The sequence below is a fragment of the Calliphora vicina genome, chromosome 3, assembly GCF_958450345.1.
Source record: "Calliphora vicina chromosome 3, idCalVici1.1, whole genome shotgun sequence".
Classification (NCBI taxonomy): domain Eukaryota; kingdom Metazoa; phylum Arthropoda; class Insecta; order Diptera; family Calliphoridae; genus Calliphora; species Calliphora vicina.
Window position 1 is genome coordinate 69,817,343 of NC_088782.1, and position 1,153,433 is coordinate 70,970,775.

A 1,153,433-nucleotide genomic window follows, 5' to 3' on the forward strand; every position below is an offset into this window, starting at 1 on the left:
AAATCGTCATCCAACATGGAATTGGTCCAGGTAAAAAAGTTCTAGTTCATCAACTCCGAATCATCCTCACTGCAGAAGCAAAAACAGCCATTATACTCAGGATGACTAAGATCGTTGATGGTTACTTTTTTTTTTGTTTGTTTTTATTCATTAATTCAAAAAATTACAATTTTCATTAATATGGTCTCAGCGCCTCTAGGGCATTGTTGAGACAACGTTGGCTACAATATACAAATTATTAATGCTTCAAAAACTGATTTAAAAAATTTAAAAAGAGATAATATTACATTAGAAAATTTAATAATTTATACTATATTATAATTAAGGATCAGATTAGGGTTCCTACGTGGGAAAAATTTCCCGGGAATATCTTTTCGGGAATTTCTTCATAAGTTTTCTTCTGAAAGTTACAATTTTCTGATTCGTTTCGATGACCAAATTCATTCATTTCATTCATTCTATTATATCCATAGATTTTTTCGGTTCTAGCAACAGATAGTCAGTTTACAAAGAAGTATTACCGTTGAAATAATCGAATTTTTTCACTCAACTCAAGCCACAGCAGAAAAATTTGGTTATTAAGAATGAATCTAATTAAAGTTTAAGCTCTTAAAGGAATTAAGATGCCTAACATTACAACTTTTAGGGATATTCAATGAATATTATTCATATTTAGAGAAAATAATAAAAATAATAGTAGTTCAAATTTGTTTATACTTCAATCAGATATGAAAAATGTCTCTGACTACGCATGTTTTATAGATTTAACATGGTCGAAATTCTTAAGTTTTTTAATTAAACAAAGAATTTATTGATATTATACTGATTAAAACTTCGACTGTTGCAATGCCGATAAAATGACACTATTTAATTAGAAACGTTTATAAAAGCTGGACCAACATTGTACAACCAAATATAGTTATTTTATACTTCTTTTAAAACCCTGGTACAATTATAAGTCAATTTATTGGAAAAAAATTTCTGGTTTTTGGTTAAATTTAGTGTTAAAAAATTACAGGGAATTCCCGGGAATGAAACGAATTTTTAATTTCCTCCCGGGAATGAAAAAAGTCCGGGAAATTAGGAACCCTAGTTCTGATGTTTAGCTGGATAATGGTTACAGCCGTTTGCCTTCAGGCATAGATCTCTTGATCGTTCCCGCTTTCGCTGAACCTTGACTTGAGAAAACCGGAAGCAGCACTTAGGGTATCTTGCTCCTCTTTGGTTCTTATGTGTACTCCTTCGATGTACATGGGCGTACATGAAAAGTGTCCGAGTTGGTGATCGTAATTGGTTCAGTGCTGACATTGAGCAAGAATTAAACATGGCAGCTCCATTTTTGCTTAGTCTTTGTCTATCTTGGTTTAACCTCGTTAACATGGCTTCGTACTTCTTGAAGTGGTAGTTATATTTGCACTTCAAGTGCTTCATTTACCTGTCATGGACGATGGATCTCTTGAGTCCAATTGTTCTGATATATAGGAGAGTACACTTGTAGGCTAGTCCGTTCATCTTGTTCATTATTTTTCCGTCTAAGGTCTGCCTTACAGGGTCAAGGAACTACACATTCAACGGCTCCTATGTTACCAAGAGTAGATCCTCCTCATCGGTCTCGTAAAGGTTTAAAACTTTAAAACCGTAATCCAAGTTTAATCCTCCCTGTCTTATTAGAAATATGTCTCGTTGGTTACCAAGAGTAGATCCTCCTCATCGGTCTCGTAAAGGTTTAACACTTTAAAACCGTAAAGGCTTCAACCGAAGCGGTTGTCGTCAGAGTCGTAATCCAAGTTTAATCTAACCTGTCTTATTAGAAATATGTCGGATCTGTCAACCTCTGTAGTATTATTGACTGCCATTTCCGAATTACTGAAACTATTAAATCAAAATCAATCAAGAAGTTGGTGGTTATTTATTTGGCATACAATTTAACGATTCAATTCCTTAAACCACCTTTTCAGTTCCACTAATAACTTGAGAAGGTAAAAAATTATTGTGAAAAAACAAACAGAAGTAATAAAAACAAAAGCTTTATATGCTCCCAAAAACAATACAAAAAAAAACATAATATGAACTGATTTTTGTTTTATAAAATAAAATTTGGCCACTAAAAAACTAAAACAAAAAACTTATACCAAAAAATATTAGCAATGAATGAATGAATGGATGGATGGATGGATGGTGGTACTCACTCGTAGAAAAGCCACCAACCAACAAACCCAGCAATCAAACCATATATGTATGAAACATTAGTTGTTTTTATGTTGTTACTCTCCTCATGTTGTATTTAGTACGAGTACGTACGAGTATTTACTTACTTCTTAGATTGCGCTACAATTTACCATTGCAGCATACAACATGTGTACCAAGTGCAACAACAATGAATTAAGCTGAAAAAGCTTTATTTTTTATGGAGATTTCTTTGGAAAACAACTATTCGTACAATTGGAATTGGCCATGTAATGAGTGTGTGGTTAAATCAACGGCATATCAGTTGATATTTTCAAGTCTAACAGGAAAGAAGCCTAAAATAATCAACACACTAGAAGGCCGCACACCAGCAACCTCCGTCAACTAATAAACCAAACGTTAGACAATTTCAAATAATTTGAAAAATTAACAAGGTATTTATTTATTTAGTTTTTTTTTTAACTGATCTATTACTGCACATACGAGTTTGAACATATTTATTGAAATTAGTTTTAATATACATGCTTAGTTCATAAATGGAAGAATCATTTATCAAATATCAATTTAAAAAATGTTAATATGTATTTTTTGTTTTGTTTTCCTAAAGTGTTAAAATCTTCATTATTATCTTCATTATCATCTATAACCCAGCATATAATGATGAGACATTTGTCGCAACAACGTTTCCTGATCACAATTTGTCTTTGCATTTGCATGATGGCTTATGCCGTCTTTGCCATAGAAGTTCAGGTAAGTTTGAGTATTGAAAGCAACTATTATTGTTTATCTCTATTAAAAAATGTTTAAACCAAATCGATCATTTAATAAATATGTGTTTAATTTAACACTTTATAAAACATTAATAATAATAATTTACATTCGCAGTCGCCTGCATGCAATTATAGTCATTATACTAATTTTTACTATTTCAAATACTTTTCGCTTTAACATTCACTTTTGACCTATAAACTATTATTGATTTATAAATTGTTTGTTTGACTTATATGGTTTTATAATTGTTAGTTTCGTATTGTTGTTGCTGTCTAATGTTTTAACTTTATTTTAATACATAATTGTTTTATTAAAGCCGTAAAATCTTTTTTGTACATACTCGTATTTATTTGAAAACTCCACTTTGAAAAGCTTTTAAAATTTAAACATGAAATCAGTTAATGTCTGGCTATGTTCGCCTTAACTCTCCGAACCGGTTCATTTGTTACATATTTTCAAATCAAATTTTGTTTTTTGTTGCATGGTCTTTTATGTATAATTGGGCTAAAAAAGTTGTTATACATTTTAATATTTTATTTTGCCAAATTAAAGCAAATACTGACTTACTAATCCAATTTTTGTGATTTAATTAAGTTTGTGGTTTTATTCAGGGTACTGGTATACCTGCATATATTGTTAAAATGACCAATGCTAAATTTATTCCGAGTCTAACTCGATTGTTTCTGTAATCATTTCTGAACTTTAGCTTAAAAGTTTAACCACAAGAAATGCTTTAAAAATCTGATCGAAAGAACAAAATTCCTTTTACTTCCGGATTTTATGGTGAAATTTTGGAATATTTGAGATTTTTAATAAATACATATACAACAAGTAAAAGAGCTATATTCGGCTTTGCCGAATCTTATATAGCCTTCACCAAACTATACTTCAAAATACAAATTTGAAATATTTTTAGGTAAACAAAACTTTTTTTGTTGTTTTTTTGATTTTTTTCCAATTTTTTTACTTTTAAAAATTTTTTTTATATTTTAAATTTTTTTTTAGTGAAAAAAAAATTCGGGTTAAAAAATATTTTTACCGATTTTGACCCATTGTAGGTCCAACTTACTATGGTCGTATATACGTCGTTGCAAAGATCTTTGAAATATCTATCATTAGATATCCATATTGTCTATAATGACTTAGTAATCCATATATAGGTCAAAAATCGAGGTTGTCCTGGTTTTTTCCTCATATCTCTGCCATTTGTGGACCGATTTTGCTGATTTTAAATAGGAAACTTCTCGAAAGCATGTCTGAATTATTGAAGATTTGGATCTCGGAGATATCTGGGGTCTTCAGATAATTGATTTCAACAGACAGACGTACATGGCTTAATCGACTCCGCTATCCAGAATATATGTACTTTATAGGTCTCACGAAGGTGAAGGCTATAAAAATATCCCGGTTTGCGTCGCAAATTAGGACCGAAGAAACGTGACGTAAGCCGCAAACGAATTTCAAAGGGAAAATCCCCTTTTTCTGTTTTCGCTTTGTACAAACCAGGAATGGCAAATGGAATTTAAAAATTGTACCATTCAGCATTTAAAATTCTACTTTATCGACATTAATTGTACCAAAACTAGGATTCCTAGACGGGATTTATTTTTGAAATTCCCTTGAAGTTTTTTCACTAATTCAAACAATCAGTTTATTATTATGAGCAACATGTGAAACAAATTTTAAATAGAAAAATAACAAAAAAGCCAAAATAGGAGAAAATGTTTATTTTTGAAAATATCTATAACTGCACTTTTAAGCAGTTTATTTCTTGATATTTTGGTAATTTTTAGAGAACAAAAAGTGAATGTATAAAACTTCATGATGAACAGCAATTCCAAAATTTATTTCAGTGTGAAATATATTTTCAAATTGTACCAAATAAGTCATTGGTGTACCATTGTACTTTTCAAGATCGAATTGTACCAAAAAAAAGTACAATTGTACCAACTTTGCCATCCCTGGTACAAACATTTGCATATTAACGACTCAAATCGAAGCACTAACGACGAAACGTCGAAGTGTTCCGAAACAATTTGTTTGCAGCTGTCTAAAATTCAGCTTCTCTTAACTAATGGGTCCGAATTACCGCATTCGATATCGACTAAAACGGATCGTAATTTTCTTATTCTAGATTATAGCATTCGATATCGTGCAAGAAATTTAGTACATTTGATCATAATTTCGATATTGAAATAAGTTTTCGATACTATAGCTGATTCGATCACGAATGCGGTGATTTGGTCCCTGGTTCAATATACTAATTCCAAGAGCTGTGCCAAGTTTAACACTGAATTTGTTAACTTGTGCACTGAATATAATTTATGGTACCGTGAAATAACTCCCAAATGAAATAACTCCCGACGAAAAAATTAAATAACACCCAACAAATTTTTCATACAACTTAGGACTTATTTCATTATGAAACAACTCCTAACGCATAGGGAGTTATTTCATAATTTTTTGTTGGGATTTATTTCATAATGCAATAACTGCCAATGAAATTTTTGTTGGGTTTTATTTCATTTTATTTTGGGAATTAGGAGTTATTTCATTTGCAAAAGCAGAACCCATAAATATCAAAAACTGGCTTCACTCAGAAAAGTTTTTTTTTCTCCTCTGGGGTGTATCAAAAACCGGCTTCGCTCAGAAAAGATTATTTTTACATCGTCGGCCTTTGTTAGGTTGCAACGATTTCTTAATATGGTGCAAAATGAAAATCGGCTTTCTGAAATATTATAAAACCTTTTTGCAATGAAAGAAATCTTTTCTGAGCGAAGCCATATTTTGATACACCCCGAAGGAGAAAACCTTAGCAATGCAAAACAAATTTTTTGAGTGAAGCCAGTTTTTGACACATCCCAGAGGAGTAAAACTTTGCGCTACGCTATAGGCCCGCAATGCAAAAAATGTTTGGTAAGCGAAAAATAATTTCACTTTTGTAGTTCCTTTTTTTAGATTACATAAATGAATTGCTTCGGGTTGGGAATTATTTAATTTCTATTGGGATTTATTTCATTGGGAGTTATTTCGCTTTTTTGGGACTAATATTTTTAAAATTATGAAATCGCCGATTATTGGGAGTAATTTCATTTTACCCTTGGTAGTTATTTCATTTTTCAAGTTTGGGAATTATTTCATTTTTGATGGGAATTATTTCATTGGAAGTTATTTCATTGGGAGTTATTTCACAGTACCATAATTTATTCCTAATTTTTACTTGTTTTCCCTTTTTGCGAAAACAAGTAAGAGAGCTATATTCGGCTGTGCCGAATCTTATATACCCTTCACCAAATTATACTTCAAAATAAAAATTTTAAATATTTAAACATTTTTCGATTTTTTTAAAATTTTTTTTTAATATTTAGCGAAAAAACGGGTTAAAATATATTTTTCCGATTTTGACCCATTGTAGGTCCAACTTACTATGGTCTTATGTACGTCGTTGCAAAGGTCTTTGAAATATTTATTATTAGATATCCATATTGTCTATATTAATGACTTAGTAATCCAGATATATGTCAAAAATCGGGGTTGTCCTGGTTTTTTCCTTATATCTCAGCCATTTGTGGACCGATTTTAAATAGCAACCGAGCCGAAAGAATTCCGGAGATATTGATGTATGAATCGTGAATGTAAGTTATTTGGGGACTTCAGAAAGTTGATTTCAACAGACAGACGGACATGGCTTAATCGACTCCGCTATATATAAGGATCCAGAATATACATATATACTTTATAGGGTCGGAAAATTATATTGTGGAAATTAAAAACGGAATGACATACTTTTATGTACCCTTCTCACGAAGGCGAAGGGTTTAAAAAAAACTTTTGGTAATACCCACGGAGTACAGCCAACTAACCGTATTCTCTAACGAATGAGTAGATGTATCTATGATTTATCCTCGTCAGCTCTTCGAAACATGAAAGGAAAGGGTCGCCCAAATTATGATCCCTCATAGTGGTCAAGGCGGACAATTGTCGTTAAATCAGTCTCATAGTGTTCTTATGATACAGTAATAGTTGATAACATTCGCCTTACTTGCTCATAAAACAATCCAGTAAGTAAATTCGTTCTAGCAGAATCAGCTACGCGCTATATCGGCCTTGCAACAGCACAGGTGTTTACACCGGACCACCTAATCTGCTCAAACCCAAACAGTTTCAGCTGGACTATCATTTCATAGCATGGATAATTAATTAACTCCAGCAGTTACCATGACCAAATCCCATATTAAGTAGTGTTATCTTAGAATGTCTCGATATCTCATTAAGGGACACCCGTTCGGTACTATCAGAATACATCTTTGATAACCAGCCTTTTTGGTGATTCTTCTTCCTCCGTCTGAGAGCGATTTCGCTTCGACCTTCGTCTGCTGCCTTACATGTGCTGGGTACGGAATCCATAAACTTTTGGTACTCATCTACTACAGTTCATGGGGGGCACCGCTGGCAGCATTCTTATCAATTTAGCTAAGAATGAATATCGCCTTGGCGTATCTGGACTTTAGGATGTTGTTGTTGTTGTAGCAGCATGAACAATTTACAATAATCAATCTGGATGTTCTGGTGGTTCTGCATGTTGTTCAAGTCCAAGAAATTGAGCTACTTCAACAGGATGAGTCCATAAATCCATAGGACGTAGTGAAGTAGGGTTGGCTGAACAGTTAAATATGTGGAGGGTGTCATGAGGACCCTGACCACATGCTGGGCATAAGTTAAGGACGGCACGGTCTATGCGGGACCAAAAGCCATTAAGCCTGTTGCTCCATCCTGATCTAAGTTGTGCCAGAACGACTCTTTTTCCACGCGGCAGAACCTTCTCGGCGTCTGCTATCGGTGGTAGGCGACATCCAAGTACGACATTCATACGGTATCCTGCTACCGCGGAATTGGTGGCGTCTCTGTGAATGTCGTTCAAAGCTGTCATATACGAGCGGCGATCAAATGGATCCTGCACATACCTCTGTATGTTCTCCTCGTATTTCCGAAGGTCCTGTCTGACATGCCTCGGGGGAGATTCCAACTGTGTGATGATGAAGTTTGGATGACTCCTCCGATGCCATCCCAGAAGGAACTATTGCGTCAACATGACGTTGTGTTCCTTGACCTGTAGAACCTTGGTTTCCTCGTGAAGGTGGTGTTAGGAGGTTATTTGAAGGCAGCCTGTGACGGTCCTTAAGGCTGCGTTTTGACAGCTTTGAATATTTCTCCACTGGGTATCACTCAACGAAGGCGACCACACTGGAGCAGCATAGTTGACCACTGTCCGGCCAATCGTCTTGTAGGTAGCAAGCAAGGTTTCTTTGTCCATACCCCAAGTACTGCCGGCTAGTGCTTTGAGGACCTTGTTCCTATTTCGCAGTTTATGCGTGATTGCAGTGGCGTGTGCTGAGGAGGTAAAAAGGCTATCAAAAGTGACACCCAAGATTTTCGGGTGGTTCACTGTCGGAATTTGTACGCCGTCGAACATGATGCCTAAATTCAGTTTTACCTCCTTCGTCCAGGTGGTGAAGAGTGTTGCTGATGACTTCGTTGGTAATAACTGCAGGTTACGTGCAGTGAAGAAATTGTGGATTTCATTGAGATAACCATTTACCATACCGCAAAGCTCATCAACGTTGTGACCTGTTGCCAATATAGTGCAGTCGTCCGCATATGAGATTATCTCTACGCCCTGTGGGGGCACTGGGAGTTTAGAGAGGTAGAAGTTAAACAGGAGCGGCGACAGGACCCCGCCCTGAGGGACTCCTTGTTTAACTCTACGGGGTTTTGAGCATTTGTCTCTAAACTCCACGAACGACTGCCTGCCACTCAGATAGTTCACTATCCATCTCTTCGTGTTGTTGGGCATTGTGGACTGCAGGATGTCCTCGAAGAGTGTGGCGTGACTGACAGTGTCGAAGGCTTTCGACAGGTCAAGTGCCACTAGGATAGTCCGTTCACAAGGCCTCTGCTGGTTTAAGCCCTGTGAGATCTGAGTGACTATGGCGGATAATGCTGTGGTGGTACTGTGCATTTTACGGAATCCATGCTGGTGACGGGTCAGCTGGGGGAGGAGAAGAGCTTCGAGTGTCTTCGCTACAGGTGACACGAGGGAAATCGGCCTGTACGATTGTCCCTCACTCGCGATTTTCCCAGGTTTTAGCAATGGGATCACTCGACCCATTTTCCAGACATCGGGTATAGTTAAGCTCCTCACTGACAGATTAAAAACCATTGTCAGGTACTCGACTCCCCGCTCGCCTAGGTTTTTTAGCATCAGCATGGATATCCCATCAGGTCCAATTGCCTTTGAAGGCTTAGCTGTGTTGATGGCTTCTGCAACTTCAGTTGGCGTGTAAAGTTGTGGTGTGTCCGAGACTGGAAGATCGTGTAGTATGCGGACAATACTTTGTCAGCAAAAAGCTCGCGCGCACCGTTTAGGGTCGGATATGGTGGTATCTGCAAACTTAATCGCGACCCTATCATCCTTCTTAGTCGGATTGGAGAGAGACCGAACTGTGGACCACAACTTGCCAACTCCAGAACTTATGTTGCAGTTCTACAAATGATCCAACCATTTGTTTCGCTTGTCCTCATTTACCAACCTGCTGATATCGCGGTTCAGCTGGGCGATCCTAGGGTCGTCAGGGTTGGTATTTCGGATGTCATCACGCTCATCTGCGAATCCCGCTGCTTCTGCTACCCAACCTGGTAGCCATCCTTAGCACTATTTGTAATTTTCTGTCTGCTTCCATTTAGTTTCCGGGAAATAAAGTTATCAGTATTATACCTCCTTCTGCAGAGTACTAGTTTCGTCTTCGAGCAGTTCACAATAAGTCTACAGGAAACCCTCCTATCAATCATTGTACTTAAATATAAGATATTGTTACGTTTTAACCTTTTTCAAAACGTTGGTTTATTTTCTTTAAATAAACCTCTGCCACTATTTATAACACTGCCATCTGCACTCTAAATTGTTCTTTAACTGTCAAAGCTCGTATTTTCGAAGCCTAGAGCATATGCCATCTCTGGTGATTTTTCTACAATGTTCATTAAGATCAATGATCAACTCAAAGCTTTTATTTAATGTTAATAATGCCCACAGATATGTTACAGTTTGAGAGGCACTGCTTTCAAATAGCATTATGCAACTTTAAATCAGTTGCATAACTGTCAGATTTGACTGTTTCATCTGTATGTGTTAAGATTTGGATTTAGTCCTTCGAATGGTACGATGCCTAAATGATCTTTTGTACGCGATATCATTAGATATTCCCGGTCATCTAGTATTGTATTTGAGTCGAAATTACCACAGAATTCATATAATAATGAAACAAAATCTTAAATTAAACATGCAGACTCATATGGAGATTCATTCTTTAAGATATTTGGAAATTATTTCATTTAATTTCAATTTTATGTAATGATAAAGTCGGCTTATCTCAGGGGTATGTCGAACACCGGCTTTGCCTTAAATACATTTTTTATTTAGCCGGCCTTTAGAGATGGAATAGAAACAAGAAGTCCGAAATATATTAAATTATTAGTATTTTATTTTTATTTAATTATAACTTGTATGTTATTGGAATTTATTTACTAAAATACTTATTTCATTTGTTTGCTCCTTTTTCATTGGAAGTTTTCCTCTATTTCTCCAAAATCGGTCTTAATTGTCAGGTTGTCACCGGAGTCATCTTTTAATAAATAACATTAATGTTTACTAATACTAAAATTAGACAGAAACAGTAATGTATCTAAGCAGTAATGTATCCACGGAAATTCAATGATACACATTTACTGATCAACCATTAGAAATATAAAACTAAATATTACACATTGTATTGATTAAAATAAAAATGTTTTGTAAATATCAAAAGTTGTATGTATGAATATGTAGATAGATGAATGTACTTAAGTTTTGAAAGTAAAAAATCATAAAATCAGTCATGCAGCGAAAATGTATTAATCGTTACAGCAAATTTTAAGTAAATTACAATTGTAATGCCTGAGTAACATGAATGTAAAAATCAACAAGAGGTTTATTGAAATTTCTCTTAATTCCTGTATAAAACGACCGAAGCAAGGTATTCGAATTCGCATCTTATAAAAAAGTAAAAATTGTGAGATTTGATCTTAGGAAGAGAGTTATCCAAATATCATGTATTTTGTTGTTGCAAGTGTTAGGTTTTAGACAATTACTTCTCTTCTCTATGTTACCCTACACAGAGAAAACAGATTCGTGATAGCAACCGAATTTGTTTCCAATCGAATGATTCGGTTGTACACATAGAATTTTTCAGTTCTAACAACAAAAAGTCAGTTGATAAAGAAGAATTTCAGTTGAGGCAACCAAACTTTAGTTACCCCTTCCAAAATATGGTAGCCACAACTGTAAAATTCGGTCACTAAGATAGTATCATTCGATTGGCAACAAATTCGGTTGCTATCACGAATCTGTTTTCTCTGTGTATGGTTTATTTTCAAAATGTCACACTTTCCAAAGGTTGCCAAGGACGAATGTACATATAAATAGTAAATCTCGTACATAATTTAAAAAAAACACCTTATTTTCTTTTAAGACGTTTGGTCACCTGTTCCATCCACCAACAGAGGAACATCATCATCACAAGGAGGAAAAGCAAGATTTGAGTAAAATTCCCGGTGTACCCGGCGTAGACTATCCCATCTACCACGAAGTGCCACACACTTCATTCTCCTGTGCTCATGTGCCAGCCACACCTGGAATGTATGCAAATGTAGAGACCGGATGTCAGGGCTATCATGTCTGTCATGATGGACGTGAAGGTCACCAAGGTGCTTCGTTCTTATGTACCAATGGCACAATTTTCAATCAAAAGGAATTCGCTTGCGACTGGTGGTACAATGTGAAGTGTGAAGAAGCTGTTAATTATTATCAGTAAGTAAAAGAATATACAACAGAATACATTAAAGTTTATATTATTTATAACGGAAATATTTTCTTTAGTTTGAATGCTGATCCTGAACACAATCCTTACACTCCCAAAAAGAAGATTGTAGAGGAACAACACTTGGATCACCATGCTGATGCTCATGGTTTCTTAATTCATGCCTAAATATTGTTGAAATTGAAAAAAAAAAAAAACTTAATAGATTGTGTCGTTTATGTTCATGTTATGAAATCATTAATATTTAAATCATTTCATCATTTTGTATTTTTTGTAAATATGTAAAAAGAGTGGTAATAAAAAAAAGTAGTTATGTTCTTAAGTAATTCTTTTAACAAAATGATTATGCATTACTTTAAAGTGCTGCATACAAACGAAATAGTTTTAAGCATAGAGAAATACACATAGATCGGAAACTCTCCTGTCTAAGACCTAACTCAGTTGTCTAAAACCTATGTGCTGAATATGTATTAGTAAACAAGTCTATGTGAAAACAAGAACAACACTGGAATCTGACAAAGCTACCTTCATGGCATAATTTTGAGTCCGTATTTTGCGATCTACAATTTCCCAATTTCTATGGGATTGAGATCTAACAACACTGTCCAACAGCATTTTTGGAACAGAATAGCGACCCTATAATTCTGAAAGAGCATGTTGAGTAGATCATTTTTGTAGAATAAACTTATAGTCCACCTGGTCTGATTTTGTTTTTACAGTGGGTCAAAGTTTTCAATTTTTGATCGAAGGGAGCAGTATACTAACTGAAAAAAATGTTGTAAGTTAATGTCTAAGAGATTTCTTATTGTCAGAGTTATATTGTGGAATGTTATGGGGATTATTTTTTTTGGAAGATTTTAACCATCTAGCTCCTCTCCTTAGGAGTCAATTGGACCCTTTTTTCGAGAAATTTCCGGAAAATTTCAGTGGGGGTCACCAAAAATAGCAAAGATGAAAATAAAGCTCTTTACGCGTAATTAGCAAACTTACACGCCACCTTGGGTCTCACATTTTTAAAAAATTCACCAAAAATCTATTTATGATCCGAATGAGCTATTTATAAAAAATATAAATAGCTCTAGAGAAGATCTACAAAAAACATATATACACATGTAGGCTATCACTTTTAGGTCAAGAGTTATTTAGGTTTTTTTATTTATTTTTTTTTTAATTTTGCTCGATCTTTTTTTAGTTTTTTTATATATGTAGGGACTACGGAGGTTCAACATTTTTTTTTTAATATTATTATATTTGCGATAAAATTTCGAATACTACAAAACAATTTGCTAACAGTTATGTCGTCCATATAAAAAGTTACACGCATCCAAAGTTGGAACATGTAAAAATGGCCATATTTTTTACGTTTTTTCCAAAACACATTTTCCATGGAATATATAAAAACACGTTAACATTTTTCAAAAGGGAGCAAGATTTGTGAAGCTCCTGATGAATAAATACAAGCTTTTTGTATAAGTAGTTGGTATTGGCGAAAACTTGACGGATTAAACGTCAATCCGTCAAGTTTTCGCCAATACCAACAGTTTAGTGCAATAAAATAATTTTATGAATTTTTAGGACGTCAGTTACCTCAGAAGTTATACTTTGCCTTAGAAACTAAAAATTTTAATATATGGATTTTCCATGAACAAAAATATAAAATTTTAATTAATGTACATTTTTAACGGGTTTGTATGTCCTTAAATCAATGACATTATAATTTTTGACAGTTTTTTTGTTTAAAGTGCCTACTGTGACGTTATTTACCGTGCGATAGTAAAATAACTTTTTACGTATTTAAATAAGATATAGGGCTATACAAACATGGATCATTTTCGAGGATCTGTGTTTTTTCTTTTTAGAATTTTTTACTCAAACCTAAATTTTTTTCAAATTGGCGAAGTTTGGATAGGTCTGGGGCGACTAGGACCGCTTAAGTTAACCAAGTTTTATTTTACACGCTTTTGCAGTAGGTTCTCTTTTTGGATCATATACAAATTGTATATACATAGTCCCGAAGAACATTTTTTTCTACAAAAGAAAAAATATAGGGTTTTTTTTGGGAAAAAACTTAAAAAATACGGTAATTTTTACATGTTCCAACTTTGGGTGCTTGTAACTTTTTATATGGACTAGATAACTGCTAGCAAGTTGTTTTTGTAGTATTCGAAAATTGACCCCTAAGGAGAGGAGCTAGAGGGTTAACATCTTCCACAAAAATAATCCCCATAAAATTCCACAATATAACTCTGATAATAAGAATTCTCTTAGACATTAACTTAAAACAATTTTTTCAGTTAGTATACTGCTCCCTTCTATCAAAAAATAAAAATTTTGACCCACTATAAAAAAAAGTCAGACCAGGTGGACTATAATTTTATTCGACAGAAATGATCTACTCAACATGCCCTTTCAGAATTATAGGGTCGCTATTCTGTTACAATCAAAAAGTCTCAATTTGATGGACAGTGCAATTGGTAGGCCACATAAAAACACGTACCTTATTTCATTGTTTCCAGCATTGTCGTGCAGTAATCTCCAAATTATGGTAATTTCCCTCAAAGTTCCACTTCTGTCTTGACCAGTTAAATGATTTTTTTTAAAAAATCATTTAACTTACAACTAATAGTTCGTGAACTGTTAATCAACCCACGAACAACTTTCTTTCAGAAGTTTAAAAGTTTCCAAAACTTTCTATAAACTTATTAAAAATACTGAAATTTACTATATTTTAATAGAGAATCTAATAAATTATAATTTATCTTAAAAATACACTTTTATATTTTTGAAAATTGAATTTACGGCATAGTTTTTAAAGTATAAGCCCCAGCGTCCAATAAATTCTACCACTATGTTCTTTATAAAAAAAATAATGACTGTTAATAATTTGGTTTTCTAACATCCCTTAAGCAAAGTGCCTAAAGTTGGACAGCACGGATGTAAATAAAAAACAGCTGTTTTTAATTTTTTTTTTAGTCTAACGTTATTTACCAGTTTTTGTTTTCTTTTAAAGCACATAATGTCCCTTAAAAAGCCAGCTTATGATTTCCTTAACGAATTAATGCAAAAATGGCAACAACTTCAACTAGTTCCCAACGTATTTGCCTATAAATTGGAAGTAACACAAAGCAAATATTTGCCCGGAAAATATAAGTTCTATTCAGAGGTAAAAACCTAAAAAAATTATTAAAAAGCTGTGAATTATCAAACATATTTTTAGTTTAATCCCAAACGTAGTGCCTTACGGAGACCGCCACAAACTATACTGTCTTTGGATCCACAATTCGATGAAGAAAAATTCAATTTCAAAAAAGTGGCAGCCGCCGAAATCCTAATGAAACTTAAATTTGAGGAAGATACGGAAATCTCGTTTATCATTAATAACAGTCCAGTGACAAAATATAACACATTAATATGTCCCAATGTTCGAAGGGGTTTGCCTCAACGTATCACATTGGACGCTTTAAGATTTTGTGTTGATTTTTTGCTGTCTTTGGAGGGTAACCGTCAGTTTCGAATTGGTTATAATAGTCCGGGAGCGTTGGCGTCAGTGAATCATTTGCATCTGCATTTGATGTGCATTGAGAAGGAATTGTATATAGATCATGCGGTAAGTTTTTTGTGGTGAATTTGAGGATACCAATTTGTAAAATGTACTTTGAGAGTATCGAATTGTATTTTCGAAATGTTCAGTTATTTTTTAAACAATTCGAAGGGCTACATTCGGCTGACTCGAATCATATATACCCTTCATCTTTATAGAAAAAACAATAATGTATTCGTAAATTATTTGAAGGCCATGTGGTCGGGTTTTTTGTGAAAAATCTGTTAATATTTCCGGAATTTGGTCGGCAGAGTTGTATTATTCATTAAATTAAACCTAAATTTCTTGGCTAAACACAAGCTTTATCTAGTTACATATTTGTTTATATCGGATTTTCTTCAAAAAGTTTTGGAAATACCTATTATTTGATTGCATACGTGCTGAACTTAATATCCGATATATCAAGAAATCATTTAATGGACCCATGTAAGTAGCACCTATTTGATTTAGGTAAGCATATTTTCAAATTTTGATTCACACTTTATTAGAGGAAAACTTTTGGAAGTGATTTAGAACTGAAAAAGCAAGGATTTAAAATTTCAACACAGACAATTCAGATACAAAATCGAGGTTCATGTGGATTTTTGCTAATATCTCAGTCATTCTTGTGCTGATTTTGAAGATATTTCAATGCCAAAATTAAAATATTTCATATATTGATTGATGGGGATTAGGAAAAACATTTTCATTCAAAACAGGGACAGAAACGAATCGCTAAATCGACATTTCGGGGAATTGTTGAATGTTTTTTTGTATAAAAACTAAATTATTTATATCCAAATGCTGTAAGATTTGACAAAATATAGTGGTGGGATTCAAACGGTCTCCTATTAGGTCGTATTGTCATAATGTCCTAAAATATTTTTTTAGTTTAAACAAATTCTTGTTGTGCTGCAAACAAAAAAAGTGTTATTTTGTGAAACCAATAAACATTGTTCAAAAAGTCGTATTAGTTTAGAATTTTTTTGTTTGAAACCCAACAAAAAATTTTTTAAACTAAAAAGATATATTAGGACATTATGACAATACGACCTAATAGGAAACCGTTTGAAGCCCCCAAGTATTTATAGTTGTTACAACCCTTGTAGCTGACAAACATTTAATCATTATAAATGCTACCTGTAAGCACTTGGGGTATGAATAAAGAAATAGTATTGTGCAGAAATACGCATGCCCAAGGATGGTCCTTCGAATGTCCTTTGAACAAAACTAACAAGAGGAAACGATATAAAAACGACAGCTTCTATACCCAACTACACACAGTTCATTTTTAAAAACCGATATCAAATTCTAGTAACAGACATATTGAAAAGGGTGATCGCAAAACTCTCTTTAGATTTTATAACATAGATGTAAAGTACCGGATCCTGTTGTTACTTCAAATGCAACATTAGGCAATAACTCTGATCGCCAAGAGCGCAGTGAAGATCGGTATGCCAACATTTTTAAAGGTCTGATTATTTGCAATTGTTTTTAATACTAATAAACTTTGTCCATACCCCCTGCTAGCTCTTTATCCTTTTTAACTATTCGAAATTTTTCCATTCTCAGTTAAACATAAATTTCTTTAATTTAAAAAAAAAAACTAAAAACCTGCCAATCAATTATTATTTTTACAGAAATTACAACATCTTTCCGATCCAGACATTTATCGTCTAGACCCTAGTATGCCCACAGAGGCCATATGCTTTATGATCGATACACATGATTCGAAAACCAAAATTGAACTAAAACTAAATGAACTCTATAAATTCCTAATATGGCTGTGTGATAACAATATACCCTACAATGTATTTATGACACCAGTGCTGCCGGAGAAACATGCAGTCCAACAGAAATTAAAAGTCTTTGTTTACGCAAGAGCACAGCATTGTATTGTTAAACAATTGAATAACATAAATCTAGGATTTTGTGAACTATCAGGTTTTGTGCCAGTAGGAGGTAAATATATACAAACAATTTTATCTGTTCATAATAATATTTCTTAAATTTCCTTTTAGCGAATGATCTTTATAACAACCTAACGGAGCTAGATATAATCACAAAAATAACTAACGAAACTGGTCAAGTTTTTAATAAGATTTATAAATATTTTAAACATAACAAGTTAAGTTAATGTACATTTATTACAAAAATAAAATTATAAAATATAAAATGAATTGAATTGAATACACATTAAGGTTTTTATTATTTTAATTGTCTTTTTTTAAATATTATTCTTTGGCATCAGCAAAACCTTTACCCAAACCAGCTCTACTAATTACTTTAGTATTGGCCTCAATACGATATTCTATGTGTTTGTCACTGCCTTGCATTTCAATCAGTTCAATTAATTCGTTGAGTTTGTCATTTGAAATGCAGTTGTGTATTGTTGTAAAGAATTGCATTAAATGATGTAAATTATGACTGCAAGTAGAAAAGTGTAATTAATTTGTAAAAAATGATTATGTTTGATTATAAAAATTATTAAATGGAATACTTACATCATTAATAAAATGGGTCCTAAGAGTTCCGATGTTTTATATAGATGATGTATATACGATCTTGTATGTTTCTGACAGGCCAAACAAGAGCAGTCCTTTATTAGGGGGGTAAAGTCTTCTTTTAAGCTAAAATGTGTGTATATTTATTTTTTATTTTTTCTTACATTTAGTTTTGCTTATTTGAACAATGCGAGTTTGTGGATGATGAATTTTGATTTTTTTGGAAATTTAGAGGAAATTAATTTGTCTAAATCCGGTAATATTTTGCAGAAGTTTGCTATTACAAATTACAATATATAAATCGGTGCATAATTATATGACAGCACAACTAACTGAAGGTCACGACAACTAACTCATTCCCACGACAGACGGTTCTACGCACTGGAATGACCCGAGTTTACTCGGGACTGTCAACTCAGCAATCACAGCTGCTACAACAACTAAATTATTCCGTTCCCACGACAATTGGATCTCCGTTCCGGAACGACCCGAATCATATTCGGCCAAAGATTGTCAACTCAGCGACAGCTGTACAAACCGAAAGTTTTTTCCCCAGGTGAGCAAAACATGTCGGCAATTTTGCTCAAAATCCTTTTAATTATAGCCGGCGTTGAACAGAATCCAGGTCCCAGTATTTGGCTCTGTTCAATATGTCAACATGGTGTCACCTGAAAAGGTGCTCAGGACTCACCAGTCACCGCGACTGGAACCCCAGCTTCGTAGGATCTTGTTGTAGTACGCAGCCTCAAAACCCCAGCACTACCCCCATAATTACGATCCCACAATCCCGTGTCCAAACTCCACCCCCCGGACAAAATTTTGTCCAATCCCCAACCCCCGGACACAGCAGACCCTGTTCAAATCAATGGACATGTTCTGTCTGTCATGACGTAATTAGAAGGAATATAACATCAATTCAGTGCAATGGCTGTAAAAATTGGTGCCATATGAGAAGATGCTCTGGATTACGCTCGCACAAGGACTGGAGTAATAGCTTTTTAGCCCCCTGTTGCATAAACATACCCCCGGCGACAGTTGCCACCCCAGCCACACCTGTGCAATTCACCCCGCACATTGTTGTGCAGACACCCCAACATCTGCCTCTACTACAACAACAAACCCCGGCAAGAACTCCACCTCAACTGCCAAGTATATTAAATATACCACCCCATCAGCACCATACCCGGCGGCCTTTGCATATCGGGGATTCCCAAGTATCGTTTAAGATCATGCAGTTAAACTGTAATGGTCTTAGAAATAAGGTCGTGGAAATCACCAATTTTATGCATGTTAATAACATCCTCATTGCCGCCATTCAAGAAACGAAGCTAACCAGGGATTGTAGACTCTCGGCTTCCAGTGATTACAACATCATTCGGAAAGACAGGGAACGTGATCATGGTGGTGGCCTTGCTTTTATCATAAAGCGAAGCGTCAATTATACGTTGACAGTACCACCCCCCTCCCCCTCTCCTGACCCCTACCTGGAAGTAATGAGCATCTCAATAAAAACTGGAGATATTGAGTTAGAAATTGTCAATGTATATATTCCACCCGTAAACAGCATTGGGACTAGTTATCATCCCAGCATAGCACACCTTTTGCAAGGAGATAACAGAATAATACTTGGTGATTTCAATGCTCACCACGAGAGTTGGTACTCCCAGCTACCAAACGATCCACGCGGTATTTCATTATCAGACCAGATAGACGACTCGGACTTCGCTGCAATTAACGAAGACCTCTCTACGAGAATAACTGCTCGATGTTCAAGCTCCCCAGACATTTCCATCGTCTGCATGTCGCTTCTTGCCCATACCACCTGCCAAGCCCAAACGGCATTAAACTCCGATCACATCCCTATCTTGATCACAGTAGAGAAGTCTAGCGACTTTGTGGAGCCAGATAAGCGCACGTTCGTTAACTACAACAAAGCTGTCTGGCACAGCTTTACGAACTACATAGACGATACACTACGTCACTTGCCGAAGGGGTGAAGCAATCTTTAGAAAGATAGTCCTTCAGGCGGTAAGGCGCTTTATCCCCGCAGGAAGAATACCGAATATTAGACCAAATTTTCCATCACAGGCAGCACGATTGGCTCAAGAACGCGATCTCCTGCGTGCTAGCAATCCAGCTAATGAGCAAATTGAGCAGTTGACGGCTGAAATTGACTTTATCGTCGACGAACATCGCCGCAACAAATGGTTGGACCACCTGAATCATTGCTCAACAGACTCTAAATCGCTATGGTCTACTATCAAAAGTCTATCTGGAAACAATAATCGAAATCAAAACCTCGCTGCTATTGCGTTTAATAACTTGCAACATACAGATGCCAAGAAATGCGCAACACAATTCTGCAGGCAATTTATAGAACACCCCGCCACGCAGAGCCGGACCAAAAGGACTATAGTTCGGAGAACTAAGAATCTTACTCGAGATCCTCAGCCACGCTCCTTCACTCCCGTGAAGTCGAGTTCATTATCTCCAAATCGAAACCTTCTAAAGCTCTAGGTCCGGATGGTATCTCAATGATAATGCTAAAGAAGCTCGGTAAAGTAGGTCTGGAATATCTCACCCACCTTCTGAATCTCTCGATTCACCATTTGGTGATTCCAGATATCTGGAAAGTGGCTCGAGTTATCCCAATTCTAAAACCGGAAAAATCAGCTACCCTAGGAGAATCATACCGCCCCATCTCCTTATTGTCACCAATAGCAAAGATTTTAGAATCCCTACTATTACCCACCCTGAAAGAGCATTTCCCGCTCGCCACACATCAATATGGATTCAGGGAAGCGCATAGCACAACAACGGCTCTAACTCAGATAACCTCCCAGATCGCCAATGGCCTCAATCAGCAACGACCGTGTCAACGTACCATCGTCGCCGCACTGGATTTATCCAAGGCATTCGATACGGTCGATCACTCGATACTGATTAATGACATCGTGAACTCCACACTCCCAAATGATGTCAAACGCTGGATAGCCAACTATCTATGTGGAAGACATGCGTTTGTCGAGTTCAGAGGCCAGAAATCAAAATACCGCAAGATAAAGATGGGCGTGCCACAAGGAGGAGTACTATCACCGATGCTCTTCAACATATATCTTGCCAAGCTACCTGAACCCCCCCCAAATGTCTCTATGGTGTCGTATGCAGATGATTGCACTATAATTTCATCAAGTGTCAACATCGACGACATAAGTGCCAAAATCACCCGATACCTGGCCACCATAACAGACTTTTTTCAGGAACGCAAACTCAGGTTATCTGCTCCGAAATCCTCGGTGTCCCTTTTCACCACTTGGACTAAAGAAGTAAGGACGGCGCTCAACATCTCAGTCGAAGGTCGAACTATCCACACGGTTCAAAACCCGAAAATTTTAGGGGTAGTCTTCGACAGCCTCCTTCACTTTTCAAGGCACGCAACCTACATCAACCAAAAGGTTAAAAATAGGAACAAGGTCCTTAAAGCTCTAGCTGGCACCTCTTGGGGCATGAACAAAGAGACGATTGTAGCGACATACAAGGCAACTGGTCGCTCTCTTCTCAACTATGCTGCCCCAGTATGGACCTCTTTCCTCAGTGACACCCAATGGCGAGGTTTACAAACGGCCCAAAATAATGCTCTCCGGATCGCAACCGGTTGTGTCAAGATGACGAATGTGGATCATCTACATGAGGAGACCAGGTTACTGTCGGTCAGACAACATAATGTGTTGTTGACTAGACAGTTCCTGTTGGCATGCCATCTGCCGAGTCACCCCAACCATCAGATTCTGATGCAGGATCCTCTTCCCCGACACATCCGGATGGACTTTCGACACTTTCGCAGCGACATCCAAGACGTCATACCATCGGACGTCGACAGATTGTCTATTGCAAGTGCTCGGAAATTGTTGCATCAAACGGCGGTTACTGAAGCCATTAATGGCTACACATGCAACAGAGTCCTAAATGAACACCCCCCTGCGATATCGGATTGTGAGAGACAATTACCAAGGCATACAAGAACTATATTAGCACAATTAAGAGCCGGTTGGTGCAGTTTCCTCAACTGCTACCGAGAACGTATCGTTCCTGGCACTTTAAACCGTTGCCCCGCCTGTCATCAAAGTCCTCACGATACAATACATTTATTTAATTGTCCCACCAGGTCTACAAATTTGCGCCCCATAGACCTGTGGTTAAGACCAACTGAGGTGGCGCAGTTTCTCCAGCTCCCACTTCCACCTACTGACATCAACACAAATAATTAAAATATTCACTCTTATAATTTCAGGAAAGAACAATCGGGTACAGTCGAACTGTTACTACAACAACAACAACTAAATTATTCATTAGTGACACCCAATGGAGAGGTTCACAAACGGCCCATACTAAAGCTCTCCGGATCGCAACTGGTTGTGTCAAGACGAAGAATGTGGATCATCTACATGAGGAGACCAGGTTACTGTCGGTCAGACAACATAGTGTGTTGTTGACTAGGCAGTTCCTGTTGGGAAGCCATCTGCCGAGTCACTCCATCAGTTTTTGATACAGGATCCCCTTTCCCGGCACATCCGGATGGAGTTTCTACGCTTTCGCAGCGACACCCAAGACGTCATAACATCGGACGTCGACGGATTGTCAATTGTAAGCGCTCGGAAAACATTGCATCAAACAGCGGTTTCTGAAGCCATTAGACGCAATAGAGTCCTAAATGAACCACCCTGCGATCTCGGATTGTGAGAGACCATTACCCAGGCATTTAAGATAAATTTTGACACAATTAAGAGCCGGTTGGGGCAGTTTCCTCAACTGCTACCGAGAACGTATTCTTCCTGGCACTTTAAACCGTTGCCCCGCCTGTCATCAAAGTTCTCACGACACATTGCACTTATTCAATTGTCCCACCAGGTCTACAAATTTGAGCCTCATAGACATATGGTTAAGATAAAAACTATCGGCTACAGTCGAACTGTTACAGCAACTAACTGAACTACCTGTTGCACAGCTCTATTTGTTGCACTATGAGTTGTACAGATTTGAATGGAAAGGGCTTTGAAATTATCTACGTAAATAACTTGAGGTAGTGGTTGTTTTCTCCTCATATCTCAGCCATTTATGAACCGAATTTTCTTATTTTCAATACCAAAATTAATTCAAATCTAATATAAATTGAATTAAATTATTTGTCTTCGTTCAGTTGTTTTTGTTTTGCTTTTAATCGTTTACAAAATGACGATTTGAATTGAAGAAAAATTTAATCATTCAAAACAAATTTAAAGGTATTTCGTAATGGACTTAAATGGAAGAAAATTGTAATAATTCAATAAGGAATTAATACCGTAAACAATGAATTCTCAAAGGAATTATTTCAATACATTTGAGGTACAACAAAATTAAGCCTATGAGTTAATTCATAATGAATTCATTAACGGAATGGTTAAGAGATAAATTTAATTTGATTTCAAAAATGGAATTAAGAATTAACTCTTTCGTACCTTTGATAGACATAGTTCTATATAATTCTTCAACTATAAGGATCTAGAATTTTTAATTTTTTTAAACTTCTTCAGTCGCTGCTTTGGACTGTTAACAAAAACCAACTTTAAAATTTAGTTTGTGGTTAGGTTTTACTTAAAATATTCTCAATTTTATATTAAAATTCACAATTTTAGAAATTCTGATTTTAGTTAATTTTGGTCAGGTAATCTATGATGAAACGGAACTCAGTCGTAAAAATATATCAAAAAAACAAGTAAGAGATATTCGGCTGTGCCAAATATCATCAAAGTATACCTTAAGATAATGATGGAAAACAGGATTTGTTGAAAAAATTTCTGGTAAGAAAATGTTGGTGGAAAATAAAAGCGGGTTAAAAATATTTCTCCCGATTGTCCATCAGAACTTCTATGGCGTTATATTGGAAAGATCTTTGAAAAGTCTATTATTAGATATCCATATTTTCTTTGTTAATGACTCAGTAATCCAGATGTGTGTTTTTTTCTTATATCCCAGCAATGTGTGCTTTATCAATGGTTTAAACAATGATATAGTTTATATATAGCATTTATTAATGGTATTGAAACATGAGGAATGAAATTATAAAAAACAAAACTTACCACTCATCCGTAATATCTATAAATGGTGTCTCCGTGAGGGCTGCTGTAGCCTTACTGCTCAAATCAAAATTAAATGACAAAGCCTTAAAATTAGCAGCTGCACAATAAGCGTATGAAGAATCAAATATATCAACTCCCAACTGAACCAACTTTAATATTAATACAGGTGTAAAAGCACCCGGCAGCATAAGCGGTTTATCAGCATCCAATTCCTTAAGGCAATGTTTCATAATGGGCAGAATTTGTTCGTCCTTAACCTCCGTTGCTGACAAACCATAACAATGGAAACCTTCGAATATAAAACCACCAATAACAGCGGCACCTTTCGCTTTGGCATGCTTAATTGATTGGGAGCGATTGTAGGTGTTGTAGCCACCCACAATGGGAGCAAATAGACATGATTTTTGCAATGACTCTGAATTGTTGTGATGCTCATAGCAAGAGTCCATAAATGTTTCAGTGCGATCCACAGATTTTTGTATTCTTTTCTTAGCACTATCAAAATTGGTGTCCGCATCACAAAGACCTTGATAAATGTCGGGTTTAAATGACTCCACCAGATTTATAAATTTTTGAACAGAAAGTGGTTCTTTGCCGCGTCGTGTAAACAGCGGCACAATATCTTTCTCATTAAAACCACTTGGCGCCAATTCACAAGGGTCTCTAATGGTCAGTATAGTAGGATAATCCTTAAAACCCACAAAACCCGACACACCACCACCTTTGAAATGATTCAAGGCTTCTCTCATATGGTCCATGGTAGCCAAAGACATTTGCAGCACTTGTGGCTCTTGAGCAACATGGTCAAATACTTCGCGACTTAGATAGGGTATACTGCCGCCCTGCAATCAGTCAATAATTAATAATATTACCCGTTTAAATAAAGTTGCCGCTTAAAGATTATGATTTGTTTACCTTTGTAACTTGCACTAACAACGGTGTTTTGAATTGTTTTGCACTTTCCTGCTGCACCAATTGACCCAAGCGGCCAGAACTTTTACTCAAATGTTCTATAACGAATTTCATTGTTAGTTTTATTTGTAAATTTTAGGAAAAACTTCAGGTAATGTTTATAACTTGCGATGACAAATAATTTTTAATACTGATACCGCGTTTTGCAACAACAAAAACACATGTTTTATTTTATTGTTGCACCGAAACAGAGATGTTATACGTTGGTAAGAGAGTTGCCATCCTTATAGGAAATTGTTGTCAGAGATATATGTTCGGCTGTACCGAATCTTAGACCCCTTTCACACTAGGCAATTTAGTTGCGCAATTCTCTTGAGTTTTTAGATGCCAGAGGTAAGGTAGAGACTTGCGCAACTAAATTGCCTAGTGTGAAAGGGATCTTATATACCCTTCACCTTAATATGACGTCTCCACTTAACATAATATCTAAGATTTCAATCGTATAGACCCATATTTTCTAAATCTCTGGTTATTATCGTGACGATATACTGACATTTCTCATAAGAAAATTATATTAATTGGAAGTATATCGTTACGAAAGACGATAACCAGAGATTGAGAAAATGGGGCTATTATAATAAATATGATAGATTTGCTTTGGGTAGGTTTTTTTTTGTTTATTAGTAGCTACTTTTTGATTTCATTAAAACAAATTCTAATTAAATAATATTTTTTAAACGTTGTAGTAAATCTTATCTTGTAGAAAATGTTTATGATTAATATCAATACACACAAAATAGTTCGTTATTCTGTAAAAACCAGTACATATTTGAAAAACAATTGGTCAATTCACAAGGTCTCTTATCAGTCATATTGTCCTAATACATCACGACTCGGTGGCTCTGCTTAACCGACTCTTAGGCATTCGGCGCAAGTCTCTGCTGGTTGGTTACGATAACACAATAAACATAGCATACAAAGTAGTATTATTTTAGGACATTTTTTGCTTGAAAACCTATAAAAACCATTGTGAAATATTAGGATACTAGCAGACCCGGTGCGCTTCGCCACCCCAATTAGAAGAATGAAATAGTACTATTAAGTCTCCCTTTGTGAATCTAATTGTAAATGTCTAATTTCATATTTCTGGGTCCATTATTATAGAAAATGCAAAAGAAAGTTACCACTAAAGTCACCTTTTGTGAATTCAAATTCATTTAAAATCATGTGTGCCTAAAATTATTATAAAATATTCAAAAAGTACCATTACAATAAACAAATAGTACCATTGATTATCACTTCTGAATTCGCATTCACTAAACCATAACCCGTCGATTTTGAATTTTAAATTTGTATAGCCTTTCCTATATTATCAACTAATTTTGTTTCTATAACAATTAATATTTAAAAATTATCACAAAACCCAAAAAAAAAACAAAACCGCGGTTTTGAAATTCTTTGGTTTTTTGGAAACGCTAGGTCCATTATTATAGTAAATTCACAATAGTACGTATGAGAACAAAGAAAAAGTACCAAGCGCCTTGAATTTCCACTCACTTGGGACCATAGACGCCTAATTTCATATTTCTATGTCCATTATTACAGAAAATTCATAAAGTACCATTAGAATATATAAAAAGCACCAAAAATCCCCCACTTGTGGTTTCCCACTCACTCCCATATAAGCTTAATTTCAGGGTTTTAGGTTAATTGGTGAAGAAATTACAAAAAGTACCATTCGAATAAAGAAAAAGTACCAAAAAGTCTATCCCTAGAATTCTCACTCACTTTAGAACATATACGATTAATATCATGTTTCTAAGTTCATTGTTATAAAAAATTCAAAAAAGTACCATTAGAATAAAGAAAAAGTACCAAAAAGTCTCCCCCTGGAATTCTCACTCACTTTATAACATATACGATTAATTTCATATTTTTATGGCCATTATTACAGAAAATTCAAAAAGTACCGCTACAATATACAAAAAGTACCAAAAATCAGGCACTTGTGGATTCCCACTCACTCCGGTCCATATAAGCTTTACTTCATGTTTCTAGGTTCATTGGTGAAGAATTTACAAAAAGTACCATTCGAATAGAGAAAAAGTACCAAAAAGTCTCTCCCTAGAATTTTCACTGACTTAGGACCGTGTATGCTAAATTTCATGTTTCTAAGTCCATTGTTATAGAAAATTAAAAAAAGTACCATTATAATAAAAAAAAGTACCATGAAGTATCCGCTTGAATTTTCACTCACATAGGACCATATACGCTTAATTTCATGTTTCTAGGTCCTTTATTGTAGAAAATTCAAAAAGTACCATTATAATATAGAAAAAGTACCAAAAAGCAACCACGTGTGGATTCCCACCCAATCGGGCCCATGTAAGCTTTATTTCATGTTTCTAGGTTCATTGGTGAAGAAATTACAAAAAGTACCATTCGATTAAAGAAAAAGTACCAAAAAGTCTCCCCCTAGAATTCTCACTTACTTAGGACCATATATGCTTAATTTCATGTTTCTAAGTTCATTGTTATAGAAAATTCAAAAAAGTACCATTAGAATAAACAAAAAGTACCAAAAACTCTCCCCTTAGAATTCTCACTCACTTAGAACCATATATGCTTAACTTCATATTTCTATGTCCATTATTACAGAAAATTCAAAAAGTACCATTAGAATATAGAAAAAGTACCAAAAAGCAGTCACTTGTAGATTCCCACTCACTCCGGTCCGTATAAGCTTAATTTCATGTTTTTAGGTTCATTGGCGAAGAAATTACAAAAAGTACCATTCGAATAAAGAAAAAGTACCAAAAAGTCTCCCCATAGAATTCTCACTCACTTAGGGCCATATATGCTTAATTTCATGTCTCTAAGTCCATTGTTATAGAAAATTCAAAAAAGTACCATTAGAATATAGAAAAAGTACCAAAAACCCCACAATTGTGGTTTCCCACTGACTCGGTTCCATATAAGCTTTATTTCATGTTTCTAGGTTCATTGGTGAAAAAATTACAAAAAGTACCAATCGAATAAAGAAAAAGTACCAAAAAGTCTCCCCCTAGAATTCTCACTTACTTAGGACCATATATGCTTAATTTCATGTTTCTAAGTCCATAGTTATAGAAAATTCAAAAAAGTACCATTAGAATATAAAAAAAGTACCAAAAAACCCACACTTGTGGTTTCCTACTCACTCGGTTTATATATAAGCTTTATTTTATGTTTCTAGGTTCATTGGTGAAGAAATTACAAAAAGTACCATTCCAATAAAGAAAAAGTACCAAAAAGTCTCCCCCTAGAATTCTCACTCACTTAGGACCATATATGTTTAATTTCATGTTTCTAAGTCCATTGTTATAGAAATTTCAAAAAAGTACCATTAGAAGAACAAAAAAGTACCTATAGTTCTGTTCACACATTTTGGTACCTAAATATTATACCCTATGCCTAACACAAACTTCACTCAGATACAAATCAGCTAACTTTAATGTCGATAAGGGCAATAATTTAAAATATTAAAAAAGTACCATTAGGAAAAAGTACCAATTTCCCTTTTCTTCCTCGAACACCCCTCAAGTTCGACCTTTAAAAATATTCCATTTTGCCAAAATTGTTTATGCTACAGACATGTCTCAAAATATTAAAATCTGTGTTAATGTGCCCAAGAAAAAATATGTTTTAAAAAAAGTACCAAACTGTTTACCCGGATTTGGCCCAATATACACCTTGGCACTCGAGTTCCAAATAACACCCTGTTAGTTAATTTTTGTATGAATCCAGGAACCAGTGTTAAAAAAATTATCAAAATTGGCTTAATAATTTCAATAAAATGTATTTTTCCGATTTTATCCCCTTTTTGGTACCTTTTTTATCCCCATTGCTTTGGTAAAATTTTTTTCAAATAAATTTCTGTATCGTGGTGGGAGCTCATAATAAAATATTCATATGTCTATGTCAAATTATAGAAAAAAATATTTTATGAAAAAGTACCAAAAATAAACACAATTTTTATCCCTTAAGGGTTCGAATTTCCAAAAAGTACCAAACTTATATTTTTTATTTTTTGATAAGTAAAGAATGCGATTTAAAATTTGTTTATTGGTTTAAAAGATACATAGGGTGCCAAAAAAGTACCAAAATACAGTTTTTACCCGTTTTCCCCCCTAAATGTTTCGAATTTCGAAAAAGTACGAAACACCTGTCAGCTTATTTTTTAAATGGAGTAACATGCAACTTTAAGTTTTTTTGTATCTTTATTAGTTTTGAAGATATAAGGTTACCGAATTTACCCGTTTTTACCCTTTTTTACCCCCTAAACGTTCGAATTTCCAAAAATCCCTTCTTATCAGATCGTTTTGGGGAGGGAGGAACCCACAGTTAAAATTTCGTGATTCTAGCTTCAGCCGTTTGGGCTGTGCGATGATGAATCAGTCAGTCAGTCAGTCAGTCAGTCAGTCAGTCAGTAACGTTACTCTTTTATATATATAGATTACGACATGATAAGAGACCTTGTGAATTGACCAAATATACATATATGGGGGATTTCATGTCAAGTGAACCAACTTTTTAAATCGATGTCTTCCAGTCGGGATGAAATATGCAATAAGGTTAGTTCTATTGGATAGTAATTCAGATTTTTCAACAAGATCGGTTAAGAACTCTCTGAGTGGGTCAAAATTTGACATTTTGGCCAAACAGTACCTTATAGGTGGTTTAAAGGCATCAATCTTGTACCTCCTAGTGAAGAGAATCAGTTCTGTCTTTTTGGGGTTCACACTAAGTCCACTACAACGTAGCACATATGATTCTATAACTCCCAAGTTCATCCATCTCAGATAGGATAGCATCGGGCATGTCATTCTTTAAAGCTCCTTCAATATCGAGGAAGGCAACATGTGAATACTCCTTATTTAATAGACTATTCAATGTGGCCAACTAACGACACAGATCTGCCCTTAGTGTTGGGATTTAGAGTAGAGTTCCGTCGGAATAATCATTCTCAAGTATACGTCAATTTTAGCAGAAAGGATGCAAGACTAATTGGTATGTAATCCTTTGGTTTTGTGTGAGTCGCCTTACCTCCTGTCGGAATAAAGACTACTCTAAACCTCGTCCACAATGTAGCAATACAGGTCCATCTGATACACGCTATGTACATATATATTGGTGAGCCATGGTGCAACTATTTGTAAATGTTTCTGAAGATCAGCAGGTCTGATCCCAGGGGATTTAAACGGGTCGATGCTTTTTTTTATAAAAACAAACACAAACTGCTTGCTTGTCTGCAGATTCACCCAGAGTCTCTGACGGGAATCGAATCCGCAACCCTTAGATTGATAGTCCAGCATACTACCGTCTACACTATCGGGGCACCTTGATTGCCCAATGGATTATTTTCCTATTCACTGTAACATAGTTAACACACGGAGCAACAGAATCAGCAGCCGAATTGACAGTCTCATCACTGAATGGGAGGCAACCAGGGAAATGAGTGCAAGTAGGACCTCAAGTGTCTTTACTATTCAGAGTCCGACTAACACAGGGTTTCTGAATATAGCTTGGTGCAACCAGAGAGCTTGATAGAATTTTACGTGATCGGTCGCAGAGGATCCTTTCACGATTGGTGATCAGAAAAGGAGCTGTCGCTAGAGAAACCCAATTTTTTTTTAAAGGTAATTTTATGAAAACAGAAATAAAAAAAGTTTCTATTGTCACTCGCTATATATCAGATGATAGGTATACATACATAGCTACACATTTTAAAGTTTTTAGAGAGCTAAACCGCCAATAAATAATAAAAAATCCCTAGTTTATCAAAACGGGGTCCCTTCGACTCTACTTGATTGTTCGCACGTAGTGAACTACCACGAAAACCAGTTATAAAAAAATCCTAGTCCAATTATTGTGTATTGCATAAATAGACTGTTCTGGGAAAAATATAATGGAAGCAGTTTTATTACAACACATTTCGTGCCGCGTTAGAATCCCGCGTTGAAAATTGTACCGCCTTTTATAAAAATAATACTGGCAAAGCTAATAAAAGCTGTTTTAATGACCTTGATTTATTCCAAATTCAATTTTAAAGAAACCATTGCTTTGTGTTCCAACGGTCACATACCGTTAGAAATACATATTTTGGCGTTAAAGGTAACAAAAGCACTATGTTGACAACACTGGACGCAAATAACAACCATTTTTGACACACCTTTTGAGCAAAAACAAAATATAATCAAAATAATGGTGGCAGCACTGTGAGCCGATGCCACTGAGCTGCCGATGTTGTGAGCCGCTGAATTTCACCGTCGAAATGAGCAAAACCATTTCTTTATATTGGTTTTTTAGTAGTGAGAAATGAGGGGTCTTCAAACCAATCAGTCCCATAAGTAATTCATAGTGTGTGTGTTGTGTTTGACGTGAGCCAGAGTAAGTTGAACAGGTGGCAACATTGGTTATTCATTTTTTTACAATAAGTAAAGCAGAGCAAAACAAAAACGAAAAGAAAATATAAAACAAAGTAAAATCAAAATAATGTGCCGAAATTTCTTTATTTTGCCATGCTCTCGCATAAAAACCAGTGTGAAACGAAACGGTGTTGTGCGGTGTTGTTCGGTTGTCATTTGCCGTTAAAAATCAATGTATAATAAAGTTATTGCTGTGTTTGAAAGTAAAGAACTGCATAAATAACAAAATATTAAAAATTTATATGCTCGCCAATAATTTGTTTCTTGTTTTTTTTACGTGTATATTCGCTAATTTTGTTTGTTGTTTTAAATTGTGTGCGAAAAACATGTTTCAACAAGCGGAGACAAGTAAAATACAATATTTTTTTTCTTTTGTTTTGAGAATAATTTCTCTTTTTAATTTGTATTTCCTTTGGACATACATTTGTACATGTATATTTCAGTGTTCGCGTAGCAAAGTGTAATTAAGAAAAAGTTGTGTGTGTGTTCCTTTTTTTTCTTTACTTAATTTTTAATTTTTTTACTTGTTCCGTTTTTCTTCATTATTGTTGCTCGCTGGCAGACTGAACTTTAATAAAATGAGCTAATGACCGAACAAACTCTCTTTTTCTCATTTACTCTCATACATTTTAACATTGAGTGTACAAGAGATGGCAACAAGCGCCCGATTTTCCCCAATATGTTGTTGTTTTTCATACTTTATTATAAATTATAATATAATTTCTAGTAGTGTCGTGTCTATAGTTGCCACATAAATTCGGTGTAAAATCGTCTAAATTGGGAAAAAAAAAGTCGCCAGAAAAAATAAAATTATTTCTCATAGATAAACAGCTAGATACGAAAGTTCCAGTTATAAATTGACTTGTTGATTTGTCCCAATTAGATAAAATTTTTTAGTTTTAAACAGAGACCGAAAATAACGGGTTCAGTTTCATTTCAATGGTAAATTCTCATTCGCAGCCATTTAAAAATAATTTTTTGTGATATATCACTGAGAGAGTGATTTATTCGAGAACATTTTTGGTTAGGGGTTGAGTGACACAGAAATGAAACAAACACAAATAATCTGGATGAGTGATTTATAATTTTTTTTTTTCGTAAAGGTCAGCTTGTGACTTTTATTTGCGAACATGAAAAATAAATCTACGCTTAAATATATAAAATTTATCAAAAGATTAATAACAATTTAAAAAAAATTCTCATTTCTGTTACTCAGACTTCATACTTATCATATTATTTCTATAATTTGTTAAAAATTACTAACAATATGTTATTATATGTAAATAAAAGATAAAGTAACAGTTATTAAGAACGAGAACAAATGAATTGTTTATCTCACACCAAACCATTAAAAAACAACAAAAACGGATAAAGATCATACCAAACCATTTAAATAAAAATCATTTTATAACTGTTATTTTCAGTGATTTATTTTTATCACAAAAATATAAATCACAATTTGGGTTTTGTGGTATATGGACGAGTTATTTTCGATCTCTGGTTTTAAATTAATAAAAGTATTTACAGACGACAATACTGAGTATTAATATTTGTCAAATACTCAAGTATCATACATATAAACAATTTTATCGTCTAAACAAAAATTGTTAGATTTTTAAAAAATGTAAATGATTATTTTGATTTACATACGGTGGGTATTCCATAATTTTTTAAATCATATCAAACATTTTTTATTTTCATATGTATCGGTTGTGTATTTATAAATACAAATAAGGTAAACAAAAAATCTGAAGAAAATGAAAATGAACATAAAAATCATAAAACCCTTAAAATTATTAAGTTGCCTTTTATTTTAGATTTCGTACATTAAAACAAAAATGAAACACAATATAAAATTTGTATGTTAATAATGCCATAGAATAAATAAATAGAAGGGAAGGAGAGAAATGTCAATGAAAAAAATTAAACAAAATGTCTTTCTTTACACATATAGGTGTTACAATAACAAAATAATAGGGTTCTATAAGTCGATGCTTCGAATAATCGACTTTTTGCTGAAAGTCGAACAATCGGTTACGTTATCTCAGAAGTCGATTAACTAAAAAAAAGTCGAAATGTCGAAAAATGTTGACTTTTTAGATTGTTAAAAAAAATGTTTAATATGCACACAATAAAATAAATTAAATAATAGCCGGAAATTTGGTACACTTGCATTTTTTCTACACCATTTCCAATTGTATTTCATAAATTTCTAATTGTATTCTGAAATACAAATGGAAAATTCTGAAATACAATTAAAAAATTCTGAAATTTAATTGGAAATTTCTGATAATGTACATATAATTAGAAACTTCTGAAATACAATTGGAAATGCAAAAATAAGTAAAATGTTTAATAACTTTTTATAAAATAATAAAATAAATGCTCTATAAAAACTAACAGTTTTTAGACAGATTGGCCCATAATCATAGTCAATAATAGGGGGTCAGACTGCATGTGTATTGGGACATGTATTCGATACATTTTCTCAATCTCTGGTTATTTTTTATGGTGACGATAAACTGACAGTACTCATACAAAAAAAAATTTAAGTGGAGCTTTGTCGTTACGAAAAAAGATAACCAGATATTGAGAAAATGGGGGTAAGAGATCTAAAGTCGACTTTACTTAAGAGTGGACTTTAGGTCTATCACAGACAAGTTAAAGTATACGTTTGACGTTAAATTCAACTCTAAATATAAAACTAGCTGATGCTGTTTTTAATTCATTTAACATCAGTATCAACTGTTCTTCGCTAAATAGAAAAGTTCGTGCAAAAGTCAAACATTTATAAGTTACAAGATATTGGTAGAGATTTTGCAATTATTTATGATTTGGAGGAAGAGTTGCATGGAAAGAAGCTTATTTCCTTGAAATAAACCGGATACTTTTGATTGCAAATAAAAGCAGTTAACCCCCATTAACACGAAGCCTGGTTATACGTTAACTAATGGTTATACTGTCGGTTAAAATTATTTTTGTATGAAAACTGTCAGTATAACTATTAGTTAACACATAACCAGACTTCGTGTTACTGGGGGTAAGTAGTTTAAAATTGAAACAACACTTTATTTATTTAAAACTAGCTGACCCGGTGCGCTTCGCCACCCCAATTAGAAGAAAGAAATAGTACTATCAAGTCTCACTTTGTGAATCTAATTGTAAATGTTTAATTTCATATTTCTGGGTCCATTATTATAGAAAATGCAAAATGTGTTCCTAATTTAAAATTTTTAGGTTTATTATTATAAAATATTCAAAAAGTACCATTGCAATAAGGAAATAGTACCATTGATTATCACTTTTAAATTCGCATTCACTAAACCATAACCCGTCAAGTTTGAATTTTAGATTTTTATATCATTTCCTATATTATCAACTAATTTTGTTTCTATAATACTTAATATTTAATAAATTATCACAAAACCAAAACCGATCGGTTTTTAGTTTTTTAAAACCAAAAATCCCCCACTTGTGGTTTCCCACTCACTCGGGTCCATATAAGCTTAATTTTATGGCTTTAGGTTCATTGGTGAAGAAATTACAAAAAGTACCATTCGAATAAAGAAAAAGTACCAAAAAGCCTCCCCCTAGAATTCTCACTCACTTATGACCATATATGTTTAATTTCGTGTTTCTAAGTCCATTGTTATAGAAAATTCAAAAAAGTACCATTAGAATATAGAAAAAGTATTAAAAAGTATACACTTGTGGTTTTCCAGTCACTCGGGTTCATATAAGCTTTATTTCATGATTCTAGGTTCATTGGTGAAGAAATTACAAAAAGTACCATTCAAATAAAGAAAAAGTAACAAAAAGTCTCCCCCTAGAATTCTCACTCACCTAGGACCATATATGCTTAATTTCATGTTTTTAAGTCCATTGCTATAGAAAATTAAAAAAGTACCATTAGAATGAACAAAAAGTACCAAAAAGCAGCTACTTGTAGATTCCCACTCACTCTGGTCCATATAACCTTTATTTCATGTTTCTAGGTTCATTTGTGAAGAAATTACAAAAAGTACCAATCGAATAAAGAAAAAGTACCACAAAGTCTCCCCCTAGAATTCTCACTCACCTAGGACCATATATGCTTAATTTCATGTTTCTAAGTTCATTGTTATAGAAAATTCAAAAAAGTACCATTAGAATAAACAAAAAGTACCAAAAAGTCTCCCCCTAGAATTCTCACTCACTTAGGGCCATATATGCTTAATTTCATGTCTCTAAGTCCATTGTTATAGAAAATTCAAAAAAGTACCATTAGAATATAGAAAAAGTACCAAAAACCCCACAATTGTGGTTTCCCACTGACTCGGTTCCATATAAGCTTTATTTCATGTTTCTAGGTTCATTGGTGAAAAAATTACAAAAAGTACCAATCGAATAAAGAAAAAGTACCAAAAAGTCTCCCCCTAGAATTCTCACTTACTTAGGACCATATATGCTTAATTTCATGTTTCTAAGTCCATAGTTATAGAAAATTCAAAAAAGTACCATTAGAATATAAAAAAAGTACCAAAAAACCCACACTTGTGGTTTCCTACTCACTCGGTTTATATATAAGCTTTATTTTATGTTTCTGGGTTCATTGGTGAAGAAATTACAAAAAGTACCAATCGAATAAAGAAAAAGTACCAAAAAGTCTCCCCCTAGAATTCTCACTCACCTAGGACCATATATGCTTAATTTCATGTTTCTAAGTCCATAGTTATAGAAAATTCAAAAAAGTACCATTAGAACATAGAAAAAGTACCAAAAAGTCTCCCCCTAGAATTCTCACTCACTTAGGACCATATATGTTTAATTTCATGTTTCTAAGTCCATTGTTATAGAAATTTCAAAAAAGTACCATTAGAAGAACAAAAAAGTACCTATAGTTCAGTTCACACATTTTGGTACCTAAATATTATCCCCTATTCCTAACACTAACTTCAATCAGATACATATCAGCTAACTTTAATGTCGATAACTGAATTAATTTAAAATGTTTAAAAAGTACCATTAGGAGAAAAGTACCAATTTGCATTTTCTTCCTTGAACACCCCTCAAGTTTGAAATTTAACAATATTCCATTTTGCCAAAATTGTTTATGCTACAGGCATGTCTGAAAATATTAAAATCAGTGTTAATGTGCCCAAGAATAAATATGTTTTAAAAAAAGTACCAAACTGTTTACCCGGATTTGGCCCAATATACACCTTGGTACTCGAGTTCCAAATAACACCCTGTTAGTTAATTTTTGTATGGAACCAACGTTAAAAAAATTATCAAAATTGGCTTAATAATTTCAAATATAATGTATTTTCCCGATTTTATCCCCCTTTTTGGTACCTTTTTTATCCCCATTGAGGTGGTACAATTTTATTCAAATAAATTTCTGTAACGTGGTGGGAGCTCATAATAAAATATTCGTATGTCTATGTCAAATTATAGAAAAACATATTTTATGAAAAAGTACCAAAAATAAACACTATTTTTATCCCTTAAATGTTCGAATTTCCAAAAAGTACCAAACTTATATTTTTTATTTTTTGATAAGTAAAGAATACGATTTAAAATTTGATTCTATGTTTATTGGTTTAAAAGATACATAGGGTGCCAAAAAAGTACCAAAATACAGTTTTTACCCGTTTTCTCCCCTAAAAGTTTCGAATTTCGAAAAAGTACGAAACACCTGTCAGCTTATTTTTTGAATAGAGTAACATGCAATTTTAAGTTTTTTTGTATCTTTATTAGTTTTGAAGATATAAGGTTACCGAATTTACCCGTTTTTACCCCCTAAACGTTCGAATTTCCAAAAATCCCTTCTTATCGGATCGTTTTGGGTAGGGAGGAACCCACAGTTAAAATTTCGTGATTCTAGCTTCAGCCGTTTGGGCTGTGCGATGATGAATCAGTCAGTCAGTCAGTCAGTAACGTTACTCTTTTATATATATAGATTAGAGTGACAATCAGTTGTATGGAAAAAAATTTTTGTTAAAATTTTGAAGAGTGCCGGGTGGAATATTGTGACACTAGGCCTAAATGTTAAGTGCTGAAAATTTGAGCCAAATCGGGCAACGATTTCTGGACGCGCATCGAGGTCAAAGTTCAGATATATGCAACATTTTACTGTTAATATGGAATAAATAGGTGAAACTCGTTAACTTTCTGCATTGTTTTCTAGAAATATGTAGATTTATTTATATTAATGAATATTACATTAAAAAAAAATTTAGAAATTAACCCTGTATCTCCTTTGGTTCAAAATGACCCAAAAACTGTATTATCGCCAAAATTAGAGAAAAATTTAAATTTTTCAGTTTTTGAAAAAATTTTGCTATTAAATAAATACTTTTGCAATTGAATGCAAAAGAATCGAAATATGTACGTAATTATCGTTGTAATGAGATATAAATGACAAAATTTGATTAAAGAATTTTAAAGTTATTACAAATTCGCCAGACCATTAACGTGTTTCAGGCCACTTGAACAAAAATTTAGGAAAAAAATTAAGATATTTCGAGAAAAATTAAAATAAAAGCTCATTTTTACTTAAAATATGTCCATATTTACTTGTATATGAGTTTTTGTCTTCGTAGGATACTGTTAACCTATTCGCAGGTATGGCCAAAAAAAATAATTTTTTTAACGGCTGTTTCAAAACTCCATTTTCAAATTTTTAAAAATGTTGTTAAACTAATTTCAGATTTTTTCGATCATCACATTGGGGTTTATTGAGATCAAAATAGGGAATAAAAATATGAAAAAATTATGTCAATACCTCTTACAGTTTTTCCGTACCTGCGATTTAAATTTTGCGATTTTCAAGAAAAACTAATTATTTGTCCATATTTAGGCGAATGAGCCCAATTTCCTTACTGTTATAAATTTTAAGTAAAACTTATTCATAGTATTATAATCCTGGTAATTTTAAATATGGTCTGAAAGTTTTACTAAAATCGGAAAACGTTAACCTTTAAATCGTGAAGGTCAAAGGTCATATTTTTCAATATTTGGAATTTCTAATGAAAAGATAGCGAAATGTTATATATTTTTGGGCCGATTTTAATGCAACTTAAGGAAAATATAACATAAAGCCCAGAATTTAAAATAACAACACAAAAATGGAAATTAACCCTTAGCAGCACTTGGGGTCCAAATTACCCTCAACTTTTAAAATTACGAAAAACACAACCATTTTGACCCCAAGTCCTCTTAAAGGTTAAAATCAATTTTTTAACTGTTGTTGTAAATGCTAGACCCCAATATATATTTTCCTCAAGTTTCATGAAAATCGGCCCAAAAATATGTAACATTTCGCTATCTTTTCATTAGAAATTCCAAATATTGAAAAATTTGACCTTTGACCTTCACGATTCAAAGGTTATCGTTTTCCGATTTTAGTAAAACTTTCAGAACATATTTAAAATTACAAGGACTATAATATTATGAATAGGTTTTACTTAAAATTTATAACAGTATGGAAATTGGACTCATTCGCCTAAATATGGACAAAAAATTAGTTTTTCTTGAAAAACGCAAAATTTAAATCGCAGGTACGGAAAAACTGTAAGAGGTATTGACATAATTTTTTCATATTTTTATTCCCTATTTTGATCTCAATAAACCCCAATGTGATGATCGAAAAACTCTGAAATTTGTTTAACAAAATTTTTAAAAATTTGAAAATGGAGTTTTGAAACAGCCGTTAAAAAAAATATTTTTTTTGGCCATACATGCGAATAGGTTAACGGTATCCTACGAAGACAAAAACTCATATACAAGTAAATATGGACATATTTTAAGTATAAATGAGCTTTTATTTTAATTTTTCTCGAAATATCTTAATTTTTTTCCTAAATTTTTTGTTCAAGTGGCCTGAAAGACGTTAATGGTCTGGCGAATTTGTAATAACACTAAAATTTTTTAATCAAATTTTGTCATTTATATCTCATTACAACGATAATTACGTACATATTTCGATTCTTTTGCATTCAATTGCAAAAGTATTTATTTAGTAGCAAAATTTTTTCAAAAACTGAAAAATTTGCATTTTTCTCTAATTTTGGCGATAATACAGTTTTTGGGACATTTTGATACAGGGTTAATTTCCAAAATTTTTTTTTTAATGTAATATTCATTAATATAAATAAATCTACATATTTCTAGAAAACAATGCAGAAAGTTAACGAGTTTCACCTATTTATTCCATATTAACAGTAAAATGTTGCATATATCTGAACTTTGATCTCGATGCGCGTCCAGAAATCGTTGCCCGATTTCGCTCAAATTTTCAGCACTTAACATTTAGGCCTAGTGTCACAAAATTCCACCCGGCACTCTTTGAAATCTAAAAAAAAAAAATCGGCTGTCACTCTAATATAGATGTACAACAACTCACTCTGTGTTTTTATACACAAACGCACACATATAATGCACACACAAGACTGTTGATGTTAACTCTAACATCGCCTGTAATAAACTCACTAACGACTGCAACCTCTGCCACGATTTATAGACAGTGCCATCTTTATGTGAGTGCCTAATCAACCGCATGCTATCAACTTTGTTGATAAGTAGAAGCTTCTACCGATGGACATCTTTATAATCATGATCAATGTTGCAGGCAGTCGTTACAGAACGTTAAATTCAAATCGCTATTGCAAATTCGTAACAATATTAACAAACAAAAATATGAAAATATGTTACTGAGATCTTGATTTGTTCCATTTTTTACATTAATATATGGTAAAAAGTTGGAAAAATTCAAAAATATTCGAAAAGTCAACAACGTTCTTGGCTCTTAGTTACTTATTTAGTTGTCATCTGTTTTATGTACTTTTGTTTTTTAAATTATTTGAAACATAGGTCAAAACATAGTAGAAAAATAGAAGGTAGTTTCATTCTCTCTTTATTTTTTAAAATTCTACGTCTGACATGCTTAAGGATTTTGACGTTTTCGTTAAAATAGTAATACCATATTAATTAAAAATTTTTCCATATATTCTTTGAAGTTTTCATTAATTTGAAAAATATTAAAAAAAAATATAAAAAATATTTACTATCAAATTGGGATCAAAGGTAAGATTTTCATTTTCAAATATTTCAAAGCTAATTTGTGAACATTATTTTAAGATTTAACAAACATGAGTTGCATTTTCCCCAACTGCGAAAATACCAAATATTTTTGCAAAAATTCAAATGTAAATTTTTTTAAAGTCCCTACATTACCTAACAAACGACAACAGTGGCTGTATACATTTTTATTTAAATACTAAATTATAAATTACACATTTTTTGTAAAATATTTCTCTAAAATAAAAATCCTTTTTAGGAATGTGGCAACGCTTTTTATAATGCTCACAAAATAAGGAAACTTCAAAAAACCTTATTTGAAAAAAAAAATTTTGATTGAAACTACCTTCTATATTTTTATCATGGGTCCAAAACTTAAGTCTGTTGTCAAAAACCTAACTTTTGCAACAACAAAATTCATGTTAGTCAATGTATTTTGTTGTTGTATGAGACATATGATTTGTTGTATTTTAGTTTGACAAAACGAAGTGTCTCGTCTCTATGTGTAATTCTCTATGCTTTGAAATTTCCAAGGCGAATTTTTATACCAGGTGATGAATTATGGACAAGTCGAATTTATACAAGGTGGAGTCAATCAAACAGCTGATTACTTTTTTGTTTATTTAACAAAATATTTATTTTTTACATAAATAAGCCTCAGTCACAAATTATACAGATATGAAACAGCTGTTTCAAAAGTATCCGGTTTATTTCCTTTAAATTTACTTTTGATTGCAAATAAAAGCCGTTTAGTAGTTTAAAAATTGTAACAACTCTTTATTTATGTAAAATGTACAACAACCACAGAATTAAATAGTCCCTCAATGTTTTTTTTATACACGTTTATAAATTCTCAGAAATACAGACACGCTAGGCATTACCTATACACGAGTGCTTTTCGGCCGTTACTAAATTTACAACAACGTACTCACACGTATTAAAAACTCATTCAGTCTCGTTTGAGCCACAAAGTATACAGAGGCGACACTGCAAAAAAATATATTTGTCTCTTTCGCTCGAAACAATTTCAACTGGTTCGGTTTTCTGCTTATTTATATAGTTGTCTGTTTTAACGCACTGTCTGTATTAAACCGCAAATTTGTTTTCTTTTTCTATCGAAACAATTTCAAAAAAGCTGATTTTAGTGTTTTTGAACTGTCAAATTTGACACCTCTGTATACTTTGTGGTTTGAGCGTTCATTGAAGAAGGTTGTGTTGTCGCATGTTTCTAGCTTTTTTACATGAAGATTAATAATGCAGGGATGGAAAAGTTAATATTTTTTAACATCAACGTATGGTGTACGTTTTTGGAATTATAAACTTTTGCTAAATAAACTTATTTTATCTAAAATGCTTTCTTGCTTTAGAAATTTACAAAACAAAAATATTATTTTTAATTAAAATACCACCATTTCAAAATTAACATTTCCATGCCTGTGTTGTAGTGAATATGAGAGTATAAATTTTTCTCTTTTTCTATTTTATGCTCTTGCAACAGAGCAATGAGCAATCGCATGTGTTGCCGGGCTCGCTTTATAATGTACACGAATTCACTTGAAAAATACAGCACACTTTAAGGCACTAAGTTGATGTTTATTCGAATAGCGTCTCTGATAAAACTGACTAACGACTGCAACCTCTGCCACTATTTATAACACTGCCATCTGCACTCTAGATTTCTCTTTAACTGTCTAGAGGTTTCTAATACATACGCCATCTGTGGTGTACTTTCTACAATGTTCATTAACTGAATATTCGAATTCGAATATACGGTCGCAACAAACAGCGTTGCCAACTTACGATCATTGGTCAACTGAAAGCTTTCATTCAATGTTAATAATGCCCACAGATATGTTACAGTTTGCTATTACAGCACTGCTATTTGAAAGCATTATGCTACTTTTAAATCAGACGTTAAAATCGTTATATTTGAATTCAAGTACAATTTCGTAACAATATATTTTGGGTCATTTGATACGTATGTGCTTTAGTAGTGCACTGAGAAGTCAATTGGTTACTTTATACATCCCAGGTAATATAGTGGGGAGACAATTGTCACTTAGATGCCCCTGAGTAATCTAATCACTTTAAACCATTGGTCTCCAGCAGTACACCCGCGGGCACCGTCTATGTGTGAGTTTCTTATATATGTGAAACCGAAATTAAAAAACGAACATGAGTTATTTTACAAGTGTTGCCAGTGAAGGATATTTTCATAAGAAATTTGGTTCAGTGTACACACATCGTAATACTAGACTACGAGGCAAATCTATTGTTGTGAGAGTTTGGTTAACAATGCTTTAAACATTTATTTTGTACTGCACTTTTTTATGAGTTGTTAGCATAACAATTTTACAATAATCAATCTGGGGGTTATGCATTTTGTTCAAGTCCAAGAAATTGTGCTACTTCAACAAGATGAGTCCATAAATCCATAGGACGTAGTGAAGTAGGGTTGGCTGAACAGTTAAACATGTGGAGGGTGTCATGAGGACCCTGACCACAAGCTGGGCATAAGTTTAGGACGGCTCGGTCTATGCGGGACCAAAAGGCATTAAGTCTGTTGCTCCATCCTGATCTAAGTTGTGCCAGAAGGATTCTTGTTTTACGCGGCAGAATATTCTCAGCGTCTGCTATCGGTTGTGGTCGACCTCCAAGTACGACATTCATACGGTATCCTGCTACCGCGGAATTGATGGCGTCTCTGTGAATGTCGTTCAAAGCTGTCATATACGAGCGGCGATCAAATGGATCCTGCATATACTTCTGTATGCTCTCCTCGTATTTCCGTAGGTCCTGTCTGCCATACCTCGGTGGAGACTCTAACTGTGTGATGTTGAAGTTTGGATGACTCCTCCGGTGACATCCCAGAAGGAACTGTTGCGTCAACATGACGTTGTGTTCTCTGACCGGCAGAACCTTGGTTTCCTCGTGTAGGTGGTGTTTGGAGGTTATTTTAAGGCTGCCTGTGACGGTCCTTAAGGCTGCGTTTTGACAGTATTGAATATTTCTCCACTGAATATCACTCAACGAAGTCGACCACACTGGAGCAGCATAGTTAACAACTGACCGACCAATCGTCTTGTAGGTAGCAATAGCATACCCCAAGTACAGTTTATGCGTGATTGCAGTGGCGTGTGCTGAGGAGGTAAAAAGGCTATCAAAAGTGACACCCAAGATTTTCGGGTGGTTCACTGTCGGAATTTGTACGCCGTCGACCATGATGCCAAAGTTGAGTTTTACCTCCTTCGTCCAGGAGAAGTTAAAAAGGAGCGGCGACAGAACCCCGTCCTGAGGGACTCTTTGTTTCATTCTACGGTGGGGAACGATAACTTAAACAATTCCGAATATCCTTGGAATTTACCACATGACATTTCAAAGCCTTCGGCGTAGACTGAAGGAGGCTTTCAAGAAGTCTATATAACACCCAACTCACACGATCCTGTACCTATCTCAATCTGTGACTACTGATCAGCGTTCAACTAGTTTTTCGGATCCAAGTCGGTTTGTCGCTTTCGGTGACAACTATTGAGGGTTTGCATATGAAATCGAGTACCGAGTACTGCGTGATTCCATGAAGAATAAAGCCTTGTCACATTTTACTATGACCTTCATGCACTGGCTTCTCTAAAGCAGACTCACAGCTCTTTTAAGTCAATACTTTTATAAAATAAAAAAAATCACCAAAATTCTGATAAATTAAAAGTCAAATCTGGTAGCTTTGGATACTGTAGTTATTTTGTGAGAGTGTGTGTGTGTACGTGTGAGTGTTTTTGTTGTTGTTTGTTCGCTTTACTTAAATACAACAACAACGGTTCAGTTTATTTTATTTTTTTTTTGTTTCCTAATTAAGTTTATAATTAAAATTAATTGAAAAATTACAATTTTGTTCATTTATTGTGTATTAAACGACACGTAGTATATGTATGAAATTTTTTGAGAAATATTTGAAAAAAGCCCAAAAAATAAATAAAATTTAAAAAAAAAATATACAAAATTTTCAATGATTTATAAATTGTAAGAGTGAGTGTGTGAATGTATGTATGGGTGTGTGTGTAATTTGTGAAAATAAAAATAATAATTTTTTGGGCTATGAACTGAAACTACTTACTACTGAAAACAAAATTAAATGGTAAATTATTCAATTTATATTTCTATATTTGTTTGTTGTTGTTTTCTTTTTTCAATTCATTTCTTCTATATGTACTTAAATTGTAAGAGTTCTTTATTATGGGTGGGGATAAATGAAGCAATAATTTCATTCCTTATTTACCTACTTGGGTTTAATACATATGTTTACGAAGTCAGCCAGAAGAGTGCTATCAAAACAATAGAAAACGGGATGTACTGTGAAATGCAATTAGAAATTTCTCAAATTCAAATGGAAATTCTAAAAAATATAATTTCTGAAATTCAATTGGAAATTGTTCAGAAAATATTAGTGGTAAAATTCTCTTTTTAAGATTAATGCATTTAAATGTTATTGGGATCAAAATATGTGTAGTTCTCCGAACAAAGTTATATATTTTTTCAAGTTTCATTAAAATCGGCCCAAAAATATATAAAATTTCGCTATCTTTCCATGAAAAATTCCAAATATTGAAAAATTGTACATTTCACCTTAACGATTTAAGTGTTAACGTTTTCCGACTTGCATACTATATTTAGAATTACCTGGACTATAATATTCTGAATAGGTTTTACTTAAAATTCATAACGGTAAGGAAATTGAGCCAAACATTTAGTTTTTCTCGAAAATCGTAGGTACGGAAAAACTATAGAATGTATTGTCATACTTTTTTCATATTTTTATTCCCTATTATGTTCACAATAAATCCCAATGTGATGATCAAAAAACTCTGAAATTTGTGTAACATTTTTAAAAAATTGAATTTTTTGGTCATATCTGCGAACAGGTTAACGGTATCCTACGAAGACAAAACTCATATACAAGTAAATAAGGATATATTTTAAGTAAAAAGAAGCTATTATTTTAATATTTCTCAAAATATGTTAATTTTAATTTTCATTAATATAAATAAATCTACAGTAGCCCAAGAAAGTCTACATACAGGAAAAATTATTATGTTACTTTAATTTATAGCAGTTTTTTTAGTTTTTTTTATGAGATACAGTATCGGCCATAACAATGTTTTAAATTTCGATTATGTATTATTTTCAGTTGTTAATATGTTTATTATCGATAAACAAATACTTTTAAAGTTAATCTTTCCATAAGTGGTAATTTAAAATCAAAAAATATTTTAAGGTAGAAAATGAAACGGACAAAACTAAAGCACCCCTTGATGGATATAATATAACACTAATTTTAATTATTATTTTGTTGCAAATCCTTTGCATTGGATGACATAAGTACATCACTTAGGCATAGAAGATATTATGTTTTTTATCTTGTCTTGCAATATTCCTTCCCAGGCTATTTTAACGGCTTGAAATAAATCGTGAAAATTTCCGATCGTTATTTTGGCAATTTTCACGTTTTATTTTCATATTAACAATATCCCTCAAGTTCTCAATAGGATTTATATTGGGGGATTAGTCCAATGAATAACTTGAGTATTATTGCTCTGTAGCCAAGTCTTACAAATGTTTGAGGTGTGCTTAGGATCTTTATCCTCTTGGAAGCTCCCTTTAAGTGGCATCTCTTCTCTCTTTAAATTCACTGGAGTACTTTTTCCATGCCATTGTTTTTATTACAATAAACTGTATAAAACTTAAATTATACACACTACGTCTTTCTTTATTTTTATCTTCTGTCATTTTTAAGTCCATTCGTTGTCAGTCCGGTCAACTCACAATGCAAATATACAGTAGCGTAATCAAATTTTTAAACATCTTATAAGAGGGTGCTTTTGTTTTGTCCGTTGCGTTTTGTGTTTTTATATGATTTATCATTTTAAATCAATTGTTCATAAAATTATCTTTTACTAAATGAATGTTATATGAACATTAACAATATAAGTTAATAAAATATATACAAATCAGAATTCAAAAACATTTTTTATCCAAAAAATTATGTTTTGAAAAAATCTATTGAGGGGGTGCTTTAGTTATGGCCAATACTGTATATAATAACAAATGTTTTATGTCGATTTTAGCAAAAAAAAATTCAAATAACGCCCAAAAGTTCACCGTTATTAGAGTTATTGATTCTGAGTAAAAACACGAAAAATTTATTCTCGGTCACGCCTATTTTTGGGTGGGCGAGACTATTAAGTTTCATAATATTTTGAACATTAAAGCCAAAAAAAACAAAAAAAATGTTCGTTATTTGACTCAGAATCAAAAAATTTATTGACGGTGAAATTTTGGAAGTGATAGGAAATGTTGCTAAACCCGACTTAAGTGATGTTGTTTTAATTTTTTTTAGCGTGAATTTATTTTTTTAACAAATATATTTCACTACTTTTAACTTACAAATACAGCTTTCATATAAATAGTAAAATTTTGCATATATCTGACCTTTGACATCGATGCGCGTCCCGAAATCGTCCGATTTGTCTCAAATTTTCAGCACTTAACTTTTAGACCTAGTGTCACAATATGAACAAACGTTAAATATAAAATAAAAATATGGAAACATAAAACTTTGAACTAAATTTTGTATTTATTTATTATATACGAAATTAAGCTAAATTAAAAAAATATTGTCTTGATATAGATTTGCCTTTCGATATTATTCCGAAATTCTGTCATTGATTTCTGATTCTGAATCGATGGTTTTAAACTCTTTTTTTATTTTAGGTGAGGAATCTTAATTTTGTCCACGTTATCCTTTTCTATAAACCTTCTACTGCATATTTGCCTAAAGAGATTTTCTGGATCTAAGTTCAGGAACTTTGAATGGGTTTATTATTTAAAATGTTGTATGATATTTTTTAGAATACAATATTCATTATAAACTTTTGCATTTACTGCTAAATCGTCATTGGAACTACAATAAAACCTATCCAGAAAACTTAAGGTAGGATCACACGATTGCCAATTTAATACAATTTTTATTGTGCTGAATTGGGGTCCAATAAAGAAATTGTCCCAATCAAATTCTCTGCAGCCACATGATTGCCTCATCTATATATATAAAAATTAAATGGCGATTTTGCTGTTTTTTTTATTCGAATCGAATTTTTCAGGATATGGTTTGTAAAGAAAAAAAAATCCAAAATTCCGGGTAAAACTCGGAAATTTTTTTTGAGTCCACTCAACTGTAATAAAAAAGCTCCCTAAAGTATGCAGTACAAATTTAGATATTTTATTTGCAAATAAAACTTGACGAACTAACATTAGTAAATGCTACCGAGCGAAACCCAAATTTAGTTTTATATAAATTTGATTGTCGTAAATTTGCGCAAAGCGATTTAGTTGCAATAATTGTTCTAGTTTACGACAACTCAGAGAAACAGCTGTTGTAATGTTAAATTTTGTTTTGTTTACATAAATGTAAAAAAAATCAATTTGTAAAAAAATTATTTGTTATATAAAAAAAGAAAATTGCGTCGGCTTTAATTATCGTATAAAAAAATTAATAAAGAAATGTTAAAAGTTGTATGTGGGTCAGAGAGTGGCTCAGAAAAAGAATATTTCATTTACAAAAATGAATATTGGCGCTAATTGTCTTCTTTAATTGCCTCACTAGAACACAATAAATATTGGTATATTTTTAACTTTTTTATTGGTGCATCAAGCATTCACATGATTGCCGCACCAGGGTTGCATTTGATTGGTGCAAATAAACACAATATTGTTGTGGTTTGACATATGAGCCAATAAGTTGTGAAATCACACGATTGACGTATAAAATAGAACAATAATTGGTGCACTGCGGCATTCGTGTGATCTTACCTTTAGATTAATGTGTATTGTGTGAAGTACTGACCTTTACTCCATTCTCAAACTTTGGATTGGATATATTTTCCTCACAACATTTACAAATCAGTTTGTTAGGTAGCATTTTCAATACATCCTGATAAAAAGAATTGTTGATTAACATATTTGTTTTTTAATCTCGCGTCCATTTCTTTGACCAAACGTTACATGTGGATTATTGATGTCGAATTTCAAACTAATTTCGATATTTATACGAAAATTTGAGCATATTATTTAATACTAGCTGTCCCGGCAAACGTTGTTCTGCCATAGCACACATAAAGTTTGAAGACTCCCACTATAATAGTACTCCACATATGCAATAATATATTTTTACTTTGTATGGGAGGTGCCATGCCCATTGTTCCTATATAGGTCAATTGTGAATCTAAACCATCCAGGGACCCTCTCAAACACACACAACAAATTTCATCGAAATCGGTCTAGCCGTTAAGGAGGAGTTTAGTTACTAACACACGAACAGAAGAATTATATATATAAAGATGGGGGCTATTCAAATTAAAAATATCGCTTTGTGATTTCTTTTATACTTATATACTCCCTTCAATGTTCGTCAAAATCTTCAACTTTTATTCAATTCCATCTTGTAGCTACGAATTCTCGGCATGGTTCTATTCTATTCCCCTCTAAAAGTTATTTTTAGATTGCCCTCGTAATTAATAAACTTGCTGCTGGTGTATTGTAGCTGATGTTGTAGCTGTTGGTCTTATTGTACATTAATTTGATATTTAACGGTATTTTACTTTACTTAGCATTGTTGTTTTCATTGTACATAAATTAATAAATACATATGTACCTCCTAGTATATACATTGCATACATACATACATACATATGTACTTATGTAAAACTATGTACAATATAACTTTTCATTGACAGAATACATAATTTTGCTTGCATTTGATTGTCTGGTGTCTGTCCCTCTGTCTTCACTTCTCTATAATTTAATTCTTATTGTCATCAGTAAATTGAAGAAAAACACACAAACACAAACATATTCAAATCATTATGTATGTGAGTGTGTCTTTGTATTTTTTTATTGCATTAACAATGACGTTGTTTTAGAACAGGGGCTAGGAAATTAAATTGATCCTATTTATAATTTATGCAAGACCCCATAGTTATTTCGTACGTATGCTTGCCAGCGGTCAAGTATTTTTAACTTGAATTTCTGCAGTGATTTTCCAAAAAAAAACACCATTCGATTAACACGGGATTAATTAAAATGTTCATTTCCATTTTGTACTTTACGTACAGGAGCGGAATTACCGCATTCAATATCGAGTCCTAATTTTCTTATTTGAGATATCGAGCTAAAAATTGTTGGCTCAACACCTATAAATTAGGATGATTGTTTGCACTAAACTCAGGAGTAGTTGCCTCTTCAAACGAGAGTACAACAACAGCTCATTCGAAATCGCAGTAAATTAACCAGAAAGCAACAGTCAAGCATGTAACCAGCTCATGCCCCAGTACAACGGGTTACCAGAATCCTAGAGTCTTCCGGGGAGGTTTGAAAACTTTTATGCAAGAACGTACTGAGAGAATATTCTCTATTAATCTAAATATGGCTAACTTCATACCATCCATGTTGAACACAACAAAAAAGCTTCTGAGATGATTGTTCAATGTCAAATATATATAATTCGATTAATGAATCATAGAGGTAAACAAGGCTCTAATTGATTGTTTAGATTCCATGCACCCTAGTTATCCAAATTATTGGACAACTGATCCTATATAAATCCAATAGTCTTGCCATATTTATAAATATTAGTCGAAATTCAATATCCACAGAGGTCTCTTATTATTTGCCTTCTGACCATTCATCTTTACTAGTTACTTATTGCGGTAACTATAATTATCTGCAAGGCAACCATCAATAACATTTGGATTAAGGTAACTAATTAAGTGTCGTAAGATGTACATAGAATCTAAGATTTCCTGGTGAATTAGATAATTTGTATGTTTGGCAGCAGAATTATCAATTCGAGCCTAGGAGAGGAAAGTATAAGGAGAAGAGTCTCCAGAGGAACATCACCATAAAGCGGGGATTTATCGCTCCTATTCATTTTATTGAGGTAATGAATCTTCAGGTAGCGCTTGGCAATCTTTCTTCCTGTACCTTTTTCCGGATAGTAAATTATCTTAAAGGATAATTGTATTCGTACATCGGTTATCAGTCAGTCCTATAATTACGAATGATTGCACTGATGGAAGGCTATCTGAAGATACTTTATAAAAACCAGAGGTGTGCCTCACTTTGTATCACTGTGTCCATTAAAAGTACCTCGTAAGTTGCTTTGGATGTCATTCTGTAACTAGTACTTATTGAGGTATATGTACAAATAAATCTCTAATAAAGTTCACAGAACGGGACGGCGGCTTGCATCCGATAGACGGTTTGAAAGTTGAGCAGTGTTCACAGAAGGATATTGTCTTCACAGAGGAGACTACTCGACGAATCTGCGAATGGGGGAATTCTTCTGTTTCATTAGTGGGATTAAGATACCTTAATGAAAGCAGACTGTGAATTAGAGAATCCATTGTTTCCTACTTCCTACTAACATTTTATAACGCTTTATTTATTTATTAAATCTGCCTTATTTCTAGTCCTAACATTAAGTATTAAAATCTGTTAACTAAACTGCATACTATTTGCTCTATAACGAGTCCCATCATAATGGAACTACAAAGACCCTGTGGATGATCTCATCAATTACCTTAAAAAATCAAATAATTCATTAACATTTGAGGCTGTGTGTAAAGGTGCAGGACCCCACAGGCTGCCGTGGATATAATATTAAACGTGCTACCCATTGAGAACTATGTTGAGAGTGTGGCGGCATGGAACTTAGAATATTTGATTCCTCTTTAGTGAAACCATTGCGGGTAGGTAACACTAGAACATTTGGTCAATTCACAAGGTGTCTTATCATGTCATATTGTCATAATGTCCTAATATTTCACAATGGTTATAATTGTTTTTCATGCAAAAAATGTCCTAAAATAATACTACCCTGTATGCTATGTTTATTGTGTTATCGTAACCAACCTGCAGAGACCTGCGTCGAATGCCTAAGAGTCGGTTAAGCCGAGCTGCCGAGTCGTGATATATTAGAACATTATGACAATATGACTGATAAGAGACCTTGTGAATTGACCAATTGTATGAGGTAGGTTTTATTGGTAAACATAGGGTCGCGACCTTTAACTTCGGTGTCTCACCTCAGTAGATTTCCCCAGTAGGGATGAATAGATTGGCTCCGATCAACTATTCGAAGGGGTTGCAGTTTTCTCTGATGGATCCCAGGTGGACTCTAATACAGGGGCTGGGGTTTATATTGTCTACAACGATATTAAATGGTCATATAGACTCTCAGACGAGTTTTGCGTCTTCCAGGCAGAGATCTTCGCGATCTGAAAAACCACAGACAGACATAAAAGCATACGTCACAGAGGTGACAATTTATGAAGACAGTCAGGCGGCACTTAAGTCATTTAATACATTCTAGCTTAGTGGAAGACTGCAAGAGAGCTCTTGAAGAGTTATTGGTACACTACTCAATCAGATTCTGTTGGGTACCAGGGAAAGTAGGTAACAGATGAACTGGGCAGACATGGATCAGATCTAGACCATGGTACTAGGTAACGGGGAGTAAAACCTCCTCTTTGTCACTACTACGTTCTAAAGTTGAAAGATTCCATGACTCTACCAACCAATCCTGGAATAGTAGGACGGATTGTCAATTGTATCAAACACTAATTGGGTTGGATAGGTGTAATCACAGAATTCTAGTAGGAGTCATAACCGGTTACTGCTAGGTAACAGATTTCTAGATGAACTTGGGAGTGTTGCTGGCTGTAAATTGAGTAACATACTAGGTTTTATCAGGGGAATAGGTTGTCTATTTAAAGGATATTATCCAGTGAATTCAAATCTGTAACCACTTTTCCCTCTTTATGCAGATTTTAATTTTTCTGTTTGTTTCTTTTGCTATCTCTAAGACACTATATTTCTTCTTCTTTATTTTCTTCACGTCCTTCCTTTTTCAGGAATGGCATAATTTTTCTTTTTATCTCTTGTATGGAATCACAATTTACCTTATGGTCACCGAGTACACACCCCTTCCAAACTATACTACATATACATATGTGTACACAATTGATCCAATAATATTTTTACAAACTTTTGGTTTTCTATAAATAATAAAAATTGTTGAACAAATGTTTAATAAAATATGGTTTATTTTGTTTAAAAAATTATGTGTACAAATATGTCGTCCCCTCAATAAAACAATAGTGTATAAGCATATACACCACATTGCATAATAAGAATCTACATAACTGATTCTATATGTGGTCAAAATTTGGTGAAATTCTACTTCCAGAAAGTGGATCAAAAGATTAATTGAAATATTACTTTTGTTCCAGATGTCTACTAACACAAAAAAAATGGCAAAAAATTATACACTATTGTTTTATTAAGGGGACGATGTACACATGTATTTTATTGTAGATATACATACATACATATTTATATACATTTGTTCATATAATTAATAGAAAATGGCCTTGATACACTTGTCTAAGAGTAACCTTGATATTAAAGATTTTCTACGTGTTGTAAGCATTTTCCCAACTACATGTTTAAATACAAAAGGACACTTGGCAACTCTAAAGAAATAAGAGCTCATTTACCTGCGCCTGTACAATAATTATGACAATAACATGGTGTTGTTGTGTTGCCCAAATATTTTACTAAAGTGTCCCTTTAAATTAAACTAATAAATACCTATATGTAGTAGGTAGTAAGTAGATACAACAAAAATATCAATTAAGCAATAACTATAGATACAAAAGCCTAGCTAATAACCAAACCTCTAGCAAAACATTAAATATTCTTTGAAAAAGTGCACGTTAAATTAATTTCACATTAACGCTTCATTAAATTACAAAATCGACTAAAATGGAATTAAAATCCAAAATGGCAATTGTTTGTAGAAAAGTCAAATGAATGTTGAAATCGTGTTTTCATTTCGTTTTATTTAATTTCACATTTTTATTTTTTTGGTAAATTTCAAACCAAAAGCCCCAAAATTTTTTTTATTAAAAAATTAAATTTATGTTAGAGAACATTTATTTTTACATTGAACGGAAATTAAAAGAGAACAACTGTTACTAACACTTTGCCACTCTCTCCCTCTCTCTCACACTCACTCACTTACTCTTACTCATCAATGCTAAATAATGAAATAAATTGTAATAAATTGTGATTTTTTGTTGTTGTTTTTGTTATAAAAAAGGAAATAGCGGTGAACGGGTTTAGAAAAATACACACACAAAACAAAGCGACACAAAAAAGAAAACTAAAACAAAAAAAAGAAGAAAAATGTTCATATACATGTGGAAAATATAAATTGAACATTGTGTACAACAGCAACGATAACAACAACAAATGTACGAATTGCACATTAAACCGCAACAGCACGTTTTTCCTGACTTTGTTTTTTTTGTTGTTTGATTGTGTGAGTGTCTGTTTTTTATTTCGTTTTTTTTTTTTTCAAACGCATTGATGTCTGTTTCTAAGCTTTTTTAGTTTGTTTGTTGTTTTTTTACTTGCTACAACATACTTGATGTCTGTTTCGTTGTCTGTCTGGTCTGGCCTGGTACGAAGTCCGTACAAGTACGACACGAGGTAAATACACCAGACCACCAGTCAAACAAAACCAGCCAACAACAACATTCTCGTTAAATTATTTGTACTTGGTTGATTTTTGGCACATTAAAGTAGAGTTGCCAGAGCATTACATTTTGCCACTATTACAATGCATTATTTTGTACTGTTGCTCAGTCAAACTGACCTCAAGTGCCTAAAATGATTAATTTTAAATGCCTCCTTTTAAAAATTCACAATAATAAAGACATTTTAGCCAAACAGTGTATTAGAAAGAATCAATTCTTTGAAATATTTTCAAATTCTTATATGACCGCATCCGATAAAGCATTCTTCGTGGTATAATTTTCAGTCCGTATTTTGGATTTTCTAACATATTCCATAAGTTTTCTATGAGATGGAGATCTGAAGATTGGGCAGCCACTTCAAAACACGTAAGTAATTAGGAATCTCCAAACTAGGTTAATTTTTCATCATCCAATTACAGTCATAGTATCTTTTACTATGACTTTGCCACCGCCAAAAGTCACTGTCTTATTTGTGTACTTGGGATCCAGTCTCTTTCCCTTCGACCGTCTGACAATCCGAAAAGAGTATACCGTTTCTGTCCCGACGAGTTTATTTGTTCGCTGGGAGATATCAACCAAGACCAGCCTCATTTTCTCTGTGACTAACAGCTCGAGAACTAATTTCCAATTTTAGATTATTGATTACCTCCCGGGAGTAATTTTTGGGAATTTCCTAAAGAGTCTTAAATTATCTTGTCTTGGAGTAGTTAAGAGGTTGAGTTTTTACAGTACCTTTCTCACTTTTATCTTCTTTATATATATAATTCTACTGTACGTGTGTTAGTAACTGAACTCCTCCTTAGGTTGGGCCGATTTCGATGAAATTTGTTGTGTGTTGTGTTTAGATTCACAATTGACCTATATAGGCACAATGGGCATGGTACCTCCCATACAAAGTAAAAATTTATTATTGCATATGTGGAGTACTATTATAGTGGGAGTCTTCAAACTTTGTGTGAGCTATGGCAGAACAACGTTTGCTGGGACAGCTAGTTTACTTATACAATATTAACAACAACACATAAGAACATAATTAACTAAATTCTGAAAATAGAAAACAAAACTAAAAAGTATTCATTATTATGGTATTAACAAAACAATGGAACCTTTTTGTCACTTTTAGTGACTGAGTTGTATTATTGAACCAATTACAGAATGAATCGCATCCTTTAAAATATTTTGCCTTTCACGCCTCTGTTAAAGCTTCCTTTCTGCTATATTTTGCGATCTATAATTTCCCATAGGGTTTCTATGAGATTAATATCAGGCGATATTACAACTTTCGATGCGAATTTGTGGTCATTATTGTGCTGGAATCTCCTAACTAGGGGCATAGTTTCCTACATAACATTGTTTAAAATAGATCTGTATCCGATTCCAGATATACAATCTTTATGATATGAATTGGGCACATACCCTGCCCATAAAAACCGCACCATTACATTGCCACCGCCAAACTTGACTGTCTTATTTGTGTACTTGGGATCCAGTTTCTTTCCCTTCAGCCGTCTTAATAATGGTCTCCCTTTACTGTCTCTTAAATTGAATTTGGATTTATTCATTTGTGTCCCGACCAGTTTAATTTTTTTTAGAAATAAGAGATTTGCTTCGCGGGTTAATTAAAAACCAAGACCGAGATCTAGTTTCCAATTTTAGTTTATTGCTTTTTTTGGAATTTCTTAAACTCTCTTGCTATTAAATTGTCTTGTTTTGGAGCAGATTTACGAGGTTATTATTGTAGGATACCCTTGCAACTGTAGCCAGATATTAGAACGAAGCACTGTGTTTCCAAATTCAAATCTAGATGAACAACATTATTTAGAGGCTTTTTTGTATGGATTTTCTGCCAAAATTTGTTATTTACAGTAAAATTTTGAATAATTTTTTTTAGTAAATTTTCTACAAAATTATTTCCGGATGAGATTTCTTTAGAGACATATTCCTTGACTTAAGAGATAAGCATAGTTATTAGACGGGGTCCGCGATCTACGTTTTTGGAAAACTATTGAATATTAATAGTGCGAAGCTGAGAACTTTGAACACTTTCTGTGGCACTATTCGGCATTACTAAGGATATCTATGATCTTTATGGAACCGGTGTGTCGAACACTGCACCGAACGTATTAAAAACTATATAACGAGGTTGTCTTGATTCTAAGATGGAGATTCTGGTCACTTTATTATAATTTTATGATTTCAGACTCCCAATGGTACTGTAAGAAATATACGTATGTAACTGCAAATAATTGAGAAGAATACTTAATAGCTAAATAACCCAATCATTTTCTACTGTAAAGACGTATTCTTCCACACAGTCGTTTCGCATTCCTCTAAATGTAGAGGATAGATGAACCGGAAATGACCGAAAAGGTTTTCCATGACAAACTTTAAGTGACTTGTATACGAAATCATGATTACAAATAAAGTTCACCATTAGACACTCGAAAAGCCAATGCAAACATGAAAATCGTCTCTCTAGTTTTGTAACTTGAATCGAAAGTTCATCATTCTATTACAGCCAGTCGCGGATACAGGGAGGGAAAAGGAAATTTCACCTACCAAAACTTAATTTACCCTTCCCCCAAATGGTTGACCTAGTTCCGTGCCTGATTACAGCCGTTATTTAACCCTCGAAGAATAGTGCAAACTACATTTTTTTGCAATTTTATTGAGTGATAGTGCAATACAGATTTCCATCAACATTTAATGCACTACCCTCAACTATGGTGGGGGATAAGTGTAGAACAAATAAACGTGTAGTGTGCGATTCACTGTCTACTTCATCACGAATGGACGAGCTCTTGCTGAAGAACGTATGTTACGTAAAAACTGCTGATATTGGGAACTAATTCTCTAATTACCTGTAATTAATCAACTCAAACCAACATTTTGCTAAATTACCTTAATTACTTGTAATGTTATTGCGTTGGCAACTCTAAAGTATTTAATAAGAAAATTATGTACTCTCAGTTTATTTCACGTATTCTCTTTCATTAATTTACACTCATTTCATCACGTTTCTCTATCTCTCTCTTCCTAAGTTTTGTTGTTTTTGTTATGGTTCAAAATTAATAAAACATGTGTGTTTGTGAAAGCAAAGTAAATCTCGCATAAAGAAAATTTCACAAAAGAAAACAAAAAAAAAAACAACGCACACACGAAATTCACTCACATACACATGTACACGCACTTCGTACGTACACCGAGACAAAAAGAAAAGAGAACGAGCAAAACATTCAGTCACACACATTTAAAATCCTACCAAAGTCGACTGTGCTGCCATGAAAAAGATTTTGTATACTGCTATGGACTGCCGCGCTGCAGCTGCGATTGCTGCTGAGTTTCCTTTAGATCAGTTTTGTTTTCTCTGCACTTCAGTTCAGTATAAAATTAAATACAACTGTCAAGTTAGTGTGCGGTTAGTTGCGGCTTAGTGTAGAGTGTATCTAAGCGTATTGTGTGTATCGCGTTGTTATTTCTTTTTTTACTACATGAAGCAAGCAACAACATTGTATGTTTTTTTTTCACTGTTCTTTCTTCATATCGATTGCATGTGTGTGTTGAATATTGTGTAGTGTATTTTTATTTATTAAGTTTTATTTTTTTAATTTCTACTAATTAAAATGCCGTATGTTCTGTTTCTTCTTGTGAAACAAATTCAAAGTTGTATTTTATTACAATAATAATAAAAAACTAGCAAAAAATAAACTGGATTTCAATAAAAAAAAAATAAATAATAAAAAAGAGAATATTTAATTTCATAAAAATGAAACTACTTGAAATTTTATGGTAATTTATTTGGTTTTGTAAAACCTCAAAAAAAGAAATACAATAAATTAAAGCAACAACAACAACAATAATAAAAAAAACTTAAACAAGACCAAAGCAGAGAATGACAATTATGAAAAGAAAAATACAAAATAAAAAAAATATAAAACAGCACATAAAATGTATGAAATATTAAACGGTATTTCTTTCTCTGTACGAAACCAAAAAGAAACATGAAAGAAAATTTAAAGAAAAATTTAAAAAGAAAAAATTACCTACCTACCTACTACCTATGTAGGTATAGTGAGCAAAAGAAATGAAAAATCCAAGTAATTTTGTAAACTACAAAATACATAAATTAATAATTTAAAACAATAACAACAATATCTAATACATTTTTATTGCAACAAACTAATAATAAGCAAAGAAAACAAACCAGACATTAGGCCTCACAAAGGCGACTGTGACTACAAATACAATTAAAATAGCAACAACAACCATAACTACAACAAAATGTTAGCAGCCAACAAGCAAAACTAAAGTCAGCCAAGAAATTAAGCAAAGCAACCAGGCAGGCAGGCACGCAAAACATTACTTTTTTTTGTTGTTGTTGTTGTTCAAGACCTTTTACGAACGAATAGCATACAACCGACACACTCTCACTCGCACTCACATTAATATACTAATTTAAACACACATGCACACAAACCATACAAAACAACAACAACCAACCAACTTAAGGAAAAAGCCAAAAGGAAGACATACAAAACAACACAACTACAACTATTAGTAGTGTCGTTCGTTGTTGTAGTAGTAGTTGTTGTTAAGAAATGTGTTGCCAGACATAAGGATTTTTACTCCCAATAGGAATATCACTGTCACATCATAATCGTACGGATGAGTGATAAATATAAGGAGTGAAATCGAAAAAATCTTAACATAGTACATAAATGTTAATACAGAAGAACCCACTGATTTTTTTATTTGATTGAAATTATTATTACAACTTACAAAAAATATCATTTTTATAGTTCTAATCAATAGTGATGAATTTATGAACCTTTTCCGGAAACCTTTCCAGGAAACCTTTCCATTAAGGTTGTTATAGTGCTTTCTGTCACAGGTTTTCTCCGTTTAAAATCTACCACACTTTTGGACCCTTTTTTGTGCTCTTCAATTCTCTTTTAACAAGAGCCCAATATCTCTCAACTGGCCTTAGCTCCAGGCAGTTTGGAGGATTTTCCTCTATTGGTACAAATACCACATTATTGTTCTTGTGACCATAGTGACAGAATGCCAAATCAACCCAAAAATAAGTGGACACAAGTCTTATGAATGGAAGCATCCTCTTTTGCAAACATTTCTTGATGTAAATTGGCGTATTTTGCTTTTTTTGCCGCAACTTTTTGGGAAGATTTTCTGCTTTTGGTTCTTAAACTTTTTTACAACATTTCCTCAAGCATCAGTAGCATAAAGTATTGAGCCGGAAGCGTCGAAAAATTCTCCAGAACATGCGTTTCGTCATCCATTATGCAGCAGGTATATTTTTTTTTTAATAAAATTTGACTTCAATTTCCGTGCTCTGTCTTTGGCCTCTAAATTTTTTGCAAAGCTCCTGTTAGGAACTTTTTGATTCTTGTATATTTTTAAACCTGCATTTTCTTTAACTTTTCGTACCAAACAGTCCGAGTACTGAGCTAACCGGACTGCTTTCCTACCGGATGTGATGGTAGCTCTTTTGAAAATTCTTTCTATTTATTGGCTTTAGAAGCATCAGGTGGAACATTCCTTGTACCTGTACCAGGTTTTCTATCAACCGACAAGTTCTCCCGATACTGTTTAATAACATTGGAATCAGTTTGACGTCAGACCTTTGATTGTTTGGCCAACTTTTTGTAGGACCAAGTTGGGTTTTGTTGAAAATATTTAATAATTTTAGTAGTACGCACTTTTTCCCGTCACTCATTTTAATCAGATTAACAACAAATAAACTTAATTGACATTAAACATAATAACTGACATACTTTTTTGCTCACCAAAGCTTATGATGAATGTGTTCCATCGGTTTCAACGTGATTTTGACACGGAAGAAAGAGATCGACAAGTCCAGCCAAAAAAAGTTTGAAGAATTGGAGCTATGACTCCATGAATATTGTTGTCAAACCCAATAAGAGCTAGCAAAATCATTGGGAGATATTCAAGCAGCAATTTCAAAACGTTTGCAGGCAACAGGATTCATCCAAAAGCAGGGAAATTGGGTGCCATAAGATTTGAAGCCGAGATACTTTGAAAGTCGATTTTGCGTGTCCAAAATTATGCTTGAACGCTATAAAAGAATATCACCAAACAAAAAGCTGCTAACCAGACAATCACAGGGAATCTGTACCGAACGCAACTGATTTTTTTGAAGCGAGCATTGGCCGAATAACGCCCAGTTTATGCGGCCAGGCATGTTGCAATACCTGTTAAAAAGTATTTAGAATGAAGGTTGCTTGGGAAGTTTTGCCTCACCCGCTTTATAGTTCAGACCGAGCCCCGTCAGACTACTATTTGTTTCGATCGATGCAGAACACTCTCTCTGTGGTACGCTTCACTTTGGAATAGAGTATCCGTTCTTGGCCTCTAAAGATGAGCAGTTCTTTTGGCTCGGAATCCTAACAATGGCCAATACTGCTAATTTTCAATATCAAAATTTGTATGACGATTCCGGTATACATATACTTTATAGGATCGCAAATGAGTGTTGTATAAATTACAAATGAAATGACAAACTTACCACACATGGTGAAGGGTATAATGAAACGAAATTTTGAAAGTAAAATTATCATATTCTTATAGTGAATATGTTATGAATGACGAGTGTTATGTGATAAGTGGAGTGATAAATTAAGGAAATACAATTTTATAGTTTAATTATCCATCATAAACCCTTTTCAGTCTTGTACACTTCCAATATTTGAATCGCATTTCAATCAATCTAGGTATTTTCTCGATAATTGAATGATGAAGAAAAATCAGAAGATTTGAAATCCGGAGAATTTCAAGGAAATGTTCGCTAAACCATGGATTTGGTGAATTGAAAGGTGCTTTATAAGGTAGAACGACATGTACTTATTGAATATATGTATACAAAAGTATTAGGCTGATTTTGTTTTGCTTGTTCAAGATGATCTTCAAATTATGGGGACGGGAAATTTCGCATGCGACAAATTTTTTAACCGACTGTGTGGCTCGTTGGGCCTTCTAGCTGAAACTAATGGTTACTGATGTCAACAGTAGTTTCTTTATATATGTTTTCCTTTAAAATATCAAAAATCTTGGATACAGTAATATTTTCCTAAATACGAATACGAGTGTATCCGTACCAAACGAATACATGCAGGTTTAGCCAACAAGGTTTCCTTTTACAAGTACCAAGCGGTTTTCATCTTGATTATGTTGACTTTGAGGGCATCGACCGATTACGGCTTAATGTCATAGAAAAAAGTATACAGGGTTTAAATCGCACAATCGTTCATATATAATGCCCATTGTGGCGTTTATTGTGTGACACGTTGCGACATCCTTCATGTCCGTATCGTTTATGTTGGAACTAAACAAATTAGTTGAACTTACTTAAGTCCACTTGGTATAAATTGTGGACGTTGGTGTTGGGCTGTCGGGGATTTAGCTGTTCCACATCGGAATCTTAGCAATTTGTAGTCACAGACAGCGTTACAATTTTGATCGATTCTTACTAATTTTGGTTGGATTTTTAGATTTTGGTAGGATGGTAGACTGTGCGATTCGAATAGGGAATTTCTTTATAAGTTTCCTTAAAATTATTTTATTATTTCTGAATTATATTCGTATTTATTTATCTAAAACAGTTTTCATTCGGAAAATTACCAACTTTATAATTACCCAGATTTACTTTAGCAGATTTGTGTAAGTGATTTTAAATTTTTGACTTTTGACCCGTGTCCAAATAATATAAGTTTACATCCATGCCATGCCATGTTGTTTTCTTATAAAGTGTTAGGCCAGATTCCCATCGTGGAGCTAGTTCTGTATCAGTTATCTTCCCTCTATGGTGTATATTTAGATCAAATGGATTTTTTCATATTCTATTTTATAAACTTTATTATATCTAAATTGATTGCGGGATAGTGTAGCATATTGAGCAGCTAATTTAAGTTTTTTTTATCAAAACTGATAATAGAAACATCGATTTGTTCTAGTACAGTGAGTGTTGAGGTATTTCCTAAATTTCAGCCAGTTTATTGGTGTGCCTGTCAGCGGATACAATTCCTCGGGACTTTAACAGATTAACAATAGTCGAAGTATGATCAGGAGTTAAGTCTACTTTTCGTCACACGAAAATCAATAACATCCGGACAAGACACGACCCCTCGAGGTTATCAAACGTGACCCTCATAATGTGTGCTTAGCATTATAATTAACAGCAGCCAAGAAACGGGGACCTAGTGATTTAAAATAGTCTCCATACTGACTTTTTGAAATTGAAAATATGGGCGGAAAGTAAATTGTTGAAATTACTGTTTTGATGAAAATCTAAGACAGATTGTAGTTGCTTGTAGATAATCTTTGCAAATATCACTCATAAGGTAATGTTCAAGTCTTGCTTTCAGCAAAATTGCATGGCTGAGTTTCAGAAACTAACATAATATCAACATCCTGGTCTTTTAGAAAATGTTCTAGTTTAATTTTATGTTGGCGTAGTCATAGTCTCAAACAGTTCATGGCTGTATTAACATGGATTCCGTTTTTAGCATTTCCTGCATCATGGAGTCAGTCAAATTGTTTATTGAATGAACAAGTGTTTCAATTTGTGGGTTCTGAGCCCTGAGCTAATGAAACTTGATTGACCTTAAACACAAGACGGATATCTGGTCTTAAAGACATCTAGATAATTTTTAATGCAATGAAACTCAATACAACACTGAACCACAATAACCACAATTAAGGATCAATAAAGTTAGCACCTTGACCATGTTGTGCAACCTCCTTTATTATACCCTTCACCTTCGTGATAGATAGATAGGTAGCGGAGTCGATTAAGCCATGTCCGTTTGTCTGTCTGTCCGCCTGTCTGCTGAAATCAATTTTCTGTAGACCCCAATATCTTAGATATGAGGAAAAAACCAGGACAACCTTGATTTTTGACCAATATCTGGATTACTAAGTCATTAATATAGACAATATGGATATCTAATGATAGATATTTCAAAGACCTTGGCAACGACGTATATAAATAAGACCATAGTAAATTGGACCTACAATGGGTCAAAATCGGAAAAAATATTTTTTAACCCGAATTTTTTTTTAACCAAATGTTTTTTTTCGCTAAATATTAAAACAAAAAAAAATGTTCCTAAAAATTAAAAAAACTGGAAATTTTTTTTTTTTTACCTAAAAATATTTAAAATTTTTATTTTGAAGTATAATTTGGTGAAGGGTATCTAAGATTCGACACAGCCGAATATAGCTCTCTTACTTGTTGTTTATATAACGGTTTACCAAGCCAACCAAAAAAATATGAAACCCGGAAATTTGTTGGCTCTTTTCCCAGCCAGTAATGGGTATATCCCCACTTTGTACATGCTGGCAATGCTAAATTATTCCGGCAATAAGAAGAAAATAAAGGAATAATAAATTACTTTTTTTTCTTCCTTCATCTTCTCTGCACTTCTCCTCTAAAGATTTTTGCTAAAACAAAAAACAAAAAAGTATTTCGTTCGTTTTTTGTTTTGTTGAAATTCATCTATAAAAAGTAATAAAAAATACCCTCGAAAAAGAAACAAGAAATTTATTTTCTCGTAGTGAAAATTTTTCATCATTTTATTTTATTTATTTGTATTTTATTTCTTTATTTTTGAAATTGTAGTGGTGGCGAAAAAAACCAGATCAATTAACAAAAAATAGTAAAAAAGACACAGTTGAAAAAAGGGAGCAGCCGCCAGCATTTTTCGGTTAAATTTTATTTCTAGAGAAAATTCAGTTTTTCGTTGTTGTCTTTTTTTTATTATTATTTTACTTTTTCATATTAATAAATCAAGATAAAATAGTGGAAATTTAAAATTTAACACAAACGTTAAATAAAAGAGAAATGTTGATAAAATATCTGAGTATTGGGAACATGAACACAGATATTATATTATATATACATACATGTATGGATGTATGTATATTTGTAGTATAAGTATAATAAATACATGAATACTACAGTATATTATTATTAAAATACACACACACATTTAGACACTCTATACAATAATGAGGATTTATATTGTATATATAAATATATATACATATATGTATATAGTATACCTCTATAAGTATAAATTCTTGTTTTTTATTATTTTATTTTAATAATGTAATTTATGATTTAAAGCATTGCCAACGTAAGATAAAAGGAATTTTTAAATAATGGCTTTATTTCTCTTTTTTTTTATTTCATTTTTTAATTAATTAAAAAAATAAGAGGAAATTATTATTTTAACCAACCACACCCAAAGTTTTAAAAGAGGGATATTTCAATGAATTCAAATCGTTTATAATCGATTTGGATTTTTCAATATGAATAAATGTTATTCATATTAAAACATTGACTGTTTCCATTGACCAAAGAAATTGGAAGAAAGATTATGGCTGAGTAATGTCTCAATTTAAAAATTAATGAATCTTTAGAAAAATTCATTTGGTAGGAGATCTTCCGATGACGCCATGAACAATATCTATGTATGTTTCGGTATTGCAAGGTTCTCGAATGAAGGCTGCCCAAAATTGATGTGAAACTACAGTTAGTGTCATTAATATTCGGTTTTATTCATTCCACATATTGAAATAAGGTTTCTTAAGCCGTATTTGGTTTTTTAAGCTTATTTTTTTTGCGTAATTATTAAAAATGCAATTAAGTATTAGAAAATGCAAAATTTTATTTAAAAACGATAACAGTTCAAATAAAAAATGAATTTAATTCCTGTAACATAAAATATTAATCGTCATTAATATTCGGTTTTACTGACTATAAATAAATAAATAACTAATTTTAAAAACTATAATACTTAAGTTTAGTACCGTGTGGGATAACCATTTTGTTTGATAACTTCGCTTAGACGATTTGACATGTTTTTGACCATGCTACCTGTATAAGCCACAGAGATGCGGTCAAATTCTTCTTGAAGCTTAGATTTTAGCTCGGTTATAGATGTTATTTTGTGTTTTCGGATGCGCCGGTCTAACTCATCCCACAAATTCTCAATCGGATTGAGGTCTGGGGACTGAGCAGGTGGTTGAAGAACCTTGGAACAATTATAAAGGAGCCATTCTTGAATTAAACGCGACTTGTGTTCTGGGTCGTTATCTTGATAACATTTTAACGAGTCCAAAATACCCAGCTTATCAGCATTTTGTTTTAAATTTTGGCACAGAATATTTAAGTATGACTCCATATTCATGATTCCATCAATGAATACCAATTTTCTAACACCCGTAGCTCCCATACAACCCCACACCATAACGTGACCATTTCCATGTTTTACAGCTGGTTTCAAATTTTGAGGTTGTAGCTCTTCGTTTGGTGTTCGCCATACCATTACGTACCCATTGGATCCAAATACATTGTATTTGCTTTCATCTGCAAAAAGAACATAATCCCACTAAGATTTCGGTTTATTAAGGTACTCCCTTGCGAAACTCAAACGAGCTTTTCGGTTACGTAAATTAACCAATGGCTTACGCCGTGCTACCCGACCATTAAAATCTTTTGCCTTTATAGTTCTTCGGATGGTAGATGTTGACACTTCTTTCCCAAACTCATTTAAGACATCTGTGGCAATTTTTGGTGCACTTAAGCGCGGATTCGCTTTAATTTTTCTAACAATCGAATTCTCTTCGCGATCGGTTAGTTTTTTGGCTTGCCTGTCTGCTTTAGTAAGTGCATTCTACCTTCATTTTTGTACCTTCGGACTATGTCTCCAACTGTATTCTTCTTCATATTAAGCATTTCCGAAATTGTTTTGTAACTTTTACCCGTTTTGAAGTGAAAAATTACAACTTCTATCTTTTCGGGAGTATTTTTTCCTTTGCGTCCCATTTTCGCCTCTGGCAACAAACTATATTTTTTTACCACAAAATATAAAAATTATTATTAACTTTTGTTAAGTTGTATTAATATTTTGCAAAAAATTTACTTAACTGACCGGTTTTTGACAATTTTTTCAGAAATAACGGAAAAAACCGAATAATAATGACACGCAATAAATTGGGTTTACATACTTTCATCAATATATCAAGGTCGGAGGGTAACCACCAAACCATTTATGTAAATTTTTTTGAACACTTGCTCTGTTAGATTTTTTTGACATTTTTCTTTTTCCGATAATTATATCTTTATCGATAATACCAGCATATTTATATAGTTAAAGTAATAAACCGAATATTAATGACACTAACTGTATCTATTGAGTCAACATTTGCATGTGCGGAAACTGTCATAAATTGTGTGCTTGGAGACGTTTATAATAAATCTATTAGGGTTTTCCTCATATTTCTATATACTACAAACTCAAGTTTTTAATCCTAATTGTAACGCCACTTCGACAGGATGTGTCCATAGACGGAGAGAGGTGATATCGCTCGTAAATCGTCTTGCTACTTCTGCGACTTGCGAAAATTTCGGCCTGATATTTGCTCAAACTCCACTCCTTGCGATCAACGTCAATATGTAACGCCACTTCAACAGGATGTGTCCATAGACGGAATGAGGTGATATCGCTTGCAAATCGTCTTGCTGCTTCTGCCGCTTACGAAAAATTCGGCCTGATATTTGTTAAAACTCTAGTCTTTAGTCATAATTTCAATTAAGCTTCTGTATCGTTGCCATCAACGCCATGATGTAACGTCACTTCAACAGGATGTATCCTTAAGATCAACTCCAAGATGTAACGCCACTTCAACAGGATGTATCCTTAGACGGATTGAGGTGATATCGCTTGCAAATCGTATTGCTGTTTCTGCCGCCTGCGAAGATTTCGCCAGATATACATATGATACATGCATATATTTCTGTGCCCAGGTCTAATACCTAACATATTTTTTAATATGTAAGTGATGCGGATACATTTCCAGAATCCTACACATAGCCTCTGTAGCAGTGGATATTCTTACATCCATTAAGTGAAGTATTACTAATGCGTTCATTAAAAGCCAGCCGACAATTAATACATGTAGAAAACTACATTTCCTTTTCAACCTCTCCGGCTTCTACTTCTCCTTGTAGCACTCTACTTCTCTTTCTGGCTTAAGAGAGTAAAAACTAGGGTATTCATTCGACTAATGATCGTTCGATTAATCGAATAATTTCTTACGAATAATTATTCGAACAATTTAAAAATGGCCATTTTCGAATAACGAATAATTCGAACAATTTTATGTAGAATAATCGAATAAAACGAATAAATGTTCATATATATTTAAATTTATTAAATTGCTTAAAATTTTTCATAATTTCAAATTTAAATAAGTAATAATGACTTACAAAAATTGAAACAATAAAATAAAAGACAAATAAATAAAAGACAAAGGGACTTTCTATCACTGTAGATGAGCTCCTTCTATGAATATATAAATATTACTGCAAGAAGTTACAATTCTAAAAACAAATCTTTCAAAATTTTTAACTTAGGACTTGAACCAATGAAAATAAAAGGTACGGAATAAAATATTTGTTATTTAACTGGCGAAATATTAGAAGAATCGCAATTAATAATCAAAATTTTAACTTAGATTAAAGTGGAGTTGAATGTGATGGAGAATGTAATTTGAAACGGTCGTCGAAAGTGATATTTGAGGATGACATTTATAATGATTACATTGAAATAGATGAAGGACATGATCTTAAAATATATGTATATAAAAGATGTTATTAACCGCGTACGTAAGTGTTGCAAAATATTTAATATTTAATCGAATGATAAACACAAATATTGCAAACTAACGTTTTATTGCAAGAAAAGCATGGAGTTCGTCTTATACATGATTTTGAACATCGTTGAACATCTTTGTCTAACATGGTAATAAACTTCTTGCGTATTTGTAAATGCGTCAAACATGCACTGCCTGACTTCAAATTAGCCACGTTCACTGACAATGATATCATACTTTGGATAGATTTGTGTAATTCCCCAAGACAACTTTATTAAGCAAAGATTCGGCAACGTTGACAGAGCTTGAGGTTATAATACAATTTGTTATAAATAATTTAGAAATAGTGAATAATTAAATTACAACAGAATTAGTAACTCATTTTGAAACCCGAGTTAATGAACGACATAAAAAAGTTTTTAATACGTTTATATTGTATTTGAATTCAGGATCATGTCCAACTAGCTCAAATTTTTTAAAGCAAAGCTCCAAAACGGACACTAAAGGGTTTGCTAGTTAATTGTTTTGTAGATTGTTCGGGAGTTAATCTGCTCAGAATATTTCTGTTGAACATTTAATGATGGACTTTGAATGTTTTTTAACATTATCAATACTTGAATTGTTAACTTTAACGTTATTTTTTGTTTTTCTTTAACAATAAAATATTATAAAACCGAAATCAAAACTTCATTCTTTACTTTTTTAAAAAAATTTAAATTATTCGAATAATTCGATTAATTTTATACGTGTGATCGAATTATTCGAACAAGTTAAAATCTCTTATTCGAATTATTCGTTTTATTCGAACAAGATAAAAATCGAATAATTCGAATACCCTAGTAAAAACTCTCTCTTTAAATAAATTACTTCCTCCAATTCAAATTTCATTTACATATTACTTTAATTAATAAACAATAATTCAAAATAGTTTAATGCGACCAGGAACATTTACACTTGTCAATCTGAGTAACACTCACTCACAGTGACTGATCTCCACAACTGAATGATTACTGTCCAAAATGTTCGTATTTTATACTCGTGTTCCTGTTCCGTCCTGTCTCCATTCGTCTTAATCCGAACCCATTAACCAAGCTATTGCCTCTGTCATGTCAATCTAGCTGATCGTCCTGTCCCTTTCCCCTGTCAATCACTGTATTCTGTCCCGTTCCTACATATGTACATGTATTGTAGGATTAGGTTGTCTTTGGCGTATATAACCTATAAGACGAACGTGATTTAAGACCCCAGATAATTCCAAAAGTTACTGAAATATACATATGTGTCAGCATCAAAGCTCAGCGAGAAAAAGATTGCAGACACAATATGAATACAGGGATATCCCGGTATAACAAAGGATATGTTGTCCGGTCCATTCTTTAAATCGAGATTTCTTTTTGAATAAGTTTTAAGCGGTGTGACATTAGGAGACTGACTATCGTACAAAACTGTATATCTCCCGCAGTGTTTACTAATTGTTCTTCGGGAATATGCCTTGGGTCATTATCAAGTAACAATTAAATCTTCATTGGAAGGAATTTTCCGTTCTAAAATTCATTCTACAATTTTAAAATATCCAGGGTTTATTTGATTGAACATAAGTGAACGGGATTTCAGTACCCTTCCAAGAAGAAGAAGTTTAGTTTTATTTGTGCAGATGTATTAGCGTAAAGTAAAATTGTTACTCTATCCCTCGATAACTTTCTTCCTGGAGCACTAGTTTCTCTAGCGTGAACAAACGTTTTATCTGGTAACATTTTCCAATAGAGACCAGTTGCGTCTGCATCAGGAGTCATATTCTCGATTTCAAACTTTGAAGAGATGTTCAAGCGATTTCCTTTTAATGTATATACATATGTATGTTGATCCGCACCTTCATTCTTCATAATCATCTGAAATTCCCTCTGCAGTCTTCAATTGGAAAGATGATAGATTGATAGACTGATTGGTCTAAACCAGTGGTGCCCGAACACATACCATCAAAGCTTTGGTTGTGTTGGTAAAATAGCGGAGAATTTGATTTGATTTTGTTCTGTGAGATAAAAACAAAGCAACAAACATATGATCATTATAAGAAAACGCAAAAGTAAGCTTATAGTGTATGTGTATCAAAGAAACGTCAGCAGAATTTTCTTGACCTATTACGCGAGCTAGGGAATTTGGGCACCACTGGTCTAAACTCATTAGTCTTACTATGTACTTTTGTTATGAAAAGTGCATTTACTTTTCGGAACTGGAGAGTCGTAATTTCTTTGGAGTACTGTCTACATGCTAAAAGCATAAATGTTTATAATGGAATTATATATGTAAAATTTAGAACAAATACGGTTTCGAATATTTTTTTTAGTGATGAAATTTAAAATGCTTGATTATTCAGTTTAATAAGATCGTTGAAAAGTTAAAAATAATAAATAATATTGTATCTAAAAGAAGATCTATGTAGGCTTCGTTATTTTTATCGCTGTTCGTTTATCAATTTAAAGACGACTAAAACATATTAATGACTTATTTAAGACGATCCTGGAAATCTAGGGTCTTGTGGTCTAAACTGAACATGGCAGCTACTAGATTGCTACTTGATAAAAGTAGTGTTATGTATCCGAATGGCAGTGTACTTTTGTACACTACCCTTCCTAACTAAACTGTTCAGACAATCCTGGACAATACCTACACCTAATAAATTTTAAAAATTTTCCCATGTAGTTTAAAAATTAAACATTGGCGTTATTTTTTTTTATTATTAATTTAACCTCCATAACCTTAAACAAATTTAAATTTAAGTATGTATTTTTATTATTGTTTTGTCATTGATTTAAATTAAATAAATAAAAAAAAATTAAAATAAAATTTCTTTTCATTTTTACAGATTTATTAAATTAATGGATATATAGACGCTACTACTCGTACAAATAATAAAACAAATTACGCATATTATAAATAAATAAAATTGAAAAAAAAGAAAGTAAAAAAAATTATGGTGAAATTGAAAAAACAAATAAATTAAAAGAAGAAAAAGAAACAGCTACTACAACAAAGTGCAATTTTACACACACTGAGAGAAAAAATTTTAAAAGTTATTGCAAATAAAACTGAATTAAAATAATAGTAATTACTTATTACTAAATTGTAATGAAAAGTATAAAGTATTAAACAAAATTAAAAAAAACAACAAAAATACTCAAGTATTTCTGCAAAGAAACAAATTTATGTGCCATACAAAAAAAAATAAAAATTAATTTATACATTAAACAAATTCCTAATTATTAAAAACAAAAATATTTATTATTCATATAGAACATTACTTGCATCCTATCAATTAGAAAATAATTATAAATAAAAGCTTTAAAAATAACTTATAACAACAAGAAAGACCTTAAAAAGAAAATTGTACACGTAAAAATTAAAATAAAACTAAACAGAATAAAACACCTTCCTTTTTGCCACTCTGTTTTGTTCTAACCAACGTGTTGAAAAACAATAACAAATCAAAAACAAACAAAAAACAGCAAGGATAACATAAAAAACAACTATAAACAAGTGAGAAAACAACAAAAACAAGACACAAGTGAAAAACATACAAATTTGACAAAGTGTAAACATTGTATTCATAACAGTATTATTAACACGTAACCTACGTCACATCGTCATCATCATCATCAACAAACACACCAATACCAGCAACAACAACAACAACATCAGTGTTTGTAAACGAACACAGAACAGAGAAGAGAAAAAAACGAGAGTATTTTTACCACCAGCCATCATCATTATTATCATCATCAGCAACAACAAGGGCTACTATAAAAAAAAAGAACAACTACATCAGCAACAACAAGAATAACAGCAGCAATAAACACCAGGAATAACTTTACAACCTCAAATAGCAACACATTACGACGTTACAGCCGAAGACCCCCCACTCTAATTCTTGTGAACAACATTTATACACAATCCCCTACTTGACTTGACGTTTTCATTTTTTTTGTTGGTCCTCTTCGTCTTCTTTATACTTATGTACGTTTTAATTTTGTTAAACGCATTTTTTTTTTTCGATTTACTGGCTGTGTGTATATTTGTATGCTACAACACATCAGCTTGGTCCTACGTTGCTAGGTATTTGATTATATTGCTGTTGCTTGTGTTACTCCATACTTCTATTATGATTCTTGATAAAATAAACTCTTCTTCTTCTTCTTCGTATTCCTAACTTACTACTACTCCTGCTTGTTCTTCTCGATTACAAGTTGTAAAAACAACAACTGAACAGTAGAGTAACTGTGTTTGTGTGAATGCTTAAAAACGAGACATCAACACACGAGGAACTGACTCAACTGCCTGACAGCTTGGCTGGTAAAAAAAAAGACAAGCAAAACAATAAACAAACCCAACAACAAGTCAGGAATCATCATATAGACAAACAGAAACACACAGGCAAACACAACCAAACAAATCCAAACACTGGATAGGAAGACAAAAAAGAAAACAAAAAAAGAATAACAACAACAAGGATAACAATTGCAAAACAAATAAGAACACAAGCATAAAAAAAGGCCAAAACAGAAGCTAAAAATCAAAACAAACTACACGCGGTTTGATTGTTTTTATTTGTGGGCCACAATCAACCAACCAACAAACCACCACCTGTAACCATTACAAGGACAACAACAACTACAAATAACGGTTAACAAGTATATAATTGGTCAACATGTCCTGCATATCCTCGAATTTTAGTTCATTCTTCCTTAATTCTCTTAATGATCCATCGGAATTTTCGAAATATTTGAGCAATGGAGAGCTACGATTCTCCTCAACGTTCGAAGATTTCCAGGTCTATGGACAAAATAATGCCCAACAGCAGCAGCAGCAACACTATCAACAACAACAACATCATATCAATGGTGGAGTGGGTGTGCTGTGTAATGCAAATGGTGAAATAATCACCAGTAATGGCGATGAAGGCAATTCGAATATTGAAAATACTCAGCCTATTGTAACATCAGTGCAACATTATGGCAGCTATCAAGCCCAACAAATGCAACAGCATCATCTGCAGCAGCAACAGACGAGATGGGCTTTGCCCCATCAACAAACTAACCATCAACAGAATCTTCCACTAAATGCAGCTGCTGCATCTGCGGCCAGTACCAGCGGTGTGGCGACAGCAGGAAATCAACATTTCGACGGTTCCTTTGAATTTATGAAATATTTACGTCATTCAAATGACTACAATGACAACGCACACGATGCTGGCGGCCAACCTAATCAATCACAATCTTCCCATGCCATAGCGGTGGGTACGAAACCAGAAGCTTCCCTAAATAACGGTCTTATGGATTTAGATAACGCACACAAACGTGCAGCAGCACGCAAAACTCCGGTCTTGTCTTCCGTCAACAGCAATCATCATAACTCCGCAACCAGCAACAGTTCCCATCCCACACCCATGGATATCTATGATCATGACTCCAAGCACAATATCTACGATTTGCATCATATGAATTCGATGCATAGCTCCAATTCAAATGAATCATCTATGGAATTGTCGTCCATGAACTATCCCAATTCTCACCTAAACGCCTCCAACTCGAATACATCGTCAGAGGGTGGCAACACACAAAATCACAGTGATTTCTCCATGCTAAGTGGTGTGGGCAAATCACAGAATTCAACCACAGCTAATGCTGCCACAACGGCCGCAGCTGCTGCAGCGGCGGCGGCGACCGCCTCACCAGCTGCACCCAAACCATTGGCTACATTCACCATCAAGGATAACTTTGAGGCTCATCCATCGCACAAGGTGGAAGAAGGCATTTTCCAGCATATGAACAAACTGCCGCCCAAAAAGAAAGATAATCTCAAACAATTGGGTGTACGTTTTACCGGTCAAATGACACTCAACGATAAATCGATAATTGTGGAAAACTTTATTAAATTCTGTCAAGTAAGTGCACATATACACTACCTACGTAGTACATATGAATTTAAAATTCCCTATATATGGTCGGTCATACTTATTATAGAAATACTCATATGGTATTTTACATATTCAAATAAAAGGGGAGTAATGGCAGAGGCTAAAGCCACCACCCTGACATGATGTGATATTTATTTATAATATATTCTCATATTTCCTTTATATACTTAGATTCAAATGCATGTGTATATGTACGAATACAAATTATTTATAATTCCCTAGCGTTTGTCCATGCCTATATACATATGTACATATGTATATGTCCTTTCTTCTCTCCTGCTGGCTTATTACAAATGTTTGTTTTTATTTTTGGCAATCTCAAATATTTGCAAACAATTTTTAAATATTATACGCAGTGATAACGCAGGTTGTAAATAATTTTCAAGTGATTTGGAAAAGCACTGTTCTATCGCATCATTTTTATTTTAATGAAATGGTATAGATAAAGTCCTCTGGTTTAAAACCATAATATTTGTTTGTACTCATGACTATAAAAATTATTAGAGTTAACATATTTAATACGATATTAAAATTTTTTCTTGAATCAAAGAACAGTGGTTTCAAACTACCGTTAGCCTGATGACACCTACAGGGGGGGGGGGGAAGAGTTCGAATATATGTATGTAATAGTCGTGGAATGTCCACGCCCCTTATCACGGATCATGAACCTCCAGAGTTTAGTCTCACCAGAGTTGGGATCCAATTGTATCTTCATGAAATTCACCGGGAACCAGTTTAACATGGTAAATTGAGCGTTTATCAGAATAGTAGTAGTCCTAAGTACACGTCCAATGGCCTTCCAGTGGGAAGCATGCTCCCTAATATACCCACACTATGTTTCAAAAAAATAAGAGGTGTTTCTACAAAGGGGTCTTATGGGCCATATGGGTGCCCGAGAGAAAATATTATCACCTCGTTGTATTGGTGTCACTGATACCCCATTTGATAAGTCTTCTGGAATAATTAGGCATGTTGACTATGCTACGGACAATCAAATTAGGTGATTGGTTTACGAGTCATATATATAGCTGCATACCATCCATACTAAATCAACTTCAGTGATTTCCATGATGTTGCGCAGATCCGATCATTGTGGAACCATGGTTTTAGGACCATAATTAATGCTTCTCTCTCAGAGATACCCAGAGTTGCGGTGTAGCAGTAGCTGCTTTAAAGTGAACAAAATTTATTTGAGTCAGTCTCAACCAATTCCATTTCGAAGTCCCCATATAGGTCTTCAGTATATTTTGGATTAACGTCACATTTGGATTAACGTTCCATTTCGAAGTCCCCATATAGGTCTTCAGTATATTTTGGATTAACGTCACATATAACTCCATGCTTTCTTCGGACTGCACTGATTTGATATCATCGTTGGAGGATGTCTTTGTTGTCACTTCAGTAGACACGAATGAACGTAATAAATATACCCTTCCTTGTCGTATTTTTTGGCGGTTCCAAAGAGTCCTTATTCAGGACATACATCATGTTACATAAAACTGTTTTCCGTTTAGGGATTTTTGAACACTTAGGCCCGTTTTCTCAATGCATCGACAAACTGCCTGTTACTAAATGTCGATAAACTGTCCATTAACAATTTTGGTTTTCTCAATATACCGACAAAAAACATTAATTTCAGATGGCAATACCTCTCAAAATAGATGTGAAGTGTGAACCCTGCCTTCAAGTGACAACATGTTTACATAAATCACCTGTTTAATCGACAGCCGGAATCTTTTGAAAAATTCATTATCCTGCATGTCTGCCAGGTAGTTAGGCCTGGCATGATAAACTCTTTCAGCATTCACTTGGAACTCATGTTCTTCGAGTTCATCCTCCATCAAATTAATGTTAATTCCTCTATTAAACTTTTTTATAAAATCTATTTAATTACGTTTACAAAAACACATAAAAACTATGCTGTTCATAGTTTTCAGCTGATTGAATTTATCTGTACGATAAATAAATAATTGGCAGATGAGGTTGGGTTAGCTTTGCGACAGAATAGAAGCAAATGAGACATTGAGAAAACCAAATTTCTTTAATCTGCAGTTTTTCGTTGGGAAAAAAGATAAAAACGTATAGTATTCTTCGGGTTTCGGTTTTATCTTTTACAACTAATTTCAATTTAGATATTTAAAATTTAGAACTGAAAATCAAGTTGGATGGAATATCAATATTGATGGAAAAATCAGACCTAACCTTGAATAACAGGATTTTAAATCCTGATAATTCAAATGCTAAATTCTTTTAATTGTTGACTAGCATCTAATTACATGAGAAACATACGATTTTCTGAAGATATATTTTCAAGAGATTTAAAGGAGTACTAAGAAGCATATTCATAATTCAGTGAGCTTAATTTGTCGAAAGTAAACACATTTTTGAATTACATTAATGTCTTTCATATGTGAGGCAAGAACCTCCTTATTTTGAAATCTTATCAATTCATTGAAAAATATTGATCATATCATTTGAGTTATGACTGCCCCAAAATCCGTCCTTTACAAGTTTTCAACACCGTTTTTGTATAATGCTTTATTTTCATTCGGTTTTTGGAAACTCTATTATAAAATATGTTAAATTTTAGTAATAGCCGAAAGTTTAACATATTCTAAAAATTAAAATTTAAAACTAACACGAAGTCTGGTTATTTGTTAAATAATAGTTATACTGATGGTTAAAATTATTTTTGTATGAAAACTGTCAGTATAACTATTAGTTAAGACATAAGCAGACTTCGTGTTAATGAGGGTAAAATATATTGCTTACAGACTAGAGGGAATAATTCATTTGAACTTCCTTGTAATGTGGGATCTGTCTTATTATTCTACCATTACTACAGTAAAATATGAGATTAGGAAACTCTACATTGAAGTGTCGACTGAAAAAGATTTAAAAACTTAAGTATTATTCTTAAACCTGGAAAGATACATTTCCTCTCTGGCTTAATGATCATGATCTGTTGAAAAATATTAATATTACCGTAACTACAAATGATCAGCTTACATGAATTGTCATATTTTAAGCAATTTAGGGGTGTTTTTTTTGTTTGTTTGTTATATATTTCTCTTTTTAGAAACATTCGAAATGATTTATCAAAAGGACATGTGTGTTTTGTATAGTCTAATCAAATCCATAAAGCAACATCTGGACAGTTCTAAAAATAATGTTTTGTACAATAAGTAATAAACATTAAGAGTATTAAGTCATTTATTAACAGCTGAAACTAAATGATTAATAGAAATATTTTTAAATTTAAGTAAAACTTTCCTGATTTTCAATACGGTATTAGAGATTTCAGGGAAATTAGTTTGAAGCTTTTAAGGAAATAATTTATTAAGAAATAACAAACAGTCTGCTAAAGAAAATTAATTGCAAAGAATGAAAAAAAAAAAAACAAATAAACTTTAATTTCAAATTTATGCAGATTCATTAATTAAAAATTCGTTTTAAGGCAGGCAGAATTTACAATGACAGCGCCACACTACTGGTAAAGACAATGCGATATTTTCTACTCTTTTCCTCTTATATTAAGTAAATTTGTCAATGAGCAGGAGAAAGTCGCAAGACATTGCGTTTGCTTCCCCCTATACAGGCAATGTGTAGCTTAGTTTTCTCTCTCCCACTATTTAAATTAAGCAACAACAAAACGTACGAACATAAATTCTAAATTCAGTCTTTGTTCTTACTAATATGATTTGTAATTAATTTCAGAGGATAAATATATATGTATGTATGAATGTTTGAATGTAAACAGGGATACACGAGGCTTTTTCAATCTTTAATGTTTTTGAATTTAAAATTTCAATTATGCTCCCTTACACTGTCTCTTTCTTGCATAAGTTTCGCTCTCTCGCTCGTTCTCTCTATCTCTGCCTTTATGCTTACGTACATATGTATGTATGTACAATTGTATATTAAATTTCATTTGTAAGGCTTTAATAAGTGTATAAGTATCCTTGGGGATAAGACTACTAAAACTTAGTGTATCGATTTTTTTCGGTTCAGTTTTACTAGAATTTCATCCTTATTTATGGGTTTTATTTTCTTTTTCTAAACCCACAAAATAAAACTTAATTAAATTTTCAATGTTGAAAATGAAAAATATAGAAATGAAACAGAAAAAAAAACACGTCCATTAAATTCGATATTTTTACCAAGGGACATGATTGCTGCTGCCACCACTAACTACTACTGCTCTATTACTATTTTATTTTATCAGGGCATAGATACATATATAAATATGAGCTGAAGGTATTCATTCGCATTCGCAGTACTTCTACATCTAACTAAATGAGAAGCCTAAAATTGTTGTTCGCATAAGTGGGTTTCACATACAAAAACACACTCCAAACAAGCCAAGCACAAATGAAAATATGTTGAAACGAAAATAAATTTGATATTTCTGTGGTACATAGAAAATAATTTACATGTTATATATTTTGTATAATAAAAATAACATACATACATCTATACACACACTTATGCTTAAATTTGCATATATTATATTAACATATACATACACACACATGTATTCACATCTATACATATTCAAATATCCATGTCTATATACTTATGAATTGTACAAAAAGCAAACATACAGACTCACATTAATAAATATGTATTTACATACATACATATATGTATGTATATACATGTATGTAGGTATGTATGTATGGATGTACAAATATTCTTCATACATATATAATTTTAAAATTATAATCAAAGAGTAGAATGTTACAATGAAAGTACACACTTGCACAATCACCTATACAGCCAAATGTTTTGCGACTCTCCATAGAAAACAGTATTTGCCAACATTATAGGTACATTGCATACTCAATTGGTTACGAGTAGACAGTCAAACACCTTTTTGTTGTCTGATGTAGGATGTAGAAGGAATGGGTGATACTTTGATCACAGGAAACATGAGGCTCAATGTATAAGAGCTTCTAGAGCTTTAAACATAGTTCGCAAATCCTATCCTTGTGGAATCATGATTCTTGGATCATAATTAGCTCCATCTCTCTCTGAGATACCCAGAAGTGTAGTGCAGCAGAAGCTGTTTTGGAGTGGTGAATTTTCATTTGAGTGAGTCTCACTGTGTTCCATATAATGTCTTCCTGATCAAGCTCCATAGAAAACAATATTTGCCAACACTATAGGTACATTGCATACTCAATTGATTACCAGTAGACAGTCAAACACCATTTTGTTGTCTGATGTAGGATGTAGAAGGAATGGGTGATACTTAGATCACAGGAAACAGGAGGCTCAATGTATAGGAGCTTTTAGAGCTTCAAACATAGTTCGCAGATCCTATCCTTGTGGAATCATGATTCTTGGATCATAATTAGCTCCATCTCTCTCTGAGATACCCAGAAGTGCAGTGCAGCAGAAGCTGTTTTGGAGTGGTAAATTTTCATTTGAGTCAATCTCACCATGATCCATATAATGTCTTCCTGATCCAAGTTTAGGAGATCATACTCGTCAATCACTTCTCATCCAAACGTTCAATAAATCACCTATACAGCTTCATAGAAAACAATATTTGCCAACACTATAGGTACATTGCATACCCATTTGGTTACGAGTCAAACACCTTCCTGTTGTCTGACGTAGGATGAAGAAGGAATGGGTGATACTGAGACCACAGGAAACAGGAGGCTCGGATCAAACATGGATCTGCGAACTAGTATGTGAACTTGTGGAATCATGATTATTGGATTATAATTAGCTCCATTTCTCTCTGAGATACCTAGAGGAGCAGTGTAGCAGAAGCTGAATTGGAGTGGTGAATTTCGATTTGAGTCAATCTTACCATGTTCCATATGATGTCTTCACCATGTTCCATATTATGTCGTACTCGTCAACCACTTCTCATCCAAACGTTCAGTGAAGGCACTCTCTAACTCAGCGACGGAATGAAAGTCTTCAGTGTTCTCTTCTTGCCTTCTTCGGGATGCATTGGTATGACATCGTCGTTAGAGGAGGTTGGAGGAACGTACCAAATACATACCTTTGCTTGCTTTTTAGTCAGCGAAGGAGGTCATACTTGTCATCCACTTCTCACCCAAACGTTCAATGAAGACTCTCTCTACATCTCAGTGACGGAATGAAAGTCTTCTCTGGATTAGCGTCATCGTCGTTATTGACGCTTCGGTAGAAACAAAGAAACGTACCGAATACATACCTTTCCTTGTATTTTACTCAGAGCAGTAGGTCATAATCGCCAACCTCTTCTCCTCAAAGGTTCTGTGTCCTCTGAATTAGCGTCATCATAGCACGTCATGTCTTCTTCGGGCTGCAATGGTTTCATATCGTCGTTAGAGAAGAACGTACCAAATCCAGACTTTTCCCAGCCTATTCTATAAGTAAGTTTTAGGAGTTTTCTATTTAAAAAGTATATTTACATAAATATTCTGAGAGCACAGAAAAAAGGAGGCTCATGAGTTAGATTTAAATAGTATTCGCCTATCTTCGAGAAGTACTCTATTTTACTGTTTCATTCTGAGAGCATTTGAAGGAGCCAGTGAAAGAAATCCTATTTGCTTTAGTCAATGTCTAAGTGGATGCCTGAATGGATCATATACTGAATATATCCAGCCTTTCTAACTTTTTTCTTCAGATTAAAAATCTATTTATGTTTACAATTGACAGCATCAAATATTTCCTCCTTGTAAATAGAACAATCTATATTTTTTTAGAATAGTTGTCTGAGAACACATTCCCCTACTCCAGAGAGTGTATTCGGAACGAAATCATCATAATATTTGAACTACATGTATGTCAAGATCCTGGAAGATTTCATTTGATATCAAAGTCCACAGAGTTAGACCAAGAAGTGTCCAGGATTTGACCTTGGTTCTCTGAGGTGGTGAAATCAATAGGATTATTATCGACAATACCCTAAGCTGGCGAAGTCAAATATCCGTCCTCCTGGATAAGGTCTAGCACTGGGGTTATGAGAACCTGTCCTACATTCCACCTTTGCATATTTTGGTAAAGGATGAGGCTTATAAATGCGCAATTTACTGGGGATATCTGGCATAAAAGCCGGTGACTTAGTGGGACACCTTGATATTCTCAAAATATTTGAGGATGGTCCTTCTATCTTTCCTGACGGGTAGCCTGCCGTATTGTACATGACCTTTTAAGTCTTCAGAGAAAAGATCGAATGCTGGAATGAGTCCGAGTTTGGGCTAGCTATGACATTTTCCCACCTTTCTTGCAACATATGAATTCCGAGCCAACAATCATTGCATTTGGTACAGATTCTCTGTGACGGTCTGGTCAGATTTCAGCAGCTCATAATAGATAGGAGCCTTTTGCTCCCACCAAATGGATAATTGGCTTTGGTGTCGATTCGGCTGGTTGGCCGGGCTTCACATACGATCTTTTACGCTTCGTGTACGTACGCGTTTTCTTGTGATGTTGGATGGCCAACGTACTTATCGTCGTGATAAGGTCAGGAGTTGTAACGGACTGTTTAGCGGACGTAACATGTTATTGGATATTGATCCATCCTGTTAACGAACAGGCCGACTATTTCGCCTGTTTCGTGGTTTTCCTAATGGGTATGTCTGAGAAAAGATCGGATGCTGGATTGAGTCCGAGTTTGGGCTCAGACATTCCTCTAAATTCTAATTAAAATCAAGATTTTTTCTCAGTTCCACACGTTATAATGCTGTGAACAGCTACTGTTGATTAATATAACGTTCAAAAATATTTTCCATATTATTCACATACATGCATACATACATATGTATGTACAATTGACATGTGTACAAAAGTAAATTGTGCGAATGTTTTTCGTGTATGTATGTATTTATTTATTTAAGAGTGTGTGTGTATTAAGCTGTGTAAAAGTGTGTTTATGTGTGTATGTTTCAAAACTAATGGGCAAGCTTTGAAACTCCTCATACACATGCAAGCGTTGATTTTCTCCCTTTGATGCTTTTGGGAATAGATGGACAGACATCAGTAGATGAACGATTTTATAGACGAAAAATTTAAATGATGTAATGGGGTTAAATTTATGGAAAGAGAAACTAAGAAGAAGACTATGACGACTACGACGTGAACGACGTGAACGAGTAACGAGCAAAGGATTGAATTTTATTCTAAACCAAAATTTGTTGGTCGCTTTTTGGAAACAAAACAGCAAACCAAACCTAACCCCCTCACCCCAACGAGGTGGTTATTTAAAATATTTTGTTGTATTTAGACAGCAGAAGGATACAAATTTGTACATACAACTAAAATTAAGGTTTGTCAGAATTCATTTTTATAAAATGTAAAACGCTAAAGTTAAAAACAACACCTCAATGTATATTTGTATATGTGTGTGTATGTATGTATGTAGTTTGTATGTAAACTATATGTGAGTGTGTGTATGAATTTAGGTACTTTATGTATTCGTTTCTATGTACTGATAACACAAAACAGGGATGGATGTTAATTTATGTTAAAATTTTATACACAAACAAAATGTATACGGGTGTACGAACGTACATATGCATGGTAGGATGTGATGAAGAAGGATAATGAGAAGAAATTAAAGTAATAAATTATTAAAGATACAAAAAAGGGGTTGTTCGTTTGTTTATTAAAACAATAATATTTAAAAAAAAAAAAAATAAAACGAAGTTGGCTAAAAAGGTTTCAAATTTTAAATATTTCAGAATAAACATGAAATACGAGTGTGTTTAAAAACAAACACACATCAATAACTACTTATACACACATATTTACATGTTACGAAATTTAGGAAGCAAAAGAAAATCTTAAAATCTTACTTACTCAGAGAGAGAGAGAGAGCTAGAGAAGAGCAAAAGTATCCATATATAAAATGCACTATTTTAGACATTCATACAATGAAGTAGTAGTATTTCTCATAACAACAATGTTTATGCGAATGTAATGAAAGACGAATGTACAACAATGTAGGAAGTAATTTTAATCAATAGTGTTGACAAATTATGCGGTTATCGGGTTCAGAAGTTCATAACTGAAGTTGTTCGAACTACATAAGCCAGCAATTTGAGCTAGTGAATGATCAAAAAATCACATATTTCTATTCATTTAGGGAAAACTCAATACTCAGGGTTTTCATTGGAATAATAGAGGAAAGAAAATAAACCTATTAGTGATAAGCAGGGCAAGGATTTCTATACAAATGCATGTTTGTAGTCAGTAACTCAATATCACTTTTGACAATTTATCTTTCCGAATCGAAGAATTTATAACAAAATGGCATCGATTTGTTGTTGCATATTTTTGCAAATTTTGTTATAAATGCATATTTTTCTTTTAAATGCATATATTTAGCATATTTTTCCATTTTATTGCATATTTAATTTTCTTTTGCACCGTACCTCAAAAAAAATTCCCCGTACACTCTATGTAATGTATTTCTGCAAGACAGTTACGAACAATTTTTTTTTTGCCGAACGTAGGGTTCGCCAATGTTTTGCTCTAAGGGGCATAGACCTCAAGTATCCCGTTCTAGTATTTATCCACCAGATCTTTGTTCTTACCACCCTAATGTACCACCCAAATGTCAGAAAATTAATGCTTGCAAGAAATCATTAAACTTTTGCTAATGAAGTAATTCAATAACACCTGCAGAACAGTCTGTATTTATTTTTAATTTTTTATTGCATGAAAATCCTTGGTGATAGCTATAGAATTTGGAGCATACAAATATTTTTAAAAAAAATGTCTATGGATTTCAATCAATCTGCTGTAAATTGGTATTTGGAATTTGATTTGGCCGTCAATTCTAATTAATATATGAAGAAAGGGGTTTAATTTAATTAAAAGAAACATCATAGACTATTTTTAAAAAAGAAAGTTCTTTTTAACTGTTCGAACATCCAACTGTCACGCCCAGAAGATTTTAGTGTTTTTCAAATGTTTTTAAAATTCCATACATTTCTAAAGTATTGGGTGTATGACTTGAAAATGCGGGAAAGGAGTTTCAAATTTTCAAAATATTGGTCACTGTTAGCTATGACGTTTTCCAATCTTTCAGGCAACATATCGATTCCGAGCCAAAAGAATTGAACATCTTTTGAGGCCACGAACGAATCAAGCCAATAGCGGATACTCTCTTTCAAAGTCAACCGTATCCTAGAGAGAGCGTTCGGCTTCAATCGAAACAAATAGTAGTCGGACGGAGCACAGTCCAATCCAATTCATTGTAAATACTTTTTAACAGGTATTGCAACATGTGGCCGAGCGTTGTCATGATGAAATATTACGGTTTCATGTCTAGCCAATGCTCGCTTCAATCGAATCAGTTGCTTTCGAACATGTTCCATGTGATGAACTGGCCAGATTTTAGCACCATGGATATTTATCTTTGGTGTCGATACGGCAGGTTGGCCGGGCTTTATATACGATATCTTACCCTTCGAATCATTTCATCGCAAGTAATGAGATAACGATTTTCTTTTATATCGGTCTCTCGGCTTCAATTCCTATTTCTCTACTTTTGGATGAATCCTGCTGCTTCAAACCTTTTGAAATTTTTGATTGAGTAGCTCCCAATGATATTGCAAGCTCCTGTGGAGTTTTTCAACAATCTTCATGAAGTAATGCCTCCAATTCTTGGTCTTTAAACTTTTTTGGCTGGCTTGGGCGATCCTTGTCTTCCGTGTCGAAATCTCCACATCTGAACAGCACAAACCAAAGTATAACAAGTAGTCCAACTCTTTGACAGCAGTACCTAACTATAAGCATGTATTAGTGAAAAAGTACCTAACTCTATACATGTGTTAGTAACAAAATTACACATGTGTTGGTACCATTTAAATTTTCTCCAGGCAACAGAGTTCTATAAAAATGTTTTAAATTTTAATTTGTATGAATTTTCAATACCAAAAATTGGAACTCTGTCCTATAATTTAAATTCTACAATAACAAAAAATTACATGTCAGAAATTCCAAAAATATTTTTTCTTGATTTGTGCAAAATAGAAACGTTTTAACAATGAAAATGTGCAAAAAGTGTTTTAAAAAAATAAAGAATAACATGTGTTAGTGTAATAATGTGTAAAAAACGTTATTTTTATCAAAATTTAAAAGTTAAAATTTCATGACATTTCATCGGTTAACATTTCTCTGAACTCACACGGTACACGTATATGTGAGAGAGTAATTTTAAAAAATTGAGAGTCGGACTACTTGGTATACTTTGGCACAAACCATGGTACAATCAGTTACCAGGTACAATTATTAGAGAGAGTTTTCATTATTCAACCCTAAAACGTCAAACTATGTGTTTAATTACTTACCTTTTTTCAATTTGTTACCGCGATATTTTATACATTTTTAACGTTTTAATTGAAATTAGTACACATTTATTTAATAAAATATAGTTTTTCTTCAATTATTAATGAATTTATGGTTGAAATTGAATTTTTTCGTAACAAAAATTTAAATTCAATTATTTTTTTTGGCATTTCCTTTTTATATTTTTTAATTTTCTTTTGTTTTACGTTATAGGGAATGTATAATTGAGAGCATACTTTCTAATAATTGTACCTTGCTAATTCTACAATGGGCACAAACTATCTCTCGCAAGTAAAAAAAAGAAGTAAAGCAAAACTTCTCGCATATGACACTTTGTTGACACAAAATTCAACATTTTCGAAGCACAAAAAAATGTTTACGTCTAGTTTCGCTTAATGGATCAATATGGATGAACACAGACAATTCAGAAAGTATTTATGGTTGATTTCTAAATAGATCTAATAACTTGCAAGGTTAGCTTGAGTACTGGCTAAACCATTTTGTGCGCTCTCACGAATGTTGTATTATCTATACCCGTAAGATTATACAAATAAATGTCGGCTAGGTTAAAAACTTAGTACAATTGATGTTGTTTCTAAGTGCTTTCCTAAGATATTCCAAGTGTTCGTCTCTTATTCGACTAAATACAGGACATTGGTACAGAAAATGCTACAGCGTTTCGTCCTTCTCTTCACACGCTCTACAGATCATAACGTTGGATATACCCATACAAGCCAGATATGACTTCTGCTTCTCTGACTTGTATTCTGAACGAAGGTCTATTTATATTGAATCTACTTTGTATTCTATTAGTTTGGGTTTCTTCATATTTGGTCGGTCGTTCTGCCGACTGTAGAGTTCTGTTATGTTCATATATTGCCCATGGGCTTGAAATTTTCCATGCACGGATGAACTTCGGGATGGATAGTTTATCGTTATTATCGTTTCCGATAATGCCGTAATGGTCTGGTCCAGATATTTTAAAAACTTGTAACAATCTTGTGTTGTTGCTTAAAATATTGCTTCATTTGGCTTCATGTCGACATTCTACAAACCACAGTAAAAAGCTGCACGTTGATGATGCATTGACTTCTCTACATGGAGAGTTCTTATTGTCGATTAATCAGTTAAGATGATATCTTTCAGTTACGGTTCACTTCTTCATCAAAGTTGAGAATATAGTTACTCAGGTTGACAAGGCCCTTACCGTTTCACAAAACCCAAAAATGACAAGGAACCTAAATAATGTTCAGGTTTCTCTAGCTAAAGAAAGTATTCTTTGCACTTTCAGATTGTTTGAATTAAGCAGTTAAATGTTTATGTGTCGTTAGTATTTGTCATAATAAAAGCCCTAATTACTTAAATCTAAAAATATCGATTATTTGAAAGTAACCAAACTACACAACACTAACTAGTCAGTTTATTAGTGGCCAGAGTAAATAGTTGTTGCGATGCTCAAGCTGTGTTGTTACTTTGTTGTAACACATTCCTGCTGTAACGATGCCAGTGTACAACACGTGTTCTCTCTCACATGCTGTGTGTGTTGGAAGAAAAACTAAGAAAACTAAACGTCCTGTTACCACCACCCATTTCCAAATGAGTAAAACTGAGAGATAAATATAGTTTTAAATCTCTTCCATGTTACGTGTAGTTCATTTTCAACTCTTAAGATTTTAGTTTTAAACATAAAACAAGTTTTGACTTTAATAGAATTATTTTCTATAGAACAAAAAAAAAAGAAAAACTAAACAGAAATGCAAAGAATCCCGGAAACAGGAAATAAAACGTAAAAGTAAATATGTACGTGACACATGGTTTTAATTTTTATTATTTTCCAATAATTCTTGGTAGTCGTAAATTATTGTAATAAGTGTTCTGGGTATTTTAATATTTAAGTTAGAATTGGAAATTAAATGTAATTTTTTATTAAAAAAGAAAAAGAAAGTTCTGTGACACACTATGTTATAAGAGAATTAAATTTGTTAAAATTAAAATAACGTAGGCACATGAATGTTAATTTCCAAATTCCAATTATCTACTCATTTTTCCGGCCAGTAGTAGACAACATTACAGAACCTAGCTAGCTAATAACAGACGATTTCTAATACTTAACACGAGAGAGCCATGATTACTTACTCTAGAGCGAAGAGAACCAACTCAAATTCAACCGGTTCTAGTTCTAACACTTTATTTTAAAAGGACCTATCACTGAAAGGTGGCATTATCCTAGGAGTCTATAAATTTAAACCATTTAGATACTCTCTGACAGTTTCTGAAACGTCTCCATATCCAGGCACTCATATATGAGGGTGATCGCTGAATGTCTTGCTATATGCTCAAGGGGCAGCCGACACTCATAGACAATTTTCGATGTGATTTACACATTTGCTAGGGATCTAATTGCCTAATAACCTTTAATTTTTTGATTAGTTTACAATACAATATTGGTTTTTTGGTTTGCATTGGCTATCTATAATTATCACAGAGTATGTTCCCCAACAATTTTGAATAATTTTATCGACACTATTTCGAGTTCTGACGATAAGTTTACTCCAATTGCTTTTAAGTGTTCTTGACGTTTAATTTCCTCTCTGTATAAGGTAAAATTACATTTACTTGAACGTCCTACCGGACCCAATTTCGAATGCTTTTGGCATATACAATTTAAAAGCCAATGTCTTTGAGTAACAATTCATCTATCATACTCGATATCGCAAACGAAGGTATGCGAATTTCTTTGCGCGTCACAGATCTTAGCTCAACATGGTGATGTTGAAGCTGATTTAGAGAATATATACAGACCAGTATACATTTCACCACGTTGGCAGAGAGCATTGATTGCTGTAAGACTGTCTATATAGATATATATACACTCATAAAAAAAAATTGAGTAATCCGTACTTAAATCAATCCGGGGCGGTGTCAATAGTAGGGTAAGTACGGATTTTCTTAAACCGAGTACATAATACTTGATTCAAGTACGGATTCATCAATCCCAAAAATCTTAATTTTAGCTCTCCCTAAGTACGACCGAGATTGAATTAATCTTTAAATGAGCTTGATTCAAGAATTCTAAACATGTTTTAAGCACGAATTCATACTTGATATAATCCAAAAATCGGATTGATTTAAGAATGTCCGAGATTGAATTAATCCCAAAATGAGCTTGTTTCAAGAATTCTAAACTAGATTTAAGCACGAATTCGTACTTGATACAATCCAAAAATCGGATTGATTTAAGAATGTCCGAGATTGAATTAATCGCAAAATAAGCTTGTTTCAAGAATTCTGAACTAGATTTAAGCACGAATTCGTACTTGATATAATCCAAAAATAGGATTGTTTTAAGCCCGAATTCGTACTTGATGTAAGCCAAACTAAGATTGATTTAAGAAAAACACATTATTTTTTATTTTTAATAAATTTTATTTTGTTTTTTTTTTAATTTAAATTTAATACAATTTAACAATTATTACCTTGCTTAAAACTCGTTTGCCACGGAAGTAATCTTCTTCAATTAGCCAGTTGTCAACTTTGGATTCAACAGAAATTGTGTCGTCATCGACGCTAAACTATAGAATAAGATTAAGATTTGTTAAATTATATTTGCAAAAATCTGTATTATTAAATTCTTACCTGAATTTTGTCCACTTAAAAGCTTCTTCCTAAATTCGATTCGAAGACCAAGAGGAGGTATTGCTTCCTTAATGTTTTCACCATTGCAAGCTGTTGTATGTTACCTGAGAAGCCAAAAATGTACAAACAAATGATATAATCTGAAAATTATTTATAAATTCATTTATAATATTAACTACCTATACGATATTAAAGATTTACCCCCATATTCATAAACAATTTTCAAAGGTTTATAAAACAATAATTCCACACAAAATTCGTTTTTTAAAACTTTGATAAATTTAAAAATTATTTATTAATATGAGGATAAATCATTAATATCGTACAGTTATTTTTATACTTTTTCTAAGTGACTGTACTTGTATTTTTGCAATAAGAAACATATTTTTCATTTGTGGTACAAAAATACCATCAGTTCATGGACAAAACGCAGTTATTTATACTAATACACACAACGACGCAAACAACAAATTGTGCACATGTCAATACATATATAGGTGTTTGTGTGTCTATAATATAGAGTCTATATTATAGACACACAAACATCAAGCACAAGAATTCTTAAACTAAGAACAAAATGCTTGTATTATTTGTTTACAAGTGCAAATTTTGTTGCAAATTCAACGGTCTATTTATAAAACATAATATAGTAAGCCAAAAGAAAACTGTAAAAAGAATCATATCCAAAGTTTTCGATTGTATTATGTTTTATAAATAGAATAACTGTATTATTTAAAAATAAATCACAATAATAAATAATTTTTAGACTTACCTTTTAAATACCCATAAACACTGGGCTGATGAAACTCCTGGAGAAGCTGGAGCAGGAGGGTGTCTTCCTTCTGCCTCACTCATATTTTTTTCACACAACACAAAAAAACACAAAAGACCGAAACAATACAGAACAACACGGAACGCACAACACAGACTGATGAAATTGCTTCATTATTCATGTAACCAGTGTTACCATATATCAAGTTTTCCCTTTTTTTGCAAGGTTTTTGAGATGCAAAAAGTTTTATTTTTTTAAAAAAAAGTTTTTTGGAAAATTATAAATTTATGATATCAATAAGTTGAACCGTTAATTTCAAAATGATAGTCCCCAAATTCATTTACTAAATGGGGAGATTGATTTGAAAATATTTAAAGTGTCTCCAGCACTAAATTCACATAAATTATCTCAGTCTGATTACATATGTATATGTACGAATTGGGTTTTGTAATTTTTGTATGTACTTAAAGTTTTTTTGTTGAAAAAAAAGTTTTTTGTTTAGAAATAAAAAGTTTTCTTCAAAAAATAAATGGCAACACTGCATGTAACTAACCGACAGCGCGAGTAGAAAATTACTTTGAGAACAGCTCAGAGAGTAAATTTTATACCGCTCTTTTTCTATTATGAATCAATATAAGAATTTTTTTCTTATTTCAAGTTATCTTACTCTTAATTTGAAGTTTAAGAATTAACTACTTGATTTAACTTCTCACTTGTACTTAAAACAAGATTTTCTTGCTTAATTCAAGAATTTCCTTCTTGTTTTAAGAAAATTTCCGCTTGATTTTTGTAATCAATCCCGTTTATACTTATTCTAAGTACAAATGAGTATGAATCGTACTTAAATTTTTAAGTACAATTCTGGCTAAATTTGAGTAAAATAAACTTAAATTTAGAAGTGCTTTTTTCTTTCTGTGTAGGGTAGAAGTCTTTATATTATATTTTGCAGCTAAAGCTATTGAGCAATCTGAGAGATAGCGGAAGGTCAAGATCATCAGAAATTCTCGTGTACTTTAAGATCGCATAATTTCGATGGCTAGAATTTTCTGAAATAAAGTTCTGACCAAATTCGGTGTGGGAAATATTATCTTTCTTCAATCCAATGAAGAATCACAGATACCTCGATTTTTAACTGTAAGCAATGTAAGCTTTTTTTAATTGTTTACAGAGCACCCTGTTCCAAAAGCTTTGCAGTACTTTTATCTGATAAATTGGAATGTTGTAGTCTCTCTCGGACCATTTCGAAATAGATCACATTTTACTTTTGATGGTGGTACAAATAGGTTTATTATACTCTTCACCTTCGTGAGAAGGGTATATATAAGTTTGTCATTCAGTTTGTAATTTCCACCCTATAAAGTATATATATTCTGGATCCTTATAGATAGCGGAGTCGATTAAGCCATGCCCGTCTGTCTGTCTGTTGAAATCAACATTCCGAAGCTCCCAAATAACTTACAGACACGATTCATACATCAATATCTCCGTCTTCTTCCGGCACGGTTGCTATTTAAAATCGAGAAAATCGGTCCACAAATGGCAGAGATATAAGGAAAAAACCAGGACAACCTCAATTTTTTACCTATTTTTGACCTATATCTGGATTACTAAGTCATTAATATAGACAATATGGATATCTAATGATAGATATTTCATTCAACGACGTATATAAGACCATAGTAAGTTGGACCTACAATGGGTCAAAATCGGAAAACAAATTTTTAACCCGAATTTTTTTTCACCAAAAGTTTTTTTTTCGCTAAATATTAAAAAAAAATTAAAAAACAAAAAAAATTTTAATATTAAATTCTTTTTTAAATTTAAAAGAGTTAAAAAAACAATTCGAAATTTTTTTTTCCAAAAAATGAAAATAATTGGAAAAAAAAATAAATTTTGTTTACCTAAAAATATTTAAAATCTTTATTTTGAAGTATAATTTGGTGAAGGGTATATAATATTCGGCACAGCCGAATATAGCTCTCTTACTTGTTTTTCTTTGTTTTCTAAGCCTAGTACTCTGTTCATATTTGCGAAAAAATATGGTTGTTACATGAGTAAGCCTTTATAGCTCGTTTTACATGAGTAATCAATATAAAATTTTAAGTAATATTTAGTGATTTGTTTAATTGAAATGAATGAACATATATTATTTCGTATTGCAGAGTAACTATGCTAAAAAACATGAAGGAAACTTGAATTTTCATTTATTCAGAATCAAGCCCTAAGTTCAAAATATGATACCAATTCCACTCGGAAACAAAACTTAGAATTTTGATTTCAATCCTTCTTCTAATATAATTTGATCATATTTTCTGAAATTTGTTGAACCTTTAATTATACTTAAGTACCTGAAACCAGAGATGCCAGGTACTTTTGATGCCTGTCCCCAATCAAAATTAAAAATATCCCCAAATATTGTTTTTCTTGAAATTTTCACAAAAACTAAACTTCATATTAAATTAATTGGCCAATACCCGATCAAATTAGTTGTTAAAATATTAAGAAAGTTCCTTCAACCCAAAATTCTTATAAATTAGTCAAAGTTACTTTTGATAATATTCATCCAAAGATTTTGCATAAACCGAGTTGAGAATAACCGATTGTAAATTCAATTTAACCTTACCATCTAAATTTGTTGTGATCTGCACATAAAATTTAATAGCATTAAACATCTCCATTTTCAATTCAAAGAACATGAAATAAAGTTCAATTATTGATAACTTATTGCTATTACCGGTACTAAAAACAAACCTATCCTAAATAATTTATCCCCATAAAATCCCCGAAATATTTTAATATATCCTCAATAAAATCCCCAGTCCTCAAACGAAATTTTCTGTCCCCAAAATCATTACAAAATCCCCATATTTGGGGACAAATCCCCAATACTGGCAAGCCTGCCTGAAACCCAGATTATTATAATTTTGAACTACTTTGTCATGTATTATATAAATGTGCGTCAGTTGTCTTACAACAATAATTTTTATTAAACCATACCATCCCATACCTCCCACCCATACAAAAAACCCTGTTAATTCTCATTAAATTTTTCCTTTCCTAATTATTGATGTATGTGTAAATAAGTTTTGTTTTAAGTTATTTACCAACACTATTTTGTTACACAAACACACACATACACATTCAAAGAATACTCTTACATATTTTTTATACAACCAATTATTACTATTAACGCTTTGGAATAAACGGATATTATCCATGTACTTTTCTCGCACATACACATGTTTATAAATATTCGTCGTGTGTGTGTGTGAGTGTGTTTGTGGAATCATTGTAAAACATTGTAGCAACAATAGTGAAAATCATCGCTACTAAATTCAAAATCAACACTTGACTTGCGTCCATTATAACCACTTTGTTCGTATAACCAACAACAATAACAAACATACACTCCCAAACATACACATACCCAACGACAACAAACATAATAACGTCAATGACAATAAAAACAAGAACAAATACAACAACCATTATTATCATCCACTCACTCACTCACACACACAATCCAAAACTCAAACATACACTTTAACTTTGGCACGAGCTTCCAAAGAATAAAATTACATGGAGTACGAATGTCAGCCAGTATGAGTACGAATCAGAGATGCAGGGATAAATTCAAATTTTTAGCCAAATGTTGAAAATATACTTTATCAAAAATCTTTGAGTGTGATCGAACGAGATCGCTGAATGGGCTCTTGATATTGATTCTGTAAGACTTGTAGTTGGTACACTGTCTGATTGAATACATATCGGAAGATTTCACTTTTCCATATAATACTGTTACATTTTAACCTTTTCAAAACGTTTGGTTTATTTCCTTTAAATAAACCGGATACTTTTGATTGCAAATAAAAGCCGTTAGTAGTTTGAAAATTGTAACAACTCTTTATTTATTTAAAATGTACAACAACAACAGAATTAAATAGTCACTCAGTGTTTGTTTTATACACGTTTATAAATTCGCAGAAATAAAAACACACTTTATAATGTAAACGAATTCAATTGAAAAACACAGCACACTTAAAGGCACTCTGCCACTATTTATAACACTGCATAACCATCTAGAAATCTCCATTTCTACAATGTTCTTTAACTGAATATTCGAATTCGAATACAGCGTTGCCAACTTACGATCAATGGTCAACTGAAAGCTTTTATTTAATAATGCCCACAGATATGTTACAGTTTGCTATTACAGCACTGTTATTTGAAAGCATTATGCTACTTTTAAATCAGCCCTTAAAATCGTTATATTTGAATTCAAATACAATTTCGTAACAATACCAACCGCAGGAGTTGTTCGGGTCACGAGGAAGAGCCATTCCTACAACAGCTTCTATGTGAATATACCGCTTTACAAGAATGTAAATATAATAATGTATCTTGATTCGCGCTTTCCTCATGACTTGGACTGTCTCAGATATGTATCAGATCTGGTGAGATTTGTCAGAAGTATTGGTTACGATACTTTTGAAGATTTTTTATTCAAAGGCCCTGAGTCCCATTGTGATACCCTTAAATCGGAGAAATGAAATTGCAAACACTAATATTTACCGGCTTCCTTGAGAACCGTACAATACTCCTAACGAATCTTATTAGATTCATCAGCTACACTCTCTTGAGATAGTCCATATCAAGGTCATGATATCTTATGCTGCCGAGATATCTTATGCTGCGCATAGAAGGTGTTATACCTATACATTCTCCTCTTCGTCCAAACAACTTCTGGAGTAATTATTACACGGCAAGGCATATGTTCCGATATAAGTCCAATCATACAATGTTCCTGTAGTCAGATCGAGTCTCTACAAAGAGCCAAAAGAGTCTAGGTCATTTGCATCGAAAAAGGCCAGAGAGTTCGGAATATTTAGCAAGTAGCAATAGCAGACCATCGTTTTGCCGACTTGATATCGCAACCTAAGGGATGATAATACTCCTACGTGCACATATTCGTCTAAGGACGATCCGATTATTGCACATTCATCAGCATTTTCATTCTCACTTAGGTCGACATGTTGATTTCCAAGCTGGATCGGGGAATGCATTTTTTGTTTTCCATTTACTCTCTTGGGATCATTTGTCTTCCACAAAGCATCTCGATCTAATACGATTTGTTTGCAGTTGTTTTTCAAATGTAGATTGCACTGTCCTAGTTATTGGAGTATCGTGCGTCTCCATGTACGATGTTGCCATTAGAATCAGTCTATTGTTATTTTGTATCAGTTTCGTTAAACGGTTGTTGTTTCAGCTAAGTCGATGATTGGTCTGCTGTAGCTGTTCTAGTATAATGGGGCTGTCATCTGCCTAGAAACAACGCCCTCTGTGTATTTGGTGTAGTGCTGGGGACCTTGCTAATTCATTGATTCCCACTTTCTTCTCAAGGGGGTGGCGGGCTGCGTGACCTTTCCCATGATGTTATCCTCTCTTCTAGGAGAAGGGGTGGTCAGGGGGCTTCTTAGATGGATTTTTAGATGAGGTTAATTTGTTAAAAACTCGAAAAGCATGATGAAAATTTTTCATCCTCTGCCAGAGATCCAACCCTGGGGTGCTTGATTTTGTAGGCAAGCACTTTAATATCTGCTCAGATAGGCCCACTCATGAATTGAGGAACGATGACATATCTTTAAGACTTAGGCGAATTTAGCAGAAGTATTTTTGTTGAAAATATCAAAGAGAACATCGTCTTTAGATTGTTAGTAGAGTAACTATTGAGTAAATAGGTTTGTTTTACTCTCCCCCGCCACACATAATTAAAGATATGTCTACTGACCATTGTGAACATCCAGAGTTCAATATATGTTTTTTGGCCCCATATAAATGATGTGCGCGTGCTTTTATTTCATCGTTTACTGAGTCCCGTCTTCCATAACTTTACATCACTCTAATAAACGTCGAAGTTACTATAAACGTTATAAACTACTGTTATTTTAGACAGCATTTTTATTTCTTACCAGTTGACCGCTCCGGCTTCGCCCGGTAACATTTACTAATGTTAGTTCTTCAATACTTTGTACTGCATACTTTAGGGAGCTTTTTTATTGCAGTTGACTGGACTCAATTTTTTACAAGTTTTACCCGGAATTTTTTATTTTTTTTTTTCTATACAAACCATCTCCTGAAAATTTCGAATCGAATAAAAAAAAATCAGCCAAATCGCACATGGACCATTTAATTTTTATATATATATAGATTTTATAGTAAATTTTAAATATATTTCTTAAAACCGGGCGAAGTTGAGCCATAGTTACATGTTTCACGGAGAATTGCGTTCATCCATTGCAGCATGAGTTCTTATTGATATTAGAAGGCGTCCAAATATATCCTTCGTGTTGGCTTTGGATTGCTAACTTCGATCTATATTAGATGATGATGTTTCGATTTTGTTGGAATTTTGGCCGCATCGACTATCACATTAGATGAAAACCCCTATAGTAGAGTTGGGCATAATCGTTCTTTTTACTGATTGGTCGTTTTTGTTCAAAACAAATAAATGAACAAGTTCGTTCTTTTTGTTCAGTTGGTCACTTCTATTCTGTGGTGTTTAACTGAACTAAGTGAATGAACAATTGCTGTCTTAATGTTTTTGCAGTGAACAAAACGAACAGGCCACTTCTGCTTTTGGAAAAAGAATTTGATATTAATAATAAAGAAAAGAAGAAGGAATTATATAAAATTCAAACAACATAAATCCCATTTAAAAGTGTATTCAAAATATAAGTTTCATATAATGACAGATGACGAAAAGGAATAAAGTGAATAAAAAGAACAATAAAGAACAAGATGATTGAACAACTTCACATTGTTCATTTGACTGAATTGTTCAATTGAACTTGTTCGTTCATGAACAACCCAACTCTACCCTATAGCACCAATCATCAAGTGAAATTAAATAGAATCGACTAGAGAACGTTATCTTGAGTAATACCGGATTAGTTATACGGTTAATATATCTCTTTGTGTTGTTGATTTCAAGATTTCATTCGTTGAATTGCAAACCATCATTTACTTCGTTGAAAGGTTTTCATAGGTACACTGTTGCCCAAATTGTTTTACACCCAACATTTTCAGAGCTTTCATTTTTTAAGAAAGGATATAGATAGAATGAATATGATTGTAGTTATTGCAACATCATCGTTGAAGCTCTTAATAGTATAGTATTCTTTATGACTATTGTAGCCTCCCTCCGTACTGTTGCTGTTAACTATTATCGCAATCCGATGATCTCATTAGCTTTGGCTCGAGAGAGCTTTATCAATCATTCGAAGCTGGTTGAAAATCTGTAATATCAGCAGGTTGGGCTGAATTTTAAGTTAGTCCAACATTTATTCTCCCGTTTTATCTTTTGAGTGATATTTGATCGCTTCGGCTGTGCGATAGTAATTCTCTTCTAGGGTATGTTGTTGTAACAGTTCCACTGTTGTTGAAAGTTCTTACAGCTGTCGCTGGATTGGCTAATCTTTGTCCGAGTGAGACTCGGGTTGTTCCGAAGCGTAGATCCAATTGTCATGGGAACATAATTCAACTTTGCTTTATGAGCTAAAGTCTTGAATGTGAAGGTTGAGATTTGTTGAACAGAAAATGATGTCCAAAGCATGATAATACATATAAATGTACTCGTACTCTGTAAATTTTAATTGTACCAAAAATGTACAGTTGTTATCAACCCTGATGCGAACAAATACAATAACAGAAACTGAAATTTAAACATTACAACTTGGCTAACAAAAATACAAACACACTTTCGCACATATACTGTATTAACACATGTAACTTAAATATACATGAAATACTTACTCACATAGATAGATATAAACATACATACACTTACACATCATCGAGCCACGTTTAAAAACACATTCAACGCACACATACTTCAACATGACACAGACATTGACTACACAAAAAGGATAATGAGTCTATTTGTGAACATTTGATATGAAATAAAGTTACAATGTGTGATATTTTCGGTTTTGTTAAGTGCGTTTCTGTGTGCGAGTGTAGTGTTTGTACAATTCAGTTAGCCCCCAAATGTAGGCAATAAAATGCTTAAATGTGTGTAACTGTATATGTGTTGGCAGGCAGGCAGGCGGAATATTTTTGGGTGGCTGATAACAACCACAATCAAAGACGGAAAATACGGTGGTTTGATTAAAATGGTTTGTATAACAATAAACGTGTATTATAAACATATACGTTTATACATTCGTGTACATATTTACAATATTTACAAATGTATATAGAAACATACATGATGGTGCCTTGTGGCTACGACATGTGTTTATATATGTGTGCATACTTTATGTGTCATTGTGTGTGTGTGTGTGTGTGTTGATGTATGTGGATTAGGGTAGCCCCGTTTGTATGAAGGAAAACTAAGCTAAGCTATCGATGTTACCAACTAAAATTAATTATTAGTTTGTTTGATGTGACCATTTCTTAAAATGTTGGTCCTTGCATCAGTTTTTGGTGAGCTGTGGATCAAAGAAATAAAATGTTCTTTTAAGGAAATGGTCTCTTCAAACAAACAAAACTTAAATTTTAGTTGGAAACAACGAAACCTTATTTTTCTGGCCATCCTAATGTATATACATATGGGCAATTCCATGTCATCGTACGTGACATTTGTACGCCTATAAAGTGGAATAGATTTTGTTAAAATAAGAGTATCTGAAAAATAATTTAGTCTTTATGTTCCATTAAAAAAAAAAAAGTTCTTTCAAAACATTATTGTCCAAAATATCGAACGAAATAAGGGAATATCGTACGTGACATAAAACGGAAGTAATTTTGAGGTACATGTAGAAATATGCGAAATTCTTTTAATTTCTTACACTAAACCAAATATTTTTCTTTTACAATTCGTCATAAATAAAAACAATCTTAGGATGATTTTGTAATAAATAAAATTTAATATCGTACGTGACAGACTTTTCTCTTATAGTAAAACAATATACATATATTCTGTAAAGCCAACTTTGGCTGACATTAGTGAAATGTAAAAATCTGCGAAATGGAACTGAATATTTAAAAGCGATTAATTTATTTTAAAAGTGTATTAATCTAGGTCTCTATTCGGTATTTACACAATAAAATATCTCTATTGGTTTTTGTTTAATTGGCTTTAGTACAGGTCGCGAACGTACGATTTTTCCACATTTTTTTATCATTATCACCATGCATTTTCCCATAAATATCTTTAAATTTCCTTAACAAATAAGTAAGAAAGTATCGTCGGTCAAGCCCGACCATATAATACCCTACACTAAGTAACATTTTTCTTTTAAAAATTCAATAATTTATATTCGTGAGTAATTTTTGAAGTGGGCTATGGGAGCTATGACCAATTATTGACCGATCACCATGAAATTAGGTCGTGTGATTTATGTCTACATGAAAGTTATTTATATTTAATTTTATGTGTATACCAACATTTTTATGAGATTTATGAACGTTAAAGTGATTTACGGAAGCGGGTCTTATATGGGAGCAATGACTAATTATACCCATATTTGGTTTCAATAAACAATTTGATAATAGCATTTTTTACTACATGTTAATTTGGGAGCTTAGTTTTCTCCGCAATCTTGCCTAAAAATCAGCACAATTATGAAAAAATTCCCCGGCAGTTTTTTCCCTTTTCTTAACATAGAATTTGAATAGGAAAAATGAGAAAGGGGAAAAAACTTCCGGGGAATTTTTTTTTCATAATTGGGCTGAATGTAATGTGAATGTAAATACTATCACATAGTGCAATTTTGGTGTTTTCTCCTATTGAGATCATCTTGAAAAAAGTTAAGGGTTTTTGTTTTTCAGTCGTGGTTGTCATTCTCGTGGAATTGCCCATATGAATACGGTTTAAGGTGGATAGACAGTTTTGTACTTTATCCCGAAGATGTTAAGATTTATATATATTCATACATAGGGTTTACAATTTCAATTGAAAATTCTTCCTCTAATTAAAATTCAAACCAAAAATTGATTTTCTTCAAAATCTGGCGCTATACTTTAAAAAGTTAGAGATAACTTCTTTTGGAAATTACAAGGAAGTTCTACTTCAAACTAAAATTGTTTGTTAAATTTTACTAAACATTTTCAATATTCAGTCCTTCGGCTTTGTTTTAACTAAGGGCTAATGCATTGTAGTTAACGGGGATTAGAAAAATATAATTAATAATTAGGTGTCTAAGATGGACATATTTTTGCCAAAAGTTCTTATTTTATTTACTGAAAATTGTAATATTTTTTACAGAAAAATTCCAAAGAATTTCCAAATTTTTATTCCTGCAAAATTTCCCCAAAGAAACCCTATTAAAAACATATTCGTGAATTCGTAAAGTGACTCCTTTGAGCTAAAAGCCTTAAGAAAATTTCCAAAACCAAACAATATGAATAATGACACATGCATACGACTAGGTACAACTAAGAATATAAAATTAAATCAATGTACAATCGAATTGTATACATATTTTTGGTAAAATAAACGTTTGCATAAATTTATTAAACAAACACATGCCGTTTGCAAATTTATGGAAACAAGTTTATTTATTTAATTTCTTTGTAGTCAAAAATTATTGATGAAATTTTTGTGAAACAAATATGTTTTTTTGTGAAGATTAAAGATTAAAGACCAGTGTTCTTCGACGCTAGCTCGTCCATTAGCACTTTATACCGTTCCAGCAAATTTCCTAAGTTTGTAACGCCAATTCCTAAAAAGGGAGTGGCTAACAACCCTGAAAATTATCGCCCAATAGCAATTTGTTCTGCACTTTCCAAAGTTATGGTGAGTATGTTTAACTATTATCTTGTGAAATATTTAGAGTCCAACAATCTACTCAGCGACCGACAGTGGCATTCGTAGAGGACGCTCTACTGGAGACTTGCTAGTATTCCTATCGGAAAAAATGTAGTTCTATTCACCATTTTGACGAAAGTAAATTGTTGGCTATAGACATTTCTAAGGCGTTGATAGGGTGTGGCTGGTGCGCTTGTATCAAAACTCTTTGTTTTTTGTGTAGGTAATAACTTCTCTCGATTTATATCGAGCTTACTCAGAGATCGCACTCTACGAGTTGTTGCAGATGGGATCTCATCAAACGAGTTCAAGATTAATTCAGGGGTACCGCAAGGCTTAATTATTTATCCTACTCTATTTCTTATCTATATAAGAATATGTATATAAGCGACCTTCTACGTCAAACTTCCAACCCTATCTATTCTTGTGCAGATGACAGCAACATTTGCCATTCATATTCATTCAATTATAGACCAGGCCTGTGGGAGATTGGGTCAATGAAGCAAAACATGAATGATTCCCTTAATCGGGACCTTGTGACAATCTCTGAATGGGATTGTGCGAACATAGTAGATTTTAATGCACACAAGACTCAATGTTGTATGTTAACACACAAGCGCACGACAGATCATGTTGCTTCATCTGTTTTTATGGGTGGTGTAAATACTAAAGAATCAAAATCTCTTGATGTTCTAGGCATGAGTATTCAGTGCGATGTCCGATAGACAAAACACATTTTTCAAGTGTCTAAGGAAGCATTCAAATGCAATGGTTTTCTAAAACGGTGTAGGAAATAATTCACTCCATCTAATCACCTTACAATTTACACCACTTATATCTGACCTAAAATGGTCTACAACTCTCATGTGTAAACCGATGATTCGAAGTCTATTTTGGAGTTTCTTGACTGCGTACAGGAGAGGACGAAGTTGCTTATCGGTGACAGTAGGCTATCCAGCTCTATTGACTCACTGGAACATCGTCGCCGCGTGGGTTGTGTTTCACTGTTCTACCGATACTACTATGGAATGTACTCTGCAGAAATTAGTGACATCGTTCCGGAAACGCGTCCATTCGTGGTCGACTGGACAGAGGATCGCACAACGCATTACAGGGAAATTCGTTCTTTACCCATATAGTCCGTATGTGGAATAAGCTACCTGCTGAAGTCTTTCCTGTCACTCCCATAACATATTTTCCTAGTTCCAATACAATGCAATGAGTGCTGGTCCAAGCAAAAATAAAAAAAATGGGAGTTAGAGTTTTATTATCAGTCGTCTCCAATTATTTAATAACCTCCATAATAATCATTATCACAGCCTGGAAACAGTATTATGATCTTTGAGATAAAAGTATTTACATATTTTTTTGTTCGAATTATCTGTATATAGATTGGTTACTTGGTCATTCCTTACTTTTGTTGCTTCATCCCATTATTCTCCTAACGGTATTATGTTGATTCAGTTAGTGCTGACATATTTATTTTGAATTGTGTTACATCCTTTAGCAGGATGATTGTTTTCTTTTGGTGTTTTATTATGTGGTCATTGATTAGCCATTCTCCCATTACCATCAGTCTAGTTGCAGCCAGATAAGCTTCATATATCACCTGTATTTCGATTGGTAGTATTGATAAAAACCCAAATCCCTAACTGGGTTTTTTTTAATTAGTCCCACAGTACAAACATATTAGGATTATATACAACAAAACAGGTTGTAAAAGATTTGTTTGAAGGATGTTATCCGGCCTTTTCTTTTGGGTTAATTATCGCTTTGTAATTTATTTTTATATTTCAAAATTTCCAGAAATCTCCTTTTTTTCTCCGGATAGTATGTGAATATTTATTTGTCCGTTACTGGATACACGAATCCGGTAAGCTTCCTTTTTTCTTTGTCTCCTTGATCTCCCAGTAAAGGTCTTCCGACAAAAGACCTAACTCTCCTATTCTACCTTCGTCTATGTCACCCCAATTTGAGCAATATATTGGGTGCTTTTGTAATAATCATTATAGTAGAGACTCAGGCTATTCTAATTCCTGCACAGTTATGCTTTAAGGAGTTATACATATTTTTAATTCCCTTAAATCCTGCATTGTCCTTATGTGTAATTAGCTTTTAAACAAAATATTATTTAGCATGTATTGTATTCATGTGTTTCGTGTGTGTGTGTGTGTGTGCCTGTCTGTCAGTAAACTACAATAATATTTGAATTTACAAGTAGTTTGTTTCGTCGCCTTTAACCTATTTCGTGTTGTATAGCTTCGTCTTCTTATTATCCTTACCCTTCCTATTTATACACACACTCAATACATTTCACCCAACTTCATTATCATCACTACAATAATGATGAGGTTGATTGCGATTTCTATCATCCACACATATTTATAATTTTGTAAATCCCCTGCAGCCCTTGGAACTACACCATTTTTCATTGAAATTGAGAAAGTTCCATATGAAATTGAGAATTTCAAATTAAAATTGAGAAAATTCCAATTAAAATTGAGAATTTCCATTTTAAATTGAGAAAATTCCTAATGAAATTGAGAATTTCTATTTGAAATTGACAAAATTCCAAATGAAATTGAGAAAATTCTAAATAAAATTGAGAAACATTATATAAATTATTTTATATTAAAAAAACAAAATTAACGATTATACCAGATGTGAAAAGATGTGATGGTCTGGATAGAGAGACCAATTTTAATTTATTTTGTCGTAGAAAATATTGTTCGTTGGTCTCGTTTTGGATCTCGAACAGTTCGATCCTACTAATAGGTGTAATTGTTACCGCATGCATTATTCAAATGGATAGTCGCAGAGGTTCGTTCACTGCCGAAAGCGTAAACGCATGGATCAAAAGAGTTCTTGATAGATGACAAGAGTTGGGCAATCAGTTAACTTAACTCGTTCTGGCATGTGACAATGTCCCTTGCCACAGTCGTCTAGGTGAAATTTTCACCAATGCTTAACCTTATTGAAATAATTTGGTTCAAAATCAAAAGTATTCTAATGTAGGAGATCAAAGGATTTTATATCTTCAAGAATTAATTAACTATTCCAAGTCCTGTATAACTACTGGAGATTGCAGTAAAGCTATACAACATTCAACATCATTCCAACAAAGCGCTTTGGAATTGCAAGATCTGCCTGTTGGTCAATAACATTACATATTTATGTTATTTGTTTCAAATTTGTTTAATGTGCATATATTATTTATGTAGAGTAAAATAACATTTTCACAATTTCATTTGGAATTTTCTTAATTTCAATTGGAATTTTCCCAATTTCATTTGGAATTTTCTAAATTTCAATTTGAATTTTCTCAATTTCATATTGAAATTCTCAATTTCAATTGGAATTTTCTCAATTTAAAATGGATGTTCTCAATTTCATTTGGAATTTTCTCAATATCATGTATAATGTTCTCAACATAGAATAAACGCATAGAACGGAACGAGAGAGTAAATTATTATTCACACATACGGGTGATACAAAATCAAAATACATGAAATACATTTTCATGAATTAGGTTTCTGGCTCTCAGTTACCTATCTATTTGTTGTCTATGGTTCTCAATTTCAATTAAAAATGGCGTAGTTCAAGTAGCTTATATCACTACCTTTAAAACTACCGGGTAATATTTGAGAGTGTGTCTGTACTTGTTTGTGTTTGTATCATTCACCATTCCCTTGGATTTCTCGTTTGTTTTGTTTTTGTTTTTTTAGTGTTCTTCCTTTATATTTGGTTTTTTGCTCTATTGATTTTTAACATAATCAAACATTATGTAGATGTTTGTAAGGATGTATATAGCAGCAGACGTGATAGGTTGTGTGCGTGTCTGTCTGTCTGTTTGTCTGTCCTCGTCTTCTCGATTTGATGTGGCTGTGATGATATGAATATCTGTATGGATGTTATGTGAATGTTTTGGTGTGATGAACAAATGTGTTTGTCTTCGTATCTGTTTATTTTATAATCTTTATCAAACATACACACTCTATCTATCTATCCAACACATTCAATAAGTCCTGTCTTACTATATTAAGTAAGTTGACTGTGCTTATACACATGTATATTAGGATGGCCGCCAAAAAAAATGCATATTCCCAACTAAAATTTTTTTTTTTTTGATATTAAGAAAGTTAGTTGTAGCTTTGTTCGTTAGAAAGAAGGGTCTTGCCAAAGATTTTTTATACATATTCTATATTTTCTATTATTTCTATTTGTTGGGTCCGTCGTATCTCATTTTAATGATTTCTGAACGGAAAATGTATGTGTTGTTGCTGCAGTTCCTTTGCTCCTTGGATGCATTTAGAGCGATCGTGGAAGCTTTTCTTAATGTGGGGTTGTCATAGAATCCAATCATTGTCGGAATCGGGTTTGAAAACGACAGAAAAAGTACTTTGGTCTCGTGAATTCGAAAGTTATCGGTTTTATATTCGATCTATAATTAAATTCGTTATCGATTAAACAAAAAAATACATTGGATTTCATAAGCCAAATATATCTTTTCTGCCGTTTTCAAAACCGATTACGACAGTGATTAGATTCTATGACAACCCCGACTATTTCAGCTCTGCAGGATAAAATACTCCTAAAACTAATATGGGAGTTTCTAACCTGAAGGTTTATAATTGGTTGATTCACAATGTATCCATCCTATCATGCCATATTGTCATAATGTTCTAATATTTCACGACTTGGCGGCTCAGCTTAACCGACACTTAGGCATTCGGAGCAGATTTCTGTAGTATTATTTTAGAAATTTTTTGTGAATCGATCAAATATTTATCTGTTTAATCGTGACAATCCTCTTGCCCATAACTAATAATACAACTACTAATTTTAACATTTTTTTAAAAATTCTGGCATATATTTAAAATAAAACTATGTATTTGGGAATATTTTTAATTCCGTTTGGAGACAGCAAGGAAAAGTGTCTGGTAACTGAACATACACAACTGGTTGATTCACCAATTCTTTAATTTTTGCATTTAAAAAATAAGAATTTTCCGTAACCAAAGTGACATATAAACAGAGAGTTAGTTAATTGCAAATTATTTTTATTTGCGAATAGGCTACGCATAAAAGTAGTAATAATATATTAGGACATTATGACAATATGACTTAATAGCTCACCTTGTGAATAACCCAAAACTTGCATTTTTCCCACACTCCGTTTTTAAAGAAAATTTACTTTCCAATTTCAATTAATTTTCCAAATATTTTTGTCAATTCAAATAAAGAGTGAAACAGAAAAAACTTATACTTGTATTAAATTAAATGAAACTTAAAACGTTCAATATAAAAATTCTCAAAAATACGCAAATTTATTCAAAAATTATACAAATTCATTAAACATTAAAATATTGGCATATTTATAAATTTATAAACTTTTTCGTGAAATCATCCCATTAAAGATTTTATAATTGTTTCCGTAACCGTTTTTTGGACTAGGTGGTCCACTTACGCTTAAAATAGGATTCCTGGGATGACTTTCATGTGTCCTTTAATTCTTTTTTTACAAGAGCCCAATACCTTTCCACAGGCCGAAGTTCTGGACAGTTGCCCTTATGGAAGGCCTTTTCTCCATAGTGGCATAATGCCAAATCGTACCAGAAATATTTTGTTTGTTTGTTTGTCCGGTATTTTTCGTGGTCCATCAGCCACATAAAAATCTTAACCAGGATGTTGTGAAAAGTCTGTGAAAGTTTTATCATCCATCACACAACAGATGTATTTTTTATAAAATTTTACCTCAATTTTTTCACTCTTTCTTTTGCATCTAAGTTCTTTACCGCATTGCGATCTGGAACATTCTGAACTATGTACGACTTCAACCCCGCATTGTCTCTGCGCACAAAATCAGAGCATTTAACTTTACGAGCTGCTTTTCTTATAGAAGTGTACGAGTTGTTCGACTTTTTTGCCTTACCTTTTTCTGTTCTTCCTGATCCAGGTATTCTTTCAATGTTCAAGTCTTCCTTATATTCTTTAATGGCTTTTGAAACAGTGTGCGTTTGGATTTTTTGATTTTACAATTTTAATTAAAATATATTTTTTATACAAATTTTGAAAACAATGGACCCAGAACGATTGTATTTTCTACCTAAATATTATTAATAGGGCCATCCTAATAAATATTCATACATTTGTGTGTATTATGGGATTCCTTTCTGTTTTGTTCTTCCTTATTGTATACGAAATGGACTATTGTACGGGAGAATGTTCATTTGTTTGAGTGGGAGCGTGTTTAAGTTTGTTGTTTTATTTTGGTTTGGTTTACTTGTGTTTGATGATTCAATACAGATTGTGTAATATTGTTGTCGTTGTTGTGGATTTTTTTTTAATAAAATCGTTCCTCTATTTATTTTCTATTCGTTTTATTTTTTGCTCCCTGAATGTGTGAAATTTAACGTATTTGAATGAGTTTATTTTTACACTTTTCATTCACAAGGCTGTTTCCGTTTTTTTCCTTCCTATTTTTTCTTATTCCTTTTCTTCTTGTTTATTTTAATTTAGAAAAGGAAGCTGTATGAATGTCAGTTTTGTGAGCGTATTTTTATATGGATGTTTGCGTGTGTGTTTGTTTGTTATTTAATACAAATAAACCCGTTCGATTCTTTGTTATTGTTGTTGTATTTAATAGCTTAATTTCAAAATTTTGAATTTTTCTTAAGGATCCTTGATATTTGGCATGTATGTATGTATTTGTTTTTTATGTCTTCTTCAAGGAAAGGATTGGGGGGAAATTAATACGCATATTACCTATAAAAATTCGTATGTTTAGAAATTTAAGTTTTTGTAATAAATGAAGATGTATGAATATGAATAGGCTTTATATTATGGAATATCTGAATTATTTTCTCTAATATTATAAAATTATAATTATAAATCATAATGAAATGTTTTATAAAACAAATTTAGTTTTATGGACCTATAATAAAATAAAAAATGCCTTATGAAAAAGAGCTTTATTTTTAATTTAAGAATGAACTAATTTAAATTAAAAATGTTATAAATGAATTCAAAAGTAATGACATAATTTATTTTTCGTTTTCTACTAGTGTTTAAGTTATATGTATTTAAAACAATAATCTATTTTACGATATTTTATAAGTTTCTCTAACTATTTACTAAACTGGTTTCATAAGTTACTTTAACAATTTCTCTTCTTTCTTTTTATTAATTTCTTTCTAGGAATATGAGATTAAAGATCATCGACCGTTTCTATCACTCAATCAAAGTGGCCTAAATAAACCTGATCAAATTAAATTTGCACGTTATCTTGGACAAGGTTTACCAACATTTACTCTATTTTGCATTTATAGTAATTTTAAAAATTTATTTTGCACTAAACGTACCGAAATGTAAGTATTTTTTTTTTAATTTAAGATATTTGAACATATGCATTATTTTTTAAAGTTTAAAGGAATATCAGTATAATTACGATATCTCATTATCAAAAATATATTAGTAGTATCTCTCAATCTGTAGACAATAGATTAATTAAAATCAATGTGTAATCGATGGAATAATTACTAGCAACACAAAAAAACTTTCTGATTGCTAAGTCCCGGTCCACGCAGTGAAACATTTGCTGCAAAACATTTTTAAATTCTCTTTTGAAACTACATTCGTGTCCACACAGTGAAGTTTTTGCTTTTCAGTTTTTGGCATTTCCGTACAGTACGAATACGAACGATTAAATGTGGATGACATACTCAACAAAAACTTCATGTACATGAAACAAAGTTCCCTTTTTCATTCATCTTTCCCCTTTCATCAACAAACTCAAATGTTTTGCAGCAAATGTTTCACAGTGTGGACCGGGAGTGTCCAAAAAACCGGCAAATTTAAAAAACTGATTTCCGGTTTAACCGAAAAAGTGTGTTTTTGAAAAAACCTGTTTTGATTATTGTCTTTTAAAAAAACCGATTAGCGGTTTCGGTTTTTGTCTTCAAAAAACCCGGTTAACCGGTTTATATTAAATTTTTATTTAATGGTCAAATGCTACAATTTTCTATAAAATAAATCAATATTTTTAAAAATGGTATCAACGTTATTCAAAAACATGTTTGAATGAGCCTTAGAAAATATATTTCATTAAAACCGGTTAACCGTCTTACAATAACCGGTTTGTCAAAAAACCGAAAAGTTAAAAAAACCGAAACCGGTGGAGTTTACAAAGATGAAAAAACCGGTTGACCGGTTTTCTGATTCGGTTATAATCCTTGAATATTATGATCCGACAAAATGAAAAATAATCAAAATTAATATATCCAACTGTCAGAATAAAGTACGTAATTTCAATGCATCGTAATGTTTCGGCGTTAACTTTATTACCGTCATGTTGGAAAATGGGTATTATACTCGCTTTGTGCATTTTGTATAAATATTGAAACTAGAAAAATAGTTTATGAGAGGAAGGATAGTGGGAGTAGTGTTTGTGGACATTTAATTTGAATGTTCCTATATTGATAAGCAGGAAGCTTATTACACATACGGACAGTACGGCTAAAAACAATACAGCTAATGTATTGTGTGATCCACTGTCCAGTCGACAACGATTTGATGAACCTGTATTGCGTAAAAAACTAGGGGTTCCGGGAACAAGTTCCCTAATTTCAAATTTAGTATCATTAGAACACTGAAACAGATGGAGTGAAGTATTTCCTAGGCACTTGAAAATCAAGGCGCTTGAAAAATGTGTTTTGTCCAGCTGACATCGCACTGAATACTCATGCCTAGAACATCAAAAGCTTCCTTAATATTTACACCACCCATAAGGAACTTCGTCCTCTCCTGTACGCGGTCGAGTAACTCCAAAATAGACTTCGAAGCACCGGCCTACACATGAGAGTTTTATTCCATTTTACCCTGTGTAAATAGTAAGGAGATCAGATGGAGTGAAGTATTTTCTACACCATTTTTAAAAATCAAGACACTTGAATGTTTCTTTCGACACTTGAACATGCCTAGAACATCAAGAGCTTCTGATTCCTTAATATTTACACCACCCAGATGTGTTAAGATGCGTGCATTAAAATCAACTTTATTCGCACCACTTTCAGAGGTGGTTACAAGCATAGAGAAACATAGAGCGGAAACTAGAAAAAAACTCAAACCAAAAAAATTACTCAAAATATATTTTTTTCTACTAATACATTCTCACCACATAGGTTTCTGACAACTTAGTTAAGTCTTTGACAGGAGAGTTTCCGCTCTATGCATATTCTCTATGGTTACAAGATCTTGGTTAAGCCTAACATTTATGTTTTGCCTCATTGCCCCAACCTCTGATAGACTTGGCCTATAATTGAATGAATATGAATGGCAAATGTTGCTGCCATCTGCAATAATAATAATAATAGATAGGGTTGGAAGTTTGACGTAGAAGGTCATTTAAAAAGTTATGAAATAGAGTAGGAGAAAGGACGAAAGGACGAAACCTTGCGGTATCCCTGAATTGATCTTGAACTCGTATAGTCGATCTCTGAGAATGCTCGATATAAATCGAGAGAAGTTGTGATCCAAATCTTTTTACCGGTACAATGTTTGGACACATAACTTCATATATTTGGAACCATGTGGCAAAGTTGGTGTTTCACCTAGTTTACACTCTAACGCACTTTAATTGTTTCTCATTTTCAATACCAAACATTTCTGATCAACAGAGAATATCTGGGAAAATTTTCGTAAGTCCTAGATTGTGAGAGAATTCCTTTACAAAATAATAAAAAAAACACTCCACAGCAAGCATCACTCACCTTCGCCATTGAAATTTCATATAGTGTGATTTTTCACTTGTTGATAGCCTTCGATGCCTTCGATATATTTTGGAGAATTTGAATATCGATGCCTTAATATAAAAAGGAACTAACTATGTTTAACATATACAATTTAAAAAATGCAGATAATATTAGATGTAATGAAGGTTATATCGATGTTGGTAAACAAGTTACAATCGTACAAAACTTACTACTTATTCTCCATAATTTTCTTTCCTATAAGCCCCATAGCTTCCATATAAGCGTTCTCCCAAAAATAAATTTTAAAGTTAAACTTCCGAAGTAAATAGCGTATCGAGATAAACTTTAACACGAATAGGTTAGGTTGAGTAGAGGGGCGGTTATATCACCCATACCCATTTGTCGTAAAGTCGGCAATGTTAAGAACCTATTCCTCTTGATATAGTTTCTAAGCGATTTGATGATCATTCCACAGCATGGCTTTATGGTTGACATCGAGATACGTATGCACTGAATATAAATCTGGAAAGTGTTTATTTTAAACTCGCAGATGGCCAGAGTATCATCTGGAGATGCAGGGAACCAGTTAGGCCCAGGACTTGCCCTGTCTGGTTTATTGGTGTGGTCGCTTGGGGAACACTCTGTGGTTTTAAATCCAAAGTGGGTAGAATATCATTGGTTAAATGACTAATGTTTGTGCTAGCGGACATCCAATTGTATCTTGCTCATCTTTTGAGGCCAAGAACGAACAAAGCTAATCGGATACTCTGTTCCAAAGTGAATCGTATCCCAGAATGAGCGTTATGAATCGATCGAAACAAATAGTATTCGGACGGGGCTAGGTGTGGACTATAAGGCCACACTACTTCCTTCTAAATAGTTTTTAACAGGTATTACATAATGTGGCCGGCATAGTCATGATGGAATATTACAGTTTCATCTCTGGCATTTTTCGGCAAATGTTCGCTTCAAACGAATCAGTGGCGTTCGTTACAGGTTCCATATGATGGCCTGGCCAGATTTCTGCCGCTTTTGGTCCTACCAAATACAGAGCTACCTATGCGCCATGGATATTTGGCTTTGGTGTCGATTCGGTTGATTGGGTTTTCAAGTTTTTCATAAATATGTTTGAATGTGCTTTAGAAAATATATTTCATTAAAACCGGTTAACCGTCTTACAAAAACCAGTTTGTCAAAAAACCGAAAAGTTAAAAAACTGAAACCGGTGGTTTTTGGTTTCGGTTTTGGATACTCTAATCTCGCACGTTGAAATCGATGGACATTCACCATAAGCATTGATGAGCAATCGGTGTGGTCGTCAATTTTTAAAGCAAAAAAAAAATTATTTGTTACACTATAATATTCAATAACTAAGTGAGAATAAATGACAGATACTATGTTTTTATGTTGAAGTTGATGTTGAAGTGATGTTGAAGTTTTATAAATTCTTTTTACCAAGTGATTATATAAATGTTAATTATTTTACGTTTTAATACATATGTATGTTAATATTCACCCCTATCGCGAATCAATACATATTTCCCTTTTTCTTTTTTCGTTCATCAACTTTGTTCACGTGAAAAAATTCCCCTTGTTGTGAAATTTTTAGATGTAATTTTGTAAACAATAAACAGCTGTTACGAACAAATCTATCTATTGTGAATGAAAAGTTCATGGGAATATCACGATAGCAATTTTCCCTTCGAGGGAAATGGATATTTCATGTGAACAAAATTTCACATGTTATTGCCGGTAAGGGCGAATATAAATAAAAATTTCCCTTGTTACACATTTGTATAATTTACATCTATTGGACTAGGGAAGATTTTAAAGTATTTTCTGCTTTGAAATCGTAACCACTGTTTGTTGTTTTGTGTATCATTCAACGATATTTTTTTAAGAATTTCAAGAGCCAGTTTATGAGATATATGGCATTGAAATTAAAAACCCATGAATTGACCTTAGAGCTACTTTAGTTTTTCAAAATTTATATCGAAACAGTGTTGCCTAATTAGAAATGTGTTTTGTAAATTCAAATGCTATTTCATTATGTAAATTTAAAATCTCCCCATATTATTAAATAAGCTGTAAATGAAAAATGTTTCCATATTACCCTCTTGCTGCATTTTTGTTTGAAAGTACATAAAGTTATGACTACATATCTAGATTTACAAAGAATTGATTTATAATCGCTTCTTTGAAATTATTTCATATCACTTCCAAAGAAGTTAATTCTGTGAAATAATATATGTATGCACTTAATGCTATACATGGAATACATACTCCTTTTTTTGCTGGGACACTACTCATAGCTGGTGTAGGACTGACTGTACTTTCTTCTATTCAATTTTTAGTTTAAGAACTAATTTATAATTTTTGAATTTTCTTTAAAAATGTTTAATAACTTTTACATTCATTTTTTATTCTAATTTCAGATACACAAAGGATGGCTATAATTTGCCTTATATCTTAGATAAAATAAAGCGCTTCCTAGCAAATACAACAGCGGGTAAGTTTATCATTAAATATGGCAATGAATGAAATAAAGACTGCACAGACAAATTAAGAAAACACACAGCGGCAGATAAGACCGACGACAGTTTTTGTACCAAAGACTGTAGAAACAACAACACAGTGTTCAGTTCATACTTGTACAAAGTTCGTATACAAAATTTTAATTTTTCTAATTTCATTAAATTTTTAGTTTTCATTTTTATTGTTTGTGTAGTATTTTTCATATACATACATACATTCGTACATACATATGTACATATTTTTTTGGTTTTTAATTTTACTAAACAAAAATTATCTAAATTATTTATGATTTTCCTGTTTTATTTTTTGTTCATTATGTTTATATTTTATTTTATTTTTTTTTGTTTATTTTTATCTTTTCATATTGTATAATTGGCATAAATTATGTTTAGGTAATAATAACAATAATGCCTCGAACACATCCTCCACATCCGCAACAACTAAGGATAGTTCCAGTAATTCAAATTCCACAAATTCAAATACCACCCCCAATACTACAACTACCATGAATGCTAATAATTTAAATAATAATAATAATAACAACAACAACAACAATAATAATAATACTGCTGCAAACGCAGTGCCAGTGGCCATGCTGAATGGCAATAGCAATGGCAGCAGCAGTAGTAGTAGTGGCGGCACTGGCAATGACAATGGTAAAGGCAGTAGCAGCGGCAGCACCACCATCAGCACCAACAGCAACATTATTAGTAATGATATAATAAATACACCAACTAAACAAATTCATAATGTGCCATCACCAGCAACACCAAGAACACCACAAATACAACAACAGCAGCAGCAAACGCTACAAATACCAATACAAACACAAAATACCCCTTTACCAGCACATCCACCACCTCCAACACATGCTACCCACATAATGGCAAATCATCCAGCTACACCCCAAACTCATTTACAACAGCAACACCTTCATCATCATCATCATAATCTTCATCAACAACAACAGCTACAGCATCATCCACATCAGCAGCAGCAGCAACATCATCTTGTACAAATGCCCATGAGTTCCATGGTAGTTGTTACCTCGGCACCACCTTCAACCATAATGGCTTCACCTTTGCCCCCCACAGTCTCGGCAACAGCAACAGTAACACAATCTACAACTAATCATAATCAACATCCCCTTCATATGCAGCCAAATAATCATTTACCCCTACATCATCATCCGCACCATGTCCACCCAGTTGCCAGCCAGCCCCCTTCAATACAACATCATACTACTGCTGCTGTTGTCTATCAGCAACAACAACATCATCAGCAACAACAACAACAGCTACAAAATCACCATCCGCTACACAATTTAGCTGCTCAAAATCCTCCCCTCTAAAATATTTATTCAAAATAATTTTCATTTTGTCTCATTCATTTTTATTTTTTATTTTAATTGTATTTTTGAGCGCCTCGTTCTAAATTTTTGTTTTGCTGCTCGTATTTAGAGCTTATTTTTCATTTCATTTTATTTTATTTAAGTTTTAACAATTTGTTTGCATTTTACTCAAAATTTTATTTTATTTTGTGCATTGTGTGTTGTGCGTTTAATTTAATAATACACTACATTTTCATTTCAATTCGCTGGTATTATTGCAACAAGAATTGTTTATTTTGAAAAACCAAACAAAAAAATAGAAATAGAAGGAATTATTATATATTTTCTATGTATGCACTTCCAAACAAAAAGGCAGCAAGAGGGTAATATGGAAACATTTTTCATTTACAGCTTATTTAATAATATGGGGAGATTTTAAATTTACATTATGAAAAAGCATTTGAATTTACAAAACACATTTCTAATTAGGCAACACTGTTTCGTTATAAATTTTGAAAAACTTTATAAAAGTTGCTGCTGATAACCTTTTAACTATATAATGTACATTTTTATAATATATAATATATAATAGCTTTAAGGTCAATTCATGGGTTTTAAATTTCAAAGCTATATATCTCATAAACTGACTCTTGAAATTCTTAAAAAAATATCGTTGAATGAAACACAAAACGACAAACAGTGGTTACGATTTCAAAGTAAGCTGAAAATACTTTGAAATCTTCCCTAGTCCAATAGACATAAATTATACAAATGTATAACAAGGGAATTTTTTTTATATTCACCCCTATTGGCAATAACATATGAAATTTTGTTCCCATGAAATATCCATTTCCCTCGAAGGGAAAATTGCTAATTTTGTTGTTTATTGTTTACAAAATTCCATCTAAAAATTTCACAACAAGCGAAATTTTTTCACGTGAACAAAGTTGATGAACGAAAAAAGGAAAAGGGAAAATATTTCATGTGAAATATTGATTCGCGATAGGGGTGAATGTAAAAATATTTAAAAATGCATTAAATTATAATTTCCTTAAGGGGATTTTTTATATTTTTTGGGAATTTTTTAAAAATCAAAAATTTCCCTTGAAAGGAAATTTTCAGATATTTTTGGAAATAACTTTTTTAAATAATAAATTACAATATAACATTTTTTAATATTGTAAAAAATTTTTTAACTGAAGTTTTCAAAGATATAAAAATGACAAATTCTTTACGAATTAAATAAACTACAATATAATTTGTAGTAATATATTAAGAAATAAAAATTCCCCTTAAACGGATTTAGGGAAATTTTCAAATTTGTTTGTCAAAATAAAACATGGACAAAGAATTTAATAAATTCCAAAACATAAATAAAAATTTCCCTTAAAGCGATTTTTTTATTTTTGGGAAATTTTTGTAAAAATATAAAATTTTTAAAGAATAGAAAAAATTACCATAATATTTTGTATTAATATTATAAAAAAATCCCTTAAAGGGAAATTTTTTATATTAAGGGAAATTTTAAAAATGTTTAAAAAATTTAATAAATTGCCCTCAAATATTAATTACCATACAGTTTTTATTAATATCTCAAAAAATAAAAATTTCCCTTAAAGGGAAATTTTCTTAACAAGGGAAATTTTTTTAAAATTTTAGAAAAATTAAAAAAAATAAGAAATAAATAAATTACAATAACATTTTTTTTTTAATATTGTAAAAAAAATGTGTGACACGGTTTTCTAGATAAAATGCTTTGAAATTTTTATCTCAAGTTATAACCTTTGACCTATTGATAGAAATAATATTTATTAAAAGCTTTAATAAATTATAAATTATTAACACCCATTAACACAGAGTCTGGTTATGTGTTAACTAATACTTATACTGACATATTAAATACAAAATTAATTTTAACCGACAGTATAACTATTAGTTAGAACATAACCAGACTTCGTGTTAATGGGGGTTAGTAGATTTAATGAGATGTGGTTGCACTAATCTGAGAACATTTACTTCGATAACCTTTTAGCTTCTAAAAGAAGCTGTTTTAAAATCTCTGGGACGTTTGAATTGAATGGAATGTTGTTCCTATTAAAAGTTTGCAAATAAAATAGTGAAATTTTTAGTAAACAACATTTAACAGAAATTAGTAATGAAAATTTGTCTAACCCATTTTTCATAAGTATAAGAAAAAATATAAATGTGTTAAACAAATGTATTTAAAAACTTATATATACCCTTGCCACTCATGGTGAAGGGTATAAAAAGGTTACTAACTTAAAAATCTGACGTTTTCAAAAATTTATATTCAATTCTTTATGAAAATTAGTTTGGAACAGTATTGAAATTATAAGATGTTAATGATGCACTGCCAAAAGCTTTTAAAAGTTTAACACTTGCAATACAATCATAAAACTATTTATAAATATGCATGTACCAACGTGATTTTTTAAATAAAATGTTTCCAACTTGCTCTTTCTTAGCTAAAATAAAACAATCAGTCATGTCCCAAAGTTAAAAGGATAGTCCAACTAATTTTGAATCGTAACAAACTATTCAACAGAGAGCCTTTATGAAATCTCATATACATATAAATGTCATTTGCGGAATGCATTTACGATCTTAAACAAACACGAATTGCAATAAATTTCCCCAAGATCAATGAAATACAAAGATACAAATTTCGATTTGAAAATTTGAGACAAGACTAATTGTTTTTTTTTTAAATAAATTTGCTTTAACCAAAAATTAAAAAAATAGAAAATATTAAACGATTAGTTTTCCATCAAACCATAATACAAATTTTCTTGCAGTCTCTGTTATTATACGCGATTTGTTGATGATAATTGAAGTTTATATAGACTTGTAATTAGCCCAGTTGCACAAGACTAAATTCAGACTAAATACTCTACTCTAAACACTAAAATAATTATAATTTTATTATATGTATGTACTACTTTTAAATTAAAAATTTTACTGTATGTATTTATATGTTACTAAATTAATGTTTTTTGTTTGTAAGTTTATTTTATTATTTTTATTATTATTTAAAAACATATTTAATTAAATATTACTACTATTACATATGATTAGAATTTTTTTTTAATTATTATTTTATTTTATATAATTTTACCAGTATATATTGTATTTTAGTATGTCTTCTCTATAGATACACATTACACATATTTTTGTTTAGTTTAATATTATTTATATGATTAAAACACAATATCAAATAAAAGATTAATTTAAAAAAAATACTATATTGCTATTTCTATTAAATTAAAAACAAATATATTCCTTCTGTAAAGTTTATTAAAAACCTAATTTTTATTACCTTAAACAACTACAAAAACTATTGAGATTAAACCAACATTATTATATATTACAAAACAAAAAAAAAAACAAAAATAAAACAAAATAACTAAAACCACTTCTATATTCTCTATAACATTAATTTTTATTTAATTAAACCATTTTATGCATTAAATTATTTTTGAAACAAAACGACAGCTCATTATCAGTTTGTATTTACATATATTTTTCTGTTTTAAATAATTAAAAATATTTGTATCATTATGAGTAAATTTTTATCCAAATTTAAAATTGTTTTACACACGAAAATTTTATTCAAAATTAAATTAAAAATTATTTTTGATCAAAAAATTACAAAAAAAAACCCATTTGTGTTTTCTATTTATTTAATTGGCTTTTTAAACGGTAAGAGTATATATTTATTTGTTTCTATTTTTAGTATTTTGTTTAAAAAAATTTTTATTGAGATTAGTAATATTTAGTTGTGATACCATGGAATTATTTAACAAATCAATTCCTTATTTAAATACACATGCATATGTAAATTACATAGAAATCTTTAGCAATTTATTTGAATTTTATAACCTTAACTTTTTGTACAATACAAATCTGGTGATTCAAAACAATCCAATATAAATATATAGTAAATTTAGATTAATATTTTACTTGTTCTTTTAAATTATATTCTAGTTGTATCTTAAAATAATTGAAATAATTTAAATAGAAGAATAATGTCACTGCAGACAACAGAATGTTAAAATATGCACAAAAAATGATTGAATGAACAATTTTATGCATGAAAATTCAAAAACAATACATACAATGAAAATATAAAAATATAAATGCAAATATATTTTATTAGCTGTAAATTTTGAAAAAAAAAATTAGAAATGTATGCTGTTTTCTCTGACCCTATTCACAAAATATTGGATGGCTATTGCGAGGCTATACGCCCAGTATTTAACGTATTGTTATGTTTTTACCTTTTAAAAATGGTGGTTTATTTCCTTAAAATAAACCGGATACTTTTAATTGCAAATAAAAACAGTTTATTAGTTTAAAATTGTAACAACTCTTTAGTTATTCAGATTTACCCAACAACAGTTTAAATAGTCACTATATGTTTTTATACAAATACACGTTTATAATTCACAATAATACACACACACTTAAATTACACTTTATAATGTACAAGACAGTTGATGTTAACTCTAACAGTGCCTAAGATAAACTGACTACCGACTGTAACATCTGCCACTATTTATACACAGCGCTATCTTCCTTCCAGTAGCTTCATGAATGAACTTAACGGACAAAGCTAGAATGCTTCAATGTTAATGTTAGCAGCTTAAACATTTAGTGTTATCAACATTGTTCTGATGAATGTTGCAAGAAGTCGTTGCAGACAGGTTAACTCAGATTAATAATCCAATTTTACGATTTTGTATATTCAAACAGTTTTGTCTCGGAAGTAAAGTGAGTAAAACAAAATATGTGAATTCATTTAAAAACGATTACACGTTACTCGGATTCGGTTTACAAAACAGGGGATATATAGTGCTCGTGGTTTAAATAGCTCCAGTTAAATTTTCCATTATCCACTCAATGATCTATAATAAATAGAATAACCTATAAATTGACGAAGATTTTCGTCAATTTACAAGTACACAACCCGAATGTAAACAATAGAGAGTAAAAATACAATTATTTCAATCAGTTCCTTGATGTTATTGCGGATATTTTATTTTTTACCCATTCATGCACACAAATTAAATGCCTCTATTTGCGGGAACTGTTCTGTAAATAGAGTGAAACTAATAATTGACAAATTGATGTGCTGAAAATCGCAAGTTTTTGTACATTGATGCTGGTTTGTTTAATCGAAAGTAAAACGAGTAAATCATATGGATTCGATTTACACATAACCAGAATATGTAAATTCATTTAAGAACGAAAATGCTACTTGGATTCGGTTTACAGTACAGTGGAGAAATGTATTACAAAATGTCATTGTTAGCGGTTAGAAAATCAAATTTTAAAGAAGATATGTGTGTATGATATAATAGAAGGGGTGTGTACTATTAAATATACTTCCACTCGCAGATCCATTGTGATACCATTCAGGAAAAGACCTAATTAAGAAGAAATGAAAGAAGTGGGGCGAAACTTAAGTGAAACCCCGGTCTGAAGGACAGAAAATAAGTATTCTCCCGGAGAACTCTCATTCAAGAAAGCCAGCCTATTCCCCTGATAAATCATAGAAGCTTGCCAATATCGTAAGTCCTGTGTGCACACAGGACCGGTTATCAGCCCTACTAGAGAACTGAGACTTCTACTATCTAACGCAATTAGTGTTTTTGTCGCTTTTGCATCCAACTTTGACCAGATGATCTTGCACACCCTTCAAATCCGTCCTACTTTTCCAAGATTGGTTTGTAGAGTCACGGAATATTTCGAAGATCAAAAAGGTTTTACCCCTTCGGTCGCTACTACTATGGTCCAGATCTGGCGAGTTCATCTGCTACCTCATTACCCTTTATGTAGGGTTTTTATCCCGTGAATTCCCGGTACAAATTTCCCGGGAATTTTGCCAATTTTTCACTACCCGATTCCCGGGATTTTTAGTCGGGAATCCCGGGAATTAAAAACTGATGAAAATACATAGAAAACAAGTTACGGCAATAATAGACCGCTTATTATTATTATTATTTGGGGTTTTTCGTATGAATATTTAAAAAGTGAATTCATTATTTAAAGAATTTATTTCTTATTGAATCATTCTAATTTCTTAAAATTTCTTCTTCAAATCCATAACAAAATGCTTTAAAAATTTATTAAATGATTAAATTGTTCTTCAATTCAAATCTAGTACAAAAAGGCTTAAGACAATTTTTCCAATTAATTTTGTAAATGATTTGATTTAACAAAAATTTATTCATTCAAAGTTTGAATAAATTATGTTATTAATTAACTTTAAAATTAATTCAGTTTATACAAAGACTTTGGAATGAATCTAAAAAATTCCATATTAGGAATGGATTTATGGAAGGAAAGGCTGACATTCTTTAATTACGGATTAAGATTTTAGTGAATTAAGCTAAAATTTTATTAATTAATTTGAAGCTGTGATATTTAATAATTATAACACTAAGTTTTTATATGAAATTTGGCTATAATATTCATAATTTACAATATCATTATATATTTCGGGAATAGCCGGGTACTCGGGAATGTAGAAAAAAATTTCCCGATTCCCGGGAATCAAAAAAGATCGGGAAATTAAAAACCCTACCTGTATGTTACAGTGACCTGGCACCCATCACAACCTTATTTTGTATAGTACCAATAACGCTTCTAGAGCTCTTATACAGTCCATCACTATGCTCGAATGTAATATGTGACATTTCAAAGCCCTAAGTGAAACCTGACCATCTACATAAATTGTCACTTCAGACCCCGTTGTGACGTGTGCCCTTATGAAGTCCGGTACGATCTCTGCTGGAAGACACTTTGATGTTCTGTTTACTACCTAAATTCCACTCCCAGTACCAAATTCCATCTTGGATCCATCAGTAAAAACTGCACACCCTTCATACAGCTGTCTAGGTCCAATTCCCTCGTCCCTACTTGAAACTCAATTGTGTGTATAACATCGAAATCTAAAGGCGTTACCTAAGGGTCTGAAATTCTCGAAACTCGTACAAAATATTAGTGTGGTCTATCCGCGTTGGTCTTACTAGAGAAGACTAAAAGAGTCTAAGCAAGTTCCTAGCGTCCTATACTTCAGTTAGTTTGCCATGAACCAAACAGACTATTTTAACTCAACTCTGAAATACTTTTCATTTGTTATATATGGGGCATTTCATGTCAAGTGAACCAACTTTTGAAATCGATGTCTTCCGATCGGGATGAAAAAAGGACCCATTTTTAAAAAACAGTCAAAAAAGTTTTTGATTTCGGAAAAAAAAATATTAAAAAAAAATTTTATTTTTTTTTAAATATACATATATTTTTTTCTCGAAAGATTGAAGAAAGAGCTATCAAAACTATTTGGGACACATTTTGCTAAGAACAATAGGTAATAAGTTACATATATAAGAAAAACACCAGCTTAGCCAAAATATTAAATTTTGACCCCCTCTAACTCAGATAGTTCTCGACCTATATTGTTGAAAAATTGTGTCTTACTATCCAATAGAACTAACCGATTTCAAAAGATGGTTCACTTGACATGAAATGCCCCTACGCCCTTTTCAAGGAGAAAATGTTTGTCTCGTATTAAAAAATATGTAAGTGATAAGTCCGAACAAAGTTTTTCATATATTTTGATCCAAATCTTTTTACTGGTTCAACCTATTTTGCTAAATATTGGACACATAAGTTAGCTATTAGCAATAACTGTTTGAGGCAATGTCTCTAGGACACCTCTTTTTTTTGGCCCTATAGTGATTAAATTGTTTTAAACGTCCAAATATTTTAGAGCAACAGATAATATTTGGAGAAAATTCCAGCTTCTTTTCTATACACGAAGACGAACGGACTTAGGTAGGTAGCATTAAAATTGTATATGGACCCAGAATATATGTACTATATACATTTGTGGGTTCCCTATTTATTTAGTACTTATTTTTTTAATTGCGTACATAATTGTAATTTTGCATAAGAAAAATACTGCTCACATACTACATACATGGTATATGTAAGTACAAGTACATAGAATCAATCTAATTTATTTTTTATTACAAAATTGTATTAAATTTCTTACGCATAAGACTTCATATGAACCAAACAGACAGATTGACCGACTAAAAATACTAAAAATAACTGCTGGCTGGCACAACCTCGTACGAACATTTTATAGGCACACACAAATTAGCATACACATACTAAATATTTGCGATTACATCTATATATGTATATAAATATATAGATATAATTTTAATTTCGGAAATGTTGTATTTCTCTAATTTTAGATCTTAAGAATATTATAAACAATCAATCAAATGACAGCATGGATTTCTTAACCACAGTACCAACGGTGGCAGCACCATCAACAAATTCAATGATGAATCCCATGAGCAGCAGTTTAAACTCCCTACCACCGCCACTTATACCGCAGCAACCCCAATCCTCTTTACTCAGTCCCATGGGGGACTTTGGTCAAACAAAATCTCAGTTGGCCAATACACGTCCTCTGGAAAGTTTAATGATTTATGAAAATTTCGATGTGCATGAGACCCATCGCATCGAGGATGGTATAAGTACACAAATGGCCAGGTTACCACCTAAAAAACAGGAATTATTAAAACAGTTCGGTATTCAAACAAATCAAACTGTAACGTATTATGAAAAGTATATAATCATCGAAAATTTCAACAGATTTTGCAATGTGAGCAAAAAAGAATGAATGAAGCACATTATTTAACACTCATTAACATTTCTATTTTAAATAACATTTGAAAGAAATTGCATTTAATTTAATGTTTTGAATGTCTATAAATTTTAATATTTTAAATTTTCTTACGATTTAGGAATATAAGGTGGCCGATCATAGACCCTTTTTGGATTTACAGGAGAACGGTTTACCAAAATCCGAACAGCTCAAATTCATACGCTATTTGGGACAGGGATTACCCAATCTGACATTAAGTAAAATCTACTTGGTGTTCAAAGATTTATTAGGCATAAGTAGAATAGAAAAGTAAGTTTCAGTTTAAACTTAGTTAAATAACACTGTACAACACCAAAAAAAATAAGGTCAGACCAATAAATTTTGATAGAGGAGACAAAAAAAAAAACGCGTGTATCGGCGTCTTGAAAGTTTACATCTGAATTTCATTTGAGGGGCGGTTAAAGTTTCCCAACTCTGGCACATTCTTATTGTTAATCGGCATAAGAAACCATATGATCCTGACATTTTAGGTATAAAATGTGTTCAGCAAATTTATGTAAAATGTTACGGAGAACATTTTTGTAGAATATGTTAATCCTCTAAATCCTCAAGACATGGGTATTTTTTTCCTTCTTTTAAGAGGTGCAAAAAACACCATTAAAACAGGGATTTAAATGGTTAAAATGTTCCGCAAAAATGTTATCCGTGAAATTTTAATATGAGTCCCTGAATACACCAAAACGGAAAATTCAACCATAAAGTCAGAAATAAGACACAACAAAAGAGAGCTTAGGGTTAATTACGCATTTATTATGAATTTTGTTTTAAAGTACCCCACAAATTTAGCATGACAAAAAAATAGTTTCAATTTCAGATGTAAACTTTCAGAACGCCGATACACGTGTCTTTTTTTTTGTCTACTCTATCAAAATTTATTTGTCGGACCTTGTAATTTTGAAAAAAATTGATTTTGTTGTATAGTGTAATAACAAATAAATATCGAAAATTCATTAGAAATTTTTTTTTTTACTTTGCCATTAATGCCCTAGATAATTTAAATAAACATTAATTATTATCAATTTCAGAATGGCACTGGATGGATACAATTTAGATGCTATATTGAAAAAGAAAAAGAAGAATCTATATAACAGAATGACAGCTGCAGCAGGTAATAAAATCATTTATACTCACTAAACTATTTCATTACATATTTTTCAATAACAATAAATAATAACAATTTCAGTTCACAAAGAATGTCACCCGGAAGCATCAACCCAAACCAAGCCATCAACCTCCATATCAACAACTCCCGCACAACCGAGTACACCATTAATGCCGTTATATCAGCAAGACGCTTATAAAACTTAACGTTGGTGTTTTCTCCTGATCAATTTAATTAACAGTTGGATTTCTCATAAACTAAATATAAATATTGTTATATGATTGAATTGAATTCCCAATTCATAACTCGTCTCCCGAAATATAAAAAAACTTCCTGGAACTGGACCAGTAACTGTTGTGTCTTTACAAAAACAAAAATTGCTAAGAAATGAAAAAAAAAGTAAAAAAGTGCTAAAAATTTAGATAAAATCAAAATTAAAGGGAATAAAACAAAAACTAAGAAAAACCAAAAAATATACACACATACATACATATATAAATAAATCAACAAGAATTTTTAAAAAATATAATCAATTTCTACCGATTTCTTAAGAAAGCATTACAAGTGTGATTCTCAGAAAGAATAATTTCAGAAAATGTTTATTTAAACAAGATTTTCTCTAGATATTCGTTTTTATTTGAAATAAAATAATTAAGTATTTAAAGTACAGTCAGCGTCTAAAAAAAGTGTACAACTTGTTTTTACATTTAAAACATTTTATTTACATATTAAAAAACTATTTGTTCTCCAGTTCTAGTATATTTAACAAAACATTTAATTGTTCTCTTGCAATATATAAACAAAAAACTAAACTAGTTCAACTGCAACAAAAACAGTAACAACAAAACCAAAAATACTCCATTTTTAACGCGTCAAAAGAAAGTGTACAGTTTAGGGAAATTAGAAGAAAAAACGTGTTTACTATTTTATTTGACATCTTTTGGGTTTTAAAACAGTTTCAAGCCTCCTTGGCATTGTTTCTACCAATTTTGATGTCACCGATGTTGGGATGTTGAACCATTCTTCCTGCAGGATTTCGTGTAGAGAGTCATTGCTGGTAATATTTCATTTTCTGATCTGTCTGTCCAAATGCTACCACAGATGTTCAATGGGATTAATGTTCGGTGACTGTGGGGGTTGTTCCAGTTGTTTCGGTGTATGATACAACAACCATTCTTTAACAAGTTAAGAAGTATGCTTCGGATAGTTGTCCTGTTGGAAGATCCAGGTTCGGTCTAGATTTAATTTTCTAATGATGGATTCCATATTTTCTATAAGACTGTTTAGGTAATCGGTTTTGCTCATCAAACTATCAATAAATATGAGTTTTCCCATGCCACTTGCCGCCATACAGCCCCACACCATCACCTAACCACCACCATTCTTTACGGTGTTTAGTACATTTTTTGGTCGAACTCTTGATTTTTGCTTCTCCAAATTTTACTAATTTTTTTACTTCCGAAAATCTCAAACTTGCTTTCGTCCGTAAACAGCACATTATTCCAAAACAATTTTCTTGGTTTTTATACCTGTTTGCGAATTCTCGAAGTCGCTCTTTATTTCGTTTGGAAATGTGGGGTTATTCTCTCGGAACTCCACCATATAGAGCATTTGGGTGTCGCGCTCGGCGAACCGTACTGTTACTAACTCTCACCTCAGACGAATCTGTTAATTCTTCGCATAATTTTACTGCACTTACTGTGAATACTTTCTTCACTGCTCTCACAATCGATCGTATTTCAAGGTTGTTAAGGCGTTTTGGTGTTCCGGCACGTTGCTGATCTTCTAAAATTCTAAATTTTTTTTGTTTGTCTATAATTTTTTTTACAGTATTATGGCTTCTTCCTATTATAGAGGAGATTTCACGTGACGATTTGCCTTCATTTTTAAATTTTATGACTTACTTTCTTGTTTCAATTGCTGTTTGTTTTCCCATTTTGGTTTTAAAGTTCTCGCGATCAAACAAGAAAAGCTACTATCTTAAAATCTCATGAGACTAGCAGCAAGATCCACAAAAAATTATAATCTAGGCAAAAATAAAGAATAACAATATATTTTTTTATGTAGCTAGAAAAATCTTATTGCAATTCTAAATGTGTACACTTTTTTCTGACGCGTTAAAAATGGTGTATTTTTGGTTTTGTTGTTACTGTTTTTGTTGCAGTTGAAATAGTTTAGTTTTTTGTTTATATATTGCAAGAGAACAATTAAGTGTTTTGTTAAATATACTAGAACTGGAGAAAAAATTGTTTTTTAATATGTAAATAAAACGTTTTAAATGTAAAAACAAGTTGTACACTTTCTTTTGACGCTGACTGTATATAAAGTATCCTAATTTCCCGGACTGTTTCCATACGCGGGAATATTTTAATACTAAATTAAACTAAAAACTAGTTAATTATTTAAAATAAATTGAATTATAAATTTACCAACGTTTTAAAAGAAGTATAAAATAACTATATTTCGTTGTACAACATTTGACTAACCTTTTTAAGGGTTTCAAATTTAATAGTTGCATTTGATCGGTTTGTCAAACTCGTAGTTTTAATCGGTATAAATTCTATTGTTTAATTAAAACAAATAAGAGATCTATATTCAGCTGTGACAAATCTTATATACCCTTCACCAAATTATACTTCAAAATAAAAATTTTAAATATTTTTAGTTAAAATTTTTTTTCGAATTGTTAATTTTAAATTTTTGTTTTTTTTAAAATTTTTTTTTATATTATAAAAATTTTTTTTTTTTCGAATTGTTAATTTTTAATTTTAAATTTTTTTTATATTATAAAAAATTTTTTTTGGTGAAAAAAAAAATTCGGTTTAAAAAAATATTTTTTACGACTTTGATCCATTGTAGGTCCAACTTACTATGGTCTTATATACGTCGTTGCAAAGGTCTTTCAAATATCTATCATTAGATATCCATATTGTCTATATTAATGACTTAGTAATCCAGATATAGGTCTAAAATCGAGGTTGTTCTGGTTTTTTCCTCATATTTTTCTGATTTAAATAGGAAACTTCTCGAAAGCATGTCTGACAGAATTATTTAAGATTTAGATCCCGAAGATATCTGGAGTCTTCAGAAAATTGATTTCAACAGACAGACGGACATGGCTTAATCGACTCCGCTATCTATAAGGATCCAGAATATATATACTTTATAGGGTCGGAAAATTATATTGTGGAAATTACAAACGGAATGACAAACATATATACCCTTCTCACGAAGGTGAAGGGTATAAAAACATAGGAACTTCGTCTATATAGACATTCGTATATAGTTTCAAAAACGAAGTTTTTCAAATCCGATTGTAGTTTAACAATCTTAAACCATTATTATTGTTATTATTTTCTCTAAATATGAATATTATTAAAAGTTGTAATGTTGCGGACCTTAATAAATCCTATATGAACAAAAAATTTAAATTTGATTTATTCTTAATGACCGAATTGTTTTACTGTGGCTTGAGTAAAGTAAAGCTTCTTTGCCAAATGACTATATCTTGCTAGAATCGAAATAATCTATGGTTCTAATAGAATAATTCAATTAGCAACAAATTTGGCCATCGCAATGAATCAGAATATTGCAACTTTAAGAAGTAAACTTATAAAGAAATTCCCGACAAACATTTCTCGAAATTTTGCCAAAAAATATTCCCGGGAAATTTGTCCCGCGTAGGAACCTTAACCTAAAAGCCTTCGTTCAAACATATTTTTAAAGAATATTAGAAAATGGTGAAAGGTAGATTAGGTATAACCCAGATTCTTTAAGGAGAATTTTAACATTCGTTGATTGTCATTTAATTATTGCGGTCATATATTTTTGAAATTGTAGAGGGTGTTATGCGTTTGTCACATAAAATATAGACATGAGATAAACAAGTTCTAAAATAAAGCAAGTTACATGAGATCTGCCCTAGGACTGATTCTGGCTTTTTTGAAACGTCAAATATTGCAATCTTGCTCAGAATCACTTTCTGAATTGATTTAGCGATGTCCGTCCGAACGACTGTAAGTTCTTGTTATGCCACACAAAATACATATGTAAATTATGATAATTTCTGTTCGATTTCTGCAAATTTATCATATAGAAGTTTAGGTTTCTTAGCACGCTTCCTACTGATGTATGTAAGGAAATACGAGTTTTGACGAATCAGTTTCGTATTGCTGGGATGTTATTATAAGTGTTGGTGAGCTTTGCTCCAAAGGAGTTTGCAAAATAATTCAGATGAAGCCATATATAGAGTGTCCAAAAAACCGGCAAATTTAAAAAACCAGTTTAACCGAAAAAGTGTGTTTTTGAAAAAATCGATTTTTATTATTGTCTTTTTATTTAAAACACCGCTTAATAGGATTATATTAAATTTGTATTTAATATGAAAAATTTCTCCTTAAATTTATTTTTATTTGTGGATGATAATAGAAAATGTGTTAAGAATTGTGTACTAAATCTTAGGAAGTTTTGCATTTTTGAATTCTTTATGCAATTATTTTATATCTTTTACGAAATATTGTCAAATTCTAAAATTTTCTATAAAATAAATCAAAATTTTCATAAACCGGTTAACTGTCTAACAAAAACCGGTTTGTCAAAAAACCGAAACCGGTGGAGTTTATAAAGATAAAAAAACCGGTTGACCGGTTTCAGTTTTGGATACTCTACATATATAAAACATAAAAAATATTCTGCGTCTTTAAAATTATCGAATGTTTTATTATTCTTTCATAGAATTGAGAATCATATTTCTAGAACATTTTAAAATTAACAATATGCAATACCATTTGCATGTATACACCCGAATATATTACATAAATACATTCTATATTCAATAAAATATTACAAAAAATATAAATAATGTAAAATTATCTTAGTTGGTTTTAAAAATGATTTGTTTTAGTAAAATTTAAATTTGTCAAGTTACCATTATTATCAAAATTATTTAAAATACATATATCAGCGGCCAAAATCGTACATACCCTCCACCATAGATCAGAAACTCTCCTGTCAAAAGACCTAACTCTGTTGTCAAAACCCTAAGTGAAGAGAATGCATTAGTAAAAAAACTATATGAAAACAATTTTTTTGTTGAAGTCCTCCACATATTTACTCTATTTCTACACTTTTTATCAAAATTTCGATCAGTTTTACTCGATTTTGGATTCGATAATTCGGTTTCTCTTGTTATACCTGGAATGAAAGAGTCAATGCTAGGAATACTGAATGAACATTCCCTTTGTCATTTATAAGTTCACAACCAAACAATGCAGGAATAAATACAGTTACCCTTGTGACGTGAATATCCAACAGAATGTGCAAGAAGAAGACTCACAGTATCTCCAATGATGTGAGAGAATGTGTACAACCGTTTTCTTCTCTTTTTCATTCTGACAACTTTTACAGAAGTCATGATATGGAAGATTCAATCTCTTGACATGCAATCCGATTCCACAGTTAAACATGCGGAATGTTTGCCATCTCATTTGGGATCAGTCGTGATACCGGTCCACAAATCGATCCATTTCCACTTCTAAGAGTGAAGGCCCCTCTTTGCCAGTGTATCCGCGATACAAGTGTAGAATGTATAACGTGAAATTTCAAGGACCAAACTGGATGTCGTATATACATACATCAACAGTAGATTTCCAGGCAGCTGTTTTATAGGTATAGATCGAAATATCAACCCCATATATCCGATAAAACCCTCATTAGAGTTTGAGCTATCAGTGAATACCTTAAAATCTCTAGGAAATCCGTTCATTTTGGCAAATTGTGCCCTTGATGACGATCATAACCGATCATAAATGCCGAAATCCGTAAGATTATTTCATATGATACTTCCCAAGTATTCCCTATGACCCATCTATATGACAGTTTTGAATCCAGAATAACTCCCAGACAATGTACATAAGTTCAACTCTTTTAAGCAAGGCAATCGAAATATGGGGAATCGGACGTCCTCTTAAACAATACAAGGTTCGTTACACAGAGTCATCTACCGATTGACCTTTCCAAAGTGTTGAAAAGGATAAAGCATAGACTGATCTGTCTATAGTCCTTCGGTTTCGTATGAGTGGTATTTTATTTAGGGATAAAAACCACATTGCACCTTGTCCATAATTCCGGAATATAAACAGCTTGACCCCCTTCATTGCGTTGCAGGTGATTCAAACGGGTCAATGCTGTGACTGCAGTTGAGCTATCAGAAAGCACAGAAAGAGAGTCAGGAATGTGGGTGTCCATAGAACCTCTAGGATGCCATGCCCAAAAGCTGTCCATTTGCCACAGGTTTTATGTTCAAAACTCTGGGTTGTTGGCAAGATTTTACTCATTCCTGTCTTCGAAACATTAGTACCCGATGGACAGAGTTTGTAGTCCAGTCTTCTCTGATCGGTGAGAATACTGGCCCGAATTTCGGACCTAGATTACAATTCCCATACTTTTTATGCGACTTGGTGCTTCAGTCCTCTTGACTCTTCAAGTCTTATCGTTCCAGTGATCGCAAGATAGACTTGTTTCTGCACTATAAATAGAGTAGAGATGTGTTTTTTAATCACATTCACGCCCAAAGCTATTACATGAGTTCTCTTATCGTGGAAATTCCCCCCTTTTATAAGGAGTACTAAGTCATCAGCATATGTAACTACCTTGGTGACCTTCCCACTAAGACTCAACAGGATTATATTTACAAAAGTGGAGGGTACAACAAATTTCAATTTAAGTTTGAATTCAATTCTATAAATATTAAAATGAAAAAACATGCATAAATAACACCATTATTGATATAATCAAAACAAAAATCCTCTCTAGTTCCATTAATAAATTAAAATACCATAAATTTAACTTAAATTTAGATAAAAAATAAAACAACCAAATTATAAATAACTAATAAAAATGATTATACAACTAAAAATATATACAAAATATAAAAAATAAAAACCATACACACATACTTAAATGCATATAAATACATAACAAATAAATAAATATTTAAATTTGAATAAGAAGTAAATATATAAAATCAATACCTAGCAACCAAATGATTAACATAATATTCCTATATACACAATACTGGCAAAATAAATTAAATAAAATTAAATAATAAAAATAAATTATTATATATACAGTATATAATGTAATTGAATTTTTTAGATATAAATAATAACTAAAAAAACCTAATTTTCAATATAGTATACATGAAAAAAGTAAAGAAAAAACAAAATAAATATTAAAATTCGTACATACTGTATGTATGTGCAAGTATTGTAATAAAATAAGCTAAATTAAATTAAAAAAAAAAAAACATTATTAAATATTCTTAAAAATAAACACATAATACCTAACAATTCATACAAACATTTAACTTATATTCAGACACAAACACTTAGGATAGTGTTCACATTGTTAGAACATTTAACGAAAAAAAAGTGACCAATTAAAATTAAATTGAAACCATAAATAAACATTTGCTAAAAATATTGGTTAAGCATATTCCGTTGAATATTTAAACAATGTGAACATATATATCTGTACACACATTCGTACATAAGAACAAACAATAAATGCAAAAATTATAATTATATATATAAAAACAAAATAAATTACATACAAACATACATACATACATACATATATAATAATTTAAACAATCTACAAAAAATAAATCAAATAAAATTCTAAAGAAAATCAAATTACCGTTGTTTTTATTTTACTTGTTAAAATTTCATAGAAGGCAGTTACAATATTATTACGAAATTCCACTATCAATTGAAATTTAACAGCTATAACGCCGGGTTTCCACATCCACCATCCTTAGTATATATTGTCATAAGTTGATATTTCTACTTATCAGCACAGTGCTGCCAACATTAACTGTTAACATGCTAACATTAAGGCAGCAGAAAGATCTAGAAATAGAACATTCTAGTTTTGTCCGTTAGATAATTCATAAAACTTCTAGAAGATAGCACTGTGTATATAAATAGTGACAGCAAGTTGCATTCAGTGTATTGTAGGCGTTGTTAGATTTAACATCAACTGGCACAAAATGATGAAATTTCAAAACCCCCTAATAAAAGACAATGGATCTGGGGTTTCTTCTGGAAATCAAAATTCAAAACCCTCTAATCCAGATCAATATGCTATCAATGAATCAAGCTCAATTTAACTATTAGAAAAGGATAATGATATGAAAATTGTCACTAACATGGATCAAGCCCGACCATATAATACCCTACACCAAGTAAATGAGTAAAAATATTTTTCCTTTATAATATCAATAATTTATATTCGTGAGTGATTTTCGGAAGTGGGCCTTATATGGGAGCTATGACCAATTATGGACCGATCACCATGAAATTAGGTCGTGTGATTTATGTCTATATTAAAGTTAACAATGTTGAATTTTGTGTATATACCAAAATTTTTAAGTGATTTAAGCACGTTAAAGTGATTTTCGGAAGCGGGTCTATGTGGGAGCTATGACTAATTATGGACCGATCGTAACAAAATTTGGTGACATGAATTTTGTATATGGGGCATTTCATGTCAAGTGAACCAACTTTTGAAATCGATGTCTTCCGATCGGGATGAAATTTGCACCAAGGTTAGCTCTATTGGATAGTAACTCAGACACAATTTTTCAACAACATCGGTCGAGAACTCTCTGAGTTATAGGGGGTAAAATTTTGACAATTTGGTCAAACAGGGGTTTTTTCTTATCCATGTAACTTATTACCTATTGTTCTTAGCAAAATGTGTCCCAAATAGTATAGATAGCTATTTCTTCGATCTTTCGAAAAAAAATATTTAAAAAAAAAAATAAAAAATTTTTAATATTTTTTTTCCGAAATCAAAAACTTTTTTGACTTTTTTTTAAAATGTTTTCTCTTTTTTTTTTTTTTTTTTTTTTTTTTTTTTCTTAAAATAAAGTTTAGATATTTTCCTTGAACACCTACTTGGTCGCTTAGTGGGATGCGAGTGGGATATCTATCAAAATAAATATTTTGTAACTCAAAACATAAAATTTTTGACTTTTTTTGCAAAATCAAAAACTTTGTTGACTTTTTTTTTTCAAAATGGACCCTTTTTTAATCTTTTTTTTTAGGTCAAACAAAAGCTTAGATATTATCCTTGAAGACCCTTTTGGTCGCTTAGTGGGATATCTATCAAAATAAATATTTTTTAACTCAAGACTTACAATTTTTGACTTTTTTTTTGCAAATACGATTTTTTTTCCAAATGGGCCCTTTTTTTAAAATTTTTTTTGTAGTCAAAAGAAAGCTTAGGTCCATTCCTTTAAGATATTTTTAGTCCCTTAGTGGGATGCGAGTGGGATATCTATCAAAATAAATATTTTGTAACGCAAGACATACAATTTTTTAATTTTTTTTTGCAAAATCAAAATTTTTTTCCAATATGGGCCCTTTTTTAATTTTTTTTTTTTGCTCAAAAGAAAGCCTAGGTCCATTCCTTTAAGATATTTTTAGTCCCTTAGTGGGATGCGAGTGGGATATCTATCAAAATAAATGTTTTAACACAAAAATTGTATGTCTTGAGTTACAAAACATGATAGATATCCCACTAAGCGACCAAAAGGGTCTTCAAGGATAATATCTAAGCTTTTGTTTGACCTAAAAAAAAAGATTAAAAAAGGGTCCATTTTGAAAAAAAAAAGTCAACAAAGTTTTTGATTTTGCAAAAAAAGTCAAAAATTTTATGTTTTGAGTTACAAAATATTTATTTTGATAGATATCCCACTCGCATCCCATTAAGCGACCAAGTAGGTGTTCAAGGAAAATATCTAAACTTTATTTTAAGAAAAAAAAAAAAAAAGAGAAAAAATTTTAAAAAAAAGTCAAAAAAGTTTTTGATTTCGGAAAAAAAATATTAAAAATTTTTTATTTTTTTTTTTAAATATTTTTTTTCGAAAGATCGAAGAAATAGCTATCTATACTATTTGGGACACATTTTGCTAAGAACAATAGGTAATAAGTTACATGGATAAGAAAAAACCCCTGTTTGACCAAATTGTCAAAATTTTACCCCCTATAACTCAGAGAGTTCTCGACCGATGTTGTTGAAAAATTGTGTCTGAGTTACTATCCAATAGAGCTAACCTTGGTGCAAATTTCATCCCGATCGGAAGACATCGATTTCAAAAGTTGGTTCACTTGACATGAAATGCCCCATATATAAAACTTATTTGGAGCGAAATTTGTGTAGATACATATATAAATTAAAGATTTATGACCGATAAAGTCCAATTTCGAGAGGACATTTGTATGGGGGCCAGGTGAAATAATGGACCGATTTTGGCCATTTTCAATAGGCTTCGTACTTGGGCCGAAAAAATTATAGGTACCAAATTTTATCGAAAAATCTTCAAAATTGCGACCTGTACTCTGCGCACAAGGTTTACATGGACAGCCAGCCAACCAGCCAGACGGACGGACGGACATCGTTTAATCGACTCAGAAAGTGATTCTAAGTCGATCGGTATACTTTAAGGTGGGTGTTAGACCAATATTTTTGGGCGTTACACACATCTGCACAAACGCATAATACCCTCCCCACTATGGTGGTGTAGGGTATAAAAATACAAAAGGAATTCCAAAGACGATTTCAAAATAGATTTATCTAAACTACGTTCTGTTTATATTAGCAGTAAAACTAGCTCTAGTCAAAATAGGTTTTCAATATTAGATGATTTAAATGTTGAGGCAAATGAAACAAATAATGTTAAAATAAATCCGGTAACGAAAAAGCCAAAGATTTACAACAAATTTGGACTTAAAATTAAATTAATCCTTGGTTGAACAATTAAAAGCAAAGGGACTTGAATTTAAAATAAATTAAAAAATAAACATTGTTTGCAGTTTATTTAATATTTTATTGATTGTTTATATTAATGTCTAGTTTTAAACTCTAATTTGAAATTTAACTGAATTCATTTTAATACAACTCTTCATAATATTTGAATTAACGGAAATAATCTTGATTGTTGTCAAATTTCATTTGTTTTGTTAAGTTTTTATACCCTTCACCTTCGTGAGAAGGGTATATATTAGTTTGTCATTCCATTTGTAATTTCCACAATATAATTTTCCGACCCTATAAAATTTATATATTCTGGGTCTTTATAGATAGCGGAATCGATTAAGCCATGTCCGTCTGTCTGTTGAAATCAATTTTCTGAAGTCCCCAGATATTTTCGGGATCCAATAATTCTGTCAGACATGCTTTCGAGAAGTTTCCTATTTAAATTCAGCAAAATATGAGATATAAGGGAAAAAAAACCATGACAACCTCGATTTTTTACCTATTTCTGGATTACTAACTGCTTAATATAGACAATATGGAATCTAATGATAGATATTTCAAAGACCTTAACGGCGTATATAAGACCGTAGTAAGTTGGAGCTACAATGGGCCAAAATCGGAAAAAATATTTTTTAACCAGATTTTTTTTTTTCAGCAAAAAAAAAATTGAAATGGTGAGTCAATTAATGTCTGGGACTGGATAAAGTACCTGGGTGTGACATCCCACAATTGTAATAATATTGTTTTTGCTTTTATCCAGGAAAAACATTTAAAATCAAATCATAAAGTTTGTTTAGATAATTTTCATATTGTAAGTATTGCCATTAGAAAAAAATATTCTTTTTCTAAAATTCTTCCCAAATATTTTTGTTGGACACTTTTTTGTCTATGCCATCAATTCTGCTGTTTATACCCTCACAAAGAAGTTTCTTGAAATTTCGCTTCCATTTCGGTTTGCAAATTCGCTTCGAGTTCCTCGTTGTTGACTTGAACGCCAGCAAGAAGTTTTTCGTTTTTGGCTTTAGAAGTTTCATGAACTTCTCTAGAATTTTCGTGAACTTCAGTTATGAGCTTCTCGTTGTTGACTCTAGAAGTTTTGTTGGCTTCTTTAAAGTTTCCATCATAGCAGCAAACATTGTGATTAAATCCACGCAGTTTGTTGTTGCACAGGTACAGACTTCCACATATTCTTTATACCAACATTCGTATGTTCCGATGTCAACCGCTTGAATTCATCTATGGGCCTCTTCTGTAATACCGCCTTATTAAATGCTGTTGTTTCAAATAATTTTCAATCCCACTTCTGACATATTTTTCAATCCCACTTCTGACCTTTTAAAAATGGTGATTTATTTCCTTTAAATAAACCGGATTCTTGTAACTGTAAATAAAAGCGACCAGTAGTTAAAAAATACAACAATTTAAATAGTCACTCTCCTTTAATACACACACTTATATTAATACTTATAACAGCGCCTAGGATACACTGACTCCTCAGCAAATCGCTGTTACTATTTACATACATATATACACAGTCTTCAACCTTCAATTTCATCAATGATCACCTAGATCATTTAAAACTGGTACACAGTCAATATTGTCATACTTATAAAAAATGTTAATAACAGCGTGCTATCAACATTGTTGATAAGTAGAAGTTTCTACTCAAGGAAATGTTTATAAACATGATGAATGTTGCAAGACGCCATTACAAACCGTTAAATTAAAATTGATAATTCAGTTTCGTAACAGTATAATACAAAAACCTCCAAGATGGTTGATATACTTATTTTCGGAAGGGGATCTTATGTGGGAGCTATGGCCAATTATCTACTGATCGTCACAAAATCCATACAACGGATCTGTGTATTTTTGTAAGATATTTATGTTGGTTAATGTGTTTTTCGGAAGTGGTCCTTATATGGACCGCTATTGTCAATTATGAACCGATATTTATACAATTTGGAAAGGCGGTTTTTGTGTACATGGATTACGTAATTTGTTAAAGATTTATGAAAATTATAAACGCCTCAAATATTTTTTAAGTGGGCCTTTCTGAAGAACTGTCATTTAAATTGAAAAAGGAATTTTTGGTCACAATGTTAATAAACAATACCATATTATATATCATATAAACGGTATTTTGAAGCACTATTCAATGATACCCAAAATGATCAGATAATTTTCTAAATATATGAGAAATTTACTATTATAGGTACATGTATATTGACATTATAACTATACCTAATAAACAAAGAGAAAGCATGCAAACATTTTAACCAAAAAAATATTATAATGCAAGCTGTTGCAATGATCTTGATCTTGATAAAAATCAACTTTAATCACTTGATTTCAAGTATTAGTTTTGGATTAGTAGTGGAGTAACTTGCTGCCAGTACCCCGTACTCAGTCCTAGTGCTAGGGAACGCATTCTTCACCATTAAATTTAAAGAAAATCTAATTTTCTTTTGCGAATTCTTCCAATTTTTATTAAATTTAGATATTGTTTAAATTTTAACTGTTGTACTTTATTAATTCATAATAATAGTTGACCAAAAAAGATATTAACAATTTTGTTAAATAAATATCAAAAATGATTTTGTATAATTTTGTTTTTTTCAGGCAGTTAAATATTCTTAAGACGTACGAACTTCTTAGACAAAATTAAATTAAAATACGTTTGAAAAAGTTCAAATTAAAAAAAAAATCATTACAAATGCTGTTTAAATGACTAAATAGTTGAATAATAAGATGTAGAAAAAGAAACAACCCTCTTAGACGGGCACAACTATAACTAGAAACACTTGATAAAAAAGTGCGCTCTCAATATTTATAATTATAAATGTCTGCTAGTGGTATAAGGGTTTAAGATTTGCTCTTTGTAGCTGCAGCTTCCCGTTCCATAGCACGTTGTTTAGCCTTTTCGTAAATGGGCATCAATTGGCCACGTTCTCCCAACATTTTTAACAATTCTACTATGAATGGCAAGTAGTTGTGTTTACGTCGAACATTCTCGATGCGATAACGCTTACGTTTCTCTACTTCATTGTCCACTAGAAAGCGTAGCTTCGCTATTTCTGTTTCACGATCATCATCCGTTTCCATGGCCTCTTCGCCACCACTGAGCAATTTATCAATTTGTTGCTGATAGATTTTCTGACGATCCGAAACAATGGCCATTAGATTGAAGTGAATCTCACCTTCGCTGTATTTATTCATCCGCTTTTCAATTATGGGACGTACGACATCAATCCAATTTTGTCCAGTGCCAACGGCACCCAAATCAATAGGACCTTCTTTCAAACCATCCAATTCATAGAGGCGACCATCAATTGGTACATAGCCTATAAAATGATAGACATCTTCATCTTTATTCTGGTTTTTCGAATCGAGTTCGAAGAGTGTTTGGCGTGCAAAACTATTGTGGACAGTGCGAATTTGTGATGCATTACTTAACGTTAAACCCTTGTTGTAGGGATCGAAGAATTGACAAAATTCTTTGAAATTTGATAAGGTTTCGCCTAATTTAATGTCCTCATGCTTGCAATTGAGCAAAATGCTCAAAATAGCTTGGGTAGCACACGCGTTGTTGATGACTTGTTTGGCAAAGAATATCTTTTCTAAGCGATTGTCTTTAACCACTGTTCCTGCTGGCTCATCGTCTTGCACCCACTTAAAAAGGAAAATAAGACCGTGTATCGGTTCCAGTCTTTTAAATGTCTCCTCATCTAATGACCAAATTTCTTCTACTTGAGCTCCCTCACAACCTAGAAGAAAACACAATAAACAATCAACTTGCAAATCTTCTGCCATTTTAGGAAAGCCGGTTTAGTTTATAAACTTACCGAATTCTTTAATCAATTCGGTAAACACTCCTGGATCACTTTCGATTAAACACCAGTTTCCAGCAGCTTCCATTTTTTGTATTCTTTATTTAATTGGTGTACAGTCTTTTGCAAATAATAAACTAATGTTTTTTTTTTGCACATTCGTTACAAATGACAAAATTTGCAATCTCACAAAGCATTGTTGTCGCTATGTTTTTAGTCCTCATCCCCAGTTAACGCTTTTGTATTCCCAAAACTCCTCAGCAACATGATACTAAAGCCAAGTATGAAGAGAGCTATATATCGGAGCTATGACCAATTACCGATCGATCCTCACAAAATTTGGTAGTATGATTTAGGTATTTATAAAAGTTATTTGATTTAATGTTTAAATTAAAATGTATTCCCATTTACCCAAAAAATTCTATATTTGGGGATAAATCGCCAAAATAGACAACACTCATTTCACAAACCAAAAACAAAGACCACTGTTGCACAAATATGTAGTAGCAAACCTGCTTTATCTACTCATAAATACGAAAATGGCTCATCAAACTGATTTGCAAAATCCTTTTTTCCACGGCAGCGCAAAAATGAATCTGCTTGAAAGTCGGCTGTCAAGCGCTGAATTTTGTTTGCATATTTTTTCACATATTGATATACTTAAATTATTTTGAAATTTCGACTATTCATTCCATTTTATTGATGTGAAAAACGCATTTTATAACATTTTAACAACAAACATTTAATATTAAAAATCAGTTAGTCGACTTTTCAACTTTTTTGGGATAACAGAATCGATTGTTTGTCCTTTTTCTGAACAATAAGTCGATTTAGACTTTTGTGCACAAAAACTACAATAAATTTTTTAGTCGGAAAAAATCGAGCAAACGTTATCCCAATAAAGGCTATTAATTGAAAAAAGGTCTTAAAGTCAAAAAGGACCGACCGTGCCAAATTGTTAAAAAATAATTTAAGTTTTAATTTAATGATTTAATATTATAGAAAAAATAAAAATTTAAAAAAAAAATAGTTTTTCTCATCAATAAATCTGGCAATCATGTATTTTTTAAATTAAAATTGGGTAAATATGCTATTTTCATAATTAAGCAAAATAAACTCTTTTTGGTTTCCACTGTAAAACCCTAATAATTAAAGTTTGGGAACTTCTGCTTTGCACTGTTTTTGTCAGTGTTGACAGATTAGGGAATTTATTCCCAAATTGAGGATTCTTTTCTCGTAATTGGCGATGAAAGTTGTTTTTTTTTTAATTTAAAAAAGTCATCAAAATGTAGTAAATTTTTTTAGAGTCCCCAAAATGTATTGTGTTCCAAATATATTAAGTCCCATGTCTGCTTTATGGTAGGATAGAAAATTTTACATTGGGGATAAGATACGATCAAATCTGGTAGCCCTGGTGTTTGTCAATCTACAAAATTTTTCACAAATTATTTTAATCTGGCAATGCTGTAGCGTCCGCCATGAAAAGAAAAATAAATTTCGCTGTCGTATTGAGAAAAAATTCTACAAAAATTTACATTTTTCTACTCATTAACTACACATAAAAAATAGTGAAAATGTTATAAAAAACTTAAATAAACAGTATATTATTTAAAAATTCTAAATTTCTTACGAGTGTGCCACAATTTAATGACGAAAATATGAAGAACAAGTTTATGATTGCAACGCGAACAGACTTTTTGCGAATGAAAATTTTTATTGGGAAGTGGTGGTTTTGTGTGTAATTGGAGTTTTTTTTCCCTTCATATTGATAATTCAACAAAAAAATTGTTTGTTAAAAAGTATTACTTGAAAAAAATAATAGATAATTCTATTATAGATAGAAAAAAAAAACTAAAATAAAAAAAAAACAAATAAAATATAAATTAACTAAACAGTTGAAACGACAAAATAAATTATGGTGGTCTCCAAAGACTCCAAGCGTAAACGCAAGGAGTCGTCACCGCCAGCGACACCACAGCAACAATCTACAACGGCTGTAGAGTCATCACCAGAAATGCCCAAAAGGTAAAATGTGTTAATTTTGCACTACTATTTGTTATAATAGCCAAAGAACATGAGTTTAATTAATTCTCAACCATTTAAAAAATATACTCCAGTTAAACCATTTTTGTTGTTTTAATTCATTCGCTTTTCGCATTGTGGATACTATTATATCTGTGCATAATGTTGTTCTTGTTGTTGTTGTGTGTATATTTTAATTGTAATACGTTAAGGTGTTTGTCGATCGACTGTTTGCTAAAAGTGTAGTTAGTTGTTGAAAGAAAGAACATTTTGTATGGTGGGGAGATGTTTGTTGATACGATACGAGTAGGTTAGTTCAGTTTAGTTTATTTCATTTTGAATGGGTGACGTTGAAGCATTTCTTTTTCATTTTTTTTGCTATTTTTTTTTTCATAATAGTGTTGCATTTATTCGGTTATTTTCGTTTTTTATTTTTATAAAAAAGTGGGGGTGGGTACTGCTTTTATTGAGATGACTGTGTAAATGCATGTTTTTTTTTATTTAAATTTTGTATATTTTTTTCTCATAGTGTTATTCATAAGATTCAATTTATAGAGTAATAATTTCAAAGATATTTAATAGATATAGATAAGATGGTTCGTATTCATTAAAAGATTTTATCTTAAGTTCGTCATTAGCCTATTTCAATGGATGAGCACGATTGGTAAATAATTTATTTAATACCTATTAGATTTGATTAATTTAACATACCTATGTACATATAAACACATAGGTATATGCTATATTAAGATGACCGCATTTCTAATAAATAAGACACAAAAAAGTTCTCAACTATAATGAATCCGAAGTTTGTTATAAGAAGATGGCATACTACAGTGCAAGCTCGGTATTCGCGACTACCCATTATCGCGACGGCACAATTATCGCGACTGCTTATTTTTTAACATTGCAGGTTCTATAATCGCGACAGTTTACTAAAAACGGGTTCTATTTTCGTAATTGGGTGAATTACAAGCTGCATAAGTCTTCGGTTTACCGCATTACAAAGCAGGAAAATTCATTAAAGAAGTTCGTTCGTACAACAGAAAGTGGCCGTGGCAAACGTTGCACCTTAAATAAAGCTGAGTACCCAAGAATGGAAAAATGCTTTATAAGTGGTTTTTAAAATAAACGTAAAAAAATATTTCAATATCAGCAACGATTTTACGATCAAAAGCCAGTCATTTGTATTCCAAAATTTATCAAACCAATTCAGGTTTAAATGCCAGTGAAGGATGGTTGAAGAAATTTAAGCGTCGACATGGAATTCGATTTTTAAACATTACAGGCGAGAGAAATTGTCTTCGAAACCTCATCTTATTGATCAATTTGTCGAGTCCTGTTTATATTATAGGATGCTTTCAAATCACACACTTGTCACATGTAATGAGAAAATGGCTCCCGGAAGAAAAATATATAAAGAGCGAATGTTGACATAAACAACTCGATTCAAAAAGAGTTTCATGTTGAAAGTAATGAGGAGCAAATGGAATTATCGGATACGGAATCAGAAGATTTATACAATAGTATAAATTCTATGATTCATGAAGAAAACAAAATTAAAGTGGTCGATTATATAACAGCGAAAAACATAGGCTTTGGAAAATGATAAGCCGACAACAACACTATATGAACTACGTAATTCAGTTGTTATTTTAAAAAATAATTTCCAAAATAGCAACTCAAAATATCCAATTTCTTTAAAAAAAATTTAAATTGTAAATACCTATATCAATAAAAACAATTCTAATTTTAAAAATTACATAAAATTTTTCAATAAAATTTTGGGTTCTGTTATCGCGAAAATTCAGTTTTCGCTACAGGTCTGGTTATTAATTAGTCGCGAATATCAGGTTTATTTATTTCATTTATTTTAGATTGTAAGCCCTTGGGGCCTAATTAATCCAGCTTAATCATATGACAAATACAAACTTTTATTATATAGATATAAAATTCAAATTAAATTTTAAAATTTCAGTATATATGTATTATTTATATTTTTTATTATTATTTTTTTGCACAAATGTTGAAAACTAAACAAAATTAAATTAAAAATAACAATTTGTATTGTGGCTAAAGTTTACAGCTTCTATAGATTTTGTAATACAATATTTCTAAATTTTGATATGAATTTGAATTCCATAGTCTCGATATCATAATCTGGGAGCAATATCTAGGTGTAATTTGCACTGTATTTTCTCTAAGACCACTGGTGAATTCAGTGAATATTTTATTTATTTAAAAATGCTATTAGAATATTTCAATAAATAAAAAATTTCAACTAAAAAATCATACTGAAAGAGGCTTAACCGACTCTTAGGCATTCGGCGCAGGTCTCTTCACGATAACACAATAAACATAGATAAATAAATAAACCTTGTGAATAGACCAAATATAAAAAAAATTTTAATTAATATTTTGTTGCAAATCGATCCTTATTTCGGCAATTTTCCAATAATCCCATCAATTTTATGAATTGGCCCAATTCCTTGACCAGAAAAGCTACCCCAGACCATTAATTACATTGCCTCCTCCATGTTTAATTGTTCCTTTGCAATACTTAGGATGCAGTCTTTCTCCTTTGGGCTTTGGTATACTCCAGTCTAGCTGTCTTGTTCTTAGCTGATGTAAATGTTTTTTTTTACTGGTCTTTGGTTGAATAATCCGGCTTCTACAGCTCTTCTACTGATTGTTTTATCGCTAACGCATAATCTTAAACTTGTTCTTACTTGACTAGCTCTTTTCTAGATTGCTCTTTTGATCACCGAATCATCATATCGTGTGATTTTACGAGGACATCCTTCAGAATGCACCGGTGATATGCGACCAGTCTGCAAAAACTTAGAAAAGAGCTTGGAAATAACAAAAAAGACCCGTCTTCCAGTCTTCAATAGCTTTAATTTTAATACACTGGAGTACTTTATCTTCTGGAATTTTTAAAAACATTCGTTGTGAATTCCGTTAACTCACATTGCAAATATTCAGTAGCGTAGTAAAATTTTTAAACATCTTATAAGTGGGTGCTTTTGTTTTGTCCGTTGCGTTTTGTGTTTTTATGTGATTTATCATTTTAAATTAATTTTTCATAAAATTATCTTTTACTAAATAAATATTATATGAATATTAAGAATATGAGTTAATAAAATATATACAAAATACATCCCAAAAAAGCTTTTTTTATCAAAAAAAATTATGATTTGAAAAATCATTTGAGAGTGTGCTTTAGTTATGGCCGATACTGTAAGTCTGGAACAAAAACCACAACAATAAAATCATTTTTCAAAGTGGCTTTGTTGATGGCTTCAACAAATATTGTAATATTCTTAATAAATTTTAATAATCTATTCGACTATGGTTGATAATAAAATAAAATTACAAAAATATCTATATTCCATTACTACCCGTTGAAATGCTATGAAGTTTTAAATTAAAACCCATATTTAGAAATCCACAAAAGTTAAAGATCCTAGACTTGATCATTATATATGTTTTATAAAATGAATTAACTGCGTAGAATTTTATTAAATTCGGAGGAGATGAAGAAAAAGCCTTCATTGATTTTAAAAAATGATAACTCACAAATAAACAATTTTAACTTTATAACATTTTAACGTATCCCAATAAAGCACAAGCGCTTTCTGCCACTATAATGCATATAATAAAACCGTCATATCAAAATTAGACTTGAATTTTAAAAAAATAATTCCACCATTATGTTTACTGATGGAAAATCCTTCTAACAATGTATGATATCATTGAATCTATATTTTAAAGTTAAAAAAAACAAGAATGGAATGGTCTTGTATTGGTTCTATGCACCCATTCGAATGGTATATTAAAAAAAAACATAACCACATAATTTCTAACGACACGCTAATGTAAAAATCATACATGATTCACATAAATCGAAAAACTATATCATTATTTGAACGCCTGAACTACATATTACTTTGTCATGCTAATTTTGCTTGTTAACTTATCAAACTGATAAAATTTTCTCATTTATTATAATTGTAAAATAGCTACGCACTCAATTGTACAACCATTTTGCTAAATTAAATTATTAATATTTATGTTTTATTCTTTTGTTGTCATCTTTCATTTAAACAGGACAAAAGTTCAAGCTCAACGTAAGTTTGCACAAGGTCAAAGTGCACCACAATCATCATATAGTTCTATAATCGCAGCATCATCTTCATCTAATACTGGGCCAAGTACTTCATCAGAGAGTCGTGAACCACCAACCGAGATTTTGCCCAATAAACGGCCAAAGACAGAGGATTTTTTAACATTTCTATGTTTTCGTGGTTCCTCAGCTTTGCCACCGCACTTGGATTTTCTAAATCAGGGTAAAAGTAAAGAACCTGAAAGGCCAGTAAAAAAGCCAACTATTAAACCAGTGATTAAGAAGAAAGGAAAGAAAGGTCGACCACCGAAGAATGCTAAACAAAAAGAAGAGAATATCCCTGCTAAAGCAGAAGAGAGTGAAGTAAATAAAAAGGTTGAAGTCGCTCCAGAAGAAAATCAAACAAATACAAATGAAAATGAAGAAAAAAATAAAAATCCGGAAAAAGTACAAGTTGAAGTTGAAGAAAAGGAGGAGGAAGAAGAAGAGGAGGACGATAATGTACCGACTTTCGCTGTGCGTAAACGAGCAGAAGTTGTAGCCGATGGCAATCGTCGCAGTAATCGCAGTAACGCTGAAGAAAAGTGCAATAATTTTACAGAGACTTCAAAAAGACGATCAAATCGTGCAAGTACTAAAGGATCAAAAGTTATGCTTGACCATCTCTCAGATGAAGAAGACGACGAATACTTCTCAGCGGTCGATGAAAATAGCAAAGCTCTTAATTCGGATATAGATGGTAAAGAACGAAAAACTACAAAGACTCCTGTCAATTCAGAGAGAAAATCAGAAACTCCTTCAAAAGAAAGTGAAATGACAGGCAAATCTCGGAAAGGAAGGCCACCTTCAACCAACAAGAAAAAGGAAGTAGAAAGCTGCAAAGAGAACGAAAGAGAAGAATCTGTAAAATCAGCAAAATCAGACATCAAAGAGAAGATTCCGGTGAAGCGTCCAAGGCAAAAGGAATCACCTATTTTTATACCTTCGCCGGAACCGTCCGGACGTATGACAAGACAAAGAGCTTTTTTTGAGCCCGTTAAGGTTCCTCATAGAGATAATGAAGACACCGAGGACGAAATCAACAAAGATGTTACGGAAGAAAGAGTTAAACCCGAAACTAAATTAAAACCCACAGAATCTGCTATTGATAAAATCAATGAACCATTAAAGATAAAGGCCGAAGATAAAGATGAAAAAACTATATCAAAACAACTGGTTGTCAATGATGATAAAAACAAACCGACACAATTAGATGTATTTGATTTTTCTTCCGACGATGAACAACCTTTAGCTAAAACGATTAAATTAAAAAAGTCTGGATTAAATAAATCAAGTCCTAAGAAAACAAACCCTCGTGGAAAAAAACCGTCACCGAAAAAGGAAACCATCGAAGAATCCAATAAGACCAATGAAAAAGAAGAACTTAAAACAGAACCGGAGGAAAGTGTTAAAAAAGATGCTGTAGCTACAGAAACCGTTATGTCTGCAATTGAAGACGAATCAAAACCGAAAGGAAAGCGTTTAAGTGGCCAAGCAGCAAAAAATTCGAAGAGGAAGGAAAATGAAGAAGGATTAAAAGATGTGGATAGGGAATCAACCCTAAATTCCCCGAAAAAGTCCAACGCAAGACAGTCTCGTAAGAAAACCAAAGCTGAAAGTAATGAAAACACTGCTGTTGAGAATGAGACAGAAGATAATCAAGGCAGTCCTACAAGAAATCAAAGGCCATCACGTAAAACGAAAGAAGCAGCTACTATATATATGGGCATAATAGGACATCGATTGCAAATGGCAGAGGACGATGATGACGACATTTCGTTAAGTAGTTTCGATCGGCCAAATGTCCGAGAAATGGAAAAGATGGAAAATGAACTCAAACGAAATACGTCGTCAGTAGGAAAAGGATCTCCACCGCCGAAGCAATCAAAATCAGCGGATATGCCACAACCAATAGCTCTTCCTATTGCAACTGCAGTTGCAGTAGAAACAAAACCAACCACAACAGGTCGCCGAGGTCGACCTCCTAAAAATCCTAAAATACAACCACTTGTACAGCCACCAAAACGTGAAATCGAAGGGATGCTCGTAAAGAAAGGCGCAATTGCAAAGTTGACTCAATCTACCGAAAACCTAGCTGAGGCCAAAGACAGCAAAACAGAACCCTCAAAAGCAGGTACGGAGGACGACGAAGACTTTCTGTTGAACGAGGAACTTAACGAAACCAAACGTAAACTTGAAAAAAGCTTCAGTGATTCCGATGACGAACCATTGGCAATAAAAGCTCACGTAAAGGCAGGTGATAAAGATGGAGAGGATTCTCGTAAGTCTGCAGGCGGTGTTGAGTGCCTATCTCCAACCACTTTACCAATAGTGAATCCTCCTGTGGCAACTGTTAGTGGATTGATAAGTCTCTCTATGCTACCTATAACTCCCAAATCTGTTACCACTATAAATAGCATACAAACTCAACCAACTCCACAACCAACACAAACGGCAGCAGTAACAACATGTGTGGTGCCGACTACAGCACTAGCAACATCTTCGGCAATTTCAGCACCAATGGCTGCGACAATACCATCACCAATAAGTTGTACTATTCAGCCACCAGCTCCAGTTACTCCTACATCACAATCTCCGTTTAAAACGATTGAAAAGAAGTCACCCATACCAACATCGAAGATTTTAAATGTGCCTGCAACTTATGGCATTCCCCCAGCCTCGCCCACAGGTAATATTGCAGCTGGAATTAATACAAATTTCGGAAAATCGCCCATGTATGTACCACAATCTCCAGCCCACTATCATTCTCCACATCCATCACACATACGGCCAACTTCAAGTTTGCCACAATTTCCCGTGCAATCTGTGAAGAATCCCTCGCTTGTGGCACCTCCATCCAATACGGTCACTTCTCATCTGACTACTCCTCCATCACAAATGACAGCTCAGTCGCCAATAAAATATCAAACTCCTCCAACTACATATCCACCACCAATCGAGGCATACCCCTCGCCAAAAATCAATCCCAACTTTTTAACGCCCAAATTTGATCGCAATACTCTATCTCGTCCAGGAAATAGTACTGGAAATAATAATGCTTTTCCTTCACCTTCACCAGTGAAATTCGATATGTCCGGTTCAAGCAGTGGTCTACTAAAGAACTCATCACTTTCGGCACCGAATGTTCAAATGAGTCCTAAAACGCTAATATCCAGCAACATGAACTTTATGGGAAATAATCCAGCTGCTTCAACGACAGTTGCGGGACAGATTAGCAACGATCCGCTGAAGGATGAAATTGGCAGTATACTTGCGGCTAATTTAATGCCAAGCAAGGAAGAATCTGGCAAAATATTTGGTATTGCCAGTGTTAGTTTGGCGCAAAGTTCAGGTCCTGATAATACAAAATGTACATTGGGGAAATGCGGTTCAATTCATAAACCTGTTTTAGGTCCTGTAGTTCCAACAGAGAGTTATATTGGCGATCAACTTTCTGGAAAGGAGAGACGCAAAGCCAAAGTGAATATGACACACGAACAAATACACAAATGGCTGATTGAGTGTTCTTCGAACCCTGATGAGATTCAGGATGATCTTGATGATGATTTCGACTCAGATTTAAGGCCGAATAACTTTAGTTCAACACCACCACCAACTCGCGATGACAAGGAAAGTACATCATTTAGTTCGTCTTCGAAAGCTACACGTGATTTGGGTAAGAGTGAAAGTGCTTGGTCGGCCAAAGGACCGTCTCTCAAAGCCACCCCTGTTGTTGCGACTAGTAGTGCAATAAATAATAGAAAAGAAGATATAAAACCTATCGAAACTACAAGTCCACGACTGGAGGAGGAGATGGAGAAGAATTCTCCTGTAATGAATTTGATATTTGACAAAACACCGGTTAATAAACAATCGCCTGATCCAGGAAGTGTAGATGCCGACGAGAAACTTACTCAGTCAGATAAAACTGAGAAGAAGAATGACAAAAAAGCCAAGGAAGAGAAAATTACCATCAAAACATCAACAATAGAGGCAAAACAGGGCAAAGTTGCTGAAAAGGAGGCCGCCTCCTCAACAACAAATAAATCGTTGGCGGTTGGCAAACAAAATACTACCCAAAAATCTTTAAATCAGAAGAAAACAGCTCCATCCCCGGTCACTACACCGACAACAACATCTACTGCTAACAAACAAAATCGTAAAAAAGCTGTATCCGAGGTAGTCGTGGAAGAAAAATCGACAAATTCCAATCAAAAGGATTCTGTCAACCCTCCAGAAGTTGCAAATATTAATTCAACATCAAACTCTATTAATCGTACTCCTAAGCGTACTCCGGTTTATCAGCAGAAGCAAACCCCAAAACAGCAACAACAGCAGCAGCTTCAACAGCAAGAGAACACGGACCTTAAAATATCAACAACCACAAGTCATAAGCGGGCTGCACCGACTTATGGCACCGCATTTTCTGTTGAGAATGAAAAATCTATTTATTCGTTCGATAAGGACGATGTTGAAGACCAGGAGAAATCAAACAAACCTTCGACGTATCGACGACAAAGCAGAAAAGATTCGCATGTCGATAATGGCATTAATACAACACCAACTGCACTACAACGTACTCCACCCACAAAACCAAAGCGAAATGCTGCAGCTGTTGCTGAAATCGCCAATAAAGAATTGGCTGGCGGTAATTCCCAAACTAGTTCAGTTTCATTGACTCTAAGTCCATCGGAAAAAACTAAATTGGTTAAAGTGAGCCTTGACGGCGATAAAACTACTACAAAGACTACAAAAGGAGGAAAGGGTGGCAAGAAAAACGTTCAAGCCGAACCAAAGCCACCGGCCAATGACGCTGAATCTGATTCAGGAGATGGCCATACTTTCTACATACCTTTGCAAGGCGTTGGTGCCGGAGGAGATGGTGACGGTGGCATTCAGGGAGTGGCAGTTAAATTGGGACGTGAAGGTCCCGATGGTCCCAATCAAAAGGTTATCATGCATGCTACGCTAGTGACTAAGGCTCAAATGGGATCTAACACTAAGCCACTACCTGACACCATGAATGTCTCAGATATTGTTAAGAACTTGATGACGAGCGACAAGAAGGCATCGGGTGCATCGACATCAGCCGCAGCTGCAGCGGCTACAAATTCATGTTCGAATAGTTTGAAAAATGTACCAATTGGAACAGTACAACCACGATTCAAGGGAGATTCAGCTACACAAGGTCCATCTACATCTTCTGCTGGCGGGGGTGGTGGCGGCGGTGCTCTGCAACGTGTCAATTCAAATTCTTCTCTATTTTCCGGCTCAGTTAAATCACGCAATGCCGCTGCTGCAGCTGCTGCAGCGGGGGCTTCAGGAAGCGGAGCTGCCGGCCATGGTTCGAATAAAAAGTTTAAAGACGATACGCCCATTAAAATGGCCAATAACACAGCATTCCCTCGACATGATGACCCCACACAGATGGTGGAAGCTCCTATTTTCCGGCCCTCCGAAAAAGAATTTGCAGATCCTATTGAGTTTATAGAGCGCATCACACCAATTGCAGCCAGATTTGGCATCTGCAAAATTATACCACCAGCTTCCTTTAAACCCGAGTGTCGCATATCAGATGAAATGCGTTTCACGGCCTACAATCAATATGTGCACAAATTGTTGCACCGCTGGGGTCCCAGTGCAAAAGAGTTAAGTGCAATTAAAAAGTACTTGGCCACTCAAAGTATCGTGATGAATCATCCACCCTGGATAGGTGGTATGGAAGTAGATTTGCCACGCCTATATCACACTGTCCAAGAGCTGGGCGGTCTGAAGGAGGTAATTGAAAAGAAGAAATGGGCTCGGGTTGCTGAAGAGATGTGTATTCCTAAACTGGCGCAGGATCGCGTGACCAAATTAGATGATATTTATTGTAAATACTTGCTTCCATATGACACACTCTCGCCAGCCGAACGTCAAAAACTTTTCGATGAAGTTGAAGCCGATTGGGCTAAAAGAGAAGCAAGAGCCCGACGCAATGCTGATCGGTTTGTTAACACTGAAAGCGTTTCCAATGAAGAAGACGACGTCTCATCGGAGAACGATGAAGAAGAGTCTGAAGAAGAAGTCGATGGTGTATCTATGGAATGTATTGTTAAGGGACGCAGTATGCCACTGAGTCAATTCTATCGTATCGCAAGAAACACAATGGCTCTGTGGTTTAAAAATACCGAGCCCACTGTGAACGAAGTTGAAGCTGAGTTTTGGCGGCATGTGGCCGTTCGTGATAGTCACGTATGTGTACATTCCGGGTCGATTGATTCCTCTGGTTGGGGGTTCGGCTTTCCAAGTCCGGGACCGAAAGGAAAGGGATCCAATTACGCCAAACACCCTTGGAATCTAAAAGTGCTTACAAACAACACTGGGTCAGTGTTGCGTTCATTGGGACCTGTCATGGGTGTAACTGTACCAACGCTGCATGTCGGAATGCTATTCTCGGCCTGTTGTTGGTACCGCGACCCTCACGGTTTGTCGTGGATAGAATATTTACATACCGGTGCCTCTAAACTGTGGTACGGTATACCAGATGATCAAAGTGCCAATTTTAGGGCTGCTCTGACCTCACTCATTCCTACACACTGTCAAAATAAAACCATTTGGTTACCCTGTGATACTGTTATGGTACCTCCACATATGCTCACCGACCGAGGAGTGTCCCTCTGCCGCATTGAACAGAAACCTGGAGAGTTTATCGTAGTATTTCCCCGAGCCTACACATCAAGTTTAGCCACCGGTTATGTGGTATCGGAAAGTGTTTATTTCGCAACATCGTCCTGGTTAGATTTAGCTAAAGATGATTTTAGAGTAAGTTAAAGGACATTTTCTTCTTATACGCAATAAATATATCCTAAAAATTATTTTAAACTTTGTTTAGGACATCCACGACAGCTGCGAACCTGCTATGTTCTCATTGGAACAATTATTGTTTGCCTTAGGTTATGATCAACGTGTTACGCCTGATACCTTACAACAGATGCTACCAATGTTACAAGAGGTCTTTGAAAAAGAAACTGCTGCCAGAGAGCAACTTAAGGTCAGTATATAAAATATATACATTTACTTTTAATAATAGAAGTATTTTTAATTTGAGAAAATTCAAAAAATAAACCGCCATTTGTTTCGAATATTTGTTACTGTTCAACAATTTAATTTATTTATACAAATGCATAGTTTTAAAAAATTTAATAACAAGACATTCGTTATTTTCAATTTTATTTGCAGGCTGCTGGTGTAACTTCCACTGAAAAAGTTACGAATGAAAAAAGTGGTAAAGGAAAAAAACAACAACAGCCTCCACATAAATCCATTGAAAGTGAATGTGATCTTTGCCGTGCAAATCTTTACATTTCAATGGTGCGCACAGATGAAGGTAACATATACTGTCTTCAGCATGCTTTGAAAAATCTCAATAATGGCAACATACAGGCCAAACAATGTAAGCTTATTTATGCCTACAATATCGACGATGTTGAGAACCTCATTAAGAATCTAAAAGATAAAATTCAACAAAAACGTGCAGTAACTGGTAAGAAACAAAAATAGTTGTACAATTCTAAACTTTCTGCTAAAAAGAGAAAGAAAAAGAAATATTTATAAAATGCATTTTATTTATCCTCTGTAAATAAAATGCAAATAAGTTAAACTTTACAATAAAGTTAAAATGTGAACAAATGAACACATTTCTATACACACAGTCGATCCAAACGAAACTCATTCGTTCATACATACATGTATAAGTATATTGAATTTTAATTTGAATTGAATAAAATTAAGGTACATATTTATTTTCTGGCATTTCTAGAAACAATCTGAATTAAAATAAATAAGTTATATTTTCTATTTCACAAAAGTAAAACCGATACGTTTTATATCCTTAGAGCTATGTATGTTTTTCAATATTTATTTACAGCAAAGTTTACAGAGTGAAAATATTAAGCTCTAATTAAACCATTTCTTTTAAAAATGCCTTTAATAGAAGAGAAATATATTTGTTTACTTTAACATCGATCTTAAGAAGATATGTTATAGTTTTTCGCAATTCAATTTGTGTTTTCCTTTTTTTTATATTTGTGAGTTAGAAAGCATTGAACGATTTTTGTTTTGTATTCGAATTTCGCTTGGATTAACTGTACAAAAAACCTCTACATCCCCTTGTTCTTGTAAATAATGTATTGCAATCTATGAATACATAAAAAAAATATATATATATTTAATAAATAAATATTCCAGAAATGAAAACATTGCAATTTTAATATACATGATACATAATGGCAAATTTTCAAATTCCTTCTTTTTTTATATCACAGTGAAAAATACATTTTATTTCTTTTGCTAAATAAACACTTAATAATATGTATTAGCTATAACAAATAAACAATATATGGTAGATAAGCTTCTCATTTTTTAAATAACATATTAACTGTTCGACATCAAAGATAATTCAATTTATATTTCATGTTTGAGAATTTTGCATTGAATGAAAATAAACAAAAACAAAAGAAAATGAAATGAAACCCAAGCCTATATTGATTTGTTTTTGATTATAAACTAGCATTAGATTTGTATTAATCCTTAAATAAAAAAATAAAAAATAAAAATGTAAAACAAATTAAAATACAAAGCAAAAACAAAAACTAGTTTTATAAGTATGTATGGCAGACCATAATTTTATAATGACCTCAATTTCTTTTATTTGTTTAATGAAATGATATAATAATTATATATATATTTTTTTTTTTTTAATGTGAATTCCTTATACAAGTATACATATATTTTTTTCGTTTATTCCCCTTTAATATATACACAAGATAAAAAAGTAGTTTTTAAAACTACTAAGAGTATTTTATGTTCTTTTATTAATAATTTTGGTTTACCAATAATTTTGTCATTGTTTGAATGGATATTTACTTATGTTTTACTATAATTATTTTTATCTTTTTAAATTCTTAATTTTTCGACTAAATATATATTTTTTTTCTTTTTTGTTAACTTTATTTTCATATCTATATATATAAATATATATATTGATGTATTATTATAGAATGTAGATATTAACAAATGTGCAACAATAAAAATCAAATATAAAAATAAAAAATGAATAAAATATTCATAATTAAATATCAATAAGTTTTTGTTCTCAATAAACTAAAAAATAATATAATTGTGGAAAATGTATACAATATTATTACAGTTATAATATACTGCATTTAAAAAACAGATGTTCTGGAAAAAGCAAAGATTTATTTGGCGAAATCTGTTTTTCCAAGTGATTTTGTTCAGAATAATTTTATAGTCGACATCGATCATTTGGTCCTGTTGTCCCCGCAAATACACCATAACACAGATGACCACAGAATAAAAAGCTCGCTGAATACAAGTAATCAAGTTGAATCAAATTGACAGGAATACTCAATGAGAAGTGTTGGACGTTCGCATAGAAGATGAAAAAACAGTACACTTCCTGATCGGAAGACGAGTTCCGACTTTATTCCAAGTTCCTCACAAAATATCCCAAAGCCTACTCATAGCATACCCTTGTGACATAACCCTTTTCCATGTTTCCCAGTCTACATTTCTGTCTGGAAGGGATTAAACTTTGAATAACATATATAGTTCCTAAGTAGCTTTATGTAGTTAGAGGTTCCGTTCAAGATCGATGGAAGAAAACTTATCACCCTTGAGTTCAAGGTTCCAGATGCAGATCACAGTTCCGTAAACATGGTAGTTTGATGATTGGTCCATTAGTAAACAATAACTGTTCTGTTTTCGATTAACTCATAGCATTTTTTTATGGCTGGACAAAGCTTTGGTCATAATATCGTTAATCACATCTATAAACAGTCTCTATACTTTTACCTCTGAGTTTTCTACCAAGGGTTCTTGTACCAGGCATATGTCCAGTTGGATGGAACCCCATCGAAACTTGTTATTTTTCTATATTTATGAATCTAGAAACATGAAATTAAGTACTTATGAAAGTGAGTAAAATTGGAACTCGCCAAAGGAAATTATTAGTTTAAAGTTTAATAATTTGGATTACTCCGTACCCCCTTGGCAATCGCAAGGGATGGGAGAATTATTTGGCTGATCAAAAAGGAAATTATTGGAACTTTATCTTTATTCTAATTGTACTTTTTGAATTCTTTCCATTTGGACCACTATTTACAGATTATCTCTCGTTTTCCATTTGAACCACTTATATTATGTTTCAGATAATTTTGATATAAAGTTATCCTTGATATAAAGTTATCCTGACTTTGTCAGTTATTAAAACATCTTATTTACTATGCAATGGTGCATTAACTTGGTTTTGAATTATGACCTTATTGACCAGATTTTTTGAAATGTGCCGGAATGATAAATTTGCCCGTACGCTGCTGTACTTGGAATCAATCATCAAAAAAAAAATCTTTATTTTTTTTATTATTAGGTCCATCCAAGAAACGATGAGTGTGTCTATTTCCGTTTGCAAAGTTCACCGAATCAAAATCCGAACTCATCCGAAAGGTGTTTACAAACATTGCACAAAATTACAATAATCACGATTTTTTGAGTAAAAGTGCTATATTGGCTCCGAAAAATATTGATGTCGACGAATTGAATTTTAAGATTCAAATTGAAATTGCTGTCGAATTGATGACGTACAAATCGGTGGATTCCGTTACTTCTCAAGATGATGTCCTCAAATATCCAATAAACTCGCTGGAATTATCCGGATTACCGCCTCACAATCTCCAACTGAAAGTTTGATCGGTAACCATAATGTTACGAAACATAATCCAACTACGTCTTTGTAATGGCATCGAGTTGCGGTAAAAAAACTGATGAATAATCTCATCGAAGCAACAATACTTAATGGAAAGTACAAAGGGCAAGCCGTTTTGATACCATGGATTCCAATGGCTCCGACCGACATGCCATTCGATTTTAAACGCTTGCAGTTTCCGTTACGGCTTGCATTCGCAATGACAATTAGCAATTGTATGTCACCTGTTCCCGTATCGGAACACCATCAGCATTATTTTTTATGATATCACAGCAAACCAATCGAAAAGTATTTCTTTATTTTAATTGGTTAACTGTAATCGATCTTTCAATCAAAATGTAAATGGAACACCATAAGCACAGGGTAGAACTAGAGGCGTAACTGAGAGTAAACTGAGATTAAAAAGAATTACTCTTTCCCAACATTTATGACTGACACAACAACAAAATACAGTGCACTCGCGGTAACGTGAACTAATTAAAACCAAGGGGGTTCATGTTAGCGATTGTCGAATTTCATGAGAAAAATATAAAATTTTACAATATAAACCTGTTTTATTAAAATATAAAACTAAAACTAAAATTATTAATTAAAATTCAAAAACAAGATCACGAGAAAATATCCATTGAAATAAAATTACATAGCAAATAAAATTTCTCTTTCGTTGTCATACAAAAATTAAATTAAAAATTTTTTATATAAAGGGATTCCCTAAACTTTAAAAATCTCATTAAAAATATGTATTTCAGTGTTGTCTACATTCTAAATTCTTTAATAACTTGGCCAATAAGCGTTTAATCAAGAAAAGGAGGTCAATCTGTGATCACTCATATTTCTGGCCAAAAGCATTTTTTTATGTAAAAACTCAAAATATCTAAATTCGTTAATAACATGTCCAATAAGCTATTTCGATAATTATCTCAACATGCTTCCCATCCAAACCAACTGATTTGTGAGCAAATACAAATATGAGTGATGATATTTTGCATCAGATGCGTATTAGAACCTCAAATTCAAATTAGCAACTAAGCGAGGAAATTTACAACGATGCTTTCATATTAATTGAGGATATGTGGTTGATGATGTAGAACAAGGTATCCAATGCACGAATCATTTAATCAAGAGTTGCGATGCGATGATTACGATGCATTCAACGTTCCACTTAGGGTATTCAATTAATCGGGTTTCTGGTTTAATCGGTTAACCGAGCAAATAATTAATCGGGGTTTAGATTTATTTGGTTAATTTAAAATAATTCGATTAACCGAATAATGTCTATTTTAAATTTAAAATGAAAATACAACCACGAATTTTGTGTACAAAAACATAAAAACAAACAAAACATAACAATTCAACCAAAAAACAAGTACGAGAGCTGTGCCGAATCTTAGATACCCTTCACCAAATTATACTTGAAAATAATTTTTTTTTAAATTTTTTCTTTTCGAAATTATTTTTTAATTTTTTCTTTTTAAAGTTTTTTCCAAATTTTTTTTTTAATTTTTTTTTTTTTTTTTGGAAAAATAATTAAGACAAAAAATTTTTGATGAAAAAAAAATTCGTGTTAAAAAATATTTTTCCCGATTTTGACCCATTGTAGGTCCAACTTACTATAGCTTTATATAAATCGTTGCAATGGACTTTAAAATATCTATCATTAGATATCATATTGTCTATATTAACGACTTAGTAATCCAGATATAGATCAAAAATAGGCCAAAAATCGAGGTTTTCCCGGTTTTTTCCTTATATCACAGCCATTTGTGGGCCGATTTTGTCGATTTAAAATCGCAACCGATCCGGAAGAATTCCCGTCATGTATGAATCATATATGTAAGTTAGTCGCCGTTTACACATGCAGATTTTCCTCGCATGAAAGTTTACTTTATAGGCAAGAGAGGCAAGAGGAATAGAAAGGGGTACACACTCGATGTACTTGCAATTCGTTTTGTGTTTTCGTTCGTAATACCTACATACACACAAACATGTACATTAATGTACAAACTGTCTGCAATAAAAATCTTTGTGTGTAAACGCGAATGCAAGTTTAAAGAAGAATAATAAAATCTTATGCGCGAAAAATCTTACAGTGTAAATGGGGACTTATTTAGGGGCTACGGAAAGTTGATTTCAACATACAGACGTACAGACGGACATGGCTATATCGACTTCGCTATCTATAACGATCCAGAATATACATACAGTATCGGCCATAACTAAAGCACCCCCTCAGTGAATTTTTTTCATATTATATTTTCTTTTATAAAAACAAAGTTTTAAATTTCGATTATGTATTATTTTCATTTGTTAATATGTTTATTATTGATAAACAAATACTTTTAAAGTTAATCTTTCCATAAGTGGTAACATGAAATCAAAAAATATTTTAAGGCAGAAAATTAAACGGACAAAACTAAAGCACCCCTTGATGGATATAATATAACACTATTTTTAATTACTGTTTTGTTGCAAATCCTTTGCATTGGATGACACAAGCACATCACTTAGACATAGAAAATATTAAGTTTTTTATCTTGTCTTACAATATTCCTTCCCAGGCTATTTTAAAGGCTTGGAATAAATCGTGAAAATTTCCGATCCTTATTTCGGCAATTTTCACGTTTTATTTTCATACTAACAATATCCCTCAAGTTCTCAATAGGATTGATATTAGGAGATTGAGGAGTCCAATGAATAACTTGAATTTTATTGCTCTGTAGCCAAGTCTTACAAATTTTGGAGGTGTGCTTAGGATCTTTATCCTGTTGGAAGCTCCCTTTAAGTGGCATCTCTTTACTGGCATAAGGCAACATTACATCTTTCATTATATCACGGTACATGAAATGATCCATAATCCCATTAATTTTATGAATTGGCCCAATTCCTTGACCAGAAAAGACACCCCAGACCATTACATTGCCTCCTCCATGTTTAGTTGTTCCTTTGCAATACTTAGGATTCAGTCTTTCTTCTTTTGGTCTGCGTAAACGCCTTATTCCATCGGAACTTTTTAAGTTGTATTTGGATTAATCAGTGAACAGTACTGTCTTCCATTTTTGGACACTCTAGTCGATGTGCAAACTCCAGTCTAGCTTTCTTGTTCTTAGATGATATAATGGGTTTTTTTTCTGGTCGTCAACTGAATAATCCGACTTCTACAGCTCTTCAACGGATTGTTCTTTCGCTAACGCATAATCTTGACTAGATTATGCTATAGGATATTTTTGAATTGCTCTTTTGATCAAGGAATCATAATATCGTGTTTTTTTTTGCGGACGTCTTCCAGAATGCACCGTTGATATGCGACCAGTCTGCAAAAACTTTGAAATGAGCCTGAAAAAAACTGATCTGTTAATTGCAAATTATTTACTCAATTCATGCCGTGATAAACCCGTCTTCCAGTCTTCAATAACTTTAATTTTAAATTCACTGGAGTACTTTTTCCATGCCATTGTTTTTATTACAATAAACTGTATAAAACTTAAATTATACACACTACGCCTTCCTTTATTTTTATCTTCTGGAATTTTTCGGGACTGACCGTGTTGCGGCGGTGCTAAAAGGTCTCAAATAATCTTGTTTCTTTTGACACAGTGTATTGAACAATTGGGCCACAGGGAAATGAATGTCTCCCACTTATAAATAATTGAAATCCTTTGGGCTGTCGCTCATTTATGTGCTGTTCGATAGGTTGTTGATGTGGTATTTGTCCAGTTTATTGTTGAATATAAATTTGTGTCTGCCTGGGTGTTGATGTGTTTTATTTGATGTTGCTATGGTTAATAGTGCGATGTAGATTTGTGGATGGCTATGTTTTTATTTTGGTAGTTTATGTAGATGTTTCTTGTTGTTGTGTTGCTTAGTTTATAAATGTTTCATGTTTATATGTTATTTAATATTTTATAGTAATTTAATGTGTTCAGTTTAGTATTTTGTTGATTATGATGTTTCGTGTGTATTCCTTCTTCGTCTTGTTCTATTTTGATGTAATGGAAGGCCATACTGGAAAAAGCTTTTGCTTTACAGGGGTGTATTTTTTTAGTAGTAAAGAGGAGTTGCCACCAATCAACTATTGATTGGAACGGTGGCCGACGGAAGAGAAAAATTAAATTCTCTGACATTAAAAAAACAACATTCAAGGCCGTGTGTTACCGTGCAGTGACCCTATCCATTATGTGTATGTTGCCCTATAATATGATGTTACTTACCGGTATATGTTTTTTTTGTATAGTTTTTGTTAGTATATGTGTTTTAAGGAGCAAATGGAAATAAACGTCGGCTTCGTTTCAACTGAAGAAACAAAATTAGCTAGATTTTGCAAAAATAAGTAAAGCTAAGCAAAACGTTTATGTGAAGTTTTTTTTTTGGGAAATAAAATAATTCAAATAATAAACAAATAAAAAAATTTTAAAGATAATAAATTTAAAGTGCAAAATTTTAAGTTTTGTTCTAAAGGAAGAGCTATTAGTGGATAATAAAGTATATCATAAATAAATAAATAAATAAGATTGATAAATATATGTCTTGGAGGGCTACAGCCATCATATAGCCCAAACTTAGATTGTCGTTCTGTGGAGGGAAATTCAAGAGCAAGGAGCTACAGTCAAATACAAAAGTGGCAGCTCCTTATTAAATTTGAGTGGCTACTCTATTCTGGAAGAGCTTTTAGACCAGGTGCTTTTGTTAGCAGAGACGTCTAGCGGTACAAAACATAAAGTTTAAGTGAAGTCTTCCACCAAAGGTACTGTTTTTTTTGATAAGCTTAGAATGAAACCAGAAAAGAAAGGAAATACAGCATACTCCTAGGCATATGTTTAAAACCCATCATATAACTCAATTTTAATAATTAGGAAAATTTGATAAAATAATTTAGCAAAAGAAAATATTATAAGATAAATATATTTATTAAGTGTCAGTGGATGTCTATTTTGGTATAATTTAAGATTTTTGTGTTTTTGTCATTAAATGTTAGAATTAAGTGTATTAATAAGTCTATTAGCCTAAATTTGTGAGGTTTTAAAATTTTACTTAATAATAGGTCTTTTCTCTACTATACAAAGTTAGAATTTTTAATCTTTTAAACCTTTTATTGGGTAATTTTGGTGTTCCGTCTAATCGAGCTCATTTAGGCAGGATTTGAAATTTAAATTGTTATAGAACTTTGTGGAGTAGTAAAGAGGCTACAGATCAACTAATAAAACTTTTTTTTTTAGTGTTTAGTAATTTTTTTTTATTCATTCACTCAGACCACAAATTAAGGCAAAATTAAATTATTATAAGAAATAAACCATTTGTTTAAGATATTGTATTATTAAGTTAGGAACACATATATATTACATCTCGTGACTTTTTATCTGTTAGAAATATAGAAAAATAAATAAGATTAATTAATGTTTAGATTTAAGATGATTTTTGATAATGAATAGATTTTATATTTTGTTAATACATTAAATATGTGTTGCTAATTTTGTGTTTGTGGGTAGAGTCGACGTGAGGTAAGTGTAGTAAAGTGTGTTTGGGGATCACAAAATAAAATAGTTATTTAGGAACAATGTAGTGATCCAGGATGGGAGGGCTATATCGTGAGGGTTTAGACCATCTTACTCTCCTCCAGCTATGTTCCCTGATTTAAAATTGAGAGAAGTTAAAGTTTTTGTTTGTTTTGATTATTTTGGAAATTTAGTTTTCAGTTTTGTTAGTGATTTTAGTTTCAGTATTTTTTATTGTTTATGTTAGTTCTTGAGGCTGCAGTGGCGGGATGGAACCTCCCTAGATGTGCCAATGAGCTAGCTGGCATCACCACTACAGTGCTCTTCGGGACACATAACAATATGGCGCCCAAGGGTAGACAAATAAATCAAATTTTTTTAGTACAGTAAAATATAAGGATATGAAACAATAGCCCATTACCTACAAGCGTATAGGATACATTTTGATATTTGACTTCCTTGACCTAAAGGTCCCAAATCATGAAAATATTTAGATTTGTGACAAGGAAACAAAAATATAAAAATGTATTACTGCTTTGATGGTAACATATTCCAGGAAACGCAGATACCCTGAACGTGAGAACTTTCATGAAATTCTCATTGGGGGAACAAATCATGCGTGCAACATAAATGTATGAATATCGTTCTTGAACAAATGTTCAAGGATTGGTGATAGTATTCAATCAGAATATCTAGGCCTTTCTAACCCTTATCATTTTGAAATTAGTAAAAGATAACGCGAAGGTTATGAGGGTCAGGTATTACCAGTTTTGTTAGTTAATAGATGAGAGAACATATCGGAGGCCTAGAATAAGGCACGATAGAAAAAGGAAGTTATTAAAACCACTGCTTACTACCACTAAAAACGTCGACCAAACCCAATTATATATTATTTTGTTAGAATTTGTATTGTGAACGTATTTTATTAGTAATTGTAGTAGTTATTATATTTATGTGTAATTTTTGTAGTGTATGTGTATTTTATTATAAATAAGTACTTATAAGTAAACTAATCCTAAATGAAAAAAAAACAATTTGAACCTTAATAGATAGTTTTAGGGAATGTCTTCTAGTGAGAAAGAAAATCGTAAAAGACACAGATCTCGTAACGTTTCCTTTGATTTAAATAGATCATCACCACAAGTTAAAAAAAAGTATACGAAAGACAATAGAGCCAGGAGAATGCCACCCCCAATTAACAACGACATTATTGATATGTCGAGTACAATAAATGCTCAAAATGTTAATAAGGGCGCAATACCCAAAGATCGAAATGCTACCGGAAGGGAAAATAACGGTGCTAGGAGTATGGAAAATAAAGAGTATCTACCTCAATCTGTTAGTGAAATGGTTTCGGACAGTGTTGAAAATATGAGAACAGCTTTAAATCAATCCATCCGAAATATGGTTAGTGAAAGTGTAGTTAGGGAAATGAGTAAGGTACAAAATAGTATAACTCTACTGAATGATGCGATTAGGACCTTATCTCTAAATAAAAATGTGGGAAGCGAAATAAATAATCCTCGATCAAATGTTGCAACTGCAAATAACCAGTTTTCCACACCTCATCCCTTAAATTTTCCACCACCTCCACCTGCCAGTAACGGCGGTAATGCCTATGTTACCACACAACAAAATTTTTCGATACCTCCTCCTGTATCTGTTCCACCACCAATACCAAACAATGTGCCCATAAATTATTATTCAAACCGTGCACGCGTCGATAGGTTTGGATTAAAATTTGACGGAAATGAAAATCACCTGTCAGTGGAGTCTTTTGTTTTCCGCTTGGAGTACTGCCAGCAACAATATCAAATCCCATGGAAGGAGATCTTGGACGACTTCCATCTTCTGGTTACAGGACCTGCTTTGGACTGGTATTGGCTACATGTCGAAACCAATCGTGTGGCCAATTGGGAAAATCTACGGCACGCCTTATTAAGTCGTTTTAAAACACACCGAACAAACCTTGACATAATGCACGAACTAGTTGAGCGGAAGCAGAAGATAGGTGAATCCATAGATAGTTATTTTTATCACCTAAATTTACTTCGTTCAAAACTAGAACAACCGGTATCAGAATACGAGTTGATTAAGTTAGCTAAAATGAATTTGAGGGATAGTATAGGCCGCATAGTTTATCCAATTCCCGTATCCTCTCTTGAGCAACTTAGAGTAGAGTGTGTAGAGGCAGAGCGTAATTTTTCGAGAAAGGAATTCAAAACTGTGCCTCCTCCAACAAGAAGATATGTAAATTCTGTGAATGCAGACGAGTTAGATTACGAAGTTTACCAAGTTGAAGAAATCAACACCAAGATCGTTTGCTGGAATTGTAAGGAGACCGGACATATATTCGTGGACTGTCCATCCGATCAGAGGGAACTCTTTTGTTACAAGTGTGGCAAACCGGATGTTATTACACCGAAATGTCCCAATTGTAAGGGAAACCAAAAAAGGGGCGCGATGGCGACGGGGGAATCGCGTCCACCCAAACCCTCCCCGAATCAACTTATTTAAATACAACAGAAACACAATATTCCAAAATTCGTCACTATATTCCTGAAGAAGTCCGCCAAAGGAATTATGAAATGGTCAGAAGAAAAATTTTTGAGGAGGTGAGCAATAAAGAATATGATAAACAAAGAAATTTTAATAATAAGTACATTAGAATCGTAAAACTAAGAACCGACTACGCTAACAGGAAGATTAAAAGAAATTTAATAGCAGCATCAGTAACCCGAGCGAATACAACTGACCCAAGACCATTTATACAAATCAATATCAATGGCCTAACTTATGAAGGGTTATTAGACTCAGGAGCTTCGGTGAGCATTCTAGGTAGAAATTGTAGGGAATTGATTGAACAAGTAAGGGCAAAGGTTATATATCATTGGGCAAGTGTGTACACTGCCTCAGGTCAGCCATTTAGAGTTTTAGGACGAGCCGTGTTAGACGTGGAGTATAGAGACCAGAGGAGGAAAATAAACTTTTATTTATGTCCAGATTTAGAGCAGGAGATATATTTAGGAATCGATTTCTGGAAGGAATTCAGTATTGCACCCGAAATTGTGAGAAATTCCGAAATTAATATGGAAACAATGAAAAAGTATTGGCCTACCGAAAATGAACAGGTGAAATTGCATGATTTAAGTTTGGATGAACAACATGAACTAGAAAAGGTTATTGGCAAATTTGATTCATTTGAGGAAAAGGGGTTAGGATGTACCGATATTGAGAAGCATTCAATAAAACTATTAGAGGGGACCAATCCAGTCAAGGATAAACATTATCCAATTTCCCCGGCAGTTCAAGAGTTGGTGTATGATGAAATTGACAAAATGTTAGAATTGAAGGTCATCGAAGAAAGCGAGAGCGCATGGAGCAACAGAACCACTTTGGTAAGGAGACCGGAAAAAAACCGTTTCTGTTTGGATGCCAGAAAATTAAATGCGGTAACAGTAAAGGACGCGTATCCGCTGCAAAACATTGACGGAATTCTAAGTCGAATCGATCAAACCCACTATATTAGTAGTGTGGATTTGAAATTCGCATTTTGGCAAATTCCATTGGAAGAAGAGGCGAAACCTTACACAGCGTTCACTGTACCGGGGCGGCCTCTATACCAGTTCCGGGTAATGCCATTCGGCCTATGTAATGCGGCACAACGCTTGTGCCGCTTAATGGATAAAGTCATCCCTAGCAAGATCAAGTCTAATGTTTTTATATATCTAGACGATCTATTAATAATATCAAATGATTTTTCAAAACATCTAAAACTTTTAGAACAAGTGGCTGAATGTTTAAAAAAAGCAAACCTCACAATTGGATTAAAAAAATCAAAGTTCTGTTTCAAAGAACTAAAGTATTTGGGATTTATCATAGGAGGCGGAGCTCTCAAAACAGATCCTGATAAGATATCGGCGATTTATAAAAGATTTCGCTACGATATCGGCGCCTCTGACGGACACTTTAAAAAAGTCGCCAAAGTTTACAATGACCCCAAAAGCGTTGGAATCTTTTGAATCGTTAAAACATTCATTAACAACTGCACCAGTCCTCCGACATCCAGATTTCACAAAAAGCTTCTTTATACAATGTGATGCCTCTGAGTATGGGATAGGAGCTGTGTTGTTCCAGAAAAATGAAGATGGGTCCGAAAACCCAATAGCATTTTATTCCAAAAAACTAAATGCCTGCCAAAGGAACTATTCGGTCACCGAGAAGGAATGCCTAGCAGCAGTATCAGCGATAAAACGTTTTAGACCGTATGTGGAGATGATGAGTTTCACGGTTATAACAGACCACGCTAGTCTGAAGTGGCTAATGTCAATGAAGGAATTAAGCGGCCGCTTAGCTAGATGGTCGTTAAACTTGCAAGCGTATGATTTTAAAATCGAACACCGCAAAGGCTCTGAAAATGTGGTCGCTGATACGCTGTCCAGGTTGGCGATCGAAGTGGCCGAAATAACAAACGAGGAATTTTTCGATTTTGAAACGAATGAATTCGAATGCGATGAATATTTGGACTTGATAAAAGAAATATCTGCAAACCAACAAAAGTTACCCGATCTAAAGGTAGATAGTGGAAAGATCTACAAGAAGATTTTGCATAACACCAACGAAGAACTGGCAGAAACGAGTTGGAGATTATGGGTACCGGAACAATTAACCCAAATTTTAATAGAAAAAGCTCACTGCTCAAAAACCTCAGCTCACGGTGGTATAATGAAAACCCTAAACACATTGAAACGGTTGTATTATTGGCCCAGAATGACGAGTCAAGTTAGGAATTATGTATCAAACTGTCAGGTATGTAAGGAATCAAAACCGTCAAACCAGAATTTGAGACCGGAAATAGGTGAACAAGTTACCACTGATAGGCCATTTCAAAAGTTGTATATAGATTTTTTAGGGAAATACCCGAGGTCGAAAATGGGCAATACTTTTATATTTGTTTGCGTGGACCATTTTTCGAAATTTACCTTCATTAAGCCAATGAAAGATGCCACATCGAAAAATGTTGTTCAATTTCTAGTTTTAGAAGTTTTCAACAAATTTGGAGTGCCGGAAATCATTCATAGTGATAATGGCCAACAATTTGTATCAAACACTTTCAAGGAAATGATTAGGACATATAACATAAACCATTTAAAAACAGCTTTCTATTCCCCACAATCTAATGCTTCCGAACGAGTGAACCAATCAATACTATCTGCTATTAGAGCCTATTTGGAAAATGACCACCGGGATTGGGATCTATATTTGCCAGAGATAGAGTGTGCTTTACGAACCTCTGTGCATTCGGCGATAGGAACCACACCGTTTTTCGCGTTGTTTGGATACCATTGGTTTTCAAATGGGGCCGATTATAAGTTAGCCCGGAAACTAGGAACAATGAACGAACACCAAATAGGAGATATAGATAGAACCGATCGTCTAGAGTTGATACGCGAAAAGATTAAAGAGAATATTCATACTGCCTATATCCGGAGCGCAAAAAGGTACAACGACAGGGCACGTATAGCAAAATTCACTCCAGGGCAAGAAGTCTTTAGAAGAAACTTCACCCAGTCAAATTTTCAGAAAAATATCAATGCTAAATTTTGTAAGAAATTTATAAAAAGTAGAATAGTAAAACCAATTGGGAATAACATGTTCGAATTAGAAGACCTCAAAGGAAATAGGGTTGGAGTCTTTCACGCGAAGGATATAAGAGTGTAAAGAATAAGGAAAATAGGTGATGAATTTAGTGCAATATAGGGGAAGATGCAATATAGTTTAAGTCTATGTTAGTATCTTGTCCTATAGTCTTGGAAATTATTATCTATTTATTCTATTTTTTTTTGTATTCTTACCTCCGTTAGATTAATAATGGTGCAATATTAGGATTAGGAATCCTCAGTTATAAGAAAAAACTAAAATCTGTGATAACAACCTGTGATATTGATGTTTTGTGACTGCTTTTTATTTTGGTAAGTTTAATGTAATTAAGTTGTGCAATATAGTTTTAGTATATTGTGCCAGTTAGTTGCAATTCCAGACCTAAAGAAGAATAAGATTTCACAAAGTATCGATTCATATTTAAGGTTATTATTATGGATACTTCCCGTAATGTTATCTTATGGTGAAAATCATCCAATTTCTTGTGTTTAATTCTAAACTTTTTGATTGTAAAAAGTTTCAGAAGTTAATTAGACCATTGGATATCATTATTCTCGATCAGAAAGTAAAAAAACGATAGAGGTGTGACCCAATATTTAGTTTCTAATTAGTGATAGTTTAGGATTAAGTAATTTATAAGCCTTAAAAGGGCGTTCGATTAATAACGTACATGATTGTGCAATACTGACAAAAAGTCAGTAACATGATAAAATTTTTAATGAAAGGAAAATGGGTTTGCCTCTACGGTTTCTTTACAGCTGAAAGAAATACGGCAGAGTGCCAAAGTTTTCAATGGTCACTTTAGCAGAATTGGAAGACAATAAGAAAAGTTGCGAGGATTCCTGTAAAATAGATAAGCAAAATTTAGAGTTGAAACTTAGCTTTATATTGCACTTATATATATACTTTAGCCCGGCTAATTATAAGGTAGAGTATGAGACTCTCTAGTCAGGGTCATGGGAGTTCCCCACGTTGATCCTAAACTTAAACCGCACACCGTCTCCTTCGGCGTAGACTTGAATGATTCGGAGTTTTGTTGCGGCGGTGCTAAAAGGTCTCAAATAATCTTGTTTCTTTTGACACAGTGTATTGAACAATTGGGCCACAGGGAAATGAATGTCTCCCACTTATAAATAATTGAAATCCTTTGGGCTGTCGCTCATTTATGTGCTGTTCGATAGGTTGTTGATGTGGTATTTGTCCAGTTTATTGTTGAATATAAATTTGTGTCTGCCTGGGTGTTGATGTGTTTTATTTGATGTTGCTATGGTTAATAGTGCGATGTAGATTTGTGGATGGCTATGTTTTTATTTTGGTAGTTTATGTAGATGTTTCTTGTTGTTGTGTTGCTTAGTTTATAAATGTTTCATGTTTATATGTTATTTAATATTTTATAGTAATTTAATGTGTTCAGTTTAGTATTTTGTTGATTATGATGTTTCGTGTGTATTCCTTCTTCGTCTTGTTCTATTTTGATGTAATGGAAGGCCATACTGGAAAAAGCTTTTGCTTTACAGGGGTGTATTTTTTTAGTAGTAAAGAGGAGTTGCCACCAATCAACTATTGATTGGAACGGTGGCCGACGGAAGAGAAAAATTAAATTCTCTGACATTAAAAAAACAACATTCAAGGCCGTGTGTTACCGTGCAGTGACCCTATCCATTATGTGTATGTTGCCCTATAATATGATGTTACTTACCGGTATATGTTTTTTTTGTATAGTTTTTGTTAGTATATGTGTTTTAAGGAGCAAATGGAAATAAACGTCGGCTTCGTTTCAACTGAAGAAACAAAATTAGCTAGATTTTGCAAAAATAAGTAAAGCTAAGCAAAACGTTTATGTGAAGTTTTTTTTTGGGAAATAAAATAATTCAAATAATAAACAAATAAAAAAATTTTAAAGATAATAAATTTAAAGTGCAAAATTTTAAGTTTTGTTCTAAAGGAAGAGCTATTAGTGGATAATAAAGTATATCATAAATAAATAAATAAATAAGATTGATAAATATATGTCTTGGAGGGCTACAGCCATCATATAGCCCAAACTTAGATTGTCGTTCTGTGGAGGGAAATTCAAGAGCAAGGAGCTACAGTCAAATACAAAAGTGGCAGCTCCTTATTAAATTTGAGTGGCTACTCTATTCTGGAAGAGCTTTTAGACCAGGTGCTTTTGTTAGCAGAGACGTCTAGCGGTACAAAACATAAAGTTTAAGTGAAGTCTTCCACCAAAGGTACTGTTTTTTTTGATAAGCTTAGAATGAAACCAGAAAAGAAAGGAAATACAGCATACTCCTAGGCATATGTTTAAAACCCATCATATAACTCAATTTTAATAATTAGGAAAATTTGATAAAATAATTTAGCAAAAGAAAATATTATAAGATAAATATATTTATTAAGTGTCAGTGGATGTCTATTTTGGTATAATTTAAGATTTTTGTGTTTTTGTCATTAAATGTTAGAATTAAGTGTATTAATAAGTCTATTAGCCTAAATTTGTGAGGTTTTAAAATTTTACTTAATAATAGGTCTTTTCTCTACTATACAAAGTTAGAATTTTTAATCTTTTAAACCTTTTATTGGGTAATTTTGGTGTTCCGTCTAATCGAGCTCATTTAGGCAGGATTTGAAATTTAAATTGTTATAGAACTTTGTGGAGTAGTAAAGAGGCTACAGATCAACTAATAAAACTTTTTTTTTTAGTGTTTAGTAATTTTTTTTTATTCATTCACTCAGACCACAAATTAAGGCAAAATTAAATTATTATAAGAAATAAACCATTTGTTTAAGATATTGTATTATTAAGTTAGGAACACATATATATTACATCTCGTGACTTTTTATCTGTTAGAAATATAGAAAAATAAATAAGATTAATTAATGTTTAGATTTAAGATGATTTTTGATAATGAATAGATTTTATATTTTGTTAATACATTAAATATGTGTTGCTAATTTTGTGTTTGTGGGTAGAGTCGACGTGAGGTAAGTGTAGTAAAGTGTGTTTGGGGATCACAAAATAAAATAGTTATTTAGGAACAATGTAGTGATCCAGGATGGGAGGGCTATATCGTGAGGGTTTAGACCATCTTACTCTCCTCCAGCTATGTTCCCTGATTTAAAATTGAGAGAAGTTAAAGTTTTTGTTTGTTTTGATTATTTTGGAAATTTAGTTTTCAGTTTTGTTAGTGATTTTAGTTTCAGTATTTTTTATTGTTTATGTTAGTTCTTGAGGCTGCAGTGGCGGGATGGAACCTCCCTAGATGTGCCAATGAGCTAGCTGGCATCACCACTACAGTGCTCTTCGGGACACATAACAACCGTCAATTCACAATGCAGTAACGTAGTCAAATTTTTAAACATCTTATAAGGGGGTGCTTTTGTTTTGTCCGTTGCGTTTTGTATTTTTATATGATTTATCATATTAAATTAATTGTTCATAAAATTATCTTTTACAAAATGAATGTTATATGAACATTAACAATATAAGTTAATAAAATATATACAAATCAGAATTCAAAAAAGCATTTTTATTAAAAAAAATGTTTTGAAAAAATCTATTGAGGGGGTGCTTTAGTTATGGCCAATACTGTATATACTTTGTGGGATCGCAAATGAAAATGTAGAAATTACAAACGGAATAACAAACATACCCTTGCCACTCATGGCGACGGGTATAATAATAGCAAATATGATATTTGAGATCCTTTTTGTATACACATTTGAGTTTTTTTAGGATTATAGTGAGATCTTCTGATATAATATTTTAAAAAAAGAATATAATTTAACTTTTTTGTTAAGAATTAGTGTGCTGAATTCCCAAAAATTGATAAATTCACTGAAATTTATTGTTGGGGGATAAGCTAGTTCCTATGCGCATTTCACTGGTTGCTTAGGCCAGATCATCAGGAAACCTTTTCCCAAAAGGCTTTAGAAAAACTAAAGATATTATACAAATAAAACACTAGAGTGAATAAATTTCAGTGAATTTATCAATTATTGGGAATTCTGCACGCTAATTCGTAACAAAAAATTTATTTTGTATTCCCGTATAACAACTTTTTTCCTTTTAAACGATTTTTTCTTTAGATTTAATAAAACTTGACTTGGAAAAAAACTCTCTCGCTGATTGTAGATTGTATGTTGTTAAAGTGCAAAAAAAAAGGAATTTCGGTTAATCGGTTAATCGACACACATTAATTGGTTTATTTGTTATTTGAAAATCGGCAATTTTAAATTATTCGAACAGTTAACCGTCCAAAATTGATCGGTTAACCGATTAACGGTTAATCGATTGAATACCCTAGTTCCACTGTTGAATCGACAACAAAAATATGCGTATGAGGTATTTTTTTTACGGTCTCGGTAGATCAGGAAAAACTTTTTTGATCGCGTTGATTTCGGCAACGATACGCTCGCACAATGATATTGCACTTGTACTACAGCTGCATTGCTGGAAGGCGGTCGAACTGCTCATTCAGCACTCAAGTTGCCATTGAATATACAAATCAATGAAAATCCAACATGCAACATTTCCAAGAACAGTGGCCAAAGTTTTACAGCAAAACACACTGATCGTTTGGGATGAGTACAATGGCGCATAAAAAGTCTTTGAAGGCATTAGACAATATGTTGCAAGATTTACGAAACAATCAAGTCGGTTTGGTGGTGCGATGCACAGTGGGGGATCTGAAAAAAAAGTGGAAATAAATCTGTAACTTCTAAACGAATAGCCCGATTTTAATAAAATTTCCCATGGCCATAGAGGAGGTGTTGATAAGATTAAGTTTTGAATTTGGGCTTATAACACCAAGGGGGGGGGGCCGAGCCACAATACCCCAAAATGGGGCACCTCGGGTATATCAAAAATTAAAAATGATGCCAAATTTTTGCGAACCGATTTGAAAGATTTTTATATATATGGAATCTACTAGACGAGATCTACAAAACATTGCTTTTGCCATATTTTATCTCTTATAGTTTACGAGTTATTCGCATTTGAAAAGTCAAATTTTATTTTATTTACCTACCTTGGTCTGGTTTTTTGCTAATAACGGATCCAATTCTTTCCCGATTTTCTTGAAATATAATTTTTTGAATTAACAAGACATGTAGTAATAATAGTAGGAAAGAATTGTTTAAAAACCTATACTGAGTCAAAAGTTATGTGCATTCAAACTTAAAAAAAAATAAAGTCGTTTTTTCGCCATTTTTTTTCGAAAAAAGTACTTACATTAATTTTAAATTATACAGAAAATAAGGAAAATATAAATAGTGTATTTATATTTTTCTGAAAGACAACATTTCGGGAAATATTATAAAAGTAAAATAATAACAAATTCGTATTATTGCGTGGTCCAGAGCCTTCTGAAGTAGACCTATTTTTTATATAAATTTCAACTTAAGACAACATTTTCTCAAATCGCATAGCTGCTTTCAAAAAATTAAGACCTGTTTTGTGTGTACCAATATGTTCTTCAATATTGTGCAGGGTTTTGGATTTGGATCGAAAGTTTCTATATAAGTGTAAAATTTCATTAAAAACGATTCATAAACAAAACTTTTATTGCATTTTAAAAATTAAAATTTTCCAAAAAAATCAGCTATAATTTTTTATTCCCATATTTTTGAAAAAAGTCTTCTATAATTTTTTTAATTCTTAAAAATTTTGTACATTTTTGAAAAGAGGACATAATTTCCTACACGTTGATATATAATATGTATATCTTTATATAATTTTTGATATACCCGTGGTGCCCCACTTTGGGGTATTGTGGCTCGGCCCCCCCCTTATCAACACCTCCTCTATGGCCATTTTATTAAAATCGGGCTATTCGTTTAAAAGTTACAGATTTATTTCCACTTTTTTTTCAGATTCCCCACTGTGCGATGTTTCTATGGCCAAAGAAACTTAATTTAATACATGTTTGAAGTCGTGAATTCATCCGAAAGGTGTTTCCAAACATTGGACAAAATTACAAAAGTCATGATTAGTTGAGCGAACGTGCTATATTGGTTGCGAAAAACATTGATGTCGACAAACTGAATTTTTAAGATTCAAAGTGAAATTGCTGTCGAATTAATGACGTAGAAATCGGATGATGTCGTCAACTATCCAACCGAATTTTTAAACTCGCTAGAATTACCCGACTTGAAAAAAAAACCTGATGAATAATGGCATCTAAGCAACAATACTTAAAGGAGAAGACATTTTGATACCATTCGATTTTAAACGCTTGCAGTTTCCGGTACGGCTTTCATTCGCAATGACAATTAAGTTAATTATTAACAAATCTCAAGTCATTGCGTGTTTGCGGTATTAACCTTGAAATTTCATGTTTCTCGCATGGTCAATTGTATGTCGTCTGTTCCCGTGTCGGATCAGCATCAGCATTATTTGTTTACGTCTGTCGGGTCATCTAGTGTTAGATAAATCGTAAAAAGTGGGCGTGGTCAATTTTTCTTTCCGTAAAAACCTAAGTTGGACTATGACGAACATTTTGAAAAAAAATTGTCCGAATCGGTCCAGCCGTTCTCAACTGATGCAATTACCAACGAACGACATTTGATTTTTATTTATATAAATTGGGCTGACAGTAAACATTTCAAGTTTAGCTTCCTATAAGAAACATACAAATAAACAGACATACATTTATGCATGTATGTATATTAGAGCGACTCACATCGTAGGGTGATATGTTTCACAAAGATATCGAGCCCTTAGCGCCAAATTATCGTAAGCGACAAAACACAAATTTTACAGGAGAAGGTTTTTTTAATTATTTTGAAATTTATACATAGAATTAAAAATGTTATGATTCGATATAATATAATTTCGTTCAAGCTATTTGTCTATTTTTCAAAAATATTTATATCTTTTGACAATTAAAAATTCATGGAATACTTTATAGAAAAATATGACAAAAAATGTTTTTTATTGAATTTTTGTATAGATAAAAATTTTTCGAATTGAAATAAAATTTTTATTTATAAATAGTTTTTAATGAAATTTCACAGTTATGTAGATTTTTCTATTCAAAATGGAAAAATAGAAACGAATTTTGAAATTTATTATCAGCAATCCCGCAATTCCCCAAAAAGTGTTGAAAAACTCCAAAAATGCTAATTTTTAGTTTTTTGGCTATAATATCCATACCAGTTTAAACAGTTCTTTTTCCATTTGACACATACATGTGTTGTTAGTCCAATAAAGGAAAACTGGAGTAGGGTTGGTAAAAATGTTGAAATTTAATTTTCAAATGCGAATATCTCCTAAGCTATAAAAGATAGCTACGACGAGGTTTTTTGTAGTGCTCGATGAGAAGATTCTGCATGTATAATGTTTTTGAAATCGGAACTCAAACCAAGAAATAATATCGTTTTAAAAATGTAACATACCCAAGGTGTCCTACTTTGAGGGCCCTTGGTCGCGCCCCTGGTGGGCCCATTAGGTCCACGTTCAAAACTTAAACTCGACAACACTTCTTCTTTGCGCATGTGAAATTTCATTCAAACCAATCAAACCATTTAGAAGTTACAGATTTATTTCCCTCTTTTTTTTCTATACCACTGTGTGTCGCTTACGATAAAATTTGTTTACTGTAAAATATAAACATTGACTTACGATAAAATCTTACCCCCTATATTTTTGACGTTATTAACAATTTTGATATTCTGAGAACGCTAAAACATCAGTCGGTCCATAACATTTTAATTTCAGCAATAAAACAAAAATTTTAAAAATGTCGCTTACGATAATTTGGCGCTAAGGGCTCGATATTAAAAATACGTACGAAACAAGTAGAATATTTTTATCTAAAAAAAGAAATTTTGTCAAGTTGTAGAAAACCCGTATGTGGTCGTGGTGAATATGTATGAAATGACACAGCTGAATAAAACAAACTTGTGTGTTAAAACTGTCCTTTTGCATATATATTTGTGGATATATTTGAAATTAATTAATTGAGAATCACTTGGAATTTAGTAAACAATTTTGTCCCTAATTAGCTGGTCACCACTGTATATAATCATGCACGAGTGAGAATCGACAAAGGGCGAAGGTACTTCTTAAATTTTCTATAAAAGTGTACCTAGGTACTTATAAAAAATCTTTCGTGATAAAACATCATGAATACCGCTAATATGTGTTTAAATGTGAGGAATTTATTATTTTTTCAAATAATATAAAGTTCGGCGTCATGTTCCACCGAACTTTTCAAACGGATGGTAGTTCTTTTTTTGGTTTTGGTATGTATTAGGTAGTACTCTAGTATTAACCAGCAAAACTGCAACTGTATTGGGTCTCATATCTCCTCGGCGATTGGGAAATATTTACTCTGTTATCCTACATTGCTGTTAAGAGTAAGAACGCGAGAGTTGTGTTTTTTTTTCCAGAAAGCGCATAAGAGCTCTCACACCGAATGACTTTAAATGAGCTAGTAAGTATTTTATTTAAATCTCTTTCTGTTCGACTTCAAGGTTAGAAATCTGGTCGTTCACCAGCGAATCGCGTCCATATTTAAATTGTTCACACGCATATTAAACTAGATTTTTAATTTAAAAAATGATAAAATAAAAATACTTTAATTATAAAAAATCTTTATTTCTGCCATAATTTTTCTAAAAAAGAAAATGATTATAATATTCATAAAAGAATTCATAATATATGTAATTCATAATGTATTCATATTATTTAACATATTTATTTGTATATCGTTAGATAAAATATAAAACTATACTTAATATTTTACTGATGTAAAATCTTGAATTGAAAATGCATATTAATTAATTTTGTAAAATGTTCACTCAAAGTACCCGTTTAGGATATAAAGACTCGTACATTGTATGAAAAGTATTTAACATTTGTCATAGTAAAAGCCAATTATATTAACCCGCGCATGGGTTAATTTTTGACAAATTTGGTAAAAAAATCTATCAAATTTTATATTCGTAGTTAGTTTTATATTTCAGCAAACGATAAATATATATTGTATGTACGAATATATATTTTATAAAAAATATATATGTATGTATGTATGTGTATAGTTTTAAATATTAAAAAGGAAATTAAATACATACATATAAAATGTTATGTATGCATATGAAAATTATAACTAAAAGCAATAGATTAATATCAATTAATTTAGCGAAATCAAAAACACTAGAATTATGGTGAAATACTTTAATTTTTGATCAAATTAAGATTGCAGTTTGGGCTTTTTCATTTGTAGATCACAGTTCTCTTCAGGTTTATCGATAGTATCTTCCTTTGGATTCGAAAGCAATTGGCCATCAACATCGATACGTCGTTTATTCGAATTGTTATCCGATGTCTGTGCTACTAATGTACTTGTACTAGGGGATGATGATGATGAAGTTTCATCTTTAGCTTCATTATTGCCATCAATTTTGGCTGTTGTAGTATTGGTTAAGTTTTCAGTTTTTGTCGGTTCTCCACCACTAATGTGCCTTATATTGGCCGATATTTCACGATTCTTAGCATCAACGTCTTCCAAACGCTTCTTTAATTCTACAATTTGTACGTTTAGTTCAGCAACGGAGCTTAATGTTTGTTGCAATCTCTTATTCTGTAGATTTTGAACTTGCTGCATACGATGCATCTGAAAATAATATTATTTATTATATTTGAAAGTAAATTTTAATTAGGCTTTTAATTTTAATTTATTTCTAATAATTCAAATATTAAAATTTTTGACAATTGGCATTGTTAAAATACTGGAATAACTAACTATACATTAAAAAATGTATATTCAAATAAAATCGTATTCAATTTCACTTATAACTTAAAAACAATAATCAAATTAATAATGATATTGCTAAATTTTCAAATGACAAGATGAACCAAAATAATATATAGATTAAGGAGGAAATTAATTGTCTACACTTGAACTAAATAGCAATTTTTTGATTTATAAAAATGTTTTTTTTTTAAATAATACTCTTATTATGCGATCTTAAACGATTTCTAGATTCAATAAATCAATAAAGCGTCAAAAAAAGTGACCTCTTTTCAAAGTTAAGCTAAATTTTGAGATTGATTTTTGGAAAATCATTTGTAGAACTCATGTTTAAATTTTGGCCTGGAGGGCTGTATAACACCGTCCGACAAATAGAGAAAAAATTCGTTAGACACGAACCGGATGATATACGTCTGAAACTATAAATTTAATGGAGAAAAACTGTGTTTTCAGTTTTTCATTTCGTGATCCTGTGTCCTTTTTTAAGGACTTCAAAGTTTCAAAGAAGTACATTTTTCAAAAAATATTTAAAAATACTCCTGCTATTCCAACAATGACAAATTGTATGTTAAATGAACAAGAAGAGTTGTAAAATATTTTGTATTATCTTTATTTTATCCTGTAAGGATCAAAAGATGACAAAAATGTCCTTTAACATGTTCATCCTTTAATATTGCCAATAAATTCCTTTTAAAAAAATAGTGCGTTAAAGACCCAAATATTCTATACTAAATTAGAGTTGGGTTTATTAGCTCAGTGAAGTGACCGCTCTTTTCAGCTCAGCTCACTGAAATGAACTAGGTCGCTCTTTTAGCTCATTAGCTCAGTATGTTGTATAATGACCATTTCATTTCGAGAATTGCTTGTAGTGAATTAAATCAATTATTTCTGTTGTTAGTTATAAAAACACAGTCTTTTGACAATTAGAGATTTATGCGTGAAATAATTGATTAAAATTTTAAAAAATCAAATTGTATTTTATTTAAACTAATATTTTTGCGGAAAAAAGAGTTAATTTTTTATTATTTCTAATTTCCGATGCTAAACAAATGTTTAGACAATATTTGTTAAGAAGAACATTCACTAACTATAAGATATTCTTTTACCACAAAATAATAAAATTACCAAAAAACTCAAGATAGGTATTAACTGGAATTTGAAAAAGGAAAAATATTTTAATGATCTTATAATTGTGATCCAAAATAAAAATGTGACAATAACTAAACCAAAATGAATATTGTTGCATTTTTTTGGGTGTTTTCCCATTTACATAATGTTAGTTATCAATTGGCAAAATATTGTTACGTTTTAACCTTTTCAAAACGCTGGTTTATTTCCTTTAAATAAACCGGATACTTTTGATTGCAAATAAAAGCCGTTTAGTAGTTTAAAAATTGTAACAACTCTTTATTTTTTCAAAATGTACAACAACCACAGAATTAAATAGCCACTCAATGTTTTTTATACACGTTTATAAATTCTCAGAAATACAGACACAATTTATAATGTACACGAATTTACTTGAAAAACACAACACACTTTAAGGCACTTAGTTGATGTTTATACGAAAAGCGTCTCTGATAAACTCACTAACGACTGCAACCTCTGCCACTATTTATAACACTGCCATCTACACTCTAGATTAGTGATGTTCATCCCATACAACAATTGTTTAAAAAATTTAAACACATTTGTTACGCTCTTTTAAAGAGCGTAATAAATGTCTCATTTTTTCAGAAATTCAATAAGCATTGTTGTTGGTTGGTTTTTGGATGAAGCATAGCAAACACACGCGTTTCAATTACAATTGAACACAAAAAAACAAAGTTAAAAATAAATATAAAATTTGAGAGTATTTCGGCCGTATAATGTGTATTCTTTCATTTCCTTAAAATTTAAATTATCTTCATTTAATAAATTGGTTTTATTTGACAAAAATTCTAAATTTAAACTTTCTTCATTTTGTTATTATTTTAAGTGTTTGACATTATGTTTGCTGGGTAGCTCTCTCACCAAATATCTTCATTTTTATTTTTGAACATCACTGTCTAGATCAGAGTCTAGATCAGCGAAATGCAAACTCACACCACTACAGTTTTTAGATATTGTAGTTGTATGAGTTGAGAATTATTCTCTGGCAAAAACAAAAACAACTAGCTGAAATAATGAAATAAACAAGCATAAAAGCGTAACACTGACTGACTGACTGTTTTTATACAATGTGTGTGCTTGCCAAGGTTGCCAACTCTTCAGCTCAGAAAATGGCTAGATTTAGAATTTAAAATGGCTAGAAATGGCTAAAACCCAAAATAACTGAATACAAATTCATAAATATTGCCTTTTTATTTAGTGAGATCGACATTATCTATATAAATAAAAATCATGGTCATAGTCCAACATAGGTTTTTACGGAATGAAAAATTGACCAAGCCCACTTTTTTTGATTTATATTTGGCCAATATTTTGCTTAAATGTTCGTATCCAATTTAAGTTTTTCGATTTATCTAAAATCGGAAAACGGCTATTTGGCTAATTTGTTTTTAAATGTTCGTAGTAAAATTCGTAAGAAAAATTTACCACGCCCACTTTTTTTCGATATATCTAAAATCGCCGATTTGGCTATTTTTTATTAAAATGGTTGATCGACCGCCATCTACAACATTGACCAGATTTTTTGATATGTGATGGAATGATAAATTTTCTCGATCTGTATAAAAAATGTGTACATTGGTTTTCATGTATGCTGTTGTTGCTTGGACAGGACAACGTCTGTCGGGTCAGCTAGTTAGTATACAAGGTGGCGCAAAAGTAAACTTCCGATGTTTTTTGATTCTTCTTGTGGATTATTTTTATTTGGTCTTATAATTTTTTTTACATCAAGTCGAGAATATGATGTCATGTAAATGGCCGCCGCCACAGTTGATTGTCAAAAAGTCCCACAAAAAGAAGTCTGGAGCGGTCAAATCAGGCGATCTTGCTGGCCAGTGCAAATCGCCAAAACGGGAGATTAAGCGCCCGGGAAATACATCATTCAGCATATCGGTTGTGGCACGTGCAGTGTGTGCCGTTGCACCGTCCTGTTGAACCACATGTTTTCCAATCCCAATTCATCAAGTAGCGGCAAAAAGAACTCGTTTATCATTGCTCTGTAGCGCTCACCATTCACAGTAACCGTTTGGCCCGCAACGTATTCGAAGAAAAAAGGTCCGATGACTCCTCCAGCGAAAACAGTACATTATACAGTGACTTTGAGCGGGTGTAATGGCTCTTCGTGGGTTACACGCGGATTTTCAGTGCCCCAGAAGCGTAAATTTTGCTTATTTTCGTACCCGCTAAGATGGAAATGGGCCTCATCACTCATGATTATTTTTGATGAAGTCACCGACCGATTATTGGTCAAATAAATAGTCAGCAATATTCCGCGTTCTGGAGCAGTGTAGCGTAACATTGTTTATTAACGTGAATTTCGCATGTGTTTACTACACAAATGTCAAAACAGAACTGACATTAGGGGCCAATCGCAAAATTTATAGCATTTTCTGATAGGAGGATTACTTTTGCGCCACCTTGTATAAAATATTACATTTCTTAGCAGATTAAAAAATTGTAATATCAATAAAAATTGGTTCCTTTTTGATAAATTAAACGAATTTCTGGGCACTTATAAACCAAATCGGATCCCTTAAATAAATGTAAAATAGATTTTTGAATATGATTGATGTGTTTGCTTTGGAAACAATTTCGCAGCATGTTCTCATCAAATCCTCTACATAAGATTTTTTTTAAAAAAAGACTGTTTCTTTGTCATTTGATGAAAAATAATGTCTTATTTTTAAAAAAAATTAACGAAAAGTTTAAAATAAAAAAGGCTAGGACAAAATAAAATGGCTAGATCTTCCGGCTAGATTAAATCTAGCCATTTTTTTATGGCTAAATGTAAATAAAATCGCTAGATCTAGCCGGAAAATGGCTAAATTGGCAACCTTGGTGCTTGCGTACATGTGAAAATAAAAACAAGAGAGCTCATTTGAGAGCTCATTGCATTTCGCTGCTCTAGATTGCTCTTTAACTGTCAAAGTTCGAATATTCAAGATCATACGCCATCTGTGGTGTACTTTCTACAATGTTCTTTAACTGAATATTCGAATTCAAACAGCGTTGCCAACTTACGATCAATGGTCAACTAAAAGCTTTTATTTAATAATGCCCATGTTTTCTATTACAGCAATGTTATTTGAAAGCATTATGCTACTTTTAAATCAGCCCTTAAAATCGTTATATTTGAATTCAAGTACAATTTCGTAACAATATATATTTTTTACCTGACTTTTACAACTTATATGGGGCATTTCACGTCAAGTGAACCAACTTTTGAAATCGATGTCTTCCGATCTCTGAGTTATAGGAGGTCAAAATTTGACATTTTGGCCAAACAGGTGTTTTTTTTTATCCATATAACTTATTACCTATTGTTCTTAGCAAAATGTGTCCCAAATAGTTTAGATAGCTATTTATGCAATCTTTCGAAAAAAAAAAATTAAAAAAATTTAATAAAATATTTTTGATTTTTTTTTTTTAAATCAAAAATATTTTTGACTTTTTTTTCAAAATGGGCCCTTTTTATTTTTTTAAGAAAGCTTAGGTCTTTTCGTAAGCGACCTATATGGTCGCTTAGTGGGATGCGAGTGGGATATCTATCAAAAAAAATATTTTGTAACTTTGTTGACTTTTTTTAAAAAAATGGACCCATTTTTTAATTTTTTTTTTTTGCTCAGAAGAAAGCTTATTTGTTTTCCTTTAACACCCTTTTTGTCGCTTAGTGGGATGCGAGTGGGATATCTATAAAAAAATGTTTTGTAACTCAAGACATACAATTTTTTACTTTTTTTTTGAAAAATCAAAAACCTTTTTGACTTTTTTTTCCAAAATGGACTCTTTTTTTATTAATTTTTTTTTCTCAAAAGAAAGCTTAGGTCTTTTCCTTTAAAACCTTTTTGGTCGCTTAGTGGGATGCGAGTGGGATATCTATCAAAATAAATGTTTTGTAACTCAAGACAAATATTTTTAAATTGATTTTTTTCATATTTGTGTGTAAGTGTTTCTAAAACTTTAAAAATAAAAACCACAACAACTGACCGATAATAGCCACTGGAGGGGTGCAATATGAGGCCGACCGCTATTGATTTTCCACCCCCAAAATTTGTCTGAGTTTTGTATCTTGCGGCTTTTTTAGTCAATCCTAGAGGTAGTTTTCAGCGCACGTGATTTTCATTGTTAAAATATCAGGTGCCCCAGAAACAAATTTTTGGAATCAAGTGGAAATATTTTATGGCACTTCTCCGAAGTACCAGTTTATTTATTATTTTATGACATTTGACTTTAAGAAGTGGGTGGAGAGGTAGAAGTTGACAGGTAGGTTATTTATATGGTGGTTTATTTTTATTATTATTTGTAACATTTGGTTAAACTAGGTACTTTAGTATGAAAGCCCTTCTTGACCCTAATAAAAGATTTTAGACTCATTCATTAAAACGTACTACCTATATGATCTTAAAAAACTATTTATTGTCATTCTGAAGACATACGGAAATCAGTTTTTTAGAAACAGCGTTAAAGTTAAGACGTGTGTTATTTACATAAATACTTACAAAATTCAAAATGTCTACGACTTCTAAAAAGGCTAAGGTTGAAAATGAAATTTATTCGTCTTTTTGTTTTAATCCCTTTAACAAAATGAAGCACAGATCATCAGATATGCGAAATATTTCCGACGGCTTATTAAAAAAATTCCCTACGCTGTCAAAACGATTGAAAATTTGTGGATCATGCAGGAAAGAGCTCGGAAAGTTGAACGAATTACCGAATTTGAATAGTAATGAGCCTTGCGTTGAAGTTATTCCAGATGAAGACAAAAGTAATTCCGAGAATGAAGACAGAACTGTTGATGATGATGGTTATTCTAACTTTTCAAATTCAACGAATGAGTGTCGAAACCAATACCATAAGGATGCAGTAGAAGTTCTTGAACAAATAAAAGAGAAATACAAAACGTCACAGAGTGAAGCTGAAAGAATTCAACTTCTCACGCATGCTCCAAGAACATGGAGTTCTGCAAAAACAATGACTGAGTTTGGAACGTCTCAACGAAAAGCAAGAATTGCTAAACAATTGGTTGCTGAGCATGGGATTCTCACACTCCCAAACAAAAAGAAGGGAAAAACTTTGGAGTGCGATACTAAATCTCTAATAACTCAGTTTTATCAGCGAGATGATATGAGTCGCCTGATGCCAGGGATGAAAGACTGGATGTCTGTACGAATCGATGGCAAGAAAGTTCAAATGCAGAAGAGAATGGTTCTCTGTAACCTGAATGAATTATTCGCAACATTTCAATCTGAATACGAGGATGTCAAAATTGGATTCACAAAATTTACACAACTGAGGCCAAAACATTGCGTTTTGGCAGGAAGCAGCGGAACTCACACAGTATGTGTTTGTATTTACCATAAAAATGTTAAATTGATGTTGAAGGAAATCAACTTAAATTACTTAAAAGATGATTCATCAGAAGATTTACACCATTACCGCGATTGCCTTAAATTGACTATGTGCCCTAATGCTACAACTTCTTGCCACTTAGGTGAATGTTCGAATTGCCCGGAAACCACATCCATCAAAGAAAATTTAATCAACTCTTTTGATCGAGAATGTATTGAGGAGTTAAAATTTGAATCTTGGCTTCAGACTGAAAGATGCACACTGAAAACCATAATTTTAAATGTGGATGATTTTGTGGAAGAACTGTGTAGAGGATTGCTAAATTTGAGAACCCATGACTTTTTAGTCAAAGAGCAGTGGTCATTCTTCAAGGACTTGAAAACACATTTGAAGTCTGGTGAATTCATTATTTCATTTGATTTCGCAGAGAACTATAAATATGTTCTTCAGGATTCCATACAAGCATTCCACTTCAATAACGACCAAGCAATTATATTCACAGTAGTTATTTACTACATGAAAGAAGAAAACCTGGAACACAAAAGTATGGCAATCATATCCGACGATTTAAAACATGACACCGTTGCAGTTTATGAGTACCAGAAGATAATACTAAATTATCTAAAATCAAAATTTACAGTAGAAAAGGTATACTACGTTTCGGACGGAGCTCGTCAACATTTTAAAAACAAAAGTAGCTTCGCAAATCTTACAGCTCATGAAAAAGATTTTGGAATGCCAGCTGAGTGGCATTTTCATCCAACTGCTCATGGTAAAGGAGCATGTGATGGTATTGGAGCAAACCTCAAAAGAAATGCAGCGAAGTATAGCCTCCAGTGCTCTCATCAAGATCGCATCTTAGATGCGACTGCTTTATTCCATTGGGCAAAGAATTATTGTAAAGAAACTAAAATAGTTTTTAGTAGCAAAGAGGATCATGAGGAAACATTGAAAACACTAAAGAGCAGATTCGATGCTGCGGTAACAATCGATGGCACTGCTCAATACCATGCTTTCATACCGCTTGTCGATGGAAGACTCAAATTAAAAAAGTTTTCTGCATCAACTCAATGCGATTTCTTTCCAAAGCCAAAAAAGAAGCCAGCAGCGAAATCAGTAGCTGAATCTAATAACGCCAAGAAAGGATTGACAAAAAAAAAGCAGCTAATAAAGGTGACAAATAAGGAGGATACAAGTATGGATATTTGAAAATTTAAAAACTTCATAAATTAAGTGTAAAAATAGTTATTATATAAATTGATCTATTGTGATTAAGATTAAATTTTACTAAATTATTCATATTTTTATTATTATTATATATTAAATTAATTATTATTACAAATAAATAACAAAATTAAATTATTCAACATTTCCATAGAAAAAAAGTGATTTTTATTCCTGAGGTTAACATATTATGGGTATTACAGTATCGAGGCTATGAAATTTTAGTTGGGTATGTTACATACCATCGGAAAGGCTAATGTGTCTAGTTTCTCTGCGTAAGTTTAATTTTTAAGGTTTACACACAAATATGAAAAAAATTAAAATAGTGCAAAATTTAAAAACCTTTGTCTTGAGTTACAAAACATTTATTTTGATAGATATCCCACTCGCATCCCACTAAGCGACCAAAAAGGTTTTAAAGGAAAAGACCTAAGCTTTCTTTTGAGAAAAAAAAAATTAATAAAAAAAGAGTCCATTTTGGAAAAAAAAAGTCAAAAAGGTTTTTGATTTTTCAAAAAAAAGTAAAAAATTGTATGTCTTGAGTTACAAAACATTTTTTTTATAGATATCCCACTCGCATCCCACTAAGCGACAAAAAGGGTGTTAAAGGAAAACACATAAGCTTTCTTCTGAGCAAAAAAAAAATTAAACAAGTAAGAGTGCTATATTCGGCTATGCCGAATCTTATATACCCTTCACCTTTGTTGTGGATGCATTATTATTTTTTATAATTAGTATATATGTATGTACATTGCCCACTTTCTGCGTACAGCATCCTAAATTTATCAAGAACACAAAAAACGACAACAACGCCAAACGAAACAAAACACCAAAAGAAAAAACAAAAACAAAATACGCAAGGCAATGAAACCAACACACATCCAAACATACGTTTAATTGTATAAAAAACAACAACAACGCCAAAAGAAACAAAATACGCAAAGCATGCACATTCAAACATACGATTTGTTGATTTTTTGTCAAAAAAACCAACACACAACCAAACAAAAGTTTAGTTGTATAAAAAACAACAACAACGCCAAAAGGAACAAAACACAAAAAAAACAAAATACGCAAAGCATGCACATTCAAATATACGATTTGTTGTTTTTTTGTCAAAAAAAACCAACACACAACCAAACTAAACTTTAGTTGTATAAAAAACAACAACAACGCCAAAAGAAACAAAACACAAAAAAAAACAAAATACACAAAGCTTGCACATCCAAGCATACGTTTTGTTGTTTTTTTGTCAAAGCATGCAATACATTGTGTTTTTGATGAAATTTTCAGAGGTTGTCTCGGATTTTTGCTCATATCTCCGTTATTTATGGACGGATTTTGCTGATTTTAAATAGCAAAATTCTCGAAAGTATGTCTGACAGAATTGTTGAAGATTTGGATCCCGGAGATATCTGGGGCCTTCAGAAAATTGATTTCAACAGACAGACAGACGGACAGACAGACAGACGGACATGGCTTAATCGACTCCGCTATCTATAAGGATCCAGAATATATATACTTTATAGGGTCGGAAATGAAAAATGTAGAAATTACAAACGGAATGACAAACTTATATATACCCTTCTCACGAAGCTGAAGGGTATAAAAATGGGTCCATTTTTTTAAAAAAAGTCAACAAAGTTTTTGATTTTGCAAAAAAATTCAAAAATTATAAATCTTGAGTTACAAAATATTTTTTTTGATAGATATCCCACTCGCATCCCACTAAGCGACCATATAGGTCGCTTAGGAAAAGACCTAAGCTTTCTTAAAAAAAATAAAAAGGGCCCATTTTGAAAAAAAAGTCAAAAATATTTTTGATTTAAAAAAAAAAATCTAAAATATTTTATTAAATTTTTTTCATTTTTTTTTCGAAAGATTGCATAAATAGCTATCTAAACTATTTGGGACACATTTTGCTAAGAACAATAGGTAATAAGTTATATGGATAAAAAAAACACCTGTTTGGCCAAAATGTCAAATTTTGACCTCCTATAACTTAGAGAGTTCTTGACCGATCTTGTTGAAAAATGGTGTCCGAATTACTATCCAATAGAACTAACATTGGTGCAAATTTCATCGCGATCGGAAGACATCGATTTCAAAAGTTGGTTTACTTGACGTGAAATGCCCCATATATATATGATCAACAAAATTTCTACTAAAAATACGAAAGAAAAATAGTTTTGTGATACAATTTGTATATTTTCAACATTAACCTTTAACTTATGAGGTGATGGTAAATTTTACACCCTCTCTCCATTTTTTTAAAGTTTTATCAAAAAGTCTTCCGAAATAAAGTGCCTGATTTTTTGTTTCAAATAACATTTTGTTTTCTTTTTTTAATTTGTTTAAATTAAAATTGTTGTATCTTACTGTTAAAAAGAAAATATTAACGAACATTTTTTAAAATTTACACCACACCTGTCACTATGTCAAAAATTTTCACGTCATAAGTTCAAGGTTAACTTAATTATTTTATGATATAACAATATATAAATAGAATTTCTGAATTTAAGGAATAAGATTTTATTGTTTTACGAAATAAAAAATAACGTAAAACTGTCATTCCAAAAAACATCGAAAAACCCACGATAGGTCGCTCATGGCAGCTGACAAATGTTTTTTTTTAAAAAATTTGTCATTTTTGAATTTTCATATTTTTCAAAACGTATTTTTCGTTTCTGTATATAAAACTGAATTTTATAAAACAGTACAAAACGTTCCCAAGCGCTTGAAACATCAAAATCAAACGTTGAGAATTTTCTTTCGTTTCAATACATTTTGCATTGATTTTTCAATTTTTAAAGAAAAAACATTTTTTTGAGAACGTGTTTTTTCTTTTCATACATACATAAAATATAACAAAGAAATGTGTTTTCCAAATAATTGTAAAAAACAATCAAACATTTAAAATTTTTTTTTAATAAATTTTATTTGTTTCAAAATAAATAAAAATAATTTAATTTATTTGGCAGAAATATGACATAAAAACAATGTTTGAAAATAATTGACTTGAAACGCAAATATCGTTTCGTTTTATAAAATACCAAACTTTAATTTTTACGTTCCAAACAGAAACGCAAACGAAAATTCGTTTGAATTTACAAAATGAGGCCATTAATTATGTTTTTGGTAGATATAATCCCACTAATGTATTTTTGAAATAGTATTTTTTTTTACTAATTACATACTTTCAATTACAATTATTATTTTAACAATAACAATTATGTATTTCCCTTTTTCATTATTATTTTATGAAATATACTTACAAACTGTAGCAATACTCTTTCTTTATTTCATTCTACATCACAATACCATAAATAAATTCACATTCATTCAATATCACACATATAAAAATTCCTTTATGAAAACAAAAACAATTTGAATAACTCTAATAATTCTTGAAACAAAAATATATACGCAGCAGCATACGATCATATACATACATAACAAACCTACCCAGCGGGAAAAAATGATAGGACTTCAATTTGTAGGCCTTCTAAAAGGCATACTTACACATTCTAAAAGATCCGATACTCATTCCACCCTGCCTGCTCTTAGAAGGTGTTCAAGAAGCCCTATGAATCCCCTTCTAATAACAAGTGAGCTTGTTGGCTGCCAACAGCCCATCATAAGTAGGCCTTCTCTCAGCCCTCTAACAGCAGCGAGTATGCAAGGCCTTGGCTCGCAATGACACGCCGTGTAAAATTGAAATGATTTTGCAATGCGGCAAAATGATTTTGCAAGTCCTTGTGTCTGCAAAATAAGGCATTTAGGAAGGCCTCTTTACTGCATCTTTTTCCCGCTGGGTACATTCGAATGATCGTTTTATTTTTGTAGGACACAATACTCACTCACTTTTCAATGTCAGTGAGCGAAAGAATGTTACAGAATTGACAAGTAAAGTGAAACATTGAAGATGACAAATGAATTTGCTTGTGCAGCTCTTTCATGAGTACTGAAAGAAACATGAGCATAAAACAAAACCGCTCAGTTGAAAACGCTCAGTGCTGAGCTGAAAACGCTCAGTATGATGAATGATTCACTTCGCTCAGTTGAGTGAATAGCTCAATTGAACTAGGTCATTCATGAGCTACACAACTCTATACTAAATGTCAAAATTTCATCCTTTATATATATAAAAGTCAAATTAAAATATGAAAAAAAATTCATTAGTATACAAAAAAGTTTTATTAAGAAAAGTGCATGTTTATAAACTACACCACCATATTGGGTGAGGTATAATGGGTTAGGGCTGTTGTTTGCAACATACAAAAATATTGTCCCAACACCCAACTTAAAGTATACCAATCTGGTCAGGATCACTTTCTGAGTCGACTGTCCGCCCATCCTTGTAAACCTTGTAATCAAACAGGTCGCAGGTTTAAAGATAATTCGACAAAATTTGGAACAAACCTTTATATTGCCCCAAGGACAAAGGCTATTGAATTTGGTTAGAATCAGCCCATTATTTATCCTATCCCCCATACAATTGGCCTATTTGAAAATAGTTAAGCTCTCATAAATATCTTAATTATAAACATATTCAAACCGAATTCAGCACAATTAAGTTATATGTAAGCCGAACTCTCACGACCAAATTTCGTGACGATCGGTCAACAATATTCCATAGCTCCCATATAAGCAACATTCTCGAAAATGTCATTAATATACATAAATCTCTGAAATAAATATAATAAATCTCTGAATAAATCTCAGTATCCAAACAAAATTCAACACAAATATGTTTTTTGCTAATAACGGATCCAATTCTCAGTGAACCTCTACTGAGTCAAAAGTTATGTGCATTCAAATTGAAAAAAAATAAAAAAGTCGGTTTTACGCCATTTTTTTTTTTCGAAAAAAGTACTTACATTAATTTTAAATTATACAGAAAATAAGAAAAATATAAATAGTGTATTTATATTTTTCTAAAAGACAACATTTCGGGAAATATTATAAAAGCAAAATAATATCAAAATTCGTATTATTGCGTGGTCCAGAGCCTTCCGAAGTAGACATATTTTTTATATAAATTTCAACTTAAGACAACATTTTCTCAAATCGCATAGCTGCTTTCAAAAAATTAAAATCTGTTTTGTGTGTCCCAATATGTTCTTCAATATTGTGCAAAGGGATTTCATAGCCCCGTGCTTGGTGCCTTCAATAAATCTAAAAAATCCCAATTTTGGGATTTTTGGAAAGTTTTTTGGGAATTGTGGGATTATCATTAACAATTCACAAATATCTTTTTCACTTTTAGATCTATATAAGTGTAAAATTTCATTAAAAACGATTCATAAACAAAACTTTTATTGTATTTTAAAAATTAAAATTTTCCAAAAAAATCAGCTATAATTTTTTATTCCCATATTTTTGAAAAAAGTCTTCTATAATTTTTTTAATTCTTAAAAATGTTGTACTTTTTTGAAAAGGACATAATTTCCTACACGTTGATATATAATATGTATATCTTTTCGTTTCCGCTAGTCTCATTAATGGCTTGTGGTATTCAATATTTGGATCTTTAACTCACTATTTTTTTTAAGGATAAAAATTTGAAAGGACATTTTTGACATCTTTTGATCCTTACTGGATAAAATAAAAATAATACGAAATATGTTACCAATCTTCTTGATCATTTGACATAGTAGGGGATCAGAAGTATTTTAAAACATTTTTTTTAAAAATGTACTCCTCTGAAAATTTGATGTCCTTTTAAAAGGAAACAGGATCACGAAATGAAAAACTGAAAACGCAGTTTTTCTCCATTTAATTTATTGTTTCAGACGTATATCATCCGGTTCGTGTCTAATATAGAGTGTCGAACGGTGTAATATACAGCCCTGATTGTGTAAGGCGTTGGCCTTTGATTTCTTTCATTCTCACGACAGTCGGTTCTTCGAAACGGAATGACCTGAGAAACATAAAAAACTCATTAAAGGTCACAAAATTATACGAATTTTTTTTATTAAATTTCTGTTTAACATATCGCTCATTTGCTGCAACAACGACATAATTCAAAAAAAGTCGTTTCGAGAAAAACGGCTTTGAATGTTTTATGACATTTTACTATTTCTTAAATAGATTTTCAACAAATCATGCGATTTCAGAAATAAAACTTGATTTCTAGATATTAATATCTTTCAAATCTGTATTTAATCCAAATTTTTACTTGTCAAATATACGAGAAAACATGAATTTTAATTTTGACGTTTACAACGAAAAAAAACACTCTCATACAAACAAATAATTCACTTTTTTTAAAACTGATAAAACTATATGAGAGACTAAAGAACGGCGCATATTTTGTATTACTCAGTTCAAAACACGCTAATTTTGAGTTATGACGTTGTTGCAGCAAATGAGCGATATGACCACGTATTTTATTATTGTCCTATCTTATTGTCCTATTATGTATCAGAAATGTTTAATTAATGTTCTTCAGCTATATAAACTGACATACAGTATGTCAAAAATGAGTTTACACATTGAAAATAAATTTATATTTTCGAGTTTGATTACATGAAAATACCACTTATTTTTTCATTACATATATTTTTTTGGTTTGTTATGAATATATAGATTATATACAAAACTTACATAAGGAAAAAGTTGAATTACAATGTAAAATATACGGAAAAAAAGTCAGAAACTAACATTATTTAATTTTGGTAGTGTCAATTAACTCTTTGCACAACCTATTTTATTTGTGTTTTTTGGTACACACTTAATGATCAATGGTACGTTACAGATACTTATGATATGTATTCTTCTTCTCTATAAATTTGTTAGTTCGATTTGTTATCGATTTTTTGTTTTGTGATCATAATAATGTAAAATATTGTTTAGAAAACTTTCAGGAAGAAGAATATCGTACAACGTGACTCTGCTAATTTACTACAATTGCCAATTGGAAAAAAGTATACAGGAGTTGTTGCGGATGTTTTTGGCAACACGAAATATAATTTACTAGCTGACCCGGTGCGCTTCGCCACCCCAATTAGAAGAGTGAATTAGTACTATTAAGTCTCCCTTTGTGAATCTGATTGTAAATGCCTAATTTCATATTTCTGGGTCCATTATTATAGAAAATGCAAAAGAAAGTTACCACTAAAGTCACCTTTTGTGAATTCAAATTCATTCAGAATCATGTGTGCCTAATTTAAAATTTTTAGGTTTATTATTATAAAATAGTACCATTGCAATAAACAAATAGTACCATTGATTATCACTTTTGAATTCGCACTAGGGTATTCATTCGACTAATTATAGTTCGATTAATCGAATAATTTCTTACGAATAATTATTCGAACAATTTAAAAATGGCCATTTTCGAATAACGAATAATTCGAACAATTTTATGCAGAATAATCGAATAAAACGAATAAATGCTCGTATATATTTAAATTTATTAAATTACCAAAAAAATTTCATAATTTCCAATTTAAATAAGTAATAATGACTCACAAAAATTGTATTGTTTCTGAAATTCGACAAATAACTAAAGACAAAGGGACTTTCAATCACTGTAGATGAGTGTTCCGATAGCTCCTTCTATAAATATATAAATATTACTGCAAGAAGTTACAATTCTAAAAACAAATCTTAAAAATTTTTAACTTAGGAATTGAACTAATGAAAATAAAAGTATTTGTTATTTAGCTGGCGAAATATTAGAAGAATCGCAATTAATAATCAAAATATTAACTTAGATTAAAGTGGAGTTGTATGTGATTTGAAACGGTCGTCGAAAGTGATATTGGTAATAATCTTTTTTCGTATTTGTAAATGCGTCAATCATGCACTGCCTGACTTCAAATTAGCCACGTTCACTGACAATTATATCAAACTTTGGACAGATTCCCTTTATTGTGTAATTCCCCAAGACCACTTTATTAAGCAAAGATTCGGCAACGTTGATAGAGCTTGATGTATAATACAATTTGTTATAAATAATTTAGAAATAGTGAATAATTAATTTACTAAAGAATTAGTTACTCAATTTAAAACCCGAATTAATGAACGACATAAAAAAGTTCTTAATACGTATTTGAATTCAGGATCATATCCAACTACCTCAAATTTTTTAAAGCATAGCTCAAAAACAGAAACTAAAGTATTTGCTAGTCAATTGTTTTGTAGATTGTTCGGCAGTTAATCTGATCAGAATATTTCTGTCGAAAATTTAATGATGGACTTTGTTTTCGAATGTTTTTTACTTGAATTGTTAACTTTAACGTTATTTTTTGTTTTTCTTTAACAATCAAATTTAAAAAAACGACATCAAAACTTCATTCTTTACTTTTTTAAAAAAATTTAAATTATTCGAATAATTCGATTAATTTTAAACGTGTGATCGAATTATTCGAACAAGTTAAAATCTCTTATTCGAATTATTCCTTTTATTCGAACAAGAGAAAAATCGAATAATTCGAATACCCTAATTCGCACTCACTAAACCATAACCCTTCAAGTTTGAATTTGAAATTTGTATAGCCTTTCCTATATTAACAACTAATTTTGTTTCTATAATAATTAATATTTAAAAATTATCACAAACCCGAAAAAAACGAAACAGCGGTTTTGAAATTCTTCGGTTTTTTGGAAACTCTAGGTCCGTTATTATAGTAAATTCAAAAAAGTACCTATGAGAACAAAGAAAAAGTACCAAGAAGTATGGCCTTGAATTTTCACTCACTTGGGACCATAGACGCTTAATTTCATATTTCTATGTCCATTATGCAGAAAATTCAAAAAGTACCATTAGAATATATAAAAAGTACCAAAAAGCCCCCACTTGTGGTTTCCCACTCACTCCCATATAAGCTTAATTTCATGTTTCTAGGTTCATTGGTGAAGAAAATACAAAAAGTACCATTCGATTAAAGAAAAAGTACCAAAAAGTCTACCCCTAAAATTCACACTCACTTAGGACCATATAAGCTTAATTTCATGTTTCTAAGTCCATTGTCATATAAAATTCAAAAAGTACCATTAGATAAATAAAAAAGTGCCTATAGTTCAGTTCTCACATTTTGGTACCTAAATATTGTACCCTATTCCTAACACAAACTTCACTCAGATACATATCAGCTAACTTTAATGTCGATAAGTGAAATAATTTAAAATATTAAAAAAAAGTACCATTAGGAGAAAAGTACCAATTTTCCTTTTCTTCCTTGAAACAATCAAGTTCGAACTTTAAAAATATTAAATTTTGCCAAAATTGTTATGCTACAGACATGTCTCAAAATATTAAAATCTGTGTTAATGTGCTCAAGAAAAAATATGCTTTAAAAAAGACAACTTCATTAAAACGCTCAGATTTCAACCAGAACTCTTCCGAGGGAACTTAAAGAAGAATGTGATGTAGTCATTTCCCATGAAACAGTTAGACAGGCCATAATAAAAAACGAATATTCAACCAGAGTAACATATAAAAAACTACTGCTTTCTGCACCAGATGTAGAAAAGTGTTTTTTCTTCGCGTCGATTATTGGGATGACGTTATATTATGCGACGAGACTTAAATGATCTTGTATTACAACAAAGTGCCATCTAGAGTTTGACGTAAGGGGTTACTTTAAAATTTCGATTATGATTTGGAAGTATATCTCAAGCAAAGGATTGAAAGACTTATGTTTTACTGAAACAATCATGGTCGCGGAACAATATTTAAACACTATGAAGAACAATTTGCTAAGAAATGCAACTAAATTTGGGTTTATCAGGACAATAAACTACAATACAAATTTTATCTAAACTTAAATTGTATATAGTGGGGATGTGGCTTCTGTATAATTTCTGCGATGTTATAGACATGACAGCAAAAGATCTCATCGTCAATCCAACTGAAAATTTTAGAGTCTGTTTAAAGAAAAATATCGCTAAAAGGCAACCAAAAACAATACTGTAAAATTAGAAGAGTTACAAAAGAAATGGAACACTATGATATATAAAAAACAAAAAATCATCTGCATTGCGTGGTAAAAATGCCAAATAAGTAAATATATTAGTTATTTAATTACTTAAAACTAACTTCTTGTAATTTGTGAAAAGAGTTAATTGACACTACCAAAACTAAATAGTATTTTATTTTCACTTCCTGTTCGTTTCTTTTACATTGCACTTGAACTTTTTCCATATATGTATACGATTTATATAAATGTAAGAGCATAATGCATGGAACACATTGAAGACAGCAGGCTACCAACTACAATCTGTCAAAATTAGAATACACACGTTTATATGAAGACGATTCTTTTGACGACAGCACAGCTACACGACCACACGATTGCTTTTGCCGCTGTAGCCGAATTAAACTAATTTCTATTTCTGTCAACTACAAAGCAGAAATAGTGTTGCTAATATAATAAAAAATGTAAATCAAATGAGTGCTTAAAAAAATATATTTTTTTACTTAATTAAGAGAAGTTTTTGATAACCATATCGATGTAAATTAATAACAGGTACATAATTAATTATAACCATATATATATTTTTACTCAAAATAATTGTTTAAATCATTATTACTTTGGAATTTTGTACGGTTATTTTTTATTGAAGTTTCACCATTGAATTATAAATCAGGTGTTTACTTTGAAGCTGTCGTCTTTAAAATAATTCAGTAGCTGAAACACGACTACAACTCCAGCCAGCAGAATTTGTGTTCGTGTAGTCGTGTAGCCTGCTGTCTTCAATGTGTTCAATGCATAAGAATACGTGTGATTTGATTCTGCACAATTGTGCTATGGCTGCGCATTACTGATATAGTTCTACCCAAGGTTTAGACAGGTGCCGATGAATGGTTTTCGTTTATATTTGGCAAGGCAAGTGTCAAAATTATAAGGTAAGGTACTTTCTGCTCTGTTTATCCACAAAAATATAAATAGTATTGTGTAAAATACTTGTTGCTTAAACGTTGTTCAGAATCAGAGAAGAATCCTTTGATCTCATTTTATTCTATTTATAAACCGATCAAAACTGCATTTAAAAGTGAGTAAAAATTATATAAACTTTGAAATGAGCCTGGAAATAACTGATCTGTTAATTGAATATTTTTTACTCAATTCTTGTCGTGATAAGCCCGTCTTCCAGTCTTCAATAACTTTAATTTTAAATTCACATTGTTTTTTTTCACAATAAACTGTATAAAACTTAAATCATACACAGCCCGCCTTCCTTTATTTTAATCTTGTGGAACTTTTAAATACACTACGATCGCCTGGTGGTCAAAATTCGACCACTAATAACGAAATTATACAGTTACTTTTGTTTATACGCAAAAATATTTTTCACGTTTGTGTACAAATGCACGTGTATGTATTTAGATGTGCATAAACATGTTGTTGTTGTTTTTCAAGCTAATTTAAAATGCTTTTTACCACTTTTATGGAAAGAATTTTTTAAAAAAAATTATATTGTGCACATCTAGAGAAAATAACCTTTTAAACCATATAAGTTTCATCAAAATTGGTGGACAATAACATACTTAAAAGTGTACCACAAAAAAACGTGTGGCCTATTTATATACAGTGGTGGTCAAAACATATGCAACCAGCAACAGAATTTTACAAAAGTGGTTTAAACTACTTTAAGATGTAAATAAAAATATTCATTTGCTTATAATATTTTTTAATTAATGCTTTAAAAATAAGAATATGAAATTTAATTCAGAATTTTTTGCATTGAAAAGAAAAAAAATTTAAAAAACTACGTATGGGTTGATATTTCATTGGCCAAAACATATGCAACTAATTGCTTTTAAAACATTTCTGTCTATAAAACTTAATATTTCGTGGCAAATCCAATATTTTCAATGACGGCCTTACATCGGCAAGGCAGTGAAGCTATCAAATTGGCAATAAAATTTGCAAGAATAGCGTTCCAAGCATCTACCAGTCCTTGAAACATAATATCTGAATTAGTGCAATTTTCGGGGTCGATTCATTGATTAACGATTTCCCAAATGTTCTCAATGTGATTTAGATCTGGTAATTGTGGTGGCCATTCCATTACCGAAACTCTTTCTTGTGCTAACCACGATTTAACAACATGTGAAGAGTGCTTGGGGTCGTTATCGTGCTGAATAACTCATCGAAGAGGATTATTATCCTCAGAATTTGGAAGCATTACTCTTTCCAAGATGTCTGTATAGATAAATCCATCCATTATTTCATTAATTTAGACCGATGGGCCAACTCCAGCAGCAGAAAAACAACCCCCATAATATTACGTTGCATCCTGCATGCTTCACCGACGATATCCCTACGCGCAAAAACCGCTTATATCAAAACGTAATCAAAAGAAACGTTTGAAGTTTGCTATGGAGTATTTAAATTGGCCAGAAAACAAATGGACGACTGTCCTATTTAGCGACGAATCCGAATTTAATATCATCGGAAGTGATTTTATGTGTTACGTAAGCCGACCACTTAACACGCGGCTTCAAGCACGATACTGCAAAAAGACACTGAAACATGGAGGATGCAACGTAATGGTATGGGGGCAGTTTTTCTGCTGCTGGAGTTGGCCCATCGCTCTAAATTAATGAAATAATGGATGGATTTATCTATACAGACATCTTGGAAAGAGTAATGCTTCCAAATTCTGAGGATAATAAGCCTTTTGGATAAGTTATTCAGCACTATAACGACCCCAAGCACTCTTCACATGTTGTTAAATCGTGGTTAGCACAAGAAAGAGTTTCGGTAATGGAATGCCACCACAATTACCAGATCTAAATCACATTGAGAACATTTGGGAAATCGTTAATCAAAGAATCGACACCGAAAATTGCACTAATTCAGATATTATGTTTCAAGGACTGGTAGATGCTTGGAACGCTATTCCTGCAAATTTTGTTGCCAATTTGATAGCTTCACAGCCTTGCCGATGTAAGGCCGTCATTGAAAATATTGGATTTGCCACGAAATATTAAGTTTTATAGACATAAATGTTTTCGAAGCAATTAGTTGCATATGTTTTGACCATTGAAATATCAACCCATACGTAGTTTTTTTTAATTTTTTTTCTTTTCAATGCAAAAAATTCTGAATTAAATTTCATATTCTTATTTTTAAAGCATTAATTAAAAAATATTATAAGCAAATTAATATTTTTGTTTACATCTTAAACTAGTTTAAACCACTTTTGTAAAATTCTGTTGCTGGTTGCATATGTTTTGATCACCACTGTATAAGATTCGTTGTGAGTCCCGTTAACTGAAATTGAAAATATGTAGTAGCCAAATTTTTAAACATCTCATAACAGGGTGCTTTTGTTTTGTCCGTTGCGTTTGGAAGATCTCTTCCAGGCAGAGATCTTCGCGATCTGGAAAGCCACAGAGTTGATAGGGACACACATAAATAGGGGGTCTGCAGTGACAATATATGTAGACAGTCAGGCAGCACTAAAGGCCTTGGAATGTCATTTAATACACTCCAACCTAGTAGAGGACTGTAGGAGAGCTCTGGAGGAGCTATTGGCACATTACTCAGTGAGATTGTGTTGGGTGCCAGGGCACTGTGATATACAGGGTAACGAGGTAGCAGATGAACTTGCTAGACATGGTTCCGATTTGGACCATGACACTAGGGAACGGGCTGTTAGACCACCCATTTGTCACTACTACAGGGTAATCTACGAAAGATTCCGGGACTGCACGAATCGATCCTGGTGCAGTAGAACAGATTGCAAAGTGTCCAGGGCCTTATGGCCAAGACTGAATGCGAAAGCATTTCACAATTGCGATTCCCGTTCTTCAATTTGTCTTATTCATCTTTTTCTTTTCATATGAAAACATTTGAATTTATTTATCATTTTTTTACTAAACGAGAATCAGAAACTCTATGAAAAAAATTTTTCATTTCACAGTTTCACAGAACCAGAATCGAACCCCTGTTATAAATTTAAAAATAGGTTATTAATTGATATATGGAGGTAAAACTTTAAGAGAAATGGTTTATAGTGTAAGAAAGATTTGCATTTTTTATACTACGGCAGCTTTTATTTTGGCAAAAAGTTTAAACAAAAGTGATATATGTATAGAAAACATAATAATTACCTTGACAATACCCTTTTTATATTCAGTTTCCAGTTTCTTAAAATAAACCATAGTTGTGCGAGCTTCTGGGCAGCCTCCAACAGGGTGTTGATATTGTTCCAAAATTCCCGTAGATGTTGATGGTAACGATGCCTGTAGAGGTTCGTTGTCACTTAAAGTCGTTTTCAGCGAATTTCCACTAAGACGTTCTCCAATAAAACCTAAACGTTGTGTGAGAGGTTCCAGAACATATGTATTATTACCGTATGTAGCTATTGCGGCACTATTTAGTGTTGCGGGAGAAGTTTCCATGCCATTGAACGATATATTACCCAAACCACTAGTTGCTGCCAATCGTCTAGTATCCGCACAATAACCACTGCCGCCACACATTTTACTAGAATCGACAAATGTTTTCTTTAGATTATTGGCAATCCTTTCATCAAAATGCTCAATGGCCATCGATGAAATGTCGCGTAATTCTTGTAAAACCTCATGAGGTCTCAGCGGTTTATTGGTTTTCGATATTAGACGTAAAATGCGAAAGATCTCATCAAGTACACGACCCGGTATGAAGCAACACAAATTCAAGTCCATATATTTTGTATAGGTCATGGACAGCATCGAGATCCTAGTCTCAATGGAAGTAAGTATATCGGCATGACGTGCTAGGCAGTGATTTCTGATAAAAATTATAACAATAAAAATTTGACACTGAATGAAAAAATTGTATATAATAATTGCACTCGTTTAATTACCGTCTCTCCGACTCCCGTCTTGGCAGTAAAGCTTTGATGCGTTTGAAGCTGACATTGTGTTGCTTAATGACCTTATTAAAGCCTCCATTGAGAACTTGTTGGGCGATTTGATCAAATCGTCGACATACCTTTCGTTAAACGAAATATTTATTCATTTGTTTACATTAATTACGGGAGAAAAATTTGTTTTCTTTCTTTGTTTTTGCATTCACTCACCAATCTTTTTTTGGACACTTCGTCGTAACTTAGGTACTCGAAAATTTCGATTAGCATCACATTTGGCAAATCAAAAATGTACATTTTAATTTCCTTAATTTTGTGGAAAATTTTGGTAAATTTCTTAACGTGTTTTCTAATTTTTTCAGATCTAGAATGTTTTAAACGATAAATAAATTAATGAAGAAGACACAAAGAATTAAACAAGACGAATTTAACAAGGTGACAGCAGGATCAAATTCGTAAATTTTTTCTATATGGAGTTTGACTCACGCGAAGTCAGATTTATTTTTTATGTATGGAGTTTGACATTTGCATGAGAATATTATTTTGATCATCTGTGTAGTTGAGGCTACCTTGTATAAATTCGTATTGGAATTAAATATTTTGCAAAGCCGTTCTTACACCGTTTGTTTAGGATAGAGTTGCTAATGTATCCAATTAACTGTAAAAAAAACGGCAACAGGGTTGGAGTTGAACTTATCACCCTTGATTACTGATACGGCACTACCACAGTCCACATGATTTCAATTTGTAAAAAAGTGTCGAAAATCAATGTCCAGCTAAGCACACTGGACAATGTGCAGCAGTGATTCTCAATGAATAATACAAGGGTTAATTTTGCGAATTTAATATTGTTTCTTCTGAAAAAACAATTTTCAGCAAGTAGTCATATACCGTTTCTCATGTTTTCCCAAGTATCTCATTCAATGATTCATTTAATGGCTCTATAACTGTAATTTACAAACCCAATTCCATCTTAATCATATCAACGCTTCGTACGATGTTGGAAGCCATTCTTTAAACTTGCAACTTTCACAAACAAAAAGGACTTTGAGACCAGAATTTATATTTTTACCGTAATTTTCTAAACAAACTTGCACAAAATTAACGATTTTCATTCGTTTTGGTTAGAAAAATCCTCCAATCAAATCCTTTCCAAGAAGTGTTTTTTTTCAGTGTCAAAGTGGTTTCGTCAAATATTTTAATATTTGTTTTAAATATAAACAGTATTGTCAATTTGGGTATTATGTACTAAAATTTGCGAAACTGTAGTCATTTAAATGAAATCAGAGATGTACAATTGTACATCTCTGATTTCGACATTATTTCTGTGGCTTCCTTTTTACAATAATCTGGCAGTAATTATAGTTACACAGCTGTTCGAAAAAAGTAAACAATCAATCGTCATCAACAAATTTTCTAAAATCATTTAATTTTCTTGTTGAAAATTTTTCCAATTTATAAAATTCGATATGCCCACTTTTTATTTTGTTATTGTGGGCCACAATGATAATCCTATATTTGAAATGGAATTCACAACGGTCAGTAAAGAAATGAGGGTAAGTCCAACAGTAGGTGTTTCCTAGACATTTTTAAACTTAATATTGTCGTCTTTTCATTTCAGAAAGAAGATCATCGTCATTTGTCCCAATTTATAGCACATGCCGCTTTGGATTTAGTCGATGAACATAAATGGAAAACTCCCAATATGCATTTAAAATCAATAGATCGTTTCAATCAATGGTTTGTATCGGCCTTTGTCACAGCCAGTCAGATACGATTTCTTATTGTCCATGACAATAAAAACGATGAAGGCATCAAAAATTTCTTTAATGAAGTCTATGAGACCTATGTAAAATATTCCATGAATTCGTTTTATAAAGTAAATACTCCCATTAAATCACCCATGTTTGAGAAGAAGGCGCAATTGTATGGGCGAAAATATTTGCTATCTTAAATTGGTTCACGTTAAACATAAATGTTAGTTGTACGTAATCTATATAAGTTTTTAATTTTAAATATAGTTAAATTTGTAAAATAAAATTTCGATATAATTCCTGTCTATCAAAAAATTTAAATTTCCCGTTATCAATGTAAGTAATTTGTGCAAAAATGATAGGCAATATTTTTCGTAAACTAATTTGCTTTATAAAAGAACTCCTGTGGATAATTGGGGCACTATTGTGGTGAAATTTTTAAACTTCTATCATGTCATTAAGAGGAAATATGAAATATTAAAATTTATTTCATTATAAGGAATCCACATATAAATATGTCACTATTTGGGATCGTTGTCCTGTTGGAAATTAAATTAATTGGACCTTTTGCTCATTTTTGTTAATAGGATTCCAAGTTTCTTCTTACATATGTATCTAGAGTACTCCTAGATTTTATGGGCGAAAAATTATAAAGGTACTGTTCGTATCCCACCTAGAATTGTTCTATGGATTGTAGAAACACGTTCCTTATAATATATGGATGATAGGATAACGTTAACAGGTGGCGTAATTCCTCAGGCCATTCACGTGTATCAGGCCACTTGAATAAGAAATTTCGGAAAAAATTTAAATATTTTGAGAAATATTCAAATAAAAGCATATTTTTACTTTACTTGCATATGAGTTTTTGTATCAGTATCATAACGTTAATATTTTGTCTAGTATTGCTAAAAAATTTTGATTTTTAACGACAGTTTCAAAACTGTAGTCTCAATTTTTGTTAAACTAATTATAGAATTTTTGAAACATCTCGGGTATTATTGAGGATATTTGAAGAAATAAAAAAATTATATCACTACCCTTAGTTTTTCAAAAGCTATTTTTTTTTACATATTTTAGAGAATAAGCTCTATTTCTTTACTTTTATGCATTTACTAAAATATTGTAGTACAGATAATTTAAAATATACTCCGAAAGTTTTACTAATAGAAACAGTGAAATATAAATATACACAGATTTCTCAAGGTTACTTAAAAAGCCTCAGTAGTTTATTCTTTCTAAATTCTATGAGAAACATAAAATCAGGTGATATTCAACTAAGTAACTGGCTATAAGTCCATAAATGTACAAAAAATTTAAAAAAAAAGATTCTTGCTTGTATCACTGTTATTTGCTGTATAAAGAATACTAGGAAATGTTTTGAATATTTATCGATTCATTTTATAAAATTAAGCCCTTAATTATTACGATAGTGGGTTTAGGAACTTTTTATTTAGGAAATAATTCGGTACCTCGTGAACGATTGGATATATCTTAATGAAAGTTCACATAGTCTATGCTGAGTGCTAGTCAGTTTAAAATGGGTTCGTAGTTTGAATGGAGGTTTTTGGGAATCCCCCCAATATTGCTCACTTCGTGCCCATGAACTTTTAAAAAAATCACCAAAAATTTAGTTGTCCGAATGTTGAATTAATTCCTAACAGAATTCATTCAACCTTTGAATGTTTAATTTTTTTTTTAATTCCAAATTGAATTAAAATATTTTTTCTTCATTCAGTTTTGTTTTTGGTTCGCTTTTAATCATTTACAAAATTACTTGAAAATAATCATAGATTACACAGATATGTATCAGCTGGTTTCCCGTAATATGGCAATAGAAAATAAAAGAAAATACCAAAATGGTTGTGGTTTGGAAAGAGGGACAAATATATATCACATTCGTTGCCTATTGAAAATTTTATTTTTTCTGTCGCTCTGCTAACCACATAACCATACGGTTCGATATTACTTTTTTGCAGAAAATAACTCGTCCACATGCCAAAAAAACCCAAGTTGTGATTTATAATTTTGTGATAAAAATAAATCACTGAAAATAACAGTTATAAAATAATTTTTATTTAAATGGTTTGGTATGACCTTTATTCGATTTTGTTGTTTTTTAATGGTTTGGTGTGAGATAAACCATCTTTGTGCTTATTCTTAATAACTGTTACTTTCTCTTTTATTTACATACAATAACATATTAGTAATTTTTAACAAATTATGGAAATAATATGATAGTATGAAGTAATGAAGTCTGAGTAACAGAAATGAGAATTTTTTTTAAATTGTTATTAACATAGACAACAACTAGATAGGTAACTGAGAGCCAAAAACCTAAGTCTGTTGTCAGAAACCTAATTCATGACAATGGATTGCATGTATTTTGTTTTTGTATCACCCGTATGTGTGAAAAGAGAGTAATATTTTACTCTCTCCTTCCGTTTATTCTATGGTTATTAATCTTTTGATAAATTTTATATATTAAGCGTTGATTTGCATCAAATGTATTTTTGCGGTTTATTTTTCATGTTCGCAAATAAAAGACACAAGCTGACCTTTACGAAAAAAATAAATTATAAATCTCTTGTCCAGATTATTTGTATTTATTTCTTTTCTGTTTCTCTCAACCCCAAACCTAAAATTTTCTCGAATAAATCACACTCTCAGTGATATATCACAAACAATTATTTTTAAATGGCTGCGAATGGGAATTTACCATTGAAATGAAAGTGAACCCGTTATTTTCGGTCTCTGCTTTTTTGTGAACTGTCATTTGTTTCGTATCTGTGTAATCTTTGATAATCGACTTGAGTATATTTGTAATATATGTATGTATTTGAATTGAAGAACATTTTAATACATAATCCAACACATTTTATTAAGCTATTTTGTACTGGATTGCTATGCAAATCAAGATAATTTGAATTATTCAATAAGGAATTAATGCTATGTATAAAGAATGAATTCTCAAAGGAATGAATGCAATACATTTGAAGTACAAAGGATTTAAGCATATCAATTAATTCATTAACGGCATGGTTAAAAGATAACATTTATTTTGATCATCTCATCATATGCTTATATCTACCCTTCCATGTACACATTGCAACATTCACTTTACTTTTTGAAAGTGTTTTGAATATAAAAAATGATTTTTACTTTGCATGCATCTTCAGGGTTAATTTTTCCTGAAAATTGAAAAAAAATAAATCTGTCCTCAATAAATTAAAATGAATAAATATAGGCTGAAAATCATTTTATAAGTGTATAGTTTCCTTTTTTAAGAATTTTTTTTTTCTAACTTTAGTTTGAAATAACTGCAAATTGTTGGTACTAATTACAATTTTAAAATCTCCATTTTACTTTCTTGAAATGGACATTCAGATTGAGCCAATAGTGTCTACTACAACGAGTTGTAAGAAATAATTTCTAAAATTTTGAAAAAAAAAAACGAAAAACTTAAAAATCTTTTACACATTTTTATTTGCATAAAATAATCTTCCTTTTTTTGCTTTTACAATAATATATTTCTTTACATAGGTAATACACGTAATAATATAATATAATTTAAAGTAGTATGTATGTATATGTTATGCAATGCTTAAATGCATTTGAATTTCATAATTGAACTAAATATTTATAATTTTCTTTCATAAAGTTATGTTTATCTAAAAACTAAAACAGACAATAAAGAAATAAAGGAACAAAAAATATTTGTTATAGGGGAAAAACATGTTTTTACATAAAATAACATATTATATGAATTTTTAGTTAAACAATGACTAATTTGTGTACTTTAAAGCAAATAAAAAAAAAAACAACAAAACAAACACAACATCAATGATATAAAATATTGTATTGTACTGTATATATTAGATGTACATAGGAGAGCATCGTTTCTGTCATCAGAAAAATCAGCGGCGACAAGAAGGCAAGATATACTACGACTTATGTACACTCACTAATATAAACAGACAGACACACATAATTAATTGAATAAACATTTAAAAAATACATGGTTTCAAGAATGTTTTGTTATCATATAATAAAGTTTAGAAATGCAATTGGTAATAATCAAAATCATTTTACAGCATAACCATTGGGGTTATTACTCTGCCAACGCCAGGTATCAGCACACATTTCAACAATACCCCGAGTAGCTTGCCATCCTAAAACTTTTGCAGCCAAAGAAGCATCGGCAAAACAGGTGGCCACATCACCGGCACGTCTTTCGACAAGTTTATGATTAATTTTACGGCCGGAAGCCTTTTCAAAGGCATGAACCATTTCCAGCACAGAATAGCCTACGCCTGTTCCAAGATTATAGGCAAAGAAACCAGTCTCTGCTATATTACGTAGTTTATCTAAAGCTTTAACATGACCTTCAGCCAAGTCAACGATGTGTATATAATCACGTACGCCAGTACCATCTTTGGTGGGGAAATCGGTACCGTAAACTTGTAGACAATCACGTCTGCCCACAGCTACCTGAGCTATGTATGGCATTAAATTATTTGGTTCACCATTTGGATCTTCTCCAATGAGTCCCGTGGGATGTGCACCCACAGGATTAAAGTAACGCAAAGAAACAACTGCCCAACGCTAATAAATATACAAACTGATTATTATTTATTGCTGTGGTTTGTAATTTATCCCTTATTTACCTTATCTGATTTGCATAAATCCTTTAGAATCTCTTCTGTAAAGTATTTAGTTTTGCCATAGGGACTAGTGCAATTTCCAGTTGGATGCTCCTCTGTGACTGGTAAAAATTGTGGTTCTCCATAGACGGTAGCACTAGAACTGTACACGAATTTAAAAACGTTGTTGTCAGCCATGGCCTCTAGCAAGACATTGGTGCCAGTCATGTTGTTGTGGTAGTATTGCAATGGAATGCGACATGATTCACCAACAGCTTTAAGGGCAGCAAAATGTGCTACCATATCAATTTTATGCTAGAAAAAATAATGATAATTTTATTATAATTGAAATCAATTTGCAAATTTAATTTTTTAAAAAATAATTATGAAACAATTGTAAATTAAATCAGTTAATTAGGAGATTTTGTTTCAATAATGATAATGCAATAAAAATATTATGAAGAGTAAAATTAGTAAGTTCACAAACCAAATGACAATTTTGTATATAATTTTGTGATTTGTTGATTAGTTAATTAAGATATTTTCTCTTCTTTGAAGGGACTACTTAGCTTTAAGCATCATGTATGAAACTAAATACGTGTTCAACAGGCGTTCTCAATATAAACAACAAATATGTTTGAAAATATGGCTTACTATCAAGGAGCTTTGTTCGAAATTGTCCTTTATTGGAACGTTTCTAGATTTTTTATTAAAGTATAAAAACCTCTTCTTTATAACTTCGAACAAGTTTAGAGAAGTTGTTGAAGAACTTTTTTGTTGCTTTGATTCTATAACAGAAAAAGTTTTAGAAGACTTTTATCTTTCCGACAACGATATAATTTGTTGAAATTCAAAGGCAAACAAAATGTCTCTCGATACGCAGATGTTTGGCTACTTTTATATGTAACTCAAAATGGCGTCCGTTTTATGTCTCATACGAATACCCTTATTTCATTCGATATTTTGGCTAACAATGTTTTGAATGTACTTATTTTTTAATGTAGTTCCCTCTGAATAGAACATAAAGACCAAATTATTATTCAGTTACTCTTATTTTTGCAAAATCTATTCCATTGGCGTACAAATATCACGTACGATGAAATGGAAATGGCCATATGTTATTAAACAAGTTATTTTGCCTCTTTCTGTAAGTAGTGATTTTAGAACATGTGCTGAAAGAAAAAGTTATAATTTTCATTGAAAGTTCAAGTCGCATTCCCAAAAAAATTTTTTTTTGTACTAAAATTTTTTTTTAATGTTTTTTGTATAATAAATATTTTATTTATTTATCTTCAATTTATATAACCAAGCCTTAGGAGCCATTAATGGCTAATAACAAATTTAAAGGACAATACAAAATGAATGCTACCTAAATATAACATTAATTGATCAAATTGCGCCATCTACTGATAGATTTCGTTTTGATGATAGGACCCAAATTGAATTTGTTTATTGTTAGTTACTGTTAATTGCTTTATTCTAACAATTCCGCTAACAAAGTAGCGGTTTCCATATAAATCACATATTTTATATTCAATGTTATTTTGTTTTTGTTACAATAAAAAAACTCATGTTGAATTTCCACTCAAAGTAGTCGATCGAAATATAGAAACATATTCATGATTAAGAACGTTAATATTCGTTATAAAATCACTAATTCTCGAAATAGCTGAATTAGAATAATTTCTGTCTAGTTAATAGCATTATATACTATATATGCAATGGAACGGACTCATTCCAAAGGACTCATTGAATTTAGATTAGCAAATGTCATTAAAAACGCTTACGAAAATAAAGCGATGAGTTTTAAGTGATTAAAAAGAGGTTAATGATCAAAGTTTTGAAATTTTATATATATATATTTTTTTTAAATTTGCAAAATTATAGTTACAGGTCTGAAACAGCTAAAAGCGAGATAAAAAATGTAGGCGAGGAGCCTTAACAAAGCGCGATAATCCCACCAAATGCAGGATGAATGATCATGTTAATTAAGTGAATGGAATATACATATGAAGTCAAACTTTTTTCTATACTTTCGCAAAGATATTGAAAACATTTAAAATTATTATCAACTATAAACAAGCTATTGAATACGTTGAAGTTGATAAATATATCACTTAAAACGGACATGCCACATGTTCAAATATATTCGATTCGTAAATTTTTACTATAAACATGTAGTTTAATGCGTGAGAATTTGAATAATTGAAAACTTTTTATATCATGATCATTCATGCTTCCGTAATTGATTTTGAAGTAAATCTAATTTGCTTATTACTTATAACATGTGCGTCATGATTTAAATTTTATAAGCAACACCCACAAAATTATAAGATGTGACTCTCAAGATGTGTCAATTTCAAACAAAGTCTATTATCTAATCATGTTTTGATCATTTATTGTACATATAGCAACAAATAAATACAATTAAAGTATATACGTGATCAAAACACTTGAAAATAAAGAAAATATTTTGACCTTAACAAACAGATACTGCTAGTAATAATGTTTAAATAAAAAATATAAACAAGTATATATTAAATGCTAAATATTACAAGTTCCAAGCAAATGTAAACAAGACCGATAATAGTAAAAGTGCATTCATAACACTGATAAGAATGCTTGAAAGACGAAAGAGTCAATGTAAAAATAAAATTTGTAGATAATAAAAATAAAAGCAAATAATAATAATAATAATAAGCTGATATACATTATTTACATACATTTTAAGAAATTAAAATATGTTTTTTTTTTAAAAATTAAATACAAATGCAACATACTACATAATTGATAAACTATAAATGTGTTAAACAACCAAACAAAAAGAAGTATATTTCAATTGATAACGACCTTTTTACTGTTTGATATTTTTGCTACAAAATGTTTCAAGAGCGTGATAAATATTTTGTTATGCACACGTACGCAAACCAAAAGGGGAAGCAAACAGAAATGTATGTACGTCTGACGTTGTGAAATATTAAAAATATTATTTTTAGTTATCTTAACGAAAAGCGCATGTACATATGTAAGAATATTATATTGTGTGTTGTTTATATAAAAAAATTCTTCGAAAACAGCCAACACGATAAAAAGTAGACGAAATATAATTGAAATAATGGGACATTTTTAATTATGTTATTTATTCAAAGTAGAGAAATATGTTTTCTTTAATACAGACATGCAAGTTTTAATGTAAATATGTATAATGCTTTGTTGATAAATATGTATAGTTTGATGGTTCGTTTTATTAAATGAGGCCTTTAGAATATTATAAAACATTATAAAACAACAAACGTTAATTCATAATCAACTAAATTTTTTTTTGAGGTACATATTTCAGATATTTAGTAGAAGCCGAATTATTCATTAAGTTTAGTTTTCATATCTATTGAAATTAACTTCTCTCATCAAGTTTTTATTATCTTATCATTTGGCATAAAGCAATTTTTATTATTTAGTTTGAAAAGTAGTTAATTGGAGAATTCTATATAACTTTAAGATTATTTGTAACTTTCAAAGAAAGAAGTTATGATCGATTTCTTACTTTTATTTATAAAGAATTAAACTGAGGTTTTACAAATAAAATAAATATTGTATGATCTAAAAAAGAGAATAGAAAAAAAGCTGTTCAAACATCAATGTTTTTCATCAAATAATTGTGTTAAACAATTAATATATTTTCTATTATTGAATATCTTTAACTTAGAGGCCAGAGGCGTACGAACTGAATAAAACGTAAAAAGATTAAATAACTTGTTCAATTATTTTATATTTTTTTGGTTGACTTAATAATATTATTTTCTTATACAATTTTAATTGTTAACCAACTCATCCGATTTAGAATCGTTATTGGTAAAATTATCCAACATTTCATTAAAAATTAAATGATTCGTATTTTCGAACATTATTCTGACATTTTTTAAAAAAAATTGACTAGGAATTGGAAAATGAAAGAAATTAGCGTCAAATAAAACTAAAATTATTTATTCAAGAATCCTCATGATTTAGAGATTATTTTGATGTCTTTCAAACATTTTCGAACATAAGTTCGAAATTTCAAATTTAATTTGGAATTTTCTTGCATAAATATTGTATGACATTAGGATTATGCATGATCAAGAGATTATTTTAACAGATTTAAACATTCTTCGAAATTATATTAAAATTTTTAATTTAATTTGGAATTTTCGAACATAATATTGCATTGTCATATTTCATCCTATTCAAGTTACGAGAACTGGTTCAAAAATCAGTTACAAATTTTGACTTAAAACAACAAACATACAAATAAACAAACTTTGCAAGTTCAATAGGTACAAGTTTTTAAGAACTGCTTTCAGACCTTTCTAGTTTTTCACTTATCAAAAACTAGAACCAAAGAGAATACTGTGTTCACAACTTGTGAATAAAATATCGAATGTTTTTTTTTGTAATAACAAACTCTTATTATCACCACGATAAAAGGTATAAAATATTTTAATTTGAAAAAAATTAAATTAAATAAGCAATATTCATAAATTTTGATAACACTTTTTAATACAGTTCAATATAAACACTCCTCTGTAAAATTGTACTAAATCATTAATATTTAAACGACAATGACCACCAAAATTACTCAATGTCAAGTTCAAATTGCACAACAAATTAATATTTAATTACATATTAACATAGTATAGAACAAACTTGTACTCTCAATAAATAGGAAAAATATATCAAATTTTGTTAGACCTATAAATAAAAAACTCAAAATGAGATGTTAATATTATGTAAGTAGGCCATGAGAAGGGCAATGAACTGGAGATACAAAATACTTGAAGATGAATGAAACAAATCAATATAATACAAAAAACACGCCTAAACAAATGTATACACACAAGTGTACAATATAAAAAACTTGAAAAAGGTGATGAAAATTAAGAATGTTTAATGCAAAATAATTGTTGGAGCATTAATAATGGGCGAACGAATATATGTACTAATTAATTACTTACCTCTTGAAAAACTGCGCGCACTTGTTCACGATCAGTTATGTCGACGCGATAAAAATGAACTTTTTTGCCAGTTATTTCTTGGACACGATTTAATGCTTCGGGAAGTTTTGCCGTACTGGAACTGTAGGCATTGCACAAATTATCGACGCAAACTACATTGTAACCAGCGTTTAACATTTCCAAAACGGTATGGGAACCAATATAGCCAGCACCACCCGTTACTAAAACAGTGGGGGGAGCCATCTCGTATCAAAAGTGTACTAAATTTCTGAATAATGCAAAAAGAATACACTTGTATTAGTATTGTTTTTTAGATTGGAAAAGTAATAGTTTCATTTTATAAGAATTTGTATTTTATTATTGACGTCAGCAATTGAATTGTTTATTACACTTTAAAGAATTATGCGCAAAGATGTTAGCGAGCACAGTCATACAATACATATTGCTGATGTTCACAACTGAATACTTAGTATAACACACATACCTGTCGGTCTAACTGCCTGGAAAATAGTTTCTAGTAAAGATGAGCTGTTTGTTGCTGTAAACAACACGTTGTTGGTGTACAAGCTTGAGTTTTTGAATTTTTTTAATTATTTTAAAGATGTTATTGAAGAAGATACTCAACAACAATCTCTAAACTGGCAGAAACCACTGGTCAAACAACAAAATATTCAAGAGAGGAAAATCAGCAGCAGCTGGTTGTCAGTCAAAAACCTGAACGTACGGAAATGATGATTATGAATAAAAATTACTATAAAGTATACACCGTGCTAAAGATGCTGACCTCTGTTAATATTTCTTGTATTTAAATGTATTATTTTCTAATATTTATTAATTAACGACCTTTTGAACACACGATTTTTATCACTTTTCACTAACTACTCTCAGACGTTGATATTGCTGAAATTATTCGCGTATTTTTTTACTTTGTGGTTCATTAACAATTTCACTTTTCCCCCTGTGTTTTGACAAACTTTCTTTGAACGTATTGTACGGCTGCTTTGTTAATCGTCCGCACAATTACTATACACCGCCGCTTCTGAGTTGAGACTGGGCCAGTTCTCTTGGATGTTTTATGTTCTTGTTCCGACGTCGCTTTAGTTAGCTTTCTGCTGCTACAGTTGCTGCTCCCATTAAGTGTTTACTAATTCTTGATATCAATCTAATATCATTATTAAATAGCGTGCTCTGTAGATGTTACTTTTAAAATAATTGCAGTTAATCTTTGAGTATTTATTCAATATTAAATAAATTGTTGATAACTTAAAATTTAAGTTTTAAATACTTGACATAAATTTATTGTAAAAAATATAAACAAATAAAACTTTTCACACCGCTATTGAATTTTTTCTTTAACTCTCTTAATTTTTTCAGATAAGCCAGACTTGCCAGAGTTTCAGGACTGACAATTAAAATAAAATCAATAGTGGCAACTCTTTAGAATTCGCCGTAAATAATAATATTAGTGGGGGTGCAGTTCAGTTTAGTTATGATTATAATCAAGGCAAATTTATTGACCTCCGAAAAAAACTGATTATGGCATAAATCAAGATCGTCGAAACAGCTTACATTTTTTTTTTAAATTTCTTGTATTGATAGCTCTCATAATTATAATCGCAAAAAACGTTAAAATGTTTCGCGCTCTCTCTTAGTTTAGGAGTTATAGAGAATTTAAAGTCAATATATATATAACATTCAATTTCTCATATATTTAGAAAATGATCTGATTATTATGGGTACCATTGAATAGTGCTTCAAATTTCCTTTTAGATGATATGTAATATGGTACTCTTTATTAACATTGTGAACCAAAATTTAATTTTTGAATTTATATGACAGTATTTCAGAAGAAGTGATTTTAGCGAAGACTGTGTCCGATACACCCCAGAGTATGAAGTCCCATCGCACGGCCGAAGGCCGGCAATACTGAAAATATGAATATTAGCAGAAAAAAGTTATCAACCAGCTGATTAAAATATCTTTCGATCGATATAAGTTCCAAATTTTATTACTATGTCTTAATCGATTCGAATTTTCTTCACGAAAAGTCATAAAATTCTGATATTTCTGGTTTTTATGGTAAATGTTAGTCTGAACATTGATAGGACATATATATTTTCGTTAGGTTTTCAATGATACCAAATACATGTACATACATAGTGCTTATATTTTATATTCAGGAGACTCAGAAACCTTATTTTTTTTTAAATTTTTAATGATAAATAAGGATTGAAATAAATAAAAAAATATATTTTATTTGATTTAATTTTAATTTTTTTTTTTTTTTAATTTTATTGATTGGCTACCGTTACCACTAAGCTAGAGTTACCTGTTCGATTATACCCATACCATAATAACTACAAACGCTAACGCTAAAATATCGTTATATCGAAAATATCTTTACCGTTGTTCTATAAATAATTTTATATTGTTACGAAATTATACTTGAATTCAAATATAACGATTTCAACGGCTGATTTAAAAGTAGCATTATGCTTTCAAATAACAGTGCTGTAAAACTGTAACATATCTGTGGGCATTATTAAATAAAAGCTTTCAGTTGATTTGACCGTAAGTTGGCAACGCTGTATTCGATTTCGAATATTCAGTTAAAGAACATTGTAGAAAGTACACCACAGATGGCGTATGTATTAGAAACCTCTAGACAGTTAAAGAGAAATCTAGAGTGCAGATGGCAGTGTTATAAATAGTAGCAGAGGTTGCAGTCGTTAGTGAGTTTATCAGAGAAGCTTTTCGAATAAACATCAACTAAGTGCCTTAAAGTGTGTTGTGTTTTTCAAGTAAATTCGTGTACATTATAAATTGTGTCTGTATTTCTGAGAATTTATAAACGTGTATAAAAAACATTGAGTGGCTATTTAATTCTGTTGCTGTAGTACATTTTAAAGAAATAAAGAGTTGTTACAATTTTCAAACTACTAAACGGCTTTTATTTGCAATCAAAAGTATCCGGTTTATTTAAAGGAAATAAACCAGCGTTTTGAAAAGGTTAAAACGTAACAATATTATAAAAATACAAAGATTTTTATTTTAAATAATTGAGTGAAATCTATTTTAAATTTTATTAATTCGACCGAATTTTTCGTTGTCATTGAAATACCTTTACCGAAATAACACATACCGATAAGCCAAAATATCATTACCGCTAAAATACCATTACGAATTAATTCAAATTAGCGTTACCGTTAATTTTTAACAGTTTCGAATTGGTTGTTGTTGTTCTAACAGTTCCACTATTGAAAATTTTTTCATGGCGAAACAAATTTTCGGGTCGTTCCGAGCGAAGATCAAATTGTCGTGGAAACGTTCGAATCGGTAGCGCACCTTTCTTTTCAGTTGAAATATTTACATTTCAATCTCTAAGTGTATGTTAAATGTTGCCGTATATCATTTTAACCAGCTTATGGGTTTCAAAAAAATTATAAATATGGTAACTATAAAGGAAAGTCTGGCAACAGTTTCACCAGCTGTTTAATTTTTTTCGATTTTTAGCTCAATTATTTTTGAGATTTGTGGTTTTTATCCACTGTTTTTGTTAAAAACATTCATTGCAAAATCTAGCAAATATGTCTAAAATATTAAAAGCTGTAAGTATAGAATAAGCTTGTTAAACTTCAAAAACAAATAGCTACTTTTCCAGTAATATTTTAACGTATACAAAATGGGAATAAATGAATTGTTTTTGTTATGTCATACGTGTTTCGGAAAGTGTTTTGTCCAAAATACCTAACCTTGGCAAAAGACAATTTGGTATAATGATACTATTATTTTCAGTCGACCGGCTTAACAGGCATGGCTGTGGCCATTAATCCCCATCATACCTTAAGTGCTCTGTATGGTAAAATCTTAAGAGCCGTAGCTAAGATGCCTCAAGATGCTGCCTACCGCAAATACACTGAACAAATTGTACAACAACGAGCAAAAATTGTCCAAACCGTAAGGAAGCTTATTTTATTTTAAAACTAAAAATTAAATAAGTAATTTTTAAATTTTTTATTTAAAGAACAAGGACCTCAACGCTTTGGAAAAAGCCATTGGATGCGGTCAAGTTGAAGAATTGATTGTACAAGCTGAAAATGAATTGGTATTGGCACGTAAAATGTTGGGCTGGAAACCTTGGGAAAAATTGGCACAACCTATTCCCAACAAACAGTGGGATTGGCCACCAGCTAAAATTACTGAACCCAAAATTTAAATTATAAAAATGTTTAAATAAATTGTTTAGAAATTATTTGCAATTGTCAATGGTTTTATAGTAAATAATTTTGTTATTGGAAAATAATTAATTAAGGGCAACAGCATAATGATAGAATTATTAATGAGCTGAATAACTAAGGAAAATGAGTTTATACCGTTTATTTAAATTATTGTTAATAAAGAAATCAATTTTCCCAAATGCATTGCCAATACAAACTTATTTTGGTACGTATTATTAAAAAACTAAATTCAAAAACTGATGAGTGTAACTGTTAATTTGAGTTTGTAGGCATAACAAATTTCTAAACGGTGGTTTATTTCCTTAAAATAAACATAATTCGTTAGCAGTTTAGTAGTTTTATTAAAATTGTGAACTCAAAAGTTTATTTAAATTTATTAATGAATTATGAATGTTGTAATACAAGTATCGAATAATATTTTTAAAGATAGAAAAATTTTCATTTCAAAAAACAATTTCAAAACATACTACAAAAATAAGTTACAAGTATTATTTAACAAATTGAGCAAGTGGAAAAACAATAAGTATATTTTCAACACTCCTCCTCAATTGCGAATGTCTTCATATTGGCTTTGCATCTTAAGTTTTCCAGTTTTGATTTAGATAAAGGTTTTGTTAACATATCAGCAATCATTTCTTCTGAAGGGCAGTACTTGCATTCGATGATTTTCTTATCAACATAATCTTTAACGAAGTGGAATTTAATGTCGATATGTTTTGATCTGTTGCTAAGTTTTTCTTCCTTAATAAGATTTAGGCAGCTTCTATTGTCTTCAAAAATAACTGTAGGATTTGTTTGTTTACAATTTAAATCATTTAAAATATTTCTTATCCAGACAGCTTCCTTAGCGGCTTCCGACAATGAAATAAACTCTGCTTCTGTTGTCGATAATGAAACAGTAGTTTGTTTCTTGCAAGCCCAACTAACTGCACTATTATTAATCAAGAAAATGTATCCTGAATTCGATTTTCTATCGATTCTACATTCCGCCCAGTTGGCATCAGCATATCCAATTAGTAAATTACGATCGGTACCATTATCACTAAGGTTTAAATATAATTTGCTTGTACCCTTTAAATATTTTGCAACACGCTTAAGTTCATTCCAATCCTCTTGATTTGGATTACACGTCTTTCTTGCAAGGATGGCTACACTAGCGCAAATATCTGGACGAGTATTGACTGCAATATATAATAATGATCCCAGTAAGCTTTGATATTCATCATTACGTAATAGAGGGTCGGAATCAGTTTTTCCATAAGACGGTTCAAGTGGATATTTGCACGGTTTTGCATCTTGTAAACCAAACTTCAATAGCATATTTTCAATGTACTGTTTTTGGCGTATTTTAAATTGGTTTTCTTTTGATTTTATTACTTCTAGTCCTAGGTAATATGATATTTCACCTAAACTGTTGACTACAAATTTGCTGTTGAGTAGTTCAAGAGCATGTTTAATTAAATTTTTGTTTGTAGAAGCTACTATTAAGTCATCAACATATATTAAAATATAAATATCTTCTCCATTGATGACTTTTCTGTATAAACATGGATCTGCTTTGCTTTGCTCAAAATTACCACTCATGAGGACATCATTCAAGGCTTTATTCCATACGTTTGCTGCTTGCTTAAGTCCATATAACGAACGTTTCAGTAGACATACTTGACTTTCATCACCTTCGATAAAACCAGGTGGTTGTTTCATATAAATTGTTTCTTTAAGGTATCCATTTAAAAAGGCACACTTCACGTCCAGATGTTCCACATGCATTCTTCTAACACTAGCAATCGACAAAAGAATACGGAATGTAGCTTGGCGAACCACAGGGGCAAATACCTCGTCATAATCGCAACCATACTTTTGATTGAAACCTTGTGCGACTAAACGAGCTTTAAAACGTTTAATTTTACCATCAGCTCCTCTTTTTGCTTTGTATGTCCATTTACAGCCGACTATATTAGCATCTGGCGGCGCTTGCACTAAATCCCAAGTGTGATTCTTCTTTAGTGAATCCATCTCCTCCTTCATTGCAGATTCCCATTCATGTTTTTCATTTGATTTCATGGCTTGTTTATAAGTTTTTGGTTCAATTACGTCATCAGATTCTGCCAAACGAACTGCATATTTCGCCGGAGGTATCCCTTTGTTTATTCTTGATGATCTTCGTAGGGTTGGTTCAATCACTTCAATTTCAGATGGATTATTAGTATTAGTGGCTTCAGAGTTTGTAAAATATTCAAGATCGCTTGTAATACTGCAGTATGAACCTACATCAGAGTCATCATCTGTAATAATATCACTAACATTAATAGATTTATGCGCAATAGTTATTTCCAAATTATTATCAGTTTCCAATTCTTTATTGTCACATTTCAAATTCAACAATACTTTCGAAGAAACAAATTTGAAATCTCTGCTAATAGTTAGTTTATTTGTACTTGTGTCCACAAAACGCAATCCTTTGCTTTCTTCATCACAACCCACAAAAGTTAATAAATTAGATTTGTTATCAAATTTCTTCCTATTCACTTTTGGAATTAGGATATATGCTTTGGAACCAAATATATGAAGATTTTTTATTTTAGGTTTTCGATCTTCCCATCTTTCATAGGGAGTACAAGGTATAGCGCTTGTAACAAGTCGATTTTGTAGATAATTGGAGTACATAATAGCTTCCCCCCAATAAATGTTTGGTAGACTTGCTTCTTCTAAAAGACAACGAGCCATTTCCACAAGATAGCGATTTTTTCGTTCAGCTACTCCGTTTTGTTGTGGACAATATGGAACGCTAAATTGAGACATGATACCATAACTTCTTAAAAATTCGAACATCTTTTTCGACTTATATTCAGTACCATTATCCGACCTTATACATTTAGGTACCTGTCCAAACTTATTTTTTACCATTTCTACATATAACTTCATTTTATCGAAAACTTCCGATTTTTCATTAATTAAATATACAACAGTATAACGGCTATAGTCGTCAATGAAAGTTATAAAATACCTTTTCTTTCCAGGAGTTATACTTTGCATAGGGCCACAAACATCTGTATGAATTAACTCAATAACCATATTGGATTTTGCCTCTGACTTCTTGGGAAACGGATTCTTTGTTAATTTGCATTTAGCACAAACGTCGCATGTAGTTCGAATACCACAATCTATAATTTTAAAATCTTCGTTTAGCTTACCAGATTGCATGGCCTTTACTGCATTGAAATCTCTGTGTCCAAAAAGTTTATGGTAATAATGCTGACATTGATTCGAGTTACATAAAACTTTATTAACTTCTTGACATGTTTGAGTTTTTAATTGATATAGATTATTGACGCACTCAGCAACACCGACCTCAGTATTATTCAAATCTAGAATTTTACAGTTTGTACCAAAAAATAAAACCTTGTAGCCTTTTAATGACATTTTCTTCACAGATAGCAAGTTTCCTTTGAATGATGGAATGTAAAGTACGTCTTGGACAGTAATAACGTTTTCAACACCTTGCTGATTTAGCATTTTTATTTTACAGTCACCTTTTCCATTTGAATAAACTCCATCACCATTAGCGACAGTTACCTTTTCACGCCATGATTTATCCAAATTTGTAAATTCACTTTCACTGCTACAAATATGACAAGTAGCACCAGAGTCGACCACCCACACACCTTCTTCTCCATTAAGAACAAAACACCAATTATTTTCCTCATTTTCGGCCAATTTAGCTTTCTGATGTTTTTCATTTTTGAATTTATAGCAATCTTTCCGTATGTGACCAATACCACGGCAATAGTGACATACAATATTTTTATTATTATGCTTTTTAAATTTATTTGTCGTTTTTAATACGGAATCTTCAACAGATTCTCTCTTCTTATGTTTTTCAAATTCCTCAAGCAATTTGTTTTCAACGATGGTCATAGTTAAATCTTTTTCATCTCTTACTTCAAGTGCTGTTATAAGGGTATCGTACAAGCTGGGTAAACTACTAAGTAGCATTGAAATTAGCCAGGATTCAGAAATTTCCTCACCAAGAGATTGTAATTTACAAAACAGTAATTTCATTTGGGTGATATGCTTGTCCATATCCTCTCCCGGCTGCAGTTTAAGTTCACAAATTGTTCTCATTAATTTGACTTTGTTACTAAGAGTTGATTTTTCATGATATGCTCTAAGAACATTCCAAGCATCTCTAGCAAATTTACAGTTGGCAATACGAAAAACTTCTGTTTCATCAACAGCCAACCCAATCAATATAGTTGCTTCATTATCAAGCTCTTTCCATTTTTCTGTGGGGACTTCTGGGATTTCATTTTCTATTACTTCCCATACCTTCTCTTTCTTGAGCAATAATTTCATCCGATACTTCCATATTTCATAATTATCGCGATTGAGCTTCGTTATTAAAAGTTTTGGATCAGCCATTCCGCACAAAATAATATACAAGATTCAAACAGTAATTAAAAACAAATTACACAGTGGGAATTCAGGCAATAAAATTAACCAACTTTATTCTTTCGTGGATCTCACACAATCTTAATTATAAAAGGCCCATAACCTATTAAAATTGTGAACTCAAAAGTTTATTTAAATTTATTAATGAATTATGAATGTTGTAATACAAGTATCGAATAATATTTTTAAAGATAGAAAAATTTTCATTTCAAAAAACAATTTCAAAACATACTACAAAAATAAGTTACAAGTATTATTTAACAAATTGAGCAAGTGGAAAAACAATAAGTATATTTTCAACAAGTTTAATATTTGTAAAAACTCCTTATTTATTCAAATTTACACAACAATTTAAATACTTTCATTTAATACACACACTTATATTAAGGTTGGGTCACAGATGGCAAATATTGACGAAAAAGACGTAACAAATACTAAACAAAATATATTTTAATTCTCTTATTTATTTAAAAAACTCCTGTTACTCAGGACAATTCAAAACAAATATTTAGTTTTATTTTATTTGATGCTGTTTGATCTTATAAAATACTTGTAAGAGTAAACAACCCCAAACAAATGTGTGATAAATAAAGTGGTTACGTCTTTTTCGTCAAATATTTGCCATGTGTGACCCTATCTTTACACACTTTATAATGTACAAGAATACACTAATAATGCAGTTGATGTTAATTCTAACAGCGCCTATGATAAACTGACTGCAATTTTCTGTTACTATAGCCCAATTCACAATCTTGTGCAAATGGTCTTGCATCATTGTACTTGCATTGCATTTTTTACTTTACACTAACAAAATATACAGAAATACACCATTGCATAAATTAGCAATACAAATGCACAAGATTGTGAATACCGCTTATGTATTTATATACACAATGCCATAGTCTAGTAGTTTCATGAATTAACTATCTAACTGACAAAACTAGAATGTTCCAATGTTAGCAACTATAACAGTCAGTGCTGTCATACTCAAAAGCAATGTTAATAACAGCGTGTTAACAACATTGTTGATAAGTAGAAGCTTCGAGTATTGGAAATGTTTATAAACATGATAAAAGTAGCAAGCAGTCGTTGCAGACCGTTAAATTCAAATCGTAAAATCATTCAAAACTGCCACAAAAATGCATGGATGTGATTAATTTGTTGCTTACATTAATTACATAATTAATACATAAAAGCCACGAAGGCTTTTATGTATTGAAATCAATAAAAATAAATAAAAATAAAAAAAAATAAAAAAATTAATACAGTTTTATATAATACCACTCTCAAAATGATTTTTACCACTTTTATGGAAAGAGTTTTGAAACAATTTTTTATATTGTGCATATCTAGAGAAAATAACCTTTTAAACCATATATGTTTCATCAATATTAGTGGACAATAACATTCTTAAAAGTGTACCATAAAAAATGTTGGTTTAATGTTAGTAATTTTTTCCGCATACGATACTTTATTCGAATAATTTCTTTTAATCATTATTCGTTCGAATAATATAGGATTAATTAATCGATTACTCGAATATATGGGATGCAAGGAACCAATATATTATAATATTTAATAAACTAGCCGGAAACCAAAACCAATAGGTTTTCGATTTTGTTGGATTTTTGCAATTTCCAGTATTAATTATGTAGTATACAAATAAAATGTTCATCAAGAATTACATATTTTTATAAATTAATTATTATTGAATGTATTACACATTTTTTAGATTATACTAAATGAAACATTGCCAAAGGCTACATGCTAGTCATCTCATTTAAGCTACAGTTAATTCTCTTATCAACTCAGTTTTAATAAAATATTTGAACGGGCAACTTGTACTAAACAAAAGTGTAGTAGTTTTTTAAAATGATTTTCTCCGCCAGAATAATCACATTCTTAATTTTGGCATTGGTTGTTCTAATCAACTCTACACCATTACCGAATCATGTTCAAGAACGACATCAACTATTAAAAACACGATTAAAAAGACAAATTGATTTGACCCTATCTGCTGAACATGATGACAAAGAAGATGAAACTGAAATCGCATTAGAAGCCATTGCAAATCTGTGGCGTAGTACCGATGGCAATACTCAGATAGACGGCTCGGCCAAAGTTTTACATCGTTCGAGCTCCTTGCAAAACGGTAATACTCGCTATTCGGCTCGCTTCCATCTGCATCATGATTATAGGAAACGTAAATAATTTTTGTATTGTTTTATCAATTTTATCTATACCATCGTGCTGAAGGTTCCGGTTCTGATTGGCGTTTGGGTGTCCGTGTACTCTTTACATAAATAAAATATACTACTATGTTAAATAATTAAATTGTTGGAGGTGATTTTTTTTTAAATTCCACATAAATTCCATATGTATTTAGTCGTACATGTACGAGATGTAGAATGATAAACTTCTTGAACTTTTTAATGTGTATTAATATGTGTGTTTTGTTTTTTACTTTTGTTTATTGTATTTTCATTATTGTTTTTAAATGAATATAATTTAAAAATTACATGGAATTTTCAAATTGTTTAACCAAGAACATTCAGTTTTAAAATAAAGAAACGAAATTGAAAAAATCTGATTTGTTTTTTTTTAAATGGGTTATTATTTATGAAAAAAGGTTGAAAACTATAATAATAAATATAAATTTTAAGATGAAAGTGAGTAAATTTAAATTATTTGTTAAACACCAATTTTAAATTTTGTGCAAAAAATAAGGCAATGAAACCGACCTTTTTTGTACATTATTTCCTAAAGTATTTATGATTTTGACAAAATATCAAAAAAAATTTTGTGTCAATGGCGCTACTAGCAACATAATTGCAAAATTTCAGAAACCAAGTTTCCTAAAGTTGAGAAATATAAAAAGAATTACGATAAATTTTACTCTATATTGAATTAGGTAATTCGGCCACCGTTTTGCACGAGGCATAGGCACTACACAGTGTTTTAGAAATGTTTTCGGTATCTCGAGAACTATTGGAGATATTGTTAAGAAATTGCAGATGGTTGGGGCTGAGGCGTTTTCGAGTTGATGTACAGTTGTACTACTACAAATAACAGTCCGAGGGGCAAGGTCTGGACTAGGCCGGTGAGGCAAAACTTCCTAAACACTTTTTAACGGGTATTGCAACATGTGGCCTAGCGTTGTCATGATGGGCGTATTTTTGTTTGGCTTCAAAAGAATATGTTGCAGCTCATAATAGATAGGACCCATATGGACCCACCAAATACAGAGAATTACCTTAGCACCATGGATATTTGCCTTTGGTGTCGTTTCGGCTGGTTGGCTGGGTTTCACATACAATCTCTTACACTTCGGGTTATCGTAATGGATCCATTTATCAGCGCAAGTAATGATTCGGTGCAAAAATGATTTTCTTTTATAGCGTTCAAGCAGCATTTCAGACATAAAATCATCTTTCAATGTCTCTCGGCTTCAATTCGTATGATACCCAATTTTCCTGCTTTTTGATGAATCCTGCTGCTTCAAAACGTTTTGAAATTGCTGTTTGAGTAGCTCCTAATGATTTTGCAAGCTCTTATTGAGTTTAACAACAATATTCATGAAGTAATCAGGCCTGTCACACATTTCGTTCGGAATGGTTTCAATTCCATAGTTTTAATTCCGATCTATTTCGTTTTAGGTTCTTCAGATTCCGTGTAATTTGTTAATTCAACAAATGCTTAATAATTTTGTATTGCAGATTTTAATTTGTCAGCGTTTTTTTTTATATTAACACAAAATTGAAGTTTTAGGTACAGAAATTGATTAAAATTTTAAGAAAAACAAATATCAATTCCACTTTGAAAACTGAAAGTGGTTTCGTTCCGAAAGATATTATCGTTTTACTTTTTGTGAAGAAGCAAATTACGGAATTAATTCCACTTTCGTTCGGAATTGAATTATGTGACAGGCCTGATTGGCTGCAGTTCTTGGTATTCAAACTTTTTTGGCTGGACTGGCTGGAAAATAACCACTTCTGAATCACACAAACCAAAGGTTAATGTACCTCTTAAAGTTATTCGATTTGGCTCAAAATCAGCATATCGTTCAAAATCAGAAGAAAAAAAATCCCTCATACAATTTCATCTCCACACTAATGTATACTATAGTTAAATTTTCCTGAATTATCCCATACTTTCCATGAAAAATAAAACTCAAGTGTTTATATTATTTTTATACGTATGTAAGTATTTTCTACATTAAGAAAATTATGAAATTTTTATTATTTTTTTTGTTTATTATTTATTTTATCAATAAAAAAAGGAGAAAATAAACTAAAGTGTTTGAAATAACATTTATATGATTTTTTTGGTTTTATTTCCTTTTGTTCATTTTTAAATTGTTTTAATAGGCATGAAAAATAATTAATTACGAAATGATGATTATGGAGAATTGAATGTAATTTTTTTTTTGTTGTTTATTATTGTTTTATTTATTATTTATGCTGATTTTAATGGCAAAAAAAATGCTGCATACATTTACGTAGATAGTTTAGGTTTTATTTTAATTTGTTTTATTATTAATTTTTCTTTATAAATATTTTTTTTTTTATAATATTTAAATGTATTTTTCTTTTGGTTTTTTTTTAGTAAAAGTAGCACACGGAGATTTGAATTTATGAATATTCTACTTATTTGTTAATAAACTTTAATAGTTTTCTTATATTCATTAAAAAATAATGAAATAAAGAAATAAAATGAATATAATCACACAAAACAAAAGGGAAATTAAATTATTTATAAATAATTAAAAACTTAAACTGTATATAATTTCAATTTTTCTCATTTCTTTTTTTTTGCCTAAAATGTATGTTGTATTATTTTGTTCACTATTTTTTTTTTAAATATTTTTTTGATCACAATTTGATTTCTTTGACTCCACTTATTTTCCTTAAAATATCCTTAAATTTTTGTTTAATTTTGTTTTTTGTTCCTTTTACAAAACCATTCATTTTTTTTATTCTATTTTTTCAAGCCAAAATACTCGTACATTGTGTAATATCCAAAAATATGTTGTACATTTTATCAATTTTAATTTTATTTGTTTTAAATGCATTTTTAACTATAATTTTGAAACGGGTTTTTTTTGTTTGTGTTGTGTGTGTTTTTGTTTTCTTTTTATACAACTTAAATTTATTTTGCCAAAAATACCTTTTTCATTTAATGCTATAATATAATTAATTAATTGATTAATTAGTCAAAGAACCTAAAAGTGTCTTTGTTTAATTTAATTCAGTCACTTTGAAACATAAGCTTATAATTAATTAAAAATTAATTTTATTACTATTATTTTAATTGTAATTGTAATTATTATTATTATTAATTGTATATGTACACATAAATTATTAACATATAAAATTTAATTTCGATGTTGGTTTTCTTTTATTTCTAAATAAATGTTTAATGATTAAGAGGGATTCATGTCTATAAATAAAAAAGAGCGTAAAAACATATAACCTGTTCTGTAAATCGAGTGATTTCAAAAACGAATAATTGAAAAATTTTTGTTTTGGAAATCGCACGATTTTGTACATTCAAACAGGTTTGTTTACTCAAAAGTAAAACGTGAAAACATGTGGAATTCGTTAACTCGTTTTAAAAATGAAATCGTTTTTCGGATTCGATTTACACAACACGGGGGATAAAACAAAATTTTACTTTTTGTTTTAATATCTAAGACTTACTTACAGTATGTCCTTTTGCAAAAAAAAAAAAATGTGTGTCATTTGTTTTTTTAAATACAGGGGCAGAATTACCGAGTAAAAATCGAGTGATTCCAAAAACGAATATTCGTCAATTTGATGTTCTGCAAATCGCACAATTTTGTACTCGATAGTAAAATGAGTAAATCATTCGATTTACAGAACACCAAAATATGTGAATTCCTTTTAAAACGAAAACGGTTATTCGTTTCGGTTTCGGTTTCGGAACAGGGAGTATGGCATTCCATAACGAGCAAGAAATTTAGTACATTTTATTATAATTTCTATATAGAAGTTATTTTTGATACGAACACTGCTGGTTAAGTTAAGGGTGTGTTCGTAAATTCAGTATGATTACATCACTGCAGCAAATTAAAAGTTTAGCGTTCGAAAAAGCATATTTGCGATTATTGCTTTACGTCAAAAGTTTTTTAATGCAAATTGTTGGCAGTGATGCCGCAAATTTGTGCAACCAATGCATCATTAAGTTATATGTTGCAAAAGTTTGCAGGTCGTGGCATCAGTGATGCACAAATTTACTGCATTTACGAACACACCCTAAATCTTTCTGGAAAAATACGATATTGGTTTTCAAATCGAATGTATTATTATCATTAATAATTCCAAATTAGTTGAAATTTCATTAGGTAAAATCCAGGATGTGAAAGTAATCGGATTATATTTGTAAGGGCTAAAAATTTGCTATTTTAGAATGTGGGGGGACGAAGAATAGTTACAAACTGTGGAGCATATTATGGGTGTGTTCGTAAATGCAGTAAATTTGTGCATCACTGATGCCACGACCTGCAAACTTTTGCAACATATAACTTAATGATGCATTGGTTGCACATATTTGCGGCATCACTACTAACAATTTGAATTAAAAAACGTTGCTTTTTCGAACGCTAAACTTTTAATTTGCTGCAGTGATGCAAATCATTTTTGATCATTTGTGTCAATTGTTTAAAACGATCTAGTACCATGACATATTCGTTTTAGTAAAATTTCAAAACCAGTATTAAAATATCCAAAACAAAATATGTGATTTCGGGTTAGTTCCGTGACCTGTCACATAGTGACTTCTAGGAAATCACCATACTATAGACGATTTTGGGGTTTCTAATTTCTAAAATAATAAAAAAATCTTTTCAATCCCGTGAATTTTTTAAAACAAACACCAGTAATAAGGGGTCTTCCAATTGGAACTTCCTAAATTTGACAGTTGATAACGCTACATCTATCGAATTGGCTGTTATTTATTCATTTTGTTTTGCCATGGACGGATAAAGCCTTCAACAACACGTGCAAATGATAAAATTGTTTTACCAAAATTGGTGTTTTGTTCAGTCAACTTCCCTCCAGCTTCTCCAATTTCTGAATGAATGAGTACGTCAATAAACAAAATTGTCGAATTTGGTACGATACCAATCCACATGAGATTATGGCATGGGCTGGCTGTCCATATTTATTTGAGAACTACGTTGACCAGGCCATCACCGTTATATGCAGGTCGATGATTACCAACATCTTTTGGCCTGAATTAAATGTAGACACCAACGATATGTAGTTTCAACAGGACGGCACATATCTTGTGGTTTCTTATGTCACATGTCTATGCTAATAATCCAAATTCAGCTTTATTTAAGCACCAGAGTCATAGAAAATTGGACTTTCGAGAAAACGAATATTTTTCAATGTAAAAAATCGTGTGATTTGCAGAACGTTAATGAATGTGGAATGACCGTTACAACAAATTTCTGTTTACCAATTTGGCAACAGAAAATTATAGCATACCAACATAATAGACCCACCCATACGCTATTTTGTATTGGATTTGAATTAAATTCCTTATTGAATTTAATGATTCAATAAGGAATTAATTCTATAGAGATTGAATTGTTAAAGGAATGAATTCGATACGATATGAGTGTTAAGGAATTAATTCGTGCTGAATAGTTTAATGGAATTGTTAGGAGAATACATACATATATTTAATTTGATTTTGAAAATTTAATTATGAATAAATTCTTTAGAATTTTTGCCTTAAACTAATTTTCTAACAATCAACTCAAATCAAAATGAGAATTCAGTTTAGTGTAAATGTAGCTTAATAGCCAAAAACAATTCATAATGGAACCGATTTTATAATATTTGTACATGAACGTTTCTTCTAAACTACTTGGGAAACCGATTGGGAGTGTACACGAAATTTATAGGCCCAAGCTATCGCGAAGGATCTTATATGTGAAAAGAGTCAGTCAGTTTTATATTCGAAAAAGCCAGTTATGAGAAATCTAATTATTAAAATAAAAACCGAGATTATAGAAAATAGGTTAAATTATCTACAAGAGCTGGGTTATTTTTTAGAAATATCCGGTTCAAAAATGGCAAACAAAACAATTTTAAAACTCAAATAATTTTTAATTTAAGCAACGAAAATTTTTTAAAGAAATATGTATACATCGATCGCTCTTCTAATTTTAAAATTATTCAATACAGTTAAGGTTTTATCGTTTTGTTTATTTACACATCAATAAATAATAAATTTATGTTTAATAAAAATCATTATATATATTTTTTTTTAAATTAATTTATTAATTAATATTACTTTAAGTTTTAGTTTATATTTTGCTATATTTACTACAGCAATCAATTAATAATGATAATAATTAAATAGGTTATGAATACATGAATATGTATGTATGTATATTATGAATGTACTATGTATGAATGAATGTATTTATGAATTTATGAACGATGATGATGATGTATGAAAGCATAATGTATGGAAGATTTTATTTTATATGAGTGTTTAAAATGTAAACATTATACATTCTTTAATTAATAAAAAAATCTACTATGAAACTGATACGTGTATAAAAAATATATTTGAATTAGGTATTGTGTATGATGATCATCAAGTCTTTATTTTTTTAAAAAAAAAATTTATGAAAATCTAAAAAATTAACAAATCAAATAATATTCTAAGGCATTTAACTGAATACGGTAAATTGATATTAAAGGCATATATTTTTTTAAATAAAATTCTACATACGTAAAATATGTATGTATTTTGGTTTTATTCAGTTTACTAATACATTTCACATTATCACCCACCACCTAGGTTTTTTAACAACTGACTTAGATTTCTGTCAATTGCATTTTCATTTATGCACCTTCCTTTCCTTTGGATTTGAGTCAGTTTAAGTACGATTTGACTTTTAGTTTTAGGTTTTTTTTTTTAAATATAATTTAAAAAACTATAATTTGTTTTGAAATTATGAATAAAACTGTGTGTGTTTTGAACATTTGTGATAATTAGGGGAAAGGTTTATATAAAGAATTATGTTTTATATGTATAATAGGTATTATCTTTTAAGTAATGGATATGGATTTGAAAAATTCTCTTATGGTTTGATTTCTTGTTATTGCTTGTTTAATTTTATTTTATTTATTTTTTCTTTATTCATATTATTTTATGATTTTTTATTATTATATTATTGATACATACTGTTTTACTAATTGATGGTAAATTGGTTAAAATAAAAAAAATTAAAAAAAAAATATTTTTTAACGGGTGATTTATTTTTAATTTTTTGTTTACAACTTGAAACTCTTTTCAATAACTTTTTATACTAATTGATGGTAAATTGGTTTAAAATATATTAAAAACTCCCACACTTGTTTATAATTATTTTATTTTAAAAAAATACGAAATTAATTTAAACACAAAAATAATTATTTCTCAAAAAAATGTGTCGACCTTGACATTTGATATCAAAACTAGACAGATATTGGGGATTCAAATTTGAAATCTATTCAAAAGAGTATGAAAACAAAAACAATCGTATGTGGGCATTTCCACAGCTAGGCATCGAAAATAAAATATTAATAAAAAACCAACCCATTTTTCTTACATTATATTAAAAAATGTCTACATTTTAATAACATAATGTATTTTCAGCTAATCTTAGTTGTTATTATGAGAAAATTGGCTTGCAATTTAATCTACTTTTAATAACACTTTCTCTTTACTATCAGCCCAATTATGAATAAAAAATTCCGCGGGAGTTTTTTCCCATTGAGTTTGAATAGGAAAAATGTGAAAAGAGGAAAAACTCCCGGGGAATTTTTATTCATAATTGGGCTATACCTATTTGTTGTTTACATATTTGTATCACGATTCCACACATCTTATGAAATCTTTCTATCAACAACAAATTCATTCAAAAAATTAAAAGCTCGATTAAAGAAAATTTTTTTAATTTTTCTTTTTTTCATCTTTCTAATAAAGTGGCTAGAAATTTGAATGTCTCTCATTTGCTATTGAAATTCATAATGGAATTAATTCATAACAAAATTCATACAACCTTTGTTAATTCAAATTTAATTAAATTATTTGTTCCTCATTCAATTTGTGTTTGTTTTTAATCATTTAGGAAATGAATTGAAAACATTTACTTAAGCCTATTTGTAATATTATTTGTATTGAATAACAATTTATTCATTCAACAAATTGTATTAAGCTATTCTGTAATGGATTTGATTTAAAGAAAACTTGAATGATTCAATAAGGAATTAATTGAATTTTTAAAGAAATGAATTCAATACGTTTGGGGTACTAAGGAATTGAGACAACGAATGCTTTAATTGTGATGTTAAGAGAATATATTTAATTTGACTTTGAAAATATAATTAGGAATTTATTTTTTCAAACGTTTTGAGTATAAAGAATATTTCTAAGTTTGAAAAGCTGAAAATATGGCAATAAATGCATTACCAGTGCACTTAATTAAATTTTTAAATTTTTAAAAGGTTTATAAAACAAAATTTCAATATAAAATTTGTATTTTAAAGCTTTCATATATTTTAAAAGCATTATTTAAAAGTATATATGTCAAATTAATAAATAAAAAGCTTTTACATGAACTAATTCATATTACAGACGTGGCCGAAAACTATGTCGCGTGTGAAATCATACTAAAACAAGTATCTTTCTAGTTTCCGCTCTATTTGTATTTCACTGATTCAGGGTTGCATACAATTTAAATTAAAAATGTTTATGGATAAAAATCACGTTCATATTTTTATTTAAAGAAAATATTAATATTTTCCGAAATATCTCTCATCATTAAGCTTTTAATAGAGTTTTCAGCAAGGTTGGCAAACATTACCGCTAAGCTACAGTTACCGAAATAACAGCAATTACTGTTATCGATATAATCGTATATTCCGATACAGTGAATAATTTTAAAATATGAAAATACAAATTTTTTGATTTAAATAATTTAAAACTACAGTAGCCGAATTACCGCATTCGATATCGAGCATAATTTATCGTAATTTTCGTATTTGAGGTTATGGCATTCGATACCATAGCTCATTCGATCACGAATGCGGTAATTCGACCACAGAATTTAAAATGTAATATAATGTAATAATCGCTCGTTGTTAATTTTCGTAAGCTGTTATCATTAAAATACTGTTGCCCCTAATTGGCTGTCATACATTGGATATAGCGTTCAACGACACCTGCGAATGATAAAATTGTTTTATCAAAATTGTTATTCTGTTCGGGCAACGTTCCGCCCACTTCGCCCATTTTACGCTATGCGGCCCATTTCTGTATGAATTGGTACGTCAACAAAAAAAATTGTCGAAATTAGGTCGATACCAATTCACATGAGATCATGGCGTGGGCTGGCAGCGTCATCGATCCATATTTCTGTCATCGATTCATATTACTGTCATCGATCCATATTTCTTTGAGAACGACTTTGACCAAGTCATCACCGTTAACGGTCAACCAATGATATCTTATTTTAAGAGGATGGCGCTAAGTGCCACACAGCTCACCATGCAATTTGATTTTCTTGTGGGATTTTCTTAAGTCGCAGATTTATGCGTATAAGCCACAAACCACAGCGGTCCTCAAAACCATCATATGTATTCCACGATGTTGTATTTCATACATAATGTTATATATAGGCCTTTCAAACGAATAAATAAATATCGATATTTAAATTTACTGATATTAAGCGCTTAATGAAATACCCTTGTTGCATACGAAACGATTTAAAACCGAAAAAATGTGTGATGTATTTATTACACACTTTTCTTAACTGACATTGTGCTTTTCAAAAGTTTTTTGTTTAAATGCCCCATAACGTTTAGTTGGACGGGGTACGGACCGATTTCAAAAAATTAATTAGTTGTGTTACCTGATCAAAGAGAGAAAATAATATCTGTTGAGGCCCGCGATTATGTGGAGGAGGACGACGACTTCCTCGACATCGATATGGAGCCCCTATAAATATTGTGACCCTCGCTCGCTATGCCTGTGGTCCTTGTACATTGTGAATGCCGCTTAGGAAGTTTGACAGTTGACCATTCAAGTGTTGTCAATCTGCCTAAGCGCCATTTTTCAGTTTGTCAAAAACCAACCCTTATTTTTCAATAAATATTTATAATGTTTATATATATATTTATATTTTTCTACTTACGATCAACCAAGTAAGTGAAACTTGCAGTTTTTGTATCCAAAGTTATTTATGTGCAAACATACACACGTATAAATGGTTTTTATTTCGTTCGACCCCGTTGAAAGAAAACAGCAAAAACCATGACCTTACACAGTATATAGTTTCAAATGGTATACAAATTTTTGGGCCATAAATTAGTTTATTTCAAATTTTCAATGTCTTAAAAACGATAGAGGATAAAATTACATAGTTATTTAAAATGTTTACTTACAGATAAACGTTTAATTCATGGACTGGCAGGTTATTATATTGAATTGTAACGCAGCCCAAATGTGTAGATCGACTTTATCAAAGGTATCCTAAACTGGTAACCATCAGACGTGTTATTACTTTGCAAGCACGTTCCCATGATAATTGGTACGAGAAGAACTTTCGATGATAGAAGAACAGTTACAAGATGACTGTGCAAACACAACACTTTGGCTGCATGTCTTCTGTAGACTACAGAAATTCCGAACTTTTTATGTCCATTCCACTAATATGGATAACAAAAGAACACTGTTTATTCCATGTTACTTAAGGTATTTAAAATGTCATTAGATTTGAGGAGCTGCAGAACGAAAGGTGATCTTTCGATTTTTTTTACAAATTGATTTTTTGGTATTTTTATAATATTTGGGTTGAAATCTTCAAGAAAAAATCAATTTCCCAAAATTTTTTAAATTTTCATAAAGGTACCTTTTGTTCTGCGGCTGCTCCCTCATTTATTATTTGTATGTATAAATAACATACCCGAAAATTAGTAGGTAATGGACGAATACAGAATATATCCAAAACAAATTCTTTAAATTTTATGTTTCTACATTGAATAAAATACAATAAGAGAAAAATGAAATTGTGAATTATAAAAAAGTGTGTGTTTTATTGTAGTTTAGGTATCACCCGTTAAAAATAAGTTTTCTTTGTTGTTTTGTTTTTTTTTTGTTTAAATTAAGCAATAAAATGTTTATTTTTGTTAATTCAATTATATCTAGAAAATATATTTAATAATATTTTGTTGTTGTTTAATTTAAATCAAGTAACTAAAATTTTAAATAAACTATAAAAACTAAATTTGATATTACTAAGGCTTCTTTCTTTCTTTCTGTTCGCATTAAGAAATAAATCATTTTGATACAAATTGTTACAAGAAGAAATTATAATAATAATAATAAAAATAGTATCATTAAATTAAAATATTTTATTTAATAAATTTAAACATACAGAGAGTAATTATTAATAAACAGATAAAATAAAAACAATTAAAAAAAAAACAAAAGTAGAAGTTAACAATTACTTTGTAATAATTTTATGTAAATTGCAAATGTAATAAAAAATGTTGCCTCTAAAGTGGAGAGGGAAGGCAAAAACTACAAAAGAAAACGAACGTTTTTTAAAGCAGTATTAAAAAAAATTTAAAACGAAATGTAATAAAAGAACTAAAATTCATTTGAAATGTTAATTAATTAATTGTTTTGTTTTATAGAAAAAAACATAACACTTAATGCTTAAATCGTTTAAGAACTAATAAAAATAATTATTGAACTATTTTTCTTTTATTTATTATTTTTTTTTGTATGGTTTGTTGTTTTATTATAAAAATAGTTTTTTATCTATGTTTTTTCTTTTGTTTTTAATGCAAATTATGGGATTTATTTGCTTTGTTTTGTTTTGTAAGAATTTGCATTAAATATTTCATGCAATACTAAATCTTAAAAATATTGTATGAATGAAGAAGAGAGGATTGGTTTGTTTTTTGAGTTATTTAACTCCTTTTCGACATTTTTTCTTTTTCTTTTACAAAATTGTTTGTATATTAATTTTGTTGTTTGTTAGTTATTGAATAAATAAAAACTTAAAATAATTTGATTTATTAATGTGATAGAAATTTTAACGAAAATCTTTAAGGGATTAACTATACAGAATGAGAGATAGATAGAGAGAGTGTGTATGATAGAAAGATAATAATATAAACTTTAAAATATTAAGAAATTTGTTTGAGTTTTTGGTCTGATCAAACGACCAAAGCATGCATTAATTGTTTTCATTATTTTTCTTGGTTCTTGTATGTATTTTTAAACAAACAAATAATCTTTCATCTTCTTTAAAGTGGACAAAAAAAAGGAGAAAAAAAGTATAAAACATAAGTTATGTATGTGTCTCTAAACTTAATATTTGACTGTAGTAGCTTTTGTTTCAAAGATCATTTCAAAATCTTTAATTATTGCATGCACAAAACTCGACGACTTCTTTCAGTTCTATTTCTATAATTATTGTTATTGATGTTAATGTTGTGTGTTATTTACGTTTTCCAATTGTTTTGACGATTGTTACTGGGTCCTGGTGCTTGCGGTGGTATCATCTCTAATAAATATTGTCGCTGCAATTCAGCGGCTCGTTGTATATCAGCCAAAGATGCTGTTTGATTCTTGGACGACGAAGCAGAGGAGGAAGATGCAGATGTTGTTTTGTTTTTATTTGTAAATGCTGGGAATATTTAAGAAATACACCATATGAAATTTATTTTAGTCTAATAAGGAGAATTGTTTTTATGCTTACCAGCTACTTGAGCTGCCTGAGCCATAGCCATTTGATAGGAATACAAAAGTGGCGTGAATTGCATCATATGTTGAGGATTCGTTGCTAAACCTTGACCCAAAGCTAGAAAATAAGAAAATTTACAAGTTTAATAAAATGGTCTTTTAAAAGTGGAATATATTCTTGTCAATATAATATAATTAAGATAATTTAAATGGACGTTTTTGTATTGAACAGTATAGTTTTTTTCTGGTCATGCAGATTTTTTAAAGCATCGGTTAATTGTATCTGCATCGGCATTCTACGCTATTTTATTTGGAATTTCTAAAACTTCTCTTACAATTTGACTCCTTAATATTTCATCAAATTTTAATGGACGTCTAGTTCGTGACAAACTTTCATATCTTTCAAACCTTTTATAGTTCCTAAGTATAGTTTGGACTATAGATTTTGACAAATTAACAATTTCCACAACATTAAATATAAAATTATTTTCAAATTAAATGAAATGCCGATATCGTATGTAGAGTTTTGCGACTTAACACGAAATCTGGTTATGTGTTAACTAATAGTTATTCTGACAGTTTTCATACAAAAATAATTTTAACCGACAGTATACCTATTAGTTAACACATAACCAGACTTCGTATTAATGGGGGTAAGTGTTTGTATTTATCATACTCATTTCAATATTTTTAAATTGATTGAGATTATGAAAAAAAGTTTTTACGTATTAGTTTATAGTTTATGAGAAATGTATATAAAAATGTTGTTAAAAACAATTTTGGACAACTCTTACAAATGATATTTGCGAGAAAAATCAATCAAGTCAAGGTAAATTTTGAAAACTGTTTTTTTAATATTAGTTTTAATACAAAACATTTCTAAACATATTTTTCTAAAATTTTTAAAACTCGAAATTAATGATTTTAAAATAAGATTGAATATCTACTTTAAGTATATTACCTCTAAATAATTGTTGCTGGAACGCTTGCATTGCAGCTGCAGGTGATGCGTTGCCAAGAGCACCTAGATTTGCAGCTGCTGGATTTGTTGCCGTAGCCGCGGCTGCAGCACCCAGATTTGCCAGACCTCCTAATGCCGCTAAATTACCCAGTTGCCCTAGGTTGCCAAGATTGCCTAGGCCGCCTAAGCCAGCTAAATTGTTTAGGCCCGGCAAACCAAGAGCACCCAATTGGGCGGCAGCGGCTAAAGCAGCAGCTGAATATTTATCATATTGTTGCTGTTGCTGCTGTTGTTGTTGCTGTTGTTGTTCGGCAGCAGCTCTTTGCTGTTGCTGCTCTGCACGATGATGATCACGCTCTCGTTCACGCTCACGTTCGCGCTCTCTTTCTCGTTCACGTTCTCTTTCCCGTTCACGTTCTCGTTCGCGCTGCTGCTGCTGTTGATGCTGGTGTTGTTGCTGCTGCTGGTGTTGATGCTGCTGCTGCTGCTGATGGTGATGCATTTGACTGGGTGTTGGTGTACTAGGACTGGGTTGAGCCTGATGAGACATGGAACCTCGCGACGAACGTGGCGTAGTTGGTGGTGGAGGTGTCGGTTGATTGGTTGGTGGTGGTGTGGGACGTGGCGTGATACTCGGAGTTGGAGTGTGACATTTGGTGGGTATAACCGTTACAGAAGGTGGTAGATTAACTAAAGCGGCTGCTGTCGACGCTGCATGCGCTGCTTGTGGCTGAGATTGGTGCGCCGTTTGTTGAGAATGATTCTGAGATTGAGACAACACAGAACTAGCAGCTACATGAGCATCCACCGGGGATGGACTGCTTTGACTGGCCAAACGTTGCTCAATTTCTTGTTCTTGTTGCAAGGCCTTAACAAATGCCTGTTTCAGTCGATTGGTATGTTCAGCTTTCAAAGCCTTCTTAACATTAGTGGTGACACATTGTTCACAAATAACTTTAGCTTCTTTGTTGCCTGTAGAGGACACAAGTAAATTAGTAGATCTTTAGCTGAAATATAAAGATATGCTTACCTTGTTTCTCCCACTTCCAGACCGGTGTAAAATCAATCTTACATTGAGCACAGCGAAATGGTGGTGCCATTGTATTTGTTTTCTTATTATTTGTCGTTATGTAGTCGACAACAGTCTCTAAGCCAAGCAGGTAAACAAATTCAGTATTGCTAGGATTTGGTATAAAATGCATCTCTGGTGGTGGAGGCTTAGGTGGAGGAATCTTCAATAAAACAGTATAAAATCATAAATAATAACAGTTGATTGCTATGCTATAATGAATATCAAATCCATGCAAATACCTGTAATAAGGTCTTCTCCAATTGTTTCCTTAACGCCAGTTTAGCAGCCGCTTGCCTTTGTGCGGGAGTTTGAACATCTTCGCGGGAATTTAAGCGGTCATTCTACAATGAAAACCAAATAACAATTAGTGTCAGTTAGAGGTAAAATTTGTTGTAAAATTCTGTTGCTGACCTTTACCTTCAACTCATTGTGTTGATGATTTTGTGTTGACAACGGTGGTGCTGGTGTTATTGATACCGAATTGCTGATGGTGTTAGGTACCTTAGAATTATCCGAAACATTAGGCTGCTGCTTATTTGTTTTCATTTAGTTTTTGTTAGTTCAATATAAACAATACAAAGCACACAATATGACGCAAATTGGTTAGTTTTATGAAATTGATAAATGAATCAGAAAAACATGATAAATTCATACATTTTAATAACAATTATACATACTAAATTCATATAGTTATCAATATTATAAAATATAAATACGTCTCACTATAGTTATTTTCATCTCTATCCTACATTATTATCATTACATTATTATGAGGAGTTAGTGTAAGTAGTGACAAGATTCAAAGGTTAGTGTTTATACTGTGTTTATGTTTTATATTTATTGTGTATTTAAATAAAATTTAAAAACAAAAAAACTCTTTTAGGAAAAACAAATTAGAAAATTATTCCTAGAATTTTACTTAAAAAGATTTTTAGAAACAAATTGCTATGAGTTTTTAACATTTTCAATTAAATTCCACGTTCCTGAGATAAAACTGTTTAATGTTTTTGTTGAAAACCTAAAAGTGAAAATATCTCGAAAACTGACTTTACGATATTAAAATGTTTGCGATATTTTTGTTTAACATGTCAACATTAGCCAACATTTTTCCACCAGGAGCCCTTTCTGGCTGTCGTGTAGTGTTATTTGCACATATGTATGTATTGTCTGAATTTTGAACAAAATGATTTTCGAGATATTTGTAGATCACAAAATTATAAAGACAATCTCACATAAGACCAAAATTAACATTAAAAGTGTAACTTCGTTGAGACACTTGATAGTCTTGTCAGTTTTTAGGCACCATATTTTGGAAATTACTCAGCTATCTGGAATACAACAAAATTATATAGACAATTGCCCAATTCACAATTGGTGTCGTAGCGTTGTATCGTTGTATGTCGTATTTTTTTATTAATGTTTTGTTTTTGTTTCGAATGAGACCAAATTGAAGAGCAACTTTCATAAGTCACTTGGAATGTGACATTCTTCTCAGTTTTTATATATTTTGAAAATTACGTAGGATTTAAACAATAATTCCAAAAGAAGTTAAAGCTGCTTTTAAGGCCTAATGGAAATTTGTGACTATTTTTTCAAGCGCTCTTGTAAAGTGACATGTCAAAAGAGGACTTAACATTTCATCAATTCTATTTCAAGACGATTATTTCTACTAAATTTCATTTGTTACTTTAAATATGGTTTGAAAATAGCTTTAATTATTTTACAAGTTAATAGTACTACTTATGAAATGATAAACTACAATTGAGTATAAATGTTTTGTAAGTAGGAAAGTGGAAATATTTTTAAATGACATCTTTATGTGTTGCTGTAAGTAAGCGTTGTGTGTATGTAAACGTATTAGAGTAACATGTAGTTAGTATAAATTTGTGTTAAGAGTGTGGTTAAAGAAGTTTGGAACTAAGGAGGAGTAGGAGGTGGAGGAATGAATAAGAAACATGTAATAATGTAACAACACAGCGCTTACTGCAACGATCACATTACAACAACTCACATTGCGTGATTTAAGTCCAGATGGTGGAGCTGATGTTGGTGTTATAGTCACTGATGGCGTTATAGTGAGATTCGGTAAATTTGTGCGGGGCGGTAGAGCATTCGAACGGGCAGATGATGACAACGTTGATGATGATGGTGAGGACGTGGCTTGAATGCTAATTGAAGCGGAAGACCCGGCTGTTAGAGTTGCACCACCGGGTAGCGCCGAACGTGGTGGAGGCAGTATAGAGTTGTTAGTTGAACGATGAGGAGATGATGTCGAACCAGTTGAAGAGGAATTTGTATTCGAGCGGCTATTGGTAGCGCTAATGGTAGAGAAAAAAACAATTGTTAATTACGTATATTTGATTTAAATGAATTTTTTGCTTACCTTATGCTAACCGAAGATGAGATGTTACTACTATTGGAACGTGAACTTTTGGTATGTGCTGGCAGTGGTACGGCCGTAGTGGGCGTAACACTTAAGGCTCCCTTCGATGTCAGAGCTGCCGGTATAGCCGCTAGGGGATTTGTGGGCGATACACTGGTCGATGTGACCACAATATTTTCCTTCATGACATGCTGTGACTGTTTTAGCTTCTTTAGTAACACTAGTTTGGTTTCTTCGTTACGTAAATCTTCCCTTAACTTACGCAGTCCCTTTTCGCGCTCTTTCAATTCGGCTGGTGTCAACTCTTTGATGGGCACATACGGCGGCATTTCTTCGTCATCCGTTTCAGAGTCTATGTTACCATTTTGTTGGCGACCATTCATTCGTGCCGGCAATAAGACAATATCAGGAGCCTCTGCATAAGATTTGGGTTCGGTGCGTGGTCTCAAAACACGACGTTGAACTTTGTTCTCTTCGTTGCCTGAACTAATTATTCCTCCTCCTCCTCCTACACCGCTACCACCACCAGATGACCCTGTCCCTGATGCATGGGTATTGGAATTTGTTGTTGTTGCAATTGTTGTAGTTGATGTGGCCATAACTGCATTAGCAGCTACAGGCGATGTTATGTTTAATGAATTTGAGTTTGTTATTTGATTAGTTGAACTATTACTAGATGGATCTACCGTGGTTATAGTCGTCGATATATTATTTGTAGTTGGTGTGGTATTGCCACTTGAATTAGCTGTTGCAGTACTACTGCTAGTACTACCGATACTACTGCTACTATTGCCCAGTCCTGTGGCTGTTGTGGCCGCGGTCGGTGATGTTGCTGTTGGTGGCGGTGGTGCAGGTGTTATAGTCAGTCCAGAATTTTGTGTAAGTGCTCTCAAGTCTCTTACAGTTGCAGGTGTTATAGTTAGAGCTGGATCACGCCCGGAGCCTAAACTTAAGTCGACGACATCGTCGACTTCCATTTTGGCCATCTTCGCGCGTCGCGTCGTTTTGGCTTATGTTGACTTATCTATAAAATACAATAAAACAGAAACAATTGTTTAATTATTTATTCTATGCTATCAATGGTTAAGAATTTTTTACAATTTACTTTTAACACAAACAAATTTAAATAATTTTATTTCTTCTCTTTCTCCAACAAGAACAACAATATGAATAAACAATAAAGCATTGAATGCATAGAAGGGAAAAAAAATATTTAATTAATGACAGATAAAATGTCAAGGGTTTCTACGGACGGTTTGTGTGAAGTGCGTGGAAAGTGTTTTTTTTCTATCTTCAATGTACTCGTATATAGATTTTTTGTTTTCTTCTTTTTAACAATTGCAAAGTGTTTTCTTCTTCTTCTTGATGTTTTTGTTATTATTCTTTTGATATTTCTCGGATTCCTTTTTGTTTTAACATTCACATGTTCATGTCGATATTTAAAAGAATGTATTCATTGTTTTAGGAATATATTTAGCTTTAGCGTTTTGATTTGTTTATTTATGTACACTGATCATCTAAAGTGAGTAAACAACAGTGAATTTTTGGATTTTTTAAGATAATGAAAATTATAAAATCCATCTATCGATTGAAATTTAAATGTTTCGATTCGGTTCTAAAAAAAGGTATAGGTCGGACGGAATCTAATGTTTTTAATTTTCTTAAAAAAATAATAGAATTCACTGGTGTTTACTTACTTTTGGGTATTATTTCTGTAAGAAGTTTTAAAGTTTCCATTGTTTTGCAGGTTCTAAGAAGTGTAAACACATTCTAACGTAAAATTTCAACAAAAATGTTTTTTTTTAATTATATTATATTTGAATTATACCTATATGTATTTTTAAAAAAATAAGTATGGACTTTACTTATTTCAAACTATTAACAAATATTTGTAATTTTTTCTATAATTATTCTATTTTCATAGGGAACAATTTGTTATATTTTACTTCTGGGGGCAATGAAAAACAGATAAGTTGAATTTTTTGGATGGAAATAAATCTATTATTTATAAGATATAGAAAGAGGAGCATAGCAATTTTTGCAAAACAAATTTAAAAAAACTATATTGTAAATTTTCTTGGAATTTGATATTCGACCGTCAATATTTAGAAATGTGTACACGAAGTGGAAAGAAACGTTTACGATTATTTTATAATAAAGAAAGTTCTTATTAATTGTTCGAGCATTTTAAATTAAAATAAATTTATGGGTTTGGACTTCTTTAAATATAAGAGAGTTTGTAAGAGAGAAAATGGGAATAATAGTTCAAAAAATTAGTATTTTGTATGGATACCATTATTCTTTTTACATTTATCATGGTCCGATTATTACAATTTTCAAGATTGTGAAAAATTTCAATGTATTATCTGCAATATATTGGGTGTATGGCTTAAAAATGCGGGATTAACCATAGATGACGTATCAACTGAATGCGGTTTTTGTTTTTAATATCTTATATGTCATTTTAAAGGGTACATATCTGTCATTTATTGTCATTATATTGTAAATAACAAAGTTTTTTTTTGCTTCGGAAATGTCGAATTTTGTGCCAACAAAGCGTCATATGCGGGAAGTTTTGCTTAAATTCTATAATTTGAAAAAAAAAACTGAAGCATGCCGATTGCTGAACAAAGCTTATGGTGAATGTGTTCCATCTGTTTCAACGTGTGAGAGATGTTTTGTGCGGTTCAGAAGTGGCACGGAAGACAAAGATCGCCCAGGCAAACCGTAATATTCCACAATGACAACGCTCGGCCACTTGTTACAATACCTGTTAAAAGGTATTTAAAATGAAGTGGTTAGGAAGTTTTGTCTCATTGTCCTTACTGTGCCCCGTCCGACTACAATTTATTTCAATTGATGCAGAACGCTCTGTCTAGGATACGCTTCACTTTGGAACAGAGTATTGGCTTGATTCGTTCTTGGCCTCAAAAGATGAATAGTTATTTTGGCTCGGAATCCATATGTTGCCATAAAGATGGAATAAGTACAAAAGTTTTAACTTAAAAGCTAAAAGATTTCACATTTTTAATCCATATACCAAATATTTATAGGAAATTTTGAAAAATATCTACTTGTCTTACGTTTGTATCCGCGATTTTCAATACCAAACATTTTTGATCAACAAAGAATAGTTGAGGAAAATTTAAACCCCTAAGTCCTTCCCTAACGCTCGCCCGGACATATGTAGCTAGATCAAGAATAGACCCGGCATATATATACTTTTGTGAGTCTGCGATGAATATTTCGATGTGTTATAAACCGAATGACAAAATCAATATATCACCCATCTCCCAAAACATTCTCAACTCATATTATTTTGGGCAGTTTTAACATATTTAAATTTTAAATGACAAATATGCTCAATAAGTCTCGAGATACTATCTCAATAAAATTTCCATTCTTTAGAATTTGCTTTCCAGGACGAATGTTAGAAAAACCAAATTTTATTAAAATATTTCACACTAGGTTTGTAGATGCCAGAGGTAATGTCGGGTTAAAGAGAAGAAAAATTTTGCATGCTGTTTTGTTGTTGGGCATGAGACTTGCGCAACTAAATTGCCTAGTGTGAAAGGGGTCTTTATCTGGGACCTAAAAATGCAATAAACTTTTAAACGAAAGCATACTTTTAATGCACTGTTAAGTCCACTTTAAAAACAAAACAAAATTTTAACATGCCAAACATGTTTATGCTCTCTCATCTGTGTGTTTTTAATATCCTGCTGCTCTCATTTGATTGTCGTCATTGTTTTTGCTAGTGTAGCTGTAATATACAACAACTTGGGCGTACCTACGTACATAGGATTGCAACCCCCTAAGGAGTACGAGGACTATTTGCGTAGTTGCTGTGTTGTTATTGTTTTTATTATTGCTATTTTTTCTGCTATTTGGGTTTGTTAAGTTCCGGTTTATATTGCGCTTTTAGTTGTTGTTTTTTCTCTACTCCTTATACATATAAAAATTGTATATTCTATGTTTTGCCACTGGACATGTTGAGAAATGTTTCTTGTTTTTTTTGTTTGTTGGTTTGTTCACATTATTGTACGTGTTAGTTAGTGAGTATATGTTTGTATACGAGTCTATGTCAGGATAATAAAATAAAGATTTCCTTCTTGGAATTTTTTGTTTTTTGTATGTTTATAAAGTTAACAAAACAACAACAATACACTTAAGGTAATTAGATTTTTTTGTTTGTAGTTGTGTTTTTTTGTTGTTTTTGTTCCTTTTTTCTTTTGTACTGACCTTGACACTCTGGAGATAGAAATCAATGTTGGAAATTAATTTTAGTTATTTAGTTTTTATGAGTTTTATTCTTTAAGAAATGAAAGTGTAAGTGAAAAACAACATTAACTTAGGCGAAAGAAAAGAAAATTATATACTTGGTCAATTCACAAGGTCTCTTATCATGTCATATTGTCATAATGTCCTAATATTTCACGACTCGGCGGCTCGGCTTAACCTACTCTTAGGCGTTCGGCGCTAGTCTCTGCCGGTTGATTACGATAACGCAATAAACATAGCATACATAGTGGTATTATTTTAGGACATTTCTAGCTTGAAAGACAATAACAACATTTTTAAAACATTGTGAAATATTAGGACATTATGACAATATGACATGATAGATCTTGTGAATTGACCAACTATATGTATGCTATAATTAAAGAGATATTTGACATTGTCATATGGAAGCACGTGACCAAAAGAAAATCAATACCTTTGAAATGGCTTTAATAATAATAAAACGAATGTAACATACGAATTGATAAAACACTGATTGAAGATTCATGGTTAAAATTGTAAAAAAAAATTAAAAAAAAAAAATATCAAAAAACACTAGTAAAATAATATATTTTAATTAATTAAAATATATACTATAGAGTAAGTTCGGGTAATATGGTATAAGCGGGTAATGTGGTATAGCTACTTTTCTCTAAAACTAAGAGCATAGGGGTAAAGGTATCAAGCTTAAGAGTTTTATTATCTCAGAAAATTAACATTGGGTGAGTGTACTTCATTTTTGCAGGTCATGGAAATAGTCAGTTGTACAAAATCAGTGTGATCTTGTTGTAGACTTTTTCTTTGAGATCTGTTCAAAATATTTTTTTTCTAAAATCACGTGTTTTAAACTTCAAATTTAATTTTAAATTCAAATGGGAACATTTTGCTATTGAATAACAACAAGGTGGCGCAAAAGTAAACTTCCGATGTTTTTTGGCTACAATTAAAAAAAAAAAATTAAAAACTTTGATTCTTCTTGTGGATTATTTTTATTTGGTCTTTTAATTTTCATTACATCAAGTCGAGAATATGATGTCATGTAAATGGCCGCCGCCACAGTTGATTGTCATTTGAGCCCTTTTTATGGCATTTTCCATCACTTTGGCCAAAACTTCCGGCGATAGGTCCTCACATTCTTGACGGATATTGTCTTTAAGAGCTGCAAGAGTCTGAGGCTTGTTGTCATAAACCCGCGACTTCAAAAAGCCCCACAAAAAGAAGTCTGGAGCGGTCAAATCAGGCGATCTTGCTGGCCAGAATCGCCAAAACGGAAGATTAGGCGCCCGGGAAATGCATCCTTCAGCATATCGGTTGTGGCACGTGCAGTGTGTGCCGTTGCACCGTCCTGTTGGAACCACATGTTTTCCAATCCCAATTCATCATGTTGCGGCAAAAAGAACTCGTTGATCATTGCTCTGTAGCGCTCACCATTCACAGTAACCGTTTGGCCCGCGACGGCTTCGAAGAAAAAAGGTCCGATGACTCCTCCAGCGAAAACAGCACACCATACAGTGACTTTGAGCGGGTGTAATGGGTCTTCGTGGGTTAAACGCGGATTTTCAGTGCCCCAGAAGCGTAAATTTTGCTTATTTATGTACCCGCTAATATGGAAATGGGCCTCATCACTCATGATTATTTTTGATGAAAAATCATCTTCCTTATTGGTCAAATAATTAGTCAGCAATATTCCGCGTTCTGGAGCAGTGTAGCGTAACATTGTTTATTAACGTGTATTTCGCATGTGTTTACTACACAAATGTCAAAACAGAACTGACTGTTAGGAGGATTACTTTTGCGCCACCTTGTATAATAATTTCAATAAACCACTTGGTCAGCTAATGTGGTATAGCTAAAGAATTTCAAACAAATAATATGCCAAAGAAAGGTGAAGTAAGAAAATGAGCAGCGGAAGATTTGAAAAAAGCTATCTGAACTATTAGAAACAACGAGATGAATATTATTTTCGCATCAGTCATTCAATGTCTCCTACGAAGCGAAGAATGTATTGAGGAGCTTCTGGCAAGCTTAGTCAGCCGCCAACTTTTACCGCATCCATTGAAGATGATTTAAATAAAACGCAACTCATTTACAAATTGAAATACTATGCATCGGTTATGCGGTTTGGTATACAATATTAATATGGTAATATGGTATACCATATTACCCGCCAATTTTTTCTATGGCTTGTTTACGGGTTTTTTCTCCTTTTCCCAAATTTCTCTGAAACTTGCAACTTAAAAAACTTTTTTACTTTCATGGATGTAAACCTAACACTTATAGTAAGTAGTAGAACACCAGCTGAGAACTGTTCCAATCGAATTAAGATTCTAAAAATTATAGTTAAATATAAAATAGGTATACCACATTACCCGAACTTACTCTAATTTGTATTTGAATTTTTCAAATTTGAATACTTTCCCGCTTTTTGATAAAAAAAAACATCCGGTCACGTTAGTTATATGCACATGTTTTGTAGTAATAAACATATTTTTATTGCTAGTAGTAGACAAAAAAAACGTTAAAGTCATCATCATCATCATTAAATTGAGAAGGAGACGACGAAATACACAATATAATTTTGACACCAACATTTGGACATAGATAAATTGAAGTAGGAGGTAATGAAAGCACAAACAAATTAACGTATATAAATGGATACTGGGTGTACAGACAGGGTTGCAAATTAAATTAAAAAAAAACGGACAACAGAAAATAATTTAAATATTGCATCAATCAAGGTAGTAATGAAAAAATAGAACTCCTTAAAGATCAATATCATATTTTCATTTCCCAGTATCGTTGTGGAACGAAGCACAGAAAATTCCAAAAGCATTTCTGACGGATTTAAGTACAAAAGTAGCCGCTATGTATAAAGATCAGGAATATATACCGCAAATGAATATTGCAGAAATTACAAACAGAATGAAAAACTTATATGTATATGAAGAGTCTCCCAATAGGTACCTCCGAAATTTGGCAGTTGAAAGCAGCCATATTATTGAAGCTACATCTCTCGAATTGGCTGTCATTTATTCAGTTTGTTTGGCCAAATCAACGTGGCCGGATAAAGCATTCAACAGCTCATACAAATGACAAAATTCAATAGTTCAAAAAACCATCCTCAGCGATGAAGGCCATTTCTGGATGAATAGATACTCCAACAAACAAAATTGTTGAATTTGGGACGATACTAATCAACATGAGATCCAAGAGCGTCCAATGCAACCCGAAAAAGTCACTGTTTGGTGTGGATTTCTTTATAATTTCAACGGCGAGCGCTTTAGATCGATCTTTTGGTATGAATTGAATGATTTGGACACCAACGACATGTGGTTTCAACAGGAAGGCCACATTGGACATTCGGCAGATTTGAGGGCATTGTCATCTCATGTGGAGGTGAGGTGAACTGGATACCGAGATTGTACGATTTGACCCGTTAGACTTTTTCTTGTGGGGTTTTCTCAAGTCACAGATCCATGCGAATAAACCACAAACCCAAGCGGTCCTCAAAGTCAACATAACCCATCGGTCAAATTCAGCCTGAAGTGTGGAAAATCTCACATTTCGCATGCGCAAAGCCGCGGCAAACATTTGCACAATATTATATTCGATACATAATGTCATCATCGATAGGCTTTTCAAAAGAATATAAAATTTCGATGATATTTCACATTTTTTTTATTGAAAGACTCTTTATATCATTTACCACTCATGGTAAAGAATATAATTATGACGAATAAAGAGAGAATGAAAAGGAGGCATGATTCAGTAACTGAAAGAGGGACACATTCATCGTGGCATGTTTGGCAACACTAGTGCAGGCACACATTCTTGTGCAGATACATAAACTTTAAATTTGTACACACTATATACTGTAATAAATTAAATAAATGCTTGCTGCAGTTACTGGCACAAAGACCTTGTTGCGTGTAAACAATTTTTTTCCAAAACATTTTTGCCAGTTTTCCATGTTCAAGAAGGAATTTCAAGGAATTCATTAATTGATTGCGAAAAATCATACTCAAATTGGCGTTTGCTTGTTTTATTGTAACATTAATTAATATTGCTGTTAAATAGTTTGAAGATAATCTTGGAGTGGTAGACCGTCCTAGATATGGTCTTCCGCGCAGCTTGGAAGGAAATGAATATATTAAAGGTATCCATTTCTCGCATCATGTAAATATGACTTGAGACTTCGGACTTTCAAGAGACATTCCGGATATCTACTTGTGTGGCTTTTTGATGGTATGGTTGGGAGTCGAATATGTTGGGATAACAAAGCTGCATTTCAATAAAGGAGAATACCATCAGCAATTGTGAACCAATCCCACCATTTGGTGAAAGTTGTGAATCCAATAAACAACACACTGTTTAAAAATTGTCCCAGCAAAACAACACAAATTACCGCATTCGATATCGAGTGAAATTTGTCGTAATTTTCTTATTATGGCATTCGATATCGAGCAAGAATTTAGTACATTTTATCATAATTTCGATATCGAAATTATTTTGCTATTCGATAGCTCATTCGATCACGAATGCGGTAAGTAATTCGGCCCCTGGTTAAAAGCAATTTGTACAATATTATTTCTACTGGTGATTGTCCTTCTGGTACTCTAGATCTGAATCTTTTAGATTATGGTCGGTATTGCAGAACATGGTCGGCATTACTCAAATGTGGACAATTTTCCTATGGATTTGGAGGGTACTGGGACAGACAGTTGATTTGTCTGACTTCGATCGTGGTGGAAGGTAAACACTAGGGTATTCGAATTATTCGATTTTTCTCTTGTTCGAATAAAACGAATAATTCGAATAAGAGATTTTAACTTGATCGAATAATTCGATCACACGTTTAAAATTAATCGAATAATTTAAATTGTTTTAAAAAAGTAAAGAATAAAGTTTTGATGTCGGTTTTTTACTATTTTTTTGTTAAAGAAAAACAAAAAATAAGGTTAAAGTTAACAATTCGAGTATTGATAATGTTAAAAAACATTCGAAAACAAAGTCCATCATTAAATTTTCAACAAAAATATTCTGATCAGATTAACTCCCAAATAATCTAAAAAACCATTTAGTTTCCGTTTTGGAGCTATGCTTTAACAAATTTGAGCTAGTTTGACATGATCCTGAATTCAAATACAATATAAACTAATTAAGAACTTTTTTATTTCGGGTTTTAAATTGAGTAAATAATTCTTTAGTAAATTAATTATTCACTATTTCTAAATTATTTATAACAAATTGTATTATACATCAAGCTCTATCAACGTTGCCGAATCTTTGCTTAATAAAGTGGTCTTGGGGAATTACACAATAAAGGGAATCTGTAAAAGTTTGATATCATTGTGGCTAATTTGAAGTCAACCAGTGCCTGATTGACGCATTTACAAATACGCAAAATGTTTATTACCATGTTAGAAAAAGGTGTTCAACAATGTTCAAAATCATGTATAAGACGAACTCCATGCTTTTCTTGCAACAAAACGTTAGTTTGCAAATATTATGCAACACTTACGTACGCGGATCATGCCCTTCATCTATTTCAATGTAATCATTATAAATGTCATCCTCAATATCATTTTCGACGACCTTTGTCTGTAATTATTTGTCTAATTTCAGAAACAATACAATTTTAATTTAATAAATTTAAATATACATATATGTACATTTATTCGTATTATTCGATTATTCTACATAAAATTGTTCGAATTATTCGTTATTCGAAAATGACCATTGTTCGAATAATTATTCGTAAGCAATTATTCGATTAATTGAAAGATCATTAGTCGAATGAATACCCTAGTAAACACCAGCCACTTTGAAAGCAATAAATATACAAAAAAAATTTATAAACAGTTGTCGTTACGAAAAAATCGTGTACCAGAACTTAAGAATGTACTAGTACTCATATTAAGGATCATATAACTAACATCTTCTCATAGGTTTTCTGAATTTAACGAAGAAATTCTTTTAAAATTCTGTATGAGAAAGACATTTTATGAATTGTTGTTGGGTAGTAATATGATTTAAAGTGGCAACACTTTAAGGTATTTTTAATACACGTACATATATGCAACCATTGAAGCCAGCACCAGCTTAAACAAGTCGGCTGTGCCGAATCTTATAGACCTTAAAAGAAAAAAGTATTAAGAATATGTTATATGAAAATTGTTATTTATGGTTTTTATCAAGGTTGACTACGATTAAAAGGTAACGTTAATATGAATTACTTCGGTAAATGATTTAGCGCTAACGGTATTTTGACTTATTTCGGTAACGGTTTTAAAATTATAATCATAATTTCGGACTGACTTAAATAATTAATAAATTTTACAAAAAAGTTGAACAAGTTGGAATCATCTCAACTACGGAAAACAAAAATTTTATTTTCCAATTTTCTCTAACCCGCAAACTTTAAAAAGCAAAAAAAAAAATGTCGAATAATTTTTTTTTACGGAAATTATGATCCAGTAAACTCAGAACAGCCATCAGAAACAAATTTTCAAATTAAGTTTAGGAACCAGGTGCAAAAAGATGAAGAGTGCCTCAGGGCATTGTTGCCGGTTTAGGTGTAAAAAACAATAATTATGATACGATTTTATTTAAAAACTAATTAAAAACAACTAATAAAAAATATTTCGAATAGATTGGGCGACTAAAAGTTAGTAAAACTTTGATTAAAAAAAAAATGACACAAAATTTCAAGTGCTAAAATTATGACATCACTCACAAAACAGCTGACAGAACAAAAACTAAAAGTCAGAATGCATTTCGACCTTCGAGGGAAATGTTAACAAATCTGTAACTAAAGTCACAGTTAAATTAAAAAAAAAATAATTTAATTTTGAGTTAATTGGTGTTTTGTAATGCATGAGGCACTCTTGCGGATTAGAGGGTTGAAAGGAATTTTAGTGGTAACGGTAACATCGGTCTTAGAGTTTCCAAAATCCGGCAAATTTGAAGAGGAGGGAGAGGTTTCCGGATTAACCGAAAAAGTGTGTTTTTGAAAAAACCAGTTTTGATTATTGTCTTGAAAAAACCCGGTTAACCGATTTATATTAAATTTTTATTTAAAATGAAAAAGGTCTTCTTAAATTTTTTTTTATTTGTGGACGCAATAGGAAATTTGTTAAGAATTGTGTACTAAATCTTGGGAAATTTATCATTTTTTAATTCTATTTTTCTATATCTTTATGCAATTATTATATCTATATCTTTTACGAAATATTGTCAAATGCTATAATTTTCTATAAAATAAATCAATATTTTTAAAAATGGTATCAAAGTTTTTAATAAATATTTTGTCTAAAGCTTATTCTAAAGCTAAAGCTTTACAAAATATATTTCATTAAAATCGGATAACCGTCTTACAAAAACCGGTTTGTCAAAAAACCGAAACCGGTGGAGTTTACAAGATGAAAAAACCGGTTGACCGGTTTTCGGTTTCGGTTTTGGATACTCTAATCGGTCTGTTTTAAATGATTAATAAAGTTTCTAAAAATTAAGGTTACATATTGTAGTTTAGAATTATTTGTAGAATAGCGGTATTTTCGATTATTTCGGTAACGATATTCAAGCTTTTAGGGGTAACGGTAGCTTAGCGGCAGCAGTTTTTATGAAAAATCGAATAAAATCTCCACAATTTCCGCACATACAGAATCGTATTCTACGTTAAAATATTACTGTATGTAAGTATTTAGAGCTTATTACAACATTTTATAGGCAAAAATAATAGTTTAAACTGACTATATTTAATTTTTTAATTTAACTGACATGTTTTAGGCTAAAATTGCGGTTAAAACTAAGCTCCCAATTAGCATATAGTATTGGAACCGAATGTATATTTTCTATTAATTTTTTTAGTTTTTGTATACATATATTTACAGAATATATATTGTTTTATTATAAGAGAAAAAGCTGTCACGTACGGTATGTCACGTACGATATTAAATTTTATTTATTATAAAATCATTCAAAGATTGTTTTTATTTAAAAATGACGGATTGTAAAGTAAAGATATTTCGTTTAGTGTAAGAAATTAAAAGAAAACATAATGCCTCTTACGATTCGAAAATGTTCGCATATTTCTACATGTACCTCAACATGACTTCCGTTTTATGTCACGTACGATATACCCTTGTTTCGCTCGATATTTTAAACAACAATGTTTCGAAATAACTTTTTATTATTTTAAAATATAGCACTTTCTGAATGGAACATAAAGACCAAATTATTTTTCAGATACTCTTATTTTGGCAAAATCTATTCCACTCTATAGGCGTACAAATGTCACGTACGATGATATGGAATTGCCCATATGTGAAAAATCGGATTACAACCGAAACACAGTAAATTCAGGAAATATTTCTGAGAGGTGTTAATTGGTTTTGTATAAATATTGGGTAAAAACTCGAGGTAGTGGATTTTTGTTTATATCTCCGCCATTTATAGACCGATATTGAATATTTTTAATACCAAAATTCTCATGATTATATCTGATATATGTAAATGTGGCTGCGTAGATTATCTGGGAATGAAAATATTAGAAATTACAAACGGAAGATATGTATACCCTTGCCACATACGGTGCAGGGTATAAAAATCTTGTTAAGTTTGTTATGAACTCACCACGCGCTTTTCTTATCAAAATAAACACATATGTATATCTGTTTCTTTTTTTTTGTAGGTATTTTCAATATTTTTCATGACTATGTTCCATTTTTTTTTCTGCATGCCAGGCGGACTGACTGGCTGGTGCAATGTTTAGCTGAATGGCTGGCTCAAGTTGTCAACGACATCGTTACTTTTTTGCTTTATTTCTTGTTTGTTTGTTCGCCAATCGCTGTATATTTAGAGCATGCAGTTGGCCAAGTTATTTGCAAAACTGAATGGAATTACAAAAAATATCACAGCAACAGTTTTAAACATTTAAATTCCCTCAGATTTTGTTGCTGGAGTCTTTGTCTGGCAGCCAAAACGTATGTAGACTACGTAAAACAGAAAGTAGACGTCATTGCCGTAGTAAAATGTCGTAGTAGTACAGGAGAAGACAGCAGTGTTCGTTAAACGTGGTCGTATTTAGTTTGTTGTAACTTGTTGTTGTGTTACTTGTTGTATTTTTTGTTCTTGGTTTTTTTCTTTTGGTTGTTGCTTGTATTGTTTTAAATGTCTTTTCAATTTACTACTTATGTTGCAAGTTGGTTTTTTAGTTGTTGTTGTAGTTTCTGCCGTTGTCTGGCTGTCTGTGTCTGATTTGTTTTTTTTTTTTGTTTTGTTTGTGCCACGTTTAGAAGAGGATAACGATGTGGCTGTTGCTTAAGGTAGCTGCAACTCAATATTAAGTAAAATACAATGGACAACATTTTCAAACCATGTGCTGCCTTCTATAGCATTTGCTGGTTGTTTTCTCTTCTCTTTTGCAACATGATCTGTTTTATTTCACCGTCATTATCCATATTCATCATTCATCAGCATTAATATCCTTAAACACAGTCATCATCATCATTATTATTGTTTTAAACATCATATGTATAACAATTATTATTGCCATGACGATTTTTATTTAGCAAATGAGAATATTGCAAGTGAAATAGCATTTGAACACAAAGTTTTATTAATATTCTAGAAATTATGCTTAAAACCAGGTTTACATTCATTAAGTAGAAACAACTAAATCTACTTTCCCAAATGGTGGCATTTACAAAATAATGAGTTTTAAAACTGGTTGCAAGAATGTCTTTAAGTAAATAATGCTGTTAATGAGTGACAAAAACAAGCTTAAATTAAAATTAAAATATGTACAATAAAATATGTACAATTTTATTGAATTTAATTTAATTGGCATTAAATATTGTTTGTTGTCTTTTAATAAATAGTGCAATAACCTGCACTTTGAGTATTTTTGCGTTGTTCCTTTAAGATCGTATTCAAATTTAATATTAAATGAGTTGAGTTGTAAGCAATGTTGGCTACCGTTACCCCTAAAATTCCCATTCAGTTCGACTACCGTTACAGCTATCCGGGTTTTGTGTTCTAGAGACATTATATGGTCTGAGATATAAGTATTTTTGTTTATATTCACAATCCATAAAATTCCGAAGATATTAGCCGACTGTGTTCCATAAACGGGACATAAAATTGGACTCACAAAAAAAACACAGTTATTAACAATTTTTTGAAATGTTTTATTAAAAAAGTTACAATTTTATATTCTATTCGAATTTTAAAAACAAAATAAATTTTGTTAAATTTCAATACAAATTTATTTCGAATATAAAAAATTCTTAAAATTTTAAGAAAATGTTTAAATTGATAGTATTTTAATCATCAACATGCAGATTTTAGCAGTTTTAGTTGAAAATTTAAATTTCGAAATTAATTTTGAATTTTCGAACATCGAAAAACATTAAATTATTTCGAATAAACTGAAATTGAAGTGCTCAGGAAAAAATTCAAATTCAATGAAAATACGAACATCAAGTCAAATTTTTAAAATATCAAATTATTTTGAATCTCAAAATAGTTTTAAATATTTTAAGACAATTTTGATATTGGTACAATTTCTATCATCAACAAGCTAAAATTAGTAGTTTTAGATAAAAATTTAATTTTTGAAATTTAGTTCGAACTTTAGCAACATTTTCGAATATAATTAAAAATATAAAATTCTTAATACAAACAATTAAATTGAAGAAGAAAATTTATAAAATCAAGTGGATTTATCAATAAATTAAACTTCGAACATAAAAAATTACATTAAATTAAATGTCTATCTTTTAAAAATATACGAAAATATTTGAGAAAACACCCTGTAAATACGATAAAACCATGTTTAAATATTTATCAACACAGATTGCGTTTGAATATTTGTTTAATTTTATTTTTTATTTTTTGCCAAACAAATCACGTTTTGCTCAAATTATTTATAAACAAAAAAAATAAATTATTTAAATCAGTTAAATATTGCCACTCAATAAAGAGACTGTCTTATTCCACATTACGAGAGAGAATTTCTAAAATTTTGAGATGGAATTTCTAAAAATATGAAGACCTCAATTTGGTAGACTTTCCATTTTTTGCTTAAAAATATTGGCAAATAAAATAATTTGAAATAAATCTATTAAAACAATTACAAAACCTAATAATTATTTTATTTGTAACAAGTAAGTAATCACAAAACTTAATGTATGCTAAATTTTGTAAATTTTTAAGTTTATTTACATTAATTAATGAACATTTAAGATAGAATGATGACAAAAATAAACTTTAATTGGTTTTAATTGAATATTTGTTAGTTAGCATGCAAACAATAGCTTTTTGTTCAATTAATACTAACCAATTTCTAAATAATAGCAAAATTGCAACGAATACACATAGTTTTTAAAACCGATGTCAAATTATTATAACCTGAATTTCAATAGAAATTCGTAGTTGGATGAACATATCGATCCATAACAAAGAAAATATACTCGTATTAACCAAAAACATTTTGGTTTTTCGTTAATAATCTGTTTAAAATTTATAGGGCTATCAAGTACCGATACAATTTAATAAGTTTATCTGAAATAATAGCTCCGTATGGCCGGTATACACACAGTTCATTTCACAGCGGATGATGTTGTGGGAGTGGAATTACCACGATGTCTTGCTCATAAATTGACACCTAGTGGGCCCTGGTGTTATGTTTGAACTCGAATACCTCTATATCATAAACTTTTATTCGACTGAGTTTACGTTAGTCGCAAATAGCAAGTGGCTGATTTTGACATTTCCATTCGCATAGAATTTATCAGATTTATCTCGCTTAGGAAGCGCACGAAATCATTCATTCAATATTAAGTTAGGTTTGTTTGTCACAAATCGGCTAATATCTCCGTATTAATACATTGTTACGAATTTACATTAGCGATTTGAAATTAACGGTCTGTAACGACTGACTGCAAGATTAATCATACTTATAAACATGACCATCAGTAGAAGAAGCTTCTACTTATCAACACTGTTGATAGCACTGTTTGTAAGTATGGCCACACTAAATGCTTAAGCTGCTAACATTAACATTGAAGCTCTAGAATTCGAATATTCTAGTTTTGTCCGTTAAGAACAAACACAAAATACTAGAGTCTTACCTATCGGAACGCTTGTTTAGGATAAAATGCGGCGATTATGTGACAAGCGACTATGCGATCAATGCTGGTGTACCTCAGGGAAGTGTTCTAGGACCAACCCTGTACTTATTATGCACCTCAGACTTGCCCGAGTCCGAAGAATTAACCATTTCCACCTTTGCAGATGACACTGCAATTCTTAGTTCTCATGTGGACTTAAATGTAGCATCTAGAAACCTTGACAATTATCTCAGGCACGTGGAGACGTGGTTAAAAAATTGGAGAATACAAGTGAACGAAATTAAAAGCAAGCACGTAACGTTTTCACTTAGGAGAGGAAGTTGTCCACCAGTGACACTAAACAGTGTGAACATTCCACAGTCTGACCACGTTACATACCTTGGCATTCATTTAGATAGACGTCTTACTTGGCGTCGGCACATAGAAGCCAAGCGGCTCCACATGAAACTAAAAGCTTCTAATTTACACTGGCTAATCCACCACCAATCGAAATTAAGCCTTAACTGCAAAGTCATCCTGTATAAGACAGTCTTAAAACCAATTTGGACATACGGAATCCAATTATGGGGAACAGCAAGCAATACCAGTATAGATCTTATACAGAGGGCACAATCCAAAATTCTTAGAACCATGACGGGAGCTCCATGGTACATAAGAAACGAGAACATCCACAGAGACTTAGATGTACCCTTGGTCAAGGATGAATTCAGAAAAACTCGTGAAGCTTATTTATCAAAATTACATCAACATCCGAACCCGCTCGCAAGGCTACTTACAGCAACTCAAGATAGCTCAAGGCTGCGTAGAGCTGATTTACCACTCATCTAATTTTCCAAATATGATTCTCAATTGAGAGAACAATAATTGTTTAGTTTTAAGATTTAATTACATATTATAAGGCCTAGAAATTAAAGGCAGGAATAATATTATAATAAAAGTATCAAAAAAAAAAAAAAGAACAATCATGAAGCTACTCGAAGGAAGATGGCGCTATGTGGCTGCGGTTGCAGTTGTTAGTGAGTTTATAAAACGTCTTGTACATTATAATGTATATAAGGTCTAATTTAAGTGTGTGTATTATTGTGAATTATAAACGGGTATTTGTATAAAAACACATAGTGATTATTTAAACTCTTGTTGTGTAAATAAGAATAAATAAAGAGTTGTTACAATTTTTAAACTACTAAAACTGCTGTTTTTTTTTTAAATCAAAAGTAACCGGTTTATACAACGTTTTTAAAAGGTAAAAACGTAATAATAAACATTAAATTAAAGCTTAATGTTTTGACTATCGTTATCTAGACATTTATTTACAGAGCTGTTTTCTAGATTTGTTTAAAAAAGTCGACTTAAACATATGTTTATACCCTTCACCTTCGTGAGAAGGGTATATATAAGTTTGTCATTCCGTTTGTAATTTCCACAATATAATTTTCGAACCCTATAAAGTATAGATATTCTGGATCCTTATAGATAATGAAGTCGATTAAGCCATGTCCGTCTGTCTGTCTGTTGAAATTTTCCGAAGCCCCCAAATAACTTACATACAAGATTCATACATCAATATCTCCGGAATTCTTCCGGCTCGGTTGCTATTTAAAATCAAGTCCACAAAATCGGTCCACAAATGGCTGAGATATAAGGAAAAAATCAGGACAACCTCGATTTTTTACCTATATCTGTGTTACTAAGTCATTAATATAGACAATATGGATATCTAATGATAGATATTTCAAAGACCTTTGCAACGACGTATATAATACTATAGTACAATGGGTCAAAATCGGGAAAAATATTTTATAATCCGAATTTTTTTTTAACAAAAGTTTTTTTTCGCTAAATACTAAATATTTTTTAAATTAAAAAAAAAATTGGAAAATTTTTTTTTCATAAAATTTAAAAAAACAAATTTGGAATAAATAATAAATTTTGTTTAAAATTTGTATTTTGAAGTATAATTTGGTGAAGGGTATATAAGATTCGACACATCCGAATATAGCTCTCTTACTTGGGCTGATTTTCAATACAAAAATTATCAAGGCTACATATATGAAGCTATCAGCGCAAAAGTGGTGTAACCCACAATTTCTTTGGTTGCTGGGGGGTTACTCTCTATTGCGATGCGAAAGAAAAATGGTACAATTGGTACCCTTTATTGCGTTTTCGCATCGCACAAAAAATTTGTTTAAAATGTTTTTATTTACAAGTTTTGACATTTCATTTTGTCATTCTTCGCTATTGTTTATTTTGTGGTGCCTGTGTTGCTTCATTATGCGAAAGAGTTTGCGTAGACGACACACGTATCGAAATTGCTTTCACATCGCAATAGAGAGTAACCCCCTGATCTGGTGTTACATACAGTCCTTACATTACCAATATCAAGTGGGGTAAGCTATCTTTTGGTATTCAAAATCAGATGGAGCTGGAAAAAATCATTTTTGCACAGAGCATAATGTAGCAAAAGTGGTGTAAGTTGAATATACCATTAAATAAATAGTTTGGGGTTACATCACTTTTGCACAGATAGCCTCATATATCTGTGTCCGTATGGATGAATAGTTTAAGTCGAAAACAGACGTTTTTTTTTAAAAAAAAAAGTATTGTTAAATAGAGAAGATTTTCTACTAAGAGCTTTTACGTTATCAATTCGCTTAAGATACTCTTCCATAAGACCACAGATATGTAGATCTGTAGGTTATCTGGAGTCATCATAAAAACTTTTTTAACCAAAACTAGCGGGAAACTTTTTATAATTTGTTCTACACGAAAATTCATTTTAAACAATTAAATGGAATCTCAGAATATTTGGAATCTCAGAATTTGTCCGTGATAAATGTGGGACAAGAAATAGATTCAATATTTTATAAATAGTAAACAAACTTTTAGTTAGTAAATTGTGTAATACAAAGATGACATTCATTAAGAACTCTGGGTTGAAAAGTCTGAAAGGCATACAACAACTTTTATTTATTGAATGGAATGAATTTGTTTATTTCGCATATTTTGTGGTTGATTTAAACAAAATTGCTTATTATTATACAAGTTCAATATTATTATTGTTTTTATTGTTGGTGTTGGTGTTGTTGTTCATACCTACTGTTTATTTTTGTGTTTTTATTATATTTTTTTTTTTTGATTGAATGAATTTAAATATTGTGTTTAATGAATAAAGGTGGCTGGCGATGGTGGTGAAATAATTATGACAATCAAATATATTTATATAGTAAATTAGCAATAAAAAAGTGAATTGAAAAAAGGGGTTGAATTAGATTTAAATTAAAACGTTAAGAAACTAGGTATTAAGAATAGAAAAAAAACAGACAACAAATTAAGATGACAACAAAGATAGAAGAAATACTAATGTAACCTTGTTTTGTTGATATGTTTTTTCTAAAAATTTGTTTCTCATTTTGTTTCGCTTTTTTTCTATAAAAAGAAATAAATTGTAGGAAAAAAAACAAATCAGCAATAACAACAAAAACACCTAAAAAAATATAACAAAAACAAAAAAAAAAAGTTTTCTGTTCAACTACAAGAAGTAAATGTATCTGCGGCGATAACAACGCAAAACCATTCAAATACTCGGTAACTAAGGTTATCTCAAAAAAAAGTACAGTTGTGCAGCAAAACGTAACACATACACTCTTGCACACACACAAACTCATTCATTCACTCACTCACACTCTTGCACATGAATGTATGTATGTATGTTTGTATATAAAACAACACTCATCGCAAGAATCCATACATATATACAAACAGACAGACAGACACACAAACGCTTATATATTTATATGTATATAAAAGCAGAGAGTGTGAGAAGAGTGGCTGCTATGGGGTGAATAATATACATACAAACATATTTATATAAATATATACATACATATGTACATGTACTTTATATGTCTGTTGTATATATGTAAAAGAAAAAAAAAATATTAAAAAAAGTCATCAACAAAAACAAAAATAACACAACAACGAGACTATAATACAACAAACACACTAAGAAGAGACGTTGGTGACGACGTCGTCATCTAGTATGACATCAAATAATGTATGTATTACATATATACTAACTACATACATACATATATACACAAGTACATAAGTAGTTGTATATAATGTATACATACATATATACACTTATGTACTTATATAGAGTTTTTGTTCTTTAGCTTATATACTTCAAATAGGTATTCATATTTTCTTTAAACAAATACAAAGTACATATATAAGATAAGTATGTACTCAAATATACATATATGTACTTATATACATATATGTATATAAGTACATACATATGTATGTACTCATATACATACAAACATTTATAAAAGAAGCTGTTGTATATAAGAAGCATAATAACAATTGCATTGTTAGAGTAAGTATAAACATACATATGTACACGTACTCTTATATACTATGTACTAGCAATGCATTAATGCAGTACATACATATGTATGTATGTATGTATGTATGTATATGCACATATGTACAATAATAAATAATGTAATTTCGATGGTCACGTTCTAATGAAATTAACTTTTGACATTTGAATGCAATTATCATTTCAAGAGTTGTCTGTTTAAACAAAAGAAACAATAAATAAAAACTAATTATTACGTATTGTTTATTATAAATGTTTGTTAAATATTTTACATAATTCAATTTTAGATGACTAAACAATGAACGGTTTTTTAAATTACTTTGAATAAAAAAACATACCTACATATGAGGGGCTTAGAGCTAAATACAGCTGCGGTCAAAATAATAGCACCACGACATTCATTTTGTTATATTAAAATATTACGTAAATAAATTCTTAAATATTTTTGGTTTCCTTTTACCCTTTTTGTGACTCTTGGCCATCTAGTTTTAATAAAATTATGTTTGGGGATATCGCATCCAGTGCCACGACATTGACCTTTCAGCTTGAAACCCAAATTTATATCAATTTATCATTCCATAGATCATCCCTAGGGTCATAATTTCTTTGATTTATATCTGAGTATGATTTTATCAAGCCACATATTCAATATATTCTTCGAATGTTATAGTAGAAAAACCACGATCAAATTATAATTTTAAAATCTGTGTGTTTTTAAGAAAATATGAATACATTATCTTAAATTTTAGATGAAATTGGATTCGGAGGACATTCTATAGAAGTCTGATATCAAACAATATAACTTGTTTAATTATTTGACCAAGAAGTTTTTTTGGTACTTGAATGTTGAAAAATGGTAATGTGACTTTGGAAATTTTACCTTTAATAGAGGATGTTATATTGTTATTGATAAAACTTTTCTAGGATTTAAATAATTTAAATTTTGTTCTTGTAATGGTCAGCGAATAACTGCAACACTAGTCGCCACTTTTGACCACCGTGCAGAACATAAATGCCTGATTTTCGAAACGGTGGGCCAAGAGTGTTGTGATTAAAAGCGATAAGCGGTTTCGCAACCTGAAATTTATATTTTTATTTCAACGCAATGTTTTTTAAAACCATTTCTAAATATTTATAAATAGTTTTTTTTTCTGAATTAAGCTAATTGTATGTTCAGAAATCATTATTTTTGAAACTAGAGCTCACATACACCACTTTTTTTGTTACTAAAAAAATTTGAAAAGTAAAATTAATTTTTTTGTTTTAAATTTTATTCATTAATTCAAATTATGATATTATGGCGATTTTTTAAATCGAAAACATAAATATTCTATATTTTTTCGACAATTTCTTACGATGGTGCTATTATTTTGACTGCACAAAATCTGGGTATTTTTCAAAAATACCATATATAGATATAGATTGAAAGGTTAATTTTTCTTAAAGAAAACTTTACTCATAGAAGAAATAGAGATTAATTAACGATATACTATAAATATTTAATTAAAATTACTATGAAAATAAAAATATTTTCCATGTGAATTAACCAATTATGTAAATTAGACACCAAAGTAATGGTGTTTATGATAGGAATGAAATTACACATGGAATTAAAACAAAAAAGTTTATTATTTATTTCATTATTCTGAAAAAATAATACAAACATTTAAAATTATATGTAGATCTTTTTCATATTGAAAAAAACCCGCTGTTTTTTAAAACTGTTTTTTAGACACTCTCAATACGCATTTAATAAGGTGTCATCGGGAGAAATGCAATACATATGGAATTCCATGAATATGTCAACCAAGACTGAAAAAATACAACCGCTTGAAAATTTAAAAATTGTATTAAGTTAAATAAAACTTAAAATGTTTAACAAAACATTTCTAAAAAATTCAAATTCAAATATTGTACAAATTCATTAAACATTAAAATATTGGCATATTACTCGGTATTTATAAATTTATCTACATTTTTCGGAAATTTATATTATTTATAGTTGCTTCCGTTACCTATTTTGACTAACGCTTAAAATCGGACATGAACCCAATACTGGACAGTTGAGTGGATTTGCCTCCTGTGGTACAAAATTGACTTTAGAATACCACTAAAGGGCCTGTTTTTTCATAGTGGCATGGTGCCACTGTTTTAAGAAACCTAATATTCTGAACTTTATACGACTTCAACCCAGCATTAGCATTTGCTCTGCGCACACAAGAATTAGATCATTTAACTTTACGAACAGCTTTTCTGATAGAAGTGTTCGGTGCTCTTCGAAAGAGTTGTTTTACTACTTTTGCCTTACCAATATCAGTTAGAAGTTTTTTTCTTCCTAATCCAGGTTTTCTTTCAATGTTCAATTCTTCTTTATACTGTTTAACAGTGAGACGATGAACCTTCAAATGATTTGCTATTTTTTTGATTATTAATTATTTTTTCACGTACTTTTATTCGGTGACCATTTTGACGAAATAAAAGTTGTAAATAAATGATTTAGAAAAGACAATATCTGGCATATTTTTAAAAGCTAGCGTGATTAAAAAAACATATTAATTTGTTAGACCAAGGATACGTTTTGGCTTTAATAGTAAGTATACGTTTTATTGACTCACTCACATTTTTCTACAAAATGTTGTCTTGTGCAGGCCTTTAATGCCGACCACTGGTCTTTCACCATTTGCATGACAAATTTTGTTTAGTACTGCAGATTTATTGGGCTCTAAAACATTTCACACATTTTACAGTTTTATTAGAAGGTTTGCACCTTATTTCCAAGAGCTTGTTAACCACTAATGGCTATATCTCACGAATATAGGTTGATGATCAGTATCGTTTCTGGATTATTAACATAGCAAGAAGAACTTTGTAAAGAAAATATCGACGGTTTGTGGAAAATAAGTTAATTTTTAAAAGATCAAAAGATTGACCATCCTATAGCTATCAGCCAGCATCTGTTTGGTATTTTTTTTAAAAAAAAAAACACAAATTTGAATGTTTTTGTTTGTAATTTTATTAAACGTGACCCCTTCAAATAATAAAAAAAAGCTTCATTAAATCTCAGCAAACACGGCAATAAAACAATACCACCACCCCAACCCACAACAACAATGTCTATCTATATCTACAACAAACACCATTGGGGGGATATTTTGGCGACAGGGTATAAATCTTATCACATTTTATATTATGTACAATAAACAAAAAAAAAACATAGCTCAAGACCTTTAAAACAAAAAGAAATAATAAACACAAAAAAAACACTTTTAGCACAGCTTTCTGATTTTGGAAAAAAGAAGAAACGGAAAATATAAATTTTAAAATAAAAGTTGAAAAACATTCCAGCCAAATGATTAAAGCGCACACGTTTTCTAGACAACAGCAACAACACCACATCATCATATTCATCTTCAAAAACAGCAACAAAAACTTTAATAATAAAAACAACAACAACAGCAGCATGAAATCATAAGTAACAGGAGCGTAGATACATATTTATCAGGAAATAATGTTAAAATCGATTGAAGAAAATTTGGATAAATTTCACCAGCATCACATCAGCATCTCACTTTTAACTATAGTTTAAACTTTAAAAATATATTAACCTAAATAAAACGATTAAGGATTTGGAAATGGATACGTCACTGGTAGGTAGTTACATTAAAAACAAGTAAGAGTGCTATATTCGGCTATGCCGAATCTTATATACCCTTCACCTTTGTTGTGGATGCATTATTATTTTTTATAATTAGTATATAGGTATGTATGTACATTGCCCACTTTCAGCGTACAGCATCCTAAATTTATCAAGAACAACAACAACGCCAAACGAAACAGAACACCAAAAGAAAAAACAAAAACAAAATACGCAAGGCAATGAAACCAACACACATCCAAACACACGTTTAATTGTATAAAAAACAACAACAACGCCAAAAGAAACAAAATACGCAAAGTATGCACATTCAAACATACGATTTGTTGATTTTTTGTCAAAAAAACCAACACACAACCAAACAAAAGTTTAGTTGTATAAAAAACAACAACAACGCCAAAAGAAACAAAACACAAAAAAAACAAAATACACAAAGCTTGCACATCCAAGCATACGTTTTGTTGTTTTTTTGTCAAAGCATGCAATACATTGTGTTTTTTGATGAAATTTTCAGAGGTTGTCTCGGATTTTTGCTCATATCTCCGTTATTTATGGACGGATTTTGCTGATTTTAAATAGCAAAATTCTCGAAAGTATGTCTGACAGAATTGTTGAAGATTTGGATCCCGGAGATATCTGGGGCCTTCAGAAAATTGATTTCAACAGACAGACAGACAGACGGACAGACAGACAGACAGACGGACATGGCTTAATCGACTCCGCTATCTATAAGGATCCAGAATATATATACTTTATAGGGTCGGAAATGAAAAATGTAGAAATTACAAACGGAATGACAAACTTATATATACCCTTCTCACGAAGCTGAAGGGTATAAAAACAATCCATACATATTTTTAATGTAGCGGGATAAGCAGACACAAACCCTACATATATGACTCTTCATGAATGGCTACAAATGTGGAAGGAAGCAACACCATTCGTATAACAAATAGACAAAAGATGAGTTGGGAAAGAACAAGCGGAGCACCATGGATGGGGTAGGTTTGTCGAGAGTTTGAATGAATGGTTTGTTAAATGTATGAGTGCTGGGTATTGCGAACATAAATAAATGAAACCCCTTACAACATGATGAATAAAATGAAAAATTAGTGGTAATAGTTGTGGGGAAATAAGTAGAGTTGAGTTTGGCAACAGTCGTCATCTAAATGAATAAAAAGAAAGCTTCTTTTTTTGCACTTAATGTAAAGAAATGTAAAAGAAACAAAAAATCTTAACAAAAAATGTAAGCAGAAAACAATTCAAAAACATAAAGAAACACAAATTAAGAAAATAAAAATTAAAAAAAAAAAAAATACTCAACATTTGCAACACCATTAACATTGAGAGATGATGACAAATACATAATAAATAATAAAAAAAACAACAAGAAAACAGACCAACGTACATAAATATTTGCATATTAACATACGTACATACTGTTTTACCCTGCGGTTTTAAAAGTGTCCACTTTCATTATAACAATACCCAGGGAAAACGTTCGTGTCCAAGTAATAAGTTAAAATGTTAAATTCTGTTACTTCACAGCTTACAAAACAGCATTTTAGCTCATTATTTTAATATGGCGATGTAACAGTTAACATTATCCACAGAATGTTATGATAACTGTTGTTAATCGTCAGCAGTTAACATAACGAAGACTCCCGAAATAGAAAGTTTGAGAAACATCCCAGCAAAAACTTTTCTTACAAATAAGCCGAAAAATAAGGGGAATTTGACGATTCAACTACTTATTTTTCTACTGTAAGAAGTCATTATTTTTGTTTGCGATGTCCCAAAAGTAATCCTTTATATTTTGGCCGGAAATAAGTTGTTTTGTTAGTAGAGTTATTTATAGAATTTCTATTTACACAAAAAATTAAAAAAAAAATAAGTCGCAGACCCGATTCGAACCTGCAACCTTCTGTTTGGTAGTCTGCCGTTGTGCTCACTACACCACTGCTTAGTTATTTTATTGTGCATCAAATAATGGTTTTCACACAGTAATACAATATTCTTTTCTGTTTTTCTAAAAATAAACATACAATAAAACAAGTAAGAGTGCTATATTCGGCTATGCCGAATCTTATATACCCTTCACCTTTGTTGTGGATGCATTATTATTTTTTATAATTAGTATATATGTATGTACAATGCCCACTTTCAGCGTACAGCATCCTAAATTTATCAAGAACATAAAAAACAACAACGCCAAACGAAACAAAACACCAAAAGAAAAAACAAAATACGCAAGCCAATGAAACCAACACACATCCAAACATACGTTTAATTGTATAAAAAACAACAACGCCAAAAGAAACAAAACACAAAAGAAAAACAAAATACGCAAAGCATGCACATCCAAAAACATACGTTTTGTTGCTTTTTTGTCAAAGCATGCAATACATTGTGTTTTTTGATGAAATTTTCAGAGGTTGTCTCGGATTTTTGCTCATATCTCCGTTATTTATGGACGGATTTTGCTGATTTTAAATAGCAAAATTCTCGAAAGTATGTCTGACAGAATTGTTGAAGACTTGGATCCCGGAGATATCTGGGGCATTCAGAAAATTGATTTCAACAGACAGACGGACAAATAGGAAACTTTCGAGAAGTTTCCTATTTAAAATCAGCAAAATCGGTCCACAAATGGCTGAGATATGATTGACCTATATCTGGATTACTAAGTCATTAATATAGACAATATGGATATCTAATGATAGATATTTCAAAGACCTTTGCAACGACGTATATAAGACCATAGTAAGTTGGACCTACAATATGTTAAAATCGGAAAACAAATTTTTTAACCCGACTTTTTTTTTCACCAAAAAAAATTTAAAAAAGAAAAAAAATTTTTTTTAAATTAAAAAAAAATTATTTAAAATTAAAAAAAAAATTAAATTTAAAATAACAAATCGAAAAAAAAAATTATTTACAAAAAATGAAAAAATCAACTTTGGAAAAAAAATAAATTTTGTTTACCTAAAAATATTTAAAATTTGTATTTTGAAGTATAATTTGGTGAAGGGTATATAAGATTTGGCACCGCCGAATATAGCTCTGTTTCTTGTATATTCTTGTTTCTTCTAATTCAGTAAATAGTTAGGCAGGGAGTTTTAATTATTTAATCGTAATCACATTTCCAGATTAAATTCGCCAGTCAAAAGCATTGCGAGTGGATTGTAAGGTAACTAGTGGTAGTTCTTTGCAGCTAAAAATTTTACTTTGAGAAACTAGTTCAATGAACTGCAGGGTATGTACCAATGAAAATACATGCATACTTTTATGTATTCACTACGTACAGTAGGGTATATAAAAAAACAGTTTTTTTTGCAAAATTGTAATTCGCGAAAAATATAAATAATGAAAAAATTTTTAATTTTTCACATAATTCTAATAAAAACTCAAAATATTTAAGCTTAAATAAAGAACTAAAGTAAAATATTTATTTTAGTATCCATCACAATCAATATTCTACTGTATGTAGCTGTGTACATACACGTGTATCTCTCAGTATGTATTTAAATATAAATTTGTACATTTTTATTTATATAGATATTTTTTTTTATTTTAAAGCTATTTTTTTTTGCTATTTTAAATGTGTTTTATTTATTTATTTGTTGGGCCTTGTTGTAGTTGTTCTTATTTATTTATCTGTGTAAAACTCAAAACAAAGCAATATAAAGTAAAATAAAGTGTTTATTAATTGAAAGAAAAAAATGAAAGAAAAGAAAATGAAAAAATAAAAAAATAGGTTAGTAACATGTATGTATCTTCGAATATGTATTTATGAACTCATTCATAAATTAAATATTCATGTATTTCTTTAAATAGTTTAGATAACTATATTTAAAAAAAAAATGAAAACTAATTTACATATTTAAATTTAATCAATTTCTTTTAAACTAAAACATGATTTAATTTATGTATTTGTTAACAAAAATATTTCCATTTAACGTCATTGTATAATAAATAGCGCTATTAAGCCATCACATATTTTGTTATATTAAATGGTGCGCTTCGCTTCCCTTTATCGTAGTAAAATTCGATAAAAATATGAAAGAAGTAAAAAAGAAATATATAATTTCGTATTTTGATACAGTAGGCAATTTTCGATTCAGTCTATTTTTAGTTAAAAAACTTTACAATGATAGGAAAGTAATTTATAAAATGTTAGAAGACTCTAACAATAACAGTTCTTTAGATGCACAGTGCAACACGAAAAATAATAACCATATACTGCCACCACTACGTGATAAAAGACAAAACAAAGTCATGCACTTTTTTTGTTCTGGGCCCCCAAAGATTTGTGGGTATCGGTGTTATTTTTGCAAAAAAGTGATAATTTTCTCAGGCTAACATCATGCAAACAGTTCGGAATTTTGATTTACTCTCTGAGGCAAAGTTGTAGCCCTTGCCATAAAGAACCAAGATTGTGGACATAAATCAAAAAACTTCATCTTCATGATCAAAATCACAAAAAACTTTAAAAAATTTGAAATACATTTTGTTTAAAGCTGCCTAAAAGTATGCTTTAGTTTATAATAATTTAATAGTTTATGGCCCAAACACTTAATTCCTTTAGTTTTTTCTTACTAACTTATATTGACCTACCTAAACGGTGTTAAGAATCATTACTAGGAAGTTCATATGTTTTAGAAAGTTGTTTATTGAGATCTTAGGTATACTTTTGTAATTAATTGTTTCCTTGAATTTTGAACGGTTTGCTACCTATGTACCTAAACAGGGGAAAAAGGTTTGCAAGATATGAGCATGAGAAAATGATCACCTTTTTGCAAAAATGAATTTTGATAGCGTGCATGACTTTGGGCCGAACTGGGTCTTTTTTATCACGTAGTGGTGTCCGTATATGGTTATATTTCCATGACTAAAGAACATACACACAGTGATATTAAAAAATAACAGTTTATTTTGTAAGTTCTGATACCACCCATTTTCATTTTCGTTCAGTTGTTCTCAAGTATGTTGGCAACATAAAAACCTAAGCAAAGTTTTGATAACATCACTATTATAGTTCTGCAGATATTCGATAATAAATATTTACTTTGTAAGAGAGGAGTCACGTCCCTTTCTCAATGTTTTAGCTATTATTGAATTCTCCAGATATTGAATTATAACAATTGTATTTATATGATAATCATCATTCCCACTAAGACGATTCCGGCCAATTTCAGTCAAACATCGTAAAAATATAAGAAAGTGATTCACACAAATCTTAAAGACTCTCGAAATTACAATTTTGTAATGCTGGACGTACACCCTCCCATTTTTAGCTAAACTTCGTACTTAAAGACTTTCACAATTATTGTTCTCCAAATAATCGATCATAACTAATCCAATCTGGCACATTTTCAGACAACTACGTACCATGTTAAAGAAATAAATCCTTCAAAGCTTTTCGAATTTCTCTAACCCGATTTTTGACAATATATTTGACAATATCTATTTATTTTGCATGTGAGTTTCCATGTCCTCTAATAATAACCCGACCATTTTCAGCCAAATTATGTTATAAAAAGACATATTCAAACAAAGTTTAAGAGTCTCGCATTGTATGAGAGATGTCACGCCCACTATTTCGATCCAGATAATTTTTATTTTTTACTGCGATGAGAAAGTGGTTCGTACATAGTTTAAATACTTAAAAATTATAGTTCCATATATTTGAAATGAACTAATTACTTTCTATGGAAGGTGCCACGCCCACTAATCTAATCCCCACCATCCAAACTATGTAAAATGATAAGAGAGCAATTCATTCCCACGACAGGCGGTTCTACGCACCGGAATGACCCGAGTTCACTCGGCCAAGTGCTGTCAACTCAGCAAACACTGCTGCTACAACAACAACAACATAAGAGAGCAATTCGGACAAAATTTTAAGAATCTTTCAATAATAGTTCTCACGATATTTAGAAATAATCATTTACTTTGTTTGGGACGCGCCACATCCCTTGCTACGATCCCTCCCATTTTTGGTGAAACTTTATGCAGTTTGTTTGAAGACTGTTCAGCAGATATTTGAAAATAAATATTTACTTTGTATGGGTTGTGCCACGCCCATTTATCAAATCATGCCCATTTTCTGCCAAGCTGTGCACAATGGTACTGAAGTAAATACCGCGAAGTTTTGCGGCTTTCACAATTACAGTTCACTATTTACTTTGTAAAGGAGGTGCCACTGCCCACCGGAAATTTCAAAATAAAAAATAGCCTATTGTTCCTTCCAGTTATAGAGGAACATACAGTAAACCTTTTAAGAGGCTCAGTCCATTGGTTTAGCAACCTATAAGGTACAAACAAACATTTCTATATACAAATATATAGATAAATAAGTAATTTTTTTCAACATGGATGAAATTAATCCATAATTTATGGAATGCGAAAATCAAATTTAAATTGATGGCCCCTTAGAAAGTAGCAGTTTTACATCTGTCCTTTAATTTAACAACTTGATTTGGGCAAATACATTTCGATTTTACTTTAATTGGCCAAAAATGTAATGCAATTAAATAATAATACTGCACAAAGCAAATAAAAACCTACAATATTACTTCAAAAAATAAAATATGTATACATTTGTTTCCTATTTAAAATAGCAACAATATTCTGAAATGTATTTTAACGGTTTTAAAAACACTTTACGATTTCCATCACATAAAATAATGAAAATAAAAATAGTTAAACAAATTGAGAATATATTTTTTTTCAACATCTTTTACTGTTTTCTGTTGAAACAACAACAGCATGTATATTATTATAAAAACAACAACAAAAAACACGACTATGTGTAGGATTGATGACAGTCAAATTGGTGCGCACAAATTAAAGCCAAAATAGAAAAACTTGTTTTTGGCGCCAAAAAAATAGTTTAAGGATAAACATTTTAATTGTTGCAAAACTTCAGACAGCAAAAACTTTATTTTCAATTTAAATGCATCAATTAATTTGGAGCCAAAAATAGTTCAAAAATCAAGGTTGTCCTGAGTTTTTTCTTATATCTCAGCCATTTGTGGACCGATTTTCCCGATTTTAAATAGCAACTGAGTCGGAAGAATTCCGGAGATCGTGTATGTAAGTTATTTGGGGGCTTCAGAAAGTTGATTTCAGATACGCTTCACTTTGGAACAGAATATCCGACATTGACTTGATTCGTTCTTGGCCTCAAAAGATGAGAAGTTGTTCTGGTTCGGAATCCATATGTTGCCGGAATGATGGGAAAAGGTCATAGTTAACAAATTCAAAAAGAAGTAAATCCTCTTAATATTTTTAACTTAAGTGATTTTTAGTTACATTAACAAATTCTAGCACTAGTTCGCCTGATCTCCGTTAAATATTGTGTTGAAATTGTATTTAAAGAATTTAAACCAAAAATTTGTCTGTAAACTCGAATACATTTGGTGAACTATGGATGGATGGCCATTACGACTACGACAACTATACGAATGAAATGCTGGTAAAATGGAATGGAGTAGATAGGATAATCACAAGAACTACAACAATAACAAAACCAAAAACTAACGGAAGAGGTTGTAAAGAGAGAGGGGGGGAGTGTAAATGTGGATGGATACATGAACGAACATATTTGAATGGATAGCAGGCTGGCTGACTGGATGGATGGATTACAGAGGATAAAGGGATGTCTGATGCCTGGGAAAATCAACCTAAAGAGGTGCGGCGTACACAGTTGTTAGTGTAAAGTGGGGTAGAATTTTTGGGTCGCAAGGTGGCTAAAGTATAGAGCGTGGTAGGTATCTATATACATGTTGCAAGTACGTACGTATGAATGTATGAATTTGTGTATAAGTTGTATTATGAAAGCATATTGTGTTTGTATGTATCTATATTTGTATGGATGGAGTAGGAAAATAGATTTTGTTACCAGAATGCGAAATTAACAAATATTCCATTCGAATTGTATGTACGAATGTAAAGATATGAATAGAGTATATTTGGTTAAACTTACACGCAACAAACATAACAACAACCAAATGTATCTATGAGTGTTGTATAGATGACCAAATACATTCATATACATACATATACAGTTACTTAAACAAATTTAGATGAACAAAATTTAAATATTAAAACTGAAATTTTAAAGTGCATCGTGCATAGATTTATATAATAAATAATAAATTTTTGAGCCTTTACTCTTCTGATATCGATAATATTTGGTATACAAGTTTTCCATGGCCATACAAAATTCAAAGTTCTCCAGAATATCGAAATTCGCTTTAGTTTAGTTCAAAATTTTTTAAAATACCTAATATAAAACTGGGGCCTAGTAAAATTTATCGTTATTTCCTTATTTGAAAATATGGCATTTGATATTGAGCAAGAAATCTAATACATTTTATTATAATTTCACTATCGAAATTCTTTTTCGATACGAAAGTTCATTCCATCACGAATGCGGTAATTCGGCTCCCGGTTAATTACTTTAGAACTGTCAGTCAGATCTGATAATTTTTGATCTCATATTGAAGCTAATGAATCGTAGTCGTTTTTTGAGAAATCTGTTTCTCATCAAAACAGGATATATCATAAGAAATTGTATCAAAGGGCATATTTTTATACCCTTCACCTTCGCGAAAAGGGTATATATAAGTTTGTCATTCCGTTTGTATTTCCACAATATAATTTTGCGACCCTATAAAGTATATATATTCTGGATTCTTATAGATAGCCATGTCCATCTGTCTGTTGAAATCAACTTACAAAAGCCCCCAAATAACTTACATACACGATTCATACATCAATATCTCCGGAATTCTTCCGTCTCGGTTGCTATTTAAAATCGAGAAAAACGGTACACAAATGGCTGAGATTTAAGAAAAAACCAGGACAACCTCGATTATTGACCTATATCTGACAATATGGATATCCAATGATAGATATTTCAAAGACCTTTGCAACGACGTATATAAGTAAGTTGGACCTACAATGGGTCAAAATCTGAACAAATATTTTTTAACCCGAATTTTTTTTTTCACCAAAAGCTTTTTTTCGCTAAATATTTTAAAAAAAAAATTTAAATTTAAAAAAACAATTCGAACAAAATTTTTTCCAGAAAATGAAAAAAACAACTTTGGAAAAAAAATAAATTTTGTTTACCTAAAAATATTTAAAATTTTTATTTTGAAGTATAATTTGGTGAAGGGTATAGCTCAGCTCTCTTACTTGTTTTAATTAAATATGAGATGTCTCGAGATAATTTAAACAGGAGAGATGTCTCGATGCTAAACGCTCTGGACGCCCAGTTGTGGTTTCTACACACGAAACAATTGAAAAGAATCACCATATTGTGTTGGCCGATCGGAGATTGAAAATGCGAGAGATTGTCAGGCTCAGTGGTTTCAATTTTGAATGGTCACTTGGTTATGAGAACGCTTTCCACAAGGTGGTGCACAAAAGGGTATACAAGAGCAGTTTCCATGGCAAAAATACATGAATTAGGCTACGAAATGCTCCCTCTTCCACTCACTTCTCCGGATTTAGCCACGAGTGACTATTTATTGTTTGGAAACCTGAACAACGATCCAATGATGAAATCATCTCACAAAAAATACCTATTTTGTTGACCTCGACAATATTCCAAATTTCAGTAGATTTGTAATTGGTAAGGTACGAACCATAGAAAAATATACATAAGGAGAGAGATCGAAAAAACCTTTTTCCTTAAAAGTTTTAACGAAAGTATTAGTTTTTTTTTTGACCTGAAAAGTATGTCAGTTATTATGTTTAATGTCAATAATGTTCATTTATTGTTAATCTGATTAAAAATAGTGTCGAGAAAAAAGTACGTACTAAAATTATTAAATATTTTCAACAAAACCCAACTTGATCCTACAAAAAGTTGGCCAAACAATCAAAGGTCTGCCGTCAAACTGAATCCAATGTTATTAAACAGTATCGGGAGAGCTTGTCCGTTGATAGAAAACCTGGTTCAGGTCGAATGAATGGTCCAGATGATGTTTCTAAAGCCAAAAAAATAGAAAGCATTTTCAAAAGAGCTCCCAACACATCCGGTAGGAAAGCAGCCGGTTAGCTCAGTACTCGGACTATTTGCTACGAAAAGTTAATGCCAATGCAGAGTTCCCGACAGGAACTCTGCTAAAAATTTAAATCAAATTTTATAAAAAAAATATCCCTGCTGCATAATGGATGACGAAACGTACGTTCTGTAAAATTTTTCGCAGCTCCCTGGTCAACATTTTTATGTTCCTGATGCTCGAAGGAATATTGAAGAAAAGTTTAGGACCAAAAGCAGACAAAATTTCCCAAAAAGTTGTTGGTATCGCAAGCATATGCAGTTGCAGCAAAAGAAGCCAAACATTGGTTACAATACCGAAATTTACATCAAGGATGTTTACAAAAAAGGCTGCTTCCATTCATTATTTTTGGCTTGATTTGGCATCTTGTCACTATGATCCAAATCCTCCTTTAAATGTACAGAAAGCACTATAAAAACCTTAATGGAAGGGTTTCCGGAAAAGGTTCATAAATTCATCACTAGTGATTAGAACTATACAAATAATTTTCTTTGTAAATTGTAATAATAATTTCAATCAAATAAAAAAAATCAAAACTGTAAGTTTGGTAGTTTCCTTTTTATTAACATTTATGTATGTTAAGATTTTTTCGATCTCACTCCTTAGAAGCGATACTGAGAGACCTAAGTGTCTTCTGTCAAGAGTATAAGACTTGCAACACTCCTGGGAGGAAATTTTCTTCCTTCGTTAATATTCTAATATTAAGAGCAACAAAAAACACCTGCTTAAAACTAAACTCAGCCATGTTTTCTTACAGAAATAAACAGCGATTATACTACATCCTTTTGAAATTGGCAATAATCAATAAAGTTTTGGGAACTTAACAAATATTATGTGCATTACTGTATTTTACAAATGTATCAAAACCGTTGGAATATGTAGTTATATATTTACAACAACAATACTAATACATAATAAGAATAACAACATATATAAATTCCAGCATAAAACATACATACATCCATAAGTATCTAGTGAATATGTTTGAAAACAACAAGTTTATTTTTGTTGTATTTATAGTTGGAAGACACACAAAATGCTCTTGCATCAAACCAACAAACACATCCTCTAGTTTATCTGTGTATTTACAGATACAAAACACATCAAGTACCAAACTGCACTCACTACACCAGCCGACTAAACTAAACAACTGACTATTTAGACATCCCTGAGTTGTTGCACAAAACATATAAATGGTAGCCAAACGAGAACAATAGTTGCCGCACCACCATCCATCCATCCATCCACACATGATGCTGATAATCATGTTGACGACGTTGACGATGCTGGTAGTGGTAGTGGTGCTGGTGCTGGGGCTAGTGTTGGTGGCAGCATTCAAGTACGAGTACATTTTCCATTTTAGGTGCACTTTACTGTTTAAATTGCTCTGAGATACTTTAAAGTATCATTTCAATTTGAAAAAGGAATGAAGCTTTGTGTTTTAAAGTGATACGAGTATTTCTGGTTTTAATTCATTAAAGTGGTTTTTCAAAATATTTTAAATTCTTTAAATTCAGATATTAATTCAAGGAATTTGCGTAAATTCTTCTCAACTTGTGTTGATTGCATCTGTAGATGTTGTTATTTAGTATTAGTTTTTGTAATGATTAATAGCGTCAAGGTTTTAAGGAAGGAGATTTTGTTAAATCATACCCCAAAATATGTGTTTTACTTGTGTCGTTCACAATTACCGAGAACATTGCCCATTGCAATACCCTACCTAATCCAGGCGACTTTGGAAATCTTGTGTTCGCCCTGAGATCAAACTAGTACTTTTAACAAATTTGATTTTTTTTTTTGGCATTCCAGAACATGAAAGCGTTCTGTATCTAGACATCTTAGACTGCGCTCTGTAGAAGCACAACTTATGTAATAGTTGTTACTAGGGGAGTCGACTTTCAACCAAAAGTAAGTCGTGTTCCTTTTTCGAGCCTGAGTATTTTTTGAACGATTGTCACCGTAAACCATCTAAGTTCCGTCTCTTTTTTCAACGATCGCGTTCTACACCGCAAACAAGGTAATATGAACAAAGACGATCCGATATCATGGCACCCATACTAACTGGACAAGGTATTGTCTAATAGGTCGATTATGGATGGCAACCGAACTTCAGTTGTGTTGTCAGTTGCCTAAATTGAGAAGACATTTCGACACTACTTCCTTGATTGATGCCAGGCTATCTACGTAGATATCAATGGTCGACTTCTCAGGATTTTATTCTCGGATTCTTCTAGCACGGAACACGGTGCAGAAAGGGAAGTGAGAAACCAAGACGCCAAGTTCATCAGAGACAATTCCAGAACCATTGCCGTTTACGCCTTTAAACAATCAGTGTAGATTGAGATGGCGTAGCTCTCAATCTCTTATCGGAACTCTAATCCCAAGGATTCTTACTATGGTCCAGACAAATTAAATAGTTTAGTTTAAAAGTCTGACCGTATAATATTGTTACGTTTTAACCTTTTCAAAACGTTGGTTTATTTCCTTTAAAACTTTTGATTGCAAATAAAAGTTGTTTAGTAGTTTGAAAATTGTGACAACTCTTTATTTACTTAAAATGTACAACAACAGAATTAAATAGTCATTCAATGTTTTTTAATACGCGTTTATAAATTCTCAGAAATACAGACACACTTTATAATGTACACGAATTCACTTGAAAAACACAGCACTCTTTAAGGCACTCAGTTGATGTTTATTCGAAAAGCGTCTCTGATAAACTCACTAACGACTGCAACCTCTGCCACTATTTATAACACTGCCATCTGCACTCTAGATTTCTTTTTAATTGTCTAGAGGTTTCTAATACATACGCCATCTGTGGTGTACTTTCTACAATGTTCTTTAACTGAATATTCGAATTCTAATATACGGTCGCAGCAAACAGCGTTGCCAACTTACGATCAATGGTCAACTGAAAGCTTTTATTCAATGTTAATAATGCCCACAGATATGTTACAGTTTGCTATTACATCACTGTTATTTGAAAGCATTAGGCTACTTTTAAATCAGCCGTTAAAATCGTTATATTTGTATTCAAGTACAATTTCCTAACAATATTTATCTTTTCACTGTAAAGTTCACAATTTCATAAAAATATTTTGTATATTTTACGGATTTAAGAACCTATACTCGTAATTATATAAAAGCATGTCTGATGGATCTGCTTAGTTGGGCTTAAGACTCAAGGAGTAAGGCGGGCTAATGCGAAATATTTTGTATATTTTAGGGATTTTGATGAAACTTGAGATCTAAAGATGCATTTATGACAAACACATCTGATAACTTGACTCTAAGACTCCTGAATGTAGAAGGACTGGATATCTAAGTCGCCATAGATATTTCAAAGAACTAAACATGCTCCGATTCGGGACTGTACTCTGATACTCTTGGCTTCTTTTAGGCTGCCAAGTATCTGCACAGATTTCCAGGCGAACATTTACGAATACGAAGAACTTAATAGCGAGAAGTGCACCATTGAAATCTACAGTGGTGGCCAGCTATTTAAGACAAATACTTGAATTTTTTTCATCAACAGAATTTTAAGTGCGATAGAGCCAAAACAAAAGGACCTCTAAGGGTATGAAATTTATTATTAATGTTTCTAGTTTCTGACAAATGTTTGGAAAAATCGGTAAAACATATATGGAGAAAGATATGTGGAAATACGTTGACCCACCTCAGCGAACATCCGCTGTTAATAACATGATATGACCGAAACTAATGGAACTAAAAATACGAAATATGGTCCGAATATTTTATAATAATAAAAACTAAAATGATATAAATGTTACAAAATATGTTTATTTAAAAAAAATGTTGGTCAAGTTGTAGAAAAATCTTATGTGTTCGTGGTGAATATGTATGAATTGACACATTTGAATAAAACACACTTTGAAAAATAATTGAGAATCACATAGAATTTAGCAAACAATTTTTGTCTTAATTACCTGACCACCAATGTATGTGGAGAGTCATGCGACAATCAAAGGGAATCAATATCTGATGAAGCTTGGGCAACACTTGATTTGAAATGAATTAAAGTTACTTTGTATTGTTTTTTAAACTTAACGGCTATTTGTTAAGCAACGCCATCTAGGTGTAAGAATCGTACTTAAGTTAATATTACATACCTTTAAATGCAACTATGTATACTAAGATACATTTTTTAGCAACTAAGGATTTGACTGCTGTCTTCAGTGTGTTTGATGCATAAGAATTTGGTATATAAGGAGCTTAGTTAGAGTAAAATAAGGCAGTCTCCACTAAGCTTCGGGTAGGTAAGAAAAATTACTTGTACGGTGGTTGGACCGCTGGCAAATAGTTTATCTTATTGAGTGAGTTATTGTGAAGTAAAGGTTCTGGTGGTTGGACCGCTTCGATTCTTTGCTTAAGAATACTCTGTTGATAGATGAAGTGGTGTTGTTGTGGAGTTTGGAATTCCCAACAACATACTTATCTGAAGAGTGGAAGTTGCACTGGTTGCGAATACTCTCGTGGTTGGACCGCAAGATTACAGCCACTCGTGGGAAATCCACGGAGGCGAGGTGAAAGTTTAAAGTAGAAGAATAAAGTTTATAACGTATTTTGAAAACGTTGAGTTCTTATTTCTCTCAGTCTACAAAAATATACATTTTTGTAATGAACCACTGGCACCGGCGAGTATACCGCAGCCAGAGACAACGTTACACTGGTTGCTTGATCACTGAATGGACACTTTGGACACCAACCCGTGTGGTCCAAAATTGACCAGACGGCGTTGGAAATCTCTTGAAATTTGGATACTGTATAATTTACGAAACTGTTGGATCAGTTTTACTGCATTAAACTTCTTAAGAAATATAATGAATATTTGTCTCTTTAATAATTGGACGCTTTTCGTAAAGAACATATACTTTTAAAGCTCTGCCTAATCGATAAGGTTAGCTGTCAATATCTATACATATGAAGAATATTTATATTATTATGTAGTATATACTAAATCCATTACAAATATATAAAAATTCATAAAACATTGTTCACATAAAAATCGGTTGCACTCAAGAAATGTTGCTTTTAATATAAATTTCAAAATATTCCAGCAGATAATCTGTTGAGTTTTGGAAATCAAAGTAGGAAGTCGTATCGATTAATTCAGTTTTATTCTTGATGTCTTACACATGTTTTTAAATGATGAATATTTATTAACTAATCCCAAGAAACACGAAGTCAGACTTAGTAAAAAATTATTTGTTTTATTTTGATATCAAAACATAACACAGACCTTACAACCTATTAAATATAATAATGATATTTTTACACCCAGGAAATTTCGAACATTGCACAATTTTTGACACATTCTTGTATTTCGCTCTCAGGGTATCCCAAAAAATCGGAAATTTGGTGTATAATTATGAAAAAGCACTTTGGAGATGAAACTTTTCATACCAAAAAGGAAAATTTCCAGTAAATTCAAGGACAAATGTTGGTTTAACAGAAAGATCGCTTTAATATCTTAGGCATGCAAGAAGGGTCTGATCTTGATCTTGATCGCACCTGTGCCAGAATAATTTATGCCCCGAAAAAGAGTTTCTGGTCCTTTGTCAAGAGGATTCGCAATAGTACTCGGGCTTCAATTCCTGAAGAAAAATATTGTGACTGTTGTGAAGGCAAGGCGAAAGAAATACTTTTGATGACTATTTTCATTAAATTCCTATCTTCTGGATTTCAATCCAATTCTTAGTACAAGCAGTTCTTAGAATACCTTGTGTTTATTGTTCTATGTGTAGCATTTTCTTTAGGAACGAGCAGTCAAGAAGGCTTTGTCCGAACTCAGTGTGATCAAATACTTTGGCCTAAATGTTCTAAGAAAGTATTTTCTACCTTTGTTCTGGCATATTTCCTCATTGTTAGGAGCTTGTCAATTTCGAACTTATAGCGTCCCTAATAAGGCGACTCCTTCAACCTGAACAACTAATGACCAATCGCAATTGTTTCTTCCTTTCGAAAGTTCCGGAGAGCATATTGAACTACAAACTTGTTTAACTATTTTATATCGAATGAACTTTTGATAGATGCCATTTCTCTAGAATCAGTACACAGTATTGGAGAGATAAGGTTTTCCCACTTGACAATTGCAGATTATTTGATCCGTTGTGGCATGATGCACTGTATTCGAAGCTGACCTCGTTTGGTGTCGAGGTGAACTTTTACGTTTTATTTCGAGTTTCCTTCGTGGACGTACTGTAAAGGTGGATAAGATTTGTTTTGAGGACTGTACATTGAACTCCGGAGTTCCCAGAACTCAGTTTTATCTCCTGTCCTTTTTTTCAAATGTTCATGAACGATTAATTGGTAGAGTACGATCGAATATTAGGTTTCGGATTAGATCAAAAATCGGCCTAATAACAGCATTAGGTGTTCGACCAAAATTTGGCCGAATACCGAAACCGAAACTTTTATAAAGTTAAAACTAATTTTATGGAATTTTAAAGTAGAAACGTGTTAAGTACAAGATGAAACAAGGAAGAGAGCTATATTCGGCTGTGTCGAATCTTATATACCCTTCACCAAATTATACTTCAAAATAAAATTTTTAAATATTTTTAGGTAAACAAAATTTATTATTTATCCAAAGTAGTTTTTTTCATTTTTTGGAAAAAAAAAATTGAATTGTTTTTTTTGTGTTATTTTAATTTTTTTTAATATTTAGCGGAAAAAAATGTTTCGCCTTGGAAAAAGCATTTTCTCAATACTGTCATGTCTTCGTATGGGTTGATCATGATTCTAGGTACGTGAATACATCTTTTAAATAAATACATGTATCAACTGTTGTGCAACCGGATTTCAGGTGTACAATGCATTATATTTATATGTACTCCTATGTAGATAAATTCACATACATACTACATATGCACCAACATATACTGATAAATTTGCGTATATAAATACAAATAGAAGAAAATTTTCAAAATAAATTCGATTAGAATTTTGATTAAATCAATACAAAGGAGGTAAAAATTGTAAAATAAAATATGTATGCATGTATATAATATATTTTTGCATTTATCACTTACATATTTGAAACGTAACAGAACGGAAGGGAGTAGAGAGATTATTAAAAGCAAATAATGGAAATTAAATTAAAATTTAATTCAATTTATTTAAATGTGTTTTAAGCGTAGAGAAAATAATAATAAAATAAATAAAAAAACATTCACACAGATTAAAAGATAAAATTAGTTAATGCAATAAATTAACTGAATTAAGAAATTACGTTGCAGATTAAAGTTACAAATAGATTAAAATTAATATAAATAACAAAATATCATACTCCGACCATTTAAATTTTGATGACATTGTTCAAATATTTGAAGAAATAAGTGTGACCTCCTTTCATTACAATAATGAACTTTTGCTTTTTATTTAAATTCACCGCTAGCGCCAATAACATGTGAAATTTATGTTTTACAAGGAAACATTTTTATCGTAATATTCCCATGAACTTTAGTTGATTATATTCGTAACAGCTGTTTATTGTTTACAAAATTTCATCTAAAAATTTCACAACATGTGAAATATTGATTTCTGTTATTAGACTAAAGCAGTCAAAATTATAATAAAAACGTTTATATGAAGACGAATATTTTGACGCCATAACAGCTACACGACCACCGTTGCAGCTGTAGCCAACTTAACCCTCTAACCCGCAAACTTTAAAAAAAAACTTGTCGAATATTTTTTAGGGTAATTATGAATCAATAAACTCAGAACAGCCATCAAAAACTAATTTACAAATTAAGTTTAGGAATCAGGTGGAAAAAGGTGAAGAGTGCCTGAGGGCATTGTTGCCGGTTTAGGTGTAAAAAAAAAATAATTATGATACGATTTTATTTAAAAACTAATTAAAAACAACTAATAAAAAATATTTCGAATAGATTGGGCGACTAAAAGTTAGTAAAACTTTGATTAAAAAAAAAAGAAAAAAATGACACAAAATTTCACGTGCTAAAATTATGACATCACTCACAAAACAGCTGACAGAACAAAAACTAAAAGTCAGAATGCATTTCGACTTTCGAGGGAAATGTTAACAAGTCTGTAACTAAAGTCACAGTTAAATTTAAAAAAAGAAATCTAATTACTTTTTGAGATAATTGGTGTTTTGTAATGCATGTCTTGAGGCACTCTTGCGGCTTAGAGGGTTAAGCTAATTTCAAACGTCAAACATAAATGTCAGTTGGTTGCGATGTTGCTGACTACAGGACGACGATTGCTGCCAAAGGCATTAGTAGTCATGTAGCAGTATAGCCTGCATAATAATTAACTTGCTTAAATAACAGAAATATAAAATAAATAAAAGAAAAAAAGTCCATTATTGTAATGAAAGGTCACACTTATTTCTTCAAATATTTGAACATGGTCAGAGAATGTTTTTTGTTTGATAAAATTTTGTTAAAAATAATTGCTGGCTACGTAAAAATGTTTTTGTTCGTTTTATTTAACATTGAAGTCGTTAACAAAAACCAGTTTGTAAAAGTCATTAACAAATTTTAAGATTTATTAGTCTATGTTTAAAATTAATTCACTGTATTCCGAAAACAAGAACTGGAATTAAAAACTGAAAACCAGACAATAGAAAAAAACGCATCCTGAGATTTTTTTTTTTCAAATATTAAAATTATTATATTGCAAATCTACTTACTATTGTTAAAACAATTGATAATGTTATTTTTCGTACCTGAAAAGAAAAAAAAAAAGAGAAAAGATTTGAATGAGTTAAACAAAATAAAACGCATTTACTTCATAATTTATAGACGATGTTTGGTTAATCATAATGCTAATTAAGTTTATATTTTGTTATTGCAGTGCAATAACAATAACAATATTAATGAAAATTTAATTATTTATAACTCGTAAAATGAATTAGCACTTATTTGAATTAATTGTTATGTTAGTGTTAAAAACTCTAAACAGTAATACAGCTAATAATAAGAGTAAAAAAAAAATCATTAAACTAATTTAATATTCATTACAGATTTTATTTCACAGTTTTTTTTTTAAATCTAACTTAATTTTAAAATGTTTACTGTAATTTGTTTAGTTCTTTTTTTATTTTTTATATAAAAATAACAAAATATTTGACTTTCATAAAAAATGTTGTAATAATCAGCATTATTAAAAATAGTTTTCAACACAATTATTTTATTTATTTTTTTACACCAAGGCCAAATTAAACACTACTATTAATATCGCGTTTTAAGTTTAAATACAAATAACTAAAACAAAAAATCCGTTAAATTTTTCAAGCGTGAAGTGTTGAGTGAAAAAACAATTTAATGATTTTATTTATTGTATTACACAGTACAACACATGATTTTGGGACTCAATTCTGACAATTGCACGTGAAAGTAGCCCCAAAAATAAGAACTTCTGCATCATTAGTTTTGTCAAGTTGGCTGCCGTAATAATTTAATGACCATACGAATTTGTTTTCCTCAAGGTGGATTTTTATCACTTTTTCTATATTTTAGCACGGTTATATCTCGTATACCGTACGGAATATCTCTTTTGTGGCTGAAGCAAAGTTGTAGATATTGAATAGTAGGAAAAAAGTACGGAACATACCTACCCGAAAAAGGTGCACCCAGTGCCTTAAAAATCGCAAAAATGCCCATTTTTTAACCAATTTTTCACCTTTTTTGCTCAATAACTGGATTACAAATCCAATTATGGACCGATCACCATGAAATTAGGTCATGTGATTTGTAACTATATGAAAGTTATTAATCATGAATTTTGTATGTATACCATCATTTTTAACAGATTTATTCACTTTAAAGTGATTTTCGGAAGCGGGTCTTATATGGGAGCTATGAATAATTATTGACCGATCATAATAAAATTTTTTGACATGAATTTTATATATATAAAACTTATTTTGAGCGAAATTTGTGTAGATACATATATAAATTAAACATTTATGACCGATAAAGTCCAATTTCGGGAGGGCATTTGTATGGGGGCTAAGTGAAATAATGAACCGATTTCAGCCAATTTCAACAGGCTTCATCCTTGTGCCGAACAAATTATATGTACCAAATTCTTTTATGATCGGTCCATAATTTGTCATAGCTCCCATATAAGACCCGCTTCCGAAAATCACTTTAAAGTGAATAAATCTGTTAAAAATGATGGTATACATACAAAAGTCATGATAAATAACTTTCATATAGACACAAATCACACGACCTAATTTCATGGTGATCGGTTCATAATTGGATTTGTAATCCAGTTATTGAGCAAAAAAGGTGAAAAATTGGTTAAAAAATTGGCATTTTTGCGATTTTTAAGGCACTGGGTGCACCTTTTTTGGGTCGGTATGTTCCGTACTTTTTTTCTACTATTCAATATCTACAACTTTGCTTCAGCCACAAAAGAGATATTCCGTACGGTATACGAGATATAACCGTGCTAAAATATAGAAAAAGTGATAAAAATCCACCTTGAGGAAAAAAAATTCGTATGGTCATTAAATTATTATGGCAGCCAACTTGACAAAACTAATGACGCAGAAGTTCTTATTCTTGGGGCTACTTTCACGTGCAATTGTCAGAATTGAGTCCCAAAGCAATGAACTGAAAAATGTTGTACTGTGTTATACATAAATACATAGAGTTCACAGTTATAAATATTCATGTATAAACCAGATTTTATTTAAAAAAATATAGAGTAAAAGAAGAAGCAATAACATACGAGAGCTACCTACATAACTAACTAACTAACGTATATGAATAACAACTTACAGTAGCTGATAAAATTGTCATGCACATTTTTAATTACGGTGGAAAGATTCATTCACTTTACTTTTACAGCAGTTTGAAGGAATACAATGAAATGAAATGGTTCCAAGTTATCTGTGTTGCAAGTCTGTCTGCTTGACCAACTCTGTATCTGCTTCATTTTCTCTGCGGTTTTTACAAATGTATCTACCAGTTGCAAATTGCAGAAGCTGTATATGTATGTGCTGAAGTAAGATCAATTTTCAAATTTGGAGTTGGGTGGCTTTTAACTTTGCTTTAATAGAGGAAAGTGCAAGAGATGGTAGACACATTTGTATATTTTTCTAAAAGAAGAAGAATTCTCAAGCTGCATTAAAACATTTGGAGAAATTGACAGCCTTCGTCAATCTTCTAATATCTTTGAATTTGTAGTAGGAAATTTTGTAGTAGGAAATTTTGACTTAAAAATGCGGGATTTACAATAGATGGCGTATCTTCTGAACATGGTTTTGTTTTTAATATCTTATATGTCATTTTGAAGGGTACATATCTGTCATTTATTCTCACTTAGTTATTGAACAATATAGTGTAAACAAAGTTTTTTTTCCTTCAAAATGTCGAATTTTGTACCAACAAAGCATCATATGCGGGAAGTTTTACTTTACTTCTTTAATTTGAAAAAAGTGCCGCTGAAGCACAACGATTGCTCACCGAAGCCAATGGCGAATGGATTGTGCGGTTCGGAAGTGTTGATTTTTTGATACGGAAGACAAAGATCGCCCAGGCCAGACAAAAAAGTTTGAAGACGAAGAATTGGAGGCATTACTCCATGAATATTATAGTAAAACACATTAAGAGCTTGCAAAATCATTGGGAGCTACTCAAGCACCATTTTTAAAATGTTTGCGAGCAGGATTCATTCAAAAGCATAGAAATTATAGCTTGAACGCTAAAAAAGAAAATAATTTTTACACCGAATCATTACTTGCGCTGATAAATGGATCCATTACGTAACCCGAAGCGTAAGAGATCGTATGTGAAGCCCGGTCAACCAGCCGAATCGACACCAAAGCCAAATATTCATACCTCTAAGGTAATTCTCTGAATTTGGTGAGACCAAAAGGGTCCTATCAGGGAACCTATACCGAACGCAATTGATTCGTTTAAATCGAGCATTTGCCGAAAACGCCCAGATTATGCAGCCAGAGTATGTAGAATGAAGTGGTTGGGAAGTTTTGCCTCACCCGTTCTCTGTGATACGCTTCACATTGGAACAGACTAACCGATATTGGCTTGATTCGTTATTGGCGTCAAAAGATGAGCAGTTCTTTTGGCTCGAAATATAAATTTAAAAAAAAAAAACACACACACATTTTTAATACAAAGTTTGATAAGATTTTGGAGATCCAAACCTGATGGCGGGAAAAAGCGACAGATTTAGATTCAACACACGAGTATATTTAAGAAACGAGCCAAGTTCCTTTAGGGAACGTTTTATTTATTGAATCTACCTATTATCGTTAGGTCTAATTTTTGAAATCTTATAGCAAAAATAAAATCAAATTGCTCTCTAAGCCTTAATGGACAAATGACTATATCTCAGCAGGTTGGAGGAGCAGTTCTATAAAGCCTTGGTCGCGTTTGAAACTGTACGAAAAGTCTTTTTAAATGTGCACTTTTCTGAACTCATCCTTTACTAATAGTACTTCCAGATCTCTGGTACTCTTGTGCTCATTTCATGGTCCTCCGTCATGGTCCTAAGAATTTTCAATTGGACCCTCCTGATATTGCTGTCAGTTCCCCACAATTGAATTCAATATGTCCAAATTGGTTTCAAAACAGGATGACTTTATTGTCATGTCTTTTAAATTCATATAAAGTCTCTTGTATTATATATGGCGACGCCAACTAAGTCGTATATAAGATAATAGGTCTGAGGTATATTATGGTAATAATGGCGGAATCATCAGCAAATGATGATGTCGGAGGTGTAAATAATAAAAATTAATCTTCTTTCGAATACCCATTTTGAAATAATTCGCTTATATTCGTTATTCTCTCTGTTACCTAGGAAGTATCTAATAATCGTATAATTCCCAATCTACTGTTGGGTACTGCATTCAATGGCATAGGAAAAGTAGTACTAAGTTTGATAAGATATTGAAAATCCGATCCATATTGATCAAGAAATCAAAAAAAAAAAATACCTGATGACGAGAAAGTGCTACATTCTAGGGACAGCTGTATTAAGCTGACATTATTTTCCCAGGAAATAACTTTGGACAACCGTGGAATTATTTCAACTTATTTCATATTACTTCTGGTCCAATCAACCATACCCTTGGTCTAATGTTTATTTGATTGACCTCTGTGGCTAAATCCATTAATAATTTCAAGCTTTATGTGACAGCTTTAACAATTGCAATGACTGTGGTACCAGTTAAACCAGCTGTCAAACTTTGACAAAGTCTAGACGTTTTAATTACAGATTTAAAGATGAATCTATTCATTTGAATTATTTAACAAAATTTAAAATATCAAAAGATTTATTAAATAAACAAGCAAAAACATCGTTATTAATTGTCTGTGTTTCATCCAACAAACACTTGACATGAGCAATTTGTAAATATGTTTTGATTAATGTCCTCATTAATATGACCAAACACTGTAAATTATGTATCTTTCATTTACGACCCACATAATCATGTATAGACTCTACTGTAAGTATCTTAACATTTAGAACACACACACACGAGAGGACGGACAGCTAAATAGAAATACTAGTACGAGTACCATCATCAACGTAATAAACAGAAGCCATTAGAGGAGCGCTTGTTGCTCTATTTCGCTGACTGGCCATTAATGAAGAACGACTAATCTTGTTAAACAAGTTCTAAAGTGAAAATAAAAAGAAATACAAACAAACAAATAAAATAAAATAAATTATGACAACCATTATAAATAATCGTAATTACTGATTAGCAAAAACGTTTAGCATTTTAGTTTGAAACTTTAAATTGTGACGTCTCCTCCGTCCGTCTGTGTATTTAGCTGTAATCAACATGAATGTGTTGATTTTTCACAACTACTACAAATAGTTTTTCCAACTGCTCCCTCATTCAGTCAGTCACTCAAATGCTAGATTCGACTGCATATACTTGCTAGTTGGCCGTTTCAGGTCTTTATTGTGATGTTAATTTTTTGTTGTCTGTTATTATTTGTTTAAGTTTTTTTTTTTTTTGTTTTATTTTTTAAACAACCTCAGTTGTTGACACTACTCCTCTTCGTATAAATTTACAATCTACAAATTGTTTTATATTACAATTTATTATTTTTTTTATACATGCAACTCTCTATATTTTATTGAAGTAGTTTATGGTTTATTGTTATTTTTGTAACAAATTACTATAACTAGTTTCCATATGGTTTTTTTTTATAACAAGACTAGAATATCGGATCTGTTGTCCAATGATTATTCAATCCCCCAATACAAAAGGAACTTCAAGTCAATAAATATAATTACAACTGACATAATGCTTACTTGTCCCACACAGAACATACCATTCACTACAAATAGTCAGCATGTCGGCATTTATGCTAAATATAAAACGTTTTATAAAATCCTAGGACAAACAAATGTCGTTAGTACCCTATGCGAATATTTGTATCTCGCTTTTGATTTTATTGTTGCTACTTCTTCATATTTAGTAGAATATTTTTATTTTTATATTTTTATTAGTCTTTATGTGGTATGTTTGTGAAAGAATATAAATAGTATAGAATAATACTAACAACACTAAAAATATAATAATAGCAGCAACACAGCAACGGCAATAGCAATAATATTCATTCTTCTTCTCATCGTCATACATACACATCTGCTCAAAATAATAGATACACCTAATTGGAAAAAATTTAAATGGCGGTAACATTGAAAATTTCCTCGCAAGCGTTAAGAATACATCATATTATTAAAATTTCTATCTGGCAATGTCATGTCAGTCAAAAATCTGGCAACTATTTGCTTTCATGTTGATTTTTAAAAACGAATTTATTTGAATTACAAAAAATTATTTGCTCATAAAAATAGATACACATCAGTAATTTGTAATTTGTTTATATACAATTTTTTTTTTGTGCAAATTTTTGTTCCTATTTACGTGAAACAGTAAGTATAATTTAAATTTTAGCAACAATTTTATAAAAAATAGGACTCTTTTGAAGAAAATGGGACGAAATCATCATTGTACCGAAGATGAGAAAAAAATTGTTCAAACGATGAGAAATCAAGGAAAATCATTACGGGAAATAGCAAAGAGCATAGGAAGATCTTTACATTTTGTCCAAAATGCTTTATCTAAAAAACAAAAAAGAGAAACTCGCGGTAGACCAAAGAAAACCAGTCCAGAAACATATAGGCGGATCGTCCTTATGGTTAAAAAAGACCCTTTCATATCATCGAAAGCTATTTCTGCGGAGCTATGTCACGAAATCAGTCCACAAACAGTTCGTCGTCGTCTTTTACAAGCTAAATTGCCGGGAAGAATTGCCAGAAAAGTGCCACTAATGCGCCAAAAAAATATCAAGACAAGATTAGAATTTGCTAAAGAGCACTTACAATGGTCCGGGTGTGAAGGCGAAAAAAAATGGAGAAATATTTTATGGAGCGACGAAACAAAAATAAATTTGTTTGGAAACGACTGCCAAAGAAATGTACGCCGACCAAAAGGAAAAGAATTCCACGTTAAATTTACAAAAAAGACGGTAAAACATGGCGGGGGAAACATAATGGTTTGGGGTTGCTTTTCATGGAATGGTGTTGGTCCGATATTCCGAATAGAAGATACCATGAATGCTAGTGGGTATAGAGACATATTGGAAAACGTAATGCTTCCATATGCATCGGAAAATATGCCATTAATATGGACATTCCAGCAGGACAACGACCCAAAACATAGTTCAAGATTAGTTAAAAACTGGTTCTTGGAGAATAACGTACCTGTTTTAAGCTGGCCCAGCCAATCCCCTGATTTAAACCCAATAGAAAACTTGTGGAGTGAATTAAAGATAAGGCTTTCGAAGGAAGTTTTCAAAAATAAAGACGATTTATGGGAGAAAACGCAAAAAATATGGTACGAGATTCCATTGGAGAAGTGTCAGAACTTGATATCCAGTATGCCCAGAAGAGTGGAGAAAGTTTTACAAAACAAAGGTGGATATACTGGATACTAGCTTTACTTTAATAATAAACTAATTTTTTTAAGATAAAATTTATTAGCTTTTGTTTAATAAGAATTTTTAAAAATGTATCTATTATTATGAGCACCAAATTTTTCGAAATTTAAGAAATTTAATTTACTTTATAATATTTATTATTAATTATGAAATATTTTGTTTTTGTTTTTTACTCTCCTTTTAACTATAAATAAAAATCGACTGAATTTTTTTTATAATTTTACAATATACCATTATTTTTTTCGTTTTTAAAAAATAAATTTTGGTGTATCTATTATTTTGAGCAGATGTGTATGTACATAATAATATTATCGTATACTTGACATCGTGTTTTCACAAATAAGCATTCACGCGAGTTGTTTTAATTCCCCAAACAAGCACAACAACAACACCACAGAGTAGAAAACATCACAGTAAAGCGAATATCAAAGCAAAATAAAAATGAAAAAAAAGCATGACAAGCCCACTGTTGTGATATTATTGTAGCGCAACGTTGCCACATTGAGAAAGTGTTTAAAATGTCTGAGGAGTTTTTTTAGCAAAACGTTTTAACGAAAGTTCATCTAATTTTTTGTCACTTTCGTATAAATTATGTGATAGACGTGAATTAATCAGCAATTTCAAAAAATATAAAAAAAAATTCGTAAGAAAGGTGGTGTAAAAACTCAACATTTGGGTGGAAGACTTCATAAAACTACTCCAAGACAAGATCATTTAATAGCAATAGAGTTTATTCAAAACAGTTGGAATCATTTGGTAATGGGAGATTATCAATAATCTAAAATTGGACATTAGAAAGGCTTATGGTCGATTTCCGTAGGGCAAAATAATGAGCGTTTTGTATTTGTGACTATGAGCCTTTTATATTTCTAAGAAATCTTTTGCTTTATATAGAAATAATCAAAACAAATAAGAGAGCTATATTCGGCTGTACCGAACCCTTCACCAAATTATACTTCAAAATAAAAATTTTAAATATTTTTAGGTTTTTCATTTTTTTCGAATGGTTTTTTAATTTTTTTTTTAAAAACAATTCGGGTTAAAAATTATTTTTTTCGATTTTTTAACCATTGTAGATCCAACTTACTTATATAAGTCGTTGCAAAGGTCTATAAAATATCTATCATTAGATATCCATATTGTCTATATTAATGACTTAGTAATCCAGATATAGGTCAAAAATAGGTAAAAAATCGAGGTTGTCCTGGTTTTTTTCCTTATATCTCAGCCATTTTTGCACGGATTTTCTCGATTTTAAATAGCAATTCCGGAGATATTGATGTATGAATCGTGTAAGTTATTTGGGGCTTTCGGAAAATTGATTTGAACAGACAGACATGCTTAATCGACTCCGCTATCTATAAGGATCCAGAATATATACTTTATAGGGTCAAAAAATTATATTGTGGAAATTACAAACGGAATGACAAACTTATATATATCCTTCTCACGAAGGTGAAGGGTATAAAAATCACTGCATGTACACTGCGTTCACAATACCTCTTCTGTTATACGGAGCTATTGTCTGGTGATGGAGAACGATGGGCCATAAAACACAACTCTCCATTATCGACAAGAGATTGGGCCGTAAACTCTGTCCTTCGGGTTGACGCGATCTCAATCTACACTGACGGCTCAACGGCGGAAACGGGCTCGGTAATTATTTCTATGCACTTGGCATTTCGGTCTCTTTCAGACTACCCAACGACATCGATACAGCCGCGAGAATAATCAGGGATTCAAATCTCGACTATTAGGCCTCTAATACACGGTTGTCGTATTCTTACAAAGTTGTCAGAAAATGTTCAATAAATGGTTAACAACCATATGTTCAACTTAAGTTCTCACGGTTGTGTTAACCATTTTCTGAGCATTTTTCTGACAACCGTGTAGCTTTAATATCAACGTGAATAGCCTTGCATCAATCAATGCTCTCAACTTTGGAATGACTTCTCGACTGTATTCATTCACTGACACAAGTTAGACAACACCATGTCGAGCTAATATGGATTGCAGGTCATAAGGGCATCCGGGGAAATTAAAATTTTATAGATGGTCGTAGAAAGAGTCGAAACTCGTGTCCAACATCACAACTATCTAGCCCTCTCAGACAATGGAAAGGACTAAGACTGTCTTGGCTCTTGATAGGAATTCGTTTAGGCTTTGGACATGTGTCGGAACGCAAGGAGTGCCCATGTTGTAATCTATTTTAGAAGTTGTTGAGATGAGCAAGAGGAGGAATCTATGTGACTATCTTGCTCTACAATAGCGTAGACTAATACATCTTGGTACAGGTCTCCTTCATGATCTGTACTGTCTCAGAGATGTGTCACTGATGAATCTGATCAATCGAATAATCGAGAAAAAATTATTTTTTTTCCAATGAATTGCAATATTCAATATAGGATAAAAAATTACTCGATTAATCGAATAGTCTAATAAATTAATTTTCAAGTTAATTTAAGAAAAAAAATTCATAGTTAATAGCGTTATTCCAGGTTGGTTACATTGAACATTTTATTAGATACGACTTTCTTAGAATTTCTTTGGCCCAATTAATGATTACTTTCTATCGAAAGTCTCTGGCAACGCTGTTTTTAGAGAGCACTGCACAGAGAGTGAATGATTCTACTGCTTATTATGAGTATCTGTGTCGTGCGTCTGTCCGATCCGTCGTCTGACGTTTGTTGAAACAAACTTTTTTTTGCATTTTTATTTTAAACACAAAACGTGGACTGCTTGATTATTGTAGTTGTCGTTTTGTTGTTGATTCTTACTTTTTTTCTGTTTTGCTACAACAACACCCAGCTTGTTCTTCACTTTTTTGAATAGACTATCATCGTCCCCCCGAATAATTTATTTGTTATTCGTTTTATTTATGTTTGTTTTTCTTTTTTTATCTTCTTTTTTTAATAAGGTTTTTGTATTTGGTCGGTGACCGACCAAACGACCATACGAACACACGAACATTCATTCGTACGTATGAAAATGTAATACCTTTTTGTTGTTGTTGTTTTTGGTTTTTGCTTGTTGTTGATATTGCTATTAATATTAGTGTTGTTGTTGTTATTGTTGCTGTCAATTCCCAGCAGTTCGAGGAGACAGTACCGAACTAGTGATTTTACCCATCCTTTAGGGTGGGAGCTAGTTACTTCGATAGCCACGTGACTAGTCATTTTAACACGGGCATGTCCTAGGCAGGGGGTCAATTGTCTCTTTTTGATTACAATGGGACTGTCTAATAGCTGGTCCATACATAGCGTCAGTTACCTTACTAGCTTTGTAACTGGTTACTTGATCAGCTACTTGACTAGTTATTTTAACACGTACATGTGCTAAGCAGGGGGTCAATTGACCCTATTGATTACAATGAGACTATCTGATAGCTGATCGAAAGTAGTCAACGCTTCTGGTGGGTAAAATAAAGTGCAGTACAAAAAAAAAGTATGAAGTGACTTCTCCATAGGTTACTAAGAGAAACTAAAGTGACTATTGACTTCATGCAGGGCTGTCAGATGTGGCGATTTCTCGCCAAACGTGGCGATTTTTCATTGCCTTTGGCGACCAAAATTTCCAATTGGCGACATGGCGATTTACAGACTAGTTGGCGATTTATTTGGCGATTTTTAACAAATTATTTGTTTTTCTTGAAATAATTTCATTTCTTTGATATTTATTAACCCAATAATTAATAATTAAAATTAATCACGTATTACCTGATCATATGGATGCAGGTAGCATACACGATCAAATAGTTTGAACAATATTAATTTTTTCTTCTAAAATATTTAAGCCGTCTTAATAACTTAATATGCTCATTAAAATTGGCTATTGGTTCGCCGGATTCTTTTCTCCCATTGGAATCTATCGATTTTGGCACAGAATTTGGAACGGAATTACAAAACATAAAAATGGAGGAATATGATGTAGAAATTTTAAAAGAAAATGGTTTTTTGTACTTAAAAAACTTTTAAAAGAAATGCTTAAACAGTTACCAGAAAATATAACTCTTTTTAAAGTATATAATGAATTTTCAATATTAAAATATGGAAATTTTCGGTAGTTCAAAATTCATTCATTAACTTTATTTAAATCCAAAATTATCTGCAGAGGAATATGAATTGTAATGGTCAAAATTAGCATATATCAATTAAACTTAGATCTTAAAGGTGAAATTTCAACAAATTTGTTAGATTTTTGGCCACAAGTTTACAATTATTGCGATGCAGCTGGAATTGTTAAAAGCAAACTGAAATCTGGGAGTGAATGAATGTTTTGGTGTATTTATTTCATTTAATACTCAAACTCAGACATTTTGGAAATTTTCAAAATTCATTAACTTTATTTAAATCCAAAAGTATCTGCAGGGGAATATGAATTGTAATGTTCAAAATTAGCATATATCAATTAAACTTAGATGCGATGCAGCTGGAATTGTTAAAGGCTTAGCATTGGCCGTTCTAAACATGTTAATTTTACCAACCAAATATGTATGTATTATTCCAAAAAAAATATTTTGGCGACTTTTGGCGATTTTTCGTTTAGCTTTTGGCGATGGAGGTAAAAAAAATCTGACAACCCTGACTTCATGATGTGTTGCATGGGATACCAGATACTTAAGCAAAAATAAAAATAAACTGTATGAGAATTATATCAACACAATTTGTATAAAACCAGTTTGTACGAATTACTCACAAAACGTTTAAAGTGACTACACTCCAGATTACTTAGAGACACTTAAGTGTCAATTGTCTTCACGCTAGATTACTTGGAATGTATAAAGTAACCAATTGTCTTCTCTCTGCACTACAAAGTGCACACACGTGTCAAATGACCAAAATATATAAATTGGAGTTAGCGAAGTGATAAGACATTTGTGACAATTACTGTCTTTAAGGGATACATTGACTACTTGCTTAACTGCTGGGTTTATAGTTGTATGTATGAATGTGTGCATCCATACCATATAGATATGTATGTTTGTGTGTGAAGTATCCATCCATCCATTATTATACTCACACATAATGTTGTGATGTTGTTTGTGTTTATTGTATTTTTTTCTTCTTAGTTTATCGCTTTTTGTCACACATTTGTTTTCCTCACATTTTGTTTCCCATTTTTAATTCGTATTCTTTTATTATTTATTTTTTTCTTTAACTTTTTAACACTTTGTTTTTATGACTGTTTGTGTGTTGTACAAGTAGTTTAATAAAAAAAACATTTTTTTGTTTGAGTTGTTTTTTTTTATTATTTTTACACTCATATTAGTATTGTTGTTTTGCTTTGTTTTTGTTGCTGCTATAAATAAAAGCATTCAAGTGTTATTTATAAATTGTTGTGATTATTAAATAGAGACTTTTTTTAAATTGTTTAACAACAAACAAAATGTCAATTAATCGTATATCATAGACACTAAATTGTCCATAGTGAATTTTGATCGATTGTTTTTTGTTTGTTTTGCTACGATTTTTCTTAATTATTTTATAATCAAATTGAAATAATAAGACAAATAGAAAGTTTTTAAAAAAAATATGAATTTTTTTAATTACAACAATTAAAAATTAAAGCAAATAATATTGTTTATTAATATGCATGAGTAAATATTTCACTTAGTATGACGTAGTTATTTATTAAGGTGTTTGATAAAAAAAAATTAATTGTAACTTGTATTAATTACAAAATTGTTTATAGTTATATTGAAAAATTTAAATAATTCCAAGAATTTGTTATGATTTATTGAAAAAAAATTTTTTTGTAAAAAAAAATGTATTAATTATCAGACTAAATTGGAGTAATCTGTCAAAACAAGGTCAATCGCCTGCCCCTATTGGGTGCAATGTTTTAAAACAAGCTCGATTTTTAATTACAAAAATAGTTTGAATAATTTTTAAATACCTAAATTGTAAAGCGATGGAATGAATCCCAGTTGGGGTTGTTGTTGCGCTGATAAGCTACATATTTCTGATGATTATTGCATTTTTGTTGGCCGTAAGTCCCGGTCCACACTGTGAAACATTTGCTGCAAAACATTTGAGTTTGTTGATGAAAGGGGAAAGTGGAATGAAAAAGGTAACTTTGTTTCATGTACATGAAGTTTTTGTTGAGTATGTCATCCACATTTATTCGTTCGTATTCGTACTGTACAGAAATGTCAAAAACTTCACTGTGTGGACACGAATGCAGTTTCAAAAGAGAATTTAAAAATGTTTTGCAGGAAATGTTTCACAGTGTGGACCGGGACTAACAGCTCTTCAGCTGTTGGAATCTTTAATGCTAATTTGTTAAAAGAGTTGTTAAGGGTTTTTAGCATTCTCTAAGAAATATTTAAATTTCGCTGCAGTTTTAATACATTTTTGGATTAAATAAAAAATTCATAGGTTATTTTATGATTATTTTGTGTAGCCCAATTTGTATGGAAAGTCTCTGTTGAAATCATTTTGAATCCTTGTTAAGTATAGGGCTTTCAGGGAGGTCAAAGTTAAGCAGGATAGCATATCGCTCCAAATTCAATGGACGAGGGATGATATCTGCGATAATGCAGTATTGTTGAGATTTATTATTTGTCACCACGTCATGAGGTGATGTCAAGGTTTATCCTTCTTTGGTACAAATATAGTCATGTAATCGACCACTTCCACTTTCTTCAACTTATCAACTCCCAGATTCAAATTGTAATTCTTCAAATTGTCTAACCTTTTTTTATTGGAAACTTTTCAGTAGAGCAAAAAGGAATAATGATTTGAGTAATTGGGATGAATATCGTCACAGCAAATCTTATGAGGATGACAAAAGGGACTTCTGCTTTTGAGAAAAATTGTCGTGGTTAAAATTTTCAAGCATAGTAAAACAAGTAACAAGCTGCTAAAGATATATCATGGAATAAGCTCATGTGGTACTACAATCAAGGTCCAGGTAAAACGGTCAGCGAACACTCAATTGTTACTTTTTGCCAGAAGATATAAAATCTCAGAATTTAGACAAATATGGTTAGTTGCTGTTATTCTGGAATCGAGGATATCCTTGGCATTGTCGTAATTCTGGATCCATGTGTTACACCTCTCCGCAATATCTACATTTAATGGATATCTGCTATGTCTGTTCTAAAACAACATCCTACAAGAAATAGACAAGCCAATCTTGTGCCACCGAAATTTAACAGGACCATTAGGATTAGAATGCCGGCAAGAGATGTCCGCAACTCAGTCTTTACTGACTGACAAAAGAAAGAAACGGGCACTGGTTTGAGAATTTGCTATGATGAACTCTTTAAATATTGAGGAATTGATATCTACGTGAACGGTCTCATAACTTTAACCTAATAAGGTCGAAATCTGTTCGATTGCATGTATTCAAGGTACCAGCATGGGCAACACACTGCCCTACGCAATTGAATACGCAATAAATGGGTCGTGCGGGGACGAAACTATAGCGCTGTATCGAATATGATTAATGAATGACCTTTAAAAGAGACTCAGTTTCTAGACCTCTTTGGTACAGAAAAAAAATCAATACTCTCCTGTATTTTGTAACGAACCACCACTACGGGTCCTACCCTTCTGGATACTGCGCTACCTAATAGTCCGGCCGTGCTCAGGGAAAATGGGATGGTTCTTGTTGCCAGAATGGTAGACTCCGATTCGCAACATAAGATTTTAAAATATAGGTAGCTAATATTGTCAAAATTATTACCACATAAACAAAAATAAAACGGAAATTAATAAAAAAAATGAAATATGGCGATGTCAATAACCTGTTAGAGAAGAAAACGGTGTTACATTCTTCTCAGTTTTCTATACCCTCCCTACCTTGCTACCTTTATCCCACAATCTCCGATAGCCCTTTTGCCTAATGCCTAAATTTACATTAACATTTCGTGGAATAAAAGAAAATATTTAATTACACATCTTTAATGTAAATACAAATTTATTTAACAACAATATTCGTTAAAAGCAATACAGTTTTAATATTTGTTTCGGATGTCATTATTTAATTTAATAACAAAAAAAAATAAACTTTTCAACAACAAAAATTAAAAGAAAAACTTAATTTCAAATACCAAAATGTTCAATATTATAAGGGTTAAAAGTTAATATGTATGTTTAAAGAGTTAATTCATATAATGACCAAATTTGAAAATGTTTAAAAGAAAAAAAAATTTATAAATTTTTAATGAAATTTATTTAAAATTCAAACCTGATCATTATAAGACAATATTTAAGGTTTTATTTTATGCAAAAATTAAGGTAGTTATTTTAAAATGTCATTATGTTAGTGTATGTATAACTAAACTTTTTAAAATTTAATATAAGTGAAAATTCTTTACTCTTTTCTTTTTTATTTTATATATAGTCAATATTTAAACTCACCGGATATCCCTCGTTGTATTCAGGCCTGATGACACGAGACTCCTTTTCTCTAAATTTTTAAAAAAAATTTGCACTTAAATTTTGCTTAGTTAAAAGTTAGTTATTCTGTTAGTGTATTTATGTAATGTTAATGTGTAAAATTGACTTTGTTATTGAAATTAAATTTGAAATTCAAAGAAAAATTTGACAGAATTTAACAATTATAAAAAAATATTTAGAACAAAAAAACAAAATTATGATATTAGATTTTATAAAAAAAATTAGATAAAGAAAAGATAAAAGTTTGTTAAAGTTAGTTATAGTCAGTGAGTAGATCAAAGTTATGTGGTTGGCAAAAAAATGGTATAGTTGGTTTATATATATATTTGAAATGTTTATATTGATGTAGTTTTATATTTATGCATAAATATGCATATGAATGATGAATGACCGGTAACGCAAGTCCATACAATAATTGCCAAATTTTGGGTGTCAAGAATTGATTAACAGGCAAGCAAAATATATTTCCCAGTAACATTTAATGTTCACGATCAGTTGGGGAAAATGATTAAATTATGTTTATAGCTTGATCTGCTGAAAATATTGTCGTGGCTGTGGACAAGCCCTTAATTTTCCTTGAACAATCTAAAAAAAATATCCGTTTGGAAATAAGAATTTTGGAAATAATCTAAAAAAAACTATGTTCTCACCTTTTTTTTATATATTGTAAATCAACCAAATTTTATAAAATAACACGATTGGAAATTAGACACGGAAAATTAAAGATTCCTTTTTCGCAAAACAAAATTCAAATGTTTTATTTTTTTTTTTCTTTAAAAATTATTTCAAATATTAGAACGCAAACAACGTTTCTAAGCAAATTTAAATTTTTGAATGAAAATTTTTCCTATTTTATTTTTGAAAGTTTAAATAAAACAATCAAAGGTACTATGATTTAAAAATATTAAAAAATTTTAATTTTATAATAACCGACCTCACAAAACAGATATATCTTCAACAGATCCATCTGATGAAGTGGAACTGTAAAGGGCGAAAGAAAAAAAATAAATAAATTTTGGAAAAATTGTATAAGTTATGAACAGTGATTACGTCCATATATCCTTACAATGGTATATCGCTTTATTTCCAGTATCAAAATCCTGTAGTTCGTAATAGACATTCCCTATTTTACGCAGAACTGTAGCCTTCACTCCCACAGGGGCTAATTTTGAATTAAAAGAATTAATTTTGGAACTCTGTGTAAATGTTCTTCTAAACACTGTTTGACCTTCCTCAAATTCCTTGGCACGAGATCGCAGATTGTACAATCTAACATTCTTTTCATAAGCTTTCCGTATTAATGACCTTATTGAGTCCCGTATCAGTGTAAACTCGTCCTGCCTTTCAATTTTTACGTCCGTTTCAGTTAAAAGATTCAGATTGTCCAAAAGTTTGTAGTCCCTTCCATTAGTTATCATAGCCTGACCGAAGACTACCTCGTATGGTGTTTTACCAATTGATTGGTGCACACTATTTCGTAATGCACAGTTAACACTATCAATATACGAGTCCCACAACCGTTGATCTTTACGAACGTATGAACGCAGTGCCTCATTAATACAGCGATTCACTCGTTCACTTGCATTTGCCTGTGGACTGTAAACAGCGGTTAACACATGTTGTATACCATATGACATTAAAAATTTTGAAAAATCACGACTTTTAAATTGGGAACCGTTGTCCGAAACAATAATTTCTGGAACTCCAAAACAGCCAAATACATTCGTCCGTAAGTAATCTATAATTTGCTTAGAAATCAATTTCCTTAATGGCTTCAAGAATGTAAATTTAGAAAAGTGGTCCAAAACAATTAAAATTCCGACGTTTCCATTCTTTGTTCTAGGTAACGGTCCAATAAGGTCAATGTACAGACGTTGAAAAGGTCTATCAGTCTTTATCATATTCCCTAAAGGTGGCCTCAAAATAGTGGTTGGCGTTTTTGAAGTCTTACACAGTTCACAATCTTGTATATAATCTTTCACATCAGTCACAAGTCGTGGCCAAAAGAAATAGCGTCTAATGCGGTCTATTGTTTTTGCTATTCCACCATGAGAAGACGTTGGAACATCATGGGCTGAATACATTACACTCTTGCGAAGTTCCGTAGGCACAAATAACTTCCAGGAGCCTGACTCATCCGTATCTCCAGTCGAAAAATTGTCACGCTTGTATATGAACTTATCTACGATCTTAAAATCAGGTAACTCGGTTCTGTTAAATTCCTCACGCAATCTCTTATATTCGTCTGATTGAAATGCTTCAGAGTCCAAATCTATAGCAGGTACGTTCTCCAATTCAATTGATTCCACAAAATCATCACCCTCATAAGCACGAGATAATGTATCGGGTACCACGTTTTCCTTACCCTTGCGGTGTTCAATAGTAAAATTAAACCCTTGTAGTTTCAATGACCATCTCGCTAGCCGTCCCGACAAATCTCTCTGACCCATCAACCATTTCAAACTCGCGTGGTCTGTAACTACTTTAAATTCCATACCTTCTATATACGATCTATATTTCCTTATTGCCATAACTACCGCTAAACATTCCAATTCGGTGATTGTATAGTTCCGTTGTGCTCTGTTTAATTTATGTGACATAAATGCTATCGGCCTTTCTATTCCGTTCTCATCCGTTTGCGCTAATACTGCACCCACTCCAAATGTGCTTGCATCACACTGCAGTATAAACGGTTTTGTGTAATTTGGATGAATCAATAATGGTGCAGTAGTAAGTTTGTGCTTTAATTCGTCAAACGCAAGTTGTGCTTGTTCTGACCAAACAAATGTCTTCTTTTTCGTTAAAAGTTCAGTTAAAGGAAAGGTCAATGACGAATATTCCCTTATAAAACGTCTGTACCAACCTGTCATGCCCAAGAATCTTCTTAGATGTCTTATTGATTTTGGTACAGGAAAGTCTCGTATTGCCTTAACTTTGTCATCATCCGTTTGTAACGTACCATTTCCAACCACATATCCCAAATATTTCACTTTGCATAAAGCAAAGCTACTTTTCTTCACGTTTATGGTCAAACCTGCCTTACTTAGTTGTGTAGCTACTTCCATAAGATGAGTCAAATGTTCGTCAAAGCTCTGAGAAACTACCAAAAGGTCATCCAAATAAACGAAGACATGTGTTTTTAAATTATATGGTATAACGATGTCCATAAGTCGGCACAACGTTTGTGGTGCATTGCACAGTCCAAACGGCATTCTTGTAAATTGATACAATGGCCTATTTGGAACTGTGAAAGCTGTTTTAGGTCTTGAACTTTCCTCCAGTTTAATTTGCCAGAAGGCATCTTTTAAATCGATTTTCGATATGCAATAAACCGGAGGAAGTCTTGCTAATAGTCCGTCAATATTCGGTATAGGGTACGCGTCCTTTATTGTCACGGAGTTTAATTTTCTGCTATCCAAGCACATTCTAACCTTACCCGGTTTCACTACAACAACCGTCGGAGATGACCAAGAAGAATTAGGTGACTCCTCTATCACCCCAAGGGAAATCATCCTGTCCAATTCTCCACAAAGCTGTTTTTCGACAGCAGGTGAAATTGGGTAATGTCGTTGCTTGATAGGTTTAGCATCCCCCGTATCGATTCTGTGTTCAAAAAGTGCGGTACAACCTAGTCCCTCTACTTCAGAATTTGGAAACGCTGCGATAATATTGTTCAGTCTTCGTGTCTGTTCATTTGTCAGAACTAGTTTGTCTGGATCAATATCTGTGCATTGCACTTCGCCAATAACCGGCATAGAAATTTTGAGTCCAAATTCAGACCAAAAATCGAATCCACAAATTATGTCTTGTTTTATATTAGGTACCACCAAAAATTCAAATAATTTTGTTTGTTTCTGAAATGTTATTTGCAAGTTCACAGTTCCTATTATAGTTTGTTTCGTTCCGTCAGCTGTACGTACGTTTCCGATACATTTACTAAAACCAAGTCTGTTCTGAATATTCACTGCCAACTCACCACCAACTACGCTCTTGTTAGCTCCACTATCCAACAAAGCCAAACAAAACTCACCATCTACTTTCAAATTTACATAAGGTCGACTATCAAATTCAGTTGTAACAATTGGAGATATGACACATTTTCTAAATTGTTTTAATCTACGATAATAGTCGCGGATACGCTTAGATGATCTACTTGTCTTCATTGTTTCTCCAAAAATTCGTGCACGAGCCTTCCTATATTCTGATACCCTGATATGGTATGGTCTTAATAAAGGGTGTTTAAATGATATGTCTTCCTTTATGTCTATGTCTATTTGTTCTTCAGTTGTACTATCCGGATCTTCAATCTCATTTTGCACGGATGTCCGTTTTAAAATCGTCGGACATCCTTCTGTCCGTTTCCCTGATTTCTTTTACTACACTTGAGACAAGTAGGTTTGTAGACGTCCTTTGTCCCACAGCCATAACAGAAAACTCGCCGTTGTTCCATACAATCAATATATGTGTGTCCCGGTTTTTCGCAATTCCAGCAAATCAAATCATGATGAACAGCACAGATATTCGTTCCATCAACGTTCGTTTTGTCTATCTGGTCATTCAAATCCGTTGTCATTTCAGCTAAATGTCCCTTTGCTGATTTACGATATTCCAAGGCATGGGAATCCTTAACAAACTTTTCATGTTTTCGAACTTCCTTTCGAAGTTGAGAAACACTAATAATATTTAAATGCAGTAATTCATGTCTAATTTCCGTTTTTAAATTTCGTAGAATTGTCTCACAAAGATCACGGTCAGAAATCGGATTACGTAATTTGTCCGTCATTGAAGAAATAATGTCGAAATATTCGTCAAAGCTTTCGACAGGTTTTTGTCTACGACGACGTATGTCGTCGAGTATGTCAAAATCGTTGGAATCTGATTTGTATTGTATACGTAAGGCAGTAGTCAATGAAGCCCAATCGATATGGTTGTTCTGTCTATGGTATCTCCAGTACCATTCTAGAGCCTTTCCGTCAAACAAGGTGTGAGCATGTTTGCACAAAAGCTCAAAATCACCACCTAAATTATTAGTAGTTAATATATTAACACGGTATATGAACTCGTCGATTGACATATCATTATTATGTCCTATGAATTTAAGACGCCAGTTACGAATAATATTTAACACCTTTTCAGCGTAAAAAGGATCTTGAGGTGAACGAAAATCTGAATTAGAAGGTGTTGGTCTTAAAGGTTCAGAATTATCAGTATGGTTGTTTGTCACAGCAGGTACATTCATGTTTCTAAACATACTTGTTAATTCAGTTGTCATAATGGACATCATTTCCTCACGGAAAGATGACAATGATTCTGAAATTATTTGTCTAATCTGGGTATTATTGAATTCATTATGTGAATCGCTAGTGTTATCTGGAGGAGTACGTCCACGTCGTCCATGCGAAGTGTTCCCTGAAGTGCCTAAATCCACAGTGAAACTAACGTTAGAGGGCCCTTCCAAATTCACTAAATTGTCCATACTTCTTGTAATCGGCATTTTTATTAATCAAAATATAAAACTGAATTTAAAGCAAATAAATATTCCACTACTCTGTTAATAATAGTTTTAGGCAAACATATAAAATAAACAGGTAAAATTTGACATCTAAAATTAATAATTTAATGTACAAAAAACAAAAAAAAAATTGTAATGAAATAAGAACAAGTATACTACTCGGTATCCAAACAAGTAGTATAAATCTAAAATTCTAAATTCCAAAACCAAAATAAAATTAAACAAATCTTCTTTCCTATAAGAGAGTAGATATTCAGAATCTAATCCAAATACAAAAATCTCAAATCTTAAATGAAAACAAGCATAATTTACACAAAATAAAACAATGTAACCAAATCGTCATGTATTGAAGTTTGCAGGTGTATACTCGATAATTAAATCAGGAATAAAATCGCTACAAATCTAACAACACTAAAAAATATAACACAAAATATTTGGTTCAAGAATAAATATATATATTAACTCCCGAATTCCAACCATATTCTACAAAAAAAAAAAAAAAAAAAAAGATCAAACAAAAAAATAACTTTAGTAAAATTCAACAACACGGACAAAAATATAAAGGAACATCAGCAGGTGACAAAAATAGTAATGAGAATTTATAAAAGTCTAAGCTTAATTAATCAGCTGAAGCCCCACGTTGGGCGCCATTTAAATTTATGTAACGAACCACCACTACGGGTCCTACCCTTCTGGATACTGCGCTACCTAATAGTCCGGCCGTGCTCAGGGAAAATGGGATGGTTCTTGTTGCCAGAATGGTAGACTCCGATTCGCAACATAAGATTTTAAAATATAGGTAGCTAATATTGTCAAAATTATTACCACATAAACAAAAATAAAACGGAAATTAATAAAAAAAATGAAATATGGCGATGTCAATAACCTGTTAGAGAAGAAAACGGTGTTACATTCTTCTCAGTTTTCTATACCCTCCCTACCTTGCTACCTTTATCCCACAATCTCCGATAGCCCTTTTGCCTAATGCCTAAATTTACATTAACATTTCGTGGAATAAAAGAAAATATTTAATTACACATCTTTAATGTAAATACAAATTTATTTAACAACAATATTCGTTAAAAGCAATACAGTTTTAATATTTGTTTCGGATGTCATTATTTAATTTAATAACAAAAAAAAATAAACTTTTCAACAACAAAAATTAAAAGAAAAACTTAATTTCAAATACCAAAATGTTCAATATTATAAGGGTTAAAAGTTAATATGTATGTTTAAAGAGTTAATTCATATAATGACCAAATTTGAAAATGTTTAAAAGAAAAAAAAATTTATAAATTTTTAATGAAATTTATTTAAAATTCAAACCTGATCATTATAAGACAATATTTAAGGTTTTATTTTATGCAAAAATTAAGGTAGTTATTTTAAAATGTCATTATGTTAGTGTATGTATAACTAAACTTTTTAAAATTTAATATAAGTGAAAATTCTTTACTCTTTTCTTTTTTATTTTATATATAGTCAATATTTAAACTCACCGGATATCCCTCGTTGTATTCAGGCCTGATGACACGAGACTCCTTTTCTCTAAATTTTTAAAAAAAATTTGCACTTAAATTTTGCTTAGTTAAAAGTTAGTTATTCTGTTAGTGTATTTATGTAATGTTAATGTGTAAAATTGACTTTGTTATTGAAATTAAATTTGAAATTCAAAGAAAAATTTGACAGAATTTAACAATTATAAAAAAATATTTAGAACAAAAAAACAAAATTATGATATTAGATTTTATAAAAAAAATTAGATAAAGAAAAGATAAAAGTTTGTTAAAGTTAGTTATAGTCAGTGAGTAGATCAAAGTTATGTGGTTGGCAAAAAAATGGTATAGTTGGTTTATATATATATTTGAAATGTTTATATTGATGTAGTTTTATATTTATGCATAAATATGCATATGAATGATGAATGACCGGTAACGCAAGTCCATACAATAATTGCCAAATTTTGGGTGTCAAGAATTGATTAACAGGCAAGCAAAATATATTTCCCAGTAACATTTAATGTTCACGATCAGTTGGGGAAAATGATTAAATTATGTTTATAGCTTGATCTGCTGAAAATATTGTCGTGGCTGTGGACAAGCCCTTAATTTTCCTTGAACAATCTAAAAAAAATATCCGTTTGGAAATAAGAATTTTGGAAATAATCTAAAAAAAACTATGTTCTCACCTTTTTTTTATATATTGTAAATCAACCAAATTTTATAAAATAACACGATTGGAAATTAGACACGGAAAATTAAAGATTCCTTTTTCGCAAAACAAAATTCAAATGTTTTATTTTTTTTTTTCTTTAAAAATTATTTCAAATATTAGAACGCAAACAACGTTTCTAAGCAAATTTAAATTTTTGAATGAAAATTTTTCCTATTTTATTTTTGAAAGTTTAAATAAAACAATCAAAGGTACTATGATTTAAAAATATTAAAAAATTTTAATTTTATAATAACCGACCTCACAATTTCCTCTTGATAGAATCTTGATTACATTTGTTAATTTATGCTGCAGAAATTTGTGCTCATGAGGACATTCGAGGAAGTAAAATTGCTAATGAATGGACAACAAATGGGTAGTGCGGGGACGAAACTATAGCACTGTATCGAATATAATTAATGAAAATCCTGTGAGCGATAAAGGAGACGGAAAAGGACCAACATTCTGCTGTATTTCCTTTTGTGTAGAATCTCGCTTGCACTTCATAATTTATGCTGCAGAAATTTATGCAATTGATACAGCCGCGAGAAGAATAGGACAATTAAATCTCGAGAACTCGACCATTGATATCTACGTGGACATTCTCATAACTCCAACGTAATAAGGTCGACATGTATTGTCATTTATATGTATTTCCCGAATCCAGCATAGACGACGAAACCTTGTCCACAGGACATACAGAGATCCAAGGAAATTAAATAGCTGATGAATGCACAACAAATGTGTCGCCTTGGTTGCTGTATCAACCATTGTAAATGAGCGGTAAGAGACAGAACTCAGACGCTGGTACAGAAAACGACCAAGACTCTCCTAACTCTTGGTAGAATCTCGATTAGGTCGTAATCTATCTAACCACTATTGCAGAAATAGTCTCGACGGATAAGGTAATAAAAGTTATATTGTGTAATTATATTCTGATGCTGGCATTGGTACCATCTATTTGGTCATGTTTGGTTTGATTCACGATGATGTTTGATTCACGATCAAGACAGAGAGCTCTAGAGGGAACAGCGTATTGAATGTCATGCCTCAATTGCTATTGCTGGTATGACATAACAACTTGGGTTGTTTCATAGCTTAACTTATTATCCTGTAAAGCAGTGACAGGAATATGGTTAAGTTTTGATTTTTTTCCCTTTAAAGTCATTGCAGTTTTGTAATTGGCATCAAACATGGAGTTATTAGAGAAGTTTTAATATTGCTAAGAAATACAATTTTAAGTAATGAAATGTAAAAAAAAGTAAGTTAAGTTAAGCCTACAAATCAATATTTTGTTAAATAAAAATCGAATTATTGTGAAATTGTTTAAAGATTTGATATGAGCGAGTAAATACATGTTTTATATAGATATGTGTGTATGTATGTATGTATTTGTTATATCAATGCAATATTGTATATAAAGAAGAGAAAAAAAACTAAATAAACAAATAAACTGCATTAGTTAGTATGTGACAGCGGCAGCAGAACTGTGGTGGCAGCACCAAAATACTTGTATACAGAAAATACATTTCTGTCGAATACATATCCATATACACACAAACACACACACAATACATTTGTATAGCTACCTACACATAAACAAAATCTATACATACGAATTTTGTTAGAAGAACGACAACAGCAAAAACTACAATAACAAGTGCATGTTTTAGTGCGGCGTGTACTTGACTACAAGATTTAGATTAAATTGCACTAAAATAATGCGACGACACTCCATCATCGTCATCATCATCATCATTCCTATAATAATAATAATAATCGAAACAAAACGAAATGAAACGCCACCGAGAGAGAAACAAACTGAAGAATGGGAAAAGGAAATGGAGACGGAGATGTTTATAATAACACCTCGATACACTTTACCACACCACACTACTACTCCACTGCATCACACCAATTTTCACCTTCACTAACGCCAACAACATCATCATTATCTGTATTATTATCATCATCTTGTGTGTGTGTGTGGTGACAACAATAAAATCTCCCTAGAATTTTGAAAGGCTCCACAATCAACCCCTATTACGTCTCAGCCCTCTTCGCCATTGAAATACGTCGTACACTTGTTGTTGTAACCACAAATTGCCAACGAAAACTACAACAACCATAGCAAGGCAACACAATACAATACAACTACATACTGCAATTGTTAGCAATTGCTGCACATACGAGTACCAACACAAAAGTAGTTGCTACAATAATTGCACAAGTGTCATTATTATGTTCGCCATCATAATCATGTTCGTAGTCATCATTATCATTTCATTTGTACTATCATCACTTTGTCAATGAGTGAAGTTGAGAAGAGGTACTCAAAATATACATTATACATATGTTCGTACTTATTCCATTCCTTTTTAACCCTCTGACCCGCAAGAGTGCCTCAAGACATGCATTACAAAACACACCAATTATCTCAAAAAGTAATTACAATTTTTTTTAAATTAAACTGTGACTTTAGTTTTAGATTTGTTAACATTTCCCTCGAAGGTCGAAATGCATTCTGACTTTTAGTTTTTATTCTGTCAGCTGTTTTGTGAGTGACGTCATAATTTTAGCACGTGCTATTGTCATTTTTTTATTTTTTTAAATCAAAGTTTTACTAACTTTTAGTAGCCCAATCTACACAGAAAAAAGTTTCAACATAAATATTATGATTTGATTTCATTGAATTCAATTCATAACATTTATAAATAATTTCTTAAATAGTATGATTTTGTTCATATTTTATGTTTTTAAAAAAAATCTAAAAGGCTTGAAAAATATTATTTCAATTTCATTTTTATTTTTATGTTGTTCAAAAATGTTAGAAATTTTCCTTTGAAAATTTTTTATTTTTTTATGATTTTCAGCTACAAAATGTGAAAATATGCGCGAAATTCACTAAATTTTGTTAAAAGGATGAAATACTTTAATGTTTATTGATGTTTTATTATGATTAATTATATTTTTTAAGTTTCAGATGTTTATAATTCGTCTTAATACATATGGGGAATTTCATGTCAAGTGAACCAACTTTTGAAATCGATGTCTTCCGATCGGGATGAAATTTGCACCAATGTTAGCTCTATTGGATAGTAACTCAGACACAATTTTTCAACAACATCGGTCGAGAACTCTCTGAGTTATAGGCGGTAAAATTTTGACAATTTGGTCAAACAGGGGTTTTTTCTTATCCATGTAACTTATTACCTATTGTTCTTAGCAAAATGTGTCCCAAATAGTATAGATAGCTATTTCTTCGATCTTTCGAAAAAAAATATTTAAAAAAAAAAATAAAAAATTTTTAATATTTTTTTTCCGAAATCAAAAACTTTTTTGACTTTTTTTTTTTTTTTTTTTTTTCTTAAAATAAAGTTTAGATATTTTCCTTGAACACCTACTTGGTCGCTTAGTGGGATGCGAGTGGGATATCTATCAAAATAAATATTTTGTAACTCAAAACATAAAATTTTTGACTTTTTTTGCAAAATCAAAAACTTTGTTGACTTTTTTTTTTTTCAAAATGGACCCTTTTTTAATCTTTTTTTTTAGGTCAAACAAAAGCTTAGATATTATCCTTGAAGACCCTTTTGGTCGCTTAGTGGGATGCGAGTGGGATATCTATCAAAATAAATATTTTTTAACTCAAGACTTACAATTTTTGACTTTTTTTTTGCAAATACGATTTTTTTTCCAAATGGGCCCTTTTTTTAAAATTTTTTTTGTAGTCAAAAGAAAGCTTAGGTCCATTCCTTTAAGATATTTTTAGTCCCTTAGTGGGATGCGAGTGGGATATCTATCAAAATAAATATTTTGTAACGCAAGACATACAATTTTTTAATTTTTTTTTGCAAAATCAAAATTTTTTTTCCAATATGGGCCCTTTTTTAATTTTTTTTTTTGCTCAAAAGAAAGCCTAGGTCCATTCCTTTAAGATATTTTTAGTCCCTTAGTGGGATGCGAGTGGGATATCTATCAAAATAAATGTTTTAACACAAAAATTGTATGTCTTGAGTTACAAAACATTTATTTTGATATATATCCCACTCGCATCCCACTAAGCGATCAAAACCATCTTAAAGGAATAGGCCTAAGCTTTCTTTATAGCAAAAAAAAAAATTACAAAAAGGGCCCATTTTAAAAAAAAGTCAAAAAAGTTTTTGATTTTGCCAAAAAATCAAAAATTGTATATCTTGAGTTACAAAATATTTATTTTGATAGATATCCCACTCGTATCCCACTAAGGGACCTAAAATATCTTAAAGGAATGGACCTAAGCTTTCTTTTGACTAAAAAAAAATTTTTAAAAAAGGGCCCATTTTGAAAAAAAATTCGAATTTGCAAAAAAAAAGTCAATAATTGAATGTCTTGAGTTACAACATTTTTATTTTAATAGATATCCTACTCACATCTTCCTAAATGACAAAATAGGTCTTAAAGGAAAAGACCTAAGCTTTCTTTTGAGCAAAAAAAAAAATTTTAAAAAAAGTCCCATATTGGAAAAAATTTCGATTTTGCAAAAAAAAATTAAAAAATTGTTACAAAATATTTATTTTGATAGATATCCCACTCGCATCCCACTAAGGGACTAAAAATATCTTAAAGGAATGGACCTAGGCTTTCTTTTGAGCAAAAAAAAAATTAAAAAAGGGCCCATATTGGAAAAAAAATTTTGATTTTGCAAAAAAAAATTAAAAAATTGTATGTCTTGCGTTACAAAATATTTATTTTGATAGATATCCCACTCGCATCCCACTAAGGGACTAAAAATATCTTAAAGGAATGGACCTAAGCTTTCTTTTGACTACAAAAAAAATTTTAAAAAAAGGGCCCATTTGGAAAAAAAATCGTATTTGCAAAAAAAAAAGTCAAAAATTGTAAGTCTTGAGTTAAAAAATATTTATTTTGATAGATATCCCACTCGCATCCCACTAAGCGACCAAAAGGGTCTTCAAGGATAATATCTAAGCTTTTGTTTGACCTAAAAAAAAAGATTAAAAAAGGGTCCATTTTGAAAAAAAAAGTCAACAAAGTTTTTGATTTTGCAAAAAAAGTCAAACATTTTATGTTTTGAGTTACAAAATATTTATTTTGATAGATATCCCACTCGCATCCCACTAAGCGACCAAGTAGGTGTTCAAGGAAAATATCTAAACTTTATTTTAAGAAAAAAAAAAAAGAGAAAAAATTTTAAAAAAAAGTCAAAAAAGTTTTTGATTTCGGAAAAAAAATATTAAAATTTTTTTTTTTTTTTTTTTAAATATTTTTTTTCGAAAGATCGAAGAAATAGCTATCTATACTATTTGGGACACATTTTGCTAAGAACAATAGGTAATAAGTTACATGGATAAGAAAAAACCCCTGTTTGACCAAATTGTCAAAATTTTACCCCCTATAACTCAGAGAGTTCTCGACCGATGTTGTTGAAAAATTGTGTCTGAGTTACTATCCAATAGAGCTAACCTTGGTGCAAATTTCATCCCGATCGGAAGACATCGATTTCAAAAGTTGGTTCACTTGACATGAAATGCCCCATATGTATATTGGCCAATATATGGCTATTATGCAAAAATGTTTGAAATAATTCATCAGATTATACAATTATAATGCAATTTATTATAAAATAGCATACAATTTACGTAAAAAAGCAAAAATTTCCGTCATGTACAATTTTATAATATTTACGAATATGTTCTTATTCTGAATGAAAATAGTTTGGGAAAAAAAGTCAAGTTCGATTAATAATATTTATTACAAAATTCATTCCAATTATGAATTTCTTTTTTCTGTGTATTTGAAATATTAGTTTTTCAATAAAATCGTATCATAATTATTGTTTTTTATACCTAAACCGGCAACAATACCCTAAGGCACTCTTCACCCTTTTTTCACCTGGTTCCTAAACTTAATTTGCAAATTTGTTTCTGATGGCTGATTGGGTCATAATTACCATAAAAAAAATTATTCAACAACATTTTTTTAGCTTTTTAAAGTTTGTGGGTTAAGTCTAATATTGTGAACACATCCATGATCAGTTATACGTAAATTCGAAAGTACTACTTTTTGCCAACTACTTCTGCTTCAATAGCTGCTTATAAGGAGTGAGATAGAAAAAACCTTAATACACGTTTTTCCTTAACTTAACTTTAACCCAAGTAATATTTGATTTTTTTTTTGATCAAGTTATCTTTGAAGAGTATGTCAATTATTATGTTCATTTGTTGTTAATCTGATTAAAGTGAGTGATGAGAAAAAAGTGCGTACAAAAATTATTAAATATTTTCAACAAAAACCAACATGGTCCTACAAAAAGTTGGCCAAACAATTAAAGGTCTGCCGTCAAACTGATTTTAAACAGTATCGGGAGAACTCGTCCATTGATAGAAACCCTGGTTCATCTAGAAGGAATGGTCCAAATGATGTTTCTAAAGCCAATAAATAGGAAGCATTTTCAAAAGCTCCCAACACATCCGGTAGGAAATCAGTACGGTTAGCTCAGTACTCGGACTATTTGGTACAAAAAGTTAAAGCCAATGCAGGTTTAAAAACCTACAAGGCTGATATGATAATAGAGGCCATAATAAATATTTAGAGGCCAAAGACAGAGCACGGAAATTGAAGTCAAATTTTATAAAAACAAGTAAGAGAGCTATATTCGGCTGTGCCGAATCTTATATACCCTTCACCGAATTATAATATAACCGGAATTTTTTTTTACCAAAAGTTTTTTTACTATAAAAAGAAAAATTGAAACACAAAAAAAAAATTAAAAAAAACAATTCGAAAATTTTTTTGCAAAAAATTAAAAAACAACCTTGGAAAAAAAATAAATTTTGTTTACCTAAAAATATTAAAAATTTTTATTTTGAAGTATAATTTGGTGAAGCGTATATAAGATTCGGCACAGCCGAATATAGCTCCCTTACTTCTTTTTTTTTTTGGTAGAGAATATTCTGGAAATTTCCACGATTATCCTATATATCAAGTATAAAACTACTGTCCAGGAATGTTGTAAAGCCAACATTTATCCAATTTTCGTCATTCTCTACACAACATTGAAAGTGTTCAAACAGATGATTTGGAATTTCTATTATGGCCATTTTATCGAAGAACTCCTTAATAGCTATGCTCTATTTGAAGTCAAGTTGCAAGTTGCATTTATTATTTACGGAAACGGGTTGGACTTTAACAAAATTGTAGAGCAAAGGGACATTCAAATTCCCTTGATTACAGTATCGAAGATGATTGATAAATATGGGGTTAAAACAGACAAAAGAACATTCATTACAACCGTCTTAAACTTACTAAAATTGAGTTCATTAAACTCATTGCAAATGCCAAATAGATATAATCGCTAAATTGACTTTATAGATTCGAAAAAAAGTAAAGCTTATTTGTATAATTGATTGTAAACAAACACAATTTGAATGACAAGTCATTAACAATTGTGTTGTTAGTGGAGGAGCTTAAGGGCAGGGATATTACAACCCTACTTACATTAAACAAATACAAAAAATATAAATATTTAATTATACATACGTGCATATGTGGCGATTAATCACAGATGTTTTAAATAATTTCAAGATTAAGAAAAATTGCGATAATTTTTGCAAATTGCAAATTAAACAGTATTAACCCAGATATGCCGACTGTACTATATGTAGTACATGTAGTTCTTGTTTACAGGATACGTCACGTTTATCAAAATACCATTTTTTGTTGTTCCCATACTTAGTACTCACCACTACCTCATGGGAGATTGTGTGATCGCATTATTTTTTGCTACTATTTTTGAGTTATTGAATTTTTAGTTTGTGATATTTTCAAAATGCCCATATTTAGTCATTATGGACATATCTCGTTTGTACTGAAAGTAAAATTTTGTACATTTACAAGTGAATAAATACTATATTTTGTTGGAATTTATATTTATGAAGAGTAGCTTGATTGTTATATGCATGAATGTTTGATTATTGCATTTTAGTTTTTTTGTTGTGACCCCAAAGTCCTATATATAGGACGACTTAAAAAAACACTTTTTTCAATAAATTTTTAAAAAAACTTTAATTTCACTGTTTTTTATTTCTCATTTGCTTCCAAAATAATATAAAAGTACTTTTAAAATGATCAAGCTCAAGCCGTCGGCATATCTGGGTTAATTGTGTAAGCAAGCTTAAAGTTGCAAATAAAATCTGAGTGTTAAATGGGGTAAATAAGAAATGGTGTATGTCAGAGAGAAAGAGAGGATAGGATGTGAACATGATTAAAATAAACAAAAAGGAGAAACAACAAAACAAGTAGAAATTGATGTCATTTAATCATTATTATTGCTTATCAAAGTGTATTTAAGCTACATGAAGGTGTCAATTAGACAATGCGTTCTCTAAATGTTCTGATAGCAGTGTCGCCGTTTGTGTTTATGTATATAAAAGCAAACTACAGTGCACTCGCGATAATATGAACACCCCAAAATATGAACACTTTTTACTTCCATAGGGTGCTCTAAAATATGAACTTAGTGAAGCAAGCTGTTCATATTTTAAAGCTTTTTAACATGTGAACTACTTATTTTTGTTTTTTTTAACTTATTTTATCTATCTACACAGAGTTGAAATCTAAATCAACAGGGTAGTGGCTAAATTCTAATTCAACTGCTTAATAATTTTTGGATTTCCTTAGCTGTAGATGGGAATTAGATGCCATTCGCAAATATGAACAATCTTGCAAAAGTGAATTGGCCTGGTTTTAATTAGTTCATATTATCGCGAGTGCACTGTATGTACAATGGTATGAAGTATTCATTTATATGAATAGTGCAATGATGATGACATACAATATAGTATATATACTCGTACATATGTATGTAAAGTATTGTAGTTTAAAATGCAAGTTTCCGCAGCTACTTTATGTGTATGTATACAATAAATACACTTGTTCATTCATACCTCCTCTCTGTTGTTCTTCTACTATTCATGTTGTTAATATTTTTGCTGCTATTGTTTTTGTTGTTATTGCAGCCGACATCATCACTTGTTCTGAACATATTTACATATACATATGTACACAACTGCTCACAATAATACACCTTATCGGATAATATTAAAGTGATGTTAACTATGAAAATTCCCTCCCCTGTGGCAACATCTCTAAAAAGAAGAATGTGCCAAGTATTTAAACTACAAAGAATTTTTAATCATAATCAGGCAACCGTATTGCGATCAGCAGTTAAGCAAGTAGTGTGAAGTCAATTGGTTACTTTATACATCCCATGTAATCTAGCGTGAAGACAATTGCCACTTAAGTGTCTCAAAGTAATCTAGAGTGTAAATTAAAATTAAACGTTTATTTTGTACTGCACTTTTTTTTAGCCACCAGAAGTAATTTATTGGAGAGTTGTAGGAGGAAGGTTTGTTTACATGTCTTTTTAACTGACATTTGATGTCAATTAGCACCCGAACATGTTACGTTAACTAGTTATGTAACTGATCAAATAACCCTTCACCTTCGTGAGAAGGGTGTATATAAGTTTGTTATTCCGTTTGTAATTTCCACAATATAATTTTCCGACCCTATAACTTAAATACACGATTCATACATCAATATCTCCGGAATTCTTCTGGCTCTGTTGCTATTTAAAATCAACAAAAATCGGTCCACAAATGGCTGAGATATAAGGAAAAAACCAGGACAACCTCGACCTATTTTTGACCTACATATATTTGGATTACTAAGTCATTAATATAGACAATATGAATATCTAATGATAGATATTTCAAAGACCTTTGCATCGACGTATATAAGACCATAGTAAGTTGAACATACAATGGGTCAAAATCGGAAAAAATATTTTTTAACCCGATTTTTTTTTTCATCAAGTTTTTTTTCGCTAAATATTCAAAAAGAACTTTCAACAAAAACAAAAAAAAATTAAATTTTAAAACACATTTCGAAATTTTTTTTTTCCAAAAAATGAAAAAAAAATTGGAAAAAAAATAAATTTTGTTTACCTAAAAATATTTAAAATTTTTGTATGGAAGTATAATTTAGGGAAGGGTATATAATATTCGGCACAGCCGAATATAGCTCTCTTACTTGTTTTTGTATCACGTTGCCTTTGAAAAGTATGTCAGTTATTATGTTTAATGTCAATTATTATGTTTGCCGTCAAATTGTTTCCAATGTTCTCCCAGTCCCGATATTGGGAGAACTTGTGGTTTGATAGAAAACCTGATTCAGGTAGAAGGAATGGTTCACATTATGTTTCTAAAGCCAAGAAAGCATTTTCAAAAGAGCTCCCAACACATCCGGTAGGAAAGCAGTCCGGTTAGCTCAGTACTCGGACTATGTGGTACGAAATGTTAAAACCAATGCAGGTTTCAAAACATACAAAGCTCAAAAAGTTCTGCTAAAAATTTAGAGGCCAAAGACAGAGCACGGAAATTGAAGTCAAATTTTATAAAAAAAAATATACCTGCTGCATAATGGATGACGAAACGTTTGTTATGGAAATTTTTTCGCAGCTTCCGGGTCAATATTTTTATGTTGCTGATGCTCGGGGTAAAGTTGTAGAAAAGTTTAAGACCCAATACCGAAATTTACACCAAGGAATGTTTACAAAAGAAGATGGTTTCAATGATAAGACTTCTTAACGTGTCGACTTATTTTTGACATGATTTGGCATCCTGTCACTATGGTAAGCAAGGTCTTGAGTGGTACAAGAACAATAATGTGGTATTTCTACCAAGAGAGGCAAATCCTCCAAACTGCCTGGAAAGTGGAGAGATATTGGGCTCTTGTTAAAAGAGAATGGAAGAGCACCAAAAAGGTGTCCAAAAGTGTGGTAGATTTTAAACGTAGATGGACTACCTGTTAGAACAATGTGACATAAAGAACTATAAAAAACCTTAATGGAAGAGTTTCCGGAAAAGGTTCTTAAAATAATATTTTTTGCGAGTTGTAATAATAATAATTTCAATCAAATAAAATAAATCAAAACCTTAGGTTTCTTTCTTAGTAACATTTATGTGAGTTAAGATTTTTTCGATTTCACTCCTTAGTAAGGTAACTGAATCTATATAACCGGTATGTGAATCCAATGCGTTGACTACTTTAAACCTGCTACCAGACAGGTCAATTGACTGACGCCCTGCTTAGGACATTATAGGTAAAATCAATAGTTCGAGACAGTCGCTTACAACTGCTGGGACTTAGGTGTAACTATTATTTTGAGCATATGTGTGCATACATATACATACACTTATAAATATATTTGTATCTGTATGTGTATGTATGAAGAATTGTATGTATTTCAGTGTACATACAATAGTACTGCTTTACAATACACACTTAAGTCAACAACATGCATACGTACGTACCGACAGACAGTCAGACGTACAGTCGGTCAGGCATTCGAGTACAAACAAACGCTAAGTACGTTATACATGTAATCAATGTATTGTACATTCATACATTTATGCATGTATATACATTATCTTAAATACATATATGTATGTATGTATCAGCGTTGCCGCTTTGGTCCAATTGAACCAAAATTGGTAGTTTCAAGTTAACAAATTAACTAGTATGTATGGATGTATATATTCTACCATTATACAAACCATCTCGTCTAAAATTTGAATTTAATCATGAACCCTTTTGTACAATATCTTTTTTATTATTTTATATATTAGCATCAACTTTATTAATGATGATCCCTCTGGGCCCTAATCTTTCGATTCAGGTTCTCCCTGGGACCTATCGTAAAATTAAGGCATTGTGTAAATATTTAACCTTGAATCAAATTTATTAGCGTTGGAAAAATTCGATAATCTGTTATCGTCAATCTGTTGTGTCTTGATCTCTCAACTATTAGGGCATCTTGCCATTAATTTGGAAAGGTACTAAATCCAATTTGTAGCCGTGAGATATCTTAGTAGGTCATTAAGTCTAGATCCAGATAACTCACCAATTTTAGTTAGTATGTAATTTCCCATAAAGCTATGTTACCTAATCGTTAGGGCAAGGCATTCCCATAGATCCCTTAGTTAGGATCATTGTCCACAGAGAGTACAAGGCAATGAACAAGCAGTGGAATGGACCAGAAGTAAGGAGCATGTTGGAGTATCGTTTGAAAGTCGAAGCATTAATCACTATGTTCAGCAGGCAATTTCAACTTGAAACGGTGTATTCGTGAGTACTAATCCTCCTACTTTTACGAGGATACCTCGATATCGCAAGGAAAACAATGCAAACAAAAGTTAGTGCACGAAATCAACAGAAGTTTGATTGCTCTAGCTGAGACTATTAAGGGTTAAGCTTCCTATCTTTAATCCTATCATCGTTATATTCGCTTGAAATACATATTGAGGCCTTATGTATTGAATATAAGCCGACTTCGCGGAGTGGAGCGCATCCGAAATGTCTAATTTTCCATGACTCTGGTGCTTATATAAAGATGATTTTTACCGATGACATCAGTTATGTTGGCTTAGAGGGCCGCATAGACCTACAACTTAAGAAAACCCCACAATCGCTCGTGAAGAATGTGCCATGAGCTGTGTGGAAAGTAGCACCATCCTGTTGAAACTACTTGTCGTTGTTGTCCATATCATTCAATTCAGGCCAAAAGAAATTGGTAATCATCCACCTACAGCGCTTGTAGTGACTTTTTCTCATGTGGATTGGTGTCGTCCCAAATTTGAAAATTTTGTTTGTTGACGTACCAATTGTTCCTGAAATAAACATCATCGCTGATGATGTTTATTTTTGACGAAAATTAGGGTCAGAACAGAATATCTATTTTGATAAAACAATTATTTGTACGTGTTGTTAAACTCCATATCCGTCCATGGTCAGTTGGCAAAACAAACTGAATAAATGACAGTCAATTCGTCATATGTAGCTTCAACAATATGGCAGCATTCAACTGTCAAACTCCATATTGAAAAACCCTTTATATGTCTATTTACGTTTTCAGAGTAAAAACAAAGAGCAAACAATTTTTATGAAATCACTTCCGAAATTTTATCGTTTAAAATTTTGAAAAAGGCTGTTAAATTCCAAAGTTTCTTATTAAACTTAACAATGTTGTTATAACTATAAAACGCACTGTATTTATTATATTTTTGTTGTTTCTTATTGGATTGTTATGTTAAAAATGTCAGTTGTTGTTGCTGGCAATTCAGCTACAACATTATGTACAATACAATAACAACTTTTCGTTCTGTCCACAAACATTTTCGGGATTTTTACCCCCATTTTACTTGAAGTTATTTTTTTTTTACTCCAGGATCGATTAAACAAGAGAAAAATGGAAAAAAGTGTATGTTATTGTTTTCGAGAATAAATTTTTGTATTGCTATGGAAAATAATGGATTTTTAAAAATGTTTAAAATACCGAATTTTTCATTTAACAAAATTGCAGCTGTTTATTTGCTAAAGTTTGGGTAAATAAAAAACTTAAACGATTACGCCTTGTACGTTTTTCAAGAAATGACAAACCCAGATAGTAACAATATTTTATCAAATGGGCCAGTAGACATTTGGTATGATTCACTGGAAATTAAATGTTTTTTTTTTTTAGCTTGGCATTAGATTGAAAACTACAATACAATATAAAATCGTACTAATTTTATAAATTTTAAAATAACAACTTTTTAACACAAATAAGTAACAAACTAAATATAATAAATACAAATAAATAAAAGCTTATCAGTGACAACAGTATGTATTATGTATTTTTAATACATGGAAAGCAAACTGAAAAGTCTTCTTTCAAAACAACCGAAAAAAGCTGAATTTTAAATTTGGTGTTTTTTTACATTTCCAGGATTTGCAAAAATAAAAGTAACTGAACAATACGAAACAAACACTGGCTGAAATTCCACAAAATACTCTTTGGTGAAAACGTCCATGATTTCACCTAGCCCCCCATACAAATGTTCCCCCGGAATACTGTTTGTGCAGTTACAAGTATGTTAATTATGCGGCTATCCTGATAAAATTTTGCACAAATTAGTTCTAAGTACTGTGATATTATAATGTAAAGTATGGGGCGAATATCGGGAAACACATGTCTCTAATCGCCATACAAGGTCCCCCTCAGAATATGACTTGAACATTCATAATTGTCTTATAATAACACTGTGCACGAAATTAACACTTTTTTCTGTCAAGAAGGGCACCCAGTGGGTTAAACTAATTCGGGTACGCTGAATTCAGTGGTGCTAACCATTTTTTTAGATTAGCTCGTATTTTCGAGATATACCGTTATTTCGAAAATGGAGGAGGATGCACAACATATGTTCGCGTAAATGAAAAATGGTTTAATTTCTTGAATAAACATAAAAAACCGAAATTACCTTTAAGTAAGGCTTAACACGTTTTTAACCTTCGCAGTCGTTATAGCAATATAATTTTGTTTGGCAAACAAAAATAATTTTTTAGAAAAATTTAGAAATTTTTTAAACGGCATTAAAAATTGGAAATGCATATACGCTCTTAATTTTTTCACAAATATAGAAAGCGAAGTTCCAAATAAAACAAGCCCCAAACGATTAAAATCTGTCCACAACTTTTGATTTTAGATTAAATACATAACTCGTAGTAATTAGCTACATCATGCAGTGTTCTTCTATGTTTAGTACTGCAATAGTCGGCAATGCTGTTTGTTGTTGATTTTAAATCCATAAATTTGACTAATGGAAAAGATAAGATATTGTTACGTTTTAACCTTTTTAAAACGCTGGTTTATTTCCTATAAATAAACCGGATACTTTTGTTTGCAAATAAAAGCCGTTTAGTAGTTTAAAAATTGTAACAACTCTTTATTTATTTAAAATGTACAACAACATAATTAAATAGTCACTCAATGTTTTTTATACACGTTTATAAATTCTCAGAAATACAGACACAATTTATAATGTATACGAATTCACTTGAAAAATACAGCACACTTTAAGACACTCAGTTGATGTTTATTCAAATAGCGTCTCTGATAAACTCACTCACTACTGCAACCTCTGCCACTATTTCTAACACTGCCATCTGCACTCTAGATTGCTCTTTAACTGTCAAAGTTCGAATATTCTAGATCATACGCCATCTGTGGTATACTTTCTACAATGTTCTTTAACTGAATATTCAAATTCAAACAGCGTTGCCAACTTACGATCAATGGTCAACTGAAATTTTATTTAATAATGCCCACAGATATGTTACAGTTTGCTATTACAGCAATGTTATTTGAAAGCATTATGCTACTTTTAAATCAGCCCTTAAAATCGTTATATTTGAATTCAAGTACAATTTCGTAACAATATATATATTATATACCAACGTATAGGAAATTGTTTCTTCTTTTTAAAATTGTATATAATTTTTAAGAATGTAAAAACTTATAGAAGACTGTTTGTAAAAATATGGGGAAAAATTTTAAAATGTTATTAGGGGATATTTGCCTTATCTTTTGTTTAGAAAATCAAAAGTTGTGGTCAGAGTTAAATCATTTAGAGCTTGTTTTGTTTTGAAATTTATTTTCTATATGCATAGAAAAAATTAACAGCTTAGCTTCATTTTCCAATTTTTCATGCCGTTTAAAAAAAAAAAATTTCGAAATTTTGCTAAAAAATAATTTCTAAAACGATTGCGAAGATTAAAAACATTTTAAGCCTTTCTTAAAGGTAATTCTATTGCAGAATTTCGGTTTTTTTAGTTTATTCAATAAATTAAACCGTTTTTGAGTTACACGAATGTTTTCGTGCAACCTCCTCCATTTTCGAAATAACGGTATATTTCGAAATTACGAGCTAACCTGAATAGCACCACAGAATTCAGCGTATCCAAATTAGTTTAACCCACCGGGTGCCCCGCTTGACAGTATATTCAACTAGCACAGTGTAATTAATATGAAATTTGACATAAACCAATTTAATATGAATCTTTATACTAACTTTAATGAGGATCGGTCAATAATTGACTCTGAAAAAAATTTTAAGGATCTTTATTTTTTCAGTCATGGTTGATATATTCAGGGAATTGTTCATATGTTAGATCAGTGAATGGATGTTAGCATATGGGCAATTCCACGAGAATTACTACCACGACTGAAAACCCAAAAACCCTTGAAACTTTTTTTCAAGATGATTTGAATAGGAGAAAACACTAAAATATTACTATGTGTAAGTATTTAGATCTTATTACATTTTATTGGGAAAAATAATAGCTTAAACTCAAACACTAAAGTCGGTTCTTTTTAAAAACAACTTTAAATTAAAAACCCGCAATATATTATTTCCCAACTAGTCAAAATTAAAGTATGTTTTAAATTGAAACGACTTTAACTGGGTGCCACGTCAAATGTAGAAAATGTTTTCATACAATATACAACAAAATACAGACAAGTGGCACCGCTGAACAGCTGACATAGAAATTTAAAACAAAAACCAAAAAAGGTAAACAATAAAAGTAACCGGGACAACTAAAGAAAAAAGCTTTTTGTGGTAGAAAAATGGAAAAGATAAGATTAATATCATATTTAGAATATTTTGGTACTAATTTTATTGATAACTGTTCAATAATTGCAAAATCTCTCCCAAATTCTTGTAACAATTTTTTTTTTTACTTTTTGCCGAACTTTTTTACATGACGAAGAACAGCTGATGCTGTTGTTAAATGAGTTAATAACAGCTTCAGCTTGTTTTATATTTACAGTCGACTGTAACGTCAAAAATATACTTTAACTTGTCTATGGTAGACCTAAAGTCCACTCTTAAGTAAAGACGACTTTATTTCTATTAAAATATACTTTATTTCTGACTATGATTATGGGCCACTATATTTAATTTTTTAATTTAATTGACATGTTTTATGAAATGAATTTGACTCTTATTGTTTATTTGCTATTATAAAATTGATTATTGAAACCGAATGTATATTTTCCATTAATTTTTTTTAGTTTTTGTATACATATATTTACAGAATATATAATGTTTTATTATAAAAGAAAAATCTATCACGTACGGTATGTCACGTACGATATTAAATTTTATTTATTATAAAATCATTCAAAGATTCTTTTTATTTAAATATGACGGATTATAAAGGAAAAATATTTCGTTTAGTGTAAGAAATTAAAAGAAAACATAACGCCTCTCACGATTGGAAACCTCCGTTTTATGTCACGTATGATATACCCTTATTTCGCTCGATATTTTGGACAACAATATTTCGTAAGAACTTTTTATTATTTTCAAATATAGTACCTTCTGAATGGAACATAAAGACCAAATTATTTTTCAGATACTTTTATTTTTGCAAAATCTATTCCATTCTATAGGCGTACAAATGTCACGTACGATGATATGGAATTGCCCATATATCGAAAATCTTCTTTCAAAATTCTTCTGGCGCCATTTCCAAGATTATTTAGCAACTTATGAGATTACCTTCGTAAAATATAAGTATTCGTACATCCATACATTCATATAATTTGTTTTTATTTATGAAACAAAAATATACTAATTTTAAACACATTTTTATGTATATTATAGTAAGCAAATGATATAAATAAATTAAATATTTGTAAACAAGTTCATACTTTTAAACAGTTTTTGTTACATTACATAGAAATAATCAAGAAAAAGTATTAAAAGTAAATGTATTAAAATTGTATATCTGCCGAAAATGTATTTAATTAATTAAGTACATATTTCAATAAAAATAGGTATCAAAAAATTTATATATTTTCAGTAAAATTAAAAAAAAGAGAGAAACAATAAAAACAAAAATTATTGCTGCTTAGTTCAAGGTTAATAACCCAATACATACAACAGGCGTCCGTCCATCGTCATCGTTTAATTTAAATAAAAACGCAAGGCCGTACATTAAACAGGGAAAGAGAGATAGAGTGAAAAAGAGAGAAACGAACAAAACCTGCGAGCGAACGCACGAATGAAGCACTGAATAATTTACATTTTGCATTGAAGTTTTTAATTCGAAAAGAAAATAAATATTGAATTATTATGAATTTTAGAAAATAAACATTTAAATACTAGCATGAATTTTATTTTGTTTAACAATAAATTTGTGCAAATAAGTCAAGAGACAGAATAGTAAAAGAATGCAATCGATGGGGGATATTTGTTCCGTTAACTGAAATAGTTTAAAATCAATGCTACTTCATACCTTCTGCATTACATAGAAGTAGTCAAATAATGTCTTATTTATTATATAGCTGCATATTTTCTAATTATTTGCATGTTTGTACTAATAAATACTTTTTTGTGGGTTCCTATGATCAATGATTTATTAAGGTCATTACTTGTAACATGTTTTAAGGTGACTTTAGACGATACGATTACGTACGACTTTACGAAGAGAAAATAATATAAAAATTCATACGTATGCTAAAAAAATGTGACTTTGAAGTTTGACTATTGCTTTTTGTTTTACACCATCCGTATGAAGTGAAATGATAACAGTTGTTAGTGTTTTTTGGCTATGTTTACATATAAATACGACCGACCCTGATCTTCTAAAAAATTAAGAAAAATTTTCATCCTTATTTTCTCTCAATATCAGATAGATTCATTACAAATTACGTTTAGACGATCGCATTCGTACTCTTCTATACAAAATGTTGACAGTTCATAAGGAGTGAGATCGAAAAAAAAAACCTTAAACCTTTTTCCTTAAAACATTTTAACCCAAGTATTACTTGATTTTTTTTTTTTTTTTGATCATGTTACCTTTAAAAGGAATGTCATTTATTATGTTTAATGTCAATTATGTTCATTTGTTGTTAATCTGATTAAAATGAGTGACGAGAAAAAGGTGCGTACTAAAATTATTAAATATTTTCAACAAAACCCAACTTGGTCCTACAAAATTTTGGTTAAATAATCAAACGACTGCCGTCAAACTGTTTCCAATGTTATTAAACATTATCGGGAGAACTTATTAAACATTATCGGTTAGCTCAGTACTCGGACTATTTCGTACGAAAAGTTAATGCCAATGCAGGTTTAAAAACATACAAGGCTCAAAAAGTTCCAGACAGGAAGCTGCTAAAAATTTAGAGGCCAAAGACAGAGCACGGAAATTGAAGTCAAGTTTTATAAAAATATATAAATGCTGCATAATGAATGACGAAACGTATGTTCTGGAAATTTTTTCCCATTTTCCGCATCAATACTTTTATATTGCTGATACTCAAGGGAATGTTGTAGAAAAGCAGACCCAAAAGCAGGACATTTTCCCAAAAAGTTCTTGGTATGGCAAGCAATATGCAATCAAGAAATTTTCTCAATCAGACAAAATTTTGTTTGAATTAAGACCTATCACAAAATTTGTAAATTCAAACAAGAAATTTTGCAAAAATTTAATTGAAAAAAAAAACAATATTTTTTTAATTAGAAAAATATGATATTAAATAAAAAAGTTGTTTGAATTTACAACACAATTTCAAAAAAAATTTTTTTAAAACAGTAAAATTTTTGTCTGATCCAAAAAAAAATGTTTTTAAACAAAATTGGTATTGAACCAATTAAAAAATTTGGTAAAAATAAAAATTTCAGAAAATAAAAATATGAGAAATCAAAAATAGGTAAATATAGAACAAAAAACTACAAATAAGAAAATAATGAAAAGAAAAAATATTATACAATGTTTTTAGCTGTTTATCATACAATTCACATAATTTTCAAAGCTTTTGACAAAAACAAAACTACTTATTTAAAAAATAGTTTTGACCAAATGAGAATTATATCAACTCATAATAAAAATACACGTGCAGACGTAATTACCGAATGTGAGTAAGATGCGCATGATAACAACAAACACATTTATTTAAATACTTGTTTTGTTGTTTTATCCCAAGTATTGTATTCAAATAAAAATCGAACAAAAACATTAATAGAATCTATAAAAATATTTATAGAAAATAAAATTAGTTTCAGACAGGCGATTGTTTGAAAATATTTTAGCAATAATTCTTTCTGTGTACAAGGGCTCTGAAATTTACATCAAAGAATGAGGCTTCTTAATCCTGTTATTATGGCAAGCAAGGTCTTGAGTGGTACAAGAACAATAATGTGGTATTGGTACCAAGAGAGGCAAATCCTCCAGACTGCCTGGAGCAAAGGCCAGTGGAAAGATATTGAGTTCTTGTTAAAAGAGAATTGAAGAGCACAAAAAAGGTATCCAAAAGTGTGATAGATTTTTAACGCAGATGGACTACCTGTTCCAACTAAGTGACAGAAAGCTCTATAAAAACCTTAATGGAGGGGTTTCCGGAAAAGGTTCATAAATTCATCACTATTGATTAGAACTATAAAAATTATATTTTTGGTAAGTTGTAATAATAATTTCAATAAAATAAAAAAAATCAAAACTGTTGGTTTAGTGATTTCTTTTTTTATTGACATTTATGTATGTTAAGATTTTCTCGATCTCACTCCTTAAATGGAGCATTTCTAAGGTTTTCAAATCCCACAACGTTTTCGGAGCCATTTTTATTAGATTTTAGGCAAACTCTCCATATATCTTTGAAAACTGATTTGCGACATTTCCTGACACATGTTATAATTTCTCTATATTTGGGTATTCTTAGCAACAATCTGTGTTAAAGTTTCATATTTTTTGTTTTTCGCACTATTAGTTTCGCAATATTTAATAACACTTTTGTTCCGATCGACGCCACAGTGGCATTTAAAGGGAATTATCAATGTTTTTGGCGTCAGCATATGCTAGAAGACTATTGTTGGAGTGTAGTGAGGGCAACAATTTATAAAAAGTAATAATTAACACTGTTTATTTTTAAAGTCGTCTTAAATAAACAAAAATCTCTTAAACCAGTGTTATTAAATTCGGCATTGTAGATAAAACTTACTTTTTGATAAAAATTTTGAAAATTTTGTTCGCTCACCTGAAATTAATGAAAAGAAAAAATTGGTTATTAAATTCTACATATTAAGTAAAAATAAAATTTAAAAATGGAAAGATTCTATCAATTTGCAAATAATTTTGTAGAATAAGTTTTTAAGATTAAATAAATGTAATAAATAAGTTGTACATATTTTCTTCAAATATATGCATCTATATTTGGTTGATTTTTTCAAGCAGTGTGGGACGGATTTGTGTGCAACTGCAATACAATTAAAAAATTTGGATTAAATCGTATAACGTTAAACTTAATGCAAAATGAAATGCTTCCAGTCTACTTATTACGGTCATTTGCATGTCTCCTAAATTACAATTTTAAAGACTACAGAATTCATAGGAAACTGTATTTATAATTAATATTCAAGACTTTAATTGTAATTGCACTATGAAAATCACAATGTAAGAAGTGCTTAAATAAATATGTATAAACGAGTACTAACTAACAAGTGTAATTTTTTGTAAATCATTATATTTTACAACTTAATAACAATTTTCTTCATATACAAAATCAGTTTTTGTGACTCTTGTGGCACACATTCGAGTAGTGATGTGCAACAAGCAAAATGTATAATAATTTAAAAATAATTAAACAATAAAGAGCAAAAAATATAAAGAAAAAAGTAACTGTGAAAAAAGTGAAATACCCAAAAGCAACAACCAACAACAAATTGCATGTAAAATCATGCAACTTTCGTACAAGTTGCAAGCAATTAATGTGCAGGCAGCAGCAAACAGCAGCAGCAGTATGTACATATTTATTATTTTTGCTGTTTGTTTAAGCTTTTGTGGTGTGTATAACATTTCAAAATCTTTTTATATTTATAGCATTGTAAATAGAGATATTGCTCCACCTAATATTAAACATACAAAAGCAACAGCAACAACAACAACTGCAACTGCAACAACCCAGAAAACGGTGGAGACGAAGAACAGCATGTGCGCAATAACATGCCAAAATCATAATATTAATAGGCAAGTCGATTTCTTTAGACCCCTTTTACGCTCTCATTATACATTCAATTATGGTAAAAAATATACCATTTTAAAGGGATTTCTTCACAGAAGTGCAGAATATATACTTTATTGAAATCGGTTCAGGTTTTTAGGAGTTATAAGCGTTTAAAGATGTTACTAATACATATGCAAAAACGTGTACATGTGAACCTTAAGCTAAAATGTAAACAAAACAATGCATATTTGTCCAATTTGTTGTTGTAAATAAATAAGAGTAACAAATAAACAGTATTGATTTCGCTCTGTTTAAAGTGAGAGTTGTTATAGAAAACAAAGAAGAAGACTTATTTATAAATATTAAAGTCAATTAAAAAACTATATTTTGAAGGTGTTTTTTTTGCTTGTTTTCTAACACCCATATGCATAAACAATTTTTAAATTTTTCAAAGGTTTATAAAACAAAATTTCCATTCAAAATTTGTTTTATAAACATTTGACAAATTTAAAAACTGTTTATGCATATGGGGGTAAATACTTCATACGAATCAATTTCTTATCACGGCATGAAGTTTAATAAAAAAATGAGACGGGTTGGAACAAATGGTGAGCCACCTCCCATACAAATTAAATAGTTATTTATAAATATTTTGTGAACTATAATTGCAAGATTCTCCAAACTTAGTCTAAATGGCTCATTTATAATTTTGCATAGTTTCGCTGAAATTGTTCGGAATTGGAATAGTGAACGTGGCCCTATACAAAGTAAATAATTAATTTCGAATATCTGTAGAACTATAATTGTAAAAGTGTTTAAACTTTTTACGAATTAATTTCTTATTACTGTGCGGAGTTTATCTGAATATAGACGGAATTGGATTAGAGGGAGTAGCACCTCCCATACAGAGTAAATATTGATTTCGAATATCTGGGGAACCAAAATGGGAGAGGTCGGAAAAGGAGGTGAGTCACCTTCCATACAAAGTAATAATTGGAAGGTTATTCAAAGTTTGTCCGCATAGCTCTCTTACCATTTTACAGAGATTGTCTGAAAATTGTCGGGATTGTAGTAGTTGTCGTGGCACAATGTAAATAATTAATTTTGAATATCTCGAGAACTATAATTCTAAAAATATTTAAACTCCGTATGAATCAATTTATTACCATTCTACGGAGGTTAGCCAAAAACGAATTTATTCCTGATCCCTGTACGAAGTTTAGCTAAGCGTGATCGGCGTAGTAGGATAACCCCTCTATTATAAAGGAAAGTTAAAGTAAAGCTTGATATGAGTTATTTTTTTACACAAAAGTTTTAAAAATGGGTGGGATCAGAACAGTGGAGTGGTATCTCCCATACCAAATTAGTTAGTTATATTTTACATGTGTTATTTTCTTACCATTGTACGTAGTTAGGTTGTATTAGAAATCATTCATATTTTTTAATTTTACTAGGGTAGGGGTAGCGAAGTGCCCGGGTTATGCTAGTACATATAAATATGCACAGCAACAGCAGGCAGCAAAGACAATAGCAACAACTACAAATACAACTACAACACTAAACCATTCAACCATTCCAAACTAACGATCGCCAGGCCGACTAAACGACAGACCAGCCAGCCTGCCAGCCTGCCAGCCAGCCATCCGTCCGTCTGTCCGTCCGCTTTTACCACCACAACAATATTAATTGAAATCTCTACAACTATCAAATAATCACAACAGCAATAGCAACACAATAGCAAGAACAACAACAACCAACAATAACATGAATATAATAGCAAAATCTACCATCCCCGTCCAATAAAACACGCACAAATAGTTTGCAGACATTTTTGTTCTTGTTGTAGTTGCTGTTACTAGTGTTGTTCTTGGAATATTTAATCAATTAAATGACCATCTAAAACAGGTTTAAAACATACAACAACATTTGAGAAATTATTACATACAAACATACATTTAAACATATAAACATACATTGAATCTTTCACTCACTCTCTTATGCTCTCTTTCTCCTTCCCCTATCATTTAATTTAAAAATACATTTTTCGATTTTTTCTTCTTTTTTTGTGCGAAAACATAAATATCGTACCATAAATTAATAGAAATTTGCAGTAAAAAATAATAAATGCAAAACAAAATCAACATTGACCCAAAAATTGCGAAAACAAATTTAATACATTTTAATTTTCTCTATAGAAAACGAGACAACGACAATATGTTGTTGCTGTTTTCATTTGTTTGTTTGGGAAATTATAATGGATTTTTCAAGTTTTTACTGTTTTTCAATTTCCAAAACACACACACACACCCTATTTACGCGTAATTGTTCAACACAGGCTGGCATATTTTAAAAGAAGCTTACAGCTAACGAAGGTCTTACAGAAAGGCCTTGGCTCCGCAAGGCTCCGTTCTTTCTCCTACTCTATTCATTATTTTTCTAAATGTACTTCTACTTTAAACTTTCAACGCTCTACTCTTTTGCAGATAACAGCAACATTTGTCATTCATATTCATTCAGTTACAGACCAAGCCTGTCGGAGATTAGGGCAATGAGGCAAAACATGAATGATTCCCTTAATCGGGACCTTCTGACAATCTCTGAATGGGGCCGTGGGAATAGGGTCGCTTTCAACGCTCGAAAGACTCAGTGTTGCATGTTGACACATAAATGAACGACAGACCATGTCGCTCCATCTGTATTTATGAGGGGTGTAAATATTGTGGATTCAGACACTCTTGATGTTCTGGGCATGAGAATACAATGTGATGTCCGCTAGTCTAAACACATTTTTCAAGTCTCGAAAGAAGCATTCAAGTGTCTCGGATTTCTGAAACGTTGCAGGAATTACTTCGCACCATCTGATCTCCTCACTATTTGCACCATCTATATCCGACCGGAAATCGAATACAACTCCCATGTATTGGCCGGTGCATCAAAGTCTATTTTGGAGCTTCTCGACCGCATACAGGAGAGGCCGAAGGTGATTATTGGTGACAGTAGAGTTTCCAACTCTATTGATTCGCTGGAGCACCGTCGCAATGTGAGCTGCGTTTCAGTGTTCTCTCGGTACTACAATGGAATGTGTTCTGATGAAATTAGGGTACTTGTTCCTGATACCCGCCGATTTTTACGCAATACACGTTTTTCATCAAGAACTCATCCGTTTGTGGTCGATTGGCCACTCTACAGGGAAAATTAGTTCCTTAGCAGTACTGTACGTGTGTAGAACAAAATTTCCGCTGGAGTGTTTCCTGTCATTTTCAATGAATGAAAATTCAAATCAAATGTCCACAAACACTACACACTACACAAACTCCATCTTTCCTCACTCCCATAACCTATTTCCCGAGTGCTGGTTCAAGAAAAAAAAATATTCCAAAGAAAGCAGACATCACTGACAGCAGGAACTGGGAACTGGATAACTCTCTTTAGTATGGTGAATAATATCAAGTTCAGAGTTCCCCAGGGGTGCTCACTATCCCCATTGCTTGTCATTGATAAACTCATGGCGAAATTCACATCATGGTGCTTAAATGTAGACCTGGACTTAGCGGACAACATACGGTTTCAGTTATCAGTTAGCTTTACGATGAAATAGCTAAATGGGCTTCCGCATCCGATCTAGGTGCTGGTACTGCCAGACTTGTGTGGAGTTTTTCAAAGAGTATGGTCATTTTCAACCTTCTACTTCCTGAGACGCTAACTTGAAGTCTAACCCGCTATAAGCTAATTTCAGGGACAACCTTTTCTTAGCTGAGAAGTTAGATTAATATTTGACAATTAAGGTTTCTTAGACGCCTTCCCACTCTAGCTGGCAATGAACGGATATTCAAATGTCATTGCCAGGAGAATACCTAGCATAAGCCGGAGGTAGTGGCTGGTTTGACAGTTCAACAAAGGAATCATCCCTGCTCAATCCCAAGTGAGTGGACATCAAAAACTTTTGATAGTTTCTTGAAGCTGTCCATCCCCATCATATCTATGTTTACTATCATATAAATTTAATAATATGCAGGATATTTATTTCTAGCTACATCAAGATAAGACAAAACACGTCCAAACGTTCATTTACTTGGACAGCAGGGACAACTAAATTACGTGTGGAATTCGAAACATATCTCCAGACACACCAAAACTGAACATATGCAAAAGTTTTGTGAAATCTGTTGTCTTGTACGGATGTGAATCATGGAATGCAGCTTGTTGTGATCTCAAAGCAGTGCAACTTAAAATAAATCATTGCCTCCGACGAATTCTAAAAGTTTTTTGGCCAAATACTATCAGCAATAAACAACCATACAAACAACAATTGAATGTGAAATCTGAAGACGACAATGATAATGGATCGAGCATGCTTTGCGTAGACCACAATTCCACATTACCGGAAACGAAATAGTCTAGAATCCACAAGGCAGCCGGACCCTCGCCAATCCATACATGTCGTCGACAGTTGGATATAAGGAGTGAGATCGAAAAAATCTCAACACACGTTTTTCCTTAAAACTTTTAACCCAAGTATTATTTAATTTTTTTTTATCAAATTACACTTGAAAAGTATGTTATATGTTTAATGTCAATTATGTTCAATTGTTGTTAAGCTGATTAAAATGAGTGACGAGAAAAAGGTGCGTACTAAAATTATTAAATATTTTCAACAAAACCCAACTTGGTCCTACAAAAGGTTGGATAAACAATCAAAGGTCTGCCGTCAAACTGATTCCAATGTTATGAAACAGTATCGGGAGAACTTGTCCATTGATAGAAAACCAAGTTCAGGTAGAAGGAATGGTCCACATAATGTTTCTAAAGCCAATAAATAGAAAGCATTTTCAAAAGAGCTCCCAACACATCCCGTAGGAAAGCAGTCCGGTTAGCTCAGTGCAATGCAGGTTTAAAAACATACAAGGCTCAAAAGTTACTGACAGGAACTCTGCTAAAAATTTAGAGGCCAAAGACAGAACACGGAAATTGAAGTCAAATTTTATAAAAAAAAAAACAAGTAAGAGAACTATATTCGTCTGTGCCAAATCTTATATACCCTTCACCATATTGAACTTTAAAATATTTTTTAAATATTTTTAGGTAAACAATTTTTTTTAAATTGTTTTTCAAAATCTTTTAAAATTTCTAGGTTGTCCAGGCTTTTTGTTCATATCTCCGTTATTTATAGACGGATTTTGCTGATTTTAAATAGAAAAGTTCTCGAAAGCACGTCTGGCAGAATTATTGAAGATTTGGATCCCGAAGATATCTGGGGTCTTCAGAAAATTGATTTCAACAGACAGACAGAAGGTTTTGAGTGGTAAAAGGACAATAATGTGGTATTTGTACCAGGAAAGGCCAATTCTCCAAACTGCCTGGAGCTAAGTTCAGTGGAGAGATATTGGGCTCTTGTTAAAAGAGAATTGAAGAGCACAAAAAAGTTGTCCAAAAGTGTGGTAGATTTTAAACGGAGATGGACTCCTGTTAGAACAATGTGTCAGAAAGCACTATAAAAACCTTAATGGAAGGGTTTACAGAAAAGGTTCGAAAATCATCACTAGTGATTATAACTATAACTATGTTTGTAAGTTTAGTGGTTTAATTTTTATTAACATTTATGGATGTTAAGAATTTTTCGATCTCAGTTCTTAATCGACTTCCAAAATCAAAATGATTGAAAAATCGATTATCAATTATATTCCTTTCAAAACTAAGGTCTTTAAGTAATTTTTGTTAAAAGATTCCACCTACACAAAACTGTTTCTTTAAAATTCTTATTTTTGTATAGCAATGTTTCCATTTAATAATGTCTCCTCTGTTTAAATGTGTTTGGTTTATATTTCATAAATAAAGAGACTGTATTTGACAGTCTTTGTTTATTTTACTTTTTCTTTTATATTTATATAAAATGGTTTAAAAGCAAATACTTGTACAATTTTTACTTGTTTTTTTGTTTGTCTTCTCATTTCTGTTGTTTTCTTCAATTTACTTTTAGTAAAAGCGAGTAGAAGCAAAGAAAAAAAGGACAAAACCACCCACATACTTTTCGATTATTAATCCTTTAGGGGCTATATTACTTCTTCTTTTCTTTTTTTGTTTGTTTGTTTTAAAGTAAAAATGTATCTTTGGCAATACACTGCCAAAAATAAGAGAGGATATTAGAGATTTATAGCATTATATTGGGAATTTAAGAATTTCCAATAAGATAAACTCGACACACAGTTATCACTTTTTTAATATTGTTATGATTGATTAAATGTCATGTCTCATAATAATGTCTTAAAATATGTATGCCTCATTAAGTTTTATAATCTTTTAATATCCTTTTGTGGTGTGTATAAAACTTGAAAGTTTAACTTTATTTTTGAAATAAAATCAAGGTTAAATGTTAATTCTTTTAACATCCTGCTTGTAAATAACTTTTTCTTGTTTTGTTTTATAAAAGAGGGTTAAAAACAAATAACTCCAAGTTGATAAAACCAAACATGTCTATATATTTTGTATATATTTTTAACTGCTCTTGTTTTTGTGTATGTTTTTTCTTTAATAAAATAGAAATACAGTTGGTTTTGTAAAAATATGAGAAAAGAAGTGTTTACCCACAGAAATTTATACATCTCCTTGCCGTTCACTCTCTTGCTGTACATCTCATTGATTTTTTCACATTTTTTTTTTTTTTGTTTGCCAACCACCCACTTTAAAATAAAACCCTGCTGCCCCTTTAAGTTCAAATATTGCGTGTTTTTGTTCATGTTTTCATTTTTCGACTGCTGCCATCACTGATGGTTTTTTTTTCTGGATTTGTCTGTTACTTTTTTCAACATTTTAAATTACTTTTTTCTAAAGTTATTGTTGGATTTTTTTCTTAAATTTTTTTTTTGCGGAATATAAAAAAGAACATAAATGGCAGTAGTCATGAATAGAATTTTAAGTCCTGTGGCAGGTTTTTTTTGTGTTCAAGGACTGTAATTAGTAAAAATGGTGAATGTGTTTTAATGATTTGAATTTTTTGATGATTTAACAGTATAAAGTACGACAAGTATCATTGTCGTTCGATATAATAGAAGGATAAAGCCAATGGTTTTGGAAACTCGATGTTTAGAGATAACTTTTCTCCACTCTTCCAAAATATCATTCGGGACATCGGCAGTTTCGCGTTTGATATTCCTATTACGTTGTTTGCATAAAACCGCATCTTAACATAACCCAAATAAAAATAAGATTTTTCGATCGGTTTGGATTATTACATCAATAACAAAAACTCTTTATCAAAGAATTGTAATTTCGGTGTCCCGATTTTTACCAATTCCAAATGTAGAATGTCTCGGCACAAGACAAGATTGAATGTCGTGTAAAAATCCATAACAGGTTTCAGGGCGTCTGAAGGCGCTGAGTTCTCAGCATGAAGAACACTACAGTGGTATTGTAGTCTAAAAGGCACAATATAAAAAACTCCCACATCCCAGAAGATCTCAAATGGGTTTCCATGGAGGGATTTTGTACCTATACTACTGCCATTAGTGATCGACTGACGTGACTAAGATTTCGTGCATACCTGCATTAACGGCCTATACTCTCGGTGCTCTAAATAATAGGTAGGAACAATGTGTTTACCACCGCCATTGTGTGATTTGCCAGGAACACACAATTGGCAATTCTTTGGACAATGACTGTATGGATCAATGTATAAGCCTGTCGCAGAAGAACTTGCTAGTCACTCTGTAAAGACAGGGATAATTAATGAAAACGCAACATCAGGTGTGGTAATCCAACCCGACATATGATCTGCGACTTCAAGGACTCCCAGCCGATGAAGGTATGTGGATTCACGCCAAGATCATGCCACTAACACCACCACTACAATACATTTCTCAAGCACGAGCCAATTGTTATGGCAATTGGCCGAAATTTGCCATTTGACCAACATCCGTCAATAACAGTCCTGGGATTCACTGATTTTCCGTAGTTTTAGATAAGTCTCTGGTTCCTTCCAGGAATCCTTCCAGACAGCCTTATATAGTTCCATCACCGAAGTTCCTCATGTTGCAAACGTCAGTACTGATCTTATGACAGTGTTGATATCAACTTTCCTGGATATATGCCAGTTCAGAACGGCAAAGAGTGCCTTGTAATGTGTACGTACCAAACAAGAGCACCACAATTAGTATGGTCTTAATCACCATGTCGAAAATGCTTTGAAGATGTATTTGGCCGATTTCTGATTCCAGGATAGCTTCCAATCTGGAATAACACACAGATATTTTGCGATATTGGTTAAAGTTAGTTTCGCGTCATTCAGAAGGAGGATATTTTATTTACTCGAGAAGAGTACAATATGAGTATTCGTGAGATTTACACTAACTCCACTTCTGGTGCTCCAAGCACTGAGTGTTCGAAGTGCGGATACCATTCGATGTGAGACTTCATCTGCATAATCCAAAGTCTTATTCGCAATATAATCGATTTCAACTAGTACTGAATTTATGTGAGATATTATCGAATCTGCCATGACATTATTAAGGCTCTGTCTATGTCAAAGACAACCACTAATGTATGTCAAGAGTCGTCTTAATGTAACTGTTGTGCCGTCTCAAAAGATTTTCCTTCATATAGGCATGTTGAGATGCAGTTAGAAGATTGGGTCTAATCTACATTCTTAGATGAACATCAATCATTCTCTCCAGAGTTTTAAAAGGATTCCTTCGATTTCATATGAGATGAACAACATAATACGGAATATTCCGGAATTCAATGCAAACATTTCGATTTTATCAGGTCCAAATCAAACCTAATTTGCGACAAAAAAAAAAACCATTAGTCGGCCTTTGAAACTTTTCACATGAGAAGCCGCAGAACAAAAGGAATTTTTTTACAAATTGAGTTTTTTGTATTTTTATATTTGATTTGAAATCTTCTAGAAAAAATCAATTTGCCAAAATTTTAAAATTTTCAAAAAAGTACTTTTTGTTTTGCGGCTCCTCAAATGTAGTATTAATTTCCAAAATAATATGAGTATTTTAATTTTTAAACTCATTTTTAGGTGCTATACAGCACTCCCTTTGGATTATGGACTCCATTATTCTTGTTTTATCATCTTGAATTGAAAAGTTTTTTTGAGGGAACAACCTTCACCTTCGTGAGAAGGGTATATATAAGTTAGTCATTCCGTTTGTAATTTCTACAATATAATTTTCCGACCCTATAAAGTATATATGTATATATATGTGTTTTCTGGATCCTTATAGATAGCGGAGTAGATTAAGCCAAGTCCGTCTGTCTGTTGAAATCAACTTTCCGAAGCCCCCAAATAACTTACATTTATATTTATTTATTTATACATCAATATCTCCGCAATTCTTCCGGCTCGGTTGCTATTTAAAATCGAGAAAATCGGTCCTCAAATAACTGAGATATGAGAACAACCTCGATTTTTGACCTATATCTGGATTACTAAGTCATTAATATAGACAATATGGATATCTAATGATAGATATACAGTGGTGGCCAGGTAATTAAGACAAAAATTGTTTGCTAAATTCCATGTAATTGTCAATTATTTTTTCAAATATTTCCACAAATATGTATGCATTAGGACTGTTTTAACACACAAGTATGTTTTATTCGACTGTATCAATTCATACATATTCACCACGAACTCATAAGAATTTTCTACAACTTGACCAACAAATTTTTTTTTTAAATGAACATATTTTCTCACATTTATATCATTATATTTTTATTATTATAAAATATTTCGACCAAATTTCTTATTTTTAGTTCCATTAGTTTCGGTCATATCATGTTATAAACAGCGGATGTTCGCTGAGGTGGGTCAACGTATTTCCACATATCTTTGTCCATATATGTTTTACCGATTTTTCCAAACATTTTTGAAAAACTAGAAACATTAATAATAAATTTCATACCCTTAGAGGTCCTTTTATTTTGGCTCTAACGCACTTAAAATTCAGTTGATGAAAAAAATTCAAGTATTTGTCTTAAATTGGTGGCCACCACTGTAGATAAGACCTTTGGACCTACAATGGGTCAAAATCGGAAAAAATATTTTTTAACCCAATTTTTTTTTCACCAAAAGTTTTTTTTCCTAAATATTAAAAAAAAAATTAAAAAACAAACAAAAAATTTAAAAAAAAAAATTTTGAAAAAACAATTCAAAAAAATTTGTTTCCAAAAAATGAAAAGAACTTGTACTTTGGAAAAAAATAAATTTTATTTACCTAAAAATATTTACAATTTTTATTTTGAAGTATAATTTGGTGAAGGGTATATAAGATTCGGCACAGCCGAATATAGCTCTCTTACTTGTTATTCTATTTATTTTGTTTAAAACTTTGTTCACCTTTAAGATTCCATAATCTTTGTTTTTCCTATATAAAAGTTGCGGATTCAGTACTGTTTTTGGCTTAGGCAGTTTAACTGCTATCAGTCCTTTTAGGTCTTGTTGTTTGCTAAAAAATAAAATTCACATGAATATAAGGGTTGCATTGCAACAACAACACTAACAATGTTTTTTTTTTGTTTGTATTCATTTTGTTGGTAAAATCAATTTCCTTTTGCTTTTAAGACAAAAAAAAATAGAACTAAACTTTAGCACTTGTTTAATACATACATACATATTTATATTAAAAGAGTAAAAAATAAATAAAATATTGTTACTAATATTTATATTCAGATTGCAAATATGCCTATTGATACAGTTCCGTTTCCGTTTTGCATACATACACTCACATGGCCATTAAGGATGCATATGATGATGTGCATAATACCCCTAAAATATGTATAAATGTAACGACGACCAGAATTTGTCGACAAATGTTGAACAAATAACATGAAAATTTATTTCACAACTATACTGTCAAAATAGTTCTCATTTGCACATACACACACGTACACTCGTACACTCGCACACCTACACACTTGGCACTTCCACAAACAGAAACTGAAATAGAAACAGAAACTACTCCCTAAACAACACACTCTAGGGGTCCTTATACAAAATACTATGACCAAACACAAACAAAATCTAACCAAACAAATAGCTCCATCACCGACACCACCATCATCCTCGTTAACGACATCTAGGAACCCCATCGCTCATACCCAACTACTCCAGCCTACTCTATTCTACTCTGCAACATCCTCGTCATCTCAACCACACATAATCTACACGTGCACCTCCTAGACCTCCAACTCATGCTAAAAACGTCACTTCCTTCGTCCTCCATTGTCTCTCTCTCTTTAGAAGACCAAATGTTAGTTATTTGTATTTAAAGAGCCTATTTGTATGTGTATACATGCGTATGTGTTAGTTAAAGTTTGTGTGTGTGTATGTATGTGTGTGTGTGTGTGCATATTGTATGAATGTGTAAAGAATTTTGTATTGAATAGATTCCGTTGAAACTGTTGTTAGAATTCATAGGTTTGTTTCATTGGTTTACATTGTATATCTGTGTGTATGTGTGTGTGTGTATGTGTGTGTGTGTATGTGTGTGTGTGTATCTGTGTATTCGTGTAGCTACATGTCCGTAGTTGTTGTTATTGTTGGTTGCTTTATGGCGATTGCCATCATATGCTGCCACTGTTAATAACACCCCGCTCCCCCTTCAACCACTGCTGCTCCATCTAACTGCATCATACCAACAACCAACAAAACGAACCGAAAAAAACAAAAATTTCGTTAATATAACCCGCTAACATCCGTTGCGAACTAAGCAACTAAACAACCAAACAACCCCCAACCACCCACGATCCACTCACTCACCGTCCCTCTAAATGTTATATAAAATGCCAGGTTATACATATATATTTGTATATTTGTAGTTATGTATGTATAGATTTCTATATACATATATACAGACATTTTATGCACATACAATACAACAACAATAACAACAACCAAAAACACAAACAGTGGGAGGAAATGCAGGGATTTGATTGAAATGTTCAAATTTAAGATTTTAACTTTAATTATTTACAAGGATAGATTTGACAAGAATCTTAAATTTATTTCGTATATAAGAAACAAACTTATGTGTAGAGCAAATTTAAAGCATCATTTAGCTTATTGATTCTTTCATTTAGAAATTTATTTTTAAAGTTTAATTAGAAAACTAAACATTATCCGTTATTGATTAATTAGATGAAAACTTATAATTCCTTCATTAATATAAACAATATGTATTGAAATTTATTTTAAATCAATCTACGATATAACATGGCATCCCCCTTAAATCTTATGAAATTCTTATCCAATTTAGCAATTTCCACCCGTCTGTCTGCGTAAAACAAGACCATGTCAAAAATACACAATCTAAATTAATAAAATAAGAAACCAAAATTCATTTCCTTGTTTGCACAACAATATCACGAACTACAATAACACTTCCCTTTATCTTTCCTTTGACAATAGGCCAATATTGTGCAATTGGTCGAAGCTGGGTTCATATATTTTTCTATGACCACCTGATTTCTTCGATACCAAACAAATGCAGATAGTGGTGACGTCTAATAAGAGGCAACAAATCTTCTGCACGCATTATTTTATAAAAAATAGCCAAAGTCAAAGCTGAAGAGGCGACAGACCATCATTGTCTTATTACCGAATTTATCCATTTTTGAATATTTATACACACAGTTACTTTTTTAAAATCTGGGCCTTTTTTAAAAATCTATATATTAAAAAATACAAGGCCTGACTCATTTATTCACTCACTCATTCATGACTAATAATGCCAATAAATACAAAGCATTTTCGAAAGAGCTCTCAACACATCCGGTAGGAAAGCAGCCCGGTTAGCTCAGTACTTGGACTATTTGGAATTTAGAGGCCAAAGTGAGAGCACGGAAATTGAAGTCAAATTTATAAAAAAAAATATTCCTGATGCATAATGGATGACGAAATGTATGTTCTAGAAATTTTTTCCCAGCTTCCGGGTCAATATTTTTATGTTGCTGATTGTCGAGGGAATGTTGTAGAAAAGTTTAGGACCCAAAAGCAAACATTTTCCCAAAAATTTCTTGGCATTACAAGCAATATGCAGTTGTGGCAAAAGAAGCCAAACATTTGTTACAAAGGGTTCAATAAATATCGAAATTTACATCAAGGAATGTTTACAAAAGAGGATGCTTCCATTCATAAGACTTCTTAATGTGTCCACTTATTTTTGGCCTGATTTGGCATCCTGTAGCTATGGTAAGCAAGTTCATAAATTCATCACCTTCATCACTATTGATTAGAACTATAAAAATAATTATTTTTGTAAGTCGTAATAATAACTTCAATCAAATAAAAAAAAAATCAAAACTGTTCTTGTTTATTAACATTTATGCATGTTAAGATTTTTGGGATCTCACTCCTTACCAACCAAGAGAGATCAAGGAAATGGGGCCTAACTGGAGGCCTGGAGGATCTAGATTATGCCGACGAGAATGTCTCCTAGACCACACATTCAACGTTATGGCAGCCAAACTAGGGGAAATCAGACCACGACAAGTGATGCAGGTTTACATATTAACATAGGAAAGACCAAGGTCATGGGTTTAACTACTAAAAGTTTCAAATAGACAACGTAGATCTTGAATATGTCCAATCGTTTATATATATCGGGGTAGTGTCATATCAGCAACAGGCGGCTCGCGAGAAGATATTACAAATCGCATCAAAAAGGCAACAAGTATGAAAATCACCCTAAATTCATCTGAATACCAAGCTTCTCATCTAACGTGCGTTCCGTTGTTGTTGTTGTAGCAGCAGTGATTGCTGAGTTGACAGCCCTTGGCCGAGAGAACTCGGGTCATTCCGGTGCGTAGAACCGGCTCGAGGGAATGTTCGTTCCGTCCTATTGTATGGCTTTGAATCCTGGAACACCACAGCTAGAGACTTGCAATCCTTGCATGTATTCATTAATAGATCGTTACGAAAACTGCTCAAGATATTCTGGCCGAATGTTCACCCCTATCGTGAAAAACATGTGAAATTTATGTTCCCACGAAATATCCATTTCCCTCGAAGGGAAAATTGCTATCGTGATATTCCCCTAAACTTTTCATTCACAATAGTTGATTTTGTTCGTAACAGCTGTTTAATTTTTACAAAATTCCATCTAAAAATTTCACAACATGGGGAATTTTTTCACATGAACAAAGTTTATGAACGAAAAATGGGAAAAGGGAACATATTTCATGTGTAATATTGATTCGCGATAAACTATCTCAAACTGGGACTTGTGGGAGAGAGCAGGTGAAACACCAATACGATACCAGATAATCAATCGTAAATGGAGTTGGATTGGCCATGTAGCTAAAATGGCAATTGAATGGAACCCCCAAGGCAGTAGAAGAAGAAGCTAACACCTGGATGAAACAAATCGTGACTGAAACAAACTCAAGCTGATAGCACGGGATAAATCATGGAAAAACTTTGTTGTGACGGTTTGTTCCACCTTGGAATCATAGGAATCAATATAAGTGAGATCAAGAGATTTATCCTTAACTTAGGCATGTTGAGTGTTATTACAAAGATTCGGTTCTGACGAATGTGGCATTTAACTTGTTTAACCCTTAAATGCATGATTTTTACTTTTATTTTTCTATAAAGTATGAAATATTTATTTGATTTTTATTTATTATATTTCCTTTAGCTTTAGTTTGATTTAGAATTTCTTTAGCTGAAACTTTTCGTACTCCATTTGATTTTTCGGAATTAGAATCTGAATTAGTATCAAGCTTATATTCGTCTAAAAAGGGTTAACTTGCGATTTTTTATTTCTCCCATTTGTGCTCACTTGCCCGTCGCTGAGGTATTTGGCTATACAGTTTTTGATATCGTTGAGCTGAATAGAGTTCGTAATATCTTCGGTCTGTGTGTTTTGGCAGGTAGAATGTGCTTTGATCATTGCTCCTAAGACAGTTGCTACAATATAGAAATCAGACCTTAAATCACAAGCTTTCAGATATTGGAAATTAGCTTTAAGAATCCAACGTTTGCCTACTTAGGGCACAATGCAGTTCATGATGTCTTTGAGCAATATGTAGTGGTCAACAGTGTTAAACAGCTGACAAATCCGACAATTTGTTAAATCCAATATCAGCATAGTGTCTATGTTATGGTTTAAGCCTAGTACTCTATTCATATTTGCGAAAAATTATGGTTTTTTCATGCGAAAAAATTTACATGCTGTTTTGACAGTTTTAATTTCGTGCGAAAGAAGTGCAGCGTATGTTAGACCCCTTTCACACTAGGCAATTTAGTTGCGCAAGTCTCTTGTGTTTGTAGATGCCAGCCGTAATGTCGGGTTAAGGAGAAGAAAATATAGCATGCTGTTTTGTTGTTGGGCAAGAGACTTGCGCAACTAAATTGCCTAGTGTGAAAGGGGTCTTATTTCGTGTGGAAAAATAAGATTGCCAGATTTATTTCACATGTTTTTCACAATAAAAACAGAGTACTGCTTTTGCGAAATTATTTCGCATATATTTCATTCCAAATATTTTATATGTAGTTTGACAGCATTTCGCACGAAATTTTGAACAGAGTTTCAAGCTTTAATCTAAAAAGATTCCAAGCCGAAGAATTTGGTTTAGGGGATTTAACTGTTCATTACGGAAATATTCGTTCACCATACTATTAATCCAACCGTCAGTTGTATATTTCGCATGATGTGACAGAAGTGCAGCAATTTTGAGGTTCGACTTTGGATATTTCAGTCTTTGTGATTTCCACAATCTTGTTCCACAGACCATTTTTCTTTCTTTGAATTACGTCCTGAATTCTTAACTGAATTGAACATTTGAGATATCATTTCTATACAAAATTTAATAATGTTGAAAATTTAGAAAATATTTAAATTGTTTAAGCTTGTTTACACGTCTTTGAAATAATTGCGAAGAAAAATATGTGTTTAATCGTTTTAAATTGAAATTCATGTGTATCACTTACATTTATCCAAAAACTATTCTTTAACTCTCACTTACACTTTGAAAAAGTTAAACGAAATTTGTTTCAAAAAAAAAACATAATAAATAACGAAATACAACAAATCCACATGCTAGCAAAGAATGTAGCACATATTTGTATCTATGCTTTTAACGACAGCAACATAGAACTAAAATTCTATATAATACAATAATAAAACAGCCAGCCAGTCGTCTACTTCTCAACTTTCTGTTTAAACCAAAATTTTTTTTCTATTTTTTCTTTTTTGTTGGCTGCCTAGTTTGGCTGGGTAGTTTTGCCTGTCATACTGACATTATGTCTGACTGTTGTTTTGTTTTTTCAAAAAATCCAACTTCCACTGAAGAAAAAAATTGTCTACGACAAGACAACTTTTAGCTTACACGACAACAACTCTCAATAATTCTCAGTCTCTCCTTGTTGTACACTTGACTCTCATCGTACATATGTATGTAAATACATGTGGTGTACGTACCTATTTAGTAATTTATGTATGAACGTTTGGCAGCAACGTGTACTCACTTGCGTCTGTACTTACTACGTTTAGATATTTGTTTATTTAACATTTACATAAGTATAAAATTTAGCCAAAATATTTAACAAGCTTATATGTATTATTCTAACAGTCGTGGAGTTTAAGCCATTTTCTTAATGAAACAATCTATTGACATGAAAAACTGACTACGTATGAACGTTGTAGTCATCATCTGACTACGTCACTATAAGACACGCTTGTAGTTTATGCCTATGCATTGTCTAACATCTAAATATAACAAATACGCAAAGTTAAACCTAAAATTCCTAATGCAGAGGAGCATTGAATAGCAAGTGTAGCGCTATTTAGGGGTTTCCAGAAATGATTTTTATATTTTTAAAGTCTAAAGGAGGAGGATTTAGCAAAATATGTTTGTTACCTGTAATAATTTTAATCGATCAGTGGTGAATTAAGCTGCATCATTGTTTTCACATTCGTTGAGTGATGCCCAATGGAGAAATATTAAAAACTGTCAAAACGAAGCTTTAAGGACTATCACTGGCAATTTACCTTGAAACATCATAAATACGAGATAAGACGGATATCCTAATCATGGGATACAATGTCATGTTAGCAAGGAAGTTACTCGGAGTAGTCTTACGGAAACTCTGCATGAGATATTATAGAAGACACAGGGAAAAAGCTGTCGCTGGAAGCAACAATAGTTCTGGCACAACTATGGTTGGGATGCGCAACGGGATTAAAAGGCCTAATACTTTCAATTTATATCAAGCTTGTGGTCTGCCCTGCCAGCCAGCCATCTCTCCCTGTCAACATGTTGATACTGAGTTTGAAACAAAAAATTTCTGTGAAATTAATGCAGAACTTGATTGATATGATAAACATGTCAGTTTTTTCGATTTCGACTTAGTTCGGAACTGTTCGAAAATGGACTCTGTGGCTAATTTTGTACGTTCTTCATGCGTATACATTAGAGTGCTCCAAAAAAATAAAATTGCGAATTTTGACCGTCCCCCCCTCTAGAATTGTTCTATGTATTGTAGAAACACATTGTGTAAAATATTATAATGATAGGATAACGTTAACTGGTGGCGCAACGACGCTGAAGTTTTGAGGTGCATTTACAAGGGGAAAATAAGGATTAAAGTTTTCCGATTTTAGTAAAACTTTCAGACTATATTTAAAATTACCTGGACTATATTATTCTGAATAGCTTTTACTTAAAAATTATTACAGTAAGGAAATTCTGGTCATTCCCCAAAATATGGCCAAAAAATTAGTTTTTCTCGAAAATCGCAAAATTTATATCGCAGGTACGGAAAAACTATAGGAGGTATTGACATACATTTTTCACATTTTTATTCCCTATTATGTTGTCAATAAATCCCCATGTGATGATCAAAAAATTCTGAAATTTGTTTAACAAAATTTTTAAAAATTTGAAATTGGAATTTTGAAACTGCCGTTAAAAAAATTTAATTTTTTTGGTCATACCTCTGCGAATAGGTTAACGGTATCCTACGAGGACAAAAACTCATATACAAGTAAATATGGATACATTTTAAGTAAAAATAAGCTTTTATTTTAATATTTCTCAAAATATGTTAATTTTGTTCATACATTTCTTGTTCTAGTGGCCTGAGACACGTTAATGGCCTGGCGATTTTTTAATAACTTTAACATTTTTTCACCTATTTTTGTCTTTTATATCTTATTATAACGACAATTACGTACACATTTCGATTCTTTTAAATTAAATTGTAAAAGTCATTATTTAATGGCAAAATTTTTACAAAAACTGAAAAAATTGCATATTTTCCCCTTGTAAATGCACCTCAAAACTTCAGCGTCGTTGCGCCACCAGTTAACGTTATCCTATCATCCTAATATTTTACACAACGTGTTTCTACAATACATAGAACAATTCTATAGGGGGGGACGGCCTGTACCTAGAAAGTTTTTTTCGTCCATACAATCTTGGAGCACTCTAGTATACATATATAAAAAATAAATTTATCCTCATTTATATTTGCAAATATTTTCTTTTTTTTCATATAATTCTTTTAATTTTATTCGATTTCTTTGTTTATAATACTGGGGCCATAAGGTCCTCCCATACTTATGATCTAACAGCCATCCTGGACGTTCCTCCCTCACAAATTTTGATATTGTACAGCGTTACATCTCTAAAGGAACTCTTTAACATGAAGATGATTACCTGGTCATAAGGGAATTGCCATGGGTCATAGGATCGAACAGGACGATTGTTTGGAACCGAACATTTTCTTTGGCTCCTCTATAGATTAACGAATATTCATCGCTGCAATCAGAATTCACTAACAAGTGCACTGATGAGGTGATTAATCTGAGCTCAGGCAGGCCAAATGGTTATTACTCTGTTCTCCTGCTATTGGTACATCTAAGGATAAACATTGGCATTGCTCTATATTAGCATCATACAGTGGGGAGTTGTTGCCATGCTCTGTGAAGCTACCACATCCCTAACTATAATGTATTGTATATGAATATGAAAGTAAAAGTTCCAGGATTCGTAGAAAATAATTGGCAACAGAGTTAGAGTTAATTTTCCTTTTATAAATGAATAATATCTTCTATTTGTAGCAATTCTGGAAAATCAAACAATTTCTATTAGTACGAAATGGTTTTCATTGAGTCTATACATTAATAATGACAACTGGCTGGATCAGACAAATGGTAGAAAGGCATTTTTTATCACACAAGAAAAACCAGGACTTTTTTTTTTAGTTTACAATGATCTGGATCTGTTGTAACAGCATAAACAATTTTACAATATTTACTGCATGTAGATCAAGTCCAAGGAATTGTGCTACTTCTACTGGGTGAGTCCATAAATCCACTGGACATAGTGAAATATGGTTGGCTGGACAGTTGAATATGTGAAGGGTGTCATGAGGACCCTGACCACATGCTGGGCATAAGTTGAGGAAGGCGATGTCAACGTTGCTTCATCCTGATCTAAGTTGTGCCAGAACGACTCTTGTTTTACGCGGCAGAATCTTCTCGGCGTCTGCTATCGGTGCTCAGTGTCAGATTTCATTGTTTTAGCTGGATTTAATTAATAAAACAAAACTTCTTTTTAAAAAAAAAAATTATTGAGTACAATAAACAACAAACCCGGTATTTACAAAAACAAGTTTGAAAACAAAATATGTAAACAACAACAATATAATGGTATCAGAAAGTGAGATGTTTTATTTACCTTAAACATTTTTAATAGTTCTTGATAAAAATAATCAATGTTTGGATACGTTGCTTTTTGATATTTTTTAAATTTTTTTTTGAATATTAGACTACAATATTTTCACTACATAAAAGTTTCATTGCATTTTAAAACAAAGCCTGCTAAATTTGTTTGGCAGTGATATTCAAGACATTCATTTAAGGTATGATTTTGTTTTTAATTTTAAGTTTTCAATAGAAAAAAAGTTATAGAGTTCAGTTGAGTTCAGTGAAATTTTTTTTACTATAGTGTTTACCATCCTTTCTATTTCTAGAAACAGAAAAGAAAATCCACCCCAATTTACCCCCGGAAAACTTATTTGTGCTGAATTTGGTTTGGATATCTATATAACTAAGATATTTATGAGAGTTTAACCATTTTCAGATAGGGCAATCGTGTGGAGGCTAGGAGAAGTAATGGACCGATTCTAACGAAATTCAATAGGCTTTGTCCTTGGAACAAAAGAACAAAAGAAGAGCTACCAAATTTCATCGAAATATCTTTAAAATTGCGTCCTCTAGTTTGATTACAAGGTTTATATGGACGGACAGACGGACGGACGGACATCGCTAAATACACTCGGAAAGTGATGCTGAGCAGATTGGTATACTCTAAGATGGATGTTGGGACAATACTTTTTTACGTTACAAACATCAGCAACCATAACCCACTACACCCTCCCCACTATGGTGGTGTACGGTATAAATATCAAAGTTTTGATTTTAACATTTGTATGGGACGTAGGCGTAATATTGCCACGCCCACCTCAAATTTTTCTCCAAAAATTTATCAAATCGTAGGAAACCTCTGTTTCAAAAATCATTGAATTATCTTTACCCGTTTTTAAAATTCAGACTATAGTCCCTCTAGGTGCGATTACATGGACCCCCTGCACATACCTCTGTATGCACTCCTCATATTTTCTATTATGACAAGCCTCGGGGGAGACTCCAACTGTGTGATGTTGAAGTTTGGATGACTTTTCCGGTAACATCCCAGAAGGTACTGTTGCGTCAACATGACGTTATGTTTCCCGACCGGTAGAACCTTAGTTTGGTGGTGTTCGGAGGTAATTTGGAGACAGTCTGTATAGGCTCTTAAGACTACAATTTAACAGCTTTGAATATTTCTCCACTGAGTATCACTTAACTAAGGCGACCACACTGGTGCAGCATAGTTAACCACTGACCGCCCAATCGTCTTGTAGGTTGCTAGCAAGGTTTCTTGAGGACCTTGTTCCTATTTCGTAGTTTATGTGTGACTGCAGCGACGTATGCTGAGGAGGTAAAAAGACTATGAAAAGTTACAACCAAGATTTTCGGGTGGTTCACTGTCGGAAAAACCAGCAGCAACGGAACACCCACAACAACAACTGGTACATGTTAATTGGTTTCCTATCAGAAAATCTTGATATTTATTGCACTTGTGTCTATAAGGTTGTTTGACACATAGAGATAATACATAGAGTGGAAACTCTCCTGTCAAAGACCTAACTCAGTTCTCAAAAACCTAAGTGGTGAGAATGTATAAGTAAAAAAACCTATGTGAAAACAAAAACAACACTTGTATGAGTAATTTTTTTAATTAATTTTTTTGTTTGAGTTTTTATTAGTTTCCGCTCTATCTCTCTCTTTTCTCTATGATTTGACATTCTCAACAAAATTGTGCGATTTCTTGAGTTAAAATAATAGGAGCCTTAATATAAACGTTAATTACAATTTGCAGCGCTATTAGGTATATTGTATCATATTCACCACCACTTGCATATTTTCTATCTTTACACCTTTCGCCTATTAAAGTTTTGAATAATTTGTCTTAACGTGGCTTTTCTGCTATCAAGCGTATATTATATTCGAGCAATATAGTAAAATTAATCTTTTTTGAAAATGAATCTGTTTACGGCTTTCATCGACTCCAAAAAACATCGTAACATCTTTTATATGACAACAAATAAAAGCAAAATATGAAATTTTGCACACCAAAAGCATCTAAATTCATTTTACACCCTTTTAAGAATCACAGGCAACATTCTAGATTTTATACACTCGTAACCAAAACTGAAACACCCAAAAATGCTGCTGCAACAGTATTTTCAATACAGACATTGTGAAAGTTTCTCTGTCACCCAGTCCATCAGTCTGTCGTTTCGTCGTATTTCTCTCTCCTGTCTTTAAAATTCGTTGGCTGTAGTAGTTGTAACTGCCACTAGTTTTAGTTTTAGTTGGCTGGTAGTTGTGCAGTTATACATTCTTGTTTTTGTGTGTGTTTTTATGTATGTATATGGATTTTAGTTATGTTTTCAGTTATGTATTGTATTGTTTTGTTTAATTTAGTTTAGTTTTAGTGTTGTAATGCGATACAAAACAATTTCTGTTCCTTTAGCCATGTTTTCTGTGCATGGAGATCTGAAGCCAAATAACAGCAGCTTGTGCACTTGTACTCTCATATGGATGTTCGAGTGCAAACTTGTAGCTATAAAATATTTATTTTTTTGATTTATCTATAAAATATATGTATGTTATGTATCTATCTATCTACATTTGCAGTTGTCATCTTAAGTTTGCTGTTGTTATTATTTGTGCAGTATGCATACGAACATGCATAATGTTTCCTATCTAACTATACACGTTCGCACTTTGACCTGCTGGTCATTTTATTTACACACTCTTCTTAGCAAATAGCTGACTGTTTCTTTGGGTAGCAATCGTGTCTTTAGAGCAATATACAAATAGCAGATAGTAAACATGAAAAATCATTAACCAGCCTTTCGAGGTCTCAAACTTGTCAGTTCTTAAGGTCTTCCAACAGGGAAATGATGATATACTCGATCAATTATTTCTATTTCACACTATATTCATGTAAAACAATTCATTGAAAACCAGATTTTCAAAAATTTCTTGCAATTGTTCATTGATCATCAAGGAGAGTATTTTGAGAATATTTGTTTTCCCAAATCACGATGACTTTTTTAAATCGTATGGTTCCGGTGAGAAACATCGGGTACTTCGACAAATTTGATTATATACGTATGTGGTACATCTGTAAGAATGTTCAGATATCTTAATATATGTTCATGGAGTGCGGTGGAATCATATTTAAGATGTCTTGACAACTTCTGCAATAATTGTAATGAGATAAATTCATACTAACTGACATCTATTCAAACACAATTAGTATACGTTATTGTTATAGAGTTGCTACCTAGAGCTAAGAAAGTTCATTCCACATGTGGTATTCGTAGACCACTTCAGATCTTTGATTGGAGTTAGTCTGTGTATACATCAATAATCGCAGTCTCTAGATTTAATTATCCGATTCGTCTCCCGACTGCATCGATGGATTAAATTATCGACTGCAAAACGGTACATGTATCTGTTAATCTGAGAGAAACAAAGAAGCAGTATTAATCACAGAAAATTCCCATGGCAGTGCTTATTTGTCAGATGGTAACGTGACCAATTCAGTTTAGTCCACCTGACTATTTGAGTCTTAGAGTCGACTTTGAGGCATTTATCAAGGGCCATCGTTTTCAGTGAGGATCTGAGGATCTCATGAAACCAATAATAGCAAGACAGGCTACTCTCCAGAATAGAGTTGTGCTTTAGTAGCCAACGCTCTTCACCAAACAAAAGAACCATAGAACCCTAAGCATAAAGTTTCCACCAGAGTAGTCATCTACTCTATGATGGATAGTCATCTTGACGCCATGTGGACGCCATGTGCTGTAGGGGACAGTTTAATTTGAGTGATTCCAGGTGATCACACCGGGCCAGACTAGTCTGTATGCTACTAGTGTCGCAGGAGGTCAATCTTTTACAATCAGGTTGGCTGACTATTCAAGGCAATTCAAGGCAATAGGTGGTAGTGACCTAAGCGGCGAGGTACCTCTGGATTTCTCCCCAAGTACCTCCCAAGCTGCTAAATCCCAAGCCGTCAAAGCGGTTAAACCCCTGTCTCTAGTGATTCTAAGATGCCTCACACATGCCTACTGTGCGGTCAGGACTAGTGAAGGAACCCTCCTATCCTGAAGCCGCACCACCCCTTTATTGAGGCACTCGGCTCTAAAAAAAGTCGAGGATCTCACGAAGGAGCAACAAACTTTCCTCTCCTGGTCGAAAGCACCTATTGCTGGTCTCTTTATGCTTGAACAACGTTGGGAAACATTGCAAACTTATTTCCATAGTCAAGAGTCTCACCATGTCACACAGCTCATCTAACAATGGTTCTTTTGGCCGACTTGGAGTTGCGATTTCACACTTTTAGACGTGTTTGTGGTTACGTTTAAGACCGATGTTATACTATCAATCCAAAAATGATCCACAACCTTAAGGCTTATATCGTCTGAGCCAATCATGTCAAAGAAACAGAAATTGTCAACACACTCTGTGACATGAAAATATTTGTATACCCTTCACCTTCGTGAGAAGGTTATATATAAGTTAGCGGATCCATGTCCGTCTGTCTGTCCGTCCGTCTGTTGAAATCAATTTTATGAAGACCCCAGATATCTTCGGGATCCTGCTTCCGAGTAGTTTCCTATTTAAAATCAACAAAATCGGTCCACAAATGGCTGAGATATGAGGAAAAATCCAGGACAATCTCGATTTTTGACCTATTTTTGACTTATATCTGGATTACTAAGTCAGTAATATAGACAATATGGATATCTAATGATAGATATTTCAAAGACCTTTGCAGCGACGTATATCGGAAAAAATATTTTTTAACCCGAATTTTTTTTTTCACCAAACAAAATTTTTTTAAATTTAAAAAAAAAATTATTTAAAATTACAATTCGACAACTTTTTTTTTTCAAAAAATAAAATAAAAATATATTTTGTTTACCTAGAAATTTTTAAATTTTGTATTTTGAAGTATTATTTGGTGAAGGGTATATAAGATTCGGTACAGCGGAATATAGCTCTCTTACTTATTTATTTATAATAAAGCCTAAATAAATTAAGTTTACTTAATATTATTTAATTTTTAAAAATAAACTTGTATTTGGACACCAAACTATATACTCTAGTAAAATGTTCGGTCTTAGCCATGCTGATTTCCATAATGTTTTCAATAACCCCAATATTACGACTAAATGTGGAAGAATTCTTTCTTTAATAAGGAGAACAAATCTTCTCCGAATGACCTTCGACTAGCAATTTCTAATGTTTTGTACGAAAAAAATTCAAAACTCAAAAAATATGTATGAACCTGTACTAAAGACTTTACACGTGATTCTTTGCATTAATACAACGGAAATACCAGTAAATACACACTATATAAGACTTAATAGTAATACATACCTACTTATTTCTAAAAAAAATAAATAAAAATTAGAAATTATTATGTATTGAATTGAAAAAGAATGCACTTTGCATATAGTATGTATGTACCTATTTAGTTTTTTTATTAAAACGATAAACTAATACAACAAAAACGTACCTAAACTACAACACACAAACAATAAAGATTATTGACATCAATCCGTTTGTTATAAAAAATATTCATTGGCTCAATAATTTTTTTTCATTTCAATTTTTGTATTTTGCAAGTGCACTCGAAAAACTAATCGAGTAGAAACAAACCATAAAACAAAGAACAACAACAAACATGCAAAAAAAAATAAATATACACACACAGACACACTCTTTTAGAATCATGCACATAGAAAAAATGCAACAACGACAAACGAACTGATGCACCGACGGAATACAAAATGAAATAAAACGAAGAAGACAATAAAAGAAAGAATAAGAAATATGTAAATGTCCGTCTGTTAGTAAATGTTTGCATGTGTACGGCCAGAGAAAACACAATCAGCATCTAAATAATGCCACAACAATTGCCACAGTAAGAAATTAAAAAACTAAAAAAAAATGTTCAAGAAAACTGAAATTACACAATTTACTTAAAGTATATAGGGAACTTTTTATATAAACACATATATTATATACTACATACATATTTACATTGTCTGCATACTTACATGCACGAGCTGCAGACAATGTGATGAAATGTCTTGAACAAGTTTTATGTAAAATCCTAATTGCATCTCGGCTAATATTAATCGACTATGCCTCCATAAGAAAGCTAGTGACATCTCCTGCCTATCTGCTTTCATTAAGTTGATTGCTCTAAAAGTAGCTTGAAGAAATTATTTCATATTTCTTTCAAAGTGGTTAGAGATGATTAAACTTGCCTGAAAGCAATCACCTAATACCCGAACTCAGTTAAAAGAAGTTTTTGGTACCTCAACATCATTGAGCTGGGTAACTAATAGAGCTAGACTTAAAACAAGTGCATCAAACTTTTCCATACTGTTTGTTAAATATTTAGATTCGTACACAAGTCCCTATACGGAAGACATGTTTGACTTACATTTGAAAATAGGTAATCGGTACATTATTCGAATATCTGACTATCTCAAACGAATTTTAAATATTGGGATAGGATTGACTGACTGATAGCGCGCTATAGCGTTTGATGTCCTGTATGGATGGCTCAGGTCGCTTGTTCTTGTTATATCCTCTTCCATTTTCTACGTTATCTGTGTCAAATAACTACATCACTTTTTATTTGCGCCAATGTTCCACCATTACTTTATATTTTAAATACAACCGTATTTAAAATATAAAGTAAATTACTTACTGATCTATTGTCTAACAACACAAAAAGTATTTTATTATAAATATCATAATTCCGCTCGCTAACTTTGAAAAGCTTGCCCAACCGAAACTGATTGGGCTTCCGCAGATAGGACGCTACGGTTCAATGACATTTAAAGAACATTTATAAGGTAAAGTAGAAGACGGTGTCTCAACTATTCTGTCAATTTCCGGATTTGGTCACCATAAAGGAGTTTATATTTGGCGCCCCTTCCTTTGAAGAACTATAGAGGAACTGTCAAATGTGGGACCTGCTGTTTACCCCTTGACTATCACAGTGGGATCTTTGAATGGGATTTTTGATCTACATGTGAAGTATAAATATTAAGGAGAAAATGCCGATATGCAGGATTTCGGGATTCCAAATTTGTGTGAAAATTATCTATAAAACATACCACAATTAATCAAATCATACAGAATTAAACCAATAACAATTAGAACTTGAGCAAATTGCTTTTTAATCTGGTATGTGATGAGTTTGTTATATCCTCTTCCATTTTCTACGTTATGAAAGGTCCAGGGTTAATTTTTTTTGTGGATTCACATTTGAAGCTTTTTTAACACATCAAATGCTACACCCCACCATACCATCACAGAAGAAGCACACACTGTAGAAAACACTTCCGATGCTTGTCGAGATGGCGTAGACTTTAATTGAAAGATTCTGATCTGCGAATATGTTTTCATTTGCCTCTTGAGAACTTAGACTCCCAAGTCATTTTTAGTCTAATACTTTTGATATATCCATTTTATTTCGGGGTGAATTTATTCATTTCCTACTTTCGGGATGAATTTCTTCAAACTCGATACACCACAGCTTTGATAGCTCTAGGAGTTCGCAGACTGCTCGGATGACAGGATCTAGGACAAGATGTTTTTAATAGCTTACATATATCTCACTTTAAATGGTGCATATTAGTCATTTATTATCACTTAGATATTGAACTTTATTGTGTAAACAACAAAGTTTTTTTTTTGCTTTGAAAATGTACCAACGAATCGTTAAATGCAGAAAGTTTTGCTTTACGTTGAAAAAAGTGCCTGTAAAGTAGACCTATTGCTTTCCAAAGCCTATAGTGAATTTGTTTTTTTGGCCCAGGCCAGCCAAAAAAGTTTGAAGATCATGAATTGGAGGCAATACTCCATGAAGATTATTGTAAAACTCAATAAGAGCTTTCAAAATTATTGGGAGCAATTTCAAAACAGGATTCATCCAAAAACAGGGAAATTTGGTATCGGACGAATTATAGCCTAAAGAAGTTGAAGGACAATTTCGTAGCTCCAACTAAATACATTTACGATTACACTAATACCCCGGTTTGCGTCGGTAATTGGGACCGGAGAAACACGATGCAAAACGAAGAACGATTTTCCATACATTTGTTTTGATTTTCATTTAATTGGTTCCTAGATTCAAAATTTTTGCTGAAAATGTGGTTTTTCAATACAAACATTTTCATATTAACGACGCAAATCGAAATACTAACGACGCAAGTTCGAAGCCATGCGACGCAAACTGAAGAAAAAAAAACGATGCAAATCGACGCTACTTCGAAGCTATGCAACGCAAACTGGAACAAAATCAACACATCTTCGAAATCACAGAAATTTTAAAAGACGCAACTTCGAAACCGACGCATAACGAAGCGATGCACACTAGGGTATTAGTGTATACGAGTTTTGACCGTTAAGAACAAGCTAGGCTACTCAGATGCAGATGGCAGTGTGTATAAATTGTGAGTGCGGTTGCAGTAGTGTATGTGTCTAATTTGAAACATCGTGCATTACCCGTGTGTATACTTGTACATTATATAGTGTGTGTATTTCTGCGAATTTATAAACGTGGACATTTTAAATAAAGAGTTGTTACAATTTTAAACTACTAAACTGCTTTTTATTTGCAATCCGGTTTATTTAAAAGGTAAAAACGTAACGGTATTTAAAAATAAATGATTTTCATGTTCCAATGAATTCATTTCTTTAAATATCTGTCTTTATATACTAAATAGTTGTAGAATTTAATGATAAGAAGACTAATGAGTGGAACAATAATAAATTTTGAAAATAAACAAATAATAAACAAGTGCACAATTGTTGGTATTTTTATAAAAAAAATACATATAAAATTAACAAAAAAAGAAAATTTAAAGAGTTCTTAAAAAAGAATTATAAAAAAGCGTTAAAATACATAAATTTGTAAATTAGTCGACTTTTTTCAATTCAATTAAGAGTAAAGATTTGTATGGCATATTAGAAAACAAAGTACACGTAATTATTTTTCAAGTTTATCTGAACTAAATATCAGGTTTAAAACACAACTTTATTTTGTATGATTTAAATGTAAAACTAATTAGGTATAAAAAGTAATTATTAAAATTAGTACAGTTAAAAACAAAAAAATCAAAAACAATAATAATATACAGATTAAATTAAAAAAAAAGAGTTGGGGTCAATAAATTCAAACGTTTGAAACAACAAAAAAAGCAACACAAGAAGAAAATAACAGCAACAACAACAACAATGAATATAGATGACTAAATGAGTGAAAAAAATCAAACTACAACCAACAATTATGCGAATGCGACTTAAGTGTGTGTTTGTTTACTAGTGTGAGTGTTCATGTGTCGTGTCCAATATATAGACCTGAGGAAAGGAGAGTGGTTGGTTGGTTGATTGTTGGTATCTTTACTCGTAAAAATGAAAAATAAAACAACAGCAATAGTACATACACCAGATTATATACAAAACACTATACATACCTCTATACTACACTATACATCTGTACATACATTTTATTAAGTGGTGAGTGGAGAGAGAGGGGGTCATACAATAACAAGCATGTTTTTTTTTGCTGCTGCTACTTTTGTTTGAATATATCGATGCTGCTCTAGAAATTTCGAGGTTATGAAGGTATTTAAAATTTGTTTAAAAGAATTTTTTTTTTTAATTATCATCAAAACAATATGTACTATCTATATACAGTTTTAATTTATTTATTATGTTTGCATATCTTAATTCGGAAATAAAAAATATGAAATACCATTGCTATGTACATATCAGCAATAACCAATATTAAACACCCCCAGCCACCATTTTGACAAATGTAATTTTTGCTCTTTTTATGATGTTTATTACTTACTATTCCTCTTGTCAAAGAGAATAGAATAGTTATTAAAGTAAACTTACACGTTAGCATATTTTTTAACATGATGTTTTATTAAATCCCATTTTTTTTACATAAATTCTAGGCAAAGGAAACTTTGCATTGAAATATGTACATATTTGTAAATGGCACATTAAATCTGTTTGTTTTTTATACAGAAACTAGCTAAATTGTCGTACTAATAAATTAGTTGTAGTATAAATTTTTTATAATGAGGTAATATTGATTTCGGTTCTTTAGTTTTTTGTATTACAAATTGGAATGTTCATTAGGCTGAGTCGATTTGTATGGACGATCAAAAAGTAAAAAATCGTATAACAGAAACGCAATATACGGAAAATTCTAAGAAAATTTCCTCAAGAAATCATAGGTCTAGAATCAAATACTATCTTGCGCATTTTGTCTTTTATCTAATAAAAAAAACTATTAAAAAAATATATAATTATACTGAAATATCTTTGGATAAAAGACGAAATAAATGCGCAAGATAGGATTTGATTTTAGACCTATGGTTTCTTGGGGAAAATTGTTCATACTTTATTTAATTACAAACATAACTCCATTTTTATGAGGACATACAGTTACACAGATAATATAGTAGTACGTACCCCTTAAAAATTCTTCAATTTTCACAAATATTTATTTTAATATTTAAATTTAAAATTAAAATTAAAAACTTCAATTTTATAAAAAAAAAAAAACACAAAAGCCTATTTCAAAGCACAGATATTTATACGTACTCTAAAAAAGATTAATGTACACAAATAATTTCAGTTATTTATTATTTTATTAGTATTTTATTGCACTTAATTTTGCCTCAGTTACTGATCTCTATCGATTACTTATTGAAAATACCTGTTTTTTATTGTTGTCTCAGAAGTTATTTGATTCCACTTATACTTTAAATCATCTTTAAATTCTTGTTTGTTTCTGTAACTTTTTTCAAATGCCCATAAATGATCTATAGGATTCAGGTCTGGTGATTGGGGACGTTATAGAGCAGCCAATCTTTGACAAAATTCTAAGTCTGTTTCGGGTCGTTGTCCTGCTGGAAATACCAGGCGCCACTAAGACCCACATTTCAAACTGCTTTTCAAATGTCTAAATAAAGAAATCGTTCCATATTTGTTTCCACAAATCGCAGTTTTCCAACTTCATTCGCCGACATGCAGAACTAAACCATGACCAAACCACCAACTTAAATGTTGGAGTGAGGTTCTTCGGGAACAAATTTTTTGTTTCCCTTCACAACCGAATAAATTGTACATACTTGCTTTCATCATTAAAAAACACATTCGCCCAGAAATATTCTGATTTGTTCGCATACCTAAGTGCAAAGTCGAGTCGCTTTTTTCTCTTAATTTTTCATATTAATGGTTTTTTTCTTGGTACGCGGCTATGTAGTCCGTTTTTTCTCAAAGTACTTCGCACTGTTTCTGAATGGACATTAATATTCCACGGCTGTTGTTTTAGGATTTTTATTAACAACACTTTTTATAAATCGCTCAAATTGTGGGGAAATTTTTGGGTGGACGTCCAGCTTTTGGCTTACTTGCTAGGGATTGAGACTCAGACAAATTTTATATTACAGTCTGCACTGTAGACTAGGCACGTGCAACAATTTTAGCAATTGAACTCAAGGAATTCACCATTACAACAACAATTTTAAAAATTGCTCACGCATTTTGATACAAATGTCCATTGTTTTCTTACCCATTTTAACAAAAAAAAAAGTATTTTTTTCTTAATATGTATTACTGCAGTCTTTAAGAATTAGCCTTTTCTTTAAATCTACTTATTTTTAAAAAGTAACAATCTCTATTTGGTATCGTATAATTAACTGTACTGCCAGATTAAGTTTTAACTGTAAAAGTACAATAAGCGGAAAGTAAACCAGAGTTAGTAAGTTCTTGACAGTGTATCCATGCCTTGCAAAGGCAAGCAAAAATATCGATCAGAAATCCAGGGTAATTCTTAAACTCCAATTTTAGAGAAAGTGGTTACGCTTTTTGCGTCAAATATTTCAACTATGTGAAAGATCTTTTAAAAATCTTAAAGTATAATACAATTCACTTATCACAATTTTATTATGCAAAACGTAAGCACCATTTTTCATGCGGAATCCTTATTATACACATTAGGGTGGGTCAATTTGTTCGGGCTCAAAAAACGTGGTAAAGCGTATAGCAAATTCGTAATCTACGGAAAATTTTAAGAACTTTTCCCGAAGAAACCATGGTTCTAAAATCAAAATCGAGCTTCCGGTTTTTTACGAGAAGATTTGGATCTCAGGACCTCTTTTGCTAAGAGACCTCGGGTATGTTCAATTTTAAAAACAATATTTCTTCGTTTGTGTTCCGATCTCGTGGCTATCAATCATCTCTTATAACTTAAAAGATATTGGCATTTGAATAATACATGTTTAACATTTTTACCCACCCTACTCCAGTTTTTTGATGACCACGGTTGCAAATATTTATCGATTTTCTCCATTTTTACTTTATAGGACTAACAAGAAATGTATATATAAAAAAAGGAAGAAAAATCATGACTGAGTCCAAAGTTATGCATAAATTTAAAAATGGCTATTTTTCGTTATTTTTTTTGGGGAAAAAGTACTTTTTTCTTTTTAAGTTATCTAAAAAAATAAATAATGCAGAAACTATATATTTTTCAATATCTGTAAGTTTAGCACAAAACTATCATTAATCATTATATCTTACTCCATCATAATGGTGGTGTATCACATTGTGAGTCGATTAAACGATGGCTGGCTGTCAATGTAAACCTTGTGCGCAAAATTTTAATATTCAGTGATATTCTTGGAATTATTACAAATAAATTATAATAAAAATTAATTAAAGCCTAATTAAAATTTACTTTCAAATTTTGATAAAATTTATTTTACGAAAATAAATTACTAAAGTTTTAAAAGAAAAATATTTTTGCTTATTTACTTAGTGTATGGTATAACATGGTCGGGCTTGACCACCCTACTTTCTTACTTGTTTAAATTGCTTTAGCACTACGAATTTTACTAGTTTTGTATCTATGTTATCAGAAATATTGCATTTACAATCGAAAAGCAAAAATGTTCTATTTTATTGTATCAACCTTATCAGCTGTGTCAAACGAAAGCTTCCGACTATAGCCCTGACCTGTATTGTTTTCTATATTTAGAATCTAATTTTTGTGAATTCTGGGCAACTATGTAGAGACATTTGAATCAATAATCTTCAGATTTTCAAAGATTATATCATGATATACATACTTCTATTTAATTTATTTTTATGAATTCTTATTCTAAACGTTTTTTCACGTAGTAGTATACATTATTAGTATATAGTATACATAAGCATGCTTTGTTTTTAAAATTCGGCGTGTAATAAATTGTAAAGTATTATGAAATATTTGCGATAAAATTCGAATGAGTCATAACTTTTGTTTGAGCTAAAATTTTTCCGAAGTTTGTTACATTACGGTAGGGATTTGGCATTTTTATTTAAACCTAATAAGAATAGTTCAAGTGTTAGTTGAAGTTTTAAATTATTTATATTTTTATGCCTATATCAGATGTATGTATTTTCAATATTTTTGATTCATTGCGTAATGTACATATTAATGTAAATTAAAGAAAATATATTAAACCTGCACAAAATTTAATTCAATTTTCAATAATTAGAAAAAGTGCTGACCTAATATAATTTTCTAGTTGTAATTTATTTTTATTTAAACAAATATTTTTACAATTTGATCATTTAATATTTTCTGAGAATTTGTGAAATTTATGTAATAACATAATGAAATTAAAATTTGGATTATTGTTTAGTTTTAATCAGAATTTTAAAGAAAAGTGTTTCCAAAATAAATCTGTATAAAATCTTTATTAATTAATTAAGTACGAATATACTTTAAAAATAACTGATCTAAACATAAGTAAACTAAATTTAAACAATTCATGCATGCTTGGTTAGCTATATGAAATTAGGGCTTAAATATTCCAACCATATAATTTTTTTTCAACATTTTCTCACTAATAAAAATGATGCAAAAATATTGGGTAGGGACGTTTAAAATGTTAGATGTTATAGGTTTTTGAAAATCTGTAGTTTTCGAGGATCCTTTTTGAGAAATCAAAAAATCATACAAATGTGTTGACAAAATATACAGTGGTGGCCAGGAATTTAAGACAAAAATCGTTTGCTAAATTCCACGTGATTGTCAATTATTTTTTCAAATGTTTCCACAAATATGTATGCATGAGGACTGTTTTAACACACATGTGTGTTTTATTCGACTGTGTCAATTCATACATATCCACCACGAACACATACAATTTTTCTACAACTTGACCAAAAAAATTTTTTTTTAAATAAACATATTTTCTCACATTTATATCATTATATTTTTATTATTATAGAATATTAGGACCAAATTTCGTATTTTTAGTTCCATTAGTTTCGGTCATATCATGTTATTAACAGCGGATGTTCGCTGAGGTGGGTCAACGTATTTCCACATATCTTTGTCCATATATGTTTTACCGATTTTTCCAAACATTTTTCAGAAACTAGAAACATTAATAATAAATTTCATACCCTTAGAGGTCCTTTTATTTAGGCTATATCGCACTTAAAATTAAGTTGATGAAAAAAATTCAAGTATTTGTCTTAAATTGGTGGCCACCACTGTATCTCGCACACCCAGTTCAAAAGTGACACAACTCAAAATTAATTTTTCGGGTTATAGGTAGGTATAAACCCGAAAAATGAATTTTGAGCTTAAACTATGCACAATACACTTGTTTATCTATACAAAAAATATGAGTGTATTCTGTTGTTGTCAATTGTTACTAAAAAAACACTAATGTCTTTCATTATGTTTCAATTTGTATATTTTTATTTTCGATTTCTGAAAAATTAAAAATTTAAATATGTGTTGTCCATTTCTTCGACCCCGGATACTTATTACAAAAGATATTTAAGATTTTAAGTTAGTGAGGGTAGGAGCAAACTAGATTTTATTAAAAAATTATAAATATTAATCCATACATAAGTATTAATGTATAAAAGTTTTTCTTTAAACTAGCACAAACTTTACATTTAAACTCTTCTGTGAGTTTCTGATTTTTAATTAATGCTGTAAATCAAACATAAATGAAGAAAAAAAAATTAAACGTCAAAATACTTTGACGTTAACTGCCAAACAACAACTACAATCAGAGAGAGTCGTTATGGGGCACACAAAAAAACGTTAAAATTGAAAAAGAACGAAATAAAAACAAAACACACCATCAGAAAAAAGGAATTAAACAGAAAGCGCCAAACGTAAGTTTGTGTGTGAGTATTAACGAAACAGCGCAGTTCAAATAGACCGGTTCAAAACACATTAAATGAGCGAAAAAGCAAAAAATTTAAATAAAAAAAAGGGAGGAGGGGTTGATTGTCTGTCTATCTATAAAAAAAAATGAATGAAAATTTACAAAAGAATATTATTTAATAACTTAACAAAACGCAAATTAATGGAGACGCATTGTTTATAAAAATGTATCTATTTTATTTAACAAGCAGTAATCACAAAACTCACTCTACTTACCCTGTTTAAATAAATATATTTTTTAAAGATAAAAATCCGCTTTTTGTTTTTTTGCTGTCGTCACACACACCAATTTGCTTTTGTGGCCAATTAAACAGGTTAGTTATTTGTTAGTCGGTTCAATAAATCTTTTTGCTGGTAAAAATTAACCGCTTTATTAAATATTACAACAATTTTGTTTTATTTATTGTTTTTTCTGTTTTATGAAATTTCATCTATTTTTTTGTTTGAAACACTTTTTTAATTAATTATATTTTGATTTTTATTTCCTTTTTGCCTTTATTCTTTTGCTTTACTATTTCTTTTTAAATATTTTTTATTGCTCTTTCACTTCTTTTTTTTCTCACTCACACATACACTCTCTCCCTCACACTGTTACACGGATATACTAAAATTTTTTGCACTTTTTTTGTAAAAGACAAAAAACGAAATTTTCTTCTTTTTTCTTGGTTGCCTTTTTTATTATCAATTTTTTAATATATTTGTTTTATTATTATTATAAATACTTTTTGCGGGGAGTGCGGCCTTTTGTGAATGTTTGATTTTATACCGTATTGTTTGGTAATAAAACAACAAACTTTGTTTATATTATTAAACAAAATTATAAAAATGAAAAAAATTCACACCGTCAGCGAATGTGTACGTGAATTTTCTTCGACGAATAAAACTCGACTGCGATTTCTTTTTACAGCAATACTCAGTGTTGCATTTTTCTAGTAGTACACACAAATAAAACAGCAAAATTTACACTGAAATTTCATTAAAAATTATTGTTTTTTATTAGATAAATATTTATAATCTATTTAAATGCCTGTCTTTTACATTTAATTAATGTCAAATTGAAGAAAATTGTAAATTAATTTTTGTGAAGCAATATTTTTACAACGCTGTCATCATTAATATAGTTGGCTTTGTTTTTCTCTTACGTCTTACATTCGTAGTCTCTTTCTTGTAAACATGGCGGCAAGTTTTTGACAGTTAATAATGCAGGGATGCCAGATTTTGAAAAGTATTGGTTGGTACTTTTTCTTTAAAAAAAAAATGTATTAAAAAAAGAAAAACAGAGTAACTTTCTTCTAGTTACTTTTTCTAAAAAAAAAGGATTTATACAGTAGTTTTTAAGATGCCTTTGTTTTTAAAAATAAAAGTATTTATATCCAGTACAGTGTTTATCAACGAAAACGGTATTATCTTTCAGACTTGATTTTTATTACCTATAACCTGTATTATCTTTATTGGTAATACCGGTATACTCTGCCTTACCTTGCAGAGTTGTATTTCGAGACTGTTTGGGTTGAGAAATCAAGAAGCTTTTATTTAGGTCTCGTTTTACACGAATATTGACATTTTTAGACGAAGTTTACACGTCACAACACTTCATCGTTCCCATTGAAAAGTGAAACGTCGTATTGAAAAGCGGCAGTGTAGTAAAAAGTGGATACAATCAAGACTGATTTCTAATAATTTAAGAAATATTAAATAAATTTTAACAAAAATGTAAGTCATTACTAAAAGTATTAATAAAAAACTTTATGAAAAGTTAGTTATTAGACAAAAGCCAAAATAATTAAATAAATAAACAGTTAAAATGAAAGTCTGTCTCCACGTCAACAAATCTTGCGGCATCTAATAGACTATTTTTCATTGTGACACGCAGAAGTGTTTCTTCAAATTTAATCTAATTATATTTGTTTTATTTACTATTGCAGCATGTTCAAAACCTTATTAGTTGCTTGCGCCTTGTTGGCAGCCGTCAATGTGTGCTTATCTGATGAAGAAACCTCCGCCCGTTTGTTGGTATCCAAACAGATCTTAAACAAATATTTGGTTGAGAAGAGCGACCTGTTGGTTCGTTACACTATTTTCAATGTAGGCAACGGTGCTGCCACCAACATCAAGTTGGTCGATAACGGTTTCCACCCTGAAGCCTTCGATATTGTAGGCGGTCAACCCACTGCTACCGTTGAACGTATTGCTCCTCAAGCCAACTACACCCATGTCTTGGTTGTGCGTCCCAAATCTCACGGTTATTTCAATTTCACTGCTGCCGAGATCTCTTACAAGCCAGTAGAAGAAGCTGAAAAGGTATTAAAAAATCAACATATTTAATTTACGATATTTACTTACTCATTCTCCAATTTTACTTCACTTTTTTTAGTTGCAATTGGCCATTAGCTCTGAACCCGGTGAGGGTGGTATTGTCAACTTGAGCGAATTCAACAAGCGTTTCTCCTCTCACTTCTTCGATTGGGTCGCTTTTGCCATCATGACCTTGCCTTCCTTGGCCATTCCTTTGGCTTTGTGGCACTCATCCAAAAGCAAATACGAACGTTATGGCAAGAACAAAAAACATTAAATGCTATTTGTTTAAGCTTTTAGGAACGTAATTTTTTTATACATTTCAAAATTTATAAAATTCCCTCCCTTTTCCGATTTTGGTTCCATTATTAATTATTTTTCCTGCTACATACGAAGAACAACACACAGTGCATCATATTACAAATTTCTTTCGGGTCACGAGAAAGGAAAGATTTTTTTTAGTTTTAGCATGAAAAAATCGTTTTAGATTTATTAGAAAAACTGAAGAAGGAACGATGCGTCTTTCGATTTATAATATAATGATCTATGTTAAAAAAAAATAATTGTTAAATCTTCATCTTAAAAAAGCACTTTTCAGTTGATAGATAATAACATCAGTTGATACTATCACACATTTCTACATAATTTATTTAAAGTGCGTCAATTGTCAATGTGAGATTTTTTTCTAATAAAAAAAAATATTGAAAAAATAAAATTTGTTGTATCATTTAAATTAAATTTTGGTTAAACTTTGAAGCCGTTTTTATATAAATACATAATTATATACCAGAATATAAGGGTTCGGTTCAGAATGACTTGTATATGGTTTAATTTGAACAGGAAGGTCAAAGCAATATTTATCTAAAAGTATTTTACATTTTATTTTTTAAGATAAATGTAAATTTGGGTGAAATACATAATACAATAATTGTAGAATGTAGAATCACTAGGGAGAGTTTTCAATATTTAGCCCTATAACGTCAAACTTTGATTTTGCTTTTTTTCATATTTTTTTATATTTGCTTTTGTTTGGCGTTACAAGAATTGTATAATTGAGAATTTATTTTCTACTGGGTGTACCTTATGTTGTTGTATCATGGGTGAAATATATAAACATAAAATGGGTGATATCTTGAAAATCAATTTATAATATTTGATCAGATTCGTGATCTGCATGCCCAAATTAATAAGAAAACTTATTTTATAAGAGGAAATTAAACAAAATAATGGTATTGAAAAGTAATTATTCAAGAAGATGGAGGATTTTGCCATAGAGAAATATACATAGAGCGGGTAATACAATAACAAAATATGTTCATGGCAATGCATTCTCATGAATTAGGTTTTTGGCTCTCAGTTACCTATCTAGTTGTAATCTATGGATTTTGCATTCAAAATCGTAAATGCAGTAAATTTGTGCATCACTGATGCCACGACCTGCAAACTTTTGCAACATATAACTTAATGATGCATTGGTTGCACAAATTTGCGGCATCACTGCCAACAATTTGCATTAACAAATGTTTGACGTAAAGCAATAATCGCAAATATGCTTTTTCGAACGCTAAACTTTTAATTTGCTGCAGTGATGCAATCATACTGAATTTACGAACACAACCAAGATTTCTTCTTTGAAATTTCTACTTGATTGATGAATATTTTGCAATCAAAAACTAATTTTCAGGAAAATCCAAGATAGAGGGTATTGAATATAGTTCCTCGATATACAATTTAATTAATTTAAGCTTTTAAATTTGATTTTCCTTTTGTTTTTTGTGCATATTTAGGGCCTCATTTTATAAAACGAAGCGTTCAGAAACGTAAGCAATTTGTATGCAGAATACTGGGAAAAAGGTTTTAAACTTGAATATTTATATATCTACAGCTAAACTTTGTCAATAAGATTTTATTGAATGAAAAATAATCATATGATTTACATAAATCGAACCAATCCTCATCATCAGTTGAACCCCAGCTTGGACGGACTACTTCCTTGTCATTATTTTGCTGTGGAGTTATAAGAGTCTTGCACTACTTGGGCGATATGTAACAGAAATTTGTTTATTATTTAATAAGAAATTAAATTTTAAATAAATAAAACACCATAAACTTTTGCAAAATAAGAAACGGTTTTCATTTATTAAATATAAATTACAAATCATTACTTTTATTAACAAATAAAAAAATAAAACTTCTTAAAATTAATAATGTTAATACACATGAATAATAATGAATGTATGTATTTATTATAGAATTGTTTTCTATGCTTAAAATAACCACATTTTATTTTTGTTTGTATCACATAAAATACTATTTTGTTTAGATATTTTCATAAAAATCTATATTTTTGTTTGTATGTATGAATTGAAAATTTAAACAAAGATGTAGATAATAAAATAGTCATGAATGAAATGCTGCTCTGTACTACAAATTGTGCATATAAAAAGTATAAAGTTTGTTTTCTTCTGATTTTGTTTTTAAATATAAATGCTTGTGTTACTTTTTCTAATGTACATTTAATTAATACATAAATCTTTTGTTGTTTTAATTACATATTTATTAAATTGTTTTGTTTAAGAGCATAGACTTATAGCAATAATTTGGCCACGGATTAAATATTTATATTGGCTTGATCGACAATTGAAGAAAATGTAGTAGAAATAGTTAAAACTTATAAAAATAATAGCATTAAAATAAAGTAAGTTGAAAAAAAGAGATCTTTAAAAGTTGCTTAATTATACTATCATCCGATAAATTGAAATTTTTGGATGTGCACAATTTAAGCATAGTGTATAACAGGCGCGTTTCCATAACGTGGAATATAAAATTACGTTTACTACTACAACAAGAAAAGCTTGAGCGGATTACACGCCTGTTAAATAGTAAAATAAGTTGCCGAGTATTAGGTGGATAGATAAAGATAGCGTCGTGTTATTTTTTTTTTTGTAGAGTATGATTATGCAGACGATAACAATTGCTTAATTTGTATATAAAGGTAGACAAGAGGTTTTTATCAGAATTCAGCTGAATTCTATTCATAAAACACTTATGTAGAGGTTACTCCCTTACGAGCCACCAACATATTTAATACTGGATGTTTCCGTATATAACTTACGGCCTTTTTATGAGTGACCATGGTAAAATCATAGCCATTACACTGTAAAATCTTATCGTGTATACGCAAACCTGCACGTGCAGCTGGGCTACCATCATGAACTTCAGTGACATAAATACCCTGGTTATGGACAAAATAAGTTTTAAAATTAATAACCAAATCCCATGTTTTTATAAAAAAAACACCTACATAATCTGTATAACCTTGTGGACTTTTCTTATAATCTTGATCGATGCCTCCACCAATTTTGAACCCACATTTTAAGATCTCTCTGCCCTCCTGATCGTAATCCTGCTCTTTGTGTAGCGTTATTGGAATCTATAGAGGATTAAAAATCATTGCCACTATCATTAACTCCACCCATGATGTCATTGAATATTACTTACGCTCAAACACTCCATGGCCGTGCCGGCCTGATGCTGAAATGCCATTTTAGCCATGTTTATAGATTTTTTATAGTTATTTGTTGTTTAAAAAGAATTTGAGTTAAATTAAATAGACTTGTTTGCTATTTAGAAAGTTTTAATATCGAAATTTGTGTTTTATTGTTGTACACCTTAGAAAATCGGTCAATTGCTGTAATTGTCAAATTAAAAAGTGGGTGTATAAGTTACAGCATTTGTATACATAACAAAAAAAATCGGGAAAAGTATCTTTTTGGGAATTCAAGTAGATTGAATAAAAATAATGGAATAATGCGAAGAATTATTACTAATGAATACAATAATTTGAAATACATAAATACAAAAATAAAATCATTGATTAAAACATAAAAAATTGGAGTTTATTCTTAGGCATGTCAGGAAGACCTTGATTTGTTCGTAAATATTTTTTAAAGAAAGTTTCTTTTGAATGAACTCTACTCTTCTCTTCTTTACCCATCAGAAATTTATTTAATCAATATTATTTATAGAAAATCGGTAAAAATATTTAGGATTATATCGGTTACTTTCGATTATTGCATTATAAAAATTTGAATTTTCAAAAAATTTGTTAAAATTATTTTTTCTTATTTTTGGAAAAAAATCTTTGAATTTAATAATTCATAGAGCAAATAAATGTTTCTGTGGTCCACACATGAACATATGGTGTTGTCAATAGAATTTCTCAGTTGTGTACATAATTATTTATTTATTTGTTAATCCATATTGTAATAGAAATGCCACCCAGGCCAAAAAACGTAATACACAGCAATACAATCCTGAGTATAGTTATTTTTATTTTTCATTAAGCTTATTGAGCATAGAATCCTCATGTTTTGTGAACAACTTTTTGCAGTAGAGTGATAATCATAGTATTATCATGATAATCGAGTGTATCACTGCGTTTACATGATGATTTTTACAACGTTGCTTTTGCAATGTCTCTTTTTGTTTGTAGGCGATCGGTATAGAGAAGCTTGGGGGGTAAACAAATAGACTCGATTTGTGTCATGGCGTAAGGATTATAAGGTGTATGCCAAGGCAAATTCATACAAGGTGGTGTCAGTTCTACAAAAACAACGATTGGTCTTAACAAATGTCAAAAAACCAAAGTTAAAAATTAAACAAATAAGTATTTAAACTTAATATAGTGTAGATAATTGAATAGTGAGGGCTTTACTTATTTATGTAAACAATAAATATTATGTTAATAAGCTTAGAATATGTAGATATTTAAATATAAAAACAAGCTTTGACAGTTGTTAGAACCAAAAAAATTATCAGCTGTTTGACTGACTCCACCTTGTATAAATTCGCCTTGGTGTATGCGTTACCGCAACAAATACAACAATACAAAAACAAATAACTTTTATAGTGTCAAAAACAGCTGACATAATGCATAGAAACTACAGCAAAAAAAAAATTTGACAAGATTAAAGTTGTAAACAAACTCGAGCAAAAAAATAATCAGCTGTTTGATTAATGTCACCTTGTATATCATTACACCATGATTTGTGTTTTTCGTGTCTTTTTCAGATTTCTCTTTATACTAATTTCTTTTCTTCTTATTCCGTTTTATTCTTTTCCTGATTTTGAAGTTTAATAAAGAAGATTAACCGATTAAACAATAAAAATCAACCCTGGCTGCAAAAAAGGAATGAAACCAAAATTCATCGTATAAACGCAACATGATTTTGGAAGCAACTTCAAAAGGGAATTAAGAAAAAACGACGTTGTAAAAATCATGGTGTAAACCTAGCCTATGTGAAAAACATATAAAGTAGGGTTCTATGAGTCGATTGTTCGACTGTTCGAAGAATCGACTTTTTGCTGAAAAAAGTCGAATAATCGATTAAGTTATCTCAAAAATTGAACAGTCGATAAAAGTGTAAAAAATCGATAAAAGTCGAAAATAGTCGATAAAAGTCGGCTTTTTAGATTGTTATACAAATATTTAATTGCAATATTATACTAAAACTAAATATGCATACTATTGCATACACATTCAAGACAGCAGTCTACCAACTTCAATCTGTCAAAAATAAAATGCAAACGTTTATATGAAGACGATTATTTTGACGACAGCAGAGCTACATGGCCACACGACTACTCATGCTGATGTAGCCGAATTATGCATTAAACACATTCAAGACAACAGGCTACATGACTACACGAACACAAATTCTGCTGGCTGCAGTTGTAGTCGTGTGGCAGCTACTGAATTATTTTAAAGACGACAGCTACAAAGTAAACAGCTGATTTATAATTCAGTGGTGCCACTTTAATAAAAAATAACCGTACAAAATTCCGAAGTAATTAAGATTGAAACAATTATTTTGAGTAATAATATATATATGGTTATAATTAATTTTGTACCTGTTATTAATTTATTTCAACATGGTTATCAGAAACTTCTCTTAATTAAGTAAAAAAATATATTTTTTAAGCACTAATTTGATTTACATTTTTTTATATTAGCAATACTATTTCTGTTTTGTAGTTGACAACAATAGAAATTAACCATATTGAAATAAATTAATAACAGGTACGTAATTAATTACAACCATATATATATATTATTACTCAAAATAATTGTTTCAATCTTAATTACTTCGGAATTTTGTACGGTTATTTTTTATTAAAGTGGCACCACTGAATTATAAATCAGCTGTTTACTTTGTAGCTGTCGTCTTTAAAATAATTCAGTAGCTGCCACACGACTACAACTGCAGCCAGCAGAATTTGTGTTCGTGTGGTCGTGTAGCCTGTTGTTTTGAATGTGTTTAATGCATATAACATAAATACATGAATTTCGGAAACTTTTAGAAAAGTGTTTTGCCATGTTTCCACGGCAGTCTGAATTACTTAATTCGTGTTTTGAATTACGATTGCGAATCAACCTGTTTACACGACAACATTCGTAATTCAGTTTGGACAGCTGATTTTGATACATAAATAATCGATAAAAATTAGAGATGACAGTCATTCGTTCGTAATTCATAAGGTAATTCAAACTAAATTACGTACGACAAGGTAATTCGCATTTGAAATTTTGTATGGCGAATCATGTAATTCAGTTCGTAATTGGGGGTTGAATGACGAATGAGAACGTGAATGAAGAATAATGCCGTCGTGTGAACATGGTATTTGATAATAAATTTGCCAAATTAGTAATGTAAGTTTGTTTCCTAGTTTATAAATTTAAATATAACTATTAGAAACAAAAGTGATAATATTATTTAATAAATTATGGCCTTGATACATTTAATTATTATTGCTAAACATTAGAAAAGGCACATCAATAAATGAATTTTTTACGAGAAATGGTAAAAAGTTGAAAATAGTCCGAATAGTCGGCATAACTAAAAAGTTAAATCGAAAAGACGACTCTTCATAAATTACCAAAAGTCGAAAGTTCGAAAAGTCGACTTATAAAAAACGAGAAAACTCGAAAAATCGACTTTTTGTTTCAACTATAGAATCCTAAAATAAAGTCGATTTTTTTCAGCAAAAAGTCGATTGTTCGAACAATCGATTATAGAACCTAATATAAAGTGTTTAAAATTTATAATTTTTCTGAGTGCACCCATTAGTGTCATCACTAATTGTGAATGTTTTAATTGTCATCTCTACTTGCATTTAGATAACTGTTATACAAAGCAAAAACAACTTAAAAGAAAACATTGAATTACAATTAGCTTACTATTTAAAAAATTGAGTCATTAATAGATAATTTGATAAGAATTAAAAGAAAATCAAGAATAAATAAAACAACGAAAAATGTCTCAATCGACTAAAGAGCTTCAACCACCATCATACGAAGAGGCCATGTATGCTTCCACAGAGGCACCAGAAGTTGGTAAGTAAATTGTTAAATTATTGGATAGGCTATGTAAATAAATATGTACATGTACAGAATTTACGATAATAAACTTATTTTATCTATGCACGAAGGCTTCAAATATCCCAATCCAAATATTGGTGTCACACAAACATCTACGCCTTATATTCCACAACAGCAGACTCAAGCCCAAAACGTACCAATACACGGAAATCCTAGTGCACCGCCACAACCTTCCCATGCTGCTTATCAGCAGGTACCTTCATATGGAGCATTTGAAACTACGCCGGTCAATGTTGTTATACAGCCAGCAGCTAATGTGCCTCGAGAAATCATTGTTATAGGTGGCTGTCCAGCCTGTCGCATTGGTATATTAGAAGATGCATATCCTTGCATTGGTTTACTTTGTGCTATTGTATTCTTTCCCGTGGGTATACTATGCTGTTTAGCTATGAAGAATAAACGTTGCTCCAATTGTGGCACCGAATTTTAAAACCGGATGGCTGACCGAGTTCATATTGATTACACAAGCTTTAAATGTTGTATGTGTAAAACTGCATAGATGTGCATGTGTATTGACAGGCTTTCTAAAAGCCTTTAAATTATTATTATTATTATTCTTATTAACAATTTTAATATTATTATAATAAACGTACTATAAGTTTTATATATCAAGTGTATGGGTCGAACCTAAGCTATTGGGATAAACATATAAATGCTGTATACTTTAAGTTTAAAAACATATGCCCACAATCATATCAAACGAAAAAATATTCTTTGTTTTTGTTTATTGTTTATAATTGCTTTAAAATTGTTATTGTTTTCATTTTGTTTTTAATCACATTTGACAACTTCGATTGTGTATGTTAAAATGTGTGTATACTTTTGGGCGTTTACAATAAAATATCTGTTCTCGTATATGATTGATGATGGATGATTCTTGTATATGATTGTAGATAAACAAAATAAATTTATTGCAAATTATTAGAAAATTAAATTGTTTTTATTTTTTAGCTTTTCAGTCAGATTCCATTCAAATTTGACAAATTTTGAATAAATAATTTTTGCGATTTTAAATTGGCAAGTAAAGAAATTGAGACATTAAAAAATTTGAACAAATAATTTTTCACATAGAAAAGAAGAAAACGCAAAATACGAAATTAGTTCCACTTTCGGTTGGAATAAAATGCTGCGTATGACAAATAAAATAATCAAATATTGTAGGCGTATTTATATAAATACATACTGATAATTATCAGTACGTCTTTTTTTCTTTTAACGTTTATTTAAAATGTATTATGTTTTAAATACAAAATCGTCATACATATAACAAACAATTGGTCTGTTCGGTAACTAAAATTTACTAATAGACTTAGGCCAGGTAACTTATCAAAATTTTAAACATAGTTAAGGCTTAATCAATGTCTAAATATATTTTTTCAAACAAATTAAATTTTGGGTTTGTTGTATTTTTCGCCACAACAACCACAAGTGAATAGACAATTCAAACTGAATAAAAAAAATAATCAGCTGTTTCATCGCAGTCACCTTTCTAAGTGTGCCCTGGCCTAAACTATGTTTAAAATTTACTAATGTGCTGTTTTTCTATAGCGAACGAGTACTTTGAGTGCAAATTTAACATGTGTTTTGTCCACTCAAAACGCTCATTCGCTATAGAAAAACAGCACATAAGTTACCCGGCCTTACAAAATTTGAAAAAATCATTCGTTTCTATTATTTTTTCCAACATGTGTAGGCGCTTCTATGTGGAGAAAATTTGTAATTCAAAAACCCTTGTTTGGCGTCAATCCAAGTTTTCCAAAATTTTTATAAAAATAAAACAAATTTCAAGTATTAATTAGAGACGTAGATTTCTTTTTATTCCAAATAAATATTACCTCGTAGAAGAAATATGTTGTGTATTTATGTTGAAGACAAAACGAAGTGTGTTTTATAATGCTAAAATAACAAGCATAATTTGGCAATCAATATTTAAGGCACCGTTAACGGTTTACTCGCTTGAATCTAGTAAAATACTTCCAGCAAAGTTGCAACAATAGATTCTAACGTTGTAAAAAAATAGTATAATTCGTTTAATGTCGTTATTACTAAAAGGATGCAATCTAAACAATCCTATTCTATTAACCGAGGTACGATTTGTCACACTCAGATACTTAATGGATATCTCCCTATAGAAGTGGCAGATCGGAGGTTTCACGCCAACCCAACTTTTCTCTGAACGGGAACACAGAACAATCAAACCACATATAGATCCATCAGCCCACGTATGGCTTCCCTACAGCATCTAACTAGTTTAGATCCAACTACATGGCTGCTTAAAGTCTTCAATGGGCTTGACTATCTATATACATATATATGGTCACCCTATCCGCCCTTGTAATCTTCGGCCTTATCAATTCAGATTTTTTTATTTTAAGTTTCTCTTAAACCGATTATTTTTACCACTGACAGGACTATTTGGTTAGGCTCTTCAGAAGAGATTTATTTAGTTTCGTACAAATACAACAACAGAGAAAAAAATCGGAAAAATCTTTATGTTATAGGAATTAATATTTCACCATGATATTTCACATACATACTTTAGTTTCGATTTTTTTTCATTTAAAAAGTCTTCCTTTATTTACATTATTTTGCAAAACTAAATATTTACAAATGAGATCTTATCTTTACATATAGAGTTGCTCAAGCGAATTTAAAGAGTTTATTTACATACAAATAAAAATTGGGTAAAAACACCTTTATCAGCCTAATTATGAAAAAAATTCCCTGGGAGTTTTTTCCCTTTTCTCATTTTACCTAGTCAAATTCTATGTTAAAAAACGAAAAGGGAAAAAACTCCCGGGGAATTTTTTTTCATAATTGGTCTGTATATGAATAGTTAAATATTCCAAACATTATTCGAAAAGGTTCATGTGATTATAGTATGACTATTATTTACAATAGTCTAATATAAGCACAGCCTTTGCAGTTTGATAATTTATAGTTAATTTTGGTTTAAGTCATTACATGCTCTTATTAATAAATAAGAAGAACTTTTGTTTTTCTCAAAATACCTGTTTTTTAATCTATTTATGAAATCTATAATTTTTTCGTAGCCTGTTTCTTCATGGATGAGATACGTTGGGTACCACCAGGGTTTATTGTTTATAATTTTAAGGCATTTGTTTTGAATGACTTGTAAGCGTTTTAAGTGGTATTTTGCAGCAGTGCTCCAAATATGACAAGCATATGTTAATATCGGCCTGATAACGGTTTTAAAAAGAAGATTTTTGTTTTTGTTATTTAGATATGAACGCCTGTTTAACAAAGGCCATAAAGCTCTAAAATATTTCATTGCTTTGGAACATATTTCGTTAATATTGCGATTAAAAATCAGTTTTTTTATCCAATACTACGCCGAGATATTTAGCTTTTTTTACTATATTTATGGTGATGTTTCCAACAGCTAGTTGGCATCTAGGCAGTATTTTAGGGGATTTATTAAATGGAAAAATTATTGTTTCCGTCTTGTCTGGATGACTCTTAATTTTCCATTTTTTAAGATATTTCGTGCAACTCACGAATCCTTTTTCCATCTTTTTCATCAATGCACTTGTAAGTTTGCTTGAAAAAATTAAAGCTGTGTCATCAGCGTAGTATGCAATTTGAAATTATTTGGGACCTGAAAATCAGATGTGTAAATCGAATAGAGCAATGGCTACAGAACTGATCCACGAATCCTTTTTCCATCTTTTTCATCAATGCACTTGTAAGTTTGCTTGAAAAAATTAAAGCTGTGTCATCAGCGTAGTATGCAATTTGAAATTATTTGGGACCTGAAAATCAGATGTGTAAATCGAATAGAGCAATGGCTACAGAACTGATCCATGGGACAACCCTGCTGAAACTTCAGTTTCGATGTAAAATGTTAATCCATAATACTTTCCGAAAATTTAAATAATCGAATTTGTATTCTTAATTACATATTTTAAATGGACTCAAAACTCAGATTATACTTTCTTCATTTCCAATAATAAAACAAATTTCTTTTAAAGTTAACACATAAATACATTTTTTATTAATATTTGTAGTTTTGTATGTAGTATATTAAATTTTTAACTTTAAACTCAGTTAATAATTCATGTTTTTTTAGCATTTTAGTTATAAATATCTATGTATGTATTAAAGTACATATAAGTATGTATGTGTATACATAGTATTAAATTGAGATAATATTTTGTTTGATATTGTAGGTATATACGAGTACTTAGGTATTTAAAAAGTATGTAAAACATACTTAGATAGAAAAATCATATTAAATTAAAACATAATTAACATATAGTAGTACATATTTGAATCTGCAAGAATATATTATGTATGAGTTGTACATATGTATGTATATTAAATAATAAATCTCAAGCAATTACAAATTAATATATGCATTACCAAAATTAAATAAAAAACCGTAGAAATTAATTAATTGTAATCAGTTAAAATATGTATAAATTAAAAAATGCAATACGAAACACAAACTTAAAAATATCCCTTAAAATATGTTAAGGTTTTTATTATAAATACGAGTACATATACATATGTATATGTGTATAATTCGTATTGTAAATATTTTTTTTTAAAATTCGTATTTTACAATTACATATTTAAAACCTTTAATATTGATTAATTTGTTCAATTATCTTTAACTTAATGATGTTCTAGTTTTATTTGTTTTAGTAAAATTTCAAAAATAATCATGAATGTTTTCTATTTTATTTTCAAAGTGATCAGCATACCAATTAACATAACATATTTTTTTTTTAAATAATAGATAATTTTACAATAGTTTAACTTCTAGTTATTGTCTTATGAGTTTTTATTTTCTTTTTAAATTTTAATATATATTACGTTTCTTGTACAAAACAAAAATTTTTTTCTTAAATTTTGTGTAATTTTTAATATATATCGTCACCTAAAATGTATAATGATGTAACAACATTTCAAACATTTTTAAAGTGATGGACAGAAAACCATTGCAAACCATTGATATTTATATCAAAGATACTTTGATATAAATTTTATTACTTCTATTTAACTTATCAAAATTTTAAACATAGTTAATTAAGGCTTAAACAATGTTTAAATATATTCTTTTCATACAAATTAAAAAAAAAATATCTTTGATTAAAGCTAGCCTGATTTGTGATTGAAAATTTTCAATTACTTGTGATTTTGTTCGCGCACAGCCCCATTAACAAGTAACAAGACGTCGAACATGAACAAATCGGACTCACAAATCATCCATGTGTATCCAGCTTAAGCCTAAACTATGTTTAAAAGTCAATAAGTTACCCGGCCTTAGGCCGTTATTTAATCATTGATTAAGCTTAACTATGTTTAAAATTTTGATTAGTTAAACGGCCTTAGTATTTAAACAGAATGACAAACTCATTTCCAAGTTAAGAATTTTTTTTTATGTTATACCTCAGATTTAGGTATTTTTGTTACGTTATATTCCATTTTAGGTGACAATATGTGGGTTGGTTTATGTAAGTATACTGGGATATTTGTTAGAGCTCTTAACACGTTAATAAAAATGTAATTTTCAAAATTTAATTTAAATCATGCACAGTCCATTTTATACAGTCCTATAATTATTTCAATATTTAAAAATAGTTTTTGAACGAAACTATTATTATTTTTGGAATTTGGCAAAGCTCTTATTTAAAATACTATTATAAATTAATAGCATAGTTTTAGGGTTGGCAAATATTTTCTCAAAAAAGCGTTACCACTTTTTTAGCACAAATTTGTTTACGGTTTCTCTTACAAGTGTTTTGTAAAATCAAAAATTATTATCATCATAAGTAAATAAGTTTTCATAGAATTAAAATACACATATATTTTATTTAGACTCTAAAGTAACCTCTAAATTTTAGAGGTTACTTCAAATATTTGCCATGATAAAAATAGCTTTAACATAAACAAACCTAAAAGTATGTGACACAATTTCGTAGATTGAATGTCCATGGAATAGAGTTGTCGCATGATTGTTAAACGATTTTTGTAACTCACTATCCTTTGTGAACGTTAAAGTTAAAGTGACAGATCGCTTTCATATAGTGCTAGAACTAGATCCTCCTCTATGGTCGTTAATGTGTTATTTCCCCTTGATTGCTTAAAACAGTGAATGGAAGTTGATAACAGTCTCTACTTTTATTGTGTAGGTATTTTCATTTTTGAAATAAATCTTTTAAATAGCCTTATAACGTATCCAATAGTTAGCTTAAATATTTAAAGTAGTCAAGATTTTTCATTTATTGTTGTGTTCAAATAATAATTTCTGAACGAAAATTCATATTTTTGTGATTAATATCGCCAATGAAAGATTATTATATCAGTTTAATTAATAATTTTCCTTGCTACTCTGCACACAAATTCCAATATTTTATTTTTCCGGATTGAATAACCGTTTGCAATAGCTGTACACTTTTCTTGGAAATTTATTTATTTTTTGTCTTTTGTGTGCTCATACATTATGCAATTTGTAAAATTTCTTAAAATACTGGTCCGAATTACCGCATTCGTGATGCAATGAACTATCGTATCGAAAAATAATTTCATATCGTCATCATCACAAAATGTACTAAATTTCATGCTCGATATCGAATGCCGCAATCTCAAATAACAAAATTACGATCGATTTTACTCGATATCGAATGCGGTAATTCGGCCCCTGAATTGAGTGTGGCCACGGTTATCTAATATGTTGCTGGCCAATGGGATTGGGTGAATTTCAAGTTTTTTTTTTTTAATATTTTTCAAAATTTTTCGTGATCTCAGTTTTTACAAGGGGCACGTTTAGATCTATTCCTATATTACTGTAAATAAATGTATTTCTTTAGTGAACTGGAATATTCCTTAGTCTGAATTAAATCGGAATTTATTTAAATTTATCATTTCCGTATTATTTTTACTAATTCTAGCTAAAATCTATAATTCGTACAAATATCGTAACAGAGTTTATCAGGTATATTATGGTAATCGATTTCGAAAACGAACAAAGATTTTTAATTTTGATACTTCTGGGTCAATTTGTTACACATTTATTGTTTAAATACATTTAAATTATTTTCCATTAAATTCGAGTAAGAGTAAATCCCTTACTGTGTCTGTACTTTGTTAGAATTTCGATTCGAAAACTTCCCACAATTTATAGAAATAGAAAATTAATTTTTAGTAATGGTTTTAGTAATGGAGATTTGCTTAGTTCGGAACAACCTTAGACCTTCGAACCGATTACTGAACTAACACAAAAATTTCCCTCGCAAATTTTCTTTTAAATTGAAGGAATTGAAATCTAAATTAAAAAAATTGTTGGAAAGTAATGGTCCATATTAATATTTCCATCAAATTTCTAAACTATTATTGGAACATTTGGAACAAATTAGTCGTTTTTAAATCGAATTAACATGAATGAAATTCGAATATTCAAATATTTCTTCATAAGATAAATATAATGCCATTATAAGTTGGAAAATCTTGTTTTGTTTGAGTTATTTTAACTTTAATTCGAAATAAAATTTGATTTCAGTGTTCATTGGAAAGTTTCATCATTTTGTAATCGTTACTTTTCGTTGTAAGTTAATTATTCTCATTATTAACTTTCAATTACATTTAAAACCTTTAAATCTTCTAACTCCCAATTTTATTGAAAGAGAAAGTAAGTAATATAAGAAGCATTTTAATTTGTTTCATGATAATCAACATTAATTTAGTTAACGTGTCAATTGCTAAAACTTATACCGAGTGTGAGGAACTCGTTTTAAGTAAACTTAAATGTACAACAAATATTAATTTTGATGAAAATAATATTAAATTTTTTTTTCATTAAATTTTTTATAAATTTGTATAAGTGCAGCTAATTGACCATTAAATGTGTATGTACGTAGTTTTATTTTGCATAATTAAATACAATACAATATATAAGTATAATAATTATGTAAATGTAATATTTAATAACATGTTTTTAAGCATTTATTTTGATGTTTGTTAAAATAAGACTAAGATGCAAATTCTAATTTAGTGTAATATAATAATAGTTAGTACATATATGTATTTTATAATAGGTTTCTTTTTATTTGGGTTTTTCGAATTTGAAGCTTACTATGTATAAATAATTTTCAATGTAATTTTAGTTTTATTATTATTATTATGTATTGTATATGTATGTAATAATTAAATAAATAAAACTAAAATATGAGTAATGTTTTCTTTTTTTTGTTAATTATAAAGTAAAGTCTTTTGGTTTTCGACAAAAAACAATTTAAAGCTGTGTGTATTTTTGTTGTTCTTATTGTTTGTTTTCATTTCTTCAATGAAAATAAACTAATTATTTATGATTAATATATTGGAAACAAATACGAATACAAATAAATTAAAAATTTCTGTTTATATAAAAAAGACTTTACCACAAAACAAATTAGAGAGTGAATACAAAAAATAAAAATCTTTAACAAGATCTAGAGAAATAATAGATTTAAGCATTTTTAGTGGGATCTATAATGCCACCAGGGCCGGGAAGACCACTAGGACGGCCGCTAAGGTAAGAGTCAACTTGACGAGCAGCCTGACGACCTTCGGTAATGGCCCACACTACCAAAGATTGACCACGGCGACAATCTGCAAATATTTGATAAACAAATTTTAAAATTATTAAATATTAATAAAATATAAAACAAAAATTACCTCCAGCTGCAAATACTTTAGGATTCGAGGTACCATAATTTCCATTGATGGCCTTAATGTTGCCTCTGGGATCTAATTCCAAGGATAATTCATTGGGTACGGTCTTTTCGGGACCCAAAAAGCCCATTGCCAACAGAATTAAATCAGCGTTGAAATGTTTTTCTGAGCCGGGAACTTCTTTCATACTCCAGCCACCAGTAGCTGTTTTAGTCCATTCGACTTCAACGGTTTTAACAGCCTTTATATGGCCATTTTCGCCAATAAATTCTTTGGTTGTAGTACAATATTGCCTAGGATCGTTGCCCCATTTGACACGCACCTCTTCATGACCATAGTCAACACTAAAATTTTAATTAAATTTTAAAATTATCTCAAATATTGAATTTCATTTAAATATTACCGGAATACTTTGGGCCATTGTGGCCAGGGATTATCATTGGCTCTGCTCTTGGGTGGTTCGGGCAAAATTTCAAATGTTGTAATACTCTTGGCTCCCTGACGCAATGATGTGGCTATACAATCACAGCCGGTATCGCCACCGCCAATAATGATGACATCCTTTCCTTCGGCAGATATAATTTCCTTCTTACCGCCCAATTGTTTCTTTTGCTGAGCTTCCAAGAATTCCATAGCGAAATGTATACCCTTGAGGTCACGATTAGCCAGTGGCAAATCACGTGGCCAAGTGGATCCAGTGGTAAGCAAGACAGCATCATATCTGTAATAAACATCAAAGTGAGTCGTAGTTAAAAAAATTCAAAATTATTATTTTCCCGCCCATTTAATTATCATAAGATCAAGCTGACTTAACAATATTCAAAGCACTCAAGTTTCAGTTAAAATTGTGAATATGATTTAAATCAGAGCATCGAATTAATTAATTCAATTTGAGCTTAATTCACTGCCATTCAAATCCAATTATTAAGCTTCATTCAAAGACTTTTATTTAAAAAGAATTCATTCATCATTAAATTAATTCATAACAGAATTCATTCATCCTTTGCATTTTTCTATTTAATTTTCTATTCTATTTTGTAATGGATTTGAAAACTTGAATAATTCAATAAGGAATTAATTCTATAAAGAACTAACTCTTAAAGGAATGAATTCAATACGTTTGTATTACTAAGGAGATTTGGTCCGCATTTACAATGCAGGAATTGAAAGGCAGACGGACGAAGTTTGTTGGCGAAGGGTTAAAGCGACAGAGTGTGTAGTACATGACCATTTTTTGTTTATCTTTTCCACTCTTCTGTCTGTATATTAAATTCGCGATTGTAAAAGGTTTAGGCAAATGAGAAAAATGAGAAGAATGAGAAAAATGTCTGCCTTTCAATTTCTGCATTGTAAAAGGGGACTAAGACAACAAATTAATTCGTGATGAATGGTTCAATGGTATTGTTAAGAGTTTATATTTAATGTGATTTTGAAAATTAAATTAAAAAATAATTCTTTCAAACTTTTGGTTACAAATAAATTCTCTTCCCCAATACTTACTCTTGCAATAAGGTTTCAGCCTGCATATCTTTGCCCACATGAACATTAGTACGGAATTCAATACCTTCGTCGGCCATCAAATCAACACGTCTCTTGACAACATCCTTGGACAGTTTCATTGTAGGAATACCGTATTGCAATAAGCCACCAACGCGATCATTGCGTTCGAAAACGGTTACGAAATGTCCAGCACGATTGAGCTGTTGAGCGGCTGCCAGACCCGAGGGACCAGAACCAACAATGGCCACACGTTTGCCACTACGTACCTCTGGTATTTCGGGCTTAATCCAACCCTGTTCAAAAGCATGATCAATTATTGCACATTCAATGTTTTTAATGGTAACAGCTGGTTCGGAAATACCCAATACACAGGCACCTTCGCACGGTGCTGGACAAACACGTCCCGTAAATTCAGGGAAATTATTGGTTTGCAACAATTGGCGTAGAGCTTCCTTCCAGTCACCATGGAATACTAAATCATTCCATTTGGGAATAATGTTGCCCAATGGACAGCCATGGGAATTTGATTGACAGAATGGTACACCGCATTCCATACAACGAGCCGCTTGGACTTTGAGATTTTTGCGAACATGAGGGAAATTATAAACTTCCTCCCAATCCTTTTGACGCTCCTGAGAATCGCGATATGGTGCATTTTCACGCTTGTACTTAATGAAACCACGAGTTTTGTCTAAAATGCGATCAGCTCTCTTTTGTTCCAAAGCCACATCCTGTATGGCTTCTTCGATATCCTTGATAGAGGGTTCATTGCTTTTGCCATTCTCAATGGCCTTGACATCGGTTTTATTTTGTTGTTCTTCTTTTTCGGCTTCAAGTTCCTTAAGGGCTCGTTGATAGTCGTAGGGGAAGACTTTGACAAATTTGCCTTGTTCCTGAGCCCAATTATCCATAATTTCTTTGGCGATTTTAGAGCCTGTCTTTTCAATGAAATCTTGTAAGAGTTCCTTGATTAAAGCCACATCGCCGGGCAATTCCAGCGGCAAAAGTTCTACCATTTCGGGATTTACTTTGGGTTTGAAAGAGCCATCGATATCGTAGACATAAGCCACACCACCAGACATACCAGCAGCAAAGTTACGGCCAGTAAGACCCAAAATAAGCACAGTACCACCAGTCATGTATTCACAGCCATGATCACCTACACCTTCAACTACAGCTGTAACACCCGAGTTACGTACGCAGAAACGTTCAGCAGCAATGCCGCGGAAATAAGCGCGACCATCTGTGGCACCATACAAGCATACATTGCCCACAATCACATTCAAATGGGACTCGTAGGGCACAGTTTCAGGTGGTGTAATTACAATGGTGCCACCGCATAAACCTTTGCCCACGTAATCGTTGGCATCACCTTTCAAAGTGACATTAACACCCTTAGCCAAGAAAGCACAGAAACTCTGACCAGCAGAACCTTCCAAGTAAATATCCATACTTTTGCCTTCAGGAAGACCATCTTCACCATATTTGCTAAAATTTCCAAAAATATAAGTTATAAAATTCTAAAGTTTTTCCAAAGATGTAAGAAGTTACACTTACCAAGCAATATGATAGCTGAGTGTAGAACCAAAAGCTCTTTCTTCATTATTTATGCGCATTTTAAGAGTGATATTATCTTCAGAACCATTAAAGATAGCTTGGACTTTGCTAATGAGTTCATTGTCGGAACGTTTTTCCAATTGGAAGTCTTGTTTAACAGAACCGCCTAAGATATTCGTTCCAGGACGCAATTTCAGAGCATCTTGTAAAAGCAACGACAAGTCCAAAGTGCTGGCCTTATGCGAAAGCTTATCAGAGACACGCAATAAGTCCGTGCGACCAATAAGATCTTGGAATTTACGTATACCCAAGCTGGCCATTATTTTACGGATCTGTTGAAAGATAATAGGAACATTTAGAAAGTTTTAGATTTGTAAAAGTTGTCCCAAGTCAACTTACATCTTCGGCCAACATAAAGAAGAAGTTAATGACGTGCTCTGGTTTTCCAGTGAACTTTTTACGCAACACAGGGTCCTGGGTGGCAATACCAACTGGACAAGTGTTCAAATGACATTTACGCATCATAGTACAGCCTGAAAATAGAGTTAAGAAATTACAGTTTTTATATTAATTTAATGTTATGATAAAAACCTAAATGGTTTGCAAGAGGAAAGCTTGTAGAGACTTCAGATTCGTGATGGATCAGGAGTATCTCATTACCTTAGGTACATAGTACCAAAGTATATAGTACATATCAACTTGCATCACATTGAGGCAACTTCAACCTAAATGAGAACATCTCTCACAAATTTCACAGCGGACGGAGGCAACGTTAGGGCTACGCTACCCTTTTAGGAAGCCCAAAAGCCAAGGATTGGTCTATTGAACAACTGATAGATAAGGGAAAATCTATTGAGTACATTGCATGCTTGGCAGCCGATTTTTAATTTGAGTCTATGGAGAAACACCATAAAGAATTGCTACTGGCGGTCAACGATATCCTGAAAACTTTTGAAGCAAAATATTGGAAGATAGAAGCTTATGATAGAAGCTACTTCCTAGCAATTGCAGGACTGTGTTCTTGGACAGAAAGTAAGATTAATCTTCTTTACCAGGATTTACAAGGTGGCGACGTTAAATATGCCGAAAATCGGAGGAGTGGAACTAACATTCGTGGTCAAAGCAAACTACTTGGGCATATTATTGTATAGTAAATTATGTTGGAAGAGGAACACCCAGGAAAGACTCTACGCCAGTAGGGATTAGAATGATTGGATCCGATAGTCTGTTTGAATAGTGATGGAGATAGACACAGTAGCTGTTGTCTTCAAAGGAAACAGATACTCGGATGTTGTATAGACTTCCCGATGAATGCATCATCCTGAAATCCCAGCGAACTTATATAATTATTATATTAGGCAGCTCGAATATAGTGTAAGAGAGCTCTACGTGGGCTAATGGATAACATTACTAGATAATATTTCCGATGAAGTTTGTAATGAGAATACTTGTGCAGAAACTATAGTTTCTGCACAAGTATTCTCAAGACTAATTCTACGAGTAGACTTTTTTCTTCTCTAATTTAAATACGAATCCTTTTATATTTTTAATCCTTTTACAGTGAAAACTTACCCATAACAATCAAAGGAGCTGTACTGAAACCAAATTCATCAGCACCCAAACAAGCAGCGACAGCAACATCGAAACCGGTACGCAATTGACCATCAGCTTGAAGAACCACTCTGTTGATTTGTTGAAAAAGAGAACAAGGGAGGCAGGATCAGCAATGGCAGCATTCAAGATCAAATGATAGCAACACAAAAACATAGAAAACAAAAAAAGTATATTAGAAAAACTTCTAAACAAGTTTAAGTAAAGATTGAGAAAAAATTACTAATGAAGCCGCTGCAGCAGCTGATGAAGAACGATCAAACACGAGGGCGACTAGGGCGGAAGATGCAAGTGAGCAACTTAGCGAAATAGATCAAAGGGAGCAACTAGTGAGATGATTGAATGTGTATCTTGTTTAGTTTTCTAGCAAGTAATGCAATCAATATTAAGCTTTTGACAACGATGACGATTTCTATATTTCTATTCAAATATTTATTTCGTTTGGTCATTTAGAAAATGTGTTCATGCAAACATTTCGTGAACAAATTTTAACGCTCACGCTCCAGAGACACACACACTCATATGCATTCGTACACCACCATTCGTACAATGTCCACAATCCAGCCATCCAGTTTACGCTCACATGAATGATGATGTGTTTTGTGCTTGGAACGTTCATTCTCAATCCTTAAATGCTTTGCTCTGCAATCTCCAGTTCGCTTTATTTTATGAAGCGAGTTATGAAGCGTGTGTGTGTTCATTTCGTAAGCGTTATTGTTTTCTCAGAAATGTGCAGAATTTTTTTAAAATCACTTCTTCTAACCGTTTAAAAATTGTGATTTGATATGCTTTCTAAATGAAACGCGACGCGCGAATTCTTTGTATTTTGAGTACGCTCACTGTTTGTTTGTTTGATTGGTTAAATCCTCTCCGACGACAAGGCCGTTGAAGAAGCTTGTTATCTGGATAACCAGGTTTTTTGTAAGTTATTGTATATTTATTTATATGTAGTTTGTTCTAAATGGTTAATGTTGCTAAGCAAAACACAGAACATTGACTAACTCACCTTGAACGTAGATTATTCAAAACCAAAACTTGATGAGTTTCTGCCACACCCAACTCCCAAGGTAGACCGGCACTTTTAATGCCAGTCCAGGAACTAGCACCAGTACCACCATCATGACCCGAAATAACAATATGTTCAGCTTTGCCCTGCAAACAAAATTAATTAAAAATCTAGTTTACTCCGAATATAAAGCATACGAATGTAGTATATACCTTAGCAACACCAGATGCCACCACGCCCACACCTACTTCAGATACCAATTTCACTGAAATGCGAGCATTGGGATTTGAACATTTCAAATCATAAATAAGTTCGGCCAAATCTTCAATTGAGTAGATATCGTGGTGAGGTGGTGGTGAAATGAGACCAACTCCAGCTACTGAGTGACGTGTTTTTGCAATTTCTTTGGTAACTTTGTAGCCAGGCAATTCGCCACCTTCACCTGGTTTGGCACCTTGAGCCATCTTAATTTGCAAATCATCGGCATTGGCCAAATATGAAGCGGTAACACCAAAACGACCCGAAGCAACTTGTTTAATAGCAGAACGACGGCTATTTTCGGGATCTTGATCTGTAAAAGGTACAAATAAGTGTTAAATGCAAAGCCTTAGCTGAAACTCAAAAAATGACTTACTTAAATAACGATCTGAGTCTTCGCCACCCTCACCGGTATTACTTTTGCCTCCTATACGATTCATCGTAATGGCCAAAGTTTGATGAGCCTCCAGCGAGATACTGCCGAAACTCATGGCACCAGTAGCAAATCTACAAGGAAATTTAGATTAAAAAATGTCATCGTTTTGTTTTTCACTGCTACTACCTTTTCACAATTTCACTAGCTGGTTCTACTTCAGATATATCGATTTTTTGACGATCACTAACAAATTCCATTTGACCTCTTAGAGTACATTTCTTAACACTGTTAAGAGTGGAAGCCTTAAAGGCTTCAAATGCATTCGCATTGTTAGCGACAGCTGCTTCTTGAAGACTAGCAATCGAAGCTGGTTCGTTGATGTGGGGTTCACCACCATGACGCCAATGATATTGGCCAGGATTACGCAGTATACGAGTATCGGCTGAAACTTTGCAATAAGTCATTTGGTAGCGTTCCAGACCTTCGCGAGCCATAATTTCCAAAGTCACACCGCCAATGCGTGAGGCGGTGCCACGGAAACATTTGTGAACAATGTCACTACCCAAACCCACGGCTTCAAATATTTGAGCACTTTTGTACGATTGCAGAGTACTAATGCCCATTTTGGCCATAACTTTTGCAATGCCAGTATCAATAGCCTGAGCATAAGCTGAATAGATTTGCTTGTCGCTGACATCGGGGCTAATGACACCATCATTACGCAAGGCTCGGGCCAATTCAAATGTCAAGTAGGGGCAAATGGCATCAGCACCATAACCCAATAGCACGCAAATATGATGAACTTCGCGAGCTTCAGCAGTCTCGAGGATAATACCAACCTTCATGCGTTGATAGGTCTCAATGAGATGATGATGTAGAGCACCCAAAACTAAGAGCGCTGATACAGGAGCTTTGCCATTTTGGCCAGCATTGCGATCAGACAAGATCAAGAGTTGATAGCCAGTAGTGGCTGCCGCCTCACCCTCACGACAAATGCGATCAATACAGTCAACGTATCCCTGTACGCCTTCTTGAAATTGGAATGTTATGTCCAAAACCTTGGTTTTCCAACCACGATGAGTGTTGCGTTTCAAGAGATTTGTATCTGGAATGCTCAAAATTGGATTGTGCAACCAAATGCGATGGACTTGTTCAACAGAAGGCTGCAATAAATTGCCCTCCGGGCCAATGGGGCACTGCATAGACATGACTACCTTCTCGCGGAATGGATCGATGGGAGGATTGGTAACTTGGGCGAACAATTGCTTGAAGTATTCATAAGGTGTTGGTTGGAATGTTGAGAGACAAGCCAAGGGAGCATCATTACCCATAGAACCAAGAGCCTCTTTTCTGAAAATATGTAAATCACACAAAACCATGAAAACTAATTCAAATTAGTTGTGAAATTATTACTTCTAATTACCTATTCTTGAACATTGGCACCAACAACATATTAACCGTCTCATTGGTGTAACCATACAGTGAGAGCCGAGGATCCAACATGCCATGAGTAGCTGGATCAGTTGTCGATTCCATAATGCCATTGGCATTATCCGTATTAAAGACATTGGCATTGCGAATTTCATCCAAAGTTATCTTTATAAAGAAAACATAAAGTTTAGTATGAATAATAAGTTGGGAATATATTTGAAGACCTTAAAACATAAATTAAAGCAACTGATTATTTAAAGAAAATAAAGCTTGGAAATAAAAACTAAAGAGAACAGCCACAGCTTTTGAGCGCTTCATTCCATAACGAAATTTAGAAAATTTTAACTCACCATCTTTTAAAATCCAACATTTTTAATTTGATTAATTAATTGAAGCATAAGAAAGGAGGATATACGAGTATTAATTATTTATTATTTTGATAGTTTCATAAATTAAATATTTAGTTAAGTAATATTAAATAAACAGCCCAATTATGAATAAAAAATTCCGCGGGAGTTTGTTCCCCGGGAGTTTTTCGCATTGAATTTAAATAGGAAAAATGAGAGAAGGGAAAAACTCCCGGGGAATTTTTATTCATAATTGGGCTGAAAGTGTATTGGAATAGTGTTGAAAAAAATAGCGATACTTTTCAATACTCGATACTTGATTTAAAGTCATGGCTTTTTTGTTTCACTTTTAAAAACCCTACGAATATCCCCTAGCATTTATACGATGCCTTTTTTCAACTATGCTTGCCTTTGCAACCAATCAAAAAAGAGCTCAAAGCAGAATATCAAAAAAACTCATGAAAAACAGAAATGGAAAAATGAAAAACCCATGGCTTTAAGCAAAGAATATAAATCGTAATGCTTAAAGTCATAATGTAAATGCCCCCATACTATATTTCTCAATACTTCAATATTTGTTATACCCTTCACCTTCGTGAGAAGGGTATATATAAGTTTGTCATTCCGTATGTAATATTGTGGATCCTTATACAGTGAGTGTCACTCAAAATCGTACAACATATTTTTTTTTTCAATATTATGAAATTATACAGGCAGTAATAGGTGATTATATAAAAAATTAAAAGTCATTTTATTAATTGGAACAAAAAATATGTATTTCAACAAAAAAGTTAACAAAACCTCAATTGCTTAAAAAAATATTGATGAAAATTAAAGAACATCACAAAATTCATATTTCACTTAAATTCGTACCCTTATATTAAATTATAATTAAAACTTTAAAAATTAAAAAAAAAAATTAATATTAAATAATCCTAATACTTTGTAGGGTATCCTTTGCTATTTTTTAGTGCCTGTATGATTTTAAATGAAGAGCTGATATTCTGGGCACCGACAGTGTTACCCAATTTTTTTATTAATAGATAAGGGCAATTAAAATTATACCATATTTTCTGATAGGTAATAGCACACAAAATATTAAAATAACATTTTAAAATATTTCCAAAACATCAACTTTCTAAAACTAATGAATAACATTTTACTACGATGCTGTACGATTTTAAGTGACATTCACTGTAGATAGCGGAGTCGATTAAGCCATGTCCGTCTGTCTGTTAAAATCAACTTTCTGAAGCCCCCAAATAACTTACATACACGATTCATACACCAATATCTTTAGGTTCGATTGATATTTAAAATCGAGAAAATCGGTCCACAAATGGCTGAGATATAAGGAAAAAAAACAGGACAACCTCGATTTTTGACATATTACTAAGTCATTAATATATACAATATGGATATCTAATGATAGATATTTCAAAGACCTTTGCAACGACCATAGTAAGTAAGTTGGACCTACAATGGGTCAAAATCGGAAAAAATATTTACAAAAAAGCAATTCGTAAATTTTTTTTCCAAAAAATTAAAACAACAACTTTGAAAAAAAAATAAATTTTGTTTACCTAAAAATATTTAAAATTTGTATTTTGAAGTATATTTTGGTGTAGGGTATATTTCGGCACAGCCGAATATAGCTCTCTTACTTGTTTTTAATGAAAAACGAATACAACGAAACAAAAAAATAACAAGTTTATTGACATTTTGATACAAAAAAGCTATGTGCATTTTGATAAAAATTTTATTCTACATTCTGAAAGCCTTATTTATCGTGCATTTACTCACTAATCCGCTTTCGACTATCTCATTCGGTTTAGGAGTTACCAATAAGAGCTATGTGTAAATCATATAGAAAAAAATAAAATAAAAATTTAAATAATACCTGTTTTTGATTAAAAAGGAATTAAATCGTTTAAGGCATTAATTTTATGTGAAATAGCTATATCTTTCACGTAGTAACCAAGTCTGTCGCTTTGAAATTATGATATCTGTCATGACATATAATAAGCGAGATATATGTACAAAGCAATCAGGGGTAGAGAGAATTTTTTATCGAGCAAACTTTTGAATGATAAAGCAGGGTTGGCAAACATGGTAAAATTGTAATTTTTTTGGTACATTTAAGCTGAATTCACCCATGAGTTTCAGAAACATTTTTTGTTCGGAACAATTTTTTTTTATATGTAGTTTGACATTCTATTTTTGAGAGAGACTTCAAACTACATATAAAAAAAAATTGTTCCGAACAGAAAATGTTTTAGAAACTCATGGGTGAATTCAGCTTTAGTTGGCACTACCACGAGTCTTTTAATACAATTTCAAAATAGTGGCCTTTTTTTATTGAATTGTTATCAGCAATTTCCTCAATGTTCTGTTTTTTGTTATGTTAATTCGAAGGATACAATTGCATATAAATATCGATTCCTGTAGTAAAATTCGTGTAAATGAAGTGCATAATAAATTTAAGAATTAAGTCCCTCATTTGTACACAAATGGATGCATATGTACTAAATTCTACATAGCTGTTTCAAAATTTGGTATTCCGAAAAAAATATATAAAATTATGAAGTTTAAATTACAATTTTGGTAATAGTGCAAGCCGAAGAGATGACTAATATTTTATTTGTACACCAGAAGCGAGAAAAAATACATTAAAAGTCTAAATTTACAATTAATTTATATTAGCGGTATGCACTGTTAAGTGCGAATGGTCTAGCATCATTGCAAATGCAAAATTTTACCGTAATCCAATAACAAAATACACACAAAAACCTTTACAATTTTGCATTTGCAATGATGCAATACCATTCGCACTTAACAGTGAATACCGCTATTGTGTTGTACTTGAAGACTTATTGAATGGGAAGGAGAGGAATTTGGATAGTATTATTTAAAAATATATTAAACATGACAAGCCTTGAATGGTATTTGTCTATTATTAAATAAAGGTGCTCAATATAAATTCGTCTATGTTCATAAAATAGAAGACGCTTTCAGTAATATATTTACCAACTATTTTCGATTCCGTTATTCAATATAACCTAAAACTAATTATACTATTGATAATTTGTGGTGCAAATAATATAAATAAAAGGACAAAGTACGCCGCGCAGAGTGATATACTAAATATTTTCAGAATTCTCCTAAGAATTCTTTCCAATGATGTATTCAAAACCGCCTGTTATGCGCATGACATTGCGATATGATAATGGGAAGGGATTAATATATCCTATTTACAAGAAAGAGGAAAATCTCAGACAATGCGAATCTCATCTTTCAGAACTTGGCGGTTATGCACCAGTGTTATACGAACAATTCTGACTTCTGCATCGGAAAGAAATTAAGACAGTGATGTATAACCATTAGAGATACAATGACAACTATCTCGACATAAATCGTTGAGACAATTTGTTCAATACAACCAATCGATATAATGGTAAAATATGAGACATCCATTTCTGCAACTGGATTGATAGCAACGGATGAAGACCGGACACAACAGACATCAACAAATATTGAACGTCTTATGCCCGTAATTTCAATAAATAAATAGATATCTATCAGTGCTTAGTTACTTGTGGAGTAAAAATATTTGGTAATTTTTACCAGTAGATATTGATTTGAAATTAATGTCAAGCTAACTTTTATGCCCGTAATTTCAACAAATAGATATCTATTAGTGCTTAGTTACTTATGGGGTAAAAATATTTAGTAATTTTTACCCATAGATGTTGATTTGAAATGAATGTCAAGTTACCTTTTAGATAAATTTAACTGTTGGGTATTTTACACCGTAGATTAAATTGAAATTACAGGCATTAGGCAAATATATCTGCTGGGTATTTTACACCGTAGATATCTGTTTGTTGAAGTTACGGGCATTAATAAGAGGCAACATCATTATGGAGAGCTGTGATAGAATCGCTAACAGCTAAGCATTGACTGTATCATTAGAAATGCTGACATAATACAATCCAGGAACCAATATGTGTATAGACTCAAAATAGAATAATTAAAAAGTTCTGGATTTCAAATTGAAAGTTTATGTCAAATATTCCGGACAGTATTATAATGTAAGAAGGAAATAAATGTGGTCTCAATTTGGGTCCCAAACCATAATGGGAATCAGACAAAGACCCAAATACCGTAAAGGGATTCCAATAAGGATACAACGAATAGCATCATTAATTTTAGCAGAGTTGTATTGAGAAGCTTAATAGGGGACCTCACTGGTCACATTAAATTGAATTCACACCTTGCATGCATAGGCATTTCGAACAATGTATTCTGTAGGGAATGCAGTGAGGAGGGCGAAACTTTGAAACACTACTCATGCCAGATTCCGACTTTTGGACAAATATTATTAATAGTTACGTCTGCTAAATCAAATCTAAAAACCGTACATATTTGGTCAATTTACAAGGTCTCCTATCATGTCATATTGTCATAATGTCCTAATATTTCACAATGCCTTTCAAGCAAAAACTGTCCTAAAATAATACTACTCTGTATGCTATGTTTATTGTGTTAACGCCTAAGAGTCGGTTAAGCTGAGCCGCTGAGTAGTGAACTATTAGGACATTGTGACAATATGACTGATAGGAGACCTTGTGAATTGACCAATTATGTTGTACAGCTTATACTATACAATTTTCAAATCGGAAGGTTCTGCATCGAGGTCAAGGGCATGAAATTGTGCTACTTCAACGGGGTTGGTCCACAAATCCATTGGACTAAGTGAAGTAGGATAGGCTGGGCAGTTGAATATGTGAGGGGTATCATGGGGACACTGACTGGGAATATATTTGGAACTGCACGGTCTATGCGTGACCAGTAGGCATTGAGCCTGTCATATATACCCTACGTACATATTATAGTGCTTACAGTGTTACCCTAAATGTTTGTTTAAATTTCTAATGTAATGAACTTACCTTTTGTTGCAACCACTCCGAATGAGGCCGAGATTTGGCAATATAAGTCTTTAGCTCAACATCTTGAATGAATTTCTTCTCTTGAGTATCGACCAATAACATACGGCCTGGTTTCAAACGACTCTTCAAGGTAACTTGAGAGGGATCAACATCATAGACACCAACTTCGGAAGCCATAACCAAAATATTCTCCTTGGTGACATAGAAACGAGATGGACGCAAACCATTACGATCCAAAACGGCACCAATATAGCGACCATCAGTGAAGGAAATTAGAGCAGGACCATCCCAGGGTTCCATGACACACGAGGCCCATTGATAGAAATCACGTTTCTCTTGGGGCATAGTTTTGTCATTTTGCCAAGCTTCTGGCACCATGGTCATGACTGATTCGGGCAATGTACGATCACTAGCCTGAGTTAAGAACTCCAAAACACAATCAAAAGAACCGGAATCGGAGAGATTGGGTTCCACCACCGGATAGAGTTTCTTCAACTCATCACCAAATAATTCGCTCTTCATGACACCTTCACGAGCCTTCATTAGATTCACGTTACCGCGCAGTGTATTGATTTCACCATTGTGAGCCAAAACACGCAAGGGATGAGCTCTCTCCCACGAGGGGAAAGTGTTGGTGGAGAAACGTGTATGAACCAAAGCCAAATAGGTTTCGAATTCGGGATTCTTAAGATCGGTATAGTAATCCCAAAGTTGATCGGATGTAAAGAGACCCTTATAGACAATGGTTTTGGTGGAAAGTGAACAAATATAAAAACGACGACCTTCTTTGGCCAACTCGTGGCTGGCACGTTTTCTCAAAACGAATGTCTTGCGCTTGAAAGTCACATCATCCATACCAGCTGGACGAGTAACAAATACTTGACGTGAAAATGGTTCCGATTTACGAGCCACCACACCGATGGCATTCGTATTCGATGGCACATCACGCCAGCTCAACACCTCTACTCCCAAAGACGTTGCTAATGCATTAAACTCCTGCTCAGCCTCTTTGTGAGTTTGATGATCCAAATAAAAAATACCAGTGGCATAATTACCAAGTTCTGGCAATTGAATGCCCTGAGAAGACCTGTAAATGAAATTAAGTAAATAAATTTGTAAATTAGTATCACATTACTGGAAAATTAAGGATAATTTAATCAAGTTATTTCTATATTTCAAATTGAATCAATTACAACGCCACACAGCGTATGAGATATCATGTTGTCACTTTTGCCATTGTGTACACCATTTCCCATATTGTTTGAAGCGCATCAATGAGACTGGTGTAATAGTATTCAAAGCATATAGAGGACATATAATATATTAAATATTATCCTTCCATTTTTGAAAAGGAAATTATTCGTTTTGAAAAATCGCTTGTTTTTGAAAACACGCTATAATTTCTACATATTTCCAACTGATTCTATATTTTTTGAAAGAAAATACTTTGAATTAAATCGGGTAGGTTCCAAGAATCATATTAGGGCTATATTCTCTTTATAAGAGTAATCTGGAAAGCACTGTAAAATCTAGATGTTTTCCAGAATGCCGAAATATCCAAAATCAGCAATACCTATCAATTAATTGTTAATTAAGCTACGTTTGGCACCCAACTAAATTATCAATTACACAGGTCAACAGCAAAAAAAGGCTTCACTAACCACTATATAGATTGGATGCATCATGGTTGCCTAAGTACAAAAATGGTAAAATTTTTTAATTCTATGGATAGATTTTTTTAAGATTTTTTCCCTAAAATATCGGGCTAATCCGATATTATTGAGGTAAACTTAAAAAAGTTCTAATTTACATAACCTTTAATCTGTTTATATATTGCATTTTAATCGGCTTAGTAGTTTCGGAGTTATAATAACAAATTGAAGCAAAAAATATATTTTTTACGTAAAAATAGCAAATTTATTTTGTTTTAAAAAACTCATGAAAACGGCAGAAATGGTTCAGGTTTGTTACTTTGTCGCAAAGCCGCATATAATAGAAACAAAATGAGATATCGATCATAAAAATCGATGGATTATTTTCGAATTTATTCACAATTAAATGAATTCTCTTATTTTCAGAAAATTGCATGTGCGTACAATCGTGTACTTTGAGTGTACATTTTACATGTGTTTTGTTTTTGTTAAAATTTTGGTTACAATAACAAAACACATGTAAAATTTTCTAAGTTTACTTCAATAATATCGGACTAAACCTTTTTGAGTTATCATAAATTATGTGGAGAAACATATAAAAAAATTAAATTTTTTTTAAAAAAAAATCTATCCATAGAATTAAAAAATTTTACCATTTTTGTACCTAGGTAACCATGATGCATCAAATCTATATACTGCTTAGTGAAGCCTTTTTGATGTTGATCTGTGTTATTTTACAATCAAAAAATTTACAACGAATGCCAGCTGATTACGGTTTAACGAAATCTTCCATTACATTTAATCGAGAATTACGTAAAATAAAATTGTGAAATAACTTCATGATTTTGCAAAAAATATGTATTGGTTGATTGATAAGTTTCAAAATACTATTGGAAATGATGTTAATTTATGAATGCAAGCTATCTGATACGGAAATAATGAATACAGAGACTGTAATAGTCGGAATTTTTTGCTTTATTTTTTATTAATACCCCCCATCAGAATGGGTCTCGTACAATGTGACGTAAATGATGGTGAGTGATAATTCAATTAAATTAGTAACAAACAACACTTTTTTTTTAACTGATGCAATTCAATTTTAAAACCTCATATTTCATTTATTTAGAATGTTCTTTGCAATGATGTTTTAAAGAATGCAATTTCATTACAAGCTCATCATGCACTCTTTGCCATCCCAATCAAACAAATATTTCATTACTTATCAACTTTTTTATTCATTTAATTTTATTAGTTTGATGGCACATTGTGTGTTTTTTCACACATATGTATTACATACATAAATCAAGCTTTGAGGGGGGTATAAAAATTAAAATGTTTCATTAATTACCATTTAATACGTTGGAAAGTAGTATTTCAGATTGTGAGTGTGTGAAAAGCATTTCTTATCGCTTTTAAATAAAGCTGAATTAAAAACCCGGCAGACTACTAACTCACGTTTTTACAGATGGTGGTTTGGTTCCTTGAACTTGTTACTTAACAATTATAAAAATTAACTATACATATTATTAAAGTGATTGTTTTTTTTAATCAATTCAGGCATTTACATGCTAATAAGGAAGTAATTTAATCATAAATTGTATCAATTTCAAAAAATTCCTTAGAATTTTGAAAGATTACATGAAATGATTAATGAAAATTTCATTAGTTGTCAAGTAAATGCGAAAGAATTTTGAACTTAATTTTTCACAGTTTATTAAAACAAAATATTGTTTAAATTTTTTAAATATTACCAAGACTGACTTGTTTTATTTGAAATCAAATCTACCTTAATTGGAGTTTTTTAAGACTTCAATTTTTTATTTATTTATATTGGGTATATGAATTAAAAATGCGCCAATTTTTAAATTTTTTAGCTTTTATTTTGAAACATTTGTACAATATAAATTTATTCAAAGTATTGGCCATTGTTAGCTATAACCTTTAACCATATTTCTGGCAACATATGGACAATTCAACGAGAATGACTACTACGACCGAAAACCCAAAAACCCATCAAAATTTTTTTTCAAGATGATTTGAATAGGAGTAAACACTAAAATATTACTATGTGTAATATTACAACACTTTATTGGCATAATAATAATTTAAACTGACTATATTTAATTTTTTAATTCAATTGGCATGATTTAGGCTAAAATTGCGGTTAAAACTAAGCTCGCAATTAGCATATAGTATGAAATGAATTTGACTCTGATTGTTTTTTTGCTATTGTCAAATTGTTTATTGAAACCGAATGTACATATATTTTCTATTAATTTTTTTAGTTTTTGTATACATATGTATATTTACAGAATATATATTGTTACGAAATTGTACTTGAATTCAAATATAACGATTTTAAGGGCTGATTTAAAAGTAGCATAATGCTTTCAAATAACAGTGCTGTAATGGCAGACTGTAACATATCTGTGGGCATTGTTAAATAAAAGCTTTCAGTTGATTTGATCGTAAGTTGGCAACGCTGTATTCGAATATTCAGTTAAAGAACATTGTAGAAAGTACACCACAGATGGCGTATGATCTAGAATATTCGAACTTTGAAAGAGATTTCTAGATGGTAATGCAGTGTTATAAATAGTGGCAGAGGTTGCAGTCGTGAGTGAGGTTATCAGAGACGCTTTTCGAATAAACATCAACTAAGTGCCTTAAAGTGTGTTGTGTTTTTTTCAAGTAAATTCGTGTACATTATAAATTGTGTCTGTATTTCTGAGAATTTATAAACGTGTATAAAAAAACATTGAGTGGCTATTTAATTCTGTGGTTGTTGTACATTTTGAATAAATAAAGAGTTGTTACAATTTTTAAACTACTAAACGGCTTTTATTTGCAATCAAAAGTATCCGGTTTATTTAAAGGAAATAAACCAGCGTTTTGAAAAGGTTAAAACGTAACAATATTGTTTTATTATAAGAGAAAAATCTGTCACGTACAGTATGTCACGTACGATATTAAATTTTATTTATTATAAAATCATCCAAAGATTGTTTTTATTTAAATATAACGGATTGTAAAGGAAAAATATTTCGTTTAGTGTAAGAAATTAAAAGAAAACATAACGCCTCTCACGATTCGAAAATTTTCGCATATTTATACATGTACCTCGAAATGACTTCCGTTTTATGTCACGTACGATATACCCTTATTTCGCTCAATATTTTGGACAACAATATTTCGAAAGAACTTTTTATTATTTTAAAATATAGTACCCTCTGAATGGAACATAAAGACCAAATTATTTTTCAGATACTCTTATTTTTGCAAAATCTATTCCACTATATAGGCGTACAAATGTCACGTACGATGATATTCTGAGCCAAAAGAAATTATCATCTTTTGAGGCCAAGAACGAATTAAGCCCATTTCAGATACTCTGTTCCAAAGTGAAGCGTATCTTAGAGAGACGCTTCTACATCGATCGAAACAAATAGTAGTGAGACACGGTCTGGACTATAAAGCGGGCGAGTCAAAACATCCCAACCACTTCATTCTAAATATTTTTTAACAGGTATTGCAGCATGTGGCCGAGCGTTGTCATGATGGAATATTATGGTTTCATTAATGGCCACATATTTTGCGCATTTTTCGGCCAAGCTCGTTTTAAATCAGTTGCATTCGGTACAGGTTATCTGTGATGGTCTGGTCAGATTTCAGCAGCCCATCAAATACAGAGAATATACATAAGATCTCTTACGCTTCGGGTTATCGTAATGGATCCATTTTTCATAGCAATTATTGATTCACATGTCGGACATATAAAATCGTTTTTCAAGGTCGCTCAGCTTCAATTCGTAAGGTACCCAATATCCCTGCTTTTGGATGTATTCTGCTGCATGAAAACGTTTTGAAATAGCTGATTAAGTAGCTCCCAATGATTTGGCAAGCTCTTGTTGAAAAGTAGATAAAATTCTCTATCCATTGATATATAACATGTCTTATGTTTTTTACGTGTCAAATAAATTAGGATCATGGAATACTTTTTTGAAAAATATGACAAAAAATGCTTTTTATTGAATTTTGCATAGATACAAATTATTCAAATTGAAATAAAATTTTTATTTATGAATATTTTTTAATGAAATTTCACAGTTATGTAGACTTTTCTATTTAAAATGGAAAAATAAAAACAAATTTTGAAATTTGTAATCAAGTATCCCGAAATTCCCAAAAAAATCTTGAAAAATCACAAAAATGGGATTTTTTCGTTTTTTGGGCGGGGTTATCGGAACCCTTTACAAAATAATTAAGAACTTATTGGGCCATCTAAAATAGGTTACTATTTTTTGATATCGAGTATGCGATTTGAAAATTTTTGCCCTAAACTTGAAGTTTACATAAAAAATAGGCATTTTTTGAATGGACCTGATCCCGTCGGTATCAGAAATTACAAATGTTTTTTTTCATTTAAAATATTTGGCGTAGAGTTAGATTTTCAAAAAGTACAAATTCATTATACATCCTCTTAGAAAATTTTTAGATAACTTAAAAAGAATAAAAGTACTTTTATCCCAAAAAATTGCGAAAAATCGCCTTTTTTAATTTTTTTATATTCAAATGCATGTAACTTTGGACTCAGTCGTGGACTTCTTTCTATATTTGATATATAGATCTATTGTTAATCCTATAAAAGAAAAATGGATAAAATCGGAGAATATTTGGAACCGCGGTCACCAAAAAACTGGTGTGAGGTGGGTAAAAATGTTGAAAATTAAATTTTCAAATGCGAATATCTCCTAAGCCATAAGAGATAATTGATAGCTACGACGAGGTTTTATGTAGTGCTCGACGAGGAGATTCCGTATGTGTAAATTTTTAAATCGGAACACAAACGAAGAAATAGGATCATTTAAAAATTGAACATACCCGAAGTGTCATACTTTGGGAACCCCTGGTGGGGTCATGAGGTACAAATTCAAAACTTAAACTCGACTACACTTCCTCTTTGCGCATGTGAAATTTCATTCAAATCGGAGTAAGGGTTTAGAAGTTACAGATTTATTTCCCTCTTTTTTATTCTCATACCAATGTGCGTTGCTGTAAACTTTACAGTGTAAAGCAAGTGGGAAGTGGAAATAAAATAATATTTTTTTTGCTATATCTCAATTCGCATAGTCGTGAAAAATAATCAAAGTAAAAAATTTGGCTTAATAATCAAAGACAAAAATTGAGCTTAAAGATGTTTGAAAAAATGTATAATATTTTGACATATTTAGTAAGAACTGGCTTCAAAAAAGACTACATCCTACATCTGGCAATAGCCGACAATAGTGATTTTTTAAAAAATATTCTAAGTTAAAGAAGTTACAAGTAACAAAGTTTTCCTAACCCGAGGTGGCAAACTTTGGAACTTTGGTATCTCACCTTGTATTCTAACAGGGTGGTCACAAATATAGTTTTCTTAAAGCCTATGTAATCCTCTATGATCGGAGTACAAAGTGGTAAAGATTCCACTTTTTTTTTGCGATTGTATCCACTGTGCGCCAGGATAATGAAACACGATATCTTAAACTTTCAGTTTAGTTGGGAACATCCAAAAATTTTTTTTGTGGCACACTAATGTACATATTTCTGGTTTCGGAATTATCTTTATTAAATCAAGCCGTGATTCATTAATTATATTTAATTGTATTTGCATGACAACTAATTGCGTGCTTGAACCTGAATTAAAACGGGAATGTATTTTAAAAAAGGTTATATGATTATTTTTTTTGCAATATTTGATTATTCTCCACTTAATTTCACTATTTTAATTATTTTTGTTAACAGGTTAACTAACATAACAAATTAATTTTAAAAACTATTTTATATATTAGGGTGGGTCAATTTGTTTTGGGCGTGAAAAAACGTGACAGGCGTATAGCTAAATCGGAATCTACACTAAATTCTAAGAAAATTACCAAAGGAAACTATGGACTAAAATCAAAACCTAGCTCCCGCTGAGAGACTTCAAAATACACGTTTAAAAAATTTCACTGTCCAACAAATTGAGACTTTTTGATTGGAACATAATAGCGACCCTATAATTCTGTTAGGACATATTGAGTAGATCATTTTTGTAGATTAAACTTATAGTCCAGCTGGTCTGATTTTTTTTACAGTGGGTCTAAGTTTTAATTTTTTGATCGAAGGGTGCATTATACTAACTGAAAAAATTGTTGTAAGTTAATTTCTGAGAGAATTCTTATTGTCAGCGTTATTTACAACTTTGGTATCTTTGGTGACCCCCACTGAAATTTTCCGGCAAACATTTTGGTAGAATATTTTAATCCTTAAATGTCCTTTTTTAAAGGATTTTTTTTATTTTCTCGAAAAAAGGGTCAAATTGACCCCTAAAGAGTAGAGATAGAGGGTTAAGATCTTCCAAAAAATGATCCCACGATATAACTCTGACAATAAGAATATTTGCAAATGGCATCTAATTCCCATCAACAGCTAAAAAAAAAATTATTAAGCAGTTGAATTAGAATTTAGTCACTACCCTGTTGATTTTGATTTCAAATCTGTGTAGATAGATAAAATGGAAGTAAAAAGTCTTCATATATTGTGGTGTTCATATTATCGCGAGTGCACTGTATTGTTTAAAAATGATAGCAACTTATATTAAACACTGATTTTTGTGAATTTATTAAGCTCATTTCTAAGATAATATTGTATTATTACATGATTATTACAGCAAATAAATGGCACATATTGGATAATTAACAGACAAAAATATTTTATAGCTTTTTGTCATGAAAAATATAAATAAAGAGAAAAACGTTTCCAAATAAATATGTGTTTATTTATGATTTGTTTATTAGACGATAATGGAGGGATATAAACGTAAAAAGTAGAAAGATAAATGAGGCCATCAGCGTAAAAGTGGTTGCTGTTCAATTTTTGAAAATCGTTTTTTTTTAGTCTCTGAAATTTTCTGTATATTATTGGTAATTTAGTTGTATTAAGGTACGGTCACACATGGCAAATATTTGCTCAAAAAAGCGTAACCACTTTTTTTTAGCAAAATTTGTTTGACGTGTTTACTCTTACAAGTGTTTTGTAAGATCAAACAGCATCAAATAAAAAAAACAATTTTTTTTTGTTTTGAATCATCCAAAGTAAAATAAGTTTTTGAAATAAATAAGAGAATTCAAATATATTTTATTTAGTGGTTACGTTCTTTACTAACAAAAACATATTTTCAAATTTCAATTTTCAAACGCCTATAATTCGGAAATTATAAGACACAAACTTTCAAGCCGAGCGTTTTCCAAAAATATAAAAATCTTTGAAATCGGATGGGAAACAAAAAAATGGAACGTGTTTAAAAATTTTATATATCGAAGGTACCCCACTTTGAATTTTTGCACAGATCATAATACATATAACAAAGTAATGTAGTGGTGTAAGTTGAATATACCACAATAACCTCAAATAATTGTAAATGTAAATATCGGGCCCCAACTGTAAAAACACAGTTATATTGTAAACACTTTATTGAAATGTCTGCGTACTTTTTGTAAGTATTTGGAACACATTATATGGTATAAATAAGACAACAATTAGAGAACTAAAATCACTACTACGCAAAGATACATAAAAACGGTAACGAGTTACTTTTACCCGAAACAATTGAAAAAATTCACTATGTGGTGTTGGCCGATTGGACATTGAAAGTGCGAGAGATTGTGGAAGCCATAGCCATCTCACATGGCTCAGTGGTTTAAATGCAACAACAACCAAAGGAATCCAAGGTGGGTTTGTCAGCCAATAAAGTCATGGTGATCGTTTTTTGAGGTATAATCCACATTTACTACCTTCAAAAGGGTATAACAATCAATGGCGAATATTATGCCAACTTATTGGGTCGATTTAATGAGGATTTGAGAAAAAAAACTACCGCTATTAGGCAAAGAATTGCTCCGTCGTATTCTCCGGATATAGGCCCGAGTGACTATTTCTTGTTTCCAAACCTGAAGAAATGGCTCGGCGGAAAGAGATGAAATCATATCACAAACAAAATTTCTATTTACACGACCTCGACAAATCTAATCTTTTGGAAGGTATAATAAAATTGTAGAAACTTTGGACAAAGTGTATAGAGCTCAAAGGAGACTACGTTGAAAAATAAAATGATTTTTTTATATGTATTTTCCGTATTTCTCGTACAATTAATAGGGATCGTTGTTAATATTTACCCCTACAACATTAAATTATATATATATTTATTCCAAGGTTAGCTACTGATTCAAAACGGAAAAGCTCATTTGGCTTATTTCGGTAACGGTATTTTAATCATAACAGAAATTTTATTTTGAATTATTTATTAAATTTAAACAAATTAAGAAATCAAGAAATATTCCCTTATAACCGCATCTGACAAAGCTTCCTTCGTGGTATAATTTTAAGTCCGTATTTTTTTTGTAGGAGGCCTAGTACGAGACAAGAAGCCATCACAAATTACGGATTATGACTGGAAAGATCATCGACCAAGAACTGTCAATCGATCTATTCCTTCATAAGTAAGTCGGAACTCTCGAACTAAACTCCTAAGTTTTATGGTCTAAACCATAGAGAAACTAGAAAAAAACTCAAACAAAAAAATTACCCAAATGAGTGTTGTTTTTATTTTCAGATAGTTTTTTTACTAATACCACTTAGGTTTTTGACAACTGAGTTAGGTCTTTGACAGGAGTGTTTCCGCTTTATGTATATTTTCTATATGGTCTAAACCAATTAAATAAAATTGAGTTTTGTTTGGTACTCCACCATGTGTCAAATTATAGGTTATAAATTATAACCAAAACGAATGCATATGGCCAATCCAACTTCGAGAAACCTAAACCAATGCGAGAGTGAAAAGCATATATAAAAGTATATATTGTCACTGTATATCTCCAATAATTGAGTCAGTAGTAAAGAAAGAATAACTTTTTAAAATGGGGGCGATGGATGAAGTTCTATGTAAATCTACATTTTAATCGATGACTAAAAAAAAACATTTATTTAACTTTTTATTTGAACCGATTTCATAAGAACCAAGACAAGTTTTATCACGAAATTCCCTTAATTTTCAATTTTATTACACATATGTAACTACGTATAAAAAACAAGATTGTTTTCTGTATACCCCTAAAAAAAATTCCATTATAATGTAAAATTAACTTAATTTAAATAATTTAACATTTTATTAAATGCATTAACCAGAAACAGGTTCCACACAATTTTCGAAAGTGTGTGGGTTATTAAAAAAGGAAATAAATTAAATTCCTAAGAAGTTTAAAAGTGAATTCTTTCTCTCAAATTTCTGTCTCAAGTACATGTATGTATAGTAGATGCGAATTATTTTACAAACGTGTGAAAATTTCAATGCAAAATTTAATATATCTAAAAAGTTAATAAATATTTACTATTTGCTCCACAAAATACTTAATAAATAGTGCATTGAAATTGCATTTAATAAATAGTATTTAGCCATAAATAATAAACTAAATTAGCACAATTCAATATGAAATGAAATAATAATAATTTTCAAGGTCGACGAATACAAACTGTATAAATATGAACTTGTAGACGACGACGACCAAGCAACCTATTTAAACCTCTAATAAACTGGAATGAAGAGAAATTGCAGGTATAATTAGTATCAATATGCGAGTAACTTAAATAGAAATAAATTATAGAGAAAATAAAAACAACACAAATAGAAATAATTGCAATGCTAAATTAGCAACGATCGAGTCGTATTTGTCTAACAGATGTAGACAAATACAAGGTATATGTACTTTATTTTGTAACATCACTTGACTTGATTGTCTGTCCTCAATTTTTAATTAGTTAGTTGAACTTTATGTGAAAGTCAAACTAAGATAAAATGTTTGTATGTATACGAATTTATAGTTGAAAATAGCTGATTTTGATTATTTGGATATTTAGCACAAACAGGAAGTTTAAATGATTTTGGAAAGGTGATCTATCTATGTCAGACATTTCCTTTTAGACAAGTAGTTGTGTAACTGAACTAAAACTTGACACTTTAAATAGAAAATCAAGGAATTTTAAATTTTAACTATTGTATTTTATTAGGAACCTACATTTTGTATTCATTAAATTGCATTATAGTGGAGATAGTACTAGAACACCAATTTAACACAACGAACTTAATTTTAGAGACTGGGAAGATGCATAGAAAGCGATCTTATTTTGATTGACAATACGATTTAAAGTTCTATTATTATGTAAAATTTTGAATAAGTCTACAGTATTTTGAAAAATAACACTGTGTGTAATTTTTTGAGTCATGGAAATATAACCATATACGGACACCACTACGTGATAAAAGACCAAAAAAAAAGACCCGTGTCTAAAGTTTTGCCCAAAGTCATGCACTTTTTTATACCCTTCACCTTCGTGAGAAGGGTATATGTATATAAGTTCGACATTCCGTTTGTAATTTCCACAATATAATTTTCCATGCCATGTCTGTCTGTCCGCCTGTCTGTTGAAATCAATTTTCTGAAGACCCTAGATATCTTCGGATCCAAATCTTCAATAGTCACACATGCTTTTGAGAAGTTTCCTCTTTAAAATCAGCAAAATCGGTCCACAAATGGCTGAGATATGAGGAAAAAACCAGGACAACCTCGATTTTTGACCTATTCTTTACCTATATGGATATCTAATGATAGATATTTCAAAGACCTTTGCAACGACGTATATAAGACCATAGCAAGTTGAAATTTTATTTTCACCAAAATAAAAAATTGTTTTTTAAAATTTTAAATAACAATTCGAAAAAAAATTTGTCCAAAAAATTAAAAAAACAACTTTGGAAAAAATTTTGTTTACCTAAAAATATTATTTTAAAGTATAATTTGGTGAAGGGTATATAATATTCGGCACAGCTGCCTAAAAGTATGCGTTAGTTTATAATAATTTAATAGTTTATGGCTTAATTCTTTTAGTTTTTTCTTACTAACTTATATTGACCTAACTAAACGGTTTTAAGAATCATTCCTAGGAAGTTCAAATGTTCTAGAAAGTTGTTTATTGAGATCTTAGGTACATTAGTGTATTTGATTGTTTCCTTGAATTTTGAACGGTTTGCTACCCATGGACCTGAACAGGGGAAAAAAGGTAAAAAAATACAAATTTTTAAAGTTTTTTTGCGATTTTAATCTTGAAGATGAATTTTTTTTTGATTTTATGTGTACAATTTTTGTTCTTTATGACAAGGGCTACAACTTTGACTCAGAGAGTAAATAAAAATTCCGAACTGTTTGCAAGATATGAGCCTGAAAATATTTTATTTTTTTGCATTGCAAAAATGACACCGAGACCCCAAATCTTTGGGGGCCCATAAAAAAGTGCATGACTTTGGGCATGACTTTTTTGGTCTTTTACCACCTAGTGGTGTGCGTATGTGATTATTTTTTTCGTGTTGCATCGTGTTATCAAAATAATAAATACCCAGGAAAAATTTCAAAACTTGTTCTTAAATAATTAGTTCTAGAACGATTGCAATGAGAATCTCTCTCCAAAATCATTTCAATAGGATTCGATATTATGTATTTTAAGGTATAATTCTATAAGTGTTTATATGGTTCTTGAAACTAGTTCCATGCGTGACAAAAATCACTGATAAAAGAACTAGTTCCAAATAACGTGTGCTAGCTGTGTTACATTTCTTTAGAACCAGTTCTGAAGGTGACAATTGGTCGCAAATATAAATTATAATGAGTTCAGCATGAGTTCTAGAACTAGTTGTGGATTTACCACAGTTTTTCCTGTGGAGTTATTTGAAAATATTTCCGAAACTACGTAAGGCAAAAGTGCTACGTGTTTAACTGAAACTACGCAAAGTATAGTTAAATTCTCTGGTGCATTAAATCTAACAAATTGTATTTATTACTTTTTAATGTTATTTATATTGTTGGCAAATATTAAATTATTTTAAAAATACACTTCATATACAATAAATTGTATTAATTTTGTTTTGTTTTCATTCACATCGATTTATTAGTAAATTTATAGTACATATTAAAAAGTATGTGATTTTAAATGTTTTTATTTTTTTTTATTTTTTAAATTTCAACAAAATATGTACCTATAAGACTCGTGTTTTGATAATGTGCCAACAAAAACAAATACACAAAAGAATATTCTTTTTTTTATTTTTTTTCATTTTAATAAATGCATTTATAATAAATATTCAAAATAGAAAATGTTTTGCGAATATTCGTTCGTACCGCCTTCATGGGTACATATAAGAGTGCATGTATGTAAATTATATTAAGTTTGATCAATATTTATTTATTTATTTCGAAATATTCAATTCAATTCATTGCATTGCATGTTTGTACTTACAATGCTTTGGCATATAATCCATGGGGTATAGAAGCCATAACACCAGCGCCATCGCCAGTGTCATTATCACAGGCGCAAGCACCGCGATGATTCATCCGTTCTGACAAGGTCTGGGCATCACGAAGAATCTGGAAATAAAATACATAAGTAAATGGAAAATTTTAAAAGTTAAGCAAATATTTAAGAATATTTAACATCTTTTATAGTACATAGAAGGATTTATTTTCATCAGTATAATAAATTACTGCAGAATGAATGAATGAATGCTATAAACATATTTACTTAAAAATACTGTCATAGAAACAAAATATTTGGTTGAAAAACTTGATAAATTTAATACTATACGCAGAGAAAAAATATGGTTGTGCATGTTTACTGTAACCATTTCAACATTGTTACAAGTTTTTTTTAACAATATTATAGTTACAGTAACTATTTACATGATTGTAGTAACCATAATATGATTAATTTACGATTCACATGATTGTATCGACCATATATATGGTTACAGTAAACAAGTATATGTTTGTGACAACCATTTATATGATAAAGGACTTACCATATTATGTTGCTCTCGGCTTATGGATATCATAATATGAGAACAACGTATTATGATAAAATTATTCATCATAAATATGGTTGTCACAAACATATATTTGTTTACTGTAACCATATATATGGTTGATACAATCATGTGAATCGTAAATTAATCATATTATGGTTACTACAATCTTGTAAATAGTTACTGTAACTATAATATTGTTAATAAACTTGAAACAATGTTGAAATGGTTACAGTAAACATGAACAACTATATTTTTTCTCTTAAGCGAATGACCCACCCACGAGGGCAAAATTGAGTAGCAGACCAGGACAAGTAGTGTCTAGCAAGGAGGACAGCAAGTGTACTACAATGCAAACAGACTGACCTTCCTGTTCTGGTACAAGCACCAAGCCCGAAACGCAAAAGTAAGGCCAAGAGGAACTTGAAGTGCCTGCAGTTGAACCTACATCACGCCAAGACAGCCTCTGAACTGCTATGCCGTAGGTTCACCAAACACTTCTTGGACAATTTTTTTTATACAGGAACCGTGGATCAACTCAGGGGTAATAGAGATATAAGAGATTTATTTATTTAATAAATAAATTAAAGGACTCCATTGTGACAATGGTAAGCTAATTTACAATTCAAGTACGACGAGGCCCAGAGCTGCACTTTTTATCAGGAATAATCTAACCTATTTACCTGTTTCAGAATTCCTACTTGGAGATCTTTTAGCGATACGGAATATTATTAGACAGGAGGTTCTAGATCTCACATTTCTAGCAATATCCTATCATATGCCATAACGAACTGGCACGTCTCTGATGATGTTTCTATGTCCGATCATCAATAATTCATATCGCTGGCTTAACATGCAAAGGCTCTAAGTCCACTTTTTTAGAAATTGAGATTTTAATGCAGTAATGTAGAATAAGTAAAAATACATTGATTACAATGAAAAAAAATGGAGTTATCCGCTTTTTGTTGTTGTTTTGTAGTGATGAGCAAAGGCGCTTAGTCCAATTTATCACAAGAAAATGCTCTAAAAGTACTCCCTATAAAAAGTACAGTTTAACATTTTCTGTCCAATTGTTCAATGACATATATTAAAACAAGTAAGAAAAAATGGTCGGTCAAGCCCAACCATTTAATACCCTACACTAAGTAAATGAGCAACATAATATTTCTTTTAAAATTTCAATAATTTATTTTCGTAAGAGGATCTTATATGGGAGCTATGACTAATTATGTACCGATCGCCATGAAAGTTATTTGCGTTGAATTTTATGTGTATACCAACATTTTTAAGAGATTTATGCTCGTTACAGTGATTTTTTGATTTTTTATAGACCGATCGGCTGAAATTAGGTGACATGATTTCCATTGTATAAAGTATTTCGGGAGGACATTTGTATGGGAGCTAGGGGAAATAATGGACCGATTTCAGTCAATTCAATAGGCTTCGACTTTGGGCCTAAAAAAGTGTATATACCACATTTTATCGAAATGTCTTCAAAATTAATCGACTAATAAAGTGATTCTGAGTCTATCTGTATAATTTAAGGTGGGTGTTAGACTAATATTTTTGGGCGTTACAAACATCTACATAAACGCATTATAGCTATGTATATTCGGCTGTGCCGAATCTTATATACCCTTCACCAAATTGTACTTTAAAATACAAATTTTAAATATTTTAAGGTATACAAAATTTAAAAAAAAAAATTCGAAATTGTTTTTTAAAATTTAAAATTTTTTTTTTCATATTTTTTAAATTTTGTTAAAATTATTAGTGAAAAATAAGTAGTAGAGCTATATTTGGCTGTGCCGAAACACAAAGTTTTTTCCAAATTTTTTTTTTGAATTTTTAAAAAATTAAAAAAAAGAATTTATGGCAAAAAAATGTTTGATGAAAAAAAATTCGAGTTAAAATATATTTTTCCCGATTTTGACCCATTGTAGGTCCAACTTACTATATACATATGTATATATACATTTATATACATCGTTGCAATGGACTTTGAAATTTCTATCATTAGATACCCATATTGTCTATATTAATGACTTAGTAATCCAGATATAAAAACTAGTAAATAAGAAATGAAAGACAAGTTCTAAGAAAAAGACCTAAGTCCATCAAAAAATACAAACTAATCAATAGAAAAAGCTCTAGGTCCAAAAAATCTTTTATCTCGGCAAATACTCATTTTATCATTTTGCTTTTACGCACATAGAAAACTAAGAAAAATACAGAAAAAATTGCGTTTACAGAATTCAAAAATATTTACGTAAAAATATTTGAATGCTTTTTGTCTCTCCTGTAAAATTTTAAAATATGGACTTAGAGCCTTTGCATGTTAAGCCAGCGATATTTGATATCGAAAGTTCTTTGACGTACGAAGCGAAATCCCAAAAATACAAACTGAGAACTTTTCATAATTCAGAAAAACTTCTTGGGTCTAATTCAGGAACCGGACCGGAAAACAATTTTAAAATGTTTGTAGGAAAACCACTCAGTTTCAAAATACTTTTTGATTGTTTTTCATATAAAAACCTTAAAATTGCTTTCCTGCCCATAAAGAGTCGAACGAGTATTGAGATATTTTCCAAGTCAAAATGTACAATTTTCAACCCTCTTTAATATACATTTCTTCAAAATTGTCTGTATTGGCCGAATACATAACAATTTAAAAAATTTGGAAACATTAATTATATTTATACACATTTTAATTCCCAAATAAATACATTAATTCCTTAATTGTGTTATTAAATATATTTTTATACCGTTCACCTTCGTGAGAATGGTATATATAAGTTTTTCATTCCGTTTGTAATTTTCCGACCCTATAAAGTATATACATATATTCTGGATCCTTATAGATAGCGAAGTCGATTAAGCCTTGTCCGTCTGTTGAAATCAATTTTCTGAAGACCCCAGATATCTTCGGGATCCAAATCTTCAATAATTCTGTCAGACATGCTTTCGAGAAGTTTCCTATTTAAAATCAGCAAAATCGGTCCACAGATTTTTCCTAGATTTTTGACCTATATCTGGATTACTAAGTCATTAATATAGACAATATGGATATCTAATGATAGATATTTCACAGACCTTTGCAACGACGTATATAAGACCATAGTAAGTTGGACCTACAATGGGTCAAAATCGGAAAAAAATATTTTTTAACCCAAATTTTTTTTCACCCAAAAAAAATTTAAAAAATAAAAATTATTTTTTTTAAATTTAAAAAAAAAAAAATTTAAAATTTGAAAAAAAAATTTTAAATTTTTAAAATAACAATTCGAAAAATTTTTTTTCCAAAAAAAATTAAAAAACAACTTTGGAAATAAAAATTAATTTTGTTTACCTAAAAATATTTAATTTTTATATTGAAGTAAAATTTGGTGAAGGGTATCTCTTAGTTGTTTTTTATTAAATGGCAGGAGATGATGTTTTTTTCATGCCTATTCATTTTTATTGTCACAGAATTCCGTTCCGAATGAGGGGGAATTAATTGCGTTTTTTGCTTCTTTACAAAATGTAAATTTATTTTGTAATGAAATCTAAAGAAGCTGATAAAAACATAAAGTGTGCTATTCGGCTGTGCCGAATTTTATACACCGTTCACCAAAGTACGCATTTTAAGATAAATATTAAAATAGAAACTATTTTTGGTGAAACAAATTTTTGTATAAAAAATAAAATTGTGAGAATAAGTCGAGGTAGTCGATGTTTATATCTCAGGCATTTGTGAGTAGATTTTCTAGATTTTAAATAGCAATCTAAGTTGGATTATAGCGGATATATTAATCTTTCAATCACGTATGTAAGTTATTTGGTAGCTTCGGAAATTTGTGGCATTTGTGAATAGATTTTAAATAGCAATCTAAGTTGGATTATAGCGGATATATTGATCTATCAATCATGTATGTAAGTTATTTTGGTGCTTCGGAATATTGGTTTCAACACGGAACGGAAGTGATCCATAATATATATGTATGTATATATTTATGGTGAAGGGTATAATGATTCTCTAAAACGACAATTTAAAACGCTGATAAACGACCCTCCATATTTGAAAAAAAATTTTTTTGGCGGGATTTATAAATTTGAAAAAAAAAAAACCAAACTTACCTTGTGAGAGCGTTTGCCATCGATGGCCACAATGAAACCAACGCCGCATGCTTCATGCTCATTCTGGGGATCATAGAGTCCTTGTTTGCCTGGAGCTTCCCAGGGCATTTGCTTGCTGGGTAGTGGCATAAATAATCCATTGGATTCAGTTTCACATTCATTTTTAACATCGCCAACATTAAAATTATTCACTTCATTAACACTTTCTTCTTCTTCAACAACAACAACACTTTCGTCATTCGAGTAGTTGCCAGCAGATGATGATACTTCACTATAAAAAGTTTCACTATTTTGAGCAGCGGTGGAAGTGGTCGTATTGGAATTGTCAACAAATTCACATCCTGATTCAATTAAATTGTCAGCAATTATTGGGGCCATTATATGGTTTTCAATAATACGGGGAAATTATTTTCTTTTTTTTTTTTGTTGTTTTATTTGGTTTTGCTCGTTTGCACACTTTATGTTGAAGGGTTTTTGAACTTGAATTTCCTTCTTTTTTATTCTTTGATTTTTTTGGCTATTCTTTTGGGTTTAATTTATCTTTTTCTTGTTATTTTTATTTATATATCTGCTTCTGCTGCGTTTTCTTTTAGAATTTTTTAACACACAGTTTTGTTCGTGATTTATTTTTTATTCTATTAGAGAAAAGAAATGAAAGAGGTTAGAAATTATTAATTATTTATTTTTATTGTATTTATTATTAAAAAATTTAAATGCTTATTCCTTTAGAGTACACCGTTTTTTTAAAAGCTTATTTTCTTTTTTAATTATTTATTTTTTTCATTTATTATTATAAACAGTAATTTAAACAATTATTTGTTTTATAAAAAAATATTATGTTTGCACAAAATTGATATTTATTTACGTTTTCGGCTTATTGTCAAAATAAATACAGTACGAAAAAAAAGAATTATAATTAAATCAGTTTCAAACACAGACACAGAATTTATTGTTCTTTTACAGATTGTATTTTCAAACGTAACGTAGCGATTTGTAACCGTTAAATAGAACCGACTGCGACGAGTGACTCCCGTTGAATGAGCCAACTCTCGTTAAATAATTTGCACTATACCCCAACAATCCGCATGAAAACACAAAAACAACTCAACTGAACAATCATTCATACATTCGCAATTAAAATATTAAAAAAAAAACATTATTTTTCTCATTCTGCTGGTGTGGTTGTTGCTGTCGTCTGTCTGATCGTGCGGTTTTCTATATTATCTTTATAATACAACAAATATGAATTTCATTTTCCCTCCTCTTCAATGCATTCGAAAATGCGTCGTTTGCAAAAAAAAAAGAAAATTCAAATTGTAAAATTCTCAATTAGAAATTGTTGTAATTCTCCGGCAATCGTTCTCTATTAAGAGTTGCATTTAAAAGATCTCTCTTATTTTGCAGTAAGATCGCATGTAAAATAAAATACTCGTAATGTAAAAAATAATAGAATGGCAACAAAAAAAAGTATTTAAAATGTCTGTGTCGCTGTTTTACATATAAATTTTTAAGTTTCTTCTTCTTTAATTTAATTCTTTTTCGCAAACGTGCTTGTTTTTTCTTTGCAGTTTTATTCTTGTTTTTTTATTTTAAAATATTATTTTTTTTACAAGAAAAAGCACGTTGTTTTTAAAATGAAACACATGTAATTTTCAAAAAAAATAAACAGACAATTTTGTTAAATTTTTGTTTTGTGCAAAAATATTTCAAGTGGGCTTGAAATTATTTTTGAAAAATTCAGTTTGAGTAAAACAATTAATCTAGTAAAAATTAAATATTTATTTTATTATAATAAATTATGTATATTATATAAGAAATTAGTGCCGAATCGGCCCAAAAATATTATTGAAGCGTTTTGCTCTTAATTGTGTTGGCATTTTTTAACCTTAATGCAGTTTTTTCAACAGAACTTTCTGAATTTATTTCATCACGATATTAATTATAATAAAAAAATTATGAATGTTGAAGTAATGAGACTAGGGACAAACAAACGAGTACTTAGAATTAATTTATGCAAAATTTTATCAGGATTGCCGCATAATCAACATATTTATGGCTGCTCAAACAGTGTTCCGAGAGGACATTTGTATGAGGTCTAGGTGATATCATGGACCGATATTGCTCATTTTAAATACCAAACAAACCTTATCAACAGACAGTAAATTTCAGCCTGCTAGATCCTTTCGTGTGGGCCCTATCGTGTTGTCAACAGTCATAGCTAGATCGTCTTAGAATCTTATAAGAATCCAGAGTATATATTAGGCCGGGTCGAATTGTATGGACGATCAAAAAGTAAAAAATCGTATAGCAGAAACGCCATCTACAGAAAATTCTAAGAAATTTTCCCCAAGGAACCATAGGTCTAAAATCAAATCCTATCTTGCGCATTTCGTATTTTATCCAATAAAAAAAACTATTAAAAAAAAAATTAATACTGAAATATCATTGGATAAAAGACGAAATGCGCAAGATAGGATTTGATTTTAGACCTATGGTTCCTTGGGGAAAATTTCTTAGAATTTTCTGTAGATTGCGTTTCTGCTATACGATTGTTTGTGAAAAAAATCGACCCACCGTAGTATATATACTTTAATTATCCAATAAACGGATTAAAATAATAGTTGCTGAAGTGATTTCTAGAGTGTTGATGGATAAACACCCCTCATTTATTTATATAAATTGTTTGCTATCATTCAACATTGTAATATCAGTTGATGCAAAAAAAAGTCCCGCTTTCCGAGAAAAAAAATCAGTACTTGAGTCTAATCGTAAAAGCCATATTTTTAACTGCGCTGTTTTGGAATATAAATTTTATTTAAAAAACAAAACTGAACTCTAAACAGTTATTGGTAGTACATGCAAACATATTAATCCCAGTTGGTCAAACCACAAATAACAGCGATGTAAAAGAAATCTTCATTAACTACAGCGAAAAAAAACTGTTTAAAGCTATTAAAATCTGTTGAAGACAATATAACCTTGCAGGTTGTCTTTTGGGAAATCCTTTTTATACCCTTCACGGATTCAAATAGTAGTTTGTCATTCCGTTTGTAATTTCCACGATATAATAAAGTATATATATTCTGGATCCTTATAGATAGCGGAGTCGATTAAGCCATGTCCGTCTATCTGTCTGTCTGTTGAAATCAATTTTTCGAAGACCCCAGATATCTTCGGGATCCAAATCTTCAATAATTCTGTCAGACATGCTTTCCAAATCGGTTCACAAATGGCTGAGATATGAGGAAAAAACCAGGACAACCTCGATTTTTTTACTTATTTGTGACCTATATCTGGATTACTAAGTTATTAATATAGACAATATGGATATCTAATGATAGATATTTCAAAGAACTTTGCAACGACGTACATATATAAGACCATAGTAAGTTGGATTGTGTCATAATCGGAAAAAAAAATATTTTTAACTAGAAAAAATTTAAAAATCAAAAATTTTTTTTAAATTTAAAATAAAAAAAAATTTTTAAATTTAAAAAAATTTGAAGAAAAAAAATTTATAATAACAATTCGGAAAAAAATTTTACCAAATAATGCAAAAAACAACTTTGAAAAAAAAATAAATTTTGTTTACATAAAAATATTTAAAATTTCCAAAAGAAAGTAACAGACTTATATATATTTATGATGAATAATTTTATCATAATATGTTGTTCTCAGATTATGATAAGCCTTAAGCCGAGAGCACCATAATATGATAAGTCCTTCATCATATAAATGGTTGTCACAAACATATATATGTTTACTGTAACCATATATATGGTTGAGACAATCATGTGAATCGTAAGTTAACCATATTATGGTTACCACAATCATGTAAATGGTTACTGTGACTATAATATAGTTAAAAAATTTGTAACACTATATAAATGGTTACAGTAACCATGCCCAATTATATTTTTTCTCTGCGTGTATCTAGTTGTTGTCTATGGTTAATTCTTTAAAAGTGGTTTGTAATTGTTGACTTCCAAATGGATATTGTGGCCTATTAAGCCCTTGACAATAATATGATGATCGACAAGATGATCGATGTTGTCGCTTCTATTGTCGTACACGATTTTCGCGACACTTTATCAAAGACTTCGATGACAATTTTATATTGTCTTGTATACATCGTTGAAAATGTCTTAAAAACATTATCAATTGGGAACTAATATTACTAAAAGACCATCTGTCCTTTTAAATGTTTGTAAATGGGCGTGATTTTATTTGTTTAAACGGTCTAAAATCAACGGCAATTGTTTTGTAACTTAAAAACGTGTTGTGAAACTGAATATGTTATAAAATTATAAAAAATTGTCATGATTAGCGATTGAATAATGGGCAAATTTCTGAATAATGATATAATGTTGTCATGAACTACCAATGTACATACTTAAATGCAGTACAGTAGTAGCTAATGGAAATTAAAAGAAAAAATAATAGAAGTACTGGCATTTTGAAGATTGTAATCAATGTCTATTGTCAATATTTCTTTAGAGGGAAGGAAACTAACACAGAACTAGTGATGTGACTGCTGACATCGATTTCACACATTTTAGGAATATCCTTGATTAATTGCTAAATGATTGAGGCAATTGTATAAGTATATCCTCTAGTCACATCCCAATTTTTACTGGAATTCAAGCAATTTTAATTCAAGCTTTGAGTCCATTGTCAAGCAATTTATGTTAATAGCATTCTCCAGTAAAATGGAAACATAAATTTCTCATGTTTAAAACATAATTATATTAGCATTCAAGTCAAATTCCAACAAAATGTTCAGCTTGAAAATGTTGGGTTTTAGTGCATATTGGGATGTGTTGAGACAAGTGCATTTAATATAATTGAAATAAATTTTCGAGCGTTATAACTCCATAAGTGGTTTCACTTTTAAAATTAAGTTTTTACACATTTATAACTTTAAATGTTTTGTAGTTACAAACATTTAGATTTCTCAATATTTAAAAGACGTTTAGAACAATCATTAATTGAACAATTTATCGAATTTCCACTGTACATGTATCTATTATTAGTTTTATTTGTAAACAAATACACAAACATTTAATCCCAATACTCAATGTAATCTGATACACATACCAACCAACCAACTTGTCTCAATATTATTTCGAATAAAACGCAAACATTATTCTAGTATATATTTGTAAAATATTTATTTACTGTCGACAGTTAATTGTTGTAATTGCGCCGTAATGTAAATTAAAATTCCAATAGTATTTGAAATTAAGGTGGCAAGTATTTTCATACCCTTCACAAGGGTATAAATAAATAAGTTTGTCATTCCGTTTGTAATTCCTATAATATTCATTTATATGTTATAAAGTATATTCTGTAGCTTTATGTAGAGATAATTTATTATAACGATGTCTGTCTAGGCGTATGTATGACCCCAAATATCGATATATATATATAAAATATACGTACTAGAAGTTTAAGATCAGAAAAATCGGTCCATAAATTGCTGAGATATGAACATAAAATCACGACAACCTTGATTTTTGGAAATATTTTTGACTATATCTGGAATACGACAATATGTACATATGTATATCAAATGCAAGGCATTTGAAAGGCCTATCCAATGAGATTGTCTCTATTTTGTTTCTTTCACCAAAACATAAAATAATTTATAATTTTTCTTTTAAAGTGAAGTGTATATACGATTCGCTACAGCTGAATATTACACTCGTACTTGTTTTCTATAAATTTTCTATAATAAATATAAGTAAATATTTGTTTTTAAATAAAGAAACAATACAAAAAAAATATTGGAATAAAAACAGTCCTTCACTATAAAAAATATTTATTTTTAATTTGCTTGTAAAAGGGGTGTAGTCTGCTTTATTGCCTTTAGACTGATGGACTGACTGACTTATTAATCGACAAACAGGAAAATAAGGAAGGAAGTTACTACATACACTTTTAGTTTATAATAATATATTTAGGGTTTTTATTGCCAAGATTTTACTAAGTAAATATTAATGAAAAGGGCAGGAATATTAATTACCCTGTTTGTTGCTTTTTTTATTAAATAAGTCAACACAGACCATCCAAAACATTTTGACAACAAAAATATTTAAGAAAATTTATGATGAACTTTGCTCATTGAAAAAGTAAACAATTTGTTTTTGCTTTTAGCCTAAATAGATATTTTGTTTTACCAAAAAATAATACATAAGAAAAATATATGCATGTTCTTAAGGTGCCTGTCAAAATTATAAGGTCAAATATAATTCGTTCTATTTATCCAAAAATACAATTAGTATTGATATTGGTACTATTGGGTAAAATACTTTTGCTAAAGCGAGAGCTATTCAGAGAAAGTTTGAATAATCTTGTAATTATAGTTCTCAAGATATTTAGAAATAACTGTTTACTTTGTATGGAAGGTGACTCACCCCCTGTACCGATCCTTCCCATTTTTTGGTTGAACTTAATGCAGTGCTACGAAATTGATTCATATAAAGATGGGTATTACGCCCACTAATACAATCCCGCCCATTTTCAGCCAAATTCCGTATAGTGATATGAAATTAATTCTAAATACTTTTACGATTATAGTTCTTCAGATATTCGAAATTAAGGATTTACATTGCGGTGCCACGCCCACTAATACAATATATAGGGGAATATACAGTAATTTCAAGAGGATCGGTCCAGTGGTTTAGGCTCCTAAATAAACAGACGTACATTTGTATATGTTTATGTATATCAAACATTTTTATTTTGATGTACAATAAGTTCGTGCCTCAGCACTGGCAAAACTTGACTAATTTTGAAGAAAAATTTTCAGATTTATCTAAGAATTTCTAAAAAGACAAAGCCACGATTATATGGACCTATGAGAAATTTAAATGCACCAAATGTTATTAAGATATCGAGCGGTAAAAAACTAAATTCCTGGAACATATTTTACCAGTTTTAGCTGGTTTCACATTTAAATAAACAATGGCAAATGTTATCAATCAAGCCATTTATTTATAGATGTTTCGATTTATTGGAATTGCTTAGAGCTAAAAAAATGTAATTAATGAATACTTCCTATCCAAGTTTGCTATCGAAGGTAAAATAATAGAGATATTAGTGATTTTTTGTTAAATTTGAACTATTTTTTCATGCTAAATTTTTGGGACACTTTAAAATAAAATTCTTATTAAATGCGAAATTAACCCTAGGCTCTCTTTTGTTGTGTCTTATTTCTGACTTTCTGGTTGAATTTTCCGTTTTGGTGTATTCTGGAACTTATAGTAAAATTTCACGAATAATATTTTTGCGGAACATTTTAACCCCTTAAATCTCTGTTTTAATGGTGTTTTTTGCTTATTTTTAAAAGAAGGACAAAAAAGACCCATGCCTTGAGGATTTAGAGGGTTAACATATTCAACAAAAATGTTCTCCGTAACATTTAACATTTGCTGAACAAATTTTATGCCTAAAATGTAAGGATCACATGGTTTCTTATGTCGATTAACAATAAGAATGTGCCAGAGTTGGGAAACTTTAACCCCCCTCAAATGAAATTCAGATGTAAACTTTCAAAACGCCGATACACGTGTCTTTTTTTTGTCTACTCTATCAAAATTTATTGGTCGGACCTTGTAATTTTGGGAAAAAATTGATTTTGTTGTATAGTGTAATTACTACATCATGCAATTCCAAGTTATTATGGTAAATGTTGTTCGGGAAATAGATTGGAAACATTTTTGTTTTAAAATGTTTATTCTCAAGTTCTAAAGTTTTCAATAATACCAAATACGTCTACATTATGCTGATGTCTACCCTTCAGACAATTCACAAACCTTGTCTTCTTATGAAATTTTTAACGCATTTAATGCAAAATGTGTTGATGTATAAATTATTGAACATTTTCATGTATAAAAATATTTAAAACGACTCTAAATACATACTTCCAGTATCAAGTACTATTTAAAAAACTGCTACGATTATTCAACTTTATAAATAAAATATTCATTTGCATTGCATTCATATTTACATAAGTTTGTATGTACATAAAATGTATGTAAATATTCATGAACATAAATAAAACTTTTACATTTTTATATTTAAAAATAGCCATTTTATTTATATACATACGAGTACATAAGAACTTACATATGTACATATATATTTCTTTTTAATTTCTCATAACATCATGCAAATATTACTCATTGACGCCGGCATACATATGTTCTCTTTCGATTCCATACAAAATTTTTTTGTTTATTAAATATTCTTATGAATGGAAAATTTTTACAAACAAAAACTCGTTATTATCAATTTAAGTATCAGTTTTGCTACGATTCTTACTTTTTTTTCCAATTTTACTCTATATAAATCTAAAAATCATCAATCATTTTCAATCTAAACAATTTCACAACATTTTCATACAAAAACTATTTTCATTTGATTTAATTTAGTTTTATTTGATTTGATTTAAAGATGAACAATAAAGATACTTTTTTAAACGGTTAAAATGACGAGCAGACATAAATCAACAAATAAAATATTTAATAAAAGTTTTATTAATAGAAAGAAGAAAAAAAATACAGCAACAAATGCATGACAATGAATTGAATATTTTGTTGTCTTTTTTAGATAAGAAATATACATTCATATGTACATACCCAGTAGTTCTAGGAGACTGTCCCAAATAGTCAGTTAAAAATACATCTCATCTCACCTTCCTCCGACAACTCTCTAATAGATTGGTGGGTAAACTAACTAATTTCTATAGTACATTACAAAACAAACGATTAAAATGACCACACTCTAGGTTACTTAGAGACACTAAAGTGACAATTGCCTTCATGCTAGGTTTCATGGGATGTCAGTATATTTAAGCAAAAAGAAACGCAATTTGAGTACTTAGAGACACTTAAGTGACAAATGTCTTCACGTTAGATTACATGGGATGTATAAAGTGGCCAATTGACTTCTATCTGCACTACAAACAGCACATAAGTATAGAATGATCCAAAATATATAAATTGGAGCCAGAGATACAATGATTATTTGCTGGTATACTACTGTCATTTACAAATACGCAATGAATCTATTACTATTAGATATACATTCATATCGTTACCTTAATATAGAAAGGTTCTAACTCGTGTTTTTTTTTTTGTAAGCCCAGATTTTTTTTATTTCGATAAATTTTCCGGTCATATATTTCGCCAAAAAATTTAAACTTTAAAAAAAAACATGATTTAGGGCCTTTCTATGTTAAGATAACGATATGTAGTATACATATCGACGATGAAGCAATGGTACATACATAAATACAAAAGATACATCCATAAGTCTTTATATTTATTGTGTTAATATGATTAATAGCAAGTTGTTTGTTTGATGAATTTTTGGCACACGAGTCTATCAACTTGCGTAGAAATATTTGTACCCTATAGTATGTATGGTTCACTACTGTGAATGAAATGAAGAAGGAGATACCAATTAAAAATGTAGTAAATCTTTAATGAAAACGTTAAACATGGGATCCATAAGCAATAAATGATTTGGTAAGTTTTATTTATTTTATTTTGATTATTTCGGTAACGATATTTTCGCTTATTATTTAACCAACAATTTGTTTTTCATAATTTCAAATTATTCATAGAATAACGGTAACGCTATTAGCTGTTATTTCGGTAACGGTAGGTTATATCTGAATTTCATTTGAGGGGGGGTTAAAGTTTCCCAACTCTGGCACATTCTTATTGTTAATCGGCATAAGAAACCATTTATGTAAAATATTACGGAGAACATTTTTGTAGAATATGTTAACCCTCTAAATCCTCAAGGCATGGGTCTTTTTTGTCCTTCTTTTAGAAAAGAGCAAAAAACACCATTAAAAAAGGGATTTAAAGGATTAAAATGTTCCGCAAAAATATTATCCGTGAAATTTTACTATAAGTCCTTGAATACACCAAAACGGAAAATTCAACCAGAATTTGGATAGGAAGTATTTATTAATTACATTTTTTTAGCTCTTGGTAATTCCACTTCATTATCATACAATGTCCAGCATATTTATTTTTTTTTGTCTCCTCTGTCATAATTTATTGGTCGGACCATGTAATTTTGGAAAAAAATTGATTTTGTTGTATAGTGTAATTTGTTTAATGTTAATTCATTCGACTTAATTTATAGAAAATGGTGACGTTTGACAATCTATGTATTTACAAAAAAAGTGAGTAAACACCAGTGAATTATTTGATTTTTAAGTTAATGAAAATCATTATAGAGTCCGACCTAAACCTTTTCTTTGAATGAATGTATGTCTGTTTATTTGTTTGTCTGTGACTTATAGGAGCCTAAACCTCTGGACCGATCCTCTTGAAATGTTATTGTATGTTCCTCAATATCTGGAAGGAACAATAGGCTACTTTTATTTTGAAATTTAAAGTAGGCGTGGCACTTTCCATACAAAGTAAATAGTTATTATGGAATATGTGTTGAACTATACATAATTGTGAAAGCCGCAAAACATCGCGGAATTTACTTCGGTACCACTGGGCGTGGCATCACCCATATAAAGTAAATACTTATTTTCGAATATCTGCAGACCTATAATTGTGACAGTCTTCAAACATTATACGAACCATTTTCTAATCAGTGAATGAAGTCTAATCAATAATGGAACGGATCGGCATAGGGGGTGTGGCTCCTCCCATACAAAGTAAACTGTTATTTTCGAATATCTGGAGAACTACAGTTGTGGAAGCCTTAACATTTTTACCGAATTATTGTATATAGTGGTACCTTCCATACAATGCATGTAAATCCTTAATTTCGAATATGTGAAGGAAGAACTATTTATAATTGTAAAAGATTTAAACATTGTGATAAGAAATTCATTATCACTATACGGAGTTTGGCTGAAAATGGGCGGGATTGTATTAGTGGGCGTGATACCTATCATATAAAGCAAATACATAGTTTTTTCCAATAACTCGAGAACAATACATAATTGTAAAACTTTATATGAATGAATTTCGAATCACTTCATGAAGTTTAACCAAAAAGCACCTCTAATACAAATTAAACAATTATTTCTAAATATCTTGAGAACTATAAAATCAAATCACGCCGGGTTTTAGCTAGTATTTCATAAAAGATATGAAAGTAACGAAACATTGGATACTTATGGCGTCTGTGCTTTCTTTGACCTTTTTCGTATTTAATACGAACAAGTATATTCGGCTGTGCCGAATACGGACACCAATTTTTGAGCATTTTGTTTAAAAACATTTATCTGGTTAGTCGATTTGGTTAATTTATTTCCTATAACTATAAAATATCAGTGGTAAATTTCACCTTACAAATTTTTATTGAACAAAGTCCAAATTGATCCCAACGCTAAACTAATACTTTTAATCCAAAAAATTACTCACAATTGTCAATGTTTGCTCAGTTTGATTTATGTCTATAAGTTTAGCCCTAATCTAAGCAATGACAAATAATGGGAGGGAATATCAATTAAAAAATTATGGCGTATGGTATTTCAAATTCGTATATTTACTACATTATTTCTCTTTGTTTTGATAATTTTTATTGTTGTTTTGTTTTAGTTTGTAGACAAAGTCAATGATTAGTGTAGGAGAGCAAAGTTCGCTTTTGTATACGACGTTTTAAATACATTTTTTTGAATATAATTATTTTATGAATGATATTATTTTCAGGCGCTTAGATTATAACAATAACAATATTATAATGGTTGACAAGCAGAAAACGATTAAGTCCATTTATACAGAAAAAATAACAAATAATTTTATTAATCACTGAAATTATACTTGTAACCCCCATTAACACGAATTCAGGTTAGGCGTTAACTTATAGTTATACTGTCGGTTAAAATTATTTCTGTATGAAAACTGTCAGCATAACTATTAGTTAACACTTAACCAGACTTTGTATTACTGGGGGTAAGAAATTCATTAACCCACAATTTTTTTATTATAACTAAAACTGTAATTTACCTTTATTTAAGGAATTAAATAGAAGTAATTACTGTTTTAGTTTTTTTTTACTAAATGAACATAATCACTTTTGGCTTTAAAGCCCATGAACAGTTGAATGAATGATTTTCAAAAATTGTTTTCATTAATGACTCTGACGTTTATGCGGCCGGGTACAAATCAGTTGTGGACTTGTTTATAGTTGTTATTTTTGGATTTGTTTTTATGATGAGACATGCATGATTTTTATTATTTCCATGTTTTATTAGATTAAATTTGATAAAAACAAGAACAAAAAAAAAGGTGAGGAACCTATACATGCATTCAATTCGTGTGCTGGTCGTGCGTGTCTAGCTTTTGGGTAAATGGGCTAAATTGATAAGACCACCACCAACCAACACATGTAAATTTGTGCAGGGTATTGGAATTTTGTTTGTATGATTTATTAAATTTTAGTAATCAATAAAACGTTTATTAGTAATCAGCGGAAATTTGAATAAAAATAATCGTGGAAAAATTGTTAAAGAAATTTGAAAAAACTTATTACGGTTATGAAATTCAAAGAAGATTAGTAAATTAATTAGGAAATCATTTGGCATTAAATAGTATTATTACAATTCAAATAAAAAAAAACTTATCTCTGTTATAGTATTTTGTTAATTAAGCACTGTTTTTTGTTGCAGTTATGCCATTTTTTGTGTAATGGAATATTTAATTCTAAATTGAAAGCTTATCAATTTTTGCACTTGAAGCTATACAAGTGCTTTTTCATTAAGTTGAAAAATTGAAATTGAGAATTAATAAATATTTACTGTAGTTAGTAAGTGATTTGAAATCAATCACATCAGACGATCCATACATGAATATGAATGTACATACATATGTTTGTTTACTTCCTCGAATAAATTACAAACCGATCATGTGAGTCTATTCTAGACCCTATAGCTATAATTTAATATATTTTTTCAGAGGCATACATTTATAAACGGGGGTTGCAATGTATGTTTTGAGAAAGAACTAGAAAACAATTGCCCAATTCACAATTGTCGTAGAGTTGTAACGTTGTATGTCGTAATTTTTTTTATTAATGTTTTGTTTCGAAAAATTTATTTGAAAAATATTTATGACATACAATGCTACAACACTATGACATCAATTGTGAATTGGGCAAATTATACAATAAATATTAATAATAGAAAATGGATTTATTATTTTTCAATACACATAAGTTAACATAATTATGTTATGTTTGTTCTTTATGACAATGGCTACAACTTTGCCTCAGAGAGTAAATCAAAATTCCGAACTGTTTGCAAGATATGAGCTTGAGAAAATTATCACTTTTTTATAAAAATTACACCGAGGCCCTAAATCTTTTGGGGCCCGTAAAAAAAGTGCATGACTTTGGCCAAAGCTGGGAGATACGGGTCTTTTTTTTGGTCTTTCATCACGTACTGGTGTCCGTATATGGTTATATTTCCACGACTTAAAAAATTACAAACAGTGCTATGTTAAATTACAGTTACCGAAATAACTGCAATTATCGTTATTGTATAAATACTTTGAAGTTATGGATATTTTTGTATTCTATACAAGCATTACGCATATAATAACCTTTTTCGGCACAACTATCGTTACCGAAATAATCGAAAATAGCTACAGCTGTAAAATAACTTTCTATAAATAACGCAGTAATACAAAAAGGAATGAAGTTGATATAGCTTGGAAGTGATACTATTTTTCTGGTAGGTGATGTTGATTACAACAACAATTTGATTTTGTAATTAGCCAAACAAAAACCGTTACCGAAATAAGCCAAAATACCGTCATCGCTTCCATTGAAGCTTCAGCGTATTAAGGAAGACCAAACTACAATCTTAAATTTTCCTTTAATCCGCATGTGCCTGGATAGGCCTCCTCCATTTCCAAAATGTGTAAGAGTGGAATGTACAGTATAACACCCAAAGCGTAGGTGGGGCAATAGACCTTATCAAGTAGTGATCTCGCAGTTACTTGTTCCACTTTATTTCACCAAACTAATCCTACCGCTGATCGACACGAAATGTTTATGTGGAGAATGGACAATGTATTGGCGATGTCAGCTGACTTCAGAGCTTCTAATTAATATTTTTTTAAACAAACACAAACTGCGAAGTGTTTTGCTTGTCTACAGATACACCCCAGAGTCTCTGAAAGGCATCGAACCCGTAATCCTCAGATTAATAGTCCAGCACACTATCGACTGGTCTATCGGGGCACCCAATATTAATCAATTAATACAATGTAAAAAAAAACTGTCAGCCATTCACTTCATTAATCCATTCACAAAATGGAATTCATTAGCTTCATTCAAAGACTTTTCTTTAAATGGAGTTCTTTCATCGTTGAATTAATTCATAATGGTTCGATTATGAACGTCAGTTGCGATGTCAGAGCGCAATCACAAGTTTTTCAATAAATATAATTGAAAGAAAATGTCAAATAATTCACAATAGTCAAAGATATTTTATAATAAAAACAGTTGGGTGCACCAATATCATAGAATAAATTCAGTAATTACAATCGAATTTTGCGATAGTACACATAAATTCGATTGCTGACAAATTCGGCAGTGATCACGAATCTGTTTTCTCCGTGTAGAATTCATTCAATGTTTGAAGGATTAAATGTTTACAATACCCATTGTAGGTCCAACTTACTATGGTCTTATATACTTCGTTACAAAGGTCTTTGAAATATCTATCATTATATATCCATATTGTCTACATTAATGACTTAGTAATCCAGATATAGGTCAAAAATGGGTAAAAAATCGAGGTTGTCCTGGTTTTTTCCTTATATCTCAGACATTTGTGGACCGATTTTTTCTATTTTAAATAGTGTATGTAAGTTATTTGGGGGCTTCGGAAAGTTGATTTCAACAGACAGACAGACGGACATGGATTAATCGACTCCGCTATCTATAAGGATCCACAATATACATATATACTTTATAGGGTCGGAAAATTATATTGTGGAAATTACAAACGGAATGACAAACTTATATATACCCTTCCCACGAAGGTGAAGGGTATAAAAAGTTGACTTAAGCCTATTTGTAATAGAGTTGAATAGAAAGAATGAAACTTTGCATCATTCAACATATTTTATTATGCTACTAGCTGAACCCGGTCCGCGTTGCTGGCCTTTAGAAAAAATCTTTTTTATATTGCATCTCGATCTCGATTTTAATATACAGTGTCTGAAAAAGTCGGTAATCCAACCTTCAATGTTAATACATGTGGTGGCATTTCGGCTGGTTCCAATGAATTCAAAAATTCAGTAGGACAATTGACGACTTGTTCTTCGTTCATTACTGTGTCAATCGATTTGTATTTTATTGTTTTGCCAGACACTTTCAATTGTATTTGTTCATTGAGCTTGTTAACATCATAATTTTTTGATTAAAAGTAGATTTCATATGGAAATTTCTTATTCATGCACCTAATATGCAAGAGTAAACAAAATTGTTTATCACAGACCGAAAATCAAAAATCTGACTATACACTGTTATCCAAAAGGCTTTTCTGAAGATTCCGTGAAAATTTTATCAAAATCGGTCCAGCCATTTTTGAGTCACTACGGAACATACATTTATGAAATATATGGCATTAGCGGTATAATGTAAAATTAGATTTTTACACGCCCCTCCGCCCACAGACCGAATATTAAAAATCTGACTATACAGTAGTCGGTACAGCGGTTTTTTATATATATAGATGGCATTAGCGGTATAATGTAAAAACTTGATTTTGCCACACCCCTCCGCCCACAGACCGAAAATCAAAAATCTGACTATAGAGTGTTACCCGCTAGGCTATTCTGAAGATTCCCTGAAAATTTCATTAAAATCGGTGCAGCCGTTGTTGAGTTCATTCGGAACATACATTTATACAAGGTGGCGCAAAAGTAAACTTCCGATGTTTTTTGGCTGTAATTAAACAAAAAAATTAAAAACTTTGATTGATTTTCTTGTGGATTATTTTTATTTGGTCTTTTAATTTTTTTTACATCAAGTCGAGAATATGATGTCATGTAAATGGCGGCCGCCACAGTTGATTGTCATTTGAGCCCTTTTTATGGCATTTTCCATCACTTTGGCCAAAACTTCCGGCGATAGGTCCTCACATTCTTGACATATATTGTCTTTAAGAGCTGCAAGAGTCTGAGGCTTGTTGACATAAATCCGCGACTTCAAAAATCCCCACAAAAAGAAGTCTGGAGCGGTCAAATCAGGCTATCTTGATGGCCAGTGCAAATCGCCAAAACGGAAGATTAGGCGCCCGGGAAATGCATCCTTCAGCATATCGGTTGGAGCACGTGGAGTGTGTGCCGTTTCACTGTCCTTTTGGAACCACATGTTTTCCAATCCCAATTCATCAAGTTGCGGCAAAAAGAACTCGTTGATCATTGCTCTGTAGCGCTCACCATTCACAGTAACCGTTTGGCCCGCGACGTCTTCAAAGAAAAAAGGTCCGATGACTCCTCCAGCGAAAACAGCACAAAATACAGTGACTTTGAGCGGGTGTAATGGCTCTTCGTGGGTTACACGCGGATTTTCAGTGCCCCAGAAGCGTAAATTTTGCTTATTTACGTACCCGCTAAGATGGAAATAAGCCTCATCACTCATGATTATTTTTGATGAAAAAACCGACCGATTATTGGTCAAATAAATAGTCAGCAATATTCCGCGTTCTGGAGCAGTGTAGCGTAACATTGTTTATTAACGTGTATTTCGCATGTGTTTACTACACAAATGTCAAAACAGAACTGACATTAGGGGCCAATCGCAAAATTTATAGCATTTTCTGATAGGAGGATTAATTTTGCGCCACCTTGTATATATAGATGAAAAATGTTTGTATGAGAAAATTCGAAAATCTTCTTTACGAAAGCACCGAATGGACCTAATGTAGTATTTTAGGTGTCTAAAACCATATTCAGAAAATTTCCTTTCCCATGATTCCAGTTTGGAGCTAATCGGTTGGCTGGTCTCAGAGTCTATAACGGACATAGGTAGAAACATTTTTTGTATTTTATATATGTATATAGATTTTGTAATCGATTTCAATTAAAGAAAACCTGAAAAGGAAGGAATTCATAAAGAAATGAATTCAATACGTTTCGAGTACAAAGAAATTAAGACAACGAATAAATTCGACTGAATGATTTAATTGAATTGTTAAGATGATTTTTAAATTGATTTTCTTTCAAAAAAAAAATATTTTTTACACACTTTGATCTTTAATATCAATCCTATAGAGAAAAGATCCTTTTATTAATTTCATTAGTTGTTAGTTATTCTTATTTTAAAACGCAATAACAAATACAAATTTCAAAAAATTTCTCTTAGAAATGGTGTAGTTGTGAAACGAATAAATTTTTTTGTTGGAATATTGAAATCTGTCAATTTATTTAACATTTAATAGAAAATTAGAGCTTTCTTGTTGTTTAACGTCAAATCAACAACAACACCACAAATGTGATGTAGAATAGAAAACGCTCATAATTGATAGTATCGTATATAACGTTTCTTACATAATTAATTGCAGTATATTTTATTTTTTCTATACGTTTTTTTCATTCTTATTTATTGAATTTATTTTGCGCTTAAATGATTTGCTAAATAAAGACGCAATAGAAATGACATTGGAAACCGCTAAAAAAATATTGATGTAAGTAACTGAGAATTTACCTCAATTACAAAACCAATCAAGCCCACACACAAATACACACCACTTCGCATCTACAACAAATCCTAATAGAAAATCTAAATCTAAAATAGATTAATTTCAAATTTTCATTTTAGAATTTAAATTGATAATTATATTACAATAATTTGCTTTAAAATCACCAAACAAAAATCAATGGATTTTTTAGATTCTCTAATTTCAGTTAAAAATATTATGAAAACTTCTCCTTTTTTCCATAAACTAAAATTTGATTTCCTGCGACCACACCGCAATCACATGCAGGGGCCGTGCAAATTGCGATATCATCACGCAGTAGAGTAGATTTTCAGTGATTATTATAGTTTTATTTTTTGTTCAATTCCATTCATTTTATGAGACTATTTATGATGATTTTCTATGTGTTTTTTTTTACTGTTTGTCACAAATTACTCGAATTACTCATTATCGGTAAGTGCAATCAAGCAGCTTAAAAATACATTAAACACATTTCAATTACCGCAAACTAAAGTTCACATTCAAATACACTTGAATATTCGCAACTACGTTGCTGCGTTGCTCGACAGCGTTGATTATGATGATGATGTAGATGAGGAATAAAACAAAAAAATATTTCTTATCAAAAAATAAAAAAACGAGTATTTATGAAAAAAATGTATAAACGCAAATACCAGACACTTGTGCAGACATTTATACACACATACTTATTACAATAACTACGTAGTACCTCTATACACTCATCGAATTCTTGACAGTTCTAATTGACAGGCTGAATGTAGAGCTGCAATCAGACAAGTCTTAATTAAAAATGCAATAGAAGTCCAATCTCATGATTTTGTGTTACGTTCTTGATAGAGGAGGTAGTTTTTTTTTGCGAGAGATCCCTATAAAAGTAAAACGTAAAATATGCTGATTCTACCCAGTAGTTAAGCAAGTAGTCAATGTATCCCTTATGGACAGTAATTGTCATTAATGTCTTATCACTTGGCTGACTCCACTATATATTTTGGAACATTTGACACGTATGTGCTCTTTGTAGTGCAGAGAGAAGACAATTGGTTACTTTATACATCCCAGGTAATCTAACGTGAAGACAATTTCCCCTTAAGTGTATCTAAGTAATCTATAGTGTAGTCACTTTAAATGTTTTCTGAGTAATTCGTACAAATTGGTTTTATAAAAATTGTGTTGATAGAATTCTCATACAGTTTATTTTTGCTTAAGTATACTGATATCCCATGTAACATAGCGTGTCACTTTAGTGTTTCTAAGTAACCTATACAGAAGTCAATTAAACGTTTAGTTTGTACTGCACTTTAGAAAGTAGTTATTTTAGCCACCAAAAGCAATATATTCGAGAGTTTTCGGATTGTTTACAAGCAATCGTTTATTGGACTGTCTGTGATATGTCTTTTTAGTTGACTATTTGAGGTCGATTAACACCCCTAAATGTTAAAATAACATTGTAATCAAAAGGGTCAATTGACCCCTGCTTAGGACATGCTCGTGTTAAAATAACTAGTCACGTAGCTATTGAAGTAACTAGTTCCCACCCTTAATGATGGGTAAAATCACTACATCGGGACTGTATCCTAGAACAGCTGGGTAAATAAGCCGGTTCTAAGACACACACACACAGCCAGCTATAATTTTCTTCTTCTTATTCATATATTACTCACTGTTTTGATAACAAAATGTGACATTTTCTAACGTTTTAGCTGCAATCCATATTAATGTTATACTTTGCATGTTCTATGTAAATCTCTGACGCATTAATCAGTACAAAATGCGATAAATAATAATCCAGGCTGCCTCCTTGTTACTGGAGTGACTGTGGACTGTGTAAAATCTCCCTTCCGATTAACGAGGATGGATCGTATTAGGACTTAGTGTCCATTAGTGTGCGGATTTTTGACTTGAAGGTTGGAGATTAAATTAAGTTTAATCTACGAATGTTGTTTTTGGGTCGTTGATTATTTTGTTTTATTTGCTTGTTTAAGCTGCCAATGCTTCGAAAAGAAATTCGAACGTAAATACAGCTGATAAACAATTTTGTGCAAATTTTTGTAAAATAAAATGCATTATTTCAGCGCAAAGGAAAATTTAATATACTTGGAAATAAGTATATCATTTGAATACATTTTTTGTTTTAAAGGAAAAGACCTAAGCTTTTTTTTGAGCAAAAAAAGGTCCATTTTCAAAAAGTCAAAAAAGTTTTTGATTTTGCAAAAAAAAGTCAAAAATTAATTTTTTTCGAAAAATTGAAGAAATAGCTATCTAAACCATTTGAGATAAATTTTGCAAAGAACAATAGGTAAGAAGTAGAATAGATGAGAAAAAACAATTGTTTGTCCAAAATGTAAAATTTTTACCGCCTCTAACTCAGAGAGTTCTTGACAGATCTTGTTGAAACCTTGGTGCAAATTTCATACCGATCGAAGACATTGAGATGAAAACCCCCATATATAAACAGCGTGTATTATATGGAAATATATACCCACATGATGGACTAGATATTAATAATTTCACATTAAAACAAAGGACTACATACCAATTAGTCTGGCATCCGTACTACTAATAACATTGGAACGCAAACATCTAAACTCAAAACTTTTCTATACTAAGCACAGATCTGTGGAAATAGTTATTCACTCGTTGGTGGTCCACATTAAAGAGTCGATAGGAGTATTCTCCTGCTGCCTTCTAGGGTTCTATAAGTCGATTGTTCGAACAATCGAATTTTTGCTGAAAAAAGTCGAAAAGTCGAAATCGACTTTTTGGTCGGAAAAAAGTCGAATAGTCGATAAAAGTCGGAAAAAGTCGATAAAAGTCGACATTTTAGATTGTTAAAAAATATTTAATTTCAACATTAAACTAAAACTATTGCAATTTGGTACACTTGCATTTTTTGTGGTGTTTGCTAATATAAATAATAAATAAATGTTTATAAAATAAAGCTTTTTTCTACACAGAATTCTTCCAACATTAACATTACAAAAGGCGCTTCAATAAATGTAGAAACTATATATTTTTTACAAGAAATGGTAAAAAGTTGAAAAAGTCGAAAATAGTCGGAAAGTGGAAAAAAGTCTGAAAAAGTCGTTAAGTCGATTTAACTAAAAAGTCGAAAGTTCGAAAAGTCGACTTTTTATAAAACGGAAAAAGTCGAAAGGTCGAAAAGTCGACTTTTTGTTTCAGCTATAGAACCCTACTGCCTTCTTGGGCATAGAAAGGGCTTTTAATAAAGTCGGGCTCTGTGCCATCCTGTCAGCTAAGAATAAGCAAGGGGTTGACCTTGGTAAACATCAGTCCATAGGTAGGATACTTGGTAATGGAATAATATGTGATGTTTCAAAACTGGGGAACCCGTTGTGCGAGTATTATATCCATTTTGTAGAATTTGGCTATGAATATAATGTTTGTTGAGTTAGAAAACAGGTGGATTGATATAGCGGTATTGATATCTGCAAAATTTTTTGTTACAATATGGTGTTGTATATAGTTAGGACTGAGTACACTGAGTAAGTGGAATGTTTCGTCAGGACTTACTTGTGTGAATCCCTTAAAGATGGAACTAGTACTTTTCATAAGGAGATAGGGAGAATGAATTTTACCACACATATTACGGTTCCAAAGGGTTCCTTAAATCTATGACTACTTCATCAGAGAACCTTTCCATTTCAAAAATATCAAAAATCGCGGTGTTAAAAATTAAAGACTCGATTAGTTCAGGAGTTATAAAGAAAAACATTATTAAAAATACGTTTTTTCACATAAATTCATATCAAAATTTAAGTATTTTTAATAACGTTTTACTTTATAACTGCTGAACTAATCGAGTCTCCATCGATTTTTTTTCACGAATATAGTAGAAAGATTAAGTGAACTCATATCATTTTCTTTTTGAATTTTTAACACGATCTTTTTAACGCGATCTTTGACATTTTTTACATTTACAATATATACTGTGAAAATTGACCTTTAACCTTTTGGAAGTAAACAATTTTATTCACACCATTTTAAGAATAATATCTTCGCTTTTAAATGGAATCAAAAATTATGTTGGACTTTGAGTAGCTTCAAAGTTATGGGCAATTATGTGTCTATAGTTTTAGACAATTTTAAACAAATTTTAAATTTTCAAATCGCGATATTTTTACATCGGAATGAGTTTCCATTGATATGAGAAACATATTGGATATATTATATATGTGGTAAATTTCATTAAATTCGGAGATGGTAAATCCGACTGCTGTCCGCTTTGGCATGGATCTTCCCGATATAACATTGATAACTTTACTGCCTCTAACCTAATTTTTCCTGGTCATGAGACTATCCAGAGAAATATATCCAGAATCGGATAAATAATACATATGTGCCAAACGGCGATTGCTAATAATTTCTGGTACATTTCTGGTTATAATATGTTGTCAGGACAGAGTTTACTGTAGGTTAGTGTGAACGCCTTGAAGACGGAAGAGCTTTACTCCTCCTAACCTAAATTAAATCATACTGAAAGCTATAGATAGAGTTAAGTATATCATCGAGGTCAGGTGGCTATCCTGGAATTTCAATATCCACAATATAATAAATAAGGCATTGAAGATGGAACTCTTACTTTTCATAAGGGTATATAATATTGATAACTTTACTTCCACGAAACAGAATAAAATCAGACTGAAAACTATTTAGTTTTTTTATTATCCTGGACAGTAGACTGTCTTCTAATTTCAATACCAAGAGTAGGATATGAGGACATATTTTCATGAAAATTGACAATTGCTACTAATTGGATGATCAGTCCGAGGTGTAACGAAATTCATGTTGTTTTGAACGTGTTCTTAGGACTTCTGTCATTCTAATAACAGGAAAGGTAAGGTTTACGCCATCGAAAGCGTTATATATGATGTTAAAATGGTTACCGGTGGATTTGATGGCGGTACACCGGAACGATTTGAATCTCACTTGGCCAATGATTGTCAACCCAGCACAGCTGTATCAACCGAACGTTTTTCCTCAGAAAATAACTTTTCACAACAGTAGAACTGTTAATATAACAACAAAAGATGATCCGATTTCCCTCTGCGTTAATAAATATTTACCACTAACGTAGGACATATTCAATTCGACTAGATTGGTTTATAAAATTCTCTCATATTTTTAAATAAAGTTGTACGTACAAGTGCAAGTTACCTCAATAATATATTTAGTGAGTATCCAAAGCTCTTACAAATGCGAACACAAAATATGTAGTTCTATAAAATTTATAACAAAATTGTTTAATTTAAAAAGGAAAACAACAAGTCACAACAATGTTATAAAAATGTATGTTATCTTATAAAATACATACAAATGTTTCATAAAAATTAATCAAAAGATGGAAACAAGTCATTGAGTACAAATTGTCTTAAAATATTTCAAGAGTTTATGAAAGCAAATCATTTGAAAAAAGATATTTAAATTTAATTGTTGTTTTTCTCAAGTGCATTAACTTTTCGTTTATAATCGAACGTTCACTTTGCTAAAACAAAAAATAACAAAATATATCAAATTCAACCTTTTCCAAAGGTTACCTGTTTAATATTTAGAAGGAGCTGATTAAAAAGCATACAATTAAATACTTGTTTAAATTTAAATTTAGAAACAATATCGCACAATTAATACATAGACTTCCTGTCGTTCATATCTAGATTAAGTTAGAAATTGTGTTAAATAATCAAATTTTGTTTCAAATGATTTGAGATTAAAATATTATACATAGTGTGTAAAAACCCCCTAGTGTGATGGATTTGGAAATGTCACTTCTATCAGTGTTGAAATGTTTTTATTTAGAACCCTAATTTTAGGTTGAGCTTATATTTATACAAGCTTTCATGTTAGGATTCTTTGTATATCATGTTGTAATAATAAACAACAATAATTATTTATTTGTTTCTATAATTTAACCGTATTTTATATGAAAAATAACAATAATTTTTATTAAAAGCCAAAAAATAACAAACAAAAAAAAACACTTGTTACTGATATCCGTCGCCTTATGAAGTCTTATCATATCTGGCGCCAAGTGTTTACATACATATTTATATTGAAAATTTCAATTTGAAATACACTTAGAGCTTGTTAAAATTATGAATGCAAATAGGAAATGAAATTTTGAAATATAATTTAAACTTGAATTGCCTTTTTCAGGTACATATTTATTTACATAAAAATAAAGCACATCCGGACCATGGATGTCTGGTGAGATAAACAATATAAAATAAACAAAAATTATTCAGACAAATCGGATTTACAGGGTGAGTATCTGCCAGAACGAAGCTGCTAAAAATAACTCGTATGAAATTCGAATAATTTCATGTCAGATATTTGTTTAATTTTTTACTTTAATGAAATTCATTCATTCATAAACTAATTCAACAAATTGTGAAATTTATTTCAAAACATATGGACCCATAAGGTGGTATCAATAAGGGTTTTTAATTATTCCAGTTTAATTTTGTTTGAATAAAAGTGTACCACATTTTTTAATTATGCGTGTGATCGATTAAATTTTTAAATTTTCTCGATTAATTGTACAAAAAATATTATTCAATTAATTTACTAAAATATGTTTAAAAATTTCGAATAATTTCTTTGTTTTTCTTCCTCGATTATTCGAATAATTTTTATTCAAATGACAACTCTAAGAAATATTTAAAAAAATCTTAATTAATTACTGATATCCTACAATTCAATGTGAGTTACATTTCGTTTAATATTTCTTTATTTTCCTCATCATTTATAGGGTACTAAATGTATATTCAAAGGCGTCATTAAAATTTTATTCCAATAATAATAATATGTAAATTTTTGCCAAAATAAACATCAATTGTTTGTTATTTTAAAACCTATATATACTCCAAAATTGTGCAAATTAAACCAAATATTATACAGACATATAAATGATTTTATATTATTTAATTTAAATGGCAACAATGCAAATGCAGGATCTAGAAACAAACTTTAAATGAAATAGACTGTCACTTATGGTTATAAAATATTGCAAAATTTCATAATTCATACATACTTAAGTTTATTTATTTATAAATATTTACCATACATACGTTCATACAATTTTATTTCAACAACAATAAAATGTAAACAATTCTTGTCCACAGTCACTTACAACTAAATACATATTTGAAAATAAATAAAACAAGAACTATTATTAGAATGCTTAAAACTCCAACTGAGTGACGGACTGACCATTAAAATTATATTTATTTTTTGCCGGCCGGCATTGTCACGCAATATTTACAAAAAAGAAACAGCAAAAAATAAAGATTTTTTTCTATAAATAACTCAAATAAAATATATCCATACATACATACTTAAATAAATAAGTATTCAACAAGTTCGCAGATACAAACATATTTCTGCTATGAATGTAGGGTAAAAACAATTTATTGTTTTGAAGAAAAATATATACATTTTGTTTATTTTTTAATTAATTGTTTATACAAAAATGAAGAAAATATTCAAATAATATTTGTATTTATTATAAATTCAGCAATACGTGACTGTGACTATACTTTTGTTGCAAACATTGCAGATTCCAGGCTTAATTACTTATACTCAAATGGGTCTTAAAATAAATTAAAACTGAAAAACTAATAAAAATCTGTTGTTCTAAATTTATTATTTGTTAAATATTTATTTTATAACCAACTGAATTTAAATTTTATTAAATAGAGGTCAAGGAGCGTTATACTTTTTTTTCGCATGTAATTGAGGATAGAAATAAAGTACTTAATAACAAGTTGGAGTACTATATTCAGCTATGCCGATATATGGGGGGGCTACGAGAAATTATGGACCGATTCTTACCATTTTCAGCCGAATTTGTGCTTTTATCATATAAATATTGAGTGTATAATTTTATGATATTCTATGCAAAATATTAACCAGTCACAAAAAACATGTGAAAATTATCAAAATTTTTGGAGATTGTCTTACATTTTGACCTTAAGCCTGGTTCTATCAATTCGATTTTGCTGATTTTCAATACCAAACTACTTAGAAAAATTATAAACATTCTGGTATATATTTGATTAATTTCGCTTATATATTTTGAACATGAGCGTGTTTTACACAGACAGACAGACGGACATAGCTCATTCGACTTAGACTTTCATAGGGATCAATAATGTACATATATATATGGGGAATTTCATGTCAAGTGTCTTCCGATCGGGATGAATTTTGCACCTAGGTTAGTCCTATTGGATAGTAATTCAAATACAAGTTTTCAACAAGGTCGGTAAAGAACTCTCTCGGCCCATTTTGAAAGAAAAAGTCAAAAATTGTATGTCTTGAATTACAAAATATTTATTTTGATAGATTCCAACTCGCATCCCACTAAGCGACCAAAAATGTCTCCAAGGAAAAGACCTAAACTTTCTTTTGAGCATTTTTTTTAAATAAAATTAACAAAGTTTTAGATTTTGCAAAAAAAGTAAAAAAATTTTATGTTTTGAGTTATAAAACAGTTATTTTGATAGATATCCAACTCGCATACCACTAAGCGAACAATTAGATTTTCAAGGAAATTTTGTATTTTTTTTCGAAAGATTGAAGAAATGGCTATCTAAACTATTTGGGACACATTTTGCTAAGAACAATAGATAATAAGTTAAATGGATGAGAAGAAACACCAGTTTGACATGAAATCCCCCATATACTTTGTTGGGTATCAGATGAATATTTATCAATGTTACACACGGAATGACAAACTTATACACTGAGGGAAAAACGACGTTGCAAAATCGACAACGGTTGGTGTCATTTTGACACCATACGGTGTCACTTTTTTTCGACACCGTACGTTTACAATTTGTTGTCAAATTGACACCGTTCGTGTACAATTTGTACACATACGGGGTTGGTACACTATTGACACCGAGTGGTGTCAAATTGTACACGGATGTGTTCATTTTTTCGCTGAGTGTTATACCCTTATTCACCACTTATGGTGGTGGAGGGTATAACAATGTATTGTACTTTAGCTATATCAGAAAATCATTCTGGGTCTAAAATAATTTGTAAATCTCTTAAGTAAAATACAGAAAATTGAATTTAGAAAATCTTGTATTTAACAATATTTCAGAAAGATTATATTCAGTAACAATATTTTCTATAAAAATCTTCAGAATAAAAAATTTTCTATAGAAAGTACAAAAGAAAATCTCCAGAATTATAGTATATATCGATGGCTTAATATAGAAAGGTCGTATCTCAACTTGTAGTTACTTTACAGGAGAAGGAAAAAACTCAATAATATCAGAAAGTGAAATTGAAAAAAAAACAACTAAAAATTTGTAATAGTATATCAAAAAATACTTTTAGAAGAGTTGTTTGTTTTAATATAAACCAAAAAATATGCATTCCACTTTAAATGAGTTAGGAATTTTTCTTTCAAACGATTTTTTAAATGAGTTAGGTTTTTTTTATAATTACTGTAAATCTGTTATTCGTCAACATAGGAAACTGAATTTTTTAAGGGAGGTCTATTTGAGTTTTGTCTACCAGAATATGTAAAAAACCCGATTTTGAAAAAAACGAGATACGACCTTTCTATATTAAGCCATCGATATGCATGTAACAATATTTTCTGTAGAAAATCACCACTATAACTGTATTTTTTTTTAGAAAATCTTCAGTATTATCTTGAAAATGCCGAGTGCCTTTTTCTGCAATAGGGCAGAATGTGTAAATTGTGTGTTTTCCTTTTTACGTCAATCGCATTTACATACATTTGTATGTACTGGATGATTGGATGGATTGTGTTGGAATGTTGAGCTATTTTTAAATTAAATACGTAAATATTTGCAATATACTTTTTGGTCGTACTCTCATGCACAATTAGGGTTTTTATCCCGTGAATTCCCGGAACAAATTTCCTGGGAATTTTGTCAATTTTTAATCGGGTAGTGAAATAGGAATTTTTAGTCGGGATTCCCGGGAATTAAAAACTGACGAAACTACAAATAAAACAAGTTAGAGCTCTATGTTTTTCGTTTATATCTCGGCCATAATATTGAATTCATTCCTTTTACTAAAAAGCTCAAGAAAATGTTTTTCAATTCATTTTGTAAATAAAACTGAATGAAGAAAAAGCATTTGAACTCAATTTGTGGTATTAATTAAATTTAAATTAAAATTTTGAATGAAGCTAAAGAATTATATATTGTGAATGGATTTATGGAATAAAAGGCTGACATTTTTTAAATTACGAATTAAGATTTTAGTGATTTAAGCTCTAATTGAATTAATTAATACGAAGCTCAGATATATAATGATTATAACACTAAGTTTTTATATGAAATATTGCTATAATATTCCTAATTTATAGTATTGTTATATATGCATATCGGGAATAGCTGGGTACCCGGGAATGTAGAAACAAATTTTTCCGATTCCTGGGAATCAAAAAAGGTGGGGAAATTAAAAACCCTATGCACAATTCAAAAAACACATAATAAATCGTATTGAAATGTATTTGCGTGGAAATGCACATTTCTTTCTGATAATATTTATTACATTATTACAAATATTACAATTATTGTGGTTGAGACTACTGGGTTCTTCTTTTGATTTATGGCGAAATATTGATGCAATTAAAAAGTATATAGTATTTACGATTATAATCTTATCGTGTTATGTACGTAAATAAAAATTAATTGTAAATGTTGCGTTGGTTTTATTTCTATTTTTTCAAGTGTAAACAATTCATAGATTTCAAAACATGAGCTGGAATGGTTATATTTTTGGATAACAATTAAGTTTTACTTCCTTGAACACATCTTATATTAAATATTGTCCCAACTGATTCAATATTTATTTGTTACTTCTTATTTACTTTAACAATTTCAAGAGTAATAACTCATATTCCCCTATAAATTGTAAAAAAAATACCTTCTCAAATTCCTGTTAATTGCAGTAAATTACAAGTAAGAGTGTTATATTCGGCTGTGTCGAATCTTGTATAACCTCCATAAATATGTGACACTAAAATATTTTTCTGATATAGGGGTTATATGGGCGGTAGGTTCAATTATGGACCTATCCTCACAAAAGATTTAGGTTCATACACAACTTGTTTTTATCACAATATTAAGTATCTGAGGGGGATCTGGTATGGGGACTAGGGACAAATGTTGCCCGATTTTCGTCATATGCTACAGTATAATTTTAGAGTACTTAGAACTAATAATCATATTTATGACTGCTCAAACAGTATTTCGGGGGGTGAAATTATGGACCGCAATGGCCCATTTTTAATACCAATCCAATCTTATTAACAGCCAGCTAGTTACTTTAGTTTGCGCACTATCGTGTTTTCAACAGACAGACGGACTGACGGGCATTGCTAGATCATCTTAGAATCGTATGAGGACCCACTTTTGTGGGTCTGTTAAAAATATTTGTATGTGTTACAAACGGAATTGCAAAATAATTATATCACCTATGTTTTTTGATGATGGTTATAAAAATGACAATAACTAGATAAGAATCTTATCTAAAGACAATGATTATTTTGAAATCCCAGGCAGAATTTCCAGCACGTTACAAAGTTCAATATTAACATATTTTTATACCCTTCACCTTCGTGAGAAGGGTATATATAAGTTTGTCATTCCGTTTGTAATTTCTACATTTTTCATTTCCGACCCTATAAAGTATATATATCCTGGATCCTTATAGATATCGGAGTCGATTAAGCCATGTCCGTCTGTCTGTCTGTCCGTCTGTCTGTTGAAATCAGTTTTCTGAAGACCCCAGATATCTTCGGGATCCAAATCTTCAATAATTCTGTCAGACATGCTTTCTAGACTTTTGCTATTTAAAATCAGCAAAATCGGTCCACAAATGGCTGAGATATGAGGAAAAAACCAAGACAACCTCGATTTTTTTCCTAGATTTTTGACCTATATCTGGATTACTGAGACATTAATATAGACAATATGGATATCTAATGATAGATATTTCAAAGACATTTGCAACGACGTATATAAGACCATAGTAAGTTGGACCTACAATGGGTCAAAATCGGGAAAAAAAATTTTAACCCGAATTTTTTTTTTCAAAAAAAAAATTTAAAAAACCAAAAAAAAATTTTTTAAATTTAAAAAAAAAAATTTTAATTAAAAAAAAAAAAATTTAATTTCAAAAAAAAAAATTAAATTTTAAAAAAAAAATTTTAAATAACAATCGAAAAATTTGTTTTCCAAAAAATGAAAAAAACAACTGGTAAAAAATTTAATTTTGTTTACCTAAACATATTTAAAATTTTGAAGTATAATTTGGTGAAGGGTATATAAGATTCGGCACAGCCGAATATAGCACTCTTACTTGTTTATTATAAATATTGTATTTTCCAGGGGCAACAATGATTTCGTATTTTCCAGGAATGATATGGACATTTTAACATATTTATATTGATACAGTTTCATTGTATCAATGAAATGTTTGATTAATATAATGAACAGTTTAATTTTTAAGAATTTTTGGCAAAAATTAAAGTAAATTTTGGGGTATTTTAATTACTACATAATAAATTAAATTTAATAAATAATTTATTAATATTAACAAAAATGAAATATTCAAAAAAAAAAAAATATTCGTGGCAGGAATTGAAATTAGATTTTTTTAAATTTTTAAATGCAAAGATAAACATCCAATAAATAAAATTATGTATTGGGTCTAAAACTTAAAAATGCAGAATTTACAATAGATAGCCTATCTTTTGAACGCGGATTTTGTTTTTAATAACTTATATGACATTTTGAAGGGTACATATCTGTCATTTATTGACAACAATAATTTTTTTTGCTTCGAAAATATCGAATTTTGTACACAGATAAAACTATATTTCAATTCAAATATGTTTCACATATTGAACTGGTTTCAATATTTCATAATTGAATCAAGTATTCATGTGCTGAAAAACAAAATTTTCTGATATTTTCCATTGAATTTTTAGTTATGAATTTGATAATTTTGATAATTGAATATACAATTTTCGTTATTGGTTGAACTTTAAATACAAAAATTATTGAATAGATAATTTTCGTAATTGAAAATACAAAAAATAACAAAAATTGTATATTCAATTATCAAAATTATCAAATTCAAAACTCAAAATTCAATAAAAAAATATCAGAAAATTTTGTTTTTCAGCACATGAATACTTGATTCAATTACGAAATAATTGAAACCAGTTCAATATGTGATAAATATTTGAATTGAAACAGTTTAAGAAATAGTTTTTTCTGTGTACCAACATAACGTCATAGCGGGAAGTTTTGCTTTACTTCTTTAATTTGAAAAAAGTGCCGCTGAAGAACACCGATTGCTTACCAAATTTTATGGAAAATGTGTTTCATCGGTTTCAACGTGAGGTGATTTTGACACGGAAGACAAAGATCGCCCTTTCCAGACAAAAAAGTTTGAAGACCAAGAATTGCGGACATTACTCTATGAAGATTGTTGTAAAACTCTACAAAAGCTTGCAAAATCATTGGTAGCTACTCAAGCAGCAATTTTAAGACGTTTGCGAGCAGCAGGATACATCCAAAAGCTGGGAAATTTGGTACCATAAGAATTGAATCCGAGAGACCTTAAATTACGATTTTGTATGTCTGAAATGCTGCTTGAACGCTATAAAAGAAAATAATTTGTGCACCGCATCATTACTTGCGATAAAAAATGGATTCATTACGATAACCCGAAGCGTAAGATATCGTACGTAAGGCCCGGCCAACCAGCCGAATCGACACCAGTACCAAATATCCATGACGCTAAAGTAATTATCTGTATTTTGTGGGAGCAAATGGGTCAGATTATTGGCCGGAAAACTCCCAGAACATGCGACCAGACATGAAACCGTAATACATAATTCATCCTGTTAACACCAGTTAAAAAAGTATTTAGAATGATGTGGTTGGAAAGTTTTGCCTCACCGCTTTATAGTTCAGACTGTGCCCCGCACAGATGGAAGACTTCATACATTTTTGTGCAAAAATTATAAGGAGTGGCCGTAGAGCATTGAAATTTGTCACCGAGAATTATATGGACTAAATTAAGAAAAACATGACATTTTATCAAAATCGTCCACGCCCATCGCAAACTGCCCCTACAATCCAAATTAATTTTTTCTCATAAAATTTGTCCTTTTCAAGCAAAAGTCTAGAAATTTGGCACATACCTTCTACCATTAAAAGAACGCATGCCAAGTTTTATTAAAATCTACCACGCCCATACAATCCAAATCGATTTTTCCGCATAAAACTTTTCTTATATAAGCAATAGTCTAGAAATTTGACACATATATTTGCTGAAACAAAAGAAGAACGCATGCCGAGTTTCAATATAATCGGTCACGCCCACCACCCACCGCCCATGAAACCCATACATATATAAGAATTTTTTTGTTATTTCGTTTATCATTCGACAAAAAAGTTTAAGTTTCCATCCTGTTGTGAAAACATCTGAGAACTAATTATTTTAATCGAAAGAAGACTCCTCCACCTTTAATTTTATTAAAACATTAGCTTGCTCCATGGAAAATCAAAAATAAAATAATTTTTAGAGGCTTTTAGATTTGGCGGTTTATGAAATCTCCATATATTTTTTTTTATTTATGGAGAAATGCTATATTTTTTCAAATATGTTAAAGGTAAATGGTATTATCAGGAAAATTATACATAAATATAAAAAACCACTGAATGGCGTGAAAATATAAGTACATTTTTGCTTAATCCCCTTGCATGGACTTTACTTAAATTTTTTTAAAAATAAAATACAATTTTTCTTAAAACTATATGTAAGTGCGCATTTTATCTTTAAACATTTCTCTACAATGCTGCATCATTTGATTTTTGAAATTGAGTGGTCGAAAAATAGGGTTTTTGACACCAACATCCCTCTGTGCCCCCCGTCCCACTAATATTTGTTTCGATCGATGCAGAGCGCATTCTCTGGAAAACGCTTCACGTTAGATCAAAGTATTCGATATTGGCTGAATACGTTCTTGATGAGCTGTTCCTTTGGCTTGGAATCCATATGTTGTCAGAAAGATGTCAAAAGTTCTTAGCTAATAATGGCCAATACATTGACCAAATTTATATTGTAATAATGTTTCAAAACAAAAGAAAAATATTCCAGCAAAAAAAATCCCTCATTTTTAAGTCATACACCCAATATTTAGTAAACTTTTAAAATCTTTTCAATTAAAGGATATGTCTAACACAAACAATCTACTCTCATGCACATATAAATCAAAATTTTAATTGTATTTTAATAAAAAAAAACCCTAATTGTCCTTAATCTTTAGATGGCTATTTAGTTAAAAGCACTTGAAAACAAAATAATAAATCGTTTTAGAAAGAGATTAACCACAAAAAAACCTAAACGTCAATCACGCTCTTGGGGAAATCAAGTATTTGAACAACAACCGCAAAAGGCAACCAAACCCAAAATGGAAATCAAATAGAGATTATGTAACATTTTTTAAGAGGCAGACAGACAGACAATCACTTGAAACACTACATAGGGATCTAAGCAAGAGCTGTATATAGAAACACAACACACACAGATACTTTTAAACATACAACCATAAAGTGTATAAGTATCTAATAAACTTAATTTATTTATTATACAAAATAAGTAGCAGTAGATTCTAAGTAATATGGCTACAATACACTATAAAATAATATTATTTAGATGGTAACTGCAAAATAAAAATCAAACAACAAAAACAATCATTGTATAATGAATATAACATGTAGCAGGATATGTATCTAGTATCTTGTTTTAATGTATTTTACATCTACACCCACCATCTCTCTTTCTCTCTTAAAAAATAAGGACATTGATTCTTCCTTTTTAGTAACATACTCTTACATACATTTCGCCATTTTGTGTAGGTGTATTTTTTTTTTAGACAAAATTCGGAAGTGAAATTTTTTTTATTTGTGAAAAAGAGAGGAATTTCCTTAAATGTACTCGCAGTGTTGCCAGAAAATGTTAAAGAATGTTAGCTCTTTCTCTACAATATGAACGGTACTTTAACGTCAAAGGAAATGAAGAATTTCTTTTATATACTTTATAAAAGTACACAATACATAGTTGTTATTAAAATCAATAAAGTAATAAGAAGAGCTATAAGTAGTATTTAAGTTAGTATTCAGTTTTCCAAGAAATGCAATTAAATTTGTGTAGTTATTGAGTGTATGACTTAAAAATGCGAAATATACAATAGAATAGACGTATCTTTTGAAAGCGGTTTTTGTTTTTAATAACTTATACAAGGTGGCGCAAAAGTAAACTTCCTATGTTTTTTGGCTGTAATTGAAAAAAAAAAAATGAAAAACTTTGATTCTTCTTGTGGATTATTTTTATTTGGTCTTTTAATTTTTTTTACATCAAGTCGAGAATATGATGTCATGTAAATGGCCGCCGCCACAGTTGATTGTCATTTGAGCCCTTTTTATGGAATTTTCCATCACTTTGGCCAAAACTTCCGGCGATAGGTCCTCACATTCTTGACGGATATTGTCTTTAAGAGCTGCAAGAGTCTGAGGCTTGTTGACATAAACCCGCGACTTCAAAAATCCCCACAAAAAGAAGTCTGGAGCGGTCAAATCAGGCGATCTTGCTGGCCAGTGCAAATCGCCAAAACGGGAGATTAGGCGCCCGGGAAATGCATCCTTCAGCATATCGGTTGTGACACCTGTAGTGTGTGCCGTTGCACCATCCTGTTGGAACCACATGTTTTCCAATCCCAATTCATCAAGTTGCGGCAAAAAGAACTCGTTGCTCATTGCTCTGTAGCGCTCACCATTCACAGTAACCGTTTGACCCGCGACGTCTTCGAAGAAAAAAAGTCCGATGACTCCTCCAGCGAAAACAGCACACCATACAGTGACTTTGTGCGGGTGTAAAGGCTCTTCGTGGGTTACACGCGGATTTTCAGTGCCCCAGAAGCGTAAAATTTGCTTATTTACGTACCCGCTAAGATGGAAATGGGCCTCATCACTCATGATTATTTATGATGAAATATCATCTTCCATTGGTCAAATAAATAGTCAGCAATATTCCGCGTTCTGGAGCAGTGTAGCGTAACATTGTTTATTAACGTGTATTTCGCATGTGTTTACTACACAAATGTCAAAACAGAACTGACATTAGGGGCCAATCGCAAAATTTATAGCATTTTCTGATAGTAGGATTACTTTTGCGCCACCTGTTATATCACTTTGTTATTGAACCTTATAGTATAAACTACAACGAATCGTCATATACGGGAAGTTTTGTATTTATTTCTTTAATTTAAACAAAAATTGCCTCTGAAGCACAGCGATTGCTCACCAAAGCTTATTTTGAATATGTTTAATCGGTTTCAACGTGCGAGAGATGGTTTCCTCGGACGCCAAACAAGTTTGTAGATCAAGAATTGGAGGCATTACTCCATGAAGATTGTTATCAAACTCAACAAGAACTTGCAAAATTATTGGCAGCTACTCAAGCAGCAATTTCAAAACGATCAGCTGGATTCATCCAAAAGCAGCTGTTAAAAAGTACTTAGAATGAAGTGCTTGTGAAGTTTTGGCTCACCCGATTTATAGTCCAGACCATGCCCCGTCCGACTACTATTTGTTTCGATCGATGCAGATACGCTTCACTTTAGAACAGAGTATCCGAGTAGTTATTGCTGATGAAATCGTAGCTGATGAAATCGTTAGATTATTTGTGACAAGAAGATAGTCATAACTCAAAAAACATAGTTCCGAATAAAAAGGATTTTTCAGAAAACTTTTATTTAAATCAAGAGTTTTGAAAAATAAAGCCTAATATACACAACAGAGATTTATATGTTCTTTATTTGAGAATTACCAAAAAGAATTTCGTAGTGACACTCTTGTCGCAAAGAAACGATTTGAGGAATTGCAACATGAGTACAGCAGTGAAATACGCGATTGAGGCATTTTACAAGTCGATATCCTACTAGTCATCTGTCGCGAAGATTCTCTAGAATCATCTTGTATCCTAACACGATTTCCCTAAGATGCACAGTAATGGACAGTATAAAGCTTGTTAAATAATGAACCTGTCGAAAGCTTTCGACTCTAGGAAATCCTGCAAGATCCTGTAATCCAAACCACAGACTTTCCCGCAATATTGAAATCCACAATACTCAATAACATGAAAAGATGAATAGTGAATTATCAGGGTGGCAGTCAATCGTTCGTAGTGTTTAAAGACAGTTGCTCAAAATCCTGTAGAGTTAAATGAGTCTATAGTAGTCACTGTTTAAATACTACCAATAAAATTACCTTACGCCTCCATAACACTCTTAATTACCTGGACTAAGAATATCTTGGCATCGTAGCCAATAGAGTCCACATTACAATTGTGAATTACCCGTAAATATTTTGGTCATCTCTCTTTAATTTGACATTCATAGGATTCCGCATGATTGTGATATTTGGAGGTCGTCCAACAAGTAAAAACGAAAAAACAGTCAAATATGGACAGTACATTGAAGAAGAAAACTTCCCTGTAATTCTTCTGTCAATTGAAACATAGCGATAAAACAAACGGGATCCCTAATCTCGTTGATCCCGATTGGCATCCCTAATCTGCAAGAACTTCGTTTCACGAAGGACAGTGAGTTGTAGGACAAAATTTTACTTGAAATCATAATAAAGGAAACGGGTTCTCTAATATTATTGGAACACATTCCATCGATACCATTCGGATCATTTCATGACGGACAGTGAGTTGAAATAGTGATTTGGATCCAGCTTGGATTTGAACATTTAACAAATCTGGCGGCGTTTAAGACTCTCGAAGGTCAAAGGGTTAAATCCAAGCTGACACATGACTGTAAGAGAGCTCTGAATGGGTTGATAGAATACAATCTCATAATATGAAGTAAATGTTGGATGTTTGTTACCAGGGCAACTAGTTTTCGGATGAGCGTACACGCCAAGTGTTTGAGCTATCCTTAGAAGTGGGATTGCATTAGCAAAAACCCTGCTTGCGAATAAGCAATCCTGAATGATCAAGGGTTCTTGAGTTATAGCTGAAATACTTAGCCAACAAACATCAAGATAAGGAAATAAATAAAAGATCATAAAAGAAAAGTTTGGCCTGAGAACGTCAAACGCTTTGGAGGATTTACTATACTGGCCTAGTACTTTGAACCTGATTTGGAATTTCTAACCCTCAGAATGGCTGTGACACTGTGGCATTTCGAAAAGTATTAAGCCGAGTACGAGATATCCATGTACATCGTACATATTGATGGAAATATCATTTCTTCAAAGCGGAGAATGAACCCGTGTTTTGAATTTCAATACTACGAAACTTTTCTCTGTCGCTCACTTTGTTTAAAATGTTGTTAGTTTCCGTTATATTATCTTTAATTTATTCTTTAAATTATTCCTTCCCAATTATTCTTCTAAAAAAATGGAGCGATGATAATAAATTTGTCATAAACAACAATAATAACATATGACAATACCGAATTATTGCGTAGGAATAAAAGATTTTTCGAACACAAGTTTTAAGAAAATGAGCAACTAGGTACCATCTCAGTAAACAATATCCTTTAGGGTTGTGCTGATATGCCAAACACATGTTTATGACAGTTATAAAAACAAACCAACAAATAACAATAAAACCCAACACAGCCGTCAATGAGTCTGCTACCATCAAGTATGAAAGTTCACCAAAACTCACTCGTGTGTTTGATTTATACATTTTTTTTTTATTTTTTCATAACAAGTTTATTTTTTTGGAAATTTTATTTAATAAGGAATCATGTGCCACAATAAAAATATACGAAATTAAATAGCAAAAAAAAAAACACAACAAACAGTTCAATCAAAGATTCTACTTTTCAAGCTCAACAGCAGCAGCAGCTATAACCTTGAACTGACCTTTTAGAAAGTATTGCTCTAATGCTGTTCCAGATTTGTTTTTCAAATTGTTTGTTTTTTGTTTAATTTAAGCTACAATTTAGTTTTTTTATTATTATTTTACGCTACTTTTGCGAGTAATTGACAAATAGTCGTAGAGAAAACTCACTTTTAGCAATTTAACAATTTTCTGCTTGAACCGGCAAAAATACAACAACAACAGCAGCTGAGCGACAACAACAAGTTTAAATTGTACCTCTATGTAGGTACAATCTAAACAGAATCACAAGCTTAAAACATCAATAAATAATAAGAGTAAAAAAATGTTTGTATTTAACTCTCACGTACGCCAAAATGTTGTTTGTATTTTAAATTTTTTAATAAAGAGTAGTAAAAACAGTAACGAAAAATAACGAAGTTTAACAAATAAAAAACCTGTAACTTTAATATCCCACCCAACCAAACTATCGAAAGTTTCCTAAAAGCGAATTATTCTCGATAATTTTTCGAAATGTATAATACGAGAAATTGTAGATAATTTTTAAAATAAGTAATCTTTGTAATAGTAAACCAATCTTGATCGATATTGCAAATGAAATGTTAGCCACAAACTGACATTTTTCGCAGTTCTAGGAGACATTCCCGAACTAGTGATTTTACCCATCATTTAGGGTGGGAACTAGTTACTTCAATAGCTACGTGACTAGTTATTTTAACACGTGCATGTCCTTGACCCTTTCTGATTACAATGAGACTTTCTAATAGCTGGCCCAAAGTAGTCTACTTATTGGATTAACATTATGGTTAAATATAATCAGTTATCTTACTAACTACCTAACTGGTAACTTGTTCTACTACATAACTAGTTATTTTAACATGTACGGGTGCTAATTGACCTCAAAAAGTCAGCTAAAAAAACGATTGCTTGTAATGAAACCTTCCTTCGAGAACTCTCCAACAGATTGCTTCTGGTGGGTAAAATAACCACCTTTTAAAGTGCAGTACAAAATAATGATTTAAAGCGACTTCACTATTGGTTACTAAGAGACACTAAAGTGACTATTGATTTATAAATAAACTGTATGAGAATTATGTCAATACAATTTGTATAAAACCAGTTTGTACGAATTACTCACAAAACGTTTAAAGTGACTACACTTTAGGTTACATAGAGACACTTAAGTGACAATTGACATCACGCTAGATTACCTGGGATGTATAAAGTAACCAATTGACTTTTTTCTGCACTTCAAAGAGCACATACGAGTCAAATGCCCCCAAAATATATAAATTGGAGTCAGCCAAGTGATCAGACATTAGTGATAATTACATTGGCTACTTGCATAACAGCTGGGTATCTACATTGCATCAGATATGCAAAACACAAATTGCAAATTGTTCTAGTTGTACTTTTTACAAATATTTTTAGAAATACTTAAAAATAAATTTCTTCTTTAGATGTTCTGGTTTTCTATTTGGGCTTAAATTTAAATATACGACCTTAAACGGTAGCTATTAATCACTTTTGGTTTTGAAATTATACACTAATAAATGTAATTTTTCCATGAGTCGGAAATTAAAACGCCTTTGTCCGACCAAAAGTCCGGTATTAAGAGAAAAACTTTTTGGCGATGCCGCTTTGATATCAAAACAATTATTATATGAGACACTATTAAATCAGATGCGTTTCGTGGACCAATCGTAGGAAAATGAACTAAAACATAAACGTGGCTATAAGTCGATAAATAGTGGTTCAAAATAGGGATGAAAAAGTGCCTTTTTACAAAACATTAATACCTTTACTCAGAAGCATATCAGCCAACTTTTATGTCGACAATTATTTTAAACTAGAATCGAATAAAAATGTACTATTAGGAGAAAAAGTACTAATTTATCTTTTCCCTCTTGGAATATGAAAATACACCATTTTTGCGGAATTTTTTATGACATACATATGTCTTAAACGATTCAAGTCTGTATTCATTTTCTCAAGAAAGACTTGTTTTATTTGGATTTGGCCAAATCTACACCTTCACGTTCGAGTTCCAAATAGTTTATTTCTGTATGACTGGAGGCACCAATAATGGAGGTATGATAATTTCGGATAAAATGTATTTTTCTGTTTTTAATCCTTTTTGGTACTTTTTTTGTCCACATCATGAATTAAGCAAGAAACAGTAATTATTAGTACCAGCTGAATAATATAATTCTCATTTAGTTAAAAATATTTTACGCATAAGTGGTTTACAAGAGAGCAGTTTACTTTTCGCCTCGTCATTATCATCGCTATATTTTTTCCGAAATACAGAAGTAAGAGCATTTTTGATCTGTCATTATTAAATAAATATTATTTTTGGATCACATCAATACGAGCTCAAATCAAGATCTGAGTTCTTGAAATAAACGCGTTTTGGGATTAATTAAATTTCATTATTTAAATAAACTTATTCAAAACACTTCTTAAATCAAATAGCAAAACAACTAAATTGTGAGATCAGTTCGATCTTTAAAAAAGCTTAACTAGAGCTGTGATCCATTATTGTATAAATTAGTTTGTGCTTGAGAGACTGCTACGGATTGATTTAACTTCGAAAAACTAAATTGTTTTAAAATTGTGTTTATGTAGTAGGAATTTTGAACTCCTATAATTCACACTCTCACATTATTAAGCCATCTAATCCTCCTAAAGAAACATAATACGTCTTGTTCAGATATTTAATACTTGGTCTATGACAGATTATATGAGTATGTTCCATAGCCTCAATCTCATCGATTGCAATCGGGAGTGCCATTATCTGTTTTACTAATCCTAGCCCTTATTGGACAGTAATCCCTTATCACACCTACAAAGATCCTCAGACTACACCGGACTGCATTCTGGATCATGTCAAGTCAAATTTGGGATATATGAAACTTTGCAGTTCGTTTTCAAATACCTCTCAGATATTCAGGCCTGTCACAATTAATTTCGCATTTTGCTTCTTAATATTTCTTTGTTTTTCTAAAAATTTCTGTACATTTGTTTTAATATTAAAAACGTTGTCAAATTAAAATCAGAAATATGTATAGAATTATTAAATATTTTTTGAATTAATAAGTTACACGGAATCTGAAGAACCTAAAACGAAATCGATCGGAATAAAAACTACGGAATTGAAACCATTCCGAACAAAATGTGTGAGAGGCCTGATTATCATATAATAGTGACAGATTGGAGGTCTTATACCTAATGCCGTTAACTCCAAGTTCACTCCATAATCTATTTCGCAAGTTCGTCCGCGACCTTAGTCTTTTTTTAATGTTTCCCATATTTTATTTTAAAGCACACATTGGCGAAACAAATTTAACTCAATCAGTTCTTTAGCAACACATGTTTATCGTACTTTACATATTTCAAAGTTAAAAAAACAACCCAACTTTTCTACGTTGCGCTAAAGTTGGCTGTACTGATTGAACTGTAGCTGTCAGTCACAGTTGAAGCGAAAGTATTCTATGTGTTTGGGCCTTAACTTCGACTATGAAACCAATATGGTTTTAGCTATGGGACAGTGGGTGGCCCCACATCTAATTAAGATGAATGGACCCATCAGACCTGAGTAGAAAACAACAAGAAATAATATAAATTTTAATCTAATATGCAGCAATACAATACAATTTCCAACAATTTAATTGAAGTAGACTTTGGCGTATCAACACATTGCAGTGTTATTTTCCCCACTCTATCAGCTCTGACTCGCACATTTAATGACAAACATACACATTGGATACTACAGAGATGGAAGAGTACGAAAAAAACTAACTCAATAATAAATAAAAAACGTGCTATATAATAAAATTGTTTTTGCAAATGGGAAGGGAATGCATGCTAACTGTAAACTATGAATGAATATTCGAAAAGGTTTGAATATTCGATAAACAAAAGCATTGTGATTAGGAAAACCAAATGAGACAGGGTTTTAAAAATCTCGGCATTTTTCGTTTTTTATTTCGATATAATCCTGACCATAGCTAATTTAAACATTTTAAGGAATTTTAAACTTTGTATTTTGGTCGAAAAGTTTTGTTTCGTTCATAGTTAACGCGATATTATTAATAAACTTGTGTATATGACTATCAATGCAAGGGAGACCTGTTGATCCCTGATTGAAATTAAAAAATCTGACTCCGTTAGGATTTGAAACCAGATTAGTATTATAAGTATGCTGAAATTAAGCTTTCTAGGTATTTTGGGATCTTCAAAAATCTTCCAAAATGTCATGCGGGATTTCATAATCCCGAAAAAATTTCCCGGGATTTTCAGTATCGGGATTTCAGGATTGGCATCCCTAATTGTGATCAAATTGTTGAGTTTTTTTTTATCAAACAGGATTTAGGTATGAATCCAGGGTTTTGAAAGTTTTAATTTATTGAATCTTCTTAAGTCTATGTATCAAATGGGTCTTAACTCAAAAGGTTGGTATAAATCTTCCTTGTTTAAAAATGAGTTCTGTAATTCTGTCTAGATAGATATTTAAAATTTATAATTGTGATTCCAAGGACAGAAGGTCACATGATTTTTGCAAATTTAGTTTTATTGCTCTATAATTGCTATCATTAACAATTTTCGATTTCGGTTTCACAAAAATTTTCAAAATCTTCAATTAAATTAAAATGTTTTGATTGGACTATTAAATCACAAACAATGCATATTATTTATATGACCTCTAAAGAACATGCAGACACATGTTAACTTTATGATAAATTAAATAATAGAGTTAATTTCATAATAGAACTTGGGCATTCAAATGCTTATTACTATTTGAAAACACGAAAACAAATCAATTAAAGAAATTATAGAATTGTCAAAATAAATGCCATTTTTTCTATTCTCAAAACAGTTTAATCAAACGAGTGATAAACAAATTTGACATTCTAGGGGTGTTTTAAAGTCCACAATGTTTTTAGGAAAAATATGTTCAATATGCAATTTAACCCAGATATGCCTACTGTAATACATGTAGTACACGTAGTTATTGTTTATAGGATATGTCACGTTTATCAAAATACCATTTTTTGGTTCACATACTTAGTATTCACCAATACCTCATAGGAGATTGTGTGATCGCATTATTTTTTGCTACTATTTTTGAGTTATTGAATTTTTAATTTGTGATATTTTCATAATGCCCATATTCAGTCATTATGGACATATCTCGTATGTACGGAAAGTAAAATTTTTTACATTTACAAGTGAATAAATACAATTTTTTTTTGGAATTTATATTTATGAAGAGTAGCTTGATTGTTTCATTATTGCACTTTAGTTTTGTTGTGGTGACCCCAATGTCCTCTATATTGGACGACTTAAAAACCCACTTTTTTCAATAAATTTTTAAAAAACTCTAATTGCACTGTTTTTTATTTCTCATTTGCTACCAAAATAATATAAAAGTAATTTTAAAATGATCATGCTCAAGCAATCAGCATATCTGGGTTGACATTCTTTTTTTAAGAAAAAAATGGGTTGGGTCATTATGTAATTTAAATACAGCTGTAACCTATACATTAAAATAAGCTATTGCATTAAAATAAGCTAAATTATTTCTTTTCCTGACTAAAGTCTTTAAATCTGACTAGTTTTGGAACAGACCAATTGTGAAAGTTTTGAATTGTTTGTTCTCATATCAATTTGAAATATATAATTCACCCATTTTCAAAATATTTGATCTGATAAATTTTAACCCAGCTTAAACAAGTAATAAAATCAGTTTGAGTAAATACTATTTTAACGTATTTCATAATAAAATAAACGTTAATGCAATATTTTCTCCTTTGTGGTGCAGGGAGTGCTTCAACGATTGCAAATGTCTTGTTGTGGTAACAAGTAGACTGATAAACATTTTATGTTTACCGACTTTACCTACTTTATAGACAGATAAACTAAATGACTGAAGAGATATCTGTGCATTGTTTATTAGTTGGCTTTAGGGAATTTGTTGGTCTTATCGGCTTAGGCGTGATTTTAAACTGACGTAAGAATATTTCTTTTAAAAAGGCAAAGTTGTGGAATTTTTTAGATTTTTGACATTATTAAGTGCAGTCATGGAAAAAGCAAAATAGATAATCATGGCTATTCCTGTTCTCACTTTCACCATTCACCTTATTTTTGAAAGCATAATTACAACAATATAATATAAAACAAAATTTCGAAAATTATATACATAATTAAGGTTAAACAAATTACGTGTAAAAATTTCTAATAAGAAATTCTGAGAAAATTAGATACAATTGTTATAATTGTGCTTTGAAAAATAAGGTGAATGGTGAAAGTGAAATCAGGAATAACCCTGAATAACACAGTGCTCGAATTTTAAACTTTTTTATCTGTCAAGCGGGGTAACCTAATTCGAGTAAGCTGAATCCAATGGTGCTAATCGTTTTTTTAGGTTAGCTCTTGTTTTTGAGATATACCGTTATTTCGAAAATGGAGGAGGTTGAACAACATATATTCGCGTAACTCATAAACGGTTAAGTTTATTGAATAAACTGAAAAAACCGAAATTCCGCAATAAAATTACCTTTAACGAAGACTGAAAGTTTATTTTAATCTGCGTAGTCGTTTTAGAAATATAATTTTTTTGGGCAAAAAAGTTTTTGTGTTGTTAATTTTTGTACGCGCATAGAAACCAAAGTTTCAAACAAAACATGCTCTAAATAATTAATTAGTCTTGTGAGGTAATACGGTGAAAACCTAACAACGACTTGAAATGAAAGATATGAAAATTTGCTAAAAATTTCTAAATGACAAATATAATGTCAAGATATTAAAGGTCATAGTTAACTTCACTATTCGAGTTCTTCAAGTTTGTATATATAAAAAAAAAGATATCGGCAGTAACACACCCTGGAATTATTCTTTGAATTGTTAAAATTCATTCTGCAAAATACTATGATGATTGGATAATAGTAACTCGAGCTTCATTGGCTTTAAATTTTGAAAATAAGTTTACAAGGAGAAAAAAAGGTTTTAAATACTTATTTTATCATAGAATCAAAATGTATACTGATCTGCTTTATAATATTCCCTTGTTAAATGCAAGATGGCTGTACAGCAGAAACTATTTGAAACTACACAAAACAGGTGGTCCAATGAACCTTGCTGTGCTGCAACAAGGACGACCTGGCCCGTATATGATGCCAGCAGGACGAATTTACTTATGGAATTCCATCGTGAGCAAATAAACCTAATTGTCTCCTTTATTACAGTTATAATTGGGACACATGCTAGAAGACTGGACCTACGGTACAAGGACTGTAGACTGTCCGGGTCTGACAAACCTGAGGGAACGCATCATCTGAATCCCATTCCTATCATGCTTGAATAAGCTATCAAAGATGAATCTTAGACGAATCTAATCCTTCATCACTGAATCTGATTGGTTTAACTCGGAGACAACGAAAGTATTATAAATACCCTGCTATTTAACGATTGGGATCAATGAGATCAATTTTGAATGGATCCAAGTGAGCTGCTTGACGAGTGGCTGCCCATGTAACATAACCTATCTTTCTAATAAGATTAAAAAAGTCCTTGGGAATTTTTTCCCTTTTCTTATTTTTAACATTGAATTTTAATAGGAAAAATGGGAAAAACTCTCGAATAATTTTTTATCAGACACAATTTTTCAACAAGATCGGTCGAGAACCTATTGTTATTAGCAAAATGTGTCCCCAATAGTTCTTCAATCTTTCGAAAAAAATATTTAAAATAAAAAAATTTTAATATTTTTTTTCCGAAATCAAAAACTTGTTTGACTTTTTTTTAAAATGGGCCCTTTTTTTCTTAAAATAAAGCTTAGATATTTTTAGATATTTTCCTTGAAGACCTATTTGGTCGCTTAGTGGGATGCGAGTGGGATATCTATGAAAATAAATATTTTGTAACTCAAAATATACACAACCCAATTATAAATAAAAAAAATCATCGGGAGTTTGTTCCAAGGGAGTTTTTTCCCATTGAAATTGAATTTGAACAGGAAAAATGAGAAAAGTGAAAAACTCCCGTGTAATTTTTTGCAAAATCAAAAACTTTGTTGACTTTTTTTTCAAAATGGACCTTTTTTAATTTTTTTAGCTCAAACAATAGCTGAGATATTTTCCTTGAAGATCCTTTTGGTCGCTTAGTGGGATGCGAGTGGGATATCTATGAAAATAAATAATTTGTAACTCAGGACATACAATTTTTTACTTTTTTTTTGCAAAATCTAACCTTAGTGCAAATTTTATCGCGATAGGAAGACATCGATTTCAAAAGTTGGTTCACTTGACATGAAATGCCCCATATGTGTAATTTAAAATCTGTATTTTCTATCCCAAGAACTGGAAATAAATTCCTGTTATTGATTTTTTTATGGTTATTAAATACTTTTTTCCTCAAATTCCTCGAAATTGTTTAATTATATCCAAAACGAAATATTTCATACTCTAAAACATTTAAAATCCTGATATGGATACCCATTACTTTCAAGCCTGATATTGAATAAAATTCAATAATTTAATTTAAGGGAATATTTGTCTAATGTTTTGAAATTAATTGTAAATTTACCTATTTGGAAAATTTTTTGTATAAATTCTATTTTTAAAATATTTTTATGGAAACATTTTCAAAGTGAGGTGAAGAAATGTTCTATAAGCAATTTTTCAATGATTAAGCGTTTCATATAAATTATATAATAATTTTAAGGCCTTTGAACTTCTTACCAAGATTTGTTTCCTTAACTAAAACTTAAAATAAAATGCGTACACAATTCTATTGTAAGAAATTCGGAGCCTTAGAATTTCACTCCAGCCATTCTCATTCTCGAAAATATCCTATATAAACAATAAAAAACACGTTTTTAGGCTATTTACCAATTTATGCAACAACAAAAAAAAAACACACAAAAAGAGATAAATAATACCCCAACTCTGCTGATTTATCACATGGTTGTCCTTCCCCATTTATAAAATGTACGAGAATTTGTATGTTTTTCATTTATAGCGGTATGTATGGTGGTGAGTAAATATTCGTGTGTGTGTGTGTGTATGTACGCAAAAATGTTTGTAGGTTTGTTTGTTTGTACGCAAGTAAGTTTGAATGTTTGTTTTTGTATTTAATACACAGAGCTGGCACTACTATTCTCTTAAGTATGTGTATGAATGTATGTTGTTGTATATAAGTTACCAACAATAGTAGAACACGAAACAGAAGTGGTGGAGAAATAAAAAGGAAGAACAACAAGAACAATGTGGCAGCAATTTATCGATTTTAAGCAGGCAGCCAGGCAAAGTACAATAAGAAAAAAATACCCCCAGCAAAGGGATTCCTGATTAAAACGACATTTAGTAGAAGTGGAAAATTTATTTTACTTCTACAATTATTAAATTAGAAATAATCATACAGAAATCGTATTAAATTACTTTATTATTGCAAATGTGTACCTCTACATACAATTTCCAATTTCGTTCGTTTTGTTTATGGCAATTTCTAATTCACAAAAAAAAAACATTAGAACATTAGAAAATTCTGTATACTATTGTAGGAAAGTAAGCATTTAAAAAAAAAACATTTATTAACAATTAAATTACAATAAACTTAAAGCTTAAATAAATAAAATTTATTACTTTTTATTATTGATTTTAGTTCTTTCAGTTTTGTACACAAAAAAATCTACTAGATTTCTTTAGTTTTAACTTTTAGCACTTTTTTCAAATATTTCTTTATATGGACTTGGATTTTTTGTGTATAAGTTAAAGATTTTTTTTGTTGTTTCCTTTTAGAATTCACTTTTCACAGTTTTTAACAAAAATAAATTCAAGCTTTGAGGATGAAAACGTTTTAAACGACTGATTCCTTCAGAAGACCGAACAAAACTGAGCGAATATTCGAAGCTCTTTATGGAAAAATGCACTCCACACAATTGCGCAAGCAGCGTTACCAGTTGTGCCGATTTGTGCTCTCATTTAAAGGGAATTTGAATTTCACAATTTGGGGTGTTTTGTTTCGAGTGTAGGAATCCCAGTGGTTTTGGGTTTAACTTTTTATTGCATTTATCTACAAGTTGTTTATTCGTTCTGCTAGTGGTGCAAGCTATTTTTTGTTGTAGTAATAATTAAGGGCATTTAGTTTACACTTAGTTCTAGATTTTTATTTAAGTTGAACATGCAATAAAATACTGACCATCTTCAATGAATGTTGTGAGGAAAATCAAAAAATAAAATAAAAACTTACACACCCAAAAATCAGCATTTCCAAAATACTATCTGGCTATCCCAGACTTTTGCATCAATTCTAAAGCCCTGTAGCGCTGAAAGTAGATCTGTATGATTTAGGAAAAATGGTGAAATGAAACATCCATCACTCATTTGAATAAAAAGTTACTTATGATAGATTAATTCAATTTGAGCTTTTATTCAGAATTTAAAAATACCTAATTTCAATAAAATCCTTCCAATTAAGCTAATTTTTTAACAACTTTTCAATGGCTTTTATTTGAAAATAATTCATTCATTGTTGAATTATTGCAACAATGATTAAACTTTTGCTGATTTAAATCAAATTCAATGAAAAATGATTTTAAATTTGATTTTCCTTCCTTTTTTTAAAATAATTTACAAAATAAGGAAAAAATGCATTGTTACGAGATGAAATTTAATATGATATTTATAATTGAATTATTAATTAATTTTTTTAACCTTTAATAGTCCTTACAAACTGAAACTTTTGTAAATACTCCAATATTTTTTTTAAATTTAATTTTGAAACTCGATTTCAATCAATAAAAATCTCCCTTGTGGCTTTTAAAGGATCCTATTATGTATTTACATTATATTACAAAATATCAATCGGAATAAAGTCCATGAATAACAGTCAGCAATGACGCAAAGTCGATTTAATTTTCACAAATCCGTTACTTTACGGTCCTGATCACATGTTATTGTAATGTCATACATTATTTAAAGATCACTACTTAACCTATAGTACAATGTTGCACATGGACAGCATTAATATATTTATTTTTGTATTTTGATGTCCACTAAATTAAGAAAAATATTTTTAATAAAAAGTAGAAAATTAATAGACGATAAACTTAAATAATTTGAGGAGTTTACAAAAACAGCAAGGGAATTATGCACCAGGACCAAATATAAATGGATAACTTTGATATTAATATCAGTATCATGCTATTAATATTAGGGTAATTTTTTTAAATTAGATTTTTTGTTTTGGGAATTTAGAGATTTTAATTTAAATTTATTAACACATTTTTTTGCAAAAACTGACCAAAAAACAAGTAAGAGAGCTATATTCGGCTATATCCGATTCTTATATACACTTCACCAAATTATACTTTATAATAAAAATTTTAATTATTTTTTGGTAAACAAAATTTAAACATTTTTGCATTTAAATTGTTATTTTTTTTAATTTATTAGTGAACATTTTTTATGGCAATTTTTAATTTTATTTTAATTTCTAAAAAAATGTTGTAGTTGAAAAAAAAATTCCGTTTAATATATTTTCCCGATTTTGAGCTATTGCAGGTCCGACTTACGTTATATATGTAAGTCGTTGCAAAGAACTTTGAAATATCTATAATTAAATATCCGTGTTATCCACTTGTATTAATGACTTAATAATCCAGATATAGATCAAAAATATTTCAAATCGGGTCTATATCGGATATATTGATGTATTCGGAAAGTTGATTTCAACATACAGATGGACATATCTTGGCGTTATATACGTCGTTGCAAAGGTCTTTGAAATATCAATCATTAGATATCCATATTGTCTATAATAATGACTTAGTTATCCAGATATACATATGTATGTATGTAGGTCAAAAATCGAGGTTGTCCTGGTTTTTTCCTCATATCTCAGCCATTTGCTGATTTTAAATAGGAAGCTTCCCGAAAGCATGTCTGACAGTATTATTGAAGATTTGGATCCCGAAGATATCTGGGGTCTTCAGAAAATTGATTTCAACAGACAGACAGAAAGAAAGACAGACAGACAGACGGACATGGCTTTATCGACTCTGCTATCTATAAGGATCCAGAATATATATACTTTTAGGGTCGGAAAATAATATTGTGGAAATTACAAACGGAATGACAAACTTATATACACCCTTCTCACGAAGGTGAAGGGTATGGTTAGGTTAGATTATAAAGGCAGCTTGTTATCAACCAGCTCACTTGGGTCTATTAAATTGGTCCCTTTGTGTTACCCTAAGGATCATGCTCAGAAATGGGTTCAATGCCGAACCAACCTGACGCACGAATGAACGAATCCAACCTCTTGACATCCAGAGTAGATAGATCCGCTAGGCCGTGCAAAAATGGACTACCTATTGTCGCAGTCCGCACCCCTGCTAGGGCAGGGCAAATACAGAGGAGATGTTCAATCGTCTCATCCTCTTCTTCATCATGGCAACTCCTACAGAAGTCATTGTATGGAGTATTCAATCTTCTAGCATGCGCACCTATCAAGCAATGCCCGGTGAGCACTGATATCAGAGCTCGTAGCCTAGCCCGAGGTATCCCCGTGAGGGACATTGACCTATGATGGTCAAATACGGGCCAAGTGAGTCTCGATATCGAGCAATTTGTCAAATTAGACCATCTGAGCTGAGCAGACTCAAATAAATTACGCTGTATAGTTGACTTACAGCAAGATAGCGGTAAACCGACCAAGTGATCGATCTCGTCAATATGTAGACGTGAGCCTCTTTTGGCCAGTTCATCCGCAATAGCATTGCCGGGTACACCAGAGTGACCAGGCACCCAGAATAACTCCAGGTTAGAATGTCTCGCCATCTCATTAAGAGATACCCAGCATTCATGTACCAATCTGGATGTCGAGTAGACGCCAGATAGGGATTTGATAGCAGGCTTACTGTCGGTACATATTCGGATATTCACACCAAATAGCCTATAGTACTTCATCCTGTATACCACCCACCCCATCCGCAGACTTGGAGCCATCTGTGTATATGACAAGCATGTCCATAGAGAAAGGAGACTCGCCCGCCAATGACACAGAGAAGCGCCTGTCAATAAAGGGTAAGGGAGTGCAGTAATCAATATTAACAGGAAGATAAGATATACTACCCAAAATAGACGCATGGCCAGTACATCTGGACTTCCATGCTCCAACAGTACTTAACCTAACCGCCGAATTTATGGCCAATTGTTTGGCCATTAGATCAGCCGGTAGCCAGTTCATCATTACAAACAGAGCACGAGACGGAGTACTGCGCAGCACACCCGTAATCATTAGTGCAGATATTCGCAGGATTCTCTCAATTATCCCACAGTAGGTGGATTTACTCAGAGCCTCCCACCAAACTAGTGCTCCATACATTAGTATGGGCTTAACCACCATGTCGAAAAGCCATTTCGCATTCCTAGGTACTCCCAATGGCCCTTCTGCAGGCATATATGGCGATAGCCGCCTTGGATGCTCTCGCATGAATATTCTGGCTCCAGGATAGCTTAGAGTCTAGAATAATTCCCAGATACTTAGCACTATCCGAGAGCTTAAGTTCCACTCCGTTAAGGCGCGGTAGTGGGAACGAGGGGATTTTGTACTTTCTGGAGAAAAGCACAAGCTCCGTTTTCCCAGGATTCACACCCAGTCCACTAGCAGTGCTCCACTGGCTGAGTGTACTAAGTGAAGTTTGTAGGCATTGTGATAATGTGTCCAGGTGTTTCCCACAACATCATCAGCATATGCAACAGTTTTACACTTCATGGAATCTAATTGCATGAGTAATGTATTAATGGCAAGATTCCACAAGAGTGGAGATAAAACCCCTCCCTGTGGAGTGCCTCGGTTCGCTAATCTAAAAATAGTAGCAGTTCCCATAGAAGAGATAATGACTCTATTGGTCAGAAGTATACCTATGAAGCAGATAATAGATTGATCTATATCCAGATCGCCTAGAGCCAAAAGGATCGTCTCTGGCGTCACATTGTTAAAGGCCCCCTCAATATCCAATAAGGCCACCAATGTATGTGAAGGGTATAAAAAGAAAGGATATTTTTATTGCAATTGTTAAAAAGATGTAAATACATCCGATTTTCTAGGTTAATAGCGACTAAACCGTAAATATTCAATTCAATATTAGTTTTTAATCAACCTAACTAAAACTTTTCGTTAATAATTAAGTCGGAGAGTTTTAAATTGTAATTTACCGGAAATGAATCTAATAACGTTTTAGTTTATACACACACCGGAAACTGGTAAATTGTAATATTATCACAGCAGATGGCGCTTAGCAAACGTATGTGGAAAACTGGAGTTGCCATATCAATTACATATGCAAAGTAGTGTTATTTAAAATTTATGGGCTTCATTTTATAAAACGAAACGACAAACGTTAAACAAATTTTGTATGGAAAATATTCAAGTTTCAAACCCTTTTCCCAGTATTCTTCATACAAATTGCTTACGTTTCTGAACGCTTCGTTTTACAAAATGAGGCACTAAGTTAGTTTATTTTCATTAGTCTGCTTTTACACACAGCAAGTTTACTTGAAGCAAGTCTCTTCGATTCACTTTTAAACTTGCGCGACTGTTTACACACAGCAAGTCTGTGATCAATTTTGTATGTCAAAACCTAATAGACGCCATAGTGAAAATGAGAAAACAAAAGAGAATTGAAGAGACTTGTCAGTACAAGCAAGTGTGTACCCCTCTTCTTTCTTCTTGCCTCTCTCTCCTATAAACTCTAGACTTGCGCAAGAAAACTTGCCCTGTGTAAAAGCAGACTTAGTAACATTTATTTGTTACGAAACCTCCTCTTGGTCATGTATGTGGGTCGCTGACTAGCTCAAAAATCTTTATACAGGGGTGGTCCACCGGAACCCTCACCACATATCTGCTTCGCACAATAAAACAAAAATAAAAAGTAAACAAAAGAACACTACAAAAGAATACAAAATGCACGGACATTAAAACACCCTACAGTACACCAACTTGAAACACTAATACCCTGGGACAGATGTGACACCCAGACTCGTCGTTGCCCTAGTCCCAACCTATGTCATCACATTAAGTTCATATGACCCCTTTTTTCTGATTAGGTTTACCAACAACTTACCCTTTTATACCTTTTTGACCATCTCGAACCAAGACGACTGAAAACCAATATTTAAAATTTACCAAAACATTATTTATTAAATATTAACAAAACTACATTACAATAACTTAATACTAAGGTGGCTTTTATATATTGTATTTATTTTTATTCTATTTCCGTTTCCGTTTTCCTGATTATTGTAAAACAAATTATTCTTGTCTCAAATTATGGTTTTTGGAAGCAAATTACTATGGTTTTTAGATGAAATTGTTCTTATTATTCAATTTATCAATAAAAAACTAAAATTATCAATAAAAAAAAAAAACTAAGATCTAAATTAAATCTATGATTCTAACTGTTTTACAAAAAAAAACTAATTTAAAGGATCAAACTTGATTTGTAATTGGCTTATCATTTAAGCCTGTAGTACTAAATTTTCCCGAATATTATTCCTATCCCTAAAAGAGCTCGTTGAAGGACAGATTTATTTCGCAAAACCTAAATATTTCTCTGGTTTGTTTTTGTTATCGGTAAACTAATTTATAAATATCTCGATGGATCCTTTTTACAAATAACGCCCTAATAGTTTCAAAACTTAATCTAATAGGTTTAAAATATAATTTTCCAAGATCCCCTAAAAGTAATTCCTAACTTTAACCTAATCCCTACAGCCACTGAGAACAATACGTTTGCCTCCCTTTTCTTCTAAAATTTCCAACTGGGATTTCCGTTCCCTCCACGGTTAAGACTTATTTTTTTGGGTTCAGACTCTTGCTAAATACAAATTCTTGGAGAGAGCTTTTACTTCTTGTACAGAGCTTTTACTTCTGCACAATGAAAGCTTTTTCCAACCTAGGGTCACCCAGTTTGTAATATATTGGTTGTGCTGCCACTTTATAAAAATCTAATGAAAATTAAATAAAGAAAACGTTACCTTATATGCATATTTTAAAATATATACATGTAAATTAAACATCTTACTGGTTCTGCACTACCCGTTGATGACTCTAAGATGGTTCCAAGAATCAGTTCTGGTCCAATCACTGTTTATCTTTACTCTTCACAAATCTGTTGAATTTCAAAATATTCTTTAAGCAAATGCTCATTTAAGCAGAACTATGTTCACGCTATAAACTTACTTGTTTAATAATTTTCTTGAAATATTTTCAATATTCCTATTCCAAATTGTATGTTTAATTTCAGAAACACAAAAATCAAAAGATTGATATTATTTTCCTTTAATAATATTATTCACAATCTGAACTCAAATTTGTTCGTAAAATGAACTTGACTAAACGTCTGCCACTTTAATATTAAATATTCTAAGTATATTGAAGCTACGCTAAGTCCTCAGTGCAAATCAATTGCAATAACAAATAAAAAAAAAACAAATACTATAATAAAAAAACATATACCGGTTAATAACATAACAAATACACAACACACAAGTACACGAAATAACATATAAAAGAAGGTCAATGTACTTTTCCGATGGCCTTGCATTTTCCAAATCTAGAGAGAAAATTAATTTTCTCTTAATTTGGAAATATTTCGCCTCATGACCATTACATCTGGTAGCTTTACCATACTAAAAACTACTAAAAAATACAACCCTACCTAATGATTTCCAGTCTGCAAATAAAAACTTTTTTGACAGCTAGACATTAACAACACGAAACACTACAATCATATAAACAAGCTAAAAAAAATATAAACAATACAAACAAGAAACATTAAAAGAAATAAAAATCAATAATTTACATCAAAATAAACACCAAAGAATGAATGAATACTTTCCACAACAAAAACAACACAATTCACAAGGAATACCAACTAATCACAACATCCACATTAATAACAAACCAAACGACAGGAACACAACCACTAGCAACAGAACTCCTGGGACAGTTCAGATAAACACGACGAGACACCACTCCTCAGTTAAGGCCTCCAGAGTCTGGATTCCCGACCTCCGCTAACAAAACTCCGGTAAGTACCCTTAATTATATTGTTCAATTATCTCAATATTTCCTGATATCTTCTAACCCACAACAATACAGATACCCAGCGAACAATTCACACCACCAAAAGAAAACCTACAACCCGAAGGCAAACAATAACCATTTCCACCATCGCAACAAAACTCCGGGTTCGCTGACATCAGCCAGAGGAGACGGTGTGCGAATCCATATTTGCCTTAAAATGCCCAACGTGGGGAATTCTCATGGCCTTGAGATTAAGGGTCTCAGCCTACTTCAAAGTTAGCCGGGCAATTATTGGTAAGTACATTGTTATTCTCCAAACATACAGTAATGTTCTTTTTCATCTACTAGGAACCGCGTAACTCTTCATGTGACTAGTTGATACGCTTTTACTAGTTTCCCTGGACACACAGCACTCTCCCGAAATTCTTTCTTGGTGGAAAGAAATCGTAGAGGCAACCCTTAACAAACAATCTAAAACTAAATTTCTTGTTACTGATCTTTAATCAGTAGTGCACACCAGTGTGCTTTTAAACGAACGCCCATAAGGCAAAATAAAACAATTGGGTTACGCCTCTATTAATTTTTCCACCGATCTTCAACTTTGTGTCCAGAACTAGTGAGAATCTCTGAATTCTTTTTATTAATAAAAAGTTCAGAGGTTTCATCAACTATACTTTATTTAATTGTTACGGGAAGTATTTTCATATCGAACCAAAATAAAATAAGCATTTACTTTGTAAAAATATCTTCTTATTTTCAGGTCAAACATCACTGAAGAATGGATTCCTATAACATCGATAGCTAACCTAGATTGCACAGCCCATAAATTCATCCCTATAAGACACAAACAGGAGAGACAACAGATTTCATCACAGGTCTTGTGTTACACATTTTCTAGTATAATTTGAACTTATACTAATATCACAGCTAAGACACTTATGGTACCTAACATGGTGTATGAATGGAATGTAAAAAAAAATTTATCACAGCCAAGACACGAATGGGACAGACAGAATGGTGTAAAAATAGAAAAATAATCAACATAAAAGGACAAATTCAGCTTATAATCTAGTGAAATAAAAAAAAATATTGCACATGTGAGTAAAACTAAACTAATCCTAATATTGCATACATTCCCATTACTTCAAACCATTTGATACTGTCCTTTTTCTTTCTGACACTACTGTCGGATATCTTTGGCATGATAAACTCCAAGAGATTTTCCATTTAGTGTCTCTAGCTCATACATGTTGTTTCCCAGGACTCTTGTTACTCTACATTTAGAGAATTTCTTACAAAATTTCGCATTTAGATTTTTACTAAAATTACTCAATACGAAATTTCTCTTAAAAACTTCTTGTCCTGGGATAAAACGTGTGATTCTAGCTCCCTTATCATATTTGAGAGAACTTTTCTCATATTGTTTGTGTATATTCTCCTTTATTGTCTCGCGTATGATTCTTAATCTATCCCTATTCTCTAATAATACTAGTTCGCTATCATCTAAAGATTTAAGTTTTCGAGCTAATTTATAATCCGTACCGGAAGTGAACATATTTTGACCAAAAAGTGCCATGAAAGGGCTAACACCAATAGCTGAATGGACTGAATTTCTTAGTGCTAGTTCTATTGACGGTAAGTTCAAGTCCCATTCTCTATGGTCTTCTTCCAAATATATTCTTATCGCAGATAAAATACTTTGGTTAACTCTTTCTGCTGCGTTCGATTGTGGGGAATGTACTGCAGTTCGCATATGACATATTTTAAAATCTTCCACCATTTTTCCAAACTCTTTAGACGTAAACTGTTGTCCATTATCTGAGTGGATTGTTTCCGGTACCCCGAAATTATGGAACACTTGTTCTACTAAAAACTTAACAACATTTTTGGTTGTAGCTTCTCTCATAGCTTTGAGGAACACAAACTTTGTTAAATGATCTAAAACTATAAAGATGTATGCGTTTCCAGTTTTCGATCTAGGATATTTACCTAGAAAATCGATGTATAGTTTTTGAAAGGGACGATTAGTGACAACTTCATTTCCTATTCCCGGAGTTAATCTTACATTTACAGACTTGCATTCTTTACACTTAATACAATTATTTACAAAATTTTTGACCTGTAGAATCATATTCGGCCAATAAAATTTACTTCGTAAAGATTCTAACGTTTTTCTTATTCCTCCATGAGATTTCTCGGCAGGTTCGTGTGCAAGTCTGATTAGCTCATGGGTCAAAGAACCTGGGACCCAAAGTTTCCATCGGAATTCTTCTAAAATGTCAGAATCTGATGAATAACTTTGTTTTTTATATACCATTCCATTTTCTACTTTAATGTCCGGGAGTTTATCAATGTTTGCCAAAATTGTGTTTCTCAATTCCTTATAATCTTCTGTTTCAAATTCTGTTGTTTCAAACCCTAGTAAATCTTCTGGAGAATAATCAATTTCCTCAATCGCTCTAGACAATGTATCAGCCACTATGTTTTCAGATCCCTTGCGATGTTCTATTATAAAGTCATAGCCTTGCAATTTTAGAGCCCATCTGGCCAGTCTACCGTTTAGATCCTTTAAAGACATAAGCCATTTTAAACTGGCATGGTCTGTGATAACCGTGAACGGCATCAGTTCAATATATGGCCGGAATTTGTTAACTGCTAGAACTGCAGCTAAACATTCTTTTTCCGTAACGCTATAATTTTTTTGCGCCGGATTAAGCTTCATAGAGAAGAAAGCTATAGGTTTTTCGTTGTTGTCTTCGTCTTTCTGAAAGAGCACTGCTCCAACACCATAATCCGATGCATCGCATTGGACAAAAAATCTTTTCCTAAAATTGGGATGTGCCAAAACTGGTGCAGAGGTCAAGGCAATTTTCAATTTGTTGAAACTTTCAGTAGCTTCTTTAGTAATTATGAATTTTGAACCTTTTTTGATCAAGTCTGTTAATGGAGCGGCTAATGTCGAAAAGTTTCGAATGAAACGCCGATACCATCCGGCTGTCCCGAGAAAACTTCGGATTTCTCTAACCGATTTCGGTATTGGTATTTGCCTTATAGCCTCTATTTTATTCGGGTCGGTTTTCATTATTCCACCCCCTACTATAAAACCTAAATACCGCAACTCCTTGAAGCAAAATTTTGATTTCCTGAGTCCGATTGTTAGATTAGCCTTTTCAAGACATTCAGCTACCTTTTTTAACAAGATCAAATGCTTTTCAAAATCAGCTGAGATTACCAGTAGATCGTCTAAGTAGACGAAGACATTAGTTTTAAGTTCCTCTGGAATCACTTTATCCATGAGTCTACACAGCCTTTGTGCCGCGTTACATAAGCCAAATGGCATTACTGTATACTGATATAACGGGCGACCTGGTATAGTGAAGGCTGTGTAGGCTTTAGATTTGGATTCCAGAGGAATTTGCCAAAAAGCAAACTTTAAATCAACACTACTGATATAAAAAGTTTCATCCAGCCTGCTTAGTATCGCCTCAATATTTTGAATAGGATAGGCGTCTTTAATGGTCCTCTCATTCAACTTCCTAGCATCAAGACATAATCTATTTTTGCCTGGTTTTCTGACTAGAGTACATCGACTACTCCAGGGGCTTTGACTCTCTTCTATCACACCTAATCTTAACATCTCATCGACTTCTGCGAAGATTAGCTCTTGTACCGCAGGGGATACAGGGTAATGTCTATCCTTTACCGATGTAGCTCCTTCGACCAGTTCAATTGTATGCATTTCTGCCTCAGTTCTACCTAAGCCATGCTCTTCATAGGACCTAAACTTTCTCTTTACTTCCTCCAATTGTTTCAGTTCATGATCTGATAACTCATGTTGTTCTATGTTATCGGTTTCAAGAGGAAAATCTTCCTTCAACTTATCAATGTTAATTTCATTACAATTGAAAATTTCAGGTGCCAAATTAAATGTCTTCCAGAAGTCTACTCCTAGATAGGCTTCTTGGACCAAATCTGGGCATACATAAAATTGCACTGTCTTAATTTGATTCTTATAATCTACCGGTATGCTTATTTTCCCTAATACGTTATATTCATTGCCTCCTGCAGTCCTAATGCTAACATAAACTGGATCTATATCTAAATCTAACTTATCTATAATTTCATGACAATTATGACCTAAAATACTAATCGAGGCACCTGAATCTAACAATCCTTTAACTTCTATTCCTTCTAATTTAATATTTGCAAATGCCCTTGGATCTCTTATGATTCCTTTCTTTGCTTCACAACACATTTGGATAGTGTATCTTATCCTTCCGCATAGTTTTCGTTTTCGGCGAAACTTGTTTCTTACTTTCCTTATCCTAATTAATCTATTTATTCCTATTTCTTCATTAAATATTCTATTTCTTACTATTTTATAGTTTCTTAATCTTTCCTCATACGACTTATACTTTCTATTCTTTTTTAATGACTTTCCTTTTTCTACTACATCTATTTTCTTCCTATCACTGGTATCTAGCATCATATTTTCATATTCTAACGATTCCCTTTCATTGAATTCGTTTGGCCTAACCTGTACTCCAGCATCTTTCAATTTGTGTCGGGAGTTTGGGTGGAGCGTGACTCTCCCGTCTTCGACACACTCCTCATTGAGTTTTCCAAACATTTTGGACATTTGGGTGTGATTACTCCTATCAATCCACATTTATAACAAAATAAATTTCGTTGAACTGATGGACAATCCATGAAAGAATGGCCTGGATAACGGCAGTTCCAACAGATCAACGACACTTGATTCGATTCTGGTTTTGTAACCTTATTTCTATTCACCCTTATTTCCTCCACTTGTTCCCAATCTTCAGATTCTGTCTGATTTTCATAAACTTCTTCTACTCTTCTAGACCGTGCAAATCTTGAATCTGGCATTACAATATGCTCTCTTTTAAAATAATTCCTCTCAATCTCTATACATTCGTCGCGCAATTGTTCTACGGTGTAAATTTTCATGGGGTATAAAATCTGAGATAAGTTAGTTCGTAAGTTTCTCTTTATTATTCTTACGACTTCATGTTCTGGTAACGGTGTCCTTAATCTGGTTCTTAACTTTCTCATTACAGAAAAATATGTGTTTATGGATTCTCCTGGTCTTTGGCGACGTTCTTCAAAGTCTCTCATGAATTCGTATTCGCTACGGTTCGATCGGTATTGTTGTAAAAGAGCACCTTTCAGATCGGACCAATTTCTAATTTGCTTTTCCCTAATCACAGACCAATACCATTCTTTGGCCTCTCCACTTAACAATCTATGGAAGTCTCCCATAACTTCCATCCAAGGACATCCATGGTGTTGTTGCAGGTATTCTATTCTGAATATGAAATCTTCAACATTCAGATTCTCATTATTGCCATCAAACACAACGTCCCATTTGTCAATCCTTATTGAGGAAATTTGCCTATTATTGTTCGGTAGAGGATTATTAGGGCCGTTCAAATTTGAATCTGTTTCACTATTTAGTGGTACATATTGGAAATCTAATCTCCTAGGCATTATATGTTGAATCTCAGATTCTTCTTTTTCAATGTCTACTACATTGTTTCCGTCGCCTTTTCTTCTCTCCTCACTCATTTCGCTCGAACTTGCAGAAGATCTATTTAATCTGGCTATTTTCTGTATTTCTTTCAGCATATCTGAAAACCCTAATCTTAAACTATCTTTTATTTTCAGTTCAATCTTTTCCTCTAGATCCGATCGATACTCTGTGTTGGATTCTCTTATCACGTTCCTAATCACATTGGCATATTCCCTAGCATTTTTCTCCACTGGCGGATGAGTTTTCGGAATCAATGGAGGTGGAATAGAAAAATTTGGAAATTGCTGAGGATTTGTGGTCTTTGGAATTGCTCCCTTCGATGTTGTTGTGGCTGTTTCGTTATTCTGAGGTGGGTTATTAGATGGAGTATTAATTGTCTCTGACATATCAATAATATTCCTATCTCTTTCCTCTCTTTCAGGTTTACTATTTAAAGGCTTCTTAGCTGAATGACCAACAAACATCTTGATCATCAATTCTACACAAAAACTAAACTCAAAATTCTTAAATCAAATATTCAATTATGTAGATTTAGATTCAGTAAAAAAAATTAAATTTTTCTATTTGCAATTGTGTGGTTAACAAAAAAATATTAAAATATTTTGTACATACAATTAATACAATAAACAAAAGATTTACACAAATTTCTAAACACAAACAATTACTACATTTATATGGATTTCAGCTCAATCTTGTTCTTACTTTATGGTCAAAAATTATTTTATACATTAATTTAAATTTTTATTATTGTAAATTGTTGGTAAACATTCGACGATTCCTAATTGTGTTTGCTTTATTTGGTGTACCATTCTAGTAAAAAAAAAATCTTTTGGAACTACTATCAAATTTATTTTATAGGATTCCATTTCCGGTTGTAACGTTAGGGTTAAGCAAACTGATTTCATTGAGTCAGGACATAACCATTAACATTACTATTAACTTAAAGTTTATTGTTAATGCAAACAAGCAATATTTGCTTGGCCACTAACTCTTAATTTTCTATTATTCTGAAACTATAAATTTACTAATTTTGTTTATCTTCCTGAGATTTGTTTTTAAATTCACTTAATGCGTAATAAGTATAATGCAATCTACAATCAGTACTATAAGTCTGAGATAAACTACTAATTATACTACAACATACTAAATGAAATTGTCTATTTCCTATTGATTTCCGGTCTATAAAAATTGGGCGCCATTTACTGTTACGAAACCTCCTCTTGGTCATGTATGTGGGTCGCTGACTAGCTCAAAAATCTTTATACAGGGGTGGTCCACCGGAACCCTCACCACATATCTGCTTCGCACAATAAAACAAAAATAAAAAGTAAACAAAAGAACACTACAAAAGAATACAAAATGCACGGACATTAAAACACCCTACAGTACACCAACTTGAAACACTAATACCCTGGGACAGATGTGACACCCAGACTCGTCGTTGCCCTAGTCCCAACCTATGTCATCACATTAAGTTCATATGACCCCTTTTTTCTGATTAGGTTTACCAACAACTTACCCTTTTATACCTTTTTGACCATCTCGAACCAAGACGACTGAAAACCAATATTTAAAATTTACCAAAACATTATTTATTAAATATTAACAAAACTACATTACAATAACTTAATACTAAGGTGGCTTTTATATATTGTATTCATTTTTATTCTATTTCCGTTTCCGTTTTCCTGATTATTGTAAAACAAATTATTCTTGTCTCAAATTATGGTTTTTGGAAGCAAATTACTATGGTTTTTAGATGAAATTGTTCTTATTATTCAATTTATCAATAAAAAACTAAAATTATCAATAAAAAAAAAAAACTAAGATCTAAATTAAATCTATGATTCTAACTGTTTTACAAAAAAAAACTAATTTAAAGGATCAAACTTGATTTGTAATTGGCTTATCATTTAAGCCTGTAGTACTAAATTTTCCCGAATATTATTCCTATCCCTAAAAGAGCTCGTTGAAGGACAGATTTATTTCGCAAAACCTAAATATTTCTCTGGTTTGTTTTTGTTATCGGTAAACTAATTTATAAATATCTCGATGGATCCTTTTTACAAATAACGCCCTAATAGTTTCAAAACTTAATCTAATAGGTTTAAAATATAATTTTCCAAGATCCCCTAAAAGTAATTCCTAACTTTAACCTAATCCCTACAGCCACTGAGAACAATACGTTTGCCTCCCTTTTCTTCTAAAATTTCCAACTGGGATTTCCGTTCCCTCCACGGTTAAGACTTATTTTTTTGGGTTCAGACTCTTGCTAAATACAAATTCTTGGAGAGAGCTTTTACTTCTTGTACAGAGCTTTTACTTCTGCACAATGAAAGCTTTTTCCAACCTAGGGTCACCCAGTTTGTAATATATTGGTTGTGCTGCCACTTTATAAAAATCTAATGAAAATTAAATAAAGAAAACGTTACCTTATATGCATATTTTAAAATATATACATGTAAATTAAACATCTTACTGGTTCTGCACTACCCGTTGATGACTCTAAGATGGTTCCAAGAATCAGTTCTGGTCCAATCACTGTTTATCTTTACTCTTCACAAATCTGTTGAATTTCAAAATATTCTTTAAGCAAATGCTCATTTAAGCAGAACTATGTTCACGCTATAAACTTACTTGTTTAATAATTTTCTTGAAATATTTTCAATATTCCTATTCCAAATTGTATGTTTAATTTCAGAAACACAAAAATCAAAAGATTGATATTATTTTCCTTTAATAATATTATTCACAATCTGAACTCAAATTTGTTCGTAAAATGAACTTGACTAAACGTCTGCCACTTTAATATTAAATATTCTAAGTATATTGAAGCTACGCTAAGTCCTCAGTGCAAATCAATTGCAATAACAAATAAAAAAAAAACAAATACTATAATAAAAAAACATATACCGGTTAATAACATAACAAATACACAACACACAAGTACACGAAATAACATATAAAAGAAGGTCAATGTACTTTTCCGATGGCCTTGCATTTTCCAAATCTAGAGAGAAAATTAATTTTCTCTTAATTTGGAAATATTTCGCCTCATGACCATTACATCTGGTAGCTTTACCATACTAAAAACTACTAAAAAATACAACCCTACCTAATGATTTCCAGTCTGCAAATAAAAACTTTTTTGACAGCTAGACATTAACAACACGAAACACTACAATCATATAAACAAGCTAAAAAAAATATAAACAATACAAACAAGAAACATTAAAAGAAATAAAAATCAATAATTTACATCAAAATAAACACCAAAGAATGAATGAATACTTTCCACAACAAAAACAACACAATTCACAAGGAATACCAACTAATCACAACATCCACATTAATAACAAACCAAACGACAGGAACACAACCACTAGCAACAGAACTCCTGGGACAGTTCAGATAAACACGACGAGACACCACTCCTCAGTTAAGGCCTCCAGAGTCTGGATTCCCGACCTCCGCTAACAAAACTCCGGTAAGTACCCTTAATTATATTGTTCAATTATCTCAATATTTCCTGATATCTTCTAACCCACAACAATACAGATACCCAGCGAACAATTCACACCACCAAAAGAAAACCTACAACCCGAAGGCAAACAATAACCATTTCCACCATCGCAACATATTATATTTATATTAACATCACAACTCTTCTTCTTTATAATCCGGTTTAAAAATGTCAAATCATCTAAACATTTAGTGAACAACTCAAAATATTGAATGTGTATCAGAAAAATGTATACAATTTATTTCATAAAAAATATTTAAATAAAAATAAGTTCACGATATGTGTTGGTCTATCGGAGATTGAAAGTGCGAGAGATTGTGGAAGCTATATGCATCTCGCATGGCTTAGTGGTTTTAAAATAGGTGCTGCGTTTGCTCACAATCGACCACAAACGCAATCGTGTGAATATGCATTTTCCATGGCAAAAGTCCATGAATTAGGCTACGAATTGTTCCCTTATCCGCCCTATTCACCGAATTTAGTCCCGAGTGACTATTTCTTATTTCTAAACCAGAAAAAATTGCTCGGTGAAAAGAGATCCAACGATAAAATCATCTCACAAACAAATACAATGTTTATGACATCGACAATTCGTATTTTTAGAAGGGATGATAAAATTCGAGAAACGTTGTATAGAACATGATTTTTTTATCCAAAAACCTGTTTCATTCAAAATATCATGGACTTATTGACCCGCCCTAGTATTGAATATTTATTCCCGTATTCTTAACATTATAGCTGCAACAAAACTATATCACACCAACTTTTGTATGAAAAGTATTAAAACATGTTTGTTATAATTTTGTCATTGTCATCAAGTTCAGATCAGAGGGGTTAAAAATAAATATAAAAGTACTGTTTTTGTTTATAACAGAATAATGAATTGTAATGCAATAAGCCACAAATCAAAATATTGAACAAACGATATGAATTTTATGAAAGTATGCTTTACATTATTATGTTTATAAAAGAAATTTATTAGAAATTAATGAAAATAATCTTATGAACAGACAACACATTTTTATTTAAATTTATTTGCTTTTCTACTCAGCAAATAATCGCATGAATAACGATTACTCGACTCCATCATTTACCAACACTGTTTTCCAATTTGACATTTAACAACAGGGTTGCCTAGCTACCTACTTTTCTTTATTTACCTCCCATCAATTGTCATAACAACAAATGTTTTTGTCAAGCAGATGACAAAACGAAAAAACATTTTTTTTGCACGTTTCTTTGTCCAATACCGGTGTGAGAATCATAGAAAGCGTTTCGATTTAACAACAATTTCTAGAAAAATCTTAACAATTTATTAAACATATTTAAAGATTAGTTAAAACATAATCAACATGTCCAGCCAAGAGGAACAATACGATAATATTTTATTGGCCATGGCCCAAAAACATCCAGGTGGTATGCCCGATGTAAGTATGATTTCATTTTTATTTATTAAAAGATCAAATAAAACATTTACTTTTGTTATATATTTCAGTTTCTAAAAACTTTTGCTGGTTTCTTAAGGCGTAGAAGTGATTTCTATGTGGGCGATTGGGAAAAACTTATCATGGATATTTTGCGTAAAGAGGCAGATGTTGCTATGGGCGAACACAAGGAAAAAATGAAAAAGCAGGAGCAAGCCCAAAAACTTAAAGATGAAAAAGAACAACAACAAAGAGCTGCCCGTGAAAAAGAAATGTCGGAAAGTAAAATTTGTGATATTACGGATGAGGAGGCTGCTGAAATTATCAAGGAGGAAGAGAACAAGTGAGATTTGTTAAAAACGTTTTTTGTATTTGTTACTTGATAAATATTGTTTTGTATGGTTTTAGAAAACGTCAGAAACTTTTGAGTGAAGCCACTGCTGCGGATGGTACTGCTCCGGTGTCAGTTGAGGAGCAGAAATCGCAGCCTATCGATAAAGTAGAAGATGAATCTGAAAAGAGTGAGGTGGGTAAATTGTTACCAAATTCCGGTAACGGTTGTACGCTCGACAAATACATGTGGACACAAACATTGGGTGAAGTTGAGGTAAGTGATTTTTCTTTCTTTTTAAAATTTATATTTGGATTTTGATAATTATGATTTTATTAATAAATTCATAAGAAATTTACCACAATTTACAAATATTTATAATGTCACTTCTTTAAATTATATCCAGTAGATAGATTGACTGAAAATATAAAAAGTACAAAGTGATTTTATTATTCAAAATTTTAAAATAACTAAAACCATTTTTGTTACTAATATTGGGAGTGGTAATATTTATTAATTTAAATATCGTATTTTTATAAGATGATGAATAACTTAGGAAAGCAGCTATAAAATTATATTTAGCTACAAAAATATTCTATAAATGGATCAAATTAAAAAGTTTCAGTATTCTATACGAATGTATCTAATACAAATTCACAAACATTATTAGTTAGGTCTCAAATTATTCAAAGAAGAACTAGCTCAATATCCAAACTATCACCATCCGTAAGACCTACTCTGGAGCCTATGTTTGGTTATTACACTAAACATATTACGCCAAGAGAGAGAACCCCTCTGCCTGGTCGAGTTGTATCAACATTATATTATGACAATTTAAGGTCTATAATAGTAATTGGTAAATTGATTACGATTATGGTCTAAAATGGATTATTTCGTGATCAATTATGACTTCGATTTACATGCTAATATCGATTTTTCTTAAATGAAATTTTTTGAAAAGTAAAACATTTTTCTATAAAATGAAATATTCCTGCAACGTTTTATATAATAAACATCTCAATATAAAGAAATTATGAATCTTTTGCAATATATGACATTAATCAGTAGTTATAGAATATATGGGCCATTTGCTATTTGTATGATTGCATTTCTACGATGATTAATAGCTTTTGACAACCGTATATATTTGCTGACGAAATTTTCTTGTATGTTTCCTCACGGGGCTATCACGGGCTAGGCTGCGAGCTCTGGTATCAGTGCCTATTGGGCACTGCTTGATTGGGCACTGGCAGCTCGTTCCTGTATTTCTGAAATGTGATTTTAGTGATTTAAAAACCGGTTAACTGGTTTTTCTTCGCAATATCGGTTTTTTGTGAATTGGTATATTTAAAATGTTGAATTTGGATAACCGATTTACCCAGTTTTTATCACTCTGTTAACTTGTTTTTAAAATTCTAAATCGTTCTAATGATTTATTCAAAACTTTCTGATAATTTTACCAAACGTTAAATTTCATGTACAGTATCGGTCATAACTAAAGCACCCTCTCAGTGAATTATAATTAATATTTTGTTGCAAATCCTTTACATTGGATGACACAAGCATATCACTTAGGCATAGAAGATATTAAGTTCTTTATCTTGTCTTGCAATATTCCTTCCCAGCTATTTTAAAGGCTTGAAATAAATCATGAAAATTTCCGATCATTATTTCGGCAATTTTCACGTTTTATTTTCATATTAACAATATCCCTCGAGTTCTCAATAGGATTGATATTGGGAGATTGAGGAGTCCAATGAATAACTTGAATTTTATTGCCCTGCAGCCAAGTCTTACAAACTTTTAAGGTGTGCTTAGGATCGTTATGCTGTTGGAAGCTATAAGTGGCATCTCTTCACTGGCATAACGCAGCATTACATCTTTCAATATATCACGGTACATGAACCGATCCATAATCTCATCAATTTTATGAATTGGCCCAATTCCTTGACCAGAAAAGCATCCCCAGACCATTACATTTCCTCCTCCATGTTTAATTGTTCCTTTGCAATACTTAGGATTCAGCAGAGTACGGAAATAAACAAATCGAAACGTTTGCTTTCGTTTTGTTTTGTTCTTTGCAGTGAGTAAAACAAAAACCAAACATAAACACTGAGAATGATTGTCCCATTTTGTTTTGTATTGTTTTTGCTCATGAACACAAACTGTACATTAATATAAACGTACGCAGCTAGAAAAGAAAAGAGTAAGAACAATATTGAAACATTCTGATAAAAAACGTTTAACAAACGTTTGGTAATTGATTTACTCATTATAATAGAGAACACAGTACAAAAAAAAAACAAAACGAATAAAAAATACGTTTCTCTCTCTGTTTTTTACTCAAATGTACGATTGTAACGGTAAATTAAATAATGCAGATGAGTGAAAAGCTAATCGTTTCGTTTTCTCTCTTTGTCACTTGAAAAGTTTTTATTTTGTTTTTGCTCATGTACAATACAATATAAAAATATTGATTTGTTTTGTACATTTTGCAAACGTTTGCGAAATGTTTTGTTTGTTTTCATACTCTGGGATTCAGTCTTTCTCCTTTTCGTCTGCGTACACTCCATCGGAACTTTTTAAGTTGTATTTGGATTCGTCAGAGAACAGTACTGTGTTCCATTTTTGGGACACTGTAGTCGATGTGCGCTTTGGCAAACTCCAGTCTAGCTTTCTTGTTCTTAGCTGATATAATGGGTTTTTTTGCTGGTCGCCAACTGAATAATCCGACTTCTACTGCTCTTCTACGAATTGTTCTTTCGCTAACCCATAATCTTAAACTTGTTCATACTTGACTAGCTGATGCTGTAGGATCTTTTTGAATTGTTCTTTTGATCAAGGAATCATAATATCGTATTTTTTCGCGGACGTCCTGCAGTTGATATGCGACCAGTCTGCTAAAACTTTGAAATGAGCCTGAAAAAACTGATCGGTTAATTGAATATTTTTTACTCAGGTCCTTCTTTCAGTCTTCAACATAAATTATACAAACTACACCTTCCTTTATTTTAATCTTCTGGAATTTTTAAATCCATTCGTTGTCAATCCTGTTAACTCACAATGCAAATATACAGTAGCGTAGTTAAATTTGTAAACATCTTATAAGAGTAAGTTTTTATATGAATTATCATTTTAAATTAATTTTTCATAAAATTATATTTTACTAAATGAATGTTATATGAACATTAACAATTCAAATAAGCATTTTTTATCAAAAAAATTATGTTTTGAAAAAATCTATTGAGGGGGTGCTTTAGTTATGGCCTATACTGTGCATATTAGTATCTTATTTCCATACATTTGATTTGAATAGTGTGTTTTGTTTTTTGCATCACTTTTATAAAATCATAACTGTTGATGATCCGAATGAAAGAAGTTTTTGGGTTGAACAAACGGTATTAAATTGTTTATTCACTTCAAAAACTCAAAAACATAAAAATTATAGGCTATTTGATTTAATATAAAAATATTTAAACAATTAAAAAATTCTCAATAACATTTGAATGACTTTCAATTTATTAGATTTCACAAGTAATCACCCCTATCTCGAATCAATATTTCACATGAAATATATTCCCTTTTCCCATTTTTCGTTCATCAACTTTGTTCACGTGAAAAAATTCTCTATGTTGCGAAATTTTTAGATGGAATTTTGTAAACAATAAAAATCAACTATTGTGAATTAAAATTTCATGGAAATATTACGATAGCAATTTTCCCTTCGAGGGAAATTGATATTTCATGGGAACATAAATTTCACATGTTATTGCCGATAGGGCTGAATATTTAGATTAATTTTCCATTGGGAAATCTTTATATTTTAGATCGCTCCATCCGTCTGCTTCTTTAAAAATAAGAAAATAACAGTTAATTTATTTCTTTTTATTTTTCAAAGAGAAAAAAATTTGTTTTTCTTTTGAGCAATAAAAGTTAGTTTTGATTTTTCTTTTTTTAAAGAAAACATCAAAAACAACATTTTACCCAAAACCGCCGTTTGACAAATACCCCCATATTACAAAAAGTGCACCTAATTAGAAAAAGTCGCAATAATAATAAAAATCTAATATTTTAATTTTTCATTTTATTAATTAATATTTTTGTGCATTGATTTTGTCATTCCTTTTGTAACACATTATAATATTAGTCGTAGACCCACATTTGTATATATATTCTGAGTCCTTCTAAGATTCTAAGGTGATCTAGCTGTGTATATTCGTCCGTCTGTCTGTTGAAAACACAATAGGACCCAAACGAAAGGAGCTAGCTGGTTGTAATTTTCCACAAATATGTATATAAGGTTTGTTTGGTATTGAAAATGGCCAACATCGGTTCATGACTTCAGCTAGCCCCCATTTTATTAAAATCTAACCATCAAAATGGAAAAATTCTATAATAAGTATTATTTACGGTCACAAACTCTAAATTATAAAAATTTCACAGTTTTCTTCATACAAAATATATTCCCTTCAGAACTTTACTTTTTATAAAATGAGGCCCTAAATAACATCTCTCTCAAACTTAAAATTTTTCATTATTTAAAACAGTTTGAATTATTTTTGGGGATTTCTTCGGAAATTGACATTGACATTCTGCATCATTGATGAACCGCTATTCAATTTACCAATTAATTCTTTGCATTTTGCAGAATGTTTTTCCATTAAAATTGAATATTTAATTAAAAAATTAAAATCTCTTTAAAATTATTATTTTTTTTTTAAATTTTAAAAGAAGTATAATTTTTATAAAGATCTGATATTCTTACATTGTATATTTTGTCAGTAAATTTCAGCTTTTTTTGTAATTCACCTTATGTTTTCACCATTTCATTTTCAATGTGTAAAATCTAAAATAATAATCAAATACTTATATCCAGTAGGGGATTTTTTCTAGTTCAATTCCTCATAAATGTCAAGTGATTCTTTTTTTTGTTAACTAAACCATAAATTTACTTAAAGTCATGATTTATTTCTTTATCGTTTTTGTTATTAAAACTGAAATAAAAAATGTTTTAATGTCAAAACTGTCAAATGGGAAAATGACTATGATTTATTTAATTGTTCTTGCTTCCTACCTCATTAACACGCAATATTTATGTTCTTCTGAGGTGATTTTTTGTTCGCCAAAGGCTAACATTCCTTTTAAAATATCCCCTAGTTGCTTGTATTTAATTAAGAAATATTTATTAAAACTAATATTTATTGGTATTTTTTTTTTATTATGGGAAAATATAACTTGAAAAATACAATAAAATTTAAATGGTGACTAATTAGTTTTTTATTATGTTTGAAATTTTAATATGAATTTTAATAATTCAAACATAAATCATAGTTGCATAAGAATATAGTTCTAATATCTTTAACAAATTACGATTATGTTTTTTGATAGTGTAATATTATGTCAGAATAATAAAAAATAATGAAGTAGAAATACCTGGGAAGTGATACTATTTATCTGGTAGATGTTTCGTACCTTTATGCACTTATAAGCCAGTATCTTAGTTGAACATAAATTAATTTTAAGTTTCTCCTCAGATTTATAAAGAAAGAACTGAGGAACGATAACGATTTTGTAGAAAACTGTAGATGGCGTAAAACGCCTACGCCTTTAAAATAAAACGATTTTGTAGAAAACTGTAGATGGTGTAAAACGCCTACGCCTTTAAAGAAAACTTATTAAGACATTTTCGACAAACATTTTCCGACCATTTCTAAAAAAAATGTTCCAGGAAAATTCAAGGTATTGGTCATGATATCGCTAATCACATTCAGGAGCACTACTAGGGGTTCAACGTCCAACTTGTTTTCACATCCCGATGTCTCCAAAAACTTTCAGTAATAACTCTCGATTTAAACATGGTTGCTATTCGGCTGCTTATATAAATATATCTCAACATTAGATCCTCTAGAACCCGTTGAAATGCAAGTAGTCTCCGTTAAGCGACCCTTTATGTAGCTATGTTGACAGCTTGAGAGTCGCAAAGAGCTCTCCAGCTTTTGCCTTATGTATCAGTAAATGGGCACTTCCTAGATATTTTACAGGAATGGTGATAGTCTCATTGGTGACAAGTCTTTCGCATTCTAGTGGCATCTTTTGCCATTCGTAGGAATAAATATATATAAAAATAACCTTTATCCTTCTCCACCCCAACGGAACATTATTGAAAAAGAAGTAAAGTTTAAATATTCTATGAAGCCAGGGATTGATGGATACCGCAAATGCTGAAGAGTACAGTTCCCTGTGATTTATAACGAGTAAAACCATCAATAAGGTCTGTTCAATAACTACAAATTGTTACAAATTCTCACTGAAAAAGCGTTCATGTACTTGAAAAACTTGCAAGAATATTTAAAAACAAGAGCGTAAGAATTTGAGTGTGAAAAAATTGTTACTTGTAACAATTATCCAGTAAGAAATGTCTCAGCTGTTTTGTAATTATATATGTATGTTATTGCCTGCCAGTTTTCTGATGTGTATTTTTAAATAAAAGCAATTCGAAAGTTAATATTTTATTGGGTTTGTGACTTAAAAATGAGGGATTATTTTTCTTCAAATTTTTAGCTTTTATTTTGAAACATTTGTACAATATACATTTACACAAAATATTGATCATTGTTAGCTATGATCTTTTTCCATCTTTCTGACAACATGTGGATTCCGGTCCAAAAGAACTGCTCATCTTTTGAGGCCAAGAACGAATCAAGCCAATTTCGGATACACTGTTTTGAAGTGAAGCGTATCCCAGCGATAGCGTTCTGCATCGATGGAAGTCGTATGGAGCAATGTCTGAACTATAAAGCGGGAGAGTCAAAACTTCATAACCACTTTATTCTAAATACTTTTTAACAGGTTTTGCAACATGTGGCTGAGCGTTATCATGATGAAATATTCCGGTCTGGCTGCATATTTTAGGCGTTTTTCGGCCAATGCTCACTTTAAATGAATCAGTTTTATTCGGTACAGGTTCGCTGTGATGGTCTGGTCAGATTTCATCAGCTCATAATAGATAGGGCCCATTTGCTCCCACCAAATTCAGAGAATTACCTTAGCGAAATGGATATTGAGCTTTGGTGGCGATTCGGTTGGTTAGCCGGGATTCACATACCATCTCCATTTTTCATCGCAATTAATGATTCGGTGCAAAAATGATTATTTTTTATAGCGTCCAAGCATTATTTCAAGGTCTCTCGCCTTCTATTCGTATGGTTCCCAATTTCCCTGCTTTTGTATGAATCCAGCTGCTTTCGAAAGTTTGGAAATTGCTGTTTGAGTAGCTTCCAATGATTCTACCGCGTTCAAAAGATACGCCATCTATTGTGCATACCGCATTTTTAGGTCATACACCCAATAAATGTAAAGCTGCTTCCGAAAGTGTCGGGTATAAGTAGGGTGAACGATTTGTGGTATTGTCTTCTGTTTTCAGTTTTTTTAGTGTTTTTTTTTTGAGTTATTTTCTAAATTTGTAAAAATGAACAAAAATAAATTCGTTTGGAGCAGTGAAAAAACACATTGGATAATTGAAAACCAAGAAAGTTTTCCTGAATTATGGGACACGCCCTCAAAAGGTTATAAGAATAAAATTAAAATAAAGAAACTTAACTCTATGCGCCGCAGCACCAAATTTCTCAACCAAACACTTCTTTTTGTTGAAAATGGTCAATATCGGCCCACGATTTCAGCTAGCCCCCATACAAATGTTCCCCCGGAATACTGTATGAACAGTCATAAATATTTTGATTATGATGCAATCCTGATAAATTAGTTCCAAGTATCTCTGAAATTATACTGTAAAGTATGATGAACATCCGCCAACATTAGTTCATAGTCCCCAAACAAGAAAATGACTTGAACATTCATAATTGCCTTATAACACTTCTTTTTGTTTCTTTTTTTTTAATTTGTTGTTTCTTTCAAATTAAATATGCTGCGATGGCAGCTGCCAATCTTATTTTGTCACAAAATATTTTTATACTGTCATTCGTAAAAAAAACAAAGTCTACTGCAAGCTGTACTCACATTGTGTGGAAACACGTCTGCATTTTCTTGCAGCAAGTTCGTCGTAATAACTTCTACAAACTACTTCTGGAAGCAGATTTCCGCAAGTTTGTGTGGAAACACTTGGGCAAATACTTGCAGAAGCTCTTCCGCAAGTGACTTGCTAGTGGGCACATGGATTTAGACATTATCAGGAAATGTTTCAGCTGCATGGAATTATCGGTTCGCAATTCTTCAAGTAAAGCATTTTGGAAACATGCCGCAGCACCCAATTTCTCACTCAAACACTTATTTTTGTTTCCTTTTTTGTAATTTGTTGGCAGCTGCCAATTTTATTTTGCTACAATACATTTTTATACTGTCATTCGTAAAATAGACAAACTCTACCACAAGCTGTACTCATATTGTGTGGAAACACATCTGTAATTTCATGCAGCAAGTTGGTCGTAATAACTTCTACAAACTACTTCTGGAAGCAGACTTCCGCAAGTTTAGGTTTAAGTGGAAACATTTCAGCAAATACTTGCAGAAGTTCTTCAGCAAGTGAATTGCCAGTGGACACACACACGGCTTAATATAAAAATTAAGTATCTTTAACTACGAGTATTTTGGAAACTTTATTGCTTATTTATAACAAAAATTTATAAAAATACATATAACCATTACAAAAATTACGCATTTATTTTCTTCCAATTTTTTACTGGTAAATTGTTCATTTACTTCTTCCTATATTTGAGCATTTGAGAGACAAATTTTATAAATGTTTAAGAATTGTACTCGATGTCTATGTTAAAGTGTTGTATACTTTAACATAGATATCGTGACTAAAATATCCTTCGAAATACTTCTTCACTTTTCCTGATACGGCACATAAGTACATACATCAATCATGATCAACCAGCGTTTCTCTACTCAGCTATCTAAACAACGAACACCATGGCTAGAATAATGTTAGATTCCTAAGTAGCCTTATCTGATTGCAATAAGTAGATTCGTTATGTTACCTTAACATAGGGGCCAAGACGACCTTTCAATATCGCAGGTGGTTTAATTGAACCCCTAATCTGAGCAATCCCAAATAGTTTCTGTTCGACTTACAGTTTATATGAGGAGTTCCAGGGAAGGAGTCAATCGATTCATCGCCCTCAGCTATTCAGTTATTCTACACGCAGAGAAAAAACCTGGTTGTGGTAACCATAAACTAATAGCAACATATTATGATCAGATTTATGCTTGTAGTCCAAAACATATTATGATCATTATTGGTATCATGAAATATCATAATATGTTCTGAAATAATCATATTATGATATAAATTAATCATAATATGACCCAAAGTAATCATATTTATTACCCAATGAGAAATCATATTATGATACAAGGTAATCATTAAAATTTATTTTTTTAAATACAAAATTTTATTTTAATAGGTTTTAGTTTTAAGGTACTAAATTCCCAATTAAAATATTATTGATAAATTCACAGAAATTTATTGTTATTCGCTTTAGGAAAGTTAAAGATAATATACTGTTACGTTTTAACCTTTTCAAAACGTTGGTTTATTTCCTTTAAATAAACCGGTTACTTTTTATTGCAAATAAAAGCCGTTTAGTAGTTTAAAAATTGTAACAAATCTTTATTTATTTAAAATGTACAACAACAGAATTAAATAGTCACTCAATGTTTTTTTATACACGTTTATAAATTCGCAGAAATACAGACACACTTTATAATGTACACGAATTCACTTGAAAAACACAGCACTCAGTTGATGTTTGTTCGAAAATCGTCTCTGATAAACTCACTAACTACTGCAACCTCTGCCACTATTTATAACACTGCCATCTGCACTCTAGATTGCTCTTTAACTGTCTAGAGCATTGGTAGGCAAAAAGAGGCATTTAATTTGTGTGCTCTTTTGGGTAAAAAACAACAACAACATCAAGAAACTGAATGAATTGTGTTTATTTTTACGCTCTATTGCGCTCTTTTGTTCACATTCGGGTTGTTTGACGAAAATCATCGTAACCTGAACAATATGAACGCCTACCATGGGTCTAGAGCTTTCTAATACATACGCCATCTGTGGTGTACTTTCTACAATGTTCTTTAACTGAATATTCGAATTCGAATATACGGTCGCAGCAAACAGCGTTGCCAACTTACGATCAATGGTCAACTTAAAGCTTTTATTCAATGTTAATAATGCCCACAGATATGTTAAAGTTTGGGCACTGCTATTTGAAAGCATTATGCAACTTTAAATCAGCCGTTAAAATCGTTATATTTGAATTCAAGTACAAGTTCGTAACAATAGTAATAAAACTATAGAGCGAATGGGAATTACAGACACTCAAAATTTACTTGTAAAAATAACACAGCTTAGACAAACACCAGCACTCACAAATGGTTGGAAAAAAGACTATTAAAAGTAAACATATTTTTTTGTTTGCATCTTAAACATATTATGAGTAAATAATATAATATATTTACCTATTTATCATTATTTAGTTGTCCGAACCACTCGGTGAACTATATTCATATTTATAACATTTAATGGTTACAGTAACTAAAATATTGTTTAAATTAAATTAAAACTACAATTATTATGTTTACGACAACAATATATTGTTACAACGAACATAGTATAGTTGTCGTAACCATGTCAAACCATGTTTTTTCTCTGCGTGTAGCAGTTCTCATTGCCAAGGGCACATATTAGCGTTATCCTAGAATGTGTCCCCATCTCATTCAGAGACAGTCGACATTCCTATGTTACTATTAAAAGTCTTTCAAGATCTTGGAGTGTCCAGAGTCCTAACTAGACAGGAGTTTCCAGCTAGAGTTGAGAGCGAATTGTATCGCGTTTTTCAAAATATTGGTCCCTGATCTCCCTTTATTTCTTAGGAACAATATGTTCCTAAGTTTCACCCCTATCGCGAATCAATTTTTCACATGAAATATGTTCCATTTTCCCATTTTTCATTCATCAACATTGTTCACGTAAAAATTCCCCATGTTGTGAAATTTTTATATGGAATTTTGTAAACAAACAGCTGTTACGAACAAAATCAACTATTGTGAATGAATAGTTCATGGGAATATCACGTTAGCAATTTCCCTTTGAGGGAAATGGATATTTCACGAGAAAATAAATTTCACATGTTATTGCCGATAGGGGTGAAGATTTTAATTGTTGAAGTTCAAAATATCTAAAACTGAATACTTGTCACTCTGTATTGTCCGTTACTTACGTTACTTATGTTACGTTAATCTCCTCTTTGTTTGCTCGTTGCAAATTGAACAAAAAAAACATGATTTTTTTTTAATAGAATTTATATATGAATTGATTTATTTAAACATATCACAGGGATAAAAGATTTATAATTAAAATTAATGTTTTGTTATTAAATAATACATGATTTTGTTGTTGTTTTTTGTTTTTGTTTTAAGCAATTAAGGCGCATAATTATACAATGTAACGATGTATTCTCTACTCTACTCTACAAAAATTAAACACATTCATACAATTACAGAATAGAAAAAAATTAAAAAAAAAAATAATAAAGATTAAATAATAATGAACTAAATGTTATAAATTAACAAAGAAAAAGAAAAAAAAATATTCCGCAATACTAAAAAATTACATTAATTGATTTAATTGTAAGAAAGAATTAAATAAAATCTTAAACTTAATTTTTTTAGATTTTTTGTTTTTAACAAGCAGATGTGCGTGACTCTGGGGGGATTTCTAAATAAGTAAATAATTAAAAATAAAAATAATAAAACTAAAATGTTATGTATGTGTGTGTGTATGTAGATATGTCAATGTGTTTATGTGTGTGAGTTAAGGCAGGTGTGTATGTGTTTGGTTTAAAATTTATTTTTTAATGAATTTAAAAAATAATTAAACTTTTTTGTTGAATTCTTTTTAAGTGTTTTTCCTTTTTTGTTTTGAATGTTGTTTAATTGTTAAAAAAAGTAAATTAAACTATATAAATTAAATTAATTAAGTGTTTTTTTCATGATAAAACACGGCATATTTTGTTGTTGTTTTAATGTGATTACTTTTTTGATGACATAGAATGTGTTTTTCTTGCATGTTTTTTTCGTATAAAATAAAATAAATAATCTTACAAACTAAAATTTTTTCATTAATTAACAATTGCTTTCTTTTTTAAGATTTTTTCTCTTTTAAGCTTAAAAAAGCTTTTTTTTAAAAATGTTTTTAAATAAAATTAATAATGGTGTATACGTTAATTTTTTACAATGACTGTAAAATGAACTCTCCAATTTAAATACTATTTTTATGATTTTCTCTTGTTTTCTCTCTCTCTCTTTTGGGTAATTGACTTGCTCTTAATTGGATTGAGTTTAGCTTTTCTCTTGATTAATTTGTTTTTTTTACGCGGGAAAGAGATTCAAAAGTTTTTTTTTGTTATTTTAATTAAAAAGTGTTGTTAACTTTGAGGCATTTCACGAGCACGCACTGTAATTGAAAATATAGAAAAAATAATTGAAATTAGTTGGTGGTTTAATATAATAATAAGTATAATTTTGTGACAAATAACAGAGAAATCATTTCAAGGAATTTTTATTAAAAAAAATTGATTTCAGTACCTAAATTAAAATTGAATATATTGAAATTTGAAAGCAGTGGGATTAGAATTTCTACTTACTTTCTAGTGCATACACCATACCAATAATGAGCAATAAAAATATTGTACTCATTGTCATGATCAGAACAGTCACTTGTCTGCCACGATCGCATAAACCTTTTTTGGTTTTCTTATTTCCGGCCTCACCATTGACCATAGTAAAATGCATTGAGCTGGCTATGGACACCGTGTCCAAATCTTTGGTTCTAATAAAATTCAAATTAGGATCAATATTAATGACAGCATCAGTTTGGGTCTGATCTTGATGTTGATTTTGATGCAGTTGTTGTTGCTGCTGTTGATGATTAATTTTTCCTCTAGCATCTGTTGTCTGTGGCATGACTGCCAATTGATAATCTCTAGAGACTTGAACCAAATTTGCATTGTAGGTTGATGAGACTGCTGCTGTGCGCTGATTTAGCTGCTGCTGCTGTTGTTGTTGTTTTTTATGGATCTCAGCCATGCGTTCTAAATTCGCTGCTGTCAAAAGCAAAGAACCAGAAGCGGCACTCTATAAAAATTACACAAATACCGAAATTAGTATTTCATTTCACTGAAATTGAAAAACTCTTAATCGTACTCACCCTTGTACTATTATTGCTGTCATTGCTACCTTGAGATGATCTGGAACCTCTTTTGGCGGCTGCCAATACAGCGGCGGCTGCAGCTGCTGTTACCGCTGCACTAGTGTTGGCGCTCATTTCACTATCACGTCTTCCTCCAACTCCTGCTATAACCGCCACACCACTAGGCAGCTGCTGCTGCTGTCTATAGTGTGTGGGCGTTAGTTTTTGTTTATTTTGCGAGCGATTGCTGCGCTGTGTCGATGATGCTGACGATACAGCCGATGATGCGGAGGATGGTGAGAGTGAAGCTCTGGGTATATGCCAGTAATCATTCATCTACAAAAAAACAAATAAGAAAAAATTCCAATTAGGTTTTGTTTTGTTTTTTTGGTATGTAAATTAATGGCTTAAATTGAGGAATTTATTAAAGTGAAAGGAATATATTTTTGTTTTTTTGGTGTTTTTTCTGGTTGTTCTTAATAATACAAGTTTGAAATTAAATAAATTCGATAATAGATTTTTATTTAAAATAGCTGTTTTAAAATTATTAAGAATTGTTAAAAAACAACACTCGCAAAGATTGGACCGCGTTGGAAATTTTGTGACTCCTGTAAAAGTAACAGATTGTCAAACTGACTTTTTCTCCCAAAGTTCACACATGAATTTCTATACATTTTGCAACATTTTAGCAGCTCTATTTTGATTTTTATTTAAGTAAATGTCAGCAGATTGTTGTACTGACATTTCATTAAATTCAATTCAAAGTATTTGGATTTAAATTTTTTCTTATAAATTTGTATTTTTTAGGAATTGAACTTTTAATTAAAAATTATGTTGCTTAGAAAAATAGCAAAATTGAAATTAGTTTAGAATTTTTGGAAGTTTGAATATTTTGTTGTATTTATTTTATGATTTGAACTCTTTTAGGATTTTGTTGTTTAAGAAAAATATCATATTTCCAAATAATTAATTCTAAACTATATACTACCTACATATTTTTAATTTCGTATATTCGAAAGTGGAATGTTTTAACTTCGATTTTTTTCTAAAATTCGAAATTTTATTTTTCTTAATTTAAAATTTTTAGAATTTGAATATTTCTTAATTTTGAATTTTCAAAATTTTGTAAAATGTTAAAATAAACAGATTTAAAGAATCGTACATTTACACAATGTAAAAATATTTATACGGAATTTTCAAAATTTCAATTTTTCTTAACTTTTTTTTAATATCGAATTTTCGAAAATAGTTTTTTTCCCTAATTTTTAAATGAGATAATTTTTTTAATTTTGAAATTAGATTTTTTGAGTTCGAATTTTTTAATAAATTCAATTTTGAAATTTAAATTTTTTCTTAATTTCGAATATTTATTTTTTTTTATTTAAAAAAAAAATTTACGGAATTTTCAAAATTAAAATTTTTCTTAACTTCGATTTTTTTTTTATAATTTTGAATTTTTGAAATTTATTTTTTTCCTAATTTTCTCTAAAATGAGAATTTTTTATTAATTTATATTTTTTAACTTCGAATTTTTCTTAATTTCTTATTTTGATTTTTTTTTCTTAATTTTGAAAATTATTTTTTTTTCTAATTTTGAAATGAGATGAGATTATATTCATAATTTTAGTTATTTTAAATTCGAATTTTTCTTACTTTGAATATTGCTTAAAATTTTCGAAATTAAGAATGAACTTTTTTTTATTGTCCAGAATTAAAACAATTAGTTTCGAAATTTTAAGCTTTTTATGATAATTTCGAATTTTTTAAATTTTAAGAAATATTGAAAGTTAATTTAAAAAAAAAAAAATTTCGCCTTAACATTATTAATTACTTTTTATTTCGAAATTATGTCTTTTCTTAAGTTTGATTTTTTTTTAATTTTAACTAATAGAATAAAGTCAAATTCAATATTGTAATAAATAATTTTGAATTGTCAAAATTTCAATTAACATTCGAAATTTCAAAATTTCTAAAATAATCTATGGAAATAAACTATACAATTCCGACTGGAAGGCTAATTGTAGCAAATATATCAGAAAATTCTAGGTTTTATATATCCACAATTGAAACAGTGAACAGATACATAACTATTATTTCCAACTGGTTAAAACAAGAATTGTTTTTTTTTTTAACAAAATAATTAAGACACAAATTTCCGTTAAATCAATATATTTAAGAGTGTAATTAATTTGTAAATTAAAATGTTATGAAACAAGTTTTAAGCATTAAAATAAATATATTTTTTATTATTTTTTTTCCTAAACTACCATCTAAATTTTTACAAAATTTATACATATGTTTATATTTTGAAAAACATTTAAATAATGCTCTAATTTTAATTAATGCCTTATTGGTCTTTAAATTGTTAACTAATTTCCTTAAAAGCGTTACAAAACAGTTAAATCAATTTTATAGATTTTTTTTAAACAAAATCTTCTGTATTTGGTGTGTAAATTTAAAGCTTTTTTATAAATTTAATATAAATCTTTTAGTTGTCATAGTAGTAGTTTAGTTTAGATTTTTGTGAATTTTATGTTTTCAAAATTAAAATGTAATATTTGTATAGACTCTCTTGCAGAAAATTTAGTTTCGTTTCTCTGAGTTTTTTTTCGTTTGCTCTCTAAGAACTTTTAACACTTTTTGTTTGAATTTCTTGAGATATTTTGTTTTGTTTTTGCTTTAGTTGTATTTTAGAATAAAACAAAAACTTGTTTTCAGTCGTAAATCTTTTTATAATATTTATTTGTTTTTGTTATTTAAAGTATAGCATCATTTTAACATATTAACTATTGCTTGGTTGTTTTTAACCAACAGTTAACAAATATACCTTTCTCTTTGTTTAAAGATGTATTTGAATTTAAATAATTTTTAGAAATTTGTTCTTAATATTTTAAAAAAAAAATATGGAAATCTAAACATAAATATATAAATAACTGTGATAGCCATGTAGGAAATCAAAATTCTCTTAAAAACTGGATGACAGGACTTAAGCACAAAAAAATGTTCGTTCGATATTGTCGTGGAAGGAAAATCTTGCAGCTTCTATGTTAGCCTACAGATTTCGTTTTATATTCATATTTAATTCAGAGATTGTCTGGAGATTTTTAATGTTAAAATGTCAGAAGGTTGAAATTTTGTATTGGGGAAAGTTTTCTGTTTTTTTTCTTCTTCGTATCATCCTAAAAAGGGTTTGTGTCTTAGATATATTTGTTTTGAACTTAAAAGCTACCAAAAATGTCATATCTTTACCATCATATTACTATATTTTTAACCAAACAAAGTTAGATTTTTATGACTATTGCTCTGACTATTGTATGAAATAAATTTAACAAAATGTTTCAACAACTATAAAAAATAAATTGATTTTTTAAAGATTACACTATTTTACCATGATTTTGTATTGTATTTGTTATACATTTGGTCTTAAAGGTTTAATTCGTCTTTAAAAATGTCTTTTGTTTGTATTTTTTTTTTATGATTTTTGATAAAAATTGATGAATTTTCGATAACACACATTTAAATTGATCAATGTTTGTTTTAAATAAAAGAATTGCCAAAAATGTATTGTAATAAAATTTTAAAACTGTTACAACTTGAATTTTATGTCCTTAAAGTCTTTTGTTTTTTTTTATATAGTTTTTATGACAATTTTTTTAGTTCATTATCGAAATTGATATTAAGACATTGTTGCTTCACAAAATATTTAACTTTAACTTTTTAACAAATGTAAGTTGTCAACTTTTGTTTAAATGTTCATTGGAAGAGTTTGAGTTTTTAATATTAAAATATTTATTTGTTTTTTGTTTTGATTGTTGAGTGTCTTTCTTCACTTTGTTTTAATGTTTTAATAGGAAATTTTTAATTAAAAACTTAGTTTTTTAAGTTTAGATTTCCGCTAATCAAATATCACTATTTTTTTTTGTAGAATTCATGTACACTTTTAATTTGAGAAATAATTTTTAAGAAAAGTCACTAGTTAATATTTTAGTTTAGAATGGTTAAATTAAACACAAAATAAAGAAATAATTAAAATTTCTTAGAAAGTTTTATGATTTATCACGGTTGTAATGTCACTATGAGAAGCAGATTTCGTTTCTTTAATAATTTTGGAATAGCTTAACAAAATATTATCAAATTATTTCAACTATTTTGATAATTTAATATTGATGTTTTATCAATTGCTAAATTTTATATGGATTTTCTCATATATTTTATATAATTATCAGGAATACTGAAATGTCGAAGATAGTAATTAGCTTTCAGAATCTTTTAGAATCGAATGAAGCTAACAATTTAAGATTGGTTGGAATTTTTGGGAATTTTCGTAATTTTAGAACTAAATGAACAATTTTCTTTTTCAAAATTGTCTAGTATAAAAAAATAACAAATTTTAAATAATAAAAAATTCAATTTCTTAAATTCGGGAGATTTTTATATCGAATAGTTGTTTTTTGAATTTTCGAAATTTGAATTTGAATTTTTTATTTAAAAATTTTCGATTATAGAATTGAAAAATTTTCAATATTTATGCAGAATTAAAAATAATCATTTTTAAATAACCAAAAAAAATATTTTCGCATTTTTTTCTTAATTTCGCATTTTCGAAATTTGAGTATTTCTTTAGGTAGATTTATTTATTTAAAAATTTTTTGTAATATAAATTTGTTTTAGTTCGAATTTACGAAATTTGAATTAAATTTTGATTTGAGAGGTAAATTTTAAGAATTAATTTCGAAAATATAATTTTTTAAATACGATTTTTTTTCTTAGTTTCGAAATTTAATTTTTTTTAATTTAAAAAAAAATGTATTTAAAATTTTCGAAATTTGAATTTTCCAAATATGAAATAATTCTAGAATTGAGAGTTGCATATTTTGCAGAATTTAAAAATTACTGAAGTTCGAATTTGATTTTTAAATTTTGATTCTCTTTGAATTTCGAAATATCATCATAATTAGAAGTTTTTATTATTTTCGAATTTCGAATTTTTAAAATTTGTATTTTATTCATGTTCGTATTTTCGAAATTTCTATTAATTTAAAAATTGAAAGCTATAAATATTAAAATAGTTAATTTTAATATTAAAAACAAATTTAGAATTTTCGAAATTCGAAAAAACGAATTATAATTCACTAATAATTGATTGATTTAAAATTTTGTAAATCTGTTGGGTTATTTGCTTTTGGAGTTCTCTGTTTTAAAATTTTACTTAGTTTTTTTCTTACATTTGATAAAAATATTTGTGTTATTAGGCCAGAAACATGGTAGTATCTGGTAATTTTATGTGTCCCAATGACATTTGTTCAAATGTATGTTAAAATCTGGGTTATTTTTTGAAAAGCTAGCATTCGAAATAAATCAAATTTTTGTTAAAGATATTAAATTAATTGAGGCTATCAGTGCAAAAGTGGTGTAACCCCAAACTATTTATTTAGTGGTATTTTCAATTTACACCATTTTTGCTAAATTACTTTATTGAAAAACGATTTTTTCAGATCCATCTGCTTTTGAATACCAAAAGGTAGCTTACCCCACATTTGTATTGTTATTGTTAATGTAAGGACTGGACTGTAGGTAACACCTGAACAGCACCCAAAAAAAGGGTTACACTAATTTTGTGCTGATGGCCTCAATTGAAATTTTTATTACTTTTGCCAAACCAAAAATTTAAATCAAAAAACAAAAGAAAAGAATTCATAATCAATTTTTAAATCTATCAAAGGTTTTTTTTTAATAATTTTTTTCATTAAATATTTTTTTGTTTTCAAGGCACAATTTTAATTTGTCTTCAAATTCCTTAAATTATTTATTAAAAAATTCAATTAACCAAGTTTTTTACACAATTTTTTCTCCACTAAAGTTAAGATTATTTAAGTCTTTGTTTTCAATCATTAAAATTTCACTGTTTTAAATCTGTTGAAACAAAATAAATTAAAGAGAAGTCTAAAGTCAAATTTTCATTGATAAGGTTTGTGTCTCAAATCTTTTGTTTTTGTTACACTTGCTTTCATTCACAGAAATCGTTAATTTAAAATTTTCATTGATCAATTTGATTTAAATTTAATTTAATGTGTCTGGCAGACTTTAGATTTTATTTATTAGTTTTTTTTATTAAGCCAATATTTAATTTTATAACTTTATTTAAGATTAATGTTTAACTTGGCTGAATTTTAATTTATTTTAATTATTTTTAAATACCAATTTTGCAATTTTAATTTTTTTTATTGTTATAACGAATTTAGAAAAAAAGTTTAGGTTTGTTATTTTGTAATATAAATTTGGAAAGATTTATTCACCAACTGTTTGTTTGTTTATTTGATTTTGGCAGATTTTTTTAAGGCGGTAGGAAGTTTGTCTTTTGCTGTATATGTTCGAAATTCAACTGTTTTCACATTTAAGGTTTAATTCTGAATAATTTGGGCAAAACTTTTCATTTGTTTACAAATGTAAAAATGTTTCTTTATTTTTGATTTGTTTTGTTTTAAATAAATTTGCTGTGTGTGTGTCAGATTTGCGGAAGTTTAAGGAAGTGTGTTTTTTTGTGATTTTTTTTTGCTTTGTTTTATTTCAATTTAATTTCACTTGTTAATTTATTTATTTTTTTACTTACTTTGTGGTTTGTTTGTTTTTTTGAGGTTGTTGTTAAATTTATAAATAAATAAAAGTTTAAATATCACAATTGGGTTTTTTGTTATTGATTTGTTTGTTTTTTTTTTTGTTCAATTAAAATAAATAAATTGGTTTGTGTTAATTTCAGTTGCTTTTGATTTGGAAAACTATCGTATCCTTTTTTTGTTTATTTAGAAGGGATTTTTGTTCAAGATTCGTTTTAAATATTTTGTTTTAACTTTGTATTAAACAACAACACTTAAATTCTTTATGGAATTTTGATTTAAGTTGTTCTTTGCTTTTAACATTAAACAAAACTAAGAAAAAAAATATAAATCAAATAATTTCGTTCGTTGGTTTTTTGTAAGTGTTTGTTTCAAACAACAACCGTATCTAGAACCGATCTATCCAACATCAAGAATCAAACTGAAATCTCTAAATAACAAATGTTTGCTCATACGTTCATGTTAAAAGCTAAAAAATCTCTAGCTTTATTATCATTGTATAGAGTATCTGTGTAATAGCTGTGTGAGTGTGAGTAAGAAATTTTAGCAAAAAACCAAGAAAAAAATAAAAAAAAAGGTTGGCTGTTGTTTGACGTATCACTCTGGTAACTGGCGTTGGATGGTAGCTGCTGGTGCTGGCTGGCTGGCAGTTTTAGCTTTATGCTGTTGCTGTCGTTGTTGTATGAACTTGTTGTCAACAGGTTGTTAATGTTGGTGTGATTTTCGTTGTTGTTGTTGGCTTTAGATTGCCGGATTTTGATTTGGTTCCTACCACTCACTCACTCCTCTCAGTCAATTTGATTATTCTATTTTTGTTATATTTTTTTCATATAAAAGCGTGTGTGTGTTTGATATCTTTGCTTCATTTGGCACTTTGATTATTTCCAATATTATTTTTTTTTTTTTTTGTGTTTTAAACTCATTATTAGAATATTTTTAAAAAGTTGTGTTTGTCTTTTTCTTTAGCTTTAGCTTTTTTTAATATAATTGTTTATGATGTGTTAAGTAACGCACGCCATGCACGATTTTTCGTTCATCTTTTAATATGCGTGCTGTTTTTATTAATTATTTTTTTTATTTTTTTGGTATTTTCGCTTTTTTTCCAGCATATTAATTTAAATTTTAATTCGCATTCGGTTTCGGCTTCCCTGCAAAATTGTCGTGCATTTTTGAAGTTTTTATTTTTAGTTCATGTTTGTTTAAAAAATATTCATTCGTGTGAGTTTGAGATTTGGATTGTCGCATTGTTTTTTTGTGACAGTCGTCAGTCAGTGTCTATTTGATGTGTGTTTTGTTTTGTATTTATTTGTTTTGTTCTGTCTGCTAAATATTTATTTTCTTTAAATATTTATTTATTTATTGATTGTTTTGTATTAATACCGTTTAATTTTTTCGATATTTATTCTATAAATATGTATTTATTACTATGTTTTAGATAATTTTTTTTAAATTGTTGGTAGAAAAAAAGTCAATAATCTTTAAATTGGTTACGCCACAAAATGCTGTAGTAGTGTTTTGTTTAAGCCGCTCTCAAATAAAAAGCTCAATTGCATTTATAAACACCCAAAACGTAATAGTACACACCCCATTTTATGGATTTAGGTCAAGAATGGTTTAAAATGAAAAATACACAAAAAATCCAAAAAAAAAAAAATATTTATTTTTTGCCTTTAAGAAAGTAATTTTAATAGCAAAATTTCCCAGTTATTTTGAACAAGTTAATTCAATAGTTTATAAAAAATCGTAAAAATATTATGTAAATTTCGGTTAACGTGTAAAGTAAGTCCCGAATTATTTTTCAAACTAAGAAACTGATATAAGAAAATGTTATTTAAATTTAAATATAGTGATTCGATAAACATTCATATTTTTGATTTGTATACCCTCCACCACCGTCGCGGATGCAGAGTGGTGAAAAAAGAAAACCGAAAACTTTTAAGAAAAACAAGTAAGAGAGCTATATTCGGCTGTGCCGAATCTTATATACCCTTCACCAAATTATACTTTAAAATAAAAATTTTAAATATTTTAGGTAAACCAAATTTAATTTTTTTTCCAAAATTGTTTTTTCGAAATTGTATTTTAATTTTTATATTTAAAAAAAAAATTCTTTTTAGATTTAAAATTTTTTTTTTTTTAATATTTATTAAAAAAATCGGGTTAAAAAATATATTTTACCCATTGTAGACCAACTTACTATGGTCTTATATACGTCGTTGCAGAGTTCTTTGAAATATCTATCATTAGATATCCATATTGTCTATATTAATGACTTAATAATCCAGATATAGGTCAAAAATCGGGTTTGTCCTGGTTTTTTCCTTATATCTCAGCCATTTATGGACCGATTTTCTCGGAAGAATTTCGGAGATATTGATGTATGAATTGTGTACATATGTAAGTTATTTGGGGGTTTCGGAAAGTTGATTTCAAAACACAGACGGACAAACGGACATGGCTATATCGACTCCGCTATCTATAACGATCCAGAATATGTATACTTTGTGGGGTCGGAAATGAAAAATGTAGAAATTACAAACGGAATGACAAACTTATATTTACCCTTGCCACTCATGGTGAAGAGTATAAAAAGGAAAAAAAGAAAAATGTAAAATAAATTTTACTCCCCGACGAAATAGTTGACCTGGATTTGTGACTGCTCGGTACACAATCTGCCAAAATCCGTACATCGCCAATCACAAGAACTCGTATCTACGCAAACTTCGACTTTAGTCGGGACAAGATCCAACTGACCCAGGACTTTAATATCAGTTATCATAAAGAGGCCGTATTTTCGCTGACTGGGCTTTATAGCATTTGGAAGGGGACGAAATATCATTATTAGCAAAGAGTCGCATCTTGGATGAATGGCTACGACTGGGATTCAAAGCATTTGGAAGAGGATGCCAATTTTGGACGAAATATCTTTATTAGCGACGACTTTAGATTCGGATTTTGAGTCGACGTATGTAAAGCCACTCCCTCAACGGCGAGCGCTATGATAACCCATTTATTTTGAACAAAATTGAACTGTAAGACTTATTGTTGTAGGGGTTTTACGAATTCGTTGGTCGACGACAATAAGACGCAATCGACCGATCGACTGAGGTCTACGTCAACATAACCAATCCAGCCGTATCTATGTCATATTCTGTACATAATGATATACACGGGTCTGAAAGTAGTATTTCGATGTTTGATCCTTGTGATGATCTACAGAGAGCCTCAAAAGTGAGTAAACATCACAAATTATTTGTTGTTTTTTAAGATAATGAAAATCCTAAAATCTATCCATTGAATAATGGATTCGGTTCTGAAAAAAAGATTTACGACTATAATGATTTTCATGATCTTAAACAAAATCAAAAAATTCACTAGTGTTTACTCACTTTTGAGGCACTTTGTAAGTCGATTTCTCTATTGCCTTCTGTCTGTCTCTCTGTGCGTGCAAAACACGCTGTTTACCTTTGCACCAAGCAAACAAATTACTTTATACATCCCTGGTAATCTAACTTAGGGTCAATTGTCATTTTAGTATCTCTGTGTAATGAGTTTAAACTTTTCTTTACATAAGTTGTGTATGAAATACATTGCAGATCCTATCCAATCTTCAAATGTCCCTTTGGATCTGGATCAGGCATGGACAAATTGATATGATTGTACTGTTTTTTATACAATTTTATGTTCAAAAGTACCGTGGAATACCCATGACTAATTTAATATTCTAAGCCCCATTTTCTCAATCCCTGGTAACTTTTTATCATGTGACAATATACTGACAGTTCTCTTTTTTATAAAAAAAAGAAAAATTTACATAAATACTGTTATAGACAACATTTTCTATGGAAAGTCTTGTGTATAACGTTTTTTTCTATAGAAATCCTTGTGTATAACAATATTTTCTATAGAATATTTTGCGTATAACAGTATTTTCCTGTTCATAACCGTTTTTTTTAATGAAAAATCATTTTCTATAGAAAATTATGTGTATAACAGAAAATCTTGTCTATAAAAGTATTTTATACAGAAAATGTTGTTTATAATTGCATTTTCTATAAAAAAAAATCGTGTGTATAACTGTATTTTCTGTGGACAATTTAATGTATAACAGCATTATCTATATAAAAGTTTGTGTATAACAGTATTTTCAATAAAAGTTCATTAAAAGTTTCATTAAATTAATGAAATTCTTACATGTTATAGATACGAGTAACATAAGTTATAAAGTCCTATTGCTTGTTTAAGTTTAAATGGAATTCAAGGAAATGTAATAAGTTTGTTAGACTGTTGTCAAAATTTAGATATGTCTTTGACATATTACCTAAATCAGCATAAATAAAGTAGCAAACGATTGAATCTTTTCTAGCGATCTAAACATTTATTTTGTGAGAATCACTGTCAAGCTGGTCAAACATGTAGAAGCATTGAAAACAAAACTAATCATATTGTAAAACATAAGTGGAAGTAAAGGAAAATGTTTATTTAATTTAATAAATTTTGTATAAATTAAACAAACAAAAAAAACCCCCCTAAAAAAACAAACATAAGTTATTTGCAAGTCAGTTTCAATGTTAAACGAAGAATAAACAAAACCAAACATCAAAGAAGATGAATAAGAAGAGTAGTTATGACGTATTGAGAGAAAAAAAGCATTAAAAGTAGATGATTAAGACTAAATCATCATTATCGAGCTACTAACAAGATAATGAAAATCATCATGATCATGATTTTATTATGTTGGTAACAATTCGTGTCTGGCACCCAAAAAAAATTCTCAACAACTACAAGAAACCTAGAAATGGTTGGTTGGTAAGATCAGTGATGCTGGCCCTCTTCTGTACTTACTCGTACGTATTCGAGTGTGTACAACTACTTGAGATTTTGAATTTTAACTATTCAAAAACGTGGAATACTACTGGCCTGGTACTCACTCAATATTTACTTACATAAAAAACAAAATACCAAACAAAATAGTCAGTCAGTAAGTCAATATGAAATATTTATACCAGCTATAGAAGAAGTCTAGAGCAAATAATGTAAAACTTAAAATTCATAAAACAGCAACATGTGTTCATTCTGAAACCTAAAAAAAAAAAATAAAAAATCACTTATGGCTCTTATAAGGTGAGAACACCATACTTCAAATCAACAAAAATATTAAACATTTTCTAAAGAATATGTTTTTATTTGTGCTGTTGCTTTCATGTACAAAATAAATACATTTCAACTATTATTTGAATTTTTTAGTTTTTTTAGTTTTTTTGTTTAATATAAATAATAATTTTCCATAAGTAGTTGCTTGATATGTGCTATTTAGATTGCAAAAAAATCACATATGTACATCAATAGCTTTTTAAAATAGTTAAATAAATAAATAAAATATAACAAAATATCCAAATCATTATTGTCGCTATTGTTAATATAGAAAAAAAAATAAATCAAACAATGATACGATGATTTTTATTATTCTTAAGAGTTTGACTCTTATTGTTACGAGTTTTCTATGAATATTATGATTTTATTGATGTTGGATTAGTTATCAAAAAAAATTGCACAAACAAATTTCTAAAAGTTATTTAAAAATTATTGTTTTCATTATTGAATATAGGAAGTAGTTTAGACTGTAATAAATATTAGTTTAAAATTTAATAATATAACCAACTATCATCCAAATGTAAGTTGACACAACTTCAAAGTAGATCCAGCAAAAACTTGGTAATGAATTGTAATTACTGAATAATATAATTTTCATTTGCTATTACATACCGTTTGCATTACTTAGAAGTAGTCATTTAATGACTTATTTATAATCTGTTGTATAACTGATTATTTTCTAGTCAAACTGTATCAGCATATTCTGTTTCTACTGATATCAGCTTGCGTAAGACCTAGCTCAAGGTGCATTTAATAAGGTTCCATCGGCAGCACAGCTGATTATAGAAATAGCACGCACAAATGTCAAACTACATATATAAAAAATATTCGCCCGTACGCCCGTATGTCAAACTCTATATATAAAAAATAAGTGAATTCGCCTGTATTTATTTCAATTCGCCACTGCTGTCACCTTGTTAAATACGCCTTGACCTAGCTATTGATGAGTTATTAAAGTCATTACTTGTAAGTAGTTTTAATGTTATCAAAGTAATGACATATTTGTAAGCACATGTGGCAAGTCCTTGCCCCCCAATGACATCAACTTGTTAAAATGTTGTTGTCTAAGTAGTAAAGTGGTAAAATAGCATTTGAACTCTCTACTAGGTAATGAAAGTGTTTGTGGGAGACTTTGTATGTGCTTCTAATTTAACTCAATAATTGAAGAATCCAAACACGCAGTTACTAATATTGTTTATAAGTATGGCAGCATTAAATGTTAAAGCTGCCAACATTAATATTGCAGCTGGTAAAAGCTCTAGAAATAGAACATTTTAGTTTTGTCCGTTAAGATAATTCATGAAGCTACTGGAAGACAGATGACGCTGTGCATAAGTAGTGACAGCAGTTGCAGTCGGTGATTAGTTTATCATAGGCGCTGTTAAAATTAACATCAACTGTATTCTTGGACATGTGTGTGTATTCAAATTGTGACTATTTAAATTGTTGTATAAATCTTATATATAAATAGGCCACACGTTTTTTTGTGGTACACTTTTAAGTATGTTATTGTCCACCAATATTGATGAAACATATATGGTTTAAAAGGTTATTTTCTCTAGATTTGCAGAACATAATTTTTTTTTTTAAATTCTTTCCATAAAAGTGGTAAAAAGGGTTTAAAAGTGGTCGAATTTCGGCCACCGGGCGATCCTAGTTTAAATAAATAAAGAGTTGTTACAATTTCAAACTATTTTATTTAAATGAAACAATACCTTAAATCTTACTTTCTGAATTGATTTAACATTGTAATCAAAATGTAGATGGCAATTTTATAGATAATTTTATTAAATTAGCTAATGGGTTTACGTGATTTCGAATAGCCACCAATAAAAGTCCTTCAAGAATTGCGTCTAAGAGAACGCTCAAATCTGTTAAATATCTGCGATCGTGTCTAAATTAAGTACTCAAACAGCTCTTTTTAGCTTATAAATTTTGATATCGCTTAAAATTAGACTCAAATGAGTTTTATGTATCATATCTCTCTAGTAAATTTTGTGAGGATCGGTTCTTAATTTACCCTACCCTCTAATATAAAGTCACCTTCAGATAATCAGTTTAACGCTTGTAAATTTCTAAATATCAATATCGCAATAAAATTCCTCATAAAATCACACCATAAAATTCAGTGAAGATCGGTCTTTAACTGATCTTGAATTCCTAAAAATTATTTTAAAGCTCATAAGTTTTTTTTTACTAATCGTGATATCATAATAAAATTCGCCAGCAATAAGTTTTATTAAAGCAGATAAAGCTGTACCAAATTCTATGAGGATCGTTTCATTATTGATCGTAGTTCCAATAGAGTCCCCGCATGAAAATTACATAAATTCTTATTCAGATTTAAGTACTCAAACATTTCTCTAAAGCTTATAAAATTCTTATAACTGATGGTATTTGGATAAAACTCGGCACAAATAAGTTTTATGTAAACAAATCTCTCCCAAATTTTATTTATATCAAGATATAATTTGAAATAAATTAGTTTTATTAAAACATAAATCTCCCTCTAATACCTATATAAGGTATCCTCCCGGAAATCTCTTAATGCCCCGATATAAAATTCTGTTAAAATAAGCTTTAGATAAACATAAATTATTCTATGAAATTGTGTTAAATAATCTAGGAAATCTGGGGATTCAATATTGGTCAGAGCTCAAATATAAGTCCTACCGCCGAAAATTATATTGAAGGCCTTAAGTTTTTTAGAACTAAAGTTTTAAGACTCTTATTCGAAACCATTTTACCAAATGTTTAAGATTTAGTCCATAAGCGTGAATACATTCCGAACGATATAAACTTCTGTATGAATCAGTTTCGTATTAAAATATATCAAATGACCATCAGTTGATCGGTGACGATCAGTTGAAAATTTATCAGTTTTATTTTCATTTATTTGTTTAAATTATAACATCCTTTAGAAAGTTTTGTTTTACAACATGAGATCTCTGATGTTTGGTGAGACGAATGTTAATTTTCCACGGAGTCTAGAAATATTTATCTCGGATAAATGTACGAATGGGCATGAACTGATATTGCAAGATCATTTCATTACTCCCATTCATTTAATACAGCATGATCATTTTGGGTTGATTATTATTTTGTTGTGTTGGATAAGGAATAATTAGGCAATCATTAAAAAATTTCATGGCGACAATAGCATTCAATTATATGATTCCTGAACAGGTGTTTTATATAATTTATAATTTAATGAAATGCATACAGAAGTTCATTGATCACTTAAAGATTGTTTTGAAAATATTTCAAATATTTGTTTTCTTTTTTTTATAAACGACCTTTAAAACTATTTGTTTAAATATGAGCACAAAATTCTTGTAAAACCAAAACAATGTTTCAGCCAAAACCTAAAAAACCAGTTAAAAGCTAAATTCTAGTTGACAAAAAAACCCCAAAAATGAATAAAAATTCAATTGGAATTTTGTTGGTAACAACAAAATAATCTATTGATTACTCATCTACAGCAAAATACAACTACAACTTGAGAACATTTTTTAATGACATTAAATGAATAAATGCAAATACATTATGAGGAAAACCTACATGACTCAACTCTGGAATTCAATTCAACAAAATGAGTAAAATTATAAAAAAAATAAAACATACAAACAAACATCTGAAATAACTTAAGCTACTAAGAACTAATTAACATAAGAAGAATAAAACATGGTTTTTTGAAATTATTTCAATATGTATAATAAATGAGAAACCCAGCTGATGATAATGATGTTGGAAGTTGTAGATGATGACGACGAAGATGGTGATCAGTTGAGATGAGATGCTAAAGTTTATTAACCTTTTTGGTGTTGAAATAAAATCTAGGTTGAAATGGAAAATAAGTTTATAAAGAGAATTATTATTACTTGAATTATGTAGGTATGTACAGATGAATGAATTTTCATTAGAAAGTCATTAATTAGTTTTGAAAAAAACTTTAATTTTTAAAAGTCTTAAAAAGTAATTTCTAGCCAGACTTATGGACGTCAATGTTATTTAACCCCACAGCTTCCTCTATATATATTTATGTTAATTAAATGACATGTAAAACTCACACTCACTTTAGTCACAGTTAAACGTAGATAAAAAAAATTCATTTTAATATTTGAGCGGGTTTAACCTGCGGCATCAAACAAAAAAAAACTCAATTATTTATTCACAAACTTTCTGCAAAAACAGCAGCAGAAACAAAACAAATATTTCAAATCTTTCATTGTTGTTTAAAATTTAAAATCTTTCCACTTAAATAAATATTGTTAGCCAAAATTGCTTTCGTTTTATAGGCGTGATTCCAAACAAAACAACAAATCGAATAAATACAAACTTAAGCAAAATAAAATTTCTTTTAAATTGATTTGCATAAAAATTAGCTTAAAAAACCTGCAGAATTAGAAGTAGAAGCATTAAATGGATGACATACAAAATCCAAAAAAAAAGAAACAAGTACAAAACAGAATCTTCATTTTTCAAATACAAATTGTATGAGTATTAAAAAATAAAATAAAAAACATTTGCATATTTAAAAGTCCATACTTGTGTTTGCAATGATTTTAAAATACAAACCAATAAAAATGTTTTACATTTTAGCAATTTTTTGTTTGTGTTTCTTAAGTTTAATTGAAAAATATAAATAAATAAATAAAGATTTATTTATTTATTTTAGCAAATGTTACAAGATTCTTACAAAATGCTTAAGGAAAAAACCTGATTGACAATCTTGTCATTATTTCGAAATGATAAAAATAATTTGAAAATGAACTTTGCATATTAAAAAGATTATAGAAATCAAAGTCGTTACCCTTTCTAATTTTTAAGATTTAATACACAACAAGTCTAAATAAAATATTCTGAGAGTCGGACTTTTGGTTTTCATGTGTTGTGTTTGTAACTAATTCTAGGAAAGGCTGTCATCGTGTTACACAATATTGAATTTTGATGCTAAAGTGTTGTATGTTGACATTCTCTAAGAATTTTTTTTAAACTTTAATTAAAATAGCGATCTTTTAACTACATGGAAGTTTCAAAATATATTCAGAATATGCCTGAGTATGACGCCCTCCTTCGCTCAAAATCTTAGTTCTTATAGAACTTTAGTTATCGATATAAAATTTCACTTAAATATGTTTATTGTAATTTGAAACCATTTTAACTAATGTTGAAGGAATCACATGACCAAATTCGTTGACGATCAGTTGAAAATTTATCCGTTTTATACTCGCTTACTTGTTTAAATTATAATATCCTTTAGAAAATTTTGTTTTACAACATGAGATCTTTGAACAGACGAATGTTACTTTTTCACAGAGACTAGAAATATTTATCTCGGATAAATGCATGAATGAGCATGAACTGATATTGCAAGATCATTACATTACTCGCATACATTTAATACAGCATGAACATTTTGGGTTGTATGTAATTTTGTTGAGTTGGATGAGGAATAATTTGGCAATCGTTAGAAAGGCTCTAGAGGATTGTTTCATAAAACTATAAATTTAATCCAGACATTCTCGAGAGATAGATAATCAAACTAAATTTGCTTTAATGGGGTACGTATTATTTACGAAGTGTCATTACATCCATTCCAAGTGCTCTATTTATGATGTAATCGGTCTTCATTTTATCGGCGACGCCTTGGCTGACTCGGTTACTGCGACTTGTGGGCGTTACACGAATTTACGAAAATTTATGGATGTGATTGGATGTTATGAGGTTCAAACTAGGGTTCTATAGTTGAAACCAAAAGTCGACTTTTCGTTATTTCGACTTTTTTTAAAATTTTTCAATAGTCGATTTATCGATTTCTTTAACTTTTCGAATTTTTATCCAATTTTAATATAAAAATCATATGATTTTTTTAAAATGAAAAAATCGACTTTTTTGATAACGTAATTGATTGTTCGACTTTTTTCCGACAAAAAGTCGATTGTTCAAACATTCTGTTCCCACATTCTGTTAGGTGCGTTTCCGCGTAGACTTTGTTCGGAGTTTTTTTGAAGTTGGGGGTCAATGTGAACAAGCCAGCTCTGACAAGAACTTACCACCCGAAGTCCTCGCCCGAAACGATTGAAAATTCTGTAAAAAGAATCAAACTGATCGCCAGCAATGGCATCAGTATATCCTCTTCAAAACTAATAAGAACAACCAAGTTTAGTTATCTTTACCCCTAAATGCCCTTTCAGCTCTTAAGCCAAAATACCGTATGAAAGAATATGGTGTTTAGCAAAGTAATTAGCGGTCCAGACACTTTTCTGTTTAGTAGGTCCTTTATTAGAGAAAGCGACAGTAATCTTGTAGACTGCATAATTCGTGAAGTACACAACAAGTCAGTTGTTGGGTCAAACATTATTGGATGATAATTGATTTTGAAAGAGCATTATGCAACTAATTGTGCAATTGAAGCATGCTTGAACATGCATACCTATAATATCATAAACAAATTTTCCCCTCAAATGATTTCATTGAATTGGTTACAGCACAAATTGTCGTTAAGAGAGTACCATCATAAAGGTTGACATTACGTTAGCCGAAAGTGGTGACATTCGAAATAAAAAACAACCATTATCCACCAATACAAAGCCAGTACACACTGATCGTATTCTGAGTTTACAAGACTCCAGTTTTAGAGTGAATAACCTAATGTCAATCATTTTGATTGTAGGAACATTTTAAATTTGAAAGAAAATAATAAAGAGAACGACACACACATAGGTGAGGCTATCACAGGCGCGGATACAGGGGGGAGGTGGGGTTGTTGTTGTTAAAAATCAATCAATCTACATTTTTCTTATTTTTTATATGAAAACTTTTCGGTTTTGGGGGGTGTAAATTCCTATTGCACCCCCTCTGGATCCACCCTGGGCTATCAGCATCCATAATATTGTATTGACGGGACATTATCCTTTGAGTCCTTAACTGGACTGATTTATTTATCAAAATTGTTTTAGGAGATCAAGTTTTTTCGACTTCTGAGGAAATTATATAGTTTGTAGTGGGAAAAAGCTTGCCAATCTTTACATATTTGGTCAATTCACAAGGTCTCATATCAGTCATATTGTCATAATGTCCTAATATATCACGACTCGGCGGCTCGGCTTAACCGACTCTTAGGCATTCGGCGCAGGTTTCTGCTTGTTGGTTACGATAACACAATAAACATAGCTTACAGAGTAGTAATAGTTTAGGACATTTTTTGCTTGAAAAGCAATAAAAACCATTGTGAAATATTAGGACATTATGACAATATGACATGAATGTGAATTGACCAATTATGAGTTAAACTATTGTATATTTTTAGTTAAACCAATGCTTTAAAAGCTTAACTATTCTCAAATATAGTCATATAATTTTGTCATCAGTTTTAATTAATAACTTTATATAACGTTTAAAATCTATTGGGTGTTAGAGTTGGTTATTAATTACATATGTAGCTTTACAAAAGGGAAACACGAGTTTCTAAGCTTTAGCGATTAACATGACTAATTTTTCACAATTCATTCGTTTCATAATTTATTCAACTGATAGTTTTTAAAACAATCAAATAAATATTCTTAACATTATTCATAATTTCTTTGATATTTTTGCCGAAATTTTTAACGGCTTAAAGGCCAGCAAAATTTGCATATTTATTAAATTGACAGACAGTTAAGCGGCACTAAAAGTTCAACAAATTACCGTAAGTTAAGGGAAGAGAAAAGGAAAATAAGTGATGGTATAGAGAAATTAATTATCTAGATGGGGTATTAGCCCTAGAGGGAAGAGAATTGAGTAATAGTAGTCACACCCAGAGAAAAAATATAGCTGTACAAGTTTATCATAAACATTTCAAAATGTTTAACAATATTATGGTCACTGTTATTATGTATATGGTAGCGGTTTCCATTCAAATTCTTGTAGCAATCATATACATGATTGTAGGAATTGTGTATATGGAGCATTTCATGTCGTGAACCAACTTTTGAAATCGTTGTTTTCAGGGATAAAAATTGCACCAAGGTTATTTCTATTGGATAGTAATTTAGACACAATTAGATAGATCATCTTTCTTCAATTTAAAAAAAAAATAAAAAAATTTTTAATTTTTTTTCCGAAATCAAAAACTTTTTTGACTTTTTTTTCAAAATTGTCTTTTTTTTTCTTAAAATAAAGCTTAGATATTTTCCTTGGAGACCTATTTGGTCGCTTAGTGGGATGCGAGTTCGGTATCTATCAAAATAAATGTTTTGCAACTCAAAACATACAATTTTTGACTTTTTTTTTTTGAAAAATCCAAAACTTTGTTGACTTTTTTTCAAAATGGACCCTTTATTAATTTTTTTTAGCTCAAACAAAAGCTTAGATGTTTTCCTTGAAGACCCTTTTGGTCGGTTACTGGGATGCGAGTGGGATATCTATCAAAATAAATATTTTGTAACTCAAGACATACAATTTTTGATTTTTTTTTGGAAAATCGAATAGAACTAACCTTGGTGCAAATTTCATACCTATCGGAAGACATCAATTTCGAAAGTTGGTTCACTTGACATGAAATGCCTCATATGTTTATGGCAATCATGTTCTGTTAAGTATGATATCATAAACATGGTTACCTCAAACATATACTTAATTACTACGTTCATATATATGTTTGCTACAATGATGTGAATGATAAACATAAACATATTATGGTTACCGCAATCATATACATAATTACATTGACCATAATATTGTTATTTTTTTTTAATTTAGCAAAAATATAGTTGCACAGTCAACCATAGTAAACTGTACAACTCAAACATATTCTGATTTGATTTTTTTACAATATTTTGCTTAATATTCATTCATAAATTGTCAGCTTTTTGTCACAATTGGACATGTTTACACTTTACATATCCACTTGTCACAAGTCATGGGGCTAGTACAATTGACACTATATCCCTCAAGGAAGAACGATCAGATTTTTAAACCATAATGGTTGGCAAAACTTTTCCACAATATAAGCTTGCTTAAGAATAAAAATAAATCGTTTATCATAACTGGGAAGGTATCCAGTTGGCAAGTTGTCCGTTTTAAAAGCAATTCATATGGGTATTAAAGATCAACCCAAAAGGTTTCAAAAATTTATAATTCTTAGAATACAAAGTGAGCTTTTTTGTACAATTTGACTCTTAAACTCAACTTTTTCTGTATTCCAACAGGATGGCTAATTTGAATTATGAGATACATAGTTTTTGAAATGTTTCTCCATATTTTAGTTTGCTTTCTAGTAGAGATTTGAATTCCCACTGCTTTAACCTATATTGTGCAAAAATATCACATTTACCCGGAATTATTTGAAACTGAAATTACTTTGTTAATTATCGGATATTGTTTAATTTAAATAATTCAATGGAAATAATTAACAAAAAAAGATTTACCGGTTTGAATCTAAATTGATCTAAATTTCTACTTTCTATTTCAGTTTAAATATCATGCCACCCCTAAATTCTCGAAACGCCAAGGGGATGAGGAGCTTTATAATTAATAAAAGCTTGTTTATAAAGCTTTTTATTGTTTAGTAAACGAGTTTAAATTAAATTCAAAATTTTAATTCTTTTTTTTCTATTTGTTTTTGCCATTAAACAAAAGCAACAATAATAATAATAATAAATAGAAGTGGTTGTCACGTAGTCAAATCAATTTCTACATAATAATAATAATAATCATTCAACTTTTTCTACTACATACAGTAATTATTAAAATGAGCCATCATTTGAAATAAAATTATTAATAAATTTTATAACACTTTAAGTTGCCTCTGCCAACTAATAGATCTCGGCAAATCATTTGACAAAGAAAGACACGCGTCTTTTTTTTACATTTGTTAAGCGGCGGACAAAAGAAATAGAAATGTTACGATTAAAGAAACGACTTTTATTTTATATTTGTTTAAATGTTTTATAAACTTTTATTTTTTAAAAAAAAGAAAGAAACTAACGTTAATTTGCAGAGAAATAAAAATTAAATTGTTTTCCAACTGTCAATAACATTTTGATAGACGAGTATATGTTTGTATAATTGCTGTTGGTGGTGGTGGTTGATATTATATCTGCTGATTTTATTGTTTTTATTTTGTGAATTTTAAACAATAATAAACATTTAAGCATATGAATTAATTAAATATGTAGAAAATTATAATAATATACAAAAAACAGACATCGTAGACTGGTACCAATTAGAGTTTCAGAGTATATTGATTTTTAAATCAATATCAAAAGGCCACAACAGCAAAAACAACACCAACCATTTGACATAAAAATAGTAGTAGATGGTACAAAAGACTCTGAAATCCAAAAAAAAAAAAAAATAATTTATACAGAATCTTATCAACTAAACTGCCAACAAAAACAATTCAATCCATTCCATTCGATAACAAATGGAAGAGTAGAAAAAAATAAAAACCTGCTAAATTGGCATTAAATTTTAGACATTCACTAAATGAATTGACAAAAATTTTAAATTCAAACAAAGAAAAGACAAAAACAATAACAAAACTACTAATAATACTTGTATTATTAAACAAACAAATATCGTAACATAGTATTTTAGTTACGATTTTGGCTTAGAATAGAATAAAATGGAAGCAATCCCCCCCATTTATTAGCTGTGCGTTCATTTCAACTTATGTATTCCTATACATTAGTGCGGTTTCTCAATGATCGTGATATACTATTTTCAGTGAGAATTTATTTTTATGGTCTCATAAAGTTTTTTTTTAGGAGTTTGTGGGGGTATAACACGTGATAAGGAAAAAATTAAAACGTTTTCGTTTTGGGTTTTTTTGAATTAATCGAAATGAAATATAAATATGTACTCAGGGTTTATGTGTAGTGCTGTTAATGTTTGGAATAGTGATTATCGAATAATTGTAATGTTTTAATTTAATTATTTTAGGTTTGCATTATTGTTGTGACAAATAGTTCGGCGAAACATTATGGAAAATATGATAAATTTTGTAATGAAGTAACGTGTCTAAGTTTTAACGTGGGTACCTGCCACATAGCCTAAACCACACGGACGACTTAACACAGGATAGAAACAATGCGTCAAACACCGTCATTGAATACCTTGCAAAGAACACACAATTGGCAAATTATTGTACAAATATTGCACAGATCAATGCACAAACCTCTTGCTCGAGAGCTCGGGCTATCTAATCCCTGCCATCCATAGCTAGCTAATCAACTAACAAGCCCAGGACAATTATGAAAGCTACAACATCCGGCCTGGTAAACCAGTCCAATGTATGGTCTCTGACTTCAAAAGTTCCCGGCCGATAAAAGTCAGAGTGTGTGTACTATAACACACACTTCAGACTTCGACCGAGAACCAGGCCCAACGACCCGTACATCGCGAATGCTACTACCCCAATACATTTCCTGAGCACAACGCTAGTTGTTATCTGCAACTTTCAATGGCTCTGTTATACTCAGCAACAGCACTTAGAAGATGCATTTGGTGTTCCGAAGTTTGCCACTAACTCAAACATCAGTAATTTAACCAATGATCTTCTTCCCACGATTATCCTACATGACCGAAGTCCTGGGGCCATAGGATCCCCGTGCTACTAGAAAAGACTCTAGTCAGCTATGAATTTAAAAAAAATAAGTTCTCACTAGGAAAGAGGTCCGTGCACCTCGGAACCCCGGTTTCGCTCCATATTTCCCCTCGAAGCACAACATCAAGGTGTAATGAAGTAAATAGATTTAGCCTGCCTTTCATGATCTTACCGGAGTTCTAGACCAGTGCTCAGTTTTCTTCCTCCCCAAGAAGAGGAACGCCTCGCCGATGCATTTCAGACTCATTAGTCTGTCGTCTTTCCTCTTTAAAAGGATAATCTATTTGTTTGTACGATTGTCAATAGATCCGTCTGACTCCCAACATGCCTACATGAAGAGCAAATCAGTTGAAACTGTACAATATTTGCTCGTAGGATACGTGGAGTAATCATTCGAGCCAGAGTCTGAGCATTAATGGCCTTTCTGGACAGTAAATAGGCCTTTAAGGATACATGGAGAAATCACTGGAGCACAGAGTCTAAGCTTTATTGGCCTTTATAGACATTGAATAGGCATTTAATAATGTGATACCGGATTCTATCATTACAACAATAGACAGACAATTAGAGTCATTATTTCTACAAAGAGAGTCATCTCTACTGTACATCGCAGCTACTATATATATAGAGGGGAACCGGGCACTCCACAACTCTATTTTTCTTGAGAAAGACAGCTATAGCCATTTAAATGGTATGGAATGCAAAAGACTATTTGTCATACTTGATAAATCCGGAATCATCGAAGAGATCCTGTGAACTTCTGCACTGATGATCTCGGCTGCGCTATCGAGTGTTCCATTTATTATACCGGCTGACTTCATTGCCAAATAGCTCAGAACTTGGCGGTATGGCGAAATATTGCTGGTACATAGAAACTTGAAAAAACTGGATATGCAACCATTTTTGGATATGTCTCTACCCTTTACCCTTCCTCGACAGATGAGTTACTGTAACGATCACGGATGGGAAACCGATAGGGAATACATCCCTTTGGGTTGGTCTGGATGATGGTTTTTATATTTGGGAGGGTTTTGGGAGGGAGGTGAGTTTTAAGCTGCCGAATTAATGCAGCATTGCCCAGACTGAGAACTCCACTATAATAAGGGAGGTACACTGGCAGAAGTACTACATGAAATGCAAGAGAGAAGCCCTAAATGTATATCGACTGTAAAACTGCGATTAGATCTCACTACCTCTGATGTCAACATGACATCTAGATTGGTTAATGAATACCGGGTGTTTCTTAATGAGATGATCAGACATTCAAACCTGGAGCTATTCTGAGTGCTGACATAACTGGCAATAATGTTGCGAACGAACTGGGCAAACCAGCTCTGCAAGATCAGGAAATTGAATGTGAGTTTAGGGTTCAACATCCATGTTGTCTATAAAGCGGACATTTTATAGGTCTGCTTAGACTAGATATCGCGGTAATATTGCTACTGTATGACTGGATGGGGCTACGAATTCTGGTAGCTGCGTTGGTAGTTTTCACTTTTTGAAACGTGTACATGAGTGGTGTTTGGTATTGAGAGTTCGAATTGAAACGATTGAGTGTTGAATACAATAATATTTATGGAGACTCCAGAAACGGAAACAAGGGGATGTACGAGTTCAGAATGGTTCCAAAATTATCGTATTTCCTCGATATAATAATGCTACATAACGCTTGCTAATTATAAAAAAATTTCGAAACTTTTTTTACTCCCATCGAGGCAAAGTTTAAGGTCGCAAACCATCAGAGAGAATAAAACATTTCAATCGATACAATGATCATGGTGTGGAAAAAGTGGAACATTTTTGCCAATTCCTGTAGCGAATAACGATCACGATTAAATTAAGAAAACCATTGAAATACGATGACCCTCAATGGCCGAAAGGAATTGATCGGTCACGGGTTTTGTGCATGAAAAAGATGGGGGGTATATTGATTTTTTCATTCCGTTTGTAACATATCGAAATAATGGTAGGGTCAAAAACATGTAAATATGTAGGGTATCCAGATTTCGCCTTCTACTATTCCCAACATTAGAAACCTTAACATGCTTTTTTGGGAATGAATATTGATTAGAAACTAATTTATTTTTAATTATTTTGTTCATTCAAGTTGTTATACAACTACTAATAAAATTCTTTAAATAAAAACAGCAACGGATAGTACACTTTAAAGCTGTGATTTCTTTTTGTGAATTTAAATTCTAATACCAAAAATTCATCAAACTATTGTATCGAAATGTGATAAGCAAAAAAACAAGTTCCATTTTGATTGTATCGATTGTATCAGTCCAACCGGGTAAAATATCATTGTTGTCGTAGTAGTACGAGTATTTTTTATTCACTACTATTGAATATAATTTTATTTATATTTATGGTTTTTTGTTAAACTTTTATTTGTTTACCTACATACAATTTGCAGATTTTATAAAGAGGGGGGATTTACTTTTTAAATAAATTTTATAGATTTAATTGGAAATTTAAAACGGGTTTAAATGGCAAATTTTGTATTATTTTAAATGATAACTTAATAAATTTTGACATTATTTTTGTTGGGCTATGGGAGGAAAGAGTTTGCTCTTTGGCATCAAATGTAGATTTGTTAATAATAAAAACAAAATGTATGGAATATTTTTTTATTCATTAAAGATTTTTGGTAACATTAATTAATGGAATTCATAAATGCTGGTGATTTGAATTAGATGATGATGAAGAGGAATTAAACATGAATTAACTTAATTTGAATTGTTTCATGGCAGACATATTTATTAGGGTTTTTATGTTTTTATAATTTATGGTTTATAACATTTGTTTCTTAAATTGGTTTGCTAAATTTAGAATGTCGTGGAGACTTACATTAATTATTTATTATAAAGACAAAATTGTTTTCCGTGTTACTACGAAATTTGCCAACTCGCAAGTGCTCTTTTGTTTGATTTTCAATTTAGATTTATTTAAAACAATTTGTTGAATACAAAATTTAATTATTCATAAAATTAATGCGACGTAGTATTACGCAGGTTGCTTTCAAGACCGTTTTTCTGTAGCGAATCAGTCTGTCATCATTTGTAGATTTTTTAAATATTTGTCCATGTAAGGATTATCCTCACCTCGAGTATCTTCTTTACATACATACCTAAAGCGAATATCGGTGGAAATAGAAGTACGTTGTCGGTACTATGGAGAAAACCCTTGGTAGAAAAAACAGTATGTTAAACAATGTGATTATATCCTCAATAGTCCATGCCCTAAGTGCTGAAGAGCCGGGTAATTAATTCTAGTTTGAGTATTATGGGGAAAACAAGGAAATTTATGACAAATATTATAAGAGATCTCATGTTATCAGCCCTTGGTTTACGTTCGAAGACAGAATGGCGATTGGATTGTATTATTTTGGAATATTTGGAAGGAAGCGTGATTCTGGACTCTAAGCTTTCGTGGAAACGTAATGCTGAGAGTGGAATGCGAGAGGGACTAAGGAGTGAGATCGAAAAATTCTTAACACACGTTTTTCATTACATTTTTTAACCCAAGTATTATTTGAATTTTTTTTTGATCAAGTTACCTTTGAAAAACATGTCAGTTATTATGTGTAATGTCAATTATATTAATTTTTTTGTTAATCTGATTAAAATGAGTGACCAGAAAAAAGTGCGTACTGAAATTATTAAATATTTTCAACAAAACCCAACTTGGTCTTACAAAAAGTTGGCCAAGCATACAAAGGTCTGCCGTCAAACTGTTTCCAATGTTATTAAACAGTACCGGGAGAACTTGTCAGTTGATAGAAAACCTGGTTCAGGTAGAAGGAATGGTCCACATGATGTTTCTAAAGCCAAAAAAATAGAACGCATTTTCAAAAGAGCTCCCAACACATCCGGTAGGAAAGCAGCCCGGTTAGCTCAGTGCTCGGACTATTTGGTACGAAAAGTTAAAGCTAATGCAGGTTTAAAAACATACAAGGCTCAAAAAGTTCCTGACAGGAACGCTACTAAAAATTTAGAGGCCAAAAACAGAGCACGGAAATTGAAGTCAAGTTTTATAAAAAAATATTCTTGCTGCATAATGGATGACGAAACGTATGTTCTGGCAGATTTTTCGCAACTTCCAGGTCAAAAATTTTATGTTGCTGATGCTCGAGGGAATGTTGAAGAAAAGTTTAGGACCCAAAAGCAGACAAAATTTCCCAGAAAGTTCTTGGTATGGCAAGCAATATGCAGTTGCGGCAAAAGAAGCCACTCATTTGTTACAACGGGCTCTATAAATACCGAAATTTACATCAAGGAATGTTTACAAAAAAGGCTGCTTCCATTCATAAGACTTCATAATGTGTCCACTTATTTTTGGCCTGACTTGGCATCCTGTCACTATGGCAAACAAGCCCTTGAGTGGTACAAGAACAATAATGTGGTATTTGTACCAAGAGAGGCAAATCCTCCAAACTGCCCGGAGCTAAGGCCAGTGGAGAGATATTGGGCTCTTGTTAAAAGAGAATTGAAGAGTACAAAAAAGGTGTCCAAAAGTGTGGTAGATTTTAAACGGAGATGGACTACATGTTCGAGCAAAGTGACAGAAAGCACTATAAAAACGTTAATGGAAGGGTTTCCGAAAAAGGTTCAAAATTTCATCACTAGTGATTAAAACTATAAAAATAATTTTTTTTGTAAATTGTAATAATAATTTCAATCAAATAAAAAAAAAATTAAAGCTGTAAGTTTAGTGGTTTCTTTTTTATAAACATATATGTATGTTAAGAATTTTTCGATCTCACTCCTTATATATATATGTTCCCGTTGATCCTATATGGAGCATAGGGCCTCGAAAGGGACTATACTTGTGAAAGAATTTTTGAGAAAATATGGGGTCTTAAACCTTATACTGTACACTGATCATAAGACCTATTCTGATCTATGGTGCTCCTGTCTGGTGGAGATCGCTGGACACACCATTCTGTACAAAGGACAGAGACTTTCTTGAAATGGTATTATTTCCTCCAATAGTTCAACTCCCCCGAACAGTCTGGAGACGATGCATCTCTAAGTTGGCTTTGACTCATGCGGACTGTGGTGGAAGGTGAAACTGCTAACGAATGTAAAAGAGCAAAAAAAAATTGTCTTTTAAAATTTCAATAATTTATATTTTTGAGTGATTTTCGGAAGTGGGCCTTATATGGGGGCTATGACCAATTATGGACCGATCACCATGAAATTAGGTCGTGTGATTTATGTCTATATTAAAGTTAACTATGTTGAATTTTGTGTATTTACCAAAATTTTTAAGCGATTTATGCACGTTAAAGTGATTTTCGGAAGCGGGTCTATATGGGAGCTATGACTAATTATGGACCGATCGTAACAAAATTTGGTGACATGAATTTTGTGTATATAAAACTTATTTGGAGCGGAATTTGTGGTGATACATGTATAAATTAAACATTTATTACCGATAAAGTCCAATTTCGGGAAGACATTTGTATGGGGGCTAGGTGAAATAATGGACCGATTTAAGCCAGTTTCAATAGGCTTGGTCCTTGAGCCGAAAAAACAATATGTATCAAATTTCATCGAAATATCTTCAAAACTGCGACCTGTACTCTGCGCACAAGGTTTACATGGACACACAGCCAGCCAGCCGACCAGACGGACGGACGGACATCGTTTAATCGACTCAGAAAGTGATTCTAAGTCGATCGGTATACTTTAAGGTGGGTGTTAGACAAATATTTTTGGGCGTTACAATCATCTGCACAAACGCATAATACCCTCCCCACTATGGTGGTGTAGGGTATAAATACTCTTGTCTGGTGGAGATTGCTGGACAACCATTCTGTGGTGTAAACTTGATCAGACTTAGTGTAGGTCCTCCTCTAATTGATAAACTAAATTGCTGACGAATGCCCGACAAACGGGTCGTCCATGCGTGGAATTGTGGCTTATAGGGACATTCATATCCCTTTGATTAATTAGTCATTGCGCTAAGGCTCTCTTTGCTCTTGGTGGAAACTCGATCAGACTTATTTTAGGTCCCGCACTACAAGAGCGCAGATTAAGATATTTTGACATGGTCTGTTTCATGACCACATCTCAATGATGAGTCACTGATATACTAAAATTTGACACAAGAATCACGAAGTCGTCCGGATTATGGAGGGCGATTTTTATTATAATCCTTATGAATTACTCGTTTATTTAAGAGTGAACTGTACAAGAATAGAAACAATCCAAAGAGATGCATATTACCGTTTATTGCCTATGCTAAGCTAGTAATTACAATACGACGAGATAAAAGCTTCGGCTCTCGGATTGACGCTATTCTTCGGCTCTCAATCGACTATAACAGCTATATTAACAAAAAAACTATAATCTTTGGCGAGGTAAACACTTCGGCTGTCGTTCGGCTACGCGAATCATGTGTTAAATTTTGTAATTTTGTATTTATTTATTCCTCTCAACGCAATGATGTCACCATGTAAATAAACTCTTTGATCAGGTGTTAATATTCGAATCAGCTGTCGCCAAATCCAAATAAATATAAAGACATTTTAGTTTCATTGTTCCACATTGTTTAGCTGTTCATACGACGACGACCCAATTTAAATAAAATCAAAATTTTATCAAAAAGAATCTAATTTATGAGACTTTTTAAACAAGATTAAATAAATTTGATTGAGATCTATTGTAAGATTTAAAAATTTAAATATTATTTATCAAAGATCATCAAATCTTCAACATTCAAATATTCATAAACAATATATAAAAAAAACTTAGCTTTATTAAAGTGTCAGTCAGTCTTTTTTAAAAAAGTTTAAATTTCAGCTGTCATTGGAAGATTTTTTTAATACTTTTATTAAGTTGTTTTTATATTTGTTTCATTATTATTTAGTTGTTTATTTATTTATTTATTTTTAACTCTTAGAAATTATTAACCAAATAATGTCTCTTTTTTGTTATTTAAAATATGAAAAAACCTAACTTAACATTAAGAAATCCCCAGCATTATATTTACTTAACGATTTCATTGATCTTTATCATTGTTGTGTTAATTATTTTTTATGTTTTCTATCTGTTTGTTTAAGAAAAAGAAGTTGTTGTCACAACTTTTATTGAATTAAACATCTAATAAATTATTTGCAAATTTGTTCATCACTATTTTCTACAAAAAAAAAGAAAGAAAGAATAGAATTGAATTGTATTTCGAAGAAAACGATTTTTGTTGTGTTAATTAAATGTTTGTTTGACTCAAATAAATTATTATTTCCATTTATGTAAACATGTATTGTAGTAGATTTATGTTTGTATAATCTTTAGCTAGGTGTTTTAGGATTTGAAATGTTTACATATTTATTGTTAATAAAATAATTAATTCTCAATTAATTTGTAAGCTTCAACAAATTTGATAGGAATATAATTTTTTATTTTGGATTTTGCTGTTTTTTTTTTCGTGGAGAACAATTTTGTTTACGATGTTTTAAACAATAAATTGATTAATTGTGATAGATTTGTTTTTGATTAAAATAAACAGATGTAAATATCAATTATTTCATTTTTAAATTATATGTTTAGCTTCTAATAATTTATTTAGTTAATATTTCAATTATTATTGAACAATTCATCAAATTATTGTAATTTTTAATTTGCATACAGAGAAATACAACAATGATTCGATTTTTTTGGATGGAATGTCAAAAAATATTCATCTATAAGCATTTGGAATATTTTATCGATCCTATGGCAGGCGATAGTTAGGCCTTTGAAATACCTTTCATTGTACACGATATATTGGGTGTATGACTTAAAAAAGCGGGATTTACAATAGATGACGTATGTTTTAAACGCGGAGTTGTTATAGTGTAAACAACAAGGTCTTTTTTTTTGCTGGAAGTTTTGCTTTACTTCTTTAATTTGAAAAAAAAAGTTCCGCTGAAGCACACCGATTGCTCTCCAAAGCTTACGGTGAATGGGTTCCATCGTTTTCAACGTGCGAGAGATGGTTTGTGCGGTTATGAAGTGGAGATTTTGATACGGAAGAGAATCGGAGGCATTACTCCATGAAGATTGTTGTAAAACTCAACAAGAGCTTGCAAAATCATTGGGAGCTACCCAATCAGCAATTTGAAGACGTTTGTGAGCAACAGGATTCTTCCACAAGCAGCAAAATTGGGTACCATATGAATTGAAGCCGAGAGAACTTTTGCATGTCTGAAATGAAGCTTGGACGCTATAAAAGAAAATAATTTTTACAACGAATTATTACTGGTGATGAAAAATGGATTCATTACAATAACCCAAAGTGTAGAAATCGTATGTCATGCAGAGACCTGAGCCGAACGGCTGTAAGCCGAGCCTCCCATCGGCTGTAAGCCGAGCCTCCCCGCCGAAATTTTTGCGGCTTAAATCGTCTTGAAAATTGCCGCCGGTTTTGATTGAAGTTACTAATTTCATAAAATTTTTGGAATTTCAATTTTTAAATTTTGAATTTTTTACAATTTGAGTAATTACAACGAATTATTTATTACTGGCGATGAAAAATGGATCCATTACAATAACCCAAAGTGTAGAAATCGTATGTCATGCTGAGACCTTCGCCGAACGGTTGTAAGCCGGCTGAGCCAACGCCTTCGTAATTTTTGCGGCTTAAATCGTCTTAAAAATAGCCGCCGTTTTTGATTGATGTTACTTAGTATAACATTTTCGGAATTTCAATTTTAAAATTTTGAATTTTTTACAAGTTGAGTAATTATTCTTTAGTCGGCTAACAGCCGGCTTTGAGCCGTTGTCGACATTTGTTTGCGTCAGCCGCCGCCGCCGTTAAATTTAGTCGGCGCAGGTCTCTGATGTGAAGCCCGGCCAACCACCCAAATCGACACCAAAGCCAAATGTCCATGGCGCTATGGTAATTCTCTATTATGAGCTGCTGAAATCTGGTTAGACCATCACAGAGAACCTGTGCCGAAGGCAACTGATTAGTTTGAACCGAACATTGAGCGAAAAACGTCCAGCCATGAAACCGTAATATTCCATCAAGATAATGCTCGACCACTTGTTGCAATACCTGTTACAAAGTATTTAGAATGAAGTGATTGGGAAGTTTTGCCTCACCCGCTTTGTAGGTCAGACCGTGCCCCGTCCGACAACGATTTGTTTCGATCGATGTAGAACGCTGTCTCTGGAATATGTTTCACTTTGTCCCCTTTTACAATGCAGAAATTGAAAGGCAGACAGACAAAGTTTGTTGACGAGGGGTTGAAGACGTAGAGTGTGTAGTACATGACTATCTGTACTAGACATTTTTTGAAACTCTCTTCCACTTTTCGAAGTTTTCATGTTGTTGCTTCATATCATTTTTCTCACATCAATGTTTAAATGCATTTGACAATGTAAATATTCACATTGCGAAAAAGAATGAAAAAAGGAAACGAACAATTTCTGTCAGTCTATTAATTTCGCGATTGTAAAAGGTTTAGGCAAGTTCAAAAGAGAAAATGTCTGCCTTTCAAATTCTGCATTGTTAAAAGGTGACTTTGGAACAAGGTCCGATATTGGCTCGATTCTTTCTTGGCCTCAAAAGTGAACGAAATCCATATATTGCCAGAAAAATGGGAAAAGGTAATAGCTAACAATGGCCAATACTTTGAATAAATTTATATTCTACAAATGTTTCAAAATAAAAGCTAGAAATTTGAAAAAAAATCCCGCATTTTTAAGTCATACACCCAATAAGTATTAATAGATGTATTAAAACACAGATAACATGAAGTAATCTGCCATAATCATACACAACAGAAATTTATGGCAACCTATTAATTTTCAGAATTTTTTCCACATACAATCAATTATACACAATAGGAATTACTTACCCGTATAATATTCATAATAATAATAATGATTGTGTTAATTGTTTCAATTGTTTTGACCACAATATAGTCAATCACATCCCATCACATCCCAACGTCTCTAAGCAATTAACAGCTGTAGTAACGGCAGTAGCTATAGACAACAGCAAACAGATCATTTAATCTCATGCCATTTATTCCCGTCTGCGCCACATTTCTATTACAGACAGCCAAGCAGCTTCTCATTTCTCTCAATGATAATGAACTTTAAGTAATTGACTTTTAATTACTATATTACGTATATGAATCAACAATTTATTTATGAGAATTTATAGACATTAGAAAGAGGGTGTGCTTTTCATCTTTCTCTCTGTCTTGATTCTTCATAAAATTTAAATAATTTATTTATTTAAATTTTTTTGTTTAGTTTTTATTAATTTGTTTAATTCTATATTAATTGGTTTAACATATTTTTTTGGAGGGATTTCTTTTTAACAAATTACTGTTTATAATATAAACAAACAAAACAATTTATTTGAAAATTTTTAAGAAATTTATCGCTCAAACATGATTTTTGAATGAAAACAAACCGAGAATAAAAGCAACTTATCATCTACCACATTTCTAATGTATGCAAATTTGATCGAAAGGCAAAAAGACAATAAAAATTTGTAATTTATAATCAGCATTAACAAAAATGGAAAGATCTTAACTACAATGAAAGCGACGGACTACAATTTTTCCAAATTTGCAATTACACGTTTTCTTACCGTATATTCTGCCAGTAAATGTTAAAAATCATTTAAATGTGAAATCGATCAACTGAGGGCCCGATTACAGAATAAATGATAATAAATATGTAAATTTTAAACTACTAGTCAGATGTCTTTTAGAAGAGTTGGAGAGGTGGACGTTAATAGAGGAGTTGAACTTCCGAATATATATTTCCACGATTGTCGGTGACCAATGAAATGTTTGGAGATGGTTTTCTGTCATGTGTTGAATACAACGCCAAGCACACATACTGGAGTTCTCGATTAATGGATCTCAAAGGAGTATGATCGGTTGCACTATTGTATTTTTTAGTCACAACAGTGCTCACGTTTGTTTTTATAACCGGCTTTGATTTTGGGTATTATTCCGGACCATCCACCATGTTTCGATTCTGGTTTGCTCCAAAACGAATTTGATAAAAAACCTGTAATATCAATTGTTGTTTTGAGAAATCGGACTAATACTATTGGATGTATGTTTTAAAAATGCGGGAATTTTTTAAAATTTTTAGCCTTTATTTTGAAATATTTGTACAATATAAATTTATTCAAAGTATTGGCCATTGTGCAATCTTTCTGGCAACATATGGATTCCGAGCCAAAAGAACTGCTCATCTTTTGAGGCCAAGAACAAATCAACCCAATATCGGATACTCTGTTCCAAAGTTAAGCGTATCACAGATAGAGCGTTCTGCATCGATCGAAATAAATAGTAGTCGGACGGGGCATGGTCTGGACTTTAAAGCGGCTGTGGCAATACTTCCCAAACATTTCATTCTAAATACTTTTTAACAGGTATTTCAACATCTGGCCTAGCGTTGTCATGATGGAATATTTCGGTTTCATGTCTGGCCGCATATTCTGGGCATCAAACCTCGCCTTAAATGAATCAGTTGCGTTCGGTACAGGTTGCCTGTGATGGTCTCGCCTGATTTCAGCAGGGGAAACCTTTTGGTCCCACCAAATGTATCTTATCTTAGCGCCATGGATATTTGGCTTTTGTGTCGATTCGGTTGGTTGGCCGGGCTTCACATACGATCTCTTAAGCTTCGGGTTATCATAATGGATCCATTTTTCATCGCAAGAAATGATTCGGTGCAAAAATTAGTTTTTTTTCAGCGTTCAAACATCATTTCAAACATGCAAAATCGAAATTCGTATGGTACCCAATTTTCTGCTGCTCGCAAACGTTTTGAAATTGCTGCTTGAGTAGCTCCCAATGATTTTGCAAGCTCTTCTTGAGTTTTACAACAATATTCATGGAGTAATGTCTCCAATTCTAATCCTAATCATTACAGACTTGAAACCTTCGATCAATAAAACTGTGTGTAATTTTGTAAGTCATGGAAATATAACCATATACGGACACCAGTACATGATAAAATACCAAAAAAAAGGACCCGTGTCTACCAGTTTTGCCCAAAGTCATGCACTTTTTTTATGGGCCCCCAAAGATTTGGGGCCTCGGTGTCATTTTTGCAAAAAAGTAGTCATTTTCTCAAGCTCATATCTTGCAAACAGTTTGGAATTTTGATTTACTCTCTGAGGCAAAGTTGTAGCCCTTGTCATAAAGAACATATAAAATCAAAAAAACTTCATCTTCAAGATCAAAATCGCCTCAGAGAGTAAATCAAATTTCCCAATTATTTGCAAAATATGAGCCTGAGAAAATGACCACTTTTTTGCAAAAATTACACCGAGGCCCCAAATCTTTGGGTGCCCATAAAAAAGTACATGACTTTGGGAAAAACTGTTTTCTTTTTGGTCTTTTACCACGTAGTGGTGTCCGTATATGGTTACTTTTTTTCATGTTGCACTGTGTAATTAGATTGTGAATCTAAACATCAGTCGACAGTATGGTTCTTTTAAGATATAATCACGTGTTTCTTTGGAATTGTCATGTAAATAGGCAATATTTAATTTCAGTGCTGTGATGTATTTTTGAATATCGCGATTGTTAAACAGAACTGGTTCTAATAATAGTTTAGAATCTGAAGTGTTTCCGATTATACTGGTTCTAATTCATGTTTCACGTTCAAACAAAATAGAATTTTAATTCTGGTTTACAGGTTGAATTTATTATTGCGCAGATAGTGATGTCCATTGTAATTTGAAATTGATTTCGATGAAATTAAGCAAATATGTCAAATGTCTATATAAATGCGTCAGAAGCTAAAATTCCTAACTCCACAAAATAAAAATAATAGTAAATTAGTGATGTTTGAAAAATTGATTTCAAAAATTTATGAAAATGATAAAACGGACCATAAATTCAATTAAATAACAGAAGAACAAAATAATTTTCAAAGAGTTCACATAGATTTATATAACAAAATTGAGAAATTTTCGAAAAGTGAAGTTAGGCCTTTTAGCTGTTGACACATCCATATGTTGATATATATGAAAAAATAATGAATTTAAAGTTAAATCTTAAACAATTTATTATTTCCAGATAAATTAATAAATATCGTTAACAAGAAATCCTTGAATTACCTATAATTTAACGATATATTTGTTTTCACAAACAAAATAATTACATATTTATTTAAAAACAAACAAAAAAAAAAACTTTTTTCAAATTAAAAAAAAAATACAGTAATTTATTAAAAGTGATGGCGCTGCGGTGATTAAAATAGTTTAGTTGCAAATTGTTTGTTGATGGCATCGTTGAGGTGTTTAAATGATTAATACTTAATTCTTTATTAAATGATATATTTGTTTAAATATTTGTTTTTTTATTTTCATACAAAACAAAAATATATACAATATTAATAACAATAATTATACTTGGGAATTATTTATTTTATTTATTATTATCTTTTCATTTAGTTGGAAGGATTTTAGTGGGTTGTTTTCAAAATTCAATTGATTTATGAGACATTAATGAAGTTTTATCTATCGATTGCCATAAAAATCTTTGAATCGATCAGAGAACAATTAACGAAATTTAAATTGAATAAAATGAAACAATTGCTATTTTTAAGCTATTTTAGAATGGAATATTTGGTAAACAATTGCTACTTTAGTTAGAAAACAAACAAATTAAATACGATATATTAAACTACTAGTTGACCGCCCGGCTTCGCCCGGTAGCGTTTACTAATGTTAGTTCTTCATGTTTCTCCAACCCACATACACCTGCCTGTTCTTATTTATTTGCAAATAAAATATCTAAATTTGTACTGCATACTTTAGGGAGCTTTTTTATTACAGATGATTGGAATCAAAAAAAAAAATTAGAGTTTTACCCGGAATTTTTGAGTTTTTTTCCTTTACAAACCATCTCCTGAAAATTTCGAAAAAAAAATCAGCCAAATCTCTCCAGCCGTTATCATGTGATGCCATTACATACATGGACCATTTCATTTTTATACATATAGAAGATAGATAGATATTGATAGGTGAAAAATTGAGAATCGTATTTGTAAAATTATCAAGTTTAAACATAAAGTTAATCTCAGTGTGTCAGATCTGGAGTCTGAAAATATGTTTTAGTTAAATTCAATAAATTTTCATTCAACACAATAAAGATAGTATTTTTTTTAATTTCGCATATTTATAAAATAAATATTAGCAAATGCGTGCTAAAAACAATTTAATTTAAATTGTGTGGGAATTTATTTTAATTTAGTTTGTGTATTATTTTACTACAATAATCTAGACTGACGTTTCAAGACGAGTGCAATGCCCCAAATTAGCACTGATGTGTAGAGTATAATTTGGGCGACCTTGACCTGTCATTCATTCATTCAGTCATTTAATTTGTTTGGTTGTTTGTTTTTGTGATGAGTTTGTTTAGTTATAGAATCGTTGGTAATAAAATGTTTAATTTGATTAACTCCATAACAATGTTTTCAAACAAAAACTGTTACAAAAATTATAATTAAATTAAAAAGAAATAATAATAATATACACTTTCATAAACAAAATCTAATAAAAAAACAAGTAAGAGAGCTACAGTGGTTGACAAAACATTGGAAACTTTTCCAAATATTTCATTAGTGGCCTAAAATCTGAAATAATTTTTTAAAAAATTTTAACATTTTTATAGTATTTTATTTGTATACTTTTATTAACTTAATTTAACAAAAAACAAAGGACATAATTAATTAAATTCTAAAAATTAGAAAACAAAATTAAAAGATTTCTTTATTACGGCATTGACAAAACAATGGAAACTTAGGTATTATTTTAACAAATATGGTCTAAACTTTGCAATAACTCAATATTTTGTTGGGTATCCCTTATTTTTTATAACTGCTACACATCGACGATGCATTGAACCAATTAAAGAGTCAATGGTCTGCTTTGAAATATTTTGCCATTCGCTTATAACCGCCTCCGATAAATCTTCCTTCCTGGTGTAATTTTGGGTCCTTATTTTACGATCTACAATTTCCCATAGATTTTCTATGGTATTTAGATCTGGCGATTGGGCAGGCCACTTCAAAACACGTACCTCGTTGGATTGTAACCACTCGGTTACAACCCTAGAGGTGTGTTTCGGGTCGTTGTCGTGTTGGAATCTCCAAACTAGGGGCATATTTTCCTCAGCGTATGGATACATAACATCGTTTAATATGGATCTGTATCCTATACTTGTTATGGTATCTTTTATAATATGAATTGGGCCCATACCTTGCCCTGAAAAACATCCCCATACCATAATATTGCCACCGCCAAACTTTACAGTCTTATTTGTGTACTTTGGATCTAATCTTTTTCCCTTTGGTCGTCTTACAAATGTTCTCCCATCACTGCCTCTTAAATTGTATTTGGATTCGTCGGAAAAGAGGACAGTATTCGATTTCTGTATCGAAATGGAATAGTGATCCCTGGCAAATTGTAGACGAGCAGAACGGTTCTTTTTAGAAATGAGTGGTTTTTCACAGGACGATATTTTTTTTTTTTTTTTTCCTTGGACCAGCACTCAGGGGATGACCCCTACTCATGCAAAGCATTGTGTTGGAACTAGGAAAATAGGTTATGGGAGGGAGGATAGAGGGAGTAGTGTTTGTGGACATTTGATTTGAATTTTCCTATATTGAAAGTGACAGGAAATACTTCAGGAGGAAGCTTATTCCACATACGGACAGTACGGCTAAAGAACGAATTTTCCCTGTAACTAACCAAGACCAGCCTCATTTGCCCTGCGACTAACTGTTCGGGTATTTATTTCTAATTTTAGGATATTAACAACCTCTCGAGGAGTTATTTTTAGGAATTTCTTGAACTCTCTCGCTATTAAATTAACTTGTCTAGGAGTAGTTTTACGAGGTCTTCCACCTAAATGTTGAGTTTTTACAGAACCGGTCTAACGAAATTTCTTTATAATTTTTGAAACTACTGATTAATTTATTTGCCCAATTCACAATTGGTGTCGTAGCGTTGTATCGTTGTATGTCGTAATGTTTTTTATTAATGTTTTGTTTTTGTTTCGAAAAATTAGTTTGAAAAATATTTATGACATACAATGCTACATCACTACGACATCAATTGTGAATTGGGCAATTGAATATTTGTCACAGATACTTTTTTGTTTTAAACCAGCTTTAAAATCGTTAATTATTTTATTTTTTAAGTCTTCACAAATCTTGCTAATGGCTAATTTCGTTAACTTTGAAAAAAAAACAATTATGCGAAAAACTTAGAAAAAGAAATTGTGAAAAATTACCAGAATTTCAAAATAAAATAACTGTAAACAGGGTGCATTTTACATCGTTATTTTAAATATTATTTTCGTTTTACACTTCTTTCTTGCAGAAGTTTAAAAGTTTCCATTGTTTTGTCAGTAGCGAAATAGTGAATATTTTTAATTTTGTTCCCTTTTTCAGAATATAATTAATTATGTTGTTTGTTTTTCAGTTAATTTATATAAATAAAACTATACAAGTAAAGTACTAAACAAAAAAAATGTTATTTTAAAAAAATATTTTAAATTTTGGGCTACATATGGAATATTTGGAAAAGTTTCCATTGTTTTGTCAATCACTGTATATTGAATCTTACATACCCTCCAACGAATTACACTTCAAAATAAAAATTTTAAATATTATATTATAAACTAAATTTTTTTTCCAGTTTTTTCATTTTTTTGGGAAAATTTTTTTTCGAATTGTTTTTTTATTATTTTTTTAAATTTAAAATTTTTTTGCTTTGTTTTTCCAATTTTTTTTTTAATAAAAAATTTTTTTTTAGAATTGTTTTTTTTTTAAATTTAAAATTTTTAATTTTTTTAAATTTAAAATTTTTTTGTTTTGTTTTTCCAATTTTTTTTTTAATAAAAAAAAATTTTGGTGAAAAAAAAATTCGGGTTAAAAAATATGTTTTCCGATTTTGACCCATTATAGGCCCAACATACTATGGTCTTATATACATACGTTTTTGCAAAGATCTTTAAAATATCTATCATTAGATATCCATATTGTCTATATTAATGACTTAGTAATCCAGATATAGGTAAACAATCGAGGTTGTCCTGGTTTTTTCCTTAGCCATTTGTGGACCGAATTTCTTGATTATAGCCGGAAGAATTCCAGAGATATTGATGTATGAAGCGTGTATGTAAGTAATTTGGGGGCTTCGGAAAGTTGATTTCAACAGACAGATAGACGGACATGGCTTAATCGACTGCGCTATCTATAAGGATCCAGAATATATATACTTTATAGGATCGCAAAATTATATTGGGGAAATTACAAACGGAATGACAAACTTATATATAGCCTTCTCACGAAGGTGAAGGGTATAAAAACATCCACTTTAATTACATAAAGAATGAAATCAACTTTATCTAGATACTTTTATAAAAAGAATTTACTTTCGCTTAAACCATTTGCAAAATGTGGGTCATGATCTACTTAAATTTGTATAAGAGATTATAAGACTTTTAGAAACATATTCATAACCCCTTGAGTTTTTTTTAAAAAATGTTCCATTCTACTCGTACTGTTGTACGTTCGTTAGTACTAAATTAATATCTTTGTAGCCCTGTTCGTTTGACATTTCAATGAAATGTTAATAAAGTTTTTAAGACCTCTTCATAGGTTAATTAATTATCAATTACAATTTTTTTACTATTAACTAATCATTACAAAGTAGTTGATTATGGTTATTTCAAAATAATTTATTAATTAGTAATTTAAACGTAAATTTTTCTGATAATATGGATACTTGCGGGCTTAAAAGCGAATCTCATATAATTTAGTTTTAAATAATTTGTATATTGAACAGATGTTAATTTAAAACAAAGTTGTTTTCCATTTAATTTATTTAATCAGTATTATTCTTGATAAAAATGTGTTTAATATTAATATTAATTAAAATTAAAACTTGTATTACAAAGATTTAGTGATTTTTATTTCAGTTGAGACTTCAAAAAAGGTACCGTGAAATAACTCCCAAATGAAATAACTCCCCACGAAAAAATGAAATAACACCCAACAAATTTATCACACAACTTAGGACTTATTTCATTGTGAAACAACTCCTAACGCATAGGGAGTTATTTCATAATTTTTTGTTGGGAGTTATTTCATAATGCTATAACTCCCAATGAAATTTTTGTTGGGTTTTATTTCATTTTATTTTGGGAATTAGGAATTATTTCACTGTATTGGGAGTTATTTCATTTTTCTTGGGTTCTACTTTGCAAAAGCAGAACTCATAAATATCAAAAACTGGCTTCACTCAGAAAAGCTTTTTGCATTCCCGGCCTTCGGCTGGGCTCTAAGTTTTTCTCCTCTGGGATGTATTAAAAACTGGCTTCGCTCAGAAACGTTTTTTGCATTGCCGGCCTTTGGCCGGGCGCAAAGGTTTTCTCCTCTGGGGTGTATCAAAAACCAGGTTTGCTCAGAAAAGATTATTTTTACATCGTCGACCTTTGTCAGGTTGCAACGATTTCTTAATCTGGTGCGAAATGAAAATCGGCTTTCAAAAATATTATAAAACCTTTCTGCAATGAAAGAAATCTTTTCTGAGCGAAGCCAGATTTTGATTTTGATACAGGAGGAGAAAACCTTAGCACCCGGCCGAAGCCCGGCAATGCAAATAACTTTTCAGAGCGAAGCCAGTTTTTGATACACCCCAGAGGAGGTGGGATTTATTTCATTGGGAGTTATTTCGCTTTTTTAAAATTATGAAACCGCCGATTATTAGGAGTAATTTCATTTTACCCTTTGGTAGTTATTTAATTTTTCAAGTTTGGGAATTATTTCATTTGGGAGCTATTTCACGGTACCTTCAAAATATCATGCACTAAAATCGTTAAAATATTCGTCATGATATGAAATTCTCAGTGATCGTTCGTCGATCAACTCAATATTTAACTTTAACTTTTCGTATAAAATAGTCCGAGTACTCAGCTAACCGGACTGCTTTCCTAACGGATGTGTTGGGAGCTCTTCTGAAAATGCTTTCTATTTATTGGCCTATCAACGGACAATTTCTCCCGATACTGTTTAATAATATTGGAATCAGTTTGACGGCAGACCTTTGATTGTTTGGCCAAATTTTTGTAGGACCAAGTTGGATTTTGATGAAAATTTTTAATAATTTTAGTACGCACTTTTTTCTCGTAACTCATTTTAATCAGATTAACAACGAATGAATATGAATTGACATTAAACTTAATAACTGACTTTTCAAAGGTAACTTGATAAAAAAAATCAAATAATACTTGGGTTAAAAGTTCTAAAGAAAAACGTGAGTTAAGGTTTTTTCGATCTCACTCCTTAATGCTTTTTTTAAAGAGCAAACATTTTATTTTATTGTAAAAGGTCCAAACCAATAGAGGAAGATACAAGATGGAATTGAACAAAAGTTCACCAATTTTATTAAAATATCAAGAGGTTAGGTTGAATATTTTTTAGCTCGGTTCCGTTTCGATAAAAAACAGTTTCTGTTATTATTCGCTTATTAATTTAATTGATCTACTCTTACTATTTCTTTAGACTCTGCACATAATGTTTATGATTTAAATTCAACTTAAATAAATCAATTTATGTACGATCGAAATGAATAAACTTATGAAGTGTTGGCGTTTATTGCTTTACGCTTGTCCAATTTATTTTCAATATTAAATAGAAACATTAAAAGTGAAAAATTCATTGATGAAGATGTTAAACTCTTTATCTTTAATGGATGTTAATTAAAAGTTTTTGATTAATCACATTCACTTTAAAAAAAATGGCCTCTGCTCAATAACAGTTGTTAACTTAACGGCCGTTTTTTAATTTGAAATTCAGTTTCCGGCTTAAAATGTTTGTTTATGCTAAAGTGCTAAAAAGTGTGTAAATTTTAAGTTAATTTCGATGTTTTTATCTCAGTGTTTATGTGCCTGGCATTATTATAAGGTAGGTCAAGAATTTCTACATAAAAGGTTCTTATTTTTAGCAACTCACAATTAATGTCCTTTCTCAAAAACACTATCAACATGAACAATCACAATGCAAACTCCGCAAAAAAGAAAAAATCAAAAGCAAAAAAAAATTCCCTTCATTTTATGATCTGTTGTTATTGTTTAAGAACTTGGGGTTTGGTTCTGTTATGGTTTTCTGTATTCAGAACAAGTTGTTCCACATTCCTTAAGAAATTGAAACAAAAAAAGAAAGATTAAAAGCAACATCATCGTCTTTGAAACAGAAAACTGAAATCAAAACAACTAAATACAAAAAGTAACTGACTTGAAGATCATCATCGGCAACTTTAACAGCAGCAGCCATTGCAATGACCTTGAAATGCTGTGGCCAATTAAACTATAAAATACCGTTTGTTCACATTGAAAACGGCAACGTTGAAGAAGATGGCACGACACACTCGTTTATTGGCCGGCCAACAGCAGAGTTTGAAGATCAACAACAACAATAAAAGAAGAAGATTCAGAGTCAGTCCAATTGATCATAAAACAAAAACAATAATAATAATAAACAACAACACAAGACATGACAGAAAAAAATAACCTTGACAAAGGGAAAAACAATATGTACTGGACAGTGACTTTAACGTGACCGGCCCCAAAACACGCAGCAGCAACAGCAACAAAACAACATCTTTAATAATGATGATCATGCTGATAATGATGTTTTTGTTTTGTTTGTTTTATTTATAAACAAAATGATCAAGTCATTAACATTATTTTTTGAAAAACAAACCAAAAAAAAACTATAGAACTGATGACCATGCAGGCAGGCGAATCTAAAATGTGTCTAAAAATTATATATAGAACTTAATTACAAGATCATGTTTAGTAGTGAGTTAGTTCCCCCAGTTAACAATCATTCATACATAGAAGTAGTAGAATTAAAAATGCAATTAGCAAGACAAAAACTATGTTTTATGAAATTTAAACAAAACATGTGTATAATTTTCTTATTTATTTTATACACACAGTCATTTCAACACGACATTGGTACGCATGACAAAATTCTAAAATGTAATCAGTTAAGTTAGCAGTCATTTTCTAAAACCTTCAACTATATATTTTAAAAATTAAAATTTATTGTACAAAATGAAAATAAAAATAGTCTCCCCTTGGATTCATGCTAACTCAGGACCATATATTTTAATTTCATATTTCTAGGTCCATAATTATAAAAAATTCAAAAAGTACCATTTGAAGAACGAAAAAGTACCATTATATCTCATTTTTGCTCCCTATACTTGATTCTTACTTCACTCAGCAGCAAATCAGCTTAATTTTGTGTAGATAAGTTAACTAATTTAAAATATTTAAAAGGTACCATTAGAAGAAAAGGTTAGCAATTTACTTTTTGCCTCTGAAAAACCCATAAAGTTTTAAATTTCAAAATAATAATTTTTAGCGATTTTTTTGTGACACAGATACCTTCCAAACAATTCAAATCAGTGTTCATGTGCTTAAGAAATAAAATATATTTCAAAAAAGTACCATACTCTGATTTGGTTCAATTTACACCTTCGCCTCTCAAGGGTTTAAATTTTCAAAAAAAATACCAAATTTATATTAAAATATTTTTTACAAGTAAATAATTAAACTCAGGTTTTTGTAGCTCCAATTTTATGTATCCCTTCCAAAACATAAGATTTGTCGAGGTCATCAAAATAGGTATTTTTTGTGAGATGATTTCTTTTCTTTCCGCCGAGACATTTCTTCAGGTTTGGAAACATGAAATAATCACTCGGGGCTAAATCTTGAGAATAGGGCAGAAGAGGAAGCAGTTCGTTGCCTAATTCTTGAATTCTTGTTATGGAAACTGCACATGTGTGTTCCTTTTTGTGCATCCGATTGTGAGCAAACGCGGCAGCCATCTTGCGGAAAGATTTCTCATACACAAGTGACCATTCAAAATTGAAAGCCATGTGTGATGTGTAGGGCTTCCACAATCTCTCGCACTTTAAATCTCGATCGGCCAATAACATATCGTGATTTTTTTCTCAATTGTTTCGGGTGTAGAGACCTCAATTGGGCTTCCAGAATGTTTGGCATTTTTCGAGCTTGTACGGCCACAACGAAATTCAGTAAACCACTTTTTAACCATTGAAATTTATGGTGCAGAGTTCCCATATTATTTGTCAAGCTTTGCCTTTATTTGATTAATGTTTTTTTTCCTCAAAAAATAATGCTTTATGGGCAGACGGAATTCACTTTTTTCCAATTTCTCCTCAAGTCTGCTATCAATGGCTGTTAAACACAAACTAAATGACGCAGCTTGTTAAAATTTTGATAGGAGCCAACTGACAGATGCCTGTGGAGCAGTGTAGAACTTTCAGTTAAGAGCCAGGAAATGGGTGTTCCAAATATTTTGACTGCTCTAAAAATCATTTGTTTGAGCAGACCTCTCACAGCTTGGCTTTGCCGGAGTGCAGGCGATTGTTTTCTTTATTTATTCAAAGAATTCAGGAAACAAAAGTGGAATAAGCATTTTGAAATTGGTTCAAATTATATCTGTCGTATTGAAAGTCCATTTAGTAGAGTACAGTGTAGTTTTGGCCTCATATGTATGCATTCATAGTTTAAAGAATTGAGATTGATTTTTGATCAGTTTTTTTTTTGAAGCGATTGCCAGATTATGCCTTTTTGTATTCAAAGCACAAGTGAGAATTTTGACGTTTCAAAAAAAGAAAACCAGTTCTCATAAAAATAAAAACAAAAGGCAGTTCGGAGAGAAAGAGAAAAATATAAAACGTAGTTATATTCTATCTCGTGATACCTCTGTATACTTTGTGATTTAAAGGGAAAAACCTAAGTTATCAAATGATGAACATCACAAACTGACCCAGCAAACTCAAAGTCAAACTTTTGAGAAATATTGTTTTTTTTTCCTTCTTTTGATATCAAATGTAATTTCCAACTTCTCATCAAATCTTTAAGACTATTAAGAGAAATCACACTCCTAGCTGTTTAGAAATCCAATTTTTCATATACTATCAACGCATTATCAAAGTTTTGCAATTGAGAAAGTCTTAATTTAAAATTTTAGATCATATTTCCTTGTATGTAGAGCGGAAACGAGAAAAAAAATCAAAAAAAAAAAATTACTCAAACTACGAGTGTTGTTTTTGTTTTCAAATAGTTTTTTACGAATACATTCTCATCACTTAGGTTTTTGACAATTGAGTTAGGTCTGTGACTTGAGTGTTTCCGATCTATGTGTATTTATCTATGGTTATAACATTATATAGGCGCATGTCTCTTCTTTTGTGCACCTGTCCTACAATGGGCCGATCGTTTTTCAATGATCTTTTAGATTTATCTACGATTGTTGAATGAGTTCATTATTTCGTTATATTGATTCAAAAAGGGAGCCTGTTTTGGAAGAGAAAATAATCGAATGAAGAAAATGCCATAAACTTATGGAAAATGAGAGAAAATCAAGAGATCGTCATGTTTCCCAAAATAGTTAGAGCCTAGTGATAACTGATCGTGATTTGGACAGTTTAAACAAAAAATATGTTTTTAGTTTTTCGAAAATATTTATATTTTTCAACAAACATACAGTTTGGTATCATTTGAATCGTATTTTCAAGTCGCCATAAGTCGATGACTATATTGCCCATATTTTCTTGTTTTTTGAAAGGGTTTGTTAATTCATTTAAATATTTGTACTAGATCGAGTGTTATCTGGTAAATATCATGTCTCAAACAAGGACAATATATGTAACAAAATGTTTATTTTGACAGGTAAATAATCGTGGTATGAACAAATTTAAATAAGTCGCTCTAATAGACATATTTTGTTATAACCGTGATCGACAGTATTCAGTTAAACCAATTGTGCTTTAATTGTTTCTCAAATTGCCATAAATTTATGAGTATCTTTTTTCCTAATCCTATTAAAATAATTATTATTGTAATCTGTGCTAATAACACGCACTGATACTGTAAGTTTGAAACTAAAATAAAAGAAAGGCAACTTAAGAGTATAAAGAAGAACTTGGCATAACGTTGAAGAAGATTTTTATGGTTTACGATTATTTTTTATTTTTAAAAAAGCAATTGGAATGGAATGATTGTAGGTTTTTTTTATTGCAAACCACACAATATAAAGAACACAAAGAAAAACGTTCTCAAAAGTCAAGGTTTCTGTTAAAGAGCTGAATGAAGATGAAGAAGATTTTTCAAAAACTTTTATCTACTTATTTATTTTAATCTTGTAATTTGTTTAAGTTAATTTTAGATTGATGCTTAAGAGCAAAAAAAAAAAACAAAGCAAAATATAAATTACAATGTAATAAACCATAATAAATAAATTTGTTTTTTCAATTTAATTTTTAGATTAAAATTCCATTTACTGTAACATTCAATTTGAGAGCTCGTGACTTGGTGGTGGACATACAAAAGAAAACACTTAAGGTGGGCCTTAAAGGTCAAGAGCCCATTATCAATGGTCAATTGTGTGCCGATGTTAAGGTGGAGGAATGTCTGTGGGTATTGCAAGACAGTAAAACTGTACAAATTACCTTGGAAAAGGTTTGTAATAAATTACTCTATTGATACAAGTACTTTATAAACTAAATTATAATAATTTGCTTGCAGATAAATAAAATGAATTGGTGGAATCGTTTGGTTATGACTGATCCAGAAATTTCTACACGCAAAATCAATCCAGAGCCCTCAAAACTCTCCGATCTACAAGGTGAAACCAGAGGTTTGGTGGAGAAAATGATGTATGATCAGCGTCAAAAGGAAATGGGTCTGCCCTCCAGTGACGATCAAAAGAAACAGGATATTTTGGAAAAGTAAATTTGCTTTCGTTTTCTTTTATTTACTTTATTACTTATATAAGTTTTAATTCTATTTCAACAGATTCAAACAACAACATCCTGAATTGGATTTCTCTAAATGTAAATTTAATTAGCAACATTTATATACTTCCTACAACATTAACAACAACAAAAAGCATGTTGCTGCCGCTTTTGCAGTGACAACCAATCTACAACTATAAACAACAGCATTCTTTTAAAGAGTTTTTTAAAAAAAATATTATTTTTAACTTTTTATTATCCTCCCTACTTAATTGTATTTTTATTATTTAAATAAAATATATGTCTTTTTTTATTATTACAATAACATTTAATCTGTTTTTTGCAGTTTATTATAAAAATTAGCATTTCTTTTTTTTTTTTGTAAACTGAAATATTTTCAAATTCAAATAAATATCTACAATATTATTTAAAATAATAATAATAATCTTTCGTTTGTTTAATTTGTTTCTATTAAGAATTAGCATTTCTATAAAATAATAAACAAATTTTTTTTTTAAACAATAATAATTGTTTTGTTTTATTTTCTAAAATGTCATAAAAATATTGAATTATTAGTTGTTGTGTGGTTTTTAAAAATTCCCCTTTCACTAAGAATATTGTGATTTTTGTGCGAAAATCAGTTTTAAAAATAACTTAAATACGTTATAAATAAATTTAAAGGTAGTTTTACATTAATTATAAATAGTTATACATAGTATATATCTTTGAATTGGCACTTAAACTCTTATACATATTATGGTGAATGTGTTCCATCGGTTTCATCTGGTACAGATATGGTTTGTTCGTTTCAGAAGTGGTGATTTTGATACGGAAGACAAAGATCGCCTAGTCAAGCCAAACAAGTTTGAAGACTAAGAATTGGAGTCATAACTCCATGAAGATTGTTGTCAAACTGCAAAATCATTGAAAGCTACTCAATCATCAATTTCAAAACGTTTTCAATTCTTCCAAAAGCAGAGAAACTGGATACAATCACCCCTATCGCGAATCAACATTTCACATGAAATATTTTCCCTTTTCGTTCATCAACTTTGTTCACGTGAAAAAAATTCCCCTTATTGTGAAATTTTTAGATGGAATTTTGTAAACAATAAACAGCTGTTACGAACAAAATCAACTATTGTGAATGTAAAGTTCATCATGATATTCCCGATAGCAATTTTCCCTTCGAGGGAAATGGATATTTCATGGGAACAAAATTTCACATGTTATTGCCGATAGGGGTGAATACGATTTTTTTTTAAAAAAGATAAGTAACACTCAGGCAATTAATATGCCTATATATAATTGTGTTACTTTCTTTGGAAAGGGGATAGAGTGTAGAAGAAAAGGTGATGAAAGGAGGAGAAAAGATATTTTAATTGACAACTTTGCAATTGCGCGTTATGTTTAGTGCAGGTTGCAGCGCCTCTGGTGGTGAGATGGCGCATTAGTCAAGCCAACAACCTTTATTTAATTATTTTACTTCGGTGGCGTTTTAGTGTTATACTACCGAAGGAGGGCGCTGATTCGTATGAAGCGAGCATTTGCGGAAAAACGGCCAGAATATGCGGCCACATTATGTTATAAAGTATTGAGGCAAAAAACGTAGTGAAGTTTTATCTTATAGTTCAGACCTTGCCCCGTCCGAATAATATTTGTTTCGATCGATGCAGAACTCTCTCTCTCTGGGAGTATCCGAAATTGGCTTGATTCGTTCTTAGCCTCAAAAGATGAGCAGTTCTTTCGGCTCGGAATCCATATGTTAATTGGAAGCTTAGGTAAGAATGATTGTGAAAGTCAATTAATAGTCCTCACTTTAAAACCAAATCGAGCTATAATATGCTCTAATTTAATGTCGTAATCGAAAAATATTTATCCCATAAATATATTTTTTTCCTCGACAACACTGAACCCTTCTTAACTTTCTTATACTCGTTCTCTCTCCTTAGCTCATAGAAATCATTGTACTCAAAACTAGCTGAGATACTACTGGATATGCCATGAGAATATACGAATATATTTCGCTTTCATGCTGTAAGTCGAAGTCAAGGTTTCTGTGATCTCTATATGACTACCGTAGATCGACTACGTGTTCTGGTATTTGTATTGACAAGACGCTGTTTAAAAGGTACGAATGCGAGGGCAATGAATCTACCTTTAAATGTATTTTTTTCCTCTGTATATTTACTCTCTTGGGTAACAGGACCGCAATACTGGGCAGTTCGCTTTTGCACGGATATATGGGAGGAGGATATTTGAACGATGAATTTTTTTTATTTCGACATCGGGCTGAACAGTAAACCTGATTGAAAGAGCGAAACATTGTCATTTTAGGGTATAACAAAGGGAGCAGATTATGGAAGGATAACACAGACTTTGCATTCCACCTAATCATCGAAAGTAATGAAATGGTTGCCTCATATTCTGCAACAATAAAAGAAGAAAACAAGTAAGAGTGCTATATTCGGCTCTGCCGAATCTTAAATACCCTTCACCAAATTATACTTCAAAATTTTAAATATTTTTAGGTAAACAAAATTTAATTTTTTTTCCAGTTGTTTTTTGAATTTTTTGGAAAAAAAAAATTTTTCGATTGTTATTTTATTTTTTTAAATTTAAAATTTTTTTTTTTAAATTTGAAAATTTTTTTTTTTTAAATTTTAAAAAAAAAATTTTTTTGAATTTAAAAAATTTTTTTTTTTTAAATTTTTAATTTTTTTTTTTTTTTTTTTTTTTTAAAAAAAAAATCTGGTTCAAAATTTTTTTCCCGATTTTGACCCATCTTATATACGTCGTTGCAAATGTCTTTCAAATATCTATCATTAGATATCCATATTGTCTATATTAATGTCTTAGTAATCCAGATATAGGTAAAAAAATAGGTCAAAAATCGAGGATGTCTTGGTTTTTTCCTCATATCTCAGCTATTTGTGGACCGATTTTGCTGATTTTAAATAGCAAAATTCTCGAAAGCATGTCTGACAGAATTATTGAAGATTTGGATCCCGAAGATATCTGGGGTCTTCAGAAAACTGATTTCAACAGACAGACAGACAGACGGACAGACAGACAGACAGACAGACAGACAGACAGACAGACAGACGGACATGGCTTAATCGACTCCGCTATCTATAAGGATCCAGAATATATATACTTTATAGGGTCGGAAATTAAAAATGTAGAAATTACAAACGGAATGACAAACTTATATATACCCTTCTCACGAAGGTGAAGGGTATAAAAAATAAATTCCTGGTGATGCATCACAAATTCTTAATTTTTACGTCGCAAGACACCAAGTACGCATTCCAAATCTAGTGGCACCCTTAACCCTTTGTCGACCAACGGTACTTATAAGTACCATTACAATAATAAGCTTACTAAATGAAAACAAAACAAGAGATGACCAACAGTCAAGATTCGTTTTTGTTCTCTGGAACTAAAATTCTAATGCTCAATGAATGTCTCGGATTAGACATTAATGTGAATTGATACGAGGAAGGGTCAATAAGTCCGCCACTTTTTAAATTTCTCGGCTCTTAACTGAAAGGGCAACACTGCTCCTGCATCTTTCAGTTGACTCCTGTCAACATTTTAACAAGCTGCGTCATTTAGTTTGTGTTTGACAGCCATTGATAGCAGACTACATTGTGACTTGAGGAGAAATTGGAAAAAAGTGAATTTCGTTTGCTAATTTAGCAAATTGGAAAAAAATACATCACTCAATTAAAGGCTAAGCTTAATGAATATTATGGGAACTCTGCACCATCAAATTCAATGGTAAAAATGTGGTTTACTAAATATCGTTTGGCCAAAACATTTGAAAAATATCACGATATGGTGTTGTTCGATCGGAGATTAAAAGGAAGCCATATACATCTGGCTCAGTGGTTTCAATTTTGAATGATCACCTCGATTTGTGAAATCTTTCCGCAAGATGGCTGCCGTTTTTGCTCACAAAAGGTTACACACATGTTGAGTTTCATGGCAAACATCCATGAATTAGGCTACAAAATACTCTCTCTTCCGCCCAATTCTCCGGATTTAGCCCCAAGTGACTTTTTCTTGTTTCCAAACCTGAAAAAATGTCTCGGCGGAAAGGGATTTGACTACAACGATGAAATATTCTCACAAAAAATGCCTCGACAAATCTTATTTTTTCGAAGGGATAAAACAATTGGAGAAACATTTTATTTTTTAGTTCTTTTTTGAGAATTTACAAAATTTAACGGAATCTGAAGAAGCTAAAACAAAATTGGTCGGAATATCTAGGGTATTCAATTAATCGGGTTTCTGGTTTAATCGGTTAACAGAGCAAATAATTAATCGGGGTTTAGATTTATTCGGTTAATAATCGGTTAATTTAAAATTATTCGATTAACCGAATTTTTATTTTAATTTTAAATGGAAAATACAACCACGAATTTTGTGTACAAAAACATAAAAAACAAAACATAACAATTCAACCAAAAAATAATAGCAAATATGGTATTTGAGATCCTTTTTGTATACACATTTGAGTTTTTTTAGAATTTTAGTGAGATCATCTGAAATAATCTTTTAAAAAAAGAATATAATTCATTTTTTTCCTTTTAAACGATTTTTTTGTTTAGATTTAATAAAATTTTAATTGGAAAAAACTCTCTCGCTGATTGTAGATGTTGGAGAAATCGATAGCATGATAAAGACTATCCAATATCTAATTTTTTTGTTAGTTTTTTCTAAGCATATCAAATCTTTCGTAATACCATTGGTGTCCTTTTTGGATTGTTTTAGATATTGAATACTTTTGATAGTTTCATTATGTTCAGTACATGTAAATGCAAACAAAGTTTCAAATACAAGTAAATTAAATATGTCAGTTGTTATTTTAATTTGAAATTTGTATTTGAATTGAAATGGAAAAATACATTCCAAAAAAATATGTTAAAGTGCAAAAAAAAAGAAATTTCGGTTAATCGACACAAATTAATCGGTTTATTTGTTATTTGAAAATCGACAATTTTAAATTATTCGAACAGTTAACCGTCCAAAATTAATCGGTTAATCGATTGAATACCCTAGGGATGCTTGCTACGATTTTGTCAAGCATCCCGGAACTGAATGCAACACGACAGGGGCTCCATTAGACATTTTGATCTGCCACAGGTATTCTTTGTTACGTAAAATTTATTTTGTTGCATATTTAAGTGAAATTGGAATAAGTGTTAGGAAAAGTGGAAATACTAGTAACCATTTATATTATTTATTATACCCATTGTAGGCCCAAGGGAAAAACATAAAATTCCGTTTTCAAATAATTTTATCAAAGAACCCTTCATTCTCATATACATATAAAATAACTCATAATATTTGGTTAATTTATTACAAAACCATTTTTCTGTATTTTTAAAACTTTAAACTGAAACAACAATACAAATTTCTGTAAAACTAAGATTCCATAATCTTTTAGTTGACCTTGGAAACTGGTAAACAAATGACAAAGAATTCGTAACAAATGAGTCATAATTTATTAAAAGAACCTTTTAGTTTTGACCCTTCTTTCCTCAGCAAAGACACGAGTCAAATATTTAAGATTTTACAAAGAAAGAAAAGAAAAAACGCTGCAAGACATCATTATTAACATGGCGACAAAAAAAAAACGCTAATAATTAATTGTGTGTTGAAAAGTGACAAACCAAAAACAGTGAAAGTTAAACAAATATGTAGTTACAAAAATAGATATAAAATCTTTCATTAATTAAGAAAATATCAAGGTGTAAAATAAATTAGTTATAAATAACAAAATTAAAGGAAAAAACCGAACATTTAAGTGCCCTACAGTGTGTTTTATAATAAATACTTAGTTGAAAGTAAAATTTAAAAAAGAAAATATGTGAAACTCTATAATTAACCTTTTTTTAAAGTGGTAACAGGCTTTCAGAATCTATTTCCAATTTCTTTTTAATCACAAACTCTTTGCCACTTTCGGTGTCTGAAATGTGAGTTGGAAATTTTGTTGAAAGTTTGAAACAAAAGTGTGACAAAACAACTTAAAAGAAAAAGTCTTTCTAAATGATTAATTATCCATAACTTTTGTTCGCCAAATACAAACTCTATTCGTTTAATGTTTGAATGTGCTCAAAATTCCCAATAATCAGTTACTTTTTATTTATTAGTAATTAATTAAATTTCAAAGAAAATACAAACTAAAAACCAATCGAAGACTTACATAAAAAAAGAAACCATTTGGAAAAAAAGTTTATTTGATAATGATTAAATCACAAATATATTTTTACTACATAAGATATCTTTGTGTTTTAATGCCTTGAAAGAGAGGTCTAATGAAGGTTTCTTTAACTATTTAACGGGTCACTAAACCTTTGTCGATTGTATGAAACCTACGAGTATTTCTTATAGTTAAAGCTAATTTATTTTAATTATTTATTTTTGAAATTAATACAAGTGGCAAATGGTAAGAATAGTGCTATTCATAGAGAAATATACATAGAGGGGAAACTAGAGAAAAAATCTCATTTTTTAAAATCTTGTATTTGTTTTCAGATAGAGTTTTTTTTACTAAAACATTCTCACCACTTAGGTTTTTGACAACTGAGTTAGGTTGTCTATAACAGCAGAGTTTCCAATCTATGTGTATTTATGTATGGTGCTAGATTTTAAGATTAATTTTCAAAATAATAGAATGTCAGCCATAAATATTTTCAAAGATTTTGTTGCTGCGATTAAAACAAAAGACTTTATTGTTTATTGTTGGCATGTGTATGAATTTAAGTTTTGCATTCAAAAATTTAATTATTTTTATACCGGATTTTTAAATTAATAATTAGTTTGATGGTTAATTTGATAAAAAAAATAAAGTATTAAAATGAATTCTTGTTCCAAAAAAGAAAATCCCTAATGATTGAACGTTTTTACCGATCATTTTGTTTTATTAATAAATTTTGTTTTAATGATTTGTTAGGAACTACTTTTATGTTGCAAAACAATGAGTATTAGAGTGGGTCAATTTGTTCGGTCGTTGAAAACATGACAGGCGTATAGCAAAATTGGAATCTACACAAAATTCTAAGAAAATTACCAAAAGAAAGTATGGGTCTAAAATCAAAACCTAGCTCCCGCTGAGAGACTTCAAAATACACATTTAAGAAATTTCACTGTCCAACAAATTGAGACTTTTTGATTGGAACAGAATAGCGATAATTGAAACTGGCATTGATTTTTTGATCGAAGGGAGCAGTATACTAACTGAAAAAAATTTTGTAAAGGTACGGTCACACATGGCAAATATTTACTCAGAAAAGCGTAACCACTTTATTTTAAAACAAATTTGTTTGACGTTGTTTACTCTTACAAGTGTTTTGTAAGATCAAACAGCATCAAATGAAATAACACTAAATATTTGTTTTGAATTGTCCTAAATAAAAGAAGTTTTTGAAATAAATAAAAGAACTAAAATATATTTTATTTAGCGGTCACGTCTTTTTCTACCCTACCTTAAGTTATTGTCAGAGTTATATTGTGGAATTTTATGGGGATCATTTTTGTGGAAGATCTTAGCCCTCTATCTCCACTCTTTAGGGTCGGACGTTTAAGGATTTCAGTGGATGCCACCCAAGATATCAAACTTGTAAATAAAGCTCTTTATGCTCAGTGGTTTCGGAGTTATAATAACAAGTAGATGCAAAGAATATATTTTTTACGTGAAAATAGCTAATTTTTTTGTTTAAAAAAAATCATGAAAAATCGAAAACGGCAGATTTATTGCTTTATCACAAAGGCACATATAATAGGAATAATATGAGATATCGATCATAAAAATCGATGGATTTTTTTCGAATTTATTCACAATTAAATGAATTCGCTCATTTCCACAAAATTTTACTTTTTTTGTTTGATATACATAAAATTGTGTAGTTAATAATCTTCTTTCGATTGATTAAATTTAGAAAACATTTTCCCCATGCTATGTACAAATTTTCACATATATATTGCGTTACAATTGGCTCAGCAGTTTCGGAGTTATAATAACAAGTAGAAGCAAAAAATATATTTTTTACGTGAAAATAGCTATTTTTTTTGTTTTAAAAAAATCATGAAAAATCGAAAGCTGCAGAAATTGTTCAGATTTATTGCATTATCACAAAGCCATATGTAATAGGAATAATATGAGATATTGATCATAAATATCGATGGATTCGTTTCGGATTTATTCACAATTAAGTGAATTCGCTCATTTTCACAAAATTGTATGTGCTTACAAGCCATGATCCATAATATAAGGCAGATGTGCTATCCAATGATCCTCGATTCATTTCACAGGCGGAAATTTTGTAAATGTTACAAACTTCCAAAAGTTTTGCCACCTTGAATATTTTTATAATAATTAAAACCATAGAGAATAGACATAGAGCGGAAACTCTCCTGTCAAAGACCTAGCTCAGTTGTCAGAAACCTAAGTGGTGAGAATGTATTAGTAGAAAAAACTATGTAAAAACAAAAACAACACTCGTATGTGTGATTATTTTGAGTAATTTTTTTGTTTGAGTTTTTTCTAGTTCCCGCTCTATATTTCTCTATGATTAAAACTACCAAATATTCAAAATGTTTAAAGTTTTTTTTCAGTAAAAATATTAGCATTTCCCGATTTCAGTAAAATTTTTAATATTTATTTTTGGATATTATATAACTCGTTAGCAAAGCTGCTTTCAAGGAAGTAAAATGGTAAAAATATGTTTAGAAAAGCTAGTTTACTATTATTTATTTCTTTTCTGAAAATAATGGAAAAAGAATTTAAAGAAATAAAGAAAAACCCAGAAAATAACAGGCGAACTACACCATTTCCAATTGTATTTCAGAAACTTCCAATTGAATTTCAGAAATTTTTAATTATATCACAGAAAATTCCAATTCAATTTAAGAAATGTCCAATTTCAGAATTTTCTAATTCAATTTCAGAATATTCCATATATATTTCATAAATTTTAAATTGTATTTCAGAAATTTTAATTTTTACTTAAAAAGGTTCTAATTGTATTTAAGAATTTTCCAATTGTTTTTCAGAAATTTCTATTTGTATTTCAGAAATTTCAATTGGTATTGCTATTAGAATTTTCTTAAAATACAATTGGAAATTTCTGAAATACAATTAGAAAATTCTGAAATACATTTGAATAATTCTGAATACAAATGGAAGTTTCTGAAATACAAATGAAAGTTTCTGAAACACAATTAGAAATTTCTGAAATATAAATGGAAAATTCTGAAATATAATTGGAATATTCTGAAATACAATTAGAAACTTCAGAAATACCAATGGAGAAATATAAACTACACTACAATACCGTAACTACAAAATTACGACTCTCTCATATATTATGTATCAATATTGTGAGAACAAAATACATTTCCCAGCTGAAAATATCTCGTTTATATTAAATACTGGGTTTGTAGTTTAACAAAAATCATAATTCGTTTGAATTATTTCGCAAATAAGCTGCACAATTCCAAAATAAAAGAGGAGTGTCCAAGAGTGTAAATTGCCAATTAAATGCTTATAATAATCACAAATTTTAATATAAAACACTCAAATTAATGTTTCTTTCGCACAAACGAATGTGATTGTTCTACAATCTCCTCTCTAAAGCCATTAAATTTGAGCAGTTAACGAGCGAGCTGCAGCAAAATTGTAAATCAGAAAATTCAATTAAGAAAAGGTTTGTTTACTGAATGAAATGCATAAGAAAGTGAAAGGAATTTTATTTTAAAAATAATAATAAAAATAAAACTTAATTGTAATTAAAAAAGTAATTATTTTTAAAATTAAATTTATTTAAATTCTTTCAGTAAAAATAATTAAATTTTATTTAAATTTAAATGCATAATAAGTTATTTTAAGGATTTTATAGCAATTACATAATTTTTAAAAATAATTTTAAATATTAGGTAATAAAACAAAGTTATAAAAACATTTTAAAGTTTGACGTCAAATTTAGACAAAAAAAAAACCCAAAAATTATCAAAACAAAACAAATCAATTTAATTTTAGAATAAAAACAAAACAACTGATACAAAATAAATTATTTAAAATTCTAAAAAAAGATTATAGATTCGATTTGAATGTTTTCATTTCAATTGGTAGAAAGCAAACAATAGTTGATGATAAATTTAACTGTTAAATACATAATTTAACAGAAATAACTTTAATTATAAAATAAATAATTTGTTTTGGTTGTATATTTAACATTTTAACACTTGTTAAATAATCATAAATAAATTATAATTTAATATTTATTTAGTTGAATAATGTTGCAGGTATTTCATTTTCAACGCCATGTATTTATCTATCTGTCAGTCTATCAGTCTGTCTATTCTATAGTCATTCATGCGTGTTTTAAAGAAATTCGCGTTTTTACTCACGTGCTGTCATCAGCTGTTTGGAGGTAAATCAATCGTAACGTAAGTATGAGTAGCTGAGAATTCATTTAATCCGGGAGTGACGCAACAATTTATAGTTTTATTTGGTTATTATCGTATTTGTTTTGTGTGACTGCAAAATATTCTCAGGTTTTGTCATTTAATTTTGCATTTCTCTATGCGTCATAAACTTAAAGCCCACTGTTGAATTATTGCTATAATTTTCTAGCTGGGAAGGATTCTTTAAAAGAAACTTTGGAAATCCTTAAAAGAAGTACATATGTACATATATCTAGCTGTTTGGTTAATTTTTTTCTAAATTTCTTTAAGCAATATTTCTTAAACAAATTATTTGCACATTTTCCTTGGCTCACCTTCCCCTGACTTGCATTTTGCCTTTTTATTTATGTGGTTTGTTTACTTTTTTTCTTTGTTTACTAAAAATATATTGTGGCTATTTTTAGCATTTTCCTTTTCCTATTTTTATGCAATAGAGTTCAGTTCATTTCTTAACAATCATAAATTTGCTGATTTGTTGCTATAAATTCTACTTGTAGCAGCAAGTAAAACAGAAAATTCCAAGTTTTTACTACAAAAGAAACTCGTTTCAAAGAATTTATACATTTTTTTTTATTGGCTTTTAAGTATCAAATCTTAAAGTTGTATGAATATTAATAATTTGTTGATAATTTAAATCCTATAGAAAATAAAAAACAAATACAATTTACACAAAACTGCTACGACAACTCGACGCATTAAAAATTCATAGCAAATAAAAATAAATAATAGTAATAAAGTAATTTGTTAATTTTTTTTTTTAATATAAAACAAGTATTTTTTTTTTAATTTTAGTAAAAAAAAAACTGCTGTTAACGAAATAATTTTCTATTCCGCATGTAATAAATTAAACTAATTTTGAGAACTTTAAGCAGGGGCCACAATAAATTTTATTTAAATAAGCAAAAAATGTGAAATAAATTTTGTAAATTTTAGAAATGTTACAACATCAAATAAAAGAAGCTTATAAAGACTTATTTATGTATATTTTTTGGAAACTGTCTGGTTTAAGAAAATGTTCTCATGATTGCTATTAATTGGGAAGTAAAAAGTAAACCTCTTAAAAAAATAATATTTGTTGCGTATTCTTTAAAATATATGATTTAGAAATCATAGCCTAAAACTCAAATTATAATTGCGCGTAGTCAGTGACATGGTCAGTTTTCCCCAACAGCTGATGTTTTAGAAAGCAGAATATGGAGCCCTTTGCATCAAATTATCGTAAGCGACATTTTCTCAATTTTTCATTTTATGCACCGACTAATATTTTAGAGTTTCCAGAATATAAAAATTGTTAATAACTTTAAAAATATAAGGAGTAAGATTTTATCGTAAGTCAATGTTTACATTTCACAGTAAAGAAATTTTATCGTAAGCGACAAACAGTGGAATAGAAAAAAAAGAAAGATATAAACCTGAAACTTCTAAATGGTTAGTCCGGTTTGAATGAAATTTCACATGCGCAAAGAGAAAGTGCTGTTGAGTTTAAGTCTTGAATATGGACCTCATGCGCGGAAAGGGGTCCACAAAGTAGCTCACTTCGTTAAATTTTTAAAACGATCATATATTTTCGTTTGTGTTCCGATTTCGAAAAAATTATCTCTTTTACCTTAGGAGATATTTGCATTTGATGATTAAAGGATAACAGCGTCTCCAAATATTTTCAGATTTTCTCCTTTATTGGACTAACAAGAAATGTATGTGTCAAATAAAAAAAAGAATTGTTTAAAAATACTGACCTAGATCAAAGTTATATGCATTTGAATTTAAAATTTTTTTAAAAAGGCGTTTTTTTCTTTTTAAGTTATTCGAAAGAATTTCTAAGAGGATGTATAAGGGATTTTTACTTTTTGAAAAGCTAATTTTTCATCAAATATTTTAAATGAAAACAAATTTTAAAATTCTTGATACCGAGTGGACCAGGTCCATCCAAAAAAACGAATATTTTTTATGTAAAATTCAACTTTAGGGCAAAATATTTCAAATCGCAGAGTCGATATCAAAATATAGTAATCCAATTTAGATGACGAAATATGTTTTGAATTATTTTGTAAAGGATTCCGAGGATTAATTTCCAATTTTATTCATTAATTTATCGCTTTCCATTCCAATGATACAGAATAAATTGTGAACTAAGGTATTTTTTCCATAAAACAATAATGCGCTTAACGGGTTAATAAATATATTTTTATAGCCTTCGCCATGAGTGGCAAGTAGGGATGCCAATCCCGAAATCCCGATCCCGAAAATCCCGGGATTTTTCGGGATCGGGATTTCCCGAATCCCGGGATTTGTGAAAAAGAATCCCGGGATTTTTCGGGATTAACAAATCCCGAAATATTATGAGATTTTTGATATTTTAGGAAGATTTTTGAAGCACCCAAAATACTTAGAAAGCTAAATTTCAGCATATTTTTTATAATACTAATCTCGCTTCAAATCCAAACGCAGCCAGATTTTTTCATTTGAATCGGAGAGCAGCACGTCTCCCGGGGTCCCGAAAAATCCCGGGATCCCGGGATTTACATTTCTAAAATCCCGAATCCCGGGATTTGTAAAACCCAGTCCCGTTTGGCATCCCTAGTGGCAAGGGTATATATAAGTTTGTCATTCCGTTTGTAATTTCTACATTTTTCATTTGCGAACCCACAAAGTATATTGTATATATTCTGGATCGTTATAGATAGCAAAGTCGATATATCCGTGTCTGTCTGTCCGTCTGTATGTTGAAATCATTCCGTAGCCCCCAAATAACACAAATACATGATTCATACATCAATATATCGGTAATTCTTCCGGCTCGGCCCATAAATGGCTGAGATATAAGGAAAACCTAGATTTTTGGCCTATTTTTGATCTACATCTGGATAACTAAGTCATTAATATAGACAATATGGATATCTAATGATAGATATTTCAAAGTCCATTGCAACGATGTATATAAGGCTATAGTAAGTTGGACCTACAATGGGTCAAAATGGGGAGAAAAAAATTTTAACACGAATTTTTTTTTGTCATAAATTCTTTTTAGAAAACATTTCTTTTTTAAAAAATTTAAAAAAAAAAATTGGAAAATTTTTTTTTAAAAAAATTAAAAACAATTTAAAAAAAAAATTATTTTGTTTAAATATTTTTATTATAAATAATTTTAAGTATAATTTGGTGAAGGGTATATAAGATTCGACACAGCTGAATATAGCTCTCTTACTTGTTTAACTTTGCCATAGTATACTGATCATAAATATCAAAAAGTGAGAGCAGTTCGTTTGACAGTTAACACTTTCATAACTTCTATCGGGCTTAGAAAAACACACTTTACTGTTACTGAAGATTTTTAGGGACAGGCATAGCGGGACAGACAATTACTGTCTGCTAAGTGCCTAAATAATTGTTTATATATAAAACTCAAAATTCATAATTTTAATTCAGCGAATGAAATACTTTTTTTTAGAAAATAACAAAAAAAAAGTCGTGCGATTTAAAAACTAAACCGGACCTTAATTATTTTGAATACTTGATTGATTTTTCTTAATAAATTAAGAATGAAATCACATTAAACAATACTTCTAATTATGATTGTAATTATAAAAAGAAACAATTATTTAAATTACCCAAACAAACCCAATTATTACCAATTTCTATACTTTTTTTTTTGGCAAACCCCGGCAATTCATTTTAAATATTTAGGTACTTAATGAGCAAATTACAAACAAAATAAATTCTTATTAAACATTTCACATTTCGCAATACTTTTAATGATTTCTTTTGAAAATATTTATGTAAAAAGAAATTCCCATAAATTTCAAAATTTGGGATTTTCCAAAACAAACATTTGTGGAGTAATAAAAACAAAAATTCAACATTAAGATGATTAAATGATTTTTTTTAGATTCCATGAATAAAAGCTTTAAAAAAACCAATTTTATACAGCAAGAAACCCACTTTTTACAGCAAATAATTAAATAAAATAAAAAAAGAGAATCAAATCTTTTTAACAATCACTATCATCTACAAAGGTGTAAAAAATAACTTATTTTTTTTGTTGATCTTGTACTTTTTATTGGCGCCAAAAAACCCACCATCATTTTTATATGGCCAATTAATTGAAATGGCAAGATCCACTGACAAAATTGGAACAAAATTTAATTTGTTCTACAAATTATTATCTGCTATGAGAGTGTTAAATAGAAATCAAAATCTTTAACAAAAAAACAAAGAAGTAAAATGGAAAAAAAGGTAAAAAGATCCGGGAGCTTAAACTGAAATTGAAACATTGTTGGTATAAATAGCAGCAAAAAAGAAAAAAATAAGAACTCTGCACGTACGCAAAACCAGCAACAAGACAAGAAAAATGTCATGGGAACCAGGGTCGTTAAGGAATGAAATCGTGACATAGATTTTAGCTTATCAACTCAGTGTTTATGCCTTAACAATTTGTAGTTATTTTGTAAATAACTTAACCTCAATTTTTATATTCTATCAACGGAGCCTAATTTTGATTCGAAGTGTTTTAAAATTTTCAAAATATACAACATTGAATGAAAGCATTGCGTTGATCACTGTTAAAATAGAGCATTCAAGAAGCATCTATAGATGGAACTGGAAAGTTCTAGATGGTAATGCAGTGTATTAAGTCAGTCTAATTTGAAGCATCATTAAGTAAAGATAAATTAACTATCTGATAGTGCGCTGTATAAGTTGTACATTATAAACGTGTATTTGTATAAAAACACTGAGTGACTATTTAAACTGTTGTTGTGTAAATTTGAATAAATAAAGAGTTGTTACAATTTTAAACTAATAAACAGCTTATGTTTGCAATCAAAAGTATCCGTTTTATTTAAAAGAAATAAACCACCATTTTTAGAAGGTAAAAACGTAACAATATTTTAACAACTACTTGAAGAATGTAGGTTAACATTTGATGTATCATCATTGTTCGTCTAAAGTCTAGAAATTACTGACTTTGACTTTATTTTCATATTTCATTTATAACGATTTAATTCCTTTAAATATCAGTGGCCATTACACAATAACAACAACTTTGTACAATGTACCTATTACCATTTAATTATATGCTTCAGCCATTTACACTAGATCTTTTTTTCAAAACAAAACTTTTTCTTTGGATTTTGTGAAACGGACGTGATTGTTTCACAACAGAACTTTATGAGACAAACAAAAAAAAAAAAAACTACGAAACAAACGCACTGGAATTCCTAAACGGAACAGATAAATAAATGTAAGCTAAAAATTACCTACTCGAAATAAATAAAAAAAAAATACTATTGTACAAGAAATATAATCTTGAATTTACCATCAGAAAAGGGTATCTTTACTTGATGAAATGTGTTTGCGCAGCGGCAAATTAGGGAAGAGAAATGAAATAAAAAACAAGAGAAATAAAAACACAATAGTTTTCTTCAATTTGTAAAGTTGAGAAAAGATCTCAATTTATTTATTACCTTTAGCTATATATGGTAGCGAGACGAAGTTATAATTATAACTAACTAGAAATCTATTATGTTGGTGGCCAATAATATTTAAGTACCGTTAACGGTTATACTAGTTAGTTTTTGGTGTAGAAACTCCTCACAAAGATGTATAAAAACAGGAGTAGACCAAACTACTAACTAGTATTAACCCAACAAACCAAACAATGTTAAACTGGGTAAAAAATTAGAAATTTATTAATTTGTACTTAAACATTACCGGCCACCTTGCAATATAATGATATGTTGCAACAATAATTTAGAAATATACTTAAAATTAAAGGTATAGTTCAGTATTAAGTATATTAAACAAAAAAGTGAGCTTTAAATTCATTAGTATTTTTTATTTGTTTTCAAAAAATATATTATTAAGAGCGGGCCATGAAGGACCCCGTCGATTTCAGGTTTTCATAGCTAAATAAATGGGCCAGTAAGGACCCCGTCGATCTATGAATCTGATGTAGTACTTAGGCCATTAGGGACCTCGACGTGATCATGATAAAAAAAATTAAAAGGGAGATGACCCAGAAATTACCCAACCAAAGATGGTGTATTGGGCCATCGGAAGTCCCGGGTTCGAATATATACGGTTTTTCATAATGTGTGGGTTAACTTCAGGACCTAAAACGAGGGCAACCCTACCGGAATGATTGAAAGAAGGATCGGCAAGTTCCAATCCAGCAAAATGTTCTTTAATATTATCCGGAACGGTTTCCGATGGTGTCCGTATGCCTACCATTTCAGTAACCCGTGCGGAAATACAAATTTTCTGGGACCGGTCGTATAGGGAACCAATGGTGAGACGACAAAATCTATTATTTCCCATCTGAGAGGTGGGTAACCCTAATTGTTTAATCAGCGAGGAACATACATAACTAATATTGCAACACGAGTCAAGAATCGCGCGAACCGGTATGTACTTCCCAGACAAATGTAGCTCTACTTTCAATGTAGGCGAAAAGTTTATTACATGCCGAACAGGTAAATCGGAACCAGTCGAAACAGACACAGGTGGACACGATTTTAGATTTTTACGGGACCGTTTGTGGTTGCTGGTATTTTGTTTGCGGTCCGAGTGTAACAGAGTGTTGTGATCACCCTGACAATTTCGGCATTTCGAGGTACTGGGGCATGCATTTCCAAGATGGGAATGGGCTAAACATTTAGAGCAGTACCGATGTAAAACCACCATGCGAAGGCGCCGTTCAAAACTCATGCTCAAAAATACACGACAAAATCGTAATGGGTGATACTTCCTACAGAGTCTACATTGACGCGATGGATCATTAACCCGACCATTCATATTCGAACCCGTCACTTCCGTTGGTGCCGCATTAGGAGCGGATACGGAACTTGTAGCTATGACTGCTGCTGGTTGGGCAGCAGGTTCCGAAGTAGTAATAGTAGTAGTAGTTGTCGACGATGATGTATTAGTAGTTGACGACGATGCTGTTGAAGTCACAGGGGATGTGGTAGGTACCTCAATAGAGACGGGTGACAACGTTGCCGATGGCGCAGGCTCCGAAATCTCCATTGCCTCGTCGTAGTCGAGCAAACCATCGTCGAATAAGTTGGCAATAGATTCCATATTTCTATGAAGCAATAGAGATTTTTAAAGAATTACATCGAAAGTTACATTTAATTGGTCAGAATGACCAATTTAGTTATGGGTCGTTTTACAATACCATTTGTAGTCCGTATGTCCGCGACTCTAACGTGTCCGTCGCTTCCCGGATAAACCTTCAAAACGACACCTAAACGCCAAGAAGTGGGAGGTAGTTGTTCGTGACGAATTACGACAAGATCATTAACCTGAATATCGCGGGTCGGATTCTTCCATTTATAGCGTTTGTGTAAGCTCACTAAATACTCTTTCCTCCATCGTTCGCAAAATTGTTGAGTAATAGCTTTCATTTTCCGAAACCGGTTAACTAAGCTTATCGGCGATTCTAATGTTGGAGGCTCTGGGGGTGCTAGTAAGGGCGAACCAATCAAAAAATGTCCAGGGGTCAGAGCAACTGGCTCCTGAGGATTATCCGTCATGGGACATAGCGGACGGGAATTTAAACACGCCTCGATTCTAGCCAGAATAGTGGAAAGCTCTTCAAAGGTATATTTAAAGGCTTGAGCTTGTTTTCTAAAGTGAAGTTTAAAACTCTTCACACCAGCTTCCCAAAGACCACCCATGTGGGGAGCGCCGGCTGGGATAAAACGCCATGAAACACCTTGAACTCCATAAGAAGAGCATATCAGAGACTGACTTTCCTTAAGAAATGATTTAAAATCCTTTTTTAATTGACGCGAAGCACCCACAAAATTAGTGCCATTATCGGAAAAAATCGTATTTGGACAACCTCGACGGGAAATAAAACGCTGAAAAGCTGCCATAAAGTTTGGCGTTGACAAATCTGATGTAGCCTCTAAATGAATTGCTTTAGTTGAAAAGCAAACAAAAATGCAAACGTAGCCCTTAGTGATCTTGCAAGCTCTACCAGTAAAACTTTTAATCTCAAAGGGACCAGCGAAGTCAATCCCAGTATTAGTGAAAGGTCTATTAATAATTGTCCTCTCAGGTGGAAGAGCTGCCATAATCTGGCTGCACGCTCGTTTACGGTCAATTATACACCATTTACAACGACTTATCACTCCACTAATTTTACATTTCAAACGTGGGACCCAAAATTCCATACGAAGTATTCGCAGCATTAACTGATTTCCACCGTGAATGGAAATCAAATGCACAAATTCTATTAAAAGTAATGTAAATCTACATGAATACGGTAATATAATAGGGTGCTTTTCGGAGTAGGTTAAAGTCGGCGACTTTTCCAAGCGTCCATTAAGTCTCATCACCCCATTTTCATCCAAAAAAGGGTTCAGTGTGAGAATAAAACTTTTCGAAGGTAAAAGTTCTCTCTTTAGAAGACACCGGTATTCATCGTAAAAATATCGCTTCTGAGCGACTTTAGCCAAATGTAATTTAGCTCTTCTTATCTCAGAACTAATAATATTAAAATTTTCGTACAAGTTACGACCTGATTTGTGAGAGGGATGGCTGTTATAAAAGAATCTCAATATATAGGATATTATTCGAAGAGCCTTATCCAAGTGAGAATAATTCGCAAGAATATCCTCATAAATATCGTTTCCCGTCACGTCTTTAAAAAACGACGCATGTGTTTTAACACGACATTCAATATCCGTGTCAAGTGAGGAAAGATTGGAAATTTTCCATTCATTCCTTTCACGGCGAAGCCATTCTGGACCATACCACCAAAGAGAATTTGTCGCAAGCTCGCTAGGAGAAATTCCGCGACTACCTAAATCCGCAGGATTGTCCTCAGATCTAACATGGTACCAATTGTGATTACCTACATTCTCCTGAATTCTACAGACTCTATTTGCAACAAATGTCGTCCAAGTACTAGGTGTCTTTTTCAACCATGACAGGACTATTGTAGAGTCTGTCCAACAATAAACATGATCTATCTGAATATAAATCCCGCGAAGTACAGTTTTCAATAATTCGGAGGCAAGTACTGCACCACACAGTTCAAGGCGGGGCAAAGAAATTGATTTTATGGGAGCTACCTTAGTCTTCGAAGTAAGCATATTGGAGTAAATCTCCCCACTACAATTTCTTACACGAATGTAAATTACCCCCGCATATGCCTTTTCCGAGGCATCAGAAAAAACGTGTAGTTCGACAAACGAATTGGGAGTATAATGAACCCATCTAGGAATTCTAATTTTATTTACTTCAAGGTAAGTAGATACAAATTTCTTCCATTCATTCTCCGTTGCCAGTGGAAGTTTATCATCCCAGTTAATATTATCAAGCCATATCCTCTGCATGATAATCTTCGCGACTATGATGACTGGGCTTAACCAACCCACTGGGTCAAATAATTTCGCAATAGTAGACAACACTTCCCTTTTTGTATACCCAGATTTATGTGGAATAGGATTCACTCTAAAATAAAACGAGTCCAGTTGAGCGTTCCACTGTATACCTAAAGTCTTTGAGCCACTAGACTCAACGAATTCCAGTAATTTAGCGTCTACTAAATGGTCCAAAGGAATGCTGTCTAGAATTGTCTGTTCATTCGAGGTCCATTTCCGCAATTCAAACTTTGCAGAGGATAAAGCTGCTATCAGCTGATCCCTAGCGATCACTGCAGTCGAAATATCGTGAGTTCCAGTTAAGACGTCGTCGACGTACATACAATCACGCAAAATGTGCGCAGCGAGAGGGTACTGCTTTTCCGTATCGTCCGCCAGTTGCAAAAGTGTCCGAATTGCAAGGTACGGTGCGCAATTAACGCCAAATGTTACTGTCTGCAGCTCATAATCCCTCACTTCCTCCGTCCGATGGTTCCTAAATAAGATACGCTGGAATGAAGTATGTGTGGGATCCACCCGTATTTGTCGATACATTTGCGTAATGTCACAGTTAAAAACGAACCTAAAAAGTCGCCAGCGAAGAATTAGTAGTACTAAGTCCGCTTGTAAAGTAGGTCCAACATAAAGACAGTCGTTCAAACTTATTCCGTTCGATGTTTTATGCGAGGCATTGAAAACTACCCTCAATTTTGTTGTCTTACTATCAGGCTTCATTACTGGATGATGTGGCAAATAACAAGAATGTAAAGTTGTTGAGAACACAGGTCTCATGTGGTCTAAATCTAAATATTCCCTTACGACGTCGTCATAAGTTTCCTTAATTTCGGGTTTACGTTCGAGAGATGATTCATTCCTAAGATATTGTCCCATCACGCTAGGCCTAGACGTTCCCAAAGACAATGTCTCAGGAAATTCTAATTTAAAAGGAAGGGCGACTACGTATCTCCCATCAGAACCACGACAAGTTGTGGCCTTATAATTTTCCTCACAATATTCATCAAAGGGAGATAGAATTTCCCTTTTCGGAGTCTCCTCAAGTTCCCAAAACTTAAGAAGATTTTGATTAAGGGTATCCTCCTCAGAAAAATCGACCTTAGTGGAATAAACTTGTATTGAAGACTGTTCAATTGGACCGGTTATTACCCAACCAAAAATTGTACTTTGAGCTAACAGGGAACCCAAAATATTCCTACGAATTTCCCCCAAAAGAATGTCAGGATAAAGATCCGCTCCAATTAAAATATCTACTGGACGACAGTCAAAGAAATTTACGTCAGCTAGCTGAATGTTAGGCAAATAATCCTTTATATATGATGGGATCGTAAAAGACGGCAAATTGCCCGAAATATCCCGAATAACAAGAGCCATTGTTTGTAATGTTCGCGAAGAATCAAGAGGAGAACCAATATGAATCGAGCAAATCTTCCTCGTAGTAGCTGAAACAGCCTGATTAATTCCAGAAATACGAGCATTCGTAGAATTCGTAGGAAGTTTCAAACGGTTTTGTAAACGTTCTGAGATAAAAGTCGCTTCAGAACCTGGATCAATAAGTGCCCTAACGGGGTACGTGATACCCATGTGAAGAAGATTCACCATAGCAGTACCTAGGAGGACAGATCTATGTTCAGCAGAATGAAATACCTGCCTGTTAAAAGGCGTAGCAGAATTATTACCGTGAGTAATGTTTCCTGTCGCGGAATTGTTAGCATTAGAACCACTCTGTAGAGAAGAATTCACTGGTATGGAGTTACTGGTTCGTGAAACCGAAGTGCTCGGACCAAAATTAATTGAATTATCATAACCATTCGGCAGAGAAGAATTCACTGGTATGGAGTTGTTGGGTCGTGAAACCGAAGTGCTCGCACCAGCATTAATTTCCGAAGGTTCAGTTGATGGCTCTTCACGATGTAACATGGTATGATGGCGTTTATTGCAAATGGTACAATTATGTTGACTACCACAATTCCTTATCATATGTACTTTAGACAAACAATTGATACAGCAATTGTTCTTCTTAACAAGGGCAAATCTTTCAGAAACAGATAATTGCTTAAACCGGAGGCAAGACCGTAACATATGAGTTTGTTTTTTACATAATGGGCAAAACCTATTCGAAGCAGAGGAGTTATTTTCCGAAGCGTTTGTCGATGAAGAGGCATTCGTATGATGTGACTTAACTTTATGCCCGGAAGGCCTAGTTGAGTTATCTGGACCCCTTAAGTCACGAACGCAATCTAAAGTCATGGCTCTTTCCGCAAGAAATTTGTCCAACTCCTTCCAGAGTGACATAGCCGACTTATTTTTTATGCTCTGTTCCCACAAATTAACAGTTAGAGATGGCAATCGCTGAATGCAAATGAACACTAATATCGGATCCCAGTTCTGGGTAGGAATATCATACGTTGACATAGCAGAAAGGCACCCATTTATACCCCGTTGAAGTAATTTCAACTCGGAGCTTGATTCCTTATCTAGATAAGGAAGACCGAAAAGCCTCTTGAGCTGGTCGTTGACCAATAATCGTGGATTATCGTATGTATCGCTCAAGTTTTTCAATGCTATGTCAAATCCTTCATTAGTATGAGGACATTTAGAAACAATTTCCCGCGCTTCGCATTTGGTCTTCTTTAGCAGATGACACAAGCGTTCAATATTACTAAGGCGTAAGTTCTTAATATAAATCGCGGTAAAGAGGTCCCTAAAAGTTGGCCACGAAACAAAATCACCTTCAAAATCATCGATATCGCAAGGGGGCAGAAGCATATTATGGCCAGTGTTGTCAATAGAATGAGCAGTATTAACGTCCGGACTAGAAGGTTTCATAGTCGCCTTCTGTTGGAGGTTAGATAGCTTCTCATTTATTGTACCTAAGCAATTAACATAAGCGTTAAACGTAGCCTCATATTTCGATTCCGCCGCTTCAACATCAGTTGTGTCAACAAGATCAGAGCTTTCCAAATATTTAAGGCACTCTTTATAAACTGGCTTAATATCCGCCCAAATCGAAGTGATTTCCCGACCACGAATTTCCAAAGTGAAAACCGAATGAGTATCATCGCGCATTTCGACAAAAGCAGTAGCGAATTTAATAAGAGCGTCGGACTCTCTAATAAAATTATCAAGAGGTGTGGCAGACATTTTCGAATTAAAATTTAATTAAAAATAATAAAAAAATATAATCTATAATTCTTTTTTTTTTTTCCTTTATGTCACGAAAAAAAAAACAATAAAAATATTAAAATATATTTAAATATTGCAAACAATTTTATTTCCTTGTAAAAAATCCAAAAAATAATAATTACGATTAAAAAATCACAAACTTATTATGTCGCGACTATACCGGACAGTAGAGTGACTAATGTAACTTTAGTTGAATAACAACAACAACACGCGTATATATACGTATTTTTAAAGTAAACAAAGCTACTCACGTTTGTAATGTATGTACGTATGAAGGATATAGCACAAAAGAGAATACGAAAAAATAAACAATTTAACACTCCCGTTGTAAATAAAAATATATGTATAAATAAATAACTTTATTTTTAGCACAGATAATTTTAATAATTAATAATTTAAATCGCGATCAAATCGAAGAAGAACTTTTTACGAAATAATTAAATAAAATAAATTATTTTCACACAATATGTCCGTCCACAATAAAAAACCCGGAGTTGACTAAAATTGTACTTTACGAAAGAATGTAATGACAAAGTGTCAAAGTAATGGACTGTATAAAAATAAATGTTAATGGTTGTAAAACGATCCTTAACACAATTCAAATAGTATTAAAAATACTTTTTCTTTATAATTGTTCTTTCTATTATCACAAAAACAACTTTTTCTCTTTTTTATGTTGCACTTAATATGTGTGTGTGTGAAATTTACTTTTCTTATGCAAAAGCTCACTTTTAAATACTGAACTATACGCACCTTGTTAAATAAATGAAGATATTTAATATTTATATGATGAATGTTGTTGCTGTTGTTGTTGAAAACAATATGGTTCCTGTGAGGAAGACTAATAAAAATATGATAAGTTATTCCAGTTTCTCAAAATTTCACAGCCAAAATCCGGCTCGAATGGACCAAATGTTTGCGCAGCGGCAAATTAGGGAAGAGAAATGAAATAAAAAACAAGAGAAATAAAAACACAATAGTTTTCTTCAATTTGTAAAGTTGAGAAAAGATCTCAATTTATTTATTACCTTTAGCTATATATGGTAGCGAGACGAAGTTATAATTATAACTAACTAGAAATCTATTATGTTGGTGGCCAATAATATTTAAGTACCGTTAACGGTTATACTAGTTAGTTTTTGGTGTAGAAACTCCTCACAAAGATGTATAAAAACAGGAGTAGACCAAACTACTAACTAGTATTAACCCAACAAACCAAACAATGTTAAACTGGGTAAAAAATTAGAAATTTATTAATTTGTACTTAAACAAAATGTATTACATATTTATTTACAAATAAAGTTATTTTTAGAAATATTTAAAAATACCTGGGTGGTGGTTAAGATTGATGAATGAAATGTTGTTATTGACTCTGAAAAAAACTCGCAGAGAATGGATAGAGGATTTTGTCTACTTTTCAAAAATTAATATAACTTTTGAAAAATATGACAAAAAATGGTTTTTATTGAATTTTTGCATAGATAAAAATTTTTCAATTTGAAATTAAATTTTTATTTATGAATAGTTTTTAGTGAAATTTTACAGTTATGCAGAATTTTCTATTTAAAATGAAAAAATAAAAACAAATTTTTAAGTTTATTATCAGGAATCCCTCAATTCCCAAAAAAGTGTTGAAAAATCCCAAAAATGGGAATTTTTAGTTTTTGGTTATAATATCCATACAAGGGTCGGGGTTATTAGAACCCTTTACAAAATAATTAAAAACATATAGGGCCATCAAAAATCGGTTACTATATTTTGATATCGAATATGCGATTTGAGAATTTTTGCCCTAAAGTTGAATTTTACATTAAAAATATACGTTTTTTTAATGTACCTAGGGGACCAGGTATCAACAATTTTCAAATTTTTTTTTTCATTTAAAATATTTAATTAAAAGCTAGCTTTTCATAAAGTATAAATTCCATATACATCCACTTAGAAACTTTTTTCGAGAACTTAAAAAGAAAAAAGTACTTTTTTTTTCCAAAAAATTAGCGAAAAATCGCCTTTTTAAAATTTTTTAAATTCAAATGCATATAACTTTGGACTTAGTCATTATTTTTAAACCATTCTTCTTCTATTTGACACATACATGTATTGTTACTACAATAAAGTAAAATTGGAGAAACTCGGGAAATATTTAGATCCGCTGTTATCAAAAACAGAAAAAGAGTAGGTTGGGTAAAAATTTTGAAAATTTAATTTTCATATGCGAATATCTCCTAAGCTATAAGAGATAATTGATATTTTTTTTGTTATATACCACTGTACATCACCCAGCCCAAACTTCAAAAGGTAGAAACATGTAACTATAGATTCCCCTCTCCCTATGTATATTAGGGTGGCCCCTAATAAACGACAATTACTTACATATTTCTATTCTTTTAAATTAAATTGCAAAAGTAAATTTTTAATGGCAAAATTTTTACAAAAACTGAAAAAAATGCATTTTTTCACCTTGTAAATGCATCTCAAAACTTCAGAGGGCTTGCGGCCAACCGATTTACCTAAAATTTTTTCAAGATGATTTTTACACTAATGTTCACCAAACTGGGGGGTGAGAATGGCCAAAATCCAACTTTCGTTTATTAAGGGCCACCCTATTGTATATACTATAAGAAGGGATTTTTTTGAATTTCAAAGGTTAAGTGGGCAAAAACGGGTAAATTCCTTTTAGAAATTCGAACCCTTAAGGGATAAAAATTTTATTTATTTTTGGTAAGTTTTTTCATAAAATATGTTTCTCTATAAATTGACTAAAATTTTTATTGAAAATCATTTGTATCATCTCAATGTGGACAAAAAAAAAATATCAAAAAGGGTCTATAAAATGGGAAAGTACATTTTATAAGAAATTATTAAGCCAATTTTAATACAATTTTAATTATTGGTTCATAAGAAAATTAAGTAGCAGTCTGTTATTTAAAACCCAATTACGAAAGTGTAGATCCGTGTAAACAGTTTGGTACTTTTTTAAAACAATTTGTTTTCTTTAGCATAAGAACACAAATTTGAATCGTTTGAGACATGTCACAAAAAAATTCGTCAAAATTAAGCATTTTGAAATTTTAAACTTGACGTGTGTTCAATAGTGAAAAGAGAAATTATTAGTTTTTCCTCCTAATGGTACTTTTTTAATATTTTATTAAGTAATAAAAGGTATTAAGGTACCATAAGAACCAATAATGGTTGCTCTAATGAAATTATGCATTTATGGTACTGAGTGACTCAGAATCCATGGGGGGCCCTTTATGGAACATTTCTTTATTTTAATGCTACTTTCTTATTATTTTATACTAATGAACCTAGAATTATTAAATTAAATACACATAATCTGATATGAATTATAACACAGAAAAGGGGAGTTAATAGTACTTTTTGATTTTTCTATTAAAATGTACCAATATACTTGAAATTAGAGACTCAGTAGTACTTTCTTCTAATAGTACCTTTTTTGCATTTTCTTTAATAATGTTTCTAGGAACACAGGACTAAATGTTGCATTTTATATTTGTCATTGTTACCTTTTGATATAACTTTTTTTCTTATTCTTAATGACACTTTTTGAATTTTCTATATTTATGAATATAGAAACATGAAATTATGTACCTATGAAGCTGAGTGAAATTGGAACTTACAAATGGGAATTAATGACACATTTTCTTTATTCTAATAGTACTTTTGATAAAAAAAATATTAATTTATAGTTTATCTCTAAATAAACGCTTACCCCAATATTCATAATAAATTTTGATATTAATCAAGGTTTTATGAATACAAATTTAATTACAAAGCTTATGTGGAAGGCCTTTTTATTTTATTACTTACGTATGTGTGATACAATTAATATGTTTCTTACCTGGAAAATATAAAGAAAGAAAATAAAAATAATTATAGTTGTTTATAAAAAAATTATGATGAAATTATGATAAATTGTTACATATTTCAATAGGATGTAAGTATTTTCAAGATTATTTATGTTTACTACATAACATACACACAGTCTCGAAAGTGAGTAAATACCAGTAAATTAATTGATTTCTTTAAAATTATGAAAATCATAAAATAAAAATTTTAAAAGTTTTTCAAATGAGTTTTATTTTATGACGGGAAAATGAGTTTTATTTTATGACGGCAAATTGAAACTCTTTTTTTAAGAGTTTAATACCTACTAACTTTTATTTTTACGTGATTGAAAATATTAATTTATCCTATTCGAGCGAACCAGATAAATGTTTTTATACCTAAAAAGCCACAATGCCTGTATTATATTGGTCGTGGTATTATTAATTTTCTGAGTGCCGCATTTTATACTTTGATAAACTGTATAAAGATCATTTAATATTTCTCTAATCTAAGGTTGTGGCCATAGAGAATAGACATAGAGCGGAAACTCTCTTGGCAAAGACCTATTTCAGTTGTCAGAAACCTAAGTGGTGTGAATGTATTAGTAGAAACAACTATTTGAAAACAAAAACAACACTCGTATGTGTGATTATTTTGAGTAATTTTTTTTTCTAGTTTCCGCTCTATGTTTCTCTATGGTTGTGACACTTAATATCTGATTCAATTGTGTAAAAATTGTTTAATTTTTCTCAAATCTATTACAAACAAAACTAACCTTCAATTTAAAGTATCATCTAAAAGAAATTACATTTTACCCTGAACCAATAAACAACAAAAAGATTTCACACTTGAAGACCCCCTGCTATACATACATACATACATACATAACTATTTGTTCTTCTTCATTCTAGTTATTTAATATGTATTTTTGCATATGAAAATGACAAAAACAGTCTAAAAAAACTTCAACTTATAAAATAAACATAAAAAAACAACCCAGCGGGAAAAAGATGCAGTAAAGAGGCCTTCCTAAATGCCTCATTTTGCAGACACAAGGACTTGCAAAATCATTTTGCCGCATTGCAAAATCATTTCAATTTTACACGGCGTGTCATTGCGAGCCAAGGCCTTGCATACTCGCTGCTGTTAGAGGGCAGAGAGAAGGCCTACTTATGATGGGCTGTTGGCAGCCAACAAGCTCACTTGTTATTAGAAGGGGATTCATAGAGCTTCTTGAACACCTTCTAAGAGCAGGCAGGGTGGAATGAGTATCGGATCTTTTAGAATGTGTAAGTATGCCTTTTAGAAGGCCTACAAATTGAAGACCTATCATTTTTTCCCGCTGGGAACCGAAGTGACACTAACAAACACCAACCAACAAGTAAGTACTCGTGTAAGCACAAAAATAAAACCATGATCTTTTCATAAATCAAGAAATAAATTAAATATTGTGTGTTTGTAATAAAAAAAAACATTATTATCACACGGTTTATGACAACTTGAAATAAAAAAAAATTGTAAAACAACATGAAAATCACAAAGTTTTGCAAATGCATGTCAAGATTCTACAACAAAAATGCATGTAATAAAATCACAGCTGAAAAAAACAAACAAAAAGTGCAGTTAAAATGACAGAAAACTTGTTATTAAACATGTGGGGGAAGTGAATGAAAACAACTCTCCACTCTCTCACCCATTACTCTGCTAGACTAGATTTTATTTATTGTACATTTAAAAATAAAACAACAAATTACAACCAACACAATGGCACTGAATCAAACAAACATGGACATACCTACATTCATACATATGCATTATGAGAGTTTGTGCAATTAATTGCAGGCATTTTATATTGAAAATACACATTTACCGTTATGAGTTTGGTTTTTTTTGTCTTCTCTTCACTCGTTGTTTGTTTATGTTATTAAATTACAAGTAGTTTAGTTATTGTTGTTGTTGTATCATTTGACTCTCAAACATTATAATGAAACTGTTTTATTACAACAACAACAACATTGTAGGTATTTAAATGTAGCCGAATATTGCATACATTTTGATGTTGCTTTAGATTTTGTTATTGTTGCTGTTAGAGGAGAGTTTCTTTTTAAATTCTTAATGCAGTTGTTGTCGCTGCTGCAGTTTGCTAATTGTGTTGTATGTGTGTATGTGTGTTGTATTGTGTGTGAATTATTTATTGTTTGCAATTAAACATGTTTTGAGAGCATAACAAACAAATAATTATGACCTTCACCTCACTTTTTCTCTCAGATGTATTACATGAGACTTGTATAACTTTTTATTGTATTTTAATTATTGCTATCAGATTTTTAGTGTTATTAGAATTTTTTTTGTTGCGTTTATTTTTTTTCTATTGCTAACAACTACAGCAACAATACATTAATATAAAGTAGATAAAAAACTGAATTAAAAAAAAGAATAATTGATGGAACAAGTTTATTTCTTAAGATTTTTTTTTAAGTTTTTGTTTTAATTGTCTTTAAATAAATAATAAAAAAAATGGCAAAAAAAAAGAAATGAAATAACCGTATAATTAATTGCGAGTAAGATGGAATGGTTTTAACACAACATTGTGACAAATATGTGAAAGGAAATCAGCAGTTGTGGGCAAAATGCAAGCTATTCAATTATGTACATATGTATGTATGTTGTTCTGAAGTGAAGTTTTGAATATTTCCCTGAAAAAAGCGTTCAATTGATATAGCTGTCGGCGACCATACAATATTTTGCAGAGGGAGATTCAGCTTGTTCCGGAGCGAAGTTCCAATTGTAGTGGGATCAGTGTTACCAAAACTTCTTCAACAAAAAATGCCGAAAAGGGCCAAATTCATATAAACAATTCTAAACTTGTTATTTTGTATAGAAAATTTTACAAAATTTGTATGCAATATTTGCACTTGAAATAAAGATATGACAACACTGAGTGGGATCGATCAAAATGGTGATCATCGTTGCATAATACACAATAAACAGGTAAGAATGTATAGTAGTCGGTCAAGCCAGATCATATAATACCATACATCTTAAAATGTTAATTATTAGATTTTCGTGATTGATTTTCGGAAGTATGCATATCTAGAAGCTATGACCAAATATGGACCGATCGCCATAAAATTACGTTGCATGATTTCTTTCTATATGAAACCTATTTGCGTTGGATTTTATTTTGATACCTAAATATTTAAGAGATTTATGCTCGTTAAATTAATTTTCGGAAGTTTTATAGTCAACTAGCTGAACCCGGTCCGCGTTGCTGGCCCTTAGAAAATATCTGTTTTATATTGGATCTCTGTTTTAATATACAGATTCGGACAAAGTCGGTGATCCAATGAATTCAGCAGGATAATCGACGGCTTGTTCTTCGTTCATTACTGTGTCAATCTATTTGTATTTTATTGTTTTGCCAGGCAGTTTCAATTGTATTTGCTTATTGATCTTGTTAATATCATAATTTGTTGGAGCCAAAATTGCATGTTCCCACAGACAATCCGAATTGTTGTAGTTCATTGTAAGACTTGGGAATACTTTGTCGACAACGTCTTGAATATTTATTTGCATTTGGCAGAAGTCCGGAAATGAAATCTCATTTGTGGAGGGATCAATTGGAATTTTTCGTATCGTCATTGAGAAGCGTGAGCAATGGTACATTTGGCCTTTAACTTTAAAGGTGGGCATGAAGCCGACGTCATTTGAAAGCATGTCATCATTTGGATATTTTGAAGGAAGTGTTTGGAAATAGGATTGGCGCCGGAAATGTAACTTAGTAGCAGCTCAGACGGCTCAATAACTGGTGGCAGAATAACTTTACCGTTCGAACAGCACATTCCCGGGGATTCCTTAGGGAACTTCAAAATGCTGCAATGTAAGTAATGTTTGTTCATTGCGCCAATTAGTACATCCTTGTGATTCCTGTTGTCATCATACTTATTGTAATAAAATCCGGGCAACTTTAAATCGATTCTTTCTCTTGATCGAGCCATTCGGGAGCGAACAACTATATGCTGTTGAGGTGTTTCTGCAGCACTCGATAAAGATGCACTGCGACGCATTTGCTGAAGCCGTGATTCTCGTTCTCTTCCCGTTTCTGCGACTCTAGACGTAGATGCCCTTTCGAAAACAAATTTTATTTGAATAAGACCTTTATTTTTTATTAAAAGTATTTATGTAAAAGTATTTACAGTATTACCCGCTATGCTTTTCTGAAGATTCCGTGAAAATTTTTATTAAAATCGGTCTAGCCGTTTTTGAATCCATATGGAACATACATACACACATCTGTTTTTATATATAATGGCATTAACGGTATAATATAACATTTTTAGATTTTTACACACCTCTCCGCCCGCAGACCGAATATTTAAAATCTGACTTTACAGTGTTACCCGCTGGGTTATTCTGAAGATTCCCTGAAAATTTCAGAAAATCGGTCCAGAAGTTGTTTATATATATGTATATATATGGTATTAGCGGTATAATGTAAAAATTGGATAATGCCACGCCTCTCCGCACACAGACCGAAAATCAAAAATCTGACTTTACGGTGTTACCCGCCAGGATATTCTGAAGATTCCCTGAAAATTTCATCAAAATCGGTGGAGCCGTTTTTGAGTTCATTCGGAACATACATACACACATACATACATACCCACATACAAACATCCATTTTTATATATATAGATTATGGATGGATTCGAACAAAATATTGAAATATGATTTAGTTTTATATTACACTTATTTGTACACAGAAAAAACAATTTCTTAAACCGTTTCAATTCAAATATTTGTCACATATTGAACTGGTTTCAATTATTTCATAATTAAATCAAGTATTCATTTGCTCAAAAACAAAATTTCTTGATATTTTCTATTGAATTTTGAATTTGATTATTTTGACAATTGAATATATAATTTTCGTTATTGGTTGAATTTCAAATACAAAAATTATTGAATAGATAATTTTCGTAATTGAAAACACATTTTTGTTATTTTTGTGTTTTCAATTATGAAAATTATCTATTCAATAATTTTTGTATTTAAAGTTCAACCAATAACGAAAATTGTATATTCAAATGTCAAAATTATCAAATTCAAAACTCAAAATTCAATAGAAAATATCAGAAAATTCTGTTTTTAAGAACATGAATACCCGATTTAATTATGAAATAATTGAAACCAGTTCAATATGGGATAAATGTTTGAATTGAAATATAATTTTTTCTGTGTAGAGAAATTTGTTTGTTCAAACTATTTCGTAAAAATATTTGTATGTGGACTAAAGGAAATCATGGACCGATTTCAATAGGTTTTTTCATTGGACCGAAGAAGAAAATGGTAGTGCCAAGTCTTATCAAATTTACATACATTGTTAATTTGACTCCGAAAGAGATTCTGATCGGTCGATCGGTATACTTTAAGATAGGTGTTAGACTAATGTTATTCTATAATATTTTTTACCGCTATTTAAATGTAGAGCACAACTCACAAACAGAAAAAAGCGTAAATAATTGTTAAATTAATTGTTTAAGAATTTAATTGATCATGGGCAAATTAGCCCGATCATTCAGTCACTGCAACAAAAACAATAAAAACCCAACAATTGAAATTAGTATGTCAAAGCAGTTTGTTACTTAAATCTTTTGTTTCAGTTCAGTTCAATTAAATTCAAATAAAATTAATGAAAAACAATAAATCAGAAATGTATTAATTTGCAAAATGAAAACAACAAAAAAAAAAAAAACATACAATAGAAAACAAGTACAACCAGAATATTTATCAAAAATTAATAATGAAAAAAATAAAAATAAAAACTTGGCAATGAAATCCAATAAAAATGTTAAAATAAAAAAATCATAAAAAAATAGCTGTTAAACAATTAAAAATTTATATTTATTTAATAAAATAATTGTTTTCTTAAATTTATTTTCTTAAATACATAATTTGTATATGCAAATTTGTTGCTCATTTTGATGTAACCCATTTTTGTACAATTTTTATTGTTTAATTTTTTGTATTTATTTTTATTTTAATATTTTCTCAACAGCAACCACAATAAACTTATAAATAAAATAAATGCTAAACATCTTATAGTGTGTGAATTTTATTTTTTTCTTCGGTGTAAAATTTTATTCTCATCATTAAGAATTTTATTTCTGTTTTCAAGTTTTATGCGAATATTGGGTCTTTGTCTGCGAAACTCCAAAACCATGAGCAACATTTGTGAATTAGTACATTGCATGTCTGAAGAAACAAGAATTTTTGTATAATTTTTTAATACAAAAAAAAAGTAAAAAACGCTACTAGTTGAAATATGTTGGCAATAAAGAATTAATATAAACAATATTAAGAAATAGTATTGTATCAGAAGAGCATTTACAATGGGGTGCCATGTAAAACATGGACAAAGGTCATGAACTGTATTAGACAAAAGTTGTTTCTTACAGAAAGAACTGAAAGTAATCAATCAGAATAGTTTTGATAGAGGTTCTTAATTTCTAATTATGGAGAAATTCTCAGCATGAAGAATTATCTATATGTGGCCTTAATGTCGACAGCAGATTATTTCCATCTAATAGGGCTACTACTTATGTTATAGGAAATGGTTATGTTGATGAATCAAATTCGATATCATTTTCCTTAAGCAGAGTTTCGAATTAGTTAATTAAATTTCAGCTTAATTCTCTAAAATCTGAATTCCGAATTAAAAAAAATCAGAAATTACAAAATGTATCATTCGAATAAAGAAAAAGTACCATACCCTCTAGAATTCTAACTCACTTCTGATCATATATGTATGCTTAACCTTCGCTTTACCAAAGGTTTTTTATGTACGTGATTTACCAATACCCACCCGGGTGATACTGCACTTCTATATATATATCCGATGAACAAAATTTTAAAAAATCGAAAAAACCTTATAAAAAGTTTAAAATGTTTTTATTAAATTATATAGAACTCTATAATTTGTTCATTGAGTCTAAATTTTATTTAAATCGAAACAAAATGAAAAAAATTATTAAGCTAACAAAAACCGAGTGGTCACCCGGGTGGGTATTGGTAAAGCGAAGGTTAATTACATTATTATAGAAAATTTCGAAAGTACCAATAGAAGGAAAAATACACCTTTTGCGGATTCTTACTCACTCAGGATCATATGTGACTAACTTCCTGATTCCGTGTTCATTAATATAAATGTATTCAAAAAGTACCATAAGTCTCCACCTTGGATTCCAACTTATTCAGGATCATATAATTTCAATCTGTAATCATGAAAATAGGCACATATGATCTTAAATGAGTTGGAATCTTGTTCACTCAGAACCCCGTTCAAAGGTAACACAACTCAAAATTAATTTGTCGGGTTATATAAACACGAAAAATTAATTTTATCTATACAAAAGATATCAGTGTATTCTGTTATTGTTAACATTGTTCAATTTGTATATTTATTTTCGATTTCTGAAAATTTAAAATTTTGAGTTGTGTCACTTTTGAACTGGGTGTGCGATATGTTCAATTTCATATTTCTAGGTCCATAATTAAAAAAAATCAGAAAGTACCATCAGAATAACGAAAAAGTACCTATAGTTCAGTTCTTACATTTTGGTACCTCAATATTATCCCCCATTATTAACTCTTACTTTCAGCCAAAATTAATGTTGATAAGTTAAATAATTTAAACAAGTAAGAGAGCTATATTCGGCTGTGCCGAATCTTATATACCCTTCACCAAATTATACTTTAAAATAAATTTGTTTAAATATTTTTAGGTAACAAATTTTCATTTTTTTTGAAATTTTTTTAAAAAAAAGTTTTTTTCCAAATTTTTTTAAAAAAAATTTTTTTTGCAAAAAAAATGTATGAAAAAAAAATTTTTTTGATTAAAAAAATATTCGGGTTAAAAAAAATGTTTCCCGATTTTGACCCATTGTAGGTCCAACTTACTATAGCCTTATCTACATCGTTGCAATGGACTTTGAAATATCTATCATTAGATATCCATATTGTCTATATTAATGACTTAGTAATCCAGATATAGATCAAAAATAGGTAAAAAATCGAGGTTGTCCCGGTTTTTTGCTCATAGAATTATTGAAGATTTGGATCCCGAAGATATCTGGGGTCTTCAGAAAATTGATTTCAACAGACAGACAGACGGACATGGCTTAATCGACTCCGCTATCTATAAGGATCCAGAATATATATACTTTATAGGGTCGGAAATGAAAAATGTAGAAATTACAAACGGAATGACAAACTTATATATACCCTCCTCACGAAGGTGAAGGCTATACAAATTAAAAAAAGTACCATTAGATGAAAAGCTCCAATTTCGCTTTTCCTTCCTGAAATTTAAAAATATGTACTCCATTTTGCCAAAATTGTTTGTGCTACAGACATTTCTCAAACGATTCAAATCTGTGTTAATTTGCTTAAAAAAAAATATGTTTCAAAAAAAAGTACCAAACTGTTTACCCGGATTTGGCCCAATATACACCTTGGCACTCGAGTTCCAAATAACACTCTGTTAATTAATTTGTGTATGAATTCAGTAACCAATGTTAACAATTTTATCGAAATTGGCTTAACAATTTCACATAAAATTTATTTTCCAGTTTTACCCCCTTTTTGGTACCTTTTGCGGTGGTAAAATTTTATTCAAATAAATTTGTGTATCATGGTGGCAGCTTATAATAAAATATTCATATGTTTATGTCAATTTACAGAAAAACATATTTTATGAAAAAACTACCAAAAATAAACACAATTTTTATCCCCTAAGGGTTCGAATTTCCAAAAAGTACCAAAATCATATTTGTAATTTTTTGATAAGTAAAGAATATGATTTAAAGTTTGTTTCTATGTTTATTGGCTTAAAAGATACATAGGGTGCCAAAAAAGTACCAAAATACTGTTTTTACCCATTTTCTCTCCATGTCAGCTGTTTTTTTAAATGGAGTGCAAGTTTAAGTTTTTTGCATTTTTATTAGTTTTGATTATTAATGTTTTGATTTTTAAGGTTACCGAATTTAGTCGTTTTTACCCTTTTTATCCCCTAAACGTTCGAATTTCCAAAAAACCCTTATTAGTTGATCGTTTTGTTTTAATGTATTCCTTTGAGAGGTTTTTGGTCGCTTAGTGCGATACGAATGGGATCAAAATAAATATTTTGTAACTCAAGACATACAATTTTTGATTTTTTTTTTGGCAAAATCAAAAACTTTTTTGACTTTTTTTCAAAATGTCCCCATTTTTATTTTTTTTTGCTCAAAAGAAAGGGACCACTTTGAAAAAAATCTCAAAAAAGATTCGAAAGATTTAAGAAATTGCTATCTAAACTATTTGGGACTTATATGGGGCCTTATATGGGGGCTATGACCAATTATGGACCGATCACCATGAAATTAGGTCGTGTGATTTATGTCTATATTAGTGTTTATAAAAAACCGACTTTTTAAAAAACCGTTTTGTCGGTTAACCGAAAATTGGGCTTTTTTAGAAAACCGGTTTTTCGGTTAACCGACATCGAAAAAACCGGTTAAACCGGTTAACCGTCATATATATGTAGAAAACATAAAATGTCCAATAAAGTATATACAGCTTTAAGATTTGTAGTTTTTAGTAGTCAGGAATGGTTAATATTAAATACAAAAGTCAAATGGAATTGAGTATAAGTATGTTACTAAATATATAATATACTTGTTTTAATTATTGGTTTATTCATTAAATTTTTCTGATATGGAATAGAAAATGTAGCAAGTCCCAAAAAGGACCTACATATAAGATGCAAACGCACTTCTTCTTAGCTGTGATTATTTGTCATTAGAAATCATACCAAATAATTAATAAAACTCCAATATCAGATTTCAAAATATTTCAAATTATGGATTTTGGAACGTTATTTCTGAAAAGGAATTTGTACACTAAGCTAACGAAAGGAATAATAAAATAAAATTTTAAGAACAAAACACACTAATGAAGTCAAATTGATTGAAAGAAGGTATGCACATCAAATTCAACTTGACGTTTGGTAAAATCATCACTAAGTTTATAATGAATCATTATTAAGATTTTGCTTAACTTCTAGAATTCTGCGGAATTTAATTTTTATAGTTTGATTATGTGCAATTTATTCTGAAAAAGTTTTTAAGTAAACTCATCGTCCTCTACTATTTAGAATCATTGTAATTCTTAAAAATATCAATCTAAATAGGTTTATATTGTAAATCAGCAGTTTAGGTTTCAAATCAGACCAATAATGTTTGCACAATGAGTATAAAAAATGCACAAAACCATGAGATTTCTTAATTTTAAACCTAAATTTTAAAAACCGGTTAACCGAGTGATAAAAACCGGATAAACCGGTTAACCGAAAATCAACATTTTAAATTAACCGGTTCGCAAAAAACCGAGATTTCGAAGAAAAACCGGGTTTTCGGTTAACTATGTTGAATTTTGTGTGTTTACCAAAATTTTTAAGCGATTTATGCACGTTAAAGTGATATTCGGAAGTGGGTCTATATGGCAGCTATGACTAATTATGGACCGATCGTAACAAAATTTGGTGACATGAATTTTGTGTATATAAAACTTATTTGGAGCGGAATTTGTGGAGATACATATATAAATTAAACATTTATGACCGATAAAGTCCAATTTCGGGAGGACATTTGTATGGGGGCTAGGGGAAATTATGGACCGATTTCAGACAGTTTCAATAGGCTTGGTCCTTGAGCCGAAAAAATAATATGTACCAAATTTGACCGAAATATCTTCAAAATTGCGACCTGTACTCTGCGCACAAGGTTTACATGGACAGACAGCCAGCCAGCCAGCCGACCAGACGGACGGACATCGTTTAATCGACTCTAAGTCGATCGGTATACTTTAAGGTGGGTGTTAGACTAATATTTTTGCGCGTTACAAACATCTGCACAAACGCATTATACCCTCCCCACTATGGTGGTGTAGGGTATAAAAAAGATAAAAAGTTACATGAATGAGAAAAAATACCTGTTTGGACAAAATGTCAAATTTTGACCCCCCTCTAACTCAGAGAGTTCTTGACCGATCTTGTTGAAAAATTGTGTCTGAATTACTATCCAATAGGACTAACCTTAGTGCAAATGTCATCGGGATTGACATGAAATCTCCCATATATCGATAAGTCAGTCCGGAATAAAATACCATTACCAAAATAACAGCAACTACAGCTACCGCTATATTACCTTACCGTTACCTTGGTATAAATTATAATTTTTTATGGAAACACTTTGGAATACTCACAGCCTCAAAAAAAAACAAATTATTTTATTTTTTTTAAGATAATTACAATCTGAAAATCTAATCATTGATTAAAATTTAAAAGTTTCGGTTTGTTGGAGATTGGGCTGAATAATAGATTCAGTTCTGGAAAAAAAGATTAAATCGGATAAATAATGATTTCCAAGATCTTAAAAAAATCAAAAAATTCAGAGGTGTTTACTCTATTAAAAATTCAAAGAATATTCTTGAATTTCATTAAAATCGTTCTTGATTGATTCTTCAATCTATATATATAAAAGAGTAACGTTACTGACTCACTGACTGACTGATTCATCATCGCACAGCCCAAACGGCTGAAGCTAGAATTACGAAATTTTAACTGTGGGTTCCTCCCCAAAACAATCCGATAAGAAGATATTTTTGGAAATTCGAACGTTTAGGGGGTAAAAAGGGTAAAAACGGGTAAATTCGGTAACCTTATATCTTCAAAAGTAATAAAGATACAAAAAAACTTAAAATTGCATGTTACTCCATTAAAAAAATAAGCTGACAGATGTTTCGTACTTTTTCGAAATTCGAAACTTTTAGGGGAGAAAACGGGTAAAAACTGTATTTTGGTACTTTTTTGGCCCCCTATGTATCTTTTAAACCAATAAACATAGAATCGAATTTTAAATCGTATTCTTTACTCATCAAAAAATAAAAAATATAAGTTTGGTACTTTTTGGAAATTCGAACCCGTAAGGGATCAAAATTTTGTTTATTTTTGGTACTTTTTCATAAAATATGTTTTTCTATAATTTGACATAGACATACGAATATTTTATTATGAGTTCCCACCACGTTACAGAAATTTATTTGAATAGAATTTTACCACCTCAATGGGGATAAAAAAGGGGATAAAATCGGGAAAAGACATTATATTTGAAATTATTAAGCCAATTTTGATAATTTTTTTAACGTTGGTTCCTGGATACATACAAAACTTAACTAACAGGGTGTTATTTGGAACTCGAGTACCAAGGTGTATATTGGGCCAAATCCGGGTAAACAGTTTGGTACTTTTTTTATAACATATTTATTCTTGGGCACATTAACACAGATTTTAATATTTTGAGACATGCCTGTAGCATAAACAATTTTGGCAAAATGGAATATTTTTAAATTTCAAACTTGAGGGGTGTTCAAGGAAGAAAGGGGAAATTGGTACTTTTTTCCTAATGGTACTTTTTTAACATTTTAAATTATTTCATTAAAGTTAGCTGATATGTATCTGAGTGAAGTTAGTGTTAGGAATAGTTAGTATTTAGGTAAAAAAATATGAGAACTGAACTATAGGTACTTTTTTATTCGACTAATGGCACTTTTTCAATTTTATATGACAATGGACTTAGAAACATGAAATTAAGCATATATGGTCCTAAGTGAGTGAGAATTCTAAGGGGAGACTTTTATTGGTACTTTTTCTTTATTCGAATGGTACTTTTTGAAATTTCTTCACCAATGAACCTAGAAACATGAAATTAAGCTTATATGGACCCGAGTGAGTGGGAAACCACAAGTGGGAGATTTTTGGTACTCTTTATATATTCTAATGGTACTTTTTTAATTTTTTGTAATAATGGACATAGAAATAAGATATTAGGCGTATATGGTCCCAAGTGAGTGAATATTCAAGGGCATACTTCGTGGTACTTTTTCATTATTCTCATGGGTACTTTTTTGAATTTCCTATAATAATGGACCTAGAGTTTCCAAAAAATCTAAAAATTTCAAAACCGCGGTTTCGGATTTAAAAAATTAAAAACCGATCGGTTTCGGTTTGGTGATAATTTATTAAATATTAAGTATTATAGAAACAAAATTAGTTGATAATATAGAAAATGATATACAAATCTAAAATTAAAACTTGACGGGTTATGGTTTAGTGAATACGAATTTAACAGTGATAATCAATGGTAATATTTCCTTATTGCAATGGTACTTTTTGAATATTTTATAATAATAAACCTATATATATAATAATAATGGACCCAGAAATATGAAATTAGACATTTACAATTAGATTCACAAAATGAGACTTGATAGTACTATTTCTTTCTTCTAATTGGGGTGGCGAAGCGCACCGGGTCAGCTAGTGGAATATATTTAAATGATATTTAAACAATTTTTTCAATAAATTATACTAAAATATATCATGTAACTAACGGTGTTTATAAAATTCTAAACACAAAACATATTTGAAGTAAAAACAACATAGTCGATAATTTTACTATTTTTCAGTTAAAAAGTCGGTAAAATTTCTATAAATCGACAAATCTGGCATGCCTGATCTCTCATTAGATCACTTTTTTTTTATTTATATTTAAGTTTTGTTGCATTTCATTGTTGTCCGTATTTACTTACTAACGTTCGTTGTTTTGTTTACTTTTGATTTTCGCCACCTGATAAAATATTAGAGTACGAGTTAGTTGTTTATTTATTTCATTGTTTTGTCTTTTCAATTTATTATGAAATTGTATGAAAATGATGTCAAGGTCAAATTTGCATGAACATGTTAAAAATACAAACACAACAACAACGAAAAATAGCGGGAGAGCATGTTAATATTTGTAGGAATGAATGAATGAATGTGTGTAAGTAAATCTGTCAAACTTAACTCTCTTCTCCATTGTAAACAACTTGTACAGACAGACAGACATATCTATACATTTTTACACATTTACACATTATAAAGTGTCGCTTGGAGTAAATAGAGTCATGTATTATATTTCAAAGTGTAAATAACCGACATCTACAGGTGTTTTACATTGATATCGCCATTTTTTTTTGCTGTTGCTGTGTCTATTTGTTATAATTGTTTTTGTTTTGTATGTGGGCCTGTGTGTGTTTGTTATCAATGTCTACCGGCTTTTTTTTGCCATTTTTTTGTTGTCTTTTCGTATTTACAAACAAATACGAAATTGCCCTCTATTTGTGAATATTATTAAATGATTAACATTTATTTTTGCAATTAGTATGTGAATGACAAATGAATTTAAGTTGATTTATGATACTCCCCATATTTACACTTATTCAGCTTATATTTGTATATGGGCAATTCCATGTCATAGTACGTGACATTTGTACGCCTATAGAGTGAAATAGATTTTGCAAAAATAAGAGTAGGTATATGAAAAATAATTTGGTATCTATGTTCCATTCAGAGGGTACTAAATTTTAAAAAATATAATAAGTTCTTTTGAAACATTGTTGTCTAAAATATCGGGCTAAATAAGGGTATGTCGTACGTGACATAAAACGGAAGTAATTTTGAGGAAATCAACTTTCCGAAGCCCCCAAATAACTTAAATACACGATTCATACATCAATATCTCCGGAATTCTGACGGCTCGGTTGCTATTTAAAATCGAGAAAATCGGTCTAAAAATGGCTGAGATATGTATAAGGAAAAAACCAGGACAACCTCGATTTTTGACCTATCTTTTTACCTACATATATCTGGATTACTAAGTCATTAATATAGACAATATGGATATCTAAAGATATTATAAAAACCTTTGCAATGACGTATATAATACCATAGTAATGGGTCAAAATCGGAAAAAACAAAACAAAAAAAAATTTTAATAATTTAAAAACATAATTAGAAAAATAAATTTTTCCAAAAAATGAAAAAACAACTTTGGAAAAAAGAAAAATTTTGTTTACCTAAAAATATTTAAAATTTTTATTTTGAAGTTTAATTCAAAAAACACAGCCGAATATAGCTCTCTTACTTGTTTCTTTTAATTTCTTACACAAACTCAAATATTTTTCCTATACAATTTAAATAAAAACAATCTTTGGATGATTTTGTAATAAATACAATTTAATATCGTACGTGACACACTTTTCTCTTATAGTAAAATGATATATATTCTGTTGTTTTCAAAACCGATTCCGACAATGATTATATTCTATGATAAACCCGATAGTCAGTTTAAACTCTTATTTTTACCCTTAAAATGTTGTAATAAGCTCTAAATACTTTAGTTTTTTGTCCAATTCAAATCATCTTGAAAAAAGTTTTAAGGTTTTTTTGTTTTTTCAGTCATGGTTGTCATTCTCGTGGAATTGCCCATATGTAAACTGAGACAAGGGATTTCCCAAAGAAATATGATTTGCTAAAAAAGAGCATTTTAAATTATTAATAAATTTGGTGCTAATTTAAATTAATATCAATAAAAACTATAAAATGGGTATTTTAATACAAATCGCACATTTAGGCTGACCTTTATAATAGAGGCGATTGATAGATAACTAAATAAATATTGTTTTTTTTTCTTAAATGCCATCGAATCATCATAAATTTCTTTGTTTATGGTGATTTTTATGCAAATCAGTTTTAGCAGTTTTTTAACCTTGTCAAATGTTTACATTAATCAAAAAATCAGTTTTTGTAGCAAAAATCACAAAAACATTTACATAAATGTTTAAAATGCCAACAAACATTTAGGCCAAAATTTAAATTAAAACTAAAGTTAAGCTTTAACTAACTACAGGAATATTGAAAATAACTAAAATAATATTTATTATTTCAAATTATCATTTAAAACAAGTATTATCGCACGTGTTATCGTTCAACAAATGCGCATTTTCATCTTAAATATTTTTCAAAAAGGTACCTCTTAAATGTCAAATAATGATCAGTCAAAAAACTCCAGCAGAGTAAAATATTTCACTCCAATACAATTTTGACAGTTCTTTTTTTTTAATAGCAATCGATTAATATTGAAATATGATCCATTAAGACAGCATCACGTGTCTAACAGACAAATCTAACAGGATATTTGTTTAAATTTGATTTTGGTTTTGAAATAAAACATGTTTTTATTTTATTCACACAAAAATCTTACTAAAATATAATTTTGTATATTTAATATATTGAAGTTAACAAACAATAATTTATATTAAATTAGTGCTAGTAGCTAATCAAATTATAGCCCATCATTTCAACTAATATCTTTGAGCTGGCTTGCGAGTTGTATTAATATTTCTACTCCTGTTACAAACATGCCCAGCAGCCATTTAAATATGTTCACTTTGATGTTACTTAAATGCCTTGTAATTTAATAGTCATTAATCTAAATGATTTTGATATCTATTGAATAATAAATATTCTCAGGGTACATACTAGATTCATATGTATGAATGCTTATTTAAGGTTTCATTTAATTCAAGGGTTAAATTAATACCTTAAGGTCTTTAGAATTCCAATTAAAACTATTTATAAAAAGCAATTTAAATTCAAAACTAAGCCGTTAATTGGTTTTATTTATAATTATTTTTTGTTTTGTTTAATAAATATTCTTTGCAAAAGTGTTAGAGATGAGTGTGAAATTTATTGAAAGATTAATATTCTTGAAAGTTAAGTTAGAATTATGTATATGAAATTTATCATTAACTCAGCAATACAACGTTACTGCGACCCACAAATTTGTTATATCTGTATATGTAAAATGTACGTACATTAGCATTCTAGGGTTAATTTTAGTTATTTATGAATGAATGATTAATATCTAGGTTTTACTTATTTCGCCTGCTTTGTTCACTGCCAGTAATTGATAACAATTTTTTTTTCATTCTCAATTGTTCACAGGAAATCTATTAATAACCTCAATCCTCAATCGGCCATCAGATTGTGTGATCTTGTAGGATGCCTCAATGCGACATATTGCATCTAGTAATCATCTTACTAGCATCTAGTCTTGATATAGTTTCTCAATCTCATTGAGTGGTGTGGCCTTGCAAAACGGGATAATATGATTAGGCTTGAAATAAATGGAAACACGAGTCATTCGTCTTTCTCATTGTAAACTTTATGTACAATTACTTAATTTAGGTTATATTAATATTTTGTAACTAATCAGTACTAAAGCCATATGACTACATAACAGTAATAGCTCTAAATTATTACAAATTTAGTATTGTAATAATGAAAACAAATATTGTAACGAAATTACCTGACACTATATAGTAACCAAGGCAAGGATTTTCATGCACTAAAAAATTAAAAATGTGCGCTTATAATATGCACTATAGAGAGAAAATATGCACTAAAAATGACAAAAAATATGCAATAAAAACAAGTTTTTTATTTGAAATATATTTATTAATAAACGAAAAATATAAATTTTACTAATCGTAAATAAATTATATGGGGACTAAGAGAAATAATGGACCGATTCTAACCAAATTCAATAGATTTAGTCCTTGGAGCAATAGAGAGATTGTACCAAATTTTGTCGAATTATCTTTGACAAAAAGACACGATTTCGTTTACATCCGACGGTAAATGCAGACCGTTCTGCAGGTGTTATCGAATTACTTCGTTTGCAGATGTTTAATGATTTCTTGCAAGCATTAATTTTCTGACGTTAGGGTTGTACATTAGGGTGGTAAGAAGAAAGATCTGGTATTTAAATACTAGAACGGAATATTTGAGGTATATGGCCCTTACAGTAAAACATTGGTCTTCCCGAGACAAAAATATTGATATATCATATTTTAAGATCCGACTGTAAATGACAGAGATATAACGAAAAATGTAAAAAGGTGACCCCTACGTTCGGCAAAAAAAAGTGGTCGTAACTTTCTTGCAGAAATACATTATATTAGGGGGTATATGGGGATTTTTTCTGAGGTACGGTCTAATGTACAGTGTACACTGATATAAAAATATATCCAAAAGAAAATTAAATATGCAATAAAATGGAAAAATATGCTTAATATATGCATTTAAAATATAAATATGCAAAATATGCAATTATAACAAAATATGCAACAAGAAATCGATTCTTCGATTCGGAAAGATAAATTATCAAAAGTGATTTTGAGTTACTGACTTCAAACATGCACTTGCATAGAAATCCTAGCCCTGATAGTAACATTATAATAAAAATATTTCATAAAATTCCCGAAAAATAATCTGTTTAGAACATTGGCCACATTGAAACAAATTCGAAATTAAGTTCGAATTTTCGTAATTGTTAAAAATATCAAAAAATAGCTATGTACAATTTTTTTAGAATAAGATAGGCCAGAAATTTTGTTTATGGCAGCTTTAAGTTCGAATTTTTTAAATTGCCCGAAACTGATCAAAACTTACGCAAATAAGATTTTAAAGAACAATTTGGTGTTTTGGCAGCATAAATCAAGATCGAATTTTCGAAATTGCCCGAATTTAAATTGTCTAGAATTTATTTAAAAAAAGAAATTTGGTGTTTTGGCGGCTTTAAAACAATTTCAAATTTAAATTAGAATTTTCAAAATTAACAGCAAAACTAACAAGAAATTCTTTCATAAATATCAGAAATATGATTGCTTGTTTTTCTTATAAAAGTAAACAAATTTGGTGGCTTTAAAACAATTTCGAAATTTTATTCGAATTTTCAAAATTTTACAGAAATTAGTTAAATATTCTAAAATTCCTTTAAATTTTATACATTCCGAAATAGTATTAGAATTTAACGAATTTCGAAACCAAGTTAAAATTTTCGAAATTGTTAGAGACTAATCAAATTGTCTGAAATAAAATTCGCGAGTTTTTCTATTATGAATTAGGTATTTCGGCAGCTTTAAACCAATTTCGAAATTAAGTTCGAATTTTTCCAAATTGCCCAAAACTAATAAAAATGTTTAAATTCTTTCAAAAACTTTACGAATTAGTATTTTTATGATATATTTTCTTAGTTGCTGTCCAAACCAATAAAATTTGAATTTTCAAAATTGTTTTAAATTGATAAAATTGTATTGAATTGTTTCAAAATTGTTGGAAATTAATAAAATTGTATAGAATTGTTTATAAAACTAACTGAAATAAGATTCGTGAGTTTTTCTAGTAGAATTAGGTATTTTGACAGCTTTAAATCAATTTCGATTTAATGTTCGAATTTTCGAAATTAATGAAAAATGGTCTAGAAATGCTTACGAAAATAACTGAAATGTGATTGGCGTGGTTTTTATTAAAAATCTATTATTTTGAAAATGAATTCGAATTTTCAAAATTATTAATCAAATAATCTAGAATTCCTTTTTTAAATTTTTCCAAATAGGTTTTTATGAGAAATTTAATATTTTGGCTGTCTAAATCAATTTTGTAATTAAGTTTGAATTTTCAAAATCGTTGAAAATTAATCAAATTGTTTACAAAATTTACTCAGATTAGATTCGCTAGTTTTCTATTATGTACTTTGGAATCAGAATTTTCAAAAATAGTTGCAAATTGTCTAGAATTGTTTATAAAATTAACGTAAATAATATTCGCTACTTTTTCTATTATGAATTAATTATGTTGGAAACTTTAATCCAATATCGAAATTAGGTTCGAAATAAAATTTTCTAAAATTCCTTAAAAAACTTTCCGAAATAAAGTTCGAATTTTTGAAATTGCTGGAAACTAATCAAATTGTCTAGAATTGTTTATAAAATTAACTTAAAATTAAATTTGCCGATATTTTCTGATGGTAATTTAGAATTTTGACAGCTTTAAACTAATTTCGAAATTAAGTTTGAATTTTTGAGAAATAAAAAATCGAATTCTTGAGCTGCTAAATTTGTGAATTCCAGAATTGTTCTTGAAAGCTAGAATTCTATTCAGTATTGACCATAGCCCCCATATCAGAAGTCCTCTGGAAAATTATTTTATGGATCTTAAATTTTGGTATAGATATGAAATAACTTTTATGTAAACAAAATTCCTCCTATTAAAATAATGTGACGATCGCTCCTAAATTGACCCTAGCCAGGATTCAATAACATTAATAACGAACGATATAAATATGTTTTATTGAAAGATGAATCACAAAATCATATTTTGCTTTTAAACTTAATTCTTCAACGAGATTTATTGTAAAATTTAATAAAAATATATTTTTAAATTTGCTATTAATATTTTTCCTATTTTAGAATGTTATTTGTTTTTAGATTATGTAACATTTATTACATTATTTTCAATACTACATATGTATGTCTTTTTAAATCATTATAAGAAAAAAAAAAAAAAAAAACATTCTACTCCACCACACGTGTCAGCCACTCAGTCAGTCAATCTATTTCAGTTTTACTGCTTTTGCTGCTGGCACCACCACCACCACTGTTGCTGTTGTTCTTTTATTTTAATCTCGAATCCGCAAGTTATTGACACTTGTAAAACAACTTTCAATTTTAAACTGTATTAAATGTCAAACACAACAAAGCCGTCAAATATAAACAAAAAAATACAAAAAATTAAGATTTTTTTTCTAAAACCTAAAATCATACCAAGTATTAAATTCTGTTTCCATCCCAATACAACATTTGGGTTTGGTAATGGCTGCTTACAAGCAAAATGCCGGTAAGAAAACAATAAAAGGTCAGCGTTATCATTCACATGAACAGCAAATACCAAATACTCATCAATTCACAACAATCGCCAACACCATAATTATCATGACAGTCAGAAATTTGGGATTAATCGCCAGGTATTAATTAAGAATTTTTACAAAGTTCTTGGATTTAATGGTTTTTAAGTATGAAATGTAGAGAAATTAATGAATATTCAAACATATATGTATATGTACGTACATACCAGTATGTATGTAAGTATGTATCTAGATAAATAAATATTTACATTGCTGTATTGGCACGTGCCTTTAAATGCCCATTCCCTTTAGCATTCTTCACGATTACTTAATGGCTACAGATTTTTAAATTTAATTGATAAAACTCTGTGAGTTAATTATTTGATTATATAGAATTTAACACCATAAGAATGTGAAGTTTATTCTTCAGGAGTTTATAGAAAGTGTAAAATAACGAAGAGTTTTATTATCTATCTTATCTATCTCTGAACTCAAATTAGCATATAAAATTAACTTTACCAATATTAATATTTATAACTAATCTTCATTGTCTGCTTTCTACAAAAACAAAACTTCAAAAGCGATTTTTAATTTTTTTATTAAACAATTTTGAAAATATTACTGAAGAAGATCATTACTATATTTAGGCCTGTCACGCATTTCCTTCGGAATTGTTTCAATTCCGTAGTTTTTATACCCATCGATTTTGTTTTAGCTTCTTCAGATTCCGTTTAATTTTGTTAATTCCCAAAGGATTTAATAATTATTATAAGACAATTATGAATGTTCAAGTCATTTTTAAGGGGGACCTTGTATGGGGACTAGGAACAAATATTTCCCGATTTTCGCCATACTTTACAGTATAATTTCAGAGTGCTAAGAACTAATTTTTGTAACATTTTATCAGGATTGCTGCTTAATTAACATATTAATGACTGCTCGAACAGTATTTTGGGGGGACATTTGTAAGGGGGCTAAGTGAAATCATTGCCCATTTTTCAGTACCAAGCAAACCTTATCAACAGAGAGTATTTGTGGAAAATTTCAGCCAGCCTTTCGTTTGGGCCCTATCGTGTACAGACTTAGCTAGATCATCTTAGAATCTTATTAGGGACCAGAATATATACATATACTTAAGTATGTCTGCGAAAAATATCTTAATGTGTTGTAAACGGAATGACAAAATCAATATAACCCCCATCTTTTTTGATGGTGGATAAATCAATAACATTAAAACTGGAAACAAAAATTAAAGATGAACAGAGTTAATTGTGTTTTTTATGAATATTTTTGCATATGTATCACTCACGACACTCAAATATAGTCTTCTAGAATATGTTGGTACCAAAAACCCTGATAATTCCGTTCAAATCCTTCACAGTGGGGTCGTTTGGAAGCAAAGTAGTAATAAATCTGTCTATTCTAAACTACTGGTCCGATTGCAAATCGTAGAGGAGCGCATTGTCTTTAAGAAAATAATATTTGTGACGACCCTATTAGAATACAAAGTGAGGTAAAGGTTGTGAAATGTGACCACCTTTATTTTGCAAAGCTTAGTAGAGCTCGTAACTCGTACAAATATGGATAGATTTTAAATTAATTTTAGCTGTAACGCAAATAGTATAACATTTTTTTTCTTGACAATTTTTTTTTCAAAATATCAATCCGCCTAGTCTAATATTAAAATCTAATTAAAAATTTTGAAATGAGTATGAAAAATGCATCCATTTTGAAAACAATAAAGCTTAATTTGTTTAAATTTGTCTTAAAGATTTTTTAAAAAAATAATAATATCGATAAGAACTAGCACCAAAAATTACTAATAATAACTGTTTAAATCGATATAAACGTGCAAGCTACTTCTGGCAATGGTCGAAAATAGTAAGGGTCCTAATGTAAACGCTTAAATGTCTCGCAAACGGTGCAATCTGTGCATTTTTACACTCTCGCAAATGAACTGCCAAAAAAATGTATGGAAATTCGTTTGCACAACTCCGATAAGTTTGCCCTACAATTTAGACTCGCAAACCTGAATTTATTGTGCATTTGATGAATCAGCTGTTTTTGTTTATTTATAAGAAATACAAATTTTGTGCATGTGAAAATTGTGTAACTTTGGAACAGAATGATTGGATTAAATGGCATTGTGTATGAAAATATTAACCAACAGCTAGAACATAAACAAAATCTTCCAAACTATGTACACCATTTGTTTCAAAGATTTAACTTTCATTCAACATTTTTAAAATTAAAATTTATACAATTTGAAAAAAAAAATGTTAAAGCTTTTGTTGAATTTATTTTTATTTGACATTTTTATCAAATATAAATTTTCTGTATAAACTTGCACAAAATTGTAAAGGTGGGTTCATGAAACACGTCGCGCAAATTTGCACAAATGGGAAACTTAAGCGTTTAAATGAGTACCCTTAGAGTTTTTTTAATAAATTTCAAAGTTTATCATTAAATAAAAACATCGAGTTTTTAAAATTTCTTCACTTTATATCAAAAGAACAATGTGTGCAAAATTTTATAATATGATCTGCAATATATTGTTACGAAATTTCACTATGAATTTGAATTTTACGGTCTGTAACGATTGCTTGCAACATTCATCATGTTTATAAACAATTCCATCAGTAAAAACTTCTACTTATCAACATTGTTCATTGTTGTAAGAAATGGAACATTGTTTATAAGTATGGCAACATTAAATGTTAAAGCTGGTAACATTAACATTGACGAACATTATAGTTTGGTCATTTAAGATAATTCATGAAACTGCTGGATGATGACACTGTGTATATAAATAGTAGCAGTGCATTGCAGTCAGTTTAGTTGATCAAAAGCGCTGTTAGAGTTAACATCAACTGCATTACCAGTGTATTGTTGTACATTACCAGTGACAGTGACTTAATATTTAAATTGTGGTATAAATTTAAATAAATAAAAACTTGTTACAAATATTAAACTACTAAACTGCTTTTATTTGCAATTAAAATAATACGATTTATTTAAAGGAAATAAACCACCGTTTTTAAAAGGTAAAATCAATATTTAAAGAAAATAATAAAATATTTCATATTATTCCATAGATCTGGTTCTGCTCTACCGATTTTGCACATTTTCAATACCAAAGATTTCAGATCAACAAAGAATATTTAAGGAAAATGTCCATGTAACCTCGAGGCACTATCGAGCCAACAACAGATGGACGGACATAGCTAAGAATAATGACCCAGAATATATACACTTTTCTACTCTACGACCAATATTTCGATATATTACAAACGGTTTGACAAACTCAATGTATCCCTCATCATTTTGGTGGTGGGTATAAAAAAGTGGGACCCCTGAAATGGGTCAGGGGTGGGGGATTGTGAAGCAAACGCTTGTGAGAACCCCTGATCTAGATATAGTTAATATATAATTAAGATCTTTTTGGGCTTAATCAAAATGATGTAAAATTATTAATAATTTTGTTCTATCTGATCAAGCACAATGGGACATTAGCAGCATTTTTACGAAGCATATTTTTAAATATTGATAATTCAGCTTATTTTTAAAATGATGATTTTACATTTATATTGTGGTAACTTTAAACAATTTTTCCTACAAATAGTGACGACATGTAAAACAAATAAACATTGTACGCTTTTTTATTTCGTTGTTATGTCTAAATACAATTGTAAATATTTTGTTAAACTTGACCATAATTATTAAAACATCTTCAAAATATTTATGTTGACAAAACGAATTAAAATAATTTTGGGAAAATCACAAAATTCAATCATATTGAGTGGTGGAGAGTGGCTGCACTCAAACATGAAGTATGTGAAACTAAAATACTAATTATCAGGGTTACCAACTGAATAAAATTGCCATAATGATGATGGCAGATATGATGATGATAATGATCGTCTATAAACAGTAAATGTCATGCAGTATTATTTTTTTTTAACTTAAAGGTCGATTTAATAAAAATGTATTTTAATAATATTTATTTGACAACCAACTAACTACTTTAGTAGTTACTTATTTCAAAGTATAAGTAAGTTTACATATTCATACCTGCTGTTGTTGCTTAACAGAATCCATAATTTGTAATTATTTTTTTTTAATTTTTGCTTAAATTTGTTTTATTCAAGTTATGTTTTTTTTTACACTTTTTCAATATTCAAAAGACTTTGTCGGCTTCAACTCTTTAGCTTCACACAAAATTATAAATTATGACAAGTTATTTTTATTTATTTTTTGCTTTTCTCAACTTTTTAACACAATTTGCTGCAATGTGTGTCAAAGAAAGAAACAAATTTTCAAATTTATGTCAAATAGATTTTAAAAGTTTAACAAACTGGGCCAAATAATAATAATGCAAACAATAAAAATATTAAGACACTTTGCTTTTGTTTTCAATTTTTCTTTCTTCCACTTGTTGCTGGCTTTTTGAAGGGCACTTGTAGAAATGGATTTTAAATTTGAGGTTTCATTGAATCAATGAATTTAGCCGCAAATATGAAATTATGAATTATTTTTTCTTAAATATTCTTTTGAAACACACCTTTTGTTTAAACTTAGATATAATTTTTGTTATATTTTCTTTAAAAATTTGTGGCAATTGTTGTGATTTGTCTAGATTTTGTAGATTTGAGGCCAAAATAGTAAATTGTATAGTGGGCGGTTTTGCAACTCTTTGTATTTCTTTTTTTGTTGCTGTTGTCTGCTTTTGGACCAAAAACAACAACACAAAGCTTGTTTTTCTTTCAATACACAAATTTATTTTTATATATTTTTTTTTTAATCTTTTCTGCCTCAACTTGTTTTTGGTTAAATCAAACAGAAACTAAACTTTTTGTATTTTTCATTTGTTTTTAACGTAATATGCATGTATTTTTGTTATTGTTGTTGTTGTTATTGCTATTATTCAACTTCCATATCAACATACATATATAGACAATATTTGTTGCTGTTTTAGTTACAAAAAAAAAATACAAAAATTTTGTATTGAATGAAGTTGGGTTTTTTCACTATTTCTTTTATTTATTTTTGAAAAACGAAACGAAAATTTCGGTTATATTTGTCTGCTTTTTTGTATTTTTTGTTTGTTTTATAATTTTGTTACTTATTTTGGATTCACTTTGTTTTCGCGTGCACACTCCAATGCGGCTGTGCTGGGACTGACTTCGGTGTCTGATCAATGCCGGCTCAAGTATTAAAAAATTACTACTAAATACCTACTTCGTTCGAAACAAAATTTTGTATGATTTTTGTTTTGTTTTTGAGGTTATTTTAGTTATTGTTGCTGTCGTATAAGTTTTGTTAGTTTTGGATCATGTAGTATTTGTTTTTGTATTGTTTTAAGTGTGAGTTATAGTCGCAGCCAACACAATGGGCCAACAACTGCAGTTTTTGTCAATAACAAAACGTGATCACATCAGTTTAATAACAATAGTTTAACGTTTTTTATAGTCGTTTTTAATAAGGTGAAAGTAGTTTATGCTCTATATCGTCATCATTTTATGGATAAACTTATGTGATAAGTTGGGATTGCATTATTTCATAAACGCGATTATGTTTAAAAAAAGCTTCGTTAATCGCGATTATCGATTACTCGCAGTTATATGTATATTTATCACGTTTATTTTTCATATTTTATAAAAATGTCGAATTTCTAATCGAACGATTCTTCAATAAACGAATGTTTTACAAATTAACAATGCTGGATTTACAATAGATGGCATATCTTTTTATAACTTCTATTTTAGTTTTTTATAACTTCTATGTCATTTTGAAGGGTACATATCTGTCATTTATTCTCACTTAGTTATTGAACATTATAGTGTAAACAACGAAGTTTTTTTTTTGCTTTGAAAATGTTGAATTTTCTGCCAACAAAGCGCCATATGTGGGAAATTTTGCTGTACTTCTTTAATTTGAAAAAAGTGCCGCTGAAGCACACCGATTGCTCACCAAAGCTTATAGTGAATGTGTTCAATCGGTTTCAACGTGCTAGAGTTGGTTTGTGCGGTTCAAAAGTGATGATTTTGACACGGAAGGCCAGCCAAACAAATTTGAAGATCAAGAATTGGAGGCATTACTCCATGAAGATTGTTATCAAACTCAACAAGAGCTTGTAGAATCATTGGAAGCTAATCAATCAGCAATTTCAAAACGTTTGCAAGCAGTATTATTCATACAAAAGCATGGAAATTGGATACCATATTAATTGATGCTGAGAGACCTTGAAATTCAGCTTGAACGCTATAAAAGCAAATAGTTTGTGCACCCAATCATTATTTGCAATAAAAAATGGATCCATTACGATAACCCGAAGCGTAAGAAATTGTATGTGAAGCCCGGCAAACCAGACGAATCGGCAACAAAGTCAAATATCCATGACACTAAGGACCAAAAGGGTCCTATATATGTATTAAGAGCTATTGATATCTGACCAGACTATCACAGAGAACCTGTAACGAATTCGTTTGAAGCTAGCATTGGCCAGACAAAAACACATGTCAACGCCTTATAGTCCAGACTTTGCCCCTTCCGACTCCTTTTTGTTTCGATCGATGCAGAACGCTCTCTCTCGGATATGCTTCACTTCAGAACAGAGTATCCGAAATTGGCTTGATTCGTTCTTGGCCTCATAAGATGAGCAATTCTTTTGGCTCAGAATCCATATGTTGTCAGAAAGATGGGAAAGAAGGTCATAACAATGGCTAATACATTGAATAAATTTATATTCTATGAATATTTCAAAATAAAAGCTAACAATTTTCAATAATACCGCATTTTTAAGACATACACCTAAAAAATAGTCGACTTTTTAACTTTGTCGATAGAACCCTAACTCTCAGATATACATTTTTCTGTTAGGTAAGGGTAGTTGTCAGAGTCCAGTCCAACTCATTTAAACATATTGGTGTATTCCAAGAATAGAGGTGTAAAAATGCATTCGAAATCTAGTAGAATCAGTAGAATAAAGTCCTGTTACTACCCAGTATGTTACAGAAACCTGTGATCCAAATGATCCTTATTCTATAATCCCAATAATTTCGTTAAGTGATAATCGATAGTCAATGATAATCGGTAGAATGAGTATTAAGGATTTCAAGGCCGCAACGGCGGTTAGACTGTCAGAAAATATATTAGGAATGGTGGTGTCATTCCATTCACTGTTATCGAAAGTAAAGTGTGTTTTATTCCAGACTCCACCAATCCCAGATTGGGGTCCTTCAATTAGAGTGGATTTCAATTTCTCATTTTCAACAGAGCTTACCTATCAAACGATAAGCTTACACAGAATATTCAAACGAAAAATTACAGCGTAGCTGTAGCCCCTTGCAGGAGTAAAGAGAGACCCCACATATAGTATAAAGCTCAATATACTATACAGAATGATACCAAACCTACGTGAAAATTATGTCAATTATTTTAAACGGACCAATTGTCCAATTGTGGCAAAAGTTGACAATTTAAAAATGAATTTTAAACAAATCTGGTAAAAAAAAATATAAATAATTAATTTTAATCTAATTTAGTATTTTTATATAAATAACCGAACAGAAGCTTTTGGGTTAGTTCCGTGTCCTGCCAGAAAGTACCTAGAAAGTGTAAATTTAACTGCTCCTAGGAATCACCATGTTAAACTGACATATCCACTTTATATTAAGTGTTAGAATTAGAACTGATCCTCATCACTTTGAAATTAATCACGTGACAAGTTTTGTCTTAGTTCCTTTCCTCCTAAGAAAGTAATTTAGCTCTGAAGTAAAATAGTTTGAAATATGTTTTGCTGAGATTTATAGGACACTCCTTGTCGAAATAAACATGAAAAACATTCCGGTTTAAGTATATCTTTATTATACTGGAAAATGCAAATATAAAAATATTTCATAAAAGAACCCGAAACTGTGCTGATTCGCTTATGCAGAAACATAACATATATAAAGTGATACATTTCCAGCATTTCTACCGGTATATCGTGAATTACGCGAATAATATTGGTTTCCAAGTCTTGAATCGTAGCTGGCTAATCGACGAAGACTTTTGGCTTCACATAACTAAAAAGAAGAAAACCAGAGGTGTCATATTAGACCAACGCCTTTTATTATCTATTGAATTAAATAGTTGGAGAATTTTAAATGACATAATAAATTATAGTATATCGTCATATAAAATCAAAAAAGTTACATTTTACAAATTTTACAGGAGAATTAAAAAACTTACTAAAATGAAAAATAAATAAAAATAAAATTTTTTTTTTGCTTGTTTAGAATTTTGTTTAAAAATCGTCGTTTTTAGTTGTTGGAGTGTAAAATTTAGCAGGAACATGTATTTTGATACGATGTACCATAATCAATCAAAAAGTCGATTTTGAATTTTTTCTAACTTACGGTTTTTTCGATTTCATATGACGATATGGAGCCTTAGGATTTGACGTTGAACTTAGTACAACGGTACCGTGAAATAGCTCCCAAATGAAATAAATCCCAATGAAATAACTCCTAATGAAATAATTCCCATCAAAAATGAAATAATTCCAAAACTTGAAAAATTAAATAACTGCCAAAGGGTGAAATGAAATTACTCCCAATAATCGGCGGTTTCATAATTTTAAAAATATTAGTACCAAAAAACCGAAATAACTCCCAATGAAATAAATCCCAATAGAAATGAAATAATTCCCAATCCGAATCAATTTATTAGTGTAATCTAACTCCCAGTGAAATAAAGAACTACAAAAGTGAAATTATTCTTCGCTTACCAAACATTTTTTGCATAGCGGGCCTATGGCGTAGCGCAAAGTTTTCCTCCTCTGGGGTGTGTCAAAAACTGGCTTCGCATAGAAATTTTTTTGGCATTGCCAGCCTTTGGCCGGGGCGCTAAGGTTTTCTCCTCTGGGGTGTATCAAAAACTGGCTTCGCTCAGAAAAGTTTTTTGCATTGACGGCCTTCGGCCGGCCACTAAGGTTTTCTCCTCTGGGGTGTATCAAAAACTGGCTTCGCTCAGAAAAGATTTCTTTCATTGACAAAGGCCGACAATGTAAAAATAATCTTTTCTGCCAGTTTTTGATACACCCCAGAGGAGGAAACCTTAGCGCCTGACCAAATGCTTTTGCAAAGTAGAACCTAACAAAAATGAAATAACTCCCTATACAGTGAAATAATTCCTAATTCTCATAATAAAATGAAATAAAACCCAACAAAAATTTCATTGGGAGTTGTTTCATTGGCAGTTATTGCATTATGAAATAAGCAGCAGATTGGAATACTTACCCCCATATGCATAAACAGTTTATAAATTTATCAAAGGTTTATGAAACAGATTTTGTATAGAAATTTTGTTTTATAAACCTTTGATAAATTTATAAACTGTTTATGCATATGGGGGTTAGACTTTATCCTAGTTACACAAAAATTCGTATAAGATCATTAATGAATTTTGAAAAGGTAAAAATTGTGTTATATTAAAAATTATTTTAAAAAAGTATTTTATTTCATCCAGAGGCTCAGTAGCATTTTTAATAATTCTAACATGTTCGAACCGATTTTTGTAACATTTTAGAAAAACAATTCTGTATACATTTAAATTTAAAGACAAAATAAAGTTGAAAATAAAACTTTTCTTTCAAATATTAGTTAAATCCAGCCCAATGTGCAATGTAAGTACTCGAACGTACAGAGACTCTTTAAAATATTAGAGGTCTTGCATTGTTCAATTACAAATTCAAACTCAAAAATACATAGATCCATTTGTACACAAACACAGATACACAAACATACAAATGTATGTAGATACTTTAACATAGCGATATAAAACTTTACAATGATGGTACAAATTCTGTATGGCTGTGGAGTTGTTGTGCTTTTGTTTTTGTAGTTGTTGTTTTATATAGTTGTTGTAACCATTAAGCGGGTGTTCGATATGATTTGATTGTTGTTGGTTTTTTATTTATATCTATTTATTTTTTATTATTGTTTTTGTCATTTAATTTAAAATTATGTTATTTTTGTTTGATTTCAGTTTCATTTTTATAAAATTTATGTTCTGCCAACATAATTTTGACAATTTGTCAATGTTTAACTAATCTATGGTTAAATGTTTTTCTTATTGTTTTAAACCTGGTAGTTGTTATTTTTTTTATTGTTCGTTTTATTGTCTCAAATGTCTTGTTTGTCATGCTTTTTTATTATTTTTATGGTGGAAATATTTGCTTGGTTAAAGAAATATTTTTAAATTTATTTCTTTTTTATATTTGAGGTTTTTTCGTTTGCAATTAGTTGTGCTTAAAAATTCTATTTGATCTTTTAATACAATAAACAGCAGTTTAGGGAATGAAGTAGGAAAAAAATGTGTGTGTGTTTTTTTTTTGTTGAGAAAATATCAAATGTGAGAGAAATCTGTAAAAAATAATTTGCATTTATTTGTATGTTTTTTTATTTATTTTAATTTTTAGTGTTCATTTTGGTAAATGTTATAAGGTCAGGTTTTGGTGCAAAGTTGAAACATTTAGCAAGATGACATATGTAAATAAATAAACAAATATTTAATCACTATTTTGAAATTTTTAAATCTTTAAAATGTATTTTTTTATTGTTTAGTATTTCATTTATTGCTAAATTAAATTCAAAATGTCAGTTTGATGATCGCTTAACCGAATTTGCCACAGTTTCTTCAGTTTTATTTTTATCTTGAGCTTTTATTAATGGTCTATTGTGTTTGGTTTGTTTTTGAATTTTAAGAAAATAATTGTTAAAAAAGATGAAATCTCATAGAAATGTCATAAGAACACTGAAATTATACAAGAGATGAGCAATTTCTGGTTTGAATTGTGTTATTTTATTAATATCAAGAGTTGCAAGACATGAACTTTGATTTTAAGTTTTTAACTAGAGTTTTTTTGAATTGAATTCAATTCAACTACTTGATGTTATATTATTTAAAGTAATAATAGAATAATAAATCTTATTCCCAGCGTTGCCAATTTAGAGCTTTTCAATAGCCCAAAAGTTGTGGCAAAAATATGACCAAAAATTATTAAAGTTTGAATCCGGTGATGAAAGGTTTAACGTTTCCTGATTTCAGTAAGCTCTTTAGTGTATATTGGCCTTTCAAATTAGGACAATTGTTTAAATCATCAAGAGGCAAGTAACTTATATCTGATAAGTTTTCCACTGCCGCACAGTGGGGCAGAATCAAAATTTTTTGGAAATAAATTTGATCAACAATTATTTCAAACTATTTTTTTTTTTGTTTAGATAAGTTAATTTTTGGTCTTACGAAAAAAAGTTAAAGTCAATATCTCAATTAGATTAAAAAATATGCCACTTTAAAATTAAGTCTATCAAAAATATTGCACTTTTTCATACTAAAATGTTTTTATAAATTTTCTTAATATTTTATTCAACACAAGTTATTGGTTCTGACTCAGTTACATTAAGAAAATGTATACAAATTTTTTAGTATGAAAAAGTGCCATATTTTTGATGGACGGTGTTTTTTTTGTAGGGACCAGACGTTTAGAAGGACCAGCCGTTTAGAAATGCCATATTTATTTCCAAATTTTGATTCTGCCCCACTGTGCGCCGTTGTTATTTCTGTATTGCAATATATTGTTACGAATTTGCATTAACAATGTGAATTTAACGGTCGGTAGCAACTGCCAGCAACATTCATCGTGTTTATAAACATTACCATCAGTAGAAGCTTCTACTTATCAACAATGTTGATAGCATGCGGTTGTTAGCATTGTTTAAATTCAAATTGCTAGTGCCAATTCGTAACAATATCATCATATTGGTCGAAAATGTATGTGCAGGAGGTAGACGCGATGGAAAACCTCCGCAGAGCACTTCTGGTAAAATGTCATTATTTGTTGCTTCGTATGTCATTATCGGATAGAGCTTTGTCATCTACAAAATTTCAGGTTCAATCCATGTCAAAGCAGGTCATAAACTCATACCACTATCAAGTTGAACTTTTATCCGATAGATAATGATATAGAGAAGAAACTGTGCTGTCAAAAATCTAAGTTTCGAAAAAATTACATGTTTGTGTATTTTAAGCTTTTGTTTCTAAGCAAATTAGTTTCTTTATAACTACTTATTTTAAAACATCTGCAATTACAACTTTTTAAATGTTTTATCGTTTTCTTTCAAATAAATGTGTTTAAACAGTGATATTTAAGTTGTATAACATTTAAAAAATAATTAACAAACTGTTAAAAACAATTAAAATTTGCGAAATTAATATGAAATCATTAAAACTAAGAACACAAAATTAATAATTGAAATCGTGTGTGGAAAAAAAATTAAGAAATACACCATTTCTAATTGTATTTCAGAAATCTACAAATAAATTTCAGATGTTTTCAATTATATATTTCAGAATTTTCTAATTTTATTTCAGAATATTTCAGTTATATTTCTATCACTATTGCTAATAGTATTTTCAGTGACTTAAAAATGTGGTATTTACAATAGATGGCGTATTTTTTGAACACGATTTTTGTTTTTAATGTCATTTTGAATGGTACATATCTGTCATTTATTCTCACTTAGTTATTGAACTTTATAGTGTAAACGACAAAGTTTGTTTTTGCGTCGAAAATGCCGAATTGTGTGCCAACAAAGTGTCATATGCGGGAAGTCCTGCTTTACTTCTTTAATTTGATAAAAAGTGCCGCTAAAACACATCGATTGCTCACCAAAGCTTAGGCTGAATGTGTTCCATCGCACAGTGGTTTAGAAACTTTTTTTTTTGGAAATAATTCGGTATCTTGGGAACTATTGGAGATATTGTTACCAAATATCACATAGTTTGAGCTGAGTCGATTTACGCTGTTCAGCTTCCTAGCAACAATGGGGGCCAGTGCGTAGCCCCTTAAAGTTGGTCACCTCGAGTCTCACATTTTTTAAAAATATTTCCAAAAATCAGCTGAAATATTAAATATAAACAGTCCTTGAGAAGGTCTATAAAAAATACGCTTACAAGTGTAGGTTATCTCTATTAGTTGAAGAGATATTCAGGTTTATTGATTTATTTTTTCTTAATTTTGCTCGATCTTTTTATGTTTTTTTAGATATGGCGGGCCTACGGAGGGTCGAAATTTATTTTTAAAATATCAGCTATATTGGTGATAAAATTCTAAATAAAATAAAAGCAACTTGCTACCAGTTATCTCTTCCCTATAAAAAGTTATACGCATCCAAATTTTAAATTTGGATGCGTATATATATTTTTATATTTTTTCTTTTGTAGAAAAAATTTTTCTTCGGGACTATATAGAATTTGTATATGATCCGGAAAGATAAGTTAATGCGAAAGCGTGTAAAGAAAAATTTGGCTCAGTTAAGCGGACATATCACCCCCCCCCAGACCTATCCAAACTTGGCCAATTTAAAAAAAAAATCGGTTTGAGTAAAAAATTCTAAAAACGCAAAGCAGCGATCTACGAAAGAGCTCCATATTTGTATAACCCCATATGTTTCTTAAATACTTACAAACTGTTTTTAAATAGCGTCACAGTAGGCACTTTTCTAAAAAAAAAATTAATTTTTGAGACACATTTACCCCGTTTTAGGAATTTCGGTATTTGAAAATAAAAAATTTCAAAAATTCGAATGCCATTGATTTAAGGACATTTGAGTCTATATTGGTTCCAAATTTTGTTATGATATCTTTAACTGTTAAAATTTTACATTAAGTCAAATTTTATATTTTTATCCGTTTAAAATCACCATATTATAATTTTTTAGTTTTTAAGGTAAATGAAGTCCCAATATTTTATAAAATTATTTAATTTTACTAAAATATCAATCCTCAAGTCATATTGTTTTCAACAATATCAAATACTTATATAAAAAGCCTTTACTTACTCATCAGAAGTTCCACAAACCTTGCCCCCTTTGACAAATTTGTACGTTTTTTCATATAATGCGTACAAAATGTTACTAACATATCAAGTGCACATACTGACTTAACAGACATTTTGGTGGGAGCAATCTATCCTATCTATTATGAGCTGCTGAAATCTAGCCAGACCATCACAGTGAAACTGTACCCAACGCAACTGATTCATTTAAAGCGAATTTTGTCTGAAAAACGCCCAGAATATGCGGCCAGATATAAAACCATAATATTCATAATGACAATGCTCGGCCACATGTTGCAATACCTCTTAAAATCTATTTAGAAAGAAGTGGTTGGTTCAGACCTTACCCCGTCCGACTACTATTTGTTTCGATCGATGCAGAACGCTCTCTCTGGGATACGCTTCACTTCAGAACAGAGTATCCGAAATTGGCTGGATTCGTTGTTTTGGCACGGAGTCCATATGTTGCCAGAAAGATGAGAAATGGTTATAGCTAACAATGGACAATACATAGAATAAATTTAAATTGTACAAATGTTTCAAATTAAAAGAAAAGAACCTTTGAAAAAATTCAGAAATACAATTGGAAATGGTGTAGAATGGTGGGTGGAAACAACAATTAAAACTTGTACCGCCACCAGCATATAATATTTAAACTTTAAAAAAAAGAGAAACACAGAACCAATACTAATTAACTCAGCATGAATGGAAAATTTTCTTAAAATAACTATAATTAAAAGAAATCTAAAAATAGTATGAAATTCAAAAACTTTCCTACAGCCTAAGTTAATTCATTCACCTTTAACAATTTAACCACGAATATCAATCATATCATTTATAAACTGCTAAGATCACAAATATTATTTTTAATTGCAAATTAATGCTGTTGTAAAACATTAGTTAGGTATCTGATGAATTTTTTATTAAAACTAAGTATTGTGTAATAAATAAATAAAATAAATTAGTTTTAATATGTAGAATTTTTAAATATGGCTATAAAATGACATGGCACATTTGTATTGTAATGTGTAGAATGTATGAAATAGTTGAATGTGTTAATTTAATAATAATTTAAGAATTTAATTGAAAAAGAACACCTTTCATATTTTGCGCACCTGTTGTAAAGCCCTTGACAACCTGAACAAAAAAACTGAATTTCACCATTCACCATCTTACAAATTCTGTCAACCAAAGCCAAAGTAACTAAATAATAAAAACCAAAAAGGTGGCAAGAAAACAAGTTCAAATTTTATGGTCTTTTCATACATAAATACTTGTTAGTTAGTTACTTGAATTACTTAAAAGTACTTTAAACTAAATTTATCTGAGTTGTTGTTACTCAGATTCACATAAATTAATATTTAATTGATGTTTAAATTAAACAGACAAAGCAGATGGAGGGACATTTAATCAATTTACAATAAACTTTTGAATATTTTAAAGACTCTACACAGCCACACACACACACTTTATATCCAGCGGAAAAAAATGATAGGACTTCTGTTTGTAGGCCTTCTAAAAGGCATACTTACTAAATCATTCTAAAGATCCGATACTCATTCCACACTGCCTGCTCATAGAAGGTGTCCATGAAGCCCTATGAATCCCCTTCTAATAACAAGTGAGTAAATGAAAATAGTCTACATCAAAAAATAAAATACTCTACATCTCTTTGATTAACTCTCTTTACAAATTTACAACAATAAATTTCTTGTTGGCTACCAGCAGCCAGCGCAGTCAGATGTGGCGATTTCTCGCCAAACCACTGTTGCCGAAATACCCAATCTAGCGTCGCTTTAGCGAAATTTTAAAATTCAGAATTCGGCAAACTCTTTTTATTTTTTGAAAAATTTAAACCTCTTTTTTGTTTTGTTCCTAATATTCACACAGCTGTAACCGTTCATACTTAACATACATAAGTTTCAGCAAGTGCAGTAACTATTTTTTTTTGCTTTTTTCAAGAGCAATTTCTTATCAAAAAATTAAATATTTAATTTTTTGATAAGATTTGCGATTACATTTTAATTAAAGGGTATTTATTAAACAAAAATAATTAGTTTGTGATCTGTGATTGTATGTTTTAGTGCTTAACAGTGGAAAATGAAAATGTCCTTTGTGAATATAGGCTGCAAGTTTTTGCTAAGTTTTGAGCAGAGTCTAAACGCACCCTTTTTTTAATATGGCTTCATAAATTTTTGTGCAAAAATTATAAGGAGTGGTAGTAGACCATTGAATTTTGCCACCGAGAATTATATGGACTAAATTAAATTTTATCACCCAACGCCCACTGCCCATACAATCCAAATCGATTTTTTCGCATAAAATTGTTCCTATACAAGAAAAAGTCTAGAAATTTGGTACATACATTTTCTGAAACAAAGGAAGAACGCATACTAAGTTTTATTAAAATCGGCCATGCCCACCGCATACCGCCCATGCAATCCAAATCGATTTTTTGGTATGAAATTTCTAGAAATTTGGTCCATACATTTTCCGAAACAAAACAAAGATCGCATGCCGAGTTTCAATAAAATCGGTCACGCCCACCGCCCACACGGCGGTAAAATTATTTTTTATCGCTCAAAAAAATACATTTTTTTTAAAAAAATTACAAAAGTTTGGTGGAATTTAAAAAAAAAAAAAATCGTATAAAATCGTACATTTTTTTATTTTGATTTTTCTTAGTATATAGTGTTGTTAAAAAGTTAGTACCAACTTTTTGCCACAACTTTAAAAAAAAATTCACAATTTTTACTTAAATTTTATGTAATATAGAGTAATAATGTTTAAAGTAATGTTACAAGATATATGAAATAAAATTAATATCTTAAATTCAATTAAAGAAATAGTGAAAATTTATTATATGGAAGTCAAATTGTTCAAATTTACAGAACCGTTTTGTAATATATTTTTGTGGACTGCATTGCTGACTACTACATTAACAAAAATCGGAGAACACTACAAGATGAAGTTATTTACTGTGAGTTATATATTATTAACGTAATAAAGACTTTTGGAAAATATAAGATATACATATTATATATCAACGTGTGTTTTGTGTCTTCTTTTCAAAAATGTATTAAATTTTTAAGAATTAAAAATTTGATAGAAGACTTTTCCAAAAATATAGGAATCAAAAATGGTGGCTGATTTTTTTTAGAAATTTTTTATGTTTATGAAACGTTTGTTTATGAAAGATTTTATCGAAATTTGACACTTATATATATAGAAATTTTTGATCCTGCAAAAGTAAGAAAGAAATTTGTGAATTGTTATTGAGAATCCCACAATTCCCAAAAATCTTTTCAAAAATCACAAAAAATGGTATTTTATAAATTTTTGACTTTGTTGACTGTAACGAGGTCCGGACTATAAATTCTCTTTACAAGAATGGTTTTATTTTTTTTTAAAGCAGCTATGCGATAAGAGTAAATTTGACAATTTGGATCCACAATTAGCAAAAATCCAGACTAAGGTAGGAAAAAAACTTGAAATTTTAATTTGCAAATGTGAATATCTTGTCAACTATAAGAGATAAAATATAGTTCTAGCACCTGTTAAAATCGTTCAAATCTGATCGGGAACAACAATTTGGAATCATTTTTTCATATGCCCGAGATACCCCATTAGGGGAACCCCATAGGGCCTTGAGGCTCCGCCCTACTTTAGTCTTTTAAGTCCAAATTCAAAACTTAAACACAGCTACACCACATCTATAGCCGTGGAATTTTATTAACTTCGGACTGTTGTTTACAATTTATTAGTTATGTATTTCCACATTTTTTTCATTTCCCCCACTGTGCTCGAGAGGACATTTGTACGGGGGCTAGGTGAAATCATGAACCGATTATAACCAATGATATTTGGTGATGTTTAAAATTGCGACCTTGTTTAACAAATTTACATGGACAGACGGACAGACAGATAGATAGACTGGCGGACGGACAATGTACAAATAAACATACCAAGTTTCATTACAATCACATAATTTTTGCAAAAGTTATAGAATTTTTACAATTAAGGATATATGGCAGGACCAAAAGTCCTTGCTGCAAACACAATAAAATTAATCAGAAAGATTGTAAGCTTTGTGGGTATAACAAATGCAGATTTCCATGATTTTTAGAACAATTATGTAGCCAAAACTAAAAAATATTTTGGACATATATGGGAGGTAGGCGTATCCTTGGTCCTATATTTTCCAAAAATTAAATTTTTCTTAACTAAGGTATTTTATATTAGCATATCAAATTTTAAAGCTCTACGACTACTCCTTCTATTTTTGTCCCATCGTTATATGGGGACAAAGCACTGAGCGGCGCGCCGTAAAAATTGAAATGAATTTGCCATGCGGCTAGAAGTCCTTGTGTCTGCAAAATGAGGCATTTAGAAAGGCCTCTTTACTTCATATTTTTCCCGCTGGGTATTGATATGTGAAGGTAATTGTGATTGCAGTTGTCAATGTGACTGCAAATTAAACCACTAATTGTAATAAAAAATATAGAAAAATTATACGAAAAGTTAAAAAAAATTATTTCTCAACAGATGTGCAAAATGACACTGTTACACAAACCTACTTTGAACAGATGTTGGTTGCTTGTATTTTTAATTGTTGGGTGGTTCTTTGGGTTGGTTGTTTGGTTTGGTTAGATCGGTTTGATTTGGTTACATAGCTGTAGTTGAGTTTTATTTGATCTATATAATTAACTTGTTGCATTAATCAGTAACTAAAGCTGTTATTTACTACATAATTAAACTACACACAAGTGCAACAGCAATATGAATTATTAATGTAATTGCAATCAGAGCTTTAAAAGAAGTAATGCAATTAAAACATTTTATATACTAGCCCTATTCGGAGCCCTTAGACAATTTCAAGATTATATGGAAGTAAAAAAAATTAAGATATTGGTTGTATTTCCTCTGAATGTCTTCGCTTTATTTCAGTAACATGTTTCACAAAAAACATACTGATCGAAAATCCTGAACCAGGGCATTTCGTTTACAATTTAAAAATAAACGGCTGGTCCGATCGGTATAAAATTCGACGTGGGCGTATCCAAGGAGTATTTGAGTTCAATTTGTTAAAATGGGTTCTAGAAATGCTCCAGGGGCTATTAGGGCTCAAAGTAGGGTACCTTCCACATATAAAATTTTTAAACACGTGCCATTTTTTGTTTCCCATCCGATTTCAAAGATTTTTATGTTTTTGGAAAGCGATTGGCTTTTCACAATAGCACAAATATATGCGTGTGTGTGCTATTTATCTCTTATAATTTCCGAATTATAAGCATTTCAATATTGAAATTTTGCCATACTTTGGTCCGCTTTTTTAAAAATATAGGGCGTACTTTTGGACCGAATTTACCAATAATACACCTAAATTACCAATAATACACAAAAGATTTCAGAGCAATATCAATTATTGATCCAAAAATAAATGATTTTCAATTTAAAAATTAAAAAATAGTAGATTTTTACGGGTTTTCGGGCGAAAAGGTGACTTAACTCTTTTTTTATTAAAAAATAAACTTTCTTTAAGAACATATAACAGTTTTATTTTTTTATGTAAGCAATCTTTACGGAGAACATTAGGTATAAAAACTTTGTCCTATTTTTTGAATATGTCGGCCCTACGCCCTTCGGAAATTGACCTATTTTTTATCAAAATTTCAACTTCGGGCCACATGTTCTAAAATCCCAAAGCTGCGATCAAAAAACGGGAAGCAGTTTTAGAAACCTTGATGTGTTCCCTATTTATCTCCAAAGTATTATTCCAGCCCCGAAGGAAATGTGGACCCTATGGGCAAAATTGTAAAAAAATACCATTTTTGGGATTTTCGCTCTAATTTTTAGGAATTGCGGGATTCTCTTTGACCTTTTGACAAATTTTTTTAGACTTTGTTATTTAGAATGACAAATTTAAATAACATTGAAAATTTCATTGAGTTTTGTTAATAAATAATGATTTTATTACATTTTACATACATATGTATTTATTGAGTTTCTAAAACTAAAATTTGTATCAAAATTTTAATAGGATTGTAAATATTAGGAACAATTTGATCCACATTTATTCCGAACTAATTTTTTTGTTTAGATAAGTTAATTTTTGGTCTTACAAAAAAAGTTTCAAGTCAATATCTCAATTGGATTAAAAACTATGCCACTTCTAAATGAATGAAATTATCTTTATTTGTTGTTTTTAGTTTGGAAGAGATGTGCACTCCACTCGGAGATCATAAGGTCCATTGTATGCCATAAAGTATGCCATTCCTAAAAATGGGGAAATAATGAAAAAGAAAGGTACTTGTCTGTACCAACTCAGTTTGAACCTTGCCATAAAAGGTCTCCCAGTTTGTCCGTCTAGGATCCCTAAAGGTTCCCTTGCTCAAAATTCAATGTGTAGGTAATACGACTATGTTCCGATAATAAACAGTCCGTGAATACCATCCAATCTCTAACGAAATTATCATTACGGTTTGTCAGTGTCATATCTTTAACAGCTTGCCTATCTTTGTTCCTGAACGTGGGCGTATTGCCATTGTTACATATTACAAGATTATTAAAAGTTATAAAATTAAAAACAGCCGGAAGGTTTCTTGCACCCTTCACCTCCACCCACTTCTGTGGTTGGAACCGCCGAAGCCCCGAGCTGGAGTCAACCTACTTGTTTTTTTCCTAACAGGTCAACTGCAGCAATCACCTGGTGCTTCCCAGAAGAAGACTCTCCCAAAATTACACTTCACCCAGTAGGTTGCTGTTCTTTCCCCCTCCGTTTCACCCTCGACCCTGAAAGCAGAAGTGTAAATTCTTACTCCGCTTTCATCAATGTCTCTGTCAGTCCTGTCCCTATCTCCTCCCTCCTTCGTAAATAAGGGTTCATCTCACGCGGTGACGGTATGCATCTGGGCAACTAAACTACAACAGCGTATTACGCTGACGTTGAGGAAAGCTGTTAGCGGCCAGTTTATTTAAACACTAACTAACGATCCAGTTGATCGGCACTGCTTCCACTCGCCTTAACCTTGAAATTGTATATGAACTGTATAACCCCCGGTAAAGCCTCTACTGTACAAGGGACAAACGGGAATAGCATAAGAAAATATATGTCTTGATATAAGACTCAACAGTAACAGATTACACTCTCGCCCCAATATCTTGACAAGATGAGTAACCTTTAGTTGTCCACTCTTCTAAAATCGCGAACACCTTTGAGAATGTGCGAAAACCCAAAGGAGATACGCAAACGAGAGTTAGACCACAGAGTATACTTAAACCCTCGCATCACGAAAAAAATAAAAATTTGTAAAAAAAATATTTATAAAAAGAAATTTCATCACAAAAATTATATAAAAACAAGTAAGAGCGCTATATTCGGCTGTGCCGAATCTTATATACCCTTCACCAAATTATACTTCGAAATAAAAATTTTAAATATTTTTAGGTAAACATTTTTTTCAGTTGTTTTTTTCATTTTTTGAAAAAAAAAAAAAAAAAAGGATTTTCGAATTGTTTCTTTTTAATTTTAAAACATTTTTTTTTCAATTTTCTTTTTTAAATTTTTAAAAATTTGTGTTTTTTCAATTATTTTAAATATTTATCGAAAAAAAACTTTTGTTAAAAAAAAATAGGGTTTAATATAATTTTTTCCGATTTTGACCCATTGTAGGTCCAACTTACTATGGTCTTGTGTACGCTGTTGCAAAGGTCTTTGAAATATCTATCATTAGATATCCATATTGCCTATATTAATGAATTAGTAATCCAGATATAGGTCAAAAATCGAGGTTGTCCTGGTTTTTTGCTTATATCTCAGACATTTGTGGACCGATTTTCACGATTTTAAATAGCCGAGCCAGAAGAATTCTGGAGATATTGATGTATGAATCGTGTATGTAAGTTACTTGGGGGATTCGGAAAGTTGATTTCAACAGACAGACAGACGGACGGACGGACATGCCTTAATCGACTCCGCTATCTATAGGTTCCAGAATATATGGTCGGAAAATTATATTGTGGAAATTACAAACGGAATGACAAACTTATATATACCCTTCTCACGAAGGTGAAGGTAAAGACAATGGTAAAAGTGGTCAGCCCATTGATTAAAATATATAATAATCAATAAAATATCCAAATTTTATTACGATATCTAAATCTTTTAAAATTTGTGTTTGAAATACAACAACAATTTGTTTAAACTATCATAATATATTAGGACATTATGACAATATGACTTAATAGCAGACCGATTGAATGCCTCAATTGTTTTTTTTTCCAAATTTTACATCATTGTCTTAAACTTTTGTTTTAAATTAATACCGATAAAACAAATTTCTATCTAAAATCTCTATTGGGTCATTGGGTTCTATTCTATAGAAATAATTGTTACCAAGTATTTAGAAAAAAGTCTTTTAGTCAAATTAAAAATTCTTGTCATTTAAATGAACAAATTAAAAATTTATTTAAAAATAATAAAATATTTAAATACACAACAGCAATTAGCAAAAATGGCTTTTAATGAGACCACTGCCGCAATTAATTTCCTTTGCATAATTTAGAAAAAAACAACCAACCAACCTACCCACCAACCTGTCAGTCAGTTAGTCAGCCAACTAAATAAACAACCTCCTCCATGTAAAAACAAAAACGTTATCGAAGGCATCGTAAAGATTTTCGAAAAAAAAATTAAAATTAAAATACAAATTGTTAAACAACATCTGTTACTAGTCGTATTTGTAAAAAATATAAAAAAACTGCAATTGTTGAGACGGATCGATTAAGTCCACAAGTATGTAAGTGATTGAGTGAGTGTGTTTTATGGCCATGTGTATATGCGAAGTCAATGTGACTGACTGAATGAACGAATGAATGACTTAAATGCATTTGACTTGCAATGACATGTGAGTCAAGATTCAAGTGCATGATTTAACAATTGTTGCCTTTTTGTTTGTAAGTTGCTGTGTAAAGATGACACTCATCAGTTGTAAGCGAAGCGTTTACACTGGCTTTTACATCTTTACATTTGTAACTAAATCAGAAGAAACTATTCAAATAAAGTAATACTTGGCTTGTGGACTTACTTAAGCTAGCTTTGTAGCTATTTGAGTTCTCTTCTGAGTTCAATGATACACAAAAATCGAGTTCCAAAAATCATAGAATTTATCTCATTGCCTTTTACACTATAGCTAAAAAGCTTTTTTAAATTATACAAAGAACAGATATACATAACTCATGAAATCGTCTCAGTTATAGAACTCAGCTTTAAACTATATTTTTAGTAGTGTCAAAAACCTACCAACAATTTTTCATACGTTTATCGTAATACTTAAAATTTACACTATACAGCCCAATTATGACCTTCCCTTCCCATTCTTCTTATTAAGATAAATTTGTTTGAGAAACTTGAACAGCTAACAAAACTGCCTTCATTTCACTACTCAAGAAATTCCGGTATTAATTACACAGGTCAACAGCAAAAAAAGGCTTCACTAACCACTATATAGATTTGATGCATCATGGTTACCTAAGTACAAAAATGGTAACATTTTTAAATTCTAAGGATAGATTTTTTTTAAATTTTTTTTTCTAAACTTGTGAATTTTTTTAAATGTTTCTCCACATAATTTATGATAACTCAAAAAGGGTTAACCCGATATTTTAACTTAGAAAAGTTTAAATTTACATAACATTTAATCTGTTTATATAATGCGTTTTAATCAGCTCAGTAGTTTCGGAGTTATAATAACAAATTGAAGCAAAAAATATATTTTTTACGTGAAAATAGCAAATTTTTGTGTTTTAAAAAAACTCATGAAAAATCGAAAACAGCAGAACTTGTTCAGGTTTATTACTTTGTCACAAAGCCGCGTATAATAGGAACAAAATGAGATATCGAAGATAAAAATCGTTTGATTCTTTTCGAATTTATTCACAATTAAGTGAATTCACTCATTTTCACTAAATTTAACTTTTTTGTTTGATTTACATAAAATTGAGTAGTTAATGTTCTTCTTTCGATTGATTGAATTTTGAAAACATTTTCCCCATGCTATGTACAAATTTTCACATATATATTGCGTTTTAATCAGCTAAGTAGTTTCGGAGTTATAATAACAAATTGAAGAAAAAAATATATTTTTTATATAAAAATTTCCAATTTTTTTGTTTTAAAAAAATCATGAAGATTTATTAGATTTATTGGTTTATCGCAAAGCCATATGTAATAGGAACAAAATGAGATATCGATCATAAAAATCGATGAATTATTTTCGAATTTATTTACAATTAAGTGAATACTTTGAGTGTAAATTTTACATGTGTTTTGTTATTGTCATGTCAAGTAAACCAACTTTTAAAATCGATGTATTCCGATCGGGATGTCCATTGGATAGTAATTCAGACACAATTTTTCAACAAGATCAAGAACTCTCTGATTTAAAGGGGGTCAAAATTTGACATTTTAGATTTCCAAAAAAAAGTCAAAAAATGTATGCCTTGAGTTACAAAATAATTATTTTGATAAATATTCCACTCGCATTCCACTAAGCCACCAAAAAGGTCTTCAAGCAAAAGATCTAATTTCTTTTGAGCAAAAACTTAAAAAAGGGTCCATTTTGTGGTGAGACGTGGTGGTGTCATGCCAGTATTGTCCCTCCCACTAGGAATCATAGGATTCCACCATGACATCCGATATTTGGGATGTCCCAAATGTTCCCTGCAAACTTTTATCCTCCCTACTTACCACTGATCTTATTTAATTACACAGACATATTAAATGATAAAAAATTTAGGGTAATTCATTTAAACATTATAAATATAATTTTTTATTAAAAGAAATTAATCATGAACATTGTAAAATTCCATTAGCATTCCTAATTACATGAATTTGGATATTAAATAATATTTTCTTAAAAAAAATGAAAAATTCAACTATATAAAAAAAATTTTATAATAAAAAAAATACATATGTATGTATATATAACATATAATTATAGCATAATCGTCATATTACTTTTCTCGCCTCGGGATTACAGATCAGTATCAATTTTGTAGATTTTAACACTTATATTTATTAATTTAGTTCTTTTCTTTTTTTTATACTATTGTTACGAAATTATACTTGAATTCAAATATAACGATTTTAAGGGCTGATTTAAAAGTAGCATAATGTTTTCAAATAACAGTGCTGTAATAGCTAACTGTAACATATCTGTGGGCATTATAAAATAAAAGCTTTCAGTTGATTTGATTGTAAGTTGGCAACGCTGTATTCGAATATTCAGTTAAAGAACATTGTAGAAAGTACACCACAGATGGCGTATGTATTAGTAAGATCTAAAATATTCGAATTTTGACAGTTAAAGAACAATCTAGATGGCAGTGTTATAAATAGTGGCAGAGGTTGCAATCGTGAGTCAGTTTATCAGAGACGCTTTTCGAATAAACATCAACTGAGTGCCTTAAAGTGTGTTGTGGTTTTCAAGTAAATTCGTGTACATTATAAATTGTGTCTGTATTTCTGCGAATTTACAAACGTGTATAAAAAACATTGAGTGACTATTTAATTCTGTTGTTGTACATTTTAAATAAATAAAGAGTTGTTACAATTTTCAAACTACTAAACGGCTTTTATTTGCAATAAAAAGTATCCGGGTTATTTAAAGGAAATAGTGTTACGTTTTGAAAAGGTTAAAACGTAACACTATTTTCTTTCAGTGTTTAACCTTTCTTATTTTAGATTTATCATATTAATTTTCTACCTTTGTTCCACCACTTTGTGGCCTAAACTAACGAGGTTCCTAAAAAAATGAGCTCACTTTAATGGACCCTACGTTCTTCTTCGACAATTCCGCGAAGAAATTAACTAAATTTTGTTAAAAGGGTGAAATGTTTTAATGTTTATTGATGTTTTATTATGATTAATGATATTTTTTAAGTTTCAGATATTTATAATTCATCTTAATCTATAGGTAGGAGTAAAATGATATAACTATCTGCAAAAAGGAACCTTTTCCAATTTGATTAAGCATAAAAGAACTAAATATATATATGTCAGTCGGTCATTGAAATCGAATACCTGGGAGTTGTGAGGGAGTTGAAGATCAATTCGGAGTGCTGAAGAGGTGTATGGTATGGTGCTGATGGAGAATGGATGTGCTGATGGTGACTGTGGTGGAGGCGGCACACGGAGTGGCGGTTATTTTAATTTAGTTTTTGAAATTGTTTTCTTCATTCTGTTGATTTATTTCATTTATTTTTTGTATAGTTCTTCTTTTCATTTTAATATTTCAAATTTTTGTTTAGTTGTTTCGTTTGTTTAAGTTTAAACTTTTTAATAAATTTTATTTAATTCTTCACCTTTAAGTTCGGTTTCTTTCCAGCAATTTATTTAATTGTTATTTTAATGTTTTATGTTTTTTTTTGTACAAAACAAATTATTTAAAAAAAATAGGAAAAAAAACTTTTTTTTTGTTTACAACAAAATCACACCTTCATTAGTCGAGATTCCACCGGAAAAAAGGGGCGACCAAAATCCAACTTGCTACCTCATCACCTCGGCGACATTTTTCCATCTCTTCCATCTTGGCGCCTGTAATTTGTTTGTTTTTTGATTATGCATCTATTTTGTTTCCCTTCTCATCTGTCAAAAACCTCTGACATCTTTGTTTATCAGCTTGTGTTGCCAACCTCATTTAAATAATGTACAGGGTGCACACGACAATTTTGAAAAAAAAGTCAACAAAGTTTTTGATTTTGCGAAAAAAAGTCAAAAATTGTAGAGTTTCCAAAAAAAACCGAAGAATTTCAAAACCTCGGTTTCGGTCTTAAAAAATTGAAAACCGATCGGTTTTGTGATAATTTGTTAAATATTAATGTTATAGAAACAAAATCAGTTAATAATATACAAATTAAAAATTCAAGAGGATAAAGGAAAATTGGTACTTTTTAAATATGTATATTAAATTAGTTAGCTTATATACATTAACGTTGGTAAAGAAATAATCAAGAATTGGGTGCTCAATGGTATTATGATACCAAAAAAAGGAGAACTAAACCAAACTAAGGAGTACTTTTTCGTTCTTAAAATTATACTTTTTGAATGTTCTATAATATTGAACCTAGAATTTCAAAGTTGAAGGGGGGTTAAAGTAAAATTCTTACTTTTTCTTCTAATGGTACTTTTTATGAATAAAGAAAGAATCAAAGACATTGAAGTAACAAAAACTATTAGTATTTTTTCGTTCTTCGATTTTTTTTAATTTCAATAATAATATAAGCTGAAAATTAAACATATATGATCCTGACCGAGTTAGAATTTTTTTTTTTATTCTAATAATAGGTTTCAAATGAGATAGAATCCACTTTACAATGAATCAATTAACATGTTATCCCGAATTAGTATTAATTCAGAAGGGCGACTTAATAGTATTATTTCTTTCTTCCAATTCGTTGGCGAAGTACACCGGGCCAGCTAGTCCTCCATACTTTTATCGGATATTTGAAAATAACTAAGTCTTTGTTACAAAAATTTTGCATTATTTGTTTTTAAATTAAATAAATAAACAGTCATTTGAATACTCGTATGATCAATATTTTTAAATGAGTTTGTGTCACTCTCTATTAACACATTGACTGCCACGTCGGACACATATGTGTGACACTGCTATGGCGTTTACGCCACGTCGGACACATATGTCCGACACGACCTTTACTCTCTAGAGACATGTCATACATGTTGTCTGGAAGTTCCTCATCAAAACTGTAATCTTCACATTCTTCATCACTTTCTGAACTTGTACTGAGTATTTTTTCTAACTCAGTATCCCATAAAAAATCCTTTTCGCCATTTCGTAAGACCCTCTTATTTATAAAAAAAAAATCTGTTTCTAAGCAGTAAATATTACTGACAGTAGCCTAAATTCCAATATTGACGTTTTCGAAGAGATTACGCAAAGAAAATGCTGTGGCCCCCAGCATCTTATTTGCTGAAAGTGCCTTGGCAGTCAATGTGTTAACATGTTTCCTTGCCTAGCCTGCGAAAGGTAGCCTGCTACATCATCTGAAGCAATTATTGTAATACAATTTAAAGAAATCTTAAGATATTTCAACTGATTTGATTTTAGAGAAATTAGATGAATCATTGAATAAAAAAGTTTGTTTTTCATTTCTAAATTTTGAATTTTTCTACTGAAAATAAATTAAAAGTGAAAACCGAAGAATAATTGTCGGTTTCGGTTTTAGGCCTTGAAAAACCGCGGTTTCGGTTTCGATTAAAACCGAACACCAAACTCTAAAAAATTGTATGTTTTGAGTTAAAAAACATTTATTTTGATAGCTAACGAACTCACATCCCACTAAGCGACAAACTATGAACAAAAACCTTGTAAACTATTGTTATTATCTAAGAGTGTTTAAATTATACAATTCATCTCTATTAGTCTCTTTATAACTTGTTTGGAAAGTATCTGGAAGTTGTATTACCTGAACAAAGATATCTATGGATTTTTGGAAAAAATTATCACTAATTTTTCAACATTCTATGCCACCAAATCCCTCTACAGTTTTCAACTCAAAAAAACCTATAATCGGACACAACCTTGCTTGTATTGTAATTTTCGTGATATTCATTTAAAATTTTCAAAATTCTTTTTTGTACTTTTTTACAAATTCTCCATTTTTAGAAAAAGTAAACAGTAGTGGCAAATGTAAAAATTAAAAAGATATAAATTTCGCTAAACGTACGCACCATTCCTTATTCATGCGCACTCCTTATTTTATGCTAGTAAGGTAACTAAGTATGTATGTACTTCAATAACCAATTCTAAAAGCAGTAAAGTAAGCTAAAACCAATCCAACTACATACTTCCATCTTAATAATCATAGAACAAGTTAAAATGCGAAGCCAGTGTGCTTGGTTTGTAAAGTCGCATAAGTTCATGAGTTTATTACTCTATTCTAATGGGTTTTTTGTTCAGTTTATGTGCGAGGCACTTGTTTTTCGATTTTATTGGTTATGGCGGCATTGAGTTGACTGACGATGGCTAAAGATGATGAACACAATGATGATGACTCCAATGTTGATGATCTTAGAATGCATTGAGCTCGTTTTGTGTGCAGGAAATGCATTTAATTGCCTTTTGCCATTGAATTTGCAATTGTTCATTCTGAGGTTAGAGATTCGTTGATTTGTCTATAATTTTTTTTTGTTTTTAGATTTTTTTGTTGCTTAAAATGAATTTGCTTTTAATAATTTTTAAACATGCAGGTATTTATGGTTGCACGTGTTAAACAAATATTACTACTAATTGTTGCAACCTTGAAAAAATAGAATTTTTTTTCATATTTTCATTAGAGAAAAAACTGCAACATCTACAAAACAAAAACTATAAAAAAAAAATTAATAAGAAAAAAATTAAATTGTTAAAATCATTTGTTACATCCACATGTAACCACAACTTAAAAATGCTTCTCACAACCGGGGTTCGAAAAGTCCCAGCTCCCAACATCAGTTTCAGTAATTTCAATATTTAAAAATTCAAAATAATGTTTCAGTTGTGAAGAATATATGACAGCAAAAAATTTACAGAGAGCATTAAAAAAGTATTCAAAATTGCCATTACTAATTGTTCGACGACAGACTTTTCAATCCATGTGTGTTTCAAATCAGTTTTCGTGTAATTATGATCGTTCGATCGTTCATTCATTTATATAAGAACAAATATGAATTGTTCTTATAGTTACAAGCATCTCGTACTCGTATTAGTTGTAATTGAAGGTGTCACATAACATCCTATTGTTTTTAAACTTTATTTTTTTTTAATTATGGAACTTTTAAACTTTGTATCACAATAAATTATAAATAATGATACAGATGGTTTAATTATCATCGTAACTATTAAATAGTAGTAGTTGTTGTATAATCTTTTTTAAATGTGTGTTAATAAATAATTTGATTGCATAAATGTGTCAAGTGTAGTTTTTTAACAAAAAAAATAAATAAAAAAAAATTAAATATTAGGAATGTTGCTGCACATCCTCTTGTCTCGTGACAGAGCATAATATGACCTAAAATAATTACATGTTTTAGTTTAATGAATTTAAAATAAAGCAAAAAGTATCATTAAAAGAAAAAAGGTACTATTAAATAAGTAATTGTTATTACTTATGTAATTTTAAACATTATCGTTTAAATTATCGAAACAATACTTTTTAATCCCTTTTTGGAGGACTTTAATTTGGCAAATTCATTAAGAGAGGAAAAAGTCTAAGTCTGCTGTCAAAAACCAATTCTTTCTTTCAACATATGGATTCCGAGCCAAAAGAACTGCTCATCTTTTGAGGCCAAGAAAGAATCAAGTCAATTTCGGATACTCTGTTCTGAAGTGAAGCGTATCCCAGAGAGACCATTCTGTATCAATAGAAATAAATAGTAGTCGGACGAGGCAAGTTCCGGACTATAAGGCGGGTGAGGCAAGACCTACCCACTTCTTTTTAAATAGTTTTTAACAGGTATAGCAACACGTGGCCGAGTGTTGTCATGAAATATTACGGTTCAATTTCTGACCGCATATTTTAGGCGTTTTTCGGTCAATGCTCGCTTTAAACGATAGTGATAGTCTGGTCAGATTTCAGCAGCTCATAATAGATATAACCCTTTTGCTCCCACCAAATTCAGAGGATTACCTTAGCGCCATGGATATTTGGGTTTTTTGTCGATTCGGCTGGTTGGCCTGGCTTCACATACGATTTCTTACATTTCGGGTTATTGTAATGGATCCATTTTTCATCGCAAGTAATGATTCGGTGCATAAATGTTTTTCTTTTATAGCGTTCGGAAATGCAAAATCATATTTCAAAGTCTCTCAGCTTCAATTCGTATGGTACCCAATTTTCCCGTTTTTGGATGAATCCTGCTGCTTGCAAATGTTTTGAAATTGCTGCTTGAGTAGTTCCCAGCTTTTTTAGCTGGCCTGGGCGATCTTTGTATTCCGTGTCAAAATCACCACGCTTGAACCGCACAAACCATCGCACGTTGAAACTGATCGTAGTACTTCAGCGGCAATTTTTTTTAAATTAAAGAAGAAAAGCTAAACTTCGCGCATATGACGCTTTGTTGGTACAAAATTCGACAAAACTGTTTTTGTCGAAAGTTTTTTTTTTGCTTCGCAAATGTCGAATTTTTTAATAACTAATATGTTCAACTAGCTGACCCGGTGCGCTTCGCCACCCCAATTAGAAGAAAGAAATAGTACTATCAAGTCTCACTTTGTGAATCTAATTGTAAATGTCTAATTTCATATTTCTGGGTAAATTATTATAGAAAATGCAAAATGTGTTCCTAATTTTAAATTTTTAGGTTTATTATTATAAAATATTCAAAAAGTACTATTGCAATAAGGAAATAGTACCATCGATTATCACTTTTAAATTCGCATTCACTAAACCATAACCCGTCAAGTTTGAATTTTAGATTTGTATATCATTTCCTATATTATCAACTAATTTTGTTTCTATAATACTTAATATTTAATAAATTATCACAAAACCGAAACCGATCGGTTTTTAATTTTTTAAAACCGAAAACGCGGTTTTGAAATTCTTCGATTTTTTGGAAACTCTAGGTCCATTATTATAGGAAATTCAAAAAAGTACCATTAGAATATATAAAAAGTACCAAAAATCCCCCACTTGTGGTTTCCCACTCACTCAGGTCCATATAAGCTTAATTTGATGGCGTTAGGTTCATTGGTGAAGAAATTACAAAAAGTACCATTCCAATAAAGAAAAAGTACCAAAAAGTCTCCCCCTAGAATTCTAACTCACTTAGGACCATATATGCTTAATTTCATGTTTTTAAGTCCATTGTTATAGAAATTTCAAAAAAGTACCATTAGAAGAACAAAAAAGTACCTATAGTTCAGTTCATACTTTTTGGTACCTAAATATTATCCCCTATTCCTAACACTAACTTCACTCAGGTACATATCAGCTAACTTTAATGTCGATAACTGAATTAATTTAAAATGTAAAAAAAGTACCATTAGGAGAAAAGTACCAATTTCCCTTTTCTTCCTTGAACACCCCTCAAGTTTGAAATTTAAAAATATTCCATTTTGCCAAAATTGTTTATGCTACAGGCATGTCTGAAAATATTAAAATCTGTGTTAATGTGCCCAAGAATAAATATGTTTTAAAAAAAGTACCAAACTGTTTACCCGGATTTGGCCCAATATACACCTTGGTACTCGAGTTCCAAATAACACCCTGTTAGTTTATTTTTGTATGAATCCAGGAACCAACGTTAAAAAAATTATCAAAATTGGCTTAATAATTTCAAATATAATGTATTTTCCCGATTTTATCCCCTTTTTGATCCCGTTTTTATCCCCATTGAGGTGGTACAATTTTATTCAAATAAATTTCTGTAACGTGGTGGGAGCTCATAATAAAATTCGTATGTCTATGTCAAATTATAGAAAAACATATTTTATGAAAAGGTACCAAAAATAAACACAATTTTTATCCCTTAAGGTTTCGAATTTCCAAAAAGTACCAAACTTATATTTTTTATTTTTTGATAAGTAAACAATACGATTTAAAATTTGATTCTATGTTTATTGGTTTAAAAGATACATAGGGTGCCAAAATAGTACCAAAATACAGTTTTTACCCATTTTCTCCCCTAAAAGTTTCGAATTTCGAAAAAGTACGAAACACCTGTCAGCTTATTTTTTGAATAGAGTAACATGCAATTTTAAGTTTTTTTGTATCTTTATTAGTTTTTAAGATATAAGGTTACCGAATTTACCCGTTTTTACCCTTTTTTACCCCCTAAACGTTCGAATTTTAAATACAAAAATTATTGAATAGATAATTTTTGTATATAAAGTTCAACCAATAACGAAAATTGTATATTCAATTGTCAAAATTATGAAATTCAAAACTCAAAATTCAATAGAAAATATCAGACAATTTTGTTTTTGAGCACATGAATATCTACTTGATTTAATTATGAAACAATTGAAACCAGTTCAATATGGGATAAATATTTGAATTGAAATATAATTTTTTCTGTGTCTAGACAAAAACATTTTAGTACTTATGATGTAGGAATCCACTAGAAAGACGAAGAGCGTTTTTTCCTGATGGTAAGTTTTTAAAAGGAAGAATTAGTTTTACTATCCACCATTAAAAAAGCTGAGGGGTATATTGTTTTTGTCATTCCGTTTGTATCACATCAAAATATTTGTCGCAGACCCACTTTAGTATATATATTCAGAGTCCTAATACGATTCTAAGATGATCTAGCTATGACTGACTGTCTGTTGAAAACACGATAGGGCCCAAACGAAAGGAGCTACCTGGCAATATTCCTTGATTTCACCTAGCCCCCCATAGAAATGTCCCCCTGAATACTATATGAGCAGTCATATATATGTTGATTATGAGGCAAATCTGATAAAATTTTGCACAAATTAGTTCTAAGTAATGCGAAATTAAGGTAATGTAAGGTACGGCGATAATCGGACAACATTTGTTCCTAGTCCCCACACAAGTTCCCCCTTAGAAAATGACTTGAACATTCATAATTGTCTTATAATAATTAAAATCGTTATGAAATTGGACATAAACAAGTTTTATATTAACCTTAATCTGTCTACTAACTTTTGTGAGGATCTGCCCATAATTGACCCTAACGCCAATGCAATCCCTATATCACAAAAATATTTTATTGTCACAATATTCGGCACTTCCGAACATCAAAATAGTTGCATATGTTCATGAGTGATGTAAGAATCCACCAAGAAAGATGAAAGGTACAATTTTCCTCCAATTATACTTTTTGATTTTTCTAAATAAATGAGACAATTAACATAAATGTTCAGACTCATGTTTATTGGTGAGGTAAGAATCAGCTAAAGGAAGACTTGGTAAGTTCTTCCGTATGGTACTTTTTTTATTTGTATATGTATGTATATTATAAAAGTTTCCCAGCAGTTAAGCAAGTAGTCAATGTATCCCAGTAATTGTCACTAATGTAATATCACTTGATAGACTCCAATCTATATATTTTGGGTGAGTTGGCATGTATGTATTATTTGTAGTGCACAGAGAAGACAATTGTGAAGATAACTGTCACTTAAGTATCTCTAAGTAATCTAGAATGTTTTCACTTTAAACGTCACATAGTTTATTTTTATTTTGGCATAAGTATACTGATATTCCATGTAACATATCGTGAAGTCAATAGTCACTTTAGTCACTTTAAACGTTTATTTTGTACTTAGTAGTTATTTTACCCACCAGAAAAACAATCGTTTATATGTCTTTTTAGCTGACTATTTGAGGTCAATTAGTACCCGTACATTAGAGTGCTATTAAGGGTTAATTTTAATTTTTGTGCTATTATTATAAATACTAGACATCATGTTATACTTTTCTTGAGTTTCATCAAAATCGGACCAAAAATATATAACATTTCGCTATTTTTCCTTGAGAAATTCCAAATATTGAAAAATTTGTCCTTTGACCTTCTCGATTTAAGGGTTGGCGTTTTCTGATTTTAGTAAAACATTCAGACTATATTTAAAATTACATGGACTATAATATTCTGAATAGCTTTTACTTAAAAATCATAACAGTAAGGAAATTCGGCTCATTCGCCAAAATATGGCCAAAAAATTAGTTTTTCTCGAAAATCGCAAAATTTAAATCGCAGGTACGCAAAAACTATAGGAGGTATTGACATAATTTTTTTACATTTTTAAAAATTTCAAAATATTTTTTTTTGGTCATACCTGCGAATAGGTTAACGGTATCCTACGAAGACAAAAACTCATATACAAGTTAATATGGATATATTTTAAGTAAAAATTAGCTCTTATTGTAATATTTCTCAAAATATGTTTATTTTGTTCCTACGTTTCTTGTTCTATTGGCCTGAGACAAGTTAATGGCCTGGCGATTTTTTAATAACTTTAACATTTTTTAACCAATTTTTGTGTTTTATATCTTATTAGAATGACAATTACGTACAAATATCGATTCATTTAAATTAAATTGCAAAAGTAATTATTTAATGACAAAATTTTTACAAAAACTGAAAAAATTGCATTTTCCCCCTTGTAAATGCACCACAAAACTAAATCTCAAGTCGGCAAGGGTTGCAATCATGATAGAAAGACAAAATTTCATATTTAACTATAGTTTTATATATGTATATAAAAAAAGTTCCGAAATTCCAAAAAAAAATTTTTTTGGGACACTCTACCGTACATGTTAAAATAACTATGCAATTATGTAGCTGATCAAGTTACCAAGGTAACTGACGCTATTTAACCATTATATGAATCCAATACGATGACCAGCTATTAGACAGTCTCATTGTAATCAAAAAGGTGCTTAGGACATGCACGTGTTAAAATAACTAGTTACCACCCTAAGTGATAGGTAAAATCACTAGTTCGGGACTGTCTCCTAGAACTGCAGAATATATTGATTCTGCTTCACTGTGCATCGTCCTTTCATTAAATTCACTTGTTTTTGGATTAATTTGGAATAATTTTCCTTGCTACTTTACAAAAAAAAATTCAGCTCATATATTTTTTGTTTTATATATTTTTATTTTAGATTTTCCAAAATTTCTTTAGTAGTTTAACCCCCATATTTAGAAATAATTTTTAAATTTATCAATGGTTTATAAATCAAATTTTGTATGGTAATTTTGTTTTATAAATATTTGATAAATTTATTTTTTTTATGAATATGGAGGTAAATCTTTAAACAATTGTCTTAATTTTTAGCCTTATTTACTTTAAATAGTGTTTAAAATACAAATTTAAAATTTCAACTTAATAAAACAATGTCTTATTAAATATTAAACATAATGATTTATAACTTTAGCAAACATTAACTATAAAAGGGTGCTTTTTTCAATTTCAAAGAAGTGATTTTAAACAAAAAGTGTTAAATTTCATTACATTTGAACACAAATCATAAAATTTTTCAAGAACGTTTGAGTTTTAAGTCTTTTGTTTTTACACACTTGAACACAGACTGGTACTTCTTTTTAACTTCTTTCAAGAAACGGAAGTAACATCTTTTTACAACGCAAAACACACAACAAAGATACGTCCAATGATTGTGAGTGAATGATGAGTGATGAAACCATTAAAACTCGAGACAAAAGAAAACAAAAAATAATAATAATTTGAAATTTAATTAATTGTAGTTACATTAATTAAAGGCAACCAATTAATTACAAAACATTAAACCGCAACAGCTACAGCTACAACATCCACACCAGCCAGCACTTCCTACAATTTAACAAGTGTCAAAAATCAACAAAAAAAAAACAAACAAACAAAAATCAACAAAAGAACATTAATAAAATCAAAGTAAATATTATGCGATTAAGTCAAAATCTATTATTATTGTCTGTCTATTTGTTTGTTTTTTTATTTTTTTGTTGTTAATAATTGTGTTTTACATCGATATGTAACAAATTAACAAACCAACTTACAAGGAAAAAAACGCATTAATAATTTAAAATGATGTTTCATTCATTCACTCATTTATTCATTGATTCAATCACTCCTCACACACTTAGTCATTTAGTCAATTCAAGTAATTATTGTTAATGATGGCTGGCTGGCTGATTGTTGTAAGTTAAACAAAGTGAACTTGTTTCCACTACAAAATACAAATGATTCTAATTCACTTTAAAACAAAATAAATAAAAAAAAATTCAATTCAATTCCGCATTTTTAACGTGGGCAGAATTAATGATGAATTTAATGGTAACAACAGCAAAAACAGCAACAAAACAATGAACATTTTAATGTTTTAAAGGTGAATTGAACAACAACAAACATCACTCACTGATGGTTTCCTAAGCCCAAATACAAGGTTAAATTTAATGTAAATTAATCAAATTAACAACAACTTAAACTCAACAATCATCCAACTAAGGCGGAGGAAATTGTATTTTTATTGATTTTTTTTTTAATTTTGTTTCTTTTACAAGTTTAAACAAAATTGTATTTCTTTTTTCGTTTAAAGTAAAATAATTTAAGCAGCATGTGTAAGTGTTTATTGATTTTATTTTACATAATTTTGGCACCCCTGCCTTTTACAGTCAGGTACAAAAATGAAGAAAAGAAAAAAACAATATTTAAACTAAATTCCATTTGCAGTGTGAAAGAATCCGGGTATGCGTCATTCACATACAAAATGTTACTATTTATGACTTTAAATTAGCTAAAAAAATTATATATAATACAAAATATTTGTATTAAGATTATTAATTAATGTTTATTACTTTAGAGAATTTTAAACTTATTTCTAAGAATTGATGTATGTTTAAAATGGTAAGGGTATGATTCATTAAATTTTAGGTGTCTCTTCAGCCATATAGATCCACAGGATTTTGGGACATCTTTTAATATTTTTACAGTTTAGCACGATAATAGAAATTAAAGCATTTAAATTTCGATTATTAGGGGAATAAAAACGGGTAACAACTAGATTTTTACACCCTTTGAATCTTTCAAATAGTTGAATAACTAAATAGTATATCGGTATTTTCTGCTTGGCATCCAATAATAAATAAACATCAAAAAGTATCATTACAATAGAAACAAGAAAGAGAGCTATATTCGGCTGTGCCGAATCTTATATACCCTTCACTTAAAAATATTTTTATTTAACCTTTATGCCAACGGCAACATACCTGTGTATGTTTTGCATTTTCAAAATGCTGTATCTCTGAATTGGATATTTGGATCGACTTGAAATTTCTTGATATCCTAGCCAAAACGGTTTTCCGCAATTGTCCCAAGATTGGTTAGGATAGAATCACCCGTTTGGAATTAAAGCCCATTTACAAAGTTGCATTCTTACGTCAACAGCATACATACCTGGGTATCCATAGTAAAACGCATGCAAATATAATGATAAAATTGAAAAAAAAAAGTATTTTTTCAACGTTTTTACCCACCCTACTCCACATAGCGGGACCAAATATATCCCGATTTTCTCAATTTTTCTTTTATTGAACTAACAAATGTATATGTCAAACAAAAAAAGAGTTATTTAAAAATAGTGAATGACTCCAAAGTTATATGTATTAGAACTTAAAAAAAAATTAAAAAGGCGATTTTTCGTTAGTTTTTGGAAAAAGTATTTTTTTTTATTTTTAAGTTATCTAAAAAAGTTCAAAGAATATGTATTAGGAATTTATACTTTTTGAAAAGCTAACTTACACTAAATATAATAAATGAAAATAAATTAAAAACTATTGATACGGAGGGGACCAAGTCCATTCAAATAACGCCTATTTTTTATGTAAAATTCAACTTTAGGGCAAAAATTCTCCTATTTTAGATGGCCAAATATGTTCTATATCTAATAGAAAAGTCTACATAACTGTAAAATTTCATTAATTACAATTAATAAATAAAAAATTAATCTTAATTTAAAAAATTTGTATCTTATAAAAAGCATTTTTTGACATACCAATTTTTTCAAAAAAACAATGACTAAATGTAAGGTTAAAACTGGTTATCATAAAATTTTTTAACCTTTTGTCTATTTCTAAGAAAATAAAAAAAAAACAAGTAAGAGTGCTATATTCGGCTATGCTTAATCGACTCCGCTATCTATAAGGATTCAGAATATATATACTTTATAGGGTCGGAAATGGAAAATGTAGAAATTACAAACGGAATGACAAACTTATATATACCCTTCTCACGAAGGTGAAGGGTATAATAATACAGATATTCCAATTTGCGAGTTAGATATTAGCATTTTTAAGCTAAGGACATGCCATTCACCATACAAAACCTATGAACATACCCTGGTATGTTGCTGTTAACGTGCGTAAAGCAGTTCTGCTGTTAAAGGTTAAACAAAATATTTTTTAAAAAGTTTTTTCCAATTTTTTATTTTTTTTTTAATTTTTTTTTAATTTTTTTTTTGGAAAAATAATTTTTGATGCAAAAAAAAATTCGGGTTAAAAAATATTTTTCTCGATTTTGACCCATTGTAGGTCCAACTTACTATAGCCTAATATACATCGTGGCAGTGGACTTTGAAATAACTATCATTAGATATCCATATTGTCTATATTAATGACTTAGTAATCCAGATATAGAAAGGCCAAAAATATCTCTGCCATTTGTGGGCCAATTTTGTCGATTTTAAATAGCAACCGAGCCAGAAGAAAACGTACTTTTAATAACGGTAATATGTGTGATAAATTTCCTTAAATTATACTAATAGTGGAAAAATCTTTCAAAACGTTCCAACATTTTCAACAGCTTTAACGGTTTATAAAGGTAAAATTCTAACTAACTTTGCGAAATCGTTAAAGTTTTTGTTTGTCCTCATATCTACTTTCTTTCAAGTTGGAATCATTTAGGCTGAAATATTTATGGTTGCACAATGTTATTCGACATACAATTTCTTTAAAATATAAAATTATACTTCCCTTAATTCAATAAAATATTATAACTACATATATAATCATCTAAAACATAAAGATTATATTTTTCATATTTAATATTTTGTTAATAAATATGTATGTTTTAAAATGTGGGTATTCAGTAGGGTATTCGAATTATTCGATTTTTCTCTTGTTCGAATAAAACGAGTAATTCGAATAAGAGATATTAACTTGTTCGAATAATTCGATCACACGTTTAAAATTAATCGAATTATTCGAATAATTTAAATTTTTTTTTAAAAAGTAAAGAATGAAGTTTTGATGTCGATTTTTTAATATTTTATTGTTAAAGAAAAACGACAAATAACGTTAAAGTTAACAATTCAAGTATTGATAATGTTAAAAAACATTCGAAAACAAAGTCCATCATTAAAACTTCAACAGAAATATTCTGATCAGATTAACTCCCGAACAATCTACAAAACAATTGACTAGCAAACCCTTTTGTTTCCGTTTTGGAGCTATGCTTTAAAAAATTTGAGCTAGTTGGACATGATCTTGAATTCAAATACAATATAAACGTATTAAGAACTTTTTTAGGTCGTTCATTAATTCGGGTTTTAAATTGAGTAACTAATTATTTAGTAAATTAATTATTCACTATTTCTAAATTATTTATAACAAATTGTATTATACATCAAGCTCTATCAACGTTGCCGAATCTTTACTTAATAAAGTGGTCTTGGGGAATTACACAATAAAGGGAATCTGTCCATAGATTGTCAGTGAACGTGGCTAATTTGAAGTCAGACAGTGCATGATTAACGCATTTACAAATACGCAAAAAGTTTATTATCATGTTAGACAAAGATGTTCAACGATGTTCAAAATCATGTAAAAGACGAACTCCATACTTTTCTTGTAACAAAGCATTAGTTTGCAATATTTGTGCTTATCATTCGATTTATTAAATATTTTGCAACACTTACGTATGCGGTTAATAACATAACTTATATACATATATTTTAAGACCATGGCCTTCATCTATTTCAATGTAATCATTATAAATGTCATCCTCAATATCACTTTCGACGACCGTTTCAAAATCACATTCTCCATCGCATTCAACTCCACTTTAATCTATGTTAATATTTTGATTATTAATTGCGATTCTTCTATTCGTTATTGGAAAATATTTCGCCAGTTAAATAACAATTATTTTATTCCGTACCTTTTATTTTCATTGGTTGAAGTCCTAAGTTAAAAACTTTGAAAGATTTGTTTTTAGAATTGTAACTTCTTGCAGTAATATTTATATATTTATATAAGGAGCTATCGGAACACTCATCTACAGTGATCGAAAGAAGTTCCTTTGTCCTTAGTTATTTGTCGAATTTCAGAAACAATACAATTTTTGTGAGTCATTATTGCTTAATCAATTTTGGAATTATGAGAATTTTAAGCAATTTAATAAATTTAAATATATATGAACATTTATTCGTTTTATTCGATTATTCTACATAAAATTGTTCGAATTATTCGTTATTCGAAAATGGCCATTTTTAAATTGTTCGAATAATTATTCGTAAGAAATTATTCGATTAATCGAACGATCATTAGTCGAATGAATACCCTAGTATTCAGTTAACAGTAATTCCTTTTGTTATGGTTTAATTGAAAATTAGTGTATAAATTTTAGAGTTATTTAAAAGATAAATTAACAGGTATTTGTTGATTTTTCAATTAAACATTCATAAATCAACTATGTATATATGTGGATTTTTCTATTTCACTCAAACCATAATCGATCATTATTAGACACATTAATCGTTTAAAACATAGCCAAAACCAAAAACAATAAATACTTCAATAACATCGACGAAAACAATATCAAAATAAATAATAAGTATTCAAAATCCAAAAAAAAAAAAAAATATTAAACAAAATCAATGTCATTCATGGTTATCGGTCATTGACCAAAAACCACACTGTCATCAGACGGAGCACAGCGACGCCATTTAACGACAACAACAGCAACAAGACCAAGAAGAAGAAGAAAAACTTAAAACAAAAGAAACAAATATTTTTAACTTTAGTGGCCACAACAACAACAACAATTTCAAACTACTTAGTCACTCACTTACGTTACTAGTTGAACGTAAACCCAGCCGCAAATGCACATGCTTCAAAATACCTAAAAAAATTTAAATTACTAAGCGCTACTAAATGCACAAGAATTATAAAGTTTACTGAATGAATATTTGCTACTAAAAATAGTCTAGTAAAGTTAAATTTAAAACAATAAATTTTAAACATTTGCTCACGCATACAAATGGCAATTTTATTAAAAGCTATTAACAAGTCTATTAAGAAATTAACAATACAATATAATTAATTAGTTAAATTCTATTTTTAGTATCACACTCCCCCTCTTAGGCCTCTTCCTCCATGAATGCAACTCGAAATACTTAATAATAGTTTGATAATCGAATAAATGTTTTCGAATTAATAAATAAAACAATAATACAATAATAAACTACAATTAAAACGCAAATTTTAAAAAAAGGAATACAAATAAGTAAATAAATCTAAACTAAAACTATTAGCGAACACAGTGGGTCTACAATTGTACAATTTTAATGTATATCTAGAAAATTATGATGGATTCATAGTGAAGTACTGGGGACATTCGATAACGTTTAAAATTTCAATAGAATGAGAATTTCAATATCGAATGCAGTAATTTTGCTTATGGTTAAATATCCCAACCTAGAACATTATCAAAATATTTTTGAAATAAATCACCCATTTTTAACCGGTTTATCCGATTGAGACAAACTTTTACATTGGAATGTCAACATTTTTTTAAGTCGATTAAGACTATAGTTAAAATTTCACCATACCTTGGCACGAGTTTTTCACACTATCGGATATCGATAATTTCTTATCGATTTCATTCAAATGTTTCCAATTAATTTAACAATAAATAAAATATTCATATGGAAAATGAAATTATTTCATATTTTCATATTTTTGTGGCCGAAAACTCGCTGTTACTATTTGCTTCTTAAAAAAAAGTTTCTTAAGGAACTTATAACGTTTTTATATTTTTTGAAAAATGCATCTCAACATGGATAGCTATAAAATAGAAGAAGTCTAGCCACTTTTCGCACTATTATGTATTCCATAATTTTTATTCACATATTTTTTGTTTCCCTGAAATACCAGGAATATTTTGCAACTAGAAAAATAAGTAAAACATTAAAATTATTTTATAAAATTGTGTAATTTTATTTAAAAAGAATAACAATAGATTACAATTCAATTGTATTAACATAAAATGTACCAACAATTTGGTTAGAATATTTGTAGGCCATTTGTTACTATAAAATTAAGTATTATTTCAATGTATAATAATAATATATAATGTTATATGTCATCTAACTATTTTTTTAAGAAATGAGTTTTCAAAACAACTAATGCATTCAACAAGTCATTTGACATCCGATTTCTTATTTTAGTGGCAAAGTATCCAGTCACTGAGAAAACTATTTCGCATTCCATAGATGATGGCTTTATCGTCAGTAAAGCATTAAACAGGCCTGTCACAGAATTCCATTCCGAACGAAAGTGGAATTAATTTCGTATTTCGCTTCGGTTTTTTGCGAACCGTTTAATTTAAACTGTTGATTTTCGGTTTACCGGTTTTTAAAATTTGGGACTAAAAGTAATAAATGTCATGTTTTGGTGCATTTTTTATATTTTCTTTGTGTATATATTTTAAAAAATGCACCAAAACATGACATTTATTACTTTTAGTCCCAAATTTTAAAAACACAAAGAAAATATAAAAATATAAAAATATATAAAATATTTGGTCTGATGATTTACAATATAAGCCCTTTAGATAAAACTTTTTAAGAATAACAATGATTCTAAATAGTAGAGGAAGTTTACTTAAACATTTTCTCAGAATAAATTACTCATAATGAAACTATTAAAAATTTAAATTAACCCTTTCGGGAGGGAGTTTTATTTTGAGAACCAAAATATATATGGTAGACATTTTTGCATATTCTAAAAGATGTGGAAAAATATTATATTCTGCATACTCAGAAATCCTGAAATCGTCCTTTTATCCTGGAACATATAATCCCAATAAGCATTTTTCGTGAGACATATAATCCCAATCAGTGTTCTTGATGGCTGATTCGAAATTAATACGTATATTATTAAATTTAGATGAAAGTACACATTTATTGGCATATTTATAGCATTTTATAAATGTAATTAGGGATTTAATTTGTGGAATTGTTCAAAACAGTTGTAACACAAAGCGTTGTTGCAGCCTGTGCATATCATCTTTGTACACTTTTCGGTAACAAGTGAAGACCAGTATGCCAGTAGAGCATAATAATAAAATAAAAATGGAGAAATTCGGGAAATATTTGGACCCTCTGATATCAAAAAGTAAGGTGGGTAAAAATTTTGAAACTTTAATTTTCAAATACGAATATCTCCTAGCTATAAGAGATAATTGACAAGGAGATTCTTTATTTGTTGGGTCCATGACGTCCAAGCTAAAAACTTGAACTCGACAAGACTTCTTCTTTGCGCATGTCAAATTTCATTCAAATTGGACTAAGTGTTTATAAGTTGCAGATTTATTTCCCTCAATTTTTTCTATACTACTGCTAACATTTCAACAAAGTTGTGAAATTAATTTTCAAGCTGCCTGAATACGCTGACATGTAACGTTATGTTTTTATTCACATATTATAATGAACTCTTAAACATGTTGTTTAGTTAAGGTGTTATTTAGATAAGAAATTTTATTATTTTTTTGCTTGGGCCAGCACTCAGGTGATGACCCCTACTCATGCAATTCATTATGTTGGAACTAGGAAAATAGGTTATGGGAAGGAGGATAGAGGGAGTAGTGTTTGTGGACATTTGATTTGAATTTTCCTACATTGAAAGGGACAGGAAATACTTCGACAGAAAGATTATAATCGTTTTATGCGGTAATTTTTTCTAATTGGAATATTTTTATTTGCGAATAAGCCGTGCGTATAAACGTAGTATATAATGACTAATAATAACACTATACACGAAATTGACACTGTTTTTTTCTGTCAAGAGGGGCAACCAGCGGCTTAAACTAATTCGGGTACGCTGAATTCAGTGGTGCTAACCATTTTTTTAGGTTAGCTCGTATTTTCGAGATGTACCGTTATTTCGAAAATGTAGGAGGTTGCACAACATATATTCGCGTAACTCAAAAACAGTTTAGTTTATTGAATAAGCTGAAAAAAACGAAATTACCTTCAAGTAAAGAAATATAAATTTTTTTTGGCAAAAAAAATAATTTTTTAGAAAAATTTTTAAATTTTTTAGAAAAATTTTTAAATTTTTAGCTTTAAAAAGGGAATTAAAAATTCCAAATAAAACAAGCTCTAAATAATTAAAATCTGAATCTAAAATTCTTTCTTTTATTGGACTAACTACATATGTATATGTCAAACAAAGAAAGAATTGTTTAAAAATCGTGACTGACTCCAAAGTTATATGCATTGGAATTTAAAAATCAAGAGCGTATATGCATTTTCCAATTTTTAATGCCGTTTTAAAAACCAAAAATTTCGAAATTTTTCTAAAAAAATATTTCTAAATGACTGCGAAGATTAAAAACATGCCAAGCCTTACTTAAAGGTAATTTTGTTGCGGAATTTCGGTTTTTTCAGTTTGTTCAATAAAATAAATCGTTTTTGAGTTACGCGAATATATTTTGTGCAACCTCCTCCATTTTCGAAATAACGGTATATTTCGAAAATACGAGCTAACCTATAAATTCAGATTCAGATTCGCAAACAGCTGGACATTTGACTTTAAAAAGATGGGACATTAAAAAAATTACTTAGAAATTTAATTTTAATTTTGGTTTTGTGTAAATAATTTTTTTTTCAAATATGTATATTTTTAACTATTGTAATCAAAATAGATATGTATTACACTGTGCGACAGTGAAAAAAAAAACTTGGAAAACGACCTAACGCGTTAGGTCGTTATAACGTGTCCCAGTTTTTGTCCGGTTTTAATGGGTTTAGAAAAAAACTGATTACGCTTTAAAATGAATTTTATGCCTACATTTTATGAAAGTTTAATTATTTGCCTTTCCCGTTTTCCTCGGGAAAAAAATTTAAATTCCCCATGATTGGCAAGGGTATATGTATATAAGTTTGTCATTCCGTTTGTAATTTCTACATTTTTCATTTGCGACCCCACAAAGTATATATGTATGTATATTCTGAATCGTTATAGATACCGAAGTCGATATAGCCATGTCCTGGGATCAACTTTCTGAAGCCCCCAAATATTTTACAAACATGATATATTCATCAATATATCGAGAATTCTTCCGGCTCAATTGATATCGAGAAATCGAGAAAATCGGACCAAAAATGGCTCAGATATAAGGGAAAGACTGGGACAACCTCAAATTTTGGCCTATTTTTTATCTATATCTGAATTACTAAGTCATTAATATAGACAATATGGATATCTAATGATAGATATTTCAAAGTTCATTGCAACGATATAATAAAAACAAGTAAGAAAGTATGGTCGGTCAAGCCCGACCATATAATACCCTACACCAAGTAAATGAGTAAAAATATTTTTCTTTTAAAATATCAATAATTTATATTTTTGAGTGATTTTCGGAAGTGGGCCTTATATGGGAGCTATGACCAATTATGGACCGATCACCATGAAATTGGGTCGTGTGATTTATGTCTATATTAAAGTTAACTATGTTGAATTTTGTGTGTTTACCAACATTTTTAAGCGATTTATGCACGTTAAAGTGATTTTCGGAAGCGGGTCTATATGGGAGCTATGACTAATTACACTATGCAACAAATGAAGACTTTTGGAAAAACACAAGATCATGACAGTATAGGTTCGACTCTACCACCAAAGGGTAGTAAAACCCTATACTCAGTTTGTCCATTTTGGTGACCGATTTTTTTTTATGGGCCCCCAAAATTTCTGAAAATCAGTGTGGCCTCTAAAAAAGGTGTCATAAGTTTTTGGTTAACAGCTAATTCAGACTTTGTGATACGGCTTAACTTTATATGGCAATAATATAGCTAAGAGTCCGCCAAATAAATTTTGTTAAAATTTGTTTCCAAAAAATAGCTTTTTCGCGCACTTTTGTTAAAAAAATATAGGAAGAAATAATTTTTTTTTTACTTTTTTTAGAATAACTTCCAGGGACTCCTAATTTTTCAATAACAATATTTTGCAAAGTTGTAGCTCCGGTAAATCTGAATAACTCTTGTGAACATATCAATGCAATCCGAACATATCTAGGCATTCTAAATAGCTGTCAAAAATCACTTTGTAGCTAAAAACTTTGTAACTAAAATTTTAGTTTTTTACAATTTTTTGACTCTAAAACAAAAATTTTTTGTTAAAAATGTATGTTCGAGTGTATACTTCTCTATTGTGCTGGAGTAACGAAGTATGGGCAAATAATTATCGGTATGATCCGGGCGCATCACTTTATCCAATCTTGATCACGCAAGACCGGCTTGATGCAAGATATGAAAAAACATCAAAATTTTTGAAAGTGGGCAAGGTTTGTGGAGTTCTGAAGAGTAAATATAAGCTTTTTATATAAGTTTTTGATATCGGTGGAAACGTTATGACTTGGAGATTGACATTTTAGTAAAATTATTGAATTCTGTGTTTTTTCGGACGTATTTTACCTTAAAAACTGACTATATTATAAAATGGTGATTTTCCATCAAGAAAAATAAAAACTTTGAATTAATGTAAAATTTGAACAGTTACAGACATCACAATAAAATTTGGAAGTAATATAGATCTAAATGTTCTTAAGTCAGTGGCATCACTAATGTTGCCATTCTTTATTTTCAAACATCGAAATTCCTAAAACGGGGAAAATGTGTTCCAAAAACTTATTTTTTTTTAGAAAATAGCCCACTTTGACGTTATTTACAGTATGATAGTAAAAACGTTTTGTATGTATATAAACAATATGTAGGGCTATACTAATATGATGAGCTTTTGAGGATCGGTGCTTTGCGTTTTTAGAATTTTTTACTCAAACCTAAAATTTTTTTCAAAATTGGCCAAGTTTGGATAGGGCTGGGGGGTTCAATGTCCGCTTAAGTTAGTCAAATTTTACTTTATACATTTTTGCATTAAGTTCTCTTTCCAGATCATAAAAAAATGTATATAGCCACGAAGAAAATTAGTTTTTTATAAAAGAAAAAATATGGGGACTTTTTTGGGAAAAAACACACGCATACAAAGTTGAAATATATCAAAATATGCTTCAAATTTGGATGCGTATAACTTTTTATAGGGACGAAATAATTGTTATCAGGTTGATTTTATTTTCTTTAGAATTTTATCGCAAATATACGTCGTATATAAAAAACAAATTTCAACCTTTCGTAGGCCCATCATATATAAAATACAAAAAAAAAAAGATCGAGCAAAACTTAAAAAAAAAAATTAAACTTAAATATCTCTTGAACTAAAAGAGGTACCTACAGATAAAAGCATATTTTTGTAGATCTTCTAAAGGACTATCTACATTTTAAATTTCAGCTCATTCGGATCATAAATGGCTTTTTGGCGATTTTTTTTTAAATGTGTGACATTGAGGGTCCACTCTCATTGATCCCCATTCCGAACACCTCAGCAGAGTAAATAATACAGCACAACATAGAAGTGTGGACTTGAGCATACTATTTTAACAAAAAATCTTTGTTTTAGCGTCAGAAAATAGTAAAAACGAAAATTGTTAAGGTACAAAGTGATCTTTATGTGCTATTTAGAGTGACTAGACACGTTCAGAATGCATTGATATGTTCTCAAGAGTTGTTCAACTTTACCGTAGCTACAACTTTGCTAAATATTGTTAGTGAAAAATTAGGAGACTCTGGAAGTTATTCTAAAAAAAGTAAAAAAAAATTTTTTCTTCCTATATTTTTTCAACAAAAATGCACGAAAAAGCTATTTTTTGGAAAAAAATTGTAACAAAATTTATTTGGCGGAATCGTAGCTATATTATTGTCATATAAAGTTAAGCCGTATCGCAAAGTCTGAATTAGCTGTTAACCAAAAACTGATGACACCTTTTTTAGAGGCCCAACTGATTTTCAGAAACTTTGGGGACCCATAAAAAAAAATCAGTCACCAAAATGGACAAACTGAGTATAGAGTTTTACTACTATTTGGTAGTAGAGTCAAACCTATATAGTCATGATCGTGTGTTTTTTTCACTGTTGCACTGTGTTATGGACCGATCGTAACAAAATTTGGTGACATGAATTTTGTATATATAAAACTTATTTGGAGCGAAATTTGTGTAGATACATATATAAATTAAACGTTTATGACCGATAAAGTCCAATTTCGAGGGGACATTTGTATGGGGGCTAGGTGAAATAATGGACCGATTTCAGCCAGTTTCAATAGGCTTAGTCCTTGGGCCGAAAAAGTAATATGTACCAAATTTGATCGAAATATCTTCAAAATTGCGACCTGTACTCTGCGCACAAGGTTTACATGGCCAGCCAGCCAGCCAGCCAGCCAGCCAGCCAGCCAACCAACCAGACGGACGGACGGACGGACATCGTTTAATCGACTCAGAAAGTGATTCTAAGTCGATCGGTATACTTTAAGGTGGGTGTTAGACTAATATTTTTTGGCGTTACAAACATCTGCACAAACGCATAATACCCTCCCCACTATGGTGGTGTAGGGTATAACAATAGCGTATAAGCATATACACCATTACTTTTTATACCCTACACCACCGTAGTGGGGAGGGTATTATGCGTTTGTGCAGATGTTTGTAACGCCCAAAAATATTAGTCTAACATATTAGTTAACTTTAATATAGACATAAATCACATGACCTAATTTCATGGTGATCGGTCCATAATTGGTCATAGCCCCCATATAACCCCACTTCCGAAAATCACTCAAAAATATAAATTATTGAAATTTTAAAAGAACAATTTTTTTGCTCTTTTACTTAGTGTAGGGTATTATATGGTCGGGCTTGACCGACCATACTTTCTTACTTGTTTTTATTGCATAATAAGAATCTACATAACTGATTCTATATGTGGTAAAAATTTTGTGAAATTCTACTACCACAAAATGGGTCAAAAGATCAATTGAAATATTACTTTTGTTCTAGATGTCTACTAACACAAAAATTTTAAACTCAATTAATTCGAAATGGGAAAAAAATTATACACTATTCGGAACTACAAATTCGGGGAAAATATTTTTTAACCTCATTTTTTTTACCAAAAAATTTGTTTGTCATAAAATTGTTTCACTAATAAAATTAAAAAAAAATTAAATTTTGTTTATCTAAAAATACTTAAAATTTGTATTTTAAAGTATAATTTGGTGAAGGGTATGTAAGATTCGGCACAGCCGAATATAGCTCTCTTACTTGTTTCTGCTAACATAAATAAACTGATAAAAATGCATCGAACCACCCTAATGTATAATCTAAAATTCCACAAACTATTTTAATTAATATAAGTTTAAAGGGGTTTACTCCACTGTACTGTGTAAAGTGAATCGAAAAACAAATTGTATTAAAAATAATCATTTTGTAATTTACCTTGATTTATTAAGTGCTAAAATTTTAACAATATTTACTTACAAAGTGTTTAACAATTATAAGTGTTTCTCAGTTTTTTATTTAATTTTATTGTTCCACTGCCACTTAGTAAAAATACAAAAACATTTATAAATATGTGATAACATTTTTATATCACACACACGCTAATACATTGACAGCCAGGCTGCATTTTGATGGAAGTGTTTAAATAGTTTTTTTTATTATTTTTTTTTGTTAAAATTAAATTATTTCATAATTTTGCATAATTTACCGGCACTGTGAACTTCAGTGTATTTGGCTGTTGTTGTTTTACTTAAAGTTTTGTTTACATTTTAAGTTGTTGTTGGTAACTATCGGACGCTTTATCGATTAATGGCTGGTGGTGGTGGTGGTCGATCGATCGGTCGATGTGCTTTAAATCACGTGACCACTTAATAATGCGATTACAAGCACCATCATGATGAACAACAGCAACTGGAGGAATTTAAATCAATTTAGTTTTAAACAATTAAATCATTAAACTACCTGTTATAAACTAAAATTTTATTTAAAAATAAAAAAAAACACATTTTAAAATACCACAATTATGATGATGTTAATCATAATTATATTCCTCCGTTTTCATTTTTATTTTAAAAAAAATGCAGTTTAATTCATGCTAAAACTCCATTCATACCTGTACCACTCTGTCCATGTAGTATCTCTGTTTATAGATCAAGTGGCTGAGGCCTGTTTGTTCACATTTTAAGCGGGTTAACATTTTTTTATGATTTTTTTTGTCTGTTCATTTCTTATTTTCAATGTCAACTGAAATTGCAAGTGTTTTGTTGTTTTGTATTGTATTTTATTACTTTTCGGAATGGATTTAGTTTTGTGTGTCATGAGTGCTGTCTGTGATGATGTAAAAAGGTGTAAATAAAAATGTAATAAAAAAAGAGTAAAATCAAAAAATAAAAAACTAAACTAAACAATTTCAGTTTTATTTGTTAATGCGGGATTTTACACATAGAAATTGTGTTAATTTGTGGAATGTTTAATTTATTTGTAGAGTGGAGTATAAAGTGTAATAAAAGCTAATTGATTTGCTTTGCTACAGTTAACAAATCATATTAAGAGCAAATTAACCAAGCATTTTCGAAGTTTAATTGTATTTAAAGTCCATTATAAATATAACGCTTCTTTCTTATGTCTTTTGTTTTTAACAGTGGGATAAAATAATGAAATTAGTCACTTGTAATATTTGTGAGCGAAATGTTAAACTAAACAAAGAAATAATAATATAGCTTCATTGCAAGTAAATTTTTTAGTTATGATGAAAATATGAAAAAAATATAAGCTTTTGAAATTGGGAATTTTAAATCTTATCTTTAACGAGAATATTAACATAACGTATCTTTTTTGTTACTTATGTGCTGTTTTTCTATAGCGAACGAGTACTTTGAGTGGAAATTTAACATGTGTTTTGTTATTGTAACAAAAACAAAATACATGTAAAACGTCCACTCAAAACGTCCACTCGCTATAGAAAAACAACACATTAACGTTTTTAAACAATTTATATATCGTTTAAAAGGTTATGTAGTATACATTATTAATATTTGTTCAATGGAGAGTAAAAAAAATATAGATTTTCGAATATATTAAAATGTTACATAAATACTTACTTGTATTCATGATTTTGTATAGGATATAATTTTATAATCCTCCTTCAGTCAGTGTAAGTAAATCAACTATGCCCTTTATTATATAAAACTATAATATCCTGTATCAACATGGCCCCTGCCGAGTATTTTTTAAAAAACAAAAGTAATCTTTTTAACTGAATATCAATTTTCAGTTTTATATGAAAAATCTGGAAATTTTCTTGAAAATAATTTTTTTTGCACCCTATTTACATTGGGGATTAATTGTAGCAATTTTATTTCTATTTTCTTTTAAAATTTGCTTCATTGTTACGATGTTGCATTACACTGTGTGTAATTTTTTGAGTCATGGAAATATAACCATATACGGACACCAGTTCGTGTTAAAAGACCAAAAAAAGTACCCCAAAGATTGAGAGCCTCGGTGTAATTTTTGCAAAAAAGTGATTATTTTCTCAGACTCATATCTTGCAAACAGTTCGGAATTTTGATTTACTCAAAATCGCAAAAAAAAACTTTAAAAAATTCTATTTTGTTTACCTTTTTCCCCTGTTCAGGTCCAAAGGTAGCAAACCCTTCAAAATTCAAGAAACAATCAACTACAAAAATGTATCTAAGACCTCAATAAACAACTTTCCAGAACATATGAATTTCCTATGAATGATTCCTAACACCGTTTAGGTAGGTCAATATAAGTTAGTAAGAAAAAACTAAAGGAATTGAGTGTTTTGGGTCATAAACTATTAAAATATTATAAACTAAAGCATACTTTTAGGCAGCTTTAAACAAAATTATTTCTAAATTTATTTCGGATTTTGTTTAGCTTTTTGCGATTTTGATCTGAAGATGAAGTTTTTTTGATTTTATATGTTCACAATTTTTGGTCTTTATGACAAGGGCTATAACTTTGCCTGACTAGGGTGGGCAAGTGCCCTTCCCAAATAGTAAAAAAAAAAATTTTTTTATTTAAAAAATTATTTTTTATTTAAACAAAACTAAAATATCACAAAAATTCAGTTTGCTAACATAACTACTTCATTTTCAATATTTTATAAAATATTTTTATAATTTTTTTTTTATATTTAAATGGTTTTTTTTTAATTTTCCTCTTGATCTAAACTGTTATTTGTTCCTTATTATATTAGTTAGACAAAGTACTATTTTTGAGTTGAAAAGATTTTTTTATATCTAAATTCTCTATATTTAAAAATGGAACGGAACAATCTACAAATCCAAAAAAATCTTTCTGCGACTTTACAAATTTTTATCTGGGGTGGGTAGATGCGAGTCTGGGGTGGTTTTGACCGTAGATAGGTCAATGGAGAGTAAATCAAAATTCCAAATTGTTTGCAAGATATGAGCCTGATCACTTTTTTTGCAAAAATTACCAATCTTTGGGGGCCCACCATAAAAAGTGCCTGACTTTGGGTCTTTTTTTTGCCTTTTATTACATAGTGGTGTCCGTATATGGTTATTTTTTTCGTGTTGCACTGTGTTATCGATTTGTTTTTAACGGTCTTTAACAGTTGCTTGCAACATTCATCATGTTTATAAACATTTCTTGTGCTCGAAACTTTTGCCTACCAACAATGTTGATAACACGCTTTTAAAGCAGCTAACATTAACATTAAAGCTGCTAAAAGCTCTAGAAATAGATAATTCATGAAACTACAAGAAGATGTCACTGTGTATACAAATGGTAACAGCAAGTTGCAGTCACTTTATCGTAAACGCTGTTAGACTAAAAATCAACATTATTACCAGTGTCTAGCTAGGTACTCTTTTCAAAATTTCGTGCGAAATGCTGTCAACCTACATACAAAATATTTGGAATGAAATATATGCGAAATAATTTCGCAATAGCAGTACTCTGTTCTTATTGTGGAAAACATATGAAATACATCTGGCAACCTCATTTTTCCACACGAAATAACATAAGCAGCACTTCTTTCGCACGAAAAAACCATAATTTTTTGCAAATATGAACACAGTACTAGGCTTATTCTTGTAAATTATAAAGTGTGTGTATTAAAAGAGAGCGGTTATTTAAATTGGTCCGTAAATTTAAATAAATAAATAAATAAATAAATAAATAAATAAATATTTGTTACAATTTCTAAACTACGGATCGCTTTTTTTTGCAATTAAAAGAAGGTAAAAACGCAACAATATTAATATTTCACAACCAACAACAATTCAAAAGCAAAACATGCTAAATCCTCTACAATCGCAAGGTATTGTGATTCTCTCCACTTCTATCAAACAAACAAAAAAGTAGCTGATATTTTAACGAAAAGTTGCCAATCTAAAAAATATTCAAAAGATAAAAGTTTTTATAAAGACTAAGCAATATTTTTAAAAGAGATGCTTCTTTCTCTAAGTTTTATGTTTCGGCATAAAATGGGCGTGACATGTACCTAACCCCGCACACTTATTAAATTATTCAAATCAAGATCATAAGATAATGGGCCTTCCAATAGGGTCTTCGGAACTTTCACAGTTGATTGCGGTCATATTGTTGAAGCTACATTTGTCGAATTGGCTGTCTTTTATTTAGTTTGTTTTTCCAAATCACCATGGATGAATAAAGCGTTGAACAACACGTGCAAATGATAAAATTGTTTTATCAAAATGGATGTTCTATTCGGGCAAAGTTTTGCGAGCTTCGATTCATTTCTGAATGGGTACATCACGAAATTAAATTTTTTGGAAAAAATTGCATTTTTTAAAACTTAAACGACCGCAACTCAGCCTTCATTCAACCGATTTTCAAAGAGTGTCTTCTGTTTCGAAAGTAAAACATATGTATATCTTTTAAATAGAAGAAAACATTTTAAAATCAATTTCAAAACTAAATACTTATGATTTTTTGAAGTTGTAACTTTAAGAATATTGTTATTTCACAACAGTTGCTAATTAAAATAAATAATAAACGAAGTGATAGTGAAAAAATAAAAGTATTTTCGAACTCTATGGACCCATTCATATTTTTCGTGTAGCATATTGTTATACATGTATTGATTTTAATCTCTCAGATAATTGTCATAAAACCGAAAAAGAAAATCTTTAAAATTTTGAATTTGTTTAACTAATTTTAAACTGGAATTTTGAAAGTTTTCACTCATGTCTGGGAATTGATAGATTTTTTATTAATTCAACAACAATTGTTATACAAACATTCGTTCCTGAATTCAAAAGTAAAGTAAAAATTTTGTATCTTATTAATATTATGTTGAGGATATGTAATCAACATTTAAAATTTTATAGAACATGTTTCAACTGTAAAATTGGACGGTCTTAAGGTAAACATTCTAAAAGATCAAGTACTAGCAAGTCCGTCTTTAAATGCCCACTTGTTAGTTCTAGGTCAAATTTAATTAAATCAGCTCGTGTTACAAATTCTTTGAATATTAATAGAGGATTTCCCCTGATAGTATCCGTTTTGAAAATCCATTTTAAACTATTAGTTATTACACCATACTTGTGCTATTGATACTCGTGTTAAATGGAAAATGACACAATAAAAATAAATCAAAACAACTAAATAAATGATTAATTTGCTCTTTTATGCTAATTATGTAAAATCCATGAACGTTTCATTATTTCTATGACTATTTTTTATGTCTCATAGATACGTTTAACTTGACAACCCTTTTATATATTTATTTATATAGAATATAAGATACAAGTATTTGAACCTTATCTTAAATTTTCATTTATCTCAACAATTAGTGTTTTTGTTTGTTTATAGAACATAAACTCGATTAAAGTTTTAATGCATTTAAATTGTATTTCAATATTATATTCAAGTTTTTTTTATAATAAATCTTGATAAAAAACACTCAGAGTTTTGTGTGTCAATTTCATTTTAAGTTTTTGCATAATTAAATGCTATAATTAAATTAATTTGCATTTGTGAAGTGAATAATGTAATAAAACGATCTGCACTGTTTCTAGTTTTTAATTGAAAATTTTAATTTTCTTTTGTGAAAAATTTTATTGTTAAAAAATTCTTTAAGTTATTTACAGACGATAATACTGTGTATTAATGATCTGTCATTTCAGCATTTTTTGATGATAAAACTACAATTGGAAATGGTGTAAATCTAAATTTATAAAATAAATAAATAAAATTCTAAATAAAAAAATAAACATTTGAATTTAAATTTGTAAAGATTTGCACGATTTGTGTGTCATCCGTGATTAAAGTTGAACAAAAAACCAAACTATTCATACAAACCGCAACACACTCCAAGATCAGCCGGGAAGCATTGGTCACTGTGTATTTAAATGACATTTAGACGAATGATATTTATATCTAATTCCATCAGTATTCATTCACTTGCCAACAAACTTAATGCATTTAATTATATTTTATTTTATTAATATCAAGTTAGTTTAATTTTATACGAAAACAATGTTCAGCAAAAGGTGTTCAAGAAAGTTCAAGTACATTGACCTCTTGATTTATGTTTGTTGCCTTTAATGTTGTTTATGAATGAACATTTTGCTTAATAAATTTTAATTTTATAATGTAAAGCTATTAATTTGAGTGATATTAAGACAGAACTGTTTGACACATAAAACATTTTCAGAGCGCCCACAATTTAGGAAGAAGGACAAGCTGTCTTTTGTAAGTTTAATGTAATAAATAAATTTAAGTAAATTAGGAAAAAAAAAACAATAATTTTACTTAGATTTTTAAGTAAAGAATAAAGAATATCTTCTCCCTTATACATAATAAATATATATGTATTTATCAAAATTTATTGGACGGACCTTGTAATTTTGGAAAAAAATTGATTTTGTTGTATAGTGTATTTAGTTTTATTTATAAAATAATTTTTCCAAAAAAATTTTTTTTATAAAACGAAACGACAAACGTTAAAATAAAATTCTATGGAAAATATTCAAGTTTCAAACCCTTTTCCCAGTATTCTTCATACAAATTGCTTACGCTTCCAAACGTTTCGTTTTATAAAATGAGGCCCTTAAAAACTGATTATGAATAAGGGCTTAATAATACGAGGATGGATCAAATAGTCCGTGCCTTTTTGAATGAAACACAGGTTTTTGGATAAAAAATAATTTTATTTTTCAACATAGTCTTTTGAGCTCTGTTTCTCCATTTTTTTATCACTTTCATAAAATAAGATTTGTCGAGGTCATCAAAAAAGCTATTTTTGTGAGATGAGTTCATCATTGGAGTCAAATATCTTTCCGCCGAGATATTTCTTCAGGTTTGAAAACAAGAAATAGTCACTCGTGGCTAAATCCGGACAATAGGGCGGAAGAGGGGGCATATTGTTGTTAAATTCATGGATTTTTGCAGTGAAAACTGCTCATGTAGGTACCCTAGAGATGACAGATTCAGATTCGCAAAAAGCTGGACATTGGGTTTTAAAAAGCTGGACGAATCAAAAGAAAACTGAACATTAAAAATATGACCGAGAAAATTATAATTTTGGTTTTCTGTAAATATTTTTTTAAATATATTTATATCCATTGTACACGGTGCTACAGTAAAAAAAACTTAGAAAACGACCTAGCGTGGGTATAGGTTGAGTACATAAAACTCAGTCAGTTTTTCTCCGATTTTAATTTTTTAGGGGTTTTTGAAATTTTTTTCCTTCATGCCAAAAGCTAACGAAAAATCGATGGCACAATATAAATCGACCCACCCTATTATACATATTTACATACAATTTATGTATGTAAATAATGAATTAAAAGTAATAAATAAAAATTAAATATTAAAAACACTGCCACTATATTTCGTTTTTGAGCTTACGGATTTACCCAATTCCTAACCTTTAGAGATCTGTAAACAATTTTGAAAATCTATACAAGATTCGTCTAAATTTTTTCGTATTAATATTTTTTCTCTAATCAGGTCCAATGACAACAGGTTTTTTTCTTTAGTATAGAGATTGTTTAAAATAGGAACTCTTTCAAATAAACATACAACTTCTCTAAAATTCTCGAATTCATTGCTTTCACCTTTGGTAAACAAAATAGAACCATATCATTTGACATAGTACATCGTTATATATTTCTTCAGATATTTCTAGCTTTTGTAGATCTTCCCAAGAAAATAGGACATTTTATAAATTTAAAAATGCTATTTTTTAAAAAAAAGGAGTCATCACCAAAGTCGTAACCATTTTCTAAATAGCTAACCGCTGTTATGTATTCTTCATTTAAGGCTATTCATAAGTACGGTCATTATATCATGCAACTCTAAAACTGTACAAAAGTCATTCTCAAGAGCTGTAAATTCCTGCATTATGTTTTGCATAAAATATAAATATGCTTTTGATAATATTTCACGTTTATGATGTCAATGAAGAAGAAGAATCTTCATTGCCATCATAATCAGGAATTCCCATAAAACTTTTTATCACTTATTTTGTTCCTTTCTTCAAAAAATACATACACTTTTTTGCATAAGTTATTACTGTGTACTAATTAGAGTAAGTAAATTTTCATTTATAGATATTACTGTCGAAAATTTCTATTTAGCTGGACAAATTCAATTTTAGCTTGAAACTGGACAGTCATCAAAAAAGCTGGACAATCCAGCCAAGTCCAGCCCGGCTGGCAACCCTATTGTAACCTTTTGTGAACAAACGCGGCATCTATCCATCCATCAATGGCTCTCAAACACAAACTAAATGACGCAGATTATTAAAATTTTTATGGGAGTCAACTGACAGATGCCTGTTGACATAAGCAGTGTTGCCCTTTAAGTTAAGAGCCGGAAAATTCAAAAAGTACCGGACTTATTAACCCACGCTCTTATAAACAATTTTTACATTCAAATTGGAGTTTTTTATCAAAAATTATTAAAATAATTAATGAATTATTGATGTATTAGATGCTGTACAGTGGTATAGAAAAAATAATAGAGGGAAATAAATCTGTAACTTCTAGACGCTTAGTCCGATTTCAATGAATTTTGACGTGTGCAAAGAGGAAGTGTTGTCGAGTTTTAGTTCTGAGTTTGGACAACATGGGCCCGCCAGATGTGCGACCAGGGATCCCCAAAATAGGACACCTCGGGTATGTTACATTTTTAAAACGATCCTATTTCTTCGTTTGGGTTTCGATTTCCAAAAAATTCATTTAAAGAACAACCTCGTCGAACACTATAAAAAACCTCGACGTAACTATCAATTATATTTTATAACTTAGTATATATTCGCATTTTAAAATTAAATTTTAAAAATGTTTACCCACCCTACACCAGTTTTTTGATAATATCGGGACCAAATATTTCTCGATTTTCTCCATTTTTTTATTTTATTAGGCTAACAACAAATGTATATGTTAAACAGAAAGAGAATTGTTTCAAAATCATAACCGACATCAAAGTAATATGCATTTTAATTTTAAAAAAAATTTTAAACGGCGATTTTCCGCTAGTTTTTGGAGAAAAAAAGTACTTTTTACTTTTTAAGTTATCTATGAAGATGTATAAGGAATTTATATTTTCTGAACAGCTAACATTACATAAAATATTTTAATTGTACAAAATTGCAAATTTTTTAAACCGAGGGTACCAAGTCCATCTAAAATACGCCTATTTTTTATGTAAAATTCAAATTTAGGGCAAAAATTCTGAAATCGCATAGTCGATATCAGAATATAGTAACCCACTTTAGATGAAAAAATATGTTCTTAATTATTTTGCAAAGGGTTCCGATAACCCCGCTCCTGGTATGGATATTATAGCCAAAATACTAAAAAATCACATTTTTGGTATTTTTCAACACTTTTTTGGGAATTACAGGATTCCTGATTACAAATTTAAAAAATTGGTTTTTATTTTTTTCATTTTCAATAGAAAAATTTATATAACTGTGAAATTTCATTAAAAAATATTCATAAATAAAAATTTAATTTCAATTTGTATATGGGAAGTGAATGTAATAATACTATCTGCACTGTTTCTAGTTGCTAATTGTAATTTACTAATTTCAATGAAAAAAGTTTATAAAAAAAAATTTAATTTTGTTTTTGTGAATAATGTTATTGTTAAAACATTCTTTAAGGTATTTACAGACGACAATACTGTCTATTAAGGCATATAGACGGCAATACTGAGTATTAATATTTGTCAAAAACTCAAGTATCATAATACAATTTCATCGTCTAAACAATATTTGTATTAGATTTTCAAAAAATGCAAATGATTTTTTTGATTTACGGTCGGTATTGAAAATTTGTTTAAAACAATTCAAAAACTTTTTATTTTCATATGTATCGGGTATGTATTTATAAAAACAAATAAGGCAAACAAAAATTTAAAGAAAATAAAATTTGCAGAAAAATATCAATGAAAAATATCGTGTAAACAAGAAATATATTTTTCGAAACGATTTCTTGACATACCAAAAGATTTCAATAATATTTTAAATTTGAAAAGTGTTAATACTCAGTATTGCTGTCTATAAATACCTTTAATGATAGACAAACTTCTCTATTGATAGATATATAATTTGTCTACCTTACGATTTTGACTTGGAAAATTAATTAGGGAAAACTTAACAACTTAACTTAACAACTCAGAGATTTTCCCACTGACTATGTACTTCTTTTGGGACCATATGTAGACATTGGAACCAGAGACTCACTAGTACATCTCAATAATTTTGGTAGTTTTCTGAAGTAGATGTCGATAATGAAACTGCATATTTTGTTAACATGTGACGTTATATTAAAAAAATTAAAAACAAAAAGGTAAAAATTCATAACAGTTGGAAGAGTTGTCTTCAAATTCTTGTTTTTCTTTTTTCTCTTCAAAGACAAATATAAAAATATAGACGCTTCGTAGACAATGTCGCCAAAAAGTCACCAAAATAGTCGACAAAACTGGTTACTTGGAGACACTTGTCCCCAGGTTTCCTTTAAGGATTATTGTTTATGAATAAAAGTAAATACTTTAAAGCAAAAGTTTTAAAAAAAATTTGTATATTAAGGAGGGAGGAACCGATGGAATTGATGTCAAATTGAAAAAAGACTAAAGGGCGAAATGAAGCTCTTGTCAAGACATGCTATATATTTTGATCGGTTTCAAATGGCGAAGCAATATACAAAAAATGGAGGTATTAAGGGGCGTGGCAAAAAAATAATTTTTACATTTCTTGAATCTTCATCAACTAATCTCTAATTCTAGAGGGTGACTACATCAAATTATTTTTGTATATGGGGACCGACCCATGTACATACGAGTATTTTGAAAAACCTGAAAAAACTGACACATATTTATACCTCAGTTGATATTACAATTGTTAACCATATTTTATCGGCCTAATTTCTGGTTGAAGAAGGCTTTATAATAAAAGGAACTGCTTGCATTTTGTAATAGTAATTAAAATAAAAAAATTTAAAATTTTTAAAGAAAATTTAAAAAAATTTAAAATATTATTATTCAAAACCGGATTTTCTTTACAATCTGCGTTTAATATTTAAAAAAAAAACAGTAATTAAATCGAAATTTATGCACATTTGCAATATTTATTGAACAATATTTATATAAAATGCAATTTGGAATGAAATGTAAAACACAGATGTTTGAATACTTACTTTGATATTTTTATGGTTGATGTTTATTTTTAACTGTTGAATTTTATGATACTGGCTATTAAACTTTAAATGTTTTTATTTTTTAATCTTTAACTTTTTAAGCACTGACTGCTGATTTTTACAACAAATTCGTTTTGTAAGGTTTGCAATTTTTTGTATTTTTTTTATTTTCAAATATTTATTCTCATCTCTTAGATAAGATTTCTTTACACATGAATCTAATTCAAATTTATTGCACACATGTAGGTAGTATATTAAATTATTATTAAATTTATATAAAAATCACATGCACTTGACCGTTGTTTATTTATTATATGACCGATATTTAGTATTTTTTTATTTTTTTATTTAATTATTTTTCGATTCGTTTTAAAAAATTGAATTCAAGCATGAACAATCAACATTACGCGCACAACAGTGATGAGCAACTGAGTTGACAAACCGTTAAAATTGTAAACAAAAATAAATTCAAAAATAAAACTGAAAATTAACAATTAACAATCAACGTACTCAACTGATTATAAAATGAAATAAGAAATCAATATCATGGAATTGAAGACAAGCAACGTTATTACATTAACAAAAAAGCACAAAATGCAACAACATGGAACAACAGAAAAAATTTCAAAAGCAACATCAAAAAAAAAACAAACAACACTGTTCAACAAACCGAAAATTATTTGTACAACTCTTTGCAAGTTGTACATTGAAAGTTAATGGTGACTAAATACAGGGGTATGTATAACTACATACACAGCAAGTGTTTTACTTCTTGTCGTGACACTGTGTTAGTGTTATGAAGGGTCATCAGCTCAAAATATTTTTAAAAGAACACTACGATAATAACTTTACATTTTTAGTTCAAAATTAAAAAGATAGAAAAAAATAAAAGCAATTAATATGCGTGGTCACATACATACATCGCTGCCACAATAACAATTTCGAGCACAACAACCCTCAAATGAAATACATATTTCAACTACTTAAATATAGTTTTATGATTAAACAACACTACATGTATTCATTTGTAATATACTCGTAGTATTTTATTTATTGTATCGAATAATTCTTAATTTATACTCATTCATTGTTATTTTTGAGTTTGAGTTTTGTTCAAATGAATATTGATGCAAAATCACGTATTTTAAAACATCTTCAATACGTGCCATGCCACTAACACAATGCGTTCCATTCAACAACAACAGCAACAACAAATACAAATCATTATGAACAATTTTAAACAAAAATCCAAATTACTGGGTAATATTGCAAAAAAACTAAGTAAAAAAACTAAAATAATCAGAAATGAAATGAAATATTTGTTGCTTAAAAAAGTGTTTGTTTCATAAAGTCTTTTGTTTTCGTCAGTACTGTAAAATAGGGAGGCTCCATTAGTATGGAGGAAAAATAAGGTGGCGATGAGTCGATGAATTTTAGTTTGTTTGAGGAGACCATTTCTCAAAATGTTTGTATTGGTGTCAATATTTGATTAGGATCAAAAGTTCCTTTTTTAATGGTTTTATGATTTTTTTCATATATGGGCAATTCCATATCATCGTACGTGACATTTGTACGCCTATAGAGTGGAATAGATTTTGCAAAAATAAAAGTATCTAAAAAATAATTTGGTCTTTATGTTCCATTTATATATTTTAAAATAATAAAAAGTTCTTTCGAAATATTGTTGTCCAAAATATTGAGCGAAATATCGTACGTGACATAAAACGGAACTCATTTTGAGGTACATTTAGAAATATGCGAAAATTGTCGAATCGTGAGAGGCGTTATGTTTTCTTTTAATTTCTTACACTAAACGAAATATTTTCCCTTTACAATCCGTCATATTTAAATAAAAACAATCTTTGGATGATTTTATAATAAATAAAATTTAATATCGAACGTGACATACCGTACGTGACATATTTTTCTCTTATAATAAAACAATATACATATATTCTGTAAATATATGTACACAAAAACTAAAAAAAATAATAGAAAATATACATTGGTTTCAATAAACAACTTGACAATAGCAAAAAAACAATCAGAGTCAAATTCATTTCATACTACAAGCTAATTGGGAGCCTAGTTTTCGCCGCAATTTTAGCCTAAAACATACCTAAAACATTAAAAAAAAAAATATAATCAGTTTAAACTATTATTTTTGTCCTTAAAATGTTGTAATATGATCTAAATACTTTCACATAGCAACGTTTTATTATTTTCTTCTATTCAAAACATTCTTGAAAAAAAGTTTCAAGGGTTTTTGTGTTATCAGTCGTGGTAGCGATTCTCGTGGAATTGCCCATATGGGGCATTTCATGTCAAGTGAACCAACTTTTGAAATCGATGTCTTTCGATCGGGATGAAAATTGCACCAACGTTAGTTCTATTGGATAGTAATTCTTTTGAGCAAAAAAACATTAAACATTTGAATTTTGAAAAAAAAAGTTAGATATTGCAAAAAAAAAAGCGACCACTAAGCGACCAAAAGGGTCTTCAAGGAAAATATCTAAGCTTTTGTTTGACCTAAAAAAAAATTAAAAAGGGTCCATTTTGAAAAAAACAGCCAACTAAGTTTTTGATTTTTCCCTCCACAAATAATCCCCCAAAAATAAAATGAATTAATAATAAAATTAGTACAGAAAGCAACAACAACGATTTTTGAAATAAGGCCCCAAATTTGGGGGGTTATTTCATTTTATTTTTGGGGGGTTATTTCATGCCGCCCTAAACTTGATGCAAATTTCGATCGGAAGACATCGATTTTAAAACTTGGTTCCTCTAAAATATGAACTTAGTGAACTAAGCTGTTCAGTTTTTCATTTCGTGATCTTGTGTCTTTTTTAAAGGAATTCAAAATTTCAAAGGAGTACATTTTTATAAAAATGTTTTAAAATAATTCTGCTCATCCTACTATGCCAAATATGGTGTCAAATGATCAAGCAGGGTTGTAAAATTTTTCGTATTATTTTTATTTTATACTGCTAGGATCAAAAGATGTTAAAAATGTCCTTTAAAATTGTTATCCTTTAATATCCTTTCAGATTGATAAGATATAAGAAAAGATAAAATATACATATTATATATCACTGTTAGGGTTTGGGGCCCGGGAATTTCCGCCCGGGAAATATATTTATTAAAAAAATAAAATTAATTAAAAAAAACATTAATATATTTAAATATAACATCTCTGTTTGATGAATGGCTTGTTACAAATATTAGTGGAGGTTTTAAACCCCATTAAGGATACAGTAGAAGCATTAAGCCGAAATCAAACCATTTTGCTGATAGGTGATACTATAATTATCACTCTTCATGAACAGCTGTTATCTAAATATTCTAATATTTCTCAAAAAATTGTTCATGTAATTAAATTAAACCTAAAAACTTCAACATTTTAAGATAAATTATAATATAATTTCAAATTTATGAACGCTTATTTGACCGAGGTTTCCGAAATACAAATGGAGCAACATTTTAAAAACCAATTAGAATATTCAATCTATATTGAAAAGGAAAACAATAAACATTTAAAATCAAATGCTACAAGTTTTAAGCGGGAATTAGATTTATTTGAAGTAGCAATTGGAGAAAAAATTGTGATTGTCTTTATAATGCTTTACTAACGATAAAGCCAACATCTGTTTAAAGCGAAAGAGTTTTCTCGTCGAATGATTTATTGAATGCATTAGTTATTTTGATAAATCAATTTTTTTTTAAAAAAAAATTCTATGACGGACATATAACATTAGCAGAAACCAAAATCAAAATACTTTAGAACTTACTCTTGCTTCATATAGTTTACTCTTTGTAAACTATATGAAGTAATTTTGAACTTGATGAATTTAATTTTAAAATATGTATATTTTATATAAAAAAATACAATAGAAAATATAACAGAAAAATCAAAAGAAAGAAGCTAGGTAGTGCATTACAAATCCCATTAACATATTAATCGGTATCGAATTATAAAAGTACGTTCACAATTCATAACCCTTTATCTGGCCATGTAACAGAAATGTCACATACCCAAAAATTGCCTATATATTGCTGTGTTTTATCAATATAATTATTTTAGGTTTTGTAACATAATTAGTACAAACTGTACTCAATAACAAAGAAATAAAATGTAACGGGACAATATTATTATCACATGTTTTTCTGTGCCAAAAGGTTATTGCTGAAAAAAATTTCAAACCATAACAAGTGTTTAAGTTTTCAGTGTGAAAATCAGATTTGTGTTATACATATTATTTTCTTGGTTTATAATAAGTCCGTAAGTATGTAATAAAGTGATTTTCATAAAATACAACTGAAAGCAAACCATATTCTAATTGTATTTGGTTAATTTCAGTTTGTTACATTTATGTCACATTGCACAGTAATGTGTTTTTTTTTCGTAGCCTACATGTAAATATGTCGCTGACGAATGCGAAAATTTTAGAAATTCTTGAGGAAAGTGAGGATGGACTTGACTTTGACGATGATAGTGTGGCTGATCCTGAATATTCGGTAGATGTAGAAGACTCCATTTTTGAAGATGTTGCTCATGATCCTGAATATACTGTAGATGCACAAGACGCCATTATCGAAGATGTTGCTCCAGATATTAACGATATAATAGAATGTGTAGGAAATGAAGCAGCAGAAAGTAGGCAATGCCAAAAGAAGCGTTATGAGAACATTCTTTGGAAAAAGAAAAACCTTGTTCTAAATGAGCAACAACTGATATTCAAAGGGAATACAACATTGCCCGAAGAAATAAAAAGCCTTAGCACTCCAATACAATATTTTTTTTACTTCCTTTCAAAAGAAATGTTGCAATACATTGCTGATGAAACAAATTTGTATATCACGCAAAAGGACATCAGTGATACATTTCGCGTAGCACAAATAGATATTCAACAATTTATTGGCATTGTGTACATGATGTCGTTGGTACAGCTTCCTAATGCATCCAGTCACTGGAGCAACAGCATTGGGACCACAAAAATACGAGAAGTGATGCCTTTAAAAAAATTTGAAAAAATTAGACGGGTAATTCACTTCAATGATAACACCAAAAATCTGGCTGCAACCGACAAAAATTATGATAGAATGTTTAAAGTCCGGCCAGTCATAGACGAATTAAATAAAAATTTTCGTAAAGTTCCTCTTGAACCACATCTTTGTGTCGATGAACAGATGTGTTCTACCAAAGCCAGAAACCATCTAAAGCGTTACATACCTAACAAACCCCATAAATGGGGTTATAAAATATATGTACTATGTGGGTCTTCGGGATTCGCTTATAAAATTGAGCCAGAAACTGGAAAGGAAAATGTTATTGAGAGCAACGAACCTGACCTAGGCGCATCTTCAAATGTAGTCATGAGACTGGCGCGAATCATTCCCAGAAAACAAAATTTTCAACTATATTTCGACAATTATTTTACTTCTTTGCCTCTCCTCGCCTATTTAGCTAAAGAAGGAATTTTTAGCGTAGGAACGATAAGAAGAAACCGTATTCAAAATTGTAAACTTCCACCTGAAAAGGAAATGATTAAGAACAATAGAGGATCTTTTGTAGAGTTTGTTTGTAGCGTTGAAGGAATTGAAATTGCAACAGTCTCATGGAAGGACAACAAAATTGTAAATCTGGCTTCTACTTTCATTGGTGAAATCCCAAAACGTCCAGTAAAGAGATACGACAAAGCTCAAAAAAAGTATATTGAAATAGAACGTCCTTCCATTGTTGGCCAATATAATGCGCACATGGGAGGTGTAGATCTCATTGACGCTATTATGGGAAGATACAAAATTCAGCTTCGCAGTAAAAGGTGGCAAGTTCGATTATTTTACCACTTTTTAGATTTAGTAATGGCGAACTCATGGCTATTGTACAAAAAGAACAGTGCAGCCAATAAAACACACAAGTTGTTATCTTCTGCAGAATTTCGTCTGCAGATTGCTGAAACTCTTTTGAAGCTCGATACCAAATCTAAAATAAAAAGAACGAGATCAATTGAACCTGATTTACAAGCAAAAAAGTCCAAAGGACCGGCTCAACATGCTCCACCACAAGCTGTACGTCTAGACCAGGTTGGTCATTGGCCAGTCTGGGCGGAAAAGAGAATACGGTGCAAAATGCCAAATTGCCAAGGCGTGTCACAAACTTTATGCGAAAAATGTGGTGTTGCATTGTGCTATAACAAAAATAATAACTGCTTCCGTGCATTCCATCTATCATAAAATATTTGCAACTTTTCAGGCAATGTAACATTTCTGTAACACACCAGTTTTTTTTAAATTAACAAGAAAAAAATATTTTTTTAAAATTTCTGAATAAATATGTGTTTTTATTTTAGTATTAGTAATAGAAAAATAACTTTTTGCACTTAAAATAACATGTTGCCAGATAAAGGGATAAAATTTTGTGACACTTAATTGCTCTTTTACTCTATTACCGCTAATATTTAATTTTATAGTAACAAGTGACCTCCAAATATTTTAACAAACTTTTTTTTGGTTTTATGTGAGTACAATTGAATTGTAATGCATTGGTTTTCTTTTTTTTTTAATAAAATTACACAATTTTATAAAATAATTTTCTTTTTTACTTATTTTTCTAGTTGAAAAAACATTCCCGGGATTCCCGGAAATGAAATTTTTCATAAAATAAAATTATCCGGGAAACCCCAAACCCTAATCACCGCATAAGAAATTGCGCCTTCTTTTCAAAAATGTATAAAATGTTTAAGAATTTAATATTTTATAGAAGACTTTTTCCAAAAATATGGAATACAAAATGATAACAAATTTGTTGGAAAATTTTAATTTTTAAAATGTAATAAAAGTTTTGTTTATGTATCGTTTTTAATGAAATTTCACAGTTATATAGAAATTCAATCAAAATGCAAACGTGAAAAAGAAATTAGTGAATTGTTTTAGACAATACCACAATTCCCAAAAAAACTTTTCAAAAATGTTGACGTTACAGAGGCTCGGGCAATAAATTTCCTTAGCTAAATATTTAGGAACATATTGGGTCATACAAAAATGATTTCGATTATGTGTTTGAAATCAGCAATGGGATTAGAGAAAAATTGGCATAAATTTTAAATTTACATAAAAAATAGGTCTAATTCGGAAGGCTCTGTACTTCCCAAAATGTTACCTTTCAGAAAAATATAAACACATTATTTATATTGTTTTGTTTTCTGTATAACTAAACATTAACGTAATTACTTTTTTCTCGAAAAACCTACTTTTTATTTTTTTTTAATTTAATGCAATTCCTAATACATACTAATAAATTTGTTGTTAATTAAAAAATATACATATGTATATTTGAAAAAAATCGGGAGAGATTTGGATCTGCTTTAGCAAAAATCCAGACTAAGGTGGGTAAAATACATGAAAAATCAAATGTGAATATCTCGTAAACTGTATATCTCTTGTTGTAGATTATACACATATACAAATCTTCCAAATAGGATCGAGAACAAACATTTTTATATTATAAATTAAATTTCATAATACTCGTATCCAGTGATGCCAAGTGTAGGGAATTTTCCCTTTTTGTATGGATTTTTTCCAAAATTTCGCATGTAGGGAAAAAGGGAAAGATTTCTTACTTTTGTCTAATTGTAGGAATATTTTGCAATGGCAATTTAAGACTATATTTTTTTTATTTCATATTTTATTTATTGTATTTTCACAAATAATGTTCAAATCTTAAATCTAAATATTAATTTTTATTTACGTCCCACCACAGTTGGACGAAAAATTATGTTTAATTTATAGATTCTATCATCAGCGCAGGTCTGTTGGATTCCTTCTTCTTAGTCGGATGTAGCCATTACTTCTCATTAATGTTCGTGCAAGTGGGTTTGGGTGAACTTTTAACTTTTTCAAATATGACTCCGCTTGTTATACCCTTCACCTTCGTGAGAAGGGTATATATAAGTTTGTCATTCCGTTTGTAATTTCTACATTTCTCATTTCCGACCCTATAAAATATATATATTCTGGATCCTCATAGATAGCGGAGTCGATTAAGCCATGTCCGTCTGTCTGTTCGGGATCTAAATCTGTCAGACATGCTTTCGAGAAGTTTGCTATTTCAAATCAGCAAAATCGGTCCACAAATGGCTGAGATATGAGGAAAAAACCAGGACAACCTCGATTTTTGACCTATATCTGGATTACTAAGTCATTAACTATAGACAATATGGATATCTAATGATAGATATTTCAAAGACCTTTGCAACGACGTATATAAGACCATAGTAAGTTCGACCTACAATGGGTCAAAATCGGAAAAAATATTTTTTTAGCCGAATTTTTTTTTCACCAAAAAAAGTTTTAAAAAAAAATTTGGAAAATTTAAAAAATTTATAAAAAAACAATTCAAAAAATTTTATTTTTCAAAAAATGAAAAAAACTTTACCTAAAAATATTTAAAGTTTTTATTTTGAAGTATAATTGGTGAAGGGTAGATAAGATTCGGCACAGCCGAATATAGCTCTCTTACTTATTTGTTATACCCTACACCACCATAGTGGGGAGGGTATTATGCGTTTGTGCAGATGTTTGTAACGCCCAAAAATATTAGTCTAACACCCATCTTAAAGTATACCGATCGACTTAGAATCACTTTCTGAGTCGATTAAGCGATGTCCGTCCGTCCGTCCGTCTGGTCGGCTGGCTGGCTGGCTGGCTGTCCATGTAAACCTTGTGCGCAGAGTACAGGTCGCAATTTTGAAGATATTTCGATCAAATTTGTTACATATTATTTTTTCGGCCCAAGGACCAAGCCTATTGAAACTGGCTGAAATCGGTCCATTATTTCACCTAGCCCCATACAAATATCCTCCCGAAATTGAACTTCATCGGTCATAAATGTTTAATTTATATATGTATCTCCACAAATTCCGCTCCAAATAAGTTTTATATACACAAAATTGATGTCACTAAATTTTGTTACGATCGGTCCATAATTAGTCATAGCTCCCATATAGACCCGCTTCCGAAAATCACTTTAACGTGCATAAATCGCTTAAAAATGTTGGTAAACACACAAAATTCAACATAGTTAACTTTAATATAGACATAAATCACACGACCGAATTTTATGGTGATCGGTCCGTAATTGGTCATAGCACCCATATAAGGCCCACTTCCAAAAATCACTCAAAAATATAAATTGTTGAAATTTTAAAAGAAACATTTTGTTTGCTCTTTTACTTAGTGTAGGGTATTATATGGTCGGGCTTGACCGACCATACTTTCTTACTTGTTTTTTATTTCAATTTTTCACCAGGGAGACATCTAGGTCCTTATGAATGTTAATATTTCTCACATACCAAGGCGCTGCTGTTATCATTCGTAATATTTTATTTTGGAATCTTTGAATTTTTTCAATATTAGAAGCTGAGGCCGTGCCCCATAATTGAATTCCATATCACCATATGGGTTTTATTATTGAGCTGTACAGCAAAAGTTTGCAATTGAGTCAATTTCATATCTATATGCTTTTTCCAGGTAAGACGTCGGTATAGATGCAGACCTAGATATTTAACTTCAGTTTGTTGAGGTATTATATGATTATTTATTAGGATTGGAGGGCACGATTCTCTATGCAATGTGAATGTAAGATGTATACATTTTTGCTCGTTTACTTTTATTCTCCATTGTTTTAACCACCTTTCTATGTCGAGTATATGGTCTTGTAAAAGTACAGATGCTTCTTGGGGGTTTTCATGAATGGCTAGTGTCATCAGCAAAAGTAGATATGTGGGTTCGACTGTTTGTAGGCATATTATATACTTGTGATATGCAAATATAGGAAGGGACCCAGTATACTTCCTTGGCGTACGCCTGCTTCAATAGGCTGTGGTGAACTTATGAAGTCTCCCTCTTTAAGAACGAACTTTCGATGACTTAAATAAATTTCTAGAAGCTTGTGTGTGTTCACTGGTAAATATTGTTTTATTTTTATCGATAATCCTTCATGCCATACTTTGTCGAAGGCTTTTTTTCTTCAAATGTCTTGAATATGATTTCTACCAACCTGTGAGTTTGTTCTATGGTGTTATGTTTTTCTCGAAATCCGAATTGATGAGTTGGAATATAATCAAAATGATTCACTATCGGTTTTAACTTGTGCATTACCAGTTTTTCGATTAGCTTTGATATTCTACTTTACTGTGATCTTTTCCCGGCTTAGGTATCATTGTAACTAAAGAAACCTTCCATTCTGGTGGATAATATTCAAGGCGTAATATAGCATTAAAAATAAATAGGATTATTTCTAATGCAATTTGGGGTAGCTCGAGGAGCATCTTGTTACTGATTTTATCAATACCAGGTGATTTTTTGGAGTTTAAATCAACAATAGCCTTGACAATCTCTGAAATCTCAAAACGAAGTGGTTCAGCTGCAGTAATATGGGGTAAAGTAGGTGGTAACTTTATTATGACGATTGACTCGTTTGGAGAAAATACATTCTTTAGATGACTAACAAACAGGTCTCCTTTTTCAGTATCGTTTTTCGCCCAGCCTCCACTAGAATTACGTAGAGGAGGTCTGCTCATAACAGGTCTTTTTAATTTTTTTGTAGCTCGCCATAGAGAGTAATTTGAGTACTGGGTGGCATCTAAGTTCTCCAGATATTTATTAATGGAGTCAGTTTTGCGTTTGTGAAGAAGCATACTGAGGCGTTTGCGACATTTTCTAAGCTCCGTTTTAAGTTGAGGGGATCTGTAGAGTTGCCACTCTCGACGAACTCTTCTTTTTTCAGCTAATAACTGTTCAATGTCTGCAGAATAGAGTCTATTGTATCTTATTTGTTGGGTTATTTGAGTGGCGTGTTCAACAGCAAGTTTTAAGTTTTGTTCAAAATTTTTGAGTGAGATATCGATATCTTCTGGTGTTCTTAGCGATATATTTTCTGTACTGTGTGTGCTAATATATTTTCCATATTTCAACCAATTTATTTTCGTGCTTGATATTGCAGAGTGACCAGTCGGGGATACTATTTCTAGGGGGTTCAATAGAGTAACGAAGGTGGGTGAGTGATCCGAGGATAATTCTAATGAAGATTTAACCTGCAAAATCAATGACATCGGGTATTTTGCTTGGGTCAGTAGGCCAGTATGTTGGTTCTCCGCTCGACAGCACATTCAAATTCAATTTAGAAATTGTATTAAACAAAGCGCGACCTTTCGGGGTTACAAGTCTTGATCCCCAGTGATTATGCTTAGCATTATAATCGCCAGCTGTATGAAGTAAGTAATAATGTGGCATCTTTAATATTATCACTGCTTTCAAACTATATAGTGATTCTCCTTTTTACGGTATTTGACATTTCCTTAAAGAACTAGCTGCGAACAATGGATTCTTTTTTTGACAATAAGTCCTTGAAAAAACAATGATGTGGCCAATTTCTAAAACCGCTTAAGCATTTTTTTTGTTGAACACAACTTAACTGTAGATAAAATAAAAAGTGGGTGTAGGAAAAAAAGGATTTTTTTTCATAAGCGTAGGGATTTCTGAATCTCCTGGCATCACTGTTCGTATCTATTAAAACAAATTAAACAAAAGTAAAAATAAAATTGATGGACGAATTTTAATGCTAAGTTTTATTGAACAAACAAAAATCTACTAAGATTTTAAAAGTAAAAAAACTGTCAAATGACTTTCAAAACTAGGCCCAACCAATTCAACCCATCAATTTGTCTTTCATTTTATTTGTTATTAATTTTTATTTAAATGTAGTTTTTATAAACGCTACTTCTGAATTCAAAAACCACAAATTGTGAGTGAGTAATGTGTGTGCGTTTGTTCGTGCGTTCATTGGCACAACTGTTTTCGGCATAATAATTATTTTTTTTCTTTCGAAATACATTTTTGCGATTTGATAAACTATTCTACATACTTAACTTATCACGACTTTATGGCACTTTTCATATTCATTCTGTACTACGCACCGAAACCGAAAGCCGGCTTATGGAACTGGAATACACATGCATACACTTGTACAACCTGATATATGGACAGACGCACATTTGCACGGAAGGCCGGACAAATAACAAACAGTCAACATTAAACGGTAGTCAAATGAAAACGCCTGAATACTTGTATTTTTTTATAAATAAAACAGTAGCAAAACATTAATTAAAACAGAAAAATAACAAAAATTCCCCCGAAAAACGCTAAATATGCAAACGCACTCACACTTGTGTATAGAAGATCAGCATAAAATAAATTAATGTTATGATGTTGCTTGAGCTGGTGATGATGATCATGATGACTATGACGATCAAGATGATAAAAATCATGTTTTTGAACTTGTTGATCAGAAGCCAAAATATTTATAGTAAATAAATTAAATATAAATTATAATTGACATTCAAAATTCTAGATGGCGTTTTGTTTTTGTTTTTGTTCTTTTTGTTCTTTTTTTAATTTTTATTATTTTCTCATAAATATTAAAGTCATATAAAATGCACAGAGCAGAAACTATAAATAAAATATTTAATTGCCCACCATAAAAATCATGTTATTATACCCTACACCACCATAGTGGGGAGGGTATTATGTGTTTGTGCAGATGTTTGTAACGCCCAGTCTAACGCCCACCTTAAAGTATACCGATCGATACTTAAAATCACTTTCTGAGTCGATTAAGCGATGTCCGTCCGTCCGTCCGTCTGTTCGGCTGGCTGGCTGTCCATGTAAACCTTGTGCGCAGAGTACAGGTCGCAATTTTGAAGATATTTCGATGAAATTTGATACATATTATTTTTTCGGCTCAAGGACCAAGCCTATTGAAACTGGCTGAAATCGGTCCATTATTTCACCTAGCCCCCATACAAATGTACTCCCGAAATTGGACTTTATCGGTCATAAATGTTTAATTTATATATGTATCTCCACAAATTCCGCTCCAAATAATTTTTATACGCACAAAATTCGTGTCACCAAATTTTGTTACGATCGGTCCATAATTAGTCATAGCTCGCATATATACCCGCTTCCGAAAATCACTTTAACGTGCATAAATCGCTTAAAAATGTTGGTAAACACACAAAATTCAACATAGTTAACTTTAATATAGACATAAATCACACGACCTAATTTCATGGTGATCGGTCCATAATTGGTCATAGCCCCCATATAAAGCCTACTTCCGAAAATCACTCAAAAAAATATAAATTATTGAAATTTTAAAAGAAATTTTTTTTTGCTCTTTTACTTAGTGTAGGGTTTTATATGGTCGGGCTTGAGCGACCATACTTTCTTACTTGTTTTTTCATTGCGTTTGTGATAACTCGGTGATAACATCCTATTGTCTGAAAATAAATGAACTTACAGGTACTTTTTCCCTACTAATAGTACTCTTTGAATATATTTTTTAATACTGGACCTAGAAATAAGAAATTAAGCATTTAAAGTTTTGAGTGAATGAAACTTCAATTCACTGAATATCTTAAGGTTCGTAGAGGTGTGAAAACATACATAATTATAGCGCACTAACGCACAGTGTTTAGAAAATTAAATAATTTTATAAAATTTTGGGACTTTATTTACCTTAAAAACTAAAAATTTTTAATATGGTGATTTCCCACAAATAAAAATATAAAATTTGAATTAATGTAAAACTCAAATAAATAAAAATATCATTACAAAATATGGAACTAATATAGACTCAAATGTCCTTAAATTAATGGCATTATAATTTTTGGCATTTTTAAATACCGAAATTCCTAAACCGCGGAAAATGTGTTCCAAAAACTGAGTTTTTATAGAAAAGTGCCTACTGTCACGTTATTTACCATGTGATAGTAAAAAAACTTTGTAAGTATTTAAGAAATATATAGGGTTATACAAATATGAATCTTTTTCGTAGATAGGTTTTTTGCCTTTTTAGAATTTTTTTTTTAAATTAGCCAAGTTTGGATATGTCTATGGGATGCTATGTCGGCTGAAGTGAGCCAAATTTTACTTTACATGTTTTTGCATTAAGTTATTTTTCTGGATCATACAAAAATTTTATATAGACCCGAAGAAAATTTTTTTGTACAAACGAAAAAATATGTAGGCTTTTTTGGGAAAAAACTAGGGTATTCAATTAATCGGGTTTCTGGTTTAATCGGTTAATCGAGCAAATAATTAATCGAGGTTTAGATTTAATCGGTTAATAATCGGTTAATTTAAAATTATTCGATTAACCGAATAATTTATATTTTCATTTCAAATTGAAAATACAACAACGAATTTTGTATACAAAAACATAAAAAATGGCAAATAAGGTATCTGAGATCATTTTTGTAAACATATCGCCTATTTGCTGCAACAACATCATTACTCAAAATCCCTGTTTATTGAACTGAGTAATACAAAATATGCGCTGTTCTATAAACTTTCATAAAGTTTTATCAGTTTTCAAAAAAATAAATTATTTTTTGTGTGAGAGTGTTTTGTTGTTGTAAACATTGTAAAAATTCATGTTTTCTCGTATATTTGATAAGTAAAAATTTTTGGTTAAATACAGGTTAGAAAGATATTAAAATCTCCTATTTAAATTTCTGAAATCGCATGACTTGTTGAAAATTTATTGAAGAAATAGTAAAATGTCATAAAATATTCAAAGATGTTTTTCTCGAAACGACTTTTTTTGAATTATGACGTTGTTGCTGCAAAGGAGCGATGTGTAAGCTTTTTATAGTTTATTGATATATTCTGAAATAATCTTTTATAAAAAGAATATAATTTAAACGATTTTTTTCTTTAGATTTAATAAAACTTTTCTTGGAAAAAACTCTCTCGCTGATTGTATATTTTGGAGAAATCAAGAATATTCCTTTTTGGATTGTTTTAGATATTGATTAATTTAATAGTTTCGTTCAGTTATGATAAAAGACTCATTTCAAAAAAAAAGTTTCGTCTATACATGTAAATAGAAACAAAGTTTCAAATACATGTAAATTAAATATGTCAGTTGTTATACCTACTCACTAAACATGTTTATTGGATGTTCAAAAAATATCTAATTTTAATTTGAAATTTGTGTTTGAATTGAAATGGAAAATTAAATACAAAAAAAAATTTAAAGTGCAAAAAAAAGGAATTTCGGTTAATCGGTTAATCGACACAAATTAATCGGTTTATTTGTTATTTGAAAATCGGCAATTTCAAATTATTCGAACAGTTAACCGTCCAAAATTAATCGGTTAACCGATTAACGGTTAATCGATTGAATACCCTAGAAAAAACGTAAAAATACGGCCCTTTTTACATGTTCCAATTTTGGATGCGTATAAGTTTTTATAGGGACAAGATAACTGTTGGCAAGTTATTTTTATTTTATTTAGAATTTTATCACCAATATACCTGATATTTTAAAAATAAATTTCGACCTTCTGAAGGCCCGCCATATCTAAAAAACAATAAAAAATTCGAGCAAAATTTAAAAAAAAACAAAAATAATCAATAAACCTGAATATCTATTCAACTAATAAAGATTACCTTCACATTGTAGATCTTCCCAAGGACTATTTATATTTAAAATTTCAGCTCATTCGGGTCATAAATGGAATTTTGGCAATTTTTTAAAAAAAAATTTAAACCTGAGGTGACCATATTTGAGGGGTTACGCAATGGCCCGGCCCCTATTAGCTCTAGGAATCGAAAACACCTCAGTTCCAACCATGTGAAATGTTCGTAACAATATCTCTAATAGTTCCGGAGATACCGAATTATTTCCAACAAAAAAACTTTTCTAAACCATTGTGTAACGTCTCATCCAATACCCACCCAATGGGGCAGAATCAAAATTTTTTGGAAATAAATCTGGCATTTCTAAACGGCTGGTCCCATTGCGATAAAATTTGACGTGGTAGTAGCCAAGGAGTACTTGAGTTATTAAAATGGGTCCTACAAATGATACAGGGGCGGCGCTATGGGGCTCAAAGTAAGGTATCATCGACATGTATTTTTTTTTAAATACGTGCCATTTTTGTGTTTCCCATCCGATTTCAACGATTTTTATATTCTTGGAGAGGGTCCATTTTAAAGTTGCCTAAAAGTACGTACAACAAAACACTTAATTCCTTAGGTTTCTCTTACTAACTTATATTGACCTAACTAAACGGTGTTAAGAATCATTCCTGGAAGTTCATATGTTCTAGAGAGTTGTTTATTGTGATCTTAGCTACATTTTTGTGGTTGATTGTTTTCTTTAATTTTGAATGGTTTGCTACCTATGGACCTGAACAGGGAAAAAAAGGTTAAAAAATCGATTTTTTTTAACTTTTTTTGAGATTTTGATCTTGAAAATGAAGTTTTTTCATTTTATATGTTCACAATTTTGTTCTTTATGCCAAGGGCTAAAACTTTGCCTCAGAGAGTAAACTTTTGTTTTTTATGTCTCATTAGAACGAAAATTACGTACACATTTCTATTCTTTTAAATTAAATTGCAAAAGTAATTTTTTAATGGCAAAATTTAAAAAAAAAACTGAAAAAAATGCATTTTTTCCCCTTGTAAATGCATCTCAAAACTTCAGAGGGCTTGCGGCACGTCTTAACCCCAACCGATTTACCTAAAATTTTTTCAGGATGATTTTTTTACTAATGTTCACCAAACTGGGGGGTGAGAATGGCCAAATTCCAACTTTCGTTTATTAAGGGCCACCCTAATATGTACATAAATCATTTTACTACTATTGTTTTAATTATTCTTACAGTAATTTTAAATTCAATGACATTTACATGTAGTTTTCTTTGATTCTATTTTAATAGCAGCAAGATGGTCAGCGGGTCATCATTCATTGTAACAATTATGACAAGTGGTCATAATGATAATTATGATCAACATCATCATGACCATAATAATGATTATTACTCGTATAATGATGACACGTTTTAATGATAACAGTTGTCAATTATATAGTGGGTTGTCATGGCTGTTTTTACCCTGTACAAGTATAAATATTTAGTCAGGGTTAAATAGAGAAAATCAAGAATTTACTTTATGAACAAATAAATAAAAATGAGAATTTAATGTGTTGAAGTAAATTAAAATTCATTTAAGGTTTTTTTGTTTTTTTTTTTGTACATAATGTCTTTCAAATAATTTCATATATTTGTACTTAGCCACTCATAGATACTTACTTGTTTGTTTGTAGTAAAATAAACTACACATTATAATGTTAGAATTAAAAATGTTTAAATATCTGAATGTCTGTCCGTCCGTCCGTCTATTTATGATTGTTTTTATTAAATACTCATGTATTGTACTTATGTTTGAGTGTGTTTTTTGTTAAATGTGGCATTGAACTTATTTTATTCTTAACCATCATCCTCCATACATAATAATACTTATTTACTTACTATATGATGAGTATTAAACAAAAAACAATAACTAAGTAACTGGGTAAGTAGTGGTTAAAATTTGAAAACAGAAAAAAATCATTACATACTTTTTTAAACAAATAAATAAAAAAAACAATAGCAACAACTTGTCAGTTATATTGCATATTTAAATATCACTTTTATTAGAAAATATTAACAATAATTTGTTTAAATAAATTTCATTTTTTATTTAGTATTTGACGAATTTCATTTGTCCTTCATTGCTAATGTTCAATTATATGGCTATTAATATAATTTTAGAATTCATCCCAACAGTTTTACAATCCCTTACAGACAGTAATTTTCCCTAAGTACCTCTATTTTTATGAGTCCACCTGCATCTCAAGTGGACTCATACCTCCTCATGGTGCCACCATGTAGCTGCTTTAAACAACCGTTTCGAAATAGTGGTCTAATTTGTGCCGCGAGTTAGTTCACCATAAAAATTTTAAAACAATGGTTGGGGCGTTAGACTTGTAATTCACCCCCACAAAAAATAAAGATAGAAAGAATAGAAAACGTCACCTACAACATTTGACCACCACCGAAAACGAATAAAGGACCATTATTTACGGATGCTTTCACTGGAACGTTCGTACTTTGTACAGAGCAGGTGCAATGATCCAATTGGTGAACGTACTGAATACGTACAGATCCGATGTTACTGACACCACATGGTAACGCCATCTGCCATGATACTAGACACGAGTTTATATGTGGTTTTGTAGTCAGTATGAGCATTAAACATCTTGTCTCCAGGTTCACGCCAGTGAACGAACAGATATCTACGATACGCATTGAGGAGAAGGTTTTTTTACATAAAAATCGGAAGGGAAGAGATATACGATCCAACAATCGGCAGATTCAGCCTTGAGACTGATATCCTTTGCCACGGCACGAAACATGGTAGTGAGTTGCACTAGGTTTAAACATCTCGATATTCACAAGACAACGTGGGTATCTCCTGATTAGAGATGCTAATCGGGACTGATTTTTAAAAATCCCGGAGTTCGGGATTTGGTAAAGATTTCGGAAAATCTAAAATCCAGAAAATTATAAGAAAGAAACGTACATAATTATGTCTTAACAATTGAAAGTAATTTTTTTTTTTTTTTGCAATTAATTTTGATTAGAAACTAAAAAGCATAAAATACTTGCATTAGTACATTATATAATAAGACATAACAATAAAGTATGTACATTAGACTGGGTCAATTTGTATGGAGCCAAAAAAATGCAACAAGCGGTTATCAAAATCGTAATCTACGATGAATTCTAAGAATGTTTGCCGAAGAAATCAAAACCGAGCTTCGCATTTTTAACGCGAAAATTTTCCGTTCGTATTTTATATTTTTGTTTAAACATATTAATATTTTATTGAGCCTTTTAAGAAACTTGACTATGTTTGTGCTTTTTCGAAAGGAAAGAAAGTCAAAAAAGATGAAGCTTTGCAAATGGAGTAGATTAACAATAAACTTCAACCTAGGATGGTTACAAAATCTCATGTTGTGGTTGTGCGAGAACCTAAAACCGATCTTTTGGGTCACAGTGGGGGAAATGAAAAATAAAAAAGGTGCAAATAAATTTGTAAGTTCCAAACCGATAATCAGATTTTAATAAAATTTCGCACGACTATAGAGGAGGTGTTGCTGAGCCTAAGTTTTTAATTTGGACTTTCAACACTAAGGTGGGGCGGAGTCTCAAGACCACACATTTTGGTGTCTCGGTTATATTACAATTAAAAAATTATGCCAAATTTTTGTTCTCGATCCGATTTAAAAGATTTGTATATACATATATAAAATCTACTAGACGAGCGCTACAAAAAACATTACTATAACTACTTTTGATCTTTTATAGTTTACGAGATATTCACCATTGAAAATTAAAATTTTATGTTTTTTACTTACCTTGGTCTGGATTTTTGCAAATAGCGGATTCTAATCTCTCTCGATTTTTTCCAAATATATATAACAAGCGTTTAAATAACAACAAATTTATTAGAATTATACGGAAAGAATTATTTCAAAATCGATACCAAGTCAAAAGTTATGTGCACTTAAATTAAAAAAATTTAAAAAAGTAATTTTTTCGCGATTTTTTTTCGAAAAAAGTACTTATATTAATCTTTAGTTATACAGAAAATAAAAACAAAATATATGATGCGTTTATATTTTTCTCAACGGTAACATTTTGGGAAACACTATAGAAGAAACATAATTTCAATATTTGTATAACTGCGTGGTCAAGAGCCTTCCGAAGTAGGCCTATTTTTATGTAAATTTCAAATTAATGCCAAATTTTCTCTAATCGTATAGCTGCTTTCAAGAAATAAAATCCTATTTTTTATGCCCCATTATGTTCTTAAATATTTTGCAAACGGAATTTATAGCCCGGATCGCGGTACCGTCAACAGAGTCAAAAATCTAAAATACCGTTTTTGGGATTAATGAAAAAGGCACACAAAAATGACAATTTCCCCTATTTGTTTATGAAAAAACGGGATTTGGAAAATCCCGAAAACCCCGGGATTTAAAATTAAAAAATCCCGGGCTTCGGTATTTAGGAAATTCCGAAAACCCCGGGATTTTCGGGAACGGGATTGCCCGTTTGGCATCTCTACTACTGATCACTTAAAGAAGAAGAACTAAATTGATCACATTTTTGTGGACGGAATGCATAGTTCCAGTGAGCTAGACGTGCGTGCGATCCGTGGTTTTTCAGATTGATTCGGATTATTACCTTGTTGCAGCTATGATTTGCACTCGTCTCAATTTAGCGAAAACCACACGAATGATCCCACAGAGGAAGCTGGAAGCACAACTAATCCAAATGCTACAAGAGAGCACCCTTGCACACTCCTTGGAAACTGCGGTAAATACTGTACTTGGGTTTCAGAAGCTTCCCCCAAAAAACCCATTGTACGACCAGGAGTGTTGCAATGCAAGTGCAGAGAAAATCGCTGCATACCTGGCAACACTGCAGTCCACTGTAACGAGAGGAGTACGGGAGAGGTACCGCGAGAAAAGGAGAGAGGAGTAACGCTTGTTCTGCAGCAAGAAAATAGAAAGACGGGAGTGTGAGCAGATCGAGATGTACAGGAGTAAAAACGAACTCCGAAAATTCTACCAAAAAGTAAAGCTCCAAACAGAGAACGACGGAAACCTAGGCTATAAAAATTTCCAAAGTCTAGGGACTCTAATTTATGTTGGATTTAATCTGTATGACTTAGTAACCTAAGATTTCAGATTTTTTTCTGTGGTCTACCAATATGTCACTGATGTTTTGCTCATATATTCGCAACTGAACTATTAAATGGTTTCAACAGATTTTTGCTACAAATATACAGTGGTTGACAAAACAATGGAAACTTTTTCAAATACTTCATTAGTGGCCTAAAATCTGAAATAATTTTTTAAAAAATTTTAACATTTTTGTAGTATTTTATTTGTATACTTTTATTAACTTAATTTAACAAAAAACAAAGGACATAATTAATTAATTTCTTCATTACGGCATTGACAAAACAATGGAAACTTAGGTATTATTTTAACAAATATGGTCTAAACTTTGCAATAACTCAATATTTTGTTGGGTATCCCTTATTTTTTATAATTGCTACACATCGACGATGCATTGAACCAATTAAAGAGCCAATGGTCTCCTTTGAAACATTTTACCATTCCCTTATAACCGCCTCCGATAAATCTTCCTTCCTGGTGTAATTTTGGGTCCTTATTTTACGATCTACAATTTCCCATAGATTTTCTATGGGATTGAGATCTGGCGATTGGGCAGGCCACTTCAAAACACGTATGTACCTCGTTGGATTGTAACCACTCGGTTACAACCCTAGAGGTGTGTTTCGGGTCGTTGTCGTGTTATAATCTCCAAACTAGTGGCATTTTTTCCTCAGCGTATGGATACATAACATCGTTTAATATGGTTCTGGTATGGTATCTTTTATAATATGAATTGGGCCCATACCTTGCACTGAAAAACATCCCCATACCATAATATTGCCACCGCCAAACTTTACAGCCATATTTGTGTACTTTGAATCTAATCTTTTCCCTTTGGTCGTCTTACAAATGTTCTCCCATCACTGCCTCTTAAATTGTATTTGGATTCGTCGGAAAAGTGGACAGTATTCCATTTCTGTATCGACCAGTTTAAATGATCCCTGGCAAATTGTAGACGAGCAGAACGGTTCTCTTTAGAAATAGTGGTTTTTTCACAGGACGATAGCAACCAAGACCAGCCTCATTTGCCCTGCGACTAACTGTTCGGGTAATAATTTCTAATTTTAGGCTATTAACAACCTCTCGAGGAGTTATTTTTGAGAATTTATTGAACTCTCTCGCTATTAAATTATCTTGTCTAGGAGTAGTCTTATGAGGTCTTTCACCTAAATGTTGAGTTTTTACAGAACCGGTTTCACGAAATTTCTTTATAATTTTTGAAACTGCTGATTTATTTATTGAATATTTGTCACAGATACTTTTTTGTTTTAAACCAGCTTTAAAATCGTTAATTATTTTATTTTTTAAGTCTTCACAAATCTTAACTTTAGCCATTTTCGTTAACTTTGAAAAAAAGCAATTATGCGAAAAACTTAGAAAAAGAAATTGTGAAAAATTACCAGAATTTCAAAATAAAATAAAATAACTGTAAACAGGATGCTTTTTACATCGTTATTTTAAATATTATTTTCGTTTTACACTTCCTTCTTGCAGAAGTTTAAAAGTTTCCATTGTGTTGTCAGTAGCGAAATAGTGAATATTTTTAATTTTGTTCCCTTTTTTCAGAATATAATTAATTGTGTTGTTTGTTTTTCAGTTAATTTATATAAATAAAACTATACAAGTAAAATACTAAAAAAAAAATTTATTTTAAAAAAATATTTTAAATTTTGGGCTACATATGGAATATTTGGAAAAGTTTCCATTGTTTTGTCAACCACTGTATATGTGTTTTTATCATTTTCAAAACTTTAGGACCAAACTTCACTTCAATCAAACCAATACTCTGTTCCAAAGTGATGCGTAATCCAGAGAGAAATTCGGTCGAAACAAATAGTAGTCGGACGGGTCGCGGTCTAGATTATAAAGTGGGCGAGTCAAATCTTCCCAACCACTTCATTCTAAATAATTTTTAACAGGTATTGCAACATGAGCGTTGTCATGTTGGAATATTACGGTCTGGCCGCATATCCTAGCCATTTTTTGGTCAATGCTCGCGTTAAGCGAATCAGTTTAGTTCGGTATAGGTTCCCTGTAAAGGTCTGGTCAGATTTCAGTAGCTCATAATAGATAAGACCATTTTGCTTCCATTATATACAGAGAATTGCCTAAGCGCCAGGGATATTTGGCTTTGGTTTCGATTCGGCTGGTTGCACAGTGTGAGGTTTTAACAATTTAGCTTATCAAAATACAATTTTATGTTTGTTTTTTTTTTTTAAAGAATTTTAACTAAAATTGATTGATAACATTCCCAACTACAAAGAATTGCATTTTAAAGTAAAAAAATTACAGTTTTATAAAGTAACAGCACCTGAAACTTCACTGTAATTTCAGATTTTTATAAGACATAAGCATTAAGGCGCGTAGCTCAACTTTAAATGTTTGTATTTTTTTTTAAAAGCAATATCTTCATGAAATTTTTTCCGTTTTGTAGTTTTATACATTTTTTTATTAAAAACGATAATAAATTGATAAACGCGTGAACAGAAAAAAGTTTGATGGTTTTAAAATATATCTCTTTTTTGAACTTATTTTGAAATTATTGTATTTTTTAATGGGTACATAAAAATATATAGGAAAGCAAGGAAAAGTAGTCGCATAATTTAGATTAGATAAACTTATCTGTCTTCTTACAGAATCAACCAAAAAATTCTGCCCCAACTTGCGTCTCCACAATTTCCGATCCAAAAACTGATTATGGGTTCAGGTATTTCGCGCCAACAAATTTTTGAGTAGAATTTAGATAGAATCGGTCCATTATTTCTCCTAGCCCCCATACAACTGACCTATCTGAAAATAGTTAAGCTCTCATAAATATCTTAATTATAAGCATATCCAAACCAAATTCAGTACACATAAGTTTTATATATACGCAAATGATACCACCAAATTTTGTGATGATCGGTCCACAATTAGTCATAGCTCCCATAGAAGCACCATTCTCTAAAATAAGAAAATAAGATTCAATACAAATAAGTTTCATATCAAAAGAAAACTGTTTATAATCACTCGATGAAGGGTCGGTCATAGGTCGGTCTTGCCCGACTACACATTCTTACTTGATTTTTAATGATTATAATTTAATATAAAAATTTATCTTATATGGGAAGTGGGCGTGGCAGTTGTCCAATTCCGCCCATTTTTCTACAGAAGTTGTCAAGTTTGTCATATATTACTTGTACCAAAATGAGTGACTGTACCTTTATTTATTACCGAGTTATGAATTTTGATAAGCTAGAATGTCAAAACCTCACACTATGGATTGGCCGGGCTTCACAGGTACGGTCTTTTACGCTTCGGGTTATAGTAATGGATCAATTTTTCATTGCGAGTAATGAGTCGGTGCAAAAATAATGTTCTTTTATAGTTTTTACCATTTCGGACATGCAAAATCGCATTTTGATCGCACATTGATACACAATTTCTTTGTTTTCATGACTGATTACTTTGGATAATAATATGATTACTTCAGAAAATATTATATTCATGGATGACAATGATATTACGACACATTGAATCATAATATATTTGGACTATAATCATGAATCTTATCATAATATGTTGCTCTTTGATTATGTTCGTGCGACTTGACACCTCTCGATTATTTCCTGTGGGGCCACTAAAAGTCACTGGATTATGCTGATAAACCAGCAACAATTGAGGCCTTGGAAGCATCAATTGGAGGCCAGCAATGTTCGAAAACGTGGGCCAAAATTGGACGTCCAAAATGTTTCAAATGTTAATGCCATATATTCATCATCCGAACATAAAATTGTTTGGAATAAAATTTACTTTATTATATTGTTACGAAATTGTACTTGAATTCAAATATAACGATTTTAAGGGCTGATTTAAAAGTAGCATAATGCTTTCAAATAACAGTGATGTAATAGCAAACTGTAACATATCAGTTGACCATTGATCGTAAGTTGGCAACGCTGTTTGAATTCGAATATTCTAGATCTTACTAATACATACGCCATCTGTGGTGTACTTTCTACAATGTTCTTTAATTGAATATTCGAATTCAAACAGCGTTGCCAACTTACGATCAATGGTCAACTGAAAGCTTTTATTTGATAATGCCCACAGATATGTTACAGTTTGCTATTACAGCACTGTTATTTGAAAGCATTATGCTACTTTTAAATCAGCCCTTAAAATCGTTATATTTGAATTCAAGTACAATTTCGTAACAATATTTTTTTTTTTAAATTTCAAGTTCTATCGGTCATCGAATAATGTCCCCTTCCAATTATTTTTATTGCATCAAATTCCATTTGTCTTGCTATTTAGTTTAATTATGGGAATTTCCCACAAAAAGACTCCCTAAATATTTACATTTTTTTACAATCCAAAAACCTTGATTAAATAAAAAAGACTTCTGAAATATTTTGGTTGCCCACTAAAAATTTAAATTTTAATTCGAATAATTTTATATACCCAACAGCCATACATGGAGGTTATTTAAATAACGTTTTTTATTTTATTTTTTGGGGTCTTAGATTCTTAATTTTTTTATATTGAAGGTTTGTATAAATTTATGTTTGCTTAAAGTTTAACTAAAAATTACACACAAAAATTGAACAAAGAATTACCCACCATAATTAAGAATTCTAAGCATAGATTTTTGTATTATAGTTGTTTGTATATTTCTTTATTTTTTTGAGTCAATTTTTTTTTAACGGTGACAAGTTGATTGAACGTTCATAATTAGTTTTGAAGCTTCTTTAATATTCTCTTCTAGTAAAGTTCTTTTCAATCGTTTTTATTTATTTTTATTCATACGTTTTTGGGAATTTTTCAACTAACTACGTATTCAAGTATTAATCATTGTTGTTGAGTTTTTTTTTATTAGCTATTGTTGTTATTGTGGAATTTTATTTATGATGCAATAGGAATTTCACTTTCAGTTTTAGATTTAGTTTAAGTTTTTATATAAAATTGTTTTCAGTCAAATATTTATTACTCATACGCCATTGGGGGGCGATGTTTGTAGAAAATTCAAATCGTACGTTCAAATAATGAGAAGAACAGTAATTAATTACTTTAAAATACATAGTGTATAATTAATTATTTTTAATGTAAATTCGAGTGAATTTATTAAAGCGTAACATATTTTAGCATTTGTAAATTATTAATATGTTAAATGGTTTTGTTTTTGCTTTTTTCTTGTCGTGGGAATAAAATTTTATTTCATTTATTTAACCCGTTTAATATTGTATTTATGACAAATTGCTGTAGTAGGCGGCTTAATTTTTTATTAACATGTTTAGAACCAAAGAATAATAACAAGAAGTGAAACGCTGTCAAAAAAAACTAAGTCGTATCATTTTATTTATATGTATTGGTTTTCAAACCACTTTCACCACACTCCTCAAACACACAGAGTTGTAAAAAAGCGACCTTTAAAATTATAACAACATTTTATTACAATTAAATTTAAAAATACAAACAATTCTCAAATTATTTGGATTATATTTGATCTGGAGAAGTTTTATAAATAATAAAAATTAAGTTTATTTGAATATTTTTATTAATTTCCAATACGAAATTTTACAAATTTGTTTATTTTAGTTTTTATTTCAACCCCCAAAAAATTAATGTCACAATAAATTAAAAAAATATTTTTTTCGTTTGTGCAAAATATACACGTTTCGGTTATTTAAATGGTTAAATGGAAAAAAATAATAAAAATATTATGTGATGGTGAAAGTGTGTGTTAGAATTGCAATTTTGTGCATTTTTCAAGAAAAAGTTTTGAATTTAAATCTCTCTCTCAAGTATGTTGAATTCACATACTACTTGTATGTGAGAAGAGAAAGAAGTTGTTGTTGTAGAAAAAATGAGAGGCTTCCCTTCTTGTTATTCTTTGTTTAGAACTTTTTATATTTTATTACTAGAATAAAACAAACGATTTTTAATAAGGTATCACTGGTGATTGTTTGATTTAAAATTTCTTTTCAAATTTCATTTAACCTTGATTTCTTTTGCGTTTTTTTTAAATGCAACTTTAAAAATATATTCAGATTATAAATAAATAAAATATAAATTTATAAGAAATGTATGCGCCATATTTAAAGTTATTTCTTTCAGTGATGTAAAAATTAAATAAATAACACACAAACTTCCGACAAAATGGAGTATTCTGAAAATTCAAGCTTCATAGTTGTTTAAAATTGAGAAATTAGTAATATTTTATATGATTTAAACATACCAACATGAAAGACAGCTGGTTTACATCTGAGTGGAGTAAGAATCACGGATTGGGAGGCTTTATAGTACTTTTTCCTTCAAATAGTATCAAAATAGGAAGCCCTTATGAAACTTTTTATATCTTCTAATAAAAGGTTTTTAATTTTTTTTATAATAATGAATTTAGAAACATGAAATTAGACTCATTTGATTCCGAATGAGTTTCAATCCACAAAAAGGGGAGATTTAATTGTACTTTTTCATTATTTAGTGGTACTTTTTGAAAAATAAATACACTTAATTTAATAAAATTTATAAAACCATTATGAAATTATCCATATTGTCGAACAATCTGTAATAATATTTCCTAATTGTCAAGGACAAATTAATGATTCAGAAAAGATATATAACACAGGTCAACTGCAAAAAAAGGCTTCACTAACCAGTATATAGATTTGGTGCATCATGGTTACCTAAGTACAAAAATGGTAAAATTTTTGAAATCTATGGATAAATTTTTTTTTAAATTTTTAAAGTTTTTAAATGTTTCTCCACATAATTTATGATAACTCAAAAAGGGTTAGTCCGATATTATTAAAGTAAACTTATAAAAGTTCAAATTTAAATAACCTTTAATCTGTTTATATATTGTGTTTAATCGGCTCAGAAGTTTCGGAGTTATAATAACAAATTGAAGAAAAAAATAGCAAATTTTTGTGTTTTATGGCCTGTTTCACGATGTCGAAAGAAAAATGATTCGAACAAATTTGTATGAAAACTATTCGAACGAATTTTAAAAACTGAGTGTTTTTCATACAAATTTGTTCGAATTATTTTTCTTTCGACATCGTGGAACAGGCAGTTAAAAAACTCATGAAAAATCGAAAACAGCAAAACTTGTTCAGGTTTATTACATTGTCGAATATAATAGCAACAAAATGAGACATCGAAGATAAAAATCTACTGATTCTTTTCGAATTTATTCACAATTAGGTGAATTCGCTCATTTTCACAAAATTTTACTTTTTTGTTTGATATACATAAAATTGAGTAGTTAATGTTCTTCTTTCGATTGATTGAATTTTGAAAATATTTTTCCCATGCTATATACTAGGGTATTCAATAATTCGGGTTTCTGGTTTAATCGGTCAATCGAGCAAATAATTAATCGAAGTTTAGATTTAATCGGTTAATAATCGGTTAATTTAAAATTATTCGATTAACCGAATAATTTATATTTTCATTTCAAATTGAAAATACAACAATGAATTTTGTATACAAAAACATAAAAAATGGCAAATTAGGTATCTGAGATCATTTTTGTAAACATATCGCCTATTTGCTGCAACAACATCATTACTCAAAATCCGTGTTTATTGAACTGAGTAATACAAAATATGCGCTGTTCTATAATCTTTCATATAGTTTTATCAGTTTTCAAAAAAATAAATTATTTTTTGTGTGAGGGTGTTTTGTTGTTGTAAACATTATAAAAATTCATGTTTTCTTGTATATTTGATAAGTAAAAATTTGGGTTAAATACAGGTTAGAAAGATATTAAAATCTCCTATTTAAATTTCTGAAATCGCATGACTTGTTGAAAATTTATTTAAGAAATAGTAAAATGTCATAAAATATTCAAAGATGTTTTTCTCGAAACCACTTTTTTTGAATTATGACGTTGTTGCAGAAAAGGAGCGATGTGTGAGTTTTTTATAGTTTTAGTGAGATATTCTGAAATAATCTTTTATAAAAAGAATATAATTTAAACGATTTTTTTTTAGATTTAATAAAACTTTTCTTGGAAAAAACTCTCTCGCTGATTGTATATTTTGGAGAAATCAAGAATATTCCTTTTTGAATTGTTTTAGATATTGATTAATTTAATTGTTTCGTTCAGTTATGATAAAAGACTCATTTCAAAAAAAAAGTTTCGTCTATACATGTAAATACAAACAAAGTTTCAAATACATGTAAATTAAATATGTCAGTTGTTATACATACTCACTAAACATGTTTTTTGGATGTTCAAAAAATATCTAATTTTAATTTGAAATTTGTGTTTGAATTGAAATGGAAAATTAAATACAAAAAAAATTTAAAGTGCAAAAAAAAGGAATTTCGGTTAATCGGTTAATCGACACAAATTAATCGGTTTATTTGTTATTTGAAAATCGGCAATTTCAAATTATTCGAACAGTTAACCGTCCAAAATTAATCGGTTAACCGATTAACGGTTAATCGATTGAATACCCTACTATATACAAATTGTCACATATATGTATGTATATTGCGTTTAAATCGGCTTAGTAGTTTCGGAGTTATAATAACAAATTGAAGCAAAAAATATATTTTTTATGTGAAAATACAAAATTTTGTATTTAAAAAAAAATCATGAAAAATCGAAAACGGCAGAAATTGTTTAGATTTATTGCTTTATCGCAAAGCCACCTATAATTGGAACAAAATGAGTTATCGATCATAAAAATCGATGGATTAAGTGAAATTTCAGAAAATTGTTGTATGTTCGTCGTTTTTTTCATGTTCACTATCCGACATAACAAATATTCTATTATGCCTAACTCTCATTCTCAAACATTCGTTAGAGCATACAAGGATGGCGTAAATTTCCGCCTTAAATATAGGTGGGAATGTACCCATTGGGATACCCCTTTGGAAATTAGCTTGTTCGGCATTATTCTGCTACCATGTCTGATTTAAACATCCATCCCTTTAAGGTATAAGGTCCTTAAACTTCCTATGTAACATCAGAGTCGTTGACATATAGTCTGACACTGCAATACTAGGATCGTTCCCAGAGATACCTAGAACGGTATTAAGCGGATAATATTAATTTTAAAAATTTCGTATATAGTATGTCTAACTTAAATATTAAATATGAATAAAACAATTCATTTAATTTTAAGTTAAAAATATCGCTGAAGGATATTTCAATTTTGTAAAAAAATATAAGTAGAAATCTACTTACATATATGGACATTTCAAATACATAAAATGAAAATTGTATGGTATCAATTTACATTTTTGACATATTTTTCTTTATATTGTAGTCTATTATTAAAATGATAATGTTCAAAATTTAGGGATATGTATTTTAAAATGTCTTTGCTTAAATGATATAGTGATATACTCATAAAACTGAAGGCCCTACGATTTATATAAAATAAAGTTTATAAAAATCGGACAACTACACCAGGTAAATAACGGCAGAACGCGACCGATCGATCGGTCTGTTTTATGAAACAAACTAAGTTTTGGAACACAGAAGTTCCACAAACCCCCTTTGACAAATTTGTACGTTTTTTCATATAATGCGTACAAAATGTTACTAACATATCAAATGTAAATTTTGAATTCAAACACATACTGACTTAACAGAAATTTTGGTGTAACAGATTTTGCACGCATTATATGAAAAAACGTACAAATTTGTCGAAGGGGCAAGGTTTGTGGAATTTCTGAGCAGTAAATAAAGCCTTTTTATATAAGTATTTGATACTGTTGAAAACTTTATGACTTGAGGATTGATAATATAGTAAAATTATATAATTTTATAAAATTTTGGGACTTCATTTACCTTAAAAACTAAAAAAAATTATAATATGGAGATTTTCCACGAATAAAAATATAAAATTTGACTTAATGTAAAATTTTAACAATTAAAGATATCATAACAAAATTTGGAACCAATATAGACTCAAATATCCTCAAATCAATGGCATTAGAAGTTTTGACATTTTTTATTTTCAAATACCGAAATTCCTAAAACGGGGAAAATGTGTTCCAAAAACTGATTTTTTTAGAAAAGTTCCTACTGTGGCGTTATTTACTGTGTGATAGTAAAAACACTTAGTAAGTATTTAAAAAACATATGGGATTATACAAAAATGGAGCCTTTTCGTGGATCGGTGCTTTGTCTTTTTAGAATTTTTTATTCAAACCAAATTTTTTTTAAAAAATTGGCCAAGTTTGGATAAGTCTGGGGGGTGATATGTCCGCCTAACTGAGCCAAATTTATCTTTACCAGCTGTTGTATTAAGTTATCTTTCCAGATCATATAAAAATTTTATATAGTCCCGAAGAAAATTTTTTTCTACAAAAGAAAAAATATATGGGCTTTTTTGGGAAAACACGTAAAAAATACGGCCCTTTTTACAAGTTCCAAATTTGGATGCGTATAACTTTTTATAGGGAAGAGATAACTGTTAGCATGTTGCTTTTATTTGATTTAGAATTTTATCACCAATATAGCTGATATTTTAAAAATAAATTTCGAACCCTCCGTATGGCCGCCATATCTAAAAAACCAAAAAAAAACCAAACAAAATTAAAAAAAAAAAAAAATCAATTAAAAAACCTGAATATCTCTTCAACTAATAGAGATAACCTACACTTGTAGACCTTCTCAAGGACTATTTATATTTAAAATTTCAGCTCATTCAGATCATAAATGGATTTTTGGCGATTTTTTTTTTTTTTTTTAATTTCAAACCATTGTGAAATATTACAACATTATGACAATATGACATGATAGGATACCTTGTGAATCGACCAAATATATAAAGCAAATTAATATTATTGCATTTAATGGGTTAATCAATGAAATAATTTGTGAGTAAATAAATAATTGATCATCATGCAAATTGTTGTTTTTGTTTTATTTTACTTAAATTTAATTGATTTTTTAAATATTTTGTATTTGATTTGTAGAGCACAAATAATAAATGAAACAATAATTGTGTTTAATTTATCATTCATACAAAATTATTACTATTATTATTTAAGTATTAACAAATTCAATTAATAGTATTGTTTGTTGTACGAATTATTGTTATTGTTATGCCATCAAACTATTATTTAATTTAACTGGTCTAGACTCTAGACTATTTATTATAAACAATATTTCTTTGTATTTGTTTTGCGAATAAAGAAAAAAAGAAGCACTATCAAGTCTAGCCTTAAGTAATAATGTGTGTACAAGAATGACTTGATGAATTTGGTTCCCATATATGAAATATTAATAAAAGTACTTTAAATGTTTTTGGTTGTTTCATTTTTTTTTTATAAAATAAAATATCAATTATTGAAATATTTTAATGGCGTCATTTCCTTTAAACTTTTTTTTATTCTTAAAACATTATGTTTGATACAATAATTGTTTAATCAGATATCTTTTAAGTTTGCATACAATTCAATTCTATTTTTAGAGTTTTGTTCTGCAAACGGATTCAAACAAAATCTATGGGAAATTTCCTTTAACTATTGTGTTTTTTTATATTAATAATTTATTGTCTTTTAATAAACTATTGACAAGTGTAACGAATTTAAAGTTTAAAATAGAATTTCCTTAAATGATTTTATTTTTAGAAATTAAAACTAATAGCTTTTATTTAGCAAGATGTTAAAGTATTGAATTAATTAAAAATATGTATATGTTTTACATTTAATTGGCAAAAAAAACACATTTAATTAATAGTATAATAATATAAACAATTAAAAAGATATGCAAATTAGAAATAATTAAAAGTTTTATTAAAATTAATTAATAATTTCCTTGACAAAAACATTAAAATATGCAAACAAGGAGACTACGAATGGATTATACCCTACACTTCTTTTCCATTTCCAGATTTCAATATACCGATCCATATATCTTTAGCAACAACAGCTATGCATTTGAAACAGTATGAGGTCAGAATAATCTACTTATGAGGAAGCTGTTGAAGAAGGCGATTGTTAATGCTACTTTAAACTTTCCAGATTTTCTATCGATCTGAAATATAATCGAATTTTAAAAGTATAATATTCAAAGATAAGATGTTTTCAAATATTGTGTATAGAATACAAACTTGGTAATTAAACAGCCATATATAGGTTGAAATATCCCTCAACCCACATATCGAGGTTGCCATCAACAACGTCAAATTTGAATCAGTTAGTGTCGTTGTGAAAAACATTATCGGAAAACTTTTAAACTACAGATGTATTAAATCAACTTTAGCAGCCACAACTATTTCCAAAGATGAAGTACAACATTATCCTACAATCTTAAATAAACAGAATAATAAACTAAGTTGTCACCTGAATACACAATCTAAAGAATAATCGACATAAACTGGGGAATCACCCCCATGTTATACGAATTTTTCATGAAACAATCATTTGGTGGTTATCATTGCAGATGGAAAATCACTAAAACAAGTTGACTTAGGACTATTTCATCTAAGGCATTGTTCACTATTCTTAACTGGTTTTTGATAAAACAATTAGCCGCTAATAACGCAACACACTTGGTCAAAGTGGATCTTCCGGTTGAATACGCTATACCTTAACGCTGTCCAGGAATGTCATCCACCACCGAATCAAGTTAAATATGAAATTTATCTTCTGTGGTAGATATTCGCTTAATTAAAGTCTAAATTATGATTATAAATGTAGCCACGGAACATATTGTATGATAGCAATGCAGCGACCAAGAAAAAGTAAAGATCACTGATGATCATATCATTCATTGTCCAGCATTTGGTATGTCAAGACTAAGAAACCAAAACTTGTCTCTCTAGGGGAGATTTCGTTAGAATCCAAACAACAGGATGGCTGGAAACTGACTAGGCCATGAAATATAGAACAAAAATGTTGCGATAAGTATAAGGTAAGTATCACAATGGGAACTATGTCTGAACCCTAATGAGATATGCTTTGGGTATCTGCCAATTAAATAATTTTGGTTGGTGTAATATATTTACCTCATCGCAATTTTCATGTTTGTAATGATGAAATTATGGATATTGCTTCGAGGTATGATAACGTGATTTTGATGGGAGACTTTGATGTTGATATATTTACTAGGAGTGAGGAAGTTCGGGAGATTTGTAACCGCTGTTCTCTATCTGCCGTTCATAATTCTCAACCCACACATTATTGTAATTATAGACAGAGCACATCTCTAACTGATTACTATTTAGTGTCTAATATTGAACGGATTGAATCAAAAGGACAATTTCAATTGCCTGCTTTAAACTCCAACCACTCCATGATTTGTATCTCCTATCGTATACCCATTAATATAAATGTACAGAATAATGTGTATAGAGATTTTAGGTCAATTAATTTACGTCAATGTATTACCCATATACACTCCTTGGATTTTTCTCCGATATATGAAAATAATCAACCTGATGTCCAGGTATCTTACTTTACATCTTTGTTAATTAATTTATATCATGATAATGTCCCCTTAAGGATAAAACGACGCGGAAATATGTGTGATTGGATGAATCACCCAGATATTCGCGCGGCTAAGATAAGAAGGGATACGGCTTTTCGGATTATGCGTGCTCATAGGTCTGATTATACAATAAGAAACTATTGCATTAGCAGAAATAAAGTTAAGTCAATAATTCGTAGAATAAGACGAATAACATCCATTAATTCGTTTGCGGACTGTAACCAGAAACAATTGTGGGAGAAATTAAGATTGAGCGGAGTTGTGGCTAGGGACCCATATATAGCTTCTATTGACCCTGATGAATTTAATCAATTCTCAATGATGCCACCGATGCGAGCGTCAACAGTCACATTTGACTACAGACGATATAACAATGCTCATGGGTTTGCATTCAGGAATGTGGATGTAATAGAGGTATTTAATGCTATGTCAAAATTGAAATCGAATTCTGTCGGTGCTGATGGAATACCATTAAGGTTTATAAAATTAATTTTTTCCGAGATTGACTCGCACCTTACACATATAATAAATTCATGTATAACTAGGTCGGTTTTTCCTACACAGAGAAAACAGATTCGTGATAGCAACCGAATTTGTTGCCAATCGAATGATTCGGTTGCACACATAGAATTTTTCAGTTCTAACAACAGAAAGTAAGTTGATAAAGAAGAATTTCAGTTGAGGAAACCAAACTTTAGTTATCCATTACAAAATATTGTATTCACAACTGTAAAATTCGGTCACTAAGATAGAATCATTCGATTGGCAACAAATTCGGTTGCTATCATGAATCTGTTTTGTCTGTGTACAAATTGGAAAATTGGTAGGGTGATACCCATACCTAAGGTTAGGAATCCGAGTTCAGTTGAGGATTTTCGACCTATTACTAATTTATCATGTTTTTCAAAAATGTTTGAAATTATTTTAAAGGATCAGATTCAGCCACACTTGGATGAATTACGAATTATTAATCCTTTTCAGTCCGGATTTCGCAAAGGATATAACACGTCTACATTGATGCTCGATATCGTTGTGTGTACTTATATTTCTAGATTTTCATAAAGCGTTTGATTCCTTGAGCAGTGATTTGTTGGCTATTAAGTTGATTGGACAATATAATTTTGACCCACTATCAAGCAAACTTATATTTTCTTTTCTTAATAATCGTACTCAATTTGTTAGAGTTGCGGATCAGAACTCTGAGTTGATGCATCTTTATAGAGGTGTTCCACAGGGATCTATATTGGGACAATTGCTTTTCTTATTGTACATTAATGATATATTTGATATTATTCTTACAGTCAAGTGCTACACTTAAGGCCCAACTATAATATGCATACACTAGCTTAAGTCAGCTTAAGCAACTGTGCGAATACATATAAAAGTATGTGACAAACTATAATGTACTTAAGAGAGTTTCGTCAAGTTTCGTCAACTTTTATTTGCTTAAGCAAAGAGCGAAGCTGGTCGCACATTCCGTACGGAATCAGCTGTTTGTTTGTTTTATACAAACTAAATTGTTTTGAATGCACGTAAGTACATTATGGCCACCTAAAAGTTTCTTCGGATTTTCATAAGCATTTGACAGACTTTTCGTTCGGTTTTGACATTAACTTAAGCTAGCTTATGCATATTATAGTTGGGCCTTTATGCGGACGACATACAATTATTGGGATTTTCTGACTTAAATGACTTTGGAAGATTTGAAGAAAAAATAAACTGTGATCTGGGCAGGGTTTTTGACTGGTCCAAATGCAATTTCTTAGATCTTAATCCAACCAAATGTAAAATGATGATTTTTTTTGGGAATAATAATTGTCGTTTAAATATTTTTTGGAATAATGAAAGAATTGAGTTAGTTGATGTTCATAAGTCACTTGGATTTTATTTAGATAATAAATTGAGCTTTGATCGACATATAAATTTTGTGGTCTCACGAGTGTCTTTCACTTTGCGTAGATTATACAATATTTTAACTTACTTACCATTGGCGTATGGATTGGAAATGTTTAGCTGTACACCACGTGATAATATAAATATTCTAAAGTTGTGTTTTAATAGGGTTATCAGATATATATACAGGCTCGGAGTAAGAGAGCACGTTTCTGGACATAGATTAGATTTACTAGGATATGATTTTGAAGACTTCATTAGTTCCAGACAAATGATTTTGTTTTACAGGATCAAGAAGTATAACTCTCCTCCCTATCTAGCTGATAAATTTGATTTCGGTACTTCAAATAGGACTTATTCAGTAATATATCCAACATTTTCAACATTAGCTATGAACAGATCATTTCTAATGAAAGTAGATAGGCTTTGGAATTCAGTAATTCCATATTCAGAAAGAAAATTTACGCATAAGGTGACAGATTTTGCTAATATTTTTAAAATGCATCTATAAGTATAAAATCTTATTGCTGATGACTAAATCATTTTTTTTCTTGTTTTAAAACTAAATTTTGAATATTATATTTTTAACAGTTGTGTTTATACAAATATTTTTGGGGGGTTAATTTTGTAAAATGTAAAGGCGTATTAAAACATAAATTTATATATAAAATTAAAATTATTATTAAAATTAATATTATAAGATTTATCTGCAGTTAATTGGCCTTATAGGCTTACGACTGACATTAAAATAAATAAATAAAAAAAAATAAAATTGACCTGATCGAACTTTTTTGTACCAGACCAGTAATGCGCAGCCCATATCACAATTGTGGAAAATAAAATCACACGTATTCTTATGCTCTTACATTTTAGTAGTCGTTGTCCACTCAACGAGACAACTGGGAATACGCATAAGCATTGGTGTATGACTTTTTCTTTTTTTCAGTTTTTGTATTTGTGTGTTTGTAGGTGCCAGACTAACATTTTTTCCATTCAAAAAGGTAGGGTCAGACTACGCAAATTATTTGACACAAGATGTTTCATGTGTTTGATCAAAACTACATCAAATAATTCATGGGTTGATTTTGTGTTCACACTGTACACATTTATTTGCCATATTTGTTTAATCAAACTACACCGAAATACTATCAAACACACAAAGGGGAAAAAATATTTGACTTGTGGTCACATTTATGGTAATATTTGTTCTAAATAATTATTAAATAAAGCTGCAAAACAACTTTAATTTCTTTCATCAATAAAAAAGACATTTCTAGAAAGTAAAATATTACAAGATTTTGCTTTACATTTGAAAGAATTATGAAATTTCAGTACTTTTATTTAAGCGTCAAATATTTTATGTTTCTAGTTTGAACACAAAATATTTTTGCACTGCAAACAAGAAAACAGCTGAATTTGGTCAAACAAATTTATTTGCCAATATGAAAACATTCTTGTAATGTGACCAATGTGTGACCACTAAACAGCAAATATTTTCCTGCATTTTGGGTATTTTTTTATTTGATCTTGCAATTCATTTGCAAGATCAAACAGCGTCAAATAACAGCTGTTGCATCATGTGTTATCGCAAAAGTAGTGTTGCTATATCTTAAATTAAAAATCGCTAAATAATGAAAACAAATCGCGAAAAGAACACAACTTGAACAATTTAATAATATAATTATTAAATGTTTATTTATTAAATTATATTACTATCACAATTCATAATTGAAATTGAATGGAAATGTAATCATGTTTTATACTTGAAAAATATTTGAAATATTAAATATTTTTCAAACAAAAAACATATGGCTTGAATTTATGTTTCCTATTTACTGGAGAATGCTATTGAAATAAAGTGTAATACAACTGTAATTCAATTGCTTGACTATAACTCAAGGCTTGAATTACACTTGCTATCAACTTGAATTCCAGTAAAAATGCTTATTGGTTTTTTAATACATATTATTAATCGAACACGACTTTTTCCAAACTTTTTTCATTCAGAATAAGAACATGTTCACAAATATTGTTAAATTTTATGGAAATGTTTACCTTTTTTACATAATTTTTTAATTAATTCCAATTCAATCGCATTATCTAAAAATTTATAATAAAAATTTTTGTATGATACTAAAATCAGAAAAGTGAAAAATGCTATTAGACATATTCTACTTCTGCAGTAAAAAAAAATTAAACAGATCATACTGTTTAAGAATTATTTTTTAATTACAATCAATTCATACTATTTATGTATGTATGAAAAATTTTCTTTGATTTTAAATTCAATCTGTATAAAATTTCAGTTAATATTCCATATGTACATATGAGCAATTTTAAATTTTGAAAATAGACAAACTCCATGTATAAATAAAAAATAATCAAACATCAGACTATGTTAAACGTATAAAAATATAAATCGCATAAAATTGCAAAAATCGCAACATAGACTTCATGTCTTCAATTAGTTTTTCTCCCAGTATGTCATCCTATGCTGAATGACTTATGTGAAGAAGAAGACTACATTTATTGATGCAATTATTTAGTGAAAATAATTTAAATAACAAATATTCAAGAAATATTGAATATGTATTTATGTTTAAAAAAAATAGTGAATTTGTGTCTTTAATTTAGTACGAAAAATATTTAAATAATCTCCTCCTATTTTTCCGCCATGTTGAGCAAATAATTTTCTGTTTTTTCTATTTGATCAAACAATTATTTTATGAAAGTGTTTGATATAGTGTGACCACACGGCAAATATATTTACTGATTCTTTTTCGCAGCAGTTTGGTCAAACAAAAAGTGAAAAATTAAATTCAATATATGATAACAAAATTCAATAAATCTCTAATAATATGATTACTTTACAATTCGAAATAAGTGCTTTAACCTTAAAAATATTTGCAAGATCAAATTATATATTTTTTAGGTATTTATGTAGCTAGTGGTCACACTTTGTTCACATTAAGAAAATATTTTGTTTGCCGACAAATAATTTTGTTTGACTAAAATCATCTGTTTTGTTGTTTGCTCTAAATTTTATTTGTGGTCAGATTCAGGCAATGAAATATTTGACGATAAACGTCAAATATTAGCTGTGTGTGACCGTACCTTTAGCATCTCAGATTGCACTGAAATTTGTTAAAATTATTATCAGTTACAAGCTTAAATACAAGATGAACATTTCAATTAACAATTTTTTAAATGATTCTAACATTCACCAATATAAAGAGTGAAATTAATAGGGACTTCCAAACTTTGACAGTTGATAGCGGCCATATTGTTGAAGCTACATCTGTCGAATTGGCTGTCAGTTCGTTTTGCCAAATCACCATGGATGAGTATTCAATGTTAAACAATACGTGCCAATTATAAAATTGTAAAATCAAAATGGGTGCTGGCAACTGACCGTAATTTTCATCAAAAAATCTATACGTCAACAAACAAAATTATCGAATTTGGGACGATACCAACCCACATGAGATCCAAGAGCAATATATACCGAAAAATTCAATTGTCATCGATGGCCAACAGCGAGCGCTATATATCGATTATTTCTATTGGGCTGAATACATTCTGCACGAGCGTATTAAGTGCATGGACATCTCACGTGGAGGTGATATCGTGCGATTTTACCCCGTTAGACTTTTTCTTGTGTTGATTTCTAAAGTCACAAATATATGCGAATAAGCCACAAACGACAAACGGTCAAATTCAGGTACATAAGCATTACTATGAGACCAATATTGTAACTAAAACTATTTAATATTTGACAAACCATAGCGAATTTAAAATTGTTGAATAACTTATGACCATAAAGTATCTGTGTGTCAGGTTTTAACAAAGGTACAAAGGCTTTAATAGCCAAATTAGTACATAAATTAGATACCCTTTTAATCCAAGAGAATTTATCATATTGTCTTGTTTAAAATAGTTCAAGTTTAGTCAAATCGGATTTAATTTGGAGATGGCAGAAGATTTTAAACCATTTTTTCATTTGATGTAGCTCATTTTGACATAATGCACCTCATTTATAAATAAAAATTTATTTTTTAAAAAACTTGGATCAGACTCAATAATTTACACGTAAATTTCATTTCAATCGGACCAGTGATTTAGAAGTTACTTAATATTTTCCATTTATTTTACAGTCATACCAACTGTGTCTTGTTTTTTGTTTGTTAGATTTTTCATATTATAGCTCATAACTACTTAATTAAATCCTTCTTGAAACTTTGGACGAACATAGAAGAGGTTTTAGTTATTTTGTGTATATTTAATTATAAAATTTCAGTTTTTGTGATATGTGTGTATATTAGAGTGTCCGTTAGAATTAAATGTTTGAAATGGTGAAACGGTACCCGCTGAAAACTTTCGTAATGACCTAAAATACCACCTTTTTTTTAGCTTGTTCTAAGAAGGGCAACCCGTGCATTTACAAGGGGAAAAAATGCATTTTTTCAGTTTTTTTTAAATTTTGCCATTAAATAATTACTTTTGCAGTTTAATTTAAAATAATCGAAATGTGTACGTAATTTTCATTCTAATCTATATATATAAAAATGGATGTTTGTATGTGTGTATGTATGTTGCGAATGAACTCAAAAACGGCTCCACCGATTTTGGTGAAATTTTCAGGGAATCTTCAGAATAGCCTGGTGTAAAAATCTAATTTTTACATCATACCGTTAATGCCATTATATATAAAAACAAATGTGTGTATATATGTTCCATATGGACTCAGAAACTGCTGGACCGATTTTCAAAATATCCAAAAGTACAACACATGCTTTCAAATGACATAGGCATGATCCCTCCACAAATTAGATTTCATTTCCGGACTTCTGCCAAATGCAAATGAATATTCAAGATGTTATCGACAAAGTATTCCCAAGTCTTACAACGAACTACAACAATTCGGATTGTCTGTGGGAACATGCAATTTTGGCACCAACAAATTATGATGTTAACAAGATCAATAAGCAAATACAATTGAAACTGCCTGGCAAAACAATAAAATACAAATAGATTGATACAGTAATGAACGAAGAACAAGCCGTCGATTATCCTACTGAATTTTTGAATTCATTGGATCACCGACTTTGTCCGAAGCTGTATATTAAAAAATACTTTAAAAAATAAAAGTTATTAAAAAATCGCCAGGCCACTAGAACAAGAAATTTTGGAACAAAATTAACATATTTTGAGAAATATTAAAACAAAAGTTTATTTTTACTTAAAATATATCCATATTTACTTGTACATGAGTTTTTATCTTCATAGGATACAGTTAATCTATTTGCAGGTATAACCAAAAAAAAACGGCAGTTTCAAAACTACAATTTCAAGTTATTAAAAATTTTGTTAAACAAATTTCAGAATTTTTTGATCATCACATTGGGATTTATTGAGAACATAATACGGAATAAAAATATGAAAAAAGTATGATAAAACCTCCTATAGTTTTGCCGTATCTGCGATTTAAATTATGCGATTTTCGAGAAAAACTAATTATTTTGGCCATATTTCACGAAAATAAATTATTGATATTTTAAACGAAGTATATTTTTACTCATTTACTCAGTGAAGGCTATTACATATATGTTCGGGCATCCCACTAAGACACTAAAAATCTCTTAAAGGAATGGATGAGCAAAAAAATGTTAAAAAGAAGTTCAATTTTGCAAAAAAAATCAAAAATTGTTTAGTAACAAAACATTTATTTTTCTATATATCCCACTCGCATCCCACTAAGCAACCAAATAGGTCTTAAAGGAATAGACCCAAGCTTTCTTTTGAGCAAAAAAAAATAAATAAAAAAAGAGAATTGCAAAAAAAGTCAAAAAGTGCATGTTTTGAGTTGAAAAAAAAGTCAAAAAAGTTTTTGAATTCGGAAAAAAAATAAAAAAAATTTTTTTTTAAATATTTTTTTTCGAATGATTGAAGAAATAGCTATCTAAGAACAATAGGTAATAAGTTACATGGACGAGAAAAATCACATGTTTGGCCAAAATGTCAAATTTTGACCCCCTCTAACTACGAGAGCCTTTAAGGGTAAATGGGATAATGGCACACAGGACTTTTGTAGAGTGTGTGGGGACGCAGAGGAGCTAGAGACAGTAGAGCACATATTGTGCAACTATCCAAGGTTACTGGGTCACAGACTTAGATGGCTAGGAAATAGATTTCTGGACGAACTTGGTAGTGTTGCTGAGCAACATACTAGGTTTCATTAAGGGTATAGGGTGGCTATTTAAGGGACGTTCTACGGCGACTCCGAATCCGGGATAAGATTTCTCTCTTTCTTTCTCTTTTTTTTATTATCGGTTTTGGACTCTTCTTGCATTCTTAATCTATCCTCACTATCTGTATCTTTTTGAAGGGAATCACAATGGACCTCAAGGTCTCCGAGTGGAAGTGCACATTAGGGTGGCCCTTAATAAACGAAAGTTGGATTTTGGCCATTCTCACCCCCCAGTTTGGTGAACATTAGTGAAAAAATCATCCTGAAAAAATTTTAGGTAAATCGGTTGGGATTAAGACGTGCCGCAAGCCCTCTGAAGTTTTGAGATGCATTTACAAGGGGAAAAAATGCATTTTTTCAGTTTTTGTAAAAATTTTGCCATTAAAAAATTACTTTTGCAATTTAATTTAAAAGAATCGAAATGTGTACGTAATTGTCGTTCTAATGAGACATAAAACAGAAATTGGTCAAAAAATGTTAAAGTTATTAAAATATCGCCAGGTCATTAACGTGTATCAGGCAACTAGAACAAGAAAGGTAGGAACAAAATTATCATATTTTGATAAATATTAAAATAAAAGCTAATTTTTACTTAAAATATGTCCATATTTACTTGTATATGAGTTTTTGTCTCCGTTTTTGAGACCGTTAACCTATTCTTAGTTATGAACAAAAAAATTAAATTTTGTAACTGCAGTTTCAAAACTCCATTTTCAAATTTTTAAAAATTTTGTTAAACAAATTTCAGAATTTTTTGATCATCTCATTGGGATTTATTAAGAATATAATAGGGAATAAAATTATGAAAAAATTATGGAAATATCTCTTATAGTTTTTCCGTACCTGCGATTTAAATTTTGAAATTTTCGAGAAAAAACAATTATTTGGCAATTTTTACTCGAATGAGCTCTATTTCCTTACTCTTATAAATTTTAAGCAAAACTAATTCAGAATATTATATATAGATAATTCTAAATATATTCTGAAACTTTTACTAAAATCGGAAAACGTTAATCCTTAAATAGTGAAGGTCAAAGGTCAAATTTTTCAATATTTGGAATTTTTTATGGAGAGAAAAATTCCAAACCTAACCTAACTCCGAGAGTTCTTGACCGATCTTGTTGAAAAAGACATCGATTTTAAAAGTTGGTTCACTTGACGTGAAATCCCCCATATGCCGATAATGATAATCCGAAAATGATAAATCCGAAAATAGCTATTTTCTGTTCTCCCAGTAGTTATAGTTCTACTAACAAAAATTAAACTATAATATAGTTTTTTCTTATCAAATTTAAAATTATTGAATTTCATTATTCACAATTAGTTAAATTAAGATAATTCAGCATGAAATAATTAACTTCCACACATAATAATCAACTATTAAAACTGTAAAACATACTAAACAATAAACTAAAGTTTGAGGCTAAACGAATTGATTTAAACGTTTTAATCGCCAAAATTAATAGCAGTGATGAGGGAGGGGGGATTAATAAAAATCGAGTTTGCTGTTTGGCTCTTTCGTCATTCAAGCATAAATTTCATAAATATGGTTGGTTGGTTGGTTGGTTATTTATACGTTCGTTTAACTGTTTCTACTAAATGTTTGTATTTATTTATTTATAATGTTTAATTATATATTCTAGCATCGTCTGCTCATAAACTCGCATAAATACATTCGTTCTTATGCATATAATTAACACACTAATCAAACAAACAGAAAGACCAGCAAAAAAACAACAACGTAGAAGAAAAAAAAATCAGTAAAAGTTGTAATTAGTAGAAGTGATTTCCTATAAAATCTCACCAAGAAATTCTAGTTTCTAGCTAACAATATATGTATTTTCTATAAATAAACAACACACAGGTATTTATTAAGTTAATTACAAGTTATAATCTTCTAAATTAACCACAGTAAGTGACCTTAACATGTTAATGCGAAGACCAACCAACCAACCAACCAACCAACCAATACGACTTAAATATAGAGAGAACAAAAACGTTAGAGGAAATTTACATCTAACAACCAGCTAATTCTAGCTTCAGCTAATGCTTTTGCTATAGTTCTTAAACATTTCGTAATAAATTATGATACAAATTTGTTAAACATCATTTTTAACTGTCGCTTGACTGACATTTCTTACCTGTTATTTTATGTTTTAACATTTATTTCCATTTCCATGTCGTGTAAAATCAAACACTTCCCCTTTGGCTTTGCGTTTTGTACATCTTTGGCATAAATTACAGACTTCTGTAAAATTATAAGTGGAAGAAAAATAAAAAAAAACTGAAAAAGAACTAAAATATAATATGTCTGTTGTATATTTATTTAGTAGTATTCTGTTCATACCTTCTCATGGTTTATGATTATGATGGAACTTTTGCTTTTGTTTGAATTTAACCCATTGACCAATATAATGGCCATGAAAACTACAATAATATACATTTATTTACTCACTTTGTTTTGCTACTTTTTGAGATTATTAAACATTTTGTTAATCTTTTTTATTGTAAATAAGTATTGCGTCAGTTTAATCAATGTAAAAATATATTTAAGGAAAAATCTCAACCACTTAGGGGTTTGACAACAGACATACATAGGTTGTTGACAGAAAAGTTCCCGCGCTATTTATTTCTTTCTGAATTCTTCCTAGATCAATGAATAATTTAAATAAAGGGACGCAAAGAAAAATTTCTATAAAAAAAAATAATTTTTGAATTCGATAATATTTAATATCGTATATCGTCACCTAAAATGCAAAAGAGCCTATCATCAATTTTTTTAAATTTTACAGGAGAGACAAAAAACTTAATAAAATAAAAAGTGTTGTGGTTTTAAATCGCATTTTCTTCTTTAATAAATTCATTATTTTTAAAAATAGAAAGCTAAATTTGTGGTGCACCGCACAAATTTAACTTTCTCCATTAAAAATTCAAGTTTGATTTTTTGGTGACGTTATGTACATATTTTCTATGGCCATACGAGCGGAAAAGTTCTCCAGAATTTCGAAATACGCTTTAGTTTGGTTTGTATATAGGCTCAAAGCATAGATAAATATACATAGATCGGAAACTCTCCTGTCAAAGTCCTAACTCAGTTGTCAAAAACCTTAGTGGTGAGAATGTATTTTAAAAAAAAAAAAACTATTTGAAAACAAAATCAACACTCGTATGTGTGATTTGTTTGAGTTTTGTCAAATTTTCGTTCTATGTGTATTTCTCTATGGGTCAAAGTTTATATTTTTAATAGATGCCTGCAACATACATATTATTATTATTAGCGAGGTTTCACTACGACCCATACGATCTAATGTGCAGCATTAAAGTTGCATCATTACAGATTTAGATGAGATATCAATTACAACCCCAGGTCCACAAAGGTCCTACCGAGCCGTTTTGTTCTGCGTATTGTCGTATTGCATTGGGCAGTCGCATAGAATATGTTCAGAGGTTTCAGCTTGAAGTTCACAAAACCTACATTGTTCATTCGCAACATTTGTCGAACAAATCCCACAAAGCGTTTTGCTTTACTTCTTTAATTTGAAAAAAGTGTCGCTGAAGCTCACAAAACCTTAAGGTGATTATGTGCCATCGATTTTAACGTGCGAGAGAAGGTTTGAGCGGTTCAGAAGTGGTGATTTTGACACGGAAGACTAAGATCGCTCAGTCCAGCCAAAAAAGTTTAAAGACCAAGAATTGAAGGCATTATTCCATGAAGATTGTTGTAAAATCATTGAGAGCTGTGCAAGCAGCAATTTCAAAACGTTTGCGAGCAGCAGGATTCATCCAAAACCAGGGAAATTGGTACCATATACAGAGAAAACAGATTTATGATCACAACCGAATTTGTCGCCAATCGAATTTTGTCGGTTGCACGTACTATCATATAATTCGATTAAGAGACTAGAATATATGGTACCAACTAGGGTATTCAATTAATCGGGTTTCTGGATTAATCGGTTAATCAGGCAAATAATTAATCGTGGTTTAGATTTATTCGGTTAATAATCGGTTAATTTAAAATTATTCGATTAACCGAATAATTTCTATTTTAATTTAAAATTGAAAATACAACAACGAATTTTGTGTACAAAAACATAAAAACCAGAAAATAAGGTATTTGAGATAATTTTTGTAAATACATAGCATATTTGCTGCAACAACGTCATAACTCAAAATCCGCGTTTTATTAACTGAGTAATACAAAATATGCGCTATTATATAATATTTCATATAGTTTCATCGGTTTTTAAAAAAGTCAATTATTTTTTGTGTGAGAGTGTTTTTTTGTTGTAAACATCAAAATTAAGGCCCTAATTTTGTAAATCACGTCACAAAGTGATATTTATATGGAAAGCAAAAACAAAATTTCAAAAATTTGTTTTTGTTTTATATACAAATTCTTAACAGAACAAACGCACCAAAACTCAAGCGTTGATTTGCCTTTCATAATTTGAAAATTTTGTATATAAAACAAAAACAAATTTTTAAAATTTTTGGAATTTTGTTTTTGCTTTCCATATAAATATCACTTTGGTGACGTGATTTACAAAATTAGGGCCTAAAATTCATGCTTTCTCATATATTTGATAAGTAAAAATTTGGGTTAAATACAGATTAGAAAGATATTAACATCTACTATTTATATTTCTGAAATCGCATGATTTGTTGAAAATTTATTTAAGAAATAGTTAAATGTCATAAAACATTCAAAGACTTTTTTCTCGAAACGACTTTTTTAGAATTATGACGTTGTTGCAGCAAATGAGCGATGTGTGAGTTTTTTAGGGTTTTAGTGAGATCTTCTGAAATAATCTTTTATAAAAAGAATATAATTTTAACAATTTTTTTCTATAGATTTAATAAAACATTTCTTGGAAAAAAACTCTCTCGTTGATTGTATATGTTGGAGAAATCAAAAGCATTATAAGGAATACTCATTTTTGGATTGTTTTAGATTTTGATTAATTTAATAGTTTCGTTTAGTTATGATAAAAGACTCATTTCAAAAAAGTTTCGTCTATACATGTAAATACATACAAAGTTTCAAATACATGTAAATTAAATATGTCAGTTGTTATACATACTCACTAATCATGTTTATTGGATGTTCAAAAAATATATAATTTTAATTTGAAATTTGTATTTGAATTTGAATTGAAACGGAAAAATAAATACAAAAAAAATTTTAAAGTGCAAAGAAAAGGAATTTCGGTTAATCGATACAAATTATTCGGTTTATTTGTTATTTGAAAATCGGCAATTTCAAATTATTCGAACAGTTAACCGTCCAAAATTAATCGGTTAACCGATTAACGGTTAATCGATTGAATACCCTAGTACCAACATCATTCAATTGCTGAATTAATGATAGACACAACTGCTAAAAATAATACAATTCGATTCTGAAGACTGAATTTATCAGTACTGGTACCTAATATAACAAATATTTGTATATGAAATAATTAAAGACTAATATGTATAATTTTTTTCCAATTTATTTGCAAAGTCAAAGATGTTTACAGATTACAATGTATATATGTAATATACAAAAACAATATGTGATCTTCACTCTTTTCTTGTCTACATTTATTCTGGTAAGGATTTGTAAACGGAACCTTAACCGAAGTTATTGGCCTTCTATTGATATCTCCATTTCTCCACATAAAAGGGATAAAAATTCCACTGCAACAGTAAATTTATTGAGATTTCATAGCAGAACATTTAGTTCGGGTACGAATAGTATCGCAAGAACTAGTAACGTATGATTGTTGTTATGAAACCTGAAAATGTATTTAAATATGTTGTTAACACATACATATGTATACATATAACAATTACAGAAAAGATGAATAGTATAGACTTACCCATTCATATCCACCAGATAATGTTAATTTTTTATTTTAAAATTTAGTCGAATTTATATTTTTACTTGATTTTTAATTTATTTTATTGACAAATTTTGTTATACATACATAAATGTCAGAATAATTGAAGGCGGTTGAGAACACCGAATTCAAGGCGAATTAACAAGGTGAGTGCGTCCCGGCAACAAATACAACAAGGCAAAAACAACAGTCATTTTGTTTTTGTTCAAATGTAGACAATATGTCAAAATCAAGGCGAATTAAAATATAAACAAAATAAAAGCGAATTAAAATTTTAGTTTGAAGTCGTTTGTTTTGATTCGTTTAGGATGTGAAAATAATTGAAATTTAAATTATTTAAGTAAGGAAAAGCACGTTGACCTCGGCTTCTAAACAAATGCGTTCCTTGAGCACAATGAAAACTTATTAACTTGGCAAAATTTGAAACAGTGATTGCAAGAATCGTTTCCCGGCCTGTAGCTGCATGCCCGAATGCAATACTAGACAGAGTCCCTCTTATTTGGCAGTAAGTGAATGCGATGCAGATTTGTGTCAAGCATTTTGAAGAATTGGAAGCATTAGATCCACAAAATCCCACATCACGTATAGAAATTCCACGCCTCATAAAGTAGCAGTTTTCTACATCTGTACGCAAATGGCAATTAATTTGTTATTGTTTGCTGTTGATTCCAATAGGCCAAAAAGGCAGCCAACAATGGAGGCATACCACTTATCAAATCACTTTCAATAATGTTTGTGTAAGGTTTTGCGATTTTTAAAACAAAACTTAACATTTTTAATTAATAGTATCATGATTTATTTAATCAGATAAACATTTGCTAATGGCTCCATCGGTTGTGGTGTATTAGTTAAGGATAGTGCCCTGAAGAATGTGTGAAATTATAGGTATCACAAGATTAACCTGTTCGACGTTGGTAAAGTCTATGGCAAGTACATGAGCTCTTTACTGTTCAATTTAAATAATGATTTTGTTGTGGATACTACACGTAAGGGAAATAAAATACGTTTTGACAATCATTACATCAATCCCAACTGTGTGCTAAAGTAATGAAGATCACGGGCTATCATCGTAATGGTATATTTGGTGCTATACAACCGGGCGAGGAATTGTAATTTGATGGTCCCACGAAACTATAGGAATTTGTGAAATGGTGAAATGCAAATTGTTTAAGTTTTTTTTTTGGAAATTTTATTTTTAATTTCATATTTGATTGTACGCTAAATTTGGCGTAAAAATATTGAATAAAACTTTACGAAAATTACAAATTTTTGGCTACATTTGCTAAAATGGTTTTTGGTCAGGATTTACTTATCATTTACTTTTTAGTCCTGTTTTGTTATCGAGTAGGGTACATTCTACAGTTTTGATCATAATGCTGGCATTTAAATTGCAACTTAAATCCAATTCTAGTGTATAAAAGCGGCCTCTACGGAATTTGGTATTTTCATTCTCTATAGTTTTACACAAAGAGGGCGTCTTAATTGGCGTCGATTTATGTCTATTGCTGTTGTTGGTATTGGTATTTAAAGGATGATGACTTATAGTACATACATATACTGCTACGGTAACTCGTAGTAGTTTGATCGTTGCAGTTACTGCTGCTGATGGGGGTAATAACACTTCATCCACTCCGTAAGTAGTTGTTTTGAGAAAAAAAGGCAGTGGTTGAATGTATAGGGTGGGTTATATTAGAGGAGAAGGCAGGGTTAAGACTATTTACTGATGATGATGAACACACAGCAGTGCCATAAATTTCGTCAGAATGTTGCTGTTTTTGTCTTTGAGAAGAACGAAAAATGACTGCAGACAGTTACGTAGGCTGCTTTGAGTTCAAGACATTCGGATTCGTCTGAACAATTGCCACGACATACAATATCTGTTTTGCAAGATGTGATTCGCCTTGACCGAATTTGAATTTAAATCACAATCGAATTTTTCGATTACAATCAATAATATTTGGAATTTGAGCATATACTGCTGAATTAATTCGGTTATCGTGGACGAATTAATACCATAATTTTAAGTAAATGTATTTTCGGTTATAATAACTAACTTTAGTATTGTCAGAGCCTTAATTCGATTGAAATTATGTTTTTATAATACCTACCATAGAAATTCAGTTGAATTTATAGTTTTTTAATAATGATACTTAAATATCGGTTGATATTACTAAATATTTGAAATAGTAACTGATTTCCAACCGATCTCTTTTCTGTGTGTACAAATTGGAGCCGAGAGACCTTGAAATACGACTTTACATGTCAAAAATTTTGCTTGAACAATATAAAAGAAAATCATTTTTGCACCGAATTTTTACTTACGATGAAAAACGTATCCATTACGATTACCCGAAGCGTAAGAGAATAACCAACCGGATCGACACCAAAGTCAAATATTCATGGCGCTAAGGTAATGCTCTGTATTTGGTGGGACTAAAATGGTCATATCTATTATGAGCTGCTGAAATCTGGCCAGACCATCAAAGGGAACCTGTACCAAACGCAACTGATGAGCATGGCCGAAAAACGTCCAGAATATTATACCAGACATGAATCCGTAATATTCCAGCATGAAAATGGATCCATTACGATAACCCGAAGCGTAAGAGATTATAGGTGTGTTCGCGTACTTTCCAGTAAAAAATATCCAGTAACTTTATTTTAGAGAGTAAAAATAAATTACTCTCAATCTGAAAAGTAACAAAAAAAAGTACGCGAACAACAATTTGTAAAAATAATTTGTATTTTATTATAAATTAATTTAAAACATTTGTTTTGGGCTATTTTACTTCTTTTCTTTGCAAAACTTGTAAATTGTATTAATTTTCAACTTTTTAGTTTTGTTTGCATTTAAACGTTATGTTTTAAACGTTTTTTATGTTGATATTTTTTACTGGACAAAAAATGTCCAGTAAAAAATATCATGTTCTCTATCTACGAACTGTCACTTTTAACACTCTCTTGCGCTCTCGTTACAAGTTTTTAAAAGTAAACGAACGGAATCCCGTAACTTCCAGTCATAATTTGTACGCGAACACAACTTATATCTGAAGCCCGACCAACCAGCCGAATCGCCACCAAAGCCAAATATCCATGGCGCTAAGGTAATGCTCTGTATTTGGTGGGACTAAAATGCTCATATCTATTATGAGCTACTGAAATCTGGCCAGACCATCAAAGGGAACCTGTACCAAACGCAACTGATGAACATGACCGAAAAACGTCCAGAATATTATACCAGACATGAAACCGTAATATTCCAGCATGAAAATGGATCCATTACGATAACCCGAAGCGTAAGAGATTATATGTGAAGACCGACCAACCAGCCGAATCGGCACCAAAGCCAAATATCCATGGCGCTAAGGTAATTATCTGTATTTGGCGGGAGCAATCTATCCTATATGTTACGAGCTGCTGAAATCTATCCAGACCATCACAGGGAACCTGTACTGAACGCAAGCAGAATATATGGTCAGACATAAAACCGTAATATTCCATCATGACAACGCTCGGCCACATATTAAAAAGTATTTAAAATTAAATGGTTTGGAAATTTTGCCTCACTCGCATTATAGTGCAGTTCCGTTCCCCGTCCGACTACTATTTGTTTCGATCGATGCAAAACGCTCTCACTGGGGTACGCTTCACTTCAAAACAGAGTATCCGATATTGGCTTGATGATTAGGGTCCTGTGAAGTAGTATATTTCAAAATTCAAGTCCTTAATTTGTCCATTGTTTGTAAGTATGACAACATTAAATGTTAAAACTACTTACATTAACATTGAAGCAGCTAAAAGCTCTAGAAATATAACATTCTATTTATGTCCGTTAAAATAATTCATGAAACCGCTGGAAGATGGCACTGTTGCAGTCACTTTAGTGTGTATATTAAAAGAGAGTGACTATTTAAATTGTTGTATAAATTTAAATAAATACAGATTTGTTACAAATTTTAAACTACTAAACTGCCTTTATTTGTAATCAAAATAATACGTTTTATTTAAAGGTTTATTTGTATCATTCATTATCGTTTTCTATCACTTTATCTAAATTATATCTAACATATCACCCAATAAAAAACATTAAAATAAAAGTTAAAAATAAATAATACTGTCTCCATAAAGAGAGAAACACAGAGACATTGTTTTTATTTTAAGTTAAAAAATTCGCTTGAGTGAAATGATAGTTAAGCCGAAGAATATTTGCATTTTGATAGAAAATATAAATAAAAATCGATACAGACATTCAAAATAACACCAAATTTTTAAGGAGCTTTTTATAGCATCAATTTATATTTTGACATATTTATCTTTACATTATCGTCTATTATTAAAATAATAATTTACAAAATATAGGGATAAGTTTTTTAAAATATCCTTATTTTAAACAATGATTAAATTTATTATCCTTTTTCCTTCGGAAAACGCTATATATTAGGGTATTCAATTAATCGGGTTCTTGGTTTAATCGGTTAATCGAGCAAATGATTAATCGGGGTTTAGATTTAATCGGTTAATATTTAATTATTCGATTAACCGAATAATTTCTATTTAAATTTTAAAATGCTAAGTATTTTATTAAAAAAAGGAACAAAAATATTAAAAAAACAAGTAAGAAAGTATAGTGGACAAGCCCGACCATATGATACCCTACACCAATTTTTTTTGATTATTCTTTGAAATATTAACAAATTTTGACTTTTTGTCCATCAAATCTTTAACAGGTAAGGACCGATGCACTGTCAAACATTTTTCTTACCTCCTATATGCAAAAATAATTTGAATATTTTCCAACTCTTACACAATACATGGAAAGAAATTTAAATAAAACGCATTTTTAAATTAGGTGTAACTAATCTTGCAAAATTTAACGTATTAAATATTATAGCATTTTTTATTTCATCAACAAAATACATACATAGGATTGCAACTGCCACACCAATGCGATTTTGCCACATTCAAATGCTTATTATACCTCTTTGCAATTAGTATTGATTGAATTTGCATCACTCTATTAGTGAAATGGAAAATAATAAAAACATTTCAAATTTCTTCAAAGGCAAAACAGAGAAATTAAGAGAAATAAATAGAAACCCATACTTTTTTTAAATTAAGATGTTGTCATATTTCTGTTGTTTCTTAATTTACAATCATTACACAGTGGGTCGATCAGAAAAGAAGTGGTAATAAATCGTTACAGGAAGACATAAGCTATCAAAAAATCTAACTAGTGACTAACCAGTTAGAAAATAAGGTAAGAAACAGGGTGTCAAACAAGGTCATCTCAAATTTGCAATACTCCAATAAATATGTTCATTATAAAAAAAAATTGATAAACTAGATGATAAACTTATAATTTTGTTAAAAAAATTACTATTTTCGACCATTTCACAGTGGTTAAGAAACTTTTTATTTTGGAAATAATTCTGTAGCTCGTTTTCCCAAAAAGAATTTCATATTATTTGTCTTATAGAAAGAAATGTCTTAGGGCTCTCGTATGTTTTGGAAATAAAACTTAACGTAAATGCTTGTAAAATAAAAATTAGCTCAGAGTGCCTTACTCTCCAAAACTTTAAACAAACTAAATTTATTCAAATTTAAAACAATTAAGCTCCATTTTTGTAAAAATTTAGCCATTTTCATATTAATTTCAAAATTTTGACCTTGATTTTTTTCACGGCAAGTTTATTAGAACTATTACTAAAAATATTTGCATTTTATCACTTAAATATCTATTAAAGTTTAAGAGAAAACATAGAGAAATAATACAAAGTTTTGCAAACCTATTGTGGTCGACTATTGCAGCCAGTAACTGTTTGTGTTCCAACAGGGTTGACACTAATTTTATTTTCTGAATGCATATGTCTACGAATTGTTCATAGATAATTTTGTAATTTATTTATTATCACTTCTTTGCGATAGACCCCACGGTGAGTTGTAGCAAAACTATTTAAAATTGTTTGTAAAGAAGTGTGTGCATTCAATCAATGAAATGAAAAGAAAATTGGAAATTAAATTTTCATTTGTTAGCATTAGCAATCCAAAACTTATTGATACAGAAAAAGTTAATTTAGTACTGTGGAAATATGTTTTCTCTGCTTCATTTTGTCTACATAGATATTTATGAATGTGCAACTAAATATATGTATGTAATCAATGAAATAACCACTTATTAAGGCAGATATAATCTTAAGAAATCTACAAGAAATAAACACAAATTCAAATTAGCAAAAAATAAGTACATACATACAACCCATTAATCATATTAAGAATTATAACAAATGAATATAAATCTTATTAATTGTCAACCAAATAAAGCATTAGAAAATAAACGTCTTATTAAAAATTAAAAAAAAACAATATTAATGTTTCTGAGAATAAAAAAACATTACGAATTGATATCAACAGAAAAAAAGTAATTGGCTCTGAAGATTGAAGGGGAAATTGTTATTAAAAATTGACCCGACAAGTAAAGATTTTTCTTTATCAAGAAAAGATTTTACTTATTTTGAATTAAATTTTATAATGCATAACCATTCTATGATTTACAAAAGCTCTGATCTGACTTTTTTACCAACTATGGGATTTTTCATTAAAACATTTGATTGATGAATTTGATGAAAGTTGAGAAAAATATCTAACTACTAGGTTTCGAAACTAAAATAATGGAAATTAACCCTTTTATGTATTTGATATGACCCAAAATAGTTTTTGCTGAATCGTGAATTAAACTTTTTCATCTATAATAACACTGTTCTAGTTGAAAAAACTGCCAAGCGGTGCTGAATTCAATGGTGCTAACCGTTTTTTAGGTTAGTTCGTATTTTCGAGATATACCGTTATTTCGAAATGGAGTAGGCTGCACAACATATATTCGCATAACTCAAAAACGCTTTAGTTTATTGAATAAAATGAAAAATTCCGCAATAAAATTACCTTTAAGAAAGGCTTAACATGTTTTTAATCTTCGCAGTCGTTTTAGAAGTATAATTTTTGTTTGCCTTATGTAAAGGCAATTTTATTTCGGAATTTCGGTTTTTTAATTTTATTCAATAAACTAATGCGTTTTTGAGTTACGCGAATATATGTTGTGCAGCCTACTCCATTGGCTTATTTTGGCTTAAACAATTTGTAATAGATTTGATTTGAAGAAAATGTGAATAATTAAAAAAAAATGTATTAGCTATTAGGTGTATGACTTAAAAAAGCGTAATTTTTTCAAAATTTTAGTTTTTATTTTGAAACATTTGTACGCTATAAATTTCACTTATTATTCTATCTGATTTCCCCTTCTCTTTTCATCTCTATCTGGCCCACTTCTATTTTCAGGTTAAACAAAGGGACCTAATGTTTGGACCCAAGTGAGCTGCTCTCTTTCCTGGTTCTACCATGCGGCTGTAATGCCTGTCAACCTAACCTACACTATAAATTTATTCAAAGTATTGACCATTGTTAGCTATGACCTTTTCCTATATTTCTGGCAACATTCCGAGCCAAAAGAAATAGTCATCGTTTGAGGCCAAGAACGAATCAAGCTAATTTCGGATACTCTGTTCTGAAGTGAAACGTATCCCAGTGAGAGCGTTTTGCATAGATCGAAAAAAATAGTAGTCAGATGGGGCAAGGTCTGGACTAAAATAGGGATGAATCAAAACTTCACAACCATATAGGACCCTTTTGTTCCCACCAAATACAGATCATTACCTTACCGCCATGGATTTCAGACATGCAAAATCTCGTATCGTACCCAATTTCTCTGCTTTTAAATGAATCCTGCTGCTGTCAAACGTTTAGAAATTGCTGCTTCTTGAGTTTGACAACAATCTTCATGCGGTAATGCCTCCAATTCTTCATCTTCCAAATCAAAATCGCAAAAAAACTTAAAAAAATTCGATTTTTTTATCTTTTGTCCCCTGTTCAGGTCCATAGGTAGCATACCGTTCAAAATTCAAGGAAACAATCAACTACCAAAATGTACCTAATATCTCAATAAACAACTTTCTAGGACATTTGAACTTCCTAGAAATGATTCTTAACACCGTTTAGGTAGGATAATATAAGTTAGTAAGAAAAAAATAAGGGTATAATTAAATGTTTTGGGCCATAAATAGAGTTTTTATCCCGGGAATTCCCGGTACAAATTTCCCGGGAATTTTGCCAATTTTTCACTACCCGATTCCCGGGATTTTTAGTCGGGAATCCCGGGAATTAATAACTGACGAAAATACACAGAAAACAAGTTAGAACTCTATTTTTTTCACCAAAAAAAAAAACAGTGAAAAGTTTTTTATAGTTTTTTGCTTATATTTCGGCAATAATAGACTACTTATTATTATTATTTATTTGGGGTTTTTCGTATGAACATTTAAAAAGTGAATACATTATAAATAGAATTTATTTCTTATTGAATCAACAAAATAGCTTCGAAAATTTATTAAATGATTAAAATTTTCTTCAATTCAAATAAGTACAAAAACTTAAGACAATTTTTTCAATTAATTTTGTAAATGATTTGATTTAACAAAAATTTAATCATTCAAAGTTTGATTAAATTCTGTTATTAATTAACTTTAAAATTAATTCCGTTTAAACAAAGGCTTTGGAATGAATCTAAAAAATTAAATATTAATAATGGATTTATGGAATGAAAGGCTGACATTCTTTAATACGGATTAAGATTTTAGTGAATTAAGCTCAAATTTTATTAATTCGAATCTCTGATATTTAATAATTATAACACTAAGTTTTTATATAAAATTTGGCTATAATATTCCTAATTTACAGTATCATTATATATTTCGGGAATAGCGGGGTACCCGGGAATGTAGAAAAAAATTTCGCGATTCCCGGGAATCAAAAAAGGTCGGGAAATTAAAAACCCTAGCCATAAACTATTAAATTATTGTAAACTAAAGCACACTTTTAGGCAGCTTAAAAAAATTTATTTCGAATTTTTTAAAGTTTTTTGCGATTTTGATCTTAAAGATGAAGTTTCTTTGATTTTACAGTGAGCCGCAAAAGTGAGTATACACCAAAAATTATTGGATATTTTTTAAGATAATGAAAATTCTAAAATTTATCCATGATTAAAATTTTAAAGTTTCGGTTTGATAGAGATTGGCTTGAATAATATCTTTGGTTGTGAAAAATATAGATTTAAGTCGGACTATAATGATTTTCATGATCTTAAAAAATCAAAAAATTCGCTGCTGTTTACTCACTTTTGAGGCTCACTGTATATGTTCACAATTTTAGTTTTTTGTGACAAGTGCTACAACTTGGCCTCAGAGAGTAAATCAAAATTCCGAACTGTTTGCAAGATATGAGCCTGAGAAAATGATCACTTTTTTGCAAAAATAACACCGAGTCCCCAAATCTTTGGGGGCCCATAGAAAAAGTGCATGACTTTGGGTAAAACTGGGAGACAAGGGTCTTTTTTTTGGTCTTTTATCACGTAGTGGTGTCCGTATATGGTTATATTTCCGTGACTCAAAATGACATTAAGTTATTAAAAACAAAAACCGCGTTCAAAATATACGCCATCTATTGTATATAAAGTCATCCTGTATACTGTGTTTTAAAACCAATCTGGACATATGGAATCCAATTGTGGGGAATAGGTCAGTAATTCCAGTATTGAACTTATACAGAGGGCCCAATAGAGAATTCTTAGGACAATGACAGGTGCACCTTGGTACATAAGAAATGAGAACATCCATAGACACCTACAAGTACCGTTAGTTAAAGATAAATTCAAGAATGTCCGTGAGAAATACATCATGAAATTGCGGAACCACCCGAACCCGCTTGCAAGACATCTCACACAGACCCAAACAAGATCAAAGCTTCGTAGAGCCGATCTACCACCCCGCTAAGATGTGGCCCATTTGAACATCAACGCTCCCGTCAGAGAGCATTTAGTTTTAATTTTATTACTTATTGTCAGGCCTAAGTAAGGCAGATTCGATAAATAAATAAACGTTAATAAAAAAAAAATCTATTGTAAATCATTATGTTTTTAGTGGGAAGCGTAATAAATTGTAATGGATTTAAATTGAAGAAAACTTGAAAAAACCCCAATAAGCACCAAAGCCCCAAAAATGCAAGCACTTGAACATTTTATCGGATTAGTTTTGACTGGAACAATGTGTATACATTTTTTTACTCTCTCTTTCTATGACTAATATAACTTTTTTTTTTAAATTAAGTTTAAATTAAATTTATAATTATAAAATGTATTTAAAGTATTAATAAATATAATAAATTTGCTAATTATATAAATACATAATAGTATATCTCAGTAGTAAATAACACAAAGAGGGCTTCCCCAAAAACAAATTAAATTATTAAAATTATTAAACATAAGAAAATGACGTGTTGCTATTTATTTATTTAGTTGTGTTGTTTAATTTAGTAATAATGTTCTTTAAGATGGACAGAAAAAGAATTAAACTCAAAAGTTGTATTTTTCTTAACGCCGAATATTATAGAAGAAGTGGATGAAGCAGAAGAGAGATCACCACTTGACACGGAAGTACAGGTAGAAGATGTTAAAGTTGATGCTCTTTTGCATGTTTTTCAAAAATAAAATTAAAAAAAAAAACACTTAAATGTTTAAAAATTATAGCTTCTTAAATTTTATATTTCTTATTTTTAATATTCTTTAGCGAGAATATTTTATGGCTTAATGATGATGATGACTTGTTGAATTTGTATAGCCAATCCCAAATTGATGGAGGGTATATGGATTTAGTCATATCGTTTGCAACATATGATATTTACCATTTATTTATGCTCTATTATTTATACGTATATTCTGAGTCCTTTGCAAAAAACGATATAGCTGTGTCATTTCATCCTATTCTCAGCTGAAAGCCCGATTTGTTGTTGATCGGCAATATTAAGCATTGATAATGTTAAAAATCGCTTGCCTTTAAGATGTGTATGAAAGATTCGGCTCAACCAAATAAACTGTATTTCAATTCTTACCAATTTTTATGGCGCTTTTATTTCAGAAAACGTTTTGTTTTTATTGATGTTGTTTAGTTTGAAAACAACATCAATTAGTTAATTATGTGATGATTGTATACTATGAATATGATAAAATAAAAACCATATAAATATGATTTATGTGATCTTTAATCAGTTAGAATGCCTAAATTGTTTACACTGACATCGAAATTTAAGTTTTTATATTATTGCTATCATATACAATATTGTAACGTTTTAACCTTTTCAAAACGCTGGTTTATTTCCTTTAAATAAACCGGATACTTTTGATTGCATATAAAAGCCTTTTAGTAGTTTGAAAATTGTAACAACTCTTTATTTATTTAAAAATGTACAACAACAACAGAATTAAATAGTCACTCAATGTTTTTTTTATACACGTTTATAAATTCTCAGAAATACAGACACACTTTATAATGTACACCAATTCACTTGAAAAACACAGCACTCTTTAAGGCACTCAGTTGATGTTTATTCAAATAGCGTCTCTGATAAACTCACTAACGACTGCAACCTCTGCCACTATTTATAACACTGCCATCTGCACTCTAGATTTCTCTTTAACTGTCTAGAGGTTTCTAATACATACGCCATCTGTGGTGCACTTTCTACAATGTTCTTTAACTGAATATTCGAATATACGGTCGCAGCAAACACCGTTGCCAACTTACGATCAATGGTCAACTGAAAGCTTTTATGTTAATAATGCCCACAGATATGTTACAGTTTGCTATTACAGCACAAAGCATTAGGCGACTTTTAAATCAGTGTTAAAATCGTTATATTTGAATTCAAGTACAATTTCGTAACAATATTTATGTATACCAGAAGCTAAAAGGCCTAACTCCACTTTTCAAAAATTTCTAAATTTTTGTATACATGTTACTTTCTAATTTATTTTGTTCTTTTATTATTTAAGGGTACATATCTGTCATTTATTCTAACTTAGTTATTGAACAATGCCGAATTTTGTATCAACACAACGTCATCATATGCTTTACTTTTTTAATTTGAAAAAAAATTCCACTGAAGCTTACCAATTGCTCACCAAAACTTATGGCGAATATGTTCCATCGGTTTCAATGTGCGAGAGATTTTGTGCGGTTCAGATGTGCTGATTTTGTCACGGAAAGCTAAGTACTCTGTTCAACATTTCGTGCGAAATGCTGTCAAACTACATATAAAATATTTGCGAAATAATTTCGCAAAAGCGATACTCTGTTCTTTTTGTTAACAGAAAAGTTTGAAGTCCAAGAATTGGAGGCATTACTCCATGAAGATTGTTGTAAAAGATCTTGCAAAATCATTGGGATCTACTCAAGCAACAATTTCAAAACATTTGCGAGCAAAAGCAGGGGAATTGGGTACCATACGAATTGAAGCCGAGATACCTTGAAAGACGATTTTGCATGTCCGAAATGCAGCTATAAAAGAAAATCATTGTTGCACCGAATTATTACCTGCCATGAAAAATGGATCCATTACGATAACCCAAAGCGTATCAGATCGTATGTGAAACCCGGCCGAATCGACACCAAAGCTAAATATCCATTGCGCTAAGGTAATTATCTGTATTTAGTGAGAGGAAAAGCTGCTGAAATCTGACCAGAACATCACAGGAAATGACAATGGGGCCATTTTCAAATAATAAACATTTCCTAATATTTCGAAGAATAATCAAAAAACTTCAAATATGTATGTATGTATGTTTATTCTCAACATTTCTATTTCTGTTAACTGTGAATATTATTAACATAGCTGAGGACCATACAACATTGAATAAAAGCTTTGAGGGGATCATTCAAGAAATAGAACTTTCGTGAAGCTACAGTAAGGAAGATGGCGCTGTGTGTAAATAGTGGCAGCGGTTACTGTCGTTGTTTAGTTTATCATAGGCGTTGTTAGAACCACAGTATAAACTAACTTTTATTAAAGCCAAATACACAAATTAAGGACACAAATTTCAAAAAATCCTTCAAATTACCCTAATTATAATAATATACATACTATATATGGGCACTTCCTGGGGTCAAAGAATATGGAAAACAAAACTTTTCCGATTCGATATCATTTTGGTAGCTCTATGTTTAGTGCAAAAGATGGATTTCATCGAGTTTAAGTTTTCGTAATGATAGTTATAAACATGTGGTCACGAACGTACGCAAAATAGAAGTCAACTTTGGCTGACAGTAGTAAAATAGGAAAATCTGCGAAATGGAAAGGAATATTTAAAAGCGATTAATTTATTTTAAAATTATATTAATGTAGGTCTCTATCCGGTATTTACACAATAAAATATCTCTATTGGTTTTAGTTTAATTGGCTTAAGTACCGGTTGCGAACGTACGGTCGCGAACGTACGATGAAATTAGGTCATAGTTTATGTACACTTGGCCGCATAAGTTTGCGTACAAACTGCTTTATATATTTTAAGAGGCTATTTTAGTCGGAAGTAACAACGGTAATCATTTGAAATTGGGTTTTATGTATAGATCAACATTTGAAAATTGCGATAAGTATTTTCTTTTTGCATTTGCAAAGTTTGGTAATAATTGACAGCTTAAAAACAATGGTATGATAACTTTTCGTGTATGCAAAAGTATGCGTACATAAAAATTAAATGTAATTTGTAACTGTTTTTGTTATTGTGTGATACTACAATACTGCAGTTCTTGTTTCAAACTCATCATAAAAGTGATTTTTAAAAAAAAAAAATTTCAAATTGGAATAATTTCAAGAAATGGCAAACAGAAAATTAATTAATGTAGCTGAACGTAAAATTGTTATATATTTACGAAAACAAGGGAAAACTTTGCGCGACATCGATCATTCTAATGAATAATCTTACCTAAAGTGTTAGCAAATTGGTCATTGAAGATGATTATATATTCTTGCAAGACAACGACCCAAAGCATACTACACACAACACAAGGCTTTGGTAGTTGTTTAATAAAACAAGAACAATTGAAAACCCCTCCGCAGTCACCAGACCTAAATCCCATAGAACATTTATGGGATTTGCTGGAGTGAAAAATACGAAACCATGTAACACCATTAAAGGAAATGCTTCAAACAGTATGAACTGAGGAATGGAGAAATATTAGTTCCAAATGCACCGAAAAACTTTTTTCATCAATGACAAAACGCCTTCATAATGTTCTTGGTCGTCGGGGTTATCCAAATAATTATTAAAATACAATTTAATTTATAAAAATCAGTAATATTTAATTTTTTTTGTTTATGTACGCAAACTTTTGCCTACATGCGGAATTGAATTTTTTTATGAATTGAATTCTTATAAGTTTTGTTGATTCTTAAATATGCATTTTACAATGCAGTTGTGTTCTTAAATATTTAAGCGTTTTATATAAAAAATTTCAAATGAGTATCGTTTATTTTTATATCCAAAATTAGAGTATACTTTTCATTTTCGTTCCTGTACGCAAACTTATGCGGCCAAGTGTATATATGAAAGTTATTTATGTTGAATTTTATGTTTATACCAAATTTATGAACGTTAAAGTGTCTTATGGAAGCGGGTCTTATAGCTCCCATCTATGACTAATTGTGAACCGATCATAATAAAATTTGGTGACATGAATTCGGTATATATAAAACATATTTCGAACATTATTTGTGTAGATACCTATATAAATTAAACATTTATGACCGATAAAGTCCAATTTCGGGAGGCCATTTGTAGGGGGGCTAGGTGACATAATGGAACGATTTCAGCGAGTTTCAACAGGCTTCGTCCTTGGGCCGAAGAAATTATATGTAAAAAATTATATCGAAATATCTATATATATAAAAGAGTAACGTTACTGACTGACTGACTGACTGACTGATTCATCATCGCACAGCCCAAACGGCTGAAGCTAGAATCATGAAATTTTAACTGTGGGTTCCTCCCTCCCCAAAACGATCCGATAAGAAGGGATTTTTGGAAATTCGAACGTTTAGGGGGTAAAAAAGGGTAAAAACGGGTAAATTCGGTAACCTTATATCTTCAAAACTAATAAAGATACAAAAAAACTTAAAATTGCATGTTACTCCATTTAAAAAATAAGCTGACAGGTGTTTCGTACTTTTTCGAAATTCGAACCTTTTAGGGGAGAAAACGGGTAAAAACTGTATTTTGGTACTTTTTTTGCACCCTATGTATCTTTTAAACCAATAAACATAGAAACAAATTTTAAATCGTATTCTTTACTTATCAAAAAATAAAAAATATAAGTTTGGTACTTTTTGGAAATTCGAACTCTTAAGGGATAAAAAGTGTTTTTATTTTTGGTACTTTTTCATAAAATATGTTTTTCTATAATTTGACATAGACATTCAAATATTTTATTATGAGCTGCCACCACGATACAGAAAATTATTTTAATAATATTTTACCACCGCAATGGGGATAAAAAAGGTACCAAAAAGGGGATTAATCGGGGAAATACATTTTATTGCAAATTATTAAGCCGATTTTGATAATTTTTTTAACATTGGTTCCTGGATTCATACAAAAATCAACTAACAGGTTGTTATTTGGAACTCGAATGCCATGCTGTATTTTTGGCCAAATCCGGGTAAACAGTTTGGTACTTTTTTAAAACATATTTATTATTGGGCACATTAACACAGATTTTAATCGATTGAGACATGTCTGTAACATAAACAACTTTTGCAAAATGAAATATTTTTAAATTTCAAACTTGAGGGGTGTTCAAGGAGGAAAAGGGAAATAGGTACTTTTCTCCTAAGGTACCTTTTTAGTTATCAACATTAAAGTTAGCTGATATGTATCTGAATGAAGTTAGTGTTAGGAATAGGTGATAATATTTAGGTACCAAAATGTGTGAACTGAACTATAGGTACTTTTTTGTTCTTCTAATGGTACTTTTTTGAAATTTCTATAACAATGGACTTAGAAACATGAAATTAAGCATATATGGTCCTAGGTGAGTGAGAATTCTAGGGGGAGACTTTTTGGTACTTTTTCTTTATTCTAATGGTACTTTTTTGAATTTTCTATAACAATGAACTTAGAAACATGAAATTAAGCATATATGGTCCTAAGTGAGTGAGAATTCTAGGGGGAGACTTTTTGGTACTTTTTCTTTATTCGATTGGTACTTTTTGTAATTTCTTCACCAGTGAACCTAGCAACATGAAATAAAGCTTATATGGAACCGAGTGAGTGGGAGACCACAAGTGTGGACTTTTTGGTACTTTTTTCTATATTCTAATGGTACTTTTTTGAATTTTCTATAACAATGGACTTAGATACATGAAATTAAGCATATATGGTCCTAAGTGAGTGAGAATTCTAGGGGGAGACTTTTTGGTACTTTTTCTTTATTCGAATGGTACTTTTTATAATTTCTTCACCAATGAACCTAAAAACATGAAATTAAGCTTATATGGACCGGAGTGAGTGGGAATCTACAAGTGACTGCTTTTTGGTACTTTTTCTATATTCTAATGGTACTTTTTGAATTTTCTGTAATAATGGACATAGAAATATGAAGTTAAGCATATATGGTCCTAAGTGAGTGAGAATTCTAGGAGGAGACTTTTAGGTACTTTTTGTTTATTCTAATGGTACTTTTTTTTGAATTTTCTATAACAATGAACTTAGAAACATGAAATTAAGCATATATGGTCCTAAGTAAGTGAGAATTCTAAGGGGAGACTTTTTGGTACTTTTTCTTTATTCGATTGGTACTTTTTGTAATTTCTTCACCAATGAACCTAGAAACATGAAATAAAGCGTATATGGAACCGAGTGAGTGGAAAACTACAAGTGGGTGCTTTTTGGTACTTTTTCTATATTCTAATGGTACTTTTTGAATTTTCTATAATATAATGGACCTAGAAATATGAAATTAAGCGTATATGGCCCTAAGTGATTGAAAATTCAAGCGGATACCTCATGGTACTTTTTGTTTATTAGAATGGTACTTTTTTGAATTTTCTATAGCAATGGGCTTAAAAACATGAAATTAAGCATACATGGTCCTAAGTGAGTTAAAATTCCAGGGGGAGACTTTTTGGTACTTTTTCTTTATTCGAATGCTACTTTTTGTAATTTCTTCACCAATGAACCTAAAGCCATGAAATTAAGCTTATATGGACCCGAGTGAGTGGGAAACCACAAGTGGGGGATTTTTGGTAATTTTTATATATTCGAATGGTACTTTTTTAATTTCCTATAATAATGGACCTAGGAGTTTCCAAAAAAACGAAGAATTTCAAAACCACGGTTTCGGTTTTAAAAAATTAAAAACCGATCGGTTTTGTGATAATTTATTAAATATTGAGTACTATAGAAACAAAATTAGTTGATAATATAGGAAATGATATACAAATTTAAAATTCAAACTTGACGGGTTTAGTGAATGCGAATTCAAAAGTGATAATCAATGTTACTATTTGTTTATTGCAATGGTACTTTTTGAATATTTTATAATAATAAACTTAAAAATTTAAAATTAGGCACACATGATTCTGAATGAATTTGAATTCACAAAAGGTGACTTTAGTAGTAACTTTCTTTTGCATTTTCTATAATAATAGACCCAGAAATATGAAATTAGACATTTACAATTAGATTCACAAATGGAGACTTAATAGTACTATTTCATTCTTCTAATTGGGGTGGCGAAGCGAACCGGGTCAGCTAGTCTTTAATAAAACACGATGATTATCAACACTTTATTTTTCGATCCTGTTTGACTAATCGGAGGAAATGCCCATATATATTTAGTAAAAAGTGTTTGGGACAGTGTGTTTCATTTAACTATGGACAGATGTATTTTAAAGGCAGATTCCTTGGAGGGAAAAATATTGAATTTTCGTAATATAAGGATTGTTTGATTTTGGGCTAGAAAATTACAGCGAGCGTGTGCTATTTTTAAAATAAATAATTTCATTAATATGATAAATAATTTTGACAAAATTTCACTCTGTATACACAGAAAAAATTATATTTCAATTCCAACATTTATCACATTTTGAACTGGTTTCAATTATTTTATAATTAAATCAAGTATTCATGTTCTTAAAAACAGAATTTTCTGATATTTTCTATTGAATTTTGAGTTTTGAATTTGATAATTTTGACAATTAAATATACAATTTTCGTTATTGGTTGAACTTTAAATCATAGAGAAAATATACATAGTGAGGAAACTCTCCTGTCAAAGACCTAACTCAGTTGTCAAAAACCTAAGTGGTGAGAATGTATTAGTATAAAAAACTATTGTGCTGTTTTTCTGTTTTCTAAACAAAAACAACACTCGTATGTGTAACTTTTTTTAGTAATTTTTTTGTTTGAGTTTTTTCTAGTTTCCGCTCTATGTATATTTTCTCTATGCTTTAAATACAAAAATTATTGAATAGATAATTTTCGTAATTGAAAACACAAAAAATAACAAAAATGTGTTTTCAATTACGAAAATAATTTATTCAATAACGAAAACAGGGCACAGCAATACAAAAACAACATATATTTTGTTTTTGTTCTAGAATCTGCTTATTGACAAAATCAAATGGCATAATTTTGATATTAGTTTATTTTAATCGTGATAAAAAATTTACTGCACTATTTGTCGTACATCTACTCGTATACTACGAGAGAAATTTTCCTCTTTAATATGGAATATAAAATGGATCTTATTGATTGCTTGGATAAATTCGAAGGTTCTCTCTTTACCTCATTGAAACCGAATTGTAAAATAGGCAGCAACTACAATCACTCAGTGTACGTGGTTTAAAGTGGCCACGTGACCAAGCTTCACATAATCAAATGCGCATGGCAGCATACCGCTGTGATTCAGTATCTGAAATATTTCAATTGTATTTAAAGTGTTCTAATCATAATGGTATGGCTCATGTTACTTCATTAAAGGCCGCCATGCCTACACGTATTCCCTATCCATGTGAAATATTTGGGGACAACCTAACTTCTTCAGGTTTTGTGAATCCCTATGAGAAACGCGCTAAAGATGTATGTGAAAATAACTGAGCAGCCAGTTTTACCTTTTGTCTACCTGTAAATTAATTGGTTATTTATTATTTTTTGTATATAATAAGTAAATATGTAGATGCATCAATACCTGTGCAGTTGACTAAGAGATGCTCATCATTAAGTTTAAATGTGATGGATGCATCACTTTTACCAGTATGTTTCAAAACGTCAGCGATGGTGCACGGTGTTAGGTGCTCGTCGTTACATATTAGGCCGGTATCTATATAGTGATTCCTTACTAATTTCAATAAATGGGGAGCATCCACAAAAGTGAAAACTTTATCCTCAGAATTTATAGGTGAGGAACCATGGCTTATCTAAAGGGAAAATAGAATAAAATATATTTAATAAATAACGATCCATAACAGCAAATAATATTATCTTAGTGTAGAATCTTATTGTGTATCTTAGAGCTTATTATAGTGTAGTGCAAAACTTAATCATATTTTATTCTTATTTTTAAACAAATCTTAGTGAACTTAATGTTAAGTAATATTTCTATAAGATTATAACGTGCATAATCGAGAAATTTTAAAACCGAATCTTAACTTAATTTGAATTTTTTATGCTTAATAAATCTAAAAATCGATTATACTACACTTGTATCAGGGCACACTTAAAAAGGTGACTGCGATGAAACAGCTGATTATTTTTTTATTTTTGTTTTTATATCAGCTGATTTTGACAATAAGCAGATTCTAGAACAAAAACAAAATATATGTTGTTTTTGTATTGTTGTAGTGATGCAGTCATCATTCTAAGTGTGCCCTGACTTGTATATTTAATTACCGGTTATTATTTAGATGACCAGTTGTTGTAATATCAAAATCCCTTGTACATAGTCGAACACAAGAATCGAATGAGCCTTTGTCCATATTTAAAAAGTGGTGTGTTTTACATGTTCCTTGTGCTTCAAAATACTTACCTTTTGTTATACCCAAATCACTCCACAACTTACGATTAGTGGGACCCATATCGTAAACCACTGCCACCACCGGAAACCCAGCCTTTGAGACTTCTGAAATGATATTTAACAAAAGTTCTCTAGACATTTTGCAGTCAAAATCGTAGAAGACGCACTGTTTCCACGATTTTTTGAGGCCGCGAGCCATTACAACCTGCACATATTTTTTGGGCTGTCTAACGACATCATTAATGAAGTCGTATTCAAAACTTTCTGCAACTTTCATTTCGTCGAACGCAAGGATACAAATTTTATCGTCGAGTGCCAGATCTGCAGCTTGTTTCATGAAACATATCGACGTGTAAAGAATTCCTTCAGAAATGTTTATTTTTTGGGACCTCACGTAACCACACTACAGGTTACGTGAGGTAACGGAAATCCTTTATAAGCTCTTGGCCCAGCAGCATTCAAACAAATTGCACTGGAGATATCGGCCCATCTCCACACAATTTTCTTCGACCCCTCCAACTTTCTTATTTGGCCCTCAGTAAATATTTTATTTACGGATTGTTTTATGCCATCATTGGCCATTTCTGTTTTGAGAAATTCAATCCGTAAATCTTTGTTCTCCCTCTCTAATGTTCGAATTTTTTCGACATATTTTGCAGATTCCGCAGCAAAAATGTCTGGGCTAAAACATTAAATTTTTATTATGTTAAAATATAATTGCAAACGTTTATATATTTTATGTCTTACTCTGTTTGGGTTTCTTGATTTACAAACGTTTTACAAGTTTGTACTACTGTTGTTGGTACAGCATTTGCTGTCCAAGGGACAAACAGGTCATTCGTTGAACAAGCTGGATTATTCAAAAAAAATTTTTCCAAAAGTACAGAATTGGCTGAATTATTTAAATATACAAACTCATCTACTTCCATATTGGTTGGCTCAATGTTTTCATTATTTATGAAACTTGGCATTCTAAATTAAAGAATAAATAACTGAAAAAGTTGGATCCAAAATCTATCTACTAAATTTTGTGACGAACGGTCCATAATTGACCCTACTTGCCATATAAGCTCCCCCTCAAAAACTGACTTTAACCCACATACTAGCTTACAAATGTCAGTGTAAAATGCTAAAATTTTATACAAATAAGTCGTATAGGATATAAAATCTCTATCAATCGGTCCGTAATTGACCCAACCTGCCATATAAAGTCCCCTCAGAAAATGACTTTAACCATGAAATTCAACATATAAATATAGGTTCATTAGGTTTTACTTACTGTTGTGGTGCTTTTGGCTCCGCTATTGGTAATAAGAGCTGCTTTCGCCCAGCCGTAATTAGTTGGGACGAATCGAAATGATCCACGCAAATGCGAGAACTTGGGTATAGTCGCTTTTGGCAAATTACACTCCAATTCATTCGCCTCTTCTCATCTTTTGGAACGGTGAAGAATGTGCCATTGCCTGGCTGTGCCTTTTTGTTACACAGGGCACAGTTAACCACATTATATGTGTTTTTAAAAAAAAACGTTTGTCAATATAATATATAGATTTATTTTTTCACAACTTTCACAATTTCAAATGCAAACAATAGCAACTTTTGACATGATAAAATGTAAATAATAGTTGTGATCGCGTACTTTCCAGTAAAAATTATCCAGTAACTTTAATTTAGAGCGTAAAAATACATTTACTCTCAATCTAAAAAAATATCCAAAAAAGTACGCTAACAACAATTTGTAAAAATAAATTGTATTTTATTATAAATCAATTTAAAACGTTTGTTTTATGTAAATTTACTTCTTTTCTTTGCAAGACTTGTAAATTGTGTTAATTTTCAACTTTTTTGTTTTGTTTACATTTGCAACAATTAGTTTTAAACATATTTTTCATGTTGATATTTTTTACTGGACAAAAAATATCCAGTAAAAAATATCATGTTGTCTATCTACGAACTGTCACTTATAACACTCTCTTGCTCTCTCTTTACAAGTTTTTAAAAGTAAACGAACGGAATCCCGTAACTTCCAGTGATAATTTGTACAAATTATTACAAATTATCAAGTACGCGAACACAACTAATAACAACTTTTGACAATAAGAATATTCTACGCAAAAATAATAAAATAATCAGCTGTTTCATCGCTGTCACCTTTTTAAGTGTGCCCTGACGAAAATTGTATATTCAATTGTCAAAATTATCAAATTCAATAGAAAATATCAGAAAATTTTGTTTTTGAGCACATGAATACTTGATTCAATTATAAAATAATTGAAACCAGTTCAATATGTAATATATATTTCAATTGGAACGGTTTAGGAAATAGTTTTTTCTGTGTACATAGTGCAACACGAAAAAATTAAACATATACGGACACCACTACGTGATAATAGACCAAAAAAAAAGACCCATGTCTCCCAGTGTTATCCAAAGTCATGCACTTTTTTATGGGCCCCCAAAGATTTGGGGACTCGGTGTTATTTTTGCAAAAATGTAATAATTTTCTCAGGCTCATATCTTGCAAACAGTTCGGAATTTTGATTTACGCTCTGAGGCAAAGTCATAAGAACAAAAATTGTGAACATATAAAATCAAAAAAACTTCATCTTCAAGATGAAAATCTCAAAAAACTTTAAAAAATTCGATTTTTCCTCTGTTCAGGTCCATATGTAGCAAACCGTACAAAATTCAAGGAAACAATCAAACACTAAAATGTACCTAATATCTCAATAAACAACTTTCTAAGGTGTCCGTATATGGTTATATTTCCATGACCCAAAAAATTACACACAGTGATATTGAACATTTTTTCTAATATGTACATATATCCCTAAAATTAAATTATCTCGAGAATCCCCCATATTTTTAATGGTGCAATGGCTCATATTTAAATAAAATTTTTTGGAAAATAGAAAATGGCTATTTTAAGATATTCTTTGACTAATATCCTTTGTTATAAGATTTGTAAGAAAATTGAAATTTGATTTCATACTATATTCATTTATTTTAATCTTTAACATTTTCTTTGCTGTTTGAAATCTTTTGTTAGAATTTCGCTGCCGGTGTGAATGCTATCCAGGTGTTATAAAAGTTTTAAAATTGATTTATTTTTTAAACAGTTTTTCGGTTCTTTATTAGCTAATTGATTATTGTATTATTTTTAAACAGAAAATAAACATTTTGTTTATTTATGTGATTTCAATAAACTATTTGATTTACAATTGTGTGATTATTGTGTTGTGTTATTTTGCGATTGTACAAATGTTGTTAATTGTTAATTATGTTGTTTTTGATCTTGTTAAGTGATTTTTTATTTAATATGTTTCATTAATTTAAGTTTAAAGATCTTGGTTAGTTTGCTGAAATGAGGAACAAACCAAAAATACAAAAACGCAATTCTCGTACGATTGTGGCGTTCTGGTTGGTATATTTATTTGTACACACATTCTTTGTAGTTCATTTAAAATAATGACTTGATTTAAACTTATTTCCTTATTAGACCTTCTCTGAACAAATACCTACGAGTACGAGTGAATTATACAATACAACTTATGTACAATACAGGTTGTTAAGAAATAAAATATTAAGTATTATTTAAATATTTACAAACATATGAACATTAAGACATACATGGTTTAATAAACATCTTAACATAAATACGAGTAAAATAATACATCTTACAAACAAATATCCATCCCCAGGCATAATTTTTTTTTTTACAATTTTAATAAATTTATTATTTTACAGGCAAATATTGAAAGCTTTTATTTTTATTTTCTGCTGTTTTTATTTATTTTTTCCTGTTGAATCCAACTGAAATAATGTTCATTAGTAGGCCTTTGTTCCATAATTAATGTTAATCGGAAGTTTAAATAAGTATTCGTAATTTTTATACCCACCATCAAAAAAGATGGGGGAAATATTGATTTTGTCATTCCGTTTGTAACACATCGAAATAGTTGTTGCAGACCCACATAAGTATCTATATTCTGGGTCCTCATAAGATTCTAAGACGATCTAGCTATGTCCATCCGTCTGTCTGTTGAAAGCACATAGGGCCCAAACGAAAGGAGCTAGCTGGCTGAATTCACAACTTCTATCTTTGCTTTCGCCTAACCCCTTTACAAATGTACCCCGGAATATTGTTTGAACAGTCATAAATATGTTGATTATGCGGCCCAATTAATTATCAGCCCAATTCTAAATAATATATGTAGGGAAGGAAGGATGATGTATCTGTGGCCCAGGGAAGTCTTAGCAAAGGTCTGGCAGAATTTATAAATGTTTTGAAGAACATTTATGCCCAAGATGGATAACGTTCTACATTTTGTGCTACAACTCATTTTGGATTTTTTGGGCGAATTTTTCACAAGCTTTGTCATCACATTCTCCCTTTTTTTGACATTTGTAATCCCTACTTTTTTTCCCCGTGGAAGTGTTTCCCATTTCGAAGTTCATTTAGAATAAGGGAAAAGAGAAAAATTTCCCGGAGAGATTTTGTTTAGAATGGGGGAATAGGGAAAGGGAAAAAAACTCTCCCAGGGAATTGTTATTTAGAATTGAGGTGTATATGTTATTCCTATATATGGCCTACATCTGGAAAATTATTGGCCTATTATGGTTGTGGGTATATAAAATTCGGCATAGCCGAATATAAGACTCTTACTTGTTTAGCTTGAAAAATTCAATTTTAGCTTGCAACTTGGCATGCCTTTAAATAAACTGGACAATCAAGCTCATTGAAGGCCGTATGGCAATCTATACTTTTGTGGGCAATCAAAAACAATTGAATATCACCGAAAGTACGAGACGTATATGGCAGTCTCTTAATTTCAACAGGCTAATGAATAAGTAATGACTACCAAATACCAACTTATTTGGCAAAATATGTTTATCTCAAGAATTCCTAATAGAAACAAGTAAGAGAGCTATATTCGGCTGTGCCGAATCTTAAAAATAATTATGCTTAAAAATAAAAATTTTAAATATTTTTAATAATTTATGATTAAGTAAGGACGAAGGCCTCAGTAGCCAGTTCCTAATTTCTAATATTGATATGTAAATTTAATTTGCTATTAATAAATAAAATAATAATAATAAATATTTTTAAGTAAACATAATTTATTTTTTTTTTCTTTTCATTTTTTGGAAAACAAAAATGTTCGATTGTTATTTAAAATTTTTTTTTTAAATTTTCAATTTTTTTTTTTTTTTTTTTCAATTTTTTTTTTTTTGGTGGAAAAAAAATTCGTGTTAAAAAAATATTTTTTCCGATTTTGACCCATTGTAGGTCCAACTTATAATGGTATGGTCTTTAAAATATCTCTCATTAGATATCCATATTGTCTATATTAATGACTTAGTAATCCCGATATAGGTCCAAAATATGTCAAAAAACAAGGTTGTCCTGATTTTTTCCTCATATCTCAGCCATTTGTGGACCGATTTTGCAGATTTTAAATATGATACTTCTCGAAAGCATGTCTGACAGAATTGTTGAAGATTTGGATCCCGAAGATGTCTTGGGTCTTCAGAAAATTAATTTCAACAGACAGACAGACGGACATGGCTTAATCGACTCCGCTATCTATAAGGATCCAGAATATATATATATACATACTTTATACAAGGTGGCGCAAAAGTAAACTTCCGATGTTTTTTGGCTGTATTTAAAAAAAAACAAGTAAGAGTGCTATATTCGGCTATGCCGAATCTTATATACCCTTCACCTTTGTTGTGGATGCATTATTATTTTTTATAATTAGTATATAGGTATGTATGTACATTGCCCACTTTCAGCTTACAGCATCCTAAATTGATCAAGAACACAAAAAACAACAACAACGCCAAACGAAACAGAACACCAAAAGAAAAAACAAAATACGCAAGGCAATGAAACCAACACACATCCAAACAAGGCGAATTAATACAAGGTGGTGTTAGTTCTACAAAAACAACGATTGGTCTTAACAAATGTCAAAAAACCAAAATGAAAAATTTAACAAATAAGTATTTAAACTTAATATAGTGTAGATAATTGAATAGTGAGGGCTTTACTTATTTATGTAAACAATAAATATTTTGTTAATAAGCTTATGCCCAGTTTTTGACTTGTTATTTAAATACGTATTTAGTTAATTTTAACTTAAAATTAAGTTGTATTTAAATACAGTTTGAGTTTTTCAGTGCTACATAATTTGTCTTATTTAAATAAGATAAAAGTATGGTAGCACTACTAAATATCAAAAATTTATCGATAGTTTTGCTTAAAACAGCTGTTCAACCAAAACAAAAATTGATACATTTTGCCCAATAAGAAATAAAAGTTTATTAAACAATAAAATTATTGGTAGGAAAATGCACAAAAGAAGCTCCAATTGCCCCGCATCGGAATTGTAGTTTTTGCAAGACGCTTTTTTTAGCAAGACGCTGTTGTTTGTTTTTTTTTTACTACAATAGAGTGAAAAAAAACCAAACAACAAAAGTCAGCTGTCAAAAACATATGGTAGTTTATGAAACTTAAATAGAATTTAAATGACCAACGTCGGCCATTTAAGTATCATTTAAAAAAGCACTGAGAAACTCATTTTCGCATTTAAATAGAACTTAAATATAATTCATATTTAAATACGAATATTAGAATATGTAGATATTTAAATATAAAAACAAGATTTGACAATTGTTAGAACCAAAATGCGAAAAAAAAAAATTATCAGCTGTTTGACTGACTCCAGCTTGTATAAATTCGCCTTGCATCCAAACATACGTTTAATTGTATAAAAAACAACAACAACGCCAAAAGAAACAAAACACAAAAAAAAACAAAATACGCAAAGCTTGTACATCCAAACATACGTTTTGTTGTTTTTTTGTCAAAAAAAACCAACACACAACCAAACAAACGTTTAGTTGTATAAAAAACAACAACAACGCCAAAAGAAACAAAACACAAAAAAAAAACAAAATACGCAAATCTTGCACATCCAACCATACGTTTTGTTGTTTTTTTGTCAAAGCATGCAATACATTGTGTTTTTTGATGAAATTTTCAGAGGTTGTCTCGGATTTTTGCTCATATCTCCGTTATTTATGGACGGATTTTGCTGATTTTAAATAGCAAAATTATCGAAAGTATGCCTGACAGAATTGTTGAAGATTTGGATCCCGGAGATATCTGGGGCCTTCAGAAAATTGATTTCAACAACAGACAGATAGACAGATAGACAGACAGACAGACAGACAGACAGACAGACAGACAGACAGACAGACAGACAGACAGACAGACAGACAGACAGACAGACAGACAGACAGACAGACAGACAGACAGACAGACAGACAGACAGACAGACAGACAGACAGACAGACAGACAGACAGACAGACAGACAGACAGACAGACAGACAGACAGACAGACAGACAGACAGACAGACAGACAGACAGACAGACAGACAGACAGACAGACAGACAGACAGACAGACAGACAGACAGACAGACAGACAGACAGACAGACAGACAGACAGACAGACAGACAGACAGACAGACAGACAGACAGACGGACAGACAGACAGACAGACGGACATGGCTTAATCGACTCCGCTATCTATAAGGATCCAGAATATATATACTTTATAGGGTCGGAAATGAAAAATGTAGAAATTACAAACGGAATGACAAACTTATATATACCCTTCTCACGAAGGTGAAGGGTATAAAAACATAGGGTGAAGCTACGAACTCAATGTAAAATCCGGTAGCCAGGTTTTTATAACAATTATGTTTTTTGTGGCGATTATTGTTGCTAAAGGTCCATGAGAACAATGTACTCGGTTATAAGATGAAGATAAAAATATAATCTTCGATTATTTGGTAAACTTAAGAATACCACTTAGGTTTTTCACAACTGAGTTAGGTCTTTGAGTGTATAGTTAATAATAAATTCAGTTTATTTTCAATATTTGCAAAATAAAATTCTCTAAAATTTTACAACATATTTTTTCAATATTTTAAATAATTATTTAAAATTTCAAATGATTAATAACATGAAACGAATTAAACAGAAAAACGAACAAAACTAATAATAATAATGTTAATAATGAAGTGTTGAATGACATGCCAAATAAATAAATACAAGTAGCAACATTTTTGTATGTTTTGTCAGCAAATAAATAATTTAATTAAACAAATAAATACATTGCCTCAGGCAATGACGACGACAACGGCTACGGCTGCGACATTGGAAATTGTACGTAAATCAACTATTTAGTAAGAATTTAAACAGTTTTTTTATTTATTTTTGATGAACCTTAACGAAAAAAAAACAAACGTTAAATAGAAATAGCAACTGTTAACAAGAATTTATCTATTAGACACGTACTATAGTTTATTACTGTTTTCAAATTTTATTTTGTTCAAACATTTGCTACTCTGATGTTTCAAGTTTAATAAGGAAGTAAACATTTAATGGTACTTTAATACACATAATGTACATGGATACTAAGTATTCACTCCAAATAGATGAATATGTACATAAATACATTCATTCATATGTACATTGTACATATTATCAAATACTAATGAGTAAAATAATTAAATTAATTTCATTTCATTTCAGTCATTATTTAAAATGCAAACTTATTTAAATATGAACTGCAACCGAAAAATATGCAAGTCACCTTTTGACTTAAACAATTTTAACTAGTTTAAAATTCCAAAATATGTAGTATATGAATTTATTATGAATAAGTTCATTTAACTATAAATTTCATATTTTGTTGATCATTGTTACACGAATGCAAAGTTAATAATAAACAAATAAAAATGCGTAACACTTCCTCAATTAATCTTAAGTTAAAAGCAAAAATTATTAAAATTTACCATGTTCATACATACTTACTACGAAAGTACGTTCGTTCTTCATTCATACAAATTTTGACAAACTTTTAATTGATTCGATTTCTTTAGCAAATTGACAGAGCTGTGGAAATAACAACAATAAAACTCTAAATATTTCAAATTCGTAAAAATTTAAAAAAATAAAATACAATGGGTTCACATGTGACCTTCATGGTGCCAGATTATGAACAAAACATTATTTTTATTTATTTTATCTTTCTTATAATTGAATTCATGTATTTTTTACCACCTTTTTCCCAGTCATTACTAGGAATGGAATATATTTTCCATGAAATCTTGTTTTAATGAGTCAGAATATAATTTTGCGATTGTAATTGTTCACATTGCAGTAAAAACAAGTTGCATTACGCCTTTTGTGATTGGTTTTTTCATAAATTTATTAGCAAAGAAAATTTGTAATTGCTACTTGGCATACGTTGAAAATGTGTCATTTTACATAAATTATCGAGAATTTTTAAAAATATGAGTGTTTACAGTAACGAATAATTCTCGAAAGTCAAATATACGAGAGATTGTAGAGAATTTTTAAAGTATTTAATCTTCGTAATAGTAAATGCATCTCGAGAATATCTCGAAACTGAAATGTTTGAAAACAAGTCAGACTCATCCTTCATCTTAATATAAACAAGTAAGAGAGCTATATTCGGCTGTGCCGAATCTTATATACCATTCACCAAATTATACTTCAAAATACTATTTTTAAATATTTTTAGGTAAACAAAATATATGTTTTTTTAATTTTTTTGAAATTTTTTTTTATCGAATTGTTATTTTAAATTTTTTTTTTTAAATTTAAAAAAAAAAATTTGTTTAAACTTTAAAATTTTTTTTTGGTGAAAAAAAAAATTGCAAAGGTCTTTGAAATATCTGTCATTAGATATCCATATTGTCTATATTAATGACTTAGAGCTAGTTTCTTACTTGTCAGTTAAACTCAGCTTAACACGCTGTTATATTAAACCTGAAACATATGTTAACCAATGTTTGTGTTTCTCACTAATCGATTAATTTTGTAAACAATGCCATACTTTTCTGTCAAATCACATGTGCATTCCTGAAAATTTTTCATATAAATATGGCAATACTTAAACTTTTTTGTAAATTTTAACTTTGTAAAAGAAAAAGTGACATTAAAGTATATAAAATATATTTTAAAAATTATAATGATGTTAATAAAACAAATCAAAACAAAGAGCTGCTGTGCCGAATTGTTTATTTTATTTATCATCTGTTTGTGCTTTGGCATTTTATACTTAGGTTTAACTCACCAATGATGCTCAGTTAAACCGAGATTATATAGTAAATAAACAATAAGTGAGAAACAAAATTTTTAGTTTAATTTAGGTTTAAACGAAGAATGTAGATTATCTTTATCCCAGAAACTAGCTCTTAGTAATCCAGATATAGGTCAAAAATAGGAAAAATATCGAGGTTGTCCTGGTTTTTTCCTCATATCTCAGCCATTAGTGGGCCGATTTTGCTGATTTTAAATAGGAAACTTCTCGAAAGCATGTCTGACAGAATTATTGAAGATTTGGATCCCGAAGATATCTGGCGTCTTCAGAAAATTGATTTCAACAGACAGACGGACAGACAGGCGGACATGGCTTAAACGACTCGACCATATATAAGGATCCAGAATATATATACTGTATAGGGTCGGAAAATTATATTGTTATATTGTATAATGATTTCACTAATTATTTAATATGAATTTATGTTATTATGCATGCGCATTAAACAAAACATAATTTTAAATAATGTTAAAGATTTCTGGTTCCATTGAACTTATTTTTGGATATTAGAACCGAAAATCGAAGTTTTTTATTTTTCGGAATTAAGACAACTTTAGTAATCATTTGTTGTAAAACATTGACTATTTGACTCAGCACGTTAATTTATCCGTTTTTTACGATAATATGGAGCTACGCTGTTTTTTCAAAAAATATTTTTTGTTCGTTTTATTCTTATATACATATCAAAAATATGCCGAGATTTTTTAATTTTTGTATATATATACAGTAGTTTTGACTTACCTGCCTTTTACTTAAGAGCATTTTGCATATAAGTGCACAAAACTTGTGTTTTGTATATTTATTTACCAAACTCCATATAAATTCGTTAATTTAAGTGCATTGTTCATACCTGCACATTTAAGATAAGTGCATAATACTTTTGGAAGCTATAACTTACTATTCGCAAATAAAAATATTGCATTTAGAAAAATTTGCCGCATAAACTGTGAATTAATTTTTTATTTGCGAATAGCTAACTCATGAAAACAATTCCTGATTAACGACACTATTTGCAAATAAGATTTTAAGCATTGCCATATGTTTTAACGTTTTTAGTTTATTAAGACGTTTTTAAAATATTTCATTGCGTTTTTGCATTAATTGGGTTGCAAGACAAATATGAATTTTAGATTATACCATTTTTCATTAAAAAAATAAAAAAATTATCATATTTTGTTCAGAAGCATTACTACCAAATTATTAAAGTTTACCATCCGGCATCACATAAAAACAAAAATTTTCCGACTTATAAACAGAGAGTTAGTTAATTGCAAATAATTTATATTTGCGAATAGGCTACGTATAAACGTAGTAACTGGTTTTCATGAAAAAATTTAATTTAGCTGCCTAATACAAAATTAAATCAAAACAAATAAGAAAAATACGATTTTGAATGAAAAAATATGTTGTAAACTTCTTAATAATTTTAAAAGTAGCTAAAATATCAATTTGACGTTATTTTTAGACGGAAAAATCACAAAGCTTCAAGTAAATTATTTGCCGTTAGCTGCTTTTTTGGGCAGTAAACTGTAAATTCACTTACCTGCATCAATGAGCAGGTAAGTGCATTGAGGTTAACTGCATTTTTAACTTACCTGCACAAAATATCGTGCAAAGTTGATTGTGCAGGTAAGTCAAAATTACTGTATTTATATTTTTTCTTTTATTGTATAGCAAAAAGTATGTAAATTTATAAAAATAAAAATTTAGCTGTGCTAACTTGCGCCATTTTTAATAATTGTTATTTTTTTAGTGTCAGCCCAAATGAAAATGCGACACTATTTTCAGTACATTATTTAGTTCCAGGATAAATGGGAAAGATACGAGTCCTTGAAATTAAAATGGCCAAATTTAAGGTGTGATTTATATTGTATATTGTGTATAGTTAAACATTTAACTCATTAAAACCTAAGAAAATTAATTTTTTGCTCCTTTTCAACTTTTTTGAAAAAGGTCATTTTTGAGGTATGCGTATCTTTCCTCTGAATTGAACGAAATTTTGACTAATCATTAACTATATTAAAATTATGCACAGAAAAAAGAAATTCATAATTGGAATGAATTTTGTAATAAATATTATTAATCGAACTTGACTTTTTTTCCCAAACTATTATCATTCAGAATAAGAACATGTTCATAAATATTATAAAATTGTACATGACGGAAATTTTTGCTTTTTTAACATAAATTGTATGCTATTTTATAATAAATTGCATTATAATTGTATTATCTAATGAATTATTTCAAAATTTTTTGCATAATAGCCATATATTGGCCAATATATTAAGATGAATTACATATAAATATCTGAAACTTAAAAAAAAATCATTAATCATAATAAAACATCAATAAACATTAAAGCATTTCACCCTTTTAACAAAATTTAGTTAATTTCGCGCATATTTTCTCATAAAAAAATAAAAAAATTTTAAATTAAAATTTCAAACATTTTTGAACAACATAAAAATATAAATAAAATTGAAATAATATTTTTCAAGCCTTCTAGATTTTTTTGAAAACATAAGATATGAAATAAATCATACTATTTAAGAAATTATTTATAAATGTTATGAATTGAAATCAATGAAATCAAATCATAATATTTATGTTGAAACTTTTTTCTGTGTGTACAAAATTTCATTAATACAAAATTTCATTAAGTTACAATTATTTTTATACACTCCACCACCATAAGTGGTGAATGAGGGTATATATAAGTTTGTCATTCCGTGTGTAACATTGAGAAATATATTATTGATCCTTATGAAATTCTAAGTCGATTGAGCCATGTCCGTCTGTCTGTCCGTCTGTCCGTCTGTCCGTCTGTGTAAAACACGCTCACGTCCAAAATACGCAAACAAACTTAGTAGAGTTGCAAGAAAAATGTTTATTATTGTCCTAAGCAGTTTGGTATTGAAAATCAGCGAAATCGGTACGTGGAACCAAAGTTATGAATGAAAATGTGGGACAACCTCAAAAAAAATTGATAATTTTCACATATTTTTGGACATTTTTTGTAAATATATATGATAAAAGGAGTAACAATGATAAATATTATATCCATAAAAATCTACACTACTAAAAGATTTTTTAAATATTGGTGCATAATTCGGCATAGCTCCCACATAAGGTCCACTCTTGTTAATAGCGTTGTTTATATGAAATTCTGCAAAAATAACCCTTAAATACTTAGGACCATAATAGGTCATAGCATCACCAAAATAGTACACAGATCAGTAATTTGTATTCAAAAATCATAATACTGAATTTTGTGAATATTGGTCCATAATTGGCCACAGCTCTCATATAAATACATAAAAATCACGTAAAAATATTTTATGACAATCGAATCATAATAGGTCATAGCTCCCGCATAAGTCCCACAACCAGATATTTTGAAATTTGTCTAAATATATTTGTATACCCTTTTTTATACTCTGTTTCTTCGCTTGTGGTTAAAAAGGAAAAATGTTGATCCAAACATATTAACTAATTATTAAGCATATAAATTGTTAAATTTCATTTCATGAGGTCCAGACTTAAACTCGACAACACTTCCCCTTTGCGCGTGTGAGATTTCATTAAAATCGGACTAAGGGTTTAGAAGTTACAGATTTATTTCCCTCTTTTTTTTCTCATACCACTGTGCGCCACTCTGACACTCAGATATTGTAGATCGTTTAACCCAGTTCCAACAAACTGTTTACGGTTACCTATGTAAGAAAATAATAATTTACACGAAGATTTAGAAAAATTAAATTTAGACGACAATTTCTCAATTAAAAGACAATAATTAACTGTGTAAAACGTTGTAATAGGAATTTCAGTTATAAATTGCTGAATTAGATACAATTTTTTGTACATTTGAAATAAAATATCTTCTGCGTAAACTAGTCTTTCTAACAATTGTTATATTATTTCAGCTTTTATACCATCATATTTAGGTGGAGGGTATTTAAGATTCGGCACGGCCGAATATAGTACTCTTACTTGTTCTCTCTGTTATTGCAAAGGGACCACTGTCTGGACCCATGTGAGCTGCTCTTCTTTCTTCTTCATTTCGTGGCTGCCTGGAAACCTAAACCTATTGCAATTTTTTATTTCAGGATATATGGGAAGGACACAAATCCTTGAAGTTTAAATGACCAAATTTTATGTATGATTTTTGCCAATTAAAACATTTCTGCCAAATTTCATTACTTTGCGATAACTCCATCTAGTTTTGATCGCTCGTTATATGAACTCACGACACTGTGCGTCGTTTTAAACTTCTAATTTTTCTGTTTTTAAGGAACTATGGAGTTACATCGATTTTTTTCAAAAAAAAAAGAGCATGGATTTAACAAGTTTTTACATAAAAATAACTTTTAAATGAGAAACTATATCAAAATTTCGATCTGACAGAGTGTTAGTAAATGAAACGTACTTTCTATTTTTGGTGTTATCTCAATTTTCACAAAAAGTGGAGTTACCTAGTTTTTCCATACGACCACAGATTTATTCATGTATTTTTTATTGCATTTCAGAATGTTATAAAAAGCAATGGAAACTTTTTAACTTCTACAAGAAAAAATACTAAAACAACCATCATTTCAATATTTATTTTATTTTGATAATTTATTTGTGTAATTATTTTATTTCTGTTTAAAAAAATTATTGTGCGGAAATATTATTAATATAAATGGTATGTACTTTCAAAAATTAATTAAAATATCGTGAAACCGGCACTGTAAAAACTGAACATTTGGAAAGAAGACCTCGTAAAACTACTTGAAGGCAAGATAATTTAATATCAAGAAATTCGGAAAAATTACTCCCCGGTAGGTTATCAATAATTGAAATTAGAAATTAGTTCTAAAACTGTTAGACGCAGGGTAAATGAGGCTGGTCTTTTTATGAGGAATACATTTTACGTAGTTTGTTTTCTATTTCCGAATTTAATTAATTGTTAATATAACTGCCTGTTTCTCTAAATGCGAACGAACATTCTCTTTCGTATTTTATATTGTTTTCAATTTCAAATACGAAAGAAAACGTTCGTTCGCATTTAGAGAAACAGGCAGTAAATAAATAAATAAAATTATATTAAAGAAATACTAAAAAAATATAAATTACTTTATATTAAATTTTTATTTTTTGAATTTTTACATATTAATTGAATGTTTTGAAAAGTTTCCAATGTATTTTCGACCAATAAATCATGGTTATAGATAATACTAACCTCTTATGCACATTATTCATATTTAATGGCACATACGTCTGCTCCTGTATGGGGACGAGAAGCTCCAAAATGGACCCAAATAAATACCTTTTTACGTTTAATCGCTTATTATTATCCCAGAGCAATAAATACATACATTTTTTTAATATATTTAGCATTTTCGAAAACAATTGCTTAATTTTTTGTAATTAGTCTGAGCTACATGATGGTAACTTGAATGTTTTCCAACTAAATTTTATCTTCTGTATATAAAACATAAAACTCGGTAGATAAATTATTATCCAACAAGCCACAATTTTGTCTGTTGTCGAGTTCACAAAAACTTAAAAAGGTATAATTTTATTATTAAAATTAAAAACTTCATAAATAATTTTAAAAATAACGGTATTTGTTTAATCAAGCCAATAAAACATTATTTGAAACACCCTGTTTCTTGCAATTGTTTTCCTGACAGTTGCCTCACATCATTTTTCTTTGTTTTTATTTTGTGACACTTGTAAACATACACACTTATGTACTCACACATGTTTATTTAATGTGCTTGTTCTTCTTAAATTGAATTCGAAAACGAAAACACATGTGCTTCCATAATTCTAAAACGAAATTCTTGAAAAAATCAAATAAAAAACAATTGAATATATAAAAAATTACTGAAAATTGCAAGGAATTATGGCTGATCATATATTTCATCGGCCTGGGCCGTTAAAACAGGCCAACAAGTCCCACAAAACGGGCAGACATCGTTCCAAAGGTGCCATAGATTTGGCACTAAAAGGTAAATACATATTTTACAATTTAAATGATTATTTTAATAAATTATAATAACTAATTCTAGGCAAGGTATCGGGTACCGTCATAAGCCATAAACACAAGCAAGTTCAACGTAAGGAACAAAGGCGCAATCAAATGAATCAGGTAAGTTGTGGTTAAAGGAAGGAAACCTATACAAATTATTAATCATGGTAATTTATTTCATTACAGCTACGTAAAAATAAACGTGAGGAAGCTCTGGCTGTTAAACGTCAATTGGGTGGCCACAACACTGCTCCCTTTTTGGTTTGCTTATTGCCCATGCACTTGCAAGTCGATCCCCGTTCCGCTCTGAGTATTTTGGAATGTTGCGATGAAGAAGCTGTGGTGGAACGTACCGCCTCTGGTGTTACATACATTAATCTGCCACGTTTCAAGCAGAGATTTGCCTTTATTATACCCCCCGTGGGAAGAGGCAATGAATTGGCCGTTTTGGATTACTTGAAAGTGTGTGATACAACTTTAATGTTGACCTCGGCCGCCATGGGCGAAGATGAAGTTTTCGATAAGTGGGGCCATCGTATCTATAACATGATCTCGGCTCAAACTATACCCACTCCTGTGGTAGCTTTAATGGATTTGGAATCGCTTAATCCCAAACGCCGTTCATCGGCTAAAGCGGCGGCGCAAAAATTCATCTCTAAACTGTTGCCCAAAGAAAAAATAATGCAATTGGATACAAATCCAGAAGGTATAGTAATGGAATTTAATAAATTATGCAGCATTTTATAAGAATTATTTGTTTTTTAGGTTTAAATGTTATGAGACGTATTGGTGGTCAAAAGAAAAACATTGTTTACAATCGCAAGAATCGTCCTCATGTGTTTGGTGATCATGTGGAGTTCATACCGAATCCAAACCCGGCTGAAGATGAAGGCTTGTTAAAAGTTACCGGCTTCCTGAGGGGCACACCGTTGGATGTCAATGGTCTAGTGCATATTGCCGGACTGGGTGATTTTCAAATGTCACAAATTGATGCTCCCCAGGATCCCTATAAACTAGACAAATTGCGTAATCAGGAAATGTTACCCGAGCTACGTGTTATTGCCAAGGCCGATCCCAACAAACAAACCTCTTTACAAACCGAAAACATACCAGATCCCATGGATGCTGAACAAACTTGGCCAACAGAAGAAGAAATCGCACAGTCTCAACTGGAAACCAAGAAAATGAAATTGATAAAACGTGTGCCCAAAGGTTTCAGTGCTTATCAGGCTGCCTGGATACCAGACATTGAAACGGTCGAAGCTGATGACGATGATGATGAGGACGATGATATGGATGATGATGAGGAGGATGACGACGAAGATGGTGAAGATAACGAGGAAGATGAATTCATGTCTTGTGAAAACAAATCATTTGATGGCGAATTCGAAAAACACGAATCCGACACTGAGGAATATGTTGATACTGCCTCTGTATCGGACGCAGCCGTAAATGATGAAAAATATGATTTACAAATGGATTTACACGAAGAACGTGAAACAATGAAACAACTTAAGGAGGCACGTATGGATGAAATGTGGCCCGATGAAATCGATACACCTTTGGATGTTGCCGCCCGCACTAGATTCCAGAAGTTTAGAGGATTAGAGTCTTTCAGGTATGTTTGTTTTCAATTTATAAAAATATTGGCAAAAAAAAACTGCACCGGTATAATTGTAAAGGAAAGAAAAACCTTATCCTTCGGACATTAACTCTACTATATAAAATTTATCTCCCTGTTCTGTAAAACGAAACCCAGTAATGTTTTCATTTTTAGAATGAGTTCACCATTTTGGAGTTCTGTAAATCAAAACCACAGGAAAAACTGTATTAGTTCCAAAACTAGTTCTAGAATGCATTTATGCCAGTGCATATTCTAGTTTGGCGTTGCGACGACATCTTCTTAAGAACGGTTCTAGAACTAGTTCTTACACACACTGTTTTTTTTCGAAATTTACATACTTGGAACACGTCCTGGCAACTGTTTAAGGAAATGTATGTTTCTTTCATTACATTACAAAAAGGGCATTTTAAAATGCTGGATTATCCATGCTTGCATCTATTTAACGTTTGTTGCACTAGTTTTTTATTTAAATACCCACGATGAATCCTCTTAAAAAATATTTTGAAATATAATCGATTTCAATTTGTTTCAATGCATACAGTATTTCAGTTTCTTATCGTACCTAATGATTAATACAAATTCGTCAAATGCTCCAATTTTATTCATCGTTATTAAAGAACAACATTTTATAATGCATTTTCTTTAATTGTAATTTTTTTTAAAATTAAATTTATTTCTTTCCAACACAAATGGTTCCATGAAGTTCTTTAGGAACTAGTTTGTCACCAAATATAAAGATATTACTCAGCTGGTTTCATTCATATGACAACAGAAAATTTCAAAATGGTTAGAAAGACAGATGAAGATATACACTCTCGCTCTGAAAACCACAAGCATTGAAAAATCGTTGTTGAACTTCAAAATAACCATACGGTTTATTTATTTTTTGACAACTGTCATTTGTAATAATTTGTGTAGTTTGTGTTCTATTGAACTAGTGTACAACCAATGTGTAACTACACCATTTCCAATTGTATTTCAGAAGTTTATAATTGAATTTAAAACATTTCCAATTATATTTCCGAATTTTCTAATTGTATTTCAGAATATTCCAATTATATTTCAGAAGTTTCCATTTATATTTCAGAATTTTCTAATTGTATTTCACAATTTTCCAATTTTGTAATTAATTTATTCAGAATTTTCCAATTGTATTTCAGAAATTTCCATTGGTATTTTAGTAAAATTTATTTATTGTTCCTATGCGCATTTCACTGGTTGCTTAGGCCAGATCATCAGGAAACCTTTTCCCAAAAGGCTTTAGAAAAACTAAATATATTATACAAATAAAACCATAGAGTGATTTAGAATTACATACACTCAAGCTTTATTTGTAAAAATATCAAAGCTTAAACATTGGTATTGTTATTAGAATTTTCTGAAATACAAATGGAAAATTCTGAAATACATTTGGAAAATTCAAATGGAAAATTCTGAAATATAATTGGAATATTCTGAAATTCAATTAGAAATTTCTGAAATACAATTGGAAATGGTGTAGTTACTATTAAAATGTATAGAATTTCTTATGAATCGCAGAACGGATTCTAGAAGTAGTTGAAATATCACTAGTTCAATGGATGTTATCAATGAATCTGAAGTGATTCTGGTTATAGTCGTTTATAACTAGTGATTTTGGAACAAGTTGTTAAAATGTTCCTGGGATATAATAATAAATGATCTTAGTTACTTTATATAAATATTTAATTAAAATTCTTCTCCCTAAACTTACAGAACATCACCATGGGATCCCAAAGAAAATTTGCCCAGTGACTATGCACGCATTTATCAATTTCAAAATTTCGACCGTACAAAACGGCGCGTTATCAATGAAGCCAAAGAAATCGATGGTGCCGTGGTAAGTTTAACTAAACATTATAACAATAACTAAAGCTTATATAAATTTGTTCAACATTTACAGCCTGGTTGGTACATCACCATTCACGTGGCCAATGTGCCCGCTACAAAATGGTTGGCTTTCAAATCGGCCCAACAAACTGAGAATGTTATAGTTTATGGCCTACTGCCGCACGAACATCAAATGTCTGTTGTGAATGTGGTGCTGAAACGCATGCCCGATTCGGAAATGCCCATTAAATCGAAGGAAAGACTTGTGATACAATGCGGCTATAGGAGATTTGTGGTGAATCCCGTCTTCAGCGAACATACCAATGGTGATAAACACAAGGTACGAAGTATTTAATTTAAACTAACCATTAACTATGTATTATTAACATTTTAATTTATTTTTTACAGTTTGAACGCTACTTTAGACCGCATACCACTGTGTGTGCCACATTTTATGCACCCATACAATTTCCTCCCGCACCTGTGCTGGCGTTTAAGACAAATCCCGACTCCACTTTAGCTCTGGTAGCCAGAGGTTGTTTGCTGTCCTGTAATCCCGATCGTATTATTTTGAAACGTGTTGTACTGAGTGGTCATCCCATGCGTATTAATCGCAAATCGGCCACCATTCGTTACATGTTCTTCAACAAGGAGGATGTCGACTACTTCAAACCCGTAAAACTACGCACCAAATGTGGTCGCATGGGTCATATTAAGGAATCTTTGGGTACTCATGGTCACATGAAGTGTTACTTCGATGGCCAATTGCGTTCCTATGACACGGTCTTCATGTATCTCTTTAAGCGTGTCTATCCCAAGTGGACGTACGATGACTGTTTAATAACCTGTGAAGATGATAAGGCAATCGAGGTCATGCAGGAATAAATCAAATCAATGAATTCTTATAAATAGTGAATTAAACAAACAAACACACCCATTTCGGTCAATGTATAAATTAAAAAACATTTTTATTATTGTAATAAAAATTAAAAACAAAAAAAAAATACGAAAACCAACACTTAAATTCTAACATTAAAACAAGAAAGTATTCTGCAGTCAGTCTCACTTTTAGCTTATAGTTTGTATTTGTGTAAAAATGAATTAATAATTTTCGCTACTTTCTCTGGTTCGTTGAGGTGCACGTGATGTGTACCATCCACTTCATGGTACACAAATTTGGGATTTTGTTTCAAAATGCTTAATACTTCGTCGTAGTACTCCTTCTTTTCGTAGTAGGGTCCCTGTAAAGCCTTAATAAACAAATGGGGACAATTGATACGTTTGGCCATTTGTACGGGCACATCTTGGGAAAATGCATAAAATAGGGAAGTTTTCAGGCGACTGTCACGCGAGAAATAGTACTTGTGAGGCTCATGTTGGGAAGGTTTTATGTTGCGTTGCAGCAGAAATTTACAGGTCTCCATATCCACTGACTTGTCTGTGCCCGTGTGCAGACGTTCCACCAATTGATCCCATTCGTAACAAGGCGGTTCAGTTTTATCGCGTATCCGACGCTCCACTTTCAAACATCCCTCAATACGTTCGGCATAGTTGTCGATAATTTTGTTGGCGGAACGAGTTAAGGGCTTCAACACATCTAAACCAATTAACATGTCCACCTTGTCTGGCAGCAAGGCGGTAAACACAAACGAATTAATCGAACTCATCGAATGGGCCATTAATGATATTTTATCCCATTTAAATTCTTCCATTAGGCGTCTTAGCAAAACGACATAATCCATCGAATGGTACTGCATGCCCTCGGGCAGCCAAGATGAGTGACCATGACCGGGCATATCTAAAGCTAGAAATGACATATTACCAGGCAAATAAGGAGCCAGAGTATCAAAGGTGCCAGCATTGTCTTGCCAACCGTGAAGACCCACAAGCGGCCGCTCATGTTTGGGACCATACCATTTGCCCGCTATGTGACCCCAAGGCACGGGTATTTGTATTTCCTCAAACTGCAATAGAAATTATGAAATTTTGTTAAAATAATCTTTCAGATTACATATATTTTAGTTCATTATAAAAAAAACTTACATGTTTTGTGTGAAATTGTTTAGCTTTATTCTCGGCATTTGTAGAGCTAAATGAACTGTTTCTTATTTGCTGATTAAGTCTATTAACCAAGCGTAAGAGTTGTGTTCTACTGTTGTGGCTGGCCATATTGCTTGAAAGTCTGTAAAGAAATGTAAAAAATATTAGAATTGATTTTCATTTTATTTAATAAATTTTTCATTTAAAATTCCTAGTAATAAGTTAATACTGTGTATTAAAAACTGCTAGAAATGATTTCAAATTAATTTCTATTTTTCTTAAGAAGATGAATGCAAATATGTAATGACTCAATTTCTTATTAATGATCATTGGAAGGCTGCATTAAATTTATTTATTTATTAGAAGAAAATACAAATTTGTAACATACCGCAGCAGAAATTTATATATATTGGAAGTTCCCACAACGATTACATGATTAATTATACAATATATAAAATCCTATGAAAGATCTATTATTCATTAAGGCCTTTTTGTGTATATCTATATGCTAAAGATATGTCCTAAGCTTTTGTTGTTATTGTAAGAGGTCTGCTGCCAACGAAAGTTCTGCCCTGTAGAGAAAACTTCCAGTATCTTTTAAATCTAATATTTATGCAAAAAATATAATTAATTTAATAAAAATATTAACATTTCAATTGAATTATTATTTGGGGGATTCAAACGGTCTCCTATTAGGTCGTATTGTCATAAAATATTTTTTTAGTTTAAATAAATTTTTGTTTGGTTTCAAACAAAAAAGTTATAAACTAATAAGACTTTTAGAACTATGTTTATTGGTTTGTCATAAAATAACACTTTTTTTGTTAGCAGCACAACAAGAATTTGTTTAAACTAAAAAAATATTTTACGACATTATGACAATACGACCTAATAGGAGACCGTTTGAATCCCCCAATTATTTATTATTTTATTAATTTCTCAAATGTTTATAACACATAAAAACGTAATAAATTATATTTTCTACTGAACAGGCCGCAGCAACGAAACCTTACATTATAGAAACACAAACGTTTTCTACATTAGTTTAAAAAAGCCAGCTGATACATAACTTTACGATATTGCAAAACTAATTGTACCTTTAGCTATGAACAGAGATTCGAAAGATTTAATTCTTTATTCAAATTTCAATATCAAATATGTACAATTGTTTCTTTTATTCATTCCATTAATTACGAATTAATTCCTAGACATAATTCCTTAGCACTTTAAACGTATTGAGCTCTTTCCTTTGAGAATTAATTCCTTATTGGATTATTCAATTGTTCTGTAATTCAAATACATTACAAAATAGCTTAGGTTCCCACGACAATTGGATCTCCGTTCCGGAACGACCCGAATCATATTCGGCCAAAGATTGTCAACTCAGCGACAGCTGTACAAACCGAAAGTTTTTTCCCCAGGAAAGAACAATCGGTCACAGTCGAACTGTTACAACAACAACAACAAAATAGCTTAATAAAATTTACTGAATGATTCTATTATCAAAGCTTAATGTGCTGTTTTTCTATAGCAAACGAGTGCTTTGAATGGACGTTTTACATGTATTTTGTTTTTGTTACAATAACAAAACACATGTTAAATTTCTACTCAAAGTACTCGTTCGATATAGAAAAACAGCACATAAATAATTTTTTTTCAATTCATTGTGTAATATTTTTTTTATAATTTATTCTTTAATTTTTTTTATTTAATTTGTATTAGAATTGAATTAATAAATATTGAACCTCTCAAAGGTTGAATGAATTTTATAATGAATTAATTTCATTATGAATGAATTCTATTCAAATAAAAGCCTTTGAATGAAGCTAAAAAATTTGTTATGTTGGAAATTATTTTTAAGATCTCAGTGAATTAAGCTTAATTTTAATAAATTAATTCGAAGCTATGTTTAATGTAATTTAAATTCGTTTTTTTATAAAATAAACAATTTATAAAGTCCCACATTGGAAAGCACTGTTCATTTTTAATTTTCACATACAATTTCGTTATATTTAACATTATAAGTTGCTTTAAGGTTAATATACATATGTATTTTTAAAAATATTATTCATTAATTAAAAAAAAATATTATTTACAAATTACATGCGTTTCAATTTACGAAATAAAAAAATATTTTCGTAACTTATTTGTCTATCACTAGATAGCTTATTATCGATAGCGTTTATCTAAAAAACTCTTTATACATTTTTGCAGGTACGTTGTATACTTTAAATTTAAAAACTAGGCCATCATGCCATATAGAATCAAAGGCTCTTCGATCTCATGAAAAATGGCGGCAGTACTCTTACGATTTTTGTTGTTGTTATTTTCAATAAAAATTAATAACCCAGTATAATGCTCCTTGCGAAATCTAAACTGATGATGGTTATTAATATTATTTTGATTGGAAAAGTCTAAAATTCTCTTGAGACATCAGTCCATTAGGGTGGTTTTATCTCATAGGGTAAACAAATGGGAAGATGCGTTATTTGTATTATTATTGCTTATTATGGACAAATACTTGTACTTGTATACCGTTAATTTCTTTATGTCAGGTATTAGGGTGATTTTTATTGGAATTGGAAGATGTTAACCTGGGGCCTCAAAGTTATAAAATCTCGATTTTTTGGCAGTTTGGCGACATATATCTCTGGGACGGCTTAAGCTATTTGTCCGTGTCATATTTAAAATTAAAGGCCATTACTGTTTACAGATTACAACCAATTACTTACAAAGTACGATCAACAAAAACAAGTCGCCAAACTGCCAAAAAAAATCGAGATTTTCAAAACTTTGAGGCCCCAGTGGTACGTGTAAACATCTTTTAATCGTGCTCAAACTTTTTTAAAACCACCCTAGTGTCCATAGGTGAAAAATTATATACAGCCCAATTATGAATAAAAATTCCCCGGGAGATTTCTCACTTTTCTCATTTTTCCTATTCAAATTCAATGGGAAAAAACTCCCGGGGAACAAACTCCCGCGGAATTTTTTATTCATAATTGGGCTGATAAAGTAATATTGTGTGAATTCCCAAATTAAAACATCACAATTTACATGATCAGCAGATTTGCAATAAATTTCGACTACGATTCATTTAGATATTTTCGTTGGTATTTATTATAATATTTTATTAATATCACAGCTTTCTCGTTGCCAGGAATATTTGCGACCGACTGGTATTTTCATAAATGCATCTTTAGCTTGGTATAGATATTAATTTATGAAAAATAAATATCTAGATTACCTGCATTAGTAACAAGTTGGTCAATGTTCTGACAGTTAATTTCATTTGTCACCCAGCTTCTGATTGCTGACCAGTCTTCACGATAATACAAGGGAACTGAATATGTCATATCTTGAACATATCCAGAAATAACACTAAACGTCTGTGAATAAAATAGTAACGAACGTTTTTTCGTAAAATGAAGCAGGATAATGAAAAATTAATGAAATTGTTCTACATCTCCTCCTACAGGGATACATACGTTTTTATATTAATAAGAGCCATTACTAATGAAGAATACATACACATCTGCTCAAAATAATAGATACACCTAATTGGAAAAAATTTAAATGGCGGTAACATTGAAAATTTCCTCGCAAGCGTTAAGAATACATCATATTATTAAAATTTCTATCTGGCAATGTCATGTCAGTCAAAAATCTGGCAACTATTTGCTTTCATGTTGATTTTTAAAAACGAATTTATTTGAATTACAAAAAATTATTTGCTCATAAAAATAGATACACATCAGTAATTTGTAATTTGTTTATATACAATTTTTTTTTGTGCAATTTTTTGTTCCTATTTACGTGAAACAGTAAGTATAATTTAAATTTTAGCAACAATTTTATAAAAAATAGGACTCTTTTGAAGAAAATGGGACGAAATCATCATTGTACCGAAGATGAGAAAAAAATTTTTCAAACGATGAGAAATCAAGGAAAATCATTACGGGAAATAGCAAAGAGCATAGGAAGGTCTTTACATTTTGTCCAAAATGCTTTATCTAAAAAACAAAAAAGAGAAACTCGCGGTAGACCAAAGAAAACCAGTCCAGAAACAGATAGGCGGATCGTCCTTATGGTTAAAAAAGACCCTTTCATATCATCGAAAGCTATTTCTGCGGAGCTATGTAACGAAATCAGTCCACAAACAGTTCGTCGTCGTCTTTTACAAGCTAAATTGCCGGGAAGAATTGCCAGAAAAGTGCCACTAATGCGCCAAAAAAATATCAAGACAAGATTAGAATTTGCTAAAGAGCACTTACAAAGGTCCGGGTGTGAAGGCGAAAAAAAATGGAGAAATTTTTAATGGAGCGACGAAACAAAAATAAATTTGTTTGGAAACGACTGCCAAAGAAATGTACGCCGACCAAAAGGAAAAGAATTCCACGTTAAATTTACAAAAAGACGGTAAAACATGGCGGGGGAAACATAATGGTTTGGGGTTGCTTTTCATGGAATGGTGTTGGTCCGATATTCCGAATAGAAGATACCATGAATGCTAGTGGGTATAGAGACATATTGGAAAACGTAATGCTTCCATATGCATCGGAAAATATGCCATTAATATGGACATTCCAGCAGGACAACGACCCAAAACATAGTTCAAGATTAGTTAAAAACTGGTTCTTGGAGAATAACGTACCTGTTTTAAGCTGGCCCAGCCAATCCCCTGATTTAAACCCAATAGAAAACTTGTGGAGTGAATTAAAGATAAGGCTTTCGAAGGAAGTTTTCAAAAATAAAGACGATTTATGGGAGAAAACGCAAAAAATATGGTACGAGATTCCATTGGAGAAGTGTCAGAACTTGATATCCAGTATGCCCATAAGAGTGGAGAAAGTTTTACAAAACAAAGGTGGATATACTGGATACTAGCTTTACTTTAATAATAAACTAATTTTTTTAAGATAAAATTTATTAGCTTTTGTTTAATAAGAATTTTTAAAAATGTATCTATTATTATGAGCAGCAAATTTTTCGAAATTTAAGAAATTTAATTTACTTTATAATATTTATTATTAATTATGAAATATTTTGTTTTTGTTTTTTACTCTCCTTTTAACTATAAATAAAAATCGACTGAATTTTTTTTATAATTTTACAATATACCATTATTTTTTTTCGTTTTTAAAAAATAAATTTTGGTGTATTTTGGTATTATTTTGAGCAGATGTGTATATACTGAGTTAGATTCGTCTAGATATAACAACATAATAATGGAATTTTACAATAGGTATCTCATTCATCTAACATAGAAGACTCAGTGACTCCATTAAAATATTTCATTTTATTTCCGTAGGTAAACATTATTATTTAATATGTGAACGAACAGAGTCATAAATATTCCAGCATTTCATATTTTTACCCATGTGAGATATGTATTTTTGCTTTCCATAACAACCCCGTTATCAGTAAATAAAAAATGATTTAGCTAATCATCAGACACCCAATATGATTTGTGTTAAGAGTTGTTAGCCAGTAGCACTAACAATCAATTTACATTTATACTTACACTTAGTTTAATGACTCCTTAATTAATTTGTATGGCTAAAAACCAGCCAATATCCAATATATCACACTTTAACTGTTTTCACGTAAAAACAATTTGTTAGCTCACTATCAGTCTAGCACTTTGTGAATCTAGTCTAGTAGTATGAAGTGAAAAAATTGCACAATTATGAAATTATAATATTTGACGTCACCAATGTGTCAGCTGCGTTGTCTGCGGCGTTGTATCCAAGAATTCAATAATAATTAATTTCTAAAGAAAAACCTTGACAATGACTCGTTGTTTTTATTATTAAATCTTTTACTGGACTTTGAACCTTTTATAAATTTCTCCAATTTTATTTTACGTTAAAACATGTTACTTTGGTTATGAAAACAAACTAAATAAAAAACACTTTATATCTGCGAAAAACACTGTCATCCGTTAGAACGCTTATTGAAATTCTGTGAATTGAAGTGAAATTAAAAATTAAAAACAAACGCCAGTCCAGTGTTGTCAGCATTTTTTAAGTCCGCATCCCCAGTTAACGTTTTTGTATCCCCAAAAATTCTCAAAAACATATTACAAAGTCCCAGTTGACTTTATATCGGAGCTATGGCCAATTATGAACCGATGAACAAATCTAGTTAATCCAAACTCTCCCAAAATTTAAATTTTAGGGCGCAGGGAATGTTATTTTGAGAAACAAATATTAAATACAAAAATGTCCATCACTGGCTTTGCGCAGGACAGATTTCCTGCGACTCAAGGATTTTTCCGGCCGACTAAAGATTTTCTACAAATAATTTGTAAAGTTATAAATTTTTTGAGTAAAAGTCTTATATGCCAATTGAAAGAAGTTTCATAAGCTTTCTAACCATATCCACAAGCTTTCTCGACAATATCGGATAACTAACATTCAATTATGTATATATTCAAAGTATAAAGTTCTATAAGTCGGAAAGTATGGACCGCCGACAAAAAAATGTTTTTTCCTTAAACTCAAAACAAAATTTTTTATTAATTCTAAAATTATGGAATTTATAATTCAAGGTGGATAAACTAGATTTTGAATAAACCGACCGTCATAAAAATTAGTATTATGATTTAGGTCTTTATAAAGCTAACCTCTAGTTTATAGGCTCCACTCCGGATCAGGCCTTTCAGGTCTGAACTACCGTTATCGATATAAACATAAATACAATTACCGCTATTCTATAAATAATTTTAAATTATGAAAATACAATTTTTTTATATCAATAATTGAGTTCATTGAAATTAATAATCTAATTTTTAAAAATCGTATTTATTGCTTATATCAGACTGAAATTACCATTAACGTTAAGCTAACGTTACCAAAATAACAGCAAATACCGTTACCACTAAGACCCAAATTAGCGTTACCTCTTAACCGTTTCGATAAAATCTAAACATTTTTTTATATAATATAAAAAAAATTACCATTTACCAAAAAAATCTATTTTGGCAACACTGTGTTCAGTTTACATCTGCTGAGAGTAAAAAAAATGAGAGCAAAAAACAAGAGAGAGAGAAAGAAATTAAAATATAGAATAGAGTTGCCTACTCTATTTGATTGTTTCAATAAACGGCCACAAATTTCGACTATTTATAACGCACTTTTATAAATGAAATAGTTTTTTTAACACTTTTGAATATTTTATGCACATAAAGTGGTAACAAATACACACTTTTTTAAATATAAAATAATCTTTTTAATCTTTAATCTTATAACAAGTTTTTGACATTTCACAAGGCAAAACATGAATAGAGCAAAAAATAGTCAGCTGGCGTTTGCCATAGTTTACGATTTTTATCATTTACTCCTAAGCTCCAATTGCATTGAAAGGTCTTTATCATTCAAGTTTTCTTTAATTTCAATCCATTACTAATATGTTGAATGATTCAAATTTTCTTCAATTCAAATTTATTACAAATAGACTTAATTTTTTAAGTTTATTTTGTAAATGATTATAAGCCGTTATCGAAATATGTAATACGTTGCCTCTAAATATCGTGTCCGATATTCTATAAATAATTTATGTTATAAGAATAATATTTTTTGATTTCAATAATTGAAATCTTCAACATTTAAAATGTAATTAAATACCACCTTTATCAACTTGTTTTTAGTTTTTGTAAATTTTATTAGTAATTTAATTTACCGTATCATTAAAATACCGTTTCCAAAATTACTGCAATTAAATACTAGTGAATTTGATCAGCTGTGCAATCCATACCACCTTGTATAAATTCCTCGGTAGTCAGTTTAAACTGTTACTTTTGCCCTTAAAAATTTTAATAAGCTCTAATTTCCTTTACATAGTAAAATTTTACTGTTTTTTTTTCTATTGAACTCATCTTGAAAAAAGTTTCAATCTTTTTTATTTTTTCTCTCATGGTTGACATATTCACCAGACACATTGAAAATAGTTGCAGTTCATGAAAATCTTTATAGTGTTGAATATAGTCCCTGGATATTTTACTTTCTTTTACCAAAGAAAAAATAACAAAATATATTAATTTTTATTTTATTTGATATTGTTTGGTGTTACTAAATACTTTATAAACAAATATTTGTTAAATATAGTTGTTATGATTATTTGGTCAATATTTTTTGTCTAATCTATAAAAAAGTCGTTATTTTTTAAAATTTTAAATATCTACATTGCCAATACAAAATTATTAGGAACAGTTGCTAAATCTGGTACCACAATTCATAGATTTTTAGCAACTGTTCGTAACAATAATGAGTTGGCAATATATTGTTCCTCACAGTGTTGATAACGCTAATTAATCAAAAATCGCTAAATGTGTGTTAAAAATCACAAAATCTTTATTTGAGTTAATAATTTGTCTCTAATTCCATTTAAAATATTGATTTATAATTAATGAGCTTAAAATGTTTTTTTGTGTGATATTCACTGGCAATCTAAACCCTCCCAACCAAGTTTTTTATTCCATACAAATTGCTTAATCCATTTTCGGCTGAAACCATCTATATTTTGTTTTATTTCCTCTTGGGCTCTCGTGTTCAATATTTCGCTTTGCAAATATAGTTGCCTGTGGGTTGAATGGAAATTTTTTATCGCAATTAATCTCAAACACACAATTAAAGAACTGCTGGCAAATATACATTCCTGTGGTGGTTAAATTGTTAAGTGCCTAATCATTAATATCCAAAATAATTTCCGTTTCGCAATATTGAAAACGATTTTTAACAATTTTCATTTCGTCTCGTTATATAGCTAGAATTCCCGCCAAAAGCTTAAACACTTTTTTCCCGCTAAACAGTTTTCTAAATCTCTAAATTACCATCAGTGTTTATTTGCCTCTGTTGAGTAAGATACTGCGCGGATGAGAGATATACAGTTTTTTTCTGTGTGTGTGACGTACGAAAAAAGGAAAAATTTGCAAGAGAAGAAAAGTTGATTTTTTGCAATTAGAAAAATTTTATTATTCCAATTAGAGGAAAGTTTATTGGAATTATACAAAATTAACGAAATAAGTGTAATATGAAGTAAATTAAAGCAAATGCAAACAAAGTTAGCGCACGGAATTGCATTAAAAGCATTTAAACAAAGCAATATACAAAAAGAAAATGTTAGAGATTTTTAAGTGATTTTTGAACGAAAAAAAAAATAAGAATATCTGAAGAGAACGAAAACGAAATAAGCAACACTTTTCCCCTCTCAGAATACGGAAAGAGGATTGATTCCTTTGGAATTTTGTTAGAAGAATAACAGCAAAAGTGTAGCGAAATGCCGTTATTTGGAAAAAAAGATTCGGCCAAAAAAAGTAAGGCCAAGGAGATAAAGGAACTAAATAAAACCATACCCATAGAGGATAAGTACAATTTGCATGGTTTGTTGGGTACAGGGGCATTTTCCGAGGTACGCTTGGCGGAGAGCAAAGAGGAGCCTAGCAAACACTATGCGGTAAAAATAATCGATAAGAAGGCATTGAAGGGCAAAGAGGAATCGTTAGAAAATGAAATACGTGTGTTGCGAAGATTTAGTGCCAATCATCAAAATGATAATGCCGCCGCCGCTGCTGCCACAGATACAAGTGGTAATAGATTAACACACCCGAATATAGTCCAGCTGTACGAAACGTATGAAGATAAATCAAAAATCTACCTGGTCATGGAGCTCGTGACCGGCGGTGAGCTGTTCGATCGTATTGTGGAAAAGGGTTCCTACACGGAAAAGGATGCCTCAGACTTAATACGACAAATACTCGAAGCCGTCGACTACATGCACGAGCAGGGAGTGGTGCACAGAGACTTGAAGCCAGAAAATTTACTTTTCTATAGTCCAGACGATGACAGCAAGATTATGATAAGTGATTTTGGCCTCTCGAAGATGGAGGATTCCGGCATTATGGCAACAGCCTGTGGTACGCCCGGCTATGTGGCACCCGAGGTCTTGGCCCAGAGGCCCTATGGCAAAGCAGTGGATATTTGGAGTATAGGTGTCATCTCATACATTCTCCTCTGTGGTTATCCGCCATTCTACGATGAGAATGACGCCAACTTATTTGCCCAAATCTTAAAGGGCGAATTTGAGTTTGATTCACCCTACTGGGATGACATCAGTGAATCGGCTAAGGATTTCATACGTCATTTAATGTGTGTAAATGTTGAGAAGCGTTATACCTGCAAACAAGCATTATTACACCCCTGGATCTCTGGCAATGCCGCCGGCAACAAAAATATTCATGCAACGGTTTCAGAACAACTCAAAAAGAATTTCGCGAAATCTCGATGGAAGCAGGCCTACTTGGCCGCCACCGTCATACGACAAATGCAACGTTTGGCCATGGGCAGTAGCGAAGGCAGCAGAAGTAATCTGCTTAAGGACGCGAAAAACAACACTAGTGCACAAACAACCGCCGAAGGTGATTCAACAACTAGTGCCATTGCCGGTGGTGGAGGAGGGAATGGTGGAACTTCAAATACGATTAATGAAAATACGACGTCGTCATCATCATCATCGAATGCTGCTGCTGAGTTGCAAAACCAAAGAATCTCATCGCCAAATTCTACGGCTGCTGATGAATCTAGCCTAAATAATAGCGCTCAGAGGAACAAATAAATAATGGTAAATGGTTTTTTAAACAAAAATTAAATATAAAATTCCAAAAAAAAAACAATTTCGATATAAACCAAAAAAAAAAGTGATGCAAAAAAATTAGGAAAATCAAATCGAATTATTTCTTTTTTCATAAATTGAATACTGCACATTAAAAAAAAAACAAAAAAAAATATATTCCTATTAAGGGCTTTAAAAACGTATCCATACAAAACGTTGGAAATCAGAGTTAAAGATCGGTCTATTGTTAAGTTCAAAAATTGTATTGTACTTTATCCGTATGTTTTAATTAGCTATTTAAGGTATTTAATTTTAATTTTTTATTAACATAAAAATTATATTTTTGGAAAATAGAGATGTATGTATTGGTTGCTGTTAAGAAAGTGTATTGATAGTTTCTACAACAAATGTAAAATTATTGCAAAACATAAACATTTGTTTAAAAAAATGGTATTTAATAGTTTCGGTAACATGTTGAATGAAAACTCTGCCTTTTGTGATAGTAACAAGTACTTTTTATATTACGAAAATTAGTTTATTCTGTAATGTCTAATTTTTATTTATTCTGAAACTTTCTCGGTTTTATACGGGTTTTGATGTGACAAATCTGGGCTGTTTTTTTTTATTAAAATTTCAATAATAAGTGTTAATATTAATTTTCATTTGCTTGCCTGTTGTCTTGCCATTTTGAGATATGATTTTACAAAATATTTTAAACCATTTAAGACTGCATATTAATAACTAAGATTTATAAAGAAAAATTTGGTTTGGAGAATTAATTTTCTTTAAATGTTTGAATTTAATAATAAATTTTTGGATTTTATATATTTTTTAAATTCAAAAGTAGCAACAAACTATTTTAATACTTTTGGAAGATAAGAATAGACAAAGATCTGTTTAGATTTATTTTGGACTGTTTTAAATTTTGGAATATTGAGCATCAAATTCAAATTTAATAATTGTGGTAGTTTATTTAATGGTTTATAAAAACATATTTTAATATTAGCTTTGTTCCAGAACTTGCCATGTTTGCCGGTTTTAAATGAAATAGTTGCCGTACTTAAAATATCAATGTTTTTTTTTTTTTAATTTTGACAATTATAAAATACTTAACCATACCGAACGAAATGTGTGACATTGCTGAAAAAAGCATATTTTAATATAAGCTTTTTTCAACTACTTGACAGAATTGCCGGTTTTGCAGGAAATCGTTCCCGTACTTAAATTATCAATATATTTTATTGTTTTTCTGATTAATACTTATTGATTATTTCTTATAAAATATGACTATATCTGACTAAAATCTAACTAGTATTTTATAGTTGTTCTGATTAAATTTGACTATTTCTTAAAAAATCTGACTGAATTTTCTGTTTTTTTCTGAGAAATTTGGACTATATTATATTATAAAATTATACATATTTTGATACCAGTTTTGTTCCAGTACTTGTTAGATTTAACAGTTTCGATCCCGTACTTAAAATATCAATATATTTTGTTGTTTTTCTGATTAATATTGATTATTTCTTATAAAATATGACTATATCTGACTAAAATCTAACTATTACTGTAACAAACCAATAGTAATTCTTAAACTGTCCTCTGAACAAAATCTAAAACAATTTTTGTCCAATTGGATAAAATTAACAACAAGTCCAAGTCATTGCATTTTAACGAATTAATTTTATTTAAATTTAAATAAATTTAAAAAACTCAAAAAAACTTGTGTGTTGTTTTCAACACATACAGTATATCTATGTAATTTACACTAGCAATATAATTTTTTTGTATTCAAAATCATGAGTTACCAATATCAAATTTATCTTTATATTTTAATATCTGTTTGTCATCAAAATAGTTTATCTTCAACACATTTTACACAAATATTTCGGTAATGAGTACGTTTACGTTTATTGCTGATAAAAAATGTACGTATACATACAAATTACATATGTGTGGAAAACCACACAAAAAAATATTTTTGAAGGAAAAGTAAAGAAATTTCATGAAAATAGTTTAGCAATTTTTTTTTGAATTTATTAACATTTATTAATTTTGTGTGGTTTTGCACACAAGTGTAAAAATGAGGGTTAAATCACATTTGAGCAATTTTTCATACATACATGTATATTTTTGTTTAAATTTTTAAAAATATTTACCGAATTTTTGATGCATTTTAAGGAATTTATTTTTTATAATGTTAAGTATAAAAAATTTTATTCATAAAAATTTTGTATTCTCCCCCTTATTTTGAAAATCACTTCTCCTCACTTTTAGAAATTGTTACTAATTGCAGATAATATTGTATGAAAATATTTGTTAAAGTGAGATGAAAGTGTTTTACAAAATAAGGGAGTCTGTCTATCACCATTTTATACAATACTTTCTATTTAGTTTACCTGTCAACTATATACATCTTTATTATTAAGAAAATCATTTAAAAATCCATTAATATTTACAGCAAAAGTCATAAAATGAGTAGGAATTACACAAATGTTTTTCTTATCGGCAAGTTTAAGTGTGACCGTGCAAATTTTTCTAACATTTTTTTTACTATTTAATATTATTATACATATGTATGTTTTTTTATATTTTATTATTCAAACGAATTTATATTACTTTTTTTACTACTATTTTTTTTTTACATTCTGTACGCTTGTATTATTGATCTTTAACCCTGATTTTCTATGAAATAAATTTTAACTATTTGCAAATTAAAAAAGAATTAATAAATATTATATAAAAACGTGTAACAGTAAAAAAAAATAATTAAAGAGAGCAGACGCATATTTAATCCATGACGAAAAGAATTGTTTTAAAATAAAAAAATACTGCACCTGCTTGTACTCTTACATATTTAATAATACAACAACAACCTATAATTATCTTTTTCTTACATATATTTATATTTATAAAAATAACAACAACAACAACTTTTGATTGTAACAAAAAATAACAATTATACATATTAATAACAAAATATATACATTCATACATTTAACAAAAAAAAAATTCAAATCAACATAAGCTCTCTAAATATATTAACAAAAAATTAAAACAATTACAAAACGTACAGAAAATATTACTTAAAAAAAAACAAAATTATACATACATACTTATTATATACACAGTTATATTATATATTACTTACATATACATATATACTTAATAAAAATCTAAAAAAAAACATTTTTTATAACTCTGCTTAAAGAAAAAAAAAATAATAAAAAAAAAATTAATAAAAGCTACTACTTTAATAAACAAAATCTCATACTTATATTAAAAATTAAACTATAAATTTTTCTTTTAATTTCTTTTCTTTTTTTATGTAATTTTAACTAATATTTAAAAATGAAACATTCTCTCTATCTAAACTAATTAAAAACGCTCTCTAATGAAATACTTAATTATTGTACTTATATTTATAGAATTTTTTTAAACCACTACTTAGTAGTCTATTTATAGATTGAATTGAAAGAATGAAGTTCTGAATGATTAGAAGTAAAAAAACACGTTAAAAATCCATATAAACTTAAGTAAAGTCTTTATTAAATAACATATTTATACTAAGAACTGTTTACACAGTCTAAACTAATTGTCCCAAAGGGTCAGTAGTTGTAAGTTTTAAATTAAAAAAGATAAATAAATACGAGTATATTGCATTGAAAATCGGTTCAACTAAATAATATATTTAAAATATCTTCATTTTGTTGGCATTTAGAAATACTTTCATTTAAAAACTTAATATTTGTAATATCATAATATATTACTACAGTTACTACACCATTTTTAATTGAAATGAAATTGCTAATTTTCCATATTAAATTGAGAAAATCAATTTGAAATTTAGAAAATTCCAAATAAAATAAGAATTTCTATTAAAAATTTATAAAAATTTCTATTAAAAAATTATAAAAATTTCAAATAAAATTTTAGAATTTTTATTAAAATTGGGAAAATTTTAATTGATATTGACAAATTCTGTAAGAAAATCCAAATGAAATCCAATATTTAAAATTAAGAATTTTTAGTATTTAAAGTTGAGAATTTCAATATTTAAAATTGAGAATTTTAATATTTAAAATTGAGAAAATATCAATTTATATTGAAAATTTCTATATGAAATTAAGAAAAATCTAAATTTCAATAGATAATATCAATTCCAGTTGAAAGGCAAATAATGCCTGAATTTTGGTGAAGTTGTTCTGTTCAGAATTTGCATATAAAACAAAAACAAATTTTTAAAATTTTTGAAATTTTCTTTTTGCTTTCCACATAAATATTACTTTGGTGACGTGATTTAGGTATAATTTTAATAAAATTGAATATTTCCAGTTTCAAATTGTAATTTGGAATTTTCTCATTTTGAAATTCTATATTTTATTTAGAATATTCTCAATTTTTAAAATTTCGATTTGAAATTCTCAATTTTATTTGTAATTCTCATTTTCTTTTGGAATTTTATCACTTTAAAAGTTAAATTGGCAATTTCAAGAACATTATAAATGATATTGAGAACATTCCAATTCTAATTATTGTAAAAACAAATTTTAATGAAAATGAGGTCAAAATTATAATCTTTTAAATTGTAATTCTCTATTTTATTTGGATTTTTCTCTTTTCAAAATTGAAATACTTCATTTAATTTGGAATTTTCCCAATTTTAAATTGATTTCGTAAAAAGGTAAATAAATAACACAGAAAACATACTGCTAAAAATAAATTTAATCATGTGCAAAAACAAGCTGTTTTTAATATTTAATAATTATTGAAATATTGAAGACACAAAAAAAGCAAATCATAGAGATTATTAGCTTAAGCAAAACACATATGTACATTGTAAACTTATATAAAGAAATATGATTTGTGCTGCGAATTCTATTTATCAGCAATGGCGCGTTAATAAATATATGATGTTTACAATAGATCTTGTGTGTGGTCTTATAAAATAGTTGAAGGCGCCCTTGACAGGATGAAAATGCATTTCAAGGTTTTTGTTTTAAAACGAATTCATATATTTTCGTGTTCTGTAAATTAGTGCGATTAGCTGAACAGGATGAAAATGCAATTCAAGGTTTTTGTTTTAAAACGAATTCATATATTTTCGTGTTCTGTAATTAGTGCGATTAGCTGAACATAAATTTTTCGACTATTCGTTTTTGAAATCGATCGATTTACATAACAGGGGGGATTATTTCCACTAGCTACAATAAGTGAACTAGTTTTTGACAATGATAAGAAAGGAGTAGTTTAATTGTGTTTAAACATTTACAGCACTTATAATGAATAATTAAATACTGGTGAACAAATATTTAATTAACTGTATAGGGTGTAAATTCCCATAAGGGAAAGTTAGATACTTGTTAGTCAGCATTTATTTTCATGCTGTCGTTTTAATAAGCAGTTAGATAAAAACAAACAAATTTAAAGAAAATAAAATCATTGTGTAATGTTGGTATTTTGTCAAAACTTTAATGTTTTGTGTAAGGCTCACTAATTCTCAAAGAGTTTATCATAGTTTTCCTTAAAAATGATTGAAAGGTTCTCTGATTAGCTGACCTACATAAAAAGAGAAATGCATTTAATTTTAAAATAATTTATTTAAAATAATAAACATGGAAGATTTAGCACGTTTAAAAACTTTATTCAAAAATTATTTGAAAATCTCATAAATCAAATCAAAAATTGTTCATACAGTGAGTGTCACTCAAAATCGTACAACATATTTTTTTTAAATATTATGAAATTATAAAGGCAATAATAGGTGATTATATAAAAAAATAAAAATCATTTTATTAATTGGAATAAAAAATATGTATTTCAACAAAAAAGTTAACAAAACCTCAATTCGTTAAAAAAATATTGATGAAAATTAAAGAACATCACAAAATTCATATTTCACTTAAATTCGTACAATTATATTAAATTATAATTAAAACTTTAAAAATTAAAAAAAATGTTAATATTAAATAATCCTAATACTTTGTAGGGTATCATTTGCTATTTTTTAGTGCCTTTACGATTTTAAATGAAGCGTTGATATTCTGGACACTGACAGTCTTACCCAATTTTTTTATTTGTGGATAGCGGCAATTAAAATTATACCCAATTTTCTGATAGGTAATAGCACACACAATATAAAAATAGCATTTTAAAATATTTCCAAAACATCAACTTTCTAAAACTAATGAATAAAATTTGACTACGATGGTGTACGATTTTAAGTGACATTCACTGTATGTATATTAGAGTGACAATCAGTTGTATGGAAAAAAATTTTTGTTAAAATTTTGAAGAGTGCCGGGTGGAATATTGTGACACTAGGCCTAAATGTTAAGTGCTGAAAATTTGAGCCAAATCGGGCAACGATTTCTGGACGCGCATCGAGGTCAAAGTTCAGATATATGCAAAATTTTACTGTTAATATGGAATAAATAGGTGAAACTCGTTAACTTTCTGCACTGTTTTCTAGAAATATGTAGATTTATTTATATTAATGAATATTACTTTAAAAAAAAGTTTTGGAAATTAACCCTGTATCTCCTTTGGTTCAAAATGACCCAATACTGTATTATCGCCAAAATTAGAGAAAAATGCAAATTTTTCAGTTTTTGAAAAAATGTTGCTACTAAATAAATACTTTTGCAATTGAATGCAAAAGAATCGAAATATGTACGTAATTATAGTTGTAATGAAATATAAATGACAAAATTTGATTAAAAAATGTTAAAGTTATTACAAATTCGCCAGACCATTACCGTGTTTCAGGCCAATTGAACAAAAAATTTAGAAAAAAAATTTAGATATTTCGAGAAAAATTAAAATAAAAGCTCATTTTTACTTAAAATATGTCCATATTTACTTGTATATAAGTTTTTGTCTTCGTAGGATACCGTTAACCTATTCGCAGGTATGGCCAAAAAAAATAATTTTTTTTAACGGCTGTTTCAAAACTCCATTTTCAAATTTTTAAAAATTTTGTTAAACAAATTTCAGATTTTTTCGATCATCACATTGGGGTTTATTGAGATCAAAATAGGGAATAAAAATATGAAAAAATTATGTCAATACCTCTTACAGTTTTTCCGTACCTGCGATTGAAATTTTGCGTTTTTCAAGAAAAACTAATTTTTTGTCCATATTTAGGCGAATGAGTCCAATTTCCTTACTGTTATAAATTTTAAGTAAAACCTATTCATAATATTATAGTCCTTGTAATTTTAAATATGTTCTGAAAGTTTTACTGAAATCGGAAAACGATAACCTTTGAATCGTGAAGGTCAAAGGTCAAATTTTTCAATATTTGGAATTTCTAATGAAAAGATAGCGAAATGTTACATATTTTTCGGCCGATTTTCATGAAACTTGAGGAAAATATATATTGGGGTCTAGCATTTACAACAACAGTGCAAAAATGAATTTTAACCTTTAAGAGGACTTGGGGTCAAAATGGTTGTGTTTTTCTTGATTTTAAAAGTTGAGAATAATTTGGACCCCAAGTGCTGCTAAGGGTTAATTTCCATTTTTGTGCTGTTATTTTAAATTCTGGACTTTATGTTATATTTTCCTCAAGTTTCATGAAAATCGGCCCAAAAATATGTAACATTTCGCTATCTTTTCATTAGAAATTCCAAATATTGAAAAATTTGACCTTTGACCTTCACGATTCAAAGGTAATCGTTTTCCGATTTTAGTAAAACTTTCAGAACATATTTAAAATTATAAGGACTATAATATTATGAATAGGTTTTACTTAAAATTTATAACAGTAAGGAAATTGGACTCATTCGCCTAAATATGGACAAAAAATTAGTTTTTCTTGAAAAACGCAAAATTTCAATCGCAGGTACGGAAAAACTGTAAGAGGTATTGACATAATTTTTTCATATTTTTATTCCCTATTTTGATCTCAATAAACCCCAATGTGATGATCGAAAAAATCTGAAATTTGTTTAACAACATTTTTAAAAATTTGAAAATGGAGTTTTGAAACAGCCGTTAAAAAAAATTATTTTTTTTGGCCATACCTGCGAATAGGTTAACGGTATCCTACGAAGACAAAAACTTATATACAAGTAAATATGGGCATATTTTAAGTAAAAATGAGCTTTTATTTTAATTTTTCTCGAAATATATTAATTTTTTTTCCTAAATTTTTTGTTCAAGTGGCCTGAAACACGTTAATGGTCTGGCGAATTTGTAATAACTTTAAAATTTTTTAACCAAATTTTGTCACTTATATCTCATTACAACGATAATTACGTACACATTTCGATTATTTTGCACTCAATTGCAAAATTATTTATTTAGTAGCAAAATTTTTAAAATATCTGAAAAATTTGCATTTTTTCCGAATTTTGGCGATAATACAGTTTTTGGGTCATTTTGACACAAAGGAGATGCAGGGTTAACTTCCAAAAAAAATTTTTTAATGTAATATTCATTAATATAAATAAATCTATACATTTCTAGAAAACAATGCAGAAATTTAACGAGTTTCACCTATTTATCCCATATAAATAGTATAATTTTGCATATATCTGAACTTTGACCTCGATGCGCGTCCAGAAATCGTTGCCCGATTTGGCTCAAATTTTCAGCACTTAACATTTAGGCCTAGTGTCACAATATTCCACCCGGCACTCTTTGAAATCTAAAAAAAAAAAATCGGCTGTCACTCTAATGTATATTGCTTTAAAAAGTGCTGTATTTTACTATTTCTCTGATAAAACATACACGATTAAACTTTACTGATGCCGACGAATAGTCAAAGGTTTTGATACACTAGTTATTTGAATGGGCAAATGTGAAATTTTCTACTAGGTAAAACATTTTTAATGTACAGAGTTATTTGATTGCTTCAATATATCTTAATAATATTTGAAGACAATTAGTAAACATTTTAGTGCAAAATGTAAAAATCATATTAATGTTAATTTGTTGTGACTACAATGATATAAATAAATAACACTTTATATTTGACAGCTGCTTTAGTTAAACACTTATTTTATGGAAGGTTTCACTTATTTGTTTTTAAACCAAATTATTGTTAATTTAAAAAATTTGTTAAATGAAGTTTATTTGTAGGTGACTGATAAGAAAAAGTTGGCATAAATAAAATTCAAGCTGCTGACATTTCACCAAATATATGGGGTTTCATCAAATACAAGTTTATTTAAATATATTCGTGATCAAAATCGACAGTTTTTATACCCTTCACCATGAGACCCATAAAGTATATATACTTTATGGGTCTATATACTTTATGGGTCTTTATTTATACCAGATCGTTTTAGATAGCGGAGTCGACATAGCCATTTCCGTCTGTATGTTGAAATCAACTTTCCGTAGCCCCCAAAGAACTAACAAAATGATTCATACACAATATATCCGATATAGTCCTGGTTCGCTACTTAAATTACTATTTGCTATTTAAATTCGACAATATAAAGGATACAAATTATAGAAATTTCAAAAACATTTCCAACGACGTATATAACATTTCAGAAAATGGGTCAAAATTGGAAAAGAATCATTTTTAAACCGAATTTTTTTGAACAAAAATTATTTTTTTTAAAATACAGAAAAAAATCTATACCCAAATTTTATTTCAACAAACAATAAGGTTATTTATATAAAAAAATGCAAAATTACACTCTGATTTTTTTACACTTTTACACAAAAAAAAACCTGAACAAAATTCCACAAAAATTTTTTTTTGATTTTTTTCTTCTTTTTTTTTTAAAAAAAGTGTAAGAAAATCAGAGTGTAATTTTCGATTTTTTTGAAATGAATACCATAAATTTTTTCAATCTGTATCTTAAAGTATACTTTGATGAAGGGTATATAAATTTAGGCACAGCCGAATATAATTCTCATGCTTGTTTTTAAATAGTAGTAGTAAATATTTTAAACTAAATCGATATGAAATTTAATTTCAAATTATTAATCTTTCGACCACAAATTATTGGAAAAAATTGCATTTTGAGTATAAATAGAATATAGTAACCCGAATTTTCTTAAAGAAACCCAAATATTCGGATTTGTTTCGAAAACAAATAAATTACAATATCAAACCGGTTTACAAAACCGCTCCGAGTTATTCTATTTCAATGATTGATACAATTATCATTTCATATAAATAAAAAAGTCGTATTAGGAATAACATTCCAAGTTATTGTTGCCAAACATTTTGATCGAGAGTGTTAATGTTCAATTTTCAAAAAAACCCCATGGTGATTGGTCTAAATATATGTTAAATACTCGTAGGGTGCCAAATTAAAATTTTAAATTAAGGTGCAAATTTTTGATATCTTTAAAGAAGATTGTAAAAAACATTCTTAATTAATTAAATGAAAGAAATATAAAATATTTTTGATTTTAATAATGAATGTTTTAAAATAATGGAATATTTTGGGGAGTTTTCACATAAGAAAATATCACTTGTTAAGCAGTGTAAACAGATCTTAGGTATAAGATTTAGAAATTTAATAAAATTTTACTCTCGAACAAATATACAATTACTTAATATAAAAAAATGAAAGCATTTTCTTGAAACACTTAACATTCTATATAAAGAAAAAGTATACAAAACTAATAATAATATAATAATAATAATAATACTAATAATAAATGAAAACTAAAAATAACTATGTTTATCTAAGCATTAAGCTCTCTCTAGACTCTTTATACATTTCCAAAACTAATATAATAACAATAATAAATAAATACAAAATATTTAAAATGTTAAAAGAAGAAATAAACAAAATAGAAAATTTCCAAATAATGAAATAATAATAATAAATAAAATACTCCAATAAATTAAACGTATCCCAACTAATTATACCCAACCCACACATACTTGAAACCACAAATAAAACAACAAAAATACAATTAAATGCAATACCAATACATTTATAATTTACATACATATATACAAATACAATTACAAATATAAAAAAATACTTAATTATACTACATACATACATGTGTTTTTTTCTATTTAATAATCTTTATAATCTCCATTTTGTTTATACTTATGTACTATTTACTATGAATCTTCCTCCTGTTTTTGTTTTTAATTTACTTAAAATTAAAATGAAAAAAAAACAAAACTTTGTTAATTCTATTATCTCTTCTATTACTTATTATTGATTATGGAAACCAACAATCCAACCATTAAAAACAAACAGAAATTGTTTAATTATATAAATTTAATTCCTATGCAACTAAAAAAGGTTAAAAACGTAAATTTTAAGATTTGCAAACAAACAAAATTTAAAAAAAATTTTAAAGAAAAATTAACAACCAAACAAAAAAAAATCTGCAAAACAATTAAAAAATATTTCAATGTTACACTTGCATACTTATTCGTATTAAGAAAGATTGAACCAGAACCAGATGAAGAAGTAAATGCAAATAATTTCTAATTAAGAAGACTATCAATTAAAAATAAAAAAAATAATTAAAAACCAAATAAATGAATTAAATAAATAAATAAAATGAACTCAATAAAATTACATTCAAATGAAAACAACAACAACAAAATAAAATTCAACTTTTTTTAAAGTACGTGTTTTTTTATTCAAATCACCATCGTCGTCACATTTTTTTTATTTATATTTTTTTCATATTTATATTAAATTTTTATTTCAAAATACGGTTACTTGTTGTTGCTGCTGCTGCTTTTCTAAAGTACATACTTGAGAAATAAATAAATGAAAAAAAATAAAAATTTAAAACGTGTGTTATCAGTCGGGGTCATAGTTAATTGGTATATTTTTGTATTTTATTTACTTTATGTGCTGAGGAGATGTTGTTTCATTTCGTTATAAATATGTTTTTCTTTTCTAAAATATTCAAAATAAAATATTTCATTTCACACTCGCATGTACATACATACATATTTTGTTTTTGTATAATAATGTTTTTAATAACAAACTAAGTACAGTATTGCCTCCCGGCTATTGGTACTCCAATGCAAATTGAAAGTTGTAGCACAATGACTAAAGTGCAATTAATTTGTTTAGTTAGTGACCACATTGCTCACACTCACAAGGCATCTTGCTATCAGTAAAGTAGGTCACGGCAAGAAGGATAGTGGGTGGAATATACTAGTCCAATTTATTATTATTTTTAAATTATTGATATTCAATTATAAATTTAAATAAATTATGAAATTAAACGTTAGCTTAAATACACTTTCAGCTCGATTACCGTTAGCCCAAATGTAACTTGCATTATCTCTAAAATACCGCTATTCTTTATATGTACTAGGGTATTCATTCGAGTAATGATCGTTCGATTAATCGAATAATTTATTTCGAATAATTCGAAGAATTTAAAAATTACCATTTTCGAATAGAATGTAGAATAATCGAATAAAACGAATAAATGTACATATACATTTAATTTTTCATAATTCCAAATTTAAAATAAGTAATAATGACTTACAAAAATTGTATTGTGTCTGAAATTCGAGAATTAATTAAAGATAAAGGGATTCTTTTGATCACTGTAGTTGAGTGGTCCGATAGCTCATTCTATAAATATATAAATATTACTTCAAGAAGTTACAATTCTAAAAACAAGTCTTTCAGAATGTTTAATTTAGGACTTGAACCAATGAAAATAATATGTACTGAATAAAATAATAGTTATTTAGTAAAAAAGGCTGAATTGTTTTCGAAACAGAACAATGACGGGGCGGCCGTGGTGTGAACATACATATGCTGGCGAAATATTAGCAGAATCGCAATTAATAATCAAAATATTAACTTAGATTAAAGTGTTGTTAAAGGGATTTTGAAACGGTCGTCGAAATTGATATTGAGGATGACATTTATAATGACTACGTTGAAATAGACGATGGTAAATCATGCACTGTCTGACTTCAAATTAGCCACGTTCGCTGACAATAATATCAAACTTTTGACAGATTTGTGTAATTCCCTAAGACCACTTGATTAAGCAAAGACACGACAATATTGATAGAGCTTGAGGGTATAATACAATTTGTTATAAATCAAAAAGTTCTTATTCTTAATATATAATATTAATATATTGTAATTGAATTCAGGATCATGTCCAACTAGCCCAAATTTTTTAAAGCATAGCTCCAAAAAGGAAACTAGAATGTTTGCTAGTCAATTGTCTTGTAGGGTGTTCGGGAGTTATTCTGATCAGAATATTTCTGATGAAAATTTAATGATGGACTTTGTTTTCGATTGACGTTATCAGTACTTGAATTGTTAACTTTGACGTTATTTTTTAGTTCTCTTTCTTCATTCTTTGCTTTTTTAAAAAAAATTAAATTATTCGAATAATTCGATTAATTTTAAACGTGTGATCGTATTATTCGAACAAGTTAAAATCTCTTATTCGAATTATTCGTTTTGAATACCCTAATATGTACATATTTATGCAAGATCGAAATTATCGTTATTTTTAAAATACCTTTACCAAAAAAAAACCTTTTACCGAAATAAGCCAAAATATCGTTACCGAAATATTCTAAATTGGCGATACCTCTTGTAAAAAATATCTACGACTATGTGCGCTAACTACGATGAAATTGTTTCTTATAGGCCTAGTGTTAATAGAAAAAGTTTTGAAACATTGTGTACTCCGTGGATATGTTGTGAATAAATTTGCTTAAGCTACTTTTACAATATCTGAGTTCAACAACTGACGAAGATAGCGTGAGGGTTTTTAGAAAATCTTTTTCAATATTGAGTAAAGGAAAACTTATACATACATTTTTTAGACAATTTGATGATTTCAAAATGATTTTTCAACATCTATGTTAGATTAGGTTAAATGTGTCGCACTAAAGTATATTGTAATAATCTTAAGTTCAAATATAATTTATATAAATTATACGTAATTAATCAAATCGGCATCTCTATTTTGGACTAGATCCGTCAGTGAAAAATCTTTGATACAGTCCAGACCATGAAACCATGTTGTCTAACCTGGGTAATTGAGAAGTTAATTTGACCTTATTACGTTGGAGTTGAGAATATTGATTCATGGCAGTGTACACAAATACCAATGCTTGACGTCTCGAAATTTAATTCTTAGAATCTTCTGGAAAACGTACAGGAGTTCGGCAACCTGAGAGAAACCGGGAAGACAAGTTCACCAGAAAAAATTCCCTAGCCAGCGTGAGTTTCCATCTTCAAACCATCAGTATAGACTGATACTAGGAGAGATTGCGGCGAATCCACACTTGTCGGTATTTTTATACGTAAAGTTCGGTGTAGGATAGCATATAAAATGACGTAGGATGGGTCCATGACAGTTCTCCTGACTCCTTCAGTCCCGTAAAGGACTTAACAGTGCTGCATTTGATATTGATATCATGGAGAGGTATATCTATTGTCGTCTCCAGAATGGCCTGAGATGAGAAATTTGCATTCGACTTTCGTAATTACGATTCTATGATAGCTTGGAATCCAAAATCAAGCAAATGATACCATCCAACAGTAGTAAACAATACCAGTTCGGTTTTTGCATGGTTGATCCCTTGACTGTTTTCTTTGGCGAATGATAGAAGGTTAGGTTCCGTGAGCAGCTCTCAAAGCTAATACCTTTGTGATACCCAAGAAGTAAACTGCAGGTCTCTTATTCGACACTCGCTACCATATTGAAACAACCAGATTTTCTGACGAAGGAATGTATTTGTTTCAGATTTAACCTCGCAAAAACACAAGTGGATTCATTGGCCCATTTTTTCTGTGTAGTCTTATACAGTTCTGGTCAATCATCTTGCAATTTACAAGGAAAATACCAGAAATGGGGTAATTCGCCTCATCGTATATACTGTTACCCAGCTTATCACCCTTACCCCCATTAACACGAAGTCTGGTTAGGCCTTAACTAATAGTTATACTGTCGGTTAAAATTATTTTTGTATGAAAACTGTCAGTATAACTATTAGTTAAAACATAACCAGACTTCGTGTTACTGGGGGTTATAAGCATTATCCTAGAATGTCTATTTCATTTAGAGACAACCGGCCTTCTATGGTTAACCTTGATGTCGTTAAGACTCGGAGATACAAATAATTTTCGCGATTCCCATTAGTCATGTTCGTTATTCGTTGGTCTACTCTTATGTCACTTTGGGCCTCCACTAAAGAAGATATATTTACATTTTGACACCCTCTATATCCTAAATATGTAGGTGCCTTGAAATATTATTTCAAGTGTCAAGTGTTTCTCGATAGTACCGACAATGTAATGCAAGGGTATTTACACTGACATTCCTTTTCTTTTCTTCCACTGACATTGGTATTGTGGTTTATATTTCCGGCTTTTTAATAAATCTCTAGGAATGTACGGCGATTTAAGACTTTTTCTAAAAATTAAAAATATTTTTAGTGCTCTTATAAACTATAAGAGCACTAAAAATAGATTGTAAATCCATGTAAGTAATATGCACTTTTGAAACTCATAATTCTTCTTCTTATATTGATTGATATGAAAAACTTTGTTCAGACTTACTACTATACATATTTTGTTCCAGAAAACATTGAATAAATGCAAGGCGAAAATATAAAATAAACCAAATCACGGGGGTTACTGCGTAACTCAATCTGAAAACGAAAATGTTCGAAAATGTGTGCTAAATAAATTGTAATTCGAAAAGATTTCTTTTTGAATCGAATTAGGGAGTAGCCCTCCCATGTCAACCATATAAAGTTTTTAATACAAAATGTTCAAATTTCGGTGGCCTTATTATTTTGGTAGGCATATGGTGTGCTTCTTATGGCTCTGTAAATGTTCATCTTTCAGTTCTCACTGCCTCCTACCATACAAATCCTATTCTTCCTTTTAGAACTCCTTTAGGAGTAGTAGACATTGAGTACCGGGAATTGCAGGGATTATAATATTTTGTATTCCCCATTCCCTGCATGTTTTAAAATTCAAGAAATCCTAATACCATATTCCAATCCATGATATTAAATATATTTATATATAACTAATAGGCAAAAAAACTTAACTCACATGAAAGGAAATTAGCTTCCCAAATAGTTTTCACATTCTGACATGTAGATGCCACGTTAAGTATACCCATTTAATGGGCAATTTACTGTCTAGTACATTCAACCAATCATTTCGTTTCATAAACAATTCGTTTCTTTTTCGGTTGTTTGTTTATTGGGAATTGTGAAAACAGTGAAATGTTTATTCTAAAATCTTTAATAAATGTTTAACGCGTAGACGTTTTCTGAAAAAAACAAAACACTACATACATATGAAGAAATTTAATTAGACAAAAAATATTTGTGAATACCACATTAGTGGTATTATAGGTGTTTGCTATATTTACTATATATGTACTAGCTTAACCCGTTGCGCTTCGCTACCCCAATGGTAGTAAAATATAAAAATTTATAAAGATTTTTTTTTAAAAAAAAAACATCAATTCTGGTTTGTTGGAGTCCATAGAGTACATAAATACTTATAGTTTTTCTCGATCACTTAATAACTTAATATTTACGCTGATTTCATATTGTTGTTTGATTGATTTGACGTAATTCCAAGTGCTAACTATTGTACAGGTCAACAGCAAAAAAAGGCTTCACTAACCACTATATAGATTTGATGCATCATGGTTACCTAAGTACAAAAAAATTTTTAATTCTATGGATAGAGTTTTTTCTTCTAAAATTGAAACATTTTTGTAGATGTTTCTCTACATAATCATAATATTAATAGGCAAGTCGATTTCATTAGACCCCTTTTACGCTCACATTATACATTCTATTTGGGCAAGAAATATACCATTTTAAAGGGATTTAATCACAGAATATATATTTTATTGAAATCAGTTCAGTTTTTTAGGAGTTATAAGAGTTTAAAGATGTTACTAACACATATGCAACAACGTGTACATGTGAACCTTAAGCTAAAAACCCTGAAGGAAACCTGTCGACAAGTGTCTCCAAGTCACCAGTTTTGTCGACTATATTGGTGACTTTATGGTGACGTTGTGATCGAAGAGTCAACAATTTTTTAATTTGCCTTTGATGAGAAAAAAATTGTTAAGAACAAGTGAGTGGCGGCAGCTGATTAATAATGTATCGGCGGCATAATCGTTTTTATCAATGGGATGTTTTTAAATTGTGGTATAGTAGTTATTCACAAAATTCATGTTTCTAAACTACAGAAGTATCAAAATACCACAAACCGTTTTTAATTTCTTAAATTCATTCAAAAAATAAAAAATTTGTATTCAACGTTGACTTGTAGACTTATTATTTTATTTCTATAGATGCCTCTGAAAAACGCTACAACACCCCAGCAAAAAAAGTGAGGAAGAAGATGCAGAATTTTCACAACAAATAGCATGCTTGATGTACTTCCAATTTTGGTGAAAAAGCTATGAATTTTACATTAGCTTGTCATTGGAGGGATGTTGTTCATTTTTGACAACTTTTTACTTAATAAATTCGATGCTTTCGATGCGATTAAATTTCGATTTTAAGGTGTTATTTTAATGTAGGTAGTGGATACCTATATTTTTTGGCATCTTGGATGGAAATATAAATAATAGAAAAAAGTGATGTAATTGAGCATTTATGAATTGATTTTAATGTAGTTATAAAATTTATGAAACAATGGTTGATTAATTTTAATGATTAAAAAATGTAAAAATTGTTTGTATACCAATTTTTACAGGTTTTAATAAATTTTATAAAATTCAAAAAATGTAGGAAACAATTACATCAACGAAATATTTATAATTCAGTGTCAAATACCCATATTTAAAATCACATCTTCAGAGGTAGAAAAGATTCATTTGCAACTTTAGATGTGATTAAAATGTCATATGTAAAGATGCACTTCCATTATTTTTTGCTGGGACGCTACTTGAAATTCTAGCAGAACATAAAGTGTTATTAGACACAATTGTGAAACAAAACCAAATTACATCAAATCTTATGGAATTTTTCCCTATCGAATCTGAAGAAAAACTAAGAGAATTTGATGCTATTTTGAAAACTCATTCAGACCCATACGTAAGTATTTACTTTTATTGTGGAAATATTTCAACGAATAAAATTTATTTTTTTGTTTATATTCAATAGATTCGACAAATGAAATCACTCCTTGCGGGTAATACTGAAAAAAACCTTCATGAAATATTTGGCCAAAATATTATCATGAATTTTAATGTTGATGGCTCTTTTGGCAAAAAGAGGTTGCGCGAATACGCAAATGTTTTTAAAGCCATAATAGGTAATAAATGCTTTCTTGTGTTCTCATATTTGTAATATTTTAACAATATGTTTCGTTTTTTAATATCCAGATGTAATATCAACTTTTAATGAAAATTCGGACAAAACAATTAGAGCAGCATTTCAGCGTCAAAAGAAAAAATATTTTAAACAAATGGGTCGCAGCAAAACCAAAAATAATGAAAATCGTGAAGACGACGATTCTCCCAAAGAGGATTAGTAATTTTACCTAATTTTAGTAAAACAAAATTTTTATGTTCCTTTATAAATATTTTTAAGAGAGACTGAATAATAGTACCTTTTTGTTTTTATATTTAATTTAAAAAAAAAACGCTGTAACAATGAAATCGTACCTTATACTTATAATTTTTTAATAAAATATCAAATATTTAAAAAATTTTAAATTTTATTGTCGACTTTTACTACAGAAAAGTACCAAAAGTGTAGACTAGAACTGCTAAATAGTACTATTGATTTACTGGTTCCAATGTCTACATATGGTCCCAAAAGAAGTACCTAGTCAATAGTACTAACGTCAGTAGTAGATTTTCAATGACACGCACATGTTAAATGTCTATAGTAAAAAGCATTGTATGTCGTATAATAAGTCACTAGTACTGGTGACTGCGTCAATAGTAAGTCAGTACAGTTTCACTATTGACATTTCCTGCAGGGAAGTAAACAAAGCAATGCGTGTTTGTCCAATTTGTAGTTGTAAATAAGAGAAACAATTAAACAGTATTGATTTCGCTCTGTTTTAAGTGAGAGTTGTTATAGAAAACAAAGAAGAATACTTTAGTAATTTAAAGTCACAAAAATATATTTTGAAGGTGTTTTTTTATTTTCTAACTCACATATGTGGCGGTTTTCAAACTTCATATGAATCAATTACTTATCACTGCATGAAGTTTAATACAAAATTGGACGGGTCGGAAAAATGTAAATAGTTATTTCTAAATATTTTGTGAACTACATATAATTGCAAGATTCTTCAAACTTAGTCTAAATGGCTCTTTTATAATTTTGCATAGTTTCGCTGAAATTGTTCGGGATTGGAATAGTGGGCGTGACACACCATATACAAAGTATATATGTCATTAATTTCGAATATCTGTAGAACTATAATTGTAAAAGTGTTTAAACTTATTACGAATTAATTTCTAATTACTAAACAATTTCCAACTCTTATTTTGGAAATTTGTTCTTTGTTTTAATTTTGTCTTTGTTAATTAATTGTTAACAAAGATGGTTCAACAACAGCGTTGAACGTAGCACTAATAAAATTGGGAATTTTATTTATTACTCACTTGCTTTAGCCTTTGGTGACACAAACTCTTTGTGGGGGTCGTAGAAATGACCCCTCCCTTATAAAGGAAAGTTAAAGTAAAGCTTGATATGAGTTATTTTTACACAAAATATTTAAAAATGGGTGGGATCAGTGGAATGGTATCCAAATTAATTCGTTATATTTTGCATGTGTTATTTTCGTACCATGTACGTAGTTTGGTTGTATCAGAAATCCATTTATATTTTATTTTATTTTACTAGGGTAGGGGTAGCGAAGTGCACCGGGTTATGCTAGTTTATAATTCATATTCTTTAATCTGTTTGTATATTGCGTTTTAATCGGCTCAGTAGTTTCGGAGTTATAATAACAAATTGAAGCAAATTTTTTTGTTTTAAAAATCTCATGAAAAATGGAAAACGGCAGAACTTGTTCAGGTTTATTACTTTATCACAAACCCACATATAATAGCAACAAAATGAGATATCGATTAATTATTTTCGAATTTATTCACAATTAAGTGAATTCGCTCATTTTCACAAAATTTTAATTTTTTGTTTGATATACATACATAAAATTTAGTAGTTAATGTTCTTCTTTCGATTGATTGAAAACATTTTCCCTATACTATGGACAAATTTTCACATATGTATATATTGCGTTTCAATCGGCTCAGTAGTTTAAAGGTTATGTAAATTTGCATTTTTCAAGTTTATTTCAGTAATATAGGACTAACCCTTTTTGAGTTATCATAAATTATTTGGAGAAACATATACAAAAATTCGCAATTTTAGAAAAAAAAATTTTAAAAAAAACTTCTCCATAGAATTTAAAATTTGGACCATATTTGTACATTTAACCACAATACATCAAAATTGTGTAGTGGTTTAAAAAGCCTCTAACATTTTTTCGATTTTATTGCCCTGTGTTGTACTCATCCAGAATCCGCCGTTTTGAATTTTAAAAATTTTACCTCAGATTCGAAATCAGCAACCTTGAAAACCGATTTTCATAGCTGTTCAATGATTGCTTATAGTTCTGGCGACAAAAGTGGGTAAAATTACCTATAGTGCAATGATAGGAAAATAATTCATACAAAGTTTGAAGACTCTCACAATAATAGTTCTCCAAGATATTCGAAAATAACTACATACATATTTACTTTATATTGGTGTTTGCACGCACTGATTCCACCAATTTTCATCCAAACAACATACAATGATTTAAAAAATACTCATGTAAGGTATTGAGAATAACACTATTATAGTTCTTCAGCTATTTAATAATACTCGTAACTATTTACTTTATGTGGAAGGATACTGGGGACAAAGGAATTTTAACAAAGTTCACTATTATAGTTCTGCAGAGTTTCGATAATAAATATTTAATTTGTATGTGAGGGTCCTCGTACGCCGTTCCGACCCCTTTCATTTTTGTCATAACAGCGGACTGGTATAATTTGTAGTTTGTAGACTCCCAAAATTACGGTTCTTCAAACATTCCAAAATAACTATTTCTTTGGTATGGGATAGGAAATTAATTTGTACAATATTTGAAGACTTTCACATTATAGTTATCTAAATATTCGAAAATATTGTTACGCAATTGTACTTAAATTCAAATATAACGATTTTAACGGCTGATTTAAAGTTGCATAATGCTATTTGAAACAGTGCCTCTCAAACTGTAACATATCTGTGGGCATTATTAACATTAAATAAAAGCTTTGAGTTGATCATTGATCGTAAGTATGGTAACGCTGAATGTTTGTTGCGACCCGTATATTCGAATTCGAAAGCTCTAGACTTCGAATATACGAGTTTTGACAGTTAAAGAACAGTGTAGAAAGATCACGAGAGATTGCGTGTGTATAAATAGTGGCCATGGTTGCAGTCGTGAGTTCAGCTTTATCAGAACCGCTGTTCGAATAAACATCACCTGAGTGCCTTAAAGTGTCCTGTATTTTATATTGAATTCGTGTACATTATAAACGTGTGTGTATTAGAACACATAGTGACAATTTAAGTTGTTGTTGTACATGAAATGGTCCATGTATGTAATGTCATCACGTGAGAACGGCTGGAGCGATTTGGCTGATTTTTTTTTATTCGATTCGAAATTTTCAGGAGATGGTTTGTTAGAAAAAAAAAATTAAAAAATTACGGCTAAAACCGACTTTTTTGAGTCCAGTCAACTGTAATAAAAAAGCCCCTAAAGTATGCAGTACAAATTTAGATATTTTATTTGCAAATAAATAAGAACAGGCAGGGTTGGAGAAACTTGACGAACTAACATCAGTAAATGCTACCGGGCGAAGCCAGGGCGGTCAACTAGTTTTAAATAAATAAAGAGTTGTTAAAATTTTAAAACTTCTGAACGGCTTTTATTTGCAATCAAAAGTCTCCGGTTTATTTAAAGGAAATAAACCCCCGTTTAAAAAGGTAAAAACGTAACAATATTTATATGGATAACTAAGTTTTAGGACTCTATCAGCTATAGTTTCACCTTTATACTAATTTTAGTATTCACTTTATATGGGAGTTCCCACGCGCTATATCGCTACTCCTTCCATTATTGGCTCAAATATTTATACAAACGGTGGAATTGCTCATGTAAAATTTGATTACTCTATTACAGTTTCCTAGATTCCTAGTTTCGGGAGATACCACGACCGCTTTAAAACAAAAAATAGCCTATTGTTCCTTCCAGATATAGAGGATCGGTCCAGTGGTTTTTCCCTCCATAAGGTACAAACAAATAAACAGACATACATTCATTTTTTATATATATAGATAGTATCTATACATATACAAATGAATGTACAGTGAGCCTCAAAAGTGAGTATACACCATATATAAAATTTTTTTTAAGATAATGAAAATCCTAAAAAATATATAAAATTTTTTTTAAGATAATGAAAATCCTAAAATTTATTCATCGATTAAAATTTTAATGTTCCGGTTTGTTGGAGATTGAGTTGAATAATAGATTCGGTTGTGAAAAAAAAGATTTAAGTCGGACTATAATGATTTTCATGATCCTAAAAAAATCAAAAAATTCGCGGGTGTTTACTCACTTTTGAGGCTGTGTGTATGTATTTATCTATTAGATACACTTTACGTTTGTATCCCCCAAATCTGAGTGTGGTCTGGTCCCATGATGCAAAATTTTAAAAATTTGAATTAAAACTATGTAAATTAAAGTTACAGTACAGTCATCACATCAATAATACGAAATTTGTATTTTTATTTTTATACAAAAAGGAATCTTAACTTTTATATACAATATACTTTAAACTATGTCTTTTTTTAGTCTACATAATTAAAATATTTTTGTTTTCAAAAAAATTCATTCATAATGCAAATGCAATTTTCAGATGCACTCCACTTAAAATAATCTTAACACGTTAACAGTCCAAACCCCATATATGGGCTGTTATTTGATGTATTGAGAAATCGGAAGGTAATTGGACTAACAGTGCACAGAAGAATCTAGATTTCTTAATGCAACTATAGTCAATCATCCGTATTGATACTGAAATTCTGCAATAGGCTCTTAAAAGTTTCCAACCATATAAATCACCCAGGACGGATGACATAACTCCAGCTAACAATAAAAAATAACTACCCTAAAAATGGATGTATTGCAGAGTTATAGCACACAAAAGATAATAGACCAATCAGTCAAATCAAATACAAATAGTTTATATTTTTTGTTTCGAAATTGTGAATGATAATATTGTAATATTCATATTGAAAATGTTCTTCATAGCCAAAGAAGTGGTACATGCAGCAACAAGTGTTTACCTAACATACAAGAGATATAAAAAGTGTAACAAATAAATTTTCCACTTTAAAAACAAAAAGTGATTTCATTCCGTTTTCTTCTGAAGAAGCAAACAAATTGCCAAGCTACGTTTGAAATAACGGAAATATTTAATAAATGCGTCGTAAATGGTTGGCAACTCAATACACATTTATAAAGAAAATAACTCTAAAGCAAATGTCAAAAAACGGCTCTCATTAGAACTTGAGTCAGAATGAATTGTCAGAAGTAAATAGAAAAAAAACAATATAATTTCTAATGTTATCAATTTTAATTGTAATTAGCTTTACTATTTTTAATATGATCATTAGTATTTAAAACAAAAAGTGCAAGTCAACAGGGAAGCAGGTGAACAAAAAATCAATAGTTAATTTTAGACATCAGACACAAATAATTCCAACAGACAACACGACTATGTTCCCATTGAAAATACCAGAAAATAAAATAACATGTAAGTAGAAATAATTTGCGGAATAACTCAAATAACGACAGTTAATGAAGCATTAAAATGGTAAATAAAAATGTTTACTATTTAAAGGTCGCTTTCAAGAATCGTGATGACCCATAATTTATACGTTGAACATCAGCATTAGGTATCAAAGTCCAATCTGAATGACGGGAATAATTACAAAAAATTTTAAACAAATCTGGTGTTTAAGTGCGAGACTGTTTGTTTAAATTATTTACTTAACTCATTCTAATAAGTTTGTAAAGTAGATTTTTAATCTATATAGTCTATTTGCACAGTGGTTTATATGAAAAATACTCAAACTTGTTTTTCTATCAAATAGATTATATTAACATTTTATAAAAGTTGTTTAAAATATGTAATTTCCTATTGCTATTTTTTGTATGTTTGCTGCTTTCTGAATTTCTCTGAAGTACTACAAAATTGGAGTTCGCTATAATTGTATGTAATACTAATCGCGCTTAAAATCCAAGAATTTTTAATTTGCATCAGGGAGCTACAATTGTTCTCTACATGTAGACATAAATATATGTGATTCTAAATAAAATCAGAGCTTGTAATAAATTAATTAAATTTGAACTTAAATTTAAATTCGGAATCAAAAAATGTAAGCGATTCATTGCATAAAACCATTCCCAACATAACAAATTCTTTAGATCCATTTAAATGCATTTATCGTTAAATAAATTAATTCACAGTGGAATTAATTCATAACATAATTGTTTAAATTTTTGAATGATTAAATTGTTGTTACTTCAAATCTAATACAAATTGAATTTAAATAGTTTTCTTCATTCTATTTGTTTTGTTTTTAATCACGGTACAATCAACCTTTTAGAATTGTTAGGGAATTACAGAAACGAAGCAAAATAAAATACATATTAAATTGTTTATTAAGATTTAAACCACTTGCATCACTCAAATCTTTTATTTTATCTGCTCGACATTTCAAAAATCCCATAGTTTGATTTGAATTAAAAAACTCGTATGATTCAATATCGAATACATTTTATAAAAAATAAGTTCTTAAAGGAATGAACTCAGTACGTTTGGATTACTAAGGAATTAGAATAAAGAACTAACACGTGCTGAATGGTTTAATGGAATTGTTAAGAGTATAACAATTTGATTTTGAAAATTGAATTAAGAATTCATTATTTCGAACCTTTGAGTACAATAAACATTGTGGATATACTTCGTAATATGGGGAATACATATAACGTTTGATACAGTTATAGTTAAGTTGACAATATTTGGTCAAGTGATACCCTAGTCTTTCCGGATATTAAAGCATATTTTTAATATAGAATTTAATTATCCTAATGTTCAATTATTGTCATGCTTTCTTATTTATACGTTGTCTATTTCGTATAATAATCCAGCTCATGTATATTAATGAATACCTATAATTTGTCTTTAATAATGTGTTTAATTGAGCCATTTGTATAGAGGTGAATAAAATTGGTATAATAAAACTGAAAACAGCTATATAAAACAGTTTGTGCAGGTTTATTTAACAGGTAATATAAATTTAATAATTGTTTGTTTCAAGAAGACGCTTCTTTTTTGCAAATTGAATGAATTTATTTTTATAACGAAAGCTTTTATGGATTTACTGAATAGTGTGCAATAGATAAATAATTTCCATTATGTTATTAACTTACATGAGACATCAAAAATATGTTTTGACTTTATATTATTTTACAGTAAAATATTTTCACAAAATTGTTCGTACACACCACAGTCTTATTTCAGATTAAAACACCTCATATGAGTATGTTTGTTTATAGTCATTTATCTATAACTTTTAAGAGCTTTCTGTTATTTAGCATTAACACAATTGCTCGTAATCTAACACTAGAAAAATATTGATTGATAATTTCAATGCTGCCTAAAATAATAACCAATTTATATTCTATATTGATTCTTAAAGTAAGCTAAAACACATTTTGTCTCTACTTTCAATTGATTATTATTTGCAGTAAGTAGCATGGAACCAAATAGTGTCACAAATGCAGATGGAACATCGGCCATTAAGAGATATAGACATGCGGGAGATTTAACTGGGGAACCACCGACTAGAGAGGTAATTAATAAAAATAATAACTTATCAACTGCATTTAAAGAATTTTAATATAATTTACTATATACATATATATAGTTTGCTGAAGTATCCATTCCTGTACCTTGGGGTCATTTGGCTGGCAAATGGTATGGTCCACAAAACGTTCAACCCATTTTGGGATTACATGGTTGGCAAGATAATGCGGGCACATTTGATATGTTAGTACCTTTGCTACCGCCAGATGTGGCTTTTCTTTCGGTTGATTTGCCCGGTCATGGTTTATCGTCTAGACTACCAGATGGTTGCTACTACAACACCATCGATAATCTCTACGTGATACGTGTGATAATGAAACAATACAAATGGGAAAAGTTATCGCTGATTGGCCATTCTATGTCATCGATTATTGGTTTTGTATTTGCCGCTGTTTTTCCCGACAAAGTTGACATGTTCATTGGTATCGACGCCTTAAAGCCACATCAACGTCCCTTTCCCAGTGTTATACGCACCATGGAAACACGTATGGATGAATTTTTACGTGAAGATGAACGTAACCGCAATAAAAATGAACCACCCAGTTACACATACGACGAGCTTATAGAGCGTATTTATGTGGGTACATTCCATTCGGTCAACAAAGATCTTTGCAAACACATGTTGGCCCGTAACATACAAAAATCGGAAAAATATCCCGACAAGTATTTCTTTACTCGTGATAGACGTCTGAAGTTTTACAATTATGCGGTTGGCTCTCAGGAATTGTGCGTGGAAATGGCCAAGCGTATAACATGTCCATATATGTTTATTAAAGCCCGCAATTCCTCATATTTTGAGGACAAAAAGTATTATGATGAAGTTTTAGATGTGCTTAAAACAAAACCAAATTTTGAGTATTTTGAATGTGATGGCGCCCATCATTTGCACATGAATAATCCACAGTCGATTATGGGACCAGTTGTCGATTTCATAAATCGTTTTGGACCAGCAGCTAGAGCAAAACAGGCCAAAATCGCCAAAGAGAAGGCTAAGGCGGATAAAGAAAGTAAACTGTAAATATGATTGGGAAGAGAAATCTTCTACTCGGGGAGAATATACTTAATATTCCACTAAGAAAATGTTATCACAATCTTAATAAATGTATGTATGTATTTTATAATTTTATTATTTTCTTAGTTTTAAGAAGATTTTTTTATGAGAATATTAAATAAATATTTTTTTTAAAATACACACTTTTATTGATATTTTAAAAAATAGTAAAAAGCTAAAACTAAACAAGTTAAAATTTAAAGGGCATAGATCCATGGAGAAATAGACATAGAGAGGGAACTAGAAAAAACCTCAAACAAAAAAATTACTTAAAATAATTTTGTTCTCACATAGTTCTTTTTACTAATATATTCTTTGAGAGTTTCCGATCTATGTGAATTTATCTATGCATAGATCCTTAGTCATAGAGAAAACACATAGAGCTGAAACTCTCCTGTCAAAGACCTAACTCAGTTGTCAAAAACCTCAGTGGTGAGAATGTATTAGTAAAAAAAGTATGTGAAAACAAAAACAACACTCGTATGTGTAACTTTTTTGAGTAATTCTTTTGTTTGAGTTTTTTTTTCGAGTTTCTGCTCTATGTTCTCTATGTCCTTAGTCTGTTGTCAAAAAGTGCTCAAAATAAACACACATACGAGTGTAGTTTTTGGTTTCACATAGTATTTTTCATAGAGAATACACATAGAGCGGAAACTCCCCAGTCAAAGAGCTAACTCTGTTGTCAAAATCCTAAGTGGTGAGAATGTATTAGTAAAAAAACTATTTGAAAACAAAAAGAACACTCATATGTGTAACTATTTTGAATACTTTTTTTTCTTTGAGTTTTTATCTAGTTCCCGCTCTATGTATATTTTGACAAGGAGAGTTTCCGCTCTTAACTCAGTTGTCAAAAACCTAAGTGGAGAGAATATATTAGTAAAAAAGAAACTGTATGTGAAAACAAAATTATTTTGAGTATTTTTTTCGGTTAATTCGGTTTATAGATGACAACCGAACTAAAGTTGCGTTTTAGTTTACAAAAAGGTATTACAGATGGCAAAATTGGCAACCAGAAATTTGTTGTTGCCCTCTGGCAACGAAACTGAAGTGAAATCCATAATCGACCCATTAGGATTTTTTACAGTGGAGTTTCCTCTATATCTTTATGGGCCTTATTCAGAAACACGGACAGACATTTTATTTTAACCATTTTTATAAAAATTACTCTGTTTCTAAATACTGTTGTGAGTGTTTTTCATACAAATATCGCTAATTAATTATTAATTCGAAATTTTATGAAAGACTGTTTATGGTAGTGAGACCTGATTAAAAATGGAGGTATTAACACGAGCTGTGTTTATACGGGGTTACAGATTCTGTAGAAATGATCGCGAACATGGTAGAGAAGGTGGCGTGAATCTCTATTGAACTTTATTTTTGTATCATTAAGGTCTGTGGTGTAGTTTATTTTTACATTTACAAATCTGCATTTTGAGCTTCTTTTGTTGTACATTATAGTCATATTATTAAGTTGAGGACTTCAACTTTAACCAATTTGTCATTGCTTCACTGCGGGATCTGGCTTTTAACGCTTTTAAATCTGACCGAAATGTACATAATTGGCGAGTTATTGTAAACTTCGTAGTAGAGCCAAGTCTGTTATTAGACGTGAGAAGAGGAAACGTATTGCTATGTTTTTGTTTTTGTGGTCTGAATAACTGTGGTATGTGGAAACTTAGGAGAGCTGGCTGCGTGTTTTATCCAGAGTTTGTGTTATGAATAAATTTGAACTTGAAAACAACATGCACTGACAGTCTAATGACAGCATAAATGCTTAGATGTAATTGTTGATAGTAAACTTAATTTTGAGTCTCACATTGGGTTTATACATCGGAAAGATATGTACAAGGCGTATTAACAAGGTGAGTGCATAAAATCAGCTGTTTCTTAATTCGCTGTGGTTTTATGTACACTATATGTCAAACTTTGTTTATGTTTACATTTGTTATTGTAAATAACATAGTAATATTTTAATTCGCCTTGATTTTGACATTGACCGTACATTTTAACAAAAACAAATTGCCTGTTGTTTTTGCATTGTTGTATTTGTTGCCGGGACGCACTCACCTTGTTAATACGCCTTGGATATGTAATTATATTTTACTAGCTGACCCGACAGACGTTGTCCTGTCCATTTAAACAAATGCTTGTGTTCGATTTGTGAGAAGCGGTTTGAAATGGGTAAAAATAGTTAAAAAGAAAAAAAAACGTATTGTTGAATGATAATTTGTATTCATATGGTTTGGGTTATGTTTGATTTACATTTCATTATAGAATACTAGCTGACCCGGTGCGCTTCGCCACCCCAATTAGAAGAGTGAAATCTGATTGTAAATGTCTAATTTCATATTTCTGGGTCCATTATTATAGAAAATGCAAAAGAAAGTTACCAATAAAGTCACCTTTTGTGAATTCAAATTCATTCAGAATCATGTGTGCCTAATTTTAAATCTTTAGGTTTATTATTATAAAATAGTACAATTGCAAAAAGTACCATTGCAATAAATAAATAGTACCATTATCACTTTTGAATTCGCACTCACTAAACCATAACCCGTCAAGTTTGAATTTTAAATTTGTAATTTGAGTTTTTATATAAGTAATCGAATTTTGGTCAGATATATGAGTGATGATCACACATCGAGCTCCTTTTCATGATTAAACGCTTATTAGCCAAGTTATTAGCGAATTTAGATATATTGAGCTTTTATATAAAAATATCGATTTTTGGACAGAAATATTAGTGATTACAGATCGTGCTGCTTTTCTTGATTAAACACTTATTGACCAAGTTATTAGCGAATTTAGATATTTTGAGTTTTTAAATTAAAAATCGATTTTTGGTCAGAAATATGAGTGATCACAGATTGAGCTCCTTTTCTTGATTATTGGTTTATTGGACAAGTTATTAGCGAATTGAGATATTTTGAGTTTTTATATAAAAATATCGTTTTTTGGACAGAAATATGAATGATCACAGATGGAGATCCTTTTCTTGATTGAACGCTTATTGGCAAAGTTATTAGTGAATTTAGATATTTTGATTTTTTATATAAAAAATCAATTTTAGGTCACAAATATGAGTGATCAGATTGAGCTACTTTTCTTGATTAAATGCTTATTGGCCAAGTTATTAACGAATTTAGATATTTTTAGTTGTTATATAAAAATATCGATTTTTGGACAGAAATATGAGTGATCACAGATCGAGCTCCTTTTCTTGATTAAACGCTTATTGGCCAAGTTATTAGCGAATTTATTTATTGTGAGCTTTTATATAAAATAAAAAAATCTTAAAAACAAATTAGCCAAATAAGTGCAATCGTTTTCCGATTTTAGATAAATCGAAAAAAGTGGGCGTGGTCAATTTTTCATTCCGAGAAAACCTAAGTTGGACTATGAGCAAAATTTAAAAAAAAAATTGTCGTAAATCGGTCCGGCCGTTCTCAACTGATGCAATTACCAACGAACGACACACAGTGGTATGAGAATAAAAAAAGAGGGAAATAAATCTGTAACTTCTAAACCTTTATGCCGATTTGAATGAAATTTCACATGCACAAAGAGGAAGTGTAGTCGAGTTGGACCTCATGAGCCCACCAGGAGCGGGACCAGGGATTCCCAAAGTAGGACAACTCGGGTATGTTCAATTTTTAAAATGATCCTATTTCTTCGTTTGTGTTACGATTTAAAAAAAATTACACATATAGAATGTCCTCGTCGAGCACTATCAATTATCTCTTATAGCTTAGGAGATATTCGCATTTGAAAATTTAATTTTCAACATTTTTACCCACCCTACTCCAGTTTTTTGGTGACCGCGGTTCCAAATATTCCCCGATTTTATCCATTTTTCTTTTATAGGATTAACAATAGATCTATATATCAAATAAAGAAAGAAGTGTTTAAAAATCAAGGCTGAGTCCAAAGTTATATTCATTTGAATTTAAAAAAATTAAAAAAGGCGATTTTTCGCAATTTTTTTTGGGAAAAAAGTACTTTTATTCTTTTTAAGTTATCTAAAAAATTTCTAACAGGATGTATAATGAATTTGTACTTTTTGAAAAGCTAACTTTACGCCAAATATTTTAAATGAAAAAAAACATTTATAATTTTTGATACCGACGGGAGCAGGTCCATTCAAAAAATGCCTATTTTGTTATGTAAAATTCAACTTTAGGGCAAAAATTCTCAAATCGCATATTCGATATCAAAATATAGTAACCTATTTTAGATGGCCCAATAAGTTCATGAAGCAATGATCTAAAAACTTGTTCATACCCGAGGTGGTCAACGTTGACTTCCTGTATCTCATTCTGTATTTAAATAGTGTGGTTATAAGTTTAATTTTCTAAAAACCTACACATTAGGGTGGCCCTTAATAAACGAAAGTTGGATTTTGGCCATTCTCACCCTCCAGTTTGGTGAACATTAGTAAAAAAATCATCCTGAAAATTTTTTAGGTAAATCGGTTGGGGTTAAGACGTGCCGCAAGCCCTCTGAAGTTTTGAGATGCATTTACAAGGGGAAAAAATGCATTTTTTTAAGTTTTTGTAAAAATTTTGCCATTAAAAAATTACTTTTGTAATTTAATTTAAAAGAATCGAAATGTGTACGTAATTGTCGTTCTAATGAGATATAAAAAACAGAAATCGGTCGATAAATGTTAAAGTTATTAAAAATTCGCCAGGCCTTTAACGTGTCTCAGGCCACTAGAACAAGAAAGGTAGGAACAAAATTAACATATTTTGATAAATATTAAAATAAAAGCTCATTTTTACTTAAAATATGTCCATATTTACTTGTGTTAAATTTCATCAAAATCGGCCCAAAAATATACAAAATTTCGAACATTTCGCTATCTCTCTATGAAAAATTCCAAATATTGAAAAATTTTACCTTTGACCTTCACGATTTAAGGGTTAACGTTTTCCGATTTTAGTAAAAGTTTCAGAGTATATTTAAAATTATCTGGACTATAATATTCTGTATAAATTTTGCTTAAAATTCATAAGAGTAAGGAAATAGAGCTCATTGGCCTAAAAATTGCCAAATAATTGGTTTTTCTCGAAAATTTCAAAATTTAAATCACCAAACTGAGGGGTGAGAATGTCCAAAATCCAACTTTCGTTTATTAAGGGCCACCCTACTACACATGTCCTTTTCTACAGCTTGTTTAAACTTTTCCAATCCGACCTGCAGTGTAGGAAATACATATTTATTGCCGACTACTCACTGCCAGAATTCAATGAGTGGGGCTTGCTGAACATGAGGTCTCAACAAGACGGTGCAACCGCACATACAGCAGGAGCCACAATGGATATTGGGAAGGAAGGCATTTCCTGGTCGCGTAATCTCCCTTTTTGGTTATTTGTCACGGCCAGCAAGATCGCCCGATTGAAGTCTCGGGTTTATGCCAACAAGCATTTATTAGTAAAAAAAGTTATTCAAAAACAAAATTGGATGATTACTGTTGCGCCACCTTGTATGTACGACCAAAATGTCGATATGTTACATACTGAATGACAATATCAATATACCCACATCTTTCTTGATTATGGGTATATAAACACCACAATTAGATGAACTGAAGTGGTTAAACTTTAATTGAAAAACCAATGAATTCTACATGGTTTTTCATTTTTAAAAAACTTTGTACTTCATATGGCACTCGTTCAACAGGACAAAAACCTGTTTCAGGAGAGACAAAATCCTGTTTGTGGTCAGGGTTGTCAGATTTTTTTACCTCCATCGCCAAAAGCTAAACGAAAAATCGCCAAATATCGCCAAAATATTTTTTTTTTTAGTTTTTTTTTTGTAAAATACATACTTCCATAGTAATTTTATCTATATGGGGGATTTCATGTCAAGTGAACCAACTTTTGAAATCGATGTCTTCCGATCGGGATGAAATTTGCACCAAGGTTAGCTCTATTGGATAGTAACTCAGACACAATTTTTCAACAACATCGGTCGAGAACTCTCTGAGTTATGCGAGTGGGATATATATATGCGAGTGGGATATATATCAAAATAAATGTTTTGTAACTCAAGACATACAATTTTTGTGTTAAAACATTTATTTTGATAGATATCCCACTCGCATCCCACTAAGGGACTAAAAATATCTTAAAGGAATGGACCTAGGCTTTCTTTTGAGCAAAAAAAAAATTAAAAAAGGGCCCATATTGGAAAAAAATTTGGATTTTGCAAAAAAAAATTAAAAAATTGTATGTCTTGCGTTACAAAATATTTATTTTGATAGATATCCTACTCGCATCCCACTAAGGGACTAAAAATATCTTAAAGGAATGGACCTAAGCTTTCTTTTGACTACAAAAAAAATTTTAAAAAAAGGGCCCATTTGGAAAAAAAATCGTATTTGCAAAAAAAAAAGTCAAAAATTGTAAGTCTTGAGTTAAAAAATATTTATTTTGATAGATATCCCACTCGCATCCCACTAAGCGACCAAAAGGGTCTTCAAGGATAATATCTAAGCTTTTGTTTGACCTAAAAAAAAAGATTAAAAAAGGGTCCATTTTGAAAAAAAAAGTCAACAAAGTTTTTGATTTTGCAAAAAAAGTCAAAAATTTTATGTTTTGAGTTACAAAATATTTATTTTGATAGATATCCCACTCGCATCCCACTAAGCGACCAAGTAGGTGTTCAAGGAAAATATCTAAACTTTATTTTAAGAAAAAAAAAAAAATAAAAAAAATAGCGTATTTTAAAAAAAAGTCAAAAAAGTTTTTGATTTCGGAAAAAAAATATTAAAAATTTTTATTTTTTTTTTTAAATATTTTTTTTCGAAAGATCGAAGAAATAGCTATCTATACTATTTGGAACACATTTTGCTAAGAACAATAGGTAATAAGTTATATGGATAAGAAAAAACCCCTGTTTGACCAAATTGTCAAAATTTTACCCCCTATAACTCAGAGAGTTCTCGACCGATGTTGTTGAAAAATTGTGTCTGAGTTACTATCCAATAGAGCTAACCTTGGTGCAAATTTCATCCCGATCGGAAGACATCGATTTCAAAAGTTGGTTCACTTGACATGAAATCCCCCATATATATAAAAGAGTAACGTTACTGACTGACTGACTGACTGACTGATTCATCATCGCACAGCCCAAACGGCTGAAGCTAGAATCACGAAATTTTAACTGTGGGTTCCTCCCTCCCCAAAACGATCCGATAAGAAGGGATTTTTGGAAATTCGAACGTTTAGGGGGTAAAAAAGGGTAAAAACGGGTAAATTCGGTAACCTTATATCTTCAAAACTAATAAAGATACAAAATAACTTAAAATAGCATGTTACTCCATTTAAAAAATAAGCTGACAGGTGTTTCGTACTTTTAGGAAATTCGAAACTTTTAGGGGAGAAAACGGATAAAAACTGTATTTTGGTACTTTTTTGGCTCCCTATGTATCTTTTAAACCAATAAACATAGATACAAAATTTAAATCGTATTCTTTACTTATCAAAAAATAAAAAATACAAGTTAAGCGCACCGGGTCAGCTAGTGGGTATATAAACACCACAATTAGATGAACTAAAGTGGCCATACTTCATATGGCACTCGTTCAACAGGACAAAAATCCGTTTCAGGAGAGACAAAATCCTGTTTGTGGGCAGGGTTGTCAGATTTTTTTACCTCCATCGCCAAAAGCTAAACGAAAAATCGCCAAATACCGCCAAAATATTTTTTTTTAGTTTTTTATTGTAAAATACATACTTCCATACTAATTTTATGTATTATAAAGTCAATTTATTTCGGTTTAAATCTAGTGCATTAGTCTTTTATAGTAAATTGATATCAAAAGTAGACATTGTATTTGAATTACAATTTTTTTAACATTTTATCTGTAGTCTGAAATGAATTCCAAAAAAATTTATTAACATTCTTATCAATGAATCTAAAAGTTCATATTGAATTTTATTACGTAAGCGAGTTTTGGTATAAGTCATACTAGAAAATACCATTTCTACGCAAGCGTTGATGGTTGGTAAATTTATCATATTAAGAACAGCCAATGCTAAGTCTTTAAAGTGAAATGTTCCATCTGCATCGCAAAAATTGTAAACTTGTGGCCAAAAATCTAAAGATCAGATTTCAAAAAAGTCGTTTCGAGAAAAACGGCTTTGAATTTATGACATTTTACTATTTCTTAAATAAATTTTCACCAAATCATGCGATTTCAGAAATAAAACCAGATTTAAATATCTTTCTAATCTGTATTTAACCAAAATTTTTACTAGTTAAATATACGAGAAAACATGAATTTTTTACAGTAGATAGATATTGATATTGTTAGTTGATTTCTTGCAAAAAGTGAAATTTTAAAAATTTTGAGTTAATACAGTATTGTTGAACGAGTGCGATATGTTCAAAATATCTCCAAATATCACAATCTAATAATTGGGAAGGTAGATTAAACAAATATACTAAAGATTTTGCGGTTTAAAAAAAATAATTTTTATTCAGAATTTGCAACTGACCCTAATAAACAGATTTACTTGTTAGTACTATGTTGGCTACTACGTAGTGACAAGGCCTACTTTTAGTTATACACCTAATTTATGTACATAAATACATACATACGTAAATGCAGTATGTATCTGGATGTTAATTTGGAAGAGTTTTAAAGAAGAGTCAGAAATTAAATATAACACTGACCTACATACAATTTAGGTGTATATTGGATTTAATTTATTTATAAATTTTTATACCTACACAATTACATAAATATACACACATTCATATAAATGTAGACACATTTACAACATATTCACCCAACCACAAAACAATTTTGTATTTACTGGTAACAGTTTGTAGTAGCACCTATTCTGTACAGCCATGACAGTGCATCCATCGTTTATTAACATTAATGAAAATTTTAAATTATTTCGTTTTTTTGTTTTATAAAATGATATACCTACCTATATATGTTGAGAGAAAAATCATATTCTTTCAAGAGGATTAAAGGCAGCGTTACCGTTGTGTTATTTAAAAAAATCGCACAATATCCTTACTAGTGTCGGGGTTATCGGAACCCTTTAAAAAATAATTAAGAACATATTGGGCCATCTGAAATAGGTTACTATATTTTGATATCGACTATGCGATTTCAGAATTTTTGCTCTAAAGTTGAATTTTACATAAAAAATAGCCATTTTTTGGATGGACCTAGTCGGTATACAAAATTTAAAATTTGTTTTCATTTAAAATATTTGATGTGAAGTTTGCTTTTATAGTATAAATTCCTTATAATCTTCGTTGAGAAAACTAGTGAAAATCGCGTATTTTAAATTTTTTTTAAATTCAAATGCATACAACTTTGGACTCAGTCATGAATTGTTTGTCATTTAGATTTGTTGTTAGTCCAACATGTCCAAAATAGAGTAAATTGGGAAAAATTTGGACCTGCTGTTATCAAAAAACTGGATTAGGGTGGATAAAAATGTTTAAAGTTTAATTTTCAAATGCAAATATCTCAAAAAAGTTTTAAAAATTTAACACACTCGATGTCGCCTACTTTGGAGATCCTGGGTCGCGGCTGTGCCGAATATTGTATACCCACTAGAGTATCCAAAACTGAAAACCGGTCAACCGGATTTTTTCAATTTTTTTAACTTTTCGGTTTTTTGACAAACCGGTTTTTGTAAGACGGTTAACCGGTTTTAATGAAATATATTTTCAAAAGCTCATTCAAACATATTTATGAAAAACTTTGGTACCATTTTTAAAAATATTGATTTTTTTTTTAGAAAATTGTAGCATTTGACAACATTTCGTAAAAGATATAAAATAATTGCATAAAGAATTCAAAAATGCAAAATTTCCATTAAATAAAAATTTAATATATACCGGTTATCCGGTTTTTTTGAAGACAAAAACCGAAACCGCTTAACCGGTTTTTTTAAAAGACAATAACCGAAACAGGTTTTTTCAAAAACACACTTTTTCGGTTAAACCGGAAACCGGTTTTTTGGACACTCTAATACCCACCTTCTATATGTGGGGGGTAGGGTAGGTAGAAGGATTTTTGGTAGGTTTATAATTTCATCACACCTTTTTCTGTCAAGAGGGCCCCGTCGGGATGAACTAATTCGAGTACGCTTAGCTCGTTAAGCTAACGAACTTTTTTTCGGTGCAAATGTATGGAATTTCGTTTTCGGTGCCGATTACGGTGTATGCGGAAACGTAGCTTTAGCTCGTGTTTTTGAGATATACAGTTATTTCGTTATTTAAATGGAGGAGGTTTCACAACATATATTCGCGTAACTCAAAACCAGTTTAGTTTATTGAATAAAGGAAAAATAACGAAATTCCGCAACAAAATTACCTTTAAGTAATTTTGTTTTTTAAAACGGCATCAAGAATTGGAAAATGCAGCTACGCTATTAATTTTTCCTACGCGAATAGAAAATAAATTTCCACATAAAACAATTAAAATCTGTCAACAACTTTTGATTTAATACATACATAAAAGAAAAAACAAATATCCCCTAATACCATTTTAACATATTTTCCCAAATTTTTGCAAAAAGTCTTCAATAAATTTTTTAATTCTTTAAAATTTTATATGTTTTTGAAAAGAAGATAGAATTTCCTACACGTTGATATATATGCCCAATTCACAATTGGTGTCGTAGCGTTGTATCGTTGTATGTCGTAATTTTTTTTATTAATGTTTTGTTTTTGTTTCGAAAATTTTTTTGGAAAAATATTTATGATATACAATGCTACAACACTACGACATCAATTGTGAATTGGGCAATAATATGTAAATCTTATATTTTCCACTAGTCAAATTTATGCATTCAAAATCAACAATAAACAGAAAATTTAAAAAATCTTGCCGTTTTGTAATATATTTTTGTGCACTGCATTGCCGACTACAGTACATAGCTTATTTTATTATTTACCATTCAAAAGTTCTCTATTTTTTTCCTTGGTTTTTACGATTTTTTTATTACAATAATTTATTGATTTATTTTGTATCGTAAATTTAGCGAAATGACCTTTCCTCTGAATCAATAACATCCTCAAGAAAGTGTTAATAACCCAATGAGTAGTCAACCACAACGATGATGATCACCATTACGATGATTAAAAAATAAACAAGTTTGAGCTTAAAATCCATTACATAATAAATATTTTGATTGAAGTGTCTGGCTTTTTTCAAAAACAAAAAATCTACAAAGAAATTATGATCAAATGGGAAAGATGGTTTATCGTTATTTCTTTATTTATATTTATTTTGGTAAGAAAATTAGAATGAATTTAATGAGTGAATGCTTATAATGAAAAACATACTTAAATAAATAATATGTATGTTAAGCATTAAAAATTTTGATATACTATAAAAATTTTATAATATTCCGAATTGAATAATAAAGAAATATTTTTTAAAAACTATAATAAATTCTAATAGTTATGTACTTTAGTTAGAATATGTTAAGTATTTATTAAGGCACGTTCACATTGTTGACATAAAAAACGTAACCACTAACAAATTTATATTTTTCTTTCCTTAAAACAAATATTTATTGGGTGTATGACTTAAAAATGAGAGATTTTTTAAATTGTTTTGCTTTTATTTTGAAACATTTGCACAATAAAAATTAATTCATCATGGAGTAATGCCTCCAATTCAAACTTGTTTGGCTAGCCTTGGCGAAATTAGTTGTCCGCGTCAAAATCACCACTTCTGAACTGCACAAACCGTCTCTTGCACTTTGAAAAAAATGGAACACATTCACCCAAACTTCCCGCATATTTTAGAAGCAAAAACAAACTTTGTTGTTTACACTACAATGTTCAATAATTAGTTAAGTGAGAAGAACTTTCTAAGTATATTCATACCTCCAATATGCGAGTTCATCTCAGAAATGTTACCACACATTGACAAAAGGTGTCCAAACTAGACAAATTCATGTGCGCATACAAAATTATTCGCTGAGTGAACAAATCGATTAGGTCCAACAAATTGCACAGTACAGAAATCTTGTGTACAGTGCTGGTAGTTAAAATAGCAGCAATTATTGCTATTTTTATGTTAACATTTTGTACTTCTTACATTTGTTTTGACCTCATACGTAATTCACATCGAAGTTATTCAATTCTCAAAGTTCCACTATTTTCAATTATTTATTAATATTTCAATGTTTGTCAATTATTTGACCACAATCGACCACCACCAGGGTTATTTTAATTGATTTAACATCACCAATACAAAATAAACTAAAAGATTTGGCACAACATCAACGACTAATAAACGCCATACACATTTGTCCTGTAGTAATGTTTTCCAAAATAGTCAAAAATATAATGAAATTTGAATTGAATTAGTTTTTAGTTCTTTGTTTTAATTTAAATTGTACCCACACTTGACTGAATCCATAACACAGGCAATTTAAATGCAAACATATGAAACCATCAGCGCAAAAGTGGTTTAACCCATTTTTTGTTGGTTGCTGTTCTGGTGTTATATACATTACTAACTATCGCTAATAGCCTCATATATCATATTTTATTTTTAAACAAATTTGGTAAAAAGTAATATCAATGTAAAAGTGTAATCCAATTTTGTAACCAGTATTGTATCTAATATGTATCTAAAACAGAGCAACTTATTTTGGTTTAATTTCGAGACCTGCCACAGGTGTCAATTTACCCCCTCATAGGCGAATAACATTTTAAAGTGTTAGAACTACAACCAGTTAGACCTATCACGGTTCCATTGCCTCCAAAATTTGCCTTGTAGTTTAAATCAACAATAGTATTTTCATCTGTCGAATTTCAAAACATAGGGGTAGTATAACTACCGGCATGTTTTTCAAATGGTTTTAAAACGGATATTTCAGTGTCTTATTAAACATTGTATTTCTCAAAGGAGGATTACATATCACTAGTACCAGAGCAGACATCATGTCTTCATAATTATTCCAGCAGCTCATTGGTACGCCAAAATCAACTCTGTAGCTTTTTCTTCATTGCTCCATAAGTTTCTCTTGGCAAACAATGTTAATTGGAACTTGAAAACATTAAATGGTGTGCTGCTATCAAAACTACGAGCCTTTATTCTACTAGATGCTTCTGGAATGTGGTCCATCTTGGCATTGAAGGTTATTAAACGAGCAATTTATTATCAACATCTTGGAATTGTTTTTCTCAAAGTCGGACAGTTTTCTATTGACTATTTCTAGGCAGTCCTCGAAGTCGGACACCTTTGTGTCAATGGAATCCACTCTGCTGTTTATAACCACACAAATTTATTGAAGTTTTTCGTCTGTAGCTTTAGAACTATCCTGAAATTTTGCTTAATTTTAGTTCCATTTTTTCCATCATAGCAGCAAACATTTTGCTTAAATCTATGTTGAACTATGTTGAATCTACGCTTGAATTCATCTGTCTGCCTGGTTTGCAATTCTGCTTTATTACCTGCTGTCGGCAACTGACTGCAATTTTCGGTTACTATATACACAGTGCCATCTTCTAGTAGTTCCATTAATTACACTTTGCTAGTTGAAAAAACTGTCAAGCGGGGTAAAATTATATTTAAAAAAGGTAATTTCGCAGTCGTTTTAGAAATATATTTTTTTTGCAAACAAAAAATTATTTTTTAGCTAAATTTCAAAATTTTTGGTTTTAAAATTGGAAAATGCATATACAACGCTCTAAATTTTTTTTACACATATAGAAAACAAAGTTCCAAATAAAGCAAGCCCTAAATGATTAAAATTTTTTTAAAGTTTTTATTTTTTTGCCAAATAAAAATATATTTCTAAAACGACTGCGAAGATTAAAAACCTGTTAAGCCTTACTTAAAGGTAATTTTATTGCGGAATTTCGGTTTTTTCAGTTTATTCAAGAAACTTATCCGTTTTTGAGTTACGCGAATATATGTATGTTGTGCAAAGTCCTCCATTTTCGAAATAACGGTATATCTCGAAAATACGAGCTAACATAAAAAAACAGTTAGCACAACTGAATTCAGAGTACCCGAATTAGATGACAGAAAAAAGTGTAAATTTCGTGCACAGTGTTATCTATCTAACGGACAATGTTCTATTTCTAGAGCTTTTAGCAGCTATGTTAATGTTAGCAGTTTTAACAGTTAATGTTGTTATACTTACAAACAATGTTAATAACAGCGTTTTATCAACATTGTTGATAAGTAGAAGTTTCGAGCACTGGAAATGTCTATAAACATGCTGAATGATTCAAGCAGCCGTTAAAGGCCGTTAATGCAACTTCGTAAAAATAATAATCGATAAAAAAAAGCTTTTATTCGATTAAAATTAAGCTCGAATAATTGACTACCCCACTAGTTACTTAGTCGTCCGGTAACTTATTTTAAATTCTAAAAAAATTTAACCTGAGAATTTTAATTGGAAGTATAGGTAAGTTGTACATTGGTGTTAACGAATACAAAATATTAATACATATTAAACGAAAATATCAAATTAAATCTCCTAAACCAGTCGAAACTATGTTGTACGGTATTCCATATAATGATTCTAAAATCATGAAATGTTACTATCTATAACACAACTTCTGCCATCTATTTTAATATGTATAAAATATTTCAAAAATTTTTATGACGAAAGCCTTAACGACGAAGTATAATTTTTTTGCAATGCCGAAACTAGTTCAACTCAAGAATTTCTGAAGAAAAAAATAAATAAATTAACAAACATTTATGCATAAAAATCAGGAAGAGAATAATGATTATGACAATTTAAATAAAATGGATATTAAAAACAATACAAAAGAAATTAATTAATATTAATAAGGGAAGGTTAATAGAGACGAAATAAACTTGAGAACAAAAATATATAGATCTTTTTTATGTGTTTATTTTGAATTAGAATTGAATTTGTGGGTGGTTTTATAAAATTATGATGCTATTGTTTACTTTATTTAAATTTCAGTAAATTAAATAAAATCTATATTGCCTAATTTTAGCAGAATTGTAATTATAATCTGGCATAATAAGATAAGTACGATCAAATGTAAGAGTGTAAGTAAAATTGTTAAATTGTATCTGAATTATTGTTTAAAATTTTAAATTGGTATAAATATGTTTTAGAAAACTCGTGAACTATTTGGAATATTCCTTAAATTTTCTGTAGCTTTTGAAGTAATTTTTTACTTTTAAATAACAAATCTCTTCAATCGATATAATTTCGAAAACTAAGGAAATGTGAATCAAGTTCATTATATTTAGCAAATATATCGGTCATTCAGAATTTACTTAAACTCTATTCATTACAAATTTGTGGTAGCTGTACTGTAAAATTTAATTATTATAGCAATTGTTATAAACTTTGATTTATTTTTTGTTAAATGCCACTGACTTTAGTTTAAAATCTTACCCCGATGTTTAAAAACGATTATTAAAATTGTCAACAGTAATTATCTTTGGATAAAGTGCTTAATAAATCATTATTAAGTTTAATAATCGTTTTTGAATATGTTTGTTATTGTTTGAATTAAAATTGAGAATTTAATAGTACTGCCTTATCGATTAAGTTCAAACAAACAAAAGTCGATAAAGCAGTTATGGTTTTGCTTCTGATGTAAAACAGATTCTTAAATTCTTACCCACATATTCATAATAAATTTTTACTTTATATAACTAGGAAATAAAATTCAGTTTAATTATTTTTCTATTTCAAATATATTTGATCATGTATTCAATATTTCTTTCTTCTTCTTTATTCTGTTCTTGTCACTTTTTTTCATTTGTGAATAAAATAACGATAAAATTTTGTTTAACCTATAAATAATACAATAATAAAAACAAACTAATACTATGTAAAAAGAAAATCATTTACATAATTTTTTTTTTCTTATACAACCAAATATTAACATTTTTTCTTTGAGAATATGCAATAGTTTGGCCATTAAGTGGGCAAGTTGCAGCTGGAGTAGGTGTGGACAGTAGTAGGACTATAACAAACAAAAAAAAAAATCAATCAAAAATTTCTTAGCTCTAATATCGCAAACCAATTTCATATTGACTAGTTTTCTCTTTACTTCTTTCTGGTAACTAAGAAATATTCTACTTCCCAGCACCTAATCCAACTGCAACTTGCACATCCTGTCTTCTCGCTACAAATTCAACTAAAACGTTTTCCTTATTCCCTGGTCTTGTTGTCTATTTGTTGTCTTGTTGTGGATGGGCGGCAATGTATTCCAAAGACTTAAGAATAGCCTCTGGGATTGGAGGAGGTGTTGGCAAATGATCACCACTTGGCTGGAAACCATTTTCATCGGCGGTATAGGTAATGAAGATTTTTTCACCTTCAGGCGAGACGAATTCGTATGAACCAGCTACACCATTGGGATTACCGGCTTCTTGTTGTTGGATGCCATTGCTGGTTTCGAAAGCGTATGCGTAGTTGCCTTCAGCATCGGCGGGATCATTTTTTAAGCTCAAGACTTGAGCATCTTTGTCGATGTTGTCGGCGTAGGCAAAAGCCAATAGAGCGGTCAAGACGAACTGGAAATAAAGGAATTTAAAGATAAATAAATGATTTTCTATATTCGATTGTTTAAATTTTAGAGCTAGATTAGGCTTGTATTAGTAAAAATAGAGATGTTTCGTTTCTGAACGAACAGCTTAATGAAATACATGTTTAAGGAATTCGAATTACTATTTGACTGCTTTAAAAAATGTTCATATCTTATTTCTTATTTCTGGTGTAATTCAATTCAATATTATGGATATATTCTGGATTTTTCTATTGTTTGATAGTGATTTTGATTGAGGGGTAGATCACTATACAAATTGAATAAAAACATTTGCGTGGCCTACTTTCTTTCCACAAATATAAGATATATTTAATTCTCAAATTTCGCAATTATCCTAAGAACGCTCTTATCGAGAGATAACACCTTCTGGGATTTACTCCTGGACAGATATTTCGCTTTACTTGTCTGAGCCAGAGCTTCGAATTAATTAATTAATTCAATTTAAGCTTAATTCCAGAAATGTTAATTCAGAATTAAAAAAAAATCAACAAATCATGCCCTAAAGTCATTCTCAACATATTTTGTTCTTTAGTTTCATTCAAAAGCTATTATTTGAATAGATTTCGTTCATTAGTGAAAAAATATATAATGGAATTAACTCAATATAAAAATCATTTAACCTTTCATTGGTTAAATTTTTGTTAATTCAAATCTAATAAAAATTGAATGATAATATTTGTTCCTCATTCAGTTTTGTTAATGTTAAGCCATTTTTAATATATTTGAATTGAAGAAAAATTCAAACATACAATAGATTTATTAAGCAATTTTGTAATGGATTTGAATTAAAGAAAAAAATAATTATTTAATAAGGAATAATAGAGAATTAACTCCCAAAGAAATAAATTCACTACTTTTGAAATAACAATTCAATAAGAATTAATTGAATTATTTAATTAAATTAAGAATTAGCTTCTCAATGGCTAACTAACTCCGACTCAATCATTGGGAATACCAATGTCGGTTCCACAAAAGTTCGTCGAGCATCTCAATTGACCAAACAATCTGCAGACCTTTCGTTAGAATAGAGTCGGTCGTAGCCTGATATCCTGCATAATGTTAACATGTTTTGTCTGCCTATTTTGTTCTGAAATGTAATACGGGCCATGACAACTCCCGATCTTATCTCATACATCTCAGACATCACAACTATTCTGGCATAAGTTTCCGCCTGAATAATTGTAAGATATTTTCCCATATGAATGACCCTTTAAAAATTTGATCAACAAACAAATAATAGTTAAATATGTGGCATACAAACGTTTAAGAATTTAGAAATTCAAATCAAGTTGATTTAAATTTAAGAAACATTAAGAATCATGATGAGACTTTATTTCAAAATCAAGTTCTTGAAAAAGTTATTGAAAATGTTCCAAAAGAAAAAAATTATGAAAAACGTTTGTCAAGCTAGTTTTTAATGGCTATATCTAGATTTTAACAGCAGTTCGGAGTTATTTATAAAATATAATTAATAAAACCAGCCAAAAAACGAAACAATGGTATGTGAAAGTCCGGCGGAAAAATCTTGTTAGCAATCACATAAACTTTAAATTTTATCATAAACAAAAACTTGAACAAAAAGAAGTTAGAATGCAAAATAGAATGGAGTAAGATTGTTAATCTTGATTTTAATGGATTTAGTTATTTCAAATGTGCAGTTAAAAAGATCTGCTAAATATTTAGACACGCCTTTCGATTGGTATTTGAGAAACAAGTTGACAGCATAACCCAGCAAATTTGTATGCTTTTAATTTGATTCATTGTGTTTTTTTTATACTTCACAGAGTATGTTAAAGGCTTAACCACGAGTATTTTAAGTGTATTATTCTTTTGAGAGAATGTAAGAAGACTTAAGGCTTGAGTAGTAAAAGTATCGTATATTAAATAATCTGCCCAAAGTCATCCGAGTTTCCACAAACCCTTTCGTCTTTACTCCACATGAGGTAATCGTTTTAAATCGTCTGTCTGGTGAACAAGTCTACTCTCTGAACTCTGAACTTGAGCACATTTACCCCCATTTTCTCAATCTCTGGTTATTTTTTATCGTTACGATAAACTGACAGTTCTCATTCAAAAAAAATGTTAATTGGAGGTTTATCGTTACGAAAAAACGATAACCAGATATTGAGAAAATGGGGATTATTGTATTATTGTTCTCAGAAAATGTTAAAAATTTAACCACAGAATTTAAGCAGAACTACGGATATGATTTCTGATGTGAATATGAAATTGTTTACACAGATTCATTGTGTCAACCGAATTTGTTTTCAATCACATGATATGGTATATAAATAGATGTTTTTGATGCTAGTCAGTTGAACTAGAAAATTCGATCATTTGAGCTGAATCAATCCAGTGGCAACAAATTCGGCTATTGCAACAAGTCTTATTTCTGTGAGTAGTTTCTATATCAACCTGGTCTCTTAGAATGTTTGAAATAAGTAATTTTAATCAAATATTGATCCTTATAAGGTCAACTTTTTTATTGTATTGCAGTCAATTTAGAGCAGAGATGCCCAAAACTAAGAGAGCTCCACTGACAGAATAGTTTAGTAAACTAAATAAAATATATCAATATTTTTAAGGCTTTATTTGTTAACAATAACCAGGTCAACAATCTTAATCAAATTGTCTGCTACATATTATCATAGTTCATTAATTGAGAGTTCGATATTAATAATTTTCCGCAAATTTGTAAATATTTAAAATATTTTGTTTGTTTATTTTATACGTTGTTTTAAAATCATTTGAAATCTGTTCACAGAACTAAAATGAGGGAAAAAACCAGACAACACATCAATAATTTTTTAAAGTTAAAAATATATTAAACGATACAAATATCTTGTTCATTGATCATGAATAGAAAAATAGAAAACACACCGCTTAGCATGTGTGAATAAGAAAATAGAATAAGAATATGTGTGTGTGGTTAGCTTACACAATTGTGCTATGAAATGGGCATCAATGATTTAGAGAAAACTAAGTGGCAACCTTTTTTAGAGCAATGTACATAGCTCTTGTAAGCCACGACTTTCTGAATATTATCTGTGGTCTTCTTTTCGAACATCTTAAATGATATAATCGATGTAGTTATCGAAATCGTTACATACATTACTTTAGCTTCAAATGCAACTGACACCTAAGCGAAAAGGCGAAACAAATTTCACTCAATCAGTCCGATAGCAACATTTGCATACATTTTCGCATATTTTAAAGATAAAAACCATCCAACATTTGTACTTTGCTCTGAAGATGGTTGTAATGATTGGACTACTCTGAATACACAAACATGTATTTAACTGCAGCTGTCAGTCGCAGTTGCAGCTAAAGTATTGTATGTGTTTGGGCCTTCAGCACCACGTGTTTCACATTTATTAGGAATTCAATTCTATTATTGTTTTTTAATTTAAAACTTTTCTGTAATTCTTTCGCTCTTTAACTATTAAATAATTCATTAATAAATCATTCATTCATTCAAATTTATCTTTAGATCTTTCTGGTTTTTTTAAACACTTGCAAAAACTAGTTTAAAATTTTTCATAAAAAAAAATAATATTCAAGCGTTTTTTTCGAAAGTTGTCCTTGCTCTCAATTCAAATTAAACACTTTATAATTATTTGCATTTACACCATGATATATATTTATTTAAAATGTCCTTTTTTAAACTTTGCATTTTTATTTTTTAAATATTTCGTCTTTTTTCAAAAAAATTTAAAATATTTTTCTTTTTTCTTTTAATTTGTGTTATTCATTTTTTTACTCACAATTTTGAACATTTTGCTAAATTACACTGTGATAAACTGTTAATGATTTTGCTAAAAACCTTTGCTTTTATATCGGTTTAGCTTTGGAGAAGACTAAAATGAAAAAACATAAAATCTACTAACAAATTTATAGAAGATGAAAAATAAATTGTAGAAAGAAAAAACCACTCAGCAAAAAAACAACAACAACTGACATCTAAAAGACAATCAAACAACAAATAAAGCAGGCGGCACACACAGCCACACTTATTTACGAGTGGATCTTTTGTGGTTGTTGTGATTTGAAACACTCTCATACATACATTGCTGTTGTTATTGTTGTTGTTGTTTGTATTAGACACACAAATGTACAATTATAACTTTTAAGCCAAGTTAGTAATAATTTTAACACCAGCACCACCACCAACAACAGCAACAACTTTAACATCAAACACCAACGATAAATACAACAGCAACAATAACAACAACAATCCCATGAACAACGCCACTCATCAAAATTTATGTGAGACAAAAAATAGAAACAGCAGACATTTAATGCTGCTGATGCGCTAAACCATTGACCAAATTGCCAGCAACAACAACAACAAAAATATTTAAAATAAGTCTCTATTTTAGAATAACAACAACAGCAAACACACATTACAATATTATGATTTTAATCATAACAACTAAATCAAAATATAAAAAAGAAAAAACAACTAACTAAAGTGATCTTAATAAAATTTATTTTTAATTTCGAAAAATACGAAGAATTTCAAACTCTGAAAAAATAAAATTACTAGGTGTTTTGGAGTTTTCAACTCTAATGTATAACCTACACCTAGTTCTATATACATTTGGGGTATTCACACGGTCTACTATTTGGTCATATTGTCATAATGTCCTAATATATTATGATAGTTTAATCAAATTTTTGTTGTGTTTCAAAAAAAAAGTTCTAAACTAATAAGACTATTTGAACTATGTTTATTGTTTTGTCATAAAATAATACTTTTTTTTGTTTAAAACACAACAACAACTATTATAATATATTAGGACATTATGACAATACGACTAATAGGAGACCGTGTGAATACCCCAATTAAGTTGGCCCCAAACTGCTAAAATTAATGTTTTCTTCAGTTTAAAATGCCATTTCTTAAAACGTTTGTACTTTTACTAATAACACTGTCCAACAAATTGAGACTTTTTGATTGGAACAGAATAGCGACCAGAGACCTGCGCCGAACAGCTGTAAGCCGGCTGAGCCGAGCCGCCGATAAGTCGGCTTGAAAATAGCCGCCGATAAGTCGGCTTGAAAATAGCCGCCGTTTTGAAAAAAGTTCAATAGTAATTTCATAAAATTTTCGGAATTTGACTTTTTAAATTTTTAGTTATTTCGAATTTGAGTAGTTATTCTTTAGTCGGTTGACAGCCGGCTTTGAGCCACCGCCGATAATATTTGTAATCAACCGCCGCCGCCGTGAAATTAAGTCGGCGCAGGTTTCTGATAGCGACATTATAATTCTGAAAGGGCATGTTGAGAAGATCATTTTTTACGCCACCTTGGGTCTCAAATTTTTAAAAAAAAATTACAAAAATTATTCGAATGAACTGTTATTTAAAATATGAATAGTCCTAGAGAAGATCTAAAAAAATATATATACATACATATGTAGATTATCACTTTTAGGTCAAGAGTTATTTAGGTTTATTTATTTATTTTTTTAATTTTGTTTGTTTTTTTTAGTTTTTATAGATATGTCGGGCCTACGGTGGTTCGAAATTGTTTTTTAAAATACTATAAAACAACTTGCTAACAGTTATGTCGCCCCTATAAAAAGTTACACGCATCCAAAGTTGGAACATGTATTTTTTACGTTTCTAAGCAAGTAGTCAATGTATCCCGTATAGACAGTAATTGTCACTGATGTCCTAGCACTTAGTTGATTCCAATTTATATATTTTGAATCATTTGACACGTATGTGCTCTTTGGAGTGCAAAGAGTAGAAAATTGGTTACTTCATACATACAAATGCCACTAAAGTGTCTCTAAGTAATCTAGAGTGTAGTAACTTTAAACGGTTTGTGAGTAATTCGTAATCCTCATACAGTTTATTTTTATTTTTGCTTAAGTAATCTGATATCTCATGTAACATAGCGTGAAGTCAATAGTCACTTAAGTGTCTCAAAGTAATCTAGAGTGAAGTCACTTTAAACGTTTATTTTGTACTGCACTTAAGAAAATAGTTATTTTTCCCACCAGAAGCAATCTGGATAGTTGTCGAAGGAAGGTTTGTTTACAAGCAATCGTTTATTGGACTGTCGATGAAATGTCTTTTTAGCTGACTATTTGAGGTCAATTAGCAACCGTACAAGTTAAAATAACTAGTTATGTAGCTGATCAAGTTACCACTTAGGTAACTAGTAAGGTAACTGACTTTTTTTCGTAATCGCTTTGGAATCCTACAAAAAGTTGGCCAAACAATCAAAGGTATGCCATCAAACTGATTCCAATGTTATTAAACAATATCGGGAGAACTTGTCCGTTGATAGAAAAGCTTGTTCAGGTAGAAGGAATGGTCCACATGATATTTCTAAAGCCAATAATTAGAAAACAATTTCAAAAGAGCTCCCAACACATCCGGTAGGAAAGTTAAAACCAATGCAGGTTTAAAAACATACATTGCTCAAACAGTTCCTGGAAGGAACTCTGCTTAAAATATACCTGCTGCATAATGTATGACGAAATGTACGTATGGAACATTTTTCGCTGCTTCCGGGGCAATATTTTTATGTTGCTGATGTTCGACGGAAAAAGTTTAGGACCCAAAAGCAGAAAATTTTCCCAAAAAGTTCTTGGAACCATACCTTTGGACAAGACCCCCGTATTCAATGATATTGAGGTACTGGATCAAGAGTAGATGCTGGTGAGTAATAGACTCTCTCATTGAGGTATCAATTATGGTCCTGCTTATATGCTAACGAGTACACCTTATATGAATTCGCCTTGTTCCTTATTTGTCAAACATGAAGTAAATATACTATGTAAATGTTATTCAATGAAATGTCTATGCATATTGGTAGTCCAGAAACTTACTTGTCTTGATCAATTTATTTTGAAAATATGAGATATTCTATGAAAACGTTGATTTGAGTTCCTGATTATTTTAACTCTGTAGCGGATGAATAAACCAGAAAGGAGACGAGGAAATTTCAAGTTCAGCAGGAAATTTATGAACTTGATCAGTAACCCTCTTATATTATAAAGAAGACGATCTGACCCGTTTAGTAGTGAGTAGATAAATCACTTTTTATCAGTCGTGATCAGACAAGGATATTGGTATATATTATAACTGGAAACATAACAGCACATGATATAAGATTGAATATAATGATCATTGACTACTGCAGATGCTGTCATAATGAGGATGAGGAATAGATAGAGTCTCATGAACTTTGTCAATATGAGTGAACATTTCTCTCATGCTATCAAAGAAGGAATATTTTGCCATCTATCTTTTCATCATAGAGCAATCTTTGACATTTACTTTTTAAAAATAATTTTTTATTCAAATGATGACCACGACTACATTTCGATACTCTTTCCAGCATCACTAGCGGTATCTTGCGAATTACGCGGGTAATGCGTGTAAAGGTAGCTCTTTTAGGCATGAGAGCTACGCTTCCTAATATTGACAAAGAAGATGTGACACTGTCTCTTTCTCTTAAATGTCAGATTGTTCTTTCGAGCCATAATAAATATTACGACATCCAATTTTATTTAAAGTGATTTATTATACCCTACACCACCATAGTGGGGAGGGTATAATGCGTTTGTGCAAATGTTTGTAACGCCCAAAAATATTAGTCTAACACCCACCTTAAAGTATACCGATCGACTTAGAATCACTTTCTGAGTCGATTAAACGATGTCCGTCCGTCCGTCTGGTCGGCTAGCTGGCTGGCTGGCTGTCCATGTAAAGTTTACATGGACAGCCAGCCAGGTTTACATTGTAAACCTTGTGCGCAGAGTACAGGTCGCAATTTTGAAGATATTTCGATCAAATTTGGTACATATTATGTTTTCGGCCCAAGGACCAAGCCTATTGAAAATATCTGAAATCAGTCCATTAATTCACCTAGCCCCCATACAAAAGTCCTCCCGAAATTGGACTTTATCGGTCATAAATGTTTAATTTATATATGTATCTCCACAAATTCCGCTCCAAATAAGTTTTATATATAAAAAATTCATGTCACTAAATTTTGTTACGATCGCTCAATAATTAGTCATAGCTCCCATATAGACCCGCTTCCGAAAATCTCTTTAACGTGCATAACTCTCTTAAAAATGTTGGTATCCACACACAATTCAACATAGTTAACTTTAATATAGACATAAATCACACGACCTAATTTCATGGTGATCGGTCCATAATTGGTCATAGCCCCCATATAAGGCCCACTTCCGAAAATCACTCAAAAATATAAATTATTGAAATTTTAAATGAAAAATGTTTTTGCTCTTTTACTTAGTGTAGGGTATTATATGGTCGGGCGTGACCGACCATACTTCCTTACTTGTTATAAATTAAAAACAAAACAAGTAAGAGTGCTATATTCGGCTGTGCCGAATCTTATATACCCTTCACCAAATTATACTTAAACATTTTAAATATTTTTAGGTAAACAAAATTTAATTTTTTTTTAGTTGTTTTTTTCATTTTTTCCGAATATTTTAAATTTTTTAATTTTTTTTTTTTAAATTTAATTTTTTTTTTTAAATTTTAAAATTTTTATACGTCGTTGCAAATGTCTTTTAAATATCTATCATTAGATATCCATATTGTCTATATTAATGTCTTAGTAATCCAGATGTAGGTCAAAAATCGAGGTTGTCTTGGTTTTTTCCTCATATCTCAGCCATTTGTGGACCGATTTTGCTGATTATTGACAGAATTATTGAAGATTTTGATCCCGAAGATATCTGGGGTCTTCAGAAAATTGATTTCAACAGACAGACGGAAAGACAGATAGACGGACGGACATGGCTTAATCGACCCGCTATCTATAAGGATCCAGAATATATATACTTTATAGGGTCGGAAATGAAAAATGTAGAAATTACAAACGGAATGACAAACTTATATATACCCTTCTCACGAAGGTGAAGGGTATAAAAATCCAAATTAATCAACCTTTACAATGTGATTTTGAATGTTCAGTGAGCCATGTAAACTGCCATGACACTTGTAAGTGTTAATGTGCATTAAATCTTTCCGATATATCTATGGATTTAGGCATCAATTTGTGTATTTATGATTTGTGTCAAATAATTTACTATTTTTTCCCCTAAAAGGTTTATTTATATAATACTTTTTTTTTGCAGCGTGCCCAATTTGTCTCCACCGAATGTATGTAGTATTTTTAGTACATTTTCACATACGATATATTTACAAAAAGTAATTTGAAAGACTTTTAAGACATTGTGGGCTCATAAGTATTTAACGAATTAAAAAAATACATAATTATTTTTTAAATAAAACTTATAATAGATAAATTACGCTTATGACCAAACGAGTTTTGTTTATCGCATCTTTTCTTAGCAATTGTTGTGGCCAGCCAGCCAGCCAGTCAGTAAGTCATTGTTCATCAATTGCTTCCCTCTCCACACGAATTCCAACAAATTATCAAACATAAATCTGTTGTTTGTTCAATAACAAAGGGGCCCTTTTCTATGTTGGTTGGGTCTTTTTTTAATATTTCTTTTTATAGACTTTATTACGACGTGTGTTTAAAATAATTAATGGGTTGGTTGTTAATTTAGACTTCATTTCCATGGAGGCTATAGGTCATACTGCCACTAAATCATATTGAATTCATTTGGTGATAATTGCTTCTGGAAATTATACAGTTTTATGAAGTTAATAGGAGTTGTAACATTTAATTTTAAAATTGCATGTTTAAGAGGTTGTACCTACATTGTACGAGATGAAATAGTTGCAAACAATACAATATGAAAAATGGAATTATGAGAAAAAGATTGATATTTAAGTCATTATTATTTGCCTTCAATGAGCCGCCTAAACCAAACCAAACTGAATCAAACCAAATTAAATTTAAGTACCAGCACGACAAATCAAAATACTTGAGCCACTTGCACCATGACAGCCACTCAAATCAAGTCAAATCTACATGATTTTGTTACTTTACTTTTTATTTGTGTTTCTCTAGTTTCTCACATACTTTTTGCCGAAATTATTGTTTAATGTGAACTACCTGAGCTTTGTTTTTTTTTCCATTTGTTTGGCCTTAAATCCTCTAGTTCTTGAGATACAATCAAAATTATATGAACATAATAATTTGTTGTACAACTAAAATGCAACCGAAGACTATGTTGTAAAAGATTCATTTCAATCAAACATTTTCAACCTTTTTCAAATTAAAATTATTTATTTCTATGGCGAAATTATTGTAATAAATCTTTAATAATTTGAAACTTGTGTAACAAACATTGCTTGCAACATTTTCAAATCAATGCTACTCTCAGCAGTCTCAGCAAATCCTGTTGCATTTGGGTGTGTCAGCCAACATCAGATTCAAAATTAATTATTTTTCCTAATTGTGTCTTAAACAAATAAGTATTCAGTCGCCCAAGAATAATTAATTAATGGCGAAAAATAAATCGTCTTAAATAAATAATCCACATTTCAAAATTAAACTTTATTATTTCAACTTTCAATTTAAACATACAACCAGCCACGTTCTTCTGCCAACTTTAAACTTGTTTTCTTTGCGAGCTGATCATCATCATTATCATAAAGATGATCAAAAACAAAAAAATAAAAAAACAAATAAAATAAAATACCATCAATATCTTTTTAACTACAATAAATATGTATTTTGAAATCTAATACTTAATTAATTTATTTTTAATTCCATTTTATTTGATAAACTGATATAAATTCTCTTAAAGTATCAAATCTTAATAAATCTTGATTTTTTAAATAGAATTAGACATTTAAACCAAAAAATAAAGCAATAAAAACACAAAATATTTGAAAGTGCGTGTGCGTGTGTTTTTTGAGCCCACTAAATCTCAAGTTCACCTCAACCGTTTTAGTCACTCGAGTGTGATGAATTTATGCAGATTAACCCCAAAACAGAGCACACAATATTAAATGATGTTTATATTCTTTAAAAAAACATACATACTTGTATAATTTCAGCTTAAACACTTGTTTCTATTTTATTAAATACAGAACTTAAGAGAATTAAAACTTTTTTAATAATGCGAACACACAGTATTTTCGATCAGTATGATTTTGAAAAAATCTCCATTGCAGATGGGGCAGTATCAATATATTTTCTTGTCTTTTTAACGCATTAAACGAATTAAGTATTTGATAAAAACTTTTGACAAAGGTGTAATTTGAAATTTCGACATAAAATGTGTTAAACTTGAAAGGGCCTTTAAGTATTGAACTTTGGAAAAATTTTTATGTTGGAATAAATCTCTGTAATTCATATTTATGAAAATAATAAAAATATTCTACATTTATAAACATTTGTGTCTAATATTATCTAGTAATAATCTATCTCATGTCATAAGAAACTAGCACATCTCTGGTGATGTTTCTATGACCGATCATCAATATATAATGTGCGATATCGAAAGTTCTTTGACGTACGAAGCGAAATTTTGAAATCCCAAAAATATGAATTGGGAACTATTTCACTTAGGTAATACTGAAAATTTCAATAGGAGCTCAATATTTGGCACAATGGAAATTGATTTTGAGGACAATGAATTAAGTTCGTTTTCAGTTAAATTCAGGAAGGCCGAAGTGGGGTGTACCCTAGTGGCACAATGGTCTTGACAAACTAAGGCCACAGGCAAGACGACTATTCAACAGAGCCAAATATACAGGTGACTGGATTACCTACAAAATGGCTCTCACTGTATACAATAGGGAAATTAGGAGATCAGAAAGATCAACGTGTCATAGCTACTGCGAGCAAATTGATAATCTTCCGGAAGCTATTTGGGTATAGAAGACCTTATCTCGTACCATCATAGATGGTACGTACACTGAATCACCGGAGGAGACCTGCAAACTTCTCCTTGATACTCACTTTACTGGTTCATTGCCTTTCATTGTCCTCAATATCCAATAATGATCGCCGGTTGGTTGGCAGAATCTTTGGTTTAGAGCTGGTAAAGTGGACAATATCTAAATTTAGCCCATACACATCCCAAGGATTAGATGGAATTAATCCATGCTTTCAACAACAAGGAAGTGACATTATTGTCCCTCAACTATCGAGAATCTTCAAATCAAGTCTACTGGATTGTCACGTTCCAATGACTTGGCGAGAGGTTAAAGTAGTCTTTATACCTAAAGCTGCGGGTAAATCTGAACAACTGCCTTAGTCGTACCAATTAGTCTCAGCTCTTTTTTCTTGAAAACGATGAAAATAACTCCATAGTTACATTACATATCGCTATGTGGGTTTATTGACATTCAAGGGTTCTTCGACAATACGACATACAGTGCTATTGATCTGTAGAGGATAGGTGTTCCGTATATTAAAAGAAAATGGTATCAGTAAAAACTATCATCGACAGTTATTAAGTTGGACCTTAATAACCCTCGATATTAAGGTCCAACTACTGGAAGAACTTAATAACCTAGGATTACGCACATATGGTTACGCCGATGACTTAGTAAATTCTGTTACTGGGTGGAATGACGTAACGATATCGGATAGTCCCTTTTACAATGCAGAAATTTAAAAGCAGACATTTTTCTCATTCTCTTTTGAACTAACCTAAACCTGTGTAATATACACTCTACCTCTTCAACCCCTCGCTCACAAACTTCGTCTGTCTGCCTTTAAATTTCTGCCTTTAAAGTCTGCTATCAATGGCTGTCAAACATAAACAAAATACCGCTGTTTGTTCAAATATTGACAGGAGTCAACTGACAGATGCCTGTTGACAGGAGCAGTGTTGCCCTTTCAGTCGAGAAAGAGACGGTAAATTCAAAAAGTCACGGACTTATTGGCCCGTCCTCGTAATACTCGAAATCAGATATTTTGAACATAGCTCTCTAATTATAAGAGATAAATAGCACACGCAGGCATGCTTTTAAAGGCATTAAAATCTTTGATTATGGACCAACCACAAACAATTCACTAGCTTTAAAAGACTTTCAGATTCAACAGCGTCATTTCTGAGGGGTAAGTCGTCAAAATTTAAAATCGATTATTTAAACGTACTACAGTTTCAAATCAACACTAATTCAAATCATCTAAAAAAAATTCAGCTCAGACTGTGTACAATTTCTTTAAGATATTTCCAATAGTTCACGAGATACCGAATTATTTTCAATACAAAATGAGTCTAACCACTGTGGACCTCGTTTTAACAGGACCACAAAACTCGTCACATGTAGTGTCATTTACATTGTAATGTATGTATGCTAGAATGTCAAAGATTGATAGACCCAACCTGAAGCCGTGAGATATCTCAGTTAAGTTTGGACCCAGCTACCTCTCTCAGTGTGTAGTTGCCCAGGAATTTGTGTCTTTTGACACTCAGTGCTGGGCATTCGCAGAGAAGGTGGAAACTCGTTTCGTCTTTTTCCCTATCCTTACAGCTACGACTATGGTCGTTAAAAGGTAGTGCCTCTGAAGGACTAGTTCTTAGTGCGCCAGTTATTCCAATGCAGGCTAATCTCTGGACTTTATATAATTAGTTTACAACATAGTTCCTTCTAGTTGCAGTCCACCATACAAGAGATCCATAAGTCAGAATTGGACATACTATAGCAGTGTATATCCATTTAACTATGTTGGGACTAAGTCCCCATTTCATACCAAACTTCTTACGACAGGTGTAATAGGCCAAAGTAGCCCTATTAACCCTGTGTTGAGTATTTTCTTTCTACTATAATTTAGAGCCCAGGATAATACCTAGATATTTAGCATTATTTGAAAGGGGGATTTCACCGTTTTTCAATCGCGGAAGTCTGAAGCTTTGAATCTTTATATTTGTTGTGAAGAGTACGAGTTCTGTTTTGCTTGTTTTGCACATCGTCAGCATAAGCGACAACTTTATCCCTCTTTTGTCTAGTTCAAAGAATCGAGTTAATAACGATAACAGATCACATCTCCCTGAGGTGTTCCTCGTCTTACTTGCATGGACTTAACGATATTACCAAGATTTGCTGTAACTATTCTTGAATTCAACATGGATACTAACCAGTCGCAGATATACTCTTCAACATCTAGGTTAATAAGAGCTTGTTGAATTGCAGGAGTAGTTACATTATTGAAAGCACCCTCTATATCCAGTAAGGCTGCCATTGTGTATTGTTTAAATTCGAGGGATCTCTCTATAATTCTAACGACTTCATGCTGAGCCTGCTGACTGCTTGCTAATCGTGTTGTGCCTTATGTGAGCGTCGATGAGCCTTTCCAACGTTATAAGTTGAAGAGCTGAAAGACTAATTGGACGAAAGTGGGAATAAAAACAACCTTGACCCTCCACTAGTTAGCCGGAACATGGTTGAGAGAGAGACAGAGCGTAAATAATCTATGAAGCCTGGGGAAGATATGACTTTTTGCGCTTTGTTGCATCTTTGGCAAATTACCATGAGACCCAGGTGACCCATGATATCCTATCACAGGAGATAATGTTACTGTCGATATTACATAGAGTCCTATTTTCACTCACAATATTAGTAGCAACATCCTTGCAGCCTTGGAAGTGAGTATTTAGTATAATGTCAAGTACATGAGGATTAAGGTTTTCAATTTTACGACCTTTTTTGATTCCCGGGAATCGGTAAAATTTTTCTCTACATTCCCGGGTACCCGGCTATTCCCGAAATATATAATAATACTGTAAACTATGAATATTATAGCAAAATTTCATATAAAAACTTAGTGTAGTGTAAATTCATTCCCAATATCTAAATCTTTAGCTTCCTTCAAAAGCTTCATTTAAATTGAATTAATTTTGAAGTTAATTAATAACAAATTGAGTTAAAATGTTTTTTCTTCATTTAGTTTTATCAATGCAGTTAACTAAATAGTGAAGATATACAATTTATGTTGATCTCGAAAATTTCCAAATTATTTGATTAAAAGTTGAATTTTTATAATACAACATCTGCAAAACACACTCATTATAAATCTGACATTTCTACCAAGGACTATTGCTGTGTTTTCTTTCAAGGCCAAAATCAATTCTATACTTGAAAATACTAAATGGTGTGCCGCCATCAAAAGTAGGGACTTTTGTTCTTCTAGTGTTTTCTGGAATAATTCGCACCGGTCAATCTTGACATTGAAGATTATTCATCTTTATTTCTAGATCGTGCATTTTTCCATATGCTTTTTTAAATGTTCATTCGAAAAACCCCAAATAAATAATAATAATAATAAGTGGTCTATTATTGCCGAGGTATAAACGAAAAACTGTAAAAAAACTTTTCACTTTTTTTAAAAAATAAAAAAAAACAGAGTTCTAACTTGTTTTCTTTGTAGTTTCGTCAGATTTAAATTCCCGGGAATACCGACTAAAAATACCGGTAATCGGGTAGTGAAAAATTTACAAAATTCCCGGGAAATTTGTGCCGGGAATTCCCAGCATTCCTTTGGATATTATAAAGAACAGTATGAAATTTAAAATTCAACTAATAAATTAAAGTATATTAACTATGAAATTTAATTAATTTACTTTATAAAATCCCCAATAATACTTCTTATTAATTAATGTGGAATTTCTGCTTAAATATTTATTGATTATTTGGTTTTTCAATTAAGTGTAAATCACCTATTTATGTCGGCAATTTAAACAAATTTATTTAAAATGCTAATTGTTATTATGATAAGTGGATAAATTATGTATCTATTTCACTATAATTTAAGACAGTTTGCTTAGTGTTTGTATAAACTCTTGTTCAACTTGCCTTAAATTTTTAATTTGTTTAAATAAATTATGCATAAATTAAACAAAAAATTGGTATAAAATCAATTTACTCCAAAATATAAAGATACAAAATAAAGAGTATTAGAAATGACTCTTTTACAAATATGTTGGTTTAAATGACCGGCATATTCAAAGTATTAGTAAAAGAATTTAGTTGCGATTTAAAGCCGGTGAATGATGATGATGATGGTGGAATAACAACACACTCAACTCAAACATTTACTAAGAAATACTATTTATGAAACTGAAATTCTAAATGAAAAAAAATCCTAAACTAAATATGTTTAATTTAATTAAAAGTGAATTTATTACCTCAGAAAACCAACACAATAACAACCACTTGGTATATTTGACTACAAGTATTCGTAATTTCATATAGAACCAACCAGTTTTGAAAATTATTACCAAAAAAATACTATTTGGTAACATTTTTGATTTATGTTTAACAACTTTTTTTTCCACACTTTGAATGGTTTAATCTACTGGCTGAATAAATCATACCACGTAAATTAGTATGTTGCTAAAAAGTAAAAGGGCTTAGGCTATTAAAGAAGGAATTTATTTTTATTATTTTACAGTTTTCTTCTAAATAAATCAATTTATACAAATTTAAATATTTGTAACATTTAATGGCGTAACAAAGTAATTTGTATTTATTTAATTTAATTCTCCATGACGCAGCAATTGCGGAAAAACTTTAAACAGATGCATGATTATATGTCTACGAAAAGTGAAAGGAAATCTTCTTGAACATTCAAGGTTTTTATGATAAATTACAAATACTTGTCTAAAAAAAAAACCAAAAACAAACATAATCTTGGACTTTGTCTATTAATAAAACATAGAACGCGTCTGTCTCCAGTCTATGTTTATTGGAGATAATGTGCTCACATTTTCCTTACAAAAACCCCAAACAATTTTAAAACGAACATGTTAAATATTATAAAACAATACATACTTCTAAAATGTTAAGATATGAGTAATTTTTCTAAAAAAAACTACGCGCATTTTAAAAGTTTTATTTCTAAATCAATTTTGAATGTACATTATATCCTTCATATCATACAAAAAAAAATTTTTCTCAATTAAATTCATATTGAAATTGTACTATAATTAGCGACCTCTAAGGACGACAAAAAGAGATATTTGTAAAAAATCTTAATTACAGGAATGAGTTAATTATTTGTCTATTCAAAAATCAATTTCATAGATATCGGTGACATGATGAAGCACTGCGAAACTATGGGTACTTTTATACTTTTTAAGACAGAGAGGACATACACAGTGTGTTTGAGATAGTAGAATTCCATATCGCTTGTGTGTCTTGTTTAGTTATATTTTAAATTTGTAACTTTTACAAATATGTTAATGTAAATAAGTGTAAAGAGTATACAATGAAATGGATTAACAAAGAGTGAAGTGTTTAATTTTAAGAGAGAAGAAAGATAAATAAAGTTACAGGTATTAAACAAATTCATTTTTATTTCAAAGACCCATACATGCCATTATGTTTGGAGTATGACATCGTTAGAATGTCAGCGAGAGGTGCAATTGCATAGATCCGGCTGAATATGAGCGATGTTGCCTTTGCGACTTCAGAAAACCACGACAAGCTAATTGCTCTGTCTTTATGGTCACTTCAAGTCAAATCACTCGATGTTGACGAAGTCGGTTTCACCAAAGTGTTTTTTGAAGAAGTGCCGACTAATGATATGACCAGTCCAAAATCCGTTCAAAACGATAGCTTTTTGTGGATGAATTGCCACATAGGGCCATATACGGAAATTTTGCTTGATAACATAGTGACAAAATGAAAAATTTCAATAGAAAAATTTATTTTTGAAACTTTTCTCTTCTGAATTAGATACAGTAGACGCTCACAAATTAGAGCTTTCAGTAATTCGAACATCCAGAAATTAGAATAAGTGTCTGAAATTCGAATTTAAATTTCTAATTTCAGAGATTTTTTTTTTGTTATTGGAATACAAGAAATCTACAATTTATTTTTATTCTGCTTGAACATAGTAAAATTAAAAAGGGGAATCACCAAATTATATATGTTAACCCCTATTTGTTATTTTTGTGTCGCATTTATGTATATTTGTGGCTAGTTTATTTGTGAAATTTGATACGCGTGTATGTACATATTTTGGCAGTCTCAATTAAAAAGTGAAATTGTATCATTAGAAATGTCAAATAAACGTAAAAAAAAACACTTTACCATTGGAAACTAAAGTAAAAAAAAAAGAATTAAAAATACTTGACAAAGGCGTTCAAGGGAACCGGTTTGCCCCAGGTTTTAATATGACAACATCTTCAATCAGCTACATCAAATCACATAGAACAGCAATATTAAATGCTGTTTCCAACACATATCAGAAGGCAAGCTCTGAATATCCTAAAACGGAAAGTCGTCTGTATGATTGATTTTAAAATCAACGAGCAAAAAAGTGTTAAACAGAAAGCTAAACAAATATTTAGGGAGGAATATCCCGATAAAGATGAAAATGCATTCCGTGCAAGTGATGGATGGTTTACCAAATTTAAAAAACGACACGGCATCCGTTTTTTTTAAATTTGTGGCGAGATTCTTTCTAGTGAGGTTGCTTCTGTCACTCCTTTTATTCATCGATATTGAGCAAAGGTCGCTGAGATGAGGTTAATGGAATCACACATATATAATGTCGACGAAACCGGATTATTTTTCGTTGCCTACCCGACAGAACATATGTCTCTGCTTTTGAAAAAAACGCCCCTGGACATAAAATTAAAAAGACAGAATTTCAATCCTACTTGGTGCAAACTCTGATGGATCACATAAATTAGTTCCATTGGTAAATATAACTGATTATATGTCAAACAAAGATTAGTTGTAAATTTGGCCATTGTGCATGCTATCCCTCCAATAACTTTTAACTTTATTATTTAATTTTTTTTTTAAATACATATGTAAAATATTTTAGTTTTTTGGACTGAATTGTTATGTTTTTTAATTTAATTTATAAAAATACATTTAATGTATTGGACTGAATTGTTAGGTTTTGTTTCCTTGTTTTTATCAAATAAAATTTAATAGTGTTTTATTTTAGTTTTTGGAAGTAAATTTACTTATTTTTATTTTTTATTGGGGAAAAAAACGTCCAGAAATTAGAATTGCCTCAAAAACAAAGCGGTTCTAATTAGCGAGCGTCTACTGTAATACAGTTTGTCAACTAATTGTTTTCAAAACAAAAATATTGTAAAGCATTTAATTTGAATGAAGACAAACACTAACAAATATTAAGTTTTTTTAGTATTCATCTTAGTACGAATATTAATTTATTTATCCTAAGTATAAATATGCCAAAAATAAATTATTATCAAAACGAGGCTGTAAGAAAAAGGATAAAAAGGAAAAAACATCAATAATATGGTGTCAAAATATGGTTTTTAAATTTTTACATGGACAATTTAAATTAGATTTTTTTTCTTCTTTGGACAATGCTGATCATGCCAGTTGACATACATTAACTTTGAATTACAGTAATCAAAATTACGAAGTTTTGTAACAAAAAAAGAAAATACAAAGATGCCAGGAAGCGAACCGTTTTGAAAATTATTAAATTAGTTTAGTATCAATATTATAATGGAAAATCTCCTAAAAAACTTTAGAAAATGTTTTATTTGCAACTAAGAACAGTGTATAACATTATAAGCCGTGCTGGGAAGGAAGAATAATTGGAATTAAATAAGTCAACTTGCAAAAAAAGGCTCTTACAAGACGAGCTAAAAGAAAATAATAATAACTATTGAAACAAATCCACAAATGTTCATCGCGAGTAACTATAAAGATCCCATTACTTTCGGGCAAAATGTAGATTAAAAACTACACTTTGCTATTGATAGCTTTAGTTTGTTTTTTATGTTTTTGTATTTTATAACAGCCGCTTGCAAACTGCCTAAGGTAAAACAGTCATTATTAAAGATAATAAATGGTACATTTTTCTAGAAATTCGTTTCTCATCAAAACACGATATATCATAAAAAATCACACATGGCAAATATTTGACGAAAAAGATGTAAAAACTAAATAAATTATTTACCAATACCTCGGTTTGCGTCGCTTCGGTTTGCATCGTTTTTAATTCCCGAATTCCCGGGAATTATTTTCCATAGTTTTATATGAACTTTTTTGAACTTAATTTTCTCTAAAATATTATTAAAGCTCCAAAACAAATGCAGTAGATTCATACAACAGGAAAGATTTAACCCAAATAGACCAATAACAAAGCTCATTATTCAAATTATTCCAAAAACTCGTGAATGTTCAGTGCTGTCAGAGAAATTTAATCCGATCAAAAGTGGAATTATTTCAGTATTTTGCATTTTCACAAAGAGTAAAAAGAAAATTTTTGGAATAAAACCTCCATCCGTGGAATTGAATTTTGTTTAATATTATTGGGTTTTCTTCAAGTTTTTTTAATTTTTGATTTAATAAGCAAAACATTACCAATTCAAAATTAAAAAAATAACATTTTTATTTTTTGCGAATTAACAGAATTAATTGGAATCTAATGAAGGTAGAACAAAATCGAATGGAAATTGAAGCCATTCCGATACAAATGACAAATGGTGACAGGTTTTTATATTACCAAAAGTAGAAATAGAGTAAGTTTATCTCTTTGTATTAAATTTTTCACTTAAATTGATTAAAAAATTCCAAAGTTGTGTCACTATGTTTTTACTAAACAAGGAAACTGAATAATCAAATTAAAAATCTATTTAAAAACAAACCAAAATATTGTATATAAATATAAAATAATAAAACGCCTTTAAAACATACTAGCAATTGTAAATAAATTATTAAATTAACAACAAATAATGAACCAACGCATCCCCCACAAAAATGATCTGCTCAAAAACAAAAGATTTAAGACACAAATACATTTCTATGACTCGTAACTTTTACCATTTTTTTGTTTCATTTCAAATCACAATTTACGTTAAAAAAATTAACAACCGACAAAAAAAATTCAAACAAATATTTATTTTACCAACACTCCAAAATTATTGAAAAATACTGACCTATGACAAAGTTAACAAAAATATTTACGAGTAAACTGAACTTAAACTCAATATAAATGGGAGGGACAGACAAAAAAACAACACAAAAATCAACAATCATCATTCATTAAATAAAAGAAAACAGCAGACAAAAAAAAAAAAAAAAAAAAACACTCATAATAACTAAATGTTAAAAAAAAGTAATTTATTTAAAAATAATAAAATTCGTAACAAAAAAGAATGCAGCAAATGAATTGAAAACAAATAAACAGAAAAATAACAAAACAAAGCAAAAGTAACCAACTGAGAAAAAGAAATGTGAGCCAACCAACACAGTGGGTTTGTTAATTAAACAACAGCACGAAAAGGTTGCTAATGATCATCAATGTGATTAAGATGAGAATGATCATCGTCATCATCATGATGGTAACAATATTGTTAAAGATGCTGTCGATGCAGATGACGGTGCTGCTGAAGAATAAGGTGATGATATTGGTTTCATACTGTGCGGTTAATATTAAAGATAAAGATGATGATATTTACGCTACTGACCTTGCGACACAATAACAACAAGAAATAAAAATAAATACAATACTCGTATGTACCATAAAAAAATGCGCGTTTTTAAAATTCGTCTCATTGAACTATTGATTGTTTAATGTACACCCTACACTGCATATTAAATAATGTATATTTAAAGGATATTTGAATTGTTTCATTTATTTTAAATAGACAATAGTTGAAATTAATTCATAAATTAAACATAAATATTCATACGAATACATAGGAATCTAATGATTGTTTTAGACAATATTTTTTATTTTTCTTATGGCTCCTTTAAGTATGCTTCTCTATTTGTATTGAATATTTATTTTAAATCGAAGTATGTATAGGCTGTTTTTTATAGATGCATTGTTTTTTATCGTTTCTGGCTTATCTAATGGCGTCAAATCACATGAATGAGGAGGTGACCAGTTAATAGGCCCATTTCTTGAAATTATTCGTTTGCCAAATGTTTCTCTCAGTAAATTGATTGTATCGCGTGACATGTGGAACCATCCTGCTGAAACCAAAGATAGTAAGCATAGCTCTATACCGTTCACCATCGTTATTTGTGAAGAGATATGGACCAATGATTCCACCGGCCCACAAAGCACACCAATCAATTAGTTATGGATTTAATGGTGTTTCGACAATGGCTCCAAATGCTGCAATTCTGTTTATTTACATAGCCATTTAATCAAAAGTTTGCTTTATCACTTAAAAATTACGACGAGTGTGAGAATTTTGAAAAACTCGCGATTTAATTCACGATTTTCGATTTTAGAAAAGTGATCAAATTCGACAAAGTATGTAAGTTTATGTATTCATATATTGAAAATCTGTTTTCCGATTCGGTTTATTGTGGAACCGTCTGAAATATTAGTATGTCCTCTTTAAATTATATAAATACACAGCAATATTTTAATATAAAAGTGCATTAATAATGCAGATGCAATTTTCTGATGCAGTTTTGACAAATTTCTACCTTTTAATTTTTATTAATTACCTTTCAAGCGAATCAGAAAACAGCTTTAAAATATATGATTTTTTTATAAATCTTTCATAGAATAAATTATATTATTTTGCCTCAAGTTATTTTATTTTTAATAAATTAAAAACTTAACTCTTAAGGTAGGGTCACACATGGCAAATATTTGCTCAAAAAAGCGTAACCACTTTTTTAGCACAAATTTGTTTGACGTGTTTACCCTTACAATTGTTTTGTAAGATCGAACAGCATCAAATAAAATAAAACTAAATTTTTTTTTTGTGAATCATCCAAAGTTAAATAAGTTTTTGGAATAAATAAAAGAATTCAAATATATTTTATTTAGTGGTTACGTCTTTTTCGTCAAATATTTGTCATGTGTGACCCTACCTTTATTGTATTATTCCTGGCCATCAAATTGGTTTCAGAAGGAGACCTAGTACTGTCCAAAAGTTTTTCATAAAATATAAGGTGAATTTCATATGGTGAGTGTTCGTAATTTTTGGGAATAACTCTTTTTCTATATTTGATTATTTTTCCATATGAAAAAACATTGAAATCGTAATGAGACTAACATTATAAGAAATTATCCATTTTTTTGTTGTCTTTCTATGGAAGAAATCATTAATACGAAACTTTGGAGCACTACTTATACCAGTGACCTACTTTTGCTGGCACAGAAAACAAATATTTATTAGGGATACAATACCTAATCTGCTACATATAAAGGGCTCCGACTGGAAATCTCTGAAATATTACATACACTGAGGGAAAAACGACGTTGCAAAATCGACAACTGTTGGTATCATTTTGACACCATACGGTGTCACTTTTTTAACACCATACGTTTACAATTTGTAAACAATCGGGTACGAATCGACAACGCAATGTTATTAAATAAAACACCGACGCATTTCAACGTGAGAGGCTCTGCTTTGTTTTTATAAGTGAGTTTTAATTTTATTTACATTAAAAAATGATAAAAGTGAAGTAAATATAAATAAATGGTTTAAAAACCAAAATATAAAAGAAAGCATAATTGTGTTTAATAGCGAATTTGTGTTGATGCAGATGAAGATCCATGCAGTAGGAATATCACCAAATCCAATGACGGCAAACAATTCCAAAAAATACTGGAAACAATAAATAATCCTTCATTTAAACATAGAATCGTTTATATGTATGTATGTACATATTTTATATTTAAGTATTTATTCTTATTGTATTTAAAAATAAATGTAAAAAATAAAGAAATGATTATATATTTCAATTACCAAATCGTGCACGAACGGTATCAAATCGACAACGTATGGTGTCAAATTGACAACGGTCTGGTGTCAAATCGTACACGAACGGTGACAAATTCTCAACGGTCTGTTATAAAATCGTACACGAACGGTGTCAAATCAAAAACGGATGGTGTCAATTCAGCAACGGAGTGATGTCATTTTTTCGTTGTTAAATTGACACCGTTCATGTACAATTTGTACACATACGGTGTTGATACACTATTGACACCGAATGGTGTCAAATCGTACATGGATGTGTTCATTTTTTCAACATTTTTATTTTTGTGATTTTCAGCATTTTTATGATAACTGCATTTTCAGAAAAAGATAAAATGCTTTAATGTTAATGCATTTAGATTTTGATGATTCATATTTAAAGATTTTAAATTGTTGAACTAAATCATTAGATAATACAATTGTAATTAATTCCAATTATGAGTTTCTTTTCTCTATGTATGGAACTTAAGATGTTTCCTCTTCTCGTCTTATCCGTAATAAGCGTTTTTCTTGGAACTCAAGTTGAAAACAATTGTAATTCCAGCCAAAGCGAGTGCATCCCGGCAAAAAAAAACAAAGCAAAAACAACAGGCATTTTGTGTTTGTTCAAATGTAGAGCAAATGTCAAAATCAAGGCGAATTAATATATAAACAAAATAAAAGCGAATTAAAATTTTAGTTTGAAGTCGTTTGTTTTGTTTCGTTTAGGATAAGAAAACAAATAAGTTCCATAGAACAATAACAACTTATTCACTTGGCAAAATTTAAAACAGTGATTGGCTTCATTCTTGCCTTGAATCAAGTGACAAGCAATTGACAATCAGCATAGACAAATAAGGTTTAAGTGGTTATCGTTTGGACTAGAAGCTTACGAGTTTTAGAATAATAAAAAAATAGTGAACATTATATATCCGTTAACTCGGTCTGATCGCTGAAGATGTACAATGTTGTGCAATTTCGAAAGGAATGGAATTGTCCACCCACAAATACAGATCAGCACATATTGAGACCCCCACATTGAAGGTGTTGTTGATACGAAGACCACTGTTGGTTATTTGCTACACGTTTTCGGCATTGGTTTCACTTCTATCGACTTGTTATGCTCAACATTCTAATATTCGCAAGATTCGTACACCCAGAGAAAAAATATAGTTTACAATCTTATAGTCACAATAATTATTTATATGACTGTGGTAACCATAATATGGTTAATTTACGAATCACATATATGGTTGCGGTAAACAAGTATATGTTTGTGACAACCATTTCTATAATGAATCATTATATCATGTTTTTACCTTTTAAAAACATGGTGTATTTCCTTTAAATAAACCGGATACTTTTGATTGCAAATAAAAGCATAAGCCTAGAACAACATAATATGATATATCTTTTATCATAAACATGGTTGTCAAAACATATACTTATGTATTATAACTATATATATGATTGATTCATTGATTAACAGATTTTTGACAATTTTTTTTATTTCAAAAGAAATACAAGTCTCGAATTTGTATGATTGAAAAGATATTTGTTAACCTAATTTTAAAAAAAGTAGCAGTTGCTTAATTTTTTTTTTATTTTTCATAATTACAACTTCACTTTTATTTTGAGTAGAGCATTCATAAATCGTTATTGACTGACATATACATATTTTATAAATTATTCGATAATCATCATGTTTAATTTTCAAACTAAACAAAATAAAAAACTATAAACAACTTAAATACACAATTGTTTTTATTACAATTTATTTCACAGCTTCATGAAAAAAAGACACAGTTAAAAACTTAATTTACTAACTTGTATTTTATTTTTCTTAGTATCATCACAATTACTTACAGTGTTTTATATTTTTAATTTTTACTTGATCATTACGTTTACAACACATACACAGAAATAAACAAGTCAAAGAGCTATGTTAGATTCAACCGAATCTTATACACCCTTCGCCTTAGTAAAATAAAGAAAAACAGTAAAAACCAGTCAGGGTTTTTGTAAAAAATCGGCTAATATCTCCGAAATTAAAGCACATGCAGATCCGTATTATGAACATTATGACAATGACTACAACAAAAATATGGGGGATTTCACGTCAAGTGAACCAACTTTTAAAATCGATGTCTTCCGATGAAATTTGCACCAAGATTAGATCTATTGGTTAGTAATTCAGAAACAATTTTTCAACAAGATCAAGAACTCTCTGAGTTAGAGAGAGTCAAAATTTGACATTTTGGCCAAACATGTGATTTTTCTCATCCATGTAACTTATTACCTATTGTTGTTAGCAAAATGTGTCCCAAATAGCTTAGATAGCTATTTCTTCAATCTTTCGAAAAAAATTTAAAAAAAAAAAATATTTAAATTTTTTTTCCAAAATCAAAAACTTTTTTTTGAAAATAACGGGTTCACTTTCATTTCAATGGTAAATTCTCATTCGCAGCCCTTTAAAAATTATTTTTTTGTGATATATCACTGAGGGAGTGATTTATTCGAGAACATTTTAGGTTTGGGGTTGAGAGAAACAGAAAAGAAACAAACACAAATAATCTGGATGAGTGATTTATAATTTTTTTTTTCGTAAATGTCAGTTTGTGACTTTTATTTGCGAACATGAAAAATAAATCGCAAAAATGCATTTGATGCATTTTTATCAAAAGATTAATATCAATTTAAAAAAAATTCTTATTTCTGTTAATCAGACTGCATACTTATATATTTTCATATTATTTCCATAATTTGTTAAAAATTACTAATAATATGTTATTGTATGTAAAGTAACAGTTATTAAGAACAAGAACAAATGAATTGTTTATCTCACACCAAACCATTAAAAAACAACGAAAACGAATAAAGGTCATAGTAAACCATTTAAATAAAAATCATTTTATAACTGTTATTTTCAGTGATTTATTTTTATCACAAAAATATAAATCACAATATGGGTTTTTGGTATATGGACGAGTTATTTTCGATCTCTGTTTGTAACTCAAAACATGCAATTTTTGACTTTTTTTGCAAAATCAAAAACTTTGTTGACATTTTTTTAATTTTTTTTTAGCCCAAAAGAAAGCTTGGGTCTATTCCTTTAAGACCTATTTGGTCGCTTAGTAGGATGCGAATGGGATATCTATCAAAATAAATATTTTGTAACTCAAGACATAAAATTTTTACCTTTTTTTTGCAAAATCGAACTTTTTTTTCCAATATGGGCCCTTTTTCCAAATTTTTTTTTGCTCAAAAGAAAGTTTAGGTCCATTCCTTTAAGATAATTTTGGTCCCTTAGTGGGATGCGAGTTGGATATCTATCAAAATAAATATTTTGTAACTCAAGAAATACAATTTTTGAAATTTTTATGCAAAATTTTTTGCTCAAAAGAAAGCTTATGTCGATTCCTTTAATATATTTTTGGTCGCTTAGTGGGATGCGAGTGGGATATCTATCTATCTTGACATGAAATGCCCCATATATTTCTGCCATTTATGGACCAATTTTGTAGATTTTCAATGTCGAAATTCTCATATATCGACATTTGGGGACTTTGGTAAACCTATTTCAATGATCATACGTAAAGATTAGAGTATCCAAAACCGAAAACTGTTTTTTTCATCTTTGTAAACTAGATCGGTTTCGGTTTTTTGAAAAACCGGGGTTTATAAGACGGTTAACCTTTTCTCATTTAAACATATTTTTGAAAAACTTTGATACCATTTTTTAAAAATATTGATTAATTCTGTAGAAAATTGTAGCATTTGACAATATTTCTTAAAATATTAAATTAGCGTATTTTTCATATTGAATAAAAATTTAATATAAACCGGTTAACCGGTTTTTTTGAAGACATAAACCGAAACAGGATAATCGGTTTTTTTAATATATAAAAATCAAAACCGGTTTTTTCAAAAACACACTTTTTCGGTTAAGCCGGTTTTTTAAATTTGCCGGTTTTTTGGACACTCTAGTACAGATGGAAGTGGTCGCAAATGACAGTTGTAGAAAATACAAAAGGGTGTAAATGATTACCACTCATTGTGAAAGGTATAATGACTATTTTGACAACTTGATGCAAAACAGTGCGTTACTGATCTTATTTTTTTTTTTATATCTTTCTAACTGCTGGCAACAAAATTACTTTTTTAGTTTTTAGAAAAAGTTTTAGGATTAATTATTTTGAGGGCTTAAATTCCTGTTTAAGTATTTCTTTGCTGCATTTCCTTGGTAGGGGCTTGAACGAATTTAACATTCTTATTTTTGTTGGGAAAAAATTTTGCTTAATATTTTTGAAATAAAATTTGAGTTAGGTTAATTAAAATCCATTTAGTATGACCGATACACAACAAGAGACCGATACACAACAAGGAGAAGACATTGTTTAACTTTATTTTTTTATTATACATACGTATGTATGTACATTAAATATAAATAAATTTGGGGTATTAAATAAATTAATTTAATATTGATGATGATTATCATTATCATTATCGTGATACAATGACTTTTGATCTTTTTTTTCTTTGCGTCATCTTCCAACAATTTTGCATAGTTTTAGTTAAATTTAAGGATTTTTGTTAAAGAAAACTTGTTTTAATTTTTTTTCATTATTTTATTAATCGGTTTGTGTAGACAATACAGGTCATTGCAAGAAACCCTTTTTTATATTTTGGTTATTTAGATGCCAGTCAGGGTGTATATAATTTTGCTTTTAGATTTTGACTGTATAAAAACACCAAAGATTTGCCAAAATTTAAACAGTATCCAACTGCAATTACTCGTTCGAACACACAATCTTTGTACTCGTTTCTTGTTCATCTTTTAACAGACTCTTAAAAAATAAACAGCCTAAATATGAAATTTGTAAGTTTCACATTTATGATTTTTATTTATGTATTTCTTAATACATTTTAGTCATTGCCAAATTTTACTTTCAATTTCAGTTTGTTTGCTTTGCTGCTCTTGCTTTTGTTGCCATCAGTTTTGCTGATAATATTGATAAAGATGCTGAAATTCGCAGTCTCACCAATGATGCAGCCGATGCCGAAGGCAATTATCAATATGCCTATGAGACCAGCAATGGCATACAATTCCAGGAATCTGGCAATCCAGAGGGTGTACGTGGTTCTCTGAATTATATTTCCCCCGAAGGTGAACACATCGCTTTATCCTATACGGCCGATGAAGAGGGTTATCATCCAGTTGGTGACCATTTGCCCACACCTCCTCCTGTACCAGCTTATATTTTGCGTGCCCTAGAGTATATTCGATCTCATCCACCCACACAAGTTAACGACCAACATTAAGCAGTGAAAAATTTGAATAATGTTGATTCTTGTTAATTAGTCTTACCACAAAACAAGGACGTGATCCACTCCCCCCATAATTTGAATAGATTTAATGGCTGTTGATATTAATAGATTTAAAATAAAAATCAGTTGTTATAGGTTAAGCTGAACATTTCTTAAAGAACAAAAATAAATATGTACGTAGTTATAATAATCAATAAAATATTGTTAAAGTTTATAGCGATATTATTTCAAAAAAAAGTATGTTGGAGGGTAACATTCGTGTGAATTATACTCCAGTGTTAGCAAAAAATCATCCTCCCAATTAGGACGTCTTTGTGAATCTTATGTTCCAACAAGTACTCCTGTCTTATGTTCTTCGTAAGAACCAACAAGTACTCCTGATAAATTGGAATATATCCATCAGTGGTAGTGGTACTTAGAATATATCCGTCCAGATAATAAAAGAGCCTATATTAGTCTGCCCTTCTGTATCCACTTGTTCATCCAGGACGGCTTCTGGATATATGTAGTTGTTATTAATAAGATATTCTTACATATAAGATGTCTAATCAAGTTCCTAGAGTCGTGGCAGAGAGGCCAAGAGCATTGTAAATATTCTTCAAATGTTAATCGTAAATCACCTGAGTTCCGTCTCTTTCAACCTTCATTCATCGATCACATTTGATAACCAGGGATATAAATGTCCCTTTGTGCTACAGTTTCGTTTAAGGACGATCCGTCTGATGCGCATTCATTTCCACCGATGTCCTGGAACAACACTCCACAAGTTGGAATACATGCAAGTGAGAATACATTTCGACATTATTACGCTGGAGATGAGAGCATTGATTGATGTAAGGCTGTATAGTTTTAATTCTTTTTTTTAACAAACAAAAACAGCGAAGCCTTTTGGCTTGTCTACAGATACACCCAGAGACTTTGGCGGGAATAGAACCCTCTATCATATTGTCTATATGACACCCTTTTCTAGTATTCTTCTCGCAGCTGTATCGATTTCGAAAATTACATCATAAATTCCTGAGCAAGTTCCCGTTTCAGTCTGAGCCAATTGTCTCTTTTCAGTATTCCCATCTTAAAGGTTATATTTCTCTAAGGTTGTCCTACCTACATTTTTCAGTCTCTTTTCAGACTGTTTCTTCAGACTTAGGGGAGATGAATTTGATTCAAATATCGAGGGGATGTCTCTCTGGAGTCTGGCCTCCACAAAAGAACAATGGGTCAGATTCAAGGTTGGTTCGATATTCAAAATGGTAAAAAGGTAACTGTAACACTATTTTAGACTCCTGAATTAATTTGTTTTTAAAATTTAAACGATCAATGAACATGAACGAAAAATGGGAAAAGGGAACACATTTCATGTGAAATATTGATTCGCGATGGGGTTGATGGCGTTGTCCGATCGGAGATTGAAAGTGTGTGAGATTGTGAAAATCATTTATAATAAAAATGAATTCAAGACACATATTCTTAATAGATTATATGATTTATTATTGGCTTTCAAGAAAGATACATTTACGTTTGATTTGAATGGTGCTGGCGTGAAATTGTACTTAAATAAAAAGGGAATTATAGTAAGGACAGTTAGAGAAGTTTAAATCTACCTACATATATTGTTCAAAATTACCAAACAGCACATTGGAGTTCTGTAGTTTTTAAATATGGTTTAGTGAATTCAATTAAAATTTTCTTGATTAACGTTACAATCGAAATTCAGATAGTAAATGATTATTGTATCAATTAATTCTAAGTTTAAAAATCTAAATTAGATATATTAATGTACAAATCTTTGTAAATGCCTATTCTATTATTCAAATAAAGTTTGTTTGTTCACATCTGTTGGAGCAACGATAAGATTGCATAATATTTGATCGAGTCAAAATCAATATTTAAAATACATGTATTTATGAGTGTATATTTTATTTTGTTTGTTTCTTATTTAAATTATGGTAATTTTATTTTGTTTGTTACTTTTACGAGTATTCGAACAAAAAGTTCAATGATTTAACAATTTCTCTGAAAGAAAAGAAATACCGTTATTTAAAATGATTCTTAATCAGTGTTTGTTGTTTAAGAATTTTGCTTAAACATATGAATATAAATTTGAAATGTTTGTCAAATTAAAATTCATTACCATTTCAATAAATTACATAATACTACACTACGAGTTCATAGAAATTATGTCTGCATTTATTAAGAACTTAAGAATATTTTTAATTATCTTGAAACACTATAAATATAGAAATATTGTTATTTAACTGGTTTCATAAAAAAATCTCAATTAATTAAATACCTTATAGCGAAATATTTTGTCAAATATTTATTCCTCGTAAAAATTCTAGAATAAGAAAATTGTTGTCGTCATTGTTCTGCTACAAATAAAATTATAATATTTTAGGCGTTCAATAACCTATCAATTTTGGAAATCTTGTATTTAACTTAATTAAATTCTATATAGGAGAATAGGGTGAGATGTCAAAAACGGTACATTTGTATATTCATATAAGTATTAGGAAGATACAAGAAATTATCATCTGTTTTGTATCAAAACTAAAGTTTCCATTTCTTTAAATGTTTGATGAGAAACAATTTAAGAACCCAATAAAAAGATAAATTAAACAAGTAAGAGAGCTATATTCGGCTGTGCCGAATCTTATATACCCTTCACCAAATTATACTTTAAAAGAAATTTTTTTAAATATTTTTAGGTAAACAAATTTTGAATTTTTTTTTTTAATTGTTTTTTAAAATTTGTTTTTTTAAATTGTTTTTTAATTTTTTTTAAAAAAAGTTTTTTCCAAATTTTTTTTTTTTAGTTTTTAAATTTTATTTTTTTGGAAAAAAATGTATGACAAAAAAAATTTTTTGATGAAAAAAAATTCGGGTTAAAAAATATTTTTCCCGATTTTGGGCCATTGTAGGTCCAACTAACTATAGCCTTATCTACATCGTTGCAATGGACTTTGAAATATCTATCATTAGATATCCATATTGACTATATTAATGACTTAGTAATCCAGATATAGATCAAAAATAGATCAAAAATCGAGGTTGTCCCGGTTTTTTGCTCATATCTCCGTTATTTATGTACCGATTTTGCTGATTTTAAATAGAAAACTTCTCGAAAGCATGTCTGACAGAATTATTGAAGATTTGGATCCCGAATATATCTGGGGTCTTCAGAAAATTGATTTCAACAGACAGACGGACAGATAGACAGACGGACATGGCTTAATCGACTCCGCTATCTATAAGGATCCAGAATATATATACTTTATAGGGTCGGAAATGAAAAATGTAGAAATTACAAACGGAATGACAAACTTATATATACTAGGGTGGGTCAATTTGTTCGGGCCCAAAAAACGTGGTAAAGCGTATAGCAAATTCGTAATCTACGGAAAATTCTATGAACTTTTTCAGAAGAAACCATGGTTCTAAAATCAAAATCGAGCTTCCGGTTTTTTACGAGAAGATTTGGAGCTCAAGACCTCTTTTGCTAGGAGACCTCGGGTATGTTCAATTTTAAAAATAATAATATTTCTTCGTTTGTGTTCCGATTTCAAAAAAATTACATATATATAGAATCTTCTCGTCGAGTACTACATATATAATTTTCTGAATTTTCGGTGCCAGATCATTTCGTTCAAAGAGCGGATGGTCTACCAGCATGGTTATGGACTTGATCTAAAATTTTGATCATTCTTTCAAAAACCATATGAAATATAAAAAAGAATATTTTTTTCCTTTAATCCAGATCAGAAACCAAGACTTTGAAAAATTATATCTTAAAATTAACTTTCATTTCAGTAAAAACATCGATATCGTTTTTGTTTCCATAAATGCGGAGCTATCCTAATGTATATATGTATGTATGTGTGCTATTTTTTGCACACATTTGGTACATTCACATATTTGTCATATTGTAGTATGGTTTTCACATATAAGTCCGTGGTGTTATTGTACTTGAAAACGGTAATTTTAACAGTTGCGTCGATCGCAAAAAAATTGGTAATAAATCTGAATCTTCTAAGATACTAGTCCGATTGCAAAATGATGTAAGAACAAATCATAGAAGAGTACATTGGCTTTAAGAAAATTAAATTTTAAAAGTCATGAGATAACTAAGTAAAATAAACAGTTTTTAATAGCTTTATTATAAAGTTATAAGTCCATATTTGTACAAGTTGCAAGGTGTACATAGTTTTCCTAACTAGAGATGGTCGACTTTGACAACCTGTATTCTAACAAGGCAATCGGACCAGTAGTTTAGAAGATTCAGATTTATTACCACTTTTTTCGATACCTCACTGTGCAGTCACTGTTATACCTAAATAACAGCGTTGAGCGTTGTTTATTTGTCAAAAATTGTCATGCCCATATAACTTGTAAGAAGAAGAGTTATAAAATAATGATAAATTGAATCTTTGAATCATTCATGCAATGAATTGTAATTTATTGAATGAATTCATTTTGCCCAAAATATGAAATGAATTCATCACGTGTTAAAAATTTTTTTAATTTACTTTTCAGTTTAGATAAAAATTACAAAAAATAAACTCCGATTCTTATTTCGTAATCAAGCTAATAGATTTAAAAAATACTTTTGGGCAACTTTTTAAACTTTTTTCTACAAAAAAAAATGGTTTTTGTTTGACAACTTTATTTTCTCTCGGAGGCAAAGTTGTAGCCAGTGTTGCCATTTTGACACTTTTCGGGTATTTTATGACGCTTTTTGGTCTCTTTTATTTTATTTTTATTTTTTCCAAATACCCTTTTTTAAAAAAGGGTATTTTATGACGCTTTTTACATATTTTGTGGCGCTTTTTTTTAAAACCATGTGATTTTGTAACAAATCAAACTTATAAAATATCTGGGGGCTAATTACCGCAGTCGAGCGCGATCGAATACTTATTCGAAAGTGCGTTTTTTAGTTTTTGATATTCTCTTATTTGATATCGAATAAAATGTATAGAAAATTATAATGATTGCGTTCGAAATTTATTTCGATTACGAGTGGGACAATTTGCTCCCTGAGTATTTCATTAAAATCGTTTTGTGGCCTGGTGATGATGAGGATTATTAAAAAGATGTATTTGAAAATGAAATTGTTTTTCTATAAAAAGTTTTATAGTTTTTATTTTTTATTGAATTGTTATTTTATTTTAAGGTTTTGTTTACTCGTAAGTAAATAATAAAATAAATAATTTAATTAAAAATTTAAATCTAATTTTTTATTTAAGGTTTTTTTCTTGAGTGACAATTTTACCCATTTTACCCGTTTTGAGTGTGTTATTTGCAAAGCGAAAAAATAAATTTTAAAATTTTGTTGTTAAAATTTAACTTTTTTCGCTTAGAGCTATTTACTCATTTTTTTTCGTAATTTTTACCCTTTTTACCAGTTTTTTTCTTCATTTCTAAAATGGCAACACTGGTTGTAGCCCTTGTCATAAAGAACACAAATTGTGAACATATAAAAAAATCCCCTGTTCAGGTCCATAGGCAGCAAACCGTTCAAAATTCAAGGAAACAATCAACTACAAAAATGTACATAAGATCTCAATATACAAATTTCTAGAACATATGAACTTCCTAGGAATGATTCTTAACACCGTTTAGGTAGGTCATTATAAGTTAGTAAGAAAAAACTAAAGAAATTGAGTGTTTTGAGCCATAAACTATTAAAATATTATAAACTAAAGCATACTTTTAGGCAGCTTAAAGAAATTATTTCGAGTTTTTTGTGATTTTGATCTTGAAGGTGAAGTTTTTTTGATTTTATATGTTCACAATTTGTGTTGTTTATGACAAGGTCTACAACTTTCCCTCAGAGAGTAAATCAAAATTCGCAACTGTTTGCAATATATGAGCCTGAGAAAATTATCACTTTTTTTGCAAAAATGACACCTAGGCATTACTTTGGGCAAAACTGGGAGTCTTTTTTTCTGGTCTTTTATCACGTAGTGGTGTCCGTATATGGTTACATTTCCAGGTAGTGAATTGGCAGCAGAAGATGAAGTTATTGAAGTTTTTGTTAATTTTTTTTGGATTTTGTTTTTAATTTTTTATTGCATTCTTTATTTTTACTTTTTTTTGGACCAGCACTCAGGGGATGACCCCTACTCTTGCAAATTATATTGGAACTAGGAAAATAGGTTAAGGGAGAGAGGATAGAGAGAGTAGTTCAGGAGGAACTTATTCCGCATACGGACAGTACGGCTAATGAACAAATTTTCCCTGTAATGTGTTATGCGATCGACTGTCCGGTCGACAACAAATTGATGAGCCCTTGCGAAGAACTAAAATTTCATGGTTGCAAAACGTTGACTCTTGTTTAAAATCATAATCTCGGCATGAAAAACCCTTCAGTAAACCGGAAACCTCCTTGATATTATGATCCCAAGAGCATACCACACACGATCGTTATACTTTAGAGCAATTTGTATAAAAGTTAAAGATCCCTGGACAGCATCAGCTTCATACAGACGAATCCGATGAAGTAGTGCAAAGAGCAATGGTAATACATATCGTGAACAGTCTCTGTAGCTCTTGTAGAATTTACAGATAACCACAACTTGCACACTGTAGGTGAATTTCAAAAAAATAAATGGAAATACATAATTTTAGTTTAAAATACTGTAGTAAACAAAAAATCAATAGATCAGGGATTATGCATTTAATAGTGCTTTTCAGAAAGAAAATAATAGACTTATGGCCATTATTACAACTTGCCGTTATAGTTAATGCTACCTTTAAGTGTCCTTTTTCTATTGCTTAAAGTTACCTTTAACTACAACGGCAAGTTATAATTATGGCCCTTACAGATCCAAATTTCTTCCTCGTTCCTTCCCCATTTAGAAAGTAGAATTGAAATTTCTCAAGAAAATTTAGAACGCTAAAAACTTAAATTTTTTTGTATCAATACATATCAATCACACTGTAGTTTCTTTAATAACGTACAAATTTATGTGTTTACAACTTTATTATTAAGGTATTAAAGTTTTAAAAAAGATGTTTAAATCAATTTTATTTTTTAAATCTATTCTTTTAACAAAGCTCTTTGTTTCTAGTATATAATTAATATAGATTTCTATGATCGCACATAAATCATAATATTTATAACGTATTTTTGAAAACAATAAACATTTCATTAAATACCAAGTTGTGAGACTTCCGGTTTTACTAAAAGAAATACAAACAGACAGAAAGACAGACAGACACCTACTGTTTTTCTATTGGCAAAAATGTAATGATGATGCTTTGACGTAATCATCATAATAGCTAACAGACTGGCAACATTGTATTTGACTTTTGGTGAGAATAAAATGATCTTAAACATTTAAATAATTTAATATTAAACGCTTTAATATTCAAATTAATTAAACAAAAGAATTCATAAAAAAAACTGTTTAGCTAGAATTTAGTATTTTCCTTAAACATTGAAAACTTTAGAATGGTGTATAAATAAAAATTAATGACATTTGCAAAATATTTAGAATATTCAGTGTTTTAATTTGATTTTGTTTTTTAATTACTCGTATTATCATTATGAAACTATTCATATTTTATATGCACCTGTTCTAATTTTTAATGATATGTATTATAATTTCTAGAATTATGCATACATACATAAATATAAAAAAAATATATATAAATATATGTATATAAATGCATATAAAGGGTGATTTTTTTCGAGTATGATTTTTGATAGTTCTCTTGGGATTCGATTCGTATTACGCCATATAAACATACTAAACTTTTTAAAATGTTTAAAAATGGTTAAAAAAGTATTTTGAATGATAGTTTTTATTTGTATATGTTTGGGGTATGTTTGATTTACATTTGATTTGAAAATATGTACAATAAATCGTATGGTGTTCTTATTACATTTTGATTGAAATATCGATACTTTTTATCGAAATACTTTTTTCGATTGCTTTGCTATGATATCATAATTTTGTTCATTGCAATGCACTATGATGGTTCTGATGGTATTCCGACACGGGAACAGGCGAAGCGTGGATTTTCAATGACTGCCCTTGAGATTTGTTAATTACACAGGGCAACAAAATCGAAAAAATTTTAGAGGCTTTTTAAACCACTACACAATTTTGATGTATTGTAGTTCCAGCAGTATAAATATGGTACAAATTTTAAATTCTATGGAGAAGTTTTTTTTAAAATTTTTTTTTCTAAAATTGTGATTTTTTTTAGATGTTTCTCCACTTAATTTTTCTGAAAATAAGTAAATTCACTTAATTGTGAATAAATTCGAAAATTATCCATAGATTTTTATGATCGATATCTCATTTTGTTTATTTGTATTAAATGTGGCTTTTTTATGTTTTCAAAATTCAATCAATCGAAAGAAGAACATTAACTACTCAATTTTATGTATATCAAACAAAAAAGTAAAATTTTGTGAAAATGGGCGAATTTACTTAATTGTTTGTTATTATATTTTGTTGCTATTATACGCGGCTTTGCGACAAAGTAATAAACCTGAAAAATGTCTGCCGTTTTCGATTTTTCATGAGTTTTTTAAAACACAAACATTTTCTATTTTCACATAAAAAATATATTTTTTGCTTCAATTTGTTATTATAACTTCGAAACTACTTGAAGGATTGAAGGCTATGATAAATTTGAACTTTTCTGAGTTTACTTCAATAATATCGGACTAACCCTTTTTGAGTTATCATAAATTATGTGAAGAAACATCTAAAAAAATTCTCAATTTTATAAAGAAAAAAAATTTTAAAAAAAATCTATTCATAGAATTCAAAAATTTTACCATTTTTGTAGTTAGGTAACCATGATGCAGCAAATCTATATAGTGGTTAGTGAAGCCTTTTTTTGCTGTTGACTTGTGTTATCATTGGGAATGCAAGCCGTACGGGAAACTGCAAGCGTTTAAGGTCGAATGGCATGTCGGTCGGAGCCATTGGAATCCTTGGTATCAAAACGTCTTCTCCATTGTACTTACACTATCGAAGTAACAATACCGTAAGTCGGGTGCCAATACAAAGATGTGGTTGGTTTATGTTTCGTATCATTATGATTATCGATCCGATTTTCAGTTGGCGATTGTGAGGTGGTAATCCGGGTAATTCCTGAGAGTTTAAAAACTTGGTTGGATTAGTTGACAATATCATCTTGGGAAGTAATGGAATCCACCGATTTGTACGTCATCAATTCGACAGCAATTTCACTTTGAATCTTAAAATTTAAATCGTCGTCATCAACATTATAACTTTGTGCAACATTTGGAAACACCTTCCGGATGAGTTCGGCCAGTCGAAATGTCAACCGGGATTTTGACGTTGCCAATGTCCAGCAATTGTTTGGAATATACTCTCCTGATTAATCGTCCTGCTGCTCGACACGCATGTTCATAGTCAATGTATTAAGTTCATCGGCTATCGTTGACTGTGGAAATTGACATTGTTTGCCGAAAATCACCTGCCAACAGAATCATCGCAACACCAAACCGCCTTTGATTATTTCGTAAATCTTGTAACGTTTTGTCTAATGCCTCCAAAGATTTTTTTTTTTTTGCGCTTTGCTGCAAAACTTTGGCCATTGCACTGTTCTTGGAAATGATGCATGTTGGATTATCATTGACTTGCATATTCAATGACAACTTGTGTGCTGAATGCGCAGTTCGACAGCCTTCCAATAACGTAGCTGCAATTCCTGATGAAGCAAGTTTTTCCAGTCCAAAAAATAAAATCCCATATTTTTGTTGTCAATTCAACAGTGGAACGTTTGATCGAACTGATTCCCTCAACACATCGCAATCATATTGTTTTTCATGTCGCAACTCTTGATTAAATGTGTTGTACATCGGATATATAGGTGGAAATTACCACCGAATTGTAGAAAATACCACAAGATTGTATGGACGAACAAAAATTTAAAGGTACAGACCGTCTCCTCTCTAAAATGGTTCTATGTATTGTAGAAACACCTTGTGTAAAATATTAGGATGACAGGTTAACGTTAACTGGTGGCACAATAACGCACAGTGTTATGGGTTCATAAATTTTTTTACAAAAAGTAGAAGGAGTGCTCCTATGATAATAAAAGTTGGTACACTTAGTAAGTTTCATATAGAAAAGCTAAATATTAAAAATATTTCATATCGGATAGTGTCTAGGGGTACCTCCCATACAAGGGTCCTTACAAAATAATGTTGTATCAGTCATAAATTCTTAAATAATGCAGCGATCTTATTTAAATTTTGCATATGTTAGTTCCAAGTACCCAGATATCATACTACAAAGTATGAAGAAAATCGGTCCATATTTGAGCCTAGTCCACATATAGGTCCCTTTCTGAAAATATTTTTTCGTTCAAAACTCACATAAAAATAATAGTATCGTGATGAAATTCGACATAAACAAGTTTTATATAAACCCAAATCTATATGTTAAGTTTCATAAGGATAGGAGCATAATTGCTCCTATCCCCCATATAAAAAGTAAAAGCCTAAAAGTATGCAAAACCTTTTAGTGTAAATATGCATTGCAATTTATTGTAAATATTCATAAAAAAATATATGAGTTTAATCACAAAATTTATAAGTTTGTTCAGCGATCGCAAAATGTCGCAGAATTTTTTTACATAAAATGAAAGAAAATATTCCAAACTTTCAATTAGTAGTAGTACTAATACGGAGGCAGACCGAGCTATAATATTTTTTATACAACATTTTATTTTTTTCGAAAACAAATCATGGTTTTCTACTAATGAAACATTTCTCTACAAAATTACATCATTACATTTCTAAAAAATAACTGTAAAAAATTGACTTTTTGCCAAAAAAAAATACCACTGACGATTTTAGGTGCATTATATCGACTTCTGATCTAATGTAGGCCATAAGAGCAATAACTTGTCTAATGGTGCAGGTTTATGATGAGTTATCCCAGCAAAAACTTTACTTACCTAGTAAGCCAGCAAGTATAATTGGAGCAAAGCGATAACTACTTATTATTTGACTGAAACACTACTTACCGTTGTTCGAGATTTTTAAAAAATTCAGGGGTCAAGCTTACAAATGTACTTACAATCAGTTGAGAAATAAGTAGTAAATTCACAACAAGAATATGTAGATAAAAAAATACACAAAAAATATTGCCTTGTGTGGGAATCGAACAGTCACATTATTTACTTGTGTTTGATAGTCAAGCTGCTAACTCACTGCTCCATGTACGAGTTATTTTATTGTAAGTTAACAATAGTTTTAACATCAACATATAAATGAATGTGATATGAACAAAAAAATTAATGGCTTTGGCAGGTGGCGAACCACTAACCTCCCGTTTTCCAGTCAAACACACTAGATAGTTGTGCTAAATGCAAAAGTTCATTACCAACCTGCATAAAAATAAGTACTTATTCTAGTAAATAAAATAATGTGCTGGGTAACCACCACTCCTTACAAAAGAATGCATGAAATAACAAGTTGTCATTACAAAAATTCACAAAATTTTTGCTGGGATATTACTGAAGGTAACGATGAAACATGCTATTTGGTCAACTAGGCCATTGCAAATGTAGAAAAAATTATAATATCAAACTATTTTTTAGCAATAACACAAAATCTTACCCCACCATACGCGATTTACACGATGACTGTTTAGTCATGGAATTTTCTCAATTCTGTTTTGAATTTGATTTTACTCCACCCCTTTTGCCAATAAACTCATAAAATCATGCGTCATGACTTAAAGTCACAAAAAAAGTCATCATTTAAATTGTAATAGTCCTTTACGTAGATTATGTTATGTGTAGTATTCGAGAAGTTTTTCGCTAACCGATAGACCAGCGTCGTTTGCAGATTTGTACAACGACATTACACATGTAAATATTTAGTTATCAGCCGAGCTTATTGTAAAATAAATTTTATTCAAAAAATTCGTACTTGTATCATAATTTTGATACATTATAGCGTTTGTTAAATATAATAAAAAAAAATCTGATATGAGTTATTTATGGACAAAGTGATTTTTTGTTTGTTTTATTGAAGTAGCCCATCAAATAAAATTCATGGTCTTTAATCAACACCTCAATATCACCCAAATCACTTGAATTTAAATTAAAAGTTTGTAAATAGATACTCAAATGTATGTAAGTGTCTACATATGTAAATGCAAATCAATGTTAAAGATACGAGTACAATATAAATATGTGTATTTCCAACAAACGTCTAAATGTCTGTATTAAAAACATTCCAATCTGCATCATTTATAAATTTAAATATTATAGACTGGAATTACACGGCGATGTTAAGCCCAAACAATGTTATTAACCCAAAAAACAATTAATTAATTAATACAAAAGAAGAAAATTAAACACACAAAAATAGACATATTAATAATATGACTAAAAATACCAGTTGGCGGCAAAATGATAAAATAACAAACGAATCACATTGCAATTAATTAAAATTCATAAATTCAATATTATTTTGATTCAACAATTTCAATCATTCCGAGATTTGATAAAAATCCATCAACCATTTAAATTAATAAATAAGAAAACAAAATACAATTTTGATAAATTTGTAACCAAACGAGTATTTTACGCATACGAAAGAGAATATTTATAGTCGGTCAAGATCGACTTGATTCATGCACTATTAGTCAGATTAACCTTTGACAACAGATTAGGAACTTAATTACAAATTAAGTTATGCTATAAATCCTATACCGCTGGCAATAGATAGATAGATTGGAAGGGGTGTGTTCTATAGAAGTACACTTCCACTCGGAGACCCATAGGATCCATTGTGATACCCTTTAGAAATATAATCCTATGTGAACTTAAAGTGAAGAGTAGAAATGAAACTGAAGACAATAAAATAATGAAGTCAGGTGCCATAAAGATAATTCAAGTGGAAAACCCAAGTATCCCCTGATAAAGCGTAATAGATTTCCTAGATCATATCTAGCTATATCCTCCGGTACATCATGAAATTTTTCCCATAGCCCTTTTTGCCAGAGACCCTGTAGTCTAGGACAGTTACACAGATTATGTACCACTATATTTAATTACTCAATATCCTCGCACAATTTACAGAAGTCCTGTATGTCCATATCCTATTTACCAATGAAGGCTCCAATTAAGCAGTGCCCGGTTATTACTCCTACTAAGACCTGAAACTTTTCCTATCCAACCCAATTAGTATTCTGGTTTTCTTTGTATCCAACTTTGGCCAAATGGCATGGGCACCCTGCAATCCATCCTACTGCACCAGGATAATATGGTCATATAGGAGGTTTAACCTCCCAGTTCCCTACTATTATATTTCCAGATGCGAATCCTGTCTGTCCATCTCATTTCCCTGTATGATACAGTGCCCTGATACCCAACACAATCTGATTATGTATAGTTCCATTAATGCTTCTAGAGCCCTCTTACAGTTCAGCACTATGCTCGAGTGTATCATATGGCATTTCAAAGCCCTCAGTGCTGCCTGACTATCTACATAAATTGTCACTACAGACCTCTTTGTGACGTGTGCACTTATCAAGTCCATGGGTTTAGACATCGCTAGGATCTCTGCTGGGAAGACGCTGCATTCGTCTGGGAGCCTGTATGACACTTTGATGTCCTTATCTACTACATAAACTCCGGCTCCCGTGCCAGATTCCATTTGGATCCATCTGTGAAAACTGCACCCCCTTTAAACAGCTGTTCAGATCTTACCTAAATTCGTTACCCTATGGTCCGAAATCGCCGTAGGGATGCTAGCCCGACCAATTCGACCTACCTTGTACAAAATTTTCGTGTGACCTACCCGCTTTGGTTTTACCAGAGAATACTCAATGAGTCTAACATGGCACCAGTCATGCCAATGGAAGCACATCTCTGAACTTTACTGAGTATCTTCCTATAACTACTTTTTCTCATTGTCTCCCACCAAACGTGCAACCATAAGTAATAATGGACGTGGTCCCCAAATCTTACCAGAAGAGTTACTGCATGAGTTTTAGGCATTAAAACCCCTTTTAAGCCTTTCATCCTTGATAATTTGTTATCAAAGAAGGTCCGTAAATACTTAACTCCCTATGATAAAGTCAGCTCGACGCAGTTTATTTCCCGCAAATTAAAACTCCCTACCCTAACTTGGCCTTGGCCCAGGTTGAGAGGTCGCCTAACGCCGAAGAAACTTTCCCTTGATCGAAATTACAACGTCGTCCGCATTAGCAACTATCTTCCTACCTTTAGATTCAAAGATCCTGAGAATAGAGTTCACCGCTAGTATCCATAACAGGGGAGACAATACTCTACCCTGCGGTGTACACCTGGAAACCTGGGATTCTAATCCTGCCTTCTACCAAGCATCAAAACTAGGGTATTCGAATTATTCGATTTTTCACTTGTTCGAATAAAACGAATAATTCGAATAAGAGATTTTAACTTGTTCGAATAATTCGATCACACGTTTAAAATTAATCGAATTATTCGAATAATTTAAATTTTTTTAAAAATGATGTCGGTTTTTTAATATTTTATAGTTAAAGAAAAACAAAAAATAACGTTAAAGTTAACAATTCAAGTATTGATAATGTTAAAAAACATTCGAAAACAAAGTCCATCATTAAATTTTCATCAGAAATATTCTGATCAGGTTAACTCCCGAACAACTTATAAAACAATTGACTAGCAAATCTTTCCATTTCCGTTTTGGAGCTATGCTTTAAAAAATTTGAGATAGTTGGACATGATCCTCAATTAAAATACAATATAAAAGTATTATGAACTTTTTTATGTCATTCATTAATTCGGGTTTTAAATTGAGTAACTAATTTTTTAGTAAATTAATTATTCACTATTTCTAAATTATTTATAACAAATTGTATTATAAATCAAGCTCTATCATATCTTTGCTTAATAAAGTGGTCTTGGGGAATTGCACAATAAAGGGAATCTGTCCAAAGTTTGATATCATTGTCAGTGAACGTGGCTAATTTGAAGTCAGGCAATGCATGATTGACGCATTTACAAATACGCAAAAAGTTTATTACCATGTTAGACAAAGATGTTCAACGATGTTCAAAATCATGTATAAGTCGAACTCCATGCTTTTCTTGCAACAAAACGTTAGTTTGCAATATTTGTGTTTATTATTCGATTTAATAAATATTTTGCAACATCACTTATATATATATATTTTAAGATCATGGCCTTCATCTATTTCAATGTAATCATTATTAATGTCATCCTCAATATCACTTTCGACGACCGTTTCAAAATCAAATTATCCATCACATTCAACTCCACTTTAATCTAAGTTAAAATTTTGATTATTAATTGCGATTCTTCTAATATTTCGCCAGCTAAATAACAAATATTTTATTCCGTACTTTTTATTTCATAGGTTCAAGTCCGAAGTTAAAAATTTTGAAAGATTTGTTTTTAAAATTGTAACTTCTTGCAGTAATATTTATATATTTATAGAAGGAGCTATCGGAACACTCATCTACAGTGATCGAAAGTCATTGTATTTTCAGAAACAATACAATTTTTGTGAGTCATTGTTACTTATTTAAATTTGAAATTATGAAAAATTTTAAGCAATTTAATAAATTTAAATATATGTATATGAACATTTATTCGTTTTATTCGATTATTCTACATAAAATTGTTCGAATTATTCGTTATTCGAAAATGGCCATTTTTAAATTGTTCGAATAATTATTCGCAAGAAATTATTCGATTAATCGAACGATCATTAGTCGAATGAATACCCTAATCAAAACTATCCAACATACCAGGAAGACCTAAACCCCAAGTTCATCTAACTAATCTCTTATATACTAATGTTATTAAAGGCTCCCTCTATAAACGCAGTTCTAACTTTAAGTAATAGAAAAAGGTACCCTTAAAGTTAACTTTAACTATAAAGGCAAGTTATAATAATGGCACTTGGAATGACCAACATGACTATTTTAGAGATCAAGAGATGAACATAACATTAACCAACAAATTTTAAATATTAGCAGAACCTCTTTTACACAGAGAAAACAGATTCGTAGTAGCAACCGAATTTGTTTCCAATCAAATGATAGGTCTGTAAATAAAACATTTGTCGGTTCTATCTAAAATTACCCACAACTGTAAAATTCGGTCCCAACCCCCTGTCTATACTTGACAAATATTTATCATAACAATTAATGACGTTTGTTGTAAAGACAAAGTTGTCTGAGCAAAAGCACTAACAATTTTGTTATAACGAAGCAATAATACTAATAAACGGAGACTATACCAAATAATTTGTTATCTTGACAACCATTTTGAAGTTTATCATGATAAAAATGTATTAGGTATAGACAGGAGGTAAGGTAGAATCATTCGATTGGCAACAAATTCGACTGCTACTACGAATCGGTTTTCTCTGTATAGTAATATTTGAATTAAGAAGTGAGATCGCAAAAATCTTAACATACATAAATATTAATAAACTAAGCCTACAGTTTTGTTTTGTTTTTTTTTATTTAATTGAAATTATTTTTACAACTTACAAAAAAAATTATTTTTATAGTTCTAATCAATAGATGAATTTGTGAACCTTTTCCGGAAACCCTTCCATTAAGGTTTTTATAGAGCTTTCTGTCGCTTTGTTGGAACTGGTAGTCCATCTCCGTTTAAAATTTACAACTATTTTGGACACCTTTTTTTTGCTCGTCCATTTTATTTTAACAAGAGCCCAATATCTCTCCACTGGCCTTAGCTCCAGGCAGTTTGGAGGATTTGCCTCTCTTGGTACAAATACCACATTATTGTTCTTGTACCACTCAGGACCTTGCTTACCATAGTGACAGGATGAAAAATCAGACCAAAAATAAGTGGACACATTAAGCAGTCTTATGAATGGAAGCATCCTCTTTTGTAAACATTTCTTGATGTAAATTTCGTTATTTATAGATCGCTTTGTAACAAATGTTTGGCTTCTTTTGCCGCAACCGCATATTCCTTCCATACCAAGAACTTTTTGGGAGAATTTTCTGCTTTTGGGTCCTAAACTTTTCAACAACATTGCCCCGAGCATCAGCAACATAAAAATATTGAACCGGAAGCTGCAATAAATTTTGCAGGAATATTTTTTTTATAAAATTTGACTTCAGTTTCCGTGCTCTTTTTTTGGCCTCTAAATTGGAACTTTTTGAGCCTGTTTTTAAATCTTTATTGGCTTTAGCTTTTCGTACCTAATAGTCCGAGTACTGAGCTAACCGGGCTGCTTTCTTACCTGTTGTGTTGGGAGCTCTTTTGAAAATGCTTTCTATTTATTGGCTTTAGAAACATCATGTGGACCATTCCTTCTACCTGATTCAGGTTTTCTATCAACGTACAAGTTCTCCCGATACTGTTTAATAACATTGAAATCAGTTTGATTGTTTGGCCAACTTTTTGTAGTGCATAATAAAATTTTGTAGGAATTTTAGTATGCACTTTTTGCTTGTCACTCATTTTAATCAGATTAACAACAAATGAACATAATTGACATTAAACATAATAGGAGTGTTCGCGTACTTTCCAGTAAAAAATATCCAGTAACTTTATTTCAGAGAGTAAAAATAAATTACTCTCAATCTGAAAAAAAACCAAAAAAAAGTACGCGAACAACATTTTGTAAAAATAAGTTGCATTTTATTATCAATTAATTTAAAACGTTTGTTTTCTGTTATTTTACTTCTTTGCTTTGCAAAACTTGTAAATTGTATTAATTTTCAACTTTTTAGTTTCGTTTACATTTGTAACCATATGTTAAACATAGATTTTATGTTGATATTTTTTTACTGGACAAAAAATGTCCAGTAAAAAATATCATGTTCTCTATCTACGAACTGTAACTTTTAAAATTCTCTTGCTCTCTCGTTACAATTTTTTAAAAGTTAACGAACGGAATCCCGTAATTTTCAGTGATAATTTGTACAAATTATCAAGTACGCGAACACAACTAATAAATAAAGGGCGGATTTTCTAGCATTTATTATTGGAAAATATGCGCCTAAAATATGCTTAAAAAAAATCAAAATATGACCCAAAAATTTAAAAAAATATGCACTTACATATATTTTTGTGCAGAAACATAAAATAATTAACTATAAATCGCGCAATATCCAAAAAATACACAACAGTGTTCCCATCAGTCAGGACTCTTTAAATTATACCAGGAATTAAATAGCTAAAGTTTTAATATTATAATTGTTCTTGTGAGAAAACGATGGATATATTAATTATAATATCTCGGACATTTACTACTTCAGCAGTTAATGAGTAGTAAATGTATTCCTTATAGACAGTAATTGTCACTAATATATGATCACTTGGCTGATTCCAATTTATATATTTTGGGTCACTGCTGGAAAATGCTTGTAAGGAGCGATAACTGTGCATGTGGAATTAAAAAATCGTTAGATAACGAAATCTCTTATAAATCCAAATTGCAATGAAAACAATTATGAATGTTTTCGATACGTTTAATGAATTTTTGATACTTTGAAAAAAAATTCTAAACTTTTTTGAAGCAAAATGTTTTGAAATGTCAATTGCTGATAGAGAAATTATGATCTTAATGCCAGTTTCTCGATGTTGAAAGAAGTATATCTGTAAAATTTTTGTCCAGACAAAAAAAAATATATTATTATTGAAAACTTGGATAATATTGTTACGAAATTGTACTTGAATTGAAATATAACGATTTTAAGGGCTGATTTAAAAGTAGCATAATGTTTTGAAATAATAGTGCTGTAATAGCAAACTGTAACATATCTGTGGGCATTATCAAATAAAAGCTTTCAGTTGACCATTGATCGTAAGTTGGCAACGCTGTTTGATGCGACCGTATATTCGAATTCGAATATTCAGTTAAAGAACATTGTAGAAATAGAGCTTTCTAGATGGTAATGCAGTGTTATAAATAGTGGCAGAGGTTGCAGTCTTTAGTGAGTTTATCAGAGACGCTATTTGAACAAACATCAACTGAGTGCCTTAAAGTGAGCTGTGTTTTTCAAGAGAATTCGTGTACATTATAAAGTGTGTCTGTATTTCTGCGAATTTATAAACGTGTATAAAAAAAAACATTGACTATTTAATTCTGTAGTTGTACATTTTAAATAAATAAAGTGTTGTTACAATTTTCAAACTACTAAGCGGCTTCTATTTACAATCAAAAGTATCCGGTTTATTTAAAGGAAATAAACCAGCGTTTTGAAAAGGTTAAAACGTAACAATTGGTGTCAGAAGTGGGATAGCAAAATAATAAGCATGAAGGTTGAGGAACTAAAAGTTGAACAACTCAAGAAAGAATTGAGTAAGTTGGAGCTACCAACAGCAGGTAAAGGCAGAATTGCAGAAGAGGCTGATAGACGAATTCAAGCGGCGTGATATTGACATCGGTGCTTACGAATTCCAGTATAAAGAAGAAATGGAAGTTTCTACACGTTCAATAACGAGCAACATGGATTTAAGCACAATGTTTGCGGCTATGATGGAAAAAATGGAAGTGAAATTCCAAGAAGTGAACGAAAATTCTAGAACCATCTTAGAAACTTCTAAAGTAAACAGCGAGAAACTTCTAGACGTTCAAGAAACTTCTAGAGTCAACAACTAGAAACATCTTGCCGACAATGAGAAACTTCGTGCTGAGGTTAAAGCTGAAGTCAAAGAAACTATCAAACACTTAGCTGAAATGGAAGCGAAACTTCAAGAATCCTCTCGAGCTACAGATGAGAAAATTCAGGAAATGTCTGAGGTTATTAACAGCAGAGTGGATGTCATTGACAAACAAGTGTCCGAATTAGAGAACGGCCTAGAAAAACAATCCCAAAAAGTTGATAATAAATTTCTCGATCTGGAAAGGAAAATTAATAATCTTCAATGCCAAGACGGACCGGTGCGAGTTATTTCAGAAACATCGAGTAGAATAAAGACTCCTAGTTTTGATGGCACCACACTATTTAATGTTTTCAAATTCCAGTTTGATACAGTTGCCATTAGAAACATGTGGAACAATGAAGAAAAAGCTATAGAATTAATATTGGCCTTAAAAGGGAATGCAGCAGTAGTTCTTGAAAGCGTGCCAGCAAGCAACAGAAATTGTTGTGATGACAGTACGGTGGCGAACATAAAAAAGATCCAGAGATAAAATATGCGGTATGTGCCACACCAAAGTCATCATTCTTTGACACCGTCTCATTCGCGCTGGTACTAGAAACAGCAAAGATAATTTTAAAGCCCCAGGTGTGTAATGTGCGGAAGATTGAGGTTGATAGAAGTATGGTCAACGAATTGAAGGAATTAATAGAGGTAGTTTTAAAAGCTTTAAGTAAGAGACAAACTAAAGCCAAAGTTAAATGTTATAACTGTGGAAACATGGGTCACATTCAGCGAAACTGCAGAGCACCAATAAAGCGAATCAGATATGTTTCAGCATCAAGAAATAACCAGATGGCGAATCATCAAGCATTACAGGAGCCACCTTTAAAGCGAGTTTGCACTGAGGGGCAGGATCTGACACCCACACCTGATGGCCCTACCATCTCCATATCAGTACTATATACTTCTAGTATATAATAACAATCTTACTGCTAGTGGGTACATCAACGGTCGGAAGCACATCCTTACTATGGACACGTGAGCGTCGCAGTTTATCATCAGAACAGATTTAGTAAAAAAATCGATGGAACCAATTTGCAATGTAAGTCTACGCACCGCTACTGGAGAGCCTGCCGCTGTCCATGGTAAAGTTAATGTGAAACTAATTTAACTAAACAAAATAAATACTTATGATCTGCAACTAATCTGTAAGTGGGGATGTGATGGCTTATCATCACTTTCGGAATATAAGCAAACTACATCGAGTCAAACATCATCAGAGTATAAAAGTGTATTTATGTCATCATTGGTTCCATTAAGAATTCGGAAGTATGCTGCCAGTGATTCTCCATCAACTAGTTTTGAGGATATATGGATTAATTCAACTCCTGGATCGAAAGCCTTTTGTAGGCCAATATGTTTCGAATATACAAAAGAAACAAAGATTACGACACAAGATTTGATCAACTTAATTGAATCTGAAATTAAAGACTTGGTACCGGTTACAATCCAAATAGCTCGATGATCGATGGAAAAGTCAGCAACGCCATAACAGGAACATCATCTACTTGGAACTGTTCCATATGTGGTGAAAAAAATCGGAATTTTCGAATATATCCAAGGAAAGAACAATTAACGAGGATGTGCTCAAATTCGGAATATCTCCTCTACATGCCGGTATAATATTTCTTGAACATTTTCTTCATCTGGCATATGATTTAAAATATAGAAGCATACCAGAAAATATCAATAAATCAGTAAATAAAAATGAAGAACTGATGGAAATGAGAGCCACGGAGAAAAGAAGAATTCAAGAAGAATTCAAAAAGCAGATTGGATTAAACATTGATAAACCACTCGTAGGATATGGAAGCACAAATGATGGAAACACAGCTAGACGATTTTTCAAAGATTTTGAAACAACCTCAGATATAACGGGAATTAATATGGAATTACTGAAAAAAGTCAATATTATTTTAATGGCAATAAATAGTAAGCACAAAGTGAATGCAACAAAATTTGGCGAGTATTCCACAGAAATTTCAAAACTTCTATTATCGTTGAACCCTTGGAAAGAAATGACACCAACAGTACATAAAGTATTATGTCATGGAAAAATCATAATTGAATATAATATTTTGCCCTTAGGAGAACTTACAGAAGAACCCCAAGAATCGAGAAATAGGGACTTCAAGTATGTTCAGCAGTTCAGCTCCAGAAAGTGTTCTCGACAATCTCAGAATGAAGACATTTTGAATAATCTAATTTTATCATCAGATCCAGTCTTATCATCTATGAGGAAACGTTGGATTTGCTACAGAAGTTTGACGTTTGAAAATATTCATGACTTTAAAGGTTTGCTTTATCTTTTAGATATGGATTGCTCTGTTTCTGATTATTTTACTAAATTAAGCTAATTATAAATTTAAAAATAAAAAATATTTTCCCAAAAAAACATTACTTGTTTCTTTAGTTTTTTGTTTATTTATCAAATATTTCACATGAAATGTATGCTATGAAATCTACCTGTTCTATTACCTGTAGTAAAAAAAATAGTATTATGTATGAAATATGTTTTAGGGATATCCCAGGTATTTCATATTATACCTGGGATTCATTGTTAAAAAAGAGTTGCAATCGCTTAATGTTTGTACTTATGTATTATATAAGTACCTAACATTGAAGTTGTTATGGAAGAAAATAACTTGGTGATGAAATTTCACTAGACATGTTAATCATTCGTTCATTACTGTGACACGTGGTAGACATATTATATAAGTTAGACATATTATACATCAATATATTGGAAATTGCATCTTCTTTTCAAAAATGTTTAAATATATTGAAAATTAAAAACTTCATAGAAGAGTTTTTGCAAAAAAAAAAAGATAAATTTTTTTTTTTATTTTTTGTTGAAAATTTAAATTTTTAAACTGCTATAACTTTTTGGTTTATGAATATTTTTTAATTAAATTTTACAATTATATAGACATTTTTTGTCGGAATGCAAAAGTGAAAATTTGGATTTAGATTTGTTATTGAGAATCCCACAATTCCCAAAAAACTTTTCAAAAATCCCAAAATTGGGATTTTTTGGATTTTTGGATCTATTGAAGGTACCAAGCTCAGGGCTATGAAATCCCTTTGCATGATATTGAAGAACAGATTGGGACATACAAAACTGGTCTTAATTTTTTGAAAGCAGCTATGCGATTTTAGAATATGTCGTCTAAAGTTGAAATTTACATAAAAAATAGGTCTACTTCGGAAGGCTCTGGACCACGCAATAATACGAATTTTGATATTATTTTGCTTTTATAATATTTCCCGAAATGTTATCTTTCAGAAAAATATAAACACATTATTTATTTTTTTTCTCATTTTCTGTATAATTTAAAATTAATGTAGGTACTTTTTTTTCGAAAAAAATGGCGAAAAAACGACTTTTTTATTTTTTTAAGTTTGAATGCACATAACTTTTGTCTCAGTAGATATTTTTTAACAATTCTTTCTTAAGATTATTAATAAATTTGTTGTTAATTCAAAATCGGGAAAGAATTGGATCCGTTATTAGCAAAATGGTAGACCATGGTAGGCAAAAAAAATAAAATTTTACTTTTCAAATGCGAATAACTCGTAAACTATAAGAGATAATATATGGCTAAAGCAATGTTTTTTGTAGATCTCGTACATTCCATATATATAAAATCTTTCAAATCGGATCGCAAACAAAAATTTGGCATCATTTTTAATTTTTGATATACCCGAGGTGCCCCGCTTTGGGCATTGTGGCTCGGCCCCCCCCCTTGGGTGTTTAAGCCCAAATTCAAAACTTAAACTTATCGACACCTCCTCTATAGCCATGGGAAATTTTATTAAAATCGAGCTATTCGTTTAGAAGTTACAGATTTATTTCCAACAATGGAGGCCCTCGTTGAACAGTGCAACGACAGAATGGTTCCCGTTGGAGTGCTTGGTCTGTCCCGCAGAGAAAAGATCATCAGGCCGGGTTCCAAGATGGGTGAAGGTGCTTCAGCAGGAAAAGAAATGCATGAACTCGTTCGGAGGCGAATTAAAATAACAAATGACCAAATGAAAACCAGATATAGCTCACAACGTAATAAGGGTTTGTCATCCAAATTAACGAATCACTGCAAAGGACCACATAGGGTGGTTAAGAAATTGGACGACATGGTTTATAGAATACGGAAATGTGGAAGACCGATATCGGGAATTAAAGTTGAACATCTGAAACTACTAGCCGCCTATGGGAGAAGTGAATCTATGCCTATTCGGGACGAACTTAAGCGGGGGGCAGTGTTACGAAATTGTACTTGAATTCAAATATAACGATTTTAAGGGCTGATTTAAAAGTAGCATAATGCTTTCAAATAACAGTGCTGTAATAGAAAACTGTAACATATCTGTGGGCATTATCAAATAAAAGCTTTCAGTTGACCATTGATCGTAAGTTGGCAACGCTGCACATAGGTCTGGCGAACCACATTTTTTGGCCAAAACTCAAAACTCTTTTTCCTATATTTGTTGTTAGGATGTAGTAGCAAACACTTCAGATAAACAAAAAAAATATTTTGTTTTTACAAACTTCAATTAACCGTTATTCTATGAAGGGAGAAAGTTCAATGTTTTAAGTGCAGTGGTAAACTGAAACACGTGGTGTAATTTTTTGTTTTCTTTGAGTCACATATTACACGAAAATAAATAAACTTTTTAAGTCAGTTAGTTATGGATATTAATGACGATGGAAAGTAGTTAAATTTTTAATAGTGAAATATTCAATAAAAATTATGGTAATAAGAAATTACATAAAAAACTTTCATAACCTAAAAATCAGTGATTTTAACTTTTTATAAAAAAAAATTTCAAACAACCAAAAACGCACAAAATTACAGTGATATTTTGTGCTTACGAATCATCAATAACTTTCTGCTAGTTTTTGCTTATTTTGAAGAAATCAATTTTTGTTTCAGGATACTTTTACTTCAAAAATTGTGATTTACTCATAATTATATAATGTATATAACATACATAATTTCAACCGATTTCAACGAACCAAAAACGCACAAAATTACAGTGATATTTTGTGCTTAGGAATCATCCATAACTTTCTGCTAGTTTTTGCTTATTTTTAAGAAATCAATATTTGTTTCAGGATACTTTTACTTCAAAAATTGTGATTTACTCAGAATTTGGCAGAGTGGAAGTAAAAAACAAAAAAAAAATTAAATTATTAAAAACTTAAAAAAAATTATGTTTTTTGTTATTAATTGTATCATTTGTATGAATTTATGTATATAAGTGAATATTTTAGTTTTGGCCAAAAAAAGTGGGTCGCCAGACCTATGTGCGCTGTTTGCTGCGACCGTATATTCGAATTCGAATATTCAGTTAAAGAACATTGTAGAAATAGAGCTTTCTAGATGGTAATGCAGTGTTATAAATAGTAGCAGAGGTTGCAGTCGTTTATCAGAGACGCTATTTGAAGAAACATCAACTGAGTGCCTTAAAGTGAGTTGTGTTTTTCAAGAGAATTCGTGTATATTATAAAGTATGTCTGTATTTCTGCGAATTTATAAACGTGTATAAAAAAACATTGACTATTTAATTCTGTAGTTGTACATTTTAAATAAATAAAGAGTTGTTACAATTTTCAAACTACTAAAAGGCTTTTATTTGCAATCAAAAGTATCCGGTTTATTTAAAGGAAATAAACCAGCGTTTTGAAAAGGTTAAAACGTAACAATATGCATATAAATGTGCATTTTGAAGTAAAATATAACAAAATATGCAATAATATGCACTAACAAATCGATGGCATTTAACAGCAAAATGTGCGATTCGGATAGATAATTAGTCTACATTGTATTTGGACGTTCGAGAAAAAACATGCATTTGCATATAAATCCGCCCCCTAATAATAATTGACATAATTTTCAAATGTAGCTTGATCAAAAAAAAAATCAAATAATACTTGGGTTAAAAGTTTTAAGGTAAAACATGTGTTAAGAGTATAATTATGTCGTTATTTTCAAATGATACTACTACAATAATTTCCTGAATTTCAAGCAGTTTTAAGATTGTTGTATTAAATTTTCTTTTAAAAATTACCTTTCACAGTTTAAAAATGCACACAAAAGTATCCTAAAATATGCAAATAATTTGAACTTTTCATACAAAATATGAAATAAAATAGTTCTAAATCGGTCCATAAAAGACATTTCCCAGATTTGGATACATACAGCATACATAAATTTATTGAAATTAGATGTATGTATTGCAAGTTAAGTTTTAGCTTTTGCTGTAGAGTAGTGTTGTTATTGAACAAGTAAAACCACAATAGATAAACGAGTACAACACCTTTTGATGACAACTTTTTGTCGATATATAAGACAATAAAACGTGCACAAACTTGAACAACGTAAAAACAAAAACTTAAACAACTTCATAAAAAAAATGTTTGAATAAAAAATATAAATAAATAAAACATAAATAAATTAAATTATAAGAAAACAAAATTTATGTTAATCAACGGAAATAGTCATACTTTTGAATGAACAAGAAATGTCTATTTCATCGACATTTAAGAAAAAACATGAAACATTTTAACAAAAACACTACACGACGAAACAACATTCAAAAACTAAAGCAACCAGCATCGAACCTCATCACCAACATCGATCGACATCTACATTGCCATCATCTTCTAAAGCTATAGTACAGATGAAATCATAGATAGATAGATATTTATGTATTTTCAAACCATATTAAATAAATTAAACAATATTAAAAATATACAGCCTAATTTCAATAAAAGCGTATTTCCTTAATACCTTTTAGGCAGTCTTGTTAACAAATTAGAACAATAAACATTTGAAAACTGATAAAAAAAAAATTAATAAAAATAAATTTAAAAAAAAAACACATTAAAGATGTTTAAAAATGTGGTGAGTAATATTTGTTTACCATTTAAATAAAAAATTCTAACGGAAATACATTTTTAAATTTAGATTTATTTATGGATATTTTCCATAATCAGCATATTTGCCCTGCACTGTAGGGCAGCTTCAGAAATGGATGCGGAAATAACGAAATATCGTGTAGCCCCGGCCGATGAGAATGGAGTCTTCAAATACGCCTTCGCCACCAGCAATGGCATTGACGTTCAGGCAGCTGGCAGCCCCATTGAATCTATTGGTATTTACAGTTACATCTCACCCGAAGGCGTGCCCATTGAGGTGCGTTATATCGCCGATGAATTAGGTTTCCATGCCGTCGGCCGTCATTTGCCTAGACCTCATCCCATACCAGATTACATTCTACGTTCCCTGGAATACATAAAGAAACATGCTCCACCACAAACGCTAAATCAATAATAGTAAAGTGCAAGAATAATTTGAGTGATTTCACTGCTGTACAGTGAGTGTTAAAGTACAATTAGACATGTGTATGTAGTTTTAAGTGAATTCTATTTTAATTGTTTAAAAATATTGATTGATTAAGTGTTCAGTATTTGTTTTAAATAATAAAAAAAACTTGTGAAAATTATTTATAAATTATAAAAAAGAAAAAAGTTTGTTTCAAAGAGAGTGCAGAAAATTGTTAATCAGAGGCAAAATTTATACATTGGAGTGAACTTTGAGAAGCTTCCAGATAAAGTATAGAATTCTTGCTTTGAATTTGCCAATATTTTGGCCTATACCTCTAATACAAAGTTCTGTATCCTTGCTCCAACAAATTATTATTTTTTTAATCACGTTAGCTTTTAAAAATATGCCAGATATTATATTTTCTATAATATCTATATATATTTCTGTTATTTCAGTCAAAATTGACAGTGAAAAAATAATCCAAAAAATAGCAAAAGATCTGAAGGTTCTCCGTCACACTAAAAGCCATTAAACAGTATAAGAAAGACTTGAACATTGAAAGAAAACCAGGATCATGAAGAAAAAAGGGTCTAACAGATATTGGTAAGGCAAAAGAAGTGACATCACGTGATACACAATGTCTTCAAGTGTTTCTCAACAAATGCCTCCGCAAGATCTTACGGATTTTCTGGCCTGTAACAATATCCAACAACCAACTTTGGGTGGAGGCAAACCAGCAGCCTATTAAAACGGATATAATAAAGCGGAAATTGGGTTGGATAGGTCACACCCTTCGAAAACCAGACGATGACATTGCCAAGAAATGCTTAGACTTGAACCTGCAGGGAAGTAGACGAGTTGGGAGACCAGCTCATACATGGAAGCGACAACTAATAACAGAGCTTTCGAGATTACGGATGAAGTGGAACGAAATCAAGCATCAAGCCAACGATCGCGATTATTGGAACAAACTATGCTCCCTCGAGGAGTGAAAGGAACATGTATATACACATATATAAGAAGTCGAACAACTCTTTCGAAGGGAACCGAACAGCAAAAAATAGTTCTCAATTAGTCTAATTTACGTGTGACTGTGTATTTTCTATTTGAAAAACCAGCCGGTTTCGAATATTTTATATTTTCGAATACCCTAATAAATGCGTTACTTTTCATGTGTGTGTTATTTGGTCATTCAATCAAAAATAAAAAAATATCAACAGTATGATTGACAATTAATTTCAACTATTTTAATTGCTTCAATTTAATTTTTTGCAATTTTTGTTTAGTAATGTGTACAGAAAATCATAAAAAATCATTGTAAACAATAACTTTGACATTTAACTGATGTTACAAAAACAAGAAAAAGAATTTACTCACCATAATCGAGATAATTGAAACAACCCAACCCTGCCTCTTGATAAATATGGTCACATTTCAGAAACTTGCACACTTGACAACTTCTCCACAAAATATTTTCCATAGAAACAAGTATTTATACGGTGTAATATTAATAGTTTAATGCGATTGAATATAATCCATATGAGGAGCCACAGAACAAAAGCTACTTTTTAGCACATTTCAAATTTTTGGGAAAATGAGTTTTATTTATTTTGCCCCCTTAAAAAACTGCATGAACCTGGAAATGATAACAAGTTTCTTACTTATCAATAGATACATCTAACTGCCATAAGTCAGCACATTAAATGTTAAGGATTTTTGATATAAAACCATTTTAATATCGGAAAAAGAACCTTTTGTTAAAAAATAAAGAAAAAAAAGTGCGTTTTGTTAAAAACAAAATTAATAAATAAGTTTTTTATGCGTTTTTTAACGATAATATTTTAAGGACCATTATTACAACTTGCCGTTATAGTTAAAGTTACCTTTAAGGGTACCTTTTTTCTATTGCTTAAAGTTACCTTTAACTATAACGGCAAGTTGTAATAATGGCCGTAAATGAATGTTTTTAATCCAGATCTAATATATAATCAAATTACACATTGAAATGAAATTTTTTTCGTTTTATACAGTATTGTACCATTTGTTAAACACACATTTTTTTAGAACCCATTGTTTCTAGGAGATTTCAACCCAAATATTATAAAAATGACAAAAAAAAACATTTTTTGAAAAGATGCGATAAAGTACCTTTTGTTCTGCGGCTCCTCATATACAACTTTTGAAATCGATGTCTTCCGATCGGGATGATAGTCAAAAAGATTTCGGAAAAAAATATTTTTTTTTTAAATATTTATTTTCGAAAGATTGAAGAAAGAGCTATCTAAACTATTTGGGAAATATTTTGCTAAGAACAACAGGTAATAAGTTACATGGATAAGAAAAAACACCTGCTTGGCCAAAATGTCAAATTTTGACCCCCTCTAACTCAGAAAGTTCTCGACCGATCTTGAAGATATCGATTTCAAAAGTTGGTTCACTTGACATGAAATGCCCCATATATTTTATGGGGCATTGAGCCCTAAAGGGCTCAATCGATTTTTTTGAAACTTGGATATATCATTACATGGAAGCACCAATAGGCTATATCGTTTTTCCTAACTTCTACCATAAAGGGATAGAAAGGGGAAACAAGGAAAAAATTGTACCTTTTGTTTTTAAGCATTGATTAATTGTTCTAAAACGAAAACATTATTAATTTATCTCTCTGTAGTCACAAAATATGTATTCGGAAAGTACCTTCAAAGTGGTAAACACGGATAAAATTAAGAATTTTTTGTTTGTTTTTAATATATTGTGTTGTAGTTTTATGCTATCTAAAAAATACGTATTTGAAAAGTAATTTCTTCATAAGACGACCTTTAAAGGATAATTTATTTTGAATAACTCATCTATCTTCTATATATCTAAAAATGAAATGGTCCATACAGTGAGTGTCACTCAAAATCGTACAACATATTTTTTTAAATATTATGAAATTATACAAGCAATAATAGGTGATTATATAAAATATAAAAAAGTCATTTTATTAATTGGAACAAAAAATATGTATTTCAACAAAAAAGTTAACAAAACCTCAATTCCTTAAAAAAAAATATTGATGAAAATTAAAGAACATCACAAAATTCATATTTCACTTAAATTCGTAAACTTATATTAAATTATAATTAAAACTTTAAAAATTAAAAAAAAATTTAATATTAAATAATCCTAATAATTTGTAGGGTATCCTTTGCTATTTTTTAGTGCCTTTACGATTTTAAATGAAGTGTAGATATTCTGGGCACTGACAGTGTTACCCAATTTTTTTATTTATAGATAAGGCAAATAAAATTATACCATATTTTCAGATAGGTAATAGCACACACAATATAAAAATAGCATTTTAAAATATTTCCAAAACATCAACTTTCTAAAACGAAGGAATAAAATTTTACTACGATGGTGTACGATTTTAAGTCACATTCACTGTATATGTAATGTCATCACGTGAGAACGGCTGGAGTGATTTGGCTGATTTTTTTTTGTTCGATTCGAAATTTTTAGGAGATGGTTTGTAAAGAAAACAAGTAAGAGTGCTATATTCGGCTGTGCCGAATCTTATATACCCTTCACCAAATTATACTTCAAAATTTTAAATATTTTTAGGTAAACAAAATTTATTTTTTTTTCCAATTGTTTTTTGAATTTTTTGGAAAAAAAATTTTTCGATTGTTATTTAAATTTTTTTTTTTAAATTTAAAAATTTTTTTTTTTAAATTTAAAAATTTTTTTTTTTTAAATTTTAAAATTTTTTTTTCGTTTTTTCAATTTTTAAAAAAAAAAAAAAAATTCGGGTTCAAATTTTTTTTTCCCGATTTTGACCCATTGTAGGTCCAACTTACTATGGTCTTATATACGTCGTTGCAAATGTCTTTGAAATATCTATCATTAGATATCCATATTGTCTATATTAATGTCTTAGTAATCCAGATATAGGTAAAAAAATAGGTCAAAAATCGAGGTTGTCTTGGTTTTTTCCTCATATCTCAGCCATTTGTGGACCGATTTTGCTGATTTTAAATAGCAAAATTCTCGAAAGCATGTCTGACAGAATTATTGAAGATTTGGATCCCGAAGATATCTGGGGTCTTCAGAAAACTGATTTCAACAGACAGACAGACAGACAGACAGACAGACAGACAGACAGACAGACAGACAGACAGACAGACAGACAGACAGACAGACAGACAGACAGACAGACAGACAGACAGACAGACAGACAGACAGACAGACAGACAGACAGACAGACAGACAGACAGACAGACAGACAGACAGACAGACAGACAGACAGACAGACAGACAGACAGACAGACAGACAGACAGACAGACAGACAGACAGACAGACAGACAGACAGACAGACAGACAGACAGACAGACAGACAGACAGACAGACAGACAGACAGACAGACAGACAGACAGACAGACAGACAGACAGACAGACAGACAGACAGACAGACAGACAGACAGACAGACAGACAGACAGACAGACAGACAGACAGACAGACAGACAGACAGACAGACAGACAGACATGGCTTAATCGACTCCGCTATCTATAAGGATCCAGAATATATATACTTTATAGGGTCGGAAATGAAAAATGTAGAAATTACAAACGGAATGACAAACTTATATATACCCTTCTCACGAAGCTGAAGGGTATAAAAAAAGAAAAAAATTACGGCTAAAACCGGATTTTTTTGCTTCAATTAACTGTAATAAAAAAGCCCCTAAAGTATGCAGTACAAATTTAGATATTTTATTTGCAAATAAATAAGAACAGGCAGGGTTGGAGAAACTTGACGAACTAACATTAGTAAATGCTACCGGTCGAAGCCGGGCGGGGCGGTCAACTAGTATAATATAAGATCCAAGACCACATTTTTTTTCAAATTTCTTATCTATATTGTTACGAAATTGTACTTGAATTCAAATATAACGATATTAAGGGCTGATTTAAAAGTAGCATAATGCTTTCAAATAGCAGTGCTGTAATGGCAAACTGTAACATATCTGTGGGCATTGTTAAATGAAGGCTTTCGGTTGACCATTGATCGTAAGTTGGCAACGCTGTATTCGAATTCGAATGTTCAGTTAAAAAACATTGTATAAATAGAGCTTTCTAGATGGTTATGCAGTGTTATAAATAGTGGCAGAGGTTGCAGTCGTGAGTCTGTTTATCAGAGACGCTATTTGAATAAACACCAACTGAGTGCCTTAAAGTGTGCTGTATTTTTCAAGTGAATTCGTATACATTATAAAGTGTCTGTATTTCTGAGAATTTATAAACGTGTATATAAAAAACATTAAGTGACTATTTAATTCTGTGGTTGTTGTACATTTTAAATAAATAAAGAGTTGTTACAATTTTCAAACTACTAAACGGCTTTTATTTGCAATCAAAAGTATCCGGTTTATTTAAAGGAAATAAACCAAACGTTTTGAAAAGGTTAAAACGTAACAATATATAAAATTTACTAGTCAGTATTTTTAGTCTATACAGCCATTTTTGTTCTCCTACAAAATGAACTGATAAAACGATTATAAATATTCAGATATTCCTATAACAGAATTCTGAATGAGCAGAGGTCCTAAATAACATGTAATGAAAACCCATGCAACGCCGGGTATAAAAAAGCTAGTATGTAATAATTATTATACTACGATTATTAACAATTTTGTCATAAGTTAATTTCATTTAACAGCTCTAATTACAAGTTTATTAATTTTGAATATATGTATGTACAAAGTACATTGGAGGGACTCATAGAAAAATAGTTTGTTATAAACATTCTAGTTAAAAGCATTTTTTTTAATTTTTTTTATTTTTGCTTTTTAATTCGAATCCACACATTTAAATCATTTCCAAGTTTGTCCTCAATATAGTAATATTCCATAATTTATATAATTTTTTAAGTATTTTTTTTTTGGAAATATTTATTGTTTTGGAAGTAAATCCAAATATTTGAAAATGTATTTGATTTGAGATGCTTTATTGAGAATTCTTGAACTGTATACAAATCAGTACATACTATTGTTATCTTCTTCCAAATTTCTGACAAAAATTAAAATCGGAATAAGTTCTCTCGTCCTCGAAACCTTCACTATCAAAACTTTCGCCTCGTTCATATTAATTACCATCACCCATTTCAAGTAAAACAATTAATATATTCCAGGGGATGTTCGGTTATTGTCTCATAGCCTAGTCGTGAAAAATAATCAAGGTCAAAATTTTGAAATGAGTTTGAAAAATGGCTACATTTTTTACAAAAATTGGACTTTTTTTTATTTTTTCCTCAAAGTTTTTTTTAAAAAATAATAGAAAAAATAATTTCGAAAAAATTTATTTTAGTATAATTAGTTGCAATTGAATAAAATTCGATTGACAGAATAATTCAATTAAATATTTTACGAACAATTTTTTAAGCCAGTTCCAGGGCACACTTAGAAAGGTGACTGCGATGAAACAGCTGAATATTTTTTTTATTCAGTTTGAATTGTCAATTCACTTGTGGTTGTTGTGGCGAAAAATACAACAAACCCAAAAGCAAAAACAACAACAGGCAACTTTGACAGTTCACCTACTTTTTAACAAAAACAAAGTACCTGTTGTTTTGTATTTTTGTAGTGATGCAGTCACTTTTCTAAGTGTGCCCTGGCCAGTTCTTAAAAAATATCTGAGAAATATTACGAGTGTGCGTCAAAAACTCCGTGCCTTTTTGAATGAAGTATCAAATCTCTGTCTGACGATACAGAATTTAAACCACTAAGCCAGGTGAGATGCCAATTGCTTCCACAATCTTTCGCACTTCTGTTGTAGGGCCACAACGAAATTCAGTAAACCACATGTTTACCATTGAAATTGATGATGCAGTGTTCCCATGGTATTTATCAAGATTAGTCTTTATTTGAGTGATGGTTTTTTTCAGCAAAAAAGAATGCTTAATTAGCAGACGAAATTCACTCTTTTCCAATTTCTCCTCAAGTCACGATTGTCATCAGATTGTCAGGAACATGCTCAGAAAATGGTTAACACAACCATGAGAACTTATGTTAACCATTTATTGAACATTTTCTGACAATATTGTAAGAATATGACAACCGTGTATACACCCAGCGAAAAAATGAACACATCCGTGGACCCGTATGTGTACAAATTGTAAACGAACGGTGTCAATTTGACAACGAAAAAATTGCACCATTCCGTAGCCGATTTGACACCATTCGTTGTCGATTTGACAACGTTCTTGTACGATTTTATAACATACCGTTGACAATTTGTCACCGTTAGTGTACGATTTGACAATAAAAATTATCGACTTGATACCGTTTGTGTACGATTTGACACCTGACAATTTTTCCTTTCTATTTTTTTGGTAATTAATATAAATAACAATTTCTTTATTTTTTACATTTATTTAATACAATACATATATAACATAAATATAAAATAAATATAAAAACTATAAATTTCCATTTGGAGTTGTATGTCGTCACTGGATTTGGTGGTCTTTTCTGCCTGGATCTCCACTGACTTCATTGCCTGGATCTTCATCTGCATCAACACAAATTCGCAATAAAACACAATTACACTTTCTTTTATATTTTGGTTCTTAAACCATTTATTTGCATCACTATTACCCTTTATTATTTATTAAAATATTTTAAATTTTTTAATGTAAATAAAATTAAAACACACTTATGAAAAGCAACTTACGTTGAAATGCGTCGCAAATAATTTAACAACATTGCGTTGTCGATTCGTGCCCGTTTGTTTACAAATTGTAAACGTACGGTGTCGAAAAAAAGGTCGATTTTGCAACGTCGTTTTTCCCTCAGTGTACGTAGTTTTAGACTGCCTGTTTACAGGAGCAGTGTTCCCCTTTTAGTTAAAAGCCGGGAAATTCAAAAAGTCGCGGACTTATTGATCCACCCTCGCAAAAACAATTAAGGTTCAGTTTTTTCGAAAATTAGCCAGTTTTCAAACTCTTTTGAAAATTTTTATTTTGATTATTTTTCACGACTAGGCGGATTGAGATATTTTCAAAAAACTTTTTACGTGTTATTTTAGAATTAATTAGAAATAAGGGGATAAGTTTGGACAACCATCACCTAAGATATTTGCAAAATACCAAATGAAGTTAAGGTAAAAAACGAAAATTTAAAAATTTAAATTGAAATATCGTTTAAAATACTTATAAGAGATAACATTGTGAAATAAACAAAAATTTCTTTACCTTCCCACTTACTTTATTAATTGAAATATATTCATATTTGTACAAGTTTAAAGCTGTATATTTCATTTCCTTAAAGCCTATGTGCTCCTCTGTGTGCTATAATGTGCTATAATTCATTCATAAATTATTTTGCAGGAGCTTAAGAATAATATCGAATTTTCCAAATTATTTCTAGCATTTGTAAAATTTTACGTGTTGGCACATCCCAAAACATAATTAGTAATCCCAGTTATAAGTTATTTGATTTTTTATTTTTTATTGTAAAATATTGCTCTGATTATTATAAAAAAAAGCTCTGCAGTTGCAAAACACAGAATTTTGATTAAAACATTATAACATTTTGAGTACCTATAACGAATTTATGGAGTGTTTATTTTTGAAATTTGTTATTTTTTTATTAATCTCCATAAATGTCATTGCAAATGGCAATGCAATCAAATAAATTTCAAATATTCATCAGCAATACAAATGTATTTTACTTAGTCAGACCAGTAATGTCTGGAGAATACAAGAGAGTCGCACTAACAAATTTAGGCACAATTATCCAATCCTGTTTTTAAAAAATCCAATCTCTTTTCTTATGATAAGAGTTATGTATAACGGTACTTGAATTTAATGATATACTCTTTGAACAGCAGCAATCACAAAACTCTTATACAGACTTGAGAAAGAGAAACTGTTTTTAAGCTTTTCTTAACTAATTACCACTCCTGACAGACTACTGGTATTGGAGCAACAGGCAAAAAATTATGGTGTTATATCATGACATGTGTTTAAAAAAAAAATACGAGTATCTTTTGATAAATTTGAGCTACTAATTCTGGACATAAATACAACAAATAGCTAACAAAAAAAACAAACCCGAAATTTATTCAAATTTCAACACAAATTTATTTGAATCACTTGCAGTTGTTATTAAATTTTCGCTTCGAAAACAACGGTCATTCGAAAAAACGCATCGTTCATTTCATTGTTGTTTGTTTGTTTGATACGGCGGCCAGTGTACATATTTCCAAATATTCTTCTGCAGCCAGTAGTTTAAATATTCTTTTCATTTGTCACAATCAAAAAAGTGAAATAAAATATTTTAAATTATTACTTAACATTATGTTTTTAACACAAATACCAAAACAATATTCCAAGGTTGGTGTCGTCTCTCAATACAGATACAAATCTGGTTTTAGAACAAAACATACAAAAAAACCAAAACTCAATACAAAATAAAAAGAATTCTAAAAAATCATATCAAAATCTATCAAAGAAAAGTAATCAATTAAATAAATCAGTTGGAGACAAAAAGAAATAACACACACGCCTTATTGAAGCTAAAATACATACATACATACTTATTTAAATACATACATATTTGAAAATCAATCGTGTCTATTAAATTATCAAAATTTCAATTCTAGATCTCTTTGAATGTTGTGATCTTTATCATTGTTTGCATCATCACCCACACCTTAGCCGTCACCAGACCCCTGGATCGCAATGCCTACACAATTTACTACAACAACAAGCCTGCCAACAAGTCAGGCCACTTTATGTTCGATTTTCAGACCTCAAATGGTATAACGACAAAGGCGGCGGGCAATGAGCACGGCTCTAGTGGTGTAGTGCAGTATGTTTCGTTGGAGGGTCTACCCATCACCATGACATATGTGGCCGATAGTGACGGCTATCATCCGGATGGTGAACATATACCAAAAATACCAAAACATATTACGGAATCTCTAGAATATATACGTACACATCCCGCCATCGACGAAAAGAAATCGCGTAAAATGTAAATTAGATTTAAGGTAAACGAAATTGAAAGTAAAGTCAAATGTGCTTACAACGAACCCGGCTTATAATGAGGCTTCCTCAATGGTTCTGTGTAAATTCCAAATTAATTATAGCATTCTTAATCAAAAATATTACTAAGAATATATCAAACATGGAATTACCGCCAAATCCGGGATTTCCCCCTATCCGAGTTCATTCATTATAGCCCTGTTCGAATAATGTAATATTATTACGTATACGAATGTACAAGTTAAGTAGTCAAATATACATATCGATGGCTTAATATAAAAAAGGCGTAATTAATTTTTCTTTTTTTCAAAAATATCAATGAAAAAAGGCTGATATTAAATAACTTAATTAAAATAAAAAATAAATTTTAAATGAAAAATAAAATATGATGTCTCTTCTTATTAAAAATTGCATTAAAACTTATTTTGTGTCTAAAATTTTATGGATTTTATTAAGTTTTTTCCTTCTCTTGTAAAGTAACAAAAATTCGAGTTACGCCTTTTTTATATTAAGCCATCGATATATAAATGTAAAGATCTGTGTCTGTGTTCAAGTTCTTAAATTATAATTAATTTAATTACCTTTTAGTATATATAAATAAATGGCTTATTTTATTTTAAAATACTTCATTTTAATTTATATACATACTTAAATATAACAATAAAAAAAACAAAAAAAATTTATAACACCAATTACAAGTGCTTATTTCTTTAAAAGAAAAGATAAAAATAAATGCTAAATTTATATTGTATTCCTATCAACCATTTGCAAGTTGAAGTTGTATTATAAACCTGCATTGTTTGGGAATCATTTAATATTTTTAAATAACAAACAAAAACATCATCATGATCATGATTTAATAGTTGTTGATGTAATTAAACCACAACAAATGAATAATTTAATTATTAAAAGAATAAAATATAAGTTAGCAAGTAACAGTTGGCAAAGTTCAGTTATGTATGGGATAATCCCATTCCAGTCTTTATAATTATAAATCCAAGGATAGTCGATTTTAAAATAAATCAGGGAATCCGGGATTTCGGGATAAAATTCAAATTTATTATTCAAATTAAACTTTGAGCTTAATTCACTAAAATCTTAGAGTTTATCCACTACGATTTTTGGAAACAAAATTTAAAAGACATCTTCTTCATACATTTAAAAAAAGCTGACATGTGGTTGGTACTTTTTTGGCACCTTTTAAACTAAGTAAGATTAGGTTAGGTAAGGCAGGCAGCCGTTCAAAAAATTATTTTTTTTTCCAAAGTAGTTTTTTCATTCTTTGCAAAAAAAAATTTTTTCGAATTGTTATTTTAATTTTTTTTTAAATTTAAAAACAAATTATTTTGTTTTTTAAATTTTTTTTGGTAAAAAAAATACTCGGGTTAAAAATTTTTTTGAGTTAAACATATTTTTCCGATTTTGACCCATTGTAGGTCCAACTTACTATGGTATTATATACGTCGTTGCAAAGGTCTTTGAAATATCTATCATTAGATATCCATATTGTCTATATTAATGACTTAGTAATCCAGATATAGGTCAAAAATCGAGGTTATCCTGGGTTTTTCCTCATATCTCAACCATTTGTGGACCGATTTTGCTGATTTTAAATAGGAAACTTCTCGAAAGCATGTCTGACAGAATTATTGAAGATTTGGATCCCGAAGATATCTGGGTCTTCAGAAAATAGATTTCAACAGACATACAGACGGACATAGCTCCGCTCCGCTATCTATAAGGATCCAGAATTTATATACTTTATAGGGTCGGTAAATTATATTGTGGAAATTATAAACGGAATGACAAACTTATATATACTCTTCTCACGAAGGTGAAAACATTTTTTTTCGATTGTTATTTAAATTTTTTTTATTTTTTTTTTCTATTTTTTTTTTTTTTTTAAAAAAAAAAATTCGGGTTAAAAATTTTTCCGATTTGTAGGTTCAACTTACTACGGTCTTATATACGTCGTTGCAAATGTCTTTGAAATATCTATCATTAGATATCCATATTGTCCATATTAATGTCTTAGTAATCCAGATATAGGTCAAAAATCGAGGTTGTCTTGGTTTTTACCTCATATCTCAGCCATTTGTGGACCGATTTTGCTGAATAGCAAAATTCTCGAAAGCATGTCTGACAGAATTATTGAAGATTTGGATCCCGAAGATATCTGGGGTCTTCAGAAAATTGATTTCAACAGACAGACGGACAAACAGACAGACAGACGGACATGGCTTAATCTACTCCGCTATCTATAAGGATCCAGAATATATATACTTTATAGGGTCGGAAATGAAAAATGTAGAAATTACAAACGGAATGACAAACTTATATATACCCTTCTCACGAAGCTTCGTGAAGGGTATAAAAAGAAGGAAATCTATAGATTGAGTAAGAGTGAAGTTGGCAAGAGAAAAAATAGGTATACACTGGAGGAGTAAATGGAGAGAAGAGTTTAATAATTCAAGGAATTCGATTAACGCAGACCATCATGGGACAGTTGCTGGGTCACTATGAGGTGCAATTTGCATGTTCGGTCTTATCAACCACCTGCTTTCCCTAATAACCTTCCCATATAACCCGGAGAGATTTCTCAAGGATCGCTCACCTAAAAGCCTGGCACCTAAATCACCCAGTGCCTGACAATTACAAAAGACAACTTCTGCAGAAGTCATGGTGAGGTAGCCCAAGTCTTGCAGCATAGTTACTGAACCTGCAATGACTGGTGATCATCGCCACCATATTGCTAAGTCTTATTCGTTGTAAGCGAATTAGATACGACGTGCGTTTACTGTCCAACGCAGGCCATATAATCCTCTTAATGGCATAGGTGGATTCATTACAAGTCTACAACGGAATGGCACAACGGAAGTCAATTCCCACCAAGTTATCTGCAATACAACTGCCTTCGTTATCACTATGCGTACTAATACACATAGAATTAAATTTCTAATCATATTATTCACTTATCAAAAAAGTAACTACACACAGAAAAGAGTTCGATTGGATATCAGTTCCCATTTTAAATATTTAATAAGATGAACAGAAAATAAGGTATCATAATTAAAAAACTATAATTTCATTTGATTTCCTATGATAGGAATTGTAAAAACACAATTTCAATCGAATTATGGTTCTTACAATACTAAAGTTAGTTATCTTAACCATCTTAGTGTTTTCTAAAATTTAAGTTATTAATTCGACTACCATGACTGAATTAAATTCAGCAAAATTCGTTCAATCCCCAAATATTAGTGGTTGTAATCGTAAAATTCGATTACGATATGAAAAATTCAAATTCGGTGTTCTCAACCGAAAGAAAAATTTCTATCGGTAGAAATTTTTGACAAAACATTTAGCTTGTATAAAATAAATTGAAATTCACAAAATAATTTATTTTGTTTAAAATATTTTTAAATTAGTAAATTTAAACAAATAAGATCTACTATTTTTTAACTAAACAAATGAGCATTAGGAGATTTAGCGTATGACCGTCGATATGTATGCAGTTCTTTCGCAATGGGAAATATCCACGCTATCTTGAAATCGTCAACAAAACACCGATACTTTTTTCTGAGTTTTAAAATGTACATAGGTTTTGTTCTCATATTGTCTTACTGAATGTATTATTTCAACCACTTTATTTATAGACGCAGAAAGGTCAAGATTATTCAAGTTATAAACCAGCCTCAATCTGAACAAGAAAATATGTCAAATCGCCACTACCTTTTGAAAAACTCAAATAAGTGAAAATATTGCAATGCTAATTACACACTTTTGCACATAGGGCGACGATATATAATAACACATAAGAATTTTCCTTCATATATAACGATTTTATACATAATTTAAGAGTAAACACATTCTATTTTTATCAATAAATTTTAGAAAAGTTAGAAAAGTCATTAATTTATATCATGAAAAAATCGTAATTATCACTACTAACAGATTCTGTCCTTACAACCGAATTATTTTATTTTAAACCGTTGAGTCTATCATTAATTCAGCAAGAGAATAACACAGCTACCATATATTCAGTCATCCCAATCGAATTTTTTGATAGTACGTGCAACCGACAAAATTCGATTGGCGACAAATTCGGTTGTGAACATGAATCTGTTTTCTCTGTGTACTTTTTGAATTTAACGGCTCTCAACTCCTTTCAAAATTTGAACCAGCTGCGTCATTTAGTTTGTGTTTGAAAGCCATTGTTAGCAGACTAATGGAGAAAATGGAAAAAGTTAATTTCGTCTGCTAATTAAGCATTATTTTTTATTGATACTCAAATAATGGCTAAACTTGATAAATACTAAAGGAAATCTGCACCATCAATTTCAGAAGAAGCCGAACGTTCTGGACGTCCATTTAAGGTTTATACACCCCAAACAATTGGAGATTAAAAGTGCGAAAGATTGTGGATGCCATAGGCATCAGTGGTTTCCATTTTGAATGATCACTTGGATATGAGAAAGCTTTCCGAAAGATGGCTGAAGCGTTTACTCACAATCGGGTACACACATGTGCAGTTTCCATGGCTAAAATCAGTGAATTAGGCTACGAAATGCTCACTCTTCCGCCCTATTCTCCGGATTTAGCCCCAAGTGACTATTTCCTAACCTGAAATGAAATCATCTCACAAAAATACATATTTCGATGACCTCGACAAATCTTATTTTTTGAAAGAGATACAAAAATTGGAGAAACGTTGGACAAAGTGCATGGAGCTCAAAGGAGACTATGTTGAAATATACAAAAAAAATGTATATAAAAACCTATGTTTCATTCTAAAAGACAAGGACTTTTTGACCCACCCTCGCATTTGATACTTTTTTGAAAATTCGAACATTTGATTTCAGCAATCATTGCGGTCATCACAGGTTACAGCATTAGCTATGTGAATAGTTATTTAAATATGATAAATTGAAAATACTAAACTCTTCAATACAAAATGATACTTAGTGACAATTGACTCACCATTAACTACTTTCTACAGTAAAAATAAAAAGTAATTGACTACACGGTAGATTATTTAGAAACACTATAGTGACGATTGACTTTACGTTAGAGATGTATAAAGTAACCAATTGACCCTAAAAATATATAAATTTTAGTCTACCAAACAAGTAATTAAACATTAGTAAAAATTAAAATGCAAGAAGTGTAAAAAACTTTCTTTCTATAGAACAACATATATTAGCTGTAATTATTTCATAGGTTCACATCAGTTGGAAAATGTCTCCTCATTTAATGATCTGGGTGTCATACTTGATCGAAAATTGAACTTTAATCTACAAGTGTCTTCTTGTGTTAACAAAGCTAAATCGCTTTTAGGGTTTATTAAAATATGGTCTAGGGAATTTAATGATCCTTATGTAACCAGAAATTTGTTCACTTGCCTGGTTAGACCAGTTCTAGAATATGCATCTGTTGTATGGTCACCAAATTATGGTTGTTATATTGATAATATAGAATTCGTTCAAAGGCAATTTCTTTTATTTGCTCTTCGTGGATTAGGTTGGAGTGCTACTGAATCATTACCACCATATGAACATCGCTTGCAACTAATTAATCTCCCTACTCTTCAAAAGAGACGACTAGTTTTAGGAGTTTCTTTTATGTTTAAATTAATTAATGGTGATATAGACTCTATGAATTTACTCCGTGATATTAATTTTAATGTTCCGAATCGTTTTACAAGAAATTATGTTCCCATAAAATTAAATTTCTGCCGTTATAACTATGAAGAATTTAATCCTTTCTATTGTCTATGTTCACAATTTAATGATCATTATAAACATTTTTTACTATCCGATCCTATTTATAAAATTAAACAAATTTTGCTTCGCGAATTATGAGGGTTGCCAACTTTCTACTGTTTTACCCTGTATTCCTGCTATTATCAATTTTAACTACTGTGTTCCTGCCGAATTCCATTATTGACAACTCTGATGTCATTTATTATTTATGAATTACTACATCCCATAATTTCCTGTGTTCCTGCCGATGACCTTGAATCCTGTGTTCCTGTCGATGTTCATTAGTTACAAATGTATTCCATAAATTCCTGTGTTCCTGCCGATGACCTTGGTCCTGTGTTACCGTTGATATCCATTAATAACAAATTTATTCCACAAGTTCCTGTGCTCCTGTCGATGTCCATTATTAACAACTGAATTCCATTTTTGTATTTATTTTGTTCCTGTTTTCTTGTGATGCCACACTTTTCCATAATTACTACGTTCCTGCTAATGTCATATGTTATCAATCACCTGTTTCCTGTCGGTCCAGTTAATCTCATAAAAAGCCTATTTGTTAATTTATGTCAATTAGTTCCTGTATTCCTGCTGATACCAAATTATTAATTTATGATCGTTTTGCGGTCAATTAGTTCCTGTATTCCTGCTGATACCTAATTTTTATTTTATGATTATTTTGCTGTTTTCTTAGTTTAAGTGTATTTTTATTATTTTAATCTTCTATACTATAAATTCTTCTAATTTATATGTATTTTTATACTTTCATCTTTCCTTATTATTTTATTTTTATATATGTATGTATATCTATTTTATGTCGTTATATTATTACTCTTTAATCAACGATTTAAATTTTCAATTATTCTATGTTAGTAACTAATGTTATTATTATTATTATTATTATTATTATTATTATTATTATTATTATTATTATTATTATTATTATTATTATTATTATTATTATTATTATTATTATTATTATTATTATTATTATTATTATTATTATTATTATTATTATTATTATTATTATTATTATTATTATTATTATTATTATTATTATTATTATTATTATTATTATTATTATTATTATTATTATTATTATTATTATTATTATTATTATTATTATTATTATTATTATTATTATTATTATTATTATTATTATTATTATTATTATTATTATTATTATTATTATTATTATTATTATTATTATTATTATTATTATTATTATTATTATTATTATTATTATTATTATTATTATTATTATTATTATTATTATTATTATTATTATTATTATTATTATTATTATTATTATTATTATTATTATTATTATTATTATTATTATTATTATTATTATTATTATTATTATTATTATTATTATTATTATTATTATTATTATTATTATTATTATTATTATTATTATTATTATTATTATTATTATTATTATTATTATTATTATTATTATTATTATTATTATTATTATTATTATTATTATTATTATTATTATTATTATTATTATTATTATTATTATTATTATTATTATTATTATTATTATTATTATTATTATTATTATTATTATTATTATTATTATTATTATTATTATTATTATTATTATTATTATTATTATTATTATTATTATTATTATTATTATTATTATTATTATTATTATTATTATTATTATTATTATTATTATTATTATTATTATTATTATTATTATTATTATTATTATTATTATTATTATTATTATTATTATTATTATTATTATTATTATTATTATTATTATTATTATTATTATTATTATTATTATTATTATTATTATTATTATTATTATTATTATTATTATTATTATTATTATTATTATTATTATTATTATTATTATTATTATTATTATTATTATTATTATTATTATTATTATTATTATTATTATTATTATTATCATTATTAATATCAATTAGTATAAGTCTCATTATATTTATTAAAATTATTATTATTATTGTTAGTATTGTACTATGTATATCAATTTTCCCAGCTGATGTATATTTACTGTAGCTGTGTAAATAAATAAATAAATAAAATTATATTTAAAGTTATTGAGATAATTTTGACAAAATTTAAAAAATTGGTTCCGTTAATCAGAAAAAAATAAAGTATCGTGATGGAAAGATGTAAATTTTGTTTCACAAAAGTGAAACGAAATTGGAAAACAAATTCAATAAAAAATCGATAGCGACATGAGCCAATTGACTTAACTTTTCTTACCCAGTCGCCAAATCTGAAGGCGGTAAAAAATCAATTCCCAAACAAAAAACATGTCTTAAAAGTATTAAATACTCAAAAATGGAGTATCTTTTGGGGTAATTAGTCGCGATCTACAGTATGTCCGATTAGCAATATAATCGCGAACTTTTAGAAAACGAGGGTTTAGTATTTCATATATCATATCAAATAAAAGAGTTAAACCGATAAAATAATGAACTAATTTTATAAGAAAATATGCCAATCCCACTAATAAGGCGTTAACACCAATAAAACTAATAGTTTCAGAAAAACTAAAAAGTTTATTTACAAATCAAAAATTAAATATATAGAATGAACATATGTTCATTCTATATAGTAATTTGAAAGTAAATTTTTATTGGGCTCGAGTTCATTTATTATAATTATTCTGTATTACTTCAAAGAACACAATTTTAAAGTAATTTAGACAATTGGCAAATTCAGAAATTCATTTAGAAAAGAAGTTTTAAAATAGTTTTTAAAATTAAAAATGCAAATTTGTATTTATAAAATAAAATGTGTGACGAATTGGCTTTTAAAAATCGGTAAATGTAAATATACTTTAAATATGGTATAGAAAACAAAATAAGTAATAAAAAATGTGCCAAGTCCCAATAAAGCGCCAACGAACTTCTTCTAAACTGTGATTATTTATCACTTTAAAATCTTACTACATAAGTAATAAAACTGCATTGACAGATTTCAAAAATATTGAAAACTAAGTATTTTAGAACGTTTTTTATGTCTCCTGTAAAAATTTTAAAAAAGGACTTAGCACGTTTGCATATTAAGCTAACGATATTTGATAATAAAAACTTTTCGTTTATTTAAATTTATTTAAAAATCTAAAGATTTTTATTTGAAAAGAAAGTAAAAAGTAAAAATATTATTGATAGATTTGGCAAATTTAAAAAATAAATAATCTTAATTTGTTATTATTTATACTTCCAGTTTTAACTTATAAAAAAATGTTAATTTAATTCCTGTTTCAATAAAACTTATTTATATACATATGTATGTTAGACTGTCCCTTAGAATTAAATGTTTGAAATGTTGAAACGGTAATGACCTAAAATATCTAAAAAAAAAAAATTTTAGTTTGTTCTCAGAAGGACAACCCGAGCCGACTTTCGATTTAGTTTTGAGGTGCATTTACAAGGGGAAAATGCATTTTTTCAGTTTTTTTTTGTAAATGTTTGCCATTAAATAATTACTTTTGCAATTTAATTTAAAAGAATCGAAATGTGTACGTAAGTGTCGTTCTAATAAGATATAAAAGACAAAAATTGGTTAAAAAATGTTGATGTTATTAAAACATCGCCAGGCCATTAACGTGTCTCAGGCCACTAGAACAAAAAATGTAAGAACAAAATTAACATATTTTGAGAAATATTAAAATAAGAGCTAATTTTTACTTCAAATATATCCATATTGACTTGTATATGAGTTTTTGTCTTAGTAGGAAACTGTTAACCTATTCGCAGGTATGACCAAAAAACTCCATTTTCAAATTTTATGTTATATGTTATATGTAGTACTCGACGAGAGGATTCTATATATATGTATTTTTTTTGAAATCGGAACACAAACGAAGAAATATTATTATTTTTAAAATTGAACATACCCGAGGTCTCCTAGCAAAAGAGGTCTTGAGCTCCAAATCTTCTCGTAAAAAACCGGAAGCTCGATTTTAATTTTAGAACCATGGTTTCTTCTGGAAAAGTTCTTAGAATTTTCCTTAGTAGTAAAAAAAATTGACCCACCCTAATGTCAATACCTCCTGTACTTTTTCCGTACCTGCGATATTCGAGAAAAACCAATTTTTTGGCCATATTTTGGCGAATGAGCCCACTGTTATTAATTTTAAGTAAAATCTGTTCAAAATATTATAGTCCAGGTAATTTTAAATATAGTCTGAAAGTTTTCCTAAAATCGGAAAAATGTAACCCTTAAATCGTGAAGGTCAAAGGTCAAATTTTTCAATATTTATATATTTTTGGGCCGATTTTGATGAAACTTAAGAAAAATATAACATGAAGTCTAGTATTTACAATAACAGCACACAAATCAAAATTAACCCTTAATAGCACTGATCAATTTAAATGCTCCTTAGCAAACTACAAACGTTTCTTTTGATTACATTTTGATATAAGCGGTTTTTTGAACGTAGGGAAAAAGTCGGTGAAGCATGCAGGATGCAACGATGCTGGAGTTGGCCCATTGCACAAAATTAATAGAATAATGGTTGGATTTATCTAAAGAGACATTTTGGAAAGAGTAATGCTTCCAAATGCTGAGGATAATATGCCTCTTCGATGAGTTATTCAGCGCGATAATGACCGTAAGCACTCTTCACATGTTGTTAAATCGTGGTTAGCACAAGAATGAGTTTCGGTAATGGAATGGCCACCACTATTACCAGATCTAAACCCCATTGAGAACCTTTGGAAAATCGTTAATCAAAGAATCGATCTCGAAAATTGCACTAATTCAGATATTATGTTTCTAGGATTGGTAGATGCTTGGAACGCTATTCCTGCAAATTGTATTGCCAATTTGATAGCTTCACTGCCTTGCCGATGTAATTGAAAATATAGGATTTGCCACGAAATATTAAGTTTATAGACATAAATGTTTTCGAAGCAATTTGTTGCATATGCTTTGGCCAATGAAATATCCAAATGTAGTTTTTATACCCTTCACCATGAGTGGCAAGGGTATATATAAGTATGTCATTCCGTTTGTATTTTCTACATTTTTCATTTGCGACCCCACAAAGTATATTTATTCTGAATCGTTATAGATAGTCTGTCCGTCTGTGTGTTGAAATCAACATTCTGAAGCCCCCAAATAACTTACATACACGAATGATACATCAATATCTCCGAAATTCATCCGGCTCGGTCCGCAAATGGCTGAGATATAAGAAAAAACCAGGACAACCTCGATTTTTGACCTATTTTTGATCCATATCTGGATTACTAAATCATTAATATAGACAATATGGATATCTAATGATAGATATTTCAAAGACCTGTGCAACGGCGTATATAAGACCATAGTAAGTTGGATCTACAATGGGTCAAAATCGGAAAAAATATTTTTTAACCCGAATTTTTTTTTTTTCACCAAAATTTTTTTTCACTAAATATTAAAAAAAAAAGTGAAAAACTAAAAAAAAAATTTTTTTAAATTAAAAATAAAATAAAATTAAAAAAAAAATAAAAAACAATTTCGAAAAAACAACTGGGAAAAAAATTAAATTTTGTTTACCTAAAAATATTTAAAATTTTTATTTTACAGTATATTTTGGTGAAAGGTATATAAAATTCGGCACAGCCGAATATAGCTCTCTTACTTGTTTTTAATTTGTTTTCTTTTCAAAACTAAAAATTCTGAATTAAATTTCATATTCTTATTTTTAAAGCATTAATAAAAAATATTTCAACTTTAAAACTAGTTTAAACAACTTTTGTAAAAGTCTGTATATAAAACTGTATATAAAATTGGAAGTTTCTGAAATTACTAAATATATGTTGGTACTTATCCAAAATGTAGAACATATTTTGAACATTATTTGAACCTCAAAGTAATGTAATTAAACACATAAAGATCTTCCATATTGTTCCTTTGGAACAAATGAATAAACAATAAGATTAAAAGACAATATGAAAGTGCCTTTGGAACAAATTAACATAAAAAGAGGATTTTCATCTTGTGATATTAGAAAATCATATAATATAAATATCAAGTGATTAATTTAACATTTTGCCAGAAAATCCCGGCAAAGAGAGAATTTAAAAATCCCCAATTGAAATTAATTCAATTACTGCAATGCAAATAAGCAGAGCAATTCATAATTTATTATTAATAATTTCACTATTGAGTTATGAATTTAATGTACATATCTAAATAGGGTGTTGATCTGAATTAAAAAGTAAAAATAATAATTAAAATTAAAAATTATATAAACACAAATTCCAAAAAGTGGTATTTTAGCAATTTCATTATTAACAAACTAATTTATGTATATGAGGACGTAATACTCAAATTACTCTCTTCAAATATGAGGCGTACAGGTTGTCTAATACTACTTGTCGTATTAAAAAAAAAAAACCCAAACTTACTTCATCTAATCTTATCAAACAAGTCTATGACATCTTAGAGTCGTTTTCATGCACATACACAAGTAGATTTCTTCTGTTTTAATTTAAATTAATTAGAATTGAAATTTCAAACAAGTACTTAGCAAACATTTAATCCCTCCAAACCACAAATTTCGAAATTGTTGTTCAACGTTTGATATTTGACTACAAGATGTATTGTATTTCATCTGTTCAATGGAATATTTAAATTAAAAGTAAAATTAGAACACACACCTCTTCAACTATTTCAATCTTGTTTGATATTCATCTACTTATTTGAAATCTGAATGTAATTAAAGTGATACAAATATAAAAAATAATATTTTTGAAATACGGAAGATGAATAAAATAATTAAAATTTTATAAATCAAACAGGTTACAAGTTGAGATTAAAAATAGCATTGCTTCTTTCAAAATAATTTTTAGATTATAAAATTTTTGAACCAATTTTGTTTTGGTAAATGCATACTACATTCATTCCAACAATAACAGTAAGTATGTACTTAAAAACACATTTTTGGTAAAAAGTGCGCGTAAAAAAATTGTTGCATATCTTTAGGCTTATAAATTTATTTGCATGAGTTTGAAATAATACCGTTATACCATGGAGCAACAAAAGCAGTTGCCGCATTCCTCTTTTCAAAACAAATTTCAACATACAGACGAACATGGCTATATCGACTATATCTATAACGATCCAAACGAAAAATGTGAAAATTACAAACGGAATGATAAACTTATAGTATATGCACTTGACACTCACCAAGAGTAGAAGCGTCTTAAATACAGAAACCGGTAGAGTTTGCAATGATGAAAAAACCGGTTGACCGGTATCGTTTTTGGATACTCTGGATTTTTCTCTTATAGCAATAAAATATATATGGGCATTTCATGTCAAGTGAACCAACATTTGAAATCGATGTCTTCCGATCGGGATGAAATTTGCACCAAGGTTAGTTCTATTGTATAGTAACTCAGACACAATTTTTCAACAAGATTGGTAGCGAACATTTTGGCCAAGCAGGTGTTTTTTCTTATCCATGTAACTTATTACCTATTGTTCTTAGCAAAATGTATCCCGAATAGTTTAGATAGCTCTTTCTTCAATCTTTCGAAAAAAAATATTTAAAAAAAATTAAAAAAATGTTTAATATTTTTTTTCCGAAATAAAAAACTTTTTTGATTTTTTTTTTTAAATGGGCCCTTTTTTTTAAAATAAAGCTTAGATATTTTCCTTGAAGACCTATTTGGTCGCTTAGTGGGATGCGAGTAGGATATATAACAAAATAAATGTTTTGTAATTCAAAACATACAATTTTTGACTTTTTTTTTGCAAAACTCAAAAAATTTGTTGTTCAAACAAAAGCTGAGATATTTTCCTTGAAGACCCTTTTGGTCGCTTAATGCGATGCGAGCGGGATATCTATCAAAATAAATATTTTGTAACTCAAGACATACAATTTTTGACTTTTTTTACAAAATCGCACTGGCTCCCATTAGCGGTAGGAAGCTGAACAAACGTAAATCAACTCGAAAACACCTCAGCTCAAACCATATGAAATTTCGTAACAATATCTCCAATAGTTTCCAAAAAACCGAATTATTTCAAAAAAAAAGAAATTTCTAAACCACTGTGCGGCTGAATTATGGTATTTACCTAATTCTTTTTGGCTTTTATTCTCGTTTATATCTCTAATAAAATTCATAAGAGCAATTCAAGAATTTTTAGAAATTGTTTAACAAAATTGTAAAAGTGTGAAATTGGAGTTTTCAAAAAAGAAGTAACTTTTTTGACCATAATGAGGATGGTTAGACATTCATATCAGAATTATTATATCAAGTGTCACATAATCCGGCACACACTCTTTAAAATGCACCGATTCAACCTATTTTGTTTTGATTAGCTAGTAGGGTATTCAAATTATTCGATTTTTCTCTTGTTCGAATAAAACGAATAATTGGAATTAGAGATTTTAACTTGTTCGAATAATTCGATCAGACGTTTAAAATTAATCGAATTATTCGAATAATTTTAATTTTTTTAAAAAGGTAAAGAATGAAGTTTTGATGTCGGTTTTTTAATATTTTATTGTTAAAGAAAAATAAAAAATAACGTTAAGGTGAACAATTCAAGTATTGGTAATGTTAAAAGAATTCGAAAACAAAGTCCAACATTAAATTTTCATCATGACGCTAAAATTCATGTTTAGACGCTAAAATTTCAGTTTCGAAATCATTTAGCCTTTTTTTTAGTAAATAACAAATATTTTATTCCGTACCTTTTATTTTCATTGGATCAAGTCCTAAATTAAACATATTGAAAGACTTGTTTTTAGAATTGTAACTTCTTGCAGTACTATTTATATATTTATAGAAGGAGCTATCGGACCACTCATCTACAGTGATCGAAAGACTCCCTTATCTTTAGTTATTTGTCTAATTTCAGAAAAAATACAATTTTTGTACTATTATTACTTATTTAAATTGGGAATTATGAAAAATTTTAAGCAATTCAATAAATTTAAATGTATATGTAAATTTATTCGTTTTATTCGATTATTCTTCATAAAATTGTTCGAATTATTCGTTATTCGAAAATGGTCATATTTATATTGTTCGAATAATTATTGGTAAGAAATTATTCGATTAATCGAACGATCATTACTAGAATGAATACAATATTAGCTAGCTATTAACAATAAATCTATTTTGAATTAAATTAATTACTAGGTCTCCTCGTCTCCCCTATTAGCTAGCTATTAACAATAAATGATTAGGCCAACAACAGACAGACGGACGGACATAGAATACATACTTTTGTGGATCTACGACCAATATTTCAGCGTGTTACAAAACGAATGACAAAATCAATAAATCCCCATCATTAACTAAAATTGATTAGTTTACAAGTCGCAAACAAGTGAAATGTATTTGTGTTGTATTTGCTACATTCGGAAAGTTTATAAGACTGATGTTTTATAAAAAATTTAAAGAATTAGCTGAAAGTTTGAATAAAATAATAAAAATTACATACATACTATGTACATTGTACATGTGTTTCTAAACAATAAAGATTCTTAAACTTAAAACAAACCAACAAATCATAAAGTTTATTTTTTTAATTATCTTATTTTTTATACATATTTTATTTTTAATTTATTAAGTTAATTTCTTTTGATGTCAAAATCCTTAACAAGTTTTATTGTTTGGGTTTGAGATAATAATTTGTCTTAATGAATGGCATTTTAGCCACTTCAGCATCATAAAAACGATCACGTATTTTTAATTGCACTCCGCAGCCGGCTTTTTTGTATTGTTCCTGTATGTAGCCCATGGCAATGTTGAAACCCAACGACGGACTAGGGCAACCGCTTGTGATTACACCCACTTTTTGCTCGTCTTTGAAAATTTCCACTCCTGCACGAGCTGGTGGAGGTTTGCCAGTGCCAGTCAGCTTAATGCCAATGCGTCTACGTTCTACACCGGATTTCAGTTGCTCATTGAGGACAGCTGCTCCAGGGAAATTTTCCTCGGAACGACGACGTTTGGCCACAAGCCAAGCGAGCGCTGCTTCGATGGGAGTTGTGTTGGCATCAATATCACTGCCATACAAACAGAGACCTCCCTCCAGTCTTAAAGAATCACGTGCTCCTAAACCGGCCAGTTTGACTTGTTGTTTTGTTTGCTGCAACAAAGCCTCGGTGACATGTTCAACACGATCAGAAGGTATAGATATTTCAACACCATCTTCACCAGTATAACCACAACGTGTTATGCGGCAGTTGGCCACACCGGCTACTTCCGTTACTACAGTGTTCATGAAGTACAGCTTACTCAAGTCCGCAACAGTTACGGCGGATAAAGCTTCAACAGCAGTAGGTCCCTGCACCGCTATTAGGGATTGATCTGCTGGTACCAGAAATTCAATAGTCACATCTTTGCCATTCGCCTTGAAATGATTAACAGCTGATTGCATTATTTGCATATCCTGTTGCTTCATGGCTGCATTCGATACCACATAGAGAATATCATCCTTGACCTTGGTAACAATTAAATCATCGAGAATACAGCCCTTGTCATTGGTGAACACGGTCAAAGAACCCGTACCATCGGCAGCTCCACGAATATCAGCCGTACATATAGACTCCATGCATTGGACGGCATCTTTGCCACGTACGTACGTCTGCAACATGTGCGATACATCAAATATTGAAGCAAAGTTGCGGGTGTGTACATGAGATGCGGATATACCCTGGTCAGCATATTGCACAGGCAGCGAATAGCCACCGAAATTTACAATTTTTCCACCATTTTTAACATGAAAATCATAAAGTGCTGTACGTTCGACTTTATCGTTCGATGCGTGAGCAGCAAAATTACGTTGCCCAATTGATGATAACGAAAGTTTTCGTAAACTATTTGTGGGTATCACTAATTTTCTAATCATTTTTATTAAATATATTGTATACTTATTTTGTTGTATTTTCTTTTCTTCTAAAAATATAATTTACTTGATCCTGGGGGGTATTATTATTAGTATACTCTGTATGCTTGTTTGCATTTGAAAATTCTATTATCAACTGAGAAGATGTTTTTCAATTCTTTATATTCATCCATTGATTTCGTTCATAAATCCAATACGACTATAAACAGCTGTAATAAAAAGGAGGGAATAATAGACAACTGATAAGAAATGTCATTAACGTTATCATTACTTAAATATAACTCTGTCTATCGTTTCTCTTATTTCTTAGATTCTCTATCATTTCTATAAAGCTAAGACTGAATACATTTATAATTTGGTTCTATTCTTATTTCTTCTTCTAATAGAGCTGGAATTGGTAAAAAATGGTCCACTTAATTTATGAGCTGCTAACACAAGTTTACAAAACAATTATTTTTTTTTGTTCATAGAATGAAACATATATTTTTTTAGAAAATATAGGTACTGCAGTTGATTAAAAACGGTTTTTATTTTTTCATCTACCCGAATGCATATTAGAGTGACAATCAGTTGTATGGAAAAAAATTTAAATGGAAAACTTTTCAAGGGTGTCGGCCGGAATATTGTGACACTAGGTCTAAACGTTAAGTGCTGAAAATTTGAGCCAAAGCGGACAACGATTTCAGGACGCGCATCGAGGCCAAAGGTCAGATATGTATATGCAATAAATATGAATATATGAAATACATTTGTGAAACTCTTTAAAATTCTGCATTATTTTACATAAATATGTAGATTTATTTATACTAGGATCGACCGGTGGCCACAATTCGACCACTTTTAAACGCTTTTTACCACTTTTATGGAAAGAATTTAAAAAATGATGTTCTGCAAATCTAGAGAAAATAACCTTTTAAACCATATATGTTTCATCAATATTGGTGGACAATAACATACTTAAAAGTGTACCACAAAAAAACGTGTGGCCTATTTATATATAAGATTAATGAAAATTACAGTAAAAAGATCTTTTGGAGATTAACCTTGTACCTACTTTGGGTCAAAATGACCCACAAACTGTATTTATCTATAATACAAAAAAATGCGAATTTTTCAGTTTTTTAAAAATGTTGCTACTAAATAATTATGTTTGCAATATTATTTTTGCATAATGTGTACGCAATTGTCGTTGTAATGAGGCCACTTGAACAGCAGTTTCAAATCTCCATTTTGAAATTTTTCAAAATTTTGTTAAACAAATTTCTGAGTTTGTTGATCATCACATTGGGATTTATTAAGATTATAACAGGGAATAAAAAATATGAAAAAACAAGTAAGGGAGCTATATTCGGCTGTGCCGAATCTTATATACCCTTTACCAAATTATACTTCAAAATAAAATTTTTAAATATTTTTAGTTAAACAACATTTTTTCCAAAATTGTTTTTTAATTTTTTGTGAAAAAATTTTTTCGAATGGTTTTTTTAAAATTTTTTTTAAAATGTTTTAAATTTTAAAATTTTTTTTTAATATTTAGCGAAAAAAAAACTTTTGGTAAAAAAAAAATTCGGGTTAAAAAATATTTTTTCCAATTTTGACCCATTTTAGGTCCAACTTACTATGGTCTAGTAATCCAGATATAGGTAAAAAAATAGGTAAAAAATCGAGGTTGTCCTGATTATATCCTTATATCTCAACCATTTGTACCGATTATCTCGATTTTAAATAGCAACCGAGCCGGAAGAATTCCGGAGATATTGATGTATGAATCGTGTATGTAAGTTATGTGGAGGCTTCAGAAAGTTGATTTCAGCAGACAGACGGACAGACAGACCGACATGGCTTAATCGACTCCGCTATCTATAAGGATCCACAATATATATACTCCCTAAGTATATATACTCCCTAAGTACGATATTGAATTAATCTTAAAATGAGCTTGTTTCAAGAATTCTAAACTTGATTTAAGCACGAATTCATACTTGATATAATCGTATACCTGTGATTTAAATTTTGCGATTTTCGAGAAAAACTAATTTGTTGGACATACATATTTTAGCGAATGAGTCCAATTTCCTTACTATTATGAATTTTAAGTAAAATTTGAAAGGAATTATCAAGGTTTTTGGGACCAGCATATGCTAGGAGACTATAGTCGAGAGGGAGACAAATGAAAATATTTATAAAAACAGAATTAATACTGTTCATATTTAATTTTTTGTTGCAATTTTAATGTTATTTTTATATGTATGTTTTTCTTAATCAATATCTGAAAAGTTTGACGTTGTTGATTTTTTTCAATATTTTTCGCGTAGTTGGTGTTTCACATCATGAAGAAAAAACTTGTAAACTAGTGTAATTATTATCATAAATATAGAATTCTGGGTAAGTAATGTTTTTGCCGAATATGGGAACATTTGATATACATGTATTAGTTTCTGCTGATAGCGTATTTCTAATAAATATTTAACTCAGTTTGAAATTAAAATTGTATATGGAGGGACTATATTCAAACCCCTTTATCTTAGAAAACACAAGTTTTCAGAAGAGCAAAAAATTTTTTATTTCGCTTATTTATAAGGGTGATATTTGGAATAAAACGAATAATTCGAAACGAAATGTTCCAATAAAACGAATAATTCGAATAAGAGATTTTAACTTGTTCGAATAATTCGATCACACGTTTATAATTAATCGAATTATTCGAATAATTAAAATTTTTTTAAACAAGTAAGAGTACTATATTCGGCCGTGCCGAATCTTAAATACGCTCCACCTAAATATGATGGTATAACAACTGAAATAATATAACAATTGTTAGAAATACTAGTTTACGCAAAAGATATTTTATTTCAAATGTACAAAAAATTGTATTTAATTCAGCAATTTATAATTTAAATTCCTATTAGAACGTATGAAATTTAACAATTTATATACTTAATAATTAGTTAATACGTTTGGATCAACAATTTTCCCTTTTAACATCAAGTGAAGAAACTGTGTATAAAAAAGGGTATACAAATATATTTAGACAAATTTCAAAATATTTGGTTGTGGGACTTATATGGGAGCTATGATTTGATTGTCATAAAATATTTTAACGTGATTTTTATGGACTTATATGGGTGCTGTGGCCAATTATGTACCAATATTCACAAAATTCAGTATTATGATTTTTGAATACAAATTACTGATCTGTGTACTATTTTGGTTCAATATATGGATGCTATGACCTATTATGGTCCTTAGTATTTAAGGGATATTTTTGTAGAATTTCATATAAACAACGCTATTAACAAGAGTGGACCTTATAGGGGAGCTATGCCGAATTATGGACCAATATTTAAAAAATATTGTAGTACGATACAAATTACTGGTGTAAAATTTTGGTTCAGTACAGTTTTTTTTTTATATTTGTGCAGGTTAATGTGTTTTTCTGAAGTGGTTCTTATATGGAGGCTATGACCAATTATGGTCCTATCATCATAAAATTTGGTACATCGATTTTTGTATATATTAAATAAATTTGTTTCGAATTTCAACCTGATAACTATATTTTTAAAAATTTGATGAGGATTTTCGGGAGTGGACCTTATATGGGAGCTATGGCTAAATATGGACCGATATTCAAAAAATTCAGAAGTATGATTACTGGATACAAATTACTGACCTGTGCGTTATTTCATTTTGATATCGATATGTTTCAAATATTTTTTATGGTTAATATCTTTTTCGGAAATGGGCCTTATAGGGGAGCTATGACCAATTATCGGCCAATCTGCATACAATTTAGTACAGTGATTTCTATGTATATGAGTATTATTTTTGTCGAATTTTAGCATGATAAAGATATTTATAAGAGATTTATGAGTACTTAACTGATTTTCGGAAGTGGACCTTATATGGGAGCTATGGTCAAATATGGACCGATATTCACAAAATCCTGTAGTATGATTTCTAAGTATAAATTATGAATCTATGTAAAATTTTGTTTTGATATTGATATTTTTTAGATATTTATATAGGTTATTGTGTTTTTCGGAAGTTGTCCTTATATGGGAGCTATAACCAATTATCGGCCGATCTTCATAGAATTAGGTACAGCGATTTTGGTATATATGGGGACTATTTATGACGAATTTCAACTTAATAGCGATATTTATAAGACATTTATGCTTATTTAAGTGATTTTCGGAAATGAACTTTATATGGGGGCTACGGTCAAATATGGGCCGATCTACAAAAAATTTGGGGTTGTAATTTTTTTAAGCACGAAACTTATTTCTCCTGAATTTTGTGTGGATACTGAAATTTTGTAGGCATTTACAGACCTAATAACCATATTTCGGGAAGAAATTTGTATGGGGGCTAGGAGAAATCATGGACCGATTCTTATAATTTTCGCCAAAGTTTGTCCCTTTAACATAAAAATATCGTGTGTGCAATTTTATGGTATTATCTGCAATATATTTGCACAAATAAGGAAAACTATGTTAAAATTATCAAGTTTTTTTTTAGGTTGTCTCACATTTTGGTTCATAACTCTGGTTCCACTGAACCGATTTTGCTGATTTTCAATACCAAACTGCTTAGGAGAATAGTAAACATTTTTTTTGCAAGTCTACCAATTTTGTTTGAATATTTTGGACGTGAGCGTGTTTTACACAGACAGACATACGGACATGGCTCAATCGACTTAGAATTTCATAAGGATCAATAATATATATGCTTTGTTGGGTCTCAGATGAATATTTCTCAATGTTACACACGGAATGACAAACTTATATATACCCTCATTCACCACTTATGGTGGTGTAGGTTATAAAAAGTAAAGAATGAAGTTTTGATGTAGGTTTTTAATATTTTATTATTAAAGAAAAATAAAAACTAACATTAAAGTTAACAATTCAAGTATTGATAATTTAAAAAAAACATTCGAAAACAAAGTCCATCATTAAATTTTCATCAGAAATATTCTGATCAGATTCCCTACCGAACAATCTACGAAACAATTGACTAGCAAACTCATTAGTTTTCGTTTTGGAGCTATGCTTTAAAAAAATTGAGCTAGTTCGACATGATCCTGAAATCAAATACAATATAAACGTATTAAAAACTTTTTTATGTCGTTCATTAATTCGGGTTTTGAAATGAGTAGCTAATTATTTAGTAAATGAATTATTCACTTTTTCTAAATTATTTATAACAAATTGTATTATACCCTCAAGCTCTATTAATTGTTTAATCAAGTGGTCTTAGGGAGTTACACAAATATGTCCAAAGTTTGATATCATTGTCAACGTAATCTAAATGTCATTCTCAATATCACTTTGGACGACCGTTTCAAAATCACATTCGCCATCACTTTCAATACCACTTCAATCTATATTTCGCCAGCATATGTTAATGTTTAGACGTTAATATTTCTGTTTCGAAATCAATTCTAAAATCATTTAGCTTTTTTTACTAAATAACAAATATTTTATTCCGTACTTTTTGTTTTCATTGGATCAAGTCCAAAAATAAAACATTTTGAAAGACTCGTTTTTAGAATTGTAACATCTTGCAGTAATATTTATATATTTATAGAATGATCTATCGGACCACTCATCTACAGTGATCGAAAGACTCCCTAATCTTCAGTTATTTGTCTAATTTTAGAAACAATACAATTTTATAATAAATTGTATATGTAAATTTATTCGTTTTATTCGATTATTCTTCATAAAATTGTTCGAATTATTCGTTATTCGAAAATGGTAATTTTCATATTGTTCGAATAATTATTCGTAAGAAATTATTCGATTAATCGAACGATCATTACTAGAATGAATACCCTAGTATTTATTGAAAAAGTTACCCCCTATATATAGAGTAACTTCGGGTAATGTGGACTACCGTTTTGTTTCTTCTAAATTTTGGCCACAATATATATGGATATTAAAAAAGTTGTGAAGCAATATATTAGCTAATATATTCCCTAATTGTTTTTGCAGTTGAAAATTTTTTCCGTCAAAGGATAAAAAAATTATGTGAAAATATTGTAAGGAACCCAAAAACCAGCATTAAAAAAATTGGAGGGTAATATGGACCACTATATGAGGGTAATGTGGACTAATATTTAATACATAAAATTCATGAACCAGCTAATCATGAATGATTAAAAAATTTAATTTCAATATATTTTTATTTATACAAACTAAAAAGTCGCGTTCTTGGCTTAGATAGATTGCTTACAAAGTACATAGTTATTGTCGGGTAATATGGACCAGTAGTACATAATCAAGTAATTTAAGTGGTCCACATTACACGAACTTGGGTTACAGTGGTAAAAAAATATTTTTACCTAATAATCTAAATGTGCTTAAATTCTTATCAAATGTATGCAAAACTACGTGTCCACTTTAACTATATAAAACAACCAAACATTAAATTCTACAAAGTTACTGTACCAAATTTTGTTTCTTACTTGAGCAGAAAAAAATGTTGAGCACGCGCATTAATTTCAATACAAGAATAAATAGCCAACATATCAATTACTCATGAAAGCAAATGTGCAATTGTGGTTTCAAACAAATTGTAAAATGTACGACAAATCAGTTTTATCATACCTTCATTAGTTTCTGAAAAAAGACACTGGTCCACATTAGACGCATAGTCCACAATACCCGAAGTTACTCTACTTGACAAATATTTATCATAACAATAAATGACGTTTGTTGTCAAGACAAAGTTGTCTGTGCAAAAGCACTAACAATTTTATCATAACGAAGCAATAATACTAATAAATGGAGACTATACTTGATAATTTTTTATCTTGACAAATATTTCGACGTTTATCATGATAAAAATTTATCAGGTATAGACAGGTGGTTATAAATACAATTTCTTTAAGATGGAGAAATTACAAAAATGTCAATACAGTTGCAAGAAAATATATTTTGTTTGCTGAATATTTTGTCATCAATAACTAATTTTCATGGAAATTAAAGTTAGGTGGTATTGAATATAGTCCCTCGATATGCTAAATGATTCTAACATATTGTTACGTTTTAACCTTTTCAAAACGTTTGGTTTATTCCCTTTAAATAAACCGGATACTTTTGATTGCAAATAAAAGCCGTTTAGTAGTTTAAAAATTGTAACAACTCTTTATTTATTTAAAATGTACAACAACAGCAGAATTAAATAGTCACTCAATGTTTTTTTATACACGTTTATAAATTCGCAGAAATATAGACACAATTTATAATGTACACGAATTTACTTGAAAAACACAACACACTTTAAGGCACTCAGTTGATGTTTATTCGAAAAGCGTCTCTGATAAACTCACTAACGACTGCAACCTCTGCCACTATTTATAAAACTGCCATCTGCACTCCAGATTGCTCTTTTACTGTCAAAGTTCGAATATTCTAGATCATACGCCATCTGTGGTGTACTTTCTACAATGTTCTTTAACTGAATATTCGAATTCAAACAGCAGGTCAACTGAAAGCTTTTATTTAATAATGCCCACAGATATGTTACAGTTTGCTATTATAGCACTGTTATTTGAAAGCATTATGCTACTTTTAAATCAGCCCTTAAAATCGTTATATTTGAATTCAAGTACAATTTCGTAACAATATAAATGAGAATCATCATACTGTATCAAACAAAAATAAGTAAGAAAGTATAACCAGACCATAACCACCGAGTACATCATAAAAGTTTATATGGGAGCTATGACTAATTATGACTTTTGTATATAGACGATTTCAAGTGAAGTGAACCAACATTTGAAACCCACGACAGCCGGTTATACGCACCGGAATGACCCGACTTCACTCGGCCAAGAGCTGTCAACTCAGCAATCACTGCTGTTACAACAACAACAACAACAACCGATAAAATTTGCACCAAGGTTAGTCCTATTGGATAGTAATTTAGGTAAAGAATACTCTGAGTTATTAAACAAATTTTTTAAAGTATTTTTCGATTTTGATCTTGAATGAAGTTTTTTTGATTTTATATGTTCACAATTTTTGTTCTTTATGACAAGGGCTACTACTTTGCCTCAGAGAGTAAATCAAAATTCCGAACTGTTTGCAAGATATGAGCCTGAGAAAATTATCACTTTTTTGCAAAAATAACACCGAGGCCCCAAATCTTTGGGGGCCCATAAAAAACATTTGGTACATGAGTTTATTTTGAAATTGGTGATAATCAATCCATGATTTTATTCTCCCGGATTAAGATTTTAACGCATATAAATACCGATACCGATACTGAATTAAGCAACAATAACTTTCAATTAAGTAGAAAATAAACTTCCAAATTTTATGGGGACTGATCCATATTTCACCACTAGCACCCATATAAAGTCCACTTTCCAAAATCACTTTAATTCCAATAAATCAATTATACATGCTGATATCAATATAAAATTAGTCACAAAATATTATGGGGATTGGTCAATAATTTGACTAACACAGCTCTTTAATTAAGGAGACCATATGAAAACATTTAAAACTCTCATTAATTAATACATTAGAGTTGACAACAAAATATGTTATATTGAAACTAAAATTAAATTGTGAAATATAATTTTTTTTGTATTTAATAAAGGTCTGGACTTGCAGAATATAATATTTGAATGATAATGAAAACAGTTAGATCAGGTAATTTTGAAGCAAATGCCTTACTCTTAAATTTCATCTGTTTTTCAAAAAGTAACTATGTCCGGATTAAGACATTGATGTAGTCGAAAAGAATTTTAAGAATTTTAATTAATTTTGTTATACTATTAAATGTATAATTTTGTTATACATACATAATATTAATATTAAAAATTTTAATTTTCATATCCAAATTAAAAAAAAACAAATTTAAAGAGCAATACAGCTAATGTATATTCAGCTGTATTAAAAATAAACGAACTTTATAAATTTAGTTTATTAAATTAATCAATTTAATAACTGAATATAAAAATAAATTTTTTAACAGAATGTTCTTAATTTTGTTACTTACTGTACATTGGGTTTATATGCAAAGTAATCGTATGTATGTATTTGTGCAAATAATATCAGCAATAAAATGAATTTATTATAGAACAAAACAAAACTAGATTCAGCACTTGGGAATTTGCAATGAAAACAAACAAACAATTCTAAATGTCTGGTTTATTCGCTTGGATTTAAACGTACACCGATCGTACTCTCTTCCATTTTGCATCGATTAATCGACAATTAGTTTGTTGTTTATTTTATAAAAAACCCGTTTTACTTAATTTAATTCTGATTGACAAGTGCTAGAATAAATTCTCAAACATAATCTATGAGCAACATATTATGATAAGATTTATGATTGTAGTCCAAACATATTATGATCTCTATTAGTATCATAAAATATCATATTATGATCAAGTATAGTCGTAATATCATTGTCATACATTATCAAAATGTGTTCTGAAGTAATCATATTCTGATCCAAAGCAAACATAATATGACCCAAAGATTGTTATTTTCTTGTACATAGCAATTAAAAAACTATACAACATACTTTGACACAACGATATAACACGGTTGTGAATTGGGCAAATATATTCTAATAGATATCTTCTTTGTACCTAATGTATCTAATTTTTTTATGTTTTAAACCCAAATCAATCCCCACACCCAAAAAGGTAGATCAATAGTACTTTCGAAGAAAATATTTATGTCATAAAACTAACACCAAAATAATTATCGATATGGGTTAACTATAAAATTTTCCGGTATCCCGGCAATTCCCGCCTAGAACAAATTATTCAGTTTTAAGAATGTAGACTTTGTTAAAAAGCTAACAAATTTATTTGGTTTTAAAATGTAATTACAAATAAAAAAGTCCAATAAAAATTTAATATAAAGAGACTCGATTTCTAATTTTGGTTATATAGAAACCTGTCACCATTTGACTTCAATTTCCATTAGATTTTGTTCTACCTTCGTTAGATTCCAATTAATTCTGTTAATTCGATAATTATTTTATTATTTTATTATACCCTTCACCTTCGTGAGAAGGGTATATAGTTCCACAATTTCCACAATATAATTTTGTCCGTCTGTCTGTTGAAATCAACTTTCCAAAGCCCCCAAATAACTTACATACACGATTGATACATCAATATCTTCGGAATTCTTCCCGCTCGGTTGCTATTTGAATTTTATAAACGCTTCACCAAATTGTACTTCAAAATAAAAATTTTAAATAGTTTTAGGTAAACAAAATATTTTTTTTCGAATTGTTTTTTTAAATTTTCCGATTTTGACCCATTGTAGGTCCAACTTACTATGGTCTTATATACGTCGTTGCAAAGGTCTTTGAAATATCTATCATTAGATATCCATATTGTCTACTATATTAATGACTTAGTAATCCAGATATAGGTCAAAAATCCTGGTTTTTCCTCATATCTCAGCCATTTGTGGACCGATTTTGCTGATTTTAAATAGCAAACTTCTCGAAAGCATGTCTGACAGAATTATTGAAGATTTCAGGCGTTTTCAGAAAATTGATTTCAACAGACGGACAGACGGACAGACGGACATGGCGAATTTTTAATAACTTTAACATTTTTTGACCGATTTCTGTTTTTTATATCTCATTAGAACGACAATTACGTACACATTTCGATTCTTTTAAATTAAATTACAAAAGTAATTTTTTAATGGCAAAATTTTTACAAAAACTTAAAAAATGCATTTTTTTCCCCTTGTAAATGCATCTCAAAACTTCAGAGGGCTTGAGGCACGTCTTAACCCCAACCGATTTACCTAAAAAAATTTCAGGATGATTTTTTTACTAATGTTCACCAAACTGGAGGGTGATAATGGCCAAAATCCAACTTTCGTTTATTAAGGGCCACCCTAATGTATATACCCTTCTCACGAAGGTGAAGGGTATAAAAATTACAAAACTTAATCGGGATTGTCATAGAATCCAATCGTTCTCGGAATCGGTTTGAATACGAGAGAAAAAGGTGCATTGGTTTCGTGAAATCGGAAGTTATCGTTTTTATATTCGATCTAGAATTAAATTCTTTATCGGTTAAACAAAAAATTACATTGGATTTCATAAGTCAAACGTGTTTTTTTTTTGTCGTTTTCAAAACAGATTCCGGCAATGATTAGATTCTATGACAACACTGAATAAATGGTTTCGTAAAATGTGATCCTCTAACTCAGCTTTTATGTCAATTCTAAAGGAGAAGGTACATAGATTGGAATGAGTATCGAATCTTTTAAAATATGTAAATCGGACTTTTGGTAAACCTACATAGTGAAGCCCTGGTAATATTTTCCGCTTGGTATGGTTTGTGTAGGTATTTTGACAGTATATCAAATATTAAAATCTCCTCTACACATAATTCTTACGAGATCTACGTCAAAATATTCTGAAATCATTGAATTAAACTGAGAAACAAATTTACATACTCGTATTAACCGAATTACTGTCAAAAATTCCAAACAACAAATTAGGTACGCGTTATAGTTCATCATTAATTAATCCTTCATTAATAGAATTCTCAGTTGTAGTACATCAAATGGTTCGTCCTAACCCACTAAATTTGAATTTGTGATATTATTCTAGTATGCATTTAATTAACATTAATAAACTTAATTAGCTAAATATAAATTTATTTAATTAAAATTATATTAGGTGAGAAATAGCTAATTTATAATCGTTTGAAATGAATAAGGCAAGTCTAATTAAAAATTTGTGCATACATACGTACTTTCATACTATATTTAACAAATTTTAATTAATATGTACTCGTACATAGCTTTAAATACTGGAAATATGTAAGTTTAAAAATAGTTTAACAAACAAATTAATTAATTTTTTTTTAAATTATGTTGCTAAAGTTTGATGTTTAATTACTAGGGTATTCATTCGACTAATGATCGTTCGATTAATCGAATAATTTCTTACGAATAATTATTCGAACAATTTAAAAATTGCCATTTTCGAATAACGAATAATTCGAACAATTTTATGTAGAATAATCGAATAAAACGAATAAATGTTCATATACATATATTTAAATTTATTAAGTTGCTTAAAATTTTTCATAATTTCAAATTTAAATAAGTAATAATGACTCACAAAAATTGTATTGTTTCTGAAATTTGACAAATAACTAAAGACAAAGGGACTTTCGATTAGTTCCGATAGCTCATTCTATAAAGATATAAATATGACTGCAAGAATTTACAATTCTAAAAACAAATCTTTCAAAAATTTTAACTTAGGACTTGAACCAATGAAAATAAAAGGTACGGAATAAAATATTTGTTATTTAGCTGGCGAAATATTAGAAGAATCGCAATTAATAATCAAAATATTAACTTAGATTAAAGTAGAGTTGAATGTGATGGAGAATGAGATTTTGAAACGGTCGTCGAAAGCGATATTGAGGATGACATTTATAATGATTACATTGAAATAGATGAAGGCCATGATCTTAAAATATATGTATATAAGTGATGTTATTAACCGCGTAATATTTAATAAATTTCAAAATATTTAATAAATCGAATGATAAACACAAATATTGCAAACTAACGTTTTGTTGCAAGAAAAGCATGGAGTTCGTCTTATACATAATTTTGAACATAGTTAAACAACTTTGTCTAACATGGTAATAAACTATATAATACAATTTGTTATAAATAATTTAGATAAAGTCAACAATTAATTTACTAAAGAATTATTTACTCAATTTAAAACCCGAATTAATGAACGACATAAAAAAGTTCTTAATACGTTTATATTGTATTTGAATTCAGGATAATGTCCAACTAGCTCAAATTTTGTAAAGCATAGCTCAAAAACGGAAACTAAAAGATTAGCTAGTCAATTGTTTTTTAGATTGTTCGGGAGTTAATCTGATCAGAATATTTATGTTGAAAATTTAATGATGGACTTTGTTTTTGAATGTTTTTTAACATTATCAATACTTGAATTTTTAAGTTTAACGTTATTTTTTGTTTTTCTTTAACAATAAAATATTAAAAAACCGTAATCAAAACTTCATTCTTTACTTTTTTTACAAAAATGTTTAATTATTCGAATAATTCGATTAATTTTAAACGTGTGATCGAATTATTCGAACAAGTTAAAATCTCTTATTCGTTTTATTCGAACAAGAGAAAAATCGAATAATTCGAATACCCTATTAATACACAAAAAATATAGAAATTATTTTTTTTGAAGTCCGTAGAGATCAGGGGCCGAATTACCGCATTCGATATCGAGTAAAATCAATTGTAATTTTCTTATTTGAGATTACGGCATTCGATATCGAGTATCGCGCTGTTATAGTTTTTTTCGATCACTTAGTTTAGTACTTTTTTATTACGCTGAAAAATAAATATTTGATGGGTTTTTGCGCATCATATGTTTCACTGTTGCTTTTTAGAACTCATGACATTTGCAGTGTTGGCAACTTTTGCATTTTAGAATGTACTGCGCATCAGATGCAGCGCAGTGATACATTTCCGAAAAGGCCCATATTTCATGTGAACTATTGATTCGTGATAGGGGTGATAGTTTTTTCTTTAATTTTATTTTTGAAGTTAATTTAAGTAAATAATAAATTAATAGCATCAGTAAAAAAATATTTTTCAATTCTATTAGATTATTAAATTATCTATCTAGTTTTAGATAATTATGGACCCCGATAAAACAGAATTGTTATATGAGAATCCCTGCATATTTTTGGTGTAATATAATCTTCTATATATACTGTTACGTTTTAACCTTTTCAAAACGTTGGTTTATTTCCTTTAAATAAACCGGATACTTTTGATTGCAAATAAAAGGCGTTTAGTAGTTTAAAAATTGTAACAACTCTTTATTTATTTAAAATGTACAACAACAGAATTAAATAGTCACTCAGTGTTCTTTACATACGTTTATTATAAATTCGCAGACATACAGACACACTCTATAATGTACACGAATTCACTTTAAAATACAGCACACTTTAGGCACTCAGTTGATGTTTATTCAAATAGCGTCTCTGATAAACTCACTAACGACTGCAACCTCTGCCACTATTTATAACACTGCCATCTGCACTCTAGATTGCTCTTTAACTGTCAAAGCTCGTATATTCTAGAGCTTTCTAATACAAACGCCATCTGTGGTGTATTTTCTACAATGTTCTTTAACTGAATATTCGAATTCGAATATACGGTCGCAGCAAACAACGTTGCCATACTTACGATCAATGGTCAACTGAAAGCTTTTTATTCAATGTTAATAATGCCCACAGATATGTTACAGTTTGAGAGGCACTGCTATTTTAAAGCATTATGCAACTTTTAAATCAGCCGTTAAAATCGTTATATTTGAATTCAAGTACAATTTCATAACAATAGTTTGGCTTAAAATGGCAGAGATTGGGTTGGTGGTGAACGTTATTAGAGAAAGCCGTAAAACTTTGAAGGGTTTGTTTCGTTGCCATGAAGAACGAAAATGTACTGGGTTGGATTAGTATGCATGTTTTTTGAGTTTTTACTTGAACGATAATAATAAGCGTTCGAAATTTATTTCGATTACGAGTGCGAGAATTTGCCCTCTGATGTATTCGTAGCCACTTTACGAAATTTAGCTGAAAATGGGCGAGATCGGAACAGTAGGTGTAGGACATCCATAACAAATAAATTTTAATTTCGGGCGTCTAATGACCCCTCTTATATAAAGAAAATAATTATAATTCAATAGCATTATATGTACATAAAGGATATAAAAATGGATGGAATCAGAACATTCAGCGCAATTATGAATAAAAATTCCCCGGGAGTTTTTTCCCATTAGTGTTTCGTCTCTATGTATAATTCTCTATGGTACCATCCTTCATTCGATACCTATATGTACGTATATGAATGTGTTATTATTACAGAAAAAACAATCCAAGACATTTCATTTAAATTTCATTTATACATTTATTTTATGGTTTTTTTTAATTATTATAATTTTATATTCTGAAATCCTTACATTGCTGTCTGATTTTACCAAGAGAACTATATATATTTACATATCCATATAGTTCTAGATTTAAATGTGTTTTTTTTTATTTATCTTATAAGTAAAACATAATATTTTAAGAAAACTAAATGTATGTATGTATCTATGTTAATAATACAAAAGCAAAAAATAAAATTTCAAATACATATTAAACGGAAATGGCGAAACGAAAATAGAATAAAATAAATGATAATGATTTTTGTGTACTCGTATGTGAGTTTATGAACTATTAATTAATAGTTAAAATAAAATTCAGTTAGCATTTGGTCATTAAAAAAATATTTATATTTTATATTCACAGTGTGTTAAGAAGGATAGGCAGAGACGGATAAATATAGAAATGTGCGTAAGGGAGTGAGAGAGATAGAGAGTAACAGTTCATAGGGATAAAACGTTGTTAACATTAGTACATGGTAATAAGTTAAAGAGTTATATTTGTTTTGTATTTAAAGGATATTGTTGACGTTGTTTTGTTTCTTTTATTAAAACATAAAATATTTGCTTAATATTTTTTTTTTGTTGCAAGTTAAAGATTTATTTCAAATATACACACATTACATATACTTGTAATTATTTGCATTATAATAATTTTTATGGAGTTTTCTTTTTTTTATATATATTTTTTTTTAAATTTTATTATTATTTGTTTAACTAACAACTACAAAATTTCAAAAATATTTTTGAATAATAAACATGTTTTTTTCTTTATTTTTAATTTAAAGAGAATTTAGTTTTTTTTATTATTATTTAAAATTACATTTATTTTAGCACTATTGTAAATATTTTGTTTTTTTTTTCTTATACGTACTTCTTCTTCCTTTTCTCTTTATAATGTTTAGTTCTTTTAAAAGTATTTTAAGCCTAATAACTAACGACAAAATTATTTTCTCCTTTTTTTTGTTTTTTGGGGTTATTTTTTATTGGGTTTTTAATTGTATTAAATTAATAAATTTGTAATGAACTCTATTATAGTGTTTTTCTGCTTTACAAACAATTCTTTTGTATAAACTTATTTGTTGTTTTCAATGAGTTACATTCGTATTTTAGAGGATTTCATATTTTAGTATTTATATTTTTCTCTTAATTGAAAATGTTGTAGTGGTTGGATGAATGTGTGTGTGTGTGAGTTTTTAGGGAGATATTTGTTTGTTTTTTTTTATAAATATATAAAAAGTTTTCGTCTGACTTTTTGCTTTGCTAAAAACTAATGTAAATTATGACATTAGAATTAAAAATTAAAAAAAAAATAATAATGAAACTATATAAGAAAGTTTTAAGCATATTTTACAACTTAAATACTAAGAAAAAAAAACTAAATTAATCAATCGATTTTTTTTATATTAAGCGTGATCTTTTAAACGCTATTAATATAAAGAAACAGTGGTAGCAGTGATGATATCCTCACATTTCAAGTTTGTTTTCAGGATTAAAGCCTTATATACGTACATTATGAATATTTATCTCAGAATCGATGCGGACATCTTTTAACAGGTTCCATCCAATGTGATAAAGAAATCTACAAAATAAATTAAATATTTGTCATTAGTTTATATAAAAAATTCTCATTTTGACTATTTAAATTATATGTTTCAAATATTTTTTTAAATTCTACCTTGTTAGTTCAGTAAATTGCATCATATTTTAGCAAATTGTTAACACAACCTCTTCGTTGTAATTTTGTTGATTTTCTTAACATTTTTCACTTCTCAAATTTAGTCACTAATGTTTTCGCGATAATAAAATTTTTAATTTTGAACTTAATACCCCATACAAACTTTCCCCTTCCTAAAATGTTTCTGATAAAACAACTTATTTAATGTACGCCAAAAAACTAAAGGATTTTATTAGTATTCATTATTTCAAAAATACCCAAATCATAAAATAATGTTGGTATCATGATAAAATTTACCTCAACTATAAACTATTCAAATATAAATCAAAAAATATATAAATGGAAAAACTGCGGGCAAATAGGAACCCTAAGGGCACTGCTACACGTTCAATATATATTGTGATATTTGGATCGCGATCCATTGTAATGGATCACGCAAAATTAGGATATTCTGCGATTTGGATCCATCAATACTGCATGCTACACGTTCAATAAATATCGCGATACTGGATCGCGGTCAATATATATTGAACGTATAGCAGTGCCCTAAGGGTACTGCTACACGTTCAATATATATTGTGATATTTGGATCGCGATCCATTGTAATGGATCACGCATGCTACACGTTCAATAAATATCGCGATACTGGATCTCGGTCAATATATATTGAACGTGTAGCAGTGCCCTTAGGGTTCCTATTTGCCCGCATTTTTTCCATTCCCGGGTAAAGCTTAGTACTCTGTTCATATTTGCGAAAAATGATGGTTGTTTCGTGCGAAAAATTTTAAATACAACAAATGATCAGACTGTTGGTTTTAATTTCGTGCGAAAGAAGTGCTGCTTATGTTATTTCGTGTGGAAAAATAAGGTTGCCAGATGTATTTCACAAAAAGAACAGAGTACTGCTTTTGCGAAATTATTTCGCAAATATTTTATATGTAGTTTGACAGCATTTCGCACAAAATTTTGAACAGAGTACTTAGCATAATAGTAAAAATATATATATTCATTTACGGAAATGCACGGGTATTAAAAAAATTGTTTAATTTTATCAGCCGAAAAGCCAACCACCTCCAATTCTATTCGAAAAAGATCCAATCATCCTGTGGATAATATAAGATTTGACCAAATGAATCATTTTCCTGAATGGGTCTAGAAATACACGTACGTCAAAGCTTAATATAATATATAGACTATTAAAATTATGTTTATTATCCTATTTTAAGCAATAATTTAAAATAAAATCGATAATTTTTGAAATTAACAACAATAACCACTTTTTTATACTTTTTGTTTCGTCAAACCACTGACACCGCCTATAGACTTAACCAACTTAACGGTCAATTATTAAGTAAACATTTATCCACAAATTTTAGAAGTTCTTGGTTCGAATTGAAATTATAAAATTTGTATAAAAAGTGGAAATTGATCGATGGTTGATTCTTATTTTTGTATTTCCTTTATGTTGCTCTTTTATCTGTTATTTTTAGAGTACGGCCGAACATTCGATTTAGGTCAATCATCTGCTAATTTAAATAAAACTGATTTTTCTAATGACTGGCGCTGCGTACTAGATGACTGATTACATGTCTAGTACATATATAATTTAGCAATGAAGTCGTTTTAAAAGACATTATCTAACTATGGTATTTAGAACTAAGTTATATTATAAAATAATAAAAATTACAATTGAATTAATGTAAGAACACTCATATTTTGTACATACCTGTTATACACTCCAACTACCAAAATGAAATCAAGGGCCTTCAGCTGTAATTACGCTATGCAATAATTATTATTGAATATGATACACATTTTATAGCAGCCACCCCTAATCCGAGCTAATGGCAATTTTATCCGTGCCTCCCGCTTGCGCTGTTCCTGAGGAGGAAGATTGTTGTTGCATAAGTTCTTCAAGAGCAAAGAATCCACCACTCGTCGTACTACCACTTGCTGTTGTAGTGGCAGTAGTATGAGCAGGATCATCATCACCTTGTGTACCATCATTACCTTCTACGCCAGTGGCGTCCTTCTCCATAACACCATCATCCTCGCCGCCGCCAGTTGCTGCTTCTAACACTTGCTGTTGGACCTGAACAATCGGTTGACCGTCTTCGGTGTAGGAAACGGATACAGGAATACGTGTACCATCTTCGCCAATGACATGGGCACCACCATCGCCGTCCTGTGACTGTTGTATGACCAACTGTCCGTCCGCATTCAGAAGGGAGGCATCAATTAGTTGTGTTTCATTGTTTTCACCCTGCACCAAGACCATTTGTCCATTAGCGTCTGTCATCATTTGCAGAGTTTCACCATCGAGACCCTCGCCCGACTGCAATACTCCCACCGACTGGAGCAGCTGTTGTATATGCTCCGGATCTTGGACGAGAATTTGATTGCCATCAGCATCGGTGAGAATGTGATTATCAAGTTGCAAAAGTTGTCCACTTTCGTTGAGAATAAATTTAATTTGTCCCCCATCAACTTGTGCTTGCATGGCAGCCTCGTCTAATTCCATAGCAACATGCTGCTGTTGTTCACCCTCAGCACCACCACCACCCTCTGATCCAGCAGTCATTTCATGATGTTCATGAGTCTGTTGTTGTTGCTGCTCTCCGCCTGCTTCAGACACTTCGTGTTGCTGCTGCAGTTGTTGTTGGTGGTGTGATTCATCGCCTATAGCGGATTCCGTTTGTTGGTTGTCTGTTGTGGCAGTATTTTCAAGCGCTGACTGGTCTTCAACTTGCTGTTCATTTTGATGATTGTTGGCTGAAGACTCTTCCGTTTTAGTTGTTCCATCGTCTGTGGCAGGTTGATTTGATGGTGTTGCTGTTGATTCTTCAGCATTATGTTGCGCAGGTTCTTCCATGTTCTTGGAGTTCTCACTAGATGGATTTGTAGCAGGTTGTTGTTGTTGTTCTTCATTATCATCGTCTAAACTGGGCATACTGACCGGTCCAGCACTGGTTGGTTTTGGTGATTCTGCCTTCAGATTTGTGGATGCTGTGGTGGTGGTTGTAGTGGTCGTTGTCGAAGCATGTGTTGAATCGTCCGGTTGGTCCAACATGGGCATATCTATGCTTACCGACACTGGGGCGGTGGTTGTGGTGGTCGTATTAGTAGTGTGATCTTCGCTGGTCGACACTACACCACCACCTTCTTGTCCGGGGATGGTAATATTAAAGGTTATGCCACCGCCAGAACCAGCTTGTGATGTTATGACAACTTGATCGTTGCTACCACCACCGTTACCAGATGACGTAGTGGTGGCAGTGACACCAGCGTCGCCTTTATCGGAATGCATTTTCTCAAAAATGCTTTCAATATCTGCCTCAGAGATTGTGTTATTGCCAGCATTACCCATAGTGGCAGTTTGTTGCTGTTGTTGTTGTTGTTGCTGCTGTTGGTGCTGCTGGTGCTGTTGCTGGTGGTGGACATTAAGGTCGGTATTGTGATGGACCATTTCATTGGTGTCCTGTTGAGCTGCTTCACTTAGCAAAGCGGCTGCATTCAAAGTGGACAATGAATTATTTCCAACGACCGTGTTGGAAGTCTTTTTGTGTGTGCTGGCCGTAGTTGTAGCGGTGTTGGTAGTAGCATCTCCCCTTCTATGAGTTTCCATGTGTTGGTTATAGTAATTTTCTTGTATGAATGTCAAAGAACAAATATGACATGAAAAGAATCGTATATTGTTGGCGGAAGCACCTGCTACGTCTGTTGTGGGGGTTGTTGTTACTGGTGTGGTTGAATCACTTAAAGCTTCATCGATAGTTTCCTGCAAAAGCTTCTGTGTCGTCAGCATATTCTGTGAAGCCTGCGGCGCCTGCTGCTGTTTAATGGTAATCATTTGCTGTTGCTGCTGAACCTGCTGCTGCTGTTGTTGAAGTTGTTGCGTGTTATGTTGCTGCTGTTGATGCTCTTCGAAATGCTTGACAAGCATTTCTCGCTTGGGGAAAGACATGGAGCAAGTTCCACACTTGAATACATTGCCCTGATGCTGTTTAGCGTGTGTTGTGGCCGCCTCACGAGTCTCAAAACGTTGAGCGCACAGACGACACTTAAATGGTTTCGACTTGACGCCCGACATATGTTTGCGCATGTGCTCATCAAATGTTATCTTGTCGGTGGACTTGAACTGACAATGATTACATGTGTAGAGCGGCGTGGTCGTAGTGCCAGGAGAAGCTTGTGCATTTACGGCTGTTATAGGATCTGCAGCTGGTGCTGCATTTTGCGACACTGGCAGAGTTGTTGTACTTGTTACGACCACATTCGTACTGTGATTGATTTCCATGTGTTTGCGCAAAGCCGATTCGCTCACGAAATTTATGTGACAGACAGCGCACGTATTGTCCATGGGTGTGTTGTGTTCACGCACCATGTGCTGTTTCATCGCTCCAAAGTTGGGGAAAATTTTCTTACAGTTTTTGCATTGGAAATTTTGATGTTTGCATGTTTCATAGTGCGTATTGAAGAGACGCATGTCCGATGTCTTGTAGTCGCACGATAAACACTTGTAGATTTTTGTTGTTTTACGCTGTAGCGTTTGTGTGCCAGCCGATTGTTGTTGTATATTTGTTGGAGATTGTGTAGATATTTTCATTTGTTGTACTGCGCTCACTGCGAATATACAGGAAATACAAAATAGCGATAAGAATTATGAATTATTTGTATTGTAAAATTATATAAAAAAAATATGATATACAAAACGTAATATTTTCAATTTCTAGACCATGTACTGGAAGCATCAAAATATGCTTAAATTTTATAAATCACATTAATTCAATTGATCCGGTTTTTTTTGTTGGGTCATTTTTCCACTATGAGTAAAAATTCAAAAGCATGTTAAATTATAAATAATAAATTCCGGGAATTTTTAATTACTGAACTAGGCTAAAAACCAGTAAAACTTTTCAAATAATCGGTCAAAATTTAATACTAAGATTGTCAATTAATTCGAGTTAATTTAATTGAATAAAAGTTTAATTTTTTAAATTTCACCGATTATTCGAACGAATAACGAATAAAAGATATGCACCAACCATATTTAATAATATAATCATGAGACATTGACAACAAAATTGTGCAAAATTCCATCACGATTCTAGTTTATTTGAAGTATTTATTATTTTTCTAGTGCGGAAGGTACTTTAATATGCTGCCAAAACATAGGGCTATTATACACAAATATTTGATGAAATAATTACTTAATACAAATTTATTAAAAAATATCAACAAATTTAAGTAATAAAAGCATAAACTTGCGTCAATTTTGTAATATTTATGAACATGTTCTTATTATATTTCAGTGAATGGATTTCATTCTATTCACTTTTCAGTTCAGATAAAAAAAATTAATAAAAATAGAATCATATTATTAAATGAAGTGGTCCCCCACTTTATTTTTATTAATCGATTATCAACAAACGATACATTTTATCACGACTTCTTCTCTCTTACTATTGTAGAAATAAATTTAAAAATTATTCTTTTTCAAATAAGACTGCATTCCGATCAATGAAATTGTCTCATAATGAGTTTACCTTAATTTTGAGAATGGAATCATAATTTGAAATTATGGAATCAGCAATTGTTATAATTTTATGCATTTTGCTAGAAATGCCTTCTTTTATATATTACAAATTTATCTGCTAACTTTTGGGTATGAGAGAAACAACTTTAGTATCAAAAATCTATCATAAAATGGGCTTTATGGAGGATTCAGACACATATTTTTATCAAACATAATTTGCTACAATTGATCCAAAAAAAAATTGTCCATATTACATCAAAAGTATATCGATATACCATAACAAAATATTTCATTTAAATCTATGTAAACTTACCAGCTGCTCCACTATTTAATTTTTGTAATTTATTAGGCGGTGCTTGTAGTGTGGCCGAGGAAACATTATTTGTAACATTGGCAGCAGCAATTGTTGGTGTGCCAGTGGCGACTACAGTGGTTGCATTTACAATGCCACCGCTATCATCATTTAAACCATATTTTTTATGCAACAAATTCATTAAATTTGTCCGAACACGTTCGACATCATTCTCTAAACGATCCAAATAGTTGATGAGATTTGTACAACGTGAACAAACAACATCCTCGACACTAACGATGACCATAAAAGCATCACCAACCAATTGACCAATTTTATTGGGAAACTTTGTTGTTGTGTGCGTTGTCTGCATCTCTGTTAATTGATGTTGAGCCTGATTGGCACCCAATGCATCATCGCAGACATAGCAACGATTTATGGTTGTTGTAACAACTTGCTGTTGTTGTACATTATTCGCAAGCGAAGCGGTTGTAACTGTCGTTGCGGTTGCACCGGAGCCAACAATTTTTTGTTTGAGAATACGCGGCTGATTGGGCCCGGTAACTGTAACTGCTCCACTTGAGAGCAGATTATGTATTTTACGCACTGCACTGTTCATTTGATTATTCATTATTATTGTTAGGAATAATTTTGGTTGTGTATTGGAGGCAACAGCTCAATTGTAGAGTCAAAAGTTTTTCTTTTCTTCCTCTCTCTGTCTATCACGTTAAATTTTTAGAGTCGTCTTACATTAAACTGGAAAAAATTAGAAAAAGGGATATATTTAGCAAATATATAATAAATATTAACTATCAAAATGCTAAATTAACATTGCGAAATAGCAGTACCACTATCCTTTAATTAATTAAATTTTGAAAGTAACGTATTTCTCAAACGCTGATTTCACATTTTTCTAAATTTAAAAGTATTTTTACAGAATATAAACCAAAATGCATATCAAAAAGGTCAAGCTAGGTAACCAAAAATATATTAACTTAAGTGGAAATGAATGATAAAATTATCAATATTTTTCGTGAAATTCATTCAATTACATGTTATTACTATTTATTGAAATGGCAACCCTTATTTAAAGAGCTTGTCAAAATTAAACGCTTCATTGTATTGGTGCTTGTCTGTGTTTTTAATAGACGGGTGTTATTTTTTCGTCAAGTTTTCGTTAAATTTAGCTGTGACACATGCTGCTTCGTAAAAAATAAAAAAAATACGAACGTATGAAAAAAACTTAACGAAACTAAAAATGGGGGAATAAAAATTCTGCAAATACGATTGAGGAACGAAAGAACCGATGTGAAACAAAAATTATTAAAAAAAAAAAAAACACAGTGGGCTATGAGGCGGGAGGGTTAAAAACTAATAGAAATAAATGCATTAAACAATTTACAATTTTAAATCATAGCAAATATGTTTATTAACCAATATTTTTTCATTGTTAACATTTCTATTGAACACATTAAATTTATTTATATGTATATTGCTTAAATTCAATAAACAAACACTACTATATTACATACAAGTAAATAAATTATCTTGAAACTATTAAATCATTAGATTCTTGAATTTTCATTTTTATATCCAAAGGTTATTCAGGTTTAGTAACCATTTTTATATATTATTTGAACACATTTTTAATTCTACTTTTTATTTCTTCGTCGTTTCACACACACACACACATTCTTTCCACAGAAAACTATATATTATTTTCTACAAGAGGCGTTTATACTTGTTTACTTAAACAATTTTTGATAAATAAAATGCTTTGCTTTCATTTTAAATAATTTCAGCCACAAATTAAACGATGAACTCACAAATTGCAAAGTTATAAATTGACGCGCCAAAAAAAATATTTTCAACACTTTGCACATGTATGTAAACAATGCATTTCGGAAGGAATATTAAAAATTACCTTAAATTCATAACAATTCAAACATTTTAAAACACTTATAAAATTTCCCATGAAAAAGATCTACCACAAGATTTTGTAGTTAATTTTATTCCAAGATTCTTTTAATAAAAATTTTATTTTTTTTTATTATTTTCTTCTATTTTTGACATCAATGGACACGATAATAACAACAATAAAACTCGACGGCGTTACCACAATGGAAAAATGTTCGATACTAGTCAGTAGAACCGCTACTGTACGAATGCTAGACCAAACTTAACGAAGCCAAAAAAAAACACAAGCAACAACAATAGCAGCGGCAGCACAATATGAAGAGTAGACAACGATGAACCAAAAAAGAAAAAATGATTGTTGGGAAAATAAAACCCACGACATAAATATGGTGGTGGTTTATTGTTTTTTATTTAATTCAAGGCAAACATTTTATTATTTTTAACAAATTTATATTGTTGTCTTACAATTTACATTAAACACACTTTTTCTGTGTACTTTTTACCACGAAAAATCTTGTTTCAATTTGATTATCTAAAAAATTCCTCAAAAAATGCAGCTCTAAATTTTTTAGTCAGTTATTAAATTTTGCAATTCACAAGCAACACTGTACTACTCTGTTAAAAATTTTCACACACTAAAAAATCCAACCGTTTTTAACGTAATTTCATCAAAAACACTATTGCGTTCTCTCTTTCTCCTTTACAGCAATCGCAAATACTCTGTATTGAAATGTGACAACATATATGTTATCACAACTTTCGTTAAGTCAAAATGGCTGCCTTTATGAATTTGCTGCAGCTTCGTTATGTTTGTTTTGAAGAAAAAAATTAACGTGATGTATTTTCCTTTATGCCGCTTTTTTAACGCCAATGCGGCTTTTTTTATTTAGAACCCGGCATTTACATTTCTAATATTTTCAAATTTATTTAAAATCAATTTATAAACCAATAATACCTTTTGATGCTGGTATATTTTAAAAGTTTGCATAAGTTTTAGGCAAAACCTGCATCCATTTATGAAAATTGGTTTATTCACTACTACGAACGCGTGTCTTTCCGTTTAACAGTATGCCAACATAGAGATTTTCTCACAAATCTAGCGATTTTGAAATCTTAGTAGTGGGAAATGTGGGACAAACTTAGTTTGCGGGCGGGTCAACTGTCCAAAATGCTTACTAAAATATATTCTATAAATCATTTTAAATAATAGTGATGATCGTTTTGTTCAATACGAAAAGGTTTCCCCAAATGTATGTATATACATACATATTGTTTTGCTTTGAAAACAAATAATCCGAAGTCTATAGTAGCAATATTTATTGCCGCAATTGTCAAATTTGATTGCAATCGCTGTGCTGTTCTACCGTTTTAGCTTGTAGATAGCAATAAAAAGCAATGTGATGAAAATAATTTTTTAACCAATTACTTATTATTTCATAGTAATAGAAAGCCAATATGACAAATAGCTAATTATTTAAAAGAATTTAGGCATATGTGATACAAATTAATTTAAAAGTATCAATTTACAAAACGAAAATAATAAATACATCACATCTTTTTTCGATTTTAAATCGTTTCGTTTTCGAAATCTATTTCCATCCCATACATGATAATACACTCTGTACATATAGCGCCGAAAACTTGTTTTTCAGCATAAGCGTAGCTAGACTATTACTCTGGGGTGGGCAAGTGCACTTCCCAAATAGTAAAAATAAACAATTTTTTTTATAAAAAAAATTATTTTTTATTAAAACAAAACTAAAATCATAGAGTAACATAGAGCGGAAACTAGAAAAAAACTCAAACAAAAAAATTACTCAAAATAATCACACATACGAGTATTGTTTTTGTTTTCACATAGTTTTTTTACTAATACATTCTCACCACTTAGGTTTCTGACAACTGAGTTAGGTCTTTGACAGGAGATTTTTCGCTCTATTCGCTATGACTAAAATATCACAAAAATTCAGTTTGCTAACATTACTACTTCATTTTCAATATTTAAAACTGCTATTTATTTTATAAAATATTTTTATATTTAAATGGGGTTTTTTTAATTTTCCTCTTGATCTAAACTGTTATTTGTAATTTTCGTAATTGAAAACACATTTTTGTTATTTTTTGTGTTTTCAATTACGAAAATTATCTATTCAATAATTTTTGTATTTGAAATTCAACCAATAACGAAAATTGTATATTCAATTGTCAAAATTATCAAATTCAAAACTCAAAATTCAATAGAAAATATCAGAAAATTTTGTTTTTGAGCACATGAATACTTGATTTAATTATGAAATAATTGAAACCAGTTCAATGGGATAAATGTTTGAATTGAAATATAATATTTTTTCTGTGTAGAATCAATTTGCAAAACATATTTGTAATTAATAATGAATTCATCGGTGCCATCCAAATCTAATGTAAAGAAATTGTTAACAGCTTTAGATAATGGAATGTTTTGGAATCGGTATTCGATATTAAAAATTATGCTACATATTACTGGATTATATATATTTAACTTCCAATAATCAACTGAAGGAATAGAATCCGGCAAATCCAGATTTTAGCTTTTACCTAATGTTAATTCTATATAAAAATCTTCAAGATCACTTTTAATTACAGCGTAATTTATAATTACTGACTTACAATTTTTATATCTACAACTCCATCTAGTTGTGCAAAGGCTGTTTACTATATTATATTACTATACTGTTTAATTTGAAGAGCTTGGCTTAGGCTTTTTAAATCAATATTATTTTCTGGTTTCGAAAAGTGAATGCATGAAGCCTCTATGCTAAGAATGTTTGCGCTGATGATACATATGTGTGAACACGAATCCACAATAACTAAGTTTAGGCTGTCGGATAAACAATGAGCCAAATGGCTTGCGGATTTAACTCCTTTATTTTATCTTGTAAACCGTTTTTAAAACCAAACATTCATGTGCTCCGTTGTACGATTGGCATCGGAATATTTTTTAACTTTTTGGGTTCCAAAAACCCCATGATTAATGTTCTAGGGAACTGAAATCTCTTAACGGAACAATCTATAAATCCAAAAAAAATCTTTCTGCAACTTTCCAAATTTTTATCTGGGGTGGGCAGATGCGAGTCTGGGATGGTTTTTCCCACCCCAGCCCCCAGCTATGTACGCCAATGTTTTTCAGTAACGCAGAAATGAAACAAGTGTGCAACCTTGTTATTTATTTTTGAGATATCGTTTTAGCTTCTACTGTAAAATTGTATGGAAAAACATTAATACAATGATTTGTGCTAAAACAGTATTCGCTTAGACATGTTTACCTACCTACCAATGGACTTAAGAAATTTTATCTTTAAGGTTTCTGCAATTGTTTTTTACACTTTTTCTCATATCATTAAACCCAGCCATGAACTAATGATTAGTCAAAAAGTAGTTAGATATAACCGAGATTTTTAGCACTCAATTACAGAGTTTTGACTGGAAACGTTATCAACACTGATTGTAAAATAAATTAAATGTCTGATTACTATTGGGACCGCTGGCGACAAACCACAGCATAATAGCAGCCGGTGCAAATTTTAAAGGTTTATAAAACAAAATTAAAAATATCAGTTATGAATAAGGGCCAAATCACACTTATTTTTCATATTTTTTCACAAGTGAAAAGAGGATTTCTAATTAAAATACCTTCTATCTCCGCAGGAATGACAACTTTGATATCTCGATGTGGGTTTTTTTCAAGATCTGTGTGGTTTTTTAGATAAAATATATTTGACAATATTTGGCCAATGGGCTTGGTTAATAAATTGTATTAATTATCAAAAAAAATATATATAATTTTTGAGAATGACGTTGGTCAGGCCATCACCGTCAACGATCGCTATTGGTCGATGATTACCAAATTATTTTATCCTAAATTGGTCATGATAAATTAGGTGCGGAGGACATTGATGTTATATTCCATACATATTGTCATCGATCTCACGTTTATTTAATTTTAAAGTAGGTTCTATAGTTAAAAGAAAAATTCGACTTTTTAATTTAAATCTACTTCTGACTTTTTCGCTTTTTAGTTCATCGACTTTTTGGGATATATAATCGATTGTTCGACTTTTTCGGACAAATGAGTAAGATCGTGCGCGTATGGTACATGTTTAATAGTTATCACGTTCAATAAATTTCGAGATACTGGATCTTTCTACACGGAAAATGCACTGTGTGTGTGTATTGTGTTTGACTTGAGCCAGATAAGCCGGAGTATAAAGTTGAACAATCTGGCAGCATTTTATTATCTCTATATTTTCCTACACCATTTCCAATTGAATTTCAGAATTTTCTAATTGAATTTCAGAAATTTCCAATTATATTTCAGAATTTTCCATTTGTATTTCAGAAAATTCTAATTGTATTTCAGAAATTTCCATTTGCATTTTTCAATAGTATTTCAAAATTTTTTAAATGTATTTCAGAATTTTCAATTGTATTTCAGAAAATTCTAACAGCTGGAAATTTTTGAAATACAAATAAAAAATTTTGAAAACAAATAGATGTTTCTGAAAAACATTTGGAAAATTCTGAAATACAATTAGAAAATTTGTAAGTATAAATTAAAAATTCTGAAATACAATTGAAAAAGTATGTAATACAATTAGAAATTTCTGAAATACAATTGGAAATGGTGTAGTTTTTTGTAATAATTACTCCAATGGTGGTTACTATTAACAACAATAATGATAAAATGTAAACACAAACAACTGGACAACAGAAAACTGGACAACGAAAAACCGGATAGAATTGGTCTAATTTTTGGGAAAAGATGGAAAATTAAATAAAGTATTTTTATAACTTAGTTATTTAACTATTTTACGCTTAGAAAATGAGAGGCATATTAAAATGGATTGATAAAGTTGAATTTCCCAATACGAAAGATGAAGACATCAGGTAAAACAAAAACAATTAGGAGCCAGACTCTGACCTACTTTTAAAGTGTGTATTACAACAAACAAAAAATATTTAAATACTATAACTGTTTTCAGTATCCATTGTGTATGCTATAGTCCTGATGGCACGCAACTGATAGTGGCTGCGAGGGAACGAGTTTTAGTGTATGATCCAAAAGATGGTACTCTATTGAACACATTAAAGGCCCATAAAGATGTGGTCAATTGTGTTGCTTATGCCAGAGATGGCAAGAAATTTGCCAGTGGAGCAGCGGATAAAACCGTTATAGTTTGGTCACCCCAACTGGAGGGATTGTTGAAATATTCGTATGTTTTATATGAAAAGGAGTTTGCCAAAATGTAATTGATATTATTTAATTTTTCAGTCATGGAGATTCTGTGCAATGTATGAGTTTCAATCCCATTTCTCATCATTTGGCCTCCTGTTCCACATCAGATTTTGCATTCTGGTCCTCGGATCAAAAAGCTGTACAAAAGTATAAAATACATTCCAGAGTTAATGCTTGTTGTTGGACTAACGATGGTCAGTATCTTATTTTGGGTTTGGCAAATGGTTCAATTACTATACGCAATAAAACTGGCGAAGAAAAAGGCAGAATAGATCGTCCAGGAGGTTCGTCTAGTGCAATTTATGGTGTACAATGTTGTCCAGCAATAGCAGAACCCAATACAGATACCATAGCAGTAACTGATTGGAGTCAAACTTTATCCTTTCATACCTTAAGCGGACAAATGATTGGCAAGGAGAGATCTATAGGTTTCGATCCTTTATCTTTGTCGTATTTACCAAATGGCGAATATTGTTTGGTATCAGGATGCACTGGAAATGTTCATTGCTTTACTCGCGAAGGTGTTCGTTTAGGTATTTTAGGTGATACTGTTGATACCTCGTGGATTTGGTCGGTGGCCGTACATCCCAGTGGACAGTCGTACACAATTGGCTGTCAAAATGGAACCTTATCAACATACTCCATAGCCCTAACTACAGTACATGCACTGTATCGCGAACGTTATGCATTTCGGGAACACATGTGTGATGTTATCATACAACACTTGATATCGGGACAAAAAGTACGCATCAAATGTCGTGATCTAGTACAAAAGATTGCTATTTATAGACAAAAGTTGGCAGTCCAGTTGCCAGAGCGGGTGGTTCTTTATGAATTAAATTCGATAGAAGACCAGCCAATGCATTACAAGGTAAAGGAAAAGATACAAAAGAAATTCGATTGCAGTTTGTTGGTGGTATGCGCTAGTCACATTGTATTGTGTCAAGATCAACGGTTGCAGTGTCTGGATTTTAATGGTGCCTTGCAGAGAGAATGGTTAATGGATTCGTTTATACGATATATAAAAGTTATCGGAGGACCTGCTGGCAGGGAAGGTTTAATGGTGGGATTAAAAAATGGAAAGGTATGTTATTTTCCAATATTTGGAGCATATTTTATTACTAATTTAAAAAATCTGGGCTAAATAAATAGAAAAGAACACTATATTCGGCTGTGCCGAATCTTATCAGGTATGTTTCATATTTATAGGATCATTATTTTTCTTTTTAAATTTTGATGCAATCTTGAAGTTATCTATGGTATCATTATATTTGTTCTTCGTCTATATGCCATTTGTTGATATTGTTGTTAATTAAATAAAAAATAAAGGATTTCAAATTTGTACAAAATCTAATTGAAATTCCAGATTATTGTAAAAAATAATATAATGTTCTTAAAATTTTTAAGTACAAGATTGCATCAAAGATTAAGTTATATTTTAAATTTGAATAATTCCTATAAATATGAAACATTCCTTATGCCCTACACACAGTGATAAGATAATGAAAAAAATAAATTTTTTGGGTGAAAAAAAAAAAATTAATATTGAAAATAAAAATTTTGGTGAAAAAAAATTCAGGTTAATTAATACTTTTAGCATTATATATGTACATACGTCCTTGAAAAGCTCTTTGAAATGTCTATTATTAGATATCCATATGACTTTTTTTTGCCAATTTTAATGACTTTTTTTTGCCAATTTTCCCGAATTTAAGTAGCAACCAAGCCTATTTTTCAACATACAGACTGACATTGTATCGACTCCATTATCTATAACGATAGGTTTCCAGGCAGCCACGAAATGAAGAAAAATAAGAGCAGCTCACATGGGTCCAAGCAATGGTCCCTTTGTGTTATCTATAACGATACAGAATATATACTTTATGGGGTCCAAGTGAAAAATGTAGAAATTTCAAACGGAATGACAAATATATGGGAGTGAGCAAATTTTTAAAACCGATGTCTTCGAATTTAAACAAAATTTTTCAACAAGATCGGTCAAGAACTCTGAGTTAGAGCATTTGACCCCCGCAAAATTTTTTTTGACTTTGCAAGAAAAAAGTCAATTTTTTTTATTTTTTTTTTCGAAAGATTGAAGAAGTGGCTATCTAAACTATTTGGGACAAATTTTACTAAGAATAGATAATAATTTACATGGATGAGAAAAAACTCCTGTTTGGCCAATATGTCAAATTTTGACCCCCTCTAACACCAATCTTGTTGAAAAATTGTGTCTAAATTACTATCTAATAGGACTAACCTTTATGCAAATTTCATCCCGATCGGAAGACATCGGTTTTAAAAATTTGTTCACTTGACATGAAATCCAACATATATGTACATATATCCATCCAAAAACATTTATAGGGTAAACTTGTATAAAGAAACAATCTTCAATTACTATAGTTTATGTACTGATTAAGACAACTTCTATTACAGGTTTATCGTATATTTCTGGATAACGCATTGCCTTTGTTGATAACTTCCGCAGTATCAGCAGTTCGTTGCCTGGATGTTAATGCAAATCGCACAAAAATTGCAGTGGTTGACGATGGTGGTCGTCTAGTGGTCAGAGATATCTACAATGACACTCTTCTTTATCAGGACACAGGAGTAAATTCCGTGACGTGGAATACCCATTTGGATTCAATGTTGTGTTACACACATACCACGGGAGGTCTTTCTGTAAGGGTGGGCAATTTACCTCCCAGAGCTCCCCAACAAATGATAGGTGTCGTAGTTGGTTTATGTGGAGCTACAGCTTTTTGCTTAAGGGGAAATGTTATGCACAATGTACCACTGGCTTTGGGAGCCACAATGTGGCAATTTATAGAAGCTGGTTTATTTGAGTAAGTGTTGTGTGATATTTGCCCCTAAACTAAAAACTGATAATTTCCTGTTATTTAGGGAAGCTTTTCAAGTTGCCTGTTTGGGTGTAACTAATGCAGATTGGGAGGGTTTAGCTAAATCAGCGTTAGAGGCTTTACATCTTAATATTGCACGGGATTCTTATGTTAAGATACGAAATTTGCCTTGGCTTCAACTAATTGGAAATTTAATGGATAAACAAAAACGTGGCCAAGTGCCGAAAGAGGTATTACAAGCGGAAATCTGTGCCTATTCTGCAAAACACAAGGAAGCTGCCAGATTTTTCGAAAAATGTTCCTTAAGTGTTAAGGCTCTGGAAATGTACACCGATTTGAGAATGTTTGATTTGGCGCAGGAATTCATAAGAGATGGCAGTGTAGAAGAAAAGAAAAATCTAGTACGCAAAAGGGCAGAGTGGGCCTATTCCGTGAAGGAGCCTAGAGCAGCGGCAGAGCTGCTGTTAAGTGTAGGAGAACACCAAAAAGCCATTGAGATTGTGTCCGAACAAGGATGGGCTGATGTGTAAGTGTAACAAAATTGTGTTAAATGAAAAAAAGATTAATTGTTTGCTTGTTTAGTCTTTATGACATCGGAAGACGTTTAAGTCAAAGCGATAAAGAATCTTTGGAATTGGTGGCATTTAATTTAAAGCGATTAAAGGCTTTACCTCTGGCTGCAGAAGTATTTAAAAAATTGGGCAATGAGGGTGAAGTAGTGCAATTGCATGTTGAAGCTCATGATTGGGCTGAAGCTTTTTGTTTGGCTGCCGATATGCCAGATATATTACCTCAAGTACATTATCAACATGCTCAGTGGCTTGCAGAAAATGATCAATTTATAGAAGCTCATGAAGGTACAGATTTCTGTTATAACTTTGGAATATTTCTAAAAAAAAACTTTTTTAACTGTATAGCTTACTTAAAGGCTGGCCGAATTAAGGATGCTAATCGTTTGTTAAAACAATTAAGCAATTCGGCCATAGAGGAGGAGCGTTTCTTAGATGCTAGCTATTTTTATTGGCTTTTATCTAAACAGTATTTGGATATTTTTTATGACAAAGAGTAGGTTAAACTACAATACAAGTTTGTTTATTAAATTAATATATTAATTCACCGTAGAGTACAAAATCCTATAGATTTTCATTTGAAGGAATATCACTCTCACCTGCGTATAGCGAAAATTTATTATGCTTACAGTGTAATATATAATTATATGAAGGAACCATTTACCACGTATTCACCAGTGAGTCTTTTCAACGTTTCAAGGTTCATACTAAATGAGGTAGAATATAAAGGAGCTCCGAAGGGAGTAAGCATGTTGTAAGTTGTTTTTCCTTAACAAGTAAATTTTGTATTAATGTTTATACTTTAGCGCGGTTCTGTTTACTTTGGCTAAGCAGGCCAAATTTCTACAAGCAAATAAACTTTGTTTGGTGGTCAACAAAAGATTGCAATCCCTTAAGCCTCCTTCTGGTGTCCAGGAGCAAATTGATGTATGTATATTTTTATTAAGAACAAAATATGATTGTTGTTTTAATTTTATATTTCTATGGTATTGTTTTTAGATAAATTATTTGAATAGTAAAGCCTGTAAAAGTGGTTTTAATGATCCTGAAGAGTTGCTGCCTTTATGTTATAAGTGTTCGAATTATAGCCAGCATTTGAATGGAAATTCATGTCCTACATGTCGGCAGGATTATATATTTTCATTTATATCATTTGGTAATGGATACAAATATGAAATTAAAATGTTTATTAATTTAAGTACTTTTTAGAAATCTTACCTTTAGTACAATTTTATCCGGAAATGGATATTACCGATAGTGAAGCAGAAAGATTACTATTAGCTCCACCAAAAACGAATGAAGATCAGGATCCTTTTAATGAGGATACCGCAAGTGCCTTACCGTTGAGTTTAGATCGCAATGCTCTACGTTCTATAGATCCAAATCATGTATTAATTTTAAAACGCCGTACTAAAGCAAATAGCAAATTTATATTTTATCGTAATATTTTGCCGGACTTACAAGTTACATATTGTCCAGAGTGTTTATTGGTTAGTATTTTAGTTTATTAATGTAATAATTTCAACAATAAATACTCTATATTTTTAGGTATTTTATGCCGAGGATTTCGAGTTGCATGTTTTACAAAAAGGTTTTTGTCCGTTTTGCCGCACTGCAGCTGAAAAACTGTTTGAGGATTATTAAATTTTGATCTTAAATTTATTTATTAAATTAAATCTCTATTGTTTAAGACCAAGTTTCTTCTTGATATCTTTTTGTTTTTATTAATTGTTCTATTAAGGCCTCATCATTGTCTACAACTTTTGTAAATGCTTCTTTTACAGATTTTGGCATATTTTTAGAAGAACCAGACACCAAAATATAAGCTCCCTTTCCCATGATTAATGGTTTTAATGTATTTGCATTATCTTCTATCAAGTGCTGGACATAGATCTTATTATCCTGGTCTCTCGAAAATGCACAATAAAGGCAAATGTATTTTTCTGCATGCCATTTCTGCAAGTCTTTTTGAAAATGGAAATCTTTGTTACTATTACGACAACCAAAAAATACAAACAGGTTGGTTTCAGAGCTAGTATTTTCTAATTTGTTAAGGTATATACTTTGTATTATGCTGCGAAATGGTGCTATCCCTGTACCAGGCCCCACAACAATCAGAGGCGTTGAATTATTCTTGGGAAGCTTCATTGTGCCCGATTTAATACAACCATATATTTCAGAGCCTGGCTCCAGATTTTTAAGCCAATTTGAACACAAACCCAGTCTAGGTATGGAGAGTTTAGTTTTATATTCCACCACAGCCACCAGCAAGTCCAGTTCACAAGATTCTTTGCAACTGGCTATTGAGAAACTTCTGGGTTGTATGAATGTAAAAAGTTCTACTAAAATGTTCAATGTTAATTTGGAAGATGAATGTCGAAAATCTTGTAATACTTCTAATATAGTTCTGCGGGGCCGATTAATATAGTTAATAAGATCGTCCAGACCTTCTGATGTGGTAAACTCTAAAAGTTTCTCTTTTTCCAATTCATCTTTGCAGTTTAAAGCCAAAAGTTCAAAGGCTCTCTGGCGTGGACGAAAACTTAGATCCCACAAATATGTAGCCATTTCTTTCACCGTCAGCGGTTGGCTATAGCATTTAGGCAAAGGCATATCGTCGTGAATACTAGAGATTTCTACCAAAGTATCTGGACTAAAATCAAGTTTATGTTCTTGGGCCCATGAAAAGAAATCTTCAACTTGTTCTTTCGAATTATGAGGTTGTACTTGTAAAATATCTCCCGGATACCAATTTGTACTATCAGAAGTGGCGAATTCTAGTACTCTAACATCTTGAAAGTGTGACGGATCTGTGCTGCGTTTATTGCTCTTAAGAACGAATTTTTCGGGCGCATCCTTGTAATTCCAAAGCAATTGTACATCATTATGATTTTCCTTCAGGCCATTTTCTTTTGTATCGTTTATTTGTTTGCAATGCCATTTAAAAACTGACGAATCATTCTCTGGTTCATTTATTGCTTTCACCCCTAAACTTTGCTGTAATTGGCTCCAAAGCTGATTCATCCACGGCAATGCCACAGCACTCAAACCATGATCATGTTGATCATCACACAAGCCTACAGGAATAATTTGTTTAGCCCCTAGTTGTTGTAGACGTTTATTCAGCTTTTTGGCTGCATAATTGAACTTGGCATAACTAGAATCTCCCAGACCCAAACAGGCATATTGCAAATTCTCCAATGAATTCGAGGGCAAACTTCGCCGTAGCAAGAACTTCCAAGAATTGCGCATATTGTCCGGTTCATCTCCATCACCGGTGGTGGCTGTCACAAATAATACTAATGTCTGCTCAACAAGTTTATGTATGGGAAAATCGTCCATAGGCAAGACTGGCCCCTGAAAACCAAATTTCTTTGAAGAACGCCACAGTTGTTCAGCCACATCTTGTGCTGTGCCAGTTTGACTACCATACAAAATTAGTAAATGCATGTTATAATATTTCTTAAAAATTGTAAATACTTGTAAAATTGACTAAAAATTCTAAATACTTGTAAAATTAACTAACAATGAAAACTTGCGAGGTGTCTCAGTTTAACAACAAAAACAAGAAGCAGTTTGTTTTTGCATAGTTTCTTGAACTGTCAGTCATTTTAGTACAAACTCTAAAACAGAGTTGTTGTTTTATTTTGATAAAAAAAATAATTTTAATCTGGCAATTTTAAACGGAAAATACGTTAAATTTAAAAAATCGGTAAAAGGTTATTCGGGAATACAAAATTAGTATTTTAGTAAAATTGTTTTATGCTAAATCCCAATTTTTAATTTAATAAATTCACTGACAATTATTGTTGGGGATAAGCTAGTTCCTATGCGCATTTCACTGGTTGCTTAGGCCAGATCATCAGGAAACCTTTTCCCACGGGGCTTTGGAAAAACTAAAGATATTATACAAGCAACTTGCAAATTTATCCCAACCTTTTCCCAAAAGGCTTTAGAAAAACTAAATATATTATACAAATAAAACTATAGACAGTATTAATAAAATGTGCGGTAGGGAAACATGTGTCTGCCTTTCAATTTCGGCATTGTAAGAGAGAACTATTTTTTTTTTTTTTTTTTTTTTTTTTTATTTTATTAGTAGTATTTTTAATACTTTTGTATAACAAATTTTTACATTTATTTTTACATAGTAAGATTAAGCTCTAATTTATATTTACATTTCTTATAAATTCAACTGCTTTCCTTCTAAAGAGGGTGTTGTTTGTCTCGTTTTTTACACTATTTGGCATCGTATTGTAAAGTTTTAAACCTTTATAGAACAGTGATTTTTGTGTGTTGTTATTATCCGCACGTTGTAGTCGAAAGTCTTGAGCATTCCTTAAGTTATAAGGTTGAATTTCACCAACATATATTAATTGTTCTTTCAGATATTCTGGTGCTTTTCCTATTTTCATTTTTTGTATTAAATTTATAGTATTTAGTTCTAAACGTTGTTTTATATTAAGCCATTTAAGAGTGCTTAACATGTTATTTATCGGTGTGTATCTATTACATCTTAGTATTGCACGCATCGCCTTATTTTGTAGTTTTTGTAGTCTATCAATATGTGCATCTGAGCAGCATGTGTATAAAACCGTTGATCCGTATTCAAAATGTGGTTTAACAATAGTATTATATATGTTAATAGCTGTATTAATTGAAATTTTATTTCGTAGTCTTTTGAAAAAACCAATTTTCTTTACAATTTTTTTACAAATATATTCAATGTGTTGTTTTAGTTTTAAATCCTTATCTATTAGAAAACCTAGATATTTTATATTATTTACTTTTTCTATTATCACATTATTAATTTTAAAAGTTATGTTACTGTCCATATTTATTTCCATAAGCTTAGTTTTATTTTCATTTAATTTCAATTTATTCATTTTTAACCATTTGTCAATATTATTTATATCGATTGTTAGATTGTAGTTGCATATTTCCTCTGATTCAGCTTCTGTAAATATTAGGGTATCGTCCGCATACATTACAATTTCACATTTTTCTAATGATTTTGGCATATCGTTGATATATATAATAAATAATAGAGCTCCCAGAATTGATCCCTGAGGTACTCCAATATCATTTGCTATTTCATTTGATTTTACATTATTCACTTTAGTCTTTTGTCTACGATTTTTCAGATATGACTGGAACCACTTCAATTCATTATCTTGTATACCATATTTATGTAATTTTTGTAACAGAATGTTTCTATCAATTGTTTCAAAAGCTCTTTTGAAATCTAAGAATATTGCCATAATTTTATGATTTCTCTTTATAAATTTCCATCTGTTTATAACATAATTTACCGCTGTTTCACATGAATATTTTTTCCTAAAACCTGATTGATGTTTCGATAGTAGTTCATCTTTTTCCATATACTCCTCTAATTGATCTTTGACAACTTTTTCAAGAATCTTTTCACACGTTTTTAAGGAATTTATTGGTCTGAATTCTTCGCACATTGTGTTATTGACCTTTTCAATAGGTGTAACCATCGTTTCCTTCCAATCATTTGGGAAAATTCCTGATTTTAATGATGCATTTATTATTTTTAGTAAAATATTTCCTGTTAGTTCCCAGTTATCTGTTATCGTTTTAATAGATATTTTATTATAATCAGGTTTTTTCTTCATATTCTTACATATATTTTTTAATTCTAGTAGATTTATTGCACGAAATTTAAATTTATTAGTTATAATATCTATTTTATTTTCATATTGCACGTAATCAATGGTATTGTTTATTTCTTTAATACTATTTACAAAGTAATTATTAAAGTTCTCGGCTATTTGCAGACTATCCTTATATTCTATTTGTTTAAATATCACAGATTTTATCACAGGTCTGGGTTTTCTTAACACAAATTCTTTTATTTTATTCCACATTTCTTTTTGGTTAGTTGTATTGCATATTTTATTATTTAAAGTTTAAAATCTGTAAATCATTTATGCAATGGTGTATTTCTGTATATTTTGGTAGTGTAAAGCATTTACAATGATGCAGGATCATTTGCACAAGATTGTGAACTCCGCTATTGTTTAAAAATAATAAGGTACCAATTTTACTCGATTTTATCCCGTTTTTTATCCATGTTTTGAAAAGATAGTAGGCATATTGACGCTTTTAAGTAAGGATAAAGTGACTTCAAGCGTGCTAAAAACAAAAATGTTTTTGATTTTCCATCAAGCATTGTCGGTGTCACACATGCAAACACATTTTAACTAATACTACCATAGTGCTTGGTGAGTACTTTTATAGTGTATGGTGTCCTTGAGACTACCTTTTTTTCTGTAAGATCCCTTTTTTAAGAATGGCATAATTTTTCTTTTTATCTGACTTTTGAAGGGAATCACAATGGGCCTTATGGGTTCCAAACTAAACTAAGTCTTTGACAGAAGAGTTTCCGATATATGTATATTTATCTACGACTTAAACTTCTCAATTCTAAGTGACTAGACTGATGATTACCACAAATTAGATGAATATTTAAATGGTAAAATATTTTTGATCTCCGTTTCCTTTGACTTTGCCTAAATATCTTCAGTTTTTATTACAAATTGTCTTTTAGTTTATGCAATAATAAAAAAAAACTTTAACTTAAAAATATTGGTAGGCAAATAAAATTAAACACAAATAAGTTGCATATATGTATACAAAAGACATGCATCCAAATTTTATGATGATCGGTCCATAAAAATTGTATTCGGTGGAAGGTAGCGTATTACCGGGCTTGACCGACTATACTTTCGTGTTAAATATAATAATAGTGTTGCCACTTCATGTGTAATTTTTTTCGGATCTGTAATTTTGAAATCAGTTATGTGTAATTTACAATTATCTTCTAGTGGCAACAGTGGAACAGCTGTTTGGTGTTTCTTTTATTTAATTTTTTCTTCCTCATTTGTTATTGTGCAACAAAGTTAGAAAATAGTTAAATATGTTAAAGTTGTGCGGCCATTTATTAAGGAACCAAGCAAGGCCTTTAATTGCAATAAGTGTAAAACAGAATATCAATTACTTGCAAATTGCCTCAAAACCATCTCAAATATGCTTGTCTCAACGCAGTGCACACACATCAATTGCCGGTCCGGGAGCACCATCCATAAAAAATGAAGAAAAAATAACACCCATGGGTTGGTTTTTAATGGTGGGTATGATTTGATAAAAGGTTTTAATTAAGAAATAAATAGTTTTGTTTATTCAGAATTTATTCTGGTATTAAATCAATAGAGGTACATACTATACTCACAATATATAGTACTTGGCGTGAGCACATTGGTAAAAATTAAAAACAAAATACATTGGAAATGTTTGTTAAGTTTACCGACAATTGAAAATACCGTTCTTATAAAGAGTATAATTAAGCGGTTCCTATCTTCAAATTTCAATAAAACAAAGTGTGTGTGAAATATCATCGACATTTTTTAATCGATGATATTGGGCCTCATCGTTTAAGATGATCAGATTTCAACTGTTCCAGGTTCCATTCTTATTAAGATATCAATTACACGGCGCTACAATGTTGAGTACATTACAAATTGTGTTAACCCTAAAATTAAGAAGTTATTCTAAAAAACCGTTTTCAGTGAAGTTCGTAAACTTATCGACCTGTATCTAAGTCAGTTTTTGTCCAACATTAAATTGTTTAACGTGTTTGGAAATAAAGCTGATTACGCTTTAAAATGATGTACATTTTCTGATGCATCTGTAAGTTGTTTTTGTTAAGAATTTCTAAAAAAAATTTTCAACTTTTTTGATTTTAGTAGCTTTTCATATAGGGTTGCCAGATTCAGATTTGCAAAAAGCTGGACATTTAAAAAGCTGGGTTTAAAAAGCTGGACAAATCAAAAAAAACTGGACATTAAACAAATTACTGAGAAAATGTTAATTTTGATTTTGTGTAAATAATTTTTATTAAAATATATTTTTATTCATTGTAATCAACATATATTTCTATTACACGGTACATGGAAACATGGAAAACTACAAAGCGTGGGTTATAGGTTTTGTTGATTACATTACAAATTGTGTCAAAAACTTTTTCGAAAAAGTTTATAAACTTTTGCAAATTTAAACCGATTTTAAAAAGTAATGTCTCGTTTTTTTCTTTATGCAATTTTCTTTAAAACATTATACAAAAAAATATATTTTCATAGAAAATATCCGTATTTTTTAGCTGTTATTTAAAAAATTAGAATCACAATTAAATATTTTCATTTCATTCCTTAAAATGTATTTAACTAAACTTAAATAAGTTCGGTTCAGTCCGTCATTTACATATGTATATTATTAAATACTAAAAACACTGCCACTTTATTTCGTTTTTGAGCTTACGGATTTTACCCCCAGTAACACGAAGTCTGGTTATGTTTTAACTAACAGTTATGCTGACAGTTTTCATACACAAATAATTGTAACCGACAGTATAACTATTAGTTAAGTAACTAGACTTCGTGTTACTGGGGTTTAGCCAATTCCAAACTTAGAGGTTTGTAAACCATTTTGAAAATCTTTTCAAACTTCCTCTAAATTTGTTCGTATTAATATTCCAGCTCTAATCAGGTCGAATGACATTCGGTTTATTTCATTAGTATAAAGATTGTTTAAAATAGTAAAAACTCTTTCACAAAAAGCTTTGCTTACTGGTACTGAAAATACGAAGCATATAACTTTTCTTAAATTCTCGAATTCATTCCTTTCACCTTTGGTAATAAAATAGGACCATATCATTTGACAAATCTCTTGGTATTTGTTTATAAACTTCACGAAGGCTGCAGTAATCGATATATTGTTACGTTTTAACCTTTTCAAAACGCTGGTTTATTTCCTTTAAATAAACCGGATACTTTTGATTGCAAATAAAAGCCGTTTAGTAGTTTGAAAATTGTAACAACTCTTTATTTCTTTAAAATGTACAACAACAGAATTAAATAGCCACTCAATGTTTTTTTTATAATGTACACGAATTTACTTGAAAAACACAACACACTTTAAGGCACTTAGATGATGTTTATTCGAAAAGCGTCTCTGATAAACTCACTCACGACTGCAACCTCTGCCACTATTTATAACACTGCATTACCATCTAGAAAGCTCTTTAACTGTCAAAGTTCGAATATTCTAGATCATACGCCATCTGTGGTGTACTTTCTACAATGTTCTTTAACTGAATATTCGAATACAGCGTTGCCAACTTACGATCAAATAAACTGAAAGCTTTTATTTAACAATGCCCACAAATATGTTACAGTCTGCCATTACAGCACTGTTATTTGAAAGCATAATGCTACTTTTAAATCAGCCCTTAAAATCGTTATATTTGAATTCAAGTACAATTTCGTAACAATATGTTAAGTTTATCGTTATCTATTTCTTCAGATATTTGAAGGTTTTGCGGAAGTTTTTGTAAATCTACCCATGAAAATATGTTTTTATATTAAATTTAAAAATTCTATTTAAAAAAAAAACGATTTTCTAAATAGCTGACCGCTGTTTTTAAAAAGTCTTCTACTTCAGTCTTAAAAGTTTTTTGTTCATTAGGCCAAATTTTTTAAAATGCTGTTAACTTTGGTGCCAAAAGTCATTCTTGTATTTTGTATGAAATTCCTGCATTATGTTTTGCATAAAATATAAAAATGCTTCTGATAATCCTTAACTTTTAAATTCTTTCATATGACACGTATTCCCAAAAAACTTTTTGGTATTTATTTTTTCCTTTCTTCAAAAAATACATACACTTTTTTGCATAAGTTATTACTGTGCACTAAATTGTCGAAAATTTCTATTTAGCTGGACAAATGAAATTTTAGCTTGAAACTGGACAGGCAACAAAAAAGCTGGACAATCCAGCCAAGTCCAGCCAGGCTGGCAACCCTATTTTCATATCTTATTTTGATATCAATGTTTATACTTCACCTTCGTGAGACCTATACTTCACCTTTTCCGACCCTATAAAGAATATATATTCTGGATCCTTATAAATAGCGGAGTCGATTAAGCCATGTCCGTCTGTCTGTTGAAATCAATTTTCTGAAGATCCCAGATATCTTCTGTATCCAAATCTGTCAGACATGCTTTCGAGAATTTTCCTATTTAAAATCAGCAAAATCGGTCCACAAATAGCTAAGATATGAGGAAAAAACCAGGACAACCTCGATTTTTTGAACTATATCTGGATTACTAAGTCATTAACATAGACAATATAGATATCTAATGATAGATATTTCAAAGACCTTTGTAAAAATCTGAAAAAATATTTTTTAACCCGAATTTATTTTTAAGAATAATAATAAATATTATACAAATAATAAATATGTATGATGTATGTATGTAAATTTAATGTGCTACATATCTGAGATCAATAAACAGTAAAAAATAATATTCTTATTGTTTTTCGTTGCTTAACGGGTCAAAATATAATTTTAAATAATTGTCATAAATATATTATTCGTTATGGTGTACATGCGATTCGGCAAGTTCTAATTTTGATTTAAATTGAGGAAGTGTATAAGAAAATTTTTTCAATTCTGTCGGTAAGGCATTCTAAATTTAAAACGAATTTGAAACGATTTCTGTATGTTTAAATAAAATTATTAAATTTATTTATGTTTCTTTATAGCTCATTCCAGTTACAACATTTGGTTTAGGTTGTTGGCAACTAAAACGTAAAATCTGGAAGGAGCAATTGATCAAGGATATGGAAACGCTAACAAAAATACCGCCAGTGGACTTACCTGAAGAGTAAATATATTTATTAAATGCTATTATTAGGGTGAATCGATTATTTTTTACAAAAAATCCAGGGTGACCTTGAAACCATTGTCTTAAAATGGATTTTAACCTAGCTGAAATTCAAAAAAATATTGTATGTAGTGCAAAAAAAAGTTAATAGAAATTGGAAGCCGAATTGATAAATTAATGGAAAAAAGTCCAGAATTACTATACTGATTCACAAAACTTGCCTGTTAACGCAAATCAGTGAATTTTTGAATTTCTGCAAGGTCAAAATCAATTTTAGGACTATGGTTTCTAGGGCAAGGAATTCTTCGTAGAATCATTTACAAAAACCCTTATCTCCCTACGATTTTTTTTCATCCATACAAATCGACCCACCCTAACTACAATTATTTATCAACTCAAGCTAGACAAAGGCAATTTCATTTGTAGTTTATCCACCCTAAATGATATGGAATATCGTGCAGTTAAAGTAAAAGGTACATTTTTACACGACAAGGAACTGTTAATGGGGCCCAGAGGTTTTATCAGACCGGACGGCGCAGAGACGGCAGGAGGTTTGTTTTCACAGCGTGATGCCGGTAATGGATATTGGGTTATAACACCTTTTAAATTAGCAGGAAGAGAGTAAGATTCAACTACTATATGCGTTCATACATAGTGTTATAACATTTCTGAATTGCTTACTATTTGCTTAAAGTGATGTAGTATTAATCAACCGTGGTTGGATATCGCGTAAATGTCAAAAACCCGAATCACGTTTAGCTGGTCAGATTAAGGATGAAGTAGAGATGACTTGTGTGGTGCGCAAGGGAGAACAAAGACCTCAATTTACACCAGAACATAAAGGAGGTGTATTTTTCTATAGGTGGGGTTTAAATCCATATTAAATTAGTTTTAATAAATAGTTAATGGATGTTTTCTTGTTTCAATAGAGATCTAAATAAAATGTGTTCTTTAACTGGTGCCCAACCAGTTTTCCTAGACGCTTCCTATGCCTCTTCAGTGCCAGGTGGTCCGATTGGTGGCCAGACTCGTATCACTTTGCGCAATGATCATTTATCCTACTTAATCACCTGGTACAGTTTGTCATTGGCCACCAGCTATTTATGGTATCGCACTATATTGAAAAGAAAATCTTTTTAGAAATTAAACTGCATTTTTGTACTTAGTTAAACTATATTGTATCTTTATTTTATTATTGTTTTTTAATTATTCTTTACATAATCATTATATGTAGATATGCGAAAAAAGAAGATTTCTAAGTAAAAATTAAATTTAAATACAAGTAAATGTTTTTTTTTTTGTATATCTCTAATACATTATAAAGTGTGTTGTGTTTTTGTGTATTTGTGTTTATATTTAATTGAAAGACAAAATTTGAATTTGTTAACATAACTTACATGTTTAATCAAGTATCAATACTAAAATAAAAAGGTAAACTATTTTAAATATTTTACCATTTTATGGTTAAATTAAAAAATATATTGCCGCTTATTTGGAATTGATTTCAAAAATTACTTTCCATTTAATAAATGGAACAATCAACATCATTGTCAAAGTCATAAAGTACATCATTTATGTTTTCTTATTTACATTAATAATAAGTTTTATTTCTTTTGTTTATTTTTTTTCTTTAATTTCTTTAAATACTGTGCAAGGTCATAAGTATAGACATGATTTCTTTTCATTTAAATATAGAGTGTTTTGTATAAATAGGAAAAAAGGAAGGAAGGAAGAAAGAAAGAAAGTATGTTTTGGAGGAATTCATTCAATGCGTTTGTTTTTAATTTCACCTTCTTGCTGTGTGAAGACAATTGTTTCTTTTGGTAAAACTTGCATTCAGTTTTACCGTTTTTTTACCCTACAATTGTGGCACACTACCCCAGGAACGCATAAGGCCAGTACGTAAATATTTTTTGCCAATTGTTTGGACATGGAAACCAATTTGTTGTAAACGTTCATGATCTAAAATTTTGCGGCCATCAAAAATGTATGCTGGTTTCATCATGGACTGATAAATGCGTTGATAATCAAGAGTCTGAAAGGAATTAGAAATAAAGAGTTGATTAAATAATTGAAACAAGTCGTGTGCAAAATTTTTTTAGATACATATACTGTGGTAGACATTCGTTTGTATGCACTATTTAAAAATAATGATTTCGTGTAAATAATTGGGTTTTTAACACGAAATTTTCCTACATATTTTAACAAATTAATTAAATTTGCGTTAAAAATTTAACTATTTAGAAAATGAGATCTTAAAATTTGCAAATTGAATAGAGAAGAATTCGATAAATTTGCTAAATAAGAAGTAACTTATGGAAAGAGAAATTGTAGGCGTTGATTCCTTCTAATGTTTTCATATAAAAATACTTGGTAAATACATTTTTTTAACAAAAGAATTGTTTTAAATATTTGTCTAAAAGTTTACGCTTTGATGAAGATTATTTAAGATTGGAGACAGCCGAATATGGCACTCTTAATTGTTTACTTATATCAATAATATAGCGATATAAATTACAATTTTATTTTAATATTTATTATTCAAATCGTTTGTAAAAATAGTCAAACAAATATCTTAGTTTCTTTAAAAATTGTCTGCCACTGTATCTTACAAAATAAATCTTTTTAAATTAATATTAAAAACAAAATTAATTTTTTTATTGTGAAAAAATATTCAATAATCAACTTACCACAAATTCATCCCACTCTGTACACAGAACAATTGCATGTGTTCCTCTAACAGCACTATAGGGATCACTGTGTATTTGTACAGCTTGTTTAACACTCTCGGGAGACTCTGTAACACAAGGATGTGTCAAATCATCTATAATTTGCTCCGGCTCTACTTTAGGATCGTAAATATCCAATTTGGCGCCCTCCTCCAACAAAGTTTTACATACAGCTATGGCCGGTGTTTCGCGAGTGTCGCCGGTGTTTTTCTTAAAAGCAAAACCCAATATAGAGATGTGTTTGTTGGAAACCGTATTGAAAAGACTTTCAATGATTTTTTGTGAGAAACGATTCTTTTGATATTCATTCATATCGATAACCTGTTGCCAATAAGCAGCAACTTCGGGCAAATTAAGACCCTCACATATATAAACCAGATTGAGTATGTCTTTTTGGAAACAACTGCCACCAAAGCCAACCGAAGCTTGTAGGAATTTCGGACCAATGCGTGAGTCTAAACCAATAGCTCTGGCCACTTCAGAGACATCAGCTCCTGTTGCCTCGCATACCGCCGACAGAGAATTAATACTGGAAATTCTTTGAGCCAAGAAAGCATTAGCTGCTAATTTCGACAGTTCCGAACTCCAGGTGTTTGTGGTTAGGATATTACCCTTAGGAATCCAGTGTTCATAAATCCATGACAACTTTTCTACAGCCTTGTGGCCGTCTGGAGTCTCTTCACCGCCAATAAGTACACGATCAGCATGCAAAAGATCTTCGATGGCAGTTCCCTCGGCTAAGAATTCGGGATTTGAAAGGATATCGTAACGTATACCGGGTTTTTGATTGGCATGCAAAATGTGCATAATACTTTCGGCAGCTCTTACGGGCACAGTGCTCTTCTCAACAACAATTTTATTCGATTGTGCTATTTCGGCAATCATACGGGCAGCACTCTCAACATATTTCAAATCAGCAGCTCGACCTATAGGAGTTTTTTTTTGTTTTTTTTTGCAAATTCAGTTTTATTTGCTGTTAAAAAATCAATAATATTTTAGAGTATTTACCTTTTCCATTGCCAAACGTCTTTGTGGGTGTGTTAACAGATATGAAAATAAGATCAGCTTCTTTAATGGCAGTCTCAATATCAGTCGAAAAGAATAAATTAACATTGCGGCATTTTTTGACAACATCATCTAGACCGGGCTGAAATTAAATTTAACCTATTAATATTTATAATAATAAATTTTAATAATAGAAATTGTCGGGTAATTTTGAGAATTTCTCTATAAGATTTATTTTTGTTACCCAAACTAAAATTTTTCAGTCACAGTAGACTGAATCATTCTATTACCAATAAATACGGTTATCACAACCTAAACAGTTTTCTTTATAAAATATTTTTTTCTTTTCTAGTAGGTCGTCTTAATACAAGTTTTAATTTTAATTTCTTAAGTGAATTAACATAACGAGAAAGGGCTGAATCACCATTATCCAGTATTTTCGTTTATATAACTCCACTCGGAATCCCCCTTTAATTCTACCCAGGATATCTAATTGTACATTTGAGATATCATGTTTAATAAGAATTATGGAATTTCAGTTTTACCATTTCGGCCCTAAACGAAAATATTTGAATTTTAGGCAGTGAGAGCAAATTCTTTCTTAGATATGATTTATTATATTGTTACATTAATATTATTTTATTTTAAATTTCCTTTTAGGAACATTAAAATTTATACTGAACTAGCTTGACCCGGTACGCTTCGCTACCTCTGTCGTAGTAAAATAAAAAATATATAGCCTATTGACGCTTCCCAGTAATGATCTATCTACGTTCCACGCCTAAACGGTTCAGCCGTTTAGGCGTGATGCTCAAACAAATAAACAAACCAACAAACAAACTTACAAAGACATTTATATATTTATATAGATTAATCATAATATAAATAAATAATTTAGTGTTATCAAATTCCCGTGAATTAACATATTTTTGGGAATTAAATAAGACCGGGAAATTAGTAACAGTAACCCTAATTAGTTTATACAAAACTGAAATTTCAATTCAATACATTAAAAGTTTGTAGTAGTTGTCGGAAAATGTAGTCTTTAGATAAGATTCTTTATGAAATAACTAACAGAAAACTACTTGAAGAAACAATTAGAAACCATTATTGTGTTAAACAGAATAATAATAATGATAATTGCATTTTTAATTTAAACTAATAAACAAGCATTTACATTTAAATTTGTAACATAAATATTATTCAAAGCTATTAAATTTACAATTAGACTTTTAAAACAAATTTATTAATAATTAAAAGTAATAAAAGTGTTAAAAATATACGTGTCATTTGACACCACTCAAAGGCCTTTCAAAATTTGAAAAACACAAAAGAGTTGTTTACACAATTGTATCTAAAAAACACATAACACTTCCTCCATGAGGGTGTTACATCAATTCTTTTCAAATTAATATTAAAACTACAAAAGTACATAATTCTTTTTTACACACATTAGGTAAATTACAAAAAAAAAAATCCATTAACTACGTACCAGTGAGTATATGAATTGTAGACCAAGAAATATTGTTAATTATAAAACAATACATGTATTGAACTATTTCAAGAATTCTGTTATTTTTTTTATGAAACGTGCAAAGCATAGAAAATTTTAATCGTAGAAAGACCTAAATTCTGGTATTTCTTCTAAACAAATACTAATACAACAACAACATTTTTAAGTTAATATAATTAATGAAAAAAAACTATGAAATGTGAGTGTAAAAAGAAAAACGAAACAAAAAAAAAACCCCAATGGATATTGAAGTTTAACACATCTGGTTTATTTCATACAATGTATATGCGAGTCTTAAAAAATAGCAAAAATCAAAGTAAATTTTTGCTTAAATTCTAATGTTTATTTTGTCTGATTTCGCAGAAATTCTATTAAATTTAGATTCTAAATTATTTAAAAGTATTTTTATCCTGTGTTTTATAGTTTCCATCTACAATTTATCTTACATTTGTTCGGAAACTATTTTAAAACTGGTGCAAATATTATGAACTTTTATCATTCACTTTGCGATTTCAATATATTCTTCTGTTTATTGTTATTTTTTTGTTATAATTTAGGGGTTTATTCCAATGTTATAACTAAGATAAGAATTGTATACTTGAAAGTGATTCCAGACGAAAGACGTAATAATAGGTAGGTAGTATATCATATTCAATACATCGAATATTTTAATTTAATATATTTTTGATCTAATTCAATGATGCGCAGCCCAAAACCACAATTGTGTAAAATCAAATCACATGTATTTTTATGCTCTTACATTTTAGTATTCGTTGTCCACTCAACGAGACAACTAGGAATACGCATGAGCACTGGTGTATGAATTTTTCTTTATTTTTCCAGTTTTTGTATTTGTGTGTTTGTAGGTGCACTGAATAAAATAAAGAATTGAATGTGTGGTGAGAGAATTTACTTTTGCGCACCTCTGATCTAATTATAACTAGTGTTTTTATTGGAAACTAGCTGACCCGGTGCGCTTCGCCACCCCAATTAGAAGAAAGAAATAGTACTATCAAGTCTCACTTTGTGAATCTAATTGTAAATGTCTAATTTCATATTTCTGGGTCCATTATTATAGAAAATGCAAAATGTGTTCCTAATTTTAAATTTTTATGTTTATTATTATAAAATATTCAAAAAGTACCATTGCAATAAGGAAATAGTACCATTGATTATCACTTTTAAATTCGCATTCACTAAACCAAGCTTGAATTTTAGATTTGTATATCATTTCCTATATTATCAACTAATTTTGTTTCTATAATACTTAAGATTTAATAAATTATCACAAAACCGAAACCGATCGGTTTTTAATTTTTTAAAACCGAAACCGCGCTTTTGAAATTCTTCGATTTTTTGGAAAGTCTAGGTCCATTATTATAGGAAATTCAAAAAAAGTACCATTAGAATATATAAAAAGTACCAAAAATCCCCCACTTGTGGTTTCCCACTCACTCGGGTCCATATAAGCTTAATCTCATGGCTTTAGGTTCATTGGTGTAGAAATTACAAAAAGTACCATTCGAATAAAGAAAAAGTACCAAAAAGTCTCCCCTAGAATTCTAACTCACTTAGGACCATGTATGCTTAATTTCATGTTTTTAAGTCCATTGCTATAGAAAATTAAAAAAAGTACCATTAGAATAAACAAAAGGTACCATGAGGTATCCGCTTGAATTTTCAATCACTTAGGACCATATACGCTTAATTTCATATTTCTAGGTCCATTATGTTATAGAAAATTCAAAAAGTACCATTAGAATATAGAAAAAGTACCAAAAAGCACCCACTTGTAGTTGCTCACCCACTCGGGTCCGTATAACCTTTATTTAATGTTTCTAGGTTCATTGGTGAAGAAATTACAAAAAGTACCATTTGAATAAAGAATAAGTACCAAAAATTCTCCCCCTAGACTTCTCACTCACTTAGGACCATATACATATATGTTTAATTTCGTGTTTCTAAGTCCATTGTTATAGAAAATTCAAAAAAGTACCATTAGAATATAGAAAAAGTACTAAAAAGTATACACTTGTGGTTTTCCAGTCACTCGGGTTCATATAAGCTTTATTTCATGATTCTAGGTTCATTGGTGAAGAAATTACAAAAAGTACCATTCGAATAAAGAAAAAGTACCAAAAAGTGTCCCCTTAGAATTCTCACTCACTTAGGACCATATATGTTTAATTTCATGTTTATAAGTCCATTGTTATAGAAAATTCAAAAAAGTACCATTAGAATATAGAAAAAGTACCAAAAAGCAGCCACTTGCGGATTCCCACTCACTCTGGTCCATATAACCTTTATTTTATATTTCAAGGTTCATTGGTGAAGAAATTACAAAAAGTACCATTCGAATAAAGAAAAAGTACCAAAAAGTCTCCCCTAGAATTCTAACTCACTTAGGACCATGTATGCTTAATTTCATGTTTTTAAGTCCATTGCTATAGAAAATTAAAAAAAAGTACCATTAGAATAAACAAAAGGTACCATGAGGTATCCGCTTGAATTTTCAATCACTTAGGACCATATACGCTTAGTTTCATATTTAGGTCCATTATATTATAGAAAATTCAAAAAGTACCATTAGAATATAGAAAAAGTACCAAAAAGCACCCACTTGTAGTTTCCCACTCACTCGGTTCCATATAAGCTTTATTTCATGTTTCTAGGTTCATTGGTGAAGAAATTACAAAAAGTACCAATCGAATAAAGAAAAAGTACCACAAAGTCTCCCCATAGAATTCTCACTTACTTAGGACCATATATGCTTAATTTCATGTTTCTAAGTTCATTGTTATAGAAAATTCAAAAAAGTACTATTAGAATAAACAAAAAGTACCAAAAAGTCTCCCCTAGAATTCTCACTCACTTAGGACCATATATGCTTAACTTCATATTTCTATGTCCATTATTACAGAAAATTCAAAAAGTACCATTCGAATATAGAAAAAGTACCAAAAAGCAGTCACTTGTAGATTCCCACTCACTCCGATCTTAATTTCATGTTTTTAGGTTCATTGGTGAAGAAATTACAAAAAGTACCATTCGAATAAAGAAAAAGTACCTAAAAGTCTCCCCCTAGAATTCTCACTCACTTAGGACCATATATGCTTAATTTCATGTCTCTAAGTCCATTGTTATAGAAAATTCAAAAAAGTACCATTAGAATATAGAAAAAGGACCAAAAAGCCCACACTTAAGGTTTCCCACTCACTCGGTTCCATATAAGCTTTATTTAATGTTTCTAGGTTCATTGGTGAAGAAATTACAAAAAGTACCAATCGAATAAAGAAAAAGTACCAAAAAGTCTCCCCCTAGAATTATCACTTACTTAGGACCATATATGCTTAATTTCATGTTTCTAAGTCCATAGTTATAGAAAATTCAAAAAGTACCATTAGAATAAAGAAAAAGTACCAAAAAGTCTCCCCCTAGAATTCTCACTCACTTATGACCATATATGCTTAATTTCATGTTTCTAAGTCCGTAGTTATAGAAAATTCAAAAAAGTACCATTAGAATATAGAAAAAGTACCAAAAAACCCACACTTGTGGTTTTCCACTCACTCGGTTTATATATAAGCTTTATTTCATGTTTCTAGGTTCATTGGTGAAGAAATTACAAAAAGTACCATTCCAATAAAGAAAAAGTACCAAAAAGTCCCCCGCTAGAATTCTCACTCACTTAGGACCATATATGTTTAATTTCATGTTTCTAAGTCCATTATTATAGAAATTTCAAAAAAGTACCATTAGATGAACAAAAAAGTACCTATAGTTCAGTTCACACATTTTGGTACCTAAATATTATCCCCTATTCCTAACACTAACTTCACTCAAATAAATATCAGCTAACTTTAATGTCGATAACTGAAATAATTTAAAATTTTAAAAAAGTACCATTAGGAGAAAAGTACCAATTTCCCTTTTTTTACTTGAACACCCCTCAAGTTTGAAATTTAAAAATATTCCATTTTGCCAAAATTTTTTGTATGAATCCAGGAACCAACGTTAAAAAAAATTATCAAAATTGGCTTAATAATTTCAAATATAATGTATTTTCACGATTTTATCCCCTTTTTGGTACCTTTTTTATCCCCATTGAGGTGGTACAATTTCATTCAAATAAATTTCTGTAACGTGGTGGGAGCTCATAATAAAATATTCGTATGTCTATGTCAAATTATAGAAAAACATATTTTATGAAAAAGTACCGAAAATTAACACAATTTTTATCCCTCAAAGGTTCGAATTTCCAAAAAGTACCAAACTTATATTTTTTATTTTTTGTTAATTAAAGAATACGATTTAAAATTTGTTTCTATGTTTATTGGTTTAAAAGATACATAGGGTGCAAAAAAAGTACCAAAATACAGTTTTTACCCGTTTTCTCCCCTAAAAGTTTCGAATTTCCAAAAAGTACGAAACACCTGTCAGCTTATTTTTTAAATGGAGTAACATACTATTTTAAGTTTTTTTGTATCTTTATTAGTTTTGAAGATATAAGGTTACCGAATTTACCCGTTTTTACCCCCTAAACGTTCGAATTTCCAAAAATCCCTTCTTATCGGATCGTTTTGGGGAGGGAGGAACCCACAGTTAAAATTTCGTGATTCTAGCTTCAGCCGTTTGGGCTGTGCGATGATGAATCAGTCAGTCAGTAACGTTACTCTTTTATATATATAGATAAAGAGTGAGTCAAAAATTGTATACCCTCCTCAGTCCCAAGGAAAAACCAAGCGTCGAAAGTCTTAAAAAATATTTTTTTATGCTTCTGGAAGAAACAATAGAATAAAAAAATTGTTCAAGGACATAAAGGACGAAAGGATTCTGAGATATTGTAGGTGCAGTCAGCTGAACATTCGTAACCAAATGAAATAAAAAATATTTATTTAGACACTTTTCTTTTTAAATTCATGAAAATAATTACACTCCTGGATGAAAATTGATTGATTAGGAATGGAACTCCATGAAGAACTACCGATCATTTGAAATATGTACATTTGGGTGGGTCGATTTTTTTTCACGAAAAATCGTATAGCAGAAACACATTCTATGGAAAATTCTAAGAAATTTTCCCCAAGAAACCATAGGTCTAAAATCAAATCCTATCTTGCACATTTCGTCTTTTATCCAATGATATTTCAGTATAGGTATATTTTTTTAATAGTTTTTTTATTGGATAAAGGACGAAATGTGCATGATAGGATTTGATTTTAGACCTATTTTTTCTTTGGGATAATTTCTTAGAATTTTCCGAAGATTGCGTTTCTGCTATACGATTTCTTACTTTTCGATCGTCCATACAAATCGACCCGGCCTAATGTACATAGTTTGATTTTATACTTCAATTCCCGGGAATATTTTTTTTTGTTAATTTTCGGGAATTTCTTCATAAGTTTTCATCTAAAAGTTAAAATTTTCAGATTCGTTTCGATGGCCAAATTTGTTCATTCAATTATATCCATAGATTTTTCGGTTCTAGCAGCAGATAGTCAGTTGGCAAAGAAGTATTACAGTTGAAATAACCGAATTTTTTTTCACTCAACTCAAGCCACAGCAAAAAATTTGGTTACTAAGAATGAATCTAATTTAAAGTTTATGCTATTAAAGGAATTATTAAGATGCATAACATTACAACTTTCAGTGATATTCAATGAATATTATTTATATTTAAAGAAAATAATAACAATAATAGTGGTTCAATTTTGTTTATCTACATTCAGATTTGAAAAATGTATCTAATTTACGCATGTTTTATAGATTTAACATGGTCGAAATTCTTAAGTTTTTTAATTAAACAAAGAATTTATTGATTTTATACTGATTAAAACTACGACTGTGAAAATACCGATAAAATGCCACTATTAAATTAGAAACCCTTATAAAGGCTGCACCAACATTGTACAACCAAATATAGTTATTTTATACTTCTTTTAAAACCCTGTTATAATCAAACCAAAAAAAATTTTCTGGTTTTTGGTTTAATTTAGTGTTAAAAAATTCCCGGGAATGATACGATTTTTTAATTTCCTCCCGGGAAAGAAAAAAGTCCGGGAACTTTAAAAAAATTAATTGAAACGTACTCTACGAACAACTGATCACAAAATTAATTACAAATTTTTAGTGTGGCCTGCTAGAAAAAAAAATTCCCTGTTTTTAGAACAAGAAACATGTTCACATAGCCGTATAAATGGTCGTAAGACGAACAATTGTTTTTTTAAACAGGTCTGCAGACGTTTGACAAATGTCCAGAAGGCTGCACGCCAGGACCGAGGAGAAAACACACTATTCCAGCCAAAACTTATCCCTGGACCTACAAATTATTATTTTTTTTTATCACGTTAGCTTTTAGAAGTATGTCAGATATTTGGGGTATTCACACGGTGTGCTATTAAGTCATATTTGTCATAAAGTACTAAAGTTTTACAATATTTTTAAAAAGTTTTTGTTATGCTTCAAAGAAAAAAGTGCTAAAATAATAAGACCTTTTATGCAGTGTTTATTGTATTGTCATAACTAAACAGTGTAAATCTAATTCGAAAGGCAAAAACTCTTAAACGAGTCCTTGTAACGACTTATATAACGCCATATTAAGTCGGACCTACAATGGGTCAAAATCGGTAAAATTATTTTTTAACCCGAATTTTTTTTAACAAAAAAAAAAACATAAAATTTGTTTCACTAATAAATTTAAAAAAAAATTTGTTTTATGTTGCGGATGGACGAGGTAATGTTCAAGAATAATACCGGACAAAAAAACAAAAATCCCCAAGAAGTGTTTTGTGTGTCAAGCCACCTCGTCCAAAAAAGTAATGGAAGCAACTATAAAATCTTTAATGGGAGGGTTTCCGGAATTTTAATGTTTAATGAATATGTATAATAATTGAATAAATTTACGTATTTTTGAGAACTTTTCTATTGATCGGTAAAAGTTTTATTTAACTTAATACAAGTATAAGTTTTTTTTGGCTCACTCTTTAAATGTTCTTAAATTTAAGTTATATCAATAGTGCGTTTATTGTTGTGGCACGAAGTGTATAATAAGTTAAAACTAAATTGATTGCAAACAAGGTTGTACAAAAAAGAAGTTATTTATTGTACATTAATTGTAAAACATGAAATTAATTTGTTTTTCAACTTGTGAAACAAGATGTCAAAATAAATTAACTACAGTAAGGTAAATAATTGAAAACAAGTGAAATATTTGAATTCTAGCGGCAATACAAGAATTTAATTTTATGTTTGCTTAGTCTTAAAGAATATAGAAAGTTTTTGTTAATACAACTGTTATTTATTACCAAATAAATAAATATAAATTCTACAGAATTCATATGTAGATAAAAAATATTGACAATTTAAAGAGAGTTTTTTTACACACACTTTTCAGCTGATTAAATACATGTATTATATATGTCTACCAAATGAAAAGAAATAAAATTGCTACTTAAAAACGTCACGATCGAAAAGGGTATAAACGTGTTAATTTAATTTACTTTATAATCTACTACGAAATTGTTATAAAACCTTAAACTTTATGAAATTTAATATTTTTTTATATAATTATGCACAATGTATCTATGAGCATTTCGAAATAATACTAATTTGTTAAATCATTTATAAACTCAAGTATTTTTATTATATTCTTGAAGGTTTAAGAAATATTATTTGCAATGTAAATACTACATAGTACATATTAACATATTTCTAAGTAACAACAAGCAAAAAATAACTTTAAAGAACAAAAATTATACAAGATTTATATTAAAAAAAACAACCATGTAGTATGTGCAAAAAAACTTAATTGTTAAAGATTTGTTGAAAAATCATTAAAATAAACATTAAAAAATAATAATGATGAAACGAAATAAATTTATTCTACTCGCATTCATGTGGCACAAGGTTACCATCATATTTTAAAGATTATTATGGTCAGAACGATATGTTTATATTGGAAATAGTTTTTTTTTATTATATTTGTTAGCATATGATAGGGAGAACTGTGAAATCCTTTTGTCTATTTAAACTAACTTTTCAAATACGTCTTTTGGAAATACATGTCATGCCTTTTGTTTGGGAAATCTATGAAATCTTGCTGTCTATTTAAACTCCCTCTTTGGGACATCGGTGGACATCTTGTTCAACTTTCCACGACTTTCGGGGTGAACGGACCCCATTTCTGGGGTCACTTTTGTGTGTACGCTGTGGTTTAAACCCCAAAGCGGGTAGAAAATCATAGGTTTAATGTCTGATTTTGTGCTAGTTTGCCATTAATTAATTAATTAATATCAAAATGCTTAGGAAATGTATTGGAGGGTTTGGTGGTGAAAACCACACACTTTGACTTTTATCAGCTGTGAGTTTTTGAAGTCAGTGGCCATATGTTGGAATGGCTTACCAGGCATTGTGCTAGGCATTGCTGATTGTGTGTTCACTGCTAGTCACACAATGGCGGTGTAAAACGCATTGTTTCTATCCGGTGTTAAGAGCATGATGTTTTAAGGTCTTCGATGCAGGTACAAACGATAATCAAAGAAACAGAGTCTATTTAACTATGTCTGATATTTTTTGATTAATGAATAATATTAATTTAAAATTGTATAACGAAATAAAAAAATTGTATAACGAAATAAAAGTAACCGAATGAGCTTTCGTACCGAAAAAAAATTTAGATAGCGATATTATAATAAAATGTACTAGATTTCTTGTTCCATTTCGATATACTGCATTCGACGAATACGGTAAATTCGAACCCAGTATTGATCTTAAAATTCTGTAAAAACTGCAAAAATTAATTGTGACCTTTGACTTTAAATACTTTGAATGGTGCCAGATGATTTTGAATTAATTTTATTAATAATAACAATACGTTGTTATCTACAGTTTATCAGTCCATTATGTTTCATTCCTTGGTTTAATTCTTATATAACTTTATATTATCTTTTCACTTTGATATTTATTTATTATTCTAAGAACGGATATAGAAATAAAATTATGATAATTTAGTTGAATTTCTGATTAATTCTTATCATATTATTAAATTAACATTAAATCATTAGCTCTAAAATGTAACCTCATTTTAGTTAATGATTAAAATAATATTTCCTAAAAAAATAAAAACAAAAAAATGCGTCAGTTACTTGATATTTGTAAAGGAAATACATTAAAATATAAAATAAAATGAAAACAAAAAACTAGACAATAGATAAGAGTAACTAAAGCAAACATTTCAATTAAGATAAAAAAGCATTGTTGAGCGAAAAAAAGTTCTCAGTTCTCAAAAGTGCACGGCAGACAAAATAAAAACCCATACACCAGTATGAGAAGTATTATATGAATTGGAAATGGAACTAAAAATTAAAGAGTAATGATAAAAAAAATAACCAACGTAATGTAAAAAAAAACATTAATTGAAATATGAGACAACTTTTACTACAGAGATGACCAAATGTATACAAATTTAAATCAAATGGCGTACAATTAGTTTAAAAACTAATGTTATCTGACTTAAACAGCAGAGATGCGTGCTGGTAGGTATAGGCAATCTAATAAATTAAAATTATTTAAAAAAATGTAACCTTGATAACAACTCAGATAAGACACAACTTTTGCAAACAAATATGAGAAAATTAAAAAAAAGTGCAGCGCATTTAGTACGAGACTTTATACTTAAGTTAATTTATTTAAAATATTTGTAGTCTATCAGGTTGAAAAAGTTTGAAATAAAAGCTTAAAGTTTTTAGATCTACGGAAGAAATTTCTGACCAAGTTCAAAATGTTGCATTAAAAATTTAAGACCAAAATTAAGGTATGCTTTATTACCAAATCGTTTTTAAAATAACAACAAAGGAATCATAGATTTAATGTTTTCTTGATCAGCATAGACTATACCATTTTCATGTTATTTCTTTCATGAAAATCATTATAGTCCGACTCAAATCTTTTTTTTCAGAACTGAATCTATTATTCAGCCAAATCTCCAACAAACCGAAACTTTTAAATGTTAATCGATGGATAGATTTTACGATTTTCATTATCTTAAAAAATCTAATAATTTGGGATATTTAATAATTTTTGAGAAATTTTTTTAAAAAATTTTAAAAAAAAGTTGTTTGTTTTTCACAAGTATTTCAACCATTTGGGGTATCAGTTCTAGGAGACTGTCCTGAACTAGTGATTTTACCTATCACTTAGGGCAGGCGAGGATTCAGGTTAACAATTTGGGGGAGAGGTGAAAATAAATTAAAATTTATATTTTAGCTGAATTATTTTATTTTATATATTCCTTTTTTAAATAAAACTTCTTGGTTTCACCCTGGATCTGCGCCTGTCTTTCTGTAACAATTAGTTACATAAACAGTTACGTGTCCAGTTATTTTAACACTTGCATGTCCTAAGCAAGTGGTAAATTGACCCATTTTGATTACAATGAGACAATGAGATGGTTCAAAGTCAACGCTTTGGATTGACATACCAGTTACATAGAGCCATTTACCTTACTAGCTACCTAACTGGTTACTTGATCAGCTACGTAATTAGTAATTTTAACATGTAGGGTGCTAGTTGTTCTCAAATAGTCAGTTAAAAAGACATATAATAGACAGTTCAATAACCGATTGCTTGTTAACAAACCTTCCTCCAACAACTCTACAATAGATTACTTGTGGTGGGTAAAATAACTAATTTCTAAGTCCCGGTCCACACTGTGGAACATTTGCTGCAAAACATTTTTAAATTCTCTTTTGGAACTGCATTCGTGTCCACACAGTTAAGTTTTTGCTTTTCATTTTTTGACATTTCTGTACAGAACGAATAAATAATAAAATAATAAATTATGAAGTAACCATTTGCCTTCTCTTTGCAATACAAAGATCACACTCCTGTCAAATGACCCTAAATATATCAATTGGAGTTGGCCAAGTGATGAGACATTAGCGACAATTAGTGTCTATTAGATATACATTGACTAATTGCTTTCATATGTGTGAAGATAGCTCCGTTTTTACCCATTATCTATGTTCATGTGTAAATTAACATGGCTCCTACTCAAACAATTATTATGCTAACAGAAATTTTAATATTTACAGTTGACAATAGTTGAATAGTTGAAGCCTTCGTTTGTAATAAATTATTTCTGGTTATCGACTTGAGTAAATTTCTGAAATATTTTCAGAATTTTCTTATTGTAAAAATCTCACAAATACGATTCAGACAAATAGGTTATAGCATCTGATAGAGTGGTCCATTGGCTTAATTTTCCGTATGTTCTATATGAGTGTCTAAAGGTAGGGTCACACATGGCAAATATTTGCTCAAAAAAGCGTAACCACTTTTTTAGCACAAATTTGTTTGACGTGTTTACTCGTACAATTGTTTTGTAAGATCAAACAGCATCAAATTAAATAAAACTAAATTTTTTGTTTTGAATCATCCAAAGTAAAATAAGTTTTTGGAATAAATAAAAGAATTCAAATATATTTTATTTAGTGGTTACGTCTTTTTCGTCAAATATTTGTCATGTGTGACCCTACCTTAAGAATCATTTGTCCAAATATGCCTAAAATCCCTCAGAACACCGATGAATTTCTCAAGTTAAATTAAAAAAAAAAAAATTAAAAATCTCACAAATATAATTCAGAAGACAAATGGGCTATATCATCTGAAAGAGTGATGCATTACCTTCATTTTCCATATGGATTTGTCCAAATATGCGCAAAATCCTTTAGAGAATTGATGAATTCCTCAAAGTTAAAATTTAAAAAAATTGGTTAAAAATATAAAAAACAATTCCGACAATTGGATTATAGCTTTTGATAGAGTGGTCCAATTTTTCATATGACCATTAAAGAAGCATTTGTCCAAATATGGCCAAAATCCCTCAGAAAATCTATAAATTTCTCAAGTTAAAATTAAAAAAAAATCTCACAAATACAATTCAGACAAATGTTTATAGCATCTGAAAGAGTGGTCCATTGGCTTCAGAGAAATGATGAATTTCTCAAAGTTAAATTTTCAACCAATTATTAAGAATCTCACAAATGCAATTCCGACAATTGGATTATAACTACTGATAGAGTATTCCATTGACTTCATTTTGCATATGGTCTATATGAGTAACAAAGAAGCATTTGTACAAATACCCAAATAATCTTTCAGAGAAGGACTATATTAAATTTCGGAAATTTCCACACATAAGAAAACTCCTTTTGAAGTAGAACAGAATTAAGACCAGTGACGCATTTGTGAACAATTGTAGATCAAAACGCATTTAATCCATTAAGAATTCATGGATCACAAAGCAATTATTTAAAAGAAATACGAACATTAAATCTATATATCGTTACCTTAATATACAAACGCCCTAACTCGTTTTTTTTCTCCAAAATTTAGTTTTTTTGCCTACTTTGATAGATAATCCCGTACACCATTAATAAAATAAAATGTCACAACATTCAATTGGTTGAAGACCTTCATACAAATCTGTGTTAAAAAAATCGCAACTAAAGAACTTTAAGTTTTATTAAGTTGTTTTCTTCTCCTGTAAAGTAAGGTAAATGTTATTTAGGGCTTTCTATATTAAGGTAGCGATATATAAAAATGTATAGCAATTCATAAAATAAGAACGGCTGGACCGATTTCTGTAAAATTTTTTGTCAGTTGTTCGTATTTTCGAGGAGAAGGTTTTTACGAAAAAGTCGAAAATTTGGAAAAATCGAGTTTTTGTATGAAATTTTGAAATTATTATTCCTTAATGGCTTTCCAAATCTAACAATAGAAAGTTCTTCGTGTAAATCATGGAAAATTGCGGAAAATTTGAAATGTTGTATTATTACTCTAAAGTTTGTCTGAAGGCTTAAAATTGGGGCGAGGCGAAGTTCGCCGGGTTCGCTATTTCAAATAAATATGTTAAAAATAATAATAAATTTGTTCTTGATTGAACAGTACGTGACCGTAATTCAAAAATATAAAAAGAAGTAATTTAGTAAAAAATTATAATCAAATATTATTTAATTTATTCTACACACATAAATTGGAGTTTATAACTTTCTTTGATTTTATTAGATTGTTACTCAATATTTATAAACTAAATAATATTCCCAGACTCGTAAATAAATAATTCTAGCAACCAAAGTATAAATGAATATTCCCACGTCCAGTAATAAAGACACGCATATACAGTTTAGGTTTGCCAGTATGGCCTTAAAACAATCAAACAAACAAAAGACCAAAGCAATTCAGCACAATTATTATGTATGGCTGAGGTGTCATTTAGAATCAAAAAAAGGCCTCTTAGATTTCATTGACCTTGCGTACACGTTCATTTGTGTGTTTGATTAATAAGTTTATTGGTTTGTTATTGTGTTTTAGCTAGAAATCAAACAGAAACAGCAAGCGAATAAAATTGGGAATCCACAATTTAATTTAAATAAACGAATCTCAACAGCAAAAAAGAGGTTGAATTAGAGTGATAGACACTGATATACTTTAGAAAGACAAACAGGCAGGCACTTGTACGAGTACATTCAGTATGGAGTAACACAAATAATATATGAATTATAGTAAGTAGTTCTGTATGTACTCGTAAGAGGTGTAAAGATGCAAACGAAGGTTAGGTATACAAAATTAAACTATTAATTTGTCTATTTCACTACATATCTAAATATATATTTATTTAAACATTCTTTTACTGAATAGTAATTGAATTAGTAATGGTATGTTTTTTATCATTCCACTTAATTTCAATGTATGTATATTATTCAATGTCAATGAACGCAGAACGTAAAATAAACAAAATTTAACAAGAATTATTATTAATTAAATAATGTTGTTGTAGTATTTTTGGATTCTTAGTCCAATACAACAACTACAAATTCCAAACAGGTTTGCTACAGGTGTTGGCTGACTGGCTGGTCTTCCCTTTGGATAAATTCTGAAATTTGCATACAATCAAATACATTTCAAGATACTACTATTATATACTTTTTTTTCATGTCTTTTATTATTTACTCAACCCGAAATGATTAATTGCTGGGCCAGTTAAAATAATCTATACATATACAGAGCCACAACTAAAATAAATATGTATGTATGAATGGGATATTGACTGCAAACAACTTACCTCGTATATGGGCAATTTATCGGAATTCCATTGAGCTATACGTTCAGAACTTTTGTCTACCACTGTCACAGTAATGTCGGGACATTTTAATGCCATTACTGAACATGTGGGTCCACCAACGTAACCCGCTCCTATGCAACAGACTTTCATAGCACTCATTTCTTAATATTTTTTGTGGTTTGATAAATTTTAAAGAATAAACCACTCTTATCTAAATATTAGAAACAGGAAGTTTGGTTTGATATATTTTTTTTTTGTTTCGGCTTTTGTGTTGACAGCAGCACCAAAAGCAGGGGGAGGGTGTTGTAGCAATGAGAACTTTTCTTTTTTGTGTTTGAATGAAATTTTAAAGATTTAGCACGTTTCTTTTGATATTTTAAATCACTTTTTTACACATTGTTGTTTTACTTGTGATTTCAATTAAATTATACTTTATTTTTCACACATTAAAAATTAAATACACAACAACAAAATTTAACAAAAAAAGGAAGAATTAAAGCAACCCGTGCATCTGCTTTTGCTTAAAATTTTTTTACAAATGAATTCTCTTTGCAGAATAGTTTGACATTTATATAGAGAGCAGTGAATGAATGGCAATGCTTTATGAATGGTTGTCTAATTAAGTACTATATAAATAACATCTCTGTTTTTGCAAGTTAATTTGGCAGCACTTTTTAGCAAAACAAACTAGATTTGTTGAAAAAATTCCCAAATTCTTTTTTTTTAAAGTTCGCATAAATACATGTTTCATGGTTTCTAGGAAAAAAGCGGAGCATTGGCAGGCGGCAAGGAAAAAACCACAAACAACAAATGCGCTAATAACTTGGCCAATAAGTGTTTAATCAAGAAAAGGAGCAGGAGCTCGATCTGTGTGATCAACTTATATTTTTTTTATAAAGACTCACAATAAATAAATTCGCTAACAACTTGGCCATTAAGCGTTTAATTAAGAAAAGGAGCTCGATCTGTGATCACTCATATTTCTCACCAAAAATCGATTTTTTATATAAAAACTCATATTTCTGAACAAAAAACGTTTTTTATATAAAAACTCAAAATATCTATCTATTCACTAACAACGTGGCCAATAAGCGTTTAATCAACAAAAGGAGCTCGATCTGTGATCACTCATATTTCAGGACAAAAATTGTTTTTTTTATACATATAAACTCAAAATATCTAAATTTGCTAACAACGTGGCCAATAAGCGTTTAAACAAGAAAAGGAGCTCTCTATATGTGATCACTCATATTTCTGACCAAAAATCGATTTTTTATATAAAAACAAAAAAAATATCTAAGTTTGCTGATAACTTGGCCAATAAGCGTTTAATCAAGAAAATAGACTTAGGTTATTTGTCTCTCAATAACGCTATTTATTATGTACTGATATTTTATTCTATGACCAAACCTACATATACGTATATGAATAAAAATTATTATTCAACAATACGTTTTCTTTTCTTTTTAACTATTTTTACCCATTTCAAACCGCTTCTCACAAATTCACAAATCGAACACAAGCATTTTTTAATTTGGACAGGACAACGTCTGTCGGGTCAGCTAGTCTATTATACTAATATCGTTTTCAATAAATATATATGATATTGTTACGAAATTGTACTTGAATTCAAATATAACGATTTTAACGGCTGATTTAAAAGTAGCATAATGTACATTTATTCGATTATTTTACATAAAATTGTTCGAATTATTCGTTATTCCGAAATGGTAATTTTTAAATTGTTCGTAAGAAATTATTCGATTAATCGAACGATCATTATTCGAATGAATACCCTAGTAGGTACATAAATGTAAAATTTCTTCAGCCATTTATTTCTTCTTCTAATTTTATTTTAAACACCTGCCTTACCAACTATGGCAACCGTAAAAAACAATTTATTGAACTGTGAAAATATTATTGAAAATCACCGTTAATAGTTACCGTTAGCAACTCTACTTTAAACAATTTCCCTTTTTTTATTTTAGAAATGGAAAATTATCGAAAATCACACATTTCTATCTAAGATTTAATCTAAAGATTGACAAGTTCAAAAACATTCATACAAACTATATTTTTATATATTTTTCATACAATAATTTAAAATAAAATGAGCGAAATATTAGAAACTAAAGAAACTGTTAAACGTTTAGAACCTCGTGCCATTTTTGGTATAAATGGAAATGTTGTCTTTGGTCTACATTTACATCCCGATGGCCAGCATATTATATTTCCTTTGGGTACGAAAATCGGTATTTGCAATACGAAAACGAATAAACAAGAATTCGTAGGTGGTCATACGAATAACGTGTCCTGTTTGGATCTGAGTAGAAGGTGAGTAAAATATCTTATGTCTTTCAATTCAAATGATATATTTTATTTGTAAATATTTATTTTTTTAGTGGCCGTTATATGGCTTCGGGTCAAATAAATCATATGGGTTTTCCTGGTTATGTGATTTTATACGATTTTGCCAAAAGACGTGAAATAGTGAGACATGATCTACACAAGGTTAGTATAAAGTAAATTTAATGTTTTAATCGAAATCTGTTTTAAAATAATATACATAATACCATGAATTATTAGGGAGTGTTATATTTTTCAAAGACTATCTGAATTTCGACATACATTCAAATCGAAACTTGTGTTCCAGGATGAAAGTTATCAAAGGATAGAGTAATAATTTTACGTTGCGCTAATGTAACTGGAACAAAGAAAATTAAACACAATCTTCTTGGAAAGACAAATAAACCTCGCTCCATTCGTAACAAAGCGTTGCCAGTAATTTATCTGCATTCAATTAAAGCGTTTTTTAAGAACAATTAGTAAAAACTAAAAATTATTTAAAGAATGGGCTGACAACATATCGTTCCGAATTTATATATCAGGTGGTGTTGGTGACGAATTCAGAACTGGTATATAAATTCGCCTTGTATCATTCATTATTCAATTTGCTTTTGTTGTTGTTGTTGCAACAGTGGTCGCTTAGTGAACTCGGGTCATTTCGGTGCTATTTGTCTCTGTAAATTAAATTGATTTGACATTATGTCCAAGCAGGTGTTTTTTCTTATCCATGTAACTTACATATTACCTATTGTTCTTAGCAAAATGTGTCCCAAATAGTTTAGATAGCTCTTTTTTCAATCTTTCGAAATCGGAAGACATCGATTTCAAAAGTTGGTTCACTTGACATGAAATCTTCCATATATATTTTTATTTTAATTGATAAATTTTAGGTTCGCGTACAATCGATTTGCTTCACGGCCCAAGATAAATATATGATTTCTGCTGGTGGACGCGATGATGGCACTATAATTGTATTCGATATAGAAACTCTGTAAGTTTTCCAAGTATTCAATATTCGACAATAATAAATAATTCAAATATTTGTATTTTCAGCTCACCAATTTGTAGATCAGTTGCTGCTCGTTCTATAAATGGCAATGCTTTAGTTGTACGAGCATTATTTAAGAATCCTTCACACTTTCTGTCAGTTGGAGATCGTAAGTAAATTAATACATATGTGTATTAGACCGATTCGTTTTCCGAAGAATTTTCGGTAACACCCAAGGCGAATTGTCTACAACAAGTACAACATTTACAAAAAAAATTTTTTTTATGTGGTTTAAGCCGTCAAAGTTTGCCTGTTGTTTTTGTTACTTTTACGTTTGTTGTAACATTCGCCGTAACAAACACAAGATAATTTGACAGCTCAAACATCTAAACAAGTAAAGTAAACAATAATCTGCTGTGCTATCGAAACCACCTGGGGCCGAATTACCGCATTCGATATCGAGTAAATTCTATCGTAATTTTCTTATTTGAGATTACGGCATTCGATATCGAGCATGAAATTTAGTAGATTTTGTTATAATTACGATATCGAAATTATTTTTCGATACGATAGTTCATTCGATCACGAGTGCGGTAATTCGGCCCCTGGTATATAAATTCGCCTTGGTAACACCCTTTAAATAAAGTTTGGATCTTCTGAAGAAACCATTTCGAATATTTCTGTTCTATGTTAGTACTCAGATATCTCAACAAAAGTTAAGTTGGTTAGAATTGCTGCATTATTTAACCTAGCCTAGGACTTATAAATCATAAATGTTTGAAATTTTAAAAAAATACCCACATCCGAAAAATACCTCCATCTGTTTTTACCAAAAGGTGGCTTACACCTCTTTTGTATTGATATTTGGTAATGTATATAATCCAATTTAAACTACAATTATTGTAATTTATCTCTAAATCTTAACCGTTAGAAAGTATCTTAATAATTCCATTAAGGACTTAAAATATCGAAATTGTTCAGTTTTAATATAAGGCCATCAGCGCAAAAGTGGTGTAACCCACAATTATTGCTTGCTTCACTGTGTTAAACCAATAATTGTGGGTTACACCACTTTTGCGCTGATGGCCTTATATTAAAACTGAACAATTTCGATATTTTAAGTCCTTAATGGAATTATTAAGGTACTTTCTAACGGTTAAGATTTAGAGATAAATTACAATAATTGTAGTTTAAATTGGATTATATACATTCAGATTTAAAGTTCTCTATCGAAACAATTTTTCAAGATTTAACTTAGTTGGACCTCTTAAATCATTCAATAAAAAAATAGTATTGAATTTGACCAATTATTCGAGTTCAAATATGGTTGGATCAACATTGGACAACTAACATATTGTATACTTCTTTTAAAACGTAGACTACTTATTCGAAAAACCTTATTGATTTATGGTTTAATTTAGTATTAAAAAACATTTTTTCGCTGGCCGGTCTCATATACATACATTTAGCAAATTATACAAACTTATCTTAAATTTTTTGTTTACTTCAGGCCACTTAAGAATTTGGAGTATCCATAGGGAAATGAAAAAGTTGAACGTCCATGATGTCTATGTGGGAAAACAACAGAGACTTTATGTGTCCGTATGCGTTGATCGCAACGATGCATACGCATATATTGGCACACAAACAGGTGATGTTGTGAAAATCTCTCTAAATTGTTGTGATAAAATGAATGTAGTGAAACCGGGACATTTTGCCTCAATGATGGGTGCCTATGGAACCCATAACACTCGTAAACCGTTTGGAAAGGATTGCGATCGTTATGTTAATGGTTTGAGGGTAGTACATATCGTAGGAGATGGTCTTTTGCTGATGGGAGCCGGAGATGGTGTTGTCGAACTAGTTGAGGAAAGGAGAGACATAAAAGACAATGTGTTTAAAAATTATCCTAATCCCACATGGCCCATGTTGAAGACTGTACGTTTTTTTATGATTTAAGAAATACAATTTGTTTTACTAATTGTATTTTTTTCAGCTAAAGAAAACTAAAGTAAATGGATCCATTACATCATTGGTAGAAATCAATCCTATAGAGTATTATATAGCTACGGAATCAAATGAGATATACTTGCTTAATATTAAAATATTTACTTTAAAACTTTTAAAGACATCACATAAAAAGGCGGTACACAATATAGCATTTCCCAAGTATGTATTTTAAAGAACTTAGCAAGAATTTTTTCAGTTTTGCGTCTTCGGATTGAAAATATTTAGTTTTCCAGGTGGAATAGATCTTTTTGTACTTTTCAAAAAAAAAAAAAGGTTTAAACAAATTTCTTTGGGCAAAAATTAGCTTTGTGCAAAACATTGACAAATTAAAGGATTTTCAACCTTAATAGTCTGTGGCGGCCATGTTGTTTTGGCAGCGCACAGTGGTATAGAAAAAATATAGGGAAATAAATATGTAACTTCTGTAACTTCTTCTATAAGGAATTTATTCTTTTTGAAAAGCTAACTTTTCATCAAATATTTTAAATGAAAAAAAGAATAAAAATTGTTGATACCGAGGGGACCTGGGGGGTGGTTATGTAATTCGATTCGAAACGAAACGAAACACTTTCGAAATACAATGTATACAAATTCGAACGAATTTCTTTTCAATTTGAAAAATTTGTATCTATGCAAAAATTCAATAAAAAACATTTTTTGTCATATTTTTCGAGTTATATACATTTTTGAAAAGTAGACAAAATCCTCTATCCATTGATATATAATACTATGTCTGCCTTATGTTTTTTATGTGGCAAATTAATTAGGGAAAACTTAACAATTCGCAGAGAATTTACCTGAAAATTGATTTTTTTAGTTTTTTGGCTATAATATCCACATCAAGGTCGGAGTTATCGGAACCCTTTACAAAATAATTAAAAACATATTGGGCCATCTAAAATCGGTTACTATATTTTTAAATCGAATATGCGATTTGAGAATTATTGCCTTAAAGTTGAATTATATAAAACAAGTAAGAGTGCTATATTCGGCTATGCCGAATCTTATATACCCTTCACCTTTGTTGTGGATGCATTATTATTTTTTATAATTAGTATACATATATGTATGTACATTGCCCACTTTCAGCGTACAGCATCCTAAATTTATCAAGAACACAAAAAACAACAACAACGCCAAACGAAACAAAACACCAAAAGAAAAAACAAAATACGCAATTGCGTATTACATTACCTTACATTACCTTAAGGTAATGAAACCAACACACATCCAGAATATATATACTTTATAGGGTCGGAAAATTATATTGTGGAAATTACAAACGGAATGACAAACTTATATATACCCTTCTCACGAAGGGTTTAAAAATAGGTGTTTTTTTAATGGACCTGGTCCACTCGGTATCAAAATTTTTTTTCATTATAAATATGTGGTGAAAAGTTAGCTTTTCAAAAAGTATAAATTCCTTATACATCCTCTTAGAAATGTTTGGCGATAACTTAAAATGAAAAAAAATACATTTTTCCCAAAAAATATGCTAAAAATCGCCGTTTTAAAATTTTTTAAATTCGAATGCATATAACTTTGGACTTTTTTAAACAATTCCTTTTCTGTTTGACACACACATGTGATGTTAGTCCAATAAAAGAAAATCGGGATATATTTGGATCCGCTGTTATCAAAAATCTGGAGTAGGGTGGGTAAAAATGTTGAAAATTTAATTTTCAAATGCGAATAGCTACGACGAGGATTTTTGTAATACTAGACGAGTCATTTTTTTGAAATCGGAATACAAACGAGGTGCCCAACTTTGAGGACCCTTGGTCGCGTTTCTGAGGACCCTTGGTCTCGACAACACTTCCTCTTTGTGCATGTGAAATTTCATTCAAATCGGACTTACCGTTTAGAAGTTACATATTTATTTCCCTCTATTTTTTTCTATACCACTGTGCAGCATTTGTTAAATCTATTATTATTCAGACACGGATGCCAAATCATGAAGTTATACGATTGAGTAGGAGTCCAAATTATAAAATTTTATTATCAATTTAATAATTGTTAAACATTTTCCCTGCAAATGCTACTCAATGAAGTAGCAAAATATCGGAAATAAAATAACAATTAAACATTGTTTTTATATAAAAGTGACCTAAAGCCCATTAAATTATAATATTTAAAATCGAAAATAATAAGTACATCACATCCTTTTAAGTTTTCAAATCGTTTCGTTTTCGGATACGATTTCCATCACATACCTAATATTTATTGAACTTTTCGGAATTAAAAAAAATCAAACAGAATCTGAAGGAGCTAAACCAAAATCAATCGAAAATATCATCACCAATTCTGAACGGAATGTGTTATATAATTTATTATCTGATTATTTTTATTTGTACTTTAGAAATTTGTCTTCAGTTTTTGCCACTGCCGGTTATGAGACCATACGTATATGGTCCACCAAACGTTTCCAAGAACTGTTGCGTATAATGGTGTACAATTTCCAATGTGCTGCCATAGAGTTTAGCTTTGACGGCAGTAGTATTGTATCAGCCTGGAATGATGGAGTCATTAGGGCATTCACACCAATACGGGGTAGACTCATATATGCCATACCGAATGCTCATAATAAGGGTAAATCTGCTTAATATATTGTACTACAAAATATATAATTTTACTTGGAAATATTGAAATTTGTTGTTTGCTTTAGGTTGCAGCGCCTTGGCGATTTCTTCAACTGGTCGTGTTTTAGTCACCGGTGGCATTGAGGGCCAAGTGCGTGTATGGAAAATTGAACCGTACCGTCAAAGTCTATTGGGAGTTTTAAAAGATCATTCAGGTCCCATAACCTCATTGGATTTTAATAAATCAGATACCGAAGTTATATCGGCCAGTAGCGATGGTTCTTGTGTCATTTGGGATGTTAAGTAAATGGGTTAAAATTAAATATTTTGAAATGTTTTACGATTGAGTTTTTTCTTATTGTTTTAGCCGTTTGACCCGCAAAACTGTTATAACGGCCAATACTCAATTTATGAATGCTAAATATTTTCCCACTGGTGTTCAAGTCTTAACTTGTGGCACTGATGGTCGCATTAGCTATTGGAGTGTTTACAATGGCAGTTTGATACGTGAATTACAAGGTTCATCCAAATCTTCAGTGAATTTTGTAGCCATTAATGGAACTGGAGATTATTTCGCTTCTGTGGGCAGTGATCAGATGGTTAAGGTGAGTTGGTACCATCAATAAGCTTTTTAAATTATTAGAAAAAATGGCTAGAGTCAAGTTTTCGAGCATTTAAAAACCAAAATAATAAACGATTTTAATACATTAATCGTTGCAGAGTTCCCATAGTATTAGCTTAGCTTTGGTTTGTGTGATGTTTTCTTCCGCAAAAAATAATGCTTAATAATCTGGCGAAATTCTCTTTATTCTAAATTCTCCTCAAGTCACGTGGTAGTCAATGACGCAGCTTGTTCAAATTTTGACAGGCGTCAATTGACAGATACCTGTTAACAGGAACAACGTTGCCATTTCAGTTAGGTGGCGGGAAATTCAAAAAGTCTCGGTCTTATTCGGGGTTATCATAGAATCCAATCATTGTAGGAATCGCTTTTGAAAACGACAGAAAAAGTACATTGGATCGTAAAATCGAAAGTTATTAGTTTTATATTCGATCTTGAACTAAATTCTTTATTGGTTACTCCCTGTCTATACCTGATAAATTTTTATCATGATAAACGTCAAAATGGTTATCAAGATAAACAATGATCAGGTATACTCTACATTTATTAGTATTATTGCTTCGTTATGACAAAATTATTAGTGCTTTTGCTCAGACAACTTTGTCTTGACAACAAACGTCATTAATTGTTATGATAAATATTTGTAACATTGGATTTCATAAATCAAATGTACCTTTTTTGTCGTTTTCAAAACCGACAATGATTGGATTCTATGACAATCCCGATTGACATACTCAAGCACATAATTATATAACTGAGTGTATAACATTCTGTAGAAATTTGGAAAAAATTACTTGTCCAAATGATTATTTTTATAGAAAACTGGACTAATTATTGTCTATTAATTTGTCAAAATATCTAATTTCAGCTTTGGGACTATAATAAAGGCATAGTTGTGGCTCAAGGTTCTGAGCATGCATCGGCAGTTAAGAGTGTGGCATATAGTCCATGTAGAAAATTCTTTGTAACCGGTTGTACTGATGGCGCCATAATAATATGGGATGTTCCACAGGTAAAATAAAAATTACTATTACAAAAATAAATTTAAAAATAATGATTCAATCCTAGGAACATTGGGGCAAAAACAATCCGATACCATATCTTAGCACTTCCGCCGAAGTCAAATCTGTTAAATCGGAACCGCGAATACCGAACAGTGCTCGTAGTCATCATAGTCAACAAAAAGAAAACATAGATGGTCTAGTGGCCAATACACCCAAAAATGATGTCTGCTGCATAGAGTGTCCGCCCGTAAATGTCAATAAGAAACCCGAAGAGAATTGTAAATTTATGGCAGATGTTAGAAAATGTTAAATTATATTCATTGTATATAGAATACAAATAAATTTATTTTATAACATAAAATTTTATTTCTATTGTGATTGTTCTTTTTGGGCTTCGTCAATTTCCTTGTTCTACCGCTCTTCCTCATGACGTTTTTTGCGTCTCTCTAATTCTTCTTGAGCGTGTTGCTCGCGTTTTTTAATTTTGTCTTCCTCTTCATTCACATGTTTTTTATATCTGACATTATCTTTTTCTGCTGTAGGTGGAGCTTTTTCTCCTTTTTTGGGTGGTGGGGTTTGAGCTTGCTTTTCTTCTGCTTCACGGTCTAAACGTTCTTCTTCCTCTTCGGGTATTAAATTATTTGGTCCATGGAACAACGATGTCTTACCATCACGCCATGGAAAACGTTTAGTACGTCTGTACATGTATTCATAGGGAATATATTCAGGTTCTGGACCCTCCTCTCTGGTAGCTAGAACAATAGCAGACAATCCCAGAGCTAATGGAACTAAAGCATACGAAATAGCTTTCCACTTTTTCGCATTTGTCTTGGGTATTTCATATATGTCACATTTGTCCAGTATATAATATCCTCCAGGAGGTCCAGGATCTTTAGGTTGTACTGGCTTAGGTTGACCACATTTTTTACCTTTTTTCCCCTTGGGTGCAACTTGTTTATTGCAACCGCCAGCTTTCTTAGGCCCACCCCTTCCACTTTCTGCAGATTGTTGACTCTCAGCTGATACTGAAACAATCGACATAGATTTACATGGATTAAAAGCAATAGTTATTGCAGGAGTTGATCTGTCAGTTCCTTCCGTTTGAGCACCCAAAGCATCAGTTAAGCTTAATGCTGCTTCTGGCTGTTCGGCGGCTTTGGAATATAATTTATACACATTATTATGTATTTTGGAGAATGTGAGGTTTATAAAAGGCTTTAATCTCAACATTGAATTCAAAATTTAGCTTTAAAATTAAAAATACGTTTTAATAAATATTTATTTTTTTCAAACAATTCAAATTTTATTTGTTAAAATAGATGAATATAATTTTAAATTAAAACTGACAATAATTTCGAAATTACAAATTGTGTATTAATTGTTAAAATATAAATGAAACCACTGTGATCTTTATTAACGAAACAATTAGTTTTAGATTAATTTAGAACGCATCGATCGTATTCTGGCAAACTGTGATGTTTTATACCAAATGCAAATAATTTCAAATAAAATCAATTATGCCTCATCTAATCTGGGATCTCTAAGATGATCTTGTAATTTTTCGCTTTCATTTTCATTATCATTTAAATTTTCTTCCTCATCATTTTCCTTTGACTCAATTTCATTTAAATCTGTTTGTTCATTTTTCGATTTTTTACCATAAAAAATTGGTAATATTATCATTGATAATGGATCTTCGCTAGATCTAGCATAACGCATATGTTTAAACATCTCCGCGGCTCCTACATTGCTTATTGTGTAAACTGTCAGTCCCAGTATTAGAGGTAGTATGGTAAGCGATACAGTGCGCCAGAATCTAGAGGGACGTGCTGAAACGATATCAAAAATATGTGCGAATTTAGTTTAATTTCGGGATTTCGGGATTTCTGGTTAAGTTTTTTATTATTTTTATTTTTTTTTTATTTGGAAATAAAGTTTCTTATATAAAATTACCTTTCTTTGTGGTTGTTGTTTCTTTATTGGTTGCTGTTTTATCTCCACCATCTCCTCCCAGACCACCGCCACGATTACCTCCCCTATTAAGTCTTTTCGATTTAGTTAACTTGTTTGTTTTTAAAGTTGCTGAACCTTAAAAACAGCATACAATTTTAAAATTTGATGTAAACTTTAACTTTGATAGAAATATTTAAATTAAGTCAATTGGTATAATTTACGGTGGTTTAAATTTCGTGTTCAGCTTTAATCGAAACCGAGGTTTTTCAAGACTTAAAACAAAAACCGACAATTATTTTTCGATTCTTTCTTTTTGCACTAATATCAACAGAAAAATTTAAAATTTAGAACTAAAAAACAAGATTTGGATCCGAACAATAAAATTAAAGCCATATACGATCGAGCTTCAACTAGTGTATAACCCACAAGGAAAGAAAGGGTTGTCTCCCTAACCACAAACCCATTGGGATGAACAGAGTACATAAATATAAAAGCCCGAGATGCCGAGATCTAAAATGAAGTTCGTGCATCATGAAACTTCTAGAAGATGGCAATGTGTATATAAATAGTAACAGCAGGCTGCAGTCAGTCAGTTTATGATAGGCGCTGTTAGAATTAACATCAACTGTATTACCAGTATATTCTTGGACATTATAAAATGTGTGTATTTAAAACAGCGATGTTCACGCCATACAACAATTGTTCGAAAAATTTAAACACATTTGTTACGCTCTTTTAAAGAGGGTAATAAATGTCTCATTTTTTCAGAAATTCAATAAGCATTGTTGTTGGTTGGTTTTTGGATGAAGCATAGCAAACACACGCGTTTCAATTACAATTGAACACAAAAAAAACAAAGTTAAAAATAAATAAAAAATTTGCGAGTATTTCGGCCGTATAATGTATATTCTTTCATTTCCTTAAAATTTAAATTATATTCATTTAATAAATTGGTTTTATTTGACAAAAATTCTAAATTTAAACTTTCTTCATTTTGTTATTATTTTAAGTGTTTGACATTATGTTTGCTGGGTAGCTCTCTCACCAAATATCTTCATTTTTATTTTTGAACATCACTGATTTAAAAGTGTGACTTATTCAATTGTTGTGTAAATTTAAGTAAATAAAGAGTAGTTACAAATTTAAAACTACCGATCGCTTTTATTTGCAATTAAAAGAATACGGTTTATTTAAAATAAATAAACCAACGTTTTTAAAAGGTAAAAACTTAAAAATATTTAATAAACTGGCCGAAATCAAAAAACCCGAAACTCTAGTTTAGATCAATTATGTTTGATGATGTTTAATATTAAATTGAAATTCCCAGTTTTATGGACAGCTAAGTAGTCCGTAATTACATCAATTAGATCATTTTAAACCAACGATTCCAACTAAAATTCTTCTTACCCAGATTTTTATGATTACTACTCTTTGGTGAGGGTCGAGCTCCTTTTGAAACTGTGTTGACAGATTTAAATGTTGCCTCTACATCTTTCAATTTATCTGGAGCCATGTATTCGCCAAACATACTTTTAGGGCAACCAGCTGATGAAATGTGGCCACAGTTATCGTTATAAAAAGGATTTTTAAAAGTAGTTTTTTTAAATTTTAATTTGATCAAAACACTTACATTTCTTTAAAAAATTTTTGGGCTTTTCTTTAGCATAATCCGAAAGAGTAATCTTATGAATACAACCCGAAATATTAGTAACTTTACTTGTATTTGGATTTTTAGAGACTTCTAATTTTGGATTGGTTGAGGTTTTAAGAATAGCATTTCTGTTGTTACAATGAAGATTGGATCGTTTTGTGGATTCTATAAATAAAACATAAAATGTTTCAAAATAAAACCGGTTTCGTTGGGAAACTAAAAGTATTTAATAAACTTACCTTTAGTAGAATTTGTTATGGATTTGGAATCGTTAATTTTGGAATTTGGTGATGGTTGATTATTTGTTTTAGGGTCTGTAATATAATAAGCAAAATAATGGCGTTGCCTAGTTTAATTCCCTATTCATAATGCTGGCCACAAATGTTAATCTATCACTCACTTTCTGACTCAATATTGATTTTAAGACTTTATATGGGAGCTATGATCAAATATTGATCGATCCAAACAAAAAATCATTTTATGAAATCTTTTTATATGGAAATTATTTTTGTGTGGATACTGGTTTTCAATAGGCATTTACCATAGAGACATATTCATGGAAGAAATTTGTATGGACCTAGGAAAAATCATGGACCGATTCTTATTGTTTCCAACAGGGACTTGGCCTTTTATCATAGGAACAACGTGTGCAAAATTCCAAATTCATAACTCTGGTTATACTTGACCGATTTTTTACATTTTCAATACCAAAATTTTTTGATCAAGAAAGAGAATTGCGGAAAATTTCATCCTGAGACCTTCTCTCTAGCCCTATCGTGACTTCAACAGACAGACGAAATTTTATAAGGACCCATGATATATATACTTTTTGGTTCTACGACCAATATTTCGATATGTTACAAACTGAATGACAAAATCAGTATCAATTTGGTGGTGGGTATAAAAATAAAGTATTTACCTTCAGTTATTTCGTTTTTAATTTCAGTTTTTCCTATATCTAAATTATTTTTTGTTGTTGTTGAGATTTTTAATAAATTTGTGGCTAAATAATATAAATAAATGTACATACATAATTGATTAATTAAATTTTCATATCTCGTCGTAATTCTGAATCCACTTACCAATATTCGGCAATGGTTTCGTTTTATTATCCAATGTTGAACTGTTCATTGGTTCTATACAAAATTAATTAAATTTTGAGGATTATAACATGATTATAATATTTATCTAAGGTTTATTAAATAAATTTTCCATATAATAAATAGTAAAGTTTATAAAAGTAAAGTTTATGGAAAAGATTAATAAATTAACAAAATAAAAACAATACTTCATACCAAATTTCATACCTGGTTCGGTGGGAAATAATATGCCCTTGGGTTGGTCAACTGATACAGCTTTTTTAGTTTTATCTTGGAAATTTTATTAATCAAATTAATATAATTTAGTAGTATTATATAAATTTTAAAATTTAATTTTATAATAAAATGTTAGCATAAATTCACCTTGTTCATATTGTTCTGAAAGTTTATTCGATTTCAAGCGTTTTGGAATTTTTATTTTGGTCTTTCGTTTTGGATGGGCCTGGTATAATATTCTTATATTTTCGCTATTTTTGAAAACTGTACTTTTATTTGGACTTGAGATGTTGTCGTTGGAAATTGTTTTGTGCAATGAATCCTTTTCAGGTAAAATTGTATTTTTAATAGTATTTACTGTGTCTTCAGTTTTTGGAACTAGAATATTGAAATAAATACATGTTACATTATCAATTTCTAATAAAAAGCAAAAGAATTTCCCCATTGTCAGTCAATAGAAAACTTATATTTTATCTTTATATACACAGAAAAAATAAATTCATAGTTGGAATGAATTTTGTAATAAATATTATTAATCGAATATGTCTTTTTTTCCCAAACTTTTTTCTTTCAGAATAAGAACATGTTCATAAATATTATAAAATTGTACATAACGGAAATTTTTGCTTTTACGTAAATTGTATATTTTGCATTATCTAATGAATCAGTTCATACTATTTAAGAAATTATTTATAACTGTTATGAATTGAAATCAATAAAACCCAATCATAATATTTATGTTGAAACTTTTTTCTGTGTAGGGTAGAAACATGTTTAGGTATTTCTAATTAGTTCACTTTACCTTGCAAACTTGTTGAATTAGGTTTCTTTGAAACGCTTTCAATTTTTTGCGGTGAAATTTCAATATTTATATTTTCAGTTGGTAATTTTTTTTCATCTTCAAAGTTGGTTTTTATTCCCATAGCGGTTTTTGATGCTGTAAAATTATTATATTAATTCAAAATTAAGTAAAATTAATTAAGCATATAAATTAATTTTTAATTTTATCAATAATTTTCACAATGTTTAGTTATTTTTATACCCACCAAAAATATGGGGGGTTGTATTGAGTTTTTCATTCCGTTTGTAACATATCGAAAAATCGGTCGTAGATCAAAAAGTATTTATATTCTGGGTCCCTATAAAATTCTAAGATTATTAAAACAAGTCCGTCCGTCTGGCTTTCTGTTGAAGGCACGACTGAAGGACGAAAATATGATTTATTGACCAGAAATGGTTGGTATTGAAAATTTGCAAAATCGGCGAAGTAGAACCAGAGTTATGGACCATATAAGATGACATTTTTCAAAAAATTATTTGCTATTTTCTTTAAATATATCAGATGATACTATAAAATTGTGCACACGTCGTTTGAAAACTGTCTGTGGAAAACTGTAAAATTCGGTCCATAATTTGTACTAGCCCCCATAGAAATTTCTTCCCGGAATATATTTCTACCTTTCATAAATGCCTATAAAATAGTTGTAATTATACATAATGTAGCAAAAACAAGTAAGAGAGCTATATTCCTCTGTGCCGAATCTTATATACCCTTCACCAAATTATACTTCAAAATAAAAATTTTAAATATTTTTAGGTTAACAAAATTTATTAGTTTTTTTAATTTTTTGGAAAATTTTTTTTTCGAATTGTTTTTTTTAATTTTTTTTTAATATTTAGCGAAATAAAACTTTTGGTGAAAAAAAAAATTCGGGTTAAAAAATATTTTTTCCGATTTTGACCCATTCTAAATTACTATGGTATTTTATACGTCGTTGCAAAGGTCTTTGAAATATCTATCATTAGATATCCATATTGTCTATATTAATGACTTAGTAATCCAGATATAGGTCAAAAATCGAGGTTGTCCTGGTTTTTTCCTTATATCTCAGCCATTTGTGGACCGATTTTCTCGATTTTAAATAGCAACCGAGCCGGAAGATATTGATGTATGAATCGTGTATGTAAGTTATTTGGGGGCTTCGGAAAGTTGATTTCAACAGACAGACATGGCTTAATAGATTCCGCTATCTATAAGGATCCAGAATATATATACTTTATAGGGTCGGAAAATTATATTGTGGAAATTATGACAAACTTATAAGTTTCACGTAAAAAAATATTACAAAACTATATTTTGTTTGAATCAGTCCATATTTGACAATAACTCTTATACAAAGTCCACTTCCGAAAATCACTTTAATACGCATAAAAATCGCAATGAGTTTGAAATTCGACATCAATAATCATCATATACACAAACAATAAACACAGTTCCTAATTTCATGAAGATGGGCCCATAATTGATCATATCTTCCATATAAGATCCACTTCCGAAGAACAAAATAATCAACATAAATGTCTTATAAATATCGATATCGAAATGTTACTCAGATCACTTGTATGTATGCAGATATAATACTATTGGATTTTGTAACGATCAGTCCATAATTGACAATATCTCCCACATAAGATCCACTTCCATTATTCTCGGAACAACCATAAAACTCTTGTAAATATCGTTATTGAGACGAAATTGAACCAAAATAATCATCAAATGATAAATAAGGTGTAACTTTGTTCGGATGACTAAACATTCCCGATAACATTTAAATGCAAGAATACAGCAAAGTGAAATTTACCTTAAAATCAAGAGAATCAGATTAATGTTTTATACAAAATGAACAACAATCGGTGCCCTTATTATAATGGTGATTTAACCTAAAGTTATTATACTGGCAGTTTTCATACAAGAATTATTTTAACAGATAGTATAACTTTAGTTTGCTATTCTTCTCTGTCATGTGTAGTTTGCGAAAAATTAAACAATTTTTACGAAAATTAGCAATAAAAGTTATTTAACTAGTGATAATTTCAAACAAAATTCATTGATTAAAGAATTGATTCCATAACCATTCCAAAAAACGTGTGTATCTATCTCTACAACACTTTTCTAAGTGAAAACTTTAATCAAAAATCATTTGTCTTGAAGTTCATTTGAACTGGCACTTGTTGTGGAATTAATACATTTTTCCTAGATTCTTATGGAAATCAGAAATTCATTTTCTGTAACTGGAATTTTTACCCACTACTTATTTTAATGCTAACTTTGTTTGACTCACCTTTTAAAACATTTTCCTCAGATTTCAAATTATTTTTATTTTGATAATCTAGATTGGATTTTGTTAAATGTTGAGTTTCCCAATTGCTTATAGTATTTTTGATGTCCATATCTATTGACTTAACATTTGAAGACTTTTGATCTAAAAATATATATATTTTTTTGTTAATTCCTAAACAAATTTATCAACTCCAAAACTTACCATTTAAGGAACTGATGGGTTTAATTTGTATATCTATTATAGCATTATTTGTTTTAATGAGTTCTGAAGATGGACCCTTGTTAAGATTAAAATCTTTTAAGTTTTGAGATTCCATAAATTCGACATGAACTGTTTAAATTGAAAATTCATAGATTTTTTATTTTTGGATTTAATAGTGGCAGATGATTTAGATAATTTTTTAATTAATTCTTAATAATCCAATTTTTTTTTGGAAGATAATAAGCATATTTTAGTAAATGTTAACAGGTTTCGGTACAAATTATTCAAATTTATATGTGATCTATATCTGCATCTATACACGTGATATTTAAACCATTCTTACCTTTTTTGGGTGGTATGTGAGACTGTACAATACCCGGATTGTTGTTGAGCACTTCTTGATTGTCCATTTTTAAAGTAGCTACAGGTACATTTTTAATTTGTATATAAAAAAATACAAGTTTGTAATTTCATAAAACTAACCTTTTTTAAATTGCAAATCATTATTGTGCAGGGTAATTTCAGTTAATAATTTTTCACTACTTGATTCTGGTTGTTTCTTAGATTTACAACTTTTGTATTTCATCTGGGAGGTTTTTAAACTTTTCACTTTGGATCTTCTTCGAAGGAATTTTTTCTTTCGTTTCTGTATTAAAATCTTTGTTTTATTAGAACTTTCTGTTTGTTGTCCATCTCCCTTTTTATTACTGGAACCCATATTACGGGAAATTTGAAAATTACTACCCTTATACGCACGTATTGCTGTAATACTATTGTTTTCTTGAGGTATTAACAACAGATTTGTGGGATTTTTTGTAAAACATCTCCGTCTGGTCATTATACTACTCAACCCATTTTGTTTGAAAGTAGAGTATTTGAGAAATTTTGTCAAAACAGAGAATTTGGAAAGCATTTATGGGAACGTTTTTTTTTTGGATTTTTTTTAAAAAAATTACAAAATTTTGAATTTAGTTTGAAAGGAAATTTTCTATTAATAGTTTTGAAATGTACTTTTTATAATTTTTATTTGAAATCAAGTGAATTAAAGTACTTTTGTCAGTACTGAAAAACAATGGGGCAAAAATTACAAAATGTGATAAAATATTTGCTTATCAGAATTTTTAAATCAATTTGCCGAATAAAAACATTACTAAATTAATCAGGTATGAATAGATTTATAAATTTTGGTTTTCACAATTTTTTAATGTAAATATTGAATGTTCTAAATGAAAAGAAATTTACATACTAGTTTTTAAATTTAACTAATAATGGTATAAAATTTGTATTTTGCTAGTACATATACTAATAATAAAATAATATTTGACTTAGGCCGGGAAACTTATTAAATTTTAAACATAATTTAGTCTTAATCAAAGATTATTTTTTTAGGAATCTGTATCCAATTCGAGCCATATTATCTTTTATGATATGAATTGGACTCATATCTTGCCCTAAAAATCAGCCCCACACCATAATATTAACACCGCCAAACTTGACTGTCCTATTCGAGGTCCAGTCTCTTTCCCTCTGTGCGTCTTACAAATGTTCTCTCATCACTGCCTCTTAAATTGTATTTGGATTCATCCAAAAAGAGAATAATGTTGCATTTCAGTCCCGACCGTTTAAATGTTCTTTGGAAAATTGTATGCGAGCAGTATGATTTTTTAGAAATAAAATAGTAGAGCAATGAAATTATCTTGTCTTCGAGAAGTTTTTGGAGGTTGTCTTCCTCTCAAGATATGTCGTGAGGCATGTACTGCAAAATCCTCACGAAATATCTTTATAAATTTTGAATCTGCTGAATTATTAATTGAATTTTAGCAATAAAATCGTTTATTATTTAAGTTATTAAATTTTCGTAAATTTAGACTCTAGCTATTTTGACTATTTAGAAAACATACATACATATGTATGTGCGAAAAAATAAATTATCAAAAATTATCTTTTTCTTTTAAATTATCTTTTTGTTTTAGTCTTATGAAGTATAAAAGTTTCCTTAAAATCAATTCAGAAAGTATGTCCCCATTATCTTTTCAATTTCCCATGCCTGGTCAATACTAATTTGCTGTAAACAACATAAATCAATGCTGTTAAACATCATAAAATGCTATTAAATGTTTGCATGATTATGTTAACATATGTACATATGTGTATATCTATCTCGCTCTCGCCATAACTAATGTTACGGTAAATAAAATGCATTTGTTTTGTTTTTGTATTTCACTAGTGAAGCTTTAATATACCGCTAATAACAATAACAACAGCAGACAATCCATTCGTTAATCATCGTTTTAAGTGGACGGTTGTGCTTCTTCGTAGTGTGTTGGCTAACTTTTTATTAGTAAATAAAATTTGCAAAAATTTCTTTTGTGTGAATATTTTGTATATAACAAAAATAATAAAATTAATTGATTTTAAACCAGAGCAAGTGAGCGCAAATAAAATTATTGCACAAAGTTTAAGTGATTGGATTTGTAATTAAATAGATAATTTAATTATAAAAATAATAATCGAATTATGTACTTACATAAATTTGAATTAAAATTGCAATAATTAGATTATCAGTACTGATATTTAATATTGAACTATTATTATTGTTTTTATTTTTATTTATTTAGAACACTCTCCATCAAATCATTTTTATAACTTGACCTGAACAGATACTCATACACACCAACACACAACAACAAAATGAGTGTCTCAGCACCTCATTATCTTCGTAGGCTGTGCCTTGTTGTTTTGGTCTTGTTTGTTTTTTTGCAAACTGATAAGAATGGTGTAGCTGCTCTAAACAAAAACTATCGCTTGGGACGTTATTGGCATGGTTTCCTTGGTGAACCCAGTAAAATTCCTTCTTTGCAAAGTGCACACGAAACCGTTGATTTATGGTTTGAACAACGTCTTGATCATTTTTCCGATAGAAATAGTGCAACCTGGAAGCAACGTTACTTTGTCAATGAAGAATACTATCGCAATGATACGACTGCACCCATATTCATAATGATTGGTGGTGAGGCTGAAGCGGCCAAAAAGTGGATGCACGAAGGCGCTTGGATACATTATGCTGAACATTTTGGTGCGTTATGTTTTCAGCTGGAACATCGTTTCTATGGAAAATCGAGACCAACGAGGTTAGTACAAGTATAAATAGCTATGGATGTATGTCCATATATCGATTCTCCAATATCCTTCTCCTTGGAATGTAACATAGTATTAAGTTTAAAAAAAGCTTTTTTAAAATTGTTTTACCGGAAAAATTATTTTCTGCTCTATTTATCTAATATGGTGAAGGGTATGAAAAATTAAGAAATATGGGTTTGGTTCCACAGAGAAGTCACGCATTCTTCTAAGAATATAATCATTTTTGTTTCTATTTTCTTCTAGCGATTTGTCTACCTCCTATTTACAATATTTAACATCCAAACAAGCATTAGCCGATTTAGCTTCATTTATTTTGGCCATGAAACAGCAATATAACTTGGCTCCCACCCAAAAATGGATTGCATTTGGCGGCTCTTATCCCGGTTCTTTAGCAGCATGGGCCAGAGAAAAGTATCCCGATTTAATATACGGATCTGTAAGCTCAAGTGGACCGCTTTTGGCCAAAGTTGATTTTACCGGTAAAAAATAATAAATTATTTAAGTTTAAATAAAGTTTTCATTTTAAAATGTTTTTTTTTTGCAGAATATTTCGATGTAGTTAAAGATTCGTTGAAAAGTTATAAACCGGAATGTGTAGATGTTGTAAGTAAAAGTTTTGCTCAAGTGGAAATTCTCATGAAACACATGATTGGTCAACGTAATTTAGATGAAAAATTCAAGTATGTTGTTATATTTTGCTAAGTATTTAGTAAGATTATTAACAACTTTTATTATTTAATTGCAGAACTTGCACACCCATTAAGGATTCCATTGAAAATAGTTTAGACATTTCCAATTTCTTTGAAAATGTAGCCGGCAACTTTGCAGGCGTAGTGCAATACAATAAAGATAACAGTCCTCATGCCACCATCACTATAGATGAGATATGCGATGTCATGCTAAATACTACCATGGGTCCACCTGTCACACGTTTGGCTGCTGTTAACAGCATGCTTTTAAAACAATCTGATCAGAAATGTCTCGATTATAAATACGATAAAATGATTAAGGAAATGCAAAATGTTGACTGGTCATCGGAGGTGGCTAAGGGTATGCGCCAATGGACTTGGCAGACCTGTAATGAGTTTGGTTTTTACCAAACTGCTGAAAATAGCACAGACACCTTTGGTGATCGTTTCAATGTTGACTTTTTCATCAAACAGTGCATGGATATTTATGCCGATAAGTAGGTTTTTTTTTTTGTAAATTTTGTAATATTTTGTTAAATTTCATAAATTTTTTTAAAACAGTATGGATGCTAAATATTTGAATTCTGTGGTGGCCGAAACCAACAAATACTATGGTGGCTTAAAGCCTTCGACCACAAATGTTTTGTATGTTCATGGTTCTATTGATCCTTGGCATGCCTTAGGTTTGGTAAATGCTAAAAATCCTAAAACTCCTACAATATTTATAGAAGGTAAGTGAAGTTATATGTTTGTTTTTAAATTTCGAGGAGTGTGGGTCGCATTAGTGTGACGCTTAATATAAAAATATAATGAAAAAAATTTTCTTAAATAAAATTTATTAACTATTGTATCAAGTGTCAAATAATGTACATTTAAGGTATAATATTCGGAATATGGTTTGATTGCAAGACAAAATAACAAAATTGCCTTTTTGTTTTAGGAACCGCACATTGTGCCAACATGTACGAACCAATCAAATCCGATCCACCACAATTAGTTGCAGCTCGCCATAAAATTATTAAGTTCCTGGCTAAACTTTTAGAGAACTTTGCTTTTGCCTAAAAAAAGAGCAACAATATGTACATAATACTGATAAAATTAATATAAAAATTGTATAACAATTAAAAATTCTTTTGTAAATTATTAGTTGTAAGTGAAATTTTTTTAAATAAAATTTGCATTGCTTTTAACAACATTTTCAAGAGTTTTAAACAATATAATACCCTTTCGACATAAGTTCCTCTAAATTATCTTTATCTACCGAAATAATCTAAAATAGCGGTACCGTTACCTTTTAACCGTTTCGAATCGGTAGCCCACATTCGTTTTTAAATTATGTACAAAATAACCAAAATTTCGTTAAGTTTTTGAAATACGTTGTAAATAAAAAACCAACACTCATAGATTTAAATTTCAAAAATGCTACATACATTCAACAAAAAAGTAATTTGACAATTGACATCTTAAATTCGATTTGCTGCATCAAAAAGCTTTAATAAATATATGCAAAAAAAAGCTTTTTTGCAATTTAATACATATATACAGAAGAGCTTTTAAAAAAGTTATTCGCTAATAAAGTATTGTATGTGCTTTTTTTATAAAACAACAGAAACAAAGTGATCTCATTAAAAAGTAAGACGCTGTCGAACGAAAACAAAAATAAATTTTTTATTCATTTGATTCTAAATATTTGGATTTTTAGAATGTTGGCTACAAGAAGTTTACGTTTAGCTGTTAGGTATAGCCACCCGGCTCTTAGTGTCGGGTCTTCAAGTGTTAGAACTCTTCCAATATTGTCAGCAACTAACACGACTTGGTACACAAGACCTTTGGCTGTCTCCTACTCAAAAGATGTTAAACCCGGAGGTAATGTATACATATTACGGCATGCATTCGTTTCACCTAAACATTAAATTTACTGAGATGGAAATCATTTTAGTTCTGTTTTCATCTTCATGTTCATTTATATCACCTCATCGTCATTTCACCACATCTTCAGTTAATGAAACGACTTGCTCTATAATTAATCCGGCACCAAATACCTTGGAATCATCAAAATCTTCACCACCCCCTGTAACAGAAAAACCCATAAAATCTAATGACTCACCCTCAACATCGCCATCTGTTACTGCTTCATTTCCTAATAAACCTTCATCTCCCTCCTCAGTTTCAACCTCAAACCACCCATCCGACTCAAGCTCTGCCGGAGATCCTAAAACTAATACTGACAAATGTTCTACAGGTTCCTTAGGTGAAACTGGTGTTAAACTTCCTAGCAAAGATCAAGTTGAAAGTTTTTTCTTCAAGTCTTTGGTGTATTTATGGGATTTCGCTTACTACGTTTTTTGCTTGTGCCGCAAACTAGTCGAAACATACGTTTTTAATAATTCGACTGTGCAACAATATTGGAAACAAATGCTTAAGCGTATGGACGATGCTCGAAAGGAAATAAAAACGAAATAAATTGATTTGCTTTTTTTAAATTTAACTATTGATTTTTTTTATAATACACACTTTACCTTTAGTTCTTTTGTGATGCATTAAAATGTTAACAATTAATGTTTTAAATAAAATGAATTCATTATCTAGAAACATTTATTTACATTTTATTATTAATAATCTTAAAAAATTGGATACAAAAAGAAAATGATTGTGATGCAGGACTTCTGGAGAGAAACTTTGTAATTTGATTAGAATTAAGAATCAAATTAATGGGATTTCAGTGTAATTTTCTCATACAACATTTAATAAACGATTATTCAATTTTGTTGGTTTCGAATCGAGTTAGGGAGTAACCCCTCCACCTGAATTTACTGCATTAAAATTATACGGATTTTTGTTAGTTTCGGATTAGGCTGAATATCAGATTCGGTACTGGTCTACAAAAAATGGCTTCGGTAGGACTCCAGTATTTAATTAGAGGTAAGATTAGCCATTCCAAAGCGGACTGAACCTTAAATGCAAAAACGTTATATAATCAACAATAATAAAGTCAAACGTTCGTTTGAATTTCTTTAATAAAGTTGTAATTTTTGATCGCAGGGGTGATCATGTAGTTTGATAAAAAGAACCATAATCAAAAACTCGATTTTGAATTTTTGTGTACGAAAAACTTTTTACGCTTATGGTCCAATTTGGTTGATTTTATGCGACTTTGTCACAGGATATATTTTTTTATTCTAACCTTAGACATACATATGTATGTATATGGACCGATTATCAAAAGCAATATATTCGGTACCATAAGCGAATAATACATGTTCGTAAGTTTTTTGGGGACATCGAAAACAGAAAATCTGACGTTATATCTTTAGAAAGATTTTAGGTTCATATAATCATAAAATTTCATAACGATATTAATTATTATTAGACAATTATGTACATATGTTCAAGTAATTTTTGAGGGTGAACTTGTATGGGGACTATGGACAAATGTTGCCTGATGATTGCCGCATAATCAACATATGACTGCTCAAACAGTATTCCGGGGGGACATTTGTATGGGACCATATCATGGACCATAGTTGGGGGCAGTGCACTAAATGTTGATTGAAATAAGCTTTGCACTATCACTAAATAAAATTGCAAAAAATTTAGTTTCCATTATTTTTCACTAGCACTAAAAAAAATAGTGATAATTTTTTCACGCAGATTTAGTGCAAAAACATACACTCACAGAATTTTCAAAAATTAGTGATCATTAAAGCCAAATTCGAATAAAAATTTTAAATCTTTTTTGTTAATTTTTAAATTAGTGCACAAAAAAGTTAAATAATTTCGAACATAAAATTTAGTCAAAATTTGTAGTTGCACTCATATTAGTGCAAAAAAAAAATGCAATAAACTGCAGACTGCATTTTATTAAATCAAATAATTTAATTTTAGATGAAAAATTGTTTAACTCACTATCACTAATGCTTAGTGAGGCTGCTAATTTTCAACTCATCACTAAACATCAATAAAATGATTGCAATAATTTTGCACTATCACTAAGTATTAGTGCAAACTGCAAAATTAGTGCACAACCCCCCCATCTGGACCGATATTGCTGATTTTGTAAACCAAATAAACCATATCAACAGAGAGTATTTGTGGACATTTTCAGCCAGCTAGCAGACAGACAGGCGGACGGACATAGCTAGATCGTCTTAGAATCTTGAGGACCCGAATATATGTATATACTAATGTGGGTCTGTTGTGACAAATATTTTTAAGTGTTACAAACGTAATGACAAAATCAATATAAATACATATCTTCATCAATCATTAAAAATAATTTATGGGTATATAAGGTTCGAAAGGATTAACTTAATTCAATTATCAAAATATGTATATTTCTTAATTTTAATGAAAAAAATCATTAAATTTGGAATTATGAAGCTAAATAATGAGGCTGTTCATTTCAAAAAAAATCACCTTAATGTTTTTTTGTGATCAGTTTTATGTAATGAATTTGCTGACATTTTTTATTCTGAATTCAGATGTAAGTGAATTAGACTCAAAGTTATTTAATTTATTTGAATCTCTGTTTATGGCAATGATAAAATTATAACAAAACTTATTTTTATAACAATTTTCATATAAAAAATTGTACAACTTTTGTTATAAAACGTACGAACCATGTAACAAATTAAAGACCTATTTTGACAGATCTTTGTTTAAATAAAAATCAGTTTTCTATGTGCAAAAAGTCAGTCGATGTGAAAAAAAACCACTTTGTTGTGTTAATTTGAATGTTTCTTTTTTTATTGAAAATTTAAAACAAATCATCACATTTCAGAATATTTTATTTTTGTAATTTTAATGCTTAAAATGTATAAATTTTAATTGCAGGATAATGTAAAATTTTAATAAACAAGCTGCATTTTTTCCAAATCAAAAAAATGTCCAATATTATATGTAAATCAGCCAAATGTATAGAGAAAAATAAAATTATGGAAAATTCGTTTTTACTATAACTAACGTTAAATTATTTTCAATTGTAAGCTGTTTTTAAAATGAATCGACGACTATTCGAAAATTGCTCATTGTTAAATTATATTTTTATTTTAAATTTTATATTATTAATTATTATTAATTATAACTTAAAAAGAAATTCGTTAAATTTAATAAATTGTTTATGGTTTAAACACTATAGATTAAAAATAAAAATATTATTGCTAAATACACATAAAGAAGAGGAGAAGAAGATGGTAGTAGTAACAGTATTTAGTAGTACATAGTTGAGTTGAAAATAATCGAAAGGAATACATATTATATATCAGTTACATTAAGATATCGATAAATATTTATAAAATATATGTATGTATGTATAGCCAAAGTATAAAAATTGAAAACAAAATAGATTAGAGGGCAAATTACATTGTTTTTAGTTAGATAAATGTATAAAAAATAGTAGAGAGAATACATGATTTATTTAAATAATAATAATTTATTAAGCCATTTTCAAATTAAAACAAATAAGCCGATATTTAAACTAAACTGCAGCAGTGAAACAAATTGTGTTTGAAATTACAAAGAAGAGAGTCCAGTATTTAGTTAATCATCTAAACTGTTTGTTATCAGCATAATTTTTCACAGCTTTTTCTTTATTTTTATTTTTTTTTAAATATTAGTAAAATATAAAATATTTTATTTAAAGTTTCTTTAAATTAAAATGGAATCGCTTAAAAACATTTTGTGTTTTTATTTGTTTAAAATTTAATTTAAATTTTTTATAAATGGAAATGTTTGTTGTTTTTCTTTTTTATTTCATATGAGAAACCTCGGTATATCAGACGAATGCATTGCATTGTATTGTGTTACAAACAAAACAACATTTAATTTTTAAAAAATTCTACGGAATGATGACTGCATATGCGGTATTTCAATTGTGTGTGTGGATGCGTGGTGTATGGATGTGTGTTAATGGTGTTTGTTTAAAGAAAATATACTACTCCTAAATAATATAATAAACTACTAATTTGTTTCGACAAATCTCTAGAACAAACCACATTCTTTAAGATTGTTTTTAATTATGACATCACTGACAGCATCAAACACAAATTGTACATTATTTGTATCGGTGGCACAGGTAAAATGTGTATAAATTTCTTTTTGATCCTTACGCTTATTTAGACTTTCGAACTTCATGCGTATATAGCAGGCAGCATCCTCAAATGAATTGGAACCTGAGAGGAAATTTTATAACATTTATTAAAAAAACTAGATTAAAAATGTTTGTTTTAAAAGTCTATACAACTTACCAGTGTATTCTGGAAAACAAATTGTTAGGGGAGATCTTTTGATTTTTTCTTCAAACAAATCCTTTTTGTTCAAAAACAATATTATTGAGGTCTCTACAAACCATTTCGAATTACAAATGGAGTCGAAAAGTTTTAACGATTCAATCATACGATTCATTTCTTCGTCTTCAGCTAAAACTAAATCGTAGCCTAAAATATAAAGAGAAAATACAATATATTAACTATTGTGGCTTTGATAAGGAATTAAGTTTTGGTTTTAAAAGTATAAAGAGCAAACAGATAAAAAGGATCACCTTCTCTAACATAGTCAACCTCATATTTTTAAAATAGTTTACAAAATTACAGTTGCATTAGCCCGATACATTATTTATTATATATCAAAGTATAGGAAATTGTGTCTTCTTCGCTTTGGGCTTTAAGACACCGCCCCTCTTTGGTTTTTAAAGTCGAACTCTGATTTCTCTCTAACTGCACGAAGAAGGAGATAGGTTTTGCGATAAGTTTGCGTATACCTTTCACTTGACATTAACTTCTACCTCTCTGAACTTTGTCCGCACCTATGGAGGTGATCATCTATGCGGACGATTGAAATATCATTGCGACGGGCCACAACATTGATGAGCTTTGTGGTAAATTAAGTGGTTACCTCAACGAAATCCATGGCAGCTATTGGGATATATATTGTCCGCAAACTGTATGATATTCTAGTCCGAAATGTTCAATAGTGAATTATTAAGTGACTGGCAGTCGTCCGTGGAGTTTAGAGACAATCTCCAAAGAGTTAAATAAGAAAATAAAAGCTCTACCCGCCAGGGAACAGAACGCCATGCTGACGCAACAGTTCTTTCTGCGATGTCACCGTAGGGTGTTTTTATTACAGTTACATAAATAAATATATTTTCAATATCAGTAAAACGGGAAAAGAACGCCATGCTTACGCTACAGTTCTTTATGCGATGCCACCGTAGGGTGTTTTTTTACAGTTACATAAGTTTAAATCATAATAAAATAAATAATATCAATGAAACGGGCTGTATTGGATATACAATTTTATGACGTTAATGTTTAAATATAATTTGGCTGCCACTGCAAGCGAGTGCAAGGCCCAATCTGGGACACCAATTTTCACAAACTTTTCGCAGCATTTGCGGGCGTATTTCGCCAATAACTTTTCGAATGTTGCTTTTTAGGTGTTCTCTGGCTTATCGACGTAGACAAGTGACTACATATTAATTGGACATATTAAGTGGATAATTAATTGGACCATTACGTGAAATTATTCGTTTATCAAAAGTTTCTTCGAGTAAATCAATTGTAGCGCGCACTGTGTGGCATGTGGCACCGTTCTGTGGGAACCACATGTCAGCAAGATTAATGCCACCTAATTGAGGTACGAAGACAATTCTAATCATGTCCCTATACCATTCGCCATTGACAGTAATATCCTGATCATCATCGTTTTTGAAGACATATGGACCAATGACTCCGCCAGACCATAAAGCGCACCAAACAGTAATTTTCTGTGGTTGTAATGGTGTTTCGACAAAAGCTTGTTGATTATCCTCACTCCAAATGCGACAACTCTGCTTATTTACGTACTCATTCAACAAAAATGGGCTTCATCGGAAAATAAAATTTTGAATGAAAATTCAATATTAGTATTCCAGATTGCGCTTTGTACGCGTCATAAAATTGTCTATCCAATAAAGCCCGTTTCATTGATATTAAGAATATATTTCTTTGTTTTATTATGATTTAAACTTGTGTAACTCTGAAAAAAAAAAACACCCGATACATGATCCATTTGATATCTGCGTGTACTTGACAGCTTTGAACACCATTAATTCTGCGATTACAGGATACTGTATTAATACAGACACTGAGAATATTATTCCGCGTAAAACAAGAGTCATACTGGCACAACTAAGGTCAGTATGGAACAACAAGCTTAGTGCATTCTGGTTCCGAATAGACCGTGCCATCCCCAACATATGCCCAGTAGATTCAGGGTTAAACCTGATTTCCATGCCGAACCTCCACATTATTATTGTTCATGTTGTTACAACAACAACTGATAAATCCTATGAAAATGTTCACAGTCATATCAAGAAAAATACGCAGATAAAATAGCATAGCAGAAGAATCTATAAATTTTATTTTTTAGAATTTATTTGGACTGAATTAGTCAACAAAGTAAATAACTTATGATAGGAATTAAAACTGTTATTAATTAGTGCCCTAAATTTTAATAATAATTTGTAATCACCAAATCTTAATAGAGTAATTTCAAAAAAAAAAATACATTATTGACATAAAAATATTATTTGTTTTTCTAGGAAAATGAGTTGTGTTGATGCTTGTAACAATTAAATCACATCATCAGCTTTAAACAACAAACTGAGTTATTGTATGACACACTTACCCGATAATGCTACACAAAAGATAATCGCAGTGACGCACTCGAAACAATGTATCCATTTTTTACGTTCTGATCGTTGGCCGCCAACATCAAACATTCTGGAAAAATGCAATAAACAAAAAATTAATTAATTATAGTATGTGCCTTAATATTTATGTATGTAAATACATAGTTGCACTTTTATATGTCACTCACTTGAAGTATAAACCCTTGCATTTGAAATGTGTCTCAACAATGCCGGTGGTTTTAACGCGCGTGCGTAACACATCCTGTTGTGTTGGCACATAATTCGGCTGTGATATACGATCCAATGAATTCAAATAATAGGCAGCTGAATCGTTTAATTGATATTCCCGTGAACGTGAAAATGACTGTTGGACGCCGGCATCAGACCATAGTTTCTTCATTAATAATACTAGTTCGGGTAGGAGAATGCCTTCTTCGGCCGCCGAAGCGTATGTAAAGAATTGTCGGGCTATTTCCGTTTTTGAGGGATCAGCAAAATCAATTTTCAAGTGACCCATTGCACGTATAATTGCCATCAGTGACTGTATTGTATTGCTGTAGACAACGCGACGATATTCTTCACATTCTTCCTGTGAATAACCGGATTCATGAATAATTTTCATTTGTTTAACTATCGTCGATTTGCCAGATTCGCCGGCGCCTATAAAGAAATAGAAAAAAGCAAACAAAAATTATTAGTTAAAACTATTTCGGTGAGTAAAGGAAATTGCTGTCTGCAATATATATCATAAGTTATTTAATATTTACATACATATATGGATTTATAACTACTTTTGACCTTTTATAAATATTTAAACTGAATATATTACAATGTTTAAATATAATATTCTTCGAGCTGCTTTAAAATCTAAATTTATTTCACTGTGCCCTTTAATTAATAGTTTTCATCAAACAAAACAATTTCAGAACTCAAGTACAAAGGGTCTATCTACTTTAAACATTAATTAACAAGAGAAATTCCTATAAATTTTAATATACATTTGTCAAAACACAACACATACAAATAAACTCCTCATAGTTTTAATGGAGATCTCGTAACACGACATTATTAAATTAAACAAAAGAAAGAAAATAAAAATAAAAAACGGAAATACCATGTCGAAAATATATAAACAAGTAATTAAATGCAATATTTTTTTTATACATACACTTTGGAAAATTTAATTGATTTATAACGAGCGAAAAATGTAAAATAATGCTTGAATTGAGAAGAGTTTTACTGTAGAAGTTGGTTCGAAATATATTGAATTAAGTGCATTTGAAGATCAAATGCCGATTTATGATCAGATTAGTTAATCTAAAAATAATCTAATCTAACGTTAATCCACTTCGATGTTTTCGGGTTCTTCATTGTCAAAACAGCGAGTAATTTATGAATAAGAAGAAGATTAAACTTAATTTAATCCCCAATCTTCAAGTTAAAAACCCGCCTTTAGTCTATCCTCTTTCCTTTTGAAACCTCTGGATTGGTTGATTGATGTTAATCTGATTTTATCGATTAGACCCGACCAATTATCCAACTTTCAACATGCCTATATGAAGGACAAATCTGTTGAGACTTCACTCGCTTGTGAGCCAAATTGAACGGACTCTACAGCATGGAGAATATACAGTGTTACCGCAGGAGCAAAAATATCTGCTCTATAGGGACTTGCGATTATAGAGAGACTTCTGACACTATGGGTGTAACTACCATCCACAGGATGGCAAACCGCGGGACTTATCGAGGTGCTGTTTTATCGAATCTATGGGCTACAATGCTGTTGCGTATTCGGAAGATGTCTGCGTGTCTGGAAAATATCTGGACAATTGAAATTTGTTGGTGGATGGTTCTTGACGATGGTTCTGATACGCGTTCTTCTTTAAGACTACATAACCAGTGTAGTGGTATGTAGGCTGACTAAGGATTTACCGAGGATACGGGATGAATATACGGATTTATTGTGATAGACTGCCTAGCCTGAAATCTCATATTGGTGTCTAAACGACATATAATCTACTCCTAATATGCCAGGCATATCTGAACGATATGGCGAGTAGTTGGACTCTTCTGGATATCGGAACACCAACATATCTCAGGTAACTGTGATGCGGTTGGTCTGAATTCCGGACCTAGATACTGATAGATCGACAAAAAAAAAACTTTGTATTCAACTTTTTGCAAAACATATTCATTATCTTTTATTTCAAATCAATTATTCTCTTTAATTTTACGTTAAGTTTTTTTTTTTTAATTTGATGCAAAATACTTAAAAATTAGCTTTTCTTTTTAGGCCATGAAATTCAGACTAAGTTTTTGTTACCTACTTAAAATATTCATTGAAACGGTTCTTCAGATGCACCGCTTGTGTTTTGTGTATCTTTGCATTGTAAAGAATCAGCTAAGTACATGTGATGTTGGATTCAGCTAATTTATTGAATTATTCTTCAAGGAAGGATGAGAAAATTTTGGATTTAATCCTACAATGGGCAATTGGTTTTTTATGATAAATGTCATAAATACGTTAGCAACAATAACTTGTGCTGCGGTATTCACATTGGATCTCGCCTCGTTTCTCAGAAGTTGGTTGTTGAAACCGGATGCGTCAATGAATATTATTTTCTCTCTTATTTCCTAAGCGCTTTGGAAAAAATTTATGGTTACATCGCATTTTAAACGATCTATGTTAATTGTGGCAGTTTTTAAGGTGATTCGCAAAGATTATATATGTAGAGTATATTGGGAGCTATGACCAATTGTAGACCGATCGGCATGAAATTTGGTCGTTTGATTTCTTTATGTATTGAAGTTATGTATTTGTGTTTTATATATTCTGGATACCAACATTTTTAAGAGTTTTATGCTTGTTTATGTAATTTTCTGAAGTGTGCCTTACATGGGGGCTATGGCCAATAATAGATTGATCCCAAAAAAATTCTGAATGTGATTTTTATACCCTTCATCTTCGTGATAAGGGTATATACATAAGTTTGTCATTCCGTTTGTAATTTCCAGCGGAGTCGATTATGCCATGTCCGTCTGTCTGTCCGCCTGTCTGTTGAAATCAATTTTCTGAAGACCCCAGATATCTTTGGGATCAAAATCATCAATAATTCTGTCTGACATGCTTTCGAGAAGTTCGCTATTTAAAATCAGCAAAATCGGTCCATAAATAGCTGAGATATGAGGAAACCTTGATTTTTTACCTATGTATATCTGGATTACTAAGTCATTAATATAGACAATATGGATATCTAATGATAGATATTTCAAAGACCTTTGCAACGCCGTATATAAGACCATAGTAAGTTGGGCCTACAATTGGTCAAAAACGGAAAAAAATATTTTGTAAACCCAATTTTTTTTTCACGAAATTTTTTTTTACAAAAAATAAAAAAAACAACTTTGGAAAAAAAAATTTTTGTTTACCTAAAAATATTTAAAATTTGTATTTTGAAATATATTTTGGTGAATTGTATATAAGATTCGGCACAGCCGAATATAGCTCTCTTATAAACAACTTATTCATGGAGAAATTTGTGTGGCTATAGGTATATAAATCAGACTGTTATGGCAAAAAAAAGTCCTATTTCGGGAGGACATTTGTGTGGGGGCTAGGTGAAATTATGGATCGATTTGCACCAATTTCAATAGACCTCGTCCTTGAACCTTGATTGCACATGTGCCAAAATTTTATCGAAATATACTGGATATTGCTACCTGTACTTAGCGCACAAGTTTACATGGACAGCCAGCTAGATGGATAGACTTGAATTTGTGTTGAAAATAATTTAATTTCTTTCGAATAAAATTGAATATGCTTGAAAAGAATTTAGTTTGATTTGTAAAAAAAATTAATTTGAATCGAAAAATCCTTAATTTGTGATAGAAAACTTTAAACAAAGAATAACAAATTTATTGGAGAAATAAGACTTTCGACTTTCTGATTTTGAAAAAATGTTTTAATATTATTCAATTAATATTTCAGATTGTGTATATCCATCCATATATGTATGTATACATATGTGAGGAAGAGTGACTAATGTTAAACAAATAGATCTCATGATATAAAATCCAAAATAAAAAACCATCTACAAACAGTGATCATTAAGAAGAGAGGAGAATGAGCCACTCATTCAATCGCAAAATAGAGGAAGGTGTATAATAGACAAAATACACAAAAATAAAAAATAAATACTATAGTAGATACAAAAAAAAAGTAAAATTTATGAATGAAAATTTAATTGCTTTTGGTAAATAAACAATTTTGCGCGATTGTAAAAAAAAAAAAATAAGCAAACATGATTGTTATAGTACAAGTTGAAAATAATAACAAAAATTTAATTCATTAAGAAATAGAGTAACGAGTTCAAATAATAAAAATTACAAAAAAAAAAACGGTTTCAATGAATGAATTACTTGGTTTGTGTTGTATTTTTTCTATTCTATTGGGTGGAGAGATCATGATCGTGAGTGAAGACGAGTCATTCTTAAAACACAACGAAACAAAAAAAATTGAATAGAAGGGGCTTGTTGAAATTAAAAGCAACATGTTATTTTAATTTTAAATGCATGCTGAATGTCACAAGTATGTATGACAGACTGTTATTGCTAATTTAACAATTATTTATATCAATAAATTTTAATTACTTTTTTTTGTTTCTTGCATTTAATTATTATTTTTTGCTTAACTAATCAAATTTATTAAACTGTGTTTTCTTTCAATTTCTACATTCTTTGTTGAAATTATTTATATCGTGAGCAAATAATAAAAAAAATCGCAAAAAATAAAACACACGTAATTATTCGGTTTGATGATATTCGTCGTACTTTTTTTTTCTTTTTCGCTTTAAACATAAATTTGCTTGGTTTTGAATATTAATTTTAAGATTTCCATAAAAGAAATACCATAAAATAAACACGTATGATATAGAAATGTTAAATATGAATGTACAAACTTAATTTAAATTACTTTTACTATCAAAAGTATGTAAATACTTATGAATAGGTATAATAAAGTGTGCATGAAAATGATGGTAGTTAATTTTGTACAAAGTACATAATAACTATGTATTGTTATAAGATACTCAAACTCAACTCAACTCACAATATTAAATATTTTATAATAGTTTTACAGATAAACTGCCAAATGCATACAGGGTGCAACAGTAAATATTGCAATTAACAAAAATGTGTATTATTATTCAATAATTTAATAACATCATAAAAAAAAGTTCATTGCCGTAATATTGTAAACAATATAATATGAAAGCAAGGACAATATTGAGGTCACTTCTTATATGTTGAGAAAAACACAAATATTTATAAACGTTACAATTTAGGGCGTCTTTTTATAAAACAAAACAACAAAAGCTTTAACAGATTTGTATGGAAAAGGTCAGGTTTCAAACAAATTTCCTCTGTTTCAAAAAGTTTCGCTTTATAAAATGTGCCATTAACGTTTTTCAAAATTTTCAAAGAACCTTTCAAGACAAAAATGCTTTTAGATATTTTTTTTTTTTGCATATTTTGTCATTTTTTTCACGAATGACGGTAGCCAAGAAATATAGGACAAATGGTGCAATTGACACGAGGTATCACAACGTGACCTATGCTTGGACCCAAGTGTACTGTATTTACAGAATCTTATTACAAGATTCCAAAGGCGATAAAAGATCTAGGAACATTTGGATTGCTTGAGAATGTAGATTTACAATAAGATATCACTGAAGAATGTAACGTAATAACGAGATAAATGCGGTTATATGGGAAATATTTCGAAAAAAATCCCAAAATTACACCATTTTTAAACGCCCGCATATAAATTGTAATACAAAGGACCTTAAGATTGATTGAGAACGTAGCTTTATAATATTGCATCACTGATGTATGTAATTTAATAAATATACAATATCAAATGTCTTTAATTGAATTCGCGAAATAATGGACCAGGATCATCAAAGTAGAAGCGATCGGGTGTCATTTATCTTTGCTGAGTTAATAAACATCGAAAATCGAATTACTACGCTGTTGCCATTTGATAAATTAGTAAAATTGGGCCATAAATTGCTGAGATATAAGTAAAATTCACGACGACCTCTATTTAATAGATATATTGACTATTAGTCAGTATCATACCTCCGTGGACTACAATTTGTCGCTTTACGCTTGAACAACGTTGGGAAAGAAATATTGCAAAATTATTTCCAAAGTGAGTGCTATGTTACCCAAACTGTGCGTTTGTACACAAGTTTGTGCAGTCGTCGAACCGGTCGAAAGTCTGCAACTGCCGGAAACGAAATTTCGGTCATGATTATGGACTTTTTGTGGGCTGTAATCAAAGATATGAACTTGGATAATCTTTGGTATCATCATGATGGTGCACCATGTTACACAGTCATCAAACAAATCGATTTTGCGTGCTAAAAATCAATTGTTTGATTGGCGATATCAATTGACCGCCTAGGTGCTGAGATAATGTGATTAATGGAAATATTAATAGATTCCGACGGAAAAGATTAATGAAAAATGCGAAACTTTCAAAAATAAAAAATATTTTAATTTGAGATCTCCATTAATTAGAAGGCTTACCCCCACCATTTTCCCAATCTCAGGTTATTTTTTATTGTGACGATAAACTGACAGTTCGCATATATTAATTAATTATGTTTTTGCATATTGAACTGAAAATCTTTTTTAAAGGAATAGTTTTTACAGAAGGCTTAGACATTTTACAATAAAATTTTAATTAGATTCAAAACTTGTTACTCCTTTAAAATTATATAATCTATGTTTTTCCATTATAAAATTAACGGTTTACTGGTATTAGGCCGCTATTTGGCCTAATCCGAAAATTAATATTCGGTCGGAGTATAGAAATTAAGATAATTTTGCTTAATTTTTAAAAATATACTTTTAATTAGACCACCCTGTATATTTAGAATACTTGGTTCTATCAAAGAATAACACATGAAAGGTATTTCCAACAAAGTATAACGAAACTTATGTAGATCGACAATTCCGACTTTGCTTGTAAATCTTTTTTTTGGAATTTTGAAAAAATTTAACTTATTTTTAGTCTACAAAAATATTCGTTCAAAAAAGGATTTTTTTCATATATAGAAAATCATAACATAAACTTGAGGATCTGTGGGTTATTGTTAAGTATATGCAAACCAAATTATATTTAAAAACCATGAAGAACAAGTTCGGAAGTATAGTCGGGCATGCCGGTTGCCGACTATGGTTTTCTTTTGATATGAAGCTTATTTCTATTGAATCTTACTTGAATACCAACATTTTTAAGATATTTATGCTCGATAAAGTGATTTTCGGAAGTGGACCTTATATGGGAGCTATGACTAATTATGGACCACCGACCGTCACAAAATTTGGTGGAAAGATTTGCATATATGTATATTGTCATATGAAATCAAAAAAGACGTAAGTTACAAAAAAATTCAAAATCGACTTTTTGATTGATTGTATCATAATCAAAATACATGTTCCTGCTAAATTTTACACTCCTACAACTAAAAACGACGACTTTATTAAAAAAATTCTAAAATCACTAAGTGCAAACACAAAAGAATCATAAACCAAAAAATTAACAACTTTTTTATTTTTGTTTTAAAAACTGTTGTCTTTCTAATAAAATATCATTCTTGGGGGAAGCTGTTTATTAAAGTTAATAGAGCAAAAATCGCGATTACAGTAATTTAATTATAAAGTGAAGCTAATTTAAATAAAAATGATAATAAAAAAAATTTAAATGACAATTACCGAATGACTGGCAAAATGTATACAGGCGTCCATTAATGAATTGTGTCTGAAAAAATCCTCGAAAAATTGGGTTAAGATGTCAGTCTAAATATTGTGAAAATAGCTCATTGCGTCACTGCAATGAGCCTTTTTGGTTTCAGAAAAAACTAATCTTCAAAGGCGTAAGTTTCATATCCCTATAAATAATAGAAAAGTTGGAAATTTTTCTTTAAATATTAATCTTATAATTTAAAACAACCTTAACCTGAAACAAATTTTGAAAATTTTTTATTTATTTTTCATTTTAAGAAGTTTTTGCAAATGTAACTTACGGCTTTTTTGATTTTATATGACGATATGAAACATATTTGTGTTGAATTCTATTTGGATACTAACATATTTCAGAGATTTATGTATTTTAATGACATTTTCAAGAATTGTGGACCGATCTTAAACTTATTTATGCTGAATTTGGTATGGATATGTATATAATAATAATAAATTTTCAGATATGGCTAGGAGAAATAATGAACCGTTTGTAAGCAAATTCAATATAAAGTGAGTGCCAAATTTTGTTGAATTATCTTTAAAATTGCGACCTGTAGTTTGATTACAAGGTTTACGTGGACGGACGGACATCGCTTAATCGTCTCAGAAAGTGACTCTGGTACTTTAAGGTGGGTGTTTGGACAATATTTTAGCACGTTACAAAAATCGGCACTGTCTGCAAACCAGCATTCAATAGGACTCTAAAGGTTTAACATGTGGTTTTTGACAATAATGAACAATTAAGTGTGCACCCATTCAATTTGGTTATAAATTTAAACAGTTAAGACCATATCCAGTTTTTATATAAAAGTAAAATAATAAAAGCAAACTACAAAATAAAGCGACTATAAATATGGCTGCCCTAGACATAATAATGATACTCACACTTGTAATAGTAATAAGTGCGAGTAAAAGACACAGTTGAAAATGAAACTGAAATTATTTGTACTTAGCAGTACATAGTAGATACGATGTACTACCAGTATATAAACTAACAAGTGAAAGTCATCATACGAGCCACTTTAAAACTACAAAGAAATGAAAAGAAAAGTGAAGTGAAGTCTATTTTTCCAAATATGTATGAACAAACAAGTAAATTAACTGCGGCAAAAATTTATAAACTAACTAAAATTATATTGTAACAAAACATTGTAGTCTCCATCTCAGAGTTTTCGTTGAAAGATTTGGGAACTTGATTTGAGAAAATTTTAAAAAACAGTAGATAAAACTAAGCTTAACTGGAGGTAAAAACAAAACTGCAATTATATTAAGATAGACCACCTTATTCGATAGATTTACTTGGGATTACAATACAATCCAAATATGCCAAAAATTTCACCAGGTATCGAGGATGATACAAGCTTATTCATAAGGGATTGAAAAATGGCTGCTACATTCAAGAGCCCAAACTGAAGAATTTTTAAGTTAATTTATTCAATAACAAATTGTAAAGGAGTGTTTTGATTAGGAAATAATTTTTAATATATTAAATAAATATCATCATAATACATTACTTTAACTTTCCACAGTTTTTTCGTCATATTTTTATAACAAAACAACATATCTGAAATTGCTTAAGAAAACAAACAAAAAACGTGTTAATTATAAAAAGTATAATAAAATTCAATTAATCATTTCTTGTTTAACTCTTCATATGTAAAATAAAAATATTCGTAAATAAATAAATAAATTGACCTCGAAATTATCACAATATTAAACGAACAAAAACAATGAATCAAAAGCCTTCCTTCCATCATAAAATTTGCCAAAGAAAATAATATGAATATTTAAAGATGTTTTGTATGATCGTATTTATAAGAAAAAAATAAAACTGAAACATTTGTTTATTAATATTAGTGAAATAGAAATGAAACGATTAACAATTTATTAAAGACACATTTTAAATTAGTAAATAATGTGAACAGATAACAATAAGAATCATTATATTCACAATCATCACCATCATTATCAAAACATCGTTCACGTCTCTTAATATATATTCATAAAAAATATGTATTTATTTCAGTGTACAAATTTATACGTAGTATGCAAGAGGCGGTTCTTAAACTTTAATTGCGGTTGCTTCAATAAAAATGTTGATCTACTTTGTTTAAATCTAAGAATTGATTTATTCAATCTCTATCAATGAAATCTTCTTGTTTTAAGCGCAAGGGGAGTGTGCTATAAATGCATTTATAGCACACACACGGAAGTTTACACCATGGTGTAAACTTTCGTAACTTTTGTAATAAAATACAGGTTTTTGGATGAAAAGTAATTTTATTTTTCAAAATTTTGCCATACCTTGGTCCGCTTTTTTAAAAATATAGGTCGTAATCTTGGACCAATTGGTTAATTAGTTAGACAAATAAATTACCAATAACATACAAAATATTTCAGAGCAATATCAATTATGGATCCAAAAATAAACGATTTTCAATTTAAAAATTCAAAAAATAGATCTTTTTTTTATTTAAATAAAAAACATGTCCTATTTTTCGAATATGTCTTCACTCGCTCTTCGGAAGTTGACCTATTTCTTATACCCTTCACCTTCGTGTGAACGGTATATATAAGTTTGTCATTCCATTCGTAATTTCTACATTTTTCATTTCCGACCCTATATTTATTCTGGATCCTTATAGATAGCGGAGTTGATTAAGCCATGTCCGCCTATCTGTTTGTCTGTCTGTTGAAATCAATTTTCTGAAGACCCCAGATATCTTCGGGATCCAAATCTCCAATAATTTTGTCAGACATGCTTTCGAGAAGTTTGCTATTTAAAATCAGCAAAATCGGTCCACAACCTATTTTTGTCCTATATCTGGATTACTAAGTAATTAATATAGACAATATGGATATCTAATGAGAGATATTTTAAAGACCTTTGCAATGACGTATATAAAACCATAGTAAATTGGATCTACAATGGGTCAAAATCGGAAAAATATTTTTTAACCCGATTTTTTTTTTCACCAAAATTTTTTTTTTCGCTAAATATTAAAAAAAATTTAAAAAACAAAAATAAAATTTTAAATTTAAAAAAAAAATTTTACTAAGTAAATGGGTTCTAAAAAAACGTACTACACTAGTAGAAAACGAAAAAAAAAAAATTTAAAAAAACAATTCGATATTTTTTTTCCAAAAAAGGAAAAAAACAACTTTGTAAAAAAAAAAAGAAATTTTGTTTACCTAAAAATATTTAAAATTCGTATTTTGATGTATAATTTGATGAAGAGCTATATTCGGCACAGCCGAATATAGCTCTCTTACTTGTTTTTTTTTATCAAAGTATTTTCCCAGCCCCGAAGGAAAAGTGGATCCTATGGGCAAAATTAAAAAAATAATTTTTACACTTTGTATTTAGAATGACAAATTTAAAAAACGTTGAAAATTTTATTGAGTTTTGTTAATAAATAAAGATTTTATTACATATTTATTGAGTTTCTAAAACTAAAATTTGTATAAAAATTTTAATAGGATTACTAATATTAGGAACAATTTGATCCACATTTATTCAAATATGGCATTTTAAAACTCCGTCAAAAATATAGCACACCTAGTCGAGCGCTTTCCAAAAATATAAACATTTTTGAAATCAGATGGGAAACAAAAAAATTCGAGTTTAAATTAATAATTTAAACTCGAATACTCCTTGTCTACGCCCTCGTCAAATTTCATCCCGATTGGACCAGCTGTTTAGAAATGCCAGATTTATTTCCGAAAAAAATTTGAATCTGCCCCACTGTGGGATGCCAAACACAAACTAAATTACACAGCTCGTTCAAATTTCGACAGGAATCAACTGAAAGATTCCAGTTGGCATGAGCACTGTTGCCCTTTCAGTTAAGTGGCGGGAAGTTCAAAAAGTCACGGACTTATTTGTGCAAAATCGTTAACGTAAAATTGACACAGAAATCTTTATCCCTCCGAATTAAAATGAGATGCAAAAGTAGGGTAGGGAAACTACTCAATCTACTACTACTACCCTATCGGCAATAACATGTGAAATTTTGTTCCCATGAAATATTAATTTCCCTCGAAGGGAAAATTGCTATCGTGAAATTCCCCATGAACTTTTCATTCACAATAGTTGATTTTGTTCGTAACAGCTGTTTATTGTTTACAAAATTCCATCTAAAAATGTGGAATTTTTTACGTGAACAAAGTTGATGAACCAAAAAAGGAAAAGGGAACATATTTCATGTGAAATATTGATTCGCGATAGGGGTGATTATAAATAATTTAAATGCATCACGTGTTATCTCTTCTAGGGTACAACCATAAAACTGTTTAAGAAATCCGTAGATTAGCGCTCTCTTACATATATTTAAATAACATATTTATTTATATACAAACATAATAAATATTAAAGAAAATATACGTAATCGTAGTGTGAAGTTCGATGTCATTTGACATTCATTATATATACGCAATACATAATATTGAATGAATTGGATGAAATGATGCTCTTCTTGCTCAGCTGAAATAACAAATTATTTAATAAAAAAAAAAACAACAAATCAACAAACTACAGATTATATTAGTTATTAAAGAGAGAAATATTGTTTTGATTTGTTGAATTTTATTAATTTATTATTAAATTTTCTATTTAAATATACAAGTTATAAAGTCGGTGTTTTGTTTTGTTTTATTTAGTTTTCTTTTGTCTCTCAATAAATATGCAACGTCTTCTTCTACTACTACTTCTATTAATTCCAAATCAACTGATAACGATTTTATTTATCTATTGTTCTAATATTAACGGTACACATTTCTGTTAGACATCAAGCTATTGGGCACTGGGCGAGCGAGGTGTGTTTTGTAAAAATTCTGTTATTTTTGGAATTTAATAATAATGGTAGGTTTTTTTTTTTTTAAAAAAAAAGAAACTAGTTAAAAATATATGTATGTATAATATTATTGAAAAAGTTTTTATTTTCTAATTTGTGTTAGTAGGTATAGTTTAGTTGTAGTCATTTGAAATTTTACTCTTATCAGTTGAAGAAATTTGAACAAATTAAAACTGATGTCAAAATAAATATATAATAAATAAACGTCAAATGTGCTATAAAAATATACTGATATCGATTTATATAAGAATATTTGTAATAATAAATATTACCTTGGCTATGTAACTTAAAATATTTAACATTTGGTTCAATTAAGAAGGTCGTTTGTACATTCGAGTCAAATCGAATAATGTGGACCCATGCCGTATCAGCTCTGAAGTTTGGAAATAAAAAAACAGTTTTTCAAGAAAAATAAAAAAAAAATAAGTTTTATACAAATAAAACAAAAACATCATAATGATCATATGATTGTATCTTAACAAATTAGTGAACTTAAAATATCACAGCATAAAAATTTGAAATTAGTCGAAAGTAATTATCATTTTCACAACCATTTTGTATTGCTAAAATTTACATTACAAGATTCATTCTAACTAATGCCTTCCTAAATTCGAATAAATTGTGTAACTTTAAAATGCTTTGGATTCATCTTTCTGCATCATCTGAAGTACCTAAAGAAATATTTATATATTTCTGAATAGTCTAAGCGATAATAAATAAATTTACATTTGTTGTTAGATCAAATGTAAATTTATTTATTATATATTAATTTTATAGATAATACAAAATACATTCCCACTTCCGTTTCAATATATTGAACTTTTTAACACTTTGTAAACTTTTCACATTCTTAATAATTAAGCATAAAAATATTCAAGACGATGACAGCAAACAAAATTCTTTAAGAGTCATAAAGACATTTCATAAGATTGTATTTCACCAAATGTTGTAATGAGCAATATGGGCACCACAATATCCACAACAAAAACATTCTTTGATGTTGCACAATATGAGGGTTGGTTTCTCGCATACAAAGAGATCACGTAAAAACTAGGGATCATTTAAAAAAAGAGTCAAGCAGATAAACCAAAAATGTGGGAAAAAACTTATTTCCGAAAATATATGAAATTCATTCAAGTGTAAATAAAAATGTTTTGTTATTATTTTCTGCTATTTAAAATCTACTTACAAAGTAATTAATGAATGTAAAGAAAAAGAAAATTTTCGGAAGATGTTACAAACAAAAAATTAAATAGAGAAAATAAACTACTACCTGCTGTTTTTATATAACCATTAAGTAAATGCAAAAAACAAAAGAAAACAATTAATAATTCAATGTTGTTTGGAATTTTCTTCTTTTGAAACTATAAGGAAAATTTTCCATAAGATGTTATCCAAAATAAACTGGGAAGTTATGGATTATGCGCGAAATAAATGATGCACACATTCAGGTTTATTATTTTTTTTTTCAAAGCAAATAAATTTTAAAGTTATTTTTGGATTTGTCATTTCCTGAAATGATATTCCATCGATTGAAATCCTGGCATTGGTATAAAAAAAGCCATCGACAATTTTCTAGAGATATTCTCTACCTTGCCACTACAAAGGAAAGTGTTTCGAAATCTTTAATAGAGTGGGGACTCCGGTAGTTCCATAATGTACACAAAATGTTGGTGGAAACGTACCGTTGCTGTATCAACGGGAACTGTACTAAAAGTCGCCGAAGCGGCTCTTGTTTTTAGTATAATCTTCTCAGCGTGTGATATAAGTCTATTAAAATAAATCCGCTGTATGTTCTTCTCGTATGTAGGTTACGTTCCGGGGACAACCACATTTTGAGTAGTTCTTTTGGATTCATCCAAAACTGATTCCCTTGTGAAACCCAAGGGAATGGGTGGGTCCATAAATCCACTGGACGTAGTGAAGTAGGGTTGTCTAGACAGCTAAATATGTGGGGGTATCATGAGGACCCTGACCACATGTTGGACCAGAAGGCATTAAGCCTGTTGCTCCATCCTGATATCAGTTGTGCCAGAACGACTCTTGTTTTCCTACGGTATCCTGTAACCACGGAATTGATGGCGTCTCTATGAATGTCGTTCAAAGCTGTCATATACGAGCTGCTATCAAATGGATCCTGCACATACCTCTGTATGCTCTCCTCGTATTTTCTTAGGTCCTGCCTGACATGTATCGGGGAAGACCGCAACTGTGTGATGTTGAAGTTTGGATGAGTCCTCCGGTGACATCCCAGAAGGAACTGTTGCGTCAACGTGACGTTGTGTTCCTTAACTGATATAATCTTTGTTTACTCCTGAAGATGATGTTCCAATGTTATTTGAACGCAGACTATTGCAGTTCTTAAGGCACCGCACAACTTTTGAATCTTCACACTGAATTTCTTATTTTTATTGTAATTTACATTTGATCCTAGTATGGTGATATGGAAGTCAAATGGAAGAGGCTTATCTTGACATCTCTAGAAAAAAGTTTAATCAGTAAGGACCAAATTAAGAAATTTAGTAATCCATAATATCTTTTAAATATAGAATAAGTTATGGGAAAATATCATCTTTCAGTTAATATCAACATTTTTAACAAATAATAAAGTAGAGAGAGTGAACTTTCAATTTTTAAATTCATTATGAAGCATTTTTTCTAATTAGCAAAACAAAATGTCCTTTAAATTACCCCTTGAAATATCCTTGCAAATTTAAAATAAGTTTTTCCATGTCTGTACTCTTATATAAATATATATTGTTGGGCTTCATGTGTTAAAAATATTGGTGTAATCGGTGAAAACTGCAGGCTATAAATACAGTGCCGAACTTAAGTATTGGCACAGGATGCTCATTGTACTTTAAGGTCTATTTAGAGGCAGTATTGTAGAGATTTTTAATAAAAAAATATATTTACCAGATAGACTGTTGAATTTCCTATAAAATATTACCTACTTCATTTCAACAATTTAATACCACTATTTATTAATAACAAAACAACATAAAAAATACTTCATTTCAATGAACAAAATTATTGGCACACTTCATTAAAAGCTAAAAAAAACATTTGATTTAGGAAGCAACATTGCAAAATTTAGTATATAGTTGCAAGTGATTTTTGCTTTATAACTGCCTCGAGTAGCTTAGGCATGAATCCACCAACTTGTTTGTGATATCTGACCCAATACTTTGCCATTCTTCAACTAATTCCTTTTTCACTCGCTTATCTAGCTCTTCCCCCAGATGCTCTATTGGGTTGAGATCCGGAGATTGTGGAGGGTGTGGTAGGGCATGCGAAATATTGTATGAAAGGCACATACGTACAGTATAGGCCGAATTTTTGGGGTCATTGTCATTTTGAAAAGTGAAAGAAAATGGTAAAATTAACTTTTCTGCACTTTTTCTGAGGTGTATCCATATATTTCACTTTGTCCATTATTTCGTCAATGAACACCAGCTCTCCAACCCCTGCAGCGGACATACAACCCCACACAATTACCTCTCCAGCACCATGTTTTACTGTTGAAGCAATATTTTGTTTTTCCAGCTCTTTATTGGGTTTTCTCCATACCGTTTGACGGCCATCAGTGCGAAAATTATTAATTTTGCTTTCATCAGAGAGTAGCACTAGGTGCTAAAAATCATGTGGCTTACGTAAATTCCTAAACGGCATATTCTAAACGCTTCTTTTGGCTCACAGATGAAATAAATGGTTTACGTCTAGCAATACGACAACTATAGTTTGTCTTCTGGAGCATTCTTCTGGCTATTGCTGCGTGAACTTCTTTCCCAAACTCTTCTTTAATCTCTGCAGCAACCTCTGTTAAAGATATTTTTGGACATAACATGACCTTTTTGATTATATGGCTGCATTTACGCTCACTTTAGTATCTAGGACGACCTGTATGTTTAGCACTTTCAATTGTTGATGCTCCCTTAAAACGTTGCGCGATAATCCGAATTGTAAAACGGCTCCTTTCCATAATCTCTACAATCTCAGCATACGATTTTCCTTGATTGTGCAAGTGAAAAATGATTCAGATTCTGTTGTTTCCATTTTTTTGTTAGCTATTTTCAGCAAAATTAATAATTATTGTGCAAATTTTTTACAAATTGACATTAACAGTTTTAGAAACGAAAACTGTTAAATAAAAGAAGATAAAATGGCATTTTCTATGAACAAAAGTGGATAGATTGATAAAATTTGAAGAATCTGGTTAAGTGTGCCAATAGTTTTGTTCGACGGAATTGGGGAATTTTTCGTCTTTTTATTATTAGTAAATAATATTGCAAAATTGTTGAAATAAAGTTGGTGGTATTTTGTAGGAAATTCATCAATCTATCTGATAAATATATTTTTTTATTAAAAATGTCAACAATATGGCCTTTAAATCGATCTTAAAGTACAATGAGCATCCTGTGCCAATACTTAAGTTTGGCACTGTAGTTATTGGTTATCAAAATAATAATATTAAATAAATCGGAAAAAGTTAATAAATAATAACAAAATCATGACTATAAATAAAACTATTGGTTTAAGTCTTATTACAGTAAATGTATGCAACATTTAATTCGCGCGCAATAAATAAGAGATCTCAATGAGTAAATGTCATTTTCATTTACTTTTTTAAAATTGCCTTTATTTGAAAGTAAACTGAGTCACTGTATAATACGTTATTATTTAATTGTTTTAAGTATTTCAAAGACCTTTAGTTTTGTTTCAATTGCAACTACTTATTTCATATAAACTATTGAAACTGGAAAACAAAACAACACTCTGCTTTCAACTACACAGTTGTTGTTGACGATTTAATAATAAAATTCTTAATTAAAAATATACTAAAACCACAATAGGTACAATACATAAGTATATTTAAAAATAAAAACATATTTCCTTAGTTTTAAAGATTTAAAAGTAATGAAACCGATTAAAAACTCAATTTCGACATATTAAATGAAGTTTGGAATTGATGAGAACAAACATATTTATATAATTTTAGCATACTAAATGTTAAATTTAAATTTAGGAAGGTTAGATTTAATAACAAGATATTTTAAATACATATGTATCTCCAAAACAGCTGAAAACTTGTTCAAGATTCAAATTTCTTTATATTCCTAGTGCATAAAAATTGCATATTTTTTAAAAATCTTTGTTAATTTAATATGTTAAATCACCATCGAATCACCTTTTAAAATCAAATCATAAATATTTCTGATATTATTAACTCTCTCTTCTCTTGACATTCTCTTCTTGTTGAAAGTAAATAAATTCCAGAAAAAATCAAAAAAAAAATCCTCAAAGTTGAAAAGAAAAATAAGAATTTTCATATAATTTATGTTAATTGCAATAAATATTTTCATATAGTTGATGATCGTGGTGTTGAGAAATATAAGTATGTTATTTTTAAACAAAATTTGCTATTGACGCCCACTAATTGTGATAATTGAAACTTAAACTGATTATAAATATTTATTCATTTATTTATTTATTAGTTTGCAATAAATTATTGAAAATCTATGAATAAGCATTTAGCACATACATATGTACATACGTTTATTTGATAAATAACTGTTGGCTGATGATTCAATTTTAAGTGGCACGTTAATATAATTTTAAATTTAATCATAACAATAGAATAACCTATAAAATATATTGTTTACATTACTGAGACGTACTCATACATACAATATTTTAGGAAATCATTTAATAATTTCCCGGTATTTCTTTGATTCTGTTTAAGGAAAGTAATTTTTATGTTTTTTTTTTCGCTGCTTTAAACAAAAGTAAATATTTAATGAAAATAACAATAACAAAAAATTGTGTTTATGTATAAATTCTTATCATTTTTTAAACATGAATGTACGTATTTTTTTTATTATTTACTTTATTGCATACATATCGTCACCTAAAATGCAAAAGGGGCTATCATCACTTTTTTAAATTTTACGGGAGAGACAAAAAACTTAATAAAACAACAATTTTCTTTTAAAATTTTAATAATTTATAATTTTGAGTGATTTTCGGAATTGGGCCTTATATGGGACCTATGACCAATTATGGACCGATCACCATGAAATTACAATATGGATTAATAAATAAATAAATTAGGTCGTTGAATTTTATGTGTATAAAACTTATTTGTGAAATTTGTGGAGATACATATATACAGTGGTGGTCAAAACATATGCAACCAGAAACAGAATTTTACAAAAGTGGTTTAAACTAGTTTAAGATGTAAACAAAAATATTCATTTGCTTATAATATTTTTTAATTAATGCTTTAAAAATAAGAATATGAAATTTAATTCAGAATTGTTTGCATTGAAAAGAAAAAAAATTAAAAAACTACGTATGGGTTGATATTTCATTGTTCAAAACATATGCAACTAATTGCTTTTAAAACATTTCTGTCTATAAAACTTAATATTTCGTGGCAAATCCTATATTTTCAATGACGGCCTTACATTGGCAAGGCAGTGAAGCTATCAAATTGGTAATAAAATTTGCAGGAATAGCGTTCCAAGCATCTACCAATCCTTGAAACATAATATCTGAATTAGTGCAATTTTCGGGGTCGATTCTTTGATTAACGATTTCCCAAATATTCTCAATGGGATTTAAATCTAGTAATTGTGGTGGCCATTCCATTACCGAAACTCTTTCTTGTGCTAACCACGATTTAACAACATGTGAAGAGTGCTTGGGGTCGTTATCGTGCTGAATAACTCATCGAAGAGGCATATTATCCTCAGAATTTGGAAGCATTACTATTTCCAAGATGTCTCTATAGATAAATCCATCCATTATTTCATTAATTTAGAGCGATGGGACAACTCCAGCAGCAGAAAAACAACCCCCATACCATTACGTTGCATCCTGCATGCTTCACCGACGTTTTCCCTACGCGCAAAAACCGCTTATATCAAAACGTAATCAAAAGAAACGTTTGAAGTTTGCTATGGAGTATTTAAATTGGCCAGAAAACAAATGGACGACTGTCCTATTTAGCGACGAATCCGAATTTAATATCATCGGAAGTGATTTCATGTGTTACGTAAGACGACCACTTAACACGCGGCTTCAAGCACGATACTGTAAAAAGACACTGAAACATGGAGGATGCAACGTAATGGTATGGGGGCAGTTTTTCTGTTGCTGGAGTTGTCCCATCGCTCTAAATTAATGAAATAATGGATGGATTTATCTATAGAGACATCTTGGAAATAGTAATGCTGTGGATAATATGCCTCTTCGATGAGTTATTCAGCACGATAACGACCCCAAGCATTCTTCACATGTTGTTAAATCGTGGTTAGCACAAGAAAGAGTTTCGGTAATGGAATGGCCACCACAATTACTAGATTTAAATCCCATTGAGAACATTTGGGAAATCGTTAATCAAAGAATCGACCCCGAAAATTGCACTAATTCAGATATTATGTTTCAAGGATTGGTAGATGCTTTGAACGCTATTCCTGCAAATTTTATTACCAATTTGATAGCTTCACTGCCTTGCCGATGTAAGGCCGTCATTGAAAATATAGGATTTGCCACGAAATATTAAGTTTTATAGACAGAAATGTTTTAAAAGCAATTAGTTGCATATGTTTTGGCCAATGAAATATCAACCCATACGTAGTTTTTTCTTTTTTTTTCTTTTCAATGCAAAAAATTCTGAATTAAATTTCATATTCTTATTTTTAAAGCATTAATTAAAAAATATTATAAGCAAATGAATATTTTTGTTTACATCTTAAACTAGTTTAAACCACTTTTGTAAAATTCTGTTGCTGGTTGCATATGTTTTGACCACCACTGTATGTAAATTAAACATTTATGACCGATAAAGTCTAATTCTGAAGGACATTTGTATGGGGCCTAGGTGAAATAATGGACCAAGCCAGTTTCAATAGGCTTGGTCTTTGGGCCGAAAAAATAATACGTACCAAATTTGATCAAAATATCTTCAAAATTGCGACCTGTACTCTGCGCACAAGGTTTAATCGACTCAGAAAGTGATTCTAAGTCGATCGGTATACTTTAAGGTGGGTGTTAGACTAATATTTTTGGGCGTTACAAACATCTGCACAAACGTATTATACCATCCCCACTATGGTGGTGTAGGGTATAATAAAAGTGTGTGGTTACAAATACATATGATTTTCTTTCTTTAATAAAGTTGTTATTTTTAAAAATAGAAAGCTAATAATTTGTGAAGATGATGTATCGATATCCATTAAAAACTCAATTTTGAATTTTTTGGTTGTTAGGCCATTTCGCATTTCAGGTGACGATATGTATGTACAGTTTTGTTGTTTTTATAATATTATATGAGATAGAGTGGAAAAGGTTTTTATTTTTAAATAAAAAAGGAGAAATAAATAAAAGATTTATATTTAGTTGCTGTGACAGTTCTACCTTCATAGCAACCATTTTTGTTCAAATATCGTTACTATCAGTGTTTTACCAATGATTTTAATATTTTTAAATTATAATCCTTTTAAAGAGTCCCTTTAATGATGCTTTAAATAGCTGTTATTTTCTGGCTTAAACTTAGTAAATGTAAGGGGAACTGACTAAAACTTTTAGTCGTTCTTTTACTTCCATTTTAAGTTTTCATTATAGTTTACATTACAATAGTTTCCAAGATCTGATAAGGTTTTTAATATATTCTCATAATTTGTAATACATTCCCAATAAGCACTAAAGCCCCAAAAATTCAAACACTTGAACATTTGGTTGGAATTTGACTTGAATGCATAGTAATTATGTTTTAAACTTGAAAAATATTGGAAAAATTTAATATTTTTCAAATGAAAAACATATGGTTTGAATTTATGTTTCCTTTTTACTGGAGAATGCTATTAAAATATAGTGAAATACAACTGTAATTCAGTTGCTTGACTATAGGTGTGTTCGCGTACTTTCCAGTAAAAAATATCCAGTAACTTTATTTCAGAGAGTAAAAATAAATTACTCTCAATTTGAAAAAATTACAACAAAAAAGTACGCGAACAACAATTTGTAAAAATAAGTTGTATTTTATTATAAATCAATTCAAAACGTTTGTTTTGTGTTATTTTACATCTTTTCTTTGCAAACTTGTAAATTGTATTAATTTTCAACATTTTAGTTTTGTTTATATTTGCAACCATATGTTTTAAACATATTTTTATGTTGATATTTTTTACTGGACAAAAAATGTCCATTAAAAAATATCATGTTCTCTATCTATGAACTGTTACTTTTAACACTCTCTTGCTCATTACAAAGTTTTTAAAGTAAACGAACGGAATCCCGTAACTTTCAGTGATAATTTGTACAAATTGTTACAAATTATCAAGTACGCGAACACTAATTATAATTCAAGGCTTGAATCACACTTGCTTTCAACTTGCATTCCAGTAAAAATGCTTATTGGGTTGAAACTCCAAACGTAACGTCTGATTTCAAAATGTTTCAAACTTAAATTTGACAAATTTTCCATTTTATTCAGTAGACTGCAAAAAGTTAACGTTATGTATAAGCTCACTTATCATGTTTTCTTATCAGCAGCTTAGTTTAAAATTTCCAATTTGTTTGTTTTGGAATTTTTATTTGGTTTTGCAGTAACCGTAATAAACCGGAAAAATGTGTATAATTTTTGAACAGAACTGAAAAGAATACATATTAAAATTTTTAACAAAAATATATTTAGCAAAAATAATTAGAACTTTTAAGAAAGATGGACAACAACACAACATTTTTCAAAATTAACAACAAAAACAGAATTGGAAGTAAAACGAAAAAAAAATTTATAAAATTTAAAATTATACATAGTTAACTGGGATACCTACCGGTCACTTTAAATTGTTAATAATAGTAATAATAAAAAATAAAACCAAACCATATTTTTTTCATAAAATTGTCCATTGTTGTTATGGCCACATAATATGCTTGTGTATATATTTTCGGTTTCATTAAAAGCAAACGGGGGAAATAGTGTGTAATGGACTCTCCCTGCCCCCTACTCAGATTACTATATATACTTTTGTTTCTCGTATTTATTATGTGCATTTGATACAATACAATTGTTTTAATTTTATCTATTTAATACTCACATAAACTAAACAAAATGTTTTTTATTATTTCACTACATACTATTATTATGTTGTCGTTTTCATTTTTGTTTATTTTGCACTTAAAAATAGCAGTTGTTTTTGAGTTAAATTTTTTTTGCTACTGCCTCAATCATTTGCGAGTGTGGAACAGCGTTGATTTGAATTTAGTTTAAATTATTTATGTTGGTTTGGTTTTATATACTTTATATAATAGGTATTATTAAGTTGTTGTGATATTTTGGGTGACATTTTTTATTTCCTTTTTATTAAAGAATTAAAAAAAATATACATATGTATATGAACTGTTGTTATTGTTTTTCAAATTTATAAAAAATTAAGCGATTTTTATGAATGAAAAATCAAAAACTTTAATAGATAAAAAACCACAGTTCTTTTTTTGATAAACTCCTTGTCAAACAACTTCCTTTGAAGCAGACTTAGATGTAAATTACAAATCAAAATTTAAATTGTTTGACTATAATAATCGTTTTTGGTATATTGCATTTTAATTGAACTATTTTATATTCATTTTGCATATACATACATACATAGGTACATATTGGAAAAAAATTTCTTATAATTTTTCAGAATTTTTTTATTACACGCCGCCTATCGCGATACAAGTTGAAAGGTTGGCTTTGTATGTTTTAAAATTGAAATACTCATTATTGTGGTATATACGACAAGCGTATTGGCGACAAGGAGCCGAGAAACAAGCCGACCGGCAATAGCCTACGGGCAAGCAGGCGCCGCTAGCATTTCTACTTTTCCCGCCACATCGGGTTTTGACGGCTTATATCGCATCAAATTAAGCCGCCGTTTATCTCGGCTTAATCGGCTCAAAATAAGCCGCAGACAGTTTTTTAATATGTAGTAGTAGATATAAATTTGTACAATGATTATATGAAAAAAGGTCCCGTAAACTTTTTCATTATTTTTTTTATAGCAAACGTAAAGAGAAATACATTTAACCCAGATATGCCGACTGTACTACATGTAGTACATGTAGTTCTTGTTTACAGGATACGTCACGTTTATTAAAATATCATTTTTTTGTGTTCACATACTTAGTACTCACCAATACTTCATGGGGGATTATATGATCGCATTATTTTTTGCTACTATTTTTGAGTTATTGAATTTTTAATTTGTGATATTTTCATAATGGTCATAGGTATTCAGACATTCAGTCATTATACATTTACAAGTGAATAAATATTATATTTTTTTGGAATTTATATTTATGAAGAGTAGCTTGATTGTTATATGCATGAATATTTCATTATTGCGTTTTAGTTTTGTTGTAGTGACCCCAATGTCCTATATATAGGACGAACTATATTTGCAAAGTTTTTTATTTCTCATTTGCTTCCAAAATAATATAAAAGTACTTCTAAAATGATCAAGCTCAAGCAGTCGGCATATTTGGGTTAAAGCCAAGAACTTTATACATAAAAATCAATCGTTGAAAAGTGGTTATAAAAAAGTTAATCCAAAAATTTTGCCGCCTCCGTTTTAGGTTAATAAAAGCCGATTACAAGGTTTACATCATTCCCACGACAGCCGGTTCTACGCACCGGAATGACCCGAGTTCACTCGGCCAAGGACTGTCAACTCTGCAAACACTGGTGCTACAACAACAACAAGGTTTACATGAACGGACGGAGTGACATCGCTTAATCGACTCAGAAAGTGATCCTGAGCAGATTGGTATAATATTTTTGCTCCTTACAAACATCAGCACTAAGCCAATTAGATATACTACAGACAGATACTATAATAAATATGTTTTTATAATATAATTATTATATACATAGGTGCTAAAGTGTAGCCAAGATTTAATTTCAGATATCATACAACCTCATAACTTTTAAAACATCGGATTTATTAGTAGTCGAAAAGCATATTCTCAAAAACTATTTTTCTTGATAGCCGGTTTTTGGCGGGGCGCAACGGTTTTAAAATCTGCAGAGTGTCGAACACCCATAACTCGGGAATAAGGAATGAAAGCCTTAAGCATAGAGAATAATACTGAGAGACGGTACACCACGAATTATATTGAAAAAATCGGACAAAAAACTACCTATTCAATATTCGAACTTTGAAGACCCATATCTCGGGAACCATGGACTGGCGACATAAGCAAATACATAGTCAGGTCCAGAATAAAAGATGTACACCTGGAATTTAGTAACGATCCGTAGAAAATATCCGAACATTGAAAAACTAAAACTCTGGAACTACGAACCAATCGGTTAGAAACGGCCCATAAACTAGAGTTTATTAATCCCAAACTCCAGCTCACTTATTTACTAACAAAGTCCAGTGATTTTGAAATCAATTATTAGTGCATTAAATTTTTAAAAGTGAAGTTAAATAACAAAATTAAAAACAACTCCAGCTCAGTAACAGCGCAGCCAGAAAATCTACTGTTGACAGACGCTACAGCTCTGCACAAACAAAAGCAAAAGAACAAAAAAAAATGAAGCGAAATGAGTGAGCAGTTAAAACACAAAAAAAAACATCGTTGAATTTCTGAGAAATTCCCCCTCAAACCAGTGAGTTTGTTGGACGATGAGTAATTTTTGCAATATAAAAAAAATAATTACAAACAAAAAAATAACACCAAATCAAATAACGAAATCAAACGTTAGATTATTTTTTTTTATCAATTTACCAATAAAATGCAAACAATATAATGCTATAAATAATATTTAAAAATAAATGCATGTAAGTCAAATATATAATAAGAAAAAAAAACAGACGCACCCAAAAGTAACAATTTCACCTCAGATGCGGCACGCTCGCCTTCTTCACGCAATGCACGATCAATACTTTTGGAACGTTCAATTGCTTCCTTATCTCGCGCAGTACTTACAGCGCAACCCATTTTGTTGATAAATTGTTAAATATAAATAAAACTTAAGAAAAAATGCACTAAAAACACACACAAACTTTTTCTTTTGGTTCTTTTTTTCAAGAGTAAAAATATCTTTTTCACTCGTTTTGTATAAAAATCTCCTGTCAAGCAACAATTTTAACAGGCGTCGTCGTTTGCGTCTGCGCTTTTTTGTAAAGTTTTTTTTATTTGTTTTCTTAACAATAGTAATAATATTTGTTTTAATTAATTTTAAGTATTTTTTCTTATTAATTTTTTGCACTTTTTGTTTAAAGCAATTTTAACGCCGCTAAACTACTTGTATTTTTTCACAATCTTGTTTTTTTAATCCGACAACGAAGACGAGCAGGCGAAAACTTGTGTTGAAATTTAAAAATGATCTCTCTCTAGGTGGAATTTCGAGTGTGGTGAGTTTTGTTGAGTGTAGGGTTGTATTTATAAGATGCAACCCTGTATAATGAGAAATGTGTTTAGTGAACACATTTAATGGAAGTATTGCTTCGAATAATGCTGTGATGAAACCGTTAATTTGAAAAATTATTATATAAATATATTTTTGGAGTAGAATGAAAAACAAATCCATCAACATATTAAGATCGCCTGCTATTAATACCATATAATTGCAGTTTCTTAAACAAAATAACTTATGCACGTAAACGTTGATATTAATTTACTAAAATTTATTAATTTGACGCTATAAAACTTATTGAAGAATTCACAAACTTTAAGAAATTATTTATTTTTTTTATTTATTCAATTGTAATATGTATATATAGCCATTTGGCCAATAACAAATTATATTACAAGTATTCTTATTATCTATGAGAACATCCATACATCCTAACGACTCCTACAAATATATGCTCAATTAAAGAAATGAGATAAGATTTTAATAACCCTAATTATCAGTATAAAGTCAAATATCATTCAAATTAAAAAAACCAATAAGTTTACGCTTAAAAGTTACTACTGCCATTGTAAAAGAGCGCATATTTCTAGGCAACAAATTCCAAAAACGCGCAGCTTGTACAACAAATGCTTGTTCATATATTGAGTTATATATACAAGATATAATAATTTGGGGATTTCTAAGAGATCTTGTAAATGACAATTTTTGTACAAAATGCGCCGGTTTCTGAAATTTTACAATTTTATAAAGATAAATTAACAATAGAAATTTAAGGTAATCATCAAGTAATATATCAACAAATCTATAGAATTGGTTTAAAGTAAACATTTTGTTGGTACATATTTCGATTTTAAAATTTGATTTTGTTTGCAAATGCATAAATTGTATAAAAAATATGTTAAATTAACATTATTGTTAAACATTTAATTAAGAGCCTAATAGATTTTAAAATGAGAACTTTTAAAAATTTAACTGAATGTAACTTTTATAGTGACAAAATAAATATGTATACTGTCGTGCAAAAGTGAGGCAATGTTTATAAAGGTTTTAGAAAATAATTATATTTTATTCTATTGATGATTTATGGAAATTTCTATTTGACTCAGTTCAATAGTCTCAAATAAGATTTGATAGATTTTTATATATATAAGTATCAACTAAAAGGGAGCTATCTCTTATAGTTACAAAGTTATGTACATTTTTTTTTGTAAAACTAAAAATTAATGTAAGTATTTTAAAAAAATCGCGAAAAAACGAAAAATGTTGCAGTTTCATAACTTTTGACTCAGCAGTGATTTTGAAATAATTCTGTTTTATAATCACTTATAAATTGTTGTTAATTAAAAAATATGTATATTTAAAAAAAATCGGGAAAGTTTTGGATCCGCTATTAACAAAATTCCAGGCTTGATATAGCAATGTTTTTTGTGGTATCTTCTAGTAGATTATATATACATATATAATTTATATTATTAAATCGGATCGAGAACAAAATTTTACATAATTTTTAATTTTACATATCGGACTATCCGTTTATAAGTTATAGATTTATTTACATTTTCTTCATTTCCCCTTACTTTTGAAAATCCTGTCATATCGATCCATATCAAAAATTATAAAACATGGAATCGACCTATACCTTCGTATAGAAAGCCGGCCTTACTGAACTCCACTCCTGAGTTCTATGGTCTCCACCAATATCCAATTTGAGTTTTGTTTGGTACTCCACCAATAATTCCATATGAGTTTTGATTGGTACTCCACCACGACAAAATATATATTTATTTTATATTAATTTATTTAATTGTAACCAAAATTAATGCATATGGTCAATGCAAAAACCCCGATAAACCGTAACGCGGTACAGTTATACGACGCCAAACATTAACCAATGCGGGAGCGAGCCGCAAAACTCTCGAAGGCAGCGAAAAAGGGACGGCCTGATTACCCTTAAGCGATAATGGCAATGACGCGCGAGCTCTTTTTCCACCCAGAGCTGAATTACGATTGAACCTGTTCATTAAAAAAATACATTAGAAATAGAAATGTTTGTCAATAAATAGCTCTTCTTTTTTACTAGGCCAAGAGCTGCACATAATGAATACCGCTGATATTTTTATTTCAAAAAAGATTCGTTTTTAAAATGCACTTCGTTATCAATCACAGTGCACAGTATTATCATTAAAAGTTGTTGGTACGCAGTACTGCATTAGCTACTACAGTTGTATTTTATGAATCTGCATGCAACTCTGTGTGGTGAATTCAGTAAGCATTAAATATTGTTGTAGTAAAGCCGTTAATGTTGAAAATTATATTGGTATTTTGCAATGAGAAGCAATACAACTATATTGTGGAATGACTAAAAAGTATGTTCTTTATTAAAAATTATAAGTAATATCAAAAAAAGAAAATAAAAATTAAAGGCCTTATTCATAATCAATTTTTAGATTTATCGAATTTTGATAAAACAAATTTTGTTTTATAAACCTTTTATAAATTTAAAAATTGATTATGAATAATGTTTAAGAAAAAAATAAATTATTTCTACATCATTTCCAGTTGAAATTAGAAATATACAAATTGATATGAGAAAATCAAATTAATACATAACAATTTGAAATTCAGAAAATTAAATTAATATTCAGAATAAACAAATTGAAAATGGGAAATCCAAATTAAAATTGAGAAAATATGTATCAATTTAAGTTCAGAATAACAAATTAATAAACAAAAATTAGTTGAGATTGAGAAATAATAATACATATTAAGATAAACCAAACTTTTTTTTTAAATTTTTATTTTTTATTTATTGAATCGTAATGAACTAACAACAAGTATTTCAAATCTTATATCTAATAATTATAACTTTATTAGTCCAGCCAGTGCCGGACGAAAAATTGTTTATTCATTGTTGATTCTTCCTTCTTGTCTTTGGATTAGGTCTGCTGTGTCCCCCCTTCTTAATATAGTGCAGGGTTTAAAATTAGTTAAACGTTTTTTACATTTGACTACCGACTGCGCAATAAATATGAATCGTTTTCATATTAATGTGCACAAATACTGAAAATATACAAACTATAAACCAATGCCATATATGCACAAGCTTCATGGTAGAAATATTTGTCGCAGTTTTTCCAAAAATATTTTGCCTTACAAAATATTTTACGTTGCAGCTAGAAGACAAAATGAAAATTTTGCATTTTTAAATCTTTTGCTGCCTAAATATATGTATATTTTTGGTTAGCAAAAACAAATGAAATTGCTTGTGTATAATATACAAAAAAATTACTACAAAAACATCATACATGCAAACAAATTGCAGCGTGAAAACCATAAACTGCAAACGATATGCGCAGTGAAAAATTCAAACAATGAAAATATGGAAGATGCTAAAAGTAGACTGCCAAACCATACGAAGTTGAAAAATGTAAAATACGAAATTGTGCAAAGTTAAAAATGTTTAAAGCGAAAATGTTTATTTTTAAAATATTTCCGCCGCATATATGGTTTTGTTTTGCCGCATATAGTCATTGAGTAGAAAAATGTGAAAAAAACTATGAAGTTGATTTGGGTGTACAAAATAAAAATTGTATTGAAATGTGTGTTAATAAAGAATTTTAGTGCAATAAAATAGAAGTTTTATTTTTAGAGGTATGTAATTGTATGTATTGTGAAAGATAAATTAAATTAAATAAGATTCTGGACAAAGGATAGCTATTGAATTTTTTGATTGATTGGCTTTTTTAATACGAATTCAAATGTATTCATGCTGGTGGTAATAGGAGTCCAGAAAAATTAGTAAGAAAAAAAATAATTTTGTATGTAAAGCGGTTAAAAAAGGATATATAATGCAACAACAAAATGTGACAACAACAGCCAAATACCATAAATAACAGGATCATTCATTTTATGAATAAAATCTATCATAATAAAGTGTTGTACATTCAAATGTTTCCTTTCGTAAAATTTGTAACAGGAGAACAAACAAAAAAATAAGCAGCATAGAAAATAATTGTGGAAGAACAATTTTATGTGTAAGATATAATCCTTTTTTCTCCTGCTACAAAATCACTCACGATCACGACTGAACCTATTTATGTATTTGTTTATGATTTTTGCATAAATTGTTGTTGTATGTACACACATACAGCAATTTTATATCATAATTACCTACTTGTGTGTATAAGTTGATGTTGTTGCAGTTAATTTCCTTTTGCTACTGTTGTAATTATACCTGTGCCTTTTTTGCATTAAATCTTACACATAAAATTGTTCTTCCACAATTATTTTCTATGCTGCTTATTTTTTTGTTTGTTCTCCTGTTACAAATTTTACGAAAGGAAACATTTGAATGTACAACACTTTATTATGATAGATTTTATTCATAAAATGAATGATCCTGTTATTTATGGTATTTGGCTGTTGTTGTCACATTTTGTTGTTGCATTATATATCTTTTTTTAACCGCTTTACATACAAAATTATTTTTTTTCTTACTAATTTTTCTGGACTCCTATTACCACCAGCATGAATACATTTGAATTCGTATTAAAAAAGCCAATCAATCAAAAAATTCAATAGCTATCCTTTGTCCAGAATCTTATTTAATTTAATTTATCTTTCACAATACATACAATTACATACCTCTAAAAATAAAACTTCTATTTTATTGCACTAAAATTCTTTATTAACACACATTTCAATACAATTTTTATTTTGTACACCCAAATCAACTTCATAGTTTTTTTCACATTTTTCTACTCAATGACTATATGCGGCAAAACAAAACCATATATGCGGCGGAAATATTTTAAAAATAAACATTTTCGCTTTAAACATTTTTAACTTTGCACAATTTCGTATTTTACATTTTTCAACTTCGTATGGTTTGGCAGTCTACTTTTAGCATCTTCCATATTTTCATTGTTTGAATTTTTCACTGCGCATATCGTTTGCAGTTTATGGTTTTCACGCTGCAATTTGTTTGCATGTATGATGTTTTTGTAGTAATTTTTTTGTATATTATACACAAGCAATTTCATTTGTTTTTGCTAACCAAAAATATACATATATTTAGGCAGCAAAAGATTTAAAAATGCAAAATTTTCATTTTGTCTTCTAGCTGCAACGTAAAATATTTTGTAAGGCAAAATATTTTTGGAAAAACTGCGACAAATATTTCTACCATGAAGCTTGTGCATATATGGAGTTGGAAAATAGTATTTATATTTTTAGTATGTATACAATGAAATATTATCTTGTTAAATATTTGTTGCAGTTTTCATGTAAAATTATGAATTTTTTTGCAATTTTTTGACTAATATAGTAGTAATTTTAAACTCTGATATAGTGTGGCCACGGTTATCTAATATGTTACGGGCCAGTGGGTTTGGGTGAATTTCAAGTTTTTTTAAAATATTTTTGTACATTTTTGAGATTTCAGTTTTTACAAGGGACACGTTTAGATCTTTGTGTATATTCGCGTTTTTGATATACCAGGGGGCAACTGTGATCATTCTTTAAAACTTGTTTTGGCGTTTACAATCTAAACTAAGCGTAGAGTTTCTGCCAATAAGCCAATTAATTTGAATTGATTTCAATTTCATTTGAGTCAACTTTGCATCTATATGACTTTTCCATGTAAGGCGACGATCGAGATGTATTCCGAGGTATTTCACTTTCGATTGTTGAATTATTGTTTGGTTATTGGTATGAATTGGGGGACATGATTCTCTACGCAATGTAAATGTTAACTTTAATTTTCCATTGTTTTAATCATTTTTCTAATTCAAATATGTGATTTTGTAAGTAACGAGATGCTTGTTGAGGGTTTTCATGAATGCTTAGAATAGCAGTATCATCAGCAAATGTTGATGTATGAGTGCGATTGTTAGTTGGCATATCAGACGAATATATCAAATATAAAAAGGGTCCCAGGATACTGCCTTGGGGGACTCCAGCTTCAATGGGTTGGGGACTACTTAAAAAATCTCCTTTAACTTTAAATGTTCGACCAGTTAAATAGCTTTCCAATAGCTTATGTGTATTTGCGGGTAAATTTTGACTCAATTTGTAAATTAATCCATCATGCCATACTCAAACTCTTGAGAAATGTCGATAAAGAGAGCGGAACAATATTTCGTTTCCTCAAACGCTTTTCTTACAATATTTACAAGTCTATAAGTTTGTTCGATAGTACTGTGTTTTCTTTTAAAACCAAATTGATGATTCGGAATACAATTGTTTTCAATCTTCTCAAATAGCTTTGATATATTAGACAATAGGCTTATTGGTCTGTATGATTCTACTTTTGTGTGATCTTTTCCCGGCTTAGGTATCTGGTAAACAGTGAAACCTTCCATTCTGGAGGATAATATTCAAGGCGTAATATAGCATTAAAAATAAAAAAAAATATTTTTATTGCTATCCGGGGTAACTCCATAAGCATTTTGTTACTGATTTTGTCAATACCAGGTGCTTTCTTGCAGTTTAAATCAACAATAGCCTTTTCGATCTCTCGAATCTCAAAACGTAGGGGTACGACTGCTCCAAAATGGGGTACAACAGGTGGCAACTCGATTGCTGCATTTGTTGTGTTCGGTGTAAATACTTTTTCATATGATTAACAAACAGATTCCCTTTTTCAGTATCATTTCTTGCCCAACCACTTGAATTTCGCAAGGGGGGCTTACATATGACAGGTATTTTAAGACTTAATTTGTCGGGGGGTTTGGGTAGCATGTTGAGCAGCCAGTTTGAGATTTTTATCGAAATTGATAAGAGTGTCATTGATGTTTTCTGGTGTTCTTAGCGGTATGTTTTCCGAGCAATGTGTACTGAGATATTTTTTTTATATTTGAGCCAATTAATTCTTGTGCCGCTAAATTACCAGTCGGGGATACAATAAAGTCGGGGCTCAATAAAGTAACAATAGTGGGTGAGTGATCTGAAGATAGTTCCAGCGAGGATTCAACTTGAATCATTTCTCCAGGGATATTGTTACGTTTTAACCTTTTCAAAACGCTGGTTTATTTCCTTTAAATAAGCCGGATACTTTTGATTGCAAATAAAAGCCGTTTAGTAGTTTGAAAATTGTAACAACTCTTTATTTCTTTAAAATGTAAAACAACAACAGAATTAAATAGCCACTCAATGTTTTTTTATACACGTTTATAAATTCTCAGAATTACAGACACAATTTATAATGTACACGAATTTACTTGAAAAACACAACACACTTTAAGGCACTTAGATGATGTTTATTTGAAAAGCGTCTCTGATCAACTCAACTCACGACTGCAACCTCTGCCACTATTTATAACACTGCATTACCATCTAGAAAGCTCTTTAACTGTCAAAGTTCGAATATTCTAGATCATACGCCATCTGTGGTGTACTTTCTACAATGTTCTTTAACTGAATATTCGAATACAGCGTTGCCAACTTACGATCAAATCAACTAAAAGCTTTTATTTAACAATGACCACATATATGTTACAGTCTGCCATTACAGCACTGTTATTTGAAAGCATTATGCTACTTTTAAATCAGCCCTTAAAATCGTTATATTTGAATTCAAGTACAATTTCGTAACAATATTTTTCGTCACGCTAAAATCAATAACATCCGGAATTTTCGTGGGTCAGTAGGCCAGTAGATAGGTTGGCCGCTCAAACCCATATTAGAAATTGTATTAAACAAAACACGACCTTTAGGGGTAATCAGTTGTGATCCCCAGAATGTGTGCTTAGCATTATAATCGTCAGCATTTCATTGTTAAATTTAAATTTCAAAATTCCGTGATTTTTCGGGATTTATAAAAATACCAGTCCAGTTTGGCATTCTTAGTTGTTACACTATGGTGTTAAAAACGAGTACCGCCGCAAAGACAACTATTTGCAACAAAAATCCAAAGAAATAAACGAAAAATTTGCTAAAGTTAAAGCTGAATTTCATGAAACTTCTATAGTCAACAACGAGAAACTTTATGCTGAAGTTCAATAAAATTTTAGAGCCAACAACGAGAAGCTGTTTGTTAAAGTTCAAGAAAATTCTAGAGAAATTCAATAAACTTCTAAAGCCAACAACCAGAAACTTCTTGCTGAAGTTCAAGAACTTGTAGAAAAAAGAAAACAACGAGAAATTGTTAGCTGAAGTTCAAGTCAACAACGAGACACCGTGACTGAAATGAAAGCGAAATTTCAAGAAACTTCTAAATAAAAAAATGTTACAATTTTTAAAATACTGATAGCTTTTTTTTTAATTATTTAAAGAAAATAAACCACCCCTATTAAAAAGTTAAAACATAACAATATAAACTTCAGCATTTTCTGCCTCTGAGAAATGACTCTGTTATTTCGAAAACATTTGAAGCGCCACAGAACATTGCATTTTAACCAAAAAGAAGACATTAAAATTTGTTTACACTTTAAAATTAAATTTGCAGTTTTTAAGGATTTTCTCATCACTATTTGTAAAATTATTTATTTTTATTGGAAAGAAGAAAAAAACTTAAGGTTTCTTGGAAAAGAAATTCTCAGATCATAAATTAACATTCCAATCAAATTAAATTGACTTTAATGCCTCAACACTGCACGATTTGTTTGTTTTCTTAATGAGTTTGTAGTTAAAAAAAATTAAATATAACAATAACAAAATTTTAAAATGCCAAATGAATTTTTTCTTTGTTTTGTTTTGGTCAAATGAAGATCAAGATCACAATAAAAACCAAACATGGAAAAAGGGTTTATATTTAAAATATGTATAATTAAAAATGATTTCAAGTGATGGAATAGATGAAATAAATATTGATTGCCCTTGATTTAATTGAAATGTACAAGTTATTAAACGGATGTTAATTTATAATTTTTTAATTATAAACATCCGTTTCGATTAATCTTTTGTATTATTGCTTTTAATTTTAGACAAAAAAATTAGTCACCATATTACCTATTGGTGATCAATTTTCTATTGATCTTGTTGTAGTTTTTCTAATATTATTATTAGAAACAAAAAACATCAAAAGACACCTTAGTTTTCAGAAAATATTTTTTTTTTCAAATTATAGCTACCAGTCCTGCGAAAGAATTTGTTTCCCTCTTTGAAATTAATTCACATTTATGTATGTACATTAGGGTGGCCCTTAATAAACGAAAGTTGGATTTTGGCCATTCTCACCCTACAGTTTGGTGAACATTAGTAAAAAAATCATCCTGAAAAAATGTTTGGTACATCGGTTGGGGTTAAGACGTGCCGCAAGCCCTCTGAAGTTTTGAGATGCATTTACAAGGGGAAAAAATGCATTTTTATCAGTTTTTGTAAAAATTTTGCCATTAAAAAATTACTTTTGCAATTTAATTTAAAAGAATAGAAATGTGAACGCAATTGTCGTTCTAATGAGACATAAAAAACAGAAATTGGTCAAAAAATTTTAAAGTTATTAAAATATCGCCAGGCCATTAACGTGTCTCAGGCAACTAGAACAAGAAAGGTAGGAACAAAATTAACATATTTTGATAAATATTAAAAGCTCATTTTTACATAAAATATGTCCATATTTACTTGTATATGAGTTTTTCAAAATTTAAATCGCAGGTACGGAAAACTATAAGAGATATTTTCATAATTTTTTCACATTTTGATTCCCTATTATATTCTTAATAAATACCAATGAGATTATCAAAAAATTCTGAAATTAGTTTAACAAAATTTTTAAAAATTTGAAAATGGAGTTTTGAAACTACCGTTAAAAAATTTTATTTTTTTGTTCATACCTAAGAATAGGTTAGCGGTATCCTACGAAGACAAAAACTCGTATACAAGTAAATATGGACATATTTTAAGTAAAAATGAGCTTTTATTTTAATATTTATCAAAATATGTTAATTTTGTTCAGGATGATTTTTTACTAATGTTCACCAACTGTAGGGTGAGAATGGACAAAATCCAACTTTCGTTTATTAAGGGCCACCCTAATGTACATGTATTTGTAATGATTTCAGATTGAAAGAACTAGTAGTTGACACTGAATATGTTATACCCTAAGGCCACGTTTAGCAAAAAGGCGTTCCGCCATTTTAAATGTTAATAAAATTATTTATGGAGTTTTCAAATTTATTTTTATACCCTTCACCTTCGTGAGAAGGGTAGATATAAGTTTGTCATTCCGTTTGTAATTTCTACATTTTCCATTTCCGACCCTAGAAAGTATATATATTCTGGATCCTTATAGATAGCGGAGTCGATTAAGCCATGTATGTCTGTCTGTCTGTCTGTCCGTCTGTTGAAATCAATTTTCTGAAGACCCCAGATATATTCGGGATCCAAATCTTCAATAATTCTGTCAGACATGCTTTCGAGAAGTTTGCTATTAAAATCAAAAATAGGCCCACAAATGGCTGAGATATAAGGAAAAAACTGGGACAACATCGATTTTTGGCCTATATCTGGATTACAAAGTCATTAATATAGACAATATGGATATCTAATGATAGATATTTCAAAGACCTTTGCAATGACGTAAAAAAAATTGAAAAAACAAAAAAAAAATCAAATTTTAAAAATTTTTAAAAAAAAAAACAATTTTAAATTTCAAAAAAAAAAAACAATTCGAAAACATTTTTTCTCCAAAAAATTAAAAACCTGCAAAAAAAAAATAAATTTTGTTTACATAAAAATATTTCAAATTTTCATTTTGAAGTATAATTTGGTGAAGGTTATATAAGATTCGGCACAGCCGTATATAGCTCACTTACTTGTTTTATTGAAGTTATAGGAGGACATACACATTTAGTACAATTTATAGTATATCTCGATCAGCGGTAATGAAATGTTTATAGAACAATAAAATACTTAACATAAAGTTAGCACTAATTCTAGGTCATATTTTAAAAAATGTTGAATTGAAAATTTAACCAAAATAAATGTTGTGGTTCAATTTAACTACAACTTAATGGTAGCAAAAATAACACAGATCTCAAATTATTTTGGTGGCGTAAATTCGATACCCCGATTCTAACGCCATTTTAATGCTTTTGTAGATTTTGAGAAATTACAGGGGTAAAAAACGAAAGTAAACGATTTACAACATTTTAATAAAATATTTTACGATGGAGATCCTTAGGACAATCCTCTGTTATACTCCAACAATAATCTGCCATCATAATATGTTCATCACAGCGACCTTGATATCTATCTTCACTTTTAAATATTGAATTAACCCTTAAATGCACTTCTATTTTTCTATAAATTATCAAATATTTATTTGGTTTTTATTTATTATATTTCTTATACACTCTAAAAAATGCATGCAAATCTACTACTATAAAGTACACAGAAAAAAACTATTTCTTAAACCGTTTCAATTCAAATATTTGTCACACATTGAACTGGTTTCAATTATTTCATAATTAAATCAAGTATTCATTTGCTCAAAAACAAAATTTCTTGATATTTTCTATTGAATTTTGAGTTTTGAATTTGATTATTTTGACAATTGAATATACAATTTTCGTTATTGGTTGAATTTCAAATACAAAAATTATTGAATAGATAATTTTCGTAATTGAAAACACATTTTTGTTATTTTTTGTGTTTCAATTACGAAAATTATATATTCAATAATTTTTGTATTTGAAATTCAACCAATAACGAAAATTGTATAATCAATTGTCAAAATAATCAAATTCAAAACTCAAAATTCAATAGAAACTATCAAGAAATTTTGTTTTTGATCAAATGAATACTTGATTTAATTATGAAATAATTGAAACCAGTTCAATATGTGATAAATGTTTTTTCTGTGTAAGTAAGTTTTCATGTAAAATTACACAATATTTAAGCACAATATGTTTATCAAAATCAATTACATACTTTTTTTCAGCAAAAATACAAACGAAATGTTGTATTTTCAATTTTTATAATATACAGGTAAGCCTCCATTTACGCGGTACTTTATTTACGCGAATTCGATATAACGCGAACTGAAATTAGCAACCATTTTTTCAAATACGCGACTTTTTTTACATGATTTTTTTGAAAACTTCGTTAATTTTTATGATTTTTTTTGTTATGTTTTGATCTCTTTTATGTATTGGAATATTTTGTTTTTTTAATTGACATTTTTTCCATAATTTTCGATAAGAAATAATTTTGTTAGATGAGTTTTTTTACTTTACTTTTGTTTTAAGTAAGTTTTTAATGTGCTGTTTTTCTATAGCGAACGAGTACTTTGAGTAGAAATTTAACATGTGTTTTGTTATTGTAACAAAAACAAAATACATGTAAAACGTCCACTAAAAACGCTCATTCGCTATAGAAAAACAGCACATAAAATTAAATTAAGTTTACTTAAAGTATATATCGTCGCCTTAAATGCAAACGGACATAACTACATTTTTATTGTTTTTACAGGATACGTTATAAAATCAATAATAATAGAGTATTCTTGGCAATTGTTCAATCAATCAAAACTTCGATTTTGAATTTTTGTGTAGTTGCGTTCGCTTTCATTTAAGGTGATGATTTAGGTCACAATTTCTTTTTTGTTATGTGACTGATGTATTGTTTCACGCGAAATAAAAAAATATTGGCCCCACAAAAGCATTTCGTTCTAAATTAGAATATCGTTTTACGCGAATTTGATTTACATGTTATTTTTTGGGGATCAACAAACCGCGTAAATGGAGGCCTTCCTGTAATAGGCATTTTATGTTTAAAATTACATATCGTTAGCTTAGTACGCAAACGTGCCAAGTCCCATTTTTTTAATTTTACAAGAGATACAAAAAACGTTCTATCTTTTGCTTTCAATATTCTTTAGATCTGTAAACGCAGTTCTCTCCTCTGATCTGTTGGCTTTAAGTATCAGTTGAAAAAATAAAATAATTGAAATGACTTTAGCTCTTTTGATTTTTATGATTTTGTGTTTCTTGGCTGGACTTAGCACAATTTCTTATAATAAATTTTAATTTCTCGTTTTATTATTTTACAAATTGGTTTTATTATTTTATATTATAATACCGATTACCAAATATATAATGTATGTATAATTACCACTTGTGTTTTAAATTAATTTAAATGAATTAGCTTTTTATTATTATTTCATCAAAATTAAAATTTAAATAAATTAGTGTTTAAAAAATACTTTTTAATAATTTATTTACAAGAAAGGCTTTATTTAGCGAAGCCGCCTGCCGCGTTCTATGGAGGAGAAAGTCCCTAAGAGCGGCCGTAGGCCGCCACGCAGAAAAACTTTATTTACAAAGACAAGTTTTATGCACTCAGTAGCATGGCGAGCAACTATTCGGTATCGCAGAAAAAGGTGGCTTCGCTAAATGAAGTTTTCTAATATATGAAAATATAAACTGTTACTAGGATCAAAACTTTTATAAAAATTAGTTTTTCTAAACAAAATTTGGAAATTATGACACTTTCAAAAGTGTCATAATATCCATAAGCAAAGTGACAAGCAAAGTGTCCATGGACATTATGACACTACCAAAATGACATAATGTCCATGGACATAATGTCATTTATGGACATTATGTCCATGGACATAATCCAAGATTTTTATATCTAATTAAAAGGATTATATTTAATTCCTCGTAATTTTCAAATGTTGCACAACTGCAAAAAAAAGATTTCAAAGCTGCTGCCTCATTCATTGAATGTATGAAATCGTCGACTTTCATTAATAGTCTTGTTTGTGGGCCATCAAAAATACCAGATTTTAGTTATTCTGTACTCAAACCTGAAAAATTTCTTGAAAGAAAGGCAAAACATCTAATGCTTTCACGTACAGCTACATTAGGGTGGTTTTATTAAATCGATTTCCGATTTTTATAGATGCTCACATCTAGAATTGTGCCATTTAGTGTAAAAATACGATTGTTAAAGTTTTAGCTCAATCGGACTTTGTTATCCCGTGCCGAAAGTGCATCGATATTATTTTTTTTAACGGCTGTTTCGAATCTCCATTTTCAAATTTTTAAAAATTTTGTTAAACAAATTTCAGATTGTTTTTACCAATTTCCTTACAGTTTTTCCGTAACTAGGATTTAATTTTTGCGATTTTCGGGAAAAACCATTTTTTTGGCCATATTTTGTCGAATGAGACCAATTTCCTTACTGTTATGAATTTTACGGTAAATACGGATATATTTTAAACAAAAATGACCTTTTATTTAAATTTTTCTCGAAATATGTTAATTTTTTTTTTAAATTTCTTGTCAAAATGAGAAAAATTAGTAGACATTTTTAAAACTTCGAGGCATTTTCGGCACGCGAAGGCAGGAACAATTCTAGATGTGAGCACTTAACCCTTAAATGCATGATTTTTACTTTTATTTTTCTATAAAGTATCAAATATTTAGTTGATTTTTATTTATTATATTTCCTTTAGCTTTAGTTGGATTTAAGAATTCTTTAGCTGAAACTTTTCGTACTCCATTTGATTTTTCTGAATTAGAATCTGAATTAGTATCAAGCTTATATTCGTCTAAAATTAAGTGTAACTGGAATGTAGACAATTGGCAACAATATGCATTAAAGGGTTAAATATTTTAAGAAAAAAATGTTGCCCTTTCACAAAAACCACCGTAAGCTACATATGTAAGTCCAATTTGATGTGTAATTGAGGAAAAATTATCTTATCTCTTGATAAGATGGTTTTTTTTTTCCAAACGTTATGTTTTCTCTCAGAGGCCAGTTTTTCTTGATCCAATGGTCATGTTTTGCTCTGCTGTACCATGCTGTACCTAAACAACCGTTTAGGTCAGTAGCATGATTTAGAATAGCTTTCCATGCGCGTCGATCTAATGCGCTTCGCCTCCACTTTCTAGCACCAAGTTTTGCGAGATCTTTTTCAGCTTGATCCTTCCACCGGAGTTTGGGTCTTCCCCTTCTACGGCTTCCTTCGGGATCGAAATCGAATGATTTTCTCGCGCCCTAGCCAGCGCAATCGTTGCAGCTTGGTGCGCTTAACTATGTTTATATCCTCGTATAACTCGTATAGCTCGTAATTCATTCGATGGCAATACTCTCCGTCGACGCAGATAGGTCCATATATTTTGCGGAGAATCTTTCTCTCAAACACCCCAAGAACAGCTTCATCTGCTTGCTTAAGAACCACAACTTTGTCTTATCTTCATTTACTACCAGACCCACTTTCACCGCCTCCTTTTCGATACTAGAGAATGTTACCTCTCGCAGAGTCCGCCCCATGATATCAATATCATCGGCATAAGCGAGCAGCATATGCTTTTTGTTGTATATGGTGCCTGCTCTATTAACTGCAGCACCTTGCAGGATTCTTTCCAACAAAATGTTGAATAGATCACAGGATGTGTCTAAAACCACGTTTGGTATTAAACGTCTCGGAGAGGTTTTTTCCAATTTTAACCGATGATCTTGTATCAGTAGGGTCCTATTATTTCGGAGACTTTAGTTTTCAATCGTTCACATAAGTAATACGCTTGATAGAATTTTGTATGCAATAGGAAGGATGCTTATACATCTATAGTTGGAACATACAGTCTCGTCTCCTTTCTTATGCACAGGATACAACACTCTGATGTTCCAATCATCGGGTATACGTTCTTCTAGCCAAATGCTTGTAAACAGTTCTGCGGGCAAACCATCGGCACCCGCAGCTTTGTTGTTCTTGAGCAGGGATATTGCTTTCTCAATTTCTTTTTGGCTAGGTGGTTTACATTTGACACCGTCATCAAGGATTTGTTCAAGGGTATCTACTATCATCTAATACCAACAACGTTGAAAAATGTTGTTTCCATGTCCTCAGTACACTTTCAGTATCTGTCACTAGGATTCCGTCCAGGAGAAACTACCAGTACCAATGACCTCTGTTTGGTGCTTTACTTTCTGGTACAATCTACTCCTGTACATATCGATCTCCTCACACTTGCGCCTTTCCATTTCTCTCTTCTTGCTACGGAACAGACGTCTCTCCTGTCTTCTTTTCTCCCGTACCCCTCGCGCTAAAGTGGACTGTTGTGTTGTCATGTATGCAGTGTTTTTTTCTGCACTTGTACCATATAATTTAACAACACAAAAATAGCAGCCATGTGGTTTTCCGATTTTTTGCAAATCATAAAAACTTTTTGCGTCTTGGAATTTCATGTGGAATTCCATAGTTCAATATAAAGTCCTCAGAACAAACCCAATATATTAATATCCTTATAGTACGACATGCGGTGTATTGAGCGATACTGCTTTTCCGGTTGATGGGATCGCCTTTTTTGGGGATTGCTTGGATTTTGACAACCTTCCAGATATGTTCCGAGATTTGTTAACATTGAGTTCGGAGAGAACCTTTTGACTATCCGAGTTCCGAAGAAGATTTTAGGTTTAGTATGTACAAGAACCATCAGGTATTTTTGTTCTGAAATTCAGATTTATATTAAACCAACAGTTGTCCTTGGGTTTGCTGGATGAAGAGTTTTATCCTCAACAGAACCGAATTCACTACCATCTCGACAGTTGCGTCTATATACAATAATTGTCGAGAAAGCATATTTTTCAATTAGAGTTTTCGTAGAAATTTTTTAGCTCATTCATCCAAACATAATTAGTGCCCCCGAGAATGAGGCGGAAATATGAAATGATCAGAATTTCTCATGGGTGCACAAGTATCAACATTATATTTATTGGTGTGTGAGGTCAAGTGTGTTAGCTTTCATCACATTACCGTGGTGATAGTATGTGTAGGCTCAGTTATCAATTGAACTGGAAGAATATATTCGGAAAAAAGGTCATCATATTGGCCCTCTGATGAAGTGTACAAGCCAGGAGATATTCTGAATACAGAAATCACCTGCTATGGTCTTGAGTTTTAAGCAAATAGTAGTAAACTCTTGGTCCATGTTAGCCAAGTGGTTCTGGGGTTCATATAGTAAACAGTTTCGTACATATGTATACATCAAGTCTCCTATTGGAGACAAAGTCCGTCATAATGTGGTATATGGATATATAACAAAGTTATAGCAAACATAACAAACATCCTTTCAAACAAATAATACCCAGTGTGTAAAGTGTAGAGAGACAATTATGAAAGTACGATTAACGCCAAATGATGTGCACATCTTTGAAATAGTTTCATTTCAATTTCAAACTGCTATTATTTTGTTTATTTTCTCTAAAATGAATTCAAATGTTTCTTTCCTCCTCTTTTTATTTTGCCTTTAGAATGCGATTGTACAACAAAAAATGAAAAATTATTATTTTTCGATATGTCTTTTATGTAAATAAACAAATCAGTTTGAATTTTTTATTGAACGTGAGTTTAGATTTGGTGTGGCAGTCAAACAGCAGAATTAGGTGGGAATGTTAACGAAAGCTACCAGACAGTTTATTGATATTAAAATTTAAGAATGTAATAAAAAAAAAATCATATGATGGCTTTGCATCATGGAAGTCCTTTCGCCAACTTGTGGCGCTTAAATCTCGTTTCATGAATATAACGAAAGTATCGGATCAAATGAAGTGTCGTATCGACAATTTGAATCCTCCTGTCTGTTATTTAGACAAAATAACCAAAATTTTATAGTTTTTAACTTTTCATTCAAACAAATTGTAAAATACCTCTTCTAATTTTAGGGTAATTAAAAGTAAAATTAAGAGAAAAAAACTCTTTTAAAAACAACATGAACAAAAATCACCAACAATTTGAAAATAATAAAAATTTAAATAAAATTCATCGCCTTTAGGTCATAAATTTAGTTTAGTGCGTTTTTTAGTTTTTCTTTCAATGAAAATTTTATAGGAAATACACTTTGAGAAATAATTGTACAAATTTTATTAGTACCTCAGATTTTTCATTTTATATAACTTTTTACAAAAATAATTTACAGATTTAAATTAATATATTCAAGTTATTAGAAATTGCTCACCAAATATTGGAAAATTATAAATTGTTTCTTCTTATAACCATTAAAACATATTTTCAGACTTTGGAGGTGATTTCAATATTATAATATCGAGATTATGATGTACTTAACTATGTCACTTGGTAAGTGTATTGAATTAAAAACAGTCGTTTCCGGGATCGGATTTCGTCGATCAATTTGCTATATTCTGAATCCATTTGATTGGATTAATGTGATTTATTCCGAGTGTACAAAACTATTGGTAAATTCCCGTACAAACATTCTGACGCTGATCGTAACACCAAATTGTACAATTTTGCTACAAAATTTAACAGATTTTGTTTACATTATTGAACTGGCAATACACACACTCGCATACAAATTCGAAAGAAAAAGTAATAATTACCAAATTCAAGCTGGGAAATAAATTATCAGGAGGCAGGCATATTGCCTCCGCACAACAACAACTACAACAACTTTATAACGTAATAAGGAAAAGACGAAAATAAAAAATATTAAAAGATCAATTGCGCTAGTAAAATTTTAGATAGAAAATAGAAAACACGAACAAAAAAATCCGAAAATAGTTTAATTTTAGTAAACAACGACAATGCCACGCGTTTTAAATGATCTTGCGATGATCTGCACACACATTCAAACTTCTAGTATCACGATGATCATCATCAGGGCTTTAGAATTTGGAAAAAAAAGAGTAGAAATAAAAAATAAACTACATATGTATCATAGAGGCATCCCACATCAATTGTTTACATTATCAGTGTGTTTTTTCTTCTCTTCCTAAATTTTGTTATGGCAACATACGCAGCCAACCTGTATGTTGATTAGTGCTGTCGACTTTTGGATACACGGGTTATTCGTTTCATTGATTACTTAATTATTTGTAATACTTACCCCCATTAACACGAAGTCTGGTTATGCGTTAACTACCCAGCTAGCATTTTTAATCAAATTCGAGTAATTTTTAATACTTCAGAGCGATTAAAAAGCTGGAATATGCGCTCATTTTCTGATCGTAATTGATACTTTTGTTGGGAGAAAATGGTACCTACCCGCGACTCTTCTTGATGCCTCTTTGATGAGCCCCTCTTCTGATCAATTTCCACTCGGTTTTGAGTAATTTTTAAGTCGAATTGCTGCTCATTTTGGAGTAATTTTTGAGTCGATTTGCTGTTCATTTTCGAATCATATTTTAGTAATTTTTGAGTCTTTTCTTAGTCTGTTACAATCAAAAACAATAATTCAGGAAACAATTTTTGGTCTTCCCACTGCGTTAAATATAATTAAGAAAAAAATTGTAAACAATAATATTTCGAACATCTGAATGATCTATTTATGATTGGTGTACATTTTGTTATTGATTTTCAAATAAATCACTTTTTAATCATTAATAGGAATCATTTTCGAAACATTTTTTAAACGTACAACTTATTAATCAGTTTTTGATCACCAAAAGTACTCGAAAAATACTCGGTTTGGTGATTTTTGAAAAACATTCTTCCAAAATCTTCTGTTAAATAATAATAGTTAAACTGTCGGTTAAAATTATTTTTGTATGAAAACTGCACAGAATAACTATTAGTTAAAACATAATCAGACTACGTGTTACTGGGGGCTACTGTAATAAATAATAAATTGAAGAAATCCATAAAGTTTATAAATTTCAAATTATAATCCAGCCAAAAGTTGATTGTGCCGTTACAGATTGGCATTACTTTTTAATAACTAATACATACTATACAAAACTAATACTAATACAAAACTAGTACATCTAGAGTTATGGACCAAAATGTGAGGCAGCCTCCAACCTTTGTTTTTTGCTATTTTCTTTATATATATTTCTTCCTGGAATATGACTCTAGAACACCAAAAATTGGTTTCATCTAAAAAGTAATCACAATACCATCTTTTTTTGTGGACCTATCGATATTTGATCATAGGTCTGATATAAATTATACACAGAAAATCACTTATATCGTAAAAATCTCTTACAAACATCGTTATCAAGCTGAAAATCGACAAAAACAATCCTCATAAAATACATCTTACTGAATATTATAAAGATCGGCCACTTTCCATCGTCTCATACAGAAGCTTCATTGTTCAAGACTGATTGGTTGAAATATAAGAACTACATAAGCAGCCATATCCACACTGAATTTAACATACAGTGTGAGGAAGATATCAACAATTGTATCAGAGACTTCAAGTCTTTAATCTTTTCTACCTTGGATCACTTTAAGTGCCAAATTCCTCCTAAATCCAAAATGTATATTTCTAATACAGAAAATAATAGAATCCTTCACGAAAAACGGAGATGTGAAGAGATTGCCAGTTCAACAGATCTTCTGCTGTCCACTGCAAGTAAGAAACTAAAGAGAGACCTTCATTTGGAACAGGGTCGCTGAAATCGAAACTATATTGAAAGTTTAACCAGTACTAAGCACACAAACTTCTCCCTTTGGAAGGCAGCTAAGAACATTAAGCCACCGGTACACACTGGTCGATCCCATAGGCCAAAAATAAAAAAACAAAGTGAAAAGTTTGTCACCAAATGTGTCATCAGTATTTCTTATAAAAACAAGGTTTTAATATTTATAGTTGTTTTTGTTTTATTCCAACTATACTCTTCAAGAATAGCTTCAAAAGTGAGAGCATATTGACAGTTGGTTTTTGCAGAGTGAAAAAGTGGAAAATGAAGCGCAACTTATAAAAAAATGATTTTTTGAAAAAAATCAAAATGAATATTGAATTGGAAGGTATTAACTTAATTTTAATATAATTACAATGTGGTTAGCTTCTTGTGTATTTTTTATAAAATTAATATTTGCCCAATGTCATTTTTAGTGTTCGTTCGTCCATATATTTCAATTTCAACTAGAGTTTTAGTTGTGTTTCCCCCTGAAGTCTCCAATGGGATTTTTTCTGGTTTATTAGTTAATATTCCAAGATTCTAAAATTGGAAATTTCAGCTGCATCCTTTTGCATCTCTTTGATTTATCTCCCATACACCAAAGCGGCCTCGTTGTTTTTGATGTCCAACTTTGAATTTTTGTGAGGTGCTTTGTTAGCTTATGTTCGCGTTGCTTTGTTATTGTTATGCATGTAAAGAATTGTGTTTGTTTTTTTTTCTTTTCCACGGACTTTTAATATTTTTACTTTATGAATTTGGTCCTTATTATAAATTGTTTTTGCAATAGTCACATCTTATAATTGTAAACTTTCGCGCTCACATATTTTTGATATTTGGTGCTTAGAATGCTGAAAAAGCTCGAAAAGTGAAGGATGTCATGAAAAACTATATTAAAAATGAGGGCTACACATTTAAAGAAAGTCATTTAGAAAGACGCTTAAATTATAAATGCAAAAAAATTTCAAAATTTTGGCAAAAATGCAATCGTATAAAAACAAAAGTTTAAAATACATATTCTGATTGGCTTGCCTAAATGGAGTCGATTTTATTAAACTCACATGAGCGAGCGGACCACGCCCAGATTTAGTTTGCAATTTTTTTAGTAAGAATTCTTATTGATTTTTAATTTTTTTATCAATTTTAAAAAGTTTATAGTTTCACTTATATGGGGAGTGGGTGTGGCAGTTGTCCAATTACGCCCATTTTTTTAAAAAATGTGTGTAATATCCTTATTATATATTGTACCAAAAATTATAAATGTACTATTATTTATTACCGAGATATGGAATTTTGATTAACTAGAATTTCATAACCTCGCACTGCGTGTTGGGCTGAATTTGGATGCTAAGGTATGGTAGGGGGAGGGTATGAGTCATCAACCACTCCCATTTTATCATTAAATAGTTCTGACATATTTATAAAGCCGTGACCGAAATTACAAGTTGATACCTACACTGGAAGTATTTTTGGCCGCCGACTCCATACAGCACCGACCACTGTGCGGTAGTGCAAATGATAAAACGTGTTGCAACCAAACCCCCCAACAAATAATTTTATATTAGGCGAGGTACCTATTCATATAGAAACAGACTCTGAACTAATCAATATTAGTCTAGAAGATGTTCCGAAAATCATAAAAGACAATCTTAAACTAAAAAATCTCCAGGTTATGATTTAATTACACCTTCCATGATTGGAAGCCTACAACAGATGTGTCAATCATTGTGCTCACAGTATTATTCAATGCGATCTTGTCTCTAGGAGTTTTTCCGAATGATTGGAAAATCTCCCAAATTATAATGATACCCATGCCAGGAAAGGATTTAACATTGGCATCATCCAACAGACCGATTTGTTTATTGACTTGTTTGTCTAAGGGATAATTTTAGCATTCTTAAATAGTCAAAACATTATCCCAGATCATCAATTCGGAGTCCGTGAGCATCACGAAACAATTGACGAAATTCACGAAAAGTTAACCGCCTAACTGGAGAGATAAGAAAATCTTTCGAACTAAAAAAGTAATGTTCGGCAATATTTCTAGATGTTGCTCAGACTTTTGACAAGGTTTGACATACATAGATAATTATCTTAGACTACATAAAAGTAAATGAAATCAAAAGTAAGCACATAACATTTTCACTTAGGAGAGGAATATGTCCACCAGTGACACTAAACAGTGTGAACATCCTGCGCTACGAACAAAGTCCCCAATGAACGAAGTCCCTAATCCGAGAATGAATGAATTAAAACCCTAAAGTTCTAAATGAAATAAATCCCCAAACATGAACTAATTCACCAATTGCATTTCATAACAAAAGAAAAAAAACTTGGAATGAAATAAATCCCCATTTTTTCTTATTGGTATAAATCAATATCATTGAATCAGCTTGCCAATAATTTTTTTGCTGTTGAACGTTACAATTTTTTCCCGCTCTCTCTTAATTTTCTTTGTAGTTTCTCGATATTGGATAAAGAGGATGTATCATATCTGGATACATCCTCTTTATCCAATCCAAAGAATGTTATATAACATGGGTTTTGTTACCAATCGATTCTGTTTGGATTTTATTATTTGAAAATATGTATTTTGCTGGACTTGTTGTTAAAAGAAAGTGTAACATCTGCCTTGAATCCAAGGTCAACCTTTTTTCAAACCGAAATCCCTCTGTTCGGATCTGTATCTAATTTATTGATAATTTTAAGAAAATATTTTATCATAGAAATTTAAAATTTATCTTTGTTCATTTTAATCTAAATTGCATTATTTTCATAACAGGTTCAAGTATAATAGAATTCAAAAAATGTTCAGTTCCATAACTCATATAAGTTGTATTTGGCGTTGCTGTCAATGATTTTTGGGAAATTATCGCTCTTCTATGGAATGATCTAGTTCTCAAATTAAAATTTAATATTGACTTGACTTTTAATTTAATTTGCGAAATGTTACAAGATTTTTAAGATGATTTGGAGGACTTTTATTTAATTTCATCATGTATCTGGATCGATTTGTTAGCTTACAATGTTTTTCTTTTTAGAAGTTGTAGAAACCCGATTTGTACTAATCTAAAACCGGATATTCGGTCTTCATGGAAGAATGGAAGCTCCTGTTCCATTGTCTAGGTAGTGTAAGTTGTTGTTGAACTACTGGTTGAAAAAATGTTATTAAATATTCAGAAGTGTTTTTGATTGTTCTAGTTAGAGAATTAGTGATTTTATAATGAACATAAACGTTTTTAAAAATAAATATGCGAAATAAATTATAATTTATTTCCCTCCCCAAATGGTTGAGAGAGGTTACAAAAATAGACTACTCGTTAATATTTATTTTAATCGATTAACCTTAGATCTTAGATAGTGAGCAATATCAATAATGTAGACATTAAAAGTATATTTTAAACTATTTTTTTCCGTAAATTTGGAAACAATTTTTAAATTCCTGAACATCTTGTACAACATTGTCTTTTTATCTTTCCAAGTTTTTTTCATAAACGTACATGAATATCTTTCTTTTTGGTTCTTTTACCAATTAATTTTGGTGGGACCAAAACACATGTGCTCAATGTTGTTGGCCGCTATGAATCGAATCCAGAGAAGAACAAAAAGTTCAGCTAATGATGTACAAAGCACCTGTGAATGGATAAACTGCAGCATCAATTTCGAATTGAAATTTAAAATAGTTTCGTTTTAGTTTTACTAAAACATTTCATTTATTTTTGACCTTCAAGAGGTTTTAGGTTTTACTATCGTGTCTGTAAAATATCGGCGTTTGTTGTTTTCTTGGCTCGACTTTAAAAAAAAAACGGAATTTATTTTTGGGAGGTTTTTGTTTTTCTTCGAAAGAATGTAAATTTTTGTAGCTCAACCTGATCAAATATTGTTTTATTTTTTATGTCCATTTTCATGTTTGTTTTTCACACCATTTATGCCAAAATAGTATTTGATTTATTTGTTTTGTTTAAAATAAATCACATGTGTGGGATAAGACAAAAAACAACATGAAGCAGACATTTTAAACAATTTATGGTTTTGCGCCATATTGCGAGTAACTGTTTTGCTACTGTTGTCCGTCACGGTTATAAAGTGTGAAATTTTTTAAAAAAAAATAAAGGAAAAATTGTGTTATTCAAGATCTTTTCGATCTAGATCTATATAAATTAAAAAAACTAAAGATGCAAGATTTTCCGTGGTCATTTTACTCGTAGGTTGAATACGATATATGTAGCTCTGGTGTTGATGTGTAGTTGATGAATTCAGTCGCTTACTTTCTGGCATGAGGGCCTTATTTGATCTATGACTGTATCAACTACTCAGCAACAAAAAATTGCAGGGCTTCTCATGTCAAGCAATAATTATTTGCAGAAGTTATAGTTATTATGTTAACAGAAGTATTCGAAATTGGCGACAGAACACACTACTTTCAACTTTACAAATTTGGGGTGTTAAAATTATACCATATGTGTATTTTTAATATTTATAATTATTTGTTTAGGATTGTTATCTTGTCCAGATTCTATCTTTGTAATGAGTTTTGTATATATTTTTAGCAGATTTGAAATTTATTCATTTAAAATATATAATGTTTTGGCAACTTAGACTAGGATTTTAACTATTGGCGCCGTTTGCCGCCGATCTAGTTTTAAAAGGGAAATAAAGTTTAACTTATTATCTAAAAGATATATCAAAATTAGATGCCTTTCGGTGCTTATAAATAAATGCCATGCAAAAATGTTGAGCAACACAGAAATTTAAAAAAAAATATAAACTTTTTTTGATTTTAGTGGCTTTTCATTACTTACATGATGTACTAAGTAAGGTGAAATCAACAACACAGCTGATTTTTATTTATCTAATTTGAAAGTGCTTGAGTTTTGTCAAACTGAATTTATTTTGAAAAATTAATAAATTTTATTTTCAAAGAAAACAATTTTTAAATCAAAAAACATGAATGAAAATATGAATAAAAAGATTTCATATAATGAAATTTGGATAAATCGTTGTTCTTTTTCAAATATAATTTAAATTTAACTGCCGTTTTTTAGTTAATATGCAAAAATAACAAAAGCTTTGTGTTTACATTGGTAACGGTTTTGTCAAAGATTATTTACATTGTGTGTTGACAAAAAAATAATAAATTTAAAAATTCTAACAAAAATTAAAATCTCTTTAATTCTGAAAAGCAATATTTTGCTAAAATCAACGTTAATAAAAATAATAAATAAAAGATACAAAATAATCAGGTGAGTATCAATTAGGGTATTCGAATTATTCGATTTTTCTCTTGTTCGAATAAAACGAATAAGAGATTTTAACTTGTTCGAATAATTCGATCACACGTTTAAAATTAATCGAATTATTCGAATAATTACATTTTTTTTAAAAATTAAAAGAAACCAAAAAATATCGTTAAAGTTAAAAATTCAAGTACTGATAATGTTAAAAAAACATTCAAAAACAATGTCTATTATTAAATTTTCATCAGAAGAAAAGGGGAAGAATTGACCATTAATTATATTGTAGAAGAAGTTGAGCTTAACAACTTTGCTGAAAATCACTTTGCAATATTCGGGCTTGTAAAATGTCAAAATGCATGAAAAAGGCACACAAAAATGACAATTTCTCCTTTATATTTATGAAAAACGGGATTTAGAAAATCCCGAAAACCCCGGGATTTAAAATTAAAAAATTCCGGGCTTTTCAGCATCTCTAATTATACATCAAGCTCTATCAACGTTGCCGCATCTTTGCTTAATAAAGTGGTCTTGGGGAATTACATAATAAAGGGAATCTGTCCTAAGTTTGATGTCATTGTCAGTGAACGTGCCAAATTTGAAGTCAGGCAGTGCATGATTGACGCATTTACAAATACGCAAAAAGTTTATTACCACAAAGATGTTCAACGATGGTCAAAATCATGTATAAGACGAACTCCATGATTTTCTTGCAACAACACGTTAGTTTGCAATATATGTGTTTATCATTCGATTTATGAAATATTTTGCAACACTTACGTACGCGGTTAATAACATCACATATATACATATATTTTAAGATCATGGCCTTCACCTATTTCAATGTAATCAATATAAATGTCATCCTCAATATCACTTTCGACGGCCGTTTCAAAATCACATTCTCCATCACATTCAACTCCACTTTAATCTAAGTTAAAATTTTGATTATTAATTGCGATTCTTCTAATATTTCGCCAGCTAAATAACAAATATTTTATTCCGTAACTTTTATTTTCATTGGTTCAAGTCCTAAGTTAAAAATTTTGAAAGATTTGTTTTTAGAATTGTAACTTCTTGCAGTAATATTTATATATTTATAGAAGGAGCTATCGGAAAACTCATCTACAGTGATCGAAAGTCCCTTTGTCTTTAGTTATTTGTCGAATTTCAGAAACAATACAATTTTTGTGAGTCATTATTACTTATTTAAATTTGAAATTATGAACAATTTTAAACAATTTAATAAATTTAAATATATATGAACATTTATTCGTTTTATTCGATTATTCTACATAAAATTGTTCGAATTATTCGCTATTCGAAAATGGCCATTTTTAAATTGTTCGAATAATTATTCGTAAGAAATTATTCGATTAATTGAACGATCATTAGTCGAATGTATACCCTAATAAATATACTGTAACAATTTCAAGCAAATCGGTTCAGCCGTTTAGCCGTCTATAGATCCCAAACTAATAATAATAAACATACATACATTCAGACACACATTCACTTTTATATATATAGAAAATACATATTAAAGCTTAAAGTACCACCTATTAAACAAAAAAAAAATCTTTCAGAAAGCTTCATCAATTCAAAAGTTACAGATTTTTGATCCGAAAATTAGCAAAATTTTCCACTGTGGCACGGTCTGGACTGGCGGATGAGGCAAAACTACTCAACCACTTCATTCTAAATACTTTTTAACAGGTATTGCAACATGTGACCGAGCGTTGCACAGTGGGGTGGGGGGGAATCGATTTTTTTTGGAAATAAATCTGGCATTTGCAAACGGCTGGTTCGATCGGAATAAAAAAAATATATTTTTTGCTTCAATTTGTCATTATAACTCCGAAACTACTGAGCCAATTAAAACGCAATATATATGTGAAAATTTGTACATAGCACGGGCAAAATGTTTTCAATATTTAATCCATCGAAAGAAGAACATTAACTACTCAATTTTATGTATATCAAACAAAAAAGTTAAATTTTGTGAAAATGAGCGAATTCACTTAATTGTGAATAAATTCGAAAAGAATCAATCGATTTTTATCTTCAATATCTCATTATGTTGGTATTATATGCGCCTTTGCGACATAGTAATAAACCTGAATAAGTTCTGACGTTTTCCATTTTTCATGAGTTTTTCAAAACACAAAAATTAGCTATTTTCACGTAGAAAATATATTTTTTGCTTCAATTTGTTATTATAACTCCGAAAATAAAACGCAATATATAACCGAATTATGTAAATCAGAACTTTTTTAAGTTTACTTTAATAATATCGGACTAAGCGTTTTTGAGATATCATAAATTATGTGGAGAAACATTTAAAAAAATTCTCAATTTTAGAAAAAAAAATGTTTAAAAAAATCTATCAATAGAATTCAAAAATTTTACCATTTTTGTACTACTGGAACCACAATACATCAAAATTGTGTAGTGGTTTAAAAAGCCTCCAAAAATTTTTCGATTATGTTGCCCTGTGTTCTCAACCTTTGATTTCTAAAGCCCTATTGCTTTTTGGACAGACCAGTAGCTTTCAACCAGTATCTATCTTTGGGAAAAGTTTTTGGCATTTCCACTTCAAAACTTTCTTTAAAACGAGGTTTGAGAGTTTAAGTCCAGGAGCTTTTTCTTGTCTTGAATTTTTGAGACAGCCAGTTGAATTTCCGATTGTGTAACTTCAGGAATGGTGAGGATATCTTCAGGATTGTAGGTGTTCCATATCGTAGCAGCCTGTTCTGGGAAGAGATGAGTCAAGATAGTGATTCATCTCTGTATCACTATGAGAACTGTAACATCCATGTGTGCCTAATAATTAAAGTTTCCTCACACGCCAAAAGGGTTCTCATCTAGGCCATTATATATGTTTACGAGACGTACTTTTTTTAATGTTCAGTGTCTGTTGATGTATTTCGTTGTGTATTCCACCACATGTTCTAACATATCGTGCTTTTGATGCTAGGCTCTTTGCTCATTCCACCAATACAGAGTGGTTTTATTAACTCCACGCTTTATTTTCCTCATGGAAGAGTTGCGCACTTGTGTTATATGTATTATAAACTGTTCCGCCATATTTTCGGGATATTCACGAAAATATGTGAGTGAGTTATGGGATGGGTAGTTTGTAGATAAATGGAATATTTAGAATTCCTGAGATTCTTACAACTCTGATGAAAACATTTAATACCCAAGGTAAACTGGTTATAAGTTTAAATTATCCTTATTTAATTTCAGGATGATTCAATAATGCACCAATAATTGTAAATAGCGATGCATTGAAAATTAAAAAAAATTGAAAGTCATTAAGCTTGTAAGCAACAAACTACAATTCCTAAACATATCAGCACATTTATCTAAACAATTTCTCTTTACGTCTTCCAAAATTAATTTCGACCCATCAACAGAACATTCATACATCATGACACAATGATGCCACCAGCCAACATGTTGTTGCAAAGAAACAAGGGGCTGCATGATTTACACATGTTTACACTGGCAAGCAGCAGCATTTTGATGAATATAAAAAAAATCCTACCCAAAAAGAATCATTTCGTTTTTACGATTACAATTGATCATATCAATGGATCGTAAAAAGCACTTTTATTTCTTTATGAAAAAATTATGTTTTCTGCGGTTTCTGTAAAGTAGACATTTTAAGGAATAAAAAAAAATGCCGCACAAAAAGAACCAACAACACACACACAAAAAATAATACGACGAATGTGGGTACTACTCCCAAGTAATGTATCTGAATACTGAATCTACTACAACATAGTATCTCAAAAATACTCATATCCCAATAAATGAATGAGTAAGAGGAGTGAGTTTGTGTTTGTGTGGCTGATTATGCATAATGGGTGGTCTGTGTCAAGTGATCCAAATCCATTCAGGCAACATGCAACACATTGTCTTACATTTTTAGAGGCATGGCATACTTGTGGAAATGAATCGGTTAAAGCGCAATCATAAGGAGTATTATTGCCAACGTTTGTTTGCTGCGCTGAATATGATGAACGCGATAATGCTGGCGATGCTGTTGCTGTTGACGATGATGATGATCTTGTGTTATTTTAGCTGTGAATTGATGATGTTGCTGCTGCTGCTGTTCTAGTGGCTGGTGATGATGATACCACTAAACTTTTTTCTATGTTTTCACTTTAGTGACTGACTGACACTGACGGCAAACTTCAATGATTTCGTTGTTTTTTTTTGATTTTAGAAAAATAGAAAAAATAACACACAGATTCACAACAAAGAGTTGGAAATGGAAAATCTATCGTTGGAAAAATAATACACAGATTCAGCGAAAAAGTTTTTGTTTTGTTCTTTTTAAAATTTTAAAAAAAATTTGAACATTTTGAGGCGTTGAAATGTAAAATTGATTGCGTGTGTCTTGTTGTGGAAAATGATCGATTGTTGTGGGGTGTGATGGGTTTGTTTTAGACCATTCAATTGTGGCATGGATGGATGGATGTACGTTGTACATTCATACATACATATATTGTATGTCTTGTATTGGGGTTGTCTGAATAGATCAATGTTCGTCAAAGTGATTAGAATGATCGACATTTAATTTTCGGCACCTCGTGATCTATTCAGATAATTTATAATTGCTAGAGCTTGGCGGCAAACATTTAATTATTCAAGTAGAGAGTGTGATAACATTTTAGTACATAATTTGTAATTTGTCGGTATAAAAATCACAGGGAGAACCTTCAGCTTATTATACATTCAGGAAGTATTTAACATTTCCATTTGTATTTATCACCTAAAACAAGATTCCATTTCACTTTTCTTACTGCTATTACAATTTTGTTTGTATCAACTGAATAACAATAAAAGAACTAATGATGGTTACCTAAATTTTTTTTTGCAAAATTCGGTTGGAAAAACTCGACATTCTATTGGATATAAAATTATTTTCACAGCCAATGTTGGGGGACGAATCTGAAAGTGTTTAAAAGTCTCTTCCTGCTACTTGCAAAGGTTTTTAAATTACTAATTGATTTTACAAGCTCTTGTTGAGTTTGACAATAATCTTCATGGAGTAATTCCTCCAACTCTTGGTCTTCAAACTTTTTTGGCTGGGCGATATTTGTCGTCCGTTCCATTCAACATAATCTTTGGTGAGCAATCAGTGTGCTTCAGCGACGCTTTTTTTTTTGGTACAAAATTGGACATTTTCGAAGCAAAAAAAAAGTTGTTTACACTATAATGTTCAATAACTAAGTGAGGTAAACAGATATGTACCCTTCAAAATCACAAATAAGTTATTAAAAACGAAAACCTTGTTCAAAAGATACGCCATCTATTGTAAATCCTGCATTTTTAAGTCATACACCCAATAATTTCACCCCATAAATGTTCGAAATCCCAAATTTAAATTTTATTATTATTGGTATTAGATATAAAGGTAACCCGTTTCACCATTTTATGCAGATGATGTTTAAGTTTCATATTTATTAGAAGTAGATATATGAATTGTATTCCTATTCCAGAGATGTCCAGAGCTAAAACTGTGTTTGTGTTTTAGAGAGAAAAACAGATCCACTGAAAGAAAAGTTTAGTGAACTAAATAAAAGATGCCAATATTATTAAAGCTTTATTTGTTAATAATAATCAAGTCAACAAATTGTCGGCGACATATTATCATAGCTCATTAATGGAGGGTTCGATATTAATCATTTTCGACAAATTTGTAAATATGTAAAATATTTTTGTTTCTTATTTTATTACGTTGTTTTGATTAAAATCATTTCAAATCTGAAAAAAATTGTTCGCAGAAGTAAATTGAGGTGAAAAACCAGACAAATCTGCAATAATTTTTTAACGTTCGAAATCCAAATATTTCTTTCAGTGATCATGAACAAAAATTTAAAATAAAATAAAAAATAGTAATACATCCGCTTAGCTGTTCATTCGTCGCTGTCTAAATCAAAGAGAATAAAGGCAGAATTAGTCTTTACTTTCTGTTACGTTCCGAATCAGCTGTTTCTCTTTTGTACATGAAAAACATGTATAAGTAGTTAGTTTTTCTGTGCTGTTCCGGACGAACCTGTTAAAAACAAAAATTGTCTACGTAGTTGTAAGTGACAGCGGCTTTTCAAATAAAGAAAAAAATTATTTGTTATTGATTTTGTGAAATTTAATAGAAATTTGGAAAAAACGATTCGTCTGGTCGAAAATATCAAAGGAAATGGGAATGCCAGGTAAGTTAATGTGTTTTAAAGAGGAATTATATGTTAAAAGAAAAGAAAAATTATATATTTTGTCACAGAACAACTAACTGCCATAAGTAAAATCCAGAACGCAACGGAAAGTAAAGACTAATGAAGCCTTAAGAATATGTGTGTGGTTAGCTTGCACAATTGTGCTATGAAATGGGCTTCTCTGATCTAGGCTGTACATAGCATCAGTCGTAAAGATTTCATGGGCATTGAGGATGATTGCGTAATTCCTTGGCGTTGTCAAAATGGTCGAAATTTTTCAATACTAATGTATAACTTATTTTTGCATAAAACAAAGTGTGATAAAAACAAGTAAGAGAGCTATATTCGGCTGTGCCGAATCTTATATACCCTTCACCAAATTATATTTCAAAATAAAAATTTTAAATATTTTTAGGTAAACAAAATTTTTTTTTCCAAAGTTGTTTTTTTCATTTTTTTGCAAAAAAAAATTTGGAGTGGTTTTTGTAAATTTTTTTTTTTAATATTTAGCGAAAGAAAACTTTTGGTGAAAAAAATTCGGGTTAAAAATATTTTTCCGATTTTGACCCATTGTAGGTCCAACTTACTATGGTCTTATATACGTCGTTGCAAAGGTCTTTGAAATATCTATCATTAGATATCCATATATAGTAATCCAGATATAGGTCAAAAATAGGTCAAAAATCGAGGTTGTCCTGGTTTTTTCCTTATATCTCAGACACTTGTTATTTTGCCGCAACTTCGGCATTATCAATCTGGGTTCCGTCCACAGAAGTTTTGCACTGAGCAATACCTTGCGGGTGATTACGGATCAGTCCAACGAGTGGCAGTCACCTATGTATATCGTCACCTTAAATGCAAACGGACGTAACTACACTTTTACTTTTTTTACGGTAGAAACAAAAAAGGTTATCAAATCAATAATAAAGTATTCTAGGCAATTTTTTGAGAAATTTTCCTATATAGTAGTATGGGTATTTATTTTTAAACAATTTTATTTTTTTTTCTATACGAGTATATATAAGTTTTTGTTAGTATGACTTGCTTTTTTCTGATACCAATAGGTTAGGTTAGGTTATGAAGGCAGCTAGTTATCAACCAGCTCACTTGGGTCCATGAAATTGGTCCCTTTGTGTTACCCTAAAGATCATGCTCAGGACCTCAAGAGATCCTTCACATGTCAGAACTGGGTTCAATGCCGAACCAACCTGACGCACGAATGAACGAATCCATCCTCCTGATATCCAGAGTAGATAGATCCGCTAGGCCGTGCAAAAATGGACTACCTATTGTCGCAGTCCGCACCCCTGCTAAGGCAGGGCAAAGACAGAGGAGATGTTCAATCGTCTCATTCTCGTCTTCATCATGGCAACTTTTACAGAAGTCATTATATGGAGTATTCATTCTCCTAGCATGCTCACCTATCAAGCAATGCCCCGTGAGCACTGACATCAGAGCTCGAAGCCTAGCCCGAGGTAGCCCCGTGAGGGACATTGACCTATGATGGTCATAAACGGGCCAGGTGAGTCTCGATATCGTGCAGTTTGTCAAGTTAGACCATCTGAGTTGAGCAGACTCAAATAATTTACGCTGTATGATTGACTTACAGCAAGACAGCGGTGAACCGACCAAGTTATCGATCTCGTCAATTTGTAGACGAGAGCCTCTTTTGGCCAGTTCATCCGCAATAGCATTGCCAGGTACACCAGGGTGACCAGGCACCCAGAATAACTCCAGGTTAGAATGTCTCGCCATCTCATTAAGAGATACCCGGCATTCATGTACCAATCTGGATGTCGAGTAGACGCCAGATAGGGATTTGATAGCAGGCTTACTGTCGGTACAGATTCGGATATTCACACCAAATAGCCTATAGTACTTCATCCAGTGTACCGCCCTTTTGATCGCTGAAATCTCAGCTTGAATTACACTACATTGATCATGTAGCCTGAAACACACCCTCTTCTGAAGATGGGGAATATAGAAGCCTCCACCCACCCCATCCGCAGACTTAGAGCCATCTGTGTATATGACAAACGTGTCCATGGAAGAATGAGACCCGCCCGTCAATGACACAGAGAAGCGTCTGTCAATAAAGGGTAAGGGAGTGCAGTAGTCAATATTAACAGGGAGATAAGATATACTGCCCAAAATAGACGCATGGCCAGTACAACTAGATCTCCATGCTCCAACAGTACTTAACCTAACCGCCGAATTTATGGAAAATTGTTTTGCCATCAGATCAGCCGGTAGCCAGTGCATCATTACAAACAGAGCACGAGACGGAGTACTGCGCAGCGCACCCGTGATCATTAGTGCGGATATTCGCAGGATTCTCTCAATTATCCCACAGTAGGTGGATTCACTTAGAGCCTTCCACCAAACTAGTGCTCCATACATTAGTATGGGCTTAACCACCATATCGAAAAGCCATTTCGCATTCCTAGGGCTTATTCCCCAGGTACTCCCAATGGCCCTTCTGCAGGCATAGATGGCGACAGCCGCCTTGGACGCTCTCGCATGAATATTAAGGCTCCAGGATAGCTTAGAGTCTAGTATAATTCCCAGATACTTAGCACTATCCGAGAGTTTAAGTTCCACACCGTTAAGGCGCGGTAATGGGAACGGAAGGATTTTGTACCTTCTGGAGAACAGCACAAGCTCCGTTTTCCCAATAATGGCGCAAAAATTAAATAAAGTTTTTTTTTATACTAATAGCAAAAATCTACTATTTTTTTTAATTTTTATATTGAAAATCGTTTATTTTTGTTTCCATAATTGATATTGCTCTGAAATCTTTTGTATATTATTGGTAATTTAGTTGCCTAAAGGTAGGGTCACACATGACAAATATTTGACGTATAAAAGACGTATCCACTAAATAAAATATATCTGAATTCTTTTATTTATTCCAAAAACTTATTTTACTTTGGATGATTCAAAACAAAAAATTTAGTTTTATTTTATTTGATGCTGTTACAAAACAATTGATAAAAAAAGTGGTTACGCATTTTTGAGCAAATATTTGCCATGTGTGACCCTACCTTAACTAACACAAAACATTCGAGTCCATTCGCCCTGTATTTAAAAAAAAAGTTTAAAATTCAATTTTCAAATGCATATAACTCGGAAATTATAAGAGATAAATAGCACATGCTAGCATGTTTTTTCAAGACTTAGCCGACCGCTTTCCAAAAATATAAAATTTACATTTCGAAGATACCCTACTTTAAACCCCAATAGCGCTGCCCATGGAGCTTATGTAGGGTCAATTTGAATAGCTTAAATTCGAATACTACTTGGCTACGCCCACGACAAATCCCGGTCAGATTTTGATTCTGCCCCACTGTGTAGTGGAGGGTATTATACATTTGTGCTGATATTTGTAACGTCCAAAAATATTAGTCTAACATCCACCATAATGTATACCGATCGACTCAGAATCACTTTCTGAGTCCGATGTCCGCTTGCCGGTCCGTTTGTCTGGCTGTCCATGTAAACGTGTGCGCATAAATCTCTTAAAAAATGTTTAATTCTGTGAGTACGTAATTGAGTGGGTTCCGATCTAAAATATTCTTTCAGTAGATTTGTGAAACGTATTTTCTACTATATTTTTTCATACAAGAGTAGATACGTCCGTTTGCAGTAAGAAATATATACATTCGTTGTTGTTGTTGTAGCAGCAGTGATTTCTGAGTTGAACTCGGGTCATTCCGGTGCATAAAACCGGCTGTCGTGTGAATGAGATACATTCGTAGTTACGTCCGTTTGAATTTATTTAATAAAATTGCCATTTTTAATCGCAGCGGTCTAAAAATTTACGTGATCATGTAATTTGATAAAAAGAACCGTAATCAATCAAAAACTTGATTTTGAATTATTGTGTAGTTACGTACGTTTGTATTTAAGGTAACGATATGGTCTTTATCGACTTCGAAAAAGCTTTCGATACCTTAAGACACGACGTGATATGGAGCGCCCTTGTAAAGGTTTACCAAAACTTATAAGCATTGCATAATCGCTATTTAAGAATGTTTGTTACCGAGTTGTGCACGACAATACCCTAAGCAACCGCTTTGAAATGCTTACAGGAGTCAGGCAAGGATGTGTATTTGCTGTTCAACTCGAGCTAGCAGACGAATAAGATGGGGCTTCAAGGAATGCTTTGAATATGCAGACGGTAACTGCTTACTGTCACATATCAAAAGAGATTTGGTATCATAACTCAAGGTTCAAGAGATCGAAGCAAAGGCTGGTCTAAAAATAAACACAAAGAGGAAAAGCATGCGATGTAACTCCATTAATATCAACATGTTCAAAATACCCAACATCTGCCTGGATGATGTAACATCTTTCTGTTACCTTGGTAGCATCATTACGAACACTGGTGGCTCAATCAAGCATTCGACATGTTACGTGGAACGATCTGTCACGTGACATAAATGGTGTGCAGGTATTTGTCAATCGATGCTTCCGAAGAAATTTCGGATATTCTGGCCGGCAACAATATCAAACGCAAGTCTATGTAGCAGAACAAATCAACGGTCAATCCAGATTGAAATACTCAATCGAAAATGGCGATGGATTGGCCATATTTTGCGCAGGCCCACAAAAGACATAGCAAAAACCGCCATTGACTGGACACCCCAGGGTAACAAGCGAATAAAAGACCGTCCATTGCACACATGGAGGCGTCAACTTGAATGAGAAATGACGGAAAGTTGTCTTAGCTGGAGAGAACAGAACTGAATGGAATCAGTTTGTGGTGGCCTTTTGTTCCTTATAGGAACCACAGGACATAATAATAATAATATTTGTGTCATCTAATATACTAGTGTTTTCTAAATAAATATTTAGCACAGAAATCTTGAAACGATTGAATTTTTCAAATACACACTTCATTGCACAAAACAATTTCAAATTCCAAAATGGCGGTTTTTAAATTCAAAATGAACGGAAAGAAGAAACTACATACATATTAGAATATTTTCTTCAAAAGACAGAGAACAGAAAAAGTACACAATGAATTTGAATTTTTCAATGAAAACGAGAACAACAGGAATCATTTGGTTTGAGCAATTAAACTGTCGTATAATTTCCATTGAATTTTTATATTCACAATAATAAAATAGTAAAATTTATGGTGCCATGATCTGCATACAATCAATACAGCAAATACATACGTTCATACATTTCCACAGATACAGATCTCGTTCCGAAATGGCACAAATACCCAAACACACCAACGTGCATACTACTTACGTACATTAAATTAAAAGCTCCTAACAAAGCAATTTGCCAATTTAATGGATTTTCGAACAACAAAAAATTCAAAAAAAAAATCATGGAAAAATGGCTGAATACGTTAAAAACAAACGCAACACAAAAAGTAACAAAACAATTACATACAAACTTTATTTTACGAAATATGTATGTAGTATTTAGCCAGAGCAAGTGTTGAAATGTACAAGAGGGAGCATTGATCGTAAGATGGATCTTGCGAGTATTTTTACTACTTTTGGGGTCATTTTGCTTAAATCATTGCGGCAGAAAAAGGAAACGAAATTTCCTGTGTAATTGAGATTTCTTTTCGTTTTAAAAATGTCAGTTTTATTGCTGCCCAATTGAATTTTATTTGGCAACATCATTAATTAAGAAGTTAACGACACACTTTGCTTAAATGATCAACAACCACGAAATTTCGTTTATTTTAAAAAGGTTAAAAACCAAAAGTGGATGGAAGTGTATGTGAATCTATTCGTACTGGTAGGTGGGGTAGTGTGTTTCATTGGAATCATCATTTTTTTTCTTCTTGTTTTTGGTTAATTTGGGTTGGCTGTTCGAATTGTTGGATGTCTGTTTCATTTCACTCGTCAATTGTTGTCGTCATTCTTGGTGTTGAGTAAAGAATGTGAGTTGGTGTTTCGTATTTTTCTTTTAATTGCCAGAATCGTTCTATGCACTAGAATAAAATGGCACAGTGTGGTAAGGAAAATATTATTTTTAATGTACGTGTAACGAGTGTGGGATAAAATGGATGGAAAAATTGTCGCTTTAAATTTTAAATCTTTCTATTGAAATATTTAATTGAATTGATTTCTCCTATCCCTCATATAAATTTCTTCCCGGAATATGGCTTACATAAATGCCTATAGAACATACAAATACAGCAAAAATAAGTTTCATGTAAAAAGAAGCCATATTTTTCGTGGATCGATTCATATTTTACCGTAGCCCCCATATATAGTCCATTTCCAAAAATCTGTTTAATGCGCACAAATCCTCATGTTGGTCATAATTGCTTATAGATCCCAAATAAGGACCACATCCTCAAACCGTTTGAGGTTGATCAACAATCTATCCAACATGTAAACTATGCGAAAAACTTTGTATAAATGACGAAGAGTCTTTGTCTTAGAATAAAAAGCATTATACAAAATACAGGAAATCTGGTCCTGTATTAAGGCTGCACATAACTTTATTAAAGCCCATAATTGGTCATAGCTCCCATATAAAGCCCACTTCTCGCATATATAATGATATTAATATATAATTTAACACAAATCTGTTTCAAGTATACACATTTCTTACTACTGGGTTTTTTGATTATCGATCTATAATTAAATATAACTCTTATAGGAATGTAAAATTTACGGCAGTTATTTTCTAGTAATTGAAAAATTAAGCAAATCGGGTGAACCAGATAAATGTTTTTATAAAAAACGCACAGCCAAATAGAACACAGATTCGGCACAGCCAAATAGAACACTCTTACTTATTTATATATGGAGTTTGACATTCTTAACAGTGCTTGAATTGTTTTGGATGTCAAACTCCGTAAAAATAATGATTTCAATAGAAATTGTCACTACCTTGTATAAATTCTTCTTGAGGTAGGTTTTAGACAGTAGAAGATTCTAGGTTTATTTCATTTTATGGTTAAGAGGTTATTTTATTTGAAGATTTAAGTCAAATTACCAATATTTTCTTGATCAGCATTTGGTTTTTAAATGACGGAGAATAGTTGTGGACCTTGGAAGCAATATTTCTAAGATATTAATGATCTTTAAAATTATTTTGGAAAGTGGATCTTCTATGCGAGCTAAGACTATTTATATCCCGATGTGTATATACAATTTTCTGTACTTAATTTTATTTAGATACAAATATTGTTCGAGATTTAAGCATGCCAAGAGTATGTTAAAGTTTCTCACTATAAGGGCACTGCTACACGTTCAATATATAAGGACTGAGATCTTAAAATTCTTAACATACGTTTTTCTTTAAAACTTTTAATGACTTTTGTTTTGATCAAGTTACCTTTGTAAAGCATGTCAGTTATTATATTTAATGTCATTTATGATCATTTGTTGTTAATCTGATTAAAATGAGTGACCAGAAAAAAATGCGTACTCAAATTTTTAAATATTTTCAACAAAACCCAACTGGTCCTACAAAAAGTTGGCCAAACAATCAAAGGTCTGCTATCAAACTGTTTCCAATGTTATTAAACAGTACCGGGAGAACTTGTCCGTTGATATAAAACCTGGTTCAGGTAGAAGGAATGGTTCATATGATGTTTCTAAAGCCAAAAAATAGAAAGCATTTTCAAAAATTCTGTGCCGAATCTTATATACTAGGGTATTCAATCGATTAACCGTTAATCGGTTAACCGATTAATTTTATACGGTTAACTGTTCGAATAATTTGAAATTGCCGATTTTCAAATAACAAATAAACCGATTAATTTGTGTCGATTAACCGAAAATCCTTTTTTTTTGCACTTAAAAAAATGCTTTTGTATTTATTTATCCGTTTCAATTCAAATACAAATTTCAAATTAAAATTAGATATTTTTTGAACATCCTATAAACATGATTAGTGAGTTGTATAACAACTGACATATTTAATTTACATGTATTTGAAACTTTGTTTATATTTACATGTATAGACGAAACTTTTTTTGAAATGAGTCTTTTATCATAAATAAACGAAGCTGTTAAATTAATCAAAATCTAAAACAATCCAAAAAGGAATATTCTTTATCATGCTTTTGAGAGTTTTTTTACAAGAAAAGTTTAATTAAATCTAAAGAAAAAAATCGTTTAAATTATTTTCTTTTTATACAAGATTATTTCAGAAGATCTCACTAAAACCCTAAAAAACTCACACATCGCTAATTTGCTGCAACAACGTCATAATTAAAAAAAAGTCGTTTCGAGAAAAACGTCTTTGAATATTTTAAGACATTTTACTATTTCTTAAATAAATTTTCAACATATCATGCGATTTCAGAAATATAAATAGTAGATGTTAATATCTTTCTAATCTGTATTTAACCTAAATTTTTACTTATCAAATATACGAGAAAACATGAATTTTAATTTTGATGTTTACAACAAAAAACACTCTCACACAAAAAATAATTGACTTCTTTAAAAACTGATAAAACTATATGAAAGATTATAGAACAGCGCATATTTGGTATTACTCAGTTCAAAAACACGGATTTTGAGTTATGACGTTGTTGCAGAAAGTAGGCGATATGTATACAAAAATGACCTCAAATACCTTATTTGCTGTTTTTTATGTTGAAAATTTTTTTCCCGATTTTGACCCATTGTAGGTCCAACTATGGTCTTATATACGTCGTTGCAAATGTCTTTCAAATATCTATCATTAGATATCCATATTGTCTATATTAATGTCTTAGTAAACCAGATATATGTAGGTCAAAAATCGAGGTTGTCTTGGTTTTTTCCTCATATCTCAGCCATTTGTGGACCGATTTTGCTGATTTTAAATAGCAAAATTCTCGAAAGCATGTCTGACAGAATTATTGAAGATTTGGATCTCGAAGATAGACAGACGGACAGACGGTCATGGCTTAATCGACTCCGCTATCTATAAGGATCCAGAATATATATACTTTATAGGGTCGGATATGAAAAATGTAGAAATTACAAACGGAATGACAAACTTATATATACCATTCTCACGAAGGTGAAGGGTATAAAAATACCTGCTGCATAATGGATGACGAAATGTACGTATGGAAAATTTTTCGCAGGTTCTGAGAAAATTTTTTTATGTTGCAGATGCTCGAGGGAATGTTGAAGAAAAGTTTAGGACCCAAAAGCAGACAAAATTTCCCAAAAAGTTCTTGGTATGGCAAGCATATTGCGGCAAAAAAGCAAAACATTTGTTACAAAGGGCTCTATAAATACATATATTTAAATATATTTATATAAATATAAATATTTACAAAAGAGGATGCTTCCATTCATAAGACTTCTTAATGTGTCCACTTATTTTTGGACTGATTTGGCATCTGTCACGGCATCTGTCATATGTGCCGGTTAACCGTCATATATGTTTAGGAAACATAAAATGTCCAATAAAGTATATACAGCTTTAATATTTGTAGTTTTTAGTAGTCAGGAATGGTTAATATTAAATAACTATAACCCCCTGTCTATACTTGACAAATATTCATCATAACAATAAATGACTAACTAACAATTTTATCATAACGAAGCAATAATACTAATAAATGGAGACTATACCTGATATTTTTTTATTTATCAGGTATTTTATTTTGTAAAAATTTCAAAATTATTATCTCAGTCAAATGGAATTGAGTATAAATATGTTACTAAATATATAATACTTGTTTTAATTATTGGTTTATTCATTAAATTTCAACCAAAAAATTTAAATCAATTTTTTAATTAAATATTTTATAATATTGAAATTTATTATCATCTCGACTTTCTGATATGAAACAGAAAATGTTACAAGTCCCAAAAAAGGACTTATGCGATGCAGACGCACTTTTTCTTAGCTGTGATTATTTGTCATTATAAATCATATATAATATATGAGTAATAAAACTCCATTATCAGAATTCAAAAATATTTCAAATCATGGATTTTATAAGGTTTTTTGTAATATTTCTGAAAAGCTAAACTCATCGTCCTCTACTATTTAGAACCATTGTAATTCTTAAAAATATCAATCTAAAGAGGTTTGTAGTGTAAATCAGCAGTTTAGGTTTCAAATCAGACCAGTAATGTGTACACAGTGAATATTAAACATGAGATTTATTAATTTTAGTCCCAAATTTTAAAACCCGGTTAACCGAGTGATAAAGACCGGATAAACCGGTTAACCGAAAATCAACATTTTAAATTAAACCGAGATTTCGAAGAAAAACCGGTTTATAAACACTACAAGTGATGGAATTAATCGCTAGATTTAAACTGATCACTCATCTGAATTCATTAAATCAGTCCATGTGAAAAATTAATTTGAATATTTGCTTAGAGCACAAGGGGTTTAAGTTTTAATGACAAGTGTTAGAATTGGTCGCCATATCTCGCTAACGGATGAGAATCCCACATTCAACTCTTGTGCTATGAACTTCTCTGACCTTCACCTACTAACTCCATATGTTAACTCAATTTGAGAAAAAAAGGCACTTGAACCCCTTGTGCTTTAAGCCCCTCATATAATAATATCAATGTTTTACATTCTTATTTGTTTAATTTTTTGTACTGCGTATCGCTAATATTTCTATTTAGTTTGATATCATGAACTATTCTACACGTTCAATATTTATCACGTGATCCGCGATCTGGAATTCAGAATATTATGCTATTCTACGATATGGATCGCGACCCATCAATAATGCATGCTACACGTTCAATCAATATATATTGAACGTGTAGCAGTGCCCTAACGCGTGCAAAATCTTAAAGAATTATCTGATACATTCCTTAATAAAGTAATAAAAAGCGAAAAACATCAAGTTGTCGATTTTGAAATTCTTTAAAAGAATCCTAATTTATACTAAAGCTTGCCCACTGTATATATGAAGGCACATCATGTGAATGCTTTGGTGAGACACCGCTTCGGAATCATTTTAAGAATATAATATACACATCAACATGCATTTGTACATAACACACGTTCTATATACTGCCAGTATATGTATATATGTATGTATATATAATGAATGGTATATTCTGCCTTTACAAGCAAATGTTAACACACAAACGGTATGTACGTGGCTTATCATACCCTACACCAGAATAATAGATAGAAAGCATTAAAAAATAAAGGATCAGTATCCAAAAATATTAATTAAGTTATAAGGAGAATTATTTAAGACCTTTGATATGGTTTTAATAAACGTCATACATTTTTTAAATGTTTCGAAATAATTTTTTCACAAATCCATACATTATATCTGTGGAGTTTGGACAAAACATCTTAAGACGAGATAAGAAAATATCTTAGTTTTTGTATAATAAAACAAACTTTTCAAAACGCTCCGTTTACACTAATCTGCTTCTTCTTACGAATATTAGTTTCTGAGATATTATAAAAAAACAAATCGACTTATTTGGAGTTTTTGTTGATTTGTTTTTGTCAAAACAGCTTAATTCACAAAAGCTGTTGAATTTATCGATAATTATTCTATTATTTATTCTTTGTATAATTCTTTGAGACAAATAGTAAAGTTCTTCAAGGAGAAATAATAAAATATTGATCGATAAATTCAACAGTTTTTGTGCTCTTCTGAAAAATTTTAAAATTCCACTTAAGTTTTTTTCTCAAAAGTTCACAGATATGAATCTGACAAGTGGAAAAAAAATTAAAGAATAACAACACCGTTGAATAAGTACATACTGGACTTGAATTAGACCATATACACATGAAACTAGAGATCGTATTTAGTATACTTTTTTTAAGCGCTTACTATTGCATTCAAATTTGAAAACTTTCACGAAGGATCTTGAATGTTCATTAGCGAAATATGTTGCGATAAAAGTTATTTAAATTAATTTTAAACTTTATCAATTTAGTAAGTCGACACAACTCTTTTAAATTTATATTAGACCTTTTTTGCAAATAAAAATTGGTGGAACAAAAGTTATAAATTTTGTAAAATTTAAAAGAGTTTCTAAAAATATTTGAATTTCAATATATTTATTGGCCTCTGTCCGTATTATTTTATTGACAAATAACTCAATTCTCGTAATATATTCAACTTACACCACTTTTGCTACATTACTTTGTTATATTATGCTCGTCTGCTTTTGAATGCCGAAAGGAATCTTCCCCATTTTTGTATTGAACAGCAACCAAAAAAAAAAAAATAATGGTGGGTTACACCACTTTTGTAGGGTATTACATTTTCGAGCTTGCTTTACTATACATTCATTCTTTTGAATACAAAGGGTGATCTAAAATGTATCGAAAATCGCATTGGTTTCTTGCTTTATGGTAAAATAAAACGTCTGTAGAGAATGGCGTCTTTACTTGGGCCTGTGCAAATTTCGTGGTTTTGTGTGCCAATAGAGTGGTGGCACGGCAAAAAATGTGTTACTATTTTTGGGTTACTCAAACTACATATTTCTGGGGCAGTTGGAGGGAGGAAGAGAGCAACAAGTAAAATATATGTATAAAGGAAATGTGGTAATTTTAAAATTTAGTAGTATATTTTATAAATTTCATATTCGTTGTTCGGATTTTCTTTTTGCTACTGCTACTTTTCTACAAGTGCCATAAATTACACAAAAAAAAGGAAGACCACACAAAGAAAAACATGATCGAAAAACCAAAAAAATTCCTAAAATTTATGAATAAAATCGAATAAATTATATTTTGCGTTGGCCTCTCCCGTAGTTAATCCCAGGAAAGATGTATATATTTTTAATAATCATAATTAGCTGCTACAATGACAACCGATAAAACTGGCGCCAGTTTCAATTGTTCTAGTGCAGGCCGGTCGGTCATCAGTAACAAATTTCAATTGTCATTTTAAACCACATCGTAACCAATGATACTAATGAATGTCAAAATGTCAAAATATTTTGTACGATCATTAGTTACAGAGGGAGAGAGTTACAAAAATATTTAGGATAAATTATAGCTAATTGCTATTCGTATGTATCTGTGTCACACTTGACACATTAGCAGCCACCAACAACAACTAACATTTGCTAGTGTGTGTGTGTGGATTGGAATCGATGTTAAATAGATTGTGTTTACACGTCAGACCAGACCTTATACACTTGAGGTTGTTTTCTTGACAATTTGTATCGCATACTGATACCGATATTCATTCATACAACTAAAACAAAAAATATTTAAAACGGAATATAAGTGGTTTTTGTATCATTTTCTGTTCCTCAATAGACGTCTGACTGCTTGTCAAGTGGAATCTGATACTAAATGTCGGCACACAGTATGTGTGATTTGATTAGTGGTTGATTTTGCTCCAAAAAATAGATGACAGTTTTAGTCAATAAGAATTTTCAAACTAAAATTTAATCAAATGCATACATACATACCCACATATTTCGAATTAGATACAAATTAACGTGTACGAGTATTATGTATTTGAGCATTTGAGTTAAACTCAAAAACTGTCTATACACATATGGATATTGAGATATTTTTATGAAAAGTTCTCAAAAAATGTTCTACTCCTGTGTATTCGACTGTGACTTATGTCCTTTAAATATATAATGAGACCTTATCTGTTAAAAACATTCGTTGCAAATATAGGTTTGTTCAAAAAGTGACACGATGCCATGATCTATATTGTAGACCAATGTTAATGTAGAATCAAGTCGTAATGTCAATCACGCCAAGAATACAAAAGTTTAGTTGTACCCGTTAAATATCCAGTAGTTAATTTTGTATTTGTGTTTATTTCAATTTATATTAAGGTACTATTTCTCGGAAAAGACGTAAACAATAAATAAAATATATTTTAATTCTTTAATTTGACTTTAGTTGCTCCCTTAACAGCATAATACCATTAAATAGGGATTATTTGCCTCCAAATATTCATAACACCATAACCAATTAGGCCTTACGCCTAATAAGATCCTCGTCCAAGAATTGCCTATCGGCCTATACGTTCATATAGGAAGCCGGAACTGTCGAGCTCAACTCCTAAGTTTTATGGTCTTAACTAAAATGTGGCCAATGCAAACTTCGAGAAACCGTAATGCATTAAACACATTCACAACAGCAGGCTATCGACTACAGGACTACAAATGCAGCTAGCGACAATTGTCGCCTTGTAGTCAGCTACTTAATTATTTTGAAATTTGTCTAATCAACGAATTTAGAAGTTTAAGAATTTTTATATAAAGGAACTGATCCTTTATATAAAGATATTAACTTCTCTTTACGGGTCAATTTGAGCATTTTTTCGAGAAATAGATTAAAATATTCTACCAAAATTTCAGTCTTTACGCTTAATTAGCAAAATTACATTTTTTATTTTTAAAAAAATTGCCAAAAATCGAGGTATGATCCAAATGAGCTGATATTTTAAATATAAATAGTCCTTAAGGACTTACTATACATATGTAAGTTATCTCTTTTAGTTCAAGAGATATTTAGTTATATTTATTTATTTTAATTCTGCTCAATCTTATTTTTTTTAGATATGGCGCACAATGGTTGAAGAGTGGCCGAAATTAATTTTTTTCATGTTCGCCGATTTGGATAATTTTTTTGGTAATTTGTTGTCAGATATCAGAATATTATGTTTCCGTTATATTATGCTGATATATTTATTATTTGTTTGGACAGACACGATCGAAGTTCATATATGTTCGCTTGTTTAAAATGGCATGCAAATTTACTGTATATTCAATCTTTTGGTACAATCACTGTAAACTTATCATTTGACTTTGTTGTATATTTTCGTAAATGACAGTTGCCATAGATGAGATTTGCATTAAAAAAGTTAGAAAAAGTGCCATATAAAAAATTTCGTAGAACAAAATATAAACAACATCAAAATTTCAATGTTCATCAACTTCAGTGGACTGGATCTTTTTAGCGCTGTGGAGCGCTGTTTAACGAAAGATGTCAAATTACAGCTTGATGTCTTAGCTAAAAGTTAAAAAAAAAGTCAGCTGCTCCTACCTGCTCCTTTCCAAAAAAAAAAAACAGTAAAAACTATAAAGTGATATAGTGATAAAGTAACAAAACATGAATTTTCGTTCATGTATGTTGTTGTTGCCATAATTCTTTAGTTATAGGAAGGAGAAATTTATCTCCTTTCCTGGGTGTTTTGTTATTTTAATATTTTTTATACTTAAATTATTAAGTAAACCCAAGCCAGTCGATCAACTTCAAAGCTGGGTAATACTTTTTATTTATTCGTTTAAAGGGACAAATCGGACTATAAAAGTCTTAATCTGTCCTCTTTAGTATTATTTTTTATTATTTAAAAAAACGCCGCTTTTTAATTTGGTCAACTTTACCAGTGGACAGTTCATAAGCGAATGAATTTTATTTATAGCTAAGCTTCAAAATAAATCAATAAAATAATACAGGATTAACGGTATTTTAAGAAGTAAATGAGAGTTGAGTGATAACATGAGTTATTACGAAAGTAAAAGAATGGGCATAAAAGTGGGCGGATCAGGTATATATTTTCAGGAGCCCATTCTACAATTATAATATTTATTTTTTGAGAAAATTGAGTTGATGCATTAAAAATGCAAATGAAACTTTTTCAATACAAATTGTATGGGAAGTGGGCGTAAAAGTGGGCGGATGTTTTTCAAATTTCACACAAATGATTATGAGTGTTTAAAAAAGCTATGTGCCAAAAATCAATGCCGTAGGTCAAAATTTAATTTTCACTTTGTATGGGAGGTGGGCGCAAAAGTGGGCGGATCATTTTGATTTTTCAACTTTATCTTGATTCAAACAAAAAATGCATATGTGGCAAGTTTCATTGTCCTTGGACAACTTCTTCTATTTTTAGCCGCTCGTTGTATGAACAATGTGTGTCGAAATGCGTGTCGAAATTTTGTTTAAAAAATTCAGCTATTTTTGCGATAAAATTCTAAATAAAATCAAAACAACATGCTAACAGTTATCTCGTACCTATAAAAAGTAACATGCAACGCATTTTTTACGTTTTTTCCCAAAAAGTCCCTATATTTTTTTCTTTTGTAAATTAAGCATAAAGATCTTTATTTACAACTTTTGTATCGTTGGTGACCTCCACGGAAATTTTGCGGCTAAATGTCCTTTTTTAAAGGACTTTTGATTTTCTCGAAAAAAGAAAGGAGATAGAGTGTTACGATCTTTGAACGTTTTAAGTTGTAATATATAAGCAACAATTTCACAGTATATCCTTCAAAATTAAAGTTTTACATACGATTCATCATTTTAACGTTCACACGTACGTATGCAATTCCGTGTGACATAATTTTTTTTTGTTTATAACAGCTGATGTTGTGTTTTTTGTGAATAAATTTTAAAATAAATACAAAAAAATTAAAAGTGGATTATTCAACATTCTCTCAAGTTGTAATATGCAGCATCATATCAATGATAATTGAAGATGGTGGTACTCTGAATAAAATTACCGAAAGAGTATTTTTACCGCAGTACAATTTATTGGCCTAATGCAACAGTGCATCGGGAACCGTTGTATTATTTTCCAACACTAGAAATAAACAGCTAAACACAGGTATGGGTTGCGCAAAGTTGTTTATATGTTTAATGATTTTTTTTGTTGTTGAAATAACTAAATACACACATAACCCGATAACCAAGCAATCGCGAACAATCTGTATATAATGGAAGCAGTTTTTTTAATTTTTGTTCCGCGTAAATTTTGAAAATCCCGCAAATTTTTATATTTTGAAATTTGTCATCACTACTGTCATATCTATGGGGATAAATGGAGCAATATTAGTAAGAGCCTGATCGGAAAATAAATCTAATATATGTAGCTTTAAATTTAAGCAGTTTTCTGTATTTAACTTTGGTTGCGACAATAATCGACAATTATCTCTGAATTAGTTGACCTATTAATATGTTATGGAAATTCAAGACAGATACATTTTAATTTCCACAAAATTAGATGTATGTTATGATCTTCAAATATTTATATTTGTATAAAAAATAAATTGTAATCATAACATATTTATTTAAACAAAAATAAAACAATCAAGTTCAAGGGAAAATGATGGATTTTCTAATAATCACAACTAATATGAAAATTCAGTACATTTGTAGACACTCACTCACTATTTTATTTTATAAATATTTAGAAAATTGTTTAATTAAAATACAAACAAACTTTAGAAATATTATTGAATAAATAATTTAAAAGTTTGTATACAAAAGTACATACACAAAATATAAATATCAATAATTGAAATAAAAATCAAAATATCCAAGACTGCCACAATAAATACCATGGTCTCCAACCAACAACCACATAAAAAGTCCAAAAGAAAGTCATGTTGTTATGATTCCAAAATGGGCACGTGATCTTCACTAGAACTTTAGGATAACATGCACGGGTACAATTGAGTTGAATTTTGTGTAAATATTTAAAATAAAGGTGATCATCATTGTTTGATTTTTTATTTTTATTATTCATAGAGATTTGTTTTTATAATGGTGCTGGTGTTGTTGTTTTGTTGTTGATGTTGTTATATATTTGTAAATATTTTGAAATTGAAATTTATTTTTCTTCATTTGTTTAGAAATCAATGCTAAACAATTGAATCCTCCGCTACAGCTGAGATATGGCACAAGAGAGGGAGTGTAAACATTCGTTTCAATGGAATCAGGTTATTTCTTAACAAGTTGTTGTTATAGGTCAGTGTGCAAAAAATCAAAAAAAAAAAAAAAACGTGAAAACACTGAATCCAAATCCAAACATTACCATCATCACCACTTCCACTGCCACCAGCAGCAGCAACTACTCGTTCAGTACAACAACACTATTATTTTTATTAAAACAATTGTTATTGTTGATGTCAGTTTGTTTTTTAAACAATTTTGTTTATACTGAAGTTGTTTAGAAAAAGATTTTATAATAAATTGGATTGGAATGGATGGGATGGGATGGTATGGATACATGGATGTACTCGTATATAGTATTATTTATCCATACATACGAACATACTTACTATAAAATAATAATAATAACAATAACAAATTAAATTTAAATCATTGTTTAATTTAAATTAGGAAAATCTGTTTATATGATAACACTTTACAGTTTGTCTAGGTTCACAGTGAATCAAAATGGTTTTACTTTAACACAAAAATTGGGCTATAAACGTATGAAAATTTTTAAAAATTGTCTTTAGTCAATTGTTCTTTTTTGGACAATAAACCTTATGATAATGTTTTAATATGTCTCTAATAATATTCCTTAATCAATGAATCCATGCTTTGTCCACAAATATGAAATCACACTTTATGAAATGTTAGATATATTTAAATGGTTATGATATGAAGGTATGTGCGTAATCTGCAGGATAAATTTTCGTTGTGATACCCTTAAATTATAGATGCCAAAAGGGGAATCGCGTTCCCGAAAATCCCGGGGTTTTCGGGAATTCCCAAATCCCGAAGCCTGTGATTTTTTAATTTTAAATCCCGGGGTTTTCGGTATTTTCCAAATCCCGTTTTTCATAAATAAATAGGGGAAATTGTCATTTTTGTGTGCCTTTTCCATGGATTTTGACATTAATATATCACAAAGTGATGTTCGGAAAAGTTCTTAAGCTCAATTCCTGCTATAATATAGTTAATAAAGGAAAACGGTATTTTTGGTTTTCCTTGAGTGGGGCTCTAGAAAGTAAATTCTTCACATTTTTTGTAAGTTGTCTAACAAATTCTTAAATTCTCTTCAAATGAAAAAGATTTTATCTCAGATGAGGAGCTCGAACAAAATGAAAATATTTCGATAGCTAAAAGATAAAAGATAAGGTAATGTTTTTACCAGTATGTACATTAGGCTGGGTCGATTTGTATGGACGATCAAAAAGTAAAAAATCGTATAGAAACTATAGGTCTAAAATCAAATCCTATCTTGCACATTTCGTATTTTATCCAATAAAAATACTATTAAAAAAATAAATACTGAAATATCATTGGATAAAAGACGAAATTCGCTAGATAGGATTTGATTTTAGACCTATGGTTTCTTGGGGAAAATTTCTTTGAATTTTCTGCTATACGATTTTTCGCGAAAAAGAATCGACCCACCCTAATGTACATACTTTATTGTTATTTCTTCTTAAATAATGTACTCATGCAAGTATTTTATGCTTTTTAGTATCTAATATAAATTAATTGCTAAATAAAAAATTTACTTTCAATTGTAAAGACATAATTATGTACGTTTCTTTCATATAATTTTCGGGATTTTAGATTTCCCGAAAATCCCGAAACCCCGGGTCCCCCCAAACAACTTATGCAGTAGTAATCAAAACGTTCCTGTATACTGAGCCCAGTGTGATCGAGTCCCTACCATGAGTCAAAAGTGTCTTGTTCCTTTCCCGCACCAAAGAGGGCAATATAATTGAGGATATTCAGCAAGTGACACGATAAGTGTGCCGTGTTGTTGTTGCTGGGTTGACAGCCATTGGCCAAAGATTTTCGGGTAATTCCGGTACTTAGAACCGGCTGTCGTGGAAATGTAAATGGTAATTTCAATGAAATCCACAATTTTTTCACTGCACGTAACCTGCAGTTAATACCAACGAAGTCATCGGCAACACTCTTCACCACCTGGACGAAGGAGGTAAAACTCAATTTAGGCATCATGGTGGACGGCGTAAAAAATGATGCCTAAATTGACCACCCGAAAATCTTGGGTGTCACTTTTGTTAGCATTTTTACCTCTTCAGCATACGCCACTGCAATCACGCGAAATAGGAACAATGTCCTTAAGGCACTGGCCGGCAGTATTTGGGGTATGGACAAAGAAACCAAGACAATTGGTCGGTCAGTGGTCAATTATGCTGCTCCAGTGTGGTCGCCTTCCATGAGTGATACCCAGTGGATAAATATTCAAAGCTGTCAATATGCAGCCTTAAGGACCGTAACAGGCTGCCTTTAAATTATCTTTAAACACCACCTTCTACCGGTCAAGGAACACAACGTCATGTTGGCGCAACAGTTCCTTCAGGGATGTCACCGGATGAGTCATTCAAACTTCAACATCACACAGTTGGAGTCTCGCCCCAAGGCATGTCAGACAGGACCTAGGACAGAGGTATGAGCAGGATCCATTTGATCGCCGCTCTTATATGACAGCTTTGAACGAAATTCACAGAGACGCCATCAATTCCGCGGTAGCAGGATACAGTATTAATGTCGTACTTGGAGGTCGCCCACCACCGATAGCAGACGCCGAGAAAATTCTGCCGCGTAAAACAAGAGTCGTTCTGGCACAACTTAGATCAGGATGGAGCAACAGGATTAATGCATTTTGGTCCCGCATAGACCGTGTCGTACTCAACTTATGACCAGCATGTGGTCAAGGTCCTCATGACACCCTCCACATATTCTGCCTGCCTTCATGTTCAGTTGCCAATCTTATCTTGACATGGAGATAAATGTATAAAATCTTGTAGATATTTCAATTTCATCACGTTGGAACTGAGAGTATTGAATGATGATGTCAATGATTGACTAATCAAAATTAAATGTCTATATAATTTCTGTTTGAAAAACGGAGCCAATCTTTGGCCTTCTGAGAGATACCAACGTGTAAAGTTCAGTATCGTGTCCATTTCCGTCTTTAAACCATCAGAAAAAATTTAGACAATTTTACTCTGGTCGATATTAGAAGTTCTGTCAAAATTCGATTTCTGCCCACCGATTGGCATGGCCATCGTTTTAGGAAGGTGTCATGGTCATGCTTTAGTTCGTCTTAGGATATCATCATCATAATCAATTGTGTCCCTCTTTATATTTTGGTCCAAGGAAGTTATAACGGATCTCGACAATTTGGTCGAATGCAGATGCATCACTTCGGTACAGAAACCCAATATTGTAGAGATAGTTTTGTAGTAGTTTCACTACCTTCACTATAAGTGTGCCACGACACATCTAGAATGCGCAGAAACTATGGAGCTCACCGAAGCCATTATTGGCTATAGATCAGGGATGCCCAAAACTAAAACTGCGACTGTGTTAGTGAGCTAGAGAGAATTGCACTAGAAGAAAAGTTTAGATGTAAATATTTATCAGGCATGAAGTCCTCGATCTTAATAAAATTGCGACATATTATCATAATTCATTCATATTATCATAATCAATTGAGTCTTCTATATTAGTAATTATCGGCCAATTCTTATTAATGTAATATTTTTGTTGATTATTTTATTACGCGGATTTGATCAAATTAATTGTTTACATAAGTAAATTCATGGAAAAAACGAAACAACACATCACTGATTTTTTAAAGTTCCAAATATTTCTTTCAGTGGTCATGAAAAAATAAAAATACACACTCTAAGCTTGTGCATTCGCCGCTGTTTTATTTACGACTAAACAAAAGAAAATAAGAATATGTGTGTGATTAAACCAGGCATATACGATCCATTCTTAACTGTTATCATGAGCGAATTGTTCCCGACATTTTGAGTCTTTGTTCTGGTTGCCTTCAAAGCCCCCTCGACCTCAATATTCCCAATATGCCAACTGAGTTGCGCTCTACCAATATAAGATTAATACCTAGTAAGGTAATTTAGTTTCTTCACCACTCGTTGACCCCCAGTGACATTAATATAAATATTTAAAACATTGTTTCATATCTATCAGGAAAGAATATTTGATAACAGTGGAAGTATTACAAAATTAACTGGTTGTCTTTCTCACTGAACCAAAATTGGAGCAATTTACGACAAGGTTCCACAAGAGCGGAGTGTGTCTTGTCAAAACCTTCCTTAAACATGATCCCCATCCAGTTTGTGAAAATATATTTTAAAGATAATTTGTTTAAAATTTAAATTTTTAAACTCACTGTGTGTTACTTTGATCGCGTGTCAGATGCTTTTTCCATTATGTCTATCTTACTTTTGTATTTTGTATAAAATTTATTATTCTTGCTTTTTTGGAAAAAATCAACATTAAACGTCAGAATTTATTCAATTTAAATTTTATTTCCAGAATTGTTTGCATCGTCATAATCTCATCAAAATAAAGTTTTACTTTAAAAATAACAATAATCTAAATAAATATGTAGTAAACAAAATGAAATTACTACTTATTTAGCATGAATGAAATTTTGTTGTTATTGTTTATAATCACTCCTTTATTTATTTACTATCTCGCTCTTTCGTACTCGATTTTCTTGTTCTATGTTTTGTTCTGTCACTCCTTGCAATATGAAATTGATGATGATCACGATCATGATGTTAATAATGATCATAGTAAACAACAATTAGTTTTGTTTTAATAACAATTATTTGAAAATTAAACAATTTACTTTATACATGTTTTTGTTGTTGTTATTGTTACCGATGCTACTACTGCCAGCGATAATTGTGATGCGATTATGATTTTTATACATTTTTGTTTATTATTGTTGTTCATGATCTCTCCTGATCGTTACTCTCTAATAAACATAGTGAATTAGACAATGTTTTCGTTTACTTTAGAACATTTTGTTTTAATTGGTGTTTTTTGCTTTTGCTACATATTTGTCTAGTTTACATTACTCTAACACTGGAGGTGAGGTGTTGGTTTTCGTTGTTATTTTGTTTGATTTATCTGAGGATCTGATTTGTTATTTATTTGGGAATTCCCTCGATTGTTTACTATTATTATTTATCTTTTCTTTCTGATGATGTTGTTTAGTTGTTGTTATTGTTTCCATTCTATTGCCATTATGCACGGATGATTGTTTATTTATTAATGAGATTAAAAATATTTATAATAAAGTGGTCGCATGTTTATGATTTGTTTAGAGGAAATAAAGTTCAATGTTCGAACGAAGTACGTCGACACATGGAAAATCCTCATATTCGTAATGTACGATAAGTACATACGTTATATAAGTGGGGGAGAATCAATCGTATATTTAAGATTGACAGGAAATAGGTATAAATAAACAGTTTATTACACAGGTCAACAGCAAAAAAGGATAGATTTTTTAAAAAAAATTTTTTCTAAAATTGAGAATTTTTTTAGATGTTTCTCCACATAATTTATTATAACTCAAGTTATAATAACAAATTGAAGCAAACATTTATTTTTTATGTAAAAATATCCATTTTTTGTTTTAATCATGAAAAATCGATGGATTTATTCACAATTAAGTGAATTCGCTTATTTTCAGAAATATGCGTACAAGCGTATACTTTGAGTGTAAATTTTACATGTGTTTTGTTATTGTAACAAAAATTTGAACAAAAACAAAACACATGTAAAATGTACAGATAAAAGGTTATATAAATTTGAACTTTTCTAAGTTTTCTTCAATAATATCGGACTAACTCTTTTTGAGTTATCATAAATTATGTGGAGAAACGTCTAAAAAAATTCACAATTTTAGAAAAAAAATTCTCCATAGAATTTAAAATTTGTACCATATTTGTACTACTAGAACCACAATACATCAAAATTGTGTAGTGGTTTAAAAAGTCTCTAAAATTTTTTCGATTTTGTTGCCCTGTGTAATAGATAAAAGTTTGGAACGAACGAGTCTTGCAACCAGTTTTCGAAACAAACGAGTTTTGCTACAAATCATATATCATCGAACGAGTTTTGCAGCACACTATAGCCCACAAGGAAATTTTATCATTCTACTTTTCTATATTTTGATATTTATTTTAAATTATTAAAGTTATGGTAACAGTAATTAAAGTAAATTTTTAAAAGTTTTAGAAAAGAAAAATTTTTATTTTTAAACTGATACGGTGAAATCTTTACGTTCATTGTATTGTACATTAATTTCCTCCATATCATGATCAATATTAGTTGTGTTCGCGTACTTGATAATTTGTAATAATTTGTACAAATTACACTATACAACAAACGAAGACTTTTGGTAAAACACAAGATCATGACAGTACATGTTCGACTCTACTACCAAAGGTTAGTAAAACCCTATACTCGGTTTGTCCATTTTGGTGACCGATTTTTTTTATGGGCCCCCAAAGTTACTGAAAATCAGTGGGGCCTCTAAAAAAAGGTGTCATCAGTTTTTGGTTAACAGCCAATTCAGACTTTGTGATACGGCTTAACTTTATATGGCAATAATATAGCTAAGAGTCCGCCAAATAAATTTTGTTAATATTTTTTTCCAAAAAATAGCATTTTTGTTGAAAAAATATAGGAAGAAAAAAATTTTTTTTTTCTTTTTTTAGAATAACTTCCAGGGACTCCTAATTTTTTAATAACAATATTTTGCAAAATTGTAGCTACGGTAAATCTGAATAACTCTTGTGAACATATCAATGCAATCCGAACATATCTAGGCATTCTAAATAGCTGTCAAAAATCACTTTGTAGCTTAAAACTTTTTGTTTTTTACTATTTTTTGACTCTAAAACAAAATTTTTTGTTAAAAATGTATGTTCGAGTGTATACTTCTCTATTGTGCTGGAATAACGAAGAATGGGCAAATCATTATCGGTATGATCCGGCCGCATCACTTTATCCAATCTTGATCACGCAAGACCGGCTTGATGCAAGATATGAAAAAACATTAAAATTTTTTAAAGTGGGCAAGGTTTGTGGAGTTTCTGAAGAGTAAATATAAGCTTTTTATATAAGTTTTAGATATCGGTGGAAACCTTATGATTTGGAGATTGAAATTTTAGTGCAATGAATAAATTTTGTGTTTTTTCGGACTATTTTACCTTAAAAACTAACAATATTATAAAATTGATTTTCCATCAAGAAAAATAAAAACTTTGAATTAATGTAAAATTTGAACAGTTACAGATATCACAATAAAATTTGGAAGTAATATAGATCTAAATGTTCTTAAGTCAATAGCATCACTAATGTTGCCATTCTTTGTTTTCAAACATCGAAATTCCTAACACGGGGAAAATGTGTTCCAAAAACTGAGTTTTTTTTAGAAAATAGCCCACTTTGACGTTATTTACAGTATGATAGTAAAAACGTTTTGTATGTATATAAACAACATATAGGGCTATACAAATGTGACGAGTTTTTGAGGATCGGTGCATTGCGTTTTTAGAATTTTTTACTCAAACCTAAAATTTTGTTTCAAAATTGGCCAAGTTTGGATAGGGCTGGGGGTACAATGTCCGCTTAAGTTAGTCAAATTTTACTTTATACGTTTTTGCATTAAGTTCTCTTTCCAGATCATAAAAAAGTGTATATAGCCACGAAGAAAATTAGTTTTTTATAAAAGAAAAAATATGGGGAATTTTTTATGGAAAAAACTTAAAAAACACACGCATACAAAGTTGAAATATATAAAATGATGCTTAAACTTTGGATGCGTGTAACTTTTTATAGGGACGAAATAATTGTTATAAATATACGTCATATATGAAAAACAAATTTCGACCTTTATATATAAAATACAAAAAAAAGATCGAGCAAATTTAAAAAAAAATAAACCTAAATATCTCTTGAACTAAAAGAGATACCTACACCATATTTTCGTAGACCTTCTCAAGGACTATCTATATTTTTAATTTCAGCTCAGTCGGATCATAAATGGCTTTTTGGCGATTTTTTTTTTAAATGTTTGACATTGAGGGTCCACTCACTGATCACCATTCCAAACACCTCAGCCTAGTAAATAATACAGCACAACATAGAAGTGTGGACTTGATCATACTATTTTAACAAAAAATCTTTGTTTTAGCGTCAAAAAATAGTAAAAACGAAAATTGTTAAGGTACAAAGCGATCTTTATGTACTATTTAGCGTGACTAGACGTTCAGACATTGCTATGTTCTCAATAGTTGTTCAACTTTACCGTAGCTACAAATTTGCTAAATATTGTTAGTGAAAATTTAGGAGACCTTCCTATATTTTTTCAACAAAAGTGCACGAAAAAGCTATTTTTTGGAAAAAAATTTAACAACATTTATTTGGCGGACTCTTAGCTATATTATTGCCATATAAAGTTAAGCCGTATTACAAAGTCTGCATTAGCTGTAAACCAAAAACTGATGACACAATTTTTAGAGGCCCCACTGATTTTCAGAAACTTTGGGGGCCCATAAAAAAAAATCGGTCACCAAAATGGACAAACTGAGTATAGGGTTTTACTACCCTTTGGTAGTAGAGTCGAACCTATATAGTCATGATCGTGTGTTTTTTTCACTGTTGCACAGTGTTATCACTGGAAGTTGCGAGATTTCGTTCGTTTACTTTTCAAAACTTGTAACGAGAGAGCAAGATTGTGTTAAAAGTGACAGTTCGTAGATAGAGAACATATTTTTTACTGGACATTTTTTGTCCAGTAAAAAATATCAACATAAAAAATATGTTTAAAACATATTGTTGCAAATGTAAGCAAAACAAAAAAGTTGACAATTAACACAATTTGCAAGTCTTGCAAAGAAAAAAAAAGTAAAATAACACAAAACAAACTTTTTAAATTGATTTATAATAAAATACAACATATTTTTACAAATTGTTGTTCGCGTACTTTTTTTTGATATTTTTTAGATTGAGAGTAAATGTATTTTTACTCTCTAAATTAAAGTTACTGGATAATTTTTACTGGAAAGTACGCGAACACACATATTATTATTATCCAAGATCATTGCATAAAATCATTATAACATCTTAAATTTTTCCCAAAGCGGTTTGATAATCATAATTTTTATTTTCAATTTTAATCTCCACACTGATGGGAAGAGGTCTGGATTAATTTTTTTCAATTGTCTTTCCTCGCTTCCAGAATAGTTTTGGGGTGCAAAAATTGGTTCTATAATTAATCTTCCACCGCAGAGTTAACAGTCCTTTCTGGGTTTCTTCTATTATCTGCCAGAACCAATGGTTATCTCGATTTTTTTAATTATTGTTACAAACGGGTTTTGCATCTCACATACTCATATAAACACTTAACTAGGTATATGTGAAGAAATGTCGCGGCGGAAAGAGATTTGACTCCAACGATGAAATCATCTCACAAAAATGATGACCTCGACAAATCTTATTTTTTTGAAGGTATATAAAAAAATTGGAGAAACATTGGACAATGTGCATAGAACTCAAAGGAGACTATGTTGAAAAATAAATTAATTTTTTATCCAAAAACCTGTGTTTCATTCAAAAAGGCACGGATTGTTTTATCCTCGGATTTTATTAAATTTATTGATTTGATATAACTAGGATAAGGATTTCTATGCAAAAGCATGTTTGTAGTCAGTAAATCAAAATCACTTTTAACAATTTATCTTACCGAATCGAAAAATTTGCAACAAAATGCCATCGATTTCTTGTTGCATATTTTGCATATTTTTTTTTTAAATGCATATATTTAGCATATTTTTCCATTTTATTGCATATTTAATTTTCTTTTGATATATTTTTGTAGCAGCAAATAGTCCAAAGGTATTTTATTCAAAACTTATTCATGTAACATGTTTAGCACATTGTTTACATCGAGTAGCAGAAGAAATTTGTTTAATGTAATTTTCATTAATATAAATCTACATATTTCTGGAAAACAATGCAGAAAATTAACGAGTTTCACCTATTTATTTCATATAAATATTAAAATTTAGCATATATCTGAACTTTGACCCAGATGCGTGTCTCGAAATCTTTGTCCGATTTGGCTCAAATTTTCAGCACTTAACTTTTAGGCCTAGAGTCACAATATTCCACCGGCACTCTTTGAAATCTAAAAAAAAAAATCGGCTGATGGTGTGGAGTGCAATGGCAGCTGGAAGTGCGTGAAATCTCATATTTGGGGAAAGGACGATGGACAAATTTAGTTATTTGAATATTTTAGAAGAAAATTTGAAATCTAGCGCCACTAATTTGGGCATACAAGATGACTATTAGTTCTTGCACGACAACGATCCAAAGCACACTTCTATGGTTGTGCGAGAATGGCTCCTCTACAATGTTAAGGAAGTGGTGCCACACACTCCGCATAGGCCAGATTTATTCCCCATAAAACATCTATGAGTTATTTTGTAGAAAAAAATTCGACAGCATAAAATAACTTATAAGCAAATGCTGAAAGATACCATCGTTCAAGAATGGTGGAACATTGGTGCAGAAACTACAGAAAAACTGGTTTAATCGATGAAAAATCACTTAAGGGACGTAATTGCTGCTAAAGGACATCACAGTCAATATTAAGGACATCATACATCTTCATAATATGCATTTTATAAATAGATATGTAAATTTATTTATAGGGTACAGACAATTTTTTGAGTTAATATTTTGAACTATTTTTAATTTTATTGTTAAAAATAAATGTGAACCTTTTTATACCCTCCACCACCATAAGTGGTGAATGAGGGTATATATAAGTTTGTCATTCCGTGTGTAACATTGAGAAATATTCATCTGAGACCCAACAAAGTATATATATTATTGATCCTTATGAAATTCTAAGTCGATTGAGCTATGTCCGTCTGTCTGTCTGTGTAAAACACACTCACGGTCAAAATAGCCAACGAAAGCTGGTAAACTTGCAAGGCAAATGTTTATTGTTCTCCTAAGCAGTTCGGTATTGAAAATCAGCAAAATCGGTTCAGTGGAACCAGAGCTATGAACCAAAATCTAGGACAACCTAAAAAAAAACTTGATAATTTTAAAATTGTTTTTGTTATTTGTGCAAATATATTGCAGATAATACCATCAAATTTTGGACGCGTTATTTTTATGTTAAAAGGACTAACTGTGGCAAAATTATAAGAATCGGTTCATGATTTCTCCTAGCCCCCATACAAATTTCTTCCCGAAATATGGTTATATGCTCTGTAAATTCCTACCAAATTGCAGTATCCACACAAAATTCAGGAAAAATAATATTCGTGCATAAAAAAATCACAACACCAAATTATTTGTGGATCGGCCCATATTTGACCATAGCCCCCATATAAAGTTCACTTCCGAAAATCACTTAAATAAGCATGAATGTCTTATAAATATCGCTATTAAGTTGAAATTCGTCATAAATAGTCCCCATATATACCAAAATCGTTATACCAAATTCTATGTAGATCTGTCCATAATTGGTTATAGCTCCCATATAAGGACCACTTCCGAAAAACACATTAACCTACATAAATATCTAAAAAATATCAATATCAAAACAAAATTTTACACAAATCTCTAATTTATAGTTAGAAATCATACTACAGGATTTTGTGAATATCGGTCCATATTTGACCATAGCTCCCATATAAGGTCCAATTCCCAAAATCAGTTAAGTACTCATAAATCTCTTAGGAATACCTTTATAATGCTAAAATTCGACACAAATAATACTCGTATACATAGCAATCACTGTACCAAATTTTACGCAGATTGGCCGATAATTGGTCATAGCTCCCCTATAAGGCCCATTTCCGAAAAATATATTAACCTTAATAAATATTTAAAACAAATCGATATTAAAAAAATGAAATTACGCACAGATCAGTAATTTTTATCCAGCAATCATACTACATACTGGATTTTGTGAATATCGGTCCATATTTAACCATAACTCCCATATTAGGTCCACTCCCGAAAATCACTAAAATCCTCATAAATTTCTTACAAATATAGTTATCAGGTTGGAATTCGAAACAAATTTGTTCATTATATACAAAAATCGATGTATCAAATTTTACGATGATAGGTCCAATAATTGGTTATAGCTCCCATATAAGTCCAACAACCCAATATTTTGAAATTTGTCTAAATATATTTGTATAGCCTTTTTTATACTCTGTTTCTTCACTTGAGGTTAAAAAGGAAAAATGTTGATTCAAACGTATTAACTAATTATACGTTAAATTTCATACGTTCTAATAGGAATTTCAATTATAAATTGCTGAATTAGATAAAAATTGTTTGTACTTTTGAAATAAAATATCTTCTGCGTAAACTAGTCTTTCTAACAATTGTTAAGTATATTATTTCAGTTGTTATACCATCATATTTAGGTGGAGGGTATTTAAGATTCGGCACGGCCAAATATAGCACTCTTACTTGTTTATTTTAACTACTATTAATTGGTAATTTTTATAATAACTTGTTGGACTTTTAAAAAACATCCGAATCGGGTAAGTATTTTTCGAATTATACAGGCCTGTCACACATTTTATTCGGAATGGTTTTAATTTCGTAACTTTTATTCCGACCGATTTCGTTTTAGGTTCTTCAGATTCCGTGATATATCTATTAATTCCAAAAATATTTGATAATTCTGCATTTCTGATTTTAATTTGTTAGCGTTTGATTAAAAATTGTATAAAAACAAATAATTACAAAGAAATAACAACTCCACTTTGAAAACTGAAAGTGGTTTCATTCCGAAAGAAATTTTCGTTTTACTTTTTCTAAAGAAGCGAAATATGGAATTAATTCCACTTTCGATCGGAATGGAATTCTGTGACAGGCCTGATAATCAAATATATTTTCAACTGTATGGGGTACGGACAATTGTTTGAGAGAGTGTATATTGAAACTGTGGCCAGAAATTTATATTTTTCTTGTATTAATAAATATATTTCAAATAAAAAACTTGATTTTATTGCATATTTTTGTCATTTTTAGTGCATATTTTCTCTCTTTATATTGCATATTATAAGCGCATATTTTTAATTTTTTAGTGCATGAAAATCCTTGCCTTGCATATAACCTTGCAATAAATATCAGTGAAATTGAAGATGTTAAATTACACTGCTGTCCGCTTTTAGATGTATTTTTTCCGCATTTGCATGAAAATCTATTAGATTTTAGTTATTTTTGAATGATTGTTATACCAATTTTCTAGACACTTCATGAATAATGCAAATGGCGCATTAAGGGAAGAATATTTCTTGAAATTGATCATAAAAATTTGTATATTTCTTACTTTAAGATCTTATAAAAAGAAATCAATTATTATTTTCTTTTGTATTTTTTCAAGATAAGTACCTTTTTTGATTTTAGTTTGTAATAAATAATGATTTATGGAAAAGTATATAAAATAATGTTCTTTTTTTTCCAAAAAAAAAAGTAAAACAAGTACCAGTGGGATTTTATGAATACAAAGTATTCAATAATGTTCATTAGGGGTATATCTTTATTATAATATATCAAATCGGTCTATTCATATCGTAGCTAATATAGTATTATTAAAAATTGCTGGCATTCCAATCATTTGCTGTATCAATTAATACTAAATACGCCCAGCTTTACATTTGGTAAAATATGGAGTTGTGGAGGACCTCCCAATTACAACAAATTGTAATGTTTCAGAAAATTTTATTTACGCGAAGGGTTTTTGTTTCAAAATAAACCTTGTTTACAAGTGATTAGGAATAATATTGGTTATTACCCTAATGCACATGTATTATATGCGAACCATACATTTTGGTGAACAATATTGTTCACCAAAAAGTATGTATTAATGTACGAATCTATTCATGAGAATTCCAAAAATATTTATACAACAAAGACCGCAAGAACTTAGTCAGCCATCGAACGGATCTGCCTCAAACGATTTCAAACACAGAGCAACACCCCAGGTGAATGCAATAAATGACCCAATTATGGTGGAAAGAAAAGTGTTAAACGAATGGCCAAGTGGTCATTAATATTGAAAAGCAACAAACAGGCGAAATAATGATCGACAAAAAACAGTGTTGAATGTTAAATGATATTTGTAGTAGTTGTTGTTATTATTGTTTTTCTGTATATTTTTTCTGCTTTATTGAACTGATTGCTTTTTCGAGGCTGAAGAATTTTATTGCTTTCGCGCCGTTGTTTTTATATTCAACCAAATGCCATTTCAAGTCTATTTGGGTTGTCTTCTGGCAGAGATCATTTATAATTTGTGAGTAGAGAAAATTCGCATGAAATCGAAAAAAGAACCAAAACAATGAAAACCAAAAAAAAAAAAAACCGTGAAGAATGAAAAACAAACAAGAACAACACAAATTTAGTTGCAAATATAATGGAGGGTAATGATTTTGTAAAAATTATATTGAACTCCATTGGAAATAAACCATAAAAATTTAAATTCATTTAAATGTTTTTAGTAGAAAAACTCGAATACGATGGCGAAATCATGGATGGCTGACTGGCTAAATTCAAAACTAAAGGTGACCAGTGGTTTTTGTAACTTAATTGAGAAATTTTCGATTCCAAAAAAAAAAACAGGTAAGAGAGCTATATTCGGATGTGCCGAATCTTATATACGCTTCACCAAACTATACATAACAAGTAAGAAAGTATGGTCGGTCAAGCCCGACCATATAATACCCTACACTAAGTAAAAGAGCAAAAAAAATTTTTCTTTTAAAATTTAAATAATTTATATTTTTGAGTGATTTTCGGAAGTGGGCCTTATATGGGGGCTATGGCCAATTATGGACCGATCACCATCAAATTAGGTCGTGTGATTTATGTGTATATTAAAGTTAACTATGTTGAATTTTGTGTATTTACCAACATTTTTAAGCGATTTATGCACGTTAAAGTGATTTTCGGAAGCGGGTCTATATGGGAGCTATGACTAAATATGGACCGATCGTAACAAAATTTGGTGACATGAATTTTGTGTATATAAAACTTATTTGGAGCGGAATTTGTGGAGATACATATATAAATTAAACATTTATGACCGATAAAGTCCAACTTCGGGAGGACATTTGTATGGGGGCTAGGTGAAATAATGGACCGATTTCAGCCAGTTTCAATAGGCTTGGTCCTTGAGCCGAAAAAATAATATCTATCAAATTTCATCGAAATATCTTCAAAATTGCGACCTGTACTCTGCGCACAAGGTTTACATGGACAGCCAGCCAGCCAACCAGACGGACGGACGGACGGACGGACATCGCTTAATCGACTCAGAAAGTGATTCTAAGTCGATCGGTATACTTTAAGGTGGGTGTTAGACTAATATTTTTTGGCGTTACAAACATCTGCACAAACGCATAATACCCTCCCCACTATGGTGGTGTAGGGTATAAAAATAATTTTTTTTAAGTATTTTTATTTAAACAAAATTAAATTATTTTTTTTAGATTGTTTTTAATTTTTTTTAAAAAGTTTTTTCCATTTTTTTTTTAATTTTAAAAAAAAATGTTTGGGAAAAAATATTTTTTCATGAAAAAAAAATTCGGGTTAAAAAATATTTTTTCCGATTTTAACCCATTGTAGGTCCAACTTACTAATAGCCTTATATACATCGTTGCAATGGACTTTGAAATATCTATCATTAGATATCTATATTGTCTATATTAATGACTTAGTAATCCAGATATAGATAACAAATCGAGGTTGTCCCGGTTTTTTCTTTATATCTCAGCCATTTATGGGCGGATTTTGTCGATTTTAAATAGCCGAAAGAACTCCCGACATATTGATGTATGAATCATGGATTTAAATTATTTAAGGGCTACGGAAAGTTGATTTCAACATACAGACGGACATGGCTATATAGAATTCGCTATCTATAACAATCCAGAATATATATAGTTTGTGGGGTCGCAAATGAAAAATGTAGAAATTACAAACGGAATGACCTTTGGCACTCATGGCGAAGGGTATAAAAATCAAGTGATTATGTTTAATATAGACTCTAAATTTTCATGAATTGGTTTATTTTATACTAGCATTTAATCCGTAAGCCCTAAAGTTTAGGGCCTAAACACAATTGCTCGTTGTCAAGGCGAATTCATAGAAGGTGGTGACAGTTCTACAAAACAACAATTGGTCTTACCAAATGTCAAAAAACAAATCAAGTCATAAACAATTTTTAAATTTATAAAAGGTTATATTTGGCTTTGGTGTCGATTGGGCTGATTGGCCGGGCTTTACATATAATCTCTTACGCATCGGGTTACTGTAATGGATTCATTTTTCATAGCATGTTATGATTCGGTCCCAATGATTTTGTAAGCTCTTGTTGAGTTTGACAATAATCTTTGTGGAGTAATGCCTCCATTTTTTGGTTTTCAAACTTTTTTGGCTGGCCTGGTTAATCTTTGTCTTTCGTTTCAAAATAATCACTTCTGAACCACACAAACCATCTCTCGCACGTTGAAACCGATGGAAAACATTCACCATAGGCTTTGAGAAGCAATCGGTTTGCTTCAACGGCACTTTTTCCAAATTAAAGAAGTAAAGCAAAACTTCTCGCATATGAAGATTTGGTGGTACAAAATTTGGCATTTTCGAAGCAAAAAAATGTTATTGTTTACACTAAAATGTTCAATAACTAAGTGAGAATAAATGACAGACATGTGCCCTTCAAAATGACATATGAGGAGCCACAGAACAAAGGTACTTTTTCGATTTTTTTTTACAAATTGATTTTTTTGTCTTTATTAGGGTATTCAATTAATCGGGTTTCTGGTTTAATCGGTTAATCGAGCAAATAATTAATCGAGGTTTAGATTTATTCGGATATTAATCGGTTAATTTAAAATTATTCGATTAACCGAATAATTTCTATTTTAATTTTAAATTGAAAATACAACAACGAATTTTGTGTACAAACATATAAAAAACAGCAATACCTTATTTGCGATCATTTGAGATCATTTTGGTAAACATATCGCCTATTTGCTGCAACAACGTCATAACTCAAAATCCGTGTTTTTTGAACTGAGTAATACAAAATATGCGCCGTTCTACAATCTTTCATATATTTTATCAGTTTTCAAAAAAGTTTATTTTTTGTGTGAGAGTGTTTTTTTTTTGTAAACATCAAAATTAAAATTCATGTTTTCTCGATATTTGATAAGTAAAAATACAGATTAGAAAGATATTAACATCTACTATTTATATTTCTGAAATCGCCTGATTTGTTGAAAATTTATTTAAGAAATAGAAAAATGTCATAAAACATTCAAAGACGTTTTTCTCGAAACGACTTTTTCGACTTTTGCAGCAAATGAGCGATGTGTGAGATTTTTAGGGTTTTAGTGAGATCTTCTGAAATAATCTTTTATAAAAAGAAAATAATTTAAACGATTTTTTTCTTTAGATTTAATAAAACTTTTCTTGAAAAAAAACTCTCTCGCTGATTGTATATGTTGGAGAAATCAAAAGCATGACAAAGAATATTCCTTTTTGGATTGTTTTAGATTTTATAATAGTTTCGTTTAGTTCTGATAAAAGACTCATTTAAAAAAAAGTTTCGTCTACATGTAAATTAAATATGTCAGTTGCTTTACTCACTAATCATGTTTATTGGATGTTCAAAAAATATCTAATTTTAATTCGAAATTTGTATTTGAATTGAAAGGGAAACATAAATACAAAAAAAAAAAATTTAAAGTGCAAAAAAAAAGAATTTCGTTTAATCGGCTAATCGACACAAATTAATCGGTTTATTTGTTATTTGAAAATTGGCAATATTAAATTATTCGAACAGTTAACCGTCCAAAATTAATCGGTTAGCCGATTAACGATTAATCGATTGAATACCCTAGTATTTATGTGTTGAAATCTTCTAGAACAAATCGATTTCCCAAAATTTTTAAATTTTCAAAAAAGTACCTTTTGTTCTGCGGCTCCTCATATAAGTTATTAAAAACTAAAATCGTGTTCAAAGATACGCCATCTATTCTTAATATAAATTTCTGAAAAACAATTTGAAAATTCCGAAATATAATCAGAAGCTTTTTAAGTATAAATTAAATGTTATGAATTACAATTAGACATTTCTGAAATACAAATGGAAACTTCTGAAATATAATTGGAATTTTCTGAAATTCAGTTGGAAATTTTTGAAATACAATTAGAAATTTCTGAAATACAGTGGGAAATGTAGTGAAATTTTTCAAATAATCAGTTGAAATTCAATAGCTTGCATTCAAAGATTTTACAGGTTTGTTTCTGACCATGTTAAATCTGGAATGCGTAATTTGTTTCGTTTTCAAATCTGAATGTATATGAACAAATATAAACCAGTATTATGTCATTATATTCTCCATATAATAATAATACCTTTAAGAACTTAAAATTTCAATTTATATTAAGTCGATCCACTAGACAAGAATTACCCTGTTTTAAATAAACATTTTTCTGTTTTGTCACACAATAAAATAGTTTCGGTTGTGATAACCGAATTTATTGCTAAATAATTCCGAGTAAATGACTGACTTTTATCTTTTGTGGCTGAAAAATTGTAGTTTAAGTGACAAAAGTTCGATTATTTAAATCTTAATTCATCTCAACTGATTTTCTCTTGCTAGTATCGAAAAATTAAGGGATATAATCGAATCATTCGATTATGAACAAATCACATCGAATCCGTTTCATCGGTGCAGAATAAAAAAACTTATAAAGAAATTTCCCAAATTTCTTGACAAAAATTTCGCGTGAATTTTTTCCAGATTATTTCAGGTTGGTAAGTTCATTAAAAATCTTAGAAAAGTGATGTTTGAAAAAATATTTTGAAAAACATTTTTTCCGATGTTGATACCTACACAAAATTCCCGAAGTTTGTATGAAAGGTTGACAAGAAATTGTAACTCTTTATCTAAGGAAACGCAAAATCATTTCATATTTGCGGACTAGGGAAATTCTCAAGGAATTTCTGACATGTCTGAAAAATCAGATAATACTTTCAATATTGTTACGATTATTCGAACAGTAGTCTGATCAAACATTAGAAAATGTTTAATTTTTATGTTCTATCTGAGATTTGGCATCTAGTCCCCCCCGCAAGGACTAGTAAGACTAAAGAATAAATAAAGATAATTATTAGAAAAAAATCTAGCGGATGGTCAACCTAAAAATATTTAAATATACATATGTATGTATGTACAACCACATAAACTTTTGTATTTTTCTGTTTCAAATGTGAGTATCGTATATTTATGTAGATATTCAAACTAAAGCATTGCGTTTTCGAAATGCCAACTAGCCAGTCAGCCTGCCTGCCAATCGGTTATAGCTGACGCATACCGTACAATATTCTGTGTATAGAAATATTTGTGATCGTTTTATTTTAATTCTTCTTATTTTTTCATCTTTCTTTTTATAATGTAAACAAAACTCCGCCTATTTTGCTTGTACGAGAGGTACGTGTATGATCAACATAATAATGATGATGCTGATAATGATGAACACACAAACAGACTAATTGCTAGCATAGAGGTCCCCCATTTAATGGACCACGCTAATGTTTCGTTTCACTAATTTAGCGTTGACACACAAAACGATTTACAAGGCATCAAAAGAAATGGAGAAAGAATTTTGTAGTTTTTTGTTGTTGTCTTTATTTTGTTTAAAGGTGGTGACATTTTGTAGTTGTAAATAAACAATGGCGGATTTGTTTTTAGACATGATCATTCTGTGTAAACAATGATCGATAGATACATGAATGAATGAACAAATGTTCAAGTTGTAGTTGTTTACTCTTGTTTTTTTTTTTTTGTTTTTAATGAATTACCTTTTGCTCTCAGTGTTTTTTTTATTGTATGTCTGAGAGTGTAATAAATCATTTAAGTCGCTTGAGCTCACGGTGTGGTAAGAATCAGGTTTTAGTTCAAAGCCATTTTAATTTATAAAATATTGAAAATATGTATATATGTAATAAAAATGGTGTTGAGTTACAGTCAATATTAACGTTTTTTTACTTAATAACTGAATGCTTAATTAATAAAAATAGTTTTTAAATCACTAATAATACATCGACAATGTGACACGAGATTTGTGAAATTATGATAATTGAAAAATATTTTTTTTAAAAATTTTGTTTACAGATTTGTTTAAGCAATTTCCGGTAAAATGTTCAGTTAATAAAATTTCTTACGCTAGATTTTAATTAAGATTTTACGTAATTATTTTCAAAATTGTTGCATTTCCATGTAAACCACCCTGTTGGAAATGTATGCCGTTTTCTTTTCTTGATTTAGAAAATCGGATTTTATGTACTACAATTTGCATGTTGAAGGTATTTAATAGCCTTGTTCAATAATATATAAGGACTTTTGAAAATAGTTCAAAACTTTGAGGGATTTATAAATATACATACATATTTAAATTTTAAAATTGTTTTGCTCAAAATTGTAAAATTTTTTGTTTTTGTTTTATTTTCTTTATTTATTCAGATTCCAAACCCATTATTTTTATATAAGCTTTTTTCGATAAAGAGGAAAATGGTAAACATTGTTCTGAGAAAAAACTGATAAGGCAAATATTTACTCAAAAAAGCGTAACCGTTACTTTTGTAGCACAAATCTCTTTGACGTTGTTTACTTCTACAAGTGTTTTGTAAGATCAAATAAAATATAACTAAATATTTGTGGTTTGTCCTAAGTAAAAGGAGAATAAATAAATAAATTATTCAATTAATCGGGTTTCTGGTTTAATCGGTTAATCGAGCAAATAATTAATCGGGGTTTAGATTTAATCGGTTAATTTTAAATTATTCGATTAACCGAATAATTTCTATTTAAATGTTAAACTGAAACTAAATCACGAATTTTGTGTACTTATTGGAGTATTTTATTAATAAAAAGAACAAAAACATAAAAAATAAACAAAACATAACAATTCAACCAAAAAGTAAATAATTTTCTTTAGTTTTAATAAAACTCGACTTGGAAAAAACTCTCTCGCGGATTGTAGATGTTGGAGTAATCGAAAGTAAGACGTGATAAAGAATATCCAATTTATCAGTTATTTTTTTAGTTTTTTCTAAGCATATAAAATCCGCCATTATACCTTGGAGTCCTTTTGGACTTTTCAGATTTTAAATACTTTTAATAATATCGATAGGTTATGATAAAAACTGTCTATTATCATGTTCTCATCCGACAATTACATGTAAATTAAATACAGTGCCGAACTTAAGTATTGGCACAGGATGCTCATTGTACTTTAAGGTGGATTTAAAGGCCATATTGTTTGCATTTTTAATAAAAAAAAATATATTTATCAGATAGATTCGTACAAAATACCACCAATTTCATTTCAACAATTTTGCAATATTATTTACAAATAATAAAAAGACGAAAAATTCCCCAATTCCGTCGAACAAAACTATTGGCACACTTAACCAGATTCTTAAAATTTTATCGATCTATCCACTTTTTTTTTGAAAATGTCATTTTATCTTCTTTTATTTATCTAAAACTGTTAATATCAATTTGCACAATAATTATCAATTTTGCTGAAAATGGCTAACAAAAAAAAAAAAGGAGATTGTAGAGATTATGGAAAGGAGCCGTTTTACAATTCGGAGTATCGTGCAACGTTTTAAGGGAGCATCAACAATTGAAAGTGCTAAACATACAGGTCGTCCTAGATCCTTAAGTGAGCGTAATCAAAGAGGTCTAGTTATGTCCAAAAATATATTCAACACAGGTTGCTGCAGAGATTAAAAGAAGTTCATGCAGCAATAGCCAGAAGAGTGCTCCAGAAGACAAACTATAGTTGTCGTATTGCTAGACGTAAACCATTTATTTCATCTGTGAACCGAAAGAAGCTTTTAGAATATGCCGTTTAGGAATTTACGTAAGCCACATGATTTCTATCACCAAGTGCTATTCTCTGATGAAAACAAATTTAATATTTATCGCTCTGATGACCGTCAAACGGTAAAGAAAAAAAACCAACAAAGAGCTGGAAAAATAAATCAATAGTAAAACATGGTGCTGGAGAGGTAATTGTGTGGATTTGTATGTCCGCTGCAGGGGTTGGAGAGCCTCAGGAAAAGTGCAGAAAAGTTAAATTTACCATTTTCTTTAACTTTTCAACATGACAGTGATCCCAAACATTCGGCCATTACTGGACTGATGTGGCTTTCATACAATATTTCGCATGTCCTACCATACCCTCCACAATCTCCGGATTTCAACCCAATAGAGCATCTGTGGGAAGAGCTAGATAAGCGACTGAAAAATGTATTAGTTGAAGAATGGCAAAGTATTGGGTCAGATATCACAAACAAGTTGGTGGATTCATGCCTAAGCTCCTCGAGGCACTTATAAAGTAAAAATCACTTGCAACTATATATTAAATTTTGCAATATTGCTTCCTAAATCAAATGGAAAATTAAAACAAAAAAAAAATTTTAAATCGGCAAAATTAATCGGTTAATCGATTAACGGTTAACCGATTGAATACCCTAGTGGTTACATCTTTTTCGTCAAATATTTGCCATGTCCTTTATACTGACCTTTATACTCCAGAATTAATTTTTCGCATTCATTTTTTATCTCCTGAACTTCTTGTTGGGATATCGAGAATATGTGCTATAGAACGTGAGGGGTGTTTCTGTAAAGTTCTGATTTTGAATGTCAGATGCGGTATAATCTTTGTACTGAACTGATTAAACTTGATAAAACGAAAGAAATAAATTGAGTTTTACAATTTTATATTACTAAGGCCCTAATTTTGTAAATCACGTCACCAAAGTGATATTTACATACTGAGCACTTTACAGAAAGACCACTTAGAAGAAGTGACAGCAAAATATATAATCTGGTGGAAAGCAGAGGCCATCTGATATGGTAAACATATAAACGTTTCAGTTTGGAAAACAACAAGGAACATCAAACCACCTTTAGAGGGTCAAAGCCCATTGAGAAAATCGAATAGTTGTTGGCTTTAAAGAACTAAGAAAAAAGCCGGACATTTAATCATAATTAAAATCGTTCTCCTGACTAAACTTTTTGAACTTTGAACTAGCATTTTTCCAATTAACTGGGAAAATGCTCAGATTATTATGATACCAAAACCAGGAAAGGATTTAATACCACCGACATCCTATAGACCTTTTAGCATATTGCAGTATATGTCAAAGTTATATTTAATAACACAGTGATACAAAAGTGAACGAAAACAGTACGGAAATATTAATAATTTATCTCCATCACTTCGTTTTAGTGAAATAACGGTATTCTTAAAGTTACAACTTCAAAACATCATAAATATGTTCTTCAGAAACTAAATTTAAAACTGTGTTTGACAGATATGATTTTTACCTTTAAAACAGAAAAATATTTATAAAAATCTGTTGGAAAATGGCTGAGTTACTGTAGTTTAAAGTCAAGGTTCTCCTCAACTAAAGGAAAATGCTATTAACTAAGTTTTTTTTTTTGAAAAAAAAAACGAAAAATTCGAAAAACATATTATCACAAAAATAAGCATAACTCATTAATTTTTTAATTGATTGTTATTTACTTACGTGATTTGGAAAGCTACTTTACTGCCGCAAAAAAATTGTTGAAAAAGTTGTGTTTTTGAAAAGGACTCTTCCAAGTTAAGTTAAATAAAAGAAACAATTTTAAAATCAATTTCAAAACCACATACTTATAATTTTTTGAAGTCGTAACATTAAGAATATCGGTATTTCACTACATTATAAATATATCCGATAAATATTATTTTTCTGTTGTAATATGAGGAGCTATTGCTTGCGATTTTTGTTTCTTATTTAATAATGAACTTCAAAAAATACAAAAACTATTTCATTACACAGAAAAAACTATTTCTTAAACCGTTTTAATTCAAATATTTGTCACATATTGAACTGGTTTCAATTATTTGATAATTGAATCAAGTATTCATGTGCTCAAAAACAAAATTTTCTGATATTTTCTATTGAATTTTGAGTTTTGAATTTGATAATTTTGACAATTGAATATACAATTTTTGTTATTGGTTGAATTTTAAATACAAAATTTATTGAATAGATAATTTTCGTAATTGAAAACACATTTTTGTTATTATCTATTCAATAATTTTTGTATTTAAAATTCAACCAATAACGAAAATTGTATATTCAATTGTCAGAATTATCAAATTCAAAATTCAATAGAAAATATCAGAAAATTATGTTTTTGAGCACATGAATACTTCATTCAATTATCAAATAATTGAATCCAGTTCAATATGTGATAAATGTTTGAATTGAAATATAGTTTTTTCTGTGTAACACAAACGAACTTCAAAAACAATAACAAGAAAAGCTGTTGAAAAACTGATGCCTTTCTAACCCCTTGATAAAATTGAGGGTGAAACATGTTTCATATTTTCGGGGTTTTAGGGCAACATTATTTGAAAAGAAAAGGTTTTACGCTTAGCAAACTACATTTATTTTAGAAAGGAACACAAGGAAGTATAGAGGCAGAATATAGGCATCATTTATGCCAGAGAAAAAAAAACGCCATTAGTCTATTTGACTATAAACTCAACCTGTATAAACACATTGTTTTAAACCAATTTGGACTTATAGAATCCAATTATTTGGAACAGTTGTAATACTAAAATTGATCTAATACAGGGGGACCAATCTAAGATTCTTAGGTTCTTACAAAAATTCAAGAGAAATTCGTCCATGAACTACAACGTCATTCTTATTCATATACAGGGCTTCTTAAAGCCGCTCTAACACCTTGATAAATTAAGTAGGAGTCAGTGTTATGAACTAGAATATGACCAAAAACTTATGAGAGGTATAAAAATATAAATTAGTACTATGTCAGATATATGTCGATTTTTGAAATTAACTCTGAATTAAAGAGTCTCGTATCATTAATATGAATGAAAAAAGATAAGCTGCTGATGCATAACCACAGTTAAAAGTTATATAAAGCTTATTATATGTTAGTTAGTCCTTTGGATTAGTAAATTTATTTAAATACATAAATATTAGTTTAGTTCTAGTACTACTCAGATGTGATACTTTTAGTCACAATTTACTTGAAATTATTGTTTGTATTAAAAAAATCATTTATAACATGGTGTTTTTTTTACTAATTTTAACTGAAACTTGTAAATCAATTCATTACTGGAACGGATAAATTAACTAAATAAATATTACGAGTTAATTTTAATTTTGGAATAAATATTAATTTGATTTTTATTTATCTTTCAAAATTAATAACACGATACAGCTTTTGTTCGTGAATTTAACACAATTTTAATAACATTAATCAATTTTATTCTATTAGGAGATGACGATTCTTTTCTTCGTTTGAAACGACACCAATTACATCTACATCAATTAGCAATATTTCAAGGTCTTTATGACAAAAACATTATTATAGTTATTTAATATTTTTGCTTGATCAGCAAAAAATAAAAAATCTCTTTCTTTTGTTTTAAAAATTCTCTGCTCCCATCTAAACTCATTCACTCAATACGCCAAACAAAAAATAGAATAATACAAAATCATTATTTGAGTGAAATTAATCCAATTAGCTTTATGAATTTTCGTATTGTTCTCCTCCATAAAAACGATTTTTAACAACAAAACATTAAATATCTCACACACCCACATATGGTGCCATAAGGTACAAACAAGTACGAACGAGTGATTGTACAACACACCAGATCTCTAGTACGGAGATCACACACACATGTGAATTTAACCCATTGTGAGCACTGTAAATCTGTAGGCATCAGAAAAAACACTTGAAAACGAGAGCTAATTATAGAGTGAGGAAATGTAAATGACTCAAGAAAAGGATTTTAGAGCAACAATTGTTGAATTTGATAAATGCAACAATCCAAACACAACTGGAGCATAAAATTTAGTTCAATTAGAATAACGAAACCGTAAAGACATACAAAACGGATTAAATGGCGCTATATTTTGTTTAAATAAATTCAATTTATTTTTTTTAACAAATTGTGAACCAAATGTTTAGTGAAAAAATTGTGATTTTTTAATAGAGAAAAATAAAACAAAAATCTTTTAAAATAAATACTCTAAAAAATAAAGAAAAAATATAAAAATGATTAAAAGTGAAGATATGTTAGATACTAACGGTTGTGGATCTTTGAATCCCTCTCATGGCTTGCATCAGTTGAGCAGCCACCACTCGTCGCTGTATCGTAATCTACCCGCGAATATTTTGGCCTCTAGCAATTTTCAGCCCATCATGTATGGTGCCAGTGCTGGTGACCACCACTTGAACTCGTCATCAGTGATGCGTATGCATCACGACTCTCCAGAAATGATCGATGAAAAGCCCACAATGTTACCCTCGTATGCAAATGAGCGTAAATATTATGCCACAATGATGACTCAGCCAGATTCCATGAATTATGGTTTGACTTCGTTGCACAGCATGACAACACCGCCGGCATCTTCAAGTCCCATCTCACCCTACGGTGTACTTTTAAGCAATCAACAAAACAATGTTAGTGGCAACGATGAGGCGCCACCCTCTGGGAACTCATCACCTTCAGCACAGCGCACACCGACGGAAAATGAACTGCAGCATTATCACTCAGCGAATGGCAATAAAATTGTAAATCTTTTGCCCTCCACCAACGCACTGGGCCAACAGCTAAATCATCATTACGCCTCCACCATTAAATACTGCTCCAGCAAACCCTCTTCGGATTATCTACAAAATAACGATCATTCGGATTTACAGGATCATCATCATCAGCATCATCATCATAATCCCTCCAATAACAATGATCAAATGGATTCTACAAATTCCAATGAACTTTTACAACATTCATTGCAACGTATTCAACATACCTCCACTTCGGGAGGAGTTATAACATCAGTCAACAATTCGCAAAACGATTCTAATCAAATAATTACTTCGGGAGTCTATTCAATTAGTTCCTCTCCCGCCAAATCGGTTAATAGCAACACTAGTGATAACGGTAATAGTTCATCTAAACAGCAGCAGCAACAAACATCATCAACATCATCTCAGGATTTATCATCACCGGATACTACGAAAAAATCGGGATCCAGACGTCCGGAGAAACCGGCACTCAGCTATATTAACATGATTGCAATGGCCATAAAAGAATCGCCCACCGGAAAATTGACTCTGAGTGAAATTTATAGTTTTCTGCAGAAGAGGTGAGTTTTATTATTTATCAAAGGGGATTTAAAGTTCAAAATACTTCTTGTAGTTTTAAATGAGGAAATATTATGAGATTCTAGAATTATATTTTAAATTTCTAAAATGTATGCCTTAATTTTGTAAGCCGAAGCGAAATATGAACATTCATTTTTTGAATGTTCATATTTTTCAAAACGAATTTTTTGTTTCTGTTTAAAAACTTTAATTTCATAAAACAGAACTAAACATTCCCATACACTTGAAATATCAAAATCAAACGTTATGCATTTTTATTCGATTCAATACATTTGCCATGGATTTTTAAATTTTCAAAGAAAAAACATTTGTAGGAATATACGTTTTGTTCTTTTCATACAAAAGCAAACATAACAAAGAAATACTTTTTCAAACAAATGTACAAAAACATTCTAACATTTGAATTTTTTTCAAGAAATTTTAATTCTTGATAAATAATTCAATTTATTTGGCAGAAAGCTGACTAAAAACGTTGTTTTCCAACTGGGTACCACCACATTAAAAAATTTAGTTGAAACGCAAATATCGTTTCGTTTTATGAAATCCATTTTCTCGTTTCAAACAGAAACGCAAATAAAAATTCGTTTAAAGATACAAAATGAGGCTGTTAGGGTCATTGTAAAATGAACAAAGATTTTTGCAAAACATTAACAAACGATTAGTTAAATTAAAATGACTTCATTGACATTTACAATGTAATCCATTGAATTGAACACAGATTTCTTATTCTCAAAACATAAACTATAGTGTATTTTATCTTGAAGAAATCTTGTGTGATCCATAATAGCAGCATTTATTCAGTTTAAATATTCGTCATGTAATTTAAACTAACAAATTTGTGTTATCCTTATAGAGAATTTAGTTATTTTAAAACGTGTATGTCCTAAGCATCAATTAATCCTTTTAGATTACAATTAGACCGGTCCAAAGCAGTCAACATAGAGTCAGTTACCTTACTAGCTTCCTCTATCATTTACTTGTACTAATTGTCCTCAAATAGTCAGTTAAAAAGACATCTCATAGACAGTACAATAACCAATTGCTTTTAAACAAACTTTCTTCCGACAACTCTCCAATAGATTACTTGTGATGGGTACAAAATAAACGTTTAAAGTTACTACCATAGAGAATTATACATAGAGACGAGACACTCCGATTTGTCAAGCAAAAATACAACAAATCATATGTCTGATACAACAACAAAATACATTGACTAGCATGTATTTTGTTGTTGCCAGAGATAGGTTTTTGACAACAGACTTAGGTTTTTGACAATTACGTCTCGTCTCTATGTTACCCTATGGTTATCTACTACACTCTAGGTTACTGAGAGACACTAAAGTGACAATTGACTTCACGCTAGGTTACATGGGATGTCAGTATACTTATGAAAATAAACTGTATGAGAATTATATCAACACAATTTATATAAAACCAGTTTGTACGTATTACTCACAAAAAAGTTCTGTACAAAATAAACGTTTAAAGTGTCTACAATCGAGATTACAGAGTAATATTCATACTTAATTACCTGGGATATATAAAATAACCAATTGACTTTTCATTAGTGACAATTACTGTATATAAGGGATACATTGACCACTTGCTTAACTGCTGGGTTTAGAGAATCTTTTCCTCCCATTATGTTCTTTATTTAGAACAATAAACGAATAGACACAATCAGCGATTGGCAAACTATGTTTTATTTGTTAATCTGACGATAAAAACAACTTCTTTCTGTTTTATTTGACTGAAGGCTTGTTATTCTAGATGAAAATTATAAAAGTAATCCCATGAGATGAATTCATCTTTTCAACATGTTCACCTCAAATACAGTCCGCCGCAGTCATTGCAACTATTTATGACCAAAATGCGCCTTAACCCTTTGACGGACACTGACGTCTATAGACGTCATAACAAGGGTTTCTGGGGGGACATGACGTGTATACACGTCATAAATTGTTTCCTTCATAATATATAGCCTTCAAACATTTTTTCGGACATTAAAGGTCTCTCGGCTTCAATTCTTACGGCACCCAATTTCCCTGCGTTTGGATGAATCTTGCTGCCCGCATACGTTTTGAAATTACTGCTTGAGTACCTCCCAACTCTTGTTGAGTTTTACAACAAAACTAACGGCAGTTGAGCTGAAGGTGTATCTTAGGGATAAAGATAGTTTAGCGGTAACGGTATTCATACAAAATTCAGTAAAAATTATTTCTATAAAATGATCGGATCGGTCCATATTTATCCATATCACTCATATAAGGTCCATCTCCGAAAATCAATTAACAAAACTCTTATAAATATCAGTATCGAAATCATACTGCTGGATTATGTGACTATCGGTTCATAATTCGACATAATATCAATTAAACGCGAATAAATCTCTCATTAATTTTGCTTATAAACCGGATTTTGTGACTATTGGTCTGAAATCAATAAAACGTTGTAAAATTATATGAAATGTTGTAAAATTTAGCTATTTTTTTTTAAATTTTTTGTCTATATTTTGTGAATTGAGTAAACTGTTAAGGTGAAGGGTATTTAAGATTTAGCACAGATGAATGCTTTTAAAAATATGTACAAAACTATCTTAATGAAACAAGATCAATAGTTTATAAGTTTAATTCCATGTTGATTACATTGAAAATTTTAGGATTATGAAACCATTATTAGAACATTCTGAAAACTAACTTGAAAACGAAAGTGTTGTGACTACTAAAGACATAGGAAAGGTTAAAGTGTCTGCATGTTTTTCCAATTGAAAACAAAAAATACAGATATAATTTATAATCTATTTTAGTGAAACGCCTTTACTATTTACAGAAAGCCTCATAGGAATTTAAAAATACTATGAAATCTATGTCTTGCAATCAACAATTATTGAATAAAATATTTAACGAGACTGTTTTGTAATTGAATTACTTTAATTTATTATTATTTATATCTATATATTATTCATTTTGTGTTAATTATTAAAAAGTTTATTCTTTTAAATGGATTTTATTAAATTATTCGAATAATAATTTTAACTCGTTATTCTCTTAAATAATCGAGGAAATTTTGAAAATTATTCGCTCATTCGAATAATAAAAAAATTATGAACTTTTATTCGAATAAAATAAAATAGTTCGGTTTTTTTTAATTTCCAAACAATTTAACTACTTTAACAAATCTTGATGATAAAATATTAGTCTCTTCAACTTCCCCCTCATAATGGCAAATATTTGTTTATCACTATCTTGTTTAAATAAAACAAAAATTATAAAAAAAAACTAACATTTCTATAACTCTTTTTAAATAAAATCACAAAAGTGCGTTTATTTATTTTAATGAATCTGAGTGGAGCTAAGAAATATGAAACTTGACAATTTGGTGCCAGCCAATCAATACGATACTTGAATCATACGAATCTCACATATACCAGACGCCTTCATTTATAATACGAGAATGATATTGGAGAAAAAGCAATAATATCAGTGTGGCCTCACATTGAAGTCCTAATTAAATTCGCTTAAATTAATGAAAATTCTGAGAATTATGTTGATTTATTTTATTATAAAGTTTTAATTTAATCAAATGTTTATTATTTTTATTTGAGTGATAAAAATGTAAATAAATTTATGCAGATAAGCAGATAAATCCAAATTGTATTTTTAAATATATTGAATAAATTATAGAAACATATCAAAGTACTTGGCTTTTCTTCTTGGAAGATCAGTCACAATCATTTTAAATCTCTTTTGAGTGATTATCTCGGTATAGCTACCAGTTTTTTTTTTACTAACTTAAGTTTTTGACAACTGATAGTTTCTCTATGATAGTTATTTTAATGGCAATTTTTTTTAAAAATCTTAAAAATTCTAATATAAATATTCGTTTAATTTTACAGATTTGATTTCTTTCGTGGTCCTTATGTGGGCTGGAAAAACTCTGTGCGTCATAATTTGAGTTTAAACGAGTGTTTTAAGAAGTTGCCCAAGGGTATGGGTGTGGGAAAACCAGGCAAAGGCAATTATTGGACCATAGAGCAAAACTCTGCCTATATGTTTGAAGATGAGGGAAGTTTGAGGAGAAGACCCAGAGGTTACAGATCTAAATTGAAGGTTAAACCTTATGCAGCGGCAAATGGTTTTTATGCCACTGGGTCCTATGATACAGGAATGGTAAGTCTAACAATATTAATTTAAAATAAACACACAAACTTAAATTTATTTTTTTATATTTTTAATTTTCTAGGACAATCCCAATTTCTATGCTTCTCAGGCATTTACCTCCTACGATTATCCATCGGCCACAGCTGCGGGTGGCTTTAGTGATGCTTGGACTCCACATGGTCACAGTCATGGCCAAAATACTCTACCTCAGTATTCTAATATAGCGGTCTCCTCAGCTTTACAAAATAATAATAGTCCTACACCACCCCTGGCTCATGCCATTTCAAATGTGTCGACCAGTAGTTCATCGCCCGCCCCCTCAGTATCAGCCGGCTCCATAGTAACGGCGTCAGCTTTGCAATCAAACGCCGGTTTGGATTATGCTACAGCTTCACTAGTAGCAGCCGGCAACGGCTACAATCCATATGGTTCTTCGCCAACAGGCGCCACTTACAACATAGACAATGGTAAGTACTCGTATGAATGTAAGCATCATCATCATCATTAGCATAAAACATTAAAACAAAAACTGCATGAATAGAATCATCGGCGTTCAGGGTGATCATGTCAATCATAAACTTTTATTATATCAAATTAAAACATAAAATCTTGTTGTGGAAGATCATAAATTGTTGTGTTGTTTTTTAAAGCAACTTAATGTTACAGTAATTCGTAATTCTTATTTGAGCAAGAAAATCATTAAATAGTATTTTAATTCGAAATATAATTTTATAAACAAAAATGTGTTAATTTCTTATCAACTTCATTTACTTGCAGGTTTGCGTTCAATGTCCTTAACACAAATGTCTTCATTGTCATCATCACACCATCATCACCAACATCATACTCACCATCATCACCAAAATACACATCACAATTCGTCCATGACACCACCACCATCTTTGCCCCCCACCTCATCGTCCTCAAATTTGCCACCCACATCTTCATCAGCCTCGACAACGTCATCCTCATCTTCAGCAGCAGCATCACATTTAATTGATCGTAAACCGATTTATTTGCCTCGAATGACCCCACCTTCCGGCACAATATCGACACCGCCACTGCATCAACAGCATTTAAGTGTGGGTGGTTCAAATAGTTCGGGTGGCGGCAGTAGTGGTGATGGAGGTTCTTCGTATTACGAACACATTAAATATTCAAACTAATTACGAATAGAAGTAGTAATTACATATTTTTTATTTCCTTTTTTATTAATTATTTGTAGTTTTTTTTCTTTCCAAATACTTATACATATTACATTGTATGTATGTTTAAATTTAAACAGCTAGAGTTGCCAAAAACAAAAATAATAATCTCAAAATTTTAAGAAAATATTTTAAAAATAATATTGTATTTTTATTATTATTATACTCATAATGTAAGTTAAATAGATTTTAATATCAATAAAATATGTAAATAATTTAAATTCTGTTATTTTTCTTTTATTTTATATTCTTCAAAATGAAAGTCAAAAAAACTCAGTCTAAATAAGTTTTATGTTGTCAGAAAGAGCATAAGCTCATAGTTTACCCAACATCTCTTTCCTAAAATAAGTTAATGTTAAAAAAATATCTGTAGGGTTTGGTCATTGATTCCATATAATGTCTAATTTCTTAAACGTTAAGGCTTAAAATTCTGAAATAAAAAAGGAGATATTCGCATTTGAAAATTAAATTTTCAACATTTTTACCCACCCTACTCCAGTTTTTTTGATATCAGCAGGTCCAAATATTTCCAGATTTTCTCAAATTTTTTTACTGACTCCAAAGTTATATGCATTGGAATTTAAAAAAGCCATTTTGCGCTAGTTTTTGTGAAAAAAGTACTTTTTTTTCTTTTAAGTCATCTAAAAAATTTCTAAGATGAAATTTCTTAGGATTTTATACTTTTTGAAAAGCTAAATTTACATTAAATATTCTAAATGAAAAAAATGTTTGATACTGAAAAAACGCCTATTTTTTATAAAAAATTTTCAAATCTCATAGTCGATTTGAAAATAAACTAACACATTATAGATGGCTAAATATGTTCTTAATTATCTATATATGTATATAAAAATGAAATGGTCCATGTATGTAATGTCATCACATGAGGACGGCTGCACACTGGTCGATCCCATAGGCCAAAAATAAAAAACAAAGTGAAAAGTTTGTCACCAAATGTGTCATCACTATTTCTTATAAAAACAAGGTTTTAAAATTTATAGTTGTCTTTGTTTTATTCCAACTATACTCTTCAGGAATAGCTTCAAAAGTGAGAGCATGTTGACAGTTGGTTTTTGCAGAGTGAAAAAGTGGAAAATTAAGCGCATCTTTAAATTAATTAAAACCATATAAAAAAATGTTTTTTTGAAATAAATCAAAATGAATATTGAATTGGAAGGTATTAACTTAATTTTAATATAATTACAATGTGTTTAGCTTCTTGTGTATTTTTTATAAAATTAATATTTGCCCAGTGTCATTTTTAGTGTTCGTTCGACCATATATTTCAATTTCAACTAGAGTTTTAGTTGTGTTTCCCCCTGATGTCTCCAATGGGATTTTTTCTGGTTTATTAGTTAATATTCCAAGATTCTAAAATTGGAAATTTTAGCTGCATCCTTTTGCATCTCTTTGATTTATGTCCCATACACCAAAGCGGCCTCGTTGTTTTCGATGTCCAACTTTGAATTTTTGCGAGGTGTTTTGTTAGTTTATGTTCGCGTTGCTTTGTTATTGTTATGCATGTAAAGAATTGTGTTTGTTTTTTTCTTTTCCACGGACTTTTAATATTTTTACTTTATGAATTTGGTCCTTATTATAAATTGTTTTTGCAATAGTCACATCTTATAATTGCAAACTTTCTCGCTCACATATTTTTAATAGTTGGTGCTTAAAATGCTGAAAAAGCTCGAAAAGTGAAGGATGTCGTGAAAAACTATATTAAAAATGAGGGCTACACATTTGAAGAAAGTAATTTAGAAACACGCTTAAATTATAATTGCAAAAAAATTTCAAAATTTTGGCAAAAATGCAATCGTATAAAAACAAAAGTTCAAAATACATATTCTGATTGGCTTGCCTAAAAGGAGTCGATTTTATTAAACTCACATGAGCGGGCGGACCACACCTAGATTTAGTTTGCAAATTTTTTAGTAAGAATTCTTATTGATTTTTAATTCTTTATCAATTTTAAAAAGTTTATAGTTTCACTTATATGCGGAGTGGGTGTGGCAGTTGTACAATTACGCCCATTTTTGAAACAAATTTGTGTAATATCCTTATTATATATTGTACCAAAAATTATAAATGTACTATTATTTATTACCGAGATATGGAATTTTGATTAACTAGAATGTCATAACCTCGCACTGAGCGTTATGGTGAATTTGGATGCTAAGGTATGGTAGGGGGTGGGTATGAGTCATCAAACACTCCCATTTTATCATTAAACAGTTCTGACATATTTATAAAGCCGTGACCGAAATTACAAGTTGATGCCTACACTGGAAGTATTTTTGGCCGCCGACTCCATACAGCACAGACCACTGTGGGCTGGAGCGATTTGGCTGATTTTTCTTTTATTCGATTCGAAATTTTCAGGAGATGGTTTGTAAAGAAAAAAAATTAAAAAAATTGCGGCTAAAACCGTAATTTTTGGAAGACAAAATTCGTTTATTTTAAGACAATAATCGAAACCGGTTTTTTCAAAAACACACTTTTTCAGTTAAACCGGAAACCGGTTTTTTGGACCTTTAATCGGTATACTTTAAGGTGGGTGTTAGACCAATATTATGTGGTTTAAGGTATAAAAATATTTGTACAATTTTTAATTTACAAGGTAAATTTTGTGGAACTTTTTTCGAAAGTGTTTAATAACTAGGGGGCGGATTTATATGCAAATGCATGTTTTTTCTCGAACGTCCAAATACAATGTAGACTAATTATCTATCCGAATCGCACATTTTGCTGCAAAATGGCATCGATTTGTTAGTGCATATTTTTGCATATTTTATTGATAACGCATATTTTGTTATATTTTACTTCAAAATGCATATTTATATGCATATAATGCCAATTTTTAATAAAAATATAATTTTTTGTCGTTAATGGGCAATACATTGTTTCGACAACAATTTTTTTGTCGAATTTGTTATAGAAATAGCAGTAAATTTTATCGACTAACTTCTTTCGACATCGAGAAACTGGCATTAAGTTTTTCATTTCTCTATCAGTAATTGAAAATTATCATTTCAGAACACTTTTATTCAAAAAAGTTTAGTTTTTTTAAGTATCAAAAATTCATTAAATGTGTCGAAAACATTCATATTTGTTTTCATTGCACATTCGATTTATAAGAGATTTCGTTATCGAAAGATTTTGTAACTTCACCTACACAGTAACCGCTCCTGACAGTCATTTCCAAGCAGTTCTACGAGACTGTCGTAAACTAGTGATTTTGGATAACTTGGAGACAAATACACTACACAATTAACGTTTAAATTCCTTACACTATAGATTACATAGAGACACTTAAGTGACAATTGTCTTTATGCTAGATTACATGGGATGTATAAATTAACCAATTGACGAGATAAATATTAAGGTTGGATGCTACTTTACAGCACGATCAAAATATTGATGATTTTAAAGGTAAAGTCACAATATAGAAGCTCTTGGCTTTAAAGTTTAAACAAGTATTTATACCAAGATATTACAATTAATATAAATATCCATTGTTTTTTAGAAGAAAAGTAATGTTAAAAATAGTTTTAGAACTTTAATTGTTTAATACCTGGTATAATTTAAAGAGTTCTAACTGCTGGCAACAGTGTTGTGCATTTTTAAGATATTTCGAAATTCATACTTAATTATTTTATGTTTCTGCACAAAAATATAAGTGCATATTTTTTAAATTTTTAGGTCATATTTAGATTTTTTTGAAGCATATTTTAGGCGCATATTTTCCAATAATAAATGCATGAAAATCCGCCCCCTATTAATAACTTTTGCAAGTACAAACCGATTTTAACAACAATGTCTTGTTTTTGTCTACATAAAATTGTTTTTAAATACTGTGCAAAAAATAGAGTTTCATAGAAAAAAATTTAAATAACAATTGTTGAATTTGAAAAATTATGTAAAAAATAAAAAAGAAAGCGAAACTATTTATAAAAACTTACACAATTTCTTGGAATCCAGATTATATGCATAGATTTTATGAAAACTTAATTCTTTGCCTAACAATAATTGTTTAAAATTTTGAAATCGGTCTAATAACTCAAAATTTTGAGGGTATTTCAAAATCTTTGAAAACGGTTTTAGTATGTCCTCACCTATGCCTACAACCTCCAGTTCTGACAAAAAGTGAAATTTTCGGGAAATATAGGAGTTATGGAACATTGTGGACCGATCGGTACTTAATTTGGTAGTACGAGTTCAGCTTATATAAAACCTATTTGAGTCGAATTTGGTTTGGATATGTTTAAAATTAAGATATTTATGAGTGCTTAACTATTTTCAGATAGGGCAGTTGTATGAGGTCTAGGAGAAATAATGTACCGATTCTAACAAATAGAGTTAGTTCTTGGGGCAATATAAAAATTTGCCCCAAATTTTTTCAAATTATCTTTAGAACTGCGACCTGCAGTTTGTTGTGTCACTTTTGAACTGGGTGTGCGATATGTATATTATATTTTATATATAAACAAAATGTATTTCGATGGTCATTCATACAAAAATGATTGCCAAATCCAACACTAGTTCAGATATCTTAATTAAAAAAAAATTTTTTTTTAATGTGTTTTTATCATTACTTAAGTGTTAACAAGATGGTTCGATTGACAGCTATATTTTTGACCATTCAATTTAAATAGAAATTAATTTTGAGTAATTTAATTTTGAATGGAATTTTTCACAACTTCTAATGGAAAAGGAGATAATTTTCAAGCATCTGGATAATTTGTAACGAGCGTCACGTAACGTGCATCACAAAATGTTCTCGGCTTTTTATGAAAACTGCAAATGTTTGTTCATGCAAATAAGTTATATTAGAATTCTCTTTCATTCATCTTCATTTTAGGAATACGATTTTGTGTGCTTTATTATGCAAAATTCGCTAAAATTACAAAAAAACCCTTCAACTTTTAATGTTACTTCCATTTTTTGTAACGTGCGTCTCAAAACTTTGCGATCAATTATTTCGCAAGATTAAAAGAAGTAATATCTTATGCCATTTGGAATTGTACTTAAATCTCATTATAGAGTATAATATACTTTGGAGGTATCTTATTTGAAAAACCAAAAAATTTTCATATTTAAATATGAAAACGTGTACGAATGATACGTTCGTCACGCAGGACGATATTTCATTCCAAATATTTTATATGTAGTTTGACAGCATTTCGCACGAAATTTTGAATTTTAGTACTAAGCTATAAGGCTTAACGTAAAGGCGTATGTAAATTTTAATTGGAAAATTTTCACTAAAGTATAAATTAAATTTGAAAAGACTATAAAACCCTAATCTAAATTACAATTAAATTACATTTTTTATATTTTGTTTTCCGGGATTTAGAAAATAATGGCCTTAATATTAGTTAAGACACACTAAATTTGTTACCATTTAAATTAAACTAAAATTATGTTGGCAATTAAAAATCAAATTCACAAACCAAATGAAGTAAATTTGTTTTCAATAGTTGGTAACATTTTTATCCACATCTATACCATTAGTTTGTAAGTTGAAACGTTTTGAAACGAAACAAAGAAAAAACGGATATTGAGAATATTTTATGAATTGTTTCCATATCAGATTTGGGGGTAGTGTACTAAATGTTGAGTGCAATCAACATTTCACTAGCACTAAATATTATTTTAAAAAATATATTTTTAACTAATTTCCATCAGCTTTAGTGGTAGCAAAGCTTATATTTTTATCACCAATATTTTTTAGTGTTCCATATAAATTTATGCAAATATTTTTTCTTTCTTTCTGAAAATTTAACATTTTCCATAAAATTTTTGAAAACGTTTGTCATTTCGTTTTACACACGTTTTATGAAATGTTAGACATTTGTATGAAAAAGACTGAGATATTTTTGGAAAATTTAATTTTATCTATTTAAAATTTAAGCCCAAAAGGTCGATTCAATTTTAAGTTGTTTTGTGTGAACCGTTTTAAAAAACAATTCATTTATTGGTAAGGTTTTTCTGACACTGATAATACAGTGTACCTGAATACTACATTACCATAGTTATTTGAAAGTGCTGCCAAGTTCAAAATTGTTTGGTTGATGTCTCAACTATGTGCATCAATTTGAATTGGTAACGAATCGGTTAATTTAAAACAAATTCATATTTTGAAATCAACAATAGATGGTGAGGTAGTTTAGCTTGTTGTAATGATCCTGCTGTTAATAACTATATTGAACACAAGGTGGTGCTGAATTATGTTGCATAATTTATATTGGAAGAACAAAATCCGTACAGTAAAACCAGAGAACAACCTCCAAAGTGATATATATTTTCCAGAAATATTAAATATAGAATCTAAATGAATTCCTATAGAATATCAGTATCCATACTAAATGAAGCAAACATAAGTACTAGGGTATTCAATCGATTAATCGTTAATCGGTTAACCGATTAATTTTGGACGGTTAACTGTTTGAATAATTTGAAATTGCCGATTTTCAAATAACGAATAAACCGATTAATTTGTGTCGAATAACCGATTAACCGAAATTCCTTTTTTTTCACTTTAAAATTTTTTTTTGTATTTATTTTTCCGTATCAATTCAAATACAAATTTCGAATTAAAATTAAATATTTTTGAACATCCAATAAACATGATTAGTAAGTATGTATTTGAAACTTTGTTTGTATTTACATGTATAGACGAAACTTTTTTTTGAAATGCGTCTTTTATCATAACTAAACGAAACTATTAAATTAATCAAAATCTAAAACAATCAAAAAAGTAATATTCTTTATCATGCATTTGATTTCTCCAACATATACAATCAGCGAGAGAGTTTTTTTTTCCAAGAAAAGTTTTATTAAATCTAAAGAAAAAAATCGTTTAAATTATATTATTTTTATTAAAGATTATTTCAGAAGATCTCACTAAAACCCTAAAAAACTCACACATCGCTCATTTGCTGCAACAACGTTATAATTCAAAAAAAGTCTTTTCGAGAAAAACGTCTCCGAATATTTTATGACATTTTACTATTTCTTAAATAAATTTTCAACAAATCATGCGATTTCAGAAATATAAATAGTAAATGTTAATATCTTTCTAATCTGTATTTAACCCAAATTTTTACTTATCAAATATACGAGAAAACATGAATTTTAATTTTGATGTTTACAACAAAAAAACACGCTCACACAAAAAATAATTGACTTTTTTGAAAACTGATAAAACTATATGAAAGATTATAGAACGGCGCATATTTTGTATTACTCAGTTCAACACGGATTTTGAGTTATGACGTTGTTGCAGCAAATGGGCGATATGTTTACAAAAATTATCTCAAAATTCGTTGTTGTATTTTAAATGTAAAATAGAAATTATTCGGTTAATCGAATAATTTTAAATAAACCGATTATTAACCTAATAAATCTAAACCTAGATTAATTATTTGCTCGATTAACCGATTAAACCAGAAACCCGATTAAATAAATACCCTACTATCTAAGCATGGGCACTACGCAGTCCATTTGCGTATGGCCTTTGTATAAGAAACAACTTTATTATTTTCCGCAGCAAAATTGTATAGAGCATTAGATAAATAATGGTTGCGGTTTTGGTAGCCACAACCATTATGATGACACTTTGAAAGTAGATCCTTTTTTAAAACAAATTTTATTTATATTTTTCAACAAAAAAAAAAATTCACAGTAATTCAATTCAGAATCAGCTTTCCTTATTTTGATAAACGATTAAGAAATGTTAAATTCACGTTCAGCATGCAAGAAAGAGTAAGAAAACATGTATAGCAAGAAGAAATTATGAATTCCAAAAAATTTTGCATTCACAAAAATTAATTGTGTAAGATAGAGAAATAACAAAAATGAAAATAAAATAGCAAAAAAATATAGTCAGTTTAAAGTAATTTTCGTGAAAATCAAAGATATAGGGTTTTGTATATAGGCCCTCGATATATATTTGCATGAAATCAATTCTCAAACATCCACAAATGTTATTTTTGCTAAATAAAAAACAGCTTAGATTTAAATCTATCTCATTACATAATAAACTCTCTGTAAATAAAATATTCAAAAACAGTAAAATAATGACCATGAATTTATTTACTTAATTAATATTGAGTGGTAAATACCAAAGAAATTAAAATAGTTTATAGTGATCTTTAAATATTTACCTATCACATATTTTCTGTTTATTTAGAAAAACCAATAAAAACAAGAAAATATTTGAGTTACGAAGATATTTTTTACAAATATTCCCCATGACCAAGCACTATATCAAATACAATATTTATTTCTACAAAATACAAGTGGATTTATATGTATGTACGTGTATATCGAGTACATATGTATGTACACAGAAATGACCGATATCATATTCAAAAGAACAAATATTGTAAATAATATCACAATATTGTAGGAAGCAATTGAGATACGATTATTATTCATTCAGTTACAGATACCGGAAATACTCATGTAAAAGAAAAACACACACATTAATTCCCGCATGCATTTAAACGTGCAACATCATGACAACTCATTCAATATATTGAAATTGAAAAGGAGTGTGAGAGTGCGAGTTCAAAACCACCAACCACCACTTGACAAAATGTTTGTTTAAGCCGAAATTATAGAAAAACATTAGAAACGTAGGGAGACAAATATTAATTTTCAATTGATGGCCATAAAGGTCCATCCATACATCAACCAAAACAAAATATGGAACACACACCAATACACATTTGGATGCATTAGATGCTGGTATGGTCGATTATTTGTTATGCTATTGTATTATTCAATATTGTTTTTATAAGTCGGTTTAAAGGATAATTTCTTTAAAACCGCCCCGCTCCCCAACAAAAAATAAACCATGGTATACTTTCTGATGTTACCAAAACTATTCTGGGTCTAGCGGTCGGTAACTGTTTGGAACTTCACCGTTTTCTAAATAAGCTCTGATTTAAGAAACGGTTTTATTTTTTTAATATTCGCACTATTTTGTGAGTTATCTGGTAAACATCATGTTTTAAACATAGTCAATATGGGTATCAAAATGCAAAAATTTAAATTTTGAATGAATAATTGAAATATTAAACGAATGAAAAATTGTACAACTATTACATATGTGCCAGAATTGCCCTTCTATTTTTTAAATTATAGCTCAATTTTTGGCTGAATTATTTTCAAATAATTCGAACTTACCGGAAAGCAATCAACCACTACCCGAGCTCGAAAGAGTATCAGTTACTATGCCGGATATATTCTTTCGCGCTCGCGCAGTTAAAAGGGTTTTAGCGGATCTCAACATAAATAAGTCTCCTGGGCCTGATGGTATACCAGCACTGGCCTTGAAGCAGTGCTCTTCGACGCTAGCTCGTCCATTAGCTAACCTTTTCAGCACTTTATACCGTGCCGGCAAATTTCCAGTATGTTGGAAGGTTGCTAATGTAACGCCAATTCCTAAAAAGGGAGAGGCTAACAACCCTGAAAATTATCGCCCAATAGCAATTTGTTCTGCACTTTCCAAAGTTATGGAGAGTATGGTTAACTACCATCTTGTGAAATATTTAGAGTCCAACAATTTACTCAGCGACCGGCAGTATGGCTTTCGTAGAGGACGCTCTACGGGAGACTTGCTAGGCTTCCTATCGGAAAAATGGTGTCGTTCCATACACCGTTTTGGCGAAAGTAAAGTGGTGGCTCTAGATATTTCTAAAGCCACCATGGTGCGCTTTTAGCAAAACTTATTGCTTTTGGTGTTGGTAATAACTTCTGTCGATTTATATCGAGCTTTCTCAGAGATCGCACTATACGAGTTGTTATAGATGGAATTTCATCAAACGAGTTCAAGATCAATTCAGGGGTACCACAAGGCTCCGTCCTTTCTCCTACTCTATTTCTTATCTTTATAAACGACCTTCTACGTCAAACTTCCAACCCTATCTACTCTTTTGCATTCATATGCATTCAATTATAGACCAAGCCTGTTGGAGATTGGGGCAATGAGTCAAAATATGAATGATACGCTCAACCAAGATCTTGTGACAATCTCTGAATGGGGTTGTGCGAATAGAGTCGATTTTAATGCACGCAAGACTCAATGTTGTATGTTAACCCACAAACGCACAACAGATCATGTTGCTCCATCTGTTTTTATGGGTGGTGTAAATATTAAGGAATCAGAAGCTCTTGATGTTATAGGCATGAGTATTCAGTGCGATGTCCGCTGGACAAAACACAGTTTTCGAATGTCGAAAGAAGCATTCAAGTGCCTTGGTTTTCTAAAACGGTGTAAGAAATACTTCACTCCATCTGATCTCCTTACTATTTACACCACTTATATCCGACCTAAAATGGAATACAACTCTCATGTGTGGGCCGGTGCTTCGAAGTCTATTTTGGAGTTACTCGACCGCGTACAGGAGAGGGCGAAGATGCTTATCGGTGACAGTAGGGTATCCAGCTCTATTGACTCACTGGAACATCGTCGCAATGTGGGTTGTGTTTCACTGTTCTACCGATACTACAATGGTATGTGCTCTGCTGAAATTAGGGAACTTGTTCCCGATTTTTACGCAACACACACTCTTCGGCAAGGGCATATCAATTCGTTGTCGACTGGACAGTAGATCGCACAACACATTACAGGGAAAATTCGTTCTTTAGCCGTACTGTCCGTATGTGGAATAAGCTTTCTCCTGAAGTATTTCCTGTCACTTTCAGTATATAAATTCAAATCAAATGTCCACAAACACTACTCCCTCTATCCTCCCTCCCATAACCTATTTTCCTAGTTCATCCCCTGAGTGCTGGTCCAAGAAAAAAAAAAATTGCAAATTACTGATACGGGACAAGTTCAGTATACATATCTCACAATCATATGATTTAAACTTTAAATAAAAGTTCTCAGGTCAGTTTATGTACTATACATGGGGTTGTATTTTGAAGGGGATTGTTTTTGCTTTAAAAAGTATTGGCTCATATTTTTTTCAGCGACACCAAATCACAACACAACACCCGGGTTTCTGAACTCAATCAAATTACAGGAAATTACCGAATTATATTTTTTGCATTTTTTTAATTTGGCATTAAAAATAACTATTTCATAATAATTTCATAATAATTTCAGTATTTTGTACGATCAATATACAAATATCAATATTTGTATTGATTCTTCAGTAAGGGAAGTTATGAGGAATTGCATATCTGAATTCCTATTGGATTGAAGGACTACTTCGTCTGCATACTCTAGATGTGCTAATTTATTGTACATTCCCCAATTAAGTCCTACAGGCACTGTTACAACGGCATCAAATATAACATCCAGTAATAAATAGCAGCGGTGCCAGCTGCAATGTTCCAAATTAGTCTAAATATTGTATACAAGATTCCTGCCATTGCGATAGGATTAGACTTAAAACATTTGGGATATTCTCAGGGTCTACTATTTGGGCATATTGTCATAATGTCCTAATATATTATGATAGTTTAATCCAATTTTTGTTGTGTTTCAAACAAACAAGTTCTAAACTAATAAGACTATTTGAACTATATTTATTGTTTTGTCATAAAGTAATACTTTTTTTGTTTAAAACACAATAGGACATTATGACAATATGACTAATAGCAGACCGTGTGAATACCCCAATTATATAGGAATATTGTCATTGCCGGCAGCCTTACCACATTTCATACTCATAATTGCTTTCATCGTCTTCGTAGTGCAAAGTCAAATGATTCATTGTGCATTATATTCAGCGTCTTCTCAAAATGTCTACTCCAAACATATCACTTTCATCGTATATAACAGGAGAACAACATTTAATATTGCCACTACCAGCAAGTGTTCGGGTTAGTTTGAAAAGTTCCTTCATATCTCCTTTTCCTGATGCTGTCTGCGTTTCTTTACCAATACCATCATAAAATCGCCTCTTGTCTTGTTTAATTTGTCGTTTGTTATATTCCTCTTTACGTTCATCTATCATCGCTATTTTAATTGCTCGTCTTCCTTCTATCAGATCCCATGCATCCGTAGGAATCTATCCCTTTTGCTCGGTTGAGCGGAATCCGAGAGTATCTTTGCAGAAACGTTGTCATTATCACCATTGGTATTGTTATAACTAGAGCTAATGTTATTTATACCAACTGTAAAGCGGATTTTACAGCAGCAGCTTTCAACTTCTGAGTATTGTGTGTTCTTCTGTTTTGAGTGACGTTACATCATTTGGTCCAAAGTTTCAATTTCAGCAACCATTAACCAATATCTCCACTCAATTTGGGTTTTCGTAGTTACGTGAAGACTTCCAAGTTGTCCTGTGACACATTTTTTGGGGAAATATTGATCCTCTCACTTTAAGATCATGATTCAAACAGGCCTCCAAGAGCAGTTCAACATTTTCGTTACAGGTACCCAATGCATTCTTGCCCATTATTGTTCGTACCTAGAGTTTATAAACCGTATAACCGAAAAACCGGTTTTTCTTCAAAATGTCGGTTTTTTGCGAACCAGTTCATTTAAAATGTTGATTTTCGGTTAACCGGTTTATCCGGTTTATATCACTCGGTTAACAGGTTTTTAAAAATTGGGACTAAAATCAATAAATCTTATGTTCATTTGGTCTGATTTAAAACCTAAATGATTTGGCTGATTTTTTTTTTTATTCGATTCGGCTTTGTTGAGTCCAGTCAAAATGCCCCTTAAGTATGCAGTACAAATTTAGATATTTTATTTCATATTTTATTTGTTAAATTTCATCAAAATCGGCCCAAAAATATACAACATTTCGAACATTTCGAAATCTTTCCAAGAGAAATTCCAAATATTGAAAAATTTTACCTTTGACCTTCACGATTTAGGGGTTAACGTTTTCTGATTTTAGTAAAAGTTTCAGAGTATATATAGAATTATCTGGACTATAATATTCTCAATAGGTTTTACATAAAATTCATAAGAGTAAGGAAGCTGTATTTCCTTACATTGGCCTAAAAATTGCCAAATAATTGGTTTTTCTCGAAAATTTCAAAATTTAAATCGCAGGTACGAAAAAACTATAAGAGATATTTTCATATTTTTTTCACATTTTTATTCCCTATTATATTCTTAATAAATCCCAATGAGATGATCAACAAATTCTGAAATTTGTTTAACAAAATTTTTAAAAATTTGAAAATGGAGTTTTGAAACTGCCGTTAAAAAAATTTTATTTTTTTGTTAATACCTATGAATAGGTTAACGGTATCCTACGAAGACAAACACTCATATACAAGTAAATATGGACATATTTTAAGTAAAAATGAGCTTTTATTTTAATATTTCTCAAAATATGTTAATTTTGTTCCTACATTTCTTGTTCTAGTGGCCTGAGACACGTTAATAGCCTGGCGAAGTTTTAATAACTTTAACAGTTTTTAACCAATTTCTGGTTTTTATGTCTCATTAGAACGACAATTACGTACAAATTTCGATTCTTTTAAATTAAATTACAAAAGTAATTTTTTAATGGCAAAATTTTTACAAAAACTGAAAAAATGCATTTTTTCCCCTTGTAAATGCATCTCAAAACTTCAGAGGGCTTGCGGCACGTCTTAACCCCAACCGATTTACCTAAAATTTTTTCAGGATGATTTTTTTACTAATGTTCACCAAATTGGGGAGTGAGAATGGCCAAAATCCAACATTCGTTTATTAAGGGCCACCCTAATAGTGTGTTTTGTTCTTAAAATTTAATTTTATTAATCATTTCGTTAGCTTAGTGAACAAAAATTCCTTTTCAGAAATAAACGGTCTAAAATCCATGATTTGAAATATTTTTTAAATCTGATAATGGAGTTTTATTAATTATTTGGTAAAATTTATAATGACAAATAATCACAGTTAAGAAGAAGTGAGTTTGCATCTTATATGTCCATTTTGGGACTTGGAACATTTTCTCTTTCATATCAGAAAGTCGAGGAGATATAAATTTTTAAAATTATTAAATATGTATTTAATTCAAAAAATTGTGATTTACATATTGTGGTTGAAATTTAATGAAGAAACCAATAATTAAAACAAGTATTATATATTTAGCAACATATTTATACTCAATTCCATATGACTAAGATAAAAATTTTTAAATTTTTACAAAATAAAATGGATTTACCACTTTTACATATTTATAGTTATTTAATATTAACTATTCCTGACTACTAAAAACCAAAAATTTTAAAGCTGTGTATACTTTATTGGACATTTTATGTTTTCTTCACATATATGTCGGTTAACCGATTTTTTCGAAGTCGTTTAACCGAAAAACCGGTTTTTTAAAAAAGGCCAATTTTCGGTTAACCGACATAATGGTTTTTTAAAAAGTCTGTTTTTTATAAACACTACATACGATCCTAAGGATACTGCGAAAATCACAAAAAATGGTTTGAAGAAAATGGGATCAAGAATTTAGATTGGTCTCCCCAGTTGCCGGATTTGAACCTTATATTAATAATTTTGGGAACAAGTTTGTCCCTTGTCCCCTACAGCATGTGTGTTACTTGGGTGCTTCGTAAAGTTGATTTCAACAGACAGACGGACTCGGCTATCTATAACGATCCAGAATATATATACTTTGTGAGGACGCAAATGAAAAATGTAGAAATTACAAACGGAATGACAAACTTAAATATATAATCTGTATCGTTATATATAGGGAAATCGATTCAAGGATGTCCGTGTATTGTTTGAAATATATTTTTTCAAAGGCCCCTGATATCCTATGGATCCACATGTGGTATCAATATATCAAATATATTCATGAGAACTTTGGAATTGATCAGTTCATAAATAGCTGAGATACATATGTATAAGCAAAAAACTCCAAATACCTTGATTTATTGAAATGTTTTCCTTTTAAGGATTTAATTAAAAAATATTTAAAATTGGATCTATAATCCTTTTTTTAATCTATTAATTAATTTCAAACGGATAAATGCCTAAAAGTTTTTTTCGGGAATAAAAAATTGACTTCCGGAATAAATTTTTTATTAAAATGAAGATGTCATAATGAAGCTTTAAATACAAATGTCTTATAAATTTATACAAGTCGGGTACAAAACATTGCAAGTATTTCTGTTGTCATCATTCATAAATTCATTCATACGAAAGAGCAGAATACGATGGTTGTATCTGAGTATTTGTAAGTGAATGATGTCCAATAAAAAGGTTACTATTTGTAACTGTTTGGATCATGGAAAAAACCAAATTTCACAGTTGAAATTTAGAAAAAAATGTACAATTGATATTTGTCTTTCTTTACAATTTATTAAAGTCAATATTTATTTTTGGCCAAAATCAATATAAAAGTAACTGCGAATATAAAAATGATTAGCAGCAGTTAGATTTGTGAAAAACTAATATTGTCTTAATAGACCTTAAAAATTCTTTAGAAATTGTCACATTTGAAAAACAACATTAAACGAATTTTCTTTATTTTTTGTCAAATGCAGTGTCCTTTTCTTAAGCATACAATTTATATTTGTTTTACATTAAGCGTTTTTTTTTTTAATATTTTTGATCACTGGTGTTAATGCTTAAATTAAATATTTATTTAAAAGTGGATTTCATTTTATTTTTATTATTTTTTTGCAATGACGCGTCTTGTGTTTTGGTTTCATGCTCGTTTATGGAGAATTTAAATCCTCATTATTTAGCATTTGGCCAGGACACCTCCTTTCAAACACACTCACATCCAACAACAGCAGCCGAAATCCCTTTTTTGTGTTTATTTTATGGATTTTTTTGCACTTGTGACAATATTTTTTTTAACATTTTTGTTCCGGTCATTACTGTTGCTCATTTTTGGTGTATTTTTTGTTTAAATAATTATTTTCTTCTGTAGTATTTTGTGTGTGCGTAGTCTTTTCATTTCCAGAAGGTGCGTACGTAAACATTAACTTTTAAAAGAGATTTAAACCTGATTATCCTTTTGACTGGCCAACAAAAACAGCAGCCAAATGGAAATAAAGGAATTTTTGCATTGTATTCGAGTTGTTTTCTTTTTTTGCAAAAGCTGACTGACCATTGTTCGCTGATCAGCTCAGGCAGTTAAAATTATCCTTTTTTCCCTTTATTTCTCTTCATTTGTTCTTTCGACTTTTTGATGCGATTTTCTCTGCTCTCAGGATGTTTGTTGGTAAAATTTTGCATTTTTCCAACGCTAGTTTGGCTGGCAAAAGAACGAGCTGAGCTGGTTGATGTTTCAGAGTCGATATGTCCGTCTATCCAACTACATAAGTTAGGGTATGTTAATGTTATTCGCATCCTTATTATTGTGTGCATGTAGTTATCTCGATGCCTTGTGGTCCTTTTCCTGGCATATTTTGGCAGTGTATGCGTTCAAATGTGCATGAATAGGTCGTCGTAGTTGTGGGTACTTAAAATTCATTTGACTTTTTGGGATTTTAATTTGTTCATAAAAGTGAAACAATTACTCAAATAATTGGATTGTTGTTGACGTCTTTTAGTTTAGTTCTTTTACGGTTTTTATCTCATTTTATCTTTTGTTGCTCCTAGCTTGATTATTTCTAAGGACATTGTGTTGCTTGAAGTGTGTTTATGATTTGCGAGATAAATTTGACTTTAAATTAGGATAAATGTATTAGTAGATTATATTAGATATTTATAAGTATGTGATTTGTTTTCGAATAAGTTTGTACTTTAAATTAAGTTAATTGGAAGTCATATTTTTATGCGATGTTAAAAATGTGATAAAAAATATTGATCTATTAATAAGTTTGAGGGTTTAATTTGTTAAATCGAAACCATTTGAAAGGATAAAGTATACTAGGGTATTTTATTTATCTCAACATTTTTGAAATATTTTTAGTTTCGTTTTAAAAGTGACTCCCTTAAATATATGTTCAAAGGTACCAAGAGGTCATATATGACTTTATGATGGTGACCGTTCAGAAACTAACATTAAGATTAGATGCCAGTCACTCTTCTGATATAGTATCGAACAATGTTCTTGTTGGAATAGTGCAATTCATTCCCTAGACTCAACCTAGCCGACTAAAACGTTGAATATGCAATCGTTTAATTACGTCTAAATCGAAATACAGTTTCTACAGCTAATGATTCAATGACGTTCTTACGTAGACTTGCCACCTTTTGAAATTTCCAAAACGGGACACTACTAAATGATCAGAGAAAAATTCAAACAAATTCGTTTATAATTATTATCCTATTTTATTTATTAAAATCAACAATAACACATTAATTTTAATTGTGTAAAATCTGGAGAACTATCAATGTGAAAGTCTCCGAACTTTATACGAGCCAATTTCTTATCGGTGTATGAAGTCTAACCAAAAATAAGACTGATCGTAGTAAATAGTTATTTTCGAATATCTGGAGAACTATAATTGTGACAGTCTTAAAATTTTGCCCTAATATCACCGTTACTTTTCTACATAGTTTGGGTGAAAATGTTATTGTGTTAGTGGGCGTGGCACCTCTCATACAAAGTAAATAGTTAATTTCGAATATCTGGAGTACTATAATTGTAATGTATTTAAATAAAATTCTTATCACTACACTATAGGTTAAACGGCTACCAAAACTGTGCTAAAGTCCAATTTTTCAAATGCAAATATTGCACTTTTTTTAATGCCATTTTGTAACCAATACTCCAAATTAACTAAGTCAGCTTTTTGTTTTTGGTAAATATTAAATTCCATTTGACAACACGCAGTCAAAGACACTGCATCGTAATTACTTAATAAATTTTGTTGAAAAGCCTGTATTGCTTTCAAATTTTCAATTGCATGTTTAAATAATTTCGCGTGTTATAAACAAGAAAGTGAAAATGGAGAACAATAAACTAAGTAAGTAAGTAATGTTTTTTGTTAAAAAATGTGATAAAATTGTTTAACTTGCTTGAAATAAATGCACTTTTTTAACATAACCTTAAAAGTGCTGCGATTGTTTTCAAAATGTAACTTCGTGGAAGCTTTTAAAATTTCGGCAAAGTTCGGCAGATTAAATGAAATCAGAAATGAATATATTGATATGTTATAAACCAATTTTCATCTACATATAATAGCCATTTTTAGCCGTTTTCGAATAATACTATCTTTTTTAGGTTATTGTTTGAAATTTGGCTTAACGAAAATTCAAAAAAAGAAAAAATGTATGCCGTTGTCAAACATGTAGTTGACAAAATTGAAGTAAACATATTTTCAGATGAAGTGGAGAACCATATAACGAAAACAATAAATTTGTTATACCCTACACCACCATAGTGGGGAGGGTATAATGCGTTTGTGCAGATGTTTGTAATGTCCAAGAACATTAGTCTAACACCCACCTTAATATGGTACATATAATTTTTTCGGCCCAAGGACGAAGCCTATTTAAATTGGGTGAAATCGGTCTATTATACCACCTAGCACCCATACAAATTTCCTCCCGTAATTGGACTTTAACGGTCATAAATGTTTAATTTATATACATAGGTATCTACACAAATTATGCTCCAAATAAATTTTATATATACGGAATTCATGTCAGCTAATTTTATGATGATCGATCCTTAATTAGTCATAGCTCCCATATAATACCCGCTTCCGAAAATAACTTTAACGTGCATAAATCTTTTAAAAATTTCGGTATACACATAAAATTCAACAGAAAATTCAACTCTCATAAAGAAAATAATCACACGACCTAATTTCATGACGATCGGTCCATAATTGGTCATAGCTCCCATATAACCCACTTCCGAAAATCACTCACGAATATAAAAAAAGTTTCTTTGCAATCTATTTTACTTCATATTGGTGAAAAATTTTTGAGATTCCAAAAAACCCTGTAATGGAAGCGGAGAAGACATATTTTTAAGCTCCGAATTAATATTAAGCTGTATCTCAGATCCATTAATTTCCACATAATTTTTAGATAGGCGCTTACAAAACCGGAAACGCTCCACACTTCTACCAGAAGTAATTCAACTGTTATGTTGCAGTGAACCCATGGAATAATTCCACTTCAGCCACCAAGACAATGAAATTAATGAAATGATGAATGATTTAAATTTACAAAATGAATTAGATTTAAGCAATTACTAAAAGTTTTTTTTTTTTTTGATTGTAAATGGGTTAATTTTTGGTCGTTAGTGGGTTAAATTCCATAAATTTTAATAGAATTATTCTTACTTTCGAAATTCTTTAAGGTTTTGGTTTGAATACCATGATTTTGTAGTCGTTATTAATTTAGCACAGAAAAAGTAATATAGTCATTTAACCTATAGTGCACTATACGGAGTTTGACAGAAAATGGGCGAGATTGGATTTTTTGAAAGTAAATAGTTATTTTCAAATATCTCGAGTTTTATAATTGTGAAATTCTTCAAACTTTATATGAATCAATAATATCACGACATGAAGTTTAACCAAAATTGGGAAGAATCGGAACAGGGAGTAAGTCATCTACCACAATATAACTCTCTTATCATTTTACATAGTTTGGCTGAAAATGGTCGGGATTGGATTAGTGGGCGTGGCACCTCCCACACAAAGTAAATACGTAGGGGTAACGAAGCGCAACGGGTTAAGCTAGCATTTAATAAAGTTCATGGCAGAACAAACAAGGTACAATTATTAGAAAGTATGTTCTCAATTATACATTCCCTATAACGTCAAGCAAAAGAAAATTAAACAAGTAAGAGTGCTATATTCGGCTGTGCCGAATCTTATATACCCTTCACCAAATTATACTTCAAAATTTTAAATATTTTTAGGTAAACAAAATTTAATTTTTTTCAGTTGTTTTTTTTAATTTTTTGGAAAAAAAAATTTTTCGATGTTATTTTAAATTTTTTTTTTTTGTTTTTTCAATTTTTTTTTTTTGAAAAAAAAATTCGGGTTAAAATTTTTTTAAATTTTAAAATTTTTTTTTTTTAAATTTTAAAATTTTTTTTTTTGTTTTTTCAATTTTTTTTTTTTGAAAAAAAAATTCGGGTTAAAATTTTTTTCCCGATTTTGACCCATTGTAGGTCCAACTTACTATGGTCTTATATACGTCGTTGCAAATGTCTTTGAAATATCTATCATTAGATATCCATATTGTCTATATTAATGTCTTAGTAATCCAGATATAGGTAAAAAATAGGTCAAAAATCGAGGTTGTCTTGGTTTTTTCCTCATATCTCAGCCATTTGTGGACCGATTTTGCTGATTTTAAATAGCAAAATTCTCGAAAGCATGTCTGACAGAATTATTGAAGATTTGGATCCCGAAGATATCTGGGGTCTTCAGAAAACTGATTTCAACAGACAGACAGACGGACAGACAGACAGACGGACAGACAGACAGACAGACAGACAGACAGACAGACAGACAGACAGACAGACAGACAGACAGACAGACAGACAGACAGACAGACAGACAGACAGACAGACAGACAGACAGACAGACAGACAGACAGACAGACAGACAGACAGACAGACAGACAGACAGACAGACAGACAGACAGACAGACAGACAGACAGACAGACAGACAGACAGACAGACAGACAGACAGACAGACAGACAGACAGACAGACAGACAGACAGACAGACAGACAGACAGACAGACAGACAGACAGACAGACAGACAGACAGACAGACAGACAGACGGACATGGCTTAATCGACTCCGCTATCTATAAGGATCCAGAATATATATACTTTATAGGGTCGGAAATGAAAAATGTAGAAATTACAAACGGAATGACAAACTTATATATACCCTTCTCACGAAGGTGAAGGGTATAAAAATATAAAAGGAATTTCTAAAAAAATTAATTAAATAAATTTTTTTATTACAAAAAATTAAATTAAAATAATTTATAATTGAAGAAAGACTATAAAATATCGCGGCAACAAATTAAAAAAAGTTAAGTGATTGAATACAGTTTGACTTTTTTGGGGTGAACATTGGAAACTCTCTCTAATAATTGTACCTTGAATAAAGTTTAACTATTTCAATCGTTAATTTAAAATTTACATTTTTAATCGCTTTTATCAGCTTTTTTTATTATTATTTGAAGTAATAAATTCAACAAACTCAGTCAATTTCAATGGACAAACAACTAAGATTTAACTAAAGATACAAGCATCCTAGAGCGAGTAGATATCGTGCCATTTATGTTTACTGTTTACTCATAGAAGTTAATGCACTAAGTATATTGTTAAATAATGATATTCATTTTTTAGAAAATACTATATTTCAGAAAATAAAGCATCCTTGTCTATCGGTATTTCCAATTTCCAATTTTTGATTTTTTATATTTTTTGTGGTAATTAAGTTATGTTTTTTTTTTCAAAACGGGACAAATGGCGTCCGTTTTTTTACAGCTAATGATTCAACAACGTCCATACTCTCCATCAACGACAACAGGTCCATATATTTTGCAACGTAATGGTATGGGGGTTGTTTTTCTGCTGCTGGAGTTGTCCCATCGCTCTAAATTAATGAAATAATGGATGGATTTATCTATAGAGACATCTTGGAAAGAGTAATGCTTCCAAATTCTGAGGATAATATGCCTCTTCGATGAGTTATTCAGCACGATAACGACCACAAGCACTCTTCACATGTTGTTAAATCGTGGTTAGCACAAGAAAGAGTTTCGGTAATGGAATGGCCACCACAATTACTAGATTTAAATCCCATTGAGAATATTTGGGAAATCGTTAATCAAAGAATCGACCCCGAAAATTGCACTAATTCAGATATTATGTTTCAAGGATTGGTAGATGCTTGGAACGCTATTCCTGCAAATTTTATTACCAATTTGATAGCTTCACTGCCTTGCCGATGTAAGGCCGTCATTGAAAATATAGGATTTGCCACGAAATATTAAGTTTTATAGACAGAAATGTTTTAAAAGCAATTAGTTGCATATGTTTTGGCCAATGAAATATCAACCCATACGTAGTTTTTTATTTTTTTTTTCTTTTCAATGCAAAAAATTCTGAATTAAATTTCATATTCTTATTTTTAAAGCATTAATTAAAAAATATAAGCAAATGAATATTTTTGTTTACATCTTAAACTAGTTTAAACCACTTTTGTAAAATTCTGTTGCTGGTTGCATATGTTTTGACCACCACTGTATGTATCCAGACAAATTTCGTTCCAAATAAGATTTATATATACAAAATTCATGTCACCAAATTTTATTATGATCGGTCCATAATTAGTCATTGCTCCCATATAGTCTCGATTCCGAAAATCACTTTAACATGCATAAATCGCTTAAAAATGTTGGTATACACACAAAATTCAACATTAATAACTTTCATATAAACATAAATCACACGACCTAATTTAATTTACGGTCCATAATTAGTCATAGCTCCCATATAGACTCGCTTCCGAAAATCACTGTAATGTTGGAATACACACAAAATTCAACATAAATAATTTTTATCATAGTAAGAATTGTGCTAAATTTCCCAATTATTGATAAATTCACTGACATTTATTGTTGGGGTATAAGCTAGTTCCTATGCGCATTTCACTGGTTGCTTAGGCCAGATCATCAGGAAACCTTTTCCCAAAAGGCTTTAGAAAAACTAAAGATATTATACAAATCAAGCCATAGAGTGAATGAGAATTACAGACACTCAAGCTTTATTTGTAAAAATATCAAAGCTTAAACAAAACTCCAACAATAAACAGTGAGTTTATCTTTTCTTACATTCCCTCTACAATTGGTTTGTTTTTTCCGACTCAAACTGTAGTTGTAAGTGGGTAAAGAAAAAACAAAACAAAATAAAAACAACTTGCTTTATTAAATAAAGAGAGTTGACAGTTTAGCCTTGATGCACGGGCACCTGCAAATTTATCAAGAGTTTTACGGGAATACAAAATTAATATCATAGTAAGAATTGTGCTAATTTTTATATAGACATAAATCACATGATTTCATGGTGATCGGTCCACAATTGGTCATAGCTCCCATATAAGGCCCACTTCCGAAAATCACTCACGAATATACATAAATTATTGATATTTTAAAAGAAAAATGTCGGTCAAGCAATCAACAATCTCATATATATGATTCCAGAAGATAAGTATGTAAATGTTTGTGACAACCATTTTTATGATGAATAAATTACAATTTATTTTACATTTTTCTTTTTTTAATTTTTTATGAAAAATTACACTCTGATTTGTTTACACTTTTACACAACGCAGTTTTTGTGTTTAATAATTTATATGTAATTTTGAAGGGTACATATCTGTCATTGATTCTCACTTATAGTGTAAACGGTATACTTTGGTGTAAACAACAAAGTTTTTTTTTTGCTTCGAAAATATCGAATTTTGTACCAACAAATCATCATATACAGGAAGTTTTGCTTTACTTTGAAAAAAATTTACCCTAAAGCACACCAAAGTCTATGGTAAATATGTTCCATCTGTTTCAATAAGCGAGAGATGGTTTGTTCGGTTCAGATTTTGAAGACAACGATCGCTCAGGCCATTCAAAAAAGTTTCAACACCAATAATTGGAGGCATTACTCCATTAAAAATTCAATAAGAGCTTGCAAAATCATTGGGAGCTACTCAAGCAGCAATTTCAAAACTTTTGCGAGCATCAGGATTAATCCAATAGCAGGAAAATTGGGTACCATACAAATTGAAGCCGAGAGATCTTGAAAGACAATTTTGCATGATGTTTGAATGCTATGAAAGAAAATCATTTTTGCACCGAATTATTACTTGCGATGAAAGATGGATCTATTACGATAAGCGTAACAGATCGTATTTGAAGCCCGGCAAACCAGTCGAATCCACACCAAAATCAAATATCCATGGCAATAAGGTAATGCTCTGTATTTGGCGGGACAAAGAGTGTCCATTCTATTATGAACTGCTGTAACGAACACAACTAATCCCTTTCAAGCGAAAATTGGACAAAAAACGCCCTGAATATGCGGCCCGACATGAAATTGTAATATTCCATAATTACAACACTCGGCCACATGTTGCAATATCTGTTAAAAACTATTTAGAATGAAGTTCGGGAAGTTTTGCTTCATCCGCTTTATAGTCCAGCCTTGCCCAGTCAGACACCTATATGTTTCGTTCTATTCAGAACGCTCTCTTTGGGATACTCTTCGCTTTGGAACTTAGTATCCGATATTGGCTGATTCCTTCTTGTCCAAAAAGGAGAACAGTTCTATTGGCTCGGAATTCATATGTTGCCAGAAAGATGGGAAAAGCTCATAGCTAACAATGGCCAATACTTTGAATAAATTTATATTGTACAAATTTTTCAAAATTAAAGCTAAAAATTTTAAAAAATTCCTCATTTTTAAGTCATCTACCCAAACTTTTAAAGAAATTCCGGAAATATGCCGTCAAATAAGATTCCAAATAGGAACCCTAGCTATAAAATTATCCGCCATAGGTACTTGGATATCACAGGGCTTGAACCACTAGAAGCCTTGTGAATTAACTATCCTCGCGGCACTGAATATATTGAAGAAATTTCACGCTCTCAGTCACATTTCGCTCTTCCAGGTCATCCTACTGTCCACAATGACCAACAATGAAGCGATGTATAATAAATTCGAGTTGTTAAAGTATTGAGTGTTTGGGTACTTAGTATTCAATACTTTCTATTTTTATTTTTGTGATCGTAATGTTGACTTAACGTAAGACCTTAACGCAATTATGGAACATTAAAAATGGGTAACTCAAATTTGACATACAAATCCAAACAAATAATTATTAGTGGTCGAAAGTTATTATACCCTTCACCTTCGTGACAAGGGTATATATAAGTTTGTCATTCCGTTTGTAATTTCTACATTTTTCATTTCCGACCCTATAAAGTATATATATTCTGGATCCTTATAGATAGCGGAGTCGAAATCAACTTTCCGAGGCACCCAACTAACTTTTTCATACATCAATATCTCCGGAATTCTTCCTTCTCGGTTGCTATTTAAAATCGAGAAAAGCGGTTCACAAATGGCTGTGATATAAGGAAAAAGCGATTTTTGATATAATATAGACAATATGGATATCTAATGATAGATATTTCAAATATCTTTGCAATGACGTATATAAGACCATAGTAAGTTGGACCTACAATGGTTCAGATTGGTTTTATATTTCATTATTTGATATAAAAACAAGTAAGAGAGCTATATTCGCCTGTGCCGATATAAAACCAATATTTTATAATTCTTAAAAAATAGTATTTTTCAATTTAATAGCTTTTAAAAGTTAACAGTTTTAACAGATGTCACATGAAAACGTAAAGAAATTAAATTTTTAACAGGTTTAGACGTTACAAGAAGATTCTATATGTGTAATTTTTTTGAAATCGGAACACAAACGAAGAAATAGTATCATTTTTAAAATTGAACATACCCGAGGTGTCCTACTTTGGGGACCCCTGGCCCAGCTCCTGGTGGGCTCATGAGGTCCAAGTTCAAAACTTGAAGTCAACTACACTTCCTCTTTGTTACAGATTTATTTTCATCTTTTTTTTTCTCATACCACTGTACGACATCTATAGAGACACCATCAATGGATGTCGCACACCTATTTTTGGACTAGTTATACTTTATATCTGATTATTAAAATAGCTCTAAACATGTTTTATTAATTTATATAAAAAACCAGAAAAAAGAACTGGGAATTCGTGATTATCACCAAAAGTTAGCTTAACCCTTTGTTAGTCACAATCATTTTCAATCGAGACTAGTTGCAATGTATCAAATTGATATCAATACAAAAAGGCGCGTTTGAAAATAATCCCTTCACTTTTTATTTTGTTAAAACATAAAATCAATAGTTGTGTTCGCGTACTTGATAATTTGTAATAATCTGTACAAATTATCACTGGAAGTTATGGGATTCCGTTCGTTTACTTTTAAAAACTTGTAACGAGAGAGCAAGAGAGTGTTAAAAGTGACAGTTCGTAGATAGAGAACATGATAGTTTTTACTAGACATTTTTTGTCCAGTAAAAAATATCAACATAAAAAATATGTTTAAAACATATTGTTGCAAATGTAAACAAAACAAAAAAGTTGAAAATTAACACAAAACAAACGTTTTAAGTTGATTTATAATAAAATACAACTTATTTTTACAAATTGTTGTTCGCGTACTTTTTTGGATATTTTTTTAGATTGAGAGTTAATGTATTTTTACGCTCTAAATTAAAGTTACTGGATAATTTTTACTAGAAAGTACGCGAACACACTTAATATTAAATTCAAAGTATTTAAAAGAGTAATAAAAATAAAATTGCATTAAAAATATATTTTTTATCAAAAAATAGCTTAAAATTTAGGGTGTTAAAAAAAATTTACAATAAAAAAATATTTGCCTGTATCAACTTGTTGTGACTAACGGAGGTTTAAAGACAACTTTAAGGTGTTTGAGTCAAACCCATCTGAAAGCTTTTCTCTCCTTTCACCACAATTTCTTATCCAATCTATACCATTTCCAAAGAAAGTAACATAATTAGTATAAAGACATAATGCCAGACTGACTTATTCTCCGCCTATAGACCTCAATCAAATTTATACAAGCTTGAAGCAAATTCCGATATATTTACTGAAGTTTTATCAAAAATAAAAGTTATCACTTTTTAGATACCCAATTCCTACATAAACATAGTTTTGGCTTAACAACATTTTAAAGAAACTGTAGGACAATCTAATTCCAATCGAAGCCTTAAATGTCAACTAACAACCTACGAAGTTCATCTTGTATGTAAACTCCGTTTGCACAAGTGTTTTTCCATTTTAATTTCAAACTTTGCAACCCTTTACTCTACATAATCTTTGTAAATAAAATTATTTATGGTTAAATTATTAAAATGCAAATTATGTACGAAATTCCCAACCTACAGAATGCATCATTTTGTGAGTTTGAAAACTATTTATTATAAAATTTCCAAAACAAAACGCACCCTTTGCTGCCACCCATATTGTAATTTTGTTTTTGTGGAAAAAAAGGCTGGAAAATTTCCCTACTAATCGAAAACATATTTTTTTTCGACTGCTTTCACAGTTGGGCCAATTCAAATTCAAACAGAAATCCCTAATCAGAGTGTTAATAGAACAACACCTTCTGTAACCTTAAAACACAACAGAAATACAAATATTTGAACAAAAACTCATCATCAACCTCATCTATAACGGTAGCAGAAATATTGGGAAGACAGATCGAAGAAGATTTTGTCAGAAAAACATGTGGCAGCAAAGTGGTGGGTTGTCCAAACAGAGAACATTTACGACCAAACAACGCACATGAACACAGAGACTCACACAGAGGCTCAGGTCAGTTTGTGTGATAAGTATTGTGTTAAGGGAATAATAATGAAGAAAACCACATAATCCAAAAACCACAAGCCAACCCAATAATTCCCATCATCATCATCATCGTTATACGCATATTAAAACTCAAGATGAGTTTGATGTACGCTCGAGCTGTGCGTGTGTGTCCGTTGAGGGGTAGGAGTAAAACTAGAAGTAGAAGTTGGGTGGAAAATCCTCAAACTTAAGAATTAAACGAGTGCGAGAGCCAGGTACAAACTAACAACTGGCTAAGTGAGGGGAATTCCACAGGATTTCATTAAGATTTTCCATGATTACGTGTGCTTGCCAATAATTTTATTATTATTCTGTCGTTTATCTGTCTGGCTACTATGGTGTTCAGGTATTACAATATATTTCCTGGGGATTACAGTTCAATGATTAGGTAACCATAATCATCATCGCTGGATTAGTGGTTGTGATTACTACCGGTGCGTATGTACATTAGCGATAGCTTCGCGAACAAAATTTCCGATTAGCCGGACAAATCTACACAATTTAAAACCGGATGATTAGCGGCGATTTTATAATAAGAATCGCACGCTACTTTATTTTCATCGCAAGATTTGCAATAATTGTGAAAATTTCCCAATACTCCGTTGGGTACTTAAAGAAAGCTTATCTATTTTATGGAAAATCTGCAAATAATATTTATAAGCTCCCTTTTAATCTAGAAGTGGGATTAACAAACAATTTGTAGAAAGGGTAAAATATAAGCAGATTTTTTAAATAAAATTTTGTTAAATGTAAGAAATAGGATATTCATTCGAGTAATGATCGTTCGATTAATCGAATAATTTCTTACGAATAATTATTCGAACAACTAAAAATGCCCATATTCGAATAGCAAATAATTCGAACAATATTGTATAATCGAATAAATGTGCATATATATTTACATACATATATATTTAAAGTTATAAAATTACTTACAAAAATTGTATTGTTTCTGAAATTCGACAAATAAAGCTGGGTTTCCGCATACACCGTAATCGACGCCGATAACGAAAACTGAAACTGAAAAGCGTTGGTGTTCGTCACCGTCACTGTATCGTTTCTGAATTGTTTTCGTTTCAGTTGGGTGCATTGCGGCATAAAATAGAAACGAAATTATTTTTTTTTTAATTTTAGATGACGCACATTAAATAGAATTTCATTATTTTTGACAAAATCTATTATTTTTTCCTCTTCCAATAAAGAAAATTAATTTTTTTATTCATTTTGATTTTCTATAAATTTGAAATAAAAAATAATTTCGTTCCTACAGCACCGAAAACAACCTACCTGAAGTTGTTTTCGTTCCGGCCCCAAATGATATATTTTTCGCTACTGATCGGTGCCGTTTCGTTCCCAATTTTTGTTGCAGATTTCTGAAACGAACTTTTTTAGGTGCAAATGTATGGAATTTCGATTTCGGTGCCGATTACGGTGTATGCGGAAACGTAGCTTTAGTAAAAAAGGCTGAATAATTTTAGAATTGATTTCAAAATTTTAGGGTCTAAACATGACGGGACAACATATGCTGGCGAAATATTAGCACAATCGCAACAAAATCGAAAAAATGTAGAGGATTTTTAAACCACTACACAATTTTGATGTATTGTGGTTCCACTAGTACATTTGTCCAAAATATTGTTAATTTTATTTTTATACTTAATCGTAGTCTGTAAGGAATTTGTATTTCCATGAAAATTTTAAATTCTATGGATAAGTTTTTTTTAATTTTTTTTTTTTGTAAAATTGTTAATTTTTTTGACGTTTCTCCACATAATTTATGATAACTCGGAAAGGGTTAGTTATAATAACAAATTGAAGCAAAAAATATATTTGTAATTGTAATGAAAATTGTAACAAAAACAAAACACATATAAAATTTACACGCTTCTAATTTTGTGAAAATGTGCAAATTCACTTAATTCTGAATAAATTCGAAAAGAATCCATCGATTTTTATGATCGACATCTCATTTTGTTCCTATTTCATATGGCTTTGCGATAAAGCAATAAATCGGAAATTTCAGCTATTTTCACGTAAACAATAAATGTTTTGCTTCAATTCGTTATTATAACTCCGAAACTACTGAGCCGATTGAAACGCAATATAAATGTTAAAATTTATATGTCATTTTGTACATAGCATGGGGAAAATGTTTTCAAAATTCTATCAATCGAAAGAAGAACATTAACTACTCAATTTTATGTAAGTATATCAAACAAAAAAGTAAAATTTTGTGAATATGAGCGAATTCACTTAATTCTAAATAAATCCGAAAAAACACAATCGATTTTTATGTTCGATATTTCATTTTGTTGCTATTATATGTGGCATTGCGACAAAGTTATAAACCTCAACAATTTCTGCCGTTTTCGATTATTCATAAGTTTTTTAAAACACAAAAATTTTCACGTAAAAAATATATGTTTTGCTTCAATTTGTTACTAACTCTGATTTAGGAAATCCCGAAGCCCGGTATTTTTTAATTTTAAATCCCGGGGTTTTCCAAATCCCGCTTTTCATAAATAAATAGGGACATTCTACATGCCCGAATATCGCAAAGTAATATTCAGCAAAGTTGTTAAGCTCAACTCCTGCTACAATATAGTTAATAAAGGAAAACGGTATTTTTAGTTTTCCTTGAGTGGGGCTCTAGAAAATAAATTCTTCACCTTTTTTTGTAAGTTATCTAACAAAACAAGGATTTAACTCTACAAATGACATTGATTTTATCTCAGATGAGGAGCTCGAACAAAATGAAAATATTTCGATTGCTACAAGGCGATTAATAAAAAGCCAAATAACAATAAGTGTGTTCGCGTACTTTCCAGTAAAAATTATCCAGTAACTTTAATTTAGAGCGTAAAAATACATTTACTCTCAATCTAAAAAAATATCCAAAAAAGTACGCGAACAACAATTTGTAAAAGTAAGTTGTATTTTATTATAAATCAATGTAAAACGTTTGTTTTGTGCTATTTTACTTCTTTTCTTTGCAAGACTTGTAAATTGTGTTAATTTTCAATTTTTTTGTTTTGTTTGCATTTGCAACAATGTGTTTTAAACATATTTTTGTATGTTGATATTTTTTATTTTAAAAAATATCATGTTCTCTATCTACGAACTGTCACTTGTAACACTCTCTTGCTCTCTCGTTACAAGTTTTTAAAAGTAAACGAACGCAATCCCGTAACTTCCAGTGATAATTTATACAAATTATCAAGTACGCGAACACAACTAATAACGAAACCAAATTATAATGTAGATTTGCAACTTGCAAAAGAAATAGATCATTTTATTTCTGAAGGAACAAGAGGAAAATACTTGCAGATTTGTTATAAGTACTTGCAAACGGGTTTGCCAATGTGAAATATGTTTTCCTGCAGCAGCATATGTCGGAAACAAAATTCGTTCCAAAATGGCAGATGAACCATAGATGCAATAGTATTCTTAAGAAGCTATTTAAAATAAACACTATTTTTTTTATTAAGGTACTGTTTTTTACCAGGGCCGGATCGATTTGTATGGAGGATCAAAAAGTAAAACTCGTATAGCAGAAACGCAATCTATGGAAAATTCTAAGAAAGTTTCCTCAAGAAACCATAGTTCTAAAATCAAATCCTATCTTGCGCATTTCGTCATTTATCCAATAAAAAAACTATTAAAAAAGAATTTATATTGAAATATCATTGGATAAAAGACGAAATGCGCAAGATAGGATTTGATTTTAGAACTATGGTTCCTTGGGGAAAATTTCTTCGAATTTTCCGTAGATTGCGTTTCTGCTATACGATTTTTCGTGAAAAATATCGACCACCCTAATGTACATACTTTATTGTTATTTATTCTTATCTTATGTACTCATGCAAGTATTTATGCTTTTTAGTGTCTAATAAAAATTAATTGCAAAATAAAAAATTTACTTTCAATTGCAAAGACATAATCATCATACGTTTCTTTCTTATAATTCCCCGGGTCGGGAATCTTTACCAAATCCCGAACACCGGGATTTTTAAAAATCAGTCCCGATTAGCATCATGGCCCATGATGCATCAAATATATGTATATAGTGGTTATTCAAGCCTTTTTTTGCTGTTGACCTGTATAATTTAAAAGTTTCAGTTTGTCGGAGATTGGGCTGAATAATAGATGCGGTTCTGAAAAAAAGATTTAAGTAGGACTATAATGATTTTCATAATCTTAAATAAATCAACAAATTTTCTGGTATTGATGCTATCTTCGAGATATTTTATTCGTTTGAAAGACCTATCGATTGTCCAATCCATGAATCTGGCGCTTAAATCAGGCTGAATTTAACCAATTGCATTGGTAATGTTGGCTTTGAGGGTCGCTGAGTTTTGTGGCTTATTCGCACATACCTGCGACTTAAGAAAACGCTACAAGAAAAAAATATATTAAATGTGGTTGTCACAAACATATATCTGTTTACTGTAACCATATATATGGTTGATATAGTCATGTGAATCGTAAATTAATCATATTATGGTTACCACAATCATGTAAATAGTTACTGTAACCATAATATTGGGAGAATCCATATCAAAACGGACAGAAAACTGCTATTTTCAGATTTGACATCTTCGATTTTAATGAATTTTACCAAAGTGTTCCTCAAATCTATGACTATTTCATAGGAGAACCTTTCCATTTCAAAAATATTGCGATTTGAAAATTGAAAAATTTGTTAAAATTGTGTAAAATTATATACACATAATTGCCCATAACTTTGAAGCTACTCAAAGTCCAACATAATTTTTGATTCCATTTTAAAGGCAAAGATATTGTCCTTAAAATGGTGTGAATAAAATTGTTTTTTTAAAAAATGTGAGACACAAGGTGGCATGTAATTTTGCTAATTAAGCGTAAAGAGCTTTATTTCCAACTTTGGCATCTTTGGTGGCCCCCACTGAAATTTTCCGGGAAAAATTTTCGTAGAATATTTGAATCCTTATATGTCCTTTTTGAAAGGACTTTTTTTGATTTCCTCAAAAAATGGTCAAATTGACCCCTAAAGAGAGGTACTAGAGGGTTAAGATCTTCCACAAAAATGATCCCCATAAAATTCCATAATATAACTCTGACCATAAGAATTCTCACAGATATTAACTTACAACATTTTTTCAGCTAGTATAATGCTCCCTTTGATAAAAAAAAATTAAAACTTTGACCCACTGTAAAAAAAAAAATTCAGACCAGCTGGACTATAAGTTTATTCTACAAAAATGATCTACTCAACATGCTCTTTCAGAATTATAGGGTCACTATTCTGTTCCAATCAAAAAGTCTCAATTTGTTGAACAGTGTAATTTAATCGTTCAAAGATTGAATGATTTGATTCCATTGTAAATTCTTTTTAAATAGAAGCCATTGAAAGAAGCTAAACAATTAGTTTAGAATGGATTTATTAAATAAATTACTGAAATTTTTGAATTCGGAACTAAGAACTTTAGATGATATCATAAAATTATTAGATGCTGCCGGTAATCTTCACATAAATTATTAAAAAATAAGAACAATTAGTAAAAAAAAAAATACTAAAATTTTAAAAGTTTAAGCCCCTCAACCAGTTCCTACACCAATGGTTAAACGCGTGTTCCAGAAATAATATGGTTGCTGAATCTAGATACTTTTGGTTGTGGTTTGATACAAAATCGATTTTGTTAAAGGTTTTTTATAAGGAATAATTGTGCTAAAGACTTTAACAAATAAATCCAACAGAATATGATTTTTTACAAAATAATTTGGCTGGAAATTGTCCCAAGAATTATCATCAAATAAATTTAGCTTTTATTTGTTTTGTATGTAATTTCTTTGCTGACCAAACTCCAACGAGTACTGACTGTCTCAGCTTAACTTTTTGTTTAGCACAACAGTTTTTGTTTTCACTGAATTTCTGATATGAATTGTTAATTTTTTCTGCCATTCTTAATCAAGTTTTCCTTTTAAAGTTGCCAAAAAAACAGCACAGGTGTCTTATCTTTGGAAAATGTTTTTTCCATAAATTATGTCTCATTCATTAAAAGCTTAAACGACTTTAAAAATATGCATCATACTGAATACTGGGAGAGAGTGAGAGGAGAAATTGTAGATAGAAAGTTAATTTTTACACACACTCACACACATAATATTATTTATATTAAGAAATTCAACATAGTGGTGAGTTTGAAATAAATGCAGGAAAGTACATTGAGCACATGAGGAAAAGAGAGCACAAATAGCATGCATACATGCTTACACACAAACAGAAATAAAGGGCGTTGATGTTCGTGAATAGTTAACGCCCCTTTGAATTCGTGTGTAACGGTATTAGTTAAGCAAACATGGTTGATTTGCGGAAAGAGAGTGAGTAAGTAAATGGAAAATGTGTGAGAGAGATAGAGTGGGAGGGAGAGAGTGAGAGTGCAAGAGTTGTATGTTGATAAACTTAATGTTATTGGTTTGTTTTGTTGTTGTTTGACATTTAAGTAACTGAATATTCATAAGATTGTCTTTTTTCTTTATCCTCATGCCACTACAAAAGTTACCGTTTCCTTTATGAATATGCATGAGTGTGTGTTTAAGAGAGTGAGTGTGCGTATATCTTGAGGTGTCCTTTTTTCGAATAGGATTTTTTACACACACACACATGCATACGTAGAAACATTAAGATATTTTTAACAATTTGTACATAAATTTAAATCATTTTTATTTGAAATTCACTTGTTATCTTGTTAAATTTATCATCGTTATTGTTTTTTTGTGCAGTACATATTTCATCTGTTAGTTTTATTGTTTTTTTATTCAATGTTCTGTCGTTTTCGTTCATTGTCACCAAAATAAATATTATTTTAAGAATATTTTTTTCTGTTCACATTTTATTTGCTTCTTTTTCTCTTTATTTAAGCAGAAAAAAAATTAATTTGTCACACTTTGTTTTTTTCTATTTTTGATTTCTTCTACTTTTATGTAGTGGGTCGGGTGTCTGTTGGTTTGGGTGTGTAAAAGCCAAGTGTATGCTTTTCTACCCTATAAAAATGAATATTTATTTTGTGGTCTCATCTTTAGTATTTCCATTTTTTGGTTTTTGCTTTTTCTGTCTTTAAAACTTTTCTGATGAGTTTAATTTGTGTGTCTGTCTCTCTATCTAGTGGTTTGTGTCTTCACTTCCATACACTTTACGAGAATTTTCAATTTTTGTAGTTTTTTCATCTGATGTGCTTGTGGCTGCTTGTGACACATGGCGTCAGTTGGCAAATATGTAATTTTTTTTGCTGAATATTTTCAATTTCTTCTTGATTTGAATACGACTATGTGTGTGTTTATGCTTAAATTCCGCATGTTAAATGTTTATTTAACAATTTAAAGTGTAACAAATTTAAATGTATCAAGGAAATGTCAATGTTCTTAAAAATACATATGATAATCGTTGGCAAATACAGAATTCATTCATTGAGATGATTTATTTGGCATCACTAAATTATTGGGGTTTTTTCGGTGTGAAATTATTGCAAAATGATTTAGTTTTGCTAATTATTAAAATATTTCATTAACATTGAGTATTATTTCGTTGAGATTTATTGGTTTTGCCACTGGCGACGGATGCGCAGCGTCAGTAAAATTCATTTAAAATGACCTTGATGTCAATTGAGTTGTAAGTGACAGATTTATTTTCGTTGGTTTCAATATTGTTTAAAAATAAAATGGATTTATTTGATATTGAGCTTTTTTTTTAGGTTTCGAAAGAATTTAAAAAGAAAACCCAAAAATTTTATGATAAAGCCAACTTAAAGGTATAAAAATAAATCAAAATTAGCAATTTCTAACTAGTTTAACGTGTCATCCACACATTTTTTATATTTTTTTTTAGAAACCTATACAGTACTAAATATTAATAAACAAATAATTCTTGAAACTAATCATACCTATGACTACACGGAAATTTGTTTACACATTTAAAATGACAGATAGTCACTATGAAAGATAGATGTATGTACGTACATATGTTCATATCATGACAACTGTTCTGTCGCTTTCTTTATTTTCCATTAAATTTTTGCTCGTTGTCAAATGGCAGTGCAAAATTTAACTAAAAATAAAATAATGAAAATATGACAAAATTAATATGTATTTAATAAAAAACAATTTAAAAAAATTAAAAGGTAGTGAATATTAATTTTTTAGTATTGCATTTTACATTAACCAAAGTAATAAAAAAAAGACTTTATGTTACTATTGAATTCATTACATCCCAAATTCTCCATGAGATCAGCGTATGTAACACAGTGGAACAAAAGTGTTATAAACTTTTTTGGAAAAAAAAGAAATTAACACATTTTTGTTTGAAAACTATTTTTGAAAATAAATGAACCTTAAAAAAAAATGTTTCAAAGGCAATTTTTTTGGTAAAAAAAACAAATTTGGTTAAAAAATATCTTTCACGAAATTTTTCAAAATTTCTAAGATAACATTTGAAGTCTGGCAAAATAAAATATCCAATTAATAATAGGACATGTGGGAACTACCATGATTAAGTGTCATTTTATGCCGGAATTCCCCGAACAAATATAGTTGGCAATTAACTGGAATTGTAAAAAGCTTTACAGAGAGTTTTTTGCAAAAGAAAATTTGTAAATCTGTGGCAAGAGTTTCGAAAAAAGGTGATATGAGCAGAAAACGCGTTCAAACCAGTGTTTAAAAAGCTACGATAACTAACAAATTTTTAACTGTTGCTACAACTACTGCTTCAAAAAAGTGTATGTAGCGGTAGCAGTAGCATTTGTCTTTTTTCGTTTTCTTGTTTTTTTAAAACTACTGCTACCTTCAAAATATAAAACTCTTAACAGAGCAGTAGTAATAAAACATGAATTGTAAATGGAGTAGTAGCATAAAAATACAAATCATTGCTACTGCTCTATATCGAGTTTTAATTTTTAAGGTAGCAGTAAAGTAGCAGTTGATGCAGCAGTTAAGGTAGCAATAAAAGTAGTCAAAAAAGAAAATCTTCAGTCATAACACCAAAATTGACAGAATTAAACACTGTGTGTTGTTTTTGTTTTGAGAGAGTTTGAAAGAATTATTCGACTTTATTCGTCTCAGATGTTCGTGTTGCTAACAGAAAGATCGTGTTTTCTGTGTGTATAACAAAAAAACCGAACTTTTGTTTACAACACGACCAACTTACACAAATATACATTCACAACAACAACACATAATATAATTTTTTGGCTGAAGATTTTTATTTTTGACTTATTTTATTGCTACCTCAACTGCTACTTAGCTGCTACATCAACTGCTACTTAACTGCTACTTCTTCTACTACCTCAACTGCTACTTCTATTACTACTAAATTTTAAAAGTAGCAGAATTAATAAAAAACTAATGACTGCTACATCAAAACTTTTTCTTTTTTAAGGTAGCAATAGAAAATAAATTACTCTGCTACTTTAAAATTTTTCTTTTATTAGTACTACTACAACTACTGCTACCAAAATGTGAAGGTAGCAGTAGTAGTAGTAATTATTGAATCCGAGTTTTTATTAATTTTTTAACTAGACTACTTGTGTTTTTTCGTTGCTACTGCTACTTGTTGTCTAGTTTTTTAAACACTGGTTCAAACATCGATAGAAGTTAGGAATGTCTGTACGTGAAATTCGAGCTGCTGTTCAAAGAAGCCATTCTTATAAAGCCCTTCAAAACTAGCAATTCCGTAGAAAATAAGACCAAATCTGGGCATCCCAAAAAGTTTATTCCGTCTGCCGAACGATGGATTTAATCAAGTAAAGAAAAATCCTGAATTCTGTGCTCCTAAATTATCTAAATAGGTGTCAAAAAGCTTCCAAATAATTATCAAACCTGAAACGAAAACCATTTGTAAATTACGTAAATCGGAAAAAGAGGTTAAAATTTTCTTCTGAACATAGAAACCATGACTTTTAGTACTGGAGTAATGTGCTTTTTATAGACGAAAGCAAACTTAACGTTTTCGGTCGGACGGACTGGCGTACGTTTGAAGAAAGCCGAATGAAGAACTAATGGTTTGTAATCGTCCTACCATAAAGCACAGCTCTGGAAGTGTCATGGTTTGGGGCTGTCTGTCCGCCACAGGTCCTGGATAGCTAGTTTTTATAGATGGTATAATGAACCAGTTTAAGTATATTGTAATTGTAAGGGAAAATTTAGCAGCGATTGTAGAAAAATTACGCACTTCGGAAAACTTTAAATTCTACCAAGACAGTGATCCGAAGCACAAGGCACATAACACACAGATGTGGTTGTTGTATAATTGTCCCCATGTTATTGAAACTCCCCCCAGTCTTCAGACATCAACGTTATAGAGAATTTATGGGTATATCGAAAACTTCTTCTCGAAAAGAGAAACTGAGAAGAGAATGGCAACATAATAGATCACCTGCTGCAAAGCAGAGGCTGTCCACAGCAAATTCTAAAACTATCCCAACCCGCTTGCAAGACTACTTGTGCATAGCCAAACCCGATCAGCCAAGGCTCCGTAGAGCAGATCTACCACCCCGCTAAGATGAGAGCTATTTGGAGGCTCTCGAAATTTCCATCTATTTTTTGGTTGGGCCGATATAACTCCTTTTCGGTACTAAATATTTCAGATCAAGAGAGAACATTTGTTCTTAGCAAACTGTGTCCCAAATAGTTTAGATAGCTCTTTCTTCAATCTTTCGAAAAAAAATATTAAAAAAAAAAATAAAAAAATTTTAATATTTTTTTTAGCTCAAACAAAAGCTTAGATATTAACCTTGAAGACCATTTTGGTCGCTTAGTGGGATGCGAGTGGGATATCTATCAAAATAAATATTTTTTAACTCAAGACTTACAATTTTTGACTTTTTTTTTGCAAATACGAATTTTTTTCAAAATGAGCCCTTTTTTTAAAATTTTTTTTTAGTCAAAAGAAAGCTTAGGTCCATTCCTTTAAGGGACTAAAACTCTTAGTGGGATGCGAGTGGGATATCTATCAAAATAAATATTTTATAACTCAAGAAATACAATTTTTGACTTTTTTTTTTGCAAATTTTTGAAAAAAAAATTCGAATTTGCAAAAAAAAAGTCAATAATTGAATGTTTTGAGTTACAACATTTTTATTTTGATAGATATCCCACTCACATCTCACTAAGTGACAAAATAGATCTTAAAGGAAAAGACCTAAGCTTTCTTTTGAACAAAAAAAATTTTTGAAAAAAGGTCCCATATTGGAAAAAAATTTCGATTTTGCAAAAAAATTTCAAAAATTTTATTTTGATAGATATCCCACTCGCATCCCACTAAGCGACCAAAAGGATCTTCAAGGATAATATCTAAGCTTTTGTTTGAGCTAAAAAAAAATTAAAAAAGGGTCCATTTTGAAAAAAAAAGTCAACAAAGTTTTTGATTTTGCAAAAAAAACTCAAAAATTTTATGTTTTGAGTTACAAAATATTTATTTTGATAGATATCCCACTCGCATCCCACAAAGTGACCAAATAGGTGTTCAAGGAAAATATCTAAGCTTTATTTTAAGAAAAAAGGGCCCATTTTAAAAAAAAGTCAAAAAAGTTTTTGATTTCGGAAAAAAAGTATTAAACATTTTTTATTATCTAAACTATTATCTAAACTATTTGGGACACATTTTGCTAAGAACAATAGGTAATAAGCAGGGAAACCAAAATATGCAAATGCATGTTTTTTCTGGTGAGTCTAATGAGCACATGGATAAGATATTTACACGTTTCAGAACTATTTAAGAATTTTGGCATCGATTTGTTAGTGTATATTTTTGCATATTTTACCCTTAAATACATATTTTTGCATATATTTGTTTTAAGAGCATATTTATGTCATATTTTGCGTTTTTAGAGCATAGTTTACTGTTTAATAGCATATTTTGAGTTTATCAAAAACAAATTTTGTCTTACTTATTTTTCGCTGTTGTGTTACAGGTTTTGTTTAAAATTCAAAATTGAAAAATAGATGGCTTTTACCAAAAAAAAAAAATTTAAAAAACAGAATTTTTTTTTTTTAAATTTAAAATAATAATTCGAAAAATTTTTTTATCCAAAAAATGAAAAAAATGTTCACCTAAAAAAAAATTTTTTTATTTTGAAGTATAATTAGGTGAAGGGTATATAAGATTCGGCACAGCCGAATATAACTCTCTTACTTGTTTTAATATAAAATAAGCACTATTTTAATAATAGCTCCATCTAAATATCAAATTTTAGTTCTAATTCAAACTTAACCGTTCTAAGTGTTAAAGAAATATCGTCTTTTAAATTTGCTCCTGTAACATCAGTTGATGTCGAAAGAACATTTTCTAAAAATGTTTTCAGATCCAATATAAAACGGTTTTTATTTGAAAATTTAAGTAAATTTTTTTTGGTTAAAAATTATGTAAAAGTTTGTTTTTTAAGAGCATATTTTTTAAATTTTAAGAGCATATTTTAAAGATTTTACTGCATATTTAAAGCGCCTAAAACGCTTTTTTTAGAGCATATTTACGGTTTCCCTGGTAATAAGTTACATGGATAAGAACCCCTGTTTGACCAAAATGTCAAAATTTGACCCCCTACAACTCAGAGAGTTCTCGACCGATCTTGTTGGAAAATTGTGTCTGAGTTACTATCCAATAGAACTAACCTTGGTGCAAATTTCATCCCGATCGGAAAACGTCGATTTTAAAAGTTGGTTCATATGTATCTAGCATAAACGAATACATTTTTTGAAAGCACTGTCTACATTCAAATAAAGTATTGATTAGCTAAACTAAAGTGACGAGACATTATTTTTTAGCAACTACTACTTATTATTTATTTTTATTCATTCATTCCATCTTTATTTCCTTCCTGTTTCATCTTTAGTTTTGTTTTCTTCTGTGTTGTGTTTTTTCTGCACAAACAATTTGAAATACTTTCATACATAAATTGTACAACATGTAGAACTTGTAGATACACACAGCCAGATGACATTCATATATGTATGAAAATATATTTATATACTATGTATCTAGTATGTAGATGGCAATAGTATTTTTCAGATTGTTTTTACAATGTCTACTGGTTTGCTTATACAATAAATATTTTCTCAAATAATTTTACTTTGTTTTTAAAATTTTTTTTTACACAGTATTTTTTCTTACTTATAAATACGAACATTTATTTATTTATTTTCATTAAATATTGTTTTTGTTATTGTCTTGTCAAGGTATTGCGCTAAAAGTGAATTATAAAAATAATTAAAAAAACAAATAAAAATACAACACGAGACCTAATAAGTTTGTTGTTTATTTGCAACACCTTAAAATAAGAAATTTTTAATATATTAAGATAATTCTTGGCTTATAAGTGAGTCTATGTACCAGGAGGAAATCCCCCTCTCTCACTCTCTCTCACTGATTATTGTTTCTTCTCATAACTATAGCGGTAAACATAAATTTTTGTAGGTTGTAATTTAAACCTGAAGATATGCCTATAAATAGCTTACATAGAAGCAGTTAAGTAAACATGTCTGTAAACACTAAAGCAGAACTATTAGTGGGAAGTTTTGAATCGTTAATAATAAATTCAATAATGGTCCTTTGGTCTATATAAAGTAAAATTTAATCATGTAATAAATAAAATTTTATTTGAAATTCATTTTCATAAGAAATTATTGGGTTGTTTCCATCATTTATTAAATTAAATTAGTTGTTTAAAAAAAAAAAAACTTAAAAATATATAAAACTCATGAATGAACAAACAACTGACCGACCGAATGATTCAATGAACAGCCATTAATTTTGAATTGTTTTTCAGTTAAAATCGCATTATTTTGACAAATATTTTATTTATTATTGTTTGTTTGTTTATATAACATGATTTCTAAAATAATATTTTATGGGAAAACATTTAAAATGTTTAAATAATGTGTAGTATTGATTGTGTTCAGGCGTATGAAAGTGATTTGACCAAAACATAACACAATGAATTAAATATAAAAATACCAAGTTATTAAATTTTGTTTATTTAAAGTTTATTTTCTATTTAATTAAATCATTTTGTAGTTAGAGATGGTAAGAAATAATCAAATATTAAACTCTAATGGCGGCGATAGGGAATGAAATTGTAGTATGTACATTTATCAATGTTAAAACGTAAAGTACACTTAAACTGGTTAAAAGGTAATAATATATAGGGAATAGCTGAGTCGAAAGGACAATTAAGCAATAAATATAATTTATTATATTGCGTTGGTCACATCGGGTCTTATTTTTAAAAAAAAAAATCCCAAAAATTCATTTATGATCCGAATAAGCTGAAATTTTAAATATAGATAGTCCTTGAGAAGGTCTGCACAAAATATGCTTATATCTGTACGTTATCTCTTTTAGTTCAAGAGATATTAAGTTTTAATTTTTTTCTGGAAATTATTCTAAAACAAGTAAAAAGTATGGTCGGTCAAGCCCGACACTACCCTACACTAAGTAAAAGAGCAAAAACATTTTTCTTTTAAAATTTCAATAATTTATATTTTTGAGTGATTTTTGGAGTGATTATGGGAGCTATGACCAATTATGGACCGATCATCATGAAATTAGGTCGTATGATTTATGTCTATATGAAAGTTAACCATGTTGAATTTTGTGTGTATACCAATATTTTTAAGAGATTTATGCACGTTAAAGTGATTTTCGGAAGCGGGTCTATATGGGAGCTATGACTAATTATGGACCGATCGTAACAAAATTTGGTGGCATGAATTTTGTGTATATAAAACTTATATATGTATTTATATAAATTAAACATTTATGACCGATAAAGTCCAATTACGGAAGGTCATTTGTATGGGGGCTAGGTGAAATAATGGACCGATTTCAGCCAGGTCCTTGGGCCGAAAAAATAATATGTACCAAAAATTTTGTCAAAATTGCGACCTTTACTCTGCGCAGAAGTTTTACATGGACAGCCAGCCAGACGGACGGACGGACATCGTTTAATCGACTCAGAAAGTGATTCTAAGTCGATCGGTATACTTTAAGGTGGGTGCTAGACTAATATTTTTGGGCGTTTCAAACATCTGCACAAACGCATTATCCCTCCCCACAATTTTTTCTTCCCATATTTTTTTGGGAAAAAATGTTAACAAAATTTGTTTGGCGGACTCTTAGCTATATTATTGCCATATAAAGTTAAGCGGTATCACCAAGTCTGAATTAGCTGTTGGCCAAAAATTGATGACACCATTTTTTGAGGGTCCACTGATTTTCAGAATCTTTGGGGGCCCATAAAACAAATTGGTTACCAAAATGGACAAACACTACCCTTTGGTAGTATAGTCGAACGTATACTGTCATGATCGTGTGTTTTTTGCACTGTTGCACTGTGTAATCAACATATTTATGACTGCTCAAACAGTATTCCGGGGGGACATTTGCATGGCGCATTTGCAATACCAAACAAACCTTATCAACAGAGAGTATTTGTTGAAAATTTCAGCCAATCTCCTTTCGTTTGGGCTTTATCGTGTTTTCAGCAGACAGATAGACCGTCTTAGCATCTTAGAATATAAATAATTATATGGGTCTGAGACAAATATTTTGATGGAATAACAAAATCAATATACCCCCCATCTTTTTGATAGTCAGTATAGAAAAAGACAAAGAAACAGAAAATAAGACATGAAACGAAATGCTAATAATGTTTTTTTTTCACTCTCTATATGTTTTTACAAGTCAGACCTATGAAAATATTAGTTAAGGATAATTTTATATTTGGTTTTTTTATTTATTCCTTTTTTAACAATTCGTTGATTCTTGTGTTCTCTCGTCTCTCTCTCTCCAACATACATGAATATGAACACACTCACACACAACTAGATTCAAATTGTAACTGTTGGTTGGAATAGAATTTTTGAAAATTTATTTAAGACTTAATCTTTTGTTGATCGAAAAAGGTTACAATAATATTTAATGTATGTATGTATGATGATATTAAAATATTTACTTAATAACAAATTTTATATTACTTACATAGTTTTTTTTTGTGGTTGTTCTTCGATTTTCTCAATATTCGTTAGAATGTTTTTACTAAGTGGGTGGTGGTGGTGTCTGAATGAATGATACTTAATTTATATGTAGGTCAATTTTTGAATTGAATTTAAATTTTAAAGATGTTTTTCCATTTAAGCTGATTGCAGTTTGATGTTTGATTTTTAAGTAGAAATTTGTAATTTTTCGAAGATTGATTGAGCAGTTATGTGCTTGTGGGTAGTTGGAAAGGGTTTCTCTAGAATTGGATTAATTTATACATGAAAGTGTTGGTCCATGAAAAATATGTATTTTTAGGTTTTGCTTTGAAATTATAAGCAACACTGCACCCTGCGTTGCAAAGGTTTCAGCTAAATATATGACAATACTTATATGTTTGTATCTACAAAAACTAACATCATTTGTTTGTTTGTCATTTAAAAAAAAAACGCTGGTTTATTCACTCACAAATTCTTCTATAAAAGTTTAAGAAAATTGTATAATGTAACAATTTCGGATCTATTAAAGTTAAAAATTACCTTTGAAATTGTGGTGAAAATATCAGAGGTATTCCTTTATCATTGTCTTTATTCGATTTATATTTTCCTATTTTGAAAGTTGCAGGAAGGAATTCAACAGGAAGTTAATTTCACAGACAGTACTGTTAAAGGAATATTCCTTATAGTTCTCCAATTTCTGAAGAATACATTCCATTGTTGTATCGATGGAACAGTGAAACACATACCAGATTACCACAATGCTCCAGTGAATAAATAGAATTGGATATCTCTTCTGTATGAAGTCGGAAAAACTCCAAAATTCTATTTTCGAACGGTAGTGTAAGTAAGTTAGATGAAGTGAAGTATTTCTTAGACCGTATTAGCACTTGAATACTTCATAGTGAGCGCATATAAGGCGTTGTACCGATTCTTCCTACTTTTTGTCCATACATCTTCTGCACTGTCTTCTGAAGTCCATATTAGTTCAACTTGGTGATATGGGAAGTATGTCTTCAGACATGCTTGCGGAGTAGAGTTCATAGCCCCATTGATCTGGATATTTAAAGTATAGAGAGGTGGTTTGGTCTCTACCACTCTTCAAGACACAAGTGAACAATAGGTAAAATATGTTCAATGACCGAAATGTACATTCAGTGTACAAGTTCAGTTTAGGATTTCATATTTGGCTAAATTTCTGCTTATAAGTGGCGAAAGGCTATATACGACTATCATCATTACGTTTCTATGAGATTTTAGAATCAAATACTAAATCGAGATACTTTCTCTCCAGAATTCTAGTAATCTGGGAAGTCAGAAAACTTTGTATTTCCTGTTATGATTGTAAGACGCCCAAATCTGATTCCATAAGGTTCATTTGTCGTGAAAAGATATTTTTCTTTTGTAAGGAGCTTGTAAACTTTTGGCAATGTAGAGATGAAAGCCATCCTATCATCGTGTTTTAAAGAGGCTCCGAGAGGAGTTTCGATTAGAACCCTCATTTTCACTTGCCCTACAATTCAGAAAATTTGTACTTATTCCTATATTTCAGTTGTCCCAGTTCCATGAGTAATGCCTTCAGTGTGGAATCAGGGCGAAAGGAGAGCCCTGTTGAAAAGATTCCTACAATCACTACTTAGCTGCATAAGTCTAGACCTACACCATGGTTGGTGGAATTTCCTAATCATCCAGATCTTGCGGTCAACCTTTTCATTTCTACTGGTTAAATAGAATCGATAAGACTACTGATGTTTCCTCAATGATTTTATCCTATTTAGTGAAGGTTAAACGTTGAAAATAATACTATGATGATTGATGAATGAACATTTGAGTGGTATCCACCAATCAATAATCATAACTGTGTCCATGATACCTATCAACTTAATTCTAATGAAATGTTCCCTGATACTATTGAAGATACTTGGTCTTTTACCTTATTACAAATAAATACTTAGATTAGCAGTAAAAGTATATTGCAGTAAACACCCACCTCTGTTTATCGGTTGAGTATGGTGGGCATTATCATGGCATCCAATGACAAGTTTATTGCTCCTTGTTATGCACCAGTTTATCAAGGTAGTACGGCACATGGGAGATGGTATTCCTCCTTCATTCCCTGACTTTACGCCACTAACTTTACTGGTTACAAGACAGGCTTTTTGCAATAAGTCCGTATAATGAAATATGATTAGATTTTTTCAAAATTCATGATACTTAATAAGTGTGTCTTACAACAACTTAATACAACTAACAACCTGACTAATAAGTCTAAAAATTGAAACAGAAAATATGTCGCAAATATCTCCATATTAGGCAGATTAGCCAAATCAAAAACATTTTGTAGTATATCAAGCAAAGTCCAATTGTTCAACGTAAAATTCCTCATTATATAGTAGAAACCTGTGAAGCATTGCATACTTCTAAACATTTACTTTCATCAACGATTTTGGACTAATATAACTTGCTTAATTACATTGATATAGCTTGAAGAAAATCTTAATCAATTAGTCCAGGTCATAATTGTAGATTGGTAATGCTGACATTTGATATCTATATAAAATATCTGTTTAAAGATATTTCCAATGAATACTCTCCTAATAATAAACTGTTTTCAGCCAACCCACAAATATACCAACGCCATATAATAAACCGATTAGAAATTTTAATCTATATTTGTGCAATATATAAACCATTAATTAAATCCGTTAAAATGCAAGACAACAAAAAACGTCTCTAAACAATACAAAACGGATAGAAATGCAAAATAATAAAAAAAAAAACTTTAAAACTCACCCACACTGGAGGCATTAAACTTCAATCAATATTGGAAAAAATTCTCAACCCACTTGCAGGCAAATCATAATAAAGGCAGGCAGCCTTCCAGTCATCAAATCTATCTCTTTCACACCCACAAGTAAGAAAGAAAAACAAAAAATATTCATCATCATCGTTGGTAGTGGCAGTCAGTCACTATAGCAGCTGCGACGGAGGCAGCATGGAAAACCTGTACAAACTAAACTTGACAAAAACAACAAATCCCAACCAAAAGCCAAAAGTAAACACAACTCGACTGTCTGTCTGTCCGCCCCCGTCTGTCTGTCCCGTGAGTGTCTGTCATTCTCAACGTTTTTGTTTGTTATAAAAAGCCAAAACTGAACTGAGAGTTTACTAAAGAGGGCCAAGAGAGAGAGAATATAAAATAAACAGTTAAAAAAGGGTAAAATTAAATAGAAATGAGTGGGTTAGAAAATAACGGCCAAAACATTGTATTAGGTAATAGAGTTACCAACAGCAGCAGACATTTAATCGTGTCCTGGAATGACGAGCATCTTTGAATGAGATGGAGTGAAATTCTAGTTAGCAATTTTAGGAAAAACTGGAAGGCCTTCGAATCTGTATTGCGATTCACTACCAAAAAGAGCTACTTGTAGCATACTGCTTTCACAATAAAAACAATTCAAGGCACTCAGACGAAATGATTCCAGAAAAGTCCATCTGTAGAAAGTCTGATATTCTCGTTAAGAGGAGACCTACATCGCATGATATGTAGATAGCTATCAAATATTTCAAGGCAGCTCATTGTAAATCCAAATATTCGGCCCGCATACTCTGCAATACCACAGCCAGTCTTATCCAGGCCTATAATTTCATCCTGAATAACACTTAACCGGTCCGGTAGTTTATCTAGACAGCCCAATATGGTCGCACGTCCGAAGATCCGCCGCTTTCAGTCGCTAGAAGTATCAGGTATAATGACAGCATTAAGAACGGGAAACCTGTTCAGCATGGCAAAGAGGACTTAATATGGTGTCTTGAGAATAGCATGTAGAGGAAATGACTTATTTAAAGTTATTAAAAATTCCCCGGGCCATTCTCTCAGGCCACTGGAATAAGAAATGTAGAAAAAAATTAACATATTTTTGACCAATACTCAAATAAAAGCATATTTTTACTTTAAATATGTATGAGATTTTGTCTTCGTAGCATGACGACTACCTAAGTCTAGTATGGACAAACAATTTAGATTTTTTCCTACACTACAAATAACATGATAATAAGACCTTTCCTTTTAACATTTCATGTTTTTCATAGAAATTCATAGTTTAGAAGTTCTATATTTATTACAATTTAATTTTTTAATTGGGATACAGTGATTTATATTTTTTAAGGATATTAAGGACATTTATTTCTAATGCGATTTTAGTGCAATTCGAAACAAATATTAACATTACTTTGACAAAGTCTTAGTCGAATCATATATAAATTAAACTATTTTCCGCGATTTTATAACGTTTTAACGAAAAAGGATAACAAGTCCATGCTTTCATTAAAATTAAATTTAGCTCACAGTTTAGGAACTTATTTCTACGAATATCTACCAACTTCTGAGTTTAACAATAAGGATGTATGGGAGGTATGTCCTTGCTTAAATTTTGCTGAAATCTTCACTTCACTAAAAGGTACCAATGGGCTAAATTTTTATTTTCTAGCCTAATTCCTTCAACTATTGTCCATTTGTTATATGAGGACAAATCACTTTGCATCGTCTGTACTGATTTACCCTTCATATAAGCATGGTGAGTGGCGTATAGTAGATTTTGTCGAATCGTCATTCTTAGATGAACATCAGTCATCCGTTCCAGAGTTATGAAAAATAAGGATGGCAGATTAATAGGTCTTTAGTCCTAAGGTTCAATGTGAGATGTCTCCCGAGAGAGATATCTTAGGGATGAAGACCATATCCACCTGGTTAATGATTCCGGAATATAAGATCATTTAATGCAGACCAGAGTTATGTTGCAGATCAGCCCGTTGAATACTTCAGGGCCCACTTTAGCCTTACCTCACAAATGCTAATATTAACATCAGACTATGATATGTATATCAATCTTTAATTAGAAAAATAGTGTCCATTATGACGTCTAGAATCTAGTGTCCAGCGGTTTCGAAGTCTCCAGGACCTGAGTTTCGCAGTCAAAGAAATTGGAAAAACAATATTTTAAATTAATCATCCACTTGATCCACTGAAAACTGGATAAGGTTAAAAATACAATTAGTATCCCAGCAGTTCTAGTGATTTTACCCATCATTTAGGGTGGAACTAGTTACTTCAATAGTCAATTGACCCTTTTAGATTACAATGAGACTGTCTAATAGCTGGTAGTAAGTGGTAAAAGTAGTTAACGCTTTGGATTCAAATACTGGTTAAATAGCGTCAGTTACCTTAATAGCTACCAAACTAGTTACTTAATAAGCTACATAAGTAGTTACTTTAACATGGTGCTAATTCACCTCAAATAGTAAACTAAAAAGACATATCATAGACAGTCTAATAAAGGATTGTTTGTAAATAAACCTTCCTCCGATAACTATCCAAAGGATGGATTGGAAGAGCAGTACAAAATAAACATTTAAAGTGACTTCACTATAGGTTACTAAGAGATACTAAAATCACTATTGACTTCTGGTTATGTTACATGGGATATCAGTTTACTTAAACAAAAATAAAAATAAACTGTATGAGAATTATATAAACAATATTTGTATAAAACCAGTTTGTAAGAATTACTCGCGAAAGGTTTAAAGTGACTGCACTCCAGATTACTTAGAGATACTTGATTGACAATTGTCTTCACGCTAGATTACCTGGGATGTATAAAGTAATCAATTGACTACTATCTGCACTGCAAACAGCACATACGTTGCAAATGACCCAAAATATATCAATTGGAGTCAGCCAAGTGATCAGACATTAGTGACAATTACTGTCTTTAAGGGATACATTGACTACTTGCTTAATTGGTGGGGATGTTAATGGCAACTCTGATCTGGGGGAAAATTTGCATAACTAATACTACAAAACAAAAATACACACACGTATGGCCAATGAAAACAGAGGTGGTCATTGCTTCATTATGTGGAACATTGTTGTGCCTTAGACTAACAACAACAACAACATCAACTATACAGCCAACTAACTACAAAGTCAGCACCAATAGCAACAAAAACAACAATAACAATAACAAAATACACAAACAAACCCAGAAAAGGGGAGCTTCTGTTACAGTGCAATGCAATAATTATCAGGTAAGTAAATGAGAGAAGAAAAAAATCCTTTAATTGTTTGTTTTCTGGTGGGAACATCAATAGTTGAGTAAGAATTTAGTGAAATGTTTTTGCTTATTTACTACTTGCCAAGTTATACATCCATACATGCAGATACAAATTTGTTATTGTTTTTTCTAAAAACACAAATACATAAACGACAACAACACAACACATCTACACTCACTCATACTTCTAAATACATATGTACATACGTATTTGAAAAGAGCAAAGAGAAAGGCGGGAATTCCGTAAGATGTAAAAAAGACCATTCAGATTTTGAATAACGGAAAGTAGACGACTAAAAATCATGAATGGCGTCCATGTACATTTAGGTACACTTACATTTCTATATACGTATGCAGATGTGTGGATGTATCTATGTGACCATTAAGGGAGTAAAAAAACAAATACTCGCTCTCTCGTTCTTGCTCTAACTACAAATAGAGCACCAGAATTCACAATTCACAAACAATTTCAACTAGACTAAACTAATCCGGAGAGTTAGTTGTTTTTGTATGGTGGTGAAATTGTGCTATGAAAACAACAACATTTAACTAACACTCGCATTTTAAACGCACACACTCACATAGATACAGACACATCCATATCCACATCCATATCCGTATATAGTATCTGTGTGTGACTGTCTGGCTGTGCAGTTAGAGTTGGCTGTGTTTGTGTGTGTTTTTGTATACGTTTCATTACAAAAGTGCGGGTGCTTGTAGAGATTTTCATGTATCCGTACTGACTCATGTCGAATGTTGTTTCAGTCACAGATTCAGTATCTGACGTGTTACTTGCTCGAACGCATCGTTCAACAAATATAAACACACACATCGTGAACACACAAAAAAAAGCAAAAAAAGAAAAAATATTCATTACAAGAAAGGAAATCAAAACGTATTTTCTTTAATTTACCTCAAAAAATTATAACAATAATATAAATAAAATAACAAATAAATATTTTAACAAACTTGAAGAAAAATAAAACAAAAAGCACCAGTTCTCATCATAGACTTTAAAATAATAAAAGTAGACGAAAAGAAAAATAAAATAAAAAATACATATAATTCCAATCTTAAGAAAATATTATGAAAAATTAAAAAGAAAAATAAATATTGAAAGTATTCACTGAAAATACAAGAAGAAAAGTGTAAAAAATATTTAAATTTTAAATAAAAACAAAACTTTATTAACAGAAAATGTTTTAAATGATTTAATGAAGCAAATAAAAAAAAGTTTTTTTCAAATTTAAAATAAAACCCTAATAAATAAAGTTTAAAGCAAAAAAGTATTTAAAACAAAAAATAATTGTGCAAATAGTGATTCATCATGCATACTCTATTCACCGATCAAAATACATTTTCACGCCACTACGCTCAAACCGCCGGCTATCCCACATCAGCAGCCACGGCCGCCGGTGCCATGACCACAGCCTCGGCTGCTGCCGCCGCTCACTATGCTTACGATCAGTATTCCCGCTATTCGTATCCAGCCTCCGCTTATGGCCTGGGAGCTCCTCATCAGAATAAGGAAATTGTCAAGCCTCCTTATTCCTACATTGCTCTCATTGCCATGGCCATACAAAATTCCGGCGACAAGAAAGTGACTCTGAACGGCATCTATCAATATATCATGGAACGCTTTCCCTACTACCGTGACAATAAACAAGGATGGCAAAATTCCATACGCCACAATCTCAGTCTGAATGAGTGCTTTGTTAAGGTGGCCCGTGATGACAAGAAGCCCGGCAAGGGTTCCTATTGGACTTTGGACCCCGACTCCTACAACATGTTCGACAATGGTTCCTTCTTGCGTAGACGCCGTCGTTTCAAGAAGAAGGATGTCATGCGTGAGAAGGAAGAGGCCATGAAACGCCAGGTTATGATGAATGAGAAATTGGCCGAAATGAAGCCTTTAAAGTTAATGACTGCCAATGGCAGCATCATTGATGCCAAACACATGGCTCATGCTCATCACTTTAAGAAGGAACCCTTGAGTATGGATTTGGGCTGTTTAAGCGGCAAAGATTCGGTGGCAGCTGGCCTAAGCACCGCCGCCATGTTAAACTCCTGCCATGACAGTTTAGCTCAAATGAATCATTTGACTGCCGGTGCCGTAGATCATCCTGGATTTACTGTGGACTCTCTTATGAATGTCTACAATCCCAGATTACATCACTCTGCTTATCCCTATCATCATGCTTTGAATGAGGAAAATCTTACGGTGGCCGCTTCAACACAAATGCATGTCCATCATGCGGCGGCTGCTCATCATGCTCAACAATTAAGGCATCATCATCACCATCATGTGCCCAGCCATGCTCATCCTCTGACACCAGGGGGAGCCAGTCACAATGGTGTTCAACTGGGAGGCATTAGTTCGGGCACAACGACCACCACATCATCGGGCAATTCACCTACAACCATTACTACTCCTCATGGGCCCGCTCATGGCGGTTGGTATACACCGGAAACCCCACCATCGGAGCCCATCAACAACTCTATCAACAACAATACTCCCACCAATACAAACAACAATAATAATAATCATCATCATAGCAATAACAACAGTAATAATCATTCAGTTATCACCAGCAGCCCCTCCTCGGTAGTGCCCGGTCACACTTCACTGGGCTTTAGGGACATGATTTTCGAACAAAACCAATCGTGTCAAATGGATACTGGCAGTCCCACGGGCAGCATACAATCGGCCAGTCCACCAGCCCCTCCCGTCTCATCGGCCGTCTCAACAAATGCCGCCGCCGCTGCTCTCATCAGTTCACATCATCATCACCACCATCATCATCTAAGCGGGAATTTAGGCAACTTGGGAAATCTCAGCAACTTGTCTCACTATAGATCTCATGTCGGTCACTATCAAGATTATGGCATTAAGTATGGCGTTTAATTTATTTAAAGCAAGCAACATCTTCATCGTCACCTGTACATAAAAAAACGTAGAACTACAAAATCAACAATAAATTGTGTAAATATTTTAATATTCTAAGCATTTATAATTCTCATATAGTTTAATCACGAACACAAAACCATTAAACAATTCCTCTCAAACAAATTTTTGAAAAAAGCAAATGTATGTATATAAACAAATAATTATTTAGTTAAATAGTTACTATTACTTTAATGTTTTAAAAAATTATTATTTTTTTTATTATTGTTTTAAATCAATATTATTATTTATTTTTTTATAAATATTAAAAAAAAGCCTGACAATTTGAAAAATATTCATAATAAAAAATTTATTACAAAAAACAAAGCAAACTATGAAACATTTTTTGGACACTTTTAAATCACCAGATATTTAGCCGGAAGTAGTTTTTGTTGCCGTACTTAGAAATGCGTGAAAATATTGCAGGAAATTTAATGATTTGTACTAGTAAATGAACTTAAGGTTAAATCAAATATTGCAAAACATTTTTTTAATTACACTATGCAACACCAAAAATATGCATTGGTTCTATAGCAATTCTGTTTTATTGGAATCCATAAAGTTCGGAAATGATTATTTATTTTTTCTCTCTTTCGTTTAGTACTTCTTTATTAACAAATGTAGTGAAATAATGATATTCCTAAAGTTACAACTTTAAAAAATTCATAATAAGTATGGTGTTTTGAAATTGATTTTAAAATTATCTCTTTGAAAATCGGTTGGAAAATGTCTGAGGTAGGGTCGTTTAAGTTTTGAAAAATGCACCTTTGTCAAAAAATTTTAATTTTCTTCACGTTCTAAGTTTTAAAGAAAAAACATACTAAAGTAGCTTTCCAAAACATGTAAGTAAATAAAAATCAATTAAAAAATTAATCAGTTTTTAAAAACATGATTTTAAACAACTGTAACTGAGTAACTTTCCAACCGATTTCTACAAACATTTTTCTGTTTAAAAGATAAATATTATAACTGTCACATATCACAAAGAAAACATTGAAAATTAATTTCTAAATAACATATTTGTAATGTTTTGAAGTTGTTACATTAAGAATTATGTTCTTTTACTAAAACGAAGTGATTGAGAAAAACTATAAGTATTTCCGTACTCAAATAATATATTGAGACTTTTGGCAGACGAAAAGGCAGTTTCGGTTTCAACAATAACGTCATCAGTAATCTTCATGACCATGATCTGTGATCATTTAAGACATCATAGTTGAGAAATAGAATTTACGATTGATTTTTTTTTATTTAAACAGTTTTAGTTTGTCTATATAACATGTGTCATTATAGACGATTTATATAGTGTGACTTGGTTTAATGCGGGAAAAATACAGTTTGTCAATAAATTGTTTTCAAAACTGAAAATATTCAACATATTTATAATTTAATTGATAAATAAAAAGAATATTTTTTTATTTTTTTAAGATTGTTTCTTACAATTTATCTTCTTTATTTATTTTAAATTAGTAAGAAAAAGAAAACCTAAAATTCTAATTATAGTGAGGAAGAATGCAGGAAAAAAGAAAATAAGACAGTGTCAAATAATTGTTTTCAAAATAAAGTACTATGGAATTATACATCTATTTTTAGTGATTTTGGTAACATAATCTTCTAATATTTTGTGCGTACACCTTTACCATCAATCGCAGATGCCAATCTGCTCGGCATCAGTTTCAGAATATCGTATACAAGGGAAATTTTTAAACATTCTTCATTAATAAATCTAATTAACTCATTTTTCTTCCAAAGGCTTTTTTGCCACCATTTTATTCAGAAAATTTCATGTTTGGGAATCAAATCTGTACTTGGGGAACCTTTTTGCAGTTATAAAGAAACCACGGTCGTCATAAATATGATTTATGTTTTGGTTTGTTGACATGGTATAGTTTGTATTTAAATTTTTCGTCATTTTCACGGTAAAGAAACCGAATATTTGAGCACTAATAGTCAGTAAACCTTTTAATGGTCATGACGTCTCCTAAAATTCTAATTTATCCCACTTGTTTACTTGAAATATAACCCCACACCATTACAGACAATTTTCTAAATATATTTTTGTTTTCGAGGACAGTCAGTGGTTTTCTCTAAACCATGTTTGGTCCACCGGGGCTGTAGAGCATTATTTTTGTTTCATCACAATAAATAACGTCATCCTAACACTCTATTGACAGAAAAATGTGATCAATAGCAAAGTGTAGTTTTTAATCTACATTTTACCCGATAGTAACGGCAGCTTTATAGTTACTCGCGATGAACATTTGTTTTTATTTAGACATTTTTGAACTGTTTCATGCGAAACTGATAGTCCACATTCATTTTTAAGATCCTTTGCATGACTGTTTGTGGATTTGTTTCAATAGTTATTACTATTTTCCTTCAGATCATTTTGTAAGAGCCTTTTTTCTGCAAGTTGATTTATTTAACTCCAATTATTCTTCCTCCCCAGCACGGTGTTATACACAGTTCTTAGTTGCAAATAAAACATTTTCTAAAGTTTTTTAGGAGATTTTTCCTATAATATTGATAATAAACTAATTAAATAATTTTCAAAAAGGTTCGCTTCCTGACATCTTTATATTTCCTTTTTTTGTTACAAAACTTCGTTATATTGATTGCTGTAGTTCAATGTTAATGTATCTCAACTGGCGTCATCAGTATTGTCCAAATAAGAAAAAAATTCTAATTAAAATTGTCAGTGTAAAAATTTGAAAACAATTGTTTAACACCATATTATTTATGTTTTTTCCTATTTATCATTTTTCTTACAGCTTCGTTTTGATAATAATTTATTTTTTTTCGCATATTTATACTTAAGATAAATAAATTAATAATCGTATTAAGATGAATAATAAAAAACTTAACATTTGTTAGTGTTTGTCTTCATTCAAATTAAATGCTTTACAATATTTTTGTTTTGAAAACAATTAGTTGACAAACTGTATATCCTACTGTTCATACTATAATGGTACTGAAACATGCGGTCATTTTCCGGGATTATGAAATTTCGAATCCCGAAAATCGTGAAAAAAAATCCAGTGTTTTTCGGAATTACCAATTCCTGAATTTTGTGTATAAATTCCAAGTAACTCTCTGATTTTTGATATTTTGCGAACTTTCTGAAGCCAGGTTATTATAAAGACCATATGACAATTGTCTTGAAAATTCAAAATAACTAACAATGAAAAATGTGATTTCGAGCATTAATGAGGATTTACAAATTAAATAAAAACAAAATAATAAAATACATTAGGCAATTTAGTTACGCAAGTAGAATGAAAAAACAAAACTATTTGCCGAATACAAGCAAGTCTGTACTCAAATTTGAACTATTTTCTTCATCTAACCCTGACCTTACATCTGACATCAATAAACAGAAAAATTGGGCAAGAGACTTGCACAACTAATTGCCTTATGCTACCGTTTGGCACACTCTAAAATTGAAACAGTACTATGTATATTTGTTGGTTATGTTGTGCTTTAGAAGAACGATAATTTTTAAGTCTTTTTAACAACTTTATGTAAGTGAGCCACCCAATTTATTATTTTACTCGCATTAAGTTAGGTTGTTTTTTTTAAAGAACATGTATACAAATTGGTTTGCATGGCTATATGTAATAAGTTAAAAATTTTAAACCTGTCTGTTTAGAATTTTCAATGCACATATCGTCAGTTTTTGCTATTTTTTCAAAAGCCGCTTTTCAGAAACGCATTTCCGATAGAAAATCAGTAGAAGTCCACGAGACTTCTTCGTTATGCTGTAATCATTGACTCAGAGTTTACAACATTTTGACTTATAACTAGTTTGTTCATGTCATGGAATTAAAACCATGCCAAATATCTTAAAAAATATTGATATCACAGGATGCCTTAGAATCAATAACCGCAAAATTGTTATTTTTAAAAATTATTGAAAAATTTGAGTTGTACTTTTACGGATAATCGACTTGGTCCAGATTTTATATATTTTACCTCATTTGTTTTTAAAGTAAAACCATTTGAAGTTGAATAGCTTTAACAGTTATCAAGTTTACATTTGGCATATGGGCATTTCCACCGAAAAGTCAAGCCAAATTAAATTTCGCTCCAAATAAGTTTTATATATACGGAAGTCATGTCACGTAATTTTATGATGATCGGTACATAATTAGTCTACACATTTATATGTCAAATAGAAAAATAAGTGTTTAAAAATAATGACTAAGTCCAAAGTTATATGTATTTTAAAAAGCCGATTTTTCGCAAATTTTTTGGGAAAAAATAACTTTTTATTTTTCCATTTTAAATAGAAAATTTTACATAACTGTGAAATTTCATTAAAATTTCAATAGCTGGAACGAAATTATATTATATCGCATCATAACATTTTTAATTTTATGTATGAATTTCAAAATAATCGAAAAAACCTTCTCCTATAAAATTTATGTTTTGTCGCTTACGATAATTTGGCGCTAAGGGCTCATGCTTGACCGACCATATTTTCATACTTGTTACCTTTTCTTATTTCTTAACAAAACAAATATATGGTGGAAATGGAAATTCAAGTAACGTATAAAATAAATAATAAACGAGGAAAGATTTTTAAATTTTATAATTTGGAAAATAAATTTATATTATTCCAGATCCTACTACAAAAGGTTTTATACAAAAAGTCTTGCCCAATTCACAGAGTTATGCAATTTTGTAATGCAAGTAAAACCGCTCTGCTGTTTGTGATAACCTCACGCAATGGCATATTTTTGCTAATATCTTCAACAGCTTAGGGTCAATTGTAACTTCGCAAATATAAAAAACTTTTTACAAATTTGACTTTTTCATAATTTTTTTGTTTGTCATAGAAATGTCACTTCAAAAATAGGGTCCATCAAGTATATAGTAAATATACACAAAAAAATAATTTTAATTGTCTTGATTAGATGCAAGGATTCCCATTATCCTAATTATATTTTTAAAGAATGTTACAAATATTTAGAGCCAATAAATTTCTTAAGAATAAAATCATTAATTTTTTTCGGAATACAGTATATTTATCTGATATAATTATGTATATTTATCAGACGTCAACTAAAGAAACATCATAAAGACGTCCAGATTATTGAAAAACAAAACATGAATGTGCTTTGACGCCTACAATAAAACTTCATAAAATTAGTCAAAATAAATTATAATAAAGTTTGGTTACCTTTACCCTTAAAATACCTTTTCTCCACGACTAGCGTTGATTTAATTATAAATTATAGCCATTGTTTTCCATAATTGAGTTTATTGGAATCTATAGAAGATAAAATTTAATATAATTAATAAAATTGAATCAGCTTATTTTAAAACTGTATAAAACTCTATATTAAAATCCTTCAGTGAACAATATTCTTCATATATGAATCTATTAAAATGTGTTTCATCTATGGATCGTTTAACCATATATCGCCTTTAACATATTGAATTCATATCTCTTTTTGTAAGTCATATTTTGATTTATTTAATTAACAATCAAACAATTTTTAAATGTTGTAGACAGATCACATAAAAATATGTTTTATTTTAGTATTATGTGCAAAGGATAATTTACTGTTTTTCCTTTCCAAATATTCCAATGATAAACTATGTTATGTCGACGCACAGTGCTTTGTTCAATGGAAAAAAATCAAAAACAAGATCATGTCTTTGATGTTAATGAAATTTATATTTTTCAATAGACAACTAAATAACTCATTCGTGTAAAAAAGACTTTTTTATAAATATCTCTTTTTGTCGTCACTAGATCTCGCTAAAGTTAATACATTTTCAACATAAATTTTATGGAGAAAAATATATTTTTTTTATGGTTCACTAAAATCATTGTTAAAAGTTCGTTTTAAAAGATATAAACTCGCGATTGGTTGCAGAAATCAAAAAAAAATTCCAAAGTTTGATTTAATTTTGAAAAAAAACATGTTAATCAATTTTAATTTCTCTTTAATTTTATCTAATGCCTATCTCTTATTTATTATAATGTGAAATCATTATTTGTCCGTTTTGACCAGAACTTAAAAAAAAAATGTTTTTGATGGCACCCATAAATAACACAATTTTACCGTAAATGTAAGTAACTCAATAATTTAATATAACCTACATATCCTTAGATTGAGATATTAATATGAGCTTCTGCTGATATTAGGAACACTTAAAGTATAACCCAACATCCAGTTTCTAATATTACAGCTGAACCATAAGGCTATCAATATTTGAAAATGTCCGTCCATCCGTCCTTCCGAATTTAGAAAATATATAAAATATTTGAGTATTTTTTTTAAAAAAGGATATATGGCAGTTATGTAAATCCTTGCTAGAATTGAAATGTTAATAACTAAATTATAAGAGAACAATAATTTCTGAAAATGAATAATTTTATTCAGGTTCATAGGTTTTTTAAGGAAAAGGATGTATGGCAGCCACCCGAATCCGTGCTGCGATTGTAATAAAATTTTTCACAAACAACAATAACTTTATTCAAAATGACTATAACCATATTTTAAAATGTTAGGAGTATAACTGTGAATTTTATTCAAAATTATATGTTCAGGATATATGGGAGGTACCCGTGTCCTTTCACGGATTTTTTCAAGAATTATATTTTTTCTTAATCTTACCAAAAGGTAATATTCCACTAATTTTTATTCGTCTGCAATAACTCCTTCTATTTTTGTCCATTTCCTATATGAAAACAAAGCACTGTGCGACGTCTTAATATTAAGAATAATTTAACTGGAAATTTCAGTAAAAAGAACTACATTTTATTGGAGACTTACTCCCATATGCATAAACAATTTTTAAATTTATCAAAGGTTTATAAAACAAAATTTCCATTCAAAATTTGTTTTATAAACCTTTGACAAATTTAAAAACTGTTTATGCATATGGGGGTTAATTTTTTGCATATAAAACGACTTAAGCTCGTTCAAACTGGTTTCATGTTAAATAAGGTTTAACCAACATGTTATATAATAGCTCTTAAGTGATTTGTTAAATATTTCCAGATATAAAAATTAGTAAGTTCGGGAATTCTCGCAAAAAGACTACAATTTGTTCCCCGTAAAATGTTATATACCAAAATTTTTAAATTATTATGAATTTAGACAGCTTAACGTGTGTATGCAAATTTTAATAACCGTTTTTTCTAAATGCTTCAATTGTTTTCTAAAGCATTGATTCTAATTCATAGGGTACAGTTACAGCATTCGATTACGACCAACCCATCAAAAACTTGGTAATGACTTGCAATTACTGAACAGCTTACTTTTCAATGACTACTTCATACCACCTGCATTACATATAAGTAGTTTAGTAATGGCTGGCATATAAACTGATACAAAAGTAGTTGTTTATGAGCTGATTTACGAAATTCAGAATTATTTCATAATAAAACGCTATTAAAAAATATGCACAGAAATTCCCCGGTCGTGTAATTTCTCTATTTGGCGATGTCAATTGACCGTCTCGTTCTTGTGATTTAACGACGCACAGTGGCGCATTTGTGTTTTTTCGTTGCAAAAATCATAAATTTTGAACCAAATGAGGTAATCAAAATCTTTAAAAGGCATATGATAAATAATTGATCAGCCTATGAAATGAGTGTTTGAAAAGGGTTCTACGCCTTTCATGTGCCCACTTATGGTTTAGTAACGTTGAAATTTGTGAAAAAATCTATTTTATGGGAAGTAAAATAAAATATTTTTTAAATTGAAAAGGTTAAAAGGTTTTTTTTTATTGATAAGAAAACTAATAACTTATATTAAAATTTGCCATTTATAATGACTAATGTTGTATTTATAAGATTTTTGTCTTGTAACATTGGGATCATCAATAAAATAAATAAAATAAAAAAAAAGGTTAAAAAAAATATTTTGGTTGGTTTTTCGCGGTTATATGTCATTTACCTCTAGCAAAAAATGGGACAAAAACGGGCAGCTAGAAATTTTTGCATTAGGTAAAGATAGTTTTTTTATTTTCCATCAAAATTGAGAAATATTGAAAAAAATGGGTAGTTGTTAAATATCGATTTACCTGGACAAATACAAAGCAAACAGTACAAATTATTTTTTATTCTTTTCTTAATAAATATATCTATCTATCAAAAGAATCTAAAATAATGACGATCCGTTAAATAGTTTTCCATATATTGTATCTGAAAGCGGACCAAATTACCTAAAAATGGACTGTTTTTTTGAAAACTGAAAATCAGTCAAGTTTTAAAGGCTATATCTTTTGATTGTTCTTTGGGCGCCACTGTGCGACGCTGGAATATTTTCACTTGAGCCTTTTAAAAGACCGGATTTACGTGAACAAAACACAAATAAGACTGAAAATTAAATTCTGCGCCTGCACTAACGAGATAAACGAAGTGCTTATGTAAAGTGTGGTTCACAATTTTGTGAATAGTGCGGAAGTTTTCGGACGTGGTAGATGTGAATTTTTGCCATTATTAATTACTATATTTATAATTTACATTCATAACCTCAAATTTGTTTTTATGCATTTTGCTTAAATTTATGAATTATTAACACATTAATTAAATAAGAGTGAGTTTTTCAATTGAAGATCTAATCTCACATTAACACATTTTGATGTTGATGGATTCGTAGTATTGCCATACACAACGTCAGAAAATGTCACATTTTATTATCAAGAACTCAAAAGCAACTTTCGTAGATTAACTTTAATTTTAAGTCGGAAATCCGGCCTAAATGTTAAATAATTTACATTTAACCAATTCAATTTCGGAAAAAATCTAGGTATCCATCATTAGTTTGAATAATTTAATATTTATATTAATAGAATAGTGAAAGTGTATATACTTGGAAAGACCTCGTTCGTACCTTTTTAATGTCGTTTGAAATTTTAAAATCTGTTAAATAATGACTGAGTTTCAAATGTTTTAATTTGCGGGTCCAGAAAAATATACTTTTGCCCATATCTCGGAAATTTGAGGGTATATTGGAACTTTTAAAACAGGCTTTGTAATACACACACCCAGACCTACAACCTGACTAGGACATTTGCAAATTATTTTTGATTTAAATTATTTTTAATTTAAAATTTTTTGAGGTACTAATCTAACAGCAGGCAGTATGATGAAACAATAGTTGTGTTCGCGTACTTGATAATTTGTACAAATTATCACTGGAAGTTACGGGATTCCGTTCGTTTAATTTAAAAAACTTGTAACGAGAGAGCAAGAGAGTGTTAAAAGTGACAGTTCGTAGATAGAGAACATGATATTTTTTACTGGACATTTTTTCTCCAGTAAAAAATATCAACATAAAAATTGTGTTTAAAACATGTGGTTGCAAATGTAAACAGAACTAAGAAGTTGAAAATTAACACAATTTACAAGTCTTGCAAAGAAAGGAAGTAAAATATCACAAAACAAACGTTTTAAATTGATTTATAATAAAATACAACTTATTGTTACAAATTGTTGTTCGCGTACTTTTTGGATATTTTTTTAGATTGAGAGTAAATGTATTTTTACGCTCTAAATTAAAGTTACTGGATAATTTTTACTGGAAAGTACGCGAAACACTTAATATTCTACACATTTTTAGTATGCTGATACGGTATTATGAACCATAGTCTAATTCCACTACAATACAAAATAACATCTTTGAGAAGGACTCCTCGTACAAAACTTATTTTTCATATAACAAAACTTATTCTTCAAACTTATTTTTAAGTTTTCACTAAAAACTAGGGTGATCGATTCTTCGACATTTTTTAGAAACCCGTTTTCGGTTTCTTCGTAAAATTGCAATTTAATATAAACTGGTTTCGGTTTTTTAATAATAACCGGTTAACCGATTTTTATGGAAAAATATTGAAACGCATAGATACACGCAGAGTTAAAATATAATTGGGCATGGTTACTGTAACCATTTATATAGTGTTACAAGTTTTTTAACTATATTATAGTCACAGTAACCATTTACATGATTGTGGTAACCATAATATGGTTAACTTACGACTCACATGATTGTCTCAACCATATATATGGTTACAGTAAACATATATATGTTTGTGCCAACCATATTTATGATGAATAATTTTATCATAATATGTTGTTCTCAGATTATGATAAGCCTTAAGCCGAGAGCACCATAATATGATAAGTCCTTCATCATATAAATGGTTGTCACAAACATATATATGTTTACTGTAACCATATATATGGTTGAGACAATCATGTGAATCGTAAGTTAACCATATTATGGTTACCATAATCATGTAAATGGATACTGTGACTATAATATAGTTAAAAAACTTGTAACAATATTGAAATGGTTACAGTAACCATGCCCAACTATATTTTTTCTCTGCGTGTATAAGAAGAAAAAAAAGATTTATTTATTAAAATAATAGTTATTAAAACAAAAACAGTTCATGGAAAAACATAACACAACAATATGTATAACAAAAAATAAGCATTTTTAAAATGCTTACCCCCTGTCTATACCTGACAAATATTTATCATAACAATAAATGACATTTGTTGTCAAGACAAAGTTGTTTTAGCAAAAGCACTAACAATTTTGTCATAACGAAGCAATAATACTAATAAATGGAGACTATACCTGATAATTTTTTATCTTGACAACCATTTTGACGTTTATCATGATAAAAATTTGTCAAGTATAGACAGGGGGTTAAAAACATTTTAATTCTAATTTTGATTATTTCTTTTAACCTTCACAAGGTCTTCGGATCAAATTTGAACCATGCTGAAATTAAAATAAATTTTTTTCTAAAAGTAAGCAAATGCCAACAACTTTAGAAACATAAATTGGCCAAAAAAAATATCTCGATTTTTTTCTTTTGTTTTATAAAGCTAGACATTGAAAATTACATTTCTCAGTATACTTGTAGGAGGTGGCATGTCACAGTGTCCATTGACATAATGTCCATGGACATTATGACACCCCATAAAGTGGCATTATGTCCATGGACATTATGTCATTTCGGTAGTGTCATAATGTCCATGGACACTATGTCACTTTGCTTATGGATATTATGACACTTTTGAAAGTGTCATAATGTCCAAATTTTGTTTAGAAAAACTAATTTTTATAAAATTTTTGATCCTAGTAACAGTTTATATATTCATATATTAGAAAACTTCATGTAGCGAAGCCGCCTGCCGCGTTCCATGGAGGAGAAAGCCCCTAAAAGCGGCCTTTCTTGTAAATAAATTATTAAAAAGTATTTTTTTGAAGTGAAAGTTCTTAAATTTTTTATTGAACTTTCTTTTTTTTGTCAAATTTATTCCTAAATTCATATTTATATTTTACATTACCCATTTTAACACTTTTACTTTTTTAAACTTTAAATTTGTGACGTCTGAACTCCACAAAATTCAGATAACTAAAAATCGCAGCTATCGTCTTATTACTACTTTAAATTTACAACGGTAAATTCGATAGAAGTTAAATTAAAACATACATAAATACTTAAATTATTTTTTAAATATCATGGACATTATGTCACTCCAAAAGTGTCATTATGTCCATGGACTTTACGACACTTTACACATGGACATTATGTCACTACCAAAATGACATAATGTCCATGGACATAATGTCATCTTTTGGAGTGATATAATGTCCATGGACATTATGTCAATGGATACTGTGACATGCCATCCTTGTAGGACATATAGTTAACAAAGCATTGAGTACTTTTTAAGCATTACAGATCGCTCGTGACATTTATATAATCGCCTGGTGGCCGAAATTCGACCACTTTTATGGAAAAAATTTTTAAATATTTTTTTATATTGTGCACATCTATATATGTTTCATCAATATCGGTGGACAATAACATACTTAAAAGTGTACCACAAAAAAACGTGTGGCCTATTTATATATAAGATATAAAGTCTTATACGTCTTCGAAAATAGTTGGAGTATTTGTTTTAAAAAAGTTTTTTGGATTTTAAATATTTTTTAAAGTTTTTAATACACTAAAACTCATAAAAACACATTTTTAAAAAAATCGGCTATTCGAAGAGAAAAACGTGAGCTTTTCAAAAAAACCGAAACCGACTTAACCAAAAAAAAAACGGTTATAACCGATTATTAAAAATCGGGTCGATTACCCTACTAAAAACTCTATTTTTAAGCGATTTTAGCTCAAGATTGTGGAATTTAACGGACAGTTTTAAAAATTGTTCATGGATTTAAAATTTACGGAAGTTAAGCCATTTTTTGCTTCCATTTTTAGTAATGCCTGCGGGATTTGGTAGGGAATTACACAATTCTCATTTTCAAGTTTAATGTCAGCAGTTTGTATCGCAGCTAATATATTTAAGATTTGTTCTGTACTGCAGCAACTAGACTAGTAATAGTTTGTGTTGGTATACAATATTTGAAAAATAAAAATTATTTTGCGACACAAATTTCAATATTCTTTTAATGTAAACAATTTTGCTTATGTTTAAAAGTATATTCGTATTAATATTGGCCTTTAATTAGAAATTTAGATAATGTCATTTTAAAGCAAATATTTTTTAATTTCAATGTTATGAACGAATGGGGTTATGTAATCATTATCTCATATTGTTTCATGTTTCTTTTTGCCAAAAAAAGCACGTAATATTGGTTTAATTCGTAATTGTAAATATAAATCTAAAAATTTTTTCAATTAATATTAAATTTATGTATTTTATTTCCTTCATTTACTTTAATTAACATTACATGAACATTGTAAATATGTACCAACATAATTATGAACAATGTCAATAATGTAAAATATAAAATATGTGATGTACTTATTAAATAATGCTTTAATTATAATAATAATATTAGAAATAAGTTAACTTTAATAAATACTAAGTAGTTTATAATAAAATCATCTAAACAATTTGTTAGTTTTAAACTTAAAATTAAATGCATAGAATTTGTTTAAGTGCAAACAAATAATTATAATTAAAAAAAATCAATATTAGTCAAGAAAACAATAAACATTCAGTGTATGTTTAAATTAAAATTAAATGTAGTTTTATTTCATTATCAACTATGCACTAACACTTGCGGATATTATTTTCAATTTCTTTGAATTTTGAAATTCAATAACATATGTATGTAATAGCTGTGTTAATTTATTTAATATAGAGTAATTATATTTCATTTATGCAAATATTACAGGAAATTTGTGATTGTTCTTGGTGGTATTTGATATTGAATACATTGAATACTTGCTTCTTCGTGAGCACTCCTTATCATGAATGATTACCAAATTATTGACAATAATTTTTGAAAAAAAATATATTTGGTCAATTCACAAGGTGTCTTATCATGTCATATTATCATAATGTCCTAATATTTCACAATGGTTTTTATTGTTTTTCAAGCAAAAAATGTCCTAAAATAATACTACTCTGTATGCTATGTTTATTGTGTTATCGTAACCAACCATCAGAGACCTGCGTCGAATGCCTAAGAGTCGGTTAAGCCGAGCTGCCGAGTCGTGATATGTTAGGACATTATGACAATATGACTGATAAGAGACCTTGTGAATTGACCAAATATATTTTTTTTCAAAAATTATTGTCAATAATTTGGTAATCATTCATGATAAGGAGTGCTCACGAAGAAAATTGGTACTTACGTTTATCGTAATAAAATTGAAACTAATAAGTGAATTTTTAAATTTAAAGATTTTGTAGCCTCTTCAGCCGATTTTTTGAATCTCCTTCACAATTTAAATTAAGATTTAAGAGCTTTATTTGGACGGAGTAATTTAATCACAACTCTATTTGTATGGTACCACTTAATATATTTTTAATCGACTTTTTAAATTCAACAAGTCCTCTATATACATTGGTATCTTGATAACTTATTTGGAAAGTTTCTGAAAGTTGTGTTAGCTGATATTACAGATCTATGGATTTTTATCATCCAATTCTTCAACATTCTTACGGTTTAAAAATATACTTTCTATGTATTACCGAAAAACGGAAAATGGTGCAATTAAGATGATATTTAGTGTGACATTTCTTACAGTAGTGACCGCAATAAAAACCAAAACGGTACTAATTTCGCTTGTAAAGTTATTAACCTAAAATTACACAAAATTTGTTTCGTGAACACTCCTTACTCTCTATAATATACAGAATAGATTCGGTATTGAGAATTTTGATCGAATTACTGTGGCACTAACAACCACTAAAATTTAACCAAAATTTGTTAGTGGTAGCAAAAATAAAGTGACATATTTCAGTCAAAATTTTCAATATTAAGACATATATATAGGTAATGAGTAGGGGGCGGATTTATATGCAAATGCATGTTTTTTCTCGAACTTGCAAATACAATGTAGACTAATTATCTATCCGAATCTCACATTTTGCTGCAAAATGGCATCGATTTGTTAGTGCATATTTTTGCATATTTTATTGATAATGCATATTTTGTTATATTTTACTTCAAAATGCATATTTGTATGCATATTATGCCAACTTTTAATAAAAATATAAATTTTTGTCTATGGTTTCAACAAATTTTTTTTTGTCGAATTTGTTATAGAAATAGCAATAAATTGTATCGACTAACTTCTTTCGACATCGAGAAACTGGCATTAAGTTCTTCATTTCTCTATCAATAATTGAAAATAATCATTTCAAAACATTTTTCTTCAAACAAGTTTAGTATCAAAAATTCATTAAATGTGTAGAAAACATTCATATTTGTTTTCATTGCAAATTCGATTTATAAGAGATTTCGTTATCGAAAGATTTTGTAACTTCACCTACACAGTAACCGCTCCTGACAGTCATTTCCAAGCAGTACTAATTGCTTAATTGCTGGGTTATTACAAGATAAAAATTAAGGTTGGATGCTACTTTACAGCACGATCAAAATATTGATGATTTTAAAAGGAAAGTCACAATATAGAAGCTCTATGGCTTTATACAAGTATTCATACCAAGATATTACAATTAATATAAATTTGTATCGTTTTCCAGAAGAAAAGTTATTTTAAAAATATTTTTGGAACTTTAATTGTTTAATTCCTGGTATAATTTAAAGAGTTCTAACTGCTGGCAGCAATGTTTTGTATTTTTTGGACATTTCAAAATCCATACTTAATTATTTTTTGTTTCTGCACAAAAATATAAGTGCATATTTTTTAAATTTTTAGATCATATTTTGATTTTTTTGAAGCATATTTTAGGCGCATATTTTCCAATAATAAATGCATGAAAATCCGCCCCCTAGTAATGAGTCTTATCCCCAGTAACACGAAGTCTGGTTACGTGTTAATAATAGTTATACTAACAGTTTTCATGCAAAAATAATTTTAAACGACAGTATAACTATTAGTTAGCACTTAACCGGACTTCGTGTTAATGGGGGTTAATATTAAAGCCAAACTCTGAAAATTTAAAGATAGTGATAACTTGTTTTATATTATATTATAAGGAAAACGAAATCTATACAGAATTATCTTTCTAAAAATATATAAAAGTCAAAACTCGATTAGAAAATGTTCAGGTTAGTAAAAATTTCACCGACATTATGCATCCCAGTACACATATAGTGGCAAATGAAAACGAAATTAAAAATTTTTGGAAATATTATATACTAGCTGACCCGGTGCGCTTCGCCACCCCAATTAGAAGAAAGAAATAGTACTATTAAGTCTCACTTTGTGAATCTAATTGTAAATGTCTAATTTCATATTTCTGGGTCCATTATTATAGAAAATGCAAAATGTGTTCCTAATTTTAAATTTTTAGGTTTATTATTATAAAATATTCAAAAAGTACCATTGCAATAAGGAAATAGTACCATTGATTATCAAGTTTGAATTTTAGATTTGTATATCATTTCCTATATTATCAACTAATTTTGTTTCTATAATACTTAAGATTTAATAAATTATCACAAAACCGAAACCGATCGGTTTTTAATATTTTAAAACCGAAACCGCGGCTTTGGAACCTCTAGGTCCATTATTATAGGAAATCCAAAAAAGTACCCTTAGAATATATAAAAAGTACCAAAAATCCCCAACTCACTCGGGTCCATATAAGCTTAATTTCATGGCTTTAGGTTCATTGGTGTAGAAATTACAAAAATTACCATTCGAATAAAGAAAAAGTACCAAAAAGTCTCGCCTAGAATTCTAACTCACTTAGGACCATGTATGTTTAATTTCATGTTTTTAAGTCCATTGCTATAGAAAATTAAAAAAAAAGTACCATTAGAACAAATAAGAGGTACCATGAGGTATCCGCTTGAATTTTCAGTCACTTAGGACCATATACGCTTAATTTCATATTTCTAGGTCCATTATGTTATAGAAAATTCAAAAAGTACCATCAGAATATAGAAAAAGTACCAAAAAGCACCCACTTGTAGTTGCTCACCCACTCGGGTCCGTATAACCTTTATTTAATGTTTCTAGGTTCATTGGTGAAGAAATTACAAAAAGTACCATTTGAATAAAGAATAAGTACCAAAAAGTCTCCCCCTAGACTTCTTACTCACTTAGGACCATATATGTTTAATTTCGTATTTCTAAGTTCATTGTTATAGAAAATTCAAAAAATTCAAAAATTCAAAGTACTAAAAAGTATACACTTGTGGTTTTCCAGTCACTCGGGTTCATATAAGCTTTATTTCATGATTCTAGGTTCATTGGTGAAGAAATTACAAAAAGTACCATTCGAATAAAGAAAAAGTACCAAAAAGTCTCCCCTTAGAATTCTCACTCACTTAGGACCATATATGTTTAATTTCATGTTTATAAGTCCATTGCTATAGAAAATTAAAAAAAGTACCATTAGAATAAACAAAAGGTACCATGAGGTATCCGCTTGAATTTTCAATCACTTAGGACCATATACGCTTAATTTCATATTTCTAGGTCCATTATATTATAGAAAATTCAAAAAGTACCATTAGAATATAGAAAAAGTACCAAAAAGCACCCACTTGTAGTTTCCCACTCACTCGGTTCCATATAAGCTTTATTTCATGTTTCTAGGTTAATTGGTGAAGAAATTACAAAAAGTACCAATCGAATAAAGAAAAAGTACCACAAAGTCTCCCCATAGAATTCTCACTTACTTAGGACCATATATGCTTAATTTCATGTTTCTAAGTCCATAGTTATAGAAAATTCAAAAAAGTACTATTAGAATAAACAAAAAGTACCAAAAAGTCTCCCCCTAGAATTCTCACTCACTTAGGACCATATATGCTTAACTTCATATTTCTATGTTCATTATTACAGAAAATTCAAAAAGTACCATTCGAATATAGAAAAAGTACCAAAAAGCAGTCACTTGTAGATTCCCACTCACTCCGGTCTTAATTTCATGTTTTTAGGTTCATTGGTGAAGAAATTACAAAAAGTACCATTCGAATAAAGAAAAAGTAAAAAAAGTCTCCCCCTAGAATTCTTACTCACTTAGGACCATATATGCTTAATTTCATGTCTCTAAGTCCATTGTTAAAGAAAATTCAAAAAAGTACCATTAGAATATAGAAAAAGGACCAAAAAGCCCACACTTGTGGTTTCCCACTCACTCGGTTCCATATAAGCTTTATTTCATGTTTCTAGGTTCATTGGTGAAGAAATTACAAAAAGTACCAATCGAATAAAGAAAAAGTACCAAAACGTCTCCCCCTAGAATTATCACTTACCTAGGACCATATATGCTTAATTTCATGTTTCTAAGTCCATAGTTATAGAAAATTCAAAAAGTACCATTAGAATAAAGAAAAAGTACCAAAAAGTCTCCCCCTAGAATTCTCACTCACTTATGACCATATATGCTTAATTTCATGTTTCTAAGTCCATAGTTATAGAAAATTCAAAAAAGTACCATTAGAATATAGAAAAAGTACCAAAAAACCCACACTTGTGGTTTCCCACTCACTCGGTTTATATATAAGCTTTATTTCATGTTTCTAGGTTCATTGGTGAAGAAATTACAAAAAGTACCATTCCAATAAAGAAAAAGTACCAAAAAGTCTCCCCCTAGAATTCTCACTCACTTAGGACCATATATGTTTAATTTCATGTTTCTAAGTCCATTATTATAGAAATTTCAAAAAAGTACCATTAGATGAACAAAAAAGTACCTATAGTTCAGTTGACACATTTTGGTACCTAACTATTATCCCCTATTCCTAACACTAACTTCACTCAAATACATATCAGCTAACTTTAATGTCGATAACTGAAATAATTTAAAATTTTAAAAAAGTACCATTAGGAGAAAAGTACCAATTTCCCTTTTCTTACTTGAACACCCCTCAAGTTTGAAATTTAAAAATATTCCATTTTGCCAAAATTGTTTATGCTACAGGCATGTATCAAAATATTAAAATCTGTGTTAATGTGCCCAAGAATAAATATGTTTTAAAAAAAGTACCAAACTGTTTACCCGGATTTGGCCCAATATACACCTTGGTACTCGAGTTCCAAATAACACCCTGTTAGTTAATTTTTGTATGAATCCAGGAACCAACGTTAAAAAAATTATCAAAATTGGCTTAATAATTTCAAATATAATGTATTTTCCCGATTTTATCCCCTTTTTGGTACCTTTTTTATCGCCATTGAGGTGGTACAATTTCATTCAAATAAATTTATGTAACGTGGTGGGAGCTCATAATAAAATATTTGTATGTCTATGTCAAATTATAGAAAAACATATTTTATGAAAAAGTACCAAAAATTATCACAATTTTTATCCCTTAAAGGTTCGAATTTCCAAAAAGTACCAAACTTATATTTTTTATTTTTTGTTAATTAAAGAATACGATTTAAAATTTGTTTCTATGTTTATTGGTTTAAAAGATACATAGGGTGCAAAAAAAGTACCAAAATACAGTTTTTACCCGTTTTCTCCCCTAAAAGTTTCGAATTTCCAAAAAGTACGAAACACCTGTCAGCTTATTTTTTAAATGGAGTAACATGCTATTTTAAGTTTTTTTGTATCTTTATTAGTTTTGAAGATATAAGGTTACCGAATTTACCCGTTTTTACCCTTTTTTACCCCCTAAACGTTCGAATTTCCAAAAATCCCTTCTTATCGGATCGTTTTGGGGAGGGAGGAACCCACAGTTAAAATTTCGTGATTCTAGCTTCAGCCGTTTGGGCTGTGCGATGATGAATCAGTCAGTCAGTCAGTCATTCAGTCAGTCAGTCAGTCAGTCAGTCAGTCAGTCAGTCAGTCAGTAACGTTACTCTTTTATATATATAGATCATCTTCCTAAGAATTATAATTTTTTTATGACTCTTCGAAATAGTGAAATATGAAGCCGTAAAAAACGATTTTATTATATATAAAGGGTGAGCCATTTAAAATTTTAATCGGCTATAAAAAAGTTCGATATTTTACGCAGTGTTTTTGAAAATAGAATAAATTGTGATGTCAATTGGCCGCCTCGGAACTGTGATTTTAGCCATTTGGATTATTTTCTGTGGGGAGCCATTATGGATGAACGTTAAGCAAACCACGCAGATACAATTGAAGCGTTGAAACATGAAATCGTAGTTGCCATTGATAGATTCGAGCCGAAACAATCGAAAATTGACTGAAAAATGGAGGTACTGCCGAGCCAGTCGTGGTAGTCATATGATTGATATTGTGTTCCATTCTTAAATGACAAACTCTGAAAGTATGGAGGAGGAACTTGATTACTCAATTATTGAATACTCAATACTTTAACATCACTACTTTTTAATACATTTCCAAAAAAAACCAATGCCAAACATTTTTAAAATTTTTTTAAACAAACTAGCTGATCCGGCAAACGTTGTTCTGCCATACAAATTATTTCTAGTGAATATTTTGGTTGTTAAATAAAAAATAACGAATGTATTCTAAGTGAATTTGGCATTATAGGTATTTTTGATGCCAAATGAAGAGAAATAATACAAACAAAATTTTTTGGCGAAAAATATTTAATGTCCTAGCGGTATGAAATATAATATTCTCGTACCTACCAAAAATATGTACAAAATTTCATAAAAATAGGTTAATATTGACATTTGGATGTTGCTCATACAAAATACTTAAATATCGGCTAAGAAACGGGTGGGAGAGGGTCGGTGGAAGAAAACTTGAGGTTATAGGTATTTTTTAATGTCAAATAAATAAAATGCGAAAAAAAAACTTTTGGTCAAAAAATTGTAAAAATAAATTTTGTATAGGGTCACCCTAATGACCTAGCGGTATGAAATATACTTTACGACCTATTCTCATACCTACCAAACATACATACAAAATTTCATAAAAATCGGTTGAGCCGTTTCGGAGGAGTTCAAACACTAACATTGTGACACGAGATTTTTATATATTAGATTGTAAAAATGTAAGAATTACACTTTAGGATTTTATTAAGGAATTACATATACGAGAATAAAAGCCATATGGATTAAGCTCAATATCATCCCTAATTTAGACATAAACAAGTTAGGAATATTATAATTTAATTCATATAAAGGTCGATTCATTTAGGTTTTTTTGATAAAACTTGAATATAATTGGATGTCAGAATAGTTATTGTGACCCGAAAGAATAATCATTAAATCGGTGTTATGAGCTTCAATTTCATGCAGAAATGGAGTTCGTTGTTAACGGTTATGTTCTGTCCGGCCTCATTTTTAAAGAAATACGGACCGATGATTCAACCAGTTCACATCCAAAAGTCATTTTTGTAGATGTAACGGTAGTTCGAGAATCTCTTCGGGTTGATTATATGCTCACGTATCCATTTAGACAGCAATGATCCTAATCTCTGAACAATATTCGGCCAATCTTCAAGATCCTCTCGTAAAATTCGTAAAGTTGTTCTATACGAGAGGCCAAGATTCTTATCACGGCGTCATGGTCTTCACCCACAGCCGCATTAGCATCCAAAAACGTACACTGAGCCTGAAATTTGCGAAAGTCGATGATGCAAAATAATATGTTGCACAATGGAGACATTGTTGCTGTGTGAATCTTTCATGATTAATTGTCAAACAATACTCAATGAAACTAAGATGACAATATGACACCAGTCACGTGTAATTAATTTTCTACATGTTTTTAATAGTACCAACAACTGTTCTCTTCACATAAAAATTAAATATTTTTACAAAATTTATTTTACAAATCCAAAATGTTTTCTTATATATTTTTCTTGAATAACGAGCCCGACAAAAATTCCAGCATTAATCTGCCATCATATGGTGGTCCCATCTTCATTGATATCGTTTCTCCATTATTCGTGTATTTTGTTAAAATCTTTCACCTTGCTCCTCACTAACAACGTCTCTGCTTCATAGCCATTATATTAGTAATGATAAATTTGACATTAAAATCAAATTATTTTGGATAAAGTTAAAAAGAGAAATTTAAAGTATTTTTTAAAATTAATACACAATATATCTAAAACAAGAGGTGGTAGAAAAAAACTAAAGTTTTATTCGTAATTATCGGACAAAAATACCGGAATAAAATAGTTATTTTGATTTCAGAAAATTAACAAAAAAAAAGTTTTAAGGACTAAACCAAAAACACAAGAATTTTAACATCCTTGTAATAACAGTAATGACTCCACTAAACTGAAAGAGATTAATAATCCAGAAAGTATTTGAAGGTTTCGAGGACCTCTCGCCAAGCGAATAATATACAAAAAATGGTGTAAATTATGCAAATAATAAATTTCACTATATCTTTAAAACTATAGTTGGTAGAAAAAAACTAACTCCATTATCATCAGCAGATGAAAATACAAACTGATCACAAGAAAAAAACATCCTAGTAGAAATGTTTGAATATTTATATCGTTCAGAATTGCCGCATTCGTGATCAAAATTACAATTAATGGTCGATATCGAGTGCCATAATCTAAAATATGAAAATTACGATAAATTTTACTCGATATCGAATGCAATAATTCTGAACCAGTTTCTAAAATAACCAAACCTTCCTATTGATAGTTTTTCTTAAAAACAAATTTTAATTTACTCCTCCTGCTAAGACGAACAAAATGCCACAATTGTAAATCCATAAATTTGAGTTTTAAATATTATGGAATGAATGCATGTTTAACTGACGATATGCAAACAATCCAATAATCTTTTATTGTTTCACTTTTGACTTTAATTTTAAAGGAAAATGAATGCCACACTCCAAAACCAACATAATATTGTATCTATGACTTGTATTATCAACATCATCATCTTGCGGCAGCCAGCCGCTAACAACATAAATATTCATGCTACTTTCTATCCATTGTACTCTCTCTCCTTCATACTTCAGATACAAATTATTTTTTATAAACAATTGAATGATGGGTTTGCAAGAAGTGTTGAGAATTTAGTGAGTTTTTAAAAATTATCGTGAGCGAAATTTTCGTACGTTACAAAAACCAAATTTTACAGGAGAGCGTTATTATTAAATTTATTTGTTGGTATCATCAATACCAGATTTTAAATGCGATACAATAACCGATTTAGTAAATTAAATTTCATATACGATAAAATAAACTTAAGTAGTATTATTTCCATAATTATAACGAATATCGGTATAATATTTACTATGTAAAAATGTTACATAAGATAATTTCGCGCAAAGGGGTCCATATTATCTGTCCATATTTGAGATTTATTATCTACATTATCCCTACATCACGCAAGATGAGGAGAATATAATGCTCAATTGCTGTTTTCGTAGAATGTCAATGTTGATGAAATGATTCTCTAGGTTTTTTTACTTTTAGCGATTTTGAAATAAAATTTAATATTGACATCCCTGTTTGCAATTTCCAAACAATTGATTTATTTTATTCATGCCACTTTTGTATCTAAATTGTGGCGCAGAGGTAAGAGAAGGCAAACAAACACCCGCACACAAAACAGAAACTGAAATATTTTGCCGCAAGGAAACCTGAGTGCTGATGCATAAAAGTGCGAGCAAATGAATGACTGAATAATTGTGTAGGAGTGTGTGTTTGAACACATGCCATGCCACATTGATTCAGTTTAAGGGTAAAAGAACAAAAATAATGCCAAATTGAATGCATGATCTATTTGTTCAGTATACAAGTACAAATCTTAATTGTAATGCAAATGTTTTAATTCTTTTATTGTTTGGCTTCCAAAAGATAGCAATAAAAAATAAAAGAATTAAGTTTTAAGCCAACTATTTCTAAAGAATCGTTTTTAAAGTCGTTTTTTAAAAATTTAACCCAAAAACAAACCATTGTCTAGGGATTTAGAAATTGTATATAAAAAAATACTATAAATTTAGACTCTATTTAAAATTGTTCTCTTCTACACCTGATCGTTTTTCATAACTGATCATTGTCAATTATTTTTTAAAATTTTATTATTTATGTTGATGCTGTGGATGACAATGCAAAATTTGTTTTTATTACACTGACTTTTTGACAACTTTCAAAGTGGTATTGTCTACTTTGGATCAGAGTGTCTGTCTGTCAGTCTGTTTTAATGTGTGACTATATTTTTGCTGTTAAATACTTGAGCGTACGAGTACTTCATACTTGTGACTGGCGCCAGTCATCATCGGCTTTGTAATTTTTTTATTTTATTTTGGTCATTCATACATACTTTGCAATAGAATCGACTATTATTAGGAACTTGTTATTTTTTATACCCTACACCAGTATAGGTGAGAATCGTATAATGTACTTATGCTGATGTTTGCAAACACCCAAAATTATTGGTCCAACACCAACCATATACGAGGATCGATCCAGAATTTATATCTGCCAATAAGGTCGAAAATCTGTAGAATAAATTAAATTGTACACATAGAAATCGAATGATTTGGTTGCACACGATTGTCTTCTCTTACAGATAACTTATTAGTATTTTATTAGAAGTTTTATCAGAACTGTTACATCAAAAAAAGTCGACCAAAAATTGTTCATTAGTTGCAACGCATTTATTTTGTCCACTTTGATTCATCAGTTTAGCACTGATTAGATAATTTGTACTTTTTCGTTCTAAATAAAATATCTCAAAAATTCGCTTGATATTCACGGCGGATAATTTGACAAAATTGTGTAATCGATTCATAACCATTTGTTTACAAATTGTAAACGTAAGGTGTCGAAAAAAAGTGACACCTTATGGTGTTAGAATGACACCAGCCGTTGTTGATCTTGCGAAGTCGTTTTTCCCTCATTGTAGCAGCAGTCTCCTTTAGTCTTAAATTTTCGACCAATGAAATAATTTTGTGGGTTAGCTTGCTAAACCTTGCCAAACGTTTGAGAAACGTCGTTGTTGAAAGCAGAACTCTTTGTAAGTCGTTAGTGCTATGTTTCAAATTTATGATTTGAAGTACATCCATATTATTTTAAAACTGGGGCCAACTGTGTCGTTTAAATATTGTCAAAGACCTTCGAGATGTTAGATATCAGGCATGAGCATCTTAAGCAACTCTTTTGCACTTGTGGTAGATTTAAGTAATGGAAGAGAGAGAGTTCAAAAACAAAATTTCTTGATATTTTCTATTGAATTTTGAGTTTTGAATTTGATTATTTTGACAATTGAATATACAATTTTCGTTATTGGTTGAATTTCAAATACAAAAAATAACAAAAATGTGTTTCAATTACGAAAATTATCTATTCAATAATTTTTGTATTTGAAATTCTACCAATAACGAAAATTGTATATTCAATTGTCAAAATAATCAAATTCAAAACTCAAAATTCAATAGAAAATATCAAGAAATTTTGTTTTTGAGCAAATGAATACTTGATTTAATTATGAAATAATTGAAACCAGTTCAATATGTGACAAATATTTGAATTGAAATATATTTTTTTCTGTTTAGGTTTTGACTTTAGACGCATAGTGTCTAGGAAATTTTTTTTAGAATTTTTCGTAGATTACGTTTTTTCTATATGCTGGTTGACCAAATAAATTGACCAACCCTAATGTAAATACAGTAATTTTGACTTAACTGCACAATCAACTTTGCACGATATTTTGTGCAGGTAAGTTAAAAATGCAGTTAACCTCAATGCACTTACCTGCTCATTGATGCTGGTAAGTGCATTTACAGTTTACTGCCCACAAAAGGAACTAACGGCAAATAATTTACATGAAGCTTTGTGATTTTTCCGTCTAAAAATTACGTCAAATTGATATTTTAGCTACTTTTAAAATTATTAAGAAGTTTACAACATACTTTTTCATTCAAAATCGTATTTTTCTTATTTGTTTTGATTTAATTTTGTATTAGGCAGCTAAATTAAATTTTTTCAAAACCAGTTATAGCTTCTAAAAGTATTATGCACTTATCTTAAATGTGCAGGTATGAACAATGCACTTTAATTAACGAATTTATATGGAGTTTGGTAAATAAATATACAAAGCACAAGTTTTGTGCACTTATATGCAAAATGCTTTTAAGTGAAAGA

General features: G+C 30.6%; 39 protein-coding genes and 2 long non-coding RNA genes across 61 annotated transcripts; 22 read left to right on the top strand and 19 right to left on the bottom strand.

Moving 5' to 3' along the window:
* The first annotated feature begins 14,866 nt into the window (after positions 1 to 14,866).
* On the top strand, positions 14,867 to 17,650 carry LOC135954926 (GDP-D-glucose phosphorylase 1). The gene is made up of 4 exons (XM_065505174.1): positions 14,867 to 15,033; positions 15,088 to 15,477; positions 17,091 to 17,412; positions 17,472 to 17,650. Exons 1-4 carry the CDS (start codon positions 14,887 to 14,889, stop codon positions 17,585 to 17,587), a joined length of 975 nt encoding a protein of 324 aa, XP_065361246.1. The 5' UTR covers positions 14,867 to 14,886; the 3' UTR covers positions 17,588 to 17,650.
* LOC135954925 (queuine tRNA-ribosyltransferase accessory subunit 2) lies at positions 17,579 to 25,152 on the bottom strand. Its single transcript, XM_065505173.1, has 4 exons — positions 24,986 to 25,152; positions 24,071 to 24,912; positions 17,955 to 18,080; positions 17,579 to 17,877 (listed from the first exon to the last, which is right to left on the bottom strand). Exons 1-4 carry the CDS (start codon positions 25,094 to 25,096, stop codon positions 17,685 to 17,687), a joined length of 1,272 nt encoding a protein of 423 aa, XP_065361245.1. The 5' UTR covers positions 25,097 to 25,152; the 3' UTR covers positions 17,579 to 17,684.
* A 6,359-nt stretch (positions 25,153 to 31,511) lies between these two features.
* On the top strand, positions 31,512 to 124,346 carry LOC135953133 (myb-like protein I). 7 transcript variants are annotated; one of them, XM_065502831.1, is made up of 8 exons: positions 57,536 to 57,672; positions 70,720 to 73,794; positions 107,544 to 107,713; positions 112,531 to 112,604; positions 122,249 to 122,664; positions 122,807 to 122,976; positions 123,753 to 123,835; positions 123,911 to 124,346. In XM_065502831.1, exons 2-8 carry the CDS (start codon positions 72,559 to 72,561, stop codon positions 124,033 to 124,035), a joined length of 2,274 nt encoding a protein of 757 aa, XP_065358903.1. In that variant the 5' UTR covers positions 57,536 to 57,672; positions 70,720 to 72,558; the 3' UTR covers positions 124,036 to 124,346. The 7 variants fall into 7 exon arrangements, with proteins under 7 accessions (XP_065358899.1, XP_065358898.1, XP_065358902.1 ...); XM_065502827.1 differs by lacking the exons at positions 57,536 to 57,672; positions 122,249 to 122,664; positions 122,807 to 122,976; positions 123,753 to 123,835; positions 123,911 to 124,346 and adding exons at positions 31,512 to 31,652; positions 113,023 to 114,090; XM_065502826.1 differs by lacking the exons at positions 57,536 to 57,672; positions 122,249 to 122,664; positions 122,807 to 122,976; positions 123,753 to 123,835; positions 123,911 to 124,346 and adding exons at positions 31,532 to 31,797; positions 113,023 to 114,090.
* Positions 124,347 to 137,154: 12,808 nt separating this feature from the next.
* Uch-L5 (ubiquitin carboxy-terminal hydrolase L5) lies at positions 137,155 to 138,657 on the bottom strand. The gene is made up of 2 exons (XM_065504033.1): positions 138,499 to 138,657; positions 137,155 to 138,420 (listed from the first exon to the last, which is right to left on the bottom strand). Exons 1-2 carry the CDS (start codon positions 138,569 to 138,571, stop codon positions 137,519 to 137,521), a joined length of 975 nt encoding a protein of 324 aa, XP_065360105.1. The 5' UTR covers positions 138,572 to 138,657; the 3' UTR covers positions 137,155 to 137,518.
* Positions 138,658 to 139,924: 1,267 nt separating this feature from the next.
* On the top strand, positions 139,925 to 153,764 carry Jarid2 (Jumonji, AT rich interactive domain 2). Its single transcript, XM_065503598.1, has 4 exons — positions 139,925 to 140,508; positions 144,616 to 151,474; positions 151,545 to 151,703; positions 151,892 to 153,764. The coding sequence occupies exons 1-4, from the start codon at positions 140,399 to 140,401 to the stop codon at positions 152,210 to 152,212; spliced, it is 7,449 nt and encodes a 2,482-aa protein (XP_065359670.1). The 5' UTR covers positions 139,925 to 140,398; the 3' UTR covers positions 152,213 to 153,764.
* A 21,399-nt stretch (positions 153,765 to 175,163) lies between these two features.
* On the bottom strand, positions 175,164 to 199,282 carry pall (pallbearer). 2 transcript variants are annotated; one of them, XM_065506308.1, is made up of 5 exons: positions 199,093 to 199,280; positions 198,877 to 199,004; positions 198,451 to 198,800; positions 198,140 to 198,339; positions 175,164 to 176,205 (listed from the first exon to the last, which is right to left on the bottom strand). In XM_065506308.1, exons 1-5 carry the CDS (start codon positions 199,174 to 199,176, stop codon positions 175,783 to 175,785), a joined length of 1,185 nt encoding a protein of 394 aa, XP_065362380.1. In that variant the 5' UTR covers positions 199,177 to 199,280; the 3' UTR covers positions 175,164 to 175,782. The 2 variants fall into 2 exon arrangements, with proteins under 2 accessions (XP_065362380.1, XP_065362379.1); XM_065506307.1 differs by having other exon boundaries at positions 198,140 to 198,800; positions 199,093 to 199,282.
* A 956-nt stretch (positions 199,283 to 200,238) lies between these two features.
* On the top strand, positions 200,239 to 200,948 carry Trs20 (TRAPP subunit 20). Its single transcript, XM_065503959.1, has 2 exons — positions 200,239 to 200,435; positions 200,501 to 200,948. Exons 1-2 carry the CDS (start codon positions 200,349 to 200,351, stop codon positions 200,831 to 200,833), a joined length of 420 nt encoding a protein of 139 aa, XP_065360031.1. The 5' UTR covers positions 200,239 to 200,348; the 3' UTR covers positions 200,834 to 200,948.
* A 3,147-nt stretch (positions 200,949 to 204,095) lies between these two features.
* Gale (UDP-galactose 4'-epimerase) lies at positions 204,096 to 211,404 on the bottom strand. 3 transcript variants are annotated; one of them, XM_065506311.1, is made up of 5 exons: positions 211,052 to 211,404; positions 210,752 to 210,981; positions 210,268 to 210,535; positions 205,301 to 205,591; positions 204,096 to 205,238 (listed from the first exon to the last, which is right to left on the bottom strand). In XM_065506311.1, exons 3-5 carry the CDS (start codon positions 210,508 to 210,510, stop codon positions 204,717 to 204,719), a joined length of 1,056 nt encoding a protein of 351 aa, XP_065362383.1. In that variant the 5' UTR covers positions 210,511 to 210,535; positions 210,752 to 210,981; positions 211,052 to 211,404; the 3' UTR covers positions 204,096 to 204,716. The 3 variants fall into 3 exon arrangements, with proteins under 3 accessions (XP_065362383.1, XP_065362381.1, XP_065362384.1); XM_065506309.1 differs by having other exon boundaries at positions 210,268 to 210,527; positions 211,052 to 211,403; XM_065506312.1 differs by lacking the exon at positions 210,752 to 210,981 and having other exon boundaries at positions 210,268 to 210,527.
* Positions 211,405 to 213,728: 2,324 nt separating this feature from the next.
* ND-13B (NADH dehydrogenase (ubiquinone) subunit ND-13B) lies at positions 213,729 to 214,519 on the top strand. The gene is made up of 3 exons (XM_065504135.1): positions 213,729 to 213,875; positions 214,063 to 214,224; positions 214,292 to 214,519. The coding sequence occupies exons 1-3, from the start codon at positions 213,855 to 213,857 to the stop codon at positions 214,481 to 214,483; spliced, it is 375 nt and encodes a 124-aa protein (XP_065360207.1). The 5' UTR covers positions 213,729 to 213,854; the 3' UTR covers positions 214,484 to 214,519.
* Positions 214,520 to 220,733: 6,214 nt separating this feature from the next.
* Positions 220,734 to 221,542, top strand: LOC135953629 (uncharacterized). Its single transcript, XM_065503590.1, has 2 exons — positions 220,734 to 221,109; positions 221,214 to 221,542. Exons 1-2 carry the CDS (start codon positions 220,830 to 220,832, stop codon positions 221,258 to 221,260), a joined length of 327 nt encoding a protein of 108 aa, XP_065359662.1. The 5' UTR covers positions 220,734 to 220,829; the 3' UTR covers positions 221,261 to 221,542.
* Positions 221,543 to 232,051: 10,509 nt separating this feature from the next.
* On the bottom strand, positions 232,052 to 362,626 carry simj (simjang). 3 transcript variants are annotated; one of them, XM_065502841.1, is made up of 10 exons: positions 361,842 to 362,626; positions 281,374 to 281,409; positions 238,155 to 239,178; positions 237,783 to 238,089; positions 236,189 to 236,299; positions 236,011 to 236,112; positions 235,730 to 235,931; positions 234,700 to 235,671; positions 233,755 to 233,856; positions 232,052 to 233,682 (listed from the first exon to the last, which is right to left on the bottom strand). In XM_065502841.1, the coding sequence occupies exons 3-10, from the start codon at positions 239,138 to 239,140 to the stop codon at positions 233,498 to 233,500; spliced, it is 2,967 nt and encodes a 988-aa protein (XP_065358913.1). In that variant the 5' UTR covers positions 239,141 to 239,178; positions 281,374 to 281,409; positions 361,842 to 362,626; the 3' UTR covers positions 232,052 to 233,497. The 3 variants fall into 3 exon arrangements, with proteins under 3 accessions (XP_065358913.1, XP_065358914.1, XP_065358912.1); XM_065502842.1 differs by lacking the exon at positions 281,374 to 281,409 and having other exon boundaries at positions 236,189 to 236,272; XM_065502840.1 differs by lacking the exon at positions 281,374 to 281,409.
* Positions 362,627 to 363,184: 558 nt separating this feature from the next.
* On the top strand, positions 363,185 to 364,635 carry SsRbeta (signal sequence receptor beta). The gene is made up of 3 exons (XM_065504524.1): positions 363,185 to 363,338; positions 363,551 to 363,926; positions 364,000 to 364,635. Exons 2-3 carry the CDS (start codon positions 363,552 to 363,554, stop codon positions 364,195 to 364,197), a joined length of 573 nt encoding a protein of 190 aa, XP_065360596.1. The 5' UTR covers positions 363,185 to 363,338; position 363,551; the 3' UTR covers positions 364,198 to 364,635.
* A 1,395-nt stretch (positions 364,636 to 366,030) lies between these two features.
* On the bottom strand, positions 366,031 to 367,614 carry LOC135953643 (tax1-binding protein 3 homolog). Its single transcript, XM_065503603.1, has 3 exons — positions 367,422 to 367,614; positions 367,225 to 367,353; positions 366,031 to 367,155 (listed from the first exon to the last, which is right to left on the bottom strand). Exons 1-3 carry the CDS (start codon positions 367,473 to 367,475, stop codon positions 366,967 to 366,969), a joined length of 372 nt encoding a protein of 123 aa, XP_065359675.1. The 5' UTR covers positions 367,476 to 367,614; the 3' UTR covers positions 366,031 to 366,966.
* Positions 367,615 to 371,156: 3,542 nt separating this feature from the next.
* On the top strand, positions 371,157 to 372,229 carry LOC135955137 (membrane protein BRI3). Its single transcript, XM_065505444.1, has 2 exons — positions 371,157 to 371,316; positions 371,412 to 372,229. The coding sequence occupies exons 1-2, from the start codon at positions 371,238 to 371,240 to the stop codon at positions 371,789 to 371,791; spliced, it is 459 nt and encodes a 152-aa protein (XP_065361516.1). The 5' UTR covers positions 371,157 to 371,237; the 3' UTR covers positions 371,792 to 372,229.
* A 6,805-nt stretch (positions 372,230 to 379,034) lies between these two features.
* LOC135953129 (uncharacterized) lies at positions 379,035 to 459,327 on the bottom strand. Of its 2 annotated transcripts, none has more exons than XM_065502819.1 (16): positions 459,073 to 459,327; positions 411,766 to 412,400; positions 407,088 to 407,215; positions 393,073 to 394,159; positions 387,769 to 387,941; positions 386,532 to 387,695; positions 386,346 to 386,476; positions 385,924 to 386,282; positions 385,712 to 385,857; positions 384,667 to 384,776; positions 383,494 to 383,627; positions 383,095 to 383,426; positions 381,538 to 383,025; positions 380,441 to 380,758; positions 380,041 to 380,381; positions 379,035 to 379,974 (listed from the first exon to the last, which is right to left on the bottom strand). In XM_065502819.1, exons 2-16 carry the CDS (start codon positions 412,141 to 412,143, stop codon positions 379,832 to 379,834), a joined length of 6,432 nt encoding a protein of 2,143 aa, XP_065358891.1. In that variant the 5' UTR covers positions 412,144 to 412,400; positions 459,073 to 459,327; the 3' UTR covers positions 379,035 to 379,831. The 2 variants fall into 2 exon arrangements, with proteins under 2 accessions (XP_065358891.1, XP_065358890.1); XM_065502818.1 differs by lacking the exon at positions 459,073 to 459,327 and adding an exon at positions 412,631 to 412,819.
* Positions 459,328 to 465,313: 5,986 nt separating this feature from the next.
* On the bottom strand, positions 465,314 to 465,817 carry LOC135954375 (uncharacterized). Its single transcript, XR_010576252.1, has 3 exons — positions 465,677 to 465,817; positions 465,519 to 465,605; positions 465,314 to 465,441 (listed from the first exon to the last, which is right to left on the bottom strand). It is a non-coding gene; the product is annotated as an uncharacterized LOC135954375 (long non-coding RNA).
* An 8,533-nt stretch (positions 465,818 to 474,350) lies between these two features.
* Positions 474,351 to 474,854, bottom strand: LOC135954391 (uncharacterized). Its single transcript, XR_010576253.1, has 3 exons — positions 474,714 to 474,854; positions 474,556 to 474,642; positions 474,351 to 474,478 (listed from the first exon to the last, which is right to left on the bottom strand). It is a non-coding gene; the product is annotated as an uncharacterized LOC135954391 (long non-coding RNA).
* A 1,935-nt stretch (positions 474,855 to 476,789) lies between these two features.
* nudC (nuclear distribution C, dynein complex regulator) lies at positions 476,790 to 538,869 on the top strand. The gene is made up of 6 exons (XM_065504983.1): positions 476,790 to 477,026; positions 477,095 to 477,366; positions 477,432 to 477,630; positions 538,284 to 538,478; positions 538,545 to 538,747; positions 538,815 to 538,869. Exons 1-6 carry the CDS (start codon positions 476,952 to 476,954, stop codon positions 538,864 to 538,866), a joined length of 996 nt encoding a protein of 331 aa, XP_065361055.1. The 5' UTR covers positions 476,790 to 476,951; the 3' UTR covers positions 538,867 to 538,869.
* Positions 489,217 to 647,654, bottom strand: LOC135954757 (putative uncharacterized protein DDB_G0277255). Of its 3 annotated transcripts, none has more exons than XM_065504986.1 (4): positions 647,561 to 647,654; positions 490,592 to 490,909; positions 490,029 to 490,518; positions 489,217 to 489,838 (listed from the first exon to the last, which is right to left on the bottom strand). In XM_065504986.1, the coding sequence occupies exons 2-4, from the start codon at positions 490,907 to 490,909 to the stop codon at positions 489,810 to 489,812; spliced, it is 837 nt and encodes a 278-aa protein (XP_065361058.1). In that variant the 5' UTR covers positions 647,561 to 647,654; the 3' UTR covers positions 489,217 to 489,809. The 3 variants fall into 3 exon arrangements, with proteins under 3 accessions (XP_065361058.1, XP_065361056.1, XP_065361057.1); XM_065504984.1 differs by lacking the exon at positions 647,561 to 647,654 and adding an exon at positions 590,385 to 590,483; XM_065504985.1 differs by lacking the exon at positions 647,561 to 647,654 and adding an exon at positions 497,184 to 497,667.
* A 4,325-nt stretch (positions 647,655 to 651,979) lies between these two features.
* Positions 651,980 to 714,706, top strand: LOC135955522 (piggyBac transposable element-derived protein 2-like). Its single transcript, XM_065505872.1, has 2 exons — positions 651,980 to 653,644; positions 714,425 to 714,706. The coding sequence occupies exons 1-2, from the start codon at positions 651,980 to 651,982 to the stop codon at positions 714,704 to 714,706; spliced, it is 1,947 nt and encodes a 648-aa protein (XP_065361944.1).
* A 16,888-nt stretch (positions 714,707 to 731,594) lies between these two features.
* On the top strand, positions 731,595 to 736,329 carry Tsr1 (Tsr1 ribosome assembly factor). The gene is made up of 7 exons (XM_065506479.1): positions 731,595 to 731,825; positions 731,886 to 731,965; positions 732,032 to 732,551; positions 732,611 to 733,463; positions 735,204 to 735,327; positions 735,391 to 735,657; positions 735,726 to 736,329. The coding sequence occupies exons 1-7, from the start codon at positions 731,720 to 731,722 to the stop codon at positions 736,200 to 736,202; spliced, it is 2,427 nt and encodes an 808-aa protein (XP_065362551.1). The 5' UTR covers positions 731,595 to 731,719; the 3' UTR covers positions 736,203 to 736,329.
* Positions 736,255 to 743,291, bottom strand: LOC135956019 (probable serine hydrolase). The gene is made up of 3 exons (XM_065506480.1): positions 742,882 to 743,291; positions 737,361 to 737,499; positions 736,255 to 737,281 (listed from the first exon to the last, which is right to left on the bottom strand). Exons 2-3 carry the CDS (start codon positions 737,484 to 737,486, stop codon positions 736,391 to 736,393), a joined length of 1,017 nt encoding a protein of 338 aa, XP_065362552.1. The 5' UTR covers positions 737,487 to 737,499; positions 742,882 to 743,291; the 3' UTR covers positions 736,255 to 736,390.
* Positions 743,292 to 746,192: 2,901 nt separating this feature from the next.
* On the top strand, positions 746,193 to 751,637 carry CaMKI (Calcium/calmodulin-dependent protein kinase I). The gene has a single exon (XM_065503319.1). The coding sequence runs from the start codon at positions 746,637 to 746,639 to the stop codon at positions 747,969 to 747,971; it is 1,335 nt and encodes a 444-aa protein (XP_065359391.1). The 5' UTR covers positions 746,193 to 746,636; the 3' UTR covers positions 747,972 to 751,637.
* A 19,912-nt stretch (positions 751,638 to 771,549) lies between these two features.
* Positions 771,550 to 775,088, top strand: LOC135954260 (probable serine hydrolase). The gene is made up of 3 exons (XM_065504342.1): positions 771,550 to 771,776; positions 773,777 to 773,880; positions 773,956 to 775,088. The coding sequence occupies exons 1-3, from the start codon at positions 771,740 to 771,742 to the stop codon at positions 774,910 to 774,912; spliced, it is 1,098 nt and encodes a 365-aa protein (XP_065360414.1). The 5' UTR covers positions 771,550 to 771,739; the 3' UTR covers positions 774,913 to 775,088.
* Positions 775,089 to 790,615: 15,527 nt separating this feature from the next.
* On the bottom strand, positions 790,616 to 795,329 carry Cpr78Cc (Cuticular protein 78Cc). Its single transcript, XM_065504683.1, has 2 exons — positions 795,261 to 795,329; positions 790,616 to 791,464 (listed from the first exon to the last, which is right to left on the bottom strand). Exons 1-2 carry the CDS (start codon positions 795,270 to 795,272, stop codon positions 791,120 to 791,122), a joined length of 357 nt encoding a protein of 118 aa, XP_065360755.1. The 5' UTR covers positions 795,273 to 795,329; the 3' UTR covers positions 790,616 to 791,119.
* A 24,544-nt stretch (positions 795,330 to 819,873) lies between these two features.
* LOC135954262 (pupal cuticle protein Edg-78E-like) lies at positions 819,874 to 820,625 on the top strand. The gene is made up of 2 exons (XM_065504343.1): positions 819,874 to 819,962; positions 820,043 to 820,625. The coding sequence occupies exons 1-2, from the start codon at positions 819,954 to 819,956 to the stop codon at positions 820,403 to 820,405; spliced, it is 372 nt and encodes a 123-aa protein (XP_065360415.1). The 5' UTR covers positions 819,874 to 819,953; the 3' UTR covers positions 820,406 to 820,625.
* A 36,124-nt stretch (positions 820,626 to 856,749) lies between these two features.
* On the top strand, positions 856,750 to 857,679 carry Cpr78Ca (Cuticular protein 78Ca). Its single transcript, XM_065505873.1, has 2 exons — positions 856,750 to 856,785; positions 857,055 to 857,679. The coding sequence occupies exons 1-2, from the start codon at positions 856,750 to 856,752 to the stop codon at positions 857,430 to 857,432; spliced, it is 414 nt and encodes a 137-aa protein (XP_065361945.1). The 3' UTR covers positions 857,433 to 857,679.
* Positions 857,680 to 872,700: 15,021 nt separating this feature from the next.
* LOC135954589 (aminomethyltransferase, mitochondrial) lies at positions 872,701 to 874,147 on the bottom strand. Its single transcript, XM_065504781.1, has one exon. The coding sequence runs from the start codon at positions 874,062 to 874,064 to the stop codon at positions 872,817 to 872,819; it is 1,248 nt and encodes a 415-aa protein (XP_065360853.1). The 5' UTR covers positions 874,065 to 874,147; the 3' UTR covers positions 872,701 to 872,816.
* Positions 874,148 to 889,014: 14,867 nt separating this feature from the next.
* Positions 889,015 to 899,543, bottom strand: pzg (putzig). Of its 5 annotated transcripts, XM_065505500.1 has the most exons (5): positions 898,944 to 899,334; positions 896,583 to 897,317; positions 892,744 to 895,356; positions 892,460 to 892,614; positions 889,015 to 890,637 (listed from the first exon to the last, which is right to left on the bottom strand). In XM_065505500.1, exons 2-4 carry the CDS (start codon positions 897,190 to 897,192, stop codon positions 892,565 to 892,567), a joined length of 3,273 nt encoding a protein of 1,090 aa, XP_065361572.1. In that variant the 5' UTR covers positions 897,193 to 897,317; positions 898,944 to 899,334; the 3' UTR covers positions 889,015 to 890,637; positions 892,460 to 892,564. The 5 variants fall into 5 exon arrangements, with proteins under 5 accessions (XP_065361572.1, XP_065361570.1, XP_065361571.1 ...); XM_065505498.1 differs by lacking the exon at positions 898,944 to 899,334 and adding an exon at positions 899,434 to 899,543 and having other exon boundaries at positions 892,460 to 895,356; XM_065505499.1 differs by having other exon boundaries at positions 892,460 to 895,356; positions 898,962 to 899,334.
* A 3,643-nt stretch (positions 899,544 to 903,186) lies between these two features.
* Oseg1 (intraflagellar transport protein Oseg1) lies at positions 903,187 to 908,891 on the top strand. The gene is made up of 12 exons (XM_065502849.1): positions 903,187 to 903,401; positions 903,497 to 903,727; positions 903,787 to 904,834; positions 906,190 to 906,599; positions 906,658 to 907,140; positions 907,197 to 907,471; positions 907,532 to 907,679; positions 907,737 to 907,937; positions 907,990 to 908,110; positions 908,183 to 908,339; positions 908,393 to 908,673; positions 908,732 to 908,891. Exons 1-12 carry the CDS (start codon positions 903,337 to 903,339, stop codon positions 908,825 to 908,827), a joined length of 3,516 nt encoding a protein of 1,171 aa, XP_065358921.1. The 5' UTR covers positions 903,187 to 903,336; the 3' UTR covers positions 908,828 to 908,891.
* LOC135953147 (NADPH-dependent diflavin oxidoreductase 1) lies at positions 908,595 to 910,705 on the bottom strand. Its single transcript, XM_065502851.1, has one exon. It carries the CDS (start codon positions 910,631 to 910,633, stop codon positions 908,870 to 908,872), a length of 1,764 nt encoding a protein of 587 aa, XP_065358923.1. The 5' UTR covers positions 910,634 to 910,705; the 3' UTR covers positions 908,595 to 908,869.
* Positions 910,706 to 914,041: 3,336 nt separating this feature from the next.
* Positions 914,042 to 919,216, top strand: Surf1 (surfeit locus protein 1). The gene is made up of 5 exons (XM_065503106.1): positions 914,042 to 914,336; positions 917,808 to 917,929; positions 918,356 to 918,550; positions 918,624 to 918,791; positions 918,859 to 919,216. The coding sequence occupies exons 1-5, from the start codon at positions 914,127 to 914,129 to the stop codon at positions 919,067 to 919,069; spliced, it is 906 nt and encodes a 301-aa protein (XP_065359178.1). The 5' UTR covers positions 914,042 to 914,126; the 3' UTR covers positions 919,070 to 919,216.
* Positions 919,217 to 919,702: 486 nt separating this feature from the next.
* sgl (UDP-glucose 6-dehydrogenase sgl) lies at positions 919,703 to 937,811 on the bottom strand. The gene is made up of 4 exons (XM_065503105.1): positions 937,299 to 937,811; positions 921,667 to 921,805; positions 920,620 to 921,584; positions 919,703 to 919,964 (listed from the first exon to the last, which is right to left on the bottom strand). Exons 1-4 carry the CDS (start codon positions 937,455 to 937,457, stop codon positions 919,788 to 919,790), a joined length of 1,440 nt encoding a protein of 479 aa, XP_065359177.1. The 5' UTR covers positions 937,458 to 937,811; the 3' UTR covers positions 919,703 to 919,787.
* Positions 937,812 to 939,352: 1,541 nt separating this feature from the next.
* On the top strand, positions 939,353 to 947,205 carry LOC135954172 (cilia- and flagella-associated protein 52). Its single transcript, XM_065504245.1, has 11 exons — positions 939,353 to 939,632; positions 939,701 to 939,809; positions 940,535 to 940,635; positions 940,698 to 940,801; positions 942,143 to 942,570; positions 942,629 to 942,801; positions 945,005 to 945,234; positions 945,311 to 945,527; positions 945,592 to 945,829; positions 946,715 to 946,858; positions 946,915 to 947,205. The coding sequence occupies exons 1-11, from the start codon at positions 939,409 to 939,411 to the stop codon at positions 947,158 to 947,160; spliced, it is 2,214 nt and encodes a 737-aa protein (XP_065360317.1). The 5' UTR covers positions 939,353 to 939,408; the 3' UTR covers positions 947,161 to 947,205.
* LOC135954174 (uncharacterized) lies at positions 947,139 to 948,180 on the bottom strand. The gene has a single exon (XM_065504248.1). The coding sequence runs from the start codon at positions 948,078 to 948,080 to the stop codon at positions 947,262 to 947,264; it is 819 nt and encodes a 272-aa protein (XP_065360320.1). The 5' UTR covers positions 948,081 to 948,180; the 3' UTR covers positions 947,139 to 947,261.
* Positions 948,181 to 948,225: 45 nt separating this feature from the next.
* LOC135954173 (protein PF3D7_1417600-like) lies at positions 948,226 to 956,084 on the bottom strand. Of its 2 annotated transcripts, none has more exons than XM_065504247.1 (14): positions 955,577 to 956,084; positions 955,437 to 955,514; positions 955,094 to 955,222; positions 954,893 to 955,033; positions 952,573 to 952,707; positions 951,918 to 952,148; positions 951,762 to 951,824; positions 951,537 to 951,590; positions 951,374 to 951,457; positions 950,694 to 950,768; positions 950,434 to 950,619; positions 950,211 to 950,348; positions 948,804 to 948,938; positions 948,226 to 948,679 (listed from the first exon to the last, which is right to left on the bottom strand). In XM_065504247.1, exons 1-14 carry the CDS (start codon positions 956,004 to 956,006, stop codon positions 948,366 to 948,368), a joined length of 2,193 nt encoding a protein of 730 aa, XP_065360319.1. In that variant the 5' UTR covers positions 956,007 to 956,084; the 3' UTR covers positions 948,226 to 948,365. The 2 variants fall into 2 exon arrangements, with proteins under 2 accessions (XP_065360319.1, XP_065360318.1); XM_065504246.1 differs by having other exon boundaries at positions 951,750 to 951,824.
* Positions 956,085 to 957,363: 1,279 nt separating this feature from the next.
* Positions 957,364 to 960,118, top strand: LOC135953882 (putative serine protease F56F10.1). 2 transcript variants are annotated; one of them, XM_065503907.1, is made up of 7 exons: positions 957,364 to 957,521; positions 957,712 to 958,224; positions 958,478 to 958,713; positions 958,779 to 958,914; positions 958,980 to 959,420; positions 959,485 to 959,654; positions 959,864 to 960,118. In XM_065503907.1, exons 2-7 carry the CDS (start codon positions 957,785 to 957,787, stop codon positions 959,983 to 959,985), a joined length of 1,545 nt encoding a protein of 514 aa, XP_065359979.1. In that variant the 5' UTR covers positions 957,364 to 957,521; positions 957,712 to 957,784; the 3' UTR covers positions 959,986 to 960,118. The 2 variants fall into 2 exon arrangements, with proteins under 2 accessions (XP_065359979.1, XP_065359980.1); XM_065503908.1 differs by having other exon boundaries at positions 957,370 to 957,434.
* A 728-nt stretch (positions 960,119 to 960,846) lies between these two features.
* On the top strand, positions 960,847 to 961,386 carry LOC135955525 (uncharacterized). Its single transcript, XM_065505874.1, has one exon. It carries the CDS (start codon positions 960,847 to 960,849, stop codon positions 961,384 to 961,386), a length of 540 nt encoding a protein of 179 aa, XP_065361946.1.
* A 2,252-nt stretch (positions 961,387 to 963,638) lies between these two features.
* Positions 963,639 to 993,621, bottom strand: Galphai (G protein alpha i subunit). The gene is made up of 5 exons (XM_065503884.1): positions 993,129 to 993,621; positions 967,783 to 968,254; positions 967,591 to 967,685; positions 965,169 to 965,357; positions 963,639 to 965,093 (listed from the first exon to the last, which is right to left on the bottom strand). The coding sequence occupies exons 1-5, from the start codon at positions 993,247 to 993,249 to the stop codon at positions 964,903 to 964,905; spliced, it is 1,068 nt and encodes a 355-aa protein (XP_065359956.1). The 5' UTR covers positions 993,250 to 993,621; the 3' UTR covers positions 963,639 to 964,902.
* A 75,445-nt stretch (positions 993,622 to 1,069,066) lies between these two features.
* On the top strand, positions 1,069,067 to 1,075,723 carry bin (biniou). The gene is made up of 4 exons (XM_065505106.1): positions 1,069,067 to 1,070,205; positions 1,074,120 to 1,074,393; positions 1,074,467 to 1,074,851; positions 1,075,162 to 1,075,723. Exons 1-4 carry the CDS (start codon positions 1,069,112 to 1,069,114, stop codon positions 1,075,548 to 1,075,550), a joined length of 2,142 nt encoding a protein of 713 aa, XP_065361178.1. The 5' UTR covers positions 1,069,067 to 1,069,111; the 3' UTR covers positions 1,075,551 to 1,075,723.
* A 50,633-nt stretch (positions 1,075,724 to 1,126,356) lies between these two features.
* croc (crocodile) lies at positions 1,126,357 to 1,128,106 on the top strand. Its single transcript, XM_065504440.1, has one exon. It carries the CDS (start codon positions 1,126,381 to 1,126,383, stop codon positions 1,127,956 to 1,127,958), a length of 1,578 nt encoding a protein of 525 aa, XP_065360512.1. The 5' UTR covers positions 1,126,357 to 1,126,380; the 3' UTR covers positions 1,127,959 to 1,128,106.
* Positions 1,128,107 to 1,153,433: the final 25,327 nt, after the last annotated feature.

Excerpts from the sequence above, each read along its gene's own strand:
- Galphai (XM_065503884.1), bottom strand. The coding sequence starts at position 993,249 with ATGGGTTGCGCTGTAAGTACTGCGCGAGATAAGGAAGCAATTGAACGT. Across the intron at positions 967,686-967,782 it reads TGCAAGGGTTTATACTTCAA|AATGTTTGATGTTGGCGGCC; the intron begins GTGAGTGACATA and ends GCATTTTTCCAG. Across the intron at positions 965,358-967,590 it reads CTTTTGTGTAGCATTATCGG|GCTACGATTTAGTTTTAGCT; the intron begins GTAAGTGTGTCA and ends TTTATATTTTAG.
- LOC135953147 (XM_065502851.1), bottom strand. The coding sequence starts at position 910,633 with ATGCATTTACTAATTTTGTATGGTAGTCAAACTGGCACAGCACAAGAT.
- LOC135953129 (XM_065502819.1), bottom strand. The coding sequence starts at position 412,143 with ATGGCCCCAATAATTGCTGACAATTTAATTGAATCAGGATGTGAATTT. Across the intron at positions 407,216-411,765 it reads ATGGCAAACGCTCTCACAAG|ATTCTTCGTGATGCCCAGAC; the intron begins GTAAGTTTGGTT and ends TTTTATTTCCAG. Across the intron at positions 383,026-383,094 it reads CTCAGCTATCATATTGCTTG|CAAATATGGTGAAGATGGTC; the intron begins GTAAGTGTAACT and ends TGGAAATTTTAG.
- pzg (XM_065505498.1), bottom strand. The coding sequence starts at position 897,192 with ATGAATAATCAAATGAACAGTGCAGTGCGTAAAATACATAATCTGCTC. Across the intron at positions 895,357-896,582 it reads ATTAAATAGTGGAGCAGCTG|TGAGCGCAGTACAACAAATG; the intron begins GTAAGTTTACAT and ends GTATATTCGCAG.
- LOC135954925 (XM_065505173.1), bottom strand. The coding sequence starts at position 25,096 with ATGAAATTCGTTATAGAACATTTGAGTAAAAGTTCTGGCCGCTTGGGT. Across the intron at positions 24,913-24,985 it reads TGTTAGTGCAAGTTACAAAG|GGCGGCAGTATACCCTATCT; the intron begins GTAAACAAATCA and ends GACTGATTGCAG. Across the intron at positions 18,081-24,070 it reads ATAGATATTACGGATGAGTG|CTTAAAAGAAGACTTTACCC; the intron begins GTAAGTTTTGTT and ends CACACATTTTAG.
- simj (XM_065502840.1), bottom strand. The coding sequence starts at position 239,140 with ATGGCCAAAATGGAAGTCGACGATGTCGTCGACTTAAGTTTAGGCTCC. Across the intron at positions 236,300-237,782 it reads CTGGACTTAAATCACGCAAT|CAGCCTAATGTTTCGGATAA; the intron begins GTGAGTTGTTGT and ends ACAAATAAGCAG. Across the intron at positions 235,932-236,010 it reads TGGAGAAGACCTTATTACAG|ATTCCTCCACCTAAGCCTCC; the intron begins GTATTTGCATGG and ends GTTTTATTGAAG.
- Surf1 (XM_065503106.1), top strand. The coding sequence starts at position 914,127 with ATGTTAAAGTTGTGCGGCCATTTATTAAGGAACCAAGCAAGGCCTTTA. Across the intron at positions 914,337-917,807 it reads CCATGGGTTGGTTTTTAATG|CTCATTCCAGTTACAACATT; the intron begins GTGGGTATGATT and ends GTTTCTTTATAG. Across the intron at positions 917,930-918,355 it reads CCAGTGGACTTACCTGAAGA|TTTATCCACCCTAAATGATA; the intron begins GTAAATATATTT and ends TTTCATTTGTAG.
- LOC135953133 (XM_065502827.1), top strand. The coding sequence starts at position 72,559 with ATGTCCTGCATATCCTCGAATTTTAGTTCATTCTTCCTTAATTCTCTT. Across the intron at positions 73,795-107,543 it reads ACTTTATTAAATTCTGTCAA|GAATATGAGATTAAAGATCA; the intron begins GTAAGTGCACAT and ends ATTTCTTTCTAG. Across the intron at positions 112,605-113,022 it reads CCTAGCAAATACAACAGCGG|GTAATAATAACAATAATGCC; the intron begins GTAAGTTTATCA and ends AATTATGTTTAG.
- sgl (XM_065503105.1), bottom strand. The coding sequence starts at position 937,457 with ATGAGTGCTATGAAAGTCTGTTGCATAGGAGCGGGTTACGTTGGTGGA. Across the intron at positions 921,585-921,666 it reads GACGTTTGGCAATGGAAAAG|GTCGAGCTGCTGATTTGAAA; the intron begins GTAAATACTCTA and ends AAACTCCTATAG. Across the intron at positions 919,965-920,619 it reads CAGAGTGGGATGAATTTGTG|ACTCTTGATTATCAACGCAT; the intron begins GTAAGTTGATTA and ends AATTCCTTTCAG.
- pall (XM_065506307.1), bottom strand. The coding sequence starts at position 199,176 with ATGTACATTTTTGATTTGCCAAATGTGATGCTAATCGAAATTTTCGAG. Across the intron at positions 198,801-198,876 it reads AGACGGGAGTCGGAGAGACG|AAATCACTGCCTAGCACGTC; the intron begins GTAATTAAACGA and ends AATTTTTATCAG. Across the intron at positions 176,206-198,139 it reads ATAAAAAGGGTATTGTCAAG|ATGCATCGTATGCAGCAAGT; the intron begins GTAATTATTATG and ends TATTATTTTCAG.
- CaMKI (XM_065503319.1), top strand. The coding sequence starts at position 746,637 with ATGCCGTTATTTGGAAAAAAAGATTCGGCCAAAAAAAGTAAGGCCAAG.
- Trs20 (XM_065503959.1), top strand. The coding sequence starts at position 200,349 with ATGCCCACTTTTTATTTTGTTATTGTGGGCCACAATGATAATCCTATA. Across the intron at positions 200,436-200,500 it reads CGGTCAGTAAAGAAATGAGG|AAAGAAGATCATCGTCATTT; the intron begins GTAAGTCCAACA and ends TTTTCATTTCAG.
- Gale (XM_065506312.1), bottom strand. The coding sequence starts at position 210,510 with ATGGCTCCCCCCACTGTTTTAGTAACGGGTGGTGCTGGCTATATTGGT. Across the intron at positions 205,592-210,267 it reads TGCGCGCAGTTTTTCAAGAG|CATAAAATTGATATGGTAGC; the intron begins GTAAGTAATTAA and ends TATTTTTTCTAG. Across the intron at positions 205,239-205,300 it reads ATTTATGCAAATCAGATAAG|CGTTGGGCAGTTGTTTCTTT; the intron begins GTAAATAAGGGA and ends TATATTTATTAG.
- LOC135954926 (XM_065505174.1), top strand. The coding sequence starts at position 14,887 with ATGTCCCTTAAAAAGCCAGCTTATGATTTCCTTAACGAATTAATGCAA. Across the intron at positions 15,034-15,087 it reads AATATAAGTTCTATTCAGAG|TTTAATCCCAAACGTAGTGC; the intron begins GTAAAAACCTAA and ends ACATATTTTTAG. Across the intron at positions 17,413-17,471 it reads AGGTTTTGTGCCAGTAGGAG|CGAATGATCTTTATAACAAC; the intron begins GTAAATATATAC and ends ATTTCCTTTTAG.
- LOC135954757 (XM_065504984.1), bottom strand. The coding sequence starts at position 590,411 with ATGGATTCTGTTAAGCAACAACAGCAG. Across the intron at positions 490,910-590,384 it reads CTGTTAAGCAACAACAGCAG|ATGAATGATTACTGGCATAT; the intron begins GTATGAATATGT and ends GTTTTTTTGTAG. Across the intron at positions 489,839-490,028 it reads TATGGTGTATGCACTAGAAA|TGCGTGCTCGTGAAATGCCT; the intron begins GTAAGTAGAAAT and ends TTTCAATTACAG.
- Jarid2 (XM_065503598.1), top strand. The coding sequence starts at position 140,399 with ATGGTGGTCTCCAAAGACTCCAAGCGTAAACGCAAGGAGTCGTCACCG. Across the intron at positions 140,509-144,615 it reads TCACCAGAAATGCCCAAAAG|GACAAAAGTTCAAGCTCAAC; the intron begins GTAAAATGTGTT and ends TCATTTAAACAG. Across the intron at positions 151,475-151,544 it reads TAGCTAAAGATGATTTTAGA|GACATCCACGACAGCTGCGA; the intron begins GTAAGTTAAAGG and ends AACTTTGTTTAG.
- bin (XM_065505106.1), top strand. The coding sequence starts at position 1,069,112 with ATGATTAAAAGTGAAGATATGTTAGATACTAACGGTTGTGGATCTTTG. Across the intron at positions 1,070,206-1,074,119 it reads TATAGTTTTCTGCAGAAGAG|ATTTGATTTCTTTCGTGGTC; the intron begins GTGAGTTTTATT and ends TTAATTTTACAG. Across the intron at positions 1,074,852-1,075,161 it reads CACTTACAACATAGACAATG|GTTTGCGTTCAATGTCCTTA; the intron begins GTAAGTACTCGT and ends ATTTACTTGCAG.
- Uch-L5 (XM_065504033.1), bottom strand. The coding sequence starts at position 138,571 with ATGGAAGCTGCTGGAAACTGGTGTTTAATCGAAAGTGATCCAGGAGTG. Across the intron at positions 138,421-138,498 it reads CGAATTGATTAAAGAATTCG|GTTGTGAGGGAGCTCAAGTA; the intron begins GTAAGTTTATAA and ends GTTTTCTTCTAG.
- LOC135956019 (XM_065506480.1), bottom strand. The coding sequence starts at position 737,486 with ATGGCCAGCCACAACAGTAGAACACAACTCTTACGCTTGGTTAATAGA. Across the intron at positions 737,282-737,360 it reads AACAATTTCACACAAAACAT|TTTGAGGAAATACAAATACC; the intron begins GTAAGTTTTTTT and ends TTTCTATTGCAG.
- LOC135953643 (XM_065503603.1), bottom strand. The coding sequence starts at position 367,475 with ATGGCTAAAATGGCATTTCAGCATCAGGCCGGCACGGCCATGGAGTGT. Across the intron at positions 367,354-367,421 it reads CGGCCATGGAGTGTTTGAGC|ATTCCAATAACGCTACACAA; the intron begins GTAAGTAATATT and ends AATCCTCTATAG. Across the intron at positions 367,156-367,224 it reads CACAAGGTTATACAGATTAT|GGTATTTATGTCACTGAAGT; the intron begins GTAGGTGTTTTT and ends GTCCATAACCAG.
- LOC135954260 (XM_065504342.1), top strand. The coding sequence starts at position 771,740 with ATGTTCCCATTGAAAATACCAGAAAATAAAATAACAT. Across the intron at positions 771,777-773,776 it reads ACCAGAAAATAAAATAACAT|TAAGTAGCATGGAACCAAAT; the intron begins GTAAGTAGAAAT and ends TATTATTTGCAG. Across the intron at positions 773,881-773,955 it reads GGGAACCACCGACTAGAGAG|TTTGCTGAAGTATCCATTCC; the intron begins GTAATTAATAAA and ends ACATATATATAG.
- LOC135955522 (XM_065505872.1), top strand. The coding sequence starts at position 651,980 with ATGTCGCTGACGAATGCGAAAATTTTAGAAATTCTTGAGGAAAGTGAG. Across the intron at positions 653,645-714,424 it reads AAGCTGTACGTCTAGACCAG|CAACTACAATCACTCAGTGT; the intron begins GTTGGTCATTGG and ends TAAAATAGGCAG.
- Oseg1 (XM_065502849.1), top strand. The coding sequence starts at position 903,337 with ATGAGAGGCATATTAAAATGGATTGATAAAGTTGAATTTCCCAATACG. Across the intron at positions 907,141-907,196 it reads GAACAAGGATGGGCTGATGT|TCTTTATGACATCGGAAGAC; the intron begins GTAAGTGTAACA and ends TTGCTTGTTTAG. Across the intron at positions 907,938-907,989 it reads CCGAAGGGAGTAAGCATGTT|CGCGGTTCTGTTTACTTTGG; the intron begins GTAAGTTGTTTT and ends TTTATACTTTAG.
- LOC135953629 (XM_065503590.1), top strand. The coding sequence starts at position 220,830 with ATGATTTTCTCCGCCAGAATAATCACATTCTTAATTTTGGCATTGGTT. Across the intron at positions 221,110-221,213 it reads TTCGAGCTCCTTGCAAAACG|GTTCCGGTTCTGATTGGCGT; the intron begins GTAATACTCGCT and ends ATCGTGCTGAAG.
- LOC135953882 (XM_065503907.1), top strand. The coding sequence starts at position 957,785 with ATGAGTGTCTCAGCACCTCATTATCTTCGTAGGCTGTGCCTTGTTGTT. Across the intron at positions 958,225-958,477 it reads GGAAAATCGAGACCAACGAG|CGATTTGTCTACCTCCTATT; the intron begins GTTAGTACAAGT and ends ATTTTCTTCTAG. Across the intron at positions 959,421-959,484 it reads ATGGATATTTATGCCGATAA|TATGGATGCTAAATATTTGA; the intron begins GTAGGTTTTTTT and ends TTTTTAAAACAG.
- LOC135955137 (XM_065505444.1), top strand. The coding sequence starts at position 371,238 with ATGTCTCAATCGACTAAAGAGCTTCAACCACCATCATACGAAGAGGCC. Across the intron at positions 371,317-371,411 it reads CACAGAGGCACCAGAAGTTG|GCTTCAAATATCCCAATCCA; the intron begins GTAAGTAAATTG and ends CTATGCACGAAG.
- Cpr78Ca (XM_065505873.1), top strand. The coding sequence starts at position 856,750 with ATGTTTTTAACACAAATACCAAAACAATATTCCAAG. Across the intron at positions 856,786-857,054 it reads TACCAAAACAATATTCCAAG|ATCTCTTTGAATGTTGTGAT; the intron begins GTTGGTGTCGTC and ends TTTCAATTCTAG.
- croc (XM_065504440.1), top strand. The coding sequence starts at position 1,126,381 with ATGCATACTCTATTCACCGATCAAAATACATTTTCACGCCACTACGCT.
- Tsr1 (XM_065506479.1), top strand. The coding sequence starts at position 731,720 with ATGGCTGATCATATATTTCATCGGCCTGGGCCGTTAAAACAGGCCAAC. Across the intron at positions 733,464-735,203 it reads AGAGGATTAGAGTCTTTCAG|AACATCACCATGGGATCCCA; the intron begins GTATGTTTGTTT and ends CTAAACTTACAG. Across the intron at positions 735,328-735,390 it reads AAGAAATCGATGGTGCCGTG|CCTGGTTGGTACATCACCAT; the intron begins GTAAGTTTAACT and ends CAACATTTACAG.
- nudC (XM_065504983.1), top strand. The coding sequence starts at position 476,952 with ATGTCCAGCCAAGAGGAACAATACGATAATATTTTATTGGCCATGGCC. Across the intron at positions 477,027-477,094 it reads ATCCAGGTGGTATGCCCGAT|TTTCTAAAAACTTTTGCTGG; the intron begins GTAAGTATGATT and ends TATATATTTCAG. Across the intron at positions 538,748-538,814 it reads AAACAGGATATTTTGGAAAA|ATTCAAACAACAACATCCTG; the intron begins GTAAATTTGCTT and ends CTATTTCAACAG.
- LOC135954172 (XM_065504245.1), top strand. The coding sequence starts at position 939,409 with ATGAGCGAAATATTAGAAACTAAAGAAACTGTTAAACGTTTAGAACCT. Across the intron at positions 940,636-940,697 it reads GTATTCGATATAGAAACTCT|CTCACCAATTTGTAGATCAG; the intron begins GTAAGTTTTCCA and ends TTGTATTTTCAG. Across the intron at positions 940,802-942,142 it reads CTTTCTGTCAGTTGGAGATC|GCCACTTAAGAATTTGGAGT; the intron begins GTAAGTAAATTA and ends TGTTTACTTCAG.
- LOC135955525 (XM_065505874.1), top strand. The coding sequence starts at position 960,847 with ATGGAAATCATTTTAGTTCTGTTTTCATCTTCATGTTCATTTATATCA.
- SsRbeta (XM_065504524.1), top strand. The coding sequence starts at position 363,552 with ATGTTCAAAACCTTATTAGTTGCTTGCGCCTTGTTGGCAGCCGTCAAT. Across the intron at positions 363,927-363,999 it reads CAGTAGAAGAAGCTGAAAAG|TTGCAATTGGCCATTAGCTC; the intron begins GTATTAAAAAAT and ends CACTTTTTTTAG.
- LOC135954174 (XM_065504248.1), bottom strand. The coding sequence starts at position 948,080 with ATGTTGAGATTAAAGCCTTTTATAAACCTCACATTCTCCAAAATACAT.
- LOC135954589 (XM_065504781.1), bottom strand. The coding sequence starts at position 874,064 with ATGATTAGAAAATTAGTGATACCCACAAATAGTTTACGAAAACTTTCG.
- LOC135954173 (XM_065504246.1), bottom strand. The coding sequence starts at position 956,006 with ATGCTTTCCAAATTCTCTGTTTTGACAAAATTTCTCAAATACTCTACT. Across the intron at positions 952,708-954,892 it reads TGAGGAAAATGTTTTAAAAG|CATCAAAAACCGCTATGGGA; the intron begins GTGAGTCAAACA and ends ATAATTTTACAG. Across the intron at positions 950,349-950,433 it reads CAAAAATTTTTTAAAGAAAT|CTGGTTGCCCTAAAAGTATG; the intron begins GTAAGTGTTTTG and ends ACATTTCATCAG.
- ND-13B (XM_065504135.1), top strand. The coding sequence starts at position 213,855 with ATGTCTAAAATATTAAAAGCT. Across the intron at positions 213,876-214,062 it reads TGTCTAAAATATTAAAAGCT|TCGACCGGCTTAACAGGCAT; the intron begins GTAAGTATAGAA and ends TATTATTTTCAG. Across the intron at positions 214,225-214,291 it reads GAGCAAAAATTGTCCAAACC|AACAAGGACCTCAACGCTTT; the intron begins GTAAGGAAGCTT and ends TTTTATTTAAAG.